The sequence below is a fragment of the Rattus norvegicus genome, chromosome 7 (genome assembly GCF_036323735.1).
Source record: "Rattus norvegicus strain BN/NHsdMcwi chromosome 7, GRCr8, whole genome shotgun sequence".
NCBI lineage: Eukaryota > Metazoa > Chordata > Mammalia > Rodentia > Muridae > Rattus > Rattus norvegicus.
In genome coordinates, this window is record NC_086025.1 from 69950688 (window position 1) to 70975687 (window position 1025000).

At 45.2% G+C, this 1025000-nt stretch overlaps 5 protein-coding genes, 5 long non-coding RNA genes and 2 pseudogenes across 52 annotated transcripts in view; 7 read left to right on the top strand and 5 right to left on the bottom strand.

Annotated features, from left to right (window-relative positions):
- Positions 1-40570: 40570 nt before the first annotated feature.
- LOC100910524 (uncharacterized) lies at positions 40571-101037 on the top strand. Of its 14 annotated transcripts, none has more exons than XR_010053758.1 (6): positions 40939-45364; positions 45458-45698; positions 45854-65434; positions 65511-65637; positions 66395-66560; positions 66656-75159. It is a non-coding gene; the product is annotated as an uncharacterized LOC100910524 (long non-coding RNA). The 14 variants fall into 14 exon arrangements; XR_010053760.1 differs by having other exon boundaries at positions 45854-65324; positions 65493-65637; XR_010053767.1 differs by having other exon boundaries at positions 45854-65324; positions 65493-65550.
- Positions 100273-108901, bottom strand: Zfp706 (zinc finger protein 706). 2 transcript variants are annotated; one of them, XM_063264113.1, is made up of 4 exons: positions 108773-108901; positions 104858-104994; positions 102812-102919; positions 100273-102157 (listed from the first exon to the last, which is right to left on the bottom strand). In XM_063264113.1, exons 2-3 carry the CDS (start codon positions 104990-104992, stop codon positions 102824-102826), a joined length of 231 nt encoding a protein of 76 aa, XP_063120183.1. In that variant the 5' UTR covers positions 104993-104994; positions 108773-108901; the 3' UTR covers positions 100273-102157; positions 102812-102823. The 2 variants fall into 2 exon arrangements, with proteins under 2 accessions (XP_063120183.1, NP_001381303.1); NM_001394374.1 differs by lacking the exon at positions 108773-108901 and adding an exon at positions 108211-108472 and having other exon boundaries at positions 101847-102157.
- A 32836-nt stretch (positions 108902-141737) lies between these two features.
- On the bottom strand, positions 141738-149439 carry LOC134479896 (uncharacterized). Its single transcript, XR_010053770.1, has 2 exons — positions 145731-149439; positions 141738-144622 (listed from the first exon to the last, which is right to left on the bottom strand). It is a non-coding gene; the product is annotated as an uncharacterized LOC134479896 (long non-coding RNA).
- Positions 149440-241473: 92034 nt separating this feature from the next.
- On the top strand, positions 241474-242131 carry Ftl1-ps7 (ferritin light chain 1, pseudogene 7; annotated as a pseudogene).
- Positions 242132-329672: 87541 nt separating this feature from the next.
- Positions 329673-464590, top strand: Grhl2 (grainyhead-like transcription factor 2). 3 transcript variants are annotated; one of them, XM_006241552.4, is made up of 16 exons: positions 329673-334975; positions 367929-368124; positions 371879-371946; positions 377306-377702; positions 387723-387778; positions 389029-389185; positions 392018-392129; positions 409285-409379; positions 426448-426606; positions 435510-435597; positions 436610-436749; positions 438197-438228; positions 444776-444867; positions 448224-448309; positions 459754-459818; positions 461690-464590. In XM_006241552.4, the coding sequence occupies exons 1-16, from the start codon at positions 334956-334958 to the stop codon at positions 461802-461804; spliced, it is 1878 nt and encodes a 625-aa protein (XP_006241614.1). In that variant the 5' UTR covers positions 329673-334955; the 3' UTR covers positions 461805-464590. The 3 variants fall into 3 exon arrangements, with proteins under 3 accessions (XP_006241614.1, XP_038934730.1, NP_001127999.1); XM_039078802.2 differs by having other exon boundaries at positions 329673-334774; positions 444773-444867; NM_001134527.1 differs by having other exon boundaries at positions 334823-334975; positions 444773-444867; positions 461690-464584.
- Positions 464591-466995: 2405 nt separating this feature from the next.
- On the bottom strand, positions 466996-899076 carry Ncald (neurocalcin delta). Of its 11 annotated transcripts, none has more exons than XM_063264159.1 (7): positions 898771-898813; positions 753351-753405; positions 642466-642539; positions 635534-635605; positions 497497-497893; positions 473783-473888; positions 466996-469592 (listed from the first exon to the last, which is right to left on the bottom strand). In XM_063264159.1, exons 5-7 carry the CDS (start codon positions 497872-497874, stop codon positions 469495-469497), a joined length of 582 nt encoding a protein of 193 aa, XP_063120229.1. In that variant the 5' UTR covers positions 497875-497893; positions 635534-635605; positions 642466-642539; positions 753351-753405; positions 898771-898813; the 3' UTR covers positions 466996-469494.
- Positions 522645-524283, top strand: Nacc1-ps1 (nucleus accumbens associated 1, pseudogene 1; annotated as a pseudogene).
- Positions 584676-584978, top strand: LOC120093876 (60S ribosomal protein L29-like). The gene has a single exon (XM_039080606.1). The coding sequence runs from the start codon at positions 584676-584678 to the stop codon at positions 584976-584978; it is 303 nt and encodes a 100-aa protein (XP_038936534.1).
- On the top strand, positions 816047-864306 carry LOC120093633 (uncharacterized). 13 transcript variants are annotated; one of them, XR_010053771.1, is made up of 11 exons: positions 816062-816278; positions 820415-820548; positions 825881-825999; positions 836120-836235; positions 837661-837809; positions 851309-851356; positions 852119-852419; positions 852755-852890; positions 856935-856983; positions 863246-863356; positions 863932-864306. It is a non-coding gene; the product is annotated as an uncharacterized LOC120093633 (long non-coding RNA). The 13 variants fall into 13 exon arrangements; XR_005487049.2 differs by having other exon boundaries at positions 852758-852890; positions 863246-864306; XR_010053780.1 differs by lacking the exon at positions 836120-836235 and having other exon boundaries at positions 816047-816278; positions 863246-864306.
- Positions 899077-921954: 22878 nt separating the features above from the next.
- Positions 921955-931391, bottom strand: LOC134479713 (uncharacterized). The gene is made up of 2 exons (XR_010053358.1): positions 931134-931391; positions 921955-929029 (listed from the first exon to the last, which is right to left on the bottom strand). It is a non-coding gene; the product is annotated as an uncharacterized LOC134479713 (long non-coding RNA).
- On the top strand, positions 929663-969306 carry LOC120093634 (uncharacterized). 4 transcript variants are annotated; one of them, XR_010053357.1, is made up of 5 exons: positions 942681-942935; positions 943339-943534; positions 958333-961598; positions 964964-965098; positions 965220-966438. It is a non-coding gene; the product is annotated as an uncharacterized LOC120093634 (long non-coding RNA). The 4 variants fall into 4 exon arrangements; XR_010053356.1 differs by lacking the exon at positions 965220-966438 and adding an exon at positions 966884-969306 and having other exon boundaries at positions 958333-965098; XR_005487054.2 differs by having other exon boundaries at positions 958333-965098.
- Positions 969307-1011320: 42014 nt separating this feature from the next.
- Rrm2b (ribonucleotide reductase regulatory TP53 inducible subunit M2B) overlaps positions 1011321-1025000 on the bottom strand; it is a 31719-nt gene continuing 18039 nt past the window's right edge. The window contains exons 5-8 of one of the 2 annotated variants that reach the window (XM_039078801.2): positions 1024056-1024189; positions 1018354-1018458; positions 1015934-1016047; positions 1011321-1015065 (exon numbers count right to left, since the gene is read on the bottom strand). In XM_039078801.2, the coding sequence (XP_038934729.1) occupies positions 1014913-1015065; positions 1015934-1016047; positions 1018354-1018458; positions 1024056-1024189 (506 nt within the window). In that variant the 3' untranslated portion in view covers positions 1011321-1014912. The remainder of the gene's footprint in view (positions 1015066-1015933; positions 1016048-1018353; positions 1018459-1024055; positions 1024190-1025000) is intronic. The other variant, NM_001130543.1, reaches the window with a different exon arrangement.

Below are 1025000 nucleotides of genomic sequence, written 5' to 3' on the forward strand. Positions count from 1 at the left end.
GGAGCCCTGATCCTCTGATGTCAGAGGCATAACTCCAAGCACCAGCAGTTTGATAGCTGGAAAGAGCAAGAAAGAAATGTCTGCCCTTCCCTTTTCTCCTGGTCTCTCTTTGAAAGATGCGTCTTTTCTCCTGTCGCTTTGTTTGCTGGAATCCCCTTTCCTGCTCATCTGTGATCCATCCGTTCTACAGGGCTCCTTCAGTACCCTGTGCCCTGCAAAGCCTCGTGGATATCCCCAGTCAGATACATTATTCCTTCTGCAATTTTATAGAATTTTTATTAATAATTTAAAAACTCACTGTGGATATATATTATCATATTCATGATTTTATGTATGTGATATATGTGTGTGCACATGTATGCATGTGCATGTGCATGGAAAGGCCAGAGGTCAGTATTGGGTTTTTTTTTTCTATTGCTTTCCACATTCTTTTTTGAGGCAGGGTCTCTCCCTGAAGCTGGAGTTCACCAAATCAGCAAGGCTAGCCATTTGGTGAGCTCCAGAGATCCACCTAACCCTGCCTTCCCAGAACCACTGTTACAGAAGCACACACCATAGCTAGCTTTTTATGAGGTTTCCGGGGATCCAAGTGCAAGTCCTTATGCTTGCACAGCAAACACGTTGCTGATCGAAGCTGTCTCCCCAGCCTCTTAGCCATCTTTAAGTGCAGTTAAGTAGCATTGCGCATGCCCACTGCTTAATCAGGCTCCTGAGCATCTTTGTCTTGGGAAAAACAAAAAACAAAAAAACCTCCTAACCTATTAAGCAGTAAGTCCACACTTCCTAGCCCCTCAGCTGGGAAAACCTTCAGCTATTTTGTCTCTGGAAGTTTGGTTAGTTCAAGTATCTCCTAAGAGAAACCCGGTGATCGCTGTCATTTCTTATTGACTTGTCTCACCCTGCACCAGCTGTCTTTAGAGCCTAGAATTGCTCTGGCCTAGGGTAGAACTACGTTCTTCTCCAGGAATAATAATTTGGCTTGTTTCCCAGTGACCTATATAATGTGCTGTCTTGTTTATGATTTCGTCTTCTTTATACAGTTCTAAGCTTCTAGAGGACAGGGTATCAGTCTGTAGTCGGAGTCTTCAGTGTATCTATTAGCGTGATGCATGGCAGAGGGCATGCGCCATCTAGATCTGTGTAGAGAGAATCAAGAACAATTGCTGCCACCTTGTCTCAGTTAGACTCTAAGGGCCGCAGTGCCCCCACCCCCGATGTCCACAGCTCTAAAATGCTCAACATCTAAAAGTGATGTCAAAAAATCCAAAGCTAGAAGACAAAGAAGAAAGAGAACAGTTGCTCTCATCAATTTCAGGCCCATCTTGTTACCCAGCATCCCTGACCATCCTTGATTGGCCCTGCGTCTTCTTCTGGATGGAACTCTGTGCTTCCTTTGGGAAATAACTCCTTTGAGACTGGAAAGTGACTCAGTCATGGAGAACCATAGAGGAGTGACAGGGACCATTCATACAAACTGGGATGTAGATTTTTTTCCAACCTGCTATGTTTCGGTTATGAAAGTCATTGTTTTCGAAATGTATTTTCTGACAAAGATGAAGGTAGGGGTCAGAGGTCAGTGAAAGTCTTGTAGCTCCCAAAAGTTCACATGATAGAAATATAGTCCTCAATGAGGTGTGTGGAGATGGGGTGTTTCAGAGATGAGTATGCCTAGACTCATGCTGTTATCATGAGAGTAAGGTGGTCAGTTGGCCGTTGAGGAAAAGCGTTCCCGGAAAATGATGAGTCATGCAGGATGCTAGCACCTGTCTAGATTCTAGGCATTTGTGAGGCAGAGACAATTCACCTCTGGACATCACAAGTTCAAGACCAACATGGCCTAATTCTTGAGTTCCCAGCCAACCAGGCTATATTGCAAGACCCTTTCTCAAGAACCAAACACCAAACAAACAAAGGTGGCTGACTTGAGCCTCTCTGCCTCCACTGCCTCCTCCTCTCTCCTTCTGCCTCTTGTCAAGGGATGATGGTATCTAAAAAGCCCTTGGCAGGTGCCGGCCTTTTGACCTTGGACTCCTCAGAGCTGTAGGAAATACAGCAGCATTCTTCTTTATAAATGAACCAAGCTCAGATACTATGTTATAGCAGCCAAAATGGACTAATGGTACCTAACAGACAAACAGAATCTTCTCTTCCTAACTTGCCTGCCTAACATTTTGCTCATTGTGCCGGGCAGCAACAATAGGTAAAAGTTGCTAGAATCTGGCTAAGGATCGTGGAGAACTCACTGTGACTTCCTGCCTGGTCCATCAGATGGTGGTGTGATGTGGGGCAGCCACTTCTCCTCACAGAAGATGTGGAAATTGCTATCTTCCTCGAGAGGCTTCTCTGGGCCTTCAGTGAGATTATTTGCCTTCAGGCCCTTTAAGGTCTTACACGCTATAGGTGGACAACGCTGTCAGGTTTCCTCCTTCTTCTAAGTTGCTGCCCCTGTGCAGAAAACTGATGAATCCGCTTCATTTGGATCCAAGACTCCATGCTCAGACTTGCTGCCCAGGCTTGTTCTTCCCTAGCTTCCTATCTATCTCTGGTCACCTTGGCCATTCATTCTTTTGGAACAAACTCCTTACAGAACAGTACTCTGATGTGGAGTGGCCCTTTGAGACCCAGGGGAGCCTTGTTTGAAGATGGAACTTTCAGACTCATAAGAGAATTTACACAAGAAAGAAATACTCAGATTTCTCTCCAGATGTTTTATTTCTGTTGAGAACCGGTTCCTCGTTTTGTCTGTAAATGTTTGTCAGGGCTGGTGGGATTTAGCCTCCAGAAGGGTCCTCAGTCTCTTGATGCATACATTCATTCATTCATTCATTCATTCATTCATTCATTCATTTTGGGATAGTCTTGAACTTGCTTCATAGGTGATGACCTTGAAGTTTTGACCCTCCTGCCTCCCAGGTGCTGGTGTTACAGGTATACACCACTACACCTAGTTTTGTGCCATACAGGGGATCGAATCCAGGACACTGCCAGCCAAGCCTCACCCACAACCCTTCACATACATCACTCATGTCAGAGAAGCCGTCTGCTAAGAGCTGGCATATAGGCAGGTGCCAGCTAACCCAACCCAAGCAGAGCTAGGACGCAGTCTGTGCAGGCATAGGAGCAGGTACCTGGATGCTCACTTCCTTCCTGGGAACCAGAGAAGGCCATGGCTGCTTCTTGACAAAGGGAGTGATTTGCAGAGGCCTCAAGGATGCAGTTTTCGTCTGGCCTTAAAGGATTTGGAGAAGCAGATCCAGAAGAGGAACCTTCGAGGAAGGAGCAGTAGCTACAGAATGCAGACACAGGAAGTCATGGCGGCAGTGGTGGAGAACACTCTGAAGAACAAAACACAAAGGGGGAACGATAGAAGCAAATACCACACGTTCAATGCCGTGATGGGCATTCTCCAAGACAGTGCCCAGTGGCCTCTGCCTCTGGGTTTCCAGAGTAAAGGACCCAGACTACCACGGGATGGAGCTGGGCTGTGTCTTTTCCCAGACCCAGCCAAGCCTTCAGATGAGACCGTGTGGCCAACTGCTTGATGTTCACAAAAGACGTTACTCCCGGAGCATCCATGTAAACAAATCCATTTTCTGATCCATAGAAACTGTAGAATGAAAGCTCCTTGTTGTTTTAAGCCACTTAATTTGGGGATAACTTGTTACCTAACAATTAGTGAGTAACAGAAATGTGTACATTTAGTACGCCAGACATTGTGGTAGTTGTTTTGTAGAAGTAATTAATCAACGGTGTTAGATGGGAATTTATAATGACTCGCATGTGAATTGTCTCCCGATAGGTTCGTATGTTTGAACACCTCAGTTCCAGTCAACTGTTTTGGGAGATTGTGGAAGTAATCTTTGGACATGTGACCTAGTTGGCAGATATGGGGTCACAATGAGAGTGGAACTTACAGGTTGTATCCCATGTGGGTCTGCCCAAGTCTCTTGGGTATTATTGTGGTCTGGGAATCACTGCATAAACCACTCAGACACCGATCTCGGTCAAATAGGAATGGCTTATTGAAAGCCACTCCCCCCAAGACTGATTGATCAGGGCCACAGACCAGACTCAGGAGCTGGCTGCAACATTGAGTTAAAATCCTAGAAGGCTTTTAAGCCTAAAATCCACAAACGTCTGTGGCAAGTTATTCCACCAATCAGGGTTTAGGGGTAGGGATTTCCCTAGGAACATGTCTTTGTTGCATGTTTATCCATTGATTGGGGTGTCAACTGTAGTGGGGGCTTGTCTTGTCTAACAATCATGCCTTACCTTGCCAACCAGGATGTCAGTTACCCACACACATGATTCTCTCTGCCAAGGCAGATGGCAGTTCCCAGGGAGGTCTTGGGAACTTAAACTATTCGACCCCTACTCAAAATGGAAGTCTTATTCCAGAGAGCTTTTCATATTGGAGCAGGTGTCTCTCTTTTGTTGGGGTCCATCCCAGGGACAGCTTATAAAAACAAAATCATAAATCTTACCCAGGTGCAGGAAGTGCTGCTGGGCAGTTGGTTTGGGTCCAAGCTGATTGTGGCTAACTGGACAAAGCAGTTCTGACTGACCTCTATTGTGATTGGTTTCCAAGAACACCAAAGCACAGAATATAACAGAATATGTAATCAACTCGGGCATGAGAAAGTTTCCTAGTAACAGCAGTAACGATATATGAGAAAGTGTCCTTGTACTATTAGTAACAGCACAAAATGGCAGGCTAGCCAGGGAAGAGTCACCTAGGCCTTAACAGTAATGTAACAAGTAGCTACCACCGCATTTCCCCCACCAGGATGGTCTTGTATTCCCTTAAACCGGGAGCCAAGATAGGCTTCCCTTCCTTCCTATTGCTTCCTACTAGGTCGCAGTGGTAAGGAGCTAACGTAGTACTACTGTCCCAGTGATTTCAGTAATCACACTATGGTTTAGGCGTCAGCACTGGCCCTGCTCCGTGGTTAGCAAGCAGAAGAAGGCATTCTCCTAACTCAGGCACTATATATTCAGCAAGCCCCTCAAGACTGCAGCTAGCACACCCCTGTGGTCCTCAGTTCTGTTTCATACCTTAAAGTCTTTTAGTGCTAACATCTCAGCAGAACTAGAAAAGTTTGGGCTCCTCTGCTTGACGATCTTGACGTCATTATCTACAGCCCCATCTTTCACACAACAGGGACCTACACCCCTTGTCCCTTATTTCTTTGCCACAGCTGGTGCCCATGTAGTGCCTACCCATCCAGTGGTGGTACCAAGTTGATGATGGCTGCGTTTCCTTATATCACAGTTCTGTGAGGAGCTAGAAGGTCCTGTGCTCCCTGTAAGGGATGGGGGACTCCAGCCCTAAGAGCCTCTCCCTAGTTTCTGATGAGAAAATGAAAGTGTCCCAACCTTATTATCCTTCTTCCACCATTTTGCGGGGTGCGGGGGGCAGGGGGACAGTCATGTTGGATGCTGCATGTGCTACCTGAAACACCTCATATCGCCTACGAACAATCTCATTCAGACCTTTGACACAGTGGCCGAGTGGTAATCATGAATGATTACCTTTAGTGAAGATGAAAAACAAGAAAGTGAACTAAGTCAACAGGAGAGTAAGAAACGACCTTTGCACCCTAGTTCTCCATAAACCCTTGGCAGGAATAAGCACCGACCAACAGATCAGACGGCTTACAATGGGTGAGTCAAGTCCAAAAGCAACCGTTCCCTGGTGGTGAGAGAGCTGGGTTCTTGACTCAGTGCTAACATCCAAGGACTGAAGGATCCTGGGTAGTGGTGGTACTGCTCACGTCTTATTCATTAAATAAGGGATCTAAATCTGAACACCCCTATGTTCCCTTCTAGGACGGTTTTTGTAGGGCTAGCCTCAGAGCGGCATGCCTCTTTCTCTCTATTCACACTGGTCAACATTCTGACTCTCTGTTCCTGATGGCAACAGAAGTGTTCTGTGGATCTGAGGCTGAGACACTCAGCCCAGGCCTCCTGATAAAGGAGCAAAGTTTCCTGATTCCTGGATGGAGCTGAACAAACCAGGAGGCTTTGCAGAGCACAGTACAATAAATGGTCTTTAAGCACTAGAAACAGCCCCTCCTCCATCGTCTGTCTACAGCCTCACCTGCTGGCAGGTGGGAAGTAAGTGGGCAGTGATTGACACCCGGCAGCTTCCTACAGACACCTCTTCCCAGGGCCTGGACCTGGACTCCATTCTTCTGTAATTGGGAACTCGATGGCCATGTGGAGGCTCACTTTATAGAGGCGGGAAGTTAAAAAGGCTAAAATCAAGACTCAGAACTCAGCTCTGACCAAGGACCAAGAATGGAGAAACATGTACATCATCTTATTAATCAAACCCACAAACATTTGTTAGGATTAAAGGGGCCTCAAAGACCATCGGAGCTGGCTTCCTGGTGCTCTAGTAGGCAGAGGCCTGACATGATTTGCTCAGGTCCACAGCAAGGACACGCATTTGGCTCTCACTGTGTGACAGTGATCTTCCACCACACCATCAGCTTTGTAGAGATGACTGGGAGCTTTCAAATCAGCACAGGAAACCGTAGGCTGGAGAAAGCCTTGCTCTGCCTTGTACCTGCTTCCTCTCAGGACTACTTTTTTTTTCCCAGGGATGCTCTTTGACCTCCACAACAGAAGCCTCTCCTGGTGTAGGAGGCCCTGTGTGGACACAAGCTCCCTCTTATCTTACCCTAGCTGCTTAATCAGGGGTGGCTCACTCCTTGCAAAGACAGGGCTGACAGGATCTGACTCTCCACCCCCTGCACCTCCTCCTCCACCTCCTTTGCTCAGCTCCCTCCAGCCCTGCCTCCAGCAACTCTCTTCAAGGAGCTCTTTCCCTATCAGTAGCTTTTACAGGCAAATGATTCTGAGGAAGTCAGACAGCTAGGGAGGGGGGACGGTATAGAACTGGTCATGGTACAGGCTGGTGATGGCAGAGAAGAGAGCAAATGCTGTGAAACTTGAGCCAGATGACTGCCCCCACACCGAGGCAGGGCTGAGAGACCCTTGCTTTGAATCCCAGTGTTAGCTGCTCCCACCTTCAGTAGTTTTGAGGGCGAGACATCATTTGGTTTCAGGAGACCGTGAAGTCTGGAGCTATGAGGGTTAGAGCTTGCACTCTGGCAGTCATAGCAAGCAAGGCTCAACCACCTGTCCTGAGTAAACAACAAGCGACAGTGAAGAGCAGAGCAAAGAGACTAGTTTGCCCAGTGTGCAAGGAAGGAAAGGAAATAAATAAGGGGGAGTGCATTGCCCCTCCACCCCATCGCTCCAGCCCCTCTCCCCACACCCCTCCCCTGTTTTCTCAAGTCCGTGTTCTGGGAACTAACAGGAGGGTTCAGCTTAAATAGAGGGCAAGGGTTATACAGAATTATACAAGCCTGGTCAAGGTGTAGTCCTGCCTGTTACTGATCTGACTTTGTCTCCGGTTCCAGTTTGCCCTCCAAGATGGTCTGACGGGTTGTGAGAGGTGTGTGAAATCTCTTCAGAGGAGACGTGTTTCTCTCATCTGGGAGCAGGCTTTAGGCTTTTCCCTTCCCCAGAGTGCGATTCCTGGGAAGTCCCAGTTTCCCTGCAGCCTTTTCTTTTAGTAGTCTGAGAGCTAAAGCAGCATAAGTGTCTCTCTTTAGATTCTTAGTAGAATGTGTCTTCCCTTTGCCCCGGGGCTATCTTTCTGGCCTTGAAGTCAGATGCAGACACACCAGCTACTTTCCCAAGCAGAGTAAACGGGTAACTCCCTCCTCGTGCCCCACACTCTTTTCCCAAGGACTTCCTTCTAGATGGTGTACAAAAAACATGGAATCTGAAGAGATTTGAGGCATTGCTAGTCATTGCCCTTCTGCTTCTAGAGTCCTGCAGGAGAGAGAGGCACCCTACCTAGAGCAGTTCTGAAGAAGGCTACCATAATGAGTGAGGTCTCTGGGTCCTGAGTCGTGATGCGCCTGACCCAGAGGACAGCACAGGCTTTGCTGATCCCTGAGAGGTTCAGCCTTGGATGCTCAGAGTGAGGTCTGCAGGCAAAGGCTAGGGCAGGATCAGAGGGGAGGCCAGCACACAGCACATGGGCGGTAATCACCTGTTTCCGTGCCATGAGCAGGGCTACACAGGAAGGACTTTTAGGGTGCACTGCATATATGTTAGGGCATCTCCACCTTTTTGCCAAACAATGGGCTCCTTGGGCTCAGCCCTTAAGTAAGGATGCAAACGTGGGGAAATGGTTGAGCTCAGGTAAGAACAGGGACAGAAAGCAGGAGAGATGTCCTTGTTGCCTGCCTTCCCAGATCCTGCATGTCCCTTCGGGAGCCTGACAAGGCAGATCCTCCCAGCAAGAAGCCGCCCTGTGCCACTTCTACCCTGTTATGCCCCAGGTAAGGTGAGCCACCCACCTGAATGGTGAGTTAAGGGAGGAGGCTGGACTGGCAGGTGGGTGGCGTGGCAAGGCACCCAGCATCCTGAGGGATGGAAAGCCAGCCCTTCACCACACTCCCCTCCTCATTGATATCTTGCCCACTTGCCCATCCTCTGCATGGTGCCTGTTCTGGCGTTCTCTCTCTCTCTCTCTCTCTCTCTCTCTCTCTCTCTCTCTCTCTCTCTCTCTCTCTCCTCTCCCCCACTCAGCATCTCCCTGGCTCTCAGCAGACTGCCACTATCACCATGGCTACACTTGCTTCTGCCTCTGCTTCTGCTTCTGAACCACACTCAGCAGGAGTCAGAGCTGGGGGAGGGAGGCCGGTCTCATTAGGCTTCCTGTTGAGCTGGGATCTCTCAAAGTCTGCTCAGCTCAGGATTGCACTCTGTATGTTTGAGCCCAGCTGGTTCTTTGAGGGCTCACCTTCCATAGAAAACATGGGTTTAACTAAACAGGATATCCTAGTCCAGGGAAGCTTAGCCACACCCTGGAAGGATGCCACTGGCTTTAGTGTGTATGTGTGCATGTATGTGCGCGGGTATATGTATGTGTATAAGTGCACATACACCTGTGTAGCTTCATCAGAGGAAGGACCAGAACCTTGGACGTCATTTCTCACATGTTCTCTACCTTTTGTTGCTGCTGTTGCTGCTGCTGCTGCTGTGTTGTTGTTGTTGCTGTTGTGGAGGTCTCCCCTGGCCTGGAACTCACCAAGTGATCTAGATTGACTGGCCACCAAGTCCCAGGCAACTGTCTGTCTTTACCTTCTCAGCCCTGAGATTACAAGTGTGTCACAATGCCCAGATCTTTTTTAATGTGGGTTCAGGGATTTGAATGTGGTTAAATGTGGGTTCAGGGCCTCAGGCTTGCAAGACAAGCACTTTGGCAACTGAGACATCTCTGCTGTACCATATCGATGCACGGTAGTGGGTGAGTGTGGGTGATGCCAAAGGTCACTCACTGAGTGGTCAAGGTAGGCTTGATGAGGTTACGGCCGTCTGCATTGAGTTGTAGCTAAATAGGAATGGACTCTAATCCAGTGCCTTCTCATTATCAAGGCATGAAGTCACACAAATCAAGTATGGAACCCTGCCAAGGTTCAGTTTTCTTGTTTGTAAAATGAGGACAAGAATACTAGTTTTCAAATTAAAGGTAATTTATGCGAAGTGCCTGGCACACAGTAGGTGCTAAGAAATGCCTCATGTACTTTATTATTACAGAGTTCTGGCCCCTTTAAAAGGCAGCCTAGCATGAAAGGCTGTTTCCCCCAGACTTGAAGGCTACTGGGACTGGACTCGAAGATGGAGAGGTGGAGCGATTCCCACCCTCACCAACGGGGAGACGTAGCCTTGAGCCTTGGTGTGGGAAGACAGTTGAGGTAGAGTTACCAGAGGAAGTTCTAAGCCGAGGGAGGGTCTGGAGAGAAGCAAGTTGGAAAGTCTCAGGAATTAGGATTTGGGATGGCAGCCCAGGAAGGGAGCAGACGGAGTCTGAAACACTTCTAACAGCAGATAGACTTGCAGGGGCCAAACTACTCCCTTCCAGCAGGAGAGGGGGTTCCTCACTAGAGAAACTGGACCAGAGAAACTTCGTGCTAGGGATGTCAGATGCAGAGGGAAGCTGGGGTGAGATCAGAATTTGTGTTAGAAATGAGCCTCCTCCCTTGCCCCTGCCCTGGGCTGGCAGTAGACTGAGTTTCTTGCTGCAGAAACTAATCCACTCTGGAAACAGTGAGCCTGAGCATGTGCATGTTGACTGGGGAGGTGCCTGGTGACCCTGGAAGGACTGCAGCCCCGCACAGCACTCCGGGGCTTCCCTTGGACTCTTCAGGGTCTTATTGCTCTCTTTCTCCTCTTTTCTCCCCTCCTCCTCTTCCTACACCTCTTCTTCCTCAGAAAGGATATTGCTGTGAAGCCCAGGCTAGCCAAGAGCTCACCATGTAGCACAGGCTGGCCTTGAGGTTTTTGTTTTTGTTTTGTTTTCTTAAATAAGATCATCTATTTTACCAGAAGAGTCAGATGCCCTGGAACCAGAGTCATGGATGTTTGTGAACCTCCATGTATATACTGAGGTCCTCTGTAAGAACAAAAGAAGTGCCTTTTTTTTTTTTTTGATATAGGGTGTCATTATTTAGCCCTGACTGGCCTGAAACTCATTATGCAGACCAGGCTATCCCTGAACTTGAAGCCTTGCTTCTAGAGGGCTGGTATTAAAGGCATGCGCCACCACACGAGTGCAAGTACGCTTAGCTAGTTAGCCATCTCTCCAGGCCCTGGCCTTGAACTTTTGATCTCCACTAACGAAATAAAGTCATGAAGTGGAGACAAAGTAAAGGAGACAAAGAAGGAACAGCAGAAAAAAATGGAGACAAATGGAAGTCGTTGTCTGGAGAAACAGGAAGACCTGCATCTATGTGCTGTGTGGAGCAGTGTAAGTAGGGCAGGAGTTACTGAGTTAAAAATATGAGAGGAGATCTCAAAGCTTTTAGCACAGCATTGAAAGGTAAAATTGACAAAATGTCCCTGGCCTAGTTTCTTCTCTCTTGCTGTGAGGAAAAACCGTGGCCAGAAACAACTTGGGGAGAAACAGGTTTAGTTCAGTTTATACTTCCAGGTAAAAGTTCATCATGGAGGCAAGTCAGGGAAATGATGAAGGAAAAGCTGCCTACTAGGTTTATGCTCAGTTGTTTTCTCACCCTGCCTAGACCCGGCTGCCTGGGGAATGATGCCGCCTACAATGGGCTCAGCCTTCCCACATCAATTAACAATCAAGAAAATGCACAGACACACAGGCCAAGCTCGTGGAGGCCATTCTTCAGTTGGGAGTCCTTCTTCACAGATGATTAATTGTTTTGTCAAGTAACAAAACAAATACCCTAACTAGTACAGACCCTGAAATAACTTTCTTAAAAGACAATAAAAGGCAAACATAAATAGGAAAAGCAACCCAGAAGGCTCAGCAGTTAAGAAGTGCTTCTAAGAGAAAATGATGGTTAGGGATTCATTAAACAAATAATATAAGAAAAATGGCCTGGATGGTAAAGACTGCACTGTCCCAGATACCTGTGAGCAATTGACTGCGCCATGTGACAGAGCAGGGACATGGGGATCTTAAGAGTTTTCCGGAAGAGATTGAATGTGTGACACTGTGCTTCCCACTAGTAACATGGAGAATAGATACATGGAAAATGTCCTTGGTATTCCAGGGGAGAGCTTTTCACCTAAGCTTCTTCCCCAACCACACCCCTTACAAAGTGTGACTGTTAGTGTCAGCCATTATCAATCCACAAAGACAGATGCGAACATGAAAAATGCACAAAGATTTACATCCAACTTATGTTGTATTAGAAGCCGCTAAAGACTCCATTACAAAACAGGAAGGCCAGTCAGACATGGTGCTGTCAGCACTGGAGAGGCAGGGGGAGGCAGATCAGTTTGAGTTCAAGGCCAGCCTGATCTACACGTCAAGTTCCAGGCCAGCTAGGACTTCACTGTTTCAACAAAACAGAACAGAACAACAACAACGATAATAAAAATCCACAAAAATAAAGCAAAAAAAGGGAAGTTTGTGATCTCGGGAGAGGAGAGAGACTTCCAGAAGGCAGCATTGTGCAGGACTGAAGCTCTAGAAGGCACCACATTAGTGAAGCAATAGAACATGGATTGGAGCACCCAGAAAGGGTGTGAAGTTGACCAACAAAGCAATAGCCAAAGACTCGGACGCTTTAGGAAAACAGAAAGCAAGATTTGAAGGAATTGTCCAATGCAGGAAGGAGGACACATTGAGACAAAGGATCTTTTCTCAATCTATAACTTGGTGCAGCAGTGGATAATATTTATTTCACAAAGTAACGGAAATTTACCAAAGGTTCATGAACAGTTACCTTGGAAGGGAAGCATGCACAGGAAGGAGAGGGAATGAGCTAAGCTGGTCACCCACAGTGACTGTGGTAGTGTACGCCTGCAGTTTCAGCTCCTGGGTGGAGGCCAGAGGGTACAGCAGTGCTCGCCTGCGGTAGGTGCCAAGCTCCAGTCCAGTTTTGACTACAGACCAAGCTCTAGGCCAACCTGGATGCAGAATGAGACCCTGTTTCAAATAAATATATATAATTTAGGAATATCCACATGTTATAGTGAAAAGAATTTAAATAAGTTCTCCAAGAAAGAAAAATGTGTGCCTGTATTCTTAAAATAGGACTAGAAGTTGAAAAATTAGCAAAGTTGTGAGTGGCCGTGTTGATTCCAGGGGTTGAGAATAAGACGCCTACCATAATTTAAAGGCACATTTGAAGCAAGCTGTAACTAAATACTGGCCAGGTGGATGGCTCTGGTGAGGTCCAACTCCGGGTTCCAAGACAATGGCCATGAGTCATGTTTTGCAGGAGCTTAAAACAGCAAAACCCAGAATTCACTGCATTTCCCATCACGTCCAATCAGGGGCAAGCATACATCCTGACGTATATCCTGCCCACCTACCTCCGGCCCACACATGATCAAGCACATCTGGTACAGATGAGTCAAACAAACGCAGGACGCAGGACGAATGGGAACTTTCTATCTTAATTAACTGTGTTAATTGCAAGTGGAACCCTTAACTTGCAAGCTGTATTTTTCCTGTTTTGGTCTCCCATTAACTTGCAAGCTGTACTGTTCGTGTTCCTGTTTTGGTCTCACAGTTGCTTCTGGAAATAAAAGGAAGATGAGGTAGAAATGTGGTTGAGAGACCTTGATCTGACAGTGCTAGTTAAGACTAAGCTGGGGTATAACCGTGTGGTAGGCTGGTCTGTGTGAACAAGGCCGTGAGTTCAATCTCCAACACACAAACAAACCTATGGTACTTAAATTCCCTAGAAATAACGAAGCTGGGTCAGATGTGGCCAGAGGTGTCTTTGCCTTCCAGAAGAGGCTTTGCAAAATTTTCAGTCAGTGTTAAGTTAGCAAAGAGAAGAGCAGATTTTCAGATTTTTTGGAATTGGCACTGTCTTTTCTGCCAATAGTAAAGGCCAGCATAGGGTGTCACATATTTTCAAGGCATCTTAGCAAGCTGGGAAGCAGCTTACCCCCCTGCTTTCAAAGGCAAACCCCAACCTAACTAGACAGGTTTATGGTTCAACAGCAGTCTCTGATGAAACAAACACCCAAGCGAGGGAGTCAACATCTTGGCCACACAGCCCAGCTCAGCCTTTAACCGACTCTCCCCTTGTCGCTGTCCGAACTGTCTTGTTGCAGCTAGAGACCCCAAGTGGAAACTACCCCTACTGCACAGAACCATCTGTGAGAGATAATGAGGCTGTTGTTTAAAGCCACTAAGTTTCGGGACACACACCTCTAGCTTAGTCCAGTATGGCACTTTCAATGAAGTCAGAGCGCTTTCCATGAAGAAGCGGAATGATTCTGACTTTGTAGTCAACCTAGCAAGACCCTGCCTCAACTCCCCCACCCCCACCCACCCCCAAAAAACCATTCTGTACTAGTCTGAATTATCTTGAAGCTATGGTGAGAGGAAGGGCTCAGAGGAGCGTTGACATTTCCTTGAGAGTGGGGCCAGTATTAAAGGGAGGACACCGAAAAGAGTGTGTCGGAAAAAGTGTGTCAAGGCTAAATTATATCACCCCTGGGAACAAAAGGCCCAATGGTAGTGTGGAGTTTTTTGGCATAGGGAGACAAAGGAAAGATTTAGAACATCGGTTCTCAACCTGTAGGTCAAGACCCCTTTAAGATCCCTTTTTACAGGGATCACCTTAGACCATTGGAAAACACAATACAATTTATAACAGTAGCAACATTAGTTATGAAGTAGCAAGAGAAATGATATTATGATTGGTGATAAGTTATTTCTCTGCCAATGAAATGGGCCAATTCAAACCAGATTAGATTCTATTAAATTCAGGTTTATTTGGGAAACTGCTCTTGGGTGAGTAAGTTCATTGGCTCCAAGGAAGGAGGCCAGGGAAGTCACCAGGAGAAGGGGGAGAGAAGAGAGGGGGAAGAGAAAGAAAGAAAGAATGCATGTACAGAGAGAGGGAGAGAAGAGGAAGAGGGAGAGAGAAAAATGTCTCACTTATAGAGGCAAGAGCTCGGGGGGAAGGGTAGCCCAGACCCTGGGCTGGAGAATTCCGGGTTGGGTGCAGGTTATGCCAAACAAGGACTGAGGGATGCTGGGAGAACCTGGAGGCCAGGTCTGCTCTGCTTTGGCATGTGCAATATGCAACTTTGTTCCAGCATCTGAAGTCAAACAGTTGGGGGTCGCCACAACATGAGGAACTGTATTAAAGGGTCACAGCATTAGAAGGTTTAGAAACACTGACTTAGAGTGTCTCTGTCGAAGGTAACGTACAGAATCCTCTAGACAACGGCTTCGAAAGATCCATTTGTATGATTAGTCAGGAAGTAAGAGCAAAGAGTTCAAGTGGTAACTGCATGTCCAGTGATGGCGGTGGATATAACGGCCACTAAGTGATGTGTGATCCATCTTCCTGGGCCTAGGCTGGCTGTCTTATGTATTAACTTGACTGTGCACTGACATTTAGTAAAACATCATTCTGGTTGTTCCTTTGAGGGTGTTTCTGACAAGGATAATGTCTAGGTTGGTTGAGTGAGCACAGCAGTTTGTGTGCTCTAAGATGAGAGGATCCCATGCAATCGGTTGAAGATCTACACTGAATGAGGAGTGTGAGGGACCCATTCCTGCTCGACTGATTTCAGCCAGGATGCTGTCTTCTCTAGGTTCCAAATGAAAACTTCTTACATCAATGACAGGCATTCTGTCAAGGTGTCAAGGATGAAAAATTAGCCAATCCCCAATCTAGCTATCCACTCATCTAATGGATGTGCTTCTCTGGAGAACCCAGTACGTGTGACCTCATGAGGTCACGATACTGTGAGAAAGGAAACATTGATGTTTTTCTCCAGATTATATAGATGAGGGAACTGAGGCACAGGAGTGCTGAGTTCACATACAGCCTGGAGCACAAAGTCAGTTATACTCCTGGGTCCCCAGGCTAAAGACTCAGGACACATCCCACACATACACAGAGAGGCTTGCTAAGCAGGGTCACTTCCTGAGAAAGGGGAAACTCTGACATCTTAGTAGGCCAGAGAGTCTGGCCCCTGGCAGCTCGTGATGGTCATAAGAGACATACTTAGGGAAAATGTATGTATGTATGTATGTATGTATGTATGTATGTATGTATGTATGTATATTTGAGACAAGTTCTCTCAATGTAGAACTAGGTATCCTGAATTCACTACGTAGAGCAGTCTGGCCTTGAACTCACAGAAATCTACTGGCCTCTGCCTCTTGAGTGCTGGGATCAACAGGAAGTATGACCACAGCCAGTTCTGGTTGTGTGTTTTGTTTGTTTTGGTTTGGTTCTGTAAAGATTGCACTTACTATTTTAATTATGAGTGTTGGGCTGCATGTACAGAAGTCCATCACATGCATCCCTGGTGTCCATGGAGCCCAGAAGAGGGAGTTGGATCCTTGGACTAGAGTGACAGAGAGTATGACCTGCCATGTGGGTGCTGGGAATTGAACCTCCAGCTCTGCTCTCAACACCTGAGCCGTCATGGGAATCTTGGCAGTAGTGGGATTTGGGCATCCACTTCTGAGAACATGTCAGGAGGTTAGGCCAGTTGGAGTGGGCAGGAGGGAAATGGACAGGAAGGCACAGGAAGCTTTGTCGGGGAGGGGCTGTCCTTACCCATCTTCCTCCACTTCCTGCCTCTGCCCCAACCCCCCCACCCAAGGATGTCACACTCAGCCCTGGAAAGCTGATGCCCTGCATGCACCTCACAGCACCACACAGTGGGATAGCTCAAGGCCACCTACGCCTGCTTCAAATGCTGTGTGTGCAAAGAGAAAAGGAACTGAAAACCTTTTCTTAAAAAAAAAAAAAAAAAAAGAACTAGGTCAAAAGAAAAAAGAAATTATAAAAAAATGCAAGTCATGATTAAAGCACTTGTCATTCTCAAAGATGTTCTTTGCTGTCTTGAAGTCAGGGGGAGGGGACAATAGCAACATTTCAGTGACCACTGACCCTTAGCACCTTCAGGGTGCCAGCATTGTGGAGGCTGCACTTGTGTACGGTCTCAGTCTGGCCTCATGGGTGCCTCAAAGAAGCTTCACAAATGACTATGGCAATGGTCACTGCTTCCTACAGGCAGGAGACTGGGGACCAGCTTTGAAGGTCACAGTTGTGGATCACCTTGGAATAGGTCTGCTTTGCTGATGGATTCAAGTGACCTGCTGATCTCTGGGACCATTAGTTCACACTTACCCACACTCCACCAAGCTTGGCCCCAGCAGAAGCCAGCCTCCATTGCTGTTCTACTCTGTGGGTTGGAGAAGAGGTGGCCCACCTAGCAGGTCTTCATGGGTTGGGAGTGGTCAGTCACATATGTGGCCTGGAAGGGGGACTTGTGAATTCTCTGGGATTCCATGGTGAACAGGTCAGAGTTCAGCTTCTGCTCCTGAAGGGTGGACCTGCTCCTCATCCTACCCCCTCCCATTCCTTCCACATCCTCTCCACACTCAGGGTGGGCGAGAAGGGGAGGCCTCATTTCCACACATTTCCCCTTGCAGTGAACAGTACCCTCTGGTTCAGCTTGCACACAGGAGCACATGTGGAGAAAGGGGTTCCACTGTCCAAAATACAGGCCCTGCAGCAGGTGGGCTAAAAGGCAATAGTCAGCAAGTCGTCATGCCTCAGACTGACAGCTGTGCCGGGTGCTATTCTGGAGGATAAGCTGGACAGAGGCCAGGGCAGGAGATGGGGAAGTAGCCAGTCAGAGGATTTGAGAAAAACAGTTTTAAATGGAACAAGAAGTCTACACACAGAGCCAAGTACCTTCCCCTTGTAGCTGGATCTGACTTCAGCCTCCATCTCTGCTCTCCCAAGCTCAGGGTACAGACAGCAGCACGTCTTCTTGCCCTCACACTTGGTCACTTAAGGTTCTGGCCTCTTTCGTTCTTATTTGGGTTTTACTGACCTGGCATTTCCTCAATTTTAACTGGACTTTTAAGTTCTTTGAGAGCAGGGAGTATTTTTTACCACTTCCCTGAGTCTCCAGAGGGCTGACAGCATTGAGTATACCAGAATGTCTAATAAACACCTACAGGAAGCAATACACAGAGCACAGAGCAGTAATTCTAGCAGCCTAAGACGGGAAGATTGCCATGAGGCCAGCCTGGGCTCATGGAGAGATTTCCAGGTCAGTCAGGGCTACACAGTAAAAACAGTCTCAAAAGGCAAATAAATAGGCAGACTAAAAACAGCCTTATAGAATTAGTAATGGGAGAGGGTTTAACTGGGCAGTGGGGGGTGAGGGCTGGGGAACCCCTCAATTTGACATCTGGTTCCAAGCAACATGAAATAATTCAAAAGAGGACCAAATAAGAATGCTTAGGTAGCAGGGGACAGTGGACAGTATTTAACTTTGCTCCCAGTGGGCTTTTCCCAATATAGTAGATGACCAAAGTCAAATATAACTATAAAAATTAATTTCAAAGTCAAGTACTGGGGTTACTGAGCTATTGTTCTATACAAAAGAGGAAAGAAGGGGTCAGACAACACACTCTGTCCAAAGACAAATGCCCAGGGAGGTGAAAATGTCCTCTGGGTTTTAGTTTTATAAAAGGAGGAAAGGAGCAAGTGAACTGATTCCGAAATTACCTTTAAAATTAATTTTTGTCACAGTGATTCTTCTAGCTAGATCCAGCTGTCAACTTGACACAGCCAAGAAGTCTGGGCGAGTCTCAGTTCAGCAATTGCCTTGATCGAGCAGATGAGTCTGTAGTTATGTCTGTAGGGAATGTCTTCATTATTGGTTGATGGGGAAGGGTCAAGCTCACTGTGCTGGCACCACCCCTGGGCTGGTGGCCCTGGGAAAGCTGGTTGACCATAAGCCATGGAGAGCAAGCCAGTGAGCGTCTTTCCTCCATGGTCCCTGCTGCAGTTCCTGCCTCTGGTCTCTTCCCTTGAGCTCCCACCTTGGCTTTCCTTTCTGACTGACTATAGCCTGTAAGCGAAATAAACCCTTTCTTCCCTCAGGTCGCTTTTGGTCAGTGCTGTATGATAGCAAAGTCAAAGGGTACAAGCTGGACCTCCCTCTGCCCGCCCCATCTCACTCTCTTGTCACCTGGGATACATCTTTTCAGAGAAAAACACTGTGCTCCCCTTTAAATGTGCATCTGGCATTGTCTTCCAATAGAGGTTCCCTGATTCTTTAATTTTAGACACTTATTAACTGTCTTCTATAGGAGGGAATTAGCCTTATGTCATGTACATGCAAGCACAACCTCAGGCTTCACTCTGTTATTCACATTTTGGGCAAATTAATAGTCATAACTTATGTTAATGTATTTTAACGAGTAACATCAAGTATCGTTCATAATTAAGCCTTAACATTTACTATATTTCCTCTCAAGGTGCATCGCTCTCCCCTTGCTGTGCAAAATGCCTGCCAGAAGTAAGGTAAGAAAGAATTTGTTAACTTGGTTTCCACTGCATTTATTACTACTGTAAAAATGTTTTTTAAAACCCTTTTTCTCGGTTTCCGCCAGCACTCGTCTCTCCCACTTGTCCACACAATTCCTTGCTGATTTCCTCAGGAACAGCACAAAAGCCCAGCCTGTTAACTACATTCTTCACAGGAAACAACCCATGCCAGGAAAGGGACGGGGAGGGACAGAGGAGGAGGCTACTACCGGGTTCCATAGCAGGCCAACGGGAAATTCACAGCACTCAAATGCAAAACCAGTAGCCTCACCAGTCTAACAAAAATGGTCTGGGAAGACCTGGAGAAGGTGGCCTTCCCTCCTTGCAAAACATCATTGACCTGTGCCAAACCCAGAGCAGTGACTACCAGGAAGAAGAGAGGACTAAGCGGCAGCCTGTGTGAAGGCCACAGTTTCCATGTAGAGAGATAGTGTCTTACTCCATGACCATCATGGTGGGGAGCACAGCCGAAGGCATGGCACGGGAGCAGTAGCTAAGAGGTTACTTATATCCTGATCTACAAGTAGGAGGCAGAGAGAGCTGACAGGGAATAAAGCGAGCATTTGAAACCTCAAAGCTGATACCCCCCTCTCAGTGCCATACCCGCTCCAACAAGCTCACACCTCCTGGTAGTTCCACCTACTAGGAACCAAATATTCAGATATAAGAGTTTATGGAGGCTGTTCTCATTCGAACTACCACAGGTATGTAAAGTCTAAAGGGCACCAAGGGCAAACCCATTACTCTAGGGTTGGAGAGGTCACAAAATGTCACAGACAGTGAGAAATGCTTTGAAGGAATGAATGTTTAGCCAAGCATAGTGGCCATGGGCCACAACAGTGGGGTTCACACTACTGACACAAACTGTGCCTTCCAGGAGTCGGGTGGGGAGCCCTTCCAGGGAACAGCTCTGTGCCAGTTACCCGAACCTGATGGCTCGCTCAAACTCGATCCCACTTTCTGAAAACCTTGTGAGTTGCTGGGAGCTGAGGTGTCACATTGAGGGACTTAAGAAAAGACAGCAGACTGCTTCTGGGCTCACAAGAGCTGAAAGTGACATGTGGACAAGACGGTGCACCAAAGAATTCCTATTTGACAGTCAACCAGTGAACCAGAGAAAGGTCCAGGAGACAAAATGGGGTGTGAGGGTCAGCCTTGGGAGCCTGGGTCAGACAACAACACACAGCACGCACCGATAGTGGAAAAGCTCTGTATCCCAACTGGGGAGCTTCAGGACAAAGGTGGATGGGAGAGGAACCCCAGGAGCTGTGACAGAAGAGTGGAGAAGATACACTAAGTCCTCTAGGTCCCAAAGAGCTCCTTCTAGCTTGGGTGAGAGGGCGCAGTCTCACAGAGGAAGCCTGAGTAGAAGGCACAGCAAGCTTCAGGGCAATGGTTGCCCTGTTTAGAAACGTGTTGGCAGATGTGACAATTAGATTTGTCTTGTTTAACCATGGGTGGGGTATCCTTAACTGACAGGAGAGTGACTTTTGAACCATTAGGGTTTCTCTGCTTTTAAATGTTTTCCCTAAAGGGACCCCCATGACCTGGTCTAAGAAAAGGAGGTTCAACACTGACAATCCACATATATCAACTAGGACCATATGGGCCAGACCTGGGGCCAAGGTCTTTCCACTGCTGGGGGTGGGGTGGGGTTTGGGTGGGGGTGGGAGTGGGGGTGTGGAGAGGCCACCTCCATCCTGGGAGAGTCTGGGAGAAGTATTCACCTCTCCTCTCCCCTTCTCCAGGCTTTCTTCTTGAGCGGTAGGGGCTGTGGTGGTGCCTGCTGCTGCTGTATCTGCCATCATGGTTGCAGCAATGGCTTCAGCAGGATTTGCAGGGGAGTCTAGGAATATGATTTTGACTCATGGTTTTAATGTCAGAACATTGTGGTAGGGGGACATGTCAGAGCCGCTCCTAGGCAATAGAACCTTTCTTCTTCACATCATAGCACAGAGGGAGCAGAGAATGAGACCAGAAGATGGAGACAAGCTGTGAGAATCAAAGGCCCACTCCCAGCGACCCGCCTCAGGCAGCTGTGCCCCACCTTTCACAGGTCATCTTCGGGTGGAGCCAAATGCCCAAATAGGACCCTGTGGGGGACATTTCATATTTAAGTAATCACATATGCATGGCCTTGTTTGTTTTACAGTTTTGTTTTATTGTTAATGTGTATATGTCAGTTTCTGTGTATGGGTCTGTGCAAACAGGTGCTGGTGCCTGCAGAGGCCAGAAGAAGGCACTGGATCCTCTGGAGTTAGAGCCTTTGTAAGCCATCTGATGGAGATGCTGAGTCTGAACCTGGGTCCTCCTCTATGGCAATGTGCACACTTAACCAGAGTCATCTCTCCAGCTCCTTGGATTTGTTCTTTAGTATCTTAAAGGAAGGGAGGAAGGGAGGGAGGGAGGAAGGGAGGGAAGGAGGGAGGGAGGGAAGAAGGAAGGAAGGGAGGGAGGGAGGGAAGAAGGAAGGGAGGAAGGGAGGAAGGGAGGGAGGGAAGAAGGAAGGAAGGGAGGGAGGGAGGGAAGAAGGAAGGGAGGAAGGGAGGAAGGGAGGAAGTAAGGGAGTAAAGAAGAAGGAAGGAAGGAAAGAAAGAATAGAGGGATGGAGGAAGGGAGGGAGGGAAGGAGGGAAGAAGGGAGGGAGGGAGGGAGGGAGGGAGGGAGGGAGGGAGGGAGGGAGGAAGTCTCCCATTCTGCTTTCCTTTCTCTAGGGAACTCCTGCTTGGTATTTAGCTTCTTGGGTTGGTTCTCTGATTTTATCTGTCCTCTGCTGCTCGTCTATGTCCTGGGAGACTGTTCTCAAAGCCACTATGTCCACCTGCTCTAGTGAACCACTACAAACTACCCTCGCCTGCTCCAGTGAGACCCTGTAGCCCCTTCCCTTGCACTCTTGATATAGCATCTGCTACCTTTATTCATCAAGGTCTGAAAAACTTTAGGGAAAAATCCCAGATATGAGCAACAATACATTTTAAATTGTTCATGGAGCTAAGCAGTGCAATGAGATCACATGCTGGTCTACTCATCCTGCCCCAGACAGGAGTCATCCCTGTCCTGAGTGTCTGTGTTGTATGTAGTACCTGCTCTTTAGTTGGTTAGTAAGCCATCTCAGTGACTAGATCGACTACTGAGACATCACCATGCAGGCCTTTTTTTTTTTTAAGAGACTTAATTCATTTATTTTTCTTGTATAAAAACCCTTATGCCATAGCTGGAGCCTGGATCCTCTCAACTGAGACTCTGGTGTGGGTTTTCACAAGATGGTCAGTGAATTCTTGATAACACAGTCTCTTTCCAGAGGGCAGGGGTCAGGTAGCTGTTGATGCCATTTCCAAGATCTACAGCCACCGTGCAGGTCTTAAGTAACCCTTTGGCAGGAGCCTAAAGATGCCTCACAGTTTCCTCCTCATTCACATTGCTCCATCTTGTCCTACAGACACACCATCGTCTCCTGTCACCGTAAGAAGTGGAGGGAATTAGAATACGTGTCTTGAGGGAGACACAGCACATTCCAACAACTTTTGCTGCACCATCGCAATTGTCCCAGTGTATTACTGTTATTGTATTGTGTCCTAGTATATTATAGACACAATTTCTACAAATGCTTTCTTGGTTCTGAATGCCTGTGTTTACCCCACTCTTGTGTCATGGACATGGTTCTTCTAGTCCTTCCAGGACAATGGTTTCAATAGTCGAAAGCTTGCTTCTGCTTTTGGCTTTGTCTCTGCTTTGAGATGGTTGGAATTTTCAAGATTCTTCTGCTTTGTGCATTGTCTCTGCTTTGAGATGGTTGAAGTTGTTGCCTCTCTGTACCAGTTAAATGCTTTCCTCAAGAGTCTGAGCCTCGGCTGGCCTTTAAGGTTTTACAAGATGCTCTTAAAGGCTGTGTGGATGTTTGGCATGTGTTTTTGTTATCATTCCTGTGAGCCTGGCACCAACTAGTCTACTTAATCTTTGACTCTGTGGCCAGGGGTTAGTAATGTGCCCCTTGCAAGCCTTGCTCGCTTGCGTGTTAACAGTAATGGAGCTAATAGTTCCAGAGCCCAGGGCCAAGGCATATGCTCTCAGGGCCTGAGGCTACATTCAGTGACTTGAGGGTGGCTGAGCTGCTGCCTGCTCAATGTTCCCTGTGGTTCCCTGTGGTTCCAGCCACCTCAGAATCCCATACAGTAGCTTTGAGTATTATGCAGTACAATGTACTGAGGGCACATGGTGCTGAACTACTACACAGTAAATACTACAAAACCAACAGCAATCACAACATGAGAAGACATGCACAGAACACTCACTAGTGTGAATCACAACATGGTGAGACATGCATGGAACACTCACTAATGTGAATCACATGATAAGACATGAATGTAGCACTCACTAATGTGAATCACAACATGATGAGACACGCATGCAACACTTACTAATGTGACATTACATCACGGTGGCAAGGAAACTGGCACTCTAAGAAGTAAAAGGATGGGGCTGGGGATTTAGCTCAGTGGTAGAGCGCTTACCTAGGAAGCGCAAGGCCCTGGGTTCGGTCCCCAGCTCCGAAAAAAAGAGCCAAAAAAAAAAAAAAAAGAAGAAGAAGTAAAAGGATAAGAAGAGAGAGGGGGGAAAAGAAACAGAGAGGGAGGAAAACATGTGAAATGAACAATAATAAGGTAGGAAAAGCAAGAAAGAAACCATCAAAAACCTTAAGAAACACTAAACTGAGAGGTAAAGACAGATTGAAGGTGCAACTTGAAGGATTTTGGTGGTAAGAAGAACCCTTCATGAAGAGGGTAAGAACAGGGCTGGAGAGACAGCAAGGAGGTTACAGGCAACCTGGATTCAGTTCCCGGCACCCACATGGTACACTAACACCTGCAACTCCAGTTCCAGGGGACACAGCACCCCCGCCGGCCTTTGCAGGTGCTTACATTCATGTGGCATACACTTACCCAGACACACATGCACATTACAGAGACGTACATATAAAACTTAAAAACACAGTAAGAAAATCTGCATTAGCTTTCTCTCTTAGGAAAAGCAGCTTCGGCAGATTATCTGAGACATCTGAGGGAACGCCACAGCTGGTGACCAGGAGAAGACTGTCTTTATCCCCTGTGTCCCTGTGATTTTAATCAATGCCAGTCAGTTGTCAATGCTTCTGCATTTTAATTGGTTGTGACTATTCCAGGCTTCTGTCTCAAGGTGATTGGACTGACAAGTTGGGAAAATCTAGAGAAATAAATAAACACCAGAATAAGGCTGGATGGGGACTGGAATTAAACACTAGGAAAGAAACTGCTCCCTCAGTCTCATGGCCTTTCCCAACGGTGAGACCCAGTCCAATTTAGTGTGAGCAGAAAGCAACACTTACTGTGCTTTTAGAATTGCTGGAAGTCCCTTCTGCCTTCTGGGCCTAAATATTCCCCTCTGCAGAAATGAAGCCACTACGTCAGAAACTTCAGGAAGCCCCTGCCTTGGCACTGGCAACCTAGATCAATAAACAGTTTGACTTTCAAGAATTCCATCCTCTCTGGGTTGGGATGGCATTTAGGAGTGTGGCTAAGAGATCTAAGCTGCTTCGAAGTGCAATAGAGCTGACTGCAGGGACTTTATTGAGCCATTCAGACCTTAAGGAGAGACTTGGCTATCGGGGAGGCACTGGTGGGGCTGAAGGCTGTGTGCCAGGGCTAGGCATGGACGCTGGAGGGTGCACAGAGGCAAGATCCCTGGGAGGCCTGGAGCAGTGGGACTGTGTTCCGATAATATCGAATTCCCGCTAAGTGGCCCCAAAAGGCTCTTTACAGACTGGCAGGAGCTGAGGGGCAGTGCTACTGTGAGCAGAATGGGGTGGTGGAGGCAGAAGTAGGCTAAGCAAGGCGAGAGCCCCACAGAGCCCCAAGAGGGCTTTGACCCTTGCCCGGGTGGGAGCTCTCCGTACAGTCTGAGTTTCATAGTGACCCGAATGGAGAATAAACATGTCTGGAAGAGGGCAGTGCTGACAGGAAGTGGGTCAAAGTCAAAATGTGTTTTGAAGGCAGACACGAAATGGTTTGCCGAAGAGCTGTACATCGGTGACAGAAAGGGATGACTGGAAGATTTCACCTGGAACCTCGGAGGGTCAGTGTGACATCGTCTGAGAGGAATCTGTGGGAGGAAGAGTGTGAGCTAGGCAGTGCAGCCACAGAAATGACAGGGCAAGAGACACGCAAGTGCCGCGTCGGGTCCAGGATTGGGTGGATCAATCCAGTTGGGTACACGAGAAAGGAGAGTGGGGAGTTGTATTTGTTACTTTTCCTGTTACCAAGGCGCCGTCGCTGACAACGCAGCTTAGGAAACGGAGGCGTGTGCTGTGGCTCACAGTTGGAGGTGAGTCAGTCCTCCTCCGTGTCAGGGAAGGCTTGGCAGTGGGAGCAAGGTGGGTCACAGGCCATCTAAACCTCGGAAGCCGGGAGAGATGAATGTTCCGCCATCTTTTTCCCCTTGATGTTCATCCAGGAACCACATTCAGAGTGTTTCCTTCTTTAGTCAAACCTCTCTAGGAAAACCTTACAGACACACTAAAATATATCTCCCCTAGGTAGTTCAAAATTCAGTCAACTTGATAATGAAAAGTAGCCATCCCATTGACAGCATTTTTAGCCACCAGGCTGGATGGAACTAGTGGCAACAGGTAAAGAGAGTGACCCGGGGCTGGGGATTTAGCTCAGTGGTAGAGCGCTTACCTAGGAAGCACAAGGCCCTGGGTTTGGTCCCCAGCTCCAAAAAAAAGAACCAAAAAAAAAAAAAAAAAAAAAGAGAGTGACCCAAGGGTAGAGCCTGGGGCTCTGACATTCACAGACCCAGAAGAGGCAGATGAGGAGCCGGCAGAGCGGGATGGGACTGACCTGGTAATGTCCAAGAAGCTGCCCGGAGAGGAGTGGGCAGTTGTGTCACATGCTCTGGTGCCTCCATCAGAAGGCAAGCCAGGACAGCCTGAAGGATGTGGGCTGTCTGTAACCTGACGAGAGAACTTGGATAGTGTGACTGAGATGCTGGGCTAAAAGGCCTGAGTTCTGTGTGTTTAACAGAGACAAGAGTGAGGCCAAGAGTCGGATGCAGAGCTAGAACGGAATAGCCTCTCAAGGTTTATACTTGTGTTTTACTACAGACAAGGGAGAAACGTGTTAATGAGAAAAACCAGAAGAGGGAAATGATTTGCCAATGCAAAGGGGGAATGTATGGGAGAAGCCATCAATTTTAATTGTGTAATCAGGACATATTAGAAACACAAACTAGGCGTGGTGATGCACACACAAAACCCCAGATTCAGGAGGCTGAGGCAGGAGGATCCCAAGTTAGACGGTATGTGAACTACAAAGCAAGGTCCAAACCAGCCAAGACTGTAGTAAGACTCTGTCCCATGATTAGACAACAATGCACGTTTGTTACCTTACAGTTCTGAAGGCTACGAGTCCTAAAATCCAGGTGGGCTACATTTCTTCCAGAGGCTCTCAGAGAGTGACTTCCTGTCTTGCTGTTTCCAAAGCTTTTCTGCTTCCTGCCTCTTAGTCCCCTTCCCCAAGTTCAAAGCCAGCCCCAGAGACAGGGCTCATCTTTCTGTCCACTCATACATCACCTTTCTGACTGAACTTCTTGCGTCTCTCCCATAAGGGCTTCCTGATGCCTTGAGTCACACAGTTAATCTTCCCATCTCCAGAGCTAAAATACAGCTGCCAACCTCTGTCCACCATGGAGACGACTACTCACAGGCTCTGGGCATTAGGACACAGGCACTATTTTAACAGTGACAGGCAGGCTGTGGTGTGGTGGCTATGACAGGAGTAGACACTGTCACTGGGCTCTGCTGGAATCTTCTTCTGATTTTCTTATTTCCTAGGGGAGAGCAGGAGCCTTGCCCCCTGACAGAGGATGCAGAGGAGAGCTGGTGAAAGGTGAGGTAGGAGAGAGAGTGCAAGTGGATGGGTTTCAGTGAGCACCAAAGACTCATGGGAATCTGGAAGCAAAATTGACGTGTATCCATTTCTCCGTCTGGGTTGAAGTGCGTGAGTGGGCTGCTGAGCTCGGGGGAGGGGTGGGTATGAAGGAAAGAACTGGGTTCAACCAGACCTGAAACTGCAATCTTCTCAGCAGGACAAAGTGGGGGAGTTAGTGTGTAATATGACGGCTGACCACGGAATTCATGCTGGACTCGGGAGGAGAGAGGTTGCATGAGGGTGGTGATGGTACTTAGAACAGTAGGACTGGTGAAACATAGTAGGACTAGTGATTTTAGATAGCGATTCAGTTGAAGGACGATGGCCCTACCCTGGAGGAGGTGGGTTGCTGAGAAGTTAGGGGTAGATGAAGAAGCTGAAGACAGTGTGCAGCTCTCAGCCCCTCCAAAAGTCCACAGTCCATGAGGGAGAGGAGATGGAGGGGCAGGAGGACTGCTTCTGGGATGGGGGACATTGTTTAGTATAATATTCCCATCGCAGACACTAAGACCTGAGCTCTTACTCCAGAGATGCTGTAAAACAGTAGCAACAACCAGGTATGGTGATGCTTCAGCCTCAGGACTGGGAATGAGGAGAGAGGTGGCTCCCTGGGGCTTGATGGCCACCCAGGCTGGCCCACTGGGCAAGATCCAAGCCAACGAAAGGTCCCCTCTCAAAACACAAGGGGGATGGCTCCTGAGGAGTGACATCCACGGCTGACCTCTGGCTTCTACTCAGATACTTGTGCACATGCACCAACACACACACACACACACACACACACACACACACACACACTTGTGCACATGCACCAACGTACACACACACACTTGTGCACGTGCACCAACACACACACACACACACACACACACACACACACACACACACACACAGGCCATTTCTTGAGTGGTAATATTGTCAAGACCCTGTGTGTGGTAGCTAACAGGGCAGCAATTGCTCAAGCCTGAGGAATTAAGGGGAGCACTGCAGGGAGCATCACAGGGATCAGTGGACACCTAAGTGTGGCCTCAAAGGCATGAGCTCCAAATCTATATGCTCAGAGCCTCCAAGGCTTGCTGTGACTGACAGAAAGTGCACAGGAAGAGTCCAGTCAGCTTCTCCCAGAGCTTGCTGTGGCTCAGAGAACATAATCACAGCCTGGCCAGCCTCTTCTGAGTCGCCCTGTCAAGGTAACCAGGATGTGCCCTACAATTTACTGGACCTTCTGAGGGTCAGGGGTGATGACAGAGGCTCTGCCAGGGAGGACCCTCTGCCCCATGCCCATAATACTCAGCCCCCAGCTCTCCCTCCCCCTCCCCCTCCCTTCCCCCCTCTCTCTCACACACACCATTCAATCAGTATGCTAAGTCTATTTAGACTTTAGAGTCTATGCTTTAAATCATACACTCTGGCTTCCAGGAATACACAATTGCTCTCACAATAAAGGCTGATTTCTCATTCCCCGCAGTGGGGTTTTGATTATGTGAGTGTATCATACTTTTCACTTAGCCATTCAAACAAAAGCTCCATTTGAGTGAAAAACAAAACTCCTGTCAGTGTGCTGATAAGTTACAGCCATGAGTCAACCCAGTAAGGAGGCAAAACCTCCCCCTCCTCCCCCTCGCCTTCCGGACCACCTTGTTAGAATCCTGAGGAACTGAGGGCACCATTTCAGCTCTACTGCCAGCCGGCCAGGTCGAGGGGAGCATAAAGAGCACACTGGCCGCCTCCCCGCCCAGCCCACAGCAGCCATTACCCTCTTCCCTGCACACTCCGCCCGTCCAGAGAATGGCAGGCAGCCCACAGTCCTGCCAGGCTGTCCTGTCTCGAACACTCACACTCAACCATGCACACACTCACACAAGTTCATGCCTTGCACTTCATAGTCTGTAAAGTGTAGCCCAACAGGGGAAGACTCGAGAAGGCTGGTGCTCACTGTTGGCCTGACTGGGCTTCGAATCACCGTGGAAGTCCATCAGTGGGCATGTCTGTGAGCATCTTCCAGAAGGTTTTACTGAAGAAGGAGTACCTACCCTGAATGGGGTGGGGCAGTATTCAGTGAGCTGGGGTCCTAGACTGAAGAGAATGGAGAAAGTGAGCTGAGGACCAGCTCAAATCTCTTTGACACCTGGCTACAGCTGAGATGTGACCAGCTGCCTCATGTCCCTGCTGCCACATCCCTGCCATGGCAAACTGTAAGCCAAAACCAAAGGCCTCCTCCTCTAAGCTGCTTTTGTCAGGTATTTTAGACAACAATGAGAAACAGAATAAAAGAAGCTGGAAGGAATGGACTCTCTTTCAAGCCCCAAATCAGGAAAATGCAACCTCCATTCCCCAGGCTGTAGAAACCCTCAGACTAGTACGGCCAGGACTACGCTTAAGACGTTTAATGGGCAGTGCATAGTTACCTCAATGGAGGTGAGCATCCCTGTGGCCACGGGAGGCTGTGCTTTTTCCTATTTTGTCTGGATCCACCCCTGATGGCATCCTGGACACAGCCTGCCCTTGAGCTAGTTCTCAAACACCCCTAATTCTCAATGTTCTTACCACTTTGAAAATCTCCATGCAGTTGTACCTGATCACATAGTGTAAACACGGAGACACACACACACACACACACACACACACACACACACACACACACACGTGCACACACACACATCTTTTACTTGTGCCGGTAAAATGGAAAACTCCTGGCCCTCTCAGTCCTGGTCTCTAAACAGTTTACCAGACTGTAAAGTAGGGAGCTGAAGCACCACCAGTTCTGCAACCTTCAGAGTCGGCAAATCCTCAGAGTCATGTCAGATATTCTATGCTGAGCAGTCAGAGACTCTGGGGCAGTCATGAGGACAGTAGGCAATCATCTGTCAAAAGGCTCTCCCCATTCCAAAGCTTCAGAGGCCCCTCTACTGGGTTCTGAACTCAGATTTGCCAATACTATCCATGAAAGGAAACAATGGCTTGCTCCCTCACTGTTAGAATTCCTGCGTTCTGAATGCTTGCTTTGGATATGCTATCTGCAGCAGTAGCATCCTCTGTCATAAGCAAGATGCCTTTGTAAGGCTTCCAAGACAGATATAACGCAACCATTGTCAGCCTCCAGCGTCCAGAGTGGTCCAATGTGTCTCCAGCCATTGTAGCCCACAACCATGAAAATAGAACTGAGATTCAGGGCTCATGGAGACAGCCTGGCCATCCTCCATGAAGGATACCCTATATATACAAGTCTCAGTGTCTGTTCTAAGAACAAGTTAATAAGGAAAAGCGAAGAAACCGGAGCCCAAACATTTCAGCAGTGCTACTGTGTGACAACAGCCCACAGGCATTGTGAGAGCTGAGGAATGGGAGGCAAATGGCCGGTAGTTCCCCGAGGATGCTTTAAGGAAGGGGTCTCGAAGGTGACGAAGCCGATTAGAAAGGAGAGAGAGATTTCAGTCAGTGACCAGAACATAAGGACTGTGAAGCCTAACTAAGGACCTGGACCACCAACTCTCCAGGTGACAGGCCACTGGCACTTTTCACAGCAAGGAGCTGCACGATAAATCTTAGGGTACTGTCAAGGATGGATATGAGGAGAGGCTGAAGGCAAGAGGACCAGGTGCCCATGGGAAGAACAAAATGGGGGAAGAGAAGCGAGTGTGTTGGAGGCATGACTCAATTGCTCATACAGTCGCTCAACCTGGAAAGCTGGACATTCATTATTCTGGGTCTGTGCACACTCTTGCTTCTTGTCCTCATTCAGACGAAGTCCTCCTTCCACCCTGACCAGTCCAATGGTTGTTCAGCTCCACCCCCCTCCATCAGTCAAATGGTTGCTCAGTTCCTGCCCCCGCCCACCTCTCTCCCCGCCCCCCACCCCGTCAGCCCAATGGTTGCTCAGTTCCTCCCCCGCCCCGCCCTGCTCCTCCCCTTGTCAGCCCAGTGGTTGTTCAGCTCAAAGAGTCCCCTCTTGGCTGCCAAGGCTTGAATGTCCCCGCTGTGTTGAAATTCAGCCCCTCTCAGGTATTAAGAGGCGAGGCCTTTGGGAGATAATTATGTCCGGGGGATTGTCGTTGTCAGCGGCTCAGCCCTGTCATGATTAGTTCCACCCATGGTTAACCGGTGATCTCTAGGGTAGGTCTGCTGTGTAGGTACCCGTCTCACCACAGGGTTTCCTGTGCCGTGTTGGAACTCTATAGAGCATCCCCATCGGTGAGAAGGCTCTCATCGGTTTTGTCTCTGCAATGCCGTACCTATGCACCTTCATTATAAATTATCCAGCCCATGGTATTCACAGAAAACAGATCAGAGCTGACTGTTTGGCCTTCCCGTGATCTATCTGCTATGCCAGTACCAGAGATTTCTTTAGATGTAGACCATATCATGCCAATCTCAGGCTGGAGCTCTGTGACTTCTCCATGCCAGGCCTCTGAGTGCATTTCTCTCCTGTTAGAAAACACTTTTCCTTTCTTGCCCTGGTGGTGGTCATTCTTTGTCTTCTGGTCCTATCCTGAGGGGAAGAGCTAAGTAGAAACTCTAAACTCCAGACACAGATCACACTCCCCACGAGGGAGGTCTCAGACTTGGTGACTCATGGGAACTTCAGACTCAACATGTCCAAAGCCAAGCCCTGAATCCCCTGCCTCCTACACACTGTGCTGAAACTGCCCATCCTGTGGGCGAGTGGCTCCAGGCCAGGGAGTCAAGCAAGCACTCTCTCTTCCTGGCCCTTCCATACCCTTACCTCCAGCCTGGACACCGAGGCTGACTGTGATCCTGGTCTCTACTCTTGTCTGCTCTGATTAAAGATTTTTTTTTCTAAGTAGTTTGATTTCAGTTATCTTCCCCGGACAGACTGCTTCGAGGACTGCCCTTAGTGAGGGACACGTTAGCTGTGTTGTCCAGTTTGGGGGAAAGTCATCAAGCTGAGAGGGCTTTGTTCAGAAATGAGCAGCCATGAGCCATGTTGGTCTAATAAGGTTAAACTGACTTTCCCATCTGTACAGGGAAATCACTATTAAATATGTAAGTTTTTATTCTCACGAATATCCCCACCTTCAGCCTTCAACCTTCCAACCGCCAGCTGCTTTAGCTGAACTTGGAAACCTCTGCAGATGTCCCTGCCCTCTCTGGGGGCTCTCAGTCAGTGACAGAGAGCAGTGTGGAGCCTTACCAGAGCCAGACCTGCCTAACACAGGCAGCTTCTCCTGGCTCTAAGCTTAGATTCCCAGGCTTCACTGAAGACTGCGCCCTCCTCCCCTCCCCCTTCCCCTCCTCCCTCCTGGTTCCCCTTCTCTATTGTCCCTAGCTTTTCCTTCTTCCTCCCTGGGATGGTTGATCTCACTTGTTAACTTCTCTGGATCTGGAAATAACCAGGGAACAAGGTTCAGACACACCCATGGGGGTTTTCTATTTTCTTGTTTATGTTCTACTGTCTTAATCAGGATTTCTATTCCTACACAAACATCATGACCAAGAAGCAAGTTGGGGAGGAAAGGGTTTATTCAGTCTACACTTCCACATTGCTGTTCATCACCAAAGGAAGTCAGGACTGGAACTCAAGCAGGTCAGGAAGCAGGAGCTGATGCAGAGGCCATGGAGGGATGGTACTTACTGGCTTGCTTCCTCTGGCTTGCTCAGCTTGCTTTCTTACAGTACCTAAGACCACCAACCCAGGGACAGCACCACCCACAGTGGGCTGGGTCCCCCCTCCTTGATCACTAGTTGAGAACATGCCTATAGCTGGGTCTCCTGAAGACTTTTCCTCAACTGAATCTCCTTTCTCTGTGATAACTCCAGCTTGTGTCAAGTTGACACATAAAACTAGCCAGTACATCTACCAAAGTGGTAGCATCTTCCCATGTCAGTCAAAATATAAAGAGGTCCAAGGGAAAAGCTTTAGCCTGCTTACCTTAGTGTCTTGCTGGCATGTTCAACCACTTTGTGGGTGCTGTAGCAACTGCCACTGTCTTGCACTGATAATAGGATCCAGAATCTTCTTCCATGGACTAAAGAACAATGCTCTCCAAGAATCTTTCAGGCCTGGGTTACCAGATTGGTTATTATGGCAGCTATGGGGTAAACAGAACATCCAGTCACTCATCCTTTCAGTGTGAAGATGTCTCTGCTGTTGGCCTCCTGGGCCCACATCATCTAAACCTCTTCTAACACTTGTTCTTTCCATGGAGAACCCTGACGCAACCACACATTCAGCAGCTTGATCTCTGGATCCGTGTCCCCGTATACTTTTCTTTGCATTCTAGAGTACCTCATTAGTTTCTGTAATCAGAACCACGGGGGATAAGAACTTACATATTTAATAGTGATTTCCCCTGTACAAATGGGAAAGTCAGTTTAACCTTATTAGGCCAACGTGGCTGCTCATTTCTGGACAATGTCCTATCAGCTTGGTAACTTTCCCCCAAACTGGACAACACAGCTAACGGAACTCAACAGATCTGTATTTCTAGATCTGCCTAGGTGTTTGCTTCCCAGGGGGTCCAGAATGACACAGAAGAATACAAAGCTATATACACTATACTCTGACACCCTGGAATGCACAGTACACCCACACAGAGGGTACACTGGATGCATGCTCCTCGCTTTAGAAATGGCATTTGTAAGGCAAAGTGTGGTGGCTCATGCCTTCCATTCCTAACACTTAGTAGTCTGAGGCATGAGGATTGCTATGAGTCTTAGGCCAATTTGGCTACTATATAGTATGCAGGTTGGGTACAGAATGAGACTGTCACACACACACACACACACACACACACACACACACACACACACTCGGCCGGTAATGGCTCAGTGGTTACACACTCACCTCTAAGCTCAATTAAACGAGAGTTTAAACCCCAGGACCCACATGATGTTGAGAGGAAACTGATTTTCACAAAATGTCCTCTGATCTCCACCAGCACAGATACGTATACCACAACACACATAACAAACAAATAGATAAATGTGACAACAATTTAAAATAAACAGCAGCAACAACAGGAAGTGTCACGTGTGTATTTCAGCGATCCGTCTACATCTGAACAACCCAAGCTGCACGGTCAAAGCCTTGGGACCTCCCTTTAGTCCTCTCGTGGTATTCTGGTCTTCGGTCTTGGTGATTACATGCAAAGTTTCTCTGAATAACTTTGTCCACACTAATTTTGAAATAATATAGATAAATTCATGGAAGAGAAGGACTAGGCCAGGGGTTTGTACACTTTCCTTTCTGATAAATATTGCCACATCTCTCCCCTTAGGGTCTGCATTGACTTATATTTCTACCAGAAAATATGCACATCCTCTGTTTCCCATGTCTTTGCCAACACCATGTATTTTCAAAGTTTATTTTTTTCCCCTTCTGAGGCTTATTGTGTAGCACAGGCTGGCCTTAAACTTGCAATCGTATCACCTCTTCCTCCCGAGTAAGGATAACAAGCCTGTCCCCCCAATAACTCTTTGCCATTCTGAGCTGTGAGAGAGTGGTTGTTTTTAAAATTAAAAGCTGCCAAGGGTATATAGGCGCATGCCTATAATCCTAGCACTCTGTAGGCTGCAAGAGATTCGCTAAGTTGAGGCCAGCCTCAGCTGTACATGGAGACCTTGCCCAAAAAGAAACAAGGTGGATTGATTAAATTAAAAGCAGAAGTCAAAACCTTTCACTTTCTTGCTTCTAATTCCTCAGTGGCTTCTGAGTGTCTGGCGACCATCCTGTCACTCACACCCACCCACTTTGCCCACATCTCTCCCTCCAGCTGCTCTCGTCCCTCCTCCACAGAACTTGTTCAGTTAGCCATTAAGCTCACCAAAGCCATTCTCAACTCGGGACTTTTGCATGAGCTGTTCCCTCCACAGGGAACGACCTTGTCTGAGTCCTTCAGATCTCACCACCACGGCTACCTGCTTGGCTAGGGCCCTTCACCCTACAAGTCCAGACTGTATTGCTTGCTGCCAAGGCAGACTGTTGGCTGCCTTCAGTCTTCTTCACAATGTCTGTGTGCTTATCTTTCCTCTCTCTGGCTTTCAGGTTCTACAGTGTCTGCTCATCTAAACAGGCACTTACTCACAGGGCATATGAGCAGATAAGCCATGGAATGAATCGTCCCAGACTTCCAATGGCATTAAGCTGACCCATATCCTCTCAGATGCCACCACTTTTCCATAAAAGCCCTCCTTGTACTTCTGAACTGGAGGGCACCTCATCCCCCAGGGGCAGCTGGAGTCCCCAGCTGTTTTTAGTTTATCAAATGTCTTTTGAGATCCTCTGAGGGAGAAATGTGACTCAAGGTGTGTCACACCTGACACAGCTGTGTCTACTGGAGCAGACCAGGCACAGCAAACATTGTTGCCTTAGGAACCTCAAGTGGCAACATGTTATCTTGGAGAAAGAGTCTTTCTCTCTGGGCCAGTAAGAGTTTTCACTGTGCAACGTGAACTAAGAAAGTCCAAGGTTAGCTCTGCTGGGGAGCAAAGCAAGACAGTTCATCAGAAGAGAGTTGAATTGTGGGGCTCTTCCCACATCCATCTGTGAGGCCTCATCACTGCCTCAGAGTATGACTTTGTTTAGAAATAAAATCCTTGCTGATGCAACTGGTTAAGGTAGGCAGGGCTCAAGGACCCTAATTCAGTACGATTAATACCCTTATATTAAAGGGTATGATACTGTGTTCAGAGGTGGGAAAGGTCCATAAGCCTTAGTACACCAGAGGATTGTAGCAAGCCACTCAGTTTGTAACACTTTGCTCCAGTATCCTTAGTGAACCAATCACACTTCAGCCACACCAGGCCATCTTGGACAACCAGAGTAGGCATGCCAAAGATGATCTTGTACATTTGTCTGTGTAAACAACCTCCATCACAATCATGTCCTTGTTAGACATGAGCTCTGGTCATCCTGGGCTGTGGTCTGGGCATATCCCCTCTGTAGTTTCAGTGGTGTGGAAAATGTCTAGGGGAGGTAGCCTGTCAGCTCCCTCCCTCATTGCCACTGTGACTCAGTTCCCAAACTCCTCCCACTCCCCAGTGTGATTGTTTCCCATCAGATACACACAGCAAAGAAGTCTCACCAGCACTTTTTGTGTTAGAGGGAAGGCTACTGCTGGGACACCTTGCAGTTGGCTTGACTGACTGTATTTCCTCTCCCCACTCTTCCCACTAGCTTGTCTCTTCTGCTGGTATATTTGCAATTCTGTTTTAAGCCATTCCTAGGTAGCTTCATCTGTCTGGAGATCTCTCCCAGGGCTGTCCTTGGGAGTTACTTGGGGAAACTTGAAAGCATTTGAAATTGCCATGGTGGTCAGGAGAGGGGTTATCGGATACACTGGTACCGGTCAGAGATGTGCAGGCAGGTCCTAAAATTGAAAATTGTTCCATCCAAGTTCCAATAATATGACTGCTAAGAAACAGCTCTAAGATGGTGTGGAGGCAAGAATGCCACCTCGGCGTAGGATAACGCTTGGCTTACTTGTTTGTTTGGTTTGTGCTTTGAGGCCATAAACCTCAGACATGTGTGGCATTCTACCCGCTCACTCCCACCACCTCCTTGCACTTAAAAAAGAAATTCTCACTTCCCCCCTGGAGCGATGATGAGCTGCTATCATGCCTTCCACCCCCTCCAGTCATAGGCTGCGTATGTCCAGTGGCTGTGCCCACCAGCACCCCCCCACACACACACACCCCTGCAGGTACTGGGATGGGACAGAGGAGCCTGGCTTCCAGGCAGGACAAGAGCCAGAGGTACTGTGCATGTAGGGCCAGCACTCAGGATGGAAGAAAGTGTAAAGTGACAGGAACAGGCAGCATGCAACCACACCTAAACAAACCTCTCCACACAGCCCCACCACCCCTCCACACAGCCCCACCCCTCCACACAGCCCCGCCCCTCCATACAGCCCCGCCCCTCCATACAGCCCCACCCCTCCATACAGCCCCGCCCCTCCATACAGCCCCGCCCCTCCATACAGCCCCGCCCCTCCATACAGCCCCGCCCCTCCATACAGCCCCGCCCCTCCATATAGCCCTATGTCTCCATATAGCCTCACCAATCTAGAGGACAATTTCTCCCTTGCTGTCTCTATATGATAGACAGGAAGATCTTAAGTGAATGTTGCCCAAGTAGCTTTCTCCTGGGTTTTACAGAGTGGGACAGGGCCAGTGCCCTGTCATAGAAAGGCGGATTAGGCATCACAGGGTTGAATCAAGTGTGCCTGGGGGACAGCAGAGTGGCTGGCACAGACAGCAAGGGCAGAACTTGGATGAGTAAAGTACCCGTGTGGATTTTGGAGGAGTGGGGGCAGTTTCTTCACCCCCCAAAAAATGGGAAGCCCCCAAGGTCCCTGGCAATGGGGAATGCTGTGGCCAGCCAGCTTCATATTTTAAGTTTATATTCTTTTCTTCTTTCCTTTAAAAGCTGCACCTCTGGACACAGCCACCTCCTACACCTCCTACTCACATCAGGAGCTTACAGTGCACCAGGGAAAGCATTTCATATTGGAACTCAACTAGTTCCCCGTTCCGTGGCCGTCAGGTTCCATCTTCTTGTCGAGGAAGTAAAAGGCCCCGTATTTATTACGGACATCCTAGTGAACGAGCCAGATCACCCCCTGTGACCTCACATTCAACCTACATGGGATTCAGATCCTCAGAACCAGAAGGGCCGCTGTTGGCTGATGCTGGCGGCCAACAGGAAGCCGAGAGCGATGGGCACTGGCACTCAGTTGGCTTTCTTTTGTGATTCAGTCCAGGCTGCAGTCCATGGAATGTTGCTGGCCACACTCAGGGTGGATCTTCCTACCTCAGACCAATCTACAAACTCCCAGACAGACATGCCCAGGTTTGTGATTCTAGATACTGTCAAGCTGACCGTCGATATGAACCACCACAAGGATGTTTGCTAATGTAGCCAGAAGGCGGGAGAGGGAGCAGAAATGACAGGGAATTGAAGATCAGATGGGCCAAGGAAAGGCCATAGCCCTCATCGACAACAGTGCTCAATGGTAGGCGATTTTGATTGTTGAAGCATGAGGAATTGTCACCATCACAGCATGGTGGGGGTTGTCACAACTCAATCCTAGCACATAGTGTCCTTAAGCATCGTTCCACACCCAGAACAATGCCAGTCTAATGGGCACTGATTGAGGACGCAGCTGAGCTAAGGGAACAGTAGCAAGAAATTGCAAAAAGAAGCCTTAGTAGAGGCCAAACTCTTCTCTCAGACACAGCTCGTTTCCTGGGTACCACCCCCAGTGAGCCTTAGGGCTGACAGCCCCAGGCTCTCTCCTTCCTCTCCTTCTCTCTTACCAGGCTTTTTATTTGACATTTATTTGCTTGCTTGCTTGCTTGCTGGGAGTGTGGACCTGTTCTTTATGTGAAGAAGGATAGGGAAAGTCTAGAGGTTTTCTGGGGCTGGACTGAAATCCAGGTTTCACGGTTTACAGACCCTCTGCATCCCAGTTCCGTGATCAAATGGCTACTGCTTCCTCTACCTGTCTTATTAGCTTCCGGTCACAGTGGTGATTTGAAAGAAAATGGCCCCATAGGCCCACAGGGAGTGACACAACTAGGAGGTGTGGCCTTGGAGGAAGTGTCTCACTGGGGGCAGGAATTCCCACAGGCTCAAGCCAGGCGCAGCGGCTCACTGTCTATTCCTGCTGTTTGCTGATCCAACGTAGAAGGATCAGCCGCTTCTCCAGCACCACGTCTGCCTACATCACATGCGTCCTGCTCTGATGTCAGTGGGTGTTATGGTTTGTCTATGCTCGGTCCAGGGAGTGGCATATTAGAAGGTGTGGCCCTGTTGGAGTGGGTGTGTCACTGTGGGTGTGGGCTTTAAGACCCTCATCCTAGCTGCCTGGAAGCCAGTATTCTGCTAGCAGCCTCCAGATGAAGATGTAGAACTCTTAGCTCCTCCTGCACCATGCCTGCCTGGATGCTGCCATGCTCCCACCTTGATGATAATGGACTGAACCTCTGAACCTGTAAACCAGCCCCAGTTAAATGTTGTTCTTATAAGAGTTGCCTTGGTCATGGTGTCTTTTCACAGCAGTACAACCCTAACTAAGACAGTGGGCTAAACCTCTGAACTGTAAGCCAGCTGTAATTAAATTCGATCCTTTATAAGAGCTACCCTGATACCTCTTTTCAGCAATAGAAATCCTGTTACCCTATTATGTAGGGACCATTGGAGAGTCAGGTTCTCCAAAAGGAGAAACAAAGGTTTGGCGAGGCCCCTGTGTGTCTCCGGGACCCAGCTAGAGAGACAGAACCCTGACTGGACTCCAAATCCCCACTCTTGCTTTGGAGTCAAGGGAAGTGAGACTCTGGTTTGGTTCTGTTATGCAGTTGTAAAGGTCTCCAGACATCAGCCATTCCTTTTAATATCTCTGGAGGGACACAGTGTGCTACCTGGATCTCCTGGAGCCCAGGGCTGTGAGCTGTGAGGAGCTGGGTGGATACACGCTAGAGATGAGACACCATCTCCAATTCTCTCCTAGCAGGAGCCTGCTTGCCTGATCTTGCAGCATTGGGCACATGCCCAGAGGTAACAATGCCCACTGTCCTTCTTCCAGGCCTGGTTCCTAGGCCTCCTCTCAGTTCACCTTCATGGCCGCCTGCTCAGGACTCATGCCCTTCTGACAGAGGGAGCACAGATCCCTAAGAACAGAGGAGGTTAGTCTTGGCTGCAGGTGGGAATTACATGAGATGCAAGAGAGCCCAGTGCTAGGCTGAGTATCAGGCCATTAGATGAACAGCTCTCCCTAATGCTGGCCCACCTGGGGAGGATGCCCTCGTGGCTGGGTATCCTCACAGGAGCAGTGTGTGGGAATGACACAGAGCAATGAAGAGTCAGCTGTCCTTGCTCCTGCCTTTGACCTCCTTTCTGGCAAGCAGTAGTACGTGGAGGGATTGTGTGTGGGGGTCTCCTGGCTCTCATCAGCCAATTCAATCCATGAGGGCAGCGGGAGCAGAAACGTCAAGCAGGGGTGGAGTGCAGTGCTTGGGAGCCCTGTGAATATGTATGGTGAAGACCACACCGGACCAGCAATCAGTAGGCAGATCAAGTTTATTTAGGGTGATTTAAGGCTTATGAAGTTTTGTCAGACTGAGGATAGGCACATGGAGGATGGGCAAAGGCCATTGGCTGGGGGACTTGGGGTACCTGAAATGTCTCATTAGCATTTGGAAGCATTTCAGGAATCTCAGGTGTTGGGTGAACAGGTTTTGTCAGGAGAAAGGAAATTGATCCTGTAATCTAATTGATCCTGTAATCTAATCTATGTGACAATCCTCAGGGAGAGGCCTATGTGTGAGCTTAGACTTCCCCAGGCAAAGTCAGAGGAGGGGGAAGCCCTGCTAATGAAGGGAGTCTCCCATGATGCACGGAGTCCAGAAGCTTTCGGTCATGGTGGACTTCGACCTTAAATAGCAGAGTTTCCCCACAGTGTGCTTGGGGTAGCCCATGACTTTCCCTCCTGCCCAACTCCAGACCCTTCCCACTGGGTGTTCTTGGTCAATGCTTGGCTCCTCTTAGCCTGTGTCCATGGCCATGTTTGAGTAGTTCCTTGTGGTATTTTGGTAAAGCAATTGGGGCCTCTTTATAAATATTGGCTACCTCCCTTCCTCTTCCTTCTTCTGTGGCCCATCTTTGTTTATTCACGTCTCCTCCAGGGGAAGTGAAACTCAGCCATCTTGTAGGCAGCACTGCCTGGGAGCTGGTTAAGCATCAGAACAGACAGAAACTTAGAAATGCAAATCGGTCTGCTGGCCACATGGACTCTCATGGTGTCTCTTAGTGGGTTCAGGACTGGTGGGTTCCCTTTTTAGGTTCAGGACTGGGCAGGTTGAGCTAGACGGGAAGACAGTAAGACAATATTCTGTGGGCTCCACCTAACTTTTCAAAATGGGTCTTCATTAGTGGGTGGAGACAGTGGCCCTTTCTCTTTCTGAAAGGTCAGGAGGCCAGGGAGCAGCCAGTTTTTTTTTTTTTTTTGAAAAAAAAAAAAAAAGAGTGTACTTTTGATACTGAGGCATCCCACCAGACTTGTCACAGGATATTGGGAAGTCATGGTCCCCTTCTTGGGGTTCTTGGTCTCATCAATCAAAGAATTTAAGAGTAGTCATAAGAAAGCTGGAAGATGATTTTATTAGAACTTAAAAGAAAAGTTTCAAAGCAGACAAACTGTGATCTAGGCAACTGCTTGGAGGAAGGATACAGAGGCGAGGAACTCCATGTTCTTAGAGTTAGGCTAGGAGGTCAGCTGTGTGGACAAGTGTCCACATGCCAGAGAGGGTCGCTCTTGATGTCCCAGCTGTAGGGTACACATGCATATTAGTACAGATTAGGACAATTTCCATTCCTGTACAGGTGAAAGGAAATGTTGCACTTTTTTGAGTAATTTAGAGAATTGGGCAGAGTTAGGAAGCTGCATGTTGTGACGTCAGTGGGGTGAGACTTCTGGGAAGGAAGAAGACTTTCTCTCATTAAAGGGATAGTTATTCCTCCAGTATCCTTAACATTTCTTAGGGTAAACTCATCCTCCTGAGGGGTGGTATTTGGCCCAACTGGATTAACATTTAAAGAAAAAATGTTGTGAGCAGCTTTGAATGTTGGTTTGAATTCACAGGCCAGAGAAATAGCTTCCCCTAATGGCCTCTGCAGAGCACTGATCAAGGCTCCTGTAACACTGGTATGCCCTCGGGAGTTACCCCAGGGTGAGAATTGGCATGGTGCTTGCTACACCGTAGAAACACAGTCCAGTGTGAAGGCTGAAATATTTAGGGCTACAATGCCACAGGTATCTAGAGGAGGCTCTCACCTGGGGTTACAGATGGCTACTTCTCTGTGTCCTCACATGAGAAAAAGGGAAGGAGAGTGAGGAGGGCGGGGATCGGGGTGGGGACTGTGTACCTGTGGTCTCTTTGTTCCTCCCTCGTGACCTCATCTAATCCTCCCCAAACAGCCCACCTGAAATACCTAAATATGATCACCTGGGGATTGAGGTCTTGAACCCTTTTACACTGCTGTAACAATGTGATGCTGACCCAGTGATGTGTTAAGAACAGATATGTCTTTCTCACAGCCCTAGAGCAGCGGTTCTCAACCTATGGGTTGTGACCCCTTGGGGTGAGGGGGATGTCAAATGACCCTTTCACAGGGTTTGCATAGCATACATCCTGCATATCAGATTATGATACTATTCATAACAGTAGCAAAGTTGCAGTTATGAATTAGCAACAAAATAATTTTATGTGGTTCACCACAGCACAAGAAACCATATCAAAGGGCTGAAGCACTAAGAAAGTTGAGAACCCTTGCTCTAGAGGGTGGGAAAGACAAGGTTGAGAACTGCATGCAGTCAGCCTGCACCATCCTAAGGCAGAAGGGAAAAGAGCTCAAAGACATAGCCTCAAGGCTTTTACCCTGGATACCATTAATGATGCCTGAGTTCTGGGCCCTACTCACCTGTAAGCAGCCCAGGTCTTCACTGCTATTGCCTTGAAGGTTACTTAACACACACTTTTGGGGGTACATAGTTAAACCAACCCAGCTTCAGTGTATGAATTTGGGGGACTGGACATGTAATTCATCCCAAGGGTTAAGGATATAGGTATGTTCTACCTGTGGCCAAGAAGGGCTGTGAATACGGCTCAACACAAAATTGTTTCCACTATAAACATTAAGAGATTTCTGGGAGGATTGTTTTGTTCTGTTTTGCTTTTTTAACAGTTCTAGAGTATGAACATTGTAACACCTTCAGTGTAACAGTGTCAAAAGGCTGGCATGCCTGGTCAAGTCTTAAAGGTGACTCCAATAAACTAGAGAGACAAGAATAAGACTTCCCATCCTTCTGCCTCATCCTGTTGCTGTCCTCACCACAGACGTTCAGCCCCAGTCACGAGAAGGGGGCTCTAGACCAGAGGTTCTCTCCTTTTCCGACCCTGACACTCTTTAACGCAATTCCTCCTGTTTTGGTGACCCCCCCAAACATAGAATTATTTTTGTTGCTACTTCATAACTGCAATCTTTATTGTTATGAATCATACTGTAGACATGTGTTTTCCAATGGTCTTAGATGACCCCCATGGAAGGACCCTCAAGGGGTCAAGACCCATAGGATGAGAGCCACTACACTAGAGGGTGGTTTGTAGCTTGACTTTGATGAGCGGAGACAGAAGAGCAGAGAAGAGCTAAGAGGAACAGGTTGGAATGTGGACTCCTGCTGTATGTATGGCTCTGGAGCTAGACTGTGGTCCAGGGTAGGGCAATCTTTGGAGGCTGTCAGTGGATGGAGTTTGTAAACCACCACTCCGCTGTGTCCTGGGAGCTTGTAAGTCCTGGGCTTGAGGGACAGATTCACAGTCCCTGAATCCCAATATGCTTTCGTTAAAAGCTAACTTTGGGTCAAAGTTAACTTTGGATCGGATGCTTGTTTGAACCCAAAGCTTTTCAAAGCTCCTCTAAATAACCTCATGTTGATGCCAATTTTCAGAGGCTAGAAGGGAGCTTCCTACATAGAGGCAGGGTGCTAACCAAAGTTGAAAGTCTTAACTTTGCTGTCTGATGGATCAAGTTAGAGGCGACCTCCTTCCTTGCTATGTAACCCGCATGATTACATAATATCATCCACACAATGCAGTGGTTAGGTACCTGCGCCTGAGAACGCCAGGCTTCTCAGATGTTTCTCAGAAGTCTCTGTGCTTCCGTTTCCTTCCCGGAAAGATGAAGATGAAACAATAATTCCCATCTCAGAAAGTGAGAATATGAATTGGATGACTTAACTCCAGCAATGTGTTTGTGCTGATTCATGGTACACACAGTTACTAACTACACAGAGACACAAGAACACCCAGAGATACATACTAGTCATTGTAATACTTCATGACAACACTCACAACAAAACAGCAAACCTTGTAAATCTTTTCAGGCAGCCTGTGGCATGTAGTCAGTCCACCTCAGTAGGGGAAATCTGATGTCACAAATTAGCCCAAGGTCATGTGACTAGAAAGTGGAATTGCTGAGATTTAAATCAAAGCCATCTGCCCTCAGATACATCTGTGTCCACACTTCAAGTTGCTCAAAATGTAATTTGTCTTTATTCAGATTTTTTTTCCCATTGTGGGCTGTTAACAGAGATAGGATGACATTTGCCAAATAAAGGGATAAATCTGCCTTAAGCCTAATTCCCAGTGAACTTTTTCTCTGTCCTCCTTTGACAGACTAGCAAGCCTTTAAGTTGGAAATTATGTTAAAACAAAAACAAAAACAAAAAAACCTCCGCTTGAGGTGATATCTAAGTAACAGACATCAGGACTTCATGTGTCTCCGTGTCTAGGAGGCTTAATGTTCAATAACCATGCACTGTAGCAAACCAGAAAAACAAAAAGCACCCACGTGGCTGCCGCTGGTTGCAGGTGGTGCTCATTACCACAGGGTACCCAGAAGTGGGTGCGGATCCTGAGGCGGCCTGCAGAGTTAAAGCAGGAATCACTGCAGGTCAAGCCCTGCCTTTCAAAACGAAGAGTTCAGAGTCGAGTTTAGACAACTTTTCATGCAGTACTGTAGAGCACCGCACTGGCTTGTGCTTGTAAGCACACATTTGGGGGGGCCTGGTGACTGACTCCTCCCTAACTGCTGACCCTAGTTTTGTTTCTCTAGGCACACTCCATAGATAAATGGTCCCATGACCACCCATCTTCTAAACACGGCTGATGTTCAAAGTGCACTGCACCAGCCACCAGTTTGAAAGAGCCGAGATATTTGTTAAAATGCAGGTGTCCCGGCCGTCCCCAGGGCAGTGGGCTCTACATTGCTTTCACATCCTCCACATGACACTGGGCCAGCCACTGGGGCTGTACCTATACCCCTGGCAGGGAGGAACCTTCCTGCACCCCCTCCCCACTCGCTGCTCCCGGTCTGTCTGAGCTTCGCCTCTAACTCCTCTAAGGGGTAGCGGTAACCCACGCTGGCTGGATCTCTCTCCATCCCCTAAGGCGCTTCACAGAAGCCACTTTGCCCTGTCCCTACCCTGTCCATCGCCACAGCTAAGCCTGGCTGAGCCAAGGGCTGCATCCACGCGGGTGGGGCCATCTGGCCACACACCCGTCCGTGACTCAGCCTTCGCGGGCGGCGCACAGCTCCAGGCCGTGCGGGGACAAAGCCGTGCCAGCGCGCCGCACCTGCAGGCCGCCCAGCACCCCCGCCCTCTCCTCCTGGGTGGGGGTGGAGGGGAGGGAGGCCCTGACTGTTGCCAGGCAGGCTGGGCCCGCGGCGGCTGCGGTTGGCTCCCGGTCGCCCGCCGCCCCCGCACCGCCTCCGCGCGCTGAGTCACCCCGCCCCACCGGCCGCCGCCCCGTGGCTCCCACACCTCTGCGCCTGCGCATACTGCTGCATTTTTTCCCCCACCCCACCCCCGCCACGGTCCTCGCCCCATCCGCCGCTCTCGTGCGTGTGTGTGCGCGCGCACTAGGCGCCAGGCACGCGGAAAGGTCGTCAGCTCTACTTTGTTGCCAACGCAACATCAGGTACGCCCAGGAGTCCCCTCGACACTGTCTTGCACTGTCGCTTGCTTGTCACCATGGCATCCTCTCTGATGCTGTTTGCAAACCCCTATCCAGGTTTTGGCTCTGCCGCAGTGACATCACTGCACAGCACTGCCACCACCACCTTGTTTTTGCTCGGTGGACCTCAAAGGTTGAAGCCCGCGACACTCTTCTGGCCGCAACATAGTCTGCACCCAGGCTCACCGACCCAGACCACCCAGTGGTGTGCGACCCTGGCCTTTGATAAAGTTGTTGTGGTGCTGCTTGGGCCAGAGTGCTAAATCACCAAAGGTGCAACCCCTTGGTGCACATAAATGTAAGCTTTTGTTCAGAGGACTGGGGGCGGGGATGGGGGTGGGGAGGAGGGGCCTCAGACTAGCATATCTAAAGAGCTAGGAGAGGGGGCTTGGGGGGGAGGGAGTATCCTGCTTCAGTCTTGTTTTACCCTTCAAAACAATATGGTGTCTCCAGGTGCAGCTCAATGGCAAATATGGCCAACATGGACGAAGGCCTGACAGACCACCAACTCTGAATCTTCCCTTTGGGTGATTGTGTGACACTGGGCGATGGATTTATGCTCTGGATCTCCTTTGTCCTTCTGTAAAATGGAGTTGCTATCATGGCTATCTTATAGGACTGTGGTGAGGACACACACGACAGTGCAGTAAGCCCCAGGTCAGTGGCTGACTCCCCTTGGAGGGTATGCACTTGTTATTCATCAAAAACATAGCCAGCTTGAGGCCATGTTTGTGCTGTTTTATCTTGGGGCTCTTCTCAAATCTAAACGCCCGCTTTAACCACTCCTGTGAACTACCCAGCCAGGTATGTTGGGTTCCTCCTTTGCTCCACTCTCCTGAGATCCCATCCAGAGAAGACATTAGAAACCAGAGGCTGTGGGTTAAGGCTTATTACCTCCCTTGGTACTGTAGGAAGGCCACATGCCCTCCCTGAGACTCCCTGAACACCCCCTGCCGCACAGGCTATGATGGATAGCTCAGTAGACAAGATGTTTTTAAGGTAAGCTTGTGAATAGGATACATAGATATCACTCAAGGAACTGGATGCTGATGTCTGGGGCTCCTGTCCTTGCCCTACCCCCACCCCAGCCAGGTTTCCTGAGCACATTTGGATCCTGCAGTTCTGTGGTGTTGCTTGTTCCACAGGACCTTCCATACCCTGCCTTGACAGTAGGCTTTGAGAGCAAAGACTATGTTCTATTGCACCTTGAATTCTCATCACCAAGCAAAATGGCTGACAGGCAGCCTAACTGACACTCATTCAGTCTTTGTTATCAATATAAGACAGCAGGAGGCTATAGAATAGGTACTTCTCTGGGCCTCAGTCTTCTCATGGCTTGGATTGAATGTGATCTCTTAGGATGCCCCTGGTCCTAGCAATCCTTAGGCTGCAATTACTCTTCATCTGGTCATGGTCTAGTGTGTTTTTACATCCCACGTGTGCTGGATAGCTTTAGGCCAACTTTAAGCAAGCTAGAGTCATCTAAAAGAGAAAACCTTGATTGAAAAATGTCTCCATGAGATTTGTCTGTAGGGCATTTTCTTAATTAGTAATTGATGGGGGATGGGGATGCCATCCCTGGGCTGATGGTCCTGGGTTCTATAAGAAATCAGACTGAGTAAGCCAGTAAGCATCACGCTCCATGGCCTCTGCATCAGCTCCTGCCTCCAGATTCCTATCCTGTGTAAGTTCCTGCCTTGACTTCCTTCCATGGTGAACAGTGATTTGTAAGCATATGCCAAAAAAACCCTTTCCTCCTAGTCTTAGTTTGGGTTGTATCACTGTGAAGAGACACCGTGACCATAGCAACTCGTATAAAGGAAGACATTTAATTGGGCTGGCTTACAGTTCAGAGGTTTAGTCCATTATCATCATGGCGGGAAGCATGACAGCATCCAGGCAGACATGGTTCTGGAGAAGGAGCTGAGAGTTCGACATCTTGATCCAAAGGCAACAGATGGAAACTGTGTACCATACTGGGTGTAGCTTGAGCACAGGAGACCTCAAAGCCCGCCCCTCCAGTGACATACTTCCTCCAAAAAGGCCACACCCACTCCAACAAAGCCACACCTCCTAATTGTGCCACTCCCTATGACCAAGCATTCAAACAGCTGTGTCTATGGGAACCATTCCTATCAAACCACACTCCCCAAGTTGCTTTTTGGTCTTGATGTCTCCTCACAGCAACAGACACCCTAAGTAGGACAGCAGCACATGTTCCTGTGTTTAACCTTGTGTGTGTTGTATGAGATGATTGAACATGTCCTGCTAGTTAAGGCCCCATCTCCTTCCAGTTCTCGCTGGGTTTTTCTGCTGAGGCACTGACTGGCTCTGTCGTTGTTAGAGGCACACAGAGCTGATTGTTCTTGGCAGATGAGGTCAGTTTTGCCTTCCTCGCTTGGCAATCACTGCAGTGGCACATGGCCTCCGAGGGCTCTAAGGATAGGCACCCCCTGCCCGTTCCATTTACCCACAGTTTGTCTTGGCATGTGCAGTATGTGCAGATCGCTTGGGTCAAGGAAGTGTGTTCCACCTGTGCGAGGATCAGTTGGTCAGAGAACCACTAGACTGTCACCATCTGAAGGAACAGACAAATGGTGCCAGTGCACCTCTAACAAATACCTTCTCCTGTTATCAGTAGGGACGAGAGAATGAGGGAAATGTGATTTCTAGGGAAATCTTTTCCCGTCCAGCCAAGTGGCCATGGTGGGATTTTCTGTAACATCAGCCCATCATGTGGCCATCTGTCAGTACCAAGACACTGTGCATACAGGGCAGATTGACAAAGATGTTTACATACAAGGCCGTAAGTCTTACAAAGAAAATCTGTTCCACTTCCCTTGAATTTAGGCTAGCCTTTGACAGAAAGATGCAGTTTCCGTGTTTGACCTCGGCAGAGGCAGTGGGTAATGGGAGCAGCTGAGGTATCTGAGATCTGGCCATCTCACATGGAGCCATCCTGACCCTCACTGTCTGGATGAACACCACCCAAAGCCCTGGCTCACAGACCTGAGAGCAGCAGCAATGGCTTCTGGTTTAAGCCATGGCGTCTCCAGGCAGTTTTCTAAGCAGAATGTAAATGTTCATTCTCTCCTCCATCTCTAGTGCAGAACAGCAACTCCTTAGCTGGCTCAAGTCTCTGTCCAGTGAGCCTCTCAACATCTCACCCCAGACGAGAATCTGAAATTAGGACAATGTCTGAAGTCCTGGAAACTCCAACCCATGCATCAGGACAAGAGGACTATACTGCCTCACAGCTCCCTGTGGCTTAGGAATGGTACTGGGTTATGAAATGGGCTGCCAGCAGCACCAATGTTAATGTCAGGGTGCTGCTCAGCAGGGCGCCCATGTGTGGAAGGGATTTGACAAGCTGCAGCTATTCACTTCATGAGTTCACATGTGAGTATGGTGTGTGTCAGAGCAGTGCACCTCTGAGTGTAGTGTGTGGTGTCAGGGCAGTGTGTGTGTGTGTGTGTGTGTGTGTGTGTGAAGGCTGTTCACATGTGTGTGTGGTGTGTGTAGGGCAGTTCACATGTGAGTGTGGTATGTGTCAGGGCAGTTCACATGTGAGTGTGATTGTGTCAGGGCAGTTCACATGTGAGTGTGATTGTGTCAGGAAAGTTCACATGTGAGTAGTGTGTGTCAGGGCAGTTCACATGTGGGTGTGATCGTGTCAGGGAGGTGCATCTGTCTTAAGGGAGTGTAAAATTAACCAAAGCAAAACAACGTCTTCCTGTCTGAGACAGGAAGAAAATGAAATCCACACCTACCGGGTCCTCAATCAGCCCTCTAGGCTCAGAAAAATTGAGATTTCTGTGTGCTTAAAGGGGGTGGGGTGGGGGTAAAGTAATAGAAGGAGCAGAGAGGAAAGATGACGGGAGCAGTTTCTTCCTGGGCTCTAAGAGGCTCTTGCTCCTTGGATGTGTGAGGAAGGGAAGATTAAAAAGGGTTAAAATTCATGTGGCTTTGTTAAAATCAAGCACAATAAAGGAGAGTCTTGGTTAGCTCTTTTTTTTTTTTTTTTTTTTTTTTTTGAAATAAAAAGCAGTAGAACAAGAGAAATCAAAAGCTAGCCTTCTACCATCTGCCGCAGACCCGGAGCTCGTTAGCATCTTCAGGAGGCTGACTGTAGCTGCCAGCACAGCCGCAGTAATGAAGGAGCCCCACGCTCATTGCCAACCTGAGCCGGCTCTGCAGCTCCTTCTCGATGGCCTTTTGTTGCCTGGTCCAATTCCCTCCTTCAGACTCCAGAACCTCACGATCTAGTCAGACAGAAGCTCCGGTGTGGCACAGAGAGAGTTAGCTTTTATAAAGGTCCGCTCCAGGCAGTGAGAACCACGGAGGACACTGGCCCAGCAAGCCAAGAATAACACTTCAAACCCACATTTGCTGCTGGTCTGGGCCTCCTGGGCCTGCGCTCTCTGCCCTAATCAAAAGCTCCATACTGGGAAGCTTTGAAAAGCTGGGCTGTCAGATCCAGGTGTAGGGAGAGCATAGCCTCCCTCTGTTCCACCTTGCTTCCTAAAGGCAAGTAGGTCAGCACAAGAGTGTCCTGCCGCTCCCACCCCATGGCTGCCTGAAGGACTTAGCGCTTTCAGGTCAAGATATCACAGGGCTGAGGAGAAAATGTGAAGCCAAGGCATGTGGCCTGGGGAAGTTTTAATAATTCTGATTTATTTTCACTGTTTAAATTCTTCCTGGAAGAACTCATGAGGGTAGAACCCAAGTGACTGAGGGGTGTGTGTGTGTGTGTCCGAGTATGTGTGCGTATGTGTGTATGTGTATGTATATGTATGTGTGTATGTGTATGTGTTTGTGTGTCTATGTGTGTATCTCTGTGTGTGTGTATATGTACATGTGTGTCTGTGTATATGTGTGTGTGTGTGTGTGTGTGTGTGTGTGTGTGTGTGTGTAGAGGGCATAGATCAAACTTGGGTGTACTTTGTTAGGAGCTGTCTACTCTTTTTGAAACAGGGTCTCTCACTGGGACCTGAACTCACCAACTTGGTGAGGTTGGTCAGCAAGTCCCAGCAATCCTCCTGCCTCCATCTTCTTCCCAGCACTGTAATTGAAATTACATATGAAATTACCACTTCTCAGGCAGTGGGGATCAAACTCAAGTCTAGGTTTGCATAGCAAGCCTTTCACTGACTAGGCCATCTCAGCACACCCTGAGCCCTCACCAGCTGGGCCATCTTTTAGTTTTTTGGGTTCATCATTCACAGAACCTGATAACACTAACTCTCACAGGAGTCTCAGGTAAGGGTGTGAAATTAGCGCTAGTGAGTCTAACATCCATTAGCTACACTTTGATGGCTGTGAGGTTCCCAACGCCAACAGGCTTACTTACATAGGCATTGCCAGAGAGTTCCCAGACGGCCCAGCCTAGACAGCAGGTGCCAAGAGCTCATGTGGAAGCACCAGCTCTGTCTCTCAGCGTGAGCACTGAGCTACAGCGTGAGCACTACACAGGGCTACACAGGGAGACCTTGTCTCTAAAGACAAAATAGAAAGACATCACAGTTCACTTGCATAAGGACAAGTCTAGATTTATCCTGGACCAAAGGTTGCCGTGGTAACGAGCATAAAAGGGTTCCTTTTTGGGACAGGCCTGTCCTCCTCAGTCCCGTGCCTGTACAGTCACGGTGGAGCCAGCAAGCCTGGCTGTGGAGACACGAAGCTCCTCAGCTTGCACTCGAGGCCTGCAACCTCTTAACTTGGTGACACCATGCTGCCATGTTGGCCAGCCATTGTCTCTGTGGATTTGTACTCACACTGCCCTATGTGGTGTGTGTGATTATCATTGCTCACCTCACAGACAGACCCTGGCGGAAGGCAAGCTTTGTCACACCGCGTCCTTGGATAATCTGCTTGGCTTCTTGGAACCTCAGTTCCTCCATCTGTAAAATGGATCTTCCAAGTTCTCGGTTATTCCTCGACTTCTCCATCCTCTTCTTGGCCTGCTTTCTCCCACTAGGTCATCCTGGTCAGCTTTCAAAGCTGCATACGGGCTGATGGCTCAAGGGTCTGTCTTCAGTCTAGCTCTCTCCTCTGAGGAGAGTGGCATTTAGTCACGTGAACGTCCTCATTTGAGCATTCATTTGCACTGCAGGTTAGCAACTAGCACCATTGTTTTTCCTCGTCAAGCCTCTCTTGCTCAGTCTTTGTAGTCTCAGTGCCTGCTGCTGCCGTTTGCTCAGGTAGGGGCTCAGGCTGGCTGATCATTATAAACTGGACTCTTGTTCTTATTCACTTTGTAGTTGATCCCTCAGTATATAGCTTGTCAGCTCGGCCTCCAGGATGTATTCTCAGTGCAGTACACCTTCATGGCGAGAGCCAAGGCTGGCGTATCAGCTTGAGGTCCTTATTTTGCCTCTGTCCTCGATTCCTGGCTCATCCATGATTCTCACCTCCACTTAAAATTCCTCCATGATGGTCCAGGGAGATGGCTCAGGAGTCCAAGCCCTTGCCACGGAGTATGAGGATGTGAGTTCAGATCCCCAGAGCCCATGTGAAGCCGCACAGGTAGCAGAGGCTGACATCCCAGTGCTCCCGCACGACAAGAGCGGAGACTAAGAGAATATTAGTCCCCGAAGCTCCCGGGCCAGCCGCCCTGGGTTATTGGAGGCCTGTTTCTAACAAGGCCAAAGCCAGGAACCAACACCAGAGGTCAATCTCTTACCTTTGCAGGCATACTGTGTGCTTGCATTCACATATACCAACACACACACCATACATATATACACACACAAACATGAGTGCACTCATGTGTACACATGCCAAGACATCAGACATACATACATAATACACACCATACACACACACCACACATGCACACATACCACATACACACATTCACACATACACATGCACACACACAGGCATACACCACACAGACATACATACACACATACACACACACACACACACACACACACACACACACTACACAGACAAACCGCTTCCATGCCTTCCAGCACACATACCAGACATACATATACACATACATACATATACATACACCATACATATCACACACACAAATACACACACCCCATGCACATACACCATACACACCAAACACACAAACATGCACAAACACACCACACCACACACACACACACACACACAAACACACACACACACACACACCACACACATAGAAGGCCTCTCTGCACTCGCAGCCATGGCTGCAAAGCCAAGCCAAGCCTGTGGCCACAGCCACCACCATCATCAAGCAAGGATTCTCTCCCTGCCGGACCAGCTAGATCCAGCCCATGGGCCCCCACTTGGTTCTCAGCTCCTCAGCAGCTCCCTCTGGCACCTGGGTGTCTGAGAGCCTGAGAACCAGACAACCTGGCCTCCTTGCAGGCCGTGGACCCCCGAGCCAGCTCTGTCTGTCCCTCAGCTTCTCTATGGCCTGACACCTGCCCGGTGACAGCATGGAGTAAGCACAACTCCCTAGTCCCTCCTGCAGTGGTCGTGCCATGTGGCAGAACAGACAGGGACCCACATAACCCTACAAAGAAATATTATGTGTCTTGTCTTTGCTGTATTTCTTACCTAAAACAGGGCCTGGCTCAGAGATGCTGCTCCAAAAGTAGCTGGGAACTGATTGACAAACACTCAATGCTGTCATGAGGATTAAACACACACTTGAGCATGTATTCAAGCAAAACTGGCGGTTTACACATACTTGTATGACACAGCAACAGTCCTCCTAGGAAAACATGCAAGAGAAATGACTGTACACATGTGAAAGACACTGGCACAGCAATGCATGCAGTGAGCAGGGGACAAGAGCCAAAGCCTGGGAGTAGGCAGATGTCCACCAGGAAGGGCACAGAGGTGCACAAATGTGTGCAGCTGAAAAGCCACTCCGTAAGGAAGAGCCTCGGTGCCGGTGTGCACAGGATGGATGACTCTTGTGGGCAGAAAGTTGATCAAAGGTGGCCACTCTCAGAAAAGGCACAGCATGTGAACCTATTCATACGAAATTCAGAATAGAGCCAACTAGTCCTGTGTGTGCCCAGCGACCCCTTTCCAGAGCCATTCATGGGCATAGGGTAGTGCACACAGTGTTTTTTAATACACAGCAGTGAGACACGCTGGTTAGGGGGTGGGGGTGGGGATTTGCATTGCCGATGGCACTGGGGTCTGCAGAAGGGTGCTGTGGGTAGAAAGAAGGCTTGGCCTTGGTAATTTGGGAAAGCTGTGTGCAAGGTTGCATTAACCAACAAAGGTTTGGGGACAGCTGGGAAAACAAAGCATCTTCAAAGACCTCCATGGAGGATCCTGGGACTTCACACAGGAGTCAGATGAGAAACGTAATGCATGTGGAGAATGCGACCCCGGCAGTGACCATTGCTGTGGCTGGTAGCTTCCTGCCAGGCAGGGAGGGCAGATGGTGGCAGCTGGGAAGGGTGATAAACAATTTCATACAGCCATAAGCCCTGGTCCTCACAGTTGCGCCTGGGGGGGTTGCGCTGGCCAAGGATGCTGCTCCATCCAGTAGCAGGAGATGCTTCTTTGTGGGCCCTTTCCACTTCACCACGGCAAGAGCACACAAACCAGGAAGAGGCCTGTACGGTGTCTATTAAGAAACCCAAAGATCACTCAGCGCTCCAGAGGTAAAGTCCAGACAAAGGCCTTCCAGCCCCTCCCAGAAGCTGCTCTGTAGCCGAGTCCCCTGACATTCATCTTTCTCGTTGCAACAGTGCCTTTAGCCGGTTGGAAAAAAACTGCTCAGTGTGTAACCAGGACCTGGTGAGACCTAGTCGGTCAAATTCAGAAAAGGAAAAAAAAAAAGTGCGTAATGGCCATAGAAACAGACCGTGTATAGGGCTTCTTGGGGCTGTGGACACGGACCTGCTAATGTCAGCCATTAAGCCATTCATCTGTGGTACTTGCCATGTGTGCTCTCCTCAGATGTTCCTTCGCTACTGACTGGGAAAGAATTACCTGAAAAGTTGGGAAGTGTGTTTTGTTGTTCTTAACATCGGGTTTACAAAGGAGGGTCAGACCAGCACCACCAAGGAGGTCTTGGGTAGTGCTGTCTTTTTTGTTGTTGTTTAAAAAAAAAATGAAGGGTTCATTTCTTCAACCTAAAGACAGCCAAGTAAAGGAGATGAGAGAAGTTGGAGGAAACAGGAATTTGGATTTCGGTTTGTGCTGACAGGCTAAGTAAACAGGATTTTACTTTGTGCTGACAGGCTAATTGTGTACACAGGATTTCACCCTGTGCTGACAGGCTAAATGTGTACACACCTAGAGGTGACAGCATTATTGGAAGGATCATCCCTGAGTGTCAAGAGTTAAGATTTTCTGTGGGCATGACAAGGAGGCAAACTGGAGAGAATCTGCAGCTCCACCTGGGCTGTAAGAAACATTCCTGTCGGATGGCCCCACCACCAGCAGAGACTGAAGGACTAGGATTAAAAATAAAAGAGTAGAAGGTGAGAGATCAAATCTTAGATGGGGAAACTCTGAGACAGTGAGCGGCCAAACAAGTTTGGAAGGTCTTCAGTTCCTCGGATAATGCCAGTGGGTTTCTCTAGTTCTACCCTGCTAGATCTCTGAGGGAAACTGCTGTCTCCATTCCAAATGCTAATGGTGAGTCACAGTTCCTGGCTCTGTAAGCAGGTTTGATCCTCGGCCTCTGGGGAATAAACGGTCTGTAATGGACCCAAGATGGCAGAACCATGAATGCCTGGAGAGCCGGAGAAGAAAGAGTGCCTGAGGTTGCGGATGGGCACAGGGAAAGGATGTGCTGATGAGAGGCGCGGAGGAATGCTGGGTAGAGTGAAAGGACTCGAATGTGAGAGCGCACTCCCATGCCGCCCACCCCTCTTCAGCCTTCATCTCTGGAATCACCTGGGGGGGCCTGACCGAAATGCGGTGTCCTGGGGCCCGGAGAGTTCTCGTGGAAGAGTCAGCCACGTGGACTGGGCCTCAGTCAGGAGCACCCTGAGGAGCAGTCACCGACTGGAACCACTTGACCGGAAGTACCCGATCTCGGTCAGTCCTCAAGGCTTTGCTTCCAGAGCCTCCCCGATTCTGTCACCACTCGGGTATTGTCAGCCACCAGTCATGTCCTTCACTATTGTTTTAATTTGTGTTGAATTCCCGCTGTTTTCTGCCAGAAGAAATCTAACTGAAACACAGAAGCCATTTTGTGAACATTCCCAGCGTTGGTTCAGCCTCAGTGATGCCTCAGGCATGCGCAGAAAAGCCTCGCTTCTGTTAACTCAGTAAAGTCCTTCTAATCATCCTGGAGCTGGAAAACCCTTTTACCACTCAGAATGAAACATCAAGAGTGACCAGCCACAGTGCACAGCACCTGAAGGAAGCCAGCCCTTGTCTCTTCTGTAGAATGACAGGAAGGAATGCCTTGTGCTCGATTATTCTGTGTACTTCATTTCAGTAAGAGAAAGTGATTGGCTCTAAGGGGTGAGGCCAGTGTGGTAGTGCAAGCCTGCGTCTACAGCTCCTCAGCCAGGTAGCAGGGGACGGTGGCCTGAGCTCAGACAGGCGCCCTAGGCCAGGCTGAAGAGCATAGTGAGACCTTTTCCCAAAGATAATTATTATCAAGAAGAGGGGCAGTGTGTCTGACAGGAGCAAAGGCCTCCCTGGGCTGAGAACAGAACTGACCTCCTGAAGCTGCATCAGGTGAGGGAGGACAGGTGAGCCATGACACAGCTGTCACTGTGCCATCCACAAGCAGAAGAGATTCTGAATTCGGTAGGGACATCTCCTCAGCTCCCATGATGTTGACCTCAGGTCGGGCTATTTCTGGTCACTGCAGAGGCAGGAAGCTGTGCACAGCAGGGTTTCCTGTCAGGCCCATCCCCTCTCATACCTTGAAGTAGAGGAAGGCCCAGTTTAAGATTTAGCCAGCCAGGCAGATGGAGACGGGTCCTTGACAGGCCCCCACTGCTGTGGCTAAAACAAGCGGTAAGATGTTAGAAACACGTAAAGCTCTTGCAGAAACCAAGTGGTTGGCAGCCCTGGCCACCAGATTTCTCCCCTCACAGCGAAAGGGAGGGAGTTTTCTCTAGTTTCACAGCATGGCTTATGGAAAACTCCAGAGAAAGCAAGTCTCTCATGATCATGTACAGTCCATAGACTACCATGGATTCCTGCTTAAACCCATCCTGTTCAAACAAAAAGACCCAAGCTTAGGACCTCTACATACAGAAGAAATGCTGGTCGCTGTAGAGGCAGAGGTCTTGGTGTTACTGGGAACAGGGATGGTCCTAGTTCCTGGGTCACAGCCATCAGAGACATGGGCAGGAGCTCAGAGGTGCTGGAAAGGGCTAACAGGACTCCTGTTCTCTGCCCAAGAAGAGCTTGTGGTCATCCACTCAAACTTCCATTATGGAGCATTCACTATAGGTCTTAGGGTGCCAAGTGCAGTAAGTGGGCATGGCCCTCTCCTGGCAGAGTGAGTGGCCTTATCAATCTCTCTTCTACCTGTGACAATGTCTTCTTGATGCTTCTCTGTGTTCAACTAAACTTGACCAACTTCTGAAATGAGAGGAAAGTCATTACAATGAGCTATTAGACCCTTGGTTTTGAAGGCATACATGCGAAGGCAATAAGGCCATGGAGAGAAAGGCCAGTGAGATAGCTCAGCCATAAGGAATGGCTCCTGGTACTGAGTTCAGTCCCTGAACCCATATGCAGGTGGACAGAGAGAACAGACTCCACAGGCTGTCCTCTGTTGACACACACATGCGTGCACGAATGCAGACAGCACATACCAATAAGCTGTACACATACTCACGTGCATGCACATGCACATAAATAACAAATTTTAAATATTTTATATAGTTCATCTTATTTATTGGGTATGGCTGTGTGTGTGGGCACACATGTGGAGGTAAGAACAGAATAACTTCAGGGAGTTGATTCTCTCCTCCATTATGTAGGTCTCCAAAATGAAACCAGATTGTCAGGCATGGCAGCTGGTACCTTTACTTCCACCCAAAAGAGAAGGAAGAGAGGACCAGGTATGACAGCTAGTGCTAATTTTCAACTTAAAAAATTCCAGAATCATCTGAGATCTCTGGTCTTGATGGTGCTGAGCTATCTTGATTGTTTTGATTGAGGTATACAGACCTGCCCACTATGAGCGGCACCATTCCCTGGCTGGATCTTGGACTGTGGTAAAAAGGCGACAGAGGCTGAACATTAGCAAGCTTGCATTCCTCTCTTTGTTTCCTGATTGTGGAGTGAGGTGACCAGATGCCTCGAGCTCCTGCTGCTTTAACTTTCCCCTGGATGGGCTGCACTTTGAACTGGGAGCTAAAACAATCCCTTTCTCCCTTGTTTCTTTTGTCAGGTTATTTGATTATAGTAAGGAAAGGAAAAACTAAACATTAGACAATCACATTGCTGTAGGAATAGTGGACTTTGCACTGGAGACACCTTTTGGGCATGAGGCAGAAAACAGGCATTTTAAAACAAACAAACTAACTTCTACTGTTAACTAGTCTGGCAATGTTTTCTTTTCTCAATTACTGAAGGAATGGTTTCTGTACTGGATTTGGGGATTACAGACATGAGCAAGTCAGCATCTTGTGCTCTAGGGCTGTAGTTCTTGCTGAGAGGCAGATATGTAACAGCTGTAAACAGTAGGAAGTTATAGGTGCTATAATGGAATTAGGGAGAGGAAGTGGAAAGGACCACAAAGGGAGCAGTCGGCTCTACCTTATCCCGCTCCATACCCAGAGACTAAAGAACTAAGCAACAGCATTGAGGCAGAGTGTCTTGATGGTGTGGAAGATAAAGGATGGAGTCTGGCTGTAGCTCAGCCTCCGCGATCCATCGTCCCTCCTCAGGAACGCCCGTGATTGTGTAGGAGCTGCTCTGTGACCTGCTGCTAAGTTTGCTCCCACCACAAACCACCACATGGCCTTGGGTTTCTGCCTTCCACACAATAGCTGTTTTTGAAATCCTGATCTCATGGTGTTTTAACCTGTTCTTTTTCTCGTAATTGTCTTCTCCTTCATAGAGGCCATGTCCTCCTCTAGTCTAACAAAGCTGGAAAACTTTTCCCCTAGAATTCTTTTTTGATTCCTGAAATCTATTATTCTTGGAAGTGCACTTTTCCACGGGGTTTCTAGATGACACTTTGCCTTCTTTTAGCTGCAGGGTCCCAAAATCTTGCATGGCAGAGAAGAAACTCTGTTCTGACCTCATGGCTGCCAATAGTTACAGTGTGTGTGGCTTTCTCTTGATTCCCTGGCCAATCCCTTCCTGGGATATACAACTGAGGGCGGGGCTTAGTGGCAGTTGTAGTGACTACAAAGTATGGATTCCTTTATTGTGGTTTTCTGGATTTGAGGAAGATATTTGACATTCTAAACCTGTAGTTCTCAACCTTCCTAAAACTGTGACCCTTTAATGCAGTTCCTCATGCTGTGACGTTAAGATTATTTTTGTTGCTACTTCATAACTGTGATTTTTTTTGCTACTGTTATGGATCGTAATGTAAATAGCTGTGCTTTGTCATGGTCTTAGATGACCCCTGTGAAAGGGTTATTAGACCCCCAAAAAGTCTGCGTGCAACCCACAGGTTGAAAACAACTAAGAATTCTAAACAGATCTGACTGTCTCTCTCTCTCTCTCTCTCTCTCTCTCTCTCTCTCTCTCTCTCTCTCTCACTTACACACCTCTGAATGTACTTTTAGAGGAGTCCTCTCCTCCCTTGTACTCCATTGGCAGCATTAGCTTTGTCGGCAGGATACTTCTCCAGCACAGACCACCCACCACCTGCCTATGTCCTTCACCACCCTCACATGGCCCCCCAACTTCCTGCACTATTGTTGGGGATTGCTGGCTGCTCTTCCAGAGGACTCAGGTTCAAGTGTCAGCACCGTATGTTAGCCCACAACCATCTGAAATGCCAGCTCTAGAGGATCCAATAACCTCTTCTGGTCTCCTCAGGCACTAGGCTCATACATGGCACATAGACATACCTACAAGCAAAGCACTCATACACACAATAATGAAATAATTAAAATCCTTTCTTCTAAAGATTATAACGAGTCCTGCCTCAGAACACAGAACCAGGGACTAGGAAGATGGCCCCGTGGTAAGAGCTCTTGATGCGAAAGTGTGAAGACTTGGGTTTGAAGCCCCGGGACCTATTAGAGAGAGAGAGCGCGCTACAGGCATATACGGAAGGACTTCAATGTTGTGTGCTGCAGAAATGAGGGTCATTGAACTTGCTGGCCGCTTGCTTGGCTCCAGCCTCAGTGAAGATCCCATCTGGAGTGACTAAGGTAGTGATACCAATGGACACCGGTGTCCTTGGATCTCTACACATTACACAAACACCATGGATGTACACACAGACACACTCCATAGGACCAAGCAACAGAGAATGGATTCCATGTTTTTAGTTTATCCAGATCCTGAACCTCTAAGTCAGAGTCAAAATCTGGAAAAAAAAATAATCTAGCTTCCAAGCCCGCCTTACCAGAGGTGAGGACTCATGCTCAGGGCAGGTTGAGCTCATCTTGGCCTTGTTTTTTTTTTAAGATTTATTTATTTCACGTATGTGAGTACACTGTCTCTGTCTTCAGACACACCAGAAGACGGCATCAGATCCCATTACAGATGGTCGTGAGCCACCATGTGGTTGCTGGGATTTGAACTCAGGACCTCTGGAAGAGCAGTCAGCGCTCTTAACCACTGAGCCATCTTTCCAGCTCTCATCTTGGTTTTACAGCATTTAAAACGACTCTACATTTCTTCCAACTTTGGCTGTTAGGTTTCCCATAGCTGATTCCATAGCTGTGAATCATTGTGTACATCCTAAAGAGGTATTTAGCAAAGAGTCGGTAAAGGTTATCTTAGGTCTTCATAAAACCAGCAGATCTCAACCTTCCAATTGCTGCAACTCTTTAATATACTTCCTCAAGGTGTGGTGAGCCCCAACCATAAAATCTTTTCATTGCTACTTCATAACTGTAATTTTGCTACTGTTGCGAATCGTAATGAAATTTCTGATATGTGACACCCAAAGAGTCATGACCCACAGGTTGAGAACTGATGTCATGAACAGGCTCCATCTGAACCTGAATTACATCCTCATTGGCCCATCCAGCTGGCATTTACTGAATACAAGCAGGTGCTTAGCTCTGTGAGACACTGAAGCAAACTCCGAGCCCTTCCCCACCTCTGCCTCCCCCTCCTCCCCTCCTCCTCCTCGTCCTCCTCGTCCTCCTCTTCCAGCTGACATTAATGCTTCAGGGCAGTGAGAGAGAGATTAAGTACCAGGAGCTGCTTCTCTGCTCTTCTCTTGGGGCCATGAATTCGACATTGTGGGAGAAAACAGAATGATAGTTTGAGGTTTGGTATTGAAAGTCTTGAATGACATGTTGAAGTGTAGACTTTGATGTGTATGGGCACTGGGGAAGGAAAGGAGCTGTGCTTTGGGAAGTTCATCTGAGTGGGTAAGTGAGGATAGCACTGGAAGACTAGCAGCTATGCACAGCAGAGCACAGCAGTGCACAGGGATGCACAACAGTGCACAGCAGTGCACAGGGCTACACAGAGGTGCACAGGGATGCACAGCAGTGCACAAGAATACACAGTGATGCACACTAATGCACAGTGGTGCACAGGGATGCACAGCTTTGCACAGTTTTGCACAGTGGTGCACAGCATTGCACAGGGATGCACAGCTGTGCATAGGGATGCAGTGAGAGCTTGGCTTCCTAGTGAGAATAGTAGAAACAGACAAATGGGGCCTGGGAAGGGTCCGATGATCAAAAAGGAGCAAGGACACAGGAGATGACACCACATTTCAGGTTCCTAGACATAAAAGGTCAGCATGCCTCCAAACAAGAAATCGAGAAGATGCTTACTGTGTTGGGACATGAGCAAATATCTGACACAGCCAGACATGGTGATGCGCAGTTTTAATCCCAGCACTTGGGAGGTACAAGCAGACCGTGAGTTCGAAGCCAGCTTGGTCTTGTGAGTCCTTGTCTCAGAAGCAAGCAAACCTGGCATAAGCTACTTCAGCAGAGGGGGTGGTTCTGAAGTAGAGGGGCATCCAGGTAGACAGGAAACGGGAAAAAGGAGGGCCAGGATGAGATAGAGCCTTGCAGTGGTTTGAGTGAGCAATGTCCCCGTAGGCTCAGGTATTTGAATAGTTGGTCAGTGTTAGGGGAGCCCGGTGGAGGAAGTATTTGGTGGGGTAGACTGAGAGCGTACAGCTTCGCCCCACTTTGAGTACGTTGTCTCTGCTTTGCACATCTGGGTAAAGATGTGAACACTCACCTTCTTGCTCCTGCTGCCATGCCAGCCAGCCAGCCACATGCACCCTCCCTCTGGAACCAGAAACCAAAATAAACCTTCATTGAGTTATGTTTGCTCAAGATATTTGACCACAGCAAAACTAACCAATACAAACCCCAAGGACACACCCTAATGACCCACGTCCCCTAGGCCTCAACCCCCATGCTTCACTTCCAAAGAAGGCCATCATATATTGGCTCCTTCGAGAGATTAAGCCGCTGATTAGATCAGAACTCTCAGCCTGCAGCCAAGCCCCCGGTGCCCGAGGCTCTGAAGAACGTGTCGCACTGATTTTACTCAGCATACGAGGTCCAACTAGTACATGAGACATCTCACCAAGAGATCTAACAACGCCTTGGCACTGCCAGGGTGGGACCTCTAGCTGTAATGGTAGCTCATCTCTTTGTGTATGCTTTGGCTGTCCAAAATGTAACCAAAAGCAAGCTGGGGCTGAAAAGGTTTATTTGCCTTACACTCCACATTGTAGTCCATCACTGAAGGAAGTCGGGGCAGGAACTCAAACGGGCAGGAACCTGGAGGCAGGAGCTGAGGTGTGTTGATTACTGGCTTATGCATCATGGCTTTCTTATAGAATCTAGGACCACTAGCCTACGGATGATCCCATCCACGATGAGCTGGGCTCTCCCACTAATTAAGAGAATGCCCTACAGCTGGATCTTATGAAGTCATTTTCTCAATTGACGTTTCCCACCTTTCAGATGATTCTAGCTTGTGCCAGGTTGATATAAAACTAGCCAGGTCAGTGGCTGTCTTCATCCAAGTGAAGCCAGTGAGGCAGAAAGGCAAAATGTGTATTAGTTACTTTTTCTATTGCTGTGAAGAGACACCATGACCAAGGCAACTCCTACAAAGGAAAACATTTAATTGAGGCTGACTTACAGGTTCAGAGGTTTAGTCCATTAGAATCATGGAGGGAAACATGGTGGTGTGCAGGCAGACATGGTGCTGAAGAAGGAGCTAGGAGTTGTACATCCGGATCCACAGGCAACAGAAAGAGAACTGAACCACTAGGCCTAGCTTGAGCTTCTAAGACCTCAAAGCCTGCCCCCCTAGTATTGCATGGCCTCCAACAAGGCCACACCCACTCCAACAAGGCCACGCCTCCTCATAGTGCCACTTCCTGTGGACTTATGTAGGCCTTCTTTATTCAAACCTCCACATGTTGCTTTGCCCAAAGCACCGAGATTGTCCACTGTTGGGAAAAGAATGCTGTTTAAAAAGCTGATGAGTCTAACTTTAAAACTACCATGAATTTGAAGGGAATTGGTACTCAATATCTACAATAGGCAGACTCCCAGGAAAATGCTATTCTGGTTTTCCAATTCCTGTGCATCTGATGAAAGGAAGTTACAAATGAGAGTCAACTTTTGCTTTCAGGGAAAGAGCGTGGAAGGAAAGGGACATTTGGCATTAAAATCTACAGATAGCGCAAACACTGGTTTCAACCAGAGATCTCAATTCCTCCTCCACCATTTTATTTTTAAAACTAGAGGTACCAAGCACCTGTCTGTGGGGTCTGGACCTCACAAGATGTGAATTCTCTAGAAGGCAGGCATGAGGAGCAAGAAGAACAAGCAGTCCAGGACTAACGGCCTCTTCTTGTTGAAAAGTGGCCTCTCTTGCCTGCTCCTCGATGGTTTCATGTGGAGGATGTACAGGCTCAGCACTGTGAGCTGCCAGGGGACATTTCTTTTGAAAAGCTAGCTCTGTGTTTAACATCAACAGCAACTCCTGGGTGGAGACCCCAGACTGTAATGGCTGTGCAGTGGCCGAAGGCAGAGGGATAGGAAGGATACTGCTCTCATGCACAGCATTTCTCATCTCAGCTGAGCCTGAAGCCCTACCAGTGTGAGCCTCCAATAAGGTACAGAGCTAACCAGTGTACAGTCGCTGCCATTTTAAATGTCATTTTAAATGTCCTGAGACCGATGCTTCCTGGTGACCTCTTTAAGGGCCTCTCCCATTTCGTTGCCCCAGTCAGTCTCCATGTTTCTGGGAATTGTGTTAGCATTGGGCAGACTTTGGCATGGCTTCTGGAACACACTGGTGTTCCCTAACACTCCATTCTTCTTACCATTCTGTGAACCTCCAGCTCTCCACATTCTTTCCCTGCTAAAAACTATACTTTCCAACTCAAAATGACAGTTCCTTCCTGTGTGACGCTTCATTACCATGTCTTCTTGACACTGTGCCGTACTTCCTATCATGTTACTGCAGCGTATTCCCCCTTCACTTAATGTTCTCTGAAATGTGGGTCATGACCTATTAGTGAGCTTTGAAATCACTTTAGTGGGTCATGACCTGAATTTTAAAGAATGAAACAGAAGAGCTGAGAACACCTTGGGATGTATCGAACACACATTCTAAATTACACAAAGGGTAAACATATTTCCTAACTTGATTTATGGCCAAAAAGCCTGGAAAACATTATCACATAGTAACGACGTTTTCAGCGTTTCTAGAACAGCAACCTTGATCCACCTAGGCTAAGCGACAAATAACGTATTAACTTATGTGACAAGAAGTCTGGAGACAGGGCAATACTAGCTAGCTTTGGTTTATCTGCTACTCAGCAGCAGCAAGGACCCAGACCTCTGCCCTTTTCTCCATTGCAAGAGCTCCCTCCATCATAACACCAAGAGGCAGAAGAGAAAGGTGACATTAATAGTTTAGATCTCTTTTTTTAACCAGCTCTAAACTGACCCCAGCTCTTTCCACTACTCTTCAAAATGCATAACTGAAATAAAACAAACAATGTCTCTCTTTGGACCTAGAAAGGAAAACTGAAACGAGTATCTGAAGATAAGGTTGCCTCTCAGAAACTCTTGTCTGGTTTTATTGCTGGGGGAAAAAAAGGGGGAGAAACTGGTGAACTGGGGCTGGGCAATCCAAAGCATGTGTGGGCCACGCACAGATAAACGCATGGTGAGGTTCGCACCCGTTTCCCTTCATACTCTGCAATGCTTTCTTTGTAGCAAGTACCTCAATTCCAGTGATTAAGTTAAACCAACCACTTTGCTTCAAAGTATACATATTCATGGGGTACAGAGATTAAACGTCCATCCCAGATACAGGCGGCTGCACACAGAGCTTGGGACGTGTTGCTGTCTTTCCCCAGAGCTGGAATTTCTTTCTTTTCTAGGACTCTATTAAATGCGAAGAGCTAGAGGGGCACTGTTGGACACGGGGATGCTATTTCAGTAATAAAATGCATATTCGTCACAATGCAGATGGCACTCTGAGTTCCACAGATGGGACTGGGGCTCTGGGGAGTGGCAAACAGGAACGGTGGGTGTGGCGAGACATGACGTCATCCAGATAGGGCTTTCTCTAGAACCGCGGCAAGTTTACCGCTGAATCATCCTTGGGGCCAGTTATCGGCATGTCAGTTGGACAAAGGTCCCTGTAATTAAGCACTGTTACACCACTTGCCTCGGCACCATTCTGCTTATGTTGCCATTTGAGGCCAGACACGAAAACATGAATACATAAAATTAACCAATCTGCTAGAGCCGCGGTGGAGAGCAGAAGCCAACACTATTGTGAAACCAGTGCTATTGCTGGCCTTCTCCCAACGGCACAAATGTAGGTATGCAGACTTGTGTGTTCATTTACACACACACACACACACACACACACACACACACACACACACACCCCTCCATCAGAGAATACACACATTCTGGACTTGGAACTGAGGTAAATGTTCATTCCTGAAATAATTGGGATCTGTATTTGCTCTGGCTACAAACCCAAGACTCTCCTGCATGTCCAGCAGAGGAAACGACGTGGGAGAGCCATCCCAGTCCTCAAAGGTCAGCACTTTCATCCTTCTGGAGAGGCACAAACCTGCTCTCAGCTGCCAGGCTGCACCCAGTCCCAGGAAGGCAAGAGATATGGAGGTGTCTGGCTTTCTTCTCTGGGTTTAACTCATCACCCACTATCAGTCTGCAAGGGATCAGTGGCCCCAACTAGTCCCAGCTGGGCCAGAGCTTCTCCTCCATCCAGCTACAGGACGGTCCTTGTTAACACATTCACTGGCCAGCTAAGACAGCCATTGTGGGAGGCATCCAGAAAGGATGAAGAAGTCACAAGAGCCCTGGTAGCGTTTTCCTTAGCATCATGCTAGACTCAGTCTCCAACAAAGTTGAAGATATTTCTCTTGCCTTTACAGGAGTGGGAGTTGGGGGGTGAGGTGAGGGGGTAGGGGTGAGCAGAACAGAGCCATTTAACAAATGGGGCTTAGACAAGGAAGCAGTCATTACAGAGAACTGTCAGGGTTTAGCTTTCCTTTCTACAGAACAAGCAGTAATTGCTAAGAGCCAATGTGTATGAAGTGCTTGCTGTGTGCCCTGCACAGTTGAGAGCTTCCATACATTTAGACCCCAGGCCCGACAGGTCAGTGCTTCTGTTACTATTTTTAGATGAAGTAGTAAACCTTGAGGCTAGTGTAATGGCTCAGTGAATAAAGACAGTTGCTGTCAAGCTTGACAATCCGAGTTTGATACCCTGGGACCTACATGGTAGAAAGAAAGAACTGACTTCCCCAAGCTGCCCTCTGACCTCCACACACACACAGAAACAGCCATACACACAACAGACACACACAGATTCACACATACACACACATAGCACTAAACATGTTTTGTGTTTTTAAAGAAAGGAAGCCTTAGGAAGAGAAGAGCCTTTCACTGTCTGCAGCTACCCCGTTTTCCTGTCTGTTTCCAAAGCTTCCACTCTGGAGGATTCAGCTCTGGCGTTAGACAGCTTGGATCTTCAGAGGCCCCTAAAGGCCCACTGGCGCCTACAGTGGCTCCTTTGGAAGGTGGAAGCTAAGAGGGTGGGGTCTGGGGGAAGACCCTTACCTCCTTGCAAGCTGTGGGGCCCTGACTTTTCACTTCCTCTCTTGTTGTTCTCTAGACGTGAGGTGAGTACTTGTCTCTCGCACCATGTACTGGCACTGTAGGCCCGAAGCCTTGGGGCAGATGTGTCCCGAGACTGCACTCGAAATAAACTTCTTCTCTGTCAGTGGACTGTTCAGTATACACAGCCGCCCAGCCCATGTCCCCAGTGACGCTTTCCCTACGCATCCATCTAAATGCAGCTCCCAGCCCTCTGGAATGTGCCCCCACCCAGACATTTTCTACATAGAAAGTCTAAGTCTGTAGGTCCCTCTCATTTCCTTGTTGACTCTTAGTCTCTGCTATTGAGAGACTTAGCTGTGTGAGGGCAGGAACTTTATCTCTGTCAGTTGCCCCATTCACCTGTGCAAGCATGCATCCATAAATGAACACAGTTGGTGACATGTGGACATGAACATGTCTCATGCAGAAACCTAGTGTTCAGTCCCTTTGTCTACTCTCGCCGTAACTAATCCATCCTGCCATCAAACATTTATTAATTACCCACCAGTGTCGGGCACCAAGGTAGGTCCTCGAGAACCAAATGAGCAAGACATAGTCTCTACCCTCGAAACCCCACCTCTGAGAGGGATGATAGCGAGGAACGATACCAGGGACACATCTCAGCAGAGAGCTTTGTGTCAAGTGACATAGCAACAGACAGCAGAGCTGCCTCTGCCGGACCAGGAAGACTTCCGCAGAACAGCTGGAGCTCGAACAGCTGGAGCTCGAACAGCTGGAGCTCAAACAGCTGGAGCTCGAACAGCTGGAGCTCAAACAGCTGGAGCTCGAACTGCTGGAGCTCGAACAGCTGGAGCTCGAACAGCTGGAGCTCGAACAGCTGGAGCTCAAACAGCTGGAGCTTGAACAGCTGGAGCTCGAACAGCTGGAGCTCAAACAGCTGGACCATGAACTGGAAAGTGGACTCTGGACTAGAGGCAGGGAGGGAGGTATGCAGAAGTGGGATGACCGGGGAGGATGCAGGATCCGGCACTAGACTTTACCCACCTTATCGAGCTCAGTCACGCTTCCATCTTGTGTCTCAGCAATTAGGAAGACCAACTGATCATGAGGCTCACGGAAATGCTGTGAAGGGCACTTCTGCCTGAGGTGCTGTAGAGGAAGAGTGAGTGTATCTGTGTGTTGGATCAGATACCCTCCAACTCTGTCTCAGTTAGGGTTTCCATTACTGTGAAGAAACACCATGACCAAGGCAACTCTTATAACAGAAAACATTTAATTGGGGCTGGCTTACAGTTTCAGAGGTTCAGTCCATTATCATCATGGCAAGAAACATGGTGGCGTGCAGGCAGGCATGGTGCTAGAGACAGAGCAGAGAGGTCTACATCTTGATCTGAAGGCATCAGAGGGAGACTGTGTGCCACACTGGGCATAGCTTGAGCATAGGAGACCACAAAGCCCACCTCCACAGTGATGCACTTCCTCCAACAAGGCCATGCCTCCTAACAGTGCCACTCCCTATAGGCCATGCATTCAAACACATGGAGTCTTTGGGGCCATTTCTATTCAAACCACCACAAACTCTTAGAGTGCTGTAAGTAGAGTGTCTGTCACATGAAGGTGTCAGTAGACTGTGTGTGTGTGTGCATGTGTACTGTGTGTGGTGTGTGTGGTGTGTATGGTGTGTGTGTGTTGTGTGTGTGTGTGTGCTCACGCACTGTAGAACTCACCAGTCCTTTGTTCTGTCTATCTCATCACTGCCAGTTGTAGGCAAGGGCAGGAATGAGAGCATCCACAGAGTCCAGTCTCTTCAGAGATGCTGCCTGTGCTTACAGTTAGAAGCACGAGCTTACCTGACATCATAGCCTCCTCTCTATGTGGCTCTCTCCTATGGATGTGGATCTCGTTTGCATTTTCAGAGCAGCCTATCACAATGAGGACAGCCTCTTCCTTCACATCCTCTCGGCTTCACGTTCAGTGTTTGCTCCTTCAGAGTGAAAGACATGTCTGGGTCCTGCTTTCTACAGCCTGTACCAACCCAGAGTCCATGCATGAAATGAGCTGCCTACTAAGAATAATTAGAGCCCATGGTGCCCTGTCCCCTGCAGCTGCATGGCTGAGAGCTGGAGAGGGATGAGCCCACAGGTGGACTGCCCGTACTGCTCACCTGGAAAACGATGAGTGGGTGGGAGGCAGTGAACTAGTCAGCATCCCTTTACTGTAACAAAGAGTGCAGAAGCCAAGTTAGGCTTTATTTTAGCTCACAGGGCTGGAGGTTTCGGCTCTTGGGACATTGCCCCAAGTCATTTTGGGGCGATGTAGGAAGGCGGTGTGGTGGGAGCACATGGCAGAGAGAAGCACACAGAGAGTGGCAGGTTGTTGCCAGGGCCCTAATGACGAGCTCTCGGTCACCCAACACCTGCTAACTAGACGATCCTGCCTCTTAATGGCTACACTACCTCTCCATAGCACCATGGTTGAAAGACCATGCCTTTGACATCTGGGTGTAGGGGAGACATTTTTCCAAACCATGGCAAATGATGAAAAGACATCCATGGTCCTTTATTCAATTAATTGTGTGTGTTTCCGAGATACATGCTCCATAGCAATGCTCTTTAAACGCATGCCAAAAACCGGTTTTAGCTGTGCTCCAACAGTGCATTGATTTCTCTGTAAGTACACTCATGGGCTAATCTACCAATTCAGTGATAAAAGGATCCGGTGGTCCCTTCTTTCCTAATTCCTTAGTACAGCATTCCCCAGGGAACATGAGACATCCGAGACTAGACTTTATTTCTCAGAAACCCTTGCAGCTAATTGTGGACGTATAAAGCAGCCGGAGGAGGGTGTCATTGCACAAAGTGTCCCAGTTGGAAGATGTGCAGCTGTTTTCTTCTGCTGCAGCTGCCCAGAACGTAGAATACTGCCTGGATACAAGAGTCACCTGAGAAAGGAAGTGGAAGCCACTTGCTGATGTCAGAGCATCAGGGAAGACAGTCAGATGTCAGAGCATCAGGGAAGACCAGCTCTGGGCAGCTCACTACCAGGCTCCACGTAATGACATAAACTTCTCATTTAAGTCATTGTCATCTTGTATAGTCTCTTAACCCAGTCTGGTCCTACCTGATAGACTTGTGTACATTTAATACATATAAAAGGGAAGACAGCATGATATACATCTGTATATCTATATAAAGCATACGTTATGCTAGAAAAACTCCAGGAATTCTAGTCTATTTTGCACTCCACTGGATAGTGTCACAAACCTCCGGGATCTGAGGTTCCACCTTCCCTCGTCCACTTTAGAGATCTCTTCTCGTCTCCTTGGCCCTCGTTCTGCGAGTCCTGTAAATCTAGTTACATTTGGGAAGTTATTTGTCTCTTCTCCTCTGAATATACTTTGCTTTCTGAGGTGAGGACCCCCCCCCCCGCAAGAATTCTTTGAATCACCTAGCACAGCCAGGGCAGAATTCCTTTCAGGTTGAGCTTTGGCTACCTCTCCTGGCCTGTGCCCATCTCTCAACTCCGCTCTGGTCCAGGAGAGTTGGAGAGGTGGTGAGACACTGAGCCGAGCCCACAGGAGTGGGCAATCTGTAATCGTCAGAAGCACAGATGTGCTGGGAGCCTGTTCCAGCGCTGCTGTAAAGGTACACCCACTCACCAACTTCTCCCTGCAGGCAGGCATGTGATGACTGTGCCCTAACTGGTCACAAGACCATGAAGGAAGAGAGAAGGCCAGGACAAAGCAGAGCTTCCCCATCTGAAAGCTTTGCCCAGGCTTCTATAGGAAGGCAGTGTCAGGGTGCCGTGGCCCCCACTCTTCATTAGAGATGCGCAGAGTCTGGAACCAATACCAGAACTCTGAGGCTGAGCGTCCGCACACCCCACCCCCATTCAGCCTATGCTCAGGAAAATGGGGTCTCGTTTCCTCCTCCCCAACCTGGTCCCTTCAACGCCAGGACAAGTCCCTCTCCACCCCCAGGAGGCATTGTGTCCTGTTGTGTCACAACTTCTAAATCCCTGACTCATGCCAGCCTCACAGTTTAGAGAGGAGGTTATTCAAGGGCTGTGGGTTGCATGTTCTCCCGCCCCCTGGCCCTGCCACACACACTCAGCTATTTAATTATAGGACCTCTGCAGGGCAGAGGGGATGGGGAAGGAAGGGGCTGGGAAGGAGAGAAGGTTCCTGAAACTAGAGGACCTTGAGGGACATTTGGCCAGATCTCACTGTGAAAGCAATGTATGGTGTGACTGTTAGACCCTAGGACCAGCAGGTGGTAGATGGGGCAGGGCCTGGAGCCTGGCTAAGGATTCATGCACAGCTAGGAGGCGAGCGCCTTGCCTCCCCTCAGTTTCATCTGTTCTCCTACACATCTAAGTAGCCAGGCTATCATGTGATTCTCCGGTAACTATAGCAACGAGCTCTGTCTCGTGGAATGTGTGGTGAGAAATCTCACAGAAAGATCCCAGTGCTGGGCTCGGTGCTGTGCCCAAGAGCAGCTCCCCTCCACTCAATCTGTCCTCTGGGGCTGCAAGGAGCACTGGGTGACAGTGGAGATGGTGACAAGATGATTCTGAGCAGCTCTCTTCTGAGCAGGAGACATTGATTTTCCCTATTCTCCTGATACTTGCCTCCCCTATTTTGAACCAATCCCTGAAGATGAGAGACAAAAATAACCCTCTCCCAAGGCGACCATGCTAATGCACACTCTGTGCTTTTGGAGATGGGGCTCTATAGTGAGACACCCACTCCAGCGTCTCAGACTGACGAGGGAAAGCACTCAGCGGTGCCAGGGGTCAGCATTCTGTCTCTGCCAGGAGAAGCTGCAGAGAAGTAGGCTGCACAATGGGAGGCTGTGTTAGCATCGAGTAGGCTCTCGAACCGGACACAGGCTCCGCAGCTCGCAGGCACAGTCAGAAGGAAATGGTTGCAAATGAAGGGCATGGTTATAATACGGTGACACACGCGTCAGAGGATTCAGCATGCCGCAGACAAGTGGCTCCCAATAACTATTCCTGTGGCAGCCCGAGTGGCACCGGCACCGCCAGCCACAGGGAGACAAGCCCTGCAGGCTGCCCTTTCAGTGGATGCTGCAGCTGATTCGGCTGCATCTGACCTTGACTGAGTCAGTCTCTTCAGGGGTCAATTTCTCCGTCATGGGAAGAGAGGCCTCTTGGGCTTTGGCTGCAATCATGCTTGATAACATGGAAAGGTACAAGGTACTAATCACACAAGAAAATACTTCAAAACGGGCATCATTGTAAGCCCTTCCTCCTCTTCCTCTTCCTTTCCCTCCTTTCCCTCCTCTTTTTTCCTCCCACTCATCACTCCTACCTCTTTCTCCTTCTACCCCTCCTCCTCCCCCCTCCCCTCCCTCTTCCTCTCCCTCCTCCCCTCCCTCCTCTTCTGTCCCTTTTCCTTCTGATTCTTGTTCATTTCAGAGGTACTTATTCTTAAGGGACTCAGAATGCTAGATGAGTAAGGAGGAGCTGCAACAGTGTGCAGCCACAGATGTGCTGCAATAAGGCTTTAGCTAGCCTGGAGTATGTACAGAGACATTTTTGTTTTAATCCCAACAACGCCCCTTTTAGGATTATTACATCCACTTATTTCAGACAAGACCCAGAGCTGCCTAGTCAATAACAGAGTCAGGATCTAGTCCTGGCCTCTCTGCTTCCCAAACCCAGACTCCTAGGGGCAGCTCTGTCTGAAAGACCCTCTGTGCTATTGGAGTGACCTTGCCAGGTGGATTCCCAGGAGCTCATGGAATGCCATGCTGCGTTTGTGCATGTGTCTGCCTGCTTCTTTGTTTGAGGGTACCCGTTGTCCCATGCTGACATGACCACCTTTTAGGGTCCCTGTGGAAGACTTCTGGCAGAGATCAGAATGTTGCTGTTCCGCATGGCTTCAACTGTGAGAACAGAGGCACCATTAGGGATACACAAAGCTAGAACAGCAGGGTTGCATGACCCTGCCACGGAGGCAGAGGAGCAGAGGCAGCAGTGCAAAGCCAGTGCCTGGGTTCACCAGCTCACACAGTCTCATTGGCTGCCATGCTCGGTTTTGCTTTCTAGAGCCATGGCGACTCTGGACACCCCCACACCAGAGCGGCTTGCATGCCTCTGTGTTCTATCTAGTCCATCCAGCCAATGGGCTCCTTGCAGATGAAAGGGTGGGCAGCTTTCTTCTTGCCCTGGTACTGATGTTTGCCTGTAAGTCACACCTTTAGAGAGGAGGATGCCCAGACAGTGCTGGCCTGGGAATGTCCCATGTCTGCTAGCAGAGTTCCTTTCCTCACTCGCCCTCCATAGACAGCCTTCACTGCCCTCTCCTCTGGCTGATGTACTCCCTGGTACTGTCCTGAGAATGTCTACATTACAGTAAAGCACTCAAAGGCAGGGCCACAGAGTTGCATGCACTTAGCAGGTGAAAACAGGGCTAGTCAGTGCATTTGTAGATGGCTTCTCTAGGGCTACAGTTAGGTCAGCAAATTCTGACTGAGTGACAGGGTGTTGGCTCAGGATCTCAGCCCCCATCCGGTCTTTAGCTTATAAAGGAAGGCAATGAATGTTAAAAACCAGGAAAAAAATAAGCAAAAGCATGTTTGCAGATGAAGGGTCAAATAGCACTTGCGTTATTAATTTATTTTAATATACATATTAAGTGCCAGTCATGCGTGCTTATAGTCTGGTGAGAATGACACTCTCAAGCAGGGTCTGGGGAAAGCTTCTCCTCCTCATTAACTTTGTTCAAGAGGAGGAACAGAGGTAAGGAAAATGACTTCAGGTTGAGCCATTACAGTGAACTACCCACCAAGAAAGACATCTCATCTGCACATCTTATCTCATTTCACAACACAGGGGAAACAATTGTGTTCTTCTTGCAACAAGGGAGCTGAGACCCAGCATTGACACAATTTATCAAGGTCAGTAATTGGTCAAAAGTCACTCATTAGGTATTCACTGTATAACTTTAATTCTGCTTTGTGTACAGTAGTGTCTCGCCTGCATGTATGTATGTGTACACACCATATGCCTGTAATACCCATGGTGGTCAGAAGAGGGTGCTAGATCTTGGAAGTGGAATTACAGATGATTTAAGTCAGAGTTTTGGGATCTGAGTCCAGGTCCCCCGCAAGAGCAGAAAGTGCTCCTGACACTGTTTTTGTGGGTTTTGTGGGATCCATTTGTCTGTTTGTTTTTTGGAAATTTATAGTCAAAAAGTATAGGTAGTAAAATACATGTTTTAAAAGCAGGGAATGGATGATGGTGGCGGTGTTTTAAGGACTTGCACAGCATGTGCAGTCTTAAGGGAAGGACAGGGCCTGCTGACTCTGAAGGAGTCGCTGCTAACACCATGTTGGAAACAGGTGGTCATCACCAAGGGGCCTCCCAGGGTGAATGTCTGTCCATCCGTCCATAATCACAGAATGCAGGTCTATGGCCGTAAGCAGAGCAGGGAGGAGCACTGGGCGGTGTAGACAGGGTCTGGGAGATTTCCATCCTTTATATGAGGAAGCAGATGTGGAGGCATGGGGCTCTTGCTGTCTCTGTCAAGGGACACACACCTCCAACTCAGCAGCATTCTGACTACAGACAGCAAGAAGTGTGGCCACGAGCCAAGCTGGGACCAAATTTATTCCTGGAAACTTAAATCTCCAATGAGCTACTTCTCAGCCTGAACATCTGTTTGTTCAGGGTTCCCCTCAATTCTAGGAACCACCTTGCAATCTGTCCTCTCTCCATGACTGAGGCAAGGCAGGGAGTCAGGGGAGAAATGAAGAGTTCAGCTCTGGAACTGGGTCCATGGGACACCCCTCTGATGACCACAGGCCAATGGGACACCCCTCTGATGACCACAGGTCAATGGGACACCCCTCTGACGGCCACGGGCCAATGGGACACCCCTCTGATGACCAGCAGCTCCAGCAAGTACGAACCAGAGTGAAAAGAAATGTCTGAGTTGAAATCATCAGCCTGTGAACTGTGGCTGAATCACATAGGGTGTGGGAGTGGGGATGGTTTCCCAGGAAAGCAAGAACATGTGATTCCAGAAGCAACAGCTTAAGCAGTCAGAACAGGGTGAGAACCTTTAGTCAAAGCCAAAGTAATTAGTAATTAGCTAGGCTGTGAACAATGAACAGCTGATGGTTGATGACCTTCAGGACAGTGTCACCCTGACAGTAAGACAGAGCCGGGTTGTGGGACCATGAAAGGTAAATGGTCCCGCTGAGCTAAGGCTGAAGGGACATCCCCTGAAGGGACGTCAGGAGTTTTGCCTGCTCCCAGGCACCAGGCTCCTGTCACTAGCTGCAGCCCATCAGTCACATAAGGGAAACACCCCAAGCTCCTCCATATGTGAGGCCATGACCTGTGGTCACAGAGGCTCAAGACAGATCTCCATTTTAATGAGGTACCAAAAGGCCTGAAGGCTTAGCCAATGAACTTTCCTTCCCAGACACTCCTCCCTGCAAAAAGTATTTAACCTCAGGCCCACCCTGAGAAGTAGGGCATGGTTTTCCTCATCCACTTTCCACCATGATAATAAATGCCTTAAAACCATGGGCTGTCTCTCTTCATCGGGATCTGCTGTGGGGAGTCATGGAGAAGGCCTTCGCCTACCGAGCCGATGTCTAATCCCCTGCAGAAGGCCTCTCTGCACTCCCAGCTGTGGCCACCACCAAGCCCAAGCTCAAGCAAAGGACTGTCCCTGTGGGATCAGCAGAACCCCCTTTCCCCATGGCCCCGGGCCCGATCCAGCCGGCCTCCCATTCTCAGCTCTTCTGCAGTGCCTGGGTGTCTGAGAGCCTGAGAACCAGGCAGCCCCAGCCTCTTCACAGGCCCAGGGACCCCCAGGCCAGCTCCGGCTGTCCCACATCTCAGACTGTGGTTTCCCAATCCTGGAGCCGTGTGCTGGGGCTCCCAGAGTGGCTGTGCCCTATGGCAAAGCAGATGCAGGACCTCTAACCCTACAACATGGGTACTTGTGGGAAGTGAAGAGGTGAAGACTTAGGAGCTTTCAGTGAGAGGTAGAAGAAACCAGGTAACAGTAAGCAGGGAAGAGGTGGGCTCCTCAGATCTGAGGTGGGGATGCTAGCTAAGATTAGCCTCACTCCACAGGCCTGCATTAAAACTTGCTGTCCTTGTGTTTGGAAGCAATCAGGATTGCAGTGTGAAGATAACTCCAAATGCACCTCATGTTAGCTTTTCTTCTGCTGTGACTAAACACCTGATGGGAACAGGAGGGAGGACACATCTTGGCTCACAGTTTGAGAGAACACAGTCAGTCCATCATGCCGGGGAAGGTGTGGTAGAGTCAGCCTAGAGTGGCAGGACCCTGGTGAAAGCTTCTCACATCCTGACAGGGAGTAGGGCCAGGCTACTAACCACAAAGGCCTGACCCTAGTCCCTCACTCTGCTGGCTGCCCCACAGCCTCCCAGCACATGGCCAGTGGGGACCAGGATCCCAACACATGAGACCGGAGAACATTTAAACCATAACAGTTCTCATCATTCTTTTCTGCGGTGTTTAGACCGTTAGAATCTGGCCTCCTGGCAGACACATCGTGGTGGTGCTCTAACTAAGAGGCTGAGGGGAGGGCTGAGGGAATCTGGAAGCCTGAGACTGACTGGTAGAACGCGTCAGTCTCTTGCACCTCTGCCTCTCAGCCCAGGCTCTGCCATCCCCGATTCCCACCGGTCTTCTGGATGTTCTCCTGGGTACCATCACTTCTTGGCTGGCAAGACCTATGGGGCAAAGACATTTGTCTACCAGAGACTTTAAGGACTAAAGAAAGAGACTAAGAGCTTGGGTTCCGACAGCCAGCAGGGTCAGACTCAACACCAAAGCTACCCTGCATGGCCATTTAACCTTACTAAATTTGAGTTCCTTTTCTATAAAGTGGGAGAAAAGAGGGAATTTGTCCCACAAACGCACGCAGTGCAAACAGTGATAAAGGCCACAGATCCCTAGGTCAGAGTCTGGCTCAGACCAAGTGCTCAGGGAGAAGAAAGGAGCAGCCATTATGTTAACATTTGGATGGCTCCTGCCTTCCAGACAGGAAGACCTTAGAGACAGACACACAGGGATGTGCAGCAGAGGATTCTCTCGTCATAACTTTCCCCCCTCCCCTGGGGATGCAGAGCTGTGTGATAAGAATACCCAGCCATGGCTCGTTCTTTGGACACAGCCGTGGGTGGCCAGTGGCAGTTAGAGGTGTCAGCTCTCCTGGCTTGGAAATTGCTTAGTGAGGAGGCACTACCATTTAACAGGCATGAAGCATTGTCCTCGGACGGAACACAAAGCAACGGCCGCATCCTCCAAAGGGACACATCAAATCAGAGCACACAGAAACCCTGGTACAGTTGCGTTTTAAGAACAGAATAGATTCCTCTGGCGGACTCAGAGCAGGGAAAAACAAGCTGCTGGTTTTAAACATTGGTAATGTTTTTTTACTGAATTTGAACAAAAATGAAAAGCAGGATGGTGCTGGGGGCAGGGGAACACACCTCTGTGAGAACTACGCACCTTCTCTTACACAGAACATGGTTTTCAGGGGAATTACTGAGGTCTGTTTCCTGGGCCTGGAAGAAGGTAGTGACGGCCACTCCCGACTGCAACAAGGGAGCTCCCTGGGCTTAGCTCCCGGAACCCCCAGGCTAGCGAAGCCAGCGTCCTCCCACATCTGCAGCCTGTCCCCAGCTATCTGACGTGAGGTGCATCTGGGTGGCTCTCTTGTTCCCACAGTAGGGCCACAGCCACATCCTGTCCAATTGTCTCCTCACTGGGAGTCGTGCCTGTAGACTGTTCTGTCTGCGCCTGTTTACCAGCTTCTCTTCCCATCCGCACCTGAACGGCTGACCATGGTGACCTTTCTGTCCCCGTCCCTCTAACTGCACGCTCCTCTGACCATTTTTTTCTTGATTACTTTCAGATATGGAGAGGCCTGACTGTCAGAACAACCCAATCTTTAATCAAACAACGGCTTGTCCCGGCCTCCCTCCTCGGGCGGAAGCCTGCTCTCCTTCCTGTGACAGAAAGCCACTTCTCTTCCCAATTGTCACTTTTCTCTTCTCAACCCATTCGCTGGGCAGTGAGCTATGGGGGTGACCACATCTCCTAGACTAATTTGGTCTGGGTATGGCCATGTGACAAAGTTGCTGCCAGGGTGACAAGAAGGAAGCTTCTTGGTTACTCCCTCACCAAAAGTGAGTGCCCTTCCTTCTGATAGAGATGGTGAGGGCTGGAGCCTGGGAGAGGCAGTAAAAGCTTCATGCTGAGGACTGAGCACGTGAGCTTTTAGTCTTGAGGTAGTCGGGTGTGGTGGGGCACGCCTGGAATCCCAGCTACAAGAGAAACTGAGATCAGCCTAGGCAACAAAGTGACGAATAGATTCTAAATGTTCATGGTAGGTTGAAGGGGCTGTGGGATAGCTCAGCAGGTAAAGGCATTTGCGAACGACAGTCTTGCCAACTCCAGTTTGACACCTTGGACCTGTGTGATAGAGGGAGCCAACCTCCACAACTTGACCTTTGACCTCCATAGGGACACCACGTCAGACACGCACACAGGTACGCACGCACGTGCGCGCGCGCACACACACACACACACACACACACACACACACACACGCACACACACATAAATGTTCTTTTATTTTTCAGACAGACAAAATGAAAGGCTGGATGGAATACAGCTGAACAGACTGTCTCAACACACTTCCTGTTTTGCATGCCTGTAATTCCAGCACTTGAGAAAGAGAGGCAGGGGTATCCGGAATTCCAGTCTAGCCTCTGCTACATTAAGACCCTGTTTCTCAATGCTCCGTGGTTTGAACTCTGTCCCTGTAGCTAAGCGTACACGTCACCACTAATGATGACCACAGGCATTCTGAAAGTATCTTCCCAGCCAGACTGAGCCTCTCCACCAGTGGCCTCTCCAGAGCCCGGGCAGTTACCTAGGACCTGCCTAGCTCTGCGGTGCTACAGCTGTCTGTACAGATGTCTTAGCTGTCACTGTAACTTGAAGCAGGACAGGGACCAAACCTTACCCGCGGAGTCTTATTACCGAGCTGTACACAGTACATTCAGTAAGTGAGCCGAGTTAATGGATGGTTCCTCGTTGTCTGTACATGCTAAGTTATAATAAACCGAGGTGGTTAAGTAACTACTCAAAGGTGGCCAGACAAGAGGGCTGGGGAGGCGGCTTAGACAGGAAGCTCTCACCTGGCTTGAGAGATAAGAGATCACCTGGAGGCTAGAGGGTAAGGGTTACTGGTGGGTTACTGGAGCTTTCCTCTGTTTGAAATACACTTGCATCAGCAGCCCCCAGGGAAACCTGGTCAGTATGCATGCGGCACTGTGGAACCCTGGAGAAGCCAAAACAAACAAACAAACAAACAAACAAAAGCTGGGTAAGAAACTCAACCCAGGAACCACAAAGATCTGCAGTCAAGAACGTTGGATGGAAATTAAACATTAACTGACAGTTTGTGATTATCAGTCCAAAAATAGGCAAAAGGAAATAACAGAAGCATTATCTTAGTTAAAGATTACATTAGAAAAAGAATTAAGGGTTTTATTTGACTGGAAGCCCATCACGAGTCTAGAATAAGACGCAAGGGTTCAAAGGTCCCAACTCAATTCTGAGCCGGACAAATCTATCCGCAAGCTATTTCCAGGGTACCTGGTTAGTGCTGGGAGAGGAAGATCAAAGGCAGCGCCCACAGCTTCCTAAGCTGTACCCAAGGCACAAAGCACAGAGCATTTGGTGCTGTAAGAGCTAAATCATGCTGGGTGGTTGTGACACATGCCTTTAATCCTGGCATGGGGGGTGGGAGTGGGGGAGGCAGATCTCTGAGGCCAACCTGGTCTACAGAGCGGGTTCCAGGACAGCCAGGACAACACAGAGAAACTCTGTCTTGAAAATCAAATCAAATCAAATCAAAACAAAACAAAACAAAACAAACAACAACAACAAAAAAAAAAAAAACCAAACAAGCCAAAAGAGGTAAATCATAAGGAAGCCTGGCACAGCTCAGACTGGGAGTGGCTGGGTCTGACCTGAGGGTGACTGTGGAGAGGAACAAGGCTGTGTAAGGTAGGTATGGTGGTTCTGACTCTCTGGAGAGAGAGGCCCAGTGCTGGCCTGACACTGCAGTTCATGTGAGAGGGAGCAACACAAGTTTCCAGTCAAAAAAAAAAAGCAGAACAGCTGTGTTCTCTGGCCAACATGGAGTGAGGTGGTCCAGAGACGGGCTCTCTAGAGCTGGATGGTCTTGTTCAGCATCGTTTTAAGTGAGAAATTGAAACTAATGGAAAAGGATACAGCTAAACTTCTGAGGGTGGTGGGGTATAGCAGAACCAGAATCTAGTGAGGTGCCAAGAGGACCAGAGGTGAACTGAACCAAGAATGACAGACTCACTGTCACTGTTGCAGTGAGGACAGTGTCCTAGAAAGACTCCACACAAGAACAGCAAGAGAGTCAAGTAGAAGACAGTAAGCAGAAGGGTAACACTGGGCCAACGGGGGAGACTGTAGACGAAAGGGAAGGAGACTGAGATGAGAGGATCACTTTTAGTTCAGGGCTAGCCTGTACTACAACAGTGAGTTTGAAGCAAGCCTGGGTTATACAATGAGACCCTTTCTCAAAACAACAATAGGAAAGAATGAAAGGAAGGAAGGAAGGAAGGAAGGAAGGAAGGAAGGAAGGAAGACGACGAATTTGGGGTGACTTTATATATTTGGAGGGCTCTGTTGCTACATTATCACACTACTTCCTAACTTACTTTAGTGGAAGACCCTACCGAGTGGCAGCCATTTGAATCTATGGGAAGAGAAGGGCCAGATGACTTGGGGCAGTGAGTAAGTTGAATACAGAGTTCAGGAGTTGGAGTCACAGAGGCCTGGGTCATTGCCCAGCTGTTAACAGCTGTGTGGACAAGTTGCCTTACACAGACACACCAAAGAGGGCTGAGCTTCGGAGATCTCATGTGAAGTTAAAGTTCCTTGGTTCTGAAAACGTGGGCTCTGTGCAGAGCAGAAAGGGATGAAGAAGAGAGGGCCATGTTGTTTGGAGTTGGCCCCTGTACTGTCAGTGATGGAGTAGCAACAGCCGGCTTGCTTGTCACACCCCACGATGACATGTAGTGATGGAAAGAGCTGACATACACACAAAAGCACTCTCCTGTGTGGGTAGGAGTGGGAACCAGTCCCCTCAGCTCATATCAACTAATTTTTAAAGAAAGCCATATGAGCTAGAGGATTGAGGAGGAGTGTAGGGCTGAGTCAACTGCATTTGTTGCACATCAGAAATGAGTTTCAAAGTTTCTTAGAGCCTTTAAAGCTTGTACTTTGCTTTCCAGAGAGCTTATCTAGAACCATGCTGAAACACATTTGGAAGACTCAACTGTACTCTCATTCCAGGGCGTTTTTGAAACAAAGACTATACATTTTGCTATTTTGAATATAAAATGCACCTTCAAGCAATACTGCAAGCAGGCAACTGGCTATTCCTTATATATAAAAAAATGAAACCACACAAACAAAAGCCAGTTACGGTCTCATGAGATACTCTCTTTTTCCCTTTTCAAATGGAGAGTGTTGCTTGTAAACACCCAGAATTTCCATCAGAAAGGAAACAATCAGGTTTCTGAAAGGCAATATATATATATATGTATATATATATATATATATATATACATACACATGTGTGTGTATATATGTATATATACTTTAATCTTAATCTTTTTATTAATATTTTACGTGTATGGGTGCTTTGTCTGCATTCATGTCTGTGTATCACATGCATGCCTGGTGCCTGTGGAAGCCAGAAGAGGGCATCAGGTCCACTGGAACTGGAGTTACAGAGATTGTGAGCCACCATGTGTGTCCTGGGAGTTGAGCCGGATCTTCAGGAAGAGCAGAGCCCCTAACTGCTAGGCTATCTCTCCAGTTCCTTGCACTTTAATCTTTTTTAAAAAGATTTTATTTTATGATTCCGGTGTTGCGGAATCAAAGGGGACAGCCTTGGACTGTAGCAGGAAGAGAACACGCAGCACACTGTTACTGTTTAATGGTGATAACCATTTTTTTAAACTTAGACAATACTTGGAAATATTTCAGTCCATTCTCTGACACACTTAACCACCCATCGATTATTACCATCAGTCAGATGGGGGCGTCATTACTTCATTGCGGGGTAGCTGTGAGGCTGAGAAGAGATGCTAAGTGTGGTGCTTCTTGTCAGTCAACAAGGCATTGCAGGTACCCGTGTTCTGCTCCTGTGGGTTCAAGGGGCAGCTCCTGGACAGTCTTTAAACCCTGGGAAGGAGCTTGGTCTAATACACTGCTTTCTGCACAAAAGCTGGGAGTGTGGTTTGGTGTGAAACGACAGTAAGAGAAGAAATCTGGGGGTTGGGGATTTAGCTCAGTGGTAGAGCGCTTGTCCAGCAATCGCAAGGCCCTGGGTTCGGTCCCCAGCTCCGAAAAAAAGAAAAGAGAGAGAGAGAGAGAGAGAGAGAGAGAGAGAGAGAGAGAGAGAGAGAGAGAGAGAGAAAGAGAAAGAAGAAATCTGCTCTGCGGATCGCCATTGCGACGCACACGCTATTTCTTGGCACAGACCTCCCACTTGAACTATTTAAAGTTCCACACAGGTGGAAAAGAACCCTGACTTGCGATCCGCCATGTGGACGTGGAGATATAACCGTTGGCTCCCCCCCCCCCCACCTCACCCCACCCCTTTCTTCTTTCTGGTAACAGAAAGCGACGTTCTGTTTTTAAAAGCAAAAGCGAGGGAAGGGAATGTATGTGGGTTTACTAGAATGCTGGGAGAAGAGGGAGGAGAGGCTGACTCTAGAAGGGTGAGACAAACGCCCAGGAGACAACGGAAAAACGCTCTGGTGACAAATGCGCGTGCATCGACAAGAAAACAGCCAGTGTTCGTACAGAAGAGGCACAGCTAGAAAACAGGTTTCTCTTTTAAAATAGCTTTGCAGCGGCACCCGCTTCCTCCCTTGCCTTTCCGACTAGCTCTTCACCTAGGACCTATAGGCAGGTCGTGCAAAATGCTAATGAGGCCACAGGGAGTGGGCGGGGCAGAAGCCGGTGCTCCGAGCCACCTAGCGGGAGAGCAGCCCACCACTAGCTTGAGGGCTGCGGAAAGCCAGACTTTCTGTGGGTGGAGCCACCTGAGGTCTGAAACTACACTTTTGGTAAGAGAAAGATGATTCCCTTCCTGGATCGCTCACTGCCTTGCCTCGTTTGGAACTCCCTGCAGGAATATTGTGGACTGTTTTTATCCCCTGGTATCTGTTCTTCCCCCCCTCAATAGTGTTTTTTCAGAATACCTCATAGTGACATTTTCTAGACTTCCTTTCCGTTGGTGGTGGTGTGGGGGCAGGGGAGGGGCATGGGTACTTCCTCTCAGGAGGACCCTCCCTTACTGCTCTTTCCTGGCTTGGATCAAGATGTAGCTGCTAGGGGCATCTGGACTCTGCTCATGAAGGCCACTCCTCAGAGATTCTGTAGACATGAACTGGGTTCCCAGTCACTACCAGGGCCCTGGAGTAGGCCTGGGCTGCAGCCTGTTTCTCTATCAAACTAAGAAGAGTTGGTTATCATATTGTTTCCAAGATGAAGGTCTTGCTGCATGTAGCTGAGCTTGTAGTCCAAAATATAGACCTATGGGTCCAAACAGAGCTTCAGAGGTTAACAGCACTGTCTGCTCTTCAGAGAACCTCAGTTTGATTCTGCTCTTCAGAGAACCTCAGTTTGATCCCCAGCGCCGACGACTCACAACTGTAATTCCAGTCTAGGGAATCTGGTTCCTTTTTCTGGCCTTCTTGGACACCAGACAACACGTCGTACATGTAGGCAAAACACCCATTACACATAACAAAAACCAAATAGAACTTTTGTAAATCGTCTTATGGTAAATGATTTGTATTTGGAGAATAAGCTTATCTTTTTCTACAACTAACTGACCTAGAAACAATGAAAAGGAATCAAGTTCTATGCTAGGTTATCTAAAAAAAAATAATAATTTCAGAAAAATCAATGTGGTTAAATATGTATCTAGTTAGGAGAGATAAATAAAAATGTCCCAACAATTTGCTATCTCTCCGGCCAGTTAGAAGTTGGTGAACTGGGCCAGCACAGTGTCAGAACACAGAAGCTGTGTGTATGCACAGAGCAGGGGCCGCAGCTCTCCGTGGTGTGGTTCAGAATCGAGTGAATAGTTAAAGCTGGAAGATCGCGCCCAGGGAGGTGCAGGGAAGCCAGCCAATGCCGAGAGTGCTGTGCATTATTTCGCAGTCTGTGGGAGAGGGAAAGGTCTGGAAGGGAATCATGAGGAGTGGCTGGTCCACACCCCAGCATACATTCATCCCTGGCCTCGAGAACAGCACCACTCTGAAAAGATCCACTGTTAAAATTCACTCCCATAAATACAGAGGGTCACAGCGACAGCTTGAATGCATCTCAGAACCAGACAGAGGGGGAGCTCTGCCAGATGTCAGGGCTAGTGCCTGATTGGACAGGAACAGGTTAAAATAGCATAAACACTGATCTTTGTTGCAGCCTCGGTATGTGTCCCAGGCTGAGCTAGAGTTATGGCCTTGAACTTCTGATCATCCTGCTTCTTCTGGATGCTAGAATGGACAGGAACACACCACCCTGTCCAACTACAAATCGCATGCTTAAATTACGCATTTTGTAGTTTTTTTAAATAAAGAACTCCTCCAGCTGGGTGCCTCACACTCGTTATTCAGCTGCCTTGCAGACACTATGCTATCATTCCTCATAAGCTTTGAGAACATGCGGGTATCCACTTATATCCAAAGATATTTTCAGTTCCCTAACATGCTTTTAGGGCCTGGAGACACAAACGCATTGTACACATCTTCTATGCAGCGTGTTCTTTCAAACGCATTTGTTCCAGCTTTTGTAATCTTGAGAACAAGGTCTTTGATGGAGAAGCAGCAGAAAGGGTTGCTTGTTCACATGAAAAAAAAAATGGACGTCGCATAGGAATGAGCCTTCAAAAATGCTACACTCAGATGAATGGGTCGCAACTGTGGCCACGCTGACCCACCTGGAAAGCTTCAAGCAGTGGCACCACGCCCGGTCCCCAGCACAGTGACTTCCGTGGTCTGCAGGAAGCTCAGGGATTTGTAGTTTTAATAATTATTAAATACTCCAGGTGACTCTAGCACACAGAGCTGGAAATGCACACACCTTGCCATTAGGAAAGCTGCTGTGGGGGACAGGGCAGGCACACTGGGGATCTAACACAGGGCCTTGGCTCTAATATGCTTCCATTGAGCCATACCCCAGCCCCTAGAAAAATGTTTTTCTTTTGAAAGCTTACCCCTCCAGAAATCACGTCTGTGTTTGTCACATGAAGTAAGCTCAGCCAAGCTTTAGCAAGATGTTCAGGCTGTAGCCCATATACTCACGGAACCTGAGGAAGCAAGATGCTACCTGACCCAGCTCACTGTTGCGAAATTGTATTTCTAAGTAGAATCCAATATATTTGCAATGCAGAGTTCTGCAGCCGCCTCTCTCCCATCCTTTAGTACTCCAAATCTGATACAAAAGCGACTCAGAATCTGTGTTCTTTGCACCCGTGCAGCCTGTCTGGTGCTAGAGTTCACATCCATTACAGTGGGGTGTACCCAGCCTCTCTCATGCCTGGGCTGCTTTCCTCTTGCACTGGTCATGTGACTGACTATAGCAGAACCCGCCTTTTTAGGTCCCCATCCCTCATACTAAATTCACTTTTGTTTCTGTCCATGGAATCACCTATAGCTTTTAAAGTGTCCAGTCCAACCTCACTGAAACAGGTTTCTTCATCAGGAGTCTCCATGCGCCCTCAGAATGAGCTCAAGGGCAGCCGGGGGTCCTCCTGCTAGTGCCTGGACATTGTCCTTGCTTTTCTGACTGTTTCCACGCCACCTGCCCCGGCAGTCTCAATGTCCTTCTATATGAAATGGGAAACTCTTCCATCACATTTTCCTTCCTTTTGAAGTTAAGAACTTTATCAAATATACTTTGAGTAGACAGAACAATCTATCAAAGGCCCAAATGGGGCAGTACCTTGTTCTACATCTTATCAAGACCTATAGCTGCTGGGCAGGCCTGTGGTCCCCACTTTTGAACTGCTCCACTATGGTATCAACTTCTGATTCACCTCCACTGTTCCTCAGACGGGTTGCTGGGGATGGCTTTCGGACAGTCTCTGCTTCTCTGCAACCCTGCGCACCAGAGCTCTAGCATGCTAGCAGGAGCCTGGTTTCAGGGTATACACTTTCTACATATACTTCTGTCGGTAACCGTGGAAATGCTTTCATTTCACACACTGCTCACTCTTCCTCCCCACTACTCTCCCATGCAAATGAGGGATCCTTCAGCTGCTTCGTGAACTCGGGCTTCTCCAGGCACAGAGAGGCTGTGGCTTGCAAGGCTATTTGGTTTAGTCTTCCTGGTGAGTTCTGAATGGCTAACCAGCACATTCTTTCCAGGCCTTGCACAGTGAACTTTGATCCTCATTAACAGTCTAGCCCCTGCCGTTCGCCACTCAGGAGGCAAGCAAGAGTTTGGGAAACCTTTACAGAATTAATGACAATGGCCCCTGACATTTTGTGCTCACATCCAGGCTTTCTGCCCATGGACAGGAAGTCTGACATGGCGGTCCACAGTGTGGCTGGTTCTCAGACAGCTCTTGCTCCCTGCCCCTGGCTTAATGCTGCCAAGGCCCTTGCTCTTCTAGTGGTTGCTGGTGTCCTTAGCTGAAGTAGGAAAAACCTCTCCCCTTACAGCAGGGAGCAGCTCTTCCTCTCTGCCTGCCTACAGGAGCTTTTGCTCTGGCTCCAGAGCGGGTCAGAGGCACTCGGGACTATGCTTGGGCCCTCTCTTGCCCTCAGGAGCCTGTCCTGACCAGGCAGGTTTTGTGCTGCCTTTCTGTTCTCCAGACAACCTTTTCAGTTCTTTCAACGCGGAACTCTTGCAGAGGCCTGTACATGCTGGTCTGCCTTCCTACACTGCTTCTTTAACCAACTAAGGTAGCTTCTACCCCCGTCTGACAGGAGGCACAGTGAGACCTCTCTCCCCTTAGCCACCCTCTTCAGACCTCCTTGGACCCACATCCTCTTCCTCTCCTGTCTCAGCTCTAAATGCTGGGATTGATCTTAGGTCTCTTCTCCTCGTACAACCCTTTTCTCTACTTCAGCTAGAGTGACGTTCCGTATTGACGACTGAGTTTCTGGCTCCCCCAAACTCTCCCTTGGAGTCAAGTACATGTTGCACGGCGCTGCCACTTGGCTGACTAATACCCTATCAGGGTTCCTGTTCGCACCCCCTTCATGGCCCTGCCTGTTTCTGCAGAGTGCCACTGCCCACACAGTGATCCGAGACTTTGCTACCTCCTTTTCTCTCTGTTACCCTCAGCAGGTCCAGAGATCCTAAGGACTGACTTCCCACCATCTTTTGGTTTGCTCACTGTCACTGGATAGCTCCTGATCTATTCTCACGCCCCATCCCTTCCAGTTATCTTCTACGTCACAGGCAGAGCACTGCTTATCAAATAAAAGTCAGACCACCTCACTCCCCTGCTGAGGGTGGTTCTATCAGACACTTAAAGTCCAAACTCTTGGCCACCCTATCCTGTCCCTTGTTCTTTCTATCCTGGGTCTGGAGACAAGCAAAGCCTAGGTCATGCGGATCCAAGAAAGGGATCTGGTAAGTCACCCACTTTAAAGCTGACCCCACCTGGCTGACAGCACCTCTGGTCAACACAACAGACTCTGAGCTGCATGGGGGCCAGAGTTGAGTACCTAGGTGGTCATTCTGACAGTGGCAGACAAGTGTTTCTGGCCACTCCTAGCCAGCAGCTCAGCACAGCAGGCGCGGTGCTGGCCCCATCTCGTCCAGCACAGGAGCTCCTTGCCTGAGCACATTTTCTTTGGGCTCTTAGTGACACGAAGAAATCAACTGCCAAAACTGTGTTCCCGTCTTATACCCTTTTCTGCCCAGTCCTCCTTCACAGGTGAGGGTAACACCTTAGCATGGCTAAGGCTGCCTGGTCTCTTCCTGCTCCTGCCTCCATCTTTCTTAGGGTTTCCCTTTATACTTCAGTTTTGCTATCAGCTTCCCAGGGACAATATTAGAAGCTTGACTTATTTTTCCTGGGCATAGAACCCAGGGCCTCAAAAGTGCCAGGCAAGCCTACTCGAGGCTTCGGCTCTAGAAGCGTAGAACAGGGCTGGAGAGATGGCTCAGCAGTTAAGAGGACTGACTGTTCTTCCAGAGGTCCTGAGTTCAAGTCCCTGCAACCATGTGGTGGCTCACAAGCAAAAAAAAACAACAACAAAAAACAAAAAAAAAAAAAAAAAAAAAAAAAAACTGAGCTTAGAAGCGTAGAACACTGGCAATGTAAATCATGGCCTGTAAAATATACATAAAATCATCTGCTTAGTCCTCACACCATCCACTGGAGGACTGAACACACATTACAACAAACACTAAAAACAAAGACAAAACCACTTGTGTGCCCCACGGCCTCTGAATTACCACCTGCACTGCAGAACCAGTCTGTGGAATGGACAGTCATTGACCTGCATAGTAAATTCTGTAAAACCTTAAAACTACAGGAGAGCCGCACATTTATACTTAGGGTCTAGAAATCACTTAGTAACTTGGTCACCAATACCTGGCACCACTGGCAGCTTCACTAGCTCTGTGGAAGGACTGTGGTCACAGAATGCTGTTCCTGTCACCTGAGGAGTGGCACTCATCCCTGTTCTTCTGAAATCTGAACATGTCAGCTCCACACACACCAGAACTGTTGTCACCTGCGTCCCCTGCTGTGGCTCACAGAGGCCACTGAGTACTGTTGCTGATCCCCTTATCCTATAAGAGACGCTCTCACAGGCTCTCAATTAAGCTTCAAACAATGCCAAAGGCAGTCTTCACATACTAGACCTCAGAAAGACCAGGCCCTCTCCAAGATCACCGGGTACCATCCAGAAATTCAGACCTCAGTTACTCAAAGACATGCCTGCCAGGGTCAGAAAACTTGGTTTCTTAATTCAAAATGATAAAAAAAAAAATTATCATTCCTTCCTTAAGTGTCCAGAACCTAAAACAAGTGTGTCAGCAGTCAGGGCCTAGAAAGAATGCCTGCAGTGCTGTAAGGGCACTGACTCCCCCACCTTCCTTTAGGAAGAGTCTTCCTCTGCCGGAGACTGGAGGGACACTTTAGAAAGGGCGGTAGGGGAGGGAAGGCATGCAGTGGGCTTTTCCCCAGGTTTGGTGTCCTGGCAACCTTACACTGGCCGTTTAAATCCCCAGATTCTCTCCTGTGCTCAGCGTTGACTGAAGAAGTATCTGTGTGTGCTTGGGAATGCTGCAGTGCTGTGCTGCATGGCTGCTGCTACTGCACACAGGGGCGAACGGCCAACACTCAGGTGGCTTACTGTTGATGTTTTAGTCAGGGTTTCAAGACAACCTTACAACCCTGGTTATCCTGGAACTGTCTCTGTAGACCAGGCTGGCCTGGAACTCGGAGATCCACTTGCCTCTGCTACCAGAGTGCTAGATTTTTGTTTTTTTCAAATGACTTGTGTTTATGTGCATGATTGGTGTTGCACCTGCATGTGTGTCTGTGGGAGGGTATTAAATTCCTTGGAATTGGAGTTACATACCATTGGGAACTACAGTATGGGATCTGGGACCCAGCTCTTCTGGAAGAATAGCCAGAGTTCTTAACTGCTAAGCCATCTCTCCAGCCCCCAAACTCAGTGTTTAACAACTCCCAGGCAGTGTTAATCAGGAGTCCTTGGCCTCTTCAGTTGTGTCACCAAGTCTTTAAGGACAGAATGACTGAGGTGACTGCTATCAGTTGAAATGGGCCAGGCAGGGGTATTTCATGGCCACTAGCAGGGCCATGAAAGTCATTCAGCCTTGAACACAGAATGCTTGGGGCACTGCTTTCAACCTTGGAAGGACAAACATTTACTACTGAGCTTTTGTCTTTATTTTATATTAGACAAGTTAATGAAGAACCAGTTGAGAACACTAATAAGAGACAAGCCTCTATATTTAGACCTAGGGCCAACGTCCCCGTGTTGACATACTATTTTCTAGTCCATTTGCTCCCTGGAGTCTGAGGGGACACACAACAATCTCAAAAGGTACTCTGATGCTCTCAAGTTAGACTTTCGATAATCAAAAACACTAGCAAACCCCGCTTTTATGTAACCATGTGAGCCAGTATCCCTTATGTAAATGGAGCAGGAGAGCTGTGACAGGAGGCACAGGGCCTCCCTCACAGGGAGCTTCTGCAGTACCAGTGGGCTGTGGCATTTCCTTCAAGTGGCAGGGTCTATTATTAGAGCTTTCATAACACAGCTCCGTTAGACAGCTTTCTCCCGAGCTGCAGGCTCTGCTGCTAACAGCTTTTCAGGTACGTTCGCAGAGGCCCAGCACAGCCCAGCAGAAGCCACCGAGAGCCGGACGGCGGCCACGGGTCCTACGTCTTCCTTTCAGAAGCTGTGAGGTTGGGGGAAGAAATTAGGTGACACTTTGCATCTGAAAATCAAAACTTAAGCTGACCAACCCCCATCTATTACAAACCACCCAAACTCAAGAAGCATGGCAACACGGTGGCCCTGGAAGGCTCCGAGCCTTCTCAGCAGTAGGAGCAGCAGTTGTCTAGCTAGGCTAGACAACTTTCAGCGGTCGGAGGAGGCTACAAATGAGATGGGGTCTCAAAACTAACCACAACAGAGCGAAACAAAAGAGGACCAGTGCCAACACCTCGGAGGGGGTATTTCACTATCTGTCATGAAACATTTTATATTACTTCCATAATTAAAAATTATTCTTAATCACACCAGCCAACAAACAGATACTAACAAGAAAAATCTCAAACTACTTAAGAGCCAAACAGGATTCTCCTCATATGAATTTAAAATACAAAAACTCAAACATTTTTAACACTCATACCTAGCCCACCAAACACCCTGATCGAGCATGAATTTTCCCAGAGAGCTAGGCTTTAGATGGCTAACACACCCATCGTAAAAACATTTACCATGTGCAGCTTTAGGTAAATGCTCACAAGGGCTCAGCAGAGAGGCCCTGTCCTCATTTCACAGGCTGTGAGTGTGGCGCAGGCGATGTGGAGGTGAGCTTTCTACTCGGGTCAGACTCTCAGCAGCAGGGACAGTTGAGAAACCCTGGCCTATTTCCTCAGTGATGCTGCATATTTCCCCCAGTCGTTTGACATCCACGTATGGGACACGGGCATCGATTTAGATTTGAATTATAATTACATTTACTTTGTGTGTGGGTCAGAGAGTAACTGGTGGGATCAGTTCCATTCTTCCATCGTGTGGGCCCCCGGGACTTGGTCATCAGGCTTGGCAGAACATGCTTCACCACGGAACCATCTTGCCAGCAGCCCAAACATTGTATTTTGGATCTGTTGGCTGTAATTGAGCCCTTTCTCTAGAAAGTACCCTGAATCACTAGGGAGTAAGATTCTTAGCAGAAAACCCTTATATCCACTGATAAAATGATTACTAGCTAACCACACACCAGCACACAGCAGTGCCCTGGGGGACCCATGCAGCACCTCTCAACAGATTTTATATGCTACAATTCCCTGGGTTTTGTTTGTTCCTTTTTTTCTTTCAGACAGGGTTTCTTTGTGTAGACTTGGTTATCCTGGAATTTGCTCTGTAGAGCAGGCTGGCCTTGAACTAGGAGATCTACCTGCCTTCGAGAGGATCGAAGGTCTGTACCACCACACTCAGCAAATTTCCTGTTCTAAAAAAACAAACAAACAAAAAACAAAACAAAACAATCCTCCTCCTGCTCAGCCTGTGAGGTAAAAAAGAGATGGCTTCAATGCCAAGAAAGCTGGGCCTCAGAGGCTGCAGTCACTTGCCAATCCAAGCTGGTTTCTGAACCTCTATCACTTCCCCTTGCAAAAACTTGGCTGGCTAACCCCAGCCAAAAGACAGCTGCTATGAAAGCATTGTTTGCACTTTTTACCCAGGAACTTTATTCCCAGGAGGTTTTCAAGAAGATAACCACTACTGATTTCTTAACTGGAAGTAAGCCCTTGACTGGGCTTAGAGGTTGAAAAGGGCGTCGTGGGCCAGGTGTATCGCCCCTTTCCATCTACCAGTGAGTGACGCAGGAGTGCTTGTTTTCTTGCTAACCATTAAAATCTAGTGCATTTTATGTATGTGGCAGTATTTTATAATCAATAATGCATAAAATAACAGACTTTATAGGTATAAATCTGTTATGAAAATATATTAAAATATACAATAAATTATAAATAAAATGTAAGTATATAAAATAGTGAAGGCTAAAACACTGAAGAACATAGGCTGAACACAGCATAATCATTCCTAATTATGAATCATAATAATTTCAAGGCAACATTTTAAAATGCAAGTTAAGCTCTCGATGCTTAAAAAAGTGAGCAGGACACAACACAGTACATTTTAAGCCGTGAGTACTTTCTGTTAAGTGACAGACAGAAATACAGCTCCTCAGAAGGAGGCCATGGTCACTAGTTTTTGTTGTGTTCAATTACTTACTTCTCAAGCTGGAGACTGACATCTGCCAGCCTTGATAGTAGCTCGTTTGTGTGAAGCCCATTGCTTGACCCTGGAGGAAGGCTGGGAGTGCTGACTGCTGGTGTCAAGCATGGGGACCACTGATAAGTCCCCCGTCACCTGAGAGCCTTGACTTGACTCCCCCTTTCTCGCTGCTCCTCAGTTACTTACAGCTTTCTACCCATCCACGAGAACAAGGGCATTCCAACATTTTAATCTTGGCTTGTTTGTTCTTTTGACTACATATTGCCTAAAAGATATCATCTGTTTCTAAGATTTCATCTTTATGCATGTCTATGCAAATCTCAGTTCAGTCCTGATTTTGAGCTCTAGTACCATATTCCAAACTACATGCTAAGTGCTCAAGGAATGCCGAGGCCATGTCGCTTTACCAGTATGCTGTTTCACAGGCACACCATGCCTTGGCGTTTGACTTTAACACAGCATGAACCCTTATCATGTTTTCCTGTTAGTTTCTAAAGATTGTGAGTTGCTCGAAATGCTTTAGATTGAAAACAGGAAAACCAGGTCATTTGTCATAGGACAGAGGGATGGTCCCCAAAGCATGCTGTGCACTAAGATGATCCACTGGGACATCAAGTGTACGAGTGTTTATCTACACATACGTATGTTTACCACACATGTGCCTGGTGCCCCCGGAACTGAAATGCAACAGCTGTGATCCCCATGAGAGTGCTAGGAACCACACCCAGGTTCTTGGCAAGAGCAACAAGTACTTTTAACCGCTGAGCCATCTCTCCAGCCCTTGGTGAAAAAGTTTTGTTTGCTGATAGGACTTTTTGACTTCTCTGTTACACTGGCTGACCTGGATAGGTAATGGTCTTCATCTACTACTCATGATACTATAGTGGTACATGCCAGATGATAGGTCTTTCTACACTAGGCTTAATATCCAAAAGTCTATTAAAACGTGGCCCTGAAAGACCTAGTCAGAATGTACCTACCTTATGGTGTACACTTCTGCCCCTACAGACCCAACCATGTCAGTGAATGGTAGTTAGTTAGAAGCACAAGGCTGCTCAGTTTTCTAAGAATAAATGAGTGAGTGCTTGGCCTCAAATGGGAACATTTATACCACCCGTGAGGCTCAGAGAACACCAAGCAAAAGAAAGCAAAAGGAAGTTAACAGTCTGGAAAAGCACTGACAAATGCTCTCTTTAGGACAGGGGACAGCATTGTAAAGATGACCTCAGAGGAGCTGGGATCTCGTACACTGGACCTGCTTAAGACTGAGACTGTCAACAGCCAATCCCAAACCAAGGTGGAGTTCCTTGATGAACTACTGGATTCTAGGGAAGGGACAGTTATCTTCAGTTATGTACCAGACAGTGAGCCCACAGGCTCCTATGGACAAAGGTAGTCCTGGTTAAAAACAGTGGGTCACAAAACAAAAGCCATGACTGTAGGAAAGGCGCATATAGGGAATGTGACAGGGATGGGAGACAGAGAACAGGGGGTGGGTATGATAGTATCCAGAATGCATTACAAATGCCAAGTGCGACACCATGATTCTGACGGAATATTCTTCCCATGTAAAGTTATAAGCACAGGAGGATGAGGACAAATAGTCAAAAGGGTCAACAGAAGAACATAGAAGAAACTGGCTGGGAGTGAGATTCATCTGAGATGGCTTCCAGTGCTGTGGACTGTGCCTTGCAAACGCCAAGTGAGCCTGTTTACTGGCTTCCGAACAAGTACAAAGCCTCACCATACTGTACCTTCCCAGTCAGCACTAGGGACAGCAGAAACTCTAGGGAAAGTTCAAGGTCAGCCATTGTGACACTGAATAAAACCAGGTGCAAGTGCACCCACGGCTCTTGGATCAGGCCCCAGAACTACGGAATACATCTTCCTAAGGCTTCCCTTGTAGGCAGCATTATCTACTCAGACTCCTCCTCTAGCACACAAAATCCTGCCAAGCAATACTTCCCTGAACACAGCAGAGATCGAGAAGTGGGCATCAACTTCACAGGATAGCCAGCTATCTACAAGAAGAATGGTTTGTGTAACCTGTTTCCACAAACTTAAGCTTGCATTTTTCTTTTAAAAACAGAAAAGTCATGCTTGATCTGAGCATGCCTGCTAAAAGCTAACACAATGGCTCCCACAGGAAAAGGTGCCAGGACAGATTGCTGCCATATTTTGGGCTCATGGAATAAATTTTCTTAAACCCTAAATGAATTTGCATTTATTCCACTTAAACAAGTACTTACTGGTTTTACTTCAGTGTTATTCTGACCTAAAATCTCCCCCCATACTTTGTGCAAATTGACCATTTAAAAGAGCACTGGCAGTCCCCAGCTCCGAAAAAAAGAACCAAAAAAAAAAAAAAAAAAAAAAAAAAGAGCACTGGACGGAACTGTTCTGGAACACTTAGAAAGTAAACATAAAAAACAATGACAAGTATTTGTTACAGTTGCACACTAACTCAAAACTCAAGGAACCAGAAGTAGGACCACTTCTGTTGCAGAGGGCCCTAAAGAACCTTACACAAAATGACAGAGATCAGGTTACTTCTAGTAGTTATGCATTCTAGGAGCAATCCCATCAGACTGGATAGGCTAAACAGAGTCTCACTAAATGGCAGGCAGGCAGGCAGGCAGGCAGGCAATGCAGAAGAAGTAGTTAGTGGCTCAAAGAATGCATGCTAGCTAACCTTGACAGGAGCTCATAATGAAGTCGTGGAAGAGCTGGATGTGCACACTGGGGCTAGACTGAGGAATGCCTGTCACTGACAAGCCACATGCTTCAGGAGAGGAGCAGGCTGGAATTGTGTTCTAGGAAAATGTCTCCTTACAAATGAAACACGGTGAGGGAAGATACAAAATGTAAACTAAATATGATCATCATGGTTTATAGCCAAGATACTTAAAGACCAAGACCAAACTGATGCTACGACCTTTACTACTTTCTTTTTAAAAGTCAAGACATGAGTTACATTTGCTTATTTTTCTGGATAGCTTCCTGCTGTTAGCACTTTCCTGCACTGACAATGGTTAAAATCTCATATAAATTCTGTAAGCTGTAAAGCCCTGAGCAGGAGCAAGCATGAAGGGCATGTGGAAACCAGCAGAGGCATGTTCTCATCAGGTTCCTCTCCTTAAAAATGTGTAGTTGTCTGCGTGTGTGCGTGTGCGTGTGTGTCACGTGGCCATGGTGTCCTTTTGGATGGAGGCCAGAATACAACTTTTGGCAGTTTGTTTTTCCCTTCCACTGCAGGTTCCCAGGACCATACACAGGTCACCAGACTTACACAAGTACGTCTGTCTACCCACTGAGCCACTTCACCGCCCCACCATTCACTTTCACAATGCTTTAAAAAACTTGCGGCAAGAAGACCAGAGGCAGGACCACTTAGCCCCATTCTTGTCACTGGGGGCTTCTTAGCATACTTCTAGCTTGCTGTCTTGTTTCCTGTATTGGTATGTGTCCCCCTCACATGTATTTTCTTTAAAGTGCTGAGCTTCATGGAGAGCTTTAAGGAACATGCACATTGCCACCAGAAGAGCCCACAGGCAGGTGAGGAGGAAGCAGTACAATCCCGAAAACAAACTAGAAATGGGCAGGTATGCGTGAACATGCATCACACACTAGCTTCAGCAGCAGGAAGCTGCAAAGCACTGAGCCGTAACGGGTACATGTGCTCACACATTTCCTTTACTTGAGATCCGACACAGGTCTCAGCTTCTCCATCTTCAAAGGTGACTAAAGACTAGACCCCCACCCTTTAATAAAAAGCAGACCAGAAAAAGGCCAAGGAATAGGAAACTCAACATTGCTACTAGTCTACTTTGCTACCTTAGGCTTACTTCCTCCAGAGCAAGAAGGTGCCAATAAATAAAATGTGGGGGTTGGGGATTTAGCTCAGTGTTAGAGCACTTGCCTAGCAAACGCAAGGCCCTGGGTTCGGTCCCCAGCTCTGAAAAATAGAAAAAATAAAAAATAAAAACAAACAAACAGGTAAAAAAATAAATAAATAAAATAAAATGTGTTTACCGACTGAGTAAAATACATGTAAATACTAAGTTCACACTCCAGCCATGTGGTAGGTTAAGCTTGGCACACACCTGTAATCTTAATACTCTGGCTGAGGTGAAAGTGTGCACTGGAGGCCAGCATGGCTCTACGTACAGCACTTGGCTCTACAATAAGGTGTCTGAAAAATGGGGCCCATGAGAAGTCCTTCTGGCAACTACTGCAGACACAGCCCCCATTTTAGCAGGTTGTGGATTACGGCTTTCATTATCATGTTCCCTGGGAGCCTTCAGTTCTCCAGCTTGCTGTGGACAGCACACCAAGCACACAGAAGGTCCAACAGGAAATGGGTAATGGATAAATTGTACCTGGTAACGAATAAAGCAGAATGTTCCAAGTTTCACTAAACACCAAAGGACTACAGCACATTTAAACAAGTTGTGTGTGAGAGAGAGCTGGCCCTCACAAAGTACTGAAAGGCAACACCGCTGCCCAGAAAACCTGGCCTGCAGTTTTGGTTCTCCCTCACCCTCTCATAAAACACACTGCACATCTCATCATCTGCTTCCCAGCCGGAGCTGTCAGCTTAAGAAAAACTTATAACCAGAGAGAGGGGAGAAGCCATGGCAGGTGATGTTAAGATTCTGCTCTGTGTGTTTACAGGTTGTTATTAATGTTCTCAAGGGATGGAAGGTACCGGGCTTTGTATGTTTAAGTGGGCAATTATATCTTACCAATTGGGTCAAAAAAAAAAAAAAAAAAAGAAAGAAAAAGAAAAACTTATAACCAACCACAGCTACACCTAGGCCAAGTCATGAAGACAACTGGCTTGCTATGCTATGAACAGCACAGTTCCATGACAGACATGACTACAGAATATGTACATGTGTGTCCAAGTCTCAAACAGACCATGGCTGATTTTTTATAGTTTTAAAAATTCAGTTTTATCATACTCTCCAAAACATACATACATATATATAAATATTTTTCAAATATATGACTTTTTAATCCAGTATCATGTACAGACTCAACACATCTGGATCTCTCAGTGTAGATGAAAACAGCAAGGTCTCTGGACACTACCAACATCACTGTACCAAAGCAAAGCGAAATACCTTTATTTATTTGTTTTTTAAAGATTTATTGTATTTATATGAGTATACTCTAGCTGCCTTCAGACACACCAGAAGAGGGCACTGAATCCCTATTACAGATGGTTGTGAGCCACCATGTGGTTGCTGGGAATTGAACTCCGGACCTCTGGAAGAATAGTCAGTGCTCTTAACCACTCAGCCATCTCTTCAGCCCAAAATTCTCATTCTCTCTCACTCAATATATTCTCTCCATATTCTCTCTCATTCTCTTTCTCATCCTCCCTCCCTCCCTCCCTCTCTCTTCCAGAACTGAGGACCAAACCTAGGGCTTTAAGCAAGCACTCTACCACTGAGCTAAATCCCCAACCCCTTGTTTGTTTTTGAGACAGGATTTCTCTGTGTAGTCTTGGTCGTTCTAGAACTTGCCCTGTAGTCTACTTGCTTCTGCCTCTTGGGTGCTGGCATTAAAGAGGTATACACCACCACTGCCTGGAAAATTCTTAATCTATATTTATAACTACCTGAAAAAATAAAGTTAAATTATAAACAGGTTAGCTGTAATAGACAAGGTACAAAACGGTGTATAAAATAATTTCTTTCAAAGAGTATTTTACCCTAACAGAATCTTCCTACCTCAGCTACATTATATCCCCACTGTCAAGTAACATCATACTATACACACTGCACAACCTGACTCCACTTTAAGAGCTGCTCTCCACTCTCACCCATGGGCTCAAAGGCTGCCATGCATAAGCCTAAGCTGACTAGCCCACCCACTCTCAGGCTTCTGCTCACCCAGCCACCCCCACCTTGTTTTCACTCTTTGCTCCTGTTTCTCTCTCCACAACCCTAGACAACTCCCCATCCCACTGGGCATAACTGACCTCCCTCTCTCCCCACAGAGGCTACCCACAATACACAATGCACTTAATATCTACCCTAGACTTATGTAAATAAATACATGTATTTCTCTAGACGATACTATCATGTGTGAAGTACAGAGGCTTGGGACACTTCTTTACACAATGTTGCTTTCATGTTTAAGTTTACAACCAGCATAAGACTCTCACAGCACCACCCTCAAGTATATCAGCAATTTCAATTTGGAGCCAGAGAAACAGCTTAGGGCTGGCCTAGCATGTGTAGGCCCTGGGCTCAGTCTCCCCTCAGCTTGGGGTATAGCGGGGGCATTGCTAGGTATACAAAAACTCAGCCAGAGAACCTGTCCCATAAACACGTGGACCAGGAGATTCTTCCTTCCCCCAAAAAATATTCAAGTAAAAATGCTAAAAGAAGAAAAAAAAATCTTCCCCCCAAAAGAACCATTGGAGAAATGCTTATTCTGGGAAGACAGTAAATAAGCCTGGCACTTGTTAGTCTTACAAACTGGGAAATTCTGAAAAGCCAAAACACGGAGTATCTGACACTGGAGCCAGTCCGAAAGCTGCTACCAGTCAAAGCTGGAATAATTTTAACAGGACAAATAGAGTACAATCCAGTAGTACTGGGCTGAGAACCCGTATGGATTCACATAGGCAACTGAACAAATGGGACTAAACAAAGCCTCCATAGACCTCCAAGTAACAAAGGCTGCTTCTTAGCAGCCAGAACTCAGCGAGAGGAGCGAGAGGCAGAGAGCGAGCACTGCGGTCCATACAACAGAAGCCATTAGCAATCACCATGCAGAGCGATGTGCAGGTTGGTGCACACCTGCAATCCAAGCAGGTAGAGGAGCACGGATGTCAGAGAGCATGCCGGGCTATACGAGACAGCGTCTCGAAACCCACACACAATTATGCAACAGCACTGTAAACACAGATGATTCTAAAGAGTAACTTTTACATTATCAACTCTGAAGATCACAGCCGTACAGGCACAGACAGCACGTGGCTGAAGTGTATAGTGGACACTTCAAACCTGGAGCTACTCTACACAGGAGATGAAGGAAAAAGTGGCTGCAGAAAGAAAACGACTCAGCTCATCAACAGAACGCTTACGAGGAGTGCTTTACTGACCACTCTGGCATGTACAGTGACATCACATAGGGCATGACTTGGTTCACTATCTATACACACTAAACAAGAACCCCAAGGTAGGAAACTGTACAAGTGAACTCATTCAGACCTGGTTATTTAAGTGTGACACTTTAGACTGTGCTTGATCAATATAGAAAGAGTGACACGGCCACTGCAGCAGGCAGTGTGCTACAAGTGTGAATAATGAAAAATAAAGGCTGGGGCTTTGGGTAACCTGTAGTTTTAACTATTATTTTATGCCATAGCTCAAATTGCAATTACTCTGCAATACCTTTGAAATATTTGTAATATAAATCCCAGTCACAGGGTACATGACTGGTGGCACAGGACTTTAATCCCAGCACTCAGGGAGTAAAGGAAGAAGGATTTCTGAGTTCCAGGTCAGCCTAGTCTATAGACCGAGTTCCAGGACGCCATGGCTACACAGAGATATCCTATCTCAAAAACAAAACAAAACAAAACAAAAAAAAAAACAAACAAAAAACACAAAAAAACAAAAAACAAAAGCAAAAAACAAAAAAACCCTTACACCACCACCACCACCACCACCACCACCACCACCGACACATCCCAAGTCTTGCCTCAAGTCTTGAGGTCACCGCAGGGTTAACCATCCTAGTCTAGCAGCTGGCCTAAGCAGTTTGTCATTCTCGTCATTAAGTCAACTCTTTCCTTCCAGTGCAGTACACTGCACACAGCAAGCCTCGAGCATGACAAACCCTTTGTTTATTCGTAGGCAGTATCTCACAGACTCAGTCAGATACAGGGAAAACGATGGCCAAAAAAGAACGAAAAGAACTTACTTGCCGTCCTCTGGATTACCGAACTATAGTTCAGAGACAATTCTAAAATCGGAGAGGGAGGAGGGGGAAGAAGCCATGCAAAAACCTCTTAAAAGGTTCAAGAAATTAGACTAGTTTCATTTTAACATCTTCTTTAATAAGACATTACAGCACAGTGAGGTCCCAAGTGTGTCAGCTAAACATGGGGGTGAGAATGGAAACAGGCTTAATGTGAACCCCATTCCTTTCCACAACTAACGTAAATACAGAATACAATCAGATCAGTCCCTTGCTATTTTATATCACCTTTGAAGACACCAACACAGTTTCTAAACAAACTTGTCTGTTAAGATAATCTCCAAATTAAATTACAGAGATGTTTGAGCTGTCATTTTTCTCCTTACAACAGATTTAACTGAAACACAAAATAGGACCATGCTGGCAATCCCCATGCTAAGAATGAAGATCCATCAACTATTCCCTATCACTGAGATACAGAATGAAATGTGTCTTCAGCTGCTCATAAAACAGTTAAATACAAGATTGAAAATGTTTTATTTTGAATTACAACAGTGAAACGAACAAAAAGAATTAAACTGAAAATTGTGAACAGGTTCTAAATAACCAGTTTGTTACTAAAGGAAACATACATCTGTGTAAAGCACTTTTGAAAGCTCTAAAATTGCCTTTTAACTAGAATGTCACTAAGATCCACAAAAAAACAGGTAAAACTAGTCAGCAACATTTTAGCAGAGGATAACCAATTATGAAAGGCAGGAAATTAAATAAGGAACAGACAACTGTACTTATGTGAGGCTGGGGACAGGGCTGCTGTGGAAAGTACCAGCACTAAGATTCTCCCTTGAGACACCATCCTTCAAATTCAGTGGCACCCTGAGCCAGGTGGTCAGAGTATGTTAAGCTGTCCACTAACTGCCCAGGCTACATCACGAGGGATCCGAACCCCCTGTTATCCACAGGTCAGGGCTGCAGCTCAAAGCGGCTGTCAGGATGTAATGGGTTTCCCACTACATCAATTTCTAAACTTAAACTTTACAGCAGACTTGCTTGTAAATTACAACAGCAGAACTAGTCTTAACTGGCAGAACACTTTGCTAGTTCAGGTGAAGTCAGACTAGACAGTCTTTGATTTCAGGAGCCAGCACGACTAAGTCTCTAAAATTAGAGTTTTATTTGAAAGACAAAGAATGTTCTGGGAATTAGCCTGGAACAAATCACTTTAATCTTCCTGTTAATGCAAAAATCCATTCATAAAATTAGCTAAATAACTTTCAAAATCTTTCAAAACTTATAGTTCAATTTCCAATGACGAATCTGAACAACCCGCGAAGACCCATGTAAGACACAGGCCTTCACAGCTCCCATCGCCCCTTCATTCGCTGCCCAGAAGGGCTCACTGAACCCTACCAGTCTTATGAACTGGATCTGTCATCTACAGTGCACTCCCAGATGGACACACAGGAAATGACATGCAGCTGTGAATACTGAAGCAGCAGCTCAGCCATTCCTTAGCCTACATCAGCTGCTGTAGAATCATGTGCACGATTTAATGAATGAGCCTGCTCTAGTTAACAAGCCTGCCACTGAGCTGAGAAGGGAGGACTGCTCTTGCAACACTAGCTCATCAATTCATTTTTATAAGGCAAATAATAAGGAAAGTTAGAACAGAATTTCTAGAACCATTTATCCTGTGGTGTTGTAAAATCAAAGCACTACTTTATTAAATGAGTTATTTTACACAATATGAACATCAATATAATTACAATTGTAAAAAAATTTTATAACAAGAATGGACTGATTTTTCAGATTTCCACATCAGAGTCAACTGTACATTTACACAGAATTGTCTTTGCATGAAGCCCAAAGGGAACAGCATAAAAATGAGTGTTTCTGTAGCCCCTTTATTTTTTGCTGATCAACAGTTTGTTTAAAAAAGCAGCTGCAGGTTTGTTACCTAATGTCTGAGACAGTAGAAGAGTCCAAGGTGTCATGAATTCACCTGTAAGACATAAGAAAAAGCTTCAGTAAATGTAATCACTGACAAGCATTTCAAATATCTAAAATAAAAGTCTATCAAGATGTCGGTCTCTGGTGTATTATAGGTAGAAAGAACTCTCAAACACACGTGCAGTATGTATCACACTATTTAGGAGGGCAAGAAATCCATCTACACATAAAGTTAAAAATAACTTCAAGGGAGTTCCTACAGAGCATGCCCATATTTTGCTCTTTATTTTAATAGAGAAAAGCTCTGCCTAGCACTGTAAATAAAAGGACAGTAAAAATATAGTCAGTAAATTGCTGACTTTCTGGGAGAAGACCCTTATGACTTGAAATGGTAGTTTCTCCTACAGCTGACAAGTCTTTCATTCTTGGCTCAAAGTTGGCCAACACTCACTCACCCCTCCCCGATATTCTTGGCAATAATTGCAAAAACCTGAATGTTTTGAAGGCATAAAAAAGAAGGGCACAGAGAAAAGGCCTTTGCCAATCGTAAAGTGCTCTAGTACAACCATAGACACTATTGTTTAACTTTAGGACAACAGTTAGACATAAGGCTGCTAGAGGTAGAAACCCATTCCATAGCTGAAGAGAGAGTTTTGCTTCTATATTCAAAACCAAGACCAAAAAACCCAATAAAAAGATCAACTACCTGTAAACAACTTTATGCCTGAACATCAGCCAATTCTGGAGGAAGTGGAGTCTTAGGGTGCTTGCTCTCAAAGTGCTGCTTGAAGGTCTTGGGGTCAGGCATTTGTGTCTAATTTAGAAAGTGTGCAAAAGAAAAGAACCACTTTATGTAGGAAAGCAGTACATGTAACCTGTAAAAAAAACTTTGAACTTGCTTATGCTAGACTAGTAATGCAAAATGCTTTTAAATTTCTACTTGTGACTGGTATATGAAAAAGTATCTTACAAAAAGGAATTTCCTATCATTATACATACCAAGAGGAACAGCACATAAAATCAAGGGATTTTATGTCATTAGTAGCATTAGAAACCGTTTACTCATAGGTATGTTATAACTCTCACAGAACCTTGACAGTAGCCTTTAGCTTCTATTAGCTCATTTTACCTGCTAGACAAACTAAAGCCTAGAGCTCTCTCTGCCTGAGACTGAGCTGTTTCAGCTCAATTCTACGTTCTCCTGGTTTCATGTAACACAGAGTAAAACAGAAACTCCCTTTGGCAAGTACATTTATTTATAATTCAAAACGTTCTACTACATAAAACAAACAAAAAATAAAGTGTTTTCATTTATTTTGCTTATTAAGTTTTTTAAAGTGTATTTCCAGGGACTGGGGAGACAATTCAGCAGGTACAAGAGGACCCGGATGTGGATTTTCAGCATCCACATAAAAGCCAGGCATGGACACACATTTCATGACCCTAGAGCTACTGGGACAGAGACAGGGATCTCCACAACTTGTGGGTCAGCCAGACTAGCCCACTGGTGAGCTGTGGGTTCAGGAGGAGACCCTGATTAAAAACTGTCAAGTGGGACCAATAACACCTGACATCTGCACATGTGTGCATACACAAGCACCTGCACACATATACCAATTCATGTATATACACACGCAGATCACACGTACCTGACAAAATATACCTTTAAAGTCAGGGTATGTCTTTATTACTAACCTAATGAAATTTAATTTCACCTTTCCTCTGTTTAAAAAAAAAAATCAGAAGTCATTCAATTTCATCATTAGCACCAAGGTTCAACATGCTTACAATACTGACTGTTAGAGATTCCCTCTTTTCACAAGAACCTTCGTGTAGTTAGGAACTCCTGTTTCATTTGTAAAGATTTCAACAGATAACTACCTTCAGTCTAGCAATCATGTCATATCAAGATCCCTTCCCATCTGCACCAAGTACAGGGCTTAAAACCACTGTGTCTATACACCAGCCCAACCCTATGTTTTTCCTCTAGCACCTCATTAACCTCAAGGGTGGTGAAGTCACAGAGGCCAGACCTTAAAGCTAGACTGCCTAGACTCAGGTCCTATCTCTTCTTACTGCTGGATCTGCAGCAAATTATACAGGTCAGTTGAACATCTGCACATCAGGAAGGAAGCAGCACAACTCACTGGTTGCTGTGTGGATTAAACATATGACCACAGTAACACAGCTGCCTCCATCCTCACACATGGCAAACACTCCAAACAATTCTTTAAGCACATTAATTCTCCTAAGAGCCCTCAATGTGGATAGTCTGTGTGATATCACATGTGCCCACATTGCATCTGGTGGAGATGGAGGAAAAGAACCATCATATGGGTAGCATTACATCTGGCAGCACTATACAAGGTTAGCCCCATCAACTCTATCTAAGAACGCAGTCGGGACTTTTTACAGCGCCCAAAGTGGATGATAAGCTCCACAAAGACACCTTTTATACACCTTTATACACAAGGGCAGGACACTGCTTTATCCACTTTTCCCAGCTAGCACTTAGAAAAGTATGCATGGCCAAGGAAAAACATTTCTTGAACAGGTGACTGCAGATGAATTCCTAGGAAACCCACTCTCAAATCTACTAGTTCAAAGAAAGCATCCATCTTGTTGTGGAGGAATTTTAACCTCTCTGTTTCACAGGGTGAGAACTAGCTACAAGAATGCACCGTCCTGGGGTCCCTTGCCCCACAGACCATGAAGGTAAATATTAAGGCAGCTTTGGTCTGGGGACCCTTACCCTACAGACTGTGCAGGTATATATTAAGGCAGCTTTGGCAGCAGCCTTTTGGTCATGTCCTTGTTTCTTCTTTTGTCCAGCCTGCTTTTTGGCATTTTTCTGCTGAGACTGAATCTTCTGCTGTCCACGAGCCATATCTAAAGACAAAAGAGTAGGCACCAAGTGACTTCTTCATTCTACAACAGAGCAATTTAAGCAAAGTAATATTCTCAAAGTTGCCTACTTAAATTTCAGACATGGTCAGTAAGCAGCTGTGAGTGGATTTTCAATTTCACACACAATGTTGCTAAATGACAAATGAGTATATTCCTCACAATACATATTCAACAGGATCAATGCATCAATGTATATACAAGGATGTTCACAGGACCTGTTCTAAAACTAGGCAGTTCAAATATCAGTGGTAAAAATAGATAACACACAGAGGGATGCCAGGCAGCATTAAAAAAAAAACAAAACAAAAACAACAACAACAATAAAAAACACTTGTAGCCAGGTGTGATGGCACAGGCATTTAACCCCAGCACTGAGGGGCAGATCTGTGAGTCTGAGGGTTAGTCTGCTCTACATATAGTTCCAGATCAGCCAGGGATACAAAAACACACCCAGTCTCAAAAAACAAACAAAATAATTTTTTTTCTGTAAGTTTGTATCTCTATATCAAGGAAAGAAGTCAGTTAGAAAGAAACCACATTGTACAAAGTTCAAAACAGGCAAAACCACAGTTAAAGAGGTCACTTTGCTATTTATGGAGTAATGACTGGGAAGAGATGACAGGAGAGGTATTCACAGGGTGCTGAAAATATTCTTTATCTTGAACCGGTAATGATTATAAAGGTGTATTTGTTTGATGGTGATGACGATGATATCAACCCCCAGAGCTGCGTATGGATGTACCTCCCTACCTAAGCAATTGGGAGGCAGAGGGAGGATACCTGGCCCACACAGCCAGACCACATCTCACTCCCAACAGACTCAAGTTTATTGTATATGCATAGATATTTAGGCCTTTTTTTCCTTCCACTTTACATGTAACCTTCAAAAGTTTGGTATTCCAAAATTTAGTCTTCCTTTATCGCTTGATTACAAAGGTAGCTTCTCCCTGCTAGCATCCACGACTATGACTTACAATTTGTGTATTTTAAAACTGTCAGCTAATCCTCCAAAATACATGTAGGGACACAGCAACTCCTTTTAGTACTCAGGTTTCATTAAACTATTATACTATTTGAAGTTTTCCTTAAGAGCTCTTTCCTGAATAGAAACACAAACACCTACATTTATTTGTGCGCGCGCACACACACACACACACACAAAACACAGGCTCCACAGAGAGCATTTGTTGTGGAGTCCATTCTCCTTCCACAATGTGTTTTCTGGGGATCCAACTCAGACCTTCAGACTTGACAGAAAGCACCTTCACCAGCTGAGCCACCACACTGGCCCAGCTGCACACATTGTAAAGACAAATTAGAACCCCTGGTGTTAAGGGTACCTCTTACAAAGCTGAAAGGTTCTTTCTATTCCTCACTACTAATGGCCTGGAGTAAACAAAAATTAGTTAAAAGAACTGATTTTAAAAGAATTATTTTCCTGTTAAAACCAGACTTCTGGTTAGACAGCACAAGTTAAACCTGTTCACACAGGATCTACCAGAGTAGTGCTTTTGAAGCATATTAAAATGAGATCCTATGCCATTTTAAATAGCACTGTAATTACACTTTAAACTTTGAAATCACTAAAAGACATGAATGTACAAGGGACCGTACTAAGAAGAGGGTTGGCCTTTCCTGACTGCAACCCTCTTAGCTACTGGATATAAAGTCAAGTGTTTCAGAGACAGTCAAAGCTCTTATCCTTATCCCCCAGCCCAACTTACTTGACATACTCCCAGTTGTATTACATAATAAACTGAAAAAGTCTAATAAAACAGGAGGATTGATGCTTTCTTATAAACCCTGTCCAGTCTTTCACCAACTACAAGAATGTTTAATATGCTAGCCTAATGTAAGAACCCCATTCCCACTCAAGGCAAATATCAACTGTTTGTCATCAAAACTATACTTCATTTTGTGTTTTTAAACCAACACTGCATCAGTTCTAAGTTCAATAGCATATGGAAGTGTGTGTGGGGGTGTCTCACTACATACTTCTGGCTGGCCTAGAACTTACCGAGATTTGCCTGCCTCTGCCTCCTAAGTGCTGGGATTTTAAGGCGTGTGCCACTATGCTATATGGCATATTTAAAAGTACATTTTGATGGTGGGTCTTCAATTTATGTACACCAAAAATTTGAAAAGTCTTAATTTCCCCTGTCTTAGTATCAGACCCTTACTAGAACATTCTGGTTATTTAAATAAAACATCTTAACTCTTCCATACAGTATGGCTTGTGTATGTGAAGACATTACTTGGTGAGCAGTCCTTAAGGGTTTTATGTTTGATTTTTTAAGTTACAAAACCGCACATCAGTAATTCCAGAATTTTCCTTGTCATCTAGAAATTAAAGCAGCGACTTTGGTAACCTTTTCATGTAGTGTGCTGTAAAAAACCAATGCCATCAGATAAGCAAAAACTATTTTTAACTTTTGCATTTAGGGCAACAGAAACATAACTGGGCACCTAAGATTTAACACATTTTCTTTACCACCCAACAACAGTTACAAAAAGGCATGCGCTTCAATAGACACAAAATGTAACACTAGGCAAAGGCTATCTGCTCTAACAGGCTAGCTGAGTGGGGCAGGCCCCTGACTTCTGACAGCACAGTGGCACGGATTTCCTTTCCGAAAGCAGAAGTGCAAACGATCCAACCACCTGCTTTCGGACAGCTCAACTTACGATTTGCCCTCGACCATCGAGTTTTCCACAAAATCTTACGTATAAACTGCTCCCTGATTAAGTGGGACAAATTGAAAGGCAATAAATCGTTTGCAAACGGTTACCAGCTGATTTTTAATAAAAGTTTTAGCTTTCCTGGGAGGCTGCAAATGAGCTACTAACCAGGGAGAGTTCTTGGAATACCAAGACTCTCGAGAAGGAGGCAACAAGTAAAGCTCCGGCCCTTAGGGGCTGCTTAAAGCCAAACAACTTACTCTGAGGCCGGGGAGCCAGGAAATGGGCTCACACTCTGCAACCAGTCAGAGCAAGAGGCCCAGGCCGGCTCCACAGCCCGATCCCAGCTTTGAACAGCCATTCGTGGGCAGACTCAACCCCACAGCTGCAGCCCGGCCCGCCCGAGGCCTCGGCCGCCCTCAGCCCCGCGCCTGCTCCGCTGGGAGTCAGCCGCCCGCCCCGGCCTCCCGCCGCCGCGTGCCTCCCAACCCGGCTCCCGCGTCCTGCGACGTCGCTCACCCGGGCCGGGACGGAGTGGCGTCCGAGAGACGGCGCAGCGCGAGAAGAGCTGAGCAGGACGAGCAGGGAAGGAAGGGTCGAGCCCCGCACCGCTTGGGGCCTCCGCCACCCGCAGAGGAAGGACCGAGCAGAGCCGGGAGCACAACAGCCCGCGCCTCGCACACCCGCCGCAGCGCGCGCCCGCCGCGCCTGAGCCCGAGGCAGGCCCGTCGCTCGTGCCCGCGCACGCCGCGCCGCACTCCCAGTCGCCTCAGCGCCGCCCGCCCGCCCGCGTGATCCCGCCCCTCACCTTCCTGCGGTGGCTTTGCCCCGCCCCTCTAGCATGCTCGCGTCCTTCCGGTCTGCAAACCAATGGCAGCTCTCCCCTGTTACATAAGCGCGCAGGGGCGGGGCCTAGGACGGGAACTGCAGAGCCCTCGCCCGCCTCCCTCCTTCCAGCCCTCTCTCTTGGTGGTGCCTCTGCGCGGGGGCGCTTTGTCCTGCCCCTGCGGTGTGTGACCTCCGGCCTACGGGCGGTGGTCGGCAGAGTGACTCGATAGTCACTCCCTTGTTTCCCACTCACCAGGCCTGGCCTCAGCCCCGCCGCCCTCGTTCTTCCCTGGCTAGCTCGGAGCCCTGTAAGGCGCTAGCCGGAGCGGCGGGGGAGTCGCGCCCGGGGCCCCGCGTGGCCGCCGGTCGGCCGTGACCCCTTGCCAGACTCGCTGCCATTGTTCTCTCACTGGTTCCGTGCTCAGGGTATTTTGACCTACCAGGGACTTTCACATAGTTGGAGACTTGAGCCTGAAAATCCTGCTAAATCCATCCGAGCCTGCTTAGCCTGTGCAGGCAGGCTATTGGATTGCTAATATTTGGGGAAAGAATAAAAGGTCGCTCCCTGCCACCACTTGATTTAGACAACGTAGTAAACTTAAAATACCTGATTAAGAGCGATTGCAATTCTAACATCGAGAACATCTAGTGGTGATTAGAAATGGTGGTGGTAAATATCTGCATTCCTTGCCCTTGTACCTGCAACATGTTGCTTCCCAGTTAAATCTAATTGGGTTATAGTTATACTGCATTTGTGGCCTTAAAAAAATCACCTTGTGGGCCAGACTGTCCTAGAACTCCTGACCCTTTCACCTTCACAGGAACTGTGACACGTGTCACCATGACAAGTTGGAATCTCAAATTTGCCTGGCAGTGTCCAGAGAATTGGTTGAATATGAGGATAGTCTACTTTCCTTGGACTATGATAGCCTTGTCACAATATTGTTTCAAATAGCCAGAAAGACGTGAGCTTGCTGCTTACTGCAGTTGGGCCATGATTGGAGTGTATTTATCTTTGATTTCACTTTTTTTGTTCACATTAGTTTTGTTACTATTGCTGATGGTAATCAGTTCTGTAAGCTCATTTTTATTACTCTTTAGCCAGTGACCAACAAAGTGCTGATATTGAACAGAATGTGTCTGAAGAGACTGAGGTTTGGAAAAGACATGTCAAGAAGCTATACTATGGGCTGGAGAGATGGCTCAGAGGTTAAGAGCACTGACTGCTCTTCCAGAGGTCCTGAGTTCAATTCCCAGCAACCACATGGTGGCTCACAACCATCTGTAATGGGATCTGATGCCCTCTTCTGGTGTGTCTGAAGACAGCTACAGTGTACTCATGTATATAAATAAATAAATAAATCTTTTTTTAAAAAGCTATAATATAACTATTAATGGTGGTCACATTTGTTGTATTTTGGGTTGAGAGTCTTGGAGGATCTAGACATGAGAAACACAAAGAGCTGTTTGTCTACGCATGAGTGTCAACACTGGAACTGGACCATGAAATCTGCAGCGGTGGGTCAGGGTGGGGTCTGAAGACTTCTGTTGTGAAGTAGGATTGGTTTGTCGTTTTTTCCTCCCGCGGCCTGGGGAAGTATTCATAATAGCTAATATTCCTTGAGTTTTTAATTCATATCTCATTTGAGAACTTAATAGAAGCAATAGGTGGAGTTCTCCATCTCAGGACAGGGCTTTGTTAAACCGGGTCTATCAGGAATCACGAGGTGTTTGGGTTCTACCTGGCTGGTGCCAATAGCATCCATTTACACTTGAGGCAACTAAGAGTTGAGGATGCTTACAGATGTCCCCTGGGGAGTCAGAGTTTACAGCAGTTTCCTTTGCTGCCACCACTTTATCTGCATCCTTCGTGCTTGAGGTTTTTTTTTTTTTAAATGCCACCCAGATTTCTTGTCTCCTCTATGCTTTTTGTCCTTTTTGTCACTCCTGTGTTTAAGTACTGTTGCCTAGAGAACACGGTGTGTTGATAATTGTGTGTGGCGATTAGGGCATTTGAAATATAAAGGAGAAAGGATGAAACCAGAGTGGGTAAGCTCCAGCATGTGTGCAGTGACAGTTGGTAGAAGGCGGGTGCCTCTGCTTTGCCACCAGCTAGTGTCTTTCTTGCTTTGGTTACAAAAAAGTGACAGTAAACTAGATGGGAACTCTTGGGTTTCTGTGCATATTCCGGCGTTCAATTTTTAATGCTACAAGTACTTCTGGTAATATTTTCCCTTTTCTTCTTATAGGTAGTCAGTCACTTTAAAATATTATGCGATAAGAACTTGCTGATTTTCTATCCAAAATCCACCTCATGAAATGAAACTGCTTCTCTGGAGATGAAAGATGAAAGGCGCATTGATCTGTTTGGATGCATGCTGGGGTTCCTGCGATGAGAAAATTGGTAAGTTTCCAGCATATTAATTTTCAATAAATAAGTTATTAAAAGATTTATTTTCCGTTGTAGCTGTTGTGAATTGATACCTAAATTAATAAAGTGGCATGAGATTTATTAGGAAACAAAAGAGACAAGGTCCAAGCTTACACCTATAATCCTAGTACCCAGAAGAATGAAGCAGGAAAATGGATAGCCATGAATTTGAGAGGCTATGTAGTGCGTTCATATCCTGTCAGAGTTCATATACCTGTTAGATCCTGTCTTTAAAAACCAAAGCAAAACAGCACTACCGTCAGTAACAACCAAAACGGGCTCAGAGAGGGGCTCCTGTCTCTGTAGCACTTTCCTTGGAGAGAGCAGTAGAAAAAACAACACTGGTTGCTTCACTGCCTCCTCTTTACCTGCACACCTTCTGCTTGAGGCTTTCTGAGACTGCAACCCAGATCCTCTTGTCTCCTCTATGCCTTTTAGCCTGGAAGGAGTCTGATTCAGTCTTGAGGCTCTGAAGGTCACTCACTTGAGACAATCCCTGCATTTCCAGCTCTCATTACAGCCTCTCCTCTGAGTTTGTCTTGACAGTGCAGATGCCTGCTGCTCACCTCTGCCTCGGGGTTTTACAGCTACTTCACATTAGTGTCAGATTGTCCTGACTGTAAAGCCATCGACTTCAGGGATGTTTATGTGTTGTAACACTTTAAAACGGGCTGCCAGTTCACTCCTGGTTGTAAGATAAATCTTGATTTCAGCAAAATTAAAAGAAGTTTAAACAGCAATGTGGGGTGTTAGAATGCATCAGAACAAGTAAAGTACTTAAGCGTGGCCTTGGAGAGAGACTCAACATTTGTATTTTGAATGCCAAGCAACACTGATGACGGGCACTGCAGAAGACCTAAGTGAACAGAAAGGCACCTTAACTCTGTAGGTCAGAAGATTCAGTGATCTCTGCATCGATCTGCAAATTAAGTGTGGACCGGACCGAAACCCTGCTGGCATCTTTGCATATGTTGAAAACCCTATCTAAATTTATGGGAGTCGAGAATAGCTAAAATAATCTAAAAACTGATGATACGCATTTCCCAATTTCAAAACTTACTGCAAAGCTATGGTAATTGGTATGGCATGGTGGGGAGGAGGACGGCCATACACATCAGTTCACGGGATTGAGAGTCCAGGATGAAGCCTCAATGCTGTTGTGCTTTGTTCTGGGACCACTGTTGTCAGCACTGTGACAGAATACCTGAGGACAATGACACCGGTAGAGAGTGCGCTCCATTGAGAAGGCTGGGCTGACGCATGACAGGCTTGAAATAGGCAGTTCAAGAGACGAGGCCTAAATCTCTGTCTCCAAGAACTGAGCAATTCCAGGCAAGTCCAGGCCTCAGAAGCTGCATCTGGCCTAAAGCAAGGACAACGGTCAACAGCAGTTTCTAGACTTCCTCAGCTACTTCCTCAGTAACAGTCTCCAGACCTCCCCTGCAAGTTTCCAGCCCCCACACCCCAGCAATGGAATGTCTGTAGAGATGGACCCCATGTGCTTTAAATCAGGCCTGCAAGCTCACTTGGGCGTCTCTCTGTTCTGGAGTCAGGGTATCATTCTTCAGTGAACCATGGATCCTTACACCCGTGGGGGTAGGTATGCGGGGGTGAGTGGGAGGCAGCGGCTCACTGCCTCTGTAGTCAGGAAGTATGTTGATGAATGCTATTGATCAGCTCATTTTTTCCTTTGTATTCAGTTCAGGACTCCATACCATAGGATGGTACTGCTCCCCATTTAGAGGGGATCTTTCTACCTCAAGTAGTCTAGAAAATGCCCCACAGACATAGCCAGAGGTCTGCCTCCCAGGTGGTTCTAGCTCCTCTCAAGTTGACAATTGTAACTATCAGAGCAGCCAAATAAATTTCAACACTAGCATCGGAAACAATTCAGTGGGTAAGGAAAAATCTTGAATAAGTGGTCCTGTAGCAACTAGATGTCCACAAATGAGGATAGACTAAAGTACAAACCACCCAAGGTAACCAAGCCTGCTGTGGAGTGGAGAAGCTGAGGTATTTCTGTGCGTGTCCACATCACTGCTTGTAGGGAGCATTTAATATAACCCCTGGCATGATGTGGGTGCCCATATGTGTTTACAGAATGAATGTATGCCCTGATGATCCCTCCAAACTAGGTTAGAAGGCCTACAGGACATCCAAGAGCCTTCCTTCCACCAACAGCAGCAGTTGCCTTACTTGATGGTTCTAGCTTCTGAAACCAGCTTCACCCAGACAGGCTTTGAGCACCTTGTGGTTCCAATCTATATCTTTATTAATCAGCACCTAATGCAGCACATAGCAGGTACTCAGTATGTGTGAAAGATCAGTGACTATTGGTACAGCACATTTGGAATGAGTACTCTTTCTCTTGAGGGCCTACTAAGTACAATGGTAAAGAAGTTTCAAAGAACACAGAAGCCACCAAGATAGAAGACAGAAGGGAAGACCTATGTCACAAAATTGAAAAATATTTGAGAAGTAGGCAAGGAGCCTGAGGGTTTCCATACTTTGGGGTAGATAAGCCAGCAATTCTAGGTTGAGAATCGTGGGGTTGAATCAAAGTTTAAGCTGATTAAGGAAAGCCCTTCCCCAAGCCGAACCTGGGAGCAAATGTACTTCACCTACAGTATGACAGTGGGAGAATTCTCCTAGAAATTATCTCAAACCGATAGAAATACCTAAAGATACTTGAAACTGCAGTTCTCCCAAAGAATCACATGGCCTGTTTTCCTGAGCCCATTTGAGAAGTGCGAGCTCCCTGCACAAACCTTGCAGCTAGATGTCCAGAGCCTTGCTCTATAATGTGATCTAACAGCCAAGGATAACCAGAAATCAGAGACCCCAGACAGCAACTAGGGAAGAAAGTAGCCTGAGCGACAGTCTGCTAGCAGAGGAAAACGTCAGAGAACCACTGGAGTCACTGCCTTAAGAAGACCTCAAAGTACTAGCCTGGTGCTATTTGAGAATAAGGAACAGTGGGGAATAGAATAGCAAACCCAATTTCAACGTTGCTCCATCACCTACTGGTAGAAGTGCTGGAGAAAGGCTGAAAGGTAAACTTGAAAAACATTGTAGAAAGAAGGCTGAAAAAGCAAAGAAACTGTGGTGTCAGGAGGCAGAGGCAGGCAGATGCACAAATGAGCTCCAGGCTGTTGGGGCTATGCGGTGAGACCCTGTGTAGACAGACAAGTGAGGAGGCAATCGAGGGCTGGTTTCAGGACTCACAGCATCCAACTGATAAGGATTCCAGGGAAGGAAGTCAGGGAAAGCAGAGAAGAAGGGAGCAATCATAACATCTATGAACACTACACTAACCTGTTACTTCCGAGTCCCCATGAGTGAGTGCTGACACAACAGATGGGAAAACACACAGAGGCACAAGGGTGACACTGTAGAGCCCTGGACAGACAGCATAGCCAATGCATTCTGAAGAAGAAAATGGATTAGTTTCATCCAAGAACCAAAAGCTGGTGTTTGAGCAATATTGAACACAATGGAAAAAGACATGAAATGTATTGAAATATCTCCTTCCTTTGTGTTATTCTTTCTGGACTCCAATAAGGGGACAAACAAAAAGGGCGAGGGGCATATGCTCTAGACTGGGATTTAGCCCAAGAGTTGAAGGAAATATGGAGGAGGAGGGTGAGGAGGCCAAGATGGCAGCTGGCAGACCCAGTCAGGGTAGTTGAAAGCAGAAGAAATTTCAAGAGGATGAGATTGATTGCTTCATAAGTATGAGTTTGTAGGAAGATTATATAACTTGGATTTAATTGGTAATAAGGACATTGGGGAGGAAAAAAGCCAAAAATAAGCAAAACAAGTTTCAACTACTGGGAAGATTAAAAGTTACACAAGGCAACTTGATTGTCCCTCATCCTGTGGCTCAGCAGCTCATTTACATACTGCTGATGGTGAGCATATGGATCGGCTGTGGGTATGTGTGCACGCGCGTGCTCATGCCACAGTGTACCCGTGGAGCTCAGAGGACGGCTTGGAGTCAGCTCTCTTCTTTAATCGTATGTGGGCTCCAGGGATCTAATGCTGGTCAGGCCCTTATCCACTGAGCCATCTCAGCCCATCTCCTGGGATATTTTAACCACAAATATAAGCTCCTTGAGATGATTAAGGAATATAAAAATCGCTGAGTGGCCACCCTGGTGTGGAGAAGACCTGAGAAAAACCCACGGTGTCTTCTGCCGTTGTGGGAGGTCCATTTATAGTGCCCAAGAGAAGAGAAAATCCCAAGAAGAAACAGTAAATAAGAGTGTTATTTAAAAGTGACATACCCACAAATGCCAAAAGACTGAAGTAATCCCAAGGAGCTGCTGCTGAGACGAAGGTAGCAAATTAGAAATAACTTTCAGAACTAGTGTTGGATTTCTTTAATGAGTTCGTTTTCATAAAACAACATATAAATTAGTAGAATGAAGCTTGGCTTGTGGTATGCTCCTGTGATCTGAGACTCTGGAGGTAGAGACAGAAAGACCAAGAGTTCAAGGCCATCGTTGGCTACATAGCAAGCTTGAGACCATCCTGGGATACAGGAGACCACATTGGGTCCTAGGCAGTATGCTTGTCTCCCAGCTCCGGACTTGAGGGAGGTGTGTGTGACTAGGTGCTGTACTAAGGTTCCTGGCATCTCCTGCAATTATAATTCCTCCTTGTTGTTCTGGGGAAGGGCGTGCTTCACCTTCCACCATTCCATTTTTCCAGCTCCTTCCGTACCATTCTTGTTAGGTTTCAAGAAGAAGAACTCGAGGACAGACTGTTTCCATGTACCATGTCTATCCTTGCCTTGCTGCACTGTTGTTGGGCAACGAGTGGGATGGGAAACAAAACCAAACAAATTCTTCTCCAGGCAGAGATTTGCACAGAGATTCGCTGTGGGGGGAGGCTTCAGTTGAGCGTGTACACTTGGCTCAGTCTGATGGGTAGTCTTGATGTGTCTTAGTCCTGTTCACTGTGTTGACGACAGCAAGCCGTTACAGTACAGAGAAGTCTGTCCTAAGAATGCCCCAGTAGGTTTCTAACTTCCAGAGGCTTGGGGAGTTTTAGCAAACCACTTGTCTCTGAATGGTAACTTTAGAGGAGAGAACACAATGAGAAGGTTAGTAGCACCCCAAACATAACTGCTATTTGGATGGATGTGGCTCCTAGGGCTTTAGGTACATACTCCTTTTGCTATAAAGATATGCCCTGGTTTGGTTCAGCCATGAAGGCACAGAAGAATGTCTGCTGATTGAGCCCACGCATGGAGGAGTTGGTTGGAGGAACTCCAAGGCTCCTGCCCTTCCTTGAACTTCTCTGACTTGACTGGTCAGGGATTTCAGTGGTGGTGGTGCTAATGAATTTTACATGTAACAGACAGCAAAAATCCCCCATCTGTATGAAAACTTGAAAAGGAAGACCCCATATTACTTATATATAAAGTAAAAATTATATCTCTATTCCATGGATGTAGATCACATGGTTGAAGGATGAACAGAGAAGAATATGAATTAAGTAAAACTATTTGTTGAAATCTCTGTGACTTTATTAGTAATATTTTTCCTGTATTTTAGACCTTTTAGAGGGCTGACAGCCCTGGAGAGAGACTGCCCTTTGACAGGATGTACTGATTCCTAAGGTTAATACAGTTTGCCTGGGAGTACACATTTCATATGCAAACAGGTCCACTCCAAGGCCTCAAACGCTTGCTGCTCCTGTTCTTCAGACGGACGGTCTTCTTCCTGCCTGGCCCACTACCATGCAGTCTGATAACCCAAAGGGAGAGCCTAGCTCAACAGCACAAGCCACTGCTGAAGCTGTGCAAGTGAGCCAACTCCTTCCTGCCTTCTGGAAGGCTCCAATAAAGGCTTTTGGTCTCAGCCTTCCCTTCTCAGCTCTTTTTACCTCTAACCAAACTCTGTGCTCCCCACATAGCCCTGAGGTGCTTTGTGGGCCTCTTCTCAAGCAGTGTAGTTAATACATTCTCTTCCCGTGGTGTTGGTCTCCTGTGTCCTCACACAGTCACTGATGAGCCAGCCTGTCTCCATCTCAGGCTTGAAAGCCATCTTGTAGTAAAGACAAACTAGGTCCATTCCTGTGTATGAGGAAACCTCTGTCTCTCAAGGACTGGGCTAGGCCCACCTGTAGCCTTAACTACAAATAGTTATGTACTGCCTGTTCCAGGAAATGGCAACCGTGCCTTTGTTTCAAAACATATAATAACCATCTTGTAACCCTACCTTTGTTTCAAAAGGTTACCTGACCACTGATGACTACCTAGTCATGACTACCTGGTTATGCCCACCTTACAACCGTGTCTTTGTCTCAGAAGGTTGTTAGGAGTGCCTTGTTCTGCTTGTGTTCTGCTCCTGTAACTCTGCCTGTTTTACTTGACAAGTTGCACATTTGGAGAACTCCCTACCTATATCCTATAAAAACCTTGTCTTCCTCATGGCCAGTGCTGACTTCTTGAACCCCACCTTAGGGGAAGGCATCCTGTGTACATGAATTGTTTTTTTCAATGCTTATTTTAATTAATTGTTTGCTTTAATTAATTTGGCCATGAAGATTTGGGTTGGTAGTCTTTCTCCTCCAGTCTTTGGGATTGACATCACCTCCACACATGAATTCAGTGCTTACAATGAGACGGCAACCTCCGTTTATCTGTTGTCTGCGTAAACTGAGGAGTACTCTACTTTTGGTGACCTCACAGATAAGGTGACTTGGTTCCTCTGAATAGATCATTGTCTCACCGATGCCTGACTGTACAACCAGTCCCTGGGAGAGCCAGGAGGCTTTCCAGGACTTCATGATAGTACATCACACCTGTCAGGATGGACAGACAGACAGCAAGGTGGCTCTGAGCTCCTTCTCTGGGACACTCAGTCATGGACTGTGTTACACTAAGCTTAGGTCCCTTGTGCTCTTCCTATGTCAAAGTCCATTCATTGTTACCTAAAGCTTCCTGAAGACAGCTGTAAAGGCTACAATCTATCCAGCAGCCCCCATGGTGTATCCCTACCCTTCACCTGCAGCCTTCAGAGCAGGTCTGATGCTCCCTCACATGTTTACTGATAAAGAAACAGACACCATGAGATTTCTCTTGTCACTCAGTTGTGGAGAGCTAGGATAGAGAATTCAGATTTACCTAATCCAGAACCTAAGCTCTAACCCCAAGCTGTGCTGCGGTTGGAATGAGAGCTTCATTTCCTTAGCCATCAGAGAGTGCAGCTTTGCTGAGGGTGCATGGTTAACGTGGTACACTTAAGAGTAGTCAGTGCTGGAAACTAACTTTATTCCCTGGCTATTGCTCTGGTTTACACAGGGAAATATTTGTTTCTTGTTTCTCAAGCTGAAGAATGAGAGATTTGAAGTATTCCTTTTCTACTAACAATTTGAATTCTTGAGATACAATTATAACTTTGTTATAATATACTCATGCCCTTCTTCATTTCAAGAGTTAATTCCAAGTATTTAACTGACATTTTAACTATTTTTCTTTAATTTCAGAAATTAATTAAAACATGAAACTTAAAGAGAACTATCATCATCGTCTTCAAATTTAAGGTCTGAAAAAAAATGAAACACATCTTTGATAAATTATGTGGGGTAAATGAAAATCTGTATGTGGCTTCATTCACAGCCATTAAAGCCCAGCACAGGGGAAATAGTTATGATTTTTAAGGTGGGTGTATGCACAAGTTAACCTTAGTCATTTATCACTGACTAGCCTGAGCTGGACTTTGTTCACACTTGCTCATGTGTCAGTGGGGAAGAGGAATGCACACAGACCCTTCTGTCACCAAGTCCATGCCTTGACTCATGGCTTACATACGCTGGATGATTATTTTACTGTAATCTGTGACCAGAACTGCATATCCCCTGTCCAGAGGTTGGGACCCCAAACCCTTGTCCTGTTGTCTCTTAGAGTCAGCTCAGTGATTGTAACCAGCTGCTCGGCTCAAGACCATGAACACTGGCTCTGCCTGTCTTACTTCATTTCCAGCCTTAGGTCATCTAAGTTAAGACTTCAGTGGTCTGGCTTAGTGGGCCTCCAGGAATCTGCCCAGAACATATAACTAGCTTCTGAAAGAACCACCCCTGACCAGAGAGAAGGATAGATAACAGATAGGGTAAAACTGTGCTGCGGACTAAAAGATAATCAGAATTAAGTAGAAATTGTCTGTCCAATAAAATGCTGTGAGTTTGGGTGACAGAAAAAGCTGAGAGCAAGGGACACATTGAAAGAAATGGGATGAGATTCATGTTTCCTAGTTTTAAGTCAGAAATTATGGGGGAAGCATACATACTTATCCTGGTTTTTATTTCTGTGGAACACACCATTTATTATAATATGAGGAGTCCTGGATTCCTTAGTTTTCAACAGGTGATCTTTTGCAGGGACATCAGAGTTTCAGTCATGAGCTGGTCTGTCCTAGCTGGCTCAGCAGCTCCTGTTGCATGCCGCAGAATGCTGGGTTGTGATCATGAAGCAGCAGAATTAAAGCTTCAGGTTGTACTAGGTATTGAAATGTGAATGAACTTAGCAGGTCCAAATTACTGGAAATGTAGCTGATGAGCATCCAAGGAGGGTGTGCTCCTAAGTGACACCAATACACATGGCTGCAGCCCAGTTAGGAAACCGATGGATGAGTCAACTTGCCAGACAAGTCCAACAGAGACTGAGCCAAAGCCCTGAGGTTGTGAGAGCGCTCTCCTGCCTTGTTCCCACAGATGATATGTTGGGTTCAGAAAAGAATAAGAAAAGAGCTGCCAAGAAACCCCCTTATCAGCACCTGCAGAGTAGGCCACAGGGGTGTCCTGCTGAGCAGTTTGATATTGGAGCAGATGGCTGCTATAGCAGCCGGTGATCAGTGCTCTATACGCCTTACACTGGAAATCCCTAGAGTGTCCCAGGCAGACCTGCAGAACAGGACAGGCATCTTGAAGTTGTCATTACATTGTTATACAGACACCTCATGAGCACCCCCTCCTGCCACACTCCCATGGATTGGTTTTCTTCCTCACCACAAATAACCCCTTCTGGTTGTCATGACATAGACGCACACGCACACGTACACACACACACACACACACACACACACACACACACACACACAGATCATCCATATGAGGGAAAGAAAGCATGCAATATCCACCCAGTGTCTACCTTTCTGAGTCTGCCTTGCTTTGCTTAACATGGCACTCTCTAGCGCAGCCATTTCTCTTCAGATTTAATTCTTTAGAGAATGAATGGCTGATTAAGATCCACTGTGTGTGTGTGTGTGTGTGTGTGTGTGTGTGTGTGTGTGTGTGTGTGTGTCTGTGTCTGTGTGTGTGTGTCTGTGTGTGTGTGTCTGTGTGCATGAGCAACACAGAGATCTCACATTTTCTTCATCCATCTGTAATGGAAAGAAGCAAGCCAGTTTTAAAGGTAAAAGACCAGCTAAGGAAGATGTGGCCTCTCCTGGCCCCCAGCTGGCTGATGCGAACGGCACAGCAGGGAGCATGGCTGTGCCTGTGTCTCTGTGCTGTGCTGACTGGGCATGCGTTTTCAATGACCCCAAAATATTTTCTCATTGGTTTTCTGCTTCATAGACAGAAAGCAACCCAGACGTTTTCTTAAATCCCAGCTTAGTGTCATCACAAGGTTGGGAGGGAAGAGGAAGTGGCTTAATGGAGGAATCACTTTGGGAAATTATCGAAGACAATCAAGGGCTTCTCAAGCAGAATAATCACGAGCTTGGTCTTGTGTATAAACATGCTGATTTCTGTGAATATATCACATATGTTTGGTTTGCTCACATATTAGCCTCCTGGAAATTACATTATAGATTTTTTCCTTTACATCATTTTCTCAATTGCTACTTTGAAATCTTCGTCACAGCAGGTAAGGCATTTGCCCATGCAAGGGATATGTGCTTATGTGTCTGTGAAGAGTAATACATACTTTGGCCCGGCCTGGACCACGAGTGGCTCCTTGTCCCTGCAGGAGGCGGGAGAGCTGAACTCCCTGAAGATTAGCAGGAGTGATGGGTGCATCAGGTCCAGAACTTGTCAGAGAAAGGCCCTGTGTAGCTGCTTTTGCACATAAATAAAAATAGTCTCCACACAGTGCAAATGAGCACAGCAGACCTTCCGTCACCTCATTTTCTACTGGAGCGAATATCCCCGGGAAAGGTCACTCAACACAAAACTGTGTATTTTGAGTTAGAGGTCTGCTAGTCTCTCCCCGCATTATTCATTTGAATTAGAAAGGTGTCTATCTCCTGTTCCTCCTCCTCTCTGCCACCCTGTGGATTTTACTTAATGTTGCAGTCACACGGTCTTGAAAGGGACAGGTTGGTTGATGATCACACTGTTTAGAATTATTTCATTTGAGTTTTCCCAAAAGATTGACATATATATTTAAAACATTTTTAAAGTCTGTGATAGACTAATCACAAAAATCCCAAGGACATCTAGGTCTAAGGCTTCCTCAAAATTTTATTTTAATATTATTTTTTGCTTTCATACATTTCATGCATGCATTTCTATGGGCATACTGATGCCCAGATCTATCTCTGGGCAGGAATTTTAGTCAAGACTTCTAATTTGTTTTTAACTTTTAAAAACATTTATCTTCTATCTAGATTTACCTTCAATACAATAGCTTTATTTGCTTTGTTATTGATCATCCATTCTCCTCTCTATACCATTTTATTATGTGTGTATGTGTGAGTGAAACGTGTCCATGTGGGTGTGCATTTGTGTGTGAGTGTGTGAGTGTAGACCAGAGGTTAATGTAGGGAGTCTTTTTCAATTGCTCTCCACCCCATTAATGAGCCATAGGGTCTCTCACTGAACCTGGAGCGCTCTGATTGGGTGGAGTTCACTGGCCAACGACCTCTGTGATCTGCATGTCTCCATAACCACATCCCCCAGCTCTGGATTCCAGATGCCACAGCACTTGACTTGGTGCTGGGGATCTGAACTCTGGTCCTCATGAATGTGTATGTACCTGTGCCCGACTCCGACAGAGGCGTCCGTTGTCCTCATTTTCTCTACCACAGATTGTCTCTTCTTGGACTTGGGTTCTTTGGCAAAGCTGTTTGCCTCAGCATAATGTTTTTTATAATGAAATGAAGACATTGTTATTGCATGATATCATCTATAAGCAGTATTTCTCTCTCTCTCTCTCTCTCTCTCTCTCTCTCTCTCTCTCTCTCCCAGCCTCTTACCAACTGTTACCTCCTGTTTTAAGGGGAGTATTTGTTCCACACTCATTTTCTCACAAAGTGCTTTCAAGTCTGCAAGCTATGAATGACAAATACTGGGCTGGAGAGATACCTTGGTGGTGTGAGCACGCATGCTCTTCCAGAGGACCTGAGTTCAATTCCCAGCATCCACATCAGGCCGCTTGTAACTGCCTCTAACACCAGCCCTAGTCAATCTGACAGTGTTGGGCTACATGAACCCCTGTGTATACTCACACACAGAGAGAGACATAATTTAAAAATAAATGTTTTCAAAAGAATGACAAATCCAGATAAATCTAGATTTAAAATTTTAAATGCAAAAATAAAATCATGCCTATGCACATTAGACGGCAGTATGGAAGTGGTACGCTTGGGGCTGTGTGTCTGAACAAGAGTCCATGGAGCTCAGCTCCAGCATGCTTTTACGTTTCCCTGTTTCTCTCCCTCTCTGGGCTTTGTCAGCATGATGTATTTGAGATCCACTCAAGCTTGGATCTATCACAGTTCTCTCATATTTTCTAATAGAATCCCATCATATAGAGGTATGCAAGCCCATGATCTCATTACAGAAGTCAAGCTTTTTCTAGCTTTTAATTGTTACAGTAATGCTGCTATACATGTCTCTCCACAATACCACGTGTGAATGTGTCTTTATTTTGTTTTCTTATGCGGGTCAAGATGACCTCAAAGTTGGAATTTGTCTGCCTCAGCCTCCCAAGTGAAGGTATTTTTAAAAAATATTACACACACACACACACACACACACACACACACACACACACACACACACAGAGTGTCACTGTCTTAAGATACACCAGAAGGGACTTCAGATCCCATTACAGATGGTTGTGAACCACCATGTGGTTTCTGGGAATTGAACTCAGGACCTCTGGGAAAGCAGCCAGTGCTCTTAACTGCTGAGCCATCTCTCTAGCCCCCAATGTATGTTTTTATTTATCTTTTAAAAATGTATATTTATCTCGAGTGAGCAGGAATGAAATACCTAGGTCATGGGACATATTATGTTCAGTTTTGCAACCAGACTTTTCTCCACAGTGGCCAAACTATTTCCATTATTGATAACCACATGAGAGTCCCAGTTGCCCTACCTCTGATGCTGTCTAGGCCTCCCATCTGGATCCAGGGAAGCCAGATCTGTTTTCTTCTTGCAGAATAGCTTGGTACATCAAGTTTCAACATCATTAGCCCAGGGCAAAGAGCTTCTAGGCTATTTTCAGATTATGTACGTAACACAAATTTCTTTGCTGCTTTGTGCTGAGTCGTTTTATGTCAACTTCACACAAGCTAGTCACTGGAGAGGAGGAACGTCAATTAAGAAAATGCCTCTGTAAGATTGGGCTGTAGGCAAGCCTGTAGGACATTTTCCTAATTAGTGATTGATGGGATAGAACCCAGCCCATCATGAGTAGAGTCATCCCAGGGCTGTTGGTCCATGGACTGAGCAGGCCATGAGGAGCAAGTCAGTAAGCAGCACACTCCATGGCCTCTGCATCAGCTGCTGCCTCTAGGCTCCTGCTGTGGTGACTTCCTGTCCTGACTTCTTTTGCTGATGGACAGTGGTGTGGGAGCATAAGGCAAGTAAACCCTGTCCCCCAAGTTGCTTTAGTCTTGGTGCGTCATCACAGCAGTAGTGACCCTAAGACACTCTTCTTGTCAAAAACATTATGTTGCACAGCTGGCATGATACAGACCGGCAAATCCCAGCATTCAGGACTGAGACGGAAGGAACCAGAGTTTGAGGAAAGCTCTAGTATGTACCAAGACAGTCTTAAAGATTTAAACTGTTTTTCTTTTAAAAGATTTATTTTGCATGTGTGTTCAGGATATATACATGCATGGTACACGTATGGCTGTCAGAGAACAATGTGCAGGGGTTGGCTTTTCCCTCCACACTGTTGTGTTATGGGTCAACGTCAGGTAGGCAGGCTTGCCTTTAATAACTCAGCCAACTCACTGACCCCATTTTTTTTTTTTTTAGTTTTATTACAAAATCATCCTTTAATCCACACTCTGGAGGCAGAGGCAGGTGAGTGTCTCTGAGTTTGAGGTCAGCCTGGTCTACATAGAGTCCAGGGCAGTCAGGGATACACCAAGAAACCCTGTCTCCAAAAACAAACAAACAAAAATCATCCTTGCGATTATGTGGCTCAGTATATGCCATTCATTTCTGTTAAAACTGAGTTTCCTCCTGTGCCTGAGAGTGATCTGGAGCCTTTCCCCGACCACCTTTTCTGGATAATTCTGCACGATGCACCTTCTCCATTCTGTGAGCAGCACTGTCAGGCGTGTCCTTGGACCCACAGCTGTACTCAGCGTGAAAAAGCTGATAGACATAGTCTATTACACAGCCATTTTCCCCAGTGCAGTGCTGCGAACACCCGTGTTTACTCTCATGGGCTACTTGGGTTTTCTTTTTCCTGTTCAGTTCTCCTCTAGACCCTGTAACACAGCAGATCCTCTCTCTGCTTGGTCAATGGTTAGTGTCGGCCACAGAAACTGTACCTGCGTACCCCACACCGAGCTCCTCACTGCTTCACATCTTTTCCTGTCTGCCTTGCCATATGCTGCCATCCCTGGCTTACTGCTCACTTCTCTCTTTATCTGTTTTCAATAACTCCTCAAATAACTTCCCAACTTAGGTTGGTTCATGAGTAAGTTTAGGCTACTTTATTAATTTGGAGAGGCTCTAACTAATTGAAAATGTTGAAGGCAGAGAAGAGATGAGTCATAAGAACAGGTTAAATGCCATTCCTTTATAATTATGATAATTAGAATTGTCACTAGTCATCAGTTGTCATTGACATTAGTTGCAGGATCCAAATGAAAACAATCTAAGTATCCATCAGTAGATGAATGGAAAAAATAATTGTAGTATATATCTATAATGTAGTATTATTTAGTCATAAAAAGGAATGAGGTATGGATTACATGTTACAACATGGCTGAATGTTAAAAGCATTATTCCAAGTAGAATAGCAGATCCTAAAAGTAATATTGTGTAATTCCATTTATATGCAATCTCTAGAATCTACAATTTCATAGGGATGGGTGACAGAACAAGAGTCGCTGGCAGGGAGGGCAGGGAGGGCAGGGAGGGGAGGGAGGGCAGGGAGGCAGGGAGGTGTTACTCGGCAGTGATAGTTCTGCTGAGGTGATGAAAGAGTGTTTTAAATCAATAGTAGCAGTGGTCATACAGCCCTCTGACTGCTCACAAGGCCACTGAATTGTGCAGCTAGAATGCTAAGGTGGTAAATTTTATATGCGGATACTTTTCTACAATAAAAAACTTTAAAAGGAAATTAAATTTCTTCCTGTTGTGATTTAGAAGTTAGAGTTGCTGTCTTGGACCTGTGAGACGGCTCAATAGAGCCAGCCTGATGACAGTCCCTGGATCCCATGTAAAGGTGGACACAAAGGCTGTTACTCCAGTAAGTCAGCCTCCAGCCTTCACACACGAGGGCCTCCTCACTAACAAGTAAAATGAAATTAATTAAAAAAATTTGTTAGTCTTCTAGTGGATTGTTGAGTTTTCCCATCAGGTATCCTAGGTTCTATTCCAAACAGTTGAGTGTGGAGAACACCATGTTTGGTCAACGGGACAGGGTACAATAGAGTTAAAGTTAGGGAAACATAAACACAGAGGCAACGCTGAGTAACTTACAGAGATGGGCAGGATCACATCATAAAAACCAAGACTTTACAGTGACGTGATGGCTCAGGACGCTGTGTGCCCTGATGATGTTCACAAAGAGACAGGGCAGTGGGGAAAGGCATGGCCTCTCCCGCTGGATATTCAGGAGGTGGGAAAGGAGTCTGAGCAAGAGCCGAGAGAATCAGCTCACCGTGAGACAGACAGACAGAGCAGGGACAAGCGACCATGGCAGAGGCAGACAGGAATGCACTTACAGATTAAGGGAAGGACTTGCCCACCGGGTGGGGGAAGGGCAAGATCCAGGGTGGGAGTGAAGACCTGGGGAGGTGCACTTGCCAAGTACACAGGATAGGGTGTCTAGGGTGCCATGAGAATGCAGCTTCCAGGCTAGTTGTTTGCTCGGCTAGGAGTTTGTTCCACAGAGGCCAACATCCAGCACAAAGATGTAAATTGTAATACAAACATCTTAGAGCAAGAATGCTTAAAATAATAGAAAATTATGATTTGCCTAAATGTTCAGTAAGATGGAAATTCATATAGTAAATTAACAGGTAGCCATTAAAAGGCTGTTGTAGAAGATGTGTGTGTGTGTTTGAATTTTTGTATACAGACCAGACAATTCCTTGATTAGACAGCTTAGTGTTTAAGTCTTTTATTTAAAACAATTTTCTTTTTTTATTTTAATAGACATTTTAAAGTTTGTTTTTATTTTATGTGCATGAGTATTTTGCCTGCATATATGTATGTATACCAGATGCACATGCCTACAGAGGCCAGACATGTGTATCTGACTCCCTAAACTCGAGTTCCCAGTGGTTGGGAGCTGCCATGTGGGTGCTGGGAACTGAACTCAGGTGCTCTGAAGAAGAGCCAGTGCCCTTAACCACTGAACCATCGTCTGTCCAGTCCCCGTGTCCTGGGCTTGCTCCTGCGCATATAAGCCCTCCACCCAAAACTAAAGTAGGCTGCGCTGTCAACAGCGGACTATGCCTCAAGCGGTCTGAATTGCTCAGAATTCTGCCTGATTGCACAGTGAGGCTTTGACAAAGATACTTCGATTCTTATTTCTTCTCATGCTGCTGAAGTGTTTAATTATCTTTATGGGTTATTTTTTCTTGTTTACAAAAGTTAGAACTGAAACAGAAGTTAGTCTTTTGTTGTTGTTGTTTTTTTTCTTTTCTTTCTTTCTTTCTTTTTTTTTTTTTTTCGGAGCTGGGGACCGAACCCAGGGCCTTGCGCTTCCTAGGCAAGTGCTCTACCACTGAGCTAAATCCCCAACCCCTTGTTGTTGTTTTTTAAAGTTTGTTTTGTTTTTGTTTTTTTTGAGACAGGGTTTCTCTGAGTAGTCATAGCTGTCCTGAAACTAACTCTCTCTCTCTCTCTCTCTCTCTCTCTCTCTCTCTCTGTAGACCAGGGTGGCCTAGAAATCAGAGTTCCTCCTGCTTGTCTCTGTCTCTGCTTCCTGAGTGCTGGAATTAAAGGCATATGCCCCCACTGTCCATCCAGAACTTAATTCTTAAGTATTGCCTGAACACAGGGGTCAAAGACTGTAATTCAAAAAGATTGCTTCTCTGTTGCCAATGGCACTGCTAAGTAGCACACCAGCCTTGCACCCAGATTTGCCTTACCTGTCAGAGAGTTAGCACCAGGTAAACTCCTGCTTATAGATAGATGGGTTACTATGTTCTAGAGGAGAGATCATAGATAAGTAAAACACACATGACTGGAGCAGCAATAAATATTGTTAAACATTAGACAGGAGAGGGCAGAACTAGGCAGAGGTGTGTTGGTGTGTTGTTGTAAAATATAAAAAATTTTTTAAAAAATGTATGGTTGTCTTTTATCCCCACTAGATCTGGCACCGCAGTATCCGAAGATATCTGCTGGATATCTTGCCAGAAACACACATTCCAATTCCACGGCGATCCACACTAGCTGCCCCACACTCCATTACACTTTAATTTACACATGAAAGAACACACAACACAATAACATTTGACCCAATTGGTAAGATATAATCGCCCTCCTAAACATACAAAGCCCAGTACATCCCTTAAGAACATTAATAACAACTTGTAAATACACAGAGCAGAATCTTAACGTCACCCGCCATATTGTCCTGCCACAGCTTCTCTCTCTGTCCCTCCCGTCTCTTCCTCCTTTCCGTTCCAGTCTCCTCTTCTTCCTTCAAACTTTTCTCCTGCCTATCCTTCCTTCTTTTTTTTTTTTTTTTAAATTTGGTTCTTTTTTTTTTCCCCCGGAGCTGGGTACCGAACCCAGGGCCTTGCGCTTGCTAGGCAAGCGCTCTACCACTGAGCTAAATCCCCAACCCCGCTTCCTTCTCCTCCAATGACAAACCTCCTTCTATCTTGTACCTGCCCTCATCTGTATTTTACAAATTAAATGGGGAGAAGGTTCTGGTGAAGTCACCTGAGTCCTGAGTGACTAGGCAGTGGAATTAGCATCAGAATACAGATAACTCCAGGGCAAACCACAACAGAGGTGCTTTTAGGTGGAGTGGTCATAAAAAGTGGCCCTGAGACTCTTGTCTAGGAGCAGTCCTGTGTCTGCAGGCTAGGAGGAGGTGCCATGTGCTTCCTTGTCTATCACACTTTTGATAAATAATATGCTTGCTACTTCATCGATGTATAATATGCCCTGTTAGGTATGGGAGGACAGAAGTAACTATGAATAAGTATCATTTAGTCACCTGTAGCCAGACCACTTTGCATGTGCTTCACAAAATGAACTTCAAATCTTCCATGCTCAGACACATTCTAGGACTTGACGTAGCCTCAACATTAATGTTTCCAGGGAAAATGACTGACTCTGCGGGGAGAGTTCTCCACTCACCCCACCCATCCCCACCCTCAGTCATCCTACGCCAGGCTAGAGAGAGGTGCCTTCCACTCTGCTAGAGACACACAATGCATTTTAATCACCCTACTCACTGAGCTGCGTGTGCCAGGCTCCAGGAGCCCATGAAGACGAGTGGGAAAGGCAGGAAATTACACATGCACTTGTAAGACGCTGTGCCAGTACTGACAATGTTGCCGTGGGGACGCAAGGCAAGAGCCCCTCCCTTGATCTGGAGGTAGTGGGAAGAGAGGACGGTTTCAGCCCAAGAAACCAAGAAGCAATCTGTGCAGAGGTAGGGAGGACAGGAGATAGAGGTCAGAGGAGGAACACAGATGCAGGGCCCAAACCCCAGGAGCAGGAAGCTTTTGTGGCCAAAGCACAGATACAGTGAGAACTGGCAGGAAATATATACATGTATATTTTTTAAAAAAGAGAAAGAACATGGACAATAAGAGAAAGCAAAAAGGAGTGATAAGGTAGAAGAAGAGGGAAGCTGGGGCGTACTGATCTGGAAGGGACAGAACAGGAAGGCCGGGATTTTCATCACTTCTCATTGCCGTGCCAGGAGAATGCCTGCTGAAAGGAGCATTGCCCATCTCCTGCCAGTTCTCTGTGCCTCATGGGTAAAATGCCAGCCCTATGCAAGGATGGAAGTTGGTCTCAGCATATAACCCAAAGAGGGGAACAGAGAGGGCAAGAGAAAGTTAAATAAAATGCAGTGTTTAGGATCAAGTATTAGTACCAAGGAGCAACTGAACAGTGCAGGAGGGGGTGGGATCCAGATGGGGGCCAGACCCTGGGATGAGAACCTCTGTCTAGCTGGGAACTGGTTCTCTGCCCAGAAGAACTGGGCTGTGAAGAAACATAAGGGCTCTGAGCCAAAGTGTCCAGCACCTCTGAATGGTATCTAACAGAGGGCCCTATGCTTAGCCTCCTCAGAGATACTGGAGCAGAAGGACAGCCACCCATCCCCAAGCACAGTATGTACCCATGTGAGAGCACTACCTATTGCTCAAACGATGAACCAAAATAAATCCTTTTTAAAGTATCTTTTGTTGGGTATTTTGTTACAGCAATGAGTAAAGCAATGAGTACATTTCTTTTGTTGTTAAGAACTCTGTTAGGACCCTCACTTCCATCCCCAAAAAAGAAGATGGCTGGCTCTCTCTGTTGACAAGACAGCCTCTAATGAGGACATTGACTTGACTCAGGACCACAGATCTTTGCCGCAGAGATCCACCAGTTACGTCTTTCTGGGTTGTTTGTGATACAGATGGATAAGTTTCTTCCAGATTCTTTATAGAAATACCTATACCAAAGGACAAACTGACCTGAGTAAATGAGTTTCAAAGTGTGCATTGTGGACACCATCCATCTCTTAGAGCTGAATGTGACAGCTTATTAAAATGCACCTCACTCTAGGAGGGTGGTGAGGATGGACTCTGAACTTCATTCTGCATGAAGGAGAACTTGTCACATTGCGGTCTCTGGGGTCTTAAGGCCTTCTTGGATTGTCTCCTTGCAGATGCTGACTATTCAGACATCAACTTGCTGGCTTCTGGTCTGTACGCCAAGGCTCAAAGCCCCTAATGGAATGATACAGCTATAGATTACTGTGCATCATGGGAGTTAGTTCCAGATAAAAATGATTTCCCAGAGATGTAACAGCACAAATCTTAAAATGTGCAGATCACAGCCCTTTTAAAAAGACTGTTTTTGATAATATGTGTGCATCACCATGTTTCAGGTAACCAGATGGGCTGGGCCATGGCCTTGTCTTCTGATATGTTAATTTTGGATTCATATTAGACAGTTCTCATAGCATACTATGTGTGCCACGGAAGAATAATCATGCATACTATGTGTGCCACAAAGAATCGTCACAGCAAACTATTCGTGCCATGGAAGAATCAGCATAGTATGTGTGCCGCTGAAGAGTCATAGCATAGTATGTGTGTCACAGAAGAATCCTCATAGCATACTGTGTGGGCTACAAAAGAATCATGGCCTGCCTTTTTCACAGATCCAGGAAACTGACCAGCATAAAACTGTCTTTCTTCTACTCCCCTTTCCTGAAGTTAATAGTCTTACTTTTTTACCAGCCTCCCTCTAGTTTGCTCTCCTGAACCCTAGATATTCATAGAATGAGCATTTTTAGACCTACAAGGAAATTGGAGCCTCTACAGTCTTTGATTGTCAGCTAGGGCAGAACTGCAGGTTACCAAGGAAACTGAATAATCCAATATTGTTGGATTCAGAATTGCTCCCCATGCATCTGGAGGAACAAAGAAATAAGACTTTGCCTTAGTTACCTTTGCAGAGGTCCAGAGTCCCTTTTAACTTATTTACATCTTACAAAATACTCTGTTCATCTGAACTGGGCACAAGAGTGAGAGTTATTACTGCACCCCAATTTATTTCTATCTCCGTGTTTGGTATCGCCAGTGTGTCAGTTTGGGGTCATTTGATGAAATCAATGCTTGATTCAGCCACAGAGAACCTGAGGGAGATCAGGAGGAACATGAATGATCTGGGTCAAAAGTCAGGAAACCCCAAGGAGAAATGAGGGAGCCCACATTTGTTGCATGTTTATTGTTATGATACGACTGACAGATTAGGCTGTGGTTTCTAGAACCAAGAGACAATGTAAAAAGGAAGTTCCCAGAATTCTGGCTCTTTAACTTGGGTAGATACAAGCCAAGATGCAGAGCTCAAGGGAGAGCTCTAAAACACAGGTAGCAGGTTTGTCTTCCTAAAACTATCCAAGAGCTGAGGCACCTTCAGGGAAATAGTCTCCCTGACTTAACATTTAGATTTCAGTTACCCTAAGAGATGCCTCTTGGTTGGCCATGGCCGTGGCCGTGAACATCAGTGTCAGAACATAGTTCGTGAGTAGGGCGATGCTCTTAGACAGGCCTTGAGAGGTTCTGTTTTTCTGAAATTAAAACAAACAAACATAAAGAACTTGTAAGGCCATCTACTTTCTTCTGCTTTGCCCTTCATGAGGGACGGCACGGTGTCTATCTGTCCCTTGATTTCCCGTCTGTCTTCCACCATGCAAGGACGTTGTAAGAGGAAGCTGACTGGGTCCCGGCACCTTGGGCTTTGGCTTGTAGCCTCCAGAATGTCAAGAAATGAATTTCTCTTCTTTCATAGCTCTGTTTTGTTGCTGTTGTTTTGTTGAGATGGGGGTCTCAAATAGCCCAGGCTAGCCCAAAATTCACTGTGTAGTTGAAGATGACTTTGGATTCCGGATCTTCTCAGCTCTACCTCACAAATAATGGAATGAATTACAGGTGTTCCCCCCACCATGCCCAACTTTTGTGGGCCTGGGGACTGAACCCAAGACTTCATGCATAAAAGCATCCTTAAAACAAATTACATCTGCATCTGAATGTCTATTGCTAAACTACCCCAACACAGTGGCTGCATGGCTAGACATCTCCTCACCCCTACCCAGCTCCTCACCTATGGCAGCACTGTGGGCATGGGATACCAGTCGGCCGTGCCTGTACCTCCATGCCCGCTCAGAGACTGCACGCACTAGCCGGAGCGCAGTCCTTAGGCCTGGCACAGCTTGGTGCTTGTCACCATCTTTCCCTCCCCGGTCTGCGCTTACGATTTCCCAGTGGGGAAAGGCTCATATCTGTCTTAGTCACATCTTGATCATTGTCAAGAGGAACAAAGGACTCAGAACGAGAGTGCCTAGACTCAAAAGTCAGAGCTGCAGCTCCCTGTGTGGACATCTCTCCCAGTGTCTCCTGAGCTTGGTTTCCTTGTATACAGAATGGGATTTGTCATAACTCCTGATCATTTTCCTTCCAGGGAGCTCAAACTGACTGAAGCCTGACAGGGCCTTTCATCTGAGTCTCTCAGGATCCAGGTCTGCCTTGGGTCTACATTCCAAGCACAGGCAGAGCACAGGGTCCACGGTGAGTGGAGTCAGTGATGGAGGTAATCCATCATTGGATTAAATTTAGCTAGGACAGGAGGAGAAGCAGGCCTGGGAGCATGTCACCTCAGTATGTTGTGGCCTTGTTCTCTGGCTGTTCTTTTGGGGCTCTTTATACCAGACTGGATTTTTACTACCCAGAAATCTGGAGTGTTCCTTCCCTCCCCCAGTTGCTATTGAGACCAGAACTGCCTGCAGGAGCAGCTAGCTGAGCAGTCCACCAGGCCCTGCAGCTTGGCTGGAGATGTGAGCCTACTCCAAATGAGCCTTTCAGTGCTGCAGGGCTCCTGTGGGGTGTTATAACTTCATGGCTACAACATTACAGGCATTGCTCTAAGCTTGAACAAAAGCGTTTGCTCAAACCAGATGCCCTGACTTCTTCACCAACTAGCTGGGCAAACTGTCCATCCTCTGCCACACTCTTTCCAGACCAGTTTGCTGAGTAGTCCTCACAGGATTTCAGGGACGGGATTACCTGTAGAGAAAGGCATCTGGGGCAGGACTACCTGTAGACAGAGGCATCTGTCAAAGACCAGAAGGATTTTGTTGTTGCTAATTAAAACTTTGTTTTTTTAAATATAAAATTTGTATCTACTCCTAGACTTTAAGTGTGATACCCAATCAGGGCTGAACATTTCTGTCAGCCCACAAAGCCACCCTTTGTCTCTTTCCTTTCAATCTTGCTCCATCTACTAGACAGCAATAGGCCTGGCTCCCATCATGATAGGTGGAGTTAGCCTTTTGACAGTTTCATACATATGAAACTGTACACCATGTACTCTTTTTCTGTATGTATTTAAAAAAAAATATTTATTCATGTGTGAGAGTGTGTGTAAATGCATGTGAGTTTGTGCATGTGTGTTTGTGTATGTGTGTGCCTGTGTGTGTGTCCATGTGTGTCTGTGTGCATGCATGTGCACACACTGGTGTCTATGGCTGTCAGAAGGGAGTCATTGGATCCCTTGGTTTGTGAGATGCACTATGTATGTGCTGGGACCTTAGGCCCTCATAACTGAGCAAACGTCCTTGACAATTGCACCATCTCCCCAGGCCCTGTATCAGTTCTTTTTGTTCTGTTATTGCTTGGATCCATGGTGTGTTTTTAAAATTTTATTTATTGAGGAGTAATTTCCTATTGCACAAAGTACATTAGGTTATGTTTGTAGCTGAATAGGACATTTGGCTTCTTTTTTCTTTATTAGTTTTTGTCTATCACGAGTAGGGTTGCTATGGGGGATTTATGTAAGAATTTATGAAGATGTTTTCCCTAGCCTTGCTGACTCATGTGGCAGGAAACTGTTTAACTCCATAAGACACTGTCATGCAGGGAAGTCTCTTTTCTCACAGTCATATTACCGTACAGTCCCACCAACAGTTCGTGAAACTCCACTTGTTCCAGTCTTCAATCTTGGCTCCGGGGAGCTCTCCAGGGTTCTGCCTCAGGTTATCTCTGCTGCCAGACACTAGGGTTGCAGGGCCGCATCCAGCCATCGGCTCTACAGGGTGAACTCTGATCTTCTGAGGTAAGCTTATAGTTCCAACCCAAACCCAGATGTCATGACTGTCTGTGTGGTAGTCCAACCCCCCTTTTTAATCTCTCAACCAAACTGCCATGGCCTCCCAACTTAAGTGCATCTAAAATATGGGAATGAATGCCTCTGGGTCTTGTGTAGTGCAGATTCTTAATCTAGCTTTGAGAGGGACAATGGTTTTGCATTTGATTTAGCTCCCAAGTTAGCACAATAGCATCAGTCTGTGTGCCACACGGACCTGCAGCTTGAACTCATGCTCCTACTTCCACTCCTGTCCATCAGCAGCCCTGGGTGTCATTTTAAAACAGCCATTCAGTGTTTTGTAAGAGCACGTAGGAGAAGACCCAGACTCCTTACCGTGGTGGGAAAGCTTTGCCCCCTGCTAGTCTGCTTCTTACCTTTTCCACTCCAGCCACCTGGACTTTTTACCATTTTTCCGGGACCCTCATTATTTCCAACCCCAGGGCTAGTCCATGCCATTGCTTTGGTCTGGGGCCCTTCTTTTCAGGAGGACTTCCTAGTTCTCCAGGGCTCCGCTGAGCTGTTCCCCTCTTAGATAAAATCATCTGGAAAGCTGTTGCATGTAGCTTTCGCTACCCTGCCTAAGCTCCAGGAACGGGCCTCACTACCAGCTTCCCATAAGACCGGTTGTTACTGATACAACCATGTACGTCGCAGTGTTAGCCCGGGGTGGGCAAGCTGATGCAGCAGGCTTCTTTGTGTATGCAGAATAGCCAGGCCAGAATGTTAGATACCCACATGAGCATCCAAATCCTGGTACCTTACATGAGAAAAGGAATGTTAGACAAGCAATTAAATTGGAGATTTGAAACGGAAGAATTCTTTTGGCTTTTATTGGAAGAGAAAAATTCTATGTTTATGGTTTTAAAAGATAAAAGAGGGGGTCATGAGCCAAGACGTGCAAACTGGCTCTTCAGGTTTAAAGGAGCAAGGACATAGATTTTTCTATAGACTCTTAAGAAGAAACCCAGTCCTTCTGACCCACTTTAGATTTTTGATCCACAGAGATGTAAGATAATACATTTGTGCTATTCTAAGTTCATGGTAATTTGTTACACCAACAATGGAGAACTAACACAATTAGTGACATTGGAAAACTTCCAGAAGTCAAATTCATAGCTCCAGCCACAGGTCAGCTCCACAAGCAAGTCCTCAGAAAGGAGACCATCGGGCCTGTGATGCTAGCGCCTGGCAATCCTGTAGCCAGCTAATCTCCAAACGGGTGAGAGGAAGCTGCCCATTACCACAGATGCCCACCCACCTGCCCCAGCTCACAGCTGGCACAAAATGAGCTAAGCCGAGACCAGAAGAACGATAGCATCACTGTGGACAATGTTATTACCATGGGCAGAAGCAAATGCATAAGCCACTGGCTTCTGCCATGATTCTATACCCAATTTACGGAGTTCAGAACCTTCAGACAAGGACTGGAATGCAGCCCAGTGGTACAGCACCAACTTGGCACATACGATCCTATGTGTGATCCCGGCACTGCCAAAGATAATTTTAAAAATGAAAAAAGGAAGGAAGGAAGGAAGGGAGGAAGGAAAGAAGAGAAAGAGAGAGAGAGAGAGAGAGAGAGAGAGAGAGAGGAAGGAAGGAAGGAAGGAAGGAAGGAAGGAAGAAAGAAAGAAAGAAAGAAAGAAAGAAAGAAAGAAAGAAAGAAAGGCAGGCAGGCCAAGACAACGCAAAGCACAGAGCCTTGGAGGAGGAGTCTGGAGCCTTACTATTCTGTCTTTCCTCTTGTTCACAAGCTCTGTTTCCTCCATGCCAACCTGTTTAAACACCTAAGCAAGGCTTGCTGTTTACCTAGCTCCAGATCGTCCCTGTATCTGGGATGCTTTTCATCCATAGCTTTGCCTCCCATAATTGACAGGCATTTGGCACGTGTTTTTGCGAGCATCCTATTTCCAATTCTAGTCAGCTGATGCCATTTGGAATTCGCTTAGGATCAGGCAGTGTGTTACTGAAATTAAACGGGTTTGTAAGTCATTGCCATCTGTAAGCTCTCAAAAGAACAAATACTTTAGAAAACACTTCCCCCTTAGCTGAGAAAAGAGAGCTGCTGAGAGTTACCCAAGACATTGCCATTCTTTTTCCTGATGTAGAAAGGGTTTATTGACTGTCTGTGAAAGTGTGTTTCCTGAGTCCCATTGCTGGGCTGAGTGGTATCTTACTGACTGATTACTTCTGTCTCATAGATGTTACAGATCTCGTTGTATTTCAGTTTTGCCTAAGAGGCAGCTACAAAACCAGCCGCTGTTCTGGGGGAAAATGGCAAATCATGTACAAAATGGTGACGGGATAGTGTTCCCATGGAGTAGTCAAAAGGAAACACAAAACCAACATTTATGGAGTGCTTGTGCATGCTAAGCCTTGGGCTCAGTCACGGAGTGCAGAACAATATAGAAAGGGTCATTAGTCCACGGAACTTACAATACAGCCTTATAACACGTACCTAAGAATGATAATAATTTAAGTCTAAAGCAAAGTAATTTCTCTAATTCAGCAATGATATATAAAGACATTTGAAGGCTTAGAAAAATCTGGCATTTTCACCCCAAGAATGTCCCAGTATCCTTTGAATATTGTAATCTGTTTATTTCTAGTTTTGTGGTATATTACAAAATAATTCTGGTCAGTGAATGGCTACTTCAGTTGCATGAATTCCTTTATTCATGGCTGTGACAAAATCAACTTAAGGGAGGAGGGTTTTCTTTGGGTTCACAGTTTGGGGGGTGAGTGAGGGAGCTTGAAGCAACTGGCTATACTGCATCTGCAGGCAGGAAGCAGAGGTGGGGTGCGGAGGGCTGTGCGGGGCTCTCTCTTCTGTTTGTTCAGTCTAAAACTGAATTCTATAGACTGGTGGTGCCCACATTTAACATGGACCTTCCTACTTCAGTAACCCAATCTAGAAACCCCCTCATAGGCGTGGCTGTAAGTTATCTCCTAGGTGATGCTATATTTTGTCAAGTTAACCATCTGTACTATCTAACTTACACACTTGACACCAAGGAAAATATGAAAAACAGTAGATTTGAAGTCCCATGAGTTACCTGCCCCTTTGACTCTTACATTATTACTGACACTTCAATAATGAAAGACAGAGAGAAGAGCATAGCAGATCTATTTAGTCAATATTGCACATGACACAGGAGTCCTCAGAATTAAAAGAAAAGATCTAGGGAAGATTGTTTTTTGTTTGTTTGTTTGTTTTTTTCAGAGCTGGGGACCGAACCCAGGGCCTTGCACTTGCTAGGCAAGCGCTCTACCACTGAGCTAAATCCCCAACCCCGGGAAGATTGTTTTTATGCTTGGACTCAACAAAGAATGTTGAGTCCAGCGTTGTGATTAGACAAAGAAAAAATGGATGAGCTTATGTGACAAACTGAGGGGAACCCAGTCAAGTCTGTGTGGCAGCATTCATGCTGCTCTTTCTATATAACATTCCGTTCTTCCGGATGTCTTCAGAATCCTTCTGAAATGGTCTATCAGTAAGGAAGGCCAGAGAATTTGTTCTTGCGCAGAAAGACAAGGGAGGGTCACAGCAGGTGCATTCTTCAGCTTTGTGGCTTGCTTAAGAGAACGGGGGAGGGGTGGGGGGGGCTGGGGAGATGGCTCAGTGGTTAGGAGCACTGGCTGCTCATGCAGAGGACCTGAGTTCACTTCCCAGCTACCACATGGTGGCTCACAACCATCTGTAATTCCAGTTCTGAGGGAGCCAATATATTCTCCTGGCTTTTGTGGGCATATGGCACACATACATGCATGCAGGTAAAACATTGGCATACGTAAAATATATTTAAAAACGAAAACCAAAGAGGAGGAGGAAGAAGAGGGAGGAGGAAAAGGAAGAGGAGGAAGAGGAGGAAGAGGAGGAGGAAGAGGGAGGAGGAAAAAGGAAAATTCTAGTTTCTATGACTCAGCTTGTGAGTGATGAGAGAATTCTGCTTCCTGTGACTCCCTTTCAGGAAGACTAAGGGGCAGGAAGTCACTGCTGAGGTTTTCTCAGTGTTCTTTGGTCTTTTCGGGAACCTTCAGTTAAGGGAACTCAGGGTACCAGGGTAATAAATATACTTCGGTGTTTCTGAGCCTGGATACTCCGCTATTAAGATGGCCTTCATATTGGTTCTGTGATCTATTCGTTCATATAATCATTATTTTCATTCTTCTGTGCATCTTCTGGAAGTTTAATCTTTAAGACCATCTGTCTAGGTCTAGGGATGCCTCTAAGACGTAGGATCACAGAGCATGACTGTCAACTTGAGCATCAAGGGCATGAAGGAGCCGGAACCATTCACATATCCTAAGTGGCATCTCAGTATTTTGGGTATAGGGTGGGACCTGGCCCTCCTGACCACCTCCTGTGAGAGTCATTTGCAGTAGTTTCAGGAAGGACTATGGCTTCCTCATTAATTCCCCTCTTACCCATGCCCTTGAACCTGGAGTCTGGCTAGTCTGCCTGCTGCAGAGTCTCTTTCTCTGCCTCCCAAGCATAGGGATTCCAGGGCCAATGTTTCTTTCACAAGTGATCTTGGGAGCCAAGCCCACTGAACCATGTCCTCAACCCTTTATCGCTTATGGAATCCTGCGCATAACATTCTTGACAGCATGAATTGATGACTTACCTCTGAAACCCTGAGTGAAGAACGATGGCTTGGCCAGCAAAGTATCTACTGGGCCATCCAGGGCACTGACAGTCATGAGGAAGTGCAAATGCTGGCTGCCACCTGGCTGCCACCCTTAGCTTTCTGGCCTCTCTCTAATCGGTCCACATTTCTGTTCTCTCTACCAACCACAGTCATTATTTCAAGGACCCAGTTTACAAAAGGTACATTTGGGTTATCTCTACTTCAATACCTGTTTTCACATCTCCAGGGTCAGTGTTTAACCCAACTGTGATGTTGCCTGTGCCACGGCTGAATCTAGAGCCCTCTCCTTCTTCCTATCTAACTCCAACTATCAGCCTGTGTAGGGCACAATGGCTAAGTGCATTTTCTCTGTGCAAAGCCTGCAGATAAACAGGACACAAAGTGGTAGGAGCAGGTACTAAGACTGATGTGAGATGGACCTGGGTGTGCGACAGCTCAGCCACCTGCATCCTTTGCAAGTTGACCCCATAGCCCTCTGTTTCTTCATTTCAGAAGTGGACATTGCAGTTCTACTTAGAGCAGAGTGGGGTTATTAGGATCACATGAGCAAAGACACCAGAAGCCAGCTTGGGCATACGTGTGACATAGGCTTTACTGGTGTGGGTGTGGCACCCACAGTGCAAGCTGCATCATCTCGGGAGAGTTTAAACGAGGCCTGCAGCTTTTCACAAAGGCATGCTCGCAGTTAAGGACAAGGAACACTGCAGAACTGTTAGCTATAGTCACACAACATGTAACGGTGTTGGTCGGGGATGGGGCGCACATACTGCCGTGGGTGCTGAGGGTGATAGTGGAGATGGGAAGTTAGTATCCTCTGTCTGAGACTATCCTAACAGCACACAAGCAACATGTGCTGATGCTGTATAAACAGACCTAGTATTGCTCTGTGTTGCAGTATACACAGATCTGCCCACTGACAGTCATATTAAGCATGGTACATAACAATTGTGCACAATACATAGCACTTGACTGTTGCATGTAATTTTGTAAAACCACGCTTGCTCCTTGCTCAGTCCTGGGTCCTGTGCTGCACTCCAAGATCAACAGAGCCAATAGCTGACTGTCTTACCCAGCCCCCATGGCTAGCTTCACCAAGCCCCTTGGTTCTCACTCAGTTCTGCCAAACGGCCAGCTCTAATGCTTTTCCCATGAACACCGACCGGATCTGTGCTCCCTCTCCACTGGCTAACCACCCAGGGCTAGCTGCACTGAGCCTCTAACAACTGCCCAGGCTGTGCCCTTTCTCTCTCTTGCCCACCTGAGTCGCTGTGGATGGAAAACACCAGACAGCCGTAATATTTTAAAACCAGCCAGATAACACAACTGCTGGGCACAGGATCTACAGCCCTAATTCATCAGCTATCCTATATCAGAATTCTGTCACTGGCTAAGGTTGTGATTGGCTCTAGTAGCCCCCAGGCCTTACGTGATGTTGATGCTCCTTTCTCCAAAGCCTCATTGAAAAGCCTCTCTCTATCTCTTTCCCTCCTCTTCCTCCTGGGACCCAGAAAACCCACCTTTTCCCCTTCACCCAACGATTGACTTCTGCTGTCTTTATTGACATAATCAAGAAAAATTTAGCAAACCAGATTTTAGTACCTGCTCCTCCCGCCTACACTTGACAGTCGTAACAGACACTTTGTTGCTGGCTTATCTGTTTACTAGGTCACACTTTTGTTGTTCTTTTGATGTATGGATGTTAGCTGGATATCGTTACTGGTTTATATACCTATTGGTCTATACCTTTTCTCATTTTCAGCTACACTCACTTAAGAAGTGTATTCTCAAGCAGGATGCTGTGTCACACCAGCACCCTCCTCCTAGCTGTGTTCAGTAGCACTAGGGGCCATGAGGAATGACTAGTGTGCACATTCAGTGTGTCTGAATGCAGCCCGGATAACGCACAGTAAGGGAACTGCTGTGGTGTATGCCTCATGGCCGCCCATCATTAAGTTGTGCATGAGTGACTGACAGAATGAGCTCTGGACAGGTCAGGGAGGAGCACTCCCAGAACCCAGGAAGGGGAGCGGCTGCCAGCTACTAGTCTGACAGGAGCCGTGGCCTTCTTGGAAGAATGCAGCAGCCCACGACCATCTGCCAGACAGGAACAGCATTCCCAAGGCATTGGTGCTGCTCCTGCAGCCTCCTCCCCCCTCCCTCTCCCAGCTTCTACTAGCACCTCCTTCCACTTGACACCAATTGGAAGGGAATCTGTTTTTACAAGCCATATGAGTCAGCCTTCCAAGGCTCAAAGTTGGATGAGAAACTCTCGTGGAGCTGGGGAGACGCTTAGTGAATCCAAGCGCTTGCCGAGCAAACATGGCAGTGTGAGTTCACCTGGGTAAAGTCAAGTGTAGCCACATGTGCCTATAAGCCCAGGAGACAGAGACAGGCAGACCTCAGGTTCTGTGAGAGACCCTGTCTCAAGAGGCTAAGGTGAAGAAGAGTGATAGAGCAGGAAAGTTGACATTTTCTTTTGGACACACACACACACACACACACACACACACACACACACACAGAGGGGGGAGGGAGAGAGGAAGAGGGAGAGAGAGAGAGAGAGAGAGAGAGAGAGAGAGAGAGGTGATGGTGGTAGTAGTGATGATGATGATGGAAGAAGAGGAGGAGGGGGAGGAGGAGGAGGAGGAGAACTACTTTCTGGTAAAGCTGGCGTTCCTAGCTCATCTGCTCCTAAGAACTGAACAGTCAGGTGGTCCAAGTATAAAGACCGAGCTGTAGATGAGGCAGGGGACACACAACTAGACTGTTTCCATCTGAAATAGGGGTTCTTGGGGTTTCCATTGAAAGATCCCACGCAGAGAGACCCTTACTCAAGTCTTGGGAAATCGCGGACCCCAGACACAGAGAGACCATTTTGGATGTAATAAGCAAAGGCGAGGTTTATTACGGAGACCTATTACAGAGATCTCCGGGCCGACACATATCCCACGCAGGAGACAGAGGTGTCGACCCCGAGAGGCTGGGAAAAAGAGTATTTAAAGGCAGAGGCTGTGAGCACCAGGGGATGGGGGATGTCAAAGGGGAATGTACCACAAGTTACAAGATTGTTTTATGGCTCCAGGAGATAAGGGGACGCCAGAAGGTTTTATGGCCCCCTGGTTCCTGGAACAGAGCTACTAAATCAGGAGAAGGGTAGGGTCTTCAGGTCCTCATTATTTTTAAACGTTTGTCAAAACTGATGGAGCATTTGTATTTGAAACACCTCTGGTTAGGCTTGGGCTGTCCGGTTTCTTGGAGTGCTCTCTGCAGGACACAATGGCTGAAAAGCACAAGTAGGGGCTTATCAGGGTCTGGAGGACATCTGGTTAAAGTATGACTCTGAGTAAGCTGGGGGGACGTCTTTGGATGGTTTATGGGTCAGTCCTCGATAGCCTGAGCTGGATCCTGCATTCCTTTTCTTTATCTTTATGGCCTGTTATTCCTGGCGGCAGGGCTTAGCCCTGAGTTTGTGGCTTTTGGGGCTAACTCTTTTAATTTTATATTTCTAAACCTAGAATTTGTATAATTTTCTTTTCATTCCCGTCTTCTCCTACTAAATAATTCTAATCTTAGAATTTTGATATCAAGTCTTATTTGGTCTCACCAGTTGTCCTAACTGACTGGTACTGTTGTCTCAGGACCATCAACCGCACAGCACCCACTCAATTTTTAACAAAAGCAATTAACCTGTTTGTCACGCAGGAGCCAAAAACTAAAACCAAGAAAATTATTAATAATGGCCCAGCTGTAGCAGAGAGTAGGGTAGTCATCCAGGGAGATCTACTAAACTAGCTCTCGAACTATCTCTGATGTGTTTTTCTGTCTGTCTGTCTTTTGTCTAACCTTTTTTTAAGTTTATTTATGGAGTCTTTAATTACTCCTGAATGGTCTGTATAGAAGCAACATTTTTCTTTCAGTGTAGCACACAGATTCCTTCTTTAAGGAATATCAGGTCTGATCTTTTCTTATTTTGAAGGACTACCTCTGAGAGGGAAGTTAGGTATTCTTGGAGGTCAGCTAAAAAGTCTTTTACTCTTTTTATATCTGAGTCAATGGCAGTTCTGAATTCTCTATAAGCCTTGTATTGTAGGGCAACAGCAGATGTCCTTGTGCTGCCCTTGTAGCACCTAGATAGCCCTAGCCCTAAGTAATTCTCAACTCCTTTTTTTTGTCTCTTACTAAGTCTTTAGCATCAGGATTCCAATCTGGACACTATCTGAACCTATACACCAAGGTCATGACTGTCTTTCAGAACTTCTAAACTTATATAGGTTGTGATCCCTGAGGCACAGTCCCAAGAAGTGTTAGGAGTACTAACATATGTAATGTTACATTATTTGTAATAGAAATCAAGCCTATCCCCACACCTATCTCGATGGAACCCAGGACAAACATGACTGAATTTCTCTCTAGGTCCCAGCTCTCAGCCCTAACAGCTAGTACACGGCTGGTGAGGGCTGAGAATTGACGGCTGTCAGGGTGGTCAGCAGCACCAGGTATGGTCCTTTCCAGCGAGGATCGAGTGTCTGGGCTCAGTGTAGCTGCTTCCGACCTGGAACTGATGGGATGTCTCAGGGGTCTCCGGGGCATAGGCTGCTGTCAGCTGTGAGCAGATTTCTTTCTGTATCACCTGTAGGTCTTTTAGCCTGGCACACAAATCATTATTACTATGACATGTTGGTTCAGTAACATCATCTAATACAGTCAGGGGAGCTGAGGCCCCATATAAGATCTCAAAGTGGGTAAGGCTGAATCTGGAAGGGGTATTTCTTGCTCTGAAGAGAGCAAGAGGGAAGGAGTGTCACCCAGTCTGTGCCAGTCTCCATGGTCAATTTGTTTAGGGTCTCTTTTAGAGTTCTGTTTATTTACTCTACCTGTCTTGAACTTTGAGGTCTGTAAATATAATGTAATTTCCAATCGACCTCTAAATATTTGGCCACACCCTGGCTTACCTTGGCAACGAAAGTAGGACCGTTGTCTGACCAGATTACCTTGGGCATTCCAGACCTGGGGAAGATTTCTTTCAGTATCTTCTTGATGATTGCAGAGGCCGTCTCTCGTTTGGTGAGGAAAGCTTCTGTCTATTTCTGAAAAAGTATCTACAAGCACTAGGAGATTATATTTTTCTGGTTTTATCTCAGTGAAGTTTACTTCGACTTTTCATTAAACTCTCTAGGTCTCTTTGTCCTGTTTGTTTGTTAAGCATTTATTTATTGACGTATTTTATACTTTTTTATTGTCTCTCTTGGCTAAAATCTTAAAGTCTATTATATATATTTTAACTATTTGGACAAACTTCTTATCTCTTAAATGAGTCTATTTTTTTATTTGGCAAAGTGAGTCTTTTCTTTGTTCTCTGGGGAGTATAGCTTCCCCTCAAGTGTGCCATTGTCCTTTATCTTTTAAGCAATTTGGGCCTTTTCTAAGTGAGGCCATCCCTTAGTCTAATCCTAGTTCTCAGTGGCTGTCTCTTGCAGGCCTGTAACCAGGATAGGCTCCTGTATAGCCATTTCCCAAGCCACTTTATCTGTTTTGTCACTGCCCCATGTCACTGAATCTCTTCCCTCCTGTTTTCCTGGGCAATGAATAGTACTCACAGTTGTTGGCTTCATCAGGGCATCTAAGAGATGGCAAAGACATCTGTGGCGCTGATGTGCTGGGGGGGTAGAGGTTCAGCCATTCTAGATGACATTGTGTTGTCCACCATGGCAGCACCCACTTGTCTCTGACCTTCATTCATGAAGAGAACTGTTCCTGTCTGTGGACAAGGTCCTCGGCTTTCAGCAGGGGTCAATCAGCCAGTCGCAGAGGTCTTTCCTCCACCCATGTGCTTCTGTCAGTGTTTGACACTCGTGCTGTGGTGGCTCCAGGTCCGGATTGGGCAGCAAGGTGACCAGATTGTCCCCAACCGGTGGAGAATCTAGTCCATGGCAGCTGACCAGTAGTCCCATCTTTGGACACTCTATCAGCCACTCTATCACAGTTTAAGTCCTGGATTGGGTGATAATTGTTAGTGCCCGGCTGGCAGGAACGGTGTGTTCCAGGCAGAAAAGCACTAAGCCATTTATCTCCCAGCATCAGTTACTGGTGTACTGAGACAGGTCTTAAGCTCCACATACACAGTCTATAGATATGTACACACATGGCCTCATCTAGCCATTTTAGCCCACGCAAGCCAATTTGGAGAGCAATTTTCTCATGAGCAAGGGATAGGGGCAGTCAGGGATGACCATGAATTAGTGGGTGGGTTACCCGGCCCACGCCAAGGTCCACTGTTCTTCGGGCAGTCCATAAGTATTGTTCGTTGTCAGTAGCTCCTTGCACTCAAGGTCTTTGGATATTGGCCCACAGGGGGGCATAGGAGCACAGAGCATTGGGTCCCTGTATCCACAAAACAACTGGGCGGGCTTCCCTTCTATCTCTGTGTATAGCCAGCACCAAGAGGCTCTCCAGTGTCCCCTCTTGTTCTTTCTGGGGCAGTCCCTGACCCAATATCCTTTTTCTTCGTATTAGGCACACTGATCTTTAGCCAGGAATTCTCTTCTGTTGTCAGGTACTATCTTCCTAGGTTCCCTAACTACTGTGGCCAGTATATGTTCCTCTCTTGTCTTTTATCTCTCTTTAGCTCTCTAACTTCTTTTTTTTTTTCTCTTTTCTTCCCTAGCTTTCTGTTCTTTTTACCTCTTTCTTTTTTAACCTTACTTTCTCTGTAACTTACACTAACTCTCAGCAACTTAACTTAACCCTTCAAATTTTTGTAACTTTTTTTTTATATCCTTTCTTTATCTTAGCCAGATTGGTGGGGCATTTTCTAGCCCCTCAGAGACCCACCCTTGGAGCCTGGCAGCAGACCTGGCACTCCCTACCTTTAGGCGTCTGAAGAGAGCAGGCAGAAGTGAGGGCCTTCTATCCATCTCTGGAACACTTTTTCTGGCCTCTAGTAGGATTCCGTCTTTCCTCGGTGGTAAAGAAGACCTGTAACAGTTACTAACAAGCATCTCAAATGGGATGGTGAGAAAACAAGGGAATCTTGAGAATAGAGGTCCACTGAAGAGGGCAAATAGCATTTAGTCACACAGCTAAGCCAGGAGGCTTTCTTGGGACAAAAAGACCTTGTGTCTGTGAAACAGAAAAGTGAGCAGAGGGGCAGCCTATCTGTTACCGGCTGTCTCTCTGGACTTAGATTTTCCCTTAAGGAGTACCTTCCTTTAGTGCCAGCTCAGTGGCTTTATCACTCAAGAGACCCATCCTCTAAATGACACTAGGCTTCCAGTAAGAACTAATAACAAAAGGATGGAGAGACGGTTAGAACCTGAGTGTTAGATACTAAGCAGCTGACAAAAGAATTGTAACCAGTTCACCTGGGGCTTTCAGGACCTCAGTAGCAGCCCTTTACCAAACTTTCTCAGTGGGCTAAAGGCCCATGGAAAAGAAAACATTAATCCTGACCTTGGCCACAGCCAAAGCCTGAATTCTAAATTCAAACTGGCAAAACAAAACAAAGTTCTTTACAGTTTGTTGTAGATTCTTTGAAACTATTTTAGGGGCTTCTCTGCCCCCCAACCTGGGACATTTCTACCACAGGGGCAGGAACTGGCTGCTGTGGGGATAGGATCAAAGGCATTCTCCATGCTAATGATGACCAGTGAGAAAAGTAATTTAATGCTGGAGACTGGCTCCTCTCTTGGAATAGGGCCAGCAGATAAGGCAGGCTCCTTAAAGAACTTCTCTTAATGAGCACCCTCTTTCTGTGAGCAAGAGTTGAAGGTCTGGTCACTAAAAGCAGAAATTCCTTTCTTGTTCTTGTTTTTCTTAGAGTCCTCTCCCACCTCACTCGCAGCCTTTTTAGATTATTCTTTATGTAGCATTTTTAACACAGCCTGTCCCTTTTTTATAGCCTGTTGACAGCATTTCTGATCTTTTAGGCAGCTACGCACTAAGTGTCAAACCGGCTGAAACTCCGCCTTTAAGATTCTTTGCTCTCAAGCAAAATTTAAATCCTTTTCTAGCTTATCTCAGCTGTCCACTGTGAGATTCCCAGAGATGGCGAACCAAGGTGTAGTAATTCACTAAGAAATCTCTCTATAGTGTTTCTTTTTACCTTAAGCCTTTTCTTTTTAAACAGCTCCTGAAGAGCCAGAAAAATTGGGTGAGACTTGAGAAGTCTCCATGCTCGCTGTAGCAGCTCCACAGCTAGTTTCGCTCCCCCCTACTGTGTGTTGCGAGCACAAGCACAGATAAAACACTATGTTTTAAAAAATTAACGTTGGCTATCAACCAACACACCGCCACTAGAGCGGGGTCTATAAAATTAAGTTTCTTACTCACTATACTTGTTTCATACCGGAGGCCTAATCTGGGGAACTTTTTTATTTACGAGAGGTTTTGTCCTCAAGGTTTTTGTTAATGTCTGTTTACACAACTGTTAACAGCAGCTAGGCTGATCAAGGGGAGTAAAGGGAGGGGCCTCTCTCCTTGGGGAGGAGGCTCAAGAGAGAAAGACAAAACTCCCTGGCAGAAAACAATTTCTCTCAAGCAAATTATTTTTAACTCTTAACTTAAGCACCAAGAGGACCAAGTAAAACTCTATGACGAACAAAGCAAACAGTTTCATGATTTCAAACACAGTCGTCAGTCCAAGATTTTAAACACAGTCGTCAGTCCAAGATTTCAAACACAGTCGTCAGTCTAAATTTAAAAACGAAACAAAAGCCAAAAAGACACTTGACAATACCACAGAAAACAAGCCAGACAAACAATATCAAGACAAAGCATCTTATAACCAACTTTCACAGATGCCTGGTACCTTCAGTACGTGGCCCAAACTGCAGCTTAACCTTAGCTGCTTTTGGGATGAGATGGACCATCTGATTCCACCTCCCAACAGGATTCCAGAGTGTCCTCTTGTCCTAACGACTAAGCACACTTGTCCGTGCCTATATTTAAATAGGCAGCCGAACTCGACCTCTGACGGAGTGGGATTCCTCGTCCACTCCCGCCTAGGTAAAAGGAGCATTCCATCTCCTTTGTTCCAGAAAACCAGAGTCAGGTCCTCCTGACTGTCCATAGTCGGGCTCTCCCGACTGTTCTCCGCCCGTGGAACGTCTTCCAGGGGCTGCAGCCTTGCGGGCCCGGGGCGTCCCCCCTTCCGCAGCCAGGGGGTCCTCACGGACCACAAAGGCAGCTGCATGAGTGGGGATACACATCCACTCTCCTACAGGGCAGGAATACACATCCACCCTCCTAGCACAGGGCAGGAATACACATCCACCCTCTTAGCACAAGGCAGGAACACCCATCTGCCCTCTTAACACAGGGCAGGAATACCCATCTGCCCTCTTAACACTGACCAGTACTAAGACACACATATATACACACACGGCGGAACCAAAACAGAGACAGACACAGACTGACAATTGCGGCGCCGCTCACACAGAAACACTCAGACAAACATCCAACTCACCTCCAAGGGGTCTTCGGAGTCTGGGGTAGTCGCGCAGATCCCGGACGAGCCCCCATAAATATGAAAGATCCCACGCAGAGAGACCCTTACTCAAGTCTTGGGAAATCGCGGACCCCAGACACAGAGAGACCATTTTGGATGTAATAAGCAAAGGCGAGGTTTATTACGGAGACCTATTACAGAGATCTCCGGGCCGACACATATCCCACGCAGGAGACAGAGGTGTCGACCCCGAGAGGCTGGGAAAAAGAGTATTTAAAGGCAGAGGCTGTGAGCACCAGGGGATGGGGGATGTCAAAGGGGAATGTACCACAAGTTACAAGATTGTTTTATGGCTCCAGGAGATAAGGGGACGCCAGAAGGTTTTATGGCCCCCTGGTTCCTGGAACAGAGCTACTAAATCAGGAGAAGGGTAGGGTCTTCAGGTCCTCATTATTTTTAAACGTTTGTCAAAACTGATGGAGCATTTGTATTTGAAACACCTCTGGTTAGGCTTGGGCTGTCCGGTTTCTTGGAGTGCTCTCTGCAGGACACAATGGCTGAAAAGCACAAGTAGGGGCTTATCAGGGTCTGGAGGACATCTGGTTAAAGTATGACTCTGAGTAAGCTGGGGGGACGTCTTTGGATGGTTTATGGGTCAGTCCTCGATAGCCTGAGCTGGATCCTGCATTCCTTTTCTTTATCTTTATGGCCTGTTATTCCTGGCGGCAGGGCTTAGCCCTGAGTTTGTGGCTTTTGGGGCTAACTCTTTTAATTTTATATTTCTAAACCTAGAATTTGTATAATTTTCTTTTCACCATCAGGAAGCAAATGACCACTTCTAATCAGACCTTAGCAGTGTATAAACAACACTTCAAAACCAAGTGAAAGCTGCCAAGCAATTTGTTCTGTTATGCAGTTTATGCTTTCTCTGGTATTGTTTACTCAGCAAACAGAGATAACACAGTGATCACATTTGCTTTGCTCTGCTCTGAATTCATTTTCTTCTTGATCCAACTGAATCTCGATGATACAATTGAATTAAAAATCTGGTTTGTTTCAGGCATGTCAAATAATCTATGAAATGATTTGAAACATTTAAACTTGTTTGTTTTCATTTGCTGTGGTTACTGTAACAAAATACCTCACATGGAAATACTTTTTAAAAAAAAAAAAAGTTCTCCCATAGTTCTGGAGACTGGAAATCCAAGATCAGGAGGAGGCTGCCCCTTCCTCTCTGCAGGTGCAGGAAACGAGGAGCTCTTTTGGCTGGTGAGACTCCCCTGGTTTGGAGCAGCATGACTCCAATCTGTGCACGGCCCTCATTGTGTGCATGTTATTTATCTCATCTTTTATAGGAACTCCAGTCTCAGTGGATTAAGGCCTGTGACGGCAACTGATGGAACAGCCTGACTCCATTTTAAGATTAAAAGCCATCATATTACAAATTCGTTTCTGTTTTCTGTAGAATTTGGATTTGAATAGGTCTTGACCCATATTCTGGAATGTTGACATGTTCCACACGCTATATCCTGACCTCCTCCCTGATAAGATGTTCTGCTAAATAATTTTAAAATGTTCTGCCAAGTTCCTATGTAACAAACAAACAAAACCGTTAAAAGCCCCCTAGCATTGCAGTTTGGGGGGCTATATAAGCCCCACTTTTTTCCTATGTTCAATGCTATTTTTCTCAAACCCCATTTAGGGGGATAGGCCTGTCTGACAGAAAATAAAACTGGCTTATCTTGATCAAAGAGTTTGGATAATGGTCTTGTCTTAAGAGTTTTACTTCTGTGAACAGACACCATGACCACCGCAACTCTTATAAGGAAAACATTTACTTGGGGTTCAGAGGCTCAGTTCATTATCATCATGGCAGGAACATGGCAGCATCCAGGCAGGCATGGTGCAGGAGGAGTTGAGAGGTCTACATCTGGATCTGATGCAACCAGAAGACTCTCTCCAGGTAGCTATGAGGAAGCTCTCTCAAAGCCCAGCTCCAAAGTGACACACTTCATCCACCAAGGCCACACCTCCTTATAGTGCTACTCCCTGGGCCAACCATTCAAACCACCACAGGTCTTCACTAGCATTTGGTGGGGTTAACATAATCTTGGTTGTCAACATCCAGGAAGAGGTCTAACTGCTGTTGTTTCTTTGTATACTTCTAAGGTATATTTGATTTCTCCAAATCTGTGTCAGACAGAGCAATGTGGTTTTTTTTTTTTTAAACAAGTATGTGGTACATGTCTACCATCTAGACATCGGGAGGCAGAGGCAGGAGGACACTGTACGTTCCAGGCTAGCTAGGGCTATATAATAAGACTCTGTCTCAATCCTGATTCCTTCCAACACACACACACACACACACACACACACACAAACACAGAGAGAGACACACACACACACACATGTAGACTCACAGATATGCACACACGCTCACACTCACACATGCTCACTTACACACACTCACAAAAGCTTTGACACAATGAATGTTTCTTGACTCTGGTAGTGTGAGTTTCCTAACAGCACAGGATGAATAAGTCTTGTTTGTCGTTATGCTTTCTGGTATCTCCAAATGATTGTTATACAATTATCATTCACCAATTATCACCTCTTCTGTTTTGTACAAAACAGAGTAATTCCATAATGTTTGTTTTCAATATCCCTTCCAAGTGTTAGACACCTACAGGCCCCTGTCACTCCATGTTCCGTAAGTGTTCCTGCATCCAAAGCTCAGCCACTCTCAGCCTTGTTCGCTTTTTTCTAGATTGTTCTCACCTCACTACTGAACCCTGAGTGTTCTCTGCCCTCCCTCAGACTCCTTATTCAGGCAGTCAGGAGGGCCTTCTAAATCTTGCTCCCTCACCTCTCTGTTCTGGCCATGTCCCACTAGAATACAGACTCCATGCTGCAGGCGGGGATATTTATGTTTGTTCTCTGCAGAAGCCCGAGTTCCTGGATTAGATGCCACATAATGAAACTTCCAAAGCATTTGTTGAGTGAATGAATCCTGCAAACACGCCCAGTCTTGGCAAACACTGTCTACATCAATTATCTCTACATAGAGTAATTCTTGAAGACTTGGAGACTTAAAACAGTAGCTTGTGGTTTCTGGAAGGGGGCCCTTGGGTTGGTTTGCAGGGGTTCATATACATGACTTCAGGAGGACTCTCTGGTGGGTCTCTGCTCTCTGTGTTGCCTCTTGTCACCCAGAGGGTCAGACTGGCCTGTTCACATCTCCATCGTCTCAGGACTCCCAGAAACTCAGAGTCTCAGGACTCTTGGGAATGCAACCTTGAGTCAAATCCCATCAATTCCATTGACTGTGCTCTGATGAAGTCATCAGGTAGAGAAGATTCAAGGATGCAGGAGAAAACAGGTTCACCATCTTAAGGGATGTGTCACACGCTGCTGTGCTATGGTTCCCTCCAAAGTTCACATCTGTGCCTGGGGCAGGGACAGCTCTGCCCCGCTGCCTGCTTCTCCATCGAGGCCGTCTGCCCGTTGGTCTGTGAACTAACCTTATGAAAGAAGGCATGCTGGATGAGAAAATAAAGTAGGAGGGAAAATTCGGAAACAAAAGGCAGGCGGCTTGGAAGAGGTGACTCCTATGGGAGGGGGACCGAGACTATAGAGAAGTACTTTCCTCCATTCTATAGTTCCCTTGCAATAGTTAAGACCTGAAGCTGTAAGCTATGAGAGTCCACATCATCTCTCTTTCTATTACTGTTTTTTGAAACAGGGTCTCACTCCTGGTCAGCCTGGAGTTCACTATGAAGAAGCTGGCCTCCTAAGGATCCTCCTGCTTCTGCTTCCCCAGTTGAGATGAAAGGTCTGAGCCACTTCCTGTTATTTTTAATTGAACATATAGATTGTACATGTCTGAGAGACGCAGCAAGAATCACGGTTGCTCTGACTTCGTTACAGAGCTAAGCTGCCATCATCAGCATCCTAGGGAACGGCTTCCCATGTACTTGCCTCATTGCCGTATGGGTTTCTTTTTTCTAGTTTTGTTCCTGTGAAGGCTGTGAGGCATCCTGTAGGAGGGGCCACGGAGAATCTAAGATGACAGGGATGGCAGGTGAGGGCATAAGATGCACACACAGCTGACAGGCTGTGGGCGTGCAGGGTGGGGGCGGAACGATACATGGAGCTTGCCGAAGGACAGCCTTCTGGGAAGAAGTGGGCAAAAGAGGAGTTTCTCCTCTTCCCTTCATTCGTGGGCCTTGCTCTGGTGGGCAGTTGGCAGCTATAATTCTGAAGTGGAAGCTCTAGAACGGCAGACAAAGGACTAACGTTAGCAGCTTAAGGACTGGATGTTTGTCCACAGCAATGAGGAAGTCAGAAAAGAAGATCTCCAGTGACAGGAAAGGGATGCCCAGGGGCAGGTGTCACGTGGTTGAGGTGTGACTCTTTCCTGCCCTCCCCAATCAAGAAAGGACAGCTAGAATGCTCACATCAGGCAGAGTTTCTGAAGACTGGGCTTTGGAATGTGAAGACCATGGATAACAACATGTACCCTGCAGGGCTCTGTGCTGGGCTTGGAGACGCAGCCACCCTTGCTGGTCCACTGGGCCTCCCATGTTTATGCTTGGACCTTCAGGCAGAACTTGAGAGTGGAAGTCCAGCTTCTGCTCACAGAGCGGTTGCTGTGCACTGTAACACTCGCTGAGTCACACTGACATCCCCTGAAGGGTGGCGACTCCTGAGGTCCTATGGCTCCCTCAGCAGGAAGTGCATTCTTTGTCCTGCCAGGTCATCCTCTGAGACATCCACAGCCTAAGAGCACTGCCCCAGAGCAAGGGTGAGTTCTCAGGGAGGAGAAGGAGCAAGTTGTCTTTCCATGAAGCAGACCTGCTTTTTGCCATGGCTACCATGCTGTAAATGGGTGCCCAGCATCCCCATAAACTCCTGATCTACTTTAGAAAGATGGCCACCTCCAGTCAACCTTCAGTCCTCATTGGCCATGGGTTATTGGGCAGGACTGAGCCTTCTCTACTGCCCTGGACTCTGTCCTCTGTGTTCTATCCCTGCATCTTAGCCCTTAACACACCTTCCTGTGGCTATCTTGGTCTCCACCTTTGTGAGTTCCCTGCCTGATATGTAGGGTAAATGTCAGCTGGGAGACTGAGAGACCCTGCCTTGGGGGCGGCTCTAAGTTATGTTCTCATGCTCACAGAGACTGGGAAATGGGTTAGAAAAGACAAGGAGTACACGTAGGCTAAGAGCTTCAAGTCACACAAGGGTCATCAAAAATGCTATTTTAATGCTCTAGACACGAATAATTAGAAGACCAAACATTCACGTTTGTTTGTAAGTTAAAATCAAATGTTTTCATCACCTTTCTGCAGTTATGGTGACAAACAGCTGCTCTATCACTGCTTGGACTGGTTGAGCAGCCTAGCTAAGCAGGCAGAAGAATTAGTCTAGTGCCTAGGACTTTGCCTCAGCTCTCCTTCCACCCAAACACCAAGCTTGGCCCTCACACGAAAACCACTGACTGGGCCCTGAGATGGTTGATTTGTTTGTTGGATTTGATGGGGACTGACTTGGGCATTGTCTAAGTATTGGGGAGACACAGCTACATAGAGGCCATTCTCCGACTCTGGCATAATCAGCCCCACTTGGAGAGGCAGAGGAGACTTTCCTCAGAGTGGCGAGAGGCCCGCCCTTCCTCATTCAGGCCCGCCCTTCCTCATTCAAGCCAGTCCATTTCTTTCAGTTGGGCTGTGTGAGCTATGATAGTGTAACTCAGAAAGTCTTCTTACACAGGAGACAAACACACCACTCTTTGTTAATCAGGGCTGATGACTGCATAAGGCCCTGGGTTCCATGCCCAGCACAGGGGAAAATAAAACAAGAATACATCAACCAGTCATTAATGTTGGATACTGAGATATCTGCAATTTCAATATGTGAGGAATTTCTTGCACCTAAACCCTTGTGTTTGTTTTCCTGCAGGGCCAAAGGTTATGCCCTCAGCCCCCATTACTATATTCCTACCCAGAAAGGTTTATCAAGTGTTCTCTTTATGTGCACATATTTATGTATGTGTGCACGTGTGTGGCTGTGCAGCTATGTGTGTTTGTAGGCGGAGGCCAGAGTCTGACATCACTGTCTTGCCCAGCTATTGCTCTTTTTTTTTAAGATTTATTTTATTTTATTTATATGAGTACACTGTCGCTGTCTTCAGACACACCAGAAGAGGGCATCAGATCTCATTACAGATGGTTGTGAGCCACCATGTGGTTGCTGGGAATTGAACTCAGGACCTCTGGAAGAGCAGTCAGTGTTCTTAACCACTGAGCCATCTCTCCAGCCCCCACTCTCCACTTTTATTTTTGAGGCACTACCTCTCACTGCGATCGCCGATTCGGCTGTACTGGCTGGCCAGTCAATCAGAGGGACACTCCTGTTTCCTTCTCTCCAATGGAAGATTCCAGGCTTTTCCTGTGGCCGCTGGAGATCTGACTCAGGGCCTCACATATGCATGGCAGGCACTGTGGTGACTCTAGCATTCTTCCATCATCATTGTAAAAGGGTGCTAGTGTCTCCCTAGCAACCTGACTGCTAATTGCTGGTTTGGTGTTAGGATTAAGATACTATGCACCAAATGGCTTGACAATAATTATTACCTTTTTTCCCTATCAGGAAGCATTTTTTTCTCTCTTTGGAGGGAAGCAATTATTTAAGTTCTTAGGCATTTTGCTTACAGCTTTGTATAAATCATATGGAGTAAACTTTACCAGGTTACAGTAGTTCCAAGGACTAGGTTGGGATGTACCCATTTTGTGGATGGGAAAGCAGAGGCTCATGTGACTTAACTGATCTAGGTCAAAGTCAGAATCTGAACCCAGGCCAGTCTGATTTCAGACCCTCACTTTAGCCTTAGTAGATTAGGTCACACGTAGTACTGTGCAACGGAGTCACACATAGTGAGAGGATTAGCAAGTCTGCACATTACATAAACAGGAGCTCTTTCCAGGATGACTGAAGTCCCAGTTGATAAGAAGGAAATACAGCTGAGTGGTGGCACACACTTGTAATCCCAGCAGAGGCAGGCGATCTCTGAATTCAAGGCCAGCCTGGTCTACAGAGTGAGTTCCATGACGGCCAGGGCTACACAGAGAAACTCTGCCTTCAAAAAAAGAAAAGAAACGAAAGAAAAAAAGAAAAACAGAGAAAAAGAGAAAGAGAGTCATAACCCAGGAGCTGGTTCCCATGGTACTGTCCTCTCTGTGTCCTCTCTGCATTTGCCCTCTGAGAAGCACCTCAGCTCTAGGAGAGTCCCCACTGCTGACAAGACTGGACTGGGGCCAGGGGTGTTTACACCATTCCTATGGTTTATGGGAACTTACAAAGCCCTGAGATCTCCCGCCTGGCCCCTGGGTCTAATGAGTACACGACTGCTCGCCCCACTGCCCTGGTTTCCTCCTTTCCTCTTGCACTTTTTTTGTACAAATATAAAACATATCGCAGTTACAGAAGTGATGCATCTTTTTTCCTTCTCTTTTATTGGATATTTTCTTTATTTACATTTCAATTATTATCTCCTTTCCTGGTTTCCCCTCTGGAAACCCCCCTATCCCATTCCCCCACCTCCTGCTTCTATAAGGGTGCTCCCCCACTGACCCATGCTCTTCTGCCTCCTTGCCCTGACATTCCCCTACACTGGGGCATGGAGCCTTCACAGGACCAAGGGCCTCTCCTCCCATTGGTGCTCAACAAGGCCATCCTCTGCTACATATGCAGCTAGAGCCATGGGTCCCTCCATGTGTACTCTTTGGTTGGCGGTTTAGTCTCTGGACGGTCTGGTTGGTTGGTATTGTTGGTCTTCCTATGGGGTTGCAAACTCCTTCAGTCTTTTCTCTAACTTCTCTACTGGGGACCCCGTTCTCAGTTCAATGGTTGACTGCAAGCATCTGCCTCTGTATTTGTCATGCTCTGGCAGAGCCTCTCAGGAGACAGCTTTATTAGGCTCCTGTCAGTAAGCACTTCTTGACACCTGCAATAGTGACTGGGTTTGGTGACTGTATGTATATGGGATGGATCCCCATGTGGGGCAATCTCTGGACCTTTCCTTCAGTCTCTGCTCCACATTTCACCTCCATATTTCCTCCTGTGAGTATTTTGTTCCCCCTTCTAAGAAGGACTGAAGCATCTGCACTTTGGTCGTCCTTCTCAAGTGATGCATCTTTCTGCTGATAAAATCTCAGACTGTGAGACCGAGACGACGGCTCATCCTGTACAAGCCAAGAGTTGGAGTCCAAGCCCCAGATCCCACCACTGACAGATCATACCCACTCCTGAAGGCTGTCCTCTGACCTCCACATGCCCACCGTGACATGGATGTTTTCACTAGACATGACATCATGCACACACACTGATGATGATATAATAATAATAATATCAATTATTAACAATAAAATATCAATTATTATTATAACTCTCAATATATTTTGATCCTAGGCCTCTGGGGGGAAAGAAAGAAAAAACAAAATAATGTTTTGTTTAATAAAAAATAAATAAAAACTCAAAATATGAACCCAACCCATCAGGACAACTACTACTGTTCACTCCTTACAGCACCCTTCAGGATATTAGGTAATGTGAAAACAGCTCACAAGTGACAGCTAACGTCCAGTGTCCTCCCAGGCCAGGGCCCAGGTACCCAGGCTGCAAACCATGGCCACCACTTAACAAAGCTTAACCTTCTCAGACTGTGTGCCCAGTGCCCCAGGCACACCTGCCATACTCCCACCACTTCTGAGGCAGAGTGGAGTAAGATGGCAAGATGCCACCAAGGTGACGTGAGGCCTTGTAACTTTCTGGTGACAGAGTGTGGGAACTCAAGCATCTTTTGAGACTTGTGGCCTTGGTGTAGCTTTGGGTCCCTTGTCTGGAAATGGCTGGACGTTGTATTCGTTAGGGTTTTACTGCTGTGATCAGACACCATGACCAAGGCAACTTTTTTAAAAGACAACATTTAATTGGGCTGGCTTACAGGTTGAGAGGTTCAGTCCATTATTGTCAAAGCAGGAGCATGGCAGTATCCAGGCAGGCCTGGTACAGGAGGAGCTGAGAGACCTACATCTTCATCTGAAGGATACTAGCAGAATACTCACTTCCAGGAAGCTAGGATGAGGGTCTTAAAGCCCCACGCCCACAGTGACACACCTACTCCAACAAGGCCACACCTCCAGATAGTGCCACTCCCTGGGCCAAGCATGTGTAAACCATCATAGATTTGAAATACGGAAGTTGGTTGTTAACTAATGGGGCTTTGGAGAAATGGTTGGATCATAAGGACTCTGAGTTAATCCACTAATACATAAATAATCTGATGATGTCATAATCCAATGATATCATTGCAAGGTTATGGAAACAAAGAGGTGGGGCCTACTTGGAGGAAGTGGGGCCCCTGTCTGTAAACACATTATCTTTCTCTCTGCTTCTTGCTGTCATGAAATGAGCAGTCAGTCTCCTATTGCCATGATGGTTTGCCTAGCCTCAGACCAAAGAAACCTTGGACAGAATTTTTCAAACCATGAACCTGAATAAAGCATTTCTTCTGTAAGTTCCTGATTTTAGGTATTTTGTCACAGCGACCAACTCAATGAGCTATTCTTGTAATAAACTCTTAGTCTATGCTACGCACAAATAGTGTTCAAAGTATGCTCGTTAAAGAGAGGTTGGAGAGATGGCTCAGTGGTTAAGAGAACTAGCCGTTCTTCCGGAGGATCCAGGTTCAATTTCAGATACCCACACGGCAGCTCACAACTCTCTGTGAGTCCAGTGCCAGGGCATCTGATGCCCTCATGCCAACATGCATGCAGGCAAAACACCAATGCACCTAAAACAGGAGCAAAGTCATTTTAAAAAATAAAAAAGAAGGGTTGGGGATTTAGCTCAGTGGTAGAGCGCTTGCCTAGCAACCGCAAGGCCCTGGGTTCGGTCCCCAGCTCTGAAAAAAAGAAAAGGAAAAAAAATAAATAAAAATAAATAAATAAAAAAAGAGCTGGGAACAAGAGAGGGAACCAAGACTGCTGTGAGATGTGCTGTGCGCCTCTCTGTCTCGCATTGCATTCCGTTGCCTCTTCTGTCTTCTGGGGAAGAGGACAGCACCTATGGTGATTTGAATATGCTTGGCCCGTAGGGAGTGATACTATTAGAAGGTGTGGCCTTGCTGGAGGAAGTGTGTCGTCAATGTGTAGGCTGGCTTTGAGGTCTCCCCATGCTCAAGCTCCACCCAGTGCGGGAGAGAGTCTCCTCCTGGCGGCCTTCGGATCAAGATGTAGAACTCTCCTTCCAGCACCGTGTCTGCCTGGACACTGCCATGCTCCCACTTTGATGATAACGGACTGAACCTCTGAAACTGTAAGCCAGCCCCAATTAAATGTTGTCCTTTTTAAGAGTTGCCTTGGTCATGGGTGTCTGTTCACAGCAGTACAACCCCAACTAAGACAGCAGCCCTGTAGGACTCCCCGGAGTTTGTGCTGCTCCCACCACTGCCTCTTTCCACAGTTCTCAGCCGCCCGACTGCATGCTCCTAGGTATCACCTGCTCTTGCTCTTGGCATCTGTGTTTCCCAAGAGGGACCATGGGTACTCCTCAGTCCTCACTTCACTTTGCCTCCTGTCGGGTTATTACGCTAAACGCGGAGAGCTGCAGGTCTTAAGAAAGGATGAAAATGTTGGGTTCATCCTGAGCTGCCTCGAGAAACATCTGCTTTCATCAAAGCAGAAGGTAAAAGAACATTCTTAATCTGTTTCAGAGTATTCAGTTATGAAAGTGGGAATCAATCGAGGGTTTGCTAACTGGCCCATCAGAGATCAGTTTTGAATAAACCCTTCCCCAGTGCATACTCCATGGGATTGCTCTTCTGAGAATGTGAGTAGGAGTTAACGCCATGTTGGAAATAATTTTTTGTTAATAAAGTGTAGGGCTAGTGGGTTACACAGTCTCCACTGGGCCTCTCAGAACCTTGAAACCTGGGCTGCAGACCTCTCAGGGTATGAGATATTTTCTAAGCTGATGTCCGAGCTCCCAAACTCATATCCTTCTAAACACACTTTGAAAAACAGATCTGAATCTCAGGGAGGTGAAACTGCACTTCCTAATTATTCTAGAAACACAACTGTGGAAGTAATTCTGTGTAAAATGCCAGAGAATTCCCTCTTTCTGTGGCCATATGTCAGGCATTTAGGAAGCAGGGGACGGCAAGCTTTGGAGACAGTGGCATTTATACAGAGTTCTTCCGCCTGACCACCTGTCATAGGTGTAAATAACGTGTGTCCTAAAGAGAGTGGGTCTGGGTCACTGCCTGGCATGCTGGTGTGGGTCTGTGGACCCAGTGTTGAGAGGTGAGGGCAGAAGGCTGTCACTGCTCCTCAGGTCTCTGGCATCAGACAAAGCAGTCACTTCCTTACAACTCCCCACAATGGCCATACCGAAGCTCTTGGTTATTGTTGGGTGCAATCACTGGACAACAGAGAAGTTTCTGTAGACTCAGTCTGGGTCCCATGTTCTATCGCTCCAATCAAGAAGTAACAATGAGGAAAATCAATACGCTGGTTAGCTACTGGAAGCAACTGGCTGCTGGTGACACAAATGAGAGGTGCCTGCCATGTTAGACAGGAAAGGCCTTTTAGCACAGAGGATAAGAGTGATGTACTGCAGCTGCACGTCCGGTGTTTAACCAAGTGTTCACCTTGTTACCTAATTGACAGATCCTGTAAGGTCATGTGCCTCCATTTTCTCTCCTGATGTGAAGATTTTTGTTTGCTTGCTTCTGAAGTTCTATATGCACACCCCTGAGAGCGCTCTGCAGGGGTCGCATGCTCTCTTGGTATTAGCTACTTCCCAGAAGACACATGGACTCCAAGAGACCCCTCAGATATGCACACATACTCTTCTGGCTCTCTTCTTGGGCTTTCAAAATCACGAAGCTAGCAGGAGCAACTGTGAACCAGCAAGAGTCAATAGAGAGCTGGGTGTTTCCGGCACTGGGGAACAAAGGTAGAAGAACTGCTCTCAGTGCAAGGCCAGCTTTGCTACACAGTGCATAGGCATACACATGGCCTAGTGGGTTCTAGGCCAGCCCAGGCTACAGAATGGGGATCCAAGCTAATAAGTAAACAGACGACTATGCATAAAAAGTATAAAAAGTATCAGTAAGGGCCAGGGAGATGGCTTGGTGGGTAAAGGCACTTTCTTTTTTTTTTTTTTTTGGTTCTTTTTTTCGGAGCTGGGGATCGAACCCAGGACCTTGCACTTCCTAGGCAAGCGCTCTATCACTGAGCTAAATCCCCAACCCCAGTAAAGGCACTTTCTATACTAGCAAGAGCACCTGAGTTTAAGTCCCAGACCCATGCAAAGGCCAGGCATGGCCCTGCGTGCCTATGACCCTGCTCTCGGGGATGGAGACCACCTGCTCCTAGGAGCTCACTGGTCTAGCCAAACCAGGGAGCTTCAGGATCAGTAAGAGACACTGTCTTAAATATAACAACAGTAATAAATAACAAGATACACACACACACACACACACACACACACAGAGAGAGAGAGAGAGAGAGAGAGAGAGAGAGAGAGACATCTGACACCCTCCTCTGGCCTTTGAATGTGCACTCATGGGTGTGTGCAGCCATCCAAACACAATATGCATAGTATAATACACACACATACACAGACGCACACACACACACTCCACAGCAAAAGTACATCCTATTGCTCAGCACACAGATGCACACCGGTTGAACAGGCAACTCCTGATGTGCCCCTGTGCTCGGTGCTAAGCCTACCAAGTTGAACGCCTTGTCTCTAGAACCCCTAGACCTGAGGGGAAGATGGGCATGAAACAGGTTAAGGATGCGCTCACTTGGTAGAATGCTTGGGTAGCATGCATGAAACCCCGAGTCCAATCCCCAGTTCTACTGTGGGGTCCTGCCAGAAAATGGATCACTGAAGACCAGGCACCAAGAGCCTACAGGAATGTAACCCATCATGCAAGTGTGTGGTGATGGGTGGCGCCACTGTGTGGATAAAGGAAGAGAAGAGGGGAGGGCAACTTGACAGATATAGCAAACGTTTCATAGTTGTGCCTGCCTTTTACTTCTACAGATTCAGTTAAAGGAAATAGTCTATGAGGCTTAAGCTCAGGGGCAGAAGGCACTTGTAGCCTAGAAGATGCAAAGGCCTGGGCTTGATCCCCAACACTAAGAAAAGAAGATAAGCTAAACACTAGATTTCATCTTAGCTCTCGAAGACTAACCCCCGAGCTGGGCAGTGGTGGCGCATGCCTTTAAATCCAGCTCTCAGGAGACAGAGGCTCTTTGTGAATTTTGAGGCTAGCCTGATCTAATAGAGAGTTCTAGGACAGCTAGAGCTCAATAATAGCGAGATCCTGCCTAAAAGAGAGACAAAAGGAAAGAAAAAGAAAAAAGAAAAAATAGACAGGAGAAAAATATGTTTCATACTTTACTCAGCCAAAAGGAGTCATAAATCACTACCTCCAGTATTGCATAATGATGCCGTATGTTTACACAAGCGAGGTACTCACACACACACACCACACATACACACACCACACATATGCACACACCACACATACACAAACACAGATGCACACATACACACACACATACCACATAATGCACACATACATGCACATATGCACACATATATACACACGTACACCTACATACACACTATACACACTACACATACACATACACACACCACACATACACACACACCACACACACATGCACACATACACACACACATACACATACTCCACACATACACACATATACACACATACACACCACACATACACCACACATACACACACACCACACACACATGTACACATACACACACACATACACATACTCCACACATACACACATATACACACATACACCTCACACATACACCCTACATACCCCACACATACACACACCACACATATGCACACAGATGTACATACACATCACACATATACATACTATACATACACTTACATTGCACACACATGCACACATACACACATACCACACATACACACACCACACATACACCACACATATACACACATACCTCACACACACATGTGCACACACACACTACATATACACACACCACACATATACCATACATACACACACACCACACACACACATGTACACACACACTACACATACACACGCATCACACATACACACACACCACACATACACCATACATACACGAAAACCACACATACACACACACACCACACACACATGTACACATACACACCACACATACACACGCACCACACACACACACACCACACATACACACACACCACACATACACCATACATACACGAAAACCACACATACACACACACACACAACCACACGTGTACACACACACACAGACACATACATGCCTGCATGTATGCACCAGAGGGATACAAATTGTAATGACATGACCAGATATCCGTGGCAGACCTTGAAGCTATTTTGTTGTTTACAGTTTATGTTTATCCTTTATACACGAGTTTCTACTACAAACAATTATAATTCTCACTCTTATAATTCAGGGTGTGTATGTGTATATATGAAATATGTATTACATGTAATATTACACGATAGCATAGCAACAGTACTAGCTGTTGCGACCCAGGGACAGTGATGCCCAAGAAAAGGCAAAGGGGAGAAGGGGACAGGAGGAAGTCATGAGGACATGAGGAGGACAGAGTCATCAGGAGTGGGCAGGGGGGAGGGGAGAAAGAGAGAGAGAGAGAGAGAGAGAGAGAGAGAGAGTAGGATGGGTGTGGAGTGTGGTCTTTTGAAATCTCAAAGCCCACCCTCAGGGTCATACTCCCTCCAACAAGGCCACACCTCCTAATCCTTCTAATTCTTTCAAACAATTCCACTCCCTAATGACTAACATTCAAACATTCAGGCCCACGGAGACCATTCGTATTCAAACCCCCACATAGGTAAATGTAGACAGAAATGATTGTGAGGAATTCTGGGCATGGCCTGCTAGAGCAGGAATTATGTTGAATTGTTTAGAACAGAGACAGGTCCCACAGATCCCTGGTGTTGGCTGCAGTGAAAATACTTGTTACTTTTGACCCTCAGCAACAGAAGCTCACTAAAGCTGGTGAATTAAAAGGGACGTTTACTCCAGGTCTGTGTACCAAGTTCCCTCCTCCTGTACATCAGATCTCCCCAGTGCTCTGTACACTGTGCCCCCTGCATAGTGACTGACATCTTAGCAAGGTGACAGCTAACACTTGTTTGTTGAGAAGCTCAGATGTGGTCGTTTTGTTTTGTTTTGTTTTGTTTTGTTGAAGAGCACTCTCCACTGAGTTTCCTTGTCAGCCTGATTAAGAACATTTGGGAGGAATCCCCGCTGGGCCTGGGAGAGAACTGCAGGCCTCTTCTGTTTCGCGTCTTTGTCTCCTATTCAGTCTTTAGACAATGATAAAAACCTTCAACCTCACCTTCCAACCACAATTGTGCTCTGTAGGAAGAACCAGGATGCTCACCTGGGCATGGATGGGAATCTGGTGGCTGGGGTTACTCTCTGGAGTCTCTCCTGCTTCCTTGAATGCTAGCAGTATTGTAATCCAATTTTCTCTCCCTAGCAGCTGTGTCCCCAACCCCACCCTCTTAACCTCCCTAGCATCCCTTCCTTCACCCTCCTTCTGCCCAGTAGCATCACAGGGTACCTTGCCTGCTGTGCACAATGGGTTCCCCGATTGTTAGTGACATAAGAGTGTGGCATTGTCCTACAGCCTGCTCCATCACGGCCTTGGACAGGTGGGCAGCCTAAGACTTCCCCTTCCCTCCGCTCGGTTTCCTCCTGCAGACCCTGCAGAGCTGTGAGCAGGTCTGCTGCGCTCCCCACACCCACTCTGTCCTGTTGCCTTAGCAACGAAACTGAGAAAATTGGGATTCCTGGTATCCAAGGTTACACCGTTCAGACAGCTGCTACGTGCTACCAGTACGCATGGATCCAGTTGGCGAATTGGAGGTTTTAATTGTATACAGGTGGCAGACCTGATCTGAGTCTGCATGTGAGACTTTTCATTGGGAACGAGAGCTCAATACTGTAAAAAAAGGACATCGGGTTCCCTTTTTCATGTTTTATGGTACCTCCTGTATCAATGGAAACAGCCCTCCTTCCTCCCCAGGCATTAGGGAATCGACTGTGGCTGTGAGAGCCCGGGAGAGGGAGAGGGTGGTAGAGAGGGAGGACTGATGCTTGGGTTTGTCCACTTAGATTTGCACAGCAAGAGGAGGAGGCTTCTTCTTGTTACTCGGCTTGAGTTACAAACTGGGTGGCCCTTTCTGGGTCAGCTCTCGGCCCAGCTTAGTCACATAGGCTCTTTAGTCCATGAAGTGTGTTCTAGAAAAACTGCACCGGTGGCTCATTCGATCCGACCAAAGCCTGAGGAACAGAAAGGTGTTAAGGGGCCAAAGTGAAGAATGGAAGGCTCGGGCAGCCATCCTGTGGGCTCAGAGCCTCAGAATAGGAGCACAGTCCTGCTCAGGGGGAGTGACCTCTCACTGGAGGGAGGTTTCATGTCTTCTTGTGTTTGCTTAGAGAAATTAAAATGATCCCATTCGCTCCAAACCAGCTTTCAATGAAAGGCTCAAGGCTATCATGATAACATTTTCCAAGCTGAAAAAAACAAGTAATCTGATCAAAGACTCTTTAAATTACAAAGAAAGAAAGAACGAAACAGCATAAGTCAACGTGCTTTTTTCATTATTACACTTACTCATGCAGTGCTCGGCAATGGGTTTGGGGCTCGGATTCGACCTGCCACACAGCTTGCCGGAGTGAGCGCTCACCTTCCACAGTCTACAGCAAGTGCCTTTACTCAGTGAGCCATTTTCTGCCCTCCTCAAGATGTCCCCTGCTAATTTAGCAATACAAAATAAATATAAAACAACCTCTCAGTCATGTGTTTAACCAATTGTCATCAGCAGGAAAAATACAATTATTAGTGGGACCCACACTCTCCCAGGAGGTTCAGCATGTGAGGGTAGGTACCATGTGAAAGATACCATGGAACATACAAGGAACATGTGAGGGATACCATGGAGCACACCAGGAACATGTGAGGGATTCCATGGAGCGAACAAGGAATGTGTGAGGAATTCCATGGAGGATACCAGAAACATGTGAGGCATTTATACCAGGGACATGTGAGGGATTCCATGGAGAATACCAGGAACATGTTGAAAGATCCCATGCAGAGAGACCCTTACTCAAGTCTTGGGAAATCGAGGACCCCAGACACAGAGAGACCATTTTGGATGTAATAAGCAAAGGCGAGGTTTATTACGGAGACCTATTACAGAGATCTCCGGGCCGACACTATCCCGCGCAGGAGACAGAGGTGTCGACCCTGAGAGGCTGGGAGAAAGAGCATTTAAAGGCAGAGGCTGTGAGCACCAGGGGATGGGGGGATGTCAAAGGGGAATGCACCGCAAGTTACAGGATTGTTTTATGGCTCCAGGAGATAAGGGGGCGCCAGAAGGTTTTATGGCCCCCTGGTTCCTGGAACAGAGCTACTAAATCAGGAGACCGGTTGGGTCTTTAGGTCCTCATTATTTTTAAAAGTTTGTCAAAATTGATGAAGCATTTGTATTTGAAACACCTCTGGTTAGGCTTGGGCCACCGGTTTCCTGGAGTGCTCTCTGCAGGACACAATGGCTGAAAAGCACAAGTAGGGGCTTATCAGGGTCTGGAGGACATCTGGTTAAAGTATGACTCTGAGTGAGCTGGGGGGACGTCTTTGGATGGTTTATGGGTCAGTCCTCGATAGCCTGAGCTGGATCCTGCATTCCTTTTCTTTATCTTTATGGCCTGCTATTCCTGGCGGCAGGGCTTAGCCCTGAGGTTGTGGCTTTTGGGGCTTACTCTTTTAATTTTATATTTTTAAACCTTAAATTTATATAATTTTCCTTTCAATGTGAGGGATACCATGGGGTAGATTCCCACTTTTATTCACGTTATTTTCTTTCAAAAAACTCAAGTGATTTTTGTACTAATCCTTTTATGAATATTGATACCAATGTTAATAGAAATTGAATATGAAACCAAGCTTCTTTTTTTAAAGATTCATTTACTTATTTTATGTAAATAAGAACTCTATCTGTATGTACATCTACATGTCAGTAAAGGGCATCAGATCTCATTACAGATGGTTGTGAACCACCATGTGGTTGCTGGGAATTGAACTCAGGACCTCTGGAAGAACAGACAGTGCTCTTAACTGTTGAGCCATCTCTCCAGCCCCAAAACCAGGCTTCTAAGAAACAGAACAGAACAAATGTTAAAAGGCCTAATTATTAAGTTCAGATTGGTAAATTCGTAAAATCAAACAGTCCAACTTCAAAAAGTGTGATCTTTGACTTGTGAGTCGTGATCTATTAAAACTTTATTTATTTTATGTGTTTTATGTTTTCTCTGTGTGAATGTCTAAGCGCCATGTGAGTGCACTGCCCTTAGACGCCAGAAGAGGGCGCCAGCTCACTTGGAACCTGAGCTACTGAGCGCCGTCATGATGGCAGACAACTGTCCACAGCTCCTGTTTCAGGCTTTCTCCTGGCCGTCAAGAGCACTAGGCATGCATGGGAGTGCTGGGAATTAACCCTGGGTTCCTCTGCAAGAGCAGCAATTGCACCTAACCACTGAGCCATCTCTCCAGACCCCATGATCTATTTTCTAATGGGAATTTTATCCTACTTTCCAGGATTTAATAAGTATTTGGGTCAGCAGATTCTAGAGGTTTTAAGAATGAGACTGAATTCTTCGCACTACACCTATCTTACAAAGGCAGTGTGCTTTGTTTTAGGGGAATCAGAAGTGGCAAGACTTTAGTGGCAATTTGATTAAGCTGTTCTGAACATTTTAGGCAGCATGGCAGCTGTACCATCCTCTAGGCTTTTGAGTTAATAAAATTTAATAGTGCAATTTGCATTTTAATATTGCTTATAAAGTTGTAATTGTGAAAATACTAGAACACATTCCTATAACTCAAATTGTCTCATTTTGTGGAGACAGTAGGTTCTCAGACAACAACTAGCACTTTTAAGTTGCATATATATATATATATATATATATATATATATATATATAAAATAGCAACAAAATTAAGCACACACCCACCCTGCTCTGTTTCAAGGAAAACCAGATGAGGTTGTGCACATCTGCAATGAGGCCCTTGGGAATTGGAGGCAGGAGAAGTGCGAGCTCAGGTCCTCCTCAGCTGCAGGGTGAGGCCTGTCTCTAAAACCAAAGGAAAAGAAGCCAAGGGAAGAGCATATATATTAGTGTGTGTGTGCGTGTGTGCGTGCGTGTGTGTGTGTGTGTGTGTGTGTGTGTGTGTGAGAGAGAGAGAGTGTGTGTGTGTGAGAGAGAGAGAGAGAGAGTGTGTGTGTGTGTGTGAGAGAGAGAGAGAGAGAGAGAGAGAGAGAGAGAGTGTGAAGGAAATCCTCTTGAGACTTGATCAAATGCTCTGTGTATTTGTAATACAGACTTGAGTCAAGTGTGACAGTTCAAATCTATAATCCCGGCACTTGGAAGACACTGAGGATGACAAGCTGCAGACCGTCCTGGGCTTCTGAGGAAGATTCTGTCTCAACAGAACAAAATTTAAAATAAACCAAAGCAAACACACAACAAACAGGGAAACACCTGCACATGGTAGGTCACACAGACGACTGTCCACATAAGTCACGCAGATGCTTGTCCTCAGAGTATGTCACACGGATGCTTGTCCTCAAGGTATGTCACACGGATGCTTTGTCCTCGTGGTAGGTCACACGGATGCTTTGTCCTCATGGCTTTGGGTCCTCTCATTTCTCTTTGGATCCCAGGAACCTTTTGTTGTTTAACATATATTTGTGTTTTTTTCATCTGTTTTTTAAAATGAAGGAAAACTTAAGGCCATAGGAAATATTTCCACACTTAAAACCTCAGTGTATCACCTTTAAATGGAATTTTCATTCCATTTTAAAATGTATTTGTTTGGGAGGGCAGTTGCACGCCATGGGTACGCACGTGGACATCAAAGAACAACTTTCACGAGTTCTCTTTTCCCCATGTGAACCTGGGGAACAAACTTAGGTTCTTGGCTCCACGGCCAGCAGGTTACCCGCTGAGCCACCTCAGTAGCCTGCATATTTTTACTTAAGTTTTAACACTGTAGCACTGGGGATGTAGCTCATGTCCAAAAACCTGAGTCTGATCCTTAACACTGCGAACATACATACATACATACATACATACATACATACATACATCATACATACATCATACATAAATACACACAACCATCAAAAACAGAATATTCCAGGCTATTTGTCTATGATCTCATTTCTTCCCACGTTTATCGTTGAATACTTTGAAGCTCACAGGGCAAACGGTGAGGGCATTTCCTTCCTCCTCTCTATCTGACAGGTGTCAGTGTTGAGCATGGAAACATCTTCCCTGGGCTGCGGAGTTTCCATAATTAAGCTGAGAACTACACAGAGTGGAACCTGGGGCACATGCCACCAGACTGAAGCAGGCTTCAGAACCAGCCCAGACCTGTGGTTTGACCCAGCACAGTGAAACTGGGCCAGAGGCTCAGTTTGCATTACAGAGGCTGGCGTATTCAGGGGTGCTATACCCGGGGATCCTTTTTCTCCTCCGTCCCATTTGTCCTTGGGCAGGTGACCCACACACAGCTGTGCCTTTGTTCTGCTGTCCCAGCAAGGCAGCAGACTTCCTAGTCTCCCCTCCCACCAGCACAACAGCAGCTCTCCTGACTCACCCAGTGGGGAGCAGCCTTTGCTTTTAGAACCTCAACTGCAGGGGTGAAGGAGAGAAGAGAATCGAGCAACTTGAAATCAGTCCTAGGTGAACCTTCCCTCTCCCAGGCCCACCCCTCACACTCTGCCATGACACCTGGTGCCCCGATGCACTGTGGGAGATTTAGGCGGCTTCTTTTGGTTGTTGATTTTGAATATTCATCTTTATAATTGTTCATCATGTATACTTGCACACGTCTGTGCGGGGGGTGTGCACACGAGGAGAATTAGTCAGTCGTGAGGTGCCCGACATGCATGCTGAGAACTGAACGCGGGTCCTCCACAAAAGCAGTTAGTGCTCTTAACTTCTGGGCCATTTTCCAGTCCTTTGCTTTTGGTTTTGGTTTTTATACTGTTGGGGTGGTTTGCTGTTTTTGTTTGGGTTTTTTGTTTTGGATTTGGACCAGGAGCTCAAGGCCATCTTCAGCTAACCAGCAAGTTAGCTCCTGGTCCTCTTGCTTCTACCTTCCAAGTGCTGAAACTGCAGGTGTGTGCCACCAACCCAGGGCTTTGCACATGCCAGGCAGCACCCTGGGTAAGCACCCTAGCATGGGACGGCGACTGGAGCCCCAGCTATGCACTTGGCACAGCCTTTGGAGAGCAATCTGTTCTCATCTGTACTTCAGGCTCGGCCGATCATCCCACTAATCAACCCAACACAATGGTTGCTCGTTCGCCATCAGCTAGACATTGTGCAAAGGCTACACAGATTCATTCAACCAAAATATCAGGGTTGGGGATTTAGCTCAGTGGTAGAGCGCTTGCCTAAGAAGCACAAGGCCCTGGGTTCGGTCCCCAGCTCCGAAAAAAAGAACCAAAAAAAAAAAAAAGAACAAAAAATGCTAACAACTTCCATCAGGGAGAAACTCATGAGGCTCCACCCTCTTCAAGGATCTCTGAACAGCTAATGGTTGTTGGGGACGGGGTGAGATTCTCTCTAGTGGCACAGCCACTGGTAAGGTGTCCATAGCCTCCTACCTTTTCTTTAAGACTCTCATTGAAACTCATTGGTGTAAACACACGGGGACATAAGAGTGTAATGGAGAGGGAGGAGGGAGGTCACAGGAGCGCTTGGGCATGAGGGAGATGGGTGAAGATGAACTGTATTGTGTAAGTTATAACAATGTCATAATGAGTGCAGTGGTGGGCACTCCTTTAATCATAGCCCTTGAAGGGCAGAGGCAGGAGGGTCTCTGTGAGTTCTAGACCAGCCTGCTCTACAGAGTGAGTTCCAGGACAGCCAGGGCTACACAGAGACACCCTGTCTTGAAAACACAAAACAATTAAAAACGTCATAATGAAACACACAATTACATATGGTTAGTATATGCTAACGAAATATTTTTTTAATTTAAGCAACTATTAGGTACTCTAGGTGTGAGTTATATATCAAAGAATAAAGCAAACCTTAATGAAGTTCATAGTCCCTGAGAAGGGAAATGGAGACAAATGAGTTATGTACCAGGTGACACCAGTGCCTCAAATAAAGGGACAGAAAGTGACATGGCCATGGCAACTCAAGGTTGGGGACAGTTGGGGATGAGAGAAATCAGGGTGAGGATGTAGATAAGGCAAGGGAGAGAACATGCCACTTGATACTTTGGTATGATTTATAATTTTATGCAATATGGCCAAAGGATGCTCGGGTAACTGAAGAGATGTTGTTTCTAAGTCTGCCTGTGTATTATCCAGAAGATAATGCCATAGTCCGCCTGTGTATTATCCAGAAGATAATGCCATAGTCCTCCTGTGTGTTATCCAGAAGATAATGCCACTGTGGTCAGTTGGCTGAGGAAGACAATCCATGCTTCACATGGAGTCAGGCACCATCCAGTCCCCAAGGAACACAAGGGTCAGAGAGGGAGGGAGGCTTTGTCTACCAGGCTGGGACATCTATTTCCTGCTTTTGCACGCAGAGCTCCTTGTGAGCTACAGCATCAGTTCCCTGGTTCTCAAGCCTTCAGACTGGAACCAGATTATACGTCAAGTCTCTGGGTCTCTAGCTTGCAGTTGGCAATTGCTGGACTTCTTGGCCAACACGGGGGTGGGGGAGGGGGAGTGTGGATGAGTCTTATAATCAATTTCCTCTTATGGGGTCATGTGCTGTTGGTTCTGAATCATGACTAATACCTGTGGGTGGAGCTTCCCAGTTAGAGAGAATATCCAGACAAAGGTCCTGGAGACAGGGCTGTGCGCGGTGAACTCTCAGGGAGACCTGTGGAGAAGCATGGTATGGCGAGACGGAGGCACGAAAGACAGGCAGACATACCAGGCCTTCCAGATAAGACAAGGACTCTGGCTTTTTTTTTTTTTTTTTTTTTTTTTTTTTTGTTCTTTTTTTCGGAGCTGGGGACCGAACCCAGGGCCTTGCGCTTCCTAGGCAAGCGCTCTACCACTGAGCTAAATCCCCAACCCCTTTTTTTTTTTTGGTTCTTTTTTTTTTCGGAGCTGGGGACCGAACTCAGGGTCTTGCGCTTCCTAGGTAAGCGCTCTACCACTGAGCTAAATCCCCAGCCCCTCTGGCTTTAACTCTAACAGAAATGAGGACACTTTAGGGTTTGGGGCCTGGGTGACAAGATCAATGATGATAAAAGCAAACTGATGTCCCTGGGTGTGTGAAGTAGAAACTTCAATTAAGCATCCACTGGCAGCCATGAGATGAGGTGGGCTGTGGGAATGGGGAGACAGAAGTTAGAAGTGACAGGATTCACTGCAGACCAGGCATGAAGTGCTAAAAATAATTGAAAAGAAAAGGTTTGTAATTCCAGGTTTGAGGCCTGAGAACTGAGAAATAAGGGACCCACCTCCAGCTCTCAGACATCAGGGTAAGGCAGAGTGCTGTCAGAGCTCTAACCTGTGTGGAGGAAGGAAGAGGGCGAAGGCAGCCTGGTCAGGATGGGAGAGTGTTCCAGGTTAAGAACTGAGCGAGATGCAGAGTGCTTATAAATGGGAGGCTAGTTATTGAGCCAACAGCTGAATAGGCCCTGTGTACCTGTGAGAGGCCATTGGCTTCAGTGGGGCACTCCCCAGCCCCCTTCTTTCTTGACCATTTACCACAGTTAGGAAAATTAACAATACATCTTCTCTGTATCTTCTGTAGCCAGGGGAGCCATGTAACAAAGTTCTCAGCAAGGACAAGCTTTGGTGGTCTTCAACACAAGCATGCGGGGTACTCCAAATGGAGGGCATAATTTTAGCTGATGCTTGAGATGCCTTCTTTCTACTTGGAATGCACAAATGATGTCTAGTGAGAGTTTGCACCCTTAAGGCAGTGAACCCATGTGCTAAAGAGCAAGAAGAGGAAGGGATAGAAGAGTCTTTAAGGGGAGTTGGCCACAGCTCTAGTTGACTGCCTACTTCAGGCTTCCTGTTACATCATTGGAACTTGCAGTCAGTTGTTGTAAAATAACCGTGTCCCTAAGTGGTGGAGCCAAGGCCTTCTGGATGATGCAGAGTTGGATGACCTGTGGGCGGTTGGGAGCTGCTGAGGAAGTTTACTCGGGAAGTGCTGTGATTGATTTCTTTACTAGAGAGCCCCTGCTGGCAGGTCAAAGATGGGGGAAGGAAGCCCTTGAGAATGTTGGGACCTCCATGCAGCAGAGCTCAAGGCAACCTGGGCTAGGAGAAGGGTGAGGATGGCTTGCACTTTCTTATGTTCTTGCTGCTCTGTCCTCTCTGCCTCTGTTCCCCTCCTACCCCAGCCTGCTTTGATGTTTGCCCTTCCATCTGGCCCTGATGGCTCTTAGCTACAGACAGTTCTACAGAAACCCGCCATTGCCTTTCCTATTCCTCCATCCAGACTCATGGCCCTTTCTGGATTCTGCCTTCCTCCATTCATTCTGGCCTTTGTGGGACTGTGTAGGCTGGGAGACCCTTCTTGGGCTTCAAGGTCTGCTTCTTACCCAAGCCTTTTGCTATCATAGAGAGTAGCTGTTCTCATAGTGAGTGAGTAGCTGTTCTCATAGTGAGTAGCTGTTATATCAGTGAGTAGCTGCTGTCACAGTGAGTAGCTTCAGACATAGTTCTTTAACTTTGGCCGCCGTGATGCAGATGTGGAGGGATTCTGCATGTCCTGGGTCATGTAGCCCTAAGTAGCAATCAGACAAACAGTGTTGGTGTGATGGACTGGAGGTGTTCCTTAGAACCTTCCTGGCCCTGATGACTTCCTGAGCTTGGTTTTCATGCAAACTTATCCTCAGTTAGTTCGTCCTTCCGGTCCTGGGACCTTTGGAGTTACTACCAATGTCAAGTCCACTGGAGAGGCCACCTCTGGTCCCCACGTGTGAGTTAAGGAGAAGGAAAGAGGAGGGTTTAACACAGTTATTACTCAAAGCAGCAGCTGACAGAGCATAGGCTATGAGGGAGGCAGATGTTGGATAATGCTAGCACCAAGCTATCCCAGCTCAGAAAAGCTCCATGGAATCACCCTCAACTCTAATCTCTTCCTCTATACTTTAGCTTTCTCCCCACCCTGAAGTTCAAGGGACAAGACTCTTTTTTTTTTCCTATTATTTTTTTTTTCCGGAGGCAAGCGCTCTACCACTGAGCCAAATCCCCAACCCCAAGGGACAAGACTCTTAATGATCCTTAAGGCCTTGGGATTCTGCCAAATGTTTGTCAATATTTTTAAGGAGGGAGAGGTTACATGAGATCCTTGAAGCTGGCAGAATACTTCCCTCTGACAGAACACATGTCCCTGTTTCCTAGCACACATGACCCTGGCCTCCTGAATTTCTCTTAAGGAGTATGACAAGATGACCAGGGATGGACCAGGGAAGAGCTAGCCAAAGGACTAGATCCCAAGAGAACCTCTACTTTCTGTGGAGGTTGGGGAAGCCAATTGCCCAAGTCTGAGAGACAGGTCTATCCTTAGTCTCTTCCATGCCTTCCCAGGACACGCTGTGGGAAGCAGCAAAAGGCACAGAAGGGACTCTTCCCAGCTTTCCCCACGGCAGCATCTATGCTGTATAACAAGTTACCACAGAAGGATCAGCTGGAAGCAAGTGGTTCATTGACTCAGCATCTCAGTAGATCAGGGCCGGGATGGCGGCTCAACTAGTACAGTATAGCCAGCCTGAGGATCGAAGTTTAGATCCCGGTCATCCAGCAAAGGGCCGAGTCCTGTGGCGTTCTCTAGAGGAGGCAGAGATCCCTGGGTTTGCTTGACAACCAGGCTAGCCAATCAGTGGACGGACCCTGTCTGCCTCAAAAAATAAAGTAGGGAAGTGATTGAGAAAGACAGCAGTGTGCGCTTCTGGCCTGAACACACCCCAAGTCCATATACACGCACATTTTGGTTCATAACAGTAGCAAAATTACAGGTATGAAGTACTAACAAAAATAATGTTATGGTTGGGGGTCACCGCAACATGAGGAACTGTATTGGAGAGCACAGATTTAGTAAGATTGGAAATCACTGCTTTAAAGCAGCCCTTCAAAAGTTGGGTGACACTCAAAAGCTGAGTCAAGAGTCTGTCTGCAAACACTGAGAGCAGGAAACCAGCTCCTGCCTTGATGTAGGTGCTGAGGGGAGCATGGGGTAGCAACCCCTTTAGCTGCGATCTGAGCTCTGAATAAGCACCCAGTGCGCTAAATCAGATGGGACTTGTCTGTCAGCTGTCCTGCTGAGCACAGGCCTGGGGTGTCCGTTCACACAGCATGGATCCTGCCAGAAGGTTGGAGTGAGGACAGCTCCCACCCCTGACTCAGACACCAGTGCCTTTGTCTTCAATCTTTGTTGTTTGTGAAAAGCCTGAAAGGAGGCTTTCTGTGCCCTTAGGCATGTGACCTGGATGGACCGAGAGAGACAACACTACCAGCTTTGGGCTCAGTAGATTTCCTTTCTGTCTCTTTGTATCATCCTCCTATCTCATTTGGTTTTGTTTGTACCCTGTCTCTTTCTTTTTTTTTTTTTTTTTGACTTTTTTTTTTATTATTATTAACTTGAGTATTTCTTATATACATTTCGAGTGTTATTCCCTTTCCCAGTTTCCGGGCAAACATCCCCCTCCCCCCTCCCCTTTCTTATCGGTGTTCCCCTCCCCACCCTCCCCCCATTGTCCCCCTCCCCCCAACAGTCTAGTTCACTGGGGGTTCAGTCTTAGCAGGACCCAGGGCTTCCCCTTCCACTGGTGCTCTTACTAGGATATTCACTGCTACCTATGAGGTCAGAGTCCAGGGTCAGTCCATGTATAGTCTTTAGGTAGTGGCTTAGTCCCTGGAAACTCTGGTTGCTTGACATTGTTGTACATATGGGGTCTCGAGCCCCTTCAAGCTCTTCCAGTTCTTTCTCTGATTCCTTCAACGGGGGTCCTATTCTCAGTTCAGTGGTTTGCTGCTGGTATTCGCCTCTGTATTTGCTGTATTCTGGCTGTGTCTCTCAGGAGCAATCTACATCCGGCTCCTGTCGGTCTGCACTTCTTTGCTTCATCCATCTTGTCTAATTGGATGGCTGTATATGCATGGGCCACATGTGGGGCAGACTCTGAATGGGTGTTCCTTCAGTCTCTGTTTTAATCTTTGCCTCTCTCTTCCCTGCCAAGGGTATTCTTGTTCCCCTTTTAAAGAAGGAGTGAACCATTCACATTTTGATCATCTGTCTTGAGTTTCATTTGTTCTAGGCATTTAGGGTAATTCAAGCATTTGGGCTAATAGCCACTTATCAGTGAGTGCATACCATGTATGTCTTTCTGTGTTTGGGTTAGCTCACTCAGGATGATATTTTCCAGTTCCAGCCATTTGCCTATGAATTTCATAAAGTCGTTGTTTTTGATAGCTGAGTAGTATTCCATTGTGTAGATGTACCACATTTTCTGTATCCATTCCTCTGTTGAAGGGCATCTGGGTTCTTTCCAGCTTCTGGCTATTATAAATAAGGCTGCAATGAACATAGTGGAGCACGTGTCTTTTTTATATGTTGGGGCATCTTTTGGGTATATGCCCAAGAGAGGTATAGCTGGATCCTCAGGCAGTTCAATGTCCAATTTTCTGAGGATCCTCCAGACTGATTTCCAGAATGGTTGTACCAGTTTGCAATCCCACCAACAATGGAGGAGTGTTCCTCTTTCTCCACATCCTCGCCAGCATCTGTTGTCCCCTGAGTTTTTGATCTTAGCCATTCTCACTGGTGTGAGGTGAAATCTCAGGGTTGTTTTGATTTGCATTTCCCTTATGACTAAAGATGTTGAACATTTCTTTAGGTGTTTCTCCACCATTCAGCATTCCTCAGCTGTGAATTCTTTGTTTAGCTCTGAGCCCCATTTTTTAATAGGGTTATTTGTTTCCCTGTGGTCTAACTTCTTGAGTTCTTTGTATATTTTGGATATAAGGCCTCTATCTGCTGTAGGATTGGTAAAGATATTTTCCCAATCTGTTGGTTGCCGTTTTGTCCTAACCACAGTGTCCTTTGCCTTACAGAAGCTTTGCAGTTTTATGAGATCCCATTTGTCAATTCTTGATCTTAGAGCGTAAGCCATTGGTGTTTTGTTCAGGAAATTTTTTCCAGTGCCCATGTGTTCCAGATGCTTCCCTAGTTTTTCTTCTATTAGTTTGAGTGTGTCTGCTTTGATGTGGAGGTCCTTGATCCACTTGGACTTAAGCTTTGTACAGGGTGATAAGCATGGATCGATCTGCATTCTTCTACATGTTGACCTCCAGTTGAACCAGCACCATTTGCTGAAAATGCTATCCTTTTTCCATTGGATGGTTTTGGCTCCTTTGTCAAAAATCAAGTGACCATAGGTGTGTGGGTTCATTTCTGGGTCTTCAATTCTATTCCATTGGTCTATCTGTCTGTCTCTGTACCAATACCATGCAGTTTTTATCACTATTGCTCTGTAATACTGCTTGAGTTCAGGGATAGTGATTCCCCCTGAAGTCCTTTTATTGTTGAGGATAGCTTTAGCTATCCTGGGTTTTTTGTTATTCCAGATGAATTTGCAAATTGTTCTGTCTAACTCTTTGAAGAATTGGATTGGTATTTTGATGGGGATTGCATTGAATCTGTAGATTGCTTTTGGTAAAATGGCCATTTTTACTATATTAATCCTGCCAATCCATGAGCATGGGAGATCTTTCCATCTTCTGAGGTCTTCTTCAATTTCCTTCTTCAGTGTCTTGAAGTTCTTATTGTACAGATCTTTTACTTGCTTTGTTAAAGTCACTCCGAGGTACTTTATATTATTTGGGTCTATTATGAAGGGTGTCGTTTCCCTAATTTCTTTCTCGGCTTGTTTCTCTTTTGTATAGAGGAAGGCAACTGATTTATTTGAGTTAATTTTATACCCAGCCACTTTGCTGAAGTTGTTTATCAGCTTTAGTAGTTCTCTGGTGGAACTTTTGGGATCACTTAAATATACTATCATATCATCTGCAAATAGTGATATTTTGACATCTTCTTTTCCGATCTGTATCCCCTTGACATCCTTTTGTTGTCTGATTGCTCTGGCTAGAACTTCGAGAACTATATTGAATAAGTAGGGAGAGAGTGGGCAGCCTTGTCTAGTCCCTGATTTTAGTGGGATTGCTTCAAGTTTCTCTCCATTTAGTTTAATGTTAGCAACTGGTTTGCTGTATATGGCTTTTACCATGTTCAGGTATGGGCCTTGAATTCCTATTCTTTCCAGGACTTTTATCATGAAGGGGTGTTGAATTTTGTCAAATGCTTTCTCAGCATCTAATGAAATGATCATGTGGTTTTGTTCTTTCAGTTTGTTTATATAATGGATCACGTTGATGGTTTTCCGTATATTAAACCATCCCTGCATGCCTGGGATGAAGCCTACTTGATCATGGTGGATGATTGTTTTGATGTGCTCTTGGATTCGGTTTGCCAGAATTTTATTGAGTATTTTTGCGTCGATATTCATAAGGGAAATTGGTCTGAAGTTCTCTTTCTTTGTTGTGTCTTTGTGTGGTTTAGGTATAAGAGTAATTGTGGCTTCGTAGAAGTTATTCGGTAGTGATCCATCTGTTTCAATTTTGTGGAATAGTTTGGATAATATTGGTATGAGGTCTTCTATGAAGGTTTGATAGAATTCTGCACTAAACCCGTCTGGACCTGGGCTCTTTTTGGTTGGGAGACCTTTAATGACTGCTTCTATTTCCTTAGGAGTTATGGGGTTGTTTAACTGGTTTATCTGTTCCTGATTTAACTTCGGTACCTGGTATCTGTCTAGGAAATTGTCCATTTCCTGAAGATTTTCAAGTTTTGTTGAATATAGGTTTTTGTAGTAAGATCTGATGATTTTTTGAATTTCCTCTGAATCTGTTGTTATGTCTCCCTTTTCATTTCTGATTTTGTTAATTTGGACGCACTCTCTGTGTCCTCTCGTTAGTCTGGCTAAGGGTTTATCTATCTTGTTGATTTTCTCAAAGAACCAACTTTTGGTTCTGTTGATTCTTTCTATGGTCCTTTTTGTTTCTACTTGGTTGATTTCAGCTCTGAGTTTGATTATTTCCTGCCTTCTACTCCTCCTGGGTGTATTTGCTTCTTTTTGTTCTAGAGCTTTTAGGTGTGCTGTCAAGCTGCTGACATATGCTCTTTCCTGTTTCTTTCTGCAGGCACTCAGCGCTATGAGTTTTCCTCTTAGCACAGCTTTCATTGTGTCCCATAAGTTTGGGTATGTTGTACCTTCATTTTCATTAAATTCTAAAAAGTTTTTAATTTCTTTCTTTATTTCTTCCTTGACCAGGTTATCATTGAGTAGAGCATTGTTCAATTTTCACGTATATGTGGGCATTCTTCCCTTATTGTTATTGAAGACCAGTTTTAGGCCGTGGTGGTCCGATAGCACGCATGGGATTATTTCTATCTTTCTGTACCTGTTGAGGCCCGTTTTTTGACCAATTATATGGTCAATTTTGGAGAAAGTACCATGAGGAGCTGAGAAGAAGGTATATCCTTTTGCTTTAGGATAGAATGTTCTATAAATATCCGTTAGGTCCATTTGGCTCATGACTTCTCTTAGTCTGTCTACGTCTCTGTTTAATTTCTGTTTCCATGATCTGTCCATTGATGAGAGTGGGGTGTTGAAGTCTCATACTATTATTGTGTGAGGTTCAATGTGTGTTTTGAGCTTTAGTAAGGTTTCTTTTACATATGTAGGTGCCCTTGTATTTGGGGCATAGATATTTAGGATTGAGAGTTCATCTTGGTGGATTTTTCCTTTGATGAATATGTAGTGTCCTTCCTTATCTTTTTTGATGACTTTTAGTTGAAAATTGATTTTATTTGATATTAGAATGGCTACTCCAGCTTGCTTCTTCTGACCATTTGCTTGGAAAGTTGTTTTCCAGCCTTTCACTCTGAGGTAGTGTCTGTCTTTGTCTCTGAGGTGCGTTTCCTGTAGGCAGCAGAATGCAGGGTCCTCGTTGCGTATCCAGTTTGTTACTATATGTCTTTTTATTGGGGAGTTGAGGCCATTGATGTTGAGAGATATTAAGGAGTAGTGGTTATTGCTTCCCGTTATATTCATATTTGGATGTGAGGTTATGTTTGTGTGCTTTCATTCTCTTTGTTTTGTTGCCAAGACGATTAGTTTCTTGCTTCTTCTAGGGTATAGCTTGCCTCCTTATGTTGGGCTTTACCATTTATTATCCTTTGTAGTGCTGGATTTGTAGAAAGATATTGTGTAAATTTGGTTTTGTCATGGAATATCTTGGTTTCTCCATCTATGTTAATTGAGAGTTTTGCAGGGTACAGTAACCTGGGCTGGCATTTGTGTTCTCTTAGGGTCTGTATGACATCAGTCCAGGATCTTCTGGCCTTCATAGTTTCTGGCGAGAAGTCTGGTGTGATTCTGATAGGTCTGCCTTTATATGTTACTTGACCTTTTTCCCTTACTGCTTTTAATATTCTTTCTTTATTTTGTGCATTTGGTGTTTTGACTATTATGTGACGGGAGGTGTTTCTTTTCTGGTCCAATCTATTTGGAGTTCTGTAGGCATCTTGTATGCCTATGGGTATCTCTTTTTTTTTTTTTTTTTAGGTTAGGGAAGTTTTCTTCTATGATTTTGTTGAAGATATTTACTGGTCCTTTGAGCTGGGAGTCTTCACTCTCTTCTATACCTATTATCCTTAGGTTTGATCTTCTCATTGAGTCCTGGATTTCCTGTATGTTTTGGACCAGTAGCTTTTTCCGCTTTACATTATCTTTGACAGTTGAGTCAATGATTTCTATGGAATCTTCTGCTCCTGAGATTCTCTCTTCCATCTCTTGAATTCTGTTGGTGAGGCTTGTATCTACAGCTCCTTGTCTCTTCTTTTGGTTTTCTATATCCAGGGTTGTTTCCATGTGTTCTTTCTTGATTGCTTCTATTTCCATTTTTAATTCCTTCAACTGTTTGATTGTGTTTTCCTGGAATTCTTTCAGGCATTTTTGCGATTCCTCTCTGTAGGCTTCTACTTGTTTATTAATGTTTTCCTGTGTTTCCCTAAGTGTGTTCATGTCTTTCTTGAAGTCCTCCAGCATCATGATCAGATATGATTTTGAAACTAGATCTTGCTTTTCTGGTGTGTTTGGATATTCCATGTTTGTTTTGGTGGGAGAATTGGGCTCCGATGATGCCATGTAGTCTTGGTTTCTGTTGCTTGGGTTCCTGCGCTTGCCTCTCGCCATCAGATTATCTCTAGTGTTACTTTGTTCTGCTATTTCTGACAGTGGCTAGACTGTCCTATAAGCCTGTGTGTCAGGAGTGCTGTAGACCTGTTTTCCTCTCTTTCAGTCAGTTATGGGGACAGAGTGTTCTGCTTTCGGGCGTGTAGTTTTTCCTCTCTACAGGTCTTCAGCTGTTCCTGTGGGCCTGTGTCTTGAGTTCACCAGGCAGCTTTCTTGCAGCAGAAAATTTGGTCTTACCTGTGGTCCTGAGGCTCAAGTTCGCTCGTGGGGTGCTGCCCAAGGGCTCTCTGCGGCGGCAGCAACCAGGAAGACCTGTGCCGCCCCTTCCGGGAGCTTCTGTGCACCAGGGTTCCAGATGGCCTTTGGTGTTTTCCTCTGGCGTCCGAGATGTATGTACAGAGAGCAGTCTCTTCTGGTTTCCCAGGCTTGTCTGCCTCTCTGAAGGTTCAGCTCTCCCTCCCACGGGATTTGGGTGCAGAGAACTGTTTATCCGGTCTGTTTCCCTCAGGTTCCGGTGGTGTCTCAGGCAGGGGTCCTGCCGCTCCTGGGCCCTCCCCCACGGGAGCCCAGAGGCCTTATACAGTTTCCTCTTGGGCCAGGGATGTGGGCAGGGGTGGGCAGTGTTGGTGGTCTCTTCCGCTCTGCAGCCTCAGGAGTGCCCACCTGATCAGGCGGTGAGGTGTCTTTCCCACAGGGTCTGGGAGCAGAGAGCTGCTGCGGGCCCGGGATCCGCGGGCGTGGGACCTCCGGCAAACACAGGACGTGCCTGGTCCTAGATGAACTCTGCCTCTGTGCGTCCCGATCTCACCAGGCAGCTCTCTTGCAGCAGACAAGTTGGTCTTACCTGTGGTCCCGAGGCTCAAGTTTGCTCGCGGGGTGCTGCCCAAGGGCTCTCTGCCACCCTGTCTCTTTCAAACTATGCCACTGAGTGATTCCACCTAAACACAAAGGTATCTTCCCCTAGATCACTGAGAGACAGAGAGAGAGAGAGAGAGAGAGAGAGAGAGAGAGAGAGAGAGAGAGAGACTTAGAAGGTCCTCAGGTCATCCCAATGAACTGAGGCGGCACCCCGTTCTTGCACCTTCAGATACTGTAGTTCTTCACAGTAAGCACTGTGGTGAAAGACACCACTGTCTACCCACTCTAGGAGATCAGGCCCCAGCACCCTGGCAGGGTCAAGCCTATGGCAGGCCAACCTACCCTACCAGCCCCTCTCCTGCAGAGCTTCATTCTGATGCTTGTTTCCGAGGGTCATCATCCTCTGCTCCTGGAGTCTGATGGTCCCACGTTCTGGTTGCTATGGTAACGGGAGAGCCCTATTATGTTTGAAGTTTAGTCAGAAGCATGAAGCTGGTGTGTCTATCTTCTCATAGTGACAGAAGCTACCCCTTGGCTTTCTCAGGCTGAAGGACTGGTCTGCCCACGGTTGTCCCAACCACCTGGAATGCTGTCATTACCATAACCACTTGGTAGGGATAGACGGTGTAGGCTAGAGTAATTTACTTGGGTAGATCAGAAGTGCCCAAGGGGTAGGATAGGTGATACAACTCTGGTCCTCTTTACAGCTGTGACAGAGAAGGCAAGCCAAGGTAAAGGACAGGGGAGTCAAGAATGAGGGAGGAGAAAGGGGCTCTTATCCTGGAGTCTCTCACCAATGAGGACTTAAGAATTTCACCTAACAGCAACAATAACAACAATAAAATTGCTGTGAGGCTAGCCTGCAGAGAGACAATATTCTGCTGAGAGAGAAAGAGAGAGAGAGAGGAGAGAGACAGAGAGACAGAGAGACAGAGATAGAGAGACACATAGAGAGACAGACAGACAGAGACAGACAGAGAGACAGAGATAGAGAGGCAGAGAGAGACAGAGAGAGACAGACACAGACAGACAGACACACAGAGAGACAGAGAGAGACAGACACAGACAGACACACAGAGAGAGACAGAGAGAGATAGACAGAGACAGACAGAGAGACAGAGAGAGACAGACAGAGAGACAGAGATAGAAATGCCAAGGTCAAAGTGCGTTACCTTTTGTTTAACTTCTCCCCTTTCCCTCAGTAAATCTGTTTTTAAAGATTACAGTCTCTTCTGAGTATCCTGTAAACAAGAGGATAAACTGTGTTTATAATCAAATGTGTCTTGACCTCCTTGTGACCTCGTACAGCTTTACTTTTCATCAACAGAGTCTCACATAGTCCAGGCTAGCCACCATCAACAGAATTTCACGTAGTTCAGGCTAGCCACCGACTCACTTTGAAAGATGACCATGAACCTGTGATCCTCTTGCTCTCACCTCCCAAAAGCTGCTGTGTGGGCTGTAACTCTCTAGTTGTCCAGTGCTCAGGATAGAACCCAGGGCTTTGTGCAAGCCAAGCCAGCACTCTTCCAACTAAGCCCTCCCTCAACTATTTTACATACTTTTTAAAATATCCACCTGCAACCTGTATAAAGTCTTATTAAGACTGTACAAAATAACCCACAAACCACCTAGAAACATTCTTTAGATATAAATAAGTCTAGCAAAATGTTTTACTTAATGTTTTAAATCCTATAAACAATTTAACTTCAGAAGACACCAAAATCTTATTAGGAGTTACTGTTAAAACACTTAAGCTTCTCTCTCTCTCTCTCTCTCTCTCTCTCTCTCTCTCTCTCTTTCTCTCTCTCTCTCTCTCTCAAGCCTCTCTCTGTGTCTCTGTCTCTCTCTGTCTCTGTCTGTCTCTGTCTCTCTTTCCCTCCCTCCCTCCCTCCTTCCCTCCCTCCCTTCATACTCAGATGTGTACGACTGTCCTTTTCTTAGTTTCTGACACCTGTGCTTAAGACAAGACTGAATTTCCACTTCTGCTTCATGCTGACTAGTCTTGGACTTCCTTTTTCACGTGTAAGTCAAGAACCCCTGCTGCACCAATGTGAAGACACTTTCTTCAAGCTGCACAGCCGGGCTGTGTCTCCAGCTGCCCCTGCCAGATCCAGGTGCGTTCATCACCTCTGCACCTGAGAACACTTTCCTATCTGGATAAATGAGCTCATGGACTCCTTTTCTGATGGTTCCCCACATGACTCTCTTTCCACCTGGAGCTGCAAGGTGCTAGCTGTCTGCGTGCAGGGCCTGGGGTTCACCTGTTTATCCTCCTTCCCCCCACCTATGTGCTTTGACTCCAGACTCAAGCAGGCACATAATGAATGAATTCCACCTGGCTAGTCAGTAACCCACAGCAGTGGACAACAGAGAGAGGGGGATCTTCCAGAAGGCTGGAAAGAGAAAGGTACAGGATTCCTGGTCTTTGGGGATCAGTGTGGGCCCACACCCTGAAGAATAGGAGTTTTGACTCATCACAGCATCTGAAGACATGTCTACCCTCCCTCTACTCTGGAGGCTGGGGAATGACCCTCACCCTTCCATAGTCAGCCCAGAGCAGCAATGCCATGGAGTTCTAGATGTCTCTATCATGTTTATGACCCATCGTATGTCTTTTCATTAGCTTGCTGCATAAATCATAGAGAACTGTCTCAGCTGTCAATCCCAACATTTTATAGAAGTCATAGGTTCATAGACAGCTAAGCACTGCCCTGGATCTTGGCATCACCTGATACAGGGAGTGATTCACATTGCTCTCTGTCCTGTACCGTGGGAAATGAGCCACAGGTCCATCAACAGGAAGTGGCTGGACTACAGTATCTATCTGGACTGGTGGGAACCTGGCTGGGAGTGGGGACGAGAAATGTCAGGGGTGTGAATGTGGTAGCTGTGGGTCAGAGCCCTGGAAAAGGGAAATATGGGACGTGAAAGCTGTGGTCAGAATAATTAGGAACACGCCACTGGAAAAAGCAGGTACCTTCTATCCCTCACGGATCTTCTACCTTTGTCTTTGATCTGCCTGTGAGTAAGGCCACATGTACCCACTCAGCTTAGTGCTGGGCACCTCCCACTCGTTCTCTCTAAGAGCCCTCTCCTCTTAGAAACTCAGTACCAGACCCTGTGGTGAGCATCACTTCCTGTGGTCAGCATAGTGCCTCCATCAGGACCCCCATCATGCTCTTAGCTCCACTTGTCAGAGAGAATTGTTTGCCATTTCCCAGGAGTTACTGTTAAACTTCGTCTTCATGGTCCTGTCCACTGCTAGGTGGCAAATAGCCGTATGGTGGCCATAGCATTCACAGCAGATATGGCTTTCCTTTGTAACCGTGTCGCAGAGTGGTCATGTACTTCCAGGGATGTAAGTGTGCAGTTTTTTCATGAAGGAGAATTTTTTTTTTTGGTTCTTTTTTTTTTTGGAGCTGGGGACCGAACCCAGGGCCTTGCGCTTCCTAGGCAAGCGCTCTACCACTGAGCTAAATCCCCAACCCTGAAGGAGAAATTCTGATTCCTGGTCAGACTATGTCACATACCAACTTCCCTCAGTGGTCTCAACCCCTCTCCATTTCTTCTGTCACAGGATTCCAAATGCATACCAGAGACTCTCAAAGACACCTCCAGTTAAGACTCGATGGCATCGACCCATCGTTAAATACAGGAGTCTCTGGTGTTTGCTTTCAAAGGTGTGGCAAAGCCACTGTGATAACTGACCCCATGTTCCTCTCATGACACCGTTTAGGCAGTAATGGCTTCTGAATTTAGAGTTACCAACTCATCGAGCGTCCCTGGGATAAGGTAGTTTCCCAGGGGGTGGGTTTTTGGTGGTTCAAATTGAGAAAATAATGGGGCCATAGGAATGAATCAATCATTCATTGCCTCCATGTTTGATCCATCCCCTGATGTCCTCTCGGAAACCTCACTAGTTTGGGTTCCTTGCTATTTTTTGTACCAGTGCTCTGATCTCCTCAACTCCTCAAACTCATCCTCCAAGTGGCTGTTAGAACCATCTCTTTGGAGCCATTCTGAGAGGATCACTTCCCGTCCTGGCTCCAAGACCCTCTTGCGGCCTATGGGAGACAGCCAACCACACACAGGGGCCTGTGTGCTCAGGAGCCTACCAACCACTCCCAGCTCTCAGTAACCTTCCAAGCACCTTCGGTAGGAGTAAAACAAGCAGGTCTCTCGGATTCTCCACGCCCTCACTCCAGATGTTATGGGCCTTGTCTCTGTGTCTTTGCTCTCTATATCTACACAACAAGGGAGCCGAGAGACCAGCGCTGGAGACCTGGTTTTTGTGCCAAGATTTGTGGTGATGACTTTTTGTCATTTTTGACAAATGATCATGAGAAATGACTTTAAAAGAGAGGGAAAGACTCTTTCTGGCTCACAATTCAGAGACGTCAATCCATGGTCCCTTGGCTTTGTCACTTGAATCAAGGCTAAAACTTAGGGCAACGGAAGCCTGTGGTAGAATGGGATCAGTCATCCGGCAGCCAGAAGGCAATAAGGTGTCAATGTTGAGATACCCTTCTGAGCAGACCCCAGTAATTCACCTCCTCCAGCTCTGCAGGCCCCTTCTCCCACTCCCTTCAAGTAATGACAGCAAATTATCCATTAATGGAGTCAGAGCCAACACAATCCAATTACTTCTGAGTGATAGAATACACCCACTGGCTACCCAGCCTTCTAGCTGAGCCTTTAGGGGAACACCTCTTATCTAAATCGTAATACCATTTGGAAGGTGATTGGGGTGCACATACGAGAAAGTCCAGGGTGTGGGAGCCCCCCCCCCCGAAGAACAGCCACTCAGTCAGTCCTAGAAGCAAGAGACGTCCCTCAGAAGCAGGCACAAAGCCTGCCACCTTGGCACACTGCAATGCCGGGAGTGAGGCAGTTCTCTATCAGTTCTCAGCCCCTTCATGGAGTCACACCTCTAGGCATAACCTGACTCACCTTATGTGTTTAGCTCTGCAAAGTGCTTAGCTCAGAGATAGATAAATGCATAGTCATGGGGTGGTTAGGTAGATGCCTTCTTGGCACTGCTGGGTTTGACCCATTGCAGCTATGGCTGAAATCAGACGTGAACAGAGAGAGGCCCATCTGCCTACAGTGAACTTCCCCTTATAAAATGGTTTTGTGGGAGGGAGAGATTCAGGCCTGCTCTCATCCATCTTTAAGACCCCCTAAACTTGGGGCTGGAGAGATGGCTCAGCAGTTGAGAGCATGGGCTGCTCTTCCAGAGACCTGGATTTAATTCCCAGCAACCACATGGTGGCTCACAACTTTCTGTAGCGCTGGTTCCAGAAGATCCCGACCCTCGGTCAGGGGTATTTACTTTGAGACACCCCCACCCCCAACCCCCGAGTGAGGCACTGAAATGCAGAGCGATGCAAAAGCAAGAGGTTTATTTTCAGGGTCGACCCTCAATCAGTCCCTCAAGGTTGGTGACAAGAAGGCGACCCCCAATGGCTATAGCAAGCAGTTTTTATATTTTTAGGGGCACAGGTTACATCAGCAAGGTTACAGTTCAAACTTACTGGCAAAGCATATTGACCTTTAAATTTATTGCCTAGCAAGCATCAGTCAATACATTCTGAGAAATTTCTATTCAAGAATGTTCCTGTGGATGAAGAATGGAACTTGGCCTAGCCTTGACCCTAGGTGGGTGAGTGCAAGGCTGTCAAAAGCCCCTAGGGTCCTTCACTGACACTCACGCATACACATATGCAGGCAAAACACCAATGCACACAGAAAAAAAGACTCCCTAAGCTGTTATCTCTTCCCAGAATGCCTGTCTGAAAGACTTCCTACCAGTCAGCCCCTTGGCACTTGGGCACAGGTGAGATGTTCCCCTCTATGGCTGCAAGTCCCCAAAGCTTATGTTTACTCTCCTCAAGGCATGTGGGCGGTACTCCGTGGCGTCATAATCACACTACATGCTTTAACACTTACGAAAACTTTACAAGCTAAGTGTGGTTACCTCCCATTAAACTAAGGACACTGAACCAGGAAGGAGTTGAGTAACCTGAGCCTGAGGTCGTGCAGGCAATAGAGTTGGAGACAAACAGAAAAGCTGGCTCAGAATCGAGTCTTTTCTGCGCTCTATCCAGCTGTGACATAGGCCAGGGCTTCTGGAGAAGCCATGGGGCTGGGAGGAGCCTCAGAGCTCATTTCCTATGGCTGCTGTAAAGAGTACAACAGGCTGGGTGTTGAAAGCAACAGAAAATGGTTTCCTCACAGTCTGGAAGGAAAGAACTTCAAAAGCAACCGCTGGACAGGTGGGCAGGCTCTGATGGTTGTTTGGCATAGTTCTCTCACCTCTGACAGCCTCAGACAGTTCTGGGATTTTAATTCACATTCTCCCTCTCACACTGCTTTCTCTCTGCATGCCTCTGTGTTCAAATCCACTTTCCCGGCCTTTAAAGACAACAGCCACACTGGATGCTAACCTTCTCAGATGACTGCATCCTCACCAGAAGATCCCTTTCCAAATAAGAACATGTTTTGGGGTGAAGCAATTCAACTCACAGCAGTAGGGGATGTTTCTGAACTCACAGACCCCTCTTCTTCATCTGAAAGAGGGCGGAGGGGAGTGGGGTTCAGCACTTGAATGTCTAAGTGTGCTGGCTCAGGTGTGGGATGCCAGGGAACTCCTTCAGTCGGGCCTCAAGAATTATTTCTTTACTTTCTTATCAACGGCTACTTGTCAATGTGAGATCAGCTCTTACCTCAACCAGACTAAAGACAGTTTATTCCAGAGTCAGATGTGAATGACTGTGCATGGCTCTAGGACACAGATTTTGAGTTGCCCCAATAACATTCAAATTACAGCATAACAATGTTTTCATAAAAGTCTGGTAATTTTTAGAACAGAACAAAGAAAATCCCAAGTCGATACACACACACACACACACACACACACACACACACACACACACACACATATATATATACCGACAGACAGACACAGGCAGACAGACAGGCAGACACAGGCAGACAGACAGACAGATAGACACAGGCAGACACAGACAGGCAGAGACACATAGGGAGAACATCAAGTAAGCAAATTACAGAAAAATGGGGAAATCTCATGTCTGCTGTAAGCTCAGATCTTATCTGACAGTATTCTTAGCACCCTTTGGATTGATGGAACCTAGAAGATTACGCCTAATGATCGTAAGGATTTTAGTTCAAGCACAGATTTGGGCAGCAAATGCATATTATGGGCTAAGCTCTCCCAAGCCTGCAGCCTCGTGACATCCAGCTCTCCATGTCACAGGCTCTTGACCAACCAGCCGCCCTGTATAACCCTTCACACAGTGTGTCTTTTTCTCCTCCTAGAATGTCAGTGCACAAATTCCTGTCGAGTGGAGCCTTTTGTTGCTCTTTGCTTACAGTGCTGAGGTGTGTGTGGCCAGGGCCCTGCACTTTATTACTGAGCTACATCTCCAGTCCTTCCCGCGGCATCAAATCTGCTCTGCTTGGCATCTCTGAGCTTCTGTACTCTCAGCAAACTCTCCTGCCTTCCCCTCTGACATCCTCTGTGCTTTTCTTGTCTCAGGGGCAAAATTACTCTCAACGGAACAGCACCAAGTCAAGAAAATGGACATCATGTGGTAGGTGAATTCCTACAGTGAAGGTCTGAGGGGAGCAGTGGGTTGCCCTGTCAGTGTCTGCCTCTCTGCCCACTCCTTAAGTGAACCCCTGAAGACTGCCCACAAGCAGACAGGAGGACGTGGGCATTTGCAGCCCTGGTGTCAGATCTCGGCTGCCTTTCTCAGGTGGGGTGCGTTTCTAAGATGTGCATTCTGTCCTACTCCATCTGCATTTCTCTACCTTGCCTGCCCTTCCACCTCCAGAAAAAACAAAAACAAAAACAAACAAAAAACCCCAAACTACACACACTTGAGTCCTTTCCCCAAATCTGCTTCTGGGAAGTTCCAAACTCAAACAACCACAGGAGGATGATAGCCTCTGGCCTTCTGGATTCTTCTATATCAACATGGCCCCAAACCCTGCTGCAGATGATGGCATAGTCTAGACTTTTGCTAGATCTATGACCACAGATAGTCACTAGGCACAGCTGGCGTCGGAGTGTGTGCTTTGTAGCTGATATGACTGAAGAGCTTCATTTCACACTTTTACTGAATTTTAATGAATTGCTACGTAAGGGTCCATTGTTTTCAGAGGAATGATACCTCAGACTCGAACAGTATGCAAAAGCAAGGAGCATGTTATTCTGCAGAAGACCAGCATGAGGGAGTTCCTCATTCCAAGATGGAAAGATCCTGAAATGAGCTCAAAGACCCAATTTAAAGCACATTAGGGGAATTCTGGTGTAGGTGGCTATCTTAGTCAGGGTTTCTGTTTCTGCACAAAACATCATGACCAAGAAGCAAGTTGGGAAGGAAAGGGTTTGTTCAGCTTACACTTCCACATTGCTGTTCATCACCAAAGGAAGTCAGGGAACTCACACAGGGCAGGAAGCAGGAGCTGATGCAGAGGCCATGGAGGGATATTACTTACTGTTTTGCTTCCCTTGGCTTGCTCAGCTTGCTTCTTATAGAACTCAAGACCACCAGCCCAGGGACAGCACCACCCACCATGGGCTGGGTCCTCTCCCCTTGATCACTAGTTGAGAAAATGGCTTACAGCTGGATCTCCTAAAGATATTTCCACAACTGAGGCTCCTTTTCTGTGATGACTCCAACTTGTGTCAAGTTGACACACAAAACCAGCCAGTACAATTGACCCCTTGTCAACTTGACACACAAGCATATCACTATTAAACCTCAACCCTTACTTTCTTATTCATCCCCAAGATCTAAATCTTAAAAAGTCCCAGTCTTTGCAAATTCTTACATATTAAAATTTCAATCCCTTTAAGATACCCAATCTCTCTTAAAATTCAAAGTCTTTTTTCAATTCAAAGTTTCTTAACTGTGGGCTCCACTAAAATACTTTCTTCCTTCAAGAGGGAAAATATCAGGGCACAATCATAATCAAAATCAAATTCTAACCATCCAATGTCTGGGATCCACTCATGATCTTCTGGGCTCCTCCCAGGGCTTGGGTCACTTCTCCAGCTCTGCCCTTTGTAGCGCACACCTTGTCTTCTAGGCTCCAGATGCCTGTGCTCTAGTGCTGCTGCTGTTCTTGGTGGTCATCTCGTGATACTGGCGTCTCCAAAACGCTCTGTCTCTCATTGCAACTAGGCTTCACCAATAGCCTCTCACAGGCTCTCTTCATGGTGCCAAGCCTCAACTCCTTTGCATGACCCCTGTAGTCCTGGGCCATCAATTGCAACTGAGGCTGCACCTTCACACATGGCCTTCCATGGCCTCTCACAGTGCCCAGTCACAATTGTTCTTCATGACACCTTCCCTTCATGCCTTCAAAACTAGTGCCACCTGGGTGACTCTTACACATTACCAAGTCCAGCCACAGCACGAGGTACAACCTTGGCTATCTCTGGAACAAAGCCTCTTTGTGCTCTCAGAAAATACTTCCCAGAAGATTTCACCTCAGTGATGGTGGTCTCTTCTTAATCACCAATTTCTTAGGTCCCAGCATCAATCATCCCAGTGATGCAAAGGTTTCACTTTGGCAGTTCTGGTATCTCATTAATCACGGCTAATTCTTCAGCCCCAGCTGACCAAAACCACAATCTTCACAATCAAAACAGCGGCAGCCCCAAAAAGAATCTTTAATCTTCCCTCTGAAATTTCACAAGCCAGGCCTCCATCTTCTGCACTGTTCTCAATATTATCTTCCAAGCTCCTACAGAGCATCCCACAGAGCTCTTAACATCCCAACATCTCTTCTAGCTCAAAGCTCCAAAGTCCTTCCACAGTCTTTCCCAAAACATGGTCAGGCTGTCACAGGAATACCCCACTATGGTGGTTCCAATTTGTCTTCGTTGGGGTTTCTATTCCTGCACAAACACCATGACCAAGAAGCAAGTTCCAGTCCTGCCTTCCTTTGGTGATGAACGGTAACAAGGAAGTGAAAGCTGAATAAACCCTTTCCTCCCCAACTTGCTTCTTGGGTCATGATGTTTGTGCAGGAATAGAAACCCTGACTAAGACAATACCCGTGTCCGTTTTGACATTTTTCTGTGCATGTCCCATGCCTCTCTTTTCCTGGCACTCCAGAGATGTTGAAGATACTGCGTTAAGGACAAATGCCTATGCCTGTCCCCCAGACGCTGAGACCAGCAGGCCCACCATAGGCTGGGCTCTCCCCATTGATTCCCTCAACTGGGCTTCTTCCTCTCTGATGACTCTGGCTTATGTCGAGTTGACACAGAAAATCGGCCAATATGCCAATGCTCCTTTAATAAACTCCTTTGGGACACAAGCTAGCCTAATGCCTCTGGTTCCTGGCTTGGCAACGTGCTCTTAGGGGCATTTCCCATGACCTCGATTTTAGTAGGCTGCAAGGAGTTAAGGGCAGTGTACTTTGGAGAATATTAAGCACATTTTCCCAGGAAAGAATGTTTGTGAATAACCGTTTGTGATCTGGACAAAGAAATCAGAATCTGTTCTGTGAGTAGGGTGACAGGAGACTGGCCATGCGGGGGTGAGGACCCTGACATTGTAGACAATGTCTTGTCCCCTTGGCTCCAGATTATCTTGGCCTACCATCGATGCCTGGCTCGTCCTCTCTGTGACTGTAAGACTTTTGGTCTGTTGTAGCAGCTACAAAAGGGCAGAATAATCATTCCTATCTGATAACACTGGCATGGGGTTAAATTAAGCTGTGTGGGCAAGGGCTTGGTGTTTGGAAGGTGCCAGGGCTGAAGGTGTAGCTCAGCCACTAGGGTGCTTGCCAGGCAAGCATGAAGCCCTGGCCTCCAACCAGAGCACTGCATAAACCAGGTACGGGATGCATGCCTGTCATTTTAGCACTTGGGAGATGAGTCAGGAGACTCAGAAACTCAAGGTCATCCTTGGCTACAAATAAACAGAAGCGCTTAGTTAATGCTCCCTTCCGATGGCTGTCAGGCAGGCCATCTGTCCTTTCTTGGTTGAGTGAACTTGGCCAACGAGTTTAACGTCTGCATCTCCGTTTCTTCCCTTTAAGATGGAGAAGATACCCAACTTTAAGGATCAGAAAAAAGTAAAGTCTGGGGTTGGGGATTTAGCTCAGTAGAGCGCCTGCCTAGCAAGTGCAAGGCCCTGGGTTCGGTCCCCAGCTCCGAAAAAAAAAAAAAAAAAGAAAAGAGAAAAAGAAAAAAGAAAAACTAAAGTCTCTATAGACAGTATGTGTCCCCAAATAGGCACTAATCCACAAATCTTTATAACGCGTTCTTTCTCTAGAAAGGCATGTGGTAGATATGCCACAGACCCCTCCTGACTTAATATCTTCCCTGTACTAAAAAGTACTATGAATTTTTAAAAGTGTTTTGCTGGAGTCCTTTTGGAACATTCTAGTGGATTCTGATTTGCCTCTTGTTTCTTTGTTAAAAATTATATATATTTAAATGTTAATTATACTGATGTTATTTATATTTTATTTTTTTACTTATGTTTATTTTACCTTATGTGTATGGGTGTTTGTATGTGCACCACATGCATGCAATGCCTGGGGAGGCCAGAAGAGGGCGACATATCTGCTAGACCTGGAGTTACAGACAGTTGCTGGCTACCATGTGAGTGCTGGAAAACTGAACCTGGGTTCTCTGCAAGAACAGTCAGAGCTTTTAACCTCTGATCTCTGCAGCTCCATGTTCCCACGTCTTACATTCTTTTGTTGCGGGTCAGGCATCATGCATGAACTGCATATTCCACATTCTTTTGGTGGTGGCTTTGTGCAAGTCTGGTCCAGGGGTAAGTCATCTAGACCAGCAACAGGAATGCAGTAGTGTGAGCAGAGCACGTTCCCCCAGGATTTCGCAGGTTTGTCCACACTGTCTCACTTTGGCCTTCCCACAATCCTTTGCTATCTTTCTAACAGGCTATCACTGTGACCATTTGACATTCGCCTGGGGAAGAGAAAGGTTCCATACACATTGATGATCGAAGTCAGGATGCAGCATCCCTCATCGGCACAGCTTGCCACATCCTGGACTGCTTTCTTCTTCCTCAGAATTTCTATTCTGAAATCTTAATGCATCCCTGAGACACATGTGAAGTGGAAATTCCTGGTTTCTTTGGAAACGCAGTTGTGTCATATGTTTTGCTGGGGCAGGCAGGGGAAAGGTTATTTTGCTGAAGTGGGCACAGGTGAAAGAACGTTTTGCTGAAGCAGACACATGAGAGGGTGCGTGACCCCACAGATCATGGGAGGAGGCGCTGGCACTGGTTCGCCTTGCTCTGTATCCAAAATCTTCACTTACCATGACTTCATAGAGAGTAAACCTTCCAGAGAGCTTCTTGTGATATTCCTGTGGCTTCTCACAGACTTGGGCCAATGCGGAGCCTCCCAGTTTCTTCTGGATCAAACTTGCGGATCAGTGAGTGGTGATTGCTAGAGGACTGGACTGCAGCTGCTGATTCATGTTTGGTGTTTGCTAGAGGACTGGACTGCAGCTGCTGATTCATGTTTGGTGTTTGCTAGAGGACTGGACTGCTGACAACCAAGATTGGAATCGCCCCAAAGAACTATTTCAACCCCGTTTGCCCTATTAACCTTTTCTTTCCACTACCTCTTGTGAGTGGTGGACTAAAACAGAGGTTGAAGCATTTAAGAGCCCTTACTAAAGTAGGTTTTGAAACAATCTAAGCTTATGCACCCACGAAGGCAAGCAGGGAGGGTTTGGTACTCATGGTCCTCAAGACACACATGAAGGCAAGTGACAGAGACGGTGCAGCCTCTTGGTAGAGCAGGAAAGAGACTCAGTCTTGGTCACCTCAGCCTCAATAACTCTCGGATCATCTCTCCTCTTTCTTGTCTCTGAACCTCAGGTCCTGGAAGTGAGTGTGCTCCATAGAGCAGCTGTCCACACATGCCTCACGTAGGGTATGACTCTGTGCCCACCGCCCTGCAGTTGGAAGAGCTGGTGAAGCACGTATTGGGGTCATGAACTATAACTAAATTGATTTTCTGTTCTCCACTGCAGGCATATGATGGATATGCTAGAGACTGCTGATGAATGGAAATGTAGTATGGGCTGACAGCCAGGCTGTGGAATCTAGAAGCAAGTCCACCAGTTGTTTCAAACACTGCTGCCTCTGTCTCCCATGTTCAGCAAACAGGATGATGTCACCTGGCAAACACAAACGTGTTGCAACCCTTTCCTTTCCTATTGAGATGGTGTCTGCTTGGATGTGCTGCAGTGGGTGGGGCGATGACCTCACAGGTGCTCGATCCAGCTGTGTCACACAGCTCCAGTGCTTGACCTCCTAAGTCATTATCTGATCTTTGTAAGAGCCAGCCACCTGTAGGTTCAGAAGACAGGAATCCAGATAAGTCCTCTCCATGAGGACAACTGTTTGGGCCCTTGTACCTGATTCTGAAGAGTCCCACATTTAAAGTAACGTGACTGAAAAGCTCTCCTTTATGTGTCTTAATCCCTTGCCGAAGTCGGTGAACATTTTTGGAACAAAAGACATATGGCTGCCAAGGGAGGCTGAATCCGAAAACAGAAAGCATGTCTTTAAATCCAAGCCTTCTTTAAGTGTTGAATTAAAAAAAAAGTTAGAGTTCAAAATAGCAACAGATTGTAAAATTACTCTCTGAGTGAGACTTTTTCTCCAGATCTAGTTGTCACCCCAAAGCGTTTCCTGTCCCTTCGAATCCCACCACTTTGGGTCAGACCCTCCTTCGGTACAGGTCCAGTCTCACCAGACCAGGAAGCAGCTGTGGAAACTCATGCACCGTTTTATACCTGCCCCTTCACAGACTGCTCATTCCCTATGGGCCGTGCCCTGCACTGTGTAGAAACCACATGAAAGGCAGTTCCAAGGAGCTCTCCTGAGGCCTATGGGGAAGGAGAGGGTGAGGCCCGGCTTTGTGGAGGTGAGAACACCCATTGCTTGCCTGATGAACAGCTTAGGTTCTGTCCCAAGGTCCTGGAACTTAGGCCACACAGTGAAGTTACCTTGGAAGGTAACAGATGAAGAAAGGTGGTGGGCGGGGCTTATAGAGAGATGGACAGCACATACATGCTTAGAGAAGGTAACCACCTTTACCTGTCAGTATAGATGTTATGATATGATATATTAATTATGTGATGTTATATTTGTGTGGTTTACATAGAGATGGCCCTCACAGGTCCACAGGGAGTGACACTATTAGGAGGTGTGGCCTTGTTGGGAGAAGTGAGTTTCAGTTTCTTCCTGCTGCCTGCAGATCAGTTCCTTCTCCAGCACTGGGTCTGCATGCCGCCATGACGGTAATGGACCAAACCTCTGAAACTGAAAGCCAGCCCCAATTAAACGGGTTCTTTTATAAGAGCTGCCTTTTTAAGACACCATGGTCATGGAGTCTCTTCACAACAATGTAAACCCTAAGGCTATATTATAATATTATATCACACCATGTTCTGTGATCTATCAACAAGGTCTCACATCTTATGCAGCCCAGAATGGGCTTGAACTCACTGGGTAACTGACGATGGCATTGACCCCTCTGATCCTCAATCTTCACACCCCGAGCACCAATATTATAGCCATGGATGCCACATCTGGCAGCTCCCAGGGTAGCACCTAGGGCCTTGTGCACGCCAAGCAAACACCCCACCAACTGAGCTTCAGCCCCAGACCACAGAAATAGAGATTTTTTTTAAATATATGAAATATTGACATTTTTCTTTTAAACAAGGTCTCAGTATATTATAGCCCAGGGTAGCCTCAAACATGGACCAACCCTCTTGTCTTAGCCTCAGTGTGTGGTTACAGACATGAGCCACCACACCCAGCTTCACTTTATCTTTTATCTTTAAAAACTTCTTTTTAAGTGTACATGTAGGTGTTTTGCCTGCATTTATGACTGTGCACCATACAGGTGCCTGGTGCTGGAGCAGGCCGGAAGAGGGTGTCAAATCCCTTGAGCTGGAATTAAACATGGTGGTGAGCCACCAGGTGGGTGCTGGGAATCAAACTCAGGTCCTCCGGAAGAGCAGTCAGTGCTCTTAACCCCTGAGCCATCTCTCCTGAGCCACCTCAGATTCAGTTTTGTAAGGTTGACAACTGCCGTGTCTTGTATCAGCCCCTGGAATGGCGAAGTGAGAGTTGGAACTTTAAGAGGAGGGCCCAGTGTTAGGTTGCTGGGGGTGGGGGGTCACTTAATGGATCAATAAGGACTTGCAGCATGAGTTAAGAGGTAGACTGCTGTGAGGCTCCAGGAGTTTGCTTCCCTCTGCACACACACCATCCTTTCCCTCTCTGTTCTCTGCCTCCCTGTGACGTGTGTGTGTGTGCGTGTGTGTGCGTGCGTGCGTGTGCATGTGTGTGTGCGTGTGTAGAGCCACTCAAGCAGCCTGAGAAACTTGTGCTGCCCGACCTTAGATGCTCTGTGACCCAAACCTCCCTCTATACCATGCTGAGCCTCAGGTAATTTGCTATAGTGACAGGACGCAGATCAACGGCAAACTGAAACCACACAGACACTATTCCCAAGACCCAAACAGAACACACTGCAGGCTGTGCTGTGCCTCTGAGCTGCCCCTCGGGCTGTGGGAGGAGCACACTGAGCGAGCACCCAGACCCAGCCTGTGCCCAGCCCAGCCCAGCCCAGCCCAACTCGAAAAGGTCTTTAGCATGACAATTCTGGTAGTTTATCATATTTCAATCTTAATTTTATGGTTTCTTTTTTCTTTGTTTCCACCCACTCACTTTATACTGTCCTGTTGTATGTGCCACTGGAGAATCCAATCAGGAATTTAGAAAGGGAAGTCAATTACTAACTGCAGAATCGCCTCATCCTGGTTCCTCCGGGCCCACCCATTGGGATTCATCTCCAAGTCAACGAACGCTAAAATGATCCAGGTGACTCCACTCTTCTTCAAGTTATTAGGTTTGACCTGGTCACATGACCCTACTCTGGCCACAGAGAAGTAAGATAAAGTCAGAGGGTGGGAATACTTCAGGAAATTTGTTGACTTGCCTGCCTGCCTTCCTTTCTCCTTCTCCTCTCCCTCCCCATCCTCTCCTGAGAAAGCTGTTGAAGCCACCATGAACCCTAGCTGACAATCCTGGGACACCCTCCATCTGTGTCTGCTTAGGGAAGAAAGTCAATTTTCCTTATCTCAGTCAAGCTATTTTTAGTCAGCTCTTTCTACTGAAATCTGATATAAAAGTCTCCAGACGGATACCAAAAGAAAATCGTGAGTTATTAACCACACCCAGGTCACAAAGTCAAACTATTTTCCTACAGAAGATGAAGGCCGGTTACCAGGAGGGCTGTCACAATGAGCCCAGATAGAGCCCTGTGTGTTCTGGTGGTGGTGGTTCTGTGTGTGTGTGTGTGTGTGTGTGTGTGTGTGTGTCTGTGTCTGTGTCTGTGTCTGTGTGTATATGTGTGTCTGTCTGCATGTGTGGTGTGTGTGTGTGTGTATGTGTGTGTATGTGTGTGTGAGTGTGAGTGTGTGTGTGTGTGTGAGTGTGTGTGTGTGTGTGTGTGTGTGTGTGAGACTGTAGTACTTTCACTCAGTGAGCATAGGCCTGGCTAACTGTCGTGGGCCTACAGTGAAGAGAAACAGAAGAAACTAGACACATATTTAGACACAGCCTCATAAAATCCTGGGGATGAAAGGTGAAGGAGACGGCTGCTAAAACTGAATAAATACATTTTACTTTCACAGTTTACATTCTTATACTGTTAGAATTACTGCTAGGCTGTTGCTGATTTTTCTACTGTATTAAAGAACTTAACTATTTTTGGTTCTTCTATTTTCAAAAATGTGATTTGTAAAACTGAACTCCACAATCCTGGTTAGGGCTACCCTAAACAGATAGGCAGGAGTGGCCTGGGAGAAGCCACAGTCACTGCCATGAGGCTCTGGGCCCGGATACATCACAGGGTTGATCTGAGCAACCTCTCCCCAGCTTTAGGTTTCTTCCGCCATTGCCCATTGCTTACCCATCAAGGCTACAGAGACTGCTGTTGATGCTGCTGTTGACCATGGCTGATCCATGGAGATCCCGCAGCTTCGGATCTGCAGGACTGGCCCTTCACGTGGGCTACATATTGGGGTGGGCTGAATCATATCCTTGGGTCTAGGCTTGGAAGGTAGCTAAGGTAGTCAGTCCTCCAGTTCTCCTGGAAGCATTCCAACAGGGCAAGCTCTTGCCGCCTTAAGATCACCCAGTCCTGCAGCCAGCAAGGAGCAGGCCAGCTCTCCTGCCTTCACAGCCTTGGTGCATATTAATTACATAGAATACTGGGTTTTACCATGGCATTTCCATGTGTGTGCCCACGTGTGCCCATTCCTCCAGAGCCAGCCCTACTCGTTGACCAGACAAGGTGCAGGGCCCTCTCTCCCAAGTACCGCAGTTGGTGAGGGGCAGAGCCAGATCTCCTGTTCTCATGACCCTGGGGCCAGCTCTCCCACCTGCCACAGGTAGCACGTATAGTGTGTGTGTGCGTGAGTGCATGCATATGTGTGTGTGTTTGTGTATTGCATGTATGCTAAGTGTGTATGGATGCCTTAGGGGACCAGAGGTGTCTGTGCCACTGTCAGAGTCTAACCGGATGGTGGGAACTGAATCAGGTTCTCTAGAAGAGCAATAGTTTCTCTTAGCTACTGAGCTATTTGTCCTGCCCTTAAAGCAGACTTTTAAAAACCCTGATGCCTCAGCCCTCATCAGAGACTTGGAGTAGATGGGAGTTGTAGAGACCTACAACTGGTCAGTGTGCAGAGAACCAGAGACATCAGTGTGCTCATCCCTCCCAGGGATCTACTGAGGAGAGGCAGTAAGAGCTGGAGGAGGTGGGTGACTTCAAGAAAGCAGTGCCTTTCTGGCATGACAAAGCACATACACAAATGAACTCACAGGAATTGTGATGACATGGGTTACCTGGGTAATCTCAATCCAGAACAATCTCAGCATAAAGGGGAGGGGGGAGGAAGCTTAGGCATCTGATTGTGAAGGGTTAAAATTTCTAAAAGTTAGGGGTTGGGGATTTAGCTCAGTGGTAGAGCGCTTGCCTAGCGAGCGCAAGGCCCTGGGTTCGGTCCCCAGCCCCGAAAAAAAAAAAAAAAAAAAAAAGAGAGAAAAAAAAAGAAAAAAAAATTCTAAAAGTTAGTCATGAACAAAGTCCAGACATGCCTGAGAGAATTTGAGATAGGGCTCACTGGCCCGACTATCAGCTCCCAAGGACACTGGCCATCTGGAGCCACCCCCTCCCCTTCCTTCACTCCCTGAGGATGGGTCATCCCCCTGCTGCAGTGAGATGAGTTGCCCTGCCCACATTGCTGAGATGCTAGATTACACGTATGCTTTGTTGATGTAACTCCGTGCCAAAAGTAACTGTGCACCCTTTGTATTAGCCAATTATGTGTGTCCACACAAAAACCCCTGGTTTTCCCTATATAAGCCCCTGCCTAGAGAGGCTCGGGGCTTGACTCAATCTCCTGTGTGAGATACGTGTCAGCCCGAGATCTCGTAAATAAAACTGCCTCTTGCTGATTACATCAAGACCGGCTTCTCGTGTTTCCTGGGGGTACCCCAACCCGTGACTGGAGCAAGAGTCTCCCCAAGTCTGGGGGTCTTTCAATTGCTTCTGGGAGAAAGAAAACTAAGTTCCTTTAAAGGTGTGAATCCTGGTATATTGACAACAACCAGGGTGGGCCCCATGCTTAATATCAGCCAACACAAACTGGGCTAAAAGGGACTCAAGAGTCCTTGGGTGTGGTGCCTTTGATCCTAGAAGGCAGAGGCAGGCAAGTCTGTCTGAGTTTGAGGACAGCTTGCTCAACATAGCAAGTTCCAGGACAGCAAGGGATACATGGAGAAACCTTGCCTCAAAACAAACAAACAAACAAACAAACAAACAAACAAAACACAGAGAGAGAGAGAGAGAGAGAGAAAGGAGAGAGAGACAGGGACAGGCATAGGGACAGACAGAGAGACAGAATATAAAGTTGGGTAGGGAGATGAGGATTTGAGAGAGGTAACAAATTATGATAAAAAATATTGTATGTACATCTCAAAGAATTAATAAAAATATTATTTAAGCAAAACCAAACAACAACAATAACAAAAAACAAAACAAACCACTGAGTGAAGTGAGGTGGAACTGTTTTCTTCCCTTTCCTTGACATTCAAGGCCCCCTGCAAAGTCAAAGGCTCAGATGTAGGCTCCTCAGCTGCCCGGTGGGAAGACTGACTTCAAAGACACCATACAGCTGAACAAAAGTGTGTCTCCTTCAAGGTTCTCTTCCCAGGCTTCTTAATATCTGTCTTATAGCTCAGTGCTGCACCTGCAGCTAATAGATAATGTATTCAAAGAATGAAGCAAATCCGAAAGGTCACCATTTCAACCCCGTCTGTCTTCAAGTGAAATGTTTGGTTCAAAGCAAAAAAACAGTCAAGTTTATTTAGGGGACTGGTGGCTTGGATAACGGTTGAAGAAAGGGGGTCTGGGTAGAAATAGAGACCCATCACTTCGTCCTTTCTAAAGCCCACATTTTATAACGACTGATTGGCCTTAAAGGGAAACATTTCACTAGATGGGGCTTGGAAAACAGCATGCAACCTGGATTCAGTATATCAGGACTTAGTTCTTATCTGTTCAGAACCGTCTCAAGAAGGTGTCTGCTCCTGTGCTCTGTGCTGCACGCACGACCCTCTCCGTGTGCACAGCAGACGTTAATGATGCTGTAGGATCCAGGCCTCTCTGTCCACCTGGTCACCACTGGATTCTGAGTGTTAGTACACACCATCCCTCCTGGACTCCAAGATGGACACCTTCCCCTGGGCTAGCTGTGGGAACTGCAGCAGGATGCAGTGTGGCATCCTCAGATGACTCCAGACACAGGAAGCCGTACGTCCATTCTCCAGGCAGGAAAGTCTAACTTAGCATAGTCAGAGGGCCTGCCAAGATGGGGACCTAACCCCCAAACCCCTTTGTGGCTGTGGTGTCCTGCTTTCCCAGGCTTCTGTCAGCACCTATGTGAGCACCTTCCCTTCTGCTTTGAGCTATTATGGGTTGGTTCGTAAGTTAACACCCATGTGCTGCTACTCCAAGAACTCTCTGTGGCTTCCTGGGTGAATATCAACATAGAAATCTACTATACGAGAAGGGTGTGTGTGTGTGTGTGTGTGTGTGTGTGTGTGTGTGTGTGTGTGTCTTCCTGTGTGGATATCAACACAAGAATCTTAATACACAAGAAAGGGATATGTGCATGTGGATGTGTGAGTGCATGCATGAATGTTTGTGTCTTTCTGAAAATGACTTTAAAATAAGCACACACAGCCTCAGACTCACACACAGCCTCAGACTCACACACAGTCTCAGACCCACACACAGCCTCAGACCCACACACAGTCTCAGACCCACACACAGTCTCAGACCCACACACAGCCTCAGACCCACACACAGTCTCAGACTCACACACAGTCTCAGACCCACACACAGCCTCAGACCCACACACAGCCTCAGACTCACACACAGCCTCAGACCCACACACAGCCTCAGACCCACACGCAGCCTCAGACTCACACACAGTCTCAGACCCACACACAGCCTCAGACTCACACACAGTCTCAGACCCACACACAGCCTCAGACCCACACACAGCCTCAGACTCACACACAGCTTCAGACCCACACACAGCCTCAGACTCACACACAGTCTCAGACCCACACACAGCCTCAGACCCACACACAGCCTCAGACTCACACACAGTCTCAGACTCACACACAGCCTCAGACTCACACAGCGTCTACAAACATGTTTTTACTACCCTGCAGAAAAGGCATTACTGCATGTGAAGCCGAGAAGACAAGTAAGGCAGAAGGGTCACTTCAGGACAGGAGAGGAATAAACTTGTCCACAAATTATATAACACATGAATTGCATAATACATTAGCAAGTAATATGTTACTTCTCAAACTCTCAGCAGAATAAAGACTATTCCCCTGATCTTTTTCTTCTGTTCAATATTAAAAATTAGTTAGGATGTAAAATCGAATTGTTTCAAACCTGTAACAATGCCCACACTTAGAGACAATACTAAAAGGATCAGAGACCTGCTATTCTCTCTTGTAACTAAGCTGAAACAGGCTTTCTGACACAACACAGTTGTTTTCTTAACATTTGCCGCCCTGAGCAGTTTTGTGACCCACCCCACCCCACCCCGCCCCCATCCATGGTCCCTGCTTTGGTTATAAGTTATCTTGTAGGGTTGGGGATTTAGCTCAGTGGTAGAGCGCTTGCCTAGGAAGCGCAAGGCCCTGGGTTCGGTCCCCAGCTCCGGAAAAAAAAAAAGTTATCTTGTCAGCTTTTCACATGTGGAGAGAAGAGGCCCACCATTGTCTTATGAGGTGGACTCAGACTTTATGCTGGACCCCCTTCAATCTCTACTCCCAGGATCTACAGCACGCAGCTAGCACTCAGTGTACTATGTAACAGTCTCCAACCAGTTCTCTGTTGCTGTGTAACAAAGAACCCCATGATATAGGGCTCCATATTGTGTTGCCTTTCCTATAACTCACCACTCTGTGTATCAGGAGTTCTGGGAGAACGTCCCTTGTCACCGTGAGATGGTATTCTCCCTCTGACAATTGCTCTGGTCAAGAACAATGGCCTCGCTCATATATCTAGTAGGGACAATTAGAACACTGTGGTGATTTGAATAAGAATGTCTACCATAGGCTCACATATTTAGTCGGCCCCCAGTTGGTGGCATTGTTTGAGGGGAATTATGGAGCCTGTGGAAAAGTTTGTTATTGGTCAAGGGCTTTGAGAGTTTATAACTTGGCCCCATTTTCAGTTCACTAGTTCATTCTCTGCTCTGTGTTTGTAGTTGAAGACGTCATCATCTATCAGCTCCCTGCTCTGGCTGCCTGCGGCCAGGACTTCCTCACCATTATGGAGTCTCCCTTCTAGAACCGTAAGCCAACAGAAACTCTTCCTTCACTGAGTTTATCACAACAGAAAGGAACTGACAGGCATATGACTTGGGCGCTTTGCTTTTCTTAGTAACCCAGGTCTTTCCCTGTGGGGGAGCAGAGGAAGCTCTGAGAGAGTGTTGTTGACATGATACAGCTACTCAAAAAGCCTCAGACCCACGGGGAGTGGCACCCCACCCCCACTACTCCCTCGCTACCCCGCCCCTCCCCTCGCTACTCCCTCACCCGGTGAAATCAAGGCATGACAAAGCCTTTTTCTCTCAGGGAGATGTCTGCAGTATGGGCAGAAATGAGCAGCTGCAGCTTCCTCCTGCTGGATGACTGCAGCCTGAGACTGCTCCCTCCAGAGGTCTATATAGACTAGCTAGCCTCTTCCACTGTGCTGCACTTAAAAACAAATGCGGAGCTTCTGGGTTGCTGTGCAGTAACGGGCTGTTCCAGCAGGGGGAGCACGACCTACCTGACTGTCCGTACGCGTGTCTCTAACCCAGTCAGGCCAATCCCGAAGCCTTACCAGACACGGCATTTCCCTGTGCCTGCCCCTTCCAGTCCGGCAGTTGGACTTCTTACTTTTGAGTCAAGTACCCCAGCAGCAGAGGTCTTCAACTGACAAAATGAGTCTTAACACTTGGATCTGGTCCAAGTAGACACACAGCCAACATAATTGAAGCAGAATAGACAACGTCCGTCTCCTGTAAAGACGATAATCGCCCAGCTAGTTATGAATGGGCGCTCACAGTTTTAAGGAATTTCCATATGCACAAGAGAGCTACATATTTTCTGCTTTTTAGCCAAAAGGCTCCCAGATGCCTCCCCTCAAATGAATGGCCAGCGATAGATTTCCTGGAGCACAGTATCTGTTGTCAGCTATTCATTCACGAAGATCTTCAGAGAGGGCACAGCTGTGAGGTGGTTGTGAGCCTGGATGTCTGGTAGGTTTTCCCTCCCCTGTGCTAGGCTCAAAATGGGCCGTAAAGATGTCCTACCTTCTAAGCCCACGAAGGCAGCTCTGAGTCACTGAGTCAAATTGAGTTTGCAGATGGAATTTGGTTAAGGATGCTGCAACAAAGTGCTTATCTCACGTTGCCTGGACATACACAATGTGACCACAAGGGCCCTTATAACTGGGATGGAGGAGACCAGGATGGCTAGTGGGAGAGGCAAGAATCAGAAGCAGTGGGCAGCCTCTGGAAGTTAGCACAGACAGGGAACAGGTTGTCCAGTTGGCGCTTTGACATTAGCCCCAGAGCTGGCTATGGAGAGCAGCAAAAGAGGGCTGGTGGTGGTGCCACACCCTGGCTTTCTCTTGAGGACTCCTTCTCTTTTAACGTTTCTGTGACCAGATAGAGTGGAAGAGAACTGTGGATTTGGGGACCAGGACAAATGAGGGGGAGGTGGCACTATGAAGTGTTCTCCTAGGGGCTGCAGAGATGGCTCAGTGGTTGAGTGCTTTCACAGAGGACCCATGTCTGGGCCCCCAAACCAGCTCACAACTACCCGTAGCTCCAGGGCCAGGGGATCCACTCTCCTCTACTGGCCTCAGGGGGACCCTTCATCACCCCTTGAAAGACACACATGCATGCATACAGTAGAATAAATCTTAAATGGAAAGGGCTCTTTTATTGGAGTCGCCTATCCTTGGTCTGCCAAGTTAACCTCTCTAGGCAGTTTTGAGTCTGGGGCAGATGGGTGTGGCCAGCCACCTTTTCCTGGTCAGCATCCTAGAAACAGGGTGTCTGTAGCTGGGAAGGACACAGAGATCCTTCAGACAGTTCAGTCCATCTGTCATCACGTCCATCTGACACTGGCACTGAGGGTCATGTCCCCCGAAGAAAACAGGCAGAATGCAGGAATGCCCGGACACGGGCCTGGAATCCCTCCGGCTTCAAGGCCACACGAGTGCTCTTTCCTGTCTCAGGGACCAGGGCTCCTTGTCCCTCTAGGACTCTGGATAAATAAGCAGGGTGTGCAGGTCCAAGGAGGAAGCATGGGCTGACATCAGTTCTAAGTCTGAGGCCTTGGATGAGTCTGTCTGCTAACAAAGCCCGCGTTCCCATCTCTGAGTGATGTTGGGATAGCTCCCTAACCAGGCCTTGGGAATGAATCCAAAGAGGGAACGAGTAAGATGACTCAGCAACCAGAGAGTGGCAGACATTTCTAGCTGCTGACCGAGCTCTGCTACCCAGTTTATAGGACTGCAGTAGCAGCAGTGCTGGGACACTTTGCTCTGAGATCACTGACAAGGAGCATGCTGTCCTGTCTAGCTACTCAGTCAATGCCCCCCCCCGGGGGGGGCTGAACAGAAACTCAAATCCCTCCGAACCCAGACCTTCAAAACCAGTTAACCAGGCATGAGAGTGGACTAAATTCGCCTACATGATTCCAATGTATGACTGAAGTCATACATTCAGGCCTCTGTGTATTATGTCACTTCCCCTAAATGCTTGCCCACCTGCCCCTTGAAAGCCTCCTGATTAGCTAGGTGGTGGTGGCGCACACATTTAATCCCAGCACTCTGTAGGCAGAGGTAGGCAAATCTCTGAGTTTGAGGCCAGTCCAGGATAGGACTACACAGAGAATCTTGGTTTCTAAAAACAAAACTAACAAACTAACAAAAAGCCTGCTTATTTTCAATGAGCATTTGAGGACAGCAAGTCGTCCAGAGCGTTTTGCTGTTGTAGTTGTTGTTGTTTAGCTGAGCCATTGGAAAACTCTTGTACGTGTGTAGACTTAACTGTCTGCTTCATCCTACCACTACCCCTAGTCCTTAGAATCAGGCCTGAGCCATGGAAAGCCCTGAGCTGTTGCAGACAACCGGCTACATAGCTAGACAGTTTGTACATTTCACACTCACAGGCTTGTGGTGAATGAATAACGTTTGAAAGATTTCAGAGAGAAGGAGGGTTTATCAATGCAGACTCCAGGCTTTGAGAGAAAAGCCCGCTGTTAGGGGGTTGGGAAAGTCCCTAAAATTACCTTCAAGTTGAGACCGGTCCACAGCGCCATCTGCTGGGCAACTGTAAACTAGGTTTAGCCTAAATTTCCCTCAAGGGCTAAATCCACAGATTAGCTGGAAAGAGAGACTGGTCAGAGGCATGCCTGACACACCCAGCTGCTTGAAGTACACCATTGTGTATGTGCAGTGTGTGTGTGTGTGTGTGTGTGTGTGTGTGTGTGTGTGTGTGTGTGTGTGTGTGTGTGTTTCTTAGTTTATGAATTAGGAAATTCAGACTTGGGAGTTTACAATGATTAACTCAAATGCCAATAAAATTAGAACGAGCTTTAAATCTAGGCCTTTAAAGTGGAGAACCCATCCATTTCCTCTGTGATGAGAATCGATAACCACATGACCCAGAGAAGCAGCAAATAACAAGGGGTCTCATAGCTGGGGAACAGAGTAGTGTAGTGATAAATCTGACCGATCTAGCATGCAGTTTATAAAAATTGTAACTGAGTTGTGTGTTTTTACATGGACTTATTGAGGTTGGAGATTTACTGCAATATCCGTGCGTACTTAAGAGCATTTAAACAATTACCATTATACTACCTTCTATCCTTAAAACCAATTAAAGCAAATTTCATTCATCTCTTTATCTGGTTGTAGGAGACAGGCAACTTCCACCATTTGTCTCTGACTGACTTTCAAGTAGCCTGTCTCTTTGCAAAGCAGGGGCTCCTAGTACCTCTGAGCCCAAACTCTCTGTACTAGTTCTAAACCCACAGGAAGAAATCCCCACTTGGGATTTCTTGGGCAAAATCTGTAGCCTACTAAGAAGCCAATTCTTCCCAACTCTTCATCTAAGTCATGGTGTGTGTTCTCCATCTGAGAATCTCTAAGTAATTTTCAACAGTGGGTATGTGCCTTCCATTTTGCATACCATCTGTTGTGGTAAATTATTAAAGAGTCTTCTCTATGCTTGGGGGGGGGGTGATCACACGTTCACAGCACCTACTCCAGAGGCTCTGGATCTTGGACAGGGGAAACACACACACACACACACACACACACACACACACACCTTTAATATTTTAATATGTCTTGGCTAACTCAATGGATAGGTCACTCTTGTACTTCTGTGTGGCTAACACACTCCCCTCCAACGTTCCAGAGTTAATACTTGCTAAATCTTTATTTCATCTCTGCTACCCCAGACCCAATAGGGGGAGTGGCCCCTAGAGCCACTTTCCCTGATTCTAACTTGTCGGTGGGCTCTCCCTCCTGCACCTTTCCCCATATGGTCCATCTTCTTTGCCCTCCTCTAGGTGGAATTCCTCTTCCTGTTTCTGCATTTCTTTCCCAGGAATCCTAAAAGCCCCACCTCTATCCCCCTGCCCAGCCATTGGCCACTGCTTCTTTATTGACAAGTCAAAAAACCAACTGTTGGCAGGACCTGCAGTGGAAATGTGAATTCCCACGTAAGCACAAATCAAATCCCCAACAGTTTCTTGCAGGGCTGAAAATTTGGCTGTTTGCACTGTAGACAACCCTGCTTTCTAGCAATGGCGAAGAAATGGTATTGCTTGTAAATCGGTTCTTCTGGTTAGGTGGACAGGGAGTGGCATTAATGATGAACGATATCCAGGAAGGTTCACAGCAAGGATCTCAGTCCGTAGCACTACCAGCATGCGCCTGGACCATTCTTCGGTAACTCAGGAAACCGTCATCTTGTAGCTTGTTACTCGGCATCAGCAGAAGGCCAGTGACCCAGACAAGGAGCAACATCTCAATTTGAGCTTCTGGGAATTGAAACTCTAAACAATTTGAAATTTATTTTAAACGCACCCATAATGTGTTTATGTAGATGTGGGCTGTTTTGAGCAAATCAAATGTTACTGTGGCGTTCACACGCTCTTGGTTTTTGTTTTTTTTTTTAAGTCATTCTTTTTAAATTTTAAAATTAAAAACTATTTAGATAATTAAAATTTTTATTTTCTCTGTGTGTATATGTCTACATGTAAGTGCGTTATACATGTGTAGTACCAGTGTCGGTCAAAAGAGGGCGCAAGATTCTTTGGAACTGGAGTCACACAGGCTGTTGAGCTGGCACATGTGTGTTGGGAATGGAACCTGGGTCATCTGAAAGAGCAACAAGTGCCCTTAACCACTGAGCCTCTCCAGCCCTTGCTCTTAGGAAACCTTAAGCACTGACATTCTGGGCTCTGCTGGGTAACTGACTAGTTGCTCTGCATCCAAAAGCCATTCGGTGTTTGCATGGCTTCCACGGTTGCTATCTCCCTTTACCCAACAAACGTCTGTGGGACTGACACCCTGCTTTATGTTTTGTGTCTGCTCTGATCAGTTGGACACATGCCAAGCAAACTGCTAAATATGTATAATTACATTTTAATGATAATAAATTAAATATAATTACAATTTATAATTACTTTTATAAACTTTCAATAGAGGTCTTGGAACGATGGCTCAGTGGTTAAGAGCACCGACTGCTCTTCCTGAGGTCCTGAGTTCAATTCCCAGCAGCCACATGGTGACTTACAACCATCTGTAATGGGATCCGATGCCCTCTTCTGGTGTGTCTGAAGACAGCTACAGTGTACTCATCTAAATAAAATAAATAAATCTTTAAAAACATTTTTCAATTTAATAATAGGCTATAAAATCAACCAAGTACCAGACCTTGGTGGTATGCCTATAACTTAGAAAGCTGAAGCAGGAGGACTGTAAGCTCCAGGACAGCCTGGGCTATACAGTAATACTGCCTTTAGAGCCACACATGGCCAATGGCTGACCAACTCTTCTGCCAACAGCACCCAGATCCAGCGCTTTGAGTCAGCCTACCCCAACATCTACTCCATCTACAAGCACCTGGAGCTTGTGGAGAAGCCGGTCCTACAGAACCAGAGATCACTGAATAGGGCCATCGTAGGCCCGCGCTGGCCATCCCTCAGCTTGGAGCTGCTGTGACCCAACCTTCTCTGCTTGCCCTGTTGGGAGATCAGGAAAGAAGGTGTGCATGTGGTATTGTCTGCAGGCTATAAGCACAAAGGTAGAGCCCAGTGAGCCTCAGGAGGCAGACACGAAGGGCTGGGAGGGAAGCAGCCGCATGGATCCCTGCATCTGGATGCCCTGCCTAGCTTCGGGATCATCCTGACTGTGGCCCACAGCAGGATATTCAAGACTAATCTTGGCCCAGTACTTATGGTGCAGTATTTATGGTCCAGTATCAGAAACCACAAATCTTGAACCACACCAACAATTCATTGCAATGAGTATTTACATGTAGAGCTGTTTGGTCAAAAAGAGAAAAAAAAAAAATACTGTGTGACACTTGCTTCCAATGTCACTACAATGAATGACAGAGAAGTGGGGATGTTCATGTGCAGTAGAGAAAGGTAAAACTAGAGATGCGATGCACAGATAGGTGTGAGTGAAGGCTGCAGGTTATCACCAAGGGCCACTCAGTTTCTGTGCTCTATGCTACCGCCTGAATCCATGTTGCCCATGGGCATGATATGATAGTGAGTTGCTACAGAAAGACAGTGCTACTGGGAGTTGGTGACTGGGTTGGTAAAGTGTAAAACTGTTGTAACCTGTTGTGGTTAGAACACAATTCGTGTTTAAAAACCGATCACTAATTCTCATTCCTAACAAAGCATTTGATGTGCTTTCGAATCCATGCTGGCATTTTGGCCAGCAGGTGGCGATATTGTGTCACGGGGGGGGGGGATGAGACAACCTGTGGTTTTTGCTTGTTTTGTTTTTTGTTTTTTGGGTTTTTTTTTTTGTTTGTTTTGGTTTTTTTGTTTGTTTGTTTGTTTTGGTTTTGTTTTTGATACCCACAACCAATTTCTGCCTAGGTTTGAGTCTGGTGGGTTCTGCCTTACAGTGAAGGGATAGGGGGCACGATGCTTCAGGCCACACACTCGTAGCCGCTAGATGTTGGGTGGCTCTCCCTAGGATCTCAGCAAGGAGTGGGTCAGCTCTGGAATCTGCATTAGGGTTAGATGGGCCCACCTGGGCACGGAAGAGCAGGCACAGTCAGAGTTCCCCATTGCAAAGGCAGGTAACAGAAAGGTGTTGTACTTTTCACTTCGAGCCCCTGGCCTGCCATTTTGACTATTAAAAGCCCATTCAAACTGTGATACAGACAGACGGTAAACGTGTGGTGACTGAGAGGTGGGAGCTCTGGCACACGTTAGGCCTTGGGATCAATCCCCAGTGTTGCATGAAATTGGTGTGGAGGTAGGAGCTGGAGATAAGGCTCCGCTGTTAAGAGCATTTGCTGCTCTTCCAGAAGATCTGGATTTGGTTTCCAGCACCTACGTCAGGTGACTCACAACTGTCTGTAACTCCAGTTCCAGGGTGGTGTCTTCCTCTGGCCTCAAGGAGGATCAAGCACACACGTGTCGCACATATACACATGCAGGCAAACATTCATACAATAAGATACAAATTAAAGAAAAAGATAAACAGGTGTGGGGTACATGTCTTTAAATCCAGTGCTCAGGGAGGGCAATGGGGAGGGAGGGATCCAGAATGATCTCAACTCAGGTCTCCAATTATATTTGAAAAACAAACAAATAAAAACAGCAAGCCAGGCAATGGCAGCCCTCAGGAGGCAGAGGCAGGTGGGTCTCTGAGTTCGTGGCCAGGCTAGTTTAAGAGTAAGTTACAAGATATCCAAGTCTACACAGAGAAACCCTGTCTCAAAAAACTAACAATAAATAAATAAATTTAATTAAATAAATAAAGTTACAAAAACAGATCCCAGGAAGTATCTTTTTGGGTCCTGATGGTGCCAAGTTTCCGTTGCTTATGGTCTTATGCTTGCCTCTTGCCATCTGGTTATCTCTGGTGTTAGCTGGCCTCGCTGTCTCTGACTGGAGCCTGTCCCTCCTGTGAGCATGGTTATGATGGACCTCCTTGAGTCAGACTGTCTTTGGGTGTGGGAGAGGGTCTGCAATGCCCAATCTATAAGAGCCCACTCATTATGTATTCCATGATTTGATGGCCACTGAGGTGGAGGGGGCCGTGGAGGACGGCTTTCAAACTTCTGGTTTTGAGTAACTGACCTAGCCTTAGAAGTGAAGCATTTGGGAGACCCACTCACCTTTTCTTCCTTTCCCCTCCCCATCTCACGGACTCAGTAGGCTGAGTGCTGACTAGAAACATCTCCCTCATCTCCTTATCCCCTTTGGAGGTTGTCTGCTATCCACCCTCCTTCAGCACAGCTTCCTGAAGACCAGGAAGACCCCAACCCTTCTCCATGCCCATCTGGATACCTGTCCTGAGAACCCTATCAGGACCCAGGTCTCTTTCTCACACCAGAAACACCTGGCTGAGCCCCTCTCAGGGCTGGGATTAGAAGCAGGCCCAACAGTTTCAGTGCAAACAGAACCCTTGGCAACCAACACACACACCCCTCACATACACCCCTCACACACACCCCTCACACACACACCCCTCAGTTTCATGGTACATGGTAGTATTCTCTGTGTAGCCCTGGATGTCTTGGAATTTGCTCTGTAGACCAGGCTGGCCTTGAACTCAGAGATCCCCCTGCCTCTGCCTCCTAAGTGTTGGGATTAAAGGCATTCACCACTACACCCCAGTGACCATGTGCGTTTTTTCTAACAGCTTATACTTCAACTGAACTTTTGCAAGTTGGCTCAAAAATGTCTTTGCAATATTTTAGAGAGACCAAACCTTTCCTCCTCTCCCTCCTATTGGATTTATACAGAAACACTGAAATTATAAGAAAAATAATCTTTTCTTAGTTTACATATGTTTGTTTTAAAAATTAATTGTTCACAAGGCCCTATGAAAAGCACTTAGTTTCTATGCAAATGGAGTTTGCTTCTGTGATGTTTACTATTGAGTGAAAATGTGGCAGGATCTAGAATCATATGGGGGATAGACCTCTGGGCATGTCTGTGAGATTTTCAAGACTAGGTGGACTGAAGGGCAAAGATCTACCTGAATGTGGGCAGCTCGGGTCATGGGCGGGGCCTCTGATTGAATAAAGGAGAAGGGGAGTAAAGCACCAGCGTTCATCTCTCTGCCTCCTGGCTGCAGATACAAAGTAGCCAGCTCCCTCGGGTCCGGAGCCAGGACTCTCTGTGATGGACTGAGACCTCAGAATGAGTTTTAATCTCAAGTCTCAGTATTTGTGTTCAACAACAAATGAACAAAGAAGATGAAGATGTTTACATTTTCATTTTCAAATGAAAGTATTAATTCAAACCCTGTCCTTTTCAGCACAATAAGAAGTGGGGGTATTAAGTGACATCAAATAAGCCAGATATAGAAACTTGATTACAAGTTCTATGTATACTGAAGATTCAAAGGAAGTCAGCTACTTGTTGAACAATGGTTGTTGCAGCTTGGTAAGGGTATGGGGATAGGGGTTAGAGAAAGGAAGGTTGCATTTGATTAGCACACGCTACACACGTGGACAGAACATCACACCAATCCCAATTAGCATGCACACTAAAAAACCTTTTGTTATTATTGATTGTTTTGTTTTTTTCAAGACAGGGCTTCTCTCCACAGCCCTGGCAGTCCTGAAACTCCTTCCGTAGACCAGGCTGGCCCAGAACTCTGCTTGCCTCTGCCTCCAGAATGTAGAGATTAAATGCTTGCACCAACAAATGTTAATCAAATATGAAAAGAAAAGGTTCTGTAGGAAAGGGGACTGTTTTCAGTGACGTGGCGGCTCCTCATGATAGGAGCTCTTTTAAGAGCTTGACTGTCCTGGGGAGACCACACCCTGGAAAAGCCTCCTTACTAAGCCAGAGGTGTAGAGGGAATGATTCTGTCCAAAGCTCAGCCCATAGAGGTACAAGTCCTGGTAGCATGGAACCTGTGCGTACTTCTATGATGCTAAATTCCATTTTTTAAACATTTATTTATATATAAGATTACACTGTAGCTATCTTCAGACACACCAGAAAAGAGGGCATCGGATCCCATTACAGATGGTTGTGAGCCACCATGTGGTTGCTGGGATTTGAAATCAGGACCTTTGGAAGAGCAGTCAGTGCTCTTAACCATCTCTCTAGCCATTTCTAAGAACATCCCTTTGTATCAATGGCTTCAGAGCATGGCTTTTTGCTGTAAACTTTGATGCCTTTGAGCTGGCTCCATTGAGTTCTAAAGACTTTTAACCCTTTAATATCCATCAAGATCTGCTAGTTATGTCTTAGACATAGTAATTTGGCTATATGCAAATGAACGTGTTTGCGGAAGCCAGATGCTAAGCATCTCATCTACCTGGTAGCTGGAGAAGCAGAATCCACCAGCCCTGCCAAGGAGAAACTTCCAGGCCTGTCTCTTCCTAACTGTGCAGCCAAGGTTCCAGGCGATGTCTTCGAGTGAGAGCCTTTGCTCATTGGCCTTTTGGATGTGCAATTTCACTTGCAGCACTCACCCACATTCCTAGTCTGACTGCATTCTTGAAGAGTTTTGGCATTTTCACTTTGGTGCAACTAGAGACTCCAAAACCTGCCACTAGGGGGCAGGCCGTACCTCTTAGCTGGCCGTACCCATCAAGGGAGACGTCAGATTCTTTCCTGCCTCGTCAATATTGACTTGTGGTTTTGTGTCTTGGCACTCAAGGTTTTTGCTGCCCTGACTGGGTCACACTTTGCACTTCGATTCCCTTCTCTATTGTCCTTCTGACTGTCCATTAGCTGTCTGTCTGCACACTCTCCTATGCTCCATAATCAGGTGGGGAAAATAGCATTCTATTCTGTTGAATTTGCTTAGTTCTTTCTTTGGTATCTTTCCCACTTCTACTCATGTTTTGATAGCTCGTTTCTTTTTTGTGGTAATATTTTGCTGTGGGGATGGACCCTAGTTTATTTAACTATTCATCCTTTAAAGGACACCTCAGTTGCTTCCCTGTTTGGATAATAAGTACAAACTGCTCTCACAAACATTTGGGTACAGGACTTTGTAATGAATAAGTTTTTAACGTCTTTGAGAAAACACCCCAGAACACAATTGCTGGGTTATATAACAAGAGTGCATTGTGTTTTATAAGAAACTTTCCAAAGCGACTCGCCCTGTAGATTTTATTTCTGCCCCAGCAGATGAGCCTCTTCTGCTCATCCGTGTTCTTGGGAGTGCAAGGTGTGGGCAGCATCCCAGAGTTTGGATACTCGGTTAAGCATGTATGAGTGCTTGCCTCACAGTCCTGGGCCTTGTGTTTGGTTACATCGTCCCGTATTATATCTTATTCGTGTGCTTCTACAGCAAAGAACACCGAATGCCAGTCTTGTTTGGTATTTACTTTTGTGTGAAGAATGAAGCAAGAACTAAGCTTTATGGGGTGTTTGTTTTCTTTGCCAAGCAGACAGTTTTCCCACAGTTTTTTTCTCGCTAATCTGACTCGTCCAGTGGGTTTGGAACAGCATGTTCATCAAGCACTAAAGACGCCATTGTCCTACCATGAGGAGCCGCCACTTGGCTGGAAACAGTCCCCTTTCCTACAGAACCTTTTCTTTCTTTCTCTCTTTTTGTTTGTTTTCTTTTCTTTCTTTCTCTCTTTTTGTTTGTTTTCTTTTCTTTCTTTCTCTCTTTTTGTTTGTTTTCTTTACAAAGTGTGCAACCTCAAGTATTTTATTGCAGCAACACAAGACGGACTAAAGTCCTATTTGGAGATATTTAACTTGATTACTTAACTTCCCCAAAATAAGATAAATCTATCTTGTACAAGCACCAAAAATTTTTTCAGTGAATGTTTTTTTTCATATTATCTTTTATTTGTTCATCCTAAGATAAAAAAAAAATCTTACTATGTAGCCCAAATTGGCCTTAAATTTGTAGAGATCCTCCTGCCTCAGCCTCCCAAGTGCTGGATCACAGGGATATAGCAACATGCCAAGCATCCCATCTATTTAGTTCTTGATTCTGTTTTTCTGCTGTGGTAAATGGAGTGCCTCTCTTCTACAGCTCAGTTTGCTATGACTTGTTTAATGTATTTATTTATGTTGGTGTTTCGAGACAGGGTTTATTTACCTTGTAGCCCTGACTGTCCTGTAGCTTCATGCTGAAGATCAGGCTGGCCTTGCACTCACAGGAAGCCACTGACCTCTGCCTCCTGAAAGCTGGGGTTAAAGGCGTGTTCTGCCACACCCCACTTTTTCATTTTTAGGCTACAAGTATGCCTGTGTGAGGAAGTTGGATCCAGTTGAACTTGAGTCACAGACAGTTGTGAGCTGCCATGTAGGTTCTGGGAATTGAATTCTGGTCCTCTAGGAGAAGGCTCAATGTTCCTACCTGCTGAGCCATCTCTCCATCCCCACAACCCATTGTTTATATGAAAACTTTGGTTTAATATATTAACTGCCTTTTGGTGGTTTCTTTCAAATTTTTAGAGCGAGCATCTTTAACTCTTTCAAACTATAGTTATATTATCAGCAACTCCTGGTATATTTGCTTTTTTTTTTTTTTTTTTTTATTTACACTGCTTTCTTTCTCTGGTTTCATTAAGTGATAGCTTCGCAACTCTCAGGCAAAGGGGGCAGAGAGCCCTGGCTTGTTCCTCGTTTCAGCTTCGCCTTTCTCTCGGAAGGAGTTACCTTCAGTTGATCAAGGTCAGGGTTCCTCTGCTTTGCTCAAGGCCATGAGTTAAAACATAACTCAGTGAGGGAGTTCTATACAGAACCTTGCCACCTTGCCCGGGTAACACACTGGATGTACAGTTTCTCTGCCTTGCTTCCCTGTCATGGGTCTCTACCAGAGTCTCTGTGTGGCCTGTGACTGGACCCTTTCCAGTAACACTGGTCAAAGTTATTAGCTACAACAGTTTGCCACTGATATTTCTACCCTGCATGTAATTATTCCAATGCTCTGTATAGATATTTTAATTCTAGGACCAAACCACCGATCTCCACATCAAGGTGTCCTTCACTTAGCCCCTCAGTGAGGAACTGAAGCCAAGTATGTGAGAGCGCTCATGTGAGGAAAGATCATGTCCTGGAAGACACTCGGGTTCTGAGCGATGAAGAGGACGGCCTTCCCATCATCCTCATTGCTTGGTGTCAGTTCTGGGGTCACGTGAGAGAGGGGATGAGACTGTGCTCTTATGTGAGACCGTACAACAGCTGACATATTTTTACACATGGCATAGTTTTTAAAAAATATCTTAATTAGAGAACCATGCCTGCAGAGCCAGCGATCAAATCCCATTCATCCTGGAGTTCCTAGGTCTTGGCCTGCTATGGGTACTTAATGCTTGTGAAAAATAGTGGAGCGGCAATCAGAAAAATGTGTTTCTCTAGGAGGCTTGCAGTCTCATTGTCTGAGGTTTACACAGAGCAGAGCTCCCACTTTAAATAGGCCCAAAGGCCCATCAGCTGGAAGAGAGGCCCTGTAAGGAAATGTCTGTGGAGGGTGCAGCCCACTCGTGTGGTGCCACCCCTGGGCAGGTGGTCCATGTCAGCAAGCCATGGGGAGCAAACCAGTAAGCAGCCTCCTTTGTGGCTTCTGTGCAGTTCCTGCCTTCGGGTTCCTGCCCTGAGTTCTGTCTTCATGGTGTGCTGAAATAGTCCTTTCTTCCTCCAGCTGCTTTGGTCCTTTTCTGGAGTGTGGTGTTTTAGTTCTCATCTTTCAAAGTACACCTACTGCTTCTGCCTCTGCTCAGGCGAAATGCTTGGTGAAAAACCTATTTTCTTTCTGACACAAAACAAGGTCACAGACTCTTCCAGGACATGGGAGAGGCTGCAGGGAGATGACGTCACAGTGAGTCACGGCTACCGAGCGCCTCAGGGAAGGTCCACTGGGGGCTGGAGTCCATGCGGATTGGAGCAGTGACTGTTGATGGCTGAGTTACGCCTTGTGTTAACATTAGAGAAGTTAAAGAATGTTTGTGCCTAGGTTTTCACGTTGTATGTCTATTTTTAAATTATGTGCATATCTATGCCGTTATGCTATAGAACACATGCATATTTTAAAAATGGCCAAGCGTGGTGGCACATGCCTTTAATCTAGCATCCCGGAGACAGAGGTTGGTAGATCACTGTGAGTTTGAGGCTAGCCTGGTGAGTTCTAGGACAGCCAGGGGTACACAGGGAGATCATCTCAAAAAAAATACTCATCATTATTACTATTTTAAAACCCTGTAAGTATCCGAAATCTGCTGATTTCTACTCTATTTTTTTCTTTTTGGTAGATTAGATCTCTTACCTTGTAAGTTCAATTTCTTTCAATCCTAGGTTTTAAGACTACTCAAGTCTGAAATGTCACCCATGAGAAAGTGAAAGATGCTCGCTTCCCAAGGACCTTACTTCCTAACCTCCTGACCCCCACATCCTGGGAAATGCAGTTCTCAATCCTAGTCATCTTGCTTTACAGACAGAGCTCCCAGTGTCCTTAACTGCTGAGCCATCTCTTCAGCCCAAACTCTAGAACCAACGCTGTGCCTACATGTTGTGGCTGGTGGATGGAGGAGAGAAGGAAACCGGAAAGAACAATCTGCTTCCAATTTGGAGCCTCCCAGCTGAGCACGGCGATTCCGGGAGACCCCTCACGGCCTGCTCCACAGTTGGGGATCACTCCTTCACTCCTCAAGTTGGAATCCGTCCTCTTCCTGGCAGATTCACAGTATGATCACCAGGCCTTTCGACTCTCCTTGTTTACCTTCTCAGTCATAAATGTTCAGGCATTTCATTCCTTGTGTGCAATGCTTATTAAAGCACATGCTGATTTATTAAGCTCTCCATGGCCAGAATTTGAAGTGAAGACATATATCACCGTTCAGTCAAGGAAAATCTCAGTAACAGAGTCAGTCAGAGCCCTGTGGGAAGCCTGGGAAATGGCCCACCAACACCCACCTGTGTGCTGTTCCGCCTACCTCCTGATACTTTCTCCTTGTTTCTATGACACGCCAATTCCAGGAACACACACTGTCACACCCACCTATTTTCCACTGGCCTCGTGAGAGGAGCTTTGATGAGACTTATGTGTCTCTGCAAACATCGGAGAACATGTGCTCCAAGTCCCATGGTGTAGTAGTCAGACTTCCAGTCCCCATCAGTTCAGCAGCCCCTCCCGGGAGCATGGCAGGGAAATGAGTTGTTTTGCATAATACATTGGCTTCTAGTGTACAAGCACACACACAGACACAAACAGACACAGGCACACACACCCCCACACACACACCCCCACACACCCCTTTTGGGAGGAAATTCCTCCCTGACTTCAATCGTGTGGTGTAGTTATAGAGGCCTGTCAAGTGTCCCATTCTGATGAAGCCATGACGCCTTCTAGGGTTTAGGGTTGTGGGTCTCTGGGGAGGTGGCAGTGGAGGTTTGCACGCTCCTGTCCCAGATGACTGGATTGGGAAAGCAGGCAGAGAGCATTCAGCAGCCATGGCGCCTATGTGGAATGAGCCTGCCTTTGCAGGCAAAAGAAGAGCTTCCTCATTCAGAGAAGCAAGCAAGTCCAGTCTGTTGTAGCAGCACCCTGCCTTTCCTATCAGTGAACTAAATACACCAGTGCTTACCTGAGCTAGTTTAAACTGAGTTCCCAGTCACTCAAAATTAATCTAAGACCACTCTCCATACTCTAGTGTGCTTGTCTTTCCCTCTCCCCTTCCCCCTTCTCTCTCTCTCTAACTCATGCAATCCCAGCTTAGGGAATAGTGCTGCCCACAGTTGGTGGTTGTTTCTATCTCAACTAACTCAATTAAAATAATCCTAAACCCAAGAGATGGCTCAATGCTCAATGCTCAATGCTCAGAGCACTCTCTGCTCTTCCAGAGGACCCCAGTTTGGCCAGGCAGCCGATGCTGTTGTAACTCTAGCTCCAAGGGATTTGCTCCCCTCTTCTGGCTACCATAGGAACTACACTCACATGCACATTCCCATAAACAGACACACAGGGGTACTCATAACTAAAAAGAAAGGAAGGAAGGAAGGAAGGAAGGAAGGAAGGAAGGAAGGAAGGAAGGAAGGAAGGGAGGGAGGGAGAGAGGGAGGAAGGAAGGAAGGAAGGAAGGAAGGAAGGAAGGAAGGAAAGATCTACAAGCATGCCCAGATGTCTGTCCAAGTGATTCTGGATGTCACATAGCTAGTAATGGAGATTAACTGTTGCAAACAGGTGTCTTAGATTTTTCTTTTTTAAAGATTTATTTATTTCATGTATGTGAGCACACTATCACTGTCTTCAGACACACCAGAAGAGAGTATCTGATCCCATTACAGATGGTTGTGAGCCACCATGTGGTTGCTGGGAACTGAACTCAGGACCTCTGGAAGAGCAGTCAGTGCTCTTTAACTGCCGAGCCATCTCTCCAGCCCACAGATTTTTCTTTATCAGCTTATAATGTTTCACATCTTAAAATTTTTATAAAGGGGACACAGAGAGAGAGAGAGAGAGAGAGAGAGAGAGAGAGAGCATTTGGGAGGTAGAGGAAGGTGGATCTCTGAGTTCGAGGCCAACTTGGTCTGCAGAGCAAGTTTCAGGACAGCCAAGACTACATAGAGAAACCCTGCCTCAAAAACTAAAAGGAGAAGGAAGAGAAGGAGCAAGAAGAAGAGGAGGAAGAGGAAGAGGATGAGAAGGAGGAGGAAAAGAAGAAGATGAGGAAACCCTCTCACAGACACACACACCTTTGATCCCAGCACTCGAGAGGCAGAGGCAGAGGCAGGCAGATTTCTGTGAATTCAAGGCTGGTCAAGGCTACATAGTAATGCCTGATCTCAAAAAAAAAAAAAAAAAAAAAAAAAAAAAAAAAAAAAAAAAAAAGGAAAAAATAGTATTTTCCTTCAGTGACTAATAAGGAAACTATGAAGTTAAACCTTTCAGCTGAGTTACTGTGTTATCTCTGGTAATAGTTCACACAGTGGTCATAGCATCCCTTCCTAATTCTCATTTCATATTGTGAATTATTTCAAGTTGTGGCTATGACTCCCAAGCTTCTCCGTGTCTAGTCCGAAAGCCTTCCGTTTCTTCCTGCATTTCCTCGTCTGTAGGTCAGTGATCCCTGAACGACACTCACTGCTAAATGCAGGGTCTGTTGTCATTTCTGTCTCTGACTCAAGAGCTCTCCTTGTCTGGAATCTGCTATCTCGTCTGATGGACAGGAGGCCTCCTCAGAGTTTAGTGTGGTTCTTGTGCATGAATGCTCCAACCGCCCTCGGCTGGAACATGACCTTCTACCATTTCCCTCTCTCACCAGCAGTCCTGCATGACAGCACATGGGACAGGGGCTCTGCTGAGCTCTCATACATTCAAAAGTCACAGTAAGTAACACACATGTATACTCACACACTCTCACAGGACACCACATCACACCGCAAACATACACCACACACATGCACACACACTATATACCACACACAGCATACACAACACATACACAAACACACACTACACACACACCAAATATCACACATACACCACACGCATACCACATACCACACACATACACACACACATATACACATATGCACATCCCATACCACATACACATTCCACACATATCACACACACATCACATACACCACACACAACATGCACATACACAGACATACATAAAACATACCTCACATACTACATACACCATACACATACCATACACATTGCACACATGCACATATACATACACATACATGCACACATGCATACAGGCTTGCATTTGTAACATATTCTTTTTCTTTCCAATTTTATTTTAACATGTTTTTGTTGTTCTTATTGTTCTGTTTGAGACAAGGTCTCGTCACAGTGCACACTGTATTGAACTCTTGAGCTCTACCCCAGCCTCTGGAGTGTTGGGGTCACAAACATGTCTACCATGGCCATTTTTACCTTTTCAGATGTTCTTCAGCCTGACTGATTCTATATGCTGTACTGGAGCTGAGTGCCCACCAAGTGCTTGCAACACTGTTTGAAGTTGGGGCAACCCTGGAGCGATCCCTGGTGCCCCCTTGTTCCCTGGCTGTTTGAGTTTTTTTTTGTTTGTTTGTATGTTTGTTTTGTTTTGTTAAACTGGGTAGCCTGAAGCTTGGAGGAATTCTTAGAATTCTCGGCACTACAGGAGCCTTCCAAGTGCAAGACTGACTTTGTGGGGATGCAATTCAAACAGTTGTGTGCTGCAGTATCTGCAGACGTGCTCTTACCCGGCTTTACTGGTCTTCTGTGCTAAGATTACCAGCACCTCCACCACATGCATAAAATCACCAAGTCTGATGCTCTCCCCGTGGTTTATAAAACAGGTCCACTCACCCTAGATCCCAGGTGGTGGCCCTCACCTGGTTCAGAAATACTAATGTGAGTTCAAGCTCAGCCTGAACTCCATAGTGAGACCCAGGTCATCTTCAGCTATGGGTGAGACCTTGTCTCAAAACTATCAACTACAGAGAATCTAAGACAGCATGGAAGGTCCTGTATAATACATAAACATTGCCAGTGCCTTAAAAACTTCAGACTCTTCTGGTTGGCCCAGTGATCTTTGAGAGTTCTGATCCTCAATTAGATTATTTAGAGATTACAAACATCTCCAAATTCATTTCTCCACCCTGTCGTTGGATAAACAAAGAAGTATATTTATATTTGTCCCTAGCTTTTCTTTCCTCCTTCCTCCTTCCTTTTTCCTCCTTCCTCCTTCCTCCTTCCTTCCTTCGTTCGTTCCTTCCTTTCTCTGAAACTGTGTTCTGGTTCCCCTGGGGGAGGAGAATGAAAAATTCACCGAGGTGATAACACAGGACTCCATAGCCCATGAGTTTTTCCATCTCTCTCGAGCATTTGCTTGTTTGCTTGCTTGCTTGCTTGCTTGCTTGCTTGCTTGCTTGGTTTTGCTCATCCAAGTCATCAGTAGTTCTGCCTGTGACCCCTGCTCACAAGGCCATGGCAGTCAGGAGCTGGGTCCAGCACAGGGCTCAGAGCCAGCCCCTGGCAGAACTCATTTTGTACATTTCTTCCCACCTCCGAGTTGATAACTTGGTAATAGTGTTGGTCATGCTGTTGGCACCAAGAGAACCAGTGGGTGCAGAGCGCTGCTTTTGGAAAAACCCACTGCTCTTGGTTATTTATTCATTTATTTACTTAAGGTTTGTTTTATTTATGAGTATACCATTGCTGTCTTCAGACACACCAGAAGAGGGCATTGGATCTCATTACAGATGGTTGTGTGCCACCATGTGGATGCTGGGAATTAAACTCAGAAACTCAGGAACTCTGAGCAGTCCATGCACTTAACTGCAACTGCTGAGCCATCTCTCCAGCCTTATTTATATATTTATTTATTTATTTATTTATTTATTTATTTATTTTTATGTGCATTGGTGTTTTGCCTGCTTGCATGTGTGTGAGGGTGTTAGATCCCCTGGAACTTGAGTTACAGTCAGTTGTGAGCTGCCATGTGGGTGCTGGGAATTGAGCCTGGGTCCTTTTGAAGAACTACCAGGGCTGTTAACCACCGAGCTGTCTCTCTAGCCCCAGGCAATGCCTATTATTAAACATTTGTTAAAACCCTAGAGATTGAAGCCCTAAGTATCGAGACCACAGTAGGAAATGCCGAAGAACAGGTCCTAGATAGGCCTGACTTCCCTTTAACCTTGACTGAGTGGGGCATGCTGTGAGAAAACAAGCCAATAGGCAAGCCAGACCCTAGAGAAGACAGACACAGCGCTGGGGGAGTGTGTGTGCTAAGGTAGACAGGATCTACAACACTCACTGCACTCTCACTGGACAGTGAGAGAGGCAGAGGCATTTGCTCATTCCTCTGCCCACCTACTCCATCACAAGAACTAGGAAGATATCTGTGGCCATCTTATCATGTGAGACTGATTCCTAAAACCATCTGATTGCAGATGTTGAGACACACATCTGTGATCCTCAGGAGGCTGAAATAGGAGAATTGGGAGTTCTAGACCAACCTGGACTACTACTTTGAGAGATATGCCTCCCCCTCAAAAACAACAACAACAACAACAACAACAACAACAAAACAACCCACCCCAAAACCTAGAGATAGTCCAGTTAGTAAAGCATGTGCCTCACGCACCTGAGGACTTGAGTTCAGGTCTCCAAAACCGATGTAAACTGCTGGGCTCTACAACACCCGCATGCATTCCCAGCAATGAATGAGAGTCAGAAACAGGGATTACCCTGGAAGCCCATACCGACTTGCTTTGCAAAGTTTTGGGACTAAGAAAGACCTTGTCTCAAACAGAAGGTGCAAAGTGTCTGAAAAATGACACCCAAGGTTGTTCTCCGATGTTCACTTGAGGACCATGCACTCTTACACACGTGTCCTGTGTCACCTCTGTTGTGAAGCTGTGTTTACAGTCTTCCACCCTGCTCTGTGTGTTTGGACATCCCGGTAGGATGCACACATGAAATGTGTTGAGGATGATGAGAGTACTTTCCTTCTTGCTGAGTCGGATGGAGATAAATATGGAATGCATCTGGCACTAAGGGCTGGAGAGCGTCCTTCCTCGTTGCTGCTGTTCTGAAGTCTGAGAGCTTCCATCCAGCACAGGCTGGCCAACCTGAGCAGGGGCCAGATAGGATCTGCACAACAGAGCCGCCTAGGTGAAGTGACACCCGGAAATGTGTTCTTCGCAATATTTTCCCCAGAAGAAATATAGTAGCTTTTCTCCTCCTAAAACTTTTCCGGTCTCCTGATTCATGACACTGTCACCTTGACATCCAGAATGGAAGCTTTCGGTCACATCGATTTTACTCAGATTTAATCTGTGAACATTTTTTAAAAAGATTTATTTATTCATTTATTATATATAAGTACACTGTAGCGGTCTTCAGATACACCAGAAGAGGGCATCGGATCTCTTTACAGATGGTTATGAGCCACCGTGTGGTTGCTGGGAATTGAACTCAGGACCTCTGGAAGAGCAGTCAGTGCTCTTAACCGCTGAGCCATCTCTCCAGCCCATCTGTGAACATTTTTAAAGTCACATAAGATTTTCACTTCAGAAATGTATGGGGACTTTTTATTTTATGTGGATATATACGGAGCACAGTCTGGCATAAAAGCTGCAGGAAGTATAATAATATTATTTGATTCAATATGTTCTGGTACCTAGAGAAATATTCAAGGATGATTCAACATTCAGGCAACAGCCATCTTTGCAGACCACAATTAGCATCTCTGGGGAGGAAACTCCTAGTCCAGACTTAATAAATGATACATTTCTTGCCATTAAAAAGGTTGAGACTGGAAATGTCAACTCTGAAATGTCAGAGAATCTTGATGTTCTCACAGCAATGTTAAGTTGCTTCCTGTCAGCCATTTTAGTGTTCGCCAAGACGAGACAACATGGCTCCCTCTGAGAGACTCTGAGTAAACTCATCTTAAGTACGCTACAAGGTTCCTCCCTTTCCTGGCTGGACACAGACCAGACTTTGTTGGTTCTACGGAACAAGAACAGAAAGGCTCTTTGTAGTCCTGATGGGAGGAATCTGTCTGGGAAGCACCAGGAGGAGAGAGGTTGTCCTGTCAAAATCCTCTGCTCATCATGACAGGGTGTTTGTGGCTTGAATGACTGAATGTGTTGTCCCTCCGAGAATTGTGACTTGTAGGTTTAGTGGCAGAGGATTTAAGAGATGGGACTTAGGAAAAGGAAGCCTGTTTCTACAACAGTTACTACAGTTCTCAGGGAACCCTGGTGAGTTAACTGAGAATGAATTGTTTTAAAGGAACATGACTTCCCCCCAGCCCTTTCCTGGCCCCTAGCTCACCAGGTAACCTATTTGGTTTAGTGATATCATCTATCTTACAATGTAGCTAAAAAAACAAAAAAAGATGTAGTGCTATGTTCTTGGAGCTTGAAAACTGAGATGGGGAAATCTTTTTGTTGTTTGTTTGTTTGTTTTGAGACAGTTTCTCTGTGTATCCCTGGCTGTTCATTATGTGGACCAGGCTGCCCACAAACTCAGAGAACTCCTGCCTCTGCCTCCTGAGAGCTGGAATTAAAGGGCATGTGCCACCATGCCTGCTACCCTTTTTACTTTTAAAGTATTCAACTTCAGGCGTTTTGTTATAGCAACGTAAGATCAAAGGTAACGACAACTTAATTTGCCTGCTACATTCACTGTGATACTTGTGTCTTTGGGACTTGGTGAGGTTTGGGATTCAGAAACATCTTTCAATTGTTACATGAGATCCTGTCTCTAACAGACAGAAAACATACACTAAAGCATCTCTAATTCTGCTGGAACTGTGAATGGTTGTTTTATAAAACGGGAGTTTTGTAGACCAGGTTAAACTTGGACTCAGAGATCTGGGTGCCTCTGCCTCCCAAGTGCTGGGACTAAAACCGTGCACCGCCACACCTGGTGAGTCTGCCTTTTGTTTTTAAATGATTTATTTATTTTTCTTTATGTGCACTGATCCTTTGCCTGCATGTCTGTGTGTCAGATCCCTTGGAGTTACAGACAGCTGTGAGCTGCCATGTGTGTGCTGGGAACTGAACCCAGGTCCTCTGAAAGAAGAGCCAGCGCCCTTAACTGCTGAGCCACCTGTCCAGCCCCGAGTCTGCTGTTTTAAAAAGCTTTATTTTTATTTCACATGTATGAGTGTTTTTCCTTCATGTATGTTTGTGCATGTACCATGCGCATACCTGGTTCCTACATAGAGCATCAGATACCCGGAAACTGGAGTGACAGATGGTCATAGCTGCCCTGAGGACGCTGGGGAACAAGCCCATGTGTTTGCAAGCACAACCAGCCATCTTAACGGCTGAGCCAGCTCTCCAGTATAAAAGTATAAATATTATTTATACTTTTACATAATGCACCATCCTGACAGGCATCCTAGTGGTGCATGCCTTTAATCCCATTGCTGAGGACCGGAGGCAGGTGGATTTCTGTGAGTTTGAAGTCAACCTGGTATACACAGTGGATTCAAGGCCAGCCAGGGCAACAAAGTAAAAGTCTGTCTCATGAAAGCAAGTAAACACACCATTCTAAGGGCAGTCTAGGAACTGCTTAAGCTTAAGCTTATTATGCAAAGCTGGCACTTTACGAATCAATCAGCCCCACCTGTTGGAGCTCCTGCGCTTTCTGTCTCTGAATTTGACTAGGTTTCTCTTAGAAACGGAAGCTTATACTAGCTGTCTCTCTATCACTGCTTATTTTCCTTAACATGATGCTTTGCCTGTGCTTTTTTTTTTTTTTTCCGGGGCTGGGGACCGAACCCAGGGCCTTGCGCTCGCTAGGCAAGCGCTCTACCGCTGAGCTAAATCCCCAACCCCTACTGCTTATTTTCCTTAACATGATGCTTTGCCTGTGCTTTAGCAAGCCTCGGAATTTCGTTTGTGAGGCTGAGTGTGCTGTTCCCTGGTGCGTCTACACCACATTCTGTTCCTTTGTATCTATGTGGACATGTGGTGTGTTCAGCTACTGGGACAGTTGCTGTTTCGAACATGGATGTACAGATACTTTTCAGGACCCCGCTGAGACTACGCTCAGCTGGGGGCTAGCTAGAGACATGCGCACATCGTTACCCTTCAGAAAAATTAACTTACGCACTGAAGGATGGTGTCGGGTTCTTGTTACAAGTCTAGGGTCGAGAGCCCGGCATTGCAAACTGTTAAGACCTCCTGGAGGGGGTTGTAATTGTCACAGGATTAAGAAGCTGTGACCTCACACACGCAGTTGTACATCCTTGGAAAGAGCTTGAAGAGTCTTTCCCATCATTCGGTGAGGTGGATTAAAATGGCTTATCCGTCGGTACTTGTGCTTCCTGTAACTGCAGATAGGTGGGGACCTCACACCAGTGTCTTCACTTCAGCCTTTGCAAGGAATACTTGTCAGGGCTGGTCTGCCTACTGCCATGGAGTAGGTAGGTGTCATAGCAACCCAAGAGGGAAGAAATGGGACCTCCCCCAACACAACTCTGTACGTGTGAGTGTGTGTGTGTGTGTGTGTGTGTGTGTGTGTGTGTGTGTGTGTGTGTGAGAGAGAGAGAGAGAGAGAGAGAGAGAGAGAGAGAGACAGAGACAGAGACAGGGGAGAGAGACAGACAGACAGAGATACAGAGAGAGACACATTGAGATTGATTTAGAGCTCTCAAATAGAAACCTCTTTAAAAATCAACTTGCCCTAGGTTTCTATGCGGACTGCCAGCCATTCAGGTCGTATTGTGACTTAAATAGATACTTTTCAATAGCGGTAAGACATGAGAGCACAGTTCAACCTCAGCACTGTTGACATTTGGGGCTGGAGAATACTTTGATGTGGAGAGCTGTGCACTGTCAGATATTCAACCACTATTCTGATCCCCACCTACAGTAGCACCCCAGCATGTTACCACCGCTAAGCATGCCTCCAGCTTTTGACAAAGGTCTCATGAGGGCCACCCCAGCTCCCTGATTAAAATCGCTGCTGAGAAGGAACAGAGTTCTTGAGGAAAGAAGAGATTTTGTTTGCTTGCTTGCTTGCTTGTTTGCTTGTTTTGCAAGACAGGGTTTCTCTATGTAGCCCTGGCTGTCCTGAGGCTTGCCCTGTAAACCAGGTTGGCCTCAAAATCAGACATCATGAGTGCTGGGATTAAAAGCGTGGACCATCCTCCACCCAGTTTAGGAGAAGAAATTTCAAAGCAGACAACGTGGAAGCTCTTAGGCCTGGTTACTACTGATACCCCATTTGCATCTCCGACTCAAACTCCACTGTCCTTTTAACTTTTGTTTGCTTGTTTATTTGGTTTGTTTTTAAGATAGTCTCACGATGTAAGCCAAGCAGACCATAAATTGACAGCCATCATCCTGACTCAGCTTCCTGAGTGCTAGGATTTCAGGCATGAGGCAGCAAAACTTCCTGTCGCAGAGATGAGAGACACGCGCATGCTCTGCATGGAAGCTGCCTTCTTCTCAGCTCTTACTACTTCCAAAATATGAAATGTTATACAGTGTAGATTATCCTGAGACTCACCCCCACTGTCTAAGTGACTAGGCTAAAGAGCCCCACCCCTACATCCTTATTCCCTCCTCCCAGCCCTGTTTCATCAAGATAACGGATCTCAGTACCGCTGTGTGAGAGGATGCAGGCAGGGGAGCCGCCCCAGGGTGCAGTCCCCGGCCCAGCTCCCGCTCGCCCGAAGCTGCCCCGCACCCCACGGGCCGCCATCTTGCGGTGAGACGAGCCATGTAAACAAAGCTGGGAGCTGGGCTGGGATTTAACGGGGGATGTGTGCCGGCTTCCAGCGCTCCTCCGCCCACAAGCCTCAACCACTGTACAAACTGAGCATGACTGTTTGCTTAGTGGCTTTATTGACTCAGGTCCCGCCTCCCGGGCAGGTGGCCTGGCGGCCACTGCGTCCTTGTTCCGCCTGGCTCTCCCCCAACGCCACCGCGGCCTCCCTGCTGAGGCGGCCTTTCTTTATTTCACTTCAGACCTTTGAAGAGTCAGGCTATCAGCTGACTCAGGTGTACTATTTCATTTTTAAACAGGCATTATTCGCTCTGGTCGGTATTTTCAGCTAGCAGAGGGTTTGTTGTGTAACAGGTACTTTTTCCTGGTCCCAGTTGAAGAACGTTTGGCTGAACTCTGCGGGGTTGCCCTGGCTCTACAGCGTTAACTCTTTGTGACCCCGGGGCTTTATTTGTCAGTGGCTTCCAAAGAGACCTAATGGGTCATTAAGATGGGCTACAGACCATCTTCTAACCAGCCAGGAAGCCTGGCTTCACTGCGGATTAGGCACAAAGTGACAGCTTTGAAAAAAAAGGAAACACTGAAAAAAAGATTTTCCTCGTTCATCAGGACAAAACTGTCAATTATTATATCGCTTTCTGATGTGCCTTGCTAGACAGGGAAAGGGAGGGCCAGAGAGGTGGTGTGGCTTGCTCTCAGTCCCGGAGTGACTGCAGGCAGAGCATGAAATGGAGCTCAAGTCTATATGGTTCTAAACCCAGTCACGCCTCAGCTTTCTATGACAGAACACTATATTCTGCCACTCATATCTGAGAAAAGGGAACCTCACCAGACCCCAAGTCAGGCACTAGCTAGCCCATGGGGTGTTACGGGTAGTGTGCTGCGCGTCTGCCCACAGTCAACTGGCAGTTTCTGAGCAGTGTGGAATGATAATTCTCTCTTCTCTGTGCCAGAACTGCCCTTGCACAACTCCCTTAATCTTCCTTGTCAGAGAGTTGAATTCGTGTGGCACACACATAGTAACATGCACCCCGTACACAAATCGGTATGTATGTATGTATGTATGCATGCACAGACCTACACTTCGACCATATGTACCCATGCCTTTTTAAAAGAGTAGCCTGTTACTTTTTTATTTTATTTTATTTTTTTTTCCGGAGCTGGGGACCGAACCCAGGGCCTTATGCTTGCTAGGCAAGCGCTCTACCACTGAGCTAAATCCCTAACCCCTGTTACTTTTTTTAAAAAGGATTTATTTATTATACACACTGTAGCTGTCTTCAGACACAGCAGAAGAGGGCATCAGATCTCATTACAGATGGTTGTGAGCCACCATGTGGTTGCTGGGATTTGAACTCAGGACCTCTGGAAGAGCAGTCGGTGCTCTAACCACTGAGCCATCTCTCCAGCCCGTACCCATGCCTTCGTATACATGCGGTGCACATTCACACACATGCACATGCACACGCACACACTCACACATGTGCATCCTCATGTAGTCATACAATTTTATATCCATACACTCCACACACTTACATATCCACTGTTGGCATTCCTTCTAGGCTCTGGCCCACAGTTACCTGGCAACAACCAGGTGTGCCTGACTCACTCTGAGGGGGTTCTTGCCCCCTCCTCACTCTAGTCTCTTCTCCTCTTATCTTGCTTCTTTACCCTCTTCCCTTCTCTCCCCATTCCCCTTCCCCTTCTCTCTCTACATGCTCATGGCCAGCCCCTACTCCTCTTCTCTCTCTCTCTCTCTCTCTCTCTCTCTCTCTCTCTCTCTCTCTGTCTCTACTACCCCTTCCAGTCCCCTCCCCATGCCCCAAATAAACTCTATTCTATCGTATACCGCCTGTGACACTTCCACCAAACATGTCCCTGGCTTCTTTTCTTTTTATAAAATACAACATCTACCCTCAGCAAATTCATGCACACACTCATGCACACATAACATCTCCACGCACGTACAGATGCACTCACATAATTACAAATGTCACACAGCACACACATTCACATTTACACAGCCCTTTACACTTACCCATGCATATACACCAATATTCATCTTCACTTTTTTACACTTTCTGAAGCTCTAGTGGAGGTCAGGAGGTCAACACCCAACATACATGAACTGATGGTAAACTGAGGTATGCCGTGACTTTTCGGAGTCTTACAGTGAGGACCCTCAACCTATTGCAAAGAAACCTAGTCTCTCTTCTGACTTTAACGCCCCTCCCCACACCCCTTATTCATGGGCAGGTGTTTGGCACCGGGCCCTTTTCTCAGGGGACCCTGTGGCACCTTGCATGCTAGCTCTCCCCCCACCCCCACCTCCGGAGCTGAGGACCAAACCCAGGGCCTTGTGCTTGCCGGGCAAGCACTCTACCACTGAGCTAAATCCCCAACCCTGGCACACTAGCTCTTAATAGTGTAACTCCTGCTGTTCGCTTCCCCTCTTCATCTATAATGTGGTTCTTCAGGTGGCTGAGGTCTACACCCTGACACTTGAAAAGGTTGGTGTTTGGGAGCTGCTCCTGTATCCTACTTGGTGTCAGAGCATCCATGACTCCCTAGGACAGTCATTGATAAAGCCAGTCACCCTGATCGGCAGGGCCACACTCCACTAACCCTCTCGTAATTATATTGATTTATGTTTTTGTGGGAACTGTGGGAAACCAATTGGAGAAGGAACCATGCAGCAAACAGGATTTTATGTTTATGCTCAGCGTCCAGCCACAGAACCCCGGAATAGACACCATAACCTGTGATAAAGGCTCTCGTTCTCAAAGTTCCTGGAGAAACCGAGGTTATGTAAGAGCACTTGGGCCAGGACATTCTGCTTCCTCCTGCTTCTTCCTCTGAAGTCTGAGGCCAGGGTTCAAGCCATCCAGTCCTCATCCTTTCCTGTTTGTCCATCTGCTCAGACCACTAGGGACTTACTGCTTGGCAATGTGATGGCCTCTGCTTTCATTCTGTGAACCTCTGAAAAAGTATCCCAGGGCAAGCAAACTGCCCCTCCTTCCATCTGCCATCCTGCCCCCCCTCCCCCCCATCAGGTGGCTGCAGCATCAGAAGGGCCTCTGCCCTAGAATCTCAACTATGTCCTTATCAGAACTCTCATCTCATCAAAGGCGGGACCAGAAAGAGGTCATTTACAGCCCCCTGAAGTTCCTCTCTAAGAGACTGGGGTGGGAGTAACGATGCGATTCCTTTTTAAATTTGCTTTTGTTTCTGTTGACACCCAAGTTTACAAAACAGTTCCTATCCAGCCTCAGGGATTGCTGGAAGGGTACTTGTAGAATGGCAACCTGGGAAAGTGGTAGAAGGGTGATCTTTACTTTTACATTGGTTTTTTCTTCATTGATTGATTTAAAAACACATACGTCTCCCTACTGGTGTTGGGGGTGTGTGGAATTCAGGCTCTTGTGCATGCTAAGGCTCTGAGTTACATCCCAGTCCAAAACTAAAGTCTTTTTTGAAGGATTTTTTTTAAAAGCACACTTGAAAGGGGATGCTGGAGAGATGACTCTACAGTTAAGAACAATAGCGGTGCGTACTGGGTTCATGTACTGCTCCAGCTCCCATGCGGTCCTTATCCAGATGCTATGTGGGGTGTTGTTTTCTTGCCCCCACTTCCATGAACATCCATCAGCAGGGCAATAATGCTTACTGAAGGGCAACACCTCCATCTGACCTGCTGCAAGGCATGACCTTGAAGATGAAGATCGCCTGGACAGGAGGCAGCATTCTCCAGCCCAGAAGACATGCTGGAGTGTTTTTTCACTCATGAAGCGTTTGTACAACACTAGTTGGCTTTGCTTCTTAGGTAGGGCTTAGGTTCAGGGAGGAAAAGACTGTCCAGCAGTTGCACAGTGGGAATCCTTCCCAGCATCTTTAAAAGGAAAAAGGTACTTCTAGTTTCAACTTTCCCACAGAGAGAGTCAGGCACACCCTGATAATATTCTCAGGGTTGATTTCAGCATTTATTTTTAGTTAGGGTCTTACAATGTAGCCCTGACTGGCCTGGAACTCACACAATAGACCAGGGTAGCCTCGAACTCATAGAGATCCACCTACTTCTGCATTCCAAGCACTGGAATTAAAGACATGTACCACCATGACTGGCAATTTGCATACATAAATCCAACTTTGGGATCGAAACACTCTTGTGCAAACATCACCCTGAACATTACCTCTAGCCCCCATTCTCTAGCTCCCCACCCCAATCCCAGTATAACCATACTCTTGCGAGTTACGTATTTTAGACAAATACAGTACTTCTTTTGCATGTGGCTTCTTTCATTCATACTCATGTTTGAGAAAGTCATAGATTGTCTGGCAGTCTCGTGCGATGACCGCATTGTGATTTACTGATCTACTCCGTGGGGAATGGGGCTTTGGTTAATTTACAGTTTTGAGCTCTTGCGTGAGTTACAGGAGATGAGCATTTTCACAGGCGTCTTGTGCTGAACATATCTATGCGTTTTCTTGGGTAGGTGCACGGGAGCGGAAAGGGCGTGCAAGCATTTACCTTTGCTTACTGGATACCACTAAGAATTTTTCAAAGTGGCCATAACCCATTTACATTCTCCTCAGTCCTGTATGAGAATCTCAGTGAGATTGAAATTGAGAATTCTACTTTTTTGCAAGATTCATATTGGACCGTAACCTGGAAACTTTTCTCAAACCCGAAGAGGATGAAATGGGTAGTTTTTCTGAAGCGTTGGAAGTGTCAGTCAATTTCCCCCTGCCACATATTTTTTTTTAAAGGACCCCATGGAAGAGACGAAGATACAGCATAGCCTTGGACTGAAGAAACAGGGACAGCAGAGGTGAAAAGGCTTTTACAAGACCTACCAGGCGCCTCCAGCTCACAGTAGCCACAGGGCTTGGAATTTAGGTCCCATGCAGATCTGAGAATTCCTTGGGTTCCTCAGGAAGGTCAAGTTCATATGCCTGCATCTCCACCGAACGCCCTGTTTCCAACAACAGAGTGTGTGGGATCTCCCATCCCTCAGGCATTAACTCCTTCCCTCTGTCCAGTCTCCTTTTATCAGTTGTTAGTTGCTGCTGCATAGATTAGAATGAGAAGTTTTCAGAGAGAGGGAGAGTTAAGCTGTAACATTCCCTAGGTGGGAAGACAGACCCTGGACCCTGACTAAACCAGCCTAGGTTTTAGGAGACTTATTTGGGCAGCATGGTCGACAGCAGTTTGGTGGCTTGGCATTGAATGTCATATCTTCCGATATAACCAAACTATTATTTTTACGTCTTCATTCATTCGTGTTTATGTGTGTGCATGCATACGGTAGTGTATTCGTGGAGGTGAGAGGCTAACCTGTAGAGTCAGTTCTCTGCTACCCTCTGCTGTGTGGTTTCCGGGAATTGACCTCAGGTTGTCATGTGTAGCTGAAGGATCTTGCTGTTTGGTCTCACTGACTGTGGATTGAGTTCTAGGCCTGGAACTCACTACGTAGCCAGACATGACAAACTTCAACTGCCTACCCCTCCCAGGCATCGGCATTACAGCTATGTGCTACCTTGTCCAGTTTTATCTGGTGCTGGGAATTTACCCCAGGCAAGCCAGTTGAGTCACATCCTTGGCCCTGACCGGACCACTTTGAGGAACTAAGGAGTGGCCCCATGAAGCCAGTGATAACCTTGAAGAAATTCACTAGGTGGTGTCAGTTATCTAGAACCAAGACCATGCCAGTCTGGCCAAATTAAAGAAAAGGAATAAAAGACCTCCCCCACACATTAGGAACGGTTGGATAAGGTGGTCTGATGATCCCCTGGGACCCTGGGAGACCAATACACTTGCTTGGAACCATTCAGTACACCCTTGGGTACCATTCAGTATACACTTGGATACCATTCAGTACACACTTGGGTACCATTCAGTGCACACTTGGATACCATTCAGTATACACTTGGGTACCATTCAGTACACACTTGGGTACCATTCAGTACATACTTGGGTACCATTCAGTATACACTTGGGCACCATTCAGTATACACTTGGGTACCATTCAGTATACACTTGGGCACCATTCAGTATACACTTGGGTACCATTCAGTATACACTTGGGCACCATTCAGTATACACTTGGGTACCATTCAGTATACACTTGGGCACCATTCAGTATACACTTGGGTACCATTCAGTATACACTTGGGTACCATTCAGTATACACTTGGGTACCATTCAGTATACACTTGGGTACCATTCAGTGCACACTTGGGTACCATTCAGTGCACACTTGGGCACCATTCAGTATACACTTGGGCACCATTCAGTATACACTTGGGTACCATTCAGTATACACTTGGGTACCATTCAGTATACACTTGGGTACCATTCAGTATACACTTGGGTACCATTCAGTATACACTTGGGTACCATTCAGTGCACACTTGGGCACCATTCAGTGCACACTTGGGTACCATTCAGTGCACACTTGGGCACCATTCAGTATACACTTGGGCACCATTCAGTATACACTTGGGTACCATTCAGTATACACTTGGGTACCATTCAGTGCACACTTGGGTACCATTCAGTATACACTTGGGTACCATTCAGTATACACTTGGGTACCATTCAGTACACACTTGGGTACCATTCAGTACACCCTTGGGCACCATTCAGTATACACTTGGGTACCATTCAGTGCACACTTGGGCACCATTCAGTACACACTTGGGTACCATTCAGTACACACTTGGGTACCATTCAGTATACACTTGGGTACCATTCAGTGCACACTTGGGCACCATTCAGTATACACTTGGGTACCATTCAGTGCACACTTGGGCACCATTCAGTATACACTTGGGTACCATTCAGTATACACTTGGGCACCATTCAGTACACACTTGGGTACCATTCAGTACACACTTGGGCACCATTCCGTGCACACTTGGGCACTATTCAGAAGACACTGCTTACTCCTTTGCCAGCATCTCTTCTCTCCCAGTGATGAGGGAGATGACAGAACCTTTTCCAGACATGCACGGAGGAGGAACACTCCCTGGGATCTCAGGACAGCAGGGCCGAGGGGGCAGAACCAGTCACCTCTGATGTGTCTGCTGCAAGTTCGGGCTGTGAAAGTAGCAATTAGGAGAATGTGTAAAAATACCCACTTTAGTATGAGCCAAACCTGTTGTAGTGAACTTTGATCTTTTCTAGGTTGTCAGTCAGTTAGGCAAGAATGTCCGTAATCTCTTGTCCGAACTTGAAGGTGTCCAGACAAAATATCAAAAAGGAGCTTGTTCATGCTTCTTGTCCGCTCCCCATCAGTCACTGGATTTACTTGACTATATATAATTTTTATTTGGGTGCCAGAGACAGAGCCCCTTGAGGAAGCTTCTTATTTTTTATTGTTTTTTTAAAAAAAGATTTATTTATTTTATATACATGAGTGCTTGGTCTTCATGCACACCAGAATCGGGAGTCAGATCCCATTACCGGCGGTTGTGAGCCACCATGTGGTTGCCTGGAATTGAACTCAGGATCTCTGGAAGAGTAGCCAGCGCTCTTCACCACTGAGCCATCTCTCCAGTCCTATTTTTTATTGTTTACACTGAGAAGCTCCTCTAATATTTCCCAAACTGGCAGGCCTTTACTCTTGTCCTTACAGACATGTAAGTAACTTGCCTTGACTGGTATTTGAGCTAGAGACTCTCTCCTATCTCTGAGAGCTTCTCATCTAACAAAGGCATTAAGGCAAACAACAATTCACAGTAAAGGGTCACAGAATTTCAAACTTCAGAAAAGACCACACAATGGGACTTCAGAGTCAGAAATACAAGCAGGTTGAGTCAGAAGAATCTACTAAGAAGGGCATCGTTTTGCTGGCTGGGTAGGATTTTTCACCCCTTCTACATTGTGACAGTGGAAAACCAGGCTTGGGGGATATGTCTTTAAGAATCTCCAAAAAACATTTTTTATACAATATATTTTTATCATGTTTTCTCCTCTCTCTGCTCCTTCCAGGCTTCACCTCCCTCCAGGCTCCACCCTCTCCAGGCCCCACCCCCTCCAGGCTCCTCCTCCCTCCAGGCTCCACCTCCTTCCAGGTTCTACCTCCTTACCCATCCAACTTCTTGTCCACTCTCTCATAACAAAACAAAAAATGAAAATCAAGACAAACAAAAAACAAGACAAAAATATCAAAGGAAAAATCAAATAAAACCAAGATCCCTTAAAAAATCATGGAGTTTTGTTTTGGCCACTCTGGGTCATGGGTTCTGCCTTGGAGTGTCATTGATGTACCCACTGATATTCATTGGAGAAAACCGATTTTCCCTTTCATGGAAGGTATCAACTTCAAATAACTTCTTGGCTAGGGTGGGATTTGAGTCCTTTCCCTTTCTCAGGGCTGGGATTTTGTCCAGTGCAGGACTTGTGGGTGCTGCCCACATAATATCAGTCCTGCTGTGTTGGCAAGACTCTGTTTCCTTGGAGTTGTCACCCACTGCTGCCTCCTCTTTCATGTTGACCCCTGACCCCTGGGGAGAGGGCATTGATGAAGACATCCCTTTTAGGACTGAGTGCTCCAAAGTTTCTCCCTCTGTGCACACTGTTCAACTGTAGGCCTCTGTGATAGTTCCCATGTTGTGGGTAGTGTTCCTACTACCCCACTTTAAGCTCTGGGCAGACCTCACCCTGGTTCCCTTGGATCCATGGATGAAAGACACACACACACACACACACACACACACACACACACACACACACACGCTCATTTTTAATATACTTTTTAGCCCAATGGCTAGGATCTTCTAAGCTTCCCCTTCTCTTCTCTCCCAGTTCAGCACCTCTAAATCTTCCCTCAACTTAGATGCCCAGTTGCCTTCTCTTTGCTCAGCACCTTAAATCAGCCCTCAGCTTAGTTGTGTTTCCAATCTCCCGACTGCTACCTCTGACCCAGTTGGGGAAGTGGCCAATGGCCACTCCACCTGAGATCTCACATGGCTGGTGACTTTCCCTCTGAAGCATGGCAAAATCTTTCCCTTTCCTGCATCCTACCCTGTTGTGGGTACCTGGAAGTCCCACCTCTTCCACCCAGCACTATCCCCTAGCATCTTTATTGACTGATCAAGAACCAAGTGGGAAACAGGGCCTTCAGGGTTCACACTCAGATCCTGATCAAAGCATCAGAACAACCCCCCACACTCCCATCTACTGCAAGAAAGTTCTCGAGTGAGGGTTGGTCAATGCACTGACCTGAGCCTCATGTGGTTGCTGGGGGAGGTGTCCCTGGTAGAGAAGGGTCTTGCAAGTCAGTAGATATCACAAAGAAATGGCGATGGGCTCCTCAGGACAAGTTTGTTCTTGCAGGGCACCGTCGCTCAGACTCCAGCCTCTTGTCTCTGTCCTGCCTTTGTAGGGGAGGGTCAAGGTGGCTTGTCTTTGTCTCTCAGGAGAGAATTGGCAAAACTTCTTTTTAAACTATGGATCTTGACATATTGTAGATCATATTGTGGATCATAGTGTGGATCACAGGGTGGTGGATCATAGGGTGGATCAGCACACTAGTACATAGCTAACCCTGATGAGGCCCTGTGTCAAACCCTTGTGCTGATTGGTTTTAAATGTCACCTCACCACAGCCCAGAGTCCCCTGGGGAAGGAGTCCTAACAGAGAAGGCACCTTCTCAGAGGTCAACATGGAAGTAGGGCTCCATCTGCGGTCTTTGATGACAAACAACAGAAACAGATGCTAATACGTAAGAAAAGAAGAGTTATAGAAGGGTGGGGAGGACGATCCCAGGAATCACAGGGCAGCTGAGGAGGCTGTGTTAACAGACAGCTTGGGGGCTGGGGGACTGGGAACTGGGTTTTGAGGACTGGGATCTGGGGTCTTCCTGACCCATAAGGAAGAGCCACTCAACCCTTCGGCTCAAGTGGATTTCCATAGCAGGGAAGGAGTTTCTGGTTGGTGTAGCCTGGTCATGTGCTGTTTCCTGAAGTGGAACAGGATGGAGAGCTGGCAATCCTACAGGAAATCAGGGGAGGCTGGAGAAGAACCTGTGGGTAAGGGTAGCCAGTGAAGCAAAGCGGAGCATGCTAAGGGAAGAGCATCCATCAGTTGAGTCCATGGAGAAGCAGCTTGGGATTAGCCTTGTTTATCCTTTCTTGTGGCGCCAAGCAACCTGTGACAAGGGCTGGGCATGCTACCACATACCCTTAATCCCAGCACTTAGGAGGCAGAAGCAGGCAGATCTTTGTGAATTCTAGGCCAACCTGGTGGATATAGCAAGTTCTAGTCTAGCCAGAGCTACACAGCGAGACCCTATCTAGGAAGTAAATAAATAAAAGCTGAGCAGGGGCGGCAGACATCACGGATGCCCCTGTTATGCCCAGTTCTTCCCCTCTCTGTGTTTGCCAGTGGTTTTCCCATGGTGAATATCTCAGACTCTGCCATTAGTTATTGCTTGGCACATGGTCAGGCTTGTGGGAAGTCTAGGCTCGCTGGGGAGTGTGTACCTTGGGAGTGGCCTACAACCAGTGTCAGAAGGAATATCTCAGCAACCTTGTCCTGTGGTGCAGTCACAGAGAAGTCTCCACCGTGACAAAGACACAGTCACACAGAGCAGTAAGCCGCTCTTCACAGCATGTTAGAGATTCCCCCTTTTGCCAGCTTTACTCTTCTGTTTCTCTGACTTCCATTCAAATCTTTGTAAGAGATTCGCTGCCTGAGTGATGGGCAAGGAGGAAGGAGCAGCTGGTAGTCATCACTAATCTCACGAAGAAGAGCAGTGCTATGAGGTAGCCCCCAGGCATCTGCCTGACTCACATTCTTGTGTCTGTCTCTCCCCTCCTGCCTTGCCCTCCCCACCTCTGGACCTTCCAACATTATCACTGCTGGTCTCAATGAGTGTGCATGTCCAGCATGGCGATTCGTTCTTCAGTAGTCTAAAGAGACTTGGTGCAGCGTGCAGACACTGCCTGCCCTCCTCACAGCCTGTGATCATGATAGCTCTTGGCTGCTTGGATGGTCTCTCCTGTGAGTTTGCTCCCTACCTGAGGATATGAGATGTCTACAGCTGGTCTCGCTCTCTCTCTTTTTTAAGATTTATTTATTATATATAAGTACACTGTACTTGTCTTCACATCATTAGAGGGCATCAGATCTCATTACAGATGGTTGTGAGCCACCATGTGGTTGCTGGGATTTGAACTCAGGACCTCTGGAAGAACAGTCAGTGCTCTTAACCACTGAGCCATCTCTCCAGCCCCCTACAGCTGGTCTCTTAGAAGGCAATGCAGATTGTTCCTGAAGTACATAGCTGGAGGGATAATGTCTAGGACGGGACCTTGCCTCAGAGTGAGCTCACGTAAACACGGGGCTAAGGATGGGTTGCTTTTGTTCCTCCACGTTGGTAGTTGGTAGGCGGGACCTCAAAGTCTGGCTCTTTGCTCTAATCCACAGAGGCACCCCCATCACTGTTGGGGTTCCCAACATGCTGGGCTTCTCTTTCTGCCATTCTACAAACAAGCCACCTGTTCTCCTTCCAGGTGGCTTGGTCTCTGCTGCCACAGTCACTTGAGGGACCCTCTGTGTCTTCCACAAAGCTGTGAAGGCCATCCCCATGTCCTCTCTCTTTAGCAGACTTTACTGCAGTTGGTTGCAGGCCACACCAATCTCCCCATCAGAATGTAAACTATGACAAGGCCAGATGTGTAACCCTGGATTCCCTAGGTCACTAGAGCTCCATAAATTCTTTTATGTTTTAAATGAGTAATGAACGGTTTGTAAAAAGAGCCTCCCCTTTTATTGGGATTAGATCTTTCCAGAAGGGATATGCTAGAGAAATTGTCTCTCTTGAGATCTTGATTTAATATAAGGCTTCCTGAGAGATGGCCTGCACTAAACCACATAGCAGGCAGTAAGTAGGAGGAAATCTGGAACAGCCAGGAATGATGGCACACGCCTTTAATCCCAGCACTCAGGAGGCAGAGGCAGGTAGATCCCTAAGTTCGAGGCCAGACTGGTCTACAGATCGAGTTCCAGGACAAGCGGGACTGCGCAGAGAAACCCTGTCAAGAAAACAAAACAAAACAACAACAATAGCAAACAAACAACAACAATAAAGAAATCCAGAACTATTTCCTAGTTCATACCTGGAGGTTCTATGGAGAAATGAGCTGTCTGTGGCCAGAAGTGAGCTCTCCTTTAGACGCGTCTAAGAGATGTAAGGGACTCAGGCACTTGCCATGCATGGGTCAGTCCTGAGACCCCCATGGTGGGAAGAACTGACTCCCACCAATTTCTCTCTGTGTTCCAGACATGCACACACGTACATGCACATCCATATACACAAAATAAAGATTTGTATAGTTTTTTAATAAAGTCATGTGATAAATGTCCTTCAAATGAAAAATCTGGGTAGAACATTTGTGCGCATGTGACCATCTTCGAAGGGAACGCGACCACATTCGGCTTTTCCTGATGATATTGTCAAGTCAAGAACCTTTGGCAACTGCAGCTTCTGTACACTCCATCTCTCTAAGAAACTGGTGTAGAAGCAGCACTTTGGAGATCCCGTGGCTCTGTATCTCGCTTCAACAGTGTTTGGACAGAACAGACCTGGGAACTTCCACTTTATTAACTTCCAGCCACCTTACGAGTCTCTTCAGTCTCAGCCTCCAGGACCATCTCCTTGCTGCCTTCGACGGACCACTTTTGCACTTAACCCTATACTCCAGACCAGTCATGACCTCTCAGATTCGTCAGAATTATTCCACCGAAGCGAACCGCCTGGCCAATTTGCACCTGCGGGCCTCCTACACCTACCTCTCTCTGGGTTTCTTTTTTGATCCGGATGAAGTAGCTTTGGAGGGTGTAGGCCATTTCTTCCACGAATTGGCTAAGGAGAAGCTCGAGGGCATCAAGTGTCTCCTCTCTTCCAGAATGTGCATAAGCCATCTCAAGTGAGTGGGGTAAAACCCTGGAGGCCATGGAAGTGCCTTGGCCCTGGAGAAGAACCTGAACCAGGCCCTCTTGGATCTGCATGCCCTGGGTTCTGCCCTCACAGACACTCACCTCTGTGGCTTCTTGGAAAGTCACTTCCTGAATAAGGACGAGCAGCTCACCAAGAAGATGGGCAACCACTTGACCAACCTCCATAGGATGGCAGGGCCATAACCAGCGCAGACTGGCGTGGCCCAGGCATCTCTGGGCGAGTATCTCTTTGAGTGCCTCACTCTCAAACAGGACTAGGCCTCTGCGCCTTCCAAGGGGCTCCCTCCTCTGCTCTGCACCAACCGCCTCAGCACCTCCACCCGAATGAACCTCTAACGCCACTAGGCAGCTTTGTAACCACGCTGGAGCCTCTCCCAAGTCTTGGACCAAGTAAAATTAAAGCTTTTTGAAACAGGAAAAAAAAAAGAAAGAAAAGAAAAGAAGGAAGGAAGGAAGGAAGGAAGAAGGAGAGAAAGAAAGAAAGAAAGAAAGAAAGAAAGAAAGAAAGAAAGAAAGTGGTGTAGACTTGTGAAAAGAGAAGATACTATTATTAACACCATAGAAAGACTGTGTTCTCAATGGACAGGTAGGTGTTGGCTAAGTAATCCCGACGTCTCCTTCAGGAGAGGTCTAGACAGCAGCACAGCTGGGATGCTAACTCCTTGCACTGCTCTTGCACGGGATTTACACAAGCATCACAGAGCAGCTAGTCACACCCCCCATTCCATTCTTAGCATGTACTGCGTTGTGATCATGACCTGGAGCCCCATGCTTCTGAAGCCCATTTAATCTTCATGGAGACACTGGAGAGAAGGAAGACATTTGTGCCTTTTAGACTCATCCTGGAATCCTGGGAATCACACGACTAACAGCAACTGTAAAAACCAATGCGGTTACAGACAAAGCAGAGAAAGACAGTGCTTGTGGGAAAGAGTAGTTACAATTTAGATCGTGTCAGGAAATGGTTAAGAAAATGATTAGGAATAGGATGCCAGTCGGTGCTTCTGAAGGATCTGAGGACGCTGAATAGATATTCTGGGGAAGTCTTCTGGACAGCTGTACAGAGCTTTCAGAAGGCTCCATGACACAGTGCTTAGTGGGTTCTGTCAGAATGCCCAGGCTGGAGAATTGGGGTAAGGGGGCAGAAGAGCGTCCCAGAATACCATGGAACCTTGTGAATCGCACTAATACCTCCCCTTTACATACTGGTCAGACTGACCTCACCGTCACCTCTGCTCAAACACACCATTCATCTTAGCATGAAAGTAGAATTGGCCTGAGCTACACTGAAAGCACGCCTCCGAGCTGGAGTGCTCTGGCAAACATTCCTGAACAGGGTATAGAGGATAGGGACTGAACTAAGAGGTGGGAGAGAGGACTTTGCAGGAAGCCCCTCAGGTGCCACAGGGTCCTCATTGCTCTAAGTCAAGGATGCATCCTAGGAGCAATTAAAGGCTTATTTTAAGAACAGTTCCGAGGATCTGCAAGCATTTTCTTCCCAACCCTCCCTTCATAAGAACCTGGCCATGTTTCCTCTTGGCTCAACTTCTAATTACTATTAACATCATTTCCCCTTAGTCCAGGCTACTTGTACTTGATCAGCCAAGGAAACCTTGGGTCATCTCCATTAGCGTGATAGCCTTAGCCCACCTTTGACTCCAATGTGGCTGCTGTCTTAGGTGGTAACCACATTCCACACATGGCCTCTAGCGTACACTAGATTCACTTCTAGTTTACCTATCCATCCATCCTGACCATCTGGCCTTGGTCCTTCTGGTAGACTATTACCTGATGCCTGCTACCAGACCACCCCTCCAAGTAGACCTGTGTGGTGCCTCCTGCTGGGATGGACCTTGCGACTTGCTTTGGGCATGGGGAAATAAGATCAAATAATAGGCATCCTTGTGTGCAAACATTGAGGCTTATATTCTAGATAGAAGCCATCTGTCGTGTGGTAAGCTTGCTCAGGATAAACTCCTGCACAGAAATGGGGCTTCCGAGAGGAGAGGGAGAGGAAGGAGAGCTGGAGTTACCGCGGTTAGAGAGGAGCCATGTTGATCTATCAGTGACTCCTGGAGATGTCATATGCTTCCAGCCGCAGCAAGAGAGCTGAGCCCCAGCTGAGGCCCCTCACTTCCCAGACTTAGGACAAGTCAACAAACATTGCATTTGCCTAAGTTGTTATGTTTTGTTGTGTCCAGTCATTCAGCAATATACAATCAAAACGATCATTGTCACTTCTTGACCAAAACCTGCATGTCCCAGGCCAGGCCAGGCCATCTGGGCTTGTGCCAGCCTCAGGTTCTGTGTGCCTGTCCACTGTCAACGACGTTTGTTGGCCTAGTTACGGTTGAACCTGAGCTTCTCAGCATGGGGATCTGGACAGTGTGACAGTTCAGCTTTCTGAGTAGATAAAAAGGGAAGGAAAACTGGGTAGAAATGGAATGTCCCTTGTGCTACTCAAGGACCGACTGATGGCTCCCCTCAGTGACTCCCCTCAGCCATTCTTAGGGCCAGTTTGGAGCTGGCACTGCACTGGTAATTATACTTCGATGATTTCTATCATTTTCAATAATGCTTCTCTGTGTGTGTTTGCACAGGGGCATGTGCATAGGAGTAGAGTGCAGTCAGTTAAAAGTTGCTCAAAGTGGGTTCTGGAAACTAAATTTGGAGTGCAGCCATAGTTTAGCTAAACACGTGTACCTGCCCAAGAGTTATCTGGATTTTCGAATGAAACACACACACACACACACACACACACACACACACACACGCACACACACACACACCAGTTAATTTTAAATATGCCTTGACTAGCTCAAAGTCTGGGCAGTTCTTTTTTTTTTTTTTTTTTGATTAATTTATTATATTTATTATATAGAAGTACACTGTAGCTGTCTTCAGATACCAGAAGAGGGCATCAGATGGTTATGAGTCACCATGTGGTTGCTGGGATTTGAACTCAGGACCTCCGGAAGAGCAGTCAATGCTCTTAACCACTGAGCCATCTCTCCAGCCCGTCTGGGCAGTTCTAATTCTCCCCATAGCTAGCACACATTTCCCTCCTATAATCCTGACTTAATGCCTTCTAATTCTGTATTTTATCTTTGTTGCACTGACTCCTCTAGTCTTTGCTGCCCAAAATGCTTCTGGGCAGCCCTTTCAGGAGCTACCATCCTTCTCACCTACATATCAGATGATTTTCTTTCTTTCTTTCTTTTTTAAGATCTTCCTCTAAGCTTTCTTTCATCCTTTTTTTTTTGTTCCCCTCCTCAACCACTCCTCCTTCCTGCCCGCTGACATTCCCCTACACTGTGGGGGGGGGAGGTGTCCAGCCTTGGCAGGACCAAGGGCTCCTCCTTTCACTGGTGCCTAACAAGGCCATCCTCTGTTACAAATGCAGCTAGAGTCATGGGTCTGTCCGTGTATAGTCTTTGGTAGAGGTTTAGTCCTTGGGAGCTCTGGTTGGTTGGCATTGTTGTTCATATGGGGTTGCAAGCTCCTTCAGCTCTTTCAATTCTTTCTCTAACTCCTATAATGGGGGTCCTGTTCTCAGTTCAGTGATTTGCTGCTAGCATTTACCTCTGTATTTGTCATGCTCTGGCTGTGCCTCTCAGGACATATCTATATCCTGTTCCTGTCAGCATGCACTTCTTAGCTTCATCAATCTTATCTAGTTTTGGTGGAGATATATATATATATATATATATATATATATATATATATATATATATATATATATATATATATATATGTGTGTGTGTGTACCCATGTGGGGCAGGCTCTGAATGGCCATTCCTTCACCTTCAGTCTCTGCCTCCATATCCCCTCCTATGAATATTTTTGTTCCCCCTTTTAAGAAGGAGTGAAGCATCCGTACTTTGTCTGTCCTTCTTCTTGAGCTTCATGTGGTCTGTGGTCTGTGGATTGTATGTTGGGTAATTCGAGCTTTTGGGCTAATATCCACTTATCAGTGAGTGCATACCATGTGTGTTTTTCTGTGATTGGGTAACCTCACTCAGGATGATATTTTCTAGTTCAATCCATTTGCCTCGGTTGATTTTCTATAACTCTAAATATCATCTGTCTCCCTCTGAAACGTGGAGATTCTCCCTTCCTCCCTTCCAGTCCCTAGCCCACGCAAATCCAAAGGTCCTGCTTCAGTCACCTGCCCAGCCATTGGCCATTGGCTCTTTATTCATTGATCAAAAACCAATTGGGGACAAGGACCTTCAATGTTTGGACATGCAGAATCCTGATTTGGGGGCCAGATTAATTCAAAGCACTAGAGCTAATCCCCAACATGGGCGTGCTCTGCAAGAGCGGTAAGCACTCACAATTGCTGGGCCATCCCTCCAACCCCTCTCCATTCTCTCTCTCCTTTGTCTGGCTCTCATCTTCCTCCCAGCCTGTGGGAGAAAGACTTACCGTTCAGTTTCATTCATGTATTTCTTTTTATTTTAAAGCTACATTTGTTTGTTTGTTTATTATGAGTGTGTTTGCCACAGAACGAGTGTGGAGGTCAGAAGCCCACGCGTTGGAGTCGGTTCTCACTCCACCATGTGGGTGGGAGGGATCAGACTCAGGGCTTCAGGCTGAGCTGCCTGCCTGGTGCTTTTACTGCCACGCCATGTTGCTGACCCACAGTGTGGCTGCTGCTGCTGTTTTAAGGAGAGCTGTGTTGAGTTAGGACTCTGAATATTCCCATTTTAGTTTAAGAAATGCTTACGAATGTTATTTTGATTTTCAGTAAGAGAGTCTCAGTTTTAAAGGATGACTTACAAGCTCATGTTGAGAAATTTCACAGCAAGAAGGGGCTCTGGGATGTTGGGGTATGGCTTCCATTGGGAAATTGGTTATACTGATTTGAATGGTAGACTGCAAAGTGTAAGCTGTGCCGGGAATGACAGGGACAGCAAGCATCACAAGAACAGAGGGTATTTCATGACCATGTCCTCATTGGCACAGGGCCTAGCATAGAGACAGGCTTAATAAATATTTATTGTCTGGGTGAACGGCACGCCTTTATGAGCTATTAGGTGTCTTGGATATCTTTCTACTTCCTACAGGAAATATCGTAAGTGTGTGTGTGTGTGTGTGTGCAGATACTGGAACAAAGAGGTGTCTTCTGTCAGGAAGGTAAAAGTTCTATCCTGTCAGTTCCTGTCATGTTCAGTATGCAAACGAGTTCTGTAACAAATACTCTGTTGAGTGAGGACAGTCGTCACATGGAATCCTCTTTCTTTTCAACTTTCTTTTTGGTTCTTTGTGAGTTCCCCGTTGTGTACCTCAGCCCCACTCATCTCCCTTTCCTTCCATGTCCACCTTCTCCCCTGGCAACCCCCCTTGAAGGAAACAAAAAATAAAAAACATATCTCACATGGGAGTTGTGGTGTCACAGTGTGTCCCCCAGTGCATCCCTCTGTCCCCACATCTTGACTTGTGACTCTTCATTGCAGTGAGTCATGGTCTGGTTCCAGGCCTCTGGCTTCTGTGACACCATCAATGTTGGATTCTTACCGGGACCCCTCTCAGGTACCCTGTGTTGCCCTGCGTCATGGAGATGCTGTAGTGTTGGATGTGCAGGACTGACCCCTTCACATGCTGCAGAGGACCGTAGCTGGGGTAGATGTCGGGTGGGCCAGCCCAAGGCCTTGGATCTGGGCCTGGGCGGTTGCTGAGCTGGTCAGCCTGCCACCTCTTCTGCCCTCACACCACCAGGCTTCGCTCAGGTGAGAGGTTCAGAGTGAATTCTTACTGCTTGCTGGAAATTTCCACTTAAATTTAAATGCAAAGATGAAAGTTTAGAAGTGGAAGTTCTTTTCAAAAAACGCCGTCTTTACTGTAGATATTTTAAAGATCAACAGAGAAATGAAGTGGAATACAATTAAAACTACTCTAAAATGGTGAAACTGGCGTGGATTGACCAGAGTCTTGCTGTCCTCTTTAACGGTAAATCACACCACTCTGCCCCGTTTGGTGAGGGTGCCGTGGGGTTTGCTTTTCAGTTGGTTTTGTTGTTGTTGTTGTTGTTGTTGTTGTTGTTGTTGTGCTGCTGCTGCCTTTGCTGCTGCTGCCTTTGCTGTGCTGCCTTTGCTGCTGCTGCCTTTGCTGCTGCTGCCTTTGCTGCTGCTGCCTTTGCTGCTGCTGCTGCTGCCTTTGCTGCTGCTGCCTTTGCTGCTGCTGCCTTTGCTGCTGCTGCCTTTGCTGTGCTGCCTTTGCTGCTGCTGCTGCTGCTGCCTTTGCTGCTGCTGCCTTTGCTGCTGCTGCCTTTGCTGTGCTGCCTTTGCTGCTGCTGCCTTTGCTGCTGCTGCCTTTGCTGCTGCTGTCTTTGCTGCTGCTGCCTTTGCTGCTGCTGCCTTTGCTGCTGCTGCCTTTGCTGCTGCTGCCTTTGCTGCTGCTGCCTTTGCTGCTGCTGCCTTTGCTGTGCTGCCTTTGCTGCTGCTGCCTTTGCTGCTGCTGCCTTTGCTGCTGCTGCCTTTGCTGTGCTGCCTTTGCTGCTGCTGCCTTTGCTGCTGCTGCCTTTGCTGCTGCTGCCTTTGCTGCTGCTGCCTTTGCTGTGCTGCCTTTGCTGCTGCTGCCTTTGCTGCTGCTGCCTTTGCTGCTGCTGCCTTTGCTGTGCTGCCTTTGCTGCTGCTGCCTTTGCTGCTGCTGCTGCTGCTGCCTTTGCTGCTGCTGCCTTTGCTGCTGCCTTTGCTGCTGCTGCCTTTGCTGCTGCTGCCTTTGCTGTGCTGCCTTTGCTGCTGCTGCCTTTGCTGCTGCTGCCTTTGCTGCTGCTGCCTTTGCTGCTGCTGCTTTTGCTGCTGCTGCTGCTGCCTTTGCTGCTGCTGCCTTTGCTGCTGCTGCCTTTGCTGCTGCTGCCTTTGCTGCTGCTGCCTTTGCTGCTGCTGCCTTTGCTGCTGCTGCCTTTGCTGCTGCTGCCTTTGCTGCTGCTGCCTTTGCTGGGGAGCAAAGCCTGTTCACAAACACGTGCTTTAACCCTGAACTATAACTTCCACATCGTATGTTTTTAGTCAGTTCTCCAATTTGAGATGTTTAGACAGTTTTTGTTTGTATTTTTATTTTATTTTTATTATTTTTGAGACAGTGTCTCATTATGTAGCCCTGGCTGGCCCAAGACTTACTAGGCAGACTAGACTAGGCTGGCTTGGGGCTTGTAGCAAATCCTTCTGCCATTGTCTCCAGGGTGCTGCCTTTTTCCATGATCTCAGACATTTTAGACATATTCATTTATACTATTGTGGTTTCTTAACATTTTTAACTGCTTTAGGGGTGAGACAGTGAGGCAGGGTGTTGCTATATAGTGCTGGCTGGCTTAGAACTTACCATATTGTTGAGAAACTTGAATTTTCAGCAATCCCCCTGCCTCTGTCTCCTGAAAGCTAGGATTCAAGTGTGTACCTCGGCTCAGTTAAAAAAAAAAGTATATTACATTTTGATCATTTATTTTTATTGTAGGCACGTTCAGATTTTGCCTGCATGTATGTCTGTGTGGAGGTGTCAGATCCCCTGGAACTTAAGTTACAGGAAGTTATGAGCTGCTGTGTGGGCAGCTGAGAATTAAACTTGGGCCGCTTGGAAGAGCAGCCAGTACTCTTAGTCGCTAAGTCATCTCTCCAGCCCCCAGTTTTTGGTTTTTGTTTTTGTTTCTTTCCTTTTCTACGCAGAGGAACCTTTTCTCAGGGGGTGGGGGTGGGGTGAGGGGATGTGTCTCTGGCTGAACAAATCTTACCAACAATTCATGACAGTAGACAGTGTAAATAGACGACAGTAGACAGTTTAAATAGATGACAGTAGACAGTGTAAATAGTGCCTCTATTCAAACCCTGACGTTCACGTCTGACCCATTCCTTCCTTTTAGGTTGTCTTTTAGTCCTTTGAGCATGGTATCAAAAATTGTCCTATAGGTCCCGTAACATTATCTACTCTGGCAGATATTGTCTGGTTTCTGACTCTGGCACTTTTCAGAGCTCCTGTCCTAGGGCACACGTCACACCTGCAGGTAATGCTAGTGGTTCCTGGGGACGTAATCCCAGTAGGAATACTAACAGGTTGTCGGGAATCAACCTGCCACAGCCCTCTTCAGAATGGTGTTGTGGGACTCTGGCTGCTAGGGAGACAGGCAGTAGGTGCGTCCCTGTGGTTTCCAACACTGCTTGGCTTTAACGCTCCTTTTTCATTCTTCTATTCCCTCCTGTCTTCCTACTTTTCTTCTTTTTCTTCTTTCCTGTCTTTTTTCCTTCTGCCTGCCTTCTCCTTCCTTCCATCCTTCCTGTTTTCCTTCCTATCTTCTTTCCTTCTGCCTGTTTTCCTTCCTGTTTCCTCCTTCCTTCCTGTCTTCCTTCCTGTCTTCTTTCCTTCCTGTCTTCCTGCCTTCTCCTTCCTGCCTTCTTCCTTCTTTCTTGTTTTCCTTCCTATCTTCCTGCCTTCTCCTTCCTTCTTCCCTTCTCCTTCCTTCCTTTTCCCCTTCCTTCCCTCCTTCCTTCCTTCCTTCCCTGTCCCTTCCTTCCTTCCTCCCTCCCTTCCTTCCTTCCTTCCTTCCTTCCCTGCCTCTTCCTTCCTTCCTTCCTTCCTTCCCTCCTTCCTTCCTTCCTTCCTTCCTTCCCTGTCTCTTCCTTCCTTCCTCCCTTCCTTCCTTCCTTCCTTCTTTCCTTCCTTCCTTCCTCCCTCCCTTCCTTCCTTCCTTCCTTCCTTTTTTCTTTCCTTCCTTCCCTGTCCCTTCCTTCCTTCCTTCCTTCCTTCCTTCCTTCTTTCCTTCCTTCCCTGTCCCTTCCGCCCTTCCTTCCTCCCTTCCTTCCTTCCTTCCTCCCTCCCTCCCTCCCTCCCTTCCTTCCTTCCTTCCTTCCTTCCTTCCTTCCTTCCTTCCTTCTTTCCTTCCCTGTCTCTTCCTTCCTGCCTGCCTGTTTTCCTTCCATGTCTTCTCCTTTCTTCCTGTCTTCCTTCTTTCTTTTCATCCTTCTTTTGTTGTGTGTGTCTGTTTTAATTTGTTGCTTGTTTCTTTGTTTGTTTTTTGAGTCAGGCATCAACTTTCTCACTGAGACCTTTGCTCTAAGCCTTACTCAGTCTGAGAGAGAGAATTCAGTGACTCCAATCTACTAGTCCTACCAATCCAGTGCTGGAAGTCCAGTTTGCATCTGCCCTACCTAGATAAGCATCTAACCATCTCCCACAGGGTGGGAGTGGGGACCTTCGGCCTGAAGAGAACAATGTGCACAGAAAGACAAAGACCAGAAAAACAAAAACCCAAGGGGAAGAAGACAGATGGGCAGACCTCTAGCGAGTGTGGCTGGATCCACTCGGCCCCCCACACTCCCCCCCCCCCCCCCCCCGCCCCGTGGAGCTGATAATAAAGAACAAAGGATGGAGTATTTGCATGTGGCTCTTCTCCCAGAGGTTTTTCACTGGCAGCTTGGCACCTGGTGTAGAAGGGGAGATGATGAAATTGCATGAGAAGGGCCAAGGGGAGTGGCTGGCGGAAAGTCTGTTCTGGGATAAGTTCTCGGGAGAGTCCGTTGTTATGAGTGGATCCAAACACTAATAGCTTCCCATTTGGTAGTATGGTCTCTTCCCCTCTCATAAACCTATACCATTGCCATGAAGTCCTAAGCAGAGGTGAACTGAGCCAATTCCAGTGCTGTGCCTCCATAGCTGTGAACCACATAAGCCTCTTTCCTTATAAAGCCAGCCTGCCTCCAGCATTTTGTTATAGTTACAGCAAACAGGCCAATGGCCTGGGATTCTGTCTAGGATGGCTAGTGGCCAAGCAGGAGACCCTGAGCATGCTGTGGTGTCCTATGAAGAGAAGGTTGGAGAAAGTACGTGCTGCATTAACAAACAGGGGTAGGCACATGGGAACTAGAAGGAAAGCCAAATCTTTTCACCTTGTTTGTTTTGGAAAGGGGACCCTTAGTTTTTCAGAAACCTGCTGGAATCAATACCCCGGACTTAGTCTCAGTTACGCCAAGACACCTGATATCTGTGGCACGTGATGTGCTAATTCCTTGATCCTAGCATACTAGGTCTTTGTAGGGAGCAGGCAGAGAGGAAAGGGTGTGGGGATCAAGCAACAAGGAGAGAGGTTTTGCCAAGTATCCTTACTATGGAAGTCTGATCATTTAATCTGAGGAATATCACATAATCAAATAAGTCTGTTAATGATGGGAAGCAGATCTGGCTCCACAAACTAAGACCAGAGATTGGGCCAGATATTGAGTCACCTTTTCCCCAACTAGGCCATTGTTTCTACCCTATCACTGATGAAGACGGGAGACAAGGCAGGGGTTTATGTGCTACCCAGAACTTGGGGCTGTGTGTGAGCCCTTGTCCAAATACTGGAAAGCTTGGCAGGAAACACTACTCAGGAACCTCAGCAGAGGGCAGCGGGGAAACAAAGCCAGACTCCACTGAATCAGAAGGAAATCAAGGTGTCATCCTGGAGGGCAGGCAAGAGCCCCAGAGGCTGGCGTCTGTGCTCCTGGCTATCTTTGGAATGCACCTGGCCATTAGGAAACTACAGGAAGGGCAGGGTGGTGGTGGTACATGTCTTTAATGCCAGTCCTTGGGAGGCAGAGGCAGGGGCAGAGGCAGAGGCAGAGGCAGAGGCAGAGGCAGAGGCAGAGGCAGAGAGGCAGAGGCAGAGGCAGAGGCAGAGGCAGAGGCAGAGGCAGAGGCAGAGGCAGAGGCAGAGGCAGAGGCAGAGGCAGAGGCAGAGGAGGCAGAGGCAGAGGCAGAGGCGAGGCAGAGGAGGCAGAGGAGGCAGGGAAGCTGCCAGATGGTTGTGTTGGTGACCATGCTGAGAGCTGAGCACTGCCCGCTTCCCAAGCCCCAGAACTATATTTCCTCCTTTACCCCTCTCAGCAGCTCCTTGAGGGAATTCCTATTATCATCACTGTTTTACAGAAGGACACTAGACCTAGAGTTAGAGCTAACTACTCACAGTTCTGTGGCTCCTTTCAGGACTCTACTCAGAAGTGTTTGCATGGGGTTGGGGATTTAGCTCAGTGGTAGAGCACTTGCCTAGCAAGCGCAAGGCCCTGGGTTCGGTCCCCAGCTCCGAAAAAAAGAAAAAAGAAAAAAGAAAAAAGAAAAAAGAAAAAAGAAAAAAGGAAAAAGAAAAAAGAAAAAAAAAAGAAGTGTTTGCATTCAGATTCACACTCTTAGCTAAAGTTGTAGCCCATAATGAGCAGGGGATGGATATTTAATGACTTTCTTGAACATCTCAAACCACAAAACAGTTATAATAACAATAATTGCTAAATATTGATAGCTACATATTACTGTTATTAGGACAGAGGTTCATGGGTAAAGGCTCTTGCTACATAAGCCCAGGAATCTGCAGGAGGGAACCAATGCCATAAAGTTGTCCTCTCACTCCACACAACACTGTGGTCCACTTGCACACACACATACCATGCACACACACATACCATGCACACACATACCATGCACACACATACCATGCACACACACATACCATGCACACACACATACCATGCACACACACATACCATGCACACACACATACCATGCACACACACACACACACACACACCATGCACACACATGAGCAAGAATTTTTAAAAATCATGATAGATGGGGCTGGGGATTTAGCTCAGTGGTAGAGCGCTTACCTAGGAAGCGCAAGGCCCTGGGTTCGGTCCCCAGCTCCGGAAAAAAAAGAACCAAAAAAAAAAAAAATCATGATAGATATCACAAATATCCAAGATTTCAATATCTCAACTCAAAATGTTCTTATGAGAGAGAGAGAAGAAGGAGGAAGAGGAGGAGGAGGAGGAGGACAAGGAGGAGGAGGGAGGGAGGGACAGAGAGAGAGAGAGAGAGAGAGAGAGAGAGAGAGAGAGAGAACACATGAGTGTCTGTGGAGGGCAGAAAAGGATCTCAGACTCTCAGACTCTGTGGAGCAACAACAGACAGTTGTAAGCTGCCCAGTATGAATGTGGCAACCAAACATCTGTTCCCCTGCAAGATCCCAACCATTGAGCCATCTCTTAAGTTTCCATATTATTATTACAAAAAGAGAAGAGAGACTTGGGACGTTCTACACTCTGCCCAAGGCTACGTAGGAATTAAAACAATCCATCTTTGGATGCCACTGTGGGCAGTCAGACTCACAAGCCCCCCTGATGGCCATTGAGTTATACCTGGCTGTCTTTCTACCTCTCCCTCCCAGCGGAGCACTTAACCTAAATCTCTGGCATTAACCTCACTGTTAGGCTTTAAGTCCTCAAGCACTGGGCTGGACAGTTAATATCAGCTTGACACAGCTAAAGTCATCTGAGAGGAGGGAACCTCAATTAGGAAAATGTCTCCATGAGATCAGGTTGTAAGCAAGCTTGTAGGGCATATTTTAAATTAGTGATGGATGGGAGAGGGCCCAACTTATTGTGGTCTTAGGTTCTATAAGAAAGCAGTTTGAGCAAACCATGGGGAGCAAGCCAGTAAGCAGCACCCTCCATGGCCTCTGCATCAGCTCCTCCTCCAGGTTCCTGCCCTGCTTGAGTTCCTGCCCTCACTGCTTTTGAGGATGAACTGTGTTGTGGAACTGTGAGCAAAATAGACCCTTTCCTCCCCAAGTTGCTTTTGGATATGGTGTTTCATCCCAGCAATAGTGACCCTAACTAAGAGAAGGATATTTCCAAAAGAGAGTAATGTTTGGCACCGGACAAGACCCCCAGTAGCTTGGATCTTGAACTGGTTTCATCTCTCTCTAATCTATGCTTGCATTTGAATTATTGTATGCCAGCTGTAATCCCCTAAGGAGAGGCTATCTTCCCTGTGAACACCAAAGAGTTAAGTTCTACCTCCTCGCCACATGGTTAAGTGCTTTAACTTCTCCAAAACTGGTGTGCTCGTGACCAAACATTTATGTTGGTGCCATTTCCTGAGCTGCCAAGGATGGCGGTGCCGTTACTGTTGAGGGCCACGCTCTCAGTGCTGGCTGCTCCTCTGAGCCCATGGCATATTTGCTTACAGATTGAGAAGGTATCAGTTTCCCCATACAAGTAAATGTGGGGTCCTCCAGGGAGTCCACAGCTCCCCCTCACCTCTGTGTAATACACTGTCCTTTGACATTTGAGGAAGGGAATTTCTTTGGTGTCATCGTTTTTGCTCAGCACTAGTTGTTTTGTTTTGTTTTCTCTCTGCATGTTTCTTTTTTTTTTAAAGGCATGTATTAACTAATCATCTGAGAATGTCATATAATAGTTTTTTTATCATATTCATCCATTACTCCTCCCCCTTACTCCTCCTGGATTCATCCCTCACCCCCCCTCAAGATTTATGTCCTCCATTTTTATTTTTAATAACTTACCAAGTCCAGTCTGGGCTGCCCATGTATCATGGTTGTGGTGATCAGCCTACCAAGAGCCACATCTGTAAAGAAAATGGGTTCTCCCTACCCGAGAAGACATCAACTGCCAAGTGGTCCTGAGGTAGGGATGGGGGATCATGAGCCCCTTCTCTCTCCATGCTGGGATGTTGATGTGATCTTGTGCAGGCCTTGTGCAGGCAGCCATAGCTGCTGGGAGATCATGACTGTGTCAGGCATTCTTAGCAGAAGATACTGCTTCCTCTTGGTCCTACCCAGGCTCTGCTTCTTAGAGTCTTTCTGCCCTTTATGGATCTGAGACTTGGGCTGAGGGAGTGTGATGCGACATCTCTTTGTGAGAACATTTCATAGACACTCATTGTCAGTACTTTGGCCAGTTGTGAATTTAACCACTACACACCCCCACACACACACACACACACACACACACACACACACACACACACACACACACACACTTTTCTGATGAGTTCTGAGACTGCACTATCTGTGGATAAGGAGAAGAGTTTGATATTATGTCTGTTAAGAAAGATAATACTATTAGTGTCACCACTGGGGCCTGCCTCGCTCCAACTATGGATTCTTAGCCAGACTTACAGTACTAAGTGTGCATTTTCTCCTGTGGAGCCGGCCTTAAATCCAAGCAGAAATCTACTGGCTACCTTGCTAACATATGTGCCACTAATGTGTTTGTAGGCGTTTCTTGCTGTGGTGGTTTCTGTAGCTCCCTGTGTTCACAGCTGGATACAGTGTTCATCACACCCCATCACTCCCACCCTACGCCATCGCTCCCACACCAGCCCCGCAGCAGCTTGCTTGTACCTTCTACAAGACAACCCAGCAGGGAAGAAGCTTTTCCTGCTTAGCATCAACTTGATTGTTCGATGTTCCCATTTTTGGATGCTGATAACTACTTATCAGTTTACATCTTTTACTCTATAACTCTGCGTTTTCTTTATGAAGCAGGGTCTTGGCCAAATCAGTTCATTTCGAACATTCATTTCCTGTCTATGGACGAATTGGACGGGTTCAGTGGTCAGTGGTCAGTTACCGCATAGGGCTGGGTAGAGTTTCAGCTTGTGAGCTGTCTGCTGTTTCTGCAATCACTCAACACTGCTGCTGTAGTGCAGACACAGGGAAAGCCAAGTGTCAGTGTCGCTGGGTTCAACAACCCCAGCAGCAGACATGGAAATTTACATTTCATGTACAAAAGTAGACGTCCAGCCAGATTTAGGCCTTGGAACGAATGATTTACAGTTTTTCTTTTTTCAGAGTTTCATGACATTTCAGAACTGGAGCTGGAAGGATGGTCCATGTTGGTATCAGGCAGTGCTGCCACATGTGTGCCACAAAAACAATCGGTGGTCTAGAAAGTCCAGTTGACTTCTCCCCACTGTGTAAGCATTGCTTACTGGGCTCCACCCCTCAGCAAAACCAGGGAGCTTTAAGAGTAAGTCTGGAAAGAGCACTTTAAGATTTCCATATGTTAAGTAAGAGCACAATCATTTGAATGAATGTATCAGCTGCTGGATTCTATAAAGCACTCTTCTTGTTGTAGCGATGGAAACCAAAGCACACAGCTGCCTAAACTGATTCAGTGTAAGGCACAGATGCCTGACATTGGGATGTTTAGAATAAAAGAAAAAAGGGGCTAGAGAGATGGCTCAGTGGTTAAGAGCACTGACTGCTCTTCCAGAGGTCCTGAGTTCAATTCCCAGCAACCACATGGTGGCTCACAAACATCTGTAATGGGATCTGATGCCCTCTACTGGTGTGTCTGAAGGCAATGACAGTGTGCTCACATATATAAGAGATAAATAAATTTTTAAAAGAAAAAAAAGAAAAAAACGTACTGAGTAATTTTATCTTGAGACTTTTCTCGGTTGGATTGTATTAATGCCCTATAAGAGGAGTAATCACTTGGATAGAAGAAACACAAGGTGCTGGGGACTGTGTTTCCGATAAACAGTGCTCTGTCTCTGCATGCAAATGAATGAATCCTGGCCTCCAACTGTATCCATAAACCAACCCAGATCAAGGACTTAAATGTAAGACTCGAGACTACCAAACTGCTAGAAAAAAATGGAGAAATGCTTCATGACACTAGAATGAGAACACATTTCTTTTTTAAAGTGTGCAACATTCAGGTAACAAAACCACAACGGACAAACGGAATTTCATCAAACTGAAAACCTTCAACACATCAAAGGAAAAAGTAAAAGCAAAGGGAAAGCGACAGTTTACAGAATGGGAGAGGATATTTGGTTTCTCATGATACACCGGGATGGCACACTGTCACTGTGCTCTGTAAAGATGTGTAAGTCAATGTTGTTACCTTAAAACAGAGTCTAAAGGAGCAAAATAATCACATATAAAGAAACTTTTCTACTTATCTTTCCTAAGATCTGGTAAAACTGAGCAGGTGTGGTTGTACATGCCCTAAACACCAGCACTCAGGAGGTAGAGACAGGTAGATCTCTGAGGGCAAGTCCAGCTTGGTCCACAGAATAAGTTCTAGGACAGCCAAAGAAATCCTGTCTCAAAAACAAACAAACAAACCAAAAACAAAGTAAAAACAAACAATCAAAGCCTGGGAAAAATTAAAAATAATTATTAACAACAACAGTAATAATAATAAACAAATTACTGTAGACAGGCTGGACAGAGGACTCATCATCTCTGCCCCTCAAAAGCCTCTACTAGATATTAGCATAAGGAAAACATGGAGTGCAGAGTAGATACATCAATGCGGCATGAACTACATAGACTCTCTTTTAAAGCTCTGCTACCGTCCAAATGAACAGATCACTGAGACAGACAGTCAGACAGGCAAAACCTTGCTTCCCCTTCATGTATATTAAAAAATGGGTCAATGTGGTGGCACACGTCTTTAATCCCAGTCCTTGGCAGGAAGAAGCAGGGGATCTCTCCGAGTTTGAGGGTAGCCTTGCCTGCAAGCGATTCCCTTGCCTCAAATTTAAAAAGAAGAAGGCTAGTGTTGGGAGTGTGCACTTGTGATTCATGGGTTGCAGTGTGGGGACAGGGATGGCTGCTGCTTTACATGTTCAACGATCTGCCTTTCGGTTTGCAGATCGGGAAGATAGAATTCAGGGACAAGGAAGAGTTTCATAAAAGATAGCCATTCAAACAAACTTTGGGGTAATAGTGAGAAAAGGAGGAAGCGACCTACAGAAGATTGTCCAGCAGTTCCCATCTGGAGCAAGGACACTTCCAGAATTCCTCACACGGCCTTTGCAGTTTTCTGGCTTCCAGGAGAGTCTGTCTCTGCATTAGCAGCTAGCTCTGCTCTATCCTGTCTAGAGAGAGAAAGACCCATGCAGAGACAAGGACAAGACACCTGGGTAGCTTTTCAGGCTGCCTCCTGTGACCTGTGCACTCACACACAGACCTGCTCCCCCAGCCTCTCCTCTCACCCCTGGAAAGCAGAACACTGCAGGCTGGGGCAGACAGATGTGTGTGAGGCAAGGTTTCTGCCTGCGTGGTGGTGACATCATAACCTGGCAGGTTCTTGTGACTCAGGAATTCAGCACGATGCTGTGAAGCTCTAAGCCAAGAGGCCAAGATGTGCTCAACATGTGGAAACCTGATCTTACAAGTTTCTAGTCACTTCTTGCTTGGGCCTTTACAAGAGTGTATGGCTCTGTTACACAAAAGAGTCCAGCTTACAAATGACAGGAAGAAAACAGTGATACTCATTTCCTTAGAACTCGAAGGCCCTTAGACTTGGTTAATCATCTCCAGTGGGTTGACCTGTCTCCCTGTTTTCTTAGCTACACTCACCATACAGTCACTCCCTGAAAAGGGCACCCCATATCCATTAGCACAGAACTCCCGGCTTTCTTTCTTTCTTCTCAACAGCCACCATCGTCTGAACCGCTCGGTGCTCTCTCTTTCCCTAGTCAGTGTAGACCACAGTATCTTTGGTTGTGTGCAATGCCTCTCTTATCATTTCCATTTTTGCCATCTGCATGTGCAAGCCCCATTCCTGGAACACAAGGGAGGATGAAGATCAGGATAGAAGAGATTTTTGTGTTCCTGTATTTCCAGTCTAACAAGAAAGAAGACGACAGTAAGAGGTAGTGGCTTGACTAATGTCCTCGTGATGTGTGGACTCTGAGAAGATCCCTGTGGGAGCCCCGGAGGGATGACGACAGACCTACCAGCTACACGCTCAGCAGGGGCTGAATGTCTACTGCAGGATGTATAAGAACTGCAAACAGTCAGTGCTTAAACCAAGTCCATCCATGAGCGGGCTAAGGGCCTAATCTGTACGTCTTCTCACTAGACGAACTGTAAGTGCCTGGTAAGCACTTGAGAAACGTGTTTGGCATCCTTAGCCGCCAAGCACTAACTAAAACCACTCTGAGATCCCATTCTGCCCACATGATCTAGCTAACTCGAGTGTAGACCCAAAGCCCTGTCACTGAGATACCCAGACAGTCATAGGTACAGCCATGCTCTTCTAAGTAGACAAGAAGCAGAGGTTTCTATCAGCAAAGGGATGAGTAAAGGGAACGCTGCAGGCTGGGAGATGGCTGGGGTAAAGGTGCTTGTTATTAGCCAATGAGCCGAGCTGCATCCCTGCACCCACCGTGGAAGGAGAGAGCCCACTCCCGGGAGTTCTTTGTTGCCTTCCACACATGCACTGTGGTACACACACACACACACACACACACACACACACACACACGCACATGTAAATGTAATTAAATAAGTATGCATACACATCATAACGGAACTTTATGTAGTTATGAAGAGAGATTAAATAATGACCTTTGGGGTTGGGGATTTAGCTCAGCGGAAGAGCGTTTGCCTAGCGAGTACAAGGCCCTGGGTTCGGTCCCCAGCTCCGGAAAAAAAGAAAAAAAATGACCTTTGCAGGAAGGAGAACAGATGCAACTGGAAAACCATGTTAAGCAAAGTAAGCCAGACTCAGACAAAATCTGCTTTCTCTAATGTGCAGAAGCTAGATTTAAAATGGGGTGTGTGTGTGTGAGTGTGTGTAAATACAGCATATACATTTATATGTGTGTTTTGTAGATCACAGAACTAGGGAAGGGACCAGGAGAGGGTAGGAAGTGACCCAAGGGGAGGCAGGAAATAGAAGAACGGGCTGTGAGTGGCAGCCGACACCAACAGTTCATAGCTGCACACATAAAGTGAAGACAGATAAATACAAAGGTAGGAGGGAAGAACTGACTGAAGAACTGAAGGGGGAAAAGGGAACCAAACAGAGTCGCTTGGAGAGGGACCAGGAGACAGTGGTGGGGATGGCGGTGGAGGGTGGGGAGTGGGGAATGGCAGGGGGAGGGGAACAGGCCCAGGAGACAGTGACAGGGGGTGGGGGAGAATAGATGAGCACAAAGTATGACTGTAAGTGGACAGATGCCATGATGAAACTCACTGCTTTGTACCCTGACCTATAAAATTAATTTTAAAAGGAAAGGACATTTGCTCATTCAGTCTTTCTAGAGACCTTGCCAGTGTCGTGCTGAGGACTTGATGGGAACACATTAGCCTCATGAAAGCAGACAAATGCTATGCTTCCTATGCGGACGTATAATGAGTTGCCTAACGGAGTCCCGAGAGTTACAAGTGGCTTCTGGAGTAAATTGTTTTGCTGCGTGTGTCTAAAAGGGAAGAGGCGGCGAGGCCCAGCCAATGCTTTTGACTTCTCTGCCACATGCACTGGGGTGGAGTGCTCTGGGCACCCTTCATGGTGCCTTTTTGTGGCCTTCCGAGGCCTCCCAAAGACAACTCCAGATCCTGCCCTGGCCAATTCCAAGGTCCCAGTTTGACTAACCAGTTTCTAATAGCTCATATCTCACAGTAGGACATGGACTCCCTTGATCTTGCTTAGCAGAGGCCCCGCATAGCATAGCTGTGTATATGTGGCTATGTAGGTCACAAAACTACACAGGGCACTTGGGAGGCAGAGGCAGGCAGATATCTGAGTTCAAGGCTAGCTTTTTCTAGAGTAAGTTCCGAGGACAGCCAAGGCTACAGAGAAAAACCTTGTCTGGGAAAAAGCAAGCAAGGAGGCAAACAACCAAAAAAAAAAAAAAAAAAAAAAACCAACAAACTGGAACGGAAACCATGAGAGGGAGGGAGAGTTACTCATTCTTTTATGTGTTTGTGAGTGTGTTTACACATGCGTGCGAAAGGTTAACACTGGTTACCTTCCCCGATTATTCTGCACTTCATTTAGTTTAACTTCATTAACTCAGTTGTTACATACGTGTGTGCATATCATAGCATGCATGGAAACCAGGCTTCATAGCACTAGGCATTGAACTACCTCACCAGCTCACTTCTGCCTTAGCTTTTGAGATAGGGTCTATCGTTGAACCTCCGAACTGCTGATTTGACTTCCAGGCTGGTTAGTGAGCCCCAGGGATCCTCTGTCTCTGCCCCACCCCCACCTCAGCCCCGTGCCTAGCTGTTCTACAGGGAACTGGGGCAACCAACCTGAGTCCTTGTGCTTCCCCAGTGCAGAACCTTCTTCCCAGCCCTCACGTTTATGATAATTAACTTTGTTCTTCTGTGGGTGGGAATCTCTCCCGTTCTTTCTCGAATTCCTCCTAAAGGGGCTACTTGCTGCTATCAAGCAGTAACAAAAAAGCCAATGTTTAACTTAGTTTGAACCCAAACTTCACAGCCATGCTTCCTTCATTGGCCTCTCTAGCCAGGTTGGAAGACTGACCTGGAGGAATGTTTAAAACAATAGAACACTCAGGCGGCCAGCAGGTGCAGGGGAGTGTGGCGGCTCTCTGGACCGAGGCGGGGAAGGGAGGGGTGGGGGGCGGGGTGGGGGGGGTTGGAGCAGGGGCATGACCAGACTAGATGACCTGGTGACAAATCTTCCACCTCTGTCACCATGTATCCTTTCAATTCTCACTTGCCACACACGTCAGCACAGAAAGAACACGAAGTTCTTGTCAATGTCCTCCCAGGGGGTCTCTGAGCAAAGCCACTTCCCTGCTGGGTCTCTCAGAGAAGGAAGAGTCACAAGACAGCCCCCCTGCCGAACTCTCTGGCAGCTGGAAGGGAATCCTCATTATGATAATTTTGGGAACATTTACAAAGATGAAGTTCAGGGTCAGTGCTCCCTGTGGTTCCTAGTAAAGCCTTTGGTTCTTTCTGGAGGGAAGCAGAGACCCAGAGAACATCCACAGGAGAGGCCCGGAGAAGCAGGCCTGGGTCAAGGGGCTGGCCCCACAGACCCTTTGGAGAACCCAGTCAGGAGTACTTGCACTTCACTACTGCTCCTGGCCAATAGGAGTGCGGACAGACCGCCAACCTGGCTGTGCCCAAGGCGGGAAGCAGTTCTTGACTTGGGTTTTTATTGAAAGCCTAATTCATTTTCTCAGCTAGGTAATCACCGTCTGTCTCTGTCTCTCTCTGTCTCACAGTCTCTCTGACAGGCCTCACTGTGTCGTCCTGGCTGCATAGTGACTAAAGAAACCATTTGTGGTCAAAGAAGAAAGCATCAGCTCTCCTACAACATTATAAATGTGAGAAGCCACGGGAATTTAGACAAAAAGAGGACACAGTAGTGGAACGACCTTGAGGCATTGGAAGTTTAGCCAAGCACGGCTCCTGGCTTGGCTCTTCTTGCAGGCACTTTCTCCCTCTGTTTTGACCTCCTGCTCCCGGGTCTCCCACTCTCTCACCTCTATCTGCCACTCGGAACTGAGATCAGCTCCTTCCCTAATTGTCAGCTGCCAAGGTTTCCCTTCTTTCCTCTTCCTCCTCCTCTTCCTCTTCTGCTTGTTTTTCAAAACAGGGTTTCTCTGTATCGCTTTGGCTGGAATTGACTATGTACACAGGCTGGCCTCAAATTTAATAATCCATCTGCCTCTGCCTCCCAAGTACTGGGATTAAAGGCCATCAGCTTCAAGCTCTCTTTTTTTATCACACAGATATGATGTCTTTTCAAGTCTTTAAAATGCACAGTTATACTAGGCAGTGGTGGCAGATGCTTTTAATCCCAGCCCTTAGGAGGCACAGATAGGTGGGCCTCTGAGTTCAAGGCCAGCCTAGTCTACACAGAGAGTTCGAGGACAGCCAGGGCTATGTAGAGAGACTCTGTCTCAAAAACAAACCAGCAAACAAACAAAACAACAAAAACAAGAAAGAAGGAAACAAGTTACTGTGTGATTGCTTGGTGGCCACTGTCTTGGCTTGAACTGTTTTGTAAGAACGACATCCTAGCAGGACCAGGAGGCTGTGTCTTGTGACTCTCCCTCCTTCGGCTTGTCCTGCATCTGGACCTCTCCTGTTTTAGGATGGGGGACAGATTCCCTATTCTTTTTATCCCTACCCACATTAGACCCACTCGCAGAGCCCACACCTCTGGGCAGGTAGCGGTTTCTTCAGTCCTGTCAGCCTCTTCCCTTTGCCTTTTCCCTCCAGGTTAACCCTTTAGGATGTGACCCTCCATCTCCCTCCAAGGGGAGTTGCTGAGTCCTTTGTTTTCCCCCCAAGGGTCCTCTGGCAGCAGCCACTCTCCCGTAATCAGAGGGTGTCGTAGTCTCCAGCCTGCAGGGAGAAAGTGAATGCTTCAAAAAGCCTTCTGTTTTCTCGGAAGCTTGAATGGTGGTGCAGGGAGATGAGAATCATACTTCATCAACATTGTCAGTGCACACAGAAAACACCGGGCACCGAAAGGCTGTTGAGCCTCAAGCTGCAGGACCAATGGTGAGCTCAGATGTTATCACAAAAGGGTAAGGAGGGCTCTTCCTCTCCCTTCTCTCCCTTTTCCTCATCCTTGTGTGGCGAGTTTGCAGCTCTTCCTTGCCCATGCTTCCTGCCTGCAAGCTAGCCCAGTAAGACCATTCTCTCTGTGGGGACGAGGAACCCTTAACACTGGGAAATGCTTGAGATGGAGAGAGGAGTGGCTATGGACACTGGAAGGGACCCACGCGGTTATTGCTCTTGAATTAAATATGCAGTGGGGAGCTGGTGCCCAGGCTGCCCCAGACTTGGTTGCAGGTACCGCCATCTTCTATGTGTCATGCGGATGCAGGGGGAGGGCATTAATTGCTTGAACATATCTGCCCTGCCATTCTGGGTTACCAGGTTTCTCAAGCTCGCCCCAATTCCTTCCCCAGTCATCGGCTCCTCTGATATTTGGAGGAAGGCAAGGTTCCATAAGCTGAAGATAAAGTCCCAGCAAAGATTCCTCTTTGCCCTTGAGGAGCTAGGAGCTAGGAGGTCGCAGACATAGCAGTGTATTCCATGTGCAGTAGGGAGGACTGGCTCAGTGCAGGACAACTGTAGCAACAGGGAGAATGGCAGTCCCTTCAGGCCTTCTCTAAGCCATCTTGAGATGCAAAGACTTGGGTCTTGCCCTCTTATCTCTCCAGGGTACCACTGGGGAAGAGGGTAGGACCAAAGCAGGTCTCCACCCCAGCCCCCAGTTTCTCTAGGAAGATCGTCATCCTGTCATCCTGTCAGAAAGGCCACCTTTTATTCCTTCAAGCCACTCCTGTTTTCCTGAATGACTTTTAGGTCTCCTCCTGGCCCTTAAGACTCAGCTGAGACCCTGCTGAAGGCTGACTGACTTTCTCCTGGAAGGAGGCTCCAGCACCCCCACTACAAGAATGTCATATACAAAGTCTCCTTTGCACTGTGGTCTGTCCCCTCAGGCTGTCAGCCCTAAGCAACTGCTTGGTCTACATTGCCTGAAATTTAGAAGCCGGGTGGGGTGACCCTATTATGCCCTGTTTCTTTTAGACCTCACCCTTTGCTCAGAATGCAGGATTCTGTTATCCCCTGGACTGTTACCCAGAGCGTGCTCCATGGCTCCTTCCTGATTCGGCCTGTCTCTTCCACCTACCTAAGTTCCGTTTCCTGTGCTCGCCATGTTCCCATGACACAACACAAACTCTTTCATAGTCTCACTTTGTGGAAAACCTCTCTCTATAAAACCTGGTTGTCTCCATGGACCCAACTTGTTAAGGGGGAAAAATTAAACTGGGTCTGCAGAGATGGTTCAGCGGTTAAGAGCACTGTTTGCTTTTTCAGAGGCCCAGGGCTCAATTCTCAGCAGTCATATGGCAGCTTATGACTGACCGTGTAACTCCAGTTCCAAGGGATCCAACACCCTCATGTGGACATATGTGCAGGCAAAACACCAGTGCACACAAAATAAGAATAAATAAGTAAAAACAATAGTAGCCTCTGTCTCCTCAGCTCTCACTCACCACACGACACAGAGCCTGTCCTTTGAGGCTCATAGATTCAGACTATTTGGGGAGAATGCTACCTTGGACTCACCATTGCTTAATAACAGATCCCCATCCATTCCCATCAGCCACGGAAGCACTGTCTTCTAGCTCATGTTTCTTTCCCTCTGAATCACACCGGCATCACGGGGACAACACAGTCTCATGCACAGCTGCTTCTAGCCTCAGGGTTTCAGGTACACTTGGTTTCACCCATACTTTCTATGCTGTATTCAGGGACTCCTCTCCTGCTTCTCCTCCACCCTTTCTTATCTGTAAATGGCCTTGAAGGTCTCCTGTCAGCACCTGCACTCCGGCTGATGTCCCAGGTCTGTGACATCAGTCCTCTCCTTGATCTCTCCTCTCCTGTGCAGAGACACAGATGCTCCAGTGTTCCCCGCTCTCAGAACTTTATTCATTTCCTGGTGATCTCAACCGGTCTGTAAGCTCAAAAACTCACCTTTGTACCGATGCCTCTCAAATCTGTGCCTCCCCCAAGCTCCAGTCTCCCATGGCTGAACCACGGCTTGGCTGACCACCATACCACTTTACTCTCTCCACAGGAGCTCCTAGGCTCCCATCCTTCCTTTCCTCACGCCTTGCCTGCAGCGTGTTCCCCCTTCAGGCCCTCTTCCTCATTGCTCAGGAGGAAACCCTGGGGCCTGCAGTGACTCACGTCTCTCTTCTCTCACGTCTTTCTGTGTTTGGCAAATCATGGATCTGGCCACTTCTCACAAGTTTCCCCCCACCACCTCTTCAAGCCGAGGTCAGATTCCTGACTGATCTGGTTCACAGCTGGCTCTTCAACAGCCTTCTTGATAAAGGCGTCAACCTGAGTCAGACCCTGTCACTTCCTTCCTACATAGGCCTTGATGCCCTCACAGTAAAAGGCCAAATACCATAGTGACCTTGGGGTCAGACCTGGCCTAACCCAACCTTCCTGACTTATTTCCTAGTACTCCTTGTAGCCTCCCTACCTTCTGGCTGTTTCTTGGACACCAAACACAGTCCCACCTCAAATCCTCCCTCTTCCCTGCGGGCAGTGCAGGCTTCCCTCACTTCCTGCACGGCTCTACTCCAAGCTCACCTCAGCAGTGAGGCCTCCTCTCACTACCCAGTATGAATAGACAGAAGCATGACTATTGTCTTTTACTCTATTATATTCTTGTCTGTGTCCGTCTTTCCAGGAACAGACGAACAGACGTTCATTGCTTAAGTCCTGACAGTCATGCCAGTTGAATGGCAGGCAGAGACCTTGTCTGTTTGACTGACGTCTCCTACAGGGTCATGAACTGGATGGTGCTGGTGTGTGGATGTGTGTGCATGCACACACATAGCTTTTTCCTATGGGTCAGAGTCTTTCTTGCTCAGAACAACATTGAAAGTTCAGGGGGACAGTTATGGCTGTCTGGAGACCCATTCTTCCCAAGAATGTCTCCAACACGCCCCGTCTGAATCTGCAAGAGCACAAGTCTGAGACCAGTGATCCAAGAGATGACGTCCATCTTGTGACTGCTGATGTGGGTTAGAGGGTGTCCTGTTCTGTGGCAATGGCTTAGGACACATAAACAAGTTCTATCGAAATGTTCTCTATCTTAAAATAAGCTCGTGTGGGAGAGTATGGTGATAGACGCCTCCAGGCCTGGCACTGCCCATCGTCCAGAGAATGGATCAAGCTAAAACTTCCCTGTCTTAGACTGAGTCAGCACTGTACCTTATCATTCAGAGTGATTGTCCAGCTTTTTGTTTTTCTGGGTTTGTTTTTTTTGGGGGGGGGTTGTACTTTTCTGAGACAGGTTTTCTCCATGTAACCCTGGCTGTCCTGGAACTCACTTTGTAGTCCAAGCTGGCCTCAAACTCGGTAATCCACCTGCCTCTGCTTCTCCAGTACTGGGTGCACAACTGCCTGGTAGGGCTGAAGCTCTTAATCGAATCCTTACCCCCACTTTAAGAAGGATCAAAGGCGGAAAGGAAAAGGGACAAAGGGAAGGGACAAATAGGTCCTAGAAACACCTGTAGCAGAGTGTATAAAATCTGGTTAATGAAAGTGTGCCACTCTCCAAAACACCTGGCCACCAAATACCCACGGTGCCAGTGAAGCTGAATGGTGCCGTTTTGTTTTTTTTTTTTTAATGTGGAAAAAAAAATCTAGGAAATGTTGCTAATATTGTATTCTTTTTTTCTCCTTTAAAAAAAAAGCCTTCTCAAGTGAATCTCTGAGTTCGAGGTCAGCCTGGGATAGAGAACAGCCATGGTTAAAGTGAGAAACTTTGTCTTGAAAAATAGATATTAGATTAAATTAAAAATACATAATAATTGCCTTCTGTCTTCAATAATGGAAGTTTCGGATGGCTTTTGTAAGTAATGTCGTATTTTCCCATGCATTTCATCTCATTATTTCTATTTTGGATTTGCGAATGGTATTTTCATATCTGTGATCTTTATATAAGCAGAAACAGATGTATCTGCAAAAATCACCCACTGGAAGGCCTTTCCTCAGGATAGCTCAGTGGCCAAGCATGTGCTTAGCAGACAGGAGGCCCTGCGTTCCTCCCCAGGGTCACCACCACCTCAACTACACATCTGTGAAAATTATAACTTAATTTGGATCAATGTATATGATCGCTGACTTTTTGGCATACCCCTTTTCCATGACTGTTTTGGTTCTCCTAGTAAACTACTAACAGGCACATATATCTTCAAAGAATGCGTCCAATTATATTGGGGTACTGATAGGTTCAGTGGTATAGAAGCTTCCTATGCATAAATACAGATTTCAAGGTCAGGAGTAGTGAACTGGGACAAAAAGGAGAATTTCCAGACATATTCTGTGTGATGGTTTGTATATGCTTGACCCAGGGAGTGGCAATATTAGGAGTAGCCCTGTTGGAGTAGGTGTGGCCCTGTTGGAGTGGGTGTGGCCTTGTTGGAGTAGGTGTGGCCTTGTTGGAGTGGGTGTGTCACTGTGGGTGTGGGATTTAAGACCCTCACCCTAGTTGCCTGGAAGTGAGTATTCTGCTAGCAGCCTTCACATGAAGATGTAGAACTCTCGCCTCCTCCTGCACCATGCCTGCCTGGATGCTACCATGTTCCCACCTTGATGATAATGGACTGAACCTCTGAACCTGTAAGCCAGCCCCAATTGTCCTTTTTTTTTTTTTTAAAGATTTATTTATTATATATGTAAGTACATTGCAGCTGTCTTCAGACACACACCAGAAGAGGGCATCAGATCTCATCACAGATGGTTGTGAGCCACCATGTGGTTGCTGGGATTTGAACTCAGGACCTCTGGAAGAGCAGTCAGTGCTCTTAACCACTGAGCCATCTCTCCAGCCCCCCAATTGTCCTTTATAAGACTTGCCTTGGTCATGGTGTCTGACCACAGAAGTAAAACCATAACTAAGACATTCTGTCACACTGGGTTTGGAGAGAAAACCAAGGCTTGGTCAGAGCCTCTGCCTTCCTAGATGTACCCCGCCAGTGTAGACAGACGAGAAACCTGTGGTTTAGAGGGCTCATACCTGTGAACCTGTGGCCATAGCTCTTAGATGCTAAAGTAGGAAGATCTCAAATCCAAGACCTGACTAGCCTACAAAGTCTCACCAGGCTGCACAGAATTTAAGGCCCAAGTAGCAACTTATTGAGACTAAATCTCAAAACAAACAAACAAAGTGTCAGGCAGTGGGGGCATGCACCTTTAATCCCAGCACTCAGGAGCCAGAGGCAGATGGATCTCTTGAGTTCAAAGCCAGCTTACTCTACAGAGTGAATTACAAGACAGCCAGGGCTACACAGAGAAACCATGTCTCAAAGACAAAACAAACAAAACAAAAGTAAGCAAAAATGTGGGTGGGGATGTAGCACAGTAGCAGAAGGCTTGTCTTGCTCCTGTGAGAGCCTGGGTTCAGTCTCCATGTGGATGCCTCAGGGGCAGATCTGTCTGCCTCCCTTCCACCACCACACACACTTACACAGTAACCGTTACAGGACTGCATGCTGGGTGCATTTCCTCTGTTTACCTCATACAGCGGTACTGGCACACTGTACCTATTTTACAGATTCAGACTTTGAGGCTTAATTGCTTGATTTGTACAACAGAACTCAGCAGGTATGAGTTAGGATTCCAGCTGAGGTGTTCCATAAGAAACCCATTGCATAAAACTTTGCCAAAAGTGAAAATACAGATCACACCAATAGAAATACCAACCTCTTCTAGAGTAGGTTTGAAGAGAGCTCACCCCCAGGACGCCAGAGTATCTCTATCCTGCTATACCTGTAAAAAGGAACAGACTCAGCCCAGCATGTCAGCCCATATGTGGTCCTGCATTCAGGAAGCAAAAGCAGGAGAATTGAGAATTCAATGCCAGCCTAGGCTATTTAGACTTTCGGGCCAGCCTAGGCTGCATGATTAAAGCCCATCTGGAAAGAAGGAGCAAACTAGAACCTCCACAAAGAGTCTAAACCTTGAAGTAGCGATGCTGATGAGGCGTCAATGGTGGGGATTACTGACACCCGTCATTCCCTGAGCACACTGTGCCAGGCATTGAGGTGTTAATGCTGAGTCTGCTGCCCCTTGACCCTTCAGGTTGGTCCTGCTGTTATTCTGAATGTGGGGAAGAAAGATGTCAGAGTCAAGCCCTAAGTGAAAGACATTTGAGCCTTCGTGGATTTGATGTTTAGTCCTTAACCACTAAAATCCAAGGTCAAGCAAATTAGGTCTCACGAGTTTCATCACTGACGGTGGGAAGACAAAAACATTGTTATCCCTAGGCAATCCGGTCCAGTCAAAAAGTTGTGCTGACAAATCTGGAAGAAAATGATCATTAGTTCAAACACTCAAGTCACCTCAGTCACCCCAACGCTCCCTCCCTCCCTCCCTCCTTTTCCCTCCTTCCCTCCCTCCCTCTCACAGAGCCTGTGGGTAAAGGACAGAAGCTTTTGAAGGTCAGCTGTCAGTGACATGCAGATCCTAAGGAAAAGCTCTTTGCTCCTCATTAGTGCCTTGTGGATATTTAAAGGTAGACTCAGCTCTTAGGAGAGTTCAAGGTCTTAGCAGGAACCAGGGTGGATGTTGGAAAGAAGATGGGCTCCATGGTGAGGTGAACCCCACAGCAGAGCAGAAGTCCAAAGGGTTCTCTGAAGAAATATGGCGGAAGGCATGGGTGTCTGGAGTGCTTTTAGGGCACTGCTGTTTAGCATATGTTTGACTTGTTGTCCATTTCGTTCTTGGCTACAGTTCACATTGTTTGCTTTCTGAATCTTGAGTAAAAGCTTGACATGCTGGTGTCTCCCTGGAAGCAGGAGAAGGAGATGCTATGAAGGCCACAGACACATCGGTGACGCTCAGTACAGGCTGACTGATGCTCCGGTCCCCAGGTGGTCTCAGACATGGTTATGAGGAGCTCCACAGAACCACCTGCCAGAGCAGACATAGTCCTGAGATGAAGTGAACAGGGAAATTCTCAAAACCTTGAACTTGGGGCAGAGGAGTGTGGAATCTATAAAACACCAAGTAGGTGCCTCGCACCCAAAGTCACTGGCAGATGGGAGAGAGCACAGAGGAGGACAGCACAGTGAATGATACAGAGATGACCAAGGCATTTGGCAAGCAAAGGGGAGGCTTCAATCCTGGAAGGACTCCTTAGATGACACTAGGCCTGGGTGAAGGCCAGGAGGACAGGGAAAGACAGGCAAGTGGAGAAAGGTGGTGTGAACATTTGGGAAAGTGGGAGAACGTGGTGGGTAGGCTCAGAGGAGCATGAACTTTGAGGTCTGTGGGAGCCTGGGGCTCCATGTGAGAAATTCATAGTGAATGGTGGGAGGACACGTGGCTGGGTGGTTCTCCACCCAGGTGCTCTGGTACCCAAGCAGTCTCTCGTGATGTTTTCACAAGGCCAGGAAAAGCAGAAATTACGGACACATGTCTAATTTGGGTTTGTTTCCCAGGTAATTATTATCTTGATTTTTTCTTCTATATTTGAAATAAACAGTCTTTTATAAAAGAAGAGAAGATCGTGAACGCTCATTGTTGGGTATTTTTGAAGATTTTACTTTAATTATGTGTATGTGCGGGTCTCTCTGTGTAGCATGCACACATGAGTGCAGGTACGCAAAGAGGCCTGAAGAGGGCACTGTATTCCCTGGGGCTCGAGTCTGCCAATTGCCAGCCTCCCTATGTGAGTGCTGAGACCTGAACTCCTGCACTCAAGTGCGGAGCCACGGCTCCAGTCCCCACGGTTGGTTTTGAATGCCTTGCTTTGCGAAAGAGCAAGTTATTGGCTCCTCTACAGCGCACCAACATTTTTGTATTTTGTCATTTCTTTTGCTTTTACTTTCAGTTGCCTAATTCTCTTCTGAGCTGCCCTATCCAGCCCCGGTTTCTGAGAACGGGTTTGAAGATGATGGAGAAGCATCAAGGTAGCAATGAGTGTAAGAGGCCAAATTACAGGATGAAAACTGGAGTAAGAGTCCGGCACCCATGTGGGATCTGCCTGGGAGAAGAAGAGGGGACAAGAGCAAGAAATATTTGGAGGTAAAAAGCTCCAGGAACTAAAGAGTCCGCCCTGGTCACCCATGATGCTGGCCCAGTGGATGGCCTGTTCATGTTTACTGGGGAGTGGAAGCCATGGGATTGACCTGGTGACAGAAGGGAGTTATGGAAGGATAGCCTTATGTGATTCTATCCTGTGTCCCTGAGCAGAGGGTGAAGCCCACAGGTAATATGGAGAAGACAGAAAGCAGGATTAAGAGAGTTGATAAATTCTACTTTGGAGGTATTGGACACAGGGGCTTATAGGACTTGCTGCAACCACACCAGGTCTTCTGTCTGGTGGCATGGTCCACTTGCCCACAGTGTGGGAGGAATAGGTTACCATGGAGGCTTAAAGTGCTCTGATGGGGCTGGAGATATGGCTCAGTGGCTTCTTGCTCTTGCAGAGGACACAGGTTCAATTCCCAACGGCCACATGGACGCTCACATGTAGGGGGTGGTTCTGATGTTCTGGTCAGGAATGAATGCAGAAAATCCTGTTCCCCAATTGGTTCTTAATCCATCAATAAAGATGCTAGCAGCCAATGACTGTGCTGTAAGGGGTGGTGCTTCCAATTTCCCACAGGCAGGTTAGCAGACAGGGAAGAGGAAAGAGATTCGCCATGCTTTGGAGAGAGAGGGAAAGAGCTACCAGCTATGTGAGATCTCGGATGGAGTGACCACTGGCTGCTTCCCCGACTGGGCTTGGAGTAGCAGGCCAGAGATTAGAAACACAACTAAGTTGAGGGAAGATTTAGAGGTGGTGAGCTGGGAGTGAAAAGAAGGATATGCTAGCCGCAGAAGGCTTAGAAGAGGCCAGACATTGTGCTAAAAGCATATTAAATATAAGTTAATGTGTGTTTGTATGTGTTTCTTCTGTGGATCTGGGGTGGCTCCTGGGTGGTGGCTAGTGAACAGTCCACCTGGAGCTTAAAGTGAGGAAGTAGAAACTACAGGTAATATTCACAAACATCAGTAACTCTAGTTCCAGGAGATCCAACTTCCTCTTCTGACCTCTGAGGATATGTGAAATATGGATGTATTAGTCAAAGAGTTCTCTAGAGTAACAGAGCTTATAGAATGAATCTCTCTCTCCTTCCCTTCCTCCCTCCCTCTACCCCCATAGGATTTATTAGAATATATATGGGATTTATTAGAATATATATGGGATTTATTAGAATATATATGGGATTTATTAGAATGGCTTATAGGCTGTGGTCCAGCTATGGCTGCTTGTGAACAAAAGGTAGTAGTTGTTCAGTCCTTGAAGCCAGATGTCTCAGTTCGTCTCTAGGACACGCCAGAATCTCAAAGGAGTAGGTGTTAACACCAGTGAAGGAATGGACTTGCTAGTTAGCAAGATCCTGCAAGTAGGCAAAGAAAGAGAGGTTTCCATCTTTAGAGCTTCCAGCAGAGATGTGACCCAGATTAGAGGTGGGTCTTTCCACTTCAAATATTTAATTAAGCAAAAATCCCTCCCAGGTTTGTCTAGCTAGTCTGTTAATTCCAGATGTAGACAGATTGACATAGCATTCACCATAAACAAACACACACATAAAAACAAACACATTTTTCCTCACTGTTCAAGGTTTATTTGCTATTTTCATTGCCACGACACCATATGCAAATCATACTTTTTACATAATATTGCAGTGTATACTACAGTCACGTATACTACACAAAATATCCCTGAGAGCATGTGTAATGGACTGCGATGGCCATTCCCAGTTGTCAACTTGACTACATCTGGAATGAACTACAATCCAGAAACGGAGGGCACACCTGTGATCTAGAACTTGAGGTTGGAAGACAAGGGCTTTTGATCTGGATCTTGACATGGGATGAAATATGCTTTTGATACTGATCTTGAGGCATAGTGGCCATGAAAAGCTTGGGTCCAGGCAAGGTGATACAGGCCTTTAATCCCAGGAGATTGAGGCAAGCAGATCTCTGAGTTTAAGGCCAGCCTTGGACAGAGTAAGTTCCAAGTAAAGAACAGCTTAGGTCCAGACCCACCTTTAATCTGGTCATACCTTCTGCTGGAGGCCTACATAAGGACAATGGAGGAAGGAAGGCTCACTTTTCTTTACCTGCTTGCATTTCCTGCCAGCACATCTAGTGGAACCTACTCCTTCAGAATTCCAGTTTACACAGAAGAGCAGCTGAAACAACTGGCCTTGTAGGATTGAGCAACTACTAGACTCTCAGACTTCCCAGTCACTGCTGCCCATTGTCGGGTTAGTTGGACTGCAGCCTGTGAATCATTCCAATAATTTCCCTTAATATTTGAAGGCATTCCATAAGTTCTGTGGCTCTAGAGATCCCTCACCAATATGTGGACTTACAGCCAGGTTATGACTAACTGGGAACTTGTTGGGCTAGGCATGTTTGCTGAGGGTCTGCAGCATAGCATAATTGAAGCCTGCCTACAATTGGCAGTGTGTCTTGGAGAGAGTGGGACTGTCACACTAACCAGGTTACCACTACACAAGTACCACTTAGCAACAGGGTAGAGCTGTGGGAACTGAGTGTCCCCAGATTACCTTAACACAACTGCACTAACATAGCTCAGATGAGGAGGTTTCTTCCTTTTTTTTTTTTTTAAAGATTTATTTATTATATATAAGTACACTGTAGCTGTCTTCAGACACACCAGAAGAGGACATTAGATCCCATTACAGATGGTTGTGAGCCATCATGTGGCTGCTGGGATTTGAACTCAGGGTCTCTTGGAAGAGCAATCAGTGCTCTTAACCACTGGCCCATCTCTCCAGCCCCAGAACGTTTCTATTCCATTGGACAGTGACAGGCTAGGACACCAGGAAGACTTTAGAATAGTACCTCCTTCTGAATTCCTGAGAGCCTAGCTGTCATCCTCTTCAGGTGGGCTCCTCTTCAGGAATTACAGTCAGCTTCACAAACTCCATTTTGTCCCCGAACACAAGTGACACTGAGGAAGACATCATCATTGATTCCACAGCGAGAGAACTGAGGTAGGCTGACTCCATGACAGGCTGCAAAATGCCAGTTTAGACAACTAGGTTAAGTTTCTTTCTTGGAGCTGAGCAAACCAGTTCCAGGAAAAACCACACACTCAGGCAGTCAATCAGAAGCTACCCCACCATCTGACCTGAGCCAAGAATAGTCAACAATGATTCTGGAAAGTTCCTAAAGACTAAGCCAGTCACACAGACACTGGTGTCCCTTGAAATAGAGCCAACCAAGCAGGAGAAAGTTCACCTGTTCCTACCTGGAATTCCCCCAATTGGCTTTAAATTGAGCCTGTGCGCTTTCCTCTGGGTCACCATTTTGCTGAACAGTAGACCTCTGCATGCTGGATTTTTGCAGAACAAGCACGCTTTCTTTTGGGTCTGCGGTATCATTCTTCAGTGATTCATGGACTCTTACAATAGAAACCCTCAACCATGGTGGAAATGGGATGCACCCACCTAAATTTCTTCATTATGCTCTTGTCCAAGTCTTCCAGAGAGGCCAATGCCCTAGGACATAACTTTCAGTTTGATCACCTCATAGGCACCATCAACTCCTTCCACTGCAGTTCTGAGTTCAGATTCCTCAGGGAGACACCGCCAACATTCATGCCACTCCACATGGACACACTGGAGTCACCATGCTCCCCTAGGATCCATCCATGACAGCTCAGTGGGTGAACACCTAGCCTTTCTCCCATCAGGTAACAGCGCCCAGCTGAGTCCAGATTGTGATCACTCCCGGTAACTCTGTTTTGGGGAAAGCTACATAGGTCGTAGGTCAAGATATCCAGCGGGTGAGACAATGAGCGGCTTGCAGTGCGCACTGCACTTCACAGTTGGGAACGACGGACTTGAAGATGTTCACGTCTCGCTGAACCGTTGAGCCGGCTCTCTCCCTCCAGCTGTCGGCCCCCTTGTGACAATGATCAGTTTGGAGTTTGCAGTCACACTGTAGTCTTTGATGGAGACAGTTTCTGGTGTTCTATGGAAGAGGCTGCCAGGCTGGAGATCCATCATCTCTCCCTTCTGCTCGTCTTCCATGACATCGACAAGGGCGAGCTGAGCTGCCAAGTCCTTCATTAAGACACTGTTGGCATGAGCCTTGCCCCCAGCACCAACCCCAACTACTGTAATCTTGTTCCAAAGGTGTAGCGTGTAATTATTAAAAAAAAAAATCCACGCTAACACTGGCTACGCATGTCTCTGCTCCCCCATTGGGAGCTGCAAGCTCCAGTCTTCCCAGGTTCTTGCGGTTTACCTGCCACAGAACAGAGAGCCTGCTCGCATTTCTGAAGCTATCCTTTCCCTTGCGAGCCCCTGTAGCTAGCCGGCAGAGACTGGCAGCAACTGGCTCTAAACCATTAGTCCTTATAATTAAGACTCCAGAGGCTTGCAATTTATCAGATTGGTAACAGTAAATTCTCAGCCCCCAAAATGCCCACACAAAGAACTCAAAACTCAACTGGTGCAGATACAAGCTGCCCACCTAGATTGGACAGATGTGCCCAATGTTATTCTATTGCTCTTCCATGAGATCCACAGCTACCTGTGGGTGTCTCGGGCCACGTGGATCTGGTTTGTCTTCTTCCTCCATCTTCTCCTGTCCTCTCTTCTCTCTGTCTGTCTCCTCTCTAAAACTTCTTAGCCCCGCCTTCTCTTACCATGGCCAAGTGACAGGCTCTAGCCTTTTATTTCATTTGGCCTCACCTGCACTGAAACAGCACTCTCCACAGAGGGTCCGAGTTTGCCATCTTGGACTTTGAGTGGACTTTTTGAGTGCACTATGTGCACAGCGATGTGGTCTGGGGTCATCGACAGTGGCTCTGCCACTCAGCGATGGCATTTTTAAGGGCTAGCTTGCCTGACCACAGGCTGGTCAATTGTATTTCAGTAAGAGGACCGTGTGCTGTGCTCACACCAAAGGGCTGATCCTGTCTTTTCTTCCCCAGTTCAGATTAACGTACAGCACTAACCTAATTTTTTTTCATTGTAAAAGTTAGAGGCAGAAATGCCATGGCTGGAAAGCATCTGAGGCCAGGGGTGCTGGTGCCCACCTTTAGTCTCACCACTCTGAAGACAGAGGAGGGTGCATCTCTGTGAGTTCCAGGGCAGCCTGGGCTATATAGTGAGTTCCAGACCAGATGAGCTAGGGTTACATATGAAACACATTCTCACATATGAACGATATTCTCTTCCACTTTCTTTTTTTTTTTTTTTCCGGAGCTGGGGACCGAACCCAGGGCCTTGCGCTTCCTAGGCAAGCGCTCTACCACTGAGCTAAATCCCCACCCCCGATATTCTCAACTGTCCTGGGTGTGTCTATGACTCCCTGACCTATACCTCAGAGCAAAGCCACAGACTCAGACTCAACCCTCTGTGAGGAGCTCCGGCCAGCAGGATCTAGGTTCACTGCAGTCTCAGCTGGTCTTGCAGGCAGACGGACTCACAAGTGTGGGAACAGACGAGTGCTGTTATAAGTCATAAGTTTAAGGGTGGTTCATCAAAGAACATATCGTGTAGCAATAGCTCATTGATACAACCAGTAAGAGCACCAAGAGGCTGTTGGAAAACAAAGCTCCCTCTTACGAAAGCCACTTCAGAACAACATAATGAGAAACAAGGAGCATTTGACCCAAATGCACCATGAAGCAGTCCTTAGCAATGATCTTCCCACACAGTTCCAACTCTCAGCTCCCACGGAACTCTGCAGCAGTCTCAGTACACACAGTTCTGCCTCTGAAAACAAGCAGTGCGCCACATGGGCATGGCCGTCTCCTAGGGCACACATAGCTCCACGAATCTTAGTCCTTGGCCTACTGATGGTCAGCCCTGAACTGATCCAAGGCAGAGATCTGCTTTAATCTGTATTCACCTGTTGGAATCCTTGTGCGTGTGCAGGCAAGTCAAGGGCTTCTCAGATCTCACCTGGACTCTGCCCACCAGACTGGCTCTCTATGAAGAGCAAGGCAGAGCACTCGGCTGTGGGCACACAGAGCCCAGGACTGCGTTGGAGGAAGAGGAACAGGATCCTGGCAAGGACCTTCCATGTGAAATGACTATTGCATCTCTCACAGGGCCTTGCTGCTAATTTTCTCCTCAAATGCTGTGCTTGGTAAGTTATTCAGAGCAGAACCAGAACAAGCCATCTCTCTGCCCACCCCCCCTGCCCCCCCCTGCTTCTTCATTGGGCATCCATCCCATTTTTCTTTCCGTGATCATTGTCCTCTGGTTGGGGGATGAAAACTTCAACTAAATGGCTTTACCCAGCTCTTGTTCTACTCAGTGTGTTTACCCAGCGCTCGCTCTCTCTCTCTCTCTCTCTCTCTCTCTCTCTCTCTCTCTCTCTCTCTCTCTTTCTCTCTCCGTCCCCCTGCCTCCCTCCTATCTTTCCTTTTGCAGTCCCCTCAATTTCCTGGGATTGTTTCCATTCCCATCGACCAGATCATTGGATCATCTGGGCTCAGAGTTGGGGACTTCATGGAATCAGCACGATGGGAAGGAGCTCACTAGTGAGCAGATTGTGGTCATTTAAGGGAGTTGGTCTGCTCTGGTTGCTACTCCTGTTATCCTCTGTCCCAGAACATATAACACAGTCGCTGAGTGCACACAGGGTACCGTGGCAGCTGTCGGTTGACGGACTGATTGGTTCAAGTAGCACTTCTACTCCAGAACAGAAATTTTACCATAGCAGTGATAATAAAATCAATTTCAAGGGACCAAGATTTTTCTTGGTATCTTCAAGGAACATACTGAACAAAACAGCCAATTAGTTGGTGGCCAGTCTCACTTCTGCAGGCTAGGTCCCTTCCCCACCCCAACCGCCAGACACTGTCTGGTTTTTGCCTTTTTACTTCCTTCAGTGACAAATCCAAATCTGTGATTTTCACTTGCTATTCTGCTGTGCTCCTTCCTGGCTGCCTGAGTGGGGTGGTAACTTGGAAAACAAACCCAAAGCAAGCAATGGGCAGGGCTCCGGCCCTCATCGATGTTGGTCCTAGCCCAATCTACCTGTGTGACCTTGGCAAATGATTTGACAGCTTGGGGTTATTTCCTTAACCATAATACAAGGCCATGTGCTGGTTTGGTGGCTGAGGCCTGTGGTTTAGTACCAGGGGCAGCAGCAGGAAGAGTATCCTCCAGGACCACTGAGCAACAACAGTGGTGTGTGTGTACATGTGTGTGTGCATGTATGTGTGTGTACATGCGTGTGTCCATGTGCATGTGTGTGCGTGTATGCATGTATGTGTGTGCATGTGTGGTATACATGCATGTGTGCGTGTGTGCATGTGTGTATATGTGCATGTGTGCATGTGTGCTTGTGTGTGTACATTCGTGTGTGCGTGTGTGTGTGTGTGTGTGTGTGTGTGTGTGTGTGTTTGTGTGTAGGGGAGGAGATGAGAAGAAAAGAAAAAAATACAATAGAGTGCTGGTTTACAGACTCAACTCCAGGCGTTTTGTACATTTGCTGTCAGGCCTGGGAGCACCCATGGTGTGGGAGCTGACAGAGAACTGAGCCACCTTTAACCAACCTGGCACCTGTGTTTTGGTACCATCAATTGTAAGAGCAAGGGATTTGGGCAGAATGGCACGCGGCCTCTGATTCTTTGAGTTGAAGATATGCATATGAGTTGAAGATTTCGTGTGGCAGCAAGGAAGGCATTACAGTATCTTGGAAAGGAGTGACGCGCTGTAGTCTCACATGGGATGGGGAGGGTGGGGAGGGCCTGCTTTCTTCTGGGTGCTCCACTCTGCACTGGCTCCTGGCTTCCATCCTCACAGTTGCGAGTGTTTACTGGCTGGCTGTCCATTTGTGCTTGGATACTCACATAAACAGAGCTCTCTAGGGGTCTCTCCAGCCCTCCTGTCTGTGTGGTTTGTCTGCTTGCTTTGCTTTGTTTCTTTACAGGTAGCGAGTCCCACCTCTGGGCCCTCTACTTTGTGTACATCTGGCAAGTGTTACGTCAAGCACGCTGCGTGTGCTTCCCTCTGGATATGCAGAGCTGGGATCCTTAACGGGGCACTCTGTCATCCACTTCATCTTTCTGGTTATTACTCTTGAGTTCAGCTTGTAGCTGGACGAGCGGAGGGATGGGGAAGCACTTCATTCTGTCCTTGCCTCTCACCTTTAACTCTCGAATAAGATTTGGATTCTTCAGTCAGGTTTATGGAGGAGAAAAAGGGACAGCAATTATGCAGAGGTCTGGAGCACCAGGAAACTTGGAGGCAGGTTTGTAAGCTTTTAGTATATACATGGAAGTTATGTGCCAGATGAATCAATCTAGTAGATAATGTATGAATGACTACTTACAGGACAGACTGGGCTCAGAGCAGAACAGTGGACCGAGGAATGAGCTCAGAGCAGAATGGTGGACTGCAGAATGGATGGCAATGCCACGATGCATCACTGTTTGAGAAGTAGGTAGGAAAAGAGGATGTCGTGGAGAAGTCTTCTTCTTAAACTTGGAAGTTTTAAATGGAAGCTCATTAAAACTCTGGAACTAAACTCACAAATCTCAGGAGATCCCTGAAACTTACAAGACGCGTGGGGTCCCTCCAACTGACTACAAATCATGCAGAACACTCAGGGTTCTAGTTTTCATAAGCTGCACCCATACTGAGGGAGCTTGTCAGTGGTACAGCTGTCTTTGTGTCATCCATGTTCCTATAAGTAACCCCTCACTCAGACTCTTGTAAGTAACCCTTATAAGCTCATTGGCTCGGCAACTTGTACTTTGCTGGTGTTATCTCTTTACTGTTTTCAGTTTTCTATCTGGGGTGAGTGGATTTGTTCACTTCCCAGAAATAGTGTCATACAATAGAGTATGTCACAAATGAGACTGGATAGAAGGGCAGGCAGGAGGATAACACAGAAAGAAGACACAGTCAGCAGTATCAAAGGCATCAAGTCGAGAGGCCTCTCCTCTATTGTCTAGACCATCTGCTAGACTCAGAGGATTTCAGATGGATTTGGATGTGATCCTTACACTCAAAACTCTCTGAAAGAAGTGTTTTTCCAGAGAAATCTCCTTGCACATAGCAACATCCAGCCACCACAGCCCATCTTCCTCCTCTATAGCAGAGCTACTGCTAAATAGATACCAAAGAATGCAAGCAGAGGCCCTTGAGGCTGCTCATCAACCTGACAACATAAGATTGTTCATTCCCTGGATCTCACATGGTGGAAGGAGAAAACCCATTCCAGAAAGTTGTCCTCTGACCTCCATATGCAACCTCAGCACACTCACTAAATAAATGAATACATAAATATAATATTTTTTAAATTTAAGGAAGAGAATCAGGTCTCTGCCAAGGCTTTGTGTCTGGGGTGGTCCCAGCATTGGTCGACCTACAAGCACTGTAACCAACGTCAAAGCATAAGTCAAGGAAGAAGTAGGGGTTCAAATCGGGTCTCCACACTAGGAGTCCAGTTGCAACACTGTTAACCACGGCGCGTTGGTTCCAGAGACTGTGACTTGACCTGTTGAGAAAAACAAGATGTAAAAAGACTTGTGCAGTGAAATAAGGACCAATCGAAATCAGCTCTCTGAGCCAGGGTCCAGAAGGTACAAGTTCAGAGTCAAAAGCAAGAGAATAATTCTGGAGCTCGCCATCAGAGTGTAGAGCAAAAAGTACAGAGATCATTACAGACATGGAAGCTAGATGCCAGGCTAGAGACACAGTTTGGCCACAGTATTCCTTCCCCTAGCATGCTAGAAGCTTGGGTTTGATCACAAGCAGTACCACCAAAGACAAGAAGGCAGGCAGAGAGAGAGACAGAGAGAGAGAGAGAGAGAGAGAGAGAGAGAGAGAGAGAGAGAAGAAGAAGAAGAAGAAGAAGAAGAAGGAGGAGGAGGAGGAGGAGGAGGAGGAGGAGGAGGAGGAGGAGGAGGAGGAGAAAGGGGAGGAGGAAGAGGAGGAGGAGGAGGAGGAGAAGAAGAAGAAAAGGAGGAGGAGGGTAGGAAGGAAGGAGGAAGGAAAGAAGGAAGGAGGAAGAAGCACAAGCTAAGAGAATAGGGATGGAGAACTGATGAAGGTCTAGGAAGACTCTGATGGGCTGAGAGTGTGCCTAACATGTGCTGTTGTAATACACGTAACATGCTCCTATAGTGTGGATGAATGACGTGCTGAATTACACTTGCAAGGATGGCTAACATGGGCTTGGGAAGGTCATTTTAGGCAGGGGAAAATGTCCGAACAATAGGCCAAGTGTGAGGATGCTTCTGGCAGCAGGTGGCTGGAAAGGAGACTGTGGGGCTGTGGCTCTTTGCACTCTTAGCATCCCCCGGGAAGGAGGAGCTACTTTTAGCCTGGTGCTGTTTCAGGGCACAGCCTTCGAGTGAAACAGGACCCGCTGTCCTCATCAATGCTGGCTTTTGACTAAGAGCCGGCTAAGCTGTGGGCCAGGCAGCCCAAATTCCCAGCTGCACAAAGCAGGTGCCCAAACTTTCCTGGCCCAGGCCACCTGTGCAGAGCTGCTCAGTAGAGCTCAGAAACTGTGTCCCCATGTTCTGAGCTCAGAAAGTCCCATTGTGCTGAGCTGCAGGCATCCAGGCAGGGCCCAGATGGTCCTCTGAGCAGAGGACATTGATGCTGGCCTCTCTGCCTAGCTGAGCAGGAGAACTCTGATACCTGCTTTGTTCCGAAGGACAGGTCCAGTTCTGTGGTTTTGTCAGCCGTCCTGAGGTCTCCTAGTCTACCAAACTGAGGGACAAGAGGTTCTCAAAGCTTGGTTTGAAGGGCTGAAAATGGAACTGGAGAGACAACTTAGTAGTTAAGAGGGTTGCTGATCTTCCAAGGGACCTGAATCAGCTCCTAGCATCCACATAGTGGCTAACTACAGTTTGTAAATCCATTTCCGGGAGATCTGACTCCTCTTATTGCTTCAGTGGACATTGTATGCGCGTGGTATACACACAGACAATATACTCATACACATACGATAAAAATAAATAAGGAAATAAGTAAAAGGTTGAAAACCCAAGCATAATAGTAACTTTGATTTGACTGATGTAATTGTCTTCTCTGAGTCTTACTGCTGAATAAGTTCACCTTTCTAGCTCTTCCTGAACTCTGGCTGACTGGTTCTACTCAGCTGTACTGGCTCAAACTCCTCTCCAGGGTGACAGATTCAATCTGGCTTCTCACTGAATTGCTCTGCTTGGCCTCAAACTAACTCTAGGATCTATTCTAAACCTCTGACTCCTTCCTATTCTCCAGCTCATTCTGTGTTCACCTGTGTCTGTCTGTCTTGGTCTCTGCAATCTGTCTCTCTACAGCTATCCCTGTACAAAAAGATGCCCCCTTTCTCTCTGCCGTTCCTGTGTAGCCTCACTTTCCTGTCTGCTCTCATGAAGGTTGGGCAGATTTAATTTCTGATTCCTTCTGTCGAATCTTTCTCTGATTTGTCACTTTGCCCCTTTCAAACATGGCTGCTCCCTTATACCAACTAATTTTACCTTCACTGTTTGGGATTAAAGGTGTATATTAAAGGCTTGTCTGCATTCTAGACAGTTTGTACTGCAATTCAAGGCGGATCTGTATCCTGGCCTTATCACACAGACCTAAAGTTCTTTGGCTGTGGTCTCATGCTAAAGCAGCCATGTTGCTGGATTAAAATTACTCTGCACGCAAGTTTGGTCCCAGCACCCATCTAAAACCACCAATCTATAGTATCCTCATTGGCATGCTCTAGGCACGTGAGAAATCTGCCTCAAGGGAGATGGATGGCTGCAGAAGAATAATACACAAGACTGCATGCACTGTAACACACACACACACACACACACTGCCTTAGACACACACATACACTGTCACACACACACATATACACACACTGCCTTATACACACACACACACACACACATACACACACACAGAGTCTGCCAGTCTGTCTGTCTCTCTCTCTCACACACACACATACACTGTCACACACACATATATACACACACTGCCTTAGACACACACACACACACACTGCCTTAGACACACACATACACTGTCACACACACATATATACACACACTGCCTTATACACACACACTCACACACTATCTTACACTCTGTCTTACACACACACACACACACACACAGAGTCTGCCAGTCTGTCTGTCTCTCTCACACACACACATACACTGTCACACACACATATATACACACACTGCCTTAGACACACATACACACTGCCTTAGACACACACATACACTGTCACACACACACATATATACACACTGCCTTATACACACACACTCACACACTATCTTACACTCTGTCTTACACACACACACACACACACACAGAGTCTGTCAATCTGTCTCTCTCTCTCACACACACACACACTGTCACACACACATATATCCACGCTGTCTTACACACACACTGCCTTACACATACACTGCCTTACACACACTGTCTTGCACACACACACATACACACACATACACACACACTGTCTTATACATACACACATATATACACACACTGTCTTATACACATATACACACACAGTCACACACACGGTGTCTCACACACACTATCACACACACACATATATACACACACTGTCTTATACACATACACACACACTGTCACACATACACTGTCTTACATACATATACTGTCACACACATATACACACAATGTCTTACACATACACACACTGTCACACACACACTGTCTCACACACTGTCACACACACATATATACACATACTGTCTTACACACACACATACTGTCTCTCACACACACTCTAAATAAATAAATAAATGTAAAATAAGTAAAGGCTGGGCGGGCCCGGTCACATGAGCCTGTGATCTCTGCTGAGTACAGAGAAGGATCACATGCTCAAGGCCAGTGCCTGCTGCAGAGCCTGCTCCAGGCTCAGTAGATCCTGCTTTAACATGTGGAAACAAACTAAACATGTTTCAAAACAAAGCACAGAATCAAGAGGATGGGAAGTTGCTCTCTTTTAGTTTGGTGGCCACCTGTGAAAGACTGGAGGAGATGGGAGGCCGAAATTGGGGATGATCTTCCTTTCCCGGCCTCCTCCAGCAGTGCTCTTTAATTTCTTGGTGGTTCTCATTTTTCTTGTGTTGTTTGTTTGTTTTTGTTTTTTCTGAGACAAGTGTTTTTGCTGTAAGCCTGGCTGTCCAGGAACTCATTCTGTAGTCTAGGCTAGTCTTGAACTCACAGAGATCAATCCACCCAACTCTGCCTCCAGAGTGCAAGGGGTCCAGGAGTCCCTCACAAACCACACAAACTCTGATCTCAGTCAGACAGGGATGATTTTTTTTTTCTTTTTTCTTTTTTTTTTTTGGAGCTGGGGACCGAACCCAGGGCCTTGCGGTTGTTAGGCAAGCGCTCTACCACTGAGCCAAATCCCCAACCCCGGGATGATTTATTGAACACACACCCCAAGACTGATCTGATCAATCAGGAACACAGCTCAGACTTGGGAGCTGTGACCATAACACTGTCCAGGGTTGGTTTATATAGGGAAAAAATATAATGAGCTCATAAGCAGATACTAGGGGGTAGAGGGCTGCAGGGTGGCCAGTGAAGGCTACCTTGGGGAACATTCTAGAAGAAGATATTGGGTGAGTCAGTGACTGCTCTGCCATAGGACCCAGCTTTTATTGTCAGTCCCCATGTGATTGCTCACACCCGTGTATTCCCCTTTTGGGCCCTGAGTGCATGGGGCACACACACATGGACCCAGACATAGATGCTGGCAAACCCCTATACTTCATGAAATACATTTTAAAATAAATTTTGGTGATGGTCATATGACTATAAATTTCCCAAAAGTTATTGGATTATATATTAAGTGGAAAATTTTTATTGTGTGTAAATTTTTATTGTATGTAAAAATAATAGTAACTGTGTGTAAAAATAAAAATAATTGTATGTAAAAAAAGAGTATCTTTAAAAATATTATAAAGATTTTACAGTAACATGAGTAAATCACATAATATTATGCTAACTGAAAGGACTAAAATCTAAGACCAGGGCTGGAGAGATGGCTCAGAGGTTAAGAGAGCTGGATTCTGTTCCAGAGGTCCTGAGTTCAATTCCCAGCAACCACATAGTAGCTTATAACCATCTGTAATGGGATCTGGTACCCTCTTCTGGACTACAGACATACATGAAGGCAAAACATTGTATACATAATAAATAAATAAATCTTTCAAATTAAAAAAAACTAAGACAAAACACTTAAATATTTCAAATGCATATATAGGACTCAGGCGCGTAACTCAGTGGGAGAGAGCTTACTAGAGACTCATGTAACCTCACTAAATAAATAAGTAAATAAATTACAGAGTCCATAAAGGTTTATAACCGTGAATAAGTGAGTAACAGAAGCTAACACAACAGGCGCTGGAGAGATGGCTCAGCCGTTCAGAGGGCTGGCTGCTCCTGCAGAGGAAGAGTCTAAGTCTTAGCTCCCATGTTTGGTAGCTCACCTCCAGGTATAACTCCAGCGGCAGGGGGTCTGATGCTTTCTTCTGGCCTCTGCAGGCGCTGCACACACGTCCAAATACACACACAGTGACACACAGGTACACTTTTTTTAAAAAAAGGCCTGACAGGAGTGTGGTCATGCCTTTAATTCCAGCACTAGGGAGGAGGAGGCAGGGGGATCTCCGAGTTCAATGCCTCCGAGTTCAGAGCCATCTCTCTGGTCTACACAGCAAATTTCAGGACAGCCAGGCTACATCGAGAGGCCCTGTCTTGAAAAACAGCAGCAACAGCAGCAACAACAAAGGTGTCCATGAAATGAAGAATTTTCTCATCTCTTTTCAGAACAGTGCTTACTCATGTCTTTTGACATTTAGACAGACAAAAGCCTGAAGCAGACCTCCTGTTGCCTTCGGCTTTGAAGGGAGAGGAAGGTGGCACTCCTCGCTCTTTGGGTCTTCTTTGCTAGAGAAGAACCATGAAGTCTCCATCTTCTTATGCTGGTTTATTCAGAGATGTGCAAGTTTAAATTAATGATGAAGACTTCAGGTGCAGTCATTCACAATTGTATTTCCATAGAGTGCAGGTAGTCACACATATACAGAAGGAGGGGGGCTTAACAATAGGCACCCCCATGTCTGTGTGTGCATGTGTGTGTGTGTGTGTGTGTGTGTGTGTGTGTGTGTGTGTGTGTGCACATCTGGGTACCATTTTTTTTTTTGGTTCTTTTTTTCGGAGCTGGGGACCGAACCCAGGGCCTTGCGCTTCCTAGGCAAGCGCTCTACCACTGAGCTAAATCCCCAACCCCACATCTGGGTACCATTTAACTGCCCTCTGAATAGCATTTCACCTGGCTTTGCTTTGGGAAGGACTTACTTTTTCTCCATCACTATTAGTGGTGAGGTTCTGTGTCACTGAACAAAGGATTTAGGGATAACAAAGGTCGTTCTTTTTTTTTTTTTTTTAAGATTTATTTATTTTATTTTATGTGAGGACACTGTTGCTCTGCTCAGACACACCAGAAGAGGGCATCAGATCCCTTTCCAGATGATTGTGAACCACCGTGTGGTTGCCGGGAATTGAACTCAGGACCTCTGGAAGAGCAGTCAGTGCTCTTAAGGGCTGAGCCATCTCTCTGGTCACACAAGAATCCCACTGGATGTGCTGTCCCATGTCTAAAGTGCTCCATCCTTCCTTAACTGTCAAGTGAATTTTCTTTACCTCTTTAGGCCTGAACCAGCACCTGTTTCCCATCTTTTCCCTCTGGGTGCTTAATCCCCCCACCTTCTGTTCACAAATGGTCCCTACCCACTCTTTTCACACTGTATTATGGAAGCTAATGTCACCATCGTCTTTGGCCTTCAGCCTATATTGCGAGTTTACTAAAAGTATATCGCAAACAAACAAAAACACGGTGAAATGAAAACAGGGTGACAGACAACGAGTGTTTATTCTCACGGTTCTGAAGCAGGAAGTTGGTGACTGAGTTGTTACAGGACGGATTTTTCCCTGAGGTTGTGTGGATGAGGACATCGACCCATAAACTGATCGAGTGGGCAAGGCACGAGCGATTCAGCCACAGCGGTGACGATAAGGCGTGACTCTCGCTTGCTGAGCACTGTCTACACTGGTAGCACTGGGCATTCAGTGGCTGTCCCTTAGCCTTCAGAAAGCCTACAACTGAGGTCTGTCCCTGTCGGATTGGGCTGATAGGTAGAAGAAGAGAAGTTTAAGGAGACTGTGTTACAGCCTAGGCTACATGATTAATAAGCCTGAGACTTACAGAGGCAGCCTGAGAAATAAACCCACCCTAGGCCACATGCCCACGTCTTTACGCCGTTCTGCCTCAGATAGAGGTGGTGAAACTCAAAAATTCCTGCACCCATAGTGTGAGGGAGTACTCTCCTGGCAAGGTAGCTCTATAGTCCTGCAAGCCCACAGAGGCAGGAGGGATTTAATTAAGCTGTAAACCGGAAAGTTTCTAAAGACAGAAGCTGAGGTCATGCCGTCCAGGCTCCTCAGAGTTGAGAAACTTTGACAAAGCATCCTGCTTAAACATTGTTTCCCAGAAGAGGAAAGAAAGTTAGAGAGGGATCTGCTGACTGGCACACAGTTAATCATGTACCGTTTTTCTCGTTCTGCGGTGTCTGTGGTGTGGAAGTCTAGGTTCGTCTTTTCCTCAACATCATTCTGGAGTAGCTGGAGAGGTGGTAGGGCAACAGAGTTAATCCCTTTCTTCAGACTGACATTTTTACCCACTACGGCTCATGCAAAGATATGAAAGGGGACTTTTCCATACACTGGTTGAGAGGCCTGCTCTCTGACCCTTGCAATGGGAGAACAGAAGGAGAGAGAAATGCTGTAATATAGGACAAGCGCAGGAAATGACCTGCACTTAGATGCCCATCGCTCTTGGCACGTCCAGCCAAGGCACCAGGCCCTGTGAGCAAACCTTGGAAAGTCATAAATAATTAAAAAGGAACTCTGAATGTGCTCAGTCCAACTTCTAGAGATACTGTAGCGGTGACTGGTTCATGATTGATTAGCCAATTACTCATAGCATTGGCATCAACAGGCCTGCTGCACAGATCAATCAGGCATCCTTGGCTAGGTTTCACTGGCTCCCAGAAATCTCCCTAGAGTTAGGTGGCATTTCCTAAGATGATACAGCCTGCACTCACTCATGACTACTTAGCTCTCTCTCCCTCTTTTTTAAGGCCAACATTCTTCTTAATAGTTATGCATTTCAATTAATTTTAGAAAAGCGAGTCCCTCAAAGCTATAAATTCATGGATAAAATTCACTCTGGAGACTTGGGAGAGAGTAATAATTTTATTCATAGATAGTCGGTTCAGGTAAAAGTGAGTTAATTAGAAGGAAACAAGTCCAGAGGCTGGAGCGATGGCTGAGCAGTTGGGGACACAATGGAGGCTCATAACTAACTGTAACTTCAGTTTTGAGACTGGGTCTCACTTTGTAGCCCTGGCTGTCCTCATTATGTAGACCAGGCTGGCCACGAACTCAGAGATCCACCTGCCTCTGCCTCCTGGGTGCTGGGATTACAGGCATGCGCCACCACACCCAGCCTTAAGATGGTCACTCTGTCCCTTGGCCCTGGGGCTGCTCTCTTCTATGGTACAGACCAGGAATCTCAGTGACTTTAGGGACCCTGTCAAATGGAGCCTCCCCAACTGTGGATCAGTCATGTGCCACTTGTCTTGAAAGCTTATTAAGATTCTCATGTCTGGTGCTGAAATGACAGATGAGGACAGCCCCCCACTGCGAATGCTATGGCAGTGTGTCACCTACCAGATCCCAGGCTTTATCTGGGAGTTGGCAGATCGGACAGGGACCAGTCAACACTTGCTCTCCACGGCTGCTGCTCTGACATGTTTACCATGAACAAACACATTCTGTTTTTATAGGGTGAACGATATCCTGAAAGGGTGCTTTAAGTTTCTTGTTGCCCAATTCGAACTGGTCCCGGATAGCCTCTGTTTATTTAAAATGCCCCATTGAGTCTTCAAAATTCACAGAGTTGGAGAGTGGTTTAAGGTAAGGTTTTCTGTTGAGTTTTCTCAGATTTTTTTTTTTTCTTTTCTTTTTTTTCGGAGCTGGGGACCGAACCCAGGGCCTTGCGCTCGCTAGGCAAGCGCTCTACCGCTGAGCTAAATCCCCAACCCCGTTTTTTTTTTTTTTTTTTGTTTGTTTGTTTGTTTCCCCAGAGCTGAGAACCGAACCCAGGAGTTTTTCTTCTTCATACCACCCCCGCCTTGAAGATTTTTATCTGGGACCTTTGCAGCCAGCTACGCCCCACAGAGATGGGGAATCAAGCACTAATCCTCAGATTGGAAGCGGGCACCAGACCCAAACTGGGCTGAACTCCTGAGCCCACTCCATAGCTGTCTGTGAATAATCCATCCACCTCCCACTGTCCCACAATGAGAGGTGTGTGGAAAAACTATCTGAGACACTGTCAAAGGAATATTCCAGAGCAAATTGGAGTGGCTTAACTCGGCCCTGGGAGGAACGTCATGTGATCCTACAAGTTACAGACCGTCCTCTAGGCGGGCTTTCAAACCTCCCAGGGAACACTGTGTCCAAGGGCCCTTCTAAGGTGCCTCACCTTCCCTTAGGTGTGGCTGCAGCTTCCGACTCTTACCTCAGAAAGACACTTTGGTCAGAGGCCATGACAATGTAGCAGCTAAGAATTTGTTAGGGATTCAAACTGGGGTTGTGGCTGGCAGAAGAGGAACCCAAGGCTCTGGAGAAAAATCTGACTAGGCTCTTCCCTGACTACCTAGCCCAGCATTCACTTCTGCCAGGTCTCCACGCCCTTGAACCACTTTCTCAGTAGAGATGCTTCTGAGTGGGAAGGCCAGCTGTCCTTGGCTGTCCTTTGATCCTGGCTGGCTCTCTCTCCAGTGTCTTTCTGTCCCCACCCCCTTCACTTGTCTGCTCTGTCCATCCCCAGGCCTGAGCTTCTTCCTCGTACTTTGCATTCACCTGGAAAACAAGTCTGCTTTAGTACCGGCTCAGAATTTCATGGAGCCCACTAGGAGACAATTGCTTCAAGTGTCAATCCTGTCTTCCTCTCTGAAGGGCAGGTTCTGTGGTAAATAGGGGGTCTTCTTCAAGGGAAAGGACTTTGTAAGGAAGTAGAGGTGCTGTAACTAGTGGATATTCTCTTTTTATTTGTTTGTTTGGTTTTTAGGTTTTTCAAGATGGGGCTTCTCTGTGTAACCCTGGCTGTCCTGGAACTTGCTCTGTAGACCAGGCTGCTCCTGAACTCAGAGATTCGCCTGCCTCTGCTTCCTGAGCACTGGGATTAAGATGTGCCACAGCTGCCCTCCTGGGATTCTCTTTTTAAATTGCTTTTTTTTTTTTAAGATTTATTTATTATATTTGAGTACACTGTCGCTGTCCTCAGACACACCAGAAGAGGGCATCAGATCTCATTACAGATGGTTGTGAGCCACCATGTGGTTGCTGGGATTTGAACTCAGGACCTCTGGAAGAGCAGTCAGTGCTCTTAACACTGAGCCATCTCTCCAGCCCCTGGGATTCTCTTTTTAAAATGGAATCAAACAATGTATGATGGTTCACTTCTGTAGCCCAGAACCTGTGAGATAGAAGTAGGAAGACTGTGAGTTCAAGGCCAGCCTGGGCCATGTAGCAAGAGCATATCATAAAACGAGACACAATAAAACAGAACAATGCAGTAGAATAAAATGGTGGGAAATGTATTTCAAAGGCTGGAGGCAGAGGCAGGCAAGATCCCTGAGTTCGAGGTCAGCCTGGTGTATAGAGTGAGTTCCACGACATCTGAGGCCACACAGAGAAACCATGTCTCAAAATATCACCCCTTTCCCTGAAGCCCACCCCCTGAAATGGAAAAACCCAAGAGCGTGTCCTATATTTTAATTATCATTATGAAGTCTGAAAGTCTCGGGCTGGAGAGATGGTTCAGTGGTTAAGAGCACTGACTGCTCTTCCAGACGTCCTGAGTTCAAATCCCAGCAACCACATGGTGGCTCACAACCATTTGTAATGAGATCTGTTGCCCTCTGCTGGTGTGTCTGAAGACAGCTACAGTGTACTTATATATAATAAATAAATATTTAAAAAAAAAAAAAGAAGTCTGAAAGTCTCTTTGGGTGTGGTGGCACATTTGTCTGTTCTTGGCACTTGGGAGGCAAAGGCAGGCAAAGCTCTGTGTACCTAGTGAGTTCCAGGACAGCCAGAGCTACGCAGTGAAGCTACACGCAGAAGAAGTTAGAAGTCTAATGTTTCTTGACCAATGGACACCTTCTGCTAGATAGGCAACACACCAGGTGTGTTTAGCCTCTGAAGTGCATCTATCAGAAGAGCCAAGACATCCTGAAGGAGTTAGCTTCAGGGACCAGACCTGAGTGATTACACAGACTTGTTTATTGATAGCCATTTGCAGGCCATATGGAGCAGGGACAGAAGAGGAGTAAGAAGTGCATAGAGGAGACTGAGTTGTGAAGGAAAAGTTGTAAATGCAGAAGAACGAGTGGGGAGCTGCCTGGGCTCCTGCCCTTGAGGCCAATTTCCTATGCATCCCATGCATGCGGTACTCTGAGTAAACCTCACTGTTCAGGAACAGCTTAAGTGAACCTTGACTCCTGCTTAGAGCCACCATGGCATCTAGAAGAAAGGCAGTCTGTATAGAAACTTACATGGGGCCTCTAGAGCTCTTTCTAGGGCAGGATGGGGAGTGGTCCCGCTTCAGCACCATCTTGGAGAACATATGGCCTGTTCCTTAAATTCTTCATCATATGGCTTGGTTTGAGCATTTTCGTTATTGAGTGTTATCATTCTCTGAGAAGACAACCTTGCAGGCCTGGAGAAGTAGCTCAGTGGTTAAGAGCAGTTGCTGCTCTTCCATAGGAGCTCAGTTTTGTTTCCAGTCACCACGCGGTGGGTCACAACCATCTGTAACTCCAGCTCCAGGGCATCCAACGTCCTCTTCTGGCCTCTATTGGAACCAAAACTCATTCTACACACACACACACACACACACACACACACACACACACACACACGAATAAAAAAGCTTTTTATTTATTTTATGTATATATGAGTACACTGTATTTTATGCATATATGAGTACACTTCAGACACACCAGAAGAGGGCATCAGTTTTCCATTATAGATGGTTATGAACCACCATGTAGTTGCTGGGAATTGAACCCAGGGCCTCTGGAAGAGAAGTCAGTGCTCTTAACTACTGAGCCATCTCTCAGCTCAGTTTCTTTTAATCTTAAAAACAAACAAACAAAACTTTTGCAGGTTTATTTTATTTAATAAAATGTTTTATTTTTAAATTGACAATAGCTATCTTTGAAAAAGGCAGGATGAACCTTTTCATATTATTATTACTTTTTATTTGTTTATTTATTTATTTATTTTTTTAGGATTCTTAAGATAGTCCCTGTCTTAGTCACTGTGGCTATACAGAGACACCAGGACCAAGGCAACTCTCATAAAAGAAAGAACTTTATTGGAGACTTGCATACAGTTTCAGAGGTTTAGTCCACAGAGGGCATCTAGGCTTCTTGCTGGAGAAATAACTGTGAGCTACATTCCGATCAAGAAACAGAGACTGCACCTGGAATGAGCTTCTGAAACCTCAAAGCCCATCCCCAAGAACGCCCTTCCTCTAACAGGGCCACACCCACTCCAACAAGGCCAGAACATCCTAATCCTTCTCATTTAGTGCCACTCCCTGGTGACTAAACATTCAAATCTATGAGCCTGTGGGAGCCATCTTTATTCAAACCACCACACACCTCATACATCAAAACCCGGGCAGGTCAACTTGCATCTGTGTAGTGGTCAGAGCAAACATGGAAATGTTTCTGATTGATGGGACGCACTAGTCGTCAGAGCAATATATCACACCCATGGAGAGTCCTGCTCCAGAAACTTCAAACTTTAATTGGTTCCTCTCTATTTTCACAAATAAAACAAAGCAGGCCTACTATGTGAATGTACTACCTACTATGTAAATGCACTCTACCCTAGAAAATGCTCATTGTCCTTTTCCCATAGAGACCCAGATGCTGAGGGTGTCGTAGTGTGGCCAGAGTGTAGCAGGTCTCTGGTATGGCAGCTGGGGACATTATCAACAAGACCAGGATATAAAGTGTTTGTATGGTTAAGAGGCCACTAGGGGAGACGAGAGAGGTCCGGCTTTGGAGACTGAGATAATCCGCAGACTCCATGAAGGACTAGAAAGACCAGCTTGGTTCTCTCTTAATACCTCTTGGTACACCTGAGGCCCACACGAGACTCCAAAGTTTATGAATGAATGAAGGAATGAATGAATGAATGAATGAACTGCCGTCCATGTTCAGGTCCCAGCTCCTACCAGAAGGAAGATCAGTGGCAAGTTCTGGGACTTCCTCGTCCTTCTCTGTACAATGGGTGTCCTGAGGACGCTTGCCTCAGAGTTGTGATGGAGATGAACTGAGCAGTGTTTGAACCCTGACCGTGTTGTGCAGAATGAGTTCATCTACTGAGCACGGTCAGTGTTCTGACTTAATGTTTCTTTGTCTTGGTTTTCTACACAGGGTTTCTCTGTGTAGCTCTGGCTATCCTGGAACTCACTCGGTAGAGCAGGCTGGCCTAGAACTCACAGATCTCTGCCTGCCTCTGCCTCTCAAGTGCTGGGATTGAAGGTGTGAGCCACCACAGCCCGAGGGTGCCACCTCGGCAGGTCACACTGTTCTCACTTTTTATTGTCATTATTCATGACATTTCGGTTGTTGAAAAGCTGTCTTCATTAAATAACTGTGCCAGCAGCCATTTTGCCACATGCAGGAGTCCACAAGCAGGCAGTTCATTCGCTGTCGGCTTGTCTGTTTCCTGCCTGTTGCAAGATCTTCTAATTGGCTAGAATTGGCTCCTACTGGCCCGAGGGCTGCAGAGCTCTGAGCTCTCCTTGCAATCTGGAAGTGTCTGTGCTTCAAAAGGAGTGGGCAGAATGCCCACCATGAGAAGAAATGAGAAGGAAGGGGACCTAGGTTTTAGAAAACTAACTTGGAAACAGAAGTAAAAGGTTACTTGGAATTGTTCAGTATTGAGTTCCCTGGGTTCTCCATTACTTTACAATTTCCACAGCCGACTGGCATTTCCCCTTCTTAGCAGCTGTGCATATGACACAGGGAAGTTATAACGCACGCGCGCGCGCACACACACACACACACACACACACACACACTCCTTTTTGCTTCTGTGTCTTTTAAGGCGGGATCTCCTGTAATTCAGGCTGGCCTTAATGTCAAACCTGCCCTCCCAAGTGCTAGGAGACTCCAGACCTGTGTATGTGGCACTGGGATGGAACCCAAGGTGTCATGCATGCTAGGGAAGCACTCAATGGCCCCTACATGCCTTTGAATGTAGAATGTCATATTTATTATGCATATGAGACTCTGTATAGATTCTGCATTGTTCTGTATTATTCATATTTACATACACACATCTATGTACGCACACGGACTTTCTTCTCTCCTTCCTCATAGGTGTTGAAACTAATGGTGAACTGTGTGGGGTTTCTAGACAAGCTCACCAGGGCTAGTGTGTGTGTGTGTGTGTGTGTGTGTGTGTGTGTGTGTGTGTGTATAAATATTATCCCAATTTCCGGTTATTTTAAACAATCCAAAGGAGAAACTTTATTTACAACTACTTGTCTTTGAGTACATTTTGTCAGAAACAGTCCCTCGCTTCTCTCCTGGGCTGAGAGGGTACAGGCCTTGCTCATTTAGGCAGTATTCTCCAGAAGAGCTCAAACCCAAGCCCCAGAACAGCTTTCAAAACGTACACGTTAGCTACAGTTTGTTGAGGGAAAAGAGCTTTCTCTTCTGCAGCAACTCTGAGAAAAACAATAAACATTTCTAGACTGTATCAGGCAAGATAGCCTCCTTCACAGAGACTGTCACAAGATCACAATATTCTCACTTCTTTAAAATGGAAGGGAAAAAGGAGGAGGAGGGAAGGAGGGGGGAGGAAGAAGAAGAGGAGGTGTGGGGGGAGAGATTTCCATTCTATTATCTTTGGCATTTTGTACCAGTCTGGGATTTCTCAAATTTTGAGACAAAAAGCACACATTTATTTTAGACATTAAAAAAAAAAGTTCTGAATGCCTTTGAGGTCTCTTCCTTGAGCTGTCTTCAGGGACCTATTTATTTTGCTTCTTTATGGTGCAGACTGTAACGGCTCCCAGCCAGGGCTCAACCCAACCCTTTCATGCCCTGCAGTCATCGTGGCTTTAAAAGAAAACCGAGTCTCTGGAATGCTGTGCGTGCACATGCCTGTCCTAGCAGCAGGCCCCACCTGCCGAGCAGGTAAACCAGATCCCCACCGCGGCCTCTCTAGCCACATTCCAGCCCTGCAAACTCTTCCTCTCTAATTGTTACCTGTCAAACAGGTCAACCCCGCACTTGGGGCCGGTCCAAACGTGCGCATGTTCCCACGAAACGCTAAACCTGCAAACCTTTGACCTTTCCATAGTTCCCAAAACCCCTCGATTATTTTCTCCAGGGCTGACAGAGATTCGAAGATGACTTAACTGGCACACGGGCTCTCTTCTCTCCTTCCTCATAGATGTTGAAACTAATGGTGAACTGTGTGGGGTTTCTAGACAAGCTCACCAGGGGTAATCCAAGATGACAGGAAGGCCCCTGGGGGAGCCAGGGCTCCTGGTGTGAAGCCCACTAAATCCTTCATGGCAATCACGGGCTGTCCCATGACCAAGTGGAGAACAGATGGGAACTTGGTGAGTCAGGAGTGAAAATCGTTTTCTTTTCCTTCCTAACCCTGGGCTGGCAACCAAGACTGTGGGCCCCAAATTTCTCTATCGATGATGTCTGGGAGGGCCCCAGTACTGTCTGGACCTCCATTTACCTCTCCAAGAATGAAGAAAACAGTTCTCTCAGCCAGAGTTCTATGGAGCTTGGTTACTGTTGAGGGTGTTTTGTTTTGTTTCTGTGCTGGATGAGCAGAAGGCCTCACACGGTTCTGGCAAGAGCTCTGCCAGTAGACGATGAGGTCTCCAGTCCCAAATCTGGTCTTTCGTCTCTTTGATGACACCCACAGTAAGCAGTCACGGCACTGGTGGGGGATGTGGTGTCCCTCACACTGTCGTGCTTTGGGTAGGGAATGGGACACCTTGGATCAACTGAAGATTTGTGTTAAGTTGCCAGGCTTGGGGACTTCCCTCAACTCTGGAAAAACCCCAAGCTTCCCCCTGGGGGACTTGTGGGTAGAACACAGGCTGTCTTCTTTGGTTCTTTTTTCTTTTCTTTTTTTTTTTTTTCTGAGCTGGGGACCGAACCCAGGGCCTTGTGCTTCCTAGGTAAGCGCTCTACCACTGAGCTAAATCCCCAGCCCCGGGCTGTCTTCTTATACTCTGTATTTCCCCTCATGGTTCCATGTTGAACTGAAGAGACAGGGTACGCTTGTTTGTTTTTACAAACTCCGAGTCTTGTTTTGATTCTGCCCATAACAGAGACAAGACTATGATGTAAGCCTACTGCTTCCTAGCGCCTCATTGGCAGACTCAGACCTGGGGCTCAGAGAGGAGGCTCACCCGAGCTGTCTGGAGACTATAGGAGATAGAGAAATCGTAGACTGAAGACATCATTGTAACCGAAATAAGCAGCATGGAAAGGTGTCCCCAAGGTTGCTCTAGAGATAGAATTTCAAAACTCCAGTGTGAGAACATGAGCCTCGGCGTGGAGTCTGAGACAGTGTTGTGCAGTCAGGCCGGTTTGCTGGGAACCCTCTCCCCTTGGGCAGGACCCGTTCTGCTACAAAGCTCAGAGCTCAGAGCAAGTCGTGCAGAGTGGGAACTGGCACTTCCTGCTTGCTCTGTCCAGCTCAGACTTGTCCACCAGAGCCAAACCTGCTGGGCTGGCTCCCTGGAGAGCAAGCTCCTCAGGGCTCTGAGCTGGTGGAGTCTGGCAGTCTGCAGGCCTGAAGCGCATCCTCCTCCCACCCCTCTCTTTGGGGAGCTGATGGCCGGGCATACTCTCTGCAGACTGGTCATCCATGAGGCTGTTTGGTTAAAGGGCTGTGGGTACTAAGGGGACCATCAGGAGTCAGGGTGGGCAATAAGCTCTTTATCTGCTTGTCAAAATGGCCAATGACACATAGGCCACACTGTTACTGCTTTAAAATAACTTTCCAAAAGTATTTACTTAATAAACCCAATTTGTACTATTTCCTTCTTACTCAATATCAAACTTTCCACAAGTATATACGTTTACAAGGTATTTGTTTATTGATCAAGACCCAATTAAGTAGCTTTCCTGCATGTTTGACCATTCACATGTCAGCTGCAGAACACTGGAAAAGTTACCTGGACCCTCTGAGCCTACACTTGGCTCTCCATAAATGGAGAACAATGGTCCCATTTCCCTGAAAGCCTCGGTGTGAGGTGTTTGTGAAGCCAGGTTCTAAGCCTTACTTGGAGCTTGCACACAGTGAACAGCTATTTTTGACATTGTTGTTGCTACAAAACTTGCTAAAATAGTGACCTGGCTTCAGAATGCTGGGCCATCTTGAAAACAACGAAAAAGGACCCAGTTTAAGCCGTCAAGGTTAGATATAGCTCAGCTGATGGAATGCTTGCCTAGTCTGTACAAAGTCATGGCATGTGTCTGGGAGGTGGAGCAGATCTTTGTGGCAGAGTGAGTTAGAGGCCACTATGATCTGCATGAAGCATACCCCCCGCCCCCTACACACACACAAGGGAGTGTCACACTGGTCCATGTACCCCTCATCTCCTGGCCATCCTCCTCATTACCCCTCACCCCTATATCTGCCGTTGGTGGTCTGGGATAAGTAACTTGAAATGTGAAACAGATTTTAGCATCAAAGGATACAAAGTATGAAAAGGGAAACAGTTTTGAGAGAGAGGATGACTATGGATTGAGGAATCTGTGGTGACTTCCGCCGCCCGTTCAGTTAATCTGCCTGACTGCAGGGTTGTAGTCACCTCAGCTGAGCAGTAGTTTCTTCCCACTCTTCCCTGATGCCACTACGCTGGCCCCAAAGCAGAGATCAGTGAAGGGAGACAGATCCAAACACAGAATCCGCTAACTGGGTAAGCAGCTCCCCAGCCCTCTGCGTGAGGGCTGACCTTTCTAAAATAGGCACTTCCTAAAGCTACCACTGCCCTGTGGGGAATGGCTGCCGATGGGCAGGTCAAGTGTGGTTTGCTGGACGTTTGACCCAGGGATGAGGAAGGAAGCAGACCCATCCAGGCCCATGAGCAACACAAGGCTGGTTCCTTGAAGATTTGTGGGAGCAACACTAACTGTAACCAGTACACGCAAGGAATTGCAAACCAGCCGGTTCTACTTCCCAGGTCTCGGGTGTACGAACTTCCTGTGACCTCATCCCTTCAGTGCTATGCAGACCACTGAGTCCAACCTCTGAATAACACAGTGGCCTCTTACCTGGTCTCTTAGCAGCAGAGACCTTTGGTGCTCTCGTTCAGTATAGCTCTGCAGACTCCCTGGTTTATCACTCTCTACTCCAAGGACACTCATCCTTCATCTCCATCGTGTTTCTGCTTAGATGCTTCATGCTATAAGAATGTCTCAACTCAGTGGCTCCTGGTCTGGGACTCCCAGCCTCTAAGCGGTATGTGGCAGGTCTGGAACCCATCCTGGTCGTGACAGGAGGCTGTGTCAGAGGATACGTTTGAGCACTGCGTCTTCTTATCCAGCCTCTATAGTTGTCTGAGATTATAAGAATAGTCAAGCCCCATTGACAGATGAAGAGGGTACAGTTTAGAGACTCCCCCAGGGTCATGTAGTACAAGGGTGAGATCACCTTCTAATCTGAGCAGCTCAAGCCTGTGCTTTGAACCTCACCAAGACACCGTTCCACGTGAGCTCAGTTTACTCTGAAGTTAAACAGGTCAGGGACCAGCCAGTCTGTGACTGAGAGTCTTAGTCACCTGTGATGGAGAGCCAAAGGTTCTAGCTCCCTGAAGCTCGACTCCAAGCAGACCTGTGCCTACCTCTTGGGGCCTCTGAGCAATTTGGGAGCAGCCATGGTCTGTGCTGCAGGAGGAGTCAGTCTTACTTTTGTAATACCCAAAAGACACATTTCAGGTTGCATTCTGAAAACTGTCACAGTGACTGAAGAGGTTTGCACCCAGATGCAAATCGCTGCTTTTCCACTGGACTCTAAGAGTCGCAATGTTTTCTGAGAGAGAATCTGAAGGACAGTCTTCCACATGCAGAAAGGAAAGGCGAGGCCTTAATAGACAGTCTCCCAATGCACAATGGTGAGGAGAGAGAGGCCTTAATGTCAGGTTTTTCTTTGCTGTCTTTTAATTTTTTGAGGCAGGGTTTCTCTGTATAGTGCTGGCTGTCCTGAAACTCGCTTTGTAGACCAGACTGGCCTCAAACTCACAGAGCTCTGCCTCCCTGTGCCTCCCAAGTGCTGGGATTGAAGGCATGAGTCACCACCACCCAGTGATTTTTTTTTATTAAATATCTATCACAAGAGAACTTGCTCAATATTTATAGGCCTTATTACACCTATTTATTGCCTTAGACTATGCAAAGCACATTACATCACTTAACTCCTACATCACTAACAAAAGCCTCTCTGACTGTGGGAAGGAAAGCCACCAGTGGGATCCGTAAGCAATATGTCCAAACCTGAATGTCAGAACATTCCGAGAATCAATCAGTAGCTGAGGGAAACAGCTGAGAGATTTCCAATTGCTTGCCTATGAAAGGTGAAATTTTGTAAGAATGTAGGACAATGACCTTCAAAGGTGTGTCAACACTGGGAAGCTAAGGAAAAGTGTTTAAAGTAACTTTTAAAATCACCTCTGGAGCCTGACAAATACAGAGGTGGATGCTCACAGCCAACCATTGGACTGAGCATGGGGTCCCCAATGGAGGAGTTAGAGAAAGGACTGAAGGAGCTGAAGGGGTTTGCAACCCCATAAGAAGAACAACAATAGCAACCAACCAGAACCCACAGAGTTCCCAAGGACTAAACTACCAACCAATGAGTACACATGGAGCGACCTATGGCTCCAGCCGCATATGTCGCAGAGGATGGCCTTGCTAGCATCAATGGAAGGAGAGGCCCTTGGTCCTGTGAAGGCTCCGTGCCCCAGTATAGGGGAATGACAGGGTGGTGAGGTGAGATTGGGTATGTGGGTGGGGGAGCATCCTCATAGAAGCAGGGGGATTGGGAATGACACAGGGGGGTTCCAGAGGGAAAATCAGAAAAGGGGATAACTTTTGAAATGTAAATACATAAAATATCCAATACTACTACTACTACTAATAGCAATAATAATAAAAAAAATCTCTGGGGAGGGAAATAGACCCGCAGGTAAAGTTGTTTACCAGCAAATTTGGCAACCTAAGCTAGATCCTTGCATTCCTGGGACCCACCTGGTGGAAGGAGAGAAATGACAACTACAAGCTGTCTCCTGACTGCCACATACAGACATACACAAATACGCAGAATTAAAAATAAAAAACAAAGGCTGAGAGGTTGCTCAGTGGTTAGAACACTTGTTTCTCTTGCAAAGGACCTAGGTTTGATTCCCAGCACCCATGTGGCAGCTCACAACCATCTTCAGGGGATCTGGTGCCCTTTTCTGGCTTCCTCAGGCACTAGGCACACAACGGTCCACATACATACATACATACATACATACAGCCAAAATAGTAACTCATAATATAAAATAGATGATCAAAAATTTTAAAAATAAAATGAAGGTGTATTCATTTTAGAGTATCATGGTTCACACCTGCAATCCAGCACTTAAGTGGCACTGAGGGGTTCATTGTCTTTTTTTGTTTTGTTTTGTTTTGTTTTTTGTTTTGTTTTGTTTTCTTTTTTTTTTTTTTCCGGAGCTGGGGAACTGAACCCAGGGCCTTGCGCTTGCTAGGCAAGCGCTCTACCACTGAGCTAAATCCCCAACCCGAGGGGTTCATTGTCATCCTTAGCCATAAAGAAAGTTACAGGGCTGGAGAGATGGCTCAGCCGTTAAAGGCTAGGCTCACAACCAAAAATATAAGAAAGTTACAGATCCAGGCTAGGATGCCCAAGGTTCTTTCTCAAACAAAACAAAAACCCATTCTTACACCAGCAAGATTTCAAAAGTACTTCTTCACTGGGAATTTATCAAAGGCGTTCTGAGATACAAAGGAATTTCCCTCCAATTTTAATCTAGGTGGGTAAGTACAACGGACGTGCAGTAAAGCACTGACAGACCCATGCGCAAGTGCAGGAGGGTCAGGATGCAGGGAGTCAGAGGCTGTGTTACATGTGGGATGCAGGGAGTCAGAGGCTGTGTGTTTTATATAGGATGCACCAGAAATGAATCTAAAGCTATGCACAGGAACTAAAATGGGGTGGTTCTGACCGTCGCAATGATGCTGAGGATTTCCAGGGTCAACAATGTTCTAGGACATCTGACATGAACAGTGTGTCAGGTACATGCTTTAGGTGTATTCCATCATACGACTCTCATACTGACAACAAAAGACAGGCCCTGGTGCGGGGGGGCTGATATTGGGATGTAAAGTAAATAAATAAATTAATTTAATTTTAAAAAGATAAGAAAAACAAACAAACTAACAAATAAACCAAACCAAACAAACAGAAAGAACAGGCCCTGACTCCGCTTTTGTTTCTCAGCAGGGGAAACTGAGGCCCAGAATAATATTTTTTTTCCAGATAGGGTTTCTCTGTGTAGCCTTGGTTGTGCTAGAACTCACTCTGTGTCTAGGCTGGCCCTGAACTCAGAGATCTGCCTGCCTCTGTCTCCCTGGGCAGTGTTGGGATTAAAGGCTTGCGCCATTCCAGCCTGGCTGCAAATATATTTCTTTTTTTTTTTTTTTCCGGAGATGGGGACCGAATCCAGGGCCTTGCGCTTGCTAGGTGCAAATATATTTCTAAATAGGTAAATATGCCCCGCTTAGTCAGTAGAATGTTCCTCACATGAGCATTTTCAGGGCTGGCCATTGCCTGATCCTTTTAACTGACTTCTTGTAGGATTAATGGTTTGGGTCTTTCTTGGCTGGGAAAGTTTCTGCTAAGATCCTCCAGAGTGAGAAGTAGTGTGACCATTAACCCTTTAGAAAGGCGAGGAATGGCCACAGAGAAATGGACTCTCATTCTGATTATTCAGTGGTCCCAGTGGGAAACTGGCTCTTCTACTAAAATCCCCCTGCAAGGACTCCAGGCTTAAACAAAACCAACATATCAAGATTGTTCCATGAGGAACATACATGTTCAATTTCTTTTTCCTTCTTTCTATTTTCTTGTGAGTGCACAGCTCCTAGTTGCCCAGGCTGGCCTTGAACTTGCTATGTTGATGAGGATGACTCTGACTCCTCATCTTCCCAACACCAGTTCTCAACTGCAGGGATTATAGAAGACAGAGTCTTCCTATGTAGCCCAGGCTAGCCTCAAACTCTGTAGTGTAGGCTAGCAAGGTCTGAATTTCCAGCAGCCCTCTTGCCCTCGGCTCCCATGTGCTGGGACCCCACGCCAGACTTCTGAATTGCTTCTTCCAGCCGTTCACATATATTGGTTGCAGTCCATCATGACTATTGCAAAAATCACTTGCTTTTCCTTTTTTTTTTTTTTTTTTTTTGGTTCCTTTTTTCGGAGCTGGGGACCGAACCCAGGGCCTTGCGCTTCCTAGGCAAGCGCTCTACCACTGAGCTAAATCCCCAACCCCTTGCTTTTCCTTTTTTGAATGTGGTGAAAGTATCCATTTTGTCAAGCACATAAATAATCTTCCAAAGGTCCTGAGTTCAATTCCCAGCACCCATATGGTGGCTCACAACCATCTATAATACGATGTGATTCCCTCTTCTGGTGTGTGTGAAGATACAGTATTCATATAAAATAAGTAAATATTTTACAAAAAGGACTATACTATATATTTCATAGACCAGGAAGATATTTATTTATCCCGGGGAAATTGTCGCAGGTCATCAGTGGATGTGAGAACCGATCACTGCTGTCTCTTGTGTTGGGGACCTATGGGCGGGGTGGCTGGGTATGAGAAAGGGAGGTGGAGACACACCAGAACCTTTGCAGCCATGAAGAAGTCACCTGGAACGAGGGACCCTCTGTGGAGGAACGGCATCCATCAGGCTGGCCTGTGGGCATATCTCTGGAACGTTCTTCTGGTTAATGATTGATGTAGAAGGGCCCTGCCCACTGTGGCAGTACCATCCCTGGGAAGGTAGTTCTGGATTTTTCTTGTGAGTGCAGAGCTCCTGTTGCCCAGGCTGAGTGAACCAAGGTAAAGACCCCAATAAACAGTTCTCTTCCATGTTCTTGACTTCAGTTCCTGCCTCCAGGACTTCCCTCCATGATGGTCTCTAACATGTAAGCTAAATAAACCTTTTGTTCCCAAGTGGGTTTGGTTAGCATTTCAACACACCAACAAAGACCTAAATAGGGCAGGTATAGCAGGCTACACATCACCACACAGTAACACAGATGCAGTGAAAAATTAACCATTGCGACAAGTCCTGAATACACACAGTGACTAAAATAAAGGCATGGGCAGTAAAAGAATAGCAAAATACATTTACAAGGGTTCCAAAGAGCCCTTCTGTACTTCAGTGATACACACGTATCCACTGTGCTTCAGTGATACACACATATACACTGTGCTTCAGTGATACACACGTATCCTCTGTGCTTCAGTGATACACACGTATCCTCTGTGCTTCAGTGATACACACGTATCCTCTGTGCTTCAGTGATACACACGTATCCACTGTGCTTCAGTGATACACACGTATCCACTGTGCTTCAGTGATACACACGTATCCTCTGTGCTTCAGTGATACACACGTATCCACTGTGCTTCAGTGATACACACGTATCCTCTGTGCTTCAGTGATACACACGTATCCTCTGTGCTTCAGTGATACACACGTATCCTCTGTGCTTCAGTGATACACACGTATCCTCTGTGCTTCAGTGATACACACGTATCCTCTGTGCTTCAGTGATACACACGTATCCTCTGTGCTTCAGTGATACACACGTATCCTCTGTGCTTCAGTGATACACACGTATCCTCTGTGCTTCAGTGATACACACGTATCCACTGTGCTTCAGTGATACACACGTATCCTCTGTGCTTCAGTGATACACACGTATCCTCTGTGCTTCAGTGATACACACGTATCCTCTGTGCTTCAGTGATACACACGTATCCTCTGTGCTTCAGTGATACACACGTATCCTCTGTGCTTCAGTGATACACACGTATCCTCTGTGCTTCAGTGATACACACGTATACACTGTGCTTCAGTGATACACACGTATACACTGTGCTTCAGTGATACACACGTATCCACTGTGCTTCAGTGATACACACGTATCCACTGTGCTTCAGTGATACACACGTATCCTCTGTGCTTCAGGGATACACACGTATCCTCTGTGCTTCAGTGATACACACATATCCACTGTGCTTCAGTGATACACACATATACACTGTGCTTCAGTGATACACATGTATCCAAAACGCATGAGTGTGTGTGTGGGGGGGTAGTTACACAACAATAGTAAAGAGAACCCAGAGCCTGAAAGCACAAGTTTACACTGGTCTACATGCGTGCCTGCAGGGAGGAATGCTTCTAATGGGTATATAAAGCTAGAGAGGGGTTGAGTGTTATGAAGTGATAAGCAATTCACCTCCACAGCTCGGAGGCAGAAAGTCAGAGGGGAGAGCCATGGCAGCCAGAAGGGCTTCTGTCCTGGCGCTCGGCCTGCAGCTCCCAAGCCAGGTGTGGCAGAGTGAGGTTAATGATTGCCAGGTGGGTTTCCTGAGCTGTTTGGATGCACTTGGATGCTCTTGAGGCAGGAGGCTCTCGGCCTTGGCTGCTTACTAGAGACATTGGAGGAAATGTTAAAAGAAAAAAAAATACACCACCAGGTCCCACCCCAAAAAACCAGCTTAAAGTCACCTCTGGGTCCAAGAATAGTGTGTTCTCCCACCACCACCAACACCACCACCGTTGTGACTCTAACATGAATCTAAAGTTCACAGTCATTGCTTTCAGCTCGCTCGCTCTCTCTGTCTCTCTGTCTGTCTCTCTGTCTGTCTCTCTGTCTCTGTCTCTCTCTGTTTTTCTCTCTCTGTTTTTCTCTCTCTGTCTCTCTCTCTGTCTCTCTCTCTGCCTCTCTCTCTCTCTCTCTCTCTCTCTCTCTCTCTCTCTCTCGTTGCAAATATTTCATTCTTTGGCCTTTCTAAAGTCATTGCTAAATCAGATTTTTCCTTTTGCCAAACATCTGTTTCATTATTAACTGAGAACATCAAAGATAGCAAAATTTGTTTAGTTACACATATAAGTCATTTGCTGGGCTGCTATGTGAGTTGGGCACTGTATAATTCTGGGGGATGCACCCCCCAAGTAGCTTATGCAGATTGCTCCCTTCACAGTTGATCAGTGTTACATCCATTGCATATAATACCCTATGTGTTCACTATATGTAATGTCTGGGACTCAAGTACACTGGCTGTGTGTTGAACAAGATGATCATTAGTCCAATATGCAATTTCCAAGAAGTATGACAGTTCTGGTCTGGTAGCTCATTCAGGACCCCTCGCACAGTCTTGGGGGAATCAAAGGTTTGCTGTAAGAATTGAAATTTTAACCTGAACCTGAGGAATGAGAATTGTGGGCTGGAGAGATGGTGCAGTGGTTAAGAGCACTGATTGTTCTTCCAGAGGTCCTGAGTTCAATTCCCAGCAACCACATGGTGGCTCACAACCATCTGTAATGGGATCTGATGCCCTCTTGCAGTGTGTCTGAAGACAGTGACATTGTACTCATACACATAAAAAAATTTTAAAATGAGAATTGGCAGTGGAGAGGGGGAAGAGTGCAGAACCAGGAAAATGATTCTGAAAAGGCCATGCTCTCGCCACCAGGAAGGAGCTAGGTGAGCTATGAGGACAGCAGGAAAAGGTCTTGGGGGGTTTGTTACCACTGATGTGTAACTCTGGGACTCTATCCTAAGCAAGTGTGCATTGCTGAACTACAATCCAGCCTTATATGAATCATTGTAAAATATATTTTGGTACTTTTTAAATGGTGTCTTTATTGTGTCATATTCTAGACTCATTGTAACTGTAAACGTAGGCTGCATCCTTGTCATTGTGGTGACGTGAACCCTGTTGCCCCCTGTCCTAGTCAGGTCTCTGTTACTGTGCTAAAACATTGCTCACAGATCTGTGAGCTGAGCTGAGTAATGTGGACTTTATCACACAGGAGATGGGCATCCTGTTACCATAAATGAGACCTGGAAGCTCATGCTAGTAAGTGAAGTCGATGCAGGAGACAGGTCATGGGGCTGTTGTAGAGACTTGTGGGAGGGCTTGGTGGTAGCTCCGATGGGGCCAGCAGCCTGTGAAAGGAGAAAGCCAGATTGTGTGTGTGTGTGTGTGTGTGTGTGTGTGTGTGTGTGTGTGTGTGTGTGTAGGGGTAAGGCCACCTGCTGAGACTGCTCTGAGAGAGTGGGTAGGACACCATGATTTTGTATTGAATGTGTGGTTCTGATGGGCTGGTGCTGTCTCGTTGGTATTCATCCTAGGCTGCTCCTTGGCGGGAATCTCAGAGGCACAGAGGAGATGAATGCTAAAAAGCACCCCTAGAGACTATCTGAAGATTGTTGGGGGTTGGGCCCTCTGCTCAGAGCAACAGAAAGGAACTAAGCAAGAGCAGTGCAAAGAGAATGAGCTCCCAGATGCATCTGGCTCCGGTCACCCAAGCTATCCTGTCAAACATAATTAATCTCACCTTCATCCCTCACTCCAGTCTTTGTCTGGACTAGAGGCTCACCAGGCAAAGAACCATTATTCTGAAGAATTGTATTTTGAAGTTGTTACCCCGAGGCAGGAGCATAAACAAGTGTGACCTTAGAAGGATAGGAAACAACGCACTGAGTGACAGCTAAGGCTGAGTACCAAGTAAGTGCCCTGCTTCAGGTACATGACCAAGCAACTGTCTCATTGTGCCTGCCATGATAGTTGTCACGTCCACAACTGTGAATGCCAAGGCCTTAGATGTTGGGAAAGCACCATCTCCAAGGACAGCCAATCTGTAGAGTGGAGAGGCCCATGCTCTGCCTGGTACTGCGCTCTGTATAGGAAGGACTCTGTAGCTTGTTCGCCATTCAGTGAGCATGAGGAAGCTCCACTCCACACCACACACCATTCTGGACACGGGCTGTTCACTTGTTTACAGCCCAGGAGGCCCATGCGGTCCTGACGTTTGCCATCTGGTAAAAGAGAGATGGGGATGAGGTCTAAATGCTAATTGTGCCACAACCTCTGGTTAGTGCTGTGAGAAGGAAAAGTCTGTGGGAGACAAGACATGCAAAGAAGCCATGAGATACTCAAGAAATAGGACTAGGGCTGGAGAGATGGCTCAGAGGTTAAGAGCACTGACTGCTCTTCCAGAGATCCTGAGCGCAGCAAACACATGGTGGCTGAACCATCTGTAATGGGATCTGATGCCCTCTTCTGTTGTGTCCAAAGACAGCTATAGTGTACTTATATATAATAAATAAATAAATCTTTTTTTAAAAAAAGAAAAAGAAAGAAAGAAATAGGATTTAACAGCCATTCTTACCATGGAGAAGATGTTTAATATGGCCACATTGGGCAAAGTGGGAAAAAGAGATACTTTATCTTCAGCATTTGTAGAGTCCCTCCTCCTCCTCTTTCATTATTAAAAGGGATGGTTAAGAGGGCTAGAGAGGGATCAACAGTTAGGAGCACTCGCTGCTCCTGCAGAGGACCTGGGCTTGGTTTCCAGCACCCACACTGCAGTCCAGGGAACTGAACTATTTCTCCTGGCCTCTGTGGGCACCTGCATACAGGTGATGCATATAAGCTCCCACAACCACACTCGCATACACTTAAATAAAAAGTAGTTAGAGCTAGAAGTCTAGATTAATGGTAAGGCCTAGCATGCCAGGAAACCTCAATGGTAATCCTCAGCATTGCCGCAAACAAACAACACTCAGCACGGTAAACATTTGACGGAAGAAGGGAGCAGATCACAAAGAAACAGGCTCTCAGTTCCAGGCCTTCAGTGGAGAGTGCTTGTCCAACATCTAAGACCCTGGGATTGACCCCAAACTCGGGGCAGTGGGTGGTGTGGGGTGGGGTAGGGGGATCATGACATATAAACTCATTCTTGACCTCCCGCTGTTGAAAGGCAAAAGCTCCTTTAACGTTTCCTCTAAATGTGTTTAGTCATTAGAAACAGTATCAAAGGAGCTTAACCTGTGGACTAGACTGGCACCTTTAAAACACATTGTAGCACTAGTGACACAAAGCTGACTCATCTGGCAGGAGAGTTTGCCAGTGTGAGCTGGGAGTGACAGGAGAGACATTTTACAGCTAATCAGCCAGATCACTGATAATAACCCCTATGGGGATAGCTTAGTCCTAGCAGCCTGGGATTTGACACCCTCCCCTATGCCGTGATGTATAACTTCAGTTTGCAGGAAAGGGAATTGGACTCAGAAGCTTAAGCACACAAGGTCTCAGAGTAATTTCTCAAAGCCCTTCTCACCAAGCCAAGCTGCCATGACAGAGGTGCAGGGGCTGGGGCTGGGGGTGGCAAAGGGGAACTGAGGTAAGCACTGGCTCCAGCTCCAGAGCTGTGGCCTTTCCCTCTAGAGTTGTTATTCAGCACAGTCGTGTCTGTTTGCAGCATCCTCCAGTCACACACCCATGTAACATGAGGGACAGTGTGACCAGGCTTAGCCCAGGGAGGAGACAACAAGATAGGCCTGGGCCTGAACACATTCAACCTGAAAGGGACGGGCAGGTCAGTGCAGCTGTGGCTGTTCTGACAGAGTAAGCCCGTGCAGGGAGTGTAGTGCATGTGTGTGCATGAGAGAGAGCGTGAACAGCAGTGTGTGTGTGTGTGTGTGTGTGTGAGAGAGAGAGCGTGAACAGCAGTGTGTGTGTGTGTGTGAGAGAGAGAGAGAGAGAGAGAGAGAGAGAGAGAGAGAGAGAGAGAGAGAGAGAGAGAGCATGTTTGCATGTGGATATGGGATTGCCAGCGAGCTGGTGTGGTTTTGCACATGCCAAAGAACAAGTGTGAAAAGACTGTATGTACTGCAGTTATGGATAAAGGTCTGAGGGTGTGTGTGTGTGTGTGTGTGTGTGTGTGTGTGTGTGTGTGTGTGTCTGAGCATGGTGCACATCTGCATGCTCGCACCAAAGATACTTTCTCTGTCCTGCTTCTTTGGAAGAGCATCAGCCCCTGACTGACTGGAGCACTGGAATCTTCTCCCCCCCACCCCCACCTCTTTCTCTCTCTCTCTTTCTCTCTCAGAGGGTGAGCACAGAAGAAGCGCTGTCCCAGGACGACTCTGAGTCACTAATCCCCTGGAGAGAAATTCCTTTGCCCCAGTAGGTATCATTTAGAGCCTTTCTCAATTAGCAATCATAACACCCGAAGCTTTGAACATTGTATGTTTATCTCTCTCTTCAAGTTCACTCTGTCAGATCCCGTAGCCAGCCAAGTTCAGACAGCCTACTGTCTGGCAGCCATGAAGACAATCCCCCTCCAGCCTCAACTCCAGGCATATATAACCAGACGGAGGTGGCAGTCAACCCCATCGTCTCTGTGTGCGTTCTGCTGATTTTAAAACCAACCGTGCTTTTGAGGCAGCTTATGACGTGACAAGCCCACTCTGAACAGAACTCTTGCAAAGCCACAAAATGCTCACACGAAAATTCATTTCATGGGGTTGTGGAGGTGGTGGAGCGGGTAGAGGTGCTTGACAACCTGAGATCAATCCCTGGAGCCCACACACACTTTCTAAAGAAACGCATTCACAGGAAGGGAATGGTGTTCGGTGTCTGTGCTGGGTGGCTTCGTTTTCACATATGATAACATGAACGGTGCCATTCTGGCCAGGAGAGTATCTGCAGTAGCTCTCGTGCAGAGCAGTCACAGAGCATGTGCAAGCCTGGGTTCAGTCCCCAGCCCTGGAGTTAGGAGGAAAAGTAACACTCTGTGTAATTCATTGTGCTATTTGTTTTAATCCAAGCCTCCATTTCCCTCACATAGTAAGACAAGGATGATGCTAGAGCTCCCTGTTAAGACAGAAGAACAAAGTACTAAGTTGAGTGCCAGGCGCCCAGTGGGTCCTCAGCCTGTTGTACATCGGATTCAATGTTGGGCTGGGATTTGAATTATCCTCCCTTTGCACATTGTAACTTGACTAGGCCCTGATCTAGGGGGAATTTCATTTTCTATAGTCCAGCTGGAAGAGAGAAGATGTGGATGTCTTACCAGAATTCCATATCCAAGAGCCCTAGAATGAAAGCCAAGACTACTACAGCGAGATCGCTCTTGACTTGTTCCTCCAGCCCCTAGTTTTGGCTGTTTCGAAGTTCTGCTGAACATAATCATTGTTGTTTTGACCACGGGCTTGGGGACCACCATTCACAGCCTAGAAGATGCTGGATTACAGGCTAACCCCATTGCAACAGGAAGCACGGTCCTCGAACCTCTGGGTCCTTTCCTAAGGCCCACTTGAGTTCTATTGGTCTATGAAGCACAAGAGATCTTGAAGGTAACGTGTCTCAGAGAACACCGGAAGCCTGCCTGTCAGACACAGCCTGAACACAGACACCTCCACCGAAATACCTGGATGCATAGTCACCGTAGCCTCATACCTATATCTCCACAGATACGTGAGAGGTTACTTGTCACACTCAGCTCTTCATATATAGTCTAGTGCTCAACAGAGTTCCACCAAGCCCCAGGACCCATTCCAGAACCCTGTGTCTGTCTCCTGGCTTCCCTCTGGTATTGCTTCAGTATCCTCTGGATAGACAAGCGTCATGAGTCACCTCTGAAGCTATGAGTCCCATCCTGCCTGGTGTTTGTCTTCCGTATCTACTCCTGTCTACACTTCTCTCCTTCCATCCAGCAGGGACCTTAGCCCTGCACCTCCATTCCCATCTAGTGCCCAGGTCTCCCTGGTGCCAGGCAGCTAGTTGACACCCGAGTGTTGGTTGAGTTGGGTACATATATGAAATCAAGCATACAACAATATAATACAGAAAGAGAAAAGCTTGCAGGATTTTAGGGTGATTCCACACGATACAGGCAAAGACATAGAGGTTGTGATGGCTCTAACAAGTAAGAAGTTGAGTCACCAACAGAGTCCCACTGGCACTGGGGCCCTGTGCTGCCTCGTGTCCCCTCTCGTCTGCTCTTCTTCTCTCGTTCTTCTGAGTGATTATAGAAAATGGAAGGCTGACCAGGCCTCAGGCAGCTTCACCTCCCAACAGAGTCACTAGTACAATTACCAGGGTGCGGTTTAGCCTGGTCTCCTTACCAAACCAGGCCAATAAATGTTGATCTACATGTGTGGTGCAGTGCAAACCAGGTGAGACCAGGAAGGCAGGGGACAGAAGAGGGGCCTCTGGGCTGCTTTTTAGTCAACTTGAGGTCTGTTGGTCTCTGTGGACCACTGTCTTCAAGGCAACACATCTCAAAGAACACTCAGAGTCTCTTTTCAGGCACAGTGTATAGTTTACCTGCTGAATGGCCACTCCAACCCTCCGCTCATGTCTCCCCATGAGTGGTCTTACTCACCCTCCGCTCAGGTCTCTCACTCAATCCTGATCAGGCATACTGCATGATCAGTGTGAAGGTTGTGTATGTGTTTGGCCTGACTCTAGAGAGAGGCCTTTTCTCTTATAGGCAAAAGTTGGGGGGCAAGGCATGAAAATAGTGCACCTGATCCTACACAGCTCATTAATAAAATTGCCAAGAATTTTAATAAATATTATTAAACTGTAAATTATTATTAAATTATAAATATTAATAAAATTGCCAACCTGCTTGTGGCGCTGGGGTGATCAATGTAAGGATGCAACTCCCCAGTGTCACCTTCTGTCACAGTCGCTCAGACACACAGGACCATAAACAACCCCAACAGATGATTCAGTCAGATGGAAAGGTAACACTGAGAGTGATCAAAAGACTTGATTATTATGCTCTCATCATGTATTTGCCATAACCCTAGGCACATCAGTCAGTTGATCCAGCCTGCTGCCTGCTCGTTTCAAGAAAGTGAAATGTTAAGTATTGCTCTTAATCTGCACTTTAGGAGCTGAACTCTTTCCAGAGACGCTCTCATCTGGAAAAAGCAACAAGGAGACAGCCTGACCTACAACACAAAAGTATTAAGAGATGCACTTGACAACCTGAGTTCAGTTCCCAGCACTCACAGAGGAAGGCTCACAGCTACCTATAACCCAGCTCTGGAGGACCTGACACTTTGTTTTTTGGCCTCTGTGCTCTGTGGGTATCTGCACACATGCACGCATGCAGGCACACACACACACACACACACACACACACACAGACAGACACACACTCACACAGACACACACACACTCACACAGACACACACACAGAAACACACACACTCACACAGACACACACACAGACACACAGACACACACACACTCACACAGACACACCCACACTCACACAGACACACACACACAGACACACACACTCACACAGACACACACACTCACACAGACACACACACAGACACACAGACACACACACACTCACACAGACACACCCACACTCACACAGACACACACACACAGACACACACACTCACACAGACACACACACTCACACAGACACACACACACTCACACAGATATACACACACAGACACACACACAGACACACACACTCACACAGACACACACACACAGACACACACACACACTCACACACACACTCTCACACACACACAATTATGTTTTTTAAAAAGTATGTCCTATTCTTGAACAAGTAAAATAATTGACTTCCATTTTATCTTCCATAGCAATCAGAAACCGCCCTACTTCAGCTCATTGAGGAGGTACAGGCTTGCGGTCTCAGGACTCTAGAAGTTGAAGCAGGAGAATGGCAGGTTTTAGGGACTTTTCTGTCTTTCTCCCTCTGTCTGTCTGTCTGTCTGTCTGTCTCTGTTTCTGTTTGAGACAGGGTTCTGTGTGTAGTCCTGACCATGCTGGAACTTTCTAGTAGACCAGGTTGACCTGGAACTCACGGGGCTCTACTGCTCCTGCCCTCCAAGTGTGGGAGTAAAGGTATATCCCGTGTGCCCAGCCTAGGGAGTCTCTTAAGGACGGCAAAGATGTCTCGTTTTAAGATACCTTGAGGTTGAGATTACGACTCCAAAGAGGATTGTTCCTGCATTTTGTTACTTACCAACAGGTTGGGGCTATACACAGATGTGGCAAGAAAGAATTTACGTGATGCGTCTGTAACTAGTGATTTGTTTTGTGTGAAGTCAGTAACGGGTAACAGTGACTTATTTGTAGTCAGCACTCTGAACAGGAAAAAGTAGACCCACAGAAGAGCAAAGTGGGCATTGTGCTAAGCGAATCCTAGAACATTCTGCCGCTTCTCTCAGAGGCAGGCGCACTGCTCTGGCTTTTTTGCAGCAGGAACCTAGGAAGCATGGCTCCACTCTCACACATACCATAGTGTCCAAGCCCCATCAGACAAGAACAAAACCAAAATCCCAAGTCGGTGCTGTCAAGAGGGCTCCTTGCTTGGCAACAGTGGTGCATCCGTTTGTCCCAGCACTCAGGAGGCAGAGGCAGATGTGTTATTGTGAGTTTGGGGCAAGCCTGGTCTACAGGGTGAGTTCCTGGACAACCAGGGCTACACAGAGAAACCCCGTCTTGAGAAAACAAAAGGGAACAAGAGGAAGGCTCCTTGAATGAGCCACTGGCTCTACACCTAGGCTTTTGCCTGCGTAGTAGCTTCTCCCAGGCTTCCAGCAAGGGGGAGGCCATGCACGCTCTCTGTTCATGTGCATTTTATTCAGTCAATGAGAGGTGAACCCAAGGCAAGGCAGTTTCTCCTCGTATTCAAAAAAGGAAGGAATCTCGAGACCATAAAGTGTGTGTGTGTGTATGTGTGTGTGTGTGTGTGTGTGTGTGTGTGTGTGTGTGTGTGTTGTTTATATTTGTTGGTGTCCAGGACCTCACACACACTATACAAGCTCCCCACCATTGAGCTACATGGACAGCCCAACAGATACTATTTTTTGATTACTTCCCGGATCAGGTGGTATTTGAAGTACTTTATTCTCCTTCTTGCCCCTTTCCTTCAAATTCCTATTTACTTCTTCCAGTGCCATCAAATAATAACAAAATTAGTAGCCATAAAAGGCTAGAAGAGGGCTGGAGAGATGGTTCAGTGGTTAGAGCACCGACTGCTCTTCCAGAGGTCCTGAGTTCAATTCCCAGCAACCACATGGTGGCTCACAACCATCTATAATGGGATCTGACGCCCTCTTCTGGTGTGTCTGAAGGGAGTGACAGTGTGCTCACATACATAAAATAAATAAATAAATCTTTAAAAAAATTTAAAAAAAAGTCTAGAAGAAAGAAAGACAGACAAGAAGGGACCTGGTGTTCATAAACAATAAACCTTCTTCTAACAAAACAGGGAAATTGGGGTCTAAAACGAGATGATTGTTAGTGACAGAAGAATTTGCGTGTAAGAAAAATCTAGTGTGGGTCTAGCCTGATCTACATAGTGGATTGCAGGCCAGCCAGAGCTACATATAAAATCTAATTAATATGGAATATTATATTATTTTATATATTTAACATTATTTATATATTAATAACATTATATATTTCATAAAATAAAATCTAATTAATTCAAGGCCACCAAACAACAGATCTACTAAAATAGATTACAGATCTCCAGAGTGCCTAGATACTGAGGCTCTGAGGTCTATAACCTCCTGGAAAGGGCTTTTTGCTAAGTACTATACCCACTGAATGCTGATCTCGGGGCCAGAGCCCGGACAGCATTGGGTTTGCCTCAGTACCAGGCAAACCCAATGCTGTGAAGGTGAAAACCACTAGCTCGCTTCCTGTGCTGGTGCAGCATGGTCAAGCCAGCACCTGACAGGGGCCAACCCTACAGCAGTGACTGTGGACAGAAGAGTTCTCACCCCACTGACAGTTAGAATGGCAGTTGGTGGTGTGCCCTCCCTGTGCATAGGAAGCAGCTAGCTCTGGGCATCCAGTTTAAGGGGATACAGTTAGTCAGAAGCTTGAGTGCTGAGAGGAGCTTGATTTGTCCAAGTAGGACAGTCGTTTCAGATGCCTGGGATGATTTCTGCCCATCTTCCCTCTCATCTCAGCCAGAATGGTGGGGTGTAAAAGTCAAGTATCCGTGCTCTATCGAGAGATGGGACCAGCCCCCTGCCCTCTGGCAGGCAGAGCGGCATCCCAGAGAGAGATGGTATCTCCCCATTCTGGTCCCTCACACACCAAGTAAACAAACAGCCATCTGAATCCCTTTGGTGTTTCTGAGGAATGATGAGGATTGGCCTTGTTTTAGGGAGAGAATTACATAAAAACGCATTCTGTCTTTCTCTTCATTTAAAGCTGCATTTAAATAAGTCAGTTTGCCTAGGTCAAAAAATGTTTAAAGCCTTGTTATTAATAAAAAGTTGGGACAGGAGATGTTTGCTTGCTGTGGCAGAGATGGGGGACAGGGAAACCATGGGTTAGAGCATCATAGTCTGAGGCACCGGACTGAAAGACAGAAAGATATGTGAGTTAAAGAAGCCCACAGCTCACAAGTCAAGAAATCTCTCCAAGAAGCCGCCGTGAGCAGTAACTGCAGCTTCTGCTTCAGGACTGGAAGACCATGAGTACAAACAGAAACGCAGTTGGGAGAGCTCCCATACTTCTAAATAAAAAACAACAGAGTTGACTGTCCCTGGGAGCTAGATGGAACTCTGGGTGATGGTGCCCTTGGCGTGTGCATGACCTCGCCTTTGGAAACCCTGCAGTCTGTATGCTCTATGTATTGACATGACGACCCAGTCTCTTTTGCACATTTGATAGCATGCAGCAAGACTGAGGTGCAGCACCCCCACCCTCACTCCATTAACCTTCTGGTCGTTGTTTTTCCTTTGGAGACAGAGATGTCTGCTAATGACAAAAGGAGCAAGCCCCAAGGGGGGCTTTCCACCCCAAGACCTCTTTGTGCCCAGCATGGGCTGGAGTCAGGGAGGAGGCAGGCTCACTTCAGACCAACAACCCCTGCAGGGGGCGGTTGGGAAAGGTGGAGAACTGAGGGTGAGCCAGATCTAAGCAGAGACAGTGGCCAAGGCTTCTTAACCTTCCTTTGGGTTTGCATGGCACCTGACAAAGATGTGCATTGTGAAGAATGGGGCTGAATCGTTCTTCCATGCTTTTTTTTTATTTTTATTTTTTTATTTTTTATTTTTTATTTAATGAAGAATTAAAAAATCTTTATTATTGTTATATAATAATTTGATAAAGGTTCGCCTACGGGCTTCCTGAAAAACAGGATATGAAAAGAACCATGGATTTACATAGTTCTCTTTTTTTTTTAAATTTAGAGAATACTTTTAGTTTTTGTAATCAAACCCACGTAGATAAGACCTTACATATTTAATACAGTGTGTTACCCCTGTACAAATGGAAAAAACTTAAGTTCAACATTTCTAGACCAATATGGCTGTTAATTTCTGTACAGTGCCAACTCAACACAGTAAACGGGGATACTTTTTCCAAAGTTGACAGCACAGCTAAAGTTTCAAAAAATTCAAATTATATATCTGTATATATATATTTATATTTATATAAAAAGACCAATAATAGCAGTGTGTTATGCATCAACAGCAGCAACAGCTTTTCCAGGTTCTGCAGTCATCTGAACAAAACTGTAGAGACATCCAGCACACTCCATTAAAAAAAAAAAAAAAGTAAAAAAACAAAACCCGAGAAAACAGCACAGTTCTGTTACTCTTGTGGTACCTGGCACCATTTTTTTTTTAAATTAGCTTCTCAATCATCATCTGGAAAGAAAACATTCTGAGCAACATCATTAAAAACAGCTCTGATAAAGCACGGTCACTACTACGTATCATAAAGCAGGTACAAGCTATTTTACATCCACAGAGGTATGATACAGTACTATAATACTAGAGGATACAATTTAAAAGGCATTATTTGAGACTTGATTCTACTTTTCCAGCAGAGGGCCCAAAGGATGGTGTGACACAGCTTTGTAAAGAAACATACTCTAGACAGGATTTCCTTTCACTAGTGGCACAGTTCTAAGGATTCATTCTCTCCATGAATGTCAGCTAAAACCGTTATTAAAAAAATGAAATATCCCTAGAACAAAACCGTATAACCACCGGATTCACATGAAGATGACCTAGTGGAGACAAGCTGGACCTCACCTTACCAACAAGCTATCAAATCTGTTATGTTTAAACAGTGAGACCTCCAAGGAAGGAGATGCCAAGTAGTGCTTCAAAGCTTCGGACCACAATCAAACACAGCATCCTTTTCTTTTTTTTTTTTTTTTTGGTTCTTTTTTTCGGAGCTGGGGATCGAACCCAGGGCCTTGCGCTTCCTAGGTAAGCGCTCTACCACTGAGCTAAATCCCCAGCCCCACAGCATCCTTTTCAACAGAAGCAGAAGCTCATCTGAATATGCTCAAGGATGCTGACATCAACATTTAATCATCTCCTCACTCATCCAGGAAGAAGGGGAGATCAGTTACTACTGTACTTTATTGTGTTCAACCAAATCGCCATGTTACAAAAATAGCAAGCTGCCATAATAAAAAATAAGGCTCCTCTATCCAGCACCAGATAGCATCATTTTACTTTCAAGCCTAGAAATTGCACACTTGTATATAAACCAACCGAAGATGAGGATTGAGAGTTCATCTTGGTGGATTTTTCCTTTGATGAATATGAAGTGTCCTTCCTTATCTTTTTTGATGACTTTTAATTGAAAATTGATTTTATTTGATATTAGAATGGCTACTCCAGCTTGCTTCTTCTGACCATTTGCTTGGAAAGTTGTTTTCCAGCCTTTCACTCTGAGGTAGTGTCTGTCTTTGTCTCTGAGGTGTGTTTCCTGTAGGCAGCAGAATGCAGGGTCCTCATTGCGTATCCAGTTTGTTAATCTATGTCTTTTTATTGGGGAGTTGAGGCCATTGATGTTGAGAGATATTAAGGAATAGTGATTATTGCTTCCTGTTATATTCATATTTGGATGTGAGGTTATGTTTGTGTGCTTTTCTTCTCTTTGTTTTGTTGCCAAGATGATTAGTTTCTTGCTTCTTCTAGGGTATAGCTTGCCTCCTTATGTTGGGCTTTACCCTTTATTATCCTTTGTAGTGCTGGATTTGTAGAAAGATATTGTGTAAATTTGGTTTTGTCATGGAATATCTTGGTTTCTCCATCTATGTTAATTGAGAGTTTTGCAGGATACAGTAACCTGGGCTGGCAATTGTGTTCTCTTAGGGTCTGTATGACATCTGTCCAGGATCTTCTGGCCTTCATAGTTTCTGGCGAAAAGTCTGGTGTGATTCTGATAGGTCTGCCTTTATATGTTACTTGACCTTTTTCCCTTACTGCTTTTAATATTCTTTCTTTATTTTGTGTGTTTGGTGTTTTGACAATTATGTGACGGGAGGTGTTTCTTTTCTGGTCCAATCTATTTGGAGTTCTGTAGGCTTCTTGTATGCCTATGGGTATCTCTTTTTTTAGGTTAGGGAAGTTTTCTTCTATGATTTTGTTGAAGATATTTACTGGTCCTTTGAGCTGGGAGTCTTCACTCTCTTCTATACCTATTATCCTTAGGTTTGATCTTCTCATTGAGTCCTGGATTTCCTGTACCAGTAGCTTTTTTTGGACCAGTAGCTTTTCTGCTTTACATTATCTTTGACAGTTGAGTCAATGATTTCTATGGAATCTTCTGCTCCCGAGATTCTCTCTTCCATCTCTTGTATTCTGTTGGTGAAGCTTGTATCTACAGCTCCTTGTCTTTTCTTTTGATTTTCTATGTCCAGGGTTGTTTCCATGTGTTCTTTCTTGATTGCTTCTATTTCCATTTTTAATTCCTTCAACTGTTTGATTGTGTTTTCCTGGAATTCTTTCAGGGATTTTTGCGATTCCTCTCTGTAGGCTTCTACTTGTTCTCTAAGGGAGTTCTTTATGTCTTTCTTGAAGTCCTCCAGCATCATGATCAAATATGATTTTGAAACTAGATCTTGCTTTTCTGGTGTGTTTGGATATTCCGTGTTTGCTTTGGTGGGAGAATTGGGCTCCGATGATGCCATGTAGTCTTGGTTTCTGTTGCTTGGGTTCCTGCGCTTGCCTCTCGCCATCAGATTATCTCTAGTGTTACTTTGTTCTGCTATTTCTGACCGTGGCTAGACTGTCCTATAAGCCTGTGTGTCAGGAGTGCTGTAGACCTGTTTTCCTGTTTTCTTTCAGCCAGTTATGGGGACAGAATGTTCTGCTTTCGGGTGTGTAGTTTTTCCTCTCTACAGGTCTTCAGCTGTTCCTGTGGGCCTGTGTCTTGAGTTCACCAGGCAGGTTTCTTGCAGGGGAAAAGTTGGTCCTACCTGTGGTTCCAAGGCTCAAGTTTGCTCGTGGGGTACTGCCTAAGTCCTCTCCGAGGCAGCAGCAACCGGGAAGATCTGCGCCGCTCTTTCCGGGAGCCTCCGTGCACCAGGGTTCCAGATGACGTCTGGTGTCTTCCTCTGGCGTCTGGATGTGCACAGAGTGCAGTCTCTTCTGGTTTCCCAGGCGTGTCTGCCTCTCTGAAGGTTCAGCTCTCCCTCCCACGGGATTTGGGTGCAGAGAACTGTTTATCCGGTCTGTTTCCTTCAGGTTCCGGCGGTGTCTCAGGCGCAGGGGTCCTGCCGCTCCCGGGCCCTCCCCTACGGGAGGCCTTATACAGTTGCCTCTTGGGCCAGGGATGTGGGCAGGGGTGGGCAGTGTTGGTGGTCTCCTCTGCTCTGCAGCCTCAGGAGTGCCCACCTGATCAGGCGGTGAGGTCTCTCTCCCACGGGGTTTGGGAGCAGAGAGCTGCTGCGGTGACCCACTGTTTTTAACCAGTTTCACTCCTGAGTTCGTATCAGAGGTAACTGACAAGAGAGTCTGAAAGGCATCCGGCTTCCATAATTCACAATCGATTATATGCAGAAACAACCCAAATGATGTTGAAACATGAAGGGAGATTTCATAGACTGTAGGAGCACTCAGTGGGGAAAGGTGCTTGTTACCGAGCCTGATCCGCACCCCCCAGGGACCCCATGGTGGAAGGAGAGTTGATTCCACATGCCCTCTGCTGACTGCCTTCATGTGTGTTCTGTGGTACCCTCCCCCCAGGGAACAAATACATGTAAAAAAAAAAAGTTTGTTTTAGGAAGAAAATTAAATAAAAGGAAAGATTCAATCCTCAGGACAAACAAAAGGAGCAAAATGCAGAGTGAACATAATGGGATATTATTATTATATTATTCAACCTTGGAAAGTCCCGCCAAGGGCTACAATATGGGTGGATGCGGCAGACACCATGCCGAGGAAATAAGCCAGTCACAGAAAGAGAAACACTGTGTGATTCCTGTCAGGTGAAAAGCCAAACGGTTGCCAGGGCTGAGGAGGAGGGAGGAACAGGGAGCCATCATTTAATCGTCTGGACATCCATTTTGGAAGTTTGAGAAGAGTTTCTGAGCTGGGCGGTGGAGGTAAGTGACCACGTGAATACACACAATACAACCGAACTATGTGCCCGTAAAACACACTGAGATAACAAACGTTGTGCTACTTATTTTTTTTGCCACAGTAAAAATATGTTTTAAGGAGAAATATGTCAATAGTAATTACAGGCGCCCTGAGGATGTGGGCAGAAGGCCTTCCCTGAAAGGGGAACTAGCAGCCTGCCAGGTGAAGCTTGACTCACCCATTTTTCTCTGGACTTCTTAGGATAGGGATTCCACCTCTGGCCTTGTTGGTTCTGGCAAACTTGGCTTGGGAAGCAAAGTATCAACAGACTCAGGTTGAAAACTAGAGCGATCCGGCTGAGCCTGCATTAGCGGCCACAGGCGAGAAGGGGAGCTGGAGCAGCCGAGAGAAGCTGGCCCACTAAGCCAACCACCAGCCTCAGCCTTCTGGGACCCTCGGTCTCCCTGAAGTCAAGCCAAGGAGGCAGGGACACTTGAGCCATCCATACCTGCGGGTTCTGTTCCTGCCAGCTCAGTCAGGCAAGGATCAAAAATATTCAAGAGGAAAAAGCCTGCCTCTGGACTGAGCATGCGCAGACATTTTCCTTGCCATTTCCTAAGCAACATGGCTATCACACAGCCTTGCATTGTAGAATATTAAGTCCCTAGGAGCTATTTAGAGATCATATGCATGTGCAGGAGGATGTGTGTTGGCTACATGCAAATACTAGGATATTTTACATAAGGGACTGAGGTTTGGGAGCTGGCCCGGCTGAGAGGTTCAGGAGCCATCCCCAGGTGGCTGCAGAGTGACCCCAGGTGAAGCATCGCTGACTTCTAACAGAACTCATTGTGCTATAATGTAGCGTCTCCCAAAAGCACGCTCTCTTAGCCTAACCGTGATCTCCCCACCCCCAGCCAGTTGATTGGCAAACCTCACAAAGAGCTGTTTCTGAGGACAATTATCTGTCATTATCCATATATTACCTTACCCTTTTAATTAGACGATAATGCCCAGGGCAAACAAAGCTTGCTCCCTGGCTGCAAATGTGCACAAAGTAGAGGCTTTCCCCTTTCCAACTTCTCCCTCCCAGCGGGGATCTTCGTCAAATTTACTCGGGTCCCCTGGGCGTGGAAAAAGTAAACACCGGTTTGTTTAGTGTCTACCCTGAAGTTTCTTTGGACCAAAATGCAGCCCAGTGCCAGAAAGCAAGCCCCTAAGTCCTTGTCTTGGGCTACAACTGAGGGAACATGAACACTAACGGAAGTGCAGGAAGCTAACAGAAACCAAGGGAAAGCCCCCACGGCTTACAACTAGACACTAGAGAAGAGGAACATTTGGCCTATTTTCCGTTGCTTCCTGTGTCCTGGGGAAGATAAGGGATTTTTAAATTTCTGTTAAATTGTAGCTAAGTTGGTTTTTACGTTGTTACAGGGTCCTTAATGGCAGAGTGAATTTTCCACAGTTACACTGAGGCAGGGACTTTATGTTATATTAAATTTCTGATGTCAAGATGTGAAGACATACACACATCAGGGACCTAGAAATACTTATACATTAAAAACAAAACAATAACAAGAAATCACAAACATGAGGTGCTTAGCAATGTGTGTGCACACATGTGCATACGTGTGTGTGTGTGTGTGTGTGTGTGTGTGTGTGTGTCCCTTATGAGTCTTATGAAGCTGTCAAGGGACAAATCACCTATCTTTGGGGAATGTGTCAATCACTCCTCAGGGTGCAGGTCCTCACTGGACACTACCTACTTGTATCTACCTCCTAGCACACAGGGATGGGGGAAGGCATACCCACCATCTGGGTTGGGGGCAGGGATGCTCCACACCCACTTATTGGAACAAACACTTCCTCTTATTGAGTCCAAATGTTGCTTTGAGGTTAAAATTAGGCAAGATTTATTAGGTGGCATAAAGATGTAGGACAGAAAGGAATGTGAAAGGAAAGTGTTAAGGGCTTGTGCTAGGAGTAGTTACTGTATCTTTCAACAGTGAAAACATAGGGCTGGAGAGATGTGTCAGTGGTTAAGAGCACTGACTGCTCTTCCAGAGGTAGAGTTCAATTCCCAGCAACCACATGGTGGCTCGCAACCATCTGTAATGGGATCGATGCCCTCTTCTGGTGTGTCTGAAGACAGCTACAGTGAATTTATATAAATAAAATAAATCTTAAAAAAAAATAGGAACAAAGAAAATACTTGCAGTATAAGTTGCTTCAAAACACCCTAACCCACAAGTTGTCCTTGCCCACTGTCCAAAAATAAATGCTGGTAATACACACATATTTGAATTGATTGGTAAATATTGCACACAGAAATCTTTAAATGTATATGTGCTTTATTTGATCTATACGAAATTCAGATTAAGATTGGATTCCTGGGCTGGAGGACCTGGGTCACTTATCTTATGATAACTGACTACAGGAATTTAAAAGAGGGAGAGATTCTGGACAGCAGTAGCACACACCTTTAATTCCAGCACTCAGAAGGCAGAGGCAGGTGGATCTTTGAGGGTAGCCTGGTCTACAGAAAAAAAGGGGGGCGGGAATGTTTCAGCTCTTAGTTTCAGATGCACAGAATGTTTTGGCAGGAACACACACACACACACACACACAGAGGCAGAGGGAGGGAGAGAGAGAGAGAGAGAGAGGGAGGGAGGGAGGGAGGGAGGGAGGGAGAGAGAGAGAGAGAGAGAGAGAGAGAGAGAGAGAGAACCTGTGCTAGATGGCCTTTGTTGTATTACTAGGGTTCCTTCCAGGAACAAAACCAATAGAATGAACACACACCATAAAGGAGATCATTGGGTTGCATTGTATAGCATTGTACAGGCTGAAGAGTCCAACACTGCCTGTGTATTATCCCTCAACCCCACCCCATACTGGAGAGTCTGAAAATCAATAGACACTCAGTCCCAAAGGCTGATTTGCTGAAGGCCTGGAGGACTCCTGGAGAGCAGCAGGTCTTTGGACATTGGAAGACTGGTATGTCCGGGCTGCTGCCCTGTGAGGTAATCCTAAGAAATGACCTCTTAGACCCTCCCTCCCAGTCAAGATGAGCATAAGATTAACATGACGTGTCCATGTCCCATGCCTCGGTTGGGGGAACCACTGGGGAAGCTGATTCAAGCTTGGAACAGTGGGCGTCTCTAAACAAGTGTATAATGTCTTTATTTCTGTGGAGAAATGGGATTTCTTATAGTGTTTCCAGTTTCCCCTCATTAATGATGAAGGTGCAGTGTAGAAAAAGAGATGTTAGAAAAATGTATCAATTATAAATGGAGGCTGTAGTCCAGTCTAAGGAGACACAGCACGAGGCAGGGGCTGAGCAAGCAGGGACAACCTACCTTTGCTCAGGTCCCTATTGTCACGTCTTCCAAGTATTCACAATGATGAGATTTCTTTTTAAGTAAATGAAATTTAGCTCGAAGTCTTTATTTTTAAGCCATTGAGTCTGTATGTCCACTGCATACACTCCTGACCTCTCGATCCTCATTGCCACCTCCCAGGCGACAAAGAAAAGTACTCTGCAATCAGAGAGACGTGGAGCCCCAATGGCTGCTTGGCAGGACCGGCTGCCCCCTCACTCCTGATCCAGACTGACCTTCTAAAAGCTAAGGCTGGAGAGAACAGGGAGGGTTATGGCGGCTGCAGACTCATTCTGCATGTTGCCCAGGGCAATCTAGGGAGCCGGTGACTCACCAGTGCTTGCTCCTAGATTCCCGGCAGAATTCCATTTCCTTAAATTGTCTTTGATTACTGATCTATCCCTTCTAGTTTTGTTTATTCACACAGGCATGTACAGACACACAGACAGACAGACACACAAATGTGCACACACACACAAACACACACAGACACACATACATACAGACACACAGACACACACACAGGCACACATACATACAGACATGCACATAAACACACACACAGGCACACACACATACAGACACACACAAACACACGCGAATACAGACAGACACACAAACACACACATACACAAACACACACACGCACAAATACATACAGACACACAGACACACACAGAAGCGTCCACACACAGGCACACACATAGGTACACACACATACAGACACACAGATACACAAACATGCACACACATACAGGGACACCTACATACAGACACACACACACACACGTGCATACACACAGGCACACACACATATAGACACACGTGCACACACACACACAGGTGTGCACACACACATGCACGTGTGTGCATCAGTAGTCTGTGTAGGGATCAAACTGCTCTGTCAGGCAGGAAAGTGCCGACCTGCTAGATTGCAATTCACCAGTCATTCCGCATTTTAAACCAAAGAAGCTTTGGTGGGGGTCTGAGGTGGGAGGATACTTGGAAATTTCCTATCAGTAAATGACACAAATAGATATCTGAGACAAGAAACAAACAAACAAACAAACCAAAAAGGTTAGTTCTGTTAGAACAGTGAAATCTCTCTGAGATGAAATACAATAGTCAGGAAGGAAAAAAGAGATTTCATTTCTTATAATAAACACTAAAATAAAGTTGTAACCAGAAGAGATGGCACATTGGTTATCCAGAGTCTGGCGACTCTTCCGGAGGACCTGGGTTCACCCAAATGGCAGCCCACAACTGTCTGTAGTTCCAGCTGCAGGACCCAGCACTCTCACACAGACACTCATGTAGGCAAAACATCAATGTGCATGAAAAAAAATGAATCATTAAAAACATATCCAAGGGCTGGAGAGATGTCTCAGTGGTTAAGAGTGGAGGGTCGATGGGCTCCTTTTTGGCTCCTGCAGAAATGCTACTAGTGGAGAGAAAAGCCCATTGTACATCAGTGGGAACTGTACCAGGGCGGTAGATTGCTGGGGCCTCCTGAAAGCCGCCTACCAAACGCAGACGTGTTTCAGAGTCTATTCAAAAACAAAACAAAGCTGTTAATGCTAAACTCTAAGACAAAATGTGTGTAACAACTGGAAATACAAGGTACGTATACTCTCTACTCTCGATCACGTCAAATCTCTTCTTTTTGTTTTGTTCTTGCCATTTTGGTTTTGTTTCTTGTTTTTTGTTTTTCCTCCAAGACAGAGTCTCATTATATAGTCCAGGTTAGCCTGGGACTCACTACGTAACCCAGACTAGCCCGGACTCCAAGATCCACCTACTTTTGCACCATGGCCAGCACCTCACCTCCCATTCTTTAACTCAAGAATTTTAGCTGACTCACATTTGTGATTTAAAAGACCCCAAACTTTTCTCTACCTATAGCCTTCAGCCCTCACTCAGCATACTGGACCTCACGGAAATGAGGTCTTCTTGAACAGCACAGATGGACTTAGGCAGTCAGGGTTCGGAAGCAGGTCTTTGTTCTGAAAATAGGCTACTCTATCTGTACTGAGAATTGCTGAAGGTTTCCAAACAGGGAAGGGCTGTCTCATGTTACCTGATTGTTTTTCCACGTTGAGATGTTTTTAAGAGTTTGAGACATCAACAATAAATTTACCTCTTTAAAAATCAGAGGGAACACTCTGTTCTATAGAACCCTGCCATGGTCTCTCGGTTCTCATTTGGTATTTCATCTTGGGTAAATGTCATCTTTCTTCTGTTTCTTTATAGTTGATTAAACCATCAAAGCGATGATAATAATAATGACCCCCAGGATTGGGAGAGCCACTATGGTCAGCAGGATACATGAAGAACATTCTTGTTGAGGGTGGCAGTTCAGAGAATGGAGGTGATCTGATATCACGATGCCTCTCAGGCTGAATTTCTGCTAAGGCCTTTTCGAAATTGTGGCTCCTCTGTAAAAACAAACTTAAAAAAATTGACTTATTTATGTATTTTATGCATAATGGGGCATGCTTTGTATGCATGTATCCCTGCACACCAGAAGAGGGCATCAGAAATCATGGAGCCACAACTATAGAAGGTTATGAGGTGCCATGTGGGTTCTGGTAATTGAATTTAGGACACCTCAGAGAGCAACCACTGCTCTTAACCACTGAGCCATCATCCTCGCCTCCATGAAACCTTTGTTTGTTTGCTCGTTTGTTTAGAGACAGGGCCTCACTTGTACCTCTGACTATCCTGGCACTTTCTACGTAGGCTGGCCTGGAACGCACAGAGATCTTCCCGCCTCTGCCTCCTGAGTGCTAGGATTAGAGGTGTGCACCACCACACCCAGCTTTTAAAAGTGTTTTCTTTTAGAGACAAGATCTCTCATACTGACAGCATTTTCGGGCCTTTTGCTCCCTTTCCATTTGGCTTGCTGTTTCCTGGGTCCTGTTGCTGTATATTTCCTGGGCGTTCTTCCTGGTTTCCCCGGAACAATTCAGCATTGTTGTTGTTATTGAAAAGTCCGAGGGCTGGCTGGAGAGATGGCAGAGCAGTTAAGAGGCAGACTGCTCTTCCAGAGGACCCGGGTTTGATTCCAGCATCCACATGATGGGTCATAGTAGTCTATAACTCCATGGGGTTTGATATCTTCTGGCCTCTATAGGCTTCACAAACACGAGTGATGCATAGACAAATGTGTTGGTGAAACGCGTATGCATATAAATAAAATAAATCTTTTTTGTTTGTTTGTGTTTTTAGATTTATTTATTCTTTATATATAAGTACACTGTAGCTGTCTTCAGACACCAGAAGAGGGCATCAGATCTCATTATAGATGGTTGTGAGCCACCATGTGGTTGCTGGAAATTGAACTCAGGACCTGTGGAAGAGCAGTCAGTGCTCTTAACCGCTGAGCCATCTCTCCAGCCCTGTTTTTGTTTTTTTTAAGACAGGTTTGTCTATGTAGCTCTGGCAGTCCTAGAGCTTACCTTTAGACCAGGCTGGCCTCAAACTCAGAGATCTGCCTGGCCTGCCTCAAAAGTCCCAGGAGTAAATGAGTACTCCACCACTGCCTGGCTCCAGCTTTATATCTTAAATATCTATTAACTTATTAAAAACTCTCTGGTATTTGCTTTATGCACAGGGTCTCATTATGTAGTCCTGGCTGGCCTGCATCTCAGTATGTAGACCAGGTTGATCTTGAACTCATAGAGATCTGCCTGTTTCTGCCTTCCTACTTCTGGAATTTAAGGCATGTGCCACCACACCTGGTCCCAGCCTCTGTACTATCTGTTTTCCTGAATGCCATATTCTTCTTGTTTTTAAAATGTGTCCCAGGCTGGCCTGCAGCTGCCTGTGCTCACCATGTGGTAGAGGATCTTCAGCTTTGGACCCTCCTGCCTCCACGTCCCTGAAGCCTCCCCACTTTCCTGAAGAGATACTTTTTGTATTGTAGTGTAAGCTGGTACTCTGGGGTAGGGTGGGGAGAAAAAGAACAGGTCCTGACTTGTGCTTATGGATTTCCTTGGGATGTGAATGGCGTTTCCCACTTTCTCCCTTCTTCTCTCTTCCTTCTCTTCTCTCTGTCTGGGAACACCCACACATCAGTATTTTGTTCTAGGACTTTTAGTTCATGCAAGGAAAAAACATCCTCTCATCTCTAGCCTTGGGGGTGGTGAGGCCTGGGCGGTTGTTGTATAAACTTGGCTTCAGGCTCTAAAGTTGGAAGGAAGAAGCTAAGCGATGGTATCGCCCTGAGTAGCACGCAGCCTTTCACTTACTCTCCTAAGGACCCAGTACTTCAGTCCCTGATGTACCAGATCTGGAGGACTTCCTCCTTCAGTGTTTGGAAAATGCAGCAGTATCCTGCTGCTTCAAGTGAGTGAAGGTTATGGAATGTCTCCCCTCCCCCAACTGTGACAGCACTGAAGGGCTTAGGAAGGGGTTGTGGAGCTGGCGCCTCAACTAGATGCAAAACCTGGTAACCAGAGTTCCATTCCTGCGATCTACCTGGTGGGAGGAGTGACAGACAGACAGATGGGCAGACAGGCAGGCAGAGAGAGAGGAGAGAGACAGAGAGAGGGGAGGGGGAGAGAGAGAGAAGAGAGAGAGATAGAGGAGAGAGAGGAGAGAGAAGAGAAGAGAAGAGAGAGAGAGAGAGAGAGAGAGAGAGAGAGAGAGAGAGAGAGAATGAAGGTAGAGTGAAGTCAGTGCCACAGGATAGATGTGTCTTGAAGACACAGAATGTGTTCACAGTGTAAAGAACATGCAGACTTGCAGAGGGCTCCGTACAGGCCAGGGATAGAGGCCTTAGAAGAAGCCCATTCTGTTGGCACTGATTAGCACTGGCCTTCGTCTGTAGTCAGGTTTCTGTGTGTGGTACTTTGCTGTGGCATCCCTGGGAACCTCATCCAACTCATCCAAACAGAGCCCTTCTGCCTGGCCGGGGACCCACAGATCTTACAACTCTTTTGTGGGTGGTGCTACTTGTGGTGTTTGGTGTCAGGGACTGAACCTAGGGTCTCGTGCATGATCAAGATGTATTTTACTGATGAGAGACACTCCTACTCTGTCTTACCAACTTCAAAACAAGCTTTGGGGTTGATTTTCATGGTACCATTCCTTCCCGTCCCCCTGACTGACCTTAAGTGACCAAGACTTGATGTTCTAAGCTCTTCTGAGGTTTTATAGAATAAACAGTTCTGATCTGCGCACAGATGCTCAAATTCACATTTCTGACACTACAAAATTGATGTTTCTTTCTTTCGTTACCTTGCAGTCTCCAAATCCTGTCATCTTTACATCTTTCTCAGCAGGTCAGAAAATGATTTTCAGAAATCAGTTTTCTTCTACTACTGTGTGGGTCTCCAGGAATCGAACTCACCATGTGAGACTTGCAAAACAGCAGAGACAGCATTATGTCTGGCTTTGCAGAGGCTCACTGGTGTGCTGGCTGCATCGTCTCTGTAGGTAATGAGTCCTGCCTGACTCAATCGGCAGCCTTCAAAATCTGGCCTTTCCTATTGCAACATCTGTGATTCACCATTATAGGAAGGCAAGGTCAGGCTGGTACACATGGTGGTATACATCTTTGTACTAGCACTCTGGAGGCAGAGGCAGGCAGATATCTGTGAGTTTGAGACCAGCCTGGTTTACATACTGAGTACCTGGACAGTCAGGACTATGTAAATAGAGAGACCTTGTCAGAAGAAGAAGGAGAAGAAAAGGACGATAAAAAGGAGGAGGAAGGAGAAGAAAAGGAGGCAGAAGAAGGATAAGAAAAGAGGAGGAAGAAGAGGAAGGACAGGAGGAGGAAGAAGAGGAAGAACAGGAGGAGGAAGAGGAAGAGGAGGGAGAGGAGGAGGAAAAGGAGGAAAAGGAAGAGGAGGAAAGGTGGAGGAAGAAGAAAAGGAGAAGGAAGAGGAGGAAGGGCAGCATAGATATTAGATAATACTGTTAAAATATTTGCCATTTTAATAGATGCTAAAATCATTATTTAAATTGTAGTAGTTATCAATGTAATTTCTCTCTAGAGGGGATTTAAAGGAAACATTAATTGCTAAAATAAATTTGTTGGAGACTTGTTTTTCTGCACACTTCTGATATTTTATGGGACAGATAGGCTTGGTTCTAAGTGTCTACTGAGAGGGGTTGGGGATTTAGCTCAGTGGTAGAGCGCTTGTCTAGCAAGCACAAGGCCCTGGGTTCGGTCCACAGCTCCGAAAAAAAACAAAAAAGAAAATGACCCACTTGACGATTTCCTTCACACAGCGATTAGTCTGAGAAAAATAATTATCTAATCAATGTTGAGTCATTAGATGTCAGAAGAATCTTGATCATTATAAAACAGAAGGAATGATCAGTCATGATTTTTATTTTTTCCAGTTATAGAGACAGGGTCTTGCAGTACAGGGATGGTTCGGCAGGGGCTCACAGCAATCCTCTAGCCTCAGACTCCTGAATGTTGGGATTGCAGATGTGTGTTGCCACATCCAGCTTCAAACTGACCACATTCAGATCACACACTGATTTTGTTTGCACATACAAACGTGGTGCAATTTGGTAAAAAGCTTTATGGATAATGTTGCAAAAGGCATATTATTTAAAGAAATAGAACCCCCAACCAAGAGTGGCGGAGGGGACAGTGGCTGAAGGGAACAGCGGAAGTTACACATGACTGCTCATAAAGGCTCAGTTGTTCTAAAAACACAGGATGGCCTGAGCCTTGGAGGTGTCTGAGGCCACCATAAGGGGACTGTGACAAGGAGACTGGGGATCCTGGAAGCATAAGACACCTGAAATCAGGAGTCCAGGGAAACACTGGCAGCTGGAGGTGTTGGGTCCCTTGCTGAGTCTTTCCTTACTTGTCTGCAGACCTTTCTCTCCATGCACAAATGACAGCAAGGCCATAAAAATCTCTCCAAGGGGGGTGGAGAGATGGCTCAGAGGTTAAGAGCACTGACTGCTCTTCCCGAGGTCCTGAGTTTAAATTCCAGCCACCACATGGTGGTTCACAACCACCTGTAAGGGGATCTGATGCCCTCTTCTGGTGTGTCTGACACTGTACTTATATATAATAAATAAATACATCTTAAAAAAACAACAAAAACCTGTAGCAGTGCCAGATGGGTTTGCTGCCTGGCGGCCTTGCTGTAAGGCACTCTGGTGGAAGTTAGTTACCTCTTCATGGGACTGTACCCCAGAGTCAGACACTATTTTTCTTTGGGCTTTTTAGTTCCTAATAAACACTATTTTCAGATTCCCTGTCCTGCCCCTGGCAGCCAGCTGGAGAAGTGAAAAGCACTTACTCACCATCCACAGGAGGACAGGGGACAGAGCCCTCCAGGAAAGGAAAGAGTGAGAAAGGCTGCAGGGCGGCTCACCCAGTCCAGTCCAGACACTATGCGCCTGCTGAATGCTCCAGAGCGCAAGAGATCATAGCTCTCTCCTGATTAGTCTATGAGCTCCCAGGGAAAGACAGCAGGCCCATAGTGAGCAGGCCCATCCCCCACCTCCACAGGGTTGCTGAGGAAGTCCTCATGACCTCATTCCTACCTGGGAATGCAAAGTGAAAGGTCTGCAGACAGCAAGGGCTACAGGGGCAACAGAGGAAACTCAGAGGGAGAGGAGGCAGAAGCCAAGGAGAGGCAGGAAAAGTCCTGTAATAAAACAATACCTCAAAAGACAGAGAAAAGTATGGTGGCCATGACAAAGGCACAGAATTGTACTTTACAAATAACAAAAACTCAAGAGTAGTTAAAGTAGCCGAGGTGTGGGGATAAATGCCTGGAAACTGGACAAGAGGGAAATGGCCTCATCTACTCAGCTACTGTCAGGCCAGCAAGGCTACAGAGAGACAACTGCCCCCATCCCCACCACACACACAATGATATAAAACAAACAAACAAAAAAGAAAATACCACATGCCGTGGGAAATGCAACATAAACCCTCAAAGAAGGCTTACCACATAGATCAAGGTGTCTCAGGGTGAGCAAGCCATAAATCCAGTTCATCTCTATTGGATCAGGAGGGCAGGAGTTCTGCAGGCTTTTTGCAAGGAGCGGGGTGGGGGTGGGGGGGTGGGGGGGTGGGGGGTGGGTGGGGGGTGGGGGGTGGGAGGGTGGGGGGTGGAGGTGGGGGATGGAATTGGCTGTTTGGCCTTCTGGAAACTAAATTTTACAGCCACTTGATAAATTTGTTATAGAAATATACCAGGATGGGTTCGGAATAAACTAAACAAAAGGTAAAAAGTTTTATAAGAAAACAGTCACACTATACCAGTGTTCTCTGTTGCCCCTGAAACTTGAACAGACACATACTTCTTAGTCTCTAACCTGAGAAGGAGCCCTGTTGGGGGTCTGGAACCAGAAGTGAAAGAGTAAAGGAGTTAGCAAGTTAGTAAGTAGCAAGTGGTCAAATCAAGTTGTTGATCCATCAAGAGATATGCACTGCTGAGAAACAGAGAGCAGGTCACAGAGCCACCGGGCAAGGGTGACAGTGGAATGTGCTTGTCTGCCTGAGGAGGGGAGAAAAATAAATTAAGGGGTACACGGATACGAGTTCAAACTGTGTTCACAACATATTGTTTCTAAGAAGTACGTGTATGGTTGCTTATGTTGTTATCTTAAAAAAATAAAAATGTGAAAGTCATTTGCTAAGAGTGGAAATAAGGAACAACCAAACCTAGTCCCGTAATTTAATCCCCCCAAACCATGTGACCTGCAAAAGTTTTAATACAGAAGTTGTGTCAGGCCTGACAGCTTCGGCGCTCCAGTGCTGACTTGACATAAGACGTGGCAAAGCTCTCCAAACCCTCCTGTGTTTCCACAATCCGCACGGATAGGCTAGGTCCCTGTCAGAACTTCCACAAGCGATTATAAAGTACATCAGGCTACTTCGAACTGTTCCGGAGCAGAAGAGAAAACCACACAAACAAGTCAGTTTCATCCTGCGTTGTTCCCCTGGCAACCATATTAAACTGCAAGGATAAAAGCGCCTTTGTAGTAGCTGCTTCTATTGAATTACAATGTAAATGTTGATGCTTGCCTAGAAATGTCAACCGGCGACAGGCTTATGGAACAGATGCAGTAGTTGTTCCGCAGTGCAGGAATCCCAGTCTGCGGAGAGATGCAAAAGGTGCGCCCGGGCCATCTTAAGAGTCTCTTCAACCGAATCTCCTTTCTCCATCAAAGCCTCGCCGCACTTCATAGATCCAGCTCAGGAAAGGTCGCTCGACTGTTTGAAAACTGAAAACGACCTGCTATCTTCTATGCATCAGAGCACGAGAAGAGTTTGTTGTGGATAAGAATGCTAACAATGCAATTACGCAAGAGACCCGGCAATCTCTGTTTCTTTCCCACTCTTAGCATAGCGTAACTCTAGCTCCCTGACTCTTCTGCCCGTCACTCAGTTCTCGTCCAGCGGGTGTCAAGTGGCAGGTGGTGAACTGGCCATTTGGTTCCGGGTGGCTTGTTGATTCCTGGGTTCAGCCCTCGATCGTCCTTCGGTTTGACCCGCAGTACCTAGTGTCTGCAGGCGGTGCTCCCTGCTCCTTCTCTCCCATCACCTCTACCCCAGCCCCTAGTCAGGGAAGAAAGTCGAAAGTGGGTAGAAGTCAGCTCGCAGAGTCTCCAGCGTGTCACCGCTCCACTCAGGTAAACTTCACAGTGAGTGACCTGCACTTGGAGAAGGGCCTTACCTGAGCGCGCCTCTACCAATGGCAGCTCACCTGAGGGAGCTCCGTAGCCAATCACCGCGCAGCTCGGCCCTCGGGCTTGTACCCTTTAGTGAAAGAATTCAGCGCCTTGCGAGAAAGTTACCTGTGGCCGCCCAAGTCCGCCACTTTGCGCTCTGTGTCTGCCCATTGCCGCGATCCGGGAGGACTCCGCGCCGCCGGGCCGCCTCCGAGCGCGGGCCCCATGTGAGGGCTCCCTCCCCCCCATCCCACCTTTCCGGCTAGGTGAGGGCGCGAGCGAGCGGGCGAGCGAGAGTGGTGAGGGGGGACGAAAGCAGAATTACCTGTAGCTCTTGTTCTGCCATCTCGGGCGCTCTCACACACCTTCACCTGCACAGACTTGAAAGTCCAGTTTCACCAGAGGCTGAGGCTCCAGGAAAAGGGGAGCGAGTTCATTGGATCAAACATGTCACAAGAGTCGGACAAGTAAGTGGGTCGCACGCGCCGGCGGCGGCTGCCGCTGCCCCTTTGGGCTGATGGCAACTGGTTTGTTATTTTTTTTTTAAGTCGCTATTGTTGGATTTTGGTTTTGTATTTTTTTCCTCTCTTTTTATTTTTTTCTTCTTGATGGATCCAGACCCTCTAGGATTATATTTCTACCCTGATTCAGGGAAGAGACCCTACACGAACGTGAATGTTTAATACTTGTTTTTGGGCCTTGCTAGTAAACGTGGGTTTTCTTTGCTTCCTCCCCGACGAATGAGCTCAGCTCCCACTTCCCCGACCGGACGGACCCTTGGGCACTGATTGAGGTTTTGGCAGATGGTGGCGGGAGGCCTGTAGTTATTCCCTTGCCTGGAGGTGCTCCCCAGCCTCAGATTTCCTGGGCCATTTGGAAGTTCAGTAGACTTCCTTCGATTAGGCCAAAGGGCCTGCTGGAAAAGCGGTCTGGGCCGCTTTTGTGTGCTCTCAACAAAGGGCTTTTATGCGATTGCAGACACGGCCATCTTCCCCACTGCGGCGACCTGGGGTGCATGTGCACCCCAGCGCGGGTCCCCGACGGGACGGAGGCGCGGGCAGGCCGCGATGGCGGGTCCCTGTGTGTGCTTGCTTTTCGTTCCCTCCCGCCCCCCACGCAGTGTCCAGCCACCTCGCGCAGGTGTGGGGCAGGACCTCTCGGGAGTGGGGACTGATTTTGAGGTCGGGTACGAAGGGGCGCCCACACTTAGGCTGGTCTCCCTGCGCCCCGACGTCGTTGGCTCGTACGCGTCCGATGACCGCGCGGCCCACACTTTGGAGGCCGCCACCTCGGGCTTGGGGCTCAATCGGCCTTCGCAAGGGCTGTCGATGGCAGAGGGATGGGGGAGGACAGTGGTGCACGGGGACTCTGGGTTCTCCGCGTCCTCGATCGGAGTTCTGGACTGCCGGGGAGCCGCGTGAGCCGCGGGGCGCGGGGCCTGGTCCGTTGCGGTCCCCGCCTTGGGGACGGCTTTGTGCGAGCCGGGGGAGGTGGGGCCGAGGGCGGGAGCGGGAGGGAGCGGGAGGTGGGTCCCGCTGCCCTCCTTCCATTCGGTGGCGACACTTCCTTCCCCCTCCTCCCGGGGCGTCCTAGGCCGGGAACTGGTTACGTCCTATTGGAAAGGCTCAGAGCCGCACTTTTGCTGCCCCTGGTAACTTAACCCGGCTGGTGTGGCCATTCCAAGGAGACCTTCCTGATAGTCTCGACCGAGAAAGGCGCAGGACCAGTCCCAGGTTGAGGAACCTGGAAGGGAGGAGGGCGGAGAGGGAAAGCCTGCCTGAGCTGATTTTTGGATGGGTAAAGTCGCGATGCGACTTTCAAAATCTCCTACTCTGGTTACCCTTTAAGTGCTGAAGTGGATACCGGAATCCGAAGAACTAGTGTTAGGAACTCCGCCAGGGGTTCGAAAGCTTAGGGATGGGGAAGCGGTTGATTGTACGAGATAACCCCATCCACATCTCGACTTCCACTTTAGTTCTCTTGGTAGTGGAAAGAGTCATCACTTGAGTTTGAAAACTCGTATAACCCAAGTCCAAGACAACAACGTTTTGTTTTTCGTTTTTATTTTGGTTTGTTTTGAGTTTGATGGTTAAAAGGGGGGGGGTGCACATTTACTTTAATTGCACAATTAACTCTCAGTTTGACTACTTAGTTCTGTGGCACTACATGAGTCAAACGAAAGAAGAATGCAAGTGGATGGGTATTTATTTTCTCCAAGTTATACTTAGCACCAATAGGGATAATTTATTCAGTATTGAGTCTAAGTACTGAGTACTAACAATCTGGCTTAACGGGTATGTGTTATGTAGCTTTTATGGCTAATGTCTATCTAGAATTACACAGCATTTAATGAAAGTGGCGTTTATCTGGTGGTTTTTCAGGATTCCATGTTGCATTCTGGGAAAACGATACTATAAGGAGACCACGATCAAACCTCCCTTGCTTTCTCTGCTCAAACCGCTGAGAACACTTTGAAGTAGACCAAGATTTCTGGGTCACTTTTTTGAATCTGAGACACCCCCTTCCTTATCCCCCCCTCTTCCTTCTTTCAAGACAGGGATTTCTGTGTAGGTACTGTGTCTGTCCTGTGTCTGTCCTGGAACTCACTCTGTAGAACTAGCTGGCTTCAAACTCAAAAATTGGCCTGCCTCTGTGACTGGGGTGTTAGGATTAAGGCAAACATCATTATGACCGGCTCAAGATTCACTTTCTTTTTTTATCTTTATTAACTTGAGTATTTCTTATTTACATAAGATTCACTTTCTTAGTGTTATCATCTACTATGGCCCCTGAAGGGATGGACCGAGGTTGATGAGGCATTTGATGGGGTTGGGACTCAAGAGAGAGTGCCTGAATACTTAGCTGAAGCTGACAGTCAAGTGAGCATGGGAGAGTCCAGGAGCTGGACCTTACAGTGTTTCCGGGTAAATCAGCCTAGGAGGCCTGCCTATGTTTTCTGGAAACACCCCCCTAGAGCAAACTCCTAGAGATTAAATTCCAAATCCCAGTGAGATATAGGTAATCTTTTCAGATTGCCTAGGAAGGTCTTCTCGTTAGAAAGTTTACTTTGAAGATGAATCTTCATAGTATTTTTTTTTCTTTTCTTTTTTTCGGAGCTGGGGACCGAACCCAGGGCCTTGCGCTTCCTAGGCAAGCGCTCTACCACTGAGCTAAATCCCCCACCCCCTTCATAGTATTTGTACCACTGTATACTTGTGTGTGTTAAAACGTGTACACAGAGGCACAACTCACCATCTGGGGGTGTCAGTATTGGCAGCAAGCACCTTTACCCCGAGCCATCGCACAGCCCAGAGTCAGCCTTTTGGTGGTGAACTTTTCAAATGGAGACGTTCTGCTTTCTGTGTTCCACCGTGCTGATGTTATCATTCACTAAAGCAAAGAAGAAAAGAGGACATTTTGTCTCTGTGTGCGTTTCAAAAGGTCCTGCTCTCCCGTCTTAGCCTTTTATGACAGCTGATGATCTTTAGCAATAAGTACATTTGTGAGCAAGGCTCTGTTTGATTAAAAAACTTCTGCGAGTCTGGGAGATGGTGGCACACAGTTCTAATCCCAGCACTGGGGAGGTCGAGGCAAGCGGATCTCCAAGTTGGAGGCCAACATGATTTACAGAGAAAGAGAGTTCCAGGGCAGAGATATACAGAGAAACAAAACAAAACAAAACAAACAAACAAACAAACAAAAAACCTCAAAACTATCAAATACATCAAGAGGACACAATATGTAATAACAGATTCTGTATATATATTTAATAAGCAGAAAACATGCTTTCTAGTTAATGTACTGCTTGCAACGTATTACATAATACACTGCAAACAGGTCATATAAGGGGCTACACTACACTGAAGGTCAACTCAAAAATAGACAAGTTTAAGACAGCACCAGACAAATGCCTGAAAGTTACAATAATTTTAAAAGCAGTTTTAAAAACACAGTACAATTCATTGTTTTGGAATTTCAAGACTGGGTATGAGAACCACCACCTGACACTCCTGGCTATTAATATGTTTTCCCCTATCTGCCTACTACAACTACACTCGCGTTGTTGTGTTTCAGCTTAAGGGGTGGACTAAATATATTTAGTTTAAAATTTCCCTTATTTCTTTTTTTCTTTTTTTTGGAGCTGGGGACCGAACCCAGGGCCTTGTGCTAGGCAAGTGCTCTACCACTGAGCTAAATCCCCAACCCTAAAATTTCCCTTACTTTTAAAATGTCCTTTTCCATTAAGCTATATTAAATATCCTTTAAGGTAAAAATGCAAATGATTCATCACATCTCCTCTCTAACAGTACAAATAAATACCTACTCATTTTTTTTTCTCACCTCAAGTATGTTTGGATATTGGATATTTTGAATTAGATACTGAGATTCACAGGTGAACCTCAGGTTGCTTACAAGTTCAGCATGTGTTAGGAGAACAAGGCCAACCAATTGAGAAATAATCATTAGGCAAGGACAGAATCTGTGCTGAAAGCCATATGCACAAGAGGGGGAGGAGGTGTCCCCGTAGAGCTGTCGACCTCTCTTGAAGGAAGGCCTGAAGAAAATGAGGGGCCAAGCCCTGAAGATACCCAGAGTGGAGGTTTCCCCAAAAGAGCCTTGAGGTGCGCATGCTTTGGAGGACATTAATGTGATCAGTTCTCTGCTAGTCCAGGCTCTGCATGCTCAATAACAAGGCTATGCTTGAAATGGGTGACCAAGAAGTGACCAGTGAGTACCCAGTGGGTAACGGAAGAGCCAACTGATAACAACGTCAGTCTTCCTCCTTTCCTAGCACACCTGGGGTTAAGGCTGAGGGTTCAGCGTTCTTTGCAGAGGGCTAAACCATGCATTCTTGTTATAGCAGAGTGAATACACACAGAAAGCCCTGGGTTAAAGCTGGAGCGAAAGGACCTCCCATAAATCTCCTGACTGAATTTCAAATGCCTCAGTCCTGTCCACCTCAGACCTGTCACGTTAGCCTGTACCAAACAAGCCGGTCGGCCTTCTCTTTCCCTTGCTCTCATTCAGCCTCTGCGAGCTGCACACATCAGAGGGGTTGGAGTTGTCACATGCACCTGGCGGAAAACGCTGCAGATTGCTTTAATTGGCACCCCGTAGCCCACCAAGTGAATTGACACACGGGCAAGGCTGATTTCCCAAAATAATAAAATGATTGGCCACACTACCAAAATAGAGTAAAAAAAAAATCTGTGAATCAACTGTGTTTGTACTTAAGAATAGGATTCCACATAGCGATTCTTGATATCTCTGGTTGCTCAAACAAACAAACCACCTTCCACCACTGATAAAGCCTGGAGGTGGCAAATCGTTTCTCTGGATGTAACCCAGGAACCTTTACGTAAGCTTTGACCAGGCTTTATGTGACGATTGAGTTCATTATAGAACTAATTCTTTCAATAACCGCTTCACACAATAAATGTAAAATCTGGAACTTTTTAGATGCTAACGGACACCCAAGTGAAAGGAGACAGACTCCTGCTTTACCCCTGGCTACCTCTGGTGGAGCTGCTGCTGGTGAGATTTTAACTGGATGCAAGAATTCCTAGGCCTCCTCCCAAGCTTGTTTGTGTTCATTGTTTTGCTAAACTGTGGCTGAGGGACGGGTGTGTGCTGGGGTCTTTTTGACAGCTCGCCTGTTTACAGATCTGCTAAAGACCTGTTTGAAGTTTCCCCCACCCGGTCCAAGGCTGCACTAGGGTTAGAAACCCGACTGTCCTTCTTCAGTTTGACGTTGTAGCTCTTCCTGAGGGCCGTGGTTTCTTTGAATCGAGACTCCATTTTGCAGATCAGACTTCCAGTGGGATGCTGGTCCCTGCTGAGACAACTGGGCCAAGAAAAGGATGCTGTAGTTTTTTTTTTTTTTTTTTTCTTTTCTCTTTTCTTTTTTTCGGAGCTGGGGATCGAACCCAGGGCTTTGCGCTCGCTAGGCAAGCGCTCTACGCTGAGCTAAATCCCCAACCCCGATGCTGTAGTTTTTTTTGTTTTTGTTTTTCTTTTTCCCCAGGGCTCTGGAAGTTGTTTTTTTTTTTTTTTTAAAGGTTTATTTATTTTATGTATACACTGTAGCTGTCTTCATACACACCAGAAGAGGGTGTCTGATCCTATGACAGATGGTTGTGAACCACCATGTGGTTGCTGGGAATTGAACTCAGGACCTCTGGAAGAGCAGTCACTACTCTTAACCACTGAGCCATCTCTCCAGCCCCTGGAAGTTTTAAGTATGACCAGAAAATAGTGCTGGAAACAGACCATGAAGTCCAAGCTACCTAAATGGGCCCAGAGCTCCTTTAAGAAGCACTGAAAATAAGTCTGAGATGACAGAGCCTCTATGTAGTCCAGGCTAGCCTTGAATTTGAAGTTTCTTGCTTCAGCCTCTAGTGTGGCGCTGGAGTTACCTGTGGGCCTCACATCCGGGGAGTAGCGTTGGATAGAAAGTAGAGGGCAAATTTAGGAAAGCAGCCAGGAAAGTCAAGCAGAAAGAAGCATCTGAACCGAACCGAAACTAAGAACTCGGTCTGAGCCGGGCATTTGAAACTTTGTTCAGAGCAGACTTACTTTGGGGCCTGTGCTGTTAAATGTACTTGTGAAGAATTCTTAGATAAGTCAGGTGGTGGCCTCAGCCCTTTTATGACTCTGGTCTAACCAGGCATATTGTTTTTTCCTTCCTTCCTGCTTCCTTCTTCCTTTTCTGTGCATCTCCTTTTGCTTTTTTCTTTTTTTTTGAAACGAATGTCTCACGTAGCTCAGTCTAGCCCACTAGCTAGTGATAACCTTAAGCTCCCAGTCCTGCCTTTGCCTCTGGAGTCTTGAGATGTCAAGCGTGCACTTCTGATTTGTCTGGTTTTTGGTTTTTTTTTTTTTTTGTTTTTTTTTTGTTTTTGTTTTTCAAGACAGGGTTTCCTTCTGTAACTCTGGCTGTCCTGGGACTTGCTCTGTAGACTAGGCTGGCCTCAGAACTCGAGGTCTTTTTGCTCTATCTGGGATGCTGGGATTAAAGGCGTGCATCCCGATGCCTGGCTACATTTCTGGTTTTGTAAAGAATGCTTTGGCTGGATAGCGGCTTTTCCTCATTCTTGCCTGAAGCTCGACGTTTGTCTTCGGTCCCTCAGCCTCCCAGACTTCTCTTTACTCACTGTTATTCCTTCTGTATTTGGCGAGCATCGACCGTTGCACTTGTGCCTTACCAGATGTGTTTGCTCACTCAGGTTTATGAACTCCAGCAGCCCATCCTTGTCACTCTGCCATGTGTGGTCACGTGATGGCAGCAGGTGTTGCCCCATCTGCTTTAAATGGGTTAATTTTAATGCGGGGGGGGGGGGATCGAGTGTTTTTAATGTCAGGTTTATTGGGGTCTTTGCTCTGAACCTTGGCGCCTGTGTTGGGGTGTCCTCACAGTCTCTGTCATCCCAGGCGATGGTACCCTGGGATTGCTAATCAGCTAAACAGGCTGCAATCTAGGCTTGTTCTGAAACTGGAGCCATCAGCTTGGCAACCCTGCCCAGGAAGAATTCCTCAGCGAGCAGCGACAGGCTGAATAGGAATTTTGCTTTGGCCCATGAGGTCTGGTTGGCTGTTGGTTGCTCAGTGAAGACTCTTAACCTGGAAGTCCTTGATTCAGTAGCACTCCTGCCTTCCTTTTGGACTCTTCCCCCACCTGCCCTATAGTGCATCTCTTAGATAAAGCCAGCATCCTTGCAATGGCTTTATATATTTATCCTTTGCCAGCAAGGTGTATTTTATGATGCTGCATTTCTTTTTCTTAGGCAATCCTGGGGATCAATACTAACACCTCTCACATGCCAGGCAAGCACAGTGACCTCCAGTTCCACTAAGAGTCCTCCTCTCAGACACCTGCTGCCATCTCTATATAGCCCCGGCTGCCATGGAACTCTCTCTGTAGACCAGGGTGGCCTGGAATTCAGAGATCCACCTGCCTCTGCATCCTTGAGTCCTGGGGTCAAAGGCATGTGCCATCACCTTACACACACACACACACACACACACACACACACACACACACACACGTCAATGACTGTTTTGTGGGTTTTTTTTTTTACCCTGCATGTTTATCTGTGCACCATTTGCTCTGCCTGGTGCCTGCAGAGGCCATAAGAGAATGTGTTATTCCCTGAAACTAAACTCACAGGTGACTGTAAGGCACCTTGTGGGTCCTGGGAATTGAAACTTTGGAAGCAGCCAGAGCTCTTAACTGTTGAGCCATCTCGCCTGCCTCCACTCTAGCCTTCTTACCAGTAAACGGCACAAGGCTAGGTGGAATGGAGACTGGAAAGAATCTGAGGGGATCTTTACCCTCCTCCATCCCAACCGTATTAGAAAAAGAAATATTGTAATTCGGTGTGCTTCGGTGAACACTATCAATATTATTTATTAAACACTATACATTCTGAATTGCTCCTTGAATATCCACCATATCTTGAGAACTTTGTGGTGATTTCAGGGAATATTATTATGAAAAGAAGTCTGGTCTGTAGAGACTGGCTGGTGCACTTGAAAGGGCGTTCTGTGAGAGCAGTCACTGCCCCTGACGTTGTGAAGCTACGTATTATACTTTGTAATGAACTGGGGTGGCGGTGAACTTGGGCTGCAGCACTTTGCAGAGGTCTGATTTCACTTGCACTCCCAGGGAAATGCTTCTCCAAGCGCTAATGCTGGCGCCCTCCAGAGCAGAAGAGGAAAGCAGCACTTATTGCTTTATATTTTGGTCCTCGGGATTATCTGAACTTGTAAATAGAAACACGGAAGAGCCCACTTCTCCCACAAAGGCCCATGCTCAAAGCTTTCCAGTTTCTATTGTTGTATCTCACTATTATTATCGTTATTATTATTGTTGTTGTTGTTATTTTCAGCAGGGGACCGGAGCCCAGGGTATCTATGTGTTAGGCATTGAGCCCACCACCACCCTCCGCCCGAGTCAAGGCACAAGTTGGGGAAATACTCAAGTTGGGGAGAGAAAGAGGGAAGAGGAAAGGAAGGAATAAAGCAAGCATGGACAGGAGGAAGCCGCTTTAGCTACGTATGTAACCGAGTTAAGGATTTGGGGCTGAAAATTTCATAAGCAAAATGTTTGGCGTCCCTTCCGTGGTGCATGCTGGGATTGTATGCATGAGATTAAGCCTGCAGTGGTCTGGAAAACTCTCCTTTTTCTTTGAAGGAAGTAGGCGTAGGTATTGTGTGTTCTCTTCTTAAACCGTGGACGTGAGTCTGTGAAGGGCTGGCTCCGAGTGGGTCTGGAGGTCACCAGCGCTTTCCTTCCCACGCTCAGCCCTCAGCGTTGCCTCAGTTCTCAGTTCAGTGAACCCCATGAAAGCACTGCTTTTAGTACTTTTCCGGTCTGTCTTTCCAAAAAACCTGGAACAACATAGCATTTACCTCTTTCCTGTATTGCCAATAATGTAATTAACATAAGATTTTTTTTTTCTTTTCACCTGCAAAATGGAGTTGGATGAAGTGATCTGAGGATAATCGCCCTCACCAACATATGGAGTCTACTTTTTTTTCCGTTCAGAGAGGTCTGGGTTGGTGGAGGCTCCAAGGATCCAGAGATGCCAGGCTGTGGGCCTGACTCCTCTTCATGAGCCTCTCCAGAATAAAAGGTCATCTGATTAAGAACCCAAGTGATCCGAGGCCTCCAGCAGCCTGGGGGCACTGTGAGGGCACAGGATCCACAGGGCAGCTAGGCGGTGATATCAGTGGTTCACTGGAGGATTTCTGCCCTCGCAGCCTCCCAGGGCTGCTAGATAAGTGGTTCAGGAAATCAGATAAGCAGTGCTGGCAAGGACGCTGAGAACTTCTTTACAGACGGGTCCCTGGAAGTGGCTTCCGCTGGGCCCACGGAAGGAGAGGGAGGGACTGGGGGATGGGGAGGGGCGCTTAGGAAGGTGAGAGGCGTGGCCTGCTTCCCTCATTCTCCTCCTCCCCCCTCTCTTTTTCTCCTTCTTTCTCTTTATTCTCCTCCCTTCTTCATGTTCTCTCCTTTGCCCCACTTCTGCCAGACCTCTGTTTTTCCTCCCTCCTTTCCTCTCTTCCCCTCCTCTTCTTCCCCCACTCCTGCCTTCTCTTTTTCCCTATGCTTCCTTTTAATAGAACGTAATTCAGGGAATTCAGGTATTGAGTTTTGGTTTCTTAAAATACCCAATTATGTGACTATGTTTTTATTTTAATCCCAGGTGTGGGGTAAGAGGCTGCTTCACAGCAGGTGATTACGATTTGCCTGGTGCACTGGTAGGGGTGTGTTTTTTATTTTGCTAGCTGCAGATAGTTTAATTCTGGGGACTCTGGAGAGCGAATAAACAGGAATGCCCCAGAGGGTCTGTGGCAGCCACTGCTTCCCCTGCTGCTTCTCCCCCTGCTGCTGCATTTGCAGTTGTGTTTGCTGGACTGCTGGATATTCACTTGATGAAGATTGGACTTGCCCTTAGGAACCGGATGCCCCTAATCAGCAGGAAATGGTCTAAAGAGGTCTACATACCCCTTTCCCTCTAACCTTCCATCTCTCCTACCTGGTGTTGGGGGGTTGGGGTGGTGGGAGGGATTAGGGTAGAATAAGGGTTGGAAGGGTGATAGAAGAACCCAAAAGACAGCAGCAGCAGTTTTACACCAGGTTCAGAGGACTGTATTAGTTCACATCAGGTGCACAGCTGTCATTGATTTAGGCCAGGAATAAAATCTCATATTGAGCTGAGAGATTAAGCACCTCTGGGGTGGGGGTATTCTCTGGTCAGTAGCCCCTGGAACTTGGGTTGGAAGGACCTTGTTTGAGACACAAGAGTCTGATACATACTTTTAAAGACGTACAGCGGGGACTAGAGGGACGGCTGCTCTTCCAACAGACCACAGTTTGATTCTCAGCACTCACCTGGGTGACTCATAACCACCAGAAACTCCAGCTCCAGGGGATCCAACTCTACTGGGTGCCATGGGCATCAGCACACATATGCACAAATGTCCTCACACAACACACACATATGTACATGTAATTAAGAGTGATAAAGTAGGTCTTATTTATGTACGCCATCCATGTTGAACGAGAGGCAAGCATGAGTCATGATGGAAGTGTGGTTAAGAATAAGCTGAGGTCATAAAACGTATACGAGTGGCCGATACACACAGGGAGCAGGGCTTAGCTTCATTAATTAGAAAACAGGTTTTTGTTTTGATCTCGGTTTTGGTTTTGGCGGTCTTGGAACTCTCTCTGTAGACTAGGTTGGCCTTGAACTCACAGAGCCTGCCTCTGCCTCCTGAGTGCTGGGATTAAAATCTTGAGCCAGACTTTCTAACCGGAATGATCCAGACGTACTCTGACAAGTTGGCCAAGATTACTAGTACTAGAATGAGGTGAACACCACAGCGGGAGCTCACAGATCATTCCTCGACCTCTGAAAGGCAGGTTAGTACACTATATATTCACGTGTGTCTGGTGCCTGAGGAGGCCAGAGTAGGGGGCTGAATCCTCCAGAGCTGGAGTGACAGACAGTTGTGAGCTGCTGTGTAGTGCTGGAAACCTGCAAGAGCAGGAAGAGGTTTTAATTGATGAGCCATCTTTCTAGCCCCTATTTTTTGGTGTGGTGTTGAGACTGTCATATAGTCTAGGCTGACCTCAAACCTGTGTTCTGGCTTTAGCCTCCTAAGTGCTGGGATTGCTGGCATATCTATATATCTATATATCTATATATATATATGCCAGGCCACAAAGGATCTTCTTGGAAGCCGAGTTTCAGCAAGATAGGGGTATAAACATTAAAAGTCATTAAATGTTACATTGCCAGCCAAGTGGCGGTGGTACATGTCTTTAGTCCCAGCACCCAAGAGGCCGAGGCAGGCAAATCTCTGAGTTTGAGGCTAGCCTGGTCTACAGAGCAAGTTCCAGGACAGTCAGGGCTGCACAGAGAAGCCCTGTCTCTACCCTCCCAATCCCATCAAAAAAAAAAAAAAAAAAAAAAAAAAAAAAAGGTCGTCGTGTTACCTGAGAAATACTGAGTAATACTGGGTGAGGAGAAATGTCTGGGCTGTGTCCTAACCGAATGTTGGGTGTTCTTAGCCTCTTTGCTTTTCTACTTCGTTGGAGTGAGCATGCTCTGCTTTTGTTCCGAAGGAGAAATTTTAAGGACTGCTTCTGAGCTGGATGGTGGTGGCACACATCTTTACTCCCAGCATTCCCAAGTCAGGCAGTTCCAGGTTAGCCTGGTCTACAGAGTGAGTTCCAGGACAGCCAGGGCTACATTGAGAAACCCTGTCTTGAAAAACATTAAAAAAAAAGAGAGACTGTTTTTAAAAACAGCCACTCTACCATGGAGGCATTTAAAAATGAGACTTACCTCCTCAGAAAAGCTTGCCCCAGCGAAGTTGCCCTAGTACACAGCCCAGTCCTCTCTTCCCTTTCTGGTCAGTGTGCCGGGCTGCCCCTTGGCTCTGTTCCTTCACATGCCTGGAGATGGCAGGTTTTGTGTCATAATGATTGGGATTTTTGTGTAATTACAATTGTTAAATATGATTAGTTTTCAGTGTGGATAGCCAGGGGTTTCCATCATTGTGTACTTCGAAACTGGAGAATGACTGTGAAGTCAAGAAACACTTACTCTTCCTCTGGGCTGAGGGCTGAATGTGCGTGTCTGTTGTACATGTGGGCCCTGAGAAGCGCTCTCCAGAGGAAATTCTGCCTCAGTCTGAACTGTCCCAGACTCCACCCGGGTGATCTTGGGAGAGACGTGGTGTTGGCTCCAACTGTGTTCACTTTTTTATGAGGGATGTCACAGCAGAGGCAGGAAGCTGGCCCTCTAAAGCTGAGAGCTGAGGGGTTGTGTTAACGTCCATCCTCCCCGTCACTAACTGGCCTCTGCAGTCTCATGGCTCCTCCTGCAGCTTCTCCAAAGATTACTGTGGGCTGTTCCTTGAGCTTCGTGCTTACTGACTTCACTGTGGGACCTTTTCTGAAGCTTCCTCACAAATGTTCCATTTCTTACTTATCAACAGATCCAAAGAGCATCTACGGCAGAGAACAAAGATACACAATGTGGAGAAACTAGCTTTGTGAAATTGTTGATCTTGCCGAAGTCATGTTGAGAAGGGCAAAAATACCTTTAAACTTTTGCGGCAGACATGTAGGCAGAAATCAAACGTGTGAAGATCTAGAAGAGCTGCTTCGGGTAGTGCCTTCAAAAGTGAGACTTGCAATCTTGGCACACATTTAGACCCAAGTGTCCACACCACCTCATCCTACTCACTGCTGGTCAGAGGTTGGATTACGTGTTTGAAATAGTCATGGAGCATGGGAGATATTGAAACCATTTTTTCAGGGCTGGAGAGATGGCACAGTGGTTAAAAGCATTTGATACTCTTCCAGAGGACCCAAGTTCAGTTCCCAGCACCCACATCAGACAGCTCACAACCACCTGCAGCTCCAGCTCTAAGGCTCTGTCACCCTCTCCGGTTTCCATGGGCACCCACGCATGTGACATACACTCAACACAGGCATACACATATACACATAAAGAGATGATTCTGAAATACTTTTCTCAATTCTTGGATGTCTTAGGGTTTTACTGCTGTGGACAGACACCATGACCAAGGCAACTCTTACAAGGAAAACATTTCATTGGAACTGGTTTACAGGTTCAGAGGTTCAGTCCATTATCTTAAAGGTGGGAGCATGGCAGTATCCAGGCAGGCATGGTGCAGAAGGGGATGAGAGTTCTAGATCTTCACCTGAAGGCTACCAACAGAATACTGACTTTCAGGCAGCTAGGATGAAGGTCTTTTAGCCCACACCCCACAGTGACACACCTACTCCAACAGGCCCACAACTTCTAATAGTGCCAGTCCCTGGGCTGAGCATATACAAACCATCACAAAAAGATAACATTTAATTGGGTTGGCTTACAGGTTCAGAGGTTCAGTCCATTATCATCAAGGCGGGAACATGGTAGCATCCAGGCAGGCATGGTGCAGGAGGAGCTGAGAGTTCTACATCTTCATCTGGAGGCAGACAGGAGAAGACTGGCTTCGGGGCAGCTAGGAGGAGGGTTACAAAGTTCAACCATACAGTGACACACTTCCTCCAAGAAGGCCACACCTACTAATAGTGCCACTCCCTGGGCCAAACATATTCAAACCACCACACTGGATTTTTATTATATGGCATATCAGTCAGATTTTGGTATTTTTGAGACAGATAGGGTCTCACTATATAGCTGTCCTGGAACTCACTATGAGTATCAGGTTGGTCTTGAACTCACAGACTTCTTCTTGCCTTTTTCTCCAGAATGCTAGATTAAAAGCATATACTACTACGTATACTACTACCAGTAGTACCACGCCCAACTTAGATTAATATTTTACTATTTGTTTTGTGTGTGAGATGAATGTGTATGCGTGTGTGTGTGTGCATGTGTGCATGTGCATCTGTATGTATATATATGTGCATGTGTGTATCTGTATGTATGTGTATCTGCATGTGTATATGTGTGTATGTGTGTATTTGTATGTGTATGTGCATGTGTGTATTTGTATGTGCATTTGTATGTATGTGCATCTGCATGTGTATATGTGTACATGTGTATATTTGTATATATGTGCATCTGTATGTGTATATGTGTGCATATGTAGAAGCCAGAGGAAGATACCTTTTCTTCTCTGCTTTACTCCCCAGAGACAGGGTAGCCCACTGAGTTTGGAGCTGATCAGTTTTCAGCTTGGCTGTCCTCCAGCAATCCCCAGAGATCCTCCTGTCTCTGTCTCCTCTCCCCAGCTCTGGGGCTGTAAGTGTGAACCATGCCAGACTGTTTAAATGAGAGCAGGAATTCTGAACTCAGATCCTCATACTGCAGAGCAAGTGCCCTTACCCACTGATCATTTCCCCAGCCCTGGATTGTCCCCCCCCCCCCCCCCCAGAGCTGGGGACCGAACCCAGGGCCTTGCGCTTGCTAGGCAAGCGCTCTACCACTGAGCTAAATCCCCAACCCCCCTGGATTGTTTTATAATCACTGTTTTAAAGCACTTGTAGAGAGAGTCAGCTCCAGAGACTCTGGGTTGGGCCAGTGAGTCTGAGAATAGGTCCCAATATTCAGTTCTCTTTCTTTGTCACTTAAACTATGACACCAATCAGCATTTACACATCAGGGAAGGATGGGACTCTGTCTCTGAGCCGACCACTGGTGAATAAGCTCAGGATAAACAATGCCCGTGGCTGAGCCCAGATGAACCTCCCTGGCCTCGAGTGTGGAGAAACTAGACACACAGCTAGCACCTGCTGCATGCTGAGTCCTCGAAGCTGACACAGGCTACTGATGTAAGGTTTAAGGATGTAACTAGAAGGGAAGAATCTTAGAAATCTCACCCATCTTAGAAAACCAGTGCCATTTCATGGCTGGCTTCCGTTCTTCAGGTAATTGGGGAGATGGAGACAGGTGAGGAGACAAGTCCTCAGGTGTGCCCCCTCCTTGTAAAAGGGGTGTCACTGTTTTCATCTCTCAGCTCTGTCAGCCTTCTCTTCATCCCCCACCCCTCTGCCTATCCCTAGTGGTTAGGGAAAGCTTCAGTGGTCATCTACAAAGTAGGGCTACAGGTCAGCAAGAGGGCTTGGCTGTTAAGGGTCCTTGTCATCCAGCCCGGCCACCCAACTGCCCAAATTCAGGAACCCACATGGTAGAGCTTGTCGCACAGATTGTTTTCTGACCTCCACACCAGTGCACACTGTGCTATACACTTGTGCCATCCTAGCTTGCACACACTGAATAAATGTAATAATACACATTTTAGAAAGTAATGCTATTTCAGATGAGTCAATTTTTCAAGAATAAATTTCCAGAGCTGTGTAATTAAACTACACTTTATATTACATTTTGTTGTTGTTATTGTTGTGGGTGGTATTTTCGTTATTGTTGGGTAGTATTTTTGTTATTGTTATTATTGTTGGTGCCATTTTTGTTGCTGCGGGTGGCATTTTTGTTGTGGTTGAGGTGGTGTTTTTGTCATTGGGGTGGTATTGTTGTTGTTGTTGGGGTGGTATTGTTGTTGCTGTTGGGGGTGGTGTTTTTGAGACGGGGGTCTTGCTATACCAGTCTTCACTTTGTAGACTAGACTGGTCTCAAACTGGCGGCAATCTCCCTGACTCAGTCTGTTGGTTAGTTTTATGTCCACTTGACACAAGTTATGGTCATCTGTGAAGAGGAACTTTTAGTTAAGAAAATACCTTCAAGCCAGGAGTGATGGTGCAAGCCTTTAATCCCAGCACTCAGCAGGGGCAGCAGATCTCTGAGTCTGAGACCAGCCTGGTCTACAGAGTGAGTTCCAGGACAGCAGGGCTACAGAGGGAAACCCTGTCCAACAACAACAACAACAACAACAACAACAACAACAACAAAAAGAAAATAAGACTGACCTTTAGGCAAATCTGTGGAGTATCTTCTTTATTAATTATTAATTTATTAATCATGTATTAATTATTAATGATTGGTGTGGGAAGTCCCAGCTCACACGCAGTCCTGAGTTATATAAGAAGCCAGTAAAAAGCATCTTCTATGGCTTCTGCTTTGGTTCCTGCCTTGAGTTCCTGTCCCAAAGATGTCTCTAGATGCTGGACTATAATCTGTGAGGGGATAAACCTTTCCTCTGCAGGCTGCCTTTTAATTTCGATTCAGGGAGGTCTCATGACTTAGGAGTTCTAGATTGTAAACTGGCCATGGTGGCTCACCCATAACCCTAGCAGGTGGGAACAGAGGCAGGATTATCCTCTGTACTGCTGAGTTAAAGAGTTAAGACCCCCTGCCTCAAAAGGAACAAAAGCAGCACAGCTACAGGCTGTCCCCGAGGTCCTGCAGGTTTACCTGCAGGTTGTACCTGTGGTTGAAGGTAATGTTAATGGAAACTTGCAGTTTTTGGAAGCCACATCAAACCTCTCCACCAAGACACAATTTGGGCATATCTAGAGCAATTAGGAATTTAGGTGAAAGTGTATGGCCTCCCCAGCAGGAGAGTGTCCACAGTCAGGTACCCAGTCCCCCTCTTGGCTAACTTTTTGGTTATGCGTATCTATATTTCTTTGCTAGCAGATCTAGCAAAGAGGACCTCTAAAAGTATTTCCAGTTTAATTGCTTTGGTCACCAATTAAGGGGACACATTAATTCCCGCAGAGTGTTAGGTATCGTTTCAAATGCTTTCTTAGTCACCTAGGATTTGCAATACCCCCCTACCACCCACATATACAGTGTTTATATGTTGAGATATTGCTTGTTGCTCACCATAGTCTGTCTTTGGGCTGTTCCTCAGAGATTTTAAATTCTTAAAATATTCATCTTCTTTTGTTTTATTTTATTCTTTTTATCTTTCCTATTTTTTGTTGGGGGGGTTCTTTTTCTTGTTTTTATTATTTTACTTATGTGTATAGGGGAGAGGGAAGTATGTGCACATGAATGCATGTGCCAGCAGGGGTCAGAGGTCAGACCTCCAGAGCTGGAGCCGATGTAAGCTTCCTGGTGTGTGTGTGGGGGGCTGGGAATGGAGCTCAGGTGCTCAGAAAGAGCAATGTGTGCTCTTAACCACTGATCCACTTCTCCAGACCTCTTGGATTTTCAAGAGAGTTCCTCTGTGTAGCCCTGGCTGTCTCTAAACTCGCTCTGACCAGGGTAGCTTCAAACTCGGAGATCTACCTCCCAATGCTGGGATTAAAGGCATGTGTCCTCACCTCCCAGCAAACTGTTGTTTTTCTTTCTTTCTTTTTTTTTTCTTTCCTTTTTTAAATTAGATATTTTTTTACTTATATTTCAAATATTATTCCCTTTCCCGGTTTCCTGTCCATAAGTCCCCACCCCCCCCCCCATATGGGTGTTCCCCTCACCCACCTCCCTGTTGTTTTTCTTAATAAGTTTTTCTTTGCCCTAAAATTAAATATGGACAAACATATAAACCCTCAACATTCCCATCAAATTAAATTAAAGTAATTAAATTTTTGTACTGCTAAGAGTTGAGCCCAGGGCCTCAGACATACTAGACAAGCACTTCATCGCGTGCCCGCAGGTTTTACTCTGTGTCTTCCTGTGGTAGCTTCAGGGCTGTTGGGAGCTTCCATCCGTCTGGAGTTGGTCTGATGAAGAGGAGGCAGACTGTGTTCCTGCTTGCTTTCCTAGGTGGCCAGTTGACTGGAAATTCGAACTTTATTGCCTATCTCATTTCTACGTGGACTTGGGACATTTCCTTAACTTGCATCTCTGCCCCAGTGTGTGCTTCAGGAGGCTGCAGGCTCAGTGTGTGCAGGCTGCAGTGTCTAGAACCCTGGTCTTGCTGCTCTTTGGGAAGCTTGCTGAGTTTTGCACATGAGCTTTAAAATCCAATTCTGTTTGCTTCCATGGAATCCTCTTTTAGAGATAAGGGGAGAGGGGAATATGTTAAATGCTTTGGATACCTTTGGTATCCCGCTGCCATTTTATTAATATGTATATCCTGTACTAGCAGGATGACTCAATGGGTTTGGGAGCCTACCACCCAGCCCGATCCCCGGGACCTCCACATGTGCACCATGGCATGCACACACCTCTCCAATACATGAACATATGTAATCATAAGAGCAGTTATTCATATGAGAATGGCTCTCCTACCCCAACCTGGCATGCTGGTAACTAGACTCGCGGCCTGGTACACTCCATGAATGCCAACAGCCGAATGTGTTTGTTTGTTGCACCGATTTAAATAACTATTCTTTGAAGTTCCTTGGTATCATTAAAGTATTTTCCTAACATAGTATTCACATTTTTATTTAATTATTATCATACTTAGTTTTTAAATGTTTTTTAGTGTGGCCGTCTCAGTCTATGGTGTTATAGTTGGTAGTAGTTTATAATGAATCTTTGGTGTTTTCCAGACAAAATACCTTATTGTATGCAAATGATGTTTCTCTCTGACCCTTCTGAGTTGTTTTTGTTTTTGTTTTTTTAGTTCTTCCCCGACCCCCAAGGTTTCTCTGTGTAGCCCTGACTGTCCTGGAATTACTCTATAGACCAGACTGGCTTCGAACTCAGAGATCTGCCTGCTCCTGCCTCCTGAGTGCTGGAACTAAAGGCGTGAGCCACCATGTCTGGCTTCTACCTTTAACATTTATTTTTAAAGATTTAGTTATTTATTTTATATATGAGGCCCATTACAGATGGTTGTGAGCCACCATGTGGTTGCTGGGATTTGAACTCAGGACCTCTGGAAGAGCAGTCTTAACCACTGAGCCATCTCTCCAGCCCTCTTTAAAAACATTTCTATCTCCTGTCTGTGAAACAGGAAGCTGTGGTAGTTTCCCAGCTATTGCCTCATTGTATTCTGGTCTCTTGCTAGAACAAAACTGACATTCTGGGTGGTTGACTGGGATTCATCCTCAGGGTTCCATAGGCTGTAACTCTCAGATCAGGTTGCCAGCATGGCCGAGCTCCAGGGGAGGCCCTTTCCAGATCTGGACTCTTGGCTTGCTAGTTGTTCCTGGGCTTCCTCCCAATACTGTCACATTGTAGGAGTTATTTCAACAGGAATTTGGGAGACATGAATGCTACTGCAACTATTAATGATGATTTTCATGAACACACTTTTTCTTATCTTCCTTCCTCTTTTCCTTGGTGCTAGGGAAGTACTGTACCACTAAGGGGTATCATAGTCCCATTAATAGTGTGTCGTGATATTCATAAACTTTTCAGTTGTTTGAGCATTCTTTTTCTTTTCCCAGTTTTTTTGAGACAGGATTTCTCTGTGTACCTCCAGCTCTCCTGGAACTCGCTCTGTAGACCAAGCTGGCCTCGAATTCATAAAGATCACCTGCCTTGGCTTGGAGCATTCTTCTATGATCACAGTATGCTATCAGTCTTTGATAATAGTTTCATTTCATCAGCTTGGGGGGAATCTAACTATTTTATTTTTATTATTTTGAGAGCAGCATCTCACTATGGATCTCTGGCTAGTCTGGTGCTCACTATGTAGACCAGAGATCTACCAGCCTCTGCCTCCTAAACTCTGGGATTATAATTCTTGAAAAATTTCACTTTTGCTCTGTGGTAGTGGTGCATGTGTTTAATCCCAGCACTCAGGAGGAAGAGACAAGTGAACCTCTGTGAGTGGACCTCTACAGAGCAAGTTCCAAGACAGCAAGGCTACACAAAGAAACCCTGACTCAACAAATGAACAATTTTTTTATTTTTATTGTACGTGTATGACTATCTTGCTTGTTGGCGTGTTTGTGTAGTATTTGTGTGCAATGCCTGAGAAGGCCAGAAGAGAGTGCTGAACCCCGGGAACTAGAGTTATGGACAGTTGTAATCAACCACGTGGGTGTTGGGAATTGAACCCAGGTCCTTTGGAAGATAAGCCAGTGCTCTTGACTGCTAAGCCACTTCTCCAGGAGTATAATTCTTTTACTTTTAAACTCTTGTTTAACTTTTGTTTTTAATTTGAATATTATATGATGTGTGTATATGCATGCCTGTGCACGTGTATGCACATGTGTGTGTGTACGTGTGTGTGCATGTGTGCATGTGACTGTTCCTTTCTAGAAATGGCATCCAGAACCTTACATGTACTAGGCAAGTTCCTTACCACCGAGTACATCCTCGGCCTAAGGCACATATTTTGGCTGATGATGCTCTGTCCGTTCATCTCCATTGCGTTCTGTTGTGAACTTGTGTAGTTACTTAATCTTTCCGGGCTTTATGGTTCCCCTATATAAAAAGTAAGTGATCTTGTCTCCTAGCCTTGGGGATGAGATGTGTCCCTGTAGTTCACAGGCGTGGCCAACAGTGAATGTGAGCTATGACTAAGTGTGCCCCTCCTCACGGCGGGCTGTCCTCCATGAGTGCACTTCTCTTCGCTGTGGCGTGCTGCCTGGGCTAGACCAGCTGGTTAGAATGAATTGGGCACCATTCTTACAGTCTGCAGCTATTCCTACACTGTTGGAATTGCCTATTCCATGAAGGTTACTAGAGCCTATGAGTGTCCTCAGATGACCCTTTGGTTTCTTCTATGCTTCCTTTGTCTGCTCAGATTGTGGGTCGATGGCCATGTTAGCCCTTGTAGTTTGCAGAAAGCACCTATTCCACGTCCTCTGACTTCTCCCCCTTCATCAGACTTAACTCTCTTAACTCCAGGCTAACAGTTCCATATCACACACTGTGGACATATTACTAGAAAACCTGGGTCACAGTAAAATTGACTTATGCAGGAACTCCTACAGTTAGGACTGGAAGTGATAGGAAAAAGCCGAGGTGTGCCTGTTGTTCCTTATACATGGACCTTATACAGGTCCTCCAGGAGCCAGACACAGAGGTGAGATCAAACATTCAAAGATTTCATTAGGGAAGTCCCTGTGAGGCCGTGTAGGGAAGGCACCAGGAAAAGCCCCAGACCCTTAGGGAATCTGACTATGAGTGCAGACCAGCACTACAAAAAATGTTCTTTTTTTTTTTTAATTTTTAATACTTTATTTATTTATTATCTATGAGTACACTGTAGCTGTCTTCAGATACACCAGAAGAGGGCATCAGATTTCATTACAGATGGTTGTAAGCCACCATGTGGTTGCTGGGATTTGAACTCAGGACCTCGGGAAGAGCAGTCGGTGCTCTTAACCACTGAGCCATCTCTCCAGCCCCTACAAAAAATGTTCTTAAAGTTTAGTGTTCAACTTCCTGCCATCGGGGGAGTTAGCCACTTCAGTTTCTGGCTTGGAACAGTCCCCAGCACGCCTGGTCCCTACAAGGCTTCTTTCTCCAGAGCTGGAAGCTTTGGAATATTCTCCAGTGCCTGCCACAAAGTCCAAGTCTCTGAGCCAGCAGAGATTTTGAGCAGCGTAATGACCAGCTTCCTCAGGCAGCATCCATGCGTGTGTCAGCCGTGCTGCTGGCCTTCGTGTGACAGGGCACAGCCTTGGCTTACTGTTTCAGTCTCCCCTTTTTCTCCCCTCAGCCTTCATTTCCCTGCGCAAGGCCTGGTCCCTCCAACCTCCTAGCTTGTGCAGCCTGGGAGTCCCCGGAAACCAAGGCTTCCTCTCTCCCTGCCTCGCTCTCTTCTTCCCTTCCTCCCCTCCCTCCCTCTCTCTTCCCTCCCTACTTCCTCCCTCCCTCCCTCTGTTCTTCCTCCCCCTCTCCTCCCTCCATCCCTTCCTGCCTTCTTCCTCCCTTCCTTCCTCCCTTTCTTCCTTCCCCCTCCCCCACTCCACTCTCCTTCCTTCTCCCTTCCTCCCTCTCTTCACACACACCACACACACACACACACACACACACACACACACACACACACACCAGATATGCCTATCTTGGTGTGAACAGTATAAAACTTTCACAGTATAAAAGTATTATACACACTGAAACATTACATGAAAGAGTTCTTAGAAGCTTCCTGATAATTCTGATTCACTACAATTTGGTAAAGTACCTACCGCCCATCCTTGTAAGGTCATGTTCTCTTAGAGGGTACCTGCATATACTGACATGCAAGTGTTCCTTAGCCACATGCTGATCTCACACAGAATAGGTCAGGAGACCCCAGTTCCAGAAGGGCAAGGGTCATGGTCAGGGCATTACCTATCTTGTAAAACTGGTCTACGTACTGCACATGTTTAACTAATTCTCAGCTTGAATAGCACACAGATAAGTCAGCAGGTCACCAAGGGCAAAAGCTAACAAGCTGTGGTGCTGGGACTGTAACCTGGAGGTCTGACCCTGCCGGCCAGGAACCGTTCCTTGCCCAGTCCCATGTCTAGTGGTTGGAAACTGACAATCTCTGATGTCACAAAGGATCTGCATAATATTTTCTTAAAATATAATTAACACTCATTTTAAAAATACATACATATGTATATGCATGTGTGTGTATATATGCAGATGTATATTTATAGTGTGTGTGCGTGTATGAGCGTGCACACGGAGGTCTGAGTGCTATGGTTCAAGCGTGGAGGTCGGATGAAGTCCAGGTGCCAGGTTTGGTGGCAAGTGGCCTTACCTGCTGAGCATCTCACAGACCTCTCTGGTGATTTTCTTTTCAATCAAAGAAATGCGTTTAGTTTAACAGGTGAGATGATGCCCAGAAAGGAACAGCAGTTTGTGTCAGCATCTCCTGCTGGCATAGGTGTCGGCTTCACTCCTTGGGCTCTTTCTGTCTCAGTTCATCCTAGGTCCCTTCAGTATTCCATGCTGTCATTGCCTGAGCCATGGGCCTTAGGTTCTCCCAGCCCTATTGGCATGAACACATTGTTTTCTGTCACTCTGTGGGCCGAGGGGAGGGTCATTGTGCATGCTCTTTTGTGGTCAGCTTACACCAAGACTTGAGAAGACGTGGTACCACGGGGAAACTTGGCTTTGTGGGTCCTGGGAAAAGTACTCCATACTGAGTCCACTCCAGGTCTTCAGAAAAGTGTCCTCTAAGGGACAGTGAGTGTGTGTGTCTCTGTGTCCCTTCTGTGACTATGGAGTCATGAGTCCCTGCTTCCTCTGGGGACCATCTCTTTGTCTTTGCATTTCCAGTTTCCTTTCTCAGGCCTCTCAGTCACTACCGTGTAAAGGAAAGAAGCCCCTTGGGGGAGAAACATAGTGAAAAGTCACATAGAGCTTCCTCCTTCCTTCCTTCCTTCTGCTCCACCTCCAAGAGGGTTTTGTTCTTTTGTGGGTTTTTTTTGTTGTTGTTGTTGTTGTTGTTGTTTTTTTTTGCTGTTTAGTTTGTTTTCCTACGAAGAGTCTTAATTGAGTTTATTGACTGTAGCAGCAGTGAGGGCTCTCCAAGAATCAGAGCTCATAGAATTTATTTAACCATCGAAGGGGAGTCATCAGATTGCTTACATGCACACGCCTTGTGTAACTGCTCTCCCGTGTTGTGTCTTACACTTGGCTAGAAGCTGCTTTCTCCTTTCTTGAAAAGTTAAGGTGCAGCTCTCCCAGGGAAGTCACTCCTTGCCTCAGAGGCAAGCTTGTGCAGTGCCTGCCTTTGGGTCCCTCCATCTACATGATCCAGTTTTCCCATCTTCCTTCACTTTACTTATGTTTGTGTCATTTCTCTGCCAACCAATCCTGAGCTGCCCCATCTCAATCCAAAACAAATCCTACCTTCCTCTGGATTAAGAAAGAACTGTACAAAGAGAGCCACCCGTGAGACAGCACCAGTGGAAAAGTCAGAAGAGACAGACTGTACCAAGATCTATCCCCAAGTGAAGGAGGGAGAGGGAATGTTGGGTGGAACCACCACTGTATCTTCCGTGGAAGTTCACAGGGCAGGGGGTTCCCAAGAACACGCCTACTTCAGTGGTCTGCCTGATCCATGCACAGTTACTGGCTGGGAAGAGTCCATAGAGAAGTGTGACCTCCCATCAGTAAGGTAACAGGTTCAGGGCAAGGCAGCAGAACCTTGGTCCACTCTGTTCCCTGTCCCCATGACAGAGTCCCTTCCAGTACCCTGTGCCCTATCTTCATCTGCACTTGTCACACCTACAATTGTGTATTCACCTGGAAAGGTGTCATCGGGACAGAGCCCCCACCTTTGTCATTGCTGTCACTCAATTGCCTATCGCAGCTGCACACCTAAGGTTTTTAAATAGGATGTCCCATCATATAAAACAAACAAAAAATCCACATCAAAACATGAGACCGGCAAGCCATGTCTGCTACGATGTTTGTTACACCTTTACACCCCAGTGGGTGGATGGAGGGATTGGGGTCCAGGATGAAAAAAGGCATCAACATGTGAGCAATGGGATGTTATCATTGCCATAGAGAGGAATCAATCTCTGGATAAGACTATATGAATGAATGAATGAATGAATGAATGAATGGTGTCTTAGGGTTTTACTGCTGTGAACCGACACTGTGACCAAGGCAAGTCTTATAAAAGATAACATTTAATTGGGGCTGGCTTACACGTTCAGAGGATCAGCCCAGCATCTTAAAGGAGGGAACATGGCAGCATCCAGGCAGGCCTGGTGCAGGAGGAGCTGAGAGTTCTACATCTTCATCTGAAGGCTACTAGCAGAAGACTGACTTCCAGGGAGCTAGGATGAGGGTCTTAAGACCATGCCCACAGTGATACATTCCAACAAAGCATACCTAATAGTGCCACTCCCTGGGCCAAGCATATACGAACCATCACAATGAGTCAGTAAGATTTTCCTAGACTTCCCTGGATGGCTTGCTCAGTACCCCTGACACTTAAACCAGCTCTGTGGAAGTCCCATAAACTTTGCCCGGTGAACGGGTAGATTCGGGGCTGAAGCTTTCTATGACGTTCATGTTGAGCACAAGCTACTTCTCTCATGGCAGTGTGCTCATGAGTTTGCAAAGGACAGTTGGCCCAGGTCTTGTGCTTCTTCCAACACTGATCTCTCCTCTGATCAAATTCAGCATCAACAGAAGTGACTTTGGTCCCAGGATAATGCCGTGATCTCTCTGGTTCGCTATTTGTAAGATGAGGGATTTTTTTTTTTTTTTTTGAGTAGGTAATCACAAGTCTCCCAACACCTTTTGTGTTTATAAGCGTGAAAACAGGCTCTGCAGATGTGTACACGTGTACATAACAACCACAGGGGAGTTTGGGGGTCTCTGCTGCATAAAATGTGAGTTACCTTGTGAATTTCATTTCCTTCTAAATAGGCATTTTGGTTATAGGGCCAGTTGGATCTGGGCAGTAGAAATCGAATATTAAAACATTTAAATTATCCTGGCTTGGCATGATTGTATGTGCCTTTAATCCTAGGAGGAGCAAATGAATCTCTGAGGCCAGCTGGTCCACAGAACTAGTTCCGGGACAGCCGGGACTACACAGGGAATCCCTGGCTCAACCACCAACCCCCACCCCAAAGTCAAAATGTTTATTTGTTTGCTTTTTCCTTACTGCGTGTGTGTGTGTGTGTGTGTGTGTGTGTGTGTGTGTGTGTGTGTGCATGCTCAGGCCCTGCGGTGAATGTGTAGACACAGACAGCTGGAGGAGTCAGTTTTCTCCACCTTGTGGGGCTGGGTCATCTAACTCCCCTCACCCCTGACAGCCAATGTCTTAACTGCTGAGTCACCATGCTGGGCACTAGTAATCTCTTCCTCAAAGGAGTCAAATGGAACTCTTTGCACATTGGCGATTGTGTGACTTCCCTGGAAGAGACCAGGTTTTAGGGTGGAGCAGAGGAAGGGCCCCCAAGAATGCTTCCTGCTGTGTAAAGGAAATCTTTTCTTCCCTCGGGGTCTTCGTTCAGCCCTTCTCTTACACCTGGGGCCTTTTATTCTAGTGTATTAACAATATTCACAAATGCTGCTCAGGCAGACAAACCACGGCTGCCCCTTGATTTCAGTTTTGTGTCCTTACACAGCCTGTGACTGCTCCTCAGAGCCCCGTGCAACTAACTGTGTGTCCTCAAGCTCACTCTGTAGCCCAGGTTAGCCTCAACTCAGAAATCCTCCTGCCTGCGCTTCCTAAGTGCTGAGATTAAAGGGGTGGACCACCACATCTGGCTCAGAAATAAACCTTCTAATAATACACTTAGTAAGTCCTGGAACTGAGAAAGCTACTTCAGAGGCCTTGAGAGGGCTCTAGTCCTTGTCCCACACTGCCTGCTGACTGCATGACCTTGGACAAACCTGGTGGTTCAAATCTATAGGAACATGGTGTCTGAATCTGGCTTCAAGGGTTTTCTTTCTTTCTTTCTTTCTTTCTTTTTTTTTTTTTTTTTTTTTTTGGAGGGGGGAGGATTATTTGAAAACTATGTAATTTAACTTGTTTTTTTTTTTTAAAGTCAGATTTGATGGGTTATTTCTTTAAAGGTTTTTTTAAAAAAAGATTTTATTTATTTATTATATGTATGTATGTGAGCACACTGTCACTGTCTTCAGAGGAGGGCATCGGATCCCATTACAGATGATTGTGAGCCACCATGTGGTCCCTGGGAATTGAACTCAGGACCTCGGGAAGAGCAGTCAGTGTTCTAAACTGTTGAGCCATCTCTCCAGGCCTTTTTTTTTTTTTAAACAAAATGATTTATTTATTATATTTATATGAGTATACTGTGTTTGTCTTCAGACACACCAGAAGAGGGCACCAGATCCCACTACAGATGGTTGTGAGCCACCATGTGTTTGCTGGGAATTGAACTCAGGACCTCTGGAAGAGCAGTCAGTGCTCTAACCACTGAGCTATGTCTCTAGCCCCTAATCTAACTTCCGTAAGATGGTTAGAATACTGTGGTGGTTTGAATAAAGATGGCCACACAGGCTCTTGTATTTGATGCTTTGTCACCAGGGAGTGGAACTCTTTGATAGGATTAGAAAAATTAGGGGGTGTGGCTTGTTAGGGGAAGTGTGTCCCTGGGGGCGGGTTTTGAGTTTTCAAAAGCTCATGCCAGAGTAGCTTCCTCTCTGATTCTGTCTGTGGGTCAGAGTGTAGCTCTTAGCTGCTGCTCCGGGATCTGCCTGCCTGCCGCCATGTTCCCCACCATGATGATAATGAATAGAGTCACCTCAGAAACTGTAAGCAAGCCTGGTCAAATGCTTTCTTTTGTAAGAATTACCTTGGTTATGGTGCCTTTTCCTGGCAATAGAAAGGTGACTAAGACCCTGCCCATCAGGGGAGGCATTCCAGGAGTTAGTCAAACCTTTACCAGAAACTGTTCTATTCCCACAATGACATCTTTCTTCTCCCCAGTGCTTCGCCCTGCCTCCCATTTAGCACCTTAGTTTTACCCTTTAACCCTTTTAGCTTTGAACTAGAGTGTGTTTAGGCCATTAGGGGCTCTGTGGAGCACATATGCAAACCAATGGGACTGTAGGTTTTTGTGTCTGTGTCAGTCTTCCATCACTGTGACAAAATGCCAGAGGAATCGGCCTAAAGCAGCGAAGGTTTACTTTGACAGCGGTTCCTGAGTTTTCAGCTCAGTTTGGTTCCATGGCTGTGAGCCCGTGGCAAGGGGGACACAACTAAGCAAAGCTCACCTCTTGGAGGCTGGGAAGGAAAGGAGGCGGGAGGGAGGGAGACTGTGGACAAGGTAAAAGCTTTCAACTGGATTTCATCTCCCACAGTGACTCTGGCTCAGGTTGTCCTCTGGGTCACAGCCTTGTTTTCCGCAGTCCTCAATAGTCAGGGACCCAGCCCTTCAGCACCTCAGGGCAGTTTCTCTCGCCAGAGCTACTGAGTGAATGGAAGAATGGGAGGGAGATGGACTGGAGAGACCTGATTATAACCGTGGCAAGTTGTCCCTTCTGCCGTATAGTAAATACTGTTCATAAACTAATCCCGATGCGGTGTGGGAGGGGCTCTGTACCGGTGCGCATAGTAGGTGTCCAGGATGCAGAGGCTGCGTGGGAGGCGGTGAAACGATCCGAGAGTCAGATGGCGGCGGCTCGGATCAAGGGGCTAGCAGTGCGAGTGGGGAGAAGTGGGCAGGTCCTGTAGAGTGTCTGCAGCTGAAATTCGTGGGATTTTCTGATGAGGTAGATATAAGAAACTAGGACAGCATGGATGGATTCTAAGTGTAACTAGAGGCAGGCTGGAGCCGCTATCAATGGAGAGTGGGGAGGGGCTGGGACTGAGGGCGTGGTGGTGGTTGAAGATAAGATTTTTGGCTTTCCCACTTTGCTCTTTTCTAATCTCTGCCTCCAGTCAGAAGCCGCAGCTTTCTAATTAGTGTCAGTTAGGAGCATTGAGTGCATTTCTTTCATTTAATCTAAGGCACCACAGGTGAGGAAGGGGAGGTGTCGACAGGTGGTAGCTGGTTAGGACCTGAATCCACCACCATCTCTTGCACCATTTATTTGAAAACAGATCATGGATGTAGTTTAGAAGGTCTATATTAAATGCGTCTTGAGCGTTATTGCTTAAGGCCCATGAGGACTTCTAGGAGTGCTTATCAGGGGAGATATGCAGGGAGTGCACTTGGGAATAGGGTGGAAATTGGTGCTTCTGGAAGGAAGCCAAAGGCAAAGCTCGTGAGTGATCACAAGGCTTGGGAGCCCAGAGGAAAGTGAGGAGGACCTCAGGGAGGACCACACATGGAGGTTGCTGGATGGTTTTGTTTAGTGAAATGCCACTTTAATGGCACCTTTGGTGGGTTGTCCTTACGTTGTTGGCAATCTTTGTGTAATGAAAATTTAAAGGTAGATCATGTAGTAATAATACACATGCTTTGGAGCTCCAGCTATAGAGAGACTATAGACTGGGACTACATATGGACTGAGAGACAGAACCTGGAGCCTGGGCTAAGGCCTGGAGACAAGAATGGGTGTCTTCAAGGCACAGCAGGGAAGATGGTTTAATTCTCCATATTAAGCAAGTAGAAGGCACAAATTGTGGAGATTAACTGGGACCAGATAATGACAATGGAGAATAAGAATCTGCTGAGGGGGCTGGACCTGATCTAGGCAATGCTCACACTATATTCTAAAAAATGGTGTTCCATGAAGATTATTTCACCAGATTTCCACCCATCTGATGAGGGGGAAAGTTCTGGAAGATTAATGAGAATGCCTTGAGGGGCTAAGACTGAGGCTGTCATAATGGATATGGTGACTGGTTTAATACAGCGGACACACATGTCAAGTGCTGTTTCTAGAGCTCCCCAACAAAGCCTTTGTGCATGCAGCTCCCCTTATCTCTCCAAGCAGTGGGAGGGCTGTCCCTGACGGGGGATCCAGAGACTGTGGGAGCTGGCTGGCTGAGGTTGTCACCCACATAGTTCCCTTCACCCCTGCAGCCACGCTGCAGAAAATGTTAGCAGAAGTGACCTGAGCTCTGCTGTCCTCAGAGAGAGACCCAGAGATCACATTTGCTTAGAGTTCTGTGTACGAAGCCACCCAGATTGTGAAGCCTTGGGTTTAGAAGGTTACAAAAGAATTGAGAGATTCTTAATGGACAGAAGCAAGCCAGGCAGTGGTGACACATACTTTTAATCCCAGCAGTTGGGAGACAGAGGCAGGCAGATCTCTTGAGTTTAAGGGATTGAGGCCAGCTTGGTCTATGGAGAGAGTTTCAGGACTACACAAAGAAACCCTGTCTCAAAAAACCAGAAATGAAAAAAAGAAAAGAAAAAGGAAGAAAAAAAGACTTGAGTGCAGCAGAATTAGAGTCGTCTTTCCTGTGAACAGACATTAACTGGAAAGCATTCTAGTTGGTAAGTGCCACTCTGTGCACTTTCATTTCTATGTATTGTACACGACTGTAGTCTCTGAAGAGTGAAGACAGGCATTGCATAGTTCAAAGGGAGAGCATAACTGGCCCTTGCTCTATCAAGAGAAAAAAGGAAAAAAGGAAAAGAAAAGAAGGAATCACCAAGAGTTTCCTGCTAGGGGAGACACTGGGTAAATTCCTAAAGTCACCCGTTCTGTGCCAGGAAGATTCAATCAGGAGGAAGGAGTTGGATACTAAGGAAGAGTCGAGAAAAATCTCTGCAGTGAATCAGGCCGCAGTTTCCTGCTAAATGTTAGAAATGAGCCATCGTTCTAGCCAGCATCCTCTTCCTCAGGAGTGACAGAGAAAACCACCCTTATTCTTTTCAATGGCAAGGCTTTGCAAGGCCACTTCGAAAACGGCTTTCTGGGATTTGGGGTTTAGCTTCAGAGTTAAATCTTATGATTTAACGCCAAAGCGATACACAGTCAGAACCCTGCTTCAAATTTTAAATGTCGGAATATTTGTCTACATCTTGGCACAGTTATGCTATGAGACTCTTTACTACTGCACTGAGTGTTTCAGGAAAGCGTGCGTGATGCCCGGATCTTCACGAATGGCTGGACTTCTGTTTTCTGTTTCACTTTCTCAGTGAAATGTGGGTAAGGCCAGCCCCACTAGACCCCACTAGAGGCTAGCACCATCACAGCCTGAGACCCAGCTCTCCACGAGGCCTCCCCTCTGCCTATAGACGCTTCCAGCCTGCATGTGTAACTCCAGAGTGGAAACGCCATACTCCTTTTAGGAAGAGTTTTTTTTTTTTTTTCCTCCAGTGGACTTCCCAAAACATACATCTTTTATAAAAACTGTCATTCTAAAGGATGTAATGTATCAATTTCAAAATCCCCTCCAAAATCAATTTCCCCTCTCGGTCCCTCCTCAAGGAGCAGCACAGTCTCTCTGTCTTTCAGCTCTGACTTGCCCTCTCACACTCTTGGCTGCTGCAGTGGCTTCCTATCCTGCCACGCACTGTGGGTCACAGGGTCAGCCCTCTCACTCTCCATGTTCAACAGCAGCACCACCTCTGAGCACTCAACAAATACTTGTGGAATAGCACTAGATGGACAAATCTTGTTGTTTTCTGAGACAGGGTTTCTCTGTGTAACAGAGCTCTAGCTGTCCAGGATTCCCTTTGTAGACTGGGCAGGCCTTGAACTCTCAGAAACCCACCTACCTCTTCCTCCCAAATGCTGGGATTAAAGGGGTGTGCCACCACACCTAGGTTAAATGAGCAATTTTTATTTCCCTTTATTTATGATCTTATTTTACTATTAATAAATGATGATCAACTCTAACATGGCCCTAGAGGCACAGAAACTTGATAGGAACAACAGAGCATGGTGGTGGCAGTATTATTTAACTTCAGAGTTCTGCCTCCTCCCCAGGACCCACTTATCTGTTATTTATCTGTGAGGCGGGCTGGTGGGCATTGCTGTCCCTACCTAAGAACACAGGTATCCAGTCAGTTTTCCTTCACCATGGGCTACTGAACAAGCAGTCACCTCCAGAGCTGTGTCAGTAGGCATTTGTCTCATTCCACGGACACTCAGGGAGACATTTTGAAACCATGTTATTTGCAACAGAGTTGGCACTGCCACCTAGATGTCATATGACAGTGTGTTAAGGGAGCTGTTACTTGAACACAGAGTATCCCTCTGCTTCTGTTCCCTTTCAGTGAATAAGAAAAAAGAGCTATAAATGAGCGTAGAGTTTCTCCAGACTCAGTTCCTTGACACTTTGTATCCTGACGTGCCTGGGGAGCTGTAAGGACTGTGGTTTTTGAGTATGTGAGTCACTGTTGTCACATTGACCTTAAGACATTGCTGCTTTACACAAGGCTGACCTGGTTAGAATTGATTTCACATCCTGTCACTTAGGGAAGTTCTCCCTGTATGCCAACAGTCTCCTCATAGGGCTTCCTTCCATGACACTGCCATATTACGCCAATATAGTAGAATCCTACAGTGACGTGGGACTCGTCGGTAGAGTTCATTCCATCACTGCAGTCCACTGCTCTATTACAGTCTTATCTGTACGTAATGTGTTCTGTTTGCCAATAGCTTATGCTGCTATTCCAATTAAGAGATTTATGTTGATCTATAATTTGCTGGAAATTCCAAGCAAGGTTAAATTTAATAAAACAATTTTAATCATTAACCCATTACCTATACAAAATTAATGTTTTAAAATTAGGATTTAGTTAAAGGAAAATTATTCTCTCACAGGGTTCTATTCTAGTGCTCATTAACGAAGAATAATTAAATTACTCAGGATAATCAGATGCGGAGAGCTGTGTTTGGGGGAGACCGACATGAACTAAGGAGATAATACTTACTAGCTGGACACAGGCTGGAGTCATCAGGAAGGAGCCTCAGTTGAGGAAATGCCTCCATGAGATCCAGCTGCAAGGCATTTTCTCAATTAGTGATCAATGAGGGAGGACCCAGCCTTTTGGGGGTAGTGCCATCCCTGGGCTGGTGGTCCTGGGTTCTGTAAGGGAGCATGTAAGCAAGCCAGTAAGCAACACCCTCCATGGCCTCTGCATCAGCTCCTGCCTCAGGGTCCTGCCCTGTGCGAGTTTCTGACTTCTTGATGAACAGCAATGTGGAAGTGTAGAACGAAGCCTTTCTGCCCAGCCTGCTTCTTGGTCGTGACATTTCATTACAGCAATAGACACCTTAACTAAGACATATACTACTCTTGAAAATATTTATTTGTGTGTATGTGTGTGTGTGTGTTTGTGTGTGTGTGTGTGTGTGTGTGTGTGTGTGTGTGTGTGTGTGAGAGAAAGAGAGAGAGAGAGAGCGTTTATGTTTTCTATGTGAACGGGGTGTCTGGAGAGTGACCGACCTAGAACTGTAGTTACAGACAGTTCTAAGCTACCTGATGTGAGGGCTGGGAATTGAACCTGGTCCTTTGGAAGTGCAGTAAGCACTCTTTAACCACTGAGCCATGTCTTCAAGTCCAGGCTACCTTTTAAAACCTATTACTGCTCTTCATGCACAGTGAAGATGTAAGTTGAGGCTTTAAAAGTGCAGTATGGTTGTCATTTCAGCTTTAACATGTTTTATGCTGGGCAAATACAAATCAGGGTCACCACATGACCTGTATAGTATCAGCAGTGGTGGTGGTGGTGGTGGTGGTGGCGGCAGCGGTGGTGGTTGTGGTGGTGGTGGTTGTGGTGGTGATGCAAAGTTCCCTGACAATGAGCCTTATATTTCTCTTGTTTTTTTACAGTAATAAAAGACTAGTGGCCTTGGTGCCCATGCCCAGTGACCCTCCCTTCAACACCCGAAGAGCCTACACAAGTGAGGATGAGGCCTGGAAGTCGTATCTGGAGAACCCCCTGACGGCAGCCACCAAGGCAATGATGAGCATCAATGGGGATGAGGACAGTGCTGCTGCCCTGGGCCTTCTCTATGACTACTACAAGGTGGGTCCCTTGGGCCAGCCCCTGCCTCCAGGCCTCATTGCACCTTTGGCAAGATGCAAGTCTTTGTTCTAGGTCAGTGGCCCTAGGTCGTCCTTTTTTTTGTGTGTTTCCCCCTTCCCCCTTATGAAACCCAACTTCATGTCAACAGAGAAGTTTTAATTAAGGATTCTCTCTCCTTCTCTGTCTCTGTCTCTCTGTCTCTCTCTCTTGTTTGTGTGTGTGTGTGTGTGTGTGTGTGTGTGTGTGTGTCTGTCTGTCTGTCTGTCTGTCTGTCTGTGCAGAAGCCAGAAGAGGATGGCTGGCAGGTCCCCAAGAGCCACACCAGCAGTTCAACTGTCAACCTTTACTTGTCTCTAGAGTTTTCAGTTTAATAAGAACCGTCCTGGTGCCTCTATGTCTGCTTTCTGGGGCTCATCCCAGTGAGTGTGTTGGTGAGGGGCTCTCACAAAATCCAGCCCTGACTGCCCCCATTTTTTTTTTTTTTAAATTTTGGAAAAAGTCCTTAAAAGTCAATATAACATGAGAAGTAATACTGGTCACTCAGTTTTTAAAGTGTATGTCAGGAAATTAAACAAGAAACAATAGTGGATTTTAAATGTAAAGAATTATGACCTGCCCCCTGGGAACCATTGAAGTGTGCAAAGTCAACAGGTGGTGTTTAGCACTTCAGGAGCTGCACTGGCTGCTGTGGCTAGGATACCTCTAGCTACGCCTGGGAGCTGCCAGGGTGCTGGGATACTGAACTAAGAGCTAACCCTCTCCCCCATTCTCCTTCAATTGTAGGGAAATCAGGTTCGGATGAACCCACCAAGAAAAAATTGGTCTGTTTCCTATTGCCTCACCTAAGACAGAGAGCAAAGTCTGAGGGACAGGCATGAGGGATTTACAGATAGGGCCCACCAGAACATTTTAACTGGGCAGATTATTACCTCCGATGACTACATTATTCATTGTTAGAAAGTGCTGGTCTAAGTTGTTTTTCCCCTCCTTAGCTGGAGAGGATGTGTTGTCAAATACTGACAGACAGGTGAGCACATCTTTAATCCTAGCACTTAGAGGCAAAGGGTCCCTTGAGTTCAAGGCCATCCTGGTTTACATAGAGAATTTCAGGACAGCTGGGGGCTACACAGAGAAATCTTGCCTTGAGGGGGGAAAAAAAAGGAAGAAAGAAAAGAAAGTCACAAGCATAGATAGCTTTGATATCTGAAATGAAAGCATGTTGAAGTTTATAGAGAGTAATAGAGACAGAACTCATTAAATCAGAATATGTCACTGCCCAGCCTCTCCCATTCCCGGTGCACCAATCAGAATGCTTCATTTCCCAGCCTCGCCCATTTCCGGTGCACCAATCAAAATGCTTCACTTCCCAGCCTCGCCCATTCCTGACGCCAGTAGTTCTTGTTTCCAGTCCTTTGCTCAGAGAGAAATGGGAAAACATTTTTTTTGTCTTTTGTTTTGTTTTGTTTTTAATGACAGCAAAGTAGTTGAAATTTGACAGTTTTAGCAATTAAAAAAATCTATTGACAAATCATTAAATTGTTCCTGTTTTAAATATTCGGGTCATGACAATTTTTTCTGACTTTTATAATCAATATGACAATAATTTTAAAAGGCCTTAAAGGAATATATCAATATATTTAGAAGAAAAACATTGTTCTTATTCATTAGTAAATTTATTTAGCGTCTGTGTATGTGTGTGTGTGATGAGTGTAGGCGTCTCTTGTTTGTGCCGCTTTGCTGGCCCTTGGGTCTCTGGCTGCTTATCCTGTCTCTACCCCAGATTCACAGCAAGAATGCTGAATTACGTAAGTGCACCTCTGGATTCTGCCTTTTATGTGGGTTCTGGAACCCGGCTGAAGTTCCCAGGCCAGTGCTGCCTCCTTACCCACTCTATCACCTCCCTGCCCTATTGTTCTTTAAAATAGACTTTGTTGTTGTGGAATGGCCATAATTTTAAATACGTGATTTTGGTGGTGTACTGGGTGTGTATTAGTGAAAAAGAGAAGTTTACCTTGAGGCACAAGTAATTAGAAATTAGATTACAAAGGAACACATTTGGTTTACCACAGGGTCAGAGGATAATTGAGCAACTGAATATGGGCAGTTGAATGCTGGAACATGTGATGCTGGGTGTGTTATCTCCTCTGTACACATTTGCAAACATATTTGATTCAAGCTCAAATCTGGCTGTAATATTTGGAGCTACAGGGTGGATAGGTTATACAAAACCAACATTACATTATACCCAAATCTACTTTTTCCTCCTCATTTAATGACCGTCTCCTAAGTCATACGGTTCCTTACATTGCATTCAAGATTTGCTGTCATTTGTTTGAAGCTTTTTAGTGTCTAAGAAAAGGACCAGTCTCTTTCTTTCTTTGTTTTTGTTTTGCTTTGTTTTGAGGCGGTGTCCTACATAGCTCTGACTGTTCTGGAACTTGCTTTGTAGTCCAGGCTGGCTGCAAAATTCAGAGATCCTCCTGCCTCTGCCTCCTAAGTGCTGGGCGTGTGCCACCAAGACTGGCTAGGACTAGTCTTGCGACATTTGAACTGGATGTCAGAATGGTGGAGCTGAGGCCTCTTTCAGGCCTCTGTCCTCATACCTTCCTGTGCTGGAGTTAAGGAAGACTTAACTGTCCTGTGAGGACAGGGGACTTTTCTCAAAGGTGCTTGTTGATGAAATAGGATAATTCTTTTTTTTTTTTTTTTTCTTTTTTCGGAGCTGGGGACTGAACCCAGGGCCTTGTGCTTGCTAGGCAAGTGCTCTACCACTGAGCTAAATCCCCAACCCCAATTCTCTTCTTTTAAACTATAAACTTTGAAAGTTAAATTGTTCTGACACTTGCTGTTGTTATAGTAAATGTGAAATGGTTCTTTTTGCCCACCAGGAACCTCTTGGTCTCAGAGTAGTTTGTGAGACATAAACAAGCAGGCCCTTAAAAGCCGTCAGAGTCACTGGCTTTTGTATGCAACTTCCCCAGGTTCAGCTTAGGCTTGAGCATGGGTGGTCAGACTCTGGGTTTCCAACCTTGGACTCACCTTTGCCACTTCCCTAGTTCAAGCATCTCAGCTTTTGTACGTATTTGGCTGAATGGACACCATAGGAATTCCTTGAGGAATTTAGTAAGAGGAAGTTTGCCACAAATCTGTGTTTATCTCAAAACAGTGAGAAAACTGGTTCAGAAGAAACTCTTCAAGGTTAGCCAGAAGCAAAAAAAAAAAAAAAGTCTATATACCCAAACAAATCCATCTGCAAGTAGTGGAGTTTCCTCTCCCCAGGTGGCATGCTGGCATCATGGTTAGGAATAAACTGTATCAGAAAGACTGGAGGCGAGCCTCCTCAGGCGTGGTTAGGGAATGTTCCTATGAGGTGCTCAGAATCACAAGAGCTGAACTGTTAGGCCCTGCCCAGTGTCTTCCCCAACCCCTCATCAGCCTTCCTTCCAGAAAGGAAGCTTACTCCATGTTCTCAGGGGGTTGCTCTCTGTCAAGCCCATCTTCACCCCATACACTTGGCTCTTTCCCTCACCCATTCCTAAGGCCGGTTGCACATGGCACAGTCTTCTATGTCAGCAGAATCATGTCGCTCACGAACCTACATCGGTTACCGCTTTGTTTCTGGTTGCTCTTAACCATTTTCTGACAATAACCTTCTACTTTGAAAAGAAAGCTCCTGTTAGTCTTTTGCCTGTGTTGGTGTCTCCATTTGCACATGGTCAGTAAGTCTGTCTGATGGTTTACTGCTGGTTTTCAGGTTCCTCGAGACAAGAGACTTCTGTCTGTGAGCAAAGCAAGCGACAGCCAAGAAGACGAGGAAAAAAGGTACAGTGTGAGGGAGTCTGTTTGCCTCTTAGAAAAACTCTATTTCTCTGGTTTGTGAAAAAAGGAAGCCAGGCACAAAGGCATATGACAGATCTCTGTGGGTTTCAGGCCAACTTGATCTACACAGTGAATTCCAAGCAGCTAATCTACATAGAGAGACTATCCACCCTCGACGTGGCTTGAAGAGAGGCTTACTGGTTTTGCTGTTCTTGCTCACGACCTGGGTTTGATTCCCAGTGCCCATACGGTGGTTCACAACCTTCCTAACTCCAGTTCCAAGGGATCTGTCACCCTATATTGATCTCCAAGGGGACCAGACATGCAAGTAGGACACATAAATGCAGTCAGGCAAAAACATTCATACACATAAAATTAAATCTAAAATATAACTTGAGTGGAGGTTTGGTTTTCTTTAGAAAAGGTTGGGTCAAAAAGCCTCTCTGTCTTAGGAACCTGGGTCACAACTTGTTCTCTGGCTAGGAAAAGCAAATGGCATAGTTTTGCCTGTGCATCCAGAGGGTCTTCAGCAGTTCTCTCAGATGAAGAGCTGAGAAAGCAGTTAAAACTTAGGGGCTAGAGGTGACTGCCAGGGAGAGCCTGCCGCTGCTGAATACGTCTTTCCGCCCAGTCCCACACATTCCTGCAGTCTAGCCCTGAAGGCAGTGATTACTCTGAGATCAGGGAGGCAGCTGGTTGAGACTGGGGAGCTGCTAGCCCCATCAGGATGATAGGATGACAGGAGATCATATATCATCCTGCCTGACAAGATGTGTGGCAAGAAGACACAGATGAACCGAGACGAGAAGGGGAGAGAGAGGTGATCACAGCTTTTTTTTCTGATGAAGCCAGTTGGAACATGTAGCTTGTCACCTTGCAGGTGTGACTCAGGCTGTTCCTCCATCCTGTCTCAGCCAGCTTTACTCTGTGCTTACTCTGTGGTCAGGAGTGACTGGAGTGTCCCTTCTCTTTTGGATAAGATCGTTGAAAGGAAAACAGAGGGCCAGAAGGGACTGATGCTTTGCTCAGCTGTCGTCCCACAAATCACCTTGCTGTGGGATGGACGGGGGTTCCTGCTGGAGATTTATACTTTGTTCTAATTACCCATTTGGGGGAGTTGTAGTTTTGAAATTGTGGTATCAAGTCCTAAAGTTAATACTGTTCTACAAGTGTAGTTCACCATAAAGTGTGATTCTTGAATCTATGATCTTTTTTTTTTTTCTTTTTTCTTTTTTTCGGAGCTGGGGACCGAACCCAGGGCCTTGTGCTTGCTAGGCAAGAATCTATGATCTTTTATACTAACAATTTGACTAGATTTATATAGCTCCGAGGTTTGATTTTTTTTTTTTTGATAAAAGCCCTGAAAGATATTTTGACTTGTATGTTTGCTTAGAACTCATGTTTTTGTGGTAAGTAGAGAATGACTAAATCTGACTAGAAATAGACTAAAGTGAAGTTTGAATATTTTGGCAAAGCCAGGTGGCTTTGCCGGGTGGCTGTGTTTAAGTCTGTGTGGAAGAACCCATTTACAGCCAGCCTGCAGGATGTTACCCACAGATATTGATGGTCGTGGTTGCAGTGGTTAGGGAAGCCCTGAGTTACAAGAAAAGAGATGAAGGCCTGGACCGTGTTCATCTTGCTTGGGTCCACTCAGGTGTCCTGTTATGGCAACATGGTCTTTTCCTGTTTGTTTTTTAACATTGATTTTATAATGGACTCCGTTTTTGAGGATCTGTTAACATCCCGTTAAGTATTCAGAACAGCGGGCTTTAGGAAACGCTGATGCAAACGGGTGGTCTGAATTTTAGCATCATTTGTCGTGTGGGATTCACATAAAACATAATGTCTAACTCCTCCTGTGTCTTCCATGGGAGCCACTCTGTTATTTGACTGTAAGAACAGCTTATTGCTTAAAGCCAGGGTATTTGTAGACTAGATTTCATTCCTCGGGAGTTAACCGAGTCATTGTTGCAGGTTTGCAAGCCTCAGATGGTCAGGTATCTTTATGGATACCCATTCTTTCTGAAGCTTCCCTTTGAAGTTCTAGATAGAAAATCAAAGCAAAAATCACCAACTCTTGCAGAGACTATTGGATTTCTTTCTTTATGAACTGAAACGGGGAGAGCTTGATTCTTGAGAAAACTAATTTTATTTAAACATTTGTTTCTCCCAGCGAAATGTGCCAATTGACCCCCAAATAGCACATGCTATGTAAAGTAACTCAAACTCACAATGAAGACAAGGATCCATAAAGAGCATGTGCTTTCTTAGGGGTTGGGGATTTAGCTCAGTGGTAGAGCGCTTGCCTAGGAAGCGCAAGGCCCTGGGTTCGGTCCCCAGCTCTGGAGAAAAAAAGGACCAAAAAAAAAAAAAAAAAAAAGAGCATGTGCTTTCTTTTTTCTGTTCTATGGAGAACCATTCTCAAGTGTGCCTCCTCCTTCACTGAGTGTAAGATCATTACACACACACACACACTCATACACACACATACTCACACACACTTGCCCACTCACACATACACTCACTCACACACACTCACACAAATTCGCACACACTCACACACATACACCCACTCACCCAATCAAACCCACTCACACCCACTCACATACACTCACGCACTCATATATACTCACATGCACACATACACTCACACACTCACACATTCACACACACTCACCCACTCATATACTCACATCCACACACAGGTTTACTCACACATTCACACAAATTTGCACTAACACACACATACACACACTTGCCCACTCACACCCACTCACATACACACACACACTCACACACTTACATATACTCACATGCACACACATACTCACACACTCATTCACACTCACCCACTCACACCCACTCACATACACACACACACTCACTTACATATACTCACATGCACACACATACTCACACACTCATTCACACTCACCCACTCACACCCACTCACATACACACACACACTCACTTACATATACTCACATGCACACACATACTCACACACTCATTCACACTCACCCACTCACACTCACGCACCCACCACATACACTCACACATTCCCACACAAACTCACATATACTCACACACACATACACACACACACTTACACATTCCCACACACATATACTCACATACACACATTCGCACACATACACTCACTCACATACACACACTCACACACACACACAAACACTCATAGTAATCACAATTCCTCATTACTATCTAATCCTCACCCAAATTCTTTAAATGCAAGTGTTTCATTATATCCTGCTAAAACTTAACCTTCTAAATCATTTTCTTTCTCTGTACCACAGAAGTGGTCAATGAGATCATTCTACTTAAGCCTACTTAAAGATTTCCTCAAACCCTAAAGTAATTAAGTGCTGAAATAATTCATAAACTGTTATTTCTCTTGATGAAAATATTATAATGATAATTTCTTATTTTGTTCCACAGAATAGTGAGAAACATCCTACCAACTTTTCAAATTACCATGCCTATCTTTCCTCTCTCTGGTTGAGACAAGGTCTCACTCCATAGCCCAAGTTAGCCTGGAATTCAGTAAGTAGCCCAGGCTGGCCTCAAACTTGAGTAGTTCTCCCAAACCATCCTAACTGCTCCAATTGCAGCATGAGCTGCTGCGTGGTCTTTTTCTCCTTTTGAGACTCCCTGTCCAGGACAGAAGTGCAGAGAACAGTGCACCGAGCTCTGTCCCATGTAGTATACAGTGGTGATAGGATTTGCTAGTCTCCCTTGATCCCTATTCTCCCTTCCACCACCTTCCAAATCCCACTGTCGCTGGGCAGTGGTGGTGCATGCCTTTAGTCGCAGCACTTGGGAGGCAGAGGCAACTTGATCTCTGTGTTTTCAAGGCCAGCCTAGTCTACAGAGCAAGTTCCAGAACAGCCAGGACTGTTACACCGAGAAACCCTGTTCTCAAAGCAAAGCAAAGCAAAATAAACAAACAAGCAAACAAAACCCCCCAAACCCACAAGATGCAGACAAGAATCCCACTGTCAAATTATTCTCTCTACTTCTTACTTGAATCTCTGACACTAAGAACATTTTATTACATAAATTTAAAACCTTGTCAACACTTAAATTAACAATATCAAATACTGCCAAATTCACAGTCTCTAGTCAGCTGCCTCAAATGTTACATATGCCTCATACATACTTTGATTTATTTATGACCCAAATAGCACCCTATAATATTTACCTATGAGGTTTAGGTGTTCTCATTCTATTTATTTAAGATGGTGTTTCGCTATGTAACCCTGGCTGGCTTGGAACTTCCTACACAGACCAGGTTGGCCTTGAACTTGTGGACCCACCTACCTCTGCCTCTAGAGTGCTAGTATTAATGGAATGAGCTATCATGCAGGACTGGTTGTTAGTGTTTTAAAAGTCCCTTTTTAGGGGTTGGGGATTTAGCTCAGTGGTAGAGCTCTTGCCTAGGAAGCGCAAGGCCCTGGGTTCGGTCCCCAGCTCCGAAAAAAGAACAAAAAAAAAAAAAAAAAAAAAAAAGAAAAAAAAGAAAAAGTCCCTTTTTATCTAGACCAGCCCTTCCTTCCACTCTTCCTCTTCTTGTGCTTCTGCCTTGTTGATAAATTCCCCTTGTCCTTAAGGGAACCTGCCTCCTCGTCTTACTGGCCTTACTTGATATTCAGTTTCCCAGCTTTACCTCCTGAGAGCTGAAAGTTAGAAGTCAGTGATAGGTTTAGGACCACCTTCCTACCTTTTATGTTTTTAAAGTAGCATGTGTGTTTCATGGAGGGTTGAGACTTCACTGTATTTGCCACCCAGGAACACGCATACTGACAAAGATCCATTACACCCCATTGTGAAGTTCCTGTCAGTCCTTCTGCTCCTGATATAACCGGATGGCTGCCTGAATTGGTTGATTGTTCCAAAATTTATTTTGATTTTATGTACATTGATATTTTGCCTGAATGGCTTAGGGATGGCTTAGGGAGGGTATGGGATTCCCTTGAACTGGAGTTGCAGACATTTGTGAGCTGACTTGCGGGTGCTGGAATTGAACCCCTGTCCTCTGGAAGAGAGTCTGTGTTCTTAACTGCTCTCTCCAGCCCCTGTACTGTTTTTTTTAAAGCAGTTTTTTTTTTTTAAGATTTATTTATTTATTATATATGAGTACACTGTAACTGACACACCAGAAGAGGGCATCAGATTCCATTATAAATGGTTGTGAGCCACCACGTGGTTGCTGGCATTTGAACTCAGGACCTCTGGAAGAGCAGTTAGTGCTCTTAACCACTGAGCCATCTCTCCGACTTTTTAGTCAGTTTTTGAAGTGGCGCTTTATTCTTATTCTATCCTGTCACCGGTCTGAACACAGAAACTGTCTTGGCACCAGCGAAGCCCAGATCAACTTGAGCGGAGGCGAGAACCGAGTGCAGGTTCTGAAGACCGTCCCTGTGAACCTCTGCCTGAGTCAAGACCACATGGAGAATTCGAAGCGTGAGCAGTACAGCGTGTCCATCACTGAGAGCCCCGCCGTCATCCCCGTGTCGGGCATCACGGTGGTGAAAGCTGAGGATTTCACGCCCGTGTTCATGGCGCCCCCGGTGCACTATCCCCGCGCGGACGGTGGCGAGGAGCAGCGCGTGGTTATCTTTGAACAGACTCAGTATGACCTGCCCTCCATAGCCAGCCACAGCTCCTATCTAAAGGACGACCAGCGCAGCACGCCCGACAGCACCTACAGCGAGAGCTTCAAGGACGGCGCCCCGGAGGTGAGCCCCGCTCCCAGCCCAGAGCACCCTACTAATCTCCACTTTCCATTCACGAGATTAAATGAAATCGAGTTTATCCACTCTCGTTATTTTTAATGCTTTGTTGGTGATTTGGTATTTTGAAACACGCGGAGGGACGTTCCTGTCTTGTCTCTTAGGTGTTATTTTGTTTTAAGTTTTTATGAGGGGTTAAGTGAAGCTTATGTGGAACTTCCGGCTTTAAAGGCTTTATCTCCTTGATCTTTTTTGAACTTTCCATGGTAGACACTAGAAATGTTGCATGTCCATTCTTTTTGTAAAAGTGGTGTAGCTCTTGGCAGCTTTTGGCAGACTGACGACCCCAACATCGGTTGTATTTGCCACCCAGTGGGCTTTTGTGTGTCCTTTCTGACAGACCGAGAGGTAAAATTCCTCTCAGGCCCACAAATGTCACACTAGATTCACATTTTCTAAACGCATAAACTTAGAAATTTGATAATTATTTACGTCTGAGCAGACTTTGTTGGAACCACAACCTAGAACGTTTTTTACCCTAAAAGGAGCCTCTCTGACCTTCACCTCTGCTTTCTCTTCGCTCCTGGCAGTTAGGAATCTGACTCTCATTGTAGTGCTTCCTCTTTTAACATTCCATGGAAATCGAATGGAATATAATCTTTTACATTGTCTTCTTTCATTTATCGTAGTTTTTGGTTTGTTTATTTATATTTACTTTTTCCTATGGGTAAATAGTTTTTCAACTGCGGGTCAGTATTCCAAGGTGAGTGCATATCACAATTTATTTAAGAAGCCGTTAATTGCTGTTTGCTGGCTTTCAGTTTGGGGTTATGCTGAATGCTTTTCTAAACAGACTGGCGTATGTTTTAGTAAGGTGTAGCCGTGCATTTTGTGTGGGTATCTGTGTGCATTGCCAGGTGCATGCATATAGCATTTATGAGTTAGTTTCATTCAGTGACGTTAACAGTCACTTCTGTTTTCCACACCCTGGCCAATACTTGTAGGATTAGTCTGCTTAACTTCAGGTATTTTAGTGACTATTTGGTGTCCATTCTGGTTTCAATTTGCATTTCTCTGATATCTTGTGAGGCGGTGTACTGTTTCATTGTGATTCGCTTTTCCTTGTATCTTAAAGTCTGGGCAATTTATGTTTCTTTTATTAAATTGTAAAGGGTTCTTAAGGTAATAGGAATAGATATCATCTATATTCTTTTAATCCCAGAGTCCTTTTGTTTTCTTAATTATGTCATTTAAAGACTATAGGTATATAAACAAAAGTTTTATCTAATCAAATTTGCTTTTAAATGTTAAGATTTTTTAACCCAGTGTCTCAACAGTTTTCTCTTGTATGTTCGTGTGTGTGTGTGTGTGTGTGTGTGTGTGTGTGTATGTGTCTAAACCAATGTGTCAGCAATTTTCTCCTGTGAGCAGCTAAACTAACATTTCAACAATTTTCTTGTTCATCTCTAGAGAGCGAGTTGTTTCTCCCCTTAGAGGTGGTTTTCTGATCCACTTAAAAATAACTTTATAGTTTTTCCTAAATTTATTTATTTATTTATTTTTTGAGACAGGATTTATCTATAGTCCTGGAACTCTATATGTCGACCACACTGTCCTCGAAACTCACAGAGATCCACACCTGCCTCTGCTTCTCCACGGCTAGGATTAAAAGCATGCACCAGTACATCTGGCTCAAACTTTGCTTTTATTTTATCATTATTAGTATTATTAATTTATTATTATGGGTTTTTGTTTTGTTTTGTTTTTTAGACAGGCTTCTCTGTGTAGACTTCCTTGGTTGTGTGAACTACCGCTTCCCATCATCATCATCATCACCATTATTGTTATCATCATCATCATCATTATTATTATTATTATTATTATTATTATTATTTGGTATGCATGTGTGTATATGCTTTCATGTGTGCACAACAGAGGGAAGTCAGAGCACAACTTTTGAGAGTCCTTTCTTTCTTCACTCCTTCTTTTTTTTTTTTTTTTGGTTCTTTTTTTTGGAGCTGGGGACCGAACCCAGGGCCTTGTGCTTCCTAGGTAAGCGCTCTACCACTGAGCTAAATCCCCAGCCCCCGAGTCCTTTCTTTCTTTCCCCCATGTGGCTCTTGGAGCTTGAACCCAGCTTGTCAGACTCGGCGGCCTCTACTGATGCTGAGCCGTCTCACAGTGGGAAGCAAGGCTGGAGCTCCCATGGATTACCGAGATGTGTCCTTGTGTCCACTTACTTGCCACGAAATCTTCGTAGATGATCTCTTTGTGGGCCACCTCTCCGATTCTTGACCTAGAATGGGCAATGAACATGTGCTTTTTCTGTCATCCAGGAGCAGTGCCTAAAACGAGAAATAAGTCATTGGCTTTTTTGATTTTCAGCTTATCTGGGCCTGTAAAAGTAGGACATGGGGGCCGGCTGGTTTCCCAGGGAGAGGCAGATGCTGAGTGCCCTTATCTGGCTTCCTGTTCAGAGTCACTGGGACAGAAACACCAACAGCCAGGCCACATCTGATGATGGCTAGTTATATTGTTACAGGGCAGAAGGTGAATGGGCTGCATGCATGTAATAGATGGCTAGGCTACATACATGTGATAGATGGCTAGGCTACATACATGTGATAGATGGCTAGGCTGCATACATGTGATAGATGGCTAGGCTTACATACATGTGATAGATGGCTAGGCTGCATACATGTGATAGATGGCTAGGCTTACATACATGTGATAGACAGATGGCTAGGCTGCATACATGTGATAGATGGCTTGGCTACATACAAGTGATAGATGGCTAGGCTACATACATGTGATAGACAGATGGCTAAGCTACACACATGTGATAGATGACTAGGCTACATACATGTGATAGACAGATGACTAGACTACATACATGTCATAGATGGCTATGCTGCATATATGTGATAGATGACTATATATGTGTGTGATACATGGCTAGTTTGCTTTTGTGACAGCCTTTCCTTTCCTTAGTAAATTCACTCTCAGTTCTTGAAGTTAATTTGTTCATGAGGAATGCCCTCATGACCCATCTCTCAACACTCCGGTGTTGGAGATCAAGTTCTTACATGTCACAGCACAGCAGCAACATTCTGAGTGACAGTCATGATGATTGTCATCTGTGTTTTCTTAGTGAGGAAGGTAAGGCAGAAAGGGTACTAATATTAGACACTGCAGCCAGTAGGCAAAGTGTCCTCTCCAACGCCTGTCTCCTTGACTCTCACCTCTCAGTCCTGGAGAAGAGTCTGTGGTCTTACAGAGTCTCAGTAACTCTACTGCACGAGACAATGGCCCACTCAATGTTTGTTTAAAATTGTAGTGTTCCTTGTCTATCTCTACAGATACTGTTTCTCTTTCTGGTAGGGACCAGAGACACAACATGCTGGCCAGCACTGTAGCTCTCAAAGGGACACTGGTAACCCTTCCACCCACTGCTGGCACCAGATGCTTATAAGTGCTGCTACCTTCTGTGAACTCCAGAGTGACCTTAATCAGAGCTAAGAAATTCTCTGCCCTTAGGGGCTATCGTATTTCTTTAAATTTGGGAGTTGTACAACTACACTTTTAATGACCTTGTAATAAAAAGGGGAAAAAAATCTGCCATTCTGCTTAGTATGTGACATCATGTAAGATCAACAATGACCTTTTGTAGTTTTTAAACGAAGTAAAGGATTTCGTGGTCTGATAGTGTTGAATACTTGATTCTCCAAGTACTCAGGGAGCTGTTGGAGAAAACCAAGTAGCTGAACCATCATTCAGTCCCACAGGACGCTCCAGATTTTCCACGGGAAGGTTGTTATTGGTGTACAGATATCTGTTAGTTACGGAAGGATGTGTGGATGTGGACCTGTATATGTTATCAGATGTGAGCATGGTTTAGATAAAGAAGGTTGTGAGAGGAAGCTATTGTACTGGGGGCTTATTTTGAAGTCCTTGAGTTAGCAAACTTGTTGGAAGCTGACACTCCAGTCAGCTGTTCTCTCCTCTCAGCGAAGTCAGTGTTTGCTTTGCTGATTGTATTTCTGCTGAGGTGAATTGAGTCGGTGATCTGTGGGCCTGTGATCTCTACGGATCCATGATGTCTAGTCATTTCCTCGCCAGGTGGTTGAGAACATGAGTGTGAAGTTGTTCACCAGGAAAAGTTGATTGAGGAAAACTTGTCTAAAAACCAGTACTTCTTTTCAGTAAACTACAGAAATGTCTGCCTCTGGCTGAGTTGACAATGTTCATTTGGAAAGTATGAGGAGGTGGGGGTTGGGTTGGATCTTGTCAAAAATGCAATGAGAACGTGGGCATCTCTGTAATTGTTGCTCTGTAGATGACATGAGTCTGCCACTGCTGGCTAGGGGTGTCTTTGCTCAGAAGTGCTGCAGCTTCCTTGAGTAGCTGTGTTGTGTGAACGTGGTGATTAGCTGAGGATGTTGCCTCTCTTATGTCAGTCAGTGTTTGTGTTACACCGGAAGTATCAAATGTTAGGAAGCCAGGAACTAGCATGGGCTCCTAACCTTGGTTGTGATGTCCTGTCACCGACATCTCTAGCACCGTGATGGCTAGCACATGGTGTAGTGGGGATTGAACTTGGCCCTGCACATACTAGGCAAGTGTGAGCCACATCCGAGCCTTGGGAGTCTGTCTGTCGTCTGTCTGTCGTCTGTCTGTCTATCATCTATCATCTATCTATTCATTTATAAATCTGTATTTAATTTATTTAACTATTCTATTTTTTTTTAAGATTTACTTATTTATTATGTACACAGTGCCTGCATGCATGCCTGCACAACAGAAGAGGGCATCAGATCTCATTATAGATGGTTAGGAGCCATCATGTGGTTGCTGGGGATTAACTTAGGACCTCTGGAAGAGCAGTCAGTGCTCTTAACCACTGAGCCATCTCTCCAGCCCCGGACTTCGTTAATATAGTACTATGGCATGTGGCTTACCAGCTGATGTGAAGAGAATGCTCCGTATAACTGAACAGAGGTGAGTGGGGAAAGGCATCAATCACATGGCTTAGCTGTGTGACTTAGTTGACTTCCCCACAGATAAAGAATTCTTGTCTCTTGTGGACTGTTCTTGGCAGGTGTCTTCTCTTTGCCTCCCACCTCAAGAACAAAACTAGAATGCTAATAGCCATTTTAACTATGCTGGCATGAGCACTCTGGAGGCAGAGGGAGGCAGATCTCTGAGTTTGAGGCCAGCCTGGTCTACAGATTGAGTACAGTCAGGGGTATACAGAGAAACCCTGTCTTGAAAAACAAACAAACAAACAAACAAACAAACAAAGAAACAAACAACAGCAGGAAGCCTCCTAAAACCCAGAAACAAAAATAGCTGATGTGCAAGGGTCAAACATACACTATCACACATCTTAACTGAACATAGATTTTTTTCTTCATGTAGTATGTTCAGATCACTGTTTCTCTCCCTCATGTCCTGCTGGATCCTCCCCACCTGCCCACTCATCAAACACCATGACTTCTCCTCTTTAGAAAAGGATAAGGCAAATGAAACAAACAAACCAGAATAAAACAAGGTAAACAGATGGAAGGGAGGGAAAAAGTCTAAAGAAAAAGCATAGGAAACACATACACATATATACATATGCAACACACATATACACATCACACACATACACATACAGACACACATCACACACGTGTAGACAGACACATACACATGTGGGCACATGTGCACACAAATACATAAGCACACACCTGCATACACACACACACACACACACATACACACACACACACACAAGGGGGAGTGAGGAAAAAAAAAGAGAGAGAACCCATAAAAACATAAAAAAATTGAAAACCATAATATTTAAGCCAAGGATCAGTAAAGTTAGAAAAATATTAAAAATGTCCAGACAAAGAATATATGAAAGAAAAGTCCCCCCAAATACCACTGAGTTGTTTTGAGCTGGCTGGTCATGGCCTGCACTTACATGAGGTTGGTCATGGCCTGCATTTACATGAGGTTGGTCATGGCCTGCACTTACAGGAGGTTGGTCATGGCCTGCACTTGTATGAGGTTGGTCATGGCCTGCACTTATATGTGGATGATCATGAACCTGCACTTACATGTGGTTTCTTTTTTTTAAAAAAACATTTATTTATTATATATATATGAGTACACTGTAGCTGTCTTCAGACACACCTGAAGAGGGCATCAGATCCCATTACAGGTGGTTGTGAGCCACCATGTGGTTGCTGAGATTTGAACTCCGGACCGCAGGAAGAGCAGTCAGTGCTCTTAACCACCGAGCCATCTCTCCAGCCCTACATGTGGTTTCTATACCCACTATACACACATGTTCTTTACCAACTTCAGATGAGTGTGGAATCTGTAGAATTTGCATGAAACCGTGGCAAGGTACAGTGATCTGTGTCTGCTGGTCTTTTTATCATGCTATAAACACTACTCAGAGGTTCACATGAAGTGGTAGGCTGACAACCGTGATCAGAAACCCCCAGTTAGGCATTTGGATTCTAGTTCTCAATCCTAAATCATGTTTATGCAGCCTATCGAGTGACCACGTAAATGAGTGCGATGTTTAATAAGTGGATTGCTTACTTACTATTTATTTATTTGGATTTATTTATTTATTGAGGCAGTTTCTCTGTGCAGCCCTGCCTGTCCTGGAACCTGCTCTGTAGATCAGGCTGGCCTTGAACTCATAGAACAAAATCCACCTCCAGAGTGTTGGGATCAAAGGCATGTGCCACACCACCTGGCTTCTCTTAGTTTTAAAAAAGATTATAAAGATATAGAAGGAGATTAAAGAAAATTTAAGATTGAAGATAACCACCCACTTGTGTTGTGGTTAACATTCTGTGGCTTTGCTGTAGCCCCTTTTTGTGTCTAAATATCTATTAGGGGCTTCTACCCTGCTTCAGACCAGATAAAAGACACAGAAACCTTCAGATTTACAGTAAGCCTTAAAGCACTAGAGCTGGGCAGATAGCAACCCTCTGTGCTATTTTGTCTACTTCCCTGTGGCGTTCCCTGAGACATCACTTGCCATGCTCGGACAGAGTGGCTCCTACCCCAACAGGCTGGCCCTCATGGCCATTCACTCAAGATCCACCTACCCCATGGAGACTTCTCTCTGTTCCTCTCCTCCTCATCCCTGCCTAAGACCCAGCCCCGGAACTTTTGCCCAGTGGCAAGGTTTACACAACAAAAGCTGGCATTCCTGAGATATGAGGATCTCCCTATGGGGAGGGAGTGCAGTAGATCTTGGGGGCCATTATTTAACATTTGAACTTGTAGCGGCACCAGTCCGACCATACACACTTGGCATTAGCTGTTCTTTTTTCTTTTCTTTTTTTTCTCATGTACATAGACATTTATGTACTAGGGCAGAATTCTGTTTTGTCTGCATTAATTTTCAGTGTTTGAGAGTCTTAAGTTCTCACAGCATCATATGTTCTCACATCATTTGAGAGAGTAGAAGCAGGGCCTTCATGAGTCCAATGTGTTAAGCTTACTGTCCTATCCGTAGGCTGCCATGTGAGATGGCACAGGAGATTCATGTATCCCATCACAGTCACACGGACTCGCAGCTTCATGCAGCCCTGCTCATGAAGTAGTAGTTGTTGGCATTGTTGTAGCGTCCTTGAAGCACAAACCTTGGAAACTCATCCTCCCTATTAAAGTCAAAATTTCCTAATTCAAACTTATTTTAACAATGAACGTTTTCTTTTGTGCCTTCCAATAGGGTAAGTTTGGTAGCCAGATTTAACAGCTTATTGTTTACGTGTGTTTAGTTGACTGGGCAACTGAACGATTAAGGCTTTGTTAAGTTGAGTTCAGGTAGCACACATGGCTAACAGCTACTGCACTGGACTGTGAGACTCAGACCATCAATTACCCACTTCTCATTCTGTCCATGTTTGTACCGGTTGCTTCGCCTCAACTCAGGGTGCCTCTCTTTACCTGGTTAATTTCTCTCCGTCCCTTCTGTCAACCCAGGTTTTTCTTAACTTTGGAATCAGACCAAAGACTGATGATGGGAAGTGCACACATTTTCTGTTTTTCCTGTTAACACCCCCTCTACGCTATTCCTCTAGGATAGATACAAGAACGAATGCACGATCCAACATGGACTTCCGTGCATAGTAGTCTGTTGTATTCTAGTCTACTTTGCTGTTGCTTCTTATGTGAATTTATTCCTCTCGACCAATTTTTTAAAAAGGTTTATTGCGTACAGTGTTCTGCCTGCATATATGTCTACATGCCAGAAGAAGGCACCAGATCTCATTGCAGATCGTTTTCAGTCACCAAGTGGTTGCTAGGAATTGAACTCAGAACCTCTGGAAGACCAGTCAGTGCTCTCAACCTCTCTAGCCTCCCCCCTTCCCCCGCCACCCCCATATTTATTACTGTATGTCTATGAGTACACTGTTCCTATCTTCAGATGTACCAGAAGAGGGCATTGGATTTGGATCCATCCCAGATAGTTGTGAGCCACCACGTGGTTGCTGGGAATTTGGACTCAGGAGTTCTGGAAGAGCTCTTAACTGCTGAGCCATCTCTCCAACTCCCCCCCCCCCCCATTTTTTTTTTTTTTCATTATTTGAGGCTAAGACAGAGTCTTATTCAATTTCTATGTTTCTTCTGGTGCCAAACGCCAAACAAATGGTAAAGCCCTAGAAAACTCTCACGGAAGGGTTTTCAGACTGACTGATTGCAAAAGAGATACAAACTAATACATTTGATTCTCTGTCACGATTACTCAATAAACCAATATTTGTACAGTGTGCATGGGGTCATGTGGCTGGGTAAATGCTCAGGAAGGATTGTCTTTTTGGATCTGAGGAATAAGACCAGATAAGAATTGTGAATATGTCAACAGAAAATGCAGAAACTGCATGCTGAATTCTGGAGGTGGTGGGTGTGGTTTATGAAGAACATCTGAAAATAGCTGTGAGACCCTCTCCTGAGGAAGGGAATTCTTGAAACATTGGAAATGAGAGTAAGGAGGAGGTTCCTCAGACAGAACTCAAGGAAAGGGTCACAGAGGAACGACCACATATCTATGTATGGGAACAACATGTGGGTATGCCCCATCACCAACACTTGCTCAATATTTGCTTAATAGGTCAAGAGTTGTGTGGATCTTGTGTGAGCATGGGCGGTGACATGTGTGAAGGTCAGAGGACAGCTTACAGATGTCAGTCCTCTTCTTCCATTTTGTGGCATCTGGGTATCAAACTTAAGTCCTCAGGCTTGGAGGACTTTCACATGCTTCACATCCTACGCTGTCTCACCTACCTCGGCATCAAATTGTGAAACTGTCTAAAATGTAAAGACACACACACACACACACACACACACACACACACACACACACTCACCAGGATTAGGTTGCTGTTTGTGTAACACTATCCTTATAGTCTTCTCTCAAAATCTACTCTGAACACATCTGCTAGCAGCGATGCTTAGAGGATCCTGGTAGAGTTAAGATGTTGTTATTTACTAGTACTCAGTACACGTATAAAATGTCTGCTGTATGTATCATGCTTTTTGTATTTTGCTAGTCTGTTTAATGTAATCAAACTATGAGTAGATGTTTAACAGAGAATATACCTCACAATTTTAAATAAGTCTCAGATAAATTAGCTATCACTTGATTCTTGATGGTCCTACCCTAGAAATGATGCTTCTAACCACCCCGTTAGACTTCTTGCTGTGTCATCTCGTCTCTGTAATTGGTTTGCCATTAACTTTGATTCTGCAATGTTTAAAATAAAGTGTTAGAGACAACCTGAAATTGGAAAAAAAAATGACCGATCTGTTGGAAGGCTCAGCACGTGGCACCTGCACATATCTTGGAACTGCACTGATTTTCCTTTTCCAGGAGGTGATGGAATGATGAATTGGGAATAGAATATACTTCTACAACTGTTGTTATTATTGTACATTTGCTTTTTCTGTTGTTTTGTAATATATATGTATGCTCAGCCTGTTTGTATTAATTCTACCATTTAAAACTTTCAGAAATTTCGGAGTACTTCTGTTGGTGCTGATGAGTATACATATGACCAGACGGGGAGGTAGGTCAGCAAGAGATGTGTTTAACTGACAGACTTTAAACATGCTTATATCATTGTTTTATGCCTAGTGTTTGCCTGCCTGTATGCCTGTGCACCATGGTGCCCATGATTGTGAACTGCCATGTTGGTCCTGGGAATAAAACCTGGGTCCTCTAAAGGAGTATCCAGTGCTCTAACCACTGAGCCATCTCTACAGCTCCAAACTTCAGATTTTTTTTATCAAATAAGAGGAATTTTTTTAAACTTTAAATGATTTATAACTAAAAGATAAATAACATTTCAAAAATATTAGAAAGTAGAGTCCCTCTAGTTCTGTAAGTGGGATATTTTAAAAGATGGCATTTGTGAATAATTTTTGCTCCAAGTCTTTTGAAGACCAAGGTGAATAACTGAACCCAGTAGAGAGGGATTGGTGATTCAGAAAGTATTGAGTTTATTAATGGCCCACTTCTGTGGCTTAACCCACAGTTTAACCAAAATAATCATTTCTGAAAGAACAAATTGAATAAAAAAGTCATGATTTCCACCTATTATTAATTTTAAACAATTAGAAAAATCAATGATTTTGTCTTATAAATTGCATCTTAAAAATATGAGAGGAAGTATTTGGGCAAAGATCTTCAGCCTTTTCTGGAATGAGCTAGCCAGTAAACAGTAGATACTACTGTCCCAATAAACTTTATTTGTAAAGCCAGGCAGTGAGCCATTTGTCAAGAGCCGCCACACATAAGCCCCTGATTGGAGTAGCTTCAGCACAACTCCTACTGTAGGTTTCCAAACAGGAAATGGGCCAGTTTTACGGCACATGCTGTGATGTCATATTAGGAGTCAGAGGTGTACGACCATAACCAAGCTCCAGGGCATTTGTGGCCAGATACAAAGAAAACTGGGCAAATGCAGAGGCCGAGGGGAAGTGCTGCTGTTGTTCTTAGTACAAAAGTGGAGCTTCTGTCTAAGGCTGAATTCCCAAGATCTACCCAGGGTTCTCTGGTGGGAGTTTGCCCATCACATCCTGGACTTTCTCCCCCACTTAAAACTATCAGGTTTATGGGCCACAGCTAAAAAATGTATATTGCACCAGCACTGGCCTTTGGTTTGGACTCATTCCTTTTGCTGTATTCTGTATTTTGTCTGTAACATAGTAATATTTGTTAATATTTGCATAAAATACTGTTGACATGAAACTGCTCGGGAACGGGAACGGAGGAATGTCCAGTTAGTGAACTGACGAGTCTGTTTTCTCTTCACAGTGGTACATTTCAGTACACCCTGGAAGCCACCAAATCTCTCCGGCAGAAGCAGGGGGAGGGCCCCATGACCTACCTCAACAAAGGACAATTCTATGCCATAACACTCAGTGAGACTGGAGACAACAAATGCTTCCGACACCCCATCAGCAAAGTCAGGGTACGGGCCCCATTTCTCTGCTCCCTAGCATACCTGTGGGATGGCATGGAGAAAAGTTCCAAAATGAATAACTCAGAAAGTTTGGTGCAAGAGAACCTATTGCTCATAGTTTATCATTTTAATCAGTAACCAGTAAGTCCCCAGGGGAGCAGCTTGGCTGAACATGCTTTTTCACGGTGTCCAAGGGATCCTCTTGCCCCCTCACGGCTTGTAGGCTGTGTAACTATTGTCAGCTGATCTGTTGATCAGGGTATGTTTGTGGGCACAGCGGAGCAGAGCACATTTACAGCCCTTACAAAGCCTTCTGCAGCCCCTGGCTTACCCGGGATTCAAAAGTCAAGGTATCATCCCCACCAGCGGCAGCCTGGGGGCCTTTAGATTCATGGGTATTAATCTCACTTGTGGGAAATGACACTGGAGTTGTCACTGTCAGTCTGCTTTGGAAGCATGCCAGTCACCCAGCATGCCTGCTACTGCTAACAGGGAGGTGACAGGAAATTTATCTTTACTTAAAAATAACTTATAGCAGAGGTTAGAAAAGTGTTGAGAGACTTTCCTGCTGTCTTATAAACTGCTCCATGCCACTGTATTTGTGGTCCCCAGACTCTGTCCATGGATACGTCCTACTAAGAAGCAGGGAACCATGGCATGTCCAGAGCACAGTGCCCTTACCACATATAGGCCAAGTTCCCAAGTAAGGTGAGCCACTGGCAGTCAAAAGGTGCCCAAGGTTCAGTCTGTTGTGAGGGACATCAATGTGTTCCAACTCCGTGGCCAAGACCATGGAGGAGGACATCGGTATCAACAAGAATGCATTGCATCAACAAGTCCCCCAGTGATGGTGTCTTCCTCATCAGGAATTGCACTGGCACTGGATGTCCAATAGCTTATTGAAACTAAGCCACAGCCCCTTTTATTAATAATGATGATGAAGCACACTGTTCTATTACAGTACCATACATAAGAAAACTTGGCTTTCAGAAGCTAATAAGTGAGGTAACTAAGATGGGAGGGATTGATTGCTAGGGTAAAGGCCAAGCTACTGGCTTCTGGACTAACTCTGCTAGGCACAAGGGTGGGCTGCATGATGCTGTGTGTGACTGGGGGGTCTCTAGTCCTAGTCTGTGAGGCTTCAGGTTCTATTCCCAGCACCACCAAGAAAACCAAGTACAACTAGATACAGTGCTCTGTGGTGCTCCCTGGAGGGATAAAAAGTGAGAGATTTCTCCTTGGGTCTCGATCCAGACATGGGTGTCTAGGAGTTCACGTGCAATACAGTTTAATCGTATTTGTAAGAGCTCCACAGCCATCACTCTGAAAAGGTGGCAGCCATGTAAGTGACATCAGTTTGGATTTTCCCAATGGTTCCACTTTGGTGGGATCATGGAAGTCTTCTAGTATGGAAATCTAAAACTGAGTGCGGTGACAGAGAGGCTGGCAGATATCTGAAAGTTTGAGACCAGCCTTGTGTGTAAAGTGCAGCCAGTCCGAGAGGGCTCCTGTCTGGAAAAATCAAAATCAAAATCAAAATCAAAATCACACACACACACACACACACACACACACACACACACACACACACACACACCCCTCCCAAACAATAAACCGAAACAAAACCCCAAAGCATTAATAACCAAAAGCAATTGGTTAAAATGGAAATTTTATCTCCTTTTGTCCATTTTGCTGAGAATGGGATCTGAACCAGGTATGGCACCTCGTATCTATAGACCCATCATTCTGGAGCCTCCGAAAGGGTCATGGCGACCTTAATTCCAGAATGACAGCAAGTGTACGTAAATTTATGCAAATGATGTCCATTTGTAATTTAGAACTGAAGTGATGTTTAGATTCTTATTTCTGTGAAATAGAATTAGTTGTTGTCGCTCATGTAAAGAACAGCCACGTTTTATTGACGTGCATAGCTGCTCTTGTACTTTTGGATTATGACTTATCCGACTTGAAATAAGTTTATCGATATGATTTTATCTCAATGTTAATTTCTCTGTTTCCTGTGCAATTCTCTTGTTACCTGCTCCACTCCAGCCTGAGGCACTTTCCTAGATGAGAGAGAGAGAGAGAGAGAGAGAGAGAGAGAGAGAGAGAGAGAGGAGAGAGAGGCGCTGCTTCTTTACAAATGGCACCATTTAACAGACATGTTTACTCCCAATGCAGACCAAATGCTTTTCGGGTTTGAGTTAACCCTGCAAAATAACAACCGTGCAAGTCGTTACTTCATCTGGTTGTCATGATGCTGTAGTAGGAATGATAAGGGGTTCTGTTTCTATCAACGCTGTTTCCAGTTTGTGTGTGTATATGTGGGTGTCTGCATACATGCACAAATACCTACAAGGAAGGTAACTTCAAAAGTTGGTTCTCTTTCTATCTATCTATCTATCTATCTATCTCAAAAATCAAACTCAGGTCGTCAGGCTTGGGACAAACACCTTATCTCATTGAAGTATTTTCTTGCTGCATTCTCTGGATTTGGGGGTAGGACAGTAGGGCTTCTCTGTGTAGCCCTGGCTGCCCTGAAGACTAAGCTGGCCTCAAACTCAGATCCTTCTGCCTCTGCTTCATGAATGCTAGGATTAAAGGCAGGAGCCACCATGCCTGGCTCTTAAATAACAAAAGCTACACACCATGTTAGAATTGCCTGTAGTGGGAACTGTGTAGTGTTAGAATGTGAGTTGCAGAGGAGAATGGCCGCCTACCGGAATGGGAACCGGAAGTGGGAACCGGAAGTGGGAACCGGAAGTGGGAACCGGAAGTGGGAACCGGAAGTGGCAACCATGTGAGTCAGCAGAGGATAATGGCTGCTTTTCTCTCCTGCAGAGTGTAGTGATGGTGGTCTTTAGTGAAGACAAAAACCGAGACGAACAGCTGAAGTACTGGAAGTACTGGCACTCCCGGCAGCACACTGCTAAGCAGAGGGTCCTTGACATTGGTAAGTTGCCTATCCCTCTAGGCTTTGGCAACTAGCTGGGTTGCCAAACTCAGCCCACAGAGATTGTGTCACTCTCCGCTATGCCAGGTATTGAATTGTACATGTGACCTGTGACATTCAGCACAGATCAAGCTGAAAATCAGTCAGGCCGAGCAGAGAAGAGAGCATTTTCCTTTTCACCAGAGTCAACTTATATAATAATAACCACAACAATGCCTTGGTAACACAACGGCAGTTTCTGAAATATGTAATGCCCTGTGTCTGAGCCATGTAGGCAGTGAACAAGTCAGATCACTCTTGTCCCCTACTACATGCTAAAACTCAGGCCCATGAGGCTCAAGGTCCCTCACAAAAAGCTGTGACTCTAGTGACCTCTAGTCTGTAGTTCTGCCCTAAATCCTTTCATTCCTACATAAACCTAATGCAAGCAGAAGTCGGTGGTCAGGAAAATATCTGTTTGAGAAACTTGCCTGCCAGACAAGAAGAACTGAGCCTGCAGAGTTTATTTTGTTTGTATTTCTAAGTACAATATCTACTCCCTAGAGATCAAGGAGCCCTCCTCCGGACAACCAAGTGGCCAGACGGAAAGGCAGATACTATGCTACCTGCTCAACTAGCTCCTCGCCAAGGCTAGAAAGGATGGAGTACAGGGAGACAATCCAGGCAGCACCTGTGGGGCTGGGGAATGAGGGGAACCGCCCAGCAGGAACTGGGGACCACAGTGGAAGCAGTTTTCCATTGGGAGGTGGAACCCGAGAGGAACTGCTGCCAGCTGCAAGCTCAGTGCCAATGGGGTGGAGAAGTACTCAGGCTTTCCTGCTCCCGAGCCCCCTCCCTGGGCTTCTCGATCAGACTCAAGACCGGGGAGCGCAGGACCCCGACAGAGTATCATTGGACACCACAAAATATTAAGCAAGTAAAAGGATAAAAGGATACTTGCTTTCATGTCTTATGAAGTGGAACAAAGGCTCTTTCCTTCATGGCACCCGTGATAGCTCCCTGGACCAATGGCAGAGATTAGCTAGTAACTAGGTTAATATTAGAGCGTCACCAGAGAACATTTTGAAACTAAATGTTGGTACAGCCTGTTGAATTTTTTTTTTAAAGATTTATTTACTTATGTATATGAATTCACTGTTGCTGTCTTCAGACACACCAGAAAGAGGGTATTGGATCCCATTACAGATGTTTGTGAGCCACCATGTGGTTGCTGGGAATTGAACTCAGGATCTCTGGAAGAACAGTCAGTGATCTTAACCACTGAGCCATCTCTCCAGCCCCCAGCCTGTTGAATGGTTAAGCTACTCCCATTCCTCATTTCTCTTACTGTCACACACCGAGGGGTGGCTACACAGAAAGGCACACTAGCCAAATACTAATCTAATAAACAGGGAAACTGAAGCCACGAGCAGTGTCTTCATGTCAGGAAAGCTGTCCTCGAAATCAGCTCAAGTACTGGGATAAGAACTTCTCCTAACGATAGCCAGTGTTCTGAAAGCCCGAGGCTGGAGCAAGGCACTAGGAAAACGTGCTCTGACCTGTTCTATAACCGTCTGTAGAACAGAGAAGCAATTTTATTTTATTTGAAAAGTTAGTCTTATAATTATTGCCCAAGAAAATGAGAGAAGCAATTAAATGGAAATATAGGCTCAGTTCAAATAAGGTAAGTAATAAAGGGGCCTTGCTGGCATGCCTGTTCACCAACTCCGACACTGTCACAGGCTTACGTTTGCAGAGACCGGAGTAATTTCCCGCTTCTCTAGTCCTTCCAATACATCTCTCTTTATTACCTTCCATTTGCCTCCATACTTTGCTCAGAGAGCCCCACACACATGTATACGCGAATGCAGAGTGTGTGTTTACAAACACGTGTATGCACACATAAACATATGCCTTGCTGCACATACATGCATGCAGACAAATCATGCATACGTTTGTACATGCAGAACAAGTACATCTAACAACAAAAACAAAAAGACAGTTCCCAAGTTTCCACCAGTGTCTGTGGTGAAGTTCATCCAAGACCTGAGACAGTGTCCTTCAAGCTGGAATAAGAAACAGACAAGACCTCTTTAAAAGTTCACTGTATGTTAAAAAGAAAAAGTGTGTATGTGAGTGGGCACGGACGGGTGTGCCACAGTGTCCACGTGATAGGCAGAGGGCACTTGTGCGAATTGGCTTTTTTTTTTTTTAATTTTAGTTTATGTGTGTGAGCACACTGACGTGTCTTCAGACACACCAGAAGATGGTTGTGAACCACCCTGTGGTTGCTGGGAATTGAACTCAGGAGCTCTGGAAGAGCAGCCAGTGAGTGCTCTTACTAGCAGCCATCATGTTGACCTAAGCCTAGGTTTTTTGTTTTTGTTTTTGTGGGGTTTTTTGTTTTGTTTCGTTTTTTGTTTGTTTTGTTTTGTTTTGTTTTGTTTTTGAATTTGAAACAGGGTTTCCCTGTTGCTCTGGCTGTCCTGGAACTTAACTATGTAAACCAGGCTGACCTCCTATTTATGGAGATTTGCCTGCTGTCTTCCAAGTGCTGGAATTATAAAGATGTGAGCCTCCCTCCATCTCAGCAAGCTTGAGTTCTTAATCAGCAGTCTTTAGAGTTGGGCATTGCAGGACTCACAGCCTCTAAGTTGTACCTGCCACAGTTGTGAGGCTGGGCACGAGTGCCTTCATCCCACATTGTAGGGTCCTGGGATGACTAGCCACCGCCTGTTTTCTCTCTCTGTACCTCCTCCCCTATTCTGGCCATGGCCACAGACCTGGCCCCTCCCACCAGAACTTTCACTTACCCACTCATGCCCGGGGATAGTCACTAGCTTGCATTCTGTATAGTGGGAGAAATTTTTGCCTCTCCTTACAGAAGCTCATTTTACTTGGACCAGGCTTTCAGCCATTCTTTGAGGCTGTCCCTTGTCTCCTGTCCTCATTCTTCATGTGGAAAGGTGTTTTGTACTTCCCAAGGCTCAGAGACATCCCAGGGGTCCAGTCTGTGGTTCTGTGGGAAAGAAAAGGAACGCAGGGCCAGGACAAAGGGCAGGAGGCTGTCAGCTTGGGTCTCTGTTCCCAGAGTCTGTCGTATTTAGTGAAGCTGATTCTTCATCAGCCACCCCACTGCCCAGGGAGCTCTTGGGATGAACACTTGGGAACTTTGTTCCCTCACTTCTTCCAAAGCCCAACAAGGTCCCCGTTACTGAGTTTTCTCATCACCCTGTGTCCGCTGTCTTTATCTCATATGAGAACACATATCACCCGCTCATCTGTTGTTCATTCACATGCTTGTACTTCTTGTTTCCTCTCTTTCTAGAAGGTAATCTCCCTGAGAACAGAGCCTTGTCTGTTTTGTTCCTCTCTCTGCTCTGTGCTTAGCACAAAGCCGGAGACGTAGTGAATGTCTGAATGAATGCATGAGCAGATGTGTGCATAAGGAAGGTCTTAGAATGTCGGAGGGTGGGTCTGAAGGAGTGGACTGAACCTTACTAACAGCTACTCCTTGGGTACAACATCCTTTGCTACAAACTTTTTTTTTTTTTGTTTTTACAAACTTTCTCTAGCCTTCATACATTAACTTCACCCCCTTCTCGCTGGGTGATGGGTGCATGCCTTTAAACCCAGCACTCGGGAGGAAGAGGTAGGTGGATCTCTGAGTTCAAGGGCAGCCTGCTCTACACGATGAATTCCAGGACAGCCAGGACTACACAGAGAAATGCTGTCTCAAAAAACAAAACAAAACAAATAAAAATCATCTTCAAAACTGAGATGGGAGATGGCAGAGATAAGAACTCCACCTAAGTCTTGGAGAGTGTGGGTAGATGGAAATCTAATGCCCGAGGCTGCTCCCACTCTATGATTCTGTGCTGTATCTCAGTGCTTGGCTTGCCCTGGTCTCTGGTCACCAGCAGTGGCAGAGGACACCATCCCTTGCTGCTCAGGGCTGAGGGCACAGTGCTGTCTGACTGTTGTGTAGGTCTGGAATATCTGAGAGCCAGGTCAGGTGTGTGGTTCTTATATGTTAGTTCAGAAAATGTTTGGGGTGGGGCAGGAAGTGTTAACACTGAGCCCCAACTCCATAGGCGTCAGTCAGACCAACACAATCAGAAACACAGAGAGTTCTCCAGCCAGCACAAGCTCTTTCTGTGAGCTCCTTGAATAATGGCCATGCTTTCAGGTTGTAAATAAGTTTCCATTCTGCTGCTCAAAAGCATTCCTTGTCGACTATGCCTCCCACTTGCAGAGAAGCCATTTAAATGACATTTGTCCTTTGTCTTTAAACCTCTTTCTGTTAAGACATTTAGTCACTGACTAGTCCATAGTTTTTCCACACCAGCTTGAGGAAATGCATGCCTAAGTTCATTCAGCTGAGAGGTACAGAGTTTCTTCTGTGGGGCAGGCCTTTTTCAGCTCTGGTGATTAAAATGTAATTAAGGTAGGGCCTTACCATCCCATTAACCTCACCTAGATGCAAGAAGATGAACACCCGAGATGTTAAAAGGAGAGTTTCTTAGCCCAGATGTTCTTGAAGGGATATCAAGGCCATGAGAGTCAAAAACGAACTGAAGGATCCTGCAAGCCAGACAGTGGCATCTGCGTAAATAAAATGGTCAAAAAGATTTTTAAAAATGATACTAGAGAACTACTTTATGCATCTGTTAAGAAAGATAAGAAAGATAAGTGAGACTCAAGCTGTCAAGCACCCTAGAGTGAGAGAGTTGATGGACCAATGTAGCAAGTTGGGGACGCAGGGGATACAGAGTGGATGTGGGGGGAAGGTGGCTATTTTGAAGGAGGTCAGTGGTAATGTGAGAGGGACAGATATATAATCCACAAATGGAACTTGATTTTGGAGGAATTGGATAAGAATTGTGTGCATCTGTCAGAGCTGTAACGGGAGACTAAATTCTGGGCTAGCTTGAGGGGATGGGACCCAGCCGGGACTGATAATCAGGAGGCTAGTGACAGGTAAGGAAAAACCAACCCACAGAGTTGGAAATGGGAAACAAGCCACCCTTCCTAATTGACTGGAGGTGAGGTTGAAGGAGGAGAGGGCCAAGAAAGGGCGTCACAGCTCTGTCACCTCAGTAGTCACTGTGCCCTACTCCTGAGGTAGTGGTACCAGAAGTGTGTGGTTGGTCCGTGGGGAGTGGAGGCAGGCCAGGCTGGCGGATGCACTCTAGGACAATAATTCACATGCAGAGCACGTCAGCAGGTCCCTTGGGAAGTAAAGAAAGCCACTAGGTTTCTAAGTGTGATTCTTGGAAAAGTACTGAATCACAAGTCTTAACAGTGAGCTGGACGTCAGGGTACCCACTCGATGACTAACTCCGTCTCTGAATGTGAGTGTTTTCTGTTATCTTTCAAAGAGGGAGACAAATAAGATCTCACAATTCATATTAATATCGTAAGAATGAAGCTAGCCTGTGCCACTTCTACATATGATCTCTCCTGGACACCCTCTCTTTCAGGGTTTTCTCCTTGCAATAGAGCTCAGACGGTCCAACATAATGCTCATCACAGTTTGTTTGCCCGTTCCCGGTGGGGGAAGCAGGGTTTGAAGTCCAAGGGAGCATCAATACTTCTCAGGGCCAATGGGCACCATTTTATAGGTAGCTGTCAAACTTACGTGTTCTAATTCGATCTTAGACTTAATTTTAGTTCACAGTCATATTTCCTATCTCAGAGTTTATTAGGTATAGTATTAATAGTAATCCTATAATTAGATATTTGATTTTCAATTATTAGCATGTCATTATAGGATTTGTAAATGTTATGTGCCCCAATACAAATTAATTTCTTCCTTCCTCTCTGTTTTAAAACAGAGTTTCCCTATATATCCTGGCTGTCCTGGAACTTACTCTGTAGACCAGGATGGCCTTAAATTCAGAGATCTCCCTCCTTCTGCCTCCCGAGTGCTGGGATTAAGGGAAAGTGCCACCACTGCTTATCCAAATTTTTTCTTAAAAGCCATTTTAAAATTGTGTCGCATTATAATAGTTTCTGTGAAGGAAGACATTTGTCTGAAACCTCAGTTGTAATGACATGGAAACATTCGTGTGCTCAATTCTGTATGACTCTGTTTGAAGATCAGAGGAGTCTTTTAGAAGGGACTCAAGCCCAGAGTCCTATTGGCCATTGTGGATTATTTAGCTTGGAACTTCTGCACTAGACTCAGGCAAATAGGAATTGTATTCAAATTAAATCTTGCTCCCTTTCCACCCCCTCCCCACCCATGGTTATCCGGAGGATTCTGGCTCTAAGGTGCTGTGCCCACGAGCCTCCTTGCAGGTTTTATAAGGAATCCCATGCTGGCTGCTCTGAGAGGTTTGTAGAAAATCAAGTCAGGGAAGGTGGATTTTATGGCCCAAGGAAGACTTGTACACGAGAAGCTGTAGCCTACTTCTTCATTCACCTGAACTCAGGGCTGTCCTATCCTCAAAATGTTAAGACCTCCCCTCTCCCACAGTCTGGACAGTGTAGGGCTTGTCTCCTTAGCAATAAATTAAGTTCATCTTATGACTTTTTTTAGGCTGCTTCCATACTTCTAAACATACCTAAACTTGATTGATAAAACAAAACTGAGATCTCCTTGCTTTGGAAACAACCTGTGGGGTTGGGGATTTAGCTCAGTGGCAGAACGCTTGCCTAGCAAACGCAAGGCCCTGGGTTCGGTCCCCAGCTCCGGGAAAAAAAAAAAAAAAAAAAAAGGAAACAACCTGTGAGGGCTGGAGACAGAGAGGCTCTGAGCACCAAGCCAGAGCCCGCAGATCCCTGTGTCCTCTGTAGAGCCAGCTGTGAGGGGGCGTTCGGGGTGAGGGCCAGGAACCTCCCAAATCTTCCTGTTGGTTTGCCATATCCACATGCTGTGTAAGACAGGCTGTGCTTCAGAGGGCGGTGCTGAAGCTGCGGTCTCAGAGAATTCCTTTTTCATCTTTAATTTAGCTTTGGTTGGGAAATACTGATGTGATAAAAGCACCATCAGGTGTGAAGGTTAGGTATTTAAAAGTTATAAAATGCAAGTAGTCCTTAAAGCTTGATGTTTGTACAGACAGAAAATAATTCTGGGTAATAATAGACTCACTGTGGGTTTCTGTTTATTGCGTGCATGTCTCGATTTGAATCTCCGCGATTCATTGTGTCTGGGCCAGCACCCCTGGGGAGACCCATTTTTCATTTTCTCCCTGATATGAGTGGCCCTGGGCTCCCCCTTTCCCACCCAGAAGTCGAGACTCATTCCCAAACTCCAGCCCTTGATCTTTCTCATGAGTCTCCCTCATCCCAGGTTTCACACCAGATCCTAATCCAGTCATGTCTCAACCCATCGTAACATCTTCTAGTAACTGTTCAGTGCTGTCTCTGTAGGGATATTTTTACCTTTCTGACTTTCCACACTTATTTCCAACTTCCTTGTCCTCCAGGGCTCTTCTTGATTTGAGCCTTCACTCCTCCACCTGACCAACCCCACTTGGGCGATTTCCTGAGTTTCTCTGTAGAATAGGCAGCCCCTCCTGGGTTAGGATTGTGTCAGCCATTAAAACTTTGCAATATTTACTTGGCTGTCACTTTCATTCGTCTGTGTACCTGATGCCCAGTTATTTGAGTGAACAGAGATTCTGTTTTAACCTGTAGGAACCCGTGCCTGGTACATAGTAGATGTTGAACCCATGTTGAGCAGTTGAACAAGTGTTGGGGCACTCTTGAGTATCTAGGGCAGTTTGGTCAGTCATAGTTTGTCCAGTTAACACAGAGTGAGCTTGGGGTTGGGCTCCTCTCTTTAATGTGGATTCATTTTGGTGTCATTTTTCTGTTGGAAGGGAGAGACAGAGACAGACAGAGGGACAGGCAGAGAGAACAAGTGAAAGGTGGAGCTCCACCTTGGCTGTCAGTCCTCAGATGCTGACCACCTTGCTGTTTGAGAAAGCATTGCTCCTCAGCCTGGGTGACTGGTGGGCTCCAGGGATCTATCTGCCTGCCTCTGTTTCCCTAATACAGGGAGGGTTGCAAGCATGTCACCACAGGAGGCTTCTTTTAAACCTTGGTTTGGGGGAATTGAATTTGGGTCCTGATTTTGGCAAGGCAAGCATCTGAGGTGAGCTGTCCTCTATCTAGCTCAGCAATGCAGTTTCTTATATTAAATTGCCTTTTTATTAAACACCAGTTTTTGTTTTTTTTTTTTTAGTTAAGGCAGTGATTTAATTACTTGGTATAGAAACATAATGCACATTAATAAACCAGGGGAGATTCTTCTTTTAAACCTAGCTAGAAAGTATTAGTTTTATTGGATCAAGCAAATGGGGAATGGGTTTAAAAGCAAACCAAACAACAGGCTAGATTTGAAAAGTCAAGGTTGTGCTTCTGTAGTTTCCTTTCTGCTCTGAGGAGTCTTGTTTTTCCCCCATCCAGGCCATTATAGCTTAATGAGCCTTTTCTGATAAACAGCTTTTCTTTTCCAGGGAATATTGGAGCCCAAATGGCTCACCAGAAGGAATGTTCCATGGAGGACCAGGGTGTAGTGGATTCCTGAAGACACACCCCCTCCCCTCCCTCATGCTAATGAAGGGTGGAACTGCCCCTTAAACAGATGGTGCTAGATGATATTGAGAGTTCACCACACACCTCGTCACACGCACACGCACAAGCAGGCGCACACCCCAGCCCATCCCCCCACCCCCACACTAACCTAACAGCCCCACGTGTCTATGGCTGTAATTTGCTTTATTCCCCTCTGCTTCCCTCTCCTGTCCTTTACTGGACATTGAGTTGTTTGCCCATGGCTGCTTCTCCATGTGTATAGCTCACTCCGCTCGTCATGGGATTTATACTTCCATTTGGTTTAATTTTCGTGTTCTGCCTGAATCCTGATGTTATGACCTTATTTGGGGGTGCTTTAAATAAGACCTCAGGTAGTGTTTCCACCTTTAAAAATGTGTGTATTGAAGAAGGCAAGGGCTTAATAAACAGTCTCCCAGAGTTAACTGTGATCTTTCTCTGAGGTACTAGTTCTCCAGAATAAGGGGTTGATCACGATGCCTGTGGCACGCATGTGTTGATCATAGCCATTCCCATATGGGTCAGGGGCCAGCTCAGACAAGTCATGTAACTTTCCAAGGCTATGACACTGAGGTGCCTAGATGATGGGGCCACCCTTGTAATCAAAAGGTAGCAACAGTTTCCCCTTCTAGAGGACAAATCTAACTCTAACAAAAGTGCATTTAAAAGAATAGCATTTCAATCTTGAAATAATATTAAAATCCTGTAACAATGTAAGAAAACTAGTAAAATTAAGCCAGAAAAAACACAAAAGATGTAAGCAGCCATATCCGTGTGGTCAGTCAGTGATTCCCTAAGCACATCCTCCCCTTCTCTCAGGGAACAGGTTCATCTTCCCATGTCCATAAGCTAGTCTGGTACCTGTGACTACAGCATGGGGACTAGGGAAGATGGAAGATGGAAGCTAGTGTTAACATATCCCTAGTCCCCGAAGGAATTAGTGTTAACATATCCCTAGTCCCCGAAGGAATTAGTGTTAACATATCCCTAGTCCCTGAAGGCATTAGTGTTAACATATCCCTAGTCCCCGAAGGAATTAGTGTTAACATATCCCTAGTCCCCGAAGGAATTAGTGTTAACATATCCCTAGTCCCTGAAGGAATTAGGCTTGTTCAATTTAGTGACAGGTCCACCACGAGTGATCTGGATGTCATTTCTTCGTGTGGATCTGCTCGTTTCAGATCTGAACCACAGCTTGCTCTCTATATCTATATCTGTATTCCTTTCAAAGTTTTGAGAACGACAAGGAAATGTTTCATAGGACCTTAATTCCTGAGAGTCTTAGCAATAATAACATCACTTGAGAAAATCGGTTCTGTTGTCTTTTACCAATCAGTTGGTTTTCCCACAGGTTACTATTCCTGAAACTATTTGGTGTGGGGCGGGGACAGGCTAGGGTTTGTGCTGAAGGGAACACAGTAGCTGCTCTAGGATACATCAGCCATTTGCAGCAGTAGCTTCTGGTTCCAGCTTTGATGACTGCTCATTCCCATGTCTACCCCACAGAGCAGCAGAGCACCAACTAATGAAATGGAGATTGGAAACCTGGGGCAAATGATGATCGGTTCCCATCACACAGAAGTATGAATTATCACCAAAGCACAATTTGTATCTTTATTCATTCAGAAAACTCTCAGGTGTTTTATCTGAGAGTTTTATCATTAATCTGGTCCGCAGATTAATGTTGTTGGCCAGCAACAAAATAGTTAAAGCTCTCTGAGTCACTTAGACCAGCCAGAAAAATTTACATCTAGCCACATTGATGAGGTGTGTAGTTGCAGCCGGGGTGTGCACAGCGGCTTGTGTGACCATGCAGTTATATGTTAATGCACAGTATATGATCTTTCAGTGACGTTACTACTGTTCTGAGTACTGTTCAAGTTTGGGGGTAAAGACATGGTTGTGTGTATGTATATATGATCCAAACCCAGTCTTCATGTTTTGCATAGTAAACATTGACTCATGAGCCCCAGGACCAGCCCTCAAACAGTATAGAGAGTAGAATATGCAGAACATAGTCTAAAATGCAAAGTATTTTCTTAATTTTTTTATATTGTTAGAGTCTGAAATCCGTAACATTGTTCTGTCTAGTTCCTGACCTAGAAATGAGAGCAAACATGTCTTAGTCATGTCCTTTGCTGTGAGGAGACATCATGACCAAGGCAACTCTTATAAAGGACACTTAATTGGGGCTGGCTTACAGGTTCAAAGGTTCAGTCCATTATTATCAAAGTGGGAAGCATGGCGGTATCCAGGCAGGCATGGCATTTGAGGATCATAGAGTTCTATCTTGATCAGAAGGCAGCCAGGAGAAGATTGTCTTACAGGCAGCTAGGAGGAGGGTCTCAAAGCCTAGTGCCACAGTGACACACTTCCTCCAACAAGGCTGGGCCTAGCACATTCAAACCACCACAAAACACACAAGAAAAGTATTAGGTTTGGTGCAAAGAGAATCCTAAGAAGGATGTCTCCCTGACTCACAGCAGGGAGACTCTTAGATCAGCCATGGTGAACAGATAGCAACGGTACACTGATCACTGTGGTTTAAGAACACCGAAGAGCCACTCAGCGCTGTCACTCAGTGTCAGTCATATTCTTACCACCAACATTCTGGATTGTCTACTGAAAAGATACACACTTGAAAAATTTTCATGTCACAGAAGCCAAAGGGGTTTGGCTTTGTGCGTAGACAGCTTTGTAGGTGCTGGTCCTAGCTCTTGTCCCCTAGTGAGGTTGTACTGCGTCCCCAGGAGTTCATGTGGCAGAAACCCAATCTCCAGTCCTAGTGCTCATGTGTTTGAGGTGAGGAGGTTGTGAGAGTCTGGTGTGCTGGTGACTGTAAAACTCCTGAGCTGGCATGTCCCCTCTGTCACCATCGACTATGATGAGAAGAGCTCGTATCACTGGCTGGTTGGGCTCAGCCTTGAACACCACAAGCTATTTAAAAAAACACACACACACACAATTTACTAAAGCCCACGGTATTCAGATACAACAACAGAAAAAAGACTTAAGACACAGACCAAGTGACAGAGTTGGAGAGGTACTGATCATGCTTATGTTTCTTACTTGCGGGTGAGGTTTACAAAGGGTCATGGTTGCCTGCAGGCTGTGTGTGTGTGTGTGTATTTAGCACAGAGCCTAGCTCACACTTGGCTCTTAAAGAAAGAAAGAGAAAGGGAGAAAGAAAGAAAAAAAGAAAGAGAGAGAAAGAGAGAAAGAAAGAAAGAAAGAAAGAAAGGAAGGAAGGAAGGAAGGAAGAAAGGAAGAAAGGAAGGAAGAAAAGGAAAGAAAAATGGTGGGCATTAGGACCAAACATACTCAGGGACACCAAAGTTACCTGTGACTTGTTAAGAACACTATGAAGAAAAAAAAACAAAACGATTTTGGTGAATTTTTCCATTAGACACACATGCTTTAAAATGGTGCTTTTTTGATTTAGAACAGGGGAGGGGAGACCTCAACTCCGGTCTGAGCTTCGTCCATCTTTTTCAAATCAGAGTGTCCTCAGATGATTCGCTTTCTTTCGTGTGTTATCTGCCCAGGCTGAGATGGGGGACAGGGATGTTCAGGACAGGCGGGCTGAGGTATGGCTGTTGTCCGCCATGAAGAAGCAGCTGTGCACTCTTTAGATACTGTCTCTGTTCTCAGAGGTAACTCACGGAGGGTCATGGAGAAGGGTTCCTATGCCCAGGGATCCACAGCTAATGTACTTGCTTGCTGCACCCTGTCTGTCACCCTGAAGATGGCTCACAGCTCCCCACCTTGTCCACCGTGCAACAGTCCCAGCTTTAAGGAAACAGCATGTGATGAGGCTGATGCACTATGCACAGGACTGGCCTGGCTCCTGGGTTTGTCTCCAGCATTCCAGCCTTATTATTTCACTAGTCCAGACAGAATCTCCAGCTTCCAGAAGAGTGCCATCTTCTGTATTAATTATACTAGTCTGTTTAATCTCCAACAATATATATAAAATAATTAAAGGGGGGCAGTTATAATTCTCCAAGCGCATGGGGCTTAATTAAGGCGCAGGAGTTAGTGGTTCCTTTGACTGCCATCCAACATCATGGTGTTCTTACCGTCAGCGTGAGGAAGCCTGAGCTTTCAAAAGTCTGAATTAAAACAAAACACCCAATTAACAGGCCACTCATTATCTGCAAAAGATAAAAGTAAGAGATAACAAAAGGATTCACTCACCCGTAATTTCTGTGTAGAATATACCTTGCCAGAAATGAATGTGGAAAGTGTGTGTGAAGGCACACTCAGCACCTTCTGGCAGACGTGGTAAAACTTAAGCATCGTTTTTCCACAGCACCAGTGCCTTTGACTTCCTTAGATGGGCTAGCTTGAACTTCTCCCTCAGCCCTCTCATGCTCGCAAGTTCTGGAAATGTTTTGTTTGTCCTCTCCCTGTTGAAGTATTCTATCCCTGACCTCCTTTGTTAAGTAGCTTCCCCTGGTCCCCAAACACCCAGGTTCACTGCCTCCTTCACCAAACATTCCCTCAGCACCTCATAATACAGTCGCCATTGAAACAAGTGAGGTGCTATACTATCGATATCCGCCAGTGATTTATGGTTGGAAATGTAGTTACAAGTGTGGCTGTTGGTATCAGACAGTCCTGAATTCAAATCAGAGCTGACTAGTTACCAGCTTTGTGACTTCCACAAACAGCTTGGTGTCTCTCTAGGAGAGAACATGTCGATTCCTACCCTAGGAGTAAGAACTGAGGGAGACAAAAGACCTCAGACTTCATTGTTGGCACAAGGCCTGCCTGGCTTGAGCATGTGTGCCCTCAACTAGAGCACACTTATCACCCCAAGAACCTTGGGGTTTGAATGCCAGGAGATGGCAGCGGCTTTATCAGAAGGAAACAGATGTCTCTGAGTCCACTCTAGGTATAAGGATAGTCATATCTTAGTGTCCCTGGTTGGTATAACTGGTCCTCCTTTATATAGCCTCGGGTCTGTCCACCAAGAGAGGAAGTGTTTTCGGGGAAGTATAGACTGTTACATGGACCTCATAGAGACAGATGAATGTGCTTCCTAAAACCACATGTGGCGTGGGCCAAAAGTACTCAAAAGATCCTCTTGGCTTTGTCACAGCACCAAAACTTCTCAAGTGTAGAAAAGAGGCAGCAAAGAAACTCACAAACCCTGTGTGAGAGCTGGCAGAAATGTAGTCTTGGCTCCACTCCATGTTCATGGGATGCGAGTACCTGGCAGTAGCCCGCATCTCTCCAAAGCCCTCTGCTGCCTCTGCTGGCCTCTAACGTGTGAGGATGTGCTTGCCAGATAGTCAAAACCCTGGGAATCTGTAAATTCCCATTCTGCTCTGGGGCATCCTAACACACTCTGGAGAATATCCACGGCATATATTTTCATACCACTTGCCCTAACTTGTACATCCAGGACATGGTAGCCTGGAGATTTGGGCTTTATGGCTAGCACTGCGGCATCAGGGGACCAGTTTCATTCGAACTACCCCCACCCCCATTTCAAGTCTTTCAGTATGCCTTGCTAACTATATATTTAGTTCTTTTGTGTGTTAACTACCATAATTAATAAGAACTGCCTTCATTCTATTTTTCTGGTTTTTTTTTTTTTGATGGGCAAGGAACATTAAAGAAGAAAAAAATTCAAGATATTTGAAAAAGCAAGCAGATTTAAGATAATAATTATCTTGTTTATTTATATTTATGTGTTTATTTGTATTCCGGTTCCTATATTGCAAAAGCTAGAAGATCAGGGACCTAGGAAGGACAGTTCCTGGTACAAAGTAAGCATTTTGGCTCTCATGTTTGTCGCTTGATTGCTATATTAGAAGACTCTGGTGTGTTTATATTATATTATGAAATCCTTGCCTTTTTTTTTTTTTTTCTTTTTCAAAGGGGAAATTAAGACTGGAAGACTAAAACCTTGTGATGTAGGACTCCACAGTGTCCCAGTGCTCAATCTAATCCCCTTGGCTTGTCTTAGTTTCCGGCAGTGACATTTGCCGTCTTCTTCACAGCTGACCTGCAAATTGCTCCTTACTCAACTGCAAGCTTGTCTTGCAAGGCTCTTTGGAGAATCGGGAACTGGATTTTAAATTCAGCTTTCTTCTCTCTTAGAAACGGGGGGAGTTTGTTGGCTTGCCTTTCAACAAAAGCACAAGCATGCATCCACGACTGCCCCATTGAGTCTGCTCAATGCCTTGTTAGAAACTGTAGGGTGGAATGTTGGTTTTCTCTTTTTTTCTTTCTCATTTACCTTTTAGTATTTATTTTAAAATCAGCAGAAACTCTTGACTTACAAAAATTAATAGAATGAGAAGAAGTACAAATAGCCTGAGACCCAAGAATGGCTGTTCAACCCTTTAACAGTCAAGGGACTGCGGATGAGGATAGGAGACTGGGTTTTGAACATCAGTTTGGAAAGACCATATGAGAAGAAAGGATGTAGTTACCCCGAGTGTAAGTTGTTCTTCCCTGGAACAGCTTGACAAAAAGTAGTCAGCTTTAAAATTATAGCCAGGCCTGGTGGCACAGATCTCTACCCCAGCACTAGGGAGGCAGAAACAGGCAGACCTCTGTCTGTGTCTGGCTAGCCAGGGCTACACAGTTCAATCTCACCTCAACAGGACAAAATGGAATAAGAAGCGACCTTATATTTGAGAACATGCTCTTTAAAATCCCTTTTGTTTTGTAGTTGAGTGTTGAACCCAGCTTCTCTTTACCCAGCCCCTGCTCCACCAACAAGCTATACCTTCTGCCCCCAAGAATTTACTTTAATAAAATATAACTAAATTTACATGAAATATAGCTGTAAAAGTAAGCGGAACATTGGTGTAACAATCTATTGGGCTGAGTGACACAGGGTCCGATACGATATTTGCAATTAGCAGTTATTAGCAATTATTAACAATAATCAGCAATAATGACCAAAAATTTTACAAAAGGTTTTAGATATGGGAAGATGCTAGAGATGGGACTGGCAAAACAAAATAGCAATGAAAAGATTTTCACTATATTGCTGTGTAAAAACATTTACATGTTTGTAGAGGAGCTAGATGACAGATAAGAGCACACAGATAAGGTTTAAAGTCAGTTAACTGTGGGTCAGTAGACCGGTGCTTTAATTTTTTTTTTTTTAATTTATTTATGGTCTCTGACTTTCCTATGTTGAATATGCACACCCTTCTATATTAAAAGTTTAGGTGCTTTGTTTTCAGTGTAAAGATCTGGGGATGGGCTTGGTGGCTCATGCCTGTCCTTTAAGCACTCAGAGAACAAGGCATTTTGAGTTCAAGGCCAGCTTTGGGCTACACAGTGAGACTGTATCTCAAGGTACAGAAAAAATGAAACAATGCCAAAAAAAGAGTATTACCTTGCTATGCTGTTAGGGAGGGTAGAAGGTAGAGGTGTTCTGAGAAAGCGGCCAAAGAGAATTCAGCCTGAGGCTAGCCCAACCCATCTATCCTAGGGAGCCTAGCAGTCATTCCTGAGAGCACAGTGGTAGTTTGGTTTTTGTTTTGTTTTGTTTTTTGCAACCATTCAGCTCCCAGCAATAAGGAATCTTAACTGCAGTGCCCAGGTCTCAGTTTCATCACTGGGAAGAGAGAGTAAACAAATGATGGCTTTTCTGTGGAGCCCAACACGCCCATAATATACAGACATATGCTGATGGCCCACAATACACAGACTCATGCTGATGGCTGTTGTCTGGCCGGGGAGTCTGATGGGTTGGAAAGTGGGGGTTAAATCTTGTACGAGGAGTGAAGATAAGACAGCCCAGAGTGTTCAGCTGATGACAGCCAAAATGTGACTAACAAGTCTTTGGAGTACAAAAGTAAGGTTACGACTGTCTTTCTCTGGCATGTGGGTGCAATTCAGTAGTACAGCATGTCCTTAGCATGTGTGAGGCCCTGTGTTTGATCCCTGGTACCATCACTGCACGTGGAAAACTTTGACTCTCTATATTTTGTTTGCTACAGTCCTGGTGATGTTGCCTGATTGGTAGAATATTTTGCTTTCCAAAAAACACCCCTGTGGAGGGCCTGTCAAGAAAGTGAGTAAGGAAAAATGAACTAACAATCAAATCAGATAAAGACAAGGGTCACACGGGTTTAGTCTTTTAGTAAAAGGATATGTGTTATTTTTCACCCCAGTGGTAGAGTAATATAAGCTGGCATCTGGAGCTTGTCACACTGGTAGCCAGAAAAAAATAGGCAAATTTAAAACTTGGCCATGAGAAATAATGTATTATGGAGGGATCCTTCCTCTGCTGTGCAAGTATGTGTGCGTGTGTTCTTGGATGCATGCATATATCTATGTAGTATGTATGTGTGTAGTATGTACATATGTAGTATGCATGTTTGTATGTAGTATATGTGTAGTATGTACATATGTGTAGCATGTATGCTGTGTGTGTGTATGTATGTATGTATGTATGTATGTATGTATGTAATCAGCATGTGGTACATGATTATTTTGAACCAGGGTGTCATGTATCCTGGATCTCAAACTTGCTGTGTTCTAAGGATGACTCCGATCCTCGTGTCTTACTACCGTGCAGGGATTACAGGCATGTGCTTCCTCACTGCTGAGGCCTTTTTCTCTTTCCCTGTTGCAGCTGATTACAAGGAAAGCTTCAACACCATCGGGAACATTGAAGAGATCGCATACAATGCCGTTTCCTTCACCTGGGATGTGAATGAGGAGGCGAAGGTGAGTGGACCTATGTCGGGTGGCTCTGACTGACAGCCCTTTCCCCAAACCTTGTGAAGTACTTTCCCAGAAACTCAGAGAGAAGAACATGAACGCACACCCTTTGTATGAAAGCGCCTTTGCCCTTTTGTTGTGGAGATGCAGCTTCTGCCCTGACAAAATGTGACGTCCCACCACCCCCCTCCCCAGTCCTGTAGGCACATGCTCCATTTTAGAACCAACCCTCAGAGTTGCCTAAGCCCTTGGGTGTCTCTACACCACCCTCAGGTAGCTTCTTGGTGAGTGGCCCACAGTTCAGTGGCTGAGGGGTGGGGCTCCAGAAGCAGGGCTTCCAATCGCCTTTCACCACTGTGACTGCAGCAATTCTCTGTTGACCAATTGACCCTTTTCTGCTCCTCTGGGTCTAAGTGTGGTTAGGATGTGCAGAGGTAAATAACATCTTTGATGACCAGGCGTCAAGGACAGACCCCGGCCCTGCCTGGGTTTGGATAAGGAAGTGTTTCCACAGATAGCTGTGTTTGTTCTCCCACTACAGCCTGGTCTAAAGGCTCCAAAGCCTATTCTGGGTCTCAGGGACTGATTCTTCAGCCTCATTTTGCACTCAGAGGAATGTTTCAGATAAAACCTAAGCTTGTTTTCTGCTTCAGTTGTGTACCTTCTGGGCTAGTGTTAGAAGAGCTTGTCTCCAATCTCAGTAGGAGGTCAATGTAAACAAGGTTGTCAATGCCTCATTGTCCTGGGAGGGAAGGCTGGGTGAGAGGAAACTGGAGTGTGTAGTAGGCTCTCCAGTAGACAATGAGTCGCCCTGTGTCTCCTTCCACTCATGTAGAAACAATGCAGGGGAAACTGGCTTTAGGCCCAAGAAAGGTGGCCCAAATGGGCACGAAGTGACAGATCAGCAATGAGGCCTGGGGAATGTTCCAGAGAAGGGAACAGGCCTTTCTACAGGACGTAAGATCCAGCTTCCCAGAGAACTGCAGGCAAAGCATGGCACTGACATGCTTGCACATACTTTACAGCAGTGTTCCTGGCTGTCTGAGGCTCATTCAGCTCTGTCCTTACTCCTGAGACTGTCACAGCTCACAGAGGTTTGTCTACGCCATTCCAAGCCTCTTGCTTTAGCCTGAGCTGGCTCCTTTATGTTCTCTTTGAGGCTAGACTACTACACAAGGGGCAGTCAGTAAGGGCCCAGTCCTGGGTGTGGTGGAGTCTCTCTATTTGGTGGAACAAACATCACTTCCAAATGACCCTACAAGCATCCTGCAGTGGTATGGGTGATCCATCCAGCGAGGGGATCCTATGGGGAAACATTAGCCAAACAATAGTGTGACCAGGGAGAGGCCGGACCCACTTCACAGTTACTGAGAAGAAAGTGGGGTTCTGCCACAGAAGGTGTCCCACAATGTGAAAGCCAGCACTAAACATGAACCCTCACCATGATTTGGGCATCAGAGTCTGCGATAATGGGTGTTAGAGGTGAATGCATTAACGACTGTTTCGGTAGGGACCTTGGAAAGTACATGTGGAGGTCAGAAGTCACAGGCTCCATAGACATTAATGGGTAGTGACTGGGCTGAGCTAGCTGGCCTTGCAGTCAGTTCATTCCACTCCCTTGCCTGGTACAGGTACTCACTTTCTTATCATGTGTCTGCACATGCATGCCTGGGTGTGTACATGTATATCTGTGTGTACACATGTGCTTGTGAGTATGCACACGTGTGTCTGGGTGTGTGCATTTGCACATATGTGTACAAGTGTACTTCTGGGTAGACACTGATTTCTTTCACTGACAAATGGCCTTCTGCAATGTTTCATGATACTTCCTGTAGCTGAGTTTTGTTTTATTTCCTTAACATCTATTTTTAGTGACTGTCTTTCTTTGTTAGCTGAGAAGTAAGTTTTAAAGGGTTATAAATGTTTATCCAAACTACAGAAGGGCATTTGAAGACAGACTCCATAGCTCAGCCCCTCAGCCAGAGCAGAGGTTTCACCTTCAAGTCCACCGAGCCTTTTGGCCGTTTAAAAAGAAAAAAAAAAAACGTTGCTGATTTTATAGTAAGCAGACTGCACCAGACAAGATAGGATAGTAGTTGTGGGAAAGATTTTCAGCAGAGCAGGGAGGGTGATGGCTTCATGCAGGGTTCCTCTTGCGTTCACACCCCCATATCTATCAGGAGGCTCCAGGAGGGGCTCGGGGTCTCAGGCCATTTCACAGCTGTGCACACTGCTTCCTCTGGAACTAATAGGAGAGGGCATCAACCCCAAGTAATTTAGCTTTCTTTAATTATGGTAACAACATTTGGCCAGGAAGGTGCCCAAGCTCTCAATGCCTCTGTGTGTGTGTGTGTGTGTGTGTGTGTGTGTGTGTGTGTGTGTGTGTGTCTGTCTGTCTCCGTCCGTCTCAGACTCTGGCTGGGGTCCCAAGCTGCCTGTCTGCTTCAGGCAGAGTGGCCTCAAGGTTCCACCTCTCAGAGCCGGTTTTTCCGGTTGTGTCACAGCGGCTTTCGGCTTAGGTGAGTCAAGCAGGCCAAACAGTCTTGGAACCGACCTGGTCCCCTCAGGGTCTGTGCAGTCTGGAGGACCTCATGCTTTTTTGCATTGTCTCTGATGAAGTTCCGAGTGTTCCCACTGCCAGAGCATGGAAACGGGTGGGCGTGGCGTGGGTCTGAGTCAGTGTAGCAGAAGAAACCTGCAGTGAGGTATAGACTCCGCCTTGTCCTGGCACCAGAGTAGCCAGCATCTGTTTCTTCTCTTTTCTTTTTCTTTCTTTCTTTCTTTCTTTCTTTCTTTCTTTCTTTCTTTCTTTCTTTCTTTCTTCCTTCCTTCCTTCCTTCCTTCCTTTCTCTCTCTCTCTCTCTCTTTCTCCTCCTCCTCCTCCTCCTCCTCCTCCTCCTCCTCCTCCTCCTCCTCCTCCTCCTCTTCTTCTTCTTCTTCTTCTTCTTCTTCTTCTTCTTCTTCTTCTTTGTGGTACGTGGTTTTCAAACGAGGTCTGTCTGAGAAGCTCAGGCTGGTTGTGAACTCGCAGCAATCCTCCTGCCTCAGCCTTCCAAATCCTGGTATTACAGGCGTTGTTAGCTTCCAGCATCAGACTTCCTTTTCTTCAGCTTTAGTTTGCCCCGCTGTGAAGTGGTTAGCACTCCATGGATGCCTGAGTCCCCCCGCAGAGGATTATGGGGCGGGGCAGAGTCTGTGGGGCCTTCTCTCACAGGACTCCCACTTGCTGGGATATTCTAACTTTAATTTTCTCTTTGTAGCCAAACATTGGTACTTAGAAAGCAGGCTTGTCAAGCACGAGTCTCCAAGATGGTGATTTCCCACACAAGATTACTGAGTTGCTGAAGAGAAGAGTGACTAGCTCAGAGGGGCAGGGCCTTTTGCAGTCAGTGGTCATGTCACCCACACAGTGCAGACTCAATTACAGCCATTTCCCAGGTTTTCGGGGAGAGTCTTGAAATGATTCTCACACCCCTACTCAGCGCTGCTGTCTCTGTTCACAGTGATTAATCCCAGAGTGCTGGAATGTCTGTCATGGCGACCACATGGGAGAGCAGCTCAGTTAGAATGCTGCGAACTGAGTACCTTGTACAGATATTGTGGATAAGTCTCCTCTTTGTCTTTTTACCCTATCCGGAAACCAAGACACCCACACCTCTATTCTGTGTTTGCTCCTTCCTGCATGCACTCTATTAAATGTTAGAATGAAGAATGCCCCCACCCCCACCCCAACTAACCCAGTCTTTAAAAACAATCTCTCTGTAGCCAGTGTTTTGGAAGAATCTCAATTCAGCCAAAAAAAAAAAAAAAAAAATTCCGTCATTATCATTGAGTCTATTGCTTTTATATTTTGTTAGAAATTCTGTTTATTATTGTTGTTGTTATTATCATTATTATTAGTAGTAGTCGTATTAGTATTGGTGTGTCTATATGTGTGTAATCATGGATACCCAGGACCAGGAAGAGGTCAGAGGAAATTGGATTTCTCTTTGTACTTTTGCCTCTTGCCTCTCTCTGCCTCCCATCTCCCAGGAGTGCTGGATTAAAGATACAGCAGGATACCTAACTTCCTGTGTAGGCAGTGGGATGGGTCTCAGGCGGTCAAGTTTGTGTGGCAAGTGCTTTTGCCCACCAAAGGCCTTTTTTTCTGGCCTTTCTTTTGATAATTTTTAAAGAGAACCCTGCCAGGCAGTGGTTCTGCACACCTTTAATCCCAGCTCCTGGGAAGCAGAGGCAAGCAGGTATCTGTGAGTTTGAGGCCAGCCTTGTCAACAGAGTGAGAAGCCCTGTCTTCGAAATTAAAAATTAAAAACAAAGACTTAACTTAGCCTCTCTGCTTACCAGGGAAGAAGAAGACCTCAGTTTCATGCAGCTGTCCTCCTTGCCTGGACACTTTCCTTTAGCTAGAAAGGACTTACAGTGTCCCATCCACCCCCTTTTCATTAGATCACCAGTGAATGTCCTTCCAGTTTGCTGGGACTGGGAGAGAACCTCTCAGGCCGTCGTTTTAGATAGATTCAGGGACACAATTGTGTCAACAAACGTTTAGGATGCAATTGGAGGTGCAGGACATTTCTCTGCATCTCGGCTTCTGGTTCCCAGCATCCCAGCCCTGCAAGATTGGTAAACAGAAGGGACAATGCTACTCCAGGCTCCCCTGTTACCCATCCTCACAGAAGCAGATCACCCACTGAAACAAGGCCAACCATACTGTAATTTTCCCTTTCCAAGGAACGCAGAGTACAATTTACATGGGTCCAGGGGGGTAATGGACGCCCAGCCCTACTTCCTCAAGCTAAGCAGCTTCAACAGCTCTGCCTGCTTGGCCACACCTTCACCACACTCAGCCCCCCAACAGAGATGGTGTTCTGTTTTTAACACTTCAGTGCCCAGAGATTTCTTTATTCTTATGCCTGGAACATTTCTTGTTTGTATCATAAAAAACATTGACCAGCATGGGCATAACTACTTCTTAAGTTGCTCTGCTCTCTGTACCCGAGTGCTTGTGTGTGTGCAGACGAACGTAACACCCATGTTGTGTGTATGTGCATGTGCATGTGCACCTGTATTGGCTGGCCACAGCTATAACTTACTCATACCCATAACCAGCAGTGCCCTCTAATCCAGCAGCTCTGTGATGCATCTGGTTTTTTTTTTTTTTTTCTATCTTTACACATCTAATTCTCAACCTTCCTACCTCTTTAGCCCTCTGGTACTCTGAAATTTATTTTCACATTTATGACCATATGTTTTTCTTTTCTATTTTTTTCCTGTTATGAATAGCGGAATCTATTTCTCTTTTCTCTTTTCAAAACCGTGCAAGAGGTCCAGCATTTAGCAAACAAACAAAGCCAAGATGGAGATTAGTTTCCTCAAGGATGAAGGTACATGCAACTTAGGAAACCAAACGCATTGATAATGCAGTGGAAGTGGTGCTCCCATCTAAACGCGTACATAGGGAGCCGTTCTCTAACTCGGGGTCTTTCTATCTGCTTCAAATGATCTGCGGGCCAGTGTGATGGCTCAGTCAGAAATGGCATTTGCCAACGATGCTGATTGGCATTCTAGCTCGGCAACCTACATGGTAGAAGAGAGAACTGACTCCTGCAAGCTGTTCTCTGACCTTCACATGCATGAATTCGTGCACACATTCTCTCCATTTGTGTGTGTGTGTGTGTGTGTGTGTGAGAGAGAGAGAGAGAGAGAGAGAGAGAGAGAGAGAGAGAGAGAGAGAAGTGTGGGGGGAGGGGGAGGTACACAATAGAAACTTATCTGTAAGTTTGAATCTGTAGAAATCCATGAGGTAGTTGTAGGCATGGTATCCTGACATTTCCCCTGAGCCCTGTTTCCTTCCCTTAATAGTTTACTTTTAATCAGTTGTATCTGGTTTTGCTCTAATATCGAGAAGATGTCTTCTAAGAGCTGAGGCCATTTTTGAAGAGCAATTGTTGAGTTGGGTAGCTGACAGTGCCTAGAGGCCTTCATTCCTCTCTGAATCCATCTTTAAGAGAGACAGAAGCCAATGGGATGCTGGGGGCACTGCTTGGTGTAGAGCCTGTTCAGTAGGGCGAGTAGACAGAGTCAGAGTTCTGATCATCGAGGTCCAATGGAGCAACCTCCTTTGTCCGTGTGAAGCCCCATGTTTCTCTTTTCCCTCTGTGTGTTGGTTTTCTCTGTGAGGTGCTTCCTTCTCAGGGTGCAGCTAGTGGTGAGCAAGCCCCTCCCAGATGCTGCACAGGGGCAGGAGTAAAGGTTTCTCCTCTCTGCTCTTTAAGAGACAGCTTGGTAACAAATCAGCTCTCCGATGGCAGTGACATTTCTCTACAAGAAACAGTGAACTGGGGCGAACACAGTTATTTTCATCTTCTTGTTCATTCCCAACTTTATAGTTACTTTCAGTAAGTGAGATTATGCTAATTAAAGATTAGCTTAAATTCAGTACCTGATTGTGGTGAATCTGTCATGCCTCAGACGTGCTGCTGCTTCCCTTCCTCCTTTTTCATTTTAATTTTCATTTGTGTGCACGTGTGTGTGTGAGTGTTTGTGTATGTGTGTGTGAGAGTGTGAATGTGTGTGTGTGAGTATGTATGTGTGAGTATGTGTGCATGAGTGTTTGTGAGTGTGTGTGAGTGTGAGGGTATGTGTGTGAGTGTGTGTGAATGTGTGTGTGAGAGAGTGAGTGTGTGTGTATGTGTGAGTGCGTGTGTGTGAGTGTGTATGTGTGTGTGTGAGTGTGTATGTGTATGTGAGTGAAGCCAAAAGAGGATGTCAGTTCCCCTTGAACTGGAGTTACAGGCAGTTGTGAACCACCAGATGTGGGTGCTGGGAACCAAATCTGTGTCCTCTGGAAGAGCAGCGGACGCACTTGCCTGCTGAGCCGTGTCTCCAGCCCATCTACCTGTCTTTCCCAGTATTTCTTTTTCATGTGAAATGTCTGACGGGTGCTGCTATGGAGACCTGTGGCAGAGGCTGGCTGTGACTTCTTGATTGCCCTGCCTCCATTGCTCCGTGTGGGAATTACAGGCATGTGCAATCACATCCTGCATTATTGATGCTATGTGCCAAATACAGAACTCTAAAAAGGCAAACTTGGGGGTCTGGAGATGGCCTAATGGTTAAGAGCACTAGTTATTCTCTTTTGTAGAGGACCTGGGTTCTATTTCCAGCAATCACAACCATCTGTAATTCCAGTTTGGAGGGATCTGATGTTTTCTTCTAAACTCATAGGGTATGGGGCATTCACATAGTGCAGATACATACATATGCATACACATATATGCAAAGCATCCCTGTATATAGAGTAAAGTAAACACATCTAAAAAGTAATTTACAGAAAGTTAAACTTGGTAGTCACTAAGCACCTTCCTAGGGTATATTTCTTAAAGAACTCTTGGACACCAGAGGAGGGGGGAAGATGTGTAAATATTGGTTTTCAGGATGCACAGAGAGAACCAAAGGACTGTCTACAGGAGACAATATTTCTGAGATTCGTAGCTTTGCTGAGCCCCACCCCACAGCCCCTGTAAGTTGGAGCCTTTCCTAGGGCTCTCCTGAGGGAGTTGAGAGAAACTGCCATTTGAGCAGAGCTTGCTTACACCCCACTTTCCGTAAGTTAGTGTTTTGCCTGACTGAGCCGGTTTTAAGGTTATCTGGTGGAGAGTACTATGGGGCATCCCGTAGTCTCAAAAGCAAAGAGAACGTTGGGAGAGGCTCCTGGGAGAGGTCTCAAAAAGATTGAGTTACACAGGGCCAAGCAGGGCAAATGGCGTTTTTATGTGTTTGCCAGGGCGTGGTGTGGGTGGGGGGAGCTCTAAAAGGGAAAGGCAAACATTTGCTGGAGTCTTTGGTATTGAACTTAAACAAAGCCATGCCTTTGTTCCCCTTTTATAAGGCAAGGGCTGACAGGAAAAGCTCCGAGGCTGGAGCTAGTGCTGGTGAACAAGGACTAATCTCTGGATGGCATCTCCCTGAAGAGATCAGTTGATCTTTTTTGTTAGCGTGTGGAGTAGCCATGGTTTCTGCCCCTCATTCTTCTTATGGCTCTGTACCTAACAGCTCTGGACCATTGTGTTGTGCAGAGAATTGGATTACACACTTGGGCTTCATGACATAATGGTGTGTGCTTGTGTGTACAATGACTAATATTTGTCCAGCAATTACTATATCTCGGGCACCCTGCCTGGCCTTTATATATATATTACCCAATTATTCGTGTTTCTAAGCAGGTGACAGTCTTCATCTACTAAGGAGTGATTTAAAGTTAGCTTGTTTCCTTCAGTAACACAGCAAGTGCAGCACAGCCACACAAGCCGAGACCGTGCATGATCCTCCTGCAGTTCTGCTCCATGTAGGGAGGGTCGTCTCCACGCTCAGGGACAGTGAGACAGCCGCGTACTTGGGGCAGAACATGAGGTACAAGTTTATGGAGATTCGTGACCAGGCACAGGTCCTGTTCTCAGAGAAGTCACGACAGGCCTGGAGCTAAGACGAACTCCTAGTGGCCCTGCCTGGGATGACAGGCAGGATGCACTATGCCTGACCCTCTCTTTTCTTTTCTCTTGTCATTTCTGTATTTTTTTATTTTAAAACTTTAGATGAGAAATTAGAATAGTGTGATTAACGCCTCACAGGCTAAACTGAGGTCAGCTCATTTGTCCAGATTTTCTCTCCCCCTCCCCATCCCTCCTGTCTTGCACTTGGTCAGAGCTGTGGCATGCAGGAAGAGGAAGCCAATCCTGTGGGATCCGGGAAGGTGGGAAGGGAGGGGGTAGGTGAGGGGTGAGAAAGATGAACACATAGGATGGGGCTGGGAAGCGGGAGTTTTAATAAGGCTTCCTCGAGATCGAAGGGACTACATCTGAAAACCTGGGCCATAAAAAGCTGCTGCTGAGAAAGCCCACTTTCAGCTGAAGAAAACAGCATCAGTACCAAGTCACATTCCTGTGCACCATTGTATACAAAACCTACACAGAAAGGCTCTGATGATGGATTTGTTTATAAGTTAGAAAGCTGGAAACAGCCTGATGGGAGTACACTATGTTATATCTAAGCGTTTTGTAAAGAGACAGAACTATCATATCGGATTTCAGCACTGGGTGGGAGAGTGCGAATCAGGACCGTGTGTATTCTCTTCAGCAGCTTCCCAAACAGGGCAGAGCACAAGTTCCCACTGCACTTAACTGGGGAGCAGAGGAGGGAGGTTCAGTTTCACTTTCCCTGCCATTTGAGTTTTGTGTTGGATTCGAGCATTACAAACTTAAACTTTAAGATCTGGGGGTGTGGCCAGTTTGGAAGGCTGCTCCCTTAGCTTGTACAAAGCCCTGGCTTTGATCTCTGGTATCACACAGACCAGGAATATATGGGGCCCTGTCCAGAGAGAGGGAGAGGGAGAAGAGGAGGGGGAAGGAGGGGGGAGAGAGAGAGAGAGAGAGAGAGAGAGAGAGAGAGAGGAAGAAGAGGAAGGAGGAGGAGGAGGAAGAGGAGAGGAGGAGGAGGAGGAAGAGGAGAGGAGGAGGAGAAGGAGGAAGAGGAGGAGGAGAGGAGGAGGGAGAGGAGAGGAGGAGGAGGAGGAAGAGGAGGAGGAGAAGAGGAGGAGGAGGAGGAGGAGAGGAGGAGGAGGAGGAAGAGGAGGAGGAGAAGAGGAGGAGGAGGAGGAGGAGAGGAGGAGGAGGAGGAAGAGGAGGAGGAGGAGGAAGAGGAGGAGGAGAAGAGGAGGAGGAGGAGGAAGAGGAGGAGGAGGAGAGGAGGAGGAGGAGGAAGAGGAGGAGGAGGAGAGGAGGAGGAGGAGGAGAGGAGGAGGAGGAGAAGAGGAGGAGGAGGAGGAGAGGAGGAGGAGGAGGAAGAGGAGGAGGAGGAGAGGAGGAGGAGGAGGAAGAGGAGGAGGAGGAGAGGAGGAGGAGGAGAGGAAGAGGAGGAGGAGGAGGAGGAGGAGGAAGAGGAGGAGGAGGAGAAGGAGGAGGAAAGTAAAACCAGGAAGAATTTGCGTGAATGAATCTTTCAGTCTGCATTTACATTCTCACGGTGGGAGGTAGTCACTGCCTGAAGCAGCCAACCAACTGTTACAGTGTCTCACATCTTCCCAGTCCCAGTGTGTTGCGGAGCTCTGCATGATCTCCTTGGGTGGCAGACCTGAATGGTGCAAATGGAGACCAATGGAGGTTTCTGACCTAGATTGCTTTAAAAATAAATTTCCCTTGATTTAATGTTTGTTCAATTAATGGAATTCATAAGCTGACCCACACTGGAGTTTGCTTTACAAATTCCCCGAGGGAAAGTCTGGCTGGGGGAGAAAGTGTTTTTTGGGGAAGTGCTGGAGACCCCTGTGGTATAGTGGGAGCGACCTGACCCGCCCAGCAGTGGTCCCATGACTTTCCTCAGTAACTCACTGGCCCTCTACCTGGAGCTGTTCATTCATTCTACTTGGCCATGATCTACCCTTGGCTGCTCACTGATGGCCTTGTCACTGATTGCAGAGCTGCTGTCTCTCCATGGCCCAGGTCCCACCTCACGCTCTCTCCTGCCTTCCCCCATCAGCACCCACCCCCTCTACTCAGCTTCCTTCTTTCTTACTTCTCCTCTTCCTCTCTTATATCCCACAATTCCTACAGGTAGTCTTTCCTGTTAAGCTCTTTCCAAGTTCTTACAGCAAGTATGGTCTGGATTGTTCAACTGAATGTCCAGTTTGCTTGCTCCAAAACACTGACTAGAACTAGAAAGGAGCAGTGCTGTCCTGGGCTCATTGTTACGGGTTCTCTGTGCTTCTCCATGTAGCTCTTCCAAAGGTAAGCATGTGTGGAAAGGGAGGCGTCGATGGGTAGGCAGACAATCACGCAGAGTATGTAGTTGGTGCTTAATTTAGGTGTGCTGGCACCTCAGACCGTAGGTGTGTAGAGAAGTCTACAGACAAGCAGTCAGATGCTTCAGAGAATGCCTCTGTCAAAGCAGCTAACCCATGGTGTGATCCTGACGACGTCAGCTGCTTCTGTCGATCTTGGCTTTAGGCACCATTATGAAAGCATGATCCTGCACAGAAGGGAAAATGCATATTTGGAAAAATAATTCATGTTCTCTTAACTCATTGAATAAATATTTGCTGAGACAGACAAAGGGGCCTTCTTACGGGCCTTTTGCCCTCATGGAATAGACAGGTAATTAAACACGAAACAGCAAACGACTCATTAAATTCAAATAACATTAAGTATGTGAAGAAAACAGAAAAGAAAACCTGATAGAATGTCCCTCTGCGCAGGAAGGCCTTAACTGGTGTGTCTAAAGAGTTAGCTCTGAGCTGAAGTCTGAAAGAAGAGGGGCTGGTTCAATGTGGATCCACAAGGACAGCAGAACGTAATGACCCTGAAATGGACCAGATTTGATATACTCTTGCTTTTCTGCCTGCCTCAATTTGACGTTCCATCTACACTCAAGTGCAATCTTACTGAAGGGGAAGAAAAATGAGGAGAAAAAAAAAAAGCAAGGAAGATGTCTAAAGGGCCTCAGTAAGAAGCAAGAACTAACTTCAGCCCCTGGGACACAGAGGCAGGAGGATCTCTGTTAGTTCAAGTCAGTTTGTCTACATAGTGAGATCCTGGATACCTAGACCAACATGGTGAGACTCTGTCTTGGAAAGGAGGAGGAGAAGGAAGAGGAAGAAAAGAAGGAGGAGGGGGGTGAAAGAGGAGGGGAAAGGAAGAGGAAGAGGAGAGGGAGAAGAGGATGAGGAAGAGGAGGAGGCAGCAGCAACAGCAAAAACAGAAGAGGGGAGAGGGATTGACCTCACCACACTTAAGTATTTATACACCGTTTTTGAAGGGAGAAGGAGTGGGTTCTGGTGTTAAGCTTACTTCTCAGTGCATATTCTACCTGTGATTTTGGGGCTAATGCTTTAGATGACTTCTTTAGGATCTGGAGTGTTAGAAATACACAATATATATATAGCCTTTAGCCGAAAGATAGTACTAATATAAAATTCAATTTTTATGAAGTCAAATAAGTCCATGACATTGAATCATGGATATGAGGATTTGGTTTTAAATCTCAAATTGCTTTCTAAATTAATTAAAGGTAGGTCAATTGTTTTTCCTGGAAAGCCCAAGAAACACATTGGAAGTGAACCATGAGATCCGGGTTTCGTTCTATAGCTCACTGGTGTGTGTGCATTTTGACAGCCCTTCCTATTTACCTGGCGAACAGCTCAAGTTGAAACCTCAGCAAAGTCACGTTTGTGTTAGAAGCCACAAACCAGGAATTGTCATTCACTTGTAACAGAGGATTTTCTTTTTTTAAAAACTCTTGTGCATTGGACAGCTCTTTCTGGAAACAGTACTAGGCACACTAAGAAATTATCTGATTTGCTGTGAGCACATGGAGGAAATTGAAATGTTGTCTATTATCTGCTTGAACGCACACAATTTAATTAGTTTTCCAGAAGAAGGAAAGGGGGGCTTCTAGAATTAGAAGAATACACCTGAGGTTTGGAGAGTGTGGAAGCAGAGGCCTCACAATTGTTGGGCGTATAACTCAGAGACAGAGCGGTTATTTACCTGACCCATCTGTTCTTTGCATAGTCCTACTGAAGTCAGAAAGCCCGTTCTGTGCCTGTCATGTGGATGGATGGTCAGTGGGTGAAATCATTCCAGTCCTCATACCTCTCTAACACATTACACCCAGGTCCATGTAGAAAAACTTCCAAACAAATTGCTCCCTTGTTTGCCTGCTTCCATAGGAGCTGGGACTCGTTTGCAACAAGAAACAAATGAATGCTTATCAGCTCTGAGGCCAAGGTTTTAGTTAACGGCCTTCAGTGCCTCCCCACCCTGCACTGGTTAAAGTTCAACCATTTGGATTTGGAGCGTGGCACAGCCATGACTGATGCCATCAGACCCTGAAACTCTGCTTCCCAAGGGCTTAGTCAGCAGCAGCAGGAAGCCGGGCTGAGCATCCTGCCTGCCTGCCTGCCATGCTCATCTGGGAGGTGCAGACCCAGAAAGAGGACTCCTGTGGTTTACCTTTTATGGGATTAGGATGCCACCCTGGGCCTTCTGTGGAGACCTTTTCTCTTTTAAGAGCATTGAATCTAAATATCTCCAGATGGAACTCAATTGGCTTTTAGGAACTTTGTGTCCTGGGTGACTGACTTTTATAGCTGTTCCAAGGACGGTTGAGTCTATTTATTGTAGCACACTGCCAGTGAGTGTCTGTTACCTCACTGGCTTTAGATGACTAGGCGACTTAACTGGTCCTTGTCATGATCTGTTGCTCTAGCTCCCTTAGGTCAGACTTAGAGCTGACAGACCATAATTAGCATTTCTTCCTACCCATCAAATAGACCCACACTGAATGATGGGCATGCAAATCAGTGAGTTAGCCATGAAGCTCAGTCATGTAGGGCATATACCTCAGAACTCTGACTTTTCACCAGGCAGGCCTTTGGATGGGGGTGGAGGCAGCCAAGATTGTGGTCCTCATGGAATATGGGGAATATCTCTGAGAAATGCATGGCCAGGATTAGGGACAACCACACAGTTCGGCAGAGTGAACATTTAATTTGCTGATACAAAACTGTGTTCTGGCCAAGACCATCCCATTGCCAGCAATAAAAAAAAAAGTCAAGTGTTCCCAGAAAAGGACACCTCCTTCCTGACCTTCAGATCAGTGGTCAATGAAGCTATTGTCATCTTTAAGACACCACAGGTTTCTCTCCCCCACCTCACCCCTGCCTCCCAAGTTTGCAGGGCCCAGAGCTTATATATTTGTGCTACTATGGCCTCAGGAAACCTGAAACATTTGAAGATATCGGCTGCTTGGATGAGCGTTAAATACAATTTCTCTGTCATTTAGGGACTCTCCGAGGCTGGAGGTAGCATTTTTCTGTTACTGTGACAAAGTGTCTCTACACTGCAGGTTTGGTAAATGCATTCGCTTGCTGTAGACTTTGTTAGCAGCCCTCCCCACTCAGACTTTCACAACTTCAGCGGATCTCATCCCCCACCCCATACCCACCTTGCTCCAGAGGCTCTGTGGCTTGTATTTCACTGGCATCCTTCAGGCTGAGGACTTTGTGCTGTGCTCCTCAGGCCTCTCTCCTCACACCTTGGATTTGACCACTGTATGACGGTCATCGACGAGAACTTGTATCTGTCTTGAATTGTTAGCTCTATGAGGTAGACTTGGTTTTTTTCTTATTTCTAATGTCTAACACCATTTGATCCATCGTGGGCTTCTGTGGATACCTTTAGACTGAATAAATGAAGGAAAGGAGTGAATGAGTGAATGGGTATATATATTTAAAGGCATCTTGGGTTGTATATTTAAAATACACAACATGATATTGCAGGGTATGTATAAAGAGTGAGGTAGGGAAATTAAAGCATGCTTTACCTTACACATTTCTTTCCCTTTTGGTATGTGCGTGCATGCGCATGTGTGTGTACCTATGCTTGTGTCTGGGTAAAAAGGAGCTTCTTGTTGGGCATGGGGGATCATGGCTACAATTCCAGCTCTAGAAAGGCTTCATCAGGTGAAGCACCACAAGTTTAATACCAGCCTGGTCAAATAATGAATTCCAAGTTCCCAGCAACCTTGGGCTACAGAGAAGGACCCTGCCTCAAAGCCAAACAAACAAACTAGAACATTTTGTATTTAACGAGAATCTGGTGTCTCTCAAAGCACCTGCACATTATCTCATTTGGAGGGAGACCTTTAGTATTTGTTTTCTGGTGGTGGCTGGAATGGTGCAGACGGTGGCACAGCGGGCAGAGTTGTTGTAATTAGCACATCATTGAAACTTGTCACCTGTCCTGGACAGTTGATGGGTGTCTCGCTAATGCAGCTAAAATTACCAGGAGGAGCTCACAGAAACAAAGATATGTGGTAAAGCACTGGCGATTAGATGCCTGGTGGTGTAAATTACCGAAAGACTGCAGGACTTCAAACAGATCAGCCCGGGACTTAGAAAGAGCTCTGCAGCCTCTCTTCCTGCAGGGCAACCCTCGCAGGGGTGCAAAAGCTCTAGGTTCTGACACCCATTAAAAGCCCAGGGGACAAAACGTTTGAAAAGTTGTATTATACATGATAACATATGTCCTGGTTTCCCCGTTACCTACCACTTCTTGTCAGTGTTGTCTCATTCCTGTGAGAATCACCATTGAACCTTTGTGTCTCGGTGACCAGAACACGTGATTAAAACACAGTAATGAAAGAAAGGTGTTTCGTTTTCCTTTCTTTGCCCAGAGTTTCGGAAGGTCTCGGTCCACTGTGGATGGGAGGCATCACAGCAGGAGCGTGTGGCAGGGGCTGTTCACATCACGGCGGGAGCATGCTGTGGCCTTCTAAGGCCCAGAGACCTCGTTCCCAGCCAGGCCAACCCCTGAAGGCCACACAGTCTCAATCGGCACTCACTCAAGTCTCTGGGCGATGCGCATCCAGACATGGCATCTCTTGAGTGGGACCATCGGGGTCACTTTACCTCATGCCCTTCCATCCTCTGTCTCTACCAGGTTTTTACAATAAAACTCGTTTCGGCTTTTCCGTTAGTCAACTAGAACCCTTGGAATGTCTGCCCTATTGGGATGATGGCATTTCTAGTGTAGGTTTTTTGGTTTTGATTTTATTTGTTTTGGTTTTGTGCTTGAAGGTTTTTAAAAAAATTTTTTTTCTATTGTGCTTCTCGATGCCACATGCTATATGATGAGAATTTTGTCTGTCCCCTCCAAGTCCTCCCACTGGGCATAGTCTTGCTACATTTTCCAGGTTGCACGCAGCCCCATGATCCTCCTCACCTCTGATTGCTGGGATCACAGGTGGTGCCACTACTTCCGTTAATAGGAGGAGGTGGACCCTGCTGCTTAATCCCTCCTGAGTCATTTCTTGCCTTTGTTCTCACTGTTTTATAGGTTGTTTTTTTTTTTTTCTTTTCCCAGAGCTGAGGACTGAACCCAGGGCCTTGTGCTTGCTAGGCAAGTGCTCTACCACTGAGCTAAATCCCCAACCCCTTCTCACTGTTTTATAACTTGGATAAACTCGTATTTAGATTTTCTTCTGTAGCAAGAGGGATGGCAGGTTCTTCAGTGTGAACATTTGAACGCAGAAGGGACTGAGTGACTTGCGTAAGGTCCCTTAGCTGTTTACTGCTGGAGTAGAGGCTGAAGTCAGGGCCTTTGACCTGCAATCTAGTGGTCTTTCTACAAGTTTAGTCAGTGGTCTCTTTATGCAGTGCTCAGTGAGTGTCCTTTGCTAGACACTGCATTAGTGGCCAGTAATATTAAATAATACGAAATCATTCCAGACATCATGCCTCCCCGTCAAGGAAGAGAGTTTTGCACAGGGGTTGGGGATTTAGCTCAGTGGTAGAGCGCTTGCCTAGCAAGCGCAAGGCCCTGGGTTCAGTCCCCAGCTCCGAAAAAAAGAAATGAAAGCTTTGCACAAACATAACTGGGTTTCCACGCTATTGTATTGAAAAGGAAATTTTTATCTTTTTTTTTTTTTTTACCTTGAAGGTCAGAGCTTAAAGAAAGCTATAACTATTAGAAGTGACAACTTTTAAAATTATTTATTAATTACATTTATGTGTGTGTTCCTGGGTGTATATACGTGTACCATAGACATGTGTACTACAGGAGCCTATGGAGGCCCTGCATCCCCTGGAACTTGAGTGACAACAGTTGTGACCCACCATGTGGGGCCTGGCAATCAAGCCCTAGTCCTGCAAGAGGAGCAAATGATCTTAAACTTCTGAGCTATTTCTCTAGCTCAGAAGTGACAATTTTGATATATATTGAGGAACTAATGTTTTACTAACCTCATTTATGATTAAGAGAGTAAGACTCTGCTGGTATACTTTCTAGGAGGTCATTAAATTGTCTATTTTAAGGTCATATATGAAAGCGAATTGTTTACAAGTTTGCAGCCATGTGATGTGTTTTGTGCGCCTGGCTGCTTCCTGTGGAAGAGCACTGGGTATTGTCAGTTGTCCTTACAGGTCCTTGAGGGGCTTGGACTTTGTGTGCCTGCCCACATCTCTCCTTGGGAGTTGTCTATAAGGCGGTTGTGAGCTTACCAGCTTCTCTCCCTCCTTCAGATCTTCATCACCGTGAACTGCTTGAGTACAGATTTCTCCTCCCAGAAGGGTGTGAAAGGACTTCCTCTGATGATTCAGATCGACACGTACAGCTATAACAACCGCAGCAATAAACCCATCCACAGAGCGTACTGCCAGATCAAGGTCTTCTGCGACAAGGTGAGCCAGCACGACAGTCTGTCAGGAAGGGCTGTTATGATGATCTTAACGAATCTGTTATGATCTCCTTAATGGCTGTCCTCCCTTGTCACGTTTCCTTGTCTAGCGTTGTCTAAAGAGTCGTTTACCCATCATGTGGAAGTGGAAGCTTTTCATCCAAGTCCTGGTGTGTGTTGGGGAATCACCCATCCGATGCCCTTTGTTCTGGCTTTTGTTTTCTTTCTTGCCAGTTTTACTATTAATGTAATGACTGGCATTGCTCTAGGGCTTAGTTCTCTCAGGTTGCTAAAACAAAATACCCCAGGCTAGGTGGTGTGAACATTAGAAACTTACTTACAGTTCTGGGGGTTAAAAACCTATGCTCAATGAGTTCAGTCCCTGGGACGGTCATCTTCTTGGTCTTGCCCTTAGCCATCTTACTCCCTTGTCCTCACATGGGAGAGAAAGAGATTAGCTCTCTGTGTGTCTTTTCCTAAGCACACCATCATCGTCAGGGATAAGCCTCGTGACCTCACCAGATAAGCCACTTCAGCACACGGGGGTAAAGAAGGAGCTTTAGTTTGTCGCATGCTGTGTGTCATACTGTGGTGAATATGCAGCTGAAATGGCGGATCTAGACTTTCATTGGGTGTAGATATTATTCTAGAATATATCACAGTCATCTTTGCCATTTGATGTATGGCATGAGGCCTCAACTAAAACTTTTGGGAATAGAAATCACACCTAGAGAATACGTTCACTACTTACACACTCAGCACACAGTGCTCTCATGTCCATTGTTGCTACCATAAACAAGAGAGACTGGTTAAAATAAGACCTTTTAAGGCCTGCAGGTCAGGTACGAGTGATTGTCCCCAGGGTGAGGATGAGTGTGGTGTTGCATTGACCGTTTGAAGACTGGTGTGATATCAGCCTCTGTGAGGGAAAGTACGGAGCCACTGTACTGAAGAGCGACTGCCGGAGGCACTCATGGGAAAGCAGAGTAGGGCTTTCTGAGGACAGAGAGGGATGAGGCTGAGAGCTCTGATTCTGAAGACCCCAGCTGGCCGCTGTGGGCAAACAGACTGAATATGGTGTTGTTTTCTGTGAGAAGTTACCAAGAGGGTCCAGGGAAAAACCCTCTTTTGAGAAAAAATGGTGAGAGCAAAACCAGCTGTTGGAAAGGGCAAACAGGTGGCCAGGAAGGAGAAGCTCAAAAGAAAATGAAAATTTGGTGGGAAGAGACACTCACTCTCCTTGTTTGTTTGTTTGTTTGTTTGTTTGTTATTTGACATAGCTGGAGTTTTCTGGGAAGAGAAATCCCAACCAAGAAAACCACTACAGTAGTGCAAGTAGCCTGTGTGCAGGTCTGTGGAGCACTGCCTTGATTGACGGTTGATGTGGGAGAGCCCAGCTTCCTGGGGTGGGCTATCCCCTGGGCAGGGCTAGCCCCTGGGCAGGAGCTCCTGGGGTGTATAAGAAAGCAAACTGAGTGAGCTGTGGGGAACAAGTCAGCAAGGAAGGTTCCTTTGTAGGCTGTGATACAGTTCTTGCTTCCAGGTTCCTTCCTGCCTTGAGTTTCTGTCCCCCAGAGATGGCCTGTACACGGAAGGTGACATAAGCCCCGTCCTCTCCAGGTTGCTTATGGCCATGGTCTTTATCATAACAAAGAAAGCAAACGAACTTATACACGGAGTAGGCAATATTAGAAGATGAGTGAGTAGGGGCTAGCCCAGTGCTGAAGAGCACTTGCTACTCTTACAAAATCCTCAGAGGAGTAGGGGCTAGCCCAGCGCTAAAGAGCACTTGCAAAGGCCTCAGATTCAATTTCCAGCAACCATGGTAGTTTTACAACCGTTGGTAATTCCAGTTCCAGGATTTTGGTACTCTCTTCTGGCCTCGGCAGGCACATACTACACACATGCAGACAAAACGTACATGAAATAGAATGAATAAATCTTAAAACAACAACAAAAGAATTTGCTTTTATATTCATTTGTGAATATGAGAAGAGGACGCATAAGAGTCAGAAATCCAAAGGAACTGTCCTGTCTTATGTCATCTGAAACTGACTCAGAAAATAGTCACCCCCCAAAAAACCCATTTCACTAAAAAGTGAGGTTAAGGTTAGACCGACTCCCCATGGGCAATGAATGAGCACACAAAGCTGTCACCACCCTGCAGGTGAGAAATAGCCCACCCTCAAGGGGAGTCAGTGAGTCAGACAACAGGAGCTGAATCAACAGGGACCTGAAAAGATACACCCGAGAATCGAAACGCGCAGGAACTCAGGGAAGAGCTAGAAATGAAAACTGAATTATTTCACAAGACTACACTAGAAGCAACCATGCTCAACAATGGGTCAGGTAAAGTCATAAGAAGGTACAGTTGGGAAAGAGCACTTCATGGAAGGAAGTTATGCAGGAGAAGACCAAAAACATCAGAGGACAGAACTAAAGCCAATCCAGGACTCACAGACCAATGGTCACTGGGAAGAACAAAACAACAAATAAAACAACAGCAGCAACAACAGCAAACCCCAAGCATCGGAATGGAGCGAGTGTGACAGATGCCGCGGCAGAGCATCCCATGAGGGTGCTGACCGCACGCTGGAGAGGGAAACCGGTCCGGCTAACGATGTGAAGTGACAGCCAACAGCCTTTTGTCTCAGCTCTTGGGAGCAGAGGCAAGCAAACCTCTGTGAGCCTGAGGCTAGCCTGATCTACATCAGGACAGCCAGGAGTACAGAGTGAGAAGCTATCTCAGGGGGAGAAAGGAAAGAAGGAAGGAAGGGAGGGAGGGAGGGAGGGAGGGAGGGAGGGAGGGAGGGAGGGAGGGAGGGAAGAATAACTTTTGAACTTTGAAAAGACAGAAAACTATTCTCCAACAATTGGAGGCAGTAGGGAGATTTTTTATCATCAAATTTTTCAACGGTAACTGAACCAGGAGAAAACAGTTGCCTGAATATAATAAAGTAAACGTGGCCAAGAATTTTTAATTCCTAGCTAAATTAACTCCAGTGTAAAGAATAGAGAAAATCACAAACTTCAAATAAAACGTATACAGCAAGTAACAGCCCAAGTGCTGTGACTACTCCTTTGGAAACACAGTAGAGAATTCACTTTAGACTCGGAATGTAAACTCACAGGTGATCACAAACTTATCTATAAATCTGACTGAGATGGGAGAGCGTGTGGCCGTGCGGCCTGCCAGTGTGGCCTAGGATGACTATTGAGAAGCTCAGTGAATGCTGGAGATGGCTCACTGGGTAAGAGTGCTTTTAATGTAAGCAGGAGGACCTGAATTTACAGCCTCAGCACCACGTAAGAATCTGGCATACAACATGTTCCTGTAACCTCGGTGTTGTTTCAGAGCCATGTGGGTTCCCAGAAATCCCCGACCAGCCACTGTAGCTTAAATGACAAGCTTCTGGCTCAGTCAGAGGCCCTGTCCCAAGGCAGTAGGTCCCAGCGTAAAAGACGAGAACATTCTGTGTGCTTCTCTGGCCTAGGCATGCACTGCGGTACAGATGCACATATCACTGATACACACCAAGTTAGGTAACAAAGATGGAATTATCTCACTGGGTGCTTTATAGGTGTGGACTGGTGACGAAGGAAAGGAGGCCAGCAGCCAACTCATGGCTGCCCCACACTCTTAAAGGCACAGCAGTCTGTTGCATTGCAATTCCTGTTTTAGCAATGAAGTAGCCAGGGGAAAATGGGTCCCTGTGAGCCCAGAGCACTGACACCAGAGAGGAAATGAGTAAGAGAGAGGAAGACACAGCCACAGAGTTGAGCAGGGATGTAGGTACAGCCATACTGCCCCAGACCTCAGAGACACTGAGGTAGCCGCCAGAGCCCAGAGGCCAACTGAGTCAGTGTACACAGTGAATGCATACATACACGTAGGTCAGAAGGCACAAGGCGCGTGGCTGGACTCACACAGCAGACATAGGTCTGCTCCAGAGCAGACTCCTTGAATGATTAACTTTATACACAGAATATACAGAATGTCAGAATGACAACGGGTCATTCAAAAAACCCAAAACTAAACCAACAAGCAAACACCCAGAATTTCAGAAGAGATGTCGAGTTCTGGTTGTGAGCCTACGTCCCAGAGTCTTTAAGAAGATATTTGTTTGCCAGTTTAAAAGCAGAGATTTTCACTCAGTTATTTGGGAAGGGGAGAGTGTATATTCCCTATCAGCCTCAAAGCTTTATTTTCTGAAGTCATGTGACGCAGGGCCTTCAGGAAGAACTTTTACTTGTGTGGAGATGTTTGTAACACTGAAACCCAGAAGCTATGTCACAGCTAATAGCTCCCGTTTTACATGCCCTAAGTCACTGAAAGATGGTGTGTAAATGGTTGGCATTTGTTCCACACGGCTGGTGATAGTGTTCCTGGTGGGTTTCTAGTATCCCAGTGTTAAGGACTGGGGATGCCGAGGAACTTGGGGATGCAAAGGATCATGTGACCGGGCAGAGGGTTAACTGCAATAGCTTCAGCTGTAGAAAATCTGTGCTCTTCGATGAAATAGTCTTCTTCCGTACGTAGAAGTAATGTTTTCTAGAAGTTTTGGCCAAAAATATTCCTAGGAAATAAAATAATCTTGGTGGAGGGGCATCTCTCTGTCTTTACTGAGTGCTTAATGCTTCTTTGTATCTTACTGAAGTCAGCTTTAGTTTAGAAATGAGAGTGAATGTCCCCAAGAGAGTATGTTGTGTCTTTTTCCTGAATACTATACTCCACATAATTATCTATCTATCTATCTATCCATCCATCCATCCATATATCCATCCATCCATACATCCATCCATACATCCATCTACCTACCTACCTACCTACCTACCTACCTACCTACCTACCTACCTATATTTGAGAACACTGTAGCCCTCCATAGACTCACCAGAAGAGGGCATCGGATCCCATCACAGATGGTTGTGAGCCACCATGTGGTTGCTGGGAATTGAGCTCAGGAGCTCTAGAAGAGCAGTCAGTGCTCTTAACCACTGAGCCATCTCTCCAGCCCCAATTCTCGTTCTCTCTCTCTCTCTCTCTCTCTCTCTCTCTCTCTCTCTCTCTCTCTCCTCTCTTCCCTCCCTTCTTTCTTTCATTCTTTTTAGGTAGATTTCATTCACTTTATTTTCCTTGTATAAAAACTGTGATATGTGGTAGCCACAGCTGGAGCCTGGGTCCTCTGAACAGAACCTCTGGTATGTGCTTTCACAAGATGGTTAATGAATTCCTGTTCTTCCAGAGGTCCCAGGGGTGAGTGTCTGGAGATGATGGATGGCATCAGAGATGGCCTTGATGAAGTTGCCCAGGGTGGCAGCACAGCCTCTGGCCTATGTGTAGTGGCCATCAATGCTGGCCGTACATAGCAGTTTTCTGGACACAGGAGCAGAAACAATGCTGTTGCCCAGTGGGGTTAGGGGTGAGGTACATCAGAAAAGAATCACAGGGGTCTGTCACCTTGCATGGAGTCTTCTCCCCCTTGTAGTCACTCCTCACAGTGACAATAGAAAGCTGGGCCAGGATGATACACCCTTAGTATTGGCTACATCCTTGGACCACTTAATACACAATCCAACATCGCCATTGAAGGTTCCAATAGCAACCAAAGCCTTGAACCTGGTCCTCATAGCAGCTTCTATGCTGGCATGATCTCCAGAACTTCATCCTTTAGGGGTGCTCCCAGGAGCCTTTAGGGGTGCTCCCAGGAAAAGGTTGATAGACTAGGATTCCTTAATGGACAGAGAGAACTGGTGGAGCTCCTTCAGGAACTTGATCATCTAGTCTTCAACAGGTGGTTCAGTTTGGTGACAGGGATCATCCACTCCTTGTCTTCAGCTTCACCTCCACAAGCCCCACAGACTCTACTACAACCTCAGGACCAAAGACCACTGCCGAGTCCTCTGTAGAAGCCTCTGCTGTTTCCCAAGCCTGGACGCTGGGTCTTCTGGGTCTTCTGGGTCTTCCCCTAGATCTGTATCATCCACCATTTGCTGTTTTCCAGAAAAGGAGGATGACACACATAATTTTTTAAAAATTTTTTATTGGATATTTTTTATTTATTTACATTTCAAATGTTATCCCCTTTCCTGGTTTCCTGTCCCTAAGCCCCCATTCCCTCCCCCTCCTCCCTCTTCTATGAGGGTGTTTCCCCTCCCTAATCACCCACCCTTTCCACCTCCCTGCCCTGACATTCCCCTACACTGGCAGGACCAAGGGCTTCTCCTCCCATTGGTGCACAAGGCCATCCTCTGCTACACATGCAACTGGAGCCATGGGTCTGTCATGTATGTACTCTTTGGATGGTGGTTTAGTCCCTGGGAGCTCTACATACATAATTCTTCAAACACTTCTTGGCTACTCTCAGAAATATACAAATAAAAAAAGTAGAGATAGGTGAAAATTCTTGGTATCTATCCATCTTTATTAATTCCTTTCTTGTGCTATGATAAAACACCATGATCACACCAGCTTATGGGCAGAAGAGTTTATTCTGGCTTATGGCTCCAGAGTTTATCATGGCGGAGGAACATGGCAGCCTGAAAGAAGGCATGGGAGTGGGAGTGGGAAGACGAGAGCTGCAGGCACAATGAGAGAGAAAAGCTGGAGGGGGAGAGGGGCTGTAACTCGCCGAGTCCACCCTGGTGATGGGCTCTCTCCCCAAGCATTTCTCATTCAGAGCGCTGCACGATCTTTCTGAGTTGGCCTGTCTGTCTGTCTGTCTGTCTGTCTGTCTGTCTGTCTGTCTGTCACTGTGATGAAGCCCATGACCAAAAGCAGCCTGTGGGAGACCGGGTTTATTAAATTTTATTCTTCCAGGTCATAGTCTGTCACACAGTGATGCAGGGCAGGAGCTCAAGGCAGGGACCTGGAGACAGAGCTGGAGCACTGGCCATGGGGGACACTGCCTACTGGTTTGCTCCCCCTGGCTTGCTCAGCCTGTTTTCTTAAACACCGAGGACCACCTGTCCACGGTGACACCACCGCCCAGCCTGGGCCCCTTCACGTCAATCAAGAGGGTGTTCCACAGGCATTTCCTCAGTTGAACCTCTCTCAGATGACCTTAGCTGTGTCAAGTTCAACAAACAAACAAAACAACAGACAAAACAGGGCAGTATTCAGTCTGGCAAGTCTATATTTTTACATGACCCTAACACTTAAACATGAAACAAAAGTTGACTGTGCAAAAATAAAAAGGAGTTGTGTAGCCTTGGGGTGTGTCAGCGAGTTATACTTTGTGGGTAGATAATAAAACCCCACACTTACTTATGTGAGGTACTAAGTCACGCAGAGCGCCCGACGCGAGGCTAAGAGCCGGTACGCACCTACAATCGACGCTGCCTTCCCCCGCATTGAATGAGGCACTGCTGGGGTGCTTCACGTTTCTTTGTTCAGATGCAAAGGCTCCACAAAACTTTAGTTCTGACGAGTACTGTACAGCAGATGTATCTGTATTTCTGAATGTCATCCTTGCTGCGAGTTTCCATGACCTGTAAGTGTCAGTGGTGCAGACATTCGTGGGAAAGCACAAGTGTCGCCCGTCTCCTCCCCTCGGGTAGCTGTGCCTGACAGGTGTGCTGTAATTGCCTGTGTCTCGTCTGCGTGAAGCGGGGAGCAATGGCCGATTCTTTAAGAACCCCCTCGAAAGCCATGGTGCTGCTGTTGACAAGTCCCCATTGCGTCCTAGCCTTGTCAGAACTAGGACTCTTCCTGTAAGAGTCAGTGTGACCAAAAAGTGTATCTTGTTCTTTTTAATTCAAACCAAGCCATCTGTATATTCTTGGTGCAAATTATCTATATATTGGTGCATATCTGTCCCTGGGTTTGAATAGATTTAAATCTTTTTCACATATTTGGAATTTGACACTTTATGTGTCAAATGTTCGAAATATGTTTAGCAATTTTGCCTTTTGACTTCCTTTTCCTTTTCCCCCTTTCTTTTCATTTCTTTTCTTTTTTTGACCCAGAGAGGAGTGCATTTTATTTTGTCAAATGTGTTCTGTCTGACAGTTTTAGGCCATTTCTGAAGGTTGAAGGTTGCTTTATGCATCCCTGTCCCCTAAGTGGCCACTGCAGGGGATTGGGATTGTTAACATGGACCAAGACCTAGGGAAGAAGCTGAGGCTTGGTGTCTCACGAATGTCACCTGTCTAGTGCATTGTGGGTGAATTCTCCTGAAGCCAGGAGAAAGCAAGAAGAAAGTGCTGGGATGTCTTTGACTGGGGACCAAGAGAGGAAACTAAGTTGACAAATGGTCCAAAAGGAAGGTGAGCCTCGAAGGTGCGGGCGCCCAGACAGCTGATGAGTGGGTGGAGCAGGATTGCAACTGTAGAAAACTATATAAGATGTCGGAGTCGGTGCATGTCTCTTCCGTGTGGTAGGCACCATTTCTGAGCACATAGGAGGATATCGGCACTTTCATGTGCTGGGCCGTCTCTCATCTTTGTGTGAGGACGACTTAGGGAAGAATGCATAACCCTATGCAGAGGACAACCGGCACATGGAAAGGCCACTCTGTTAATAGCACTGAGTTATCCAGCGGGTGACACTGAGTTAAGAGAACTCAGCCTGATCTTTCCTCATGGATTTAAAAATCAAGTTCAGGACACGGGCATGGGACAGGAAGAGGAGGTGATCCGGGTGAGTCGGTGTCACTCCAAGGCGCGGCATGCAGATCTGTCCATGTTCTCCTGCATTGCAGGGAGGAAGTCGAGGCTTCTTGGATTCCTCTTCCCTTGTTTTATTTCCCATCTTTGTGGTGTGTGTGCATGTGTGTTTTCAGGCATGCTCGTGTATGTGTGTGTGTGTGTGTGTGTGTGTGTGTGTGTGTGTGTGTGAGAGAGAGAGAGACAATATTCTTGCATCCTCTGAGAATATACTTTGATTGGTCTCTTTGTTTTCCCTATCAGGGAGCAGAAAGAAAAATCCGGGATGAAGAGAGGAAGCAGAACAGGAAGAAAGGGAAGGGCCAGGCCTCCCAAACCCAGTGCAGCAATTGTGAGTTGCCCCCTCCCCCATACTGACTGTGCTGTTAGGGCACTGCATGTTGTAAATTGCCGTTTCCTCTGCCCCATCCAAAGGGGAGCCAATACTCAGGTGAGGTCAGGTGAAATCTTAATTAGTCAGATAAGACTAGAGCCTGTGAATGGGCAGTGGAAGGGGAGGTGGAGCTGAAAGTTTTAGAGAGGAGGGAGAGAGACAGAGGAACCTATAGGGGAGGAAGGTGAGCCAGAACCATGTGGTCCTGGGAGCCATAAGTAATTGGGGAATTCTTAGCTAGACAATTAAATAATGTAGGGTACGTCTGTCCAGTCCAGGTGCGCAGCTTGTATCTGTATCACTTGAGTTTTGAGTTCTTTGTGTGGGCATCTTTGGGGTTGAAGATTTACTGTTATAAATCTGCCTGATAAATTACAAGCCTCTGGACTTACAGGGCTAGGTAGGGGATTAGAGCCAGCGGGGCGGGTGGTCTGAGAAGATACAAGTGGTTCGGTTCGACGGTAGCTAACCAGTAGCTAACCTCGGGAACCTGGGAAGGCCACGACTCTCGGCTCCCTGTGGGGGAGCCTGAGTGTAGCTGGACATTTCATAGATTGTTTTATTATAATTACACACAATTGCAGCCAGCAGGGTCTTTTGAGAAGACAGAAGGAAGCAGGCTGCAGGGGAAGGTACAGATGCCCAAGGCGCATGCTCTTTCTTGCAGCAGTAGAGATGGGAACATTCATACAGAGAGCAAACAGAAGTCCTCCTCTTAGACTCAGGACTCCAGGGTACCACAGGTCATCAGGAAGTGGAGGAACCTTCGCTCACGTTGAGTGGATTCTCCTAGAATCCCATGTGCTTTTTGGTTTTTGGGCCTGAGGAAGGACATTTAAAGCACATCGCATCCAGGGTGCTGAGAAAGCTTTGAGGGAGAATCATGCACTTAGGTTAAGACCACGCTGATAGCTGAACGTCCTCAGGCGTGTGTAACCCTGTTTGTGCGGGGGCTTGTGCTTGCATCTAGCCTCTGATGGGAAGATGGCCGCCATACCGTTACAGAAGAAGAGTGACATCACGTACTTCAAAACCATGCCCGACCTGCACTCACAGCCTGTGCTCTTCATACCAGATGTTCACTTTGCCAACCTGCAGAGGACTGGACAGGTAAGACTCCTGCTCTCATGCCCTCCTGACAGAGCAGACCTCAACTCTCCGAGTTTTGCAGCAGAGCAGTATCTTTCCATACAAAAAGTAGAGTTTTACAGAAAAGACTGGCTTGGGAGAAAATACTGGCACTCTAAGGCAAAAGTGTGAGCTGTTATTAGAAAATTGTTGGCAACATTGGAGACAGCTCATCACAGTTTTGTGTCAAAGCAGACTCTCTCAGTTCACATACTGCCACCTAGTGGTGAGAACTAGAACCGTATCAATAATTTCATACATTTGCCCAGTAGAACCGATGATCTTGTCAACAAACGTTTCCTTAATAAACTAATAGTTCTCATTGAATGGGAAAATCGTTTCTCATCTGAAGGAAAAAAAGAGTATTGTATCTTCCTTCAAATACACAAAAACTAAGCCTTGTGGTTAAAATCTACAAATGAAAGGAAGGATTGGAAACTGAGTAAGTGTTCAATAATTATATAATTATGACCAGCTTAGTTTTGCAAATGATTATGCAGATGCTAAAAGTTTAATGATGAAAGCTATGTATCCACAGGAGAATTAATTATGATGTTGCACAATGAAAACAGAAAGTGAGGTATCTAGTACTCCAGTACTGGCTGGGTGGACCTACCCCTGCTGAGGGCTTCTCACAGGCTAACTGATGACTGGGTCCTTTGTAATGGAAGGTTTACAGAGGTCTGAGATGTGGCAGGTTCATTTCCTCTCCTCTTTAAGGTCTCCTCTCCCATGGGAGAAATGAAAACTGGAGAAGATGTTTTTCAGTGTCAGCCACAGCTGGTTTTAGCCACACTCACTGGGGTTCTAATTTTGCAGTGATGGATTTTCTTTTAACTCCAGAGTTTTTGGGCTAAAAGACTGTTTAGAGAACTAGCATAATGACAGAGAAGTCCCCTCCCATTCTGAGTGCTGGGACCGACTTCAGTCTGAAGGAGAGAACTTGCTAGCTGCTGCTTCTCTTTCTGGAGAATACAGCCAGAGGCTCATGACACATGCTTGAGTGTGTACTTGCGTGTCTGTCTGTCTGTCTGTCTGTCAGTCTCTCTCTCTCTCTGTATGCATCTCTCTCTCTCTCTCTCTCTCTGTGTGTGTGTGTGTGTGTGTGTGTGTGTGTGTGCGCGCGCGCGCGCGCGTGTGTGTTTTTGCCTCCTTTTTAAAAGCTTTCAAGCATGTAGCTGTTTCCTATGGAATGAGGTTGTCTCCATATTTTATAGATAAGAAATAGTTGAGACTAACTGTCCTGCTTCCTGTTACAACTGGGCTAAGGTGCCTTGTCACCCTTGATAGACTGATAGAGCACACAGATGCAGCATTGCTAATCAAATGTATCCTCTTTCTTCTTGAGGGATAGTTTGCCTGTTAAGACACCTCATGCAGATTTCCACGTTGTATGCCTTTCCTATGTGTGCCTTTTGTTTCCCCACAGGTCTATTACAACACCGATGATGAGCGAGAAGGGTAAGCCAGCAGCCATTTCCTTCTCAAGCCCCTATGTTTGTTTGTGTGGGTAGCAATGGACTGTCTAGCCTGGGGTCACACAGGGGAGGAGTGGGACCTTTCCATGTGCTCATGACTTAGAACTGAGAAAGGAGCTGTAGGGTGACAGCCAGGTGATGACCTTTCTCCCTGCCTGCTCTTTCTGTGCCCCTCCCTGGCACCTGTTTCTATGATCTGCCTTTGAATAAACTCTAAGTTTACAAAGTGGCCCATTTCTTCCAGTGCACTGTTTGCTGAAATCTCTCTGATAATTCTTAACCATTGTTTGAGCCAAACATGAGATCTAGTTGAGACCTCGAGAGCTTTTCCTGCTTTCAATACTGCCCGAGACACAGACAGCTCCTGAAGTAGCCAGCTCTGAGTGGGGCCTAAGTAGGCTGAGAGCCTGTTCACTGTCCTGTGGCTTTTAGATAAGAAGTTCTCTCCCACTCTTTCTTCGAATGTCTCTGTATAACAGCGATAGGAGATGTTCTCCATCTTTGCAGAAAGCATATGCCCACCTGTAGATTACTAGGGACAGCTAACGCTTCAATGTGTTTCCTAGTCTAACTCACTTTATGCACTCGAAAGTTTGCAGCTGTGAAAGGGCTGCTTTAAGGCCACCGAGGGGACTCTTTCCTAGGCCTCAGTAGCATCTGTGCCCCTCTATTAAGCCGTAGGTGTTGAGCTGCCATTTGCTTGAGAGTTACCAGTGACAGAGTGACACAGTGCCCTCTGCGTGAGGAAACTGTTCTGTTTCATTGTTTCTAAGAACTAGACAGTTTCGACTGTTAGAATTTCAAGGGAGGAAAACTGTACTTTGGCTCACGGTTTTGAACAACTGTTGCTCTATTACTTTTAGGAAAGCAGAACATGGAAGCCACCAGGGTATCCATGTCAATGTTGTTCCCTTCTGTGACCTAAAGACAAGTTAGCTCAAGATTGACCTTTGCTATGTCATTTGGGTTTCAGCCCCTTCGATGACACTGACTTGTTTAGTACGGTCTTTTTTGGTTAATTTTTTTTGGGACCCCCCCCCCCTCACACACACACAGTACACACTCAAAAGTGTGCTTTATGAATCTCCTCGTGGGCTCTCATTCTAAATACATTAACAGTTGGGACTGTTACAGCGGCTTCTCTCTGATGAACAACTTTTGATTTCTGTCTGTTGGCTCTTGCTCTGTTCTCTGGAGAAACCCTTTCCTCCCTCAGCATTCAAACTTCTTTTCTTCCATGCAATTATTTTTTAGTTAAAATATAGTTACTTTTTAATTATTTATTTATTTGTTATATATAAGCACACTGTAGCTGTCTTCACATACGCCAGAAGAGGACATCAGATCCCATTATAGATGGTTGTGAGCCACCATGTGGGTGCTGGGAATTGAACTCAGGACCTCTGGAAGAGCAGTTAGTGCTTTTAACCGCTGAGCCATCTCTCCAGCTCCTAGTTATATTTTTTAACATCTTAATATCCCTCATGGGAGACTACTACATTCAAACAAACAAAATGCATATGGTCATTTGGTCTCTGTATGTGTCTAGGTACCAGTTGCCTGCTTGTTGCCCTTGAAGGCCAGAAAAGGGCACTCGGTCCCTGGAGCTGGAGTTAGAGATGATTGTGAGCTTCTCTGTGAATGCTTGGAATTGAACCCAGGTTCTCTGGAAGAGGAGCCCTTAACTTCCTAGCCAGCTCTCTCCAGCTAGGTTTCTAAGGGTTTTTGTTTGCTTGTTTGTTTGTTTATATCTTCTGAAAACTGGTTTTCAGAATAAAAACCATGAATTACAGGTTATATTGGGAACTCCCTTATAAGCTAGATGCTGTATTTTTCTCTTAAAGCAAGTTAAAGCTACATTCATTCTCCAGTATCTATTTTATGCCCATTGTTCTTAGTCATTGTATATAGCTAGCATCCCAAGGCCATCTTTTCCCCAAACTGTAGTTGGTCCTAGGCTTCCTCCTCCTCATGTGAGACACTTCACAGCTGGTGAAGGAAGTCTGGCGCATGCTGCTGATCTCCTTCCTGGAGCAGAAGTGGGCAGGTGACAGGTGGAGATCAGGTCTTTCTTGGTGGTAATGGCAGTAGTGGGGTCCTTGGCTGGCCTAACACACACCATGTAGATCGGGGTAGCCTTGAACTTACAGAGATCTACCTGCATCTTCCTCCTGAGTGCTGGGATTAAAGGCTGCCACACCCAGCCCAGTCACCCATGCTGAGTGGTCCACTGACTAAGAATGGTCTTCAGTAGTTTAAAAACCTCCAGTGAAGTCTGCCAGTGCATGGTGGGTGGGGTGAAGCAATGGGAACTTCTCTAACGAATGCTTTTCTGAAACAGCTGATTGTTAGTTCTTTATGTGCTGTCTAGGACTTCTTTGGTGACACAGCAGCAGACTTGCATGGTTTCACAGGAATCTGAAAAACCTAAATATTGTTGGGACCTTCTCAGACAAAAGCTGCCACCTTCCATCTCAAAGGAATTAATCAACATTCTGCTATGGCCGAAACTTGTCGGGGACTGAACCTCTAAAACTACTTGTAAATTCTCTAAGTATTGATCATAAAATCAAGCATGGTGGCTCATTCCTGACATCCCAGAAATCAAGGAACTCAGGCAGGAGGTTCAAAAGTTTGAGGCCAGCCTAGTCTGTCTACACAGTAAAAACTCCCCTCTCAGTGCCAAAAACAATTAGTTTGTTCTTTTTATCTTGAAATAGAAATAATTAAATTTTAGTGGTCAAACAGAAATGATGAGATGTATAAATTCTAATCTTTAAATCACATATTTTATAAGAGACAGCATGGCGTCGTGGGGAGGATGTTGGCTTTGGGCTCAGGAAGCCCAGTCTGGACTGCCCTACATCCACACGAGACCTCATGCCAGCCTCTGGGTCCCTGGCCTCAGTGTTTAGTCTATACTGAGGATGCCATAGCAGGCTGTCGTACAGATCTCTTACAGTCTCCAGCGCTTAGCATTTCTCCTCACAGTGCGCCTGAGGTAAAGCTCCTGGGAAGCCTTAGGAGAGTGTGAAGAACCTGGACTGGCCCAGTGTCTCATCTCAGCCTGTCCTTTGCAAGCTGACTAAGACCAAGTGGCCAGTGACCTACCTGCCACTCACTGGCCGAGTCTCTCTGTCAGAGTCGCCTGTGTTGTTGTGTGGTGATCTATTCCAAGACCCATGTCACGTACTTTCATACATCTTCTGCTTGAGCAATGGGGGCAATCGTGGTGCCTCTGTTAATACATGGTGGTACCTGGCTATTGCTATATGTGAAAGTAACAGCACTCCCTGGGTAAGAGCACTCCCTGGGCACCTGGGTAACAGCACTCCCCAGGTACCTGGGTACTCAGTGCTTTCGCATGCATTGTGTTCATGATTTCTTGCAGATTTCCCATTATCTGCTGTTGACAGTGAGGAAAAAAGCTTTGAGAAATTAAGAAGCTTCTTTAAAGTCATCTAGCTGGTACATGCTAGAAGCAGGGGTTGAACCAGTGCCTACCCACAATTCCCAGCACTCACCCTTGTGCACCTATTGCCCAGCTTCCTCAGTTCTCAGCCTGCGGCTGTAGAGAAGGCAGGCAGGTGTGGAGGGGCAGATCCTACCCCTTAGCTCTCTGCCCTCCACAGAGGCTCACCCTCATCTCGTCTTGTGAGTGATCCTGGCAGAGCAGACAGATCTCTGAGGTCCTAGGACACCGTGTGTGCTGGCCTAACCCTGAGGAGATGCCATCCTCAGTGGCATTGTCACATCGGGCCCAAGCTTTTCACCCCTGTGATTTTGACTCAGCTCCGTATTCCACCATGTGTGGTGGTAAAGCTGGTAAACACACCGGCGGTGCGCCCAAGTGTTTGGCTGCCTTCTCTGTTATTTCTTAGTTAGTCCTGGGTGCCTCTGGAGCCCTTAGCCTCAGTCTTGCTTCAGACCTAACACTTAGCAATACTTTTCCAATGAGTCTAAATGTCGTTTGCTGATATCAAGGGTCTTGTTTCTCTTGTGATCCATCCCACAAGCCCACGGCCGAATATGCCTCGGGTCATGGGTTTTTCTACCTGATGGCCCGTGGAATGGAGATGAGGCCAGAGAGAGCAGTACTCCACTGCTCACCCGTTTTTTGGAAAGTGTCAGACAATATCACTGGCCTGGGCACCAGAAGCCTGCAACCTGCTCTCTTTTTATTAGAGAATGGGCAAGTCATAATACCTTGTTTAATTTTTTTCTTTTTTTTGAAAAAGATAAATGAAACCTTTGAATTCAGAACACATAAAACTTACTGACTCCTACTGAGCTTATAGATTCGAAAGTGGAGAGAGGTGTATATGGTCTCCCTAGAGAATATATCTGAGATACTGTTTTAATGACAAAGTCTCCTGTGGCTTGGAATAAGGTATTCTCAAAAGGTAACTGAGCTGGAGAAAATCTAAGTGAATCTTGCTTGGTGAAGGCATTTGACTCACACAGCGTGAGACGGTGACTGGTGGCGTTTCAGGCTACCTACCAATTATTAGCTGAATGGCGCCTGGCTACTGTGTGGATGGATCTCTTTTTATCTCCTAGTTCTAAGTTCATGGTCACTCCAGTTCCCGGATGAGACAGAGAACCAGGACCTGCTGTTACCAGAAAGCAGAAGGCAGGACAGAGGGAGCAGTGCCTGAAGTTCATTGCTGCCTTCAGATGGGACTGGAGTTTAGATTTTTTTCCTTAGCTGTTTTCATTGCTTGACAGAGATAGACTTCATCCCCTGCCTTACCAGCGTCTCAGATTGCTTGGGTAACTCTACCGTGAGGCGGTTACCCCACAGGCGGCACAAATGAATAGTCTTCCCGTTAGCTGAATACCCTGTGTAGGCCGACAACACACTTGAGTTGAGCCTTCTGTCATTGTGGACATCAGGGCTAAGGTTGTTCCTGTTCGGCTGGCTCAGGAGACTCAGGTGAGCAAGGCAGTGGGATGTGCTCTGAAGCCTGGCCTAGTACTAAGGAACTTGATTGGCTGAGGCCCCCTTTGGAGGTAAATTAAGCACCATTGGTTTAGTGATGTAAGCTACTAGCATGACTAGAAATGTTTCTGGACTGGAGCGCAGGTAGCATGTCCTATGCTTTTATAACCTGGATTTCTGCTAACCTGACTTGGGGTGTGATGAGTAACTCTCTGACAGAAAGTCCACTCAGGAGTCTCCGGGTTTTGTGCTACTGCAAGACTGGGGTTAATACTGTCTATTTCCCATGGGAGACCATGCATTAATTGAACTGTTTGCTCTGGGTGGATAATCTAGTCTTTCCCTTAACCCTCTCCAGCCCGCCATCATCGTCATTGTCATCGTCATTGCCTTAGTCTAGCACCTACATGCTGCCTACCTCAAATCTCCAACACTCGTTGAGTTCTCGAGAGCCTCTTTTACCTTTTAAAATTTTAAATTTTTATTATTTTAAATTACACGCGTATGTTGCCTATGGGTGTGTACACATGCGTGCGGGTGTTCATGGAGCTGGAGTTAAAGAACGCTGAGTCACGTGACGGGGGCATGAGGCGCTTAAGTCCAGTTCTGCAAGTGCAGTGCAGTCTTTCCTGCTGAGCCACCCTCCAGCCTCCTTTTAAATTTTATTAAGTTAATTAATTTTGTTTGACACATAGTGTTTGTACTTATTTATAGAGCATGGAATGATCATTTGACAGTGTACATAGTGTGTAATGATCAACTTGGTGTAATTAATATTTCCAGTTCCTCAAATATTGTTGTTTCTGTGTCAACAGCCTCCTTTTAAAGATAAGGAGCCGAGGACCCATGGAAGTTGTCCAAATCTGTACAGTAATAAACTATAAAACAGGGACTTTAAGTCAGTTGAGGTAGCCTGCCCCCCCCCCCGCCCCCCCTAAGTCCTGTCCTAACAGTTCTGCTCGATGATCTGCCAGACACTGCTTCCTGGGCCAGACAATCCCCAGAGGAAGTACCATTTCCCACAGACCTGGGTCTACATGCCTGAGATTAAGAATAGAAAATCTTCACTTCTCTGACTTCTCTTCAATTTCTCTTCCTCTCAAACACCCCCTTCCCCCTTTCATGGCATGTCTGGAACGAACAAGGACTTTGCAAGCAAATGCAGAACTGACAGAACGGACCCCACAGACAATGCTCAGGGCTCAACGCCACCACCTTCCAGCCAGGAGTGCTGGAGTCCTCTGTGGGAAGAGGATAGGACAGGAGGCTGGGTTGAACCTCCACTGTGGCAGTTAGAAACAGGAGAACTGTAGGAAATCAGGTCAGTCCCCAACAGAGGTCGGTGTCACCTGCTGTGTCCTAGTGGGCCCTCAGGAGCACACAGGACAGCCAGCCTCAGAGCATGTGAAGGGGCTGCTGTGACTTGGGTGCCACGTGGCCACTGTAGCAATACCAAATTTCTGTGGCCCTGATCTTCTGAACAGAGAAGGGAGGCATTCTCACCTCTGTGCAGGCACTCTCTAGCTGAGAACTCCCCTCACTGTGGCACTCTGTGTATCTAATCATTTCTGTTTCTCTTCTCCAGCAGCAGTGTCCTCGTTAAACGGATGTTCAGGCCCATGGAAGAGGAATTTGGTCCAACACCGTCTAAGCAGATTAAAGAAGAAAACGTAAAGCGAGGTATCTCTCCATTCTGATGTGGCACTGACAGGGCTTAGGGCAGGCTGGGAGGGTATCTTGTCAAGAACTTATTCCCTGTGACAGAATCATTGCTAACCCTGGCGGGCTTTTCTCACATTGGAGGCTACAGGCTTTCTGTTGCCTTGGAGGAATGGTTGTATTGTATTGTATTGTATTGTATTGTATTGTATTGTATTGTATTGTATTGTATAATGGTACATCTCATTCAGCAATGAGATACACAGTTCAGAGAGACTGGCTGTGTATGTGGCTGTGCTGGCTCCATGAGCCAGTGATTGGGAATTATTCCATAGACAGAAACATTGACAACAGGTTCGGCCCACCCATGTGTGATGGAGGATCCCAGCTTGATTGACAACAGGTTGGGCCCGCCCATGTGTGATGGAGGATCCCAGCTTGCTGTCATGAATTTTAACCTCCAATCTGTTTCCTCTCTGACTTTACTTAGGGTTAGGGCAGAGTCACAGGGAAACCAATTGTCACACTGGTGACTGGTGTGCAATTGTACCTCACCTTCAAACTTATAGGCTGGGAGCCAGTCCAACTACTTTTCAGAGCTGGTGAAACTGGCACCAACATTGCCACCTGAAACTGTCTTAGGCCATAATTAAAACTTAAGGTTTCTGAACCTTCAACGACAGAGGGCATGGTGACCTACAAGCAGTAAGAAAATTGCCACTTCCCCTCCCCTCGAGAAGTTCTCTTTGGAGAAGGATGGAGAAGTTACTGGGCCCTTGCTTGGTACTCCGAGCCTGATCTGGGCTCCAGGGTCAATGAGCTCCTACTGCTCATCTGTCAGTTTCCTGCCGTCATTACTGGCTGTTTTTCCTGTGTGGCCACTTGTCAGGGTGACTGGGTTTCAATCAGTTTGGGTCTCCACAAGAGGCCGCCTGCCTTTGGCTAGAGCCTGGGGTGTTTGGTGGCTGTTTCTGTTGCTGTTGGCAGGATGATATTACCGTTGCCACACCACAGAACAGAGCTAGTGAAAACTGACTCTCTGGGCAAGCCCTCTAAGTGTGTGAAGCCCAGCACGCACTCCTGGATAGCTGTCAGCAGGCCCAGCTGGAACTGCCTGCCTCTCCCCCTCCACCCCCCCTCCCACTCCCTACCAAAAACAAAACAACAGCAACCAAAAAACCAGACTTGAGCACTTTCCAGCCATCTCCAAGCAACATCCAAGACAAGGGCTTGGACAGAGGCTCTTGTAGGTAGTGGCTCATTTTAACAGAAAGTAATCGCAGGTTTCCCAAGGGTCAGTCCTCATGGAAGTTGCTTTCTCCACTCTTTGTTGTTGAGAAGTTCCGGAAGAAATTACGGAATTTCCAGCAAATAATAGCCATCGGCACCTCTTGAATTTAATTTTCCTTATCTGGATGTGACTGTGGTCTGCATCCTATCTTTTTCTGTGCATTGCTCACATCCGCTCTGTTTATGACAGCCTTTGGGTTACTGGGTGGTTTTAACTGACGTGCAGGCTATGCAGTATTGCTTCAAGGGACTACGTTTGTAAGCTTTTGCCGATGTGGTCAGTCTACATGTTTAATTGGCACTTCATGTTTATATTTGATTAAAAAAAAAAAGTGCTGTAATGCCCAGGTCTTTCTGCCTCCCTCCTCCCTTCTCCCTGCTCCATCCCAGCTCCCTCCTCTCTGCTCCCTCCTCCCTCTCCTCCTTTCCCCACATTCTAACTGAACCTACACTGGCACAGAAGACGACATTGGGTAGAATCCCTGTCAGTGTGGCCTTTATAAGCACAGATTTAAGAAAGCCTTTGGGTTGGAGTAGGGAAGGGGGAGGGCAGGGGGGAGGGGGAGGGATGTCAGTTTGGGTTTAGCTGGTTTCATTTTCCAGTTCTGCTTTTGTTTTTCTGCTGACCGTGTTGGTAGCTGCGTTAACAGCAGGACCATTGTTGAGACCTAGGCTCATCGATGTTTTTGGATTTTTTTTTTGTGTTTTTGTTGTTGTTGTTCTGGGCAGTTTTCCTTAGTGTGAAGAGATGAGGGGTTTCAAGTTTTTCTTCTCTTGGAAGGGAAGTTACGCTGCTGCTACCGGACAGAAAGAGTAGTTCTCCCTCTGGGGCTGCAGGATTGTACCTGAGTAATGGTGGCCATCACTGGGTGCTGACCTCCCAGCGATTGCACAGGTCACGGTGATCAGGAGAAGCGGTACCAAGGGTGGCCATGTCAGTGGGGGCCCAGGAGGCATATCTGTGCCTCCCTGAAGTCGTTTATTTCACTCAGGATCTGTGGCCTCTGTCCATCCCGTCTCAGGCTGTATATTCCCCAATTCAGAACTTTTACAGAGAAAGGAATGTAAAATTCGTGGCCCAGCTTGAAGGCTCAGTAACCACAACTACTTCCTGGCGGCTTCTGCAGGTTGAAGACCAGGTTCTTATCTGTCTGCTGGGCCTAGACCAAGCCTACCACATGGACCTTATTTCACAGAACTGGCAGGCAACCCTATGTGGTAGTTGGTAGTATCTGTCTCACAGATGGTCCAGGCATGGAGAAATTAAATCATTAGGGCCACAGTAGAGGCTGAGCTGGACTCACACTCAGATCTGTGATTCTCCACTCCCTGGACCGTCCCAGGAGGTACCCCATTGACCTTCCAGGCCCAGGCACCCGAGGTTATCTGCCAGCCTCATCCTTCTGGTGACTTTCCTCTCTAGACAGCCACTCCTATGGTCTCACAACTCAGAGAACCTTGAGCTCCCACTTCTGGGCACTCTTCCTCACCACACAGTGGCAGGGCCTGGCTGAAAAGCATTGTCTCTTGCTTTCCCTTCATTACGTTCTCAAGCCTGCCTGCCTGCCTCTCCCAGTGGACCACAAACCTCCCTAAAGGCAGAGCTGGGGTTAACTAGCTCTCTGTTGCCAGCTCAGCTCTTGGTATATACAGCCTGTGGTACCTAGGAAGGAGCCTTCAGTGGTATTCACTGAATGAGCAGATATGCAAATACAAGTTACAGCAAAGAGTGGTCATAAGGAGACTGTGTGCCCACCCTGCACGACTCAAGTATGGATACAGTCACGAGAGCATTTATATCCCAGTAGTCATCAGCCTGTTAGCTTAGCAGGTGGTGTCAGCCTGACGTCCCACGTGACAGGAAGCAGAGAGTAGGTGGTGTCAGCCTGACGTACCACGTGACAGGAAGCAGAGAGCAGGTGGTGTCAGCCTGACGTACCACGTGACAGGAAGCAGAGAGTAGGTGGTATCAGCCTGACGTACCACGTGACAGGAAGCAGAGAGCAGGTGGTGCCAGCCTGACGTACCACGTGACAGGAAGCAGTCCCAAAGCCTCTGCTCACTCCGGTCTTTCCCTTGTCTTGCAGTGCTTTTATACGTGAGGAAGGAGAACGATGACGTGTTCGATGCTCTGATGCTGAAATCGCCCACAGTGAAGGGCCTGATGGAAGCGGTAAGCCACAAGCCCGCTGTAGACTCCAGGAGCCCTGTCCGGTTCACCCGCGCAGTACTTATTTAGTACAACGCAGCTACCAGGGTGGTTCCCGAATGAACTTTTGAAAGAAAGTGAAGAGTTGAGATGTTTGGGTCTTACAGACTTGTAGTTTGGTTTCAGAGTAATCGTCCCAGTCAGATGCTATGGAGGAAGGGTAACATGGGGTTTTTATTTAACTGTTTGCTCAAAGCCAGACTAGGTGCACATGGCTTCCAAATATACACAAACCAAAAACTATAAAACCAATATGCCATGGTAGCATATTCCAGCGTGAAGAAGACATGTTAAGGGGGAAAATGTGTGCAGAACTCCGGTGGCCGGAATTGATTCTCCTCATCACTGACCTAGAGCCGGGTTGGCAGCACAACCACGTGGAAACTGTTAATCACACTCTCTTGACCCAGCTTCAAGCATGCCACGGATATGAGCTATGTTCTCACGCTCGCCTCGGGTATGGCTGTGTAGTAGAACATAGAGTTTTAAAGTGATGGAGACACCAGCAGTGCCTCTTGCCTTTCTTGGTGGACAGCTAGTCTGAGACCGGTTCTGATGGGACATTTGGGCTTATGGCCAAACACTGCATCTGAGGGAGTGGAGCATACCATGTACTCGCCTGCCAATCACTTTCATCTGAACTTTTCGTTGGCTTCCATCCACGGTAGAATGCATTACAAACCAGTACTTCATTCTTTCTTAACAGCCAGCAGAGTAACTGTTCGTGGTGTGGACACAACGTTGGTTTTTTTCACTTACTCAACTCACAGACCACTGTTTTTTTTTTTTTTTTTTTTTTTTTCCTTCGCCGGTGCTGTTGAGAATGCGCTGCCATGGGGTTGGGGATTTAGCTCAGTTGGGTTCGGTCCCCATCTTCGAAAAAAGGAGAAAAAAGAAAAAAGAAAAAGAGAGAATGCTCTGCCATGAACATCCAGGGGCTGGTTTTTGTTTGGGTATCTGTTTCCAGTTCTTTGAGAGTATCTACAGAGTAAAATTGGCCAGGAAGTGTATCAATAATACCCAGTAATAATACTGAGCATAATACTCAGTGACTTTATGGAGAGGGAAAGCAGGCGAGTGGTTGCTGTGGTCTGTGGAGCATGAGGTAGAACCTGCAGGACTGATGGGGGTGCTTTAGAACCCGATTGAACAGCACTGTGAATGTGTTATGGTTGTCTGTCTGCAGCTCCTCCTGGTAACCATGAGAATGTGGCTACTGTGGGTTTCATGCTGCCCCTGAGTTGGTGTTTCAGTCCCCAGGTCATTCTGATCAGAGCAGCAATGTCACCCTCCAGAGAGCACAGAGAGGGGGGCTTGGCAGCTTCTTGTCTGTCACGATTTGTGGGGGAGCATTGATTTCTCTTCTACACAAGCCAGAAACAAACCCAGAAGAATATGGAATATATCACCTCTAATGAAACATTATTTTTCTTATTGTTTGTTTGTTTCATTTTGTTTTATTTTGAGACCAGGTTTTACCATGTAGCCTGGGCTAGCCAGTAATTCATTGTGTGAACAAGACTGACCTATAATTCAGACATCCACCTACCTCTGTCTCCTGAGCACCGGGATTAAAGGCTTATGTCACCACCACCACTGGCCTCTGACTTTATGCTGATAAGGAACAGATATTACAAAAGGCCTAGAAGGAATGAGTCAAGTTTTTTTTTTCCCCCAGACACAGTTTCTCTGTGTAGACTTGGCTATGCTGGAACTTGCTCTATAGACCAGGCTGACCTCAAACTTACAATAGAGATCCATTTGCCTCTGCCTCCCAAGTACTGACATTAAAAGCATGCTCCATTACTGCCTGACTGAACCAAGATTTTTTAAAAATGACCTTGAGATTGCTAAAGGATAAACAAATGGCCTACAAAAGCCTGTAACATCAAGATTTGTTTGAACGGCATTGGCCATTTCCATTCTCCCGTCTGGCTTTTAAGAACAGATGACAGTGGTGTTCACGGGAATGTCTGAAGGTTGTTTCAGCTTCGTGCTTAGTCCTTCCTGCTGGCTATTGCTGAGACTAAAATGACCTCCATTCTTGCTTCAGCTCCCCGAGCACTGGGATTATGGGATTGTAGGCACGAGTCACCAGGCCTAGCAGCATTCCTTTTTTATCCAGCTCCTCAGGACATTCTACAGGGTGGCTAGCACAGATCTAAACCAGGTCTGAGCTGCTGTGCTACGCTGGGATCATCTGCTCTTGGTCCTTGCTGTCTCCTTGTTTCCTTTCATAACATCTGGCCACTTTCAAAAATGCTCTGCAGATGTGCTCACAATGACCACTGAGGAACCAGAGGTCACCTCACTCTCCAGCAGCAGCCCAGCAACCTTGGCCTACGCTTCCCTTGGTCCCCTCCAAGAGGACCTCCTCACACCTGCATTGATTGGTGGATGGTGATAGTAGGCGAGGCAAGGTCCTGCGTAGTCACCTTTGAGCGGCAAGATGAAGTCAGGCTCCCTCCATTGCTGTGGGCAGTCTTGAGGCAACTCCGGCTTCATCTCCCTTCCTTAAAGTCCCAATACAAACTGTCTGCTTGCTTCCCACGTGCTGTAGAGAAAGGTGGTCAAGCAGAGCCCTTTCAAGGCCCCCAGGAAACTTGGGCCGGTAGTGGGCTGTAAACTGGACCTTCGTGGGCTGGACGGGTGTCACGGAAGACCACAGACTTCAAAGTGCATGTTGTGAACATAGTGTCTTTTAAAGAACATTAGATCTTGCTAATGTAGTTCTAGCCTGAATTTATTTGGGTCTCTGTAAGGTAAGAAAACACTGAAATGTGGGTCCTCTGAGGACTAGGACTTTTTATTACACTCACATTTACTAGTTCGTGTTTGATGTTACAATATATATGTGCCTGTATATATAATATACATATATAACATTAATATGTATCCTTGTATATATGTATGTATATATGTGTATATATACATACATAGAGAGAACATATAAACTATGCACTCCTCCTTCCATATCTAGAATTCATTCCACAACACTCTACAGTATTCCACTTTATAAGTGGAATATTTCTATATAATCTCTGTACATCCTTCTAAACGCTTTAAACCATACCTAGTTTACATGCCTAGTGAATGTAAAAACTATGTAAATAGCATTGCTTAGGAAATAATGACCATTAGTAGAATACACAACTTTCATAATATACCTTTGATCTGTGGTCAGTTAGACCTGAGGGTGCTAAACTTGCAGGCAGACTGTGTGCGTGTGTGTGTGTGTGTGTGTGTGTGTGTTACTAATACATATATTGGCATAAATATGGGTGATGTGTGTTTGTACAAAATAAGCCCACGTATGTAAATGTGTAGATACAACCGTTTAGTGGTCAGTATTGTAGTCTTCGGGTTCAGAAAACTTCTGTTCAAAAGTCTGGCAGGATTCCTTAGCAGCTAGGCAATGTTAGCCTGCTTTCATTCCTAAAATGGAAACGATATGATAATCTGGTTCCCCGGGGCCATGGTGAGAACTGAGTGAAACAATGCCAACAGGCGCCTCTCTCTGGCCCCAGTGAGCCATGATGACGGCATTGGCTGTTTTGTTTTGTTTGTTTTTTAGTAAATGAGGCTTTTGTGTATGAACTAGCATCAGAAAACACATAGTGCTGTTTGGATTCTGGGTTCTCAATTGCTCACTGTCTAAGAGGATGGAAAGTTATTTTGGATCACAGATCCATTGTATAGTAGACAGTAACCTTCCCTTAGGAAGTGTCTGCTCAGGTGGGGGAGGGGAAGTGTGGTGGGGGAGGGGAAGTGTGGTGGGGGAGGGGAAGTGTGGTGGGGGGGAGGGTATGGTGGGGGAGAGGAGGGGAAATGTTGCCAGCGTCTCATCCAAATTTCCTGAGTCAGAGGAAGACACCTGCATCTGAGGGATGGAATTCATGTGTTAATTTGTCCAGTGTCACACAAAGAAAGCTGGTCCTCAACAAAAGATGGCAGTGTGACCCTTGGCCTTCATACTTTTGTTTTGACTCAGTTTCAGAATAATGCTGTCACTTATAACTTATTATTTTTTGTGACAACTAAAAGTCTTGTAGGAAAATAAGAACTGATCAAGTGAGGATAGAAACCTCTGAAGGAATCTTCTTTAAGTAAGAGACTGTTCGTCCGAGCCATCCTTGCCACTGTCGTTGGAGGAAAATGATTTTCTATGGGCACAAACAGCCCCATCCCCTTCTAGGAAGGCAGTAAGGCTTACTTCTGTAGGTGGGCTCATTGAGGACCCCCCCACCCCCACCTAGTTCCAAAGATGCCATCTCAGAACCAATCACAGCCTTTGCTTCTGGCCCCATATGCCTATAACCTCCCCTCCGATTTCCCAGGAGTGGTCGAGGAATCACAAAAATAGTAAGTTCTTTGCTTTAACACTGGTGTTTGAGAACCATGGCCTCAAACATGATGGTGAGTCCTCACGTGAACTGGCCCTGGGTCTTCCCTAAGCTATTTCTGTGAAGTGGGAGCAGGACCTCTATATCTGTTGTGGGGGGTCTAGATTCCTGTGATGTGTTTGTAGCTAAGGAATGCCCCCTCAAGCCATTTCCTGAGTATACTTCTGCGGGTATGGAATTGGCCTGGCCTCTCCTCCATTGATCCCTGGTAGTTTGGGAAGACCAACCACTCTCTGTTGAGGAAGGAAGTCTTTTAGGCCAACAGACTTACAACTCCAAGAGTAAAACTATGACCCCTGTAGCACCCTTGAACCGTGCACTTACTTCTGAGACAGGACCACCTGTCTGAGAGTTAGAGTCCCCTGTTTGCCACATGTCCACATGGCTTCAGCGTCACCTCTAACATGGAGCCTTCAAAGGCACCGAATGGTGGTAGGAACTCTCTACGGAGCAGACAACAGACACCTGGGTGATGGGGCTGCTCTGTAGCTGAAGACTGAGCTGGCCTCCACAGGAGGCCTGCTCCTGCTTCCCTGTCCAGATCCCCTGTCTTGAGCCATGAGTTACTTGGTTATATGTGCGTATGTGGCCTTGGAAGATTCTTTTACTTATTTTAGCATGGTTTTTGGCATCAGCATCTCTCCTACTTCCTGTCTCCATCCTCTCTGGTAACCACCTTTGTTTCGCTTTTAGTAGCCTTTTTAGTTTTTTTTCTCTTTGAGGAAAGTAATTATTTTCCTTAATAGTGTGAATTTGTCATCTAGAAAGAAGAGAACTGTGTCCCCACCCTTCCTCAGGTGTGAACTGACATTTGCGTCAGAAGGTGCCGTATCAGACAGATTCATGAACCCTTTATGGGTGATGACTGTTTCTGTGGCCTCCACAGATTTCCTACAGCCTGTGAGCCAGGCTATGCGATGGGTGTGGTAGCTCTGTGTATGGGTGTGTACGTGCCTGCATGTGTTTTTTTGTTTGCGAGCTTGGGGCCCTGGCATCTCTGGAGGTCCTAGAACAACTCTGAGATCCCTTCTCACCAGAGTGAGCCAGGTCAGTCTTTGGTTTGTTGCAGCACACACTGTGCCAGCAGGTCCATGGGGCACCGAGGCTACAGGTGTGCACAGTAGCATCTGGCTAACGGCAGTTTGGGAACCCATACCCAAGTCCTCATGCTTGTGTGGCTACCACTCCACCCATGAGCCCTCTCTCCGCCCTGGTATTCTCGGTGTGTGTTCCCTGTCACTGTTTCAGTTTGTCTGGCTCTTATCACAAGCAGCAAGGTGAAGAAGGAGCGCCTTGGGCGAGCCGGCCCAACCTCGCTGGTGTTAACCATGGCTGTGTAGTCTTAAGCTGGATGGAAGCCCTAGTCTTATGAGAATTAGACGTGATCTCTTCCCGCAATAAAGAGGAATCAAATTCTTACTTAGCCTGTGCCCAATGAGGCTGCTTTTCTGTGGGGTTCATTGATTGGAAGGTTTTCTTCATGTGATGGCCCTGAAATGCTCAATTCTTTGTTTCACCTGTGGGAAATCACTCTGCAGAAGTTCTAGAGTTCTCATCTGTCTGTCTGAGATGTAAGATACTGAGGACTCATTCTGACACAATTAAGTTTTATACTTCAGGGCAGTGGGGTGGGGGCAGCGAGGTATTGTCTATTGGTTTGTATTGGTGGTTTGGATTGACTTTTACACAGCTGGGACTAAAACAAAAACATTCTTGTAATATTTGTGTCCTTTTTAAAGAAACCGAATTTCTAAAATTCTCACTACACATTCCTATTCAAACCACCACACCCAGTAACCTTACAGAGTAAGCTTTGACCTCTGAACCTCATTTCACACCTCAGGGCCTCTGCCCTCTGTCCCCTCTGCCAGAAATGCTCTTCCCCCATGTCTTCATGGGCCACAATTCTTGGTCTGTTCACACACAGCTTCTCATAGGGTCTTCCCAGACCATTCCCAGAAATAATATCTCCAGTTCTGTGCCTCTTCTTGATGTATTTTACTTCAACTTGGTGTCTTGGTTTGTCTTTAACTGTCCATTTGACATGATCTAAAGTCGCCTAGAAGAGAGATCTTTAGCTGAAGAATTTCCTCAGTCAGATTGTCTTGATTGATGATTGAGCTGGGAGGGCCCAGCCCTCCGTGGGCGACACCATCCCTAGGCAGGTAGGCCAGCTGAGCAAGAGCCAGTCAGAAACCAGTAAGCAGCTATCCTGCCTGAGCTTGTTGACTTTTGGCCATAGACTGTTATTTGAAGTGTAAGCTGAACTAAACTTGGGCATTTGGGCAAGAGCAGGTTAGCATTGATCAGCCCAGTCATGAGTTCAGATCCAGTTCTCTCCATCAGGAGGGGTGTGACCTTGGACAGATGAGACTGACAGTATTGTCAGCATCCCATAAAGGGATGGCAGGCTGCTTGGAGTCAGAGCGGTTAGTGTGTGTGATGCTTGAAGGGACATGCTTGGGAGTAAGTAATACGCAGTGGCAAGTCAGATGGCATCGTCTACGTGTGGGGATCGAAAGCTCTCAACCGCCAGCCCCGACGCAGCCTCCTGCAGGCGCCTCAGTAGCTCCTGGATCCCGATGGCGCCTGCTTGGCTCTGAGCTCAGAATCTGACACAGCCTACCTGGTGTGTCTCATCACTTACTAGGTCTGTACCACAATGGCTAGAAGCTCCAAGTTTCCTCGTCGGAGAGACAGCTCACAGAGCCTGAGCAAGCGCAGAGTCCCCTGCACCAGGGTATTAGACACACAGGGCTCGTTACTTAAACGCTTGCCGATGTGAGGGCTGTTACTGCAGCTCTCACTCGGGCAGACCAGAGTTGAAGATGCTATTGTCTGGTTCTGACTTCCGTCAAGTGATTTATGAGCTGAAATGCATCGTTTGTACTCGGAACACTGGAGAGTCTGATTGCTGAAGAGGAAGTACCAGGAATGGATTCCTTTCTCTCAGAAGTGGGGGGAGCGTGCAGATGTAAGAGTTTACTGCTGTCCAGCAAGCATTCTCAGTTTTCATTTGCAATTAAAAAGAAATTGCAGGTGACACTAACCGAAGGTCCGACACCAAGTCTTGGAAGCCACCTGAGAGAATAGTTAGGCGTCAATACTGTGGACTCCGGGGACCCCACACATGCAGCAAGTACTCTGCACAGAAGCGACTGCTCTGTAGGGCTTCCTACTTTTTTGTTTTATGTATGCCTTTGGCAATTTGAGATCCGGGGACTCTTTCAGAATAGTACTTTTAGAATTACAAAGAAAAGCAATGACATTGTGATAGGCAGTCACTAAGGTAAGGTGTGTCTGTGAAATACGAATGGCCAGGCCTATGCATCTAATAGGCTGCAGGCTGAGATGAAGCACACAGTGTGATGGGTGAGAGCAGTCAGTACCGGGAAGCGCACGCAGAGTTGTTCTTATATAAAGATGTAGTATTTTGTGTGTTTATCTGTGCATCACATCTCTGCCCTGTGCTAGGGAAATCATGAACCTCCCTGTGGGTGCTGGGTCTAGAACCCAGGTCCTTTGCTAGAAGCAAAAGTGCTCTTGACCACTGAGCCAACTCTCCAGTCTGCATGTAGAATTCTAATTGCCACAAAATTACCCATGATCCCCATTACTAACAAACACGCTAGTCGCTGTATCAGAAAGGCATAGACATGCAGTTCCAGTTGGAGGCTAGTTTAAGGATGGATGGATGGATGGATGGATGGATGGATGGATGGATGTTGTCCCACTCCACTTCCCCTGCACCTCTCTGAGTACCTGCAAACCTCAGATTAGGAAGCTGTAGGCCAGCTGTGCTGAGGGAATAACTCAAGTAATTACGTGCAACAGGCTGTTCTCAAGTAGTTTCTGAGGACCAGTCCTGTTCACTGAGTCATTCTAGAACTCCAGGGAATGAATAAGAAAGTGAGATGACTCCTGGGAACTTCCTCACTTCAGCTAGAACTGCATTCAATTCAGGGCCTAAGGGGCAGGACTAGTTAATTTTCTTGGATCCCTCCCTCTTCCCTTCCTTCTTTTTCTGGGTCTCATGTATCTCAGGCTACCTTCAGAGCTTGCTATGTAGAGGAGGATGGCCCTGAACTTGTGATCAACCTGGAGTGCTGAGATTATAAGGGTGCATACCACACTGACAGCACAGCCTTGTGTGTGCTAGGCAAGCACCATATGAACCCGTCCAAAGCCAACATGGCTCCCTTTTGATTTTCATATACAAATATGGACACCAAGGGGGCTTGACACATAGTGTCCGGGGGCCTCACTGGGAGGAAGAAGAGAGTAAAAGTCACAGAAGTATTTCTGAGAGGCTGAACATCTTTGAACCTCTCAAGTTTCTATTTCTCATTTTATTGAATTACAATCCAGTTACCCTTGTTACATGTTTACATGACAGAGTCTCTTTGGGATGCGATATGTATATGGTATGCACTTTGTTATATAAACTAGATCAGTCCCGTTATTCTGACTTACCTATTTGATTTCTCAGCTCTGAATCAGCTGAGTCTTCCAGCACCGCCTTCCACTGCCTCCTGGTGTCTGACCGTTTCGTGACATCTGTCCCTTGCTCTTGCTTCTGGTGACGTCACACTGCCATTTCTGTGCTGCTCCTTTTATCTATCTGTCACGTGTCTACATCCCTTCAAATGGTCGCTTCCAGCACAAGTTCTAGCCATTTTCTTTGCTGTCCCCAGGCTCCTGTCAGAAACGTTTTCTTTTGTCATTTATTTACATGGCGTATGTGGGGGTCAGCGAACATCTTGCAAGAGTCACTGTTCTTCCTTCCACCTTGTAGTTTTGGGGGCTGTGACTCAGGTTGCCCAGCTTGGTGACAAGGGCTTCACCTACTGAGCCATCTCCCTAGCAAAGAAATGTTCTTGTTCTTAAAACAAACAAGCAAACAAACTCCTTTGTTCATTGGGGCTTATTGTGGCTGTGGTGAAACCGCCTCAGGACCGCCAAGGGTGTGCTCCACACAGGCAGGAGGCTACCTCTCTGTCCTCAATCCAGATGTATTGCTTTTGGGTGTACAGAGTTCTTTCTGCCCTCGGGGGGGGGGGATGGGAGAGTAGGGACCTAGGATCTGCAGAACAGACTTTTCTTAGGAGCTCAGCTCTCTAATAGGGTTCTCCCCCTTTCGAAGTCTGGTCCCAGCCTCATCTGCTTCAGCTGCCCCTGAACCACTAGTAATGTAAGAGGACATGGTGCATTTTTAGGGTAGCTCTTTCCAGAATCCATTTCTCAGCTCTTGCCAAATGACGGAATCGTAAAAATAAGCAGTGCGGAATTATACAAGGTAGAAGGAGCTGCCATCTGGCCAATTCTCAATGGCAGCTACCTTTAAAAAGTTGGGGAAAAATTACATATTTTTTGAACACTTAAGCATATGGAAAGGTTAAAATGCAGACAAGATTATACTGAATAGACAAACATTCATTTATTTCACCCACCTAATATATAAAAGATTTCTAAAGTGTAAGCTGATATTAACTTCCCATGTTTTTAAATGAGGTCTGTGAAGAAAATAACAAATCTAATGGATGTTTAGTACGAACCTTTCTCTGTTATGAACAGTTATGTTCTGAATGTTTTAGGGTATGAGAGTATTTCTGTATGTCAGATTGCTAGAGGTGGAGTTTGTGGGTCAGAATGTATAGGCTTCTAGAAGCTATGCTTCTGCCAAACTTCCTTTCCAGGAGACTGAGGTCACTGTCCCATCGACAGAACCCGGAGATCATGACTTCTGCTTCGTTTTGTTTCGGTTTCTTCTTAATGTGTCAGTGTGTCTGCAGTGTGTGTGCAGGTACTTAGAGCGGCCAGAAGAGGGCGCCAGAGCCCTTGGAGCTGTGAGACAAAGGAAGAAAATACTTAAACTTGCCGAGCCATCTCTCTCCTCATTTGCATTTTGATAGTTAAGTTAAAAGTACCATCTTCCTATTGTTTTCATTTGAAAATTTTAAATAGAAGTGCAGCACAGTTTTTACACGCTTATCGCCCGATCATGTGATTACACTTTCTTCTTGGAAATGCCCGGTTTATTGTGTTTTCTTTTTAACAAAGGAGTTTGTGCTCATCTGCTGTTTGTATTTTAAAGTGTTTCCCAGCATGCTATTTCCCTTTGTGGTGTGTCTGATCTACCGATATTTTAAAATTGCACATTGTTATTAATGTTAACCTTGTCTTGCAGGTTTCATGTCTCCCTGGAAACACCGAACTTTCGGGTGATCGTTACACAAAGAATTAACTCGTTTATTTTGTTACTGCACTTTCATGGTCTCTTCTTTCAGATTGAAGTCTTTCATTGCCTGAGCCTTTTCTCACTACCTGTTGAGGTTGGTCTGGAGGGCTCAGTGTAGCTCACGCTGATCTCAGGCTCCTTTGGCCCCTGGCTCAGAGCTCTGGGAATGTAGGCGTGAACTGCTACACCTGGCTCCCTGAGCCCAGGAGCATAGCCCCCTGCCTTCGTGCTGGGATCACAAGCGTGTGCCAGCCACTACACCTGGCTCACTCGAAATCTGTTTTGACGTCTGGTTACCTATTTAATACGACATTGTGATTGGAAGCTTTTTAAAAACCTATCAGAAATGCCACCATTATCAAGATTGTTTTGCTGAGTGATTTCAGAATCAAAATAAGAGTGACATTAGATACAGACTCTGCACCTTCACGGACGATGTGCTCACAGCATGAGCTGCAGTTCTCGCTTCTTTTTCTCTTCCTGCTACGGGCAGAGGAATACGACTTGATACAGAGTTGGGAGCAGAGTTAGTTAGGTTGTGACTCCTTTGGTTGCTAACTGAGACATGGGGCCCTTTTCACTTCCTGGAATCTCATTTTGCTGATCTAGGAAGCCAGTGGCTTGGCTTGAGTGATCTTAGGAGGTAGTTCAGGGCTTTTGTTTGTCTTAAATGAAATCTCCCAGTGTGTCTCACTAGGGAGACTGTTGGGCTGACTGTGCCCCCACCCCGTTCTCTGCTGACCCCATTCCCTGTTGTTCATTTTCAGCTGTCTGAGAAGTACGGGCTGCCGGTGGAGAAGATCACAAAGCTTTATAAGAAGAGCAAAAAGGGGTAAGAAAGCAAGCTAGGCTCAGCTCTCTGCTGTGTCTGCAAGGCGCGTTTTTAAAATGGCTTTCTTTTTGATGTCCGTGGCCCATGATGCCAGTTACCGACCTTTAGTGACAGTCGGGGAGACCTACAGTGCCTCTCCGGGATGTCACCTGAGGTGCAGTCATCTAGTGACAATGAACATTATAAGTGGGCTGGAGTGGTCTAGACGTGTTGGGGACACTGGGGAAAAGGAGGTCAAAGAACCACATGGGGTTCTTCGAATTGGTTTCTGGGTGACAGAGCAGGGACAAAAATTAATTGGGGTCAAAGAAAATTACTCCAAGATTTTGTTGTAATGAAATCTCTGACGGTCCTGGGACCTGCTTGCCCATGTTGTTAAGAACAATCAGCCCTTCCCGGTTAGGCGGTCAGGTGGCTCTGGGTTCTCTGCTCAGGGCTTCATCTCTTTGCTCTCACTAATGTATCATCTTACTCATGAGACAATGGAGCCCTGGGGCCCGCTTGAGCATTCTGCCCCATCTCACGTTCAGTAAACAGCACAGATTCGAGGGGGGGGGGGTATGGAAGGAGTGTGGGTGGCCGTGGCTCAAGCCTCAAGGCTCATGAGCTTCGCTCATCTCTGCCCCTTTCTAAAGCCTTCTCTGCAGGAGCAGGTCCTTTAAACTCTTCTCTGGACCCTTTTTATAAAGAAATTAGACCTGGGGTCCTAGGCTTTTGAGTCCCCGTCCTTGGGCCAACCGAGCATCAAACTTGAGCCCTTGTTGGAAACACAGTGAATGTGGGCTGCTGCTTTTGCAAGGTCAATGCAGTCAGCTGGGGAATCTACTTTGAATGAAGCCTTACGTCTCATGGGCTAGAGAGCCTCACTCAGTGTGGATAAACACACTGCTGACACCACTGACTTTCAGCCTCCAGTCTGAGGCCCTATCTATACAGGACTTTTATCCCAACAACAACCCCCTAAGCATGGGTGATTCTTATTTTTGTAAAAGAATAAGCTGAAGCTATGACATCTCTCCTGATGACACCACATTCAGTGAGTTATTCTTAAACAGAAATCTCCAACTAAGAGAATGAGACATGCTTCAATAGGACCCTGGTTCAAGTCTCGGCACCCATGTGGTCCCGGATGATGAAATGTCCTTTTCAGAGCTCTGATGGTACACATGCATTTGTTCAGGCAAAACACCCATATATAAAACAAAAAGTAAAATTAAATTAAAAAAATATCACAGACTCTGGAAGTTGGTTTTCTTGAAACCAAACTGCTATGGAGTAGGCAGCTGAGGAGAGGTGGAGTAGCTTAGGGGTGTGGAGTAGGCAGTCAGGAGAGGTGGAGTAGCTTAGGGGTGTGGAGTAGGCAGTCAGGAGAGGTAGAGGAGCTTAGGGGTGTGGAGTAGGCAGCTGAGGAGAGGTGGAGGAGCTCCAGAGTGAGGCAAAGCCAGCTTCAGACCGAGCCCAGCTGTTCACCCTTGCTGAGTTGTTTCTTACTTGCAAAGAACTGATGATCAACTTGGCCTTTAAAAGTGCTACGGAGCCAAGTGTACGTCTTTTGCTGTACACACACGTTCAGCCAAGGGCAGCTGAAGTTCATAGGAATCTAAGTGTGTTTGGATCTCTGCTAACTTACTTGAGCCTCCATTGACTAATGTGCAAAGCTGTAGGGTAGGGTTGGGCCATAGCTAGAAGCCTGTGTGATAAGAATCCCTGAGCGCAGTTCAGGGAAACTGAGCCCTGCTTTCTTTAACCTGTTTTGAGGAGGAAGAAACTAGAAGGTTAAGGGAACGTATCCCAAAGGCTGCCGTTGCACTGAGCTCTCTCTTCACTGGCTTTGTTTCTTACCCCACCCCATCTCAACCCACCTATGGCAGAATCCTGGTCAACATGGACGACAACATCATTGAGCACTATTCAAATGAGGACACCTTCATTCTCAACATGGAGAGCATGGTGGAAGGCTTCAAGATCACATTGATGGAGATCTGAACCCTGATGGAGTCCCTGACAGGAGCTTTTGGTGCACTCCTTCCTGGGAGAGATGTGATCTCTGCCGCCCCAGAACCTGGAGACCCATCTCACCCTCCTCACAAGACTGTTACAAGACTGCTGGGAAGGGGACGGGGCCCAAGGCCCAGTAACAGACTTCCTTCCACTCTTCCAAGCTCCCTCTGGAGCTGAAGCCTGAGCCCCTCAGCAGATTCTTTGAGCCTGGTAGGCCCTTATTTATTGCCCATTCTTTCCCCAAGAGCCCTCCAGGACTCTGCAAGTTACTGAGAGCTCCATGGGAGACCTCCAGAGTTTCCCCTTCAAGGGCAGCAGCAGCAGCAGCAGCAGCAAGTCCACTGATCTCGAGCCTGGGGAGCTGGTGTGTCCTTTTCTTACCTCTCCTCATTTCTTGAGTGGATGGACCAGATGAGCTGCTTCTTGGTGCAGTCTTCATGGATGGAGTAAGAAGGACCCCAAACCTCAGATTGCTCTGAGGAAGGTCATTTTGCTAAATACCTCCAGGGGACTCTCAGCAAATAGCCACTGACCGCGTTCGGGAAGACTGCACTACCATGTCAGCTTATTGAACACGAGAAAGAGTGTGCCTGACGACCATGTACATAATCTGTACATAACATTGCAGTAATATATTTACCTGTGGTTTGTGGGCATGTTTACTGCCATTGGCCTGGAGGAGACACACTGGAGATTCAGAGCGTTCTGCTCTACCCAAGGGGAGGTTAGAGAAGTGGCCTCTGGGATGTCATGTGATGGTGGTGAACACCTGGATGGACTCTCCACCGGGCCATGCCTGAGGACTTGTTTCCCCAGAGCCCTCTCTCCTCAAACATGACTCTCCCTCGAGGCTATGGCGTTTTATCTCATGGTGATATGTTGCCTAAGCTCGTCCTTTGAGCTGTCTGGGAAAGGACATAACTGTCAGTGCCTTCTCTAGCTTTGGTATGGGGCATCTCTTGAGCCTTGCGCAAAATCTATGCAGAGATTTTCGCTGGGGCCCTGTCACTGGGACCTGCTGCAGAACTGCTTGGCCGACACGGGAATCCTGGACACGGTAGCACCCCGCAGTTTACAAGCATGTCCTTCATCTCAAGTGGCCCCTTTAAAAGTCCAACTGCAGCGTTGTGAATCGAGCCAGCAGCTCTGCTGGGCTGTGAACAGCAGACAGTGCTTTGCCTTGCTTCTGACAGGAAGAAGTGAGGCTATCCACCCTGGCTGTGGGAAGCTTGGGAGCCCTTGCACTTCTGAAACCAACTCTGGGAGGCACTGGAGAGCTAAGGCTGTTTCATCCTCTCCTCACCCTTGGAAGGTCCAGAGAAAATGGCTTACCCAAACAGTCATGAAAGCGTGCCCCATCGTGAGCCTCTGTTCTCTTTGAGAGAACAGGTCAGTAGTTCTGTTAGGGTTAAGGACTGGTATGTGCCCCTGGGGCTGAGCACTATTAGTTTGGAGAGCCAGACACATCCCATCCCAAGGCCTAGATAATGAAACAGCTTTTATGGAAAGGTCTAAATTTGTCTGTGAAGCACTTTGATGTCTTACCTGGAGGCTCTGCTCTCCAGCCCCTTGCTCTACCTGCCCCCGAGGCCCAGAGCAGCTGAGGCTGACTCCAGCCCAGCTACTGCTCTTCCAAGCTGCAGAGAAATTGAATGGGATGGGGAGTAGGTGCCGTAACCAAGAGGATCCCAAAGGGTAGCAGGGGGCACCTTTCTGAGAGCCCACTGGGCTCCTTATCCTTCTTCCTGTTGCCAAAGGTTTGCATCCAGGGCTCTGCTCTATTCCAGCTCTGCACTCCAAATGCCAGTCCTTGAAACTAGCAGCCTAGGGACCCTCCAGGGTACTAGTGGATCTCTGATCTAAGACGGACAAACTCCGTGTTGGAAATATACGCTCTGTGCGCTTCCTGTGCTGTAGCACTTGGGCTTAGCTGCAAACGTGACCTTAGGGATGGGCTCAGGGTTCCAGAGCAGGGAGACAGATCTGTAGCAACCCGACAGGCGACCAGCTCTTCTCTCTGGTCTGTCTGGAAAATTACTGGTCCCACTGGGTCCGGAGACAAACCAGAGCCGGCTCTCCCTTTGTCCTGAGTCCCTACTCTATGAGGTAGCCATTGCCAGAAGAGGGGATAGGAAGGCACGAGGAGCAGTGGAGCGTCAGGTCCAGGAGTGTCTGCTGGTGGATCTCCATTCAGCTCGTCGCTCACTGCGTCCGCTGAGCTTTGCTGAGCATCACCTCCTGAACAAAAACACTCAAAGAAAAGTTTGCCTTGTCCTGAACTAATCTCACCCAAACAAGGAACTTTTTTATTTTTTATTTTTTGGTAATCCATAAAAGAGGGGGACACATGGAGCAGGTATTTATTTCCTTCTATGTCTCCACATTGTTGAAACTTCCGCGGTGTTTAGAGATTGGAACCAGTAGAGAAATGCACGGTGGCTACCACTGTGAAGTTGGTTCCTAAAAGACTAAGGCACGTCCCAGCGCAGAAACCCGGGAAGTTTGAAATGAATTAAAACATTTTCCTTCATATTTTAATAGTCATGAAAATGCAACAGGAAAAGAGGGTTTGTGCCAAATTCTAAGAATGGCCCTTTCTGAAAGACAAGCAGGGGAGACTCGTGTGTATAATCTGCTCCCACATAAAAAGAGTAAATGTAACTTAATAGTTTTGTAAATGGGAGAGGGGGGATCTATAAACTATAAATATGTTATTTTATTTTTTGTACATTTTTAAGAAGAAAAAATAAATATTCACAACATGAGTCAAACAGCTGTGTCTGGTACTTTCTGCTATTCTTCGACTTCGAGGAAGAGTTTCTGTAGGTGGGGTCCGGGCTGCTCCTGGTTCTTCAGGCCCTGCTTACAACGGAACACAGACTTGCTTTTCCAACATTCCCTCCCCCCCCTCCCCCAGGCCCCAATCATATACCAGGCTTATATGGGATGAGGGGTCAAAGGTCAGCAGGAAGCCTCCAGTGTAGTTCTTGACTGGTCCTTCAGGTGGGTTCTGTCTACTCTCTTCTTAGCACTGATTCTTTCTGCTTCTTTAGATCTGTGCCAACCTGTACAGAGACCCTAAAGCCACAAGACTCATCCTTCAATTCCAGCTCCATACTTTCTGACCCTCAAACTCATACCTCAGAGTACCACCTGTCCCAGGGCTCCCATGGTAACCACCCACACCGCACTAGCAGTCTTCATTGATCTCCCAAGAGCATCCATTCCATCAACTAGCTTGGTGGTGTTTGTTACAGCACCTCTCCCTGCCTCCAGGTACAGCACTAGAATCTTACCTCAAAAAAAGCCTTCCCTGGCTGACTTCAAGCCCAGTGAGATCCCTGTACTCTCTGCTCACATCCAGGGTAAGGAAGAATAGGCCTTGGGTGGGGTGTTTGTCATGGAAACTTCTGGAAAGATCATGGGATTAGAAATGGGCCATGAGCCTTTTTAAAAATCACTGTTGAGGCCTCCCCTCCCCCTTCCTCAGGTGTGACTGTTCACACTTGCCTGAATGGTTGTTTGGGGGATGTGAGGGGTCACCCCATCACCCCGTTTGCTGGTGGACGTTAGTGTGAACTGTGCTTCTTGGACTGGGGAGTTCCTTGGTGCCACATTCCCATCTGTTCCCAAAGGTTCTCCACTCTGTTTCTCCAGGTTCCTCTAAGTGAGTGCATGCTTAGTACTGGGAAATCAGGAGTTAGAGGAAAGATAGTGGGGGCTCTGATAAACCAGAAGCAGAAGAGAAGAGAGATAAGACCCTGCAGGGGAACATTTCCCCTGTGCTCAATGGGCATCAAATATCCATCACATGTCACTTGGAAAAGAATATTTCTTATTTGCCATTGGTAAATGCTAAATATTTATGGTGATGTTCAAGGTGGGACAGAAGTTTGCAACTGGTCTTGAGTCAAGCACACACACACACACACACACACACACACACACACACACACACACACACCAGTCGACTTCTTTGTTGACAGTGCCCCTCTATCTCGCACATACACTTCCAAGCCTACCACACTTACACTGACTGGGGGCACCATCGAACACTCACATGAGCCTACCCATGTGATGAGATCCTGCTATCGATGTTCAGCTGGATGAGGGCCGAGTGGCCGTCTGCCTGTCTTTGTGCCTTGTGTGACTGACTCAGTGGAGTTTAGAATCACGTGAGCATCGAAGAGTTATTTAGAGGAGCACGGGCCACCTTAATCACACTGTTACACCAACGAAGGAAATGCCTCCCCTCCTCCAGCAACTGTTACTGCAAATAGCTCTTCTGGGAGGGGCGGAGCTGTAAGTCTCCCTCCCATCCCCACCCCCTACTCCCACTCCTGTCCATGGGCCCGCTCTTGCGCATGATGGTGAATATTTCACTAAGGGTTGGGGTTGGCCAGTCCACTACATTGCAGTTTGACTTGTTTTCACCATTTCTGCCAAAGAAATACTGAGAGAAATGTCAGCCATTCCCTGGGAAATCCATGCAGTTAATGAATGATTGGCCAGGTGCTCCTGTGGCCTGGGTGCTCTAAGCTGCCCAGTAGTTAGCTCCTGACTGTCACTCTGTTTGCATCCCAGGGATGTCTCAGGTCGTGCATCATGTTAACACCTGATAGGAAAGATTCCCAGGCAACAGGAACATTTAAGTTAGAAATGTAGGAAATGACTAGCTTGTAGGTATATAGGCTCCTTAGGGACTCCAGCCACCATCTCACCATCCCCATCATGGAAGACTTGATGTGTTTCAGACATTACTTGTATGCAATAGGAAAGGCTTCCTCTACATCTGCACCTCAAAGGTCTAGTTGGCCTGTGAGGGGCCTATTGTAGCTCCTAATCTAGGGAGCATTAGCCTTTGGGGTTGCTTTTTGTTTGAGACAGTTTCTTTGTGTAGCCTTGGCTGTTCTAGAACTAGCTCTGTAGATCAGGCTGGCCTTGAACTCATGGAGATCTGTCTGCCTCTTCCTCCCTAGTACTGGGATTAAAGGCGTGTAATGTCTGGGTAAGGAGAGGAAATGGGAGAGAGTGAAGACCAAGCTGGGAGAAAGTAGGGAAGACATACCTGGACCAAAGAGACTTCGGAAGTCTTCCACCCCCAACCCAGAACCTTCCCAAGACACAGTCAGCTGGGGGCAGTTTGGTGAGGAAAAAAATCTCATGCTGCAGCCCATAATATTAAATAATAAACATGCTTTAATGCCAGGCAAGAGCTACACAACCAACTGATAACGGGGCCACTCCACATAGCATGACATCTATATTATTAAATTCATCTGTAGACAGTCCCCCGGGGAGTATTGCTGGGGCGGGATAGTACCCACAGCATCCCTTCTCTATCTTAAGCGAGGTATGAACAGTCAGGCATTCTGAAACATCCTTCAAGTCATAAGCCATTTAGTCATTTAGTCCAGTCCCTTGACAGCACAAGCTGCCTTTACTTGGAACAAAACAGGCTCCACTTCTGCCAGAGATCTCTGAACACCAGGAAAACAATGCCTAGGCACAGGAGTGACAGATGTCTTCAGGCACTTGGCCCTCTTGATGCTGTGAAGTCCCTTGGTCAAACATACATGCATAAAATTACACACATCCAATGCCTTCCTGGGGCAAGGTGGGGAGGAGGAAGGAAACATACAGATAGGTCTGTTAGGTCTGTGGGTAACCACTTCTGGGACTCTTCATGCTTTCTGGTGACCACAGGGTTCGTAACCTCTGCATCCGGCCCTTTCATGTCCGAATAGCTGGAGATCACCTCTAGTTCCCACTCCAACTCTGAGCTCTAGGAAACAGGGTCTGGCTCAACCTGAGGCAGAGCCGAAGTCGATGAGCCTACCTCGCAAACACCAGCGTGCTGGCTCCCTTCCCCTGTTTATGTTCAACCACTTGAGTTGATTCTTCTTTGCAAAAACAGACTTTACCATTTGGTCCACAGGAGTTGGCAAGCCTTAGTACAAAATGTAAGGAAATGACACTAGGAGAAATTAAGATTACAAAATCTAGGTCTCAAAATTTCAACCCACTAAGGGATTCATTTTAATCCACCATTCAAGTTTAAACTTCTGTCAGGGACCTGCAGGGGGCTAGTTTACATTTTGCAGGTCTTGTTCTACAGACATGGCTTGACTGCTGCCGGACAGAGACCTTCCTGCCTCCTTTTAGGCAGGGTCTGCCACCAACACTCTTGAGTATTTAGGCCTTCCGATGGAAGCTGTGTGTGAGGCTTGGCTTGCCTGTGGCCAGGAGATTTTATTTCCAGCCCTCATTTCAAAGTAGTGTGCATGAGATGAACCAGCCCAGGCAGCAGCTCAGCTTGGCTGCATTTGAAGAACACAGTGAGGAAGAGAGCTGTTGGATCTCCATGGTCTGCCTTGGACACTGCAGGTCCCTTTGTGGCTCTTATATTGGGTGAATTCCCTGGATATCCCACACCTGACTGTTTGAAGGGTACCTGAGGGCAGGAGAAATGAACGTTCTAGACGTGGCTCCTGCACCAAGGATGTGGGTTAAATTGCTAGGAAGTCTCTGTTTTTCTACATCTGTAGAACCTTCGTCTCTTAGACTAGTGTCGCACCTGTGCTCCCTGCTGCCGGGCCTTGGCCGCTTGTCACTGGAGCTCCCAGTGCTGCTCTGATGGACAAGACGCCTAGAAAGCTGGCTTCCTCCGGTCCTCCAGCCACCCTGACACAAGAAAGCCATTCGAAATCAAACCTGGGCCCTTGTCACCATTCTTTTGTGACTTTATGGAGTATATAAAATATACTTGTTAACTGGTACATTTGTGCAAAGACAGCTATGACTTTAAAACAAGACATTGACATTCATCGTAGTTGGCTTCACGATAAGCTACTAGAACAGTCTTCTGTAGTAAGCTTGTATTAGCGCTCACTAAACATGCATTTACAAGGCAAAACACTTAATTTGGTCTGCAATACCCAATGTTTTATATACAGCAGTCTCACAAGTAGGCAGCAAGATGGGTCTGGTTATGGAATATGTGTTTGATTTTTAAAAGAAACATATTAGCTCAACTTATGTAAACCTCTGGGAGAAAAAAAAAACTAAACAGCTGAGCGTCTTTCCCATCTCTGTTAATTTACCTCGAAAAGTTCACAGCTTAGAAATTACAGCCTGCTGGGGTGGGAGTGGGCCTCTGGGGGGAATGTCCCTGCTCCCTTTAATAACCTTACCCCAGAGGGTAACCTGTTCTTAGGAAACTTAGCCTCAGGTGTCCACTCTAGTTCCGAAGGCATGCTTGACAACAGACCCAGGTTAGGAGTTTTGTATTTCCACAAAGCCCCTCAAAGCTTGCAGAAGGAGCTCTGGGCTGAATGTACTTCCCTTCTCTTGCCCCTCAAGTCTTGGGTTTTAAGGTAGAGACATTAGAATGAAAGGAAAGAAATTATTAAACAGTCATCCAGCAGGGAACACAACGAAGTGTGTGCATGCTTTCCACAAGCACACGGGCTCTGGGCATCCACGTCCGCCATGAAAGAAGCAAGGGGCACAAGTGTCACAGGAGGGCACATCTGACTGAAGAGGGGACAGTCTCACCATCAATATTGTTTGGCAAAAACAAAAACAAAAAAAAAGCAAAAAACAAAAACGAAGTAAGTTTAAAAGCTAATCAGGAGAGACACGAGCAGCTGTATCGTCCTTGAGGGTGCAGGGCTCAGAACTGGCCGGCACTGCTGGGGTCGCACTGCAGGAGACGCACAATGGATGGGTCGCTTTTGGCCCCTCGGATGAATTCTTCCAGGGAGAGTTTTCCTAGGAAGCAAGAGGACCAATGAGTGGGGGCCCATGGCCTTTGCACCTTGTTGGGAGCAGTGGAGCCTATGGCTTCCCTCAGTAGAGTCTGGGAGACCATGAGGCAAGAAGCCCACTACTCTCTTAATCATGGTGTGCACACACACACACACACACACACACACACACACACACACACACACACACCCGGCTCAGTGCACAGTTCAACACCACTTCCAAGGCAGGACCGCAGGCTTGGGGAGGGTATTGGCTCACCCTAGCCTGAATCTTTGTCCTAATAGCTCTTCTGCCTTTACCTACCCTGAAGGGGCCCATTCAGTATTTAGGAATGAGTAGCCCTAGCTACTCTCATCTGAGTGTGCCAGGCTCTTGAAGCAGCAAGGCTGTGCCCACTTCAGCTACTCCATACTGCTGTGTTCAGGTTTGTGGACAACCCTCTCCCTGTGTGGGCAGAGCAGAAGTGTAGGTTCTTTTTAACAGCTCTTTGAAGATGGCAGCATCTTCATCCAATGCCAGGAGAATAAAGGAGTGTGATCTAGACAGGGTGGCCCACTGGTCCTCAACCCGGTGGCTGGAGAAGGAAGCCAGGGGTTTGTTCCCTCACTGCACCCACCTTCCTTCCTTCTGTCCTTCCTTCCTCCCTCTCTCCTTCCTTCCTTCCTTCCTTCCTTCCTTCCTTCCTTTCTTCCTTCTGTCCTTCCTTCCTCCCTCTCTCCTTCCTTCTTTCCTTCCTTCCTTCCTTCCTCCCTCCTTCCTTCCTTCCTTTCTTCCTTCCTTCCTCCCTCTCTTCTTCCTTCCCTCCCTCCCTCCCTCCCTCCCTCCTTCCTTCCTCCTTCCTTCCTCCTTCCTTCCTTCCTTCCTCCCTCTCTCCTTCCTTCCTTCCTTCTGTCCTTCCTCCCTCTCTCCTTCTTTCTGTCCTTCCTCCCTCCCTCCCTCCTTCCTTCCTTCCTCCCTCTCTCCTTCCTTCCTTCCTCCCTCTGTCCTTCCTTCCTTCCTTCCTTCCTTCCTTCCTCCCTCTCTCCTTCCTTCCTTCCTCCCTCTCTCCTTCCTTCCTTCCTTCCTCCCTCTCTCCTTCCTTCTGTCCTTCCTCCCTCCCTCCCTCCTTCCTTCCTCCCTCCCTCTCTCCTTCCTTCCTTCCTCCCTCTCTCCTTCCTTCCTCCCTCTCTCCTTCCTTCCTTCCTTCCTCCCTCTCTCCTTCCTTCCTTCCTTCCTTCCTTCCTTCCTCCCTTCCCTCCTTCCTTCCCTCCCTCCCTCCTTCCTCCCTCCCTCTTTCCTTCCTTCCTTCCTTCCTTTCTTCCTTCTGTCCTTCCTTCCTCCCTTCCTTCCTCCCTCTCTCCTTCCTTCCTCCCTCTCTCCTTCCTTCCTCCCTTTCCTCCTTCCTTCCCTCCCTCCCTCCTTCCTTCCTTCCTCCCTCCCTCTCTCCTTCCTTCCTTCCTTCTTTCCTTCCTTCCCTCCCTCTGTCCTTCCTCTCTCACTCTTTTTTCTCTCTCTATCTCTGTCTTTCTTCCTTTCCCTCCTGCCTTCTTTTCTTTCTCTTTTTTCTTTTGACATGGAATCTCACAATGTAGCATATAGCCCAAGCTTCCTTTTGACTCAAGATCTCTTACTTGGGCTTCCTGAGTTTCTCTGATGCCCAGTATCCCTCTGCTTAACTGCTTTCTAGTAAAGGTACTCTGTCACTGTCATTGTGGAGAAATGGGTGAAGGGGGCTTTCCCTATTCCTGGTTCTTTCACAGAGACCCATTAAAGTGACCCATACATGGGTAATTAGAACTAAAATTGCTGGGCATCTTTACCTAGCTCTGCCCTCTTCTTTTCCTGGAGATGTAGCCCTATTTGCTCTTCCAAAGGCAGGCCCCAGGCTGTCAGGCTCATCGAGGCCTGTGCACTTCTCTATCCCCTTAGCTGCTCTTCTAAGCGACCTCTGCTGGCATGGCAGGATGAGCAGGGGCATGGGAGCAGAAGCCCCATTTGAATACTTCAAAGTTGCAGGCACAGGTGCAGGCACCGGAGACCACAAGCCATGGAGCTTGGTGCTCAGCATGTAATCTCTGCCTCTCGCACAGACTCCCATGTTGACTTGCCTTATCTAGGGGCAGATTAATCATGGTAGAGACCAGCAGTGAAATACAAAGGCCGTTGACTAACAAGACTCTGATGGTAGCAGGCTTTACATGAAGCCAGTTCTGCTTCTGGTGAGAAGGGACGGGAGCCTCACATCTGAGGCCCTGAAGCCAAGCCCTGAGCTAAAGCAGTGAGTCTCCTGGGTGCTCAACAGCCCCCCTGCCCCCACTTCCCTTGCTGCCTCCATCCCCATAGCTTCCTTTATTTAAACAAATCTTTCTTCAGCAAAGCCCAGGGCAGTGGTAGTCATCCGTTCATTGGGAATGGGAACCCTTCTATCCTATAGAAGCGTTCCCAGTGGAGAGGCCCTGTCATTGCCTGTGAGCCACACATCTGAAGGTGGCTTGTCTCCTATCCTTTAGTCCTCCTCTAAGGAGGAGGTTGAGTCTTAAAGCCATTATGTTCCCCAAACTATCAAAACCTGAGTTCCAACATCAGCAAGTCCATTAACTGTTAAAACAACCCCATGTTTGTTTAAACTTTGCGAAACAAACTGCTGTGAATCAAGGCTCCTGAGGGGAAACAGGATGTCGGAGGATGCCAGGCAAGTTCATAGAGGAAATACAGCCAACAGATTGGCTTGCACCACACAAACCAAGATTCTCAGGGAGCTGGCACCCTACATGTGCATGTAGAAAGAGGCTTACTCTCTGCGGAGCCTCCTATATGCACACACCACAGGGGACATGGTCCATTAGTACACTGCTGACTAGAATTGCTAAACATCAAGAGTGAGGACCTGGGGCCGGTGAGATGGCTCAGTGGGTGAAAAGTATGTGCTGTCTGAACTCGACCACCTGAATTTGACCCCTGGAGCCCATGTAAATGTGAAGGGGGAAAACGGACTCCATAAAGTTGTCTTCTGACCTCTGTGTATGCAACATGGTCGTACAGGTCACATAAGAATACATGCAATAGCATACACAGTAATAATAAAGTAAAATTTATGTTTCAAAAATGAGTTGGCTGGAGGGATGGCTCGGTGGTCAAGAGCACTTACTCCTCTCATAGCACACGGTGTTAGATTCTCAGCACCCATGTTGGGTAGATCGCAGTTCCAGGGAACTGTACACCCTCTGTGACCTCTGTGGGTGCCTACAGGTTGTGTGCATAAACTCCCACAGGCCTGCATATACATACCCATAAATAATAAATACATGTTTGTTTAGAGAGTTGTGAAGCCTCAGGCACTGAAAACTCAGGTACAATTTCTGGAGAAGATTTCAAGATTTGGCAAGAAAAATAAGGATGATAAATTAAGTTTGAATCTCAGCTGAATAACAAGCAACTCCTTAGCATAAATATGTCTCAAATATCACATGCAGACATAGCATTATTTCTCAATTGCTTGGGCCTCCTGTATCCTAATTGGCAGCCTGACATGTAGAAGCCATATCTATTTATTTTACAGATAAGGGTTCCTTGTGTAGCCCAGGCTGCCCTCACACTTGTGGTCATCCTGAGTCACCATTCCAGACTTGTCTGTTTTGTTTGAAATCTGACTTTCCTTTCCACTTTGGTTTGTGCATCTGCTAGATGCATTTCTCTTTGGGGCAGCACCCTCTACCCAGTAGGACCTGCTGACCACTCCAGCCCTCTACCTGCTCCCTAATACTTGAGGGTTTCACTTGGACTGAGCATTTTAGAGCATGCTCATAAGACCTTTCAGGCAGGTTGGGATAAAACTTGGGGTTTGTAAGAAGCATCAAGCCTTTTGACATACTTTGTTTGGTTCAAGCCCATCCACATATTAGATCCAGCCTTCTCGGGGAGGCCTATTCTGACTGAGTGGCTTTTCGGTCCCTTTTATTTCTGAAGCAGAAATAAGAGGAGCCATGCTATTCTGAGGAAGGAGTTGAGAATAACCTGGAGAAGGATAGAAGGGCCTAGAAAATAAGGCTTTTCCTTAAGACTGGGGCCAGCTCCAGAGTCTACCCAGCTTCTGCTCCTTCATGCCCAGGATAGGTGGCTCTCGCAGATCACCTGTGGCTGACACTCAGTCCTCCGGTAGAGCTGTTTGGTCTCCACCAGCAGCCTGGCCCAAGCAAAGCCCCTCAGCCTCCTACCATCTCTGTTGGTGTCCATCTGGCGGAAGATCTTTTCTGTCCTTTTCTCTGGGGTTGATTCATCTTCAGGCATTTTCATGACCGAGGAGACCATCTTGTAGATTGCCTGGGAACAGAAGCGACAGACAGAGCAGTGATACAGAAACACAGCTCATCCCAACAGTAGCTCTATCAAATGCTAGAGTATCAGGGAGGTAAGTATGCTCTGCTGGAGCTTGGCCTGTCTCTGGGCTTGTTATTTTACAGGACAGGATGTGGTAGTGGTAGGCTATTTTTGTTACAACATACTGTACATTATGTTTCAACTCTTGTGTAAGATATTAGACCTATGTAGAGCATTTAAGTACAAAGTTTAGTTCTAGTTCTTTTTCTTTTCTTAAGATTATATATATGTGTGTGTGTGTGTGTGTGTGTGTGTGTGTGTGTGTGTGTGTACACTGTAGCTGTCTTTGGACACACCAGATCCCATTACAGATAATTGTGAGCCACCATGTGGTTGCTGGGAATTGAACCCAGGACCTCTGGAAGAGCAGTCAGAGCTCTTAGCTGCTGAGCCATCTCTCTAGCCCTAGTTCTAGTTCTTTATAAGCTGTTATTACCAACTATTTAGGATAATTAAGTGATATAAGTTAATAGTTAATCAATCAAACTTATGGTCTTGTTAGATATTAGTCTATTACAAAAATATGTTTCTAAAGTTGAACAGATAGTAAATAGCTAAAAACAAGTGACATTTGCCTATTCAGATATACCATAGATAGATGGTCTTCAAAATGTCAGAGACCTACAGAATTTGGCATTTCTGTATTCTGTATTCCGACAGCTTTCTCTGTTGTTTCTGTAGCTTTGGAAGTGGCTTGCCTGCATTTCCTGAATACTCAGCTAATATTTATTCCTCTTCAAGTCTCTGATGGGGTTGAAGACTAGATAGCTGTAGTCTCACATATGAGTTTAAGTTGTTTAAGACTTAGATAAATGTTTTAAGGTCTATGCAAGTTACGATAAGAATGATTTGATATGAAATTATAAACTCACCAAGATAGGATAGATAATAGAATACTTTCTACCATGTTGCCAAATACATCTGGACTTGATTTTGGGAATGTAAATCCTACCTGGTATTTTTCATAATTGTTATTATTATATACAGTTTATTATAATGACAAAGAACCTTTTAATGGACTAAAAGAAGGAATTGTAGAGAAAACCTCTTGTGTACTAAATGGATGCAGCACCTGTCAATAAAAAGTTGATTGGCCTATAAGCATAGGCAGGAAATAGAAGGTGGGTCATCCAGTAAAGAGATGGAATTATGGGACATAGCCAGGGAGGAAGGAGCTTGGGAACGTGGAGGAGGACAGAGATGGGACTGAGCAGAGGTAACTAGCCATGAGGTAGAAAATAGATTTGAACACATTGGATATTAAATTATGGCCTTTTGGAGAACCAAAGCTTATGGCCAAGGTGTTTGTAGATATATTTTGAGTGTCAGAGTTGTTATTTCAGGAGCCTGGCAGTGGGAAGAAAAACTCAGAGGATGTACAGAACTCTTACTGAACTCCAGGGCTACTACACAATGATTCACTGTAGGAGCACAGTCAAGGCCAGCACCTTGGCCCTGTTTAAGGTGATGACTGTCAGCAACATCCAACTTTCCTGAAACAGCTCACCAAAGTGTCCCTGCAGTCAAGAATGGAGTCATATTTAGTCCTTCTTCTGGACCCTGTTGACAGTTCTCTTAAACCTCCATCTATGCTATGGGTTTAGCACCATAGGCCAAGATGCTGGTCACAGAGGTAGTCCTCTTTTCAAAAGTAGGAAAACAGAGGTCCTGAGAGCACCAAGATTTCCTATTAACACCAGACCAAGGTGAGGTGAGACCAGTCTATCTCAGGACTCGCAGAGGTGCCAGTTGAGGAGCATTTATAGACAAATGATGCATTTCTTTTTGCCAGGAGGCTTCAGCCAACTGTAACTGTCTTTCCTCAGTCTCCTTCTCTGATGCATCTGCTTCGTCTCCGGAAGGTTCCTTTCTGGCTGTGGTCATGACTGGCCCAGGAGTGTCTTGCAACCAGATGTTCTCCTGAGACTTCTGACAGGTTCCCACAGCTTGCTCAATATGTACACACTTGGTTTTCCTGGATCCGTGGCTTCATTCAGTCCTTTCTCATCTGAGTGTTCAACTGCCCACCCCCACGCTCTACTCATGTCCTAAGGATAGATGGAAATGTGACCCTCCCACAGGAAGCTGCCTATGCCCTTCCTCCTGTCATATCAGTGTGTGATTTCCCTTCCTTTACACAAACACATGGATTCACTGCAACCTCCTCAGGATCACTTCATTCTACTTACCCTGCCCTCCTTTCATGACTGCCATCTATGCCTGGCTACTCACCAACCATTAGTTACTGCAAGGTGTTGTGTAGCATCTCCCTGCTCTCTTTTTACTCTGCCCCTCTATATGAAGTTCCCTCTTTGCCCTCACAGGTTTTGTTCCTTCCCTTCTCTTTTCCTCTGTAAATGTGTATCTAGACATAAAATTTAACGTTTATATAAAACCCCTAAAGGTTCTGAATCTGCCAAAGCGTCTTTCACACAAGCAAATGATCACTTACTGCAAACAAATGTAAGGACTTGAGATTTGGAAGCTCATCCACAGACACTGCTCCCCGACCCCCGCCTCCTTGTCATCCAAGCCCTTCCTCTCAGCTTCTTCTCTCCCCAGTTCCCAGCTCACTTATTCACCAGACATTTTCTGTGTGAGTCCGATGCACCAGGAACTGTGACTGCCCCTGCCTTTGTCCTCAGAGGCCTCCCTGTGAATCAGGCAGACACTGGAAGAAAGGGAAGAATGAGCCCAAGAGCACTGTGGGAGATGCACAGGAGGCTGTGTGGCACGATGGGAAGACATAGTGGAATTCGGCCTCGTAAGGAGGTTTAGTTGGGGTAGGCCTCCCCAGGGATGACTATGGAGCAAAACATGGGGAAAAGCCCAGGCCTTAAAAAGAAAAGCAGTTGGCAGGCTCATCCTCACACACCTCACATACCCTTTAGAAAGGAACCTGGTTAACACCACACTCACCCCTAAAGTGTCTTACCTTCCATGTCCACCATTTGGGTGGGTACAGGCAACCCAGCAATGTCTTATAGCTGTTATGGAAGCCTTCTCTCCATTCTTTTCAGCCCCACTCCCACCCTTGGAAGCCCACTGATCCTTTAAGAACTCTGGGTCTGGAAGGCTATGCCTAAATGAAACCCCTGTTCATGGGACTTTGATGGCAGCCACCAGTGACAATACAGAAGTCAGTCCATTAACACTTCTGTTTGAGCTGAGGCTTGAAAGATGAAACAAACACAGGGGCATGATGGGAGAGCAGCCCTGCACATGTGCTGTTAGGATAAAGGAGTAGAAATGGTTCAGTGAAATGGGGCCAACCTATGAGCAGCTCCCTCTCCGTACCACCAGGTCTACAAGAGCAATCGCAGAAGCCTCCCAAGAATGCATAACCAGCAGCTGCAAACAGGGCACGTGGATGTGTGGACTCAGGAAGGTGAGGTTCCCTTTAAGAAGTTGCCCTTTCCAGATGACTTAGTTATGGCAATTAGATTAGATTAGATTTGTTCTTTGCACCAATTAGACAATAGGACTAGTGGACTGTTCCCCAAACCAAGTTTCTGATGTGGTTGGCACCAGGGCAGTGCACATCTGTGACAAGTGGTCTGAGGGTTGCTGGTCTCACAAGCCCACCCTTGAGGAACAATGATGTTCTTCCCCTTCCCCAGAGCAGGAGCAACCAAACCTGACTATCACCGAGCTTCAGTCTAGGGCTCTAGAGCCTAGAGAGACAAGACACAGCCCCAGGCAGTCTCTGGGGCAAACCCCATCTTTTATTAGCACTATTTCTCCCAAACTTAATGGATTGGACTGTGGAGGAAACGAGCTACTTCCGCATCTTACTGTTAGCAGTGTCATGATCTTCCAACAGGGCCTGGCAGAGGGGTCTGTTTTTAATTAAACTAGAAGGGTCCTGTTCTTGTCCTTGGATAAATGTGGAGCTTCCGAACACTCAGAAGCCCACCTGGGGTTGTTCCCTGCGAGGCTCAGGGAAGCACCTCACTGTGGCTAGATGCCTCCCTTATGGTCCTTGCTCCCCATCTCTCCTCCTTTCCTCTTCCCTCCCACCATTCATCTCTCCTTTCTTCCTGAAGGAACAACCTCTTAGGATGCTCATAGGAAAGAATCACATCCGATTGACAGAGTTGTGGCTAACAATTTTGAAACTCAAGTCATTTTCTCTGACAGAAACCAAACTGACTCTTTCCACCAGAAAATTTAGGATCTTCCAACAGAGAATTGGACATTCAGGGCTCTCTGATTGCAGAGTAAGGTCAAAGAAAATGAACAGTGCTGTCTGTGGATTATAGATAAGAAACAACACCCTATTTAGAAAGATTTGTATACCAGGATAAGAGACAGTGAAAATCTTTTTTGGAAATATTTTAAAATTACAATCCGTGTATACATGTCTGGAATGATATAAATCATCTCTCATGTTCAGTTGGAAAGGTAAAAAAATTCGTGTCTTTCACAGCGTTCTGTTACTGACAAGAGAACTGCAGTTATAGCATCCCCTCTTATTTTATTTTATTATTTAAAAGGTTTTTACTTATGTCTCTAAGTGTTTGCCTGGTGAGCATGGAGGCCAGAAGAGGGCACCAGCTCCCTTGGAACCAGAGCTACAGAATCCTGTGGGTTGCCATGTGGGAGCTGGGAATCCACCTCCATTCTCTGGAAGAGCAACCAGGACCTTAACCAGCCAGTTGTTTCTTCAGACCCTCTACTCCCTTTCTAAGCAAGACATCTATCTCATTCATATGCTATGTTTCATGGAGGTTTTTACTTAGGAAAAAACAACCTGTAAGTTTTTCCTGCTAAAAGTATGGTCTGAATCCACTTGCATATTTTTCTCTTATGATCTCCTAAAAGATCTAAGCCCAGATTCACATACTGACCCCTGCTTCTTACACAACAGCTTACTATTAAAAGGGCCCAACATAATACCGTTTTCATCATTTTAAGGGTGACAGACATTAGATGATCTATAGAAGAAAGTGTAGGAAATTAAAGTTATAGCATTAGGCTGGACAAACAGTGTGGATGCTGTGCTTTTCCTAAAATTCTTTTCTTATTCTTGTTCTCTTCCTCTTCCTCTTCCTCTTCCTCTTCCTCCTCCTCTTCCTCCTCCTCTTCCTCCTCCTCCTCCTCCTCCTCCTCCTCCTTCTGAGATAGGGTTTCTCTGTGTATCCCTAGCTATCGTGGAACTCTCTATATAAATCAGGCTGGCCTCAAACCCAGAGATCTGATTGCCTCTGCTTCTCAAGTGCTGACATTAAAGGTGTGAACCAATATCACTGGACCCTTAAAGATCTTTTAAAGAAATGTGTCTTTCAGGGCTGGAGAGATGACTCAGTGGTTATGAACACTGACTGTTCTTCCAGAGGTCCTGAGTTTAATTCCCAGCAACCATATGGTAGCTCACAAGCATCTGTAATGGGATCTGATGCCCTCTTCTAGTGTGTCTGAAGAATAAAAAAGAAAAAAGAAATGTGTTTTTCAAGATGCCCTAAGACCGGCCATCACTGAAACAGGGTAGGAGACACTGACTGAAAGAGCACAGAGTGCATATGTTCAAAGGCCCCGAGAATTCTTGCACTCAAGATACCCATGGAGCTGTTGAATTCAGCATTTCCTAAACTGGTTTGCTCAATCTCTGTGTTACAAAGCCACTGATAAAATTAGCACCCCAAGAAAATTCTCTCTGAGCCTAGACTGAGTCTGATGTTAGCTCACTCTCCTGGTGTCTTCTGTACACTTCTTCTTGGCAGAACTAATCATCCACAACCCATGATGCTTCTCTATGAGATTTCTCTTCCCATTGCTGTCTGTATTGCATCAGTACAGGGTATTTATTTATCTGTGGATACCCTGGAGTCTAGTACTTGCTTCCATTGATGGTTTTGTGATAAGCACAGAGACCAAATGACATCCTTTAGATTTAGAAAAGGAAAGTATGGTCCAGGTCAAGAAGCTCACAGTACAGAAGGCAGAGGAACAGGTAGTCAGATTGAATGTGAAAACGGGAACAGACAATGCTGCTTTCAACCAGGAAGGTTTAGGCAGGGATTAATCTCCTATCTAAAGCCATCAACAACAAAACCCCAAAGGCAATAATGTTACATGAATGGCATGGGTTAAACCCAACAGGTCACAAAATGAAAGAAAAAGCCATGAACATGGGAAAACAACTGGGGGTGGGGATGAGGCAGGGAAGGAGAAAAGAGAGAGGCTGGAGAGCAATCAGAATGGATTAGATACTGCATGAAATGGTTAAAAGAATAATTTAATTTTAAAAAGACAATATTCATAGAATCACAGCTTAATAAGACCCTGTAAATTAAGCAGCCCAGGACAGTGGTTCCTGAAGAACTGTAAACAGAAGCAATAAGCCTTGGACAGCTCCCTGTGATGCTGTGACACCTATGCAGGGGACTGACATGGAGTGAGCTTGATAGGCTCCCTTATGACAGAATGCCAAAGCTGGACTGACCAGTGCTTAGTGCTTAGTCTTCAAAGACAGGTTAGAACAAAGGAGAGAGCCACACGGAGAGAACTCTTGACAGCTGTTATCAGTCCCTGTGCAGATGGATAGAGCTACCAAAGATCGGTGGAAAGAGTCACAGGAAGGGATGAGAGGGAGAGGCTGGCCCCCAACCAAGGTCAAACAGAGTGTCTGCAGCATCCTCGGAAAACCTCTTGATTTGTGAGGCCCAGTCTACGTTGAAAGGTCTTACCTCAGCAGTGGAGAATAATTAGTCCCCAGTGAGCCCTGCTCTGTGTCACCTATCAAATTTTAAAAGCAAGATCTGGAAAGTTCAAGCTGTTTCCAAGCAACTTAACTACATCTGAGAACAAAGCATAAAGTTAGTTATATTTTAAAAATATTCAGCTCTCTACAGGATAAAATTCACAATGTCTGGTGCCCAATAAAAAAAAATGAACAGTCACACATGGAAACAGTATCATTTTATACAGAAGGACAGAGGAGAAAGATCCATTAAGTGACCTAGAACTGACATAAACGTTATAATTAGCAAAAGGCCATTGAAACAGATATAAAAACCGTGCTCCAGATATCCCAAAAATAGACAGGGGAAGACATTAAGAAGAACCCAAGTAGAACTTCTAGTGATGAAAGCTACAATGTGTGAGATGGAAAATACAGATTGAGATTGATGGCAAATCAGATCTTCTAGTAAAACAAGCTCTGATGTAGACATGAGGCTAAGGTACCCAAGATCAAAGGGAGGAAAATGTAATATCTGCAATCCAGCATGCCCGTGGATTGCGTGTGGGCTTTGGGCTGTATAGTATGTCCATCCTTAAAGACTGAAGGAGGGGAGAAAGAGATTTGAAGGCATAATTACTAAAAATATTCCAAAGCTGATAAAACCATGAGTCTACAGACCAAAATTTTGACAGACAAAAAGATACCATACTCACTCTAGAAGGGAATGTCTAATTACTAAAATGTAGCATGTACTTTTTGCTACCCTGCCTTAAGCTCAGGGAACAGGCTGTGCTACCGGCCCCAGCCCAGGTTCCCTCAGATCCGCAGATGAAAAACACACACACGTCGCTCAATTTCAACCTGCCTTATTGGCTCAATTGCTGGGCCCTTCTAATCTACTATGACTAGTGCGCCCTTCCCAATACTCTTAGCTCAGCACCCTAAATCTGCCCTCAGCTTCAGTTGCTCAGTTACCTTTTAGTCCCAGTTCAACAACCTACCTCCTGCCTCCTACCTTCTCCTGGGAGAAGTGACTTAAGGCCACTCTGCCTCAGATCTCACATGGCTGGTCACCTTTTTCTCCTCCGAACCATAGCAAAAATTGCTCTCTTCCTTTGTGTCTCCTTGCCTCCCCTGTGGGGGCCTGGAAGTCCCGCCTCCTTCCTCCTGCCCAGGAATTGGTCCCTGGCATCATTACTGATAGATCAAGAACCAATTGCAGGACCTTAGCATAAGACCCACCCCTCCTATATGAAAGCAGAACCTGCAAAGTGCCAATAATAGATGGAAGAGGAGGGTTGGGGAGATTGAAATTTTAAAAAGATGGGGACATTGGCCCACTTCACTCACGATGCCTGTTAATCATCTTTGCTTTGGATAAAGGTAACTGTTGCCTAGGCTTGTGGTCCACATTCACATAAGGTGGATGCAGCATGACACCTGTGCATCTAACCAATGACCGTCCTGATGTCATGTTGGCCTTGCAAGAGTCTTGCTTGGTGACTTTTCTTTCCCTTCAGAAGGGAGGTAAGTGTCATCCCATCTCTTATGTTCCCATGTTAAGAGAGTTGCTTCTGTCTCCCACAGTTCCAAGCAGTTCTATAGGTGGCCATTGGAGAACTAGTGGTGCCTTTCAGTTACCTCTTGGCCCTTTTGTTACACTCAGCCCATGCCATGGCAGGTGGTGGGTATTCAGACTGCCCCCAGCAGGGCAGAAAGGATTCTCCTTCTTCATAAAGCAGAGGGTAGACTGTCCCATCTAGAGGAGAGACTCTAGTATATGGTAGAGGAAAGGCACCTGCAGCCTGCTTTAAGACTCAAGGAAGTGCTTTAGCACGACAATAAAAACAGTCTAATAACTAGGTTTGTCACTTAAAGGAAATTGACATATAAATGTAAAAAAAGAAAGATGTTCATTTAAGGCTCTAAACCAATTCACAGATGGTTTTACTTGTTCATCCAGATGATGATCCATCAAAAACAGTGAAAATAGTTTTCTTTAAAAGAGCCACAGGCATACTCCAGCATAATGTGGTAGGCTGAGTGACTCCCTCACGCATGTCCACATCCCAACGCTTGGAACCTGGAGTGTCTTGCCTTACATAGTAGAGAGATTTCACAAACAGGAGGAATCAACCGCAGACGTGGAGACAGGAGGGCGCACCTAGATTGCACACATGGCCCCAGCAGAAATAGGAGCTGATGACTAATATTCATAACTGCGTGAATAAATGCATGAATGGAAGACACAAGCAGAGGCACGGTCCCAAGGTGGGGGTGGGGCAGCAGCATGTCTGCCACAGCTGACTTTGATGGTGAATGAGCAAGGACACATGCCTAGGAGAGCAAGCATCTTCTAGAAACTGGGAAGGATAAGAAATCTTTCCTTCAAATGGCTCCAGAAAGGGACGCAACCCCGAGGATACTTTTAGTCTAATGAAACTGAGGTCAGACGTTCAAAATTATTAGATGAAAACTGTGTGGGCTCGTAAGGCTTGAGGTTTGACACTCCATGTTATAAAAGCCGTGGAGACTAATTCAGCACCACGCAGAATTCATAGCGATGTGGTAAATTCTGGCCTTTCCTACCGATATCAAGTAAAAACAAATGAAGTCTAGCTTTTGGTCACAAATGCTATTCTGTGCCTACAGAAACTAAGTCACAGGAAATACCTAAGTACAGCAAATGAATGATTTCTGAACAGCATCCTTCCTTTGTCTGCTGAAAAACCTAATTAAAGACTCATTTTCACCTTGCTCTACATCCTGACCAACTATCAGTGTTTGTAGGTAAATGATCATAAATTTGCACCTCCACCCCCCATTAAATGGTTTGAATTTCTGAGTCTTGACAGGATGGGGGATTCAGTTAGGAAGTTGCATTCAGAGCTTGTCATTAAGCTTCAAGTGTGACTTTAGCAATAAGACCCTTGGTTTGTTTGTGGTAATTCTGGGCCACACCTCACTGCTTCCTAACAGTTGTTTATGGAAGTTCACCACACAAACTCAACAGTGACTGCTTTGATGCAAATGAGTTTTCCTAAATGGTGCAGACCAGCTAGCTCGGAAGACAAGAACACTATGGCTTCCTGTGACCGAGATAAGGCCTAGGGAGCATAGGCTTTCAAAAAGAGAGGGAACAAAAGATTTAAAAAAAAAAAAAAAAAAAAGAATGTGGATCTCAGTGAGATCCTACATTCATCCAATTCATCCCGAATAATTGAAAATATGGATTTGCATAAGAATGTGAAGGAATACAGAACTGTCAGCTTGCAGAGGAGACTTCCCTATGAAAAATGGTTTGAAATTCAGTTTAATTTCTTTGATGATCTGAAGTCACTTCAGGGTGCCTGTGGTATTTGCAATCATGAATATTAACTATCAGGGGTGGGGGGATGGTGTAAAGCGTCTTCCATTGGTTTCTTTTTTTTTTTTTTTTTTTTTTTTTGGTTCTTTTTTTTCCGGAGCTGGGGACCGAACCCAGGACCTTGCGCTTCCTAGGTAAGCGCTCTACCACTGAGCTAAATCCCCAGCCCCCTTCCATTGGTTTCTTAAGAACCTCAAGATTACAGGCCCGTCTGAAGTTCAGATCTGGACACGTGAATGGCCTGGGGCACTTTACAGTGAAGCTCGCCTTTCCCAGGCTGAGCACATCCTGGCGCTGCTCACCAAGCTTGGTGTTCTCTGTTGAACATGGTGGGAAGCCCCCTCTGCTCCCAGGTATCTTCTGCTTGTCCCTGCAGTCTTCCCACTTTCTCTTCCAAACCACATTCCAAGGCCCAGGATGATGTGTCTTTCCTGAACACTGTTCCCCTTGCCAGGGTCCTTGCTGAGCTGTGGATGAGCACGCAGCTGCCTGCCATTCCCTTCAGGTCATGTTCTTTGAAGGTTCCTTCCAGTGTCTACAAGTTCATCAACAATGGCTGCAAAGCCCAGCAGGAAGCTCGGGCAAAACAATGTCAGGAGTAACACTCCCATGGGCATTTCTATTTCAGATTACAGTCTGGAAGTTCTGTCCAAAATGAGAACAGCCCTTTGGACTCTAACAAGCGGGGAGCCCAGCCCTCCAAAGTGGAAGGGCAAAATGAGAGCTGAGGTGTACAAAGCCCCTTGTTCTGATCTTAGCACCAGACAATAATAAAAATTTAAAAAGCATGACAGCCGAAGAGCCTAATTAAGAGGAAAGCTACAAGTGAATATTAAGTGCTCTCAAAGACCTGTGTCTGAAGGTTTGGTCCTGAGCCCATGGCACTCCTGACAGGTGGTAGAATATTTAAGAGGTAGTGTCCACTGGGGAAGCCTTCAGGTAATGGGAGGAGGGTGAGTCCTCTGAGGAGACTGTGGGACCACTGTCTTTTCCTCTTTCTCTTGTTTTCTGGCCCTGAGATGAGTGGTTTTTTTCTCTGCTTCTGACCCTGATGACCACAGGCCAGACCCACAGATCCAGTGCAAATCTCCAAAACTACAAGCGAGAGCAAACCTTTTGTCTTTGCAAGTCGATTGCATAGCACTTGGTGTAGTTACAGAAATCTAACACAATAACCTTGGAATTTCCATTTTTGTTAAACTAGCAAAGATTAAGGGACAGCTAAGGTGTAAAATGATGTGGTGATGTCCTACCTATGCTTGTGGAGGCATTAGGAAAAATACTTTGACCGGATGTACCAAGAGACCTTAGGAATACTCATGCCCTTTGACCCAGTTATTGGGATTCCATTCTAAAAAAATAACCCTGGAGGGCACTTCATATGGAAAGATTATTGATTTATTTTTAAAAGGTAAACCATTTTGTCTAATAATGAAAACTAGAAGTAGCCAATAGTAGAAAATTAAGTAATTATAATATACTGTGTATTATTATGTAGCCATGGACTATTATTATTAAACACTTCTGTGAGACATCTTTATAAATGCAGAGCTAGTTGTGTTACTTTGCTAAGTGGAAATTGCAAGATAGAAAATTACATTACAGAAATGTTTTGTTTTTGGAATTAGTTGGATGTTTTTAATGTATGGTAAGAGGGCAATTTAAATATGCAATTTTAAATTATCATATTAAAAATATCAAGAAATATGTCATTTAAGAAATTATCCTACCCACAAATAAAATTTTTAAAAATTAAGAAAAAATAATTTTGGGTAGGATGGAATACCATGATTTTCTCTTAATGTGTTTATTTTATTGTATGTATATGGGTGTTCTGCCTGCCCGTTTGTCCTGTGCTTGCAATGCCTGTGGAGGCCAGAAAAGACCACTGTATCTCCTGTAACTGGTGTTTCAGACAGCTGTGAACCACCGTGTGGGTGCTGGGAACTGAACCCAGGTCCTGTGGAAGAGCAGTCAGTGCTCTTAACCACTGAATATCTCTCAAGTCCACCCCATTATCTGCCCATATCTTATATTAGATGTCTCCCTATGCAGGGGGGTGCATAGCCTTTATTTCTGCTTAAGATCTATATTGCTGACTGATTATTTTTAATGTGACCTTTTCATATCATTACACTCCTATGTAAAAGAAAGACACTGGCGGCCATTCAGAAAAGAGAGGTGCATGGCGGAAGTATTCCTGGGTGAGGCAATGTCACTTGAGACCCTGTCCTTGCATCTTCCCAATGCTTGTGCTGTCCCGTAGTGAGATTTTTGGTTTCTTTAAACACCCAGTTACATTATGTGACTATGTTTTTGTTTTAACCCAGGTGTGGGATACGGGGCTGCTTCAGATTGTCCACACCACTGTGATTTGTGCTCTCGGAGGGATGTGATTTTTGCCAGCTGCAGATAGTTTACATTTGGAATTCTGGGGACTCTTGAGAGGGAACAAATGTGAGAGCCCTGAGAGGACCCGAAGCATCAGCCGCTCCCTCTGCTGCTGTTAATTGTTGTTGTTGAGGTTTGTCAAGTGGTTGTGAGCAAAGAGACAAGAAGAAGAAATTGTATATCCTGGTAATGAAGATCGAACTTAACCCAAGGAACCTAACACCCTTAATTAGCAGGAAGTGGTCTAAAGAGATCTCTGTCCCCTTTCCTCGCTAACCTTCTTTTTCTCCTACCTAGTGTTGGGGGCTTAGACGGGATTGGGGTGGAGAAAGGTGGTAAATAAAAGAACCCAATCAAGCAGTCAAAAAGTATGGCTATGGTGGTGCCCAGATGGGAGGTAGACAGAATAGGAAACAATCTCTAATAACATACAGGAAACAGCAGGGAAAAGGAGGTGAATATTCTGCTTTAGGATGTCACCAAAAGTTTAATTTTTTCCCAGAGGGGATGATATCATCATCATCATCATCATCATCATCACCACCACCACCACCACCACCACCACCACCACCACCATCATCTTCTCCTCTTCTTCCTCTTCCTTCTCCTTCCTATTGTGTCTCCAAAAAGGTTGGGAGAATGGCTGAGCAATTGGAAAAGTTGCAGGTAGATATGGAGGGGCCTGAGAAACAAAAGGTGGATGAATGGGGAAAGCAGAAGGCTCGCTCTAGCCTCTTACTTTTGAAAGGGTTGCCGTGCCATTGCTGAGGTTATAGGTAGAGATCAGAGCACTTGGGAAGTGAGTAGCACTGGAAAGGGGGCAGCAGAAAGGTTCAGACCTGGTGACTGAGGGTGGGATCTTCCCAAAGGATGAAGGAAGGGTGCAAACTGGGCTGGAAGGCAGGCTGTATCCTGTCCTGTGCCATGCACTTACAATTTCAAGTCCCCACAGCCCCTGAGCAGGGTGAGGAGCCAGGAGAAACTGGAGGTCATGCAAGGTGACAGGGTTAAAGAAAAACAGCCTGTGTTGAGAGAAATGGTTAATCTTGAGCCAACTGTGCTGCCAGAGGAGGGTGCTGTGCTTACAAAATCACCATGGGTTTTCCCAGTCATTGTGCAGCACATGCCTGCTAATGGTGCAGATCATGATTTTGATGAGATAGCATGGCATCCTATAGAAATGATAGGCCTGAGGCATTTTAAAGAGGCTATAGTTTCCTATGGAATTCATGCCCCTTAAGTTAAACAAATATTAAGTAACTGGGCTACCCAAAATAGAGTTATTCCCCAAGACTGGAAAGGTTTGGTCAGAGCAGTTAGCAGTGGTTAATGTGGTGGAGGGAGAAAGCCTTGAATATTGAACAATGAAATGGAGCAAGGGGAATGGCTATTGTTAAAGATCAACTGCTTGGAGAAGGGTGAGTTTCTGAACTACAGGAACTGATTTGATGATGCTGTTAGAGAGCAGTGTCACTTGGCTGCTTTAAGGCTTGGGACAAAGTTGAGGAGTCCAGGAATAGATCCACTTCACTCACTAAGATTGTACAAGGCTCTGAGGAAGACTTCACAGATCTCTTGTGAAGATTGGTTTCAGCTGTAAACAAAGCCCCATCAGGCCCTGAGGCCAGACAGGTGTTGATAGGGACCTTTGAGAATGTGAATACAGACTGTGAGAGTGATTAGACCCTTAAAGGCTGAGCAGCAGCAGTGGATGAGTGGATGAGGGACATGACTGGTATTGGCTCCGTGAGGATCATGCCAGTATCACAAGCTATACCTAAAGGTCTCAGATACCAGAATACCTCATGCTTTGATTATGGTGAATAATGACATTTACAAAGAAATTCTGACCAAACTACTAAAAGTCTCAGAGCTCAAAATGTCCACTGAAGTGACTGTGAGAAATACAGTACTTTCTGAGACTGATCTCAAAATTACTGGTACATTAACTGTGAGAAATATGGTACTTTCTGAGCCAGATCTCAAAATGACTGGTACATTAACTGTGAGAAATATGGTACTTTCCAACACAGAAGGGAACAAGCTGTTTCTGGTGTCAATAGGTTCTCTGAAAGAACACCTAGGCTTCCCCTGGTTTGTAGACACTGTGACAAAAGGTGCCATTGGACTAATGAGTGTAGGTCCAGGAGGGATCTACAAGGAAATTTCTTGCCATCTGGAAACAAAATGGGGTGGGCTGCCAGCTTGAGGTCATGCAACAAACATACTAGCGGTTTCCCTCTGGTTAGCCAAGAGATGGCAAGGAGGCAGAAACAATGTAACTAAGTATTGGGGACAAAATAACCACTGACATTTATGCCCCTTGCCTTAAGGGATTATAGGGATGATTTTTGGGAAGAAGCAGAAGTGGATTAACTTCCCAAAGATTCATTTGTGTATCCAGGTATTATAGATGGAAGGGAGAAATCAAAATTATGGCATATGTTTTTAAAAAGGTACAAATTAACACAGGGGATAGGATTGCTCAGCTCCTCCAGTAGAAAGAGCAGAAGGATTTGGGAGTACTGAGAAGTGTGTGTGCTGGCAAACAGTTGTCAATGATCAGAGACCTAAATTAAAATAGCAAGTGAATGGTGTTAAACAGAAGGTTTGGTGGATACAGGAGCTTATGTGACTATCATTCCCCCAAAATTCTGTAATGCAAAATGGCCACTTCAGAAGGTTTATGTATAGTTTATAGGACTCGGTAAGTTACCTCAAATAAACAAAGTGTACAAATGAGTTAAATCTGTGGGACCAGAAGGGCAAGCAGAAACCTTATGTGGCTGACATACCCATAAATTTATGGGGAAGGGATCTTTATAACAATGGAGTACTCAAATGAATATTCCTGTGATCCCAAAGACAGCTCATGATGAAATTAGGGGGAAATGGTAGATGCTCCTGGGGAAAGTATTGATACGTACCATCAAATCCAAACACAGGCTGCGCCAATTGTCCAAAACCAGAACACCACAGGGATTGAGGTGCCCTGCTGGAATATGAATGGATCCACCCTTAAAAAGTTTGGCAGACAAGCCTGTATGGATAGAGCAGAGGCCCTTAACTAAGGAAAAGGTACAGGCACTTGAACGGCTAGTAAAAGAGCAGCTGGAGGCTTAACATATAGAAGAGTCTACCAGCCCATAGATTTCCTCTGTGTCTGTTGTAAAAGAGAAACTGGAAAATGGAGGATGTTAACAGATTTAAGAGCTCATAGAATGAGTCAACCAATGGGTCCTTTACAGCCTGGAATTCCTTTATCTTCTTTATTACCTAAGTCATGGTCTATGATGGCAATTGATTTAAAAGATTGTTTTTTTCACAATCCTTTTGCATTAGCATGATAGGGAAAGGTTTGCTTTCTCAGTACCTGCTTATAATTAGTGGTCCAGTAAAGAGATATCATTGGAAAGTTTTTCCACAGGGGATGTTAAATAGTCTAAGTTTATGTCAAAATTTTGTGCAGCAACCACTAGAAATAATTCATAGGCAATTTATTATTTATCATTACATGGATGATAGTTTGTGGGCTGATTCTGATACAGATACTTTAGAGAAAATATTTAAGGGATCGCAAAGAATTCTGCCATGATGGGGGTTACAGATTGCTCCTGAAAAAATACAAAGAGGAGATTCTATTAACTACTTGGGTTATAAAATAAGTCAACAACAACAACAAAATTGACTATGGGGCTGAAAAGATGGCTCACAGGTTAAGAGCACTGGTGACTCTTCCAGAGGTCCTGAGTTCAATTCCCAGCAACCACATGGTGTCTCATAACCATCTATAATGTGATCTGGTGCCCTCTTCTGGCAAGTAGGTATATGAAGTTAGAGCACTCATACATTAAATAAATAAATAAATAAATAATAATAATAATAATAAATTCTGGTACCCAATGGAGGAGTTAGAGAAAGGATTGAAGGAGCTGAAGGGCTTTGCAACCCCATAAAAACAACAATACCAACCAACCAGAGATCCCAGGGACTAAACCACCATCCAAAGAGTACACATGGATAGACCCATGGCTCCAACTGCATATGTAGCAGAGGATGGCCTTATTGGGCACCAATGGGGGGAGAAACCCTTGTTCCTGCCAAGGCTCGATGCCCCAGTGTAGGGGAATGTCAGGGTTGGGAGGTGGGAAGGCTGGAAGGGTTGGATGGATGAATGGGGGAACACCCTCATAGAAGCAGGGGGAGGGGGGACTGGATAGGGGGTTTATGGATGGGAAACCGGGAAAGGGGATAACATTTTAAATGTAAATTTTAAAAATCCAATAAAAAAAGAAAATGAAAATAACTTTGGAATTCTAGTCTTAAGTTGTAGTCGAGTGCCACCTGCCATTTGTAGTAAAAAGCGGCTCTAGAGGCAGGAAATGTGCCTATAATACTTTAACCTACAAAAAACAAAATTCAACCACAAAGATCTGTAGAAATCATTTGCAAACTCTTGGTGATTTTCAAAATTAATGGGAGGTGTTAAATGGCTATGGCCTATAAGAGGATTAACTACTCATGAGTTAAGTAATTTGTTTCAAACTTTACAAGGAGATTTGAACTTAAACAGTCCATGATGGTTAACAACTGAAGGAGAGAGAGAGAGAGAGAGAGAGAGAGAGAGAGAGAGAGAGAGAGAGAGAGAACACGGAACACTCTGGTAGAACAGAGACTATAAGATACATATGTGGATCAAATTGATCCTAAGCTTCATTGTATTTTGGTTATTTTGCCTTCACTCATTCTCCTACTAGACTCCTTGTGGAAAGGAAAGATAGTATTATGGATAATATTTTATTATCACATAAACAAAGCAAAAAATTAAAGACTTCCATAGAAAAGTTTCTGAATTAATCATAAAAGGTAGAATAAGACTATGTCAGTTATCAGGAACCTGCCCAGCTGAAATCACGATGCCTTTTACTAATGCTGAGATTATGTCCTTATGGATAAAGCCATGAAGACTGGCAAAGAGCTCGTAGTATCTGTTTGGGAGAAATTAACAACACATATCCCAAAGCAAGCATCTATATTTTATAAAAAGAACTAATTGGATTCTCCCAGTTATTGTAAAGGAGACACCAATTCCTGAAGCACCTACATTCTATACTGATGCAAACGAGGTGGGGATGGCAGGCTCTAAGTCAGACAAAATAAACAAGGTAATCCAAAGTCCACGTACCTCAGTTCCAAAGTCAGGGGTGTATGCAAACCTTATGGTATTACTAGATTTTCCTGAATCTCCTAATATAATTACTGATTCTTACTATGCAGAAAGAGTTGTTTTGAATATAGAAACTGCTGAATTTTTCCTGATGGTTCAGAATTAACCTGATGGTTTGGAAATTGTTATTTATACAACTGCAATGGGCAATCAGAAATAGGAAGTGTCTTATCCATATTACTCATATTCAGTCTCATGCAGATTTGCTAAGTCCATTGGCACAAGGAAATGAGGAAAGTGATTGTTAAAAGGAAATGTCCTACTTATTCTCTGTATAAGTCCAAACTCCATTACCCACTGGAAGCAACACTAAGGGTACCAAAGGAAATGCAATCTGGCAGATGGATGTGTTTCATTTTGTAGAATTTGGAAAACTAACGACTATACACTGTACCACTGATACATATTCAGAGCCCCGGTGGGAAACTGCTTTGAATTCTGAAAAAGCTGATTCTACAATTACACATTTGTTGCAAATAATGAAAATTATGGGAATACTTGCATAAATTAAGACTGACAATGCCCCCTCACATGCTTCCAGTAAAATGAAGCAACTTTTTGCTTATCATAACACAAAGCCCATCACAGGTACACCACACAATCCTATAGGACAAGCATTGTAGAAAGATCTAATCACACTTTCAAAGAAATGCTCATGAAACAAAAAGGAAGAGTAAAGACCTCCAGGGATAGACTAAATAACGCTTCTTAACTCTAAATTTTCTTAATGCTGATGAAAAGGGAACTGTAGCAGCTGAGAGGCACTGGGTTATAGAAATAACTGAGAATTAAGTCATCCTATGTTCTGTAAGGATGTGAAGAGTCCATCAAAATGGAAGCATGTAATGGTTTGGCGTTGAGGACACAGTTTGGTTTATGTTTCTACTGGGAACAAAAAGATACGGTTATCATCAAAACTTACAAAGATCAGATTTAACCAGGGAAGACCTCCTACCAACTAATACATAAATGTCTCTACATAGCCAATTAATCTTGGTGGCTGCCTGGTGCTCATGACTTATTGTCACATGTCATCCTTTCATATGGCATGGATTGAGGTTTATATTACAGTTTGGTCACACAATCCAGAAGGACTTATAAAGTTGACAGATGCTTCTCACATGCTCAAACGTAGAGCAGAGAATCATCAACTAAGTTGTGCACCTGGCATGGTCCACACATGTGTTAATGTAGAAATGTACCTACAATATTACCTTTAAAAGTCTCTGTGTTTGTAGAGGGAAAAGATCCGACACCAATGAAGACAAAGCAAGTAGCCCAGGCGATCCAGCCTCACAGACTTCCTCAGCTGCTGTTTTCTCAGAAACTGAATCCAGGACAACTTCAAAGTAGCTAGCTCAAATGGTCCAGCCTCAGAGACCGTTCCAGCCAGGACTTCAGTTAAGCCCTTTGCTTTCCTATCCCACAGAGACTGGGCAGCAAATAATACAGCCAGCTCTCCCAGGACTTGGCCAATGTAAAGATTACAATGTCCCAATTCCCAAGAGTTGGGATGGATGGTTTTTTGCCATTTTGTGGGTGATGAATGTTTGTCCTTGTTTAGGGGAGTTGGTTACAAGTTGTTGGTGGTTATGGTTAGGAAACAAAGTAAAGGAAGTTAGAACCAAAGATATCTTTCTCCTTCTCCCTCTATCCTTCTTTCTTTCTCGTCTAGTGTTTGGGGAAGAAGAGGGAAGAGGATAAAAGAATAAAGGGGGTATAGGCATGAGAGGGTGAAAGGATCATATCTCCTTTAAGATAGCAGCAACTAGTCTCAAATATTTTATACTGATATGCATTATTGCATATTGGCGGAAATTTAAGGTTATATTTGCTACAGCACATTGTATACATGTTTCAACTTTTAAGATACCGTCCATATGCAACTCAGTTAAAAGTTTGGAGTAAAGCTTGAAAGCTTCGAGTGTAAACTATTCAGAATAATTGAGAAATGCAAGCTACCTATGAATAATCAAACTTATAGTCTTTTTAGGTACTAGTTTAGTTAATTATAGTAATAAACTTTATTTAGCTTCCTGAGCATGTTTTCAAAGTTAAGCAAAAAGTAAATAGCTAGAAACAAGCAATGTTTGTCTATTCACATCTTGAGACAGATGGTCCTCAAATACTTCAGAGATCTGCAAAATATAGCAATTCAGGTGTTTTAATAATAAAAGGCTGGGTTGGGGATTTAGCTCAGTGGTAGAGCACTTGCCTAGCAAGCACAAGGCCCTGGGTTCGATCCCCAGCTCCGAAAAAAAGAAAAAAGAAAAAAAATAATAAAAGGCTTCTGTGTGTGTGTGTGTGTGTGTGTGTGTGTGTGTGTGTGTGTGTGAGAGAGAGAGAGAGAGAGAGAGAGAGAGAGAGAGAGAGAGAGATCAGCTCCTGGTAGCACCCCAATCTATGTCAAAGAAGATGATGGGCACCTAAGAATTTCCACATGGAGTTTGCTTCAGTTGTGGCAAGATAGCCACTAGAAGGGGTGGGGATTAGGGGTGGGGGATAGGGGGTGGGGGTAGGGGAAACCTGCTCCTTGACTACAAAAGCACACTGTCTAAACTGTGAATAAGCAGGACAGTTGATTGACCCACTCTACTGAAACAAGGTAGGCCAGTCCTTCAAAATTCCTGCTTTAGAGATAATTTTGTTGGATATCCTGGGTCTATTGTTGGAAGATTGAATGTCCCACCAATACAGAGGAACCTTGGGTGACTGACCAGGCAGTCAGCAGTCTCTATCATTTCTATAGTTTTGGAAGCTGCTTTCTCTACACTTCCTGTTTACCGAGGCAGCATTTATCCTTCTCAGGTCTCTGATGGGGTTGAAGACTAGATATAGTCTTACAGCTTTCCCTACTAAAGATTGAGGACATAAAAGCTTAAGTTGTTCAGGATCTAAGAAAACGTTTTAGGGTCTAAAAAGGTTTTCATGTTGATAAATGCAAGTTATGATTAGAAGGTGATTTGGGTACAAAATTTTGGACTCACCAAGATAGGTTAGGTAGAAGAATACTTTCTCCAAGGTTGCCAAATACAAACGGTATGAACATTATAATTCTTACCTAATAGTTCTCATAATTGTTCTTATTATATATATAATTAATTGATGTTAGAGAAAAAGCCATTTATTGGACTAAAAGGGGGAATGGTAGTATCATGGTTTCTTAACAACAACAACAACAAAAAAAAACAGTTATGTTATGTGATTATGTTTTTGTTTTAATCTTAGGTGTGGGATATGAGGCTGCTTCAGATTGTCTGTCCACAGCTGCTAACTATGATTTGTCCCTTGCTCTTGGAAGGATATTATTTTTGCTAGCTGCAGATAGTTTACATTTGTAATTCTGGGGACTTTTGTTGTGACAGCCCTGAGAGGGCCTGGTGCAGTGGCGGCTCCCCCTGCTGCCGTTGGTGCTGTTGCAGTTTGTCAAGTGGTTGTGAGCAAAGAGAGAAGAAGAAGAAATTAGATATCCTGATAATGAAGATTGGAATTACCCCCAAAGAACTCTGTAGTGTGCAGTTTTTGCTACCCCACTTTAAAATCTGGGCAGACCATGCTACCAACCCCCGCCCAGGTTCCCTTGGATCCACAGATCAAAAAACAATACACGTATTAACTTAATTTTTAACCTGCCTTATGGATCAATTGTTTGGTGCTTCTAATCTCCCACGGTTGGCCTCCCCTTTCCAATACTCTCAGCTCCGCACCCTAAATCTACCCTCAGCTCTAGTTGCTTAGTTACCTTCTCCTTGTCCAGCACCCAAAACTGCCCTCAGCTTTAGTTGTGTTTCTAATCTCCTGCCTGGGGAAATGGCCCATGGTCACTGCCTGAGATCTCACATGGCTAGTCACTTTTTCTCCCTCCAAAGCATGGCAAAAATCCTTCTCTCTCCCCTTCGTCTGTTAGCTTGCCTGTGGGGACCCAAAAGCCCTGCCTATTCTGCTTAGCTCATTCTCCGATAGCATCTTTATTGATGGATCAAGAACCAATTGGGGAACAAGACCTTGGCATCAGCACCAACTCCTATAAACCATACTCCTCATTAGCAAGAGGTGGTCTAAAGAGGTCTATACCCCCTTACCCCTCTAACTTTCTTTCTCTCCTACCTAGTGTTGGGGGGCGTTTAGAAGGGATTAGGGTAAAATAAGGGTGGAGAAGGGTGGTAAATATAAGAACCCAATAGAGTAGCCCAAAAGGTACAGTTATACTGTCCCTTTAACTGCGCATGTAGGCTCCATCCTCCATCCACGGTTTAGTCACAGCCCTATAGTAGTCTTTTTAGCTCTGTTTGGTTTCCAGTGTCTTGTTCCCTGAGGCTCTCTGCAAGCTAGTTGCTCTCTACCCCAGCCCCATTCCTACCAACAGCTGAGTTTTTTCATCTCCTTGTTTTACCCCTCCCATCCAGCACAGCACCATTTTTTCAGGGCAGCAGCTCTATCTCAGTAGGGCATCTGCTCAAATGTTCTCCGATGAATTTGACTTCTGAGCTGAGCCCTCCAAGAAGCCAAAACCCACTCCCTTGACTCCTTGCTGACAGGTACTTCTGTACTGAGCTTCCCTTACTAGCCTAGACCTCACATGGCAGCCAGCTCTTGTTGGCTCTGTCACCCACCTAGTCCTTAATAATGCCTTCAGCTGAAGCCCTCCCAACCTCTCCTAAGGCCAGAATCTCCTTAGGTTTGTCTCTGGATCCCACCCACTGCTTAGCAAGCTGCCATAGCCACCAGCACCACTCTATCCTGTTTTCTTTAGTGAAGTTACTCAGAGTGAGTGGCTCCAGGAGGCCAAACACAGTCTCCTAGTAAAATGATGAAGCCCTCTATATTTGCATCCCGGAAGAGACGAAGCTTCAAGTCCAGAACCTACTTTTGTTCAACAGTCCACAATGTTGTAAATTAGTGATAATTATCTTTCCTGTGGTTGTCCCTGGGCTAGGCACTTGTGGTACTTTGAGTGAAAATGGTACCCACAGGCTTATATGATTAAAATCTTGGTCCATAGTTAGGGGAGCTATTTAGAAAGGTTTAGAGGAGGTGTGGTCTTGTTGGAATATTGTGTCACTTGGGTGGTTCTGATGGTTTAAAAGCTCACACCATGTCTAGTCTGTCTGTCTGTCTGTCTGTCTCTCTCTCTCTCTCTCTCTCTCTCTCTCTCCGTTCTGCCTGTGGGTCAGGATATAAAGCTCTCAGCTACTGCTCCAGGTCCATGCCTGTCTGCTTCCTACCATGATGGTCATGGACTAACCTCTCAAAATTGTAAGCAAGCCCCTAATTAAATGCCTTCCTTTTGAAAGAGTTGCCTCGGTCATGGTGTCTCTTCACAGAAACAGAACAGTAAACAAGACAGCATTTAACATGGAGAGTTATGTATAATCTTAAAACAACCCCATGGCATGCCGCTCCATTTTACAGAAGACACTCTTGTGTTGACTCCTGACCAAGAGATGGTCCCTGAAAAATACAGGTGGGCACCCAAGCCAGGGCTTCATTTCTAACACAACTTCAAAGACATGACCCCAGACTTCACGTCTGAGCATGTTTTTACATCGATCAATGGGAAGAATGAAACAAAGGTGGCCAACACAAGAGCCCTGTCTCTCTGCAGTGTGAGAATCACCCCAGTGTATGGACAATGCTACCAGGTAAGAATGAGCAGGCAGTAGAGCTGAGCTCCTGAGTTTCCAAGAGATTCCAACCGATGTAGGTTTTTACACAATTTCTGTGCATGTGAATTCAAACTTTAAAAAAACTACCAAGTGGGTCAAACTAACTGTTCTGGTAACACCCAGGTTAACACTCTTAGTCCCATGTTCTCCCACATGCCTTCTGGGCCTCTCTTGTAACACTCATGCTTCTCTCTCTAACAGGCCAGGGTCCTTACCTGCACAATCTCCAGCATTTCTGCCTTGCTGATGTAGCCGTTGCCATCCAGGTCATACATGCTGAAGGCCCACTTCAGCTTCTGCTCCAGCTTGCCCCTTGATGTCACACTCAGGGCTATGATGAACTCTCTAAAGTCTATCGTCCCATCTCCATTTGCATCGAAGGTGCGGAAGACGTGCTCTGCGAATTTGGAAGCATCCCCATAAGGGAAAAAGTTCCCGTATATTTTCTTAAACTCTTCCATTGACAAATGTCCGCTGGGGCAGTCTCTCAAGAAGCCTTTGTACCACTCCTGGATCTCATGCTCTGTGAAGTCTGTGCTTTCCAGTAAGTCCTGCATGACTTCAGGGCGCAGCTTGCTGTTCTGTTTCCCCATTCTGGTAGCAAGAACTCAACTGCAGAGAGAAAAGAAAATACCTAGGTTTTCGGAGCTGTTCTTCAGGGTCATGTGATCATATGGTATTATTTCTTGAGAAGAGGGAAAAGCTAACAAACTTTCTACTAGCCCAATAGCTAATCAAAACGATGGTAAACCAGGCCAGTCAGAGATGCAGAAAAGCCATGTTGCTAACCAGACCAGCCAGAAAGCAAGATATGGATGGATGGATGGATGGATGGATGGATGGATGGATGGATGGATGGATGGATGGATGCATGCATGGATGGATGGATGGATGGATGGATGGATGCATGCATGGATGGGTAGTCAGGTGGGTAGGTGAATGGCCAGATAGAAGGGAGGTAGATGATTTGTTTTTGGCTTATTTGCAAGAGATCAAATGTGCCTTTAAGAAAAATAAGAGTCGGGGTTGGAGATTTAGCTCAGTGGTAGAGCGCTTGCCTAGGAAGTGCAAGGCCCTGGGTTCGGTCCCCAGCTCCAAAAAAAAAAAAGAAAACTAAGAGTCTAATTTTGAATCCTATAAGTATAACTAAATGAATGGGAGATGGGGGTAGGGAGGGAGGGATCAAGGAGGTAGGGATGGGGACAGGAAGGGAGGGAGGGAGGGAGGGAGAGAGCAAGACAGAGAGAGAGGGAGAGAGAAAGAGAGAGAGAGAGAGAGAGAGAATTTTAGCATGTTTCATTGTCACTTTGCTTCCACATAAAGTGTGGCTCATGGAACTGGATTCCATAAGTGCAGGAAGCAGGGCAGTGGGCACACCGTGAACCCCTGCCAGGCTACTCTAGTTAGCTACATCCTGAGGGAATCACTGCCCACTTTGGGTTTAGATGGTAAAGATGATGCTTCAGAGAGTTGCTCACGTTCTATGGCTTCAGGAACAGGTCAAAGCTAACTTCTTAAACTGCACATAACCTTGTATGTTCTTATCCTAATGGTAGCATATGTTCACAATCAAACAGCAAAATACTGCAGTGACTCATCCAGAAAATCCTAGCATCTTCCGAATCCCAACCACTGAGATAAACACAGCTAGTATTTTTGTGTATGTTCTGGATTATGTGTATGGACTTATCTCGGTATATGATCAATATCTAGTTCCCAGATTAACTACGTTTTCAACTTAACAGTGTCACAGAAGTGACATTTATCCCATAGGAGCTGTGTTTTGGTCTTTGTCCAGGTCAGGGACATTTGTTTCTTTTAAATGCTTGGCAGCAGCCAAGCCTCAGCTCTGGGCTGCATGGCCAGGAGGCAGACACAGACATGGTTCAGCAAGGCTTCCACTTGTGACTCTTCTTGCTCAAGAAAATTTTATGTAACCCTGGGTCACAAGGATATAAAACAGATACACAAATGAAACATTTGCTGACAATAAACCAGAAATTATTTTAAAACAATTCTTTTATAAACATATACACTTTCCCTGTGTTAGAGGCAACAGCAAAATTGTCTAATAAGATGGCTATGCTTGTTTGTCTCACACAATCTAATCCAGAGATACACTGATTCCAGATGGATATGAGGAAGGACAGCAGAAGGGAAAATGAAACATCTTTGTTCTCTGTGGTCAAACCATCCTGTTTTCACCAGAGTGGAAACCTTTGCATACAGAGTAGACGTCTTGCAGTTTATAACATAAAGTAGTCTTGAATCTAGGCTGAGCAGTTTCAGGCAGCCTTCCTTGGCCATGTGTGATACAGCAGCATGTGTGGTGTATGCTACAAAGTGTACATCATGCCTTCAGAGCCAATGCTACAGGGAAGTCCTATGATGCAACTCAAGCAAGCTCCACCAGAAATATCTCAGATTTATTATGTGTTTGATTTTGAGTTCATCAAAAATTATTTTTAGATTTACTTATGTGCTTGAGAGCTTTACTTGAATAATGTATATCATGTGTGTAATGTACCTATGTGTGTCTAGGATCTGTGGTCAGAAGAGGGTACTGAATCCCCAGAAAGTGGAAATATGGACAGTTGTGAGCTGACATGTGGGCGCTGGGAACCACTGGGATCCTCTTCAAGAGCAGCAAGTATTCTTAATGCCTGAGCTGTCTCCTCAGCTCCTCAGCCCCTGGGCCGTCTCCTCAGCTCCTGGGCCATCTCCTCAGCCCCTGAGCAAACTTCTCAGCCCATGAGTTAATTTTTAGTGTTCAGAAACCTTTTACCTGTTGTCTCACTTCCTCCATGTTTCCTTGTGGGATCTGATGTGCAGATCTGACCTACAGTGGAGAGCTCTGCTCCACAGTGGGCTGGGATGCTAGGTAGGTGAACTGTATTTGATGCATTTTCAGTGCAAATCACAATATTACAATTTACATGGGTTTAGCAGGATTTATCCTTATCATAAATTAAGGAGGTTGGTACTTTTCAATGTTTTTCTATGAATGTTCACTTATGTGTACATGTATGTTTGAATATGTATGGGTTAAGTGGACCATATAATCAGACAGAAGAACTGGCAAGGTTGTGCAGGCCCAAACCCCAGAAAATCTCAGAATTGAGAATGGCAGGCATGGAGCCAGGTCCCAGACAAACTACCTGATCTGAAACATGTAACCATGACACCCCGCTGAGAGGACTGTGATGATCAGTCATATAGCATGAAGACCTGGAGTTCTCCATGCTAGTGAGGTATCTAGACAGGCTGTGAGTGTTCAGCCAATGAGCTTCCTTCCTGGGTATTCCTTTCTGCAAAAGGTATTTCCTCCCTGGTTCACCCTGAGTAGCGTGTATGCATTCATATCCACCATCAGATAAAGCAGTCTGGACAAGCAAGGATTGTCTTCTCCCTCAAGGGATGCCATCGGGCTAGAAGGGCTTCATCATAAAGAGCCACACCTAAAACTCCCAGAGACTCTTCCTCTTCCAGCCCCTCAGCACTTACTCGAAACCAAACTGGATTCCACCCCTGTCCTGGGCTCAGCTATCTCCTTCCTGCCTGTTGCACAGGGAAAGCCTTGATACACAGACTCCTGTTCCTAGTTCCCTATGGTCCTCGGCAGTGTCTGGATACACAGGATGCCAAGAGCCACAGCACCCATCCCAGATCCCATTATCTCTTACCCAGGAAAACACAGACCAGGACCCCCATTATAGACTGTGTTCTGACTCCCTTGAGCGACTGTCTCGTGGTGCCTGGGCACCCAACAATGAGGCAGACACATAGCCTGGCAACTATGTATACATGTATGTTTGAATATGTGTGTCTATGCACATACATGGAGGCCCAAAAGCAATCACATGCTCCTTGCCATTACTCTTCACCTATGTCTTTGAGAAAGGGTCTCCCCTGGATCTGGAGTTCAGGTTTTCTTGGCTAGCCTGGAAACCAGGGAGCAATTTCCAGGCATCCTTCTGTCTCTGCCTCCCTCTGAGCTGGGATTACAGATCTGCACTGGGTATGAGCTGATGACATGGATGCCTGGATCTGAACTGGGCCTCACGATTGCACAGTGAGTGCTCTCAGCTGCTGAGCCGTCTACCTAGCCCCACGCTTCCATTTGTAAAACAGAACTGCGCACGTTTGTGTTGCTAGTTTCCTAACATGGTACAGGGATGGAAGGTCGATGGGGTGGGGGCATAGCTGTAAATACTGGCTTCCATTCGCACGGTCATTTAGCGTTCATTCAGCTATTCTCAGATGTCTGGAGATGTCGATACAAAGAGGAAGATAGGACCTTTCCCTTAGGACACTTAGCCATAGGAGCACAGGGTGCTGGTGGCAGTGAGGGTCACATGGGGTCAGAAGAGTTGAAAGTGAGCACAGTGGAGTATTGCAGGGAGGAGGGACACTTGTGGGGGGTGCCATCACAGGACATTGCTCTCAGGGACATTGTGTAATGTTCTACTTTCCTTTCTGTGATTGTGATACAACTCTGTAGCAAAAAGTCAACTTAGGGAAGGAACAGATTTGTTTCAGCTCAACAGATTTGATCACAGTTCATTATTGACAGAAGCCAGGGAAGGAACGTAAGCAGGAACTTGAAGCAGAAACCATGAAGGACTACTGCTTGCTGACTTTCTGGAAGGCTCAAACCATCTGCTTAGAGAATGGTGCTGCCCACAGAGGTCAAGGGTCTCCTATATCAGGACAGTGCTCCAAAGATACATGTTCACAGGCCAATCTGATTTAGGCAATTCTTTTCAAATGACTCTAGGTGGCCTGGAGTGACAGTCAACACCACCCCTTCACACAGTCAGGACACACCCCTTCACAGCCAGGACACACCCCTTCACACAGTCAGGATACATGCCTTAACACAGTCAAAGACACAACCCATCACATAGTCAGACACAACCCGTCACAGCCAAGACACACCCCTTCACACAGAAAGGGCTCTGCCTTTGCATTTCTGACTTCCTTTTTCACTCTGGGATATTTTACAGTTTCCGGCTGTCTCTTGAGCTGCTATCCGCCCTGCAGGCAGATCTTAATGGCAGTTAGGCTTTGTCTCTCCAGGGCCCATCCCACAGGGCACACAGTGAACTAAGTAAGACAGGCCAAAGGAACAAGTGGCAGCTACAGACAGTGACTAAGGACTAGAGGGACGTGCAGGCTGGTCTTGGAAGATGAGATTCCCTCACTCAAGAAATTCCTACAGGGCAGCATTTGAGCTCACAACTGCCCGATTGGTTGGTTTTGACTTTCTCAAGTTTTATTTTCTTCAAAATTGACATAATAGTTGCACTTTTGTCAATTACAATATGATGTTTTTTGTACAGAGCCATATTGGATTTGGGCCTAGCCGCTTTTTGAACTGCATGGCTCTAAGTGACTAGGTGACTCTGGGCTGTTTGGCCACAGATACTCACCCCTAAGATGACTGCCATAAGTCTTAAGATTGTTGGACAAAGCCTCTCCCATGAATTTACAGCACAGGAAGATAACATTCAAGGGATGCCTCAGCTCGAACAGATACCAGTTATCTCCTCAGTCTACACCCGGTGTCTCCACCACCTGACCTCATCGCCTGACCTCTTTGCCTCCAGCTATCACTGCCTATACCCTCATCTCCCCCTCCTTCATATTTCACAAAGGTCACTCCCCCTACCTGAAAGCCTTAAAAGCTGTAACGTTCATCCCAATAAACGAGACCTTGACAATAGACTCTTGCTTGGTCTCCTTCTTCTCTTCACCCCCATTTTGGCCCACAGGTAGAAAGTCTCTTCGGGACCCTGAATAACTGGGTCCACGCTGGTGGGGACAGTTTTTATAACACATGACCAGAGTGATGATCTAATCGGGCTAATTAGCATATGCATCACCTCAAAATTCACCATTTCACCGTGACGAGAACATTCAAAAGCCCCCTTCCTAGCTATGTGGAAACACAATACGCTATCGCTAATGATGACCCCTACTGTGCAGAACACCAGAGCCCATCTCCCTCCCCATCTAGCGATGGTACATTTTAAAATCTGAGTTCTGCATTGAGGACAGGACCTGACTCACGAGCAGGCAACCTCTGAGGGGTAGGTTGGGGAGGACTTTCCTTCTATTAGCATGAGCAATGGCAGCTGCAAGGAGGCCTAGTTCTCGGAGATCTGCATAAATGTGAAGTGGAGCAAAATCTACTTATACAGAGAAAAATTAACTTACAAATGAAGCCCAGGTCGAATTTATAAACTGAGTGTTCCAATAATGTCACTTCCCTCTTCTGGAAGTAAAAATCCTCCCCAAATAGACTGGTTTATCAGAATTTTAAAACCCTCATTTGGTTGCTGTGTTGGCAATTTGCCTGAGGCCAAACTTCAGAAACAAAAGCGGATACATAATGCATAGGCTTGCAGAGAGTCAAAGACATGAAATGAAATCTGCAATGATTTCAAGTTTCCCTTTTAGAGCTCTGTAGACTTCAGTTCTTTTGTTTGGTATCCAGTCAGATTGCACCACAGTTTCTAATGAGATTGCCACCATTATGGTTTTGTTATATGCCAATCATTCAGGGCCCAAGGAAGGGGGCAGGGTGTGCGTACATGCATACGTGCGTGCATGCATGTGTGTGTGTGTGTGTGTGTGTGTGTGTGTGTGTGTGTGAGTGTGTGTGTGTGTTGCTATTTATTTATTTATTTATTTTATTTTATTTTTTTATTAACTTGAGTATTTCTTATATACATTTCGAGTGTTATTCCCTTTCCCGGTATCCGGGCAAACATCCCCCTCCCCCCTCCCCTTCCTTATGGGTGTTCCCCTCCCAACCCTCCCCCCATTGCCGCCCTCCCCCCATGTGTGTTGCTATTTAAATCTACCTGTTTAAAGAATGATTTCATTTCCTGTAGAAACAGGTCTCTTTCTTCAAAACCAACTTAATGTCTTTCCCCAGACTTTACAAAGTCTTCTCACTTATTAGCTGGTTTGTACATTGCCTCAACGTTTTGGCTCAGTCTCTCACAAGGCTGATCTGTGCGAAGCTATTTTTCAGTAAACACTAATTAAACTACGTTCACAAACTCATTAGCACAGAAAGACCACAAACAAGAGCATAAGCTCAGTAGTTTGGGAATTGGGTATTTGCAGCTTAGTCCCATATCTGTTTCTGTAGTTGTCAACCAATATGTGACTGAGGACTGACTGACGTCTGACCTTGATGAAGCTGGCTGCGTTTGCCAGACCCCTCACAGGCTTTTGTTCACCAGGAATAGAGGAGGAAGACCTGAAGACTTTCTTTTGGAAAACAGGACCCTGTGCCTCTTTGAGTCAAAAGAAGGGCAGAGAAAATAACACTGAGAAATACTATATTAATCAGCAGGCGGGAGAAGACCAGTGCGGAGGCAAAAGTTTCATCTTGGGTCAAATTGTTTTCATTGCTTCAGTCGTTAACCGATTTTGAACAGAATGGGACAACCTCTCAGGACCAAGACAAAGTGCTTGGGTTCAGGGACCAGAGAGATAGTTTATCAGGAAAAAGCGTGTATTACTCTTTCAGAGAACCTGAGTTCAGTTTCCTAGCTCCACATTCCCACCCTGGGGAGGCTCCCCATCCCCTATAACTTTTTCTAGGAGATCTGTCATGGGCAACTTCACATGCATGCACATATACACGCATAAATAAAACAAGATTTATTTTTTATTTATTTATTTATTTATTTATTTATATTTATTTATTTTTATTTTATGTTTTAAAGAAAATGCTTGGTTTGAAGGCCAGCTCTGTTGTTTAATTGTTGAGCCAATCATTTAATTGAAATGAATTCAATAGCCCAAGTTCACATTTCACTGACTTGACGTGAGAATTCACTGAGGTAGTCACATATTACAAAGTTATAGTATTGAGTTAGGAATGGTTGTCATGGTAACCCCCAAAGACTGGTGTGTCGCAAGTTTGCTTCCCAGTGGCACTGAAGTGTAAGAGCCATTAAGAGTCTTGGCTTGGTAGAAAGTTATGGGGTTTCTGCATCACAAATGATGCAGTGCTGCTGTCTTGAAAGAGAGGCAAGTCCCATGGATTAGATCCTGAGAGAATGGGTTATTACAGCCTGCTCTTCCCAGATTCCTGTTTCCTATCTTGCCATGTGACCTCTCTCTGTCATACATGCTCCTACCATGTTGTGATATGATCCAAAGGCCCTCACCAGACTTCAGATAGCCATACCAAATCATGGTCTTTCTACCTCTAAAACGGTGAACATCCTTCCTGTATGAACTCAGTCCCAGATGTTGTATTTTAGCAAAACAAAAGGCCAAGAAGATGGTCCTTCATATACAAAGTACTCTGAGGAATCTCCACCCTAGCGCTGTGGAATGGGCAGGGAAGGCCTTCCCCATTTTATTAGCAAGGAGATTAAGACTCAGGAAGACTAATTGACATGACCCAAGCCACACAGCTCACAGAGAAGCCAGCATTTGAATCTGGACTGCGGTCCAGCGTTTTCACAGTGCCCTATCCGGTTACGAACAAGGCATATGCAGAAATTATAACAGTTTCATAATTTTTTAGAAGGAAGTAGATGGAGAGAGCAGATGGTCTCCTGTTGTAACACCTTTGTGCCACAAATAGACACTAAAGGTCTGTTGGGAGAGCCAGGAGTTCTAGGGATCCACCAGGGGACAAGCATGCAAAGACCCTCCCTTTTATGGAGTTTATAGTCAGTGGCAAGAGACATAAAGGGGACAAGAACAGCCAGCAGAATGTCGGGTGTACACGTGTCACGGAGAAGGTAGAGAGGGGAGGGTCGAGAGGACGAGGAGTTAGAATTGGCCTCACTGAGATAGTGTGGGAGGATGAGAGCAGCCGACTGAATTTTTCTGAACTTGGGGCGTAGTTAGCATGACCCAGAATGTGACAGAGTAGAGAGCATGAGGGTAAGAAATGTGGCCAGTGGGGTCACAAGGGATCAGATCATCTGAGGATCCCAGAGGAGACTAAGGATTTGGCGATGAGCTGCAGAGGTGAGGAATAGCTGGTTTCCATCAGCACTGCTGATGCTGCTGGGCCGAGATAAGCTAAGGAGGAAAACTAGGAGAGACAGCCAGGGAGGCCCTGCAGTGATCTAGGCACAGGCGGTAACAGTGACAGGTGCTAGTGACGGTGACAGTCACGGCCGTGGAGGGGACATGCGGCTTGATTTCAGGCAAAGCTTCATGGTAGAATCCCTGAGTTGTAGGAGAAAAACCAAACCAAACCAAAACAACCAAACAAAAAACAGAAGTCAGCCTGATGCCAACTGTTTGGCTTCGGTAGCTCCAAGGACTGACACAGAATTGGAAAAATGCAGAAATACGGCTTTGGGGTGAGTTGGGGGTCATGGACATGGTCACTCAACTGGGTATATGGCAACCCCGAAATGTCTTATTCATCATCTGTAGCAGACAAGCAGCTAGCTGAGAACCTAGAAGTCCGGTGTTAGAAGGAGTCCAGGGAGCCATCAGTACACAGAGCTTACAGCCAAAGACCCGCTCAGTCTCCAAAGCCAATGCACCTGACGACGCTGACATCAGACCTTAGACAATGGGATGGAATCAACCCAGGAGAAGACTGACCTTCTCCTGGAAGGCCTGCATGTGGCCTTCATGCCCAGTTCAAGGCTGCACCCTGAAAGCTCAGGGTAAACCAGGACTGCTGCTCCTGGGTCCTGTCCAAATCCTGGTATCTTTCTCACATCCAAGTCTCCTCCATCTCAGTACCCTCCAGTGGCTCCAAGGCACAGAGGTCTCCTGTGATTCCTTTTGCTTTAATGCCTTTGGCATGGGACATTGATTCTCTAACCAAAATCTCAAGTCCACTCTGCCTCCCACGTTCATCACCACCCCAGCGAGATGCCGGTGGGTCCTTCCCGGTGTCTGACACCTTGCCTTGCCTCAGCCCCACTTTTCACCCTTCTTTCCTTCTTATCCCAGTTCCAAGCTATTCTTCACGCAGAACCGAGCGACCTTACCAGACACAAACCATGCCCATTCCCACCTTTGCTAGGTCACTTGTTTGCTTTGCATTTTGAGACAGGGTGTAGAAGCAGAAATTGGTCTCAAATTTGAAATGCTCTGTGTGCCACATGCCTACCTCCTCCAAATCTTACAGGGCTCCACACCCCTCTGGGAATAAGGTCTGTGTTCCCTCTGCTTGCCCACAGCTGTAAAAATCTGTGTCATCTCCTTCCTCGAGTCTCTCCACCCCAGACAATTTACCAAATTCTTAAGGACCTTTGCTCAGTTCCTCCTTTCCTCGGGTAAACAAACATTCCTCAGGTGTTCCTTTAAACACTGGCATCTGATTTTAATAGTTTACTTCATGAAGGGCAGTGTGGAATTATTTTAAACTTATTTTGGGCCATACCCAATCTTCCAGGGGGAGGAAAAAAGAAAAGAAAAGAGAAGTGTAGATTCTGGTCGTCGATGGGAAACAACAAATACACAAGAAGATAGCAAATTATCAACAGAGAACCAGACCCAAAAACCTGACCTGTGAAACCAGCTTTCCAACAAAAAAGAAATCACAATTCAAAATGAACAAAAACCCCACCACACCTCCACTAAAGGCAATGCCATCTGCTCAGAAGATATTCTCTCAGAGGGCACGACCTCCCTTCCTCCCTTTCTGTGTCTGTGGAGGGAAGGCGGAAACCTTGCTCTTCTGTGATTCCCCAAAAGGTTTCGAAAACTCCATAGCTTCATTCCTCAGCTCCCAGAATTAGATTTTCCAGGGAAAAGCCCATAACTTACCCTAGACAGCCTGGCTAACTTTGGAGGAGAAGTCTCAATCTAAGCTGTACCGAGGTCTCCTAAAATGGAATTTACAAGGTACTAGCAGCCAAAGTCTAGCTTGCTGCTGTGAAGAACACAGAACCCTCGGCAGTCCCCAGAAGAGAGCAGGGTGATTAAAACGTCTGCCTCATGTGGGGAGCCTAACTAACCCTGTCTACTGAACATGACATTGACTCTTCTGTTTCAATTACAAAAACACAGCTAGAAAAACATCAGGAAGAAAATCACAAACACGATGGGTAAATGGAGAGACGTGACCTGACCTGTTTTAGATGCCTGCATCTGACTGATGGTTGAAATCCACAAATTCATCTCTAGGTTGATCTTTAGGGGGTGGGGGGGGCATGACTCAGCAGAAACCTGAGGGACCCGTGTTGCTTCAGAACTTCCCTTCAGCAAAACTGGTGGATGGTGACAGGAGATCACCCAAACCAACATCTGTATCCAGGCAGATTGAACAGAAATGCATCAAGGGAGGAGTTAGACACGACAGAGGGAAGACGGGGAGCTGTGTAATATTCCTACACCATATTTTTCTGAACCAAATAGTATTCTCTCCTATAGCTTGTGGTATAGACATGGGACTCATAGCTTGCAGAAGAGGTTGGCGAGATGGCTTGGCAGTTAAAAGAGGATGCAGGTTCAGTTCCCAGCACCCAAATGGCAGCTCACAACTGTCTGTAACTCCAGTTCCAGGGAATCTAATGCCCTCTTTGGTCTCATTGGCCTCCTGAACACAGGTGGTACACAGAACTTTGCATAAGCACACACTTACAAATGACATGGAAAGAAAATTTAAGTGGCGGGTGGATGTCATTTGAATAATTGTGCAGAGCCACTGCTCATAGAGAAATTCCAGGAGAATGGTCTGCACTTCCTGTGTGACGGTCCCACACCCGCACCCTCTTTCCCTGCATGAGCTAACTGGGCTGTCTCATAAACTGAACTGGCACAAAAAAAAATGCAGCTGAGCTGCAGGCTTGTTCTTTCTTTTGTGTCCCCGACAGCATGAGATGAGGCTCAGAATTGTTCTGTGTGAGCGCAGAAGCCACAGTTTCTAAGACATTGGAGACCTTGTTCAACAGTATATGATCTTAGGCTAGGGAAGGATTGGCCTTGGGCTCCTTTCAAAGTTTCAGTTTTTGTATCAATGTCCATAAAAACATGCATTATTGATAAAAATCTAGATAGGGCATCATCTAACAATATTCTTCCCCTCTCTTAAAGCACAGAGACATTACTTTTAGCTAAGTACATCACCAAAGACTGCATCATTTTGGTAGTACCCTGCTGTCTGCATGGGGAATGTTCTAAGATCCTGTGTGTAAACCCATACATAACTATGCTGTTTTTCTTATACACAGATAAGGATGATAAAGTTTAATTTATAACACAAACTCGGGAGTTTAACAATAACTTACAAGAAACTAGAACCATTATTGTACCACAGTAAAGGTCATTGAGCTGCCCATTGTTAGAATTTCCCTCGGGCAACATCCATTTTAGTTAGGCATGGGTAACTGAGACTGGCAGCAGGGAAACAAAGCCCAGGTAAGCTGAGGCAGCAATGAGATTGGCCATAAAACGTTTAACATAATCAGCACTCAGGAGGTAGAGACAGGTGGATCTCTGAGCTCAGAACAGCTTGGTCTACAAGTGAATTCTCAGCCAGTCAGAATCTTATGGTGAAAAACTGTCTTTGGGGAAAAAAAAATCTAAGGAAAAAGAAGCTGTAAAAATGAGAAACTAACTACTCTCACTCTGACACCGTGCTAGAGGAAATAGTCGAGTTTTCATGGCATCCCTCTTTCTAGCAACTGCTGTCCAGCTAGTGGCTAATTCCCCCTTACTACCTAATACATGGCCAGCAGCTGGCAGTGCACTGACCCTGCCCTCTTAAAGGACCCATGAGTTAGTGAACAGACCTCACATGAGATGAGGAGGGGGGGTCACTGCCCAGCCTGTACATACCACAGGGCTGACCCAGCGAAGAGACCGTGCGAGTGTCAGGAGTCAAGAGCTTTGGCCAAAGCCTTTATGGACATGCTGACTGCTGCAGCACAGGTGACTACAGCCATGTTAGGGGTCAGTGCTGGAGACAAATGGGGTGCTCTGTGGCCTCAGTAGTTTCAGGGCTGCTGCAGCCCTACCACATGGAGTTGCTTGGAATTCTGATCCCAACAAATGTCTGTTCAACTTAAGGCATGAAATATTCTTATTTTAAACCATAAACTATCATTTAACAGTAATCACTGTGACAGCAGACAAGGCACAGAGCTTCCTAGACCAGGGCAGCAAACGGATCCGTTTCAGTCACCCAAGGCCATGTCTCTAACCAGCAGCTGGAGGATAAGAGGCTCAAGTCCCCAATTTTAGACTTCCTCTGGGGGCCACAAATGCATTTAGCAAATGGGTCCAGGCCCCATGGAGTCCAAAAATAGTTCATAATTTAAAAAATCTATTTGGCATACTGTTTCCGGGCCTAGAAGGGACAGTTCTATAAAAATAATCCTACATGGGGTAAGGAAGTAGCAAGAATCTGGGCTCTGGGATATAAGTCATAGAAGTTTCATTAATATTTTTCTTTGAAAGTCTGTGATTTCACTCCAAGTAGCAGAGTCATGAAGAAATGAACAGTTATGACAAGTTCATGCAGCTGTGGTCCCAGGGGAGGGTGACCCAATCTATCCTTCCCACCTCCACCCCCGCTGTATCCCTGGCCAGTGGCTGATTATGCTAAAAATGTATGCTGGGATCCCTCCCCATTCTGGCCAGCACAGCGGGACTGTCTGTCTGTCTACAAAAGGCATGGAATACTTGTCCGTCAAACACAGGCTAAGTGAGGAGTCCATTGGCTAGCAAGGAGAAACTATAGGGGCCTATGTGACCCTTCTGCAGGGCAGGTGACAACTAGATCAGATTTTCTATTCTTATACTGTGTCATGTGACCTGGGGCATCTTTGATGTTTAGTCACTATTCAGTAAATAGACAGGATTGACACCTATATCCTCATGCCGTCAGGAGAACTTAATGAAGAGGAAGGAATCTCTTGCTACTGTGTGAACAGAAAAGAATGGACATCATGATGCCTAATAGCCTCCCTAAGTAAGATAAGGCTACAGTTCCCTGGTGTATTTATAGAAAAGAGTCCCCCAGAGTTGAAGGCTCTCTCCCACTGGCCTAATGTCCATGGGGAATTAGAAAGGACAAGAGAACGAAGGTGACACCCAGAGAAAGAAGAAACAGGAGCCACATCAACTCTCCAGCCTGACTCCCCTGTTTGGATCATTGGGCAGATATGAAAGATCCTTGTGGGTCTGTACTCCAGGAGGCTCTGGCCAGCCCCTAGGTCAATGTTTTCCGTGTGGTGGTCATTATGACAACCAGAAGCGAAGCACGTGGGTCCCATGGGAGTCGTAGTCAATGAGAAGGCTTCTGGATTTCACTCTGCCCACCCCTGGTTCTGGGGAGGCTATGACTCTGTAGATGCCATGAACACTGGATGAGTGCCACGAAACAATAATCACCCGTGTGACTCTGGGTTGCCAGAGCAGAAAGTGGTGGTGGGTGCCTTCTGCAGGAGGAGCCTTCAGCTCCCTGACATCAGAGGTGCCCCTGACTGGCCTTCCTGGGTGCTACTGTTCTACCAGACCTCTCTTGTATGTGGAAGCCATGTTCTGTACCTGAAAGGTTGTGCTTTCTATCCAGTCACTCCCATTGTCTAACTGTTCACTGACCTGATTAACACATAGTCAGGCCTATTAGAACATCTTCTTTCTCCAGAGTCCTTGGACCATGGAGACCTAACTAGACTCCATGTACACACTTCAGTCACACCTTGCATTTAACTGCATCTGGAATCGACTCATTATGCAATTAAAGATGTTAAACCAATTGCAGGAGAGATTCTGTCTTGTTTTGTTTTCTGTCTCTGATACTGTGAGAGGAGGTGGGGAGGCAGCCATGATGAGCAGGGGGGAGGAGGGTGTCCTGCAGATCTACCCTTTTTGTTAAGTACATCCTGACTAGGTAGGCCAGGAATTATGCATGAGGTCAGCAAGGAAACCATTGTTGCTGCGTCTCCTAGTGGCCAAAATACTGCTTTTTGACTTGACATCTTGAGATGAAGTAGGTTTGCGCCACCATCTAAGAAATGAAAATGGCAGGGTACTTTCTTGTAGCCTACACGTACCCACTGGAGAACATCCCCAAAACCAGGAGTGGAAAATCCACAGGGACGTCTTAGCTCCAGAGCTTGCACAGTACAATGTGGTGAAATGAATGCGGTATCCAAAGGGAGGAACTTAGCAATGACATCACAGGGGGCGGGGTATAAGAAACTTCCTAAACACCCACCTTGGAGAACAGGATGGGCTGCTGCACTCACTTGGGGTGAGTTCAAATCTGTCTTTAGACTGTAATCTGCATTGCTAAATGAGCTTTTGCTTAAACCCTCATCTCTCAGTTGAAGGAGACAAGAATCCCGGAGAGGCCTTCTCCCAGGGCATGCGCCATGCTTGCAAACAATGCATGCTTAGGAAGCATCTACCATTATTGACAGACTGATGAGTATTGTCAAGGGCAAGCATTTCTGCTGCTGCGGGCTCCCTCATTTCACTGAGGCTGAACTCTTAACTCTTCGCTCACTGGATCTAGGCATATAGTACTCCTTCCCCACATAGCTAACGTACAAGAGATGCATTCCTTGAAGTACCCAGGCCAACTCATAAGGAGCTCTGCTTCAAGAACCATCAGTATCCAGACAAGACTGTACCACGTCTCTTCTACTAAAAGGAGAGAAAACAACCTAATGTTTCTCATCTTATCCTTTCAGGTACTCTCCAATGAGCTAGAGTAGAACCTATCCTCACAACCCACCGCTTGCTTCTCTCAAGGTAACCCCGATATCACCTCTCCAGTGGGGTCCTTGGTTAAAATTACACCAAGTCTTCTATGTATGCTTTACTGTCTGCCTTAACATTTAAGACTTCGATGAACTGACAGCTTTATTGTGTTTATTGTTCATCTTTCCCTGTGGAAATGGAGGGTTCATGGAGTCACAGACTTGTTTTGTTCACAAGCCCCACAATCCCACTGCCTAGAATAAGACTCAGCACATATTAGTTGCTCAATAAAAACCCATTGATTAGCTGAGTTATAACTCCATTTGGTCAGTTTTTATTTGATCTGTTCTCTTTTGCTCCTCATCACACTGTTCGACTTATAAAAACTCTTAGTAAAACAGAGGATACTGCTTTTACCATCAAAGCCAGTTTATGTTTTAAATACGCTCATTCTTACCACCAACACTGACTGACACAAAGTAGGTGCCTATCAAGTGACCAATGCTACAAACTCAAGCAAAATACAGTACCTTCTTCATGTATGGTTTACAGGATGTTCACAATATTTTCTTCAGTAGATCCTTGAGATATTGTGTGAAAGAATGTCTATCTCCATATTAAAGAATCAGAGAGTAAAGATGTAAATATTAGCCTAAGCTTAGGGAACGGAGGGTTAATGGTAGAGGCAGAACACTATATTCTCCCCAGTCAGCACGGGGGCTCGGAAAGCAGAATAGAGGCTTAGGGAGGATGCTGTGTGTGCGTGCGCGTGTGCGTGCGTGTGTGTGTGTGCATGTGTTTAGGGAAAAGTCTTCTTGTCTATGTATTTTCTGGCTACCAGTTTGGTTCCATATTCAGAGAAGGTAAGAATAAAGGCTTAACCTAAAGGAATCCATGGTGAATATATAGCCATGGATGGATGCGTAGAGTGGATCCAACAAAGACTCCCGAGTCTGTCTCTGAAGGACAAGCTGTGGATGCAACCAGGACAAACTAGCTCTGTTTTGAGAGACCCTCTGGCACACCTGGATGGGTTTACTTTGAGCTCGCCCTGTGAGCCCTCCTTATCCCTCTCACACCAGAGACCACCAAAATGTTTCCTGCTCCTTCTCGATGCCGATAAGAGTTGTTCACTCTGCTGAACTCCCTTTGACATCTCTAGTCTTCACACCACAGTAAATGCCATTAGACAGAGAAAAGCACTAGAATAAATAAAAAAAAATTAAAGTGTTTCCAAGCATTGTAAGTAGGTTAAACAAGCTTCCCTCAGACTTTGTACCTGAGCTGGGGACAGCTGAGGCGGTATCAGTAGAGATACAGCATTAGTCACATTCCTCACAGTGGTGACAAAACATTCCACAGAGAACACTTGTGGTTTTGTTTTTTTTTTAATTTTTTGGGTTTTTTTTGGCTTGTGGCTCAAAGCGACAGTTCATCATGGTGGAGTGGTGCAGTCTGTGGCGGTAGAGCTTGTGGTTGGTTACATCATAGAGGCTGATTAGAAATAAAGAGCTTAAGAGACTGAGGGAATGGCCAACCAATAACTAGCCCCACTTCAGACCCATCCCATGGGCAAACACGGGATGTTCCTGACACTATCAATTATACTTTATTATGCTCGCGAGCAAAGCAAGCTTCTTTGAGAGGCTCCACACAGCAGCTGACTGAAACATGCAAACTCACAGCCAAACATTGGCTAGGGCTCGGGGAGTCTTATGGGAGAATTGGGAGAAGAACTGAAGGCCCTGGAGGGGATAGGAATTCTACAGGAAGACAAACAGAGTCAACTAACCTGGACCCTTCTGGGCTCTCAGAGACCAAACCATCAACCAAAGAACATACACAAGCTGGACCACCCCGCCCTTCACACACACACACACACACACACACACACACACACACACACACACACACACGTAGCAGATGTATAGCTCAGTCTTCATTTGGGTCTCCCAACAACTGTAATGGGGGCTGTCCCTAAGTCTGTTGCCAGCCTGTGAATCCTGCTCCCCTAACTGGATTGCCTTGTCTGGCCTCAGTAGGAGAGGATGTGCCTAGTCCTACAGAGACTGATGTGCTAGGGTTGGGGGATACCAGGGAGTTCTCTACCTTCTCAGAGGAGAAGGAGAGGAGGTGACCGGGAGGAAGGAGTTCAGTGATAGGGATGTAAAATGAATAAATAAATAAATTTGGGGGAAAAAAGAACTAAAGAGCTCAGAGGGAAACCAGAAATCACTAAATCCCCCTGCAGCAGCTCCACTCGGCAGGGAGGAACCATGTCCGTGAGGGTCTGCAGTTATCTAAGACATCACCATGATCTGGGGACCAAGTGGCCAAGCACATGAGCATGTGGGATGCTCATCCAAACCTTAACACCTGCCCCTCTGCTACCCAGGCCTGGACAAGCAAAAACACCTTGCTGTCTGTGTCCCCCTTATATAGATAGTCACCCACTTAAAAATGCCCACATTGCAGGACCTGGAAAGGTACTGGCCTCCTTAGAGCCAAGTGTGAAGAAAACCATTTTCTGCTTTTTCTAGATTAATGTGACTTCTGGTCAGTCAAGCTTAATCTTGCTTGCAAAGAGTTTATTAGTAAGTGCAGCCTAGCAGTCACGGCGCCACCAGCCTCTGTGGCAAGCTGCAGAGATGAGCTAAGCAGAGGGGACATTAGAGCTGTGCTTCTGTCATGCATAACCAGTAAACACCTTAAATTTATGAGCAGGCACAGCATATACTCAAGCACCAATAAAACCATCGTGCAAACAGCTGGAAATGACAGCCTAATTCTTCCTTATTGAGGGTGTATCTGAAGACTCCAATATGTTTGCTCTCACAGCCAAACCCAGACTTAGAAAATGATCACAACTAAAGAATGCCAGGAGGAAATATGAAATTCAAGTGAATTACTTTATTGAAAGAGAAAGCAATAAAGGCAGGGTGTGGTATGGGGAGCAGCCACTCTGAGTAATGGCATGAACTGACCAATACCCCTCTACTTCTAGGGATGGGCAACCATGTATGAAATGACAGGGAACAGTGTTCCAATTTCCCAAGCCAATTGCTTGTTTAAGAGTAGCGCTTTCCATCATGATAAAATTATGCAGAAGGAAGGTTTGATTGTTTTTACAGAGAAACTGATAATAAAAGGATATTTAAAACAGAGGGTGAGCGTGTTCATGGATTATTCAAAATCTTAAAAACTGTATTTTAACAGTGATATTCACATAGCACACTAACCTGATCCTTGTCTTATTCCTCATTAGTTTACAAAGGTTCTGATGTGCTTAATGGCTATTTCTATAGATTAAGCTTGTCCTTAGTAAGTTTAGTGATGGGTGGGGTGATTAGGAGCTCCCACCCTTGGAGAAGGCACCATCGACAGTTGCCAGCTTCTGGGGAAGGGGAAGTTGGTTTTCTTTAAGGATGTGGACCCTGTGTGTCAACCGTGTTCCACTGGATGGCCCCACACTGTTGGAGATTGGTGCTGATGCTTTGAATCTCTGTCCAGACACTGAAGGTCCTTGTCTCCAATTGGTTTTTGATCTTTCAAAAAAGATGCCAGCTGCCAATGGCTGGGCATGGGGCAGGACACTGAGAGTTGTGTGGGAAGGAGCAAGGAGATTCAGCTGGACTAGGGAATAAGAAGGGGTTGACATAGGAGTGGCAGGGAATGAAGTCACCCAACCATGGGAGACTTGGGGTAAGTGGTCACTGGCCACTTCCCGGATTGGGCCTGGGAAGGTTTAGGAATGCTCAGCCTTTGAGGTAGTCAAGGCATTTGAAAATAATCTGAAGTGTGTGTGTGTGTGTGTGTGTGTGTGTGTGTGTGTGTGTGTGTGTGTCTTTTATCCACAGATAACCTGGGCAGGTGTCTGGAAGTATGACAGCCTGCCAGGAGCTTAGAGTGGGGTAGCTAAACTCTACCACAACACCACCCAGATACATTTACAGACGGCACAAATTGGACCCAGAGAGTTTTATGTTTATGGGAGCATATGTGTGTATGTGTGTGTGTGCATATATGTGTACAAGTGTATTGTGTATGTGAGCATATTTCTGTGTGTGTGTGTATGTGTGTGTGTGTGTGTGTGTGTGTATGTGTGTGTGTGTGTGGTGAATATTTCTAAAAGGACGCTAACTTGAATGACGGTGGGAGCTAGATCTGAGGACTGGAGCTAAATATGTCTGAACTACATTGCATGCATGTATGTATGAAATCCTCAAAGGATTAATAGAAACTTATTTTTAAAAAGTTAGAATGAATACCATTCTTATCCTAAAAGTGTAAACCATGTCCTATCATATGCATACGAATTATGATATAATTTTTTTCTTAAAGAGAGTCTATATCCAGTTGAATTATTTCCCAAGAATTTCTTAAAAACTCAATGTATACCTGAATAGCCAAGTAGGCTGAAAACCAGGCAGGATGGAATGCTGAGGGATTCTGTCAGGTGGTAGACCAGATAGGTAACTGTTCACCTTAAAACCACCGTCTCTACATTTAAAAAGTGCAGACTAGGAAAGATTCCAAAACAGGAAAACATTTAGTAATAAGGATAGGAGTCACCTTTGTGACGAGGTTGGATTCAGGGCTAGGTACAATGGTTGGTATCAGGCCTATAACCCAAACTATTAATAAATATTAGGTGGCTTTATGTGATCACTGTGGAGAGGACAGTGTACAAGGGGACGTTGTCAGGTGTGCTGGCTAGTGTTACGTCAACTCCACACAAGCTAGAGTCATCTGAAAGGAGATAACTTCAACTGAGGAAATGCCTCCATGAATTCTGACCTGGAGGGCAGTTTCTTAATTAGTGATTGAAGGGGGAGGGCCCAGCCCATTGTGGGTGGTGCCATCCCTAGGCTGCTGGTCCTGTAAGAAAGCAGGTGAGAAAGCCAGTAAGCAACACCTTCCATGGCCTCTGCATCAGCTCCTGCCTCCAGGTTCCTGCCCTGTTTGAGTTCCTGTCCTGACTTCCTTTAAAGATGGCCTACAATGTAAAATAGAAGCCGAATTAACCCTTTCAATCTCAACTTGCTTTTCAGGTGAATGCAAAGACAGAGCGAAGATTTCCTTTTGAGTCCCCCAAAGCCCTCATTCCTCAGCATTCCCCGCTAGACATAGCTGTGACATGTATGTGGCCATTTTATCAGTCACAGATGCCAAAAGAAGTAGGATGACAATAAGCCGGTCTCCGTACAGGTTTATGGGATGAAATTATAAAATGCCCCAAGGGTGAAGCCCGGGAGCTCTCTGAATGCAGCACCTCGTGACCGAGAGTGAAGGTGGCAGAGACAGCTCACCTAACACACCAGGAAGGGACAGCGGGGTCCCTTCAGGCCAGCAGACAGGACTGGAAAACTCACAAGTGTGTTCTCACATAGCCCTTAAGAGAGGCTGGCAAAATGTCCAGCCTAAGAAAGACTCAGAGGGGTCAGGCTGGGGAGCTGAGGCTTGCTGTATGCACTAGTCCTGAACCAGAATCTGCTCTACCTCTGCAGAGGTGCACCCCACCTCCAATCCTGAGCAGAACAGTGGTTAGCTTCTAGCTGGTGCACACTTTTAAATTCCAGCACTTGGGAGGTAGAGGTGGATGTCTGTGAGTTCGAGGCCAGCCCAGTCTACAGCGTGAGTACCAAGACAGCCAGAGCGACACAGAGAAACCCTATCTCAAAACAAACAGAACAAAGCAAAACTTCCAAGTTCACTTGGGTAGTGTTCATAGCCCAGGGAATAACCGGTATAGCCCAGAAGCCTCTCTCTGCAGCTTACACAAGTAGAGTGCAGGCAGAACTTTGACTGGATTGTCTTAGTGCTTGTTTTTGGATGCTGGGACTGAGCCTGGACCTGGGCATGCTAAGCACAAGGCCAACACATCCTCTCTGTTAGCCCCCTGCCCACAGAGTCACAGCCTCAGCCTGTGTGCTTTGTTGAAAACTTCTGCTCCTGAAGCTTGAAAGAAAACATTTGATGGTCTGAGCTTCAGGTAGGGTGGGATCCTGTTTTGCTGTTAGTTTATCTGCTGTCTATTTTCACTGTCAAGGTCAAACTCAATCAGGAAATTGCCTATGAGAATTTCTACTCACTTGTATCCCCACCGTGGGAGCAGGAAGCAATCACTCTCTCCCAGCATCCAGAGTCACACTTCCTGCCTTTTTCTAGAGGAGAACAGCTGTTTGTGCAGTGCTGGGGAAAGTGCAGGAGGGCGCTGAGGACTTGAGAAAGCCAGGCCTTTCTGGCTGCCCAGGGTAGACTGAGGGATGAACACCTCATTCCCAGCTGGTTCCCTGGAAAACCTCACAGGCAGTATGTGAAGTCCTGACTGAAACCACCAGAATAAAATACAGAGCTGAAGAGACAGCTCAGCGGTTAATAGTGGACAAACATTGTTCTTGGACCCTATTTCACTCAAGCACTCACCCTTGTGGGTGTGGATGAGATAACACTGTGTAACTAAGACCCGGGGGAGGGGCTGGCACCAGTGGCCCTGAGGGCATCTACACTTGTGTACACGTACCCCCACCCAGACACATAAAGAGAGTAAATCACAAAAAGGAAAATCTAGTAATTATATAAAAGATAAAATATCTCAGATGTATTGTTCATGCTCCTCCATTGATTCAGGATACTTTACTGTCTCTCTTCACTATTCTAACCTGTCATGGTGGCTGTCAGCATGAGCACATGTGGAGTCAGCTGAAGTCCAAGCATCTGGACCCCTCTGTGGGGGATTTTCTTGATCAGATCATTTGATGGGAACAGCCAGTGGTCACACCTTCTGGTGGCAGCCCACACAAAAGGAGATGCTTTTTGTATGCTGCCCTTACTCCCAGTGGCCATTCCCCTATCCTGTAGGCAGGCAGGCAGGCCTTCCTTCACTGGGTGCCAACGTAGACTGAAGACCAGCAGCTCTCTAGGAATCTTCCAGGACTCCAGCAGCAGACTAAGACTGCTGAGACAGCCAGCCTCATGGACTGAACAAGTCTAGTGTCCATGGCCTCCTGCCAGGAGACAGCTATCGTTAAACTAGCTAGATCACAGCCTTTAAGCCATTATAATTATATATATATGTAATTTTATATATGTGTGTGTTTCATATATTATGTATATATCACATGTGTGTATATGTATATGCATACATGTATATATACATATGTGTGCATGTATATGTAAATCAATCTATCTATATCTATCTATCTATCTATCTATCTATCTATCTATCTATCTATCTATCTATCTATCATCAGTTTTGTTTTTTTAGAGGATCCTAATGCACATCTCTTGCTTAAAGAGCTGCACATCGGCTGCTAACCCGTGGACGCCGCTGCTGCTACTGCGAAGATGGAGTCAAGAAAGAGGCTTTATTTTTTTTTAAAACTCACAGTTGCATACAAACTCTGCAAGGATTTCTTTGAAAATATAAAATTAGAGGGTGGGAGATGGCTTTGTCAGTAAAGTACTTGCCTTACAAGCTTGAGGATGTGAGTTCAATCGCCAGAACCTACACTACAAAAAGCCTGGCACTGTCAACAGTCCGTCAGAGATGGGGCGGAGCTCAGAGATGGGGCGGAGCTCAGAGATGGGGCGGAGCTCAGAGATGGGGCGGAGCTCAGAGATGGGCGGAGCTCACTGCTCCCTGAAGAGCTATTTGTAGTTAATGGTTGCTCAGCAGGGAGAGCGCCATCTTCCAAGGTGTAGGCAATGGCAAGCTGGTCACGATCTAGTAAGTAATCTTCGTGCCCATGCAAATAATCCCAATAAGCTCCAGTGGGCCACACAAAAGGAGGTGAACAAGAAAAAGGCAGCCTGGGGGAAGGGGTTCAGCAGGAGCGGGAAGGGAACAAGACAGAGCAGTGGAAAGCTGCTGTTACCACAGTCACCTCCTGCCACGAGACTCTATGTCCCTCATCATGGTGCTGGCACCTGCTCACTGTGTCCTGTACAATATGTCATTCGATCCCCATAACAACTTCACAAGGAAAGAATAGCTCACCTCACTCCACAGATAAGGCACTGAGGCTTAGGGAAATTAGATAATTTCTTCAAGATTGGACAGGGGTTATGAATTGGGGACAGAGTTGAATTCCAGTCTCAGGGGACTCTAAGTTCCTGCTTTGATCCCTAAGAAGCACCATGTCACATATGAACGGAATGATTGAAAAGGAAGCATCTATGGTAATCCTGCATGGCTACCACACGTCTTCACACGCCCCTCTTAGCTAACCTCCCTGGGCTAACTAGTGTCTGAATTAGTTATCTTTGTTGCAACAAAGACTCTAGAAGCTCAGAAAAAAAAAAATCCTTGAGCGAGGATTTTGGTCTCTGGTGAAAAACACAAAATTTAGAAATACTAAGAGGAAAAAGAGAGAGGGGAGGGAGAGAGGGGAAAGGGGGAGAGGGAGGGGGAGGGGGAGGAGGAGAGGGAGAGAGGAAAATTTACATTTCTTTAGTCATTGTCCTCTCAGAAAGTATCCTAGGGTCCTTTTTTCCAAGAGCACCCTTTCATTTAACCTCACTTTCTCTTGAACTCCCACTCCAACACACCTTTCTGTCATAGCTAAACTTTCAAACGCTGAGAAATACCTGGTGCATCCTACCATTACCTTTTACTCATAAACTACCAAGCTGACTTCAAGATCTAGTAGTTTCCAGATTGTTGCTCAGGAGAAGCAGACAGTGCTTACAGTCAGATATGATTGCGGTGGCCACAGGTCTGTGGATGAGACCGAGCAGCTGAGAGAAGAGTCAGGGAGATGGCTGCTGTCATCACTGAAGTGCCAGCCGGGCTCCTTCCTGGCCTTCAGTGGTGTGAGGGAACTCTGGGGTGGGGGCCTGGGGTATGGTTTTTGAGTCTTGTGCCTGAAAACATTCTAACAAGAGGCATCATAGCAACCATCTTGGTCCCCAGCCCTGCAGCCTGCCTCTCCCTTCTGTTTGCCAGGGTTGCTCTCTGGGCGAGCCTGGGGGAGTGCTGTTTCCACATGAAACCATAGTAAAGCGCCTCTCTGAACTGCTTGCCGCCATCCACTCCAGCCCTTCCCACCCATGGTTAAACAAGACATGGTTATTTTAGAAAATACCCCGAAGGCTAGAGTTTAAGCCTACTGCTCAAGGGAGGCCTGGTTACGCCCCACCCCCCCCCACTTGCTGGCTTATTAAAAAAGTGAAAAAAATCAGATTTGCAAAACTTATAATTGTAAGTATTTAATGTTTTAATGAGCTTATGCTTTTTGAGCATGTAATGATTTAATGTGCTATGATTTTATTATTGGCTAGTGGACTGTAGGATCCATAGAGAATACTCATGCATGTCATACCGTAGATACTGTGCCCACAGTTCCCTATATAAATGGCATGATGGGAACTCCTAGACTAACTGAATTGCTTTACCAACTTACAAGGAGATAGCAACAAAAGTATCAACACATCTTTTGTGAAAATGAGGCCGAGCTTATTAAACAATCAAAAAAGCCACCTTTTGCTTAGCAGACTCTGGTTGGCTGCTTAACATCACTTCTGATCAGACCCCAACAAAGCACCAGTTAAGAACGGTGTTGCACACACACTAATTTTTAATCCTCACGGACATCCACTGAGGTTGGCACTAAAATCACACAAGTTTTAAGATAATGAAAGAGGAGAGAGATGTGGGGGTAAAGTAAAACTAGGGGCACCCAGGGCACCCGGTGCTGCCATGGCACAGACCCTGCAGTTGAAGATTCCAAACTTTGGCAGCAGCATCCTTGAGTGCACCAATGAGTAGAGGCTACAGGGACTGTACTATGACGTGTCAGTGGTGGTGAGGGGCCATGCCTTCAAAGCACACTGTGCTGTGCTGGCTGCCAGCAGCTCCTTCTTCCGGGACCAATTCAACAGCAGCCACAGCGCTGTGGTAGAGATGCCGGCCTATGTGGCCAGTTATTCCAGCAGATCCTCACGTTTTGTTATGCAGGCCAGCTGCACGTGAACATGGGGGACCAGTTCCTGCTCATCTACACAGCCAGCTTCCTGCAGACCCAGATCATGGAGAAAGGCACTGAGTTCTTCTCAAAGTTAGCTCGCCAAGTTGCGACTCCCAGAGCCCACACCCAGAGGAGGCCCTAGCCTCAGAGCTTCGGAGTCCTGTAGCTCGCCACTGCCCCTTGTGTCACCGGTCAAGACAGAACAGGAGTTGGATTCAGCGCAATGCACACTCATGGCCAAGAGGCTGTGGGATAGCAGCCAGTAGGAGGCTGGAGGCAGTGGTGGCAACAGCAGCAACCTCAAGATAGCCAAGTGCTCCATGCCAGACCTGGCCCTTAACCGGATGCCCTAGTCAGTCTTAGTGGCCACAGCTACAGCAGCAGCGGCTGTGGTTGCAGCGTGTGTGTTCCCAGCACGGCAGAGCTGAGCAGCCCAGGTACCTCCAGTGCTTATACCAGTGACAGCCCCAGCTCCACCACAACAAAGAAGACGAAGAGGATGATGCAGGTGAGGAGGGCAGAGAAGAGCAGCACTGTCAGATCCACAACATGTATCCGTATACAGTGTATTGAACATTGGCCAGACGGCTGAGAAGGTAGAGGCCCTCTGTGAGTAGGTGGTCTTTGAGTCCTGCAGTCATGTTCAACGAGTTTGGCAAGACCCAGCGTCTCTCTCAGCTGAAGCTACCAACCAGACTGGCAATCGCTGCAACCCAAAGCTTATAATGAAGGTGACCCTCAGAGAAGCCGGGGCTCGTGACGGGCACCAATGTGTGCAACAGGACAAGGGCACTGCCACATTAGTACAGGCTTGCAGCACAAGGTCTTGCTGCAGCGGCTCCTGGCTTCCTTCTGTGACTGGAACACACTGGCCAACAGCTATGGTACCAGCATTTGTTCTTCCCCTAACACAGGATGCAAGCCACTGCGCTTTCCTGTCCTCCACGCTGCCAAGTTCTACTGCCCCAACTTCAGGGAGAGTGAGATGAGTGCCATCGCAGCCGACATGTGCACCAATGCTTGCCGAGTGGTACGTTAAAGCTGACTGCCCGAGACCAAGCCACTGCACCGGGTAGAGGGTGATAACTACAGCAGCTTCATCAGTGACACTGGCAAGATAGAACCGGACATGATGAGCATGGGGCACAGCTTCAAGACAGCCAGCCATGATGGCGAGGCCGGCCCCTCAGCTGAGGTTCTCCAGTAACGTTCACGTGACACCCCCTTACCCGATGTCACATTCCCCCCCTATTGCACCCCCACCTACCACCTACTTGGTCATGATCTACTGTCTGTCCCTCCCCAGGACCTGTGAGGGAGTGTTCCATGCCCTCTATCGGATACAAGAGCTGGCTGACCAAGCCAAACCACTGTACCTAGCAGAGGGCAGTGCCGACAGCAGGACCATGAGGAAGAGCCGAGCCTGGTAGGCATAGAATACAGCTTCCACACAGACAGCCCCTCAATGGAGGTCCTCCAGTACCTGCCCAGGACCCTCACATGGATGTCACACTCCCTTCTGTCACACACATACCCCCACCACCTTAGTCACAAGCTACTGTTTGTCCCTCCCCAGAAGCTGCAGGGGTGCTGCAACTCCCAGCTCCTTTGCCTCCCTGTCACCCCACACCTTTTCCCCAAAGTAAGCTGGGTTGCCAAGAGAGGACAGGCATCAGGTGGGATCTGTGACCTTCCTCAACACTCACAGGGAGCTCTGGTTCCCCTTCCTCTTAGGCATCTCCCAGCACCCGGACCAGCTAGGGGACGGGCAGGACTTAAGAAGAGCTTGTCCCTCACTGTGGCTGTCTGGGACTCCACAGGCCAGGGGTTCTCTGGATGCCTCCCACCATCCCCCAGTGCTCCCACGTCTCCAAAAGTGTCTTCTTGTCCCTCTCCTCTGTCCCTGCACCTTGGGGCTGGGGTAGGTGGGGCCAAAAGAGACTGTCCACTTTACAAACTGAGGAAACAGACCCAAAAGGCTTAGAGAAACTCTAGAACTGACCCTTACAGCCTTCACTGTGCCCCTCTTAATCCCACCTTGTTCTGCCTCTGTGGGTCCCCTCAGCCCAAGAGGTCATTTCAAGAGAACAGTGCTTCTGTGGGCAGGTGAGGGTCTCAAGACAAGTTTCCAGTGTGGCAGAATTTGTGTGAGTGTGAGTGTGTGTATGTGTGTGTATGTTTTGGGGCATACGTGCCTGTGTAGAGTCTTTGCTTTTAAAAACATGAAGATCATGAGGCAGCAGGACTGGGGCAGAACCATGCAGCAGGCTGGGAGGCTGCTGCCCTTCTCCCATCCGACCCTGGTCAGGACTCCCAGCCTCTACCTCCTGTACATAACTTTTTGAAACGTTTTTTTTAAGTGAATGAAATATTTAAGTATAAGGAAAAGAAAAAGAAAATGAGAGTGAAGCACAGAGACCCCAGTGAGCTAGTGACCCAAGATCACACAGCTAAGACTGGCAGTCAGGATTAAAGGGCGGGGGCATAATAGCAAATGCTTGCTCTGAGCAAGTCCATCATGGTTCATGCTGTCCTAGGCATAAAACAGGTGCAAGCAGTGTGGCCGGAGGCCCAGTTAGGTGAACCTTTCTGACGGCTCTGAGCCTACAGGGTTTGGTTCCACCAAAAAGTGTCACATGAGGTGGTATCTTCTGCTCTCCCAACCCCACAATGGCATATACACACCTGTGTGTGTGTGTGTGTGTGTGTGTGTGTATGTGTCTGCGTGTGTGTGTCTTCGTGTGTGTGTGCGTGCATGTATGCGTTCATGTGTATGTGTGTTTTACACAGAACCTAAAGCCCGACTGCAGGATTTTCACAACCCCTCAGTCAAGCCTTTCAAAGCTACTGCTTTGCCCTCTAGTGCTTTATTTATTTACTTTTTAAAATCACAATTCCATGGGCGACTAGAAAGCAGCTCTTGGATTTAACCACCTTATCCTGAAACAAGGCCATTGGTCTTCTAAGGTATTTATGCTATAATCGCTTCAATTGTTTCTAGATTAAGTCACTTCACTAGCTGTGTGGATGGTCTCTACTCTCTATGGACAGATGAGCTTTTGCAAAGAACTCACTCTTTTAGAAACCCAGAGGCTGAAGCTCTGTGGTAGCGATTGCTTAGCATGCATATGCCTCAGATTTGATCTGTAACACCCGGAAACGAAACGCACATAAGCGAGCAAAAATTATGCCTAGCCGAAAGATGGAAACATCCCAAGAGTCAGGAGGAAAACGCCCCGAAAAATGTGGCTTATGTTACCGTGCAACACTATATCCTAAAAAATCATTTAGTAATGAACGCTACGAGTGTGAGAGACACTATTTCACACAGAAAATGCCTGTGTTATGTGCATGAGATGAAGGGGGAGGGAGCCTGTTCTCCAGGGGAAAGTTCTACCAGGCTTTCCAGAATCCACCCTGCACTGGGGCGAAACTCCTCCCTGTGACCGAGATGACATCAAAGCCAGTGGAAACCAGGCTCTTCCTAGACCCTGGCAGAGAGCACCGCTGAGAGCAGGGTCACTCCAGACTGTGGGCATCATGATGATTTTTATTTATTCAGGAGGACACAGGCCTTAGATTTTCCTCAGAGACTGAACAATCTTGTGGCATCCTTCATACTATATATTTATGATATCATTTGTTTCTGAATTGGAGCTATAGATTCACCAGGCAAAGAGATAATCTCCAAAGAAGGGCCCATGGGGAGGACAGGCTTTACCTGGGTTCATTTCTACACTGAGTAAAGGAAAGTGTCTGCCTGGCAACACTGAACTGTTGTAAGTTGGTTTCCTTAGTTTTGAAAACGTATTCATTTTCTTGATCTTCGAAATGATGCTTGCTAATAATACAAATATATAATACATATATTACACATAATTATATATATTAGTATATAGTATAAATATAATATATAATATAATGTATATATTATACACACCATATATATGTAATGTATATATTAATTATATACACCATATATTATTATATATACATATGTTTCATCCATGAAAAAAGTGCAACTGCCAGTTTTAGGGAGAACTAAATAGGAAGAGCGCAATTGTAAGTGTGCTTTTTTTTATGCCTAATGATTAAAAAAAATAACTAAAATATTCTGGAGGCTGTAGCCATGGAGACAGTGTTACCTCTAAGATGGAGAACTGTCTTTGTTGGTGATGTAGAACAAGATAGAATGCAGATAGAAATGAACAACCTCAATTAGAATCTAGACATTCACAGTTTATCTTTTTTCCCCCTCAAATGAACCTGTAGCAAGTTTGGGGTACAAAGTGCCTGAAGCTGAGGGAGGTTTTCAGTATAGCAAGCCAGAAAAAAGCTTCAGTCCCATCAGAAGTCACAGCTAGTGACCTGCCGGAGTGCATGGGTAACATGAAACCTGAGCGAGCAGAGTTCCACGTCACCTGTCCATCAGAGTTGTCATAGTGAGCAGGTGACTTGAACTTTCCTTGTAATCATTCATCCTCAGATCCAGAGTTCTTTTTGCTTGTTTGTTTATTGAGACAGGGCCTCTCTCCACAGACCTTGAAGTCAGAGATTCACCTGCCTCTGCTCTAGAGTATAGGGGTTAAAGGTGTGAACTCCCTCACCTGGTAATTGAGAGCTTAAGCTGTATTTTAAGTAAGTAAAGTGGGAGACAATGTTGTAGCCCAGTTGGGAGGAGGCAGCTGAGGTGGAAAGCCCTGCATTGGTCAGACACAGCCTCCGGTGGGCAGGAGACAGCACTGAAGTGCATGCGTATAGCATGAGCTTCGAGGAAGAGCCATGATCCTCATTAATATGTTACCCACGTTAAATATTTAAAAAAAATTGAGACTCATCTTAAGAGTGTATTTTATGTAACCAAAATGTATCTAACAGCATTATTATTTCAACATGGTGCTGTTTAGAAAAATCATTATGGGAATCTTTTGATAAAATTCTAAATATTTACGACTTAACATATATTTTATGACACAACCTAATTTGGGCGAGCCACATTTCGGATGATATATGTGACCAAATCGGACATAGGAAATAGCGAGAGGCACAACTTAACCAACCCTGGCAACAGTCGCCTCTGTCCCTTACTCTATGAGATGATGCATATACTAGAGTAAGGCAGTAGGAGCTATCTCTTCAGTTGACAGGAAAGGACTCTAGATAATGCCCTAAACACCCCAGCCACCAGCAGTAACAAAGTCTTCTGTGAGGTTAGTTACAACATAAGGAGTGCTATTACCCAGGCATAGTCCTGGTCCTCCTTTTTGCTTCTAGTATGATCCCCAGAATAGGAACCACAGTTATGATCTCTTGACCCCTTCTGCATCCGGAACCATTGAACATTCTGTTGACAACATCTTGTTTAATTTCTGCATTTACAATAGCACGAGGCAGTCCTATAGGAATTACTTTGGTCCATTTATGCAGATATACCCAAAACAAAACTCACGAACATGGCGGCTTATCAACAACAAAGCCATTCCCTGCAGTTCCAGAAGCTAAGAGGTCAAAGACTATGGTATTAGCAGAGCTGGGAGGGAGGAAGCAGACCTGTTTGTCCAGCACTCAGGAGGCCGATTTGATAGAAAAAGAGTTCAAGATCTAAAAGTAGGTGGCTGAGCAGGGCCTGAACCCTAGCATGTCTCTCTCTGGAGAGAGAGAGGAGAGGAGATGCGGTAGTTTGAACAGAGCATGTGATTCACTCGCTGGTCGAGTTATCAATCACTCAATCAACAAACCAACCCAAGTAGTGGATGTTCAGACCATGTACCTTGTGTGAGCACAAGGTCGGTGCCCAGATATAACTGAGCTGAGGCTTTTTCACCCAGGCTTTCCTGCCATGCTCTGTGAATACCGTTTGGTCGGCACTTGCTGAATATCACCTCGAATGGTTGCTGGCAATTGCCTTGTGAATGGCTCCTCCATACACATCTCTCCAATCATGTCACCGTTGGGTGGCACAGTTTGCCCCCTCCCCCAGCCTCCCTAGTAACCAGAATAATTTATTATTCACAATTATTGGCTCAGGCGATTCTAGCCCTGGTTTCCTTTCTGCTTACACCTGTGCCCTGGTTTTATTTTTACAGTGCTTCTTTTGTTCTAAAAGTATTCCAATTCGGATGATAAATTATGCATCTTGTTTGCTGAACAGACAAGGCCTCAGCTTGGACTGCTCAGCTATGCCCTGTTAGCTGCACCCGGAACAGCTGCTTTTGGAAAACAATGGGTCTGGCAGCCATCGGTCCTAATGCCCAATGCTGGAACAGAGAACTTTCTCATGAAGCACACTACCCATGATGCATCTCTCCAGGCTCTTGGCTCTACTGTCCTCCCCCCCCCTCCGCCTCTTCCCTTCGTCCAAATCTCTCCTCCCTTCATTGTTCCCCAGCTGCTCTTGCAGACTGCATCCTACATCCTCAGGTTCACCTGCAGAAATGGCAAAGTCAGGGAACTTTATGACAACATCGCTCCTCTGTCTAGGTGTCATTCTTGGCCCAAAGCCTTTCTCAATGAGTGATCAGCACCCTCTGTACACAGAATGGGAAGAATTGACCTTTGGGGGTTAGGTACTTACCTTTGATCTTTGCGGCAGTTGTGAACTTGCATGTACAGAGGGTCAGGACATAAAGTAAAATTTTCTTTCACCAGTGAAAATGGACTGCGGCAGTGACAAGTTCTCTAAGGTCAGATGATACTGTGAGCTCAAACGGTACCACCCATAGGATGGGAAAAAGCAAAGCAAAACAAACAAACAAACAAACAAACAAACAAAACCAATCCCAAAACACAGTATGTGTATTGAGGTTTCTAACAGTAGGGACCTACCAGACTTGAAATATCAGAAAATTCAGTTTCAAGATCCTTTATTTTGAGGATTTTATAGAAAATCTGGCCCACTGTTTGAATGAAGGGACTAGGAGGGTATTAGCTCCTTAGGTGGTAAATGTATAAGAAGCCTCGAATTAGCACAGCTGGGGCCGCCTGATTACTTCCGGAGTGGGATGGGCGTGGTTCCCAGCAGCACAGGGCTGTACTGGGGTCCTGTTAAGTAGCGCCACCATGAGGCGGTGAGGAGCAAATGCAGCCTAGAGCTGTAAAACCTCAGAGGAGGGGATTGGGAAAGCCCTGGAGAGTCCTGAATAAACTAAGACACTTAAGAGAGAGCCACTGCTGCCTTGGATTGTGCTGATCTCCATGGCCTAATTTGAGATAACCTCCACAGATAAGGGGTTATCTCTTTCTGACACAGACAACTGGCTTGCCTGCTATTATGACATATGGGATTTCTACGGAATTAACTAGAAAAAGAAAGATGCAACTTTTTTTGTGCTCAGTATATGGCATGCTTCTTCAATATGCACCCTACAAGGGTTATGCTGAAGGAGGCTTCCAATTAAGAATCTAGCTCAATACACGTGGAGTGTTTTGTTTCAGGATTATTAAATTTATCCCATTAGAATCTCTCCCATGCAATAAAGGACTGGCGCTGATTCGCCCTGGCAATAAATTAGCCTACAGTCCACAGCTGTCTTTCCAATAAAGGCGCCTCTGGTAGTTTCTGGAAAGATCAGCACAGTCAGAGGCAATGGCAGCTTTGTTTTTTAGTGTCTGTCTTTTCCTTCAGATCATGAACAACATCTTTCCAATAAGCCAAAGCCATTTGATGCCATATCCCCTTTCCTATCCCTGTTTCCTGCTGGTTCCATATTTACACATCGCCACTCATGCCTACTGTTTACCTGAAATGGCCTTCAGAGCCCTCCACAAGCTCTCATCAAACAGCACCATATTTTCCTCTTTTCCATGATTCACGTGTCTCTGATAAACATTTCCATCTCAACAGGAAAAGCTACTTTGAAAAGTCAAATGCCAGTTTGCATTTCACAGAGAACAGACTGACCATTCAAGGTGCCACATGGTGCTGTAAGAACTCTGACCAAAGCTGCTGGTCCCTTTGTTGTCCATCACGGTTTAACTTTTAGAATATGTCTGGAAGTGAATCTGGCTCATGCCCTGACCTCTCTCTCTCAGGATTGCCAGAGCTGAAGAGAGGCCCGTCACCTGCTCACCCGCAGCTTCTGTTCCCAGAGAACGAGGAAGCACAGAGGAGGCTGGGAAGAAGAGGCTGTTTTCCCTCCATGCCTGATGAACAGCTGAGTCCCAGCATCCCCAGGGGTTGTTCCTATGTCAGGCTGTTAGACTTGCTGCTTCTTCACGATCCTACTTCTAAATGATCCCCAGGTTTAATTTTTAAAAAATTTTTTATAACATACATTTTCTTTTTTGAGATTATTACACTATTTTCCTCTTTCTTCTTCAAGTTCTATTCCCAATTCATGACCTACCTATCTACCAACCTGTCTATCTCTTGCTCAATCTGTATAATATTACTTGTAAGTATGTTTTCAGAGCATACTCTTTAAGACAGGGTCTCGGTATAGCTGTGAACTTGCTATGTAGACCATGCTGGCCTCAAACTCAGAACTATCCTCCTGCCTCTGTCTCCTGAGTGCTGGGATTGAAGACGTGCAGCACCACACCCGAGTTGTGCCCCAGAAAACGTTTATTATACTGTTTTCCCCTTCTCTCAGCACAGTGATTGACCTGGTCTCTATTTACAGTCAGGCACACCTGGGACATGGCAGGCCCGCGGCATGCTCTGGGCAAGCAAATGTGATTCGCCTCTCTTCTACAACTTTCTTCATTTCCAAACCAGCAACTCTCATAGCGACCAGAACAGATTTCAAAAACCTCCTCTTTGCTCACAGGCACAGCTAACTCACCACTGTTTTCAAGGTCAAGCTGACCTTAACGTTGGTATTCTGTCTAAGCTCCACCCCCACAGCTATCTGGGAACAGCCAGGTATGCTCCGCCCCCACAGTTGCGTAGCAACAGCCTGTTGCGCCTGACTCTATATAAGGGGCTGCTTGCCCCCTCCTCTCTCTCTCTTACTTCTCTCTTACTCTTTGTTCTTCTCTGTTCTTGCTCCCTTCCCCCCTCCCACCACATGCCCATGGCCGGCTGCCTTTCCTCTCTTCTACTCTTCTCTCATTAAATCTCTCCATGTGGAACCATATTGTCTGGGTGTGTTCTGTCCCGGCACGGGCCGAGATCTAAACCCCAACACTTATCAGTGACTTCACAATCTGGCCCATCTTGCCTTTCAAAGCATTTGAGTCTCTCACCACTCACTCCTGAGCCTACTGTAGAGGAACAGACTTCCTAGGAAAGCCTGGAGCCTCCCACCCTCACTGGGTCCCCTCTGATGCTCTGACACTAACTCCCCAGGAAGCCTACAACAGGGCAGATTGTCACTGAGAAGCCTGTTCTAGGTGTCACATACGGCCGTGAGCACCTTCTGTGACACCCCACTCAGCAGCGGGAAGAGGCAGCTTTAGCCCCAGGCCTGCACCAAGCACCAGGTGCTCTGACTCAGCCGCAGCTGAGTTCTCTCTCTCACTTCCTGCATGCACCTGCTGCACCTTGGATGTTACAGCAGCGCTCACAGGCTTCCTTCATGGACACGGATGTATGGGCCTTCACGAGACCCTAAACTCCACAGTACGAGTGGTTTGTATGCAACCTTGTCTAGCACAGCACTGACCTGTAGGTTGTGCAATCGTTATTTTGCAATTTGAATGGACACATCCAAGAGATACAATTGGAAGAGTTTGGTCTAACTCTGAACCTAGGAGTTGAGTCCCATGTAGATCTCAGGGCTCCTTTCCTGGAAAGTACAATGCCATTGGCTCCAGTGGATGTCAGGGAGGATACACCTCCATTTTTGTCTCCAGCCTTCTCTGCAGATTAATACTTGCAGCACACTTACAGGAATCTGGCGTTATAGTATTTATGGCAACCGTCTGCGAATCAATCAGCCAAACACGCAGGCAGAAACCTCCCACATCCTCAACAACACCATTGCTTAGTCTGAGATGCTTCTTGGAAGACAAAGAGGCATTCATAAAATGAAACAGTAGTGAATACTACTCGATAAGAAAGGTTTATGGCAACATGACTAGCTGATTTACACGGTACTCCCATGCCAATGGCTGGGGGCAGTTCTCAAAAAGATGTTCTCTGAAGCCTATACCCCAAGCCGGAGTGGCTTTAAATACAAGGATACCAAGGGAGAAAGGAGAGAAAAGAATAGAAGGATGAAGAGGAAATGGAGGAGGAGGAGGAGGAGGAGGAGGTGAGAGGAGGGGATAGGCTGGGAGGGAGGAGCAATAGGGACAGCCCTCAATCTCTTGACACATAGAGGAAGCCATCATCAACAATAAAAGGGAGACATGATACTATATTATTTTCTGGAAACGTTCACCTCAACTGAGGGAAGCTTTCAAGCACAAGTCGAGACTTGCCTGCCTTGTGGGTAGGAAAGTGATGCTCCCCTTTCTTCTCTTGCCTCAATCTGACCACATGACAAAGGGTTCAGGAAACCAAAGTTCTAAAGCTACATAGACATCCCCAAAGAAGACCCCTCCCCATTCCAAACAAGTAAGCAAGCAGCACCTGGATTTCACAGGGAATTTCCAGAGTGACGGCTGTTCCACATGACAAATGCTAATGGCGAGCTGGCGTCGGAGCTTACCCAAGGGGAGAGAAAGTGTACCATTGATGGGAGCAAGCTGGGGGTGAGCTGGGCCACATTCCCGTAGATGTAAGACCAGCATTGCTCTCCCTTGGAATTCAGCTAAGAGCTGATTCCACGCCTGACTTCTGATGCAGAGGTTCCCAAGGTGACACCATATTCCCGGGGTGGCTCAAATCAAGAAGGTGGCCAATGGCAGAGCCAGTCTGTGGCTATGGCTGAGCTCCTGAGAGCTCATCTCCTGGTTTTGAGGAGATGTCCCAAGGGCTGTTGAGTGAGTCGACATCACACAGATTTGGGCCTTGAAACAGAGCAACTCATCCCGGCTCCCCACGCAGAACACCCCAGCTATTGACAATCTGTCACTCCGAGAACACATAGCCTGAAGTTTCCACTCCTCCCACGCAGCTTGGCTAGCCTGGCTAGCAACGGGTTTTATTTTTACAATGATTTTCACTCTGCAACATTACCTCCTGGCCAGGGGGCTCAGAGGCCGCTGGAAACGAGAGCCAGCTGGGAGCCCAGCAGCGCAGTGACCAGGGATCAGAGGCTCCCGCACTGGGAAGGAGGAAAGCACTGGCCAGAGGCCATGCCGCTGACTATTCTGGGAAAGACATGATGACATGAGGGGGCAGGGATCTCATTCATCCTAGGGGCAATGCAAACTGACCTTTGGATGGGAGCGGCTGAGGTTCCTGGTGCAGCTGCCTGTCCTAACCAGCAATAACTTGCATACGTGGAGAAAGTGCCCAAAACATCAGTGAACTTCCAGTATGTGGAGCACTGGCTGTTTCTTTTGAGTTCACAAGACAGCAAACTTTATGCTGAGTTCTCACAGGAGTGGGGCTGTGCCCTGTGCTGGGGCTGTGCTCTGTCCTGGGGCTGTGCCCTGTCCTGGGGCTGTGCTCTGTCCTGGGACTGTGCCCTGTCCAGGATAGGCATCTCACTTAGCATCAGCAGCATTTCAATTCAAATGGGTCGTGATGCCCTGCAAAGTTTGCACTCATGAATATGAAAACCGTCACCCATTTATCCTCTCGCTTTGCCTTACTTCTTTACCAGCTTGGCCTTTTTTCAAACGCACCACAGAGATAAGCCCAGGGCTAGGTCACGGCTCGTCGCCATAAATCTCAGTTAGCAGGGAACAAACGCAATCTTCCCTTTATGGCTCCAGGCCTGGTGCTGGGTCTCCTTCTGCCTAGGAGCTGTGAAAAGTTTGGACAGATGTTGGATTCAGGGGAGGGATGCCTTACTTCCTGTAGCAGGGACCCTTCTCATTTCCTGGGGAGCTGGGGGACACTTCTCCCAGCCTTATTGCTACCTGGGGGGAGGGGAAGCTCAGAGATCCCAGTTCTCGTGAAGCATGATGCCTTAGAAACAGAATGTGGGGTACCCCAATGCCTTTTACTTCCCAAAATTAGGTCAGCAGATTTGCCAGAGCAGGAGCCTTGCCTCTGGGTGCTCTAGTGGGGCAGGCGGTCAGCCCCTGCAGGCACTTGTCTGACAGGTGTCCCAGCTTAGGATGAAGGGATGCGGACACCACTATAGAGGACCTCTCTCTGACATTGGGACCCCAGGTCATTTACTCCTCCAGTATTTACACTAGGGGTTGCATCCTGTTTATATTGAGCACTATAATAAAAACTCCCCATGAAATCCCTTGGATGAGAATACATTAAGCAGATCTTCTGATCACAAACATTGATTGATAAAATGATCTAGGAGGTTACAAAACACACCCTGCTCTCTAGGCTTCGTTGTTTGGTCAGAAGTGACAGAGATATTTAAAGATGTGGCTGAGAAGGGACTTACTTGTTCCCCAGTGGTCACTTTGCCCTTCTTAGTCTCTCTTTCCCTCTCCCTCTCCCTATCTCTTGAATCACTCTACCTCTTGATAAAGTTCCCATCTTGAATTTTTTCACCTTGCGGGCACACGTAGATATTAATGTATCTGATACATACTGACCAATCAATTTAGCCTTACGGGTGAGCCACAGGTCCCAGCGAGAGAGAGATTGTCTCATTAAACAAGGTAGATGGCTCCTGGAGAAGGATACCTAAGATTACCCTCTGGCCTCTGCAGACACACATGCACGGGAGGTGCGTGTGTGTACGTGCACACACACACACACACACACACACACACACACACACACACTGAGTTGGGAGCCCTTAGGTTCAAGTGGACCATCTTGGAAGGCATCAGGTATGACTCTGGAATTGGGGATTGGTTTTATAGCTGGGTCTAAGCACGCCAGTAAGTACTGTTTGAAGGTGTAAGAACCAGTGAACGGGTTGCATTTACTGGGGTAATGAATGTGGTTAGAAAGAAGTAACATGGTGTTCTGTGTCCCCCAACTATTTCAAGAGCACGGGTGTGTTAGGAGGAAAGCAAAGATGTGATTATGAAGCCAAGGGGACAGCCACTCAAAGGAGGGGTAGCCTCTACCAAGCGCTGCTCCTGGTCCTGGTTATTGGTAAATGTCACTGTGTGGTAGTGTTGCTACACATGGCCACGGTGACCCTAAGAACAAAAGTACCCCTGAATAAGTGAGTTTAGGAGCAACTGTGAAGAACAAAGTAGGGGCAGTGTGGGTGCACCCAGGTCCCAGGTCATTTTCTGTTGCTGTGTTTGACATCATGGCAAAGGGCAACTTGGAGAGGGAGGGGCTTACTTGGTTTATCCATTCCCATCGGTCTATCACTGGGAGAAACAGAGGCCAGGGCTCATGAAGGCGGGTGTGGGCAGAGACCGTGGAAGAACACCACTTACATTGGCTTGCCCGCCCGCCTCCATATCCATCCAGGACCACCTGCCATGAGGTGGCCCCTCCCACAGCTGCTGGACCTTCCTACTGGCCCTACAGGCCAATCAGATGCTGACATTTTCTCGGTTGATGCTCCCTCTTCCCATAGGACCACAAAACCCAAACCCACTCAGGAAGACCTTTGTGCTAAAGGGGTGCAGGACAAGAGAGTCACTGGCAGGGAAGGAGGGTCCAGAGAAAGGCTTTGGGCTGGATCTTGAAAGGATTTCTCCCAGCACGTTAATACTATTTCTGGAACACTCCACTGTGGCAGGTGCTTTACATGTGACACTCTACTTAATCTCAATGGCTTTGCAGTGTAGATGCTAATGCCACCGTGGGAGGAAACAGATGTTAAGAGAAAGTGAGAAATGTTTCAAAGCCAGCCAGGAAGTGACTGCACCACAATTTAAAACCATGTTGTTCTGATGAGTGGATTGCCCCATGATAGAGCCCGCCTCCTGCTAGGAGTCCAGCTGATGGAGGGGTGGGTATAGTCAAGTGGGAACTGTCAAGATCAGACTGAAGGAGCTCTCAGCCATGTAGAGAACTGTGTAAGGACGCTGCACCCTGACCTACTTCCGGCATTGAAGAATAAGGTGCCAAATGCAGTCTCTTTATAGGCTTCCCTCTGCACGGCGCTCCGTGCACACAGAACTTACATCCCACCCAAGAGGACAGACACCAGCACATCCTAGCAAGAGAGTGTAAAGTCCACCCTTTCCCACTACTTCACTGTGTGGATCCAAGGAGCACCAGAAACATTTGCTGCTCTCAGGTTGCTACATTGTACTGAAGGGGATACTATTTGGAAATGACTATGGTTCTTGGCAGGGAGAGCTACTGGGGCCTACAGCTCTTCTCAAAGCCCAATGTGCATGTGAAACAATCCAGGCAGCATAAAAACTGGTGAGGCTTCAAAATTACAGATTCCTTTAAAGAGCATTTACGAATACCCGACCCCCAGCGAAAAGTAAGATGCTTCTAGAAACTTTTTTTTATGTCCAGAAAGAGATTTGATTATGGAGTTTGTAGGAGCTCTTAAAATGAGGAGCAGGGTAAGCATGTGGCAAGGAACTGAGGGTGATGAGAAAGGTTTTCTAAACCCAGCCTTGGGATGAATGTACGAACTCATACGTACCAATAGGACGAAAACACCAACTCAACCTAGGCGTGGTGCATGCCTTTAATTCCAGCACTCAGGAGGCAGAGGCAGGTGGATTTCTGTGAGTTCAAGGCCAGCGTGGAAACCTGGTCTAGAGAGCAGGTTCTAGGCCAGCCAGGGCTACACAGAAAAACAACCCTGTCTTGGCAAAGGAAGAGAGATGGGGGAGTGGGGAGACACCAACTCAGAACTTCAGAGCTCAGGAGGCTACGTCTTAGAGCAGGTTAGGAGTACAAAGATCTCTTCTAGAAGTACCAGGGCATCCTGGAAACACCAACATCAATCAGTGCCACACTGAACTGCCCTGAAGATTCAGAGGCTGGTTCAGCAGCGACCTGAGGCTAATGTGCTAACATCCAGATCTTTGCTGCAATCCCTCACTGCCCTGGAGCCCCTCCCCCTGCAGCACACACTAACCTCATTCCTGTGCTGTTCCCACAGAACGTGCACACTCAGTTGCCAAGGTCACGTTCACAGCAGAGCACACCGAGACACCACCACGAGTGCTCTCTCTGCTCTCCTGAACCCTATCCTTTAGCTTCTTATTCTCAGTAATTTTGAACTTTTGGAGAAAGCTGCTTTTCAGACAAGTTGTACTGTGCTCACAAAGGTGTTCTTAAAGTGTTTTTTGAGGGGAACTGGTCATTTCTGGTTAGGATATGAGAAAACCACTAGACGTCTCTCTGTCAGGAGAAAAATGAGCAGTGGCCGAATATCTAACCTGAACTTCTAAATTGTGAGTGAAAATTTTGTTTGTGTGTTAACTTACACATTTTTAAAATTAAAACTAGATACGGTATATTCTGATAATGGTTTCCTCTCCCTCAACTCTTCCCATATCCTTCTCACTTCCTCACCCACCCAGATCCACACCATTTCCTTCTCTCTTATTAGGCTACAAAAGGTAATAATAATAATAACAATAATAATAATAACAATAACAACAACATCAATAATGAAATAAGATAAAAATAAGATCAAATTCTCGTAGTTTCTTGGAATCCACAATTGATGTTTCCTGGATGCCCAACAGACGGCCCTAAATTGATCTCCTTCTTCATAAAGAAAGCTAATCACAATTCCTGATCTACAACCTTTTAAGTGAATAGTCTCTTGGTATTTTCAGAACCTAATAGTGGAAGGTCATCTTTCTTCCCATGGAAAACCACTCATGTAAACTCTCTACTCATTCTGACCACACTTTACAAAACTAAACCAGCCGGCCATGTTGGCAGCAAGTGTGAATGCCCCGTCCCCACTGTGTCTGCTGAGAGACTTCCAACACCCACCTGCGCTTGGCTCTCATCAGCTTGGTTGTATGAAGGCTGAAAACTATTCCTAATTTTAATTCTAATAAAGACTTGAAGAAAAGTGTGTCCCTGTTTGTTTACATATACAAATTTAGAAGCACTGTGAAATCTCAAACAAAATTAGCCATGGTGGATGGGGGAAGAGGAACCAGACAACCCAGTTAACTGGAGGAGGCTGAGCCATGTCCATGCCAGGACTTTGGAGAATGCTGGCTGAAGGGGAGACCACCTCTGATGGGGACCCACTGGCCAGGGACAGCACACAAACATGGACAAAGACCATAAATAGATTCATGCTGTTCTTGTCATTGTGAAGGTCAGAACCTTGCAGTTCTGGAAGGTTCCTAAAACACCATTGCTATCTGAACAAGAAACCAAGAAATATTGGGGGCTGGGGATTTAGCTCAGTGGTAGAGCGCTTGCCTAGGAAGCGCAAGGCCCTGGGTTCGGTCCCCAGCTCTGAAAAAAAGAACCAAAAAAAAAAAAAAGAAATATTGGACCCCAGAACTGCACACACGGAGGTCATATATTTTAGGAGACTATCCCTGATTTTTAAAAGCCTGCTTTGTGCTCCCATGTTCCAACAGGGCACCTAACCAGACCTCTGTGCAGATTCTAGACTTTGGAGTAGTCAAAGGAGCATCATTTGGTTGCCCCTAGAGATGTGCGTCACCTCTAAACAGCTGAATGTCGTCTGGGGTAAAGAACAATGCCTGGCATAGGAGATCAGCTCCCTCAAAGAAATTCAACCCAAGGCTGACGATATCATCGGTACCCAAGTTAGTGGAGATATCACGCTCATTTCTGCATATTTCCCCGTTATCCAAGGTTTCCTAACAAGCAAGGTTTTATTCTCTGGCAACCAAAGTTACATCGAGCAATGATTAGAGAAATGACAGATCCCGTATGCAAACTTGTTGGGTTCCTGCAAAGAAGCAGGTTGGCGAGTAATTGCTGTTTCTTTACCGAGGAAAAAAATGAAGTCAGAGCGAGTGAGTTGCCTGTGTGTGCCAGCTGTCTTCTGGGACAACTGGTACTCTTGACACACTTGGCAAGCATCATGAACTTCCAAGGCTTCCTTTTTCTCTCATGGCCCAGGGTAGAGGCAGCCACAGACGTTTTCCAGAAAGCCGGGGTTCCAAATAATTTTCAGTACTGATGTGCTTCATCTAAAACTAAATGTGGCTTATTCTTCACGTGAGTCGGAGACTGCGTATTTACAGACTTTAGACTGCACTGTGCCTCCAGTTAATATGTTCACTGAGGTTTTAAGCAGTATGCATAATAATGGGGCTTCCACATAACTCCCTGCTGTGGTGTGAATGTAAAATATTCACCCTGGGCTTCTGCGTTTGAACGTCTATTCAGCGATGGAGATGTCCGGGAAGACTGCAAGCTTAAGGAGGCAGATCCTTGCTGAAGAAAATATCACTGAAGGAAAGTCCCGTGTCCTCTTTGCACTCTATTTCCATTTTAGGAACAGCTGAGAGAGAGGGGGAGGGAAGGAAGGAGGGAGGGGGAAGAGGGCAGGAGGGAGGAAGGGAAAGAGAGAGAGGTGGGGGTGGGGAGATTGGGTGGGAGTTGAGACAAGGCCTCTTTATGTAACCCTAGCTGGCCTGTAGCTTAGTTTATAAAGCAGGCTGGTCTTGAACTCGCAGAGACCCACCTGCCTCTGTCTCCTGAGTGCCGGGATTAAAGGTATACTGAATCTCTTCCTCCTCTCCCTCCTCTTTTCCTCCTCTTCTCCTTCCTCTTCCTCCTCCCCCCTTCTTCTCTGCAGAAGCAATGATGCTGAACTTTCCCCATACAGTAGACTTCATCCTCTCAGTGTAAATGACTAATGCAAATAGACATGAATGTGAATAAAGCCTTCCTGTCTGAAGGGCCCCTTGTAGGTGCTGGGTCACAGCAATGGGAAACACATTCCCCCAGATGAAATGCCGCTTCACTTCCATTTGGACGAAGTGACTGCTTCCCTGGCACTTTGTGGCTTTGATGGAAGTCCCAATCCTCCTAGGAGAGTTGTTTGTGTTTCTTGCCACACACCCTCCAAGGCATAAAAAGTGAGCTGCTGCAGGCCGCTGCAGAAGGACAAACCTTGTGTATTTGAGACATAGTCTCACTTGTAGCCCAGGCTGGCTTTAATCTCATCATGAGATTAAAACCTCCTGAGTGCTGCGGTAACAGATGTGAGCCTCCCTCCTAGCCGCTCTGCAGAGTTTTGGCAGGCTACTCCAGTGCCGCGATGCCTCCAGATGAGGAAGTGCTCAGCACCCCGTTCCTGGGACACAGAAGCCCAAAGCACAGACAGAAAAGCTTTATTTGCTTAAAATAAACACTGCCTGTTAGAAAACAGTCAAGGAGACAGGCGAGCTTGTCTTGCCTCACCCCTTCTCTCCACTTACATTTGCGACCCCCATGATTATAAAATGAGCGTAGAGACAACCTTGATTACGCGTGCCTACGTTTGAACCTACTGTCATGCTGGCACGCTATGCAAAGGTCTAGCAGAACATCAATAGTCAAGGCTAATGCCTACAAAAACTGTTAGATTAGTCTCGATGTTTGTGGAGAGCTTAATTTTGCAAACGATTTCAACGACTGTTTTGAAAAGAGATGGGTAAGGCTTCAGCGAGGTAATTTTGGATGGATGACACAAGAAACATAGCAAGTTAGTGTAGCTTAAAGCCGCCTGCTTCAGGGTTCCATTCAACACATTCCCGGAGGACGCCTCTTCCCAAGAAGTGTGGGTGAATTGAGTGCATACTCCCAGCTATTCGAGGGACGCTATTTGTGGCAGCATCTGGAGTGGCTTGAATGAGGACAGACGCCCCAACCAGGCCATTCAAAGGATCTTCCACAGAGATAGCGTTTGATTCGCAACTGTGTGCAGGAGAGAGTATGAGCAAGGCGAGGGCTTCCCCTCTTGTTCAAAGCCTCATCTTTGCCTCTACTTGAATGAAAAGACTTGGGAGTAAGGCCATGTTCTGCTGAGAGTTGCCTGAGAACAGAAGAAGGGACCCATAGGCAGAGGTTCTAGGTGTTGAGATTGTGAAAGACCTATAGGAGTCGAGGATTCCAATTTTAGGAAGAATGCCACAATCAACCTTGGGAAACATCTTCTTTTTAATTAAATATTTATTTAATGTGTATGGGTGTTTTATCTGCGTGAGTGGTTTTGCACGTGTGCCTGGCACCCAAGGAAGCCAGAAGAGAGTATTGAATCCCCTGAGACTGGAGTTAGGGATGGTTGTTAGCCACCATATGGGTGCTGGGAATTGAACTAGGGTCTTCTGGAAGAGTAGCCAGTGCTCTTAACTGCTGAGCCACCACTCCAGCCCCAGGAAACATATCTTACCGTACTCTCCACTGAGAGGTTGATGACAAATTAAAAGCAATAAGAAGTCTCACAGTCAAGAAGCATGCCAGTTTCGTTCATCCAATGAATGCATTTACTGTGGAGTATCCTGCAGAACCAGCCTGCTCAGGACACTAGGTGGGAGGAGCGAATAGGTCTGTGGTCTTAAAGATGGGACAGATAAAGGGCATTTTCTAAGCAACACATATATTTGTCAAAAAAACCTATTGAGACACTCATTCCCTTGGCTCAGCCGTTTTTAAGGAAGATGACAATCAACCAACCGACCCCACTGGTTGCCTAGCACACTGCTCCTGAGTCCCCCTCCCTTTCCCATGAGCGTCTTCTCTGGATTCTGAGGCCTAGACTTTCTTGGGGCTTGGCTCCATAGCCTCTGTCATTAGTAGCTTTCTGTGCTATGACTCGAGCTGTATCAGTACCAATTTGCTATCCTGGTGCTTCTCTCATTCAGGCTTCTGAGGGCCTGACCTCGGATGCCACAGGTCCACTCTGTGCTTCTGAGGTCCACGGCCTCTCTTTTAAGGCTCTCCCATGAAATACCTCATGAAACGTGGTCTCTATGGATTATGAATAATTGAGGTTTTCATATGTGTTTTCCAAAATCAAGGAACTGATTATTTAAGGGGTGCAGGTTAGTATCCCCTATCCAGAACAATTTGTGATCACCATGTTATGGATTTTAGATTTTTTTCCTTCAAATTTTGAAATGGTTGTATATACACAATGACATGTCTTGAGGGTGAAATCCAAATCTATATACATTCATTTCTGCTTCATGGATGCCTTGTATAAAGTTGCATCCAGGTACAATCATCTGAAGGCAATTTAATCTAATATTTTAGATGATTTTGTTCATGAAATGAGTTTCTTGGTACATACATTTCCACTTGTGGTATCATCTTGGTGCTTATTAAAGCGTGTGGATTCTGGGATGTTTCTGGTTCTCATGGTTCAGTTTAGGGTGTTCAACTTTCAGTAACTTGCCTGAGGTCACAGAGTTTAAGGGCAGAGTCTAGACGGGATCCTCTTCTAACTTAGAGGGCTTGCGGCTGTGAATTCATGAGCCTTCTTCAGTTTAACACTCACATCGAGGCTGGCAGCTCACCTGTGCATCCTCTGTCCCAGAGTGGGGCACCCCGAGCAGTAGGGGCGGGCTCCTGGCTGCTGTCCTCTCTCCTTGGTTTGAGTAGCACGTGTTCTCCTGGGTTAGCCCCTTTCTTTCCATCCCTTTGCCAGAGCCACCTACTGCCACTCAAGTTGAACGGCTAAACTGCTCTTGTGTAAACGTCCCCATGCTGCTCGCAAAATATTTGAACTCAAGCTGAATGTACATGTCTCCAGAAGATCTCCTGGGCAGGGCTCTATGCAGTGGGACACGTATGGGAGAGACTGCTGGAGTAGGTTTGGAGTCTGGGTGAGTCAGGGTTACCCGTTGCTCTGGATGGACATCCCCATCCCTCCCTGTTCACGAGCATTGCCTTGCTAAGTTTTTAAGTATGGGATCTACATTTAAATATCTAGTCAGACATTAGCAGTGGCATTGTACTTAAAGCTCTCTTAGTATTCTTAAGAGACCAATGTTTAATGTTCCCCTCTTTAACACAGGACCAATGGTGTATAGAGGACACATTTTCTAAGTTTTTATCTACATGCATTTCTCCGAGGCTCACGGAAGACAATGAGTGTGCAGAGTTAGAGGAGGGAGGAGCTTTGAGGATCACGGGTCTGACTCTTTACTACGTGCTCTTGGGCTGAAGTCAACCCCCATGGGCTTTTGTTCTCTCATCTAGCAATGAGAGTTTGATGCTGGTTACCTCAGAGGTAGCAAGGCGTGACTAATTTTGATGGTCATGGGATATTGCTTAGGCACAGTGGAAACACAGTGGCAAGGAAAGGAATCTGAGTAATTTCCTCAATAATTTTCTACAGAGAGCTGGATGGAGTGCAGCGGTTCACAGAGCATCCTACACTCATCCACCGCCATGGATACTCTACTCATACCCTGTACACGCATGTGGCACCTTAAAAAAACAAAACAAAAATCATAGAATTTAAATAAAAAATTATATTTGTTGATTTGTGTATGGGAAGAGAGGCATACACCACAGCGTGCACACAGAAATCAGAATAACTCGCAGAAGCTGCTCTTCTCCATGTACCACACAGGTCCCGGGGGTTAAATCAGGAAATTAGGCTTGGTGGTAAGTGCCTTTCCTGCCAGACTGTCTTACCAGCCCCTATGTAATATTTCAAAGTTTGTTGGTACATACCCATGAAGCCAATCATTCCCTAGGAACAGGTATACTCAAACTTAGAAAATGGATGTCTACAATAAAAGAAATATCTGAACAAAGTATACTTTTACTCTATGGGGTTTGGAAATAAACACTTCCTTCATGTTCTGTAACTTACTTTTGGAGGAGAAGGGGGAAATTAAGATAATAAGGGTGTAAGTCTGAAAAGGTCATTGGGGAAAGGTGAACTAAGTTTTAAAATTCTCACTGTAACTTGTGCATTGCTGGAAAGTTGTTTCTCTCCCATGATACCTCCTCCTCCATGCCTACGTGGCCAGCCTGTAGGTCAAGCCGCTCAACACAGTGTCTCCTCTATAAGCCGAATGCTCCCCCGGGCTTCCTAAGAAGGCAAAGGCAGAATGCTTCCTACGATTTATGCCCACTTAGGTGGCCAGCTACTGAAGCCCGACAGCCTTAATCTTTAGTTGGCCATCCATACTGAGGGATCCACGTGGACCCTGCTGAGAAGAGGTTACTTGCTCAGAGTTGATTCTGGTTACAGGAGTCTGGACAGGTCACGCATCTCCTTGAACCGAGCGATCCATGTCTACGACAGTTTGCAGTGATGCTACATGGTTCACCCATGCTAGGTTGGTGTTGGGATTGTGACTGAATAATTTATTCTCCTAAAGGCAAGATGTACCCTTGATGCTTAAGGCAGACAGTACAGGACCTGCACCCTTCTGTCGTGTGCTGAGCAGCTGTGAGCTTTTGAAGAGCCAGACGCTTGTGATTTCTTTGTAGTTCATATCCTTACAGACTTGAGGAGGTAAGGAAGTGCAGGTGGCTCTCCAGGTTTCCTTGGTGTGAATCAAGAATTACCAGAGAGGGGGTTAGAGAGATGGCTCAGCAGTTAAGAGCACTGACTGCTCTTCCTGAGGTCCTGAGTTCAATTCCCAGCAACCACATGGTGGCTCATGACCACCTGTAATGGGATCTGATGCCCTCTTCTGGTGTGTCTGAAGACAGCTACAGTGCACTCATATGTCAAATAAATAAATCTTAGAAAAAAAAAAGAATTACGGGAGAAGTTTTAGAAAGGTGAATTTCACACCCTAGTCTATAGATTCTGGTCCTAAAGTCCTAATTCAACTCAGGAATCAGCATCTCTCAGCCATGCCATAGGTGAGGGCCTGTAGGTGGATGCTGTCTCTCTCCTTTAACCAGGGACTTTTGGGGTTACCTCAGGCTATCACTCCTCGTGGACCTAGCAGTTCAGATTCAGCCAAGACACAGCAATTTGAGGACCTCTGCATCTTTCTTTCCTCCAGACTTAACCCAGACTGCTGCAAGGGCTGTTGGGAGCACATCTTGTGATTCTGGGGACTTCATACTGTTAGCATCTCCAGATCCTCATTTCCTATTAAGCTAGCCTGGCACCTCACCAAGATAGCTTCCGAGTCACACAACTGGGAATATCCCATTTCATAGTGTCAAACGGCTAGCCTCACATCGCCAATGGGTTTTATAGCTTCATTCTTAAAAACGCTGGGAGGCGATAAACGGTCCCTTGGAATGGTAAGAAGGGAAGCATGGTGCCCAGACAATCCCGTGCGTGGGCAGATAAAGGGATTCCTACTTGTCTTCTGAGACCTTCTAAATCCTGGAGTAAATTAGCCTCAAAACCGAAAGATGCCCAATGTGTGCAGGACATGGTGGATGGGAAAGCAGTTACTATGGAGAATGGAGGACCTGTAATCAACAGCAGAGCCCTGCCTCGACCTGAATCATTCCTACAAAATGTGCTTTTCAGCTCCACTTCACGCAAACTCACTCTCTCCTTTAATCTTGCTTCCACGAACTTCACACATATTTATTGAGCTTCTTACTTTGTGCATAAAATAATACAAATCAAGATTAATAATAAAAATCAAGATTAATTTTGACTAACCAAGAAGCGAGAGCCCACTTGTTTCTGACAACTAGCTTTTTTTTTCTTTTTTTCTGAATGAAGTTATTGGAAATCGTAGGCAAAGATCTCTGAGGGAAGACTTTCAGAATAACAGAGAAACTTCTGAGCAAGGAAACAAAACAATCCTTCGAGTAGCAGCGCCTCACACTGGAAGGCCTTCACCCTCCAACAATTCCCAGCAGGCATCAGAAACCAAGGGTGGCTTGAAAGCCTCTTCCAAGCTATCTGTGGTGTTGAAGTGCTCCTGTGAGAGATGGGTCACAATAGAAAATGCTGCAAGTACAGTCACACTAAGGACTTGGAGCTGTTGGGATCCTTCAGCATCTTTTGGTGCCTCTAATTGCCAACACTGTCTTTGCATCTCAGTCTCCCGTGCATGTGTGCAGGTGTGAGTGGTATGCTTATGTATGCCTGTATGTGGTGGACATGTGTGATGAAGTGCCAGCCTAGGCTTCACTCTCCTGTCTCCCCCTCACTCCCTCTTCCCACCAATGTATTCCCTGCCCTGAGCATAATGGCTTAGGTGACTCAGGACCACACTGTGGATTTGGTTGGCTGCGTTTCAGGCCACCGTTTTCTTGCCTGTGGGATGATGCTAGTGTCTACTTGAAGATCCTTCAACTACATGAGAGATGTGAAGGGTGGTGACTCAGTGGCTGCTTCCTCACCTCTCAGGGCTCTTCCTTTACCCCAGAGGCACGGTAGGGCAACTGGAAGCCGCTGTCTGAACTCTATTCCTGTTATAACAGTGTTCAGCCCTGAGTTTGACACCTGTTACTACAGAGACATCCTTGGGCCTGCACCTGTCCCACAGCCCACTCTACCTGTGATCGAGGTTGTTAACCCCTCCCCAGTCCCATCTCAGGGCAGCCCCACACTGGAGTCCAAGTGGCTAAACTGAGCCCCTGAAGGGGAAGTGACCAGAGCAGAGGACATACTACTAGATTTGGACCTTCTGTGCTGCCTACCTGGGGTTCTTTGGGCTGAGTGGGCCAGGGCTGCCAGTCTTAACCTGGTACCTGTTTACCTGAGAAGGCCCCATTCTGTTGTTCAACTACAGCTTCTGAACCGAGAAATTTGGGACTTATTTTTCTGATTTTAAAAATAAAGTGCCACACCGTTTTTATAAAAAAAAAAAAAAAAAAGAAAATGCTGCAAGTAGATCCCTTAATGAAAATGCACAAAGAAAGCTGGCATAGGCTTTAAATAATGGTTATATTAAACCATGAAGAAGGCTTTACTGATGCCTACACAACTGAAGTGACGACAACGGCTCAGCCAAGATCTGTGCTCCCAGGCTGTGCTCCCAGGCTGGTAATAATTAAAGTTCTCAGCACACAGGGGCACGACAGAGATAAGGGGTTTTGTTCGGATGAAACAATTGACAACTCCCTGCAAACAAGTTCCAGTAGTCTCTTAACAACCAACAGTGCTCCAGCTTACCTATGTGCCTTCCCCAAATTATCCTTTATGCACAGAATCCCTTCCCCAGAGCCTCTCCCGATTACCAAGGATTCCAGGGGCCACTTCAGCAAGGAAAGACAATGCGCCCATTTCCAGGGTCAACATCAAGCTCATTCATTTCTTTGATCCTTCATTTAGCTTTTCACCACAGCCCTATGGAGGCTCCATGTTTACCACAGGGATCTTCGGGTTTTAACCGAAGAGGACAGGCTTGACACTGCACAACTGTTTGATTAGTAATATAACTGAGGTTTGGGTTATGCACAGGGGTGGGCCCAAGAGAAGGGCTGGAAGGAAGGATGGGGAGTGCTTAGTTGGGGCAGATACTTGGAGTCCAGCTCAGGTCCACTGTCTTTCAGTTTGTTCGCTTTGTAAAATGGCTCATATTTACAAGGCAGCCAGCAGGGTCAGAAGGGATGTCTGTAATAATCAAGGAAATAACAGCTCCATGGAAAGTTAGACGTGCGCCCTGGCCCCATGCCAGTCATGACCAGTACCCTCGGCCAACCATCCTGGAAGCCCATAGAATCTCATCTAAAAACACAAGGGCTTATGTCTCCTGGTGACTGAAGAGGTGTGAGAAAGAAGACACGTAGAAGAGGGCAAGTATCTGGAAAGGTTGCCACAGTAGAAATACAGAGGCTTTCTGGGAATTTATGAAAAATATCAAACAGGCCAATAAAAATTAGGACAGGAAACAGATTTCAGAGTGAGCTAAAGAGGTGAGTGCTCCTTAACTCCCAGAATCCTGCGGAATTTAAGTCTGAGTTTACCAGGAGAAGGCCATTAAAGGGAGCCTTTAAAAGGGCTCTGCAGAATGCTGGGTCCCACCTCCTACCCACTCTCCACTGCCCAGAAGGGTACACGGAAGTACTTTACGTCTAGAAACAAAGCATTCTTCATGCTGGCAGGTGGGACAGTCATGAGCTTCCCATGACTCATCTGTTTCTCACACATGTGCCTTCCATGAGCAGCTCCCAGCTCTGGCTTCCATGAGGAGCTTCCTACAAACTACCCATGGCTTCTTCCATCAGTCTTTATTAATCTGGCTAGGCCAAGTCAAACATTCTCGGGCATTGAAGAAACCTGGGGGTGGGAGGTATTGCTCCATGCTTGAGAACACTGGCTGCTCTTCCAGAGGACCCAGGTTTGATTCCCAGCACCCAAAGGGTGACCCACAGCCATCTGAAACTTCAGTTAGCTCCAGGGAATCTGACACCTTCTTCTGGTCTTTGTGGGCATCAGGCACATTTTAAGCAAAACCACTTATACACATAAAACAATTAAAAAATTAACGCAACAATCAGACTCACTGGGAAGGTTGAATAATTGCAATTAGTGGTACAAAAATGAATCTGTGACCTAAAGGACAAAATCAGGGGAAATCCTTGAATCTATGTAAAAAGGAGTGGGGAAGAGACAAGCAGGAGTGCAGTGGAGAGAGACAAAGGTATATGAGAAGAGCAGAGAGAAGGCCACACAGGAACCCTTTACCAAAGAACCCTGAGTCAACTGGGATGACATAGCTGGACCCTTTCTGTGGAATTTTATGATCAGCAACATAATGGGGAAAATCCTAAAAGCCCCCAGAGGTGGGAAGAATCCACCTCTAAAGGCATCGGGATGAAAATGGCATCCAGGCTCCCCTTTACTTTTTAGTTGCTAGAAGACAAGAGAACAAAGACCACGAATCCATGAAGGAAACTTAATCTGAATACATTTCCAATTGGGGGAATTGAAGATTATAGTCCTTTTAATACTAAAAACATCCTTATACATATATGATAACAAGGTTAAAATGATCTAAGAGAGGGGTAGACCTGGAGACAATGGGATTAATCCATTTGCCGTGGGAAAACACACCAGGGGACTGAATGAGTTTGAAAGGATACATAGTATTTCTTCTGTATTTTCTAAATGAACTACCACAACCGCCTATATTGTACCCTAAACATGTCTTTCCAGAATATTCTACCATAAGCCCATTTTGCTTTTATTCTCCTTGCCTAAATGAACTTTCAGTTTATCATGACCAAATAATTTAGAATCACAAAAGGATCCTGGGACATGCATGCCATAGACTTGATTTTCCAGGTCAACCGGAGAACATGAAGATCATGAGAAATGCTGGAAAACAAGTAGAGGACAATGGGAAATAGGCTCTAATGCTACAGTGGAGCACACACACACACACACACACACACACACACACACACACACGAGTCTGAAGCAAACAGAGATGAGGGGGTAGGGGGAGGAAAAGGGTCTGGGAGGAGAGAAGAGTCTGGGGGATAGAAGGGCAGAGAAGGGTCGGAGGTGGAAGAAGGGTAGGAGGAAGAGAAGGGTCAGGGGTGAGAAGCTATCCTGCATGCTCTGTGAGTCTAGCCCACTGTGAGGGTTTGTAATGACTTCCATTCAAGGTGGTTTACCCTCTTCTCTGGAAGTGACACCATGGGCCCAATTCCTTATAGACTTTTTTTTTTTTTTTTTTTTTTTTTTGGCCAGGAGAACAGTTCTGCTGGTATAATTTTGTTTTCTTCCCCAGAGATAGTTTTATTTGATTAACCACATCTTTTCTAGTCTCCATGTGAGAGAAAATTAAGTATTGGTGACTGAAAATATAAGCCTGTATCTACTAAGAAGAAAGTCCTCCTTCAAAGTGAAACCCCGAGCTCTCAACGCTTGATTGATATTTAACTTTTAATTAACTTTTAAAAATAATTTAGTTGGAAACCCAAAATTCCAGTTTTACAGTCTTTATCTGGCCCCCAAATCTGCCCTTTCATTTTAGAGTTTGCTTCCCTTATTCTAAAGTAAAATTACATACAATTTGTTTCACTTAAAATATTAGCAGTGGTTATCTTCAGACAGCAGAATACGGTAGCTTTCTCTTCCTTCCTTCCTTTCTTTCTTTCTTTCTTCCTTCCTTCCCTCCTTCCTTCCTTCCTTTCTTCCTTTTTTTGCGATTTCCAAATGTCCTACCCTACCAAAATTCTTTTTTTTTAAAGATTTATTTTTATTTATATGAGTACACTGCAGCTGTCTTCAGACACACTAGAAGAGGGCATCAGATTCCATTACAGATGGTTGTGAGCCACCATGTGGTCCCTGGGATTTGAACTCAGGACCTCTGCAAGAGCAGTCAGTGCTCTCAACCTGCTGAGCCATCTCTCCAGCCCCCCCCTACCAAAATTCTAAACTGATTTTTATCTTTGTCATTTAAAATGAATATTAATCGAAGCCTGTCTTAGTTTCCTTTCTTGTTGCTATGATAAAATACTCTGACAAAATTAAGTTAGAGAAGGTTTATTCAGTTTAGATTCCAAGTCATGGACCATCACTGCGGGGATCAGGGCTGGAGCTGAGAGCAGTGAGTCACCGCCCACAATCCAGAGCAGAGAGAGCACGCATGCGCTTGCGTGTGCTCTGCTCACTTCCTTAAAGCTGTTGATCCCGAGCCAGGGAGTGGTGCTGACCACTTTCAGGCTGGGTCTCCCCACATCAGTGAACCTGTTCAGGAAAATCTTCCACAGACATGGCCACAAACAGTCCTGATGTGGACAATCTCGCGCTGAAATTTCCTTCCCGGGTGACGCTAGTTTGTGTCAAGTTGACAATTAGAACTAGTACAAAGGCCAATAACAGATGGTTCGAGAATCACACGGGAGCCAAACGACTTCTCAGGTGCGCGGATTTTCTTTTGATTGCTCAGGATGGCTAGCTAAAGGATTTTATAAAAGTGGTACCCACAGCGTTGTAGAGGTGCTACACAAGTGAAAGCTCTGTCTGATGACCTGACTTCCATCCCCAGAACCCACAGTGGAAGGAGGGAACATACTCTCAGGTCAGTCCTCTGTCATGTGTGTATTTGCACGCACTCATGTATACACACACACACACACACACACACACACACAGACACCCATACATGCAGGCACACACATGCACACACACATAGACAAACACACACACATGCACATACACATGCATGCATACAAGCACGCACGCACATGTAGACACACTGAAATTAAAAATAAAATTGAATTAAAATGACAGTGACTGTTTTCATTGCTCTATCTCCTCCTTCAGTGTCAAGAATAAATGCCTACTGCTGACATGAAATCTCTATGTCAAGAAACACTATATAAATTTTTCCACTTGTAAACACCTTAGGACAGCCCTAATTATTTCAGGAGTTTTAATGAAGATCTTATTAATCGAAGAACATATACAAGAGAAAGAAGAATGGTAGATTTATTCCAAAATGTTCCTGCTTAAAAAATAGTGAAATGACAGTTTACAGGCTGGTGGGAAGGGGCTGGTACGTTCATTCAATACAATGGTCTTAACCTGTGCATCAGGACCTCTTTGGGAGTTGAACAACCTTTTCAAGGGTCACATATCAGACACACTGCACACCAGCTATTTATATTACGATTCATTACAGTAGTAAAATTACAGTTATGAAGTAGTTATGAAAATGGTTTTATGGTTGGAGGTCACCACAACATGAGGAAGTGTATTAAAGGGCTGCAGCCTTTAGGAGACCCACTGCCTTAATGGGTCTGCAGCTTCAACTTGGGAAGACTGGCAAGTTCTGCAGACAAAGAGTGTGCCACGAGTGAATGCAATCATCACTGTTGAATTGTGCATTCAAAATTATTCAAATGGCGAAAACTGTGGATTTTACATCAGTGGAGAAAAGGTTCCTCTTCACTTTAAATCTACACTGTTGGTCTCCCTGTGGGGTTGTCAACTAACCTGGACCCCTGAGACTGAGCTACCAAAGAGCACACATGGGCTGGTCCACGCCCCAACACATCTGTAGTAGGGGACGGCCTTTTCTGGACTCAGTGGGGGAGGGTCTGCCTAATCCTGCAGGGATTTTTGTCCCAGGGTGGGGGGGACTGGGAGGGGCACCCACTCAGAAGAGAAGGGAAGGGGGATGGAGGAAGAACTCTGTGAGGGGGGATTGGGAGGGGGTGGCATTTGGAATGTGAATAAATGAAATAATTAATAAAAAATAAATCTAGGCACAATTCAACTCGAAACCTGCTCCTTTTTGTAATAGAAGATCAGTGTCTTTCAGACAACCAGTAACGCAGCCAAGTGTGTGCATTTGGTGATCTTCCTGGCAGCACGGTGAGGGGGCAAATCCCAGCCTCTCAATGAATTCAAGTCATTGACACGCATCTGTGGGCAACTTAAGGGTCAGGGAAGGAGAAGGCCTCCTTCTGAGTAGTCTTAATTGACCGTAAGGTGGAAACAGTCTGAGAATAAGCTGGACACATTTGAAGTTTCTTTTAAAAGGTGATTTGGATTCCACCATATTAAGTGGCTTCCGTTCTGAAAAACATCTCAATATATCAGAAAAAGTACTTGGAAGAGACTATAACTTCCATTTAAATTTTGGCTAAGCTCTCTAGAAAGAGAATGAATGGCCCTGAGGGTGAATGGCCATTTGAGGCCACTGCTGGCAAATCACCCTATAGGGGGGCTCCCAGCTTGCCAAAGTTCCCAGGCCACTCCTTTCTGGGTAGGTAGCCAGGAAGAAGCAAGGAAGGCAGAGGGACAGAGCTCCCGGGACATGGCTATGATCACTTGTAGGCATGACCGTTGCCAGCAGCTTCGGTCAATGACATTTTGCAAAGGGCCCACTTCCCCCCTATCATCAGAGCCAAGCTAACTGTCTCCAACTGTTCTAAGACACTAGGTCGTTGGAGAGCAGAAATGACATTGTGAATTCAATTGTGAATGCTAGGACTCTAGATGACAGCGTGCATCTGCAACACGCTGCCGCTAAGCCATTGTCAATCCGGACGTCCAGCCTTGCTCCTGACTAGAACGATTAGCGAGCGCTTCTGTTGGCTGCACAAGGATCCGGCTTCTGTTATGCTCACGTTATATACACGAGTTAGACATACTTTTTCCATGTGTGAGTCGTGGCAGTTTTCTTAAGAATGCTGTGTTCTGGCTAAAGACATCTCATCATTGCCTAGTACAATATTGATGACCAATGTTTAAAAATGTCAGATATTATGAAAGATAGCTATAAAGAACTACTACTAAAACTTCACTAAACGGTCCAATTTCTCATTGGTGAATTGAGTCAAAGATTTTTTTTTTTCCCCTCAGAGTAACGGGGCGGGTGAGCTGCTGTTCTATGGCTGTGAAGAGACATCATTACCAAGGCAACTTATAAAAAGAAGCACTTAACTGGGAGCTTGCTTACGGTCTCAGAGGGTGAGCCCATAACCACCATAGTGGAACATGCTGGCAGGCAGGCAGGCATGGCACTGGAGCTGACAGCTTACGTCTGGATACAGCGGGCAGAGACTGGGCTTTTGAAACCTTAAAGCCCATCCCCAGGGACACACTACTTCCAACAAAGCCAAACCTAATACCTCCTAAAATCATTCAAATATTTGAGCCACTGGGGCCACCACACCACCGCACTGGTTTTTCATGAGGTCCAGGATTTTCACTAGGGCTACTAACTATAATTATATAAATATAACATAAATGAATCAGAAGGAGCAAGATCACTAAAGTTATCACTGTCCTGGTCACACATGTGCGCCTCAGTGTCTCTGACTTCCCTGTAGCTTTTCACATCCTATCTGATCAAATCCAGTTTTCGAGAGCCTCCGTAGACTTCCCTTATGAATTACATGTCCTTAGGCTTCCTATCCATTTTCTTGATTCCAGATGGGTGGATACTCTTATGGGTCATAATGTCACTCATGGGTCATCGCCTGATATCTAGTGATCAAGTCCAACATTTTCCACTTAAGGCTTAAAGATCATTTCCTGCTCACGGTCATCTCAATGCTTAGAACTCAATGAGCACTTTCTAGGTGTTGGTCATGATGCCAGGCTGTAGATGGTTTATCAGGGTGGACAGCAGAGCTCTGTCCTTGGTTGTGGATGCTATTCCAGCTTCCCTAAGCAGACTGTATGTTTTGCAGAGAGTGCCTGGTCCTAGCAGCACTCCACACAGTGGGGTATCTTTGATCTTTTGTATCTTTGATAAAGAAAGTGTCTTGATAACAATGGACAGAACAGCTAACAGTTCCTGGTCAAGATGGGCCACATTCTGACTGCTGACAGGCCAGCGTGCTTGGCTCACGCCAGCCCAGTGTCTCTCAGAGAGAATAAGGGATGACTGGAAAACTCTCACTCGTCTACAGGCAGACTGTAGTATCTTCATAGTGCCCCACTGTGCGAACGAATGAGGAGCTTCTCAGGGGAAAATGGAAGACCAGTAGGAAGGATTGAAGTTTAAGCAAATGAGAAATTTGGTTGTATTGATCTCTCTCCAGCAGAAGGCACGGAGTGCAAAAGGACGTTTCTGAGGATTCTGGAGCTCTGTTTAACTGGCACGAGAAGCCACAAGCCAGCAGGACACTTGCCATTTTGGCAGTCTGTTTAAGAGGAAAAGGGCTGCGGAGTGAGCTATTACCTCACCTAGGGGTTTCCCAAGTTTACCATTAGAGTGAAAAACGGTCCCCGAGTTTTGGGAATGGGCCAAAGGGAGTGTCAAGGAGACATCGGGCCGAAGGTTAGACAGAGTGTGCTTGTGTAGGAAAGACAGAGCACACAAAGAGGACCAGGAAGAAAGTACAAACATGGCCACACACACAGGGAGGAACGGCAGGCAGGAGGTTGTGAATGAGACTTCACTAGGGGCAGCTGATCATCTGCAAGCCCAGCAACAAGATGGTATACAGGCTGCTTTTCCAAATCAATACACAGGATGTGTTTTAAAGATCATTCATGCTTGTGTGTGGGGGAGTATAGTGTGTGTGTGTGTGTGTGTGTGTGTGTGTGTGTGTGTGTGTATGTGTGCGTGTGTGTGTGTGTGTGTGGTGTGTGTGTGTGTGTGTGTGTGTGTGTGGTGTGTGTGTGTGTGTGTTGCACTTGTTTAAATAGGCACACGTGGAGGCCAGAGATTGATGTCAGGATCTCTTCTTCAACTGCTTTTCCACCTTATGTTTTTGAGACAAGGTCTCTCATTGGGACCTAGAGCTCACCATTTTAGCTAGACTGGCTGTCACTGAGCCCCCAAGGACTGACCCATCTCCTACTTCACCCCACTCCACCCTGACCAACAGACGTATACAACTACATCTGGTCTTTAAGTGGGAATCTGAGCTCAGGTCCTCCTCCTTGCTCGGTAAGCTCCGCACAGGCTGAGCTATGCCTGTTCCTAAGCTGAGCAAAAGACATTTTTCCTCAGAAATTATTTCAGCTTAGGCTAGGTACTTGTATGGAAACACAAAAGCCCTTTAACCTTTATGTTTCTAAAGTCAAAACCCCCACATTCATATTGCACCGTTACCTTCTGTATTCTATTTACTCAGATGACCTAAAACATTAACCCCGAGCTTTTGGGCTTAAGGCTCAGAGAGGATAACTTATCAGCTGGGCATAAGGACAGGGGAGAGAGACCCCACAGCAGGGCACCGGAGTCATCTTCAGACTCCCTCATTCACGTATTTGGCAGTTGGTGCTAGATGTTGGCTGGGACCATCAGCTGAAACAACTATGACCTCTCCATATGTCTGGGCATCTTCACACATGGAGGCTGGGTTCCAGGGGTGAATACAACACATGAGGTAAACAAGAGAGCTGTAGAGAATGGGAAATTGTATCTTTTTGTGATCTACCCTTGAAATTTGTGTGGCATTTTCTCACTATGGTCCCTTAGCTGGACTAAGCTCCTTTAGGCAGGAAGGGTAATACAACAGAGTCTCTTGATACAGAATGACAATGTTTCACAAGCATCCACAGGAGTGATTAGGATTTTGTGACCACTTTTGGAGATTATAATCTGCACTTATAATAACAGCACTTCTAGGGGGAAAATCTGCCATATTCCAACTGCAAGAGCAGATCTGCATAGTGAATGGAGCCAGGGTTTTGGCGCCAAACACTAGAGGTTAGAAACTTGGGTGACACTGGAAATTTTACTATTCTCTGTCTCTCTGCTCCTTCATTTAAAAAACTGGGTGTTTCAGGGGGAAGTAGTTACTTTGAAAAGAACCCAGAATCTCTGTAGCCTCCTCAGAGTTGTCTATGATTCTAACACCAGGGACACAGGTCTCTAACCCTGGAAATGCCTTTGTCCAGCCTCTTGGATGATGCTGGCATCATTGGCAGATCTGTAGATGACTGACAGCACGTCAAGCTATTGTGTGCTTAAATCTGCCAGTCACTATTGGAGGGAGTTGATTCAAAAACCCCGTGCTAGGTACTAGTATTGTCTAAATGAGAAAACTGTTACTTCGATTAAAAAGAAGCAACATGAAGTGGCACAGACAGGATTTACACTCAGACTAACTTAGGAGGAGGTGGAGTCTCCGGGTGCCTGTGTGAATGGGAAACAGCATTTTTCTCAAGCCGGATTTGTGAGTGAGTGAAGATAGTAGCATTGTATTACACCATCAGAACCCAGGTCTGCTTCTTGAAGCAGCGAGCCTATTCTTACTGGTTAACACAGAAAACACAGGAGATATTTGGGTACCAGTGTAAAGATTGTTTCTAAAGAGTAATGCAGGTTCTATCTTTTAATAACCCTGAGTACTGGCATAAGAGATATCTGTTTTCTTGGTCACTTATCTCCTGAATGAGGGACAGATAACCTTTGGCCCACTGGGAACAGACACTCACCTGGAATCTCTGATCCTATCAGGGGGAAAGAGATTGCTCACCAATGAGGTCTCTTCTAAAGTTTGATTCTGGAATAGAATCATATGTTTTCCAGGCTATGTGACTGCAGTGAACAGTGCAGCTGTGAGGGACAGAATCCTGGTTTCTTGTATCCTCTCCAGTTAGACTGTGAGTGGCCCAAGGGCGGGGACCTGAGTTATTTTGTCCCATGTAGTACCTCTCATGTCTAGTCCAACATTGGTACATAGTAGGTGTTTAGGATTTACTGAATGCATCAAAGACAGAAGTCAAGAAGTCAGAGCCACTAAGGTTCTCTGTTCTAATGGTAGACACCAATCAAGGGCCATGGTAAGGAGGGACCCAAAACACCTAACGTAATATGATGCGTACAAAAGCCACCTAGCAGATGATTGAGAATTGACTGATCCTGCCACAGCTGATCAGGGTGTGACATGGGAAGGTATGGGGTGCCATCACTTTTGTGGAACACTATTTGTTATTGTGCCTTCAGGATGCTGCGAATTCGATCATCACAGAACTGATTGTGGTCTATGGGAGTCCCCTTAGCACACAGCACACAGTCATACTCTTTGGCATTTATGCCCAATACACGTGTAACAGAAATTAAAACATTTCAGAGTCATCATTTAAAATGTTTAACATGATGTAGTGGTTAGTTGTGATTTTCAGCGTGACAGGATCTAGGATCGCCTAGGAGATAAATCTATGGGGTAACTCGAGGTGGAAAAATCCACCCTAACTGTGGGAAGCATCATCCTATGAGCCAGGACCCTGGACTAAATGAAAATGGAGGAAACAAGTTGAGAAACAGCCTTCATCTGGGTCTACTTCCTGACTGAGGATGTGATGTGACCAACTGCCTTGTGGTCCTGCTGTCATCCTGCCCCTGGCATGGTGGACCACATCCCTTTAACTGTGAGCCACAACACCTCCCTTTATTTTGGTTGTTGTTGTTTTGTGTCTGTTTATTTTGTGTTTGTTTTGTTTTTTGAGATAAGGTTTTTCTGTGTATCCTGGATTTGGTTTGTAGACCAGGCTGGCCTCAAACTCACAGAGATCTGCCTGCCTCCCAAGTGCTGGGATTAAAGGTGTGTGCCACCGTGCCTGGCCGAATCTGTCCCTTGTTAATTTGTCTTTGTTGGGTATTTTCGTCACAGCAATAGTAACCAGGACATCTGCTTAAGGAGGATGTGCAGGTCTCGGCTCTGCTGGAGTTGCTGACCAGAACTCACAGACTGAGAAAAGCCTCCGTCTAAGAAAGGCAACAGCAGGAATGTCTTTCACATTAGCAATCTCTTGCCTGCAGTCAAATATAGGACTTTATCATGACAGGAGTCTGTTCCATTCTAGATTAACATAGGATGATTAATTAAAAATTGTCATTTCTATTTAATACACACGTGTGTGCCTGTGTGAGTGTATGGCACATGTGTGCAGGTGCTTGTGGAGGCCAGAAGAAGCTGTTAGACCCCCTGTAGCTGGAATTACAAGCAGTTGTGAGCCCTTTGACATGGTTTCTGGGACCTGACGTCCTTTGCAAGAGCAGCACATGCTCTTAAGCACTGAGCCATTTCAGCGCGACATCAATGGCATCTATAGACATAGTTCACAAAAAGCCATACATTTAAGCACAAAGATGAAAAACTGTATTGGTCTGGAGAATATAGCACCAGTGAACTCAATATTTATCATACAACTTCTGTATGAAAGTCTCAATGGACACTAACTTTCATGGCGTCTCTTATGGAGACAGTAAAAATATGCTGAATTTTGTAATGCTGTTGTTAGTTGCTTTCCATCCCAAGACACCATTTAAAGAAAAGTTGACTTCGTAAAAAATAATGACACATTCCATTCCCTGCCGAGGTTTCCAACACCTCCATCTAGAAGCAAAGGACAGCTGGGGATGTTAGACTTTCTCCAAGTTTCCCTGCAGGTTGCCACAGAGACCCAGGCTCCAAGCAGGTGTTTTTTCTAATCCAAAGAGCAAGAACTATTTGAGAACATCCTCTTTCGTAATCCCTCTGAGGCCACAGGAAAAATTACTCAGCTTCCATTTCAAATGCAAGGGATTTGGATTTAGTTTAAACAACAGCTAGTGCAAAACCATCTTAGCTCCATTCTTCTACACTGCCAGGGAGGTAGGAGCTGGTATAACTGAAAGGGTGGCTTTGGTCTCTCGAAACACAGGACTGTGGCAGCAGCCAATGGACAGCAAATTTCCCTCGTTGCACAGAGGAAAGTCAACACTATTTTTTTCTCATTCAAAACAATGTAGGGAACGAGAGCTTCTCTGACACACAGTAAACAATAGTGATTATACCTCCTGCTCGACCTTAAATACGTTGTGCATCCAGTTCTGCTCTTTTGGGAAGGGCCTCCTTTTCCCAGCATGCTTCACATAAGCACCGCTCACTTATCTTCCCTGTGTGGATAAAGGTCTCTTTGTAAACAGTGACGGTTCTCTGTGGTGCCTGGTTTGAACTTGAGTGACCTGCCAATACTCTGTTTTCCTCATAACCCATATCTACCCAGGTAAGAGTTCCTCAGTGCAGGCAACGAAGACAAGTAAAGATGGAGTCGGTGGGGTATTAGAGGCGAGTTGCAGATAGCAGCCGTTCCTGTCCATACCAGGTATTTAGAGTACACTGTGAAATTCTCATGGTCCAAGAATAAAATCAGATGCTGTGGAACCGAAATGAGGTTATAGACTCTGTCCAGGGGGTTCTACGTCCTCTGGCCCCACAAGCTCACATGTTAGTTACCTCCAAAGCAGATAGAATTCAGAAGAACCCCAAGAACTTTGGTGGTTAAAAACATGACATCTTTTGTTTCCACACCCCAAACTGAAATTTAGTATTTCCTTCCATTAAAATGTGGGTCACAAACCACAGTGCCTGGGATATTGCCAAGACGAATCACAGATATTTGCATTTTATACTGCAGTTCTTAGACTAACTCTATTTCAAAACAGCATTCGAGAGTAGCACCGCCTCAGTACTGTGGTAACTACTGCACGTGCCGGTCAGGTATACGACTTAATAACATATTAACAAAGCAATTATCCCATCATAATTAAAAGATGGTACATTTTGTTTTTATTATTTTTTATGTCTTGAGATTATACGATAATAACTTACCTCTCCTGTTCTCTTTCCTCCCCTCAACCCCTTCTATATACCCTCTCCGCTCCCTCTTCCCCTCCCCCTCTCTTTCAAACTCATAGCCTCTTTTTCTTTTCTTTTCCTTTTAAAGATACATTTTAATGAAAAGTAGTTCCCTTTGCAACCCAGCACACTTTGTCTTATGCATTTCATATATCATTCTGAAAAAGAGTCCACAGGCATTACCAGACTGCCAGACATGTTCATGGCACTGAAAGGGTTAAGGTTTCCTGAAACCAGACACAGAGCCCTTTAATAATTCAGCAGCCAGGTTTCTAGAGTAAATCATTCCATGCTGGCATCTTCTGAGGCCCAAACACACTTGACCTTGAAAGCAGCACACACTCACGGCTGCAGGTAGATGGTTCTTGAGAACCCCCTTTTCCTCTTTTTGCCCCCCCCCCCAAAAAAAAAAAAAAAGGGCCCTTGGCTCATGGCTTTGAAAGTCTCTCTTCTCATCATGGAGGCTCTTTTCCCAACTTTATCACCGACATTTTGCCACTAACACCGACTCTCTCTCACATTTTTTATTGTTGGAATCCAGTCTCATGCAAGAGGCTGTCGTACATAATCATGTTGTGAATTTAAAACCCAGGGAGAGAACCAAGAAAAAATGAATGAAGGTATCATAGTTGGGACAAGAAAAGTTAAGCACCAAGTGTATGCTACAAGAGATGCCTATAAATGACAGTGCTACCTGGTCCTCTCCCTGCTCAACTGAAATGTCACGCACCAGTTGACACATTAAAGTGGTAGTGTCTGGGTTACGAGAACTGTGAGGTCAGTTAAATGACTGGAAGATGTCTTAGTAAATTCATGGTACGTACAAGCACATCAGACAGTGGACAATCCTAATGGAAGCCCTGATCAAAAGGTCCATTCACTGAAAGCTGCTTAGGAAAGAATTGATACAAGCAGTTATTCATTTACTTCTGCAGCTAAGGGCTTTCAGATTTCTCCCCCATGAGAGCAAAACATAGAACACACAATTCCGAACCCAGTAACATAAGCAAAAAACAAAACAAAACAAACAAACAAAAAAACCCAACAACAACAACAAAAAAAACAAACTAAAATATAACTATATCACCAACCCACAGAGCACATATGTAGTGTGTCGGTCTATGTTCCTTCAGACGCTGGTCCTATCCCAGATGGCTAACTAAAACATGCCTCATTGCTGTTACATCTCTAAGATGTAGAAACCTGTTTGTCAATCTAGGCTTCTGTTTGCTTCGGAGCCTGAGGTTTCCTTGAAATTACAAGCTGCAGAAGATGCTGGCAGAACCACAGCAATGCACACACAGCCTCCGGGAGCATGACGTGTTGGAGAAATCCTTGCGAATCAGAGTTACCGAATTGCTCAAAAAAGACCTGGAGCAAATTTTTATCCAGCATTTTAAATCTACATTTCAGTTAAGGTAGACCTCGCATCAATGTATATTTAGTTCCAGGCTTTTTTCTTCTCAAGATAATTATTTTTAAGAATAAAGATCAGAACCAGCTTACAGAGCTCCTTAGAAAAGGCCAGCCAGCCCCTCCTCTTCAGCCGGGTTTTCAGAGAGAGCCACAAAATAGCACTTCGCAGTAACACCCACAAAACAACCACAGGCATACACACGTAAAGGTCCCACCCCAACTTCCTTGGCACATTGCAGATTCTTTCTCTCTAAACAGGAAGCTGTTGACAGTTCCCCTCTTGTTTACAAAGTATCAAAAGCTCCCTTTACAATACTAACCACAACTTTCAAAGTCTAGAGCCTTTTCTCACGGTTCCCATTGTAGCTAATTATACACGCTGCAAGTGAGGTAGAAACCGAATTCCAGACTGCTGTGGGCTGACGCAGAATCAGCAGCAGCAACAAGGAAAAGTTAGCTGCTCCCTGCAAGGCGGTGCTGGAGTCACCAAACCCCAAACAACAACTGAAGGAGGGATTCCTAGAATTCGAGGGAGCAAATTTGGCTCACCCTGCAAAATGAGAATTTCTAAATAACATACGTTAGTAAGCGTTTCGCAAGGAAGATTACATTTTAACCTACTCCATGGGACATTAATCCAAATATAACCAAGTTCCTGAGACTGCCTGCAGTTCGTGACTGGGAGCTGCTTCACATTCTTTGGCTGGGTTCGTCAGTAACTGCTCTTGAAGGCAAAGTTGTAGGAGGTTACGAGGGGAGGGAAAGCCACCAGGGGCTGTGAAAACACGGAACTCCTGTGTATAAAGCAAACCGATTACCTCAAGCTGAAGAAGTGTGGGGTTTAGTAGTCCATGCTCCTGCAGCCCCTGGGAAGCAACAGCCACAGCAGAAGTGACAGCAATAGCGGCAGCGGCACGGTGGCAGCAGCAGCAAGGTCCAGCATCCACCAGATTCTCACAAGCCTTTGACTGTGCGGACTCAGCCACAGACTCTGCCTCTGGCTGACGTCAAAGTCCCTGTCACATGGCCAGATAAAAGCCAAGAGAGCATTGGTTGTCGTAGCAACCACAGGCTGGCTCTGAAATTATTTCAATAGGTCATCTGTCACTGATGTGTGTGCTCGTGTGTGTGTGTGTGTGTGTGTGTGTGTGTGTGTGCACACGCGCGTCTCTGTGTGTGCATGTGTGTATATATACAGAGTGCAAAACCATTGTGAATAGCGCCTGACAGAATCTCAACCCTCAAAGTTGTGACTCACGAGTGCCTGCAACTTTCACCATTAAAGCCTGCCTGTCCTTTCTCCGGTTGCCAGAAAATGCATGGTGTGACCCCTGGTCTTACTATCACAGCACAAAGCCCCTCCCCCTCCAGTCGAGGAAAGAAACTGCCAACATTCATGAGATAGTTTTCTTAGTGAATCAAATTCTCCTCTAAATAAACTGAGGGAAAACATCTTTTAAGGGGTTGTTGGTAGAAAAACTGTATATTCCTGAAGCTGAATTCTTATCATGTTGATAAAAGATGGAGTGGCTGAAGAATCCTGACAGGAAGCGTGGTGTAGAAAGCAGGGTAGATAAATCCAAGGTTTTATGCCACCTAAAATTCGTTGCAAAAATGATGTCCAGAACACTTCCGCAAGGACACAACTTTAAAAGGACCTGAAGATTATGAGAAAAGGGGCTGGACTCATAGCGGGTCCCAAGCTCTCCCTCCCACAACCCTTGGGTCCATAACAGATTGAGGGAGTTTCATGTTGAATGATTGGTTCAGCATCCTATGGACACTGAGGTCAGAGGAATCTGCCCACCACTGAGGAGTAAACGGTGCAGCTCACCTGTTCCCAAATTACAGCTTTATTTCCTTCAGGGCCACTTTAGCTGATCTTTAGCTCTTTGAGTGCATATGACCCAGTTCGTTCTCATTCTTAATTAACAGGAAGCCAATTAAACAAAATTAAATGAAACCCAAAGGAAGGTATTATGGAAAAAGCCTTTTAGAAAATGTGGACTCATTCAAAAAACAAGGGAGCTAAAAGGTGAGGAGAAGAAAGAGGTTGTTCTAAAAGGACCCTTATGTGCCTGGGTCATTAGGACTACACACACACACACACACACATACACACACACACACTCACACACACACAGGCACGCAAGCATGCACACATGTTCACACACACATAAATGTGTGTGCATACACACTATGAGATATGAGCAACTCTGAGGCCAGTTGGTAAAACTACACTTGTGTCACAGAACAAAACCTCTTTAAGTAGAGTAGCAACTGATTTTTTCACAGGACTAATGTCCAATGTGCTTGGCCACAGAAGCACCCATTCTATCTTTTTCTTCATCGTCCTTGACTTCCCCAAGGAGGAGAGAAGATGGATTTTTATCAGAAGTTATTTCTCTGATGCTGTTGGTTGTACCCTGGCAAAGGAAAAGGCAAAGTTAAGAGTCAGATCCTTGAATTTCAGACTGATGACGGTTGGGGATGTACCTGCTTGTTAGAATGGCAGCAGATGAACCCAGTATGTATGCAGATTGGTTTGAATGCCTTATAAGGGGCAGACTTAAGCAACAGTTCTATTTTCCAGATTTGCATTCCGTTTATAGTTCTGGTTTTCTGTTTCAATGTGTGGGTCCTAGCAATGGGTTAGGAGGGAAGAAGCCCGAGAAGATGTAGGCACCCAGGGATCAAGCTCTCCCTGTGGCTGCCTGACTCTTAGCCCAGCCTCTGAAGCTACGCAGGCTACAGTTTAACATCAAGAGAATAAAACTGCAATGTCACTCTCTACCAGTAGGTGATGTCCTCTGAAGCAAGAAATTCTCAGAAACCTCTCCATTTCAATACTTTAAACAGATTCGTTTAAAACCCGGCAAAGCTTAGTACACCTTCATTCCGGGTCTCCTATCATTTTTGTATCAAGACAGGGTCTCGCTATGTAGCTCTGGCTGTCCTGGAACTCACTCTGTAGACCAGGCTGGCCTCAAACTCAGAGATCTATCTGCCTCTGCCTTGTGAGTGTTGGGATTAAAGGTGTGAGTCATCATGCCTGGCTCTCCGATCATTTTGTAAGTATGCTTCACCGTATGCAGACTTAGGTTTAAATTGCTGGTATATTAAGTCAGCCAGTGGACCATTATTTACCACTAGAAGATGTGTGTACGAAGATCTGTTTCCTGTAGCAGGCACCCATTCTCTTCTGTATACCACACAGGATGGAGACTTTTTGCTAATATATAAGGAAGGAAGCAGACTTCTGTAGGGTATAAAACAATAGCATGATCTCCTTGGAGCTCAGACGTTTAGCAAATTAATCTAAAGGAACAGGCAGCACACAAGTGCCTTCACCCGAGACACGGCATCACACTGAACGCGTCATCTCTTTTTCTGAATGCCAGGTCACTTTTGAGGTGAAGGTGATTCACCTGGTTTTAAAATAGGCACTCAAACACAGGTCTCCCCAATAATTTTACTTGCCCAAACTAAGGCAGGTCCACCTATTATTAGTCTGACTGCTTTGCCAGGAATACATGGTAAATGTCGATGAATGAGCTTTGCATGCCTCAGCTAGCATGTGCTTCGTGCCTCGAGGAGATAATTCTAATCAGCCCTAAAACCCCAACACTGCTAGGCAGTAATGGCAGTGATGTCAGGGTCTCTACTGTCTTCACACCAGTGGGAGGCTCTGTATCTATTCTCGGAGCTCTCTGCTTCAAATCTTATCTCTTATGATTGGACCTTGGGCATGTCACAAAAGTGCCCTAAGCCACAGTGCCGACATGATAAGGTTGTATTACAAGGGAAAGGGATGATACAATACGGATACCTGCCACAGGGCAGGGGCTTAGTGTGTGTCTGCCATCTTGTTCATCTGTCCAGCCCTGCATGTCTGAAGACCTTCAGGGCAGGGAAGTTATCTTCCTGATGCCAGCGGTGAGGACAGAGCCCAGACACAGCAAGGCTCACGGATGACTCATGGATTAGGGAAAAGAATGCAGAGCAATAGGAAGACAGGATGATTTTCTCTTTCTACTAACACCAAAGAGAGAGGCTTTCCCTGAGCCCTCTACAGCCCCAGTGAGGCAGAAGGGAAAAACAGAAGGCGTAAGTGTTGAGTTCTCACAAAATCTAACAATGGATGGTTCCGAGTGAATCAGTCTTACCCTGGCTAAGTCAAAAGCAAGTTGTACACTGACATTCTTTACTGGGTCTGCTGTAATTTACTTTTTAACTGGCATTGAGTGCTCACTCTGTGTGGAATGCTGCTGGATATTCCGCATATGTAATAAATCACTTCCTCTGTAACCCTGTGAGGCAAGTGGGGTTCCTTCTTTATTTTACAGCTAAGGAAGTCGAGCATGGAGCGACTCACTTGTCTGCCCAGTGCACAGCAGGGCCAAGATTGATATTCAGGATTGCCCGAGTTTACACAGTTTTAGAAATGTAGGTGGTAAATATTTACTAAGCACAATTAAATCTTATCTCATTTTGTTTTATACATGAGGGTTGCTTTATTTTTAAATTAATTTTTATTTTTAAATTTACATGTATGTGGTGTGTCTGTGTGTGAGCGTGTGCATGTGAGTGTGGGTGCCTGCATAGGGCGGAGGCATTGTGTTTGAGATCTCCTGGATCTGGAGTTAGAGGCAATTGTAAAACATGGGTGCTTGGAATTGAACTCAGGTCCTCTGCAAGAGCAGAAAGTGCTCTTAGCCACTGAGCCATTTCTCCAGGCCCCAACTTTTATTATTTATTGACTGATTGATTGGTTGGGGGTGCTGGGATCAAACCCAGGTCCTCACGCTTGCTGCAGAACACTCTATCAAATGGACTACAACCCAAGCTCCCAGTTTTAATTTTTTTACAAGGGGGAGAAAATCAGATTTTTGGCATCTGGGGATTGTAAAGTCTTTAATCTAGCCTTGGCTTAGGAGTAATAAGACATGTGGGGAAATGAAATGAGGAAGGTTTGGATGAAGGGAGGTGAATGAGGTGAGACAGTGAAAAGATTAACAATAAAATGATACCCATGTCATGGCAACCCCCGTGGGGTCACACAGTAGTCACAGGCACTGCTGGTTTGCTTCCTAGCATTCGAATTAGAATTCAGGAAATGTTATCACAGAGGTAATAGTTAACACCCATTGTTTTGAAAACATGCTTGAAAGACCTTACAGAGTCACAAAGGCAACTCTAAGTTCAAGATCAGCGATAAAAGAAAAACAGAATGTCTTGGCCTGCTGGTGTGATCAGAACTAAATACCAATAGCCCACTTGCTTCCAAATAACAGGTGGTGTCGTATAGGTCTAGAGGTGGGGAAGCGTAAAACCAAGACGCCAGCTCATTCACAGAGAACACCCCACACGTTCTGCATTCAGGACGCAGCCCGCTTCTAAAATACGTCGTAAGACCTTCAAATTAAGGCGAGGAGTTCAACACAGGAACTTGGAGGAGACACAAATATTTAATTTATGACATTGAGGACTTTCCGAATTATCTGCTATTTTCTCCGTGTGTGTGTGTGTGTGTGTGTGTGTGTGTGTGTGTGTGTACACACGCCATGGGTGTATGGACACAAGGCTGGTGCAGGTCTCCTTATGTGCACCGGAAGGCCAGGAGAAGACACAGCATCTTCTACTGCTCACTACCTTGTTCCCTTGAGGCAGGGCCTCCTGCAGAACCTTGGAGCTTGATTTTCAGTTAGGTTGGTAGCCAGCAAGCTCCAGAACACTCCTCTTTTCCTGTCTCCTCTCCAAGAGTTGGGTTACACATGCAACTCTTTTTGGGCCTTTACTATGTGTGTGTGTGTGTGTGTGTGTGTGTGTGTGTGTGTGTGTGTCCTTGTGTCCTGTGAGTGCACTTACCAACTGAGTGCTCTCCTAATCCCAGTGATTGGACTCCCAAGTGATGTGGAGCTTTTAAAAAATGCTCGGAAACTAAAGAGACAAACACAAACGAACAGGACCAAAGAGAAGAAATCCCAGCATCTGACCTGTCCTTCCCACCAAGCATTTGTTGGTTCTTAGGGTCCTAACATGAAAGGTCAAGAAGGAAGGGTTCCAGGTGCTAAATCAAGGCAGAGACTTGAGTTTGATGGGCCCAGGACACAAAAGGAAGTTTAGACCTCCCAATAGTCGGAGTGTGGTGAATAGCTTATGTTTTCGTCTCATAAATTAAAGATTAAATCCTAAAATTAACAGAAGGTGAATGAGACCTCACAGGGCCAAGGCCCACCAGCAAATCACCATAATACCTAATTTTATTAAAGTAATTTTCCCTATTCTCATTTCCCTCTGGAGCACATAATCCCTGTCTTTATTATAATCCCATCTCTTTATGCAGATGACACCCAGGGCCTATGAACATTTTCACACATCATTTTCAAATCAATTCAAGACTCCTCAAGCATCCAAAGATATCCTCTACCAAGCCAAGGTCTTTGATGGAAACAGTGGGAAGTAGAGACAGGCTCACAAGCGACATGACACATCTGTAGTCAAACAAGGGCCTGAGCGTACTTAGTGTGTAGAAGGAAAGAAAACCAACACAGGGAGTTCTCCATGTGAAAGTGAGGCCAGGAGCTGGAGAGACATCTCAGTAACCGAGGACCCAGGTTCAGTTCCCAGCACCACCTGTAACTCCAGCTTAGGCGATGTGGGCACTGCACATACATGGAGAGCCCCCCCCCACACAATTAAAAATACAAAATAACTCCTCCAGAATAAAATCTGAGGACGCAAACCTATTAAAGCTAAATAATTGAGAAATGAGCTCTTCCCCACTTAAAATTTACGTCTGAAGAAGAAAGGTAAGAGTCAGTTTGGAGAACAGAAGATACTTGAGAAAAGAAGCAGCAGGTCTGACCTGAATTGAGCGTGGTCAGAAGTTAAAGTCTGGAATCTACAGAAAACGAGGAAGACTGCTGAGTGTGGTTGAAATAGTAAATATATAACTGGAAGAAGAGAGGGAAGGAGCAAGAACAGAGAGCGATCTTGAAAGGCAAGTGGATAAGGAATTCCCCCAGATGGACAGAAAAGCCAGATCAGGTTGGGTAATGATAACTACGAAGGAAACAGACACCACGACCCCCAGGGTAGAAAGTGAAACTGAAATGCAGAGAACACTTCATTTTTCCCCCACTCTTGGCCAAATACTAAAATCAATAAGACAAACAACACATTCAATTAAAATACAGTGAAGACTTAAACTTTAAAGATAAGCCAGGCATGATGGCACTAGGGAGGCAGAGGCAGGTAGATTTTTGTGAGTATAAAGCCAGCCTGGTCTACATTGTGAGCTTTAGGCTAGCCAGGGCTATGTAGTAAGAACTTGTCTCAAATTTCCCCCCAAAGATAATAGAACAATAAACTTTGAAATCACTAGTATAAGAAAATAAGTGCTAATTGAAGCATATGGGTATGTTCGTGTGTGTGTGTGTGTGTGTGTGTGTGTGTGTGTGTGTGTGTGTGTGTGTAGAAGATGGATGCCCTTTAAAAGAGGAACATGGAAGGGCTTCTGTTCCTAAACTAAGTGCAGATTAAGAAGAACACTGTTCCAAACCTGTGTGAGATCACACACATAGGTCTAATGGCCCCAGCCTCCGAGTCCTCTATAGAGAAAGGAGGGGCGTGAGTAGCTAAACACATAGTGACTAAACGTGTCTTAAAATTTGCAAGAATAAGAACTTTAAAAATTCAAGAAGACAAAACCAAAACCTCCAAATAGGACCACCCATACCTAATAGGACCAAGACACACCATAATTAAGATTCTGAAAACTAAAGCCAAATTAATATATATATATATGTATATATATATATATATATATATATTAAAAGTAGCCAGAGAGCTATGGCACCTCTTCTATAAGGAGACACAATTAAAATGGCAGCCAACCTCTCCTGAGAACCTCAGAAGCAATAAGGACACAGCACATTTTCAGGAAGAAAAGGACTCAGTTCAGAATCTCATATTCAGAAAAAAAAAGATATTTTTTCAGTAATAAAAATGAAGTTAAGGCACTCTCAAATGATTAAGAAACTGAAATAATGTGTCACCCACAGGCTTACCACAGAAGATGGACTACAGGAGACTTGGCAATCAGAAGGCAAGCATCACAAGGAATCCTGGCATGCCGTGAAGGAAGAAAGATCACGGAAGTCAGTTACAGCTAAAAGTCATAGATTTCTCTCTACTCGTTTTATAAAGTGTTTGGCATTGGAAACAATCAAAACAACGCCTGCTGTTATTCTAAATGCATATACAGGGAATAGTTACACTAATAGAAAATGTAAGGACACGAAGTTTCTGCATGCCAGCCGGATTGGTAAGAAGAGAAGAGCACAGTGGCGTGTGAGGAGTCGTGCTGTATGGAACAGTCAACAAGAAGGCTACAGTCGGAGATGGGCTTAGAACAGGCAGCGAATCTCAATGACGGCAGAGCAGTGTTCTGTCAGCCACAGCAGGTTCAGAAAACAACAAACTAGAACCATAGGAAACAGAAACATAAAGTAAATGGAGAACTTAATCTTAACAACATCGACGATCATATTAAATATCAATGGTGCGACTATATCGTATAAAAGACAGAGACTAACTGATTACACTTCTCAAAAAGAAGCCAGTAATATGCTGTCTACAAGAAACTCCCTCCCTTCAAAGACAGTTGTTGGTGCATGGTGAAGTTTTACTTACAAAAGACAGAAAAGGATGCATTTTGCAACCACTAATTGAGAAGTCAAGAGTGGGTGTATAAGTGTTAATAAAGACACATTTAAATCTAATTTAAATTCTTAGAGACAAAGATGGCCATTGTTGGTATCAGGAACTGGCTTTACGGTTGGTTGCAGATGGCCTCCGAACCCAGAAATGATGGTGATGTCACCCATAGGCGACAGAGACCCGCGCCATCTGTTGCCATGGCAATCGCCATACACTCCCAGCATCCATTTGGTTTATCTCCCACCTTTACCTGCAAGCGGTTACCTAACTGCATAAATAAAAGGCAGACCCTTCCTGACCTTCGCCCCTCCTTCTCTCTCTTTTCCTCCTTTGCCTCCGTGGTCCCCTTTTGTCCCTTTCCCCCCCACAATAAACCTCTCTTTCATGGAACTGCATTGGCCTGGTTTAGTCTGTCCGGTTGCGAGCAGCAATTCTATCACAACAGCCATGATATAATCTTAAAAGTTTCAATCACCCAAAAAGGTGTATCATTCTAAACGCATGTGCACTGAGCAACAGCCATGCAAAATATTTGAAGTAAAACCCTGCAGAAGTGAAAGAACAGGTGACCGCACAATTACAGTTCTAGCCCCTCTGCTCTTTCAGTCCTGGAAGTAAGCCGGGTCTCAGATATGCTAAGCACTTACTCTACCACTGAGGTAATGTCCTCATCTGTTGGAGACAGCAATGTCTTTTTCTGATTGGTAGAAGGAAAGAAATGAACGAACAAGGAAACAAATGAAACAGCTCAACACCATCAACTGATGGGGTTGAACCGGCATGTGTCAGGGTGCTTCTCTACCAGCAGGTGCCTGCTCTTCCTACCCAGCCAAAAATCCACTGAAAGACACCACCCCTGAGCCACAAAGTTAATGTAAACAAATTAAAATTATAAAGAGGGTTCTCTGACCAATGTGGATTCACAGTGAAAACCAAAAACCAAAAAACAACAGGAGAAACCTCCACATATGTGGAGACTAGGAAAATATGCTTTGAAAATAATCACAAGTTAAATAGAAAGTCATATTTAAAACAAAAAATTAAAACTCAACTGAAAATGAAATTACAACATTCTCTCTCTCTCTCTCTCTCTCTCTCTCTCTCTCTCTCTCTGTGTGTGTGTGTGTGTGTGTGTGTGTGTGTGTGTGTGTGGTGAACTTAATACAGTGTTGGAAGAAAAAGCATGGCACTAAAAGAAAAGATTAGAGAAAAAAATTCTCCCACAATAATCTGTTTTTCAGTATCAAGATGAGCAAGATAGCTGGGCATAGTGGCTCACACCTTTAATCCCAGAACTCAAGAGGCAGAGGCAGGTGGATCTCTGAGTTTGAGGCTAGCCTGGTCTATAGAGCCAGCCAAGGCTACACAGAGAGACCCTGTCTCCAAAAAACAAAACAAAACAAAACAAAATAAAAACAAACAAACAAAAAACAACCAAAAGTCAATAACCAAAAAATAAAATAAAAGGAAAGAAAAGAAGACATGTTAGACATAGACATAGGCAGAATAATGTTAATAAAAGAACAGAAATAAAAATAATTGAAAACAGAAAAAGTTACAAAACTGAGAATAAGCTAGCTATTTAAAACAGGCTTGATCAAGACTGAAGGGAAATTAGGTCTACAGACATGTCACCATCATGAAAGGGATGTCACTATAGAGTCATTATGTAGATGTGGCCAATGTTACAGCTATTAAATTGATAATTTAGGAAAAATGACTCATTTGTGGAAAATGAAAGCTATCAAACCTTACCCAATACAAATGCATGGTTTGAACTATTAACAACATTGAAATAATAATTGTATACTTCTTCTAGGAGAAAAACTCTATAACTACAGGAGAATTCTCAAGAAACAGAGAAAGACTCAACACTACTTGTACACAATCTCCTCAAAAAAAAAAAAAAGAAAAGAAAAAGAAAACCAACAAACACAAAAATGCTTGTTTATTTTAGAAATATGGTAGTATTTGGAGGCCAGAGTTAAAGGAAATATAAAGAAATCCATATGGAGTGTTGGGCAATGTAATCCCTAAGTATACACGCAAAGGATTGTACACTGCAATTGTTCAAGTTTGTTACCATGGCAAACGTACACAAACCCCAGACTTCAGAGAGAAGAGTAAACATTTTCTCTCACATGAGGAACAAGGTGAGGCCAAGCACAGTTATTCAACAATAAACCAGAAGTTCTAGTAACCCAAGAGAAGTAGTGCAGAGAGAGCTGGTCAAAGCACCCCACCGGCATGCACAGCAATGTCAGAATAAAATCTTGCTTCCTGCAATCAGCGTACATTACTAAAAATAAATTAAACTTGTCCATCCCCCTCAAAGAAATTCAATTTTGCAGACTAAAAAGGAAGTAATAAAAATGTTCTCTATTAACTCTGGATGAAGTAATTATCTGTTCAGAAAATACTAGAGAATTCATAGCACAAACAACAGTGAAAAATCCTCTACGGTTAATGGGTGGATTCAGGAAGGTTGCGAGATGAAAAATAAGTACAAAAATAAAATGTATTCCTGTGAATTAGTAACGGACCCCCAGAAACTGCATCGTAAAAATTAATGGCATTTACAGCACATTTGTAAAACTGTGCAAGGGTCACAGCGAGAGGAGTTAAGCAAGGCTCCCGTAACAGAGAGGAGCTGTGTGCACACACCGGAAGACGCAACATAGTAAAGGCTTCAGTGTTCCTTTCACTGATATGCAGGATCGACTTGCTTCTGTTAAAAACTGAGGCAAGATTTCTTTAGTAGATATAACCAAATTTGTTATAAAATGATGTGGGAAAAGTATGGAATTCTAATAGCTAAGATAATTTTGGATAAAACAATTAAAACAGAAGAGGCCATGTTACCTGATTTTGAAACGTATCACATGGGTATAATTACCAAGAGTGTCGGCACTGGCTTAAGGAGAGCGACAGATCAGTGCTCCCGGGGGAGGAAAACTAGGAGCCTCATAAGTAGCCTCTGTGTACGCATTAAAGCATGAGCAGACTGTGGGGGAGTCGCGCTGTTCTTTGTCTTGTTTTGATTCACGCGGGGCTTTACTGTACCCTTCAGGCTGGCCTCAATCTTAGGGTCCTTCTGCCTCCACTTCCTGAACACTGGGAGGATACTGGATTCCTCGTGTTTCCTTGCCCTTCCCCTGGTGGTCTTGAATTTGCTCTCTAGCCCAGGCTGGCCTCCTTCCCAAAATCCTCCTGTCTTAGCTTAACAAAAGTCAGTCGTGGAAGTGCAGGCAGGCCATGTACCACCACCATCTCTGGCTCAGGCCAACTGATTTTTGGCCATGATGTAGAAACAATTACATAGACTAAGGAAATTCTCCTCAGCATAATGTAATGGAGCAATTAGTTATCTATACGGGAGAAAGAACCTGATCCCGAACCCCTCACCTTAACGTACAAATTCATTAGGTGGGTATATGGAGCTGTACAACTTGGAAAAGAAACGTTAAGGAAAATTTGGGAGGTCTACGCGTAAGAGACACTGAGGTCCAACACTAAGGCACAACTTAGAAAGGAAGAGAGCTATACATTGCCCAAGGACCTGCTAAGACCATGAGATGTCCAGGAGCAGACTGGAAGGACACATGACTCATACCGAGGCCTCAGGAAGAACCCCCAGATCCAACAGTGATCAACCCAGCTAGAAAAGGGGCGAAAGACATGCGAATAAGTGTTATCAAAAACACAAAAAATAGGCACACAGAGAGAGTTTTCATGCCCCTACTTGTAAGAGCTTTTCTGTATTGTCACCTTGACTAGACTTAGAGTCACCTGGGACACACACTTGCAAGTGTGAGGGCATTTCCTGAGAGGCTTAACTGAGGAGGGGAGACCTGCCTTGTAGATAGGTAGCACCATTTACAGATGAGGACCTCAGACTGAGTAAAAAGCCTTATAGACATATTCGCCAGAAAAACAAGTATGATTGATTTTAAAATCTCCTGAAAAAATCATATTACACTTACATACACATAAATATTTAAGGATTTATTGTATCTGTATGTGTGAGAGCTTGTGTGTGTATGTGTGCATGTGTATGCCATGTGTGTGTCAGTGCCTGTAGAAGAAGGTGTCAGAACCCCCTGAAGTTGAACTTACAGATAACTGAGCAACTGTGTTGGTATTGGGAACTGAATCAGGGTCTTCTGCAAGAACTACTAGTGTCCTTAAACTGAGCCATCTCTCCAGACCATATATACATATACATATACTTATACATATACATACACATACATACACACACACACATATATATATATACATATATATATATATATAAAATGGCTTAATTTCATGGAAGCAGATGGGAAGGAAGGAAAGGGGATGAGGAGAACAGTGGGAACAGATTAAGAAAAGACCACAATGATTACATATATATGTATATATATATGTATATGTATAATGTGTGTGTGCGTATGTATGTGTGTGTGTGTGTGTGTGTGTGTGTACGGCATATACACACATGTCCCAGTAAAATGTTTCTTTGAACCTAACAAAAAATAATAGCAGTAAAACAGCAGTAAAACATCACCATCATACGGGCATCCAAGAATGAAGAAATAGTTATTCAGGAGAATGTAGAACTCTGAAAAAGCACTGAGGTCTGTTCCACAGCACTAGAGTGATTCCTCCCTCTCTTCTGAGTCCTCAGCTCAGTGTGATAGTCATTCCTTTCTGAGAAGGTGGGGCATCCTTTTTTCTTCAATTTTAAACCAAGGGACAAACCTCTCCCTAGGAGAGGCAGACTCTCCAGCTGCCAGGTTGAATCCCTTGTGCATGTAGCCAAGAGACTGGGGGGCTTCTTCCTTCTCTCTTTTCAAAAAGAATGCCTTTAAAATGTAGTATTATTACTATTTATTGTCATCATCAGTATTATTCTATGTGTATGTGTGCGCACACGCACAGCATGTATGTGGAAGTCAGAGGACAACTTTCAGTTCTCTCTCCCATCATGAGTTCTAGGGATCCAGGGATTGAATTCAGACGGTCAAAAGTGGCTATGCTCTTTGCAAACAAGAGTTCACAGTACAGGAGAACCTCATTCAAACAGCCATGATGCAAAGACTTAAAAGCCTGAGGCAGGAGAATCATGAGTGTGAAGTTAGCCAGGGTTGCCTAGTTGCCACCCTAACTTGCATAATGAGACTCTAAATCAATAAGGAAAATAATTTAACCAAATGAACAGATTAAAAAAGCAGTGATAACAGAGGAAGAGTAAGGAGACTGGTGTCCCAAACCTCCACATTTACAGTGCCTTAAAGGGGCAGCTTTTCAGAAAAAGTCATAAAACAAAAGAGCATGTGACAGACAGACAGACAGACAGATGAGATTGGTAGGTAGACAGATAGGTAGACAGACAGACAGACAGATAGGTTATAATATAGACAAAATAGTCGCATGTGAGAAGATCCAGTCTGGTATTTGACAGACTTCACAGCAGCCATTATGAAGATGCTAAGTGAGCAAAGGAAGCCATGGTTTATGAGATGAAAGAAACTACCATGGCAGTGTCCCATCAAATGGAAAACACCAAAGAGAGGCCAAAGTTGTGTGAAAGAACAAAATGGAAATTCTAGGGAGTTTCCAGAAATGCTGGAGTTAAACTTCAGTATAGGAAATGAACAGTAGAAAAAAGAACCCATGAGGTTGAAGGTGGATTAGCAGGGATTATGCAACACGCAGGACAATGTACACACACACACACACACACACACACACACACACACACACACAAGCTTCTTCAAATGAGAGAAAAAAGTCTTATCCTGTGCCTCCAATACACTCAGTGAAGTCCAAGTGGGTTAGGCACAAAAGGTCCTATCCACACATACTATACGGAAAATGCTAAAAGACTAAGACAAAAGAGAATATTGGAAACAGCAGGAGAGGGCTGTGGTGCTTCTGTGGGTAAGTCACTTACTGAGAACTCTGGGGATTGCAGTTCAGAACCCACAGAAAATCAAAGCAGGCAGTATAGCTCACCATCCCAGCACACAGGGCATTGAGACAGAAGGTCCCCAGGGCGAGGTGGCCAGCTAGACTAGCAGACTTGGTAAGTTCTGAGTTTAAGTGAGACAGCCTGCTTCAACACAGAAGGCAGAGGGTGATTGAAGAGCGCATCCAGTGTAAACATAAACATACACACACACACACACACATACACACATACACACACACATACACACATACACACACATACACACACACACAGCCATATGCATGAGGCCATGTACACACATGCATACATACCATGTACATTACACATGAGTCTACATGTCCACACATGAGAACATGGATATACATACGTGTGTGCATATACATACACATAATAAAAGAAAACTCGCTCGTTACCTACAAGGGAACAAGATTAACAACTTACCCTCCAACAGAAATACTGGAGGACAGAAAGCAGTAGGAAGGCATAGTCATGCGAGCGGCTGAAACCACGGAAGGAATGGTCACAGAGAATGCTGAAACAATGGTGCACCTGCACCTCACAATGCCTCATGCTTGGTGGCTTATGTGTTTAAAGCCTGTATTTCCACTTTGTACACTTGATGACACCTAAAACTGCAGCACAGCATTGTACTTGCTATTATGATTGCTCTTTTTTCAAAACTGAGAAAATAGAACAGAAATATGTTGGCTTGCTGATATTAGCTTTCCTCTTAAGGAAGGCATCCATTAAAAAAGCAGTACCACAGGGAGATAAAGAGATGGTTCAGTGGTTTAAACACAGACTGTTCTTTACAGAGGACCCTGATTCAGTTTCTAGCATCTACATGGCAGCTCACAATTTTTCTGGGGGATTCAGAGCCCTCTCTGACCTCTGTGGGCATCAAGCATGCATATGGTACACAGACATACATACTGAAAAAATGTTCATACACATAAAACAATCTAAAGAAATAGTAATAGTAATAGTAATAATAATAATAATAATAATAATAATAATAAACATCACATACAAATAACTACTGACACCTAGTTTTTCAAAGATGGTTCTATAATGATGTTTACACAGGCATATATAAAACAAGAGTCCCAGCATTGCAACCAATGTGAATCTTGCTTCAATAAAATCCAGTGTTTAGAAATCACAGTAGAGTAGCTGCGATGATGGGTCAATGGTTAAGAACACTGGCTGCTCTTCTAGAGGACCTGGGCTTAATTCCCATCACCCACATGATGTCTAACTACCTGTAACTCCAGTCCCAAGGGATCTGCCACCCTCCTCTGATTTCTTTGGGCACAGCACTCACTTGGTACACAGATGTACACACCCCCCAAACACCCATACACAAAAATAAACAATTTAAAAAAATTGTAAAAGTCTTGATGTAGCAAAAATAATCAGGAAAATCAAAGCTTATATCTTCTGATGTCTATAAAAAGTTAATTTCAGAAAAAAAGCCTGTTTTATTGTATTTTCTCAGAAAGTTGTCTGTCTAAAGGATGTGGACATCAATATTCTTTAGATCATTCAGCTACTGATTTAAGTTATTCTGTTTGGGCAACGTGCCCAATGGATATTCCTCTGCTCCCACCCTTATCTTTGGAAGTAACGAAGACATCATTTTTCACAGAAAAGAGGAATTCAGGTCATCAAATAGCTGACATTAAACTAGCAATCTCTCAGACCACCTAGTCTTGCCAAATGTTTCCAGCTTTGAAAATGGATGAAGGAAGGGGCCCAGAAGCAAAATGAGGATGGACTGTGGAGTCTGGGCAGTGACAGGAAATAGATCATCCATTAGAGTCCACAGCACTAAGCTCAACGTTGAGTTTAGCCCAGTGAGACCTGTTTCAGGACCTCTGATCTGTAGACCTGGGATATAAACATTGGTGTGCCCTGCAGCTGTGAATCCCCAGTGTTTGTTACTGCAGCCGCAGGAGAGAAACATGAACACATCGTGGAATGAAGACGAGTCCTGCCTGGAGGAGCTTGTGGAGAGAAGGGGAGAGAGTCAATGTCTCAAAGGAAGTCTAAGGAAGTACAGTGGGGTTTCAGGTTTTGGCAGAGGGAGTAGTCCTTCCATCCGAGAGCAAAACCACTCTGCAAGGACTGTTGAGTGCCTTTAGGAAGCCTCCTTGGGACAAAGGGCAGCCTAGATGTATAAATGTTTCTTCTGTTTCCTCAGATGATGGGATGGGATGAGAGCCACACCCAAGCTTTATGAGTACATGGCTTGGACTGAGCCCAGAGTGTTTTTAACTATCTCTAGGACCAGGCCCAGAAGCTTCTAGCCGCTATACCATCTAATCTTCTGTTACCCCAGACCTTGAAAACTTCAGCTTACAGCCTCCATCTGCTAACCTAGGTTTTGAAGGTTTCAGCCTTTGAGACTTACTGCTGAATAAGCTCACCATTTCTAGCTCTTTCTGAACTCTGGCTGGCTGGTTCAACTCAGCTGTTCTGGTTCAAACCCCTCTCTAAGCTGACTGATTCAAACTGGCTTCTCATCAAAATTGCTCTGCTTGGCCTCAAACTAACTCAGGCAATCTGCTCTAATCTTCTGGCTCCTGGCTTCACCTGCAATCTGCCTCTGTAGAGCTGTCCCTGGTAAAAATGGCTCCTCTCCCTCTCTCTCAGTGCTGTCCTCTTCAATTGCCACACTTTCCTGTCTACTCTTGTGAAAGTTGGGCATATTCTATCTCTGACTCATTCTGTCAAATCTCTCTCTGATTCACCACTTTGTCTGCCTCTCAATTAGATATCACTTTCAAACATGGCTGTTTTCTTCTACAAACTAACTTCACCATCACTGTTTGGGATTAAAGGTGTGTACTAAGGCTGTGTCTGTATTTCAGTTGGATCACACAGACCTAGAAGGTCTTTGGATGTGATCTCTTACCAGAGTAGCCAGATCGCTGGCTTGAAAGTCCTCTAAATGGATGCCTTTAGCAGTTTTTTTGTATTCCAGGTCAAAGGTTGTGTTAAACAGCAAGCAAGAAACAAAACCAAAGTCTATAAGCTGTGGGTTTTTTTTTCTTGTTTGTTTTTTGTCCCGTTTAATGCTATTTGAAGGTTTATTTATTTATTTATCTCTATTTTATTTGGGTATGCTTCTACATGTACATCTGTGCATCATGTGTGTGACTGGCGCCAGCAGAGGCCAGAAGAGGGAGTCAGATCTTCTGGAACTGGAGTTAAAGGGGGTTGCACACCTCCATGTAGCTTTAGGGATCTGAATCCAGGAGGAGCAAGTGCTCCTGACTATTGAGCTACCTCTCCAGGCTCAAGGCAGTGCCTAAATCATCTCCACAGAAGGTCTGACCAGCACTGCAGGACAGGTTTGTCCCCAGAAAGGCTGGGATGGTAAATATGTGAGTTGTCCCAAGGAATCCTCTTGTCAAACCTGCCTGGAGGCCGTGGCAGTCTTTTGCATTTGTTATGTGTGTGTGTGTGTGTGTGTGTGTGTGTGTGTGTGTGTGTGTGTGTGTATGCGTGTGCTTGTGTGTGGGTGTGTGGTATGTTTAAAACATAAACATCAACTAACAAATAACTAAGATTCAAGTTCTCTCTGAAGAGGCCATGTGGTTATTCAAGGATCACCAGTGGAGATCGAATTGTCTCATTCCAGCTCGTTCCCAAACACCTCCAAACCTTCCACAACTTGATTTCCTCCATGAAAGTGAGATGCTCATTATCAAGTTTCTGGTAACACAAAGCTGCCCATATTTTCTGAGACCTGCTATGATATTAGCAATTTCCACAAGAGCCAAGAGTCACTGTGCCCAGGTATGGCAGAGACAGGAGACTAAGACATCTTCTAGAGCAACAAGATTGGTACAGGCTTTTCCTCTAAGCAGGTATTCTCTACATCACTGTTGCCTTTTCTCTAAGCATATTTTAAAAGAAATTTTCTTATAAATCCTACTTCAAGATAGAAATGATGGGTGTGGAAAGGCAGATGGAAAGGTCCTTTACCAAACAAAGGGGAGTCTAAAGTCAAGATGAATGGAAGAACTTGTATTTAAAACATATTTATTTGTATATACTACTATTATTAGTGTTAGTGTTATGTGTATGTGTGGAGGGTACATGGGGTCCGTAGAGCATGTGTGGAGTTGACAGCCTTAGGAGTGGGTTCTTTCCTTTCACCTTGTTGAACCAAGCTCTCTCTTGTTTCTTCCAGCTTGTGTATTCCTGACTAACTGGATCACGAGTTTTCTAGCAATTCTCCTGTCTCCGTTTTCCACCTCGCCATAGGAATTCTAGGATTGCATATCTATGCACCACAACCAGCTTTTTATATGGATTTCAGGGACTGGTCAGGTCATTAGTTTGTGGGGTAAACACTTCCCCTAGTGAGCCATTCTGTTGGCCCTAAATAGGTTTCTAACCCATTAGTGCCATCCACTTGAGAATGAGGAGCAACAGAAGCCTCTATAAGAGTAAAGGCCATGGAGTCAGAACCTCACCAGCATGTTTCCAGACATCTTCTCCGAATTTTCCGGACCTTCCCAAGGCCTGCAAGCCCTTTAGTTCTCGGAAGCACATCGGCGTCATGCCAATACCTTGCTTTTCGCCTCAGCAGCTGTAGGAGACGTTTTCTGCTCAAATGCAAAGGTAACTTAGACAATCAGCCTGGGTTTCCACAATTAGCTCAACTAACATCTCAAAAATCGAAACAGACCTGGGACACGCCAGATCAATGGATAGATTCGTTTACACTTTTTAATGAGTGTTGTCTATGTGCAGGGCTGTCTGAAAAGCTGAAGGATAGGATGCTAAACGAAAAAGACACGGACCTTGGCCGTGTGGAGTTTCATGGTTGTCAAAAATTGTCAATAGGCTTTCTAGCAATTCTCTTGTCTCCACAAAAAAAAAAAAAAAAAAAAAAAGCATCATTTGCTTAATGATGATGGCTATAGAAAGATCCAATGCTGGCCCGAGAGGATCTAAGCCAGCTTGGGATTTCACTGAAGGGACCCCCAGGACACTGAGAATTAGCTGGTTTCAACATAGCAAGCAGTGTGCCTCATGGATGCGAGACGTAGCTGGCAAATTAGCAGAACGGAAAGAGAGCATAGGATGGCAGACTGCTAATGTGAGTACATGGTAAACCAGGGCAGTATGGAATATCGTATTGTTGATATAGTGGTAGGGATTCAATGTGTGCCCTTGCACATGCTGGGCATGAACATCCTCCACCGGGCTACATTCCCTACCTGGTCTTTTTATTTTAAGACAGGGTCCCACTAAACTGCCCAAGCTACCACTGAACTTGTGATCCTCTTGCCTCAGTCTCAGAAGTATCTAGGATTAAGGGCCCACCTTTATGCAATAATTTGCAAGCCAGAGGAACAAAGGGGTAACCAAACTCCTGATTAACATGTGGTCAGTAGCAGGTGAAAGTGGGGAATTTAGGTCATCTAACTTCAAGGTGAATTAGAAGATTTTAAAATAAGGCTTTTAAAGATTTCATTCCTCATTTCTAAAGATAACACATGCTAATTATAGAGCCAAAAGACATTTTACATTAGCAGGCAAAGGCACTGTGAAAATGCTACTCAGGTTGCAGAGTCTGTGACACACAGAAGACTTGTGTCCAACATGATCAATCCCAGGATCAAGACATTGTAAATATGCATTTAATCGTTAGGTTGCTCTAGTATACCTTAGAAAATCTAGGGTTATGATAAAAAAATCTTTAAACTAAGGTCCCCCTACCCTTCCAAAATGTTGGCAACTTGCTCAGTTCTTACTATATTAGTTGAAGATTTGAAGGTATTTATGCCCACAAAATGTCTCTGGAAAATGCTATCAGGATACATAACCTGAATAACTCATATTTTAAAACAATGAATCAATGATTAATAATCTTCCTAAATGGGAACGTAAAGGCCAGATTTTTCACTAGTGAATTATGCTAAACAAGGATGAAGTTACAGCAATTTTCTATGGTGTCTTAGAGGATTAAAGCAAAAGGAATCCTTGCTATCCCATTCCATAAGGCCGACGTCACCCTAACGTTGAATCCTTACAAGGAAACAGCAGAACAATTCCTCTCATGGATACAGTTGCAAAAATCCTCAAGGAAACCCTGCAAATCCAACCTAGTAGTGCTTAAAGAACTGTATGCTACAAGGAGCAAGTAAGAAGTCAGGTGCAGCTCATGGTTTTCACATGTTTATGTAATCAGTCCCAGGAATGGGTAAAAACGATGTTTCATATGATCATTTAAAAAGGCGCAGCAAAGCTCTTGACAAAATGCAACATTCGTTTCTGATGAGAACTTTCAGTAAATAAGACTAAAAGAGACCTTCCCAACTCAGTAAGGAATAACTTCAGAGGACCCATAGCTGCTCACATTTTAGCGTTTGATGCTAAAACTTCCCTACCAAGATCAGCAACAAGGTAGCAATGGTGCCCCGCGTCACCCCTCTCCAACATTCCTGCGAATACTAGAAAATTCAATAGAAAAGAAAAGTGATATTGAAAGTAAGAAAAAAAATCTGTTTGCAGATAGCACGATCCTATGTAACAGAAATGCAGATGAAGGCCAGGAAGTGGTGAATCATACCTTTAATCCAGGTACTCAGGAGGCAGAAGCAGGTGGATCCCTGAGCTCGAGACCAGGCTGGTCTACAGAGTGAGTTCTAGGACAGCCAAAGCTACACAGAGGAACCCTGTCTTGAAAACAAACAAACTAATAAATAAATAAAATAAAAATTAAAAAGGAGAAAGAAAAATGCAAGTGAGTCAGCGATCTCTTCCTGAGAAAGTAGCGACAGCAAGACTGTAAGACACAAGGTTTGTTACAAACATGGCTACTTTTCTCATGTTCTGTATATTAATGGGCATGTAGAATTTGAAGTTAAAACCACAGTATCATTCCAGTTAGCACCTCCTAAAATGAAATTCCTAGGTCTCACCTAACTAAATACTCAAGGCACAAGGAGAATGCTAAAACTTGATGACTAGAGTCAAAGGACTGAGGACAGGAGACATTCCACGTCAGAGATAGGTAGTGTTGCCAGTGTCGCCTCTCCCCAGCACGTGGGGCAACATGGCAACCTTGTTCTGAACACACAGCATGCACATTTTACCCTGTGCCTGCTGTCACCCCAAGACAGTTCAGTGCAGATTCAAGGCTGCCTTGGTTATGACCTGTAGTGATTTTAATGTACAAAGTTTTTGTCCAGACCAAGTCATTTTGCTCTTACAGAAAAATAACAATTTAATTCCAGAAAACAAAAGCTGAGTATCTTCTTGCCATCACTCCTCAGCACGTATGAAATCAGTGTATCTTCGGATTGAATTTTTGTTATGAGATCCAATTCTTTAAAAATTGTCGTTTGAATTGTCGACTTGAATTTCATTAAAGTCATTAAGTGGATTTTTGGCTTAAGACCGAATTCCCAACAATTTCTGAAATGGCCTTAAACATTTGTCATGTTATACAAAGCAGTGTTCTCAGCAATAATGATTATAAAATCAAAATATTAATTAGCTGAAAAATATTGAAGATAATTCCCTCTACAGTATCAAATATTCATCCAAGACCTACTTTTTATGTAAAAATAAACATGGCCATCAATCTCATTAGTAATAAGTTTGCTTTCACATTTCATGAATGGTATAATTATGTGTGTACCAAGGAACAATTTTTAAAATAAACTTTTTGCTTTCTCTTCCAGTCCCAGGCGCTGTGGGAGCCGCGGGTTACCATGCAGACACCGCCACGTCCAAGAATCACACCACACACAAACGGTCCCGCAAATGGCACAGAAATGGCCTCAAGAAATTCTGATCATACAAAGCTCTTAAGAAGGTTGACACCCCCCCCCCCCCGCCAAGTTCCTGAGAAGAATGCACTTTGCCAAGAAGCACAACAAGGAAGGCTTGAAGAAGATGCAGGCCAACAACGCAAAGACATTGAGCGCATGCGCAGACGCCATCAAGGCCCTTGGGAAGTCTAAGTCGGTTAAACCCAAGATGCCAAGGGCCCCAGTTGCAAACTCAGCCGTCTTCCTGGGAAGCTTGGGAAGTGGATTCGAAGCTATGTGGCCAAGGATCATAGACGCTGCCAACCAAAGCACAAGGCTCAAGGCAGAGGCTTCAGCCCCAGTTCAGGCCCCCAAAAGTGCACAGGCCTCTGTGAAGTCCCCATAGCTTCTGCCAATGTGAGGACAGATGGGCGGTTGTGACATACCTACCTACACACTATTTGCAGACGACCAGTGTCTTATGCTGTGTTTTACAAATAAACTTGAGGCAAGATATAAAAAATAAAATACAACAAACTTATTAGCAATTTTTAAATCTTTATAAACCTGTAGACCTGGGTCACATTAAGATTCCATTGTGAAAAGGGTTGCAAATAGGAAAAGTTTAAACAACAACAACTACAACTTCCTATCTCTAGATGCAGTAGAGTCCAATCAAATTCCCAGAGGTTTGTTCGTGGGACGTCCACAAAGTGATCATGAACTTCCTCCAAGGAGGCTAGGCTAGACCACCACAAGATGGAAGGGAAAGCACAAAGGCTGGGGCTGCGGGTGAGTGAGGTCAAGATTTAAAGCTACACTGAGTATGGGAGCCGAGGCTCACAGACAGACTCACCTATCGTCACCTAATCAAACGGCAATGAGATGAAGCAATGACAGTCTTTCCAAGACAAGCCTGCTAGGTGCTGGGGATATGGTCAGGCTAGAGGGACTGCACGATACAAATGAGGCTCTGGGTTCTGGAACAACTGAGTGACCAGATGCAAAAAAGAGAGAATTTAGCACTAATTTTATTAAAACCTGCACAAAAGTTGGCTACTAGTTTATCACAGTGGTGGGCATTTCGGAAGGCATAGGAGGAAGGAGTTGGGAATAGAAATGATCAAGATACATTGTATCCTCTCATGAAACTGTTAAAGAACAAATACATATTTTCAGAAGGATAATCAGTCTTAAGTAAACTGGAAATGCTAGCCACCCCAGAGCAGTGTTCTTAACCTTCCTCATGCTTAGACCCTTTAACACAGCTCCTCATGCTGTGGTGACCCTAATCGTAAAATTATTTTCATTGCTAGTTGATAATTGTAATTTTACTAATGTTATAAATTGTAATGTAAATAACTGTCTTTTCCAGGGGTCTTAGGTGACCCCTGGGAAAGGGTCATTCAGCCTTAGGTTGAGAACCAGTGCCCTAGAAGCTAATCAAGGAGAAGGCCGGTGTGATTGTTGCTGAATTGGGCTTTGGTCTAAATCCACAAGCATGAGTCATGAGAGAAGTACTTGATTAAAAAGTACCATTAAAAATTTACTAAAAATTTGTATTAAAACATCATTTTTATTATTTAAAAACAAAACAAAACCTTCTAGAGCTAGAGAAATGGTTCATCAGTTAAGAGCACTTGTTACCCTTTGCTCTTCTAGAGAACCCGAGTCACTCCCACTGAACAGCTCATCAACTCCTGCTGCTCCAGAGAGCTGATGCCTTCTCTTGTCTTCTGTGGGTGCATATGTGTGAGTACACATATGTATACACTCACACATACATGTGCACAAGTTCAAAGTAATTTAAATTAGAAAACTAAAACTTCTTATGAGGCTGGAGAGACAGTTCAGTAGGTAAGGTTTGCAGGAAAGCATGACACTGGGGTTTATTCCCGGCACCCTGGGCACCAGGATGACAGCATGTCAGAGCAAGGGAAACCAAGGCAGGGCAGATCAGTGATCTCCAGGTTCAATGACAGACCGTGTCTCAAACGTTAGGATTGCAGAGGACATCTAAAACCAATCTCCGGTAACTGAGAAAGTATGCAGGTGAGGACACACACATATACACACTCACACACAGACTCTCACACTCACACACACACACATGCACACGCATATACACACTCACACACAGACTCTCACACTCACACACACATGCACATACATATACACACTCACACACATACTCTCAGTCACACACACATGCAAACACACATACACACACTCACACATACACACATACACACATACACACAAACACACATGCACCATTCTCTGTGGAAATCAATGCCAACAATGAGAAGTTGCAGACTTGTTAGTGAGAAAACATTTCCCAAGGACACATCTGGAAGAGGACTGTTATCCAAAATACATAAAGAGCTCTCAAAACTTAGCAAGGAAAGGAACCTTGTTAGAAACCATCTCAAAGAACTTGACAGACACCACAACAGAGAAGATGATGTAGACAAAGAGCGTTGTGGATGTGTTTGTGTATCAGATGTCAGGGAGCTGGGAATCTGAACGATGAACACTACAGAGTCCTCAGACTGTCAAATCTGAGCCTTGTCAGCACCAAACTGGTGAGGATGTGAAGTGACAGGGTCTCTCGCCCATTGCTGGTGGCAATGCACACGGACAGTCCTTTGGGACAGCAGATTCACAAAATCTCACTCATACCATGTGATACTGACACTGCGTTCCTAAACACGTACCTAAAAGAGCAGAAAACTGGCCCATGACCATCTATAGCAGCTTCATTCATAGTTGTCAAACTTTGGAAACCACAAAGATAATAATAATAGGGAAATAAATGCAAAATATCTAGGCCATAAAATATTATTTACTATAAAAAGGAATTAGATACAAAGCCATGAAATGACATTTTTAAAAGCCCTAAATGCATATTACCAAAAAAGAAATACCAACTGGAAAAGCTACACACGATATCAACTGCAAGGTACTTGGAAAAAGCAAGTCAGTGGTTGTCAGGGAGGATGGAGGGCTGACAGGCAGGACACAGAAGATGTATGTATGTAAAACCATGTGAGAGGGAAGGGGGAGAATATGCACCCCCAAACACGTCCCTTTGATATAAGGATCACCTGGAGCTAAGGGCGCCAGGAAAACAGGAGAAGACATTTTAACCTCAGCCCTCCCTGAAAGCAAGAGATAAAAGGGAAGAAATACATTCTTTGAGCTTAGTAAATTCAGTATGGGCTCTGAAAAGAATTGCTTTCCTTTTCCTCCCCACATGATTTACTTTCCTATAGCTGCCTGTCTTTGACAGCTAACCATAGCTGCTCTTGGGCCATTTGCTCAGCCTTGATGCCCTTCTCCAGCACCTGAGCCAGGTAAGACTCACATGGATGCTTTTAGGACAGTCTAGGTCTGCCTGAATGAGCCATCAGAAGTACAGGGGAACTTTTCTGCCCCACAACACTGTATGGTGGGTACATGTTAATATTTGTACAACTCCCTGACCCCCAAATATACAATCAGCGAGCCCTGATCCTGCTATTTGGAATGCCCAGAGTGAACCCTAGTCCCACTATGTGCAACATTGAATGAGCCTTATAAACACAGTGCACTTGGGGAACTAGGTGTCAGTGCAGAGTAATGAATGCAGCCTGTGAAACTACATGCAGAGGGTACGCAGGGGTGGGGACAGGGCACAACGGGAGGTCTCTGTCTTCTTCATTTTTTTATGAGTCTAAAACTACTCTTACAAAATTTAATCTCAGTCAGGGAAATGACAGAGTTGTTAAAGTCCTTACCACCCAGATGAAAGGGATCTGAGTTCAAATCCCCAGCCACTCATGAAAGAGTTGGGTAGTTGTGGCTGCCTGTCTGTAATTTCTGCCTCAGAGGGAGGGGACGAGGGATCCCTGGAGCAAGCTGATTAGCAAGACTAGCCATATTGGTTTGACTGGGAGACTCTGCCTCAAAGAGTAGAGGGAGGGATGATGACCTAAGACTGTCTAATGGACTGCAGGCCTCCACAGGCTGGTGCACACGTGTGACCCCTGCACACACATGAAAAGAAGAAAATAAAAAATGTAAAATTGGCTGGGACGCAGTTTAGTTAGTAGAGTGTCTGCTCAGCAGATACGAAGCCTTGGGTACAATCCCCAGAAATGCATAAACCAGGCACAGTGGGTGGCACAAACCGGAAATCTCAACACTCGGGAGGGAGAGACAGGAGGACCAGAAGTTCAAGGCTAATCTGAAATACATTCTGTCTTTACATTTTAAAAGTAATTAGAGCAGTTCGTCCTCTTTGCCTGTTCACAGCTTGCTCTTTAATAAGTGTTGTCTGTTTAGAAACTGGAAAATGACATTTTCACTATTTAAAAGACATTCAGCATGTCTCCCCCTTGCTTGTTCAACCCCGAACTAAGCTCTTGTTATAAGGATCCGTGTGCAGAATAGAAGCGCTCGTTCTTCCTAGAAGTGCTCGCAGGCCTGGCAGAGTCAGCTTTGCTCTCCCCAGTGACGCAGTAGCAGCAGCAGCCTCAGGGGACCTGATTAACACCGTCCTTCTCACGGCTGATCGGTAGATCGGTTTTAGAGTTCATGCCTTGGGATTTGTTCTTTCCGGGCCATCATTTTAATTCCTTGCCACCCCCATAAGACAAAGTCTCTCTTCCTGTTCTCACAGTTCCCAGGCCTACTAGGAATGAACCTATCTTGCCTCTTTTGAGTCCCTGACAGTCGGAGGAACGAGGGCACACAGAAATGCAAGGTCCATGCAGGCTTTCGCTTCTCCTGCCAAGCAGCTACCAAAATGAAATATAAAATAGAGAGGAGAGACTGAGTTGACAGAAAGATGCATTTCACTGTCCAGCTGCCAAGAAGGCCTTGCGGACAGAGCAGATTTTCAGAGTAATCGCCCTAAAGAGAAGAGCTGAGAGCATCCTATTCATTGGCTGTAGCCTGAAAGGCCCATTCTTCTAGACAGGTCAGGTGGAAGCAGCCTCCTGTGAATGCAGCCTTCTGAGGCAGCGAGGGGCCATCCACGTCTTAAAGGGCCCTCTGACACCAGAAATTTCAAACAAAATTTGGTTCTCAAGGAGCGACACTATATTCTCACAGGTGTGGAATAATCAGACCTCTCAAAAGGCAGATTCTCTAAGCCAGACGCAGAAAGGCTCAGGATACAAGGGGACCATTTTTCCTGGTGGACTTTTTGAGCCAGGGTGGGCATGTTGAGCCAGTGTGGTGGGTTGTGAATCCAGGGGAAGCCCCAGGGGATTTCACCCTGGTGAATGTTTAAATTGAGTAATATCCTTGAAAATACTAACGTTTAAAAATTATAAAAATACTGTAAAATGAAATCCTAAAGTGAACACCTCACCCGCTCTGTTGTCACAAACGAGGCATTTTCTCTATTTTTTTTCTCATGCTTTATTTTGACCGTCAGTGTGGCAGAGAGCACGGTAACAATGGCTGCAGGACATCACTAGGGAGGGCCCCCTTGGCCTGTGTGGCTGGGCTGCCCTTTGCTGGCATTCTCATGTTCAGCTTCATGCCAGACACACGCGGGAAGCACCACAAATTCCAAACTAGACAAAGGTTGAGCCTTGGTAGGAAGTCCAAGTTACATGAGGGGCCTGGTGCTGGAAAGCTCTTGAAGGGTTGCTACTCAAATCAAGAATTGTGAGAAACCAAACATGGCTCCTTTTCTTTTTTGTGCACTGTAGGCTAATGGGAACCTCCAACCAGCTTTCTCTCTTTTCCAGTTGCAGACTAAATTCCAATAATTCTTCTGCATTGATCAGCAACCATCTTCTGACTGTGGCTGGTTCCTTTGCTTCCTCGTTTCTCTATTATAAATAGCAATGTGGGGGCTGGGGATTTAGCTCAGTGGTAGAGCGCTTGCCTAGGAAGCTCAAGGCCCTGGGTTCGGTCCCCAGCTCCGAAAAAAAAAAAGAACAAAAAAATAAATAAATAAATAGCAATGTGTAAACACCCTCACCCACTGCTTTCTCTTCCTTAAGGGAATAATCTTTGGGAGGTGTGGGTATGAAGATTATTAAGCTTGTTAATAGATTTTCTCTTCGGACATTTAAGTGAATTGTCATTGTTCCATGGTCAGTAACAAGGACTAAACACATAGACTCTCTGTGGGTTTCTTAGCACTGTGCCTAAAATATATGTGTACAGCATAGAGTGTTCACATTTGTTTCATTATTCTTCGTTTAAGAGTCCAACAAATGGTCATTGTTTGCAATTTTGGAGAAGTTGAACAAGGGTGAATGTGTGCATGCTTGTGTGTGCACTTGCATTTCCCTGCCTTTGAATTTTGTCTGATGGCTGCTCCTGTTGTGACCCAGAATTTGATCCTTGATAAACAGCTTTACACAATTCCAAAACTAATCTCCTCCCCCCACCCCCATTCATCCTTACTGTCATTACTGCATTAGCTCCCTGTTGATCTCTGCTCCAGTCCCTTCTCAGCCATGGCATCTTGTCAGAATAATCTGTTAAATCTGTCTGCCCATTTTGGGCACTCCCTGTCATGCATATATATATATATATCTAATTAGGTCTTCTTTGAAGAGTTTTGGACCAGAATGAATGAATGAGTTCCTCTATAGATACTCTGTTCTAATGTTTCATGTAACTCTGGCCTGGCAAGCAAAGGAACCACAGCACTTGTGCTGCAAATAAAAAAAGACCAAGAGAATCCATTGCCCATGCGTGGAGATGTCCCACGGACAGTTCAAATGAACAGCCTAGGGGAGCAACAAAGGAACAAGAGCCAATGCTGTATTGCAATCAGCCATTAGCCAATATTTGTCATTGTTTATCTGAACACACAATTCTAAGGCAGACCAGTGCCATAATCTGCTTCATGCACACACAGGTACGCATCCACGTATGCACATGACTGTGTCTAGCCACTCTTGGATGTGAAAACTCGGGTTACTTCAGATTCATTCAGTTGTTTTCTCAGGGAAAGCAAATGCTGTTCATGTACAGGTGGCTTCTCAATTATACATTTTCAAGATTTATTTACTGAGTTATTTATTGAGATGGATTTCTATGCATGTTATAGTCAATAAGAGGTGATACCATAAATACCATCGGTGAGCTGGTAGTTATTAAATATTCAGCATATTCTAACGATAACGCTGAGAACACTGCACAGCGATGCTGAAGGGGAAGGTTCCATCCCCACTTGATTTTATGCAAACATTAGTAACTTTTCCAAGCTTGTTCAATTAACAGGTGATAGCGACTAGATTTGAATCAAGTTTTCTGGAGATCATGGGTCACGTGACTGATCTCACATGACCGATCTCACATGGCCCACAGACACACAGAGCTTCTCAGTATCACAGCTAGGCAGCCACATATTTGTTAAGCCTCTTTAAGTGCCAGCCCTGCCACTAAGCCCCATGTGGGCTGCATTGGCAGGAAATGGTAGATGGGTCCATGAACACTAGAAAGACGCCTGGACCTGTGTTATGGTGGATGGAGATTTAGGCAACGAGCTTCACGCCTTCCCCTATCCACTAGAGAGAAGTCTGTGTCTTTGAGACCATAGAATTGTTGTTACCGAGTAAAGAGGAAGTACATCGGCAACCTACATAGAAAGCCATTCTTCAAGGAACCTCTCAAGTTGTAAGTGAAAATAATAATTCCACCAGGGTGTGAGGCTGCCATTTCGGCTAGAAAGGGAGGCCCAGAGTTTCCATTCCAGCTCTGAGAATAAGTGGTGACATCTTCTTGGAGAGACACCTTTAGGTAGATAAAGGCAGCCTTTCCCTCACCAGGCTCTTATCAGTACTCAGTGGGATGTACCTTTGAGTCAGTTCGCTCCTTTATGAAAGTTTTCATCCAGATTAGTTAGTTGCCTTGGCTCCAACACTTGCAAAAACAAAACAAATGGTGAAGATAAACTAGAGATTCACAGACTGACTGCTTTAACCAGAGTCTATCATTAATAGGAGACAAACGGAAACTACTCAAAGCCAGGGCGATGGTTCAGGGGGTAAAGAGTTTGCCGTGGGTGGGTGAAGAGCTGAGTTTGGGTTCGCAGAGATGTAATTACTCACATTTGAATCCCAATGTTCCTCTAGTGGGAGAGAAGGTGCAGACAGGAGATTGCCCAAAGTCAGTTGGTCTGGTGGCTTCAAAGACACAGAGAGCATCTCAAAGAAGGTGGAACAAGAGGACTGACGGCCGTGCTCATACTCATGAATGTGAGCATGCACAAAACAAACACGCACATGTATACACAGACACACATGCACACAGAGACATACACACAATCAGTCAGACCCTCACACAGAGAGACACATGTACACACAAATATAGACACACACGCACACAGAGATACATAAGCATTTATGCATACACACATAGACACACACATGCACATAGAGATACACATGCAGACACACACACAGACATGCACACAGAGACATACACAGTCAGACAGTTGCTCACACAGTGGCATACATGCACACATACACATACATACACACATGTACACACACACACACACACACACACACACACACAAACACACACGGCTTGGGGAGATGGCTTAGTGAGTCAAGGTGCTTACTGCCAGGCTGAAACCCTGTGATTCCCAAAGTCCACATGGTGCAAAGACAGAACCAACTCCCAAAATTTGTCCTCTGACTTCTACATGCTATGCCATGCATGCACACTTCCCTACACAAAATAATAAATCAAAATGAATAATCACTTTAATATTTTGGGAAACAAAAATAAACAAAAAAGCCAAGCCAAATATTTTCTCACTGATGGAGCTGGGTGTGAGAATCTAAGCCACCTACCGCCCCAGTCAATGCTCCCACTTCCACACGGTCTGCTCTTCGGTCTCCTTGCTCTCAATTCCCTGCTTCCCTTCCATGCTTGACTATGCTTCATGGTGCTGAAAATTGCAAGCTACAACCCCCAGAATGCTGCTGACTTCCAGTTAGATCCTCACTATAGCAGCGTGGTCAGCACTTGGAGTGTCTGTGACAGCACAGGCCTCAATCTCAGCATCTGGAGGCAGAGGCAGAGGCAGAGGCAGAGGCAGAGGCAGAGGCAGAGGCAGAGGCAGAGGCAGAGGCAGAGGCAGAGGCAGAGGCAGAGGCAGAGGCAGAGAGGCAGAGGCAGAGGCAGAGGCAGAGGCAGAGGCAGAGGCAGAGGCAGAGGCAGAGGCAGAGGCAGAGGCAGAGGCAGAGGCAGAGGCAGAGGCAGAGGCAGAGGCAGAGGCAGAGGCAGAGGCAGAGGCAGAGGCAGAGGCAGAGGCAGAGGCAGGTGGCTCTCTGAGTTTGAGGCCAGCATGGTCTATAACTCTTCCTGGAGTAAGTTCCAGGACAGCCAGGGCTACACAGGGAAACCCTGTCTCAAACAAACAAACAAACAAACAAGCATACAAACAAAAGAAACATAGACTGGACAGTTGGGCAGGCTCCCTCCTGCCTTAAGGCACCTTCTCTACGGTCTTGTCCTTCAGTAGTGGATTCGTTACCCTGTGCCCTGTCCTATTTCCCTCTGTGTTGCTTCAATTCCCAACATGCAGGTTCCAATTAGACTTCCTTTGTTTGACACAACAAACATGATTTCTGTTTTCCTCATTAGAATCTTGCTGATATTATTAATCAAAACAGAAGAAAAACCTGAATGAACAAGAAACCTCTTTCTAATGACTGGAATCATATTCAACACAAAGCCCGTAACACACGGCCTGATTGCTTTTGCAAGCCTTGTTAGTATATCCACATTCTCTGTGATATTTTGCATAGAGTTCAAAAGTTTTCTGATGATAAATGATGTCTTTTTACAGAATGACAATATAACTCTGCAAGTTGTTGTAAGTTTAGGAAATTAAAATACACTGGATTTTGTATAGCTTTAACTCCTCACCTCCTACCCAGCTGTTAGCAAGGCCAAGAGAGGAAAGACAGACCTGGGCAAGGGGTGATAAACAAGTTCCTGGGGTGAGTTTACAAAGCTGTAGTTTGAAGAGTCTTCAATGTGGATGACAAGAAGAACCCTGCAGAGTCTTCTTGTGTGTTAAAAACTTGACCAAAAGTAATGTGGGGGAGGAGTTATTCCACATTATAGCTTACAGTTCACCATGGATGGAAGTCAGGGCAGGAACCCAAGGAACCTGAGGGCAGGAATGGAAGCAGAGACCCTGGCAGAGCACTGCCACTTCCTGTGTTGCTCCTATAGCTGCTTAGCTTGCTTTCCTACAGAACCCAAGACCACATGGCCAGCGTGATACTACTCACAGCAGATTAGGCCTTGGTTAGTCAATCATTAACTAAGAAACCGTCTCACAGACTTATCTCCCCACAAATCTGATGGGAGGCAGTTCCTCAATTGAGGTTCCCTCCCCCTGTGTATCTCTAGTTTCTGTCAAGTTGACAAAAATTAACCAGCATGATTCCTGTGGGAGCATGAAGATGTGAATTTGAATCCCTAGCACACACATAAAAAACCAGGCACAGCATGGCACACCAGCAATTCCAGTGTTAGGGAAGTAGAGACATGAGATTCTTGGACCTCCACCAGCCAACTAGTCTGGCCAAATTGGTGTGCTCCAGTTACAGTGAGAGACCCCACTACAACAACAACAACAACAACAACAACAACAACAACAACAACAACAACAACAACAACGGTAGAACAGCAACTGGGAAAGACACTGGGCATCAACCTCTGGCCTACACACACACACATACACACACACACACACACACACATACACACACATGCAAACACACACATACACACATACACACACACGCACACATGCACACACACATACACACATACACACACACGCACACATGCACACACACATGCACACACACATACACACATACACACACACGCACACATGCACACACACACACACATGCACACACACATACACACATACACACACACGCACACATGCACACACACGCACACATGCACACACACATACACACACATGCACACACATACACACGCACACACACACACACATGCACCTACCCACATTTGCACGCATGTGTACATCCACAGGGAAAGAAAATCAGGGAAGGAACCATTCGACATTTTTAGGTTGGATGAGCTCTTGAAATGCTGGAAAATTCAATATTATACCCAGAATGTGCTTTTCTCCAGGGTGGCTTGGGACCAGAACGCAATAAAGTCCCAGAATGGGCCATAAAAGTCCCCAAGTGTGGTGGGAGATGACAACCATGCAGGGGGCAAGTCCAGAGAAGCACGCATCCAGAGGAGTACTGACTAAATCCATCAAGGGAACACTTCTGGAAAGACCTGTCCGTTTGCTTTCTAAAACCCTGGAAGAAAATTGAATTCAGTAGCTTATTTGTTGATCTTCATGGGGGCAGTTTGCCTAGCAGATTTTAATTTCCTTTTTGATCAACTGACAAAGAGAAACAATATGAGTCCTACAATTATGCTGGACAAAGTGTCATTTTCTTGTCATGAGACTTCTATATTCAGTCAATTGTTCCTTTGTTCTCAGCTCAAATTATAAGGGAAGGAAAGAAACCTACCTCCTGTGCACGGAGAACTGAAGCTGTGCTCTGTGCTGACAGCCATCTTGGCCCTTTTCCAACCTTTATATAGAAGCTGGCCTTTGTTATTACCACTGGCAGCATCTGTGCCAACCGTCCTAGGTACTGAGCCTCCTGGTTTCTGCTGGCCTTTTGTGCCATGGTCCTGCTGGGGCCCAAAGCTGTACCCACATACAAAACAATATTGCTGCTTTCAAGCTGACAGCAGCTTCCAGATTAAAAATAAACTCAGTGTTGGGTACCAACATCCCGAGCCCCGCCTCCTTTCAACAATGCCAGACAAACCTATCATCACCGTTTTATATAAATTCTATCATTTCTTCAGAATTAGCTCAATAAATTCATTATTCCTCTTGTTTGGTTGGACAATAGGACGTGCTGGAAAGGGAAAACAATTGATAAACTCCTTGCCTAGCAGCATGGATGTTTTTCTATGAACTTGACCTGCCCCATAATGGGAACACTATGAGTCAAATCATCCTCATCACACAAGGATCACTGAATGGTCTGGTTAGACAGGGGTCATCTTACAAAGCACAGAAGAGTCGAGTAAGCCCTCTCTGGGGTGTGGGCCTCTGGGTCACTAAGGCAGCTCAACAACCAACGGCCATTCTCAACTTCACGGAAACCCTAGTGGGTCCTCTAAGCTAATTTAGGCTCCCAGCGGTCTCTGGATGTTCTATCGCAGTCCTTAACTTGGGTTCTGTCCTCTCTGCACCTGCTACCCCTGCTGGAAGGGAGACAACTCAGAGTCGCTTCCCTCATGGTCCCTTGATTCAGAGTGCATGACTGCATTGCTGCTTTCTCGGTAGAGAGCCTGACTGTGAGGATTTTAAGCTGCCCACATCATCCCAACCGTGCCACAGCATCTGTGCTGTCACAGAGGCAGCAAGCTACTCCAGACAATACACAAACACATAGGCATGGTCACCTTCTAATCAAACTCCAATAACCCCAGACATGGCATTGTAGAACACTTGACCATGGAGTGCAGCACCGAGCTGCTATAAACCAGGCAAGTTAGTACCCAAAGGCTAGAAGACCCAAGCATTACTGATCTTCCTATATGGGTACATACATTGTAGGCAAGTATTTTAAATCACTAGGCAGGGGCTGGGGATTTAGCTCAGTGGTAGAGCGCTTACCTAGGAAGCGCAAGGCGCTGGGTTCAGTCCCCAGCTCCGAAAAAAAAGAACCAAAAAAAAAATCACTAGGCAGTGGTGTCTAGCAGAGGGGAGGGGGAAGGTAAGGAGTGCAGGGAGATACGCAGTCAGCATTCATGTGCAAGAGTAGATGCTGGCTTATGTGTATATGTGGTCTTGACATTGACCAGCTCTCAAGGCTGTTTCCCATTTTCTCTCTCTTAGTCCTCTAGTGGCTAAGGTCACAGTAGTATTTGCCTGTGCCATGCTCTTTACGAGACTTCCAGATTCTCATGTGTCTGACTTTGCAATGTTGTGATGGTTCAAGATGAAAGAAGTCTAGATTAAAGCACTGTGTGAGGGCTGGGCACCGAACTTGAGACCTCTGCAAGAGCAACACATGTGCCTTATTAACTGTTGGGCCATCATGCTAGCCCCACCACATTATCTTGTGATACAGGGTCTCTTCCTTGAGCATGGAGGCTGCCCTTACAGTAGGCTGGCTTGCCAGCAGTCTGCCTGTCTTTCTTCCCCAGCACTTTTCCTTAGCTAACTTTTTATGTGAGTCCTGGGGATTTGAATTGAGGTCCCAAATGGTCTCTGCCTCTCTTTTAGAAGGACGCTTATGATCTTGTGCTTGCACTTCAGACCTACCTTCATAATCTACACTATCTTCCCCATCATACCCTCAAAGAATCCTTGCATACACGGAAACATTTACAGGTTCCTGAGATAGGCGCCATTAGTTAATCTATTATAATGACTTAAATAGCACGACCCTGAGCAAATGATATGCAAGCCACGCCCTCGCTGCTCCTGCAGTTGGGTGGATTCATGACCCTGCTCAATGGCTGGACATATTGCCATGCATTGACTGATCGGTGTCATGAAACGTTGCTTCTCTCCACAACCCCGGGGACCACACTGTACTCTGTGGGGAGGTCTGCCCTGGAATCTTGAAAGATCCCCAAAACTGCATCAGATTGAGACGGTTTTCCTTCTTTGGCTTGTAACGCCAGAACTGTGTGGAGAATTTCCTTAAACCTTACACACTTTAGCCAAAAATACATGTTCTCAGTTATCTGCTTTTCCGCGTTAGCTATCAACCTAGCTTGGTTACCTTCTGACAAAAGCAGCTTAAGGGAGGAAATATTTACTTGGCCCTACAGTTCCAGGGGAACACAGCCACCAAGGCCTGAGTATTAGTTCCTCACACATGATATTTCCTGCATGGATTGCTGGAGAGATCCATGTGGTATCCTAGGGATGCAGACGCCATGGCAGCAGGCAGGGAGGGTGCAGAGGCTGAGGAGGAGGCTGGCTGGTCACATCTGCACTGAGGAAGCTGAGTGTGGACAGGAAGTGGGTCGGACATGAAGCTTCAAGTAGCTCCTGCCACCCCATTCTCCAGATAGGCTGTGTGTCCTAGAGGTCCCCAAACAACACCCCTAACTGAGGACTGAGTGTCTCAATTCTTAAGTCTATGGAGATCATTTCCCACCCAAACCACAACATGGCCACTGTTGTTTCTGTCCCAGCCGCCTTCCACTCACTAGTTAGATGATGCGTTCAGTACGGTCCTACAATGGGCAGAGTTATTCAAGGCGCTACTGTGATTTTTATGGACGAGGCATTGTGACAGACACTGAGGCTATCCTGCATAGGCAGGGGACAGCCAACGGTTCATTCGATGTATCACTAGGTTCGAACACCAAACCCTTTCACCACCTGGACTCCATCCCAGGTCACTTTGAGCCATTTCTCCCTGTGATGACTGTGGTGGATCCTCACAGCTCCCCCCTGCATGCATCTGCATCAGCCTGCCCTGTAACATGGCCCGAACACTCCTGCAAAAGCAGGAGACAGGACACATGGCTCCGTCAGCATGGAGCCCTGCAGTGGCTTTCCTTGGAGTAAAACCAAGTCCCTTGCATCTGTCTGGGCTTCTACCAAGTCTAGGGGGGCATCCTTCCTCTTTCCTGATTGCAGCTTCCTCTCTCTCCATTTACTTCTTTGGTACTAACTAAAACTCCAAGCGGAGTCCTCCTCAGGTGCGCACTCACTCTCCCTCCCTGAAGGCATCTGTTGGTGTAGCCTGTTGGTCTAGTGTTCACATCCTTCAAATCTTTGCACAGTACCACCATCTCAATGATGTCCCCTTTGATGGTTGAAGTTAATGTGACAGAGTGTCCCTGACACTGCTTAATTTCCTTTTTGGCTGTTTTGTTTTATTTCCCTTCGACATCTGTCACATTTACATATCTTATTTATTTCTAAAAGTATGGTTCTCCCACTTAACCATCTTGAATAGTAGTTCCTCACACATGATATTTCCTGCATGGATTGCTGGAGAGATCGATGAGGTACCTTAGGGATGCAGGAGGTATTTAACCTAAGATGGTGCATTTGGGAGGACAAAGCACCCGGCTACCTTAGTCACACCTTCTTGACAGCGTGCGCCATGAAAATTCCACAGTGGTTTTTTTTTTTAAAGCTATTTACTAGATGGCTAGTATAGAGTTTTGGGTTTTTTCCCAGAAAAGGTCAACATAATTGCCTCTCATTTCCTAAGAAAAATGCCTAATCCAAGTTAAATTTATAATCCCTTAACATTCTGGCAGGAAATAATGTGAGGAACCCAGTCTGTATGGTCCAGGAGATGTTGATGGCAGGACCCGCTTCATACAGACTTTGCATTAACATCATATTACGAGTTATGACATGCAGTCTTACCGTTAGAGATCAGTACACGTCACATCACTTTGTGTTCTCCTAACATTTGGCTCTGGTTCAAAAACTTTCCTGTGAGTAGGTCAAGCGGTGACTGGCATCTGCTCTCAGTGAGTACACAGCCCAAAGTTTCCCATAAAGCATTCTCTAAGTAGAGCGGTAATCCAATCCAACTGGGGAAAAGCTATCTTTTTAAGGGAGGTTTTCTCACATGCAATAGGACTGCACATGCATGGGTATGTGCGTGCATGCACGCACAGGCACACGCACGCGCACACACACACACACACACACACACACGAAAGAGACAGAGACAGAGACAGAGAGACAGAGACAGAGAGACAGAGAGAGACAGACAGAGGAGGCTCTAACCTCTGGGTTGTGAGTTACTAAAACAGGCTCCAGCAAAGCCCCTGTACGGAGACAGGTGGTAACACACATGCTTGCAAACAACTCCATGGCAAACATCCCACCCTGCACTGTCTGTCTGCATCCTTGTCTCCTCATAGTTAGTAATAGTTTCTATCCCCAGTCTGACAGCATTAGCTGACAAGACAGGCATTTCACATGCCGTGTGTGTGTGTGTGTGTGTGTGTGTGTGTGTGTGTGTGTGTGTGTGTTTGTGTGTGTGTGTGTGTGTGTGTGTGTGTGATGTGCCTCCGTGTGTGCACTAGTGTTTGCATGTACCTGGGCACACATGTCCAGTGTGAGTATGTGGAGTCCAAGGCAGGTGTCAAGAGTTTTCCTCCACAGCTCTCCATCTTGTTAGTTGAGGCAGGGCATCTCAATCAAACCCAGAGCTCACTGATGCAGCTAACCTAGCTACCCAGCTTGCCAGGAATCCTGTTTGCATCCTCTGAAGAACTGCGGGTAGGTTGCTCTGCCCACCTGGCGTTTATGTTGCTTGGGAATCTCAACCTCAGTGTCTGAATATGATCGGCATGGCAAGCCGAACCCCCTCCCTAGACCTCTGAATACTTTTTAATCATATTCAGAGGGACAAGCATTTACCCAGTTACAGGTGACATAGTTTCCTTTGGCTGGAAACAGTAACTCACACGGGAAGCTTTTCAGCATTAGTCACTAGTTAGGTGAAGTGGGCCTCATGCCTACAGAGGGTGGGGTCAGGGAACTACTGGCTTTGTCTCTGGTGTCTGTGCTCTGTAGCTAAATCATTGGCTGATTGCCATGGTTTGCAGTGAGCGTACTTGTGCTTTTATCATAAGGTACCAGGGATCCTGGGTGGTGTGCAGCACCAGCAGTGAGAACAACCCACATTTCAAACCTGACTCTGGAAACCATCTTGGAACTGATTAGCTCAGTGTCGTCGTCATCGTCTTCAGTGTTAGGGGCAGCATTTGCTTTGCTATTTCCTGGGCTTGGTTCATGTGTAACATCACCTCAGCCTTACTATTCTCTGTCTCTCTCTTTTGCAAAGTAGGTAAGCTATTAAGAAATAGTTTTATCTACTCTGTCAAAGTAAAGAAGATAATGAAATCTATAAATTCACTACTGCTAAATAAACCGTGGCAGCATTAGATACCATACTTAGTGTGCAACCTGTTGGTCAGGGGCACCAGCCTGATCCTCGGATATGTGCCAAGTCCCCCATTTGAAGGTGACCTCATAGGATACATGCAACACGAAACTGTCTGGCATACAAACCGTGGGATATGCGGGGCTCAATCATACAGCAATATCAGTAAAGCTTGATTTCCTTCTTCTCTCTCCTTCTTTTACTTAAAAGGGTATTGTTCTATTTCACATGTGTGAGTGTTTGCCTGTCTGTACATCTGAGGGTCACGAGTATGCCTGGTGCTCACAGAGTTCAGACGAGGGTCCCGGATGTCCTGGAGATGCACTGCCACACCTATCCTGGGAATTGAGCCTGCGGCCTTTGAAAGTCCAGGACCTCGGTCACTGAGTCCTCTTCCTTACTTTTCAAAAAAGCATTCCTAGATTGTTTGCCTTCACAGCATGGATTCGGAGGCCACTGGGGGGACGGGGGTTGGGGGAGAAGAACAAGAATAACATGACTGATTAGGAGGACAAACCGCATGTTAGACCACCGCCAGGACACCTCTTTAAGACTGTCACCAGAAGGAACTGAGAAGTCTACACCGCGAAAAGCCTGTTGATATGGTGTGACTGTCTCTGCTTACACACTCCGCCTTGCCATCTGATTGTCTGAGGTCGATTATCTTGCATATACTTACTCTCAAGTTCATTTAAATTCCCTAGTCAATCACCACTGTGGCAACAGTCTGAGAGATAGAATGTACTAGAATGCTTGAAATTCTAAGCTCTGTGGGGTACTGTCACTGTTTACCCAAGTATTTTTAAAATATTTTAATTGCATTTATTATTTGTGTGGAAACACACACAGGCATGCACACATGCACACACGCATGCATGCACACACACTGAAGTGTGCACATGGAGATCTAAGAACACACTGTGGAATCGGCTCTGTCCTTCCACTGTGTGGGAGCCTGGAATTAGGTGACAAGCACCTCTACTCTACGACCCCTTTCACCCACTCACATAGCTCCATCTCACTGAGGCGAAACACAGCTCTCATCTCAATGGGAATAAGAGGTAAGTTACTCTGGAGCCAGATATGACTGACCATGGCCTGGGGTGTGGATGCAGTATGTTCCCTGTTCCCGTCTACGTTCTAATGAGTTCATGAAGTGGTTACAGTTACCCGGCAAAACCCAGCCTTTTAAACATTGGTGGAAACATTGGATAAAAGGTTACAACAAGGTTTTTTTTAGCTATAGTTTTCAGATATCATCCAATGACATGTTTAGTTTTTTGGTTTTTGAAAGCTGTTACATCCCAAATTTTTGCTATGTCTGTTAATATGTCCCCTAAGTGCTTCATATGACAGTCACAAAGAGTTTGTGAATAAAAGGGACTGAGAATAGCCCAAGATAATGTGACCCTAGACCTGCAACATTCTAACTCTCTACAATCATGATGTTCAAATAAGTCAAGTAGCCGCATGGTGTCACAGTAGCAGTTTGGGCTATAAAGGGAACAGTACTTCCTTCTGGTAAAGAGAATAGAAACTTTAGCCTGTGTAGAGCCCTAACACTCTTGTTTGGCAAAGTCAATAGCCAGCTAAGGGAGCATCCCTAGGAAGGTGGGGGAGAGATGTTTCACTTTAAGTCCTATTAGCCCTTTAGTAAGATGATAGAATTTTCCTTTCCATAATCCTTAGCCCCTAGAGCAGCCCTACAAGCTGCCATGATGTGCTGGTGGACCTGACAGTCTGTCAGAACTCAGAAGGGAATAGCTTCTCCTTTCCCTTTTCTTCTCATCTATTTTGTTTTCCCAGAGCAGGCCAGACCCTAAGTATGGGCTTTGTCTGTCTTTGAACTTCAGGTGCTGAACCCCTTCTCTGAAGTTCCCCTGTCCACCTGTCCTCTTGTCTGCCTGTCCTCCTGTCTTCCTGTCTTCCTGTCTGCCTGTCCACCTGTCCACCTGTCCATCAGCCCACAGTGTGGCTGACATCTCTACCTGCTTAATTCCCAAGCAACAGCCATTTCTCTTCTCCGTCTTCCTTCTCCAGGCATCTGCTAAGATTTACTCCTTGGCTGCTCTGGGATTTTCTCTTAAACTCTAGAAAATAGTCCTCAAGTTCTTGCTAGAGTCTGTTCTTAAATCATTCATTTATTTATGGGACTAAGAACCCAGAGAGGACCCTGATTTCTTGGTACATGTGTCAACTCTGGTGAGACTCTCCAAAGTGTCTACTAGTAATGGAGTCTATAACATAGGTGTGACTCAGTGTTATCCTTCAATTTCACAGTGTGCATCATTGACATCTATACTCTTCCTGAGAAAAACTCGAGTATCAGCTTTGCTCTCCCTTGGAGGTCATTTGCTTTGTGAATCCTCTTTAGCCTTTCCCATGAGCTCCCAGAGACCTAAAGAACCACATCCTGGGGTTTGTGTTGTCACCACCTTAAAAAGGGGGAATCTAGAGCAGCAACGAGAATGGAGAACTGTCAGTTATCCCTGCTGACTTCGCCCTAGAACTCATGAGTCAACAAACAGGCACAATGGGCTCTGCTATCCTTTCAGACTGAGGCCTCAGTTCTAGCATGTGCCAGGAAACCCACTGTCTCGAACTGCTGATGCTGTCGCCAAGCAACTGTGACTCGTTTATTAGGAACAATTGGGACCTTTTCTTATGCTGGGCCGGTGCAGACTGAGGGCTCTTTAGCCAAATCTATCTCCCAGGCTTGCCTGGACTGTGCCGTCAGCGAGCAGGCAGAAAGGAACGGAGAAGGGAGGGCTGCCTTCTGCTCAGCTTCTGCTGCATCTCAGATAGAAACATTCATCCTCATTAACACTGCCTCCTCCTGGGTGAAAAACTCCCTCTTCCTCCAAGCCCAGGAAAGTGTGGGATTCCTGCTTCAGGCTCTGCCAGCCTGACTCTTGTGCCCAAGGCAGGGACTTCAAAACTATCCACAGGCCAGGGCAATTCTCCCTCTTTTGTCAGAAACATTTAACATTTGACCTCCCAGCACGGCTTCTAAGGTAATGGACTCTTTGCTTTTCAGTGCACAGCAAGGTTGGACAATGAAACAGGCAAGCAGGAGTCTCTTCCTCCTCCTTCTCCCCCTCCTCCCCCTCCTCCCCCTCCTCCTCCCCCTTCTCCTCCTTCTTCTCCTCCTCCACCTCCTCTACCTCCTTCTCCTCCTTCTCCTCCTTTCCTATAAGGACAGATGTTAGGACATGGACACAGGCCATTCAGGCTATTCTATGCATAGTCCTATTTGCAGTGGTAAAAAGCTAACCAAGTCCGAAGAACAGGGCTGACTTAGGTAGTAACTGCAGCAAACCTGACATCGGAGAAACAGTTTCTGTTTATTGTTTTAAGTAAACACCTGACTTCAGGAGCCTGTCAACAATAGACGTGTTTGGGGTTGGTGGAGTTATTTCCTTATATAAACACTGAAAACTCCAGCATCAATATTGTGGGTTTTGATCTGCTTCCCTGTGGTCCTTTAGAAGCTCTCCACAGCCCATGAAGAAAGTGATGTGCTCCTCACCTGTCAATGTTAAAACTGTCACGTCAGTCTTTATCCATGTGCTGGGCTAGTCTTTTTCATCAATTAAGAAAGTATGCACCATGGAATGTGTTCTAGAACATTCCTTAAGATCGTGATCATCGTAAAGTGTGGTGTGAAGAAGGTGTGGTGGATTTTCAGCAACACTGTAACCTGGATGTGGGGAGGCTACAGAGCTTGCTGTCATGATGTTGCCCTTTACCACGGCACATGTTTTGACTCTGAGCTGGGAGAAGCTGGCTGGTCCTCCAGTTTTCTCAGATGACAAATGAAAGTCTCAGACTAGATCAACAAGTGCACACGTCACCTGACTGAAATGCAGGTTCTTGTCAGGCTAGAGACAGAGGCAAATCATCTGCATTTCTAGAATGTTCTTGGGTGGTGCTGATGCTGGCTGTCCTGTGACATACCCTGAGTGGAAAGATGACTTCTAAAGACTGCCAATAAGGAAGATTTTCTTTTCTTCTTATTCAAAAAATTATGTCAAAGATTAAATAACCAGCATTGCAACATACTCAAACCAAAAACCAGAATATCTAGTTTGAGCATCTTAACAATAACATAATTCAGTGGATTTATTGAATTGTCTTGGCCAAGGGCTATTTATGGTTTAGTTGGCAAACTAAACAAAACACAGAGGACCCAAGTGTCTGCAATTTCCTTTCTCTCTCTCATGAGCAATGAATATGATTTAAAAAAAAAACAATTCTATTGGCTCAGTACTACTGAACAATTAACCCCCAGTGCTAACATCCTGGGGCTAAGCTTTAATTCCAAAAACTATTATTCAAACTGAAAGAAAGAGAGTGAAATACTTAAAACTGGGGACTATCCCAGTTAAAATAATTTGTAATTTTTATACTTGTTCTTCTTCCTGGAGCAGAGTTTTGACTGCAGGAAGAGCTTGCAGGGGAGAAATCCGCAGATCCCACTGCACTCGGCGATGCCAGCCGGCTCGCAGCCTTCCCTGGCGGGCGGAAACCTGGCTTCAGCTACCGCTGAGAATTTATAGGAACATAAGCACCTGGAAGAGATGCTCATTGTTCTGTAATAACTTCTAGGAAGGCAAACCCATCCTTCTCCCCATAACTGGCAAAAGGAAATGAGAAAGGGCCTGGGTGATGGGAGTCTTTGGGAGACTGTAAACCCAGGAGCTGCCCCAGGCTGAGTCGGAGCTAAGCGAAGTGATGAGATGGATCGGATCACCTTGCTCCACAGGGCACTTCTCTAACAAACTAAGAAGTGCCATGCTGGTGACATGCCTGTGTGGCACCGCCCACCGCCCAAGGCCTCTGTCCACAGAAAGCCAGGCTTCGGGCTCAGTTGAAGGCACCTTTCTGCTCTCAGGGTCTCAGCAGGTACCCTCACCTTTCCTGGTCTCTTGTTCATTCAGTCCTCCCCTTTCCCAACCAGAAATCTGTGTTGGCTTTTCTCTGGGGACTGACCTGCTCAGTACCCTGCTTTAGGTCCCATCCCGTGTGAAGATGGATGGCTTATCTATTAAAGCGCTCACTCTCCTTTAAAGGTAGCACATCCCACGTCCTTTCCTAGCAATCTCATCAAGAATCTGAGGCATTCCATCCAACCATCTGTGGGCCATGCAGGTAAAACGGCAGAAAGGTTGTGATCTGTGTGTGCATGCTCATGTGTTTGTGGAGGTTAGAAGTCAAGCTTGGGTAACATTTCTAAGGCTTTGAGAAACATTTTTTTCTTTTTCTTTTCTTTTCTTTCTTTCTTTCTTTCTTTCTTTCTTTTTTTTTTTTTTTACAACAGGGACTCTCTTTAGCCTGGAGCTCACTAATCTGGCTGGCACTGGCCCCAGGAATCTGCCTATGTTAACCTTCTCAGGAGTGGGATTAAAAGCAGGGGCAGCCAAATTTAGCAACAGTTCCTCCTCTTCCTCCTTCTCCCCCTCCTCTTCCTCCTCTTCCTCTTTCTCCCCCTCTTCCTCCTCTTCCTCCTTCTCCCCCTCTTCCTCCTTCTCCCACCTCTTCCTCTTCCTCCTCTTCCTTCTATTCCTCCTCCTCCTCTTCCTCTTCCTCCTCTTCCTCTTCTTCCTCTTTCTCTTCCTCCACCTCCTCCTCTTCCTCCACCTCCTTTTCCACCTCCTCTTCCTCCTCTTCCTCTTCCTCCTCCTCCTCTTCCTCCTTCTTGTCCTTCTTTATATGAGCTCCGGGGGTCTCAGGAGGTGGAGATCTCCCCAGGCCCATGAAGGTTGTTTTCTTTGTTTGTTTTGCTGGGCTTGGGATTGAACTCCCATCCTTGCATGTGCGAGCCAAGCTCAACCATCAGCTACATCCTCAGACCCTACACCAGAGGCTTTTGTTTTAAATTGTATGTACAAGGAAACGGTGACGCTTGTGAAGGTCAGAGGACGTTGAGTTCAGGTTTATCAGAGTTGGCAGCAAGCACCTTTACCCACTGAGCCACACGGCAGGCCCCGTAGCACAGTCTCTGAGCCGTGCTACCTCTCAAACACGGCTTGCGAAGAACAGGTCCTGCAGCTCTCATCTCTAGGACGGTTTCCCGTGTCCCCACAGCAGAGAGGCATTCACGGAAGGGCTCTTCTCTCTAGCAGGGATGAACTCAGTCAAATCCAGTAGAGAAAAAGATGCAGGGAGGCTAATGTAGTCTCTCTGCTCAGAGCATGCATTCTTTTCCCAGTCACTTTCACTAAGCAAACAAAGTCCAATTCCAGAAGCTACAGGCATTTGTAAACACAAATGAAAGATATGCAAATCATGGTGACTCTCAGAAGAAAGCTCAAGGAAAGAGGCCAAAGTAAGTAAAACAAACCAAAACACAAAACAAAACAAACCCAGGCTTGCTTCTGCCTGCCAAGCAGTCCTCTGCAGAGATGGACACGCACTTCTGCTTCTAGGACCTTTGTACTTGCACTCTGGAAACTGACCCAGAACACTTTAGACTGTGTGCTGCGTACCCTGGTGGGTGGGGCTTGGAGATTCTAATGGAGGATGTTAATAAATATCACATCTCCCTTCCATCTCTGACCTTGGCTGTTTGGCACACCATACATCATTGGAAAACTGTTTAGACAAAGGAGTCCAGAGCTAAAGAACCCTTGAAAAGTTCCTAGTAGGATTCCATAACCCCAGCATCCTGATTAATCGACAAGGCTACAACCCCTATTTCTCCACCTATAAGATTATTTTTCAACTCCCACTGAGAAAGATAAAATTAGGCTGGATCCCTCTCATTCTCCACATATGCTTGTCAGACCCTCAGAGATGTCATCATTCTTGTAGATTTGTACTGAAATCCCCCATGGCCTGAAGAGAATCTTTGTTTTATTGAAGATTAACATGTTAGACATAGGGAATAGTGATCTGAAATATTTGTAATAAGTTTGAATTTGTAGTGTGACCTTTGTTATTGTGATCAAGTTAACACCTGCTCTCAAGCACCTTCCATAATCCTCTTGTTTTCCCATTATGAATAAAGATCACCTTCAGTTCTGACTGGCATTCTCTGTGACTTTAAGCCTGCTTGCCCTGTGTTCTTGTACCCAGTCCAAGCTGTAAAACCACTGAAATCAAAACAGAACTCCCCACACACCAGACAAAGTGGTGCTGCCTGGAATCGCCACACTCAGTGGGGGTAGACAGGGGGATGAAGCCAGCTTGGTCTACTTAGTGAGAACCTGTTTCAAAAAAAAAAAAAGAACTTTCTAGTATAAATAAAACAGAGGACAGTAAATGCCACTGAGGATTTGGGGAGGGTGGGACTCTTACCTACTATCAGTGGGGCTGTAAACTGCTGCCATCATTATGGAACTCAGTGGGGGGGTGGTCCTCAAAAAGCCAAAAAGAGAACTTCCATACAATTCAGCTATGCCACTCCTGGGCACACGCACCCAAGACTACCTCCTCCTGCAGGGACACACGGACATCCATGCTCATTGCTGTGCTAGGCACGATAGCCAGGAAATGGAACCAGCCCAGATATCCCTTAACCAATGGACAAATAATGAAAATACACACACACACACACACACACACACACACACACACACACACACACACACACAGAGGAGTGTTATTCAGTTGTGAAGGTCTTAGGAAAATGGGTGGAATTAGAAACTATTATATTGAACGGGGCAACTCAGGTCCAGAAAGACAAATGCCAAGTGTTCTATTCTCAGATCTGGACCCTACCAAAGAACTCTTAGATTCTGTATCTAGCTCAGAGCACCTTCTGAGGCCAGAAAGATAGACAAGGGCCATTAGAGGGAAAAGAAGAAAAAGGAGGCCTTGTGGAAGGGGGATAGAGCACAGGGGACATGAATATGGAGGGGGATATAAGGCAGGAAGGCTAACTAGGAATGGGAAGGTAAAGGCAGGCACAGGGGAAAGCCATATGGAAACCTATTTCAGAAGCTTAGTAAAATATAATTTTTAAAAAGGAGTTTTCCCAGGGGTACCTTGCATGGATCAATAATGCTTCCTCTGAAGTTGAAGGTTACTGAACAAAAATACAGTTCCAGGTGTAGTTGCCTGGAATGAACCAGAGGTCCCCCAAACAATTCAAGTTATTGCTACTGCCCAACAGAATTTCATGGTAAGACCCTATTACTGAAGACGCCACATACTTTGGTTGTAAGGCAGAGTCATGCTGGAACTTAGCTAGAAGTTTCCTCCCTCCTGGCTAGCTTTCATATTTCTGCAAAGTACTACAAAGGCTCCTGAAATTTAAAAGTCATCAATAGTGTTACCCAGGGCTCACCCTGAAGACTGCAGTACTGACCTTCTGGGAAATATGTGTCCACAGATGTATTAGTGGCATCATTGTGATGGTGGTAACCAACCATTCGCTGCTTGAATTTGAGGGCCACTCCACAGGAGAAAGTCCATGCCTGTTACTGTAAACTTGGCCAAGAACTGGCTGCTGGGGAGGTAATAGGCCGGGTGGGGATCTAAATATTGTTGTTTTGCTAATTAATCATGCTTGTTTATCACATTGACTTGTCCATGCTCCAGGTAAAAAATTGTTTGATGTAGTTTTAATATGTGTGTCTTACCCTAACATTTAGTGAGAGATAAACTTGTTGGGAAGGAAGGTCTCATCAGGAGAGGGAAGGGAGATAAGAGAAGACAGTAGAGAAATACCAATGACTAAAATTTAATATGTGCTTGTATAAAATTGTCAGAGAGTTAAAAACAATACGAAGTCCTGTCTTAAGACTTTTTTTTTTTCTGTGATAAAGCACTGTGACCAAAAGTAGCTTGGAGGGGAGGGGTTTATTCATCCTGCAATTCTCAGATCATACTACATCACTGAAGGAAGTCAGAACATGAACTCAAAGCAGGAACTTAGACGAAGGAGCTGATGCAGAGGCCATGGAGGGTTGCTGCTTACTGGTTTGCTATTCACAGTTTGCTTGGCCCAATTTCTTATACAATCAAGACCACGCACCAGAAGTGGCACTGCCCACAGCACTGGGCCCTCCCACATCAATCATTGATCAAAAACAAACCCTACAGACAAACTTACAGGCAATTTTATGGAGGTGTTTTCTTAATTAATATTCCATCTTCCCTGATATGTCTAGATTTCTGTCAAGTTGACAGATCCAACCAGCACAAGGGCTCTGGTATCTTATGTGGTCATTTAAACACATTAGGCAACTCATAAATGAACTAAATTTAGTTAAGTGTAGGGTAAGGCACATATACTCATGACTAAAACCATAACAAACTCTTTAATCCTATTTTAACATCTAGACAGCTGCACCAGTGAATCATATTTCGATGTATAAGTAAAATGTACCTCAGAGCCACTCCCCAACCCCTCCAAGGTAAGAGTTTCTGTTTCCACTCCAGCAGGACTCAGTTCCCTCTTCTCTGCCTAGGCATAGATAGTTCCTTGGAGGCTCCTGTGGGTAACTACCACCTACCATTGCTCTGTCACTCTCTCTGAAGAAGCTATTGAGATTAGACATACAGATCCCGAACAAAGACGGCTCTTCAGTTTTATCACAAAACATCAAAATAGAGAAGTCTCTGTGACCCCCATCTAAATATGGGACCTTGCCATTAGAACAGCTCCACATGCCCTTGTCTGGGCCATGAAGGGTCTCTTGAAACAGCACTGACACTGCTGTAAGAATTTTGAGGGTGTCTTATAAAGGTGACTGCTGTCTTCTGGGCTACTGTAAGCTTCAGAACAGAAATGTATCCCATGGTACCACTCCACATGTTTGTCAATATGTCCTCTAACCGTGAAGACTCCCAAGGCAGATATCATGCCCATTTTGTTCACTTAGACCTTCATATGAGGCAAAGCACACAACAGTCATTGAATAACCGAACGCATAAAAATTATGGGTGTACCATAATTAAAACAGTGCACAACCATTTTTGCTCTGATGACAACCTGGTTCTCTAAAGTAGAGGAGAAAAGTACCTCATCAGAAGGGTCACACAGCCGAGGTCACAGAACTGTCCACAGTCGCTGCACATGTAAAGCCTTTCTTTCTAAATATTAATAATTTTTAAAACGTGAGGTTTTGGTGATGCTCACATTCATAATCTTGGAAAAGAGCAGTATATTCTAGATGTCTAATAAGCCACGTCAACCTGCAGACTCTCATTGAAACCGAACTGTGACAAAATAGAATGACATTTGTGCTTATTGGAAGGTCACAGATGAGCCAGGCCTGTGTTTTGTCAATATGTACCCTGTATTTACAGATGCATTAACGGGGCTGTCTCAGGGCACCTCCACAGCTTTCTGTGGAGCACGGCTAAGTGAAGAATGGACTAAGCCTTTACCAGGGGAAGGGCACACTACATCTCACCATCGAGAATGGCTAGCAGTCACAGAATCATGCTTCTGCTACCCTTCATGTGCTTCTTTGGTACTGATGCTGGCAAACACAGGGTTCCATGGAAACAGAAAGAGCTTCACACAACATAAATCAAATGTCAGTCAAGTCCAGAGACCCTCTGAGCACTTAGATCGTCTTGGTTTCCTTTCCAGAACTCCTGATACAGGGAAGATGTGTGATCACCAACCAGCATTTCCTGACTGACCTGTGGAGACTAATACTGTGGAGGAAGAGAGGGTGTCAAAGGGGAGAGAGGGATGGACCAACAATCAGGAATGCCCCGACTAAGGAAGAGACAAAAGGAGGAAGCCTTGTATCCTGTTCTTGCCATGGTCACAGTGTGGCTGAGGGAGAGGCTGGTCTGATCAGGAGCAATGGTGTAAGCTCCAGGTGACAGAGGGATACCACAAACTAATTCAGGGGGCGTTCCCTTCAGTGGTGGCACCAAATGGGTCATTCTGTGAAGAGACCAGGCAAAGGTTCTGCCAACAGATGATTGCCAACCAACTACTCATCATCTTCCCCATAACTGCCTAAAAACAATTTAAACAAAACAAAAATGTTCGTCCCACAGACAGGGATCCAAAACAAGTCTGTTAGCCATTTTTTCTGTCTACAGCTCTAATCTTGGAAATTCAGAAGCTGCCCTGAGGGCTGCCGTATTCGCTGATGATGAACACTGATAAAATCAGATCTGGGAAGTAGTTTGCCCCCACAGTTTCAGTGATGGCACCAAACTCAAGAGACTAGGGATGGCGAGGGATCTGGAAAAAGGAAAGTGCATCTTAGATTTACTCCTGGAGGTCAGAGACCTCATCAATTAGCTGAAAGCTCCCCGTGGTTTGAGAGGCACATATTGGCAGTAAAGTAACTGAGAACCAATTGTGTCACCACAGGCAGTGCCAAATTAGATGTACAGTGCATCTCCAACAGCTATTAATAGCAAGCAGCCTGGAGCCGACACCAGATACGTCTGCGTAATAAGGAAATGGAAGGCTCTTAGACGTGTAAAACATCATTAGCTGTCATCCATCAGCAACCGAACAGGAAAACTCGGCCGAGGAGTGTTTTCAGGCTGAAAGGAGATTAGGTTTATACCAAACAGGAGACTGAGTTGACCTTTAGATACTTCTGGTTAAGTATAAGAAATGGATGTGAGAAACGCATGTGAGCACATAGGAATACGTTAGGAAATATACCCACAGCAACTCTGTGAAGAGCATTTATGCAAATGCACTATTTAGTGGGTTTTGTAGCTTAAGCTAACCCTGTCCTCCATTGTGCATACAAAGTTGATTCCTATAATGCACAGGCATCCGTTTGTGTGCACATGGCGTTAGTTCCAGGACCCGCCGTATTCTAGCTGCATGTCCGTTGCTGTGACAAACACTCCAGCTAAATCAACTTAAGTGAGCAAATGGTTTATTGGCACTGTTAGGGGAGGTCAAGGAAAGAACTCAAGGCAAGAATTGAATACAGGCCTGCTTGCTATTTCAAGACATCCACTTCATAGTCAATGTGCAGCAGGAACCATGGGGAAATACTACTTGCTATCTGGCCCCAAAGCGAGTGTATACTACTCATCTACTTCCCTAGGGATGGAGCCACCCACAGTGGACTGGGTCCTCCTGAATAAACATTCAAGACAATTCCTCACGGGCCGATCTGATCTGGGCAACCACAACTGCAACTGATACTCCCTTCTAGGGTGACTCTAGGCAGAGTCAACTTAGCAGTTAAGCTATCTCGGAACACATGTACTCACCAAAATCTTTGGGTGTTCAAGTCCACAGAATGTCAGAGTATTTGCATAAAACATATAAGCAAACTCTCATATACATTAAGTCATCTCTAGACTTATTCTTAAAATAAAATCCAGGGTAGTGTAAATTACATATAGATCACTGTTACAATGTCTTATGTAGGGACTAATGTCAAGAAAAGCAAAGTCTGTAAATTTTTCCTGCAGACATTTTCAGTTTGCAGTTGTTTGATTCAAAAGTTGCTGAGTCCACGTATAAAAAATGCCAACTACTTTAAAAAAAATAAGGTGCACACTGGCTTAAAAAAACAAAACAAAACTCGAACATCTTGCCTGCAATGGTTAATTTAAATTGTCAACTTGACTGGATCTGGAATCAACTAAGACACAACCTCTAAGCATACCCACGAGGGCATTTCTTTATGGGGCTGAGGTGGGAAGACACACCCTAAGCAGGGGCAATGATTTTGGGAATGGCCCAGAAATAGAGAAATCTAAGGGGAACGCTTTTGATTTTTTGCCTGTTCATCTTCTGGTGCCATTGGAGAGCTCATCTACTCTGCAACTGCTACTGCTGCTGTCTTCCACTAAGATCAGAACCAGGTCTCTTCAGCTTCCCACACGGACGTGACGAGCAGCTCTCCAGGGAGACTCCAGGCGTGTAGTGTCAGCTTGCGACGGCCGAGACATCCAGCTCCTGGGCTGAGCAGCCACAGTGTTCTGAGTCTCTTGAGTGGGAGATAGCCATTGTTGGTCAATCCTGACAGCACTCTGTGGCTAACCTAGTAAGTTCTCCTTTAATGAGTGTTCCCTCTCTCAGGCCTGTTCCTGGGGAGAACTCTGACTCATCCTGTTGATCAATCTGGCCATCTTTCCTGTGCTGCTGCTGCTTCTTCTTTTTAATTTTAAAGGTGAAATATAAGATGCTGTAGACGGTAGCCATGATCCAAACGGAACATGATGGACACGGGAAGTGACAGGTCCCACACTGATTTATTTTTAATCTTGCTGTCTTTGTGGAAACAAGCATGCCTGTCATTCATTTATCTAAACAGCATTTAAATAACCTGGCAAAGAAGTTTTAAAATTGCTGATCTGCAATCTAAACTACAAATACACTTCACCGTATCATTTATTACTTATGATAAATGTCACCGTGGACAGATAGAAAAAATGTAATCACTGAGTATAATACTTAAAGAGCCACTTTTTGAAATCATGAATGTATTTTAAGCATATACTGACAATATACAAAAGCGTAGCTATTAATATCTTTTAAATGTGGGAGCACAATGCGTCTACACAGCAACTAAGATCTAATTATATTTAGAGCTAGCTGAAATTTAGTGATTACAGTGGCAATACCATATTTTCATAATTTTAGCTTCGCTTATGTGTCAGACTGCAGCCTCAGAGGATCTAAATTGGCATCTTCGAGTTTATTTCCAAATAATCGTTTTTCATCTCCTCTTCTAATTTTAGTTGGCGCAGTTCTTCCTGCTTCACTCAGGTCTCTGACAGACAGGTGTCGACTGGGATCAGGCAGGCAGAGTGATCAGACAAGCTCTGCCTTCTGGGACACTGCAGTCTGATGCTGGCTAGACCCACAGGGAGCCTGCGCAGTGCGGTTCCAACCGCAGCAGCCATGACTGCCCTCCCAACTCCTGACCGATGTAATCCTGTTGATCGATTTGGCTATTTTTCTCTATGATACTGCTTTTACTTTGAATTTTGGGCTAAAAGGAGTGCCGCAGATAGCTGCCATGTCCAAACAGGAAGAGCCTCCCTCCTTGATCAGTGCTTCTGAGCTGCAGCTCTACTCACTGGCGGGATGATTTACTTTCGGAGGGATTTTTCTGTGCCTTAGCCTATGTGGAAGGATCCCTCTTCACCAGTTGTAGGCCAACAGCAACTATACCAAGCTCTGACAATGGAAAATGTCTTCAGACATAACCAATGCGTGCCTGCAGTTGGGGGCAGGCAGAGGGAGAGCAAAGTCGCTCCTAGTTCATGAGGTTTGTTCTTTCAGAACTGTATTTATGATCTCGTTCCTGCTATTCTGAACCTGTGAACTGCTAGAAAGGCAAGTTCCACTCTAGCCAAACAGGGTGACCTTTGACCACCCAGGTACATGAAGTGACTCCCTCTTGTTCCCATTTCTCTTCTGCTCATGAGCAGAATGCAATACAGTGGCGGCCAAGGAGACACAAGAGGAGATCCTTGACCTGGTCAACATTCTGGCACTGAGGTGAAAAGGTTAGCTTGGGCTCTGTGTTGGAGGTTGCAGGTTGGTGGTAGACCCCAGTGGACATGCTGGATGGTAGGAACATCATGGCAAAATAAGACACTGACCAAATCAGCCCAGAAACAACAGAGAAAGGAAAGCAGAGGTTCACAGCCCCACTAAGGACCTCAGTAAGCTCTACCCTAGAAACACTCTCTGACTTCCCAGAAACACTACTGTGTTTAAGGAAAAGACCTTTGGGGGACCAGTCATCATATAACTGCAGGAGGCCTCACTGAAGAAGGCCTTGCTCTTGAGTATGGCTTAAGCCAAGCAGAGGAATGAACAGTATATATTCATTAATAAGACGAACAAAGTACCACATACCTAGTCAACATAAACAGCAGAATTCCAGTGTCATAGTCCTGGAAGCTGCACATACAAGATCAAGGAAATGTGTCAGCCAGGCTGATTCATCTGAGGCCTGTCTCCTTGGCTTAGAGACAGCCAACTTCCCCTCCTGCCTTCTCAAGGCCACCCCTCTGGGAGTGCTGCATCCAAATATCCTCTTCTTCTAAGAATGCCAGTCGTACTGGACTGGGACCAATCCTAACAAGTGTGTTTTAACTGAATTACCTCCATAAGACTTTCTCCCCAGATACAGGCCCATTCTGAAGGCCGGTAAGTCAGGAATACAGCGTATGGGTTGGGGGCACAGTGCAGTACACACTAGGAAGAAGCAAAGGACGAATCAAGGTAGAGGAGAAGAATATGGGGTGCATTCATTGAGAATGTATTCTTCTCTGGAAGATGAGAACAAGTGGGTTCAGACAGTGAAGCTTTTTTAGCATTACCATGGTCTGAGCATGATCTGCTAACTTAGGTCCAGTAGACCAAGAATGCCATCAAAGGCCAGAGTTTTCATTCTCATCCTGGTTGCCTCATGGTCACAGGAAGGCCTTTGAGCTCCAGGGCAGGAAAACTGGGAAGCAAACTGTGCCAAGGATCTCCCTCATATAAAAACAACATCTTTCTATAGGCCCTAATGTGCTTATATCTGAGTAACCTCAACAAGGACATGGAGGAGCCCAGGAAACCTGCCAGTGCAAACAGACTTTTCTGGAACCTCTGCTAATGGGCATCAAACAGAAAGGGAAGAGCATATAACATGATGGATTAGTCAACCGACTATGTGAGGTAAGACAGAAAAAATCAGACAAAGGAGAGCAAATAGTAGGCGGGGATATGGAGAAGTTAAGAATAGAAAGGGAAAATTATCTCCAGTTATAAATAAATAGTATATATGGAATAGTTTCCATACCTAGCTTTCCCCAGCGTGTACTCATATCCAACAGTTTGCTCCATATCAAAATAATTGCTTAACTTTTGCCACAAATATGTGATTTGTACGTAACAGCTGCTTGCAGACCAGGAGCTATATGTGTGCCCTGAGAAGAACATGGGACATAAACACAGTATCTGGCCTAGAGTAGATAATTATTAAATTGTTCTTCAGTAAATGAATCAACTTAGTCCAGATAACTATGGAAGGGCACAAATTTATTTGACAAGAAAAAAACTCACTCAGATTTCTTTTTATACTTTCCAAGGCCACCTACTTAGGGGTGATACCACCCCACTGTGGGCTGTGTCCTCCCATGGCAATTACCAAACAAGAAAGTGCCCCAGAGACACACACACACAAGCCAATCTGATGGAACAATCTGAGGGAATCCTCAATCAGGATTCCCTCTTCTCAGGTGTGTGTGGAGTTGACAGAAACTGACAACAAATTAGCCTTCTGAAAGATCCCGAATAGCTGGTCTCATGGCCATCCAGCCTGGGGAAATACTCATTTCCTATGGAGTCCTGCCTTCTCTGGAACATGCCCTGAAGCACCCCTTTAAAGGGGTACAGTTGAGATGGCCCAAGTCAAGGAATTCCAAGGTACTGGAAATGATTCCTGGTGCAGAGATGGGCTCAGCAGCTGACTGCTGTACACCGGAACTTAGCACAAAGCAAACCACATTCTGATAGGCTATGTTCTTTGTGAGTAGCCAGAGGAAAAGAAGACAATATCATCGTGAAAGCTTTGTACTTATCTCAAGAACTTGCATGATGTAATGTTCTCTTTGAGTGCAAGGCCACGTGGAGAAGAAAGGACCATGAGAAGACTGGTTGTTGAGGGCTCTGATAATCTAACAGAGACCAACAGAACCTGGAACAAAGTAACTCTATATTATAAAATCAAAAGATAAAAGTTTGAAAGACTCAGGCCATTACTAAAATGTGCGATTTCTCATTTTTACCCTTACGTATTCAAACATGTGACTTCAAGGGTAGAAAACACAAACTCTGGTCTCTGAGAGTTAGAAATCTAAAATATGGGGGCTGGGGATTTAGCTCAGTGGTAGAGCGCTTACCTAGGAAGCGCAAGGCCCTGGGTTCGGTCCCCAGCTCCGAAAAAAAGAACCAAAAAAAAAAAAAAAGAAATCTAAAATATGACACTTTTAATGAGAGCACCAGCAATAATAATCAGCCCGTTCCAAGCTCAGAAAGCCATATACTAATTCAATTTAGATCAATATTTTCCTACTAGATCCAGCAGGGTATTAATAGGGCTTATATAAGAGAAGAAACATTCCGAGGTGTAGCATAGCATGCTTGAGAAACACCATGTTACAAGTATTTGTCTTGTATTTTTCTTCACTTTAAGACAATTCATTGTCTTGACTATGTTTTTTGTTGTTGTTTTGTTTTGTTTTTTACTAAAACCACTTCATTCTAATGTGTGTGTAGTTATGGGCAGACAGGTACAGTGTCCACAGAGGCCAGAGATGACAGATCCCTTGGAAACTGGAACTACATGTAGTCATGAGCTGCCCAAAGTAGGTGCTAGAAACCGGACAATGTGCAGTCTTAACTGCTGGGCCACTTCTCTAGCCCCAGGCATCGAGGAGATTTTAGCATGCAAAGCAAGTTTCCAAAGCAGGAGAGAAAATATCAGAATTCTCCCAAATTTGTTTGATCACAAAACCCCTTTACTTCTGATGGAGCTTATGATATTAGCAGCCTGGGGTCTTACATTTTAGGAAATGCTAAACTAGATGAAAAGATGGACGTGAGGACAAAGAAGGAAAGAAATAATAAAATGAAGAACTAGATCTCTTGGGGCCTCATGCAGTGAAACTGTCATGGAGTATTCCTGGTCTAAAAGGAGAGGGAAGTGTTTGCCATTTTAACATAACTGTATATAGTCATGTATAGTGAGTACAGTTAAAATAAAAAACAAGGCTGGTATCATCATTCACAGTCCACACTGGTTCTCCAATCTGGCTTTAGATTTGAAAATGAATATATATATATATATATATATATATATATATATATATATATATATATATATATATCTGTGTGTGTGTATGTGTGTATATATATATATACATTATATAATATACTGAAAACTAAATGATGCTAACACAGATATTAAGGCAATGAGTCATCCCACCCTGGGTTGGATTTACTGGTAAGGGACTTAAACCTACTGATGCCCCATGTCCTCCTTTACTCATAGAAAAATTGAAGACATCTAATTGCATTCCCTGGGGGCACCTGGGACCTCCTAGGTGCTCTGGGTGACCAGCGACCACCACAGGCACCACGCCAAACACTAATCTCTACAACGCTATGAATCTGGGACACTGCTGCCATCACAGAGGCTGCATGTCCCTCCGAGTTTGATGTTGAAAGCTAATCTGCACCCTCTGGTTCTTAAGAAAGGTGTGGCATTTGTAGAATTTGCTAAGTCTTCGGGGATCTGCTCTCAGGACTGAGAGGGGAACTCTAATGCAAGAGGCTGAAGGCAGTGGAAGAGCGCAGTGTGAACGCTGTTCACAGGCAAACAGGTCCTCAGAAGCCTGCACAGGGGCCGGCACCTTCATCTTGGCTTTGCGATGTGTGAATGATACATTTGCTAGTGTTTATAAATTACTCACTTACAGATTAAGAAATTTTGTTATGGGTACAGATAACACGTCTGCCAGTTTTCCATCACTGAGACAAAAACACCTGGTTAGGCCACAGACCAGATGACAAGCTCCTATGACTGAACCAAGCTGAAACCCCGGGGTTCGTGATGGCCACACAAAAGGGAAATGTTACCAAGGAGAGACCTCATTCCCAAAATATCTTTGGTGTGAGCCCAGAATGAACCAGACGAGCTGTGAAGTCATAGAATTTGCTCTTAATTAACTTAAAAGTCACCAGTTTGGAGGCCGCGTGGCTGAAGCACATGAGCTCCCTGGAGAGGACACATCTGCTGTGGAGACGATAGCAACTGTTGCCGGGGTTACTCTGCATAGATTTGAAGGCTGTTTGGCCATGAGAAGTGACTCTTGCATGGAGCTGTCAGATAGCTGACGGATGACTGAAGCAGGTCATGAGTATGGTAACTTTGCCTTCATGTTTTCTGGTCTCTTTATGGCCTCAGCCTTTGAGTCAGATCGTACTCAGTTTTGAATGCAGCCCTGTTGACCATTTGAAAAAAAATAAAGCTCAAGGCTCTCATTCAGGATTCTTTGGCTGTTAGAGCTGGTCTGTGCCTTCAGCAGCTGGAGCACCAGAGGTCCTCCAGTCTTCTCAGGAGGCTGATACCAAACTAAATCCAAGGACATAAGATAAAGGTGTCAGGAACAAGAGACCCGCAGGAGGTCCACGGTGAGTTGGCCACCTGACTGCACACCTCAGGGCCACAGAGCTTAGGCAAATGAAGGGAAATATTTTTTAGCACAGTGCCCTAGCTAGATAGACAATTATCAATGTGTAACCGTCCACAGGAAATCAATTTTACAGCTTGCTAGTCCCTTTATTCAGGGAAGCAGCCTGCTCTTCTTGCAGCCCTGTGGCATCCCTTTGACCGGCTTGGGCTGCTGGCTCAATAGATGAGCTCTGTCTGTCCTTTTTATTGTGTGTGGCCTGGTGTCATTTTTACTGTTTCCATGATCTGTAGTTCAGAGTTTTGGAATCAACCTGGATCTCCTGTGTTGGGGGGCCTGTGCTGAAGCAGGACATCATGTCAGAGAACACAGGGTAGAATAAAGCTACTCATGGCATCTGGGAAGCACGGGGAAGGACAGGAAGGGACCAGGTCTCAATGTCTTCCACACGTGCATGCCACCAGTGACATCTCTAGCTTCACAGAGGCCCTTCGTCCTACAGCTCTTCCACCCAATGGCATCCATGATAGAGACAAAATCTCTAGCATGTAAACCTCTGGGAGCATTTAAGTGTCAAATCATAACGCACAAAAAAATGTAGACTCACTGGAGATTGAGTGGCACTCAGAAGGGCGTGGACACACCCTACAGATGCTCCCTCTGACACTGCATTGTATTGTGTGCTTTTTGCTTGCGTACTTGTCTAAGTCCTGGATTCCTGGCCTCTGTGATGCTCCTGCTTTCCCAGACGATGGCTTTGAAATCATCTCTCTGCGCTGAATGAAAATCTGGCTTCTTGTGGTGAATCTTTCCATAGCATCAGCCAAGTGATGAAAACCTTCGTCAGCACAACACAAGTTTGGGACCCCAGGCAGCAAGTGACTCATTCCCCTTCAGTTTACACCATCAGATTAATCACTAGACAGAGCTTACCAGGAATCTAATTATGGGGAGAAGCAAGTTTGGTGTTGAGGACATCAATAGATGTGTCTTGGAGCTAGTTCATGATGTCCTGGAGCAAGCAGTACAAGAGTCCAGGGCCCGGAAGCTTCTAGAAGGCGGCCAGGAAATTAACTTACCTGTTACATGCAGATTGAAACATTTGAAAACAACACCCCAGGCAGTCTTGGAACTTCCTGGAAGGCAGACACATTAATATTTCTCATGTGGCCTTAGCTTTACTGGGATGGAAAACTATTTGGAAATAAAAGATTCTACAAAAATAAATATAGAGATAAGAGAAACTTCGGTTTGGCATTTATGGTAGCAGAGCCTAGACAAGAGAGATCAAAGCCTCCCTGCACTAAACTCTGATGGTTTTATGTGGAAAGGAGGTGCGAGCTAATTAGAATGTATTTCTTCCTGACGTTAATGACCCTCCACAAGACTCTGGAAGCTTTGAACGGCAGCAGCAGCTGGTGCCTCCTACACACCAGAAGAAGCAAGCAGCTGCCTAAGTTCCTCATTGTGATAGAGCAGGCTAGACCTACAGGGTGGGTGGGGAGGAGGTGGGAGCTGGACAAAGTTAGGGAGTTGCTGCCTGCTCTCTGCTGACAGGCTAAGTATGGACCGTGAGCTCAGCAGCCTAGTCTCAGAAACAATTAACATCCATCTGCTTAAACCTCCCAGGGGACCACTCCCAGGGGACCCCTCCTTGCCCTCGTTCCATTTAATCTCCTTCCACCACCAATCCAGGGTGAAATTTTAAGAAAACCAAGAGTTTTATACATCAAAAGTCATGGGAGAGGCCTGGTTGACCTACAGGTCACCACAAGAGTCAAAGAAGCAAACAGGGACTCTGAGGAATGACTATTGCTTCGAGGATTTTAAGTCAGAGACGGAATATCTGAATTAGCCCAAGAGCCAACTTGAGCCCCATAAAATGAGAGATAAAATAACATTTTAAAAATGAAACCCTTATTTCGACATAGTGATTACCCCAAAAAGGTTAAAGCTGTCCTTTGTGCCCAGGTGATCTCTCTGAGTTGTTTGAAACCCAGATCCAGACGTTCAAAGGGTTTGGACTTAGGGTTTGAGCACCAACTGCTAGCACAGAGATCACTGTTACTCCTAAGTCTAAGCCACCTCGACTGAGTCTTATAGACAACTGTCTCAAGGTACTGCCAGCCTGGTTTCCAACAATCTGATCGCTTAGAAGTAAAGACTCAAACACCCTTTAAGGAGACACTTACATTTCAGAAGAATGTGGGCCAGAAAGGTCAGAAAGGCCACTGCCCTTGGCCTCTCTGTGTCCTCTTGCATCTGCTTATGATTTTATTTTCGAGTTTTCCCTGATCTTCCCTTTTCTTGATGTGCTTTTCTCTGTAGTATGAGATCACAAATTTGAACAATCGATTTAAGTTCAAGATTGTATTGTGCTCTTAGACAAGCAGATACTTTGTGGCTTACTCCCAGGGCTTAGGTGAAATATCATCCTCTGCCCCCGTGAGTTGGCAAATATGTTGCTATATCATTATAATGACCAATGTTCCTACGAAGACAGGAATGCAGTCTTCACTCTCAGCTGGATTGGATTTAGAACCATGAAGAAAACACACTCCTCTGTCTGTAAGGGTGTTTCCAGACACGCTTACCTCAGGAGGGAAGACCCACTCTGAATATAAGATGTGTTAATACAATAGGCAGGTATCACTCTCGCATTTGACAAACTGTTAAGGCCATGTACATTGATTCCATACTAAATATGACAAATTAAACACACCCGCTGACCTCTTTCCCCAATATAAAACCTGTACAAAACAATTAGAGAGTATAAAACTTTATATCTACAGTCCAAAGAAGAAAAGAGATAAAATAATAAAGGAAAGATAACAAACACAATTTCAAGAAATGGAAATAGAATTGACAAGATGTTGGGTCTACACCACAAGGAAGGCTGAAATCAATTACCTACAGATGTTATGGGACCTGGGGACATGCTGAAGGTGGGGTCACCTCTGAAGATGAGGACAGAATGGAACAGAGTCAAGGGAGAGATGGAGAGAAGAGTTAAGGAAGTTACTTCTCCTTTGCTGTGACAAACTGCCTGACAAAGCCATTCCAGGAAGGAAGTGTGTGCTTGGCTCATGGTTTAAGGGCTCCAGTCTATCCGGATGGCAAGGGTGTGGCGGTGGGAGCCTGAAGTGGCTGCTGGCATTCAGTGTGCAGTAAACAAGCAGAGAGAGACAATCGCTAGGGCCCAGCTGGGTGTTCACACTCCCCTAGTTTGTTCAGTCTGGGACTCTAACCCCCAGGGTAGTGCCAGCCAGCCATATTCAGGGTGGGTATTTCCTCTCAAAGTTAAACCTCTCCGGAAACACCCTTATGGACATACCCAAGAGTGAGTCTTCTAGGTGATTCTAGTCCAACCAAGTTGGCAGCATAGACAGCTACCACAGCCAGGAGGACATCTGTCTCATGCATCCTTCCCAATTCCCCAAGGCAGTTGCTGTCCTGTCTTTAGCAGAACTCTGAAGGTTTGCTCACAGGGCACAGGGATTCTGAAGAAGAAGCTCAGCAGGGAAGTGTGAGGCAAGAGGCTGAAAATGGGATTTACAGTCTCTGCCCTGTCCCCAGCACCAAGGATACCAGAAGCATAAAGGGAAATTAGAGGATTTCTCCAAAAAGAAATAGAGCAGTCCCAGAAAAAGAGCAATAGCACAGATAATTATGGATTCCCCAACAAGCTGAGCAAGTGACTAGTTAGAACTGCCTCAAAGAGTCCCTCAGAGCGTCCAGGCTACACAGTTGCCAGTGAGCTTTTCCTCACTCACTCTTGACTGTGAATGCACAGCTGGGGAGTACCAGACATTTTAAGAAAGATTCTAATGAAAGGCAAACAACTAAACAAAGAGAGAATGAACTTGGAGAAAACAAACAAACAAACAAACAAAAAGTGTAGGCAGCTGAAGAGAGCTTGAAAGTGGCCATAGAACAGCCCAGAAGAACAAGACAAGACAGCGTGTCTGAGACGCAAGACTAAGAAACTAAGGAACTGAAGGAAGTGAGGAATGAGTTCATAGATATAAAAGTCTTAGAACAAGAGTCTTTTGATGCAGTGAATAGTTCTAAAGACACGCTTAGGAAGTACCTTCACATATTGAAAAGGGAGAGGGTACTAAAAGTGGAGGAAGAGAACACAGAGTAAGAATGAGAAGGAGAGTTGAAACAAGACGTCCAGTGCTGGATAAGGAATGTTCTGGAAGAGAAAATGGCAGTGAAACATTACAAGAAGAAATTTTCTACATCAACAGCAACTGTGTTTCTTCGCTGCATGTGCTCACAGACATGATACAGTGTCTCAGACAACATCTATATCAGTCATGTTAGGTGGGTATGAGGCAAGACGATCACATGAGCTCTGGGACAGTCAGCACTAGGATGTGAGTCCTAGCTATCCAGGGCCATAGAGTAAGTCTCTGTGCCAAAAACTTAAGGGAAAAGGAGATATTATTTGACATTTTCAGAATGTCAATAACAGAGATGATCTAGAAGTTTCTAGAAAGAAATAGTAGGTTATTATAAAAAGAGTTTTAGAAACCAGAATGAAAAACTTTCAAGGCCAACATTGGAACCCTGACTTCTTGAGGGAAAACGAGCCTCTGTAAGTAATTAGAGCAATGAAGCTAATCTCTACATCATGAATTTGATTATGGTATGTTTTCATGCGTGTCAAACATAATTACCTCTGATGTATCCAGTGTCAAGATACTTCCCAGGAAGCATGGCCCCTATTTTCCTTTTCAAAGCAACTGGGAAAATCAGGGAAGATGAAAAGAAGATTCAAGGAGAATACCCAACTCAGGAAAGAGGGGAGTCACCTCTAGATGGAAAGAGGGGGAGCACCTCAGATGGGAAGAGGGGGAACTCATTTGTTCCTCATGGCAGCTGTGGTGAAATCATGTCAAAAAGTGCTTCAAGAGACACAAACCCACTGTGAGGGAAAAGAGTGACCCTGGCCAGATAGGGAACTATTTAGGCAGAGGGTGAAAGAAGCACTCCTGGAGACAGTGACATTTGACAAAGACCCAGAGGAAGCAGTGAAATGTGTGAGCATTCAGAGGAAGGGTTGGTGGGAAAGAGCAAAGTAGGGTGATGATTCAAGTACCCAGGGAGAGGGGGCTTCGAAACTTGTGATGCTAAGGCTAGTCCTCAGCTGTGAAGTCAGAATTTCATGGAGGCTGGGGCTGAGACATTAGGGTTTTTTCTTTTAAAAGTTCCTCATGCGACTCTAACACACTGCGGGGCAGAGAACTATGCTAATCAGCAATCAGAGCACCCTCTCGTGCTAGACTCTGAGACACACTCTGTCATTACCATTAGCTCCAATCAAGCTCCTGAAACACAGAGCTAGGCTACTTACTGCCATACCCGGGTGACACAGGGACACACAGAGCTTTCCACAAGTCACTGATGAAGACAACCCTGCACTGCACCCCAGACTTTCCCAGAGAGCCTATCAGGTGTGGGAAATGAGTCTCCTCCATACACGAGCAACTCAATGTTCAACCAGACTGCAGGGAGTGCCACCAGCCTGTGAGGGTGCAGGAATCCCAGGCTGACTGAAGCGAGTAGGATTAATTATGGGTGCTTTCATGTGGGTTATTTTATTATGAGCCAGGGTCTTACCATGTCTTACAACTTCACGTTATTTTTTCCCAGGTGGCACAAAATGTACAATACTTAAAATTATATATATATATTTATTATATATCATATATATATACATGTACACACACACACACACACACACACACACACACACACACACACACACATGATAGCCTCGACGCAGATTGGCTGGACTCTGTAGTCTGGCTCTGCATTTCTGCTGTCTGCTTTAGGGGAGTGGGCTGCTCCCATTAACTATAGCTCAGCTCTAGGTTTCCATTTACACTGTCTGTTGGCAAAATCAGCACCATCTCCAGTAACAGCCCCAGCTTCAGATGGTGCATCTGCCTTCATTTGTCTGTGATCCTTTGGGGTCAAAGGGTCCCAGCCCCCAAACTATGTGCCCTTATTAAACTCAAATTGACCTTCTAAACCCTCATCCTCTGGATATTTGGCATCCCACAATTCCCTGTCCAGTTGGCCTGAGTTACTTGAGTTACTTTTAGGACTTGTGGTAGCCTTTGCCTGTGTGTGTGTGTGTGTGTGTGTGTGTGTGTGTGTGTGTGTGTGTGTATGTGTGTGTAGTATAGTGTGTGTATATACATGTGTGTTGTGTATGTGTAGTGTGTGTATACACATGTGTGTATGTATGGGGATAGGTGTATGTACACATGTATATACATATGAGGGTGAGGGGATAGAACAGGGTGGTCCTGTATGAGGGGAAGGTGGAACAGTAGGGTCCTGTATGAGGAAAACTTCTAAAGATGTTTACCTCCTAGCCGAGAACCTGCAAATACTTTCTTTACATGGAAAGAAGGTTCAGAAATAGGATGTGTCAAAGCTCTCAAGATGGGAAGATCAACCTGGACTCCCTGGTGGACCTCTGTAATTACAAAAGTCTCTATAAGAGATGCTGAAGGATCAGCTCAAAAGCTGAGGTGAACACTCAGGAGCAAATGATTGGAATGGTGAGAGAGGGTTTGTGAGCCAAGGAATGCAGGCAGTCTCCAGAAAAGACTAAGGATGGGTTTTCCCCTCTAGGCTTCCTGAAGGAGCCCTGCTCTGTCCAGACTCCAACTTTCAGAACAGTGAGATACAAACTGGCATGGTTTAGATCCTTAACTTGCTAGATTGTGTCATAGAAGCTAGCTCAGAATGCATGCCTGAGTATCCTGACAAGAGATCAAGGAGTGGGAAGGGAAGAAAAGGCAACAGGTCCCAGGGTGACATGTTGAAATGCTTGCCTCAGGCACCATTACTGACAGACTATGCCATAATGCAGCCTCAAAATTAAATAAATAAATAAATAAATAAATAAATAAATACATGTGCTATGTACTGAAGGGTTTAAATTTGCTCATATATTCTAGCTTTTTAAAATTATTAATACTGCTACTACTATTATTTTTATTTTTATTATTAGTTTGTTTATTTGCTTTTCAAGACAGTAGCCCTGGCTGTTCTGGAATTGTAGACCAGGTAGTCCTTGATCTCAGAGATCCTCCTGCCTCTGCCCCCCACATCGTCCACGTGCTGAGATTAAAGGTGTGCCATGTTCTACCTCACCAATTCACCACCAGTTCATATCCTACATCTACGCCATGCTACGTAGCACAGCTGGCACGGTGTTATTTATCCCTGTACTTATGTGTGACCCATGGGACTACGCGGGCATTGTCCAGGAAGACTGAGGCCTTCCAATCTGGTTAAACCAGATGCAGGGAAGATCAGCATTACTGTGGCTTCATTTGGTGCATCCTTTTGAGAAGCTTCAAACCCACTTTCTCTATATCAAATTTCTCTAATATTTACTTGTGTTTTCTGTTTCTAGGAAACAGAAGCATATTATGTTCTCCTACAGTTTGAAAATTGAGGAAATTAAAAACAGAAAACACATCAGGCCGTCGGCATGGGTGCCATGCTAATTTGTAGAAGCAGGGACGGTCGTCTTTGTTTCTCAGCCTTCTGTGGCCCTTCTCATGTCATAAGCTTATAAGTGATACCCCACAGCAATGACTGCCTTAGTGGCTTAGATCTGCGGAGAAGTGGCTTTGTCCCCAACCAAATAGCCATCTGTTTCCAAGGGTAATCAGATCAAAAGCCCAATAAGAAAATGGCTTCCCAAGGTTCCTGTTTTCTCCTAGGGGATTCTTTTCAGTTCTGGCGTGGGTGTGTATATAGTCACTGGAGTTGATTTGCTCACATCAAGTTCATATGAAATAAATAAGAATTGAAATCACACACGGAAGACCACACAGGAATCCAAGAGCTTTTTGGTTTAGTTTGGCTTTGCTTTGGGTTTTTCTGTTCCTTTATTGAATTATCCCAGGACTGTGCAAAAGTAACGAGGAGTGCCTGGAGCTCAAGGTCATTTGGTGATGTACACCATGGTCAGAATTAACTTCTGGGAGTGGCCCAGTCTACCACTGCTGCCTCCAAGACCCACAGACTCTATATGATTGTTTGCTTTGGAGAAAGCTTTGACATGATCTTGAAAAGCCAAAAGAACTCCATTTATTACGAAAAGAAAGTTTTGGAGAAATGAAATTTGTTCGAGGGTCTGCTTTAGACCAAAACAAAGTAAGGTGGGTTGAGTGGAGAGATGACTCAGTGGTTAGAGCATGTGCTGCTCTTACAGAGGATCCAGGTTCAGTTCCCAACACCCCCATGGTGGCTCACAACAATCTGTAACTCCAGCTCCAGGAGCTAGAACACCTTCTTCTGATGTCCAAAGCACTGTGCATGAATGCAGTACTCACATGTATGGAACTGCGGTCAAAGCTTCATACACCCAAGACAAATGAGTAGGTCATTAAAATGTTAAATGAAGAAGGGAGATGCATGAGGAAAGAAGACCTTAAGTAAGAATGATCTGATCAAAACGGACAAGGAGAGAGGGAAGTGTCCATAATGTATCTAGGAACACACCAGCCAGTCTAATGTCAAGGGGGCATCCCTGCAAGACTGGAATGAAACCAAGAGCGCATTATAAATACACTAGTTCAGGAGAACAGAATATGAGACTATGCTCCATGTGCTTCAAGCGGAATTTAATTCTTGAGGTTTCCCTGCATTCCTCCCGGAAAGGGTGACCAACGGCGTTCTTGGCAGTTAACAAAGTTCTTGTATTTTGGCAGAGTCTGTTCTCTGAGGCCCACAGTCAGTTTCCTCATCAGTCCCTGTGCCTTTGAAAAGTCGGGAAACCATAGCGACAGTAAGTAGAAAAGTCTGGGAAAATGCAAAGTGGTAGAGGTTCTCCAAGACTGCTCTCTGGGCAGTTAACTTGGATCCTTACAGTGCTTCTCTCCCCATCATGGAAGTTCTACCAGCCCCTGCAAAAGCCTAGTGCACTGCAGAGGAGACCGGACACAAGTCTTAGCAGGGCTATGCCCCTCTGCCAGCGTTTACTTCAGCTGTGTGCCAAGGAAGATGTTCCTAGACAGTTTAACTCCTCTGTAATTCAGAAAATTCTGAGGGTTGTTTTTTAAGCATTTACTCTTTAAATATAGCTAACTCTTGAGAATGTGTGGGCCTGAGTCCATCGGATCTGTATTATGATAATGCCTCATCAAAGGACGCTAGAAAAAGAATCTAGTTCATTGCTAGCTGGTGGCACCGAATTTGTCTTTCAAGCCAAGACTGTTTGTCAGGTTATCAAGCACTGAGGATGCAGGAAGATTTCTGGGAATCCCATCCCCTGCTTCCCCTGCTTTCCCTGCATCCCCTGCATCCCCTGCATCCCCTGAGTGTTACCAGAAGCCAATCTAAGTGGTGGATTGCATGGTGACGCATAGCAGTGTTCTTGTTTTAATGTACTTGAGGAAAAATAGAATTGGCACATTTAACTGGCAAGTTCATAGGAAGTGCTCTGTGGGACACATGTCAAGTCAATGCATAAAGAGGAAGTGAGTCTTTTTAAAGAGATATTAAGTTTATTTCTTAAGAATTTTATTTAATATGCATTGGCATCAAACAGTTGTGAGCTGCCATGTGGGTGCTGGAAATTGAACCCAGGTCCTCTGGAAGAGCAGCCAGTGCTCTTAGCTGTTGAGTCATCTCTCCAGCCCTAGATATTAAGTTTAAAAATAGCATAGATATCAGCTTTTAGGATAATCTCTGCTCCAGTTGTCGGGGGATACACTAGGTCCAGTCTGTGCATGCTGTTTTGGTTGGTGGTTCAGTCTCTGAGAACCCAGAAGGGTCCAGGTTGGTTGACTCCGTTGGTCTTCCTGGGGAGTTTCTATCCCCTCCGGGGCCCTCAATCCTTCCCCTAACTCTGCCATAAGACTCCTCAAGCTCCATCCTATGTTTAGTTGTGAGCTTCTGAATCTGTTTCAGTCAGCTGCTGGGCTGATCCTCTGAGAGGACAGTTATGGGAGGGTCCTGTCTGCAAGAATAACCGAGCATCATTAATAGTGTCAGAGACTGGTGCTTGCCTGTGGGATGGGTCTAAAGTTGGGCCTGTTATTGGTTGGCTGTTCCCTTAGTCTCTGCTCCATCTTTGTCCCTGCATTTCTCATAGACAGAACAAATTTTTGATTGAAAATCTTACGGGTGGGTTGGTGTCTTTTGCCTGGCATCAGTGGGAGAGGATGTGCCTACCCCTGCAGAGACTTGATGTGCCAAGTTTGTGGGGGTGGGGTGGGTATCCAGAGGGAGCCTCCACCCTCTCAGAGAAGGGGAGGTGGCTTAGAGGAAGAGAATATTTGAGGAGGGGGTCAGGAGTGGGAGCGCCTGTGATTGGAATGTAAATTGAACAAGTAAATTAATTAATGGGAAAGACAAACAACCAAACACAAATAGCAGAAATAGAATGTGATACAGTGAAAAATCATGAAGCTAAGACTCAGGTGATTAAGGCTTGGGAAACTGTTTAAGGGAATGAGTTAGTCGGGGAAAGGTGGCTCAGCCATGGCTCTCTTTCCTTCTCTTCAGAAGCCTTGAGTACGGAGCAGAGGGTGGGAAAGCAGCTGCTTCCCTATGATTCAATGGGTTAGAATTCACAATTTCATACTGAGGACAAAGTCTGTAAATCATCACTTCTGAATGATTAAGCAATTAGTCAAGGACAGCCTTTCCATGAAGTCCCCCACTGGAAGCACTGGTCCGTTCTTTACTGTTTGGAGGCTAACCGTTCACCCTGATTAGTCCCAGTATTGTCCCAGTGAAGAGCAGTCGAGCTAAAGCTTAAAGACAACCTTTAGTCATTCTAGACCCACTATCACATCACTGCTGCTGAATGAGTCTTTCTGGTTTCCAGCAAGGCCTAGCCTTCTGGGGACATTTAGCTTGATTTAAGAGAAATCAAATCAGAGAAGCAACTCTAGGTGGGTGAGATTGGACTGTGAACCAGCTTAAGGACTTGCATGGTTGCTCTCTAGACACTGGAGCGTTAGCACTGAGTAAAAGGAGACACAAATCTTTCCCATTGGGAAGGCTGACATCTTAACAACGGTGAGGTATTTGATCACTGGAGTTGTAAAGCATCGGTGTCCCAGTGCTGAATCAGTAGCAGCTCAGGATGATAGAATACATGTGGGAATGGTTTCCAGGACTTATTTGGGCAGCTGTAGCCTGGTGACCATCATTCAATATTTCTCACGAATCTGTTTTAGTCCAAGTGAAGGTCTTAGCTGAACAATTGTACCTACTGAATTTAAAAATTCTTGTGTCCCTAAGTGGAAGAGAAAGGGCACTAGAGACAGAAAACAAAGTGGTCAGTAAAAGTATAGAAAGGACGAAAAAGAAAACCAGCTCTTCTTGAGGGACCTTAAATCTAAATTTGTGCCGGGCTAAGCACATTCCTGTGTTAATGTTTTATTATTATTGCATCATGACATAAATAACATAACTTCATATTAATAATGGCTAACTTGGGCTTTCTCTGTACAGGAAGTGGTCTGGACACTCTCCCTAACGTGATCTCACTTATTCCTACCATAACTTTATGACGAAGGGACTATGTGGTTTTTAGCCACAGATGAAGAATTGTGGTTCAGAGAAGGTAAATCATTTGCTCTGAACTCCAGTTAGAAAGTGGAAGAATTCGGTACAGATGTCAGCATGTTTGGACTCTAAATTCATTCATTTCTTGACCCTGTTTGGGGAAGCTTCTACCTCAGCAGGAGGCATCAGCCATTGCCTGATGCACAGACAATATGTCCTTCAGACAGGTTGTGCCTCCTCAATAAACTTCTATTAAAGACCAGTCCACCTACAGGCCTCAGGAGGAACTTACTATGACTATTTTGCTAAACGGACATAGGTTAAAGTTTCCTCTAAATTCATATCTGTATGACAATAGATTCCTGGGACTCTCAGGCATCATCTTTATGCAACAAACAGCAATTAATTCAGAAACAACAACTGCTCAGAGTGAGGACAGTGTCAGTGGTGTGCCCAGTCATGGATGAGATGTCTATATCGGCCCATTCAGAAGGCGTAGGGATCATCTGGAAGAAGAGGTGGGAGGACTGTAAGAGCCAGAGGTCAGGGAAGACCATGGTAAAACTGTCTTCTGGATGGGACGGGACTCCACTCACGAATGCATAGCAGGCGTGGTTTCCAGTAGAAGGCGAGGCCAGTCGACACTCTGTTGTGGATGAAGATAGAGCTCGTGAGACCCCCAAAGTTAGCTAGGAACTGTTGATAAGGTGATGGCTTCCAGTGGGGGAGTGCCAAGAGTCCGTTCTCTTTAAGGGCATGGCCCCTGTAGGTCAGTCATGCTCCAGCAGATGATCTCACACTCATAAGTATACGGGCAGTCCAAACTGGATTTGGTGAGTTATGTTTTTTTTTTAAAAGGATGAAAGGTTGGGGTAGGGGACGTATGTGGAGGGATGATCACGGAGAAGGTAAGGAGACAAGTGGAGGTAATATAATAAAAATACATCGTATGTATGTATGTATGAAGTTCTCAAATAATTAATAAACAAAATATTCTCCTCCTGCTGATCCCATCTCCCCCATCAGTTCACTGTGAGTTTATTTTCCAGCCTCTCTGCCCCAGAATTCCCTCTTGACTACTTACTGGACATCACCACCATGACACAACAGCAGTGAAAATTAGAACCGTAAACAGGATGTAGGCATTCCGGAAGTGCTTTGACTCGTTGCTGCTACTGTGTTTTGTTTTGTCTCTCCTTCTGCATAGTCCTTGGTCCTGGATGGGGTTAATCCCAGCTTCAGGGCTGATCTCTATCTGTGATGAGTGATGCCTAATTTATAGACAGTGCACTTTGCTTAATCCCATATAAAGCCAAGAACGAATATCCAATGAGAAGGAATAAAGATATCCCAGATGACACTAACACCGCTGCATCCTGATGGCCGGTGCTGCTGCACTGGGATGTGTCTGGCCTTGCACTTTCAGTCCTTATCATAATAACTATGAGTAACAAGATGGGAGACTCTACATCTGGATGCAGATGAGATATTTTGCCTCATCTGCAAACAATCTACCCTGGCAGGCAATGGCACTATCCCCAAGCACTTACCCCATGTGCCCTGGCTGAGGCATGCTCAAGAGCTCAGTGGTAAATGTCTTAGAGAGAGTTCTCTGCTAATTCTTGAAGGTCTTCAAATGCCTCCCCATGGAAACAAGCACATGCTACGGATGTAAGGGAGAAAGGTGTTGATGCTGGGAGCACCTTGGACCAGTTTATCACCCACCATTTTGTTCCATATAGAGCTGCTGACCTGATCTAGTCAGAAATTGACAACTTTGGAATTCCTGCTTAAATCATATTGTCAAAGATTTCATTCTGTTACTTTTATCCAATGTATTTTCTTCCAGTAGAAATGGCAGTAGGTGATGGTAATCTAACCCTGTAAGAGTCCAGTTAGGAAATAAACTTAGATTCGAGAGCTTCAGTGTATCCCAAGTTTAAAAACAAATTTCAGGTTTGCACTAGGAAGTTCATCTCAAATAACATGGCTATTTAACAAGCCATTTCAGATTTCTCTCAAGCTCCACCTATTTGAATTAAGTGAACTTGAATTACATGGATTATTTTTCCAGTGCTGGGGAGTGAACCAGATCCTTACGCATGCTAGGCAAGTACTCGACCACCAGGTTCCACCCCAGCTCAAACTAAGTGAAATTTTGCCACTATACAGTTAGAGAAAGTTAAATTATTGATCGGGTGGTATTTGCTATGAGGTGTATGCTTTGTATTCAATTTTTTTACTGTAGACTAAGATTTTAAAAAATCAGTAAGTGGTACGGTGTCATTTTTCCCCTGTTGTAATCACGGCATGTTAATTCCATTGGCACTAAAACTTGACCAAGACTTGAAAAACGACTCTTAGAGTAGGTGCTGCTACCTACACAATACTCAGTTCAGTGTATGGCCAAGGTTCTTCTTACGCATCAGGCAAGGCCAGGAACTGGGTCATGATGACACAAAGGAATGCCTAGGTATCTGTCCAGGCTGGTGCTACTTCAAACATGGCCTGTGGACCAGCTCCATTAGACCAGAGGAAGACAAGCACATCAATACTCCCCATGGAAGTTGTGATATCAGAGGTGTGATCAAGTGGCTTCCTGCCACCAATAGGATCCGAAGTGTTTTGGCTTCTATTAACATTGCTTGTTGGCTTTCATGAGGATCTAAGTGTTGGTCCTGGTCAGAAAGACACACCTTCTCATAGAGCATTTGAGAAGCACTAGCCCAGAGTACTCAAAACCTTCTGGGAGGGTCTAGAGAGATGACTCAGTGGTTAAGAACAGCTGCTGCTTTTCCAGAGGTCCTGAGTTCAATTCTCAGCAACTATATGGTGGCTCAAAACCATCTACAGTGAGTTCTATGCCCTCTTCTGGCATGCAGGTGTACCTGCAGACAGAGCACTCATATACATAAAAATAAATAAATCTTTAAAAATTTTTAAAAAATAAAGTCTTCTAGAAGGTAGATCCTTAAACAACCCTGAACATGACAGCAATACAGAAGACAGCTCTATTTTACAAACTGTTCTAGCTTCATATGAGCCACATGGGAAAAATTTTTTAAGTAGTCATTTTCTTTATGGTACCATATATTAGTCATATGCCTGTGTAAACATACACATTCTGAAGCCTTTCGTGGGCTCAATGGCATGGCAACATACCTCTTTGGGAGAGCTAGTCATATACGATTAAAGTGACTTTGAAATGCCAGTTCTTAGCTTTATAGTAACAAAATACAGTGTTTTCATTTTCAGAAGTTTTGATTAAACCATGAGATATTAAGGGAAGATTAAATCAACATACATATATTGTAATATAATAACTTACATGAAAATGCCAAGCGTTGGCACCAGAGGACACAAGAGTGGCTTCCCTGAGCCCCTCGTTGTTTGTAGCTTCCTATAAAACCAGAATTGATCTCATGTTAAATGTGTTTGTACATGTTACCCAAAGGCTGGATACTCGTGGGAGCATTGGAGTCAAAGACTTCTTTGGCACTGAAATTCTCAAAAGTCTATCTTGTAAAAGATAATAGAACCACACATAAGTTCTAAATTCTGACGTTAAAACCCTAAGACGGCAGCAAATAGACTAAGGTTCTCGAGCGTACTCATGACCCCCTGGAAGGTGCGTTACTGTGTTAGCCTTTCACAAGCTGGGTGAGTAAATCCCTGATGATGTGGTCTTCTAAGTCTAGTTTCGTTATATTCTTTTTGATTATGCTGTAAGAACAGGACTGTAAATACATTGCACTGTTGAAGACACATTCGCCATGTACCTGTGACGCAAAGCTAAAATTCATCAGTGAGTCACTGATATGACAACAATGCAGTGATTCTCTGCTGAGGGTGATGTTGTCCCTCTCAGGGGACATTTGAGAGAGAGGTGTCATGATCAAGGTCATAGTCTACTGTCCCTGAAATGCTGCTCAACACCTATATGCCCAGGGCAGCTCCTGCAACGGAATTATCAAACTGATTCAAAATGGTCAAATTCATATGCTGAAATCTTAGCCCCATGGTGGTGAGATTTGAAGAAAATGATTAGATTTTAAAGGCAGAGTCTTCATCAGTGAGATGTAGTGTTCATAAAAAGTGGTCACAAACACATGCATACACTTGGACTGTAGAAATGGCTCAGGTGGTAAATTTGACATGAAACATGAAGATCTGAGTTTAAATGTGTGTTCTTTAGAGCACATGGTAGCACACACATGCAATCCTAATGCTAAGAGGTAGAGTCAGGAAGGTCCCTGGGATTTATTGTTTAGCCCATCAGTGTGGCCTACTTGGTTAGTTCCAGGTCAGTGAGAGAAAAAAAGGTGCACATCACACACACACATACACACACACACACCACAGACATATACCACACACACACACACACACACACACACACACACACACACCCCACACACATACCCCACACACACTACATATACATATACCATACACACACACAGCCTCCCCACACACACACTCCACACACACACATACCCCCCCACTACATATACATATACCACACACACACACACAAGCACACACACACCCCACATACACTACATATACATATACCATACACACACATGCACACACACACACACCACAGACATGTACCACACACATATACCACACACACATGCATACACACACATACCACACCACACCACATAGCCTATGTACTATACACCATAACCCTCTTATCCACACAAACTCATTCACACTGTCACCCATCTATTCCATGACAACACTGGCAAAGGTGCAGTCTCTGAACCATGAGATAGGCTCTCCCTGGATGCAGAATCTGCCAATGCCTTCACTGTAGATTTCCCAGCCTCCAGAACTGTAAAATGTAAACTTCTGTTGTTCACAGCCTGCTGTGTTCATGGTGTTTTCTTGTAGCAGCCCATGCTAAGACAGTGACCACTACTGACCTAGCCATGTTGATTCCTACCCTCTGAAAGTCTGAAAGGTTGATGTTCCTGATCGCTTTGCTATTATGCCTCCCTTTGATAGAATGAACCCCTTAGATCAAGCCTGACTTTTGTATCCCTGTGACCCCCCCGTAGGTGCCCTGGCTTGACTCCATCTATGTCTATATCCAAGCATTGCCAGGAGGGATCCTTTCCTGTAGACCAAGCAAGCCTTGGACTTGCAATACTCCTGCCTCAGCCTCCTGGATAGATGAGATTACTGACCTGTGTCAACCAGGTCAACTGTCATGAGGAACTGTCAAGCAGATCTCCAGAGAAGGCAGACTCACTGCAAACCTATGAAATGAGACTTGATCTTATTAAATGTGCCTTATTTAAGTTCCTGTGTGTCAGCAGAATTGGGGCTCACTCAGACAGGGCTCCAGGGATGTGTGGCTCTCCCAGTGATGAGCACAGAGAGTTTTAAGATACACCATCAAATAACAGCTTTAGAGAATAAGGGGAGAGTATGATTTTCCCTAAATGTGTCCACTGCCTGTGAGACCCAAGCCTTGTCTGGAGGGGATGAATGGGGAAAGTCTAGGAACCACATACATGTCTAATAAGTTCTACTCTATCCATATAAAAGGAAACAGAAGAGTCCGAAATGCTCTGCCTCTCTATTCTTCCTCAGGTCTCATAGGTGGATTGTTTCCCTGTAGACTCGCACTGTCCCCTGGTCCTGCCCCCTCCCCTCCAGAGAGAAGTGTCAGAGCATAAGGAGAACAGTAACTGCATTCTGTCCTCAGGATCAAGAGTAAACAAGTTCAAATCTCACCTTCCCTCTTTTACTTGTCTCTCTAGAAGTTCTCTGCAGCGTCTGACTGACTTGACTGCTAAGAGCATCCATGTGTTTTCCTGACAGCTCGGACATGGACAGTTTACTCAACAGAGGAGTCACATACTTCAATGCAGTACTGTATATATTTAATCTTTATCTACATACTTCTTTGATGACATATTCATAAATAAAAACTTGCCACAGAACTTATATATCTCTGTGTTGGTTTATTGTCATCCCATCCCACCAGAATTTAATGCCTATGCTAACATGGTCTTTTGGCCTCATGTTCTTTTGGCTGGGTAAGTGAATGAATAAAGGAAGGAATTCTTACAACGGACAGAATTGTTGGCCACTGTGAGCTCCTTTCATTCCCACAACAAGGAGAGGAAATAGTAGAGTCCCTCATCACAGACTATTCGTGCTTGTGTGCTCATCCATCCTCTTCACATCGATCAAGTCTTGACGTCATGGTCTCTTGCTTTACAGGAGCACTGGCCATGGGCAAGGTTCTACAGAGCTTTGTCTTCCTTCTATCCTCCTATCAAATCTTAGCCAACACCTTCAGAACCCTCACAGAACACATTTCCTCTTACCCCCGGGGAAGCTGGGTGTGATGTCATGTTTATAGGCTCACAGTTCTCTGTCCCCACAATCCCCACTGCAACATTCAATGCATTTGCGCAATGTTTCCATGTGATTATTTGTCTATCTCCCTCCTGCTGAGATATCCGCGCTGGCTTTGCATCACTGTGATAATCACCTGAGATCAATAACAGACCGAAAATAAAGGTTTGGTTTGGGCTCATTGTTTCAGAGATGTCAGATGAGCTCAATTAGGCCCGAGGGGAGATAGTCCAACATGGCAGGAGTAGATACTGGAAGAAACTGCTTGTCTCACGGCATCTGGAAATCAAGAAGGGATGGAGGGCTAGCATGCCCACAGTGCGTTGACTTCCTCTAGTTCAATCTACCCAATAAAAGCACTATTACCTGTCAATAAATAGTTCAATGGGATGGGAACTGTCTCCATTTCATGGGCCTTTTGGGAGATCTAAGGGCCAAAGGATAGCCCCACCTTACTGAGTGGTGGCAGAAGTCATACCTTCCTGGTCCCCAGCATCTGCCACAGTGCCTCACACGTAGTGAGGGTCAACCAGTTCTTGTTGAATGAGTAAATAAAATGCACTTCTAGGAACATGCACTGCTATCAAGTGGGTGGTACTGCGTCATTTATTCTTCTCGAGGTCTCAAGTTAGTGGATGCTGAGTCAACACACACCCATTATTGAAATGAGCCTTTATGAGCTTCAAGCAATGCTCCCTTCTCTGTACAACACCAGGGCGTCTTGTTACAAACTTGTTACAAACAAAGCTAGTAAATTAGCTGCCCCTGTTCTATGCTTCTTGTATGTCCTGAAGAAAAGGCAGTTTTTGTTTTTATTGACTGTATTAGTTGTTCTGGAACTTCATGCATGATAGGTAGAGAATGGCCGACCTAGACTCAATTATGTGACTGGTCAGTAACCGTCTAGGCTCGAACTTGAATTGTCTTCTGAATACTTGGCACCCTGTGTACTCTGTCTCAGAGACAATCTCTCTCCATTATTAGTTCAGAATGATGGATATTTCAGTCTGTTGGAAAATATGTGCTTTGTGACATAGGACCATTTATGGGACAATGAAAATAACATGTGGCGAGTCCTCAGGCTAAAAGCTGTTATTTGATGGCACACCTTAAAATCATTGGTGACTTACTGTGCAGGATATAATGTGTCCCTAAGATTTTCCTTCCTGAGGGAAGTGGTCATTAATGAAAATAGAGGAAAAGAAAGAAACCCACTGCAGAAAAACGTGTAATTCTTCATAACATTCTGTAGTGGAGAAGCTGGTTATCTGGGGAGACTTGGGGGATAGGAGCAATTTCTTGGAACTCCAGAAGAAGCAGTCCTTGCATAGAGAGCTAAAGCTAGACCATCACTGTCGCAATGTTAGTGTACAAGCTGCGGGCTGTCCAGGGACTTAACTCTAAAGTAATTCCTTTTTATCTTTATTTTTTATTGAAAATAGATTCTTCCCTCATACGATACATCTTGGCCAGAACTTCCCTTCCCCCACTCCTCCGAGCTCCACTCCCACATCCCTTTTCCCCCAGATCCACTCCCTCTCCATTTCTGCTTCAGAAAAAAAAGCAGACTTCCAAGAGACAACAGCCAAACAGAACAAAGATACAAGACAAGGTGAAAACCCTCCCATCAAGGCTGGACAAGGCAACCCAATAGGAGGAAAAGAGTCCCAAAAAGGTCAGAGATACAACCGTTCCCACTGTTAGGAGTCCCACGAAATCACGGAGCTGACTGCTATAACATATGCAGAGGGCCTGGTGCATGCTCATGCTGGTCCAATGCTTGCTGCTCCAGTGAGCCCATGTGAGCCCAGCTGAGCTGAGTCTGGAGGCTGATAAATTCTCCTGGTGTCCTCCATCCCCTCTGACCCAATCTTTCCTTTCCTGCTTCCATGGGGCTCCCTAATCTATGACATGAAGGACCCTATAGAGACCTCCAATTTCGACTCTCTCTGCATCATGTACAGTAACTTCTTTACACATAGTTTTCCTACTTTCAAGGCAATTCTTCTTTGTGTCTGAATTTCTTACACAAAATTCCCCAAACCCCACAAAATTTGGGAGGATTTGCTAACTTGCCATTCTTTTGGAGAAACCCAGGTAAGAGGTCTACATCTGCACAGAACAGACACTTTCCCCTTAGATTGCTCCCCTGCTCTCTCTAGCCAAGAGCTGTCCATTCAAAAATGCCTCCTTCATTCCTTTGAGAGCTTGCCTGTCAATCTCACCTACCTAGTCTTCCTTGGGCGTGGCAGATGCTACATGTGGGAATCTCTGGGATCTCCCCACATCAACCAGAGAGCAAGCTGAACATTCTTTAGGTCCACTCTGGAAGAGATCTACACTAAAGAGTCTTCTGAGACTACACGCACAAAGGGGATGAGGACGCTCAGAGAGATAAGAATAAGCCAGTGCCTGTTCTCAGGAAGCTGAGCAGGACTCTGAGTTCAAGGCCACTCAGGGCTACATAGTGCAACCCTGTCACAAATAGCAAAGACAAAACTTTAGAAGCTAATAGAGTGATTCTTCTCTATGCCCCCACATTTAAAGAGTGGGGTGCCTATGTTGGGTCTCACACATTGTCTGCTGTCTTTAGGCAACACACATTTTCTATGATGGTTTAGATTGACGTCAGAAAGACGTCTAGTGCTATGACACCCATAAGCAGTTCACTTGTCACAAGAAGAGAAAACACCTCCAGCTGTGTTTAATGGACTTAAATGCACAGTTGTTTCAGCCTCCAGGAGAAACACAATAGAGCCAGTGCCAGCGGGGAGAAGGCCATTAGATCCGAGCAAGACTTCTGGCAATTCAGTACCGTCCTACAGGTTTCCTTCAAGGGACTGGCCTATCAAACTTGGATCAAAGAATTTTCATTCACCCAGAAGAGGCAGATCAGATGTGTGAATAAGCTAATGCTTAAATCAGAAAGACCAAAGGGGAAAGAAAGAAGGTCATTTCACATAAAAATTTCAGATTGACATCCATCCTTGTAGGCCAACTTCATGTATATATTCATCTTGGCCTCATTTATTTTAATTTTTGCCATTTTCTCCTCACACAAAACTGTCCAAGAGCACATGAAATCAATAGTGATGCTTTGACTCCAACACACACACACACACACACACACACACACACACACACACACACACCCCAACACCTATGTCATATTAACTTGCATCCCAATCTTGGCTGATTCTCGTCTGGGCCCATTAACTTATTCTGAAAGTTTCCCAAGAAACCCATATACCAGTAGAGTCCTCTTCCTGAAAAGCCAGTTTGCTATATAATCAAGGGGATGGCTTTTGGGACTCTCATCAACAAGTTAGGAAAGTGACAATGCCCCTGCCTCAGCAGGAGGCTCATTATTGCAGTGAGACCCTAGCTGTACTGAAAGAAATTCTTAGAACTATTTGGAATCAGAAACAAATTCCAGCACTCGCAGTACAGTAGATTCAATCTCCCATTACAAGTATGCGGAGTAGGGAGGTTTGGACGCCTTCCTCTAGGAAGCAATACCCAGGCTCCTACTTCACTGCTTGTTTCCTATTTGGTTTTTTTTTTTTTTTTTGACTTGCTTTTGTTTTCCTGAATTCAACACTTAAGTGAGGTTCCCTTCTAACCAGGTACCGCAGAACAGAATAGTTTTCCTTTCTCCTCTGAAAGTTCCAACGAATGCCCAGCTTTGGCTTTTGGTACTGTATAAATTCCTCCCGTTAACCATGGCAATGGACACCCTAGGACAAAGCTTCGAGGACAGGCACAAGCCAGTGCTGTTTACCAAATACAAACACGAAGTCCCAGCCATCTAACGGGCATAAACATCTTTGTGTTTTAAATCAGAATTTACACAGACTAAAATCCAGGAAAAGAACTCACTGTGTGCAGTCCCAGCACCTCAGGCCCCGGAGCTGCTCTGCCCAGGCAGGTCCTCTCAGCAGTGGGCTGCGGCTCTGTAATTAAAATTGTGCATGGTCAGTCACCCTGTTACCAGAACGCTCAGCAGCAGCGAGAAAGCTCCTGTCTCTGGCGTTGTCTTTGCAAACAGGAAGCAGGAAACACACCCATGAAAAGAATCAAAGCTCAGTCCTTCCAGCAATTGCCTTAAAGTACTCAGGGTGGGTGTCATAGGCACGGTCTCCTCAAAGAGCAGTGCCCGGCGTTTCATTGTCTTAGGTGCTTTGGGCTGATGCTACACAGACAACGCAGTGTTAAGGGGAACAAGGACTCAGAAAGAGCCAAGGACTATCAACTTCAAAATAAACTTATTTATATATCGATGTACGCACACACACACACACACACACACACACACACACACACACACACACAGAGGTAGTGAGAGAGAGAATATATTGTCAAAACACAGAAATTATTTAAAATAATAAAATATAGGAATTGTCTCTTGAGAATCATATATTGGCAATGAAGAGTTCAATTTAACTTCACTCACATAAAAATCAATACAAGGAAATATTTTGGTGCGTTCAGCTGGAAAAACAAATAAAATAAACAGGAGTCAGGGCAGGTAGGGAAAGCAGAGGTTTGCTTTCCTGTTTGACTTTCTGTGGCTCTCCTGCCATGGGCTTCTCTGCAGGTTGGCTCTGCAGGTTCTCAGACCATGTCATATTTCAATGTCAGCCTCGTTGGTCCTAACAAACTAGCCCAGTGTCACTCAAGGCTGATCTGTAACTCCTTGTTTGTGAATGACCTAAATTAATCTGAAGCTAGCCCAAGAGGCGAGGCTAGAGTTAACTTACACAAAAATGACATGGGGAGGCATTTGGGGCTCTTTGAGGAGGAGAAGGGGGAGAGGAGAATTATGAAAAAGAATCCACACATTTTCCCCACAATAAGGCTCAACAAGAGGGGAGGGCTGACATCTTAGCATGCTGTCCACAAAGACACTGGACTAGCCCTCGGACTGTCAGTTACTGAAGCCAGGAGGAGCAAGGCTAGGTGAGGACTGTTTCCCAGGCCTGCTTCACTAGAATTTTCTATCCGCACAGGGTTCACTCTGAGGAAATGACTCAGAACCCCATGTCGGTTATGAAATGTAGTCTACAGTGTGTGAATTTCCCCTGCTTTCCATCTTTCATTTGTCACCCAGACGGCTCTGCCAGAGTGGGCTGACATCACAGCTGGAAGCAGACCATGACAGATGTAGCAGGCTGCCTCCCCAGTGCTCAGTCTGCGTCTCTCCCTCCAGAACCCTAATGTTGTCCAAAGCAGAAGCTCTCAGCTGAGAAGGAGCAAGTGAGCCCACGTGGCTCCTGGACCTGTCAACGGAAGTTCTGTGAATGGAGGTTACTTGACAAAAGCCACACTCTGTAAGACCTAAACCAAAGGAGATTCCACATTGGGCTGGCCTGCCCTGCCTGCCCCTGGGCTGCCACCTGAGAATACGTGAGTACATTTGCTTAAGGCATCTAGAAGGGTTCTTTTTAGGACACAGAATATAACTCCGGGCCAAGAAATTTTCACTAACACCTTGACAGTGAGATAGTGAGAAATCAAGACTCAGGTCAGGTCTCCTGACCTCCACCAGTGGTAGTTCCCATCTCAGGCATAGTCCGTCCTCTGAATACCATACAATGGTGCCTCTACTCTTGAGCTTTATCATGGTAGGGACCTGTGAATCCTTTTTCAAACTTGCTACCCAAGGCTGGCAGTGCAGACTTGTAACCCCAGCACTTGAAGATGAGGGGCTCTAGAAGACCTTCATTTACATAGCTAAATTCAAGTTCAGCCTAGGCTACCTGAGACCCTGGCTTCACAAAGGCCTGCCTTGTTCCTCCACCAAGTAGACTATTTAAATGACTTGAGCCATAGTTCAAACAGTGGCGGAGGGCTCGTTTCCCATCCCCCATTTTTTCTTGCTTTCTTTTCCCTTTTTTAATATGTGCTGCTCAAGCATTCTAGTTGCGAAAGCCCGCCTTGGCTGAAGCAAAGGCCACCTGTCTCACTTCAACACACTTCCTCTGCAGGGTGTCTAAGGGAGAACCAGCCCTCCTCCCAAATCTTGTTACAGAGGAGGTTTCTCTCTTCATTTTTCTCCTTCACTAAGCTATTAAAAGATATCAGAGCTCCCATGAAAGTTGGAAAAACTTACCCAGCCAAGAAGAAATCATACCCAAAGATTGATTCCACGGGACTAAGGGTTTAGCTGAGAAAAGCAAAAAAGCTCAAATGTTTAGAGGGAGATTAAAAAAATAACATTTTCTGACCTTAGAATGGAAAAGGAATCTTCAAGGCATATAAGGGTTAACCATAAAAAGAAAGATTGACATATTTGCAACTGTAATATTAAGGTATGACAGAGAATGTTAAGAAGGGAGGGGTCTGTGAAATGTCTCAGCAGATAAAGTCATTTGCCACCAAGCCTGGGGACCTGGCTTTGAACCCTAGGACCTATGTGGTGGAAGGAGAGTAACGGCTCCTGAAAACTGCCCTCTGACCTCCACTCCTTGCTGTGTGTCAGGTGCATGATCCCCATCCACACTACCCCCTGAATAAATGTAATATTTTCAAAGTTAAAATAATAAAGACAGGGCAAACCAGTATTCAAATTGTCTAAAGAAATGCTACGAATCGGTCATAAAAACAAGACAATAACAAAGCAAGCAATAGATCTGATGGGCACACCACAGAGGAGACAGGCAGGCTCAGAGGAGGAAGTCAGGCATGGAGGAGAGAGACAGGTATGGAGGAGGAAGGCAGGCTCAGAGGAGGAAGACAGGCAGGCACAGAGGAGGGAGGGAGGCTTGGAGTGGAAGAGGAAGGCAGATACAGTGAATAGACCCATGAAAACTGAACAATTACATGTGTCATCGAAAATGCAAATTAAACGTCCGGATGGGTGTAAATTGATAGCAGCCAAGGATCAATTTTATCCTATGGAATTAAGTGCCAACACACCCACTGACAGTGTCCAGTGCTGTGGTCTGGCTGATGTGTGCCCTCCATCCTCCATGAAACTTAATGTCTGATGCAACACCATTAAGGGCTGTGGGCCTAGCATCATCAAAAAAAAAAAAAAAAAAAAAAAAAAAAAAAAAAAGGCTTTGCATTCAAGCCCTCTTGTCCTTTGCCTGTCTACTGTTATACTCTGTGTGTGTGTGTGTGTGTGTGTGTGTGTGTGTGTGTATGCATGTGTTTGAAACATGGCACGTAAGTGGAGGTCAGAGGACAACATGGGAGAGTCGGCTCTCTCCCTTCAGCCCGAGGGTCAGGTCATCAGCCTTGGTGGCAACCATCTTGCTGTGGTTTGAATGCAATGGTCCCCATAGGCCTTCTTAGAATAAATGTGTCTTTGTTAGAGAGTGTCACATTGGGGTAGGGGAGACTTCAAGGTCTCAGAAGCTCAAGTCAGCCTTAGTGGCGCTCAGTCTTTTTCTGCTGCCTGTGGATCAAGTTGTAGAGCTCTTAGCTCCTTCCTGAACACCATGTCTGCCTGCGTGTCACCATGCTTCCCGCCATGATGAAAATGGACTCTTGGGCATAAGCCAGCCCAATTAAATGTTTCATTTATAAGAGTTGCTGTGGTCATGGTGTCTCTTCACAGAAATAGAAACCCTAACTAAGACACATCTTTACTCACTGAACTATCTCACTGATCCCAACTCTTTGTCGCTAACCTAGAGATATCCAGTTACCCAGAGCTACGTGTTTGAGAGAATATTTCTTCCAATGAGTTACTTTGACACACTGACAAACTTAGCTGATCTTTATTCATGGTCACTTCCGGGTCTTCTGTGTTTCTCTATTGCATTGATTACGGTATATTAATTGTTTACTATAAATAAATCTTAAAATCAGGTTCACTTCATTCCTTTGAAACATGGCTTTAGGGATTCTAATTTTAATTTAATTATTAGAAATATATATTGTTTATATTACCGAAATTCGTTGTGAGATTTTTAAAAATAAAAAGTATGTGAAATCTAGGATTGAATATAAATTTGGGAAGAAATGTCATAGTTACCCTATATGCCTTCTATCCCACAAAGAGTATATTTCTTCATTTACTTAAATATTCTTTAATATTTATTGGAAATTTGTAATTCTCTGCATTAAAATTTTATAATCTAATTTAGATATATAGGTAAGTATTCCAGGTAAGTATTTCTTCTTTTAGTACCAAGGCAACTATTTTGTATGTCCCAAAGTGATTATAAGTAAAATTGAATTTTAATGTGTGTTATTATTATACATATATAATTATATATTATTATATATAATAATACATATATATTATTATTATTTTATTCTGTAACTCTACTCCTTAGTTCTAGGGATGGCTTTGCAGGGTGGTTGTTAATTTATTGGTTTGGGTTTTTTTTGAAGATAGCATTGGATTTTCCCAGTAGGACACCATGGCTTCCCTGAGAAGGAAGAGCTCTCTTTCCTCCCTCTGCTTTACATGATTTTACTGCCTCTTCTTGGCCTTCCTGCAATGTAAGATTTCAGGTGCTCCATTGAGCATTGAGAGGGAGCTGTGAGAGGGTGTCCTTACCTTGGCCCTGATCATAGCATGAAGGGCTCAGTCTCTTCACTAACGTGTAGCACATTAGCTGCGGGAGTTTGTAGGTTTCCCACAGTAACTCAAGATTCTCCCTCTCCATTCTGAGTCTTTATTGCTAATGGTTGCTAGATTTTGCCCTTCATGTTGGTTTTTGTGCATCCAGTCAATAAGGCTATGATTTTTCCTTTAGATTTCTGAATACATTCTCATTGAACTTGGAATTTTCACTGATACTCCTTCTCAGCATGTAAACATGTCTGCCCAGCTAACGTGTTCTGGTGGGTGATGTACTGCAGAGTTTAGGGAGGATCTCCTTCTGTTAATCGTTTTTAAGGTTTCACTAGAACGTTGAGTCTGTGTGCCAATGTCTTGTGGCAAATTCTGGGTAATTCTCAGACATCATTGTTCTAAGCGCCTTCCCAGCCCTACCCTGTACCATCCATCTCTCCTCTGTCTCTACTGACCTCACTCTCACTATTCCCTTTTCCTTCTACTGCTGTGAGAAACCACATGACCAAAAGCAACTTGGGAAGGAGAGGTGTGGCTTACACTTCCACACCACAGTCCTTCATGGAAGACAGGGTGGGAACTCAAGGCAGAAAGAGCAGAGCAGTGGAGGAGGATGCTTACTGGTTTGCTCCTTGTAGCTTGCTTAGCCTGGTTTCTTAGAGAACTCAGGGCCATCTGTCTGGGGTGGCACCTTCTTTAGAGATCTGGGCCCTCCCATATCAATCATTAATGAATGCCCTACAGACTTGCCTATAGGACAATCTGTTAGAGACATTTTCTCAACCATGGTTTCTCTTTCCAGAAGACTCCAGCTTGTGTCAAGTTGACAGAAAACCAACTAGGAAACAGCCACTCATATGTTCCTAAGGCTGGTACAGCAAAGTAATGCTTTTCTTCTTTAAGTTACCAAGAGGAACCATTTCTCTCTGCTTCCTGGGAACTAAATACATAGATGAACCGGAAGGAAGCTCTGTTGCCTGGAGGTAGCTGTCTGTTAGAAGGCTTCTGGGAGTTTTTCTACAGAGCAGCAGTGCTCTGGGTGGAGTTTGTTACAGTGCAAGGCTTTTCTCCTCCCAGTACCAGACTTGTCCAATGTTTTCACAGCCTTCAAAACTCAGCTGCTTACACGGAGTTTTTACTCTTCTCTCCCCTAGGATCTCCCTCCCCCAGACTTCTTGTTTACCTGGCCTCTGACCCAGTTCAGCATCAGAACCTCTCCTGCATGTGAGGATTCCCTAGCTCGTGACCCAACTGAACTTGCCTCCCAGATATTCTAAGAGTTTCACATTCACCAGCATTCATTGCCACCCTGCCTAACAGAATCCAGATTGTTCTTCTCTGCAAGGCTGGGATGAAGAAGATTAATTTTAAAGACCCAGCCTCTTCTCTCTGGGACACATTTCAGTGAGGTCACCAGCTGCCGCTGCTGCTGCTGCTGCTGCTGCTGCTGCTGCTGCTGCTGCTGCTGCTGCTGCTATATCTTTCCTAAACCCAGCACAAGGAGGCGGGAAGATAAATGAGTGGGAGGACAAATTAGCACTGCAAAGCTTGACAAATAATAACGCTGATCCCAGATGACAGCTCCCTGCTCCCAAACACCATGGAAGAGAGAGCTGTTGGCCCAGACGTGTGGGAAATCCTGAGACTGCAGGGCAGGAGAGGCCACCACTTCTGCCCACCTTTGCCCACATCTCAGGCCCAAGAGGAAACCGTATAGGACCTCTGGGCACAGGAAGATAGGGGCAGTCAAGCTGCAGGAGCCCTGCAGTCCAGACTGTGCCCGGATCTGAACGGACCTGGTCAAACAGCTCCCTGCACCCAAATCCCTTAGGAGGGAGATCTACACCTTCAGAGGGGCAGACACACCTGGGAAACAAGAGGAGACTACTCTCTGCCCACATTTCTGACTCTAGAGGAAAACACCTAGCACCATCTGGGCTCCCTGCGCACAGGGACCCAGGAAAAGTAGGGGCAGGCCCTTCTGGTTCCTACCCACAGGGACAGCTGAAAGCCAGTGGACAGAAACACTGAAAGCAGAACACTCTGTTCCCATAACTGGCTGAAAGAAAACAGGAAAACAGGTCTACAGCATTCCTGACACATGGGCCTATAGCACAGTCAAGCCACTGTCAGAAATAGCAAAACAAGGTAACACCAGAGACAACCTGATGGCAAGAGGCAAGCGCAGGAACCCAAGCAACAGAAACCAAGACTACATGGCATCATCAGAGCCCAATTCTCCCACCAAAGCAAACACTGAATATCCAAATACATCAGAAAAGCAAGATTTAGATTTAAAATCACATTTGATCATGACGATGGAGGACTTTAAGAAAGGTATAAAGAATTCCCTTAGAGAAATGCAGGAAAGCACAAGTAAACAAGTAGAAGCCCTTAGAGAGGAAACACAAAAATCCCTGAAAGAATTACAGGAAAACACAACCAAACAGGTGAAGGAATTGAAAATGGAAACAGAAACAACAAAGAAAGCACAAAGGGAGACAACACTGGATATAGAAAAACAAAGGAAGAGACAAGGAGCCATAGATACAAGCATCACCAACAGAATATAAGAGATAGAAGAGAGAATCTCAGGAGCAGAAGATTCCATAGAAATCATTGACTCAACTGTCAAAGATAATGTAAAACGGAAAAAGCTACTGACCCAAAACATCCAGGAAATCCAGGACACAATGAGAAGATGAAACCTAAGGATAATAGGTATAGAAGAGAGTGAAGACTCCCAACTTAAAGGACCAGTAAATATCTTCAACAAAATCACAGAAGAAAACTTCCCTAACCTAAAGAAAAAGATGCCCTCTCCTTCCTTGGAGGTCTCACTGTTTAAACATAACGGATTTGATAGCTTGTTGGTAAGGTGAGGTCCAGCTTGTCTCCACTAGGTCATCTTCATGTGAATCCGGTGGTTATACGGTTTTGTTCTAGGGATATTTCATTTTTTTAATAACGGTTTTAGCTGACATTCATGGAGAGAATGAATCCTTAGAAGTGTGCCACTAGTGAAAGGAAATCCTGTCTAGAGTATGTTTCTTTACAAAGCTGTGTCACACCATCCTTTGGGCCCTCTGCTGGAAAAGTAGAATCAAGTCTCAAATAATGCCTTTTAAATTGTATCCTCTAGTATTATAGATGTAGGACAGTACTGTATCATACCTCTGTGGATGTAAAATAGCTTGTACCTGCTTTATGATACTTAGTAGTGACCGTGCTTTATCAGAGCTGTTTTTAATGATGTTGCTCAGAATGTTTTCTTTCCAGATGATGATTGAGAAGCTAATTAAAAAAAAAATGGTGCCAGGTACCACAAGAGTAACAGAACTGTGCTGTTTTCTCGGGTTTTGTTTTTTTACTTTTTTTTTTTAATGGAGTGTGCTGGATGTCTCTACAGTTTTGTTCAGATGACTGCAGAACCTGGAAAAGCTGTTGCTGCTGTTGATGCATAACACACTGCTATTATTGGTCTTTTTATATAAATATAAATATATATATACAGAAGAAAAAGATGCCCATAAACATACAAGAAGCCTACAGAACTCCAGATAGATTGGACCAGAAAAGAAACTCCCCCCGTCACATAATAGTCAAAACACCAAATGCACAAAACAAAGAAAAATTATTAAAAGCAATAAGGGGAAAAGGTCAAGTAACATATAAAGGCAGACCTATCAGAATTACACCAAACTTCTCACCAGAGACAATGAAAGCCAGAAGATCCTGGACAGATGTCATACAGACCCTAAGAGAACACAAAGCCAGCCCAGGTTACTGTATCCAGCGAAACTCTTAATTAACATAGATGGAGAAACCAAGTTATTCCATGACAAAACCAAATGTACACAATATCTTTCTATAAATCCAGCCCTACAAAGGATAATAAATGGTAAAGCCCAACACAAGGAGGCAAGCTACACCCTAGAAAAAGCAAAAAAACTAATCTTTTTGCAGTAAAACAAAGAGAAGACAAGCACACAAATATAATCTCACTCCAAATATGCAGATAACAGGAAGCAACAATCACTATTTCTTAATATCTGTCAACAAACATCAACGGACTCAATTCCCCAATAAAAAGACAGAGATTAACAAACTGGATACGTAATGAGGACCCAGCAGTTTGCTGCCTACAGAAAACACACCTCAGAGACAAAGACAGATACTACCTCAGAGTAAAAGGCTGGAAAACAACTTTCTACCAAATGGTCTGAAGAAGCAAGCTGGAATAACCATTCTAAATTGAATAAAATCAATTTTCAACTAAAAGTCATCAAAAAAGATAAGGAAGGACACTTCATATTCATCAAAGGAAAAATCCACCAAGATGAACTCTTAATCCTAAATATTTATGCTCCAAATACAAGGGCACCTCCATAAATAAAAAAAAAAACACCTTACTAAAGCTCAAAGCACACATTGCACCTCACACAATAATAGTAGGAGATTTCAACACCCCACTCTCATCAATGAACAGATCATGGAAACAGAAATTAAACAGAGATATACACAGACTAACAAGTTATGAACCAAATGGACTTAATAGAATATTGTATCCTAAAACAAAAGGATATACCTTCTTCTTACCACCTCATGGTACTTTCTCCAAAATTGACCATATGATTGAGCACAAAACAGGCCTCAACAGATACAGAAAGATAGAAATGATCCCATGCATCCTATCAGACCACCACAGGCTAAAGCTGGTCTTCAATAACAATAAGGAAAGAACGCCCACATATACATGGAGGTTGAACAATGCTCTACTCAACGATAACCTGGTCAAGGAAGAAATAAAGAAAGAAATTAAAGACTTCTTAGAATTTAAGGAAAATGAAGGTACAACATACCCAAACTTATGGGACACAATGAAAGCTAAGAGGAAATCTCATAGCTCTGAGTGCCTGCAGAAAGAAACAGGAGAGAGCATATGTCAGCAGCTTGACAGCACACCTACAAGCTCTAGAACACCCAGGAGGAGTAGAAGGCAGGAAATAATCAAATTCAGAGCTGAAATCAAGCAAGTAGAAACAAAAAAGACTATACAAAGAATCAACAGAACCAAAAGCTGGTTCTTGAAGAAAACCAACAGGATAGATAAACCCTTAGCCAGACTAACCAAAGGACATGGAGAGTGTGTCCAAATTAACAAAATCAGAAATGAAAAGGGAGACATAACTACAGAATCAGAGGAAATTCAAAAAAATCATCAAATCCTACTACAAAAGCCTATATTCAACAAACGGAAATATCTGGAGGAAATGGACAATTTCCTAGACAGATACCAGATACTGAAGTTAAATTAGGAACAGATAAACCATTTAAACAACCCCATAACTCCTAAAGAAATAGAAGCAGTCATTAAAAGTCTCCCAACCAAAAGAGCCCAGGTCCAGATGAGTTCAGTGCAGAATTCTATCAGACCTTCATAGAAGACCTCATACCAATACTATCCAAACTATTCCACAAAATTGAAACAGATGGAGCACTATCAAATTCCTTCTATGAAGCCACAATTACTCTTTTTTTCTTTTTCTTTTTTTCGGAGCTGGGGACCGAACCCAGGGCCTTATGTTTGCTAGGCAAGCGCTCTACCACTGAGCTAAATCCCCAACCCCCACAATTACTCTTATACCTAAACCACACAAAGACCCAACAAAGAAAGAGAACTTCAGGCTAATTTCCCTTATGAATACTGACGCAAAAATACTCAATAAAATTCTTGCAAACCAAATCCAAGAATACATCAAAACAATCATCCATCATGATTAAGTAGGCTTCATCCCAGGTATGCAGGAATGGTTTAATATATGGAAAACCATCAACGTAATCCACTATATAAACAAACTGAAAGAACAAAACCACATGATCATTTCATTAGATGCTGAGAAAGCATTTGACAAAAATTCAACACCCCTTCATGATAAAAGTCCTGGAAAGAACAGGAATTCAAGGCCCATATCTAAACATAGTAAAAGCCATATACAGCAAACCAGTAGCTAACATTAAACTAAATGGAGAGATTTGTGCTTTTGTGTGGGGGCCTTGAGAAGGGAGGGGACACTTTAAAGCAGGACTGAAAATGTTACCTGGAGGCAGAAGAGCTTCCCTGCTGGCAGACTTGCCCACCTCCTCCTTAGGATAATTCTCTGTGCTCTCTCATTTCTGCAGGTCTATAGTGACTCCCACCCAGGGCTGCACCAGGCACCCCGCTCCTGCAAGGAGACAGGTAAAGTGCCTGGGAAATTGCAGGCATGACCTCATCTTTTTCCCTCTGCAGAATTTCCAGTTGTTTCCAGAGAAAAGGAAGACTGGGGACCCGTGAGTATCTATCTGAGTGTCCCTGTTACTTTAGTGCATCACAGCAAGGCCCTCATTCCCACAGGCACAGGCTGAGTGACAGGAACAACTCCAGATTAGGACTCTACAAGACTCCAAACACACTTTGATGGTTTGGGGCCGAATATCCAGGTTTAATACAAGAGAAGAGTAAGCCCCTTTTTGATTCTGTTGCTGTTGTTTCCCTCCCCCTGGTGAATGAGTCCACCCACTGTGAGCGTGTGCATTGCTAACAGAGAAAATGCAGGTGGAGGGAAACAAAGCACAGTCCTGGTTGGGCACCTTTGAATTCCTCATCTTCTCCCTGCCACCATCAGCAGTTTCCCTCCATCCCATTCCCTCTCCCTGACAAGCAGCCAAGAGGGCTTTCTGTCTCCTTCTCTCCTCTTGAAATACATCTAGACCCGCTTCCTCTGTGGGCCTGAGGAACAGGATGAACAGGGAGCATCCTCTTGCAAATGTCAATTTATTCGTAAAACTCCCTGGCAGGGTACCCACATCTCCCCATCACTCCTCTCCCATTTTGCATCCACCTCCCTTTCTCTTCCTCAGTCTCACTCAGTCACACATGAATGAGTTCTCCATGACCTTTGCAAGCATTCTTTCCCTCCTCCTACCCATCACGCTTCCCAACAGGACTCGTATCCCTTCTCCACACCTCTTCTCCTGCACCCACCCAGGCCAGCTCTCCACTTGCTTTCCACAGTCTGCCTATGGATTCCCAAACTGTCAAAAGCAAGGCCTGGTCCTTTCTGCTCAACTCTCCCCAGTGCACTCTGCCTTTGGATTCCATGACAATGAAGCACCATGGGGACTGTGTATCTGTTCCCAGGCAGCCGCTGTCTCCTCCTCTCCCGACCAGTGTGTAAGGAGGCATTGCCACTGTCTAGAGTTGCCAGGTTGAGCAAATAAAGATATTGAACTTGCAGTTAAATTTGGATTTTAGATCAATATTAAATGCTGTTTAGTATGTCTAAAGTGTATGGGAATTTTTTTACACTAAAATAGTGTTCTTTTCTATCTGAAACTCTGAATTCTGGGTTCCCTATTTTTTAACCTGACAATCACTTTAGTTTTTCCTTCAGAGTTTTTCTCTAACTGCCCCCCTTTCAATTTCTAGCTCCATGGCCCTGGTGATGGTTTTTGTCTCAGAAGAACAAAAACAAAACAACCCTAAATCATCTCTACCTGCATCAGCCTCTGCGCCTCTCTTCCCTCCCTGCCTCCGTCTCTCCCTTGCTCTCATTTCTGTTTTTCTGTGGATATGTTACAGCATTTCTAAGTTCAGTTGAGACTGACATTACTATTTGACCCCAGTCTCCTTGGTTTTGTTACTGTCTCTCTGGCCTCCCAATCACATCAACTCTGATCTCACCTCCCTCCTCACCTCCATCCTCCTCTGGTGGCTAGCTCTTGGTTCTGCCTTAGCTCTCTCAAGTCTGCCTTCCCTCCTATATCCCTGGGGCCCATGGATATGAGGTCATCATCAAACCCTACCAGTCTTTTGAATCCGCTTTCAACTAGTTCCACTCTCTCTGTTCTCCTCACCTGCGATGTCACACACTAGCAGAGAATGAGCATCCTAAGGTCTAAGTGTGGGTGTGCTGCTCCCTTGCTCAAAGACGCTCTTGGCTACTGGTTGGAGTGTGCATTCCCCAGCCAGTGTTCAGAGCCTGTCACAGGTTGGTCTTTCTCAGCTCACCTCCCTGGTCACCTTGGGGACCTTCAGGATACAACCTAAGGCCTTCCTCTGTCCATTGGTTCCCACTTAAGCTTTAGATCACTTTTAAAGGGACAAATACTGTTCTGGGGTAAATATGAACTATTTACTGAATTTCTAAGGGGAGTCAGTTAGAAGCAAGCATGTTTGGGCAAGAGCGGTGGCTCAGTGGTTAGGAGCACTTTACTGTTCTTGCTGGGACTGAGGTTTGCCTCCTAGAACTCGGACAGTAACACACATCTGTAACTCCAATTCCACAGCATCTAGTGACCTTTTCTGGCCTCTTTGGGCACCACATAAAGGAAACACTCATACACATAAAATAGAAGTAAATAAATCCTTTTAAAAGTAACCACTGAAGTAATTAAATAAGCACGTCACTGGCAGCTGAAATAAAGAATTTACTTTTTCACGACCCTAGTGTCTACCAGGCATGGACAATGTCAAGTTCTCGTCAGCATCGTTTGTCTCTGTGGTACCAAGTCACAGCTGGACTCTGAGAGTCTATCCTGGGAAGGGAGTCCTGGTGGCAAGAGCTTTAGACAGCTAGTCATGTCCAAAGTCAGAAGGCATAACGAGATGGATGCCTCACCTGGGCAACACAGTAGAGCTGACCTCTGATGGGGGCACAGGTGAACGGGTCCTAAGTGTGTGAGCACGAGAAAGCTGTATCCACAACTTGTCTTCCATGGGGTGACATGGGCAAGGAAAAGATGACCCTCTCCACTCTTCTTGCCCCTTACTGCAAAGGGCAGGCAGGAGAGCTGGCCTCAAGGCCAACAGAGTGGTAGAGCAGGTCCTGCACCTCACCTGGGCAGAACAGAAGAGCTGGCCCTCAATTTGGAGTTTGTGGATGAGCTGGCCCTAAGGGCATGAATAATGAAGAGATGGCCTTGTCTCTTGTTGGCTGGACAATGGCATGGATGAGGGAGAGACACCCTCATCCATTCTCTCATTCCTTGTCATTACAGCAGGCGGAAAAGCTGGCCCCGAGGTCGTGAGAGTAGGAGAACTGGCCATGTCCCTCACCAGCTGCAACCAGGCCCTGCACCTCATCTAGGCAGCAGGGTAGAGCTAGTGACCCAGCCCCGAGTGCATGAGAGCAGGAAAGCTGGCAGCTGACCAGCTCAGATACCTCTCAGGCCCAGGTTCAGGGCTTCGAATTGGCCCACGCCAATACCTACCCCATCCGTGGACTGCTGGACCGTATGAAGGGGCTGGTTCTACAGATCCAAAACTACAGGATCTCCATGACACAGGGCAATAACAGGATCTCCGAGAAGAGTGAGGAGAAGTGAGGATCCAGTATCAAAAGTGTATTAGAAGTAGAGGCCTTGTAGGAGACCAATGACTCATTGCAATGAACATTTGCAAGCCAAGTGTGGACAAAAGTGTATATTGTGGGGCACACTGACACTCTACGACCTCCATGAGAAGATTGTTTTTTTTCTCTGTTCAGGGGGAGGTTGCAAGGGTGGAGGGTGAGTACGAGGAGAGGGGGAGATGAGTGGGATTGTGGTGCATGATGTGAGATTTACAAAGAACCAATGGCAGAGAGCCGGTGGGCAGCACCCCGCGAGCAAACTTGAGCCTCGGGACCACAGGTAAGACCAACTTGTCTGCTGCAAGAGAGCTGCCTGGTGAGATCGGGACACACAGAGGCAGAGTTCATCTAGGACCGGGCACGTCCTGTGTTTGCCGGAGGTCCCACGCCCCCAGATCCCGGCCCGCAGCAGCTCTCTGCTCCCAGACCCTGTGGGAAAGAGACCTCACCGCCTGATCAGGTGGGCACTCCTGAGGCTGCAGAGCGGAAGAGACCACCAACACTGCCCACCCCTGCCCACATCCCTGGCCCAAGAGGAAACTGTATAAGGCCTCTGGGCTCCCGTGGGGGAGGGCCCAGGAGCGGCAGGACACCTGCCTGAGACACCGCCGAAACCTGAAGGAAACAGACCAGAAAAACAGTTCTCTGCACCCAAATCCCGTGGGAGGGAGAGCTAAACCTTCAGAGAGGCAGACAAGCCTGGGAAACCAGAAGAGACTGCTCTCTGTGCACACATCTCGGACACCAGAGGAAAACACCAAAGGCCATCTGGAACCCTGGTGCACTGAAGCTCCCAGAAGGGGCGGCACAGGTCTTCCTGCTTGCTGCCGCTGCAGAGAGCCCGTGGGCAGCACCCCACGAGCGAACTTGAGCCTCGGGACCACAGGTAAGACCAAATTTTCTGCTGCAAGAAAGCTGCCTGGTGAACTCAAGACACAGGCCCACAGGAACAGCTGAAGACCTGTAGAGAGGAAAAACTACACGCCCGAAAGCAGAACACTCTGTCCCCATAACTGACTGAAAGAGAGGAAAACAGGTCTACAGCACTCCTGACACACAGGCTTATAGGACAGTCTAGCCACTGTCAGAAATAGCAGAACAAAGTAACACTAGAGATAATCTGATGGCGAGAGGCAAGCGCAGGAACCCAAGCAACAGAAACCAAGACTACATGGCATCATCGGAGCCCAATTCTCCCACCAAAACAAACATGGAATATCCAAACACACCAGAAAAGCAAGATCTAGTTTCAAAATCATATTTGATCATGATGCTGGAGGACTTCAAGAAAGACGTGAAGAACTCCCTTAGGGAAACACAGGAAAACATTAATAAACAAGTAGAAGCCTTCAGAGAGGAATCGCAAAAATCCCTGAAAGAATCGCAGAAATCCCTGAAAGAATTCCAGGAAAACACAATCAAACAATTGAAGGAATTAAAAATGGAAATAGAAGCAATCAAGAAAGAACACATGGAAACAACCCTGGATATAGAAAACCAAAAGAAGAGACAAGGAGTTGTAGATACAAGCCTCACCAACAGAATTCAAGAGATGGAAGAGAGAATCTCAGGAGCAGAAGATTCCATAGAAATCATTGACACAACTGTCAAAGATAATGTAAAGCGGAAAAAGCTACTGGTCCAAAACATACAGGAAATCCAGGACTCAACGAGAAGATCAAACCTAAGGATAATAGGTATAGAAGAGAGTGAAGACTCCCAGCTCAAAGGACCAATAAATATCTTCAACAAAATCATAGAAGAAAACTTCCCTAACCTAAAAAAAGAGATACCCATAGGCATACAAGATGCCTACAGAACTCCAAATAGATTGGACCAGAAACGAAACATCTCCCGTCACATAATAGTCAAAACACCAAATGCACAAAATAAAGAAAGAATATTAAAAGCAGTAAGGGGAAAAGGTCAAGTAACATATAAAGGCAGACCTATCAGAATCACACCAGACTTCTCGCCAGAAACTATGAAGGCCAGAAGATCCTGGACTGATGTCATACAGACCCTAAGAGAACACAAATGCCAGCCCAGGTTACTGTATCCTGCAAAACTCTCAATTAACATAGATGGAGAAACCAAGATATTCCATGACAAAACCAAATTTACACAATATCTTTCTACAAATCCAGCACTACAAAGGATAATAAATGGTAAAGCCCAACATAAGGAGGCAAGCTATACCCTAGAAGAAGCAAGAAACTAATCGTCTTGGCAACAAAACAAAGAGAAAGAAAGCACACAAACATAACCTCACCTCCAAATATGAATAAAACGGGAAGCAATAATCACTATTCCTTAATATCTCTCAACATCAACTCCCCAATAAAAAGAAATAGATTAACAAACTGGATACGCAACGAGGACCCTGCATTCTGCTGCCTACAGGAAACACACCTCAGAGACAAAGACAGACATTACCTCAGAGTGAAAGGCTGGAAAACAACTTTCCAAGCAAATGGTCAGAAGAAGCAAGCTGGAGTAGCCATTCTAATATCAAATAAAATCAATTTTCAACTAAAAGTCATCAAAAAAGATAAGGAAGGACACTTCATATTCATCAAAGGAAAAATCCACCAAGATGAACTCTCAATCCTAAATATCTATGCCCCAAATACAAGGGCACCTACATATGTAAAAGAAACCTTACTAAAGCTCAAAACACACATTGGACCTCACACAATAATAGTGGGAGATTTCAACACCCCACTCTCTTCAATGGACAGATCATGGAAACAGAAATTAAACAGAGATGTAGACAGACTAAGAGAAGTCATGAGCCAAATGGACCTAACGGATATTTATAGAACATTCTATCCTAAAACAAAAGGATATACCTTCTTCTCAGCTCCTCATGGTACTTTCTCCAAAATTGACCATATAATTGGTCAAAAAACGGGCCTCAACAAGTACAGAAAGATAGAAATAATCCCATGCGTGCTATCGGACCACCACGGCCTACAACTGGTCTTCAATAACAATCAAGGAAGAATGTCCACATATACTTGGAAATTGAACAATGCTCTACTCAATGATAACCTGGTCAAGGAAGAAATAAAGAAAGAAATTAAAGACTTCTTAGAATTTAATGAAAATGAAGGTACAACATACCCAAACTTATGGGACACAATGAAAGCTGTGCTAAGAGGAAAACTCATAGCGCTGAGTGCCTGCAGAAAGAAACAGGAAAGAGCATGTGTCAGCAGCTTGACAGCACACCTAAAAGCTCTAGAACAAAAAGAAGCAAATACACCCAGGAGGAGTAGAAGGCAGGAAATAATCAAACTCAGAGCTGAAATCAACCAAGTAGAAACAAAAAGGACCATAGAAAGAATCAACAGAACCAAAAGTTGGTTCTTGGAGAAAATCAACAAGATAGATAAACCCTTAGCCAGACTAACGAGAGGACAGAGTGCGTCCAAATTAACAAAATCAGAAATGAAAAGGGAGACATAACAACAGATTCAGAGGAAATTCAAAAAATCATCAGATCTTACTACAAAAACCTATATTCAACAAAACTTGAAAATCTTCAGGAAATGGACAATTTCCTAGACAGATACCAGGTATCGAAGTTAAATCAGGAACAGATAAACCAGTTAAACAACCCCATAACTCCTAAGGAAATAGAAGCAGTCATTAAAGGTCTCCCAACCAAAAAGAGCCCAGGTCCAGACGGGTTTAGTGCAGAATTCTATCAAACCTTCATAGAAGACCTCATACCAATATTATCCAAACTATTCCACATTGAAACAGATGGATCACTACCGAATACCTTCTACGAAGCCACAATTACTCTTATACCTAAACCACACAAAGACACAACAAAGAAAGAGAACTTCAGACCAATTTCCCTTATGAATATCGACGCAAAAATACTCAACAAAATTCTGGCAAACCGAATCCAAGAGCACATCAAAACAATCATCCACCATGACCAAGTAGGCTTCATCCCAGGCATGCAGGGATGGTTTAATATACGGAAAACCATCAACGTGATCCATTATATAAACAAACTGAAAGAACAAAACCACATGATCATTTCATTAGACGCTGAGAAAGCATTTGACAAAATTCAACACCCCTTCATGATAAAAGTCCTGGAAAGAATAGGAATTCAAGGCCCATACCTGAACATAGTAAAAGCCATATACAGCAAACCAGTTGCTAACATTAAACTAAATGGAGAGAAACTTGAAGCAATCCCACTAAAATCAGGGACTAGACAAGGCTGCCCACTCTCTCCCTACTTATTCAATATAGTTCTTGAAGTTCTAGCCAGAACAATCAGACAACAAAAGGAGGTCAAGGGGATACAGATCGGAAAAGAAGAGGTCAAAATATCACTATTTGCAGATGATATGATAGTATATTTAAGTGATCCCAAAAGTTCCACCAGAGAACTACTAAAGCTGATAAACAACTTCAGCAAAGTGGCTGGGTATAAAATTAACTCAAATAAATCAGTTGCCTTCCTCTATACAAAAGAGAAACAAGCCGAGAAAGAAATTAGGGAAACGACACCCTTCATAATAGACCCAAATAATATAAAGTACCTCGGAGTGACTTTAACAAAGCAAGTAAAAGATCTGTACAATAAGAACTTCAAGACACTGAGGAAGGAAATTGAAGAAGACCTCAGAAGATGGAAAGATCTCCCATGCTCATGGATTGGCAGGATTAATATAGTAAAAATGGCCATTTTACCAAAAGCAATCTACAGATTCAATGCAATCCCCATCAAAATACCAATCCAATTCTTCAAAGAGTTAGACAGAACAATTTGCAAATTCATCTGGAATAACAAAAAACCCAGGATAGCTAAAGCTATCCTCAACAATAAAAGGACTTCAGGGGGAATCACTATCCCTGAACTCAAGCAGTATTACAGAGCAATAGTGATAAAAACTGCATGGTATTGGTACAGAGACAGACAGATAGACCAATGGAATAGAATTGAAGACCCAGAAATGAACCCACACACCTATGGTCACTTGATTTTTGACAAAGGAGCCAAAACCATCCAATGGAAAAAAGATAGCATTTTCAGCAAATGGTGCTGGTTCAACTGGAGGGCAACATGTAGAAGAATGCAGATCGATCCATGCTTATCACCCTGTACAAAGCTTAAGTCCAAGTGGATCAAGGACCTCCACATCAAAGCAGACACACTCAAACTAATAGAAGAAAAACTAGGGAAGCATCTGGAACACATGGGCACTGGAAAAAATTTCCTGAACAAAACACCAATGGCTTACGCTCTAAGATCAAGAATCGACAAATGGGATCTCATAAAACTGCAAAGCTTCTGTAAGGCAAAGGACACTGTGGTTAGGACAAAACGGCAACCAACAGATTGGGAAAAGATCTTTACCAATCCTACAACAGATAGAGGCCTTATATCCAAAATATACAAAGAACTCAAGAAGTTAGACCGCAGGGAAACAAATAACCCTATTTAAAAAATGGGGCTCAGAGCTAAACAAAGAATTCACAGCTGAGGAATGCCGAATGGCGGAGAAACACCTAAAGAAATGTTCAACATCTTTAGTCATAAGGGAAATGCAAATCAAAACAACCCTGAGATTTCACCTCACACCAGTGAGAATGGCTAAGATCAAAAACTCAGGGGACAACAGATGCTGGCGAGGATGTGGAGAAAGAGGAACACTCCTCCATTGTTGGTGGGATTGCAAACTGGTACAACCATTCTGGAAATCAGTCTGGAGGATCCTCAGAAAATTGGACATTGAACTGCCTGAGGATCCAGCTATACCTCTCTTGGGCATATACCCAAAAGATGCCCCAACATATAAAAAAGACACGTGCTCCACTATGTTCATTGCAGCCTTATTTATAATAGCCAGAAGCTGGAAAGAACCCAGATGCCCTTCAACAGAGGAATGGATACAGAAAATGTGGTACATCTCCACAATGGAATATTACTCAGCTATCAAAAACAATGACTTTATGAAATTCGTAGGCAAATGGTTGGAACTGGAAAATATCATCCTGAGTGAGCTAACCCAAACACAGAAAGACATACATGGTATGCATTCACTGATAAGTGGCTATTAGCCCAAATGCTTGAATTACCCTAGATGCCTAGAACAAATGAAACTCAAGACAGATGATCAAAATGTGAATGCTTCACTCCTTCATTAAAAGGGGAACAAGAATACTCTTGGCAGGGAATAGGGCGGCAAAGATTAAAACAGACACAGAAGGAACACCATTCAGAGCCTGCCCCACATGTGGCCCATACATATACAGCCATCCAATTAGACAAGATGAATGCAGCAAAGAAGTGCAGGCCGACAGGAGCCGGATGTATATCGCTCCTGAGAGACACAGCCAGAATACAGCAAATACAGGGGTGAATGCCAGCAGCAAACCACTGAACTGAGAACGGGACCCCTGTTGAAGGAATCGGAGAGAGAACTCGAAGAGCTTGAGGGAGCTCGATACCCCTTATGAACGGCAGTGCCAATCAACCAGAGCTTCCAGGGACTAAGCCACTACCTAAAGACTATACATGGACTGACCCTGGACTCTGACCTCATAGGTAGCAATGAATATTCTAGTAAGATCACCAGTGGAAGGGGAAGCCCTTGGTCCTGCTAAGACTGAACCCCCAGTGAACGTGATTGTTGGGGGGAGGGCAGTAATGGGGGGAGGGTGGGGAGGGAAACACCCATAAAGAAAGGGAGGGGGAGGGATTAGGAGGATGTTTGCCTGGAAACCGGGAAAGGGAATAACACTCGAAATGTAAATAAGAAACACTCAAGTTAATAAAAAAAACAAAACAAAACAAAAAAAAAAAAAAAACAAAGAACCAATAATCAGTGAGTAGGGAGGGGAGGGATGCCTACGCTCTGTTCACGTTTTTTCTTTTTGTGCATTCCAGGAGCCCAGCTCTTTTTGCTTCCTTCCACATTTAGGGATTGCTTGTCTCACTCAATTAACCTAATCTAGATAACCCCTTTCCATGGTATTGTAAGTCCTATTAAGTTGACAATTGTGATGAACCATCACAATCACAAAAGGCAATTAAGCTAAATAATGTTTAGTACAAATGTTCTTAAAAATCAAAATGGATGAAAGATATCAATGAGAAGCAAGCTTCAGATGTTTGAAGAGAGACAGGCTCACTCTTGCTGAGTTTTTCCTGTTTCCGTGAATTCAAGAGTAGCTCAGCATCGTGCCGTTTCTAACCCTGTTCTATTTAAAGTCTTAACACTTTTCCATTGTGGGTCTTCTGCATCCATTTTGATTTGTTTAAAGTTATCTACACTATCACTTATTGAGATTGTGACATTTTAAGCAATGTCTAGTTCTGGAGAAGCAAACTCTCTGCTGGCTTCCCTCCCACCACCTGGTCTCATCCCCAGGATGGTGTCTGCAATGTCAATTCTGTCTCCATTTTAGGAAACAGTGTCCCTCTGTGTGACGCTACCTTCAGTCTAAATCGTTCTTGATGATTGTGTTGATGGTGTTCTCAGACATTTGGGTGTACCTCAGACACAGGAAACTTTGAAACGCTTGGGATCCCTTGTCCCAGTCCTACAGTTTTTCTAAAACCCATGCTTAGGAGACAGGGACCTAACAGTTCAATTGGTGTGTACTTACAAAACGCTAAGCAGACCTCTTCACCTTTCACTTAAACAATTTTCAGTTTCACAGTGCTAAGGAAACAATCTACATTTAATAGAAATTTCAAATTTTGAATTTGAATCTTTTCTGCACCATCATATTGGGCCACTGTGACTGACAGTAGCATGAGCCTCATGGTCAGAAGAGGAAAGAACCCATGTTCTGCAGCCTCCAGTGCCACTAGACAGTCATGAAGTCATGAGGAGGTGAGGTAGATTTCTCCTCTTGCAATAACCTTATAACTCAGTCATATGTTAAGGAACACTTTTAGTTTTCAAGAAAATCCTGTGAGTTTTGACAACACCTAGTCCTGTATGGTTAAGAAAGCAGGCTCAGACAAACAGAAGTTATTCATTACAAGAACAAGGAAGGTTGAAGTCCTTCTGCTCTATCATATTCTGCTAAGAAGTTATGCCTTTTATACAGGAGTATGATACTCTCTTGCCTTTCTCCCTGTGGTGGTTTGATTGAGAAATACCCTGTGTAGACTCAAGTATGTGAATACTTGGTCCCCAGTTGGTGACGTTATTTGGAAATGGAGGTACAGCCTTGCTAGAGCATGTATTGGAGGCACATCACTGGAGGCTTGCACAGAGAGTTGATAACAGTACCCCACTTCCAGTTCACTCTCTGTGTTTGCTGTCTGTGGTTGAAGATACAATCTTTCAATTTCCTGCCCTTGCCACTATGCCTGCTACTTGCTGTCATGACTCTCCATCATGAATCTTCTCAGATTATAAGCCAAAATAGCACCTCCTTCTATAAGTTGCCTTTCATCATGGTATTTTGTCTCAGCAACAGAAAAATAGCTAACACATGACTTGCATTCTAAGAGAGCCTCTCTTCTTAACAAAAGAGCTTTCAACCACTCCCTCTCAGTTGAGCATTAAACTCCTCTCAGTTGAGCAGGCCAGGAGAAGGCCCGATGTCATTTAAGAGGTGAAAGCATGGACTCACCAGTGTCATTCCAAAGATTAAAGTTTAAGGAACTTAATCCCAGGTCATCAGCTAGAAAGTGGCTGAACTAGAACTGAAGGCCCAGGCTTCTGACATCTGATGACATGGGCAACAGCACCCAGTTCAGGTTCTATAGGTTTCTTCCTGAAGGCTCTGTAGCTGCGATGCTTTGTGGGGGGAATTAGCACAGAGGGAAAGACACAGAAAGTGTGAAGCAGCAACTGCCCCAAGATGAAGGTCACAGCTGGTAAAGAGTGTCATCAGAAGCAGAGAAAGTACCTGTCTAGGGAGGGAATGGGAAGGAAGGTAAGACAAAGCCAAGAAGGAACTCCAGGAGGTCAGGGGCAAACTTGACTCTGCCCATTTGCCTAAATCCGTCCCTCTTGATACAAAGAGCCATCACGGTTAAACTTAAATCAAATGTAGCATAGCAAGTGCCCCTCAAGCCTTTCTTCTGGATTCTGTGCCTCAGAAAATCAAGTCAAATCTACAGTGTCCATTTCCATTGCGTCCTGGCCTGGGGGCCACCATAACTGTGTTACGGGTGAGCATCCTCTAAACACAGATGCTAGGATCACGGCAATGAGTGAGGTGGGTGAAGATGTGAGTGATGTAATGGAGAAGGGAGAGGAAGCCACGGAACTTTGCTTCCCACACAGAGCCAGGAGGAAGGTAGCAAGGGCTCTGTTTGAAGAGTCCCGTTTCCTTCAACCCTCGGTCGGCACCAACCCACGAGAGATGTTCTGTAATGAAAAACCCAACAGATACATTCAAGCATTCAACAGACTTGGATGTGCGAAGTTTTACAGCTGGTCACAGGTTCATAATAACTATGTGTCTCTGTGGTGGGGGAGATGCTGCCCCATGCTGAGAGTCGGCAGGGCAGCACAGCTCCCCTGGTTTTCCAAATAGAGCAGCTTAAAGACTCCTTTGGCAATTTTAACTGCACAATAATAGAAAACACCCCAGGCAGAGTGTGAGAGACCAATCTTGTAAACAGCGGGATGGGAAGGTGTAAACAAGAATGGAAAGAAAACATCCACCCTTAAAAAAAAACAACCCTGCTTTTGACGAGGGAATAGGGATGAACTCAGTCACAAATATCATGGAACAAAAGCTCAGAGAAGTGTGAAATCACACACCAGGCGACTTCGAGGATCCATTCCAATCTGCCAGCCCCTCCCTTTTGGCAGCAGGCTTGCTTTTACATCCTTCTAATTTTATGTGCTTGCGTTGGGGAGTTAGTTTCTCTTTCCAAGCAACATGACCAGCATTTTGAGGCAGTTGCAACTTTTCCAAGCCTCTTCTTCCTTCACTGAGCCCAACAGCATTGATTTGGAGGATCATGGCATCCGGGAGGCCGTGCATGTCCATCTTTCTTTGTACCGTCCTTGTATGCAGTGAAAATACATCCATAATCTCATACTGCATCTCCATGTAATTCTTATAATTGTGTTGTTAGAAAGATCCAGAATTGTTTATCTTTTCCAAAAAAGCTACTGTTGACTAAACATGTTCTCTTTACAGTGGATTGGGGGTAATAAGAATAAGCAGACACTGGCCTTGAAGATCCCATAGACCACGGGAGAGGGGAGACTTGGGAACACATGGTGTCAATCAAAGAGGGAGTCACCTTCATCCCTCGGCTGCAGTGATAAGATGCGCAGTAAACGAGTGTTTATAGGAGGTCATAATTTTGGACAGGGCGCATGTACTAAATGCACACAGAGCAGCTCATTAGAGTTTATACATGCTAAGTACTATGTACACAAACTGAGGCTTGAAATGTGTTAGGAGGATGAAGAGGAAGGGAAAGAAGAGGAGGAGGAGAAAGAGGGGAGGAAGAAGAGATAGAAGAGGAGAAGGAGAATAATTAAGATTATTTACAGCAACCAATAAGAAAAAATCCGTTTATATGAGCAGGCATGATAAGGATAGACCTCTTTCCATCCTGTAAGATTAGTAAGAACAGGAACTCTGAAATAGCCAAGCTGTCCTTTGGTTCTTATTTCCTTCTACCTTCCCCCACTGCAAAGCCAACCTTTGCTCATCCCACTGGAAACGGATTTTTTTTTTTTACACAATAGATGCTAATTGACTGCAGAATGATAAACCAGGTAGACCTCCAAACTAAACTGCTGTAATTTTGTCTCTGGATCTCCCACTTGGGCTATGTACCACTCCCCAGAAGGTGCTTCAAAAATGAATCATGGATGAAGGAGGTACCCGTGGCTGAACAAGCACAGCTGTGGGCTAGCAGCCGTGCTTTCTAGAAGATGGAAAGTGCTCTTCTGTGACGTTCTTCAATACCCACCTCTATCTCTCTCTTGCTCAGCAGACCTGCTGTTGACCTTGACCTCCAAACTGCCTTGCTCAAATTTATTACTGACAGAACTGTGTCATGCATGTTTGATTGTATCAAGAAGGCTGTATCATGAACACAGTGACTTCTCACAGCACCTATGGATTGTGTTAAGAAGGTGCTGTAGATAAAGATAGACCAGGAGGAACAGTCAGTAAACAGGAAAACTAAAGACTAGAAAGAACCAGGATCAGGAGACGAGAAAGGCTACTTCAGTGCCAGTCAGCCTTGGCTGCATGTGTACTTGGATTTTTCTTCTAGGGCATCTGACCCTGAGAGTGAAAGTTAAGGTTTTCATTTTTTTGAATAGTTCCCAGCATAAGCAACTGCATTTGTGATATGGTTGAAGGGAAGCCAGACGGGTCAGAAATACTTCCACCACTCCAGAGTCTGGGAGTTCACTACTGGAGATGTGTGACTTTGGGTCTTGAAGTCATCTGTCCCACAGATTTGATTTCTTAGCACATGCTTCACTTAGGATGGCTAATCCTCATTTGGAACCCTCTCAGGGAGAAGACTCAGAGGCCAAGATGTAAAAGAGATGCCTAGAGAGATGGGGAGAAGGGGGAGACTCCAGGACAGGCAGAAGAAGAAAGGGTGGTCCCAAAGACAGTGTGGATGACTTGCTTGGCTGACCCCAACCTTGTGCTCCTAAAACAGGGAAAGGTTTGTACTCCATTTTATAGCGTTAGATCGAGGTAAGAAAAAGTAGCAGGGTTGAGGGCAGATGGTACTGAGTGCTGTGGAAACCGAGCATAACATTGTGGGTTATTAACACAGCAAGCAACAATGTTCTTGCTTTAGAAGATCTTGTTGTCTTGGATCTTAGAGAGAAACTGTCCCAACGGCAAGCAAAGTAAGAGTAAGGTGGACGGGCAGGGAGTTCAGGATCCCTGTGTGACCTGAACCTCAGTCAAGGAGGGGTCAGACTTGGAGGGGGTAATGGCAGCTTTCCAGAGACACCAGTCTCAGAGGCAGTGGCGGATAAAGGGGGAAACATGAGTTGGTAAGTGCCTGCCTAGCTTTGCAGTGTAAGCCCACACTGTCAGATCCAGGTGCTACTTGGGCACTCCTGAACAAGGAAAGCCAACTTGGACTTAATCACTGGCCAGCAAGGTGCCATCAGCATCCCCCAGAAACAGACGCCTGATAGCAGACGCACTACCCTGAGGTCTGACTCATACAACGCCCTGCTTCCACGTAGAGCCATCTCTCTCCATATAAAACCTAGTGATCATTACTTCAGCCAGCAGCTAAATACATCTAGAATTTCAGTAAGAGGTGAGTTTCCAGATTTATATGTTAAGAGGTATATCAAATAAATCCGAGGAAACCAGCAGGCCCACGCCCCACCCAGTAAAGAAGCACATGGGAGAGTTTAAGTGATACCATAGCTCAAGAGCTGAGAAGATTCTAGAACCTTCTACCGGGAGGGAGGCTGCCTGAGGAAGATGCACTCAGAGATAAATGCACCCCTGGGCCTCTGCTTGCCTCAAACAGGAAAGGTTACTTGTGTTTACCTTCACTTAGTGTCTGTGTGTTTTTAAAAGACACCTTTATTTAATTCCAACAAAGAAAACAACCCCAAAGGAAGGAAGGAGGCTTTGACCTTTCCGTGATAAATGAGTTATTTCGCCAACAGCTCGCTGCTCTGCGAAGCAACAGCTCTTTAAAGCCCTTGGCGTAAGAGAAGCCAACACCTACAGCCGGAGGCTTACTGTGAATGAGTGAGGAAAGTCAAGGGGGATCTGGAAAGAAGGGAGGGTGAGCACTGAGTGCCCCATTCCCTGCAGGTGTCTTAACTGAGTGAGCCCATCGTGGTTCCCTCTGGCTTCACCTTAGACACCCTTGGCCGCCCTGTCAAGGCAGCTGCAGATCTGGGCCCTAAATAGCAGAGACCTCTTGTTCGTGTCTCATGTGACCCAAGCCCACCCACAGATGCGGGCCGAATCCCGAGTTCAGTGCCAGCCAAGCAGCTGCTGGGCAGGTGCACTTCTGATGCCTAAATACGGAGTAAGGACTCTGAAATGATTCGACTTTGTAAGGAGCCATCAAACCAAGATGAGGAAAAACAAACAAATGAGATTCCAAATATGCAGGTGGTGGTTACAGTAATCAGTGGACAACATGGTAATACCACATCTCTGGAAGTGCTGTTTTGTAAGGACTCAGAATTCATAATAAGAAGTCTGCAAAAATGAGTAATACATTCAAAATATAACATTTTATAAGCAGCATGCAAAGCGTAAGACATACAACTTCAATGGCAGCACTCTATTAAATTAGTTATTGGTGAATAGAAGTTTAAAAAGTATTAAAAACACCAAATAGCCTTAAAATGAATACCCGTGAAAAGCTAGCATTGCTATTATATCATCTGAATTCTGATGAAGTGAGCTCTTAAAATTCACAAACATGGTTGCCATGGAGTCAAGGGCATATTTATGTGCAAATTTATGTGCTTTAAAAAAGGCTAGTCAGAGAAATACTGATAGATTTAAGAGCTATCTCTAAATATTTGCCCTGACTCCTCGCTCTTCCTATAACACCAACTCTCATCTGCTAACTTTGGGGAGCATTGTAAGCTGTTGACAACTTTTTGGCGGGTGGGTGGGTGGGGTGGAGTGAAACCCTTTGTTTACCTCCAGCCGCAATCTGCTTGAATGCAGGCAATGAGCACATCCTAGATGCCAACAATCCAGGACTCACACCCTCAGGTGGTCCCCACTGATCCGTGCCAGCGCGACGCTGGCCTGTGGAGTGCAGCATAGCCCATCACTCACCTTTAGCCAACTGGATGGATACTTTCCTAACTGCTCAGTAAGAATCTACCCCAGCAGACCAGAGTCACTGTCTTCTGCTGTCCTGTGGAGACAGGGCTATGAATGCCACAGGGCAAAGAGCGCCTCATCTAGGGTGGTTTCTTGATGAGAATAGATCCAGGTGGCAGCCACAAAAAAGACAACGGTACTTGGAGTCTCGTTTTGTGGTAGTTTTTATGATTTTGGTTTTTTTGTAATGTAGCAATAGACAACAAAAACCGCATGGGCTTTGTTGTGGTTTGGATCTTAAGTGTCCCACAGGCTTGGGTTCCAAGCAGTAGGCCCTCACTTGTGGCACTGTTTTGAAGGCTGTGGGGTCTTTCAGGCCTAGCTGACAGACTTAGGTCAGTAAGGACAGGTCCTTGGCAGTTATACCATGGTTCCAGCTAGCTTTCTGTGCTTCATGGTCTGCAGCTGTAAATACTGTTACCTTGCCCTCCTGCCTCCACAGATGGAGCCATTTTGCCATGATTTCGCTGCTAAGTTGGACCGCTATCTCTCTGAATCCATGAGCCAAAAGAACCATCTCCGCTCTTCAGTTTCTCTGTCAGGCGTCCGCCATTGGGATGCAGAAGAAACAGATAGAATCCCAGTTCTCATTGCACTCAAATAATCATGTTTCGCCTTTGACAATTATTTTGTTCTCTTTTTTTCTAATTGTATTGTTGTTTGTTCATACTTTTGTTTTCTAAGTGGGGACTCATGCAGCCAGTCAGATCTTAAACTCAAGCTCCTCCTGCCTCACCCTCATGGGTGCTGAGGTTATTAATGTGCACCACACCCCCCAGCTTGTTCTTCCTTCCCAGGATAAGAATACAGCTGAATGTTCTGGAAATGTATCTAGCCCGTTTAATTTCAAAGTTCATCGATGAGTATCCTCCTCCAGGTAGGAGTCTTGACACACAAATGAATTACACACCCAAGTGATTTTTGGTTTTTTGTACTTAAAAATTAGCAGGTAGGGGCTGGAGAGATGGTTCGGTAGAGAATGACCTGCTTTGCAGAGGTCTAGAGGGTTCCCAGCACATGTTACTTGGCTCACAACTGCTTTTGAATACAGCTCTTGGGGATCTGAGAGCTTCCTCTAGCTTCTGTGGTGGCTACACTTATGTATACACATGTATACACACATATATATTTTTAATTAGGAGGTGTTTCTCTAAACCAGTGCCTGGTTTATTGATGTTTTGAGGGAAAGGTATACTTCGGTTTAAAAAATAAAATTTTCTTTTCCAATATTTACACACTGAGAATTTGTAGAATCATTGTAAAGACAGATTGAGGGTACCTGTAGACTCCGAGCTCAGCTTCCCAAATGTTAACATCTTCCATTAATAGAACAATGACCATAAAACCAATAAACCATAAACGATGCTGTAACCTCATTGCTGACCAGCCTCTACTCTTTATTCATGCTTTGTAGTTTTATGCCCTGTCCACGTCCTGGTTCTGTCCCAGAGTCAACCCAGAATGCCTTATGACACTCAGTCACAGTGTTGGCTTAGACATCTGCCTGGAACAATTTCTCATATGTCACTTGCTTTTAATCACAGTGCTGGCCAAATATTTAGAATAGACAAATATTAGAATTCGTTTTATGTTTTCCTCATGTTTGGAGTCAGGGAACACGCCAAGAAGAGAAGCACAAAGGTGAAGTAAATGCCTTCTCACCTCTTAGAAACGTGGCAGCCCATCTGATGTGGACCTCAACCCTGGGGGCGGCGGGACAGAGCCTGGCAGGCAGGGATGAAGCTCTGCTCTCAGTCCTGTCTCAAGCAGCTCTGCCATTGTCAGGCTCTGCCATAGACTTTAACCCTTCGAATTCCGCACTCGATGGAAGAGAATCACGATGTAGTCTGTGCTTAGCCTCCTGTCTGTAAACTAGCTGGGATTCTTCTACAGGACTGGGGGCAGGAACAGGGTCTCCATCGGTTATGTACTTATCTACCCAACCTTTCACCTGAGTTTCGCTCTGTGTCACCCACTCTAGGTTATTTTATTTATCGTGTGGAGCTCTTGCGACGGGGTCCCACATTCGTGTGAGGGGAGGTGAGATGCTTTGCTTTGTCTTTTTTTCTTTTTCTTTAGTTTCTGGAGCTGTTGAATACTCCTGGCTTATCTTGCATATTTCCTGCCCTTGTCCAAATCCACCCTTTCTCCACGGAACCAGGCTTTCAGTGCAGAACAGAATTGTGTCAATTCTTCTAAAACGAACCAGCACTTCAGTCTCCTCATAGGACCTACACATAGTACTATGTTCATTAATTTTTTCTGAACACAGTAGCTCACACCCTTAATCCCAGCACTTAGTAGGTAAAGACAACAGAATTTCTGTGAGTTCAGTGCCAGCTTGGGCTGCACAGTGAGTCTGAAGCCAGCCTTAGCGGCAGACTGAGACTTTGTCTTTAAAAAAACAAAAGAGAGAGAAAACAGAGAACACACACACACACACACACACACACACACACACACACACACACACGACAAGCATTTTTAAAGAGCACCTGACCATGCTAGAGAACTTTGCACAAATGCAAGTTCAGTCAGTTCTTGTAATGGCATCGTATCACCAAGCAAGCCAGTGCTATTAGACCCATTTTAAGAATGAGAAAACCAAGTCACAGAAGGAGCTGGCATATGCACATCCACTAAGTAGCAGAGCCACGGATAACACTCAAGCATCTAGATCCAGATCTGGCACACTTCCCACTACTCCACACTGCCTCTCGGTAGGGGTCAGAGGGCTCAATGAGCTGCTATCCCAAACTGCTGAGTCAATCGTGTGCATTCTCAAAACATATTTGTACCGAGTAAGTACCAGATGCTGCTGTAACTTCTACCGAGAACCATTTGAAATGCCTCTTGGCCTACGACCCAACTTAACATGGCAGGGGAGGCAGCTGGGGTGTGCTCCTGGAGGTAGTCTGAGCCCTATTCATTTTATCAGTCCGTTTATTAGTTCTGTTGACTTTAAAGCGATGGCTTAGTGTCTTTCTTAAACATAAAACCCCATTTGTTATACTGCTGTCCACTGACAACATATTTGAAGGAAAGGATTCTTGTGAAAGCCATTGAACAAACGCCCTGTTCCCTTGTGAAGAGAATTTTAAATGTTCATTTACTTTATGGATGTCAATTTTAGGTGGCTCTACGAGACCAGATTTGAGGTGACCTGAAAGAAACATACAACATAACGGAAGTGAGTGAAAACTCCTTTTAGGGCACATCCTCACCTTGTTAAAGGGCCTGATGGAGGCTTGGTTTGCTTAGTCACTGATGCATTTTGGGAAAGGATCGCAGAACAACAAAATAATACAAAAGACAGAGGCTAAATACCAAAGGAGTCTGGGATTGACTTCTTAATGTTTGCATGCTCCTTGAAAAGGTATAAAGCATTGGAGAAAAAGGACACTGGAGAAGAGGGGTCCTCATGGTGAGCTCCTAGTATCCAAAGGCTATATATATATACATATATATATGTATTATATATGTATATGTATATATGTATTGTATATGTATGTGTATAATATATACATATATGTATATATGTATATGTATATATATACATTTTTTAAAAAGTCAATACAGAATGGTATGGTAGATGGCTCAGTGGGTAAGAGGTCCTGTTGAATAAGCCTGGTGAGCTGGATTTTATCCCAGGAATCCATGATAGAAGCAGATAATGAAACCCAGAGAATTGGTTAGACTCTCAAGGCAGGAGAGTCTCAGAATAAGACATGATCCAAGGGAGCTGCCTTCCACATATGTACAACAACATAGTGAGATACCACAGGAGGATCCATCCACAGTGCTGAGGAGATAGCTCAGTCAGTAAGGAGCCAATAAAGATAGCATGGGTGTTTATTAGGTTGTCTAGACTGGTGGCCCCAGAGGTATTAAAATGTACTGTCTTTGAAGAGAAGGCTTAAACACCAGACCTGTCCATTAGTGATGGGACCCATCTGGCAAGCATGAGGACCCAAGTTCTAAGTCAGGACTCCACATAAAAAGGCAGGCATGATGGCACATATTTGTAAACCAGTGCTGGAGAGGCAGACACAGGCAGATCCCTGTGCTGGGACCAGCCTAGCTTACAGTTACAGCCCAAATGATAGAGTCTGGCTCAAAAACTAGGTGAATGCCTGCTGAGGAATGACATCCAAGGTTATTCTCTGGCCTCCATGTGCATACTGCATACACATGCACACACATACACATACTCAAATACATGCACACATATTCACACACACATACATACATACCCATATGCACACACACTCACATACACATGTACTCATACACACATGCACACATACTCACATACACTCATACATACATGCACACATATACACACATACACTCACATACACATTCACACAACACACACACACACACACACACTTTTTTTTAGGTCAATAAAGAACAGTAGATGGTTTAGTGAGTAAAAAGTCCTATTGAATAAGCCTAGGTTTCTTTCCATGAACCTATCTATGATAAAGGCAGGTAACCAAGTCCAGAGAATTGACAATATTTGTAGGGAATGAGAGTCTCAGAAGAAAGAAAATGATCCAAGTAAGCATCCTGGGAGAAGACTAACTCAGCAAGACTGAGGAAGAAAACTTTGAGGCAGCTGTGGTCTACAGGTCCCATCACTAATGGACACATGTCTGGTGTTTAATACCTCTGGGGCCAGCAGTCTAGACAACCTAATCGATCCTTATCATAGTATTCCATAGCTATCAAGAAGGCCAAAGCCCTCTGGGAAGATCTGCTTTAAAACCCCCAACTGACATCATTGAATTAATAGGCATCTGTGTTGCCTTTATTGGGGGTAAAGTCCCAAGACCTGTACCGTTGTCTTTATGTCTAAAGGTCCTTCCTGATTTTCTTTAAAACATCAATTGTAATAATTCAACATGAAAAGGTAACTCAACTGGCATGTTAGAAAACGTAACTACTAATTTCTATGTGTTTGTGGGATGTACCAGTGGCCGCCACAGTCACCTCTGCCAACACACACACCAAAGACTCTTCTGAGCCTTGATGGAGAACTGAATTCAGGTGAAACAGAACTCAGAGCTTTATCAAACGAGTGAACCAATTTATCCCATTGACTACAGAACAGATAGTTTTTATGTCCCTTCAACTCAAAGTTACTTTGGTGACATCCAAACGTATCCTAACTTTAAGAATGACATTCCGAAAATGTTTCATTGCTAGGATTTGGAAATAAATCCACAATGCTTTATACATTTAAAATATATGGAGTGAGCTCTGTCTCAGGCTTTAAGAACTTATGGGGGCAGGGGGATAAAATGGCAATTGAATGAGCTTACCACTGTGGGGCCCTTCTTCAGCATCAGACCCAACAGCCTACAGTGAATCGAGCTGGCTGATAAGCTACCAGCACAGGCCAGGAGAGTCTTCTCTAAGCCTCTGCACAAGCTTTAAATCTACTCACAGACCACTGTACATGAAACGCACTCTATTTTACCCATTCTTGTCTCTGACACTAATGGGAGAATGGGCAAGGTGGGGTGGATAAGAAAGAATTGATTTCTATAGGCTGTTCTCTGACTTCCAAAAGTGTATACACTTCCCCCATACATACACCACATTCAATACATATATTATACATAAAAGTATTATATGTACATATGTAGATAGATAGATAGATAGATAGATTGATAAATTTTATAGCCTGTCTACATTTATAGTCCTCCAAATGTATGTGAGATTCCCTGTCTGATACAATAGTACAGAGATGATTATATCATGAGGACTTTCCCTCCTAAATGGGATAAAGGCTCCTATAAAAGGAACCACACAGGGCACTTAATCCCCTGCCCCTTGTCCCTTCTTCCAAGTGAGACTCAAGAGAACCAGTAGCCCTCACCAGGCACCAGAGTCTCCAGTAACCTGGTCTTAGGCTTCCCAGCCTCCAGAACTATGAGAAGTGATATTTTATTCTTTACAGCAATGCAAGGAGAAAGGGAATTAAGTTTGTGTTGGTAACTTTACTCATTGCCATGACTAAATGCCCAACAGAAGCAACTTAATGACAGAAGGCTTTATTTTGGCTCCTAGCTTCCAAGAATGCAGTCCACTGGCAGGGAAGGCAGGGGAGCTGGGGTGATGCCACCTGTGATGGTGGAAGTGTGAGAGGCGCTGGCTCACATCTTGACTGATCAGGAAGCAGAAAGCTCAGGCAAGTACTAGAAGAGTCATCATCTTCAAGGCCCACCCACTGCAACCGACTTATGCTAGCTGGACCACAGTCACAAAGGTTTCATGATCTCCCAAAATGGCGCCAGCACTGGGCACCAAGTGTTCAAACGTATGCACCTGGGGGCAGGAGAGACATTTCGCATTCAAAACCATCTGCTTTGTGTGTTCCTGATTTGCATTATGACTCTGGAAAGGGAAGAGGATGAAAAAGATGGCTGTGAGACCATGAAATATGGACAGAGCGGAGTATGCAATTGTCCTAAATCTATTTCCATTTGGTTTTAACGTTTCCTTTAAGATCTCTGTTGGGAAGTTTATACTTTATGAAGAAACAAATAAATGTAGCTGGTTAAATTTATCTTTTCAGCAGCCTGAAGTAAAACCTTTATGGTAGTGATAATGGTTAAAATACTTTATATTTGAATATGGAAATTTCAAAGTTTATGTGCTCCTGAAGCTACAGAAGTTGCAAACATCTGGATGAAACACAACTTTGAAAAGTTTTAAATGCTATGAGAAGATATTGTATAGTTACAACACCACTTAGACACTATTTCTTTTTATTTATTGAATATTTTTTATTTACATTTCAAATGTTATTCCCTTTCCCCACTTCCTGTCCATAGCCCCCTATCCCATCTCCCTCTTCTTCTTATATAAGGGTGTTCCCCCTCCCCAATCACCCCACTTTCCACCTCCCTGACCTGACATTCCCTTACAGAGGATGATCCAGCCTTGGCAAGACCAAGGGCTTCTCCTACTGGTGTCCAACAAGGCCATCCTCTGCTACCTATGCAGCTGGAGCCATGAGTCTGTCCATGTGTAGTCTCTGGGTAGTGGTTTAGTCCCTGGGAGCTCTGGTTGGTTGTTCTTATGGGGTTGTAAACCCCTTCAGCTCCTTCAAGCCTTTAACCCCTCCAATAGGGACCTGTTCTTAGTTCAATGGTTTGCTGCTAGCATTCGCCTCTGTATTTGTCACCCTCTGTCTGAGCCTCTCAAGAGACATCTACATTAGGCTCCTGTTAGCATTCACTTCTTGGCTTCATCAATATTGTCAAGGTTTGGTGGCTGTGTGTGTGTGTGTGTGTGTGTGTGTGTGTGTGTGTGTGTGTGTGTGTGTGTGTGTATGATCCATATATATATACATATATATATATATATATGATTCTCAGGTGGGGTAGGCTCTTGATCGCTATTCCTTAAGACTCTGCTCCAAACTTTGTCTCCATATATCCTCCTATGAATATTTTTGTTCCCCCTTTTAAGAAGTACTTAAGCACTTGCACTTTGGTCATCCTTCTTCTTGAGATTCATGTGGTCTGTGGATTGTATCTTAGGTAATTCGAGGTTTGGGCTAATATCCACTTATCAGTGGGCGCATACCATGTGTGATTTTCTGTGATTGGGTTACCTCACTCAGGATGATATTTTCCAGTTCCATCCATTTCCCTATGAATTTCATGAAGTCATTGTTTTTGATAGCTGAGTAGTACTCCATTGTGTAGATGTACCACATTTTCTGTATCCATTCCTCTGTTGAAGGGCATCTGGGTTCTTTCCAGCTTCTGGCTATTATAAATAAGGCTGCTATGAACATAGTGGAGCATGCGTCTTTGTTGTATGTTGGAGCATCTTTTGGGTATATGCCTAAGAGAGGTATAGCTGGGTCCTCAGGTAGTGCAATGTCCAATTTTCTGAGGAACCTCCAGACTGATTTCTAGAGTGATTGTACCAGCTTGCAATCCCACCAATAATGAAGGCATGTTCCCCTTTCTCCACATTCATGCCAGCATCTCTTGTCACCTGAGTTTTTGATCTTAGCTATTCTGATTGGTGTGATGTAGAATCTCAGGGTTGTTTTGATTTGCATTTCCCTGATGACTAAGGATGTTGAACATTTCTTTAGGTGTTCCCAGCCATTCAATATCCTCAGCTGAGAATTCTTTGTTTATCTCTGAACCCCATTTTTAATAGGGTTATTTGGCTCTCTGGAGTTTAACTTCTTGAGTTCTTTGTATATTTTGGATATAAGCCCTCTATCGGCTATAGGTTTGGTAAAGATCTTTTCCCAATCTGTTGGTTGCCATTTTGTTCTAATGACAGTGTCCTTTGCCTTACAAAAGCTTTACAGTCTTATGAGGACCCATTTGTCAATTCTTGATCACAGAGCATAAGCCTTGATCACAGAGCAAAGTGTTGCGTTCAGGAAATTTTCCCCAGTGCCCATGTGTTGGGGACTCTTCCTCACTTTTTCTTCTATTAGTTTGAGTGTATCTGGTTTTAAGTGGAGGTCCTTGATCCACTTGAACTTGAGCTTTTACAGGGGGATAAGAATGGATTGATTTACATTCTTCTACATGCTGACCTCCAGTTGAAACAACACCATTTGTTGAAAATGCTCTTTTTCCACTGGATGGTTTTAGCTCCTTTGTCAAAGATCAAGTGACCATAGGTGTGTGGGTTCATTTCTGGGTCTTCAATTATATTCCATTGATATACCCGCCTTTCTTTGTACCAATACCATACAGTTTCTATCACTTTTGCTCTGTAATACAGCTTGAGGTCAGGGATAGTGATTCCCCCAGATGTTCTTTTATTGTTGAAGATAGTTTTCACTATCCTGGATTTTTGTTGTTGTTGTTGTTATTACAAATGAATTTTCAAATTGCTCTAACTCTATGAAGAATTTAGTTGGAATTTTGATGGAGATTGCATTGAATCTGTAGATCACTTTTGGTAAAATGGCCATTTTTACTATATTAATCCTGCCAATCTATGAGCATGGGAGATCTTTCCATCTTCTGAGGTTTTCTTCAATTTCTTTCTTCAGAGACTTAAAGTTCTTGTCATACAGATCTTTCTCTTGCTTGGTTAGAGTCACACCAAAGTATTTCATATTATCTCTGACTATCATGAAGGGTGTTGTTTCCCTAATTTCTTTCTCAGCTTGTTTACTCTTTGAGTAGAGGAAAGTTACTGATTTATTTGAGTTAATTTTATACCCAGCTACTTTGCTGAAGTTGTTTATCAGGCTAAATCATTCGATGGTGGAACTTTTGTGGTCAGTTAAGCATACTACCATATCATCTGCAAATAGTGATATTTTGGCTTCTATCTTTTCAATTCATATCCATTTGACCTCCTTTTGTTGTCTGATTGCTCTGGCTAGGACTTCGAGTACTATATTGAATAAGTAGGGAGAAAGTGGGCAGCCTTGACTAGTCCCTGGTTTTAGTGGTATTGCTTCAAGTTTCTCTCCATTTAGTTCGATATTGGCTACTGGTTTGCTGTATACTGCATTTACTATGTTTAGGCATGGGCCTTGAATTCTGATCTTTCCAAGACTACAATGAAGGGTTGTTGAATTTTTGTCAAGTGCTTTCTCAGCTTCTCATGAGATGATCATGTAGTTTTTGTTTTCTTTGAGTTTGTTTACATAGTGGATTGATGATGGATTTCCATATATTGAACCATCCCTGCATCCCTGGGATGAAGCCTGCTTGATCATGATGGATGATCATTTTGATGTGTTCTTAGATTAGGTTTGCAAGAATTGAGTATTTTTGCATCAATATTCATGAGGGAAGTTTGTTTGAAGTTCTCTTTCTTTGTTGGGTCTTTGTGTGATATAAGCATAATTGTCGCTTCATAAAAGGAATTGGATAGTGCTACTTCTGTTTTTATTTTGTGGAATAGTCTGGAGAGTATTGATATTAGGTCTTCTATGAAGGTCTGATAGAATTGTGCACTAAATCCATCTGGTTCTGGGCTTTTTTTTTTTGGGGGGGGGGTTGGGAGACCTTTAATGACTTTCTATTTCTAAAGAGATACAAGACTGCTTAGATGGTTTATCTGATCCTGATTTAACTTTGGTACCTGGTATCTGTGTAGAAAAATTATCCATTTAATCCAGCTTTTCCAGTTTTGTTGAATAAAGACTTTTGTAGTAGGATCTGATGATTTTTTTTTAATTTCCTCAGTTTCGGTTGTTATGTCTCACTTTTCATTTCTGATTTTGTTAATTTGGATACTCTCTCGGAGTCCTCTGGTTAGTCTGGCTAAGGGTTTATCTATCCTGTTGATTTTCTCAAAGAACCAACTAGTTCCTGGTTTTGTTGATTATTTGTATAGTTCTTTTTGTTTCTACTTGGTTGATTTCAGCCCTGAATTTGATTATTTCCTGCCATCTACTCCTCTTGGGTGTATTTGCCTGTTTTTGTTCTAGAACTTTTAGGTGTGCTGTCAAACTGCTAATCTATGCCCTCTCCAGTTTCTTTTTAGAGGCACTCAGAGCTATACATTATCCTCTTAGCACTGCTTTCATTGTGTCTCATAACTTTGGGTATGTTGTGCCTTCATTTTCATTAAATTCTAAAAAGTTTTTAATTTCTTTCTTTATTTCTTCCTTGACCAAGTTATCATTGAGTAGAGCATTGTTTAACTTCCATGTGTATGTGGGCTTTCATTTTTGTTGTTATTGAAGACCAGCCTTAGTCCGTGGTGATCTGATAGGATGCATGGGATTACATCAATCTACTTGTATCTCTTGAGGACTGTTTTGTGACCAATTATATGGTCAGTTTTGGAGAAGGTACCATGAGGTGCTCAGAAGAAGGGATATTCTCTTGTTTTAGGATGAAATGATCTATAAATATCTGTTAAATCCATTTTTGTTCCTAATTTCTGTTAGTTTCTCTGTGTCTCTGTTTAGTTTCTGTTTCTCTGATCTATTCATTGACAATAGTGGGGTGTTGAAATCTCTCACTATTATTATGTGAGGTGCAATGTGTGTTTGACCTTCGGTACTGCTTTTTTTATGGATGTGGGTGCCCTTGCATTTGAAGCATAGATATTCAGGATTGAGAGTTCATCTTGGTGGATTTTTCCTTTGGTGAATAAGAAGTGTCCTTCCTTACGTTTTTTGATAACTTTTGGTTAAAAGTGGATTTTACTCGATATTAGAATGGCTAGTCCATCTTGTTTCTTGGGACAATTTGCTTGGAAAATTGTTTTCCATCCTTTTACTCTGAGGTAGTGTCTGTCTTTGTCGCTGAGGTGTGTTTCCTCACATGCAGCAAAATGCTGGGTCCTCTTTAGGTATCCAGTCTGTTAGTCTATGTCTTTTTATTGGGGAATTGAGTCCATTGATGTTAAGAGATATTAAGAAACAGTGATTGTTGTTTCCTGTTATTTTTGTTGTTAGAATTATGTTTGTGTGGCTCTCTTCTTTTGAGTTTTTTGCAAGGAGATGACTTTCTTGCTTTTTCTATGGTGTAGTTTCCTTCCTCGTGTTGGAGTTTTCCATCTATTATCTTTGTAGGCCTGGATTTGTGCAAAGATATTGGGTAAACTTGGTTTTGTCATGGAATATCTTGGTTTCTCCATGTATGGTAATTGAGAGTTTTGCTGGATATAATATCCTGGGCTGGCATTTGTGTTCTCTTTCTGTCTGTATGACATCTGCCCAGGATCTTGTGGCTTTCATAGTCTTTCATGAGAAATCTGGCATAATTCTGATAGGTCTGCCTTTATATGTTACTTGACCTTTTTCCCTTCCTGCTTTTAATATTCTTTGTTGTTGTGTGTATTTGGTGTTTTGACTACTATGTGATGGGAAGAATTTCTTTTCTGGTCCAATCTATTTGGAGTTCTGTAGGCATTTTGCATGTTTATGGGTATCTCTTTCTTTAGGTTAGAGAAGTTTTCTTCTATACGTTTGTGAAGATATTTACTGGCCCTTTAAGTTGGGAGTCTTCACTTTCTTCTATACCTATTATCCTTAGGTTTAATCTTCTCATTGTGTCCTGGATTTTCTGGATGTTTTGGGTTAGGAGCTTTTTGCATTTTACATTATCTTTGATGGTTGTGTCAATGTTTTCTATGGTATCTTCTACACCTGAAAGTCTCTGTTCTATCTCTTGCATTCTGTTGGTGATGCTTGCATCTATGACTCTTGATCTTTTTCCTAGGTTTTCTATCTCCAGGGTTTTCTCCCTTTATGATTTCTTTATTGTTTCTATTTCCATTTTTAGATCCTGGATGGTTTTATTCAATTCCTTCAACTGTTTGGTTGTGTTTTCCAGTAATTTTTAGTGATTTTTGTGTTTCCTCTTTAAGGGCTTTTATCTGTTTACCTGTTTGCCCCTGTATTTCTTTAAGGTAATTATTTATGTCCTCCTTAAAGTCCTCTATCATCATTATGAGATGTGATTTTAAATCCAAGTATTGCTTTTCTGGTGTGTTTGGATATACAGTATTTGCTTTGGTGGGAGAACTGGACTCTGATGATGCCAAGTTGTCTTGGTTTCTGTTGCTTATGTTCCTGCACTTGCCTCTTGCCATTAGGTTGTCTCTGGTGTTAGCCGGTCTTCTTGTCTCTGACAGTGGCTTGACCCTCCTGTAAGGCTGTGTGTCAGCACTCCTGTAGACCTGGTTTCTTTCAACTGGATCTGGATACAGAGAGCTGTGGGACTGGGTTAGCTCCAGGTGTAGGCAGAAACCTGAAGGGTCCTGTCCCAGACTACTCTTGGGTTTCTGTGTTCTGAGTCCTCTAGGCAGGTTGCTTGGAGCAGAATTGGTGGTCTTATATCTGCTCTCAGGTATGTCAGTGCTCCTGTGGACTGGCTTTCAGCTCTGGGTTCAGGCAGAAACTGGAAGGGTCCTGCCCCTGACTGCTCCTAGGTTTCTGTGCCCAGAGGGCACAGAGGGTACTAGGCAGATTCCTCTTGGGCTAGGAATGTGAGGAGAAGTAGTTGTCTCCTCTGAGATTTCAGGATTGTCTGCACTTCTGAGAGTCCAGCTCTCTCTCCTACAGGATTTGGGTACCAAGATATTATTTCTAACCCCTGGGCAAGCTGTACTAATCATTCATGCTGTTGAGAATCATTTCTGGTCTGTCAGATTTTGTATACAATTTTTCATCTAATATCTGGCATTTTCACAGAGCAATATGTTTCTAAAAGTTCTTATAAAATTCCCATCACTCCTTACATTTCATTTTTATGGATTTAAAATATGTTTGATAGCTTGTGCTTCAAATTCAGCCCTAGCTTCCTCAGGAAGTGGGAAAAGCTTAATATTTATTCATCTGGAAAAAATGTACCATGCCCCAAACACAATTAAACTGAAAACAGATGATATTTGTCCTCCCAGGGGCATTTAGCATAAGCTAAATATACTCACAACACAGCTGACCATCCCAAACACAGCTACCAGAACCAAAGCTGTGTCAAGGGCAGTCCTGTCATTGAAGAAGTACACATCCTGAAGGCAGGGACCACATCTGAGTGTCACACAATCAACCGGATCTGGTCCACTTAATAAAGGCATCTAATAATTGTTCTCAAATTTTCTTTCATCTTAATTAAAAATGACTGTGCAGGGGGCACAGTGCACATGTGCCACTGCACACACGAAGAGGGATGGGCGTGACTTCTAGACTTGCTTCTTTCCTTTGAGGGTTCCAGGGATTGATCTCAGGCTGTCCAGTTTGTGCAGAGGACAGCTTTACCCACAGAGACATGGTGTTAGCACATAAAAACATTTCAAAGCATTTTCTCATCTCATTTTCTATTTTTGGCTTAATTTCTTAGACAAGGATTAATCTAGCTCTTGCAAATTTAGTAAACATGAGCATTAACTTTAGATAGGGCAGATTTAGGAGGATTCTAACTTGCCTTTAATAAAAACATTTCTGGGCCTACAAGTGTAGCTTGGTAACCAAGCCGGTGCTTAGCATGCACAAGGTTTTGGGTTTGACCTCCATTACAAACAAAATAAAACAACACCTGTTACTGCCCATTATTAACCATTTTTACCTGGGCTAGGTTCTCCCAGAGCTGGGATTTATTCTCATGCTGTTATTCTGTGACATAAGTTATATGGCATGGTTATTTTTTTTTATTTATATCCTACAGTTGATCTAAAGTTCAAAAAGTATTTATGGGGAAAGAATTTAAAAACAAATACTAAGAAACCAACCTGATTCCAGAGAACAGAGATTGGCTGCATGGGATTAAAGAAATGTCTTCTTTAGATAACCACTATGTTCCCAACTATTAGAGTTCTTGGAGGCCCCGAAGTTGTTCTCTCCTCTGTCCAGCCCACCTGCAATGGGCCACTCAGGAGAGGACCTGGCTACCTCAATTAAGGAAAAATGCCATCACCCAGTAGCCAGACCACATGGGCATCTTATCTAGGGAACATTGCTTGCCCCTGAGGAGAAGAGCTAGCTCATTAACTATGGGTCTCCCTTCTCCCAGGGGTCATTGGCCACTAGGTCACAAGGACAAAGGGAACAGTGTCAATAAATGGGGTTTCAGAAGGCCCATGAGTACAAATGGAAATTACAGCACTCTGGGATCAGATTCGGGGAGACAGATAAACTTTATTTGGGTTGAATCAAGGGTTATATAGTTTTAGGGGAGGAGGTAGGCGTATCCTGGGTAGGCAAAGGTCATTGGCTGAAGGCTTAGGTACTGAGATGCCTCATTAGCGTGGGAAGGCCTTCCAGGAGCCTCCGGCACTTGCTGAATGTATTCTTATTATGGTGGGAGGGAGCTGAACCTGTAATCTCACCATGGCTACTTGACATTCTACAGGGAGAGCCTGGCGGTTTTGAGCTCCCCAGACACAATCAGAGAAGGAGAAGCCCTGCTGGTAAAGAGAGTCCCAAGTTTTGCGCCAAGCTCAGAAGACTGTATAGACGACGCTAGACTTCGACCTAAATTAGCAGGGCCAACAATCATTTATGGCAGACAAATGAACCAATAGAGTCCTCAGAACAGGACAGGTGAAAGACAGATTCATAAATAGGGGAACGCCCTCCTCTGTTCTAAAGTTTTCCATCAGTGTTTGACTGTGAGCCCTGGAACTGCATGATGCTATGTAGCGTCTCTCCTCACTAGGAAGGAAGTCCTTGAGGGCATAAGAATTTCTTTGTTCATTGAGGCAAAATCGTCTCTGGAAAACAAGTTGATAAGTGCTAAGAATTCCGTCAGCGTATGTTGCCTAAAGGAAGGCGTAAGTGAATCAATCTTGTAGCAGTCACTCCAAAGAAAGTTCCTTGGAAAGACAGAAGGAAATAATCCTAGGTTACAATAGAGAGCAAGTCAATGTGGTCATGGAAGATGCTGAAAATAAGTCAAGAGGAGCCTGTGTGAGAAGTCCTTAGGTCCCTAGTGATGGTCTAAGGACCTCAGGGAATTTTGTCTAATCAACATGTGGCCTTCTAGAACTGTCTGCCCTGGGTCTCCATGCTCCTCTGGTCACTGTGGATGAGCCCAAACACAAGGCAGGCCATCTGATTCTCTCCAGTCATTTAATCTGCAGCTAACAAGAGCATAGGAAGCTAAACCTCCAGTCACAGCAGCACCTTGGGAAGATGGTTCGTAAATTCTCATGCCTCAGACTCCTTCTTTCCAATGCCTATTTATTCAGCTCTCAGCATCCATTAAGCCGTTGATATCCCTCCGATAGCCTCTAGTTTTAAAAACTAATGCTGGTTTTCTCAGCACACCCCTGTTGATATAGTGTATGTTTCTATGGTTACAAAGGTGATTTACAGGTAATTGAATATGTTTGAAAGGCCTTGCATCAGTGAGCTAGTGTGGACCACTAACTGTTCATAAGCATCGAGCTAAACCCCTACGTGAGTTGCCCAACTCGCTGTGTAGAAGCATCTTTGGTACTGATGATTCCTAGTTTTTAAATTAAAAGAAGTTCACGCATTCAGACTGGCACTTGGCAAGTTGCAGGGCCAGATTGACTCCAGAGGCCAGGGCTGAGCAGCCAAATCTCCTCCCTTGGCCATTAAGAGCTCCTGGGTATCCTGAGTCTCAGCAGGAATAAGGGGAAATGGCCCTGGTAGCCAAATTAGGTAGAGCCGAGATCTCAATAGAGTGGTGCTGGGCTTCTCAGAGACTGGGTAAAACTAAGGACAGAAACACTAGCTTCCGTAACACCCACTTCCCGAACTCTGAATTGCATTATTTATGTTTTTCTATACTGTGCAAGAAAACTAGGATGCTTTCTACCGAGAAGTGTGCTAAAATGAGTGCACAGAGAGGTGGTACCAAACAAATGGTTCCAAAGCTGCTCTTCATCTGACGGTCCCAGATCTTTTTCTTTTGTTCCAAGGACTTCTGATTAGTAATCACAGGGGCGAGCGGAGTTCATTGTCCTCAACCTGCCACTCTCTGTGACCTAGGTCTGCTTATCCCCCACCATCATATTCTCTCTTCACCATTTATGCGTTTATTCATTATGAGCCACTTAGAAAGCAATCTGAATATCTGACTATGCCAAGCAACGGGAGTGCACAGCCAATAAGAAGGGTAAAATCCTGCTCTCACAAAACATAAAATCTAGATAGAGAAACAAAAGTATCAATATATCACAGATGTTAAGCCCTGAGATCAACGGCAGATTCATATACACAAGTGTGCATTGTTAGGAGAGGAGGATTCAGGTCTGGGGTGGAATGTGATACAGAAGAATCTACATGAGATGGAGGGCTCTCAGGCAGTTCAAGGGGGAGCCTGTTAGCGGAGAGTATCGTCTATGCAGCGGGAGCCTCTCGTACAGAGGCCCACATGTGGAAGAGCCTACTTACTCGTTTTAGTCACTGAGACCAAGATACAAATTACAGGGGGCGTTCTCATTGTGGTGCATGATTGGAGGGTTCAGCCCACTATTGTTTAGCTCCATATTCATGGGGAGAACACCATGATGACAGGAATGACTGGTGGTAGAGGAGAATTTTCACCTCATGGTGGACTGGATGTAGAGAGAGAGGCAAAGAAAGAAGCTGGAGGAAGAGACTACCAAAGACCTGCCGGCAATGACCTGCTTCCTGGAGCAAGGCCCCAAATCCTAAACTTTGCGTACCTTTAGTGCCACTGAGAACCAATTATTCAGCATGAGCCTGAGAGGGTGCTTTTAATATTGAAACTGTGAAGGCCCAGGCCTAGTTGTCTGGAGGACAAGCAGATGGCAGGAGCTGAGGCTGAATGAGTGGGCAGGCTGGATTGGAGTTTGGACTGTGTTCTGAGTGCAGCCTATTCTCCTGTGACTTCCAGAAGAAAACATGTTAGAGAAGGCAGAGCTAAAAATAACAGGGCAGCAATGGTTTCAAGCAAGATGTTCCCGTGTATTTCATGCCTAAATGGCTCTTAAAATGCTCTGAGCTTGCCACAGTGGTAGTCAGTCTGGGCTGCGTGTTAGATGATAAAGCTACTGGGGTCTGACTGGAAGGCAGTCTTACAAACTCTCCCAGAGTAACTCCTCCTCATTCAGAGAAATGAACATGGACAACCTCTCCCAGATCCTGAGCTTAAAACTAGGGCCTTCATTTTGCAGATGAGAATGAACCTCAGAGGGACCCTACAGCTAATTGGAATACGTACAATTAAAGTACTTGTTAAACTCTCAAGCGGGGTCTTAACCATTGTCCTAGTTACTTTGCTGTTGCTGTGATAAGACACCATAGCCAAGGCAACTTCTAGAATAAAGAGTTTATTTAGGGCTTGTGGTTTCTGAGAGCCCATGACAGCTGAAGGCTCATATCTTGATCTACAACCACATGGCAGAAAGAGAGCGGCACACTGGAATGACGCAAGTCTATTGAAACCTCACAGCCTAGTGTCCCAGCTCCTCCAACAATGCTATACCTCCTAATCCTTCCCAAACAGTTCCTTTGGCTAAGAAACAACTAGCCCAATACATGAGCCCATGGGGGTTGTCCTCAGTCAAGCCACCATAGCCAGTAAGCTATACTTAACCCTAATTCTAGGAACATAGAGGTTGCAAAGAACCCCGAAGAAAGAACTTGCTGGAGTAATGGAGGGTGAAACTCTGAGAGAAGTGAGGTCCAATAGAAGAAGCAGAGACTATGGGGCTGGGCAATTCTTTTGTCAGGAAAGGGATTATGTAGGACTATTGCTTATAGGATAGAAATGTCAAAAAAAAAAAAAAAAACAACACACAATGCATAAAGATGAGAACTGTCGAGAGAAGAAGATAAAATTAGTGAAGGAAGAATGATTGGGGGCCAAGTGGATGAGCCATGTCCTAAGCAAGAAAGGATTTGGGATACTGGGTTCACACTCAAGGCAGAAGCTCCTACCCCAGGCTCTGTGCTAGATCTGCTTAGGGACCAATGCAGAGAAAGCAGTATGAAACAAAACAGTTTCTTTCCAAAAGGAAACAGAATCAAAGCCCCCAAGGGTGAGGCCCAAGCATCAGCACAGTTTGCTAGTTAATTTGCTACATACCCAGTAGGTTTCCATGTATAACCAAGGTGGGATTTCATAAAAATCTTACAAGAATATAGTTTTGGGGTCTCAGATCAGCACATGGCCAGTAAATCCAAGTCTTTTGCACACTGGTCTGCTGCTGTTTTGTTTTCCTTGGCTGTTATATTCGATCTGAGAAACAGATTTAAATCTAAACATAGGCATTCCAAATTTGCCTCTTCATTCATTTACTTTCCTTGCCTGGAGTTGAGATAATTTTAAATTTTATTTTATGACATTAGATATGTCTTCCAAGTTCTGCTATCGATAGATAGAATTAGCATATTTTCTGACTTCAAAACAACAAAACTGTTTAGTGAACCTAATCAAATAGAACCTGACGTTCCTCTAGTAACTGCTTACTAACAATGTAGTGCACTGAGTCACACCCTTACCACCAGCTAAGAACTTTATGATTTTGAACTTACAGATAGTTATTGATAATCTGCTACACTCTAGGTCTCACGCCAGCTCCTGAGGCTGCAGGTGCTGTCAGGACTGACACCCAGTGCCTGCCCTCCTGGGGCTTATACTCTTGTGAAGAGAAAAAATCGTAAAAACAAACGCACCACAAAATCAGCACAAATATCTAGCTGTGTAGTAACTAGAGAACTGGGGGTGTGTATCGGCCCCAGTTTGTCAGTTGTCACATTACAAAAGACAGGATGTTTCTGAAAACCTTACACTTGGCCATTGTACCTTCTGCATTAGACACAACTTGGAAAAACTTTTCTTTATGAATCCTCAGTGCTTCTGAATCTTTCCATACATTTAAGGGAGAGACAAAGAAAGAGGCTCGGGGAAGAGACCACTGAGAACCTGCCTTCAGTGACCTACTTCCTCTACCAAGGAAATCCCAGATCTCAAAGTTTATACACAGTGCTACTGGCTGGAAACCAACTATTCAGCAGGAGCCTGGGAGGGTGCGTTTAATATTCAGACCATGACAGTATTGGCCTGTTGTCCAGAGGTCTGAAAGGGCCGCCTACGGAGCAGGCTAGTTCAGGAACGCACTCCAGATCTTATTTTTCCACCATACAACAGTTTCTCATTTGATTCCTAGACATATCACCCACTAGACCTCTACCAGCAATGAGAAATCATTACGACTTATTTTATGTGTATGGACAAGCAATATAGCATATGAACACAATGATGCACTTAAAGACTCATGTTAAATATTTTACAGCTGGCCTTTTATGATGCATGCTCTTGACCTGTCTAAGAGATACAGTCTCCTAGAGATGTTCACTGTTGGCACAGCTCTGCCACACTTTGCCAAGGCTGTGGAGATTTCAGTCCAGCAATTGGACTCAGAGCTGCAACTCCAAATGACCATGTTCCATGGAGCCTAGGAACCATCTTGTTCTTAAAGAGAGCATTGCCTTTAAGCCAGACAAACCTGAATGATAAAGGCAGACAAAAATCCAAACTGTAGAGTCAGGCTAAGCTGGCAAACACATGGCCCAGCTAGGTCTTGTTATCTGTCTGTCAACAATGAGCAAACAGGAACGACAGTAAACACTTCTAAGTGGAAATAAAAACATGCTTCAGGTAACCACTCCTGGGACATTCAAACAATGGCTTTGACATATGGTGCGTCCTCAAGCCTGAGGGTGAGCTCAGACCCTCAACCTGTGCTAGGTACAGGGTTATCACCACGGGTTGTTACCTGGTGACTGTCTGCATCTTTGTAGCTTTGCCACAGTAACCTGTGTTCATTGCTGCAAGTCAAACAGTTAAGTGTTGCTTCACCCAGAAAATGGATATAATACACAATCGCAGCCATTATTAGATGCCCTGTTACATCTGCACTGCCAGTGTTTGGCTCCAACTCGGATGACCACATATGAGAGAGAGAAAGCCCAGTTTCCCTATCATGTAGAAAGCAAGATTGATCTCTGCGCCTTGATGTCAGAAGAAAAAACATTTCATTTGAATAATTAAGTATCCGGTCATCAGTGGCTGTTGACAAATGAGGATTAATTGAGAGACAGGGAATGGCAGTCATCAAAGAAATCAGCGGGTATTAAGGGAAGTTCTCCCCCAGTCCTGGGGGCCAGTGGACATCGGTTCCCTGTGTTTAATGATCTAGTGTTTTCAGGGTGGTAGGAACTTCCCGGGTCTTTGAAAGGAGAGCCCGTCATGGCTGACAGGCTGTCTGAAGTGTAGTTTTAATGAGGCATGCCTCCCTAAATCACACAGAAACTAATTGCACAGGAACCAGCTGAAGACATCACTAAGTAGGCTGTCTCCCGGCTCCTTCAATGACTTAATGATTGTTTTTAATTAATTCTCTCTCTTTATTTGCAAATTGGAGTTTAAAGGCTTTCAAGTAGCTCAGCCTTCCTTCTCTCCATTTTGTCTGACAGAAGAGTTTGCTCAGCTAACCCTTTCTTCTTAGAAAAACAAAAAAGAAAAAAAAACACAAAACAAAACTGCAAACCTCTGTTCAATCAATCCAAACAGCTACAGGGTCTGATTTAATTAATAATGTTTATCATCATTAATGTAGTGTGCTTATCAGCGTGTGACAGGACAGACACAGCTCTGACAAGCCTGGTGCAAAGGAGCTGACATAGCAGGGTGCTCGCCTTTTGCAAGGTCTCTCTCCTTGGTACTGTCCTTTGATCCTCAGGACAACTCCGAGGCAGCTGGGAATCTCTAATTGAAATGTGAACTAATGGCCTGAAGGCCTGACTGTCATAGGCAACAGTGTAATTTTCCATCACACTGGTTTTGTTTGTTTGTTTTTGTTTTGTTTTGCTTTTAAAGACTACCCATGATGCCACTCAGAACAGAAAAACAGCTTTTAGGAGAGAGGCCTTTGTGAGCAGTTGCTGCTATTTTTTTTTAAAGCACTTAACGTTCTTTTCAAGGTTGAAGTTGTGCTTTTGAAAGAACATGCATCCACATTTTGAGCAGAGCAAACTTTCCCCGTTTTTAATCTGGAGAGGAGGAGGATGAGCTGGAGAGGAGGATGACAAGCACTCCTTGTCATCGCCTTTTGGATATGTTGATCAGAGGTTTGTGGAAAGGGATCATAAAGACTTTAGAAAACCAGTTCCTGAGGCTAAGATCCAAGCTGTCCTGGGTGACAAGGAAAAGGTCCTGTCAGATCTTAAGAGCCTTCTAACAACACAACAAGAAAGGCCCTTATCGGAAACATGAAAATGAGGGGAACCCTTGCAGGATTAGACTGCATTATATCGTATTACATTATACTGACTGTACTATATTATACTATGTTTATAGCCATTCCCATCCAAGGACCGCCCACTGGTGTACAAAGTCTAGGTGATGCTAGAAGACCTCAGCCTATCCCCATTAAGCAATGATACAAATAATTAAAATGCAAATACGGTAGACAGCACTGGCTACGGGGATGGGAATGGAGCATCTTTTTAACCTTCTGGGCTGCAGGTTTTTTTTTTGTTTTCCCCACTGAGGCACACAGCTGCAGGGACAGCAATTGTGATTCAGCAGGAGACAAGATGGTGACAATGACCAGGGCTGTGAAAGGACAGCCAGTCCACTCGCCAGTCAGGGCAGCACACAGTGAGCTGACAGAACGCAGTCAGTTGGTGAGGAAGGTAAAAATCTACACAGTGGAATGGTTTACAAGCAGAAGTTACATCACACAGAATGACCAACTGCCATTCCTGGAGTGGGTCAAGCAGCTGGGTGGAGTTGGAGGCTTCCAAGCAGGATCTTGAGTTGAGAGAAACTTTCACCAGCACTATGAAAATATCTTAGGTAAAATTCTTAAAAAGAAAGTTTACAAGTGATCTTATTTTTCTGACAAGAAGATAAATTTAAACTTCCCACCAAGGAAAGGACTCAGGATATTTAGAATTTTCATATATGAAATACTAACAAATGAAATAAAGAAATCCTTGGGCTGGAGAGATGGCTCAAGGGTTAAGAGCACTGGCTGCTCTTCCAGAGGTCCTGAGTTCAATTCCCAGCACCCACATGGTGGTTCACAACCATCTGTAATGGGATCCGATGCCCTCTTCTGGTGTGTCTGAAGACAGTGACAGTGTACTTATATATAATAAATGAAAAATAAATAAATAAATAAATAAATCTTTAAAAAAAAGAAATTCTGTTGAAGGCATATGCTCCTGCAACTTAGGCGCTAATAGATTTTAAAGCTCAAGGGTAGATTATATGTCCCAGTCATCAGAAGTCTGATGGAATATCTGTCCAGTCACTAGCTACATAAACTGATGCTTCACAAAATGTTGCCACAGAATATAAATGTGTGAGGCAGATTCTAGAAATAACTGTGGATCCTCCCAACTACTGTGATAGACAAGGGCTCACACGGGGACATTGTGCTGTAGCTGTCATGACCAAGCACCTGCAGAGAACTTATGACAGTCTGGGCATGACAGAGGACAAAGCAGCGACTGAAAACTCTCAACCCGCTGTAGCAATTCCCGAAATAAGTCATCATTTGGTGTCTATTCTCCACAGTCATTAAAATGTCCCAGGTACAGGTCAAATGGTTTAAGGTAGAGAAAGACATGCCTGTGTAAGGCAAGCCAAAAGCCGGAAGTGGTAAGCTGTTACTTATTTTTTTTCCCTCCTTCCCAAACATCTGGATTTTATTTTATTTTTTCCCTAGTGAAGGAATCCAGTTAGACTCTACTGGAATGAGTCATCTTTTGGATAAAACTTCTTTCCAAGCAACAGTTCTTCATGGTGGTAGGTAGAATTTCATTTTCAATTATGGGTATGAAATTGACATTTGAAACCAGGCAAATATCTTACAGAGAGCGGTGTGAAAGGGGAGCCGTCCCGAGTCTCTTTGATATCATTCATCTCCAACATTGCAAATAGCTTCCAGATAAAGGAACTTTTGCACCCAGCCTCACCACCAGCTCGAGTTCCCAGCACCTCAACCCACCTGCTACAGGCCTCTCCCTAACAAGACATCGAGATCCTGGAGTTTGCTGGGCTATGGCAGTTTTTCATCTTTTTAAAGATTTATGTATTTATTTTATGTATGTGAGTACACTGTAGCCATCTTCGACACACCAGAAGAGGGCATCGGACCCCATTATGGATGATTGTGAGCCACCATGTGGTTGCTGGGATTTAAACTCAGGACCTCTGGAAGAGCAGTCAGTGCTCTTAACCTCTGAGCCATCTCTCCAGCCCTGGCAAGTTTTCAATTTATAGTCAGTCTGAAGCAGTGAACTTCCCAGTCTTGCCTGTACATTTTAGGACGGAAAGCAGAATCTAACAGACGGCACCGATGAGGAATGCTGAGAGCAGCCTGTGTGGGAATCCAGGAGAGGTGCAGGCCCCGCCCCTAGCCCATTGTAGAAAACAACAAACATAGTCTACTGGTGTTGGGGGCATAGCTCAGTGGCAGAGAGCTTGTCTCAAAGGCTCGCAGCAGCACGTTGGATCCTCAACACCCACAGACACACACTGCAACATAAGGACTTCTAGTCTTTAGCTTGGAGGGCTGAACTGGGGGCGATCATGATTCCAAATTCCTTTTCCTTTTTACCGAATGGAATCCTTACAAATCAATGAGATATATAGTAATAAAGGTAACATCCATCAGAGGTACTATTCTAAGGACTTTCTCTTCAGTGCATTTAATCCCCACCTCTCCCTCTCCCTCTCCCTCTCCCTCTCTCTCTCTCTCTCTCTCTCTCTCTCTCTCTCTCTCTCTCACACACACACACACACACACACACAATCATTTATGTTATACAGACAGAGAAACTGAGGCACCGAGAACATTAGTTTGCGGTAGGTCATAAGCTGGTGGGAATGGTCCTTCGAAATCAGATAGGCTGTTAGCAACACCCATGTTATGATATCCATGTTTACTCATCGCTGTCTATATTTACAGATGAAGTCCTGGTGGGACCAGAGAGGTGGCTTACAGGCTAAGAGCTCCTGCTTCTCTTGCTGATGCCTCTCGTTTCTCAGCATCCACATGGTGGCTCACATCTGTAACTCTGATTCTAAGGGATCTTATTGACTCGCTCTTCTGGCTGCCGCAGGCACTGTATGCATGTGGTGCACATATGTGTGTGTAAGCAAACACTCATACACACAAGACAAAAATAGATCTTTCTGCTGCCTTTTAAAAGAAAGTCCTGCTGATGAGTGGAGAACCAGACATAGAGGTGGCTTGCCTGCAGAAACTAAACTCTACCAACAGCCAAAATGTCTGCCATCTTTTGTAAATTCAACTTTTAACACAATCCAAAATGCTAAAACAACACTCCATTTCTATCTGTGCACTTTGCAGAGCACTTCAGGCTCCAAAAGCACGAGCCCCTTTGCCTGCCATCAGAAGTCTCACTGGCAGCTGTGTACCTCGTATGAGTCTAAATGAACCATGGCTGTTCTGGCCTGCAGCAGTACAACAGCATCTCAGAGAGCTCGGTCTAAGCATAGCACGGGGCAGGGCCAATACCCAGCCAACCCTGCAGCTGGGGACAGAGCTGAAGACACACCTATGACTGGAAGCTGGTGGTTTCCAGGACTCGTCCTGGGTTACCCTCACAGGGCATATCATCTAGTTCTTTCTATGAACCTAACATTGATATTGTCATCCCTTCCCTCTGAGGATGTCACCAGTAGGATAAAGGGCAGGGTGACACGGGTCTGTCTCCTCTGAGTCTCCTGCTATTCAACAGCCCACTTTGACACTCTCCTTCACAGCCCAGCCTTGATGCTTGTTAATCAGATCTAGTGCCTTACTCAAAGGCACGTTTTACAGGCTGATCTGGGAATACCTTGTCTAGTACGGGGGGGGGGGGGGGAATCATCACATTTTCTTGGTTAGAATTCAAATGCAAGAGATATTAAAAAACAGTAGAGAGGTAAGCAGTGAGCAGGAAAGCAAGGGGGGGCTGGCTGAGGTCGAGAAATAGCCTCCCCTAGCACTGACTGCACAGGTGAGCAGAAGAAGCCAGCGGCAAACCGCTCTTAGTGAATGAGACTCACCAACTAAAACAGGTGTGTACCGGCTTCCTCCTGCTCCACTGGCCCAGCTTCTGTCCTCAGTGTCCCAAGAGCTGACTTCTGTAGTTGTCCCTGAGGTCCTTTACCCATTGGGCCATGCCAATTGGAGATGGTACAGGAGATCAAAGGGCAGGAGGAGAGAGAGCAGGGCAGCCCTGCCACACTGTGGGCATGCCTTGCACCATGCTCTCAGGGTAGCTGCATCTCCCCAGAAAGGCCTCTGCAACGATGCTCTGCACACCTCCAGTTCTCCCAGACTTCTGCTGTGACCCCCAGTGTCACAATAGTGTCTCACTACTGCAGGTATTGGAGCAGCCCACCTGCTTCCCCTCCGTCTGCCACAGTAGTCCCTTAATTACATCATCCTCCAAACTCATGCCTCGCAGCCTCTTATTCTGTTGGAAACAATGTATGCAGATAACTATCACAAAAATGGGGGAGAGGAACGGTCTATCCAAGCAGTGTTCATGTTCTCTATGAGGGCTGTGGAGAGGTTTCTCACTGTGTGTGTGTGTGTGTGTGTGTGTGTGTGTGTGTGTGTGTGTGTGTGTGTGTGTGCGTGCACGTGTGCCATTGTATGTAGAGGCCAGAAGTCAGCATCAGGTTTTGTTGTCCCCTATCATGCTCCACTTTACAGAGCTATGAAGATGGCAATGTCTTTGTTAGGCCTGAGGGCCTCTTCAGGCCTCTTCAGGCCTCTTCAAGAGGAGTGCTGACTTAGTCTCTGTCCATACAACACAAGTTTGTATGTTTGCCCCCACACCCGTTCCTCGTTTGCCTCTCTCGTCCTTTCTACTATGAACACCTGAGCAGGACTCTGTGAATCCCCACTCCCAGATGCAAGACTCAGAGTGCCAGACATTTTGTTAGGTTAGGAATAACGGTTAGAGCAATGAGTTAAGTCACATGTTCCTAATCACAGTGTTCATTAAACCCACTACCTTTCAATCAGGTACTTGTCGAGGCCCTACTGTGTGTCAGGCACCATTCTAGACTCAGGAGACAAATGGCGAACAAGATATACACAATTCCTACTAGGAGTGGTCAGGGTTGGGGCATGAAGGCAAGGAGAGAGGAAGAAAGGCTCAAATGGGGAGTAGAACAGTCAATGAAAAAGTGTGCAAAAATAGGCTTCTAATTATGAGCCCTGCCACACAATTCACGGGAACGAGATAGGCAGGTAACAGATCTGGGTAATTTCATCCCTGCTGAAAGGCTAGACCCGCCACAGGCCTCGTCCTTAAGATGAAGAAGCTTCGTCCATCTGCAGGAGAGAGTAAGCCCTGGTGACTGTGGACAACTTAGTAAAAGGACCTGGGCTAATGCTGCCATCCGCTGTGTCCGACAACACATCTCCTGCTACTGAACATGGCAGTGTCTGTGTAGGATGACTATGCGTTTGGTCATCAGGGTTCAAGACAGTGAAAGTGAGCGCAATGCCCACACCCTGATTTCAGGGTTTTCTAAGTGTCCAGTGAGTCTTCTGCCCAGCAAGGATTTTAGTGCTTGAAGAGTTGTGGGTAAAAGTTAAATGGAGCAGCAGGTGCCATCTGCCTTCTGGGAGGAGCAGGCCTGGTGGGGAGAAGAAGCTCCCGGGTATATTCTTTTGTTTTATTTATTTATTTTTTTTTGTTTCTTGTTTTTGTTTTGCTTTGTTTTGTCTGAGGAGCTGGAGGTGATTTTCACTCAGGTGAAGGCAAGAAGCATTTGAATCTATTCCTCTGGAAGCCATGAGAGAGGACAGAGTCAGATACTTGATTTTGAGTGCTTCTCGCTTCCTGGAACATGGTACACTACAGCCCTGTGCATTGCTCATGTCTCTGACCACTGCTTCACCAGCGTCTTGCTGCTCTGGGGATACAAATGATCAGGGCTAACTGTGCGTCTACACTTCTGAAGAACGAGGAGAAACAGCTGCCTTTTACTTTCTTTGGTTTCCCAACATCTTGAATAAAACAAGGGTTTGTCTCCAGTGTGTCTCCTCACTCGGTGATCTGATCTACTGGAGACAAAAGCATTGGATTTTGGGGGGTCTTATTTGAGTAATTTGTACCTTTTGATGGTTTTATGTAACATTCAATATTCAATAGAGTTTTGTTCTGTGCCAGACATTTTGTTAGTTTCTAGGATTAATGAGCTCGGACCCACATGGAGCCTAACCTTAGGGGATTTACAGCGTAGCCACAGAGGCGGACAATTAAACTAGCAATTGCAATAAATTATGCTAAGTGTTACATAGGGTGATCAAATGCACTTACAGCCTCCAAAGTCAGGAAGGCTTCCCAGGGGAAAATCTCTTTAAATGAATATCTAAAGAAGGCAAAGATCTGGATGTGGAAAGGTAGTGAGTGGGAACTAAGACTGTTCTCAGGACAGACCGTACGAGCTTTTCCAAAAGCGATGTGCAAAGGCTTTAGGTGAGAGGGACGTGCTCAAGGAGATTCACTCTGGCTGTAGAAAAGCACGGGAGAAAGAGCAGGAAGGTAGCTCCCACCTGCCTCGGGAGCCAAGGTGAGCAAGGTGGCTTTATCTGAAGGTCACTGGGAGGCTCTGAAGGGGTCAAAACATGAAAGTTCATGGTTACTTTCATGTCATAGATCTTGTTTTCTGCACTGTGCAGTACAGGCCAGAGGACTGCAAAGACTGGAGAAGGGTCACCATTGGATGATACGATAATCCGGCTAAGTGGTAATACCAATCTGGACTAGGGTGTTGGCTCAAGACACACATATTGACAATGTTGAGCAGTGTAAGTAAGGCAAAAGGACACATTGATGAACTAGACAGACACAGAGATGAATAAGGACACTGAAGGCTGTTCTCACACCTTGAGCCTGCCTGCCTCCGTGAAGTCTACCCTGAGAAGGAGCAGAAACAGTAGGAACATCATTAGTAAATTTCACATGCAAGGACTTGGGAGAGGTTTTAAGGTACTCAAAGAAAGACAATAAGCGTTTGGATCAGCCTCTCTGAGAACTAAGAGAGGGGCCTGGGTTAGATAGGAGTCAGGAATTCATTAGCAGATAGATGGTGTTGTGTCTTCATGGGAACTGTCCCCCAGGGGCTCATGTATTTGGACATGTGGTCCCCAGCTGGCAGTGCTATTTTGCAAGCTTGTAGAACCTTTAGGAGGCAGAGTCCTGTTGGAGAAAGTAGGTCATGAGGGGCGGGTCTTTCCTAGCCTGGCTCCACTTCCTGTCCCCCTCTGCTTCCTGACAGCAGATGCCATCCACTGCCATGCCCTCCTTGAGTGATGGACTATATCCTCTCTTGCACTGTAAGCCCAAATCAACTCTTCCTCCCTTCAGTTGCTTCTTGTGAGGTGTTTGACCATAGCAACAAGCGAAGTAACTAATAGAGATGGCACTTAAAGCCACAGATATGAAGGGTGTGTGCAGGAGCGGGTACTGGGAATGAACCCTTGCATGCAGTGAGCCTCAGAGGGAGAAGAGCCTGGAAAGGAACATTAGAAGAGAATGGTAGTGTGCATAGAGGTTGCCCCAGAGCCCCAAAGCATGGGCAATGCTACCCTGGAGGCAAGCTGCTGGTGGGTACATCCTGGATGCACTGGTCATGATGGTTTGTATAAACTTGGCCGAGAAAATGGCACTCTTGGGAGGTGTGGCCCTGTGGGCTCGGGCTTTAGTACCCTTGTCCTAGTTGCCTAGGAGCCAATGTTCTCCTAGTAGCCTTCAGATGATGATGTAGAACTCTCAGCTCCTCCTGCACCATGCCTGCCTGGATGCTGCCATGCTCCCCTTGATGATAATGGACTGAGCCTCTGAACCTGTAAGCCAGCCCCAATTAAACGTTGTCCTTCTAAGAGTTGCCTTAGTCATGTGTCTGTTCACAGCAATAAAACCCTTACTAAGACACTAGTTAATGAGGTGGTTTTCACCAACACATGTACCTTCCTGAGCCTCGGTTTCCCTCATTTTAAAGCAAGAGCAATAACACTACTCTAACACCCACTTCACCAAGTTGTTCCAAGATGACCTGATCTATGCAAAGTGCCTTAGAACACAGCTTGCTGTGTGCTGCAGCCTTACCAGGAGTGTATCGGAGAGTAAATAAATTTGCGGCATTCAGTTTCCAATGTTCCCAGAGAGCAGGGGTCTCCTAACAATGGCTGCTTGCACTTATCACATTCTATAAGCTACTGATATTCACAAGCACCTTCAAATCAGATTTGTCTCTGAGTACTGCATTTACTTAGCAAACAGAACTCCTTTGTCCCATTAGTTTCCCCAACAATCCAACAAGCAAAAAGACTTGTTTCTCAACTGAGATTAACTTACTGACGTCATATGGAGCCTAACAGCCAAATGGGACTTTGAACCCCAGTTTTCTGATTGCAGGTCGGTCCCACCCTGCTCTTTCTTGGAAATGTTTATGGCCCATCTCACCAGCACTACGAAATGTTTTGAGATGATTTGTGCCTGTAGTAACTCCTTCCATGTTTGCTGTGAACCCCCAGTGCCATCAGCAGGGCTGTGGTTAAAAGGCATCAGGGCATGTTTTGTACCACCATGTTCTTGAACCTCTTTCTCCCATGTGTACAATATGAAAATAAACAGGTCAGTTCCTGTAAATACTAAATCACGGTCAAGCCCTGGTGTGTAAAGTATTAGCACCATGGCTAATAAACTGGGAGGGGAAAAAAGAAACTGAAGTTTAGATTCTTTTCATTTTACTCGATGTTTTAGTTTTACTTAGTTTTTACTGCTGTGAACAGACACTATGACCAAGGCAACTTTTATAAGGAAAACATTTAATTGGGGCTGGCTTATTGGTTCTGAGGTTCAGTCAATTATCATCACAGTAGGAACATGACAGCATCTAGGCTGCATTGGTGCAGGAGCTGAGTGACAGCATCTAGGCTGCATTGGTGCCGGAGCTGAGTGTTGTATATCTTGTTTCAAAGGCAAACAGAAGAAGACTGACTCCTCAGATAGCTAGGAGAAAGGTCTCAAAGCCACACCCATACTTCCTCCAACAAGGCCACACCTCCTAATAGTGCTACTCCCTGGGCCAAGCATATTTAAACCATCACACTTGGATCTAAGACTATCTAGCAGGTGTGTGTGTGTGTGTGTGTGTGTGTGTGTGTGTGTGTGTGTGTGTCTGTCTGTCTGTCTGCCTGCCTGTCTGTCTGCCTGCCTGTCTGTCTGCCTGCCTGCCTGTCTGTCTGTACATAGTCTGTTTTAAGACCCAGGTTCAGATAAAATATAATACTATATGGTTAGAACACCAAAGAGATAGACGGTGTCTTCAAGTCTGGGTTTATGTACACAAGACTGAGTCCCAAAGGGTTGTTCTACAGTCACGCTGTTCCTACAATCCGGACTGGGAGGTGAGTCACCATGACATCAGGGATGCACTGCGATGATGCAGTGCTCCTGCAATCCAATCTGAGAAATGAGTCACCATGAATGACATCAGGCACTTCATCAAAGTTCCTCAGTTTGGTTGTCTCCAGGCAACATGGTGGCTCAGAGAAGCCCCAATTAAAGTTAGAGTAGCTGGTGTGGGAACGGTGCTGATGGGACTGCTGATGGGTTAAAAGTGGGCATTTAGCCTTGCTTTCCTCCCAAAGTCTACAAATGACAGTAAAGGGATGTTTATTACAGGCAAACACCTACAGGGACAAAGAAGAAGAGATAACTGCAGTGAAATTTTGGATCTTAGAAAGCAGATGGGCAAGTGGTAAGTGACTCAACCAACCTGAAAATGTCTGAGGGGGTGGGGAGAGTGAAGAACCAACCAGACTTGCGTTGTGTAACTGCCACATGGCTCAGGAGCTTGCAGGACTAGGTATCCTGAGAATCCCGGTTGACAGTGACACTGAAGGCAAAGGGGATGAGAGAGAAAGTCTTCCTGGGAGTCTGCTGGACCCATATGCCCTTCCCCCACACAGCTATACAGCCAACAAATGGCCCTTGTCCCCCAACCCACCGTTCCTGGCTCTGCAACGGGACCCTGGAGTGGCTCCGCTAGTAGCCCAATATGTGTCTCTGTGGCTTGGCTCTGCCACAGAAATATCCTTATCTCCTAGGAGGCTTGCTTGGGTTCCTGGAACATGGGCAGAAGTGACAGTGAGCAGTGTCTAAGCTCTCGGCATAAGACACATTGTATCCTTCCACTTCCGGTGTTGATTTTCTGATACAGTTGCAAGAAGAATACGCCCTGGCCACCTGCCAGCCCAAGAACAAATGTCTGTAAGGCAGACCAGATCCCAGGAGCCAAGCCCAGCCAAGCCCAGCTAACGTGCAGGCTCATAAACCAGAGGCAAGCACCTGTAGCTGTCATCTGCTCCTGAAATTCTGTGGGATTTGTTCCGCAGCACTGTTGGCAGGGATGAAGATAGGGACCAGAAATAGAATGTTGCTGTAATAAAAACAATACTATGTGCTATTGACATTGGGAGCAGGTGGCAATACATCATGAATATAATGTGTTGCAGTGTATATTCCTAAGCTAAAATACGATGAAGAAAATAGAATGCAAGATTATAACCTGTGTTGATATATACATATAAACATACACATGCACATATACACGCACATACATATATGGTATAATTGTTATTGACAGAAACATGAGAGAGTTTTAATCTTCCACATGTACCTAAAGCCTTGAGAAAGAAGGCCTGGAGAAAGACTATTCACAGGGCATGCTAGATAATTTTACATCAACCAGACACATGCTACAATCATCAGAGGAGGAAATCTCAATTAAGAAAAAGCCTCCATAAGATCAGGCTGTACACAAGCTCGTGATGTATTTTCTTAGTGATTGATGTGGGAGGTGTCATCCCTGGACTGGTGACCATGGGTTCTATCAGAATGCAGGCTGAGCAAGCTATGACGTGCGTGCAAGCCAGTAAGCAGCCCCCTTCCATGGTCTCTGCATCAGCCCTTGCTTCCAGGTTCCTGCTCTGCTTGGGTTCCTGTGCTGACTTCCTTTAGTGATGAACAGTAATGTGGAAAGTGTAAGCGAGATAACAAACATTTTCTTCCCAAGTTCTTAGTCATGGGGTTTCATCCTAGCCATGGAAACCCTAAGACACAGGGTGTCTTAAGACTAGAGTGTGTTCAGCAGGCTCAGGCCAAGGCAGTAAGGAGCTTGGACACACAGAACAGGGAGAAGCCATGCTCTACAGGGATGTGGAAAGGCCATTCCACTATGGCCTCTATAAGTCTGAGCTTTAAACTATGCCTCAGAAATCTACCAGCAGGACCCAGTGACTATCACCTTCCCTACTGAAGCCTCCCTTCCCTCTGGAGCACGGAGCCCCAGGTCAGGCCACATGCACTGCTGGCAAAGTGTAGGCTACACAGAAGCAAGGAGAGGGGTAACCTGGTATGTGTGGTATTTAAAGACTTATTTCTAGTCCAGGAAGAAAACTTTAGTTGGTCATCCCATCTAAAAAGGAAGACATTCTTCTTTAGACTACCTCCAGGAAGTAACAGCAAAGCCCGTGGTGCCTCATGAGCCAGTTAGATGATACATGTGACAACCCCCCAGATTGGATGAGCAATGGAGAAATGCCTCTCTAGCTGGGCCAAGGGAGTATGGATAGAACAGTTGACTTCTCACTAGCTCACCCATAATGCACCCTGCTGCCAGGGCAGTGGTAGATACAAATTCATCCCTGGAAGATGCTGGCCAGGAATGCAAGTGGGAGCTGAGAGGAAGCCCCAGATGGCTGCTCATTCTCACGCTTTCTTTCTGAGGCAAGCAAGAGCACAAGGCCTTGTCCATATAAAGAATGTAGATATGAAAGACTCGGGGTTGCCTGTCCATCAGATGAAGTCACTAACAATTCACATCTTCCTGGGCTTCTGCCTCAGCCTAGGTGAGCTGGAACCCCAGCGGTCTTACAAACACCTCTCCACAAGGCATGGACCATGTTTCCTGACCCAACGCACCCTCTCCATATGCCCTAGCTTGCTGAACCATACTCCCTTCTCTTCCCTATTTTCCCTGGTTACAAACACCAGGCAAAGCTATGGGGGTAATGGCAATTAGATAGAATGCAGCCCTCCATGCAGAAAAAACATGGGACTTGCTTCCCCTTGCTCATCTCTGAGCATAGCTGCAGAGCACACGTGTGCCCTGGGGATCATGCAAGGCAGGTCTCATGAGCCTCAAGCACTAGCCTATGTAGGCAAACTCAGTGTCTACCATAGCATGGGTGGAGAGAGAGCAAAGGAATGGACAGCAGACATTTGATAAGAACAGTGTGACCGGCGGATATAAGGGTGGATAGCATTGAAAAGAACCTTGAGCTGATTCTCTCCAGGGTGGCAATAAAGCAAAGAGCTCCTGGACCAGATTAGACTCCTCCACGCAGCTTGCCAACTGCCTGTGTGGGCAACTACACCTGCAGAACTGGCTGGAGGGTGGCAGCCACAGGATGCTCCCTTTCCTAACCCACACCTTCCCCTTCCCACAGTTCCCGTCTGTCTTCCTGCTTCCTTCATCCCCACAGGTTGGGAGGAATGTGGGTGGGTGTATATCCTGGGTACCTGGGAAGGAGCCCAACTTTCTCTTAGTAAGGCTTCTGCCACTGGCTTAGATGCAATGGCCTCACTCTGTTTAGTGTTCCTGTAGGGACAGCCACACATTCACGTTTGAAAGAGGCACATTTTTCGTCCAACCTGAGTGGTGGGGACAGTAGTTCATCCTGCCTAACATCTCTGTGGCCAGAAGAACAGCAGCCATTGCTGGCATGAGCCCTCATGTGGGCATCTCTGATGGCTGACTTTCCCCAATTTAAGGCATATCGTGGGAAGCAAGAGATTGCCAGTCTCAGTGAAGTCTTTGGGATGTAAGTCAAGGGACAGGTGGTAGTTATTGGGACTGTTTGATACGAAATGCCCCTCCCAATCATGTTTTACATACCTAGTCTGTGGCTGCTATTGGGGTAGTCATTAACCATCCCCAGGAGGTAAGAGCAGGGCCCATGGTGCATCATGAACCAGTTGGATAATACATGGGACAACCCCTCAGACTGGGTGAACAATGGAGAAATGCCTCTCTAGCTGCCAAGGGAGTATGGATAGAACAGTTGAGTTCTCACTGGCTCGCCCACAGTGCATTTAAAAAAATGACAGGTCTCAACAAGTCCCCATCCCACTCCCACCATGAAACTCTTGAGAGACCACTGGGCAGCACATTGGCATGTCTTCCGTGGGCCCTCCCACTCTCTAGAGTTCTTTCTTACTTTTCCTTAACTAATCCACGTTCACCCTGCTCACTGCTTGTCTTTCCTTGATCTTCCTGAGCATGAGATAACGAACTTAGAACACTGTCTTTGGGATACTGGTTCAGTGTCCTAACTCTGCAAGTTAAGTTCATCCAGGGCTGAGCCAACTGGCAAAAACTCTCATCAAGGAACTAGGGCTGAGGTGAAGGAAGGAAATCACTGGAAACCTACCCTAGAAGGTTCTATTGTGTTGCCGGTTCTCTTCTCTCTCTCTCTCTCTCTCTCTCTCTCTCTCTCTCTCTCTCTCTCTCTCCCCCTCCCTCCCTCCCTCCCACCCCAGTCCACACCCCTTTTTTGTTGGTCAAGAGGTGGTTTCCTCTACCACATGTTTCTGACTCTGTGACATCTTGTCCAAGCCCGCAGGACCAATTTACCATGAAGTGAACTCTCTCTAAAGTCGTGAGCTAAACGGAATCCCTGCTCCCCTATTTGTTCATCAGGTATTAGGTCACAGCACAGAATAACTAAAGGATTCTGCCCTTAAGCTAGCCATCTTTGTAACCATGGCTGACCTCCATCTGGAGAAACACAGATCCAGCCACCGGGTGACTTGTAAAACAACATGGCTATACAATAATCACTATACCCTTCTCAGGACTGAGGAAAGGAGCCATGAGGACGGCTCAGCAGATAATGATGCTGCCAAGCCTGACAACCTGAGTTCGATCCCTGGGACCTACATACTGGTGGGGGAGAGAGAACTGTTTCAAATCGTTCTCTGACTGTCACATGCACACTACAGCACGCGTGCTTACACACCACACCACACACACACACACACACACACACACACACACACGTGTAATTTTTAAAAAGTTATAAAGAACTGAGGAAAACAGCTCAGCGATAAAGCACTGTCTAGCATGCACGAGGCCCTGGCTCAATGTCCAGCACTGGGGCTAAAAGTAAAAAGAGCTAAGCCAAGCTTGGTAAAGGAGCAGGAAGTTCAATATGAAGTGTTGGGGTGAGGGTTCTATCAAATGAGCATTTGTAAAAACCCAGGCTCAGCCCCGAGCTTTACTTATGAGAAGTACTTGGTAAAAACACGCTGTTCTCAATGAGCAGAAAGGGGAAAAAGAGCCAGCGGACTTCATAGACACAGCCACCTTTGCCACACAGCCCGGAATGGCTTGCCTTTCATGAATACACCGAGGGACTGGAATAATCAAATCTGGATGACAAGTCGTTGTGCATTTAGCGTATGCCTGATCTTCTGGTCCGAACCTTCAATAGCTTCCTACTTCACCTGAATCTCAATACTGGTTCCTTGGTGCTGACTGGAATCTGGCTCCATTTGTTTTTAGCCATTTTCTTAGTCCTCTCTCCCTGTCCTTCATGTTCAGAGTCACATTAAGGGGCGGGTCAAGCAGTCATTCAGTCTGGCACATTAAAAAGTCAGATATAAACAAATGTAGCCAAACCCTCCACAGTCATTTGAAAGTCTGCGGCATTCAAGAAGACAGAAGTGAGCAGAGCCTGCAGGTCCACAAGCTTAGACTAAGATACAGAAGCACAGGAGGAGCCATTCTGAGGGATGGGGAACACGGGTGTAGAGGGGGAAAGAAAGGAAGTGGGAACCCTGTGCCTGCAAGGCGGGGATGGCATGAGAGGAGACCCATCCTTTCAAATGAATAGTTCCTTTCTCTTTCTCTTTGAAAAGAGTAGTAGCAATAGCATGGAGCCCTATATCACAGATTCAATGGCAGGGAGCACTACATCACAGACTCAGTGGCAGGGGGCACTGCATCACAGGCTTAATGGGAGAGAGGATTGCATAACAGACTTAGTAGGAGGGAGCACTGCATAACAAATTCAAGGGCAGTAGCCCACTGCATCACAGACTCAGTGGCAGGGAGCACTGTATCACAGACTTAGTAGGAGGGAGCACTGCATCACCTCATCACAGACTCAAGGTCAGTAGGCCACTGCATCACAGACTCAGCAGCAGGCAACAGAGCAGGTCATTGAGCTTTTTAATTGTGTAACATACCCATCAGGAGGCTGCTTCTATTGTCCCCATTTCCTTCCCAAGAAGATAAAGAACAGAACGTGACTTAGTGGCTTGTCCAGGTCACATGAGACAAATGCCAGAGACAGGGCCAGCTCCGGGCTGCGTGCTCCTCCCCAACCCCTAGAACACCTCCAGTCAACTCTTCTCTGTTCTTCCTCTGCTGCACATTGTATAGACTTGGTCTGCTTTAGAGGCAGCCCAAAAAAGGGTAAGAAAAGTACCAGAGGATATGTGGTTTAAAACACAGGAAGGACTGATGTGTGCCCTCTTTCATGAAATATAGATAGAAACCCTGTATGAACAATATTCAAGAAAGGACACAAAATGCAGGTACTTCTAGAGCAAGCACACGTTCCGAGTCACTAACGGTGGTGTCCCCAGATCCTGTGCTCTAGAACACACACTGGACTTTCTCCACTGGAACCTTCACTACCAAACTTTCCCACTCCACTGTTCCTGTCCCTTCTGTACTGCATCTGCCTGTCAGGACCCTCCACATATCCCATGTCACTCTGGTTCAGCATCTGTGAGTACCGAGGACAGAGTAGTCATCCTCGGGCATGGAACAGTTCTACAGGCTTACATATAGACATCTATAAAGGCCTCTTTATCTTGGAACAAATAAAGTTTTCTAGAACATTCTTTTTGTCTACCAAAGAAGCAGACTAGTCTCTGCCCCTGTTACCTCTAAACTAATAGTCTTCACTAACCAGCAGGAGTGTTTTGTTATTCTTTATTTTTAAAAATTAATTATCTGTATGTGCATATGTTTGTGTGTTTGTATACATGGATGCAATGGCATTGACAATCAGAAGAGAGTTTTGGATCCCCTGGACTAGAGCTCTTGGCATAGGATCCAAGTACAGGTGGGTGCTAGAATCAGGTTTTTTGGGAGAACAATGACTGTCATTCGTCACTGAGCCATCTTTGTTATTTTTAATGGCCCCACCCCACATCTGAATTTAAAATAACATGGTACCTATAGTCAGCTCCTAGGTAGTTTCTGAAGGATGACCACAGTCTGAAAAAATCACCCACTGGTTCATGATTTAGAGCTTTGAACTACTTGGTAGCAACTTGATCTCCAAGGAAAGGAGAGAGAGGGGGAGATGAGACCAGCATGCGGTCAGTGACAATGAGTCCCAAGGAAAACCCTGAGATTCAAAAACTCAGGTGAGTTTTCTGATTGGTGAGACATCAATAGGTCAAGAAGATGATGTGTCTTAAAGACACAAACGCTTCCCATGTGGGCTCCTCCAGACATTGTCCATGACATCTGTTTATTTGCCTAGTCCTAACTTCGGTCCTTTATAATTAATAAAAAATCATAATGATAATACTGCCCTGAGCCCAGTGACGCATCCCCACAATCGTCCAACCCAAGGAGCTGGCTATAGGTACCATGTTATTTTAAATTCAGAAAACTCTTTAATTGTAACCCAATGTGAAAAGCACGTGTGGTCTGAAAATCCCAGAGCTTCACTTGGTGTCCCAGAGAAAGGCTTCTGAAGGACAGAGGCCTTTACAGGACTTTGACCTGGGACGAGAGATCTGTCTCTTGGCAGTTAACAACAGAATTATGTCACAACTCCCCAAGACTCTACAGGCAAATGACAAGAAAGTCAGATACAGACTCTGGTCTTTTCACCCTGCAGAGGCAGCCCAAATGGCACATACTTACTAAACAATCGACATGAGAAGATTTGGTTATAGAGACTGATAGTACAGGGCAGGGCCTATGTCAGAAGGAGCACTCCAGAAGGAAGCCATGGCCGTGCCTATATCTGAGAGCCTCCTACAAGCCATGCATGATCTCAGAAGACTGAGCACCTCTGTAGGGATTGTTCAAGGACGCTAACCATTGCTAGTAAGAAATGGGGCTGGGTATGGAGTTTTGTCCCTGTAACAGTCTATCTGGCTTCTTCTGAGACCTATCCTTTCTGAGCCCCAGTCCTTCATGTAAGCAGAGCTCAATCCATACTGGAAATCACAGAAACATCAGTGAAGGAGCTTGCAGCCCAGACAGCTTCATCCGACTGCCAGCTCCCACCATCCACTTCAAATTGCTGCTGTCTTTTGCCAACTGGACAGTAGCAGAAACAATAAGGTCCCAAGAGGAAAGAAAGATCATGAAGAAAACACCTCCTGCAGTCCTTTTAGTCAACGATTAAATGCCAGGTTAGGGTAGGACATAAAGACTCTAGGTCTGCTTTTATATTTTTAATGGAGAAGACGATCCAGATCTTGAGGGAGCAGAAGAGGGGTGCCTTCCCTAGGGACCCCAAAATATGTCCTTTGGGGACAGGGCCTCACAAGAAAGCACAGACTTTAAACAGGGGCGTTCAGGGGCCACAGGACAAGGGAAACAAACACAGGAAAGAATCCACATGGGAAAGAGTCACCAGTCATTAGTAACCACAACCCAGGCTTCTGGGGCCTAAAACTGGATCTGTAGTCACTGGTTCATTGAGAACTCGTCAATGAGCCCAGGGATCTGGGAGACAAAAGAAAGGCTAAGAAGCTTGCACTTAACACATATTTCCAAAAGCTTCCAGGAAAACCTAAGCCAGCACTTGGTTTTCAGAAACCAAAAACTTGTAATGTATTTTCCATTCAATTAAGAACAGTAATAGATGGAGAAATGTAAGGCAAATGGGTAGCAGGACCCAACATAACGATTTGAAACATAATTTACTAAAATGCAGTTACAGAAGACACTGCAATGACAAACGGACACAAATCATGTCTGGATTGATAGAATTGAATTTGATCTTAGAAAATATACATTTAATTATTTCAGAAAAAAGGGGGTATTTGTCTCCAACTTAACTCTCAAATAGTTTTTAAGGGAGAAAGATGATATAGCTGTCTCCTGAGAGGCACTGCCAGAGCCTGACAAATACAGAGGTGGATGCTTGCTGGCAATCATTGAACTGAGAATGGGGTCCTCATTGGAGGAGTTAGAGAAAGGACTGAAGGAGCTGAAAGGGTTTGTGACCCTCTATGAAGAACAGCAATATCAACCAACCAGACACCCCAGAGCTCCCAGGGACTAAATCACCAATCAAAGGGTACACATGGAGGGATCCATGGCTCTAGCCGCATATGTAGCAGAGGATGGCCTTGTTGAACATCAATGGGAGGAGAGTCCCTTAGTCCTGGGAAGGTTGAATATTCCAGTGTAGGGAAATGGCAGGGCGGGAAGGCAGGAGTGAGTGGGTAGGGGAACACCCTCATAGAAGCAGGGGGAGGGAGGATGGGAGAGGGGAAACCAGGAAATGGGATAACATTTGAAATGTAAATAAATAAAGTGTCCAATAAAAAAGGTTAAGCTATGATCCTGTAAGACAAGAAATATCTATTGTACAGAGACTAGCATTCATCAAGCACAAAACATGTAAGTCTACAATACTGAGAACCTTATTACAGTACATATTTAGGATTAAATCTGTAATCAATGAATCATTTGAAAAGCTTTTATTTGTAACAGAATGTAGATAAGAAATGATGGGTTCAGTCTAATCTGCTGCTACTACTAAAAATGCAATTAAGAAAATGCTATCTTTGAAGAACGGCACATTGTTCTTAGGTAAGCTAAATAAAAATTCTGTTGTAAGAATTTTTGTGCTTGCTAGAAAATAAAAGAATAAAGTGAAAAAAAAGAGAAAGAAAGAGAGGAGTAAGGCAATCAACCAAATATGTAATAAAATAAAAACCAAAGTATGATTTTCAGAGATGCAAGGTGATGGCACTAAGAATAATTATTGTGCCATTCTTAAATGTTTTCTATACGTTTGAATTATAGAGTTTTTTTTAAGTTTCCCCAAGCCCTCACAATGTATGTAATGAACACAGACATTAAAGGAACATCATCTACTCCTGAAAGGCTCAACTTGGCTAGCATCATACCTGAATCACACAGGAAAATGCCAGACTTGGAAAGGTAGCAGATTCACAGTGAGTCCAATGACTGTGTTCCAGCAAATCAATTCAATCCAGTTTCTCTTATGTGCCTATCCAAACCCAGAGATGCTCCAATCACAGAGATGTCCAAGTCACAGCAACGGCTGACCTCCAAGTGTCCCCAAACCACAAACATGGCTGAAGATACAAAACAAACAACAGCTTCCTAGAAACTGTGTAGCAATAGAGCTATATGTCTGTATACTATAATGGAAAGAGGAGAGGAAGGATGGAGAGGGGAAAGGAGAAAGAGAGAGAGTTGGGGGGAGGAGAGGGAGGGAGGAGAGGAGGGAGGGAGGAAGTGGAGAAGGGGAAGGAGGAGGTGGAGGAGGAGAGGTTGCAAAGTCATGGTTACCTGGATGTCTGTGAAGAAATAACTAATCTGTCTCCCTAGTCTCCTGCTCATTAGACCTCACAGGACTTATGAAAGACTGAGAGTGGCTCCTTGACCCACAGCAGTGTGTGCAGCGGGAAGGACACGACCATGATGCACCACTTGTACTTGACTCTATTCTGAAGACTCGCTGCCCCAGCCGCCATTTTCCTCTACTAGAACATAGCGATGCTGAGCAGGAAACAAGGCCTAAATGCCACAGTTTAGTAAACTGAAGGAAATGAGTGAAAACGAGAGGTTATTCACCAGTGTCTGCCATGGAGATCCATGAATGTAGTTTGGAGTTTTACGTTGAAGAAGTTCTAGCCCCAGTACATTATAAATTCTAATTAGACCAACAAGGGGAAAAGATTTTAAAAGGAACAATGCAATCAAACATGGACACTCTATTTAGAAGCAGTAATGTTAGCATAACAAGGGAGCTTAAAAAAAGAAAAGGCAAAATAAATATTAAACAGATGGGTGGTCAAATGTTGTTTTTCTTTTTAAGCACGGAGCCTTAATCTAAAGCCAAGCAGAGATGAGATAAACAGCAAGTTGCCCTCCACAGCCAAAGAGCATAATACCCAGGAAATTCAATGAAATCAGTCTGAAATACCAACTGTGGTTCATATGGGCTTGGAGCCCCGATGCCAAACGAAACATTAAAGGGAGTCTGCTATTTTTAGGGCTTTGTATCTTGGTGGCTGTGTAATGAATCAGGATGTGTCTTGGCAAACACACTGGCAGACGGAAAGATAACTTGTTTTCTTCCCAAAAATAGTTGGAGTCTCCTAAAATGTAGCAGGGACAGAGCAGTTAGGGTGTGTGGAATCTGACAGCCATTGACTCATGGCCGTGGTAGGTCAGACCTCAGGTCAAGGCCTGATACCTTGTCTACTTGCATAAGAGCCCACAGAAACCCAGGGGTGTCAGTGAGAAGGCAAGACAGCTCTTTGATTTACAGCATATGAGACATGTTACACTGTGTACAGGATATTCTGGGGACACTCAGAGATGAGATATCATCAGGTCACTGGCATGAAGATCTCAAGCTGGGAGATTTGCTAAGTCTCTCTCAGCTCCATTATACACATTTCGTCAAAAGAAAAGATTCTCTCCTTCCATGAGGCCTCAGCAAAACCCAAACCACTTCAGTGTCTGATCATCTCAGAGTTCTGAGGTGTATGATCCCCTGCAGGGCGTCTGTCACAATGCTCAGGCTCAGGTTTCTCTGGGGTCCTCCTCATTCTAAAAATGGAATTTTCTATGGCCAAGTGTGGATTGCAAACCCTGAGACACTCTAGTGCGTGGGGGTGGGTGGGGGTGGGAGCAGGGGTCACTAGCAATCAGCACGCTTTAACTTGGTGATACCTTGCAATTGTTTCAGGCTGACCAAAGATAGCCCAACCAGTTCTCTAATAGCTCTTATTCAAGCCTGTAATCCCAATGCTTCTGGAACATTCTTGGCAGCATAATGGGCCCTATATAAGTTGGGCTCAGTTATAACACTCTTGAGCATAAAAAGGGTTTCTGAGAAGGGCTCTCGGCAGTCATGCGGCCAGCTAGGAGGAAGGAAGTATGGAGATGTTCTGCCCGATGACAGCCATGCCTCTCTGTTGACCCTTGGCAAGACATGAGCACTTCTTCTCCAAGAGATGATCTCACTAAAACAAGTTAATAAGCACCTGACAGAAGTAAACAGGTAAAGAGCCCGGATTCAAACCCAGACAGTTCAGTTTCAAGCCCTCAAGGTTCTTAACACGACTTTATTATAAATAAAATTGTGCATATTAGGAGAGACTCTGATTACTTAGCCTTATGATCCATTTTTATTATTTGTGTGTGTACATGTGTGTGCAAGTTCATGGGTGTGGGAATCATCTGTGTACATATACAGGTGTGGATGTAGAGGTCAGAGGATGACCTCAGGTAACTTTTCCCAGGCACCATCCTTCATGTATTTTGGAGGCTTCAAGACCCATGGACCTAGAGGTTACTGAGTAGACTGGGCTGGCCAGCCAGCCCCACGAGTCCACATTTCTGCCTCCCTAGCACTGGGGTTGTGAGCAAGTGGCACTATGTCCCGCTTTACTTACACGGGCTCTGGGGATACAAACTCATGTCCTTGTGTATGCAAAGCAATCACTTCCACTTCCTCAAATGGACACTTCACAGTCCTACTTTGACTTACTTCTTTTTTTGGAATTATTTGTTTATTTTATGTATATAAGTACACGGACGCTGTCTTCAGACACACCAGAAGAGGGCATCAGATCCCATCACAGATGGTTGTGAGCCACCATGTGGTTGCTGGGAATTGAACTCAGGACCTCTGGAAGAGCAGCCAGTGCTCTTAACCTCTGAGCCATCTCTCCAAACCCTTGACTTAATTTTTAAATACTTTATGTGGAAATAATCACACACCTATGTGGAACTGCGGAAGCAGAACATTTAGCCCTTTGAGTAGAAATGCTGGCCTCAAGTCTCACCCGTGAGTGTTTCCGTGTCTACAACCACCACAAGGCATCGACACTGGGAGAGCTGCATGTTATGAGCTGCATTTCTCTGCCTCCCTATTTCCCTTCCTACAACCAGTGACCTTCTGGTCTTTCTTCTACCTTTCTTCTACTCCTAAGACCATGGTATTTTTTTTTAAGATTATAGTTGATTTATTTTAAAGACTAGACCTCAATTTGAGTTTTCTTGGTGTACGCTCACAGCTCAACTCAGGGTAGGCATCTTTGACAGCAAGGTCACAAACATGGTGCCACGTTTTTCTTTTGCCCTGAGTGGGTGGCACAGACTTCTGATTTCTTTTCATTACTAGTACTGTTAGCTAGAAAATACCGACAGACCTACCATTATAAATTGCTCATTTTCCTTCTGCGATCTATTGGTATTTCACAATTAGGTACTTTAAAACCACGTAAACCTTCCATTCCTCAGGAAACTTACAAGATATGTATCTGGTAACTAATTTATGGACTCAGATTTTGTTTTTTTTTATTCACTGAACTAAATGTATCATTTTTTAACGTTCAAATGATTCCAGATTTGGCCAGTAGGAGGTCTTTCCAGCTGGCTTCTTGCCGGTGTACTGGAAACTCTCTGCTGAGATGGCTGCCTGAGTGACGAAAGAGTTGTGCTCTCTGAATTGGAGCAGGAGTTGATCTTCTGGGGCCACCACTGCTTCAGAGTCAGTGCAGTGAGCTGGAATGGGGAGTCAGAGCGAGGTGAGTGACCGTGTCTGGCCATTGAGCAAGCAGGAAGTGACGACTTCTGTGGGACCCTGGAAGGCACCTGGTTCCCCTCTAAACTAAGGCTAGAAGCCCCGGAGACCCTGAAGGGATGGCAGGAGTTTCACCTGTTCCTGGGCACCAGGCCCCCGTCACTAGCCACAGCCCCCATAGATTTGTGGCTATCAGTCATGTAAGGGCAACACCTCAAGCTCCTCCACAGGTAGAGGATGTGACCACAGGTCACAGAGGCTCAAGACAGATCTCCATTTTAATGAGGTAACTAAAGGCCTGGAGGCTTAGTCCAGAAGCTTTCTTTCCCAGACACTCCTCCCTGCACAAGGTATTTAATCTCAAGATGACCCTGATAAGTGAGGTATGGTTTTACTCATCCACTTTCCACCATGACAATAAATGCCTTAAAACCATGAACTGTTTCTTTTCATCAGGATCTGCTGTGGAGAACCATGGAGAAGGCCTTCGCCTGTAGAGCTGCCATTTAGTCTCCTGTAGAAAGCCTCTCTTACACTCCCAACCAAACCAATCATCCAGCCCACCACCATCAAGCCAAGGACTCTCCATAAGGGACCAGCTGGAGCTCCCCTCCCCCATACTCCTGGCCCCAGGCTCAGCTCTTCTGCGGCTTCCAGCAGTGCCTGGCTGTCCAAGAGCCTGAGAACCTGACAGCCCTGGCCTTGTACCAGGCTCGGGGAACCCGGAACCAGCTCCAAATGTCCTCCACTTCAAACTGCACTTCCCAACCCTGGAGTGGTGTCCCGGGGCTTCCCCATGGCCGAACACCTGCCCGGTGACAGTGTGGGGTAAATACAGTCAACTACCTGAATAGTGGCCAAGCTCTGTGGTGGAGCAGAGCAGGACCCATTGTCCTACACACTTCCAGCGGTGAAAGCTACGGGAGAGAACTCCCTTTCCCAAAGTGTTACCGCTCTATAAGACAGACATTCTCAGATGGGTCTTTCATGAAGTAACTCTCATGTGCTTCAGTCCTTATGAACGGAGTCTTATATACATTTTGGGGTGGGTTGGGCTCTAAAGGCGAATGTTTTCTATTGGCTTGGTCTGAGATGTTAGGGATGCCTCATCTGCAGTTGGAGGGACTTTGGGTGCTGCCCCTTCATGACTGATGGTCACAGTCCTTTCCATGGAGTGTCACGGCCACCTGTCCCAGGACAGGAGCCCGTCAGGAGTAGATGAAACACCTACCATCTTCAGGTATGAGGTACCGGGGTTTCTGAATCCACTTGACCTTACCAAGTTTTCTGTCTGATGGCGTGGTTCACTGTGCCACAGCCTCTGTGTCCTTCCCAACTTTGGCCAGTAGGGGGCCTTTCCGGTTGCTTCCGTGTCCTTTGCCATGGTCCCATCTATCACTGAACCTTATTTTTTGGTTTAACATAATGCAGGCCCATCCTGCCCTTGCTTGTCCTAGTTCTGAAATCTGTCACATCTCCAAGTACCTCGCTGGTATTCTGTCTAAGTTCCCCCCCCCCCCCATACTTCTTGCTCTTGTTTCTCTGCTCTTTTCCCCTCTGTCCCTGTCCCTTCTCTCCCCGTCCACCCCCCTCCCCTCCATGTGCCCATGGCTCTTCTCTTCTTCTCTCATTAAACCTCTCCATGTGAAACCATGCTGGCTTGGTGTGTTCTGTCCGAACACGGGCCGAGATTTAAACCCTAACAATAGCCATAGGGGCCGGCACTGGGATTGCAGGGATAACGACTTCCATGACCCAGTATAATGAGTTCACTTACAAGCTTTACAACGGTTTTTGAAAACTGTTTGAAACCATACTTACCATCCAGAAATAGATCGATCCTTTGGCAGCTGTGGTGCTTCAGAACCGACGGGGGCTGGATGTCCTGACAGCTAAGGAAGCTGGTCTTTGCCTGTTACTCCAAGAAGAATGCTGTTCCTACCTCAACCAATCCAGGACAGTGAAAAGTAAAATCCAGGAACTTCAATCAGACATGCAGAATTTCAAGGAAAGTGAGGTCTCCAGTTCCTGGACTTTCAAAAACCCTATATAGAAGTGGATACTCCCTTTCATAACACTCTTTCTAGTCATCTTTCTGGCGTTACTATTCACTCCCTGCCTCATTAATCTTGTCTCTGCATTCCTTCAATGACAGATAGAAAAAAATTTCTAATCAAGCTATTAATCAGTTCCTGTTACAGGATTACCAGCCGCTGTCCGCTGAGGAGCCCCAAGACAGTAGGAAGTAGCTTAAGAGACACGGCAACCTCTATCCCCCTTTCACCAACAGCCTCCCCCTCCCTTTTTTCTTTCTTTTTATGATTAAAAAAAAAGGGAGGTATGCTGGTATCAGGAATTGCTTTCACCTCCAGCAGCGACACCATTTGGTCACTGTTGCCATGGAAATGGCCACACATTCCCAGTCTACCTTTGCCTTAGTTCCCAACTTCACCTGGAAGCAGTTACATCACATTCCAAATAAAAGGACCCCTCTCTCTTTTCCTTCTCTTGTCCCTTCCCCTTGTCTCCCATTAAATCTCTCCGTGTGGAACCGTGTTGGCTTGGTGTGCTTTATCCGGGCGAGGGCCGATATTTGTTTGTTCGGCTGGCTGGCTGGCTGGCTGGCTGGCCTGACTCGGTTTGATGGAAAGCAGTCCTTAAGAGCTCAAATCTGAGCTTTAGGTGTGTTCATAGCTACAGCCACTGCCGCTGTTGCCCCACTTCATGCCTTGTAGCCATACCTGGCATGTCTCCGGGCTTTGGTGCCTCCCGACTGTGTGAATCCCCTCGTCATCCACAAGAGCTCTAATGCCTTGCCCTGAGCCACCAGCACATCCCTTACTGTTCCCACCATCCCTGACCCACAAACACTGAAGAGAGTCTCCCTTCTCCAGCCCTTCCTAACAGCATTTGCATAGGACGCACAGAGGACAGCACTTGGCCTGCCTTTGGTGGTCCTTTATGAGTTCTTTCAAGTTCAGGAAGAACCCCTAGGAACCCTCCATTGTTCACTGTACTCCACACATTACAAACAAAAGGTCTCAGTGCCTGCCTCCCACCCTAGGCATTGGCTTGACCAGGGTCCCAAGGAGTGGCAGCACTAAAGCTCCTGAAGCAGCTGCAGGAAGACTTCCAGCCATAGGCGTCTACACGAGGAGAATAAAGTTCCTTCCATCTCAGGGCATGACGGGGTGACACGCACACACCCCTGGGCCATTTCTCAAGGGGGAAGAAATGGAACATTTCCTAAACATTATGTATCATACTAGTCCTACTATTTCATATTTCACATGTAGGAACAGTGTGGGTGCACGTGCCAGAGAAGGTGGGACACAGCGGCGTGGAATCTGAAGTCATTCAAACTCCAGCAGATGCCACCTGTGCCACTCAACAGAAGATGACTTTGGGAAAAATCACAGAGCCTCTGTGTACCTTGGGCTCTCACTGCTGTAAGTAGGAAGTAGTATGTAGAGAGAATATCTTGTGTATTGTATGGATGCATCATCTTTCGATTAGAAAGTCCATGACCAATGGCTTAGGCAGGAAATGGAGGTGGGATATCTGGGAGGCAGAAAAATTTCCGGGATAGAGCTGGGCATGGGAAGACTCACCCAGGAAGATGTGAGAGATGGACCCATAGTACCTGAGCACAGGCACGAGGGAGAATGTAGATTAAAATAAATGGGTTATTCTAAATTACGGTTCTAGTCAGAGAAGAGCCTACCTATGTGGTCAAGGTATTTGCAAATATTTTTTGAGTCTGAGTCTTATTTCTGGGAGCGTGGGACTTGGGGAGGAACTGGACCTAACTTCCACAGTAATGGAGAGACAACTACAGCAATGTTCACATACGGGGTCACCTCGTTTCCATCATCCTTCTGTTTGCCTTCGCCAGCAGAGTTCCATCACCCCACCCAGCCCTCACGACTGTTTCGAATGCTGCCCCTGGGGATTTGTATCTGCCGGTCCCTCAGCCTTAAACACCACGCTTGCCCTGCATGTCTTCACCCAAATGTCACCACCTCAAATTTTAAGTCATCGTCTTCCCTCTCAGTCACTCTCTCCCTCACTGTTGAAATGCTCTTATCTGAGCCAGCATTGTTACATATATCTGTAATCCCAACCCTTGGGAGGTTGAAGAGAATCATGAGTTAAAACCCAGCCTGGGCTATACAGCAAGATCTCGTCTCCAAAACAAAGAAAGGACGTTCATATTTGTTGGCTTAGGAAGACATGGTCTTCATTTTGCCGAGACTATGAGAATGAGAACAGATACCAAGGCTATGTCCCAGGACCTTGGACAGTGGCTGCTATACAGTAGGTGTGTAAGAATCACACATGGCACAGGTGATCAAACGCAGGGAAACTTTTATATAATTTTTGTGAGGATGAAATAAAATAAGCAAAATGTTTAGCACAGAACCCAGTGCAGTAAATCAACAACATCTGTTGTATTAAAGCTACCAGGAGCCCTGAGCTCCAGTCCTGCCGACTTCAGGCACCAGTGTAACTTCAGGCAAACCAGATCATTCTCTGACCTGCACTGTTCTCATCTATAAATGTTGTCAGGGACTTTGCAGGACAAAAGTTCATTGTTTTGCCTATAAGGTCCAAGTGCTCATCCAGTCCAACGCCAAACTGATTCCTGATTGGTAAGAGTTGAACCCCTGTTGCCCCAACAGTTGCCCCAGCAGCATCTCAAAAGTGGACCGTGGTATTTATTAGGCCCCTTTACCAGCTGCCCGCTTGGTCAGGCTTACAAAGAGGTTCGTAGTCCTCTCTGCACAATCCTTTGCACTTCCTACTGTGCCGTCTCTCTCCTCACCTTAATCTTCAGTCATAAAACGAGTGAGTTTTAGCTTAACAGCCCTTTGCCCCAGGCAAAATGAAAGTTTTATCAAAACAGAACTGAGAGAGATTTGAGAAAGAACAGTTAAAATTGGCATTTGTCTCGGTTATATTTAATGAGACTCCTAGCTAGACATCTACAATTCTACATGCTTCGGTTTATCTCCCAAAAGAACGTTCCTAAAATATTTAAGCAAAAGTTTAAACGGTGTCTCATTCATTTAATGTCCAAAAGAGGTGTAAATCTTCTCAGATGCCCCACGACAACCTCCTCAATGACACCAATCTCAGTGACCCTCTTAGAAACAGGACGGACTCCTGGGTAACAGTGTTAAAGCAACTCAGGCCGGGGCGGGGGGCACTCAGCAGGTAAGAGCCTGGCTGCTCTCTTGGAGAACTCAGGACCCAGCATCCAAATGATGGCTCACAACCACCCATAACTCCAGCTCCAGAGGGTCCGATGCCCTCCTCTGGCCTCCGAAGGCATTGTGTGCTTGTGATAGGAGCACACACACATAAAATAAAAGTAGATCCCCAGAAATAAGTTTTAAAAAGCAAGGCAATGTGTCAGGTAAGCAAAACCATGCCGGGGGATAGTCTGTTAACACAAGTTCATCTTTCCATCCTGGTGATCTAATAGGGTAGGGAATCCACTGGCAACAGAAGCAAACATAAAAGAAGGAAAAGGTCCCTCCAGTCTAATATACACCTTGAAGCATGCCCTCCACCCTGTGACTGTGTCAAATGTCTTCCGAGTGCATAATGTCTGAATTTCCCCTCATTTGACTGTGAGAATAAAGTGTTCACTAAAGTAACACCAAAACCCGTGTCTTCACTTAATAAGAGTGTAGTGCTCCTCCTCATGGATTTAGAAGACGTTTCTAACGGATGGTAGTTTGGGGGCCCCAAGTCTGCAGCTTGTGACCCATTTATTTTTATACTTGACTTCTGAAGCCACCATGAAACAGAGTAGAGGATCAAGAAAAAGGTATGGTCATGAGTCAAGTAAGGAAGGGTGAACATAGGGCTTCATTGGCCATTGTCCCATGGGTCAAGTAAGGAAGGGTGCACATCGCATTTCATTGTCTATAGTCCTATGGGTCAAGTCAGGAAGGGGTGCACATCAGAATTCACTGGTCATAGTCCCACAACACGCTGCAGCTAACAGCTCAACTGAACAATGTGTTCTGCTGTGGGACAGCACTAGGAGGAAGCACGCTTGGAGAATGGCCAGCCACCTCTGCTGCTAAGTGCCATATTTAGCCATCAAAGCCTTTGTCTAAGTGACTAGATGTTTATAAAAATCCCGACTGCCCACAGGGGCAGTCAACTATCACCTAATGTTAAAGGATGAGCAGTGTCCGCAGTAGAGAGAGCAATACATTCTGTAAAAATAGAAAGCATTTAGGCGGAGACTAGGACACAGCTGCAAGGTTGTTTCCAAAGTGTCCCTCAGGAGCACACTAGGGAAGCCTAGAGCACAGCAGAGGAGCCGCAGCAGGCCAGAAGTGAGAACACATCCTCTGGGGTTTCTGTGGCCTGAAGCATTGGGCTGGAGAGATGGCTCAGCAGTTAAAAGCACTGGATGCCCTTCCAGAGGACCCAGGTGGAAGTTCATCCCTGTCTGTAACTCCAGTTCAAGAGCATGCAACACCCTTGCACAGACATACATGCCGGCAAAACGCCGATGCACATGAAGGGAAAATCAATAAAATAATTAAAACGATTTTTATTTTTTTAAACATAGCAAGGCTGTGCTCACAATTTTATTCATGTTTATTACTTAATAAAATGAGCTATAATAAAAACGGTAAGTTGATAAATTTGACTTGTAAAAATAAAAGCATTTTATTTTTATAGATAGTATATTATTAGGGGAAAATGGAATTATTATGAAGAAGCGATTGCCTAAAATATAAATAAATGCACCTGCAAATCATAAAATAATAACCCTAGCGAGAAAAAAATGAATAAAATGTGAAAAGGCTGTATAATAAAATAGTTTGACTCAACACCAATAAAACAAAACAAAACAAACAAATGAACACGCAAGAAACAGCAGCCAGACCCCATGCAGATGGCTCAGCCGGAGCAGTGCTTGTCCCCAAGCCTAACGACCCCGTTTGACTCCTAGTCCCCATGTGCAGAAGGCTGAGAACCTATTTCTATCATAGTCTCTGATTTTCATTCACACACAGTGCAAGCATGAATGTACACACACACACACACACACACACACACACACACACACACCATAAATAAATAAATAAATAAATAAATAAATAAATAAAATGTAAAAAACAATGTAAAAATATGAAACAAACTTCTCATCTAGAAGCAGGAAGAGGATAACCTTGTTTAGAGCTCCAGAAACTTCATAGACTCCAGAGACTCTCCCTTGAAGAAAAAGAGTTAGAGAGGCTCACAGAGATCCCCAGCCTAAGAGATGCGTGGGGACATTGCTTTAAATATAGGGACAATGATAGCTAAGGTGCCTAAAGATTGTTGGGGTAAGTCATGATACATTTGGCAAGGTGACATGACCTGCCCTTCACATTTGTGCTTTTGAAACTAGAATGTGAAATAACGGTGAGGAGGCAAACTAGGTATGAAACCACACGGATCTCCCTACACGGGTGGCCTTGGTCTTATGAAATATTGCACGGATGGCCTTAGTTTTACGAAATGTAGCATGATAACAAGCTTAATGATGCCATGTGCTTGGAATGCTTCATACGGAGAAAGAGTTGGAAGCAAGATATGCTGAAGACTGCTGGCACAGAACAAGTCAAGCTCCTGCCTCACTGTTAGTGGTAGGAGTGTGTGATAGTTTGCACATGCTTGGCCCAGGGAGTGGCACTATCAGGAGATGTGGCCTTGTGGAGGAAGTGTGTCACTGTGGGGGTGGGCTTGGAGACCCTCCTCCTAGCTGCCTGAGGATGCCCAGTCTGTTCCTGGCTTCCTTCAGATGAAGATGCAAACCTCTCAGCTCCTCCTGCACCATGCCTGCCTGGATGCTGCCATGCTCCAGCCTTGATGGTAATGGACTGAACCTCTGAACCTGTAAGCCAGCCCCAATTAAATGCTGTCCTCATAAGACTTGCCTTGGTCATGCTGTCTGCTCACAGCAGTAAAACCCTAACTAGTCCAGAAGTGAGTTGCTTTTGGCTTTAAAGCTGTAGTGACTGGCAGGTGTCAATGTTTAAAACCAAAACAGAGGTTGATAAAGAAAAACATTGAATTTCTATTTTGCCAAAAAGATGGTAGGACCAAAACTTTCATTATTGAAATATGAAATGTCTCCACAGGCTCGAGTGTTGAAGGTTCAGTGAGAGGTGCTGAGAACATGAGGAGGTGGGTGGAATCATTAGGTGTAGGTCTTACCTTGCCCTCTGCCTCTCTCTCCCTTCAGCCTCCCTCCCTCCTTCCAGCTGTCCTGAGTGAGCAGCTCTCTCCTCTACCACACACTTCTCACCATGAATATGCTACCTCACCACAGTGGGGCCAGCTGGGGATGGAAATCTCTGAAATGATGAATGACAACCCAGCTCTCCTTTCTTCTTTAAGTTATTTCTCTCAAGTACAATGGGGCAAAGCACAGAACAAGGGGTTTAAATTCATTTTTATTGTTTTTTAATTACGTGTATGCGGGGGTGTAATAGGCACGTGCACATGGAGTTCAGAGAGTGTGGAACCCCTTGAGCTGGAGCGCAGGCAGTTCTGAGCAGTCTGATGCGGATGCTGGAAGCAGATCTCTGGTCCTCTGCAGGAGCAGTATCTGCTCTTGACCACTGAGTCTTCCATCCAGCTCCCAAAAGGATCTGCTAAAATTCAAAGACTTACAAGGGCACACTTAAGCTCCTTACCACATTTTGACTTTAAAACAATATGACTCCAAGATTCCTTTGCCTTTGGACGAAGGGCCCTCTCTCCCAGGTTCACATTCTTGGACTCTCCATTCCAAAGCAGCCCCATGTTTTTAGCATTTGAGTTATTTGTTGACATAGCCCTTCCAACACATGGGGCAAAGCGAGGGAAAGGGATTCAAAGTAATTTTTAAAAAAATATTTTAAAATAAAATTTAAATTGTTATTGTTTTTAATTATGTGTATGTGGGGGTATGATGGGCATGTGCACATGGTATTCACAGAGTGTGGAAGCAACAGACACACACACACACACACATAGATGCACACTCAACATACACACACGCACATACACAGAATTACAAACACACACATGTACACATGCATATACATATATACACATGCACACACACATAGACAGACACACATGCACACATGGATGCATACACACATACACACACACACTATTTCAGGTTGGAGCCCCATGTAGGGAAGGGTAGTTACAGCATCTGCAGCTTCCTCTACAACAGCTCTCATGGAATATGACTCCCAGGTCACCAGCCAAAGAGAAACAGGATATAGAGGTTTGTCCCACCAGCTGTGTGCATATTTGTGTGTCATTCTGTCAACCAATTCTTAGATTCTGCATAGTCATTTGAGCATCCCTCTCTACCCTTCATACTCCACCAAACCCTTCACACTCTTTTCTAATTGAGAACAAGAAATTGGGCATTAGAAGATGGTTCAGTACTTAAGGTCATGTGCTCCACAATCATAGGACCAGAGTTTAGGTTCCAGCATCCATCTAACATTCTTGGCATCTCCACAAACACCTACACCTGCCTTAAGAAGAACAGAGACAGGAGGACTGGGTGCTTGATGGCTTTGAGGAGACCCAGGTTAAGGGAGAGTGAGTGGCAGGTCAGAAAGGGGGATGCTCCTGTCTCTTCTGGTCTTTACATGCACGAATAACTAGGCAAGCACACATGCACATGTGCATACCTGCTCATAGATGATTGCACACATATGTGCACACATAAATACCTACTCATAGATAACCACACATACACGTACACATGCATACCTACTCATAGATAACTGCATATACATCCACACATGCATACATACTCATAGATAAACATCTTTTTTTTTCTTTTTTTCAGAGCTGGGGATCGAACCCAGGGCCTTGCACTTGCTAGGCAAGCGCTCTACCACTAAGCTAAATCCCCAACCCCATAGATAAACATCTTTAAAAATTATGTGACCCAGTGGCATGTGCGTCCTCTATTTTGTGCTCTTTAAGTCCTATCGATAGATAATTTCCTAATTCTCAGCAAGTTCCCAACTACCCAGACTGATGAGCATGCTCGTGAAGCCACCCATGGAAAACACCTGTTAGCGAAGCTACTTCTGTAGACCCAGGTTGCTCTAGAGTCAAATCTGCATGTTCTCCTGGTAAATATCTGTGCTCATAGGAGGAAAGGCAAGGGGCTTTTATTGGCTCAGCCACCAAAGCCACCTTTGAATTTTGTACTTTGCTTGTGAGAGAAAAACCCCCAGGGTGAAGCTGAGCGCACCACCTGTCTTACTAGATCCGGTTACAGAGGGAACCATTTGTCCCTTGCTGCACTCAGCGTAAAGTTGAAGATATTTTTAATTAAAAGAATTACTATGGTGACATCTGAATGATGTCTCCATTTTTATCCAAGCCAAGCTCCACAGGACCATTCTCACATATGAGATGTGTCTCCTGCCTGTATTAGCTTCTCTGTAGAAGCCTTCTGCTCAGAGAAGTCTCAGATGTATACCTACTCATAGAAGGCAAGCACACATGCACATGTGCATACCTAATCATAGATAATTGCACACATATGTGCACACATAAATACCTACTCATAGATAACCACAGCCTACTTTGAGAAGCCTGGGTCTTTCTTATTCTCCTGTCTAAATCCCCAACTGAATCCTGTCCCACTTTTTACCACTGAGAACACATTGCCTATTGTGGTAATTATTATTTGAGGGATTGTACCCCACTTAGATCATTTAGCTCCAAATAAAAGACACAAAACCTTTATATTCATAATAAGCCTTACAGCACTAGAGCTGAGCAGATATCAACCCTCTGTGCTATTTTGTCTACTTCCCTGTCAGTAACCCCGAGATATCACTTGCCATGTTCTGCATGAACCACATCGACTTCAACAGGCGGGCTCTCATAGCTGTGTGTTCGAGATGCACCTACCCTACAGTGCCTTCTTGTTGGGGTACAAGTGTCGGCTCGTGTCCATACAGACCACAGCAAACCAACATAGTTCCACATGGAAAGGTTTAATGGAGAAGAAGAGTAGAAGAGGGGAGAATTAAAGGCTGGCCATGAGCATGTGGAGGGAAGGAGGTTGGGGAATGGAGAGAGAAGGGACAGGGACAAAAGGGAAGAGGGCAAGAGAGCAGAGAACAAGAGAGTGAGGAGGGGGCAAGCAGCCCCCTTTATAGTCAGGCATACCTGCCTGTTGCTAGGTAACTGGGGTGGAGTATACCTGCCTGTTGTCAGGTAACTGTGGGGTAGAACTTAGACAGAATACCAACACCTCTACCCTGAACCCTCCATCCCAGGACTTTGGCCAGGCCACCCACCCCTCTTGGTTGGTGTTCCTCTCTTGCTCTCCCATGCCTCTCTGTCCTCATGTGGCGCAGTCTGACCATGCTTGCTCTGGACTTTCCCAGATGTCTTTACCTCTGCCTATTCTATCCCTTTAATCTATAATAAACTTTTTCCTCCACCATACCTAGGAGCAGTCATGGCCTTTTTATTTTTATTTTTAAATCTGGTGCCGAAACCAAGAAACCAGCTTAAGTCCTAACCCAACCATCTATAAAATATATAGGTCTAAGATTAAATAGATATTAGATCTATCTGAGATCTGGAAAAAATAAAACTAAGAATCAATCAATCATTCTCTCTCTCTCTCTCTCTCTCTCTCTGTGTGTGTGTGTGTGTGTGTGTGTGTGTGTGTGTGTGTGTGTGTGTGATAAAGAACAAATCATTCAGTGATCTTAGTCTCTCAGGTATAATTTCCAAAATATATGCGACTAATATTATTAAACTATAGAAAAATAATGAAGAAGGACAAAGAGGAGGATATAGAGGGGACACAGCCCACAAACATTAAGTTGCCTTTTGCTAACCTTGCTTTTCCCAGTCCCTGTGGTGACTTGGAGATTTCTAAGGCAAGTCCTTGCCTAACTCAGCATCTATTATCCAGATCCCCGGGTGCAGGCGGTCACTCACTCTGTCATCCTTTTACCTCTTATTCTTAACAAGCAAGTGGTGGAAGTTGATTCATTGATTTAAACTGTTTGGGATGGTTTCCCTTGTCTCTCCACCTCTTTTCACCCACATGGGCCCTTCAACTGCATTAGGTTACCTCAAAGATATCACAGCAGGAGAGGAAGGTGGAGAGATGTGCATGAAGAGTAACGTCAAACCAGTAGGGAAGAAGACTGGAAGCCCCACCATGGCTACATCTAAGGGGCAGAGGGTGGGCAAAAAGTGTCTACTATCCAATGCATCAGATGGCAGGCATGATGAAAGCGACTCATAGAGGGCCAAGACTCACAGAGCCCTGACTCTCTGCCCACCTGGCCCACTTCTATCCTTGGAAGAGCTCTTAACATTTCTAATAAAGTGTCTCATTTCCTACCATGACCCAGGTGTCTCTGGTCTAGTTCTTTCAGAACATAAGAATCTGGAAACACCAGTGTGTGCTTTCCTGACTCCCATCCATACCTGTAACAATATTACTCTAGTAACTGAAGCCTTCTTTGCAAATTTTTCTTTTGCTGTTACTGCCTACCCATCCAGAAGAATAGTCTCTGTCATTCAAAGAGTCTGAACATCGTATAGAATTCTTCAGCCCTAATCAAAACAGCAGTACCCCAATACATCCCACCTGTGAGGAAGAAACACATTCTAATGATGTGCTGCTATATAGAGCTGTTAGGTCTCAAGGACTCTGTCTGAAATGGGATTTAAAGCCAGCTGTTTTTAAGAAGATCCGCTTCTACTATTTTGTTTTGTTTTGTTTTAGCTTAGAAGAAATCCATAAGTGTCCTAATCAAACCCACTATGCTGTTGAAATGTTTTCTCTAGAAGCAATGGCATTTGGCAACTGTGAAACCTGCCACTTGGTGTACTTACCTTCAGAGGGACTGTCACTAAGGGTATTTGTCATGTCTTTAGCTCCAGTGGCTTGTGTTCTCATGCTAATTGTGTTACCCAAAAAACTTGTTTGCAGTGTCCCACAATAGGCTAAAGGAAGCCTGCCCCCAGTTGGCTCTGATTGGAAAATAAAGTTGCCAATGGCTGGGCAGGGGGATAGAGGCAGGACTTTTAGATTTCCTAGAGAAGGGACAAAGGGAAGGAAAAGAGGAGAATTGCCGTGACGGGGAAGCAGAAAGATCAGACTTAAAGGCCCACCAACATTTGAGAATCCAGGAAAGTGTTCCTAGGGGCCACACCCTGATTGGGTCTGGGTTAATAGAGATGAAATATAGATTCAGAAAGTGTCGCGGGAATACTGTAGGGGAGTGTGCGCTAGCTGCAAGGAACTTTAGATGTGCCCAACCATTGAGTAAGTTAGGCATAATTAAAAATAGTGCTTCATGTTTGTGCGTGTGCCTGTGTGTGCCCACGTGCGTGCGTGTGTGTGTGCGTGCATGCATGCGTGCGTGTGTGTGTGTGTGTGTGTGTGTGTGTGTGTGTCTTTCATTCCTGAATCCAGAGCTCTCGGGTAGGTGCAGAGGAGACGCATGTGCCCTGCCGGGAGGGAGCTCAGAGCAGTTTAACTATTCACTTAGCTCCTGACACCACCCACAGTGGAAGCTTCTTTTTCCCAGCCCAGGTACATGGTTTAGAGATCTATCAATTATGGAGGTGAGAAAACAAGCAATTGCCATTGTGACACTTGAAAGTTGAGCCATCCATTTATCTGTCTAGGAAATTGTCCATTTCATTCAGATTTTCCAGTTTTGTTGAATATAGGCTTTTGTAGTAGGATCTGATGTTTCTTTTTTTAATTTCTTCAGATTCTGTTGTTATGTCTCCCTTTTCATTTCTGATTTTGTTAATTTGGATACATTCTCTGTGACCTCTGGTTAGTCTGACTAAGGGTTTATCTATCTTGTTGATTTTCTCAAAAAAACAGCTCCTGGTTTTGTTGATTCTTTGTATAGTCCTTTTTGTTTCTACTTGGTTGATTTCAGCTCTGAGCTTGACTATTTCTGCCTTCTACTCCTCTTGGGTTTTTTTTTTTTTATTTCTTTTTGTTCTAGAGCTTTTAGGTTGCTGTCAAGCTGCTGACACATGCTCTCTCCTGTTTCTTTCTGCAGACACTCAGAGCTGAGTTTTCCTCTTAGCACAACTTTCATTGTGTCCCATAAGTTTGGGAACGCTGTATCTTCATTCATTAAATTCTAAGAAGTCTTTAATTTCTTTATTTATTTATTCCTTGACCAAATTGTCGCTGAGTATTGTTCAACTTCCATGTATATGTGGGCTTTCTGTCATTATTGTTGTTATTGAAGACCAGTCTTAGTGCGTGGTGATCTGATAGGATGCATGGGATTATTTCTATCTTCCTGTATCTGTTGAAGCCTGTTTTGTGACTAATTATATGGTCAATGTTGTCGAAAGTTCCATGAGGTGCTGAAAAGAAGGTATATCCTTTTGTTTCAGGATGAAATGTTCTATAAATATCTGTTAAATCTATTTGGTTCATAACTTCTGTTAGTTTCTCTACGTCTCTGTTTAATTTCTGTTTCCATGATCTGTCCAGTGATGAGAGTGGGGTGTTGAAATCTCCTACTATTATCGTGTGAGGTGCAATGTATGCTTTGAGCTTTAGTAAGGTTTCTTCCATGAATGTAGGTGCCCTTGTATTTGGAGCATAGATATTTAGGATTGAGAGTTCATCTTGGTGGATTTTTCCTTTGATGAATATGAAGTGTCCTTCCTTATCTTTTTTAATAACTTTTGGTGAAAGTTAATTTTATTTGATATTGGAATGGCAACTCCCGCTTGTTTCTTCAGGCCATTTGCTTGGAAAATTGTTTTCCAGCCATTTACTCTGAGGTAGTGTCTGTCTTTGTCTCTGAGGTGTGTTTCCTGCATGCAGCAAAATGCTGGGTCCTCTTTATGTATCCAGTCTGTTAGTCTATGTCTTTTTATTGGGGAATTGAGTCCGTTGATGTTGAGAGATATTAAGGAATAGTGATTGTCACTTCCTGCTATGTTCATTGTTAGAGGTGGAATTATGTTTGTTTGTCTCTCTTTTGGTTTCATTGCAAGGAAATTATATTCTTGCTTTCTGTACGGTGTAGTTTCTCTCCTTGTGTTGGAGTTTTCCATGTATTATCTTTTGTAGGGCTGGTTTTGTAGAAAGATATTGCATAAATTTGGTTTTGTCATGTAATATCTTGGTTTCTCCATCTATGTTAATTGAATGTTTTGCTGGATACAGTAACTTGGGCTGGCATTTGTGGTATCTTAGAGTCTCTATGACATCTGTCCAGGATCTTCTGGCTTTTCTGGTGAGAAGTCTGGTGTAATTCTTATAGGTCTGCCTTTATATGTCACTTGACCTTTTTCCCTTACTGCTTTGAATATTCTTTCTTTGTTTTCTGTATTTGGTGTTTTAACTATTATATGATGGGAGGAATTTCTCTTCTGGTCCAATCTATTTGGAGTTCTGTAGGCTTCTTGTATGTTTATGGGCATCTTTTTCTTTAGGTTAGGGAAGTTTTCTTCTGTAATTTTGTTGAATATATTTACTGGTCCCTTAATTTGGGAGTCTTCACTTTCTTCTATACCTATTATCCTTAGATTTGATCTTCTCATTGTGTCCTGGATTTCCTGTATGCTTTGGGCTAGGAGCTTTTTGCATTTTACATTATCTTTGACAGTTGTGTTGATGTTTTCTATGGTATCTTCTGCCCCTGAGATTCTCTCTTCTATCTCTTGTATTCTGTTGGTGATGCTTGTATCTATGGCTCCTTGTCTCTTCCTTTGGTTTTCTATATCCAGGATTGTCTCCCTTTGTGCTTTCTTTGTTGTTTCTATTTTCATTTTCAATTCCTTCACCTGCTTGATTGTGTTTTCCTGTAATTCTTTTAGGGATTTTTGTGTTTCCTCTCTAAGGGCTTCTACTTGTTTACTTGTGCTTTCCTGCATTTCTCTAAGGGAGTTCCTTATGTCTTTCTTAAAGTCCTCCATCATCATCAAAAAATGTGATTTTAAATCTAAATCTTGCTTTTCTGGCATGTTTGGATATCCAGTATTTTCTTTGGTGGGAGAACAGGGCTCTGATGATGCCAAGTAGTCCTGGTTTCTGTTGCTTAGGTTCCTGCGCTTACCACCGGTTGTCTCTGGTGTTTGCTTGTCTTGCTGTTTCTGAGAGTGACTTGGCCCTGCTGTAGGCCTCTGTGTCAGCACTCCTGTAGAACTGTTTTCCTGTTTTCTTTCAGCCTTTCTTGAGAACAGGTGCTCTGTTCTCAGCTGTGGTGGTGCTCCTGGAGACTGTCTTCCAGCTCTAGGCACAGGCAGGAATCAAAGAATCCTGCCCCTGATTGCTTGTGTAGGTCCTTGCACCCCTTGGGCACAGTTGGCACTATGTGATTCCTTCTTGGGTCTGGACTGTGGGCAGAGGGTATCCTCCTCTAACTTCTCAGGAGTATCCACACTTCTGAGGTTCCATCTCTCTCCCCCATGGGATTTGGGTGCAGGGAGCTGTTTGGCCAGATCAGTTTGGTCCTGGGCACAGATCAGAACCGCAGGTATCGGCAGCTGTCTGTTCCTGTATCCCTGTGTCCAGAGGCACTATGAAGTTTCCCCTTGGACCAGGGATGTGGGCTGAGGTGTGCAGAGGTGGCAGTCTGTCCTGTAGCCTCGGGATATCTGCACTCCTGGGTGGTCTGCTCTCTTCCCCACGGGATTTGGGTCAGGACTGATTCTTTCATTAACTGGATGCTTATTGTTCAATAAATACTGGCTGCTATTCGACAGTAAATTGTGCTCTCTTTAAGATCTACAGAAATGCAGGCCCAGTGCAGTTCACAGTTCAACCTTCTTTCCTACCCTGTGCACACTGCAGCCTGGGGTTTATAAATTATAAATTCTTCTTAAATTACAACTGTGTTGAGTGCTATGCCAAGAAATACTGGCAGGTGACCCTGTGACCCACATAAAAGAAAGGACCAGTAGAGGGAGGAGGAAGTAAGAGGCGGAGTCTCGTGGGGAGGTTGAGGGAAATCCTTGACTATGTTGGGTAACTAACAGTTTATAAGGTTGTATCTCATTTCACTATGGACTTTTCTGAAACTTTTCAACGCGAAATTTACACTTAAAGAAAAGCAGACACAGAAGTATGTGTTTTGTGCTATTTGTCTTTACCAGTGCTGGATCAAGCCCCTCCCTTGCAGGTGCCAAATTCCCTACCACCGAGTCCCAAATTCTGTGAAAAGGTTGAAAAGGGTAATCACCAGAGGGAATGGAGACATAACCGTGGGCTGGGTACGATGAAATATCACCAGGCTACAGCTAGCATGAAAGCAGGAAGTACGCTGCAGCTGCGGCAGGAGAATGAGTCTCTGTTTTCTATTTTGCCCTCTACAATCGTTATAGGATATTCAGTACTAGTCCGTTTGGATCCTTCTGCTAAAGTGCAAAATAGGCTTCTAAGAGACTTGGGAGGCTATTTTCTGTCTTTTAGTACATCTTTGTTGGAATTGTCCTGTTTTCTATAGACTCGCTCTTGGTGCTTTGACAGCTAGGAGAACTCATTTTAAAGTTAACTCAGTTTTCAAGCAATAAACCTGCTGTGAAAGAGAGAGAAACAACTTGAATGCTTGGTCACTCTCGAAAGTTCTCATCCCATTAAAGGGTGACACATGAGCATGCAGATGCTCTGTCTTCCCACTGTCCTCTCCTGGTCAGACAGCTGTCATCAGAGTGTGGGACGATTTTCATCTTATTTCAGTGTGCTGTGACTAAGCGTAGTCCCAGTACTTCAAAAAGATTCTGCACATTTATAGATTAGGCTGTAAGGTGAAGCGCAACGCCGGCACCGGAAGTGAGGGGCTCAAGCCCCGCCCTCTCTCCTTTGCCTTCTTCAGATCCTTGGAGATTACGGGATTGTGCATCTCACCAAGGCAAACGCTCCACTGGCTGCCAGCTGTTATCCCTGTCCTCATTCTGAGTTCCTGAAGTGAGTGAGTCAGGTTTGGCTCTGAGCTGTAACATAAATTCATTTCATCGTTCTTCCTGTGAATCTCGTAAAGTAAATGCTATTATTTCCCCCATTTTACGGGTGAGAAACACGAAACCATAAGAGATTACGTTCCGGTCTGAGGTCACAACGCAGGGAACAAATGCTTTATACGGTGTGTCATCCCAGGTCTGTCTCTACGCCAGGGACCACAGTCAAGATGGAACCCAACCTTTTCAGCGGAGCCTGTATTGTGACTATGAGGTAGTGGTGAAGGCAATAGAAGTTTCTAGTTATCACTTATGACCACACTCTGAGAGGGCCAGGCGTCCTGCTTCTCTCATTTGTCATTGTGTCTCCAGCATTGAGTATGGGTCAAGTTACATAGTGTGTTCAACAAACTATTGCTGGAGAGGAGGTGGGGGAGGGGAAGCAGGTAAGAGGAAGAAAGCAGGGGGAAGGCGTAGGGAGAAGGGCTCTTAAAGAAAATAGTGTGCTTACCAAAATAAGGTACATAGAAACATATAATTGTTTTGCTCGTTTGTTTGTTTTGAGACAGAGCCTTACTATGTAGCTTTGGCTGTCCTGGAACTCACTGTGTAGACCAAGCTAGCTTTAAACTCACAGAGATCTGTTTGCCTCTGCCTCCTGAGTTCTGGCACTAATGCCTGGCTAGGAACGTATACTTATACTGAAGACACTAAGCCTTTTCTGGAGTGTTCTGTCCCCAGAAGAAATTCAAAAGTAGTTCTGTTATTCAGGAGGGGTGGCCATTTGTCACATTCTGGAGACCTAGTCCCCAGCACATGTAAATAGATATACATGCTAGGTGAGTGAAACCCCAGGGGAGAACAGCAGAAGGCAGTGTCTTGGTCCAGAAGATTCCAAGAGCAAGGGTGGGCAGGTAACTCCATTGGTTGTGAGCAACACCAGGAGTAAAGAACCAGGAGGGAGCATTCCAGTAGCACTCAGGGGGAAGATTTTCCACTTTTGTTAAAACCTGACAAGAGCTTATGGCCACCCTATTCCAGAATGTGCAGAGGAATGCACATCGTTGTACCAAGACCGAGTTAATAATGAGACCGTTTCACTCTACGGCACTTCTGCCAGATGCCCAGGACTGGACCAGAGGGATAAGCAATGATAGCATCACTGCGCTCCTTCAGCATGCAGAAGTCAGCAAATGAATGAGAAGTGTTGAGAAACGGGTCTGGGGAGAGGGCTCAGTGTAAAGTACTTGCTGTGCAAGCTTGAGGACGTTAAGTTCAATTCCCACCACCCACATAAAAGTCAGCTGTCGATGTACACATCTGTAACTCCAGCGCCAAGGGGAGGCTTAAGGAAGTGGCCTCTCCGGTCAACATAGCCCATCAGTGAGCTCAAGCTTCAGTGAGAGGCCCTGTCCTAAAAAGTAAGGCGGAGAGAGAGATAGAGTACACCTTCTGTCAACCTCTGGCCTCTACACCCACGTGCATGGGAAGGAGCACCACAGCCATGTGCATGGGAAGGATCACCACAGCCATGTGCATGGGAAGGAGCACCCACGCCCCCATGCATGCATACTCATCTCGCCAGCACGCAATTCTTTTTAAAGAAAGAAAAATGTCAATAAATAATTAAAACTATGCAGAAGATAAAAATAGGGTTCTGTGGCTTTCACCAAACCAACAACCAAATACAAAACCTATCAGAAAAGGATTTGGGCTCCACAAAGAGGCTGTGCTACCAGATTAAAAATGGCCCGGAAGGAAAGCATTAAGTCACTCTGGGTTTACCCCATCAGACCAACAACTACACTCCGTTCCTCTTTCTGGGCCTCTATGTGCTGTTTCTCAGGATTCTGGAAGAAGTTAGACTGTAGCAGCTCACACTGTGCAAGAACGAGTGGAAGTAGCTCGTGCACGCGAAGGAAATTCCACCTACACCACCGAGGAGGGGACTCAGTGACCCATGCTCACCTGTCTTCTGGAAACCGCCCATTTTCCCGGTCCAGCTAGCTGCTGCGGAAGATTCAGCGGGCTCTAGCGTCTTGGAAAAGAGAAACTCATTTCACGTGACTCTTGACCTAACTCAAGGCCGTGAGTTTCACTGCTCTGGCCAAGAAGCAGTAGCTGGAAGCAGAGAGACACAGAGCTTACGGCTGAACTGGAGGGAGGCTGGGGCGATTCCAAATGGGGCCAGAACAAAAGCGGCACTGAAGCAGTTGACTTAGTCCATCTCCAAGCAAGAGAAAAAATTCCTAACCACAGAACCCCTCCAGGTCTGCACAAATACCTCGGCTGAACCCAACTAATCAGCTCACAGGAAAAGTGAAGACAGTAGGCAGGGGAGCCGTGGGTCACAGCTGCGCCTTGGCTGTAGGCACAGGTGGTACATTACAGCGGTCCAGGGCAGAAGGCAAAGATTTTGGTTCCCACTGAAGAACTACATCATGGCTGCCAGGCAAGCCCTTTCTCTATGGGCACAAGCGAACTGCTGAAGGTTTTCAGTAGGACTGGGCTCAGATCCATGAGAAACATTGTCTGGAGATGTATAGAGAGAGGTGATGGAGATGGTGACCCCCTAGAAGGAATGAAAGGGAGGAATGCCTGAGAGGGCCTGCAGTGCGCACCTCAGCAAGCAAGACGTCATCCACCTGATACCTCAGGCCCTTCCACATGGAGTGGGAATCAACTTCCCTGCAATGAAAAGGCTGGGGCTGATGTCATCTACAGAACAAATATGAGAACTTCCAGTGAGTCTTGTTGTGCAGAAATAGAACAGGAGTGGCTCTGGCAATCTCGGTCCATCTGAAGCTTGTCGCAGGCTTCCCTACCGTAGAGCTAAAGCCTTCCTAAGTCAAGCCACGTCACGGCCATCCTTACAAGCTCAACTTCAGTCTCATCCCAAAGGTGCTGTGGGCTTTTCCACGACCCTTCCTCTTTTCTAAGAAAGGTGCTTACCACCTCCAGCACTTACATGGCTTTGTTTTGTCTGAACAGTCATTTAATTCTTGTATCTCACTAGAGAGAGAGAGAGAGAGAGAGAGAGAGAGAGAGAGAGAGAGGAAAAATGGGTACTGATGCACCTGTATGTATGTATGTATACGGTACATATGTATTTATGTGTTTGTGTGTATGTATGTGTGTATGTATATATATGTGTGTATATGAATGTATATGTGTGTATGTATGCATGTATGTATGCATGTGTGCATATGCATGTATGTGTGTACATATATTTATATACATATATGTGTATATGTCTGTGTGTATGCATATATGTGTGTATGTATGTGTGTACGTATATATGTATGTGTGTATGTATATGTGTATATGTATGTATTTATGTATGTATGTGTATATGCATGTATGTGTGTATATATGTATGTGTATATGCATATGTGTGTATGTATATGTATATGCATGTATGTGTATGTGTGTATGTATGCATATATGTGTGTATGTATGTATGTGTCTATGCATGTATGTGTCTATGCATGTATGTGGAAACCAGAGGACAATCTCAAGTATCATTCACCAGGCACTGCCCTCCTTTTTCTTTTCTCTCCCTGGCCTGGAACTCCTCCAGCAAATGAGGCTGGTCCCAGGATCTGCCTGTCTCCACCTCCTCGGTCCTGTGATTTCAATCCTCCCTACCACGTGGGATTCTGGGGCTGCAGCTCAGTGCCTCAGGCTTGCAAGGTGGGCACATCCCGAGTGCTGTCTTCCAAATAGTAGTCACTCTTAGTAGGTTTACCTCTGGCATCAGATCTGTCCCTCAAGGGTAATTAATAACTTTGCATCTCTCAAACTAGCCTTACAACTAGGAAAAGTCCAACTCACTCACTGATTGCTCTCAAAAACCTGCAGGCTTTAGTGTAAATTTCTGTGCACAGACACACCAGAACCCTGTAGGCTCTTTAAAATATTTTATCTTAATTATCTTATTTCCTGATTATGTGCAACCATATTTTAGTTTTATTGAGCTAAATATTTCTTCTAATTACAATAGTATTCTTCCATGGTATATTTTTAGACAAGAGGGCAGGATGAAAATGTTTTAATTAAAACATTTTATAACTTTACTTTCCATCACAGGAGCTCTGTCGCATCATCCAGAAAACCAGCTGCTCAAGAAGGGATTAATTTCTCTCATGGATGAATCAGACAACTGAAATGTACACAGCTGGTCATCCTCCTGCCAAGACGCTTCCTTTGAGAATATTTGAACCCAAAGCCTGTGAAAATTAACATGGCTTCCAAATGAAATGACCATAGAAAACTTCCCAGTCCAGCGATATGGGATCAGCTATACCCAGCGAACACAGCTCCCTCATAGACTAGAACCCAGCTTCAGGAGGATGCCTTGGTCTAAGCGTTGCCCTACTGCCCTCTCTGTGGATAGTTTCTCAGTAATAGTTGCTGAGTTTACTTTTATTTATTTTATCGTAAGGAGTCCACCTCAGCCCCAATCCTGAAGCCAGACACCAGGTCTGCCCTCAGACACTGCTTTGGAGTAGGCGTCCTGCCTGCCACATGCCAGCTCCTCTTCATACTTTGGGACTGAAGATGTTCACAGAGCAAAGATGCCTCGACCCTCTTTGTGTGCTGAAAGCAAGGGAGGCTGGAGCAATCCTGCATGGTGACAAGACAACAGGGTACTTGTGCAGTTGACTGCTTCTATCTTCAAGAGAGAGAGAGAGAGAGAGAGAGAGAGAGAGAGAGAGAGAGAGAGAGAGAGAGAGATATCATAGCCACAGAACCCCTTCCATGTCCCCACAAGTACCTTAACCAACTGAGCATTTGGGCTTCTTATCAAAGGCTGTAACCTTGAAAATTCCTGTGCCCTCTTTTTAGCACATGTCAGAAAGTGTAAAGGTGTCACTAGGCACAAGTTCTTTTCTTGCACACCCAAAGGCAGCCCACGCGGACCCACAGTGCAAGCATAATAGAGATAAGTCCATGTTCAAGGAAGAAAGAAGCTGCAGAATAAACAACTCCATATCCTCATGTGGCCAGATTCTACCAGATCAACAACTCCCAGACACAATGGGCTTCCCTTTTGAGCACATTTATCAGAGAACTTCACCCACCTCTAGAGCCCTGTCCTTCTGCCTCTCGGCAGCACTAAACATCTCTCTCCTCTCTCTGATGGGTGTGTGTCCCCCACCCCCCAACCCCTGACAGCTATCTCAGGGACTTTCTCAAGATTTAGGACAGCTAAAAGGCCGTTCTTTAGGAAAAGCTCTGACTATCTTAGTTCTCTCCTCTACTCCTTATTTTTATTTAAGGTTTATTGTTTATTTTAAATTGTGCGCATGGGAGGGGGCAGTGTGCACGATGTAAGCATAATGCCCACAGGGGCCAAAAGAAGGCATCAGATCTCCCCAGGTTGGAGTTACAGGCAGTTGTGATCTGCCCAACATGGGTCCTGGGAACTGAACTCTGGTCCTCAGCAAGAGAAGTACATGTTCTTAACCACTAGGCCGCCCCTCCAGGCTGTGGTCTGCTATTCTCCTCCAGCTCCTACACAACCCACCCTTAACCTATTAGACAGAAAGTGGTACTCGGTTCACCATGCAGTTAGACCCATTTGACGAGCCTGACCTTGTATGAAAAAACTAGCAAGCCAAAGCTATAGAGCTGTGTCTGCCTGCTGTGGTGGATCGTGGTCATTGGCCCTCCAATCTACTCTCCAGCCATCTCCAGGCTTCTCTCTAAGAGGCTGAGTGTTACGGAATGTAGCATCAGGCTCTCTTGTCTTCTCTCTGGGTTGTGGCTAGTATATTCCATGAAGGATCTCTACAGCTAATCAAAAAGAAGATATCTTCTGACAGTCTTCCTTGCTGGGCCACATGCCATTCTGCTGAAGGTACAACCACTTCCCTATGTATAACATCTTCCATAACATCTTTGTGTGGCTTCAGCCATAAGGGTTATTCATTGGATTTTGAGCCACAAAAACACCTTTGCAAATAAGTCTTAAGTCTGAATTATTTTCGAATGTGTAACTCTTCCCTGCCTGGAATCTGCAATGTTATTTTCAGTCTTGTATTCTTCATAAATGCCTCTATGCGACATTTCTAAAAAACCATGCACACCGAAGGACCAGGAACGGAGGAAAGAAATCAACTGGTTATGTACAGTTGATAAAAATTGCCCATTCTTTATTCCTTGGGTGGTTCTGTATCTCAAATTCTTTAAGCTATCTAATAATTTTAATGCCAAAATATCTCTACTTAATGGGAGCCATCATTTACAAGAAGGTATCCTCCAGCCTATGGTATAATGGCATAAAGAGATTTAATACAGCAATTTATATCTTGGGATAAACAGTTTTGTGTATAGAATACATGATAAAAAAAACCTTAATAATAAAAGTAAAATCCTGCTCTCTAGAAGAGGTGATAAGTGTGGAGGTTTTTAAGTGAGAACAGTTGAGGATTTAATTCAGAAAATGTTCAACTATTTCTAAATGATGGGGAAAAAAACTCTCAAAAACCTGGGAGATCAACAAGTATTAAGGGTGTTTTTCCCATCAATGGACAGGGCTTAACAGACTCCAGACACACCCTCCCCTCAGTGCTTTAGATTAGGGACAAGCTAGGAGTCAGTGAGCATGGCAATAGCTGGGCAAAACCCATTTGAGGAAATCATAGCACACCGATCGCTTAGTTAGGTTTCCTCAAGGGCAAGGGGTGGGGGGAGGTAGCGCTTGATGCCCTCCAATCCAAAGAAAGTTATTTGCTGATTGTCTATGACTCTGAGGGACAACTCTACTCAAGGAGTCCATTCCTGCCACTATCTCAGATGGCACATTTGTGACTCAGTTGCCCATGTAAGTGACAGCTCAGGCATTCCATGCATTGGGATGCTGGACACCTCTCCTTGACATCATTCCTCTTGGTGACCCATGACAAAAGTCATCAGTTAGACTCAGGAGCATGGAACTTAGAGGGCACCTAAAGATTTTCCATTTCATTAGCATGTTTAAGAAGTTCTCTAGACCACTTCTATTCACATTCCTGGCCCAAGAGGAACCTGCCTAGAGCCCTCTGGACACAGAAACCTATGAGCGGTCAGAGAGAAGATTCTTCCAGTCTCTGCCTGCGCCCAGAGCTGAAACCCAGTTGCCAGGAGCGCTGACACAACTGAGAGCAGAGGTAAGACCACCACTTCTGCTCTGAGGGACCCACATGCAGTCCTCAGGACATACGAACCTAGGAGAAGTCTGGGACAGGACCTTCTGGTTTCTGCCTGTGTCTGGAGTTGACCTGGTCCCACAGCCCTCTGGACCCATATCCCACTGGGAGAAAGCCAATCTCAAGGAGTGCTGACACACAGGCTTACAGGAGGGTCAAGCCACTGTCAGAAACAGCAAGACCAGCTAACATCAGGGGCAGCCAGATGACAAGAGGAACAGAAACCAAGACTATTTGGCATCATCAGAGCCCAGTTCTACCACCAAAGCAAATAGTGGATATCCAAACACACCAGAAAAAGCAAGATTTGGATTCAAAATCAATCTCATGATGATGATGATGATGATGATGATGATAGAGGAATTTAAGGACATAAATAACTCCCTTAAAGAAATACAGCAGAACACAGGTAAACAGATAAAAGCCCTTAAAGAGGAAACACAAAAATCTCTTAAAGAATTACAGGAAAACACAACCAAACAGGTGAAAGAATTGAACAAAACCATCCAGGATCTAAAAATGGAAATAGAAACAATAAAGAAATCACAAAGGGAGACAACCCTAGAGATAGAAAACCTAGAAAAGAGATCAGGAGTCATAGATGCAAGCATCACCATCAGAATACAAAAGATAGAACAGAGAATCTCAGGGGCAGAAGATACCACAGAAAACATTGACACAACAGTCAAAGATAATGTAAAATGCAAAAAGCTTCTAACCCAAAGCATACAGGAAATCCAGGATACAGTGAAAAGACCAAACCTAAGGATAATAGCTATAGAAGAGAGCAAAGATTCCCAACTTAAAGGGCCAGTAAGTATCTTCAACAAAATTATAGAAGAAAATTTTCCTAACCTAAAGAAAAAGATGCTCATAAACATACAAGAAGCCTACAGAACTCCAAATAGATTGGACCAGAAAAGAAATTCCTCCTGCCACATAATAGTCAAAACACCAAATGCACAAAATAAAGAAAGAATATTAAAAGAAGGAAGGGAAAAAAGGTCAAGTAACATATAAAAGCAGACCTATGAGAATTACCCCCAGACTTTTCACCAGAGACTATGAAAGCCAGAAGATCCTGGACAGATGTCGTACAGACCCTAAAAGAACACAAATGCCAGCCCATGCTACTATATCCAGCAAAACTTACAATTAACATAGATGGAGAAACCAAGATATTCCATGACAAAATCAAATTTGCACAGTATCTTTCCACAAATCAACAAAATTCTCACAAACCGAATCCAAGAACACATCAAAGTGATCATCCATCATGATCAAGTAGGCTTCATCCCCGGGAATGCAGGGATAGTTCAATATACAGAAATCCATCAATGTAATACACTATATAAACAAACTCAAAGGAAAAAAACCACTTGATCATCTCATTAGATGCTGAGAAAGCACTTGACAAAATTCAACACCCCTTCGTGATAAAAGTCTTGGAAAGAACAGGAATTCAAGGCCCATACCTAAGCATAGTACAAGCCATATACAGCAAACCAGTGGCCAGCATCAAACTAAATGGAGAGAAACTTGAAGCAATCAAAGTCCCTAAAATCAGGGACTACACAAGGCTTCCCACTCTTTCCCTACCTATTCAGTATAGTACTTGAAGACAGAGCAATCAGAAAACAAAAGGAGGTCAAGTGGATACAAATTGGAAAGGAAGAAGTCAAAAAAATATTACTATCTGCAAGTGATATGATAGTATATTTAAGTTACCTCCAAAGTTCCACATAGAACTACTAAGTCTGATAAACAATTTCAGCAAAGTAGCTGGGTATAAAATTAACTCAAACAAATCAGTAGCCTTCCTTCACTTAAAGGATAAACAGGCTGAGAAAGAAATTAGGAAACCAACACCCTTCACAATAGTCCCAAGTAACATAAACTACCCAGGTGCGACTCTAACCAAGTAAGTGAAAGATCTGTAGGACAAGACCTTCAAGTCTCTGAAGAAAGAAATTGAAGAAGCTTTCAGATGATGGAAAGATCTCCCATACTCATGGATTGGCAGGATTAATAGAGTAAAAATGGTCCTTTTGCCAAAAGCAATCTACAGATTCAATGCAATCCCCATCAAAATTCCAACTCAATTCTTCATAGAGTTACAAAGAGCAATGTGCAAATTCATTTGAAATAACAAAAAACCCAGGATAGCTAAAACTATCCTCAACAATAAATCCTGACTTCAAACTCTATTACAGAGCAATAGTGATAAAAACTGCATGGTATTGGTACAGAGACAGGCAGGTAGATCAATGGAATAGAATTGAAGGCGCAGAAATTAACCCACACACCTATAGTCACTTGATCTTTGACAAAGGAGCTAAAACCATTCAGTTTAAAAAAGATAGCATTTTCAACAAATGGTGCTGGTTCAACTGGAGGTCAGCATGTAGAAGAATGTAAATCGATCCATTCTTATCACCCTATACAAAGCTCAAGTCCAAGTGGATCAAGGACCTCCACATCAAACCAGATACACTCAAACTAATAGAAGAAAAAGTGGGGAAGAGACAGAACACATGGGCACTGGGGAGAAATTCCTGAACAGAACACAATGGCTTATGCTCTGTGATCAAAAATCAACAAATGGAGCCTTATACAATTATGAAGCTTCTGTAAGGCAAAGGACACTGTCATTAGGACAAAACAGAAACCAGCAGATTGGGAAAAGATCTTTACTAATACTACATACAATAGAGGGAAAATATCCTACATATCTATATCTATATCTGTATCTATATCTATATCTAAATATCAAGAAGTTAGACTCCAAAGAGCCAAATAACCCTATTAAAATGGGCTACATAATTCTCAGCTGAGGAACATCGAATGGCTGAGAAGCACCTAAAGAAATGTTCAACATCCTTAGTCATCAGGGAAATGCAAATCAAAACAACCCTGAGATTCAACCTCACACCAGTCATAATGATCAAAGTTAAAAACTCAGGTGACAGCAAATGCTGGTAAGGATGTGGAGAAAGAGGAACACTCCTCCATTGTTGGTGGGATTGCAGACTGGTACAACCATAAAATTGGACATTTAACTACCTGAGGACCCAGCTATACCACTCTTGGGCATATACCCAAAAGATGCCCCAACATATAACAAAGACACATGCTCCACTATATTCATAGCAGCCTTATTTATAATAGCCCAAATCTGGAAAGAACCCAGATGCCCTTCAACAGAGGAATGGATACAGAAAATGTGGTACATCTACACAATGGTGTACTCTTAATACAATGACTATTAAAAACAATGACTTTATGAGCTGAAGGGGTTTGCAACCCCGTAAGAACAATACCAACCAACCAGAGCTCCCAGGGATTAAACCACTACCCAAAGAGACTATACATAGACTAACCCATGACTCCAACTGCATATGTAGCAGAAGATGGCCTTGCTGGACACCAATGGGAGAAGAAGCCCTTGGTCCTGCCAAGGCTGGATCCCCCAGTGAAGGGGAATGTCGGGATGGGGAGGTGGGAAGGGGGGTGTTTTGGGGAGAACACCCTCATAGAAGAAGAAGGGGGGATGGGATAATGGTTTTAGGGATGGGAAAGCAGGAAAGGGGGTAGCATTTGAAATGTAAATTAGAAAATATCCAATATAAAAACATTGACACCATCACCACCAAATGCTTTGCACACATGGATTATTTGAATCTTGCTTTTATAAAGCTCATGTTTCATCTGCAATTTAGTTTATTTTTTCCACATAGGAACAATAAGCCTCCATCCAACAACTAAAAACCTGCCATCTCATGTATAGATGTCACATTAAAGGACACTTTGAAATAAATGCTGAGCCATGAAATAGACATTCTCTTTAGACTCATGAAATCATTGACATAATTAGGCAAACCATGGAGAGAAAGACAAAACCATTCTAACAACTAATGCTCACATTGGAAGGCCCAAGGATTGTGGGAAGGGAAGAGAACTTTTAGCAGAAGTCTAAACTTGCTAATATCTCACCTGCTCATCTCCAGTAAAGATGGGTTTGCTGACAGAACTATAGACCAGCTCCTGGACAGGTACTGAAGAAGCATAGCTTGACTTCCTCTCCCTTTGAAGAATATCTTTGTGTATCCATTTCCTAAGGCAGATTTAAAGACCTGCCTACGTCTGCCATGTTTCCCATTAAGTGCTGTGCAGATCTCTGGATGAGGCCACATATAAGAGCCCATAAAGGGACAGTGCCTGGTCCTGACATCCCTCAGAGAGTCCATTCCCGTGTCATCTGCGGTGCTTTTGAACATGACTGTACGGGAAAACTGGAATACTTTAAATGTAAAAAGAGTATTTAATCCCAGAGCAAATCACCATTTTCACTTTCTGGTAATTAACGGTGAGGCCAAGAGTTTGTTCTATTGTAATGAGAGCAGAGCAGACGTTGGAAGATGTTTTCCTTGTTTCCTTAGAGAGGATCTAAGTTGTAAAGTGGTGTTGCCATCAGGTGTAGAGAGGTGTACTTCAGGGGAGAGCAAGGGATTTGTTAGGTAATTTCCAGGGGGATACATTACACTATTTGTTGTCATCTTGCAAAATCTGGCTGACATCAAGACAGACCATCACCATGCAATCTGGAATCTTGTATTATCCCATGTGTGGATAAGGGCTGTTTAGTCTAACAAATCAAACAACAAAAGCCTGTGTTCTCTCCCCCCATGACTCCTTGGGTTATTCCATGGTTGATTTGTTTCCAGGTATATCATGACTCATTTTCTGAGTCTCTCTCTCTCTCTCTCTCTCTCTCTCTCCCTTACCCACTCTCTCTCTACTTTTGCAAGAGCAACCAAGTTATATGAAAGCCAAGAAGCTGTGGGCAGGTCCACACAGAGAGAAACCAATGTTCCCATGACCTTCGATCTAAAGATTTCTACCCCTGACCTTCAAACACTGTTAACAGTCTGGACAGACTTGCCAGCAACGTTGGTATGGCATCTAGGAGGTGGTCCTATAGCTTCCAGATGAAGCCATGAACAGAGTTGAGCCTTCCCATTGGGACCATCTTAGATCAGAGACGGAGGGAAGATAAATAAGTGAGTTTGTGCAAGTCCCAGCTTGGGAGTAATTTGCTATGTGGCAATAGCTAATCCCATGTGGTATTGTTAAATAGGTCCTCAGTTACTGGTCAGAGAAATATGGGATGAGGCAGATTCTATAGTTTTTGTACTTTTTAAAGCATGGGGGTCTAAATATATTTCTCCAAAAGCAACTGTGACTTTTTACCACCTAAGACACTTTCCATTTTGAGAGCTAGAAAAGTCAGAGAGGAAAGGAGATACAGATTAAGGTCACCTAGAATGGAGAACACACATGGCAGATGGCCCAAGCCCCACCCCTGCTCTTTAGGATCCTGGAATATTTCTTTCTTCCCAAGCTGCTTATTTTTGCTGACAAGAGTATTTGTACTCAGTATTTATCCCTAGAAACACCACGAGGTCAAATTCTGAAAAAGCCCATTCACTATCACTCAAGGGTGGAGGTTAGAGCCCTGCAGGTTTCCTGGATCTTTCCTCTTCAAATTGTTTGCTTACCACATAAAGTTCCCGAAATACCTCTCTTATGAGAAATTCTCTTCTCTGTTGTTGGCTGAGCTAAATCTGGTTTCCTTTGCTCAAGTTTTACAGCACCATGCTTCCACCTTATCTGTTGAGTTGTTTCCAAACCACCACAGTGGGTCCCACCTCTACACTTTAAGCCACGCAGGCCACAAGCCCTTCCTTACTTATCTCTTTCATCAGTCTGCCTTCTCACGAATTCCTCTTCAGGCCTGATTGTGATTTTTAAAAACAGAAAGCAGAAACTAAACCCTGGCTACTGTAGCTGACAGAAACCCCACTCCCCTTTTCAACTCTGTAACTTTAACAATAGTCAGTCCAGTGTTCACCTGGCATTCATGGAGAGACACTGATTATAGGTCCTGGAGGAACAGAGCCAAACCCTATTGTCTTCACCTCCTCCCACCCCTCCAAACCCTGCTCAGTACGGACAATCTCTTTTATGCTAGATTATTGCTATTATATTAAATCAATTGAATAATTAAGGCACATTCTAATGAAGAGACTCCAGGGAATGTTCTTATTTTAACAATAGCCTAATCTAGAAGACATATTCTCTAATTGGACAGTTTTGACTGGCCAGACAATTGGAATTAGTATTGGGGGCATGTGAGAGTCACTTCACATGTGAGGGTGGGTCCTGATGCCCTGTTAGATACATCAAGAGGCCTGGAGAAATACCGTCATAGATTAGACCTTAAAGTTTTCCAGCACTCAACATTCTCTTGTGTTAACTGTTCTTGATAGGAAACATTTAGTATAAACCCCCTTTTATAGATAAAGGCAGTAAAACACAGGGCAAGTATTGAGCCCATAGCAGCTGGTTAGCAACAGAAATGGCCTTGACCTCAGGTCTCTTGACACCTAACCCAACATTCTTCCCACTTCAGACACTCAAATGATTGCTGCTCACCTCCGTCAGCGCCCCTCACTGAAGAGCAGGGCCTAGCAGCATTTTAGACAGAACATTTGAGTGATGCTTGAACACCAGCTTTGCTTGTGAGGTGTGACCTCGATTGCTAGACATTTTCTTCTCAAGCAAAACCAAAATGAAACAAAATGCCTATTTATTTTTTTCTGAGGCAAAAAAAAAAAAAAAAAAACCTTCCTATATCTAACTTGCAAGCAAATTTTGCAAAAGAAAAGGGATTCGTATCTGAGTGTTTTTTCCACACTCAGTCTTTCCATTGGAAAGCAAAAGCCAGTCGGAGGAACCAGCATATCCCAAGGAGCAAAACAAAGATGGAAGCCGGTGCCTTAAAGTCAAACCAAGGGCAGGATCACACACTTACTCGAGAAATTGCTTCTTACAAAGCAACTTAAGTCATAACCTGCCCTCGTCTTTAAGACACTGGGCACCCTGTCAGCAACCCATCAGACCCTTTTACACTAGATGTACAGTTAGTTTCGAAGCTGTCCTTCTGCTGACCGCAAAGCATCTCTTTCTCATAAGAAGAAGTAACGAAAACAATATGGAGATACAGAACAACAGGCTCTCACAGGTAGACAGCACAGATAGCGTCTAAAACAAAACAAAGCCAAAAACCCTTAAACTGTGTTTAAAAAAGAAACTCATAAGAAATGGGTAATTTCTATGATTTTCAAATTCTATTTTAACAAAAAAAAGATTATATGTATAATCATTTAATATTTATTATTATATTTATATTTATTTATACTATATTTATGTTTATATATAATATATTTATATTTATTTATAATACATTTATATTATTTATATATTATATATATGTAATGTGTATGTAACATGTGCATACCCATGTAGATGGGGGAGAGCTCTAAAGAATGAGTGTTTCATGTACGTAGTGTCTGTAGCTATTCAGCCAACCATAGACTGAAAATATAGAGATGTATATAATAAATATAGAGATCACAGGGAACATACACAGAGAACTAACACAAACACCAACGCTGATCTGATAAACAAGGATCTGCTCCTCCCCAAACTGCATCTCTATTGAACATGTGTAGACTTTCTCCCTTGTCACCATTCCCAAGATGTTATAATAGAACAGTCATTCACCATGTATTAGGTGTTCTAAGTAATCTGGAGTGGATTTAAGCAGAGGAATATGCACAGCCATAGGTAAATACTACGCCATCTCCTATGGGTGGCTTCTGCATTTGAAGATTTTGATATCTGAAGGTGGTCCTAGAACTAATTCCTCTGAATGCTGAGAGCTGACCACAGCTTCGGGGTACAATAGTGTAAAGCCTAGGCATTAGAGCCAGACAGGCTAAGTCTCTTTATGACATTTAGAAAGCTCCTTGAGACGTTTCATGGTCAGTTCCTCCATGGAAAGCAAAGTAATGAGGACGTTAGTTAAGTCCTATAGCTGTGAGCATTGGGTGAGAAGCTGTAAAGGGCAGGGGACAGTGTCTGGCTTGTAGAGATCACAGGGAACATGCTGCCAGTATGACTGTCTTTATCTTGTATCAGAGACCGATGTGTTACTGTGCAACTGGGGAACATCCCCTCCTTTCCTCCTAAGGAAGGCAGACCCTGTGCATCTCAGAGTTGGAATTTGTATTAGCTTCTTCTCAAATGCTAGGATAAAACACCATGACCAAGGCAAGGTATTGAAGGAAAGGTATATTGGGTGCTTAGGGTTCCAGAGCAATGAGAGTCCACCTTGGCAAGGAATTGTAGCAGCAGACAGCAGACATGGTGGCAGTAAGGGCTGAGAGCTCACATCTCAAACCACAGACATGAATCAGAGAGTGCACTGGGCGCAGCCACTTGACCTTTGAAACCTCCAACCCTCCCCTCAATGCCCACTCCCCTCCAGTGCACACTTCCTCCAGCAAGACCACACCTCCTAATCCTCCACAGGCAAGACTACCAAGTAGGGACCAAGTATTCAAATGTCTGGGACTCATGGGGGGCACTTTTTTTCAAACCACCATGTGTTTTTCTTACTGTGTGAAGTATGAGTGTGAGTAAACACTCCAAGGAACCTTCCCAAGGAAGGTTCTAGACAGCAAGGAGAGTCATGTCTTGAGTGGGCTGGGATTGGTAGGCTTCTGGGAAGACAGCTGAATACCTGAGCTAGCCAGTAAGGAGCGACAGAAAGGCAGCGTCGAGGCCAAACAGACACAAGAGAGCAAATGTGCACACAGGTCCTCCGGAGGCGCTCTTCCCTTCCCAGTCCAGCCATGCGGATGGAGCCTGTTTTGTTACATGTTCTTTGCTAAATATAAGCGACATTGGTGTTTGCTCATCGGCTTGGGCATTCATTGTCTGTGGTGCTACACTGAGACCCTGATGGGGTACCCTGCTCTTCCGTGGGCAGTGCGGTACATGACAGAGAATGTGATCTGGAGGACACGGTTTCAGACTTAGAATAAGAACAGATGATCAGGCAATGGTAAATACCACTTCACTGAACGGGGCACACAGCTTTCAAAAGGAGCTAAAGGTTCCCTAGATGCATCCATTGCAGCCCTTTGAAAAGTACTGTGGCACTAAGGTATCCAGAACCGTGGGACTGTCTTTCCTTTTTGGTGTAGCACACAGTCATCTAAAAGCAAAGCAAGAAACTTGGTGCGTGAAAGAGGCTCATAGAAGCATGATTCATAACAGTTAAAAAAATAGAATCATAGCACGTTGACTTGACAGGATGCTATGACTTTAACAAAACAATTTTGCAACATGAAGAAATGTTATGATATAATGCTACTGTGTAAAAACCAAGGATTCCAATGCTAACTGTGGGGCCCATTCAGTTTCAAGGACACAAAAAAAATGTCATTTCTCTTATCAGAGGCTAGGGTCAGCAAGAGGGCAGAGCAGGTTGGGGCACTGGCCTCATTGTAATCCCAGGGACCCATGGGATGGAAAGATAAAAAGAGCCTACTAAAAGTTGTCCTCCTCCACACATTCACTGTAGCAGTCCATACCTTCTCCACCCCCCTGCACATAAACAAACAAGCAAACAAATAGAATCATGGCTATATTCCACAAGAGGAAGCATATGTTCGGCACTGTAAATCTGGCCAAGAGCCCACGATTGGGGAGAACACAGGCTAGGAGTTAACCTGTGTCTATTGTTCTGCCAAATGGACAGAGTATAAACTGCCCTCAAATTTATATCCTTATTAGTGCAGCTTAGTCCTCATCAGAGAAATTTCCTAGTTCAGTGAATTGTGGTTAGTGCAGAACCTCACAGCTGGTCAAAGGGAAGAGTGAGCATCAGAGGAGAGCTTGGCGACATGGGACAGCATGCCTCCTCTTCCCAAGAGTCAGGGGACCTCTTGGAACCAGGGGATGGAATGACTGAGCCAGCAGGTGAGGAGGACTAGAGGGAAGTTGTCTTCAGCACATGACAGGACCACTGCACTCATCTGCACATGACAGGACCACTGCACTCATCTGCACATGATAGGACCACTGCACTCATCTGCACATGATAGGACCACTGCACTCATCTGCTCATGAAAGGATCACAGCACTAATGACCTCAGTAGCTATGGTCGCCTGCACAAACCAAGCCATTTAATATTCTAGCATAGAGTAGGAAGGGGCTCATAAACCTCCAGCCTTAATGGTCAGCCATGCACAGTTGATGGCTTGTAGGAGAACGGTTGTCAGTTTCTTTCGAGGGAGTGTCTTCTGGTAGGTGGACAATGGTCCAGTGCATGGCCCCACACCCAGCAGTATATGGGCTGCCCAAATTAGAGACAGTGGATTATTTTTTAAAGGCAAAAAGGACATGAAGTTATGGGTTGGGAAGGTGGGGTTAGATCTAGGAGTAATTAGGGTAAGAGGTGACTTTGATCAAAGTATCTTCTATGAAATTCTCAAAGAATTAATAACAATACTATTTCAAAACATCTTGGGCTATATATAAAGCCTAGTTGTGAATTAAGTCACTTTCTTCTGGCTCCCTCACCCTTTCTCTTCCTCAGTCAAAATGGCTGCATCAACTTCATAACACGTGCAGCCGCCTGCCCGAGTGAGAAAGATGTGGCCTGGCCCCTTTGTTCTCCTGGCTTCTAGTACAGGAAGAATAAGAAAAGGCACCGGTGCTCGTTCCGCTGATTTTGAGGCTTTTTAAAGTTTCATAGTCTCAGACAACCAGATTGAAAGGGCTAACAAAACCTTTCACAACGCATTTCTTTAAATACCAGCCCAGCTCACCTGAACAGCATGCAGGCTGAGCACAATATGTTTGTCGAGAGCCTTCATGAGTCACCGTGCTCTGCGCAGCTAGTCCCAGCTTTGAATGTAAAAGTGAAGAAGAAGAAGAAGAAGAAGAAGAGGAAGAAGAAGAAGAAGAAGAAGAAAAAGAAGAAGAAGAAGAAGAAGAAGAAGAAGAAGAAGAAGAAGAAGAAGAAGAAGAAGAAGAAGAAGAAGAAGAAGAAGGAAGAGGAGGAGGAGGAGAAAGAAGAAGAAGAGGAGGAGGAGGAGGACAAAGAAGAAGAAGAAGAAGAAGAAGAAGAAGAAGAAGAAGAAGAAGAAGAAGAAGAAGAAGAAGAAGAAGAAGAAGAAGAAGGAAGAGGAGGAGGAGGAGAAAGAAGAAGAAGAGGAGGAGGAGGAGGACAAAGAAGAAGAAGAAGAAGAAGAAGAAGAAGAAGAAGAAGAAGAAGAAGAAGAAGAAGAAGAAGAAGAAGAAGAAGAAGAAGAAGAAGAAGAAGAAGAAGAAGAAGAAGAAAAGACGACGACGGCGAAGATGAAGACGAAAAGCGGAGAGTCAGTCACTGTGCAAGGGAGCACCAACCATTGCCAGACTGTGCTGTGGGTGCCAATCAGGTCAGAGGGCACAGAGCAGTTCATCCCTGTCAAATGCTTTCAGAAAGGGCAAACAGAGAAGGCACAGCTGCCCCAGAGACAAGGTGGCATCCTATGTCAAGTCCAAAGTAAAGAGGTGAGAGATAAATGAAGATTTAGGCATTATAGAGATTCTCTTTAGATACGTGTGTGTGTGTGTGTGTGTGTGTGTGTGTGCGCGTGCGTGTGTGTATATCTTGGGTATTGTTACAGGGTCTTAATGAGACCTGGGGCTCACTGATCAGGCTATGCTAGTGGCCAGTGAGTTCCACAGATCCTCTTAACTAGAATCCCAGGTGCTCACCACCATGCCTGGGGATCGAACTCAGGCCCTCATGCTCTCCTGACAAATATTTTATTGACTAAGCACTTTCCCCAGAGGTCAATAGTTTTGTTTCTACTCCATGTTCTCTTAGACACCCAAGGCACTAGGGTGAACAACATTTCATAACAGAGACTCCAGAAACCATTTCAATACCAGCTAACACGTGAGCAGTTCGTGGGACAAAGTGCCCTCCGCAAACAACAGACAGACCAGCATCCTAAGACTGCCTACCATGGGCAAAGGCTAGTCTTGCCTTTTGATGTCTCTCTTAATAAAAATAGTTCCCTCCAGCCATCCTAGCTTGGCTTTAGTTTAGCTCTTTGCCTGGCAATTGTAGAAATAGTTTGATTTAAAGCTTAGGCAGAAAGGAAGACATGTTAAGAACTTATTCACAACTTATTTCACGGGAACTTTCCAAGCCAATTGTCAGCAATTCCAGCACAGCTCGAAGTTTCTGTCTAGGTCCTGGACTAGATTCCAATTTCTTGGGATAAGAACCTGCCAAAGTAGCTGACTTATGAGTCAGGTTATATGCAAAGTACTTAGTAAAGCCTCATGTGGCGACATGCTCACACAATGAAACCACTCAGATGTGAGCCATCTGAGTAGTGAGTGCAGCCAGGAACTGCCTCTGCCTTCACCCGAGGAAGATGGCCAGGCAGAGGGAGATGCTGGATCTAGCTCGATGACCAAAGGACTCATCCTACTCCCCCTCCCCCCTTTCTGTTGTCCTGATCACAGACAGTTAAATTCTTTTACATAGAAGTGTAATCACGTCTCAAGATCAAGTAAAATTATGAATTTTTATTATTAAAATTATTGGAAAGCTAAAACCTGGGGCTGCCAAGATGGCTCATTGCAGTAAGACATTTGCCACCAAGCCTGAGAAAACTCACTGTGGCACATATGCAAACATGTATACCTGTGTGGGCACACACAAGTCACACACACACACACACACACACACACACACACACACACGGCACAACACAGTAAATTAATATAATTTTAAAACTAAAATGTATGCATTGTTCACAAAGGTTGAAAATGTCAACATATTCTAAGAAATACTAAAAAACATAAAGACAGCCAGTACATGCTATGTTAACAATTGAAACACAAACAAGGCCCCTGAGGTTGTCCCTGCCTTTGTGACAAACAGCCAAGAGGACAACTCTCCAGACTCATGCCCTAATGGCACAAATGGCTCTCACAACAGCACTGACAGCCAGATAAACCTGAGCATGTCATGAGCATCTGTGTCGTTCACAAGCACGGATAAACATGGATGGGAGTGAAGACTAAAGAGTTCATACAAGGGAGTTCTGGGGAAGGCCACTATCTGGGTGATGACAGGGGTGCCGGGGGTCCATTTCCTATCGCGGGAGCTGGGCAGTGCACCGTCTACACCCAAGCCCACCACACAACAGCCATTTCCTGGGTATTTACTTTCCTGTCTTTTGCTGAGTTCTCACTACGTACTGAGTAATGTGTCTGCCAAGTGATCTGCACGGATTGCCTAGCCTAATCATCAGGATAAACTGTGAGGTTAAGTCTTCGCATTACCACATCACAGAATGGAAGATCTTGGGGCTGGGGAGATAGCCCTGTCAGTGTAGTGCAAACCCAGAAACCAGGGTTCAATCCCCAGCACCCACGTGAAAACCGGGTGTGGTACATGCTGATAATCCCCTGAACAACCCCTGAAATCAAGCCCTGTTCTCCACGTGCACATATAAACCCACACAGAGAGAGAGAAATGAATGAAGTCATTGCAGAAAGTTTAAGGAACTTACCAACGTTGATCCAAGGTGGCTTCACTCTGTCTCAGGCTCTCATAGGACACTCCACCTGCCATTGGCAACAGGGACAGAGGGAAAAGTCATTTTTACGGTAATTAATAGAGCCAATCTATAAGTGCATTCTGGGGGGGGTGACCTACAAAAAAACATCCCTTTGCCTCAAGAATACAACAATCCCTGTGTGTCACTTCCACCTTTTCTCTGCCACTGCAAGTATTTAGAATGCCACACACCAAAATTAACTAAGTTCACCACTAGTCCCTAGTCAGCAAAGACCTTCGCTGACTGCACCTCCTGATGAGGGCACCTGCTATTAGTTAGGGAAATCAGTGAAACACTGGTCACTGAGAGGGAGGACAGCATGAAGTTAACCGATAATTAGCCAATGAACTGGTATCCCCAGGAGGAGCGCCAGCAAGCAGCAAGCAGGGACCAGGATTTTAGTCTGAAGCTTCTGAAGAACAACTTGAGATCTAAGGACTGACACTCTGCTGAAACAGCTATTTTAAGCCAGGAAATTCCATGGTGGGAGGCATGCAGAGAAGAATAATTCTGAGCTGGAACTGGGAAGGGATAAGTTGACTCTGAAAATCCCTCTTGCCTTGGTTCAACTGCCACCCCAGTCTCTCTAGGACACAAAATTGCGGTGTGTTGGAGGCCTTTTGCATAGCCTAAGCACACATTTCCTAAGACACAAACCTCTTGAGGCAACAGAACAAAGGCTAGAATCAAACTGGTTGGAAGCCTTGGCTTTACCTCCCACCCAATACCTTTGAAGTCCCTGAGGCCGCTCTCTCACTTACATAATTAGGACATGAACAGTGTCTACCCTGTAAGATTGATGTTAACATTAAATGTGTGTCACCTCCCCAGAACTAAAAAAAATGTCCTTTCAGACTCAAGACTGATTGAAAGCAGGGACATCTTTTATCATTAGCTTTCAGGGACATAGACATTAAAATGAGTGCCGTGCTCCTCAAAGCAATGGTTTCAGGACCGTCCCAGCACCACTCCCTTCTTTCCAGCAGCTCCTTTTGTTTCCTACAGACTCGAAACTCTGAAGTTGCCTTCAGCAGAGTAGCCTTGCTGGTCCCTTTCCAGAACGATCATTTGGAGCCAAGTGTGATGTTGAGAAGTGCATCCTTTTGTGTCACATGTGAGAAAAACGAAGTCCCCAGTCTGGTCCTTACTCCTACCTCCAGCTCTGCTGGTTGCCACATACGCCCCCTACTGTTTCTCCATCTTTTGCACTCAAAATCTCATTGTTCTCTGGCCCAGTAGCACCACTCTGGTTCCCTGGGCTACTCAAGCCCCCCTGCCTGATGGAATATCAGAGCCTGATCCATACAGAAATCATTCTATCTTTCCTCCAAGCCCTACCTCATAGTTCAATGCTTCAGTGGAGTTCTCTTCAGGTCCTGAGCTGTTCAGTGGCCAAGAACAGTGATATGGAAGTCCAGACCACAGGACAGGGCTAAAGAGAAGTCCTGAATCCACCGACAGCCTCATTGCCTGACTCTAGATCCTCCTCTGCTGTGTGTCCAGTGTGGTGATCCCAGGGCAAGCTCACATTCCTGCCTCTCAGTTCCCTCCAAGGTAACGGCTACTTCTAAGTTTTATTTTCTGAGATTACAAGAAGCACGAGGAGAGTGCCCTGTAAATGTTTGTCTAATAGAGTCCAAGGCCCTTGTGTCTCGGCAGGGTAACCAGGAATGCGTATTCAACCTTTTTTCATCTCAGTTTCTTTACTTTAAAACAAGAGTAAGAAAAGTATCATCAACTTCCAATTATTAGAATTAAAGAAAATAAGGTGTGTAACTTGCTTATTGTATAATGTACATAGAACCTTGTATATTAGAGAATTTCAACAAAATGGTATGCTTAGTTAGATGTGGTGGCACGTACCTGTAATCAAGGGTACCTGGAATGTCGAAGTGGGGGGGAGGGGTCAAGAGTTCAAAAGCCAGCCTTGGCTACAAAGTAAACTCACAGCCAATCTGAGCTAAATGTGACTCTGTCTCAAAAAATAACAGCAAGGACAACAACAAAAAGGGTATGTTAAAAAAATTAGTAGCTTCTTCTGAGCTCGGGAACACATTGTTCTTGCCTCTATTATAACATATATCAATCACTGGGGAGTCCCCGGAGAGAGACACTGTGTTGGTATTTCTTCTTCTTTTATAGTAAAGTCATTATAGCCAGCATGTGAAATGGGACGTGGAACTAAAGCAAAAGCCACAGCTTGTAAAAGTGTACAATGACTCGTAACACAGACAACTGCTCAAACCACAGAAGGTGGGATGAACTAAGATCAGACACAGCACTAGCTCACTCAGACCCATGACTCTTAGTATGACTGCATTACAGCCTGCATGACTCTGCTCCGTTCTGCATCCTAAAGACAAGACCTTTGATTATTCCAGAAACTTCTTAGTCTGTAAATTCTGACCAGTCACAGACAAAGAACTGCCTGTGATCCTGGACACTCTGCCCATGTTCCTCCTAATGTCACATCATTCCAGGACAGACATCTTTTGATCCTGCAACATGGTAACAAACCCGTGTTTGTCTATGATGAGGGGCTCCTCATTGTCTTTCTTGGTGGGACCTTACTTGTCATATATGCCAAGAGTTTGATACAGTACCAGGTAGTAGGTTGACATCCATGAAAGTGTTCCTTAAATCAAGACTGAGGTGGTGCAAAATTGTTATAACCTGCAAATCCTTAAAAGAACTCTAGTTAAAAAAATATCAGAGTCCCATTGGGCCAACTGGGGGGCACCATGTATGTGATTTTCTAAGCTATTCACCCTATCAGTTTCATGGGCTACAATATATAATAAAGACTAGAAACCTGATTGGTCCTGTGTGTTTCCAGCTAACAAGTGCAATGCCTGTTATCCAGGAAATCACAAGCTGAAGAAGAACACAGTGTAGAGCCAGCAAGGTGACACAGTCACCTTCCTACAGCACCTCCCACAGGGTCTTGCTCACAACATGTGCAAACAGAAACTTCTGTTGATCTCATTCTGTCAACTGTCACTGTGAAGCGACTGAACATGTTTAAAAAGAGACACAGCCTGATCCATGTGGTGTCCAGGAAGACTATTGGTGGCAGGAGCCAGGGCACCCTGTGACAGGCAAGCTGACTAGAGGCTAGCTTTATTGCTCAGGCCGAGGGAGGGACTCTGGCTACAGAGCTAACAGAAAGAAGGGAAATGGGTCTTCTCTAAAGGACTAAGGAAGACAATATGATGTCCAACTGACCCTGAGGGATGCAAAAGGCAATAGAATTCAAGCTGTGCTGTGATTGCCACCAACTAACATAGGAAGCCACCTTGAAAGCAAGCAAAAGGCACTGTAAAAGTCAGGAGCATCTATATATCACAGCCAACGCCGGAAGTCAAGGGCTTCAGACTCTTGGGTCACGGGCAGCCTATAGCGTGCTGTGGTAAGACCAAAACGACAACAAAGGTAACGATGTTTGCTTAAAATAGGAAACGGTGAGTCACTTATTAAATCTTGGGAAGCAGTGACAATCCTTTTGTAACGTGTGCTAGACAGATTTTTTTTTAGCTTTGTTTAAAATTTCAACTAAATTCATTTAAGCAATGAGAGTCAAAGACCCTGGTCTGGCTCGCTGACCAGTAGAGTGACTCACTCATGAGATTATGACCATATTTTGACCTTTTAGCTCAGTATTTTCCTGCATGGCTAAAAATGAAGATACACCAGATATCCTTCCTGGGCTAAGGAACAATAAAAGCACAGTTTGGCCTAATAAGATTCTACATAAATGTACAACGTGAATAAATAGTATTTTAATGAACATGATTTTTGCTTTCAGGAACTTTAAATAAAGGGAGCTTTGACCAAGAACCTAACACCAATACGGAAAGGAAGCACTGAGTTATTTAGAATAAACATATCACAGTATCACAGTAGAGTAGGTGGCAAGCAGACACTAAGGCTTCCCAGAGATCATCTAGGAAGAAAAGGGAAATGCTATATGAACTCCTTTTCCTGGAGGTGCGTTGCCCATGTGTCACCCATTGAACCCAAGGTTAAAGAAGAAATCTTCCGGGGGGGTTGGGGATTTAGTTCAGTGGTAGAGCGCTTGCCTAGGAAGCACAAGGCCCTGGGTTCGAAATCTTCCGGCCCCTTCCCTGAAATTGCCACGCTAACTATTTCTGTGTCCCTGAGCCTTAGGCCTGAAGGTCTACAGCAATCTTGGAACCAGGTTTTGTGTGAGTTGCCATAAACATTTAAGGTCGCTCTGTGTTTGTTTTCAAATAACCTGCCACTAGGGTAAGAGAAAACACAATATTTTCCCCAGAAGTCTTTCCATGGCTGCAGCATTTGGGTCCATTTTCATTAAATATTTCATGCACAAACAATCAACGGGCAACTGGAAGTGATTATTTAGTAATTACATTTAGCTCTAACAGAGCCAACCCATTAGGGCAATAACACACAGGCCGTGATGGCCATTTTAACTCTGAAATTGCCAGTTAGGGTAACTGCTGTCTTGAGGGCAGGGTTCCAGAAATAAATGACCTCCATAGTGCTGAAGGATGATATGTTTCTCAACATTCTAAGAGGCTAATCAACTCAAGGACATGGGTGTTTACAAACTATAACCTCAACAGGCTAGGGGAAGAGTAATTCATTTTAAAACTCTAAAACTGTTCTTTAAAGACTTAATTTGCTCATTAGTTTAATACATCTAGATTGGATTTCCTCCAAACCTAAATTTATAGTAATCTGGGCCAGTTAGCTGGTATTGGGGGCGGGGGGTTATTCCTTTGCGATGGACCAGTTAGTAGCATCTTGTACACCCCACAGCACATCCCCTGACCGGTATTGCCCACACTCCTTCCTTCTCACTTCTCTGGGGTTTTCCCAAGCAGGGGAGGGCAGACAATGGCTAATGTTCCCCTCGCTCTCCTCACACTGTAGAGTTTGATAACAGCACTATCCCCTCGCCCATGCAGTTTCTGCTGAGTGACCCTTTGCCTGGGATTACAGCCCTTACCAGGCCCCGTTGTTTGTTCTTTCACCGCCCTGAACCAAGATAAAAATGGCTTCCCACTCCTGCTGATTTCCCACCAGAGATGCCTCATTTATTTCTGTGAGCCTGCCCTCAGGTCTGCAGTTGACCTTTCAGTTAACTTTCTTCATTCAAACCTTGAGAAGAAAGCTCCATCTTGCTAAAGACTCAGTGCAACCACGCTCAAAATGAATGCACAAGGGATTCTTTCCAAGAGGAAGATGAGGAGCTAATGCCCAAGACCCATACATATTCGAGATCTGTACTCTGGGAGGGATGGGAGGGAGGTAGCAATGAGTCCACACAGAACCTTCTGTTTGGGGCAACTTTAATGTATTTAATGTCAAAAAAGCAAACACTGGTTGATATTCAGCCTTTTGAGTTCCTACTCCTCATCTGAAACACAGAAACGAAATCTCATCCGCTCATTGCCACTGTCCAAAACCAAAACAGCACAGCATAAAGCAGCAGGGCTGCCAACACCCGGAGAGTCACTCATTGATGTGTCCCCTCCACCCCACACCCCACCCCGAGCAACAAGAGCTCCTTTGGGTTAATTACGGTGCAGTTCAAATAAAGAGCAAATTACATTTCCAGAATCTTTTTGTTCCAAATTTTAACTTGCTCTTGTTGGGAAGAAGTAGCCATCACTTTTTCAAAGCCCAGAGCCAAGTCACAAACTAGGGGAAAAAAGGAAGGAAGGAAGGAAGGAAGGAAGGAAGGAAGAAAGGGAGGGAGGGAGGGAGGGAGGGAGGGAGGGAGGAAGGAAGGAAGGAAGGAAGGAAGAAGGGAGGGAGGAAAGGAAGGAGGGAGGGAGGGAAGGAAGGAGGGGGGAGGGAGGGAGGGAAGGAAGGAAGAAAAGAGGGAGGGAAGGAAGGAGGGAGGGAGGGCACTATTTTATGCAAATGTCTTCAGGTTGTCGATTTCTCTCCAAAAACCTATTATCGATGCCATAACTACCTGAGGTGATGCTTCCTTTTTCAGTCTGGATGTTTGTTTATTTAGCTGGACAGAGCAGTTTTCATGCCATTATACTTGCTGAACCTGCCACATGTTGATAAACTGGACAGTTTCCAAGACTGAATAGGAATGTCTTTAATTTCTTACCTTTCCTTTTGTGCCTGTGACCAGGAAATAAGACGTCTATCCCTGCCTCCTGTTTACTAAAATGGTTTAGGAGATTTAGGTGAGGGAGCGGAAGCCCAGGTCTGCTTTCTCACACACATTTGGACTTCACGCTCCTCACTCTCTAAGGGGCTACTTCTCTAATACACATCTCTGACAACTAACTGCTTGGGCAGTCTCTGCTCCCAGCACGGCTCCAAAGGAGAGTAAATGCTTGTAGAGACCTCCAGGTTGCCTTAACAACCTTCATCTTTTCCCTTCCACCTATCTCCACGGTGTGGTAAACATCACTTTGTTCAATTTTCTCCAGGATGCTCCAATGTGTACAGACGTGCTCTGTTAGGTCCCTGACTGATAAGAGCTGAACTTGGGAAGAGTGCAACGTACTACTCCAAAAGCAGCAGAACTTGTTAAAAGTGAAGAAAATACTGTGCACCCAAGAAAGTTAAGGAGACAGAACAGTTATAGCTCAAGAGACATCTAAGTTTGAACAGAAGGGAGCATTAATAGGAAATCTTCGGAGCAGCCTGAAGCTTGGCACATATATATCATTTACATATATATTTACGATATATATATATATCCACTTACTAGTTTTGATAATATATTGTGTTTTTTGAGATATTAATATTAGAAGCTAGAGAAAGGAAGCTTAGGAGCTCTTTGCACTTTCTTTCAGCTTTTCTGTATATATAAAATTATTTCAAAATGAAATCTTTTCCTTTAAAATTATGTGTATACACATGTAGGCATGTGTCTGCATGTGGGTAAGAGCATGTGAGTTTAGGTGAGCAGAGACCAGAAGAAGGAATCAGATCCCCTGGAGCTGGAGTTACAGGCAGTTGTGAGCTGCCCAATGTGGGTGCTGGGAACTGAACTCAGGTCCTCTGCAAGAGCGTACGTTCTCCTAACTGCTGAGTGATCTCTCCAGGCCCCCCTCCCCCCAATAAAATCTTATTAAAGAAAAATAGGATTTCAGCTCCTGAGTTAGAGCTTCAGTAGTTGGTCCTTCATTGAATATTTTGAAAAATGTGGTCCTACTGAACTCAGAAAATATTAACCCAGGTTGGGATAAAGATGGAAGCAATAATTTATCAATGCTAAATGCTACATAATTACTTGACTTTTTAAAGAAGACAGAACTGAAACTATGTCAAAGTTCATCTTCTCTTCCAATTAACTAGAATGATTCATCCTTCAACCAGTCGCTGGATTTAGTTTCTTACATTAAAAGAAAAAACAAAGAAGAGAAACCTTGAAAAATGCTGGCTATTGTTTGTCGGGTGTGGCAAACAGATGGAGCATGCAAAGGCAGGGGTGGAGTGTGCAGAGGCAGGGGTGGGGAGTGCAGAGGCAGGGGTGGGGAGTGCAGAGGCAGGGGTGGGGAGTGCAGAGAAAGAGGTGGGGTGTGCAGAGGCAGGGGTGGGGAGTGCAGAGGCAGGGGTGGAGAGTGCAGAGGCAGGGGTGGAGTGTGCAGAGGCAGGGGTGGGGTGTGCAGAGGCAGGGGTGGAGTGTGCAGAGGCAGGGGTGGAGTGTGCAGAGGCAGGGGTGGAGAGTGCAGAGAAAGAGGTGGGGTGTGCAGAGGCAGGGGTGGAGTGTGCAGAGGCAGGGGTGGAGAGTGCAGGGGCAGGGGTGGAGTGTGCAGAGGCAGGGGTGGAGTGTGCAGAGAAAGAGGTGGGGTGTGCAGAGGCAGGGGTGGGGAGTGCAGAGGCAGGGGTGGAGTGTGCAGAGGCAGGGGTGGAGAGTGCAGAGGCAGGGGTGGGGAGTGCAGAGAAAGAGGTGGGGTGTGCAGAGGCAGGGGTGGGGAGTGCAGAGGCAGGGGTGGAGAGTGCAGAGGCAGGGGTGGGGAGTGCAGAGAAAGAGGTGGGGTGTGCAGAGGCAGGGGTGGGGAGTGCAGAGGCAGGGGTGGAGAGTGCAGAGGCAGGGGTGGGGTGTGCAGAGGCAGGGGTGGGGAGTGCAGAGGCAGGGTGGAGTGTGCAGAGAAAGAGGTGGGGTGTGCAGAGGCAGGGGTGGGGAGTGCAGAGGCAGGGGTGGAGAGTGCAGAGGCAGGGGTGGAGTGTGCAGAGGCAGGGGTGGGGAGTGCAGAGGCAGGGGTGGAGTGTGCAGAGGCAGGGGTGGAGTGTGCAGAGGCAGAGGTGGAGTGTGCAGAGGTAGGGGTGGGGAGTGCAGAGGCAGGGGTGGGGAGTGCAAAGGCAGGGGTGGGGAGGGCAGAGGTAGAGGTGGAGCATGGAGTGCTGGTATTACTTTTATTCTTTCTCTCCTTTTTCCTTTTTCCTTTCTTTCTATTTGGAGACAAGGTGTGGTTTGAATGAGAATGGCCCCATAGACTCATAGATTTAAATACCTGGTTACCTAGGAGGGACACTATTTGAAAGAATTAAGAGGTGTGGCTTTGTTGGAAAGTGAACATAGGAGTGGAAAGTGAGATACAAGCCTTTCCTATGGGTCCCTTGATCCTTTCATCTGAAGGGGGCAGGGCCTGAAAACAAACAAACAAAACTCTCCAGTCTCTGCCTCCAGGAGGTTATTACCCCCCTCGTAGTTCAAATAACAGTGGTTTTAAAAGTGCTTGCCATAGCCAACTGGTACATGAACGCACACAATAGAAATTACTGGCTTAAACGGTCCCTGACTCCTAACTCTAAGGCAAAAAGCTTGTGGTCCCGAGCCTTGCAATGCAGCAGACGTTTCAAACAATGAGAATTTATAAGAGCCCAATCCTTTCAATAATTTAGTTAGAAATTAATGAAAATTAGATTAACATCAAAGAATTATTTCACTAAAAATAAGAACAGTTTACTCTTGCTTCTGTGCGAGAACATGTTATACATTAGCTCAAGTAGCGAGGGCCGGGAAAAGCTAACAGCGTTGGGAATGCCATGCGGGAGGATGCCGAGATGAAGCTGGAGCTTCAACGCAGCTGGCATGGAAGGTAAATGCTTGCGATCGAGCACACGGGTGAGCACCAAGGTTAATAAACTGTCCTTGTGCTGCAGATTCTCGTTAAAGTCAATTTTTGAGGCTCTTGTCAATAAAAATGATCGGCTAATAAATTTGCTCATCTGCTTCACAATGTCAGCCAGCTTATCGTCCATCCCGTCGGACTGCGTTCCTAACCGGAAATATACATGAGAAATCTGCAAAAACAAAGAACTCCACAGAAGGGAGTAGGTGCTCAGAGAGAACAAGGATCTGTCTTTCTCTCCTGGGCAGACTCATTTTCGCTCCGGAATAAACAGGGTGGCTCGATTGCTTTAACCTCTCCCGGCAATGTAAAAGGATCTCCTAGCCGGGGTCACTCCCCTTCTATTTTATTCAGAAAGAAGCTTTCAGATGAGAGATGAAAGAAAAGCTGCCGCCAGTCAATGCAAAGTCCACAAGCCGCCGAACAGTTTTTGGCAGAAATATTAAAAAGAATTATTCTACAGAGGAGTCCTGTAAGTCAGTCTCACTGCCTCGGATAAATACTGTTTCTATTCTTGACCGCTGAGGTGGAGAATGCTCCTTCAAAGCAGTTTACCGCCTCTGTGTCTGGAGAAGTCGATGAGCTTCCAGAGGCTGTCTTTGGATACCATGGTAACCGCATGATTCGGGTCAAGTCTATCATGTCTAGGGGACAGTTAAAGAGATTTCAAAACATTACCTGAGAAAATAAGCACTGAGGACACATGCTCCTGGCAGGATAAACTGGACACGGGATACACTCATGTCTAGACCCTTGGGTCCCCAGCACCTGAGAGCTACAGTGAGATGCCACACTATCTCAAAGGACGCACGCTTGCTTATGACAATTATAAAACACATAAGCACTGGGAGAGATGCTTCAGGGTTAAGAGCACTTGCTCCTACAGAAGAGCCATGTTGGATTCCCACAAGGCTCACAACCATCTGTAACTCCAGTTCTAGGGAATCCTGTACCCTCTGCAGACTTACGCAGACACTGCATGAGCATCATACACAAACATAAAATAAAGCTTAAAAATACTTTGGAAGAATGTTTCAGGCCTGAAGAAGTGCCTCAATAGTTAAAAGTACATCCTATTCTTCCAAAGGACCTGAGTTAGGTCCTTACATCCACATTGGGCAGTCTATACTCAGGATCCAGAGGGATCCTCTCCTTTGGCTTCCATAGACACCTCACTCATGTGCACGTACACACGCAGGAACAGAATGAATGAATGAATGAATGAATGAATAGAATTTCTTCAATTAAAAATACACAATGCATATACAGCATGTCATCACAGATGTTGGACTTCTATATTCAATTTTTAATGTAATTTTTTCTCAGTTTTTGCTTTGGCTTTAGTTGTGGAAGTCTTTTGTGAGTGTGCTAGGCACAGCAATAGACACAGTAGTTCAAGCTGCTCGCTCCCACAGGCCTTCAAATGAGAAAGGATGGCTCGGCTTTACTGCTGCTGCAAAGGCTTAGCAGGCATGAACCTCCCCTAACCTCCCAGGGTGAGAGCACACCCTTTGCACACCCTTTTCACACCCCTTCTCTTGAAAGCACTGAGGGAAGCGTGTCACACATGCTACAGACTTCCTCTTCTGTGTAGTGTGTCGGGGTGAGTTAATACTACCATAAGGTCACTTCACAAATCACACAGAGCCCAACATGCACCTGAACATATGCACATACGTCAAGAATCTTGATCATTGAAATTGATTTTCACAAATCCCACGAACGAGACAAACTGCCCCAGCCTTTGTCACATTCAGGAAGAGAGAGCATCTTCCTGAAGCAGGCTGCCTGGCCTTGTGTTTTCTCTAAGCTGAGGAAGCAAAGCCAGACACCCATTCCTCTTGCTTCTGTGCTTATTGGTTTCGTGGAGTGCATGGACTCTACTTGCCCCTCCCCCAACCCGTGTCCTTTAACCATGTTCTCTACTTCAGACCAACCCTTTCTTCCTCTGGAATTCTTAAGGTCAAATCCTCAGTCAATTCTGCACTCTTTGTTCTCTGCTCCAATGTTGAAAATTCCAGAAAAGAACAGGCACCCTCCCAGACACCATGGAGGAAATCAGGAGAGACCACTTGTAAAGGTTAACTTTGGGAACAGGGACCATCTGTTCGCATTGTTAACTGTAGGCTACCCCAGCAAGCTTGATCAACTTTTGATGCCAGGAGTTAATTCCAGAAATAGGGGAAGGGAAGGGTTAACGCACACGTGACAATCTCATCTTCTGAAATTCTCAGACCTAGTTTATGTGCAGGTACACACATGAGCTGCACACATGCTAGTCTGAAATAAAGCATTCAAATAAAGTAGCTATGAATAGGGTGCTTCCCCTCTAACGGCTGGTAAAAGGTACTCCGGTAAAATTTACTAACCAAAATTATGAAACCCTGAAAACGTACATGTTTTCTAATTTAAGACTCTTCCTCTCAATTAAGTTGGTATTGATGCCATGATAGACTGTATGGGAAACCATCATTAACGCTTCCCCCAGGAGGAACCAAGCGTAGATCATGTCTGAAGAAAAGAAGATTCCCTTGCTAGATACAAAAGCAAGTACCAAATGACCCTGCGATCTCTCATTTCCCAAAGAACGAAGTGAGCACTCCATCAGGTCACGGCCACTGTGAGGTGTGACATTGTCATGAACTGTTGCCTGCATGGGTGCCCGTGATGGAGGCACGGGGACATGAAATGTTCTCCCGTTGACCCACAACAAACCTCCTCAGAGCTGGCTGTGGACCGCTATTCTGGCAGCAGATTGTGGCACAGGCTGCCAGCCTCAAGCCGGCTTGGCAGGAATGAACCCAACGTCGCCTGAAACTGCTACAGATGTAATAATATCTGACAAGAGGATGATTGGACAGTGCACAATGCTATTTCCTCTAATTAAGGAACTCTCGAGAAAAACCCAAAATAGACACAAAGCTCTGTCAGCAAAGCAATCAGTGGTGACAATTATCTTTCGACTTAAACTCTGCGCTGAGCCTCTGTGGGGAGCTGGACTAGCTGCTAGGAATTTACAAATCAGCATGCAGCAGAAGTCAGGGATGACAAGGACACAGGCTGGGGGCGGGGTGCAGAACCTGCTGCTTACTAGCGGTGAGCATCTCTTCACCTGAGGGGAACAGCAGCAGGCAGGCTGCTGGAGGAGCTGCTGCCCAGTCGGAGGGTGTGTGAGTGTATGTGTGTAAGAGTAGGACTGTGTGAGAGTTGTTTGTGTGAGTGTATGTATATGTGTAAATGCAGGTGTGTGTGTGTGTGTGTGTGTGTGTTAGAAAACTTTGAAGAAGAATCAAATGAAGAATCCTACAGTAACTTGACGTCCACTCCCCCGTGGCCTGGGGTGTTTACTCATCCTGAATCACTATGTCTTTACCTGGAGCCGTTCTTCACAGTCTTTAACATCTTTAACAAGCAGAGCGAGCCCACTCCTTTATGCGGGTACCACATGACTTGTCCCTCTATTGACCTCCATAAGAGATTATAGTATAGATTATACTAGGAGTTCATGAGAAACAGGAGTTGGGAAGTTTACATAAAGCAACAAATATGATTCAGTCATCATAATACATAATTATCAAATCATAGCTATCCATACAGACAGGGAGACCTTATATACATAGATATAGATGATATAGATATATAATGGCTGTCATTAGGAGGTTCAGTACCTTTCCTTCCCAACATTGCTGCCTGTGTTCAGAACTAATAGTAAGTGTGTCTTCTTGAAATCCTCTTCCCAGTCATTGCACTAATTGGGTTCTCAAGGAAGCAACTCCTGAAACTGCCCAGACTGCACAAGGACACGTGCCAACAAGTTTGGGCATCCTCCTTTTTTTCCCATTTCTTGTCTCAGTCACGTGTAGTTTTCTTTTCCATGAAAGATTCCAGTAGTAAAGATCACAGAAGAGTTGACCTGGCCGAGCCTCCACACAACTAAAGCTCATTCTCCATTCTCTTAATAAAGCTTGTATGTAGCCCATGTTGGTCTGATGTCTATGTCCAGCTCCACATGAACAGCAAAGCCAGACCTGACGGCCACTGCAGGAAGAATACACTTACCTTAGAGATGAAGCTCATCAGTCTCTCCTGCAGCTAAGAGAGACCGCTGAGATTAAGCAGAGATCATTGGTCCATGCAGCTAGCCTAAGTCTTTACCTGAACTAACATAGCTATCACTGTGACACATGGACTGGGTTTTTCTCTGTCTACTTGTTTAGAATAGACATGATGGTGCCAAACTGAACAAAATACATTAAACTGACTTAATGGTAATTGCTAGAACTACATGACTTCAGGTCTTTGACTGAGAGGGGCATGGGCTGAAAACCTTAGTACACACTAAAGAAAGACAAGAAGAAATAGGTTCAATGGAATTCAGCTTTTAGGGCCTGCTCTTTTCTGCCATCAATGGGGGAAATGCATATAAAATAGAAAGCTGAGATAACTACAAAATCAATCTTTATCGAAAATTAAGAAAATAACAGTTGGTGAGCACATCCCTACCATTATATGACAAGACTCAAAGTCAGGAAGATTTGAGAGCCGGGAACCCTTTGCAAGATTCTTGGCAGAAACATGGGTTCCCCTTGCTAGCGCCCTGTCTTTGTGCCAGGTTTTAAAGCATCAGATGCAGCTTTACACAGGAATCTTGACCAGAGTGGAGAGAAAGGTAGAACCACTCTTAGGAGGTGAGATGCTCATCTCTTTATCTATCTGTGCTACTGTAACACAATGCCATATTCATGTTAGCTTATGAAAAAGAACCATTCCTCACAAGTGAATGTAGACATGAGCACTTTTAATCTCAGCACTCTGAAAACAGAGGTAGAAAGATCTCCATGAGCTCAAGGCCAGTTCTTTTTTTTTCTTTCTTTTTTTTTTTTTTTTTCAGAGCTGAGGACCGAACCCAGGGCCTTGGGCTTGCTAGGCAAGCATTCTACCTCTGAGCTAAATCCCCAACCTCAAGGCCAGTTCTATATAGTAAACTACAGGCCAGGCAGGGCTACACAGGGAGACTGTCTTAAAACTAAACAAGAGTAGGCATTTCTCACAACTCTAAGAATGAAATGTCCTTAAATGAGCCTCCACACAATTAAAGCTCATTCTCCAATCTAACATCACTCGTTGTAAAGCTAGTGCGTGAAACACTATCAGATTTAGTGGTTGGTGGTTCAGAAGCAGTCCTTCAGTGGGCAAATGAACTCCCCTGGCTTCCTTTCAAAAGGCACTAAGTTCATCTGTGAGGGCTTTGCTGTGCTCCAGTTATCTCCCAGCACTCCTACCTCTAGCCTTGCCCCTTCACAATTGGGTCTCAGCACATGGCATTTGGGGTAACACAGAGATGCAGACTACATGAGTAGGCTTATCCTAGAGGAAAGAGCTGAGCTTTTGATAGCTAGAGGGACAAAGCTCAAAGAACAATGGGAAATAAGAAGCTTTAAACATGTCCACTGGTGATAATTGTTCAGTTAGAGTGCATAAGCTGACTGTGAAATGAATTTAAATGTCTTAATTCTGTGCCTTAGGCCCCGGGGTATTCTCACATAGAGTTACCTTCACAATATTTTGATATGAACTATTTTAATCTTATTATCAGAAGTACATGCGACTATTAAAAAATAGAAATAGTGATTATGTAAAATACTGCTCCTCAAACATTCAAGTGCTTAAGAACCACTCTCATTAATCTTGTGAAATGAGGATTCATTAAGTCTGAGGTGGGATCTGCAGTGCTGCATCTCCTTTTTAAGTTTCATGTTGTGAACCCTTCACCACACTTAAAAGGGACCTTATGAATGCTGGGAAGTGCCCTACTATTATGCTATGTACAATTCAGCCCATGCTTCTGTATTTCTAATGGGCTTTCAGGTATTTGGGTGGCCCCAGAATAGCCACTTACTGGAGTGAACTGATGTGGCAAACATGGAGCAGTGGTGGCTCATGCTACAATTAATCCCAGCACTGGAGAGACTCAGATATGATTACCCTTGGCCTGTGCTAAACAGTGAGTTCTGGGATACACATGAAACCCTGTGTCAAAAATAAACAAACAAGGGAGAGAAGGAGTCAGGAAATATGTTGGGGAGCTAAGGCAATCACTCCCCAAATGGCCTTACATCATTCAGCTGTGTCTGGAATTGGGACAACACACCTCTTAGCTCAGCAATCATTAAAAATCCTTCCTCAGGACTTTTCATTTCACAAGGCTCTTCTGTGGAGCTGGGATCTGTAGTGTCTGTTCTGTTGCCTCATTCTTCACTATTTTCACTTGTCTCTTTCATTGTCTCCTTGATTCTTTCTTTCTTTAACAAAAACATTTCTGGTTGGGGAAAGTACCCCTTTCTTTTTCCTTACCCCAAGCTGAGGAATAACCTCTCTATCATGCCCCTTCCACTGTAGGCATGAATTTCCTGGGTGTAAACAACCTAGACTGTCAAATAGCACAACTCAGGAAAAGAATAAGATTTGAACCTTCAGTTTGCCTATTAAGCTTTAGGTTGTGATTTTTATTATTGGTTTCTTGTGATTCAAGCTTTGTTCTTTTCTGATCGGCATTTTTAGCTACCACCAAATTTTTCCTTTAATTCAAGTGATCCTTTAAATGTTATAAAATAGATGTATGATATGGAAAGTCATGGTAAATATCATTCTTATAATCAATAAAGTTATGCCTCAATTCAAGCCCATCAGAAGGCAGTGATCACAAGGCATTTATAAGAATTAACATACAAGGGTTGGGGATTTAGCTCAGCGGTAGAGCACTTGCCTAGGAAGCGCAAGGCCCTGGGTTCGGTCCCCAGCTCCGGAAAAAAAAAAGACTCAAAGAAAGGGATAAAAGCAAGCACAGACAGAGCACTCCAGTGGGTGCTGGGATCTAGACAAGGATCAGATGGGAATTCCAGAAATAGAACGCAACATCACATGTGAGAGAGTTTGCTCAGCACATACCTGTGTTCCAGTATTTCCCAGGCAGGGCCAGAATTGCCAGCTCAATGCCAGTCTGGGCTAATTAGTGAGTCGTCATAAGAAAGAAATAAAAACGCCTTAGAATTAATGAATCATGAATTCAAAAAGGGTCTTCAAAGATCAAAAGAAAAAGAATGCGATGTCTCATTCCTCCTTTCTTTTTCTCTTCTCTTCCTCCCTGTCCCTTCTCTCTGTTGAGACAAAACCTACTTAATTCATGTAGACCTGAACTCAATCCTACTGCTTCAGCCTCCTAAACACTGGAATTATAGGCCGGAACCACCACACCCAACTGAGTTTCTTCTTTCTTTTTCTTTTTCTTTTATTTGTCCCATTAAAAGATTTTAAGATAGTTTTTAAATTTTTATTGTGTTTTATGTGTATGGGTGTTTTGCATGCATGTGTGTCTATTCACCACATACATGTCTGGTATCTTCATGGACAAGAAGAAAGTGTCAGATATCCTGGAACTGGAGATTGGAATTATAGAAAATTGTGAGCTGCCATTGGTTGCTGGGAATGGAACCCAGGTTTTCTGAAAGAACAGTTAGTGCTTTTAACCACTGAGCTATCTCTCCAGCTCTTAATATAGTGTGTGTGTGTGTGTGTGTGTGTGTGTGTGTGTGTGTGTATGTATTCATGGTGAGTTTCCTAATCTTAAGTACTTCATGATCTCAAGATTTCATTTGTGAACATTCAACCATTGTTTGAAAAATGAAAGGGAACTGGGAAGAGGTAGGTAGATCACTAGGACTAATATTCTCTACATAGTGAGTTCCAGGAGAGAGAGAGAGAGAGAGAGAGAGAGAGAGACACAGAGACACAGAGACACAGAGACACAGAGACACAGAGACACAGAGACACAGAGACACAGAGACACAGAGACACAGAGACACAGAGAGAGAGAATAACAAACAGACAGACAGATGGACAGACGGAGACAAAGGCCGTTAGTCTTCTCTGTGACTCCATTTCCTTTTCTGTGTTACAGACATATGGGATTAGGTGACATATTTTTTCTCAGAGCCCCAGCAAGAAAGAAATGACATGCTTAGATCAAGGCTTTAATGAAGGGGATTGTTTACAAGGTGTATAAATGTGCTGTTGGGGGGTTGGGGATTTAGCTCAGTGGTAGAGCGCTTGCCTAGCAAGCGCAAAGCCCTGGGTTCTGTCCCCAGCTCCGGAAAAAAAGAAAAAAAAATGTGCTGTTGGAACTTCCTGCTGGAACTTCAATACTCATGATCATTTGGGACAGAATTAAGTTCTGCTACACAAGAAGAAATGTCTGAATGTTTACTGAAGACCCAAGGAAGTCTATCAGAATGTGGCTTCACCTCACGTGATATGCTTTGTACATGGTCTCTTCTGTCTCAGTGTGCAGAGTTCACCGTCTCTTTGATGTAGCTTGCAGTCACCTCTCACTCAGTCACACAGCTTGGATGGCAGTGCTCACTTGCTGCTTCAGAAACAAGTAAGCAAACACATTGTGATAAATGACCCTGGTTTTCTCTCACTGAACCCTGACCAATGTAGTGGCATTCTGTTATGAGCTAGTAGAGATTTGAATGAGAAATGTCCTTGTGGGCTCCTGTATCTGAAGACTTGATCACCAGTGGGTACTGTTTGGTAGCATCGTATAGAACCTTCAGTGAAGTCTTGCTGGAGGAAGGATTCCTGAGGGGCAAGCCTCCAGGGTTTATAGCCTTGCCCCACTTCCTGTCCTTTCTCTGCTTTCTGTGTGTGGGTGAGAAAGTGATCAGCCAGCCTCCAACTTCTGCCACTGTGCTGTCCTTGCCTGGTGCCATAACATCCCCACAAGTGGTGACTTTACCCCTCAGGAAGTCAAAAGAAACCCTTTCTTCCTTACATCGCTTTTATCAGTTTGTTTTATCACAGCAACAGAGAAGGAACTATTCCAGAAAGTGTTGTTCATTTCTTCTCTTGACAGCCCAAACTCTCAACACTCACTGTGGTTATCAATTTGATGGGATCTAGAATCATCGGAGAGATAAGCTTCTGGGCATGTCTGTGAGGAGCTGTGTAGATCGGGTTATGCTCTGGGTCTGTCTGTGAGGAGCTGTGTAGAACGGGTTATACTCTGAGCCTGTCTGTGAGAAGGTGTAGAGATTTGGTTATGCTCTGGGCATGTCTGTGAGGAGCTGTGTAGATTAGGTCCGTGCAGGGTTATTGTGAGGCTAATTGATGAAAAGACCCACTCACTACAGGCTCCACCATTCTGGCGGCTAGGATCCCAAATGGATATAAGCATAAAGTAAACTGAGCACAGGCATTCACCTTCTTCTACAGATACATCGAGGGCACTGCCTCAAGCTCTTACCACCATGACGTTGTCACCATAATGAGCTGTAACCTGGAGCATGAAGCAAAATAGACTCTTTCTTCCTTATATTACTTTGCTCCAGAATGTTTAAATCACAGCAAAAGGAAACTGGTTGCTATATCTTCTGACCCAGTGCCTTCCCTTTTTCTGGAAGCAAGATCTTACAAAACCAGTGGTCACTGCCTCAAAACCCAGCTCTAATGAAGAATGAAGAAAAGACTCTTGAGTTGCAAGCCAGGCCCTTAGCATCTCAGAACATAAACGAGAAAATCTGGATTCATACTTCCCTCCCCTGTCCTTGCAAATGCATCCTGGCTCACCAGCCTCCTTCGTCCATGTGCATACACATCCTGACCAGAATGATGACTCTCTGAAATAGGAGGATGGAGAGAAAGTTTTAATCTCTCCATAGACATTCTAATCTCTCCACAGACAGTGTATCTCCCAATCCTTTCTCACAAATCCAAGATGGTGAAGGGTAAGTGCCTGAGGGTAAGACAAACCCATCCCTCATCTCACACACACCTCCTTTTAAAGCTCCCATTCCTTCCCCCGACTGAGCTGCTGCCCCAACTGTCACTTGTTCATGAGTGTCTTCTCTCCAGTGCCAGCCAAGACTCATGGACGTTCAGGAGTTACTGAACCACACAGGTCCAGGAAAGTATAAGCCTTGTAATTTGAAGATTCAAGGATCCTTTATAAAGTTTGCCTTACACACATAACTGCTTCCGAGGGAGCTCGGTCCATTGACAGCATTGAACAAACTGGCGTCTGTCCTAGGCATCCGCTATGTCCTGAATTTAAAGGTGATGCTTGCTTGCTGGAACCATTATACTGATGTCCAACTAGGAGCAAGGCCATTAGAGAGATGTCACGCTGGGCTGTGAAAGGCTCTCAGAATAGTGGGGAGTCATGCTGGGGTAGAACGAAAACCCATCTGGAAAGAAGCAAAACTAAGTTTCCACAGAAAAGCACTTGTCTTTCCAGTGAGTCGGATTAACTCCTAGAGGCTCTATCAGGTAGAGAAAGACTCTACCTTTTGGCAAAGAACAGAGAGGTAGAGGCCTGATCATTGTCTACAGGAGTTTAGCTGGGGCAGAGAGTTCACAATTAGCCAGCCAAAGGACCATGACTATGGTGCTTAAACTCTTTCTGCGGATGACTTTTCCCCCCAGGCGTTTGGGTTAAGATCATTATTGAGGTCCCTTCCAACTCTCAAAAAATGTGAGTCTCAAGCTGGGAAAGGGACTTTCAAGTTCAGAGTCCAATGACTAGACATTAAAGACAGAAGAGCAAATGTCCTGCCATTATCAGCTGACAAAGAACAGAGGAGTTCTATGCACTTGCTTGGCCTGCTGCCTGACTAAGTCCCCAGCACATCCCCACCTCAGCTTTAGATGATGCCATACAGAGCGGCTATCCCATGGAGACCGCTCAGCCAGCCATAAAAGGCCCTCTCCTAAGTGGCCTTCATAACATTATCCAGTTCGGTTCCCACTGCCCTGTCTTGTCGAGCTGCTGACCCAGCTCATGATGAGAACATTACAACTAGACATTTTGTCTAAGTCTAACTGCTGTTGAGTCCTTATAAAGAAGAACAAATTCCAGATGTTGACTTGTGGATTTCATGGGAAACTGAATGGGAAGAAAACAGAATGTAGCAAGCTTCATTGTAAGATTTAATTCTTAAAATCAAATCAAAACAAAACAAGACAAAAAAAACCTCATCCTCTAAAAAGGCCAGAAATAACATATTTTCAAATCTTACGAAGTTGAATGTCTCTCAAACACATGCAAAGAGTCTGTCATGAGTCATTCCAAGCCAAGCAATCTGTCAGTTGCGAGAGGCAAACACTTTCATAAATAGTTCCCGTGCCTCAAGTTCCCTCAGTAAGTACCATGTTAACATATCAAAGATATTCAGTCAGAACATTATCAACCCTGGAAACACTAACTAATGGGCTGCTTCATAACATCAGGCTGGCTTTCCCATGAGCGCTGAGCACACTGGGGCACACTGAAGTACCTTCCCTTGATAGAGTCAGTTTCTCTTCTTCCTGCCTCTTCCTCACATAAGACAGAAACCTTCAGATGTTCCTCCTGCAGCAGCTTTCAATAAGAAAATCTTGTAGCTTGGGCCTCCCAATGAGCAACCCAGCCCCCACTCACCATGGCCTTAGGTCAGGTGTGCCTCACCTGTGTTCCATGATCCTCCTGTGCTCCACAGCAACCATGAACGACCACAGTGTCGAACTGCAATGCCAAAAGGCGCCCTGCCATACATACAGCCTTCGTCATTCACCGGACAATTGCCAGATCTCCCAGCCTTCAATGTCTTCAATGAACTCATCTGTCTCTGAGACTTATCTTTTTCAAACTCAAATCTGATAAGCCACCCTCGACCATACCCACTCAATTGCTTGTAGGATACACTCAAAGTTCAGCATGGTGCCCTCCCTCGTGCCTGTGTTTTAGCTTTATGAAAGCAGGGTTCTAGCTATCCTACTTGAGACCTCCTGTCCCAGCAAGCCAAGTCATCCCATTTCACATCCCATGGAACCACCCCTTCTCTCTCTCTGTCCACCTCTATCCCTATTCCTTCTTTCTCTCTTCCCAGGCCCCTTAAACTCCTTCTCCTTCTCTCTATTGTCCCGTGCCCCCTCCACTCTTCATCCCTCTGGGAGAACCACTTCCGCACCAGTGAAGTCATTGCTGCATGAGGGAGACATTTCTCAACTACCATCCTCTGTTTAACTTGAATTCATTCCTCTTACTGTGGTTGAATGTGATTCCCTTGGAGGGCCTTTCCCTCAGGCCGTTGATCTTGAGAAGTAGCTCTTGCTCTCATACACATTTTCTTCATTGCATTTACCACAGTGATGACTACAGTGTTGTGAGTGTGGCCATTGCCTCAGGGCTTTTCATATACAAGGCATACTCATCTCTCTGAAGGACAAATAGTCCACATTTATCACCAGAGGTAACCCAATTAGCACTTAGTAAAGATTTTTAAAAAGAGTTTACTTTGTTTTAATTACATATATGTGGGAAGATGGTACATGCAAGTGTTCCTGCAAAAGGCAAAAGAAGCCATCAGATTCCTTGGTGCTTGTGAACCACTCAGCATGGGTACTAGGAACTGATTGTCAGTCATCTGTAAGGGTAACATGTGCTTTTGATTATTGGGCCATATCGCTTCTCGACCTTTTGGCTAAGATCAAGTGTGATTATTGGGCCATCACTCTACACCAATTCATTTTTTTAAAAGCACCATGTAATAGCACCAGCCTCCTCCCTTTCTTTATCAAAAGTCTCCAGATGATTTCTACCATAAAGGTCAAAAAAGCCGCCATATTTCTTGCAGCTCATTGGTGCCATGTGCTGACATAAATCTGAGCACCTATGAGGCCTAACACACCTCCACGTCATTCTCCTAGACTACAAACTTCTTGTGAGCAAGAGTGTTTGGACATGTATCTCCTCTGAGTATGACAAAGAGCTACAGAGGAGGCATATGAATCCATAGGTGTCAGTTATGAAGGATCAAAATAACATGAACAAGATAATTTTGTACATTTGTAATTTAGAGGGCTTTCCCAACATAATCAATAAGCATGAACCTACTATGTTTATTTATTCATAGGTAAATTCTAGATGGCACAAGAGAGAAAGGACACATATGTCACACTATTTTCAGGTATTCTCCCTCTGCCACTGGTCTCTCCTCAGAATCCAATGCCATGCCTACAAGTTATAGGCACTCAATAAAAGCTGGATAAACATGAGAATAAACATGTTAACAAGGAAAGGAAGGAAGAAGGAAGGAAGGAAGAGAGAGGGGGGGAGAGAGAGAGAGAGAGAGAACTGATCTTTTTTTTTTTTTTTTTACCAGTAAAGGATTTAGCAGGTAGAAAAAGAAACAGAAAACAGATCAAAATTCTGAAATCTCTACATGCAACTTCATTTTTAGGTTAAGCCCAATTAAATTGCCTTTGTCGTAGGGCAAGTCTTATCTGATGATAACATGTGGGAGAGCACATGCGTACATTTTCCTACTTCGTTTATTTATAATTTTATTTTCAAGGGTCTTTGTAGCCTTAATGAGCTTCAGTGGTTTATTTTAGGCACATTTCAGCACAGCCCAATTCAGTGAAATGGATTCTAGTGATAATTAGCTCAATCCTGAGTGCACAACGAAATATACATAAATTCCTTTGAGGAACAAAGTAAGCCAAATACAGATCAGATGTGACTACATAGAAACTCTTTGTGAAGTCCATAAAGACAGGGTCAGTAGATTTACTGAGAGAAGCTAGTTCATCATAAGGACCTGGGGAAGGATCTGGTACCAGAGGTCTATAGTCATAAGCACTTCTGGTTCCAGTTTTCTGGGTAGACAATAGTTATTTCCTTCCTTCCCTTGAAAGAACAACCATGTGTGCATAGCATTCCAGATTCCCCTAATGCTTATCTGTGAGCACAGGGACCTCCATGCCTCCTGTATTGATTCACTTGAACAAGACCCTTTGCAGAGCAAGTAACAGTGGCATAACTACCAGGTAGAGCACGTGCCTTGGGTCGCCAGGTACTCTTCTGGTGAAAGTCTGCTGCCCTGAACTAACTACCGAATTTCATTAGTAATTTACATTTTCTGTAAATATCGCCCCATCAGAAATATCCTGATTTAGATCACAGACCTCTGAACTGCCTGAGTCCTCTTCAGATAGTCTAAGGCACTAGAACAGAAGCACAAGAAAGCTCTTCCTTGTAGATGTTTTCTCTTCTGAAGAGAAAGGACTGGGTGTGACTAGTCCCTGAGGCCTAGATATCCCAAGGGGAAAGGTGACATTTAGGGCTCACCCTGTGAAAGAAACCAGTAGGAGGACCTAACACTGACTGGTATCTCTGATGAATGAAGAGAAACCAACCTGAGACCCATGATAGCCCCTTCTATTCTTTTAACTTACTTCCAAGCTCCTCAAGTCAATGTTAGGGAAGGGGAACAGGAAAGATCCTTGGTCTGGTTGAAGCCCCAGGATGAATGTCTGCTGAACATTTCTAGTCCAGACCAGTCTTAACCCCATCTCAGGATTCCCACTGGAGACCAGGGAGAAAACCTGATAAAGGTCAACTCTCTCCAGAGCAGAGGAGAGGAGCACAGAGCTAAGCAGATAAAGGCAGACTTCTGGGATTAGCAAGAAGGGGGAAGACGCTTTAATACCACAGTCCTGTTTCCCAGCTCAGCTCATACACAAAACTGACAGCAGTCAGAAGGACACGTTGCATTTAAGGGCCTAAAAGAGGCCATGCAAGATGACTCTAAAGGTAAGGGTGCTTGTCCACAAGACTGATGCCCGGAGTTCAACCCCTGGTACCCACATGATGAAAGAAGAGAAACAACTCTCATAAGTTATCTTCTGCCCTCCACTGGCATGTGTGTGCATGAACATAATACACACTAGATGATAGATAGATAGATAGATAGATAGATAGATAGATAGATAGATAGATAGATAGATAGATAGATGATAGACAGACAGACAGATACATAGATACATAGACTATAGATAACCAGATAGGCAGACAGACAGACCTTATTTGAATTATTTTTTAAAAAAGAAAGAACTTAAAGAGATATAATAGATCTAGTAGAATCCAGATCCAAAAACGGTTTGGGGAAATCTGAATATTTTTGATGGTTTTGTGAAATTTCTGCTTACTTCTTTTTTTTTTTTTATTAACTTGAGTATTTCTTATATACATTTCGAGTGTTATTCCCTTTCCCGGTATCCGGGCAAACATCCCCCTCCCCCCTCCCCTTCCTTATGGGTGTTCCCCTCCCAACCCTCCCCCCATTGCCGCCCTCCCCGCACCAGTCTAGTTCACTGGGGGTTCAGTCTTAGCAGGACCCAGGGCTTCCCCTTCCACTGGTGCTCTTACTAGGATATTCATTGCTACCTATGAGGTCAGAGTCCAGGGTCAGTCCATGTATAGTCTTTAGGTAGTGGCTTAGTCCCTGGAAGCTCTGGTTGCTTGGCATTGTTGTACATATGGGGTCTCGAGCCCCTTCAAGCTCTTCCAGTTCTTTCTCTGATTCCTTCAACGGGGGTCCTATTCTCAGTTCAGTGGTTTGCTGCTGGCATTCGCCTCTGTATTTGCTGTATTCTGGCTGTGTCTCTCAGGAGCGATCTACATCTGGCTCCTGTCGGTCTGCACTTCTTTGCTTCATCCATCTTGTCTAATTGGGTGGCTGTATATGTATGGGCCACATGTGGGGCAGGCTCTGAATGGGTGTTCCTTCAGTCTCTGTTTTAATCTTTGCCTCTCTCTTCCCTGCCAAGGGTATTCTTGTTCCCCTTTTAAAGAAGGAGTGAAGCGTTCACATTTTGATCATCCGTCTTGAGTTTCATTTGTTCTAGGCATCTAGGGTAATTCAAGCATTTGGGCTAATAGCCACTTATCAATGAGTGCATACCATGTATGTCTTTCTGTGATTGGGTTAGCTCACTCAGGATGATGTTTTCCAGTTCCAACCATTTGCCTACGAATTTCATAAAGTCATTGTTTTTGATAGCTGAGTAATATTCCATTGTGTAGATGTACCACATTTTCTGTATCCATTCCTCTGTTGAAGGGCATCTGGGTTCTTTCCAGCTTCTGGCTATTATAAATAAGGCTGCAATGAACATAGTGGAGCACATGTCTTTTTTATATGTTGGGGCATCTTTTGGGTATATGCCCAAGAGAGGTATAGCTGGATCCTCAGGCAGTTCAATGTCCAATTTTCTGAGGATCCTCCAGACTGATTTCCAGAATGGTTGTACCAGTTTGCAATCCCACCAACAATGGAGGAGTGTTCCTCTTTCTCCACATCCTCGCCAGCATCTGTTGTCCCCTGAGTTTTTGATCTTAGCCATTCTCACTGGTGTGAGGTGAAATCTCAGGGTTGTTTTGATTTGCATTTCCCTTATGACTAAAGATGTTGAACATTTCTTTAGGTGTTTCTCAGCCATTCAGCATTCCTCAGCTGTGAATTCTTTGTTTAGCTCTAAACCCCATTTTTTAATAGGGTTATTTGTTTCCCTGCGGTCTAACTTCTTGAGTTCTTTGTATATTTTGGATATAAGGCCTCTATCTGTTGTAGGATTGGTAAAGATCTTTTCCCAATCTGTTGGTTGCCGTTTTGTCCTAACCACAGTGTCCTTTGCCTTACAGAAGCTTTGCAGTTTTATGAGATCCCATTTGTCGATTCTTGATCTTAGAGCGTAAGCCATTGGTATTTTGTTTAGGAAATTTTTTCCAGTGCCCACGTGTTCCAGATGCTTCCCTAGTTTTTCTTCTATTAGTTTGAGTGTGTCTGGTTTGATGTGGAGGTTCCTGATCCACTTGGACTTAAGCTTTGTACAGGGTGATAAGCATGGATCGATCTGCATTCTTCTACATGTTGACCTCCAGTTGAACCAGCACCATTTGCTGAAAATGCTATCTTTTTTCCATTGGATGGTTTTGGCTCCTTTGTCAAAAATCAAGTGACCATAGGTGTGTGGGTTCATTTCTGGGTCTTCAATTCTATTCCATTGGTCTATCTGTCTCTGTACCAATACCATGCAGTTTTTATCACTATTGCTCTGTAATACTGCTTGAGTTCAGGGATAGTGATTCCCCCTGAAGTCCTTTTATTGTTGAGGATAGCTTTAGCTATCCTGGGTTTTTTGTTATTCCAGATGAATTTGCAAATTGTTCTGTCTAACTCTTTGAAGAATTGGATTGGTATTTTGATGGGGATTGCATTGAATCTGTAGATTGCTTTTGGTAAAATGGACATTTTTACTATATTAATCCTGCCAATCCATGAGCATGGGAGATCTTTCCATCTTCTGAGGTCTTCTTCAATTTCCTTCCTCAGTGTCTTGAAGTTCTTATTGTACAGATCTTTTACTTGCTTTGTTAAAGTCACACCGAGGTACTTTATATTATTTGGGTCTATTATGAAGGGTGTCGTTTCCCTAATTTCTTTCTCGGCTTGTTTCTCTTTTGTGTAGAGGAAGGCTACTGATTTATTTGAGTTAATTTTATACCCAGCCACTTTGCTGAAGTTGTTTATCAGCTTTAGTAGTTCCCTGGTGGAACTTTTGGGATCACTTAAATATACTATCATATCATCTGCAAATAGTGATATTTTGACTTCTTCTTTTCCGATCTGTATCCCCTTGACCTCCTTTTGTTGTCTGATTGCTCTGGCTAGAACTTCAAGAACTATATTGAATAAGTAGGGAGAGAGTGGGCAGCCTTGTCTAGTCCCTGATTTTAGTGGGATTGCTTCAAGTTTCTCTCCATTTAGTTTAATGTTAGCAACTGGTTTGCTGTATATGGCTTTTACTATGTTCAGGTATGGGCCTTGAATTCCTATTCTTTCCAGGACTTTTATCATGAAGGGGTGTTGAATTTTGTCAAATGCTTTCTCAGCATCTAATGAAATGATCATGTGGTCTTGTTCTTTCAGTTTGTTTATATAATGGATCACGTTGATGGTTTTCCGTATATTAAACCATCCCTGCATGCCTGGGATGAAGCCTACTTGGTCATGGTGGATGATTGTTTTGATGTGCTCTTGGATTCGGTTTGCCAGAATTTTGTTGAGTATTTTTGCGTCGATATTCATAAGGGAAATTGGTCTGAAGTTCTCTTTCTTTGTTGTGTCTTTGTGTGGTTTAGGTATAAGAGTAATTGTGGCTTCATAGAAGGAATTCGGTAGGGCTCCATCTGTTTCAATTTTGTGGAATAGTTTGGATAATATTGGTATGAGGTCTTCTATGAAGGTTTGATAGAATTCTGCACTAAACCCGTCTGGACCTGGGCTCTTTTTGGTTGGGAGACCTTTAATGACTGCTTCTATTTCCTTAGGAGTTATGGGGTTGTTTAACTGGTTTATCTGTTCCTGATTTAACTTCGATACCTGGTATCTGTCTAGGAAATTGTCCATTTCCTGAAGATTTTCAAATTTTGTTGAATATAGGTTTTTATAGTAAGATCTGATGATTTTTTGAATTTCCTCCAAATCTGTAGTTATGTCTCCCTTTTCATTTCTGATTTTGTTAATTTGGACACACTCTCTGTGTCCTCTCGTTAGTCTGGCTAAGGGTTTATCTATCTTGTTGATTTTCTCAAAGAACCAACTTTTGGTTCTGTTGATTCTTTCTATGGTCCTTTTTGTTTCTACTTGGTTGATTTCAGCTCTGAGTTTGATTATTTCCTGCCTTCTACTCCTCCTGGGTGTATTTGCTTCTTTTTGTTCTAGAGCTTTTAGGTGTGCTGTCAAGCTGCTGACATATGCTCTTTCCTGTTTCTTTCTGCAGGCACTCAGCGCTATGAGTTTTCCTCTTAGCACAGCTTTCATTGTGTCCCATAAGTTTGAGTATGTTGTATCTTCATTTTCATTAAATTCTAAAAAGTTTTTAATTTCTTTCTTTATTTCTTCCTTGACCAGGTTATCATTGAGTAGAGCATTGTTCAATTTCCACGTATATGTGGGCATTCTTCCCTTATTGTTATTGAAGACCAGTTTTAGGCCGTGGTGGTCCGATAGCACGCATGGGATTATTTCTATCTTTCTGTACCTGTTGAGGCCCGTTTTTTGACCAATTATATGGTCAATTTTGGAGAAAGTACCATGAGGAGCTGAGAAGAAGGTATATCCTTTTGCTTTAGGATAGAATGTTCTATAAATATCCGTTAAGTCCATTTGGCTCATGACTTCTCTTAGTCTGTCTACATCTCTGTTTAATTTCTGTTTCCATGATCTGTCCATTGATGAGAGTGGGTGTTGAAATCTCCCACTATTATTGTGTGAGGTGCAATGTGTGTTTTGAGCTTTAGTAAGGTTTCTTTTACATACGTAGGTGCCCTTGTATTTGGGGCATAGATATTTAGGATTGAGAGTTCATCTTGGTGGGTTTTTCCTTTGATGAATATGAAGTGTCCTTCCTTATCTTTTTTGATGACTTTTAATTGAAAATTGATTTTATTTGATATTAGAATGGCTACTCCAGCTTGCTTCTTCTGACCATTTGCTTGGAAAGTTGTTTTCCAGCCTTTCACTCTGAGGTAATATCTGTCTTTGTCTCTGAGGTGCGTTTCCTGTAGGCAGCAGAATGCAGGGTCCTCGTTGCGTATCCAGTTTGTTAATCTATGTCTTTTTATTGGGGAGTTGAGGCCATTGATGTTGAGAGATATTAAGCAATAGTGATTATTGCTTCCCGTTATATTCATATTTGGATGTGAGGTTATGTTTGTGTGCTTTCATTCTCTTTGTTTTGTTGCCAAGACGATTAGTTTCTTGCTTCTTCTAGGGTATAGCTTGCCTCCTTATGTTGGGCTTTACCATTTATTATCCTTTGTAGTGCTGGATTTGTAGAAAGATATTGTGTAAATTTGGTTTTGTCATGGAATATCTTGGTTTCTCCATCTATGTTAATTGAGAGTTTTGCAGGATACAGTAACCTGGGCTGGCATTTGTGTTCTCTTAGGGTCTGTATGACATCAGTCCAGGATCTTCTGGCCTTCATAGTTTCTGGCGAGAAGTCTGGTGTGATTCTGATAGGTCTGCCTTTATATGTTACTTGACCTTTTTCCCTTACTGCTTTTAATATTCTTTCTTTATTTTGTGCGTTTGGTGTTTTGACTATTATGTGACGGGAGGTGTTTCTTTTCTGGTCCAATCTATTTGGAGTTCTGTAGGCTTCTTGTATGCCTATGGGTATCTCTTTTTTTAGGTTAGGGAAGTTTTCTTCTATGATTTTGTTGAAGATCTTTACTGTTCCTTTGAGCTGGGAGTCTTCACTCTCTTCTATACCTATTATCCTTAAGTTTGATCTTCTCATTGAGTCCTGGATTTCCTGTATGTTTTGGACCAGTAGCTTTTTCCGCTTTACATTATCTTTGACAGTTGAGTCAATGATTTCTATGGAATCTTCTGCTCCTGAGATTCTCTCTTCCATCTCTTGTATTCTGTTGGTGAAGCTTGTATCTACAGCTCCTTGTCTCTTCTTTTGGTTTTCTATATCCAGGGTTGTTTCCATGTGTTCTTTCTTGATTGCTTCTATTTCCATTTTTAATTCCTTCAACTGTTTGATTGTGTTTTCCTGGAATTCTTTCAGGGATTTTTGCGATTCCTCTCTGTAGGCTTCTACTTGTTTATTAATGTTTTCCTGTGTTTCCCTAAGGGAGTTCTTCACATCTTTCTTGAAGTCCTCCAGCATCATGATCAAATATGATTTTGAAACTAGATCTTGCTTTTCTGGTGTGTTTGGATATTCCATGTTTGTTTTGGTGGGAGAATTGGGCTCCGATGATGGCATGTAGTCTTGGTTTCTGTTGCTTGGGTTCCTGCGCTTGCCTCTCGCCATCAGATTATCTCTAGTGTTACTTTGTTCTGCTATTTCTGACAGTGGCTAGACTGTCCTATAAGCCTGTGTGTCAGGAGTGCTGTAGACCTGTTTTCCTCTCTTTCAGTCAGTTATGGGGACAGAGTGTTCTGCTTTCGGGCGTGTAGTTTTTCCTCTCTACAGGTCTTCAGCTGTTCCTGTGGGCCTGTGTCTTGAGTTCACCAGGCAGCTTTCTTGCAGCCGAAAAGTTGGTCTTACCTGTGGTCCCGAGGCTCAAGTTTGCTCGTGGGGTGCTGCCCATGGGCTCTCTGCGGTGGCAGCAACCAGGAAGACCTGTGCTGCCCCTTCCGGGAGCTTCAGTGCACCAGGGTTCCAGATGGCCTTTGGTGTTTTTCTCTGGCGTCCGAGATGTATGTACAGAGAGCAGTCTCTTTTGGTTTCCCAGGCTTGTCTGCCTCTCTGAAGGTTTAGCTCTCCCTCCCACGGGATTTGGGTGCAGAGAACTGTTTATCTGGTCTGTTTCCTTCAGGTTCCGGTGGTGTCTCTGGCAGGGGTCCTGCCACTCCTGGGCCCTCCCCCACGGGAGCCCAGAGGCCTTATACAGTTTCCTCTTGGGCCAGGGATGGGCAGTGTTGGTGGTCTCTTCCACTCTGCAGCCTCAGGAGTGCCCACCTGACCAGGCGGTGAGGTCTCTTTCCCACTACTGCTTACTTCTTAGGTAACAATAATGCTATTGTGTGAGGGATTTTTTGGGGAGGGGAGGGGAAGTCCCAATTGGGGGGAAAGTATAATGATTTTCTTAAAGCCTACTCAATTGATTCTAGAACAGAATTTGAAATCTGCAAGTAAATCTTACTTAAATACAAACTTAAATCTATGTATGTATGTATGTATGTGTATGTATGTATGTGTATGTATGTATGTGTATGTATGTATGTGTATGTATCTGAAAGAAGCCAAAAACAACTGTAGCAAAATGCAGAGACTGTTAATCATTCTGTCAGCTTCCTTATAAATGAACTTTTAAAATAAAAAGGAATGGAATATAATTAACAAATAAATTTTCTTTCACATGTGGACTAAGCATTTTGCACAATACCAAGTGTTCTTCTTTGAAGCTCTAAGAGGAAGCAGTGCCCGCAGACCTCCAGTTAGGAGGGATTATTATTAAATCCTCAGGGAACCCAACTTTCTGACAGGGAAATAGGAGCTTCTGGGCAGTGAGTGTCATTAGGAAGACAGTTCACAGAATGAAAATAAATGAGGGAGTCGCCCAGTGGTCCCAGCCCAGCCTCTTTCTCCAGCTCCTTTAGCCATCCCATGAGTGACATCATCGTGTGTCAAGTGACACAGTTCACACATGAATGAGATGCTGCCATCCCTCCATCCACTTGTCCTAAAGGTAACCCAAACCATTCAATTTCTTATCAGACAGGATCTGGTAACAACAGGTATAAATGGGGGCTGTCCTGGGAGAAAGGGTAACTGTCCTTGGTCATACTGCTCATGCACCACAACAGGATGACAAACATGTAAAGAAAGACAGTCACTGTTAACCAGAAAATAAAATAACACAAAGCAACTGTTGCTAAAAAGTCATTTGGAATTAAAGAAATGATAAAGACATTCCTTTGAAAGAATTGGGAAGGCTTCACAGAGGAAAGTGAATTTCATTTGGGCTTAAAAATAGCAACTTCGTATGTGGAAATGAAAGGCAGGATCATTCTAGTTAGAAGGAATTGGGTGAGTAAACATCCAAAAGGAAAGCATGGGTTGTGTGTGGGGAGTAGAAAAGGGTACCATTGCCCATCCCAAGGTGAGTCCATAAGAAGCACGGGGAGAGGAGTCTGCAGAGAAAACAGGCACGGGAGAAGTCCATACTTTACCCATAGAAATGGGGAGTCTCTCTCTCTCTCTCTCTCTCTCTCTCTCTCTCTCTCTCTCTCCATCTCTCTCTCTCCATCTCTCTCTATCTCTGTGTTCTGTGTGTCTCTGCCTCTTTCTGTCTGTCTGTCTGTCTCTCTGTCTCTCTCTGTGTGTCTCTGTCTTTCTATGTGTGTGTGTGCGTGTGTGCGTGTGTGCATGTGCATGTGCACATGTGTAGTCTGGGGACTCAGGTCCTCTGCTTGCATGGCAAGCACTTCCTGACTGAGTTATTTTCTCAATCCTCTTAAAGGCTGTTAAGGCAGGAAAACAATTGCAAAGGCCTTGGAGGAAAGTTTGTAGGCATAGAGAATCAGCCATCTTTTTCAGAGGGCTTTCCACCCCAAAAACATTCAGAAGTATGAATCCATATCACAAGCCCATGGACATCAGCTACATATACCCAAAGCTATTGTCACAGACAACGATGTCACTAGCTATTAAAAATGACCTTTGTTTTCTCTTGTGAGTTTTCAGTTTTACGTGCCGGGTCAAGTGTTACTTCTGTCAATTTTGCTTCATAAACCTTTTCATGCCAGAGCATTGCCATCACAGAAACAAAAATGAGAGTTGAAAGGCTCAGAATTGTCCAAGCCAGAAAATGGGAACCAGAAATAACATTTGCGTTAAAGAGCAGCAGTCGGCTGAAAGGAGATGCAACCAACTTCCTCTGAGGATGGGAAGTGACATTTCCAAGACACAGTGCATTTCAAATCCAGGTCTTTCTCAGAAGCCTGAAGCAATCACATGGTTGATAAGTGTCTCAGCTTTTGCCTAAAGGTTGACTTGTAGGTATCTACTAGTTTACACAGTGAATTTGGGAGGAAATGATGTTTTAGCATTCACAATCTTATCCCAGATATTTGACGAGACAAGGCTTCCTGTTTCATAGAAGAATAAGTCATTCTAGAGAGAACTATAAATATCAGATCTTTCCGGAAAAGGTGCACGACACTGGGGAAGCAATCTCATTTCCAAAGGAGAATACCCCGCCAGGAAGCCAGTGTTCTGGCCAGCAGCATTTGTAAACAGAAACCACTACTCCCTTTGTATGGAGGGTGTTCCTTGCTCTTCCAAACAAACTCACTGGTCAGTTAAGGTCAGGAAGGAGTTGGAGCAGCCTGAGCTACATTAGGTTGTTGACTTCTCAGCTTCTGGAACTTCATATCCACAAAAGACCTCCAGGAATTATATCCAGGCAAAATGTCAGGGAGTCAGCTTTAAGAGGTTTCCATGTGAAGCATGTTGTTGTTGTTGTTGTTGTTGTTAATTTCTCCACTTATGGAGCTACTGCTAATTTCCCCTCTCTAAAACCCATTCTTAAACACCCGGGGCATCTGACCAGTGTATGTTCAAGCAACTCACTATAATCTAACTGATCATCTTTTGATCCCCAAGACATAGCATCAGGTAAGTGCTTCGGCTTCTCTCACCCAGCGGAGGTGACTCACGAGTCTGCAGCAGGTCCTGAAGACCTGAGTAAGTTGTATGGCCATCTACTGCTCTTACATTGCTCTCTTTCAAGTCATGCCTGGAGCTTCAAGAGGGGTTCACTGTAACCAAATGACGGTGGGGGTAGAGGATTCGGATGCTGCATTACTTACCATGCTGTGACAAGATGTCTGACCTAAGTCAGTGCGAGAGCAGCAGGGTTTATTTCGGGATAGAGTTCCAGGACACAGTTCATCATGGTGGGTAGTCATGGTGGTGGGAGCCTGGGATGGCTGGTCACACTGCACCCTCGGTCAGGAAGTGGGGAGATGAATGCTGGTGCTCAGTTACCTCTCGGCCCCAGAGCCCAGCCCACCGAACGGCACTGCCTGCACTTAGGGAAGGCCATTCTCACTGTGCAGAATCCCTCACTACACTGCCCAGAGATCTGTCTCTAAGGAGATTCTGGATGCCACCACGTTGACAGTCCTTAGCAGCCTTCACAGCTGCATTTCACAGATGCTCCTCCGATGTTTACCAGCCCTATCTGGAGCAGGCTGTACATTATCCACTCACTACCTGGTGAGATGAAGTACCTCACGCCTTTGAAGCAAATGACAAAGAGGGGGTTCGTGGTAGGGAGGTGACTGGTACAGTTCTTAAGGTAAAATGAGATTGCTGCTGACAGAAAGGAATGTCCGGCATCCAGAGAATTTTCTAGGCTGCTGTGTGCTTCTTCCCTGTGCAATGGTAAAGTCGGTAGAATATTTTAATAGACCCATAAAATGGAGTGAGTAAAGACACAAACTCTTCAGCAATGAAGGCTTGTATGAAAAAAAAAAATTCTTGCCAACCAAGTGTCTAGTTGGAAAGAACAGAAACAGGGGAATGGATAAGGAAAGAAAGAAAACACACAGACAGGAGTGCACACACACACACACACACACAGACACACAGATAGGCACACACTCACACACAGACAGGCACACACATGCAGAGAGAGAGCGAGAGAGAGAGAGAATATATATATATGTTCATATATATATATACATATACACACACACATTATATTAGATGTGGTCATTGATATATGCCCTATTTTTATCCATATACCATACCTATATCGATGATGACTTTGCCATCTATTACAGAAATAGAGTCCGTATTGGCTACAGTGTTTTCTTCCTTTTATAGAACATACATATTTACAGAGAGATACTATTTGTCTCCAGTTGAGGCTGTAGGTTTGGTATAGCACTAGCAAGACCCTGGCTTGATTCCTAATACTTGGGGAGAAACACTAGAAATCATTTTCTCCTCTTCTTCTCCCAGTGTATCACATAAAGACTATTATTGGTTCATAGTTAAATTTATAATTTAGACTTTCATTAAAAGCTAAGTGGGGTAGTGGGGAATAGATTAACTTGTAAGAGGAACTAGAATCTGGGCACCCAGACTGGTAGGTTGGTGCCACCTTTACTGGGCAAAGGGTCAGTAGCCCTTTCTGTGCAAGGATTCTGCTGGGTGCTGCCTTGGCAAAAGCATTAGCACATCCTTAATGTTTCATCAAGTTTGCATTTGATTGAAAGCAATGCATGGATGCAGAAGACACAAAGGGGCAATGGGCAGGGCCTTGGGTCTACTAAGACCACAAAGTTGGCTTGTATGTGGCTCTTGGATCCTACTTGGTACATCAGCTGTGATAGAACTGGACTGTGAACCAACAGGAGGAAGGGATTGCCTTGGACTTGTGTGTCCCCTATACTATCTGACCCAGGATCAATTCAGAGTAGGCACACGAGTTTACTATTTTGTTTCATTCTTTTATTGTGTAAAAAGAATAAACACACGACATAAAATGTATGGTCTTAACCATTTGTTTCACATCTCTTTTTGTGTGTGTATGTGTATGTGTGAGTGCCTGTGTATATGTGTGGTATATGTATGTGTGTGTATATGTGTGGTGTGTGTGTGTGTGTATGTGTGTGTGTGAGTGTGTGTGTGCATGTGTGAGTCTGTGTATATGTGTGGTATGTGTATGTGTGTATGAGTGTGTGTGTGCGTGTGTGTATACACATACTTGCATGTACAAGTCCATGCTCTACATAATATATGGAGACATCAGAAGACAGCTTGCAGGGGTCAGTTCTCTTCTTTCACGTGAGTTTTGGGAATTAAGCGGATGTTCTCAGGTATGGCGGCAAGTGCCTGTTCTAAGTCTCTATGCTCACTTCTGTATGCATGCCCGGAACTTCCTACTATTACAAATCCAAATATCTGAAAAAGCCTTAAAAGCAATCTACTCTGGGGCCTGGTATGGATCCTTCATTTTTCATCTTTAATTCAGTAACCTTTACTTCTTGGTAACATAGGTTCTGCTGGAAGAGAACTGAGGGCTGCTGGGAAGGCAAGTCTTGCCATGGATGGCTGCTTCCTGTAATAACAACCTCTTCCATATATTAACCAAACGCCGACCCTCTATCTTTCAGTTAGGTGCAACTTCAAGATCAGAAAACACTCCTCCATCACCCCCAGTTCATGTGTTGTTACCCTGCAGTAAATACCAAGATTCACTTAGACAAATTCAAGAACAAACGGAATATCAGCCTCAGCTAGTAGCCAGCCCCCAGCAACAGCACACTACATAGCCCGAGGTCTCCCAGGCCAGCATATGGAACTCAGGGAGTAACTAAGCCCCGGGTCGCCGAGGGTATTCCCTCTTGCTTAATTGTGCTGTGAAAAGTCAGTCTTCCTCCACCTGTTCAGGGACTACTGAGAACTTCCCATGAGGTGGCTTCTCCTCACTTAATAAACAGGCTCTTTCCGGGGCACTCACAGTATTGACCACAGTTGTAAGATGACAATTGCCGCTGACGAGACCTCATCCCCCAAAGCCCACCGATCTGAAATGACTGCAGAATTCACGGCACGGTGCTGCCTTGGTTGTGTGGCATCGGTAGCACAATCCCTTCCTTAACTGCACGCCTGTGTGACTTACATGAGACATTCACGCTGTCACTGTACAAACATAGCTCTGCTGCCCAAGTAACAGACCACCACAGCATGCCTCTGATAGAAGGTCAGAGACAGCACCAGCCTTGCGTGGAAACCAGTGTGCATGAAGCCTCAGTCTGTGTCAGTTAGACATGACAAGTGCCTTGAGCAGCTGTAGTGGTTAAACACACTCGATGTCTTTGATATATGGAAACCACCTCACGTCACTTTAATAGAGAAATTAAACTAAGTAAAGATCGGGGAGTGATAATTTATGAATATGCAAAATTGCAAATAAATACATGGAAAATATCTGTCTAGCTTGTAGTTAAAGAAATGCAAATCAATACAACACATGATCCTAGTGCAGCCTTAAACAGAAGAGGAAATACAGCCAACCCTGCATATGGAGGAGTAAGTTGACGCTGACTTTCACAGGAAAAAACTGCCCCAAAAAGACAAAAAAACCTTTAAAGGGAGGTCTATATTTTGGTCACAGACCTTTACTTCCTAGCATGTAACTTACAGAAAGAATTTTAATGGGCATACAAAAATGTATAAATGGAATCACATCATTTCTACCCATCAAAATTGGGAACATTGAAACACTGGCCCATGTTAAATAAATTATAGTTAGCACACTCAAGGAGAACTGTATATAATGTCAACAAAGGCAAAATATTATACAGCAATCACTGTGTGCCGGGCTATATTTTAAGCAAATTCGTAAGTGTGTATACTCATGTACTCGTTACACTAATCCTCTGGAGTAGTATTGTTGTCTTTATTTCACAGGGAAATGGGGGTAATGCAGAGAAGTTAAAGAACGAGCACAAGGCAAAGAAAGTGGTGGTGAGCCAGGACTCGCTCAGACTCAAGAATTCTGACTCAGCGATGCGTGCTCCTGACCGCTGTGATCTCAGCCATGGAAGGAGACCTAGTCACATGTCGCCGGACTGTTGGCCATTTGATGGGTTCCTATTTCTACCACCCTTCTCCACCCTGATCCCTTCCAAACTCCAACCCTGAGTAGGAGAGAAAGAAGGCTGGAGTGGGAAGTGGGCACCAATAGTGTTAGATTACTTCCTTCTGGTTAGGGGCATGAGCTCCTTGGGGTAAGTCTGATCGTCACCATTAGGATATGCAATTCCTTCTTATCTCTATGCACAACCACTTAACATACCGAAACTACAGCAACCAACCACCAACCAGCCATCCAGCCTCTTCTATCAGGGCTCTGACGTTTATAGATCTTCTGAAAAGTCCCCAGATTCCCAAACAGCATACATCTGTGAAAATTATCTGCAGCTGGCAAACCATACCCCTGCCAGAGCAGGAGGCAGATCCGAGTCAGCTGCTGGGGACAGTCTGAAGCAGCCATGTCCTACACCTGGATTAAAGCAAAAGCACACGTCTGTAAAATAAATGCTCACTACAGTTACATGTCAAAATCTCAGGGTTTTAGGGGAGATGACTCAATGAGTAAACTGCCCGAGGACAAGAATATGAGTTCAAATCCCCAGCCCGCACATACATGGGTGCATGAGTCTAACCCCGGTGCTTGGGTGTGGGGAGACAGGTGGATCTCCAGGCTTGATAGCCAGACAATCAAGTAAATGTGAGTCCCAGGTTCAGGAAGAGATACTGTCTGAGAAAACGAGATGGGAAGCGATTGAGAAAGACACCAGACATGAACAGTCGGGCTCCACACAAGCATGCACACGCACATACAGACTAGTTAAAACATTTTAAAACTTCAAAACATAACCGTATAATACTTTAAAGCTACCAAACTATGCTTCACAGATATTGAAATATTTATCATAACATAGACAAGTAAATATGCATATATATTACATGTTAATTATAATTATAACATATATAATTATTAGTGTAATTAATATATGTAATTGTATATAATTTATCTATATCATCTTTAAATATATATTATAATGTATAAATGTTACATATTACTCCATTACATATAATGTAATACATAATATAGCATATTACATATCAATTATTATTAATATGCTATGTCAACACATTAGTATGTCAAAATATTAATATATTAATTTTATAATATTAACACAAATTAATATATCAATATATAAATATATTACATATTGTATGCATTAGATAATATATTATACAAAATATTGTATATAATTATATATTATATAATTAATTATATATATTTATATATACATATATACATACATGTATATAATAGAATATATGGCATTTATGTGTTATATATTATATACAATATGTTGGAGTGGAAACTTTTAGTCCTTTGGAAAGTCAGTCATGTCAAATGATGTTTTGCTGGGGCACACAGGTGAAAGGATGTTTTTTTGAAGCAGACACAGGTGAAAGGGTGTTTGGACATAGCAGACACGTGAAAGCGGGCTTGATGAAGGAGTCTAACTATGACCAGGCAGACAGTGGGAGATGAGCATTGAGCATTGGTTTGGTTTGCTCTTCCTCACTACTTTTTGTTAATGACGTGCATGTATTGGTTCACCTTTTACAGCACGGTTGAGCTCAGCTGTGGTAACGCAGACATTGAGAGAAACTCGACAAAGAACTGCTTGTGAGGTTTCTCAGACAGCTGGCTGCTTCAGAAACCTCACCTCAGGCTGGTTGGCAAGCATTGTAGTTTCTTCAGGACTGAATTACAGCTGCTGGTTCCTGCCTGGTGTCTGCCTGTCCAGAGGACTGGTCTGAAGCTGCTGAGTTGTATTTGGTGTTTGCTATAGGACTGAACTGCTGCCAAAGAGGATTGAGCTCACCTCCAGGGAACTACTGCTTAACAGGTTCACTTCACCTACATCTTAATAACTTTTCTCTTCACTACCTCTGCTGGGTGGTGGGCTAGAGGAGAGGGTGGATGCTTATTAAAGTAGGCTGCAAAAATTCATGCCTGCAATATGTATATATTATACATAACATTCACAGGCATGCTAGAATAGTGACATTTGTTATATGGGTGCAGGAACTAATGGACTTTTGTATCACCTCCTCTATTTTTCCAATTTCATCTTTTACAGCTAACATGTATTATACTTATCATAACAAGTGCAAGAATGCTTTCACTATCCCCCACATGTTCCCAATAGCTCACTGCCTTCAGCCTAGAACTTAGAAGACAAGAATTCTCAGCCTGACCATTGGAGGACAAACTGAAGAACTTAGTAGGAGCCTCGGCTCTTATCTAAGACACAGGGTTTTCTTCTTTCTGAAGAGAAAGAATACAGATGGGAACACACAGTATTTTATAAATAAGCACCTCTCACATCAATGAAAGATTTTTTATTATTTCAACATCTGTGATTTCAATGTGCACACCACGTGTCTAGATTAGGCACCTGCATTTCCTCACTTCACCCCTAGGTCATCTGAGTTTAAAGTCTGCAGACATTTAAACTCCACAGACAAAAATCTCTGCTTGGTAAAGATAAGGCCACTTATTTGAGGGACAAACAACCCACACGGGTGTCTTAGGGTTTTTGCCTCCCTGTTACTAATTGACTCAGAAGTTCCTCCATGGCCATGCACAGCTGGATCAACCTTCACGTTAAAACTGCTCCGGGAGAGCAAAGCAAAAGACAAACAAAACAACAACAACAAAACCCCTCAAACCAGAAAAACAAAAATAAAAGCAAACCAACAACAAACCCCCTCGAAACCAGAAAAACAAAAACAAAAAACAAGAAAAAAACCAACCCAACAACAACATCACCCCCAAAACCAGAAAACCAAAACCAAACCAAAACAAAACAAAGAAACAACAACAAAAAAAAAAAACCCCAGAAACATCAACACCAACAACAACAAAAAGGATGGGACAGAAACGGAAGCAGTTCCTCCTCACGGACTCTTCCCATACCATAAAGAAAAAGAACAGTTGCCAAGCATCAGCAGGACAGACAAACTGACTATATACATGTATGTGTGCGTATGTGTGTATTTCCTATGTTTGATGAAGATGAGAACTGTGCATCCCCCAAGGCTCCACCCAGAGCCCACCGTCCATAAGAAGCAGACGCTCATCAGGACCACAGCCATGGGACAGCTCAGCAACTTCACTACCTGGCATTTAGTGGCCCTGTCTCCAAACAGACAGACAGACAGACAGACATGTAAAGGAATCTGCGTGAATGCCTAAGTATTCCATTTATTTACTTTATTGCTACAATTTCTGGTGGTCAGCCAGTTTTCTCCCTTTCTCACCAGCACAGCGCAGGACACGCACACAGCCAATCTCTCCTTTCTTTTTCTTATTTCCAAAGCTCAATCCTCCCGACAACAGGTTTTGATACAGGAAATGAAAAGCCACTGCTAAAAGCGCTTTATCTGATCTCCTGTTCACGCAGAGGTACATTGGTTTATTTCAGAGTCTACCTTAATTCACTGGGAAGATGTCCAAAAAAGATGCCAGAGGAGGCAAAGGCAGAAAGACGTGGTGCTCAAACCTGGGCAGAAATAAAAAGTCAGAAGGAGCACATCTACAGACCTTAGGGAGTACCAGAAGACCGTTCATGGCCCATAGCTGCTGGGGGTGATGACCTTTGACCCAGGCTAGTTGTGACAAGGATTGAAGACCCCTTCGCAGAGGTCTGAGGGGCTCAAGATAAAATCAGAATGAGAACTACTTCCTGAAAACTGTCATCCTACCTGACCTGTGAGTTCAGAGTGGCCGTTTGCTGCCTTAGAAGGCCCAAGGAAGCGAGAGGAGTTCTTCCTCCAGCCTGCATTTAGTTCTTCATGGCGGATGCCTGAGTGATTCTCACCATGAGATGGACACCACATACCAGGTCTCTCAAGATCTCCCAGAGCATGCTGAAACCTCAATAAACCAAAGCTAGAGGCAGCTTGCAGATTTTTGGAGCAAAGACTTAGAGAAGAGAAGGCGAAATCGTGAGCCAGGGGCAGGAGGGCGTGATGGGGAGGAGCCTGAAAAATCCAGAAAAACACCTGGGAGACCCAGAGAGTATAAAGCCATCCAACCTCAATGACCCCCGAAAAGAAACTCTCTGACTCCCCTCATCCTTGCATGTGGAGGACAAAATGGAGGAGAGGCAGAAGATAGTGACGACTCAGCAAACTGCGTGCTCCAGCCACACTCACACCACAAGCAAAGAAGCAAGAGAGCATCCTCCCCTCCCAAGTAGTCTCACCTCACACAAGGGAGTTGCACTGGTCAATCCCTCTTGTTTCAGTCTTATCCTCACATCACACAGTAAAGTGCATTTAAAATGTAGCAGATGTGCGGCTTGGTCCTCGTGTGGGTCCTGAACAACTGGAGCAGGGGCTGTCCCAGAAGCTGTTGGCTGTCCGTGGGATGTGTTCTTCTAGCTGGGCTGCCTTGTCTGGCCTCCGTGGAAGAGGAAGTGCCTAGCCTTGCACAGACTTGAAAGGCGGGGTGGGGGTGAGGGTGGGGGGGATACCTAGTGGGCCTCACCCACTCAGGGGAGGGGAGGATTGTGGGAGGGGGTGACCAGGAGGAAGGCAGTGAGCATGATATAAAGGGAATAAGTAAAAAATTAAATTAAAGAAGTTACTTCCCAGTGCGGTCCATGGGTGTTCTTCAGCCATTACCATCCCCCTTTAAAAAAAAGATTTATGTGATGTGCTTACTTACTATGTCTAAGTGTGTGTGCCTGCATGAGCTTATATGTACCATGTGGCCAGACTGGGGGGTCAGATGCCCTGGGATTCAAGTGGTTCTGAGCTGCTGGATGTGGTTGTGGAAGAGCAGTTAAGATTCTTTAACACTGAGCCATCTCCCTCCCCAACCATTAGCTGCTCCCATTTTAAGATAATATTTCTATAATTTAAATGGCGGAGGTATCTTTTAGAGCATTCAGGTTTGGGGGTAGAAGTTTCCTCTGCTCGGAGCCATTTGAAGCTCTTCTGCACCTTTCTGACACGGTTCCCATAGAGCTGACAGCCACCTTGCCCCTACCCCAGCTTGTGTCTGTGTTCTTGACGAAACACTTGTTTCAAGAGGAAAGCTTGTCACAAACTGAAACTCTGAATGGCAACATAATCCTGTTAAAGTCAAGGTTGTGGATCCGGAGTTTGGAACAGGAGGAAGAGAGAGAAGAGGAAGAAGAAGGCGATGAATCCGAACGCTTGAGGAATGTCCTGAAGTGTAAGGTGTGACAGTGGTGAGCTGTGCAGAGGTAGCAATCTGCTCTGTCTCGGGAGAGACATTTAAGAGCTTTTAAGGTGCATTAAGTCAGGCTGGAGCTGGAAGAGCGGGAAAAAGAGAATGCACTCTTTGTTCCTTTGCTGCCCTGGTCCCATCTTAAAAAAAAAAAAAAAAAAAAAAAGCCATGTCCAAAAGAAGGCAGCGGTGGCTCCTGAGCTCCAGGACTCTGCTTGTATCTGTAAATGGGAAAAATAATCCAAGCATCTGGTCAGATTTTGGCTGGCCTCAAAGGGCTGAAATCAAATGCTGCAGACTCTCTGAGCTCCTACACTTGGGATCTCAATGTATTTTCCCTTGTAGTCATTTACAGACTCATTATAAGAAGAATATGGCAAAGCGAGGGGAATCACTACATGTATTAAGATAATAATAAACCAACTTTAAAATAACTAAAAATGTATTTAATTCTGTTTAAAAACTGAGGGAGAATTTAAGAAGAATGAATTTATTCTTACAAAGAGCCGGAAGAAGTAGGTATTTGTTTTAATTAAACAGATAAGAACCTTAGTCCTCCACGGGACTTGAAAAACACATAGAATTTGGTTCAGAGGGAGGATATTTAGGAAACTCAAGCTCCTTCAGCTTGAAGGAAGCAATGGCTGCAGGCGCTCTGAGAAAGGAGCCTGCTTGTCCCACACAGAGATGGCAACCGAGGGAGTGACAGTGTGGCCTTGTTAGGTGGAGTGGTCACTTCTGCAAGCTCAAAAGAAAAGTCACGAGTCTTCAGAAGAGACACAGAAGGATGCTCAATACGGATGGGGAGAAGCTCAATGTTTGCGGGTGTTCAAGCCCCTGGGTTTGGGTCCCCAGCATTGAAAAGATGGAGAAAGGAGAGAGGAAATAGGAAGGGAAGAAAAGGGAGAGAGGGAGGGAGGGAAGAGAGAGAGAGAGAGAGATGAAGGGAGGGAGGGGGAGGGAGGGAGGGAGAGAAAGAGAGGAAGGGAGGGAGAGAGGGAGGGAAGGAGGGGGGAGGGAGGGAGAGATGAGAGTGGAGAAAAGAAAGATGACCAAAACTTGAGCTAGAACAATTTAAGGACTGCTTTAGGATACGGGGAGTCCATGTCGCCAGGGTTAGTGGGTAGCTCTGGGGCAGGCCTATGTGGGTTGGATTCCAACACTGCCTGTGTAGTTTTGGGGGCTTAGGTGTCTCCGGTGCCTCGTGGGCTTCAGGTTCAACATTAGTAGAATAGAGATGCTGACAGAAGCGAGAGGGAAAGCTCGGTAGGGATTCAGTGTGACAGTTCATCACATGGTGGGTAAGGGACATGAGGGCAGTGTCCCTTAACTAGACAACAGCTCTACAAAATAAAAGATAATGAGGAGAAGGAGGAGAAAGCCGTGGCTCAAAGGTCAGCAGCTGCTCTGAGTCGGATTCAACCTTGTCTGTGTCTGAATTCAGGGCTTTCTGCCGTAATGGATCACGGGAGATCAGCCCACTACCAGAGGGAATTGAGTTGGTTTTATCTCCTTTCACTTCGATGGCTGTAGGCGACGACAGGGTCATAAAGCAATGGTCAAGAGGTTGAGAGCTGCCTTGTTCAAAGGACTCTTAAAGCATAATACAGCATTCTAGCCCATTAACCCTGAAGACAGTCAGTGCGAACCATAGCTTGACATCTCCTGTGGCCTTGAAGACACATTTGACCTCACAGGAGTGCTCAGGCCTCGAACTGACACTGGCACTATTATATGCCCACCTTACTGGATGTTTGTGCAACTGATAAGTGGAGGAAGAAAGGAAGGAAGGGAAGGGGAGGTAAGGGGGGAAGGGAAGGGAGAGAAAAGGAAGGGAGAGGAGGGGAGAGGAAGGGAGGGGAGAGGGAGGAGGAGAGAGGGAGGGGAAGGAGGGAAGGAAGGAAGGAAGGAAGGAAGGAAGGAAGGAAGAAGGGAGGGAGGGAAGGAAGACATCCCTTCACTAAGGTGAAAGCGAACTTTCTTTTGCAGAGCTTGCTCCCCACTCAGCAGTTTAAGCTGCACACTCCCTGCCCTATCCCCTTACAAGATACAAGGACTACACTAGAGCCGTGTGAGGCCCAATTCATTCTTCAAGGTGGAGAAATCTAACATGCTAGCCACAGTCTTCATATTATATATGTATCGGAATCTATCTCACAGAATGCACTTCGAATGTTAACCCAGTCATGTCCAGTCTGCTATTAATTCCACTAATTAGACAATGGTGGAAATGTCAGGACAAGGGGCAGGTGTTCTCCAGAGCAGAGCCACCTTGCGGAGTAAAGCTACTTCACAGTGTATGCTGGGGTGACACAAGGCTCCAAGTTACAGTTGCACTGAACAGTAGTCATGGCCGTGTGCTGGGCTAACCCTTCGAACTGTGACTAATGTACAGAAAGACTGACTTTCTGGTTTTATTTCATCTTCATTAATTTACATATACAGTCACACGTGACACAAAGCATTAGTGCAGAAGGACAGCATTTACCATAGGACATGTCATCGACCCTGATGATAAGGGCAGTTACAACAGGCGGCTCACTGAGTTCACTCGTTCAGCGATCCTCTGTGGTAAAGCTCTGCCTGTCTTTCTGTTGAATAAACTGAGACACCATTGTTAATAGCACAAAATTAAAATTCAAACCCAAGTCTGCCTAGAACTCAGACCAGAGCTCTACTGTTCCCACAGCACTGACTGTTCTCTTTCCCATCTCCTCTCCTCTCCCTTCCCTTCCCCTCCCCTCTCTTCACCTCTAACTACCCCCACCCTGTGCTTTTCTCGTTCCAATGGATAAGAAAACAAGATGCCTCTAAGACTTAAGAGTAAACTGTCTTTGAATTATCATTTTAAAATCTCCACTTAGTGCCAAGGTTGGCCTCCGAAGAAAGGAAAAATCTCCAATAGAGAATGCTTCCAGCTCCAATAACAAACGTCTCTGTGATTTAAAGAAGAGGTCTAGGTTCAAGGGGTGAACTGGAATTCAATTATATTTATGATTTGAAGACTCTGCCCACTTGAGGACAAGCTACTATTTTTACATGTACTTAAGATTTATTCCTGCCTGTCTCTGAGACTATTTGAGCAGCTTATAGATCACAATTAGTAAGGCATGTAAGGATCATAATATGCAGACATTTCTTGGGGGGAGGAAAACAGATGAGATGAAGCTTTGAAACTACCCAGCTCTGAGACAGACCACAGAGTCCCAGCTAAGAAAACATGGTAGTAACTTGTTAGCTAATGACTCACAGCATCGGGCTTTAGGCCATGCAGAGAATCTGTTCATTTTTTGACAAATAATCAAGCTGAGGGTTAGAGAGATGGGTGAGTAGATCAGAAATGGATCAACTGCACAAGGACCTGAGTTCAGATCCCAGTACCTCTGGAAAGAGCTGACTCTGGCCCCATTGTATGAGCCCTGCAGAGACATGAGATCACTGGATTGCTGAATGCCTGTCTGCCTGGCCAGAAGGGTATAAGCTCCAAGATCGGGGAGAGTTCACCTCAAAGAATGAGGGCAAGGCGTGCCAGACAGGAACACCAATACTTCCTCCGGCCCCTACACAGTTACATACGTACACATACACCATACATAAATTAATAAAATTCAAACCAATATTAAGGTTTTACCAAAGATACCAAACATCTGACTCTTGTCTCTTTCCTCCTCCACAAAAGCAGACGACTCAGCAAAGGAGCCATTCTGTCAGGAGAGAAGCTGCACCAAGCTCTCCTCACAGTAGAGCTAACTCTGACGTGCTGCTCCGCTGGTGTCCTCTGAGCCGCTCTTGTATCTATGGCTGCCGTTGGCCCTTAGAAACTCTTTCTCTGGGCTCAGGTGCACATCCTCCTCCACTTACAGAACAGAAGAAAAGGAAATGAGCCAAGGGCCACTTAGCTGGATGAGAGAGCTATTTTATAGCAGAGTGGGAGATCTTATAAATAACTGCTCACTGCCGCCTACTTGAAAGTGAGCTGAATCTCTGTGTGTATAAGGTATGTGTGCATGTATTCACATGGTGTAGACACATAGGACATGCACATATATATGTATATATATATACATGTATAAGGGGTGTATGTATGATGTGAGGGGCATGCATGGTATATACATGGTGCATATGTGTGTTATGCATATATGGTATATGTATAGTGTGTTTGCATGTTTGTGTGTGGTACATGTGTGTATATGTTGTGTGTGAGGTGTATTGTGGGGTATACGTGATACATGTGTGTATAGAGTTTGTATATGGTAGTGTACATAGTTTATGTGTGTGGTATATATGTATGCAAGTACAGTATGCAAGTAAATGGTGCATGTGTATGTAGAGTATATATATGTACATATATATGCATGGTATATATGTATACTGTGTGTGCATGGTGCATGTATATGTAAGGCGTATATGTATGTGGTACATGAACATACATGGTTCATGTATATGGTATATGTGTATATGTGTGTTTGTGTGTGCACACACAGGGTATATATGTACAGGGTGTGTGTGTGTGTGGTAAATCTCATTAAGTGTCTTGAATTTATTTGTGGGTTATGTTCCTTCACTGCCTCTTTTTATTATTTGGAGAATAAAAATAATTATGAAATCTGTACACACACATGTACACCTACATGTGAATACACATGCACATATGTGCTAATACTCATATGCATACACATTCATGTCCACACACACTCAAACACATATATTGCAGACATACACATGCATGTATATTGTACACAGCTGTAACTTTGGGGTTCCCATGGAAAATCCCACAGTTCTCTATCTCGCCAATATGCCTAGCTCACTCTATTGATTGGAAATATGTTCTCGCTTCTCCTTGTCATAAAGCTACAGTCGTTCTCCTCTCCTGACAATGGGAGGACCACTGGTCCTAAGCTCCCTGCTTGACCTCTGGGATAACGACCTCACTCAGTAGCACTATACCCAAAAGTCCAACAGGGAAAAGACGAAAAGAGTAAATAGCAGAGTGAACCTCACAATCCTTGAATAGTCTCAGCCAACCCAGCTATCAGAACAATAGAGGTCAGAGGTCAAGCATGCCACTCAGAATCCACACCAACCTAATGTTCTGTTGGTTCTGTTTTTAAAATGTGTATCTTCTAGAAAGTATCCTTTCTGTGACGTGCTTACTCTACACAGCCATGGAATGCTAAGTCATGGAAGACATTTCAAGAAAACTTGAAGTAAAGGAGAACCCAAAGGGCACAGAAAAAAACGAGTCAAAATGGCAGCAGCCTCAACAAGTACATCCTCCAGGATTTCCCACCTATAGGCAAGCTGACTTCCTGCTCCTTGGATTCTTGTTTTTATCAACAGCAAAGTAAACAAAATGAATGTCTCAGAAGCACTTCATAGAGTTATACACAGACTGTTGGGTTTTTGAAGATTTCACGGTTGGCAGCCTACGATAATTTTCTGAAGGAAATCATACATTTCCTCTGGTATTTTGAGACTGTGTACCTCAGATTTCAGTAATTACAGTTGCTGAATCCTGATGAAGAGTTGAGACTGTGGCTTTAGAATATCAGAAAATGAAACAGAAGACCCTTCCCACTGGGCTAGGCCCTTTTTATCTGGTGCATTTGGGCCTAAAGAAAATTACGAATTCTATTCACTGATTTCCTCCCGCTGCCTCCACACCAGACCTGTGCACCATGGTAGCCTCCCAGTGACAGCTCTGCCAGCATTGGCTTTTCTCTCTCAGGCTGCTTCACCCCCTCAGTCTTTTCACTACGTTATCTCAGACCACAAGTAGGACTTGAAGTGGTCAAATCCATATCTAAACCAGGCACTTGACTTGACTTAGAGGCTCCATGTAGAGGGAGGTGTTGACTTGACTTAGAGGCTCCATGTAGAGGGAGCCTAATTGGTTCTTGATTGTGTCAATAAGACAGCAGAAGCCAATCGCTGTGCAAAAGGAAAAAGGTGGGACTTCTGGGTTCCAGGAGGAAGACAAGGGGATGAGAGGGAATGGCTGAGCAGGTGGAGGAGCAGAGGAAGCAGGAGACGAGTAGGTCTCGGGGCACTGTAGTTTGTAGCCTTTGCTGATGGGACTTTGCCCAGCCACTGAGTTATCTGACTAGTTTTAAAACGTTAAGGCTGTCTGGTGTTTTCCATCCGTGGCGACTCAGGTGGGCAGGAGAAAGGGCACAGAAGGGCAATTGTTGGCAGATTGGAGGCTCTAGCTGCGAGAGGTTGAGGGTGCTTGGGCAGAGCTCTCGAGAAGGCGCTAGAGTGCTTTTAAAATTACATGCAACAGCTCCATCAGTTCCCTCACCGGCTACCTGGTCCCACCTGGACTAAACCAAATGCCTCTTCTCTGGGTTTGTTTCTCCGCACTTGGTGTGGAACTGGATTTGATAAACTTCCCTTGCAAAGAACAGACAGCAAGCATTGTAGGATTCGTAGGCTATACAGTGCCTGTCAACTATCCCAAGGGTGCAGGGCAGGGATAGCCCAAAACCAGCCACAGAGAAGACAGGAACAGCCCAATATCTACATTCTAATAAAGTTCTAACCACTGAAACTTGAACTTTATATCACTCTTATGTGACATGAGCTTATCTTTCTTTTGATTTTTCCTAGCAAACATATGGTTGGAAAGGTGGTTCAGCAGTTAAGAGCACTTGTTGGTCTTACAGAGGACTCAGGTGCAGTTCCCAGCACCCACATGGAAACTAATAACTCCAGTTCCACTGAATCTGATTCCCTCTTCTGGCCTCCACAGGCACTGCACATACGTGCTATGTGCATACATGCAGCCAAAATGCCTACACATATAAAGTAAAATTAAATCATAAATCATATATACATATGTAAAATATATGCTAAAATATCTATATATGCATAGACACTCATCCATACTCATGGTTCTGAATCTTTTTAATTCAACAACCATATCAAACATATTTCATAAGATCTTAAACAATGTATATATATAAACATTTTGGTGCCATTACTCTTAAATAAGACAGTATAACTGATTACAGCATATTAAATGCTATACATAATGCAGAGATGACAAAGTGTATTGGAGGACAGTGTGCAAGTTCTATGTACATGTTGCAGTGCTTTATATGCTGTCTGCGGGAGGCCTTGAACCAGCGCCCTGGATGCCGAGAGGTGACAGTATATACCACCGTGGTGCAACAGTACTGTCCCTCTATTGCTTTGGAGATCTTGACAAATTCACACTTCCTATAGTCTACCAGATAAGATGGAGGAAGTATTACATTTCTCCAAGTACCGTTGCGATATACACAGGAACTTTTCCACATGTCTGGTGGAAAAGACTTTACAACCACTCTAGGATAGAGTCTGCCACTCGCTAAGGAAGATGAGGAGCTGATGATCATGCTGTGGGCCAGCAAACACGGCGCTTAGCCAGATAGCTTCTGAACTAGTTCTGCTCATTCAAAGAAGAACACAGCACCCCATGGTGTGGAATTCCATGATAGACAGCAAGTAGAAGAAAACCAAGCTAGAATCCACCCATGCCCTCACCTGTCTTAGGGCTCCTTTTATTCCCTAGCGAGCCTTCATGGAAGCACACTATGGTTAGAGCCCTGCCTTGCACAACTCTGTTGCTGTAGATCAAAGCTAAGATTTTAGATCCTGACACCAGGAACATGGGTTGCCATCGAACACCAGAGTGCAGAATGCTACATTCCTATGTCTTTTCAATGGGGTTCTTGTAATGAAGAACATATATCCTTGGAAGGTAACACAGGACTCCTAAGATGTCAGTTCAACAGACATATTTGAATGCCTTAACGATTCTTATGTTCTTTCAGATTAGATAATTCCATATTTTTAAAGGACCCAAAAGCATAAATAATATCATAGAAAATGTAGAAGGATTTAGCTGCATTTTCTTAAATGTTGAAAGAGAATGCATGCTTTAAGTATTTTAGTAAGAGAGCCTAGTGCTCTAGGGAGATGAAAGGGTGATTGCTACACAAGTGTTAAGATTCTGAGGTCAGCATCACATATAAAAGGAAGGGCAGGCACACACATGCCCACACACATGCACATACACTCACAAACACACATGCACACACAAACACACATATGCACACACACATGCATACACAGGCATGCACACACAAACACACACATGCACACACAGGCATGCACACACACAGGCATACCCACTCATGCACATACACACAAACACACACACATGCACATATGTACACACACATACACATGCACACACAAACACACACATGCACACACAGGCATGCACACACACAGGCATACCCACTCATGCACATACACACAAACACACACACATGCACATATGTACACACACATACACATGCACACACAAACACACACATGCACACACAGCCCTAGTGGTGGGGGGAAGGAGGGCAGAGACAAGATCCCTAAGATCTGCTGGTCACTCAGTGGAGTCTGTCTCAAAGGTGTAAAGACTGAAAAACAGGACACACAGTTTCTCCTCAGGACTCTGAGGGCACATTGGCACATACACTTGCAGGCGGTTGCTTGCGCGTGCACTCTCTGGCACAGTGGGCAGACAATAGAAATTACATTTGTCTGCTATGTCTTTGAGGAACTTGAGCAGTAAGCAGTAGTAAGTTAGAACTCTTAGGCTGTCCCTTGAAATAGACCTTAATCTTAAGGAAATCCCCTCTCTTCCCTGAGTGCCACCCTCATATTTATGAGGGGGGTGGGGAGATAACAGATGTCTCCTCCATGTCTGTTACAAAGTTGGGTACACCTACATTTCACATTTTAAAAATGCAGTAAATGTGCCTGTGAAAGAATCTATATGTGACTGAGGAAATGAGGGGCAAACACTCCCCACCCACGTTCTCCATGAAGCTGGTCAGTCGTACTGAGTAGTCTGGGCTCTCCCGTGGACGAGAGACTTCTGTCTCCAGCCCAAGCTCTTTGGGCTCAGGGAAAAAAAGGTCCTGAACTATGTCTCTTCTTGTCTCCTCTCTCTTCCCCCCTCTCCAATCCCCCTCTTTCTACTCTCTTCCCCTCCCCTCCCCTTCTCAGAGATGGTCTCAGTCCCACCTAAGGTCTGTTCCTCTGTCCTGCCCTGTGGCTTCGGGGGCTCTAAAACTCTGGTGACAGAAGGCTGTCACTGTGCACCAGCCATGCTCAGGTAGCAGATGGGACATAAGATACGTGTGAGATAAGTGTGGTTCCCAGGAGCAGCACTTGGTGTGGCTTCTTCAACAGTAAGACAGGACTTACACTGTTGGCTTCTCATGCTTGGAAACACCACCGCAAGAAACTAACCTTCATAAGGAACCCTGAAACCTGAAGGATTAAAAGCTGGGTTTAAACACCGCCTGCCTCCAGGCAGGATATGGACGTTTCCCTGGCCACAGTTGGGTGAGGGTTCCTGGGTAAGCTTGTGTCTGTGTGCTTCCACAGTAATCCGTGTCTCTCCTGTGATGCAAGGCAAGACATACCTTAGTTCTCTGTTTTAAGAGTCTATTCTTACAGATGGCAAGATGACTATGTTCCCCCATTCATTTGATGAATGTAGTAAGAATGTGGGCTTTACTCAATACTGGGACTATAATGGGACAATAAAGAAACAAGGCTTTGTCCCTGGACACAGTGGAGGAGAGGGACATCCATCAAATGAATACAAAATCGTGTCTGTGAGCAGCTGCATAGGTGCCCTGGGAAGTCCTCTCAGCACCGGGCTGAAGTGAGCAGCTGCAGTTATCCAGGGTTCTCTAGAAGAGAAGCAGCCACAAAATGGTTCTCAGGGGCAAAGACGTTTTCTATCTCCATGGTGGGGACACAGAAGCATAGGGTGTTGGGACTGAGGAAGAAGTGTTGCACAGTCTTGCTCAGAGTTAGCCCTCCCAACCTACTAACTGGGACTAAACTGTTGAAAGAGTGAGCAGTAATCTGAGGCAAGTAAGAAAAGAGAAAGAAAGAATGGTCTGTGTCAAGTCTAGTAAGAAAGGAGAAAGGATGCTCTACATGAACTCTAGGGCCCCAAGTCTCAGAGGACGGAAGAATCCCTTCTCCAAAGCACGGAGGAAAACAAAAACAAAACACAACCTGTCGGAAGAGCCTTTGAAGCTGGTCTGTGTTGCTGGCGCCAACTTCTCCTTCCAAAGCAAACGCAGCAAAGCCAGAACTGGTGTGACCAGCTGCCGTCCCAGCGTCTGGAAGGTGGAAGTAGTGTCCTGCATAGTGAGTTCAGGGCCAGCCTGGGCTACAAAAAGAATAGCATAATATTCTTTGTACCATCATGAAGTAGTTTATGTGACACTTGGCCAATCTAGGCTTCAAGGACCTTCTGCATTCTGTTAAGCCAACTCCAGCCACCATTTTTAAAAGGAGAAACAAAATAGGAACCCCATGGTGCTCTGGAGAAGAGCGCTCTACAGAACCTTGACTATTTTGTTAATTCTACCTAAACCACAGAAAACGAAAGGGAAAGGTTAGCTTTAGGAGTTTTGATGTTTGTTTTTCCTCTAAAACTTAACATCCCACAGTCACAGATGTGTAGAAATGTCTTTGTTTGGTGTAAATCTCTTCTACCTCGAAGGATCATCAGTAGGTTAGGATTACTGGGCAGCCTTTTCCTTGCCAGCTGAGCAAAAGGAAAGGGGCTATCTCACAGACTTAAGGGGGAGAAGAGCTGAGGGCAGAGGTGCAACTCTGGTTCTGGAGGGCACAGAAGTTGAGGCCAGCTTGAGCTATAAAGAGAACCATGTTTCCAAAGCATCAAGGGCTTGAATAAGTGTTCTGCCAGCTCAGCGGTGTGTGCTGTGTGCAAGGCTCCAGGTCAGCTCAGCAGTGTGTGCTGTGTGTGCTTAGTGGTTTGTGCTGTGTGTGAGGCTCCGGGCTCAGCATCCACTATAGCAAAGGAATGAATGAACTGATAAGGATTAAGCAAACAGTAAGCGGAGGACACAAGGATCAGGGGTATGAGAGAAGGGAACAATTGCCAATCAAGTCTTGAGGAAAATGTTTGTTTTATGGTGGTCTGTTTTTTATTGTTTTGTTTTGTTTGAGTGGGAAAACTATTGGGTATGTGATGTTCTCCCACCATACCCCTAACCCCATTCAGAACTGTTCAGTGAATTTCATGGAGGAAATGCAAAGAAAATACTAAGTCCAGCTTTAGGGTTGGCACAGAGACAAGGCTCTGCATTGGGAAGAGGAGAAACATGGGTGAGCCTCAGCAGAGACGGGCAGGGAGTAGCTAGTGACTAACAGATAGTGCTAACCGAACTCGCCCCTGCTTGCCATCCGCAGACCCTGCCAGGCTCTTCTCTCTGCTTTAGACAGGACACTTCTGACAGCTGCCTCTCAGCACTCGCATGGAGATTGCTCTAAAGCCACCTTCAGCCCAGTGGCATTACCAATGGTCAAACCACGTACAGAATATGTCCAGCTCATCTGTCTGGCTCCTGCATCTCTTCCTTAATTGTTTCCAAACTCAAGCAGGAAAGGGAAGCTATTTATAGACTCGCTCTGCTGTGTCTTCAACATCTGTAAGAACGCCGAGGGAGCTCTGTGGGAACACGCAGCGGATGGCTATGCACACATTGTCTGCCATGCACTTGACAATAGCTTACCACTCTCCTCCTAGAAACTCACACCACTCACATTCTCAAAACCCAGCCTTTATTTAAAATGTATATTTGATGTTTCTACCTTGTAGGATTTTTAATATACTTTTTATATTTATCATGTGTGAGTGTAGAGAGGGTGTGCCCTCCATGGTGCACACATAGAGTTCAGAGAACAGCTTTGTCCGTTCGTTCAATTCTCTCCCATGTGGGTCCTCATGATTAACCTAGGGTCATCGGTCTTGGCCATAAATCTCTTTACCCATTGAGCCATCTTGCTAGCCAAACATGATAGGCTTTAAATGTAAGTCAGTGTGCATCCAAAATTTGTAGGTTTTTCTCTGTGTCACCAAAACCATTCTATCATTCTGACTCACTATCCTTCTTGGCTCTGATTTCTGTGAAGTCTTTTGGCTCTGTACCACACCCTCTGTCTGTCTGTCTGTCTGTCTGTCTCCTTCCTTCTCTCTGTCTCTGTCTCTGTCTCTTTTTCTCCCTCTCTACCTCCCTCTCTGCTTTGTTTCTCTCCGTTTCTCTCTCTCACTCTCCTTTCTCTCTCTCCTCTCTCTCTCTCACTCTCCTCTCTCTCTCTCACTCTCCTCTCTCTCTCTCTCACTCTCCTCTCTCTCTCACTCTCCTCTCTCTCTCTCTCACTCTCCTCTCTCTCTCTCCTCTCTCTCTCACTCTCCTCTCTCTCTCTCACTCTCCTCTCTCTCTCTCTCACTCTCCTCTCTCTCTCACTCTCCTCTCTCTCTCTCACTCTCCTCTCTCTCTCTCCTCTCTCTCTCTCTCTCCTCTCTCTCTCACTCTCCTCTCTCTCTCTCACTCTCCTCTCTCTCTCACTCTCCTCTCTCTCTCTCCTCTCTCTCTCTCACTCTCCTCTCTCTCTCTCTCTCTCTCTCTCTCTCTCTCTCTCTCTCTCTCTCTCTCTCTCTGATTACCCTAACATTCATCACTTGACTTTCCCTCTCTCACATTCCCCCTCAGCAGGAAGCATAAAGGGGAAGTTTTGAAAGACTGATGACCTACTTACAGGCAGGACAGTTTGGTAGCATGAAGCCTTGAACACTAAGCCCTTAAAAGCTGAGCTTTTAGTACAATAAAGCACTCACTGGAGAACAGGTAGGCAGAGAGTCTAGGTTACGACCAACTGGGAGTTCATCATTGTGCATAAGTATTCAACAAACATTGGTTGGTTCATTTCAAAATGCATGCAGGGTTCAAAGTAAGATGACCCAGTCAAACAACTTCAATGTTAGGGTCTCTATTACAGGCGACAAGCTCTCCTCCCACAAGGGGGATAAAGAATGAGGCCACAGACAAAATGTTTCAATGACAAGAAAAGTGAGCAAGGCACCAGTCCAACATAACAGAGGCTCCTGCTCAGTCTGGATGTGCCCAACACCCAGGTCATGTGAATATATTTGCTTTTTAATTTTTTAAAAGATGTATTATTTATAAGATTTTTTATATTTGTTATTTTTAAGGATTTATTATTTATGCGTGTATGTGTGTGTGCATGTGCACATGTGTGTATGCACGTGTGCATGTGTGCACATGCGTGCATGTGTTTAGGGAAGCCCCTGGAAGGCAGAAGAAGTGAGATCCCTGGAGGTGGAATTGCAGATAGATCCCAGACAGTAGAATTGTGAGCTAACTGATGTGGGTGCTGGGAACTAAACTCAGGTCCTCTGGAAGAGTAGCCAGTGATGTTAACGACTGAACTATCCTTCTAATCCCCAAAGTTTCCTTTCTTGTTTCATTTGGTTTGTTGTCATTGTTGTTGTGGTTTTTAAAAACATAATAATTCAGTGGCCCACAGAGCCACATACACACTCCGTCGCTCCACAGAACTCCCTCACTTCCTCCTGCCATAACATATCTGCCCTGCATTCTCCACACACTCAGACACCCATGCTGCCCTTATGGTGGGCAGAATAACAGCCTCAAAGATGTTCTTGCTTCTCTCCTCAGAATAGTGTGAATTGTTACCTCACCAGGAAAGGGCCAGGAAAGAGTTAACAACTTCAAACATTTCATGAGTCTAGAAACACAGGCAAGTGGTGTGAGGACTCTTACCGTTGAAGATGGGAGATGAGGTATCATGCCAAGGAATCCAGGCATCCCTCTTAGCTAGCAAAGCTACCCAAATGCATCATTCCTTATTGCTTTACAGAACAGCATGCATGAATCCTGCCAACACCTTGATATTAGTCCAGTGAGACCCATGGTGGTCTTCAGATCTAAGTCAGTTTCTTGTATTTAAGCTATCAAGTCTGTGGTAATTTCCCAGTTTGTATTTCCTCCACCCCAGTGTTCTTCCCTACCATGAGCTGGTAAATGCTGGCCCCCATATGTCACTCAGCTACAGTCATTCCGTGAACACTTATCTGAAGCTGTATTCCAATCAGGTTATGCAGTCGCTCTAAAAGATGTGCTTCCAGGTCTCCGTGCAGCCTCCTTGAGTGGACATAGTGACTCTGTTACAAACAGACCCCACCATCTTCCCATAATACCCCATCCATGGCAGCCAAGACCATGCTTTTTTCTGTAAGTTCATGTTCTATCACATAACAAGACATTCCGTGGTCGTGAAAATGAATGCATGAGTGGACGTTTAACACAACAACTACAACTAACAAAGCCACCCATCTGCTAACCATTAGGTAAAGGGGAAAGCCCTCTTCTCCATGACAAGACCTGGGTGACCTTCCACAATCAGGTTGGGGGACATATGTGTCATCCCTTGAGCATTCTAGCTGTTTAGTGGGCTGTAGTACCCCAACTTCGTGCATGGGGCTTGTTTGGATGGCCCAGTCCTGAAGAGTACCAGGGGAGGCAGGTATGCAATGGGATAGACTAGTGTGGTCCTAAGAAGCCCGAGAACCACTGTTGTATGGCCTGGCTGATGCGGTCTCAGGTTCTGACCACCTGTGGCTTCTCTGGACAGTCTATGCAGACTTCACTTCCAAGCCCAGGTATTTCCGAGCATCACCCCAGGCCCTTCCTCTCTTCCCTAATCCCGGAGCCTCTCTGATGGAGCCGGATGCTCAGTTCCTCCTCAGCTGCCTCAGTGCGTGGTCCTTTCCTAGGAGTGATTCCCAGGAATTGTTGCCACACCTCTCCCTTGTCTGAAGCCTAGAGCTTGGTGATGAAAGCAGAGTGGCAGCAGCATCTGGGCCTGAGAAGCACGAGGCTGCCAGACAAGTGTGGGAAACCCAGCAGCCCGGAGAGCAGGCCTCTGGGATCGCATTACAGTGGCTCATCTGCACCGGGGCTTAACTCAATCAGAACAAAGCATTAACTCTTTTACCCAAAATAAAACATCATCTGTGGCTGACTGAATTGTTTCCAAAACCTGTCTCAAGCCTTGGCTGCATCGTCCCACTGGGAAGCGAAGCAGCTGATGGGCCTCATTTCCACCCTTCAGATTAGGGCATTTGTGGTAGAAAGACGCTCCATTGTGCCTTTCCATGGGTGAGAGACATACTGTTCACCCCGTCACCTCTGTCACACTTCCCCTCCCACTTATTTTTCCATATTCCCCAGTCTTGCAAACCTGGTATGATCCTAACATCCTACCTAAGCCCTCCTGAAACACAGTCCCTCTCTCTGAGGTGAAAGGTGGATGGGACACAGAGGCTCTGAGGGAACAGGGACTCTCTTGTGAACGACAGTGGCAGGTCAGATCTGCACAGTGGTCAAGGCAGGTGTAACAGGGTCCTCAGTGGGACCCACAAACATCCCTGCCAACAAACCTCCCAGGAGGTCAGAGAGCCAGTGTACAGTATCCCCCAGCAGGCCGAGGCCACCCACACTGTGGCCTACACACACCGAAAGCTGGTCCTGCAGGCAAGAAAGGTCCCGTTCCACTGCATTTCAAAGTGTCACCAACTATTTTTGCAGTTGCCTCTTGCCTGTGACTACGCTCCTGACACCAGCGGAGACAATGGTATCTCCCTTTCCGGTTAAATCCAAAATGGGACTTGCAGCATCACGGCCTCAGAGCTGGGTATGTCCCGGATCTTCGGAAAAAAATGAGAAATATGAAGTGTTGTTCCAGGTTTCCAGTTGTTCTGATTTCATGAAACTGAACTTTTGCAGTCATTTGAATAATATTTTAAATGTATTCAACACTCCATTCAAATTCTCTTCCCATGACTGTTTTCACTCCAGATCGGCTGCTGCAGACCTCCGTTGTCGGCAGAATTTCCAGGCATGCATAAATATAAGCACATACACAGCCACTTACCCGAGAGAAGTTTCACGTACACAGGGAAGTTATTTTTAGCTACGGAACCCAGTCAAAACTTTGTACGAAGCAAAATCAGCCAAGAATGAAATCGGTAGACCAAATGATAATTTTCATTTTATCTTCTATTTTTACATCCTTTCTAGACATTTCTACACACGAGTCGAAAGGAGCAAAAGCCTCACTGACGGTGGTCTCGACAGCAATGGGAAGAATGCCAGTAGCCGTGTTATTTGCTGACGCTTCTGTTCAATGTAAACCCATTACATAAATGGGCTCACATCTCCCTGGTTACACCTCTGCTCTTTAAAAATGTCAGAGTGGAAAAGAGAAGGAGAAAAATCGGCTGGGCATGGTGGTGGCTCTCACCTTCAATCCCAGTGCTCAACAAAAATTATTGGCCTTCTGAGACTTGGTCGCCTTTTCCCCTGATGTGGCCCTAACGACTATGATCACCCCCATAAGATGTGCTTGATGAAGCCCGTTGTTTAAAGGCTAGGGATGTAGCTAGCTCAGTGAGGGAACACTTAACTTCCTGGTATGAGTTCCTGGGTTGGATCCCCAGTACTGGGAGGACAAAAACCACTACACTTAAATGCTGTTATGGTTGTCCACCACAAGCTCATGTGTCTGAACAGTGGTCCCTGGCACGTCCCGGTGTTTTGGGAGGCTATGAAACCTTTAGGAGATGGGATCTGGCTGGTAGAGGTGGGTCACCGAAGGCAGGCCTTGGAGGGCTACAGACCAACTCTGTTTCCAGTCTCATCTCCACTTCTGGGTCCATAAAGATGAGAACAATATCCGCTGTAGCTGCCCATCGCCCAGGGACCAAGTCACACCAAGCCTTTCAGACCTTGATGGGTTGGTGGCCCCTGAAACCATGAGCCAAACCACACACTCCTTCCCTGAAGTCGCTTCTACCATACATTTTGGCTCTGGCAACCAGAACAGTAACTGGTGCGCACACCCTGGTGTGTAGCTGCCTGACCAGTGCGCTAAACGGTAGAGCTCACTTTGCCCAACAGTGCTTTGCAGCAGACAAGCCTAGGCAACCTCTCTGATCGCCCACCTGTTGCTTGGCCAGAGTTTAGCTGGTCTTGGTTGGGACCAGCCGGATGCAGGCAGCTGCCCGTTTTCTACAGTACCTGAAGCAGCCAAATTTCTTCACAGAAAAGGAGTACTCGGTGAGAAGCTGAGCCATGAGTGTCTCTCAAACCTACTTCCATGTCTGGCCACAGCAAGTCCTATGGCTGGCTCGGTAGCCCGGAGATAGGAGACTTCCGAGAAGAGGTGGCTCAGGGACCTATCTCCCACTGCGAGGCTTCTCCAGACCTCCAACAAAGTGCTCCCCACTTAAAAAGAAAGGAACCCTCGTGGACCTCCAGAGCTGACCTCCAGAGTTTTATTTTAACTCAGTTAAACACACAGAAATACAAAACAACGTAGGCAAGCCTTGCGTTTGCTGTCTCAGCACTCTAAGAACAGCAGTACAAATTAAATTCAAAACTTCAAAGCTAATAAACCTCAAAACAACAGTAGCTGCACGCCACAGACTCTATTGTTTCCTTGAATCTAAATTGCTGTTCTCAGCTTGCATAAGGCATTGATTGATGAGGCCCAATGTGAATGCGCCAGGGGAAGACCTGCTTCCAAATTCTCTTCTTCAACAGAGACAGCACTCTGATGTCCCCTGGCCTGCATGCCACACAAGTGCACTCTTGTGTTAAGCATGTCTCTGGATCTTTCTCATTAGACTAGGACTGCGAATGAATCCCTACTTACTGCCTGGGTTTCAACAAGCGGGGGGAATGGAAGGATAAGCATTTATTGTATTAAGGGACATCCAAAATAAAGGGACACTTTTTAAAAGGTTATCATTTCACTGAAAATTCAGAATATTTAAAGTTCTCAATGAGACGTCTCAGAGAAAACGGACCCCTGTTTAAGGAATATTGAGACCAGAGCTATGGTTTGAATGCGGCCTTCACACAGTTGCCCTTCTGCCTCTGTGAGTTTGAGGCTAGCCTGATCTACAAAGGGAGTTCTAGGACACCCCAGGCTACACAGAGAAACCCTGTCTCAAAACAAAAACAAAAACAAAAGCAAAAAAAAAAAGGACTTGAAGAGGAGAGCTCACTTCCTGCACCCTCTTCAAGCACTTGCAGTCAGTGGTAGGCCTTCCTGTCAGGGAGGGCACAGGGATGACCCAACCAACAGACTCCCAGGGATCTTAGGCTCCATACAGAATATCAGGAAGCAAAATGGTTGCTGCTGCTTCCTCTTGAAGTGAGTCCTGGAAAGACTCCCCTCAGGCCCTCAGAACCATCCCATCTTTGTCTGAGGCCACCCTGTGCAGTTCCTGCACTTCCCTCAACCTCAGGAAGAGCCCATGGCTGTCTTGGCACAAGTAGCCAGAGTTGCTTGTGGAGCCCCAACTGATAAATATTCCAGCACGAGTTTCTAAACATAAACAGCCTCAAACAAGGCAATGATTACAGGAACAAATGTAACTGTGTTTGCCTTTAGGTTCCCAAAACAGAAGTGATCTCATTCCCAAATGCTGCTTATGCTGCCTGTTCAGCTGCTGCAGCCCTGAGTTAACTCTTTATCTGCCATCCTGCAGCCCCCAGAATCTCCCCACTGCCAGGGATCAAGGTTTGGCCACAGAGGCTTGCCTTCAGATTCCTCAAACAGATAGGGGCAAAAGTTGATTCTCTCTAAAACCTCAGGGTCAAGCAGAAGTGTGAGCCTATGCAGGCTGCTCAGTAAACCTGTTCACTCTGGTACACGATGGACTTACCATTCTGCCCACGCAGAACTTACCAAAGTGCTTCTAGAACACAATGCGAACAATATCAATAGTAGTGCAAACGCTGGTATGCCACTCTGTCTGGGGCCATGTTCTGGGGACAAACAAGTGTTAGCTTACTAGATCCTCATGACGGCCCTTACTGTTTTCTGCCCACTTTCATATATAAGAAGGAATACAGAGACGCTAGGTAGCTTGCCCAGCTCCCTGAAAAGCAGGAGGAAAAAATTAAGACCCAGGAGACCCACCACCAGTTTCTACTTTTACCCAATCCTTGTCTTGCCTTCCACGTGACAAGAGCATGCCAGGCCAAGGTCACCAAGGCCCTGGAGAACAGAGTCGCTGCTTTTAACCCCCGAATCACCTTACGGAAGGGAGATGATCATCCAGACGGCTCTTAGGGCACACGGTTCCTTCTGTTCTTTCCTTTTTGCCGTGAAGATAAAAGCAGCGACAGACTGTATCTTAATTTACTTTTAGACAGAGACTCTCTGGCTAGACTGGAACTTGTTATTCACGGGCTGTTCTCAGATTCACAGATATTTACCTGCCTCTATCTTTATTACGTTTGATTTAGGGACGTGCATTGCCACACCCAGCTTCAATGTGTATTTTAAAGATATAGTGCCAGCACACCTCAGGTGCCCATGTAGACTTAGACCCACTAGCTAGAACTATTCACGAAGTTCACTCAGAAACCCAGAACGAAGCCCTTCCTCCGGCCGCAGCTGAGACGCTGCTGGAAGACTTCTTATATATAACATGAGAACTTTAATGAATTTATGCTTGATTCTAAAAATAGGGATAAAGTGTCCTCCGAGAAGAGAGTGGGCATGTGAGTTCCAGGGAGAAAGGGTCTCACAGCTGATACTACAGTGTCACTTAGATTGACATATATAGAGAGAGATGTATAGTTCACATTGAAACTGTAACCAATTAGCATAGAAATGGAGTCGAAAGCACTTTGCACAAATCAATGAATAAATGTAAGCTTAGTCTTAGGGAGCCTCAATTTAGCAAAGTTGGTCTACATGGGTTTAAAAAAAAAGGATAAAGACTTACTTAAAATTTTAGTTTTCTCCAGAAATAAAGTATTAAAATTAAAAACTGATGGAAATATCTTATTTCTTTATCCTTCCTCGAAATACCAGAAAGATCTCATACTTCAGGGACCATGATGTGGAATTTAGACACCTGCACAGTAGCTCAAGCCTGCAGAAGCACACACACACAGAGAGGCAGATGTGGGAGGGGGGAGAGGGAGGGGGAGGGAAAGGGGAAGGGGAGAGAAAGAGCAAACCCGTTCAGGCAAGCATACGTGGATCCCTTAGTCAGATATCTGTTGTTGTCTATAGTAACAAAACTAATGTTCTAATTATACAAATACCCACAACAGGCTAGAGCAATGACGGCATCTATGAGCACTGGTTGTTTTTCCAGAGAACCGGGATTTGATTCCCAGCACCTACTTGGAAGCTCACATCTCAAATTTCAAGATACTTGATGCCGAATCATGGCTTTCACAGGCCCCAGGCATAAACATGGTAAATGGAGATGTATGCAAGGAAAACATCCGTACACATAAAAGGAAATTTAAAGTTAGTTGTCCAAGAATTTCATATCAGCCAGCAATGCTGGTTTGTCCTCTCACAGTGCGCAAGCTCCGTGCGAAGATCTGAGGATGGGAGGCGCCCTAGCGGACTCCGTAGCAGCAACCGCTGCCTAGTGAGGCCCGGTTAGTGAGGCTCCATGCTTTATTGGATGGAGGTTTTCCTCAGCTAATTTCATTCTGTGCCCACACTCTGTCATCCACTTAGCATTCCTGGAGAAGCCAGCACAGCTCCTATCGGGGGACTCCGTATGACAACTCACACCCCGGCTAACAGCTAAGAAACCTCAAGGTACCAGCTCGAAGCAAACCCATACCAATAAAATAAGGAAACTAAAGAGCAGAGGGGCTTCGAGGTCTGCGGAGGGTGTGGGGAGAAGAGGAAAGAAACAGTTGGGGAGATGTTCTCTGGGCTCAAAATAGAACTGCTGAGCACACGCGACAGATTTCCATCTGCTAATCTGGAAAGCCACATTGCTCGGTCCTGATTCCATCAGCCAGGCTTCCTTCTCACATCCGCCAGCCTGTTTCCACTGCCCCACACACAGACGACACCTCCCAAGAACGTGCTTGCCCATTAGCTCAGGGGTGGAGCCATAGCAACCTGCCCCCTGCCCAGCTACAGGCTTATTCCCAAGGAGCTCTCTCTGCAGACCTTCCCAGAGGGTGTTCCTACGTCTTCAAGGCTTAAAGATAGAACCTAGACTCATATTGCCTTCAGAACGCATTCAAAGAGTAGGCAGGATCCGTCTGGAATTCAGTTTTTCTATCTCACTGTCTGAATCTGCTCTTCCAATCTTGTCCCCAGTTTCAAACTCCCCTAGGGGCTCTAGTGGCTACCTACTATAGGCACCAAGATTATAAATTATGAATCCACTGCCCTCCTTCAAAGAAAACAAAACCAGCCATTTCCTATAACACCACATTTCCAAGCAGAGAGGGCTAGTGGCTTTTGGAGATTTTAATGTTTCATATTGATATATAATTTCAAAAGTATATGTGACTCTCAGTTATTCTTAGAAGAAAAGTCTTTAGAACACTCTGGGATTGTTTCAGCTTTGTGGATGGGCACAAGGTCAGGAGAATAAACTTTTCTTTATTCTCCTCTTGGCTGCCACCGTAAACACTGAACTGACCCAAGGGGGACACTCAGGCAGAAGACAAACCAGTCACAGGTCTGTCACAATTGTTCATTTTGGTTTGTTTGAACCAGGGTCTCACCATGTAGCCCTGGCTAGCCTGGAACTTGTTATGTCAACCAGGCTGGTCTTGAACTCACTGACTCTGCCTCCCAAGGGCAGGGATTAAAGGCTTGACCCCAAGATGGCTCACTTGATCACTTCTCCAAAATGTAATTGAAATACTGAATGCCTGAGTTCTGGCTTTTCGTGTCTTTTATTTCAATTCTTAAACAGGTCTCAAGCCCTTGTTATATAGTCCAGGATGATCTTGAACCTCTGATCCCCTGCTCCTACCTCACTGAGTGCTGAAATTATAGTGATACATCACCATGTCTGGTTTTTGTGTGGTGATGGAGTTCAAACCCAGCTTCTCGTGCATGCTAGGCAAGCACCATCTGCTAAGCCACGCCCCAGTCCTTCTGGGGATGGCTTCAGTTTATCACCACACCCTTACTCTGTCAGTGATGTGGCATCAGACGAGACATCAAATGTAAGAGACCAAGCTTTGTCCTTGTAGAGCTTAGGGCATAACAAGAACAACTTTTATTGCACTAATTACACACGTTATTACTCATGCCATTTATTTTAAAAGGAGATACATTTATTTACAAATTCTCCTTAAAGGAGACCAGCAGCAGGGTGAAGCTCACATAGCCTGTGGTGCATCCAAATAGGAAGGTTTCATCTGATGCTTGGGAAAGGGCCGTGAGCTCTGCAAGCCCCTCATGCAGGACATGCAATTGGTGTTCAAGCAGGATGACAATGCACAGGACCACAGAACGCAGGCTTCGGTGCACAGCCCCAGCTCCGGAAGGAAGCAGCTGGCTGGCTGGATGCTCGTTCCTAAGGTCCTGTGACTGTTTAACCTCTCTAAGCTCTACCCACCTCCAGGGACTGCAATCCCTATAAGATCATTTCTATTCCTTTTATCTGCATAGATTTAAATTGATTATATTTATAAAAAAAGATTTCCCAAAGACAGAAATATTTACATTTTGAAAAATCAAAAGACAAAATCAAGCTATCTGCTTGACCCATCAAGCCACCCCAGTTAGAGTCATCCCAACCGTCACCTGGTCCTTAACATGGGGAGAAGTGGGCCCACCACTCTGATTGACATTGCTAAAGCTTTTCCATCCGGGGCAAGAGATCAAACTCAGAGCAACCATCATTGGGAGAAGATGCTACTCAAAGGCTGTCCTCTGCTGCAGCTTCTCTCATTGTTGTGCTCTAGTGGTTCAGCAGCAGCTTGTGCCAAGCATGCATGCACATGTGAGACATACGCACGCACACACACACACACACACACACACACACACACACACACACACACACACCAGCTGCCCTTATATAACCTTGACATAATTTCCTTTTAGAAAGGGCATTCAAGGAAGAAATCCTCATAAAGATATCACAGCTGCCTCCTGCCACTGGAGCAGAGGGACAGCTTTTGAATTGTGGGAAAGCAGGCAGCAAAGTCAGGGCTGAGCTCATGCTCCGGGCAGCCTATGGTGTACAGCATAGGATGTGTAAGAGTAAAATGTGCGCATAACTGCACAAGTCAACATACCTTGACTCCTGCAGGCAGGAAGTACACAATCAAAGAACAGGGTAGAGAACAAAGACCTCCCGATCTTATCAGGCATTGCCTGGATCATTTTATCCAGCCTGTGCTGCCCTTCTCCTTCACACCCTGGCAATGTTACTTTCCATCTGGACTCCCAGTTGCGAGAAGCCTTTTCCACACAGGGCCCATGAATGCTGATTTCTGTTGAACTGCGCCCCCTTTCCAGTCTTGCCCTGTTGTGGGTCTTGTTAGACATAGTTAGAAAGTGAAAGCCTTTCCAGGATTTCACTGATCTCATGGTCTACTGTGACCAAAAGCTTGAGACATTTCAAATAAATCCAGGTGTGCACACCTGTAATCCCAGCACTAAGGAAGTGGGGACAGGAGGATTGGCTCTCCTCAAATACATAATGAGTTTGATACCAGCTCTACGGTATGAGTAAGCCTGCCTCAGAAGCGAGACAAACATCCAGCACTGGGGAGGCAGGAGAATATCTGTGAGTTCACAGCCTATTCTACATAATGAGATCCAGAACAGAAAGGACTACATAGAGAGTCCTTCATCAGCCAACCTCAGGGCCTTTGCACCTGCCCATAATGCTCCTCTCTGCCCTCTTCACTAGGCTCCGGTTGCTGCGAAACAGTACCACCCCTGGGCATCTGGTGCATGCAACTTCTTGTTCGAGGTTCCATCACCTTCTGACCTCTTCATCCCATTGCTTAGTTCTAAAACATTCTAGTCTTTAAAAAAAAATCTACCGTGATTATTGGCTTATTTCAACTTCCTGATTTATACTTAGTTTCCCAACAGAAGTTATTTAATAAATATTTGCACTTCAGGAGAGTTACATTTTTAACTGTGGTGTATGTGTGTGTGAGAGAGAGAGAGACAGAGAGACAGAGAGACAGAGAGAGACAGATACTCATACCACAGTATGCATATGGAAGGCAGAGGACCACTGCTGACTCTTGGCTTATGTCTTACTTGAAGCATAGTTTCTTAGTTGCTTGCCCCTCACATATCGGACTCTCAGGCCTGTGAGCTTCCTGGAGTCTCCTATCTCAGACTCACTCCAATCTTGCCACAGGGCCACTGGGAGAGCAAGCACACATACCTGGCCTTATGTGGGTTCTGAGGATTTAGGCTCAAGTCCGAACTAATAAGTAACTGTACTGTGGTCTTAAGCTGTTGACTAAGTTGCCACCCACAACCTACTTGACATGATTACTTCAACTCATCTATGATTAAAATTATCACCTTACTCCCATTGTGTTCTTCCAAGCAGGAAGACTGAAATATCAAGTGATGAGTAACCCAGGCTTACACCTTTGTGATCGATTTAAAGATCAGTTTTGTAATTCCCAGGACACCTTGAATTCTTGCGAGCATCTGGTATTAACTATTTGTGAATCCAAGAGCAGCTGACATTTAAAATCTAGCAGATTTTCTTTGGAACTTTAACTTAAATTTCATAATGACTTTAGACTTTTGGTTTGGATATGAAGTTGCACCATTTAACCAAGCCTGTACTTGACTATGGTATGCTCTATACATCAGTTGTGGGGGGAAAGCATTAGAAGAACACGGTAGGGCAGAGTGAGGCCCTGCTGTAGACCTATTAGTGCTGGTGACATGGACTGGATTGTGTCTTCTTTCTGTTCCCTTTGTGTTCTCCACAGCTCTTCCTCCATCCGGAAACATGGCTTCATCCTGCTGTCCTTGAGGATTTCAGCCTGTTCCTTTTGCTCTGTTAGCTGGCCAACATCCATGGAGCCAATTCCAAATACGGAATCTCTACTATGAGAAGCATCTGGTATAGTTTCCCATTTTCTGACTTAATTCTGACTCATTTAGTTTATAATTCTCTTGAAGATACAAATACACCAAAATTCAAGTGAAATTTGACAATAAAGGCTGGAGAGGTGGCTCAGTGGTGAAGTGCATTGGCTGCTCTTCCAGAGGACCTGGGTTTGATTCCCAGAGCTCACATGGCAACTCCAGTCTAAAGATCTGAGACCTTCTTCTGTCCTCCAATGTTACTACCTACATACAATGACCATGCATGCAGGCATAATATATGAAATAATTTCTTTTTTTTTTCCAGAGCTGGGGACCGAACCCAGGGCCTTGCACTTGCTAGGCAAGCGCTCTACATGAAATAATTTCTAAAATTCACAGTGAAACCTGACATGGTCTCTACAATCACTTATTGTCTCTGACCTCAACAGCACAGTAAGAATACACACAAGAAACACACCAAGCTAAAGAGCTCTCCTACAGTGAAGGGAGCAACTGAGGAGACCTCTCAGACTGGGAGAGAACGTGTTCATACAAGTTTTTTTTTTAGTGCGCTAAGAGCCCAAATGGACATTTATATTCAAACACACACACACACACACACACACACACACACACACACACACACACACACACATACACTTAATAGTTATATGAAAAAAAATTCACTTTCACTTATAAAAGAAATGCAAATTAAGCTGCAATGCGCTATCACATCACATGCATGTCGGAAACAGCAGCAAGAATGTGGAGAAATGGACTCTTGAACAATGTCGGTGGGAGCATAAATTAACACAGTAGCACGGGAAACGGCAGAGCTGGTCCTTATAGAACTGCCAGGACCCAACAGGCTCTCTTCCAGGTATATTTTCAAATGAGTTGAGAGTAGTTAGAATCAGGCATAGTGGTGTATGCTTGTAATCCCAGGCATTGAGAGAGAGGGGTGGGAGGATGGGGAGTTCAAGGTCATCAAATTAAAAAAGAAAAAGAAAGGAAAGCTAGTCTATCAAAGGCGCATCGCCAGCCTCACGCTGGTCGCAGCTGCCCACAGTAATCAATAGGGGGAATCAACCTGATGGATAAATGGATTTTTAAGATGTGGTGCTGGTGTGGTGTGTGTGTGTGTGTGTGAGAGAGAGAGAGAGAGAGAGAGAGAGAGAGAGAGAGAGAGAGAGAGAGAGAGAGAGAGAGAGAGACTAGTGCACCTTAAAGGAGAATACAATTCTATTGTTTATGACGGTACAGCTGACCCTGGGAGACATTACGCTACAGCAGGCACAGAAAGAGAGGTACTAATGATCGTATGTTCTACAGAGCTAAACTCACAGAGGTCCAGACACAAAGAGGATCGCTGGAAGCTGCTGGTCTGGGAGAACAGGGAGATGTAGTCTCAAGTGTCAAGTTAGTCAGGACCAATAAATTTTAGACAATTGTCGTACAGCAGAGTGATGATGTATTATGTAATTTCAAATTGCCAAAACAGATTTAAATGTTCTTGCCACAAAAGGATTAAAAAATGTGAAATAATAGATTAATTAGATTGATTTAATCATTCTAACAATACAAACGCATATGGAAATACCCCCACTTTAATCAATACATTTATGCAATTATTTTTTGCCAAACAAAAATCAATTTTTAAATCTTTTAAAGGACTCACAAAAATAATGTTGGCAATAGTGTAATTAAGAAAATATTCTCCATTTGATGTCAATGAGAATATAAATTAATTCAGATTTTCTGAAGGGAGGCTTAACAATATACACACACACACACGTGCATGCATGCACTTTCACAATGAGGTCAAGTTCTGCACGTTGTCTCTGAGACGTTACTCTAGGAAGTGAGCAGACCTGATGGGGGCTCCAGACTGATGTCCGGCACCCACCGCAATGTTCACATCAGTAAAAGCAGGAAACAAACCTACAACAGAAATGTCCACCACGGGAACTGGTACTTACTTCCCACCACATCTACACAAGCCTCCACAGCTACCGAAACACTCTGGCTGTGCAGCTCTGGACGCTCTCTTACCTCGGCATCAGCTGGGTGCTAATAGCAATGGCAACTCTTCCATAACTAGTGGTTACAGACAGTATTTCTAGGTGGTAGAAACAAAGGATTGTGCCAATTGTTGAAGGCAAACAGTCCCGAAAATACAAGAACAACAGAACAGTTTTAGTGACAGTGCATAGAGGCTTACGAGAATCACATGCATACAGGATTTGAAGTTTTCGAGAATTTTCAAAACCATTCTGCAGTTATTTAACTTAAATTTCCAAGAAAGTCACTCTGATTTTTCTCTTTTTCTATTATGTTCTTATCATCTTCAACTTTTCTCAATTAACTCAATCACAAAAATGTGACATACATATATATATCATGACATATATATATCATATATATATCATGACAGAAAAAGGTCAACCAAGGAAGAGGAAAAAGTGAGCAAGCCTGTGGCCTGGGTGTCCATCTGGGCATCCAGCTGCCTTAGTGACTTGCCCACCCACTGTGTAGTGCCCTACGCACCCTGCAGCTTACAGACAGACAATGGAAGGATTTCCCAGGAGGCAAAGCCTCCCAAAAGGTAAAATGTAAAGAAGAAAAATGACCACAGCAACCAAAGGCTAACTCCAACCCACCCTTATCAGAATCTACCCCACCCCCACCCCAACACATCCCCACCCATCCCCCACCCCGGAGTCCTTGTAACTCAAGGTTGCCCTGGTTATCACCTCAGCTTCAGGAACTTCAGAACCCAAAGGTTCCTACTACCTGGAAAAAAGACCACCAACTACCCACTCAGGTCCACATTCCCCTCCTCAATACTATAGACTCACAGACTCTGAGTGCATAACAGAAACCTAAAAATAACACTGCCTGCCGGAATGTAAGGCCGAACGCTGAGATTTTCCTGGGCTTCACTCCAGCAATATTGAAAATGCAGGGGGTGGTTTGGGGGATTTTCTTGGTGGTGTCTCATTTTCTGGGTTTTTTATTTGTTTGTTTGTTTGTTTTATTTTGCTTTTTCCCTATACCAACAGAAGCTTGGGGAGTTGGGATTGAAGTCAGTGCAGTCCAGGGATCTTTTTGCTCTGTGTTATCCTAAGGAAATATAGTCACGGCTGTTTTGGATGTTTCAAACTGCTAGCAAAAGTATACAGAAAAAATAGTAATACAATGAATGCCAGCATAACACTGACAGCCAAGCCACAAATCCAGATGTACCAACTCAAAATAAAGAATAAAGAAATAAAAATAGTTTGAAGCAGTATTCTTTTCCCTGGTTGGTTTACTGATCGGACTGAAATTAGACTGCTATTTAATTCCATCCCTTTCCCTATTATCATGCACGGTCAAGCCCAGGGCTAAGTTTCCATGTTGAGAGTTTCAGGCCAACCTCAAAGTTTCTCTCCTCCAGTAGCTCACAGTTTGAAGGGGGTAAGAAATACACAGAAACTATGGAGCCTGGTGGGAAAGGGGGAATTCGATGCCAGAGAGAGAGAAGTGGGCTTCCTTTTCCAGTAGGTAATATGATGAGGTCGCAGTCCATCCTGCACATATGACGGAGAGAAGTTGTATAATATGTTGTGTTTCTAAGACATGAGTTAAGAAGGGAAACGAGATAGGGTGGGTATGCCAAAATATGCTATATCTCTACATGATGGCCATCAGAAAAAAATGAAAAACACAATACACAATTATATCTTTTAAAAAATCATAGAGAAGAGATGTTTCACTGCTTGAAGGGCCTGTCCTAGTGACTTGCCCGCATGAGACCTGAGGTCCAGAACATTGGTACCCAACCACGTGAAAGCTAGTGTGGAGGAGGAGACAGAGGAACAGAGTCCCGAGCAAGCTGGCTGGTCAGTGATAGAAGCAGCAAGCTCCAGGGTCCGTGAGCACATGCATGTGCACACACATGAGAATACATACAACAGAAGCAGCAAGCTCCAGGCTCTGTGAGCACATGCACATGCACACACATGGGAATACATACACAGCTACAGCATACGTACTTCAAAAATCAAATATGTGGGGATATAGTTAACAAAAGATACCTAAACTTCTATACTGACAATATTGATGTGTGAATACACTGGACGTGTGAATTACTAAAATATCAGTTCTCTCAATTAAACCAAGTCTTTCGACTGTCAGGTTCCAAACCTCAGCGGACTCTTCTTTACGAAGTTGTACACACTTGGTCCAATGAGGGGTGACAAATCACTAAACATTGCATATTGAGTGACCCGGGACAGAGGAGAGAGATTTGGTCTAGAGAGAGAGGATGTTTAAGTCAGACGGCCATAAGAAACATGTCAGGTTTATCCACACAAACGTTTCTGCCAATCTACCATTTCTCAACTTCCTAAAAAGTCATAGTTCATACGATTATGACTCTGCCTAATTAAAATAAAAAATAAAGGCCAAGAATAGTTCTTTAGGTCACTCTTCTGTTTGGAGAGAAGAAGAAAGGCCAGCAGAACTGTAAACAGGAAAAAGAAAGAGAGAAAGAAAGAAATTACAGAACTATAATCCATTTAAGAAGCATTGTGCACTTGGGGAAATGAATCACCTTAATTAAAACCCAATTTGTTAAAAACTTCTTCACAAGGCAAGAGAATCATCATTTTACAAAAGGTAGGCCTCCTCCCGAGTTCAAATCCCTGCAACCACATGGCAGCTCATATGTAATGAGATCTCTTCAGTTGTGTCTGAAGACAGCTACAGTGTACTCATATATAATAAATAAATAAATCTTTTTAAAAGGGGGGGGGGGCTGGAGAGATGGCTCAGAGGTTAAGAGCACCGTCTGCTCTTCCAGAGGTCCCGAGTTCAATTCCCAGCAACCACATGGTGACTCACAATCATCTGTAATTGGATCTAATGCCCTCTTCTAGTGTGTCTGAAGAGAGCAACATTGTACTTACATGTCAGAGCCTCCTGGGTCCCCTGCAATGTTTCACCCCCTTGTCAGACCCTTCTGGGTCTCTTGCAGGGTATGACCCCCGCTGAGCCCTGCTGATGCATGTGGAAGCCTTTTATTCCTAACAAAGGAGCGGTCTGGCCTGGTACCGACACACCTGGACGGTGGTCAATTCATACCTGTCTCTTGTCTTCCCAGTCTTTTGTTTTTGAGATTTAGGCTGGTCTTCCTAGATTTCTCCCTAGTTAGGTCTTTTGTTACTGAAGTCTCAAGCCAGGGTTTCCCATTGTGCTTCCCAGATTTTTTCCACCTGGTCAACTTGGGGTATATATATTCGGTGAATAAAGCTACAGGAGCCCCTTCCTTTTCTTGCTTAACACGAATAACCTGTGTGTGTCTATGTTCTTTAATCCCACAGGCTTACGCCCGGTTCTTGGTGCCGTGTCGGTGTGGGCATCGACAAATGGAGGTTCCACCAAGATCAGAGAAGAGAAGATTTCTGAAGGCTGGCCAGTGAGGAAGCAGGGACATATTGGGGTAAGATGGGCTAGAAAAGGCCTCGGTGATTTGGGCTAGCATGAGTAAATCTTGTAATAAGAAAGAGACAAGGTAATGGTAAAGTGTTTTTGCGTATGTGTTCTTTTAGAGTTATGTTTTAGTCTTTGGATCCTGACTAGAGATAGTTTACACCCTAGACATGAGAGAGAATGAATGGGTTTGGGAAAAACAGTCTTCCCAGACTCTCCGCAGATGCTTTGGAGAAAGAGTAAAACTTTTTCAGAGCTCTCCTAGGAACAGAAGGAAGGCAGTAGATGTCCTACCTTTCTGCTGGCTCCTTTTCTGGGTTCCATAGGTAGGATATCTGGGTCCCTTCGGTGGGACACCATCTAGTTTTTTCCCTCTATGTCTATTGTCTGTCCTTGGTGGACCAAGCTGTCCATGTCTGTCAGTTTATGTCTGTGGTTTTTGTTTCTTGTTGCTTAAATGTTTTATGTTTCATGTTGAAAAGAAAAAAATTGTAAAAACTTTATTTGCTAGTCATTCACACCTTGATTTGTTTTTAACTCCTTTCAAAAAAGGAACAAATGAATAAAAAGCAGTTTCAATCGGTCTTTGGAGCCCTGCACCTGTAGCTAGGAGCCTAGGTCAGATGGAGAAGCTGCCTGGGGGCCAAGTGTCTGCACGAGCTTATCTTAAAGGCGCCAGCAGCTCCTCAGCTTCTATGTTAAGAGAGCTGATGACTGTTTCTCTTAGAAAAATCCCTGACTTATTAATGGACTTAGCAGGTGACAAGGTGCTTCTCTTAAAACTACAGCTAGAAAAGGTAAAATGGTGTTTGGTCTAAATATTAAAGGTATGTGTAGCCACTTCAATTTTGTTTCTGAACGGTTTTAAATGTATAAATATGCTCTACATGCCTTGGTTATGGACTATTGGCTTTTAAGTTATTGGATATGGCTAAAAAATTGTAACATTGGTAACAGAAAGTTGGCTTAAAACTTGTAATTTGAATGGAGTCATTCTAGACAACATGTGGCATGAGCCAACCTAGGGATGGAACTCTTATCCTAGAAACCAGGCTTCTAAAAGAATTTAGGGCAATGTCTTTTGTTGAGGTATTGGAGACTGCACCATTGTGCATTCATATGTAGGAATTGGCAGTCAAACTTTATAGCATGAGGAATAGACTCGGTGTTTTGGAGACTGGACTTTGGAGGCTAGATTGTTTGTTGGAGGTTGAGTTTTGCTTTCCAAAGTTGTGGTTGTGCTCTGGTGTTACAAGGAGAACTTAAAGGTTGTGGTTAAGGATTGCCAATGTTACGTTGACTAACTCAAACTTATTTGTAATTTAAAAAAAAACAAACAGGTAGAGATTGTTACAGGATTTATGAAGGATTGATGAGGTTTTAGAACCTGTGAGAGCATTACAGCCTGTTTGCTTACTCCAACTGCCATTTCAAGATAAATTTAGAGGACTGTTTTTATGCAGTTTGTTTATGTCCTGGCGATTGTGAGGAGTTTTCATTTTGTGAGCTTGCTTATAATTTTAGAGAGCCCATGAAGTGCTATCCTTAAAAAATTTTACAAAAGAATGGCTAACAGCCTTGTATTATGTAATTTTGTCGCTTCTTCAGTGTAAGAAGTTGAAACTTTGAATCTTTCAGTGTATATGGAAATTTTACTACAAACCTTTACTCTCACAATGAGCTTTAATATTTGGGGAGTAGCTGTTGCTCCAGAAAAGATTCAATATTCCTTTTTAATATTTGAAACTAATTTTAAGCTTCTAAGGATATGTTAATTGGTTAAGTACCTCACCTTACCAGAGGACTTAAGCCTTTGCTTGTTGTCCTCATTGGAGATAAAGCTTTTGTTATGTTGATACAGAATTGTAGGCTAGAGTCATGGAAGTATTTTAAAAAGAAACCTGGTGGGGTTGGGGATTTAGCTCAGCGGTAGAGCACTTCCCTAGCAAGCACAAGGCCCTGGGTTCAGTCCCCAGCTCTGGGAAAAAAAAAAAAAAAGGAACCTGGTGAAACATACCTTATTCCAAACAGCAATTAAATTGGTTATTACAAAATACTGATATTTGGCATATACAAATTTTTTGACATATACAAATTTTTCAGGCAAAATTGATAATTTTACTCTTTGCATGCTTTTGTATTTCCTGTAAATTTGCACATGGAACCCATAGAAAATGCACTTACTGTATTTATAGATAGTTCATCTAATGAGAAGGCTACATATATGATTGGATCACATGTTTATTCTCTTGAGTTTCCCCCTGCTTCAACAGAGATTATTGAATTATGTGCTGTAGCTGCTGTTTTTTAAATGTTAAAGAATCAAGCTTTCAATTTATATACTGATAGCCAATGTATGGCTTATGGTTTACGATTGATGAAAATTTTTTCCTTTTTTGTATACTACTACAATTACTTAATGCTTTATCGGTGGCAAGTTTTCTACATGAAATCAGTGAGTGATGATTTCAGTGTGAATATATGACAACTCGCTGCCCTTTCAGAGCTCCGGCTCAGACAACTAAAGAAAACCATAGACTCATACCCAGCTCTTTGAAAATGGTAATGGAGTTAATAGCACACCCTCATGAAAAGAGGAAGACTCCGTTTGCTTACTCTCAACTCCCAGCCTCGCCCTGCCAGCTCAGGGATTTCTAAGGCTGAATTTGGATTATATTTACAGGACTTGGCATTTCTCATTAATGCTTATGTTTAGGTAAATAAAGCTTGTGAGGGGCTGGAGAGATGGCTTAGTGGTTTAGAGCACTAAGTACTGTTCCTTTATAGGCCATTTAAGAACTCACAGTCAGGGACCTGAAGAGACCGGATCAACAGTTCTCTGCACCCAAATCCTGTGGGAGGGAGAGTTAAACCTTCAGAGAGGCAGACACGCCTCAGAAGCCAGAAGAGACTACACTCTGCCGACATTTCGGACTCCAGAGGCAAACATCTAACACCATCTGGGACCCTGGTGCATGGGGGCTCCCAGAAAAGGCGGAACAGGCCCTCCTGGTTGCCGCCGTCACGGAGAGCTCAAAAGCAGCGCCCCCCCGCGAGCAACTTGAGCCACGGGACCACAGGTAAGACCAACTTTTCTGCACCAAATGACCTGCCTGGTGGACTCAGGACACAGGCCCACAGGAACGGCTGAAGACCAGTAGACAGGCAAGACTACACACCCAAAAGCAGAACACTCTGTTCCCACAACTAGCTGAAAGAAAACAGGAAAACAGTTCTACAGCACTCCTGACACACAGGCCTATAGGACGGTCTAGCCATTGTCAGAAATAGCAGAACAAAGTAACACCAGAGACAATCTGATGGCGAGAGGCAAGCTCAGGAACCAAAGCAACAGAAACCAAGACTACATGGCATCATCGGAGCCCAATTCTCCCACCAAAGCAAACACTGAATATCCAAACACACCAGAAAAGCAAGATCTAGATTTAAAATCATATTTGACCATGATGCTGGAGGACTTCAAGAAAGACATGAAGAACTCCCTTCGAGAAACACAGGAAAACATAAATAAACAAGTAGAAGCCTATAGAGAGGACTCACAAAAAACCCTGAAAGAATTACAGGAAAACACAATCAAACAGTTGAAGGAATTAAAAATGGAAATAGCAGCAATAAAGAAAGGACACAGGGAAACAACCCTGGATATAGAAAACCAAAGGAAGAGACAAGGAGCCGTAGTTAAAGCATCACCAACAGAATACAAGAGATAGAAGAGAGAATATCAGGAGCAGAAGATTCCATATAAATCATCGACACAACTGTCAAAGATAATGTAAAACAGAAAAGCTACTGGTCCAAAACATACAAGAAATCCAGGACTCAATGAGAAGATCAAACCTAAGGATAATAGGTATAGAAGAGAGTGAAGACTACCAGCTCAAAGGACCAGTAAATATCTTCAACAAAATCATAGAAGAAAACTTCCCTAACCTAAAGAAAGGGATGCCCATAAACATACAAGAAGCCTACAGAACTCCAAATAGATTGGACTAGAAAAGAAACTCCTCCCGTCGCATAATAGTCAAAACACCAAATACACAAAACAAAGAAAGAATATTAAAAGCAGTAAGGGAAAATGGTCAAGTAACATATAAAGTCAGACCTATCAGAATCACACCAGACTTCTCACCAGAAAAGCCAGAAGATCCTGGACAGATGTCATAGAGACTCTAAGAGAATACAAATACCATCCCAGGTTACTGTATCCAGCAAAACTCTCAATTAACATAGATGGAGAAACCAAGATATTCCATAACAAAACCAAATTTACACAATATCTTTCTACAAATCCAGTGCTACAAAGGATAATAAATGGTAAAGCCCAACATAAGGAGGCAAGCTACACCCTAGAAAAAGCAAGAAACTAATCGTCTTGGTAACAAAACAAAGAGAAGAAAAGCACACAAACATAATCTCACATCCAAATATGAATATACCAGGAAGCAATAATCTCTATTCCTTATTATCTCTCAATATCAATGGCCTCAACTCCCCAATAAAAAGACATAGATTAACAAACTGGATATGCAATGAGGACCCTGCATTCTGCTGCCTACAGGAAACACAGCTCAGAGACAAAGACAGACACTACCTCAGAGTGAAAGGCTGGAAAACAACTTTCCAAGCAAATGGTCAGAAGAAGCAAGCTGGAGTAGCCATTCTAATATCGAATAAAATTGATTTTCAACTAAAAGTCATCAAAAAAGATAAGGAAGGACACTTCATATTCATCAAAGGAAAAATCCACCAAGATGAAATCTCAATCCTAAATATCTATGCTCCAAATACAAGGGCACCTACATACGTAAAAGAAACCTTACTAAAGCTCAAAACACACATTGGACCTCACACAATAATAGTAGGAGATTTCAACACCCCACTCTCATCAATGGACAGAACATGGAAACAGAAATTAAACAGAGACATAGACAGACTAAGAGAAGTCATGAACCAAATGGACTTAACATATTTATAGAACATTCTATCCTAAAGCAAAAGGATATACATTCCTCTTACCATCTCATGGTACTTCCTCCAAAATTGACCATATAATTGGTCATAAAACAGGCCTCAACAGATACAGAAAGATAGAAATAATCCCATGCATCCTATCAGACCACCACGGGATAAAGCTGGTCTTCAATAACAATAAGGGAAGAACTCCCACATATACATGGAAGTTGAACAATGCTCTACTCAATGATAACCCAGTCAAGGAAGAAATAAAGAAAGAAATTAAAGACTTCTTAGAACTTAATGAAAATAAAGGTACAACATACCCAAACTTATGGGACACAATGAAAGCTGTGCTAAGAGGAAAACTCATAGCGCTGAGTGCCTGCAGAAAGAAACAGGAGAGAGCATATGTCAGCAACTTGACAGCACACCTAAAAGCTCTAGAACAAAAAGAAGCAAATACACCCAGGAGGAGAAGAAGGCAGGAAATAATCAAACTCAGAGCTGAAATCAACCAAGTAGAAACAAAAAGGACCATAGAAAGAATCAACAGAACCAAAGGTGGTTCTTTGAGAAAATCAACAAGATAGATAAACCCTTATCCAGACTAACGAGAGGACACAGAGAGCTTGTACAAACTAACAAAATCAGAAATGAAAAGGGATACACACTACAGAATCAGAGGAAATTCAAAAAATCATCAGATCCTACTACAAAAGCCAATATTCAACAAAACTTGAAAATCTGCAGGAAATGGACAATTTCCTAGACAGATACCAGGTACCGAAGTTAAATCAGGAACAGATAAACCAGTTAAACAACCCCATAACTCCTAATGAAATAGAAGCAGTCATTAAAGGTCTCCCAACGAAAAAGAGCCCAGGTCCAGACGGGTTTAGTGCAGAATTCTATCAAACCTTCATAGAAGACCTCATACCAACACTATCCAAACTATTCCACAAAATTGAAATAGATGGAGCACTATCGAATTCTTTCTATGAATCCACAATTACTCTTTTACCTAAACCACACAAAGACACAACAAAGAAAGAGAACTTCATACCAATTTCCCTTATGAATATCGACTCAAAAATACTCAATAAAATTCTGGCAAACCGAATCCAAGAGCACATCAAAACAATTATCCACCATGATCAAGTAGGCTTCATCCCAGGCATGCAGAGATGGTTTAATATACGGAAAACCATCAACGTGATCCATTATATAAACAAACTGAAAAAACAAAACCACATGATCATTTCATTAGATGCCGAGAAAGCATTTGACTAAATTCAATACCCCTTCATGATAAAAGTCCTGGAAAGAATAGGAATTCAAGGCCCATACCTAAACATAGTTAAAGCCATATCCAGCAAACCAGTCGCTAACATTAAACTAAGTGGAGAGAAACCTGAAGCAATCCCACTAAAATCAGGGACTAGACAAGGCTGCCCACTCTCTCCCTACTTATTCAATATAGTTCTTAAAGTTCTAGCCAGAGCAATCAGACAACAAAAGGAGATCAAAGGGATACAGATTGGAAAAGAAGAAGTCAAAATATCACTATTTGCAGATGATATGATAGTATATTTAAGTGATCCCAAAAGTTCCACCAGGGAACTACTAAAGCTGATAACTTCAGCAAAGTGGCTGGATATAAAATTAACTCAAATAAATCAGTAGCCTTCTTCTACACAAAGAGAAACAAGCCGAGAAAGAAATTAGGGAAACGACACCCTTCATAATAGTCCCCAAAAATATAAAATACCTGGGTGTGACTTTAACCAAGCAAGTAAAAGATCTGTACTTCAATAAGAACTTCAAGCCTCTGAAGAAAGAAATTGAAGAAGACCTCAGAAGATGGAAAGATCTCCCATGCTCATTGATTGGCAGGATTAATATAGTAAAAATGGCCATTTTACCAAAAGCGATCTACAGATTCAATGCAATCCCCATCAAAATACCAATCCAATTCTTCAAAGAGTTAGACAGAACAATTTTCAAATTCATCTGGAATAACAAAAAACCCAGGATAGCTAAAACTATCCTCAACAATAAAAGGACTTCTGGGAGAATCACTATCCCTGAACTCAAGCAGTATTACAGAACAATAGTGATGAAAACTGCATGGTATTGGTACAGAGACATACAGATTGACCAATGGAATAGAATTGAAGACCCAGAAATGAACCCACACACCCATGGTCACTTGATTTTTGACAAAGGAGCAAAAACCATCCAATGGAAAAAAGATAGCATTTTCAGCAAATGGTGCTGGTTCAACTGGAGGTCAACATGTAGAACAATACAGATCGATCCATGCTTATCACCCTGTACAAAGCTTAAGTCCAAGTGGATCAAGGACCTCCACATCAAACCAGATACACTCAAACTAATAGAAGAAAAACTGGGGAAGCATCTGGAACACATGGGCACTGGAGAAATTTTCCTGAACAAAACACCAATGGCTTATGCTCTAAGATCAAGAATCGACAAATGGGATCTCATAAAACTGCAAAGCTTCTGTAAGGCAAAGGAAGGACACTGTGGTTAGGACAAAACGGCAACCAACAGATTGTGAAAAGATCTTTACCAATCCTACAACAGATAGAGGGCTTATATCCAAAATATACAAAGAACTCAAGAAGTTAGACCGCAGGGAGACAAATAACCCTATTAAAAATCGGGTTCAGAGCTAAACAAAGAATTCATAGCCGAGGAATGACAAATGGCTGAGAAACACCTAGAGAAATGTTCAACATCTTTAGTCATAAGGGAAATGCAAATCAAAACAACCCTGAAATTTCACCTCATACCAGTGAGAATGGCTAAGATCAAAAACTCAGGTGACAGCAAATGCTGGCGAGGATGTGGTGAAAGAGGAACACTCCTCTATTGTTGGTAGGATTGCAGACTGGTACAACCATTCTGGAAATCAGTCTGGAGTTCCTCAGAAAACTGGACATTGAACTACCTGAGGACCCAGCTATACCTCCCTTGGGCATATACCCAAAAGATGCCCCAACATATAACAAAGACACATGCTCCACTATGTTCATAGCAGCCTTATTTGTAATAGCCAGAAGCTGGAAAGAACCCAGATGCCCTTCAACAGAGGAATGGATACAGAAAATGTGGTACATCTACGCAATGGAATATTACTCAGCTCTCAAAAACAATGACTTTATGAAATTCATAGGCAAATGAATGGAACTGGAAAATATCATCCTGAGTGAGGTAACCCATTCACAGAAAAACACACATGGTATGCACTCATTGATAATTGACTATTAGCCCAAATGCTTGAATTGCCCTAGATGCACAGAACCCATGAAACTCAAGATGGATGATCAAAATGAGCATGTTTCACTCCTTCTTTAAAAGGGGAACAAGAATACCCTTGGCAGGAAGCAAAGTTTAAAACAGTGGCCGAAGGAACAACCATTCAGAGCCTGCCCCACATGTGGCCCATACACATACAGCCACCCAATTAGATAAGATGGATGAAGCAAAGAAGTGCAGGCTGACAGGAACCGGATGTAGATCTCTCCTGAGAGACACAGCCAGAATACAGCAAATACAGAGGCGTATGCCAGCAGCAAACCACTGAACTGAGAACGGGACCCCCCGTTGAAGAAATCAGAGAAAGGACTGAAAGAGCTTGAAGGGGCTCGAGACCCCTTATGAACAACAATGCCAAGCAACCAGAGCTTCCAGGGACTAAGCCACTACCCAAAGACTATACATGGACTGACCCTGGACTCTGACCTCATAGGTAGCAATGAATATCCTAGTAAGAGCACCAGTGGAAGGGGAAGCCCTTGGTCCTGCCAAGACTGAACCCCCAGTGAATGTGAGTGTTGGGGGGAGGGTGGTAATGGGGGGAGGATGGGGAGGGGAACACCCCTAAAGAAGGGGATGGGGAGGGGTTAGGGGGAAATTTGCCCTGAAACCAGGAAAGGGAATAACAATTGAAATGTAAATAAGAAATACTCAAGTTAATAAAGATAAAAAACAAAACAAAACAAAACAAAAAAACCCTCACAGTGGATTGCCTGGACCCCTTAGCAAGGGAGGGCAATGATACCAGGCAGATTATAGCCCTTACATAGGAACAATTAATCAATCTCATTCTTTATATCACCAAAACAATAATGCTAGAGACAATAATTTGGTATACAAGTCAAATTATAAATACAAGTGCTCAGTGTCCTCAGTTTCTTCCTGTATCACATAATAGTGTTAATCCTCAAGGACTTATCTTAATAAATAATATCTTAACAATATCTTAATAAATAAAAAGGGGGAGTTATATCCCTGTGTGCTATACAATTATTTAAATAATGCTTTTTTTTTTCAAATTTAAAATTTGGATCCAAGGAATACTCTGAGTGTTTATGGCACCCTACAACTAGGCATACTTCTGCCTAGGTGAAATAGAAAGATCCACATATTGGCATGATCCTGTCAAGGTATTTTAAATGGGGAAGAGGGCATGTTTGTGTTTTTCCTACAGGATGCTGCAGGAGTGTGCCAGCTGCCAGAGGTGGCTGGTGAAACTTGCTGATCCTGGGAGCATGAAGATTGAGTTCTCATGGTTCGGGTCCCTGGGGTCATTCCTGTGCCCTTGGAGGTAGATGGAGGATTCCCCCTCATCTTTTGTCATCAGAGACTCTGGCATTGCTGCAGTCATTGTTACCGCCTCGTGTGTCCCGTCCCACCTCGGCCTGCTCTCCAACCCTCTGTGCACCACTGCTTGCCGGAGAAGACTGGACTCCAGCCTTTATCCCTGCCCTTCCTCATTCTCCTGGTGGCTCTTGCCGCCGTGACTGGTGTTGCCATTTTGCAGTCTGTGGCTTCACAAGCATGCCATTTGCATGAAGTTGCTGGAGACCAGGGAACTCTGCCCTGGTTATGTGGATCTCAGATATGGTTCCATTGCCTGCCGGTTGTTCCAGAAAAGGATGTCCGATCCTGAACTGTCCTGGGAAAGACTTTGGCATTTTTGCTGCTATTGTAGCAGCCATTGCTGCTCTAGCCACTGGGTCTGCAGTGTCTGGAGTTACCCTCCCCCAATCTATTGTTAGGCAAGCACAGTAGGTGAACTTTCTGGAGTAGTTGCTGACAATTGTGAATTCTAAATTTTATTACAGGAACGACTTGATGATGGCCCTTGGTGTTATGGCCCTCCAAGTTTTGGCCCTAGGGCCCTTGTGCTTCTTATCACATGCGCAAACAGCACTTCCAGTCCTGGGCAGCAACTAAGCAGGTATTGTTCTCCTAGGTAGGAGAAAAACCTTCTGCCCAAATTGGGCTCAGCCGTCAGCAGTTAGCTGACGGCAACTCTTTGGGACCAGGCCTCTCCTAAGGCAGGAAATTCTGAGACTGGCAGAATTTTCCAGAGATGGGAAAGAGGCTTGTTATCTCAAAGTGACCTAAGACAGGCACTGCTTAAAATTAATATAGGGGGACTTGCTTAATAAAAAATAATAATAAAATAGGGGGACTTGTCAGAGCCTCCTGGATCCCCTGCAATGTTTCACCCCCTTGTCAGACCCTTCTGGGTCACTGCAGGGTTTGACCCCTGCTGAGCCCTGCTGATGCATGTGGAAGCCTTTTGTTCCTAACAAAGGAGCGGTCTGGCCTGGACACACCTGGGCGATGGTCACTTCGTCCCTGTCTCCTGTCCTCCCAGTCTTTGGTCTTTGAGATTTAGGCTGGTCTTCCTGGATTTCTCCCTAGTTAATTCAGGCATGTAGTCGGTCTTTGTTACCGAAGTCTCGAGCAGGGGTTTCCCACTGCGCTTCCCAGACCTTTTCCACCTGGTCAACTTGGGGTATATATATTCTGTGAACAAAACTACAGGAGCCCCTTCCTTTTCTTGCTTAACACGAATAACCTGTGTGTGTGTGTGTGTGTGTGTGTGTGTGTGTGTGTGTGTGTGTGTGTGTGTTCTTTAATCCTTCAGGCTTACACCCGATTCTTGGTGCCGAGTTGGTGCGGGCATCAACACTTACATACATTAAATAAATAAATAAATCTTAGAAAGAAGAAGAAGAAGGCAGGCCTAAGGGCTGGAGAGAGGTGCGCATCCTCACAGCCATCCCTGTGATCCCAAAGACTCTTAAACTCCTAGTGCATGTTTCTAGAGTGAGAAGACGCTCACACACTCCTTCCCAGAACACAGTTTCCGGAGAGCACCCTATCCTCATGTGGAAGATTCTGCACACCCTTCATATTCTGTGACTCAGTAATTTTACTACTAGGAATTTGTCCTCGGATTTTATTATGTAAATAATGAAGGAAAAGGAATCAGATGCAAAAGATATTCAGATATTTCTATATACATATAGATGTAGATATTGATATAGACGTGACATTAAATAATCAAAATATCCAACAATGAGAACCTTAGAATGTTATACTTTTTTAAAATCCACATATATAAATATGTAGAGAATATTATAGAATATATACACTCTATTAGAAAATAAATATATTCTAAATATACATAGACTATATTTTTTTAAAGGAAATGTACCAAATGGTAGGATTACATTTTTTTCCTCTTTGTACTTACTCTCTTAGGATTCTCATTCTCTCTCTCTCTTTTTTTTTTTCTTTTTTAAGAATAGCATGGATGAGCTAAATTTCAAACTGACTTTTTTTTTTCAAATCTCTCTCTACTTGATAGGCAGTTTTCAAATGAAGCCAAAGAGTGATGGACGAATTGCCCACGTTTCCCTTGACAGCAGCACGAAAGGCATCGGTGTTGGGATGGGCATTTGGAGGATCTGGGTATGAAGCCATTGAGTTCCAGAGTTTACAGGACAGATTGATGAGGTTTGTAATCCTTCCTAAGGGTAGCTAACTGGGGCTCTCCCCAGGTAGACAAGACGGCAAGGCTATTCCCCTCATCCTCTGTGCAGACCCACCTGGAGTTATGTACCATTGGTGCCAGGCCAGAGGCCATGGCGAACCTGAGGAGCACTGCCTTGGAAGAGCAGGCATAGTAGGACAACGGTTAGATTTAAAATGTGTGTGGTCAGAAACCAGTCTATGCAAACCACCTCTTAGCTGTGGCCCATGTGACAGAAGGCAAAGTCCTTACTGTTGTCTGCTCTCCAGTTTCCAGAGTTGGGGACTCTGGTGCTAAGTTTGAGTAGGCATCGGCAGAGGAAACAGCTCTGGAAGTGTGGACATAGGCATAGGGAATAGGAAGTGTGGATGTCGTCAGAAGAAATAGCCTGGAAGTGCAGCCTCGGATCTGCTCCCACCTCGTCAGTTCACGTCTTTGGAAAAATTCATCTGTAAAGTTCTCCACATCTTTACCACATCTAAGAAGTTCGTGACCTTGATGTGACAAGTGACACTCAACCCCTAGAAACAGGACTTAACTTTCTGCTTATATTGTTACTTTCCCTTGAAAGCTATACTGGTGACATATATTTTTTTCAGTGGTCTTTGCATCTCAGGGAGTAAGTTCATGGCCAAGAACCCTGACGGTTCTGTAGCTTTCACAGCCATTTTCCTGGGTCAGCCTCAACTTCCTACTGAGGAAGCTCTTTGCAGTGCACTTGCCGCTCACATATACATACATATGTAAGCACACACACACACACACACACACACATGCATACACACCCACACACATACACACACACACACACACACACACACACACACACAAGCACACAGGCACACTGTGCAGACCTATCTCTTTCTGAACTTGAAGTTCATGGGAAATACATGCTATAGCAAATTAAAATGGGAACTTTAGATCAGTTTTAGGTATGCAGTACCATCAGGTCATCTGTGAAACATATCCTGCTGTACAAGTCCTCCTGTGTGACCTCCTTTCACAACATTATAGGAAGGCAACTGCATTTCCATCCACAAACGCTGCATCCCTGGCTAAACAATGAAACACAGAGAAGAAACTGCACTGTGGGCCTCTACTTGCTTTTCATAGGTCAGAGCTACTCCATCTTGCCACCTCTAGCTGCAATGTAAGATAAAAATCTATACTTTTCTCTGGGTCCATTGATATCCTGAACCAGATCAGTCCCCATTAAAAAGGGGAACACTTATGAAGGAGGCTATTCACAGTGAGCGTCATGCCAAGAGGGATCTAAGTAGGGAACTGGCTGTGGTGGCACACACCTATAATCCCAGCACTCAGGACGCTAAGGCAGGAGGATTATCAAATTCAAGAGCTACATAGTAAGACTGTCTTGAAAGAATAAATTGTGACCAGATGGATTGTGACCAGGTAGCTATAATTGTATGGGAAGAAAATGTCATGGCCTCTGCTGCATTTCAACTGAGCTGCATGAAGAGGAGCAGGTGGTGAGAGCTGAATCTAGCCACCTGCTCAGAAATGATTTGTAGAGCATTTGGACCATAAGGAGTTGAAAACACCGTAGACCATTTAATGGTGAAACCTAATCCCACAGAGACTGTGCTACAAGGTGTGGCCTCCTCGAGGTGGTCAGGTTTTAGTGTCCCTGTTCCAGAGATCTAGCACCCTTCCAGCATCTGCCATCAGAGGACACCACAAGAAGGCAGTGTGCATGAACCATGAGGATAGCACTCTGAAAGACATCTAGAGTGCTATGGCCACCATCTTGACTCTCAGTCTCTGGGACTATTAGAAATAAGTTTCTGATGTTTGTTCACTGTGAAAGAATAGCACACTTTTCCCTTTCACATCATGAGGACTTGTCTTGTTCTATGAGTGGATTCACAGAATCTTCACTTGTCAGCCTATTGTTCCTCTAACAAATGCATTTAAACAAAAAAAGAAAAAGAAAAAAAAAACCAAAGGAAAAACTCAAGGTAGACAGCTCCTTATGTTGACTCCCAAGGTTGACTTTTGACCTCTACTTACATGCACACACATGTGCCTGTGAATACACACACACACACACACACACACACACACACACACACACACACAAATGATTTAAGAGGTTCTGTGTGTTTTTCTCCCAGTGTTTGAATATCTTTCTAAGTTTTGTGAGATATTCTGCAGAGTGAACTAGATTGAATTATCCTTAGTCTGGACAAGCTAATAAAAGACCACAGAGGTTTGCAGACAGGAAACCCAGTCTCACCCTCTCCAGGAAGGCTGGACAACCTGCTGTTCCTGGTCATGACAGGATGCCTCCTGAAAATAAAGCAGGAAGAAGTTGGGCACTGAAACCAAGGAAGATTTTTGCAACCACATTGCATTTGGCACACAGCAGTCCAAGGGTGTCAAACTCTATCATTAGAGGAAGAAAGGTCAACTCCATTAACACAGTTTACAGACAAGAACTAGACCCTGCTCAAAGTGACTCTCCAAGGAGAAAGTTGCTCTCACAATAAGCAGAGCACAGAAACAGATATACAATAGTTCAAGTGTCATCTGAAATGCTGTGGGACTGGGAAACCCCACTGAAGATGTCTCTGAGCTTGAACCTCAGGTACTGACGACTGGGAAACTATAGTTCTTTGTGACGAACGGCAATGCCTTTCCTCTTCAGATAATCTATGCATTGGTTTTGGAATAGGTGTTGTTACTGACAAAGTTAGGCATCATCTCCTAGCCCTTCCCTGTTTCCTTTGAGAGAAGCTGTACACATGGCTGTCTTGAATGCCTTAGGACGTTCAGATGAAAGGCTCAGCCTGACAGAACTTGTGTTCGTTGAACAGACCCCTCTACCACTTCCGGGAATGTGATACTATGGTGCAATATGGACTATCAGGAATATGATGGCCATCCACTCTAAGACTTCTCTATAGGGTACAGATAATTGAAGTATTGAGTAGATTCTGTATACACATGGGAAGGGCATTGGCAAGACTGGGACCAAAAGTAACGGGAAGAAATTCTGGTATCTATGGGACAAGGCGTTCTAAGTTTCTTTGAGTTTTCTCATAGCTGTGACCAACCCTTGATAAGACGTATCCTAAGGGAACAAGCCCTTCTTTTGGCCAAGGAGAAGGCATGGTAGCATGATCAGCTTCTGCCTGAGGTGGCAAAACCAGCTTTCATCTGAGGTAGCAGGAGCTTGCAGTGTTACTGGCTCACATCTTAGCAGCCAACCAGAAAAGCCTAGAAATCACGGCTGGGAAAAGGGCTCGTCTATAAGTCCCAGGACCTGTGCTTCCAGCAACCCAACTCGTTCTTTAAGATCCCACCTCCTGAAGGTTCCACAATCCCCCAAACAGGACCATTGTGTAGTGACACGTGAGCCTGTGGAGACATTTTACATCCAATCTTCAGCAAGAAGTGATCTCTTTAAGGGTCTGACAGAAAATTCTCAGCTGTATTTTGATGGGTTTTAGAATACCTATCCTAGCTCTGCCCTTTCTCAAGAAATCTGGTTCTGCCTACAAAATCTGATTGACGGATGAAACAGGCTCACATTCATGACCAGCACTGGGTGGGACGAGAGGTCAGAGCAGACATGTCCTGCTCCAGAGTCACACATCGAAGCATTGGTCTGACATCATTTGCTCTCTAATTGGCATCACAAACTTAACACAGCCACCACACAAATTTAATCCCCTGCCCGTCTGCTCTTGCTTTCCCAGTCTTCCCCATGCATACAGTGCCTCCGGTAGAAGCTGTGTGGTCAGCATCGATATATCCTTCCCTCCTCAGCATCCAACTAACCCACAAACTGTGCAGCATCCCCATGACTGCTTCTCACCAACTGTGCTACCAGCCCGGGGCCAAGCCACTGCTGCCTCTCAAGGGAGATTCCTTTAGTTACCTCCTACCTGCCTTCCTCACTCCTGCGCTTGCTCTCTACATCCTGTTGTTCACACAGACACTGGAGTACCTTTTGAAGCAATACTGCAAGTTTCAGGTCTTTCCAATCCCTGACTCCTCCTTTCTCCTGGGAGGTGAAAAACTACATATCCCAAAACATCCTACAAGTCCTTCTGTGAGTTCTCACGACCTCTCTCAGACCTTCCATGCTGCCACATCTCTGTGTGCATTTTGCTCCAACTACCATGGCTTCCGGGTGTCTCTTCAAAGCATGAGTCACCTTGCTTACGGCCTTGGCACAGACTGACCCCTCTGCCAGAAGTCATCCTTCCTCAGATTTCTCCCTTGATGCTCTGATTAGCATTCACGGCTGAATGCCTCCTTTGACCACACCTTTTAAGTGGCACAGCATGCTCTTCTTCTGTGGCCCTCTCTCTATCTCCTTTCCTCACGGTACTTTTCTGCACCATCAACATTGTGTTGACTTGTTTGCTCTGCTTTTCCGAGTATTGTCTTAACTTCCACTAAGGGGAATGGCTTGACCCCATGCCCAAATGCAGCAGGCATTCTTTAGTATTTAGTCAGTGGAGGCAGATGAGTCTGGGCATCTATAGACAATAGAGAAAGCTAGACCACATGGGTCAAGAACATGCAAGGTTGGAGGCCATGTTGGATCTGCTGGAGGAAGCTGGCTAAGGAAGGAGCTAGAGAGAGGAAAAAAGTAGACAAGCCTGATCATTGCAGACTGTTTCATTTCTAGTCACTTCCCTCCTGTCCCTCTGTTCATAAGTCTAGCTGTCTCATAGCATCTTTACCTGTAGTGAGACCTACCTTTGGAGGTTTTCTGTTAGATCTTACCATGAAACCTACTCTATCTGAACTCCCAGCCATTTTTTTTTTGTACAGCCAGCAACACTGAGCACAGGCTTAGATCAGACACTGTCAAGTTCCCATTGCCCTGCTATCTTTTCCCTTTCTAATCCCAAAATCGCAGCTGGGAGAAATGAGCTAAACAGCCATTGTGTTTCCTACCTTACATGGTATCAAGAGCCTGGCGGGCACACATCTTTCCACTGCCCCACAGTAGTAGTCCCTACCAGAGGGAGATGACAAAACCAGAACAGACCAGTCCCTCCTCTAATAGAACAGTCTACAGCTTGAGTGTGGGACCCACTCTTTGGACAATTGGTCAATGTGGAATAGCCTTCTTTCTCCACAAAGGGAATTCAATCATCCCTGCTGCTCAGAGCTTATTTTTATTAAATAACTAACGCTTGAAAGAGTACCCTCTGTATTTCCTCAAAGATTCTGGGCGTACCAGCAACGGGCCCTATCTATAGCAACAACGGCTGTTGTTTGCACAGCCCCCTTCTCACACACCTCCTACAGCTGATTGTTTGACAGCGCTAAGTGAATATTAACTGCACAGCATAGTTAATAAATAGGATTACTTTCCCTTTGCACACATGAACACATAAAGCCAACACTTACGGAACTCCTATCATGCCATGAGGAAGTGAGAAGATGAAGACATGAGGATAATGGCAAACTCGCCTAAGCATCACAGAGCCCACTCAGGGACATGTCGCTGTGATGGGGCAAGCTACTGATTCCTCTGCCTCCAATTATCACATTTCCCGTCAAAGACTAGGAAAGACTTGACTGCAAACAGAACAGTTTTTACTGCATTTTGCCAACCTTTTTAATAAAAATAGATCTATGCCACCACCCACATTCTCAGGAAAAAATTCTACCCAGGAAACATAATTCCTCTCTTCCAGTGACTTCACATGAAAGGTTAACGGTACACTGTGCTGTCGGCAGCCAGCAACATTCATATTTTCACATCTCACTTAAGAGCTCCATTATTCTGTAGGACCGTAAGCAAATGACTTTATTTCAACCACCACCAACAGACCTTGCTAGCCTAATACTAACTAGGCTCACTTTGACAGCTTCCTACAAGCATTCATTTCAAGACTGGCCTAAAACAATAAATGTTACCACCTATTCCTGCAGATGGCAGGGACGGGGAAGGCAAGCCAGTTGTACCACAGCAGGTCTGCAGCCTGGGCTATTAAGCAGCCCATTGTTTTGTTCCTGTTAGGATTGGTCACTGAACTTCAAGGAACCTCAACCCCACGGGACTCAAGTACTCTTGTCTGAAATGGGTAGGGAGAAGGAATCTAGCATGGATCCCTGCTCATTAAAGGGAAAGCCGCTGGGTATTTCTTTCTTCCCTGAAAGAACCTACCTGTGGGCTCTAGAAACAGAAGTTCGTGGATACTTGTCATAGTGGCCATTAAGGAACTGGAGCTCCAGCAACCCATGCTATCCCAAAGACACACTGAGACTGGCATGTGTCACACTAAATGGATGGTTCTCAGAATATACACAACCATGTGCTTCAAGAAACTCTAGCTGGCTCAGGCTGCCCACTTGCTTTATAAACCTTAAGGCCAAGTGTCTGAGAACATGAGAGGGCCTGAGGGTCCCAGATGTGTGATATATTTTGTTGATAGAAAAGGTTTGCAGGAAACTGTTCGAGAGATTGGTGGTGTTTTCCTTCTGCAATGTGGTACCTAGAGCACCTGTACCGTGTTCATCTACATCACATTCGGGCTCCCAGCTCATTCCTTGGCTCCAATTGTCTAACAGAAAGGCATTATTTTAGCAAGACCTGTATCTAAGCGCAGTACAAACAAAGAAGAATATTTATTTAAAATAACAAGCTCGAAGAGACAAATGCCTTTTAGGACAAGGCTGACACCTGCATGTTTGTTTATCTGTTTATTATTACATTCTCAGAGACAGGAAGGGGCTGGTCTCTTGTACAGGCCCAACAAGTTAGAGAAATGCACCTTTAGGAACAGAAGCAATGCAAGGGTCTTTCAATTTATTTATTGTTATCATGCTTCATTCCAGGTCTCCCTTTGAGACATGAGTTCATGAGTTCTTGTCATATCCATTGCACAGTTATTTAAGAAGCTCTGTAGCTGAGATATGAGTCTCTGTCTCTATCACAAAGTGATACAAATGGCAGTGTCTCTCTGAACAAGACAAAAGTGGCTCATCCCCCCTCAGCACCTCCACTTCCACTCCAAATAGTCAAATGCTCATCCTTCGTACAGGCCACAGAGTACACTGCTGAATACAGGAGATTCGAACTTCATTAGTCATCCTAGAATCATTTGTTCTTTACGCCATAAGTGAAGAAATCAGCATCTATATAATGGTGAGGGTGGTAGTAGTGTAGTAGAGTAGTAGTAGTAGTGGTAGTAGTAGTAGTAGTAGTAGTAGTAGTAGTAGTAGTAGTAGTAGTAGTAGTAGAGCTCTCTTCCCCTACAGGGTGCAGTGGTGATGGCTGCAGAATTCCTTCTGAATTCAGCTGTGGCTCCATCCCAGCCGAGGCCGTGACTCAGATTCAAGGCCATTCACTGGGCCACTTTGAATAATGCAGCAGAAAGCTAGAACAAAGTAAAAAATTACCCTGAGGTCTGAGCATCCTCTCTCCCTGCTTCCAAGAGGCCAAAAGAAAAGTCCATTCGCTTCATTCCTTGTATTGATTAACAGTAATTTTCCCCCAGTAGTTGAAGAAGAAGACAATGACAAATACTCATCAGAGATGAATCTAATCCCAGGGTCTTCTTTGCTTATGAACTCATAAAGCCTGACACAGCTCTAATGTGTGGGCTGGCCCACAACCTTTACTCTCAATTGTCTAATCAAATCTACAAACGAAAGCCAAGAAGATACCTTCCTTCCCTTAAAATCATCCATAAACCGTAGATTACTCAAGGCACCTCAGCATAATTTAGGTTTATCTTTGCAATAAACAGAACATTCCAGAACATACCTTCTAGATCTTTCCTGACCAGCCAAGCCTCATAACTACAGTCATGAAATTAAACAAGAGAGCAAACTGCCTCTACCCAGCACAAGCTGAAGGGCCTTTTTATTTTTCCTCTTTATTTAACTAACATATTAACCAAACTAAAGCTTATGTGTACTTGTGTATTTTTTAAAATATGTCTCAGTTGTTAAAGTGCTTGTCAGGCAAACACAGGGACCTGAACTCATATTCCTAGCATCCACATTAAACACTGGGCATAGTAGCATGCACCCAGAATCCATTTTGTGCTAAGGAGATGGAGACAGGAGCATCCCTAGAGGTCCTGGGACAATGAGCCTAAACAAATCAGTGAGCTCAAGGACCAGAAACCAGGTCCCAAAACAACAAGCACACAGACAGAAACAATGGAGTATGCCAGAGAAGCCATAGAAAGATATCCAACACGTGTGCATGCATACCAAACACACACACACACACACACACACACACAGAGAGAGAGAGAGAGAGAGAGAGAGAGAGAGATCCACAAAGCTAAAAGGAAAAATTCAAACGTAGCCTATACCAAGCCTTACCATTCGCAGCTCTGCTACCTCCAATTCCATAATTTTATATAAATTCTTTTTTATCTCATATTTCTCTTTGTATCTGGGCATTGTCCATCATTTCCTGCTTTGATAGCATCATTTGGCCGTGGGGCTTCCTCCATTTCCCCACTGTGTCTGGTGTCTACACAGGAATATCACCTTTGGATGACTGCTTCAATATGGTATTCTCATTGCAATAACCATGAACCCAGACGGCCTTGGTCCAAACCTAGCATCCAATGGGAACTAGCCCCATGAACTCGAGTGTGATATGAGGTGTGTATGAGACAGAACCAGCATCCACAGCTACTTCTTGGGTCTGTGGTGTTGTGTCAACGGATGAACCATGCCTTGGTGTGCTGAGCAGAGCCTGGGAAAGCACTGTCTCACCGAGAAGAGAATGACACCCGACCCTGGATTACTTTCCCTGTGCACTCCCCATCTGACCTTGCCTTGATTTTCATTCACTTACACTGTCACATAACTTTATGTATCCTGTAAATTCCCCTAAGACTCAAATTCCTCTTGCTACAGATATTGTTTTACATAGTTTTTGTTTGTTTTCCTTGAAAACATTCTTCTGAGAGCATTTCATCCAATTCCCAGGAGCCTGATGTACACATCAAATAGGGGATTATTTCTCCCAGAACTCACAGGCTAGGGATGGGTCATAAGTTCAAAGGTAACCTGAGCTACACAGAAGTAAAAGCCTGTATTGAAAAGGATTTACATTCCTTTGGAGGGGCTGTTTGTTTGCTTTGTTTTTATTTTGTTTTGTTGTTGAGACAGGGCTGACTGTGTGGCCCTCGGCTTGCCTTGAACTCAGGAAGATCCATGGGAGGAAAACGCTTTCAGCCAAGTGGCCTTGGAAATGTCTCCATTACTTATGAGGTGGCATATGTATGAATGGAATTGTTTCCAGCCATGAATGGAGGTGTGTATTTTACAGAAAAATGTGTGTGATCAGAGATGACCATGTAATGAGGATCAAGCCAGACACAGAGCAGTATATGCTCTCGCTTAGATTTCATACAGATACAGAAAGTCACACATGTACAGACACAGAGTATTATATGCTCTCCCTTAGATTGTATTCAGATACATAAATCATACGTGTACATGATGTGTGATAAAAGCAAAACTGTCTAGATGTACAATGAGGAGTAAGAGCAGGGGCATGGAGGAGAGGGGAAGACCTGGAGGGGTGTCCAACGTGCAGTGTGCACTTGTGTGCCAGTGACTTCTGTATCACAGGAAAATGCACAATGCATATCATTGTAAAATGTGAAAAATGAAAATGCCTTTGCTCCTCCTTTGCATTGGCTGGATTTCTGAAGACTGTGAAGTGCAGAATTCTAAGCCAAAACAATTTGCCCCAAAATGTTGCAGGCAATGCTCTGCTGCTGTCCAGACTCCAGGGCTCCCACCGAGGAGAAGTCTAGTGCTGCTTGGAAAAATGATTTCTTTTTTCTCTTGCAGCTCAGAAGACTTTCTTCACTCTGGTATAAAATGTCATGAGGACATGATGTCATGAGTTCTTGTCATATCCATTGGACCTAATCAGCCTGCCTCCATCTTGGGCTTAGAAAGCCTTCTTAGAGAAAAGACAAACTAGGCTCATTCCTGTTTATGTGAAACCTCTGTCTCTCAAGGACTGGGCTAACCCTAACTACAAGTGGTTATATTTGTACTCTATACTGCCTTTCCAGGAAACAGCAACCCTGTCTTTGTTTCAAAAAGTTGTTTATAACCATCTTGCAACCCTAACTCTGTTTTAAAAGGTTTTATGAGCACCTATTACTACCTTGTTATGACTACCTGTTGTCATGACTACCTGTTGTCATAACTGCCTTGTAATTCCCACCTAGCAGCCATGCCCTTTGTTTCAGAAGGTTGTTAGCTGGTGTTTGGTTTTGGACCAGGACAAGGGACTGAGGTGCATATTTTACAGAACAAAGCAGCCTGGCCTCCTCCGGGTTCTCTCAGCATCCCTCAGTCCCTACCTGGCATACCCTGTCCCCAACCTTGAACATTCCAGCCCAGAGGCTGGGTTGCCTTTCCCCAGAGGATCTTCCCTATATAATCCAGATTTTGCCCCCCACCCCGTGTGTGAGTGTGTATGTGTGTGTGTGTCTGTGCATGTATCTGTGTGTGTACACAACTGTGTTTGTGTGTGTGTATGAAGGTGCTTAAATGTATGGTTGTGCACATGGATGAAGAGGCTAGAATAGGACATCAAGTGTCTTCCTCTATCACTCTCTTGCATTACTGCCTTGAGACATGCTCTTTCACTGAGATAAACACTCATCCCTAACAGGTCAGCCAACTTTCAAAATCCACCTGTCTCCACCCTATGCCACCCCAGCACGCTGGGGATTCAAACTCAGGTCCTCACACTTACATAACAAGTGTTCCTTATGTTCCACTCCTTATGTTGGCCCTTCTGTGCTGTCTTGGGAATCTCCATTAGTTGGCAACCAGTTAGCATGCCCCTTCCCACTACTGCATTTTCTGACTCCTTACCCAGGGTCTTTCTGTTCAACTTCCAAAGATCTCTATGTGTTTCGTTTTGTTTAGAGACAAGGTCTCAAATCCTTCGTTGTTACTCATTGTCTCATGGCTTCAACTTCCAATAATGATTTCTGTTTTCCCAGTGTCTCATCTGTATCACTAGCACACTATTTTAGTTCAAAGAGTGAGAGAGCCTCTCTTAATTCTCTACAGTACCACTCTGAAGCTATCTTGTTAAGGTCGTCTTCATTTATTTATATTTTTTTTCCTTGGAATTGCTTTTTTCCCCTTCCCCCATTCCTATCTCTAGTCTCCAAGCAAAATAAGCTCCTCAACCCTCTGCTGACAGTTGGCTTGTTCACAATCAAGAGACTCATTAAGAAGATAAGTGTAAGTGCTTCTTCTACAGAGTGGGAGGAACTCGCAGTGGATATGGCTCAGGAGCCTGTCTTATTAGAGGAGGTGCAGCATTCCTGCTTTGTTGTCAGTTTTCCCAATACAGATAACCTCCCATTCTTGCCTTGTTTCTACATGAACACTGTTGGGCATACCACCATCACTAATGGCCAGTGAGACATGTTTCCACCACTGCCACATTTTCCCTATGTACATGCTCCTAGTAAAGCCCACCATCATGGCCTAGCCTGTCACTGTCTCTATGCCAACTAAGACACAGCCATTTTGTGTCCTCTCCTCCCCAAGAAAATCTCTTGCATAGGTTTTGTTGCGTGGTATGATTTTTATGGTATTTCTTGGCCCCTAATCAGCCAGATACTCTTCTGCCACAAAGTCTTTTCAATCCAGGGCCATCAGTAGATAAGTCTATCTGGAATTTGGGAGCACAACCCAGTTTAGTATTGACTGTAAGACTTATGCAAAACCCTAAAACTCAAGCCCATTGACACTCACCCATAGGCTGCTGGCAACCCCAGCTGTGTTCATTCTTCTTCACATGTCATTGTTTCTTTCCCCATCCCTCATACACTTGGTGTTTGTAACATTTGGGTAATAGTCAGTTACCTTCTCTATAGAAAGTGTCTTAGCTAGGGTTTTACTGCTGTGAAGAGACACCATGACCAAGGCAACTCTCACAAGGCAAACATTTAATGGGGCTGGCTTACAGATTCAGAGGTTCAGTCCATTTTCATCATGGCAGCAGGCAGGCAGACATGGTGCTGGAGAAGAAGCTGAGAAGTCTACATCTTCATCTGAAGGAAGCCAGGAGAGGACTAGCTCCCACATGGGGAAGGGGCAGAGTTTGAGCACTAGGAGCCCTCCAAGCCCACCCCACAGTGATGTACTTTCTCCAACAAGGTCACACCCATTCCAAAAAGGCCACCTCCTAATAGTAGCACTCTCCGTGGGCCAAGCATGCTCAAACCACCACAGACAGACCAACAATAAACACTGTTTGAAGAAGCATGTTTAACATCACACAACTCAGGTCCTTTACTTTTCATATTCTGATGAGTGACAGAATCTAACTGAGAAGCCTAACTCCATGACATGCTTCAAATTAGCAGTTTGGAAGACTAGGCCTAAGAACTAGGCAAGTCCAAGCAAGTCATATACTAGAAAGAAAGAAAAAAAAGAAAGAAACACCCAGGCTTTAGGCAGCCAGTCAGAAACTGCCCTGCCATCAGAAGCTACCCCATCACTTGGCCTAAGGCAAAGACAATGGGTCAGCAGCAGTTTCCCGGACTTCCCCAGCAACAGTTCCCACCCCTGGTAATGGTTCTGGAATGTTCCTAGAAATGGAGCAAGATAAAGGTCATCCACCCTGGAATCCCCCTAATGTGCCTTAAATCTGACCTGTGAGCTCACTTGGTTGTCTCTCCATTTTGGATTGGGAGACCCCAGCGTGCTGGACTTCTGCAGAATAAAACACTCTTTGCGTTTACAGACTATTTGAGTCTGGGGTGTGATTCTTTAGAGAATCACAGACCCTTACACAACGATCTCAAAGGACAGAGAAATATCACCTAAGCATTTCTCGCTGCAGTGTGAGCATGACACAAGTCTTCTGTGTACATTTTACCAACATCCAGAGCGAAGGACTGTAGAAATAGATTTCAGACATTGCACTAAGACCAAACCAGCAACAAACCTCACCCCAACCAGGTCTGGTAAAACCTGGGTCATTTTGAAATTGACCAAACCTCTGACGAGGACCTTGTTCATACTAAAAAGTCTAATATAACCACTTCCATAACGAAAATGAAATTGACCACCTCAGAAGTGCAATCTGTGAAAATGTCAGACATTGAAGCAAACACCGGTACCGTGGCACCGAGACAGAGACAGTGAACTCACCAGATCCTAGGCTAACCAACCAATGAGTTCCAGTATCAATGAGAGACTCTACCTCAAACGCTAAGATGGAAACAGATGGAGGATGCCCAACATCCACCTCTGGTGTCCACACACACACACAGATGTGCACACACACAGATGTGCACACACAGATGTGCACGCACAGATGTGCACACACAGATGTGCACACACACAGATGTGCACACACAGATGTGCACACACACAGATGTGCACACACAGATGTGCACACACAGATGTGCGCGCACACAGAGGAACACATATGTGTAAGAGATTTATTTATTTCTTTTCTTTCAAACAGGTTTAATGGTTCCGCTTGTGTGCCTCCTTCTTCAGGGTCCTTTGTCAGGTAAGCCTTTGTGATTTCCTGGAATTCTGATAAGCTTAAACATCACTATTTCTTCATTTATCGTCTCCCTCCCTGTCCCACTCCTTTCTAAATTAGCCATTCAGAAGGGGAGTGAGGCTCAGCCATAAGGAACATGCAAAGTCCCCCTGCGTTAGGGATAAAAGGCAAAAGATGATGTCTAGAGTACGCGTGCTACGCGTGGCCCCGATCGAGTGTGCTTACACCCTTCGTGTGCAAAGAAATGGCCTGGCTGAGTTACTCTTACTTTTACCATGTGTTCCTCTGTGCAATACCAAAATTATTCTTTCCCAGCCCACAGGCATACAACACACACACACACACACACACACACACACACACACACACACACACACGCTGCATGCTGTTTTTTTTCTTCAAAAGGAAGACTGGAGTCCCTGTCTCCTTTCATGAGCCTCCTCCTGATCTTGGTGACACAGCCTTAGTAAGTACTATTTTCCCAGGCCCCATCATGCTGGCTCTCCTTGGGAGTATTTTTTCTTCCTGGAATGCCTGGAATTACTGGAATGCTATTTACCCACAAACTGCCTTCAACTAGTCATTTCCTACCTATTCAGCAACTGTCCTGGCTTGCTTCCCCTGCTCTGAGACACACTCTGACTAAAAGCAATTTGGGAGGAAAGGGTGTGGGTTTGGGGGTGAGGGGTTTGCTTAGGCATCTGTCACTATCAGATGCCAAGACAGGACTGTCCTTAACTGTACTGCTCCTCTTGGCTCATTCAGCTTCATTCTTACCCAACCCTGGCCACCTGTTCAGGAGTACCAGCTGCAGTGAGTTGGACTTTCCCTTATCACTGATTAATCAAGTGAATGCTCCAAAGAAGTGCCCCCAGATCAGTTCTCAGTGGACGTTCTCTTCGACCTGGTGACTCTTGTTTTGTGAAGTTGACCCAAATCAACCAGCACAGTGGCTCACCTATGGAGTTTTCAGGCTTCCTTAACTGGACAAGAGAATTGGCTTCACTGCCTTTCTCCATAATTATCTGTTATTCTTTGGCTTCAGACTCTGCAACAAGGGACTGAGGTGAGTTTTCAAGTACCAAAGCTGACCTGGCCTCCAGGTTCTCCCGGCATCCCTCAGTCCCTACCTGGCATACCCTGCCCCACAACTGTGAACTTTGCAGCCCAGGGGTTCTTCCCTATATAATCCAGACTTTCTTGTCTTCTCTCTCTCATTCTCTCTGTATACATGTGCTTGCTTGCTTTTTCTTCCCCTACTCTCTCTCTCTCTCTCTCTCTCTCTCTCTCTCTCTCTCTCTCTCTCTCTCTCTCTCTCTCTCTCTTCACATAGCAAATTCCCTGACCTCCACCCTTAGGGTCAGTAAATCTGGCTTGAATTGAACTGGCTCATTTCACCAGCAGAGAACTAACTTACCAGATGGTGCGGAACCCGGGAGGAGTTGGGTCCCCAGTCTGATGGCTCCAGTCTTTCCTGCCTGTCCAGGGACCACTTCTCTGCCCCTATCAGTCTGGAGACATCATTTCTTCGGACTCTGTGAGTACCCGTCCCCAGCTACTGCCTAATCTCCATCCAGGATCCTCTGAACTTCCTCAGTTGAGTCGAGGCCTGGTCAGAGTTAGTTCTATTCCTGAACAAAGACTGGGTCTTTGTTAGGGAGGATCTTTCGAAAGACACTTGATCTGAAGATACCAGCCCCCATATAAACCTTTCGATCCCAGACGACCAAATGGACCACCATTTCCATAGTTTTGGGATCTCCGCAAGGCCTGGGGAATAGGTGCCACCAAATCTAAAACAAAAATTTATCCAAACTGTTCTGAACTCTCCATGTCCAATCTTTTGGAGCTGGCACTCTCACCCCTTCCCCTCCTCCTTCACCAAAAACACAGCTTCAGGGCTGCCCCAAACCAAGCTGCTGATCTGATCTGCCTGAGGCACAGCACTCAAGGTTCCAGGTGCTGCCTCCCTCTATCCACCCCCATCCCACATAAATACACACATTGTATAACATTGCAAAACACCAGGGCAAGGTAATCCATTACACCTAACTCAGGGTGGCTACAGTCAGGTCTGGAGGTTACTGGAGCATCATCTGTATTAGATGCACTCTGATTCCAACAGCTTTCCACTGGCTACGACTGGTCCACAGCAGAAAACTGAGAACCTTCACTGTCCCTGAAATCTTCAGAGGCAGGGAACTCCCTGGAATTTGAGGGGCGGAGACATACTCCCTACTTTCCAGGCCTGTTTGATCAAATCCAAGACTTGGAAGCGCTCTAGGTGGCTTGATTTCACCCATTATTTTTTCCTTTTTGCCACTTCAAATTTTCAGTAGAATTGGAGCCGAGGAGTCTCCTTGCCCTTTCAGTGCAAATTTGGCCTCAGTAAACACTGACAAATGGCTGCCGTTGCTCAAATAAGAATGCTTGATTCTTTTTTTTTTTTTTTTTTTTTGGTTCTTTTTTTTCGGAGCTGGGGACCGAACCCAGGGCCTTGCGCTTCCTAGGTAAGCGCTCTACCACTGAGCTAAATCCCCAGCCCTGCTTGATTCTTAATATCTAAACTGATTTAGAGAATTCCACAAGATAGAATGCCACCATGGTCCAGAGCCCCTCCCTACAGAACTCCCAGTCTACTTTAATCTTTCTCAAGGCCCGGGATTGCAACCACAGTCAGAGCCACAATGCCTGCCGCTGTTCTTGCTTGACTTCCAAACGTGTCTATTCCTAGCTGAGATAGCATAAAAGCCCTTCTGCTTCCTGGTTTTGGCCTATGTCTCCTGCCCTCCAACCTGAAAAATCCTGTTTGTATCTTTACCATTCCAAAATCACATACTATATCAAAATCTGTGAGTGAGATTTTAAAGGGCTGTATCAGAATCTGTAAGTCTGGTTTTTAAAGGGTCCAAATTCCACACAGAAAAGTTAGCTTAAACTCTAATTAAAAAAAAAAAAAAGAGTTAACAGTAAAAGGTCAATGTCTAAATCATTTTAATTTGCTACAGCATATTATGTGTGTCAGTTGAATTCAACTCTTAAGAAACCAGTGTGTGCCTGATCGGGCCCTGGAGTCCATTGGCTTAGAGCCGTCCTGGCTGGTGACCTCATCAAGATGGAAGCCAGGTGACCTTTCTGCCATCTTGGTTAAGGTGGTCACGTGGTACCCCCTGCTTATCATTCTATCCCTGATTTTAGACTAAGGAGGCGATAATAATCTTCAAAGGTGGTTTTATTAAAACTGAATCATAGAAAAACTAGGGTATTTGTGAAGTATGTGTTAAGCTTTAGCTGTTTGGAGAAACTTGGTCATATTTTTTAAAAAACTGGAGTTTTGCAAAAATACATTACAATAAGATCTTTAGTTCGAGAATTATGTTTTTAAAGGGTCAAACTTAGCAGGGATAAAAATTGTAAAATCCAAGTTTTATAAAAGGCGCCAGCCCATAAACTGTTAGGGAGAACTAAACTACACAAGTTAACGATCAGTCAAGAACGGTGTAAGTGCCATTCCTTTAGAGGGCGAGCATGCACAGAGAGACCCGTTTTCTTCTCCCACCATACAATATTCTGTATGCGTCATCAAAACTAGACCTAAAACAAGTGCGTCAGAGCAAGTAAACTTTCAAGTTTGCTCAATGTAAAGTAATATCAAAAATCGGTTATGAGATGGAATGATAGAGTAAATGGGTAAAAGCTACTGTGTACTTGCATGGCAGGACACTCCCTGGAAATTCCCTTGGGTATAACACAAATCGCCCCCAAAGAATAGGCTGCATACAAGCCTCATTACAGGACAGAGGGACGCACGGCTGACGTCTACTGCTTCTGCCCTCAGCGGCATCAACCTGGCCAGCTCTGGCTGTGAGGGTCTGACAAACTTTAGCCATGCACCCAAACAAGAAAAAAGCAAACTAGACAAACAAAAACAACTTCGAGTAAAGATGAATAACTCCTTGCGTCTCACGTGATGGGGATAGATCCTCATGCCCAATGGAAGATCTTAGTCTTCACCCACATTCTGTCATGTAACAGAGATGCAGACAGCAATTGTTCTGCCCTCAGTGTTTCTGAAACTGACACATGGGGACGCTGTGAACAGGGGAACCTTGTACCTAAACCTACCACCCTACTGATCTGAGACCTGCATGCTCTTGGTCATGCCCCTTACCCTGGCATCCAATGCTTCCTCTTGGCAAAAGCTAATTCCAGGATCTATACCATGACCAGCCATGTTCCCTCATTAATGAAGGCTGCCAAACACTCTGTCCTCAAACTCACAGCTTTGGAAAGTTACTCAAAATATCCATGCCCTATCTTTGACAGTTGGATTTTTACCTGTAGAGTTAACAAATGGTATGTCCCAAGCCCTCGGATCCTTCAGGAAAGGATGACGTAGATAAAGGAGATTCTCTCCAACCTGGGCTACCCACGACTCTTTGCAAATGTAATTTAATAGATGCCAGGGTAAGGGGCATGACCAAGAGCATGCAGGTCTCAAATCAGTAGGGCGGTAGGCTTAGATACAGAGCTAATGGGCTAGCCCTAGGCTCACCGTGAACTACAGGAACGTGTAGCCAAGGCTACAGTGCATGGGCATGCTTTCTAGGAAATCCAAAAGCCAATATTTGCTAAAGCTCGTTTAATGTGCTTATCTTACTTTACAAATTATGCCTCTAAACATCCAATCTGTTTTAAATAGAGTGGTATTACAAAATATGCTTACTGATGTCAGTATGTGGTGACCTGGAGATTTGTCCATTGACAAAAGGATTAAGGAGTCAGCTTGAGCCTTCTCCGCCAATTCAGTCTGTTATAGGTACCTTACTTTCTACAGATTTGACACGGCTGGCTGCTTTCATCTTTTGTCTGCTGGTTGAGTATATGGAATGAAAAGGTTGTAGAGAATTTTTAAAGGTCGTTTTAATCCGGTTAATTTTAGGAAATGTTGTAAAAGCAAGCATTTACTCTTGACACGGCAGCCATTGTCTCTGGAAGTCTACCTTTTAACTTACAAAGTGAAAATTATTTATCTGTGGGAAATACTACTTAGAATTAAATTGTCTTTTCATGCAGCCTGATATTTGTTGTATAATCTTAGAAGGCAGGTATAACAGTTTGATGCTAACAAATACATATAAAGCCATGTTTTCAAATACTAGACGTGGTCATGTAAGGTAATAGTCCCAATGTTTACAAAATTCAACCTAGCAAATTGTTTCTAACCAAAACTTGTGTTTTATATGAAATACTCTGCTTTTCTCCATTAGATAATAGCTGACGTTGTTAATATTAAAACAAATATAAAAAGTTTATCATACTTGGGAAGAAGGACTATCGCTTAGACACTCTGCATACAGATTCACTCCTTGGGAGCTGGCTTTAACGGACTTCTTTTACAAAGCTCTCAGGTGCTTGTTCTGTGGGCAGGAGTCTGGTGTGACCAACAGCTAACTGCAGAACGGATGCTTCTACAGAACTCTGGCCATGGCCCAGCCAGCTGTACACTTGCATTTAACTCATGCTAATCTTGATGTAAAAGCTTTTGACAAGTAACTGTGCATCTAACATTTCCCCACAGAGCCATGCAGTCATCACCTCCTCACTGGGATTCTGGATCTTTGCCAACTGTTAAGTATTTATCATAATTCGGGGTTGGGGATTTAGCTTAGTGGTAGAGTGCTTGCCTAGGAAGCGCAAGGCCCTGGGTTCAGATCCCCAGCTCCGAAAAAAAGAACCAAAAAAAAAAAAAAAGTATTTATCATAATTCTTGGATGGACCCTCCTCTGAGGACCCTTTTTTTTATTGGACTTTTTTATCGTCGTTTCCGGTTGGTTTCCCATCCATAAACCTATCCTATCCTCCCTCCCCCTTTTTCTATGAGGGTGTTCCTCTTCCCCATCCACCCATCCCTTCCCCGCCGCCCCGCCCCTGACATGCCCTGTAGGGCACTGGGGCATCAAGCCTTGGCAGGACCAAAGGCTTCCCCTCCCATTGATGCCAAAACAAGGCCATCCTCTGCTACATATGCAGCTGGAGTCAAGGGTCTGTCCATGTGTACTCTTCGGATGGTGGTTTTGTCCCTAGGAGCTCTGGTTGGTTGGTATTGTTGTTCTTATGGGGTTGCGACCCCCTTCAGCTCCTTCAATCCTTTCTCTAATTCCTCCAATGGGGACCCCGTTTTCAGTTCAATGATTGGCTGCAAGCATCTGCTTCTATATTTGTCATGCTCTGTCAGAGTCTCTCGAGAGACAGCTATATCAGGCTCCTGTCAGCATGCACTTCTTGACATCAGCAATATTGTCTGGGTTTGGTGTCTGTATGTGTGTGGGCTGGATCCCCAGGTGGGGCAGTCTCTGGATGGCCTTTCCTTCAGCCTCTGCTCCAAACATTGTCTCTGTATTTCCTCCTATGAATATTTTTGTTCCCCCTTTTAAGAAGGACTGAAGCATCTGCACTTTGGTCGTCCTTCTTGAGCTTCATGTGGTCTACGGATTGTATCTGGGGTAATCTGAGCTTTTGGGCTAATACCCACTTATTAGTGAGTGCATACCATGTGTGTTTTTTGTGATTGGGTTGTCTCATTCAGGATGATATTTTGTAGTTCAATCCATTTGCCTACAAATTTCATGAAGTCATTGCTTTTAATAGCTGACTAGTATTCCACTGTGTAGATGTACCACATTTTCTGTATCCTTTCCTCTGTTGAGGGAAATCTGGGCTCTTTCCAGCTTCTGGCTATTATAAATAAGACTGTTATGAACATAGTGAAGGATATGTCCTTGTTATATGTTGGAGCATCTTTTCAGTGTATATCCAGGAGTGGTTAGCTGGGTCCTCAGGTAGTACTATGTCCAATTTTCTGAGAAACTGCCAGACTGATTTCCAGAAAGGTTGTACCAGTTTACAATCCCACCAACAATAGAGGAGTGTTCCTCATTCTCCACATCCTTGCCAGCCATCTGTTGTCACCTAAGTTTCTTACCTTAGACATTCTGACTGGTGTGAGGTGGAATCTAAGTTGTTTTGATTTGCATTTCCATGATGACTAAGGATGTCGAACAATTCTTTAGGTGCTCAGCCATTCAATACTCCTCATTTGAGAATTCTTTGCTTAGCTCTGTAACCCACTTTAATAGGGTTATTTAATTCTCTGGAGTCTAATTTCTTGAGTTCTTTGTATATATTGGATGTTAGCCCTCTATCAGATGTAGGATTGGTAAAGATGTTTTCCCAATCTGTTGGTGGCTGTTTTGTCCTAATGACAGTGTCCTTTGCCTTACAGAAGCTTTGCAGTTTTATGAAGTTCCATTTGTTGATTCTTGAGCTTTTTCCCCAGTGTTCAAGGCTCTTCCCTACTTTTTCTTCTACTAGATTGAGTGTATCTCCTTTGATGTGGAGGTCCCTGGTCCACTTGAACTTGAGCTTTGTACAGGGCAGTAAGAATGGATCGATTTGCATTCAATATGTGAATCTCCAGTTGAACCAGCACCATTTGTTGAAAATACTATTTTTTTCCACTAGATGGTTGTAGATACTTTACCAAAGATCAAGTGGCCATAGGTGTGTGGATTTATTTCTGGGTCTTCAATTCTATTCCACTAATCTACCTGTCTGTCTCGTACCAATACCATACAGTTTTTATCACTATTGCTCTGTAATACTGCTTGAGGTCAGGAATGGTGATTCCCCAAGAAGTTCTTTTATTGTTGAAGATAGTTTTAGCTATCCTGGGTTTTTGTTATTCCAAATAAATTTGCAAATTGCTCTATCTAACTCTATGAAAAATTGAGTTAGAATTTTGATGGGGATTGAATTGAGTCTGTACATTGCTTTTGGCAAGATGGCCATTAGATCTTCTTCAATTTCTTTCTTCAGAGACTTGATGTTCTTGTCATATAGATCTTTCACTTGCCTGGTTAGAGTCACAGCAAGGTATTTTATATTATCTGTGACTATTGTGAAGGGTATCGTTTCCCTAATTAATTTCTCAGCCTGTCTATCCTTTGAGTAGAGGAAGGCTACTGATTTCTTTGAGTTAATTTTATATCCAGTCACTTTGCTTGTTTATAAGGTTTAGGAGTTCTGTGGTGGAACTTTTGGGGTCACTTAGGAATACTACCATATCATCTGCAAATAGTGATATTTTGACTTCTTCTTTTCCCATTTGTATCCCTTGACCTCCTTTTGTTGTCTGATTGCTCTGGCTAGAACTTCAAGTACTATACTGAATAAGTAGGGAGAGAGTGGGCAGCCTTGTCTTGTCCCTGATTTTAGTGGGATTGCTTCAAATTTCTCTCTGTTTAGTTTGAAGTTAGCTATTGTTTGCTGTATACTGCTTTTACTATGTTTAGGTATGGGCCTTGAATTCCTGATCTTTCCAAGACTTTTATCATGAAGGGGTGTTGAATTTTGTCAAATACTTTCTCAGCATCTAATGAAATGATCATGTGTTTTTTCTTTCCTTTGAGTTTGTTTATATGGTGGATTATGTTGATGGATTTCCATATATTGAACCATCCCTGCATCCCTGGGATGAAGCCTACTTGATTATGATGAATGATCATTTTGATGTGTTCTTGAATTTGCTTTGTGAGAATTTTATTGAGTAGTTTTGCTTTGATATTCATAAGTAAAATTGGTCTGAAGTTCTCTTTCTTGGTTGGGTCTTTGCATGGTTTAGGTATAAGCATAATTGTGACTCCATAGAAGGATTATTAGTGTTTCTTCTATTTCTATTTTGTGTAATAGTTGGGACAGTATTGGTATGAGGTCTTCTATGAAGGTCTGATAGAATTCTCCACTAAACCCATCTTCTGGTCCTGGGCTTTTTTTTGGTTGGAAGACTTTTTAATTACTTCTTCTATTTCTTTAGGAGTTCTGGGACTGTTTAGATGGTTTATCTGATCCTGTTTTAACTTTGGTACCTGGTATCTGTCTAGAAAATTGTCCATTTCATCCAGATTTTCCAATTTTGTTGAGTATAGGCTTTTGTTGTAGAATCTGATGATTTTTTTTAATTTCTTCAGTTCCTGTTGTTATTTCTTCCTTTTCAGTTCTGATTTTGTTAATTTGAATACTCTATCTGTGCTCTCTGGTTAGTCTGGCTAGGGGTTTATCTATCTTGTTGATTTTTTCAAAGAACCAGCTCCTGGTTTTGTTGATTCTTTGTACAGTTCTTTTTGTTTCTACTTGGTTGATTTCAGCCCTGAGTTTGATTATTTCCTGCCATCTACTCCTCTTGGGTGTATTTGCATCTTTTTGTTCTGGAGCTTTTAGGTGTGCTGTCAGTCTGCTATTGTATGGTCTCACCAGTTTCTTTTGGGAGGCACTCAGAGCTATGAGTTTTCCTCTTAGCACTGCTTTCATTGTGTCTCATAAATTTGGCTATGTTGTGCCTTCATTTTCATTAAATTCTAAGAAGGCTTTAATTTCCTTATTTCTTCCTTGACCAAGTTATCATTCAGTAGAGCATTATTCAACGTCCATGTATATGTGGGCTTTCTATCATTTTTGTTATTATTGAAGACTAGCCTTAGTCTGTGGTGATCTGATAGGATGCATGGGATTATTTCAATTTTCTTGTATCCATGGAGGCCTGTTTTATGACTGATTATATGGTCAGTTTTGGAGAAGGTACCATGAGGTGCTGAGAAGAAGGTATATTATTTTGTTTTAGGATGAAATGTTCTATAGATATCTGTTAAACCCATTTGTTTCATAACTTCTCTGTGTTTCATTGTTTCTCTGTGTCTCTGTTTAATTTCTGTTTCCATGATCTGTCCATTGATGAGAGTACAGTGTTGAAATCTCCCACTATTATTGTGTGAGGTGCAATGTGTGCTTTGATTTTTAGTAAAGTTTCTTTTATGAATGTAGGTGTCCTTGCATTTGGAACATAGAAATTTAGGATTGGGAGTTCATCTTGGTGGATTTTTCCTTTAATGAATATGAAGTGTCCTTCTTTATCTTTCTTGATAACTTTTGGTTGAAAGTGAATTTTATTTGATATTAGAATGGTTACTCCAGCTTGTTTCTTGGGACCATTTGCTTGGAAAATGGTTTTCCAGCCTTTTACTGTGAGTTAGTGTCTGTCTTTGTCACTGAAGTGTGTTCCTTGTATGCAGCAAAATGCTGGATGCTCTTTACATATCCAGTCTATTAGTCTATGTCTTTTTATTGGGGAATTAAGTTCATTGATGTTTAGAGATACTAGGGACCAATGATTGTTGTTTCCTGTTATTTTTGTTGTTAGAGGTGGAATTACGTTTGTGTGGCTATCTTCTTTCTTGCTTTTTCTAGGGTGTAGTTTCCCTCCTTGTGTTGCAGTTTTTCCATCTATTATCCTTTGTAGGACTGGATTTGTAGAAAGATATTGTGTAAATTTGGTTTTGTCATGTAATATCTTGGTTTCTCCATCTACGCTAATTGAGAGTTTTGCTGAATACAGTATCCTGGGCTGGCATTTATGTTCTGATAGGGTCTGTTTGACATCTGCCCAGGATCTTCTAGCTTTCATAATCTCTTATGAGAAGTCTTGTGTAATTCTCATAGGTCTGCTTCTATATGTTACTTGACCTTTTTCCCTTACTGCTTTTAATATTCTTTCTTTGTTTTGTGCATTTGGTGTTTTGACTATTATGTGATGGGAGGAATTTCTTTTCTGGTCCAATCTATTTGGAGCCCTGTAGACTTCTTGTAAGTTTATGGGCATTTCTTTCTTTTGGTTAGGGAAGTTTTCTTCTATAATTTTGTTGAAGATATATACTGGTCCTTTAAGTTGGGAACCTTTTCTCTCTTCTGTACTTATTACCCTTAAATTTGATCTTTTCATTGTGTCCTGGATTTCCTGGATGTTTTGAGTTAGGAGCTTTTTGCATCTTCTTTGATGGTTTTGTCAATGTTTTCTATGCCCCTGACATTCTCTCTTCTATCTTCTGTATTCTGACTCTTGATCTCTTTTTAGCTTTTCTAGCTCCAGGGTTGTCTCCCTTTGTGATTTCTTTATTGTTTCTATTTCCATTTTTAGATCCTGGATGGTTTTGTTCAATTCCTTCAATTGTTTGGTTGTATTTTCCTGTAATTCTTTAAGGAATTTTTGTGTTTCCTCTTTAAGGGCTTCTACCTGTTTACCTGTGTTGTCCTTTTTTCTTTAAGGGAGTTATTTATGCCTTCCTTAAAGTCCTCTAACATCATCATGAGTTGTGATTTTAAACCAAAATCTTGCTTTTCCGGCGTGTTGGGGTGTCCAAGGCTTGCTGTGCTGAGGGAACTGGGTTTTGATGATGACAAGTGGCCTTGGTTTCTATTGCTTAGGTTCCTGCTCTGCCACTCACCATCCATTTATCTCTGATGTTAGCTTGTCTTGCTGTCTCTGACAGTGGCTTGACTCTCCTGTAAGCCTGTGTGTCAGCACTCCTGGAGACCAGCTTTCTCCCAGCAGAATCTGGGTACAAAGAGCTGTGGCACAGGATCAGCTCTGGGCACAGGTGAAAAAGGGAAGGATCCTGTCCCAGACTGCTCCTCAGTTACTGTCTTCCTGAGGGCTCTGGGGGAGTCCCTCGGAGCAGAAGTGGTGTTCTTACACAGCCATCAGGTGTGTCGGCACTCCTGGAGACCAGCTTTCTCCTGGTGGGATCTGGGTACAGAGAGCTGTGGTCCCTCTGAGGACTCTTAATGGCTCATAACCCTTCTGTCAGCCTTGAAGCAGTCACAGAGAGATCAATGCCCCTAAACCCCTAAAAGCAATTTGGGTTGACTTTTGAAAGGGGACAAATGGGCTATGGACCATCCAGCTCATCCCTTCTTGCCACTGTAGACATTCTTTTGGGGACTCAACTAAAACATCTGGACTGAAGCCTCCTTTGTGTCAATTAATATCTATCCTACCAGCTTGATCAGCATGACATCCTCAGGACCAGCTTGACTCCGACTGCTGCAATATCCACAATTAAAAAGGACCAGCCCCTACTGCTGCTGAGGCCAGGACCTGTGCCATCATCTGTGAATATACTGCTTCCACAGCAACAAATTCTAACTGGGTTAAAACAGGGTCAAAAGAGACAAGACAGGCAAAAGTCTCTTGTGATTCTCTCAGGCTCTGGCCCCTCCCTGGCTCACTCCTTTCTCCTTTATTGTTCTCATATTTATGTTGTTACCTTGTCTTTAAATATTTTACCTACCGAACTTCCCCCACCTTGCCCTACAACAGCTCCATTTATTCCTGATGCATCTGCACAAAGACCTTCTATATGCCATAGAGATACTTTGACTAAAGGGATCTTCTTCCCTTTCAGTCCAGGCCAGAAGCAATTCCTTACATCAGTCCTCTATTTTCTCCAGCTCCCTGCCTTTGCTGCTCTGTGCTCCCTGCTACTTCTGCTGGCTCAGTTTCTGTGAAGTGTGTTGGCGATGGGAACAGTCGCTGTCACCTTGAATCAACTCAGTGCCCACTTCCTGTCACTTTCCCTCTCCATTTCTTCCAATCCCTCAGTTTCACCAGGAAGTCTTTCAGTTTCACTCCAAAGATGAGACATCTGCTTATGACCCTCTAATAAGCATTTCCCATGTCTCCTCAGGAATACAAGACAGCAGTCACCTGATCCACTGCGCCTCATCAAGTTAAGACTCTGCCTTTCTGGTAAAGACCCTCTTCAACAGAAAACAGCTATAACACCCCTGCCTCACACTTGTATATCCTGTCAGAGTTAGGAAGTATAACTTCTTGCTGAAAGACTACACTTGCCTTGCTGACTATGAAGTCATTTCCACCCCAGTAAGAGGCCACACCCCATCTTCTTCTGTAGGAACCTTGGCCATCTGCACAGATTGAGTGGCTAATCTGCTTCCCTGCCTGAATGAATGTGATCCCACCTAAGGGCAGACCCAGCCTCTCTTCCTTCCACCTCCCATCTCTCCACAGCTGCCTTTAGTAACCTAACAATCACAAGAAAGAACCCTGTGTTTGTGAGTGCATCTTTGGCCCATGCGTCTCTGCTCTTCCCCCACCTGTAGGTCTAGTAGAGCTCGATGTTCCAGGCTTTTCAGGTTGCGAGGCATTCTTAGTGAGTACTAAATGCCCATAAGCTAAAGAAGTATGTCTGACACTCTAGTGTGGTTTTTCCTGGGTTTTTTTTTTTTCCTTCCCCAGTTCCAGAAATTAATGCAGGCCTGTGTGTGCTGGTCTGCCTCCTAGTCTGAATGAGTCTGTTTAATTTCTTTTCCTATAGTTATTTCTTTTACTGCCTATGGAGGAGTGGTTTGCCTCTGTGTATGCCTTCGTGCACCATGCATGTGCAGGGCCCATGAAAAGGAAGGAATTGGATCCCCAGAACAGAGTTACAGATTGCTGTAAACCACCACGTGGGTCCTGAGAATCAAACACTGGTCCTCTGCACAAGCTGTTAAGTGTTCTGAGCTGCTGAGGCAGCTCTCCAGCACCTAAGTGGGTTTTTATTTTTTCTTTAACTCCCTCTTCATGGATGGTGATAGAGTGCCTCACCCGTGAAACAGGATTTCTGCAAGGTGACAGACAATCTCACTCCTCCTTGCCTGGCTGTCCTAGAAAGAAGTATCTGTTGGAATGTCCTGTCTCACCCTGGGTGAGCAAGCACGGGAGAGAGACCACAGGGGAACTTGGTGCAACTCTTCCAGACCTCATCCCATCCCATAAAGGGTTACGGCCATCTTTTTTTGTCTCTGGGAGACCATTCAATTTCCCTCAAGAGAGATTCTGCCTCTTGCCCTGTATCTCTTGAAGGTCCCTTGTCTCTTTTATGCATCCTGTCCCTTTAAGCAGCCGTAGTTCTCTAAGAGGTAGAATTGCTGCTTTTCATGGCACAGTAGAGATTGTTTTCGTCTCGAAGAGGGTGTTGACTGAACTGATCAGTAGAATCAGACGTTTCTAGCTGCCAATATGTCCATTTTCTTCTATTTATTTTAGTAAAGGGCCAAGCTCTTACGTGTTCTTTCAACCTGTACAGAGCAAGATTAAAACAGAGGGCAAAAAGAGAGGCTGGTATGAGTTTGAGCACAGTGGAGTCTGTCTTAGCATTTGCTTTTTGAAGTGGTGTGTGTGTGTGTGTGTGTGTGTGTGTGTGTGTGTGTGTCATGTGCACAAGTGCCATGTGCATGAACCCCGAGAAGGAGGAAGAAGTGCTGGAGTTCCAGGCAGTTGTGAGCTACCTGTGTGGGTGCTGAGAATCTAGGTCTCCCGCTAAAGCAGAAAGTGCTCCTAACCACTGTGCCACACCATCTCTCCAGCACCCCTCCCCCTTCTTGGATTTTGGTGAGTTTAACTTGGGAAGCTAGAGCTTCTGAAAGCTACCTACGCAACCCTGAGCTGGAGGTTTCCAGTGTTCATCATCTCACATTCAAGAAGCGTGGAAAAGCAAGGAAGAGGAGCAGGCAGACAGGTGTAGTGTTAGAATATGGAGAATGTGAGAAAAGGCTGAGGCTGGGGGAGAGCTCTGAGGAAGGAGCCATGCCTGCTGGGCTTGTACGGAGGGTGAGGTAATTGCACAGAGGCTGAGGTAATTGCACAGAGGCTATTTTAGAGCTGGTTCACTTCTGAGTGTACCATGGTCCAAACCAGTATGAGTCTCAGACCAACTCAAGAGTTTCTGTGCCCTTTCAGGAAAGGGGCTACATTTCTGGTTCATGATCCACCATGGGCCCACCCTTACTCTTAAAGAGAGTTCTCTCCTGTCTCAAGGCTTTGTATAAAAATCCTTAAAGAGGCTTTATTGACCGGCTACCTGGCTCTTTGCCTCATTTTCTAACTTCTACTCAAAAGAAGGCAGATGTGATGCTTCAAGCCGCGGCGGCCATATTGGACTACAAGGCCCTCTTTAACAACATACCTAAGAACTAAAAACAGAACGACAACGGAAGCTGGGAACCCTGGGTCCTGAAGGGACACACACAGCCTGTCCTGCTCTGGTTACTCCAGACAGTTTCTGTAAGAAACAGATGAGAACAATCATTTAGGTTGCTGGTGTCAGACCGGTGTCCAACATCCAGAAAATTCCTAACTGAGGAGACCATTCATCATAGAAATAAATGCAGCTCCTCCCACTGTGCAACTTCCTGAGGAAGAAATAGATGGATCCAAGGAAGCAAAAAAAATCACCAGGAATGATCAACGCAACTGCATCCCCAGAGCAAGCGTCTTAGGAACTGGGTAGTTACTCATCTGTAGCTTTTCCACATTCTTCGAGACGAAAGACGTTTCGTATGGCTGCTTTGAAGTAACTTAGCATTAGCCAGATAACTATTTTTAAACACGGGTGTGCATGTATATGCATGTCGGAGTGTATGTCCAGGTGCGCATGCCCACATGCATGCAGCATGTGTTTGGAGCAGAGGACCTTAGGGGCCATCCCTCAGAAATGCAGTCCACCTCCTTTCGAGGCAGCTTCTCGAACTGGTCTGGAGCTCACCAGCTGGGCTACACTGCTGGCCAGCAGCCCCGGGATGCTCCCTCTCTGCCTCCAAGACTGAGGTTGTATGTTGCCATGGTCTCTGGCATTTCTACGGAGACCCTGGAGATTGAGCTCAGGCCCCATGCTCATGTGGCAAGCAGTTTACCATCTGTCATCTCCCTGTGACTTTTACTTTTGAACTCTATGGCTTATATCATGAAGTTTGCAACTCTGTGTACGTGAACTCAGCTCAGTGAAAGGTAAACAAGTAAAAGACAATAGTAAAGGAGCATGGTGCGTGCCGGGTGGGGACTGTGTATATAATTTTTGTGACCCTTACAACAGTTCTATGAGGTTGACATTGGGTTCGCTGCCAATAAGGAAATTAGGGGAAGTGGGGTTACCAGGAAGGTAAGTAACTCTCCTCGGGTCTCTCAGACACCAACAAGATTGGATTAAATCTGTCTGCTTCCTCATGCTGTGCTATGACCCTTGACCTCACTGTGCTTCGAAGGCAGTGACACTTCCCTGGGTCTACTAAGAAGTAAATGACATCCTCCATGAGATGTATCATGAGAAACTGTTTGTGGGTGACTTTTATTCCACAAATGGTACACAGAAGTCCGTGCTCCCAATGGGAATGTGGCTGTACTTGGAAACAAGAACTTTGTGGTTATAATTAGTCTAGAGGAGGCCATGTTAGAGCAGGGAGAGCTCTAGTCAGTAACTACTGTCCATCATAAGGGAACTCTGGATGCAGAGGCACATAAGGGGGAGCAGCACATGAGTGAGTGTGGAGAGAGGTTGGCAAGCATCTACAAGCCACAGAATGCACCAGATGACATGTGGCCACCAGGGGCTGAAAGTAACTAGGAAGGACAGTCCCCACAAGCCCCTGGAATCAGAAGAGCCCTGCTTATTCCTTGGTGTTAGATTTCTGGCCTTCATAAGTGCATAAAACAAAACAAAATTGCTGTGCCAACAAAGGGTCTGTATTTGTGGCCATGTGCCACAGTCCTGGGAAACTGAGAGGAAAGTGAGTCGCTGGGTTTCAGTAGTCACGTATTGGCTGAGTATAACACTGTGCCATATTCTATCGTAAGAATGGGATACTGGCCAGAGGGACCGGTAAGCTGCCCAGTACCTGCTCCTGCCTGTTCCAGAAATGCCCCGAGAAGATGAGAGGGACTAAGGCTGGCGGCTGGAGTGTGGGAGGAAGAGTCAGTGTGGTGGACAGCCAGAAGCAGACAGCTGAGCTGGGCCAGGAAACAAAACGGTTCCTGCACAGAGATGCAGATGCCCCCATCACTGAACTGGGAAGAGCTCAAGAGTTTCCTCCCCAGTTGCCCTCAACAGACTGAGGAAGGTAAACCAACTTGGTCTCGTGTCTGGGTTCTGAGCGTCTGCTGCATTTGGACCAACTCAAACCTTCTGAGTAGAGATTGGCTCTAGTCTCTGATTTTGTACAAGGCCAAGGGTCTTGTTAATGAGTTTATTAAAAGTCCAGTCAGCTGAAGCAAATGCTTAAAATCATGGGGGAGACAATTACTCAAACAGTACACCATGAAAAGTGTGAAGTCATTAGCAACAGAGATAAGGCCAAATGAACGTTCTTCTTAAGATGAAACTAGGCTGAGGAAAAGGGCAGAATGGCGTCTCGGCTCCAGTGCCTTCTCCTTGTTTGGCTTGTCTCACAGTTTGAGCAACTTCATTAAGGTTCAACCTCTATCCTTACAGTGTCAGTCACTGTGGGAGATAAAAACAAAACCAGTTCATTCCCGTTGGGGACTTTGTAAATCTGTGATCAACACTATGGGAATAGTTCTTTTGTCTTTTTAATACCAGACCCTTCCCTTTCCAGTGGAACGCTCTCAAACAACTGGAATTTAGCTAACCAGTGCCCAGTCCCCTGCTATTTTGCTCTGTGTGTACAGGTGCTTGTGTGTGTGTGTGTGAGAGAGACAGACAGACAGACAGACAGACAGACAGACAGACAGACAGAGACAGACACAGACAGACAGAGACACAGACAGACACAGAGAGACAGGGAAACAAACAGAGACACAGGACCAGAGACAGGGGCGTGTGTGTGTTCATGCATATGCAGATGTAGGAGCCCATGGGACCGAAGAGGACTTTAAGAGTTCTGCTCAGTCACTCGGCCTGGTTCCCTTGACAAGCACAGTCTCTCACTGGCTCCAGAGTCAGGCTGGCAGCCAGCAAGTCCCAGCTACTCTCCTGTCTCTGTTCCACTCTACACTGGAGTTTCTAGTGTTGCAGCCACCCAGATTTTTACAGGAGTCCCAGGCTTCAGACTTAGGCCTCCACACTTGTGCAGCAAGTGTTCTCCCTAATCCATCTCCCCATCCTCCCTAACCCCTTGGTCCCTGAGAGTCACGTGACAGAGGCTGGCCAGCCATGGTCCTCTACCTTCCCATGACAGTGATAATCTCCAGGAGAAGAAGCAATTTAACTGGGCCTCCTCTATGTGTCTCATGCTAAGTGTCAGAACTGCCTATAGCCGTTCCCTTAAGAGCTATGAGGATTCTGCCCACATGAAACTGCTGTGGCCCTTGCGGGCTGTGTGAGGAGCAAACAGGCTGAGATCTAGGTCAAGAAGACAGAAGACATTGTGAGGAAAGGAGACGCCTCCATCCCAGGGACCCTGCAGCCTAGAAAGCAACCTAAACAGCAAACACACGTCCCCTGCTGAACCCATGCTAATCCCACAATGCAGGGTCTCCGGGAGCTGTCATGGGAAACTGAATCACTTCCTACAGCAGCGAGTACTGTCAGTCCTCGTAGTGTGGAAAAGCGGAGGAGGCGGGAGGGTATCTGGAAAAGAACACCTTGGGTAGAGCAAGAAGATGAGATCTTACTTCAGGTGTCTCCCCTACATATCTTAAAGTTTAGATGTATATTTATTTGTTGGGGGTGGGGGTAGGTACCCACATGCCCCAGCAAGGGTGGAGGTCAAAGGACAACTTTTGAGAGTTAGTTTTTAGTTCCCAGAGACCAAACTCAGGTCATGAGTGTTGACAGCAAGTGAATTTACCCTCTGAGCCATCTCTCTGACCTGTAAATTTGTTAGTTTACAAATAAATAAGCAGGAGGTGTTACCTCACAGAAGACTCCACCAGGCCCCTCCGAGGGACCTAGCAGCAGCTTCAATTATCATCTGCCACCATTCCCTGCCACCGCCTGGTGCACAGGTGCAGGTGGCACAATCTCTCTGTTCCCATGTGTTCCCAGGCAGGCACTGCGCTCTCTCTCTCTCTCTACTCCCTTGTCCCTGTTTCTCTGCCCCATGGCTCTGCTCCTGTCTGTCTGCTTCTACCCCTTCTCCAGGCTTCCGCTTCCCCCTCTTTCCTCAAGTAAACCTCCTTTACACCAGGTCTGCTGTGTGTATGATCTCAGGGGTCACCTCGGCATGGGACCACCAGGTACCCCACCTCCGCTACTGCATTATATTTCATAACAGGAGGGACCAAACACTTATCAGGTTATATGTTCATGTCAAGATATAGGATTGACCCTTGAAATATGATTTAATGTTTAAGCTAATGTGGGTAAACCGCAGGGAGAGGCAGAGGCAGAGGGAGAGGGAGATTAGTCTGTTTTCTAAAAGCTGCATATTGAAAGGTTCGCTGCATTACTTTAAAAGTTCAGGCTATTAAAAATACTTTTAAGGAACTGTAATCATAAGACTCCTGAGGAGACACTAAAATGGAACCAGGCTTTAAAACTCCTCTGAAGCCCCAGGAGAGCAGGTATGAATGTCCAACCACAGGGGAGAGAGCAGGAGGATCGGGATCAGCACGCCAAACTGCCTGCAGACTCCCTTTTCTGTCGCTGTGGCTGCTTCAAGACAGCGTGTTTCTTAGGAAGTTAAATGCTCTCTGCCCAATCCTGACTGCGTTCTTAATATCAAAATCTTACATCTATGCTGGGTATGTTTGTGTGTGCCTGGAACCCTAGCATTCAGGAGCCTGAGGAATTGTTGCAAGATTTGCTCATATAACAATGAAGCTGACTCATGCCTGTGTCAGATAATGTGGTGGTTTGAATGTGTTTGGCCCAGGGAGTGGCACTGTTAGGAGGTGTGGCCTTCTTAGAGGAACTGTGTCACTGTGGGGATGGGTTTTGAGAGAGCTCCCCCCTATCTGCTTGGAAAACATTCTTCTCCTGCTTGCCTTCAGAACAAGATTTCCTCTAGCGCCGTATCTATACGGCACTAGAATATGTTATGGATATTCTTAAGAGATAGCGCCTGGATGCTGCATGCTTTGCTTCCCGTCGTGATGATCATGGACTGAGCCTCAGAACCTGTAAGCCAGCCCACTTAAATGATGTCCTCATAAGAGCTACCTTAGTCATGGTATTTCTTCACAGCAATGGAAACTCTAAGACACCCTATTAAAACCACATCAGAAACAGTCAATTCTGCGAGGAGCTAAAACTCTGTCCACTGAAGACACAGTGAAAAAACAACCACATTTCCCTACCATAAGACGACCTGAAAGTTCAGAAATAAAATCTAAATTCTTTGTATTCCAGTGTTTTCCAGGCTCTAAAACAAAAGGATCTCACCAGCATGCACAGTGCACTAGAGAAAAGCAAACTAGCTTCATTCTGATCAAGAAAATCAAATACGTTCAAATTTCTTTCTCAAACAGGAACTCTTCAGAACTAAATCCAGGGCTGAATAAATCACAAGATGATGTTTCCAGACATTTTATTACTGTGATATCAAGTCTTAGAGAGGTCCCCCAGCCGCTACATATTACGATGTTTGAGCATCTCCATCACTTCCATGAGATATCTTAGAGAATGTTTCTCCGTTCCCCCTCTAGAAGTTTATTCATGAGCCGGAAGCCCATGCTCCAGGGCTGTGTGGGTGGAGCCGAGAGGTCAGAGGGCACAGCTGATAAATGTTAGCTGGATATGGTGACATATAGGATGTCATACAGGTGAAGGCAGGTGCAAGATAGAATGAGGACTGTCGTTGGACAAGAAGGAAGGATGGGTGGGAGAAAAGTTTTAGAGGGAGGAGGAGACTGGAGGAAGCAGAAGAAGCAGCCGAGAGAACATGAAGGTGGATGTTAAGATTCCTCTCTGAACATTTACAGGTTGTTATGAATATTCTTAAGAGATAGATGTGTATGGGGCTTTGTATGTCTAGATGAGCAAATTATATATTATCAATTGGATCAGAGGTTATTGTGTTGTGTGTTCTTTCATGTGGCAACTTAGGTTTAAAAGAGTTGGTGGTGGTGGAGACACTGGGCTGCCACGGAATTGAGATGTGTGTGTACAAGATATCTTGGGGCACTACAGTGCCAGACCTAGTGTGGGGTAAAAGATAGCATTCTTTTATAATTTTACCACAATTTTTTTGACACATGCCTGTAATTCCAGCATTCAGAAAGCAGAGACAGGAGGATTGCTGTGATTGCAGGTTCATTCCAGTCTACATAGTAAGTTCCAAAGACCTGTCTTAAAAAACATTGTCTTCCAGGGACTTGGCGGTTTCCTGCTAGCGTGGTCATGGGCATATTACTCAAAACAGACAACTCGAGTCTGTCTACTAGTGATGAATGGACTAATAGACAGACTACTGAAATCCACCCGGACAGAAAGGGAATCCCAACACCTGGTACAAATATGGATGAGAGTTATGGCTGCTCTGATAAAGGAAATAAGCCCATGACAAGAGACAAATACTGTCCAATGTCATGTGAGATGCACGGAGCAGTCAGCTCACAGAAACAGGAGGTAGAAGTGTGCCTTGCAGGCACTGGAAGGAGGGGCAGGAGTTGTTTAATGGGTATAGACTGTGCCTGAGCACTCTCTGTTAGTCAAGTGCCACCAGGCAGGAACTGGGCCTAGTACTATGCACATATTTCAAGAGAAGCCTCAAAGCCACATTTTTAGATAAGAACTTCTAGAGGGAGAACTGAGAAACATTCTCTAGGGTATCTCTTTTTTGGTTGTTTTAAGTTGGCAATACGTTTTTCATGATTTTAAATTAAACAGAATGTGTTCACAGGCCTCTGGCTCAGACAGTAAGTTGACAACTGTTACCTCCATCAGCTGATGCCACCAAGCACTTCCTGTGGGGGGAGCATTTCCTGTCGTGCTGAGATTCTCCTTCATGGGAGGAGGCTCACGGGTGCATTCCAGCCACAACCTTTCTCTGGGAAGCTATAAGCCCATGGAAAGAGGAGTCTGATAAGTGTGTGCTATTTCATTTCTGTTTATATTAAACATGAGCCTCTAGAACTCTCTCTTTTTCTTTTTACATTTACTTTCTGGGGTACCACTCTTTACCCACAGAGGTCAGACAACAACTTGGGAGTCTGATTTCCCCCTCCACCTTAGGGGTCCCCGGGATGGAGACCAGGTCATCCAACTCAGCCGCAAGTTCCTTTACCACTGAGCCGTCTTGCCAGTCTCCTTGACAACTCTATGTAAGGAGAGGCATGATGGACTCTCACATGAGCCTCACTGTCTCCCTGAAGAACCCAAATTAACAATCACAAGCAGCTTTTGTCCACGGCGACGGAGGGCGTCTGAGAGCGATATGCACTGACTCTTACAGACCAAGGGGCCTGAGCGTTATAGAAAATAAAATAGCACGTTTTCCTTTCTGTCTTACGAAGGTGAAACCGGAAGTAGAACTAAGAGAATAACAACTTCTAAGTAATAAAATGCCTTAGCATAAGCTCCATAAGTTATCACCAAATGCAACTAGAACACATCTATTAGACAATCGAAAATTCATCTGTTCTTTAAAATAACCAGGCTTTTAATGTTTACTGTGCACCATATAGATGAAGCAAATATTATCTGAGAATAACCACACAATTTGAATTAATTATTGTCAATTCAATTTAACAGGTTTATCTGTGCTCAGTATTCCAGTGGGAATAGTGCATTAGAAACAGGAGCTCTGTCAAGGTCCTGCAACTAACTACTCATTCCAACCTGCTTTTACCCTCCCTCCCATTCCTTCTTCCCCTACCCCCAAACCCCCGACCCAGTGTGGTTTTCTAATAATCTTAACTGGCTTTATTTTCTATTCTAAAGTTGAGCAATTCTTCATCCCACAAAGCAGACGTTTCCTTAACTCATATTAAGGCAACAAGGAAAACAGACTTGAAGGAAGTCAAGCCCAGAAGACAGCATAACCTTCCCTGTGGTTCCTGGGTTGGCTTTGTAAAGAGAACCATTTGTGCTATGGCAACGCTTGGAGGCGGGGCTTGACGTAAGGTACCAGAGTTGACATCTGAGATGCCAGGGGCCCTCAGCTGTCTTCACCTTCAGGTTCTGTCCTCACTGCTCAGGGAACCCACCTGGAGCTCAGTTAAGAGCTCTACCCAAAGGCACATGATAAACAAGAAGTCTGGGGACCCACGTCTACTTCTAGGAAATGACCCGTCCTGCGGCAGAGCCCTACGTTGCCCCGTGACCTCATGCACCCTTTCCCCATCGTTTGAGAGCACCACGGGAATGTCTTGCACCTGGCAGGTTCTGCCCAATCCCATCAGATGTTTGAGATGCAGCTTTTAAGGTTATGAAAGTTTCGGAACAAGATCAAGGGTGAGAAGAACAGGGTGGACCAACTCTCTGTTTCCTGCTACACCTTACAATGCCCACGCCTTAGATGGGTCACCATGGGTCCAAGTCCTGGTCTTTAGTTTTGTACATTAAGGAATGTGATCTTATCTGATTGCTCAGACATGATGACACTCTGGGGGACAGGCTCATGCCAACCAAAGGCTCAAGATACTGATTGATAAAGCAGAAGGCCGGTTTGTGTGAGCACAGTTGAGAAGCACGTTAGATGGGTCAGGATATGTGATTTGGCTCTGAAGCCCTTAGGAAGCCAAACCAGGAAGAGGAGACTTCTCAGTAAATTTGGACTCTGTACTGTGGTGTAGCTCTGACAGAGCACTCACTCATGCAGAAAGCCTTCAGTTTAATCTCCCATGCAAAATGAGGAGGAGAGTCAGGAGTAGGGGGGAGTGGGAGGGGGTCAAGGAGGAAAGGGAGACAAGGAGGAGGACTGTGACCAACTCTTGGGCTCACACACATCCCTGACATACAGCAGCTGCCTCCCTTCTCCCCAAACACATCCAATGCCGTCTGTTCTCTGCCTGTGGATGATGTGACAGTTAGCACCTGTACAGAACTCACTGGAGTGTGTCTCGCTCTGCTCCCTTACATGTATAACCTCACTTAATCCCCCCAACACTGTGGGACAGATACAGATGATTGGACCTTTTAAGAAATGGAAGCCCCATGGGGTTGGGGATTTAGCTCAGTGGTAGAGCGCTTGCCTAGGAAGCACAAGGCCCTGGGTTCAGTCCCCAGCTCCGAAAAAAAGAACCAAAAAAAAAAAAAAAAAAAAAAAGAAAGAAATGGAAGCCCCAAAGGTTAAACAACGTGTCTATCACACAGCTAGCCTACCACCTCCAGGGCTCTGGCCCAGGTACTGAGCCCACGCACTCACCCCTTTTACCACCAGAACCTGCTCACAGCACCCAGGGTCCATTGATGTCTATTGAAGAGGATTTAAAAATCCTTTGGCCAAAATTGTCCCCATTATGTCCCTGTCTCCTTTGCTCCTAAGCTTTTGCTACACAAGAAACTGCCACTCCGCCTATCCAACGATGGATGAATTGTGTTCTAAAATAAACCATGTTGTTGGAAGGTTCCAGGATTTAAAGTCTCCGTGTATAACTGCTTCATCTCTGTAAAATGTCTTTTCAAGCCACATCCATAGGAGCAGAGACACAGATAGCCCATCTCTCCTCTTTGAAGAGTGTCTAGGGCAGGGTTTGGGACTCAACCGAAACCCCGATGTCCCTCACCATGCTATCTCTACTCTTCTTTCCTAACCAAGTGCTACAGCTGTTCGGGAAAGGGGCTGTGGTGACAAACTTGGTCTCTGAGCACCAGCTGCCTCCTCTGTCCTTCGGAGGACACCTTTATGTAGGCACAGAGACATAGTTATCTGATATGGATGAAGACGCCAGTAAAAAGGTAGGACACTTCATCTTCTGTTCCCTGCCACATTGAGGTACAGTCAAAATGTCACTCACCAGAGCCAAGCCATACCTAATCTTAGATTTCCAGCCTCTGTAGCCAGATAAACCTCTTCTTTACGAAGTGCCCAACATCAGATGTTCAATTATAACAACACAAAACAGACTGAAACAATGGGGTCAGTGATTCAGACACGACAAAGCATCTGTAGTTAAGATAAGAGATGAAGCAGTTATACACGAGACTCCCTTGAGTCTGTGGGAGAACCCTTGAGAAGTGTCCTACTCTACACATCTGCGCCTTCCCACGATACTTTCCCTCCATAACTTGCTTGCATCTGCGCACAAGCATATGGACTGAGTCGAAGAACAGCAGCAGCCTAGAGAAGTTCTCTTCAGAAAAGAGTGAGCCACCAACACTGATTTACGTGTGTCCCCATCTTCGGGGCCACCTAGCCTGACTCTGGTCCCCCGGAAACTCATATGAGTTCTGGAAACTCCTAAGTTACTTTCTTCTCATAGAAGCTGAAGGAAGCCTTGCCGTTTGCATTTGGAAACCCCTAAACAGCATGGAACAGAATAACAGCTGTACCAGGAAAGCAAGCGAGAAGCAGTTTGGCATAGGAGAGCAGATTTTTCATCCTATTAACTCAAGTTTTTAAGTAGTTGCGTCAGTGGTTAAGAAAGTTGCTGTCCTTACAGAAGACCAGAATTCAGGTTCCAGCACCCATGTCTGGCTATTCTTCATTGCCTCTGACTCCAGCCCCGGGCTGCTATGCTCTTTCCTAGCCTCAGAGGACACCCTCACAATGTATATATTTACATATACATACAGATGTGCACTCACTGTACACATTATACACATCATATACATGTATACATATAAAAATAAAATAGATCTTTAATTATGTGAAAACCACTGAATGTTTGACAGAGAAAGTCAGCCAGCAACGGTCCATAAGGACATCTGAAGTTATCACTGGGGGTACAGTAGGTGAAGGGGTATGGACACGCACACACACATGTGCACACACACAGACACACACACACACACACACACAGAGACACACACACACAGGATATTCTACTCAGTAGCAGAGGTTACATGGAACCACCCTGTATCTGTAAGCAGGGACGTTTGCTGGTTCAATCACAAGACTTGGGCTTCCTGACTTATGAAAGGCTCTAACACTAAGCACTGACTTCCTAGATGAAGCCCACTGTTGAATAATCAGGGCACTTTACCCATTAGCTGAATAAGCTGAGCCCTTAGTCCTAGGTCCTGCTGAGGCTTCACCCAAAGCCTTTGTGTAATTCAACAAAGTCATCCCCAGGCCCGGGCAGAGCAGACTTCTGATAGAAAACCAACAGAAGCAGTTCACGTTCCCAGCATCCTACACAACAGAACACAAGGATCAACCCATCCTGCCGCTGACCTTCTCTGGGACCAGGCTTGCTGATTCCTCCCCTGCTGCCTCTGTCTTTCTAATTGTCACTTAAGAGATGCAGGAGATCAGGGCTTCCCCAGACTTTAGATGTCCTAGCTATTTAGATTTACCATGCACAAATAAATGACAGCTGAGACTGCCACTCTCCATTAGGCTCGACCAGTTATTTGACAGAAGCCTGAAAGTGTTTATCCTTGGTTCTGGTTCCTTTGGGCTGTACACAACCTGTTTGCCATTTCTCTGGTATTGATGTCTACTGTTTCTTGTCCCAGCTTCAGTTTTGTAAAAATACTCAGAGAAAAGCAGCTACGGCAGGACAGGGTTTACCTGTCTCACAATCCTAGGTTGTGTCCATCACTGCTCATCAGTCACAGAGGTGGGAGCTTGTACACTTGGTCAGGCTACGTCCACACTCAGGAGCAGGGAGATGTAAATTCACCCACGCAGCCTGCTGGCTCAAACTCTCTTCATTCTCCTCCACTGAAGGCCCAGTGTGTAAACAGTGCCATCGCACAGACATACTCACAGGACAAACCCTCAATGAGACCGTCTTCCCAAACGATTCTTGTTGTAGAAACTTTTACTGTTAATGGCAGGTTCTCCCCTGCCTTGATCATTCAGCTTCCAGTTAAAAGTCATACAATCTTTATATTTATAATTAGTCTTTAATGCACTAAAGTTGGGCAGATATCTACCCTTTGTGCTATTATGTCTGCTTCCCTATCAATAACCCTGAAATATAACTTGCTAAGTCCCATCTGGGCTACTCTTAATGCCAATTGGCTTCATTCATAGCCATGTTTTCCTGATTTACCTAACCATGGCTTTTCCTCTCTCCACCTCCTTCTCCCTCTCCTGATCCTCCTCAGACCTCCAGTCCTCTCTTCTTCCTAGTTATAGGCTGTCAGCATCTTTGCTTAACCAGTACACAGCTGTAGGCTATATCCAGGTGAGGGCTGGCACCGGTTAGGTCAAGGCCATGATTGGACAGTAAAAAAAATAAGGCGGGGACAAAGTTTTTGTAAGGTGGGAGAGAAGGAGAAGGAAGGAGAGTCGAGATGGAGATGGAGAAGGATGACCCAGATCCGGGTGGTCTTGTATTGCCAAGGTAGCTGGGATGGATTTCTGTAGGCAAAGTTATCTTAGCAAGGTGGGAGGTTTACATCCTTATCAATTGGTTATAAGTTTATTGTGGATGTATTGCGGATTGAGAATTAACATATAAATCTCATTGTTCGGTTGCAGTTTGTTGAGTCTTGATTTTTGTCGGGTTGTTGGGAGTTTACACCATAACTATTAGGGGGCAGATTTGAGAATGTGAACAGAGCAGCGGCAGAGAGCTACGACAGAATAGCAGCCTCCGGGACCAAAGGGTGGACGCCGGAAATGTGAACAGAGTCCACAATAAGAGAGCCCAGAGATAGGCGGTCTCTGTCTGAAACTGGTGTGGCAGTGACCCCAGTGGGTCAGAGAGTACTTTGGGGGCAGCGTGGAGCCGCTGAGATAAATTAGCGCTAATTCCTATGGCCCGCTGGAGCCGGAACAAGTGAGGCTGTGACCGCAAGGGTACACACGGAAACCTGTTCTGCCCATTTTTTTTTTTTTTATTTTTACCGCAACACACAGCAACAAACCAAACCTCAACAGATTCTGGGGTGTACAGAATTGACAAAAACTATACTGCCCAATTCTCAGTCCTCAGACTGTCATGGAGGAAGGAAATAACCACTCTCTTAAGAATGGGCCTCGGCTGGCCAATCAGCTTGGCCATCATGTTTGATTGACATGAAAGGTAGGCACGTGACCAACTGAGGGCAATAAGTATAAAGTCTGGGGATTTCGATGAAACTATGGAGAAAGGGAAGCTCTCTGCTGAGGTGGCTCAGTGACAGATACGCCAGAGCTTTCTGGAGACTTCCTGATATCACGAAACAGGAATCTACCTCAGAATGAAGCCAATCAAGAGGAGCCTGGAGCCAAAGCGATGACCAGGATAGGTCTCTGATGGTTTTTCTATTTGAGGCCTTTGCCTTTCCAGTTACACGAGCCAGTTTTTCACTATTACCTACATCCCCTGGAGTTAGGTTTCTATTTCCCACCTAAAGAAAAATGAAGTATCAGTAACAGATACTGATGCTTTTAATTTGGGATTTGATACAGATAACAAACATGTTCGTTGATATGGTTTGATTTAGAAATAATACTTTTCTGTTGTGAACCACTTCCTATCCCAGTGTGCATTTCATAGCCATGTCCCCTGTCCAGGAAAAGGCACTAGAATGGACAGTCAGCCCAAAGCCAGTGCATCACTTGCTGGCCCCTCCGGAGATCAGTGAGGCCTTGGATCTGAGAACTGGTCAGTGGGGCTCGCTGGCATTTAGTCTAAGCTCCGCCCTACAGTTACCTGGCAACAGCCAGGTGTGGTGGACTCAATATAAAAGGGCTGCTTGGCCCCTCCTCTTTCTTGCTCCCTTTTCTTCTCCTCTTGCTCTTGCTCCCTTACCCTCTCCCCCCTCTCACCCTATTCCTCTCCCCCTCTCTTGTCATGTGCTCATGACTGTCTTCTAAGCCTCCCCCTCTGCCTTTCTCTGTCTCTACTCCCTCAACTCCCCTTCCTCATGCTCTGAGTAAACTCGATTCTATACTATATCATCGTGCGGCTGGTACCTCAGGGGGAAGGGAAGCCTCATCATGGGCCTGCAAAATCACTCCCTTCCCCCACACATGCTGTGCCTCCACCAGACATATCCCTGGCTTCTCTTTGTTTTTATAAAACACGGCAGGGGTGTCTTGCTTACAGGTGTGAGCAAAAGTTGCTCGGGGAGCTTAAAGTCTCAGGCTTTGGCTTTATGGAGCTGGTTGATCATTCAGGGACCACATGAAAGCTGAAGAAACAGGTGATAGGAGAGAGAGAAACTGAGCAGAGGTCACATGACCTCGGAAAAAGAGAACTCCACTCTTAGCTTTCGGTCTTTGTTCTTGCACTGCAAGGCCCAGCTGCACTTGGATTCAGTCTTGGGTTCCTTCCTAGCAGAGCAGTGGCCAGAGACCAGGTCTCTGTAGTGGCTGTCATGAGTCCTGACTCTCCCAGGCTGAGGGCACAGGCTGGGGAACACATACTCTGATACTCTGAGCCCTAACGCCTTACAGTGGATGGGCCAGCAAGCTCTGTAGCTCCTGTTCCCAGACCTAATGGCCTGAGTGTGTGATCCCCAAGACCCACAGGGCACACAAGGAGACAACTGGTTCCCAAACACTGCCCTCTGACCTCCAACTGCATGTTGTGACATGTGAGCCACTGGCTTCCCATACACACAAAATATTATGAGTGTAGTCATCTCTGTTACAGTGAACCCCATTTTCTCCAAATGATTTGAGCAACATCTTAGCCTTCGCTCTGAGGAGACCCAATCAAAACATCAATTTACAAAATGGTTAGCTTAAATCAATGTGTGTGTGTGTGTGTGTGTATGCACGTGTATATGTATGCATGTTTATGTATGTATATATGCATATGAAGAGCAAAAGTTATTGTCAGATGTCTTTCTATTGTTCCCACCACCCACCTTTAAAAACATTTTATGTGTATGGGTGTTTTCTCTGTGTATTGTGTGTGTGCCCAGAGCCCACAGATGTCGGAGGATGCCTTGTTCTTGTGTTCACCCATATCCTCTTGCTCTACTGTTCCCTGGGCACCAGTTACTGTATAAGTCAGGTCCATAAACCAGCTCCCAAGACTTCTCTGCAGCGGATGTAGGCTGAGCCTCCTCTCCGTGCATGAAGGCCCTGTGATGCCTGCTCTCAGAGAAGGTGCCTGGGCATCACCCTCCAGAAGTGCACAGATGCCTGAGAAAGGGGGCTTCCATGAACCATCTTGTCTTCCCACTTGAGGAGAGCAGCTCAGCTGGATCCAAAATCTTCTTCTCAGTACCCACACCACTGTCCCATGATCACTTCCTGTCTAAGGGACCCATCTCTTCTGAGGTAGGAAAAGTCATTCACCTAAAGGCTGGGAGGCTTTGCATGTAACTGTTTTGTGTCATTCTGCTACACAAAACTGCAAGTGCTTTGTCCTCTCCAAATAATACCATTTAACCACGCCAGGCTGCTCATGTATGCTTTCAGGCTTAAAAAGAATACTGATGTTACTAAAGGAGGATGGTGCAGATAATTTGCAAAACACTTTATTTTTTAAAATCTATTTCCATGGGAAGAAAGTTTTTTCAAAGAAATGACCTTCAGATCTGTTTCTTTAAGTGCACTAAAATTAAGAAGCAAGTTCTTTGGGGCTATCAGTCAGTCAGTGGCACAGCGCACACTGTCATGTTCCATCAAGCCTTGGGTTCCGTCAAGAACAAGGGAAGTATGGGGGGATGGGGATCCTGAAAGGAGAATCTTGGATTTGCTTGTTTCTACGTTTGTTTGTTTGTTTGCTGAGGCAGGATCACTTGTAGCCTGATCCCCCCTGATTCTGAATTCTTTGCTTAAAGGTAGTAATTAGGGAATTGAATATATATCCTCAAGGTCTTTTCTCCTCTCTTCCCTGGTAAAATCAGGAAGTGAATGATTTAATACAATTGCTAGTCTAAAAATCAAAGAAACATTCTTAGAACTGCAGAGATGATGGGGACCAAATGGGCTGGTGCACTGGGCATGGACCACAGTGAGCGCACTGGGCATGGACCACAGTGAGTGCACTGGGCATGGTCCGCAGTTAAGTACAGGAACAATCCCCGTGGGAGGAAGCTAAGCCTTTGATTCAGAACCAGCCACTTGCTGTATGAGTCAAACCTGTTCTCAGTTTCTTCGCAACCCGAATTCTTATCCAACAATGTGTATGATGTATGGCGCCCCACAGGGACTTTCTCACTGAGAGCTCCTCGAGAGTTAGTCACCCTCCTCCTGCATATGCCCCATCCCATAGTCCACCCACAGTTCAGACAAGTTCAGATGCAGCATCTCAGTGCCTCTGACCATGCTCAGCCTCAACAATGCCAAGATGTCGGTTGTGGCCAAGGTTTGCCCTCCTTCCTCTCACGGCTCCTCCCATGCTGACATGAAAGGGAAAAGCTCCTCCCATAAGTGTGGGAGCAGGCAGGCTGCCCTGTCTCTCTCTCTGGTCCCCACACAGCCACCAGTAAAGAAGGCAGAAAGCAAGAACTAGAGGACCACAGAGCACAGGCTAGTGTAGGGAAGGATAGCGGAGGGAAGGGGCGCCCACTGGGACTTGGCTGGTGAGCAGCCTCACCCCAGCTGAGACGGTCTGCACTATTAGCTTTCATTTCCACTGTTGGTTGCTAAGCACTGTGCATTATGCAAAAGTAAATAGTTATACCATGTGGCTTAGAACTCACGTCACTCGAGGCAAGGGGAGTACCTCTCAATGTTTCTAGATTTATTTTTAGATTCTAGTTGATCAAGTGACTAACCCACTGTCCAAAGACGATGACATTAAGGCTGAGAAGTGTGCTTAGAAACAAAGGCCTAGACATCCAAAGTCGGTCACCAAGACCACCTCAGTTTATAAATTACGCATCATCAAGTCCTCTGACATCCCCTGTTGACTGTACACGGCACTCAGAGGCTCACAAGACCTGTGTGATGGAAAGCACCTCCCCGCTTTGGCTGAGGGTGTGGTGAATGCACACAAGATAAAAATATCCCTCAGCGAAAGTCTGAAGCCACGAAAAGTAACCAAAACCACATGAAAGTAAAATTTTGAGGAAAAGAAAAGCATGTTTCTCACAACCTCTGGTTGGTGCCCTGGACTACGCAGGTGCAACAGTGGTATGTTGATGTAGATGAACAATAATAAGACTCTGGATGGAAGAGAGTCTGATCTCTAGAGAAATTCCCCTAGTTTTCCACATGGTGATCAAAGTATCCCACTGAAGTCCCAAAACCGAATGTGTTCTGAGAAACAGGAATCAGAAGAGCACAACACCAAATAATGTAACAATGTGGAACTCACTAACTCCCAGAATGCAAAGTAACAGTCATGGGTAGGGGCTCAGGGCGAGCCTGAGGGGATCCCTGAGGTCCACGCAGCCTCCTCAGCTGAAAACAAGGTTGTCTTTGTGTCCCTTACAACTGGCAAGATGGCGGTGGTGGCTGAGAAGTCATGCGGGTGACCTTAGGGTTCCGTGGACCATGGAGGCCCTCAGCATCTCAAGGCAAAGACCAGGGGCTTGAAACCAAGTTATTCTCGGTGTGGCCTCAGAATCTCTAGTCATTACAGAACTGTCCTTCCCCACGAGGCTTCCCGTTGAAGGAAATGCTCAAGACACACCATTTAAAAGTAGCATTCAATAAAGGTGGTGGGGTCATTGTAAGTATGCTAAAGAAGGAAACAGGCAGTCTTGATCCTCATTTTCTCCTCATGCTACACCAAAACAAATTACAGTCAAATTAAAAATTTTTTTTGCAGTTAAGAATATTTTATAATCTGCAGACAAGAGAGCTGAGTATTGATCCAACTCTCATGAGGTAAAGCAGGCTGTGCTTCAGGGAAGAAATTGCAGGGGATTGTTTCCCCAAACCATAATGCAGATTGGCAAATGGCACATGGAAAGTATATGCAGCAAAAGACACTGCTGGCTGCTGAAGAGCTCATGCCCACAGGCTAGGTCTAAGGTGAAGAAAACACAGCAAGCCACAGGGTAATGTCTTAACAATGCATCTGTTTTGAGAGCCAAACCTCTTGGCGTCTTTGAAGAAAAGTATTTATCCATGGCTACATTTTGTTTATGTGATAAAATACCATGGCTAAGAGTAACCTGGGGAGGAAAGGTTTACTTCAGCTTGTGCCTGAGAGTCCACCACTGAGGAAAATAAAGGCAGAAAGTGAAGTAGAGATCTTAGAGGAATGATGTTGGCTGGCTCGCTCCCCATGGCTTACTCAGCCTGCTTCTTATGTGTGGACAGCATTGCCTGCAGTGGTCTAGGGCCTCCTACATCAACTAGCAATTAAGAAAACACCTCACAGGCATGGTCAAGGCCAACACCATCCAAGCAACTCTTCAACTGATGTCCTTTCTCCCCAAGTGAATCTAGGTTCCAGTCAGGTTGACAACTGAAGCTAACTATGGTGCTGTCATCCTTCCTTTATGGATTCCAAAGTTAGCAGGTGCTCAAGGGTCCTGTGGTATTGGCCCATGACACGTGGACTACCTCCCTTCATTTAAGCCATCTCAAGATTAGTCAGACAATACAGCATGAGTGCTAATACACAGACTGTGTTGTTTAAGTGATAATGACTGTGAACAAGCCTGGAAATATTCGGTAGTAGGACAGTTCTGGTTTTGAAAAATATTCTACCAATTTATTCATTTACTTAGCATTTCTATCTATGTTTGAGCACATAGAGCTTAGAAGAGAAACTCACACGTGGTCTCTAACACCGCCTTCTTTAACACCCAGTAGTAGAGCTGAGCCCAGACAAGCTGGACCTTGCACACCCATGCCTTGAGTTGTATCTCATTACTGAAAGCACACACTGCTTCTTTCACTTGAAAAGAAGCCATCTTAACTGACGTGAAAGACATCTAAGGCAAAAACTGTAACTGAAAGTCAGAGAAAGGAAAAATGTCATAGGTATACAGCAATAAAGATGTTCAGCCTCATTCATAGTCAGAGAAATACACACAGGAAGCCACTGTCTCTGGTTCCAAAGTCATCGAGCATGTTCAGTGGTGGTACTCCAGGCACCTGGTCAATACAACACCCAGCAGGGATTGTCCTAACCCATGGAGAAAGCAAGCTGCCAAACTGTGTTAAGGATTTTCATAATACTCAAACCTTCAACCTAGAAATGTAGCCCGTGGTACAATTCATACCGAGAAAGGATGTAGCAATCATAATGACCAGAACACTTCTGAAATTTTTAACCAAATGATCAAAAATAAAATCACTAAGCAGGAATTCTCACTCCATGGGATATTATACATGCAGGAAAGCATTGTCTACCAAGATTATAGAATAAAATGAAAATTCCTGTCACATATACTCACATGAAAAAATAATTTTAAACTTCATATAAACATTACCATTCAACTAAGATATGTTACCATATAAAACAATTTAGAGAAACACTCCAGGTTGCCTTTTAATATATGTATTATGAGTGACCTTTTCTTCTTATTTTAAAAAATTTATTTATTTTATGTATGTGAGTACACTGTTGCCATCTTCAGACACTCCATAAGAGGGTGTCAGATTACAGATGGTTGTGAGCCACCATGTGGATGCTGGGAATTAAATTCAGGACCTCTGGAAGAGCAGTCAGTGCTCTTAACTACTGAGCCATCTCTCCAGCCCTGACTTTGTCTTCTTATAAATGTTCTGCATTGTGAAGAGGTCCCTATGGCAATGCATTATATTCATACTTTCGAAGAAAGCAGAACAGAGAAGAACAGTTCAGGGGCTGGGGACACAACCCATAAATGTCTTCCTGTGCACATGTGTGCCAGCCTCAGGGGGCAGGACAGATTGGATTCTCACTGTCTGATTTTTGGTCCAGTGTGGAAACTTCCACAGGCAGTGGGAACCCAGTGACACAGTCTCCTCCCCACCCTCCACCCCCAGTTCCAAGTCATGTGACAAATGCCTATCGAAGAGCTTGTGCTTTAGGCTAGGAGATGGCTCAGTGGGTAAAGTGCTGACAGGACAAGGAAGAACTGAGTGAGTTCAAATCCCCAATGCCCACATAAGAGTGGCACCATCTGTCACCCCAGCACTGGAGGACAAAGAGATAGGAGGATCCCTGGGGCTCACTAGTCAGTCAGTCCAATCAGTGAACCCCAGGTTCAGTGAGAGACCCTGTAAGGTAGAGAGTGGTAAAGGGAGACACATGATGATAACCTCACATGTGTACACACACACACACACACACACACACACACACACACACAGGAATGTGTACCTAGACACACATGTTCATACACACTGCACACAAGCACACATACATCACACCATACATTCTCCTAAACACCACTCATATACATATACATATGCACACATACATACATAAACACCACATACATACATTACACAGATACATGCACACATATATACATATGTGCACACAAATACACATGAACATCATGCACATAAACACACACTCATACATACTCATGCACACACATACCATAGACATGTGCATATATGCCACATACACACATAAACACACACCACATGTGCACATGCATCACATATATACACATAAGTACACATATACTCACATGCACATATGCATACATGTGCACAGATATACGCACATGTACCACATATACACATAAATAAGAAGCACATGTGTACACATACAACATACACATGTGCACACATACACATGTATGAACCATACATGCACATAAACACACAATACACATGTGCACATATATATCACACACATACACAGAAATGCACATATACACATGTGTACCATATACATAACACACATATGTACACATACAACACACACACACACACACACACGAAAATGGAGCTCATGCTCTAACCATCCCATCAGAACAATTAGTTCACATGTTCAAAGAGGGAATGCATGTGTGCACATGTGTGTATCTGTGTATATTTGTATATATGCATGTGCATTTCCATGGATGCAGTGTGTATATATGTGCATCATGTGGGTGGTATATGTGGGGAGAGGGTACAGGCTCCTCCCCCTTCTTTCTTCAAGCACAGCAAGATACACTCTACAGCAATGCCACAGCCACCTGTCCTCCAGCACCAGAATAATAACGCAAAAAAGTGAAAGTCAAAATCACCCAGTCCAGACAACACTGAGCTATTAAGCAATTTTAAATCATAACACATTAAAGTCCCCCTCTGTGCTCACACTCACCACTAATGTACCCAGCCGAGACCTCCCCTACAGTAGTCACACCCTCTCCCTAGTACTGAACAAGGTTAGTTCTCCTTTAAATGCATGTAGTGGTCAAGCAAACTTTCAAAATTGTCTTCCATAGCACTGTGGCTACACTATAGACCCCCTATTCATTGACTCATGCAAAAATCTTTACATGTAAATAATAACAGAAAGTACCCCAAATGCTAACTCTGGCTGCCTTCAAACATCAGACGTGTGCATGATAACCTTCTAGTTATGTTCCTGAAGGCACAGATGTGGATGGAGATTTTTCATTTCAATACTGTTGTAAATAGCACCCAAGAATACTGACTGTCATAAGAAAGTCTCTGAAACATTTGTTAAAACAAAAGCATTAGTAAGGAGAACAGCAAGCCTCAGACGTGTCTCTTTAATCTAGGTCCTATAATAATTTGCATACAATTATTTTCCAAGAGGTAGGGTCGCCTGTCCTCTGACCTTATGGAGAAGCAGCATACGGCCTGGATGAGACATCCTGCCTGCACTTGCACGGGTAAGCCCAGCTCCTTCTCTCAGCCCTCGGCACAGCTCCATGGGGCAGTGACTACTATTAGTATTGCTGGACTGCTGCTGTGACAGCTGTCACCTGGGAATCAAGCTCCATGAAGCCTCACAGCTCCCACCTAGCAGAACTAAGTGAGGAGGTCTGGTTAGTCTGGCTCCAGAGGGGTGATGTTCACCCCACCACAGACTGCAGAAAGACTCCATGTTTGCTTTTTCTTATACCGAAAACAACAACAACAATGACAAAACAAAAAACAAAAACAAACAAAAAATAAAAACCAAACCAAACAAAAAACAAACAAACAAAACAAAACCTTTGTTTAAATTTGGTCTGGCCAACCTGTGTAAGGACATGAGGCGTCCACACCTAAGAGACAGGCGCCCATACACAGGGAGCCACAGGAATGCAAGAACTGGTTCACTCTACCAAGTCACCAACTGAAATGAGCCCCCAGATTAGAATGACAGGAAGGGAGCCATACATGGTCTTCAGATCATCAAAACAAAACAAAACAACAACAACAACAACAACAACAACAATTAAATGGTTTGGCAGAGAAAAGAAAGAGAGGTAGAAGGGTCTAAAAATAGTTTCCACCATATTTCAGTTTTAGTAATAGCAGATTAGCAATTGCCACCCAGGCAACCAGAAATGTGAAGGTATTTGGGGTGTGTGTGTGTGTGTGTGTGTGTGTGTGTGTGTGTGTGTGTGTTTGCCATCTCTTGAACATCACTTTTTGATCACTACTATAAAAACTTATTAATTAGAAGACTATATGAAAAGAGTAGGCATAGAGGGAAACATCACTAATAAGTAATAAGTATTCGTTAGTAAGGCAATAAAGGGGTCTCTATCTAGGAGGCAGAACACATGACTGCCTCAACTCTGGACCAACAGTCTGTTAAGAAAGATGTTCTTTAAAATATTCGGGGGCCAATGAGATGGCTTAACTGAAGAGGACACCTGCTGCTACACCTGAGGGCCCGAGTTCAATCCCCAGGACTCACATGGTGGGGGGAGGGAACTACCTCTTCTGCCCCAGACCTGCTTTGTGTTCTGTGGGGCATGCATACAAGCACACGCTCATGTGTTCACATACTAAACATACAAGCACACACTCACGTGTTCACATACTAAACAAATGTTTACAAAACCTCTAAAGAAAGACACCGTGGGTTTGAAAATGAGCGGGGGTTAACTTAGGAGGCTTTGGGCAGAGGGAAGAAAAGGAGGAGATGATGTAATTATGTTATAATTTCAAACATTTTTTAAAAACTTAAAATGTTTTAAATGAATGAAAAACACCTGGGCTGCAATAGGACTCAGCGGGTTGAAGTAGTTGCAGCCTAAGCCTAACGGCCAAGTTCAAGTCCTGAAAAGGACATAAAAATGGAAGGAAAAAGAAGCAATCGTCAAAGCTCTCCTCTGACCTCCGTAGGCACACCATGTCACCCACATATACCTTCCCACATACCCAAACTCACATACACTAATAATAAACAATAACTTTTAAAATTTAACTCTTTTCTGTCTTTCAAAGTTCATATTTTCATTTCATAAACCAACATGTAGTAGGTTGGCAAAGTATAAAAACATCTTTAGATAATTCTCTTCTGTCCTGGTTAGCTAGGGTGTCTCTGCGCTGCCACTATCTGCCTAACTAGGGTGTCTCTCACCGCCATCATCTGCCTTAACGGTCACTCTGTGTTCCTTTCCCCTCACAAGTGGGTTCTGCTGTGGATGCTAAATCACATGATCACCTTATATTCAGCCTGGAAGCCCTTCTTGACTGTGTACAACACGTTAGCAAGGAGCTGGAAAGTCAGATGAGCAACCACAGCCACTGGGGACACACAGGACCAGCCCCTCATCCTCCCTCTGCCCTCAGGCCACCAAGAAGGGTGCTGCTTCCTCAGCCACAGGCTCGCAGCAACAGCTGCATTCCCCTAGGCTAATCAATGAAAATGGACTGAAATTTCCAAAATCTTGAGTCCCAACAAATGTGCCTTCTTTTTAAATGCGTTGCCACAGCTATTTCATTACAGTAACGTAAAGCTATGTAATGCACCCTGCCTGTCCAGCCCTGCCCTGAAGCTGGTCCGGAAAACTCACTCGTCAGAATTATTGCTTCGCTTTCTGCTCTGCATTAGCGCAAGGTGTGGTCAAACCCTGGTCCAGAGCTGTTGAGTCCATTAGGACCTGGGCCAGACTTCAAGGACTGTTCTTGAGTCCTGCTGAGAAATAGGGATCAGGTAAACAGTGAAAGGCAGGGTAAGGCTCTAGGGTGACTTTACCATGTCTGCACCTGTAGGCCTAGAGGAAGTGTGGCTGAGGGAACTCAGGATGCTGCTGCATGGAGAACGCAGCTGGCAGGAGCCGGTGTGGCTTTGCCATACAGGCACAACCTCCAACATGCTGGACAGCAGAAGGAACAGGAGAGTTAACCCCTGCTTCCTCTCACAGGTCTATCTCCTGCTGGACCCAGTGTTGATCGGAAGACAGATACTGACCAAGGCTGCACAGGGCCAGGAGAGAAGGGAGCCAGCCAAGGCGATGTAGAGGAGACAACTGGAGTTACCCAGCCCACACTGCCCTGACCCCTACCGAGGAGTTGTGCTCTTAACAGGCAAAGTAAGCTGCCCTGGTCACTCTCTGAGAGACTGGGCATCATCAGTAGCATTTGTGTGGGGCCAGGCCAGCTTCGTGGTGATCTGTGCGTGGCCCCATACTAAGAAGGGTCTCTCTCTTTCTCTCTCTCTCTCTCTCTCTCTCTCTCTCTCTCTCTCGTAAAATGGCTCTAGTTTTTATTTCTTTCAAACCATACAGTTTATGTAGCTGATCTCCTGTTGTAAGGAAAACCTTTCAGCTGGTGAAACTCAATTCTCTACATAACTTTGATCAAGACAACAAAGAGTCAGCCAGTGTAGCAGGATGAAACAGAGCGTGGCTCACCTGTTTATTTTATTTTATTTTATTTTTGGTTTTCTTTCTTTTTCTTACTCTCCTTCAAAGTCAAATAGCAAAGTGGTTGCAAAAACCAATCTCAGCCCCAACGCCGCCCTCCACCAGGGAAACAGAACTCGATTACGACCGTCTCTCAGTGGATGGGTATTGGCTCTTCCCCGGGTAGGTGTTCAGTGAGTGAAACCAAACTGAATAATTCATGCACTAACGTGGGCGTCCCAGTTGATGGGCTCCTGTCATCAAATTAGTAACCTGTACCCTTGATACATGGATCCAGGCACCAGACCCCAGGCCCAAGGTCGGCAGTGTTGGCACACAGTAAGGTTGGCTGAGGACTCTGTATAGAACATTTCTAAGCAGTGCTTTTTCTCTAAAGGGAGAGAAACACGAGCCTGGCCTGCCTCTGTGTTCCTTCCTTAAGATGTCCCCGACACCCTGAGCCTTCTCTTGGACTTTCTCACAGCATTTCTGAAAGCACTGGGGTAAGCCGTAAGCAGGCAGTGTCTGCTGCCTCTCCCCTTCGTTTCCCTCCAAGGCTATCCAGCAAAACCAAGTGCAGAAGACTCTCAGTGACATCAGGTAGGGCTAATGTTAGCAGCACCCCCAGCCCGCACTCAGTTTAGAAATAAGGAATGGTGTATTCTAGGATCTGGACGGGAGATAAAATCCAAGTGTGACACAGATTAGCCCTGTGGTTAATAATGCCCCTTAACTATGCCCCAGAACCAGAGAACATTAGCTTTTTTAGAAAATAAAGGGGTGGGGGTTGCAGATGCAAGTAAGGATACTGAAAAAGACCAGTGTGGATGCTGACGGTGGGCCCTGCATCCCATGCAAGTGTCCTTAGGAGAGATCACAGAGGAAAGGGACACAGAGGAGGGAAGGACAGACCTTGGAATCCAAAACACCCACAGCCAGCAGAAACGAAAAGAGACTTGGTGACACACGCCTGGGGTCCCAGAGGCTCAGAAGGCTAAGGAAGATCTGAGCCCATGAGTTCAAGAGCAGCCCTGGCAACACAGAACTGTCCCATCTCTAAATAAGTTAATTAATTGTAATTAATCAATTAAAGGTAAAGAACTAATTCTCTTTGAGCACCTAGAGAAAATGGGCCCCAGCAACACCTCTGGCTGGACATAGAGCCTCTGCAGCTGTGAGCGAATCGGTGGCTACCGTGTCAAGGTGCCTAGTCTGTGACAGTCTATTCCACGGATACAGGAACGAGCCCTGACAAGAACTCTGCAGGCGGCGAGCGGGGAGGGAGACTCTGAGCCCCCTAAAAGCAGCATTTTTCGTGTGCCTCAATCTAGTTCCAGGACAGGACTAAGTTCTCCCCACTGCAGCGTGGCATGCGCTTGGTGGGGGCACTAATATCTGGTTCTCATGGACCTTTCTCGGGCTACCGACCCCTCAGCCATGCCTGGGTGTTGAAGGGGCCAGGTATTCAGCAGAACCACACCAGACCTCAGATCTCCCGGGTCTAGGGAGGGTCTGCTGCTGGGAGCTGGAAGAACAGGAAGTGTCCCTACTGCCTCCACGTCCAGACTCTCAGCCCCAGTTCCACCAACTGCTCCCTGGTCCCTGAACATCGGTCAGTCCCTCCATCTCTGGGTGCCCTGGTTCCCTGCACCCTTTACGTGGGGCGGACCATGGGGCTCCAAAATGCCATGCTCTCTGCTCCCCCATCCTCCAGCCTTCCTGCCGTGCCCAACAACAGCACCCTGGCTACAGCCCGTTTGGCCTCTGGCTTCAGGTCAGCTTGGCTACTGGGGAGGTGTCAGGGGGTGAGAACGAGAGTGGCTAGGTACTTCCTGGACTACACACCGCCCTGCCAGGACAATGCTGAAGAACACAGCTCTGTGGGCAGCGCTGTGACACCAACCTGACTCCCAAAGCACTCCGAAAACTGTTGTCACACACCCCTTGCATTACACTGTGCACACACCACACAAACACCACACACATAAACACACCACACCCATACACCATACACACACAAACACACCACACACACACACACCACAAACACCATACACACCACATACATACCTACATTATACATACACACACCACACAAATACCACACACAAAAATGTACTACATGCATACATCATACATACACAAACACACACACATCACATCACACCACACATACACACATACCACATACACACACCACACAAACACCACACACATAAACACACCACACCCATACACCATACACACATAAACACACACACACACACAACACCACACATACACACATACCACACACAAACACCACACACACCCCACACACAAACACACACACCATACCCTACACACACACACACACACATACATACCACACACAAACACCACACACACACACATACAGAACACATACACACACCACACACACCATACAAACACAACACACATACATCATACACACACAAACCACACACACAAACACACACATACCACACACACACACACACACAGCATACATACATACATGCACACACACGGACAGACAGCCATTTCACCATCCCAACAGCTGTGTAAATAGCCCATTAACCTAAGCTTGCTTTGTTTCTGCCACCATTCATGTGTGCTATCTGCCTCATCATGGGACCCTGGCAAACAAATGATAGAGTTTACCAGAATAGATTGAATACACACTTAGAGCTCCAGTAGGTATTTACTATGAACTATATACATGGTCAGCATGTCTGAAGAAAATGTCTCAGAGCCATGTCTACTTCCATTCCCAAATTTAATACCACACAGGACAAAGATGGCCATGTGTTTGTCTCTCGGGTGTAGAAAACCCCTCACTCTTCTTCTCCTCCTCCTCCCTCCTCCCTCTCTCTCCTCACTCTCCCTGTCAGGATCCTTCTGCTGGTGCCATTGTCAGAGGTGACCGCTGTCCTGTGGCTCCCCACATCTCTAGAATCAGCTTCAAATTCTGGCCTCCCTCACCGGCAGATTCCAGCCTGCCTTCAAGGCTTCAAACCCTTCACTCCCAGGAGGAAAGCCGTTATCCACAAAGAGGAGAGACTGAGAGCCAGTTGTAAAGGAGCCTAAGCCCCTGTGGCCTGCCGGTGGATGTGTGAAATGGAAGCATTCCAGAAAACAGTCTGGGAGTTACAAGAGATTAAATATAGAGTGGCGAGCGACCCGGCAGTTTCAGCTCTGAGTGCTTAGCCGAAAGAATCAAAGGAGAAAGTTGAAGATACACCTACATGCCTGTGTTTGTAGTAGTGCTATGCACAAGATCGACAGATGAAAACAGCCCGCCACACCCAGCACCAGCAAACCGATAGCCAGTTTGCTGTGTGCAATCAATGGAGTATATTCAGCCATGAGAAGGAAAGAAATCCCAGTATCTATCACAACCTGGTGACCCTAAGGACATTCGGTTAAGTGGAATAAATCAGTCACATGGCATCCTCACAGTGCTCTGACTCACAGGGGCAGAAAGGAGGAAGGTTGTTGTCAGGGGCTGAGGGGAGAGAAGAATGGGGAACTACTGTTTAATAAGTCCAGAGCTTCAGTTCAGAGAGAGAAAAGAAAGAAAAAGGTTGTAGAGAGAGATGGCCAAAGCCACAGTAACACATGCTCAGTGGCACAAAATGGTCCACTTAAAATGGCAAATTTTATAGTGTTTATACATGGTCACACTTTTAGTGTATTTAAGGAATATTTATTCATCATTTAGTACACAAGTCATGTTTCTGGGGCTACTTCAACAAATCTTAAGTAAAAAGCTCGTTGTCCCCACCAGATGAGCCCAGCTCTTACGCTAGCTACCCCATTACGGTCCAGGCTCTTGTTGATCTGTTTCATGCATTAATTGAAAGACGGAAGGCTATGGCTGCAGTAGGACAGATCTCCCGTAGACTCACAGGCCTGCGTTTGGTGGCAATTTTGAGAGAATCTTTACATTTTCTCAGGTGGACCTAACCAGAGTGGGTGGGGTGGACCAATGGGAGCATCTTGCCCCACACTGCTCCTTATCCCATTGCCTGTTTCCTAGCCATCGTGAGGTGAACAGTATGTGCCACACACTCCGGTTCCCAAAGTTTGTTTCCAAAGCACTAGGCTACAGAAAACCTTCAGAAACTAACCATGTGTACTTCCTCTTTTAGAGTTACCCACAGTAGGTATCTGGTAACAGCCACAAAAAAACGGCTAACACAGGAACTCAAGCCAGTTCGTCTGCATCCTGAGAACCCAACACAATAAAAGCATGTCCAAACTGCTCTGATTCATCCTTTGAACGCACGAGTTTGCAAAGCCCATCCAGAGAAGCCTTTCCCTGTGTCTTCCCATCGCCTGGTGACATCGGGTTTCTGCAAGAGAAGTAGGCTTGCTCCTCGGCCTGTGGCTCAGTAGTTAGAGGGATCTAAGATACAACGATGAACTGGGGAAAGCCACTGTGAGCAGAGGTACAGGATCCCTCTCTCTCTGCCTGGATATACAAAACCCAGACTGTGCAAAGGTTAGCGCCCCTCCAGCTAGCCTACAGTGAGATGGAGCACAAAAATGCCACCAGCTCTGAGTGAGCAAACCAAGATGAGCTAGAAGTCAGGTCCTTTAACGATGCTTGAGTCACAGCTGCAGTTCCAGGGGATCTGACTCACATGCATTACATATACACACATACAAGCAAAACATCCACATAAATAAAACAAAATAAAATAAAATAGGAAAGAAGTCTGCATTTGGGAGTTCCTGACACAACAGACTTGAATTCTACTTTGAATAAGGTTTTCTGGGGCTGGAGAGATGGCTCAAGGGTTAAGAGCCCCTGTCGCTCTTGCAGAGGGCCCAAGTTTGATTCCCACTACCACATGGTACCTCACAAATGTCAGTAGTTCCAGGGAATCCAATGCCTTCTTTGACCTGTTCAGGCACCAGCGCCATGTGCACATACATACATGCAAGCAAAACATTCGTAAACACAAGATAAAGTCAATTAGTCTAAAGAAAAAATTTAAATGTTTCCAAGACGGAAAAAGTTACTGCCAAGATGACATGAGGCACTCCTGGCAAAGCACATAGAGCTCCCAGAAAATGTGTTGTCTGTGTGGTTGTCTGTCATCACAATGGAAACTTCCTGCCTTCTTTTAGGGATCACTTCTGCCTTCACTGTCCTCCATTGAGAGTCTTTAGGATAGGAAGAATGCGGACAAAAGCTATCACCACCTCCTAATCCCATACCCTGACAGACATCACTAATTGACCACAGCCTCCTCTCCCGCTGAGCCTGGCCCCAGTTTTCTAAGCAGCCAGTACCAATCAATCAGAGATGACAAGTAAAATGAAACCCACTCCTCTGGCTCCAGCCTAGTGGCTGGCCAGGCTTTTCTATAAAAAAGGAAGTCTGTACTGCACATTCTTATTTCTGTTTTGTTTCATTTGCAGTTTTTCTTAGAAACAGGCATAGTACTCTTTGCTCAAACCTCCTTGCTAAGCCTTGAAGCCAGCTTGAAGGTACCATCCTAGCTCCCTGCAGGCTCCTGTGGGCAGTTGCAGAGTGCTCGAAATGCAAGCTCTGAGACATATCCTAAGGACTCAGCAAACTGCCTGAAACGTGACATCAAGATTTAAGGACAGGAGGTTTCTTACTTTCATTGGACCCACCAAAACCCACACCAGAAGGAAATTATACTCTAAGGAAGGGCTAGAGGATCGGGCTGGTCCTGACCTTTCTTACCCCCTGAACTGGATGGGTATACTTCCACCCTATGGCCAAGCTTTCGGAAGAGCTAAAGGAAGAGGAGTTGAGTTTTTCTCCACTGCTAGTCAGCCTCTCACTGGAAGAATGCACCTGAGCTTGGGCTGGTAGCTCCCAACCATGAGCCCAGAGTGTAGTATATGGACGCAGAGGGTTATGGGTCTACAGCTTAGCCTCAGCTACAGAGCAAGCCGGGGCTAAGGCTGCTTAAGATCCTGTCTCAAAAATAACGGGAGAAAAGGGACACACATGGAGACCAAGGTGGCATGCCCTGCTTGTGACTCCACAGCACTCTCTGATGCTTTTCTTGTAATGAGTGAAATACAAAGACTTGCCTGGCCCTCCCTCCTCCTTATACTCTGTATTCAATTCTGCCTTCAGAGAAAGTGACTGAATTTTGCTTAACTCATATAATTTATTCATTCAACAGATATCTGACTAAACCCCAAATCTCCTTTCCCAGTCCTAGCAGGAAGGAAGATTGACCCATGGACCACTAAGCAGATTGGAAAGAGGGTTCTATACCTGTGTACCTAGGCGTAGGATGCTACAGCAGCCACCTGGGAGGGCAGTATCCAGCGCCTGCTGATTGCAGTAGGTAGCTTCTGGATAGGAAGTGGATACAAAGTTGACAGGAAGGAGGGAGGCTGACAGGTGCTCTGGCCAGTGTGGGGGGCAGGGTGCTGCCTGACTGGTGAGATTGGGGCACCATTGCATATGTTCTTGGAGTCTGTGTTTTATCTGGAAAGCTTCTGAGAAGCCTTTGCAGGACATCAGCCAGAGAGACTAGCTTAGATTTTTGTTTTCAGAATAACTGTCCACAGGATGAAGAATGAACTGGAACAAGAAGGTTCTGATTGGGAACAACGAGCCAGCTGGAATGCAACCCCAGCAATTCAGGCAAGAAGGAAATCAATCAACAATCACAAAAATAGGAAAGGGTCACATTCGCTTGGTTCTACCTACACCCATCTTGATGGATCTGAGGGCTATGTCCAATGTGCACAGCATCCCTGTGGTAGCTTTGATACCTACCAGCAACCTCCTTCTAGCTCCAGGAATCACAGGAGAGGCCAAGAAAGCCAGCTTAAAGGAGCTGTTCTGATCTGAGCCAGAATTCAAATACAACGTCTGGCTGCAGAGCCATGCTGGGAATGTCCACAGCGGTGTTGGCTTGGATATCTGGATATTGAGTTACAGCTTCTCTACCCCACCCCACTGCACTCCACCCCGCATCTGTGTGCGCCCCCTCCCCCTCTCACCTTTCTCTCCACCACACATGCCCCTCCTTTGCAGTCCCTGGCATCACTGTCTTGGGCATGTAACTCAAGCATAGAGTAAAACCTGTCACAAGTCTTGCCAATTCGGCCTGACCAACCCCTACTAGCAACCCTGCTCCAGGTAACACAGTGCCCTACGACTGTTCTTTTCAATTAGTCAGAATCAGGAAAACTTTGAGCAGAGGCTTGTGTGGTTTCCTTCTCAGAGAGCTGAATTTGGCAGCCCAGCTTCTGTATTTCATACTAGTCGCCTACAAAATTGAGCCTGCATCTTCCGTTGTGGGGCTGGCATTTAGGAACACAAGAATCCCCGTAGCTAGCCTAACCTGCAGCCTCCAACAGATCCACCCGCAGAGGAGCCAAATCGGCAGGAAAGTTACAGCAGGCATTTTGCAGCGAGAAACTTGTGTATTGTTTCCTGCGGACAGGGAGACCTCCTGCCCCTCCCGAGCTGATACAACCCACTTTGCACATCCTGCTTCTCCAAAGCTAAAAATAAATCGGTATGCACTGAAAACTCTCCACGTCTCCCCAGCATACACTTCCCCCGCCTCGCGAGGTTCCAGACACGAGAATCTTTCGCTTCAAAACGCCGTGGATTTCTGCCGCAGGTTCCAGCCGCGCCTTCGGCAGCCCCTAGCCCCCTCCCCAGCCACCCACATCCCCCACGGGCCTCCTGCAGCTTTCAATGCAGACTCTGCAGGCCCGGGCGGGTACCGACGCCCCTGGCACCGGGCGAGCATGCTCCGGACATCCCCCGGCCGCCAGGCTCGCTAACGCCCCCTTTCGAGTCAGCGCGCCTCGCCCGGTACTCAGCAAAGTTGCTTTCTCCTCTCGAGCCACCAGCTTGGGGCTTATGGGTTTAAAGCTTGTAGGTCCCTGAGAGGTGCCGGCGTGGAGTTGTGGGGGAGGGCAGGGAAATTGACAAGGTGGGTGGCACCTGGGGAGGAGCTGCAAGGACCCGGTTCTGGGGACCCGCGATCCCCGCCATCCTGGGCTCGCGCCTCACCGAGTGCGCCTTTCCCCTGGCCACCGCTCCCGGCTCAGGTCCCCCTGCTCGCCCGCCCAGCTGCGGCTCCCGCTCCCCGCCAGAGGAGGGAAGGCGCTGCGACTCACCGCCACGGCCGCTCCCAGCGTCTGTGTCGCCGGCGGCAAGGCGGCGGCGCCTTCCCTCCTCCCGCCTCCCCCTGGACAGCTCGGCCGCAGCCGCGCCCCCCTCCCCAGCCTCGCTCGTCGACCGCTCCCCACCGTGGCCGTGGCCTCTCCGTGGGATGGGTCTCAGCTGCTGCTGTCGGGGTGAGGGAACCAGCCTAAGCTGGGATGCACAGGTGCAGCGGCTGCCCCGCCTTGCCCTGATGCAGCCGCCGGCCTCAGCCAGGTACTCTCAATCCCAGCCCACCGCCCAGGCGTCTAGTCAAGCAGTGCTCAGTGGGTGTTATCTGTGTGCTATTAACGTCAGATTCAACCTAGAATTATCCTCCAAGCTTGCATTGGTAGACCTGGCGTTCCTGTCATTTCTCAGTCTATTCAAGGGATCCCCCAGAGCCTTTTTAAAAGTACCCCCCCCCCAAAATAAAACCCTCTCTTGCACCCATAGGTCGACGAGGTGGGAAGCCTCCTCTTTCTCAGTAGCCTATTCTCTTCTCGGAGCTGCCTTAGCAAGGACTCACTCTGGAAAGGTGGACAGCAAAGAGGCGGGTTTCTTACACCATCCCTCCCTGCAGAATGCCACCAACCCTTCCATCCCTACTGAAAATTAGTGAGAAGCAAATGTCTTGTCAGTGTTTATCAGGTGCCTTCTTGCTGTGTTGGTCACTCGTGACCAACACACTTTAGCTTCTCGTGTTAGTCAACCCAGGTGACCTTTCTTCAATTACATTTTTTTTTCTTAAAAATAACAAAGCAGTAAAGCAACGGTGCCCCCAGCCATGCGTGTTAGCAAGATTCCTTCATAATGTGATCAGAGAAACCGAATTCCCAGCCGGGGAGATAGGTCCGGCAAGCACGGCCACTTCAGCTCCATCACCAGAACCTATGTAAATGCCTGGTGAGGTGGTATGGGTTTGTACCCATACCTCACAGAGCTGGGAGGTAAAGACAGGCAGCTCCTGAGGGCCCCCTGACCAGCTAACCCTACCTAAAATCATGCCCCAGGCCAATGAGGGACCCTCCCTCAAAACAGCCTGAGGAATGACACTCAGGAATGACCTCTAGCTCCTTTCCCCTCTCTGCTGTCCCCTCCCCCTCCCGAGAGAGAGAGACAGAGAGAGAGAGAGAGAGAGAGAACATCAGCCAAAGGGTTCATCTAACTGAAATCATTCTTCCCTAGGTCCAATTCGATTAAAAAGCAAATTGAAATTCAGATTTTTGCCTGAAGTAGATTCAAAGATTAACCCAGCATTTTAGGCAAACTCTGAGTTACCTGGGGAGTTGTATTCTTTTTTTAAAACAAACAAGCAAACAAACAAAAAAAAAAAACATTAGTCCTGGACCCTATCCCAGGGAGAGTCGGATTTTGTAGCTCAGGGGTGTGACCTAACGTGAATGTTTTACAAGAGCCCTCCAAGAATCTGTGGTGCATATAGGATTGGAAGCCACCATAGGTTTAGCCGATCTGAAAACAGAGCCTGAGACAACTCTAAAACTCAGTTTTGAGGCCAGAAAAGGTCTCAGCTGCTACAGCAAACCCAATTGTCCCTAGAGATGGATGAAGGTGATGGATACGTGACCTAATATGGGACTGGAGGACTGCTATGATCCGAGTGTGTTCCCCCCAAATTTTATACCAACTGCAGTTGTGCAGTGTGGCAGTTGGGAGGTGTGTCCCAGTGGGAGGGGTAGGGTGGGGGCAGGGAGCCCTCCATTTCCCCAGTGAGTTTCAGATCTCAGGAGCCCCAGCTAGTTACCGATGCAGCCTGGCTAAAAGCCCAGTCAGCCCTAGCTTGGGTATTTCCCAGGGTGCTATTTGCCCTTCCATTTTTCCTACCATAAGTTGAAGGCACACGTGGCCCTCACCAGATACAGTTGTTGTGTCTTAGACTTTCCAACCGCCAGAACCATGAGCCAAGATAAACCTTTTTCTTTATAAATTACTCAGCCTCTGGTATTCTGCTATGGCAACGGAAACAAACTAAAGCAAGGCACCGTGGTTCTGAAGCCTTATTTTTCCGTGTGAGAAATGCGCGTCTGGTGTAGCCATCATTTTTTTTCCATCTTATTTTAGTTTAGGTTGATTTTTCCCCCGCCCAGAGGAGTCAGAAGTTCACTGTTTAATGTGGTTCTTTTTTCCTAATTTTAAAACAATAACTAATTTCAAGTTACTTTCAGGCTATGTAAGCAAAAAAAAAAAGGGTTTGTGGGCCACGGAATGCCCCGGGTCAACAGTTTCTCACCTGTGGTACCCATGCTCCCAGTAAACCAACAGAAGAGCAGTGGATGTAGACCGTGGTGAAAACAGGGGCTCGTCTACCAGAGAGTTCTTATCCGCCTTGTAATTATTTAATGGGCTTAACTTTCTTTTTTAAAGCTTTATTGAGGTGCAATGTGTTAGTCCCTTCTTATCTGACGTTTTGGTTCCTACTTAGTTTGTTCAAAGTCAGCCCAGTCCAAAGTGTTGAATAAATAATTTCAGTTTTTAACTGCAAAATGTGTTGAAGAAATCCCACACAGTCCTACCCAAGATATGGAACAGTGTGCTCACACCTCACACTCGCCAGTCGCTCGCCAGTCGCTCGCCAGTCACGGCAGTCAGGCCCACGTTTCAGGTCGGCCTCATAGTATCTCAATGCCTGTGCGATCCTTTCTTTACTTAGCCCAAAATGCAGGAGGCTTGAGGTATAGAAATTAATTAGTTAATTAATTAATTATTCTCGGCGGCATGATTTTCTACCCATCCCAATGGTTTATGCTCCCAAATGAAAGATACACACAGCCTTTATATTTTAATATTCCTTAAACAGCATAATAGCTGGGCACTGCCTAACCTCCATGCTGTTAATATACCTTCTGCTGATAATCCCAAGTTATAACTTACTAATTCTATGTTCTACCTGGGCTGCCCTCTGGACTGCGCTGTCCTAGCTTCTTCAACGTGGTGGCCATGCATCTCTGTCCTGCACTCTTCTCAGGTATGGCGTCTTTCCTGTCCTCCACACTCTCCCAGCATGCCGGATCTCCCTTTCTCTCCTCCTAGTCCTAAATCCAGGGATCCTAAAATCCTGCCACCTCTACCTGCCCTCCCCAGCTATTGGCTGTTGGCATCTTTATTTACCATCAGAACCAACTGGGGCAGGTTCCCAGAAGCTATATGCAGACACTCTCCTGCAAGCAGGTTTTTTGATAGCATAATTAGCATTTGTAATACAAGCAGCTACACTGAGGCACAAGAAGCAACTGGGCATAGAACAGGAAAGGAGTCCTTAACTCAGTACCGTGCCTGTGTCAGGATGCAAGTAAAAAACATTCTATAGACAGGGTTCAATAATCCCAAAAAGGGAGGTCACCGCATCTGTCCCAACACCCAGAGTAACTGGGACCTCCAGGATCCAGGGAGGCAGGAAACCCTGCCCAGCCAGAGGCATGGGTTCCATCCTGTTTGCACCTGTGCCCAGGGTGGACCCAGGGCTCTGGCTCCCCACTTATTCCTGCAACACCCAGAGAAATCTTGACTTCCGGGAGCTCTGACACAACAGGGTCTCAGGATCATAGGATCCTAGAATCACAGTATTACAGAGACAACTGGACTCCCAGGAGTTCTAACACAACCAGGCTCATAGGAGGGACAGGCTCCAGTCAGAGACAGCAAGGGCAGGTGGCACTAGAGATAACCAGATGGCCAGAAGCAAGCACAAGAACATAAGCAACAGAAACCAATGCTACCTGACAACATCAGAACCCAGCCCTCCCACCACACCAAGCCCTGGATACTCTAACACACATCTAAACAGTCCCATATCTCTTTAGAAATAGAAACAGTCATTAAAAGTCTCCCAACCCCCCCCCCAAAAAAATGCCCAGTACCAGATAGCTTTACTGCAGAATTCTATCAGACCTTTAAAGAAGACCTAACACCAATACTTCTCAAACTATTCCATAAAATAGAAAAAGGAAGAATGTAGAGAGCTGTGACGTACCGCGCCTCAAAGATGGCGCTGGTTTCCGCCTTCCACCCTCCCAACGGTGAGCACTCCTTGCAGTAAACAAGTCCTTATTTGGCTATGTCTGCCTGGCCTGCTAGCTTCCGCATAGTGACAGCCTATCTACATGACCCATGTGGCTTGCTAGGACTGGCCAGTGCTAGCTATTTAAGTGTGGTGCAGGGCGTTCCCCGGGGAGAGAGAGTCAGAAGAGATAGAGGTCAGAAGATTGTATCAAGTTTCCTGAGTAAAACTGCTTGAAGAAGATCTCCTGTGGTCGTGTCTTCCTTGCTGGTCGAGGTTGGGCACAGCAGCAGAACACTGCCCAATACATTCTGTGAAGTCAGTTACACTGATGCCTAAACCACACAAAGACCCAACAAAGAAAGAGAACTTCAGACCAATTTTGCTCGTGAATATTGATACAAAAATACTCAGTAAAATTCATGCAAACCGAATCCAAGAACGCATCAAAAATGATCATTCACCATGATCAAGTAGGCTTCATGCCAGGGATGCAGGGATGGTTTAAAATATGAAAATCCATCAAAGTAACCCACTATATAAACAAACTCAAAGAGAAAAACCGCATGATCATCTCATTAGATGCTGAGAAAGCACTTGACAAAATGCAATACACCTTCATGTTAAAAGTATTGAAGAGATCAGGAATTTAAGACCCTTACCTAAACATAATAAAAGCAATATACAGGCTGAGAATGAAATTAGGGAAACAACACCATTCACAATAGCCACAAATAATATAAAATACCTTGAGGTGACTCTAACCAAGCAAGTAAAAGATCTGTATGACAAGAACTTCAAGTCTCTGAAGAAAGAAATCGAAGATCTCAAAAGATGGAAAGATCTCCCATGCTCATGGATTGGCAAGATTAATATAGTGAAAATGGCCATTTTGCCAAAAGTGATCTACAGATTCAATACAATCCCCATCAAAATTCCAACTCAATTCTTTACAGAGATAGAAAGAACAATTCTTAAATTTATCTAGAATAACAAAAAGCCCAGGATAGCAAAAACCATTCTCAACAATAAAAGAAATTCTTGGGGAATCACCAACCCTGACCAGAAGCTGTATTACAGAGCAATGGTGATAAAAACTGCATGGTATTGGTACAGAGACAGACAGGTAAATCAGTGGAATAGAATTGGAGACCCAGAATTGAACCCACACACCTATGGTCACTTGATCTTTGACAAAGGAGCTAAAATCATCTAGTGGGGAAAAGATAGCATTTTCAACAAATGGTGCTGGTTCAACTGTCAATCAGCATGTAGAAAAATGGAAATTGATTCATTTTTATCTCTTTGTACAAAGCTCAATTCCAAGTGGATCAAGGATGTCCACATAAAACCATATACACTGAATCTAATTCAAGAGAAAGTGGGAAACAACTATGAACACATGAGCACAGGGAACATTTCCTGAACAGACACCAATGGCTTATGCTCTAAGATCAACAATCGACAAATGGGATCTCATAAAACTGCAAAACTTCTGTAAGGCAAAGGACACTGTCATTAGGACAAAAAAGTAACCTAGAGATTGAAAAAGATCTTTACCAATGCTACATCTGATAGAGGGCTAATATCCAAAATATACAAAGAACTCAAGAAGTTAGACTCCAGAGAACCAAATAACCCTATTAAAAATGGGGTACAGAGTTAAACAGAGATTTCTCAACTGAGGAATCTTTTTTTTTTTTTTTCCGGAGCTGGGGACCGAACCCAGGGCCTTGCGCTCCCTAGGCAAGCGCTCTACCGCTGAGCTAAATCCCCAACCCCAACTGAGGAATCTTGAATGGCTGAGAAATACTTAAAGAAATGTTCAACATCTTTAGTCATCAGGGAAATGCCAATCAAAATGATCCTGAGATTCCACCTCACACCAGTCAGAATGGCCAAGATCAAAACCTCAGGTGACAGCAGATGCTGGCGAGGATGTGGAGAAAGAGGAACACTCCTCCATTGCTCGTACGATTGCAAACTGGTATAATCACTCTGGAAATCTGTCTGGTGGTTCCTCAGAAAATTGGACATAGTACTACCTGAGGACCCAGCTATACGTCTCCTGGGCATACACCCAAAAGGTGCTCCAACATATAACAAGGACACGTGCTCCACTATGTTCATAGCAGCCTTATTTGTAATAGCCAGAAGCTGAACACAATCCAGATGTCCTTCAACAGAGGAATGGATACAGAAAATGTGGTACATCTACACAATGGAGTGCTACTCAACCATTAAAAACAATGACTTCATGAAATTCTCAGGCAAATGGATAGAAATTGAAAATATCCTGAGTGAGGTAACCCAGTTAGAAAAGAACACATATGGTATGTACTCACTGATTAGCGGATATTACTAAAAAGCTCAGAATACCCACGATACAACTCACAGACCATATGAAGCTGAAGAAGAAGAAAGACCACACCAAAGTGTGGATGCTTCAGTCCTACTCAGAAAGGGAAAAATAATCTCAGGAAGTAGAAGGAGACGAGTGGGAGGGAAAAGAGGGACAGTTCAGATATGGGAGGAGATGGGAGAAGTACAGAGGGACAGGAAGTTGAAAGGAGGTATGTAGCAGTGAAGGAGGGAGAACACTGGTAAAACTAATCTCTAAGGTTTCTGGCTTCCACCAAGAGCCATGGGGCACACACCCTGAGAATACAGGGGCAACTGTGCCATATTGACCCTCACTTAAACATTTTTAATGGATACACAGAATTATATGACCAGTGTCCCAACTGTGTTTAGAATTAATGCCATCCTTCCCCCAAAGAAATCTCATATCTGTCAGCACTCACTGCTCCATTCCTTAGCCCCTGATAGTCACTGACTCATTGTTACAGAGAGACATTTACCTGTTGTGGACATTTCAAATAGATGAATTGTACAGTACTTGGTGACTGGCTTCTTTTACTTAGCATGTTTTCCAGGTTCATTGTCATTGTGATGTATCAATATTGCATTTCCTCCTCGGCTGTTCTTTATTTCCTCCTTTTCATTTCATTATCATCATCATCATCAATTATTTTACATGGCATCTCACTATGTAGCCCTGGCTGGAACTTACTATATAGACCAAGTCAACTTACACTTGTAGAGAATCCACTGGCCTCTACCTTCCGAATGCTGAGATTAAAGGCATGAGCCACCAAGCCTCGGTCCATTTCTTCTCATTAACAAACAGCGTTCCCTGCATGGCAGGCCTATTTTGTTTATCCATCTATGTATTGCCTGACAGGTGGGTTCTTCCCAGTTTTCAGAGACTGTGGCAGCAGTGCTGTGAGCATCCGTGCTGAGCGCAGAGCCTAGAGCACTGCAGGTAAACAGACTGCCAGTCCCCTGCCTCTCATTTCACTGTAGGTGTGAAGTGACGTGCTGCTGTGCGTTTTCCGGTGCGTGTGCGTTGAACTCAGGACCTGGCGTGTCCTCCGCAGGCTCTCTCTACCGCTGAGCTTTAGAGGACAGAGGTGTTGCTCCTATTGTTCTGCATTTACCGTGCGACTAAGGATATCAACCGTCTTCTCATGCACCTTTGGCAAGTACCTAGACATCTTTGGAGAAATGCATATGGAACCCAACCCATTATCAGTGGAATTGTTTGTCTTTTTATTATCCTGCTATGAGTTCTGTGCACGTTCTGTATGTTAGTCCCTGGTCATATGTAGGACGTCCCAATACTGCCTCCATCCCTGCAGACTGTCGTTTTCATTCTCTCTGTCATACTCTCCCATCCATCAATCCTCTTGATCATGGTGAATTGTATTTCTTGCATTGCATTTTCTTTGGCTGTTACCACTTTTGTGTGGTATTAAAAAGCTTCGCCCAACTTAAGGACATGGAGATTTATGCCTCCATTTCCAGACCTACTTTTCTTAATGCTTTTTAACAGGTACAGAGAAAGAGAGAGGGAAAACAGATAAAGAACGTTAAGGACAGTTGGAGAAGGCACAGGGAAACATTATCCTGTAAGTTTACTTAACAATATGAATATGACATTTGCAGTACTGAATTAAGCCTACGAATACTGACACTTTGCCTTTTGGTCCACAATCGAAGCTCCCCACTTACAGAGCTCTGATTTTCTGGAACCGCTCTCTCGCTTTCTCGCTGTCCCCTTTGGTCAGCCAAGAACTAAGTAGCTAATTTCTAATCAAGAAGTAGCTAAATGTATTGATTTTGGATTAATGAGGTTACAATGCCAATTTTGCGTCCACTTACTTCAAAGTATTTCCTAAGGGCCTCCCAGAGGTTAACACTGCTGTAGTCTCTCCCCAACAGCACTAAACAAGACAGTGCCCATGTTCTTGTGGAATTTATTATTTGCCAAGAAAAATAACAGACAGACATACGGGGTAAAGGGGATGTAGCTGATCAGTATTCATGTCAACAATTTGTATAGGCAGACACCTTAAAATAATAGGGAAAGAACCAGGAGGAAACCATGCAAAGGCGCTCAATTGGGGGCGCGGCGGGGGATGGGGGAATCCATGGCTCATTCAGAAACAAAGCTAATGTGGTATCTTGGGAGTCTCTAGAAAACAGAGCATGTGCTCATGATCAGGCATAGCAGAAGAGAAGCAGGGAAGCCGGATGGAGATCAGAGAGGCAGGGACTGGGTGGGCAGGTCTGAGGGGCGTGTTACCTCCACGGTCATTGCTCCAGACTGCAAAATCCTCAGCTTAGTAGCAGACTGTGCACCCGTTACTGGGGAGGTTGGAAGGGATTCAAGACCGGAGCTGGTTTCTGATTGTATCAGTTACTTTTCTCCTTGCTACAACGAAATGCCTGACAAAATCAGTTCAAAGAACGGAAGGTTTACTTTGGCTTGCAGTTTGAAGAGACAGTCCTGTCATTTCAGGAAAGTCACTGGAGCAGGAGCAGCAGGAAAACGAGAAGGCTGGTAACATTGCACCGCAGTCAAGATGCAGACAGCGCTGAACGCTGGTGTGTGCTCATCGCCTTTTTATTCCGTCTGGAATCCTAGCCCCTGCAGTCATGCTGCCCACATTTAAAGCACGTCTTCCCTTCTCAGCTAAACTATTCCAGAAACGGCCTTACAAACAGGCTCAGAGTTTTGTTGCTATGGTGACTCTAAATCCCATCAAGTTGACTTTGGTCTTCATAGAAACAAGGCAATACTCCAAATTCCTCGCAAGGTGGAGGAAGCTTCACTTCGCCATTGTTCAGCCCTAATTTAGCACTGCTGGGTGGTGTGTTAGTGTAGGTATCTGCACAGTACCAGGGAAGTGCCAAGGTAGAAGGTGCATTTCCTATACTCGAATGTACCTTTTAGTTGGGAGGACTGAAAGCAGCCGCACAGCAAACTCCTTAGTCTGAGGCAGCAGACTGGTAGAGGTAGTGGCTGGCAATAAAGTTTGCTATGGCCCACTGGCCCTTTATCATCAACCCAAGGTGACGTCAAAGAGAGTTTGCAACAATGGCCGGGGTAGGGGGTGGGGTGTGAGACATCAGAGTCAGCAGGAGGAAAGCAAAATCATATTATTTTGCAAGGAAGGGTAGAAAATATAAACTATTCCATTTTGGAATCTATTCTAAGAATAACACAAAGCCAATGGGAGGTTCTTTTTAGAGCGGTTTTTAGTGTATTTGTATTTTTGTGCGTCTGTGTGTGGGACTAGGGATATGTGCAAATTAGTGTAGATAACAGGGGCCGGAAGAGGGGATCCTGTCCTCTGAAGACAGAGTGATGGGCAGTTGTGAGCCACTGGGGTGGTTGCTGGGAGTTGAACTCAGGCTCCCTGGAAGATCTGACGTGCTATTAACCATGGAGACATTTCTTCCAGACCTATTTTTTAGTTTTTAACTGACATGCAGTAAAATGTGCTTTCTTAAGCGGTGTCATGACTTCCAAACTGTGGCCGCCCATGTCGCCAGCCCCTGGAGACCACCGAAGAGTTCTGGGCTTCCAGGTGTCTTGTTGAGGAATGTCATCAGTGGAACGAGGACACTTGGTGGAACGCTGTTTACGTGTGTCACGTACTGCACGCACACATTATTCCTCTTTATCAATGCACTGTGTGTGGTTTGCTCACCAGCTGAAGGAAATTTCTGTTATCTCCAGTATCCGTGATTGTCAATAAAGCTGCTATGAATAGTTCTTATAGTTTTATGTCAATAATGTTGTCATTGCAGCTGGATAAATACAGGGGCCTGTGCCGTGATCTGTTTAACTGTGTATTAATAAACTTCCAAATAGCTTAAAGTTACATTCTCAGCAGCAGTATACAAGTAGAGACTGCAGACACCAGACACCCCTGGAGCGCACAAGCAGTTGTGAGCTGCCCAACATGGGTAAACCATTAACTTCTCTGCCACCTGTCCTGAGAGGTGATTTACAGTGTAGATATTTATTTCTTTAAATTTGTTTGTATTTTGTGTGTGTGTGTTTGTGTGTGTATGTTTGTGTGTGTGTGTTTGTGTGTGTGTTTGTATGTGTGTGTTTGTATTGTGTGTGTTTGTGTGTGTGTGTTTGTGTGTGTGTGTTTGTGTGTGTGTGTTTGTATTGTGTGTGTTTGTATGTGTGTGTTTGTATTGTGTGTGTTTGTATTGTGTGTGTTTGTGTGTGTGTTTGTATGTGTGTGTTTGTATTGTGTGTGTTTGTGTGTGTGTTTGTATGTGTGTGTTTGTATGCGTGTGTGTTTGTGTGTTTGTGTGTGTGTTTATATGTGTGTGTGCTTGTGTGTGCGTGTGTGTGTGTGTTTGTGTGTGTGTTTGTGTGTGTGTTTATATGTGTGTGTGTTTGTGTGTACGTGTGTGTGTGTTTGTGTGTGTGTTTGTGTGTGTTTGTGTGTGTGTGTGTGTGTGTGTGTGCCTGCATGATGTTCATGTACCACGTGCATGCCTGAGTGCAGGAAGAGGCCTGAGACTAGAGTTACAGAAGGCTGTGAGCCATCACTTGGATTCTGAGAATAGAATCCGGGTCCTCTGGAAGAGCAGCCACAGCTCCTACTAACTGCTGAGCCATCTCTCCGGCCCAATGAGTTTTGATTTACGCATACAGTGTAGAATAACTAAATCTTAATAATGTATTAACACTAAATCTGTCACCTCAAACACCGTCTTTCACAGTGAAGGCATCTGATAGTCACACTAATTTTTAAGGTCTCATAACGTATGAAGCATAAACTTTTGTAGCACACTGTGTTGTAGTTAAGTCCAGGTTCTGTCTCCCCCTCCCCAATCTCCTAGAAATGAGACTTAGCCTCAAACTGTGTTTACAAATACCCTGGCCATATAACTGACTCTACTCTGACTAGATCATAAAGATACCCATTTATTTTAATCTACATTTTGCCACATGACTGGTTACCCATGCTTAGGTACCATGTGTCCGTGTGTCTGTCTCCTCATAGCATTTTGGGCTCCTCACCTGACCTTTTTCTCCTACCCATGTGCCACCTCTATTTCCTGCCTAAGCCATATATAGGATTTAACTTTTTGATTGACAGGTGAGGCATCCATACAATGTACAAGACGATCTCTCTATAATGTGCTGTGAAGCTGGACAGAGAAGAATTCATTCCTCCTGCCTAGTCAGACCTGTGCTGTTTGACTGTCATCCCTGCACCTACCCCTCGGCCACTGTGGCCGCTCTCTATTCGCTGCTTATGTGAGTCTCACTGTTTAGATTGTGCATGTACGTGAGAGCATGTGGCATCTGTCCGTCTGCACCTGCCTGATCCATGAGCCTCACTGTTTAGATTGTGCACGTGTGTGGCATCCGTCTGTCTGCACCTGCCTGATCCATGAGCCTCACTGTTTAGATTGTTCATGTCTGCACCTGGCTGATTTCACTGAGCACAATGCACTCCGAGGTCACCATGCTGTCATCGATGACATTTCCTTTTTGAAAAAGGCTGAAAGATATTCCGTCAATACCTGCATGTCACCTTTCCTTTTTATTTGCATCGTATGGATGCTTATATTGGCTCCAGAATTTTCTTAACTGTTCCTTAAGCACTATCGTGAATAGTGCTGCAGAGACCATGAAGAGTCCAGCCCAGCATCTCTTTGGCATACTGGACATAACTCCAGAAGGGGATTGCTGGGATATATGGTAACTCTATTTGGAGTTTTTAAAGGAATTTTCATAATGTTTTCCATAAGGAGTAAACTAATTTGTATTCTCACCAACAATGGGGAGCACTTCTGCTCCAGACACTGGACAGCATTGTTTAAAAATATTAAACTCACCACTAACATCACTGGTGTGTTCTTTCCATTCTGTGCTAAGGACTCCTGGTGCTCCTGATCCTGTAAATAAGCAGACGATGTGAAAGGAGCCATCTGACTCCCTCTCTAGCAGCTCCTGGACTCTTCTTTGTTGCCCTCTCTGTCCTGAGCAAAGGACGGCCAGTCAACAGAAGAAACACTACTTTAACGCCGCCACACGAGCCATTCTGAGCATGCCATAGGCTCCCAAGAAAGCTATACAATGAGCTTAGTTGATGTGCCAGTTCCTGAAGGTGCAGCCACAGCCAGGGCTATTTCAGCTAGTCATGGAGTTGTGAGTATCAGACTTCCAGATGACCCAACAGCCATTTCCCCCTACACCAGAGGGGAAGTGCTTGTTCCTGCCTGCCAGAGGGGGAGCACCTGCTCCTGCCTGCCATGGGGGGAGCACCTGCTCCTGCCTGCCAGAGGGGGAACACCTGCTCCTGCCTGCCATGGGGGGAGCACCTGCTCCTGCCTGCCAGAGGGGACCACCTGCTCCTGCCTGCCATGGGGGGAGCACCTGCTCCTGCCTGCCATGGGGGGAGCACCTGCTCCTGCCTGCCAGAGGGGACCACCTGCTCCTGCCTGCCATGGGGGGAGCACCTGCTCCTGCCTGCCAGAGGGGGAGCACCTGCTCCTGCCTGCCAGAGGGGGAGCACCTGCTCCTGCCTGCCATGGGGGGAGCACCTGCTCCTGCCTGCCATGGGGGGAGCACCTACTCCTGCCTGCCAGAGGGGGAGCACCTGCTCCTGCCTGCCAGAGGGGGAGCACCTGCTCCTGCCTGCCAGAGGGGGAGCACCTGCTCCTGCCTGCCATGGGGGGAGCACCTGCTCCTGCCTGCCATGGGGGGAGCACCTACTCCTGCCTGCCAGAGGGGGAGCACCTGCTCCTGCCTGCCAGAGGGGGAGCACCTGCTCCTGCCTGCCAGAGGGGGAGCACCTGCTCCTGCCTGCCATGGGGGAGCACCTGCTCCTGCCTGCTATGGGGGGAGCACCTGCTCCTGCCTGCCATGGGGGGAGCACCTGCTCCTGCCTGCCAGAGGGGGACCACCTGCTCCTGCCTGCCAGAGGGGACCACCTGCTCCTGCCTGCCATGGGGGGACCACCTGCTCCTGCCTGCTATGGGGGGAGCACCTGCTCCTGCCTGCTATGGGGGGAGCACCTGCTCCTGCCTGCCAGAGGGGGAGCACCTGCTCCTGCCTGCCATGGGGGGAGCACCTGCTCCTGCCGGCCAGAGGGGCTGCTAGAACCTGTGCTAAAGAGGCAAGTCTGTGGTGGGTGCCATCTCACCGTGCTATTAATCTTCATTTTCCTAGTGGTTAGCAATCATGAGCATTTTTCATGAATCTTTTGTCCACTCAGGTATCTTCTTTTGAACAATGTCTACATTCATGTTCGTCCTGCTTTTTGTGTTTTGTTGAGACGTGTTCTCACTATGTAGCCCTAGATGGCCTGGAAGTCACTAAACAGACCAGGCTGGCCTCAAACTCACAGAGATCCCTCTGCTTCTGCCTCTTGAGTTTTGTTTTTGAGTAGTTTGAGTTTCTTGTCGGTTTTGAAGTTTAAAAAATCACATTCATTTATTTACTTGTTTATTTGTGGGCGGGAAGGCACATTCCACACATGCGTGCTGAGGTCACAGGACACTCTTTGCGAGTTGGTTCTCTCCTCCCACCGCATGGAGTAGGCACTGAATGGAAGTTGGAAAGCTTGATTGTAAGCATCCTCTACTACTGAGCTATCTCCTGCCCAAACCCATAGATGGGATATTTGTTCCTTGCTATGTTTCAAATCAAAGATGTTCCCACAGGCTCATGTTTTTAACAATCAGTCTTCTGGTGATGCCTCTATTTTGAAGATGTTAGAACCCTTGGGTTTGGGATCTGAATGGAAAAAAAGATATCCAAGGTTGGGTTACCTTTACAGGTTACTAACCTCATCCTTTCTCTCTGTCTCTGTTTCTGTCTCTGTCTCTCTGTGTCTCTGTGTCTCTCTGTCTCTCTCTCTGTCTCTCTCTCTCTGTCTCTCTCTCTCTCTTCCTCCCATGATGGACTGATCCAGCTGAAACCATGAGGCAGATCATTCATTCCCTCCCCCGCTCAGCTCTTTCTGTCTGATACATTGTTTATTACAGTGATGAGAAAGATAACCAGTACGACCCGACCCTGACCGGATATCCGGCTTGCATTCTTCTTTCTCCTGGCCCATAGCAGCCGCACATTCATGCTGCTCTTGCCTCTGTCAGGGGGCTTTAGGTTGATACGCTCCCCGAGAGTGTTCGAGGTCCATACAGTCCCACTTGCCGATTTCTGTTTTTGTTGCCTATGTTTGGGGATCAAGTCTTGACCTCCCCACATTCCCCCAAAACTCACTAACCAAACCAATGTTGTATGCTCTCTCCCTGTGTTTTTCTTCAGCTCCACAGTCTTTAAATTGCTTTGAGTTAACTTTAAATACAGTACAAACAAATGGCCAGCTTCCCTCTTTAGACTGACACCCAGTTTTCCCAATACTGTTTATTGAAATGCCATCCTTTTTTACTGTGTGCTCTTGGTGTCTCTGTGGGTTTGTTTCTGGAGACTCCATCTTGATATATTAATTTATGTGTCTGTTCTTATCCCACGTCTATGCTGTTGTTAGCACTAGAGCTTTGAAATCAAGTAGTATGGTTCTTCCACTCACATCTGTTTATGATTACCTGGGCTATTCAGGGCATTTTGTGCTTTCATATGCATTTATATGCCATTTGAACTTTATTTTTATTTTATTTTAGATGTATGGGTCTTTTGTTTTGCAAGTATGTGTGTATGTGTGCCACATGTGTGTCTGGTGCCCTCAGAGGCCAAAAGAGGGCATCAGCTCCCTGCAACTGGAGTTGTAGATAGTTGTGAGCCACCGAGTGAATGCCGGGAATCAAACTCAGGTCCAGAGCAATGACTGCTCGTAATTGAATTGTCTCTAATTGAATTGTCTCTCCAGCCTCATGCACGCCTGCCGTTTTGTTTCTCTTTCTCTTTTCCTAGAGTCCCAGGTGTCCCCCTGAAGTAATGACTATGAAGGACTCATGAGGATCATTCATTGTTACTGGGATTGGAAGGTGGTTTGCTCACTTTGGAGAACCACGGGCAGCTCCTCAAAGCATTAAGGATAAAATTATAGGCTATAAAGTTAGAGTTCCATGCCAAGGTCCAGGCAAAGGAAATTAGAACATGCGCCCACACAGCATTATGCATTATAAAAAAATGAGTTCAACTCAAATACCCAAAAATTGATGGATGGAAAAATACAACCTGGTATGTCTATAAATGGACTAATACTAGTATTGGGCCACATAATAATAATAATAATAATAATAATAATAATAATAATAATAATAAACAGTGTATAATATAAAATAATTATTATAAAACAACAGCAGCAGCAGCAGCAGCAATAATAATAATGACGTGCTATCATACAAATAAACATTGGAAAACATCATGTTGGGTAAAAACTTTGCATCTCAAAAGGCCACACATTGTATTTATATGGAATGTTAACAAATCTACACAGATTAAAAAAATAGTCCTTCTTTAGGATTGGGCATTGAAGGGCTTTGCAGAGTGACTGCTTTTGGTAATGAGCTTCTCTTAGGGGTGATTAGGTGGATTATGACAATAATTATGGAACACACTGCAAGCAGTGGATTGTACATGCAAATGCACCTACTGTTTGCTCTATGGAATTATCTTAATAATATTGTTTCAAAAAATATACAAATATAATATATAAGCAATGCATAATGATTCATATGCTGTCAAGACCACACAGAGCAGCCCCGAGTTCTGCAGATGTCTTCTCTTAGGGTGGCATGCTGCAATCTGGGCAACAGAGAGAGCCAGCAGGGGGCGCTGCTCAGTAGAAACGATTCTAGGTCTCCTCACACATCCTTACCATCAAAATGGTATGGTTCAGTGGTACACGGCTTGCCTGGAATACTTAGAGCTCTAGGTTCAGTCCCCAGCACTACACACGCCACACACACACACACACACACAAATGAAGTCCACTTGGAAAGATGGAGCTGAGGTAAACAAGAGAGGTGCCTGGGCCACACACTATTATGTCAGATGTCAGAGATCTGCAGTGGTCAGGTCGACTAGGTGCACACTTCCCTTTGGAAGGAGTGAAGTGTGTGTGTGTGTGTTTTAGAGTCAGTAGTCACAAGCACACCCGGGGCTCCCTCAGGTGATCCCAAGCCTTTGCGTGCAGGAGACCTGCAGACTAGGAGCCTCCTGTTCCTTCACTCTGTTCAGCCCTCAAGCTCTGTGAGACAACCTGCTGTGCTCTACATAAGTGTTTACTCATGTTTTCTTTCCTTCAGTTCCAGATTTATTGACTAAAAACAGCAAAACATCACAAGATGTGCGCGAATTCGTAAAGACTCTTCCTCGCCTTCACAAATACAGCACTCTCACTCTTGCGTGTTACGACAGTCACTTGTCTTCTTTGTCTTCAAGCCTTGGAATCGATCAGTTTGAAGGATGAGAGACTTCAAAGGACCATCTGCTCACGGGAAAGTCTCCAGAATGGCTCTTCAGCATCGGATCTGCCCATTCTCTTTTAAAATTTCATCACAAATTGACAACTGATTGCTGCAACACTGTACAGGACACAGAGTGGAATTATGGCTTCTCAATACAATGTGGAGAAAGGAGCTCGAGTGGCCAAATTGTTTGGGGTCTTGTATATGCAGAAATCAAAACTAAGACCCACCTTCACTAACCTTGGGGTTAGAAGGAAGACATACTTAAGCCCATGTCCCAGGACAAAGCACGTACTTCCTAGAAAGCACAGACATGCTTCTGCTCACCACACCTGACTCCTGGCCCCTGCAGAAGGCTCATCAGCATAGAGCTTCAGCCGGTTCCAGAGATGTAGGTCAACCTGACATCCCTCAGGACCATCCAATAGGCCCATGTTCCGGGAGGGCAGGCCCCTGCCCAGGGAGTATTCCTCCTGTTGTGTATCCCCTCTGGGTTTCTATCTCCCTTGAGATAATTTGAGCCTGTTACTCTAATTAGAACTTTCTCATTTTCCTTCATATCTGTATTTTCCCTTCCAATTTACATCCAATATTAAAAGGATTGTATTTCTTTGAAATGTCTCTCCCTTCGTCTTTAGTCAAAGATGATCAATCATGTCTTTACACCTTTCACCTTGATGGTGGTGCTTTTCTTCCTCTTATGTGCGTAAGATGTAATAATATGGCTTCAGTCTATTACAGTTCAAGCCCATTTGCTGAGGATATGCTGGCGAACCCCAATCACACCGCTGAGGGGATCAGGGGGCAGAGAGGCGTTCATTGAAATGCACTGTCCACCAGTTCCAGGGGTAGGTCACTCTTCATTTCCAAAGAACCGGCAGGAACAAGCTGAGACATTTTTTCCTTTTCTATGATTCTGGGGATTGAACTGTCCTGGCTAGTTTTATGTCAACTTGACACAACCTAGAGTTATCTAAAAGGAAGGAATCTCCATTGAGGAAATGCCTCTATAAGAGCCTACTGTAGGGCATTTTTTTAATTAGTGACTGATGTGGGAGGGCCCAGCTGTTGTGGGTGGGGCCATCCCTGGCTGTGGCCTTGGGTTTTATAAGAAAGCAGAACTCCTCCACAGCCTCCGTATCAGCTCCTGCATCTAGGATCCTTCCCTATTTGATCCTGTCTTGACTTCCTTCGCTGATGGACAGAGATATGGAAGTGTAAGCCAAATAGAGCTTCCTACCTCAAGTTGCTTTGGTCATGGTGTTTCGTTGTAGTACCAGAAACCCTAAGACATGAACCAAAGTGTACTCTAAGCCTGCATGGCTGCTGCTCCCTACCCGGACTAGTCACTTTCAACAGCAGTAGCTAAATGTTTTCCTTAGTAACAATTGTTTTGTGTCTTCCTCGAAGATATCATGGAAGGGAATGACAGGATGTCCCTCACGCTGGAAGAAAATGAGACAGGAAACCATCAGGCATCTAAGAACACCTAAGTCCTTGATGTCTTCGCAATGCCGGGGGTCAAACCCAAGGCCCCATGCATGCTGGGAAATTGCTCCATCCGGATCTCATGCCCAGTGCTTTTCATTTGTCTTATGGTTAGAAGAAAAACCAATTTCCTCTCTTAGTGGTAACACTTCAATCCAGTCATTTCTCGGGAATTCCTCCTGTGGTAGGCCAGGCTAAAAAGATATGGGACTGTTTAGTAATGGGGAGATGTTCAGCAGATAACATTATAGTGTTAAGTGTGCTATGACCAGGAGAAGACAGGCTTCTGTGGAGTTGAGAAGAGGGGTTCTATCCCAGGCTCATCATGTATACGATCTCAAATAAAACAGCCAACACTCACTGAGCGCCTGTGTGTCCCGGATGCTCTATGACAAGCACATGGCCTCTTCAGCAAATCTCCCAAGACAGTTCCTGCTATTACCCTACCACTAAATAAAGCTTTGGGAAAGATTAGACTTGACAGTGTCTCTGCTCGATGATACAAAGTTAGCATTCATAATAAGGCCACTAGGCACTTTAACAACCCCTGTGATAGCCCGCCACAGTCCCCAGGACCTGACGAAGAATCAAAGGTGACAGGTGGAAATAAAATTGATAGTGAGGGTTGGGGTGGTGCTGGAGAAATGGCACAGCAGTTACTTGATGCTTTCTCTAAGTTGGCACTAGGTAAGAAACCCCATGATGCACTGTGCTTGCTGCTCTATTCTCTGCCTCACTGCCACCCACACTAGAGTTATTCTCCAGAGCGCTGAGAAACTTATCTGACAGCCTCACTCATCACGATATCCCTACAGACTCTCGTCAGCAGGGTTTGCTCCGCAACGGCTATGGCTGGGGATGTGGCTCAGTCGGTAAAGGTCGTGTCTAGTATGTCTGCATGCACACACGTCTAGGCTCAGAAAACCAGGCGTGGTGGAGCGTGCTTGTAACCCCAGCCAAGAGGAAAGAGACTGAGAAGTCAAGGTCAGTTTTGGCCAGAAAAAGAGTTAGAGACCAGTCACGAAATACAGTAAGTAAATATCAAGTTTATTGGCACACATCAAAGTGGGGTGTGGTGATCATCGGGCCTTACATGAGTGACGTTACACTCCACTAAAGAGACCAGGAGAGCTTTAGAGACAAAATGGGACTGGAGCTGCACCCCGAAGTGCCATTCAGGTTCCTCTTCCCCACTCTGATTGGCCCACGATGGCAACTAGGGGATCTTGGGAGGGGAGAGGGGAAGTAGCCGTCAGGGGTGGGAGCAGAAGAGACTGCAGATGGTAGTGAGCTGAGCGCCCCTCTCAGGAGACATCTTCAGTGAGACAACTCCTTCAGTGGGGGACAGAGACTTTAACCTTTGGAGCTGAGTATGGCTTCTGGGGTGAGCGTACATCATTGTCTGGGCTAGGGTGCTGGAGATGCCTTTATTAGCAAAAGCAGGAGTTCCAGATGCTATTGGCTGGCTACTGGGCTACGTGACCTCCTCCCAGGGGGCAAAGGTGAGAGCACAAGGTTTTGTAGGCTGGGACACAGAGGTCCAGGGGAGGGCTCCATCCTACTCCTGATGATCTCAGGATGAGATTTCCGGGGTTTAGACATGCCTGAACCCCATTCTTGTTCTAGGTCTGCTCCCCACCCCTCTCATGCCTCCCCAGCCCCACATGCATAGAATGTGTGGACAGCAGACAAAGAGAAAGGGCACCAAAGTTTAGACAGACCGGAAGTAACGGGCTTCTGGGAAAGGCCCGCTAGTATTGTTCAGAGCTGCGGTTCTGCGGGCAGGAGCATCTTACCTTTTTCACTCTTTCAAACGGTGATTGGAAATGGAACTTTACCACGTCTTCTTGTGGCTCAGCATGGCTGGGGACAGCATGGCAGAGCAGGAATGTTTACCCGGACTTCCCCTGGCCCTGTTTCCCAATTCAGCCAGTATGTTTTATCTTCTGTGCCTGTGTGCTTTCAAAGAAGACAGGTCTCGATTTCTTGCCTGACTTTTTTCTACGTGACAATTAAATTTTGTTGTTTCTTTAGATTTCGACTTTCATGTTTAAAAACAAAGCATTTCTTTTACTTCTTAAATGAGCTTTCACTTGAGAGATCTGAAACCGTACCATATACAGGCTTTCAAAATAAAGGCTAATTCTTTATTTAAGAGCACTTCTGAAGTAGTCTTTCATCGACGCATTTGCAGGACATGTTCGTAACTATGTCAAAACACAACAAGGCCATGGTTAATGAGATGGAAATGGGGCGATTTTATTTCAGCTTCGAGGTAGAAGAAATCTCTTTTGAGTCCTGGAATGGCATGCTAAACTTTAAGAATCCATCGAAGCAATTGGAATAGCTGTAAAATACTCTGAACTGCATTCAATCAGGCAATTACTAAAACCCAGGGCGGCCTTATCACACAGACTCTCACAGTGCCTTCTGCCGCTGGCTTGCCTGGTCTTGCTCCTCAGGTCTTTCGGACTGAAAGACCAGTCCATGCCTCTCTTTCCTACCCTGTGATTTAAATACGAATTTCCTTACAGAGCACATCTTTATTTCCACTTAAAAGGCACACCTGCACAATCCTTTACCTGTCATGCTCTGATCAAGGGACATCCCATTTTATCTCCACTGGTAATAGGAACTGCCCGTCTTCAAAGCTTCAGAAACTTTGTACTTAACCAGGGCTGGTGTGTTAGAAGCTGAGACTCTGTTATATGAGATCCTACGGTGATAAAATTGAATGGGGATAAATTATGTTGATCCAGGGTCCATTTCTTTTTAAGAAGTCCTAGCAAAGCAAATACATCGGTGTTCATGTCTGAGTAAAAACTTCGCTTGTTAAGCTCAAAGCCTGACACAGATTCAGACTTCTGTGCTAAATAGCATGATTTCCTGAGATGTGGCTCACCCCACCTCCCACAATTTGCTGATCATCATATCTATCGATTGGCGATAGCTTCACAATTTACCTCTGTGCAATGGAATACTCATGTGGTCTTGTGTCCAAATTTGAAAAGACACAACCATAGCCCGTCATTTCCTCCAGGGGGACGAACTCCATGATTTTAGAAACTTTCTGTCTCTCCATTTTTTTTCTTTTTCTTGAGATGGGGAGGACTCTTTTTGGCCATGTAAAAACATTTGTACTTTCTTAAGTGGAAGCACAAGGAAGTTTGGTTGCTGTGTGGAAATATGAGCATGTATAGAAGAGTGAATATAAATTCAGTGTAGCCAGAGGTTAACTGTGTCCGTTATTAAACTATTATTTTTTTCAGGCCACTGAGAATCTCCAGCCGGAAGTCTAAGGTGACAAGAGCATGCATGTGTGTTTCTTTTGTGTGGCACTGTGGTGTGTGACCTACACAGTTCATACTCGGCAGCTGTGCAGATTACTTTTGTGTTGGCCACATTTATGGTTATTATGGGCCACAGGCCACAGGCCACAGACTCAAGTCTGTTGAGTAAATACGCTGGTGCTTGAAAACTCAACCTGCCTCACTTGGTAATTAACAGAATACACAGAAACAGAGTCTTCGGGGACACTCAGGTCCTGGACAGCACTCGTGACTTCATATCATTAACACACTAGAGCAGTTCGCACAGCAGTTACACAATGAGCATTCTTTTTTTGCCAAGACCTGTTTGGCCATGTGAAAGGAACCATGCAACATGATTTCCTGGCCCTGCATGGTCCTCATGAGTATTGACAGTTGCTGGGTGTAAGGCTGGTCTGTATAAATAAATATATTATATTACTTCATGTTCCTCTTTTGAGAAATATTCTCCATGCCAAGGCTATTGGGGAATGCTCTCCCTGCCAAGATTGAAGACTTAATGATAATTAGAGACAGCATGAGTCTGGGAGTTGAGGTGTGTCAATGTCCTTAACAAAAAATGGTGAATACTGTGACTTTCAGGACAGCCTGTAAGGCTGTGGTAAAGAACTCTGAAAATATGAGTTCAAAATTATATAATTTCTCAATTATGTAAAATATAAGGATGCAATATGAATTATATAAGGGACTTCATGAACCTAAAAGTGGCAGTTGTCCTGTGAGCCAGCTTGTCAGAAAAATACAAAGGCAGGAAGATTCCTGAGTTCAGGATTAGCCTGGTACAGAGCTAGTTTAGGCCCAGGAGAGGTAGGGATTCCACCCAGCTAGCTCATTGTCTATGTTTGCAAAGGTAGGTAGATCTCTGAATCCGTTTGCAATGTTTAAAAATGCGTTTGCTGTATTTTTCTAAGAGTCAGGGGTCTGAGGTCATGGAATGCTGATCCATGGGATGATCAAAAGGGAAGAAGGAGTAAATGAATGAATTGATGTGTAAATAAAAGACTGGACCTTGGTCTTTGAGAGCTGAACTATCTGGATGAGCTGTCTAGAGATCTCCAGAGAAAGCTGTCTTGAGCAGAACACAGGCTGTCTGCTTGGACTCGCGATAAATGATACCCACTCAAACATCTTTTCTCTCAGAAACCCTTCTGTAAGCTGAGGCTGGTCCTTGGCAGTATATGGCTCAGTAACCATGATATAATAGATTCTTGGCTATAAACAAGCTTTCTTGACTTTACAAGGACCAGAATTATGCCCTATATATTCTCTGAGCATGAAAAGGTTAAAGCAAAATAACAGAAAGTTACCTTGGAAAATCCTGAAGTGTTTGGATATTAAGGCTCCAAATATTTGGAAAATAAACATCACATTACTCCCTCCAGCATTACTTGTTGGGTAAAGAGGCAGTTCCAGGGGACTAGAGAAGCACCGGGGAGAATATTGCCAAATGGAACTGAAGTTATTTATCTGCCCATGGAACCAAACCTCCAGTCCCTTGCTCTGTATGTTAGAGTCTCTCACGTGTACTTACATGAAGATGAGGAAAAAACTCAATAAAATGTCTTCATTTCATTTCTTTTTATTTAAACAATTCTGTTTTAAGGCATTTTTGAAAATAAACCTGACTTATATTTCCTCTTATATATTCTCCTTCTTCATTCACCTGTCTCCAGTTTGACTTTGCTTACCATCCGCCTGAAGGACCTCCTCTAACATTTCCTCTGGTGAGGTCTTCTGTTAGAAGAGTCTTTCAGATCTCGTGTGTCTGGAAAGTTTATCATTTACATGCCATTGGCTGTGTGTGCACTTCTGAGCTGCAGACTGAGTGGGCAGGATCCCACTGTCTTCTGTCTTCCGGTTTCCCCTGAGAAGCCTGCTTTCGGGCTCTAGTGTCCCTGTGTCGTTTTTCAGTGGTGACTTTGAGAGCTTTTATGTGTGTCACTAGTTACAAGAAGTGCTACTAAGATATATAAGACATGTGTTTTTCTTTGTGTGTGTGTTTTTCTTTGTGTTTAAGGTGATTTGGAGTTTCTTTGATCAATACATTGTTTTTCCCATCAAATTTGGAAAACTTTTGACAACTCTTTCTTAGAATAGTCTTCTACATACATTCTTTAGGAACTCAAAATACATGTGTGGAATGTTATAGAAAGTTTTCGTACCGCTCAATGATGTTCTGTTTTGTTTTGTGTTTACAGTAGAACACTCTGACTCTCTTCTCTCCTTTGGTATCCAATCTAGTTAAGACTATCTAAGGACTGGGGAGTTGGCTTAGTGGTTAAGAGCACTGACTGCTCTTCCAGAGGTCCTGAGTTCAATTCCCGGCAACCACACGGTGGCTCATAACCATCTATAATGGGATCTGGCGCTCTTTTCTGGCTTTGGGCCCACATGTAGGCAGACTACTATACATAATAAATATTTTAAAAGAAAAGACTATCTAGTACACTTTTTACTTCTAAAATTAGATCCTAGGTCATCTTAGATTTTCCCATATATGTGCATGACATAAGTAGTCTTTACGGTCTGAAACACGTTATAATAAATTTATTATATTGCTTATTTATTATTTATTATATATTTATTATATTATTATATTGCTGTAATATCCTTGTCTGTATCATTTCTAGGTCTCTACTTTTCACTCCCATTTTAAGTTCTATTTTCTGAGATTTGCATGACTGATGATTTTTCCTGAATGCAAGACATAGTGAATTTCACCCTTTCGGGTTTTAGATGTCTTGTAATTTAACTATTTTTGACCTTTGCATGAGGGTGGGATTCAGTAACCTGGCAACCGTTTGATGCCAGCAAGCTTTGCTCGGCAAGTCATAGCAGCCCTGACTCTGCCACGAAGCCGACTCCCTTGAACACTCCGTGTGTTCCTAGGGAGTGTGAGCCATGGCCCCTGTCTGTGCGAGCACTCGTGTTCTGCCGTCTACTGATCATGTTCTCTTCCGGCTTCATCTTCACCTCATGTTTCAAAGTCTCAGGGTGGCCATCTCCTGGCCTCTTGAAGTCTTCTTCCCTCAGCTCTTCTCTCTCAGCTGTGCAGCCTTAGAAGTCCAGTCACCTGCAGTGACTTTTCAATTCCCTCACTGCTTCTCTTCCACTCGGAACCACTAGGTCTCTTCTTGAGCTTGGGTGGGAAAACTTTCCAGGTCCCAAGCCTGGTTCATCTTGCTTAGCTCCCTTCTCTCCAACATCATTGCCCTGTGCTCACTGCTGTCCTCTGTCTGGATAACTCTGTTCACAGATTCTTGCTTTTTTTTTAACTTTTTTTTTAATTCATTTATTATATATGAGTACACTGTAACTGTCTTCAGATATACCAGAAGAAGGCATCGGATCTCTTTACAGATGGTTGTGAGCCACCATGTGGTTGCTGGGAATTGAACTCAGGACCTCTGGAAGAGTAGTCAGTGCTCTTAACCACTGAGCCATCTCTCCAGGCCACAGATTCTTGCTTCTTAAATCATTGATCCAAGAGAGCAAATTCAGTCTTTGTTACTTGACCATTGCCAGAAGTGGAGATCTGATTATTTTAGGCTGAAACATACTTGAACACGGTAAAAACAAAGATTCAAAACAACAAAAAGCAAGTCCCCCTAAAATGTCACACCACTAGTCACCCCCGATCTCCAGCTCCCTGTTTAAGATTCAGAAACATTGATTTCTTATAAAGTGGTAGGAATATTCTTTGAGTGGATCTGCATACACGTGAGAATTCTGCATACGACCTCCTGCCATCCACACTTCTTTGCACTTGACAATATGTGTGGAGAATCTTCTATATGAGCACACACAGTTGTATTTCCTTAGTCTCTGTGGCTATAGAATCTTTATGGTGTGGTTGTAACATGTTGTATTTAATCCATTCCTCATTAGTAGACATCTAACTTTTTAGACTTGTTATTATAGACAATGATGTAATGAATACATCCATACATACATTTTATTATTATAGACAATGCCATGATGATGGACATTTTTGTACATACATTCTGGGTATATATATGATAACCCTTTTGCTTTGTCTAGTCAGGATTCCCTCACAAGATACCAAAGACAATATAACTTGTAGGCCATAAAAATTTATTTCTCACATTTTATAGAAATTGTAATTTCTTGCAAAATCAAGAAATTGTGAAAAAAATCAAGATACCAGCAGATTTAGTAAGTGATAAGATCATATATACTGGCTCATATGTGATGACATCTTGTGTCCTCTCATGGTAGTGGGTAAAAAGTCTCCCAGGAGGTTTTTTTCATACCAGCACCAATTCTACTCAAGAAGGGTCCACCTCTACAACCAAATCACCTCCCCAAAGCTTCAGCTCCTAAATCCATCGCTTTGGGGATTGGGGTATTTAACCGTCGGATACTTACAGAGCAAGCTCCCTGAGTAAAAATCGCTGACCAAGAGGAGTGAGTACTTAGAAAAGATAGCTATAGTTCAGTTGTCCTCAGGAGAAGCCATGCCCACTTGCCTGGGTTAAGACAGGAAGTATTTACAGTGGATGTTGCAGGAACTGGGAGGCAGAAATAGCAATGGTCTGAGCATTGACAGGATGAACTAACTATGTTTTCTTAAAGCTTAGAAAGTCACAAGGAGACAAGAAAGGAAATACAGATTTCAGGTCATGGGCTGTCAATAAGGTTTTTGTCCTGGTCTCCTTTCTGTCACTGTGATGACATAGCATGATAAAAAGCAACTTTTCCCTTAGGGGAAAGAAGTTTATTTGAGGTTACAGTTCCAAGTGGGAAGGGCAAGGCTTACATTGGCTAATCACGCCACACCCATAGTCAAGAGCTGAGAGAGAGTTGATGTGTGCTGCTTACTGACCAGCTCTACTTCTATACAACTTGTGACCCAAATATAGGGAATGGCACCCCCCATTTTTAGTCTGGGTATTCCTACACCAATTAATATTCAACACAATACTCAGAGACACGCCCGTGGTCAACCTATCTTAGTCCCTTATAAAGACTCTCTTCCCACATGACTCTAGACTGTGTCAACTTGGTAAATAAAACTAACCATCATAGTTATTTTTACGATAAAAACATAATAGACAAATGATCTTCTCTTAAGTTTCAAGGTTATTCATATTGGAAGAGTCCTTACATTATAATGACTTTAGTGTATGTAGAACAGTGCATATGAAATTGTACCATAAAATGTGGGGGAAAAGTCAGTCGGAAAGCCAACAAATGTAGCTGGAAAAAATGGCTAAAATGGCTCAATGGTTAAGAACCCTAACTGTTCTCCCAGAGGACCTAGGTTCAAATCCCAGCACTCACATGGTCTCTCACAACCATCTGTAACTTTAGTCTTTGGGAGCCCAATGCTTTTCTCTGGCCTCCAAGGACACTAGGCGCACAATGATGCACAGATATACACGTGGACAAAACACCCATGCACATAAAATATATAAAATTAAATTTAAAAAACGTAGACTGTGACTGAAGGAATTGCAAAGGTTCCAACCATTTAAAACTTTATGGAAGCCCACAGGGCTGACAAAGCGAGGACAATAAAAGAATTCATTAAAGTCTTCCACACAATTTAGCAAACATTAACTTCAAACTTGTCTGCCTAAGATGCATTTCCAGCATATCATGCTTTCTTTCAACAGAAACCTACAAGACACACAAACATACAAGGGAAACAAAACACAACCATGAGAACATTGAGGTCAAAGGTGCCAAGCAAGGGTCACACCTTCCAAGCAATGCTCACTGGCCTAGAGGCAGCCATCTTTTCTTTGTGTTGTCACATGATCTTCTCTTGATTCTCTGTATCACACGGGTCAACCTACACCAAGGCCATTATTTAACCTTTCTTGTCTCTTCAAGGACAATGAAAGATGGTATCTATGGCGAGAGGCCTTGGGGACTAAGACTTCTTCACAACTCATTCAGGGAAATATTTAACAAAACCCCTGGCTTGTACTCCTTCCTCAGAAGTGCTAAGTTATAAGAAATGAGGGAAATACAAAACAAAATCATACATGGTAAGTTGTACGCTCATTAAAATAACTCCATATTCACCCTAACAAATGTTAGCCAGGACATAGATTATCTAGAACTCCCATTGACTACTGATGGATACAAAAAAAATATTTTCAAACCAGCATGCTAATTTCTTAGAATATTAAATGTGTCCCAATCACAGGACCCAAAATTTCTACCCCAAAGCATTTACGCAAGGAAAATGAAAGCTCATGTCTGCAAAAGGACTTTGCACATAAGAATCATTGTTGTTTTACTTGTAAAATCCCCAAACTCATAATGACTCAAATATTCATCAATAGTTGAATGTGTTAAGTACAGTCAGTGACCCGACAACTGAATATCCCTTGTCAATAAAAATGAATGTTGAGTAGAGACAGGGCTCAGAAGAGCTCAGATGCTCTTACAGAGGACCTGAGTGAAACAACACCCATGTTGGGCAGGTCACAGCTCTCTGCAAACCCAGCTTCAGAAGTTCGAACACCCTCTTCTGGACTCTGAGACAGTGAACTGTGGCATCAGTGGGGGTCAGCACTAAGAGGGGCTGACAGGTTCAGCACTGAGAGGGACTGACAGGGGTTGGTCCAGGTAGCGACCAACAGAGGCTGCTGACTATGGTAGCCAGCATTAAAGAAATTACTCATCTGACTTTTCTCTGAAGGAACATTGGAGCTGGCATTCCCTGTGGTCAGAAAAACTCTTAGGGGCTGGCTAGAAAGAAAAGGAAAGAGAAAAATCACACACACACACACACACACACACCACTGAGCATAGACTCCAACAACCTCATACATACAAATACATACATACATGCAGACATGCATACATATATATCATCACACATTGAATGCCTGTAGCAAAGCTCCTGAAGCAGGCTCTAAGTATTACACAAACACACAGACACACACATATACACACACACAAACATACACACACATACACATACACACAAACATACACACCCACACAAGCTTTACATATATACATGCATGCAGATTAGACGGAAGGAACAGAGCTCCAACAACTTTATTCTTCTCCCGTAGCGTATATATCCCAGAAAAATCTTTCAAGCAGTATGAAATTACAGTGTGGTTACGATTTAGTTTTCTTCTAGTGAATGACTATGAAAAACAGTATTTCCCCAATACTTTTACAGGAAAAAAGATTGCACAGTACAGGTAGAGAAAACAAATTATTCCTAAGAACCCATGTACATCTGTAACTAAGCAACATGTTATAAATTAACAAACTGTGAGCAAGCAAGATAGTTTTCTCAGCCAGCTTCTCTTACTGTCAGACGGCAGTTTGTGATTACAAAGAAAGGATTATTTTATTGCTTATCTTTAAAAGAATCACAAATCTAAACTTTTACATAAGAATCAGTCATATCAACTTTAAATCCTCAGAAGACATGTCTACTTATTAAATCATATCAGGAAGCTGAGGTCAAAAATGGGCATAAGAAATCAGTCATCACCAGTCCAGCCTCAGTGAGAGTCACAACAGCCAGTGCTGCCATTGTTCTTGTTCCCTGGTCTTAAAAAGTCCCTAGCTTAACTAATAAGAGTGTGCCTTTCTGAACTTCAAGTTATTCCCTAAGATTTTTCTACATCAGAGCCAGTAGCAAAAGCAACTTAACCGAGCTTCACTAGCAACTTTATTTTTCCAAATGTTTTCTAAGAACAGCGGTCATTACTAACAATCGTCTCCTAGTTCTTCCCAAGGGTGCTGACTGGATCATTAATCTGCTCCAGCAGATGCCGAAAAGAGATCAAACACCATTATTGTGAGTCCCAGTGAGATTGCCCAGTGAGTGGCTGGATGCCCCCTTGGAGTTTTCATACAGTTCTTAGATTAACAGGGATGTGAAGGCAGCAAGCAGAGAGAACTCCATATCAGCATGAAGTCCTCAGGACTCACAGTCCTCAGGGTTTAGCTCTCCAAGGCTCACCCATGTAGCTGTGGTGACCAGTGGGCCGAATTCTATCAGTTCTAAAGCCATTTGTTCTTCCTGCACAGCCCTGGGCAGCATGTGAGTGCACACGCGCGCGCGCGCGCGCACACACACACACACACACACACACACACACAAACACACAGATCTAAATAAGGAAATAAGATCCATTAAAAGCTAAAGTTGGTGAAGGCAAAGCGCACACCACTGCAGATGGGTGCGAGGTAGAAGTAAGAGACTTTGGAGGTGATAGACAAATTTCATTGAGACATAAAATCATTAAGTTACAATTCTAGAATTGTACCCTTTGGACAGATGCAGTTCACTATGTCATTTATGTCTCGATATGGCATTGAAATATTTTTTGCATTATTTTTCTTGTTTCTTTGAAAAGAAAATGCTTACCAAAATCAACTAAAAGAGGAAGAATTCATCTGAGCTCACAGGGAGACGGTGCTGTCTGTCACAGCAAGGGAAGGAGCCTGGGGTGGCTCATTGGGAAGCCGAGATAGGTGAGTGCTGGTGCTTGCCTTTTTCTCCTTTTTATGCAGTCCTGGCTGCAGCTGGGAGAATGGGGCTGCCCATATTCAGATTGGGTCTCCCCTTCTCAGTTAAGCTTCGCAGTTAACATTCCCTGGGGCTTGACTCTGAGATGATTCTGAATCCTGTTAAGTTAACAATAGAGATTAGTCATTACATTTACTAATAAACCGTCTTTAGGAAAAAAATAATAAAATAGATTTCTGGAATTTGATTAGAAAGACCCTTCAAAATATGACTCCTTCCTAGTCAGCAGGATGTACATTCCTCTCTTGGTTCTCTTTCCTCTCAGATGGGCTTGCCTAAATGAACCACAGGAAGGTGGCTCAGCTTTGATGCCCCACCCCTCACTCTGCCTGCCCAGCCGTTCAGCTAATGACATTGAAAAATCTACAATCAACAGAGCCCGCTGTCCTAGTTTGTTTCCCTGCTCCTGAAATAAAACATTCTGACCGAAAGCAACTGATAAAAGGAAAGGGTTTATTTGGCTTACAGGCTACAGGAAGCCAAGACAGACACTCAAGGAATATTTAAAAACTCCCATTCCCACCTCATTTCACATTTCCCCAGACCCTCCCCTTTCTGCAGCTCTTCAGCCTCAAGAACTCTCAGTGGTGGCAGACTTCTGAGTGGCCTTTGTTTTCCACTCACTATCATACCCTTGAACTAAACTAGGGGAATGATAGGATGTAGCCTATGACGCCTGTGTGCATGGTTAGCAGAATGTCCTTACGAACCCTTAAAAACCACTGGAAACTATGAGAAAGGCCCAGAGAAAGTCAGAAAGTGAAACCTAGGAAGAAAGTAGGTTCTGGCTACCCAGGCAGACAGATTCTCTTGAACTCTGATTGCAGATGAAAGTGTCTATAATTTGCTGCTCTGAAATTGAAAGGCATTAGAAGAAACTCACTTTTGCCTAATGTCGAGGGTCTGCATGTATTCACGGCCTTTTTCCTGGCTATATTTATAGAGTTATGAGGCTAAAGGGAAATAAATTGCACCTAATTTACATGGAGACAGAGGCCTGGGAAGAAAGGCTTTCATCTGACTGCCTGAAGTATTGCAGACAGACAGAAGCACGTACACACAATTATTTTATTTATTATGGGCTCCTACTTATTGAAGGATAAAAGAACCCTAAACCATTTCTGAGCTTTTTACTCCTGCTTAGTGCACTACAGAAAAATCAGAGCCACTTAGGGAAGAAAGCGCTGTGTGCCCTGCTTTGTCTATGAGCTGCCTTTCAGCAGGTCCTCCATTGGCAAGGACTGAAGAGCAATCACCCACCCTGCAAGAAGCCTGGAGCCCACGGTCTGGAAGGTAGGCAGACCCTGTTCCTGGTCCCTGCTGGAACTGCTAACTAATACATAATAGCATTCCCGAAGACCCAACCTGACTATTGTCTAAAAATATTAAAGCTCCCTGTACCCAGTCACTATGGAAACCTAGAGCAAAAGAAGCTCCTTGTCCCATCAGGTTCCTTTCTGATTGATTCTGCCCTAAGTCAGGAGTTTCTACATTCACTGTCATTAGCAGAGTTTGAGACATTAGAGGAGGTTACTCAGCACATGACAGACTAGGACACACAATAGTCCGTGAAGAGTGGGTTTGTATTGTTCTTGTTCTGTTGAATAAAAAAAAATGCTTATAGGGATGAGCGCAGCAAATGTTGACTGAGCACATCCTCCATAGCTCAGGGTCACTAGAAAATTGAGTCTGAGGCAGGGTTCTGATACCGCCTCTGAAAGGTACAGGGCCAAAAGAAAATAGGGAAAAGAAAATTAGATGCAGAAGTAGTGACCCCTACTGTGAAGCCTATTCTTTGAAAGTCACACACGCATACACACAGACACATGCACACAGAGACACATGTGTGCACACACATACATCATACATGCATACACACTTACAGACAAACACATATACATCCAAACAGACACAGACACACAAACACACACAGAGAGATACATGCACACAGAGAGAGAGAGAGAGAGAGAGAGAGAGAGAGAGAGAGACATACACATGCAGACACATGGTGTATATACATACATGTAGAGACATATATACAGAAACACACCCAAGATCTAGCTTTGCTTAAGCATAATCATTTTCTGAGACTGAGGATGTCCTGGAAGGGCTACAGAGCAGAACCGTCTATCAGACAGGAGAAAGGGAGTGGTGCTTATCTGCCCAGCTCGTCTCTCCCATTCCCGGCAGGCTGAGGCTTACCTGACAGGCAGCTGCCTTAGTTGCTTTTTCCTGTTGCTATGATGAAATGCCCTAATAAAACTTAAGAGAGAAAGGGCCTTTTAATCTCTCAGTCCCCTTGTACAGCCCACCGTGGCTGGAAAGCCACAGCAGCCGGACCTGGAGGCTGCTGCTCTCTCTGTAGCCGAGAGAACAGTGACAGCATGTTTTCAGATTGTGTCAGGATTCTAACACAGGAAATGATGCCATCTGCAGTGGATGATCCCATCTCAATTAACCTAATCCAGATAACTCTCCACGGGCATCCCAGAGGCCCTCTTTCCAGGTGACCCTAAAACTCACAAAATTGACAGTTGAGAGTCAACGTCACAGTTGCTAATCTCCCTCTACTGTCAGGATGTGACACCCAGTCCTCTCATGACCACTAGGAAAGCCAAACCCCACAGTTACAGGGGAGCAGTCCATCCAGATTTAGAAGTAGAAAGAATGACATGTTGGGGTGGAGGGGTTCAAATAGAAAAAACAAGTCTGTGGTAAGACTCATGTGTTTAAATGCTTGGTCCAGAGGGAGTGGCACAATCAGGAGATGTGGCTTTGCTGGATGAAGTACGTCACTGTGGGGGGCTGGCTTTGAGGTCTCCTATACTTGTTATGTCCAGTGTGCCACACAGTCTCTCCTTGTGCCTCAATATAAAGATGTAGAACTCTCAGCTCCTTCTCCAACACCTTGTCTGTCTGCAGGCTGCCATGCTCCCTACCATGACAATAATGGACTGAACCTCTCAAACTGTAAGCCAGCTCCAATTAAATGCTGTCCTTTATAAGAGTTGTCTTGGTCATGGTGTCTCTTTATAGCAATGAAACTCTAAGACAGAGGTTGATTCCAGGACTGGGGTATATGATAGGCCTGACCATGTATTTGTTTAAAGGAATGTAGATTTTGGAATTTTACACTATGAAAGCAGTGGGATGCTTTTAGTGCTACTTAATGGGCCTAGTGGGAACATGAAGGACAGTGGCTCTGAAGGTGATTTGAACCATGAGGACCTGGCTCGGGAGGTTTTGGAGAACAAGAATTTTAGTATGTTGCCTAGAGGTCATTCTTGTGATATTTTGGTGAAGAATGTGACTGCTTTCTGCCCTTGTCTGAAGCGTCTGTCTGAGGCTAAGCTGAAGAGATTTAGATTAATTGTATTGGTAAAGGAAACCTCAAAACAGCCTAATATAGACACTACCCTATGGTTCACTCTTATGAAGAGGGTCTTGATGAAAAGGGGCAAGCTGAGCAAGGAAAAATACAAAATGTATGCTTCAAGGAGAAAAGAAGCACCAGAAAGTGGAAAGGAACTAAATCCTATATTCAGGGAGGTAAACAATTAACCTTTAAATTAACATTTAAACAAGGTGTTAAATGGAATAATGGGGTTGGTGATCTCAGGACAGGAGTTCCACCCAGTAAGCGTCCATATTGTGAAAAGGAATTGGACAACAGTTTAAGTCCAGGCAATGTGGTACGCGCCTTTAATCACTCAACCCTGAGGAGACAAAAGCATGCTGACCTCTGAGTTCAAGGTCAGTCTACAGAGCAAGCTCAGGACAGCCAACCTTAGGAAACCATGGAAAACAGAAATCTGGTGAAGATGTATTTAAACAAGGGGGCCATATTTCAGCTCCCGCAAGCAGCAGAACTTGGCAGCTTTGGCCACATGGTTCTAGCTGTACAGTCAAGGACAGAAGAAAGGGGTTATGGAATCTCCTTTCACAACTAAGAAAAGCAGCTAATGTTAGGCATGTGTCAGGAGTGCTCCTGTATGGAAGCCCAGAGAGGTCATTGTATGAAGCTATGAGGGTGAAGCATGGATTACCTTGGAAACCACAAGATGTGGATGCCAGATCCATGGAATACCTGCCATGTCCCATCCCTGGCACTTGGGGAAGCAGAACTGGGGGAGTTTGACTTCACTTACCCCACACTGCTATAGGGAAATGCTGAGACACAGCAAGGGGGTGGGAAAATGCAGTCTGAGATGTGGAAAAGCCAGAGCTCCTTGAGGGTCCCCAGGCCTGCCATAAGGCAGGTGTTGTGGGTTCTCTGACTCTTGGACATCCAGGCATCGCTGAGAGTCATGGAAGAGCAGAAAACAGAGTCAGGGGCCCTTGGGCAGGGGGCATTGTCTAGCCTGGGGCTGGGGCCTGGGCGTGTCAGGGAAGGGGAGCTCTGACTTGTCTCATGGGGATTGTCCTTAGCTGGGCGGAGGCAGGCTTGGTGGTGGTTGTGGCTAGGAGCACAGAGAGACCTTCTACAGGAGATCAGACTGCAGCTCTGTAGGCAAAGGCCTTCTCCATGACTCCCCACAGTGCATCCTGATGAAAAGAGACTGTCCATGGTTCCAAACAGTTTATTGTCATGGCAGAAAGTGGATGAGTAAAACCATGCCCACTCCTCAGGGTCAGCCTGAGGAGTGTCTGGGAAGGAAAGCTTATTGGCTAAGTCTTTTAGACTTCTAAGTACCTCATTAGCATGGAGAACTCTGTCTTGGGCCCACATGATCACAGGATACATTTCTTTTATGTGAGAAGCATGGCACGTGTTCAAGTCAGGAGTCTGGCAGGGAGCTGGAGTCACCTAAACCTCAGGAGTGTGTCCATCCAGTCTCTGGGTCTCGACCTGCTCTACCTTACCAAACTTCCTGGCATGGTTTTACATCCTACAAGAAGAGGTGCCGCCAAGGAGTGGAACCAGCCCAAGAGAAAGAGTGTGCTTCAGTCAACAAAGATAAAAGAAGTAGGAGATCTGAAGAGCATTTGACATCAGACAGGGAAATGCAGTGTTTGGATTTGTCCAGTTGGTTTTCAGTCTTGCTTTGGTCCAGGATTTCCTCACTGGGTTCCCTTTTCGAAAGTAATGTATATCCTGTGCCATTGTACATTGGAAGTACATGATCTGATTTTTTTATTTTTATTTTATAATGGATTAAGAGACTGAAATTTAGATTTTTAAACATTGTTGAGTTGTAACAGACTGTGGAGACTTTTGAAGTTGGAATAATTGCATTTTTTATTGTTATGGTTACAACACTAGGGGTGCAGGGAGAGGAAAGTGGTGGTTTGATAGGAAGAAGGTGTTTAGGTCACAGTTTTGGAGATCCAAGGACATGCATGTTACCTGCACTGGCTCAGTTATGCTGGGGTACCATGGCAGAGGATATGTAGGAGGAAGTGAGTGGCTTTGTCTAAACATGAGCAGCAGAACCAAGGCACCGTGTCAGCTCCTTCCCATAGCAGCTCTGTGAGGAAAACCACCAGCTGAGAACTATTAAGGACCATTTGGAAACTGCCCCAGTAACCTTAGTGTAGTGGTAAATATTAAAAAACAAAGCTACCATCCCGCACTGGTGCTGGCTACTATCTGAGCCCGGCAGCAGCCGCTCTCTTGAAGTTCTATCATCTACTTCCCAAGGCAGCTCACCACCACTCCAGCTCCATACGGAGTCCGTCTATCCCTTGGCTTTCTTGCTATGGACTCTGCTCACATTCTCAGCATCTGCCCACTGTGGATATAGTCACAACTCCCAGTCACCTGTTAAAATCAAAACTCAATAAGCTTGTAATTTAGCAATCAGATTTATATCTTAAATTCTCAACCCACAAATTGTCCACATAGTAAACTCACCAACAGTTGATAATGATATAAACTGCCCACCTAGATAAGACAAATTGTCCTCTAAAAATCCATCTCTTAAGAAATATTCATAACTACCTGTGGCCATTTAAGGCCATAGGGATCTGGGTCATCCTTCTCTGCCTCCATTTGGTTCGCTCTTTTTCTTTTTCCTCTCTCCCACCTTACAAAAACTCCATCCCCACCTTACTTTTTCATTGCCCAATCACAGGCCTTGCCTTATCTTGTACCTATCCTCACCTGCACATAGACATCAACTACAATCCACCCTTTCTGTCTAATTTTTTTAAAAAAGAACCTTTTTCTCAAATGTAATCTGAGCACAGCTGTTACCATTTTGTAATCTACAAAATATAAAATATACCTAACACACAGCCCATCATTTTTGTCAATTTACTAGTACATTTTGTTATCTAGCTTAACTTAAGGCTTAAAAATCTATGTGTTGTGTCTAAAATAGCTTGCATACTATCTGAAAACTATCCAATTAAATATGTATTCTCAATGTAAAATAGCCTGGGTGGGCTATGAGACTATAATTAGTCTTCCAACCCCGTCAGAAATCTGAGAACTACCAATGCTGTCTGAAAATATGGGAAGCCTAACATGGCTTCCGGAACTGAGACAAGTTGAAGAGGCAGCTGTCTACTGGTGTGCTCCCCTGTTAGCAACATAAGAGCATCAGTCTTTAAGACTTCTGGCTCAGTATCATCTGACAGACCTTTGTAACACCAAATTTTGAAGGACTTATTATTCTTACTTGGCAGAGATTATCAGTCAACTAGTCTTTTCTGACAGTATTTGTCTATAGATGAAATAGGCAATTTTTACCCAGTGGCTACCTAGCCACAATGTATTACCTCACCCGGAGGTAAAGATGTTCGATTTCTTCTTTGAATCCACAAAAGGGAATCTGCTAGGAGTAGATATGTCTCAACAACAAAAGAATAAATAACATTAAATGTCACATTTTGTGCATTTCTGATGTTTTTGAAAACTATCTCTTATCTATATAAAGTAATCTGAACTGTTGTCCATTAACTACTCTCAGCTAATTCTAATAAAATGTCTTGAAAACACCCTAACAGTAAACTCAGAGCCATGAATTTGCTATCTGGCCCTTAACTCACATGTTTAATCATCTTGGCTCAGTTTATAATAGCAGTTAAAGGACTGGGTCTAAGCCTGGTATTCTTAAATGTGTTATATAGATACAATGCCTATATGATGTGTGCCTATAATAATGTGCCTAGTGACATTATTAATTTCAATTTTATATCAATAAGAAATTTGTACCAATGAAAACTTTAAATTTGTATCAAATAAATCCCGTACCAATGTTAGAGATTATAACTCCAACTTAGTAACAAATATAAGGATTTCTACCAAATGAGATTATGGCAGCACAATCAATTCTAGCTAATGTCTCCCTATTGAATTATGGCCATTTCTAAATTCCCCAGAAAGACTACCTTAGAATAACTACCTCCAGCCTCCCAAAGTTCAAGGAACTGGGACAAACAACAAACAACCCTTCAATAACTTCTTCAAGCTGTACGTGGACATTGAGACATCTCTGGGGGGTTGGGTAGGGAAAATGGGGAAGAGTTTCTATCCCTTCCCAGGGGCACCTCCACAAACCAAAGCTCCAGTCACAGTGGACTTCTAGGGCATTCCTAAACCATTCCCAAACTAGTGGATCTTCAAAGCCACCAAGTCTGACAGCCAGTCAGGGTACATAGGGCTAGAGAGATGGCTCAGTGTCAAGACTGCTGCTCTTGCAAAAGGCTGGAGTTTGGTTCTAACTCTAACTTCAGGAGATCTGACAACCTTTTCTGGCCTCCACAGACACACACACACACACACACACACACACACACACACAGACACACACACACACACACACAGGCACACACACACACACACAGAGACACACACAGGCACACACAGGCACACACAGACACACACACACAGACACACACAGGCACACACAGACACACACACACACACAGGCTGAGGGGAGAAAAAGAGATGATAGATAGATAGATAGACAGACAGACAGATAACAGATAAATTTAAAATGTCATGACATTTGTCACCTATTCCTATGGTCACATGCCATTTTACTTGTGTTTTTTTTTAACTAGGAAACAGAAAAGTTTAAAGTCAATAATACAACTTGATAGCAAACAAAACTAGCAAAAACTAATTGATTAAATCTAAAATAAGCAGAGCCACAAACATGCATAATAAGAATGTAATGGATAACGATAAGCTATAAAAACAGACAACACAGAAAATTAATGAAAAAATATTAATTCATTAAAGATATCAATATATAGCCTTCTAGCAAATCAAATCAAAAGAATATGTACACTAATATCAGGACTGAAAGAAAGGCTGTCTCTACAAACCCCCAACATTAAAAGTATATGCTGTATATAATAGAATGGGTGTGATCAATTTTATACCGATAAATTTATAAACATAAAGTGGGTAATTTTGGGGGTAAGTCAGCTTCTTGGGCAGTGTGATCCATAAGCAACAGGAGCTTCACAAGTTGCTGTCAAGTATAGAATCTAAAACTGCCAAAGAACTATGAGAAAGATTAAATTCCTTCCGAATAGAAGGGACTGGGCTTTCATGGAACCTCAGATCTACTGAAAAGAATGAAGAGCTCCCTCCATACGTGGACCCAATAAATTATGTAAAGCCTTATTGTGCTTTTCCTCTTCTTTTCATGCAAAAGACATTTCATGTTCAAAACAAAAATTACAAACAGAATAGCACTGTTGGGCTCAAACTTTATATGCATGTCATGTATGCTGCTAAAAGGGAGTGTCCAGAATAGGCAGGTTTGTAGAAAATAAACTGCTGGATTCCAGGGGTGAAGGGGGATGGGAATGGAGTGTGACGTTATTAGTTACTTCTCTCATTGTTGTCACCAAACACCCAACAAGAGGTAACCTAAAGAAAGAAGACCTTGCTTTGGGTTAAGAAGATAGAGTCCACCATTCAAGGTCACACATGGCAGACACTAAGTAGTCTCTAGGGTGGAAAACTGGCTAGTGGCTCTTGAGACATCAGTCAACCAGGCTGAAACACCAATCCTCCTCTATCTCTTTGACGTCTGAGCCTCAGTGCATTTTGAGTAAGACCATGCACTCTCTCTTAAAGTATGGACAGATTTGATAAGGCAGAAAGAAACGTGATCAGACCTTCTGATGGAATAAAAGGCAAGAGAGAGGCTGAAACTAGAGGTTTGTTAATCACAAACAAAACATACTGGGGCTGGCTTCCAGTCAGGAGCAGTGGTACCCTCCCAATGGTGCAAGGATTGACAGGCAGTTCTCAAAGGGTGGGGAAACTGGATTTATCCAGAAGGCCAAACTAAGCCCTTGGACGGATGCTGGCAGGGACTCCACAAGATGAAAGTGAAAGGCTTCAAGTGAAAGACAGCCAGCTGCGGGCGTGGGCTTCACTTCTAGAACAGAGGCAGTGGCTGCTGCCTTTGCACTTGACAGGCTGAATATGGTAGAAAATAGCCCAGAAGACAGTGAAGGATAAACAAAGAACAAAGCACATCAGCTAGAGGCAGGAGGCCAGAGGTGAAGGTGGATGAGGCTAGACCCAGGCAAGAAGAAGGGACTGGGAGGGAAACAGGGGTGAGCTACTGGTTCATAGTGACCATCTTGAAACCAGCACACAGGGAGGACTTTATAGAGATAAGTACCTTGATAACCAAGGTTAGACCGTATCACTCAATTGCTGAAAACCTTCCTGGTGTTCTTATCCCACTCAGTACAAGATCCAATCCTTCCTAAGCCTAGAAGCCCCTTATTTTCTAAATCCAGAGCCCTGCTTTCATCTCCTACCTCTCCCTTTACCCCAGACTATATTTCTTCACTACTGCTTTCTTTTTCGAAGAAGAAAAAGGGAATTTAAACAGGTATGTTCTCGCCGTATGGCCTTTGCCTTGTCTCTTCCAGACTGCAATTTTTTAACCTGGCACCCTTTGAACTGAGATGGCATGCCGGAGGTATCAAAGCAAAGAACTGAACCCTGCTGAGTGTCAGTTGGGAGATCTTGGTTACTGGAGTCTCCCCACTTACAGAAGATTTTCTTATCATACCTCCAGCCAGACCACAGCCAGATCACAGCCAGGTTGGAAGGCAATGCCCACACCAGGATCCATTCTGCAAATAACCAAATAGGCAGGGATGGGGGCCCTAGGGCTCGAAGACCTTTGTTGCTTTCTACGTGCCTGCCTTGTTCTCAAGCCCCTGAGCTATTTGCTCTGCATCATTTGATAAAGTTGACAGTAAGCTTGGATCTCTGCGGACCATGGACTGTACCCGGCAGTATCATGAGAGGAGGGGTGTGTGGCTGCTGGTCATTTAGGGAGGTTGGTTGTAGTTTGTTAGTAGCTGTGGTCAAAGAAGAAACAAAAGGAAAAAAGTTAGATTCAGGAATTTTCCTAACTCCTCTCTCCTTGTTTCTCTCCTATCTAGTGTTAGGGGGTGAAACTGGGGATGGGGGTGGATAAAGGGTGGGAAAACAAGAACCTACCAAGTACCAAAGGCCAGCTAACACGCTCAAGGATCTCTTTGCCTACGCATGACTTACAATGACAAGCTTCCAGACTTTGCAACAAAACCAAAGAATGTGCTTTGGGGAAAGAGGTGAGTGTGGTTTTGTGTGGAGGAGAAACCGGGACTGGTTTTGGCCATGGATGACTGTGGTAACTATTACCCGAAGGTTATATCATATTTGATTCCACTTGACAACAACAGATAAGCTGAGTCAGGACTGGCTTTATGATTAATATAATTAATATTGTATGTATTTTGACCAGGGCCTTTGGGTTCAAGCCTTAAGCTTCCATTTCCCTCACCTTAGACCCCATCATTTCATTATGGAAGCCCTAGCTCGAAGCAGACCACACGGAAGAAAATTCAATATTCCTATTTGACAGGCTCTCTGCAGATCTCAGCCAATGCCAGAAACCTGTCACAAGTCATGTGATCAGCCATCTTAAAAACTTCGGCCAGTGACAACCCAGAGAGTACAACCACTGCCAATACTACAGAAGAATTTTCAAGCCGAGCACAATTAGCCTGAAGAATTAAGGAAGATAATAAAAGTTGTTTCAGGGGCTGGAGAGGCAGCTCAGTTGGCAAAGTTCTCGCTGTGAAACTGTCAGGACCTGTGTTCTGGTCCCCAGCGCCCACATAAAAAGTGCACACAGACACCGTGACCAAGGCAACTCTTCCACGGGACAACATTTATTTGGTACTGGCTTACAGGTCCATTATCATCATGGCGGGAAGCAAGGTAGCATGGAGGCAGACACCGGTGCTGGAGGAGCTGAGAGTTCTACATCTTGATTCACCGGAAGCAGAAAGGGTCTATGTGCCACAGTGGGCATAGCTTAAGTATGGAAGACCTCACACACCCCACAGTGACACACTGCCTCCAACAAGGCCACACCTCCTGATAGTGCTGCTCCCTGCGAGCCAAGCCTTCTAACACTTGAGTCTATGAGCTTCACATTCAGTGAAAGACCCGGTATCCTCAAGTAAATGTTTGCTAAGCTAAACTGGATGGGTGAATCCTCTTTTGAGACGTTGAATTAATATTTAATTAATAAATCCTAACACGGGGTTACTACCCATTGCAATAGTTTATGCAGCTGGTATATTTTAAAATATGTCCGAGGTAGCACAGTAGCTGGGCAGCCACCTGCCCTCCATGCTGTTAGAATCTGCCTCCTGCCGATAATTCCGAGTTACTAATGCCTATGGTTCATCTTGGCTGCCCTAGTCCCAGTTGGGCAGCCCTCTGGGCCACACTCGCCCTGCTCTTTCACATGGTGGCCATGCCTCTCTACCCTGCATTCTTCTCAGGCATGGTGTCTCCCCTCTCCTCCACATCTCCAGGCATGGCCCATCTCTCCCTTCTCCTTATCCTCTCAGTCCCAAGCCAAGAAATCCTAAAATCTTATCTCTGTCTGCCTGGCCCTGCTTTGGCTATTGGCATCTGTATCTAACAATCAGAACCAATATGAACGGGGGTGGGGGCTAGGGTGGACAGGTTCTCAGAAGCTATGTGCAGACCTTCTCATGCAAACAGTTTCTGGGGAAGATGATTAGCATTTGTCATAAAAGCAGCTCCACTGGAAAACTGTGAGCTACTAAAAATGTCTTCATGAAGGCAGTCAGTTTATGCTTCATAATGCTTGGGGTTCTACCACGGTGTGCTGGGTAGCAAATGCTCTCATGAGATACCCTTTGGCTCCAGCAAATGTGTCAGACAGCTGTGCTCCATGATGGTCAGAGGCCTCCATTCTGACTTGGGTCCCCCTGGGAATAGAAGCAGTATAGAGCAGACTCCCTCGGCTATGATTGTCACTTTTGTCACTTCTATTGATGACAGGCTTCTTCCAACAATGCTGCCTGTTTACCTTAAAGAGTGATTTTGTGTCAGCTCGAGCAAGCTTACAGGAAGAACTAAACGTGCTAGAAAGTTGTTATGCCCAGATTAGTTTTCAGCTAGTAGCAAAGCAAAGATTTTTCTGGGGATTGGTTCTAATGCTTTGAATTTATCCGACCTCCAAAATCAGGAATCTGCATATCCAAACACTGAAGGTCCTTGTCCCCAATTGGTTTTTGATTGGTCAATAAAGAGCCAATGGCTAATGGCCGGGCAGGTAGACTGAGGTGGGACCTTTGGATTTTCGTGGGCTAGGAAATGGGAAGAGAGGAAGACAGAGAATCACTATGACTCAGGGGAGAAGGATGGGAAACAGGAGCTGCGGAGAGAAAGCTGACCAGCCATGTAAGAATTCAGGAAGTGGCCACTGGCCACTTCCCCTATTGGGCCTGGGGTAGCAGGGAAGGGTTTAGGAGTCTCAGGAGAACTGGAAGGGAGTGTTTGCTAGCAAAGGAAGGTTAGGAGTGCCCAACCTTTGAGCTAGTCAGGGCATGTCAAAAATTAACTGACACCAGTGTGTGTGTGTGTGTGTGTGTGTGTGTGTGTGTGTGTGTGTGTGTGTGTTCCATTCTCCAATCCCGATAGCCCCTGGATGGGTGTGAGAGTGCAACTGGCCAGGAACTAAAGCAGTGTAGTTATATTGCTGCCACAAGGAGTGATGTAGGAGAACAGGCTCTGGAATGTGGTTTACCCCTGCTTCCAAGAATTCCCTGGGAGGATAATGTGGTGGTTTGAATGAGAATGGCCCCTCCTGGCTTCATATGATGACGGTTGGTTCTCTGTTGGCGGAACTGTTTGGAAAGGACAGGAGAGTGTTCCCCTCTGGGCTCCTGACAAGGCACAGACCACATCCAACTTCTGAGCACAAATAAGCACAGTGAGATCCTTTACCAAGCAAGGCAAAGAGAAGGCAACTCGAGCTGAAATGCACAGAAACAGCGGTAAGCAGCTCTGCAGATGTTAATTTTAAGAGGGGAAGTGGGGGTCTGTGTTAGAATGAGCAAGGACATGTTGGTAAGTTCTGATTGGATATTTTAGGTTAGTCAAAATGATAAACTTGGATTTCTGGACCTTGATGTTTTGATATCTTGACCTTGGTGATCAGCCTCAGGAATGAGTCAGGCATAACGAAACCAAGGAAGAGACCTTGGTGGTCAGCTTTAGGAGGGTAATCTAATAGTTTGGCAAGGGAGAGGGAAGGGAAAGGCAAAACCTGCCAGCTCCACGTTTGCCATTCTCAGACCTGTGTTGGCCACGCTCAGGTCTGCTAGAACCCTTCAGAGAGGGAGCCATCAGCTCAGATACAGACACCCACAGCCAAACAGTGGGTGGAGCTTGGAAACTCTTATGAAAGAATAGGAGGAAGGATTGCGTTTCCAGAAGGGGATAAGATCTCCACAGGAAGACCAACAGCGTCAACTAGCCAGGACCCTTGGGGCTCTCAGAGTCTGATCCGCCAACCAAAGAACTTACACGGGCTGGACCTAGGCCCCCTGCACATATGTAGCTTGGTCTTCATGTGGGTCCTGAACAACTGGAGCAGGGCTGTCCCAAAAGCTGTTGACTGCACATGCGATATGTTCTTCTAGCTGGGCTGCCTTGTCAGCTGGAGAGGAAGCAACTAGCCTCCAAGAGACTTGAAGTGCCAGGTGAAGGGAGTACCCAGGGGGCCCCCACCCGCTCAGAGGAGAAAGGGAGGGGCAGGGGCAAAGATTGTGGGAGGGGGCAGTGAGGGGGATATAAAGTGAATAAGTAAAAAATTAAATTAAATCAAAGAAATTACTTCCCATGGGGTCCGTCTGCTCAGAGTAAATGGCGAATGGGGAATGGGGGAAGGATTGTGGGAGAGGGTGGCCAGGAGGGGACAGTGAGTAGGATATAAAGTAAATAAGTAAAAAAAAATTAATAATAAAATTAAATTTTTAAAAAGCCAACTGCCTGCAGCAGGTCCTGATTGTTATGTTTCTTCTGAGTGGAAATTAGAACTCCTGACCCATGGCTTAGCGCTGAACTGACATGGGAAGAGCAAGGCTTTTTTTTCTTTTTTTTCAGCTCTGTCAGTCTCCCTTGGGGAAAATGATGTTCATGGTCTTTCCCTTCGTGGAGTAGTCAAAGGTTGTATATTCTAAGTACAGGAAAGAAAGCTTTCAGGGCTTCTTCAAGAGCAATGACAACAGGCAGTAAGGCCGGAGTTCACCTCCATACAGAGCCAGGCTGCAGCCACGTGAGAGTCCCCAGCAAAGCCCAGGTATGTGACTGCTGCCGCGTGCATCCTGGGAAAGATGGTTATTATCTCTTGTCATGCTGTGCACACGGAGATTGTGATTTCGTTTCTAGGGATGCACTCTTCTTGCCCACAGACAGGTGTGAACAATAACTGAACGGGTCTGACATGTTTCTGGGAAAACAGGTTGTTGAATACCAATCGCAAACTTGGTCTTTCTCCTCCTTCACACACAACTTGCATCCATTATCTAATCGTGTCAGCTTTGTCTGGCTGCTGCAATGAGCTTTCATCAACACAGTGCCTCAGAATAGCCGAACTCTGAGTTCTACATTCTGTAGGTCAGAAGTACAATACGGGTCTCTGTGGGAGAAAATCCGAGTGTCAGTAGGGCTGACTGGAGTTCCTGTCCCTGGAGTGACAGCAGTTCTGCTGGAGGCTTTACTGAAGAAACTTACCAGGTTTTGGGATCTGCCCACATCCCTTAGTTCATGGCCTCTTCCTCCGTCTTCAAGGGCATTGATATTCCATTAGTTGAGTTTTCTTATGTAACCACAGTTCCCTCTGATCAAACTGAAAAGTATTCTCTGCTTTAAAATATCCATTAACTACACTACCCAGTTCCCTTTAGTCTTCACAGCCTCTTGGGATAAGGATGATAAGGATACACACACACACACACCACACACACACAAATAAATGGAAATTTTTAATATTGAGAGTAGTAGAAGACAGGAGACAGAAGGCACATCCTTGCTGGCAATTAATGATACACATTTAAAGCAACCACAGTGCTGTCTTACACCTTATAAACCAGAGGAGGGAGAGGAAGAAGGAAAAGTCCAGTGTGAAAGTGGGTTTGGGGAAATGCTTCTTCAGTAGTGCTGTGAATTCAATGTCGTTAGAAAACAAGCTGACTGAGGGGATCTCTCTCTCTCTCTCTCTCTCTCTCTCTCTCTCTCTCTCTCACACACACACACACACACACACACACACACACACCATTCAGAGCTATTGACCTAAGGAAAGGAGACATTGGTCTAAATAAGCTTTCACAATCGCATTGTTTAGACAGGAAGAACCTGGAAACCCCCTGAATGTCTAATAGCAGAGTCAGGGATGAGCAAAATGACAAGCTTACATAATGACTGCTCTGAAACCATCTGACGATGTGTTTATGGACAGTGTCGACTCTAGGTTACATAGGACTGAAACATTGTTCATAAAGAGGCAAAGTATACAATGTTAAGTGCAAAGCTAATATCCATAAACAGTCTTTGCATCATCATTAGCAAAGTAAAACATGTGGATGTAATAATTTAATGTATAGTGTGTATAAATTAAAATACTTGACTCAATATCCCATTTTGAAAAGGGTGACGTGTATGGTCTGTCTAATTATTCGAAAAAGTTATTTCAGGGACACTAGGATATTTATATACACATATGCAGGAAAATATTCCATCTATTTTTATTTATTTTTGAGGTAGGACCATTCTATATAGACTGGTTTATTCTTGAACTCACAGGGATATCTTTGCCTCTGCCTCCCAGATACTGGGATTCAAGGCATGCACTGCTCCAATATATTTCTTTTTTCATTACTTTATTCATTTATTCATTCACTTTGCATCCTGATCACAGCCAGTATATGTCTTAATTTAAAAGCATTGCTAAAATGAACCCTCTTTTGAGTCCAACACTCAGCAGAGGGCCTGAGGCAATAAATACTCTGGAAACAGAAGGTCGAGGTGGATTCTAATAGGGACGGTTTTCCGTTCAGTTCTGCAGAGAAGACTAAAGGGGGTCTGCTTGGTTTAGGTCTATGTGTGGCACACTGGAAATTGAACACAGGATCTCCCCCATGCTGAACACAAGATATACCACCCAGTTATCTATCCCCAGGCCCTAAAGCAGCAGTTCTCAACCTGTGAGTCATGACCCCTGGGGGTAACATATTATATATTTCCATTAAGATTCATAACAGTAGCAAAATTGCAGTTATGAAGTAGCAACATAGTAACTCTATGGTGGGGGTCGCCACAGCAGGAGGTCGTGGTGGTTTGAGGGGTTGCAGCATTGGGGCGGTTGAGAACCACTGTGCTAAAGGTTTTCTTTTCAATTGTGGTTTTGGTAACTTTATGTTTCAGGAACACTTGCCACAGTCCTGTGAGATGGTTTGTGAACAGAGCAACAGACCTTAGTGAAATCACTTACCTTGAGCTGCTGTTTTTATTTTAAACGCTGACTTTGGCTGTTGTTTACAGTGAAGGAAAAGGAGCAAAGAGGGAGGAGACACGTTGCCTGAAACGCACCTCACAGGCTGTCGTTGGCTTTCCACTCCTGTGATGGAGCATCAGACCAAAAGTCACTGGGGTGGGAGAGGGTTTATGTCACCTTACAACTTACTGTCAAAGCAGGAACCCAGAGGCGGGAACCGAAACAGAGGCCACAAGCCCTCTTTCTGATGCTATCCCGGATCACATACCTGGGATGGCCCCGTGCTCAGTGGCTTGGGCCCTTCCACTTCAATCATCATGAAAAAAATGCCCCCACGACGTGCATACAGACAATCTGATGAGACATTCTCCCAACTGAGGTTCCTCTTCCCAAATGACTCTATCTTGTGTCATGTTGGTAAAGAAAAACAAATAAACCAAAAACCTAACCAGGACACCATTCTTAAGAATAGCAACCACTAAGTTTGTAGTCATCAGCCTGATTACAGATGTCCAGTTCATCCCCATCATAGTTCAGCGGAGATCAGACTTTGGGGAGATGTGTGTTGCTATGCTTCTTGTAGAGAGTCAGTTTACACAACTTCAGGAGCTGGCTAGCCACGATCAGGAGCCACAGGCCACAGTAGCAGGGAGGGCAGGACAGCCACCCTGAGAGGAAGCAGCTCAACAGGCAACATTTGTTCTTCCTCTGGGAAGCTGAAGCTCTGCTAGCAGGTCATTTGACTAAATCAGATATGTACCTGACCTAAAGCCAAGTGGCTATGAATTTAAATCAGAAGGGGGTGGGGTGGAATACCTCCATGCTGCATGCTGGCACCACCATGGAGAGTGGCTAATGAATAACTCAGTTCAGTCTAATGAAGTCATGTGGCAAGAGGACCTCACATTCTACCCCTGGAAACTTGACTTTGAATATGTCTCCTTAAATTATTTACCTATAAATATGGCAAAAGCAATGCCATACTTTTGCTTAATGTGATACAGTAATCCTGTGTACAACCAAAACTAAACCAACCTTTCCCCAAAGGAAGATACAAGGCCATCTCCATGATTCTCTGTAAACATGTGTTATATCAGACAATAAGAAGTAAAACTTGTCCTGGCCCTTGCCAGAAGCAGCACTCTAGAGATTTGTCCCTGCCCCTCATCTGGGCAGTGCAGGAGAGATGGCCCCAATAGTGTGGATGTAGGAGAGATGGCAGGCTGACCAACTTACCTATCAGGCCCAGGTCCAGAGCTTTGAGCTGGCCCACACCAACATCTACCCATCTATAAGATGCTGCTGCAGTATATGAAGGGGCCGGTCCTGCAGATCCAAAACTGCAGGATCTCCATACACAGAGCAACGACAGAATATCTAACAGGGTTTTGGTAATGATCCAGGGTAGCAGAAGCCAGAGTTCTTGAACCAAACCAATAAATCTTTGAAATGAACACTGCAAGTACAGCTGTTTGGGCAAAAGGGTGTACTGTGGGGCACATCATGCATGACACCCAAAAGTGTCCATAAAGAATAAGTTCCAAAGTGTGTTCTTCCACTTTGTTTTTTAATGCAGGGTCTCTCACTGAACATAGGGAAAGATAGAAGGGTGGAGGGCAGATATGGAAGGACTGAGAAATGAGTGGGATTGGGATTTATGATTTAAAGTTCACAAAGAATCAGCAAAATATGGGATAGTAATAGTGGTAATGATGATGATAATAAAGAAGTAAGACTGGGGAGAAAATAATACACTCTCAGCAGAGTAAAGCAGACCTGTGGCAATAAACACTAAAGAGACAAACGGACACAATGGGTTTAGACAAGTATCCTGTATCTATGGGAGTAGATGAGTATCCTGTGTTTATGGGTGTAGACGAGTATCCTGTGTCTATGGGTGTGGACAAGTATCCTGTGTCTATGGGTGTAGATGAGTATCCTGTGTTTATGGGTGTAGACGAGTATCCTGTGTCTATGGGTGCAGATGAGTATCCTGTGTCTATGGGTGTAGACGAGTATCCTGTGTCTATGGGTTTAGACAAGTATCCTGTATCTATGGGAGTAGATGAGTATGCTGTGTTTATGGGTGTAGACGAGTATCCTGTGTCTATTGGTGCAGACGAGTATCCTGTGTCTATGGGTGCAGACGAGTATCCTGTGTCTATGGGTGCAGACGAGTATCCTGTGTCTATGGGTGTGGACAAGTATCCTGTGTCTATGGGTGTAGATGAGTATCCTGTGTCTATGGGTGCAGACGAGTATCCTGTGTCTATGGGTGTGGACAAGTATCCTGTGTCTATGGGTGCAGATGAGTATCCTGTGTCTTTGGGTGTGGACGAGTATCCTGTGTCTTTGGGTGTGGACGAGTATCCTGTGTCTCTGGGTGCAGATGAGTATCCTGAGTCTATGGGTGTAGATGAGTATCCTGTGTCTATGGGTGTAGATGAGTATCCTGTGTCTATGGGTGCAGACGAGTATCCTGTGTCTATGGGTGCAGACAAGTATCCTGTGTCTATGGGTGTAGACGAGTATCCTGTATCTATGGGTGTAGACAAGTATCCTGTGTCTATGGGTGTAGACAAGTATCCTGTGTCTATGGGGTAGGTGAGTATCCATAACATGTGTGTGCTGTGTATAAGGAAAATCCATACACACTACAATCCCTGTTTCTATAACAAGTTTCCTGCTCATCGTATTAATACACCTTATCCCACTGCTTTAAATCCTCTTGCGCTTAGCAGGCAGTGCCGCTGACTACGTGTTAACCTATGGACATAACCCACTTTCATTTCTGGGGCACGTGCAGTCTGAATTGGAAGTTAACGATTCTCACTGACTGTCATCTCTGTGGGGAGGACTTAGAGAAATCCTAAGAACTTTCTGTATTTCATATTTTCTTCTTTTCCTTTGGTGTGATGTAGAATTAATCTGAAAACCAGGATCAATCACCCCAACTGGCCTCATACCTGTCTGATGACTCCCAAGCACAAGGAAACGAGGGTGACAGTGTGGCTGTCTCAGCTCCAGGTGAAATGCATATGCGACTGGTAGTAATTTCCCACCCTCTGAAACTAAACCCTCTAGCTCAGCAGAGCTGGAGGGTGTGGGGACAGAAGTGAAACCTGCTACTGGGTTGCCAGCTGCTCTCACTCCTTCCCTTTGACTCATGGCTTCTTGAATAGTGATGGAGAGAAGCTGCATCCTCACATTGTGTGAGAACCTACTTACAGAAAGAAGGTGGGCTCTGCCCCAACATGCCAGGCACCTGCAGCAGCTGGACCTTTAACTGAAGCTCTTCTGACATCTCACCAAAAGAAATGTCCGTGTGTGTGTGTGTGTGTGTGTGTGTGTGTTTGTGTGTGTCCTTATGTGTGTGTTCCTCTGTGTGTGTTCCTCTGTGTGTGTGTCCTCTGTGAGTGTTCCTCTGTGTGTGTGTCCTTGTGTGTGTTCCTCTGTGTGTGTGTATGTGTGTGTTCCTCTGTGTGTATGTGTGTGTCCTTGTGTATGTTCGTGTGTGTGTGTGTTCTTCTGTGTGTGTTCCTATGTGTGTGTGTTCCTCTGTGTGTGTGCCCTTGTGTGTGTTCCTCTGTGTGTGTCTGTGTCCGTGTGTGTGTGTGTGTGTGTGTGTGCACCTGTGTGGAATGTCTTCTTCCACTTTGTTTTTTAATGCAGGGTCTCTCACTGAACATGGAGTTCATTGATTCGCTGGACTGGCTGACCAATGAGCTCCAGGAATCTGCCCATCTCTGCTGTCTACCCTCCCACCTGCTGTCTACCCTCCCACCAGAACTGGGATTATAGTGAGACTTCCCACGCCCAGCCTCTATGTGGCTTCTGGGGATCACACTTGAGCTCTTGTGTTTTCCCCAAAAGAAGGCACTTTGAGGACTGGTGTATTTCTTAAGTCCCAAGACATGGAGAGGAACATGACCAAAGTGGGGACACCATCATACAGAGCAAAGAGCTAAAGTAATTACAGTAGTCAGATTCACTATTTATTGATGATAGTGTCCCCTGTGACAGATTGCTATCACCAAACGCTAAGAAAGACTGGGGAATAATGGGCACAGGGTGATGGGTGCACTGAAAATGTCCTGGAATTAGTGGTGGCGGTGTAAAATTGGTGATTTTACTAAAAACAGCTGAATTGAGTGTTTTAAATGTGTTCATAGTATGGGATTAATGGGATGAGTAATAAATAAATAATTTACTATGCTCTAACCAAACAGAACATATTTATATTTCCATCTATAATCTCTATACAACCAAAACATAAAGTACCACAGTAAATGGGAAGCACATAGGGTGTCATTTGCAATTCACGACTGAGCATTTACGTACTCCTGTGCTAACACGAGCCTAGGAATAAGTAAGGAAGAGGCTTATTTGAAGAAAAGTGAGAAGAAACATAAAAATAAAACATTACATGTCAATAGTAAGACAATTAAGTTGATTAACTTACTACTTGCAGGAAAAAAAAATAAACATTTTAGAAAAAGATTCTTATTCTGTAGCCAAACCTGGACTGGAACTCACAGTGTAGCCGAAGCTGACCTCAAACTAGCTGCAATCCTCCTGCCTCAGCCTGTGAGTGCTGTAGTTAAAGGCATGAGCCACTCTCTCCAGGTAGTAAAAGTTTGTCTGAAAGTGCACCATTAGCAAAACTACACAATTATCTGTGCTACTATAGGAAAGGGGGCTCTAGAGCTTTACTCCAGTTAAGAAATCTACTCATATGACATCAACTCATTTACTATGTGCTCATCAGTGAAAATTAGAAGAGAAGAGAGCCCTGTGCTACAGGCCTGGGCTGACCAACCAGCTTCCGTCCCAGCCCAGATCCGCTGCTTTGAGCTGGTCCACTCCAACAGCTATCCCATCTATGAGCTACTGAAGGACCTGGAGGAGCCAGCCCTGCAGAACCAGATGCCATTTCTGAATAGGACTGGTCTTGGGCCTTCTAGGACTGGGCAACAGCAGCAAATCCAAGCTGGGCCATGGTGATGATCCAGCATTGTATGGTATGTCAGAGACCGAAGACCTTAAACCAGACCAACGACTCATTGCAATGAATATTTATTTGCATGTAAAGCTGATTGGACAAAAAAAAAAATACACCATGTACCACACTGCGGTTGGCAACGCCACTGTGACAAACGAATATGTAGTGGAGAAGAGAAAGAGATGGAGGGACGGAGTGCTACATGCGCAGTGGTGAGAGGCAGAACTAGAAATGCATCGGCGGTGATAGGTTTGAGAGACAGTGACCTGAGAGAAGACTGCAGTCAACTGGAACCATCTTGCCAAGTAAGGTGGTGTGCAGCAGGCTAGGGCTTGAGCAGATTCAGTCCGGCAACATGCTGCCCAGTCACACAATCACCGGGGCTCTGAGCAACGGTGGGAGGCTCTTCATAATGCAGAACTGTTCATTTTCTGTACATGTTGGTATCTGTGGTCCTCGGTTCCGGGTCATGTTAAACCTGAAGTTCATGTAGATGTCCGTGGTCTGGGCTGCCACTGGAGGCCATGTGGGTGTCCATGGTCCATGCTATCACCAGAAACCATGTGTAAGTCCTCGATCCAGGTTCCCACTGTAAAAGACAAGGAGGCTACATTTGCAGTGGCATCAATGACTGCAGACTCACAGTTGAAAAAAGGGAAATAGAAGGCTTCTGTGAACCCCTCCCTCACTCTACGCCACTCCCCAAAAAGGAGCAGCCTAGATAGGAAGCCATAGAAGAGAACTCTTAAAACTTGTGATAAAGATGCTGAAGTGTAGCTCTCCACAATTGATGGGGAGTGGCATAGAGTGGGGGAGGGGTTCACAGAATAGAATTCTTCTTCCTCTTCCTCTTCTTTTCTTCTTCTTCCTCCTTCTCCCTCTCCCTCTTCCTCCCCCTCCCCCTCTTTTTCCTCTTCTTCTTTCTTTTTTTTTTTTTTTTTTTGGTTCTTTTTTTCGGAGCTGGGGACCGAACCCAGGGCTTTGCGCTTCTTAGGCAAGCGCTCTACCACTGAGCTAAATCCCCAGCCCCCCTCTTCTTCTTTCTTGTCCTCATCCTCCTTTCCCTTCTTTCTCCTCCTCCTCCTTTTATTTTTCTTCTTTTTGGAGGGATGTCACAAGAGTCAGGGGGTGGAGTTGAGAGGACTGGAAAGTGTGATCCAGGTGCATGATGTGAAATTCCCAAATAATCAATAACAACCACTAACAATATGTTAGAAAATGTCACAGCCATTTCCTAGGGCAATGGTGAAAGTCGTTTGACAGGCACCAGTGAGGCTGAGCCACCCGCTGAGATTGCTGACCTTTACTTTCAGTTTGAGCCCCTGCTGTTTCACTCTTAGGGTGGGGGTGGGGGGCTGTTAGCACAATGATGCTCCCTATCTTTTCTGACACTATTGTTTCTGTACTCCCCTGAGAGTCCTGACTGTGCTACCTCCTCCCACCCACAAGGAAGTGACCTCGGTCCACCCTACTTGGGAGTCTTCTCTGTGCCTTGGAGATTGTTATCTACCCCTGAACAAATTCATGAAACGAGATAATTGGAATAGTTTGAACTTGGAGGAGGCTGACAAGGTTCAGCAGGACAGGAGAAATGACAGCAGATTAGAACGCAGAACTCCTTTTACAGTGTATTTAGAATTTCTGAGAATTGTCACCTATGTATAAAAGATCATACACAGTAAGCTCCTAGTGAGAAGTCAGCAACGAAAGCTAGAAAGACTGAGGTAAGACAATAGCAAGTACGAGTGGTATAAAGGGATGTAAGAAAAATAAGGTATTAGGGATTTGTCATTCTTAGAAAGATCGGGTTCACCAGGTTGCTGTAATGTTAATTAATATTGAAACAAAACAATTCCCTTATTAAATAAGTTCTTACAAGATTATAAATGACAGCTACAATGATACCTAGACCTGACTTCTGAGGCTTAGGCGAATCCTTGATATGATTAACCATTAAAAGTTAATAATATACTGCTTAAAGCAGGGTGATTCGCCTGGTCTGACTCGAATTCTATGTATTCTCTATCTCAGCAAAGTGCTGCCAGCCAGAGAACAGGCTGCTACATTATGCGCTCAAGCTAGAATGATTTGTGGAATTTTAGGAATAAGGATACGGGGTTGATGATCTTTCTGTCTGTGCTTAACCTGTAACCCTGGGCATACTAGAAACATATGCCCAGGACAAAATGATAGGATCTGTATCTCTTGAAACCAACCATGAATGTTTTTTGAAGCTGTATAAAGAAATTTTCTGATTGCAAGTCACTCAGAGGTACAAAGCCTCCTGATCTTGGTATCTGACTCAACCCTTCCCTTTGCCTGATCTTAATATCCTCTCTGGAACCCATTCACTGCTGGTGCTGACCCCAGGGGGGGAATTAGAAAGCTAAAAAAAAAAAAAAAAAAAAAAGAAAGAAAAAAACCAGAGGAAATGAAAAAAACTTAAATTAAAAAGGACGGATAGAAGGGTGTGGCTAATTCCAGCTCTCTAGAAACTTGTGTTCAGGTGCTTCCTACCAGTAATGAAGAGCAACACCACACATAAATCGGTGTGGGGACTGTGGCCCTGTTCTCTCAGGCATCCAAATTCCCTGGTGATCTTTTCGAAGATGTTCACAGATGGCACAAACTGCCTGCCAGCCTTCCAGCCTCACATCTATCCATGATAATTGATGAGGAGATTCCAACTGCGATGCCGTCTCCAGAAACAAGTCTTCTGCCTTCTGCCAGTGTGCAATGATGGCTCTGAGCCAAATGACATCTATGAATCTGACTCGAGTCAGGTGACTTTGCAAAGAACTTCTCACCTTTGAAATTTTTCTTGTGTAGGAGAGAAAGGAGAAATAGGCTCCAACATATGTGCCACAGAACATGTATGGAGGTCAGAGGACAACCTTAGCTTCGGTCCTTGCCTTCTGACTTCTTTGAGACATGGTCTCTTGCTTGCTATGAACACTAAGCTAACTGGTCCTTGAGGCTCTGGAAACAGTCCTGCTCTACCTCAGGTCCCATGGTAGGAGCAGTGGGGTTACAAACATGTGCTCCCACGAAGGTGTTAAATAGACTCTAGGGATCTGAGGCAGGTCCTCTGTTTACACACCAAGGGCTTCTTTCACTGACCCGTCTCCCAGTCCAGTCTTCTATAAACTGTGATTCTGTCTACAATGCATAGCAATCCTTGTTACTTGCTGTTTTCTGTCTTGAGTTTCCCGGGGAAGCCTATAAAGAACAAAGAATAGTACTAGCCAGAACCCTCTACTATGCTCTAAGTCCATCACAGCCTTTCATCACACACACACACACACACACACACACACACACGGGAGGGGGAACACAGAGACATACAGAGAGAGAGAGAGAGAGAGAGAGAGAGAGAGAGAGAGAGAGAGAGAGAGAGAGAGAATAGTTACTGAAGCCCAGGGAACTCAGAATGCCCTCAAGTGTGTTATACTTTGGGCCATATCTGGTCTGCTGTTTTGACATTGTTTGGTCTTTCTGGGATATCAAGATGAAACATCGTGGAGTGTTTTAAGTACTCTCCGGAGAAGCTAAAGAATCATTACAGCTGTGTTTCTCCAATCTCCCCCCTCCCAGCCCCTCCCTTTACACTCCTCAGCCTGCTGGCACCTCCCATAGGCTGCAGCTGGGGAAAGCTTCTCTGAGAGGACTCTTCCCCCCCCAATCCCACATTGAGGGTGCTGTGCATATGGTTTGCATTTTCTATCCATCACATTTGCCTTGTGCCAATGTAGTCCAAGAACATGTCCTTCCCCTGACCCTTTCTGCACTGTTTTGGTTCAGAGGAGCCAGCTAAGTGCAAGTACCATATAAAATCTGTTTGGTAGATAGAAAAGGAGAGGCTGTTGTGGCAACACTGAGAGAGAGAACAGGAAGAGGCTAACCTCCAGGCATCAAAGGCCTGGTTCTCTTAGTACTCACCTCCCACTCTCTCCTTTAATTATCTATTCTTTTGTTTCTGCACCCTGGCAATCTGTTCATGACAGAGGGAATTGTGTTGTGAATTTGCTCCTTGTGTTTTCCTAGTTCTATGACTACATGAGTTCATAGAATATAAAAAGATCAACCTGAACAAAATGAGAGGTGGTAGAAATGAGGAAGAGACCACACTCCAGGAAAGCCTAAGACAGATAGCCCTTGAGCAAAATTAGCCAGTGGGGTACGCAGGAGGTGGGGGAGTATTGATTATACACAGGTCCAATTGTATAGCAAGGAGATATGTAGCTTGTCTTTCTCAACTTTGTGGGTTATTCTTTCTTCCACCTCTCTCTGTCCCTTTTCTTCAACCCTTTCAACCCCCAATAGTAGATATGAGAGAAAAAAAAGGATAGAGAAGAAAGGAAAGAGATCCCTGAATAAAGTCAGGGGTTGGAAAGGGGGCTACATCAGTAGATTACTTCCTGCTGATTAAAGTCCTTGGAGCAAGTTTGATCCTCATCGTCAGGATATATAATTTCTTCTCGTTGTTTCTTCTTTGCTTATGATTACTTAACAAACTATAACCAACTAACAACCAATAATTCACCCCACATCTAAGGGTCCTAACATTTATATACCCTCTAAAATGTCCCCAGAATTCCAAATGTCAGGCAATCACAGAAACTATCTGCGGATAACAAAAATTACGCCTCTGCTAGAGCATGAAGCAAATCACAGCCAGCCGCTGTGGACAATCTGAAGCAGCCCCATATTCCACACCTGGTATTAAAACAAAGACATATTTTATAATATTGTATTGTATTGTATTGTATTTTCTAAAGAAATCAAAATTCCAAAGTTGTCACTACTATGACATATTCAGGGAAGGAGTATGGACAGTACGATACATTCTGATCTAGGTTAAAGAGGTCTAGTGGTTGGGCAGGGTTATATTAAAATCCTCTTTAAGAGGGTTATACAATTTTTCATATTCATAAATGCACACACACATAAATGCACACACACACACACACACACACACACACACACACACACACGAGTTAGGGCAGAGGGTTTGAAAAGCTTACTTGATTATTCTGCTATATAATAACATAGCCAAGCTCTCTCACCCGTGCTCAACATGAAAAGCCATAGTTAACTACCCTTTCCCTGTCACAAAACACCACCTCCCTCAATGTGCAAGCTAGGGCCACAAGCACCCCTCACACATGATTAACACATACATTAATCTAGTTTGCTCTCCTTTGATATGATAAAACACTCTTGCCAAAAAACAACTTGGAAAACGGTTTATTTCAGTGTATACTTCCGTGTCAAAAGTCCTTCACGGAGGGAAGCCAGGACAGGAATCTCAGGGCAGGGACCATGGAGGAACGCTGCTTACAAGCTCACTCAATGGCTCATACTCAAGCCCAGACACACCTAGTCAAGGAGAATGCCACCCACACAAGTCAAGACAGTCTCTCACAGACAGATCCAAAGCACATTCTTAGCTGGGCAGTCTCTGAGTTGACATTATTTCATTCCAGATGGCTCTAAATTGTGCCGAGCTGACAATAAAGCTAACCAATGTAAGAGTATAGTGGCTCACTTCAGTGTGAAGTGAAGTAAAAGTTCAACTCAAATAGTGTCACGTGTTGTGCATTTGGTTTGTTTGGTCTTTTTTTTTTTTTTTTTTTTTTTTTGGTTCTTTTTTTCGGAGCTGGGGACCGAACCCAGGGCCTTGCGCTTCCTAGGTAAGCGCTCTACCACTGAGCTAAATCCCCAGCCCCTGGTTTGTTCTTTATGTTATGTTAATTGGGTTCACAAATTACATAAGAATGTACACGTTTGCACGGGAGATGCTGGTGGTCCTTGTCTCCAGCTGGTTCTAATTGGTAAGTTAAGTTGCTGGTGGCCAATGGTTGGGCAGGGAGAAAGAGGCAGGACTTTGAGGTTCCTGGGCAAGGAATGCAAGGGAGGAGGAAAGTTGCCATGCCAGGGAAGGAGTAGGATGCAAGCAGAGAGCTGCAGAAGACAGAGAACCAGTCATGTGAAAATTGGAGAAGAGCGACCCAGAGGCCACACCCTCTATTGGGTCTGGGGTAGCAGAGATGAAATATAGATTTCAGTAAGTAATAATTCAGGAATATCAGAGGGGAGGTGTTAGCAACTCAGAAGTTTGTGAGTGGCCCTGCCACTGGGCTGCTTAGGGCATATTAAAAATAAGGCTCTGTGTGTGTGTCTTTCATTCTGAATCCAAAATGTTTGGGTGGGCATTGAGGAGCACACACACACACCCCCGGGGAGTTTAGAGCAGAGTTACACACTACCGCTTCAGATGGCGCCCAACATGCTAGGCTTGTACTCACTTTTAAAAATTAATTAAAGATTGCAAAATGGAAGACATATGCCATGACATGAGATTAGGAGTTGGGGATAATTAGTTTCTTAGGCAAGCTGAGCCGAGCCAAGCCATGTGGTCCCTCCCCAAACCACACAGATTCAAGCTAGAACAAAAGGTACACATAATTCTGAGGTTCAGGCATGAGTTGGAACACAGTTAAGTCCCCCAAGTTGACCCACACAAAGATGGGTGACAGGGATTTGCCCCAGGCCCTTCTTTAAGGCTTCTGACTGCCTCAGAGAGTACTCAGAGGTGCTGGGAGCCCCTGCTGTGCAAACAGACAGGATACTCAGAAGGCAGAGAAAGGCAGACAGTAGAGTATGATTGCTCCCAAAGATCAGGTAAACAAAGGATAGGGATGAATCAAATTTGATGTAATTGTTTTTAAGGATAGAAGGGAGTATAATGGTAATTATTTAAGTGTTTTTAGGTATACGTGGAATAAAGAAATCCAGGCCTCTGATCTCAATAGGAAACAAAGTCATGAAGATAGAAAGAATAGAATAATGAGAAAAATACATTGAAAGAAATTTGGGAAAGTCTATGCCAGGGCAGAACTTGGGAACCTTTGACCAGGGTCTACACAAGATTTCTGGAATTGCTTAGTCTGGAATGACAAAGTGATAGCCTATAGGCTCATACAGAAATATAGAAGGTAATTTAATTGAAGTTAAATATATAGGAAAGGATGTTAATTCAAGTTATATAAAGAGAAAGAGGAGATATATATTCACAGAGATATTAATCTCCTCAGAAGTGAGAGTGATTGAGAAAAATAAGGAAAATTTGAAAAGGCCTAGAGTTCTTTTGAATGAGGTCTACACAGGAATTCTGGGATTGCTTAGCCTGATATGACAAATTAATAGCCTAAAATAGGCTCATGCAAAAATATAGAAGGAAATTTAAGTGAAGTTAAATATAAAAATTATACATATATGTATATACACCACAGAGATATTAATCCCCATTGAAGGGAGAATTTTAATATACATAGATGAATAAATATAGGCCTTGATCTGACTATTAAAAATTAATCATGTAACAACAAGACAGGAGATAGTGGGAAAACACTGTCTCAATGGATAATATTATTTGTTTAGATTGCTTTAATTGCTTTGAATTGCTTTAATTATCAAAATGCATGTGGTTATAAGTTTGGTGGTTATAATAGTAAAAGTCTTTTAAGATAAGGTCAAAATAGGACAGGACTGAAGGAGGCTGCCAATTTCAATCAATCTTTACTTTTGATGATTTCAGGCTACTGGACCAAGGACATGCTGTTGTGGAAGAGAGACTCTGTATTTGTGATAATAGGAAAGAAGAAAAGGCTTTGGATCCCTTCCACGGTGATATGGATCAGATATGACAGGGGAAGACCCCTTGGAGATACTGGCTACAGAAAAGAAAAATTCAAAAACATCAAAAGTGACAGCTAACTTGATTTGCTTGATTCCTACACTTGGGAACAGCCCTGTAACTGAATTAGACATAAAAATGTCTCTAGCCAAAACTTCAGCTAAAATTAGATAATAAATCCCGTTGGTTATGGAATCCTTCATCGTGCCATCCTTCACATGGCACGAAGGATGATTCATTACAATTGGTCATTGACCAAATTAACTCATAAAGGGATAGTTGTCTTGAACCTCCCAAACAAGGAGCAAAAATTCATCCTTGCATAATCCATTCGAATATCTTAATAGCACTAAAATTTTGGTTGTAAGATCCATATATTACAGAATGTACACCTCTGACAAAATTCATCCACCAGAACACTAAAATGACCTGCTGCTCCAGATTCCTGCCTCCCAAAACAGTACCAGGAATAGCTGCAGATTCCTGATAACCTCGGTTCATCCAGCTTTGCAGAAAGAGCCAGTCAGAACTTCAGTCAAATCCTGAGCCTTCTAAGCATACAGAGACTGGATAACTGGCTAACAGATGCTAAAGCTAGCTTTCTTAAGTACTACCAATTTTTCTAATTTTCCTACTCCTCTGCACCACGTTAAAAAATATTTGTCACCCCTATTCAGCAGGAAAAAGTTGAGGAAAGTCATCATCCTGATCCCTTGGGTTTGGGTGTCTGGTTATGATTATTTTATAAATTATAGACAGGTTGTCGTTTTAAGGCATAATTTGGAAATGGTCATAATTTTGAACAGGAGAAAATAGATGGGACAGATTACTAAATTTATTCTTGAACAAAACATTATATAGCCATAACCTTACATTGATAGAAATATTTATAATTGATGCAAAATTGAAGTTATAATTTCTTACATTAGTACAGAATTCATATATTGATACATATTTAAGATTTTCTTTGGTGTAAAACTTTGTATATTGATACAAAATTTAAAATTAATTTTGTTACTCTTAGATAGGCATTGTGCCTATGCAACTCATTTAAGAACACAAGGCCTTGGCCATTCACTATTACAAACCATTTAGGATGATTGAGTAACACAAGTTAGGGGCCAGATAGTAAACTCATGGTTATATCAGATTCTAATTTAATTATAATAAAGTGTTTTCAATACTATTCAAATAGAAATAGCTTACAGCAGTCAAGGTTTAACTGTTCAGATATACTTGATAGTCTTCAAAAACATCAGAAATCCACAGAATATAGCATTTATAATCATTTCATTATTACTAGGTTTTTGACTAAAAGACACATCAGCTCCTGCGGTACCCCCTTCATGGTTCAAAGAAGACACTGAGTATCATAGCCTCCATATGGAGTTGCTCCAGTTGTGGCAAGGGAGCCACTGGGCAAGAATTGCCCTAATTCATCCATAGACAAAAATACAGTCTAGGAAAGAACAAATGATGCAAGATAGTGGATAGCTTAGCCCTTCTAAGGCAGGGTAAGCTAGTCCCTCATAGTTCTTGCTTCACTTAAGCTCTAAAAGATGGTTCTGGGACAGAAGACTGAAGACAGATGTTCCTATGTTCTGAGGAATAGGGGATTGTTCAGGTAATCAGCTGCCTCTACAAATTGGTTAAGTTTTGGAAGCTATGTTTTTGAACTTCCTATACAGATAATATTTAATTCATTCTCAGATCTCTGACAATATGATGACTCTCAATTTGTCTCATAATAAGACTTAAGTTGTTTAGCATTGAGGGAGATGATGTAGATTTGAAAGGATGATTTTCAGATGGTAATATAAGTTAAAATCAGAACATAATTCAGGGATAGGCTTGTAAACTCTTTAAGTTAGGATAAATGTTAGAATAATGTACCTACATTGACAAAATTGATGGACTGGACGTTACTAGTGTATATCATATCTTATTGTTTACATAACTGCTATGACTGTGTTCAGTGTATATCTGAGAGAAGGGGTCTTTTTAATGGGTGTTGGTTTATTGCTTATACTATGTTAATTGATTTCCCAAATTACAAGAGAATTTGCACAGCTGTGTGTGAGACCCTGACAGTCCTTGCCCCCAGCTGGTTCTAATTGGTAAGTTAAGTTGCTGTTGGCCAATGGTTGAACAGGGAGATGGAGGCAGGACTTTGAGGTTCCTGGGCAAGGAATGCAAGGGAGGAGGAAAGTTGCCATGCCAGGGAAGGAGTAGGATGCAAGCATGAGAGCTGCAGAAGACAGAGGACCAGCCATGTGAAAATTGAGAAAGAGCAGCCCCAGAGGCCACACCCTCTATTGGGTCTGGGGTAGCAGAGATGAAATATAGATTTCAGTAAGTAATAATTCAGGAATATCAGAGGGGAGGTGTTAGCAACTCAGAAGTTTGTGAGTGGCCCTGCCACTGGGCTGCTTAGGGCATATTAAAAATAAAACGCTCTCCCTCTCTCTCTCTCTCTCTCTCTCTCTCTCTGTGTGTGTGTGTGTGTGTGTGTGTGTGTGTGTGTGTGTGTGTGCGTGTGTGTGTGTGTCTTTCATTGTGAATCCAAAAAACTTGGGTGGGTAGCAATGAGCACTCACACACCCACAGTGGAGTTTAGAGCAGATTAACATACTACCACTTCCATCACCAGGCAATGACCTTCATTCCTCCCATTTATATTCCTACTTCTCTCTGTCCCCATGTAGTCACTGATGGCTTTGCCATTTAATGTAACTACATCCCCTCTCATTCATGTCCCTCTAAGCGAGAATAAGATGGCCTTTCCCAGGATTCCTGGTAAGCATATTCCTGGTTTGCATGTCATTGGCTTATTTCTGAACTAATCATTGAGACCAAAAGAATTGATCATAAAACACTGCAGCAGCAACAGTGTTCCATAATAGCTTCCCCTTCCCTAAGGGAGCTCACTTCTGTCTACTTAGAAAACTTTGCACTGGAGCGAGGGACAATGTGGATATTTCAAGCATATCTACATTGAGGTTAATACTCAAGAGCCCAAAGTGCTCTCTAGTTTCATACTAGAAAAGGTGGTCACAAAAGAACCAAACAGTAAACGTGGTTATGCTCCATGTCTGCTCACAGGGGTGGGCGGCACTCAGGACTGTCCAGTGTACTCATGTTTCTCATTGGAATGGATATACTTGGAGGTAAGCAGAATGGAATGCTTTCATTGGTTCCTTAATCTGTGGAGTATGTTACTTAGGGAGAAAGGCCAAATAGAATTCTCTGAAACTGCCCAAGTTCCTAACAGTGGGAGTGCATGAGCACTATGACTGCTTCATGGGGAAATGACACAGATTGGTGTTGACCTGAAAAACTATTCTAATGTAAAGCTTAGTCATAGCCCCATCCACTTTGACCTTGGCAAAAACAAACAAACAAAAAACAAGCAAAAAGATGAAACATGGCAGATGACAGTAGACTATCACTACACTCAGTCAAGTCATCTGTTAGAGCAGACTGGCCTGGCCTCCATGGTACATAACCAAGGCTGCATTGGTATTCATTCCTATCATGAAGAAAATGCATAGCTCACATGCACAGGATAGAAAATTCAACACAGTTGCAGTCTCACTCCAGGGCTGTGCCAAACTGCTTGCCTCCTGGCATTGTTGGCTGCTTCTCTCCATGCTGTGATAAAACCCGACAGAAGCAATTTAAAGGAAGAGAGCTTTGTTTTGGCTCACGGTTTTGTAGAGAACAGTCAGTCCATCTTGGTGGAAAAGGCATGATGGGCAGAACAGTGTGTTCAGTAGTAACAGGAGCTTTTGGCACAATTTGGTTATATCTTGATGGATCTGGAAATGAAAATTTCCAGCCAACACCAGGAGCAGATGTCAGTTTCCAAGCCTGTTTTGAACTCTGTGACCTACTTCTGCTAACAAAGCCACATATCCCAAGGGCTTCACAACCTTCCAAAACAGTGGCGCCAGCTGGGGACCAAATGTTGAAACACATGCATGTGTGGAGAACACTTCAGACTCAAATTATAGTAGGTGGTATGGTATGGTATGGTATGGTATGGTATGGTATGGTATGGTATGGTATGGAATAATATGGTATAGTATAGTATAGTATAGTATAGTATAGTATAGTATAGTATAGTATAGTATAGTGGCACCCAGACTGTTGAGATGTTCTAAAAAACACAAGTAAGGTCTCCTGTATCAGTGTCATAATACTTAAAACTGATGATCAAGAGTTGAAAGTACAGCATGCTAAGATGTATAAATTTTGAAGGATGAAAGTCAAAACCTAAAGAGATACAGGAGGCATGTGTCCAGAGAGTATAGATTGTTCCAGGGCATGCTAGAATATCCCCTTCTGTAGGAATGTTTGCATTTTACACTTCTCACTACTAAGACGTAATCATACTTGGTATGGTTTTACAAAGTCTGATAGAGATTGCCTACAATGGAACAGAGACCAAAAACCGATGTGACAGTCCGCTGGCTATGATATACGGTGACGACAGAACAGTGGCTATATGTAGAACCAACAGCATGGACTTACATTCACTAAAATGGTTTACCTACTGCCACTGATACACTCTGCCAACCCCAAAGACAATTTCCCTGATATGGCACCATCCTTGAGGGAAACCAGATGACCAGATCTTTCCACCTAAAGGCAGAAATGTATCCCATATAAAACAAGAGACGTTTTAATGTAAGTTTGCCCTTCCCACTTTAGGACTTTAGCCAGGATCACCAATCAAATACTTACAGTGCTTGACTCTTCTATACTGAATACTGTCAGGTCCAAAAGAAAACTCAGAACAAATGACTAACAGTGGTGCTTATTAGCATACCAAAGCACATGTTAGCCTCCAGCCTCACTCAGTAACTGTGGCCCTTCTCAGCTCCTCTCACCTCTTTTCACCCTTCCCCCTACTCTAAACTTCTCCAGCCCATGGGTTTCTCTTTCCCCATCTTCTCATTCCTGTATAAGCTTGCCATTTTGACCATACACTCTCTTGTTTTTGTTCTCTCTAGGCTCTCTTCCTCTTGCCCCTCTCTCTTGGTCCTCTGTCTCGCTTTCCATGCACCCCTCTCCTTTATTGCCCAGACCATTCTGTCCACGTTAGTCTTCTACTTTCCCTACCTCTCTAGACTTTTCCAGGTGCCTCAGGCTGTTCCCTCCCTCCTGCTTACAATAAAAACCTTCAACCATACCTTGAAGCAGTCATGGCCTCACTTTACATATCTGGTGTCAAAACACCCACATAGCATTGTCTCCTTATGAAAAGCCCACCCTCTGAGAATGGGATGAACCACCCTGCCTCTATTTTAGGTGTAAAAGTCATCTTACAATAAAGACAAACTCGGCTCATTTCAGTTTATGATTAAACCTGTTTTTGAAGGACTGGCTTATATCTCACCTTAACTACAAATGGTTCTGTATTGCCTTTTCCAGGAAATGGTAATGGCATCTTTGTTCCAAAAACCGTAATGAGTGTCTTGTAACCCTACCTTTGCTTCAAAAAGTTATAATGATTACCTTGTTTTGACCACATCTTATGTCCTGTTTCTGTAACTGCCTATTTTGCTTACCAAATCCCCCATTTTGACTATCCTGAGTCATAAAAACCTTGTCTACCTCATATCCAAAGCTGACCTCTTGATTCCCACATTAGGGGGAGGCAGCCTATGTACTTATTAGCTTGGCCATGATGATTTGGGTCAGTAGTTTTTTTCCTTGCATCTTTGGGATTAACATATGGAGGCCCCAGCAATATCAAGACCCCAGTCCAAATTCAGAAATTCAGAAGCTGGACCCTTCCCTCTGGTCCTCCCAAACTGAAGAGCTGCTCGCTAGGGGGTGCATACTTTGAAGACATTCCAAGGTCCTGAGACATCCCTTCAATTCATCAACCCCCTAAGCAAACAAGTGTATCAAAAAAAGAAAAACAAGAAGCATCTTTTTTTTCCATTTTTTTAAAAAAGGCCTCTCCTGGTAAGTCATAGGAACATTTTTAACTTTGTTTTTGTGACATCTGGTTCTGTTCTGAATTTGTGGGATCTTTCTCTGGGAAAGTGGGAAGAGCTGATGAGATTCAATATTCCTAGATGCAGGGCATCAAGGGAGATGTCACACAGCCCGTTTTGTTATCTCTGGTTACTTGGGAGTTTGGCCAGAGCTACCAATTCCTTTTATGACCGGCACTGGGAGACTGGGGTCTGAGAAATCAGAGAGGCCTAACTTCTGAGTGCCCATTGACAGGGTTTCAATGCCTAGGGTGCACAGAAACCCTGAGGACCATCTGTGATACTGGGTGCCAAGAGATTGGACAAGTTCAGCATAGAATGTCAGGTGTTACAGGGTATTGAGACAGAAATTAGAGAGGCCAGCCTAACTGAATCACAGAAACTGAGACTTAGGAATCCTCTGGTGGGATCTCAACACTTGGGTTATGCTAAAAACATCTCTGTCCAATTTATATACCCAGCCTTCTGTACAGAAAAAAAACAATGTTCATGCTTTTTAACTGAAAGCCATGATTCTACCCCAGCTCTTTTACAAACATCTGCTGGCTGCTGCTCTTTTCTACAATATGGACTTTGATGCAAATTACAAACAAGCTTCAAGGAGTCAAGAAAGTCAGAATAAGACTAAAATCTACCTTTCCTAATCTAACAGACTCCAGGTAAGTATTCTTGTCTATTATCAGCCTAAGTTTCCATGCATATTTCCTATTCTGAGGGGGGAAGCTTTAAATGTAAAAGTTTGCTTTAGGTATTTATTTTAATGTTAATTTCTGTATCTAGTCTCTATCTATCTGGCACTGAGCTTGTAGACACCATCCAGATATCAGCTATGGACTACAAACTGCTCCGGATATACACCAGGCCAGTGGCCTTCTGAGGAAACCAACAAGCCCTGGACTTGCTGAAAGTTGATGTAGACCAGCTGATATGATTGCCCCCTGTCTCTTCAGCTGGATCAATGAAAAAGATGCTTCTGATGAATAAATACTTAATTCCTTCCTTCCTCCTCCTCCTCCTCTTCCTTTTCCTCTTCCTCTTCGTCATCTTCTTCTTCTTCTTCTTCTTCTTCTTCTTCTTCTTCTTCTTCTTCTTCTTCTTCTTCTTCTTCTTTTTCTTCTTTAGCTAATGTTCCAGTCTTCCTGGGCCCTGACAACAGCATCCTAATTTCAGCAGGAGGTAGTTACAGAGGAGAGCACATCGCCCCTTATCCTTAACAAAGGGCTGGACTATTAAGTCCAAGGGAAACTCCCTAGCAAAGGGGACAAAATGGCTACTTATCGTAACTATTGACATACCAAGATTAAATGACCTTTAAAATTTTGTTCTTCCTATGTCAATCAGGCTGGTATAGCTTCTGAGCAGGCATGCATCCTTTCAAGGCATTGAAAATTTTGTTTCCTCCCAGATAAATAATGCTAAAAACCCTATCAAGGATTTAACAAGGTCATCCATATAATACAAGTGGGGAATGACAAAACAGCCTGCCTCAATGTTAGGATTAAAAGCCATGTTATAGTAAAGACTAGGACTGTACTTGTTTGTTTCTCAAGAATCAGCTATGTCCCCATACCCTTAACTACAAATGGTTCTGTACAGCCTGTTCCAGGAAATGACAATTATGTCTGTGTTTCAAAAGGTAGTGGCCATCTTGAAAATCCTACTGTTGTTTAAAAAGATTGCAATGACTACCTTGTTGTATTCTGCTTCTGTAACTGTGGTGATTTGAATAAGTATAGCCCTTCTAGACTCATGTATTTGAATGGTTGGCCCAGATGTGACATTAATTGCTGAGCCCTTGTTGGATTAAATGAGTCACTGTGTTGGCAGGCTTTGAAGTTTCTTATATCCTCAAACTATGCTCAGTGTAACACATGGTCTCCTGGCTGCCTTCTCCAGCACCATGTCTGCCTGTGTGCTGCCATGTTTCCCTTCATGATGATAATGAACTGAACCTCTGAAACTATAAGCCAGCCTCAATTAAATGTTTGCCTTTATAAGAGTTGACATGGTCGTGTTTTCTCTTCACACAACAAAACCCTAACTAAGACAGTAGCCACCTATTCTGCTCCCAAACCTCCCATTTGAAATCTCCTGAGCTATCTTCATGCTCAAGGCTGACCTCTTGAACTCCACTTTAGGGGAGGTAGCCCGTGTATACAAATTTTTAAAAAACCTGCTTTAACTAATTACTTCCTTTAATTAGTTTGGCCATGATGATTTGGATGAGTGGACTTTTCCCTGGCATCTTTGGGATTAGCAGAAGTAGAGGTCAATTGAAACAGCCATGGTTTCTAATCCTAACAACCAATTCTCTTGTCACTAGACACATGGCTTGATAATAGCAGGGTAGTTTCATAAAGACAGGAATGAGATAACAAATTAGAAATGCTATCATATGATGTTACTGAACCAACATGTCATAGTAATAATGATTTTTATGCCAGGCTAAAAGACCTACAGGTGATACAGAAAGAAGTCTGGTCACAGCTGGCAGCAGCCTATGCCCCGGGGACCCCCAAGACATCTCATCAGTTCCAGGTCGGAGACTCGGCTACATACAATGGCACCGAACCCAGATACTCGAGCCTCACTGGAAAGGACCATACCTGGTGCTGCTGACCACCCTGACAGCCATCAATTCTCAGCCCTCACCAGCCGTGTACTAGCTGTTGGGGCTGAGAGCTGGGACCTAGAGGGACACTCAGCATGTTTGCCCTGGGTTCCATCGAGATAGGTATAGAGATAGGCTTGATTTCTATTACAAATGATGTAACATTGCATATGTTAGTACTCCTAACACTTCTTGGGACTGTGCCTCAGGGATCACAATCTGTATAAGTTTAGAAGTTCTAAAAGCTAGTCATGACCTTGGTGTGTAGGTTTAGATAGTGTCCAGATTGGAATCCTGATGCTAAAGACTTAGTAAGAAAAAAAAAGGAGTTGAGAATTACTTAAGGCTATCTAGGTGCTGCAAGGGCAGCACAAGGACATCTGCCATTGCCCTGCAATGCAAGGCTTATAGAGAATTCAGAACTGCCATTGACTTAGATATAAAAAGAGTGAAAGACTTTTTAGCTGACCTCCAAGAATACCTAACCTCCCTCTCAGAGGTAGTCCTTCAGAATAGGAGAAGATTAGACCTGATATTCCTTAAAGAAGGAGCCTGTGTGCTACACTGAAAGAAAAATGTTGCTTCTATGCAGACCATTCAGGAGTAATTAAAGACTCCATGAATAAACTTAGAGAAAGGTTAGACAAAAGACAGAGAAGCGCATCAGGGATGGTTCGAGAGCTGGTTTAGTAGATCTCCTTGGATGACTACTCTGATATATTCCCTTATGGGACCCTTCTTAGTTTTGCTTCTGCTTCTGATTATAGGTCCATGTGTGTTAAAGAAACTAGTTAATAGGTTTGACTCCTACAAAAAGATAGAGATGCTCAACAAGGTTGGTTTGAGTCTTGGTTCACTCGGTCTCCCTGGATGACTACCCTACTCTCTGCTATAGCTGGGCCATTGCTAATAATTTTCTTGGTTTTAGTTTTTGGCCCCTGCGTGACAAACAGGTTAATTGCTTTTGTTAAAAAATTGAGTGGGTGCTGTGCGGTTAATGGTTCTGAGACAACAGTACCAGTCAGTTAGGACAACTGGTGAAACCAAATATGAGATTTTATATCAAAATTCTAAGATTAGAATTACTTAGTAGAAGAAGAGGGGAATGAAAGGAAAATTATACAGATTTAAGGTTTAAAAATATGAAGTTAAAAGAATAAGTTTCAAAATTCAGACTCAGGGCTAAACACTGTGAAAAGCAAGTCCAGGCAGCCCCGCCCTGCCGCTAGGACTAACAGACCATAAAGATAAAGAAAAGGAATGCAGGAACCAGCCCGAGTTATCAGGACTGACTCTAACCATCTGGCAGAAAGGCACCTCCCCCAGCTTACTCAGAGTCACACCTTAACCAGATGTCCTTCAAACCCTAATACACCCCTAGCTTCTAAAATCCTGAACGCCCTAGTCAATACGTACTCTCCTGCTGTGCTGTAATCTCACTGCCATGTTTAAATGAGCCAATCACTTATAGCCGAACCAGAAATTAACCAATTGTGTGTAACCGCGCCAAACCCCCTAGCCTTCCCTATATAAACCCCTGACTTTTGAGCTTCGGGGTCGATACCTCTGTCTCCTGCGCAGGATACGTGTTGACCCGGAGATCCCCGTAATAGATCTCCGTAATAAACCTCGCCTTTGCTTATTACAAAAAAAAGAAAGAAAGAAAGAAAAAAGAAATGCTATCATAAGAGACTTGGGTGCCCCCGAAGTCAATACCCACTATGTTGTACTAAATTCCCAATAGGTAGAATGCCTATGGGACAGGAGACCAAAAGATAGAGGTAGGAGTGGCCTTTTAATCAGCATTCCCCAAAACATGTTTAATCAGAGTCCTATAAAAGCCATTTCCAGGCAGGCAAACTTGTTCCACGGTTCAAGTCAAGGAAGATATAGTGTGGCAGTAGAGGGCTTGCCTATCATCCATGAGGATATGTGTCCAACTCCCAGTACAGGAAAGAGGGTGGGACAGCGGGGATGGGGGAAGGAATCACATCAGCCTAAAAAATGCAGGGAATCTACAGAAATCCATGCAGACCTCTTTGGGCTCACTAACAGCCCATGACTGTGTCTCTTACGAATACTTTCCCGGCCTCAGAATTAAGCCTTGTGCAAGCTTCTGCCCCTTTCCAGACAGCAGCCTATAGTAACAATTAATTGATTTTAAAGCCAAACCTCTTTGCATCTAGGTAAGACAGTTGAGTTTCCCCACATCCATGGCACCTCATAGAATGAATTAAAGCCTCAGATGCTGCATGTGACTGGTTGCATCTTGCTCTGACCTATCATGTATTCCTCAGGTTCTTACAGGTACAGCTGCCTTTGATATGTAACTCTCTGTTGTACAACATGTTCCCAGGGGAACCCAGTATAACTTCTAACTCATTTATTCATTCTAACAAGTAAACACAATGGAAAACCAGAGGACGGATTCCTTTAATTTTAAGTTAGGACTGGGTGCAGTTAGATGCTCATTTTTATTTTTGGCAACTTTGTTGTTACTGTTTTTAAAGAACTATTGTACAAAGTTTAGAATTCTCTAAACTACTTCTCCCAGTTCTTCCTTGGCATGTTAGATGTTCACAAGTGTCTTCTAGGCAGCCAAGGAGCAAGTGTGAACTGGCATCTGGAATATCCCAGTCTGGGAAAGTGGGGCTGGGTCTAGCCAGTCAGAAAGGAGAAGGTTGGGAGTTTGAATAGTCCACACTTACATTATCAACTAGACGGTTCTGCAGAATTTGTCATGCTCTGGCAGAGCCTCTCAGGAGACAGTTGTATCAGGCTCCTGTCAGCAAGCACTTCTTGGCATCCTCAGTATCATCTGGGTTTGGTGTCTGCATGCGGGCTGGATCCCCAGGTGGGACAGTCTCTGGATGGCCTTTCCTTCAAGTCTCTGTCCCACTCTTTGTATCTGTATTTCCTGTGTTCTCAGGTGTGCCAGCACTCTTGGGAGAGCAGCTCTGTCCCGGTGGGATTTGAGCACAGAGAGCTGTGGCACAGGGTCAACTCAGGGTGCAGACAGAAACGGGAAGATCCTGTCCCAGACTGCTCCTGGGTTCCTGTGTCCTGAGTGCTCTGGGCGGGTCCCTCGGAGCAGAAGTGTTTGTGTATATGTTTGTATATGTGTCTGTGTCTGTGTCTGTGTCTGTGTCTGTGTGTGTGTGCGTGTGCGTGTGTGTGTGTGTGTGTGTGTGTCTGTGTGTGTGTGTCTCTGTGTATGTGTGTGTGTGTGTGTGTGTGTGTGTGTGTGTGTGTGTGAGAGAGATTAGTTATGGTGGCTATTGTGGGTTACCAGCTTCAGTCCTGGACAAGCTCCTCCTACACAACCCCCAAAACCTTATGTAAGAGACCTTACTTGTAATTGCTGAAAGGTGTGGAGTTCTGGGGTAGACAGCTTTATCATCTTTTCCATAAAAGACAAATCTGAGTACAGAAAACCACCTGTGGCATCTAATAATAACAACAAACTTGGGAAAACAGTATTTCTGATTCATGAGATGTTAGTGGAATTATAGCACTCCAACTGCTTAATGCAGACGTCCCTGAAGGAAGATCCTGCAAAGCAGGAGAAAATGAAAAGGGACTCGATCTCAGTTCTGTTCACCACAAACAATTAATGACAACCCATCCACAGAGTAGCTTGACAACTAGTCCAAGCCTCTGGAGTTGCTATGACTGCTCACGAATTGAGTGGCTGTCCTAGTTTCATTACCTAAACTGTGATAAAATACCCTGTGCGGTAGACTATATATGTTTGGCCCTCATAGACTCATGTGTTTGAATGTTTGGTCTATAGGTAGTGGCACTACTAGGGGGTGTGGCCTTGGAGTGGGTGTGGCCTCATTGGAGTGGGTGTGGCTTGTTACAGTAGGTATGGCCTTGTTGGAGTAGGTGTGGCCTTGTTTGAGGTGTGGGCTTTGAGTTGTATGCTCAGGCTGTAATAATAAATATTAAAAACCCCAGCAGAGGGTTTCTTCCCTACTTTAGACTATGTTCCAGATGAAAGACACACACAGCCTTTATATTTTTAAATAGCCGTAGGTAGCACAGTAGCTGGGCAGCTGCCTACCCTCCGTGCTGTTAGACTCTACCTTCCTGTCGATCACCCCAAGTTATCACTCACTATCTACTATGTTCCATCCGGGCTGCTCTCAACTCCAACCAGGCAGCCCTCTGTGTCGTGTTCTCTTGGCCGTTAGCCCACATTGGCTCTCCTCCCTCCTGCAAGTACTTCTTCCATGGTGACTTCTCTCTCCTCCTTCCCTCCTCTTGGTGCTCTCTCTCCAAGCCTGGGGAGACCTTAACCCTACCTATGTCTCTTCTGCTGAGCTATTGGCTGTTGGCATCTTTATTTACCAATCACAATTAACTGGGGGCCGTGCCACAGGGACTATGTGTGGATTCCAGATCTTGGAGGCCCACACTTAGCATTACAATAGACAGTAAAAGAAAACCTCAACAAAGGCTCTGCCCCGTGTGGAATCTATTCTCTTGGCTGCCGTGGAACAAGATGTAGAACCCTCAGCTCCTTCTCCAGCACCATGTCTGCCTAGATGCTTCCATGATTCTCACCATGACGATAATGGACTGAACCTCTGAAACAGTAAGCCAGCTCCCACTAAATGTTTGCCTTTGTAAAAGTTGCAATGGTCAAGGTGTCTTCACAGCATTGAAATTCCAAGACAAAAGTACCCTGCAAACTACAACCTCAACTTATGGGGGAAAAGGGTTTTGGTTTTGGTTTTGGAATCCTGCTTCACAATTCCAGGTTGCAGACCATTACAGCAGTGAAGTCAAGGCAACAAGAACTTGAAATAGCAGGTTACAGCCACAGTGAACAGCAGAGAGTCTATGAATTCATGCCCATGCTCAGCTACCTTTCTCCACTCATAAAAGTCAGGATTCTCTGCCTGGGAAACAGCAGCAGTCATATTGGATGAGTCTTCCCATCTCAACGTAATCTAGACGTGCTCCACAGACACCCCCAGAGGCCAAACCGGTCTAGACAATCTCTCACTGAGACCACTTCCCAGGTTATTCTAGATTATGTCAAATTTTTATGTAAAATGACAAAAATAGTCTTTGAAGTCAAGCATACCTGGGTGTGTCATTCACTGGCCATGTGACTTTGAACAACCTAACCTCTCTGAGTGATTTCCAATTCCCTCCTCTGTAAAATAGGATTAATAATAACTCTTATTTATGTGGTTGTATCAAATATATAATGAGGTCATACAACCCGGGAATTGTATCATCAAGTATCAGTATCAGCACTTCTACCTCTACCCCCCCTACCCCCTGATCATGTGGATCCATGTTATGAGAAGAACTGAGAAAGTACTCATGTAGTTTAATCATGAAGTAATACACAGGCTGACAGAAGATGCTAATCTTCACAAATACTCCCATAGTGACTCTATGTCCTAGATTTCTGATTTCAAAACAATATGATCAGTGTCATTAACCAACTGACTAGAGATTTAATGTTTTATTTAAAAGAGTTTAGAAAAATATCTGGGTATTACAATGCTAATAGTTTTTCAATTAAATTCAATAGGCACCATATCGCCATGCACAAAGCCTAAGTGTCTTCATAATCAAACTGTTTGCATTCTCACTGAGAAGTGTCTGAAATCTGTGGTCTCATTAACTGGAAGGATTCTTTGTCCTCATTTAGACAGAGAAGGCATCTGCTCCCTAATAACAATGCCACGGGAAAACTGCCTCCGAAATTATTTTGCATTTCCTTCTTGGATAAATTTGCCAAACTTGGTAACTTTGTAGGGTTCTCTCAAGGGAAAAGATAAATTTATATCCATCCAAAAATGTTGCTTCTAAATCAAATTGCTCCCAGAGTGTTTTATTTGCATACTCAGATGATGAAGCACAGTATGTGGTTTTGTTGTTGTTGTTTATGTTTTTGTTTCTTGTTTGGGGGGTGGCAGTCAGAAATATATATTGACAGGGAATTAATTGGCGATCCGAAGTTTATTAGCCCAACAGAATAAAAAAATATGGGTTCGTGTCCTCGCTAATTTTTATGTTAACCTGACACAAACTAGTCATCTGGGAGGAGGGAGTCAACTGAGAAAATGATTTCATCAGAGCAGGCTGTAGGCAAGCCAATAAGGTATTTTCTTAATTAGTGATTCCTGGGGGAGGGCTCAGTCCATGGTGGGTGGTGCCATCCTTGGTCTGGTAATCCTGAATTCTGTAGGACAGTAGGCTGAACAAACCATGATGAGCAAGCAAGCAGCACTCCTTCATGGCCTCTGCATCAGCTCCTGCCTCCAGGTTCCTGCCCCGTTTGAATTCCTGTCTTGACTTCCAACAATGATAGCAGTGATGTGCAGGAATAATCTTTCTTTCCCTTTTACTGTTGGTCATGGTGTTTCATCACAGCAATAGAAATCCCAGCTAAGACAATAAATGACATCACATGAATAATTAGAACTCACGGGTACACTTCCCTCCCTGAGAGAGGAATGAGGTTTTTTCTGGTTACTTTGGCCTCAGTGGCTATAAGTTTGGAGTGTTATGATTTGAATATGAAATGTCCCCAGTAACAGTGTTCAGAGGTGGGGCCATTAAGAAGTGATTGGATCATGGGGTCTCTAACTTAGTCAATGAGCTAATGAGGCTCAAGTTGAGCGTGTGCCTTCAGACAGCCACCTATTGCTTGCTATGTGACTCTGGACAACTTTTTCAAAATTCCTGAACCTCACAATCCTCATGTATTGCTTACATGAGAGTAATAATGTCCGACTGTTGCTGTGAAACTTTGTTAAGACGAGCTCACAGTTCCACAGACTGTTGAAGAAGAGCCTTCCTTAGCAGCTGGAGGATATACCTTTGAAGGGTGTGTGAGGTCCAAATTGAACTTCTTCCAGGACCTCTTGAATGAGACTCATGGAGACAGTGATTGATGCAACAGCAAGAGGAGTTTAATTCCAGCATGTCGGGGTCCTCCCACTTCAAGGGGAGGTGACCCTGAGCAGACTCTGACAGGGAGTTATATACCTTGCAAACAATTGGGGCAGAATTCAAACAATTGATAACTAGTCAGGGTAGTATTGGTGGGGCCAAGTGACTTTCAAGCTGACTCATGATCAGTGGACAGTTCTGGACTTTCCAGAGAGGATGGTTGGGAGTTACAGCTGACTTTGTTTGACAGTTTGGTTTGCAGTTGCTCTGGGAACTAACTATTCTCTGGAAGGGAGGGGTCTTTGTGCTTGGAGGTTTGTGGTGGAACTTTCCCACTGGCCTTAGATTGACCCCAGCTCTAGCTCTTTCAGGTGAGGTTTGATCCTAGCTGCCATGAGGTAAGCCACGAGGTTCCATTGCACACTCTTTCCCACACTGTTCTGCCTTAACACGAGCCCACAGCATCCAGCCATGCAACCAGGGACCAAATCTTTCCAAAGCTGTGAGCCTTCCTCCTTTCAGTCTTCCCTCCTTCAAGTAGACTTTGCTGAGGAACTTTGTCACATTGATGGACTAACACAACAATCCATAAGTGGTAGAAGGCATTCATTCTCGTCAACGCCAGGTGGGTCGCCCCAGGCTTCATACCATCCAAACGCCAGGGAGGGCACGACAGGGTTCATTCCATCCAATGCCAGGTCATATCAGTTCTTTACTCAGCCATTTTGCTAGAGTTTAATCTGAATTGCATTTTCTTACTTGAAAAGATAAAAATTGGATATGCTTTCTTCATTAACTCTCCCCTCCTGCTCCACACCCAGAAGAGGCTACTGTAGGTGGACACTTTATGGAAAGAGGCAAGAATCAGAAAACAAAACTGAGAGGACCAAGACCAAGAACAAAGCAGCACTGTTCACAAATAACCAACATGGTCAAGAATGCGGAAAAACAATCTCACTTCCTGTGGCTAAAAGTGTCGTCTTACATAGTATCTGGAAGATGAAAATTGAATTTTCAAAACTACGAGTCTGGACATCTTACAAGGCAAATGACGGCCAGGGCCTCTGGTGGACAGTGCATTTTCAGATTCCCACCTACTATCTGCCAAGAGGTCTGCTTCTCCAACTTCCCTGAACCTCATAATTTTCATTCATAAGACACAGAAGAGTAATGTCCTCAGCCTTACAGAGACTACCACTGATGGTCGCTGTAAGGTATTTACCAGGATATATTAGCTTTCTGTACTGCAAGAAAATGTTACAAACACAGTTCTTAAAACAAGATACATTTCTTACCTCATGGGGTCTCTGTCCTGGGACCTGAGCATGGAGTCTGTGTGAGGCTGTCAAGTGCAGTGCAGGGCTGCATTCCCATTCAAGACTTCTCTGAAGACTGATCCATTCTTCCATTTTGGAAGGAAGGTACTGTCAGCCCCTAAAGGCCACCTACTTATTCAGATCCAACACAGTATTAGGTTTCAAGCCTGGGACAAAAGGCTATTTAACACATCAAAGTGGATCTCTGCCTCCTTCAGTCCCTACCTGTTACAGCGCCTCCTTGTGGGCATACCCAACCTATCCTAAACTTCTCCCACCCAGAGTGTTAAACTAACAATTTCAGTTGCCAGTTCTCTATGACTTTGGCCCCCTGGCTGCTGCGCCTGGTTTCCTTCTCTCCCTTTCTTTCCTCCTCGCCTCACCTGGCCTAGCCCAGTCTGGTAATGATCAATCAGGACTCCTCGGCTGTGTTTTCCCTTTATCTATAATAAACTTTCTCCTCCACCTAGGAACACTCATGTTTGCTTTCCTCTTTTATTTTCATTCATTGACTGCCAAAAGCCCTGAAATGGGAAAAATTGAATTCCTCCCCAACAAGGCTTCTGCTACTCCCAACATTAGATTCCAAACCCTTGAGTCTGACTGTTCAGATGCTGTTAGCCTCTACCTGCTCTAACTGCTGCTCTCCCCTCTGGGCTTTGGCCTGCTGTGCCCTCCATGAGAGCACCTCTCTGGCTGCTGCAGCCTTCTGTCTCTGGCCTGCTACACTCACTCACTCAGGACATTTCCTTCTCTCCTGCTCTCTTCCCTTCCTTCCAAGAAGGCTAAGCTGACTCCATGACAGGCTTCAAATTGGCACTTTAGGAGACTATGCCTAAGAACTGGGCAAGTCCAGGCAAGTCAGTTACTAGGAAAAAAAACCTTGGACTTCAGGCAACCAGTCAGAAACTGCCCTGCCATGAGAAGCTACCCCATCACCTGGCCTGAGGCAAGGACAATGGGTCAGCAGCAGTTTCCAGACTTCCCCAGCAACCGTGTCCACCCCTGGCAATGGTTCTGGAATATCTGTAGAGACAGACTCAACAGATTAAGGTAGAGGTCACCTACCCCAGAATCCCCCTAATGTGCTTTAAATCTGCTGGCCTGCAAGCTCACTTGGTTGTCTATTTTGGTAATGGGAGACCCCAGCGTGCTGGACTTCTGCAGAGTAAAACGCTCTTTGTGTTTACGTGCAATTTGAGTCAGGGGTATCATTCTTTGGTGAATCATGGACCCTTACACTTTTAAACTGGCTCTCCCCTTTCCCTGAAGCTGCAGTCCTGCCTGCAACAGCCTTACTTGCTTCCTCCCACTTGCAGCTCTGTGTGTCTGGCTCCTGGAGCCTGCTACTACACCCTTTTAGGCCACCCACTGTGAGGGCAACTTTCTGCACCCATCTAGGTCTCTCTGTGAAAGACACCTACTGCCCCTCTCCTGTGCTCTCTCCTAGCTTCCTCTCACCATCTCCTAGGAACTACAGCCCACATGCTGTCCTACTAAGCTACTATCTCTTGCTCCGGTCTACAGTCCTCCATCTTCAGCTCTCAGCAAACTCTTGGCACTTACCGGAACACGCCCTTCCCTGGTGCATGGTATTTGGCTTTGTGACTCTTTCTTCTTCCATAGACTCAGATTTTATTACTACTGCTTGGCCTCAATACAGATCAATGTCCAAAAATTGGCACATTTGTTTTCCAAATTCTCCCAGAAGTAACAGAAGTAACAACTTCTGCCACAAGCCCATGATCCCCCTCTTAAAAATTCTTTATTTCTATGATTTCTCTGGACTCTGGTCTCAAAAAATATCTCTTAAGACTACACTATAAACTATATTTATATCTTAGGATTTGTAATGTCATTGAATATGATTTAAACACTATAAAACCTGTAACAAAATTTGCCTTTACACTTACAACAAAAAGGCTCAAACTAAAAACTATACATGGACTGGAGAGATGGCTCAGTGGTTAAGAGCACTGACTGCTCTTCCAGAGGTCCTGAGTTCAAATCGCAGCAACCATATGGTGGCTCACAACCATCTGTAATGGGGATCTGACACCCTCTTCTGGTGTGTCTGAAAACAGCTACAGTGTACTCATAAATTAAATAAATAAATAAATCTTTTTTAAAAAACTATATATAGGTAATTTTAATTTGCCTATATACTATATACATAATTCAACTCTTGTCTAGAATATACTGTATATATAACTTAGATTCCACTCATTTAAGAAAATAGATGTTTTTAAATAGCAACCTAGTAGCATTCCTCCATCTTGGCTGATGACCTCGTCAAGATATAAGCAGCTACAGCTACTTTACTAAGACATCTTTACTAAGATTAAATACTGCATGCCAGGTGACTTCACCATCTCAAGATGACTCCATGGCATAAAGTAGCAATTATAAAAGTTCTCAGTCCTACATGAGTCCTCTGCTTGTCACTGTCTCCTTTTAGAGTAAGAAAAAAAACCACAGGTCTCTAAAGTATTTTGGATTGGTATGGATGATAGTAAAAATTTTAAGTTTATTTGCAATAATAGTATATATATATATGTATATATATATGATTTTCAACTCTGGTTTAGAATATACTATATATGATAAAGTTGTAAAGTAAAGGGCTATTGAGACTAACAAAAGGTGACTGAGAGATAACTACTTACGTCTTTGCTAACTGTTCAACATCAAGCTTCTAGAATATGTAGATAAGTAACAACATATGTTTGATAAATAAGATGTGATGGTTTGTATATGCCCAGGGAGTGTCACTATTAGAAGGTGTGGCCTTGTTGGAGGAAGTGTGTCACTCTGGGGTGGGTTTGGAGACCCTCCTCCTAGCTGCCCGAGGATGTTTATTCTGTTCCTGGATTCCTTCGGGTGAAGATGTAGAACTCAGCTCCTCCTGCACCATGCCTGCCTGGATGCTGTCATGCTCCCACCTTGATGATAATGGACTGAACCTCTGAACCTGTAAACCAGCCCCAATTAAATGTCCTTTATAAAACTTACATTGGTCATGGTGTGTATTCATAGCAATAAGACCCTAAGACATAAGATATATTTGATAATAGATTTATAAATTTCTGAGGTCTACTCTGGTTCACAATGGTAACTGTCTAGCTTCTTCATTTTTGCTCACTTTGTCAAGCTACTAACTTGTAAACTGTTCATTTAGTGGCAAGCCTTATTTAGCCTCCTGCATGTGTTTTGAAGGTTAAACCTAAAATCAGGTATATTTAATAGATAGATGGTCACAGACTCCAGAGATCCGCTGAACCTGGCATTTAAAATGTTTAAGTTTTCCATAATAGATAGGCTCCTTCCTACTGGGAATCCCATGGTCTCTAAGGATGACATATTGGGTGCAATGACTCCACCTAGATTGTGGTAACACTAACCATTGGCCCATGCTTCACCTACCACTAGGGCTCTGCACAAACTGTGGATACTTTTGGGTTGATTGCTCTACTCTACCTGGTCAAAGTCAAGCAATTTCTCCAAGTTCCTCTACAGGAGAAATCTCTCAGACCTGGGTCTGACAGCCGTAGGCTAATGCTGCTCTGTAGGACACCTGAAGATTAAATGATGTCCTGTATGACAGCGGAAGACCTAAGACACTGCCCCCAACAAAACTGTGGAGATGACCAGAGCCTAAAGCAACCTAAGTAATGGTCTCTGCTGTCTTAACTGGTTCATAGGCCACTTAGATTTACTTCCAACTATAGTTTACCCTTCTCAGACCTCTGGTGATTTGAGATCTGTAGCTTTAACTGCAGTGTGCATGCTAGCTCCTGCCCCAAGGCATGAACTGCCTTCTTAACTTTCTTTATATGTAATAATCGGGCCTTCTTTACCCTGAGATTCTAGGACTCAGCTGAGAAAGACAGTTTACCTTGCTACCAGACCCCAAAAAAGAGATAAACTCATAAAACAGGTTTCAAAGTAACTTTTTAATGTTCCTTTATTTTAAGGAATTTTCTTTACAATGGCTGCTGTCAGTAATGTACCAACTGTGTCTCATGGTAAATAAATAGATTTTTTTAAAATGTAAAGTCTATATAGGTTCTAAGGGTCTAAAAATGCTCTAAGGTATATAAATACAAGTCGTAAAGGTCTAAGGAAGTGCTTTAAGGTATATTTTTAAAATGCCTCAGATTTTTCTCTTTCTGTGCTATTGCTATATTAGGAATTCAAAAGTTTAAAGTTTTAACATTAACCAACAGAGTTCTTATAAGCTGTTAATCTAGTTCTAGTAAACTACTGTTAATGTTATAATCACAACCTCAAGATGTTATATTTCCTTTGTTTTTTTTCCAAATATAAACTCAAAAATTGCTTCTCATTATGCTAAAATACATTCCTGTCCAGCCTATACCTCCAACAGTCAGGAAAGCATGTTGATGCTTTTAACCCACAATCATTTTGGGGTGCCCAAAGTTTTACTATAGCTCAAAAGCATGTGTCCATTACTTTCTCTACAATGTGGATTTCAGTACAGATTACAAATAAGTGTTATGCTAACATATCTAAAACTTTTGTCTCTACTTGTAAACTTAAAAAAAAAATCCTGTAAGCTTTTCAAGGAACCAATTTTGATCCACCCTGTCAAATGGACTCCAGATAAAGTGCCTGTTCCTGAGAGTGGGGATCTCCTCTCTCTCTCTCTCTCTCTCTCTCTCTCTCTCTCTCTCTCTCTCTTTCTCTCTCTCTCTGTGTCTCTCCCCCTTGTTTAGTGACTAAGTTTCAAATGAACACCCAAGATAATAACTTTTCCCCAAATTCCTTAACTTTACCCTAGCTCATCCATCCCAACAGATTTCGAATCAGTTATTCTAACACCAGCTGCAGGTGTTCCCTCAAAATCTGCATCCCAGACAGCTGCAGAGCAGCTAGGCCCAGGTGGTCCAACCTCAGCAACTGCTTCAGCTGCTGCCTGCATGTCCCTGTCTCCCCACATGGCCAGCTCCGCCTGAGCACATCTCCCCTGGACTCTCTCTCGGCTGTCCCTGGCTCTGGTCATGCTCTCCCATGTATCTATTACAAACCTCTTCTCCACCACACCTAGGAGCAGCCATGCTCCTCCCCTTTTTATTTCTTTTTCATTCACAGGGAGGAAGTCTCTACAACGGGTCTTATAGGAACACTGAGGCATGCATAAGGTAACCACAGTAGTGGCCTCCCTCCACCTCTGCCATATTCCGTCAGAGACAGAAACAAGTCATATCTCACCAATAATCAAGATAAGGGAGTGCCACAAAGCCATGAATACCAGGAGCTGAGATTATGGGTACCATGTTGAAGTCTACCTAGCCACACAGCTTCTGTCAATAAAAAATATCTGTTGTTATATGTGAAGAAGTTCAGCACAGCATCATTCACAACAATGGAACTATTTAGATAGCCACCACAGAAACGCAAACTCAATTGGCTGAAACACGCTATCTGAAGTATGTGGGAGGAGAAGAACTACTAAACCAGGAGGAACAGGCAACATTCTTCTGACTCTGACAATTATTTGGGACCACAAATTCATCACCAGAAAGTTGACCTCAGCACAAAAGTAATAGGACCCATAGGCAGAAGTCATGAAACAGTACTGGTCAAGCCTCAGCCTGCTGTGCACAGTCTGCCCACTTCCCTCCCCATGTCAGATGTCACTGTACACCAAACCAAATAGGTGAGGCAGAACCTGGGATAAATAGGTCTCCAAGACTCTGGTCTGACCGGGAGTGCCAGGAGTGTGCTACACCTCTTAAAAGAGAAATAAAGAGCTTCAGGCGGCCCACAGTAGCAACAGCAGTGATGTGAGCTGCCCTGCTCTGATGTGACCCTTTGCAAGGAAGCGAGAGGCTGAATAGTGTGTGTGTGTGTGTGTGTGTGTGTGTGTGTGTGTGTGTGTGTGTGTGTGTGTCCGTCCAAGATCCAGTCATGAATGCTTTGGGAGAGAGAACTCTTGCCCCGTGTTAAGGCTCAGTAAAGACAGCTACTCCCAGATGATTCTCGGTGAAATAACTCGTGCACTTTATTCCATGTAGGCAAGGACTATAGGAACTTTGGGGAGTGGGATGAATTTGGGGGAAACACATTTTCTATTGGCTGTTTGAGATATTGTTGATACTATATTGTTGCGCTACAGTATGCACAAGGTCCTCTCAGTTAGGTGCCATGGTTACGTGTTCCAGAGCATGTACAGAGACATTCCTGGTATTCTCTAATCTCTGAGAGTCCTGGGGTTTAAGCTCACCCCCCCTCACCATTTCTTATGACATCTGGTGACTCAGCCCTACAGTCTCCGTCTGGCCATGCTCACCTCCTCCTCGCTGTCATCGGCATCAGATTCTTTGTCCCTTAAGGACACTATTGGGTGTCGTGGTTATGTTCTCTAATTCTGCATCATCATTATCATCAAGTCCTTCAAGGTCTAAGTAAATCACGCATCCAATATTCTGGTTTCCTGAGACCTTGGAGGCTCCCAACCCACTCCAGCCAAGCTTTCAGTCATGACAGACTAATTCACAGATTTTCAGAATCATCTTCCCAGAGTATACCGTCTGATTGTTCCTGCTATCTCAAACTTTTACTTCTGATCTGTCAGCGTTTTCCCTTGATAATTCCTATCAAGGCTGGGGAAGTCATTTTAGGTTTTGTAACACATATAGACTGCCCTGCAGCATTGTTACAACATGGTGTTGTATGTTCTGGTCTTCCTCTCTATCTCTCTGTTAATATGCATGTTTTTCCTCCTGACCCCAAACTCCTGGAATAATGACTCAGACTCAAAATGCACTTACAGATACCTAGGCCATACAGCCAGGCCCTTCTCTGACAGGCTGATAACCTAAAATAGCCCATGTACACTAGTCTACATTCTGCCATGTGGCTGGTCACCTCTGCTCAGGTACCATGCATCTGCCCTTCTCACATCTTCCCCAGCAACTCCTCCCACAACTGGCTCTCTCAGTCTACCAGTTGTCCCACCTTCTATTCTACCCTTTCCTATAGGTTTTCTTAATTAGGAGGTGATTCATCCATAGAATACACAAGCTATTCTCTCTACATTCTTCACATCCTACTGCATCAGAGTCTGTGTGCATGACTTTCTCAATCCAACCATATCCAGTGACCTCTTCCCTAAACCACTCTCTCATCACCTTTTTACCTTAAAATGCACATTGGAGAATTTCAAATGTAGTTCCTTCCACAACCTAAATTCTGTCTTTAACACTCTAAAATTTAACTTCTGGTATCAGATTATGAGTTCTCTGTCTCCAAACACAAGACAGGGATATTTATCCTTTCTGACTGTATGTTCAGTACATAGATCCTGGGGAAAAAAAAAACCCTTTAAAGATTGCATTGTTCAGTCCTTAAAAATGCTGTCTCCTGCCACTGAACAGACAATTTGTTATAATTCCCTGTTTCCCTCTAAATGCTTTCTCCCCTGACTGTTCAGAACCAGAGTTTTAGAGTTGAATTCTGCCCTCTATGACTAATAGAACTACAACTATTTACGACTAAAGAAATACTTCATAATCCATTTTACTTCCCTCCCTCAACCCGTCTCTCTCTTCCAGCACAAATAACTTTTAGATCTGTCAGGTGAGTTCATCAACCCAACCCAGCCAATGTATTAGCACAAATTGATAGCAATCAAAATATGGGTTCACATTTGTCTCCCAGTGACATTTGAAAGTTGGTCCCTAATCATTATGTAATGACCTGGCAAGTACCAGTCTTTTCTAGTCCTTGAGTTTAGACTCTCTCAAGATCCTTAAGAAGAAAACAGATGTGTTTTAGAGTGGTTTCAACTTACCTCCTTTTCTCCTGTTTCAACACATTCCTGCAAAGGCAACAAAACAAAAACAACAACCAAAAAAACCCAACAACAACAACAACTGATACAGGTGGCTACATGTTGAGACAACTGTACACAGATGTACAAATTGGAGACCTCTCAGATAAGGAGAGAGGACTACCATTCCCATCATAGACTTTCCCCCTTGCTTTCATGAACAATCTGCTGGGGAAGGGATCATTTCCTGGCCTTCTCTAGTGTTTGTGTGCTTCAATTGGCTTACATCAGAACAGGGACATAGGTCCCGTAAGAGACAGGAAATGGCCCTTAAATCTGCTGCCCCCTTAATCTTATGGGTTTCATTGCTGTTAGGACCATGGCAACTCTTATAAAGAAAAACATTAGTTAGGGCTGGCCTACAGTTTCAGAGGTTTAGTCGGTTATCATTGTGGTAGGCAGCATGGAAGCAGGCAGACATAGTGGAGAAGATTTAAGAGGTCTACATCCAGATCAACAGGCAGCAGAAGGAGACTATATCACTAGATATAGCTTGAGCACAGGAGACCTCAAAGCCCACCTCATGGTGACACACTTTCTCCAACAAGGCCACACCTCCTAATACTGCCACTCCCTAAAGGCCAAGCATTCAAACACATGAGTCTATGGAGCCCTACCTACTCAAGCCACTACACATACTATGGATTTAGAGATGCATGACTGGAGGGGAGAGATAATAACCTCATTCTGAATTGCTTTTGAAATAGGAGGTTGTTTTAATTGAGGTATATTTGATATAAGGGATAGAAGCCACAAGTAAATAAGAACAGCTTAGGTCATCTTGGTCCTTATGTCTCAGAACAGAAATGCAGAGGTGGGAGGTTGCGAGAAAGTGTTGGTAAATAGTTTTGTGCTCTGTGTATTCAGATGCTGATTACTATGGCCAGAGATCTGGTTATAGTTTAGACTTTGGCTTTGTCAAGCATCTCCTGTCTCAATGTTGTGCAAAAATTGTTTTCTATTACTCTGATTGGTTAGATTGGTTAATAAGGACTGATAAGTCAATATCTGGGTAGGAAGAGAAGGGAGGCAAGATTTTCCTGACAAGTCATGGAGTCCTGAGAGAGAGGGGAAGGGAGAGAGAGAGAGAGAGAGAGAGAGAGAGAGAGAGAGACAGACAGACAGACAGACAGACACAGACACAGACACAGAGAGAAACCATAACTATGTATAATAGTTCATATACATATGCACACAGAGTGAGGTGGGAGGGAGAGAGGAAAAACATGGCTTTGTATAAAATAGATAGATAGATAGATAGATAGATAGATAGATAAAAACCATGACAATATATAAAATGTCATATATATGTACACACACAGAGACAAAAGGAGAGAAAGACAGACAGAGACAGAGAAGAGAGGGGGGAGAGAGGAAGGAGGAGAGAGAGATAGGAGGGGAGGGAGGGAGGGAGGGAAGAAGAAGGAGGAGAGAGGGAGAGAGAGATTCGTTACAGATGTTTATGATACAAGCATTGAGACAACCCACACAGTCTTACTCCTTCATCTTGCTCTACCAGGTACTAAACTGGCCTGGAGCAGAATGTCCTTCCCTCCATGTGTGTGTTAAGGGTTCCTGAAAACACTCTTGAGTGCTACCTTCACCTTCTTCTCTGTCTGGGGGGATTTGCACAATGGCTTCCATGATACATTTAGGATCTCATCCCATCCCATCCCATCACTGGAGCAAACCTGTCAGGCTTGTCTCCTTCCTCCTTCCAGATACACACGGCAGGCAAACCACCCCATGACAGGCTGCACCAAAATCCTAATGTGTGTGGGGTGTGGGGTGAGATCCCCCGGTGCTGAGGCCTCTCCTTAGAGCAGTAAAGCACATGCTGCTGAAGCTCCTTGCCGAGTGTAGTGGGAATTATCCATTATTGGGGCTTATGACTTATTCATTAGCCATAAAAGGAAACGGTCATAATTACAGCAACAAAGGATGTTGAGCCTGCACAGATAATTAATCTAAACCAAGTTTCACTTGTTCTGAATGCCATAGGCAGAATAGTGGTTAAGAAAAGAGAAGGAAATACTTACTCCCCAGGTAGCAAAAACTGATATGCAATGTTACATTTTTTTCAACCCTACTTTTAATAATGGATTTAAATGTTTTGACCTCCTTTCCAGCCCATCACCCACTAGAGGTAGTAGAAAAGAAAGGTTGTTAGGATATAGGAGAGGTGAACCTGTTTAGAAATAGTTTTTTGGAGCAAATCTCATCTGCTTGTCAGGAAATCAGCAGTTCAGTTCACAGGTCAGGAGCAGAAGCTTGATCCACTCACAAACACTTCACGGATATCCTAGCAGTTCAGTTCAGTAGTGTCAGGATAACAGCAGTGGTGGCACAACCTAGCAGGAACATCCAGGTCTCACAAGTCAGCAGGAAGGATTAGAACCACCAGCTATGCCAGGAGAAATTCTCAGCTGTGTATCTCTCAACAAACTGAAGGTCAGCAAAGACTCGAGACTGAGAAGCGTTGCAGGCTAGCTTTTCAAGCAAGCCCCTCTCACAGTCTATTGAGTCCTATTTATACTCCCTCCAAACATCACGTGTCCTCCATAGGTTTTGCCTCACCATACAAGTTTGTCTTACAAAACTCCATGTCAGTCTATCTCAACTGACTTCACTCTGCCAGTCGGCCTGAGTCAATGGAAGCAGCAAGAAGCCATCAGCACACCACCAGAAGTTTTTTAGTGCATTTCTTTCTATGGAGTCACAACAAATGGAGCTCAACTATGCAACGTAAGGCAGAACAATACATGTGTGTTGTTAGTGAAGAATCCTTCATCACTCGTCCTTTCACATGTTTGCTTTAGCAGAACATCCTTTCTAATGTGTCCACTTCAGAAAAATACTCCATCACGTGTTTGCTCCAGCAAAGCACCAACCATCTAGCAAAACTGACTTTCCAAAGAATCCTTAAATTTCTACTTCAGTGCCCTTCTGCCTGGTCCTTTCTGCTGGGGCAGACTGCTAGCTAGTTTGCTCCCTGGAAGAGGTTATATCCTCAGACATACCAAAAGAACCACTGCACTCAAAACATTTGATACCACATCCTGAGGCATCCCAGGAGATCCACTGCACCCAGGACACCACAGCTTGAAGGGATCCCAGGAGTTCCTCTGTACACAGGGGAACTGGGCAATTGACACCACAGTCTGAAGACCATCCAGGGGCTTTGAGGCATGCATGGCAACTGACTCAAAAGACTGACTCCTTGGAGTTCTGCTGCACAAAGGAAACAGAAACCACAGTCTATCAGCCACCCCCACCCCCACCCCGGAGAACAGCTTCTCACAGGACAAGTGTGACTGTTCCTCTGAAGACCCAACAGTCTGAAGGCCTCCCAGGAGATCTACTGCAGCTAAGACAACAGATCAGCAGCTTCTCTGCCCCTCTGAAGACCCTCCAGGTGGAAGGCCCCACAGGAGGTCTGCTACAGCCAGGGCCACAGGTCTACCAGGAGACCTGTTGCAACCCAGGCACAAAAGAGGCAGACTCCAGACAGAGTCATCCAGTCCAGCAAACACAAGGAACAACCAGATGGTGAAAGGCAAGTACAAGACCATAAGCAACAGAAGCCAATATACGTGGGCATCATCAGAACCAGTTCATCCACCCTGAACACACCAACACACCAGAAAATCAGGAAGCTGACCTAAAATCCTATCTCATGAAGATAATAGAGTCCTTTAAGGAGGATATAAATAAATCAATGAAAGAAATACAGGAAAACACAAGTAAAAACACAGGTAAACAGGTAGAAGCCTTTAAAGAGGAAACAAACAAATTCCTTAAAGAAATACAGAAAAACACAATCAAACAGGTGAAGGAATTGGACAAAGTGGTCCAAGACCTAAAAGTGGAAGTAGAAACAATAAAGAAAACACAAATGGAGGCAAATCAGGCAATGGAAAATCTAGGAAAGAGGTCAGGAATTACAGATGTAAGTATCACCAATAGAATACAAGAGATAGAATAGAGAATGTCAAGTAAGACACAGTAGAAGAGATTGACACAATGGTCAAAGAAAATTTAAAACATAAAAAAACTCCTAACCCAAAAATTCAGGAAATTCAGGACACAATGAAAAGACCAAATCTAAAAATAATTGGAATAGAGGAGAATGAAGATTCCCAGCTTAAAGGACCTGAAAACATCTTCAACAAAATCATAGAAAAACCCCAACCTAAAGAAAGAAATGGCCATAATAGTACAAGAAGCCTACAGAACACCAAATAAATTGGACCAGAAAAGAAAATCCTCCTGCCACATAATAGTCAAATCACTAAACGCACAAAACAAAGAAAGAATATTGAGAGAAAGAGACTATGAAAGCCAGAAAAGCCTGGTCAGAGGTCATGCAGACTCTAAGAGAAAACAAATGCCAGCCCAGGCTACTATACTCAGCAAAACTCTCAATTAACGTAAATGGAGAAACCAAAATATTCCAGGACAAAACCAAATTCAAACAGTATCTGTCTACCAATCCAGCCCTACAGAGAATCCTAGAAGGAAAACTCCAATACAAGGAAGATACCTACACCAAAGGAAAGACAAGATATAAGCATCTCAGAACAAAGCCAAAAGGAGAAAACCACAAGCACATAAAGCTACCTACAAAAACAAATATAACAGGAACCAACAGTTGGTGAGTTGAGTGCATTAATATTGAGAGATATATTAAAGACCTATAAAAAGACATAAGCTAACAGACTGGATATGCAAACAAGATCCAACATTTTGCTGCATACAAGAAGCACACCTCATTAACAAAGACAGAAACTATCTCAGAGTTTCTGAGATAAAAGATGGAAAAAGTCTACCAAGCAAATGATCCCAAGAAACAAGCTGGAGTTGCCATCCTCATATCCAATGAAATAGACTTTCCACAAAAAGTTATCAAGCGTGATGAGGAAGGACACTTGATATTCATCAAAGGGAAAATCCTCCAAGAGAAAGTCTCAATTCTGAACATCTATGCCCCAAGTGCAAGGGCACCCAATTCATAAGAGAAACCTTGGTAAAGCTCAAAGCACACATTGAACCCCACACAATAATAGTGGGAGACTTCAACACCCCACTCTCACTAATGGACAGGTCATTGAGACAGAAACTAAACAGAGACATGTGAGACTAATAGAGGTTCTGAACCAAATGGATTTAACAGATATCTACAGAATATTTTACCCTAAAACAAAAAATACAACCTCTTTTCAGCACCTCATGGTACCTTCTTCAAAATTGACCATATAATTGGTCACAAAACAACCCTCAACCAATACAAGAATATTGAAATAATCCCATGCATCCTCTCAGATCACCATGGTCTAAAGCTGGTCTTCAATAATAGCAAAAGCAACAAAAACCCACATACATGTGGAAACTGAACAACTCTCTAATCAATGATAATTTGGTCAAGGATGAAATAAAGAAAGAAATTGAAGACTTCCTGAAATTTAATGAAAATGTTATGTATCATACCCAAACCTATGAGACACAATGAAAGCAAGAGGAAAATTCATAGCACTAAGTGCACTGGTGATGAAACTGGAGAGATATTATACTAGCAACTTAACAGCACACCTGAGAGCTCCAGAACAAGAAGAAGCAAACTCACACAAGAGGAGTAGAAGGCAGAAAATAATCAAACTCCGGGCTGAAATCAACCAAATAGAAACAAGGAAAAAAATACAAAGAATCAACAAAACCAAAAGCTGGTTCTTTGAGAGAATCAACAAGATAGATAAACTCCTAGCCAAAGTAACTAAAGGGCCCAGGGGCAGCATCCAAACAAACAAAATCAGAAATGAAAAGTGAGACCTAACAACAGAAATGGAAGAAATTAAAAAAAAAAAAAACATCAGATCCTACTACAAAAGCCTATACTCAACAAAACTGGAAAATCTAGATGAAGTGGATGGTTTTCTAGACAGATACCACATACCAACGTTAAATCAAGAGCAGGTAAACTTTCTAAACAGGCCCATATCCCATAAGGAAATAGAAGAAGTCATTAAAAACCAATTCATAAGAGAAAAGTCCAGGGCCAGATGGATTTAGTTCAGAATTCTACCAAACCTTCAAAGAAGACTTGATACCAATAATCCTCAAACTATTCCATTAAATAGAAACAGAAGGAATACTACCTCATTCATTCTATGAAGCCACAATTACTCTGATAATTAAACCACACATGGACCCTACCAAAGGGGGGGGGGAGAACTTCAGACCAATCTTGCTTATGAATATCAATGCAAAAATACTCAATAAAATTCTCGCAAACAAAATCCAAGGACACATCAAAACCATCATTCACCATGATCAAGTAGGCTTTGTTAAATCAAGATATCTGTTAAATCCACATGATCAAGTAGGGATGCAAGGTTGGTTCACTATACAAAAATCCATTAACGTAATCTACCATATAAACAAACTCAAAGAAAAAAATCACATTATCATCTCCTTAGATTCAGGAAAAAAGCATTTGACACAATACAACACCCCTTCATGTTTTTTTTTTAAAGATTTATTTATTTATTATATATAAGTACACTGTAGCTGTCTTCAGATACACCAGAAGAGGGCATCGGATCTCTTTACAGATGGTTGTGAGCCACCATGTGGTTGCTGGGAATTGAACTCAGGACCTCTGGAAGAGCAGTCGGATGCTCTTAACCACTGAGCCATCTCTCCAGCCCAACACCCCCTTCATGTTAAAAGTATTGGAAAGATCAGGAATTGAAGGCCCCACACCTAAACATAATAAAAGCAATTTACTGCAAACCAACAGTCAATATCAAATTAAATGGAGAGATACTTAAAGCTATCCCACTAAAATCTGGGACAAGACAAGGATGCCCACTCTCCCCATATCTATTCAATATAGTACTGGAAGTGTTAGCTAGAAAAATAAGACAACAAAAAGTATCAAGGGAATACAAATTGGTAAAGAAGAATTAAAGGTATCACTATTTGCAGATGATCTGATAGTATACATAAGTAAATTCTACCAGAGAACTTCTCCAGCTGATAAACAACTTCACCAAAGTGGCCAGATATAAAATTAACTCAAATAAATCAGTAGCCTTCCTTTATATAAATGATGAACAAGCTGAGAAAGAAATTAGGGAAACAATTCCCTTCACAATAGCCATAGATAATATAAAATATCTTGGGGTAACTCTACCCAAACAAGTGAAAGACCTTCGTGATAAGAACTTCAAGTCTCTCAAGAAAGAAATCGGAGATCTCAGAAAATGGAGAGATCTCCCATGCTCGTGGATTGGCAGAATTAACACAGTAAAAATGGCCATTTTACCAAAGGCAGGTTCAATGCAATCCCCATCAAAATCCCAACACAGTTCTTCAAAGACATGGAAAGAGCAATTCTCAAATTCATCTGGAAAGGCAAAAAACCCAGAATAGGGAAAACAATTCTTAAAAATAAGAGAACGGCTGGGGGAATCACCTTTCCTGACCTCATGCTACTACAGAGCAATAGTGATTAAAAACTGCAAGGTATTGGTACAGAGACAGACAGGTTGATCAATGGAATAGAATTGAAGACCCAGAAATAAAACCACATACTTATGCACACTTGATCTTTGACAAAGAAGCCAAAAATATACAATGAAAAAAAGAAAGCATCTTCTTTTAAGCATCTTCATTTAATAAATGATGCTGGTCTAACTGGCTGTCTGTATGTATGTAGAAAAATGGAAATAGACTCATATTTGTTACCATGCACAAAGCTCAAGTCCAAGTGAATCAAGGACCTCAACATAAAAGCAGATACACTGAATCTAATAGAAGAGAAAGTGGGAAAGAGCCTTGAACTCATAGGCACAGGGGGAAATTTCCTAAACAGAACTCCAATGGTTCATGCTCTAAGACCAAGAATTGGTAAATAGAACCTCATGAAACTGGAAAGTCTCTGTAAGGCAAAGGACATGGTCAATAAGACAAATCAGCATCCTTCAGATTAGGAAAAAACTTCACTAACCCCACATCTGATAGAGGGCTAATATCCAAAAATATATAAAGAACTCAAGAAGCTTACCACCAAAAAAGTCAAATAACCCAATCAAAAAATGTGGTATAGAACTAAACTGAGAATTCACAATAGAGGAATTTCAAATGACTGAGAAGCATGGAAATGTTCAAAGTCCTTAGGAATCAGGGAAATGTAAATCAAAGTAACCCTGAGATTCCACCTCACACCAGTGAGAATGGCTAAGATCAAAACCCAGGTGGGTGTCAACACGTGTTGGTGAAGATGTGGAGAAAGAGGAACACTCCTCCATTGTTGGTGGGATTGCAAACTGGTACAACCGCTCTGGAAATCAATTTGGAGATTCCTCAGAAAATTGGAAATAGACCTACCTAAAGATCCAGAAATGCCACTCTTGGGAATATACCCCAAAGATGCCCCACCATGCTACAGGGGTACAGGTTCTACTATGTTCATAGTGGCCTTATTTGTGATAGCCAGAAGCTGGAAATAACCCAGATGTCCCATGGCGGAAGAATAGATACTGAAAATGTGGTTTATTTACACAATGGTTTATTTACTATTACTCAGCTATTTAAAATAAGGACATCCTGAGTTTTATAAGCAAATGGATGGAACTAGAAAATGTCATCCTGGGTGAGGTAACACAGATCCAAAAGGACATGCACAGTATGTTCTCACTAATAAGTGGACATTAGCCAAAAAGAAAAAAGAAAGAAAGTACAGAATACCCAAGGTACAGTCCACAGAACTCAGAAAGGTCAACAAGCTGAAGAGCCCACGTGAGGACACCTCAGTTCCACTTGGGAGAGAGAAGAAAGCAACCACAAGGGGAGGGGAAGGAAAGGGGATCGAGTGCGGGGAGAGGGGAACATGATCTGGTATTGGGGTGGGGGGGAGCTGAAGCCCTGAGGCCCAGCAGAATGAATGGAAACAGGCGACCCAGGGGGGAGGATGTTGGGAGAACCTTCTAGAACGTACCAGAGACCTGGGAAGTGAGAGACTGTCACAAGTCAAAGGGGGACCCTAGATGAAAGGCCCTACAGTGGGGAGAGGGAATTTATAGAATCTACCTCCAGCAGAAAGACAGGGCATCAAGTGAAGGATGGGTTGCTATCCCACAGCCAAAGCTCTGACCCATAATTCTTCCTATCTGAAAGAAATGCAGGGATGGAAATGGAGAAGAGCCTGAGGAAAAGACCACCCAGGGACAGGCCCAAAGTGGGATCCAGCTCAAGAACAGGCCCCAAGGCCTGACACCATTACTGAGGCTAAGGGGCATTCACAAAAAGGAACCTATCATGACTGCCCTCCAAAAGACCCAGGAAAGAGTCAGGTGCAGGTATTTGCACCCAATCAATGAACAGGAGCTGCTGACCTTTCTGATTGAATTAGGGAAAAGCTGGAAGAAGCTGATGAGGAGGGCAACCCTGTCTCAACCAGCAGTCTCAACTAACCTGGCCCCCTGAGATCTCTTAGATAAGGGATCACCAACCAGGCAGCATGCACCAGCTGAGATGAGGCCTCCAACACATATAGCAGAGGACTGCCGGGTCTGGGTTCAGTCAGAGAAAATGCATCTGACCCTCAAGAGACTGGAGGCCTCAGGATGTTTAAAGGTCTGCTGGGGTGGGTGGGGTGGGGACATCCTTGGGGGGTAGGGGAAAGGGGGGAGTGCAGGGGGTTGAAGAGGAGGTATCAGATGTGGAACCCTCGGGAGGTGGACCAGGAGGGGAATAAAATTTAGAATATAAAAATTAATCAATTAATTAATTAATTAAACAAAAATTCCCACCTCAGTGCCCTTAGAAATACATTCAGTGTTGGAAATGCAGGCTAAAAATGTCAATCTGCAAAGTGGAAATATATGCATGAAGAAACTGTTACCAGGAAGGTGTGTACACCTGTAATATCAAGAAGTGGGATGCTAAAGCAGGAAGATTGCCACAAGTTCAAGACCAGCCTGGGCTATGAGACCCTATATCCAAAAAGAGAAAAGAAAGATGGAGGGAAGGAGGAAAGGAGGGAGGGAGGAAGGGAGGAAGGGAGGGAGGGAGGTGTAGAGGGAGAGAGACAGAGACACAGAGAGAGACAGAGACAGAGAGGGAAATCAGAGAGACAGAGAGACAGAAGGAAAACAGGAAGGTACCTTGTCAGGTGACAACTTAGCCCTAGTTAACCTATTGACAGCATTTTCTTGACTAACAGGCATGTTCTAGCATGAAGTTGGCATTTCAGTAATTGGTAGAAGTTTTGAGATAATAGCTTTGTTTGCCTCGTACTGTATCCTGAGTACTACTTTAAGTACGGTTAAGTACTTGTACCACACAAGAGACCTATACTGTTTGTTATTCTGCCCAGTGACAGGTCATTAACTCAAGGCAGAAAGAAGGCAAGTAACGTGTCGAAGTCACGGCCAGTAATTTTTGAGCCAGAGCTTGGCTCTACACCTGGCTCCTCCTTCCTCACAGTGCAGCAGCACTCCACAGTTTGTAGTATTTTCTGTGAGTCACAAGTGGATGAATGACAAGACAAGACAGAGTTATGACTCAAAAGATCAAGATCAAGTGTTATTTAATGACACCCCGGCTCCCGGGAAAGCCTCCTCCCACACCCAAACTACAAATCAGTACCCACCCATTGGCTTGACTTCACACGGGGATAAGTGACCTTCGCGTACACAGAGCCAAAAGGACGATGCAGCAGCCCACCCCGGCTGACAGCAGTTAGAACACTTCCTCTCAGTGGGAGTCTCCTGAAATGCAGAAGGCTATGCCCAGTCTTCATTTCTCACTCCCTTTCCACCCAGCTGATGGCCCAGCGACTCTGTGACTGCTCCAGGCCTCCTGGCACCTCGCCGCTGTCAACTTGACTTTGGTTTCTGAACTTCCAGAGGTCAGGGATGTAATTCCCCAGGGGTTCCTTCTGGAATTCTGTCCTGGAAGAGAGGGCCTGACACACAGATCTTTGTGTCCCGGTGTCCTAAGAGAGAGAGCGGCTTCCTGAGACCATGCAGCGAAGGGAGCCACCCTCCCAGCTGAGATACTGGCGGCTCAAGAGCGCCACCGTGTGGAAGTCAGGCACACAGCTCTAAGCAATACAATTCCATAGGTGCTGGTAGCAGGTGCTTCCCACGTGAGCCCCAGGGAGCAAGCTGCAAAGACAGGTCACCCTGTCGCCCTTCTCCTTCCCTCTGTTCGCGTCAGGCCCCAAAGAAGGCAGGAGACCACAGAAACCTCTGCTAGCTAGCTTTCTTCCATCCCCATGCTGGCATGTGGGGCTAGCAGCTCTGAGCGCAACTCAAAGCAGGCAAGATGCTAAAACTAATCCTCCCTTTAGGAGAACAAGATAGAATTGAATCAGTAAATTCTCCATTAGCCACATAACACTAAATCAGCACTGATGACAACAGCTCTGCTGGCCAGCAGCTAGCAAGGGCGTCCTCACCTCTGCTCTCCTGAAGCCTGGCAAGTCTCCGCCCACCCAGCTCTCACCAGCCCCTTCCAGGCCCCCGCAACCCTTAGAGGTGGCTACCCACCAGCGCAGCACCATCTTGACTGGGGCTCTCTAAGGAAATTCCGTGTGCTTTGATGTCAGAACCTGCCTAGAATTCGGGCCTTATCACTTTGAGGCACAAAAGCTCTTCAAACAGACTTGAAAAAGAAGACAGTATTTCATGCCCTTTGCTTACAATGTGTCGACTCTCCTAGGAAAGTAGATCTTGATTTTGTCTCCAGCAACTCTACCACGCCTGGCCCAAGAAGAAAGAAAGAAAAAAGACCTCCTGCTAGAACCGTTAGCAAATTAAATGACGATTGGGAATAGCATGTGAATAATAATAGCTGCCTGTTACTCTGACCGCATAACGTCAAGCTTCATGCAACTCATTCTGTTGCCTCATTGTTCACCAAGTAATTGTTACTGAGTGTCAGCGACTTGTCACCCGGGACAGCACAAGGGTGTTGTGGCTACTGATGTAGTCCTTTGCATTGAACCACTGAGCTATATCTCAGGACAATACAAGTACAAAGGCCATAGGTCCCAGTCACAAAAATCTCTGCAGCATGTGCCAAAATAATTATAATAGCAAGGAGCACAGTCACCATTAAAGAAGGCAGGGGTCACAGAAAATCCAAAACGGTAAAAAATAAAAATAAAAAAACTTCTACTACCGTGACCCACAGCCAGTGATGAGGTGATGAATTTTAACATGCACATTATAGAGCTTGTATGAGTCTATTCACTCAGAGGTGGGAAGGCTAACTCTATCTGTATCTCAGAAAGCTATGCCAAGAACACTGTGAGCCCTCTGAGATTTTAGGACTCAACCAGGTATGTTGGTTGTATCAACCTGATAGAATCTAGAATCGCCTGGGAGACGGGCCTCTGGGCGAGCCTGCAAGGGCTTATCTTGCTTACATTGATTGTGTGAGTGTGGAGAAAGCTTTGGGGTTAGCGCGCATGTGTGAATTGCTTTCTTCTGCCTGCAGAAAAAACTAACAAGCTGCTTCAAGCTCCTGCTGTTGTGAGTCCCCCCACCACCCCTTCCCATCCCCCCTCCCGCACCCCCGCACCCCTCACCCCACCCCACCCCCCCGCCATGATGGACTGTAACCTGATCCGTGAGCCAGAGCAGACCCTTCCTCCCCGATGGTGCCCTTGTCAGGGATTTCAAAGCAAAGAAACCAAAACACCTAGAGAAATAAACCAACAGATTTAGGAATGAGATTGTCCCTCCTTCCTTTAGTCCTTCCCTTTCTCTGTTGTTGTTGTCAGTAGTTGGTTGGTTGGTTTTTGTTTGTTTGGCTTGGTTTGCATTTTAAAGACAATAGTTTTACTCTGTAGCCCAGTCTGATCTTGAACTCACAGTTCTACCTCAGCCTCCTGGGTGCTGGGGTTATAGGTACAAGCCATTCCACGTAGCTTTTAGACTGGGTTAGTTTTTTGTTTTGTTTTGTTTTGTTCTGATAGGGTGTGACTACATAGCTCAGGCTGGCCATTAACTCTCATGCTAGGACTCCAGTCATACCATACCATGTTTTATTTGTACCCAATACTTTGAAATGAAATTACTTTCTTCTTAAATTTTTTTCCAAGGAGATTGGTTCCCCAGGTATGATTAGCAAACAAGTATCAATTTTCCTCACAGGTCAGGCATCTACAGGCACTACACCTGCTCCAGCCAGGTCCCAGCAGACAGACCACTTCACTCTGATTGCTCTGTGATTTGATGCTTAGAAAGCTGTGGTGCAGCGCCTGGAGAGACAGGTGAGACTCTAAGACTACACCTACCCGTGGAGCGTTGTGAGTGTGCACAGACCAAAGGATCTTTTGGAGAACGAGTAGCAGTGGGACAGAAATCTGGGTGCCCTCAGTGATCGGATGAAGAGATTTTGAGCCATGCCACCTTGGCTTGAAGTCTTGTTGCAGATATGTGCAAGCAGTATGGCCCTAGACAAGGAACTTGATTTTTCTGTGCCTCAAATCTCTTAACAATAATAGTGTCACACTTATTCTTCTTAGAATTAGTGAGCCAATGAAGTGATTTCAATGACAGATTGCAGAAATCACCCCATGAATGCCTACGCTTTCATAAATGTTGATTTTAGTGAAGAATAAAACTCACGATACATGAAGCAAGCAAGCTTATCCACAGAACTTTGCACACTATCATTCTTGATGAGGGGCCATTGAGATCATGGCTAATGTCTCCACCAGTACTCAGGCAACCTGAGCAAGAGCAACTGGAGGCTCCTTCAATTACCATTTGCTCCTATGATGTGCAAACTCACAATGTGGACAAGTAAACAGAAACATAGGGTGTGGCTGTGAGAGCCCATCAGTCAGAACACAGAAAGAGCAGGTACACCACAAATACCTCGCCACGACCAAGTCTCATGAGCGGCCTTGGGGAATAGAACAGCTGTTTCTCCATCACAGTGCGCTAGTTCTTCACTGCTGCCATTTTAACAAGTCATCTCACCCTTTTCCCCACAATGTTTCTCCATGCCCACTCTTCATTCAGCTTTGCCTGTCCAGTCCCAAACTAGTGAATATCTCCTCATCTCTCTCTCCTCTCCTCTCCTCTCCTCTCCTCTCCTCTCTCCTCTTCTCTCCTCTCCTCTCCTCTCCTCTTCTCTCCTCTCCTCTCCTCTCCTTTCCTCCTCTCCTCTCCTCTCCTCTCCTCATCTCTCTCTCTCCTCTCCTCCTCTCCTCTCCTCTCCTCTCCTCATCTCTCCTCTCCTCTCCTCTCCTCATCTCTCCTTTCCTCTCCTCATCTCTCCTCTCCTCTCCTCTCCTCTCCTCTGCTATCCAAAGAAGGCTCTGGAAAGTTTGCCTCATGCAGCCTTCCTTCCCAAAGACTCTTCACACGGGGTCTATGACAGGAGGAAGGGCTCTCACAGGTGTATGCCCAACCACATTCTTCTCTTTCCTCTACGCATCAAACTGAGTTTGCATATCCATCATGTTACTAACAGCAGCATCCTATGAAGACCCTGAAGTCAGTTCATCCTCTGCACTGTACTGCATAGAAAGATCCAAACAGATCCTCAACCCTGTTTTAATGCAACAATCCTGTAAGTTCCAGTGGCAGGTTCACTACCCACCTCAACGGTTCATGTTCCTGAATGAAACACACACACACACACACACACACACACACACACACACACACGATCTTTATATTTTAATAAGTCTTAGGCAGCACAATAGTTGGGTCACTACCTAACCTCCCCTACCTCCTGCCAATAATTTTGAGTTACTACTCACTAAATTCTACACTCTGTCTTGGCTGCTCTGAACACCACGGGCTGCCCAACTGGGCCGAGCTCTGCACCACACTCTCCCGGCTCCTTCACATGGTGGCTATGCCTCTTTATCCTGCACTTTCTCAGGCAAGGCAGATCTCTCCTCTCCTCCACCCTCTCCCAGCATGGCCAATCTCCCTTCCTTCCTCCTCTTTCTTCCCAGTCCCAAGCCTAGGAATCCTGAAGTTCCAACTCTGTCTGCTCTTCCCAGCTATCAGTTGATGGCATCTTTATTTACCAATCAGAACCAATTGGGGGCGGGTTCCCAGAAGCTATGTGCAGACTCTCTTGTACAGTGTTTTGGGGAACATAATTAGCATTAGAATACAAGCAACTGCATTTCCCCTTCTTGTCCAATTAAAAAGGCTCTTTTCTCTCTGATATACATTGGACATAATTATAATAATTATGTAAATTATAAGGTATGATATACACTTATAACATCTAGTCTATCATATTTGGCAGTTTAGAAAAAATGTTCTACCATCGATCCTAACCGAAAGAGTCTATAATTCTATACCTGAATTTTGATTTTAACTTGCATTACCATCTGAAAACCATCCTTTCAAATCTAGATCATCTTCTTTAATGCTAAATGATGTAAGTTTGATTATGAGACTGTAACTAGTCTTCAACCCTGTCAGAGATCTGAGAAGGAATTAAATATTACCTGACTCTGTAGGAAGCACAAAGACATAGCTTTCAAAGCTTATACAAATTGTAGAGACAGATGGCGACCTGGACAGTCCCCAATATTCCTTAAAATGTTGACGCATCTGTCTTCAGACTTCTGGCCTAGAAACATCTCACAAACCTTGAGTGAAGCAGGAATTATGAAGGACTAGATTACCCTGTCTTTGCAGATTTTAGCAGTCAAAAATCCCACATCTGTGTGTCCTTTTTTGGAGAGTAACTGTCTGCAGAATGGAATTAGAGTATTTCTTACCCAGTGGCTAGCTTGGCACCTGAAATGCCTCCAATTGGAGGTAACGATGCTCAATATCATCTCTGAAGTGTGAAGGGAGCACTATGAGGAGCAGACATGCCTCCTAGTCAAAAGACCTATTGATAATGAAATGATTTTAAATGCCATATTTTGTGGATCTCTGAATTTTTTAAAGACAATATATAGTATATCTGAATTGTTAAACCTTGGCTACTCTTAGATATTTACTATTTGAATAATATTGAAAACACTTATTTGTAATTAAATCAGAGCCTAATATTACCATGAATTTGCTATCTGGCCCTTACCTTGCATTACTTAATCATCCTAAATAGTTTGTAATAGCAGCTATTAGAAGGACTGGGTCTATGCCTTGTATTCTTAAATGGATTTCATAGGCACAATGCCTAAGAGTAACAAAATTAAATTTTAAATTTTGGATCAATATATAAAGATTTATACCAATGAAAACCTTAAACCTGTATCAATATATAAATTCTGCTGATGTAAGAAATTATAACTTCAATTGTACATCAAAATATAATGGTTTCTACCAATGTAAGATTATGGCTGTAAAATGTTTTGTTTGAGTAAAATTAATAATCCATGCCTATTTGTCTAATTTCTATAATATTACTCTATCCCCCCTTTTTTTCTTTTCAATCCCCTTCCCTTTACCTAAAAAAAAAGGATAGAGAAGAAAGGAAAGATAGAAACCCCTGAGTCTAAGTGCTCTATTTAGTTTCCTCCCTGTCCAAAATTATGACCATTTCCAAATTATCCCTTAAAATGACAGCCTACCTATAATGTGTAAATTAACCATAACCAGACACCCAAACCCAAGGGATCAGGATGACGACTCAACCACACATTCTTCCTGTTGAAGTCAGGTGATGAATTTTTTAAGGGGAGAGGAGGGAAGGAAAATTAGAAAAATTGGTTAGACTTAAGAAAGCTAGCTTTAGGATTTGTTATCTAGTATCTATGTTTTGAAAGTTCAGGGATTAACGGAATTTCTGACTGAATTTGTCTGAAAGTCTGGATGAACTGAGGTCATTGGGAATTGGCAGCTATTCCTGAAGACACTCCGGAAGCAAGACTCTGGAAACAACATCAGGTGAGGCAGAATCAGACAGGAGCTGGACCAGCAGGAGGTCATTGCCGCATCCCCATGGATGAATCTTGTCAGAGCTGCGTCTCGGTGTTTCATTCATCGCTGTATGAATCTTACAACCAAAATGTTTGTTCTATAAAGATATTTGTGTAAATTGTGCAGGGTGCACAGATCGGTTAAGGATGAAATTTGCTCCTTATTCAAGCAAGTGAAAGACAGCTGTTTTTTTTTAATGAGTTAATTTGATCAATAACCAATTGTAATAAATCTTCATTCATGCCATGTGAAGAATGTCATGATGAATTTTAAGGATTCTGTAGCCAATAAGATTTATTGGCTCATTTTAGCTGAATTTTAGCTAGAGACATTTTTATGCCTAAGCCAGTCTTAGGGCTATTCCCCTGTGGAAGGATAAGCAATTCACGCTACCTGTCCTGTTTGGTCTGCTTAACATTTTCTGTCTGTAGCCACAATCTTCAGGGATCTTCCCCATCATATCTGATCCATATTACTCTGGAAGAAGTCTAAAGCCTTTTCTCCTTTCCTGTTCTCAGGGCCTCTTCTACTCTGACCTCTCTCCAGAGGATTAGTAATCTCATTATTATCATCAAAATTATAACCATCTTTATTTTGATAGTTAAAACAACTCAAAGTAATTTAAACAGCTTTAAACAATTATTTTTATCCGTTCAGATAGGGTTTCTTTCTATCTCTGTGCATTTGTTTCCTGTATTTGAGATCAAATTTCTTTACTCCTCCCTTCAATAAGGATTAGTATCCGTGGATGTACAATTATATCCCCTTTCTCTTTATATAACGTGGATTAACATCTTTTCCTGTGTATTTAACTTTAATTAAATTCTCTTTTAATTTTTGTATGAGCCTATTTTTAGGCTAATTAATGAATTAATGTCATGTTAAACTATTCCAGAATTTTCTCATTCTAAGAATCTGGTTGTCTGCAAAGCCTTGACTTAATTTTTTGTCAACTCCTTTATTTCTGTCTTGTTCAAACTCTCTGTGGCCTGTCTTGTCTTAGCAGCATGTCTGTCTTTTCCTAGCAGGAGCTGTTAGCATTTCTGGGTTAAGCTCTCACAGCAGCCCAGAACCTAAGAGAGAGTCCCACTAAATCACTAGCCCACCACCCACATCTCTCAGTCAGCCTGGGCATGTCCTCAATTCATGAACCCCAGAATCATGAATGCCAAATTAGCACAAAATTCTATCCTAGTTTTCTGAACATGTGCAGCTTGGAGAGGAACCACATAGCTCATCTTGGCTTGGCTAAGAAACCAATTCTCCCCACCTCCTAATCTTAAAGGGAAGATAGGTGTAATCCATTTGGGAATCTCCGATTTTTAAAAGTGGGTCCTTGCCCTACCTTGGACACCATCTGTTGAATTAAATATCTAATTAGTAATAAATCCCAGTTGCAGGTTCACTACCTGCCTCAGTGGTTCATGTTCCTGAATGAAAGGCACATGCGCGCACACACACACACACACACACACACACACACACACTTTATATTTTAATAAGCCTTAGGTAGCACAATAGTTGAATCACTGCCTAACCTCCCCTACCTCCTGCCAATAATTTTGAACTACGATAGTAAATTCCACTTTCTATCTTGGCTGCTCTGAACTGAGCTGTGCTCTGGGGCCCATTCTCCTGGCTCCTTAGCATGGTGGCCATGCTAGTCCTGCAGTCTTCTCAGGCATGGCATCTCTCCTCTCCTCCACACTCTACTAACATGGCCGATCTCCTCTTGTCCACACTCTACCAACATGGCCGATCTCCTCTTGTCCACACTCTACCAACATGGCCAATCTCCCTTCCTCCCACCTCTTCCTTCCCAGTCCCAAGCCTGGGAATCCTAAAGTTCTGTCTCTGTCTGCCCTGCCCAGCTATTGTTTGTTGACATCTTTATTTACCAGTCAGAACCAATTGAGGACAGATTCCCAGAAGCTATGTGCATAATACAAAGAACTACAATCCCATGTTCCTGTATTTGTGTCCAGCAGCCAAATTCTAATAGAAGAAGACCAAGCAGGTCTATTTATCCTCCTCCCCAAGTGTGTCCCTCACATCTTCCTCCTTTCTGTCTGTACCCCAGTGCACTAAGGAAACCAACTGAACACAGGAAATGCTCAGTGTATCACTTACTTCCTCTCAAATGGGTTTCCCTGGAAGGAGACAGGAAAAAAGGAGCAAACAATGAAGTTACTTATTCCCAGGCTTCTTCTCAGCAAAGTTGTCTTAGGCTACTGCCTCCCTCGAAATGATGGTCACCCCTAGTTAAGGCCACCCCCTCATTACCATTCTCCTCCTCTGATACAAACTCTCCTTCAATCAACTTCTTTAGCTGGGTAAGAGTAGCAATCGCTGCTCAGCCCCACCACACCCCCAAGCACTCTACACCTCCTGTGGACTCCTGCCTACAACTCTAAATTGTCCTGTAATTAAGCCCCCCTTGAGTCATTCTAATTTGAGCCACCACCTGTTTCCTGAAGTGCCCAACTAAAACACTTCTGACCGCATAAATCTTGATCCTTTCCATTCTTTTTTTAATTCCAGGAACGGATATTAAAAACCCTACAATCAGTTTAGTTGCTAACCAAAGCACTTGATCTGTATTCTGCAAAATTTAACGTGACCTGTGTTCTGCCAAAAGCAGTCATTTATCACATTGATAGTGAAAGAGAGCTGAGAACAGGGTTTTTCCTCTCGCTGCTATCCTCAGATAAAAGTGATCCTCTCCTTTCAGTTTCAGTTAGAGAGCATGAGGGTAAGGGGCAGCCCCAGTGGACCCCACCCCTAATTCTGTACAGACAGTGAGGACACAGGTAGAGTAGGAACAGAAGACTCCAGAACTAAGTGGCGGTTAGACCCAGGTATGTGCACACAACTCCCTGATTGTAATGACTCCACAGACCAAACCATATGCAGAACTTTGTAATGGGAATCTGTGACATCCAAAGGAAACCCATTTGCCCAGATTCTGGGAGGCAGAAGGGACAAATAGCTATCCGTGGTGCCTATTCACTTACAAGCACATGCTGGCCTTCAGGCTCTTTCAGTATCACTAGTACTTGTTACACATTTCAAAATCCAAAAAGCATCCTAGCTCTTCCCACCTCCCGCTGCCCTAAAATGTCCCAGCTCACAGGCTTCCCTCTCCAGATACTCATTCTCTTTATAACCCTGCTATTTTGGCTATACTTCCCCACCCCACCCCCTTCCTCTTGCCCACTGTGTTCTCTGTCTGTCTCTGTCTCTGTCTCTGTCTCTGTCTCTCTCTCTCTCTCTCTCTCTCTCTCTCTCTGTGTGTGTGTGTGTGTGTGTGTGTGTGTGTGTGTGTGTGTGTGTGTGTGTGTGTGTGTGTTCTGTCCCTGCTTCTCTTCTGGCCAGTCTGCTGGCCATGTTCAATCTGTGACTTCCTCTGTCTGCTCTGGACTCTTCCAGCTGTCTCTGGCCATTCTCTCATGTATCTACAATAAAAAAAAAATCCTTCCCCTTAACCACACCAGGAAGCAGTCATGTCATGGGTTTATGGTCTGGTGCTGAAACACCCCTTTCCAAGAGTCCAGCATCTCCTAACCAAGCTGCTGCTTGACTCTCCCAGGGTATGGATCATGTATTTCTGCTGGCCTCTGCCACCTGCTATATTCAATCTCAAATGTCAAAGTCCACCCCTTCAGCTGCTTCTTCCCTCCACCTGCTATGTTTCTGCACTTTGAGTCAGGGCACCTCTTGGTCTTTTTGGCTCCTAGAACCTGTTATGCTCCTCTGGGTGCCCAACATGTGGAAAGGCTCTGTCTCTCTCCTGGTATTAGTTACTGCCACCTCTGAGTCCCCTGCCCTGTCTCTCCTGGCTACTGGAGTCTACTACTGTTACAAAAGTCATGCCAGTGTGCCAGGTAGTGTCTCAGCCTACTGGGCCCTAGCACATGAAAGGGATACCTCTGCTTTATGAGTTGGGACATTTCTCTCGGAAACCACTCAGTCGACTTGAAGATACCCTTGATTGACAATTACATCACCAAGACACTGTCCCCATCCTTGCTGTCCCTCCCCACATGGCCTCAGCTCACTCCTGGAGCTTATTAGAACCTTCCTCCTTCTAGTGAGTGCAGTTCCTATCTACAGCCCTTTCCCCTGAGCCATCCTACCTCCTAAGCATGCACTCTCATACTCCTCACCTGTGTTCTGTAAGCTCTTTTCCTCCTCAGACTCAGAGATTCCATTAAGCCTAGCGACCTGTAGGTCTCAAGTGGGTCAGCCTCAGTGAAAATGGCTCAATGACCAAAGATGACACACTAGTTTCCAAATTCCTGCAGACCGTAACAATGTGTGCCACTGTACAAGTAAACAATCCCCAAATATCTATAAATATCTATAAGCTTTCTCTACTCCCCATTTACAAAAATCTCTTATCTCTAAGCCTTCTTTGCTCTGCTTCACTGGTCGCTAAATTGCTAAATTCAGGTGACTTTTGGGTGTGCACAATACTTTTTTTAGAAAATACTTTATTACATTCTACTATCCAAAAAAAGCTGGCTTTTGGGTGAGTTGCCCCACCCCCGACCTAAGCATGCTTGTTAAAAGTTTTCTTCAAAATCTCTGTCCAGAGTCAGGAGAGGCACATGACTCTGTGACAGGGAGAAGAAAAGCGAATCAGAACAGCACGAGAAAAGGCCCTGCGTGTGCTGTGCAACAATTACAATGTAAACAGTTCTCTATAGGAATCACTGCTTCTTATCTCACTCTCTTCCTGGTTTATGTAAATATTCCTCTTCTTATATCTCTAAACATTTTTCTAAAATATGAACTTTATCTCAAGATTTGTAAGACTATTGTGTAAACTCTCTTTATCTCAAGATTTGTAAGTTCATTGGCTGTAGTTTTGAAAGTCTATAAGACATGTAATGAAATATTAGCTTAAAACTTGTCACAAGAGGCATGATTGCCAGAGAGCTGGCCCAACCCTCATCTGCCATGAGGTGGCATGGGCTCAGGAGAGATTCCCTATCCTGCCCTTACCCCTTGCCAGCTGTGGCAAATGGGAGAGCTGACCCTGAGGTCAGGAGAGTGGGAGGGCTGGAAAGTGAGTGCTGCACCTCACCTGGGCAGCACAGTAGAACTGCCCTGGTGGTGAAGGCACAGGTAAGCTGGCCCGAGGGCATGAGAGTGGAAGAACTGGCCCCACCGCTTGCTGGCTGTAGCGCTGGCTGATCTAGCCAGGATATTGCTGGAGATCTGGCCCTGGCGATGTAGGTACAGAAGAGCTGGTAGGCTTACCAACTCAGCTACCACACAGGCCCACCCCAACATCTACCCCATCTATGATGTGAAGGGACCAGTCTGGCCGATTTAAAGCTGCAGCATCTCCATGACACCAGGCAACAGCAGGAGAGGAGTCCTGGTGAGGATCCAGTATTGATTGTGGAGCGAATGAGAGTGCTTGAACCAGACCAATGTCTCATTGCAATGAATATTTGCAAGTAAAGACACATAGACAAAAGGAGATATTGTGGAACACACTGTGACACAGCCTAGCTTCCACCATGAAATCTTCTGTCATGGTTCTTGTTTTTAATTTTTAATTTTTTTGAGGTGGGGAGGTTGCAAGGGTTTGGGGCAGGTATGAAGGGATGGGGAGATGAATGGGGATTGAAGTACATGATGAGATGAGAAATTCACAAAGAATCAATACAAAGTTTAACAAAATTATAACAAAAAAAGGTTTTTTAATCTATACATAGGTAATATACAAGCTAGAAATACTCGCATGTAGCTTAGATTCAATTCCTGTTTTAAAAATAGATCTGCTACAGCGTACTATACATGCAACTCGGATTCAATCTTGTCTATAAAATTAAGAATTACTAAGAACATATACTTGGTGAATAAGGTATGTTTGATAAACAATGTTTATACATTTATAAGGTTACAAAGGTAACTTGAATTAAAACACTGACTTAGAGATGCTAAGTCTAGCTACCCTCGTCTTTGCTTTGTTCAACGCCAAAGCTTCTAGAAAATTTTAGGTAAGGAACAACATATGTTGCATGAATAAGGCATGTTTGATAAGGAAGGTTTTTAAATCCTAAAGCCTGTCCAGGCCAGCAGAAACTAACTTAAAGATGTAAAACTAGCTTCTGTGTCTTTGTTAACTTTGTGGCACTTGAGATATCTGAATAAACTTAGTCATACAAGAAACTGTGATATTTGTAGAGGTACACTATGAAAAGATCGTGAAAATAAACTTCCCAGTCTCTCTGTGGACTTTATATATGGTTTAAAGCTCTATTTTGATGCTAAAGAATCTTCAAATCTTCAATTCAAAATTTTAAGACTCAAACCTAACAGGATAAAACTGTAAAATCCTAATCTGATGTTTTTAAATCCTAATCTTATAAAACCCACTAACTTATAAACTATTAACTGATAATTACAACACAAAAGTTAGTAGTCAGTCAACATATAAATGACTGCTTCAATTATAATTTATGTACAGGGACAAAATTTAGCCTCTGAATCTGCTATCAAGGTTAAGCCTGAAGTATAGTGGGTTGATCTGGTGCTGATACATATTCAAATGTTAACTTCTGTACCCCAAGATGCTCTAAGACAAGGAGATCCTCACATATAACAGATTTTGTTGTGTAAGCCTTGCCCCCAGGTTACCCTTGCTTAACAACAATGTCTATAGCTTGGCTTAGGCAGAGGAGATGGAGCAGAGTGAAATTCTGGGGCTTGGGGTCTCAGGCCGGGATGAGAAGGAGAAAAGAAAGGACTCGGGGAAAGAAAACCATCGTGGAGGTAGGTGGATCATGAATGCATGACCATGAGGGCCAGCCTGTTGGACTAGGAATGGCCCAGACAAAATGGCAAGTGTTATCTTGGGGTTATTGACAGGGAGGTAGAAAATGGTATAGAGGGTTGATAACTGCCCAGCTCTAGTGCTTTAAGGCTTATTATAAACATAAAGACTTTGTGTCTTTTATCTAAGAACTAAATGATCTAAGGTGCGATAGAAAGCCCCAAATCATATTTACCACAACCCTGAAGCATGTAACTGAAACAAAGTTTGTTTAAACCCAGTACCCAAATGATGACCCTCAAACTTCGCAGACAGAGCTGCTGGATGTGGCATTTAAGGTGTTTGATGGAAAAGAGGAGCAGGAACTTCTGAAAAGGCTTCCTGTGCTAGACAGAAGTGCCAGCTCCTAGCGGTGACCCTTCCGAGGCCTCCAAAATGAAGGAGTACAGATACTCCCCGGGGCTCTCTTTAAATGTGGCAAAAACTGGCCCAGAGTGAAGAACTGCCCTTCACCTTGCCTGGCACCAGGACCCTGCCCCAGTTACACACAAACAGAACACTGGAGAATTTCCAGTCCTTTGCTTTACTGAAGCAAGGCAGTCTCCCAAGTTCCTCATCCCCAGGGAAGACTTGGATCTTCTGGGCCCGATGGCAGAAGCTGGATGACACCCTGAGATCTCTGCCCACAATAAAACTACAGGAGCCCAAGGTAACAATCCAGGGAGCAGATACTTCTCTGTCAATTTAACTGATACAGAGTCCATTTGGAGTACATTTCCTGTGTAAATATTTCCTTCTCAGATCTCTGATGGTGTTAATGACAAGCTGTAGCTACCACCCTAGAAGCAGCTAGTAGCCAGCTTCTCCCCCTAATGGCTGCGGCTACCTGGTCAGTCCACTTCATATGTAAAAGGCAGGCCCACAGGTTTCACACTAAAAGAGAGAAACTAACAAAACAGGTTTCAATGTGAGAGCCAATTCAAGCTATGTGCTGCTATTCCTAACATTTTACTTTTTATTATCCATTCGTTTACAAGGACTTGCTTTTCAACAAGTGTTCTCAGTAATCAACTACCTACGTCTAGTGGTAAATGATTAGATGGGGGAAAGGTTTAAAGTTTATTTAAGCTGTGAGGGTCTAAAAAAATGATTTAATATGTGTAAATGCAAGTTGTAAAGGTCTGAGGATATTTAAACTTAGGTAAGTTGCAAGGGTCTGAGGAAGTGATTTAAGGTATGTAAAAGTGAGACTTAATGATACATGATGAATTTAAAAGTTCAAAGTTTTTTTTTAAGTTCAGAGGTTTTTTTTTTAAAGTTCAGAGTTTTAACATATTAGTCAGCGGAGTTCTGATAAGCTATTAATCTAGCCGTTACTATTATAATTACAGACTCAGAAATTTAAAGTCTAAATACAGAGTTTAAAGTGTTTCTCATTATGCTGAAAATATTCAATATATTAATGCATACACGTGCGTGTGGGCACACACACACACACACATATGGTAGGAGTTCCGTGAGTGTGTGTGTGTGTGTGTTTGTGCGCACATGCGTGTATCCAGTTCTCTGGACAGAGAGAAAAATGTCCTTGCTTAACACAAAACCATTCTTTTGGGTCCCCTAGGTTTTACTATGATTTAAAGATGATTGTCTACTCCAGCTGTGGACAAACACTGGTTAACTGCATTTTCTACAATGAGGATTTCAGTGCAGATTACAGACAGTAGTCATGCTAATAAAGCTAGAACTTTTATCTCTTTTTGTAAACTTTAAAATCCAAGTAAGCTCCAGGAAGCTGAGACTTGGATTCAGATCCACCTGTACAGATCAAACTGACTCCAGACAAGTGCTCCTGTCCGTCAACAGCTTAAGGTTTCCTGCTGCTAAATATCCCTGAAGGTGGGCTTTTCCATTCCCCTGGGCGTGGGACTCCTACCGCCACCACCACTCCAATATCAGGACCACAGGCCTGGAGGTCTCAAGTGTACACCCAAGACAAAGATTCTCCTCTAAGCTCCTGAACTTTACCTTCTGTCCCTAGTCTGTATCTGTTCCGGCAGATTTCTACTCAGTCAACAGACAACATCCAGGAATCACCTGTGACCTGCAAACTGCTCCAAAACTGCCTGCGACGTGCCAGCCTCAGGTGGTTCTGCAGAACCAGAGATCTCTGGGTTTGCTGAAGGACAATGTAAACCATATGCTTCTGACAGAAATGTCTCAAGTCTCCCACCATTGCCTACCCACTTGAGCCCTTGCTTTAGACCAGCATTCCAGACTGTTCCAAAGCAGCTTGCCCTATGACACCCCAAGTGACCCTACAGAACCTGGACAGCAAACCAGATCTCTCCTGCTCTTGCCTAAATCCTTTTCCCAGTCTGGTCCTGGACCCATCTTCTAGCCTTCCTGGGCCCACATAACAACATCCTAATTTCAGCTGACAAGCAGTTACAGAAGAGAGTACATTGTCCCTCATCACAAACAGAAGGCTGGAACATCAGGTCCAAAGGAAACTCCATTTCCCCATTTCAAAAGGCAGAAGGGACAAATAGCTATCCATGGTGCCTATTCACTTACAAGTGCATGCTGGCCTCCAGGCTCCCTCAGTATCACAAGTACATGTTACACATTTCAAAGTCTATAATAGCATCCTAGCTCTTCTCACCTCTTCCCTCCCCTAAAATCCCCAACCTCACTGGCTTCCATCTGTCTCCCAGCTACTCATTCTCCTTATAACCCTGCTATTTTGGCTGTGCTCCCTCACCTGGCCCAGTCCTGCCTGTCCGTCTCCCTCTCCCTCCTCTCTACTTCCCACACCATCCCTCTCTCTGTGTTGTCCCTCTCTCTGCCCCTGCTTCTCTTCTGGTCCACTCTCCTAGCTATGTCCAGTCTACGACTTTCTCTCTCTTCTCTGCACTCTTCCAGAGGCCTTTGGCTATTCTGTCTCTCATATCTAAAATAAAAACATTCCCCTTAACCAAACCACAGAGCAGTCAAGTTGTTTATACAGAATTCCATGGCCAACTTCTTAGTTTCCAGACTTAGGGTTTCTATAATGTCAAATCTTCTGCTAATTTTTATGAATATCTGTGTCAAAAGTCCACAAATAATGAGCTCAGAGGTTTGGGAATGAGGGTACAGAGAATGTACGAAAAAACAGTGGTGGGTGTGCTGATAGTTTTATGTCAACCTGACACAAACTAAAGTCATCTGAGAGGAGGGAACCTCAATTTAAAAAGAAATGCTTCCGTAGCTCAGGCTATATGAAAGCTTGTTGGGCATTTTCTTAATTAGTGACTGATGGAGGGCCCAGCCCATTGTGTGTGGTGCCATCCCTGTACTGCTGGGTCTGGGTTCTATAAGAAAGCAGGCTGAGCAAGCCGGTAAGCAGTATCCATCCCTCCATGGTCTCTACATCAGATCCTGCCTTCAGGTTTTTGCCCAGTTTAAGTTTCTGTCCTGACTTCCTTTGATGATTAACAGTATTGTGGAAGTGTAAGCCAAATAAACTTTTCCTCTCCACTTGCTTTTGGTCATGGTATTTCATCACAGCAATAAAAACCCCAATTAAGACCATGGAGAATGGATTTACCAGACGACTGCAGTAGAACTGCCAGATAGTGTTGTGTTCAGGCAGGCAATCATAAGTTCAGAGGGAATCAATCTACTTTGATCCATTATATGACTTTTTAAACATTCTGATGTGTTACTACTGTATATGTGTGTAAGTGTGGGAGTGCACACTGCAGAGCATCTGTGGAGGTCAGAGGTCCAGGGAGCTAACTCAGCCAGCATGCTTGCAGAGCAAGCACGTTTATCTGCTCAGCCACCTCACCAACCCGACTATATGACCTTTTCTTTACAGCATTTGACTTGCTACTGGGCAGAGACAGAAAACCAGGATTGTTCCATTGGAATAGTGTTGGGGAACTTGCTGGATTTTTCTATACTCAATGAAATAGAGGAGAAACAGTTCAGGGATTGGTAATAATGGTATTCTTAGTAATGTGGTGGATGAGGTGGTTCTCAACTTTTCTAATGATTCAACCCTTTATGCAGTTCATGCTGTGCTGACCCCCACCAGACTAGTATTTTTATTTCTACTTCTTAGTTGTAGTTTTGCTACTGTCAGAAATTGTAATGGCAATGTTTTTGGAGATAGAGGTTTGCCAAGGGGATTGTGAGCCACAGGTTGAGAATTGCTGGTCTAGAGGATCTTAGAAGAAAAGAAACGAAACAAAAGAAGACAGGGTATGGGCCTGGGTGAGTGAGAGGTCTGAGGTTGTCATTAGATGACAGAACTGTGGTGTCTTGAGCGCCTGAACAAACTGCATCAATGTGTTGTACTAATCTGTATACACAACTAGAAATGCAATACACCCCCTCGGTTGACATTGAGGGGCCTGCACAAACCAAAAAAAAAAATCTTACCCATAAAAAAATGCACAAAATGATATACTATACAATTTATTTCAATAAACTTTATTTTAAAAGTCATATTTTTTGGAGGAAAAAAACTGAGTCTCTACATGCACAGTTGGTTTGACTGACCATAATGTATTTTAACAAAATATATTTAGGAACGCCATGGGGTTTGTTTGTTTTTTTAACACCATGTTTAAATAATTAGGAATTTAGTTAAGTGACCAGACATTTGAAAAAAGTCAAAAGATAGTTGTAAAATAGTTAAATACATGTTTAAAATAATGTGAACTCACTTTTCTTAAAAAACAAAACAAAACAAAAAAAAAAAACAGTCATCCTCTAGTCTGCACTTTTTATAGGTCTTCTTTAATAGAAGTGAACCACACATCATTTGAAGGACTACATCTTTTCCCCCTAGGTTTTCAGGAATATTAAATTCTCCTTCAGACCCAGAGCGGTTTACAAAGGGGCAGATCATTTAAAGACAAGTGACAAGACAAACAGACAATTTACCTCACTTGTGAGTTATTAGCCAACTCGCTCAGTGAGTTCAAAGCATGATACTTGATTTTAGAACTAACTTTGCCTGAATGTACACCACCTAGAATTTCTTCATCTCTGAGGTGACACTGGGCTCTCTGCTTAACTGTGAAAAGTAAATCTGGAGTCTATGAGAATGACATAAATATATTTAAATATAAATACAAAATTTGAATATTATTTTCGAACACACATTTCTTCATGCACAAAACATCAAGTGGCAGCTGGGTGCGGTGGCACATACCTATAACCCCAGTGTCTGGGCACACACCTATGACCCCAGTGTCTGGGCACACACCTATGATCCCAGTGTCTGGGCACACACCTATGACCCCAGTGTCTGGGCACACACCTATGACCCCAGTGTCTGGGAGGCTGAGAGCCAGGCCAGACCATATGATGAGACACCAACTAAAAGAAGGAAAATAAATATAATAAAGTGGGTAAGTAGAATCTGGATAATTTAAAATGAATGACTGTAAAGGTTCAAATAATAAGACATGGCAGGGAGTGATCTACATCATAAAAATAACTTTATTATTGAAACTCAGCCCTGCAAAAAACCCGTCCAAAGTTCCTGTAAATCACGATTCTATGTGCTGACATGTATTTAAACTATGGTTATAACAAAGTGATTTATCATCTTAAAATATAAAAACATAGTTCTATGATAAATTGAACTTCTTTGAAACACATGTGGTTAAAAAAAAAAGGAGAGATATTTTGATATCGGTGAGACAGTAAAGAGACATTTTGTCACTTGGTTCTTCCATATCTAAGAACCAAAATACTAAGCATAATAAGTAAATGTGCAGCCTGCAGGCAATGAGAGGGGACAGAATACTGGAAGTAACAGTGTAACAGTGTGTTAAGAACTCAGTTTTTCAGAATTAAGACTTCCCTCAAATACAGCTTCGCTTCTTGCTATATTAACATGCATCAGATAAAGGCCCTGTCACTACTCTGAGGAAGAGCTGGATTTAAAACTTTGAGATGTGCACTTTTAAAGCTTTTGCTTCCAGTCTGAGTATTAAAGTCTTAGCCATTTTTGTATGACAGTAGATTAATACCTGGGAACGTACTGCCCACATACCCAAGGTCTGTGACATTTCGACCCCCTCAGTAGTAGTATGTGATGGCTTAATAAATAAAGGAATAGGTAGATAGATCATGATGGATGAAGTTTAAAGGATGTGACAGCCCGACATATTATAGCAGGGCAGTGACTGTAAAATATCGGTCATGTTTTTTAGCTTCTCCGACGCTCTCCTCCTCTCCATGTCTTAGTAACAGCTACTCTGTCATGCTTAGAAGGTTACTGGGTGAACATATGACCATAAGCCAAAAGGCTTCATTTCAGGTACTCCCTTTAACAGTGGGATTATGGCCTGCTTCTCTTGCATTCATTTGGGATCCCAAGTTTTGATCAGATAGTTGTAGAACAAATAGAATTAAAACTTAAGCAAAGATAAATCTCTGAATTTCAGCTGCCACAATTTTATTTGTATTTTGTGTGTGTGCATGTGTGTGTGTGTGTGTGCATGTGTGTGTGTGCATGTGTGTGTGTGCACAGGTAGGTGTATGAGTGTGTGCTGTTATGGCTTTTATGGGGTGCTAGCGATCTAGACTCAAGGCCTCATGCTTGAGTAGCAGCAACTTTACTGAGAAGGGAGCAGGGTTTGCTGGGTTGGGCCTCCTCTTGATCCTTCCCTGAAAGTGAAGAAAGGCACGTGCCCAGTGTCCTGGCTCCTGGCCTTTCTGCATCTTCCTCAGAAAGACTTCCATTTCCATCATCATATCATCATCCTTATCCCCATCCTCATCGTCATAGTAATGCAGCACAGACAGGCCATTAAAAAAACATTCCTTGTAACAGTGTAGAGACTTAAGAGGATAAGGACATAAAGATGAAGTCAGCCTTAAATCACTTTCTCAGATTGACACAGATCCAAAATGGTTCAGCTGCCCCTCACAGCTCCTGCTTCCTGTCCATTTCCAGTGTGTATGGATGAGTCTAGGCCGGCTTCCCACAGTGCACTCAGCTGTGGGAGGTGTTGACAGCCGCTGTGCTGACTGCATCCTAAAAGGGATGGCGTGCACAGCACTTCCCCAAACCCCGGAAGACCTACCAACGCTGAGAAGAAGACTGGGAAATGCCCACCTACCCAGGTTCCCAACATTCCGGGCTGTACCCAGCAAGTGATCCTTTTAATTCCTAGAGAAGAACCACTTTGCTTACAAGATCCAACCATGGTAGCGTGGATTCTACTCCACAAGCCTCCCACACTAAGCAGCTAAGAGCTGTATAGTATTTCTTTACTGCAGATGGATGAATTCAGAGCAGCTGATGAGAATTATGACCTCTCTAAGGAGATCCTCATATTCCTTCTGCAAGCATTTAAAACACAAATATCTAATGAATTCTTCATCTCAATCCAACCCCGAGTGCACTCACTCTGGAGAGAAGTGACTGCATCACAATGTCACTGCAGTTTACCTTATGAAGAATATTAATTAGCAGTCAAGGTAGTGGAGGTAAAAGTACTAGATAAACAAACTATTTCTGTACACTAATCCTCTGGTCACCTCCATGAATTTGGGACTTACTATTACACAAATTCTACAGGTAAATGTTCTCGAGTTTACACTGATTAACTGACTTGCCAAGGTCACGCAGGAATAAGCCAGAGCGTGAAGCTCATACCTGACTCCTTAGCATATGCTCTTAATGCTATCTTATGACAAAAACAGAGGTGTTTAGGTCACTCTCATTGTGTGAATAAACTGAAGTACATTTAGATAAAGTCAAATCATTCACAATTTAGCTTTGGATTTCCTCCTATTTAAACTCTCATTCTCTTAAATGAGATACTCAAAGTTTCAAAGCAACAGAAAAAGAGATCGCTATTTGCCAACAACAGGTTTCCATGTGTTTTGTTTGTTTTTGCTGTTGGTATTTGCTTTTGAGACAGATCTCAGTATGTATCCCTGATTATCCCCAAACTCACAGAGATCCTCGCCCCCTTTTGAGTGCTGGATTGAAATCGTGCCCCACCGCAGCCAGATTCTATCATCGTTTTTATGAGGAGGGCTTTAGAAATCTGCATCCAAGGTGAAGACATTATCTGTGGTTTCTGCCATGACTGCAAATCGCTGATACTCAGAAACTCGTTTCTCAAAGAAATTTGTTTTCCCTTCTAACGAAATGTTCTCCATAAAATCAAAGGGATTTTCTGCCTGAAAAATCTGAAAAGAAAAGAAATGTCATTAGACATTCTGAAGAATCCTTATTAAACCTCACAGCAAGGGCAAGCCTGATAAAAACCAGAGGGAGGGCAGGGCTCCACTCCCCTACAGCCACACTACTCCACTAAGTGCTGAGGGCTCCTGATGGCTGGTCCCAATTTCAAGTTCCAAAGGATTCTGCAAAACCCTTTTTTTTTTTTCTTATAAAATAAGTCTCTGTCCTACAAACTCTATTTATTTCTCTGTTTATCAGAGATGGGGCATGTAGCCCAGGTTGGCCACAAACTTGCAATCCTTAGAAATGCTAGAGTTACAGATAAACATCAGACACCCAACGTGTCACTGGTATTTTAAAAGTAGACTAGTGTATTACAAATGCTCTCAGTAAAATAAACTTTAGAGACCTTGCTTGCCTATAACACTTTGTTGGTAGTATGGTGGTTTGAATGAGAACAGACCCCAGAGGCTGGCCTATTTGAATGCTTGGTTTCAAGCTGGGGAGCTGTTCAGGAAGGATGAGGACGTGCAGGCTGTTAGAAGAGGCTGTCACTGTGGGTGTGCTTTTGAGGTTAGAAAGCCATGCCCAGCTACTCGCTCTGCTTCCTGTCTGTGTCTGGATGTAGCCGCTGCTCTAGCACCACACTAGCTACTCGCTCTGCTTCCTATCTGTGTCTGGATGTAGCCGCTGCTCTAACACTTGACTGCCTGCTTCTCTGCCCTGCATCGTAGCCATGCACTCACTCTCAAACTGTGAGCAAGCCTCCACTGAGTGTTGTCTTTCCTGAGCTGCCTTGGTCATGGTGCCTTGTCACAGCCATGGGACAGTGACTAGGACCAGTAGTAACATGTTTTAAAACACTCTATTTACCTTTGAGAATCCAAGTTCTCCAAGTAATCTGTCAGCTACAAACTCAATATATTGTTTCATCAAAACACAGTTCATTCCAATGAGGCCAACAGGCAAGGCTTCTGTTAAAAACTCCTGGAATACAAACAAAGTCAGAATAAGGTACACAAAGATAACAATAAATAAATATATATTTCCCAAATACAAAGTGTTATGGTTGGAATTTGAAATGTCCCCTCTACCTGTGTAAAAAGGCCATGGACCCTTAAAGAGCTGAGACTTGGCTGACAGAAATAGTCACTGGGTGGGAGCTTGAGGACCCTTTTCCCACCCCAACTCTACGTTCTTGTTTAGCCAAAATCTAAACAAACTGTGCTTTAAGCTCCTACTAGAACCTTCCTTGCTATGACAATACCTTCTGAGCCATGAACCAAAATAAGTACTTCTTCCCTAAAATTTCTCACAGAGGAAGTGGCTAACATGGGGGAGTTAGGCAGGATACGCCAGGACAGGTGACAGTCATCTGTTTACAAATGTTTGTGATAGTACTAATTATATGATTTCACATCCTCAGGGCCCAAAATTAAGTAGAAAATAGCAAATTATTGGATCCTTTAAAGTAGTATGTGTGGGACCTGGCTCCTGGGTCTCCTCGACAGAGAGAAGGAGAATGTTCTGTCCCGAAGTAACCCAGACAGAGCTTCTACAAAGGCCACCACCATGGGAAGCAACAGGAGCCAAGAGAAAGACCTCAGCTCCAGAGAGTATAAGGAAGGACAGTCACGATGGGGCTTGGGAGATAAACGAAATCCACCTGAAAGACGGTGAGTGGTAAAGCGGTAACAGTGGAAGAGTAAAAGCACATTAACGAAATTCAAGGATGAAATTCATCCTCAAAGTGTTAAAAGATACCAAAATACGCACACCTTTCCCCTCACTGCATGAAAATCATCCTATAAAGTAATACTGTTTAAAAAGAAGGTAAGCAAATTTACTGTTAGGTTAGTTCTTGCAAGTGATAAAAATACATTTAAAGTAGACTAGAAGCTGCTTCTAGTCACAAAACTTTGCTGCCATGAGTTAAGTTTACTTCATTAACTCACTTACTCATCGTTTGTACTGTTCATTAATTCACTTACTCGTCGTTTGTACTGTTCACTAATTCACTTACTCGTCATTTGTACTGTTCAGTTTGTTCTTCAGCTAGGCAGTCTGCTGTGTTATCGAAACCATGAAACAAAAACTACCATTCCACAGTAAAGAATATAAAAATAAGGGCTGGAGACATGGCTCGCAGGTACAAGCACTGGCTGCTCTTCCAGAGGCTCTGGTTTTAATTCCCAGCACCCAGATGGCAGCTCACAACTGTCTGAAACTACAGTTCCAGGATCTTACACCCTCATATAGATATACATGCAGGCAAGACACCAATACACAGAGAAAACAACACACACACACACACACACACACACACACACACACACACACACAATTAAAATGTCTGTTATAGCCCTGAAATAAACCAGGTATACAGAAAACCTTGATTTATAATGAACATTAACTTAACAAAATCATAAGCTGAGGTAACAACTTCAATACTTCCTGTCTCAGCACTGCTGTGGTTTGATGAGAACAGGCACCATAGGCTCATATATTTTGATACTTGGTCCCTAGTTGATGGAATTGTTTGGGGAGGGTTGGGAGGAATAGTATTGTTAGAGGAAGTGTGTGTGTCACTGGGGATAGGCTTTGAAGTTTCAAAAGCCCATGCCATTCCCAGTTAGGCCTCTCCAGCTCCTACCTGTGGGTAGGATACAAGCTCACAGCTACCTCCAGTGCCATGACTGCCTAATGCCATGCTCTGCACCATGATGGCCATGCACTCGGCAACCTTGAGCCCCAAGTTAAACACTTTTCTTTTATAAGTTAGTGTTTCGTCCCAGCAATAGAAAAGGAACTAAGATAACTGTCAAACTGGACTATATGCATTTGCTCATATTGACCTACAAATGACAACTTAATAATCAAACACTTCTGGGAACAGTGGCACAGTGCAGAAAGATCAGTTAGAGGTGTGGATTAGCCCAGGAGTTCAAGGCTAGCTCACACAGTATCATGCCTTACCATTTCAAACAAATTTTAAAAAGAAAATGTCAGGACTGAAGAGATTGGTCAGTGGTTAAAAACACTGGCTGCTCTTCTAAAAGACTGGGCTTTCATTTCCAGCACCCACAGGGTACCTTGCAACCATACACAACTCTATTTCCAGGATACTTGATTCCTTTTCTGGCTTCCATGGGCATCAGGCATGTATGTGGAGCACAGACATACATATGAGGAAAACACCCATGGACATAAAACAGAAACGAAGCAAAAAAATTAAATACGAAATAGAATGTGGTCATGTGATGATGAGATGTGCTAACCACACAAGTGCTTACCTGCTCAATTTTAACAGCATCAACAATGATTTCCATGACCCTTTCTTCTGAAGGCTTGTTTACCAGGTACTGAAACATCAGGCAGGCAAAGTCACAGTGAAGTCCCTAAGGCAGAAGACCAGTGCTGTTGTTAAAGAACTTGAATTAACTACTTGTAAACAGTGTGCCCATGCACAGCCTGAAGTAGGAACATGCAACTTCCTGGAGATGGAGAGAATAATCGATCCAGGAACCTCTCCTTTAAATTACACTGAATACCAATTCAATAACTTAAAATAAAAACTTATGACAGTACATCTTAATTTATTAACATGAAAACACTAATTTACAAACAAACCAAAAAAAGTTGTAACAAAAACATTTTGGAAATGAAAACAAAGTAAGAAGAGAGAATATGAGAACTGATTATTTTTAAATGTCAAAAATTTAAGAATGATCGAAAAGCAGTTGGTGTTGGTTGCCAATTCGATGGGGGCGAGGATCACCGTAGAAACAGTCTCTGAGCATGTCTGCGGTTTTGCTAAGGTAGGCAGGGGAAGGTGGGAAGGTGCAGGTGGGCTGAGCAGCAGCTGCCATCACTGTGCTTCATGACTGGGGATGCTGCCCCATGCCCTCCTGCTGTGGTGGCTGCACCCCTGGCCCATACGCCAAAGTAGCCCTTCAGTCCTTAACTTGCTTCTGATTCACAGCAATGGGAAAAGCAGCTAATAGAGTAACATTTAAAGAACAAATGAAACTCACTCACAGAGACTCCAAAAAGACAGTGTTTCTATTAAGTAATATCTCAAGATAAAAGACAGTTTGCAATGGAATTGGAAAAGCGGGATGCACACCACATGAAGCCATTGTAGACTCAGAAGAAAATAAATGTGGGAACCAGGCTCAAGCACAACATGATCACTGGTGTAAGACCTGAGTAGCCGCAGAACAAAGCAGTCTGCACTCGGGATTCTAAATCAGAGTGGATGATAACAAGCTGAAAACCCAAAAAACACATTTCATAAGTACAAAACAGGAAAAACAAAGTAAGGCCACATATAGGAAGATGATGAAATTCCCAATGATGTTAACTATAGTGTGATGCCAAGGTAGAGCCAGTTAATATTTTTTAAACTACAAAGAAAGAAATAACTTTGTGAGTGAACAAGGAAGGAAAAGGAAAGCGTACTGTAAGAGGTTCCAACTCAGAGTTACTTAGGTTTTGTAAGCGAAACAACAAAACTCAGACAAGAACCTCACATCAAGGACAGTTATCTACCTACTTACTGTTCTCTGTCAAACCGTCTGAATAAAAGGCACCAACAGAAAACCCTGCCTTTGAAAGCTAACCTTGGACACTGTACTAGTTATTTTCCTGGCAGAGCTGACTTAGAAGAATGCTTGGGTTAGCAAAGGCAGCATGAGAGATGTTAAATGTGGATTAGAACTAGCTATCTCCACAGAGTAAGTCAAAAGTAAGCATGACTGTCAAATCAACACATGCATACAATTAACTTTGCAATTTAAAGCAAAATCCTGAGACTTTTTTTTCAATCCAAACACTATTCTGGAAGGGTAAGTGTAAAGAACCTTAAAAACAAACATTTTAAAAACAAACATTTTGAGATGTAGTCTACCAACTACTAGAAGATACCAGTGCCCACTGAAGTAACAGGCTTGTAATTTCAGCTAGTAGAGTGGTTGAGGCAGGAGAATCAAAAGACCAAGGCCTGCCTAGGCTACAGAATGTGTTCAGCACTGATCTGAGCAACACTGAGAGGAGGAGCAGGGAACAGCTCAGAGGGAGCCCGCTTGCCTAGCATACTTGAGGCCCTGAGCTTGTTCCTCAGCAGAACTGTGTGTGTTGGCTCACATATGTAATTCTAGTAGTCAGCGAGTAGAGGATCAAGAAGTTCAGGTTGTCCTCCGCTAAGCAGTGATTCTGAGACCAGCTTGAAATACATGATAACCCTATCTTTAAAAAAATCAGAGCTAGCAAGATGGTTCAGTGGGGAAAGGCTTTGCTGACAACCCTGGTGACCTGAGTTCAGTCCCTAGGACCAAAGTAGAAGGAGTAAACCAATGCCTACAAAGTGTCCTGACTTCCACACGTGTGCCATGGCAGGTGCCACCCAGGCAGACGGGCACACACACATAGACACAAATCAATAAGTACATGCAATAACTTTTTTAAAATAATTTTGAGAAAATGTTTAAAATAAATATAATAGAATTGAAATTGTGATCTTACACTCACTATACATATCATATATATCAAATATATAATGCAAATTTAATAAACAATGTTAAAAGAGATTAATCAAGTGAAGCACGGTGTCACACTCCTTTAATCTCAGCACTCAGGAGACAGAGACAGGTAAATCTCCGAGTTCAAGGCCAGCCTGGTCTTTATAGCAAGTTCCAGGGCAGCCAGGGCTATGCAGAGCAGCCCTGTCCTGAAAACAAACAACAACAGCAGTAATAATAAAGGAGGCCAATAGATCACTGTACTTTAGGAACAAGCCAATGACCATGGTAAATATGACTTTCCTCTCAGGATTACAGAGTATCAATACAAATGACCGTTAACTAGAGAAACAAGAAAAATAAATACACTCCAGGAACAAAGGCAGAGAGCAAGATCAACTGCAGGAAATATACAAATGGTTCCCATAACTCTGAGAAAGAGCTCAGCATCAGCCACAAACAAGTGAAGACAGACATAACAAAGTGCCAGTCTCCCTATCAGAGAGACGAGGACGTGACAAATTAACATAAACTCTCGAGAGGATAAGGTAGGAAAATGTCCACGCATGGCTAAGTGGAGCTGGAAACCACTATAAAATTTCTGGAAAGAAATCTGCAAGTGATATAAAAGGCCTGCTAATTGTTCTCTGTGATTCAATTTAAGAAAATTAGAAAGCTAAGACAAAGTTTATACTCAAAGTTTCACTTTAGTAAAGCAAGACAACCTGGCATGGTGGAGAATGTTTGTAACCCCAGCACTCAGGCAGCAGAGGATATCCGTGAGTTCAAGGCAAGCCTGGTCTACATAACGAGCTGCAAGCAGTTAGGGTTATGCGGTAAGATGTGGTCAAAAAGTAAAAAGCTAAACAAAGGTTGTGGAAACAAATTTCTAATTAGACAAGTAAATGATACATTTATTCATCAGAATATTATGGCCCTACCAAACTGTTTTGAAACAATGCCTTTAATAGAAAAAGGCTCACAATGTTTGCCCACTGGAAAAAGAATGGTATAGTGACTCATGCCTGTAATCCCAACACCCAAGAGGTGGAAGCAGGAAAACATCCAATACAAGGCTAGCCTGGGCTACATGGTGAGAACCTGTCTCAAACAAACAAACAACATAAAAACTACAAATCATGGGTTGGGGATTTAGCTCAGTGGTAGAGTGCTTGACTAGCAAGCGCAAGGCCCTGGGTTCGGTTCCCAGCTCCGAAAAAAAAAAAAACTACAAATCATAAAAATAGGATATACACACATGGGGGCAGGGATAGAGAAAAAGAAATAGAGAGATTTAAATGTACAAACATCTATAAAGGACTATAACAAAATACTAAACATTATTACCTCTGCTTTCATTGGCCTTTTGATAAATTCTTTATAGTATTCATGGCATTTGCTGTCCAAATGATTAGAAAGTTAAAGATGTCCAACAGAAGAGTGTAATTATATGAAGCATTTATGCACTTAAAAATACTACCCGTGGGGCTGGAGAGTTAGCTCGGCCGTTCAGAGCACTTGCTTTTGAAAAGGACTGGGCTCAGCTCCCAGCACCACCACCCATGTGCTGGCTCACAACCCATCAGTAATTACAGTGCTGGGAGCTCCAACTCTCTTCTGAACTCCATGCCTAAGGGCACACACCCATACCTTTAGGAAAAACATCTATACACGTAAATCTCTGGGACCAGCTGGACACCTGGGATGGGAGGGGCTACGGGAGTCTTTAGGGGTGACCCTAGCTGAGATTCCTACCAGCGGGGGATGCAGACTGAAGTGGCCACCTCCTATAGCCAGGCAGAACTTCCGCTGGAAAGAGGGAGACATCAACCCACTCAGCAAAGCTGTCAGCCAAATACTGCCCTGCCTATAAGATGCACAGGGACAAAGGTGGAGCGGACACCGAGGGAACGGCCAACCAATGACTGGCCCAGCTTAGACCCACTGCATGGGAGAAAGCCAACCCCCCACACCATTAATGAGACTTCGTTATGCTTGCAGGCAGGAGCCTAGCAGCACTGTCTCCCAAGAGACCTCATCCACCAACCAGTGGAGACAGATGCAGAGACACACAGCCAGACATCAGGAGGAGCTCCAGGAGTCTGGTGGAAGAGTGGGGGAGAGAGTAAGCAAGCAGGAAGGGTCAAGGGCACCACAAGAAAACCTACAGAGTCAACTAACCTGGCTCCATGGAGACTCATAGAGACTGAACCACCAACCAAAGAGCATGCAGGAGCTGGAACTAGCCACCCCCACATTTGCAGCAGATGTGCAGCTTGATATTCATGTGGGTCCCCTAAGAACTAGAGCAGGAGTTGGGAGCTGTTGACTCTGTTGCCTACCATCGGATCCCCTTCCCCTGTCTGGACTGCCTGGTTGGGCCTTAGTGGGGGATGAGTGCTTAGTCCTGCTGGGACTAGATGTCCCAGGGTGGGGTGGTACTCAAGGGGGCTTCCTCTTCTCTAGTAGAAAGGGAAGGGATAATGGGGGGGGGGAGGGACAGTACAATTGGGATGTAAAGTGAAAGAAAAATAAATTATGGGGAGAAAAGCTTGGAGTCTAACAAAGTGGGGAGATACATACTTTTATGCTATGAACTCTTAAGGACAAGACAGGCTTAGATTTCAAACAGATGTGTTAAAAAAAGAATTTTACCTAATGGGATAAGAATGTTGAGCTGCCTCTTTTGAAAAAGCAATTAACGGGCTGGAGAGATGGCTCAGCAGTTAAGAGCACCCAACTGCTCTTCCAGAGGTCCTGAGTTCAATTCCCAGCAACCACATGGTGGCTCACAGCCATCTGTAAAAGAGATCCAATGCCCTCTTCTGGTGTGTCTGAAGACAACTACAGTGTACTTATATATAATAAATGAATAAATCTTTAAAAAAAGCGATTAACAGGTAAAAAAGATAAAACATAAAACTGGGAGGAAAAATAAAGGGGTATTGAAAGCAAAAGAAGACACAACTTAGTTAGAGATGTATGTGGCAGAAAAAGAAGCCACTTTAAGTGGCTCCCAGGATGCCAGGGTTGTGACATCTGCAAGACAAATCAAGCAGCACATGTGGGGGATGATAATGAATCTCGACTCCTGAGGTACGTGTTGGAGATATGTGTGGAAGCTACCAGGAAAACACAGCTAGCACGCACTGGAGTGTAGGTTTGGGACTTGGAGCTTGGGGAGTCATAAGCACTTACATGGTAGCTGACTGGACAAGGACAGACAATAGCCAGGAAGTCACACAATGATGCCCAAGGCAAATCTGTAAGTCCATTCCTATTTAAGGATTCGTAGAGACCAAGGAGGAATGGTAGGAGATGAGGATGGGAAACAATGTCTCGCAGACCCAGGAAGACGTGAGTTTCTATTTCCTTCTCATTACCAGAATACTTTCATCAATACACACACTTTCTCCAGGGGAATGAAAAACAAGTGACCACATATAACATAAGTGGAAGAACACGTTTTTCCTTACTTCATCCCTGCTGATCAGTTCATTTGAAAAAGTCAGCCCAGGCATGAGGCCTCTCTTCTTTAGCCAGAATATAGCAGCAAATGATCCAGAGAAGAAAATCCCTTCTACAGCAGCGAAGGCCACCACTCTTTCCCCTAGGAGACAAAAGTTCCATTTTCTAACTAGATGCTGAGGCATTTGCAAGTTTATAAATACATGGGGCATTTTCCTAAGAAACAAAACAAATGTGAGTATTGCGCACAAAGCTCTCCAAAGCAGGGGTTTCCATTCCTGCCTGCTAGGGTGGAAAGACATGTTTATTTCAAACTCTGTGACAAACAGACTGGAGTAAGTGCTGCTGTCTGCACACACACACACACACACAGACACATGGATCTCCATACACCAAACAAACAAACAAATCAAAGAGGTGATTTGCCTGTAAAGGCCTGTGTGAGAGTTCCCTGTGTGTATACTAGAATGGGAGGTACAACACAAACGCTATGACAACTGTCTGTGAACGGGAGGAGCGGCTGCTAAGGTTTATATTTTTGCTAGCAATCTATTGTTGCTAAAAGACTACTAGTAAACATTTCTAAAACATTGTTATCATTATAGAATAATTTAAAAATCAGCTGAAGGCAATGAATTTACCTAGAGCATAAAATGCTGTTAAAGATGAGCCAACTTGGGGTTGGGGATTTAGCTCAGCGGTAGAGCATTTGCCTAGTGAGCGCAAGGCCCTGGGTTCCGTCCCCAGCCCCGAAAAAAAGAAAAAAGAAAAAAAAATTAAAGATTAAAAGATGAGCCAACTTTAAAGTGTACTTACTGTTAGGCAAGAATTCTGTAGAAACTCATTCCTAAAATGTCTTTAGTGGCATCATATCTGTGACACTGTCTCCAGAATGTTTTTGGATTATAACACACACACACACACACACACAAATAATAAATTTTTTTATTTTT

Excerpts from the sequence above, each read along its gene's own strand:
- Zfp706 (XM_063264113.1), bottom strand. The coding sequence starts at position 104,992 with ATGGCTCGTGGACAGCAGAAGATTCAGTCTCAGCAGAAAAATGCCAAA. Across the intron at positions 102,920-104,857 it reads ATACCTGCACAGTCTGTAGG|ACACAAATGCCTGACCCCAA; the intron begins GTAAGGGTCCCC and ends TTTCTAAATTAG.
- Grhl2 (NM_001134527.1), top strand. The coding sequence starts at position 334,956 with ATGTCACAAGAGTCGGACAA. Across the intron at positions 334,976-367,928 it reads ATGTCACAAGAGTCGGACAA|TAATAAAAGACTAGTGGCCT; the intron begins GTAAGTGGGTCG and ends GTTTTTTTACAG. Across the intron at positions 377,703-387,722 it reads TCAAGGACGGCGCCCCGGAG|AAATTTCGGAGTACTTCTGT; the intron begins GTGAGCCCCGCT and ends TAAAACTTTCAG.
- Ncald (XM_008765456.3), bottom strand. The coding sequence starts at position 497,874 with ATGGGGAAACAGAACAGCAAGCTGCGCCCTGAAGTCATGCAGGACTTA. Across the intron at positions 473,889-497,496 it reads AAATGCTGGAGATTGTGCAG|GCAATCTACAAGATGGTCTC; the intron begins GTAAGGACCCTG and ends TTCTGTTCCCAG. Across the intron at positions 469,593-473,782 it reads GATGGACACCAACAGAGATG|GAAAACTCTCCCTGGAAGAA; the intron begins GTAGGAGGCTGA and ends CTTGCTTCCTAG.
- LOC120093876 (XM_039080606.1), top strand. The coding sequence starts at position 584,676 with ATGCACTTTGCCAAGAAGCACAACAAGGAAGGCTTGAAGAAGATGCAG.